The sequence below is a fragment of the Mus caroli genome, unplaced genomic scaffold, assembly GCF_978045245.1.
Source record: "Mus caroli unplaced genomic scaffold, Mus_caroli_1 scaffold_10, whole genome shotgun sequence".
Classification (NCBI taxonomy): domain Eukaryota; kingdom Metazoa; phylum Chordata; class Mammalia; order Rodentia; family Muridae; genus Mus; species Mus caroli.
In genome coordinates, this window is record NW_028227265.1 from 81132351 (window position 1) to 82285783 (window position 1153433).

The 1153433-nt window shown below is 41.9% G+C and overlaps 2 protein-coding genes, 1 long non-coding RNA gene, 2 other non-coding genes and 1 pseudogene across 15 annotated transcripts; 3 read left to right on the forward strand and 3 right to left on the reverse strand.

Moving 5' to 3' along the window:
* Positions 1–183482: 183482 nt before the first annotated feature.
* Positions 183483–183613, forward strand: LOC115031820 (small nucleolar RNA SNORA17). Its single transcript, XR_003837479.1, has one exon. It is a non-coding gene; the product is annotated as a small nucleolar RNA SNORA17 (small nucleolar RNA).
* Positions 183614–272206: 88593 nt separating this feature from the next.
* Positions 272207–300165, reverse strand: LOC115031755 (uncharacterized). 3 transcript variants are annotated; one of them, XR_015048650.1, is made up of 7 exons: positions 300081–300165; positions 299728–299871; positions 296496–296585; positions 285809–285957; positions 285390–285484; positions 279684–279743; positions 272207–275233 (listed from the first exon to the last, which is right to left on the reverse strand). It is a non-coding gene; the product is annotated as an uncharacterized LOC115031755 (long non-coding RNA). The 3 variants fall into 3 exon arrangements; XR_003837416.2 differs by lacking the exon at positions 300081–300165 and having other exon boundaries at positions 285814–285957; positions 299728–299927; XR_003837415.2 differs by lacking the exon at positions 300081–300165 and having other exon boundaries at positions 299728–299927.
* Positions 300166–306921: 6756 nt separating this feature from the next.
* Tenm3 (teneurin transmembrane protein 3) lies at positions 306922–930478 on the forward strand. Of its 8 annotated transcripts, none has more exons than XM_029480774.2 (31): positions 306922–307064; positions 474135–474447; positions 501198–501476; positions 740540–740777; positions 762076–762314; positions 789910–790032; positions 807952–808166; positions 813936–814146; positions 814643–814744; positions 814916–815110; positions 816194–816394; positions 821785–821970; positions 844739–844765; positions 846314–846331; positions 847235–847381; positions 857176–857392; positions 858419–858538; positions 859082–859343; positions 864507–864774; positions 866039–866182; positions 870250–870499; positions 871139–871159; positions 879023–879255; positions 880392–880546; positions 881304–882178; positions 899480–899655; positions 901829–902064; positions 915943–916239; positions 919793–921404; positions 924459–924589; positions 926956–930478. In XM_029480774.2, exons 2-31 carry the CDS (start codon positions 474216–474218, stop codon positions 927709–927711), a joined length of 8166 nt encoding a protein of 2721 aa, XP_029336634.1. In that variant the 5' UTR covers positions 306922–307064; positions 474135–474215; the 3' UTR covers positions 927712–930478. The 8 variants fall into 8 exon arrangements, with proteins under 8 accessions (XP_029336634.1, XP_029336637.1, XP_029336635.1 ...); XM_085843952.1 differs by lacking the exon at positions 306922–307064 and adding an exon at positions 403163–403235; XM_029480777.2 differs by lacking the exon at positions 871139–871159.
* On the forward strand, positions 516945–517386 carry LOC147002452 (small ribosomal subunit protein eS27 pseudogene; annotated as a pseudogene).
* Positions 930479–1003302: 72824 nt separating the features above from the next.
* Dctd (dCMP deaminase) lies at positions 1003303–1034258 on the reverse strand. Of its 2 annotated transcripts, none has more exons than XM_021170802.2 (6): positions 1034182–1034258; positions 1032606–1032737; positions 1032298–1032433; positions 1007540–1007656; positions 1006044–1006140; positions 1003303–1004578 (listed from the first exon to the last, which is right to left on the reverse strand). In XM_021170802.2, the coding sequence occupies exons 2-6, from the start codon at positions 1032729–1032731 to the stop codon at positions 1004500–1004502; spliced, it is 555 nt and encodes a 184-aa protein (XP_021026461.1). In that variant the 5' UTR covers positions 1032732–1032737; positions 1034182–1034258; the 3' UTR covers positions 1003303–1004499. The 2 variants fall into 2 exon arrangements, with proteins under 2 accessions (XP_021026461.1, XP_085700439.1); XM_085844313.1 differs by lacking the exon at positions 1034182–1034258 and adding an exon at positions 1033917–1034001.
* A 71649-nt stretch (positions 1034259–1105907) lies between these two features.
* On the reverse strand, positions 1105908–1106026 carry LOC115031774 (5S ribosomal RNA). Its single transcript, XR_003837440.1, has one exon. It is a non-coding gene; the product is annotated as a 5S ribosomal RNA (ribosomal RNA).
* Between the last annotated feature and the right edge of the window lie 47407 nt (positions 1106027–1153433).

Consider the following 1153433-nt stretch of genomic DNA (forward strand, 5'->3'; position numbering starts at 1 on the left):
AGCACACTGTATCTCCTCCCTCTGGAGCCTACATTGCTCCTTCTAGCACTGTCAAAGCTATACATCATGGAAGGATTCCTGATCAGTTCAAGATTGGCTTTTCTGCATCCTGCATCCAAGGTGCATGGTGTCTTCAACAATATGGCCTGAACATCTCGTTACAGCAGATAACCAAGAGCAGTGACAACAGTCTGTGTTGTTCTGAGTGCCTCTGGAGACCCTCTGACTAATAATTTGTAGAGGGGTAGCCCATGCCTGACAGTGAGATTTTCATTTAATAACCCATGTCTTCTGGGAGCAGCGTTGTTCACTAATGTGAAGCACTTCTGATCAAACCCTGTGTACAAAATAAATTTTAATTAGTTTGCAACCTAGTGGTGCAGCAAAGATGTCTTAAATATTAAACCACTCCCTGCTTCCCCAACCCACACTTAACCTTTCAACATTTGCCTATGTTATTTCATATCAAATAACCATTACTATCTCCTGTTTTAAAGTGTTTGCTCTGATTGCAAGATCATAGATTCCCATGAAGCTTCATTTCTCACCCTTCACTGTGGTTAAAGGTTCCCCTGGCTTCTATCCCATTCTTTTCACTCTGCTACATGTTTCTGTCCCCAATAGTTCGCCTCTCTACTTCTGTTTTACCAATGCTCTACGAAGCCCCCACCAATGGCCAACATTTAGTTTTCTATGTTCCACATGTACTTCACACTAAACTTACATAGCAAAAGAGTGGAATATGAAAGACCACATGTGATCATTGTCTTTGGAGCCTGATTCATATACTTATAAAGTTCCATCAACTTAACTGCAAATTTACAGATTAATTATATCCTGTTGTGTATAAAAGCCTATACCACATCTTATTATCCATTCTTCAGTTGGCAAACACCCAGGTCAAGTCTTTCCCTAGCTATTGTGAATAGAGTAGCACCCAGCATGGTACAGTCACATGCAAAATCCCTTAGGTACATGCCCCAGAAGTGGTATAGTTGGGTCCCAATAGATCTCTTTCTAGTTTGAGAGGAGGAACCTTCCAGTTTCCAGAGTGACCGCACTAGTGTGCCTTCTACCAAGAGGGCCCTCGGGTGTCTCTTTCCCCCCTGCCAGCATTTGTTGCTATGTTTGTTCCTGATCATGGCTAGTCTGACTAGAGTGAAATGGAATCTCAAAATATTTTTATCAGCATTTCTCTGGTGACTGATAATATAGAGCACTTGGGGGTTCTTAGTGTTTACTAACTACTTGCCTTTCTTTAGAGAGTTTTGTGTTCAGTCCAAAAGCCTGTTTTTAAGTTGTGCCATTCCCTCTGTGTTCGGTTTTGGGGGCTGTTTGTGTCTTTTATACACTAATCTATGAGATGTGAAGCTGGAGTAGGCTCTTTCCCATTCTACGCACACAACTGGCCATTTCCTTTGCTGTACAGAATCTCTGTACTTTTATAAGGTCTCATTTGTCAACTATTGGTCTTATTTCCTGAGCTGCAGATTTACAAAATAGTCACCCAGGTCTATAGTTTAAATGTATTCCATTATTTTTCTGCTAGTGGTAGTTAATTATGCCTAATGTTGAGGCTTGTGTTAAGTGAAATGTACAGATCTCAATTTCATTATCTGCATATTAAAATCCATATTATTTCTGAGATCTATTAAAGATGCATTTTTTTCCTAAATACAATTTTTAGTGTCTGTCAAAAATCAGGTAGCTGAACTTATATGAAGTTATACCTGCATTCTCTATTCTATCTCACTGATCAGTGTGTCTCTTTTGTGACAGTACCATGATGTTTTTGTTACCTTGGCTCTGTAGTATAATTTAAAATTAGATATGGTGATAACTTCTAGTATTTGTTTATTTCAGAATTGCTTTTGCTATCCTTTGGGTGCTCTTTGGTTTTTGGTTGTTTTTCTTTTGTGTAGTTTTTGTGTCAGTATAAATTTTTGTGGTTGTATTTTATATGTCTGTTGAGAACAATCCTGGTATGTTAGTTGGGTTTGTAATCAATCTGTAGATTGGTAGGGTAGCCATTTTCACAGTCCATGAGCACAGCACATCTTTGCAGCTACTGGTGGTTTCCTCAATTTACTTATTGTCTTAAATTTATCAGTAAATAGTTCTAATCCCTTGAAAAAATCCATTCATTATAAAAGGCAAGAAAATGTTTGATAGAGGAGTGTATATCCATGCAATAAATGGTATATGTAACAAACCTATAGCGAGTCCCATGCTAAATATAGAAAACCTCAATGTTCCCAGATAGATCAAGAACAAATCAGGGGTGTCCACTCTCTTCATTCATATTCAACTTGGTGTTTGAAGTCTTAGAGCAATACAACAAAAGAAGGAAACAGAAAGGTAACAAAGAGGAGTCAAAGTATTCCTATATGTAGACAATATGGTTTTGTAATACAAGACTATGAAGGTGATACTAAAAAACACTTACTACTAATACATACCTTCTTGAAGTGGAAAGACACAAAACAAATGCACGAAATCAAGTAGCCTTCTTATGCATCGATGATAAACACATTGGAAACAAATCACAGGAACAAGCTCATTCTTGGTAGCCACAAATGATAAAACAAAGTACAAGGAATTTTGTATTTTGGGAATAAAACCAAGGAATTAACAGAACACTTTTTAAGCATGGAGCAGAACTTGTCTCACCATGGTCAGTGTTGGGATACTCATGTAACACTAAAATAGATTTCTTGCACCCCCAAATCAAGGAGAAGCCTGCCAAGAAGACTAGGGTTTATTTGGAAACAAACAAGCAAACAAAAGACATATTTTAAGTAGAGATTTTATAGACAATTCCCCTAATTATACATTGTACTAAAATACAATTATAAGATTGTTTATAAGATGATACTCTCAAAAAAAAGTAAAGTGATGGCTCCATTTCCAAACCAAGCAATGAAGACCTTGCAACATCCAGAATGAGGAGCAAAGCAGAAAATACAAGAAAGAGAAAAAGGAAGGCAGGGTGAATAATTTGATGAAACTAACCATGTAACAAATTTGGAAAGGTATAGAACAAAAAGAAAGATGTGGTACAAATTAATAACTGGTGCAAGTGAAGTGAGGAGAGAGGGTGAGTGTATAATCAGATGCTAAGGAGATGCTTGAACTAAGACAGATCCCCTCAAGACCCTGGGTAAGAAAATAGGACAAAAGAAGACAAGCATGTCTGGCCAAGGTTAGAAATAAAAAAATAAGCAAAGGAGAGTAGAGACTGCTTAAAAATCATGCTGAAGAACACCACACACTGGCATGTGCACTGGCACTCTCCTGAAGGAACAGAAGAAGGGAATGAAAGACACACAAGTAAGATGACAACCCCTAAAGCTGTTGTCTACACCTGGGATATGTTCTTCTAACTAGACTGCCCTGTCTGGCCTCAATGGGAGAGGATGTGTCCAGTCCTGCAGAGACTTGATGTGCCAGGATGGAGGAATAACCAGGGTTTCCCCCAGCCACTCAGAGGAGAAGGAGAGGGGAATGGGGGAGGGACTGTATAAGGATGGGGCCAGAAAGTGGGAAAACAATTGAAATATAAGGTGAAAAACAAATAAGTTAATGGAGGGAAAAGAATATAACATCACTGATGCCTTGCCAGACCTGCACTTCAGGAAACTTGATTGCTGAGGTCATTAGAAAAGTACAGCCACTTATTTTGTGAGCCATTTCGTATATACTGTTCTAACGATGAACATCTTTGCCTACCATTACCTGGGACAAGGAAAATGTCCATTCCTCAAGAACTCTGTGTACAGCTCCACAGAAATCAGAGGTTGCTGAGTCGAAATGTTTAGAAACTCCGATTCAGAAAATCTAAATTAGGAATCAAATTGGTCTCATTTGTCCTCTTTTGAATATGTGTCTCTCAGCCAAAAGAACGGCTTCAAAAACATTGCTACTGTGAAAAAGCAAACCTGGGAAAACCAGCCTTTCTGTGAGCTCTTCCACAGAGCAGCGTGCTTGACACAGCTATCAGAGTGAAAGAGCCTTGGTGTTCAGGGATTAAAATGTATCTCCATAAATGTGTTCCTAAAAACTTAGGGTTCAGTCAAATTTTGTTCATTCATATCCGTCCCTTGATTTGCACCATCATCTTTTCTCAGATGGATTATTTTTGGTACAGTTTTGTTTTTCTGAGATTGATGATGCCTGATAGTGGTTTTGCTCCAAATTTCTCTAACACCCTCATTCATGGTGTGAACTATCAAAATATCCCTAGTTTGGTCGCCTCATGCATCTATATAATATTTACTGGCCTCACACAGCTAGCTTCTCCCACACCAAGGGTCCATATCTTCCCCTGCCCCAACCTTTCCACTTGAATCTTTAAGTAGCAAGTCAGATACAAACCTAGAGAAATCAGCCTACCCACATGCCCTGGTCATTCACTCTTCATCACACCTAGCACTGGGTTTAATTTTGTGTTTGCTTTTGAAAGAGTCTCACTCTGTAGTCCAGATTGACACCAAACTCACAGCAGTCCTCCTGTCTGGGTCTCCCAATTGCTAGGATTATGGAATAAACATCCCTACATAGCTTGTTTTTCTTCTAAAGTACTGTTGGGTTGGTGTCAAGCCAAACTGTAGCTGACCATGTCTTTATGGTCTTCAAAACTTCACTTAGCCTCTTGGATCCTCAGGTTCCTCATCTAAGGATGATCGCTAATAAAGCCCAACCTTCAATGGATTCATCTGATAACCAAAACTTAAATGAACAACTTATGTCAACGTCACACAGAAACCATGACCATGACCATCCCCACTAGATGTCTAAGCTGTCTTAGTTACTTTTCTCATGCTGCTCAGAAGCATCATGACTCAGTCAGCTTATAGGAGAAAGGGTATACTGGAGACTCAAAGTTTCTGAGGGTAAGTCATGGCGGGGACCATGAGAGCAAATAGGCAGGCATGATGGCTCTAGAGCAATTGCTAAGAACTTGCATCTTGAAACAACCACCATGAGGCAGAGAGAAGGGGAAAGGGAGAACTGGGGGGAGAGAGAATCGTTGATTCCATTCCCCAGTGTCACACCTCCACATCGTCCCTTAACAGTTCCATCAAGGGGACCAAGCATTCAAATATATGAGCTTAATGGGTCCACTCTCATTCAAACTACCACACTGCTTATCCGAATGGCACTTAAGCTATTGTATGTCCCAGATGGAATTCATTCTATTCTACATAACTGGGTCATTTTTTTAGGTGTCACATCTCAATTTCTGGTTATACTGAGAAGCTCTTCTCCCATGTACCACCAGTGTCTCAAGAGAATATCTAAGTACCTACTGCCAGCCAAAGAAAAGGTCAAAAGCCCAGCACAGTTTCTACCAAATGTCTACTATTTTTGCACAGTTGTAAAGTTGAAAAATCCATAAATCAAAACTCTGTGCTACTGAGCTCCTCTGCTTGGACATTGTCTGTCTTGGGTGCACAATATTACAGGAACAAGGGCTCAAAGTATGTCCTAATTCTGAGATGGCTACATCTACCTTCCAGACAGATGGGTAAAATAGTGGCTTACTTAAAGGACAATTTGGCCTTGTTTTGGCAGGAGGAGTAAACAATATAAAGAAGTTTTATTCCTCTTAAATTAGGAAGCAAATTTTTTCCAATAATTAGAGCTGTTTTAATTTCAGTGCATACTTTGACAACAAATTAAGTGCTGAAAATGTCATTATGCAGTTGGTCTTAATGGTTAGGGATAGTAAGCATGTTAAATTTCACAACAGTAATTTGGGACAAAACTGCCCTCCTCCCCCCATCAACACCAGCTTCAGATGAACTGTTTTTTTTTTTTTTTTATACTTGTCCCATTACCCACAAAGCTAAATATTTGCAGGGAGGACATTCACTCCCACAGTGAGAGCACGCCACTAAAATGTTTCCATGTCCTAATGGGGACCATAGGGTGTTGTTCCAAGAATCAATATCCCTTGCTCATGTGCTACACACCGAAAAGTGGATTTGGGAGCATTTTTATTGTTGGTTTAAGTTGTCCTTGAATGTTGGAATCAGCACATGAGATTCTGTAGGTTACATATTCCCTTACATACTTTTATATCGTTGTCTTTTTGATCATTCTATCCTATACCTTATTTAAAACCCATTAGCTACCACCTAAATTATAAAGGTAGTCCCATGTAAGCATATATTTTGAAACCTTAAACAAAAATAAAATATAAGTCATCTCAGTGTTGTCTTTAAGTTTTCCAGGGCTGGTCAGCCTTGTTTATTATTCAGGTAGAATGGTCTCAGAGGAAGTTCAAGTATTCCACCTATAGACATCAGCACTCCTTACAGTCATTCCAGATGTGTTTCATACAGCTTTCCTTTGTAGCATCCAAGGCTGGACAGATGACGTCCCCCACTGTCCTCTGATGCCATTCTCTACTCTTCTGCTTTTGTCTCCACATCTCAATAAACCAATGTCCAGTAATTGCTTTTCCTCTAGTACATGCCTTCAGAATTAACCAACCAAGATGCGACTTACTATACAACGCCTTGCAAGGTGGTTCTAGAATGGCCAATAAAGTATGGGTTGCAACCCCTTTGGGGGTCAAACAACCTTTTCCCAGGGGTCAACTAAGACCATCCTACCTATCAGATATTTACAGTATGATTCATAACAGTAGCAAAAGTAAATTTACTAAGTAGCAATGAAATTAATTTTGTAGTTGGGAGTCACCACAACACGAGAAACTGTATTAAAGGGTAGAAACATTAGGAAGGTTGAGAACTACTGCTCTAGAAGAAAATTCCCCCTACTTGTGAATTCCCTTTCACTTCTGCCATAATTCTTTATCCTTCATCTGTATGTAGGGGTAGGGTAGCCTTCAGTCTATATGTAAAATATGCAGGTTTGGCTCAGTCTTCATTAGTCATTAAAACTTTATAATACCTAGAAGAGTACTCAGTACTAGGGAGCACTAAGGAACATTTAAAATTGAAGAAATCAATGAATTTGTAGCACAATTCACTTATTTGCAACATATTTGGTTTCTACATGAGAGAGATTTAAGCAATTCCTCTATGACCTTAAATAGCATAGTTATGTGTATTGAAACAACAACTTATGGTGACCCTTAATAAGAAGTTAGTGTCATGAAACCCACTTAGAAGGTCCCCCTCCATGTAAATTAGTCAAATTATTGGGTTCAAACATCATAACTGACCTGTAGTAGACCTTATACATCTTGTATTTGAGTTTTCCGAGGCTACTCTGGTAGGTTGAGCTTTTCTGATTCTGTTTTTACTCCCTTACATATTGGTAGACCTACCAAGAGAGTCTTTGAAAGAATGGGGCCATGTCAGACATCCCTGCTTAAGGTTTTGAGAGTGCCAGAATCATCTCATGCATCTAATTACCTAATAAGAACCAAAGAGCAGGAAGGTTTTGATCTGGTTAGTGAATGGGTAATCAGAAAAATAAATTATTTTTTAATAGAGCAAATGTAACTTTGTGGAGCTGTTTAGGAAAATTTAGTCAATCTTACTACCGCCCTTCACTTCTGGCTGTTCTTTAAATTTATGTGATAGGAGGCACTTGCTCACATAGTGAAATAAAAACCCAGATAAAGGGAAGAGATAAAACACTTGCCAACCTAAATGTTTTAATAGTGAGTTTATATCCTTTTCTTTCCTTTTGACATGTTAAAGTTCTCAAACTAAATAATAGGAAACTAACTCTATTTGAAGTTTGAGTTTAAAGGGAGGGGTATTATTTTTCATGGTAGGTTTGTAAAAAAAAAAAAAAGAGTCCATTAAGGAAATAAATGAGCATTATTCATTTTAATAATCTCCACATCCGAGCCAGCCGTGGTGGACCACGCCTTTAATCCCAGCACTTGGGAGGCAGAGGTAGGTGGATTTCTGAGTTCGAGGCCAGCCTAGTCTACAGAGTGAGTTCCAGGACAGCCAGGGCTACACAGAGAAACCCTGTCTCAAAAAACCAAATCACCATCATCATCATCATCATCATCATCATCATCACCCTCTTCTTCTTCACATCAAAAAATTCAAAATTGAATATATTTGGTAAATATACCCTTTACCAAAAAATAAAATGACTGTTTTGTCTACCAAGCTTATCTAGTCGATCTCCATATTGCTTAAAATAATGTGTGTACATGCATGTGGGTATGAACATGCTTGAGTCCATTCATGTGCATGCATTTGTGCATGCATGGATGTGTGCAAGTGTGTGTATGTGAGTGTATTTATCAATCACATCATTTTCTGTGTGCATGTGTTTGTGCATGTGCGCATGAGTATGCATCAATCATATAGTTTTCCCACTGATGCCATAACCAGATTAGAATCTCCTTTCCCGGCTGACTGTGAACTGTATAAGAAATATGTATGGTGCTTACAGAAAGTCCTTTGAAGTGAAAATGTTCATGTTTTAAAATGCATTTCCCAATGTAAATCATCTGGTTTTTGGCAACTTTGCCAGCACTGAGGAATGTCTAGGTTTTTCATTTTCTTCTTTAAGAGGCAGAAAGGAGGCAGTGCCGATTATTAGACAATTCAGGAAAGAGTATTTCTCCAGGATCAATCCAAAGTTAGTTCTCCCTGGGTTCTTAGATTTGATTAGAGAGTCTGACATTCAGTTAAATATAAATCATGAGGCAATGAGTGTATTGTCTTTAAAGAAAGCATCCTGGAAATGGCTTTTACTAGAGGGAGGGAGATGTGATGAGCATTTTGTTTCTTGCAGGTAATATTCAGAGCATGAAATGAAGCATGAGCTGGGCTGTCTGCAGAGTGCCAAGCACATCCGTTGGAAGGCATGAGCGAAACTGGCAATTGAATGAGTTGTTTGGCTAGTGTTTTTCAACAGTGATTACTTTCTCTAGCCAGAGCTCAGATATGTGGGAAATACTGAATGCATGAATCGATTTTCCCAGGATAGACCTTAATTACCTACCTGCCTTGCCTTCTATCTCTATCTCCCTCTGTTTTTTTGGTTTTTTTTCCTCTCCCTGCTTGTTGTTATTTTGGTCTCTTTCTGTCTCCTCTGTAAAGTCATCAGAAAAGAGCTGTCATTGAAGTACATGAACCATTCACACTGAGACCCTCCTCCCCATATTAAAAAAAAATGGCCTTTTTGAAGTAACTTCAAAACTATTCTATCACTCAGAAATTTGCTTTTTGAGTAGGAGTTATAAAGGCATCAAGAGGAAAATAGTCACTTAGATCTCTGTTTTGATTGGATGAGCCCTTTTAAATAATTTATAGACAACTGTAATCACAATATTTCTTGCCTGATGAGCTTCTATACCGATTCAATGATGGGGAAAAAAACCAATACACTAAGTTGTTGCTAGTAACCCCTGAGGGAAATGTTTCTCTACCAAGACATCCTTACTAGAACTATTGGAGATCTGGAAACAAAACAAAACAAAAAAATGAAATTATGAAACCACTGAAGGAAACTATTGCTTGTAATCACTACCGTCTCTCTCACAGCTTGACTTGATGACAGCTTGATAGGTTTATTGCATCTGGCATAGGATTGCTTTGGCTTGCTAAATGGCAGCTATCTCATATGCCCTTGATTGTGCTCAAATTAATCAAAGGCTTTTGAAGTGATGGCTTTTGTGTACAGGGGGAAGAAGCATCATTTTGGAGAGCGTTGCATCTGACAAAAAGGATACAGAGATATGGTGAGATGTAAAAAGGAAAACCCCTGCTGAGTTGCTCAGTCTCAGGAAAGACCAGTGTCTGGGGCTTTTTTCTGTAGTTTTCTAATAACAGCAGCTACTAATTGTACTGCAAGTATATTGCCCCACTGGGCACATCTCAAAGCTCTTCTCCAGCAAGCATTTAAAAAAATATGATAGAGGACAGAGCAAAATAGCAATCCAAATTGCCTGAATTTAGTGCAAGAAAAGTATGTGTATGTTTGTGTGCATATATCTGTATGCATTTACATCATATGCATATCCACATCCATATCCACACATTGTGTGTGTGTGTGTGTGTGTGTGTGTGTGTGTGTGTGTGTGTGTGTGTGCCACAGTTTTTTCATTTCTATATGTCATGAGGGGGAAAGATGAAAAATGACCAACTCATACCATTGCAAGTTGCTGATCAGGCTCAGCCTCCATATCCCAAGCACCTACAACAATGGAAAGGAAATCAAAATTAATGAAAAATGATCCTCTCACTCACTGGGCTCTGTTCTGTTCAGTGACCTAGCTATGCTCTGATGGAAAGTGGATTACTTAGGGAGGGACATTAATTATCTCAGGCCACTAGATTACAAATGCATTGAGCCACTGGGTAGTAACTGACATTTGAGGACAGACTTAGTAAGTGGGCACTGAGAGTTCGTTTAATTGATAGTTATGTAAAGGTCTGGGCTTCCTGTCACATGTTTATTTAATTCTCAGCACTAGTGGTCTTATTGCAATAGGGTTCCTTTGTGTTGTGATCTGCCGGGTTCCTACCTTTCCTATAAATCTTTTGCTTTGACAAAAAACTCAGAAGAGTTTATAATAAATTTTCTCCCACAAAAGTATGGGAGAATTAGACAGGGTTTTCCTGCTATTTTGTTCATTTGGAAACTGAAATGCAAAGTTTTTAAAAAGTAAGGTGTGGAAGAGAGCAGAAAAAGCCATAAATGATAACTTACTTGGATATTTTGTAAATTTTACAATGAAAGTCAGTAAGTAAAATGCCATATTCATTGGCAGAAAAATATCTTCAATGACAAAATACATGGTTACCATAACAAGTACTCTCAAAATATAAAAATTCCAACTTTTAAAAATTTCTCATTTAAAAAAATACATATAGAAAACACATGTATTACACTACAGCTAAATTCTGATTGGGATTCTAGTTTTAATTGTTGTTTTAGGAAATGACGTGACCAGACTGAGGGGGTAAAATAAGTTGTTTTAGTGCCTCTTTCTGTTTTGTTCTTGCTTAATTTCTGCTACTAGCATCACCAAAATTCTTATGAGTGGTGGACCATTGTATGTGCCTGTTTATGATCCCAGGACTTAGTCAGAGATTGCTAATGTTCATATTTAAAAGAGTTCTGTGTACAGGGTCCCCAATGGAGGAGTTAGAGAAAGGACCCAAGTTGCTGAAGGGGTTTACAGCCCCATAGGAGGAACAATAATATGAACTAACCAGTACCCCCAGAGCTCCCAGGAACTTAACCACTAACCAAAGCGTACACATGGTGGGACTCATGGCTCTAGCTGCATATGTAACAGAGGATGACCTTGTAGGTCATCAGTTGTAGGAGAGGCCCTAGGTCCTGCAAAGGCTCTATGCCCCAGTGTAGGGGAATGCCAGGGCCAGGAAGCAGGAGTGAGTGGGTTGGTGAGCAGGGGTGGGGGTGGGAGGATAGGGTATTTTCAGAGGGGAAACCAGGAAAGGGGATAACATTTGAAATGTAAATAAAGAAAATATATAATAAAAAACTGTATAAAAATAAACAAGTTATATTTGATTAAAAAAAGAGTACTGTGTAAGAACAAAAATAATTGAAAGAGTATTCTCTCTATAAATATACAGAACAATGGTGTGAGGTAATTTTTAAAGAAATAGGAAACCATCCACTTACATTTGCTTTCTCCTCTGAAGCTTGGACCTCCCTAGCATTTCTCTAAGCTATGTGTATAAAAGAGCTAATTACCAAATTAACCTTGAAACGAATGCAGTTATCCATAATTATTTGGAAAAATGAAGGGAAGAAATTTAACCAGTAGTTATTTAATAAAGAAAAACAAGGTCTGAGTGATGACAGCACCATCAATGGTAGATGTTAATTTTCTGGTCATTGGTGGTGACATTTTAAGGGTGACACAATGAAAAGGGGCAAAGGAACCTCACAGACTCTCTGAGTTGCCAACTCTACTCCTACAGAGGCGGACAATGAAAATATCATTTTTCTCTGTCCTCTCATTTGTCTCTGGATAAATTTGCATCCCTCGTAAGGACCAAGGCCAGGACCAGTCTTCAGAGGCACTCTCCAAAGTCACAATAAGGATTTTCATTACTATACTCCCAGTGTGACTTAATGGGAGAATGTAATCAGTGTTTTGTTGATTATTACTCTAAAGCAGTGAATCTTAACCTTAGCTACTCATTACTATCACCTAGGGAGCTTTTAAAAAATCCAGATGCCAAGGCCAACCCCTCGAGAATTGAATTTAATTGCTTCGGGGTGAAATCCCAGCTAAGGTACCCTTTAAGAACTCCCCAGATGGTTTTAATGTGCACCCAGGGTTAAGAATCAGTGCTCTCAAAGAAGATAAAGAAATCCACCCATTCCACTGTTCATCTCCACTGGAAAGGGAAGATTTTAGCCACCCTCAGACACTCTTTTCTCCCAGGTTGTAACTGTGGTATTGTGGAGACAGCATAAAGTCTGGAAGCAGGCAGCCTCGCTCTGTTCAAATTCTGTTCCTTTCTGCTATACCTGGATGATATCAGTCAAAGGAGTCTGGTGGAACCAGAGAAGCAACACCTTCTTCATTGCTCTACAAAATTTGGGGCAGCGTTAAATAAGACGAACAGGTAATGTGTAGAAAGGCCCCATGGAGAAGGCAAAGCTGTTACTGTGTTAGTCTCCCAGACTTTATCTGCTAGCACTAATTGACAGGTGTAATCCGGACCCTGAGAAACAATGATACGTCTTTAAGATCATTCTTAGTAACTCATCAAACATCGTTCTTTGTCAGGTGTTCTCCCCCTCCCCTGGTTAATTCAGAGCATAGATATCTGCAAAAAAAGAAATAGACTATGTAGAGTTTGAGTTATACCACGGGTTGACTGCACTTAGAAAAACTCTCTTGAACCAAAGCAAACAAGGTTCCCTAATAGACCAGTGGAGTCTAAACATAGGTCTCACAGAAAATTCTCTTGTATTGGTCCACCAGTTGTCCTTGTGAAGCAGCAAGTTAGCACAGGATAGCCCATGCAGAGGTGCCTTATCAATGATGAGCAATCAGGTCAAGCAACAGTTTCTGAACCTCGTGTTCAAAATTCACTAGGCATCAGGTATCCAGTCATCCATCGGTTTCTGCATGAGGACACCTGGGTGGCCACTGCCCCACCAGGGTCTGTAGTTGGTAAAGCAGCTCTGAGGGTGGGAAGAGGAATGGCAAGTTCCCTCTAAGGAATGGGACCATATGAACCAGGCGGCAACAGCACCCTCAACAAAATAATTAGACAGAAGGACAATGCATAACAATTGTAAGAATGTTTGTATAGCAGAGTGAATGTGAGTTGCTCTCGCACAAACCCTCGATGGTCTATTGGTGTGATGGACATTTTCTGGGATGCAGTCATCCCAGCTCCCACTGAATGCCCTCCCATCCTGAAGAAAGAACTCTGTGTCTACCTAGTCGGAAGGTTTCCAGTGCAATAATGGTTTTCCTATTTGGAGACCCATTCCATGACACCCATTGCTTCTCATTTCTTCTAATACTAAAGGCACCTGTTTGGTGCTTCAAAGTGTATTGCTTATAAAAACCTGGACTTTATGTGAATCCTCAAAATACCCCAACCTAACAATATCAGATAGCAGGCTGGTTCTTTTTACCCAGTTTAAAGAGAGGAAAACAGTGGCCCAGCTCCTCTGTCCTTTGTGATATAACAGGCACAGAAAGACCTAACTTATGTTAAGGGATTAGCCTACATTTGGAGCAAATGGAAACTTACAGCTTGGAACAAAAGTCAAAAGGCTTATTTCCTACTTAAAGGGAGAAAACACCACTGACCACAAACTAGGATTATGCTCTCTTTTTCCATCCTAGGGACCAGTGGCCTCATTTCCAGCTCTGAATGGTCCCTCCAGCTACCCATGGAGGAGAAGCATCGTAGTCTCTCTTTAACTACTTCCATTTAACGCAGTGATGTTGATAGAGGGCTCTCAGTTAGAATTACAGTCTGCCCAAAGGAAAAAGATCCATAGGTCCCAAGTAGAAGTCAGATAGAAGGTTCATGGACTGTTCCATGTGCAGAACAATTTCTGTATTGATATTTTTTCCTTCTTTTGGATAAAAATCGGGGTTAAATATCAGTGAAAGTAGAGCAGCTAGTGAAGATCCTAAAAAGAGTAGAAACCAGATGATATATAGACCATCATCAGATAGATTCAAGTAAACAGGAGAGGAGCAGGTGGGAAAGAGCCAACACAAAGCCCATACACACTGCAGTGGGCGAGAGGCAAGCATAAAGAAGTTTTTTGTTTTTGTTTTTTGTTTTGTTTTGTTTTGTTTTTTTGTTTTTTTGTTTTTTTGTTTTTTTTTTACTGTTCAAGAGTTTTAGACCCTTAATCAACTTGCAGGAGTCCCCAGAGTCCAGTGGATTCTCTCTGGTGCCTTTCTCTGAGATCTCAGAGCTGCCAGACGTTAGATGAGCTTGGTAGATTCAGTCCAATCCTGCCACTTGGGTTTGAAAGACAGATCCAAGGCACCTGAACAAGTACAAAGGGAGCTTGGATAAACCTTTCCAAGGGTAGCACAGCATGTCTTACATAAGAATTAGACTAGACAAGTGGTTTTTTTTGGAGGTATCTATCTCTTCCTTTGGCTTTGATATAGTTTGGTATCACTGTGAGTTCATATGTGCAGCTTCCCTGTGTGTTTCGAAAGCACTGTTTCCTTGGTTTTACTGATTGTCTCTTCTTATGATCTTTCTACTCCCTTTTTCCTAGGTGAAGATCCTAGGTGAACTTCATGAGGAGGGATGCGATATGCTTACTCTATTTAGAATCTAGCTCTTTATTGTTTTATTATTTATTGTTATTCTCTACATGTCGAGCTGTTTGATGTTTCTGTGCTAATTTCCATTCTCTTCATAAAGATACTTCTTTTATGATTATGAAGTGTTATCCTCATTCCCAGGTTTAGCAACAAGTCATCAAGAGATACTAAACACTCAAAAAAGTAGATGGAGAGGAGAGAATAAGAGGCAGGGCTGAAATTTAATAAAATAGAAAAGAAAAATATAAATATTAATGCAACCGAGTTGGTTCTCTGAAACGATTAGCAAATCTTTAGCCAGATTAATTAATAGAAAGATAAAGAAAACACAAATAAGTTAAATCATAGATGAAAAGAAAACATTACAATAGAGAATAAGGAAATTCATAGAATCATAATACACACTTTTATAATGATCAATATTCTACTAAACTGTAAAATCTAGAAGAAATAGATTAATTTCTCCATAGGTATAACCAACAAAAATTAAATCAAGATGTATTAAACAATTTTTAAAAACCCAAAATAATCAATGGCTTAGAAGAAATAACTAAAATCTTCTAAAACAAAACCATGTCCAGATGATACATAGAAGATTCCTACCAGACCTTCAGAGAACTAATACCAATACTCCTCAAATTATTCCACAAAGATTAAAAGAAATGAAAACATCCATATTCTTTTAACAAAGCTAATATCAGCTTAAAAACAAAACCAGACAAATATTCAACAACAACAACAACAAAATAGTGGTTAAACTCTCTATGAACATAAATTTAAAAAAACTCTCAATAATACACTTGCAAAAATAATTTAAGAATGTACAAAAATAGATTATCCACTATGATCAAGTCAGCTTCTTCCCAGGGATGGTTCAATATATGTAAATCAATATTTATAATCTACCAAATAATCAGACTCAAGGAAAGAGACCACAGATCATCTCATTAGACACAGAAAAGGCCTTTGACAAAATCTAACATCCTTTTCTGATAAACATTTTATCTTTTAATACACAACTTTCTCAAATCTTTTAAGACTTATGCAATCTTTCCAGGTTGTTTTACATTCTGTAAAAATCTAAACATCTCAATTAGGACAAAGTTTGATCATACAAAAATCTTTCCTTGCCAGAAGCATCTCTATTCTCTTATTCTTTAAATATTTTCTCCTCTTATATTCCTGCCTTTTATTAGCATGAGATAAAGTAACATTACCAAAGAAGTGTATCATCTTATCAAAGGCGCACTAGACTCATTAAGCTTAGACATACACACACTGTAAATTCATGAGGTTTTGTAAAGAGGGAGACTTAGCAGAATACAGAAGACAACCAAAAAAAAAATGTTTCTTGTGTATTCCAGAGAATGACTTATCACAGTTGCTTGGGGCTTTGAATAAATGTAGGTAACAGATAATGACAAGCAGTAGACACCTAGAAAAATATCATCAAATCTAAGTTTGCCATCTTGTAGAATCAGCTGAGGGTAACCTTAAGAGGCTTCAATAATAATTTAGGTTTAAGGATACAATGCTCATACTCTTGAACTATGTTCTCATACTTTCTGTAAATCACAGAGTCAGGGGACCAGACTGACTCAGGACAGGAGATTGTGAAGGACATTTGGAGACAGTTATATTTGGATCTGTAGAGAGAGAGCCAAATCCCCAGCTACAGAGCAGCATCTCAGTGACATTCAAATAGCACAGGACAATACATTTATTTCCTAATAAAATTAAAGACAGCAAACAGGTACTTTTCTTAAAGGATCAGAAAAGACAAAGAAGACGGGAGGGGAGGGGAGGGGAGGGGAGGGGAGGGGAGGGGAGGGGAGGGGAGGGGAGGGGAGGGGAGGGGAGGGGAGGGGAGGGGAGGGGAGGGGAGGGGAGGGGAGGGGAGGGGAGGGGAGGGGAGGGGAGGGGAGGGGAGGAGAGGAGAGGAGAGGAGAGGAGAGGAGAGGAGAGGAGAGGAGAGGAGAGGAGAGGAGAGGAGAGGAGAGGAGAGGAGAGGAGAGGAGAGGAGAGGAGAGGAGAGGAGAGGAGAGGAGAGGAGAGGAGAGGAGAGGAGAGGAGAGGAGAGGAGAGGAGAGGAGAGGAGAGGAGATTTGGTATATGGGAGAACTGCTGTTGAATCTAGTGAGAATAGACTTGATTTAAAGTATCTCTCTTTTGCAAAGCTTACACAGATTTGTTTATATGAGTCCTATCATGTTAGGTTATGCACTGGAAATGGGGATTGACAAAGAGGCAATAAACATAACTGTCATTGTATGGCTTGGGTACCAGAACCCAAACCAGGGTCCCTGAAAGAACGTAAAGACAAACATATGAACACACATATAATCTGGAATAAGGTGGACTGGGCTCTCCAATGGAAAGGCAAAACATCCTGGAAACTCAGTGCGTTTATTATATATTGTTTAACAACAAATATCCATGGTTATTGCATAGACCCAAATAAGGAGGTAGGGTTATTACAGCCAGATTAACAAGGAATCAAAGTATAGTCTACAGCTGAATGGAGAATGCAGACTTAGCTCATCTGAGGAGCAGTCTCTGCTGGGGAGTAGTCTTCAAGTGCTAAGTATCTGAGGATAGAAAGATAGGATTGGCACAGTCTGCACCCACTGCCAAAGTTAACACTTAGGAAATGGACTATAGAAGACTCGCAGAAATAGATAAGAGAAAAGAATCACAGTGATGCTTGTCTCCCAGGTCTCATGCTCATCCTTTAACAAACCATGAAAGCTAGGCTATTTGGGTACTTAAGATGAAATTTTTCATTTGTCCAGGCAGGTAGCCCTGAACACTAGAGACTTTCTTTAGTATAGGTTGCCAAATGCTCCCAGTATTCTGCATACATTGGGTATAGGGACTTCCATGTTGCTCACTGTTTGCCCCCGTAGTGTACTCTTCCTGGCTATGATAACTTGAATATCTTTGCAACTGCTGCTCTTAGAAACATGGAAATTGAAAGAAAAAGTTTAAAGAGTAAACACTGAGCCTCGTGTGTCGGGGAAGTCAGGCAGCATTTAAAGATCATCTGGAGAATCCCAGCTTTCTGGTGGATTAAGCCTTTGGCATATCCCTTAAACCTTTGCTGACCTGTTGTTTATATTTAAATTTGTCATTTGTCACTTTGAGTTCATACTGTTGACTTGATTAGTTCTTTAAATTCTGTACAGTAATTTTAAGTATGCATCTTTTAATGAAATAGTTCTTGACATAGGCAAAATAGAAAACCCTTGATTTTGTGAACACAGAGGGAAAAAACATAATAATAATTATTATTAATTATTATTAATTATTATTAATTATTTTATTAGGCATAATTTTTAGAAGGAAATCATGATTTTTATGTTACCCATGGCTTTTTCCCCGTTATTTATTTATTCACTTTACATCCTGAACATAGCACTGCCCCTGAACTGTGTCCTCCCAGCTCCCCCTTCCACACAGATCCTCCCCCATTTCCCCTCCCCTCATCCTCCGAGAAGGGAGAAGACCCTCACCCCAGATACCAACACACCATGGCACACTAAGTCACTGGAGGACTAGGCACATCCTCTCTCACTAAAGTCAGACAAGGCATCCCACTTAGGGGAACAGGATCCATGGGCAGGTAACAGATTCAAGGACAGCCCCGACTCCAGTTGTCAGGGGACCTGCATGGACTCTAAGCTGCTCATCTGGTGCATATATGTTTGATACAGTTGGCTGCTTGGTGAAGACTCTAAGAGAACAGTTATTCTAGGCTCTTGTCTGTAAGCATAAGAATGAGTGTATCATTAACAAAATCAGAGAGTGATTTGCTGTCTCTTTCGAGACAAAGCCGGGGCCTAGCAAACACAGAAGTGGATGCTCACAATCAGCTATTGAATGGATCACAGGGCCCCCAATGGAGGAGCTAGAGAAAGTACCCAAGGAGCTGAAGGGAACTGCAACCCTGTGGGTGGAACAACATTATGAACTAACCAGTACCCCAGATCTCTTGACTCTAGCTGCATATGTATCAAAAGATGGCCTAGTAGGTCATCACTGGAAAGAGAGACCCATGGGACTTGCAAACTTTGTGTGCCCCAGTACAGGGGAATGCCAGGGCCAAAATGTGGGAGTGGGTGGGTAGGGGAGTGGGGGGGGAGTGTATTGGGGCCTTTTTGGATAGCATTGGAAATGTAAATGAGGAAAATACCTAATAAAAAAAATTAATTCAAAAAACAAAACAAACAAAAAAAAAAAAAAACAAAATCAGAGAGTGGTTCTTACCCATGGACTGGGTCTCAAATTGGGCTAGTCATTGGTAGGCAATTCCCTAAGTCTCGGCTCCATCTGTATCCTTGCACTTTGTCTAAGGACTATGAGAAATGGATGACTAAAAAGATTTACGCAAGAGCTTGTAAGAAGCTGGGAGAAATGATGTTCTAGGAATTCTCCTGATAGTGTCACTGCTGTGAGGTGGCCATAGGTTCTGATGGGAGCAAGGAGAGAAATGGGAAAGCCAAATGTCCTGTGTTCTGACAGACTGCTTGGGGTCCTTCTACAGGAAAGTAGAATGAATGAAAGGAGCCTGCAAGAAAAACTCCATAGCACACGTGTTCTTTAAAAGGACTATCCCTTCCCCTGTCCATACATCAGTGAACAGTCTGCCAAAGTGGTTTGGACCCATTTCACCTACTCACATGTCGTATAGATTTAGAGAAAACAATACCTTAAATCACACATGCACACCAACATGCAAATGCCTCGCTTTGGAGTTTTTTGAAACCACACAGAGAATTTGTATCTATCCCTGTGTTGTTCACTAAAATTGCATCATTAAAGAGTGCTTGTCTTTACTTTTACATCTAAATACATCATCATCATAACAAACAGCCATATTAAAACGTACTTGCGGAAGTTCTGAATCAGTCCTGTTTACATTACAATATTTTACAGCATTGAAAGACATAAAAATCATTGTACTGCTACTGGGGTTCGCAAAAAAAAAACACAAAAAAACAAAAAAAACCTGTTGTATTTTATGAGTATAGATACATGGATTAAAAATAACAAGACTTTTTTTGTGTGGTTTTTCAAGACAGGGTTTCTCTGTATAGCCCTGGTTGTCCTGGAACTCACTCTGTAGATCAGGCTGGCCTCGAACTCAGAAATCTGCCTGCCTCTGGCTCCCTAGTGCTGGGATTAAAGGCGTGCGCCACCACACCCGGCTACAATGAGACTTATGACTGGAGTTTCATATGTATTCAAGAGGGTCATCAACTCTTGCTTCTCGAGAACTCATTGATTAAAATTGCAGCTGTTGTGTCTCTGGCCCTGACTCAAAAAGCTGTAATTCCCCCCCCCCGCCTCCAATTTTTGTTTTGCATGTGCCTACCTTGCAACAGATTCCCTACAAGCCAAGACATGCTTGAATGTGTATATTTTGGATCTCATCCTGTCCCCCTACCTTTATTATTTCAGGATACTGTGGTTCTTCTGGGCTCCTCCTTCCAAAAACCAGCATATGCATTGCTTGCCACACAGGAGTGACCCTCAAGCAACACCTAGGGGTGGTGGGTGGTGATAACTGATGTGTATATTCTATACTGGTTCCCAGTTTCCTCACAGTTATATCTCCACTTGGCCACTATTGGTTCTATCATTTCCCATACAAACTATCTGCCTTTGATAAATTGTTGTGATGGCTTCCTGGGGCCATGAGAATGAAAATTCATCTCATGCTTGTTTTTAAAGACAGGAAGATAGAGGAAATCACAGTAACAATTCAGAAACAGGTGGCAAACCCTTTATCCAGTGTTAAGGATCCACTTGTAAGAGTCTAAAAGCTGGGCAGTGGTGGCACATCCCTTTAATCCCAGCACTTGGGATGCAGAGGCAGGTGGATTTCTGAGTTCAAGGCCAGCCTGGTCTACAGAGTGAGTTCCAGGACAGCCAGGACTACACAGAAAAACCTTACTAAGAAAAAAAAAATAGAGTCTAAAAGAGAGCATACCTCTTTAGCATGCTTAGATACAAAACATCCAGAAAAGCTGTAGGTGTGTAGTACATTCTCTTTAACATAGTGTGACCACTGGGGAGATTTCCTGGTAAATTAATCTCATGACCTAAGATTTTCTATAATGCTCCACCCCTGCAATAGTATTTATAGTGTCACTTTTTATAGTGTCAAAAACAATGACAATTTCTTAACTATGAGCCTAAGTCTTTAAAGGTTTTCTTTTCCTAACTCCTCCTATATGTGCTATTTCAATGGGGAACTATGTTGAAAAACCACTATCTAACTCACATGATGAAGCTTTCTAGTCATCCCTCAATGGCTTATTAAAACTTATGAAAACATTACATACCAATAACAGAGATAAACAGGAAATAACTTCCTTCCTTTTGCAGAATTTTAAAAATACACTTATTGTGACTTGAAGAAAATCCTTTCATCCTTACTTCTTGTTTCCCTCAAGAAAATACTTTGACAATCATATTCTCATTTTTCTTCCAGCTTATGCTTAAAGGCTGCAAACATTGTGTTTCTGAAGGGTCCTTAATGACATGATTGGTCATGTGCACCTGTCATTCCAAGACAAGTCCAAGGCCAATAGGCACAAGGCTTTTATTTCTCCAGTTTTATTTTCTACTGAGGAAGTTTAAAAATCCAAATGGTTTATTAGCTAATATCATTGCCATCAGTTCTTTGACCCTTAAAACATTAACCCATCATTTTAATTAACATGTGCCTAATGTGCCAGCAAAATTGACTTTGGAGAGTCATAAAAGCCTAGACATAGAGGTATATTGTCTGTACTGTAAAAAAAATAGTAAAATAAAATAAGATGTCCTAGTCTTTTTCAAAGACCAGTGATCTTAATTTCCATATCTTGAAACATACTGGGAAATGTCATAAAAATCTGCTCTCAAACACATCAATCATAGTGAGCACAGACAAAACACATCAGTGAGCAACAGACAAAGCTTTTTAGGAAATAGGTTATGCAAGAAGAGTTGAACCTTCCAAGCAAGATGGCTTGTTTTGAAATCAGCTAGTACTTAGTCAGCTAAACAATGGATATAAGTAAAAACTGTGAAGGAGATATTATAGGTAAATGAGTTACTACTTCTTGGGTCAATGGATCAATGAGGAAGTCTGTCTGGAGATAGGGGTTAGAGAGTGGAAGCTGGTATATGCTGAGGCATACATATTGTGGAAATTGAGCCAATGTGCGAGAAGAAAGGTGGACATTCCAGGGCAATCACAGTAGCATTCAAACACAAATCCTGGGCAAAAATAGATACAGCAGAAAATAAAATATTTTTTCAGACTAGTTGGGGCCAGGGTCTCCCTCCAAGTTTCAGATGAGCAAGTGAAAACTAAACATGACAAAGTGGAGACAAACAACAACAACAACAAAAAGTTCAAAACAACCCCTCCAGGAAAGAGCTGAGATTTGTAAGAGCTAGGACTGTATCCTCTTGAAAAAGGAAAGCTAACGCATATGCAGCAAATATCTCTAACCAATCAACAGGTCATTATGGAGATGTTCAGTAACTGTTTGTTCTTCTCTATAGACCAAAATGAGGCTTAACAAGGTAAGAGAATGCAGGTTGGTGTATGAAGAGGTTTCCCAAGAATAAGGGTGAGAACTGCCAGGGAGACAAGCCTCATGATTAAAGCCAGAATTTTCACAACTCCTCAATCTCAAGCCAACTAGCCACAAGGTCTGTCCATTCTGACTCCTGTCTGCCTTTCCTTCCATCCTGGTCCCCAGTAATCTCTACAGTCGCTTCTTTAGCTTAGACATCACTTTCCATTCAGCTAGGATATTTCAACAGCCTCTTAACTATACACTGCCTTCCTCTTTCCCATGTCACATGAAAGATTCAGAATTACCTAATAGAGGGAAGAATGATCATGTCACCCCTATACTTAAAACTTCTGATTAGTCTTATAGGTGAAACTCAAACTCATACACAAATCTTACAAGGTCCTGGCTTTCTTAACCTAGTCTCACACACACACACACACACACACACACACACCTTTTCTTTTTCTTTTTCTTGTTCTTTCTGTTTTTTTTTCCCAGCCATGTATGACAAGTTCACACCTCTGACTTCTGTTTTTATACCCTGTGATTATATCTTGTTTCATTGCTATACTTCAAAGCCTATTTACTCCTTCCAAAATTATTCTTAAATAGTAAACGTATACTACGTAGTCTAGCTTACACAGTATAGCAGGCATAGTTAGTCACATTCTCAATAACTCACACTGACCCGTGTTTGAATTTGATTAGATTTGCTTGATGATATATAGTTTTCCTTGAGGAGCAGTTGGCCTGTCAATGGCAAGATGTGTCCCACTCTCATCTTTGCCTAAGTGTTTCATAACACAGCACCTGGTTTATGGTTAACATTTACTAAATCTTGGGTTCAACATTCAACTGATTAATTGAAATGACTTGAATTTTGAAATGTTAAATACAGAATTATTTTAAAATTCTGGTTGGATGTTTTGAGGACAGAAAAATAAAGAACTACTGATGTGCATATGTGAATCCTGTTGGGGAAAAAAGTGGGGTTTAAGAAAAGATAAATTATCTAAGACAGATAAAAAATGAGAGGTTTGGGGGCTCTTGATTTTTGTTGTCGTTTTTTGTTTTTTTACAGCAACCAGACTCCTCTTTCCTTTCCCCTCTGCTTCATCCTCCATGGTTGCTGAAGCAAATCCTCGAATCAAGCCTTTTATTCCTCAGCACCGACATATGGCATTTTCAATAACATATTCCTGTGTCATGTTTGTTTGCTTTTAGGAAAGTGAGATGCCCAACTTACTTGACTAAATCTGTGAAGAAGGGTTGTACTGCTATTGCAAATGCATTGTTTTTCCTACCCTGTCAGTCACAACGCACTTTAAAATATGGGCCTAATCACCAGTATTCCAGGGGGCTTGCCACATGCGGGAGCTGGGATATGGAAGAGCTAGAAATCACAGCAAGTGTGAATGTGGGCTCCTGGGCGCCAACTGGCGCACATGCAGCCTCCAGCTGGCGTGCACCTGCACTTGGGATCCCACCTCACCAGGACAAGCTGAAGCTCCTGCCCTCCACCTTGGCACAAGACGGGGAGGGGGAGTCCAGGCCTCTTAGCCAACCTGTAAGAGATTCTGTCATACTTTCAAACACCAGTAGCTCTGTGAGATGTGCTTGAGAGAGCCAGGTGGTTGGATGTCCTTTAAATCAGAGAACAGAGGCCACAGTTTTCTAGTGTTCTTGGGCAGAGTTTTTTAGGCCAATGGTACAAATAGACTTTCTAAATGAATCTAAGTTCTAAACAAGAGTACATCTTATTGCTATTATGAATTTTATGTGCAAGTTTTCAACTCTAGGAGGTTCATATAAGCTAAAGAGTTAATATTAACCTAAGTAGACATCGACGTAGGAAGTTCTATAATGTTAGGAATCACACGCATGCACAATACACACACACACATGCACACGCACACACACACACACACACAGGTGATCTGTGGGGAAGCTTGTCAGAGCTGGGTTACCCTAAACGTCTAAAATGTGTCTGCCATTAGGTGACCTTAGTAAATTAATATATGTCGGACTTAAGAAACTGAAGTAGGTTTTCAAATGTAGTGCATTAGACAGACACCGATGCTGGTCTGCGAATTCATTCTCACCTGCATTCATTATAGCTAAATGTTTACAATCAGGCTCACCCTATGTTTTCAGCCCCAAACCTTGCATATGCCCAGTTGAGATCCTAATAATCTAGGTATTAATTTCTCATTTATAACAGAATATCTGAGTTTCGTTTTCATCTGTATATTTCCCTTTCCTGGACACATATTTACACTTACTGAATTAATTTCACACATTTAGACTTCAACAGTGATTAGTGTCATAATAATTACAGCAATTACATAAATAATGAGGCTCAAGTGATCATGGAGAGGCAACTTACTGTTAAGTGATGGGCAAAGTCAACCACTCTTGGTGACCAATATGATCAGTTCCAGGTTGCTTCATGTGACTTTAAAGGTGGTTTGCTATGGTGTAGGAGAGTATGTTGACAACTCAGCTAAAATGTTCTAATGCTCTAGATATTGAATGAAGAATGTGATGAGGTTTGCATGTTTATTAAACCTTGTTTCCTAGTTATCAGTAGTAGTAAGACCATCAAGGTACATAATTAAAAAGATTCCAAAGAAAGGGTGTGCATGTAATTGATATAAATACAACGAGTTATCTTATTCAGTAGTCAGTAATTACACTTGGTTAATTGTTTCATTAAGAATTCAAGAATGATTTTTTTTCTCTCAAAAGTGGTTCCATGTGATGTTAGATGCTTGGGGATCTATTCTAGTTGACCCCAAATTCCTGAACACCTTGACCTATATAACTGTATCTGTCTCCACTTTCTGCACAGTTTTAAACAGCCATGGGAAACGGGATGCTCGCATTGGTAGAGACAAACAGTAAAGTCCCATGAGAACCATCTGATAAACTGAATTCTTGTTCATCTTTCTTTCTTTTTCCAATATCATTCTGATTTGTCTTTATTTACAAACACAAACACAAGCATGCTCACAGGTGTGTATTGCCTCCATTTTTACAATTTCTGTGGGTAGCACAATAAGAAAAGAGTCACAATTTGGTGTCTTGGTGGATTATTATTGCATTAAATAAATAAAAGTTACAATTTATCATTCTTTGCACACATCCATGTGCACACAGACAGAAGGAGAGAGAGAGAGAGAGAGAGAGAGAGAGAGAGAGAGAGAGAGAGAGAGAGAGAGAAAGAGAGAAACAAGGCCTCTCCTGCTACTTCTTTCTCAAGGTTTTCTGTGATATGTCATAGTCATGTAAACTGTTTAAATAATATGTGATATAGAGCATTTTCCTGTTTCATCAATCTGGAGCTGGATTTTGTGATATATATATATAGAGAGAGTGAATCCAAATATATATGAATAACATCAGAGGATTTATTGAGAGGTTAAACTTGGCCCTTTTTCTACATCATGTTCGATTTATTAATTATTTGTCTATACCTGTCTTCGGTTTTTAATATTGTGACCCTTTGGTGGATTATTTCATTATTACCCCACCCTCGCTCTGTGTGTGTGTGTGTGTGTGTGTTTCTATGTATGTATAATGGAGGAGGGCATATATATGTGTGAAAGCGCATGCACTCATGTTCATGTGAGACATCAAAGGATACTTTGACTTCCATTTTCTGCCCTTGAAATGGGGTCTCTCACTGAACCTGGAATGATATTGGTTTTGCTTTGTTATTTTGTTTTGTTTTCCTTTATAAACACTTTTAAGAATCCCTGTTGTCTTGGCAACACCACTGGATTCTGGTTTAATAGTCATTTTAGTTCGATCAATTTCTATTCTAAATTTGAAGACTCTCTAAGTGAGACTAGTCTTGGCACAAGCCATTCTTTTAACATGTAGGAATAAGTGTCTAGCAATGAAATTCCATGCATTTCTGTCGATTAGCTTTGTCTCCATAATTATATGTAATCCTGAGTTTGTGTGCTAATCTTTCTGGAAAGTAGCCAAAAAATTGACATCTGCAAAAGGCAGGCCTTTTAAATGTTAGTAGCAGGTTACTTGAGTCCACTAATGTAAAAATAAAGCAAGGCTATATATCAACTCAAAGGGGATCTTTATAGATAATCTTGATTCTCAGGGCTTTCTGTATAGTTGTGGTGATATTCATGATACACCTTTCATACACTCTGATGTGATATGATAGGGTAGTGTAGGATAGGGTTTCTCAGCATATAGATTTCTGATTGGGAACTTCTGAATACATATAAAAATGAAGATTATATTCTGCTGATGAGTTAAAATTTGTTATTAAATAAAGTGTTAGTCAAATATAACACATTTTAAATTAGAAAAAAACATTTAAATACCAGCTACGATTATTTAGAGAATTGATCTTCCAAAATGAAGATAGTAGAATTTAAAATTTTGTTTTTATTATCCGAGAAAATAAAACTGCTTTTTTTGCAGGTGGTCATCTTACACTATGTCATGCTGACCATCTGTTTTAGTCTGTGTTCCCACTACATGTTGAGCTTCTAATTCTACACCTGTCTTTTTTAACTTATTCTCATGTTTTATCTTAAAACAAACCTTAGAAATGGCACAAAGTGCACAATTAGTCCATTCCCCATATATGGGTTTTAAAACAGTCTCTTAAATATAATATTTGTGACATATACTAAGTATTTCTGTGCAACTCCCTTTGAAGTAATCTACTTACTGTTTAATGATCAGAGCTAGCAAATGTTATGCAAATAGCAAGTGTTCTAAGACTGGCCTTTACATAGCTGATCAGGTAGCTTATTATATTAAGATGTCACCACAGCATGGTTACAGTTGTCCTTGGTTGATCAAAATCAAACACTGTGGTATGTCACAAATCTTGGTATTCACTATGTTCCAACATATATTTTAAACAAATAATGAACAATGATATTGATTTTTCTCGATCATAAATATATTATAGACCATATGACAAATAGGCATGGTACATATATATCTACAACAATCCTAATTTCTAAGCAGGTCATGTGGAAAGGGAAGTTCAGTGAGGCACTGAAGACAGAAGAGAGTGAAGGACAACACTCTATTTTTAACTATTCTTCATCCCCCGAGTGCTCTGTTACAAACAGATTTCATCTTCTCCAAGTTCCTTTGACTACAATCCTCTCTTCACTTTCAGGGACTATATTAGATGAACTCGTTACTGTATTCCCCATTGCATTAACTAAGCTTTTCCTTCAGTAACACAATTTATTTTTATCTTGAAATTAGTAGCAGCTTTGTGACTTTTGACAACTCCACCTCACCTTCAAACTCATCCTTACACTCACCTTTAGATACAGAACGCTTAAATTCAAACTATATTCCTTCTTGGCAATACCAATTAGATTTAGAGGTGATACTAAGGTAAAATGAAAGTAGAAAACACTATAGCTTTGCTTCATAATGTTATTCTCAATCCCCATGCCTCGGGACCAACTTAAGGTTGGAACATAGTTCCTAACAAGTGCCTTCTAATACGTCCAGTAACTCATTTTCCTTGAATGTGGTCCACGGTACTTCTTATATGACCAACTTCTGTATGATAGTGAATCTCTAATCTTGTGAGACTCCAATATTATTAAGGGCTTGAATCTTGTCTTTAACTTATTGGCCTCTCTTATCAAAATGAAGGGAGTGGTCTTTGTAAACTTACAGAACATCTAACTTGAATATCAAGTGGAAATTGACCATCAAAGAAAGCCCTGTGTCATACAGTTATTGTTGCTAGTTATTTCAATAAGATCTTTAGGTTGAGTGTGGGTTTTTTCCTCCCGATGCCTGAAACATGGTATAAAGGGGGCAACTGATCTAAATAATATGAGTTTCAAATACCAGTAGGAAGTAGCAGCAATCTCCCAAGATGCTCTTCGGGGTAAGTGGAATCTCCTCAGGAACCACTTCCCAGATCAATCCAGTCTGTCCATAAAAACACACTTAAATGTTCCTCCCCGAGCCTGCTGCTAACAGTGGTACTCCTCCATTATGTATGAGACTTCGCTTGTTGCACAAGGAAACTGCATAGTGTTCCATTAGTGATTTCCACTTCCATGCTAAGCTTTGCAATTTATTAGCGTGATTTAGCCTAATGTACTATTATTTTGCATATTTTATACCATTTGCTATTCATGTAGTGTGATATTTAAGTATTGGGGATCGATAAGTCTGGTGTTTATAAATTTGTATGATTAAAGAGGAATCTGGTTGCATTTCCTACATTGGCTTTGTTCTGGGGATCTTCCTCCATGAAATGCATCATCTATATATTTTTTTAACTTTGGGCTAGTTTTAGCAAAGCTAAATGATAATAAAGTATACTGTGCCTTGAAAATATAAAAAAATATGTGGGTCAGTGGAGTTTTCATGAATTTTGCTAGATACCTCAGAAATCTGTAGATTATGTATATTTCATATGTCATATACTGCACTGACCAGATACTATTTTGATACTTCAATACAAACTCTGCTAGATACATCTTTTTATATATATACATACATATATATGTATATGTATACACACATGTGTGTGTATGTGTATATATATATATATATATATATATATATATATACACTAACATGGTAATGATTTGGCAAAATGTTTATGATGTATATAGTATGTGCACATATTCAATATTTTAGCATAGAACATCCTGTCTAGCCTACTTGCTTTAAAATTTTCATCGCTTGCCACCAACTGCAAGAGAGAGCACAGAGATCAAGTTACAAACGCTTTACCTGGGTTCACACATCTGTGAATGCACATGCCTTCAGAATAATATTTATCTCAGCAAGAAGTACAGTTAGACTCATATTAAAGATAAACCTTTCTTCTATTTATTGCGAAGATGTGTTAATAATCATTGTAGATAGCATACTGTGCTCTCCGTTCTTGTTCAGACCATAGGAGAGCCAACCTGCTTCCCTAGAGGAAGGATGGTCTACGGATGGAGCCTTTTATTGTATCCTACTGGTAACTTGTGCTTTCTTTCAATTTCTTACAGGATTTTGGATTCTGGTTATTTCTGTTTATATAGGTTTTCACTACTTATGAAAAATTCTGGTGTGTTCTATCTCACATGAATTCTTTCTTTTTTCCAGTGTGCTATTCATCTGTAGGTATTTGAAGGTATTTTCTTACATGGTTTTTCTACTTGTTTTACAATATGGGGGATCTACACTAAGTCCTTGTGTATGCTGAGCAGGTGCTATACCATTGAGCCCCATCCCCAATCTTCCACTGGGTTTCAATTTCTCTTTCCTGAATTTTTACTATTTCCATGGCTATGTGGTTTTATATAAATAACATTACAATCTTAGAGCTGCATGTTTCCCAAAACCTGAGTTCTCCTAGAAATCACGGAGAATAAACAATATATGAAAATTATTGACATTTGAAAATGCTATCTAACTTTTTACAAATCCAGATTTGAGGAAGTAGACAACATTGCTTAAAATTTGAACTTCTCTGATGAAGTGATGGAGAAAATAATTTTGTGGAGAGTTAGACTACTCATAGGACACTCGGTGTCCTTGTAAGGTCATTTCCTTGGAAGATTATTATGAAATAAATCTCATCTTCCTGTTGACTCAACTTAAAGATTCAGCAATAACTTCCCTGGAATTATTTTGGTCCAGTTTTCTTTCGATGGACTGTGGAGAGAAATAAAACTATTTTTGCCTGACCCTGTTTTCACTGGTCTTGGAGTTTCTCTTTATTATAGAGTAACAATTCTCACTCTTTTAAATGTTCAATAGTTCATCCTGTGAAGAAATATTTTTGACCACCCATTTCATATGAAAGGCCAGGAATGTAAATGAGAAGAAACACACATAAGCTCTGTGTCGTATTCTGCTTTTGAGCCTGCAAATCTGTTAGAACCATTGCCACATATTATTTTGGTATGTATGAGAGTCTATATTTAAGAAACAGTATTTCTGTATAGACGTGCCTTTAAATACAGAACTAATAAAACAAAACACTGACTACAAAATTATATGTTTGAAGAAGAAATCACTATATATGCCAAATGACACGCAAAATCAAAATTAAGTTTTATCCACTGTCTCCTGTATAAGACGCTCTTGTCTGCTACATCCTTTATCCAAATAACAACATGTATCACAGTGTCCTTGCTGTCTTGTGGCAAGACATTGCTGGTTTGAGAACACCAGCATCTGGAAGCATAGTTGCTTCATCAGGAGGAAATTTGTGACTCCACAATTTCCATATGAATATATGTTAGATATGAATATCCTCCCCATATGGAAAGCATTATAGCAGGGAATACAAATGAATTAGTAATCTCACTCTTTCTCCCCCTAAACCTTTAGCCATCATTTTCGCTAGTTCAATTTAGAAAATGAAAGATAACATTTTATTTTTTTTTGTTCTGAGGGGTGATAGTTGAAACGGAGGAGGTTTCATTGCCCAGTTTATCATTTGATCTGTCTGTCTTTAGCCCTATCCTGTTCATGACCTGCACTGGACACATTCTCATTTCCAGAAGAAGCTAAATCCACGTTGTAACCAGATCACTATCTGTCTCCCTTCAAAGAGAAGTTAATCTTTGCTACTGACTAGAGTATTTATTATATAGACCATATATGTAGCTGAATATGTATTTATAGACATACTGAATGCATACTGTGTATCTTCATCTGAATGGCATGTATTTTCATAGATATAACTGATAGAGACACTTTACCCAATCATCATTTTCTATACATAGCATACAATAATTTTATTAGTTTATAATATTCCCAGGGCTATTAACTTTTCAAGCTTAAAAGTTAGAACCTATTATATTTCCTTTAAATATTTTTTCAAAAATAATCCTGAGAAAGATTCTCTATAGGGATATAACTTTTGTCAGAAACTTTTCTATGTATAATTACAAAGCCTTTTTTTAAAAAACTGAAAACAAAACCCACAATGTCAGTCCTTACACAATGGATGTCATTTTCAACTGGATTTTAAAACTGGAAAATTGTCTTAGTTATTTCTAAAACATTAATTGGCTGCACAGCATAAATGGGATGTATAAGTGCTTTTTCAATGTGTGATTTATCCCTCTTTTGCCAATAGGCACCTCAATACTTTACTGTTCTTAGAAATCATGGGGTTTAGAAGACTCTCCTCTGAGAACTTATATGAAGTAAGAAAGCATGCAGTTTGCAAATGTCTGCAGAGGCCCCAGTGGGACTCTAAATTCACTCAGTACACAGGGCCATATAGTTTGAACTAGAATGTAAGCCAGAAAGTGTGTAACTTGTTTAGATAGTCTTGCTTTACTAAAAGTGGGTAAAATCTCAATGTGGGGGGAGATGGGGTGAGACTATTGGTTGAAGGTGAATTCAGGAATGCAGTCTTTCCATGTTAGATTCCCTGGGGAGGTGTCTTAAGTCTTCATGAATGGCCTTCAGTAAGAGACAGGGAACAGTGGGTGTGGATTATGTAACTCAGTATAGATTCACCCCAAACGGCTTCTGGTTGCCTTTGTTAGTCATAAGCATCCATGAAAATCTAAGGGTTTCTATCGTGACCCATGTCAAATATAACAAACCAATATAAACTTCAAAACAAATACCAATGGCTTTAAAATTTGTCACCATGCTTGAAGGAAGTGAATAAGTAAGATTACAGAAATTGGAAACACCAAAATGCAAATGAATGACTCTGGTTAAGGAGAAAGTAAGATTGAGGGATGTGTGCGGGGAATTTCTAGAAAATTCAGAGATCTGGGGAATGAGGGTCATCTCTGAATTGCCATGGCTGATTTTCAAAGCCTGCTTGAGCCTGAAACATCTCAGATACTAGAGAATTATGAGAGTCTACAAGCTAATCCACAGCTGAAAAACCTGCAGATTCCTTTATGAGTCAATGGGACTGAGCATAGAGAACTTCCCACACATCCATTTGTTTTGTGAGACCCAGATGAATAAGAAGGAAATAACAGTTTGGCATAAAATTTACAGTTCAGTCATAAAGATTAACAGCAAGCATTCACAACTCAGCTATAGACAGGGGTTCATGCGGATAAGGAGACCAACACCCGAGTACTTATAAGAAAAACTCCTTTAGACTTGAGTCTACAATGAAAGGGGAAATGCTGCCCTCCTAACCAATGAGTGGACTGAGGATCTATGTTACTAAAATCATGGTATGAATCAGTTTCTTATTGTTAAAAAAAAAAAGGGACATTCTGAGAGAGATGGGTGTGCTTACCAACATCTTAGTTATACTGTTAATTTCATTTGGAAGTTGCATGAATGTATCTAATAAAAACGTGTACAAGTTTTTTACAGAATTATATTGTTGCCCTAACTAAAACATCTCCAATGCTAATGAGCAGTCGTTTTCCTACTGTTGTCACAGTAAGTTGTCTCGTGCAAAAAAAAAAAAAATCTCTAGAGAAAATGATTAATTAGATTTCAATTATGCTGCAGGAAAAAAAATGTTCTTTACATACTCACACTAAAAAGCATTATAGTGTTTCTTTAATGTGTTTAAAAATTCAAAAATGTTTTTAAAAGCCACTTTAAAAGTCAAAGCCAAAGCAAGCTAATGGAATATGGTGTCATCCTTCAAGTTGATGTATGCTGTTTCCCCACGTCTTTATGTATGACATTATGCAGACATTGTTGGTATTTTTCTGAATTATCTTTGAAAATTCTGAAATTCTCATTAGGCTCCCTCGACAGATACTCGAATAATCCGCATGTGGCTCTGCCATAACTTTAAAAGAAATGTTGACAAGGCAGAGTTTCTATCTTATAGGTGGAACTGAGTCTCAGTCTCTATCTCTGCCTCCGTCTCTGTCTCTGTTTCTCTCCTCCTCCTCCTCCTCCTCCTCCCCCCCCCCCCTCCTCTCCTCCTCTTCCTCCTCCTCTCTCTCTCTCTCTGTCTCTGTCTCTGTCTCTGTCTCTGTCTCTGTCTCTGTCTCTCTCTCCCCCTCCCCCTCCCCCTTCCCTCTCTCTCTCCCTTCACTTCCCTCCCACAGCTCTTCAGCTTGTTATATTTCTTCCTTACTGACATTTCCTACTTCCCTTCATTTCCTTTAGTTCTCCTTAGTCCTGAGTCTCACTTGCTTTTGCTTCTCAGTAACTCTATCCACATTCTATTAAAACTGCAAATATGTTTCAAACAGCTTTAACTATAGTTTGTTAGTCAATATGGTTTGATTAACAAGAGATAAGATTTTAATAACACAGAATAAATCATCTTATATGTTGTTAATAGAAATTTGATACATTTTCTATCAAATATGGTTTGAAATAAGTTTTGGTATTTACTTCTTTCAAATGACATTTAAAGTTTTTTTAAGTGACATTTGTTTGAAAAAGCTACATAGGAAGTTTGTATTTCTCATAACTTTCAGAGTGTAACAAAAATCCATATTTCTAAAGTGCAGGTTTTGGTTTTTTTACTGAAAGGCTTTTAGTTTTTTTTCACTCTAATTGTGAGCCACGATGTGGGTGTTGGGAATCAAACCCAGGTCCTCTAGACAAGCAGCAAGTGCTCTTAACTACTGGGCCATCTCTCCAATCCCCTTAACTCTAACTGTTAAAAATCCTCCATGACAGTAAACTAAAATTGGTACTTATGTGCCTATGTGTTATTTGCATAAATACATATACTCTCCTTGATTATTCTTGCATTTAAATAAAACGTATTTTTAATTGATACATAAAAGCATTACAAATGTAATAATTTATTTGATGTCATGTGATGCTTCAATGAATGTTTCTGTTATGCAATGCTTAAATGACGTTAAATATGCTGATCTTATATAGCCTTTGCTTATGGTTAAGACATTCAAACTATGTTCTTCTTGCCTTTTGAAAATGTAGACAACATTAATATTTTTCTATGCCCCTTGCCATGCAAAAAACACTTAGAACTCTCTACCTACTCATCGACTAATGTCCACTCCCTTTCCCTCCTAACCCCCACGCTCCCTGGCCTCTAGTAATAATCTTCCTAGTTAATAATGACTCATATGTAATTGGCTTTTGTATATTTCACTTAGGAACGAGGTCAGGCAGAGCTTGTCTTTCTGTGTCTAGCTCTTTTCACTTAATATAATCTCCAGTTCTATCTGTGTTGCTGACAGTGACAAGATCTCATTCTTTTTATGACTGAATAGTATATGTGTGTGTACCACAGTCTTTCTTCACACATCAGTTGATGGACATTAAGTTTGTCTCCAATTTGGGGCTATTATGAATACAAGGACTATAACAAATAAATGTAAATACAAATATGTCATCCACATAAGGATTTCATTCCCTTTGCATATGTTCTTAGGAATGGAAATTACTGGGCCCAATGATAGTTCTATGCCTAAATATTTTTGAACGGCATTGATACTGGTTTTCATAATGGCTATACAACTTTACCTCCTTATATCCACATGCTCACTAGGGCTTACTGTTAACTTTGTCATTTTATATACTATTTATTCTTGCTGGTGTTATCTCTGCTGGTGCAACATTATAGAATTATCTCACTATGGCCTTGAGTTGAAATTTCCTAATTTGTGATGTTGAGAATATTTTTCTTAAGCCAAGTGTACATCTTATTTGAGAATATTCTTCTTAGATCTATTGTTGTCTTGCAGATGGATAATATTTGGGGAGATAGAACCAAGGGATAGACCATGCTAGTGAAAGGCTACAGTCCTGAACTAGATATTCAATCCATATTGATCACTTTTATTATTTAAAGTTTGCTATAAACTCTGAGTTCTCTATACATTCTAAACATCAACCATTTATCAAATGTGGTCTTTGGAGATAATTTCTCATACCTGGTAGGTTGTCTCTTTATCCTATTGGTTGTTTGTTTTGGCAGAAATCTAGTTCCACTTGTTATTGTTGATATTTATTATTGCTTTTTTGTCAAACACACACACACACAAACACACATACACACTTCTATCCATTCCAGTATCTAACATCCACATTGGGTGAATTTTTCGTGGGCAAGTGATAGGGGCTAGTCCGCCTCTGGGCATTCGTCTGAGAAGGCTGCTCTCTCGTTAGTGTGTTCTTAGCTCCCTTTGTCAAAGATCAGTTTGCTCCACATGCATGTACTCACTTCTATCCTGTTCCTTTGTGTTTGGCTTATTTTTGTGACAATGATAGCTATGTGAACTTTTTGCATTCTATGCAAATCTTAGGATTGATTTTTCTGGCTCTAGGAAGGACCACATTGATATTACAGCAGATATTGCACTAAATCTGTAGAGATTTGGGGTAATATAAATGTTGTAACAGTCTTGATTCTTCAAATGTATAGATGTCTTTTTTCTTCGCTTTTCTTTTTCCTTTTCTTTCTTTTACTCTTTTACCATTTTGTGTATGGATGTTTCATCTTGATTGGTCTATTTCATAGTTTATTTACAAATTTTATTATAAAAATTTTTACCTCTTCAGTTTAAACTTTGTTAGATTATTCATTTATTTGAACTATCATGAATGAAATTGCTCTTGTGGTTCTGATCACTGGCGCTCGGATAGTGTGGCATAAGTAAATGTTGCACATCAGTGTTCTGTCTTACAATCTTGTTGAGTCTTAGGATTGATGGGATTTTGCTGGTCTCTTTGGGATTTCTATATAGAAGGTCATGTCATGTGCTAATAAGGATATTTGACATTTTTCCCTTTTAGAAGCTCTTTTCTTTTCTTGCCTAGTTTTTCTGTTTGGACATCTAGTTTTATGATTAATAAAAGTGATAAAGGTGAACATGTTTATCTTGCTCTGGAGCTTAGAGAATTTTTGGCTTTTCCCTGTTTGTTGTGGTGTTAAATGTTCATTTATTAAATTTATTATGTGGAGGTATGTTCCCTACAAGCCTAATATATTTGGCATTTTTATCAAAAAGTATGCTGAATTATATTAAAAGCCTTTTCTTTATTCTTCATTTCATTAACACATTGTATGATGTTTATTGATTTTTCCCCTGTGTTGAACCTTCCTTGAATATTTGAATTTGGATTTGAAAGATTTCCTTGATGAATTTTACTGAATTCTGTTAAATATTTCACACGCATGTATTTTCATGTGCTTGCAGTTGGATTCGGTTTTCCAATATTCTATTTTTTCTATTTTTTTTTTTGCAATTGTATGCGTTAAGGATATTAGCCTGTAACTTTGTTTTCTTGTCCCCATCTGATTTTAGTATCAAATTATAGAGTGAAGAGTGCTTTCTGCACAGGCATGACATCCAAACTTCACATTCCCAGAGCCCATATAAATGCTGAGTTGGCTGCAGGTACCTATAACCCATCACTCTTAGAGGCAGAAACAGAATGATCATGGCTGCTTGATGGGTGCAACCTAATTCCAGATTTGTGAGAAACTCTTTCTCAAAGGAAGAAGGCAGAAATTCATTCAGAAGGACACCAACCTTATCCTTTGGCCTCCATACATATACAAGGCTTTGAACAAGTGTGTTCATACATGCATGCACACATATATACATACATACATACATACATACATACATACATACATACATACACTGCACACAGACGATATGAAAGTTAGGACTGACTTGCCACTGGACGTCCCTTAGTAGAGACATTCTGTAGCTGGATAATTCTCCTTACCTCCTAATCATCTGATCATGCTCTCTACCTCTCCAATTCAATCTCAATAAGGGACCAGGTCAAGGTTTCTATCAAATTTTAGGTTACCAAATTAGTTGACACAAAGTCATCTTAAATGTTTTAAAATAAAGAAATTGAAATTTGTTTTATGCCATCATACATTTGAACGTGTATTATGAAAACATTACAGATATTATGGGTGAACTATTTTTTCATAGAAAGCTTCCTTCTTTATTTCCTTGGAATATTTTAAAAGATATAACCTGCTGGCTTTTCCTTAAAAATAGTTTTAAGTGCATGACCATCCATATTCAATGTTCTCCTTAATTCTATTCCACACATCCAGAATTATGTAGTTTCATATGATGTGTCTTTAGAAGGTACACAACAACAAGCTGAGATGGTTTGCTGCTAAAGAAGGCAGTAGACAGAATAAAGAGCCAGCTAATTTGCATTGCACATCTCTCCTGAGCTAGTGATCCACTGGCCACCAAGTTGATTTCAGAACCTCTCTTGTGTCTCCTCCTCAAGAAATGCCTCTTCAAGATGTGAGACCTAAGTGTCAGGAACCTACCCACTACAAAAGACCCTTAGTAGCTGGCTCTGTGCCCTGCATGAGATCCACTTGCTTTTTCAAATATATAGTCAGGGTAGGCAGAGAGGCTCAGTCACTTAAGGTGCTTACTGTGGAAACTCACCGACCTGATTTTGATCCCCAGAAACTATATTGCATGTTGACCATTTTACATGCAACACACTTATACTGGGAAGGCAGAGACAGGTCAATATTTGGCATTCACTAGCCCTCCAGACTTCCCTCATTAGTGAATTCTAGGACAAGGAGAGACTGTCTTAAAGAATAAGGTAGACAACTTCCAAGGAACAACATTAAAATTTTACCTCTGACCTCTATGTGTACACACACACACACACACAGACACACACACACACGGTTTTTTTTTTTGTTTTGTTTTGTTTTGTTTTGTTTTTTTACAAACTAACCTCCTTACTTTCTTTAGGAAAATCCATCAATTCTCCATAGCACCTAACTCATGTTAGCATTCATGCATCATACATTTCACCAAACTCCATGGTCCAGCCATAAGACATGGTTGTAGTGGTCTCTGTCCCAACCCTCGATTATTCAAACTAAACATACAGCATCAAGGAGCAGAATACACTAGGGAAACCCAAGTTGAGTTTTAGTGCTCCACAAATAAGACATTTAAAACAGCTACTTTTTCATGGTGATCTTTCTAAGGTTCTCTCTTCCACGCTGTAGGCTAGGTACATTATGTTTGGCCTGACATTATGACTAAGAGCTGAGCCAAACATAGAGGTAACACACAGGCATACGCATGACTCAGAGACAATAATAATATTCCGAAGAAATAACAGATCTAACTCAAGGAAAATAAATATTTGTCTAACTAAAGATATGCTTAGGGAAGCATAGCTACAATGCAAATTTAGAGCCCTTGTCATCTGTCTCTGAGTCCTAAACATTGCACAAAGGCCTACGATATACATAAAACACAATGTGTGCTAAGATTTTTTGAGTGTCACTGAATACTCTCTTCCGTGTATCAAGAACATGTGATTTTAAATGACCTCTAGTGGGCTGGAGAGATGGCTCAGCTGTGCAGAGCACTAGATGCTCTTGCAGAGGACTTGGATTCAGTATCTGTCACCCACACCATCACCCAACATTGCCTGCAGTTTCAGTTCCAGAGCATATGCCTTCTCCTGGCTTCCCTAGATACCGGGCACAAAACTATACCTGGAAATAAAACCAAAGAACTCATGAAAACTGAAACAAAATGACTTCTAGCACCACTTGTTGAGTGTCCTGTCAAATTCAGGGCTCTGGTTTTTAGTAACCTGGGTTACTCCTTTCTAATCAAACCAAGGAGAAGGTCGATCCCAAAGAGTTATACTTGCCTAGAGTTCACAATGAACCCTTTGAGTTTTTGTTCCTTACGAAAGTAACAAGGTGGTTGCTGAAGAAATGCAGGAAACAGAGGAATCCAGGTATAGATGAATTGGCAGGTCAACTGAGTCTATGCTGTGCCTTAGAGTCACAAGCCTTCAGATCCTGGACCATGTTCATTTTGTCGACAGGCATTTGTAATCTGGTGCCTCCCGAATGGTCAGCACTGGGTTCCAGTTCTAACACCACGCTCTCCGACTGTAAGCTCTTTGGTGATTTATCTTTCCAGGATTCACTCTTCCTGTTTTTCCAGTCAAAAACCAAAACCTGAACTTCTTTTTTGTTGCCTGGGGTGAAGTATCTAATGATGTGGTTACTGAAGCAGTAGTAATGCGCAGAATTTTGTATAGACATTTTTTTTAAGAGCCACCGAGAGTTTTGTTTTAGTTCCGGTAATTGAGATCATGATAGTTTCTACAAATGCAAAGCAGAACACCTAGCAAGGGCTGACACTCTATCAGCAGCACAAATGGCTCTCCCAGCTCAGAGCCAATAGGAGCACATGTGCATGCTGTTTCTATGACTACCCTGTAGACTGGCATTGTTTGTCCTTTGAAAACTTTCTACTGGTGTGTGTGCTGCTTCACTTTTTGATGAGACTTACCTGGGAAGAGGGAACCTCAGCTTAGGAATCTCTTCCACCAGACTGGCTCACAGGCATGTTTGTTGGCTCTTCTTTGATTAATCGTTACTATAGAAGAGCCCACCTTTGTGGGCTGCTGAGCAGGTGTGCCTGGCTTGTGAATGAAAGGAAGCCTAGCTAGCCAGGGGGAAACAGGCCAGCCTCTAAGCAGAATTCCTCGTGTGCCTGCTTGACCACCTGCCTCTGTATCTCTTGGAGATGACCCTGGAAGCCAAATAAACCCTTTCATGACACATTGCTTCGGGTCAGTGTTTTATAAGTAGTAGTGGGTTGTGTAAAGATTTTTCCATCAAATATAATACATACTTTAAGTCACACCTACCCCGATACCTTCCAGACTCCTCCCCTCTTTATCATCTTCCTGTCTGTAGATGTTCCCGCTGCTTTGTTTTCTAGTGCATGTACCTGTGAATGTGTATGCTTGTCCACACACATATGCAGGTATGCATGCCTTACATGCCATAGAGTCTTAAAATTCATGTTCGTTGTATTCCTCTATAACTCTCTTTTGTTTATTTTATGTATTTTTATTTTATTGTATTTATTTTTAAGGTGTTTTGTTTTGTTTTTGTATACCGATGGCTGTTTTACCTGATGGTATGTCTGTGTACCATGTGCACACCTGCGGGAGGTCTGTTCACTCAATGTCATTGCTTTTACTACCCAGAGAACTTTTTAAGTTCATAGAAGCATATATGTTAAGTCTATGTTGAATCTCTTGGAGCCAGTGAAACCTTTTTTAGGAAGTTTTTTTCCTGGAACTATCTCCAAGTATTTTCTTTCCATAGTTTCAAAAGTTCAGATATCAGTATTGAGGTTTTGGCCATCTAGTGTTGTTTTCTGTACAACGTGAGACATGGGTGTCTAGTTTCAGCTTTTCACAGGTGGATACCAGGGTGTCCTACAACCATCATTTTGCCAATGTATGTTTTGAGTATCTTTTTAAAGACTAGGTAGCCATAGTTGTGGGGATTTATTTCCAGTCCTCTATTCTGTCCAGCTGATGGAGATTTCTTTCTGTATAGTACCATGCTGTTTTGTTACTATAGATCTCTAGTATAACTGAAAGCGTGGTGTTGTGTTACTGCCTGGAATCTTTTGTGCTTGCATGTGAATTTTAGGATTGTGGTTTTCCATTTGAATTAGAATATTAGTGTGAATTGACTGAATCTATAGAAAACTTTTAGTTATAGAGCCACCAGTGAACGACCTTGAACAATCTATCCACATTCTGTGCAAATGAAGACTATTCCGTTGTGGGTTGCAATAGTTTATTCTTGAGTTAATGGACTGACATGATGGGTCAATGGATTTTAAAAAGGTTTGCAGCAACAGCCTGACCACCTGAGTTCAACCCCTGGATCTCATAGTGAAAGGAGAGAACTGGTTCCCCTAAATTGTCCTCCTATGTCCACACTATTATCTTTTAAAAGGGGTTAAATAATATATACATCTGACAAAAGTCAATCAAGAGAACTAGAGTATATATTTCACATTTCTTATGTACCAGACATAACATCTCATTTAATTAATCCCAAGTAATATGAAGTTACTGTCATTATCTCTCCCCTGTTTTGGAGCTAACAAAAGAATCGGGTTTAAAGGTCAAGAAATCAGGGACAGTGTCAATGGTTGCAGAACATTATGAGTGTGCTGAATGCCACAAAACTGTATACTTAAAATAGTTAAGAGTAGACAAGATTGCTCAGTAGGTAAGGGCACCTACCCCAACGTCTGACATCCTGAGTTTGATACCTGGGTCCCACCTATGGGTAGGAGAGCACTAATTCATCCATATTGTCCACTGACCTCCAGGTATGTTCCTCAGTACCTGCATATCTCCAGATTCATGCACAATAGATAAATAAATATACAGAAATTTATATATATCATATATTTGTTATCTGAGATGGCAAATATGTTACATTCATTTTGCCACGATATAATCAATGAATGAGATAAATTAATAAATAATTTCAGGAAAAGCAACCAGACAGTATGAGATATCTTAATGATTAAAGTCATAGGGCTATGGTAATTAATCCAGAATGGCGAAGAAAAAAAACATTTCTAAAACAAGTGGCGATTTGTCACCTACATAGTTTATGCAACTAGAAACTAAAGCTTACAAACTCAGTGTCAGGAAAAGTTATTGATGGGTTGATCATTATCTAGAGACTTCCTGGACATGTGACCTATGTAGAATCATCTAATAGGATGATGTGTTCACAGATTCAACACAGTAAGGAAGATAGCTAATACTCTAGTTTCTAGTTTCAAAGTTATTTTTGCTTTATATTAACTTTTGTGGAGCCTTAGAAGTTGCCAAACTAGAGTTATGTATGAAGCTCTTGAAATGACATTGGATTATATGCGTGTAAGCCATGTTCTATGAAAATAAAAATGATCCCATAACATTTGCAGTCTAATCGGAATTCATCTTATAATGGCAATCTCGAAACACATTTGCTAATTTTGTTAATTATATCACTCTCATTGACTTTCTCAGCTCACTTTTCACTTTTGGTGAAGAGACACTTGTGACATTTAGTGTTTAATGTCATTAGCTTTCTTTCTGAGATGGGAGGGAATATTGTTCGGGAGTTTTGAAACCTAATTCGAGTAAATGCAGGATCTAGGTGCATCTGTTGACGGTATGCATGCTAAACAATCATGGTTGCTAGGATATAGCAGTCATCTAAAGGAGAAGGGAGGTGCACTGGAAAGAAACGGTCCAAGAGGGTTAAGAGGCGGTGTTTGGCCAGATTGGTTTTGGCCAGCATGTTCTAATATCTCTTTCCAAAGTGTATTGGCAAAGTACACCAAGCAATTTCAGTAAAGCTGATTTAATTAAAATCCTGTAAGCATAGGTCTCTGCCTTTGTGCAAGGGAAGATTTTTGTCAAAAGAATTTTATTACAAACCTATCAGGATTTTTAAAATGTTTTATTCCCTTGTAGCTATCACACTGATTGCTGTATGGCTGGAAGTAGAGCAAGCCAGTCAGGTCTTAATAAGAGCTTTAAAAATCACAGGGTGTTCTTCGGTCCTCCCAGTGCAGGATGAATGTGACATCAGGGACACAAATATCATTACCTTGATAAATTACTGACGGCATAATGATTATGGAAATCATCATCGACAGATCATCAGTCACAGTTTATTTCAAATCAATGTCTACCATCTGTAGACAGGGATGAAAGTTTTATCCGAAGCCCTCTGGTAGAGTGTACAGCTCTTCGGATCTCAGTTCCTCAGATGAGCATCCCGGCTTTTTCATGCATCATCTGTTGATCATGAATGGAACCACTCAATGCATCCATGGCCTCGAGCCATCCAAATTAGAGAGAAGAAAACTGGGCGACTCCACAAGTCCTAAGCGAATTTGTGGGGGAAGGCAGCTTAATTTGAGGACCAATAAATGTGCAGACTACAGAATCCCTCCCTAGACACGGTTGCCTCTTTGCCTTTTCCACCTCGCAATAAAGGATGATGCCTGACTTTACTAAGCGATTAAATTGCCAATAAATTGGTGCAAAATCATGGCGTGATAGGCATTTATGTCCTCAAACCAATCTAAGTAACAGGAAACATGGCTTGCCTGCTTTTGTCTGACATTCGCTGCTGTCTCATTATTATTTTTTTCCAACACATTTAACCTCTAGAGTCATTTGAGGTCAGCCAGGCCCAAGCAATCAATCTCCGCAGTATATTTATGTACTGTTTGTCTAATTTCTAAGTTAGTCATAATATATTAGGGTCACAAGGTAACCTATGTCAATGCTAGCTAATGATGAATGCATATAAGAAAAAGTACACGCCTCCCCACCCAAGCCCGCCCTCTCGCGCGCTATCGTCTGGCCAGCAAGAACACACACACACACACACACACACACGAACAACCGGACCCCGAGCCCCAAAAAGGCGCTGCTTATAAACACCTCAGTGCGGCGTGTCCACACCTGATTGGCTGCTCTCTCAGCACGCCCCGGGATGGGCAGTGACTTGGTGCGAACACACTCTTGCACATGCGCACACTGCTTGTCTACCAATTAGGCCACGCAGGCACAGTGGAAACCACTTCCCACACCGCCCCCTCAGACTCATGTTATCTCTAGTACAGCATACTTCAACAGGTACAGAGATTATATTTAAATATAGACAAGCTGTTTTGTTAAGCTTCATTTTCAGCTTTTGCTACTTTTCATGAGACCTGAAGAAATCTGGTGCTTGTCCATATTTTCTGGGATAGACAAACTGATGCAGAATTACATAACAGGAAAGAAGCACATGAGCACTGAAATGTATGTTAATTTTGTGTTATGACATTAGTGAATTTTTAAAAATCATGTGTATATGTATAGGAATCGGGGTATGCACATATGTGTGGCTGCTTGTGGGGCACAGAGACATCGGACCCTCGGGAACTGTAGTTACACAAGATTGTGAGCTATTTAACATGAGTACAAGGAACCAAACGGAGAGCCCCTGAAAGAGCAGACTGCGCCCTTAAATTCAGTAAAAACTGTTTGTATAATTGCTTAGTGAAAGTGGATTAAAGTGAAATGTATTTTGTAGCTTTTCACAGTGTTATAAAATATGACAGATTTCTTTGTATTTATTGAAGAGTTAGACAATAATAATACTGCTCTTAATGTTTTAACATTTTTATTGATTCTTCAAAAATTTTTACACAATATGTTTTTACCACAAGTCCTTAATTATATAGTATTACTTTCAATTTCACATGTAATTACACTTGCCAGATGTTTTTCTGAATAATAAGATGTGATCAGTAGTCAAGTGGCATATACCACTCTCAATCTATCTACATGGCAATTTACACCCAAATCTTAATTGAAAACATGTAATATTGAAACATTAACAGTAAAGATTTAAAATATCAGTTATGAATCAAGTGTCCTATTTAGTCTCATGATGCATTTTTTGGTCTCCCTTTCATGTAAACCAAATATGTCAAGCCCCTCAATTTAACATGAAGAGAAAAAACTTCCTGCAATCGGAAAGTGGTAGAAATGTTTGAACTTATTATTATTATCCATGGTACATGAAAGTCCTGGAAATGAGACTATTTAAGCTGAGTTTTCCTTTTGGATGGTTGCTATAACTGGCATTTGTGGAGGATTTGTTGTGTTAACAAGTTTGCACCAGGGAACACGAGAAAAGGGTGAGGAGAAAATGGAAGGAAAGACGGAGAGGAAGCACGCTTCCACTTTTATTTCTTTCTGTGGGAAACTGAAATAACTTGTTGCTTCTCCACTTCTGTTGGAATAGATAGGCTGATACAGAAAAATATGGCAGGAAATAAATATATGAGCACTGAGTTCTTTTCTATTCTGTGTAATAATTTTGATGGATTAAAATAAAACAACAACAAAACAACTTGAAGCCTAGGCCAAGAAAAGTAGATCCAGAATTCCATCCATTCTCCAATGTTTGATACCTTGACAATGAATGCTGAAGTATTCCTAATAAATTTAAAGTGGCTCATCAATAGTTACTACGATCCCTAAGCTGGCCCTTCTTTGATGGTTTGCCAGAATGATGAAGTTCTGTGGTCATATTCTTGTCTGTAGTTTGCAGACAGTTTCTCTTCCTGGACTGGCAGGTACCTTATTTGTCTGTTACATTCATCTTGAGTCTAGTACCTCTGCTCTGGACATACTAGAGGAAGTATACTCAAGAATGGATGGCAAATTTGGTGTCGATGGGACCATCAGCATCTGGGTAGAGTAGGAGGTAACACCAAGTTAGCTATAGAAAACCCTGGGTTTCAGGAGTAATATTGGCCTTTATTGGCTGAGTATGTCAAGCTAAAACATTCATTTGATGGGTATTTAAAGACACCCTGTTTTCCTAGTGGAGAGACATAAACACGAACCAGGAATAAACTAAGTAAATAAGCTTATTTCAAACATCACTAATGCCTGTTAGAAAATTGGGTAACATAATAAAGAATTGAGGGAGAGAGTAAGAGTCATTGAATTAAGTTCGGAAATTTAGAAGAAGAAGGCATAACCAAAGAGAAATGTTTCAAAATGAACTTAGGGACCAGCCAGAAAAAAGGAAGAAAGCAAGAGAAAGGAAAGGCAGTGTGGCTGGAGGGTTAGGGGGAAAGAGGTCGAAGCAGTCACAGAAGGAATGCAGGCTTTCCTCCTGTGAGACAGGGCACCCATTAGCAATGCTGAAAGCAGAGAACCGTGACATGACGTTACTTCTACGGCAGAAGCATAGCTATCGGCTGAGGGAGAGGACTACGGTAAGAACTGTTGCAGAAGCACAGAGTGCCCTTAGGCAGCTGCAGGTAGGTAGAGTGGGGAAGCCAAGACTTTGCCGAAAGTCCAGAACCACCAAGGGATTTGGTAACATGGTACCCAGGGCTGGTACTGGCTTTCTCAAGTATTTGTACATTTGGAATTAGCATTTGCATGCGCTGATGGCCTTCATTTGGTTATGGAATGTACTGTGATGGTATTTATAGGTTCCATAGATTCAGCCCAGATACATTGCGTGGTTTATTTACTTTCTCCTCTTCTGCACTCTCGCTTTTGGGAGGTTATAGAGAAACCACGGAGAAACCATTTGGGGCTTGCATCTTAACCTAGTTATTTCGAAATGATACTGATGAGGCAAACTAAATGCCAGGCTATTGCTCTGGGTGTTACAGTAATGACTGCCCTACCCATGGCTGGTTCATAAAGTACCATAAAACACAGGATGCTGTGCTAAAAGAAAAATGTCAGGACCTGCAAGGAAGGAGGAATCGACTCCTGTTCACATGCAGCTTACAGTTTCATGCAGAGCCACGACACATTCCAGATCCAGTAATCAGACCAGACAGCATTCCCTGATCCAAACCAGCACCTAAGGACTCGAGCGGGAAGGGGGATTGAACAGGGAAAGAAGAAAGCAAGCCTTAAAGCCTTTCAAAGGACATGGAACAGACCGGAGTGGAGAATTCACATGGGCTTCTATGTTATAATGGAACAGTGGGAAATGAGGCAAGACAAGAAAATTGGAAGCAGATTGTAGAGGGCTTAATGCCTGGTGAGGAATGTGCACTTTGTTCTGTTGGTATTGGGCAGTTCTTGCAGAGTTTAGAGGGAAGGAAAGACATGGTGGAGAGGTATTTGGGGAGATTAATTCAACAGCTGTGTGCAGTCCAGGAGATGACTCAGAAAACAGCTGCGATAGGTGACTAGACTTGAGAGTCTATTTTGGTTGGTTCTGAGTTTCCAAAGTAGCATTGTGGTAGGACTAGGTCGAAGCTCCCTCTCCCTGCCCCACTCGCTCATTCTGCCAGGGCCGTGTATAAGCTATCTAATAAAGTAAATTGTTTCTATCAAGTTGATTGTGTAAAAATTAAAACAAATAATCCCCTTTGACAAAAACTATTTGCCCTTTTCTCCATTATTGTCTTGATTCGTAGTGACAGGCTAACTAGAAGAACTGACAAGGACAGAGCAAACTCGGAGGGAATGAGGAAAACAAGCGAGCGCTCTGGTGAAGGAAATGTTTATCACTGCAGTTCTCGTCATTATGAGTTAATGACAGGCTCTCAGCAAATACCCCATTGTGAACTCAGAGGTGCAATATGTTTCATTTGAAAAAGTGAAATAGTGATTCCTTTTCTAGTGTGCAGTTGTATTTCCTGCTATTTTAAGGTTACTGGCTGGTACCCATGTACTTTGACAAGCAATTATCCCAGCAGGCCTGCACAGTGTATTTTAACTATAATGCTTTTTAAAAGCTTGAATAGCAAAAAAAAAAAAAAAACAGTGCTCTGTCTTAATTGATCAGATGTGCATCTAGAGTTGTCTGAACACTGTTTGTGTACTATTTGAAGAAATTATAAATTGACCGACTTAACGTGAACTGGGGAAGGAGCACACACCTGGTGGAATGAGACCCATTGAACTGCTTCCTTATAAAATTTCTCCGGACTTCTCTCTTCTTCACTTCTGGGAAAGAACATATGTAGCCCCGGGTTCCAACTAAAACCACGAATAGAAAAAAGGCCATAGGGTCTCTCTGCAAGATCTTAATCTGGTTTACAGAAAGCAGTTGCTAATGATTATTATTATACTTGTGAAAGTAGTAAATCTCAGATCTTGCTGACACCATCATCCTCGGGACTCTGTGTGTGTGTGTGTGTGTGTGTGTGTGTGTGTGTGTGTGTGTGTGTATACCTGTGTGCGCGCGCTGTATACCTGTGTCCTGTGTACACATTCACGTAGGTGTATGTGTGATGGGTGCCTGTGGATGCCAGAGATCAACATTAGGTCTTCTCCTTGATTAGTATCTACCTTAACTTTTGAGCTCACTGGAGCTGGACTGCCCATTTGTTAGGCAGGGCTGGCCAGCCAATAAGTTCCAGGGGTCAGTCTTTCTCTGACTTTCCACAGTGGCATCACAGATAGATGTCAGTGAGCCTGGCTATTGTGTGGGTGCTAGAGATTGGAACTCTGCTACTTATGCCTATACCACGAGTATATTTCCAGTCCAGCCAACTTTCCCAGCCCCTACACTAGTGCATCTGGCAAGCTTGTTATGAAAATACTCAGTGCCATCTTCCAAGGTAAAGGTAACCTTAAAAGGTAACCCATCTTCCTACTCACGTTATCTTAGTGTCTGTTCACTATAATCATTGTCTAAAACCTGACATCTATGATTGATTCAAGCACAGGGCCATCGCTTTATTTACTTTGGTTTGATTTTTATTTCTCTTTCACTGTCCCAGTTGGCTTCTCCCAAGTAGAAAAAGTCAGACAGTAGTTACAGCTTTGGAAAGAAAAGATAAGCTGAAAACGGCGGGATGCATTTTTCTTAGACCCCCTTTGCCAAGTGTTACAGAACTGTATCCAATTTCTTTAGACTTTGATAATGAGAAACAGACACTTCCATAGCAATATAACCAAGAGATTTGCAGTAATAGGTCATTTCAGAAAGACACATGGCTCTAAATGACACTAAGATTATATGCTTTAGAGTTCTGAGTCTTTCTCCTTTTTTCATGTTTGAGTAGGTCCTACGGTTGATTATCGGGTTGAAGAAGGGCAGAGGCCCTGTCTGCTGATTATAAATGTGCATGTGTGTAAAATTTTCACACATAATATAATATTTCAAAGTTATTTTTATGGAGGCTCAGGGGTCCCAGAACTTAAACAAAACTGCTGAAGAAATACTCCAAGAAATACTTAGAAGGAATCATAGTTATTTTTTACATCCCAAGGAGTCATTTGCAGACTTTTAGGCTACAGCTCACATAATGTTTATTTATTCAGCTGGCTTTGGAGATTTGAACAATATTTGGAAACACATGAGTCTCTGCTTAGCTTAATAAAAGTATACTCAAAGGTATAGCTACAGCATTCTTGTATCCAAAGGCTTCCCACAAAAAAAAAAAAAAAACCAAAAACGGGGTGGGTATCCATAAAAATGTAATTTTGCAATTAAAAGGACACAAGTCCAGAAAGAAAATCACCTCACATTGTCTTCTGAAGAAGTATTTATCAAGCCCTATGTCTTCTGTGCTACAAAGCTCAAACATATATTATACTTTACAAGAAAACTACAAACTGTAACCTGCATTATTCTCTCTGATCATCTAGAACAAACAAGTCCTCATTCATCTCCTAAGAACACTATTTAACAGGAGACGTGTAATTTTGTTGGTATTAATAGTAGGCTGTGTGTCACCAAGTCAGCTAGCTCCTTTCTATGAAAGAAGGTGTGATAAATATTTCATGGCCATGGCTCCTGAAGAGTCTTCTCCTTTTAAATATGAGGCAATCTTTCAGTGTGGCTGCCAATCAGAAGTCTTTAACAGATGTAAAACTCATAGTCTTTACTGCCTTTGAAAATGTAAGAAACTTGAGATGCAACTGAAATATTCATTACATTGACAACAACGCAGGCAAGGCTGGGTGTGCTAAGGGGGTCAGTCGGTATTTATCCTGGCTTTTCCTTTGGTTTTTCCTTCTTTCATGTTCTTTTCCTTTTCATTAAAGCTCCTAATACTTCCAAAGTCCATGATTAGTCAAATGTCTTTTTTTTTTTTTTGGTATTTTTCAATTTTGGGAAATTTTTCACAATATTTAACATCCCCATAATCTTTTCTTTGATTAGCTTACTGCTGGCTTAAAGGAAGACTGGTTTGGGGTAGCATGATTCATATCCATTTAATTAATGGCTTTATTGTGATACTAGTGACAAATTTAGTTGTTTCTAAGAGGACTTCTTCAAGTTTGAACTGCTCTTTAAGATGGTTTGAAGTAGGTATTATTTCTTGGCCAGATGTTATAAAGCAAAGACATTTAAAATGCTTTATGATGACAAAGTAGATATTTAAATTCTGTAATAAAAAAATAAAATTAACAGGACGATGACTTTTGATTCCACAAACTTACCTATGCAAATGCACATACATGCACCAGCACAATATATTTCACGAGGCCAGGAAAAACTGTATTGGGTAGCTGAGGGGTGTGATATACAATACACTAACACCAAAATTTTCCATATAGACCTAGATTTTTATGAAATAAAATTAATTTTTTTAATTCATTAAATAAACTTAGCTGGCATGCTAAAAGTACTTTTCCTTCTTTTTTTTTTCATATATTTTCTAGTATTTTGCCCCTTTTTTCTCAATTCAATCTAATCTGCTAAACTTTGTGAGTTGAAATGCATCCTGGGGTTGTGGGGACATATAACAAGCTTGTCACAAACTAAACTAAACTATGAAAAGGTGAGGAAAACAGCAACATACTTTTAGGTCCTACTATGTGTCAGACACTGTTGGAGATAGCTTTGTATATGTATCTTCTTCGTTAAAGTGAAATTGCTTTAGAGTTGCTGTGTATGGAACTGTATTATATCATTTTTTACTAGGATTACTTAATTTGTTCTAATGATTGGAAGTGCATGATCAGCTTAATGTAATAGAAAGTAGCTTTCAGAGGATAAAATATACGACTCAGAAAATATAACAGTCATGCATTTTGATGGTAAGATAGCGTATTCCATAAGAAGCCAATAATACATCAGTTCTTATTGAAGCTATTCATAGATGTGAGGCTAGGTACCAACAAGAGAAGACATTCAGAACAAAAGCACAGAGGAGTTTCCAAACTATATCAAGAGCAAATGATAGTAAATTGTGTCTGTTTTATACAAAGCAACATGACTGTATTGGGGTCAGGAGTGATGTGACTTATACAGAATCTTGCCTAGATAATTTTTAAGAAAATGCTACTTTAATCATAAGCTGAAAAGAACAGAATTTGAAAGGAAGCAACCGTCTGTTAACTATATTAATTTCACCAATTCCAAGATGAATAGGATGCCATCAATAACCATGTTTCTCTCTTTTGATTGGTTTTCGTTGTGGCTGAACATTCATGCTTCTTCAAAGAGCCATAAGCAATGCATTTACAACAAAATCACAATGATGTTGTTACTTTCATGATGATTTATTAATACCGACTACTAAATAAAAATGTCACAGACACAGTAAATATCATGCCTAAAAAGCATACAGAAATGCTACATTGCTTTGAGGACAAATAGGAAATGTAATTTACATTCTGAGCACTAAATGAATGTCTGAAACTGGGCAAAAGAATGGATTAGAAGCACAAACAATAATGTTTCCCATGACGTCTGGGTAAGAAGTCAAAACTGAAACAAATTTGGGTTCTTTGATGTACAAATGAAGTTGACCCTTGGCAACATTGTCAAGGTGTTGTCTGCTATTTACATCTCATTCTGGGGTACATATCCCCTAAACCTTTCTCCAGGATACAAGATTTAAAATTATCTGCAACAGCCAACAATCCTTTTATTAATTGCCCAACTCATGAAATGTTTTGTGACCAACCTCCATACTTTAAAATAGGACTCAAATTTTTGGGCTGTGGGAATAGACATACCTCAATCTATTTCTACTCAGAAAGAAAAATAATAAACCCCTCAGCAGGAACAACACAATACCTAACATAGTTTAGCAAGTGTGCAATAGATCAAAATGATGATGAAATATAGAATCTAATGATAGTGGCATAAATACACTAATCCATTTAAGTTTGTCTGCAACCAAGAGAAATTGAAAGCAGGAAAGCTAGCCTTGTGTCCCTCCGTGGACTTCAGGAGTCCTGATGATTTGCATGGGAACCTGTGTTGCAGGAACACAGCCAAGCCCTCAAGCACTGGGTTGCAGACAGATGTCCAGGCAGAATAATGGTCCAGCACAGCTAATTCCGGCCATGCACTAATATTAGATCATGAGCAACACCTTCTACCACCTCAGCACTAGAGCTGTAAGCAAATACTCAGCATCATTACGTAGCTGTACACGATTCAACATCAGAAGGCAAAAATGAGGGTTTTTAAATTAGTTTTATTTTTTTAATTTAATTTACATTCTGTTCACAACCCCTTCCCTCCTCTCTTCCCAATCCTACCCTTACAAATCCCTTCCCCCATTGCCCCTTCCCCTTCTCCTCAGAGAAGGAAAGCCCACCTCGTGTACTATCCTACCCTGGGGCATCTAGTCCTAGCAGGTCTAGGCACATCCTCTCCCACTGAGACTCCACCAGGCAGTCCAAGTAGAGCAGAAGAGGAAGCAATGGCAGGGAACAGACAGGTCCAGGTCCCATTCTACTTGTTAAGTAAGCCATGAAAACCAAGCCACACAGCTGCTATAAATGTGTAGGAGGTCTAGTTCTAGCTCCTGCATGTGTCCTGGTTGGTGCCCAGGCTCTGTGAGCCTCCATGGTCTGGTCCCAGGTTAGTTGACTCTGTAGGTCTTCTTGTGGTATCCTTGACCATTCTGACTTGCCCATTTCTATCCTCCACTCTTCCACAAGACTCCTCATGAGGGCTATGCATCATGTTTGATTATGAGTCTCTGCATCTGCCTCCATCAGCTGCTGAATGGAGGAGCCTCTAGAAACTACAGTGGCCACCACCTGTAGCCAGGCAGGATTGCCAAAAGAGGGAGAGGAAAATCAATCCACCCACAAAACCTTCAATCCAAAATTTGTCCTGCCTACAAGATGTGCAGGGATAAAGATGGAGGAGAGACTGAAGAAACAGCCAATCAATGACTACACCAACATGAGACCCATTCCTTTTGGGAAGAGCCAACCCCTGATAGTGTTAATGATTCTCTGCTACGCTTGCAAATTGTAACCTAGCAAAAATGACTTTTCTAACCATCAAGCGGAACCTTCAAGTGGCACGGGCATCCACGGGGCAAGCTTGAGTTTGAGGGACGTAAGCATGGGTTCACTGATAATGACCTGGAGAATGAGAGGCTTTTCCCAGATGGAGAGTGCATCTTCACCACCATGTCCTCTGGTGATAATGGCTATAAAACTGAAACACTCAGGCTACTGAAGATGGAAAGAGAGGAGAGGGAGGATGAAAGACAGAGAGAGGATGAGAGAGGCTGGTTGCATCTGAGGGTCCAACAGAGACCCTTCAAAAACACACCTTACACTTAATTAGGCCACACATGGGAAACGGATGTGAGAAGGATCAGTGTAGTCAGGCATTGTTTCGACCCAGATATGGAGCAGAATCAGATGAGACAGTCCCCAAAGACAAAGTAGTGTATACTTTGTCGTAGATGTAAAATTGGTGGGGGGGGCATTAGTTTAAAAGGGGACTTATTGGGAGTGTAGAAGAGAAAAGAGAGAGAGAAAGCAACATAAAACTGAGGAAATATAACAACTTTTCTTACCTAGTTCAATTAAGAACAGGAAAAAGAGGCCTGGTAAAGTAAGGTTATGTGAGATCCAATTCGATATAGCAGGCCAACTGCCCTCACAAGTTTAAACTTGCATCTTAGCATCCAAGCGTCCAGAGTGTAAACTCAATGTGCAGCGGAGTTTTGACTAGTACTCACGGCATTATATTGCTCTTGCTTATTTAGGCTGCTGTGTTCTCAGAGGACAAACTCTCTTTCCAAGGTCCAGGAATTAACAACAGCAAATTAGCAGGCCGCACTTTCCCTTTACTGTTCTCCATTTTCTCTCCAGTGAGGTGATTCGATGTGTCACATTGGGGCTTGGGACCTCTACATGTCCAAACAAGCCAGATGTCTGTACAAAGGGAAGTGTGCTCTAATGTGAAATTGCTACATTTTCATCTCGTTAACAAGTGCCACTAAAGTCAATTAACGAGTGTCTTTGTCCGTGTGTGAGGCTTGCAGTTATAAAAAGCATTGAACATATTTCACTCGAGATGCAAACCAGGCCATGCCTGTTGATAACTAGAAATATGGTTTTGAATATTAGCTTGGGTTAAAGAATTTACATCTTAATATCTTCTATCTGTAGAGGTTGTTCTAGAATAAACCTTTAATGGAAAGACTCCACCTGAAGATTAGAGAATTTACTTCCAGAGAAGCCATGGGGAAATGTTAATTTGGCTTTCGGTTAGTGTTCTTCCTCATTTGTCCTCTTTCTCTTGTCACTTTGTTGGTGGTGATGGCCCTGAAGGGGACAGGGGACAGGAAGACATATATGGATTATATGGTGTAGATTTAGGATAGCTTTGGCACACTACTAAAAAATTCTCATCTAGTTGACCCTTGGATCTTCTTTGTGCTTGATCATAGACACGCTGACAGTGCCATCACCACAGGCTTACCCAGTGTTGTGAAAATGAGGGGCTGACTGCTTGCTAAAGCACTTTCCTCATTGATGAAATTGGCAGTGACCTTAATCAGTGACTCTCTCAGCTTTTTAGGACTGACAGAAATAGCCAGTTTTTCCACTCTATTTTCATCATAGACATTTTTCCTCTGATCTTCAGATATGCATTCCAAGGTAGTGTTTCAGGAATCTAGTCAGAACTCTTCTGTCTGTTCTACAATTCTTCTTCCAATGCAACCCAAGTGTATATGCAAGCAAACTGATTGTGCAAACCTCAAAATATAGAAAAAAATCTAGGGACATTGAAAATGGGCAATTTGAGGATATTTGGTTATGACTGTTTATGAAACTGCACAGAATACAAATTGTCCCAACAAGTCTCTTTAAATCTCTGGAGCAGTGGTTCGCACCCTTTCTGGTGCTCTGACCCTTCCTCATGTTGTGGTGACCCCCAACCACAAAGTTACTTGATTGCAACTTTATAACTATAATGCTGCTACTGTTATGAGTAGTAATATAAATATCTGATGTACAGGATATCTGACACAATCCACAGGTTGAGAATCAGTGTTGTAATCTTAGTTGTTATATATATGTGTGTGTGTGTGTGTGTGTGTGTGTATGTATATATGTATGTGTGTATATATATGTGTGTGTATATGTATATATGTATGTGTGTGTGTGTATATGTGCAAGGGAGATTAAATTGCTTAAAGCTAAAAAACAGGATTAGCAAGTGATTATTTTAAGTCACTTGATATTTAGTCTTGATGGCATGACTAAATATATTAACATATATGAGTATTCTCCACACATTAACCTGTAATCTCTATCTTTGGAAATTTTCTGAATTTTTGTTACCTGATCCATTTTATTTGGAACCAAGAAGTGTCTGCCTTTTGAGATAGATGGGAAGGTTAAACGAGTTAATTATCATGCATCTTCTAGAATAGAACTTCATGCTTCCTCATAAGCATCCACTTGTGATCATCTCTGTCAACTCCCAAATGAACTGTGGAGTCAGGGTTTGTCTTGGCTGCAGGTTTGCCCCTCATGTCCAGCATTAGACTGAGTCTTCTGAGTGCACAGGCACACCCAAGTCATACATGATTCCCTAACTTCTGGAGTAGACTGAGCTCTGAGATTCATCACACAGAGTTTAGAACTCAGCACTCAGACAGTTTATATTAACCTCAGTCCCTTTTCTTAGACATGACAGCTTAAAGTGGCATATTGTGGAGCCCTGGGGTATTTTATGTCCACAAATATTCTGGTTGCTTAAAGAAGAGAAACATTTAAATCACCTACAGGGACCTCTACTGTACTAAATTTAATCACTGACAGAGACTTGTAGTATGCTAAATTTAATTACCTAAAACAACAGAACTCTGGTGTGCTAAGTTTTATCACTGGAAAATACTCCTAGTGTGTTAAGTATCACTGTTTCCCAAAGAACATTTAAAAGAGCCATTCATAGGAATAATTACCCACCATAGCATTGCATATCACCAGCTAGGGTAACTTCAAAACTTTTAACAACTAGCTTGTTAAGGCACAGAAAAATACACAGCTTCTGGCAGATTTTTGTTACTAATTTATACATATAAAAACTGAGTATCATACAGGCTCTGTTGCTCCACAGATTTATAATTACCTTGGATCTAAATCTAAACAAGTCAAAAAAAAAAAAGAGAGAGAATCACTTTCCAACATCAACCCTGCTTGAATTTCAACACATTTCACTCTTCTCTTCTAAAACTCTTTGCTTGGTTTTCCTGATACCAGGCTTTCTTGAAGGTCATGTCCCCGATGACTTCCTTCCCTGCCCATAAGTGAGGCTGTCCCTGTTCCTCCTCCTTACATACTATTATTATGCTGTCTCTCCTGGTTTCATCAGATGCCATTGCCTTAAGAATCTTTCCCCTGCAGCTCAAAATATTGTCTCTGCCTCTTGGGTCAAATTTGTTCCTCTTCTACAGACTCTCCAGGGACCACTGCTCCTTGTCATTATAATCCATTGTGCCAGTCAGTCCTAGTGAGGACAGACACATGGCTCATACCTCTCTTACTCACTGCTGAACCTCAGTCACATCTCTACCAATGTGTCTGCAGTACAGTCTCTTGTATGAAAAGTTTCCCCTGAAGTAAAATTTTCTGGTGTCTTTGGAAACTCAGTTGTGTCATGTGTTGTTTTTCTGGAGACTGTCTCATGAGGATGTTTTGCTGAAGCAGACATGTGGGAGGATGTTTGTTGAGAACTGACATGTGGTGTTTTTCTGGAAGCTCCCTGGTGAAAGGGCATGTGAAAGGACACATGATGTTTGGAAAGGGTCCAACAGACAGTGGACCACGCTGTGGCATTGGTTCGCCTTGCCACTCTTTACTGTTCTTCGATGGGTTTTGCTGATGTTGCTCTTTGCTGATGATACCGTGGCCTTGGTTCACCTTGTCTTCTTCACTGATCATCATTTGCTATGATGTGATGTCATAGAGAGAAAAGCACCAAAGACTTCTCATATTCTAGCAACCCCTGGTCATGTCCTCAGACTCAGGCCAATTAGCAGAGCCTCTTGATTTCTTCTGGATTGAGCTGCCATTGCTGATTCCTGAATGGTGTTTGCAAGTGGATAAAGCTGCTAATTTACATGAACTGAACTGCTGATATGTTGACAACAAAGATTGGAATCATCCCCGCCACCCCCACCCTCCCAAAAAAGAATTTCTAAGCAAGTCCACTTCCCCTAATAACCTTTCTTTCCCCCTACCTCTTTTGGATGGTGGCCTAAAAGAGAGGTCGAAGTGTTTAAGAACCCTTATTAAAGTAAGTTTTGGAAAAAAATCTAAGCTAACATTCTTCTGCATTCTAATACCTCTAAAAAAAATCATCTATCAAACTGAAATGCATTGAGTTTCCTTGCCCTTTAATGTCCATATGTTCAAAAGCTACTACTTTATCCCCTGTGCCTGAATGGCTATCCCACACACACCTCTCCCATTGCAGCTGACATCTCACCTAAGCTTTAAAGTGTGATCCATTCTCCTTTTGGTAGTAACCTTTTCTGCCCTCTGATCTCATAACCTCTGTTTCCTTTAGGAAACCAGCAACTGGGATATTAGTTACAGATGCTTGTTTACCTAATTTTTTTAAGAAGATTTTTTGTTGTTGATGCGTGCATTTTGTTTTGTTTTGTTTTTTCTTATCTTGCTACAGCTCTGTACCACTTACACAAATACTGGCTATAGAAACTGGTAATACAAATGTGTGTGTGAAAAACAGCTGATTAAGCGCTATCAGGACAGCCCAGTTACTCCACAATTTTTATAATCTCTTTGTCAAGAAACATATTTTTTTGGCCTGAGTATTTAAATGAATGACTTATTTTTATGACTTATATAGATTAATATACTATAATAAAGATTAGACACTTAAAAGAATATTTCATGGTATAGTACAAATGCAGGTTTGAGCTGCATTGATAGCTTTGCTTTGGTGACACAAGGGACCTGCCACAAAACTTGAGGAAGAATATACCTTTGGGGTAAGTACCATATATATCTCTAAATCATACTGCAATCACAAATTTCAGGTTTTCTTCCCTCATTTTCTTTTAATACCTATTTCACAAACACACACATGTGCGCACACACACTAACACACACTCACATAGACAGAAAGACAGACAGACAGAGAGACAGACAGACAGACAGACAGACATATGATTTTATAAAAAAAAATCAAGGTCTTGGTTTATTCAAAGAGAAGGTATATTTAGCAGAGAAAAATATTAAGTATAGGGTTTTTTAGACATTAGCATAAAAATCTTTCAGTCTTATACAATGCTGTAGAAATTCCACATCTTTCTGAAAGGAATTTATACTTGAGGTAAAATGTTTTGAAATGCAACATGTATTCTGAAGAACATGCAAGTATCTGCACAGTTCCGTGGGTTTTCACAAAGTGAGCGTTTATGTGCCAGCAACAAGATGCATTAAATGGTATTAACTTCACCAGTGTCCCAGTGGGGTTCTGCTCTTGTTCCCCTACCACCACCACTGCTTCTCAGCTAGCCACCCTCTCTCCACTCCTATTAAGATTACCCACAACCCAGATTTCTAACATTAAAAGTTGCTTCAGTGTTCTTGGAGTGACTTAAAATTAAAAACAAAAAGGGGAAACATGAGCAGGAGGGCCATGTGACTCATCTATGTAATATCTCTTTGGCAGGTAATTTAACAGCTAGTTGGGCAGGAAATGCTGCCACACAGAAGCCCCGCAAACATCACCTGTTTAATTGAGGGTCACTGCTGATTAACCTCTGTATTCATACCCATTTATATTTTTGTTTAATAAAAAACCTGCCCAAGATCAGGAAAGGCTTATACGTGTTTGCTGAATACTCCATTGTATTTAGCATAATAAGCAAGAAGTAAGGTCATATTCTTTTTTATTTCAGGGAGGGTTTCTGTCTCTCTGGTCATTTACTACGGAACGCTTACTACCAGCGTCCTAATGCTTACTAAATTTTAGACCTATTCTAAGTAGCAGTTATATTCTGACATTTGGTTTTCTCACTGATTCAGCCAGTACTAGACTAGTTGAATATTTTAATAGAAAAATATTAGGATTTCTCTTTATTCAAAATTCTAAAAATAAATCATGAAATTTATCAGTATCACTAAATGTTACTGATACAGATACTGATGAAATAGTTAATACATTGAAAAATATAAGTTGATGTTAAAAGATAACTTAACAGTAGTACAACTTTTATTTATAAAATGGTAGTTTTTTACAAAAATATAGTTGGACTATATTCCATTCTGCTATTAATGAGCATGAGTAGAAATGCAAGATCTTTCTGTAATAAAGACAGGGTCAGTCCCACTTACTCACACACTGTAGGCAACCATGGTCTCATTTCGATGTTGGGATTCATTTGCCCTGTCCTTGAACTGCAGTTCTCCAGGAATGATACAATGACTGCTTTATTTACTTGGAAATTCGTCATTTGCTGAGACGTTTCATCTGGGCTGTTGAACATAACAGTAGTTGTGTATTTGTTATTTTACTGTTTGCTAGCATTGCATTTAGCAAATGTGCCACATTTAATTATCATTTCACGAGACAGAGGGTTGTTTCCAAGTTTGAGATACAATGAAAAAAACTGCTTCAAAGCATTTTTGAAGAAGTCCTTTTGTGGTAACATGTGCATGTAAGTATGTGTGAGCGTGTGTGTGCATGTGTGTGGGCATGTATGTAAGTGTGTGTATGCATGTGTGCATGTGTGTGAGCATGTATGTAAGTATGTGTGAGTGTGTGTGTATGCGTGCATTGTGTGAGCATGTATGTAAGTGTGTGTGAGCATGTGTGTATTCATGTGTGTGTGTGTGAGCATGTATGTAATTGTGTGTGAGAGTGTGTGTATGCAAGTGTGCATGTGTGTGAGCATGTATGTAATTGTGTGTGAGCATGTGTGTATGTATGCATGCATGTGTGTGAGCATGTATGTGTGTGTGTGTGTGTATGCATTCGTGCATGTGTGTGAGCATGTATGTGTGTGTGAGCATGTGGTATGCATGCATGCATGTGTGTGAGCATGTATGTAAGTGTGTGCATGCATGTGTGCATGTGTATGAGCATGTATGTAAGTGTGTGTGTTTCTGATCAGATAATTTCTGGGTCATAGAACAATTGTTTTTAACTCTTTCAGAAACTATGAAACTATTTAGGGATGTCTCATCATAACAGATTGCCTTCCCCATTTTATACTCCCACAAGAATGTCTCACAGTAACATTTCTTTGCAATCATCCTCTGTGTTTGATGTCATTAGTGTTCTGGGTTTGGACCTACCTTGTTGTCTCCACGTAGTTTTCATTTACACTACTCTATTACTGGTGGTGCAGCATTCACTTTCATTACTTATTAGGAATGCATGTCGTTTGTATCCCTTTTAATTCAGAATGTTTCTTAAGGTAGCTGCCCATGAAATAGAGTTGCCTTGTTTTCAAACATATTTGAGACATAAACTCTTTGCCAAATATTGTCCATTATGGATATTTATACGCCATCTAAGATTTGTTTAATTTTAAACTATACCTTCAATGAATATAACTTGAGGAGGTCTAATTCCATCCTGTTTCTTTTTATACTTTGTGCTTCTTATGTCCATTCTCGGAAGTATATGACAAAATAATTTAAACATCTTTATGTAGTACTGGCTCTCAACTTCAAATCTGTTGTTACCTTGAATTAATTTAATTGCATGTGTGGTGTGGGGAAGGGATTAATGTACATCTTCATATACGTATGTACTTTTTCTACTGTAATTTATTGATAAATTATTCCCTTCCAAATTGAATAGCTTTGACACTTGCTTGAAAGCCAAAAAAAATCATCTATGTGTACTTCTGAACTGGGTATTTTATTTCATGGATCAATCCTACTACGTGAATTAGCTCCACTGCGTAAAGTACCATGAGCCTTTAACTGTGATGACATAGATCTACAACTGTCTTCATTGTTACAATGCTCCTTAATGGCTTTAAACACTTTGTATTTCCATGTGCGCATATGTGCTTTAAAATAAGCAAACTAACTCTACAAAGAAGAGAAATAACTATGGCAGCCATGTTTAGTCTTGTAAGCCATGATCCATGAGCATGTGACAATCCCCTCCTATTAAATCTTTCTTCATACTCCGCCCTTTTCCACTGGCACTTTCATTCATCCTTCAAGTTTATTCTCAAATATTTAATCCTAGTATTGTATTATAAATCAAGAGTTTTATTTCTTCTTTCTTGTCTGATGACAGAATATAGATACATAATTGATTTATAAAGTACTGATCTGTGTCATACAAACATTCAAACCTCTTTATTATTTCCAGTGGGGTGTTGATGTGATTTTCCCTCTGGAGTTTATGTGTTTGTGTGTGTGTGTGTGTGTGTGTGTGTGTGTGTGTGTGTGTGTGTGTGTGTGTGTGTGTAAGTAAAATTTATTATTAAAAATTGAAAATATGTAAAAACATCACTCACCTAAATTAACCAAACTGGAAATCTATACACCTTAATGAACAGTTAGAGTTAGCTTGCTGCATTATGTAATTAGATGTTTTAGTATAACAGAGAATTTTGCATCGACATTTATGCCCCTTTTATGACTTCCTCTTCTTTTCTGTACAATCTTCAAACAACATTGAGCAAGAGTGATGAGAACAGACATAGTTCTCAGTTTCCTGATCTTTGTAGGAAAATGTTCAATGTTTTACCATTATGATATCCGTTTTAGACTCTGTGTAAACGCCTTTTCAAGCAAAGTAAATTTATTTGTATAATTTTTGTCAAAAGTTCTTTTTCTTCCTGCATATACTAAAGTGATCATAAGGTGTTTCTTCCTTTTCTGATAAATTAGTGAATTAAATGGTTATTTTCATGACTAACCTCACCCATTTATTCCCTACTTAGTAATGACTTATGGCTATCTTATGTCCTCCTCGGTTTGACTTTTATGATGTTTTAAAATAATTTATTTTATTTAATCATTCAAAAGAGAGATAATATTTAAGTGACCCCAAAAATTTCAGCCGAGAACTCCTAAACCTGATAAACAGCTTCGGTGCAGTAGCTGGATATAAAATTAATTCAAACAAATCAATGGCCTTTCTCTACACAAAGGATAAATGGACTGAGAAAGAAATTAGGGAAACAACACCCTTCACAATAGTCACAAGTAATATAAAATACCTTGGTGTGACTCTAACTAAGGAAGTGAATGATCTGTATGATAAGAACTTCAAGTCTCTGAAGAAAGAAATTGAAGATCTCAGAAGACGGAAAGATATCCCTTGCTCATGGATTGGCAGGATTAATACAGTCAAAATGGCTATCCTGCCGAAAGCAATCTACAGATTCAATGCAATCCCCATCAAAATTCCAACTCAATTCTTCACTGAGATAGAAAGGGAAATTTGCAAATTCATCTGGAATAATAAAAAAACCTAGGATAGCAAAAACTATTCTCAACAAGAAAGGAACCTCTGGTGGAATCACCATGCCTGGCATTAAGCTGTACTACAGAGCAATTGTGATAAAAACTGCATGGTACCAGTACAGTGACAGACAGGTAGATCAATGGAATAGAATTGAAGACCCAGAAATGAATCCACACACCTATGATCACTTGATCTTTGACAAGGGAGCTAAAACCATCCAGTACTTTTGGTTTTTAATAGGATGCTTCTGGTCCATTTAATGACTGGGAAAGAATTGAAGTATTTCATTTTATCTTTTCTTAAATAATATCTATAGAGTGGGAGTGGGTGGGTAGGGGAGTGGGGGGAGGGTATGGGGGACTTTTGGGATAGCATTGGAAATATAAATGAAGAAAATACATAATAAATAAATTAAAAAAAACTTGTATAGAGAATCACAAGAAAACTTATCAACCTTTGAGTTTCTTAGAGTTATCAATGTTATTATTTTATTATGTTAATTTTGACAGTTGTATTTTTCAGTGTCTCTATTCCATCTGAGTTGTCAAACATATCCCTTCTTTTGTTCTTGGCTGTAGTAGTGGATACATTTGAAATTTATGTTAGTTTTTCATAACCCTTTGTTACAATGGAATAGTCCATTAATCTTACCATTCAAACTGGTGTATAACAATAGACTTAAAAAATAAAGAAATATTGGTACTCAACTTTTCAATCAACAGCTGCTCTTTGCCTATTATATATATATATATATATCCCAGAGAAACTCCAGGCCCAGGAGATTATTCCCCCAATTATTGCCTATATTCACTACAGGTATTTCTGTCTGTGAGACCATACTACCTGTCAGAAAAGAGAAGGCAGATTTATTTTGGCACATACAGCTCTTTACAAAATTTTAATCCATCATAATAGAAGCATCCTTAAGTCACAGCAGTGGGAGCGCACAGTAGAGGTTCTTCATATCACAGATTCCTCCGAAGAGCCCCACAAGCATCAAAGTCACTAAAATCTGCTTTCAGAAGCCCATTGTCAGTACCTCCTATTACCAGGTAGGCCTCCCTTCCAATAGATTCAGTAGATTCTCCCAAGAGTACCACCAGCTTGGAAACAAACACTCAAAATATAAGCATGTGGAAGACATTTCATATTCAAATCCTAACACTACCCAATTCATATTCTTTTCTGGTCTCCTGCCTTGCAAATTCCAGACAATCCAGCAACCTGGTGTCTTTTATCAGCTGCCTCTGTTTGATGATGACGCAGCTCTCTTCTTTGGCTCTACTTCTTTTCATGCCATCTGGAAATTGCCACAAAACAGGAAGCGAGAACAAATATTGCATTCTCTTCATGGGCTTCCCTTCTATGGAGAGGCATAGCTCTGACTGCATGATATTCATTGCCTCAAAACAATATTTTTGGTCCAGTTTTAGTGTTCTTTACAGTGAAAGAGTATGTCCAATGCAAGTTACACTGTCAAGCCAAACAGAAGTTCTTTTGTCATCATTTTATTAGGACAAATAAATATAATGAGTCTCTGTCTTCATTTTGGCCAAGTTAAAAGATATTTACCTCATCATCTTCAACTCTAGACAAATAACAAATAAAGTAGAAGAATTTCCAAGTTTCTTAAGGTGGCCTCACTTTATCGCCTGTTGTAAATGACTTCTCATGTCACTTTCAAAACTGTTCTAACTTCTGTAATAATTTGCCCACCTATTCTAAGTATAACACTAAATATCATACAGATTTTTTTTAAGAGTTAACACCCTATAGTTCAACTTTATCTCCACTACAGAATAGCTTCAACTATTCGGTTTCTTCTTTCTGAGTAACGTAGTTATTTCTGTTTTAAGAATAACACTCTTCTCTACGTACAACTGACTATTCTCTTTGAACAAGTTTCAAATGTAGTCAAAATATAAGTTTCAAACAAATAAGCCACTCAGCAAAAACCATACATTTATTTGAAAATGTGTTATAAATAGGATGCATTTATCTCATTTACTCAGAAATGCATGCTTTTAAAAGGGATGTTCAATTCACTATTGGTGGTTGACTTAATTAATTCCATGTCCTTCCTGTCTAGAGCTGTGGCTTAGAATCATGTGATACTGAATACAGTTATGTAAATGCTATTGAGAGGAGTAAGGAAGACTTACTCTGCGATCCTCTCTTTTTTTCAGTTCTTAAAAGTCTTAGTCATTACAGATCAGGTATGATTGACGTGACCTTCTGAAAGATGCTTGAAGCTTGAATACACCCCAAGCACCTTAGGAAAAGGAATCTGCAAAGAAAAGCCCTTTGCATTTTCTTATTCTTACAAAAGAATGAGCGACTCCATTAAGAGTGAATGTGTCATCATTGACCAAAACTGTGAGTCCCCTTGTTACCTTCCCAGCCCTCCTGTCCATGCCTCGGCAGCTTAGAAGGAGTGATAGCAGGCTCTTGTTCATTATTTAGTTTTCTTTGAATGTACACATAGCTAATGCAAACTGACAACGTGAATGGTTACCCAGTTATTTTTCAATCATCAAGTTATGTATCACATTGAAGGATGTAATATGCGTTGAACTTTCAAATCTTATGCAAATACGCTGTATTTCCATATTGCTCATCTCCAGCAATTTATTACTTTTATGTTCTACATGGAAACCTATTCATAACCTGTTTAATGCCAAGCTTGTGCCTAAAGAAAAAATATGGAGAGCACTGTCCATTAAGTAAAAGATTTTCATTGATGGCAGTCTTCATAGAAGATTCAACCTGTTAGTCAGAGGCGTGTGTTGGGAGAATACCAGCTTAGGTACTGTGCTGTGTTCCCTCTGTAACATCCCAAAGAATGCCTTCGGCTCAAAAGTTCTATACCTACTGTCTACTAAATCAGATCAGGCAGTTTTTATGTAACGGTTTGCAAATGTTTTTTTTTTTTTTTGAATGTTAAATCTGTTTCTATTTTTCAATCAATTTAAAATGTGTAGAAAAAGTGTTCTGATTGTATATTATCCAATTTTCATCAGCTGCCGGAAGGAAATGCTGTGAAAATCTGTGATTTAAAACCCTTAAAACTTCTGCTTGAAATGCATGTTTTGTTAAGAACATTAGATATGCAAAGTGTTTTAAACAGAATTTTGATGTCTTTATTAATAGCATTTAAAAGTTTTAGGGTTTCAGATATTCATAGATTTTTGCTCTCCTTGACTTACAAGGTCAAATGCTTTAGATATATATTTCTCTTGGGGAAGATGATTGTAAAGGGAACTTGAAAAAGAAAGGGAAGTAATTATATTATCAATAATAGAGCAGTGTTCGCTAAGGGTTATTAGGAAACTGTATTTATCATAACATCATAGCATGTATACATACATAATCATAAATATCAATAAACCCCTTAAAGCCCACTATAGATAAATCACTTGCCTGTGAGCTATATGAAATAAAAAAATTAAAATTGAAAAAAAGAAAAAAACACCTTCCATTCCTGGGTTTGAGAACTAGTTAAATAAAAACTACCAAAGGTGATGCTTTCTCAAATGCTATTGGAGTTTAGAGGTGGAAAAAATCCCCTTCTGAACCTTATGACTGAGGTGGGATTCAAATGTGGAATGGGGCATCGTAACAGCTCATGGTTGAAATATTACAAATTTCAGTACACTTTCATCACATCTAAGCAGCCTACATTTGATATGAAGATTAGTAGTAGCAATCATAGAATAAGCCAGAACAGCAGATGACTTTCTGTTTTTTTAGCTATATTTGGTTTCATATTAATTAAAGAAAAACAGAAGGACAAACCTGTTAATTAATACGGTTCGGTTATTTATATTTAGTTGTTCCTGTTCTATCAGTATTTTTGTTCATCCCTAAATAAGTGATTTCCAAGGAGGAAAACAAGTCATGACTGAAGCACACAGGAGCAGAGTTTCTCTCCAGGGCAAGCCTCATTCGGGTACAGCATGGAAGCCTCATGAGTTCATCGGACTTCTGTAGCCCTTCAGTATAGTTCCATAACATTAGCTCAGGCCAGTGAGAGGAACTGCCATTCCAGACCACACATCTTTCTTTACGTTTACAGCAAGAGGAAAGGGCAAAATCTATGCTAGCCCTTCCTATCAGAAGCCTTGGAGGAAGTATCATTAAATATTCTTTGTTTATATACCCACAGCTTGATATTCTCTCTCTCTCTCTCTCTCTCTCTCTCTCTCTCTCTCTCTCTCTCTCTCTCTCTCTCTCCCCCTCACACACACACACACACACACACACACACACACACACACACACACACAGACATTATCCTACCTGGAGGTTGCAACTGCAGTTGTCAGATCGCTGTCTCCATACCCAAGCTAAAAATGGGGCTTGCATTTGTGTGGAAGATGCTTATAGAGGTTTTTGCTGTTCCTACTAAACATTTGTAATGTTTGTGATGCATACATGTTATATCATTGCTAATTCGAGATGAGCCTGCTTGGTATTTGCATGTGATGTATATATAAGGGTTATTGTTTATTGGGTTTATGGACTCTAAGTACCAGGCATGTTATTCAGCTGTTAAGTAGGATCCACCCATTCCAACTATGTGCCGACAATAGAATTAGGTAAGATCATGAATGACTATTAACTAGAGAGTGAATGCTAGATAATCTAGTCTCATGGCTAACTTGCACATTATAGGGTGTGTGTGAGATGGGGGTGGGTGGGTGGGGGACGCTTTGGGTGAATGATAGATGATACATATGGTTAGTAACTACTATGTTAATAGTGTGGTTAGGGTGATAGAAAAACAACAAAGAAAAGATGCTGATGTGGGAAGGGGAGAGAGGAGAAAAAAACAAAACGAAGCTGAGGACATGGAGGAAAGTCTTAGCAATACACGGACATCTACTGTAATCAAAGTTCCATCTCTCCATGTTGGTTCTATTCGCCGTAGGAGGGCACATGATTGTGTTCTACGTGCTGTTTTACCAACTGTATTAGTTTGGTAGGTGATTATTTTCACATTTGTAAATGCTAGGAGTGTATCTTACACGCTCTTCTGAGGGAGCTTTTATTACACGACGGCTTCCATGGTTGCTTAAAAAGGAGATGGCTCTGACAGCACCCCACCCTTTCCCCACCCCTCTCCCACCCCCACCCCCACCCCCTATTCCCCCACTTCCCACCCCGTCTGTCTTCTCTACATCCCTTTAGTTCATGGGCCTTTCTCGGTCTTCACTGTCATCCTGTCCGGCTGTATTTCCCACATCACCCTATCAACATGGAATGGTAGAACTGTAGTCTATTGTTTTTTCAGTTAGAGATGGGCTTCTCGGTGGGTGGGTCTCGGGCTGCTCCGTGATAACCCGAATGTCCTCCTATTCTATAGCGGTCTAATAGGGAAGAGCAGGACTATCAAGCTGGTGAGTCCAAGTGGAGAATATGCGGGTCAGGCAACAGGAAGCAACAGGAAGCAGCACTGTCAGGTGATCTAACTGCACCCTCTCAATATTCAGCACGCTGTTTGCACATGAATGGCTGTCTTGAAGAAAGAAAGAAAAAAACATAGGAGGAGAATGAAGGAAGAAGAGAAGGAAACAAAGAGAGGAAAGGGACATGCCCCGCCCCCTCCCCAGCATCTGTCAGGGAGATTTGTTGTTTTCAAGAATCCTCTCAGTCGATGTTGAGCAGTGCAAACTCTCGGTTCCTGCTTAGCAATAGCTGCAGGCTGGCAGAAACGAGGTGGGACCCAGAGAAGGTGAAACAGCTCTGAGGAGAAGTGGCTGCCAACCTAGAGGGAAAGGTGCCAAGTTAGTGCCTCTACCCACAACGTTCCCATGAGAGTTGGCTTCCGGTCTACCGCCCCATCAGAACCTGCGAGGGCATTGTTTCCAAAATTTGCAGTGCAGTGATAACAACTGACAGGGATAGGATTTTTCAGGGTTTTTTTCTTGAAATTTTCCCGTGTTTATCTCTCCCATTAAACATCAGAGATCGCTGTGTAAAAGGCCCAGCTGTGATGCTGCAATACTGAGCAGAGACCTCATACTCTTACCCCCTCCCTCTTACAAAATGAGTAGGGCCCACTTGTGGCACTGACTTTATTGCACATTCTAGAGTGATCTGTCAAATATCCACACCTGTGAGCTTCATGAACGTACTGACGTTTAGGGGGAAACATACAATTGTGGTGTTTTTTTTTTTTCATCTTATGTTTCATGTTCAGTTCGGGTTTTTAAAATAAAATCAGTGAACTTTTTTTAGTGCATTTAAGTTAATTTTTCAAAATTCAGCACTTGCGAGTCAACGGGGAAGGGATAAATAGGCTGGGATTTTCATTTTCCTTGCCCTTCCTGTTCTCTGAAATAATTTATTATAATTTTCCTGAGAGTTCATAATATTATTCATTCACTTCATAATTGAAACGTTGTTAAACTCTGCCTCATGTTGATTGCTGACCTATACCAGCCAAAGGCACCTTCCTCTGTCTCTCCTTTCCGAGTATGAAAGTTAGCAAGTCCGATGTCCAGTGATCACCTGAATGTGGAATTCTAATGGCACTAATTCACAAAACGGAGGTGAAGTTCTGGGATGCTTTCGAGTGTATGGCGAATTACAAATGAGAGACTAGGTTAAACCTTCACATATGCAAACACTGAGAAAGGTTGAAGTTTAAAAATAATAAAAAGGCATCAGAACATTAGAAGATTTTTTCATCAACAGTTAGTTTATGATGGAAAAATATTATTAAAAATTAAGCAGAGGCAACTTTCCTACTCAGAACACAGTATCATTGTGTTATAAGTTAAAGAATCCCAAGAAAATTGCCAGTCAGAATATTGCTTGTTATTTAGGACATACTAAATAAAATTATATTTAGTGAATTAAACCATAAAATAAACACAATTGAGTTTGGCAACACTTTGTCATGGCGAATGATGGCCTCATGAGACCCCAGCCTCCCGAAAGGATCTATCCAGTATTAATGTTTGTGAGAATTGGAAAAGAAATTATTTGGAGGACTAATCACTGCTAAATTGTACCTGCACCTGTAAATGACTCCTTGCTCCTGCCCAAGTAAGAAACTCTAATTAAACTAATAGGTTAAAAATAAAAGGAAAGCAGAGAAAGTAGGAATAGAGACAATGGAAGGCACCTGTGAGCTTGGTAGGACAATAGATGGCAGAGAGGATAAAGACGATCAAGCTACATTGTATCCATGAATGAAGATGACAGGATGAAGGTCACAGTGTATAATTACCGCATGCTAATAAATTTTAAGTATACTTATTAAACCTATATCCTAACTTTGAAAACTAATTAGGAAATAAACAAGAAAAGCAAGATATGCTCTCTATCTTGCATAAAATATGTCTGTAAACAAAAGAGCTCCAGGTTCCCTGGTTAGTGACAAGCCCTCATTTTTGACAAAGGCAGTAAAATCCATGAAGCATTTCAACAGAGCGCCTCAAAGGACCAACTTCAGTAGCCAGCCCCCAGTGGATCTAAGAGATGGGAGTGGGATCAGTTCTACTCCTGAGGCGTGTCAGGTTTCTTTATTTATTATATAGTCTGCATTCTGTTATTTTACTTGAGCTAATTTGAATATTCTAGGGACTCACTAACTAGTATATTATCAAATAAATTCGGATTAGCAGAATGAACATAAAAGTCCTTCCTCTACGTTCTCATTTATGAACATCTCCAGACTAATTCTCCTCCATGATCCCAGGGAGACATTTTCTCTCGCAGTCTGGGTAGACGAGTAACTCTATTTGGGGTATTACATGGAATATAGAAGTAAAACCAGGGAGAGATAGAATGGTTAGTGTATTGTTACTTCTTTTTCAAACCTAAAACCAACCAGAAACAGCTAAGTCTATGCAAATGATTTACAAGGAGAAAGTAAATGGCAAAAATGAAGGAATTTAAGGAGAACGGGTTTAAATAGAATACTCTAATATGAATGTGAGGGAACATATTTTGTCAGGTCTATAGGTGCTGTTTGGAACCAGGCCAGAAGGGGCAGTGTTTACTGACCATAAAGCATCATCTTGAAACATTGTTATATCTTCAAATCAATCCTAGTCCTCATTTTGTTACCCTGTTTGTTTCCACCCCATTACTTCTGTAGCAAAGTTTGTACATGTTGAAACTATGAAAAGCCAAAGGTGGGGGCATGGCATGAGTGTATTTCTTGAAGGTTTAAGAGCTATGGAGGAGACAAGGTCTAAGCCCTGCCAGGCCAGCTGTTAACCCTTGGGTTCCCTGGGTTTCTCACCCTGACATTGAAATGAAGTGATCATGGGAACTGTAACACTTCTGCTAAATGATTAATGTGCTCATTCTTCACTGAGTGCCTCGACCATATAATTAACCTAATTTTTAGTTTCAGGCTTTTGACATGCATCCTTCCCAATTAGAATGATTATCTTTTACATTATCCCTCACGTTCATGTAACTTCTGTGACTTTTCTGTTTCCCATACACTTCTGAATGAGAGGGAAAATAGGCACATAGCTCAAAGTCAGAAAATGCAGGCTGCAGACACCCTGATGTAATTTTCAACTTAATTCTGGAAGTTCAAGGTTTTAGATAAAAGAACATATGTTCTCAAGGACTTCCATAGCCCTCACTATTTGCCTGTAGAGTTTTTGCTACAGTACCCGGACTCAGCAGGTTCTGTCTGACATTGTGTATGTGTGTATGTGTGTGTGTGTACATATATACACATACATACAAACACACACACATATAACCTTTGTAGAGGGCATCTGTTCAATTCTAATAATAAATTTTAGGGGAGAGACAGAATTAAAATGAGAGACAAATGGATTAATTCTTCCTCTACACGGGAGCTGGGAATTCATTCATTACTCTTGTTCCCCCTCACTTTGTGTAGTCTAGGGTTTCTGCAGACGAGATACACAAAATGAGAAATGAAAGGATTGAGCCATTCTCCCATTCTTGTCATTTCTATTTAAGTATTCCAGAATAGAGTACAATCTGCCAGACAGGCCACTTCTTGAGTTGGAGGGTAGAAATATAAAGTATGTGCCCATTCCCATTCCATCAGAGTCCTTCTGGGGAAGCCAAACTAAGGCCAAAGACCTGGGTTATAACCCTAACTCTCTCCCTCACTGGTTATAGTCCCTTGGATATTTAGCATCAAAGACCTCATTTGTAGAGACAGCACATTAAAGCCAATTATTTCTAAGGTCTGCAATTCTAAAATTTTATATTTCCATATAATTATAGGCTTCTGTTACTAGAAAGGGTTTCAGTGATATTTCCACAGTCCACTCGCCTACTCCAGCATTGAGAACTAAAAATGGGAAGTATAGCTGTAGTCCTAAGTATAGTGGTAATTACTTAAAACCATCTGAACACATGCTCTCGATGGTAGCATTAAATGAAACAGACCAATAAGAAAATGTGTTATTTCAAAAATCTGTATGCCTGAGATTACTCAAATTAATGGCTTGGCTTTTGTCTTTGTTCAGAATCTGTAAACTCTTGAACTTCTTGAATGTTATTTGGTTTTTTTTGTTGTTGTTTTTTGTTTGTTTTTGAAATAACTCTCCTTGCTTAAATAAGTTCTCTATTTAAAGGAACATAACTAATCAAGTTTGTGTAATATTCTGTGATGGGTTAAAAGGAGTCTGTTTATTTTCCCAACTTGTAGGTTGACAAAAGCCTAAGACCTAGGAACAAATACAGAATGTGTTTGTGTGTGGGTAAAATAACACAACACACACACACATATTCATGTTCTTATATGTATGCATACTTATTTGAATTGAAGCTCATTGATTTGCCTAGATCATCTTGTTAGATGTATTCAGCAAAGCTAACAGGCACCATCATCATGTCAAATACTATGTTCACTGATAAAACTGATTTCATGCTGATATTTATTTACAGCTCAACTCTTTTGACCAAGAATTGAAGGCAATCTTTGTTTCCAAAAATGCCTACAGTAACCCTACAGTGCTATAAACTACATATAAAAATAGAATTTTAATACCAGAACCAAAAAGGCACACGGTGTAAATGTTCCAATCATAAGATGAGTCTTGAGTAGGGCAGCACATTTCACTGGAGTTCTCTGGCAGCCAGGGGAATCAAAGGGAAATGTGTCCAGTATCACCGTCCTCATTGGAAGCTAGGGGAAGGCATAGGGGTTCCACGGTGGTATTAACTCATCTTGATAAACCAGGCAAATAGTTGTGGTCTCCAGACAAAAACAGTTGAAACCAATCTCATCATTTACAGTTTTGCATGAATTTATCATTTTTCCATGGCCTCCATATAGGTTTATCTAGCAATTGGTCGCTCTGTGGATTTGCTTAAAAGCTGGCCACTTCTTTACCAGGACGCAGTTAAAATTCTCCTCTTAAATAGAGAAAGAAGTATATAAGGATCCTCCTTTCCTTAATTTTTAAACTTCCCCTCATAATTATAGATAACATAAGATTTATCTTTCATCTTTTTCAGGGGCGCTGTGCTTATTCATGATATTGTACATCAACGTTTTTCAGAACCTTTCCATCATTTCAAACAGACATGGTTCTCATTAACCAATAGGTTAATCTACTATCCTCACTGCCTTTACCTATAAAAGACTACACTCTCGTTTCAGTCTCTACAGTTTCTGAATTATATGTATCACATAAAAGTAAATCAAATACTCTATGTGTTCACTTGTTCATTCATATTAATTACACAGAAGGATGAGCCATTGTGACTTTCCATACACATATATAACACATTTTCTTCATATGTACCTACATGATTCTCTGCCTTCTCCATTCTGCTGACCCCTTTACACTTCTCAGATAATATGTATCCTTTGGCCTTGGCTTATTTCACCTGATATAATGTTATCAGGGCATTCTATAAATTTTATGAAGAATGTATGCATTTCTATACATCCCAGATGCTGAGGACAGTATCAGACCAACGAAGCATATTTCTCTAAGTCCCTATTGGTGCACTAAGTTTCCTGGAATTACTTATGAGAACTCATGTAAGTAAGTAGTTTACTTAGTTTACTTACACGAGCTTGGTGACTTCGGTAGCTGAGTTGCTGAGCCTCCTTATGCCCTTAAAAAAAAAAACTAGAACACAGGACACAGGGTCAGTCTTTCATGTCATAGTAAAATGAACAGAATTTTAAGACCAAAATAATGTTCCACTCCATACATACAACACACATGAATACACATGCACACACGTGCACACACGTGCACACAAACTTTTTCAGTCTTCAGGTATTTTCTTTCTCTCCTTCAGATTTTCAAAATACTAACAGAACTCCCAGTGAAATCTGTCCCATTCTTAGGTACAGTGAGCTCCAGGTTAAGTGAGAGACTGTCGTAAAACACAAAGTAGACAGTGATTGATGGTGATAGTCAACAATGACCTCTGGAACACACACACACACACACACACACACACACACACTCACATACATACAGATACATATGTGCACACACTTGCACACACAGAGATGCACACACAAACGCTAACTTTTGAATTATTCTCTGAATCCTTAGTTCTATGCCGTGGCAATATTTAATAAATATACATTAATTTGCATGCATATACATATGCATATACCTAAACATGGATGCACACAAAAATGGACTTTTTTCAGTGTTTGTGTCGCTTCTTTTATTTACTTACATTTCAAATGTCACCCCCTCTGCAAATCTCCATCCTCTTCCCCTCCCCCTGCTTCAGTGAGGGTGCTCCCCCACCCATTTCCACCTCCCCACCCTGGCATTCCCCTACGTTGGGTCCTCAAGCCTTCACAGGACCATGGGCCTCTCCTCCCATTGGTGCCCAACAAGGCTATCCTCTGCTACATACATGGCTGGAGCCATGGGTCCCTCCATGTGTACTCCTTGGTTGGTGGTTTAGTCCCTGGAAGCTTTGGGGAGGTCTGGTTGGTTGATATTGTTGTTCTTCCTATGGGGTTGCAAACCCCTTCAGCTCCTTCAGTCCTTCTCCTAACTCCTCCATTGGGGTCCACGTGCTCAGTCCGATGGTTAGCTGCAAGCATCCACATCTGTATTGCTCAGGCTCAAAGATGTATTTTTGAATTATTCTGTATTTTATTCATTTATTCTTTAATGTTGACATTTAATAATTTACAAATACTCTACATATTTGATGTAAAATAAGTAACCAAGAAACTCACTGTGGACATGAACAAAGCATTCAGCTATCCATTACCACATTTCTTTTTTTAGGAAAGTATCTTGTATTTTTCTTTTTACTTTGCATGTTTCCACTTCATATTCCAATTAAAACTTAAAGTAATCAAAACTATGATTTAAAAAATCTTGTATTGTTACCAGCTTCATTCTGATATTATACCTTACTAATAAACTTTAGTTTTAATGATCAGTTTTAATTCAGTTTAATTCAGTGATCTTTCTAAATTGGGTAATTAATATCTGACATTATTCCCAGTACCTGACACCTGCTTGAATGTCCTTTACCACCAGGAAAGTTTTCCATTGAGCCAACATAAATAAAATCTGGAAGCTACAGAAAATAACTGCCTGGAAGACATTTGGCTCATGAAAGCCCAGCAAACACTTGAAATACTCTTCGGTTTTTCTTTCATGAATTCTCACACAGCACACTCTTAAAAGTTTTCCATGCTGTTCACCTTGTTTACCCCAGTGAGCAATCAAATGGTCCCAGGCACAAAGAAGACCATTAAGAGAACCTGCAGTTCTGACACCAGACTGAGACCGAGATCCCGTTGTTGCCTGGGCTGTCCCACTGCCATGTATACACTTATGAAACTATGGTAGTGGGGGATGAGGCATAAGACAGTTGAAGAGTACTTGACTAGATTGTATATGGTTCTGGGTTCTAGCCCCAGCACTGCACTGAGAGAGAGAGAGAGAGAGAGAGAGAGAGAGAGAGAGAGAGAGCACATAAGGAAACTCCATAATGTTGTATTTTACATAGAGAAGTATTATTAAAAGAAAGAAAGAAATCTAACATGGATGGCAATCATCAGATACATCTGTGAGTTTTTAGAGACACAAAAGATACCTTAAAGCTAATAAAAGTTTAGGACCCTCAAGATGGGCTCAAGCATGCATCTGGCTTCCTTTGTCATTAACACAGGCATAGCAAGACATGTGCTAAGAGGGGTCTTATAGTCAAAATATGTTTTTGACTACTGACCATGTTCACTTCTCCTTCGTTAAGAATTCATGTCACCTTTTCATCTGCATGAATACAGAATTGGGCTCTACATGTGTCCTCTCTTCTTACCATTGCTCTCTTTGTTCTCTTCGTTGCTCTGTGTCCTGGACAGTCTTCACTGAACCGAATGCTCCCTAAGTCAGGCCGAAGTCACAACTGCGATGGCCAAGGGCATAGGAAGACCCTATGCCTCTTAGCAAATGTGTCTTACCAACATTCTCTATTATAGAACTCCACATGCTGTGTGTCTTACTCAAAGTCATTGTCCCTGGACTGCTTACTCTCTAATTTACCTATCAGACTCCAGGATGCATTACATAAATTTATATACTCTTGACCTTTTAATGATAAAGTCTCAAAATTAAAACAGACAAAATAGGCAATGTGATATAATGATATAAAAGACTTGGATTCAAGTCATTCTCTTTTAAAATATCAGCCATACTCTCATTGTTGAAAGACAGCAAGAACTTAATAAGTTTAGAGTATTCTCTCTCTCTCTCTCTCTCTCTCTCTCTCTCTCTCTCTCTCTCTCTCTCTCTCTCTTTCTGTGTGTGTGTGTCTGTGTGTCTGTGTGTCTATATCTATGTACACATGCACACACACACACACACACATCTAAGAGAGAAGAGAGCAAATGATGTAAGAATACAAGCTATTAAAAGTTCTACAACTTGCTAGGCATGGTGGCACATAACTTTAATTTCAGTACCTGAGAATCAGAAGCAAGTAGATCTCTGCAAGTTCCAGGCCAGTCTTGTCTATATAGAGAGTTCTACAACACTCACACTCTATACAGAGACTTTGATTCAAAAAAAAAATTATACAGCTTGAGTTTGGCAGTATCCAGTATTGCTCTCTGATAAAGTTTTATCTGCAAATTTCTAGGTAGTCTATGAAAAAGAGATAAATTTAAGTCAGATTCAAACCATTCTCTGTAGTATTCTTGGTTCTCCAGAATGATTGAGTATGAGTCTGAGGTTATTATTAGAACTCCTTGTAAGATTATAGAGGTCTAGTATCCCACACCCAACTGTCTGCAGACTGGAAAACCAGGAAACTAATGACACAGTCTGGTTTAAGTTGGAAGATTGTACTGATGCCATGGTCTAAAGTTCAGAAGCAACAATACCCAAGGGCAGGAAGAGATTGATGGCCAACCATGTGACATTACAACAGTCCCATGCTTCTGCATATATCTAGCTGTTACTCTTCCATGAATCCTGATGAGAGAAGGACATCCTTACCTGCTCCATGTGATAATCTCTGCCCAAAATACCATCAGAGACGTAATATGTCAGAACCTCCCTGAGCATGCCCACAGTCCACTCAGTGCACACATAAAATCATCATCGTGTGGTATGTACACAGTATCTAGGTATTTTAAGGCATTTCCCGGTATTCAGTCTCTGCCATGGAATCACAGCAGTCGCACTCATAGAAAAGATTTCTAAACAGCTTAATTGAACAGACAATAATTAGAAAATTTCCCCTAAGGTTAGCACTCCTGACTTCTCTGGTTTTCCAAAAACAAAATTGGCACAAAACAGTAACTATTGGCATCACATTTCCCACTGTACAATCTTCTGAAGGCATTTTAAAAAGAACATTGAAATTGTCAACATCTTTTACTGCTAATGAAATCTATGAATATAAATGTTACAATTATACCCCCAGAATAAAGGTAATTTGCTTTTATTTTTTATTCTCCATTATTTTAATTAATTGGGATTTTCTTTATAAGCCCAACAATCTGAATCCCACTAGCTCTTAATGAATGCTATAGGAAAATATAATTTTCTGTGAATGTTAGGTTGATTGGAAAATGTCATTCTTTGACCTACTCAGTCTTACTAATCAAGAGACTTCTTCAGAGGAACTCATGGGTAGATTAAAACCCATCAACTGCACCCAATATTTATTTAAATTACAGTTTTCGCCAGGTATCGCATTTAGTGTACCCACAAAGCCCCACCAACATGGTTGAGAGCGTATAGAGCCATGTCTGCAGTAATTGAATACTGAGCTGTTTCACCTTAAGCTGTTTTGCATTAATGCAAGACATCAGCCTGTGGCTTTAGGTGGTTTAATTATCAGAATTGTCATATTATAGTTATCAGCCCAAAGGGTGCATGCTGGGGTTGAATGTGAACATGTGGTACTGACTGATATAGGTTACTTGATGGCCAGATATGGGTCGCTTCAGAAACAGACTTAATAAGAAGGAACACAGTCTCAATTCTGAAATTGAGAATTGAAGCAATAAGATTTGTTCAAAACGACTTCTACACAAAACCACTAAGTGTCAAAAATTAAGAATACAGAGCTATTAAAATAGTGGTCCAATGTGCAGAATTTTTACTACTATTAAAAGGTTTTTAAATGTCACTATTCATTGAGGATTTTTTTTTTGTCATTTTGCCTATCAGATCATTAAAATCATGATGCTCATTCTAAATTGTCAGACTAAAATGTGCCCCCATGCTATTATTAGAATATTTATAAGCCAGAGAGAATACCGCCTCGTCTACTAGTCTCAGACAAAGGAGCCCATACTTACCTGGAAATATTCAGTCCCTCAAGGCTGGTTCGGGTTTCTATTAGCAGGTGTTTAACTACGACTGCAGGGAGGGGAGGGTGCTTAGCTAAAGAGCCTCCCATCCCAGTGACCATCATGCTGCCCTGGTTTCTATTGTTTTCCTGGATGCTATTGCTTTCCTGAAGCATCTTAAAAAAAAAAAAGATGGAACGAATTCTTCTGAGTCACTGAACTCCTATCCCAGTTTCCATTCTAACAGTATTGACTACAATCTAAGCAGTTTGCCTCACTCAACACAGCTCTTAAAGGGCTTTCCCTTTTGAAGGCACACTCTCTGTGGGTGGTCAATACCCTCATGAAATTGTCAGGCTTGAAAGTAAGATGGATTGTTACTGGAACATTAAGTAGGACAGACCAGCGGATGAAATTTAAATACAAAGTTGCAGCTGCTCATAGGCTCAGAAACTTAAATTAGTTCAGCCGCACTGCTAGATTCCTGTAAGAAACAAACAGGAAGCGAGCTGGCTACTCATGGCCTCAGAAGAGAATAGCGCCTTTAAAGAAATGGAAGTCTTGCCACCTTGGGTGAATAAATTTTGCCTGAAATAATCCCCTCTTCAGTAAACATTTTTTAAAAATCTAATTCATTTATAGCCCCTGTAGAACAAATGTAGGACCCGAAATTTGGGTTTTCCCTAATATTGCGCACCCTCCATCTTTACAGCTTCCAAGGCTTTGCTTCCATCCTCATCCCTGGCTGTGAGCATCCCCTTAACCGCCCTGCCACCTTTCCTATTTCCGCTTTACTTTCTATTACTCTTTATCCCCAGTTCTTTCCACACCGAATCTCTGGAGTTACTACTTGGCCTCTCTGAATTTCTTCATAAATTTTTCACATGGCTTACCTGTTCTTGCTCATCGATGTTATCACTGTCTATCATTATTAACGCAGCTCTTTCTTTTCAAACCACGAACTTGAATTTATTTGCAACTATTTATGTTCAATCACACGGTCAAGTTTGTGAAGTCCAGTTTAATTGTATTGGTTGATGGAAGATGACTTTCTTGCCTAATTTCCTCCTATCCTGTGACTGTAGCCCTATCTAAGTTCAGTGTGATAGCTTAAGAGGTGAACGTGCGATGCCTTTCTTATAAGAAGAACTTAACAGGCTGCCTTGTCTGGAGTCAGTGGGACGGGATGCATTTGAAACCCTGCAGAGACTTGATGTGCAGGGGGGTGGGGGATGGGGATACCCAAGAGGGCCCCCACCCTCTCAGAGGAGAAGAGGAAGGAGAGAAACTCTTTCATGGGGAAACTGGTGTCTGTGATTGGGAGATAAAATAAATACATAAACGAATGAATGAATGAATGAATGAATGAATGAATGAATGAATGACTAAGAGCTTGATGTGAATTCTGACTCCCTGATCTTCTGTGCACCCAAGGTGCAACCTTGGGAGCATGAAACAGCTCTTGGACTGATCAGCAGCCAGAGCACTTACATCCATTTCCATTTATTGTACATCACCTAATCTTTGCACTTGGTTATAGCAGCACCAAATGAGCTAAGACCCTTTACAGTGCCATTAATAGTTTGCTGTTCCCCCACAATAACTGGCCCATTATGACTTTTCTCCTATTGTGAATAGACTCTATAGTGGCTTTGAGATGCCATGAATGGATCAAACCCAGAGCCTTGAGAATGCAATGCAAGTGCTCTACCCCTGAACTATATCCCAGGTTCCCTTCCATAGCATTCATGCTCTGTGCCTGTGCCTGTGCCTGTGACTGTGCCTGTGCCTGTGCCTGTGCCTGTGCCTGTGCCTGTGCCTGTGCCTGTGCCTGTGCCTGTGCCTGTGCCTGTGCCTGTGTCTGTCACTCTCTCCCTCTCCCTGTCTCTCTCCCTCTCACTAGCCCTCTCCCTCACCCTTCTCATCCATACCTTCCTCCCTCCTCTCTTCCTTTCTCTTTAGCCACTAATTGCCAGAACATGTGCTTCGTGACATTACTAGTCTCTTTCCCTTCTACAGTGCTAATCTAATAAGGACCCTCATCACCTTATTTTTGATAGCTGACTGTTGTGCCTTGTGCGAGAGCCCCAAAATACCACCAAGGAGCCAACGTGATGCAATTGCTCTAGGGTCTCTTTCATTCAAGCTGGAGCTCACTCACTACCATTCCTGGTGCAGTGGGACAAGGTTTTATAGGAAATGGCGAGCAGGGGGGTGGGGAGCTCCAGCCTGGCTAGCATCTAATTGAATGACTATTGTAAGCCAACAGGTGGATGCTCTGAAGCAAAATCATGAACAGTCACAAATGATCTGAAAGTCCATCTGAAACGATCAGACTAATCTTGATTGGCTGTTGCTAGGAAGTAGCTAGGGAGTAACTCTGGGGTATGGGCCAAGGATGAGCCATGGGGTTCTTCCTGGCACTTGGGTACAGCTTGGGTTCAGCTGCAGGTCAAGTTCTCAGGCTTTTTTTCTTTTGAGATGAAGGCTGGTCCTGAGATGGAGTAGGTTTGGTCTCTCAGACGATCTACTTCCTATTTCAGGATGGTTTTATGTCTCTTTGTCACACCTTTCCTTTGTTAAGGATCTATATGAGCTTCCTTTTGTACATTACGATAAATGTACATTTCTGGGACAGCACTAAGGTGTATGTGAATGGAACCCATTTTACCACCCTTTCACTATTATTAAAAAAATAAAAATTTATAATTATATATAATATATACATTCATTATATATACATGGGTGTATATATGTGTATAAAGACACAGTTGCTGAGTCTGTTTTGTTAGTGGTATGTATGCATTTTCATGGCTTGTCCACCCTGCACTGGTCAACCAGTGAAGAGATTCATCCCTGTAAGAAACTAATTTTCACTCTCACAGAGTTATTAGTTGCCTATTACGCTCTGTCTGAGAGTGGGCCATTCAAACTTTTTTCACTTCTGCATTAACAGGTCCATTGATATCACCATGGTTTTGGTCTTGTTTACACAGCCATTTCCAGGAAAGACTATTTCACAGCTGACTTTCTGGTATTCTGGATTTTACATTTTTTCCTACCTCTCCTCCATAGTGGTTCCTGAGCCATAGGTGTGGGAGTTACGATGTACATATATCTGCTAGAGCTTGACTCCCCGACGAAACGCTTTCTACATGTGTCCTGTTGCGATTTTCCATACTTGTTTCCTATGTTAGTTTCCTGGGATGGCTTTTCTGATGATGAGGGGTGGTAGCTATATTTATCTATGGGTTGAAGCATAAGATTTAGAATATGTTAAGGAATGATCCTAGTCTTTTGAAGAATGATATTAATTTATATTAGTATACATATATTTAATATATATATACATATGTGTATATATATATATATATATATATATATATATATATATATATAAAAGGATACTAAATCACTTTGGCTGACAATGCTCCAGAAAAACAAACAAACAAACAAACACTAACAGAAACCCAGTACAGGAAACTTCCTTTCAAATGACTGGTTAGTTGGAAGTTCGAGTGTCTTCCAAAACAATATCGATGTCACTTGGTAGCTTATCAGTAGTTAAGAGTGGGTCTTATTGCTGAAGACACTTATGATGAAGGACTTGGACATGTTGATCTGGATCTGACCTAAAAGCCTCAGGTTTCAGAAAACACTATGCAGGCTGCCAACGGGGAGAAGTAAAGAACAGCCCTATCCAGTTGTAACACAACTGCCAGCATAGTGAGATATGCGTAGAAGTGCAATAAGAAGCATTCATATACCGGCAGTAGCCAACCGCTGTCTAATTGGACTTAAGGTCCACTCAACAGGAGAGAATGCATGTCTGGTACTGGGAGCCTAGTCAGCTTCCAGGTGCTAGTGAGGTCACAGACCTCTTCAGAGGATCTCCTACCACCACTCTGCTATGTTAGAGTCTTTCCTCACTAGATTTATACCTCTTATCGGCCCTCTTGGCCAGTTCAGCATCCTGAAATGTTCACACTCATCTTCACTCCCTTCCATCCTCCTTGCTTCTCTCTTGTCTCTTGCCAACCATCCTACGCATCTTTAACACTCAGCCCAATGCTTGCCCTCACACTGAGATGTGCCTTAACCAACACCAGCCCAGGGTGATTTTTTTTCTCCTGTTTTGCATATACTCCGAATGGCACATATAACCTGTGACGGTCTTCAAATGTTAAAGAGTGCTTCCAAATTGTTTTCTAATTTACTGGGGATATACAAATCTCCTCTCACACAAGATTTAACATTCCTGAAGAGGAGAAACTGTGAATTGTACCATTTCAAATGTGTGAATTCTACCATTGAATTTAAAAATAACTATTCCTGGTTTCTGGGATGTTTCCCCAATTCAGTTATTTCTGATCCCTGTGTGAGTATCAGAGGAACTAGATCTTTAATGGCATAATCAGATCCCATGTCAAATAAATGACATGAAGAGTGTCATTAATATAATTCAGTATTCCCAGAGATGTTCTGGAAGGTTTATATGTATTCTCATTTATTATAAATACATTGAAGCATGATTAAATGAAAGAGACTGAATAATTTGAATGATAAAATAAAATGGTCTATGGATGTAAGAATTAATGTCTACCTTCTATGCAATGCTAGGCAAATGTGTAGAACAAGTATGGTCCTGCTCTTTAAACCATTCTCTGGGCTCATTTCACATTATTCCACTCACAAAAAGTGCACACCTGTGAAATAGGTCTAAGTATAACATATATTATACATAATATATTAATACATAATAATCTTATATGATAGCATATGTTCACAATATTAAATCTAATGGATTCAAGACACCTAAGACACATTTGGTTTAAAAGAAAATGAAGATAGGCATTGTCTGCCTCCACCTTACCCTGCCCCCATTCCTCTCAGGACCTATTAAGATTCTGGGGATTCCAGATAGGTATCAAGAATTTTAAAGTTTTGCCTATGATTTATCTTCTGAATAATATAAAATCCATTGTGCTTTAATGCTGGTATTTATCCCAAATTATATGCTATTGTGACTATGAAAGAAAGGTTTGGTTAATATTTGAGTTTGTTTCTGTGTTTTATTTGTTCTGTATTTTATTAGTCCTGATTAGAATAAAGATAATATAGGTATAAACCAAAAGCTTTGGCAAAACAAAGCAGTCTCACACAGTTCCAGCCCTGGTGCTCTAAAACTTTTATAGTAACTTATAATGGACAGTTCTCCCCACAGCTTTAAAGAATACAACTTGTAATGTTCAAACACTGTAGCAAAATCTATGTTACATGTATTTACTAATTGTGGGAGCTGCACATGTGTGTATATTATGTGTGTGTGTGTGTGTGTGTGTGTGTTTACATTCACACATACGTACATGCCTGCCTGCCTGCCTGCCTGCCTGCTTGTCTGCCAGTCTGTTGTCTATCTGTCATGTGTAATGCATGCATAGAAGTCCAAGGACTGGCAGGAGTAACTCTTCCTCCTCCAGCATTTGATTGTTGAGGATTGAACTGGGATTGTCAGGCTTGGCAGCAAGTACCTTTAGCAACTGAAGCCATCTTGTCAGCCCAGCAAAACAGTTTGAGCATTCATACAAATGCTATCAAGTAGCCATCTTGCATAAAGATAATGAACTTTAAATGAGGAGAGAAAGGCTCAGGAGGGTTTATGTAGTCCACATCCCTGAGAACTTACGATGAAAAGGGAGTCATCTTCCAGGTCACAAGAAAGGATAACTTATTTATTGTGAGAAAAATGCCATTGATGCTGCATTGGTGTTCATTGGTGGAATAGGAGTCAGATGCAGTATTATCAGTTTACTAATGAGATTGTAATGCCACCTTTTAATCTAGAACCATGTATGCATTGGTCATCATGCTCTAAATGGGCGCTTCGTGTCCTAAATCTCTCAGAGCTGGGGCATTTGGGGTACTTCTCATTCCTTCAGGTTTGTGTGCATGGAGACCTACCTGCAATACTTGGACTCCACACGGAGGTGTTCCTATCTCTAGGCCTGCCATGGATGGCTTCACCAAAATAGTAATCCAGTATTTGCTGGCAGCTGATAAGTCCATCAAAAAGCAACCAATAAGAACTTATTTGAAGAGTGACATTATCTTGCTCCTGTCAGGGAACAGGAGCAGAATAGCCATCGGTTTACTGTATTTACAAAGAGGAGGGGTGTTTGGAAGTAGGAGGTATTTTTTTTTAAGGTCAGAACCCTTAATCCAAAGCTGCAGAAGATTTGATGCCTTGTAAAATGGTTAGTTTTATCTGGCATCTGACTGGAGATTTTTCTAGGTGAGCGATCTCCAAGTCGGTGGCAGTTAAGAAGGGAGGGGGGTGGGTAGGGAGTTAGGGCAGAGTTAAAACTTCACCAGCTTAGGATAGAATGAAGTCAGTCTCACAGGTGTCACAGAATGGGTCCCTGGATATCATTTGCACCCTGTTAAGAGTGTCACAGGTGGTAAGGCATGCATATTCATGCCCATATTCCTTAAAGGGGGACTAATGACCATAAACATGAAAGGAATGAGAAAATCCATTAATTAGGGTCATTTGTACAATTCCACTGTCAACTTTAATCACACTTGTTTCAACTGATGTCTCCTTTAGCAGATCAAACCATGGGAATTATTTATTTACTAATCAAGGATATTGCATAGGACTCTGTGCTGCTCCACCTCTGATCTAATTCCTCAAAGCACATTCACTTCCCTCTAAGAAGCAGGGCTCTAGGCTTAACACGTTAGCATGCCACACTAATAAGTACTTATTGGCCATGTTAGAGTCCATTCTGTCTTCGGAGACAGTGTGGTTTTGTTCCACAGGACTGCTTCAATTGTCTACACTTTCTTTTAGAAAGATCCTAAAGAAAATCTGTATTTTTGTTCAAAATATATGATTTGTATACGTTTAAGAATCTCTCAAGGCTTAGGTAATCCAAATAGTCATAGATCTAAATGATCTTACTTCCTGTTGACACTCATTTAGCAAATTTTATTTAGCACATAGCTACAGACAAATATGGAGTTTTCCTCATTGGCTCTACAAAGTCCCACTTCCCAACCCTCTATTGTAGTCCTCTCTCTTGCTTTCCCTTTTTCTTTTTGGTGCTTGGAACCACACATAACAGGTATACATTGTACCTCTGACTCCTGAACAAATGTGTGTGTGTGTGTGTGTGTGTGTGTGTGTGTGTGTGTATGCCTTCCCCATCCTTTCTGTGACCTCTTCAAGATTCCTCTTGTGTTTTATTAATCATGAACCCATTGGGAAAAAAGGCCTCACACATACACCTAAACTTATTTATTTATTTATTTATTTATTTATTTATTTATTTATTTATTTTTGCTTATTACAAAAAAATTATTCTAATTCAAAAACTCAGTTTCTGTTTTCTCACACTACATACACTAATTGTTTTCTCTGCTTCCATCCGATCTACTAGGTTAAGGTTAAAGAACTGTTCTTTTTAATAGCTACTTTTTCTATCATGTTCTGAACTAAGGTAACATGGGTATCCACGGACGAGAGCTAGCCTTGAGCTGGGTGGGAGGGAGAAGTGATGTGCTAAGACTTGAAGAAAGAAAGCAAGATTTTTATTCCCTCCAATCTAAAAGCTAAAGAATTAGTTCAACTTTTTTTTTCATTTTTATGAAAATGACCTTAGGCAAGTCACTTAATCCCTCTAGACCTCCATTTCATTGCCTATAAAATGAAAGTGTTGAATAAGCTCGTCATGATCCCTTTTAAAATTAAAATTCATCACTCTGATATGTCACACAAAGATGTTGAAGAACTGAAAAGTTTTACTGAAGTTGAGAACAACGTTCTCAAAAAAAAAAAAAAAAAAAAAAAACCCACTCTACTCTTTCCCATACTTAAAAGTTAGCTCCTGCTAGTCATCTTGGGATATTCCAGTTCAAACTTCCCCAAGATGCGTTTCAACGTCAGACGGGACAATATTAAAGTGCACTGGGTCTAAGACCCATGGCTAAGTGTACAAACTGGGCACTGATGCAAAGAGAAGACTAGTTCTTTAAGTCATAGCTGTTTATAAGGTGAAGGGAGAGAAGAAGACAAGGGCTTATGGCTTCCAGCTCCCTTTCGTCGATGGGGATGAGATTATTGCCACAGTGGAGAGGTTGGTTTTCCTACAATTTTGTCTGTGCACTGGATTTCCAGCTCTTTGTCAGCGCTACAGCTCCACTCCACCATCCTCCACACAGCTATATTTGAATGAATCCCAGAGGGCCCTGCCCAGATGGTAATAATTGGGTCACAGACATGTTGTAGAATGGATACCAAGTTTTGTCCTCCCCTACGAGAAAAACCACAAGTAAGTCTTCCCACTGGAAGAAACACATTGCCTGGAAATCTTTTCTTACTCTTCATAGCCCTTACGTTAGTCACCTGGGTATGGTTGTGACCACCACACGTAACAGAAACAGCGTAACAAAGCGAGGACTTGTTTGAACACACTTTCAGATAGTTTCAGTGCATCGTGGCAAGGGAGACCTCCGGAGCAGCTTGGTTTCTGGTGGTGGGAGTACTGCGGTCGAGGCTGTTCTCATCATAGTGGGCCAGGAATCAGAGCGCACTGCCAGGACTCGGAATCAGGTGTAACCTTTAAATACCTACCTACCCCTGTGATCGACTTCTGAGGCGCCACACAATGATAAACTTATGAAAAATGCATTTCTGGGTTAAAAATGTTCACACCTTCCTAAGCCAAATTTGAGTTTTTCTTAAAAAACTCACCTTCCACCTAATTAGGGTTATTATAAAAATAAAAAACAATGTGTTCATAATGTTTCTTTAAACCGGGTTTGAAAGGCTATATGATTATATTGACTTTAAGATACTGTGAAATTGTGAAATTAATTTCACTGGTCATATTTTTAGACATTGTTTACAATGCAGAAAAGAAAGTCTCAATTATTGACCTGGGTTTCATTTGATATTGGTGAAACATAGTTGGCATTCTGTTTCCTTGAATCCTATGGCAAAAGACCTTAAATCTTAATTGATTGATAAGAGCTTTTAAAGAAGTATTTTCCCCAATGTCAAAAAAACAAAAAACAAAAAACAAAAAACAAAACCTGTCTTTTTATGTCAGTTCAAATTCAAAAGCAAGTAACTTACATTTCGAGTTTAATGACTGACTTTCCTAGTAGAAGCCATTGCCTATGGAGTGAGGCATGGGGACGTTGTCTTCTAGTAGTTTACCTGAGTTGTATCATACAGAAGTTCATAAAAATCTAAAGAAAAACAAACAAAACTTAGTGCAGGCTTTAACACAATGATAGTCATGGATTCATATATTCTTTCACAAACTGTAGATAAATGCCCCGAGGAGGACCCTTGACAATGCTACATGCTCAGTAGTTCCAATATGGTTGCTGTTTGTTTGTTTCCCATTCAAGGTACATACATCTCCAGGTCCCAACAGACAAAGCCAGAGATTTAAAACTCCATTCTCCACTTGTCCCCAAACCTTCTTGCAATATACTCTTGACGGCTCTCAATCCCACGAGTCCTCTTTCTCCTTCGGTGCAATTCAATAAATTCAATTCCGTGAGCATTAATTGGGCATCTTGTCCGTGTAAAGCACTCGGAGTGAAGTAGAACAAAAGATAAGCTTCGGTCCTTGGCTGTGATTTCACCACAGGAGAGAAGTGCTCCATTTCTTTCCCCGAGAGAGAGAGAGAGAGAGAGAGAGAGAGAGAGAGAGAGATCCCTGGGGACAGAAGTAGCCCATCTGTATATTGCTAGATTCTTTATTCTCTCTCAAGTATCAAATCATTTCACCAAATGTGCATAAGTTTCTGCCTGTTTGTGTGTGTGCGTGCACACACACACACACATGCATGCATGTGCATACACAAAACTCATCTCTATCACTTTACCCAAAACAACTAAACTTTAATGATTTTTATTGTATTTCAAATCCTTTCCTTCCTTTAAGACAATAGCAATTTTTGTTTTTCTAGTCAGAGGTTCATTCCTTTTACCTTTCAAAATATCTCAAAATGGCTGACAATTGGTTTATGGTTATCAGTTTGTCTGACATGCATGATGTAATGACTCAAAAGTGCTACCTAGCCAGGATGCCCAGTCAGCCACTCTCCTCTGGACATGCAATTGAGTCTAGAGACTAAGGATACTGACTTGTAGCTCATCTTCCCAAGGATAACAAGAGATAGGGTGAATTTGACAACATCTTCCAGCTTTAAAAATCCCCCAGCTTTAAAAATCCCAGTACTTCTCTAAACAAATATATAGTTGTGTGAGGATACATAACTATAGGTAACAGCAGATAGATAGATAGATAGATAGATAGATAGATAGATAGATAGATAGATAATATGTATAATATAGTGTGTGTGTGTATGTGTGTGTGTGTGTTACATTTTATGTAACTGATAAAAAATATAAGACTCAGTCTGCAACACTGATCAAAATTATTGAGTAGCTGAATATAATTGGCTACAATGGGCTAAAATGTCATGAGCTTATTTGCGTTGTGGTCATATCTGCTTTGCTCTAATAAGGATCTTGAACAAAGCTTGAAAATTCCTTTGTCACCAAGAAAAATAAGAGTAAAACCATTTCCACTTTTCCCTGAGGGCCACCCAGAATTTGATCCAACATTGAAACTAAATTAAATTTTTGATGTCCCAAATTAAAGAAAGAGAAATCAGGGTTAGTGAAAATCTTATCTTTAGGTGGGTTTTGTATACTGTCCTGGAGGATTCTATTAAAGATCACCCATGGGATTTATTCATTCCACGGTAGGAGTCTAGGAGCAGATAATATTTTCCCCTGTGGTATGTGCTATATAATATTTGCAGATATTTACCCAAAACATCCACAGCTGAAGCCCCTCTACACACACCCCTCACATTAGCACACACATTCACACTCTTTCCAGCTGCCCGCTATATTTAAAATCATAGTATTTTGTCACAATATTTCTCCACTCTTGGATTTTGTTTGGTGTAAAGTTCTGAATTAAAATATAAATACCATCCCCAAATACCAATTATAGCAATCATCCAATTATTATTATTATAGAGTGAATTTGGGGGTTTCTATCAATGTTTCTATCATCCATAGCTCCTCTGAGCTGTATAGGAATCATTATAGCAAGTTTTTTGCTTTTCCCACTAGGAATTCTCACTTTGTTTAGGATATGTAGCAAAAACAAACAAACAAACAGACAAATAAAAAACCCACCTACCAAGACTCACTAGTTTTAATCAAACTTAAGCCATACAATGACTGATAAAACATATGGTCTGACATAAAAATCTGTAAAGAGGTAAGTGTGTGTGTGCGTGTGTGTGTGTGTACACATACAAATATTCTCTATATACCTATATGCATATAATCTATATTCTGCTCTTATTTTTAGCATCCCAGATGTTTTAATTTTTTATTGATGTTAGAATAAAACCAAATGGATCTTATAGCTATGTTTTTCAAGTCATTGCCCCTATACAAAAGAGAAGGGTTTAGCTATCAAAGCCAAAAGAGGAGCTTTTAGTCCAACAGTGGGAGAAACACTGATTACATGGTCCCCAAATGTACCCACAAAGTTTCCATCATTACCAACGGTTTTTGAGCCCAACTACTCTGTTACCCAGGCACACAGAAACCTACATTAAATACTTTCAGTATGTGCTATTAGAGAACAGAAAGCGCTTGCCACATGGTATTGTATAATGATGGGATGGAGACTCCCTGAAAGAAGAATTCCTCCTAGAATATTTAGTTTGACAACGGGTATTCAACCCTGCATCTTGTGTATGTGTATGTGTATAAATTCTTTGACATTTGGTAGAAAATCCTTAGATCCTTTGCAGTGAGGCTGACTCATCCTCTCAGTGCTTTCTCACGAGGACCAGCTGATGAGCATTCACTCACAGGCTCAACAAATATTCACTGAAGGCCAAGCATTAGGCTAATGGTAAAATCTAACTCTGCATACTGTGAGGAAGCATGTTGGGTTTGGAGGTATGGCAGATGGGTAAAGCATTTGCCTACCATTTCTGGAGCCCTTGGTTCCATCCCATCGTACCAAAAAAAAAAAAAAAAAAGCCAAAAGCAACCAATCATAATATTTTACAATATATTAATTTCAATACAGTAAGTACAATCAGTTAATTACAAGTCATTAATCTATAATAAATTCTTTTAAGAGAATCAAACCTCACAGAAAGTTTTGTATACATATATATTCATTATGTATTAGAAGCATGTAAATGATGACTAGAACACTTGCCATCCAGTGAGCAGCTGGCTAGCATGTGGAATTGCATCCAGCATACGCCAAGTGACACAGTAGCTTGCCTTAGCACATCAATGGCAGGAGCAGTTCTTCCATGTGGGCTGAAAAGTAATGTCCACGCATGTTTCTGGTCCCTTTTCCTGCTCGGTGATAGGAACAACAGGTAACACCTCCAAGTGCATGATGGGATGCTTACTCCATCCCCACCTGTCATTTTCTCCAACAGAATACACCATCCATCATCAACTAAAACCAATCATGATGGCATTGGGCCATTAGGCTCCCCGTGGCTCATTCTTCATTTCTATAAAGTACAAGGCTTTCAAGAATATTATTGTCACAATTGTTCCCTCCATGCCTAAACACAGTTGCTCTCACATCTCACAAACTTTGGTATCAAGAGATTAAGCTAATCATTATCACAGAGGCCATATCCCTGTTGTTGTGGAGACTCCTTGCTTTCTTTGACAGATGCTTATTCTCAGTGTGACCCTTTGATATTTTGTGACCAAGATTAAATCCTCAATTCTCTCGCCTCTTCTTGTTTGTCTCACACTGAAGTCCTGATAATCTCATCCAATTGTGTGGCCTTAAATTGCACATGTATATAGTAATTATTTAGTTCCAAACTCTCTGCTAAACTTGTTATACGTAAGGTGTTCAACAACATGTATATATGTATTCTTTGGACATTTAAGACTTATTACATCTCAAAATCAACTCTTAATATCCCACCCTCATTCTAACATCTTGATTGATAGTGTGCCAAGATTGCAACTCTCTGTCATTCTTGGTTTCATAGTCAAAAACCTGAGAGTAATTATTTGTTCTTTTCTGTTGTTTCTACTGCATTTCCAACCATCAAAACTTACAACCTTACCCTCCATAGACTCCTTTGCCTGGTCTAGGGAACCATGTGACAGACTTCCTGCTTCCTCCCTCTGCTCCCTGCATCTCAGCACTCACTTCCTTACAGACTTTGAGAACAAAGCAGATCATGTAACTCGGGCAAATTAAATATCCCAAGGTATATGATTGCTCTTCAAACCTAAGTGTTTCTATATTGCTTAAGAGGGTCAATGAAGTGAGGCTCCCAGGAATGGTCACTTCGTCACTGGCCTCTCTGTAACTGTTCACAACTTGGGTCCTGCTGCCCTCAAAGGAGCTCACAGTTCTGCTTCTCTTCACTCATGTTCCTGCCCAAATTCCACATTTCAGTCTAGCTGATAGAAAATGACTTGTTTCCATTTCGTCTCTCGCCCTTTGCCTTGCTTTAACTCTATAGCATATACTATGGCTATTATAATGTTACATAAAATCGCATATCAATAAAGGGGCTGGATATGAATCTGTGGGATGTGCCAATGGTACTTCAAAATGAAGTGCAGTAGTTAGAGTAGAAAAATGAAGTCAGATCACAATTCAAGTCTCAGTATCCGGAGTCACCACTTGTCCTTAGCCTGTTGTGTATGAGAAGGGATATAGTCTACCAGAGCTACTAAACATTATACCTTGTCAGTTGAATCTAGAAATACAGACTTTTAGGTGGCGCTTCTCTATGGTTGCATCTACTAACTACTGTCCAGCACTAAACACCATCTATGACATGTAGTTTGCATCAGTCTAAAGAACTCTGATATACAAATCCCAGGCAAAGTCCTGTACCCAGCATAAAGCTGAGGACTGGGAATTAAGCAAACGGAGATGATAAGGCATTAGACAACTCTAACAATACTCTTCAGGAAAAACATCAAAGCTAAAAGAAGCCAGCACCGTGTCATGTGACATTGTGTAGCCCACACAACTTCAGAGGGATCGTTCACATTTGGGGGACTTCTGAGCAGAGGAAGATTTGAACAGACTCTAAAGCAGGCAGAATGCATACACCAAGTTGGAAAGCATGTGTTTTGGGGGTTTAGATAAAATAGTGAATGTGTGGAATGTGCTGCACGTTTAAAGAAATACTCATATGCCAGGCAGAGTCCTTCATACTCGTCACCGTGGAGCTCGGGAGGTAGAGGTAAGATAGGAGAGTTTAGTCATTTTCAGGCACTTGGGAAGTTCAACGCAGAATAAGCTGCTGGAGACCCTGTCTCAGTGTATCAAAACCATCAAAAACAAGCCCTTAATTACAAATTAAAACTTGTATCATGCAAAATTTATATGAAACACAATTCTGTATAGAAAGATTTTTATGCATACTATTAAGTCTCTGCATATGTTTTTATTGTCTTGATTTTAACTAAAGTTTGGAGTAAGGCATCATGCCTTGAAGATTCTATTTTTAATAAAATCTGTTAGGTATTTATATTTCATACCTGAGAGTGCAGGTGACTTCATTTACATTATTTCTCCCTCCCATTGTATTTATTTATAGAGGTGTTTCTAAAACTTCAGTTGCTTTTCATTTTGTTGAGGACACATAAAAGGCTAAGAAAAATTCAGTATGGCTCCATTTTTATGTTGCTTCCAGTAATTATGCAATGACCTAACATGTCTAGCAATGACAATTTCCTTCCAGGCACCCTTCTGTTCCCTTGTCCTAAAGACTTGTGGTTTGCAGCTTTTACAGTGGTGTTAGTGAGCGTATCTCTGCCAAGCACCAGAGCTGTCCACCCACATAACCCCACTACACTATGCTCCTGCAATTATAAATTAAATAATAATTTAATTTTAAAATATTTAAATTTAATATTTACATTCCATATTGGGCGATACATTTTTGAAGACAGCAATTTTCTGATGAATGTTTTTAATTTTCAGCACTCCAATATAAGGAATAATAAAAATGACATTTTAGACTATTCTGAATTTAGGAGTGTAAATAGAGAAATTCAGGGCCTACTTTTCGAGAATAGATACTAACCAGGGTAAACAAAATTAAAGCCGTCATTATGCAAATATGTTTATCCATCCTGTACATGGTGTTTTAATATTCAATTTATGGGGTTAACAGAAAGTTTAATTTTTCAGTTTAAAGTAAAATATGTAACAGAGTGTAGCACAGTGTGGGTGATGGATTAGATTATCATTGTTATGTGTGTGACCCATAGAAGATGAGTTCACTCAATACTCTTCAGAGGCTTAGTGTATTGTGCAAAGGTATCTGTTATACTTATTGCATAGCTGAAAATACATTATCTTCTGTTTACCCTGTAAACCACCTTAACTCCATCATGGAATGAATTCAGAAAAGTAGGTGCACACTTCAGACCAATTCTATATGTTTATTTGTGTGTGCATGTGTCATGTGTGTGCAATCATACATGCATGTTTGCATGTATCTGTGCACAGGTACACACACGTATATGTGCAGCCAACACATAAGACCAGCATTTGGCAACTGGAGATCTGAACTCAGGTTCTCAAGCTTGTGTAGCAAGTCATTAAGTCATTAAGGCAGCCAGCTCCCTAGCCTTCTGCAACCTTTTTATTCTTTCACTTGTTCTTGAAACATTTATGTATAAATGGTTCCCACAATATGCCTCTTAAGAAGTCATTATAAACAGTTGCTTGGTATGGTTTTCCATATCTTACACATAAATGCCCTTTTGATAGCATACTTAGTTGTTACTAGTTATTTTCTGTTATGAACTCTGCAGCAATGAATCTCTTTTTACTTATGTCTTGGTGAAGAAAAAAATGAGTAGATTATGGCTCTAAGGTTAGTCTTTCAAGATACACAAGTAATTCACTCATAATATTTAAATGTTTCTTTATAATCATTTTAATACTTAACCTTCTCAAAATCGTCCATTATACAGATTTAATAATATATAGAGTGTGGAGACCTATTAGAACTTACGCCACCCTGCCTTGTTCTAATCTTTTGTATCCTCTCAAGCTACATTTCCAAAGAATTCCAAAAGAAAGGTCATTTGGAAAATCAGGCATCTTCAGTGAATGGATTAAGGTGCTTGTTGATAAGCCTTTGAAGGATGACACAGAAAGAGATGCAAAGAGAGGCATGCTGTGCATTTTTTTCCCCACACAGCCTGACCTCTTTGGAGTTACAATAAAGTGCAGCTTTTCTCTTTCCTTGTTTACCAGGTTCTGTGAGAGAGAATAAAAGGGAAGATATTCCTGTTGATGAAAATGATGACAGATAAAGTGTGTTTGAAGGCTATAAAAGCTCCTCACATCTGGAGCAGCTGGCAGCATGGGATTGGACGCTAAGGGGAACTCATAGATATCTAATTTGAGCACTGGTTAAAAGTGAACTTGGGAACAGCTGATTCAGTGCAGTTATCTCTGGCTCTGGGAAGTTTTTGTGATGTTCAGAGGCCGGTGCATAAAAATCCACACGACACATATTTGCTGAGTCTAATATCCTTATGAAAATGAACAAGGATGATTTACAGGAATATATTAGTCACAGCTGTTCTTATATAAACCAGGATACAACATGCTATAGCAGGTAATGAGCCATTAAAATGGGCAGGAAAGACTTTCTAATGTCTCAATAATTATGTATATTAAAATACACAGATAACATACAAATATCAATGGCATGGAAATCAATTGGATTAGATAAATTATAGACACTCAGCACATGCAGCCTGCCACCAATAAGGCCTCTCACTAAGACCCAAACCTTCACATATTCTTTGTACCTCACTGTCTTTTAGGATCTTACACTAATGATATTGTATCAAAGCTAAAGAAGCCTAGAACTATGAAGGAAATGATTGGGGACCATACAGCAAGATGATCACGCCGTTAGAAACTCAAACCCTGGTGATTTTAAGTACTTACAGTGATGTTTCAGCTACTACCCATTCGATTAGGTCTGTAGAATATGATTATTTTTCAAGGAGCAGCTTAAAATAGTGGTGGGAACTGAAGTCAAATGGAATCCTAACCACTCTACTGCACTTCCCCTGTGCCAAACATCCTTCTTTCTCCTAAAGTTATCTTTCTAAAGTCCAGCCTTACTTGTTTGCAAGTATTTGATTGCACCCATTCTTAAAGATGGTAATGTTCTCTCAATTGAGGCTGCTCTTGGTTGACAGTATTTAGTACAGTCATCCTCAGTTACCTGCCACCCTTTTGCATATCCTGGCCCACCTCACTCCTCCTACCAGTGAGCCCATCGCATGGAATGCCTACCTGTAACCCCATGGCTTCTCCTATGTGAAGTCTCCCTTGATTTCCCCGGTAAAAACTGATTCCTCATTCCAATATTTTCATACACTTTTTTCCAGTATTACTCTTATATTATTGGTTCGCACTTATGAAATACGAGTGTGCTAACTTGCTTTGTTTCTCATCCTGTAGCACAAAACTTGAAAAGCTTCGTGTTCATCTTCACAGCCTTGGTACTGCACATGGCTTTCATTTGTTGTTCTTCAATGCTTTTCAATGGATGAGTGGATGGATGGATGGATGGATGGATGGATGGATGGATGGACAAATGAATGCTACCAAGAGACAGGTTTTTGAGTCTGAAGAGAACTGTACATGTCAGGAAACAGAACCCAGAAAATAAGAGAGAGCATGATGAGAAGAAAGGAAAGGGGAGATTACTAACAAGTCTGTTTTCCAAGGGTGGGTTTCTGATCTCAGTGACTACATGTTGAACTGAGTCCTTGGAAAGAAAGAGTCTAATTTTCACATGAACCAGAAAGCTGTGGACAGGAGACAGTGAGCCAAAGGATGATCACTGAGGCCCTTCCTGTGTGTCAGATATGGATAGGGTCTTTGCATATCTCTCTTGTATCACGCCCAGCCTTTATGCCTGTCTACTTATAGGTGTTAAATCCAACCATGAGAGTTTTTGGACTTGATTGTATTCACAGAGCTAAACTTTGAACCCAGAACTATCTGTTTCCTCCAAAGTTCAAGCTCTTTCCATGAAATAAAAATCAGTACTGGTTGAAATCTATAATAAAATATCAGGAATGTAAGCCCTTTTAGGATGGTTCAAGCTCAGCATTAAAGGGACCCACACTGGCTGGGTTGGAAGGCAACCCAAACCATCATTCAACATACATTAACACGGGCACAGTGTGTTCTGCTGCATTTATCAAACTGGGCTGAAAAGGAAAGTCTCCTGTCACCTTTCTGAATATGCAACAGCCCATGGATGTGTTCAGCAATTTTTTCAAAATTCAGAATGACCATTCATTCATTCAGTTTACAGATATTTGTCAACCAATACTGATACTTAGCAGGGCGAGTTTTCCTACAAAGCAACAAAAAGTATTCAGACGTAGTACTTAAGGAAATATTTGGTTGGAGCTCGTTTACAAATAACTCACTCTGTTGTGATGTCAAATAGCTCATATGTTGTATGAGCAGTGCAAACAAAACACAAAATAAAATAACTGTTATGGAGCTAATAGTGCAGATGAGATATACAGTAAAGCCAGAGTGTATAATAAGCTTTTTATCAGAAGGAAAGGCAAGTAAGAGGAAGTGAGAGAGAAAGGGCAGGAAAAGCAGAGGAAGGAAGAGAAGAAGGGATGGGAGGAAGGACAGGGGAAAGGGGACTGAGATAAGTGCACAGTCCTGAGAAGAAAAGGAAGAAATGAAAGAAAGGGGATATGGGGGAAGAAGAAAGGACAAGGGAGAAAAAATTGAGAAACAAGAGGAAGAGGAAAAGGAAAGAATAAATGGAATTGTCTGAGTGGCACTAAAACCAGAAGGCACGGCACTCCAGTGTGCACCATAGTAAAGGACTACGGTTAAAACAATGACTAAGATACACAATTTTAAATTACAGGTTACGATATTATTAAACTCAATACCTAGTCAGCAAAAAGGAACCCCTGGGGCTGGAGAAAAACTCCAGAGCAACCGTTGTGACTTTCCAGATTGTGTCATTAACTTTATTCTTCAATTAAAATCCTTCTGCGGTTTCCCGTTGCTGTCAGAGTGAACGCTGAAATCCATCAGGACCTCATATGTCAATCACCTGATTTTGCATCTACTGCTGAGGATTCTGCCTTGGATGGGGCTCCTTTACTCCCTCCTCAGAGACTTACCTGCGTCTGCTCTCCTGAAGGTTCTTCACCTCTCTCCTTAAAGGGTGTCTCTCCTCTGTCAACTCTCACGCTGTGAATCCATTTCTCTAGAACATATGTCTCTGACACTCCAGGCTATGTTAGTTACCCTATCCATACATTCAGTCCAACCAAATTACAAGTGTCATTCTGTAGATATCGCTCTCCCATATTACACTGTAAGTTTCATGGAAGCAAAGATCTTGTAGCACCAACTAACAAGTATTTTCTTTACATCTAACACAGAAAGACAGTATATAAGTCAGTTTAGGACTGTGGATTGGGGATCACTTATGTAATCCAAAAATTAAAGATAAACATACAAGGAGGTGCTGCTGGAGAGATGGCTCCATGATTCAAAGCATGAAATTCTCTCTGAAGCTCCAAAGGATTCACCACTCCTCAATGGCCTCTGAAAATGCCTGTCCTATATACAGAGGGGGGGAGGGGGCAGAGACAGAGAGACAGAACAGAGAGGCATGGAAAGAGATACTGAGCGGGAAACACTAATAAATCTAAAATAAATCCTTTTTAAAAGACTACAAGGGAGTTGTTGAAATGTAAAACAATTATTATGGGTGTTATACAAATAGAAAGGGATGGTTGCATTTAAGAAGTGGCTTTGTTATTTATTGAAAGTGCACCTTTTTGCACATAATATATCCCAATTACAGTTTCTTTTCCCTCTACTTTCCCAGCTCCTCCCCATATCCTCTATCCTCTCCTAACCATTCCCTCCCCCTTTAAGTCTCTCACTAAAAAACAAATAGGTTTCTAAAGGATAATAATATGACATGATATAATATGATAAAACAAACATTGAACACAACAAACAGAAAGGAAAGAGAGTAAGAGAAGGCACACATACACACACATGCACACATTCAGCAATCCTATAAAAACACTAAACTGGAAGCCATAGTATATACAGAAAAGACCAGTAGGACAAAAAGAGAGAAGGAATAAATGATAGATGAATAGGTAGATAGATAGAAAAATAGATAGATAGATAGATAGATAGATACATAGATACATAGATACATAGATAGATACATAGATACATAGATACATAGATACATAGATAGATACATACATACATACATAGATACATAGATACATAGATAGATACATAGATAGATACATAGATACATAGATACATAGATACATAGATACATAGATACATAGATAGATACATAGATACATAGATAGATACATAGATAGATGATAGATAGATAGATGATAGATAGATAGATGATTGATAGATAGATAGATAGATAGATAGATAGATAGATAGATAGATAGATAGATGATAGATAGATAGATAATCAAAAATAGTAAGATAAATTTTAAAGGGAAAAGCCATGACATAACATTATGAGAAAATTAAGTTAACATTGAATTTGTTTTCTCTTGGCCATCTATGGCTGGGCATGAAGTCCAGACTTAAGAGTAAGTTGTAGATTGAGTTTAGTTTCCCCCTTGAAGGAAACTAAATTTGTGAGTGGCTATCAACTGGCAATAGCTTCTGGTTTAGGGATGGGAACATGTGTTCACGTCTCATTTTAGCTTTAGGACCTCGTCTTATGCAATTCCATGCAGGGCCTGCACATGATACCACAGTTTCTGGAAAGCCATATGTTTGTTGATCATGTTCATTTAGAGGTTCTTGTTTTCTTGATGTCCTCCATCACTTTTGGCTCTTACCTTGTTTCTTCCTCCTCCTCTTGTATCTGGTTCCCTGAACCATAGCATGACAGGAGAAATTTGATGAAGACATCCTGTTTGGATCTCAGTATTGCAAAGTCTCTCATTCTCTACAGAGCATCTGGCTAAGTCTCTGTATTTGTTTCCATGTCCTTCAGGATGAAGCTCCTCTGATGAGAGCTGAGAAAGGAATTGGTCTATGAGTCTAACAGAGTGTCATTAGAAGTCATAGAAGTCAGTTTATTGTTGTTGGGTTTTGTTTGTTTGTAAAATTAGTAGCATTTTATTGTACCCTCAGCCTTTGGGCTATTTAGTCTCTGGTTCTTGGATACCCAGGCAGTTTCAAGTATGGGTTCCATCTTACGGAGCGGGCTTAAGCCACACCTGTAGGTTACATCCACAAGCTCTGTACCGCCACTGCATGAGCATATCCTGTAGGCAGGACACCATTGTAGACTGGAGTGCTTGTGGCTAGGTTGGTTTTACATTTCTTTTTTGGCAGTAAGCAGAAGGGCTTCCTGTACCATGGACACAAGGACATAGAGGTGAAGGCTCTATGTAAGCAGCAGCTCAACTTCTCCATGTTCAATGAGTTGTGTAGGTGTTGGTTTCAGTGATGGGGTCTTCCCAGCAGCTTGTAGAGAGTAACCAATAGTCTTGGCAACAGCCTTGGTTGTTTGGGGATTCCCATGACCCATTTGGAAAATAATTCAATTAGATGTAACCCAACCTCATTACTAAAAGCTTCATTTCATAACAAGAGATGTGTAGTTGGGGATCTGTTGCCCCCATTATTTGGAGATTTCATCTATGTCACCTTCATATATGTATAGATATTCTACTGTAATTGGCTTCCATATGCCCCTCAAATGTCCCTTCATTTTAGCTGTCTCTCCCTGCATTCCTTCCCTCATTCCTCTCTTCTCCCTCCTCCACTTGATTTTCTAATTCCAGTCCTCCCGCCCTTCCCCTCCAATGCATCCATAACTATCTATTCTATTTCCTTTTCCTAGGGCAACCTAGCTGTTCCCCCACTAGTCTCTTACGCTACACCTGGCCTCTGTGGTTATTGGCTTACAGCTAATAATCACTTATAAGAAAATACATATTGTATTGTTCTTTTGGGGGTCTGGGGTACCTTAGTTCAGATAATATTTTTGAGTTCCATCCATTTACCTGTCAATCTCATGGTTTCATTTCGTGTGGTGACTGAGTAATGCTCCATTGTGTAAATGTAGCACATTTTCTTTATCTATTCTTCTGTTGAGGGACATCTACATTGTACCTAATTTCTGAGTATTATGAATAGAAGAGAATCAAGCATGGTTGAGCAAGTGTATTCATTCATTGCTCACATTCTTCCATTTTCTTCTCTAAAACCCTTCACAACCCGTGGACATACACAACAGCACGGGCTGAAGTATTTTTTCCAATAACAAATTTGTTACATTTAATTTTTCACTCATGAATTATAATTTTTGTGGCTTTCTGAATTACACTAATAAAATTTGCATATTCATCACAACAGTAAATAACACAATATAAGATAATAAATATTTAATAGCTTTTCCTCAACTTTCAGAGAACAGTTGGAACAATTCAAACTGTTAAGACACTGTTTGCTTAAAAACTGACTTTCTCAAAACAGAAGGTAAACATACTGTTGTAAAAATTTTTCCTAACTCATACAGGAGGAACAGAATGAATTAACTCCTTCAGGATCATAGTCCTTGGGAACTCTTTTTCAACTGAAAACACCATTTGTTAAACAGACTCCAGTTATTTAAGCCAACAACACAAAAGCAAAAGTAGAATATCCAATTATTGTTTTCTTCGTTATTTTTATTATTTATTATTGAACTAAATATATGGCATAGGCATACCTGGATATGCCTACAGTGCCTTAACTTACGCCAAGGCAGGAAGAATGATCGTTAGTTTGAGGCCAACCTGGACTGTACAACAGGAGCCCTTGCTAAACTCCAAGATAACAAGGGGCTAGAAAGATGGCTCTTTTGTATACAGTACTGACTGCTCTTCTAGAGGACCTAGGTTCTGTTCCCAGCACCCACGTGATGATTGACAGCCTCTGGGGCTCCTTTTCCAGTGTTTCAAGGCCCTTTCCTGTACCACGGGCATTGCATGTACATGGTGCATATGCATGCAGGCAAGATGCTCAGAGTCATAAAACAAAAATGTGGAATTAACTTGTATTTAAAATTGTAAGATAACAAGAAGAAACTAACAGTATTTGGGCTTCATGTAAACATGATTTTTAAATGTTTATAGATTTTTAATTAGCTAAGTAACCAATTCCAAATACTCCAAGTTCCTAGTGTAGTCATCAGGGAGAAAGTGGTGGACCTCCCGGTTCATTTCTCACTTCTTTATATCCAGCCTACTACTCCCATTCATGCATTCATGCTAAACCTTTGTCCTGAGAGTATGCAAGCTATCAACCCCAACCCACTGACCAAAGAAATACAGTGTGAGGAGTGACTTTTGCTTCTCCCAAAGCTTGTGGTGTCGTGAGAGAATAATAATAATAATAATAATAATAAGTAAAAAGGACAGTTTTAATGAGCCATCATCTGTTTCTTTGGGTTACATTAACCTTCCTGATGAGGCAAAGCACGTGAAACCATATCTGTCTTCTACTCCCAGATCAAAGCCAATTTCCAGTTTTAGTTACGCAGAGGATCCAACTGAAACGATCATGCAGCTGATCCACACTCAGAAGTGTCTGACTTGATAACACCCACACGAGAAAGTTGTCATCCTTTCTTTGTCTGAGCTTTCCAACTTAGGACAGGGTGTGTGTGTGTGTGTGTGTGTGTGTGTGTGTGTGTGTGTGTGTGTTGACAGATAAGCCTGAAACATCTTTCAAAGAACAATACAGGAAAGAGATGTATAAAGGGATAGTTCTCTCAAGAATGTTTCTTCATTTTGAGAATAGATGGATGGATGAATAAATGGATGATAGATACATAGATACATAGATAGATACATAGATAATCACGGTACTGGAAATAAGTTCTGAACTTAAAAAAAGAAGATGAATGTTCTCTTTTGGTTGGAATTACAACTTCTAAACACATCTGTAGTATATTTGAGGAAGGTTCCCCTCCATAGCTGTTCAAGGTTACTGTATGTTTTAGTTTTGTAAAGAGTTTAAATCCCTGACTGCTCTTTGTTGGGATCATTTCTAGGGCTCATGTAAACATAGAGTAACCTAAGGTAATGTCTCCCTCTGGGACAAAGTCCAGACTTCCTTACCACTCACTGTAAAGGAGTCATTGTTCCTCAGCCACGTGCAACCCCATGGTGGATTGCATCTATCTGCATCCATCCATACCATGATCATGATGAAAAGGGACAAATATGGTAACACGCAGGCTCCTGTGGGGGCTTTGAATGCTGAAGTTACCTGTCTTTGACATACAAATTTCTGTCTTTGCCCAGATCCATAAATAAAATGGATTGCATATAGAAGAATCTTAGACCTAAGTTTGGAGCAATGGCCCAGTGGTTAAGAACACTTATTCCTTTACCTCTTTTGCAGAGGACTACATCTCATTCCAGACACCCACATGGTGGCTCACAGCCATCTCTAACTTTAGTAACTTCAGTTCCAGATGGTACAACCCATCTTGTTGCCTTTATAGGCATCAGGTACACACACAGTCCATAATTATATATATGCGAAAAGATCACACACACACACACACACACCCATATTAAAATTAATTAAATCTTTTTTAAAACATTCAGACATGACAAACATTATTGATACAGGTAGTCTTTACATATACACTACTGACTGTGTTTATCAATCTACAATATTCAAAGTATTGTGTTTTCAAGATTGTGCTACTAATCTAGGCATCCCTTACATTTGGAAAATTCTAACTGTTAATTCATCAAAGCAAGTTAACAGCATGCGCATACCTGGAGTAGTCAATATTGCCTCAATGTTTTCTATGTTCATCTTTTAAATATCATCATTCTAGTAAGCTGGTGAACATTTAACCTCAGGGTATCTTCATCTCGGACACCTTCCCTTCCCTCTTCTGTCTTCATCAAGTTATAGGATGGCTTTAGCTTCCAGGTCCAGAGACTTCTATAAAGACACACAATCCAGAAGCCCACAGGAGGCAAAAGTGTCCTATGAATCATTTATGAACTCACTGTAACATCAACTGCAACTTGGACAGGTCAAGAGTTATAACAAAATATAACAATGAGTAATATAGTAAACAGATTGACAACATATAAATATTGCCATAATCATATAGACAGCAGGCTGCAGTCAGATAATTATGAGGATGAATAGCCTTATTAATGTCAAACACAATAGAATTTTCAGTAAGCTTATGACAGACTACCTTCTGTTCCTTTGCAGCCAACACTGAAGACTTGTAGAAATATGAACTTTCTCTCAGATTCATAAAAGCATATGAAGTGATAGTGACATAATTATAATTATATTAAGAAGCATGGTTGATTGCTTGTCAGCACACTTTACATTTAACAATCCTGGGTGTTTTTACATGATAATGGCATAATGACAGTAATGAACTTAGGAGTTATTCTTAGCAGAGTGTCACAGCAGAGTGCAATCGATTTCTGCAGAAGCCAGGAACGCAATCCTCAACCTTATAGGTTATTGTGAATGCGAAGCACAAATTCTCATTCATAACTACTTAATTAAAGAACATTATTGGTTTACCTGTAATTGCTTTAATTTATCACAGTGTTACAATTTATAAGTAATGTGTGTTATTCTTCACTAGTTTTTATTGTAATTACACATAATTTACAATTCACATTACTGGATTTCTAATTAGCCTCTAAATATTCTTGGTTATAAAAATGAAAATACTATTTTAGGGAGACTGGGATAATTAACAATGTATTAAATCTATTGGCTATCAAGCATTTGCCAAACAATACAGTCAACAAATTCAGGTTATTCAATCAATAGGTTATAAATTTTTCTAAAGATATGGACTACACTGTAGACCCTGAGATGCCAAAAATATTAGATCCATTTCTAAGTAATCTTGGTAGAACTACAGTTCATGGTTGTATTTAGCAAAAGGAAACATTTACAGCCTTTATACCTGCTTGGGTGACTAATGCCAAAGACAGTGGTGTAAACATAATTGGCATATTCCCCAACGAACTTTCCTATTCCTTGAATTCTCAAGTAGCTCAACTCAGTGGACTTAGTGGAAAGAATAAAAATGAAAAAATTAATACTGACATCTTTCTAAAATTAGGAAAGATAATGCAGCTCCTAAAAGCGTCTTGTTTTGGAATGTTGAAAGGTTCTAGAGAGCTGTTTGGGCATGACGCAGCAATAAGCCAAAGTCCCCTGATCCACTCCTTTTACTTAACCACAAAAGACATGTGACTGCCAGCAGATATTTTACAGAATATGCAGCCACCTGCACAGTGTATCTAAGCAAGCCTTTTAAAATTTAGTATCCCATTAAATCATCCAAAAATTTCTACCACAATATTCATGGTCAGGCTTTAACTCAGAACACTTGTGAAGATGTAAATATTGGTTTGAGTGTCTTGTTGTTGCTGTTGTTGTTCCTTAGGAACAAAATAACAAATAAGTTCTTATCACTGGATTTATTTTTAGATGAGGTTCTGTCTGGAGTTCAAAAGAACAGAAGAAAAAGTTAACAATACAAGGCTTTGTTGAAAAATCAATCTTCAGAATTAAAAAAAAAATGTGTGGTAGGTGAAACTCTAGAAATCCAAGGGGGTCCCATGAAGCTTCCGTACTCAGACAGAATAGAAGACACAGAGGAGAATCAGGACCAGCTTCAAAGAAAAGTGTCCCTTGCTCGGTAATTTTGCCTCAGGCCAGCCATCAAATCTCCCTGCTAAGACTTTTTTTTAAATCCTAACCCTTGAAGCTGTTACACTTCTATAACCTTCGATGAAAGTGGAACTCTCTACAACTCAGAATAGAAATAATTGATTATAACTTTGTAAATGGAATCAAATGATACAGTCCTAAACTCTTGAACTTCATGTACACTTCAAGGCAGATGGGTCCATATCCGCGAATTGTCTACTGAGTTCATCTCTGTTGAAGTTGGGTAGCGATGGAATAAAACCGCTGTATCTGCGTTCACTCTTAACTCTGGGCACGCATGGGGTGTTACTAGAATGTGTCTGCTCAATTAGCTTTCGTCTTATTACACTGAAAATGCTTACACCCTCAGCCAATATCATATTATAGACAGGGACATAATCCAAGCGGCGTCTACAGATTGGGACTATTTCCAGAAAATCAAGGGTTAACAGACTTATCCAGCTTCATCCATGAGTGGGTGTTGCTGTGAGCAAATAGACAAAGCTGTGCTCTGAGGATTTCTGCAAGAGACTTGGAAGTGTTTTTGTGATAACGGTGCCCATTGTAACTGGACTTGACCCACAGTTGACTCAAAGCAAGTCCAATTCACCACACTCAGTATAACGGTAGCCTAAGGAAGCTTTGTTGTCAGCCCAGGATATCATAAGAAATACCTCAGAACTGAACAGTGACTTAGTCTGACTCCTCAGTATATTTATTTCTTGTTCAGTTACAATGCCAGGTGCCTCCCTTTGTTCTCAACCAGACTGTCTTTATTGTTAGGCTCGTATCAGCTATTAGTTTAGATTATAATACACCCAGTTTAGGCCTAAGAAAACGGGCTTATAGCTGGGCGTGGTGGAGCAGGCCTTTAATCCCAGCACTTTGGAGGCAGATGCAGGTGGATTTCTGAGTTTGAGGCCAGCCTGGTCTACAAAGTGAGTATACAAAGTGAGCCCAGGATAGCCAGGGCTACAGAGAAACCCTGTCTCGAAAAACCAAAAAGAAAAAAAGAAAGAAAAAGAGAGAGAGAGAGAGAGAGAGAGAGAGAGAGAGAGAGAGGAAGGAAGGAAGGAAGGAAGGAAGGAAGGAAGGAAGGAAGGAAGGAAGGAAGGAAGGAAGGAAGGAAGGAAGGAAGAAAGGAAGAAAGAAAGAAAGAAAGAAAGAAAGAAAGAAAGAAAGAAAGAAAGAAAGAAAGAAAGAAAGAAAGAAAGAAAGAAAGAAAGAAAGAAAGAAAACGGGTTTATGAAGTGTTCTGTCAAAAGTACAATTTACCTAGCTTTCTCTGTTGTGCATGCAATTTCAAATCACACTTAAACATACATGCGAGTATTATGTTAGAAACTGCAGACGTCGAAGCAGGGTTTAATGGCCTCATAAAGGAGAGGAACACGCCATCCCTCACTTGATGGCTTCTCAATTAGGACACAGAACGCTATCCCATTCTTCCTTTTGGGTCTGACTCGAATCTGTACAGTGCACTCCATAAATGATTTTCCATGGCTTTTTAAAAGGCGGTACATATTAATATTTTAAACTGAAGTAATTGCTTCTTGCTCAGCAATGGGTTTCATTTATGAGTGTTTATCCACAGCAAATGGGAAGTATGGTTAATCTAAGTTAAAAATGGGTTCTTTAAATAGCTCTAATTACATTCTGTTTATATTTGTGTGTATTAGACACTTAAGATTTAATCGGTAGCAGTTCTAACAAACCATAATGTTTATTAGCTGGTTTTAAATTATTGTTATGGATGGCAGTTGAATGGGAAAATAAATGATTTGTCCGCTACAAAACACAGTAAATAAAAGATGGGCCAGAGTTTATGAAAAAGTAATTTTTAGTATAACTTTAAATTTTAAAATAATTTGTCAGGAAGAAGTTACATAAGATCATTACATTTCCAATCTTATTTTTTTATATTCCTCTTTACTATAAAGGTAAGACCACATGATCAAAATCATACCAGATTAGGGACATTTTCATTTTTTTAATGTTATAATCTTCATGTGAAGGCATCAGAAAATTAGTGACTATGATTTACATTTTAATTCCATCTTTGTAAAGCTAAAGAAAAATAAACATCAGGAATAATATTACGGGGTTGATTTAAAAAAAAATACTTGTTGAAAACATGTGTTTTACATTCGTGTAACTCCAGATTAAATCAATTCAATTTGCTTAAATTCTGTTTTGATTAACCAGAAAAGACCTTTTGGGTTCATATTTCTTTCTGGGGGGGCGGGGGGGAGCAGCCTTTAAATGGGCTTCCTTATTGTTGAGGAAAATTCTGGAATCACACATGAACCCCATGTCCACACCAGGATGTAAGAGACTCACAGTGACTTCATGGACAAGGCTTGCTTTTTTCTGGGAATTTCAAGTTATGCAAAATGAAGGACAAATCAAACGGCAATTCATTCATCCCAGAAGCCACCACCTCTGGAACCGCTAACATACAGGGCTATGTGTAAAACACAGGAGCCTTCCTTAAGACTGTCTTTTTACAAACAACGAAATCATGGTGGGAATACCAACGTCTCTGTATGATAGATAAATAAAGAGGGAACCTTGTTTTATTTCACACTTTTAGTTTTAGAGACTCACGTGACTGAGAAAGTCACTCTACCTTTTGAATTTCAATTTCCTCATCAGTAAAGATGAAGATAATTGCAGTGCCTGCTCAGTGAAGTGACACAGGAAAACATACACAGCGATGCTTGCCCATAGACACTGTGATGGTTTGTATATTCTTGAACCAGGGAGTGGCATCATTTGGAGGTGTGGCCTTGTTGGAATAGGTGTGACCTGGTTAGAATAGGTGTGTCACTGTGGGTGTGAGCATAAGATCCTCACCGTAGTTGCCTGGAAGTCAGTCTTCCACTAGCAGCCTTTGGATGAAGATGTAGAACTCTCAGCTCTGCCTACGCCATGCCTGCCTGGTCATTGCCATGCTCCCACCTTGATGATAATGGACTGAACCTCTGAACCTGTAAGCCAGCCCCAATTAAATATTTTTTTTATAAGACTTGCCTTGGTCATGGTGTCTGTTCACAGCAGCAAAACCCTAACTAAGACAGACACTGAGGATGGTTATATACTAATCCCATCTCCCCCTCCAGCTCTGAGCTTTCTCTCCATCACCCCATCCTAGCAGTTCATCCTTGTCAGGATATTTCGCTGGCTTCTGGCTCATGTGTTCTCTTTGCTCAGCATCCCTGAATCTTAGGCTTCCTAAATCAAGGGTACCCCATTCTCTGCCCAGCTATAAAGATGAACTGCTGGGTGTGTCTCCAGAAAAAAAAACCACCTTCTGCCCTCCACCTCCAAACCAGCCCAAAGCCTGCCTTTCTTTGCTGAGTAGAGTCCCGCATTCTCACATCCCTGTCACAGGACATTTCAGAACCTAGAGTCGCCACCTACTATTCCATGTCTTTGTGCAGCATCCAGCCAGACCCCACTCTTTATTTCAGGGCTTCCCTGAGTTGCACTGGGTCCTTTCAATATTTTGGGGAAGCCACTTAACTATGTCAGGCTTTGTGAAAATTTCCTGTCTTTTCATCTGAGATAAACGTTCCCTTTACAGCCTTTCCCCGGATCTAACTTCCTCTCCCTTGAAAATGCATTTGATTTGTGCTGTTTGTGGGTCCTTTATCCTGTGTAGTTCAGTATGACTATTCACAAGCACTCCTTTCGTGGAATGTTTCCTTGTTCATACCTCAACTTGTAACTGGGTCACATGGTACATGCTCAATACATATCTATAAGTAGATATTTAGTATAAGAATAAATAAATGTTAATCAGTGCTATGCTCTATCTTGCATAGCTAAGAATGAAGTGTGAGGGTGGTCTTTAATTGGTAAAGTCTAATTAATTAATTAATTAATCCATTATATTAATCACAATGGATTGATCACAACTGCCTGGCCTGTTTTTCAGTCCCCGTAGCTGCACTCAATAACCAAGCCTTGCTATAAATTATTTTCTGATTTTGTGTCCTGGCTCTTTTCTTTTTCTTTTGAAATAAAGTTTTACTCTGTAGCCCAGGTTGACATGGAACTCAGTCTGTAGTCCTGACTGGGCTCCATCTCTGAGTGATCCCCCTGTCTCATCCTTCTAAGTCCTAAGACTTCAAGCACAAGCCATCACTCGTGTCCTGATTTCATACTTTTGCAGACAGTGTTGGTGCCACAGGAATAGGTCTGTGTCATCACTAATTACAATCCTGGTGAATGGCAGCAAAGGGAAACACGCAGAGTGCTGGCTAAGTTGTGGTGCATGCTAGCCCAGGGATTGTCAAAATTGTGGAAACAAATATCTGTGGACCTAGTTTAGTATTTGAGTCAGAAAAGACCTCAACAAAGATGTGATCTGTGGATCAACACCCAAGAAAAGCACAAGAGTGGCCAAGAAAATGGGGGGCAGTGTCCATGCTGGACTCTGGGTCCAAAGACGAAGGGTGTCTAGCTTATATAATCCAATTCTACCAAACACACAGAAAGCCCTCAGCACAATATAAATAAAATATGGCTGTACATGCCCACTTTCTCAGCTCTCAGAAAGTGGGTGCAGAAAGATCAGAGGTTCGAGGTCATCTTTAGCTATATAGGAAGTTTGAGGATACAAAAGACTTTGTCTCTAACCACATCCTCACCACCACCAACCACCACCATCATCACCATAATTGTTAGGGGCTGGAGAGAAAGTAAAAGTACTATGACCATGAGAACCTAAATTCAAATCTCTAGCATCCACATGAAAGACAATAAATAAATAAATAAATAAATAAATAAATAAATAAATAAGATCATTCACGGCCATACTTGCCTCTAATCCCAGTACTAGGAAGCAAAGAGAGACAGACAGAGGTTGTGAGTCACTGGACAGCCAGAGTAGCACAAACAAACGATGCTTTAGGCTCAGTGAGACCTTGTCTTAAAAGGAAGATGAAGAGTAAAAATGACCACTCCTGATATCATCAACGTCTGACCTTCAAACACATGCAGCCTCGGTGACTTGGTGGGCCTCTCTCTCTCTCTCTCTCTCACTCACACACTCACACACACACATATTACTATTATTATTATTGTTAATTAATGTCATAAATTATTCTAATCATTTATTTGTGTAACTTTAAACAATAGAATGTATTTAATTATGTTAATATAATAATCATAACAATAATAAAATTTGCAATAAGCACTGTATTAAAACAATCGGTTTGCTGTTGGAAAGAGGTTAAGGGTGAGAAGGAGGCACCTCACAAGGTTATGCAAGCAATCCTTTGGAAACAGAGATCATCTAACCTTCTTCTTTCAAGGTAAGAAGAAAGTCTCAGTGAGAAAAGGGAAGAGCATCCCAGCGAAAGGCAGGACTGGGCAGAGATGCCTGGAGGAGAGAAAGACCCGGCCACCACCATAGCTCTGAGCAGAGTAGGTGGTTGAATAAACTCGGCCACTGGAACTCCTGACTTCACAGGACCTGATGGTTCAAGAGTTTGTTTTCTTCTAAGTCATTGGTGAACCATGAATTGTATGTGGACAGGGGATTAGCATGACCCACATCATGTATTACAGCATGCCATTGCCTTGCTATCTACAGAACTAATCATTCCTAAGGAGAATAACATCTGGGATGACAGTGGCTTACAATGGTGACAGTGGAGACAGAATCAAAGAACAGAAAGACACTATGGAAATCAGAGATAGAACTATACAATGGAGGAATAAAGGACTCAAGGGCAGAAGGTCATGGAGTCATTTCTCTTTCTCGCTTCCTGCCCCTGTCCCTGTCCCTGTCCCTGCCCCTGCCCCTGCCCCTGCCCCTGCCCCTGCCCCTGCCCCTGCCCCTGCCCCTGCCCCTGCCCCTGCACCTGCCCCTGCCCCTGCCCCTGCCCCTGCCCCTGCCTCGTCACCTTCCCACACTGACCTCTGTTGTAAGATATGTGATCACACTTCAGGGTCCCTAGACTGTGTTATTTACTATATATATTCTCTGTTTCTCATTGTGGTGTGGCCCAGCCCTTAGCATGCATCTTCAATCCCAAGTAACAAAGGCAAAGTTAATTTGTAGAAGGAAGCAGCCACATTTTTAAGTGATATCTGAGTAGCAGACAAAGTGATGAATCAGGGAAAGATTTGACAGAATAGGATATGCCCAACTCTCAGGAGAACAGAAAGGAAAGAGAGGAGACTTCAGAGAAATCAGTGCAGAGGAGAGAGGGTGGTTTTACTGGGACAGTTGTACAGAGACAAGTTGTCAAGAAAGAGAACAAGCTAGACACAGGTGATGACAGGATGAGCCAGAGAATGAAAGGAGCTAGAAGACTAGAACAGATTGCTAGAGTTAGCTTGAGTCCAAGCAGAACAATCCAGGAGAAAGTGAGAGAGAGAAGCCAGATTGAATCAGTCAGCATGGAGAGGAGTTTTGAGCCAGAACAGCAGAGCTGACCAGCCAGCCAGAGCTCAGAAAGAACTAGCAAGAGTGAGCTTCTATCACAGAGGCTGAAAACATTCTAGATCTAGATAAGATAGCATGGAGGCTAGAAGTTTCCAGAACTAAGCCTAGGTTAGCAGGCTGCAGAAGTAAGCCTCAGGGATGACAATTACTACAGGAGAATTTACAGACCTCCATGTAAGTTGAGGATCACCTCTCCAAAGTGCTGTGAGACTAAGATCATTTTGCATTTTAGAATATTCAGGCACACAGGATGACTCATGTTAGAGATGAGGCCCAAAGCCTAAAGAACGCACTTGTATTTCAGGGACCCGTTATACACGTTGCTCAAAGGTGTTTTTCTTTCTTTTTTTAAAAAGCTTGGATCTGTGGTGTGTATGTTGCTATACATGTTTACATGTGTGTGCACCTGTATGTACATGCATGTGGAAGCCCAAAGGTGATGCCAGGTGTCTACTTCAATCAATCTCCACTTCATTCATTGGGGGAAGGTTAAGCTGAACCTGTGAATTGCCAATGCTGGTACATCTCACCAGTGAACTCCCCTCACAATCCCCTTGCTCTGCTGACAGAGCCCTGGGATTCTAAGAGTCAGCCATTTCTACCTGGGTACCACATGTGTGCAGGGAATCCAAACCCAAGTCCTTGTGTTTCCATCTATTCACAAAGCCATGCCCTGCCCCAAAGGTGCACACCTGCCACCTGCAATTTCACTACAGCCATCTCAGGAGGTCAACTGCAAGGTTTCCCACTTGTTGTCACTTTGAAAGCTTTGGATTTGGACCCCTTTGGACTGGGGTTCTCAGTCTACTCAAAAGGTGAGCACTCCCGTGAATCCTTTCTATAAATATTGTTCTTACGAGCTAAGGCCAAGCTTAGATGGAGAGATTATGAATTTAGATAAGTGAGAACATGGCCTTAAGTCTTGGACCTGATTTCCCAGGAACCATAGTTACCTTCTCCCAACTTGGACATTTCAATGAACCTCTCCCACTGTCTCCATCCCTGGTCCCAGACCAAACTCTGCTTAAGATGTGATTCTCCAATGAGCCTCTGATTCCTTTTGCTAGTGCATCTGAGTTGGCACAGGCTCATCCTATATTGCTAGAACACTTGGGATAGCCACTGGGTCAAATATAACAGTCTCGCTCTCTGTTGGTCTCTAGTGTCCACAGTACTTTGTCGCAGTCGTGTGAATAGTTGGATGCTGATACAGAACAAGACGACCTTTATGTGTTGCTTGCTGCACACAAGACTGGATCTACATTCTAGATTTCAAGATAGTTATGGCTGGAAAGACTCTAAGCTACCAAGTCACCTGATGCCTTCATTGTACCGGTGGGAAATATAGAATGGAGATAATTAAAGTAACATGGGGGTGCATTGTTTGTGGTCATTAATATTATTTGTCAGCTTGCCAGCATTTATTATCACATAAGAAACAAACCACTTGGTGTGTCTGTGAGTGAGTTTCTAGAGTAATTGAAGTCGTAATACCCACTGTAACTGAAAGGGGGCGCCATTCCATGAATCCAGATTCAGAACTGAAACAAAAGATAAAGCAAGCCGGGCACAGGATTCACCTCTCGCTTCCCAACTGGGGGCACAGTAGAATTAACTGTCTCATGACCCTGTCATGATGAACCGTGCCTTTGAGCTGTGAGCCAAAATAAATTTTTGCTTCTTTAATTTGGTTTTGTCAAGTATCTCAACACAGCATGGAGAACGGCAACTAATGCATCCATACTACGCCTGAAAGCGTATATCATCTGGATCTGGTGCCAAGTGCAGTGATAATGGATGGATGTGATCCCACTTGGGAGGCCAGAGCAGGAGGGTTAAAGGTTTGAGGAGTGGGGGAAGGCAGAAAGGCCTGTGTTCAAATTCTACTCACATCACTTATTCATTGAGCAAACAGATCGCTACGGATCCTTCCATTTCTCCAGCTTAAAATGAGGACATTCTTCCTTTGCAAAATAGCCAAGATAATTAAAACTTATGTACATTAAACTCATGACAAAAAGCAGTGAATGGCAGCTATTGTTACATGCTTACACTCCGTTCTCTATGTACCAGTAAATTACGGGACTGTTTTGTAGCCAGCACCAACACAAGCCTATAACTCATGTCTCCCACACAAAATGCTCGTTTCTCAATGCAACATCTAGCCTAATAGAAATTTGCATGGGACCATGGGTTCCCACCAGGTCTATTTAAGAATAACAAACAAACATATCTCTTCCTGTGCCCATTTCAAGCCCTTTGAGACTTTTCTGTGCCCTGGAGAATCAGATATACAATTTGTAATTTTATTCAGCAGTGAAATGCCAACATGGGGGTGGGGGGACTGCTAAAACAATATTTCAACCCGGGAGAACCAGGTCTGGCACATAGAATAAAAGGCTCTTTACTAGGAAAAATAATCTATCAATTTTATGAAAGGGCTTTTGGAAAGGCTGAACGTAGTAGCACTGCAGTTTAAAACAGAAGTGGCACACTGTCCTAATTTTGGGAGGGGGAGTGCACATTGCATGCCTCCACTACAGAAAGGAATTTTGTTTGCTTCAACCTATATTTTTAGAATATGCCATGCAAATAATGTTATTTTATATGGGTTAATAAGTGCTGTCAGAAAATGAGGGTGTATGGCACATATAAAGATAATAATAATAATAATAATAATAATAGAAGATAACCTTGGACACATCTCCACAGTTAAAACACTGAAAAAATAATATTTCCCTGCACATAAAAGAATCCTCTTGGGTCTATCGTCCTGTGTATATTCCTTGCATTAAAATATAGCTGTGGTCTTAATCCTGGTAAAGAACAAGTCCAGAGAGGGCTCTGTAAAAGAGAGGGCTCCACGGAGCTTATTTTTGGTAAGAGCCACTTGAGGGCGCTCTAGAGTTCACTACAGCCTGTCCGTTCACTCAAAAGGTGGCTGGTTGCCTAGGGAATATTGCTGAAGGTTTGAAGTTGCAGAACAGATCAGTAATGTGTGAATAGAGAGCCCCAAGAAAGAGCAATGGCCAGGGGTTAGTCATTCAGCACCACAGTATAGTCAGGGTCCCTGCAGCCACGGAGGGACGTCAAAATAATAAAAGGCGAAACACATACTCCAACAGCAAAATTCACTGTGTACTTCACCCATGGTCTATTTATTAATTTCTGGATAGATAGATAAATAGATGATAAATACAGATATAGATAGATACATAGATACATATGTAATATATGTGTATATGTATATATAAATATGTGTGTGTGTGTGTGTGTGTGTGTGTGTGTATTGACCTTAGCCTTTTAGAACCCTAGACATGTCAACTGAGCTAAGGAGGAGAATGTCTGTTTTCGCTCTCTACACAGGTAGAAAGGAGAGAAGAAACATAGTATCCACAAGGCAGGCGGCAAACATGATTAGTTTCAAGCCCTCCAAAGCTAACAGCTAACAATCAACTCACCCAGAGTAGCCCTTTTGGGGTCGTAGTTTAATTGTATTAGTTAATATTGAAACTGGTGTCCTTCATGCCAGTGGCTTAAGTCATATTCTCAGTATCTACTCCTTACACCTTGGTCTCTATAGTACTTTCAAAATATAAAGACAAGTGTTTGCCTACGACACAAAGCTATGGGAATTCAACAGAGTAGCTGCCTTGTGCTGGTATTCTCTGTTCTACCTGAGCATTATTAGAGATGCTGTTCAGCGATTCTGCAGGGAATCCATCATTAGGATGATGATGATGACGACGACGACGATGATGATGATGATTTTAAAATACACCCAATTTAAAAATGATAGCCTGAATATACAAACTGTCTTTTTTTTTATAGAATGTGAAATTAATTTGTTCCTTTAGGAATATAAAACAAATAATCCCAGTTAATTTTTTCTTATGATCTCAACATTACTTTTTTTTGTACTAAATTAAATAGACATTACCTCAATGCAGTATGTTCAACATTGGAGAGACTTCTATAACCCATGTCACAGAGCATAACGCTTAACTTCTCTCAAATCATTGGCTCAATTGATTAATATGAGCTGAAAATCTTCCTACTGAACGGACATCTCTATCCAGTCTAGGACATATGGGGGAACTCAGATAGTAAATGGCCATGATGGATCATGAGTACAGAAGAAAACAGTACACACTATGAAATAAAAGAGAGCAAGCAGACACAAGTGGTCCAGACAGTAGGTCCAAATCTTGCCTTTGCTACCCTAGGGCATGGTGTAGCCACCTTTTAACTTGTATGAAGTGTATGAATGTACGCCTTGCCCCTGCTGTATGATAACCGGAAGTGCAGCCTGGTACTGTTGTAAAGCCAAGGTGTGTATCCTGCCTACTGTGTACATGTGAGCTGTATGTATGTTGTGTCAAGAAATAAATGAAACTTGACCAGTTTGAGAGAGAGGGGGAGGAGCGCTATAAGGAATTGGGAATACAAGACAGAACATGAGGCGAGGCTGTAAGGTGTTACAGGGAGGCTTCATCAAAAAGGTGACATGTTGGCAAAGACATGGCAACAGTGAAAACGAACGACATGGGTATCAGAAGAGAACATTCAAAGACCCTGGGGTTGCCTCTAAGAGCCCTCTACTGCAGGAAAAAAAAAATAAAAGGTGATTCAGCATATCTCTTTTTTGAAAAAATTCCCTAGACTGCCAGGTTGAAGATAAGGTAGAATTCACAACATGTATAGGGAAGGCAATGCCGTCACCCAATTTAGAGCTCACAAAGTCTAGAAATGGCCATGGCAGTGCTGGTGCAGGCATGGTGAGATTCTGGGTGGGTCACATCTGACTTTCCAGCTGGATTGGGTCAGGGATGTAAGAAAGGGAAAACCAAACACTCAAGCATGAAGGACAGACATAGGCAAGGAAGCTCTTCGCAGTGACAGTAAACCCCCTCGAGACTAAAGACATCCCCAAGCAACCAGTGTCGCCAGATGTAAGGAAAGCCACACAGAGATAATTAAGGCATGGTGTGCAGGGGTGAGTGAAACAATGAAAAATGATTTTAGTTAAAAGAATTTAGATGATCAAACAAGGATAGAAGGAAGAACACAAAGGGAAATAGTGGGTGAATCTAAGGACTGGCGTGTGATTAGTCTCCAGAATAAACGAAAGATGGAGTTACCATCACCCAAATTCTAACCAAGGACGAAAGGGAGCAGGTGGAGGAGGAAGAAAAGAAAGGAGGATAAAGAGAAGCAGAAGGAGGAAGAGGAGGAGGTGCAAGAGGAGGAAGAAGAGAAGGGAGAGTATGAAGGAGGAAGATGAAGAGGGGGAAGAGGAGGAAAGAGAGGAGGCACAGGAGGAAGCAAAAAAGGATAAGGAGAAGCAGAAGGAGGAAGAGGAGGACGAGGAAAGAGAGAAAGAGGAGAAGGAAGAGGATGAACAAGTAAAGGAAGAGAATGAGGAGGAGGAGGAAGAGGAAGAGAAAGAGGACGATAAGGAGGAACAGGGGGAAATGAAGAGGAAGAGGAGGAGGAGGAAGAGGAAGAGGAGAAAGAGGAGGGAGAGAAAGAGAAGGAAGAAGATGAAGAAGAGGAGGAAAAGGAGAGGAAGAGAATAAAAAGAAGGAGGAGGAAGAGGAAGAGAATAAAAAGGAGGAGGAAGAGGAGGAGAGGGGAAAGGAGGGGGAAGGATAAAGGGAGGGAGGAGGAAGAGGAGGAGGAGGGATCTTGTAAGAATGAAGATGCATGGGAATGGGAGGAAGGGTGAGTCAAAAGTTCAGACATGACAAATCTCTCTCCCTGCAGTTTCCAGACACTCCTGGCAGTGTCCAGGTTTGAAACCCATGCCCTTATTAACTTCTCTCATCTGAAGGTAGGGTTTCTCCCTGTCTGAACTGTTTATAACCTCACTGCACACCTACTGCACAGTCCTCTTCTCTCTACTCTACGGCTTTTGTTGGTCTCCTTTTTCATATCTATTAAGCTCTAATCATTTTTTCCCCTCTCTACTGCATTCTGGTTGTTTTCCTTAAATACAACTTGGAAATTATAGTTCTCTCTTACCTGTTTCCTAATCTGCTATTAAATTCACTTGCGTTTATTTCAATGACTGTAATTTTCACTGATAAGGCTTTATTTGGTGTTTTATAGATCCACCCAGTATTTCCTTAGATTGGTGTCTTTCTTCTATCCTTTGTTTAATCGTTTTAGTTCTTTTAACCTAAAAAAAAAAAAAAAAAACTTTTTTACACACACACACACATACCTGCCCCCCAATCTTAATGATCTCAGGCCAGAGTCTGGCTTTCCTTACATCTGGTCACTCTGGCTCCTCGGAGATCTCTTTATCCTTGCAGGGTTTTACTGTCATGGTGATGAGCTTTCAAGGCCTATGTCTGTCCTTCATGCCTGGATTGTGGGAAGGCTGCTGAGCATTGGCTTGCCTCTGTTTCTCTGAAGGCTCCTGTGGGTGTGTCGGTCTGAGATGGAATGTTGACTCTGTGTCCCATGAAATTAAATTGGAATTTCACTCCCAGTGCAGAATTTGGCAATCTGACCCCTCCACCTGCATAAGGAAGAGAGTCTTGCTGGGTTTGGGGGTTTTTGTTTTTGTTTTTTTGTTTTGTTTTGTTTTGTTGTTGTTGTTTTCCCCAATAGACTTCTCCAGGACTGGGCTGTAAGCTTGTTGCTTAGCAGAGGGCTGGCCTAGGGTGAGCAAGGGCCTAGATTCAAGCCACTGGACTACAAAGGGAAACCAAAAGACTTTTCTGCCAGAAAAAAAATAGACATTCTTACCCCTGCCCTCAGTGATGATAAAAATAAAAGAATCCAAGACTATCATGAAAATCTATCCCTTCAGCCCTGTCTCCCACTTTGTGAGTGAGTAGAGGACAAAACTTCATTCTCGAGTGAATGGCTAACAGTGCCTCTACGTCCTGGTGTCAGCTTTTGTATCCAGTTCTCCCCAGAGGACCTCTTGCGTTCCCATCTCCTAAAAAATATCCCGTTTTTACCCTTGAGCTCTGCTGCTATGGAGTTGTTTTTCTTGCTCATTTTTGTTTGGTTTTGTGTAAGCTTTTATTTAAAAAAAATCATTGATTCTGAGAGAGAAAATACTTAGTAGGAGTCATACAATAAGCAGTGATATTTACTAATTTGTGAAATGCAGAAGGCTTTTCAGGCCGTTTCCTGAAGACCAGAATGATATCAGAAGTCCTATGGAGGGACAAGTGTAGTGGCCGTGTACCAACTGATACTCAAGATGCTCAATATTCCAACCAGCACTATAGCTGTGTAGATATATATTACACTGCATGTAATGAATTCTCCCTTCTTGTCATTCTTTTCACATAATTCACATTGTCATTTATAGCAATTAGATAAGGAACTCAGAGGCAAAATACTACCACAAGGGATAAAAGAGTTGGAAAAATATTTGTCCATAAATTATTCAAAGATACAAGGAGGTATCTTAAAGATCTTTCAGATTGTTGTTTTTCTTAAAATAGGTGGAAAGAAAGAAAAAAAAATACTGTTAAATCTGAAAGGGAATTTTGCATCCTCATTCTGGTGCCAAGTGAAATGCATGTTGTAAAGGTATTTAGGATTACACATGCTTACATTTTAATTAGTGGCAGGCACTTCAAATTTTAATCATAATTAAAGAATCATTAAGTTCATACTCTTGAAAATAGGTTAATAATGTTGACACCGGAGCTTATAGTCTAGGAATTACTAAAATAATCTCAAAGCCACATAGATCCAATCTGTAAGAGTTATCACTGGGATACTTGAAGGAATAAAATAATTCCTGGACAAGCCAGGTTTGATGTGGAGGAATGCAGTCTGTAGAGTGCAGCGAAGCTTTGAGGTGTGAGCTTTTGTGGATGAGCACTGAAGAACAGGAGTACAGAGGAAGCCTGGCCAAGTTGTGAAAAGCCAGTGTATTTGAGCACAGAAGAGATAAAAGGCTGTGTCGAAATTGTCAGCAATGTATAGGAGGACATTATGTTTGTCTGATGTTAGGATTGCTGCTACTAATGGTTTCTAGCCATTCAAGATGGCCAGCCCAAGGCAGTGAGTCCACTCAGAGACTTCCAAACTTTTTTCAAAAATTACCTCTGATACTGAGGGTTGTCCTTCTAAGGTTAGTTAAAAAGGACTCAGCAGAGAGGATGCTGTATTTATATACATATGAAAAAGTCACAATAAACTGTGTATATTATTAAAAGTTATATATGCATAGATCAAAGTTCCCTATGTATATTTTTATTATTACATATATGTGAAACTTGAGTTCAGATCCCAGCACCCACATGAAAACTAAACTTGACAGCATGCACCTATAACCTAAGCACCAGTGTAGGGGGTATGAAGACAGATCCTGGAGGTATGTTAAAAGCCAACATAGCTAAAACTAGAGATTAACTGAGAGTCCTTATCTCAAAAAAATAAAGGAAATGGTCAATGAAGATTGTTGGCATTGACCCCTACCCTCTACCTGCACACACGCAGACACACACACACACACACACACACACACACACACACACACACACACAAGTGCAATTTAAAACTATGCTGCTTCATAAACTGTAGAAACAGTTGAACAACTATGTAAAGACTTTATCATTGATATGCAGCTGCGCTTTTGCTTCCTCGTGGACTGACAGCACAAACCCCATCTTCCTAGTTCTTCGGCTATGTAGTGTAGTAGGTTTTTCCAGGCCCCATAGCCTTCACTGGGAAAAAGATAACAAGAATCATCATAATTCAGAGCACAGCTCTTCTCTGTACCTAAACCCACTATAAAATGCTCCACAAACTTCACAGTGGTGTCATCTTTGGCACTCTTCAGCTCACTGAACAGCCAGTACTGTCCTACGTCCATAAATTCTCTTCATGGGCCAAGCTATGTTTGTGTCTAGATAGAAGGAGTGCATTAGTTGGGGGCATTCTCGACGTATCTATGATGGGCACCATGTGGGTGATTAGCTTACTTGTAATATAGGCAGAGAATGGTGATCATATGCCATCCACCAGCTAAAGAGAGCAGGTGAAAAATTTAGTCTGAATCCATAGACCTGGAAATGTGTGGTGATGATTCTTAATGGAAGGTCCAAGACCCGAAAAGCACTGTAGGCTGGCGTATATCTTAGGATCCACATGCCTGGTCATCTGGAGCTTTGATGTCTGAGGCCAGGAAAACACACATGCCAAGAATGTTCCAGAAGCAAAAGAATTTACCCTTCTTCCCATGCTCTGCCTAACTCTGGCCCTCCACAGACTAAACAGTAACTAATTCCTCCATGACTGTGACTCTTTGCCAGGTCCACTGCTCCAGGTGCTAACACATTCTACAAACACACACACACACATGCCTTTCTCCTGAATGTCCCTGAAGGAGTGAGGTTGACAGAGCCAACTTAGCCATCACTGAGAGGGTATAAATGTGTTCAGCAGTATGCAAATCTCTAGTCTTATGGATAAAGATACAGCAGATGTTTCAGTGTTTCTCTCAGAGGTGCTGCCAGGGTCTGACTCCCTCCTCTGGAACACAGGATCTCACATGATGCCACATCTCATGTACCTATCAGGTAAGCAGCCAGGTGACTGAATCCCACACACCCCACTCCTGGTCTCATAAGGGTTAGCACTTAGAACATGACCCTTGATAAGGAGAGTCACCATCCTTTCTGGTCCTGCTTCCATCTTTCCTCTTCCTTGTAAAAACAGGCTACAGAACCCTCTGTTTAAACTGCTTGTTGACGTGCCTTAGGGTTTCTATTGCTGTGTTGAAACACCAGGATAAAAAAGCAAGTTGAGGAAGAAAGGGTTTATTCAGCTTCCACATTGCTGTTCATCATCAAAAAGAAGTCAGGACAGGAACTCAAGCAGAGCTGGAACCAGGAGGCAGGAGCTGATGCAGAGGCCATGAAAGGGTGCTGCTTCTGGTCTTGTTCCCCACCTTTTGTTCAACATGCTTCTCTTGCTCAGCATGCTTTCTTCTAGAACTCAGGACTACCAGGCCAAGGATGGCATCACCCATCATGGACTGAGCCCTCTTGCAGTGATTCCTAGTTGAGAAAATGCCCTAGAGCCGGATCCCATAACTCTTGGTATACAACTTGGCATTTTTCCCCATTTATAGTAAAAATAATTCCATGCTACACCATTAATTCTTTGTAATAATTCTGACTAATGTAATGTCACCTGTTGAGAGAATGTTGCTTTTCTTTTCCTCAACTAATCAGTAATCACACACACACACACACACACACACACACACACACACACACATGATTCTTCTGAAATTTTCTCCAAAAGATTTTTATCACTTACACACTCACAAACTCTGTATATGTTATCTGTGAAAGAGTGTGCTCAGTCCAAATGGATGCTACATTTCTATTTACATTGGGCATTATGGCAGAAGTATACTACCCGTATTTCTATTAGTCAAACACATTCGGCTGGCATGATGGTAGTCCAAGGACTAGCAAGGCTCAAGTGGGCTGAAATGTAAGAATCATGAGATCAAAGCCATCCTGGGCTACATACAGAGACCCTGGCTCAAAGTCACATCTTTGAAGACTCAGCCTAAGTATTACAGGACCTTCCCTGAGTGTCCCCCTAAACTATGCAGGCAATGTGTCCTACAGGCTCTCATTAGATTAAACTTACATGATTTTGGATTACAGTTATTATTAATATATTTTTAACTCTGGCTCTGAGTTGAGAGCACAGCCAAAGTTTATGTCCAGTTTAGCTTTATATCATCCCAGGCCTAACTAGAGTGACTTTTACACAGTCAGAAGATGGTGACTTGTAACATGCACAAATCAAGGGGAGGAGGGGAAATGAATGGAATTCTATAGCAAATGAGTAATATTTTACAAAGAAAATGTTGCATCTGCTTGTTGTGTTCTGAGTAGTCACTAAAAAACTGAATATTTAAAAGTCTTATCAAATCAGAAGAAAATCCCATAAAAACCATTCTGTATTCTATATGTCAAACTTTGAGGAGAACAATATTTCACCCCGGTGTAATTTATTTTATTCTGTGTTCTCTACAGCATCAGAAACCCTGAATAAGAATCACCTTATGTCTTCAGACTTGTGAAAATTCATTAATGTGCTTCTGGGTCCCCATTTCCTATTCTACAAAACAGATGGGATACTAACAGCTTTACTCTACAGAGTGGTTCTTCATTTTTATTAGAGATGTAGACTAGGCACCTCCCGTGACTGAGGCAGGGAGGCTGTGGATGTGCCTTCTTGCAGGAATCCTGTGAGAGCCTATGTGTGAGCAGGAGATTAGAATAATAAGCTGATGTTTACACACTGATGAGTACTGCCCTCCACTTACGGCAGTCTACTGTGCTACTGATAAACTCAGTATTGAGTGTGTGTACTCTGTTGAAGTGCTTCATTCCATGAGAAGGACAGCTTCCTGTGTAATAGGCAAGATTTTCATCTACAATATCAATTTTGACTAGGTCGATAAATGTTTTAGGTTCAAGATAGAGATATGCATACAATTTGTTTATGGTATCCTCATTAATTTTTATTAACTTGTTCATACTTTTAAAGACTTTTTTTAAAAAAAAAAATCAAGAATGATGATGCTTTGAGGCCAAGTGTGGCATCTCACACCTGCAATGCCACCACGTAGGAGGATCACCAGTTTGAGGCCAGCCTACGCTACAATCTGATACCATGTGTCAAAAATAAATACATAAAATAAAACAAATAATTAAATAATAAAACCGAGAATGCTTAATGGTATTAACATTTCCTTCTCGGCATGTTGAACATCTCATTGTCTGTTTCAAAACTATTATTGATAAAGACAGCAAATTCCATCAGTAAATAGAATAGTAAATACTAAGATCTTAGAGTTATTTACACCCATTTGCTAGAGAAATCTTTGGCTCCTGCGGTTCTCAGGAGAAGGGAGAAATAAGCCCTCTTTGCTCTACTCTGTTGACCTGTGAGTCTGAATCAGTGCAGTATCGGTGCCCAAATCTGAACTGTAAAATGAATCTGTTGGGATTAAGGGTTTAGCTGTTGCATGGCTAAATGGGTCAAGCTCTCTTAACTGATGGATTAAACCCATGCCACCCAAAAGAGGGAAAGTTTAGAACTGAACAAACCTGCCAGCTTTCAGTATTTCTACTAGATCACATTTCACCCCCCCCCCCCCAACACACACACACAAGACTCTCAGCCTCACAAGTTTTAGAAGGGAAATAAAAAAATAAATTCACACTTCCAACTCCTTTTCTGAACCAGTCTTATTAAAGAAAAGTGAGCGCTCACTCTCCAAGCATCTAGCATAGGAAGGCACAGCTGTATTTGGGAGCTAAAGTTGGAAAAGTAGAGCTGTGAACAACCATCTACTTTTAACTATACGAGTATTTATTCCAACTTCTATGAATGCAATGAGATAGACTCTGCTCTTTGGAAGAATACAACATTCTTCACTTGACAAATATTATTCACAAGACTAGAGTGTTCCTATTAACACATATAGGACATATTATAGGATACATCAATAGAGAGAAAACCAATTCCTTGTAACCTTAAGAACAATGAAATGTTTAGCCATGCTGGCCCGGCAATTCAGGAAGTCCAAATTTATGTTTATTCGATTTTTAGTAGTTTCTTCATAGACCTAGAACACATATTACCTTTTTTTTATCATTTGAAGTAAAAAGCCCAAGAAGTCACCCAGCTCTTAGTGACAATATTCTCAATTCTCTATCAGTTTGCTTACGGTAAAAACCTAGAGTTATATGTGACGAGCACTGCCAACTTAAAAACAAACAAACAAAACATAACCCTGAATGGTCTTGGAAAATTTACTTTTGTAAAAATGTTCCCCTCAAGAAAACCAAATTTGCTGTGGGCTACGATATCCCACGGCTCTGTCTCCTCTCGCTAACATAAAGGGAACGTAGAGATAAAGGCAGATTTTCTGTTTAATTTCCACAGAGTGTATGTTCTCCAGCATGAACTTGTATCACTGCCTGATGCAATAATCAGTGTGCAGTGGGGGAGTGGTGGTGTAAGAGAGGAGGAGCCACCCTAAAAGGTTTATTATCCTGTCAATATGTACACAGAACTCTCATTAATGTTAATTAGATTTACCACCACCACCACCCTCAGTACAAGAGGAGGCTAGATCTCAAACAGCAAGTTCCAAAAAAAAAACCTATCCAGCAATGCAAAACAGAGGGGAAAAAATTAGAAATCATCCGTGCCTCCAGGCAACCTGAAGTTGTGTAAAGACATTTATGTGGCCATTAACCCAAGCAGAAATTGAACTTGTCAGCATCGCACACAGAATGGATATAAGGATAACTATTCAAGAACAATTCCTCAACTGAACTAAGTACAAACTGGGTTTCCTTCTAGGCAGTGGTTGTAGTCAGTCCATCATCTTTTTAACGGAATGGCAGAGAATGGCTTAGTTAAATAGACCCTTGATTCATGTTTGCCTTTGAGATAGAAGAGAAGAGATAAACAGAAAGACCGGATACCCTAGATCTATGGCCTTTGACTAAAACCAGGACATTTAGGTCAGCTTTCTCTTTCCTCTTCCTCACGTAGCCCATTTCCCATCCATCACAAATGTCCTGATGTATTTCCTTTCGATGAATGTAAAGAAAGCTTCTCTTCATCTCTGTCTATATCCAACTCAACCTATGTGTCGCCCTGGTCGCTTTGATCACCCTGATTTGGACCCTATCCCTCTACATGGAGACAGTGATGCTGTTTTACTATGACACTCAATGCCTCGATTCTCTACTACCCCCCCCCCCCCACCGAGGGAAAGTTGGACATTGCTGTCAAGATGCAGCCATCCTTACCCATGTTTTGTAACCTCATCCCCTCCAGTACTCCTCCCAGCCGGCCAAGCATCCCTGCTTCTGGGATGTCCCATTGAAATGCTGGTTGCATTCATCAGCCTTTTATTGCTATAGCAAAAACACCAAAGTAAGCAATGTTAAAGGGGAGATACGTTTCTTTGACTCACAGTTCTGGAGTCTTCAGGCCAAGATCTGATGAATCCACTGCTCCTAGATCCAAGAAGGGGCAGCATGTGTCACTGAGACGTTGCAATGAAGGAGGTTGTTCACCTTCACCTCATAGTAGTTGGGAAGCAGAGTGACTAAGAGGTAAGGACCAAGGATGAGTTGTGAGCCCTTTAGCATCACACCACCTATGAACTACTTTTCCCAAATAGGACCTACCAGTGGATTTCAACAACCTCCCTCCCCTGTCACCAAGTTATCAGTACATCTGTGGATTAGTCATTGATTAGTCTGATGACTGAGCCCACATCCAATCACATGGCAACCAAACCAATATTGCATGAGCCTTGAGGGGGACAGTATATATCCACTCCCACTAAGTGACCTCTGACTCCAGGTATTTCCACCGAGCAGCCACTCCTCAGATCTCACTTTCTTTGCACCTGTACATAGGTCTATCTCCCCAGAGATCCATCTCCTAACCATTGTCATTGGCATAACACCCCCAGCCCACTTCTTGTTTTCCCATTGTATTTCTCTGCCACATCTCACTCTGTGATGTATAACAGTATGGCAAATATACATGTATTAAGGCCTCTGTCTGCAGCTGTCTACCCTAGAGGAAAATAAGCTCCCTCAGGCAGGGTCTCTGCTGTTGGACTAACATAATACCCTGAACCATAGCCCAAACACCGTACATCTTTTCAACACATGAAACAAAATGTTGTTATGTTTATGGGCGATACACTGTATTTGTGCTAAGTCATCAATAGTCAATAGACCTAGATAATAAACCCATCTCTGTAAGATAATAAGAAATTTTGTAAAAAGATACAGCCATGTGTTAGCTTTTAGCACCACCTTCCCAGACTTCTTTATTCCCCTCTCACGTTGGAATAGCTTTAACATAACCTGGATGAAGCAGTTCGCTGCTAACTTGCATGAAATGCTGGGATTAAGCCTCGGCACTGAGAAACAGCATTCCTTATGCCCACAGCATCTTGGATTTTTAAATGCTGTCTTTAAAACACATACATTTTTTTCACCTCCATCTTAATTTAGTATAATTAAAACTTATATAGACTGTGATCCCTTTTTTTGGTTCTTATTTTTTGGTTTTATCCTTGGTTCTTTCTTAGAATCAAGCTAGCCATAAGAAAGCAACTGGTATCATCCGTATCATAATCAGAACTGCTAGGAAAAGCAGCTCCAGCGTGGGTATACTGAATTATGCAACCTACTGGTTTTGTATGTGTGACACACTGACAGAGGTTGACACTTAGTGGCTTAGTACCATGTAGTTGTCAGCTGGCATTAAGACTTGTGGTCCATTCTGCAGTCAAAATAAAGGACGGATGGCAAAGTCCATATCTGGAATCTACACTGAAGCCCTGTGGCAGCTTCAAGCGCTGGTTTCCATTTCCCAGGCAGTAACCGGCACCCACTCTGCCTTGCTGACCAGAGAGATGGGTTCTTTCATCCTTAAACCGAGGATCCATTAACAATTCACACCTAAGTGGACTCCCTTCATAGTGGCCATAGAAAACACATTTTTCTCATCAAACTTTTATGTATTTTTTCCCTAAGTTAATTACAGTCATATATAATGGAAAACTAAGCCAGGGGGAAGTTAGAGAGAAAGCACTTCTAACATAAGAGAGCTTGCTTACAGTGATCCCAGGAATTCTGTGAGATAGAACAGGTTTCATCTGTCATGGAAGAGTTCAAGATATGGGATATTCTGTTAGTACTGTTGTAGGGTCTTTGTAATCAATTCTAAAGGGGTATAGTCTATATTTTTTAAACATACTTATGTGGTATGAAAGTGCCATAATGAAACACATTGCTTGAGATGCCATCTTAGAAATTAATAAAAAGAAATGTACTACCCATCTGAAAGTCTACATTATTACCATGTTATATGGGATAATAGTTGACTATGGAATGAGGCTTTCTAAGAGCATCTATGGTTTATGTCTCCTTTGTCGTGATGCCCATCATAAGCAAAGCAAGCTTTTAAACTCATAAAAGTAGTGGCGGGGGGGGGTATGATCTGTGGTTTGTGTTCCTATTTTGTTGTCTTTCTTTTAGAAGTGAATCTCCCTGTTTCTGAATTAGGACGTTTTTCCTTCTCCTGAATGGTGAGATGGTGCCTTCTTTGAGTAGTGAATGAGAACCTTATCTGGAAATTGTTGTATAGCCAAGCTCCTTTTTAGATGCACTTGGAAGTTCAGTTCCGTCTTTTCCTTCTACGTGAGTGAATGGACGGAGGAAACCTTCTACCTGTCTGACACTGGTAATCGAATTACTGTACAACATGTTAAGCAATGAAAACTGCAGAGTAGCATCAATTAAATGATGTTCTCATGTTCTGAGAGAAGGCTCTTCACAGAAAGAGGAGGCCAAATGTTGCCAAGTGATAGGTACTGATACTAGGAAGTAAGAAAGACTATAATTCATGAGTACTTGAGCTAGGCTCTCCCATAATGATGAAAAGGAAAGAATAACTAGGATTTGGCTTAATTCATTTCCCTTTTGGGTTACTTCCAAATGATCCAAGAGATTAGGCAAGGGATATATAATATCCAGGTACCGGCTTAGAGATGGATCTGGCTAGCATTTCTGAAACAGGATGTCAAATTTGGGAGTCAACTAAGTGTGTCCCCAAAATTGAACTTTGGAGAGTTCCGCAGTAAAGTTCTTAACATAAATCTCAATTAAAGAAGACTTATCAGTACCTGGAATCCCAGCCACTGACAAGGGCCACAGCGACTGGCCCAGTGAGAACCGATCATGCTACTGAATGCATGGTCTTAATCAACCACGTTGGACTTATGCACTCAATGACCCAAAAATGCAAATCTCACTTTTCATTTTCATTAAAAGATACTAATGTATAATGGGTGACATTGCATGCTGATAACAATTCCAACTTCTGTATGTTTACCAACTGTTAGGCACTGTTCTATGCACTTTATGTATGCTTCTCAATGCAGACCTCAATAGACCCTCATGACATCAACCTTGTTATTATATGTGGCTCACAATCATAGTGCTAATTCCAGTGATTACCTCTTTGAATGTCAAGGGACTATACTTAAGGGATTATACTTGAAACACAGAAGGAAGATAGATTTATGTGTCTTTATTGATCATGTGCATGTATGACTGCACATACACTGATAAGCACATATGTTCATACCACCATTTCTCATTATCCCTTATTTCATCTTAGGTCGATGTAAATAATTTACATATATAAAATTCACTTATTTAAGTGTATATCAGAATGAGTTTCAACATACTTGTACATAATGCTATGGAACGTCTACAAATATTATTTGCAATCTTTCCCATTAACTTCATCCATATCATCTAAGAAAATGTCTTGTCACTATAAATTAGATCTATATTTTATTAAAAATAAAAAATACTTTTTCCAGTGCAGGAATTTTAACTCAGTTAGCACTGTACAGTGAGCTATATCAATAGCTCTAAGATAGTTATATGAGTATGCCAGTAATTGCACAAATTGGTATTACATTTCTTCTCATTTATAAGTACTATTCCATTGAATATGTACGTACATATTTAGTTATCATTCTATTCATCGATAGATAGTTGCTTCCAGTCTTAACGTCTATGAATAGAGTTGTTATGATCATGTCCATAAAGTTTCTGTAAAGGAGTGCTTCTTTCTCTTGGATAAATTTCTGAGATACAATTACTGAGCCAGAGAGAAAAAACATCGTAATCTTATAAAATAAGTAAAACTAAAGGTCACAGTGCTGCAGACCTGTGTTCTCAGGAGGTTGAGGCAGGAGGATCACAAGTTCAAGACCAGCCTGAGAAACTCAGTAAGACACTGTCTCAAAAGAAATGAAATGAAGAACTGCTGACATTAGCTCAATGGCAGAACGGTTGTCTGGCATGTGCAAAACCCTAGGTTTCATATGCAACAAGACATAGAAAAGAACAACCTACAAAAACAAGCAAAAAGTGTTTTTCAAAGTGATTAAGTGATCACAGTTAGAGTTCCACCAGCCATCGGTGAGAGCGGGAGAGATGAGAGCTATGGTGTTTCAGGTTTTCTCCAGGACTTGTTGTGGTCAACCTTTTGAATAGTTGCCTTCGTAGTGAGAGAGCTGTGAAACCTCACTGCATTCCTATGGTGACTATTGAAATAATGGATTTCTATGTGTAGTCATTATTTGTATCTCTTGCAAATATATACTAATATTTTCTGTCCATTTTTAATATTTATTTTTCATAAGTGAGATGTAAAGATTTATTCCATATCCTAGATGGTGCTAATTGGAAGCTTGGCTTCACAATCTTTAATATTTAAATTGATGAAGGTCAATTTTGAGGAGTCTAATTTATGGGAGTTTTTAATCTTTTATGGCTTTGCATGTTTTAAAGATTAAGACATTTTTAAATTTTTAAGCTTTGTAATTTAAATTTTTATGCTTATCTCCGTGTGATGGTTAATATTGATTATCAGCTTGATCAGGTCTAGGGATCTCTTAGGAAAAAGAACCTCTTAGCACACGTGAGAGGGATTTTGTAGACCAAGGTAATAGACATAAGAAGAGCCAACCTAACCATGAGTAGCAGTATCCTGTAACCTCAGATCCAGCAGCAGCCATCACTGTCTTCTTCCTGGCCACCTTACGCTCCCACAGCCAGGGCTATCCTGCCATAATCAACTGTCAGACTATGGGCAGAATAAGCCCTTTCTCCTGGCTTTTGCAAGGGTATTTTATGACAACAAGAAGAAAAGTAGATAATAAATCTTATAGCTAGTATCCATCTACATTTTGAGTTAAATTTTGTTTATAGTTTTAGTAAATAACAAGATACATTTCATTTTTTTCTTCATTTTATTGAGAATAGTCTTTCCCCATTAAATCACCTTTTTACTTTTAATGAAAATCAATCGACCATACACAGAGGATCCTTTTTCTTGGGAAGTTATTTTTAGTTTGGACATTAGAAGAAATACCAGGCATAGCTTTTTATTACTTTTCTTTTCTTTTCTTTTCTTTTCTTTTCTTTTTTTTTTCTTTTCTTTTCTTTTCTTTTCTCCTCCTTAACCTTTAAATGAAAATTTTATCTCACAATGTTGAAGTAGGTGAAACTTGCAAAGCCAGCTTTCTAATCCTAAGGCATTAATAATTATAATACTTGTGGCTAGAGAGTTGGCTCAGCAGTTCAGAGCACTGGCTGCTCTTCCAGAGGTCCTGAGTTCAATTCCCAGCAGTCACTTGGTGACTCATAACCATCTATAATGAGATCTGGTGCCCCCTTCTGGCCATTCAGGCAGAACATTGTATACATAATAGATTAATCTTTTAAAAAAAATAATCACAATACTTAAGGAGATTAACATGACATTTTCAGACAGGAATAGGATAGAAGAGCAGAATCGCCTGGCCATCCGTAGTGACTCCTCTCACTGCTACTTTGATCTTTCTTATCCCCGTGGGAGTTCCTAATGGAATTGAAGTGTCACTCATACCTGAAAGGGGGACCTTTTGTCTGACACCTGAACAGAGACACTGCAGCAAGAAAACAGGTGGAGGGCATCCTGGGCAAAGCATAGAAAGCACAGAGGCTTGTAGCTGTCCTGTTGGCCTGAGAGGCTCCTGTGGTCGAATCAATACAGGCAGGACAGAGCATGGCAGAAAGGAGCTTTTGATAAAAAGTGAGGTCTGGCCGCCATAGAGTGCGAGCTGTTGGAATCATTAAGAATGCGTGTTTGCAAACCCACTTGGCTGCAAACAGTGGAGAGACTTTAACTCGAGATTTAAAGGAACTAAAACTGGTGGACCAAGAGGAATGAACTTACAAATGGGGTGCCTTGATATCAGATGAATCCAGACTGTCTTCAGCAGAGAGAGGGCTACGTCATGAATTCTATAATACAATTTATATGATTAAAAAAAATGGTAAGGTGACTCTGGATCAGGCCATACCAAATCAGTGTAAAAGCTCCTACAACAGTGTGGATGGAAATGACTCTGATGGAAATTAGGAAGAAAGGAATTAGACTAAGTTCTCTCAGCACATAAAAAAACCCAGCCTCTCCTGATGTCCCAGCCCATTGAGGCAAGACCATCAACTGTGCTCCATATAAAAATCAGGAATTCTGATCTTACAGCTTGAGGTTCAGGGAATTCCAGGAGCATGGCCAATGCATTGTCTAGGGCAGGCCTACTTCCTGCTTCAGAGGCAGCTTCTCTCTGACTTTATAGGCCATAAAGGATATGGGAGGCCCCAAGGTCTTCTCAATAATAATGCTAACTCCTACTGGGCCGTGGTGATGCACGCCTTTAGTCCCGGCGCTCTGGAGACAGAGGCAGGTGATCTGTGAATTTGAAGCCAGCCTGGTCTACAGAGTGAGTTTCAGGACAGCCAGGGCTCCACAAAGAAACCCTGTCTCAAAAAAAGCAAATAAAATAATAATAAAAACAACGAGGTCCCTGTCACCAAATCACCGCCCACAGGCTGAATCATCTTGGGGTTTAGAATTTCACCATTTGAAATTGGGAGGAAATGGATACTGAGGTCACAGTGCTTGGTAACTGAAACATTAAAAAAAAGTTTGGTTTTATTTTTATTCCTATTTTCTTAATAACCTTTAAATACCTTCAATTCGTAATGACCAGCCATGACAAAGTTGTATGCCTATCTCTCATGGTATGGATGTCTATACCTTTAAAATGCATGCTCCGTGAAGAAAAAATGGCATGGCGTCTTTAAAATACTTATTTTTATGCTTATAGTGCTTTGCCTACTTAATAATAATATAGCAAATTAATTATATTATCATTTATCTGTCTGTGGAGCACATGTGTGCCTGGCTACTGTGGAGAAGCCTGAAACTAGAGGCATAGACAATTGTGTAAATTCTGGGAATTGAAGGTGGGTCCTCCACTAGAGGACACAGTTCTTTTAACCAATGAGCTGTCTCTCCTCCAACCATCTATTGTTTTGAGAGGGGGGTATTTTTTTTAAAGTTGTATTATCAGTCTATCATTTCGACCTCCCGGCAGCTCCCCAGTCCTTGAGATCTCCACTGAATGAATGAATGTAGATGAGTCACACAGGGCACCATGCAGCGGGCAGGCTGTTACAGAGCAGCAGAAGACACTCTCACGTATAAGAATGTGCAATGACCAAAGTGACCATGTCAGGTGAAAACCCTCTCATGGAATGACAGTATGACAGCCTGTAGTGCTCAAGGGGATCATTACAACGGGAAATAAATGGTCTCACAGGTGAGAATGGAGAACGGCCAAAGAGGTCATTGGACCACCCTACGTGTTTAAGTCGGCTCTAGGTCATTCCTGTAAGTTTTGGAAACAGACAACATTCCTGGAAGGTGCTTTTCTCTACAGGTGACTCGTGGCCCATTTGGATTAAGACTTTATGTTCTGCTGAGAGGAAGGCGCAATGCTGGTTGCTCGTTCTTTACCAGAAAGCCTTTCAGTTAAAAGTGGAAGTTTAGAAGGATCAGAGCTAGGAATCCGAGCCCATTCTTTGGACCTGAGGTTTCAACTCCTACTTTTACAAGATGCTAATTTGGAGGAAAGCTACGATGGTCAATGACGTTCATGCCTGCTAACTAGCTTCTACCATTTGTAATTGACAATATAGTAACTATGCATATATTCTCAGTACATTTCTATAATGCATAATGACTAGATCAATGTAACTAGTATAACTGCCACTTGTTTATGAGATAGGCTAGGCATGTTAAAAATTATTTCTAAATCCCAATTTTAAATTACACACTTCACAGAGGTTAAGTGTGCCTTGCTTCTAATTTTGAACGATCTAGAAGAGTCCCCAGCATGTAGTGGCAAGCAGTAAATGCCAGCTGTGTAAGAATATTTAAAGATCAGAAAAGTCATCTTGAATCTGAAAAGGGTACGGGCGCATGGAAATTGACTCACTGTGCCAAACCATTCTGAGATGGTTCTTTGGTTACTTGCACAAATGAAAAGAAAAGAATTAAGTTCCCATTCCTCAAATTCCCCAAACTAGAAAGGGACTAGAGAGATCCTGAGATCCAAAGCCAAAAGGGAAAAGCCGTACTTCATAAGGTACATGGACTACAGATGCTGTTAGGCATTGGCTTTGTGAGTCATCGTCCCACAGATGTGTCCTATTTATCTGGACTACATCTGATTCAGATCATCAGGCAACAAATATTTATTCAAACTCTCTATCTTTATTTAGAAGGCAGTCACATTTGGTCAGTAAGAGAGCTACTGCGTAGGGAATAGTATATTAAACAGTACAAAAACATGATCTTTCTTCCCCTATAATGTTAAGTGATAGGTTAACGTCGTAAATCACTCTGACCAGAATAATGGTGTTTGGAAAGTGATCATTTTTTTTTTGCTTGTTTACTTCATTTGGCATCCCTGTAATGAACTATCTCCTGTGTCATCTGACACGGCAGGACTGGATGCCAACACACATGCTGCACTATAAATGTTTCAGCCCGTTTGCTCTGGTGTAAATCCGTGTGGACTGTGTAAAGATGCTGCTCTGCATAGTTTACTTTGTCTCTCGGCCATAGGGCACTAAGCCCTGGACATTACTGTGCACAATGGGCTTTGAATTCCGTGCCCATGGACCACAGCCAGCATCACACACAGAAGTTAATGACCGATTGTTATCTTAGCCCATCGCTTGCGTTCCTTTTGATAAGACTCCTCCAGCACAAGGGATGGATCAGAAAGTACAGGGATTAATTAAGGTCAAATCCCAATGAAACATGTAATCCATTTCTCTCAAGGAGAGAAGTTGCAAGAATCACAGAGCGAATTTTATAAACGAAAACCCAATTTTTAAAATGTTTAATTAAACTCAAAAGCTAATTTCCCTCATTTAAAGAGACAGATGCAACATAATTTAAATGTGCCAGTGTATATAATCAGACAGGAAACATTCATCATTTCTATGAACTACGGTGATTTACATTGGTGATGAGCCACCCGGAACATCCTAACAATCCAAGCACATCTAAATCATCCAACTCTGCTGACATACGTTGATTAACATCTGACAGTTATAATTAGTCTATGGAAAACCGTTGCATTTGGGTCCAGTCGTGTACTGTTCTTCAAACAGCTAAATTTTGATGGAAAATGGTCAAAAAAGTCACTCTGGCTCAATGAACATATTATTCCTGTTTCAGTGACTTATAAAAGAAATATATCCTTCCCAATAGAATTATAAACAATGAAAGCATCTTGCTCATTTCTGAATTTCAAGGGATCCAGTCATGTTGCTTCTACTAATCCCCTGTTAATTTTTCCTATCATATCATAAAGTATTAGAAGGACTATAAATGAACCTCCCTCAGTTGTCTTATTGCTCTAGCTAAGACATCAGGTACTGCATGGAAAAGGTATAGTAAGAGTAGTCAGTCTTGCTCCTAATTTTAATGGAAGTGCTTTGAGTTTCTCTCCATTTAAGATGGCGTTGGCTACTGGCTTGCTGTAAACTGTCTTTATTATGTTAAGGTCTGTTCCTTGTATTCCTACTCTCTCCCGGACTTTGATCATGAAAGGGTGTCGGATCTTGTCAAAGGCCCTTTCTGCATCTAGTAAGATGATCGTTTGCTTCTTGTCTCTCAGTTTGTTTATAAACTGGATTATATTTATTAATTTCCATCCATATTTTGAACCATCTCTCTGCATCTCTGAGATGAAGCCCACTTGCTGATCATAAACACATAACTTTGGCTATCCTGGCCTCATGTTTCCCAACGTGGGCATTACAGAGATGATTATGCACCTCTGCTGGGAAACTGAAGTACAGATGAGACCAAAGAAGGCAAGTCCAGCAGCCTTCCTGATTTGTCTGAGTGGTTTCATGTTTAGAAATCTTTCAGAAAACAGACCCTGTAGCTAGCTGGTAATTTGTAAACTTAAACTGAAAGTAAACATAATTCTAAATTAAGATGGCTGTAGTCATATCAAAAAATATGCTAATGATCTGACCAAAGGACAGCTTTTCCTTCTACTTCTCATGTGATTTTTTAGAATAATTTTGTAAATTTCTAGTGATGTTTGAAACTGAACAAATCATCCAACAGTCACGAGCTGCAGCTCCTGCCCATAGGGAATGAAATGCTGGTAGTTGTCGTAAAGATACCTTGCTGACCTCACACCAGAAAGTCATGGTTCTCCTGTGTGCTCCGCACCACCCTGAAACTGAGTCCCACAGCATACTGAATATTCACTGTATCTATCTCCTGTATGTCTACTCCATTATACACACCAGAAACTGGTAACAAACTCCCTTAAATATCATAGTCCTAGAATCTAATAGAAACCATGATTTTTTATTAGATATTTTCTTCATTTACATTTCAAATGCTATTTCAAAAGTCCCCTATACTTTCCCACACATACACACCGCCCTGCTCCTCAACCCAACCACTCCTGCTTCCTGGCCCAGGCATACCCTTATACTGGGGCACAGAACCTTCACAGGACCAACGGCCTCTCCTCCCAATGATGGCCTACTAGGCCATCTTCTGCTACATATGCAGCTAGAGACACGAGCTCCAGGGGGTACTGGTTAGTTCATATTGTTGTTCCACCTATAGGGTTGCAGACCCCTTCAGCTTCAGTTTTGTGGCCATAACTAGAGCTGTTCTCCCCCAACGCGTTCACCACTGTGAACTAGCTCTTCATCTGGGCGCCAAACGTCCTTAGTTTGCTTATGCTAGAGTTTTTTAGGTTTTGGTTTGTTGGTTTTGTTTTGGTTTTTGGTTTTTGGTTTTTTTGTTTTTTTTCGTTGGTTGGTTGGTTTTTCAGGCAGGGTGAGGTTTTTTTTAGGTTTTTTTTTTTTTGTCTTTTTATTTGGGGTGTGTGTATGTGTGTGTGTGTGTGTGTGTGTGTGTGTGTGAGTGTGTGTGTGTGTTGTTTTGGTCACAGCACATGAAAAGCCATCCATCCATGAACATTTATCGACTGGCAGCACCTCCCTGTGCCTTTTCTCCTCTACCCAAACCCCGTTGTCTCCTGTTCATGTAAAACAGGCTGTATTAGTCACTTTGCTTACTCAGAACAAACACTTGAAAGAAACAAACATAAAGAGAGATTGATTTCCTCTGGTGGCTCTGGTGATACAGTCCATCGTGGCCGAGAGCACAGAACTTCTGAGATTCCATCCAGGCACACACAGCTGGAGTTTGGAACGGTGGGCCAAAACAAACCTTCCTGTCTGCAACTTGCCTTCGATGCATCTATTGTCACAGCACAGGAGAAGTCATTAATGCAGGAGTAAATCATTTGACATCATAGAGCATTGTTCTGTACCCTTTACCCTGTTCCTTTAGTCTCCTTACATCTCTGAGGCAGTCAGGAGACAGAGAGAGGTTGGGCCATAACCAGACACTTGAGATGACACTCCAAGTTTACCTCCCAGAAACACACCTCTTCCAGTGAGGCCCCACCTCCCACAAGGCAGTCCCATCATCCTGGGGCCAAGTGGTCCAATGTATGATGAACATGTGCGGACATTTCCTATTCAAACTCAGAAGGGAAAGGGGAAACGTACATGCCAACAGATGTGGAAAGAAAAAAAAATCAGATTACAATTTTACATTGTTAATATATTTTGACATAAAATCTACCAAATAAAATGTTTAAAAGACTCAGGAGTACAAATAGATGGGAATTGAGTGGGCAACGAATAAGACACATACTACTTAATTTAAATAAGCATTTAAATCCTCTCTATAAAGTAGACATTAAGACAGACGAATGCCTGCACGCTTAGTAGTTAGGGTAGCAATAACCAGGGGCCCCGCCATTTAAACTGGGATTTGGGATTTTCTATTGCTAAAGCAGATGAGAAATGTCAAAGGAAGTTCAAGGGCAAGCTATGCAAATGGGAAATTAATGGCTTTATTTTTCTGTGTTAGGCATCGTTTCCTGCGCATTTGAAGCAAAGTGTGTGTTTAAACCGCATTTAGATTTATCTTTGACATCTTTCTAAAGAAAAATACAAATTAAAATGCAATTTATGTATACTGTATTCTTGTACTTCATACTCTTTCCATTTATTTAGCACTCATGTTGTAGGGAGAGCTTTTCCCCCCAGAAAATGTCAAAAGGAACAAATTAGTCAGAATGGTACTGTTGGTTCTAAGTAGGCCATTTTGCTTTATACTAATGTAATGAATTCTCTAAATATTAGGACAATTTTTTACAATTTTTCAAGCTAATATTCATGACTAGTGATGAGAAAACTGAATGATAAGGAGAAATAGATTGAAAACAAATATCCCAGTACACTTCTGTAGCAGCCAGACATTTCTCCAGGGCAACTTTAGATCTAAGTCAAGTCACAAATGGATTGAGACTGGTGATCTCACGTCGTCCTTTGGAAAACGGTGTATATCACAAAAGCAGGATACATTTTGACATTGTTGGCAGCCACTGTTTGAAATAGGCTCAGAATCAACTGAGCAAAGAAACTCAATTTGCCTGAGGATATACTGGCCTTTAAATAAAGGAGGCAAATAGTCTTGGGTAAAACAATAGAGAAATCTCCCAACATCTATAACTTTATGTATGCTAAAACCCATAACAGACAATCTTGATTTCAAGTTATCAGGTTCTCATAAAATGATTATATCCACGTTTTAGGAACAGAAGTCTAATAAATGTGCATTTAAGCTTACTTGAACACACATTTTTGGAGGACTGATTTCATTGCATATTTTTCTTTTATTTCTCCCAGAAGATTGTTTTTCTGTTATCTCTCCAGCAGCCCTGGTCATGCAGAATACCACCTGCTGATCACACAGCCCTGTGACAGCCACTGCAGATTGCTAATGGTAACACGGCACTGGTAAACTGATGACTCTGGATGTCTGATCTAGCCCAAGGGTGCAAAGGACCTGCTCAAGAGAAGGCATGATAAAGCTACTTAAGAATAGTGAGACCCAAATTAGGAATAAGTAGATGTGTAAGCAATTATCCGTGGGCACATACTACCTTAAAATAATTGGAACCACTGTGCACGTCGCTTAAAACTCCCTGATGCCTGCTATCAGCTTGCATCTTTACTTGGATGCTGGCCCTGTGCAAAATGTAGGAGAAAGGGAAAGAACATGCTATAGGTAAGGTAGTTACTTTATATGAAGACATTTTAATATTCTGGGACTTAGAAGTGATCTTAGAGCAGGTCATTTGGACATTTGCCTGTAGAAAATGAACTATAATGATAATTATAGAACATGCTAATATATAAGTACATATACATATATAACATGTGTATAGATATATAGATTTGAAAGTGTATAAATGTATGGACCTATACACAAAGATGTATTTGGAGAGAGATTTGGGGACTATTGCTAGCATCTCATGCATGCTCTCTACACATTTTACCCCTCAGCCACCCACCCACCAATCGATTCCCTGTTTTAAATGTTTCCCCGCCCTCAGCCACCCACCCACCAATCGAGTCCCTGTGTTAAATGTTTCCCCGGGGTTTTGGTTGCTTTTCTATTGCTGTAATAAAAGACTATAACTAAGGCTACATGGAGAAGAAAGGTTTTATCTGGGATCCTGGTTCCAGAGGGATAAGGGTCCATCTCCACTGCAGCCTATAAGGATGGCAGCAGGCTAGCCCAGTCACTGGAGCTGAAAGAAGGCAGCTAACACTGCAAACCAGAAACAGGAAAGCAGAGAGAGTGAACTCCAGATGGCTTGAGTCTTCAAACTTTCAAGGCCTGCCTACAGGGATACAGGTCCTTCAACAACACCACAACTTCTATACCTCTGTAAACAGGACCAGAAAATGTATGGGAATCTGGGGGAGATCTCACTCAACCCACCACATTCCACTCCCCATCCCCATAGTCTCGTACCCGTATCATAATGGAAAATACATTTAGTTCAACTGCAACAGTCCTCAAAGTCTTTCACATCAAGACATCTGAAGAGAAAAAGTAAATTTTTCTCTACGGAGTTTTTTTTTTTTTTGATAAAAATCTTTTGTTGGGGATATTTAAAAATGTTAATTGTGAAACTTAAAATCCCCTTCAGTGCATAAAGAACTAGCTTGCTGGGCTTGCGGCTGGGCTGCTCACCTTCGCTGTTTATTTTATCCTGGGGACAGACTAACTTTGGCCTCCTGGAGATAAACTTCAATGTTTGTGCCACTATCTTCAGTTGCTGTAAGTGAAGATAATATATTAATATTCAGAGTTTTAAAAAGAGAGAAAGAAAAATCAGAAAGAAAGAAAGAAAGAAAGAAAGAAAGAAAGAAAGAAAGAAAGAAAGAAAGAAAGAAAGAAAGAAGGAAGGAAGGAAGGAAGGAAGGAAGGAAGGAAGGAAGGAAGGAAGGGAGGGAGAGAGAGAAAGAGAAAGAACAGAGGGAAGGAGGGAGGGAGGGAGGGAGGGAGGGAGGGAGGGAGGGAGGGAGGGAGGGAGGGAGGGAGGAAGGAAACCAGTACACAACTAGTCAGTAGACACGTTTGATGGTAATCATTGGACTAACTCTCTTAGCCTTGGAAAAGGCCATTAACCAGCATCAAACTTCATTAAGGTATCACTCCAATCACCTCATATATTTCTAATGAGCATTAGACACAGCACGGGACATACAATACTCACCGTGTGTTTTAAGTTATTCTAATTGCCTCTGCTACTCTAATTTTAATGCATCCAAATCGTCTTTATCGTATAAATGAAGTTTGAAAATGTCAGCCAGAATCCAAATTCCAGAATTTTATTAACAGCGAATCGCTGAGTAAAGAGTTGTTGGAATGGGCAAGGAGATGGAACACCTCTGCCTGTTCTCCCGGGCCTTTCCCTCTGGGGGGTTCCTCCATACCGTTAAGTACAATAGGTGTTCACCTATGGATGGGCCTTGCATGGGTACTGTTGTTTCTCTTCTCTGCAATAGGTATCGTGCCAGGAAAAGTTTGCTTCCCAGCTGAACAGATTAAGGGAAGGGATTTGTTTTAGATCAAACAGGTTGCCCTGGTGCCAAACACAATCTAGCTCTACTGTCGAGAAGCCCTATGGATTATCTTGTATGTGACAAAGCAAACCCACAGAAGTTGCATGGTGTGATGGCCCAACCTTTGTAAAACCCTAAATCAGTGCCTTGTCCCCCTGCCTCCAAAGTAAAGCTTACAGTTTTACAGCTAACTGTGTGTAAGATGCTTGAGCAGTACTTCAAATAAAAGGCACTTTGTTCTTGACAGGATTTTAGCATTCAAATGCCAGTACTCAAATACCAGACACCTTATCAGCATGTAGACTGAAGGAAATGGAATAAAATTAAATACATGATACTTTGAGAAAATTTAAGATGGATCTATAAGAATTCAAGTGGTTAGTGAGGGGGTTGTATGGTGTAGTACCCCTTTCTCGGGCAGATAGCATCTATAGCTCTGTTACTCCAACCCTAGATTGTTAATGTGTCTTAAGATTTCCCAGACAGCAATGTTTATGCTCTTGAATGGCGTGGTGTGTCTGTTCGCTGGCTTCTTTGAATACATTTTAGAATCGATTTCCTCTGAAGATACAGCATGTTACCACCGTAGCACAGGAAATAATTAGATTTGGCCACAGTGCTTATACAGGACTGACCCCAATTCTTCAGTGGCTACAAACAAATAAAGTTCAGAATAATGATATATTTCAGAAAAGTGATACGTTAAAATAAAATAATAGCTAGTTAAACACGGAGATGATTCTGGTTGCTGCTGTTTTGTGGTCTAAATTCTCCCCTTCCTCCTCTGCCATCCTGTCTCTTTCATTGGATCTGCTCTATAGTGCTTTAGAGCTGGTGCCTGCTTGCAGCAATATTTTGTTTTTATTACATTTCAAACCCTGAATTTACCCAACAGAACAAAGAAAACTGTTTTAGAACTTTGATCTTATCACCAAGTTTCCATTCTAGAGGGGATAGATGCACTGCGGGCCAAATTCAGCCGTCATTCTCTAAAAAAGCATAGTCATTTGAATTCTGGAGGAATTGGGATTTTTTTGTGTGTGGGAGAAGTAGCTAGGCCTCAGTTTCAAATAATAAGCTGTGAACCTGTATAGCCCAAAGTTAAGTCCTCCGATGAACTGTATATATTAAATCCAAGCCTCCATCTTCAAAGGCCTCTAGCAGTAGAGGGAACACCAAGATGAAAGGCCTGATGAAGGGAAATAATTAAAACTTAATGGATGCTTGTTGTATAAGTAGGTGCAAAGGAAAAAGAAACGATCATTTTAGGTATTCACAAGGAATTTCTAAAGAGTTTTGTGTCTCATAAGTAATTAATTTGGGGTGGTTAGCACTCATAAGTGACCCCTAAAAGACCGTGGGTCAAGGCTAAGTACCCAGCTCTCTCTTCTGTTATGGTTGATAACTATTTTATACTCCATGGAAGAAAAAGTCACTAAATCCAAGAAAACTAGAGAAGAGCTGACCTCCCCAGAAATGTTCTGTGAATTGATTCAGACTAGTGCCGTGATCTTTGGATTTTTCTCTGTTTCTGAGATCTCTCCTGAAATCCCTCAGGGAGGAATGGCCATGATATAGTCTTTTGGGTTGGGGATAGACTGCTTAAGACCTTAGACTGATTAATACCTTTGGCTGGAGAGTTTCAGAAATCACAAGCACATCTCACCTTGGGTGGTAGCCACAAGGGCTTTTCCTCCCGCTTCAGCAAATGGCTGCCCCATGGACAAAGTGATGGGTAGACATAGGATTTCAGAATGGTAGATTTAGCTTTCGGGGCTCCAATCTGCAGTAAGCAACCCAATCTAGTCACTGGGAGATAGTCTTGTCTGTGTGCATCAGGTGATTTGAGCTTGAACAAGTGTCTGCATGTACATTCTGGTTGAGGGAAAGCTCCCCCGTGTTCTTTCTGGTCGTCATTCATTGTCTGGACAGGACAGGACAGGAGCATCACACATTTCCAATCCGGCCATCCTCCATCAATTAGGTTCTTCCTCTTCCCCGCCCCCAAAACACTGAATTCCTTAAGGAAACTCAGAGAAAAGTGGTCGTTCTGACATCATGATCATGTGAATGGCGTTGTTTTCATTTCATCTGTAGGGCATTACTTGTTTTGTTTTACATGCTTGGCTGAATATTGCCAACATATGACAGGCACCAGCAGGAAGTCAGCTGTGAAACCGACATTTGTCACAGGTGAGAGCGTAAACATAGACAGGGGTGGGGGTGAGGGAGAACCAGTGTTAACACAACAAATATGAAAATTAAGACAAAAAGAGAGAGAGAATAGAGTAAGGCCTTGATTGGTTGAGTATGGTGTGTCTCTTATCTGGCCTGCCAGACTCTGGATGGAAAAAGCTCACTCTAACTATATAAATGTTCTTCCGACTTTGGCATGATCATCTGAGATCTCTGAACTCACGAAACCAAAACAGAGACTGTTAGAGCTAGCTGGCAGACTCTAAGCTGGTTAAAGATAAAACTCTCCAGGTTGAGGGAATAGCTCGGCTGGAAAAGTGCTGGCCCTCCAGCAGTGGAGATCAAAGTTCAAGTCCCAGGATGCCAGCCAAAATGCTAGACATGGGGGTGTTGACTTTTCAGCCAACCTGTGCAGATCTTGTCTGCTGGACCGGGGAATCTGAAGACCTAGAAGAACAGAGTGAACTACGGTCTGATGCTTAGACAAACTCACTTCAGTTTCAGTGTTCTTTCACACACACACACACACACACGTGACAAAGGAAGAATCCAAGGAAGGTTATGTGAATTCAGACAAACATGGTCAGAAAAAAAACCATGTAAATAAATATAGGTTAGCATATACTAAATATCAACACAGCAGCCCTTCCCCAGAACTTTCTCAGAACAGACCAATTTTAATACAATTACCTGGCAAGTACTCTAGATTATATCTGGGAAAACACAGAGGCAGACCAGAAGGCCATATCCTGATTCAGGATATAATGACCCGAGTGGACGCTATAGCTATTTTCTGACATCCAACAAGAATAAACATGTCTTGTAAATTGAAGGTACATGCTTAACACAGGAGGCATGAAATCACATCCAAAAGCAATCCAAGGAACAAAGTGTTCCTGAAGTAAAAGGCCCTCTGCCCTTTCTCTGGAGCCTCTCCCACAGTTCCCCAAAGCATCATTCACCATCCGTCATTCTTTTCACCGTATTCCAACAGGAGCCCAAAAAGATGACCATCTCAACAGTGAGGAGACAGAAGTTGGGGTTCCCTGGCTAGGAAGCCTAGCCTAATTGGTAAGCTCCAGGCCAATGGAAATACCTGTCACCAACGAAGCTTCCTAAGGATGACAACCAAAATGTCCTCTGGTTCCCATGCACTGTGTGCAGACTTATGTGCACCTGGCTATGCATGAGTAAGCACACATAGGCATAATCACACATAAAAATGAACGAAAATCAAATTCTCCGATTTAAGGATCTTAAATTCTATTCAATGTTCATAGTCACTAAGTGAGTTGTGAAATTTAATTGCAAGCCTATAAAAGTAAACTCAATTGCATAGCTAAGTGGGTCACACAGCAGAGACATAAATATATGGCTGTTTTTGTTCAGTCCTGTCAGGGTACCACACCATCATCTGACCTGGCACAAAATATCTAACAACAGCCAACACACACATGTTTAAATTTCTCTGATTATCTCCAAAAGTAAAATGCCGTTGTGTTCTTAATTCGTTAAGTTGGGATCACATAAGTGTCTCACAACCCACTTTCTCCCATGTGTCCTCTGAGCTTCAATACCCTTCCCTTTTAAATGGTAGTTATTTGTTGATGAGATCCAAAATCATAAATCAAGGCAGGACAGTCATTGGAGCTTTGTCTAACATTCTGTCATCTCATCGGCTGTTTCACATAGAGCGACGTGAAAATTGATTGGTGAGTTCAAGCAATATCTGCTAATCTATCCATTATCCAGGTCCTTATTCTGTCACCTCAAAATCCTGCCATCCTTAGTTTATTATCTCCCAGGTCCAACATTCAATTAGGGTTGACAAAACAGTGATTTTAGAAATCTCCCCATTCCCCATCGATTCCTTCAAATGGCTGCATGTCAATTCAGTGTAACCTGCAACCATGACACTCCCCCTCATAGACAACAAGAAAGGCTACAATGATTTCTGACACCAAACGAAGTCACAGACCACAAAGGCATCACAAAATCCACAAAAGGCTTGAGGCAAGATATTGAGCAGGGTGAGTTATGGAGACTCCCCTAAGAGTTATCAAAATGATGTCTATGTCATTAGTTTTGGCCTGGTGTGGGTGAAAGGCAAGAATCATCCCTCGTCCTGAGCATGTCCCAAGATATTTGGCACTCGCCCATATGGTACACCATTTCTCTTCACTTAATTTTACAAAGTTGTCCTCTAAGCTCTCTGCAGATTTCCTCTATTAGATTATATCGCAAGGCCACACAGCTAATGTCCAGCCAGTTTCTCACTTTATATGAAAGTTGAGCTGGCAGAAAGCTGGAAAATTCTTTTCAAGACCCGGCGTCTTCTGTCTTCCCCCAAATAAAGCCGATCCTGGAGAATTAAATGTGAGCTGAAATGAGCTTATCTCCCAGAAGGCCCAGGGGCAAACGTAAGGCTTCATCAAGAATTAGCAAAGGCTCAGAGAATGAAATAAATACTTGTTTCAAATATAATTTGGGGAATGTTGTGGACTAGCACCAACCTAATCTTGGGGAGAAGAAAAACAAGTTCATCTTTCAAATACACAAGACTCGTTCTACAATAGCTAGTAAATTGGCTCCTACCTACGCTGTCCCACTAGACACAGAAGTCCTTACTTGACTGATGGAGACTGCTCTTTGATCCCCCTCTGCCACCTTGAGAATGGCTGAGGAAGGCAACTAAGTTTTTCTTTGTTTCCTCCACAGATGATAGAGACATAATCATCCTTCTCACTCTCTGTTTTTCTTCTCTCTCTCCCTTTCCTACTCTTTCCCATTATATGTGTGTGTATGTGTGTATATATGTATATATTCATATATATACATGTATGTATATATATAGATATATATATACACATATATATGAAAGCCTTAAGTTTTTAATGCAGTTATTTTTTAAAATAGTCTTTTCTGAAAGGAGTCTCTCCCCACTCACCTTTTCCATGTATTTTTTTTCTCTAGATGCTACAAGTTGCTCAAGTGTTTTAAATACCTGTGAATGTGTACTTATGGCCATTTCATTTAAGAAAGAGGATGGTACTGTCTTTGGTTTAATGAAGGAAGAGTTTGAACATGAGCTTAGCCAGATCCCCAGTCTTTCTCTCCCTCTTCTCTTAAGTAATTTTGGATTATTAATTGGTGTGTGGAATACACTTGAATCAGTGCCTAGTGTGTAGGGAGTTACTCAATAAGTGACTCCATTATGGTGGCTCCAAGTGTCAGTTTTTGAAAGCACCCAGTTGCCAGCACTAACTTTAACTTGTAAAGTTGAAAGGTTTTTGTTTTTTTTTCCATGAAGCAAATACAGCCTTTGGATAAGACCTGCCTTTCCCATACTTGCTGTCTATGGACTAGAGGACATGTTTCTAACCATTTCTTTTTATTGCAACCTGGGACTGTGTGCTCAGTGCTGATGCTCTTTCTCTGGGAAGGGTCAGAGACCTAGTGGTGTAGCACAAACTCCAGCCCCTGAGACAAAATCATACTCTTCCATCATGGAGATACTGAGATAGTTAGGTTTCTTCAGTGGTCCAGGCTCAGCTCTGGAAAGTGGCCTCAATCATGTAAATAACATGGGCTATTGGGCTGCTTTAAACAGGCCCTTCACTGATGTGAGCCACCTTGACTCTATTGTGAAACCCAAACTCAACTCCTCATAGGCAGGCATGGGGTCTTACACCTGTCACTCCATTCACTAGGAAGGGTGAAGGAGCCTACACTACAGACTCCCAAATTCTGGTTCATTTGGGATAAGCATTGCTATAGGATGGCCTTGGTTCTTCTATTTCTCAGTGCATAATGAATCTTGAAACTATATTGTCACACTATGTGAAGCCCTCTCCTGGAATAAGTCTTTATCAGTCCCAGTGGATGAAGCCAATAACACAGAATCTGTACCATATTGAGCCTCTGAGTACACATGCGTCACACCCCTGAAACAATGGGTCCTTGTGGTCCTTTCAGTGATTTCTACTTAGCATTAAGTTGACAAGATCTAAAATCACCTAGCAGACAAACCTCTTGGCATGTCTGTGAGAAAGTCTCTGGAGCAGGTAATTTTAGATAGAAAGATGCTTTGTTTATTTTAACTCTTATAGTAAAATAAAATGCCCAATCAAAACCAAGTTAAAGGATAAAATGTTTAATTTGGATCAAAGGTCAGGACTATAGTTGATGGTGGCAGAGAAGTGCCAGGAGCAGGAGGGTAAGGTAGCTCATCACATGACATCCACAGTCAAACAGCAGAAAGCGTGAGTGTGTACTTCACCTTCTCCATTTTCTTCATTTACTCATTATTGGGTGTATGTGAGTGTGCGCACACATGCTCATTTATGTGATGGGGGAACATGCATACCACAGTGCTTTTGTAGACATAAGCCAAGTGTGCAGAGTAAGATCTCTCTTTCTGCATTTAAGTAGGTTCTAAAAATGAAACTCAAGCTACCAGGCTTTTGCAATAAGAACCTCTATCCACTGAACCATCTCACTGAACCCTCACTCTGCCCCCTTTATATAGTCTAGTAACTGAATCCACAGAACATAACTACCCATGATAGGTAAGTTCCCTAAACTCGTAAGATAATCCGACAGAGACCTAGGTGTCCTAGATGATTCTAGATCCAGTTAAGTTGACAAGTGAGCTTACCCACCACAGAAGAGTCATTGTAGGTAGAACCATTGTGTAGCCTGGCATCACGACTGAATAAAAAGGAGAAAGTGAGTTAAATACCAACTTCCATCTTTCTCTGCTTCCTCACTGCAAACTTGATGTGACCAGCTGCCCAAGATTGTCTGAACCCTGGCCTTCTACACCAGAATGGATTTTACCCTCCAATTGTGAGACAAAATGAACCCTTCCTTCTTTAAGTCCCCTTTGTCAGGTGCGTTTATCACAACAAGAAACATTGCTAAGACAGCTACATCTAACATACCTAGCTTGGCCTAAAGGCAAGGCATCTAAATTCCAAATAGACAAGCAATCTTATGTGTCTCTGGCTCTTTCCAGATGAACTCATCCACTATTGAGGCACAGAGGAGGCTTCAGGATAGTAAGCTTTCGATCCAAGTTAGAAAGATATGTGAAGGGAAAGAAGGAGAGAGCAAAAGAGATAGACAGACAGACAAACAGACAGAGCCCATTTATTTCCTTCCTTTAGTCTTCAGTCTAAGCATTTTTGTCTTGACTTATAAAACATAGTAGTAGACAGTATATAAAACCCTAATGGACCAAATACAGAAACTATAGGGAATACAGGAACTTGAATGAAACCAATAGTTGCTAATAATTACCAACTATTGTTACTACTATAAGGCATTTTTAACTCAAAGTGTATAAGTTTTATTTGGGCAACATTGTCCTAGATATCAGGTTGACGACACTATAGCAGCTGGAGATGACAATATCATGTTGACCACAAGGTAAACAGAAGTGTTCTTATCACAATCTAAAAAATGAGTGTGTTGCATATGTGCCTATAGGCACATATTATACATTCTAATATAAAACTGGCATTGGCTTTTTATGACGATATTAACTTCAAAACAAGGAATACAATTTTTCAAGATCCAGAAAATCTAATTAGTGTGTTGCTTGGCTTATTACAAAGATTGACTAAGATGGTGTTTATTATCACTTGGAAAATTGCCAATGATTACTTAGCATTATTGATATCATGTTCTATAATGGCTCAGGAAAACATTTTGAATTTCCTAGCTATTTTATCGTTAGGTAACTGGAAAGCCTTGGTTTAACTCCTTTTGCTATCATGTGTTATCAGTCAAAGTTAAGATACCTGAGTTTCTGGGTTCTGTTGGTCACTTTTATTGCTGTTGTACTCAAAACGCAAACAGAAGCAATATAGAGAAGAAAGTGTTTGTTTTTCTCAATACTTCAGGTGATCCTGTCCATCTGGGAAGGAAGGATGCTGTAGGCCAGTCAGTACATATCACAGCAGCCAGATGTAAAGGAAAAAGCAAACTAGAACTGGGCTGCCCGGAACTGAGCGGCCTTTTGTTCCTTCTTATTCCATCTAGGCCTCCAGCCCATGGAGGGGTGCTTCCCATAGTCAGGGTGGGTCTTGTCCCGCCAGTTACATCTCCCTGGAACAGCCCTTACAGACAAACCCAAAGGAGATCCTAACTCACCTGGATACTTCCTAATCCACTCAGGTTGACAATAGAAACAAAATAGATATCATGTGAGCCTTCATCTTTAAAACTAGACTGTTGATATTCAAGGAGAAGAACATTTGCTTGCATATGATTCACTAGAATTTCCCAACATGTTTGCCACCCTACTATCCACAGCTTCAGAAATCCCTAAGTATAATTGGCACCATGTGCACTAAATACCTCATTAAGATATTCGGATGCAAATGAAAGTGCATTTTGGGTACCCAAATACACAAATATAAATAAACTTACCCAAATTGAGCCTACTAGTGTTTCACAACAATGTAGATGCATAATAAATAAGTAAAAACCAAATCAAATAAGGTGCTATTATTTCCTTAATTGTAATAAAATGGAAGGTCTATTTCTCACTTTGAGGAAATCTTAGCCAGGTGGGTAAGCATTTTGCAATTTTGGATACCACCTGACAAGAAACAATTAAGCAACTCAGTGTCTAATTTGCTAATTTGTTACCTGATTTAAATTAAAGATAAATTAGGCTGTGTTCTTTATTTATTAGCAAGATTCCGGTAAACAAGGTTTAGAGGGATAAATAGAATTGAGTTTCTTTGTGACTGATTTTAATTATGCACAAACTATGAAAGACCGCTTCCCCAACTTGTCCAATTTAGACTGATTCCAGAAAGCAAATCTCTGCAATACAATTGGTAGCTCTCAAAAAAAAAAGGACCTTCACCTCAGACATGCGCTCTGGAGCTAAGTGACATTGTAGGCAGAACTTCTGAGTTGTATTGATAAGTAAAGCTAAATTACTAGCAGTCATTTTAATATTAATGAGTGTGATGAATATGTAAATAACCACTCAATGTGAAAATTCCCGTATTTATAAAATGATTACAGTTAATGAGCATTCACTGTCAATATTCATGGCAAGCTAACATGCCACATTACCTAGAGCTACGGGGTAGTTATAATTAAGCTGGTTAGACTATCAAAAATCATTGTCCCGGTTGCTGACTTTAGAATTTCCAGAGAGAAACTTTATCCCAACTATCAAGATAAAAGAAAAAAAAATACTCTTTTGTCTATCATCTTAAAGCCTTCCCTTCTGGGGGCTCAATCTGAAAGGTGATGCACCTCCTTAACATCAAGCAGTTGTTAGAACTCTCCTTGAGAACTTTCCCATCATCAGTGACTCATAACCACCCCCTTTATGTGAACCTATGATACATCTTTTAAAGTCTACATTTTAAAGTTATTTCAGGGGCCCATTTAATCAGGGTTCCAGAAGCCCTGTGGACTTGCCTTCATCTCCTCCCCACTTGGATTTCAGCTCAGCATCCTGCAACCTCGTCTCCCGGCAGTTCAGACCATGGACCGCAGCATTCCCTGGCCCAAAAGAATGTGTACTTGCTTCACACTACCTCTTTAGGGAAAATAAAAAAAGCAAATAAAAAAAAGTATTCATTGTGAACTCTAAAATAGATGTAGCCTTAGTAAATGCCAAGAAACTATAAAGGGGTTTGGACGTGTTTTTAAATGTTAACGCTCCATTGCTGGTTATTATTGATGACGTATAGGACATAGTAATAGAACTGCCAAACAGAAGCAGATCTACACAGGTAAGGGCAAGCTTCCTGCATACAAGGTCAAGACTGTTCTGTTTACACCTTTATGTCCCCGCTTCTTGCCTGGTGCTTGGCCTGGAGACTCAAAAAACAATAACTATACAAACAGCTATCCAGATCTGGTGGAATAGGCCTGCTAGCCTAGCTATTCAGGAGGCCGGGGCAAGAGGATGGCTAATGCAATGAGACCTGGGCTACAGATGATTTCAAGACCAACCTGGTGAGGCAGTGAAACCCTGTTTTCAAAATTAAAATTAAAACAGAACTTGGAGGTATACTTAGGTGGTACAGAAACTTCCTAGCACTCATAAGACCCGAGAAAAATAAATAATCCTTAAAAAGCAAAGATGGAGAGAGAGGAAAAGAAGGTAAGAAAGAACAAGGAATAAATACACAATGTCTTCATCTATAATGGCAGAACAGGTGCATCATGTGGGTCTCATGGATGTCACAGAAAAGAGTGCTCACATTTGGCAGGATCCCAGCTTCTTATTCTTTTTTATTTTTTTTCCTTAAAATTTTTTGTTTTATTTTTTATTGGATATTTTATTTGTTTACATTTCAAATGTTATCCCCTTTCCCAGTTTCCCCTCTGGAAACCTTCTATCCCATCCTCCCTCCTGTTGCTTCTATGAGGGTGTTCTTCCACCCACCTACAAACTCCTGCCTCCCTGCCCTCACATCCCCCTACGTTGGGGAATTGAGCCTTCACAGGACCAAGGGTCTCTCCTCCCATTGATGTCCAGCACAGCCACCCTCTGCTATATATGCAGCTGGAGCCATGGGTCCCTCCATGTGTACTTCTTGGTTGGTGGTTTAGTCCCTGGGAACTCTGGGGAGGGGGTCTAGTTGGTTGATATTGTTCTTCCTGTGGGGCTGCAAACTCCTTCAGCTCCTTCAGCCCTTTCTCTAACTCCTCTATTGGTGACCCTGTGCTCAGTCAAATGGTTGGCTGTGAGCATCCACCTCTGTATTTGTCAGGCTCTGGCAGAGCCTCTCAGGAGATAGCTATATCAGGCTCCTGTCAGCAAGCACTTCTTGGCATCCACAGTAATGTCTGGGTTTGGTGTCTGTATATGGGATGAATCTCCAGGTGGGTCAGTTTCTGGATGGCCTTTCCTTCGGTCTCTGCTCCACACTTTGTCTCTGTATTTCCCCCCTTGAATATTTTGTTACCCCTTCTAAGAAGTACCAAGCCACCCACACTTCTTCCTTCTTGAGCTTCATATGGTCTGTGAATTAAATCTTGGGTATTCCAAACTTATATCCACTTATCAGTGAGTGCACACCATGTGTGTTCTTTTGTGACTGGGTTACCCCACTCAGGATAATATTTTCTAATTTCATCCATTTGCCTAAGAATTTCATGAATCCATTGTTTTTAATAGCTGAATTAATGTACCACACTTTCTGTATCCATTCCTCTGTTGAAGGACATCTAGGCTCTTTCCAGCTTCTGGCTATTATATATAAGGCTGCAGAATGCCCAGAGGTAAGAAGTTGGTATCGTTGCTGAGGATATGTGAGTCTGGTCAGCTTAGATGAATTTGTTTGCAGAAGAATGCCACGTTGGAGTAAGTCTGCTACATTTTATATGGACTGTAGATCATGGAACACAATGAAGGATGTTTGTCCTCATAGAACTCCTACACTGAAAAACCACAAACCTTGGGAATCAAGGTAAAAGTGGGTATGGTTCCCTGAGAGGACCACTCTTCTGCTCTCTGGTAGCCTCAAGCATGTCTTGTCCAACTGGCATTTTCTCTGCATTTTCATATTGTCTTCTTCTGAATGTGCCCACTTTGGAATTCTTTAGAAAAGTCAGTCACATTCCATGAGGGCTTACCCTAATGACTTCATTTTCATATGACCATCTACAAAGATGTTATTTCTAAGTAAGGTCAAGTTCACAGGGATTATGGGTTGGAACTTCAACATCTCTTTGGAAGACACAGATCTACCCAGAATGGATATGCAGTCAAAGAGTCTGAATGGGTAGTGTCTTCATCTGTCTTCTCTTCCCAGAACAACACACCACAAGCTGAGACATTAAAGTGAAGGAGCTTATGTGAGCAGCTATTATTGCAGAATGATATTTTAATGCTGAGGATATTTTTAATGAAGTTTCATGTTTTTTGAGGCAGAGTATTGCTATATACTTATAAACCCAGGCTAGTCTGGAATTTGTAATCCTCCTGCCTCAAACTTTGAAGTACTAGAATTACAGACATGAGCCAATATCCCTACCAACACATGAACATAGTGTTGTTTTGGTGAACATAGTCAATTCATTAACCCAAATATGGAGGGATATACAAACATACATACATATATATGTATATATTCTTAGTTAGGGTTTTACTTCTGTGAACAGACGCCATGACCAAGGCAACTCTTATAAGAACATTTAATTGGGGCTGGCTTACAAGTTCAGAGGTTCAGTCCATTATCGTCAAGGCAAGAGCATGGCAGCATCCAGGCAGGCATGGTGCAGGAGTTGCTGAGAGTTCTACATCTTCATCTGAAGGCTGCCAGTGGAAGACTGACTTCCAGGCAACTAGGATGAAGGTCTTAAAGCCCATACCCACAGTGACACACCTGCTCCAACAAGGCCACACCTTCAAATAGTGCCACTCCCTGAGCCAAGCATATTCAAATCATTAAATATATATATATATATGATATAGTCAGTTTGATATTGTTTTACCAACCAAGTAGAAATACCAAGTAGGCAGTTATACAGAAATCAATCTAAATTCAGGAGACATTTCCAGGCTAAAGAACATAAACTGGAGAGTTATCAGTACACAGAGGGACAGTTCTTAAAGTCATGATACAGGATAAGTTAAAGAAACCCAAGTCCCTTAATATTCCAAAGTTTCATTCAAAGAAATGAGCCAGGTGTCGGTGGTGGCACAGGCCTTTAAAGCCAGTACTTGGGAGGCAAAGGCAGGCAGATCGCTTAGTTCAAGTCCAGCCTGGTCTACAGAGTGAGTTCAAGAAGAGCCAGGGCTACACAGAGAAACCCTGTCTCAAACCAACAATGATAAAATAATAATGAAATAGAATTTTAATAAGTGAACTGAGGCTAGGACTCTGCCACTCACCACACTGGGAGCTGAGGGTAGAGTAAACGCTATGACTTTTTTTTTTAAATATTTCCTCTCTAATTCCTACCACACTAATAAGCAAGTGTTACCTCGTGTTCTCAGATGAGCTAGCCCAAGCTCAGAGTGATTGAAGGCAGAGGAACAGAAGAGGTCCATGGAGACAGACAGACAGCATGACCCTGTGCTGAGAAGCAAAGCCAAACTAAACTTCTTTCCCTCTCATGGGTCCTGCAATCTTGTGCAATATACCTTCCCCTCGTCCTTCAAGGTCCACTGTTGTTAAATGCACTAAACGTTAAGTGCACAGTGTGATTGGACTGCATGCATTAAAGCTAAAACACGTGTTTAAACACTCTGTCTTTGCCTACCAGTTGGGTAAGTTTACAGATGTAAGCCCAAACTCACCTGATTCCATCCTAGAGGTTGGATTAGGCTCCTTAAGACTCTGTGTATTCAAAGTCAAAATCCCTGTCCTATCATAGGGAATGCGACTCTTTCCTTACCATTAGCATAGATTAATTAATCTAATTAAGGAAACTGATGGTTTGGAAAAATGGAGAGACAGTTCTGAAAGGCCGCATTAAAGATGTTTGACTAAATGAGAAATGAAGTTTGGAGAGAATGAGTTGTGAAATCTGGAGGCAATGAGCAAGAGAACTCTAGAAAAGTGCACACCCTGTCTCCTCTCTATCAGTGAAATAAAAAGCCTGATGTAGGTTTGTCGGGGAAACCAAGAAGACCAGATCACCTCACACCTGTCTTACCGGAGCTGACCATTTCTGCTCTGGGTTTACCACCAGCCTTGGGATGGCCATGGGTATCTGCCTGAAGTCCAGGTGGAGAACATAATCAGGGAGTCAGCCTAGCCTGGTGGCAGAGAGTTCAGCTGAGAACAATCAGAACAGGAGACATTAGGAAAGTCAAGGAGACTCGTGACTCCCTGTGAGAGGCAGTCCCTGCTGATTATGAAGAGCCTAAGTCATTCCAAGTAAAGTTGCAGTGAACCAAAGGGAATAAAAAAAATTTTCTGAAAGGCCTGCAAGCCACGATGACAGGATGTGGGGGCTTCCAGGTTAATCATGCAAATTACACATGGATGGGATGAATCATGGCAGTCACGTAAGGAGAGAATCAAACCACAGAGGGCAGAATTGTAGGACTGGAAAGGGGAGATGACTCCACTGTCTTATTCCAATTCATGACCCAGATCCATGCCATGGTGACAGGCTGAGCCTGGACCATCCAGGAAGAACTAGCCTTGCCAGGTTTCCTTAAAGGACGGAGGGAACTTTACTGTCTGACCTTCTTCTGGAGAAAGAAAAGAGTATAAATTTGATAAAGAATGTTCTAGTGGCTACCTTACAACTTAGAATGTGGAAAAGTAATAAAAAAAATTAATAAGTAGTGGGAGGCTTGGATCATGTCTTTCCACTTAAACCAAACTAAAAGACCTTGGGAGAGCATTGAGTACAGGGCTCCAGAAGTTAAGAGTTGGGACAGTTTGAAATCTGTGTATTTATTAAGTAAAAACCAAGTTATCTATAAAAGCAAAAGCAAACCATTTTTTTTAGCAAAACTTAACTATTCCAGATTTTTGTCGAAAAAGCAAAATACACACTAAATTAAGCCTGATTTTATACATTAAGAAACTCTTGGATGGCTACCATGCTGTAGACTAGGGAATTCGGCTTGAAATTTACAGCACTTATATAGAGATTTTCCCTCCATATTTCTTATGTTTGTATTGCAGTAATGAAGAAATATGGAAGCCGTCTGGAGGCCAAATAATATCTGTAAATTCCCATGGATAAAGCCTCTCTTTATATTTCAAAGTTATGAAGTTCGAGTCCTGTTATGGTTCCACTTTTATTAGTTTTCCCCCATCAATGCAATTACTGATTGATTAATACTTATTGGCTTTCTAAAGTAGAAAAAATATGGCTGAAATAAAACACTTTAGAGAAAGGGGGGGTGAACATCTACAAAGTGAAAATCTGAAGGAATCTGATGCCCTTATCCCAGCTCTCTGTGCACATGGGCACTGAGAAAGCGAGTTGACTCAAACAGGAGGCTCACAGTGGGCAGAATTGCTTGCAGGGTGGGAATAGAGGGAGACCAATGTTGTTTCCCAGGCTTTGGTCCAAATAGAATTGAGTAGCATCAGCTTAACCAAATGAACAGATGCATAGAATCCAACTCCTCTTCACCCTTCTGTCCTCAATCCATAAGAACAGAGACAGGAAAGTAAAATGACCTACCCATTATGACACAACTGAATAGCTGTATAGTGAACCCAGAGAGTGGGGACTCTATCCCCCCCCTTCTCTCTCTCTCTCTCTCTCTCTCTCTCTCTCTCTCTCTCTCTCTCTCTCTCCCTCTCATGTTTACTCTCACACTTGGTCACTTGGTTCCTTTCTCCCTCCCTTCTTCTCATGCATTTTTTTTGCCACAGATTCCAGATCTATCTTGCTCTACTATCACCAAGTCAAAAAGAGACAAATCCACTGCTCAAATGTCCGTAGCTGATACTGTAAATGGTAGAGAAGTCCTGGCCATCCAGGCCCCAAGAATTCAAGTTCAATCCCAAGGATCTACATAGTGGAAGGAGAGAACTGATGACCCCCAAGATGTCTTTTGACATTCACACACTCAGTGTGATACCTACACACACACACACACACATACACACACTCACACACACTCACACACACTCACACACATACACACACATACACACACAAGAAAGAGACAGAGACAGACAGACACATGCACAAACATTCATATCATACACATAAATATTTTTTACATGATAGAAGAGTAGACTATCCATTCCCCAAAGTCAGAGGCAAATACTTGTCTCCAAAAATAGCTTGGGTATTAATAAATTCATTGCTCAGTTAGATGGCAATCTCCTCTGGGACTCAGATGCCCCTGACTTCAGTGGTTTGTCCCCCTATCTTGCAGACATTCCTACAAGGTCTTAAATCACTTAAGAAACCTTGGTATTGCAGGAGAGCCCACACCAGGAACAGAAAAATAAATCACTCATATGAAATAAATGTCTTAGATAAACATGCTTCATTATTATATTTAATTTAGAACATAAGAATTTTGTATTTTAGGGATATCAGAATAACTGAATTATGGCAATTTTGTGTGTTCACTCAATATATGTCCCTTACTTTTGCTTAGAAAGCTTCTTCAATAGAAAAGTTGGACCAAATTAGATTATTTACATTATCCTGAGATCCTAAAAGTCCACAGCTCCTTTTCCATATATCTGGCTTTGTTGGTTTGTTTATTCTTGCCTTTTTGAGACAGGGACTTGGTACATAGCCCAGAATCTTTTGACCTAACTTCGTCTTCCAGGCTGGGATTCCTCAAACCTGCAAGACTCCTGAGAGCTGGGATTCCATGGCATGTGCCACCATGCAATGCAATAATGCACAATTTTTAAATGCAGAATATTCAATGTTTATTTAACACATATTAGAAGGAAAATGAAAATGTTTGCCACACAAAGAAACGAGAGGCTATTGGATCAGACGTTGTGATGTCTATCGCATGGGATAGCTTGTGCTTTGGAGTCCCCCCTGTTTGTGAAACCCTAGAACCTAGGTCTACTTTTTTCCATCCAAAGTTGTTTTTACTTTAATGAAGTAAATATACTCAAGAGAAAAACCACAAGACTCAGCATGAAACATAAATTAGAAGCTAAAAGTTAATGGGAAGTGAGAGAATGCTTTGTGAAGGAAGAACCCTATGACTCCTCTACAAGGAGCTTGACCTTGGTACCTGTCTTAGTCAGGGTTTCTATTCCTGCACAAACATCATGACCAAGAAGCAAGTTGGGGAGGAAAGGGTTTATTCGGCTTACACTTCCATGCTGCTGTTCATCACCAAAGGAAGTCAGGACTGGAACTCAAACAGGTCAGGGAGCAGGAGCTGATGCAGAGGCCATGGAGGGATGTTCTTTACTGGCATATCTCCCCTGGCTTGCTCAGCCTACTCTCTTATAGAACCCAAGACTACCAGCCCAGGGATGGTCCCACCCACAAGGGGCCTTTCCCCCTTGATCACTAATTGAGGAAATGCCTTACAGTTGGATCTCATGGAGGCATTTCCTCAACTGAAGCTCCTTTCTCTGTGATAACTCCAGCTGTGTCAAGTTGACACAAAAATAGCCAGTACAATTGACCCCTTGTCAACTTGACACACAAACACATCACTAGTAAGCCTTAACCCTTACATTCTTATTCATCCCCAAGATCTAAATAACTTTAAAAGTCCCACAGTCTTTAATATTCTTAAATTTTCAATCTCTTTAAAATATCCATCTCTTTTAAAATCCAAATTCTTTTTACAATTAAAAGTCTCTTAACTGTGGGCTCCACTAAAACAGTTTCTTCTTTCAAGAGGGAAAATATCAGGGCACAGTCACAATCAAAGCAAAAATCAATCTCCAACCGTCCAACGTCTGGGATCCAACTCACTATCTTCTGGGCTCCTCCAAGGGCTTGGGTCACTTCTCTAGCCATGCCCTTTGTAGCACACACGTCGTCCTCTGGGCTCCAGATGCCTGTACTCCATGGCTGCTGCTGCTCTTGGTGGTCATCTCATGGTACTGGCATCTCCAAAACACTGCGTGACCCCTTCAGTCCTGGGCCTTCAATTGCAACTGAGGCTGCACCTTCACCAATGGCCATCCATGGCCTCTCACAGTGCCGAGCCTCATCTGCTCTGCATGACCCCTTCATGCCTTCAAAACCAGTACCACCTGGGTGACTCTTACACATTACCAAGTCCCACTGCAGAAGGAGTACAACCTTGCCTATCTCTGGAACACAGCCTCTTTGTGCTTTCAGAAAACACTTCCCAGAAGATGTCACCTCAACGATGCTGGTCTCTTCTTAATCACCGCTAATTTTTAGCGCCAGCTAACCAGCATCAATAGTCCCAGTAATGCAAAGTTTTTGCTTTAGTAGTTCTGGTATCTTGTTAATCACAGCTGATTCTTCAGCCCCAGCTAACCAGAACTACAAAATCTTCACAATAAAAACAGCAATGGCCCTGAAGAGAGTCTTTAATTTTCCCCCTGAAATTTCACAAACCAGGCCTCCATCTTCTACACTGTTCTCAGCATTATCTTCCAAGCTCCTACACAACATCTGACAGAGCTCTTAACAACGAATGAATCTTCAAGCCCAAAGTTCCAAAGTCCTTCCACAGTCCTCCCCAAAACATGGTCAGGTTGTCACAGGAATACCCCACTCTGCTGGTACCAATTTGTCTTAGTCAGGGTTTCTATTCCTGCACAAACATCATGACCAAGAAGCAAGTTGGGGAGGAAAGGGTTTATTCGGCTTACACTTCCATGCTGCTGTTCATCACCAAAGGAAGTCAGGACTGGAACTCAAACAGGTCAGGGAGCAGGAGCTGATGCAGAGGCCATGGAGGGATGTTCTTTACTGGCATATCTCCCCTGGCTTGCTCAGCCTACTCTCTTATAGAACCCAAGACTACCAGCCCAGGGATGGTCCCACCCACAAGGGGCCTTTCCCCCTTGATCACTAATTGAGGAAATGCCTTACAGTTGGATCTCATGGAGGCATTTCCTCAACTGAAGCTCCTTTCTCTGTGATAACTCCAGCTGTGTCAAGTTGACACAAAAATAGCCAGTACAGTACCCATCTCCTCCTCACACAGTGCCCATCATCCTTAACGCCATCTCTCCTCTACTCTAAATGCTGAAACTTCATTCACAAATTCTTAGGTATGTTCAGGATGTATTCTACTAGTACAATAGCTTATATTCCTCAAAACACAATAGGACTAATGTATTCATTGTGTTAAACAGCATCCTTCTGATGATCTTGGGTTATTTGTTTCTATTTGATTTGGGCCACCCAAAAGAGTCAGGTTTAGAGGAGCAGATGAGGACCCATTCAATGAAAATTGTCACCCAAAAGGTGCAGGTAAAATACAGTAGTGGATTCTCACAGTCATCTATTGGATGAAACACAGAGTCCCCAATGGAGGAGCTAGAGAAAGTACCCAAGGAGCTGAAGGAGTCTGCAACCCTATAGGAGGAACAACAATATGAACTAGCCAGTACCCCCAGAGCTCGTGTCTCTAGCTGCATATGTAGGAAAAGATGGCCTAGTCAGCCATCATTGGGAAGAGAGGCCCCTTGGTCTTGCAAACTTTATATGCCCCAGTACAGGGGAACGCCAGGGCCAAGAAGTGGGAGTGGGTGGGTAGGGGAGCAGGGGAGGGGGAGGGTAGAGGAGACTTTCGAGATAGCATTTGAATTTTTTTTTTTTTTTTTTTTTTTTGGTTTTTGGAGACAGGGTTTCTCTGTGTAGCCCTGGCTGTCCTGGCACTCACTTTGTAGACCAGGCTGGCCTCGAACTCAGAAATCCGCCTGCCTCTGCCTCCCGAGTGCTGGGATTAAAGGCGTGCGCCACCACGCCCGGCTTAGCATTTGAAATGTAAATGAAGAAAATATCTAATAAAAAATTGGGAAAAAAAAAAGTGCAGATGCCCCTAGCACTTGAGAAGGAGGATACTGAGTTTTTAGCCACCCAGGTCTGCATAGAAAGATCCATAATAAACAGGTATAAATTCTGGACTTCAAGAACACATGGTACAGGTCTATATATTCAAATTTATGGACATCAAAGCATAAGTGATACAAGACAAGAGAACCTGTATCTGCACATGAATATTGTAGGGTTTTGTCTATTCTATGTAAAGAGATAAGCTTTTAACCAAGAGCACCTAGGTAAGAGAAAGTGTTAAATTGCTTCCATTTAATCCAGTAGTCATGGGAGGGGGACTTAGACAGGTTGAGGAAAGGAAAGAAGGCATTAAATGTGAGAGGAAAAAGAGACAATTGAAATGGGAGCTTATAGGCCATTAAAATAGACAAAGACTTTAGACTATAATAGTCTAAAGTGATGCAAAGAAAGGGAAAGACAGGGAAACATCCTAAGAAATTATAAGCCCATGTCTCGGCGTAAAGCGAGAATTCAGTCCTGTTAGGAGCGTGTTTTCCACCCTGAAGAAGAGCTGCGATGAGTTGGTCTTTGGAATGGAGTCCATATGTTTTCATTATGGACTGAACTAGAGAGGAGTTGCTCACTTTAAGATAACCCTATAGAGTGGAATCGAATTTCAGGCGCTATGAAAAAAGGAAGTGGTGGGTTGCCTGGAGGGGGCGGGGCACACCCACCCACGGAAGACCTTGAACCTGGGAGAAATCAATAAAGCTCTGTGGGTGTAGCTACTGCGAGGTAGCCAGACTGGGGTCCATAATAAATATCAGTGGGAGCAAACGAGAAAACGATGTGAAGAGGAGATGATGGCCATTGGAGAAATAATAGGAAAAGCAGTAAGGGATGATTTCAGAGTCCGGGATTTCAGAGGGGCGATTAAGCAGAATGAATCAACTGAGGCAAAAATGACAAAAAAAAAAAAAAAATCGTGTGGAAGAACTAATAGCTACTGTGATATTTCAAACTCAAAGAAGGAGGTCAGTAAGAATCTTTCCAAAAATAAACCGTGTCTTTAATGGGATGGGAGAAGAGGAAAAAAAAAATCAGAATTTTAGGATGTGTGCTTCAGGGAAGGGGATGTGCAGTATTATTAAACCACGAAGGTAACTTTAAAGCATTTTAAAGAATGCCTCCTTTTACAAAGAATGATTAGACAGGAGCAGCTTCCATTGAGTCAGGCGCTCTCCCCTAGAGTAGCTCAGGCACTTCAGGGCTGCATTAATCTTCTGGGTCCCTGGGGCACCATTAAGTACAGGCAGCGGTAATTTACTAAATTGCATACTCGAAGCCTGAAAGAGTTAATGCGGCTCAGAGAGTGCCTAACATTTACCCAGGGAGTAATTTACACACTGGAAGCATCTGGCTGAATATGGATTCAATTGTTTACTGTAGTGTGGGCCTCACAGAAAGGGGGTCACATGCTTTCTCTTATTGAAAAGTTCTGGGGAACAATTTCGTTCATTTAAGAAATATCCACCTACCACCACATTCTTCTCTGGTAATCTGTTTTCATTGTGCGGAAAAGAAAAGATGTAGCAAGAAATAAACTTACACTCCTTGATTTGCCCAGGCATAGGACTTGATTGTAATTTCATCTTTGTTATGGGATGGCTTGGGGTGTTGTCAGGGTGAGTGATACAGAGAAACTCGTAGATCTGGGACCAGACTTGATTTCCTCTCTGGAAGAGGACATTCTATAAATCTGTACAAATGTTTGTATTTTACGTCTCGGCATGCCAGAGGACCTTAAGGAACGCTGTCTAATAAAGACCGGGAGAATAGAAAGACATTCACACATGAATCAATGCCAAGTTACGCTGAGACTGATTGCATCAGCACGCATGTTCAAATGTCAACAGTTCCACTATGTAGGTAACAATGTGTTTTAAAACCCTCTGCCTATGATCAGGCAGCACCACTGTGGGAAGAGAGGGAAGGCTCAACCCAGAGAGATCCTGTGACCAAAGAGGAAGGAGACCAATAAACCAATAAATGGACAAGTGCGTGTAGAGTTCCAGACATTATGAGATGTGCCTTCGAGACAGCTTTTAACTGCCAAGATAATGATGCTGTTTCCCGGGATGACTGAAACCCAAGGCTGGGATATAATTGCTTGTAGATCTCCAGTGCTTGCTTATATTCACTCACAACCGGCATCTTCTGTGTCAGCAACAGAAACATGTGATTGTTCTTATTGGCACTGTGTCCATTTGCTTAGCAAGTCTAACACTGCTAAATCTTACAGTGCCTTTTGAAATCTGGGCTCCTTTGGGGCTCAAAGTTCTTCTTTCCTCTTTAAAACTTGTATTGGGTGTAGATCTGAGCAGAAAAAAAAATCTAACTCTAAGGGATTTGGGTTTTTAAATAATTTTCTGCTATCTACATAACCTATTTCTAGCTATGACTTCTCTGTGCACTGGGATTGATTTCTTGATCCAAATAAAATAATGCTTATTCTTTATACCTAATGGAAAAAAATCTTTGTGCTGAAACACAGAACACAGATGAATTTGGTCTTAATAGAATTCTTCATAAAGCATCCCAATTTTTTTCTATTCTCTAGCTGAGCTAATTTGAGAGAGAGAGAGAGAGAGAGAGAGAGAGAGAGAGAGAGAGAGAGAGAGAGAGAGAGAGAAGGAAGGAAAGGAAAGGAAAGGAAAGGAAAGGAAAGGAAAGGAAAGGAAAGGAAAGGAAAGGAAAGGAAAGGAAAGGAAAGGAAAGGAAAGGAAAGGAAAGGAAAGGAAAGGAAAGGAAAAAGAAAGGAAAGGAAAGAAAGGAAAGGAAAGAAAGGAAAGGAAAGAAAGGAAGGGAGGAAGGAAAGAAGTGTTTTTTAAGACACATGGTAAGATTTTCCCTTGTCCTCTAATCTTTGAAGAGAGAACTAATTTTTGACTCTGATTTTTCTAGTTTCTATGAGTTTAAAATTATGATTTTGGTTCTGATTCTGCCTTTCCAGAGAGGAAAATAACCCTTTCCTCTGCTCCATTTATTCTTTCCACAATGATTGCTCCCCCACGCACCCCCCCAACACCGTCCTGCCAAGTCCTATTTGTTCTATGGGTATGCTGAAGATACCTGGAGTCTCTTAAGTCCCTCTTGGTGTTCTGTGCTTTGCTCTGTCTCCAAACATTTACACGGCATCCTTTCCTTCCTGAGAGCCCTTGGGTCACCCTATCTCCCCTTGACTTACTCTCTGTTGCTAACATGTTACAGCTAGTTGTTACAAGCAGGAGTAAATATATGTAGCAAAATTATCAGAGCATAGGTCATATCTGCATGTTCTTTTCAGTTTGAAATCCAAAGCAATTTGAAGAAACCACATGCATATCGCAGTCCTGCAAAATAATAATAATAATAATAGGCCAGAAATGATATATATTTTCTGTTTTATAAATTAGAACAAAAATAGGAAGAATGAAAATTTAGCTTCTTTTTCCTCTCTAGAATTCCTGTGAGCTGCTCTCACATAGGTGGACTCATTCATTCATTATTATTTATTCATATTATGTGTGTATGTCTCACTTCTTTGCCATTGAAAAAAACAATATTATTTTTGTCAAGAAGCAAAACCCACATGTTGTTTGCCCGTTAACCAAAAGGCCAAAATGGTCAAGCTACAGTGTTCTGAAAAGCAAAGTCATCACTAGGAAAGTGTGGAGTAGCCATAGTAGGGATTACTCTGATAAGCCTGTACTAAGGTATACATTTTAAAAGAAACGCCAAAATCTCACAGGCTTTTGATGGCTTGTTCTTTGGTTAAAAGGAGTCGTGTGTGAACACATACGTGCCTTCAGAAGAGACACAAGAATTTGTCTATAAACATGAACATTGCCAGGTTAAAGGGAAAAAACAAAACTCAGTAGAAAGATGACAGAGGAGTCTTAGAAGCAGAAGAAGAGAAAAGCAGAATTACACTGCAAAAGAATGATCGTTATTTAGTTGCAGAAGTGGCCAAGACCGATTGCTGCCAGTGGGAAGAGTTGCGATACAATCATTAAGGAAAGAGGATGGAAAACATCACTGCATCCTCCAGCCCAGGTCTTCAGTTGCAATACAGCTCAATACCTCTGTACACAGTCTGTACTTGCTGTTTTAAGAGGAAAAAAAAGAAACACCCTGATAGAAATTTGCATAATTTTCCACGGTTATGTTCATAAAAGAAAAGTATTCAAGGTGTTTTAAACTTCGGAGCCCCCAGGATATCCCCCGCTCCCTGGAAACATTGTAAGCTTTTATGGCAGCAAGGCCGCTGAGGTTCCCGTGGAGACTAAGACAATGGTCTACGATGGGAATTGAGGACGCGTACTTTTTATCTGCAAAAAAAAGCTGAGACTGCTTTATTGCTATCACGTCATTAATCATCATTAGGAGAAAATAATCCTCATCTCCGACCTGGGTAGAGATTACTCTCTCGGTTTTATGAATGAAGGGAATGGATCAGAGTCTGAAAGCCTCTTCCCAAACCACACCCTCCCAAGCGTGATGAAGCTGTGCGTCCACTCTATGCTAACTCTCTCCACTTTAGTTCCGCTTTAGTCTCTCCGCTTTAGGCACAAGCAAAGTGGGAGAGTAACCCACACATTGGATGTAGGTGTGTCCTAGAAAAAGAAGAAATGCTCACAAACCGAATTTATCTCAGGCAATCGTGTTTTAAATAAACAATGAGCAATACAAAGAAATCAGAGGCATATGTATCTTTTTTTTTGTAACATAATTCTTTTATAATGTCTCATAAAAAACATCACTTGTCTATTTTACAACTTCTTGAGAATAATTTAATGGCTGTTTTTAAAGCAACCTCAGCCTTCACATTTTTATTATTTTTTTTCATTTTTGAAATCATAATATTATATTTTATTCCTTCCCTTTCCTTCTTCCAAATCCTCCCATGGTGTTTTTCCTGTTCTCTTTCAAATTAATGGCCTCTTTTTTATTCATTATTGTTACACATAAATGTGTGTATGTGTGTATACATACATATATATATATACACACACACAGAGAGATATTCCTAATTTTTGTACAAAGCATACACACAAGTAACATTGCCCAGCTTACATTTTAATGCGTTATCCTGAAGTTCTTTTTTTTTATTTTAACTTTTTTTATTAGATATTTTCTTTATTTACATTTCAAATGTTATCCCCTTTCCTGGTTTCCCCTCTGACAACCTCCTATACCTTCCCCCTCCCCCTGCTCAACAACCCACCCACTCCTGCTTTCTGGCCCTGGAATTCCACTATACTGGAGCATAGAATCTTCACAGGACCAAGGGCCTCTTCTCCCACTGATGACTGACTAGGCCATCCTCTGCTACATATGCAGTTAGAGCCATGAGTCCTACCAGGTGTTTTCTTTGGTTGGTGGTTTAGTCCCAGGGAGCTCTAGGGGTACTGGTTAGTTAATATTGTTCCTTCTATGGGGCTGCAAACCCCTTCAGCTCCTTGGGTCCTTTCTCTATCTCCTTCATTGGGGACCCTGTGCTCCATCCAATGGATAGCTGTGAGCATCCACTTCTGTATTTGCCAGGCACTGGCAGAGCCTCTCCTATCCTGCAGTTCTTTTTTAGGTAAACTACCCTTTTGTCTTTATTTAATGGCCTCTAATGACATACACCATTCTCTTTGCTCTTGTATCTATCACTCCATAACAGAACAAATAGTTCTGCTTCTGTCTACACTTGACATGAGCCACTAGCCAAAGTCAAACACACTGACTGGAAGGCACGGTATTTTATTACAACTCTAATTGGCTAAAGGACTGTAGATTTTTTCATAGATAGATAGATAGATAGATAGATAGATGATTGATAGAAAGATAGATGGATAGATGATAGATAAATGATAGATGATAGATAGATGATTGATAGATGGATAGATGATAGATAAATGATAGATGATAGATAGATAGATAGATAATAGATAGATGATAAATAGATCATAGATAGATGATAGACAGACAGATAGATTTTCATTATTATTTTAAACAATTTTCAAACAGTGGATTTTAAGCATATCCTTTTTTCTCTCCCAACTCTTCCCAGATCCTCCCCACCATTCTACCAACCCAACTTAATGTTCTTTGTCTCTCAAAAGCCAAACAGGAAAAAAAAGACTAAAGTAGGAAAGCTGGAATAAAATAAACAAATACAACCAATAAGAACAAAAATGAAATAAACCAAACCAAAACCAAAACAGCACACAAGAAACATGGAGTCCCTTTTGTCTTTGCTTGCTACTCCTGGGCCTAGAACCTGCCCAGGAGTGTAGTTAATATACTCAGTGACACTCAATTAGAGAAATCATATTCTCTTCTTCCCAACAGATATCTATTATGTCTACTTGCCATTCTCAAAGCTGCAGTTTGGGCTGGTTAAACTCAGCAGGTGTTGTCAGTCTCTGTGAGCTCATATACACATCCACTTTATTGTGTGTGGAAAACACCATCTCTTGGAGTTCTGCACCACATCTGAACTCACCACCTTTATGCCACTTCTTCGGCATAGATCTCTCTGTCTTGAATGGAGGGGTTTGATAAAGAGATGCCATTTAGAGCTGAGTACTCCAAAGTCTCTCACTGTCTGCACCTCAGCCAGTGGTGGAATCCTGTGTTATTTCCCATCTCCTGCCAGAGGCAGCTCTGCTGTATCATTCTCAAAGCTTTCAGAAGCTCGTTTGCTCTTAATCCTTGTCCTTCATCAAGGCCTCCACTCTACCTCTAGTGGAGAGAAGGTCCCCCTTGATGCAATCTCGATGACTTCTTTTCAATATTGCTCAGACCTTTGCTGCAACCCAGAGTGTTGGGGAATGTGTGTTCTCTATCTTGCTCCGAGTATGCCCTCACACCTTTGTTTTAATCTACTTGGATTTATTTTTAAAAATATTTATTTATTATATGTAAGTACACTGTAGCTGTCTTCAGACACCCGAGAAGAGGGCATCAGATCCCATTACAGATGGTTGTGAGTCACCATGTGGTTCCTGGGATTTGAACTCAGGACCTTCAGAAGAACGGTCAGTGCTCTTAACGGCTGAGTCATCTCTCCAGTCCTCTATTTTGATTTATGTGCATGTCTTCAAGCTCTGTTTAACTTTCTTCTTTCTTCCTTCCTTCGTTTCCCTGTGTATGGTTCCTTGTGAGTCACACCTAGAGCTACAAAATCTTGTAGAGTTTCCAAATCTTCATAGGATTCACAGGAAACAGGAGTTTTATAATATATGCTGTAACCACTATATGATTATGTATACATTATATGATTATTTATGTACATTATAATGAATAATGTAACCATTAAGTGGTGATATAGATACACATCTGTAGACTGAGAAAAAAATATTTATGAAATGGTTTGTAGGAAAACATTAACTAAAAGTAGCAAAAATATTTGTCAAAATTTAAAAGAAGTACGGGTTGGAAAATGGGCATGTGTTTGTTGGTTTCTGCAATGGTTATGATCTCTGAATACATTGTTACAAGTATCTATTCCTAGAAGACCTGACTAATATGGAAAATAACCCACCCGAAGCAAAAGTCACTGGAATTCTGGCCTGAACCTGGCTCTCTTCTACTGTTTCATCTTTGAATTCTATCAGACTCTGTTTTCTCCCATTTTGCCCTTGGTCTCCCTTGGTTACCCATTTTCTTATTATTATTATTCATATCTTACCAAAATCAAAGCCTTAGGAAGTAGTAAAGTCAGAATTTGAAGTGAGTTTGCCTCGTTCCAAATGTCCTGCTTATACCAACATCCCAAACCTCTGGAAATCAGGAAACAAGAACTAAGTTTCCTTGAGATTGTGGGAGAGAATTCAATAAGATGAAAACTTCAGGAGTCCCTTGGAGGTGGATAAATGACTGTTCGTCCTTCCTCCTGTACTCCACCAAGTGTAGCACTGGACAATCTTTTTCTCAGTTTGAGACAGATTCGAAGGAATTGTGCTGCCCAGTTAGGCAGGCAATCCTTTTTCACAGCCTTAACCAGTCTTCACCTGATCCTCTTTCCCCAGGTTCCAACTGAAACCTGAGCCACTAGAACCTTCTCGCTAAATAGGCATACAACGCTGCCCTTCAGTTTGCCATTTAAAATGAAGAACTCCTGCAGAATCACATTTTAGTCTAGCTATTTTTCTAAATTTCTGTCAGACAACACCACAAGGAAAATGTCATAGCTGAAGTACACATTTCTAATTCCCCTTGGCTTAATGGTGTGTGTGTGTGTGTGTGTGTGTGTGTGTGTGTGTGTGTGAGAGAGAGAGAGAGAGAGAGAGACAGACAGACAGACAGACAGACAGACAGACAGACAGACAGACAGAGACAGAGAAATAGAGACAGATAGAGAGAGGCAAACAGACAGACCTAGAGACAGAGAAAAAGAATCCTTCTACAAAGAGAAACAAAAATATGCACAAAGAACAAAAGGAAGAGATGCAGCTCACTGCCCAGCCACTGCTAAGTTGTCTTAGAAAGAGCATGATCTCCTTGGTGAAACATATCAAATGCTGAGCTAGAAGTAAGGCAAGGAGGCAAGCAGACACAGAAACAGGGTAGTTTAGTAATTAAATGGGGTAGGGGGTTAAACAATGAAATGAATATTTTTTTTAAGGACAGTCAAAAGAAATTACAACTCCCAGCCCAATTTGCAAAAGAAATGGGATCTGTCCCTTGCTTCTTGCCCTCATGGCCCTGATGCCTCTACAGTATCCCTGTCTCATTTCGTCTCCTGCTTCCTGCAAGGTGGCATCTTCTTCCTTGTTGAGCTTCCTGGTGTTTTCTATCTCCTCCCTTGGTTTCCTTTGGCCTGTATCATGTCTCCTGCTGTGCCATCATTATCAAGACCTAGTTCTCTCCACAAAGCAGAGTGGATCCTCTTAAATCATTCTGCATGGGGTCACAGTTGTAAGTGCAGGCCAACCTTACCTGTGGCTTCTGCTAGCTCTCTACCAAGTTGTGATTCTCTGCTCTGGTGTAGGGAAGGTGTGGCTTCAATTCAGCAATAGCTCCTTCAACTTCCTCTGCCCTTGCCAAATGCAATCTGAAAACAAAGACAAGAAAATGTGTTTGTGTGTGTGTGTGCGCGCGCGCGCCTGTGTCCACGAGTGTGTGTATAAACAGACCAGGGGAAATCTCAGGTGTCATTCCTCAGTCACATCATTTAAAAAAGAAAAAGTTAGCTTTTGTTTGTTTTGTTGTTTGAAACAGAATCTCTGACTAGCCAGGAGTTTTCCAAGTAGGCTGGGCTGGCTAGCCAGCAATTGCCAGGAATCTCCCTATCTCTGTCTCTGCAGCACAAGATTACAAGTTCAGGCTACCATGCCTGGATTTTTTTTAACAAGTCTTCCTTGGCTCAAGCTCAGGTCCTCTGGCTCAAGATACTGAGGTATCTTGCCCAGCGCCATCTTACTCTTTCATGAGACTCTTAATCTAATGGCATTCGTTTTTATTCTTATTACTCCTGAATACCATACATGTGTATATTGGCATAATGAACATGCATGAGGGCTAGTCATTGTGCGGACTTGACTGTGAAATGTCTGTGTGCTTCCCAAAGAAACCAGAGTAAAGCAGGCCAGGGCACCCTTGTGGACTGCCGCCCAGGGAAGAATGATGACCAGGGAAAGGCAGAAATCTACAGGCCACTCAAAAAAAAAAAAAAAAAAGCAAAGAACAGCACAGCTCAGAGTCTGTGTGAGGAAGGAGGGTGGACTCAGGTTGGAGAGCTGTGCTTGAAGGTGTGGTTGAGCTGGCTTCTCTTGCTGGCATAAAAGAAAGACAGATTGTAAACGCCAGAGGAATGGGGAGTTTGCTTTGAGATTGTCTCTCCTAGAAAGATCAGAAGGAATATCCTTGGACATTTACCAGCATGGCTGCCTAAACAAGACTTAAATAAGGACAGCGGTAATGCTTATGTTAACTGGACAGGGAGGGGTAGGGCAGTATCTTGCTCAGGGGTCCTCGGCCTTAAACAAAGAACTAACTACTGGCAACGAAGGAAGGCTAGAGCAAGAAAGAGAATCTTCCCAAGGGAAGGCTACACCTATTGGTCATCCAATAGCAAATGGCCAGTCCTGAAACCACACATACAAGTAACGTTATAGGAACTGTTGTGTTTAACTATTTAGAAGTGTGTGTGTGTGTGTGTGTGTGTGTGTGTGTAACAACTAAAGAAAAAGAGGTCATGAATTTTGAAAGACAGCAAGGAGACATGATAAAGGTTGGAGAAAAGAAAGAGAAGAGGAGAAATGATGTAATATCATAATCACAAAAAATTTATATATATATATATATATATATATATATATATATATATATATATATATATTACATATACATACAGAAGGGATGTGAGTAGCACCGAGGCCATATGGGGATATATACATATATATATATAACTTTTTTCTGATTATGATATGATATATCCTCTGGCAGAGCAGTCAAAAGAATAAGATACCTATTAGTAAATGTGGATTGGATAAGGCCTGGTTTCCCAGCTGCTCTAAAGTATCTTTAGACATTTTCTCTACTGTATCTGCAAAGTCATTGAAACTAACAGATCTCCAAGAAAGATGAGTCTTTCAGTTCATGTTCATCTTAATCAGGTTTGGTTTATTTTAATTATGCCCAAATTTTATGCTGCTATTGTTATAAGAAGATTAAAAAATACTGGATGGTTACATGTATGAAATGAAAGGTCTATGCTATAATCAGTTTACTTTAGCTACTCTGATCACTAACAATCATGATCACCCATCTCTTTGCATGAAATTATTGCTATTAATTTCCCACGGTATTCTAGGTAAAGAAGTATATCCCAAATGGAATGATTTTGTGATATTTGCATTTGAAAATTCAACAGATAATTGAATAATTGAGTAGATGGCTCTTAATTAGATACAATTAGGTACATGGGTAAATATTTTAACAAGAAATGTACAACTACTGGTTTAAGATAGGTGATATACTTATTAAACACAGGCTTAGGCTCCCAGAGCGGGCAAGGGGCTTGACTATATAGCTAAAAGTAATTTGTTATTAAATAATCAATATTTTCAGTCTAATAAAGCCAAACCTTTGCATGCTACACATATAAAAATCTCATTTAGTACAAAGCATATAGTCCCAATAGCTACCAAAAGGATTTGGGGGTCATATCTTTTCTTCTATAAAAATACATGTCCTATTAAAAGTATTTTTAAAGTATACATAATCTTAACTTACCCTAATCACATAATTAAGAAAAGAAATGTAAGTAGTCTTATGTACATAGCCACTAAAATACTAAAATAGGGAAGACTGTCATTGGCGAATGGCTATTCTAACGTCAGCAAACTGAAGAACAGCCACAGACAGACTGAGTGTGGATGTGTCCATGTTCCGTGTGCCAGTTCGAAAAGCTGTGCCTCATCCCGAATCTGGCTTCAGCACTTCCTTCCATTCTTTGGGTAGTGATCCAGTGTCATCGATCAGCTCAGAGACAAATGCTACATTCCAGCCCCCAGACTCAGAGAAACCAGAGGTTCATGACTTTGATCCTGGGTGAAATTTTTACTCTCCTAAATCCGAGGCACTGGAATACAGGAGGGACGTGAGCAGCGGCGAGGCCATGGGGAGACTGTGTATAAAATTGCACTTCCTCATCCTTTCCCTTTGGGTTAATGTTGTGTGGTAATAAGCAGCAGGCATGGAAGCTTTTATCAATAGATGGCTGCTGCTAACAGGGGCCCACCAGCAGCCTTCCCCTTCCTTACAATTACAGCCAAAGGAAACTGCAAATGACAAACTAATAATAATAAATAAACATTAACATCGAACCACGGCTTCCTCACCATAGAGAGCCAAGTGAACAATAAATAAAGAAATAAAAACAAAAGGCATGATGCCTGTGTCACTGAGTGGGGAGGCTGACAGAAAACCAGGCCCAGAAAATACCCATGAACCGACACAGGTAAATAGCAAAGTGGCAGAAAGCAGATGACTACATAAAGCAAAGAAACACACAGGAAGAGAATAAGAACAAAGATAGTCTGCATATCATTCGCAGCCAATGGTTTTCTCTGAGCTAGAATTATGTGTTTGGGGCAGACTTTCCTGTGTCTTCTTAAAAAACAAATTTTAAAAAATAAAATAAAATACAACCATGAGCATGAATTACTTTCATAAATGGAAAATAATTTTCAATCAAAGCTGTACACAAGTTAAACACCCTATTTAACACAAAATAGGCTAAAAAACGAAAGAAAAAACAGCTCCCTTAAAGCTTTTCTTTTTTCGTGAAAAGGCAGACATATAGACAGACTGGCAGACACAGAGAAAATACTTTCTACCCTTTCACTTCAGAAGGAACAACCACCACCTTAAAAAGATAAAAGCAGTTTCATTTCTCAGTTTCAGTATGGGTTCACGCTAAGAGGCCTTTCCAATTCAATAAGCATGGTGGACAAAGCCGTGGAAATAAGTTATGTAAAAGGCTTCTGCCTAGTTGTTGTTTTAATTAATCTGGGTCCCTGAATGACACGCAGACTTAATCAGGTGGCATGGAACCTGTCGCTGTTAAGTAATTGGTTTGAACCCAAGCACAGGTTGTGATCAGAAGTTGTCACCTACCAATGGCCACTCATTGGCCCATGTGAAATGGGCTGGTGGTTTCAGTCTAATTCCTTGTGGACCAACGTCAGTCTCATGAAAAGCATTTCCTAAAGTAGTACTAATTGGTTGACATTCACAGCATGAAGGACTGAATAAAGAGATTGAAATCTAAAATAGCCTTCAAACTTGGGCTACAGATAACAATGCCTAGTTATGGCCTTTGTGGAATTACCTCTGTCACCAGTCACTGTGGGATGACGGGAGTCCCCAGACCCTTCACCCAATCCCTGTTTTCCTAAATAATGGAGACTGAACCTAAGGAAAAAAGAAACTTGTGTAGATTTCTAAAAGTCTTTAAGCTCATGCCTCACACTCCTGCTTTTTACTTCGATGTCCCCGGGGAAATTTGAGCAAAGATATTTTACTAAAGGCAACAGGCTGAAACTGACTCTTCTAAACCTTTAAGAAATTCTCAAATGGAGATGTAGCTTCATTATTACCAAACAGTGCGTGTTCATCACTTTAATTATAGGAAAAATCGATAGGGCATAGAAAAGAACATGGCATATTTTGCCTGACATTTGTGCTTGTTCACTTTATTAAGCATGCCTTTCTGAGCAGAAATAACAGGGTAGAATTTACTAAGAGACGCAGGATCGGAGAGCAAAGATCTCTCTTGCATTCAGCTGATCTCATCCATGATGTCTTTGCCATCTCAAACCGTGTATTTTTAGTAAACGAACATGAAAACAAATTAAAAAGGCAATAATGGATGCCTTCTCCCATTAGTGCACCCAGGCAGATTACTAATTCACAAATATTGAAACTAGCACTGAGTGAGATGAATGAATTTCTCATAACTTAATAATGCAAATCTCACAAACAGCAGAGACCTCTAGTGCAGCCAGTAGGACTGAAGATAGCTTGTAACTGCTCTCTGATGGATGGGAGGCCAGTGGAGCTGTGTCTCTTACTGCCTCTCAAAGAGTCCTTTCTACTTTTATGATCTTCATTCTTCACTCTTCATCTCTCTCCCCTTAATATATGTTAATATAAATGGTCCTTTCTTTAAAAGTCAACCTACCTACAATTTTGGCAGCCAGAATGTGCAAGTTAATAATTTTATTTTTCAATAAAATATGTTTCAGTCAGTGACACACTGAGGGAGACATCGGCTCCTGAAATGTAGTAAACACTACTAGAGATGGTTTCTAAACATTAACACAGACACACACACACACACACACACACACACACACACACACACACCAATCCCTGTACTATCACTTTATTACACACCAAAAAGGAGGGAGCTGTAAACCTCTTTTCAAAGAAAAAATAATAATCAATTTAATGTCCTTATATCTCAAACTTGTTGTCCAATAAAATATACTACTCAAGCTATAGTTTAAGTGGCTCTATAACTCTAAACTTCTAACATGAAGCTTCATTAAAGTATATAAATTAATACCACTGTCAGAGATGGCATTAAGTATTCAACAAGAGTAGACTTAATGCAATTAATAGCAATTAAAATTATACTTTTATGATGTCAGCCACCAGCATTGTAAAGACATAATTGCCTGTAAGGACTTTTATACCATATTTATCCTCTAAAACTGTCCAATTTATATGAAAAATGCCAAAAACAGATCCCATATGGGTACCATTATCTTCGCGGATTTTTAGAAGTAATCTGTCTTATCCAGCATGTGCACATTAGGCTAATTTGCTTTAATTAGTTTTTTCTCATTTTGTTAATAGGCATGTTGATGTTAAGTTTTTATTTCGGAGGTACAGATGCTAACTCCACTCGTTATGTTCCTATTAAGAGGTCACTCTACTTTGTGATAAGCAGGACCTACCCGCTTAAATAGCATCGTTCTTTGAAATATTAAATGATACAGCTTACCGAACATAAAAACTATATTGCTATAATGGTTATCGTGAGCAACTAGGATTCTAGCTAATTAATTAGTAGTTAAATACAAGAGAACAGTTTCATTCTTTCTGCTATAGCAAGGCATTTCGGTGTGGACATTATAAATTAGGTAAACTAATGAACTGGTTTCAGAAACAGTCGTTTGTGACTCCTCAAAGAATTCACAAGAATCGCCACAAGTCGGTTCCACTGGTTTGCGTTTGATCCAGGAGGCATATAAAATAAGAAACTCCTTCACATGCCAAAGCCAATCATGAACCTTGCCACAAATCTTTAAAAATATTTTTTCTAAGCAAATATATTGAAATAATTTTATAATTATTATTAGACATCTCATTTGTAAAAATTTTTAGTGCTGAACTTCCATAAAGAAATGTATATATGTGTGTGTATATATATATGCATGTGTGTATATATATATATATATATATATATGCAAAGAAGAAAGCAAATAATTAAAAACTGGCCTATCATTTCTCTAGGGGCAAGCAGACATTCTTATGCAAGTAATTTAGAAGGTTGAGCTGAGTCTCCTGACGACACTTAGAAGCCTTGGAGGAAATATTAAGAGGAGATTTGCTTTTCTGAAGTTAGTGTAGATATATAGATATATAGATATATAGATGTATATATCTCAATGACATAAAGCATATCCCCGATGTTCTTATAATTATTTCCTAGTCTTGGTTTATTTTCAGTGTTTCGCTGCATTTGTGTTCTCGTTGTGAGACAGAATACATAAAAATGTGCAATGTTATAATTGTAAAGTAATGAAATCATAGAGTCACATGTAGGTGTCAAAACATTATATGTTTAAAGCGAATGTTCTTTACAATATGCAAAAATAAATCAGGTAAATCTGAATTGTTATCTGCTGGGAAATCTTGCAACGAGTTCAAATTGTAGGCTGGAATAAATGTGTAAGAAACAGAAAACTAGATCATTCAGAAATCTTTAAATTGGAAGGGGACAAAATAAAATTGTTACTAAAGCACATAATTATGTTACATAAATCGTGTTATACATACGTGATTTTATTCTCCTCTCACATCCGTCTGTCCACGGAGGACACACTGCTCCTGCACTAATTCAAATCAATGGTGTTTCCTTGAACACCAGCTATATTTGTGTTGGGTTTTGCTTTGTTTTCTGATAAACTTAATTTGTACTCTCCTAAAAGGGGCCTAAATTGTTTTCTTCAGGCAGCCAATATTTGCATTGATAGTATCTATAAATTGGACATTTTTGTGTAACTAACTGAAATAATTAAGAAATCAACAAAATTGAAAGAAACAAAAAAACCTCAATTGTGTAATTTGTTTTCTTCAATGATTATCCTCCAAGACCGAAGCAGTTTTCACTAGCAAGGATGTTTCACTCACCAAAAAAGGGAAAGTAAATAACAGAAAGGGAAATAAATTAGTATGTAATGGTCCTTCACAGCCTATTACGTAAGCCTTTCAGATACAATTTGAACGTAACAAGTTCCTCTCTATTCCTTTTGTCTCTGTTGTATTATAAAGCATAGTGATTACTATTCATTGGGATTGAATTACTCTTGTTTATATTTAGTTTCTTGTTTCTAAGAAAAAAAAACAGAATGAATTATACATCTGCCTCTGTCCAATTTGTACAGTGAACATACACTCTAAGTCAATTGTTCAGCAACAATGGGAAGCATTCAGGGAGGGAAAAAAAAAGACTGTGAGAAAATGTATATGGGGACACAGCTTGCTAGCAGAATGAAAGCACAAATATTTCGCATTACAAATAATTCTGCAATTGCAACCAGGTTGTATTTGGAAAAGGCATTTGTATGGAAGTTGGTTGTTTAGGTGTACAGTTTCCCACAGAAGTTACCTTAAACGATTGTCCGAAGCTTAATTAACCATGAATAGAAATAAAGTCTGAAGCACTCATCTGTGGGTTTTGTGTGGAAATAGGTGTATGTGTGCGTGGATTTGGGGGGGAGGGGGTTCAGACTCTTTTCTGAACAAATCTCTTGCTATAGATTTGTCTTTCTACTTAGTATTTTAAACACATTTGAACCCTTATAAAATGGATATCATCATCACCCTTCATAGATAACAAAATAGTAATGTGTTAAAAGATTCAGAATTAGGTCCCTGTCTCCATCTCAGATGTCACCCATATACAGACTAAGAAAGATTAAGAGGCAACAGCTGCTATCACCTTTTAATGGCCCCCTAGGTGCCTTTTGGCAGACAGAGGCCGTGTCTCTGTCCCCTCCCTATCTTAGGGTTTCTATCACTATAGGAAAATACCATGACCAAAATCAACTTGGGTTTATTTCAGCTTTCAACCCTCAGGTCACACTCCATCACCAAGAGAAGCAGAAGCTCAAGGCAGGAGCTTGGAGGTAGGAACTGAGCAGAGGCCATGGAGGAGTGCTGCTTACTGGCTTGCTCCCCATAGCTTATCAGCCCACTTTTAAAATTTTTTAATTAATTAATTAATATATTTATATATTTACTTATTTACATCCTGACTGAACTTTCCCACCATCTTTCCCTCCCAGTTCTTCCCTCACACAACCATCCCCCATCCACTCCTTCCTTTCTCTTCAGAAAAGGGGAGAGGCCTTTCATGGGTATCAAGTTGCAGTAAAACTAGGCCCATCTTCTCCTATGGTGGCTAGGAACAGCAGCCCAGCAGGGGAAAGGGTCCCAGAGGCAGGCAACAGAGTCAGAGACAGCCCCTGCTCCTGCTGTTATGAGCTCCACATGAAGACCAAGATGCACAACTATTACATATGTGCAAAGGGCCTAGGTACCTCCCATGTATGCTCCCTGGTTAGTGGTTCAGTCTCTGTAGACTCCTATCAGGCCAGATAGTTGACCCTGTAGGTTTTCTTGTGGTTTCCTTGGCCCCTCCGTCAGCCCGCTTTCTTATACACCTAGGGACCACCTGCTCAGAGTGGGCAGGACCTTACACATCAATCATTAATCAAGAAAGTGCCCAACAGGCTGGCTCACAACCCACTCTGGTGAGAGCATCTTCTCAACTTAGGTTCTCTCTTCACAAAAGACTCTAGCTTGTGACAAGTTGAGAACAACCTTCCTCCCTTCCTACGAGTTCCTGACTTTAAAATGGACCACCACTATCTTTCAGCAAACCAGGTTACACCCAGAGCAGCTGATCAGTGCTGGTTAAAGGTAACCTGTTGTGAAGGTAGAAGAAGATGATATTGACTTAGAATCCATGATATTCCTGACTCCATTAGCAAAGCCAGGGAAATGACAATAAAATCTAATCATTTTTTTGTCTTCAAGCTTACTGTCTCTCTTGGGAAGAAAGACAATTTTAGAAACAAATGAGCAGAAAAAGTGAACAAAACTATCCAAAATAAATAGATAGATAGATAGATAGATAGATAGATAGATAGATAGATAGATAGATAGATAGATAGATAAAAGGGAGGTATAACCAACCTTTTTTGTGGAGACAAAGGAAACAGTGGGAGAATAGATCAGCTTTCGATAGGGAAGTCAGAGAGAATTACCCGGAGCACCTAATCTTTCACTAGAGATAGAAAAACCGAGCAGACCTTCAGGGAGTGGCTTGCATACAGAAAGACTCTAACCTAGCAGTCTGAAGAAACAAAAAGAAAGAATAATCTAAAAGGAGGTGGGGAGAGCCAAGCAGAGGGAGCAGCCTTGGCAAGTTATACAGATGGCTTTTGTAGCTTTTTGATGGAGTATCCCCTAGAAACAATTGGTAAGAGGAGAGGATTATAGACTGATGGGTTTTCGAGAGTTTCAGCTTATCAAGGGGGCAAGCAATGTTCAGGAACTTATCCATGGTCAGAGGGTAGAGGGCAGCAGTGCTCACTTATGGCTGGCCAGGAAGGGAAAGGACATTGGGACCAGGGCCTAGACTGTAGCCTTCAAACACCTTTCTTCTGTCCATGAGCTCTACCTCCTGAATAGTACCAATGGTTGGGGATATTGAAAACATGAGTCTGAGGGGCATCAAAGTGATGATGTCAATGACTCTCATCAGATGTTTATGAGAACACAATCCTCACCATGCATCACACAGACTTCTAGTGGTCCAAAGAAACAATGAGAGGGATAGTAGTGAGTCTTTACAATCTGAATAATTTTCAATCTAGGTAAATTATAGTAAATCAATTTATTCAAGCAAGGTTATAAACCCTGTTCTTGAAGCAACAAAATATTTGTGTATGTGTGTGTGTCCTTCAAAGTAATTTAGCCCTTAAAAACTGTTTTTAAAAACAACTTCTCATGGAGTAGCTGCTACTATCCTCATTGTTTAAATAATAAACTGAGTAGAACTGAGCCCCTGGCATATATTTTATACCATAATGCATTGTACTAGAGTTTGTTCTAAACTTCCCAGAAGTATATCCTCAGGCTGTGGATTATCTCAATGAGACCATGTGTCAGTCACCAACTTCACCTTCATCATTGTGCTTTTTGGCAAGAAGGTATCAATAGTATTTCCTTTGTGTCTGCTGTTTTGATAGAGCTTTTTTTAAGGAATGGCACAGATCTTTAACATCATCACTTTGATGGCTCTTTTAAAAGTCATGCACAGAATGTCATGAACATCATCTGTAGAGTCCAGCATCAAGAACATGAAAAAGAACAGGCATTACCCTTGGCTCGGTCCCATATCCATAGACCTTAGACATGCAGCATGACTGAACAGCATCTAAATAGTCCCACTAGATAATTTTTGTTCAATTTACAACATAAAATTAACTACCTCCCACCCTAATGAGTATATTCCCAATTGTCACTTTTCCAGAAGACAATTTAGGCCAGAACCATCAATGAAAATCCTACCCAGGATGTTGGGATCCATTCTCACACATGACTTCAGTAAAATAGGTCAGAACTCACCAAACACTCAGTCATCATCAACCCCCTCCTGTTAGAAGCACCCATTTGTTAAGAACCCCATTTGCTTTGGATGCTGTTAAATAATCTTGGACCCTGTACAGGTATCTTGAAATAGCCCAGGATATGGCTTGGGATAACATGTTTTTAAAAGACTAGAAATACTTCTGTGAAATTGGGCAAAATAATTGGGCTCTGACCTTCAGTTTTACTCAGTGTAACATGGTCATAATAGCATGGCATTTGCTTTGAGGAGAATTTGAAACAGTACAGAAAAATCAGCAGGCTCCCCTGGCTTGTAGTTTAGTGCTGGTCGCTATTCCAGTTTGTTCCCAAGTCTTTCCATCTAATCCCAGATTGTAAGGAGCTATAACACTTACCAGCCATTTCTAGCATCAGCCATCTTGTCTCTCATCCTGCTATAGGATTTTGTTAGCCATTCCCTCTCCTCTAACTAAAAAAGAAATTTTGAAGTTAAAGTTTGGAAAAAAACAAGACTTACAAACCAGACAGGTGATCCAGGAAAGGCAGGTTGTCTTAGCAGAACCAATGTACTAATGGAAGGAGGAACCACAGCAGATGTGTAGAGATCTGAGATTGCTCAAATGTACTGTCTCACCTGATGTACTTGCAACTGACATCTCTTGGATGTAACAGGAGAATCTGCTTTACTATTGATTCTAGGTGAGTTGGTGAAGATAATGAGAAATATAACACACCTATAAAATGTACAAAGCAATGAGAATACAATTGTCTTAGGGAGTTCCATTGCTGTGAAAAGATACCATGACTAAGGCAACTCTTAAAAGGAACAACATTTAACTGGGACTAGATTACATGTTCATAAGGGCAGTCCATTATCATCATAGGAGGAAGACAGCATCCAGGCAGGCACGGCATTGAAGAAGGAACAGAGAGTTCTATATTTTCATCAAAAGAAAGCCAGGAGCAGACTGGTTCCTACGTGGTTAGGAGGAGGGTTTCATTGCCCACCCCTGTAGTGACACACTTCCTCCATTAAAGCCACACCTACTCCAACAAGGCCACACCTCCTAATAGTGCCACTTTCTGGGCCAAGTGTATTTAAACCAACACAACAGTGTTGCCATGGAACAGTAACATCATAGCATTTCTGTGATAATGTAACTTGGTATTATTGGCATCCAAGGGTGAGTATGTAGCATGAGCTCCCAAAAGTACAAAGGAAAACTTCCAGAATTCTTCAGCCTTAAAAATGGGTTACATCTCTTTTAAAATTACAATCCATCTGTGAGTATGTATCACAGTAAAATCTAGTTAATAGATTTGTTATTATTGAAATACTAACAGAGTAATGCTTTGTTCGAGCAAAATATCACATTCCATCTCAGAGTAAGTCCTCCAATTTTGGTACAAATTCATCTTGGAAAGAATGACAGTTCATTAACTCCTAGAAAATTTATGCTTATTAAGTATTTAATGAGTTTAACCTTTATGCTAAATATAAAATAATAAGAAACCTGGTACCTTCCAAACTTTTCATCTATGGTTAAAATCATCATCTATAGACTTCAGGTATTTAAATTTAGTGAAATTTAGTGAATGTTTTAGCTTCGTCTTATCTACCTCCCATCACCTGGTTTTATTGTCTTTCTTTCACTGCAGTCACTTACAGGAGATTATTTCCTTTCCAAAGACTATTTTTATACAAGCCGGACTGCTGTTCAGTGAAATATAATCCAACTCAACCCCTACCGCAGCCAGGAAAATCGCCAGTCGGTGTTGTGGGGAGCAATCATTGAAATGATGAAATGACAGGAGCCCTGAGAATAAGCAATGGAAAAATTCTGCAAGGGCTAAAGTTATACCATGGGGACCCCCTCGATCACCACAGCCCTGCTCTGGCTGAGAGTCAGTTCTCTCTGAGAATGGAGAGCCTGTCCTGGGAAAGGAAACCATTCTCCAGGGGCAAAATCACCTTCCAAGGGAGCACTGGCCTGTAAATGACTGCCTGATATTTACAAGGGAGTGACCACTTGCCCCTTTCATATTACCAAGCACCTTGTCTTGAAGCGATGCAAAGCAGTCTGCTATAAGAGATATTAGATTAAATATTAAATGGGTATATTAACATACTCTTGTATGTTAATACTCCTCTCACTAGTGCAAGGATATTTCTCTCTCTCTCTCTCTCTCTCTCTCTCTCTCTCTCTCTCTCTCTCTCTCTCTCTCTCTCTCTCTCTCTCTCTCTGTATGTGTGTGTGTGTATGTGTGTGTGTATGTGTGTGTCTGTTTGAGAGAGAGACAGAGACAGAGAAACAGAGACAGAGACAGAGAGAGTTTCTCTCTCCTGGAACTTGCTCTATAGAGCAGGCTGGCCTTGAACTGAAGAGTTCCACCTGCCTCTGCCTCAGGAGTGCTGGGATTAAAGTCGTGAGTCCCCACTGCCAGGGGCAAGGCTACTCTTAAAATATCTAATCCAAAACAAATAATAAGCCAGAGAGTGATTTAGGAATGAGAAATGACATGCTGTAAAAGTTTATGATGTATGGCACATCCTCTGTGAACATAAGAGTCTATAGCTGACTTGGGAAGAATGGGAATGCTATGGTTTGCTGAAATGGTGTGTGTGTGGGGGGGGGGTGGGTAATGAGAGTACAAGAGGAAAATCAGCAGTGATAAGACTCTTTAGAGTTACCTGTTAAGTCCAAAGCACACTGACTTGAGGAGATCAGGAAAGCTGCTGATTATCTAATACACCAACCCAAACGCATCATCTTGAACAGGAAATTTAAAAAGAAACTCAAAGTTGGGCATGTTTTGAAGAATTAAATCAAAGGGAGCCAAGGGCTGACTGAGGCAGAGGAAGGCTGGGGTTTTTTTTTTCCTTCTTCTTTTCTCTTTTTTAAAAAAATAATAATTCATTTAATATAGATCAAACCAGGAAATGATATTTATCCCAAAGACTCAGAACTAACAACAGACATCAACACCACCCACCAAAGCAGTTTATATTCCAACCTCTCTCTGAAATGTCTCACTTTCATCCTGTTACAGATCCTGCTGTGGTCACTCAGTTCAGCATTAGGTAGCTCCTATAAAAGATTTTTCCCTTGCTTAATGGATCTTGGTGTTTTAAAATATGAAAAAGAAAAATAATGTGCAAAGTTAGCTGGTGATTGAAGAAACCAAACAAGATAGTTAGCAAGTATGGGTGGTCGTGTGAGACTATCATTTGTCTTGGCAGAAACAGAACTGGCCCTGTTTCCTATTTTCTCCATATGCATAGTTGCTGGATGCGAATGGAGTTTCTTTGGGCTTTGGTTTCTCACTGTGGGTAGTTCATTTCCACTGTCAGCCTTGTGGGGTTATAATAAGCATATGATAAGATAATTATAATAATGGATAGGACGTTGGGGTGTGTCTCTGAGGGAGCTTCCAGAGAGGATCAACTGATCAGGGAAACCCTACTGTGAATGTAGACATCATCACGCTATCTGCTGGGGTGCCAGGCTGTGGAACGCCAACTGAATACCATTGTCCATTCCTTTCTGCTTCCCGATGTGTCTAGATCTGAGCAAGAAGCTCATAAGCTTACTGCTCCCTCTGTGATAGACGGCACACACGCTCACAACGGTGTGAGAAAACAAACCCTTCCTCCCAGAAGCTGATATCAGTCATATATCTTGTTAAAGAAACTATTAAACAAAACGAAAGGTTGCTGAGGTGCCGTCTACTAAACAGAAGCCGTTTCAGTGTGGTAAAACACTCCACATTCTTGTTCAGTACCTACCAAGTGTGATGGAGAACCAAACTGTCCTTATAAAGTCCATTGCTATGGAAGCTGGAGTGACTCCTCTTTTCCAGTATAATACTGCTTAGTAAATTATACCTCCAGTTCACTACAACTGCTGGTGCCTGTTTATCCCAAAAGGAAAGAAGCGATTGTCACCATGAGTGCTGATGAACCATGTAAAGGAATTAGTTGTGTGCCCCGAGAGTACACTGAGTTCCTTAAAAGAATGTGAACAAATACGGCTATGCAGACAGGAAATGCAGAGAAATAACAAACATCAAATAGCCTGCCTCGGGAGCATTGCAGCTGTGCCTGCTGTGTCACAGGTACCTCAGTAGGTGGCAGGGAGGAGAGAGGCTATGTTTAAGCTCAGTATTGTGACCTGTGAACATCTGAATGATTAGCAGCTTAACATTCCCTGTTTAAAAAAAAAAAGTGAGCCCAAGATGACCACCAACCTGGCACCATGGGACCTGAAGAAAGAACTAGCCCGAGATGACCACCAGTGGGGCACCTTGCAGGCCTGGGGAGTCAGACCGTGCGAAAGATGACCCCTGACTCAGTCACCACTAAGAGGAGCAAGTGGTGGACAAATGAGAAGAAACAGAAGGAGGTAGGTAGGGATAATGAGGAGAGGCAGAACTGAAGACTTGAGGGTAGTAGGGAACAGCTTGATGTGAGTAGCCAGTGATGTCACCTGGGACCATGGTAGTGTGTTCCTGGCCTGTGTTACCTCTGGGCGACACATCTGAGTACATGGCCCTTCAGTAGCAGCGATCTGTAACCACCAAAGGGCAAGCAGATGTCCCGTTCTGAGCTGCCCACTGGGAATATGATAGCTGAGGGCTATGGAGAATTGGCCCCACCCCTCACCTGGGCATTATGGGAAAGCTGGCCCTGGGGGATAGGAGAGCAGGAGAGCCCTGCTAGGGGCAGGACTCAAGGGAGCAGACCCCACACGTAGCAGGAGTTGCTAGTGAGCCTCCCTGAAGATACAAATGGGGGAGTCTCCCATGCAGTGGAGTGGAAAAGGGAAAGATAGCCTCCTCCCCTAACCTTACCTGCAACAACAGGTGGGAAACCTAGCCTTGGGGTCATGAGAGCAAAGTCCTGTCTCTGTCCCTCGCCAGCGGTAGCACTTGGAAGAGTAGGCACTGCACCTTGGCTGGGCCGAACAGTAGAGCCGACCCTGGTGGTACTGGTACAGACAAGCCAGTCCTGAGGGCATAGGCATGGAAGACCTTGCTCAGCAACTTGTCTGCCATATGGTAACATGGGTGATGGAGAGATCATCACCACCACCACCACCACCACCACCACCACCACCACCACCACCACCACCACCATGCCCCACGTCTTGCCATTAATGGTAGGCAGGAGAGCTGGCCGTCATAGGTCATCATAGTGGGAGAGCTAGCCTAGCTCCTCACCTGGGCACCACAGTAGAGCTGGTCCTGGATGGTGGTGGTGGTGGAGGGGGTGCCAGTGAGGTGACCCTGAGGGCATGAGTGTGGGCGAGCCAGCCTTGCCTATTGTCTGCTTATAGTGCTGTAGACAAGAAAGAAAGAACCTCCTCTCCTCTCTCACCCTCTGCCATCTATGGAAGCTGCCCCCGGGATCACAGAGGGGGAGAAATGACCCCGTCCCTCATCTGCTGCAACACTCAGGAGAACAGGCTCTGTATCTCAGCTCAGCTACCTCTCAGGCCCAGATCCAAGGCTTTGAGTTAGCCCATCCCAACATCTACCTCATTGATGAACTACTAGAGTGCGTGAAATGGGCTAGTCCTACAGATCCAAAACTATAGGATCTCCACGACACAGGATAAGCACAGGATATGTAAGAGGAGTCCCCTGTGAGGTTCCAGTACCTATTGCAAGGAACATTTGCAAGCAAAGAAGTGTGGGCAAAAGAGTATACTATAGGGCACACTGTGATGCAATACAACTTCCACAGTGAGATCTTTTTTTTTTTTTCCTCTGTTGGGGAGAGGTTGCAAGGGTGGGTATGAGGGGGTGGGAAAATGAGTGGAATGGAGTGCATAATGTGAAATTCACAAAGAAGGAATAAAAAGTTTTAAAAAAAAAAGGAAGAAGAAACATCAAAAGTGAAGACAGCTTTCCCTAAAACTTAAGTGTATTTAATTCAATCTGCAAAGTATAAAGTTTTTCTGAAATTTTTCTGAAGTGAAGAAAGAGACATTAGATAGATCTGATCACCTCAGTGACTGTACCTTTAGATCCCATCAGTGATTCACACAGAAATCTGGAGGAAATATATCAAGCTCTAAAAGCACAAACAAAGCTCTTTTGAAAAGGCTTTGCCTGGCATGGCGGAGCTCCCAAGTTCCCACTGAAGTCTCAGTTTGCCTGTGTGTTGGTTGTCAATCCATAATGGTAGTTATGTTTCTCTTTAGATTAGGAGGGATGTAAAAAAAAACTCCTGCCCCTTTTCAGATGACATCGTTACCAGAAACAGAACACTTACAGACAGAGGAGACCTTTCCCTGAGGCAGGAGCATGCTTGTTTCACTGCATTCCTCGTGGTTACACAGGAAGCCCGTCTAAGCCCCTGATGTTCAAGGGTTCAGATAGTGGAGACCCAGAGAGAAGATGCGTCTCCACCTACTACTCATTGACCTCGAACTGACTGCCACTCATGATCTTTGTGGCTTTTTTTTCTCCTTTCTCTCACTTTCTCATCGAATTACGGCTTACCTGTCTTAAGGATTCTTCATTAATCCTGTTCTGGGGTTAGAGGTACCAGGAGGTTCACCTTGGTTATGAACGCAATGTTCTTAGTTGGTCTCTTTGTTGTCAGTACCGATTTTCTCCCGTGGTGGGGTCTTGTCTTCTTCCCCTGTGACCACGTTCTCACCTGTTCTTCCAATTAATGCCAATTAGTGATTCCAGGTTTAACTGGGGTTTTGCTCTTGGGTCTTCATATCAGGAATGAGCTTATTATAAGTAACAAACTGACGCCTGGGCTTCAAAATACTGCTATAAATGCTCTTGTTTAAATCTGCCCATTAAACATTGAGTTGGGTATTTGGACTGTTTGTGTAGGCAAGGTCACCCATCCTTCCTGAGGTCTCTCCCATGCCGCTGAGGTTTTTTTTCACATACCTCATCTGCACTTGACTACTTGACATTCTCAAGCTGCCCTTGACTCTTCCCTTGGCCAGCCTGTGTCATGTGGTAGAGCATTAGACTGAGGCTGGCTGATGTTAACACTGACCCACCTGACCGTTTATAGAGTCACTCCAGCAACTGCCATTGTATACTTGTTGGAATGAGATACGCTGGTTACTTGTTTAATTGGTTAGCCACCAGTGACTTGACTAATGGTGGTTTCTGGAAATACAAATAGTACGTGCACAGCATGCAGGTAAGTTAAGTACCAACTCTACCTGGGAGCCAGCAGGTATCCTTGATGGCCGCATTTACTTTCTCGTAGTTCAGCATCTTCCTAATTACAATTATATTTCATCTGTGTCTTATCAGCGTCCTTGAAGAGAATAATATATAAATTAGTATAAGCTTACAAATATTCTTGTACAGCTTGAAATATTGTTGTCTTAACCTACAGCCAATAATTCCTTCCAGTGTCCTGAAGTTAGATAACATTATATTAAGGTTTAGAGAAAATAGACTTAATATAATCCATGCATCAGCTTAAAATGAATTAAATATAGATACACATTTTCATTTGATCAAATAGCTCATAAGTATGTGTCTTAAACTACATAAATTTTTAGACAGCATTATGGCTCTCCAATGAGTTGATTTTTTTTCCTAATCAGGTTTTTTTAAGTAGACCTATTATTATTAAATGAAAAATTAACATAATACTGACTAATTTCTTATTATTCGGTCATTATGTATCTCACTGTATATTAACTGATACAGATGTCAAGTGCTGTAATTTTTTGTACAGGGAAGAGCAGGTTTCCGGCCTGCCTTCTCTCTTCCTGCTGTGCTCTTCTCATGGTTCTGCTTTTCGTTTTATGGGTCTTTGAAATATCTGAAAATATTAGATATTTTCCACATCTAACTTTGCTAGTCTAATAAACATCTTAGGTATTTCACGTGTCTTTATTTACCTCATTCAAGAATGTTAAAGAATAATTATCTGATGTCTTAAGTGTTCATTGGATTTCTTATTCTTGTTATCGGAATATCATCGGAAAAGAATATTCGTTTTTGTGAGTGAAGAAATAGGAAAACTTCTGGTTCAATAATCATGTCATAGCTGGCTCAAGTAAAAAATGCTTAAGTCTTAATAGAAGAGTTCTTTATGAAAGGAAAATGAAACATTACTTTATTCCTTTAAACATAGTATTACCAAATTAAATTTTATTCTGAAAAAGAAAAAAATTTGCATTATTCTTAAGAATTCCTCTGAATACACATATATGTGCATATAATCATATATCTATATATAAGCACTAATATGAAAATTAAAAGTTGAAATGAGCCTTAGAAAACTTATCAAATATAAGTGACTAACACTTGGTACTTTCATATATAAGTACATGTATTCTAATAAATAGAGAACTAAGTAACCTCTGGCTGAAAAATAAACTATTCAGCTCATATTGTTTTGAAAAAAAATTTGTACTTTAAAATAAGTTAATTCAACTTGGCAACAAAGAAAACAGTATTGGTATACATTAATATCCTAAGCTCAGGTTTGATATTCAACAACACATTAAAATTTTTCTCTTAGTTTCTAACACTTCCAGTTGAGTAAAAATATCGTTTCATAGGTATAGTATTATATATACTTTATTAAAATCATACTTTTTCAGGGCAAAATACAAGAAGTTAAAATCAGAACAAAACCTTTCAGTTAGTCAGTAAGTCCCTGCGTGTCCTGGAAAGAAGGGAGTCTTTGAACCTGAAGGTATTGGAACCCAGTTAACATGCAGTCATTGAGTTCATGTGAATGCTCTCAGTTTTGAACATGCCTGCCGTGGCTTCTGCAAGACCAATGCCTTCAACAAGCCACTAACTTCTCAGTGGCATCCTCTCTAACCTCTTCGCAGAATGATTCTTCTGTATTCAGCTGACATGGTATTTCTTAATGTCACCTTCATGCTCCCAGGAAAAACCATTAGGCCAGTAGCTAGAACTGCTACCTAAACTACCTCTAAAATACATGCTTATAACCTAAATACCTCCTTAGAAGTCGAATTACACACTTGAACATATCCAGCTATATGTATGTCAGTGAAGACAAAACTGAGCGCAGGATCCTCCCTCTTCAAACTCTGACAGTCCTCTGCTTCCCTTCCTTGCTAACAGACACCGTACATTTGCTGATGAAGACCCTGAAGAGGAAGCCATTCTCTGTGCCTTGCGTCTCATATCCAGAGTCACTTGATCTTGCTTCCTATTGGCTCCCTACATTCAGTCACTTTCCCTGTATCTTGCCTTGGTCCTCCTCCAAATTCTTCCACATCCTGCCCTGTTTGTCACCCAGCTTTCCTTGACCAGACTCCTAAGCAGCTCATTATCTGTGCTGGAGAAAAAATCATAGTCCTGTAAGCACACTCCAGTGCTCTTTTTAAAAAAAAAAAATCAACATTTCAGCCCAGCATACAGTATTTGTACCATCTGTTCCCTATCCACCTCACCAGCTCCATTTTGAGCTACCTTGCCATGGGCTTCTGCCTGTTCACTATGACTGTATTGTGGTTTCCAGAACTGATCAGGTGTGCATATGGATGACAGAGGACATCCACTGTGCTCTTGTAAGGCTCAGAAGACTTTGTGAAGTGAGTTCTTCCCTTCCACCTTTCCATGGGTTCCAGGGATCTCAGTCAGGTCTCACCAGGCTTGCGCAGTAAACATCTCTCCCTGTTGGACCATCTCCTCAGCCCTCAGCATCATGGAACTTCACAGTTGTTTAGACCGCCATCCCTTCTGATGCACATCCCACCAGCTTGATGTTTCCTAATTCAGTTCTTCATATTTCCTTTTCAATGAATCGTGGACAATCCAAGAAACCAAGAGAGATATTAGCTGAATCCAAAGTCTTCCAGTTTCTGGAGCTTTCTGTCATATTGCTGCTGTATAAAAATGAAGGTCACAGGGGGCTTGGGGGATAGTATCTGTACTCTCTAAAATAGCATCTAAGGATCCTGTTCGTAATTCCAATTCTGACATTTTTTTCTTTTCTCCCCCCCCCCTCCCCCTTGAGCTTATAAACCCAAATTGAGTGCCTTCCTCCCAGCTGGCTCTTGTGGGACATCCTTTGTTGTGAATCCATGTTGCTTTGTTCAGAATATATTGCACTGGACTTAGGAAGCTTCAGCTCTGGGGCAGCATCAGCTCTGTGGTTTTGGATTTGTGGGATGCTTGTCCTCATCCAAGTATATGTTTCTTCCCTGGTGGCTGCACTTTCTTCCTTTGCTCCTGCTTTATCGCAAGCCTCTTTTTCTCCCCTCATATTAATATCAGCCCCCTCGAGGGTTCCTAGTACGCAAGCCAGAACAGAGAGGAGCGTCCATGATGGGAAAACCTGTGAGGGGCAGAGAAAATGTTGTACGCTCGGAATCTACAACCAGGAGGAACACAACGATCTGACCACTGTACCTCTTTTTTTTCCCTGCAAATATGTTTTTATTTTATGAAGAGTGTCACCATTTTCCATGGGTGCCATATTCTATACATAGAATTTTGAAGACTATGGCACTCTAAAATTGGTGGGGAAAAAAATCACCTTACATCCTAATGAACTGGTGTGTTTCCTGCTAGCCATCCACACTGTCGAATATAACACGGATAACAGATATACGGCCTTCATTAGTGGATCCATAGTGACATGACTAATTAAACATTAAACTACTTCCAAAAGACTCTAGATCAAATTTGACAATCCGTAGGTATCACAGATTTATAAGAAGGCACCACTAGTCAGTCAAAGCTGGCTTAAAAAAGAAGAAAGAAAGAAAGAAAGAAAGAAAGAAAGAAAGAAAGAAAGAAAGAAAGGAAGGAAGGAAGAAAGGAAGGAAGGAAGGAAGGAAGGAAGGAAGGAAGGAAGGAAGGAAGGAAGGAAGGAAGGAAGGAAGGAAGGAAGGAAGGAAGAAAAAGGTCCAAATCTATTTTCCACTTTAGAAATAGGCGTGAGCCCATCTCCTCGGAAGAGTGTATTATTAAAATGTGAATTTGGTGAACGGAGGAGAAAGGAAGACCCAGAGGCAGTGGCAGGGCCCCTTTTCCAGTTCTGTCTCAGCAGCACATTGGACTCGATTAGATTTATTAAATTAGCTAATTGTCATGTTGGAAGGCGCAGGCGAGCTGATCCTGAGATGAGAAACAAAACAAATAGGTTGCAGCAGAACCGATGAGGCACTGGGGAAGCGTTTAGCCTCACTAAACTCTAGGAAGCCCGTCCTAATGAGGTGCACCAGGGGCAGAAGAGTCTGCAGAAGGCTCCAAGCTCGGCAAGCATGCTGTGGGACCAAAGGCCTGGCGAGCAGGGATCAACGGCTCCAACTGACATGCATGGAGACTAAGGAAATGTTTAATTAATGGTAGACTTTATCAAACCAAGCATGCCAACCCTAGCTGTATTTGCTAGGAATGCAACGGCCAGAATTAGGAGAAATCTTCTGCGCAAATGGGCCGAATGTGATTTAGGGTGTTTCAATTAAGGAACACAAAACCCCTAACAGTACATTTGCGTACATATCTCCCTTGTAAAATGTACCTGATTTTCAATAGGAGAGTGGAAGGAGGAATTCTCCCACTCTACGTCTCCCTTCTACTTAGAATGATGGGTCATGGAAACCTTTATCCTGTTGGCAGATGCCAGCAACCAACTCTGGTTGTGTTGTGTGCCTGGGCCTCCTCTGGGACTGTCTCCAGCTGCCCTCCACCCTCCTCCAAAGGCTGTTCTGTTGTCAAGGATGACTGAGGGCTCAGCTAGGCATAATGGCAGCCAGGTGGTCTTATAGTTCCTCAAACCCCTTTTGTCTTGTTAGAATGTTAATATCAAGGTGGGGGGATAAAAGTCACACTTAAAAATAGCATCAGGAACATCTTTGTTTTTCTCCATTTGGACTTCCTACTGGATTTCATAAAATGGCAGCCATCACCAAGCGCACTCATTTCCTTTGCAGGTGTGCAAAACCTTGGAAATTTTAGTGGTTTGGCATTCTTTAATTCATATTTTTTTAACTTTTAAAGATGACCTGATACATCATGGTTTGTCTCTAGTATCTTAGGTAGACCCATGGAGAATTGCAGCAGGACATCTGTGAGCCTAATCCTGAATATCATTTGGCTTGTGTTGAGAAACACTTTAATAAGTCAGTCACTGCTGATGACTTTGGGAAACTGACGTCATTCTCAGCCAGGCAGCAGACTTGAGTGGCAGAGGTCCTTCTCTTATGATCAGTTTAATACGGCCCATGTTCAGCTTTTTTCTGTTGGAGAGATATTCATGCTACCATGCCAAGTTGGCATAGATGATTGGACTATTATGTAGACGCATGCTGGGCAACAGAAATATTATATATAGATGATTAGATATAGATGAGAGAGAGAGAGAGAGAGAGAGAGAGAGATCACATATGTCTCTAGTCTTTCTTCACAACCAGAATTTCTCAAGTTTTAATACTACAATGAGGTACTAGTGATTGCCTGGCTTTGTTCTCTATTTACAAAAATGACGATTAATTCTGAATGATCTCCTGGGGACACAGCACTGCTTCTGAATCTTGGTTGGTGTGGCATGCTTTGGCAGTCAGAACAAGTTTGTAAAGGTGGTTTAAGAAGCCACTGTATGCAGCTTATCTCCACTGATGCTCTCCACTGAGAACCTTGAGTCCAGGCCATATGCATTCTGCTAACTGGATTCCATGGGTATTTTAAGGAGAGAAAAATTAAGGATTGATTGATCTAGAGAATGTGGTAGGACCCACCACCAGCACTCCTGCCTTTGGGGTTCTCCTGAGGAGAGCCTGGTTTGCTGAATAGAGCATTCAGTGTATGAGTGAGGCCAAAGTGCCCACATTATTAACACCAGCAGCACAAACTAGTAATTTCTTCGCCAATATTATGCCAATCACGTGTACATTGAATGTTTTGTTTGGTTTTGTGGGGGATATTTTTTATGTCTTTTGTTCTGTCTTGCTTGTTTTATTTTTTTTAATCTCTTTAATGTGGTTGTATTCCTAAAATTGATATTCTCAATGCTAACCCAAAGGTTTTTTTTTTTTAAACTATTTCTTTTATTTTTTTGAAATTATAATATAATTACATGCTTTCTCTCTTCTCATTACTGCCTCCAAGTCTTCCCATATAGTCCCTTGTTCTACTTCAAATTCATGGCTTCCTTTTTCATTACTTGTTGTTACATATATACATATCACATCTATACATGTATATACAAATATATTCCTAAATACATAAATGTAACCTGCTCTGTCTGTATTGTTTTCTATATTTTCACAGCTAGTGTGATTTGGTACTGGATAACAATTCAGTGTACTTTTTTCCGGGGAAGACTTTTCCTTCTGCTTTCAGCATTCCTTTATTCCCTATAATCAGAAGCTACAACCATAAAAATAGCATCCCCTTGACTGCCTAAGCATGCGCTGAACATAGGTAACAGCAACACACATGCATATGTGGATGGGGGGAACCCAAACACCTGGACCCTACCCAAAAACTCTACACAACTAAACTTCTTTTCTTTTTGGCGGTGCCAGGGCTTTAACTCCAGGGCATGCTAGACAAGCATTTTATCACCAAGTTGTACCCCTCTATCACTCCTTTCTTTTTAAAGAATTACCTTCACATTTGATATTTTATTTATTTTAAAAATAAATAAATATTTTTATTTATTTATTTGTTTTCCCAACATTAATCCATTTTAGGTAATGATAATAAAGAGCAACCATTTTTGAAGTCAATGTACTAGTAAAATTCACAACACTAGTCATTTAAAGTCTCTAAAACAGCATTAATGATTTAGTCAATTTCAGGTTTTTCTGGAATTCAGTTACTCAGCACCATAAAAACACCCCCCTACACAGTGTCCTGTAATTGTTCCTTATAATTAACATGCATTCCAAGCACAGAGCAGGCCACACTCATGTGGGCCCTTGGCTGGTTTTAGATTTGGAAAGCAGAGTAAGTTCGCACTCCTCTATCTTTGCTCTTCCTTAAGGCCACAGTCCGTTCTGTTTTCCCTCTGCCCTGTCATTGTTCCCAGATCCCTGTACCCCTATGGTTGCTACCCTGCAGGCTCCGTCTCTGCTCCACCTGGTCCAAGAACAATAAGAAGCTCCCAACTGAAGAAGCGAGGGCCGAGACCTTATTTTGGATGTTCTGTTCCATCTAATAGAAATCAGCTTGTTGGTACACATATGAAAATGAACTTTTTCTTGGCCCAGAAGAATGGCATCTTATTTTACATGTATGCAGTATTAAGTTTTCTTAAGAAAGAGAATAGGATTTCCATGAATCATTTCTTCACAAGAAACCTTTGGTTCATTGGTTTGACTGTGATAACCTTACCAAGTACAGATATAACACATACACAATACACACACACAGACATGCACACATATTCATACATATATAAACACACATACACATACACACATATATACATACATATACATATATAAACATACACACATATACATAAATTCATACACACATATCCATACATAGATAAACATGCATATACATACACACAGGTATATATATGCACACATATATGCACTCACAGCCTTATTCTAGTAGTCTAAAACAGAATAAAGTATAATAGGATAGAATAAAACAAGGTCAGCATTTAAAGGAATTTTTCTCCCAGTTCTTACCTTGTATAATACCCATCTGAAAGGAGTTTTTAAATCCTATCATTTGTCATAATATTGATTTGCATAACAAATGTAAACGAACACCCAAACTGGGACTTCTTCTGAGGCCACCAGTGTTCTCAGAGATATTGACTAAAACAATTTCTCTCTGCTACTTCACAAATTTAATCACACTTTCGGATTTATTGGGGATTTCTTTAGAGGGAAAGAAAACAGAGCAGAGGTCTTAGAGCCACTGAGCAAGGTAAGGAGCTTATGCTATTATATCAAACGATAATGCAAACCATAGACATCTACGGTGAGGCTAGGAAACACATGTCTATTTCCCTGGAGCACAAAGTGTTGAAGCCGGGGAATATCTAAGTCCGAGTGCGCGCTTATTTGTATAACCAGATAAAGTACTGTTTATATCTAGCCGACCAAGAGATGCTTCTTGGGATTTTTCAATATTAATTAATTTATGTGCTATGCTATTGAATTGGTAAGTTTCTCTCCTTCAGTAGATTGCTGCAAAGAGAATTCTTTGCCTCCCATCCTTTATAGCCCTCTCCTCTGATTAGCCAACACCACTATCTCAGAAATTTGTAGCATTTTGTCTTGTTAATTGCTAGCTTAACTCATGAATGTGAGCTGCATGGAGGAGAGGGGAATTGGCTGAGTTGCAAACCTTTGGCCTGTCTGAACTGATTTGAACGGATGGGGATTAGTCCCTCCAAGGGGCCTCTGTCCAACAATGCACCCAAGAACTAAGCTGAAACTCTGGTTTTCTTTGATGAGCAACTTTAGTTCTGTGCTTCCCTCTGATCTGTACATAATGAAGGTAATAATATTTATCCAGTATAGATGAAATCTTCTACTGTGTTGATAGCAACTCTTCACATTGATGAAGTACTTGGTGCTTTCAGACTCTATATCCTCTGTGAAGAACATTGCCTCAACATCTTGAATATATGCATGAATGAAGACTTGAAGAAACCGTATGTCACCACGTATTTGGGGGTGCAATTATAGCTAATATTTTGTTGGTAGTTTCCTCATGCTAGATGTTGTGAAATATCTCATTTAGTGCTATAGCATCTCTATAAATATTATATTCTTTTTACATTGGGAAAAAGAATAAAAGCATTGAAAGATGAGGACAGTTTCCCAAATAACCCAATGACAGAGTGTAGGGGCCAAAACAGGATTAAACTTCTACCACCTCCAAGGACTGTGACAAGCTGAAGCTGTTTGTGAGTATGTAATGGACCTGTCTTACTCAGATTTAATTTTGATGTAGGATAGAGCTAACTATCCGGCTAATGATAATACTCCCTTCCCGAAACTGCTCTCATATAATCCTTGGATTATTGTTTTATAGTGACACCAGTCTGGTGCCCTGCTTGTGCTAATAACCCACCCACCCTTTGGAGATCTAGCTCCTACTCTCTAAATCCCTTCGAAATGAAATGAAGATGCCTTCTCTGAGTCAGATAACCATGTTTGTTGTTTTCTGGTGGCCTAGTTCTTTGCAAACTGTGCCATGGGCAAGCCTCCTGTCATCCAGTGCTCACTGAAGCCTCCACTGGGGGATATAGATGAGATGCTGTAGACATCTCTCCTCTCCTCTGTTCAGCATCTTTAGTTTTATAAATGCTATGTCCATCCCATGACTATAGCCACAGAGACCAAGTCTTATGATGTTTTCCAGGGAAACATCTTACTCCCATATACTGGTCCTATTAGGGAAAGATGAGATCAGAAGAAGCCTTGAAAAATATCAAATAGGCATTTTGCCTCTAGTCTGATCTCATTTCCCTTGGAAAAATTATAGTAGAAAAAAATATTTACTTGGGTTTCCTTGGTTGGTTGCATAAGACATAGATGCCTAAGGAGAGCCAGCAAATTAGCAGTGCTGATTGCTACACAGAGCTGAGTATCTCTGACCAGCTCTGTTCAAAATGTCCTTAGCCTCCTCTTTCCAGGAAATGTGTGTCTCGTGGAGCCTTGTTAACAACTCAAACACACTTGGCTTAAAACTCATCTAGATTGTTTTTTTTTTTTCTGCTATAAAAGCAAGAATGGAGCTTCTCTTGTTAACCACTCTGTCCCTGTTGTGTATGAAGATTGAGGATTCCTAGCTCTTATCATAGTGGAAGGAACAGTGGAAACTGCTAGAAGAACAAATGTTATCAACAGTCCTACTCAGTGCTAAATCCTGAGAATTACAATAAGAACAATAAGAACTGGGACGCAAGATATGTGTTATAGAGTGGTGGTAGCCATATCTTGGAGATAACCAACAGTCTAAGGACTCCAGCAAAGGGAACTCAGTGCTGGGTACTCTAAGCATCACCAAGTACCTGTGGTAGGGATGTGAATGGGCTCGAGAAGAGACTCTACCACTTCTGTACGGTATCCAACGACTTTCTAAGCACTTGCATTGACAACCAGAGATGACTACAGCAGACAGGCTACTACAGAGACTCACACTAAGTCAAAGTGTGGACAATAAGGGATGGTGGAATGCCCATCACCACCTGGGGCATCTATAACACCCTCTTACACCCAAGGCTCTGAGAATGTGAAGGTGTGGGCAGCAGGCAGCACGTTGTAAGAGCCAGAACACCAGACAGAGTTGTTACAGACTATTATCTTCTGGACATGACAGGGATGTGGCACCCATCAGCTCTTCAATGATGCAGTTGCTTTCATATGACCACACCCATCAATATCCCACCATGGACATGAGGAAGAGGACACGAATTGAATTCAAGAGGTAGACATAGGGAGAAAATGAGAAACTGTGGCCAGGGACAGAGGATATGATGGAAGTATACAGTATTCACATATAAAATTCTCAAAAAGAAGCTTTAAAACTCTGCTTCGAAACAATGTAGATAGCGAGTGTTTGATGAATGAATTAGCAAGTAAATAAATACAAGGAGAGAAAGTAAGGTTGAAATGCTAACAGTAACCTGCCTTTCTCGCTTCTTTTACATTCTGACTATAAAGGCATTTTTCTAATAAAGGAAAAGAAAGACCCTTTGCTGTATCAGTAAGCATCTAGTAGGACAGAATGCATTTAGGCTGATCAACAATAAGTTCATGTTTTAATATAAACATCCCTGCATGGGTTTACCAGCCATTCATTTCCTTACTTTTTTTTTCAAAGTCACGTTTGTTTACAAAGCATTCCAGGTGGGTGGGGGTGGGGGAGGATTTCACTCCTCTTTCAGTCAATTTTTGAATACCAAACACCATGAACTGGGGCTAAAAGTACAAGTTAAAATGTAACTGACTGAGGATGTGGACATTGGGTGTGAGGTGCCATCTCTTCAGACGGCCTCTTCTAACTGCACACAAAGGCCATGGCGATGTATAGATTCAGGCTGCGGCGAATCTTGCTGCCTGATGTTTTTCCCATTTGCAGCTTATTTGCAATAAAATTTTAATAATAAAAAAGAAACATACGTAAAGAATGTATTACAGTAATAACAACCGTTTACCCAAATAAGTTAAATTTTTTAAAGTAATGTTCCTTGCCCTCAGTAGATAGTGGCTGAGTTTAAAAACAAAAAAACCAAAGCCAGCCACAAAAGGAAGGAGTTCTCTCTTTGTTGTGTTTTGTCTAAAAGCGTGCCCTGGGCAGATGTACTTCTCAGCACACTGTCAGCAGCAGGCCTAATTGCCTTTCATGTAAATTAGGAGTGTGTACCTTTGTTTAAGCAATAATTTAGGTCAAGATGAGGGGGTCAGCTTATTTGTTCTACCCTATTTAGGGCTTTGAAGTGGCATTTAATGCTTCATATGAACGGCTTTCCTGGACTCCATTTATTAAGAAAATGTGCTCTTTAAAAAGTTTGTATTTTGTTTTGTTTGGGGTTTGGAGGGGAGTAGGGGAGGTGTTTTATTTTTGTTTTGACTACTGAATCGCCACTTACTTACCGCTAACAGCCCTCAACTCCCCACATCATAATGGCGTGCCTACAAAACCACTTCTCGGCTTTCTGAGACACGTGAGATTCAGGGACGCTGCTACAAGTTTTGACTTCTTTTCTACTTGCGGAAGCATGCTGAATCGGGGACTATGTCAAGAACGTAAATATGGACGTGGGGCCATTTGCTCCAAGCAGTTCCTGTAGGTTTTGCTTCCCCTTGAAGCGTTTGACTTTGAGTATTAAAAAAAAAAAGTTATTAGAACGACCCTGTTTGCCAGGCAAATTTTGGACATAGATTATATCCCAGGGAGGAACGTCTGACTGACCCTTCTGGTTTATGACACCAGTGAGCTTAAGTGTCTGTGACTGATCGCTGGCGCCCTGCGCACGGAAAATTGTATCTCAGCAGGTTCTAGCAGGAATCAGGAAAAGAGGTTTGTTCATTTGTCTGTGTGTGTGTTTAAGCAGTTCATGCCAAGGGGATATTTCGTGGACAATGCGCCACAAAGAAAGTGTATTTCTTCAAAAGAGCAAAGAACAATTTTTCTCATTTGTAGAATTCCCAGGTTCAAGGTCCCGGGTAATTGTCATCTATTGGTTTGCCCTACTCTCGTGTTGTTATTAATAGAAGAATTCAGAGGCATTCCAAGACCACAGAGGTAATGGAGTTACATGGGTCTAAAATACAGGCCCTCTGCATCTAGAGAACTAATTCTATTACTATTGTACTATCGAGGTATTTATTTCTACTGTAAGAAAGATTTTTACAGTAATGTACTTATGAGTATGTTTTACTTTTAAGTGTTCTATTAACAATGAAGAAAAATACTGAGTATAAAATATAGATTTGGGCCCAAACCCGACGAATTACATAAAAGGTCAGAAAGAAAATATTAAGAGAAGACTTCTAAGAGAAATCATTTTCTCTAAGAAGCTAAAATACTTCTTACCAAAAGAAGTGTAAAATCCATGCATTGTTTTGGTTCTGTATCTGTTTTGCTTCTAAGAAACTGAATTTTGGCGGCTGGGGAGAGGGGCTCAAAGGGGGCAAAGCCCTTGCGATGTAAGCACAAGGTCAGAACTGGGATTCCCAGCATCCACACAAAGGTCAGGCAGCACCTATCTCTAAACCTGGTTCTGGGGATTGTTGACATAGATCCTGGGACTTAACTCTTATTTCCTAAAAAAGTCTGCAATCATATTTTGCAAAGTCTCCAATACTGTGCTAAGTAAAAACTCATGATTCCAAGTTTGACCTCTTCTTTATTTTTGTGTGCACGTGGTGGTGTCTTTATCTTTTGTGCACGTGATGGCATCTGAACCTTCTGTTTCATTGCTGCTGCTTTAACAGGTGACTGAAAAGATGAGAACAGAACCAAATCAGCAAAGTGAACTGCTCTCTCTCTCTCTCTCTCTATATATATATATATATATATATATATACACACACACACATACACATATACATATATCAATCATCAGAGCAAACAAACTAGTTCCACAAAGCTGCAGCTGAGAAATATTTAAGTGATGCTATTTCAATCTGCAAAATTAATAACACTGTTTTGGTCTCATTTGCCACTTTAATTGTAGCGTTTATCTTTGGAGTAGCCAATAATAGACTTTGGTGTTTTAAAACTTTAGAATGTATAGGAAAACTTGTAGGGCTCACTACCAACAGAATCGACTGGTTCTGTAAGTTCTACACGTTAGATAATAAGCCCGTGACATTGTCTGTGGACAATAGCCACAAACTTTGCCTCCTGAATATCTCTTGGAGCATCGGTCTCTCTTCTTCATGGGGGCATCCTGTTTTGATTGTTCCTTCTGTGTCGAGAACAGCCATTCCCAGTGAGCTGTCTGCTGTTGTTAAGCTGTGCTCTGGGGTAAGGATTTCAAACTGCAAATGTGACCAAGGCTTGTCTAGCTTAAATCTTAGAAATGGTCTCCATTGATCTGAGGATAAAACTTTAAATCCTTAGCATACCCCAACACTACTAATCTACCCTAGACCCTCCATAACCCATCAAACTATTGTTGTCTTTCCAAATCAATGGCTTTGAGCTCCCCAATCTTGCAAAGTTCTGCAAAGTCACTATCTTCTCATGTTCCCCATGGGCCTGTATGCTTAAAAAACGTATCCCCGGAGGGTAGTGCTGTCTGGGGAGGTTGTAGAATGTTTGACACAGGTAACATAAGTACCAGACGTGGAACATTGGAAGTGGGTCTTCATAGAGCCAGAGCTTCTATGAAGTCCAGCTCTGTTGATCTTCTGGATGTATGGAAATTCCACCCCAAGCTCTAGCGACTGCAAACACTCCCTGCCAGGATGAAGTTATAAAGCAATAAAATAGTGTTTTCCTCTTCTGCTAATCTCTGCAACTCTGAGCCCAAAACATAAGTAACAGGCCCATGGCCTCCTGGTTTAGAAGCCAAGTATCTACACACCTCTTTCCACCCTGGCACCACTGGACCCCAGAGAGCCCCACCATCTTTCCAGCTTTCTATTGGAAATATCTCATCTCCCCGAGAAGCTTCCCAAGGTGTCTTGGTTCTTTTCTGCCTGATGGTCTTACGTCATTTATCTTTACCTCATGTAGTATGTGTGTGTATTAGTGGAAAAGTGTGATTAACATCTGTCTCTTCCACCTGAAGACAAATGTTGTATATGGCTTTGTTTACCTTTATCCCTCATAAAGTTGAAATGGTACCTGACCTGACAGACACACCATCAGTTTACAGAACAAAAGGAATGAATAAGTGAATACTAACAGCTTTCAAAGAATCTGCCATCCCTCTACCCAGCTTTCATCTTTGCAGCAGGATCACTTGAGCAAGTTTTGGGAAGACAGGGCACATTCTTTCTTCAAGTATTAGCTCAGAATGAGACGGCAAACATTAGCTTTGCCGATTAAGAAAATGCCTTAAATACTTTTACTACACAAATTTATCAAACCATTTTGTTTGACATCTATATCAAAATCATTTTGTGGTTTGAAATGGTTTTGACAGTCAACAGAGCACAGAGTCTTCTGTAGGCTTCGTGGATACATTGTGAGGATCTGCTTGGGTCTCCTGAAGTGCCTCTTTCTCTTATGTGTCATGTGCTTTTAATAAAGCAGTGGGTCTTCTGCTTGTCCATGATGAACAGAATAGGAAAAACAAAACTAGCAGTTATATATATATATATATATATATATATATATATTCATGCTCTTACTTGTCAAACTGCAGATATTGCATACAGTACCTTCCTGCAAACACCTCTACAAAACACAGCTAAGTGAGGCACAGCTTTCTTCTGTGAGCCGCGTCAGCATACTTGGTCAGCAGCTGTACATTCACAAGAGGCGATCGTCTGCATCAGAACAGTCCAATTCAATAGTGTCTATACGAAACTGAGCCCACACCTCAAAAGCATGGCAATGGCATGTTTGTTTGTTTTTTTAAACAATACCATTTGTCTGATTTCATTGGCATCTTTAAATTCTGTATGCATCCAGCGTTTGTTTATGCTGTTAAGCTAATCCATTTGCATAGAAACAATCTGAGGCTTATTGCTGAGCTCACCAGGGTTTATTTCATTGTAAAACTGAACCCTGGTGTGGACCACTGAAAGATGCTAAGAGTATGGGGAGAACTTAATCACCCTAAACGGGGAGGGAAGGACTATGAGAAAATGAGAAAAAAAATGTATACTTTCACTTTGCCTGACTTTGCACTCTTTCAGCAGACTTGATCCATCCTGCGTCATTTGTCTCAAGATAGCCTATGCTAATTGAGAAGCCAGTTGTCTCTAAAGACTATCTCAAGCATCCATTGACCAAGATTCATTTAAAATTCTCTCACACCAATCAAGATTCTGTTTCTGGTCTTTAAAAAGAATTTAAAAAAAAAAAAAAACGAGCTGAGTAGGACCCAACAAAGTATAGTTTCGAATTTTTGATTATTTTAAAATTAGCTAATGCTTATTTTTAATTTGACATTCATATTTTGATTGTGAGTTTAAATGCTATTTATAATTACTTAAGGTTTATTAGCTGGTTATTTGTTGAAACAAGGTCATACTATGTAACCCACCTTCTCTATAAATCCATGATCCTCCTGCCTCAGCATAGAAGAGTGTGTGTTATGAATTATAATGCAACTAGGCAGGCCCATGCCAAGGTTCCCCCCTGAGAAATCACACTACACAACAGATCTGGTATTCAGGAGGTTTATTTGGGAAAGGGAAGGAAGAGATGTTGTGTTTTATAAAAAGAGAAGGAGAGAAGGAATACATTTGCTGATGTGCAGTCGGGTGTGAGTGAAGGGGGCACCTCTGTGGGCCCATGCTGAGCCATCCCTTCCTTCTGAAGGACCAGCCACCCCACGACAATATAGTATAGAATAGAGTCTATTCAGGACATGGGGAGGGGAGTTGAGAGGGTAGTAGAGACAGAGAAAGGCAGGGAGGGGAGGGGAGGGGAGGGGAGGGGAGGGGAGGGGAGAGAAGTGAAGAGAAGAGAAGAGAAGAGGAGAGAAGAGGAGAAGAGAAGAGAAGAGAAGAGAAGAGAAGAGAAGAGAAGAGAAGAGAAGAGAAGAGAAGAGAAGAAGAGAAGAGAAGAAGAGAAGAAGAGAAAAGTAGAGGCCGGTCATGAGCACTTGGATAGGGGGGGGAGGGGAATGGGGAGAGAGGAGGAAGAGGTGAGAGGACAGAGAAACAAGAAGCAAGAAAGCAAGAGAACAAGAGAAGAGGAGGAGGCAAACAGCCCCTTTTATAGTGAGTCAGGCATACCTGGCTGTTGCCAGGTAACTGTGGGGTGGAGCTTAGACAAAATGCTAACAAGGGGGACCTAGAGAGGGGGTAATGGCAGACAGACAAGAAGCAAGTTATGAATGAAGACAGAGAAGGTGTGGGAGGCAGAGAAGGACAGAAAGAGAAAAAGAGAGGAAGAAAGGCCGGCCGAGAACACTTGGGAACAGAGAGAGAAAGGGGTTGGGGCAGTAATCTGTCATCTTTTACATACCTGGCTTGTACCTGTCTGGCAATGATGGCAGGTGATGACGTAAGCTGTTGCTAGGTTGCTGTTGGGAAGAGCCTAGCGCTACTGTCTGTAAGCCAAGAGAACGAAGGAAAATGACCATGGAAAGATGATCTTTCTTCCTAGCCATGCCAAGATAGTTGCCATTGAAACACGTGACCTGGATATTTTTAAGGATGCTCTCTCATCTCAGTCATGAAAACTTATAGACCGTGTTGCAGCAGTACTGTTGGATACCCAGCCAATTGCATGAATAGTACCAAGTTTTTCAAACACGCTACTGAAAACACACACGCACACGTGTACAAACACACACATACACACGCGGGCGCACACACACACCTATACAATCATGAGAGATGTTTAAGTATATAGGACCATATAGATATAAATCCTCACACACATACACACATACACTCCAGTTTTGACACATGGAGAGTGAGCCCTGAGAGAACCAAACATCTATGCTGATGTAGCAAAGAAGGGGTTCCAGGAAATAAGCTCCTCTTGATCTTAGAGTCACTTTTGCTTCCTCAGCTGGTATCTTGCAAATTACCTAAAATAATAAAAGTCATCTAGTAAGTATTAAGTAAAGCAATATGTGGAACAAATAATGAGAGGGAAAAAGAGAAAGAAAGAGAGAAAGAAGGAGAGGAGAAAGGCAGAGAAGAAAGAGAAGGAGAGAGGGAGAAGTAGGAAGGGAGGGAGGTCTAATGGATTGGTAATTCAGTTGGCAAAAATTTAGTGAAGTCCAGGCTCCACCGTCTTGGTTCTCTGATCTAGTCTTTAGATTTATGCGGCTCTCTGATGCTCTCCTGTTCCCCCAGCTTTGGCCACTCTAATCCTTTACCTTCTCAGTGTGTGCCTGATAAAGAACTTCATGGGGAAAAATCAGGCAGTTCCCCACGTCTGGATACATCTGTTCTGCTCACTCTCCCTGGATTTCTCCCTGATTGGCTGTGCCCTTTATTCGTAGCTGTTGACCACGTGACGTGGTTGCACCCCTCATCTTTCTCCACATCGCTCACTGTCTCAAGTTGCATCTTCTATCCATGTTTATTTTCAAAACAGCTTCCTACCACCTTGGAGAGAATGGTCTTTCTCTTCCGTTCCAAGCCAAACTCTCCACCAGCTACTGGTCCTTATTACCATTTTCTCCTCCCTTCCTCTGGCCTCAGCAGCCTGCCTGCTCCTGGTTTCTTGCCTCATGTTCCCAATTTGTGGTGTGCTCACATTGACTGAACAATAACAACGCAGAAGTCTCTCAACACCCACCCTAAAGAAAGCTTTTCCCTATACTCTGAAATTAGGCCCCTCCCCCTTTCTGGTCCTAATGTGACATTTTTTTATTTTTACGTTTTTTTAAACCTCTTCTCCCAACCACTCTCTGAAAAGCTGAGTCAGAAGTTAGGAAAGTTCTGGGGTGTCAGAGCTTAGAATTTCTCACCAACTTTCATCTTTTCCAACCTTCCTGCAGTACTGGAAGCTGTCAATCAATTCTTCTTTCTTGAATAATCTCTCCAGCACTTCCAAGTGACTCCTCATCCTTCTGAGACCTACTACATCCTGTCTGTCTTCCTGCTTTTACCTGCCCATCTTTTCCCCACCACTTATAAGGTTATGCCCATTATAGCTTGGGAGATGGTTCAGGGGGTAAAGCACTTGCCACATATGTGCTAGAATCTGAATTCAAATGCTCAGCATGCATTCGAGGCTAGGAAAAGCCTGGTGGAAGAATGTGCTTGTGTAGTCCAAGTATCCCTACTATGGGGTGGGAAGTTCACAGGCCAGGCTGCCTAGCATACAAAGCATGGGAATCACAGAGCCAGTATCTCAAACAAAACAGAAGGCAAGGACCCTGACCCATGGTTATCTTTGGTTTATTATACTGGCTCATGTGCACCCGAATTCACATGTAGCAACCCCTGCATAGATGTGCACAAGAAAGAGGATTTATAAAAAAAAAAAAAAAGAGTGAGACTCTTATAATTCAACAGTTTCAAAAAGCATATGAACCAGATGTAAATCTGACCTCTCAACTTGTGCTTTCTGAAAGAGCAGTCTCTCCTAAGTTCTCCTTTTGTGATAATTACATCAATTACATTGTCAGTGACATGCAGACCTAAAAGCTATTTTTCATTTTCTAAAATTTACTCCTTGGCAATGGCATACATGAATATATTGTATTTCAATCATATCTGCCCCACCTAGTTCCCTCCAGCTTCTCCCAGATACTCCCATCCTCTTACCAACTTTATGTCTTCTTATTATTATTATTGTTCTTGTTCTTTTCCCTCTCCCTCTCCCTGTTCTTTTTCTCCCTCTCCCTCTCCCTCTCCCTCTCCCTCTCCCTTCCCTTCTCCTTCTCCTCCTCCACCTCCTTCTCTTCCTCCTCCTCCTCCTTCTTTTTCCCCTTTCTCCCTTCCCCTCCTCCTCTTCTTTTTCTCTCAGCCACTGAGTCCAATTAATGTTGGCCATTTGTGCATATGTATAAAGCCATTCACTGAAATGTGGGAATAACCTACCACGTGTCACACCACTGCAGAAAACAATTCCTCCCTCAGCAGCCATCACCATTCAAAAGCTGCTCTGCAAGGAGTAGATGCTTAAACCCACCCTCCCACCCACCCATAATGGGATGTTGACTTGATCTTGTGTAGATCTTGGGCAGGCAACTGCAGCTATTGCAAGGGCATGCATGCAAGGGCCCTGTCCTGTCCAGAACCATTACTTTGTATCACCCTTCAATGGAGCAATACTCTGTATCATTCTCCAATGCTTCTTACAATCTTCCTACCCTTCTTCCATAACTTTGGCTTGAGAAAGAAGTTGAGAAGAAGGTGTGATATTCTTGTCCCCAGTTAGAGCTGAGCCCCCCAAAGTTCTCTGCACAATGAGTCTCTGTATTAAAAGCATCCTTTCCAGATGGACCATCTAGAGACTGCCATATCTGGGGATCCATCCCATAATCAGCCCCCAAACGCTGACACCATTGCATACACTAGCAAGATTTTGCTGAAAGGACCCTGATATAGCTGTCTCTTGTGAGACTATGCCTGGGCGTAGCAAACACAGAAGTGGATGCTCACAGTCAGCTATTGGATGGACCACAGGGCCCCCAGTGGAGGAGCTAGAGAAAGTACCCAAGGAGCTAAAGGGAACTGCAACCCTATAGGTGGAACAACAATATGAACTAACCAGTACCCCCTGGAGCTCGTGTCTCTAGCTGCATATGTAGCAGAACATGGCCTAGTAGGCCATCGGTGAAAAGATTGGCCCATTGGTCATGCAAACTTTATATGCCTCAGCATAGGGAAACACCAGGGTCAAGAAGTGGGAGTGGGTGGGTGGGGGAGGAGGGAGGGTATGGGGGACTTTTGGGATAGCACTGGAAATGTGAATGAAGAAAATACCTAATAAAAAAATTTAAAAAAAAACAACCTTTCCATAAAGAACCATCCATGATGAGGGGTTAAGAATAGCCTCTGACTTGTCTTCATGACTCTTGAGTCCTCCCCACTTTTCTGTTGTTTGTTGATGCTGTTTGATTGTTTGGTCTTTAGTGTCTAGTGACAGAAAGAAACTAAAGGAACACAGAGAATTTGGCTTGCTATTCGACACATGGAAATAACTCCAAGGAATTCAAGAAATTGTTTTAAGTGTGGTTATGGTTCCCAACGATTAAATGGCATGCAAAAATAAACAACTACTATGATTGATTTTTTTTCATTGACCTTACCAAAACAAACAAACTAACTATCTAACTAACAAACAAACACATTAAGTTCATGCTATAGTGAACGTACTTGTAGCTGCTAGGAACACCAAGGTAGCCTGAGGTGTCTTCAGCCCTTGGTCTAACCTGCATCCTGTTTAAATGGAAATAAGGATGTGAGGAGGAGGGGCTTTAAACAAGATGGGAAGGTGGCATAAATCTCTTAGCACTTTAATTTTTTTGTAAAGGTAAATAAATCATGCAGATTTCTTCCTTTTAAAATGTAGGAAAAATATGCCAAGGGACTTTGCATGAAATAAAGCTTTATGTAATTTCTTGTTGTTGTTGTTGTTGTTGTTTTTCTTTATGACCCTGGAGACTAAACCCAGGTCCTCAGGAACATTCTAGGCAAGTGCTCTGCCATTCAGCTAGATTTTCAGTACCCTTTTAACTTTTAATTTGGAAATAAGTTTTTACTGGGTTTGCCCATTGAGGCCCTGAACTCAATCTACAGCCCAGGCTAGCCTTGAACTTACCTTCCTGCCTCTACCTGCCAAATAGCTGGGGGTCACGGGCCCTTGCTAACTATCTTGTTCTCTTTTAAATAACTGCTAATCAGCTATCCCGGGTTTATTATCAGAAGCCAGTGATCAACCTTGCTATAATCCAGCATTTACTTTTAGAAAGCTAGAATCTTAAATTTCCACATGAAATATCAACAACTCAGTTGACATCTTTTGATGCCTTCTATTCCAGGTCTCCAGCTTCAGTAAGATCAAGATTTGGGATTTCAGTGCAAGCAAGGGAGCTGAAGACCTCTTTGGGAAGAGGGGAAGGTAGGTGGATCTGGGGAACAAAATATCTCCAGAGGGGATTGCCTGCAGTGTGCGATTTGTTTGTGATAACAAAACAAGTCCTTCAGCAGAGCTGCCATGGCTTTGTCACCCCTGAGTCTGGATCACAGCAGTCATTTACTTCAGCGATTCTGTAAAAGCCACCGTTGTTTGGATTTGCAGTGGTTTTGATCCAACAAAAGCCATCACGTTTCTACGGACATTTTTTTTTCCTTCTGGAAGATTAAATGAATGAGGGCACGCTAAAATACAGAATCTCTGAAGAAAACAAAACAAAACAAAAAACCTAAGTGAATCAGCTACAGACATAAAGTAGGCCAAGCACAATGGGCCGCCTGGGTGTATGTCTCCCACTCTTGGAAGTGAATTGTTTGAGGGCTTTCTTGTTCTCCGGAAGTCTTAATCCTTTCTGAGAGGCACTTACATGGCGACCCTAGAGAATTTAACTTGTACCTGGTTATGGTTTTCCTCACTTCTTATATTGCTCAGTGCGTTTTCTCAATGGTAACTGTGGTCTAGCAATTTAAAGCTTTGAACCTTGTGAACAGGTTCATTTAAAATCACATTCTGAAGGGTTTCCACAAAATGGGAAGTGTCTTCTACTAAGATGCTAGAAAGGAATTTACAACAGGAAGGCTGACAAGCCGGCTCTGCTCAGGATGTGTGCACAGCGGTATTTCCAGGAGATCTGGGTTCTCAGAGAAAATCATTTAAAAAGTTCCAGACTCATTGGGCTTAATGAGTGGAAGACTGAGGGTTGTTCTTTTGCTTTCTCCTAATTGACAGCCTCTTCTTTTAATATGATTCAAAATTAAATTCCCACGAAGCAAAGAGCTTTCTAAATTATGGAACCGATGTAAAATGCCAGTACGTAGGGATAATAAGATTTTACACGTGAAAAAAAATCAAAAGTAAGTTACTTGCACAAATTTCTATGTTACTCATTCAAGTATACTCCACCATTTTATGTAAAAATCACTTCAGAGGTTGAAAGGCCAGGACCACAGCTAAAACCTCTAGGACAATAGACAATCAATGTGTCCTTGTCACTGGTATTATTTTGTATTCAAGCTACTAGATTTAAATTAACTTCATATCCAAAGCAAGAGTCTTTTTCTTACTGTGTGAATTTGAGATAAATTCAGTTTGTAACGAGAATTCTTTTGCTTTTCCTCCTGTGAAGGAGGACAGGATAGATTTTATTATTATTATTATTTTAATAATAAAATTGTAGTTGGTTTGTTACAACCGTAGCAGTAGCCACTATTGTTTCTTTTTAATATCCCTTCCAGGCACTGATTCTTACCTTTCCCCTAAGGGTGTCTCAGCAATAGTGATAAGAGAGCCCTTTAATAAGTGCTCTTGTGAGCATACACATACATTCTTATAAGCTTGGTGGGTAATTAATCAAAACTACGTGCTGCAAGCCGTCTCCCAAGCGTGAGGTATCTCTTCCTTAGACCTCGGTTTAGGCAATGGTGAGGGGGTTTTGTTGTCGTTGTTGTTGTTGTTTTATTGTGTTTTTCTATTACCATAAAAGCAGTTAACAGAAGGTAGGTTTTGGTCATTTGCGATCACACATTTCCTCAATGGCTGTCCTTGTAAGATCCTTAACGAAGAGTCTCAGTATTGTATTTTACACGCCACATTTGGAACAACGGCAGCCCAGGAAGTGAACATTCAGTGTTTACCTGTAGACTGGAGAAGAAGTGGGTTGTCTAAGTTGCTTTGCTGGTTTATTTTTTTCTCTATTTGCCCTCCTTTCTTTGTGACAAATCTCACTCTGGCAAAGACCTGTGTGCAGAGCATTACAATAGATGTCAAGCCAATGACATTTGTAGAATAAGTTATCATTGTAAATGATAAATCATCTTTCTTGGAGGATTCCAGAAAGCAGGTGCATGGCTCCTCTTATTCCCGAAGCGAATGGGGTATTTCAGGATTTGGAATGCAATCACCTGTGTGTTTTCTGCTATAAACATATAGCTTAAAATTCCCTGCAAGCACAGCATCAGATGAAACTCCTGTAAGTCTCTAGCATTTCACCTTAGAAAACACTTTCCTTGAACACCACTCTCCTAAAACATGCCAACCTCCCCCTGTCTTTTAAGTACCCTCTCTTCGAACCCTTCTCTTGTCTATTCATGGAAACCACTCTTTCTGTACCGGGAGGTTCTTTAGGACAAGCATTTAGTCTGTAATAGCTAATATATAAACTTGAATGGTTTAGTGTTCCTCTGAGACACACTTGGAAGGAGAACATTTCATGTGTTGTAACATAGGTCAGTGGTTGCCTGTAAAATACACTCATAAGCATATACTCTGATAAGGAGACAAAAGGTAGAATCCACAGACCTCTGAACTTTCCCTAAATCAGGCAGAACAACAACATATCTTCCAGCCCAGGAAAAGCACATTAAAAAAAAAATTCAGGCAGCAAACACGAACTGAAAGAGAGAAACCATAGCATCCGTCTCATTAAGAATCCTTATTAGAGTCATCTATTCCGATTTAGACCAGCAAGAGAAATATTTTTAAGGACCATCTTTCAAACAAAACATCTCAATTTGAGGGCCTTGCACTCTGTGTTTTATCAGGTGACTCAGATAATTTCATTAAGCCTAACAAATATTCATAAGCAAACCAGGTAAGCTGACCCTTGCTCCTGATTGCAGCACCTTGGAGGAAGTGTTGAGAGCCAGGAGTGTGAGGTGAGCCGTGGTTACATAGTGAGTTTGAGGCCACCCTGAACTCTGTAGACACCGTGAAACACACAGATGAACAAGCAGAATGCACCAACCACTACCCAGGAACACTACCTAAACGTAAAGACTAGAAAATAGTGTTCAAAACAAGTGGCTCGAGCAACTGAATAATCACAGCATTTCACTGGTCAGTTCTGGCTTAGAGTCAGCAGAAAAAATGGAAAAAAAATTAAAATAAAGCCATTATGCAGCCGGGCAGTGGTGGCGTGCGCCTTTAATCCCAGTACTTGGGACGCAGAGGCAGGCGGATTTCTGAGTTCAAGACCAGCCTGGTCTACAGAGTGAGTTCCAGGACAGCCAGGGCTACACAGAGAAACCCTGTCTCTAAAAAACAAAAACAAAAAAAAAAAAGCCATTATGCAGACTTTTCTGAAATGGACACTGAGGATACCATAAACTATTGAAAAGCAGAAATTAGTCAAGGGAATCCAGTTCAGTCAGTAAGCACTACCTATTTCCAGGTCTTTATAAAATTAAACAGACTCCAAAACCTTTGTCCTTTGTTCATCCTGCTGTGTGGACCAACAGAAAGGGATGTGCAGAATGCCCACATAGCTCAAGCTGAGTATCCCCCCCCCCCTTTCCCACTCGCTCCCCTGGGATTCTGAGCTGATTGTATCACTAGTTAGTGGATAATCAGAGAGATGGGGAAAAGTGCATGAATTAACAATGTCAGAAAACATTGTAAGCCATTCTGATGATTATAAGTGGTTCAGTGTTTGTTGTTCTGTAGAACAAAAATCAGAATGGCTGACTGCAGCTCTTCCTCTTCATCTGGATGTTTTCGTGTTCTTGCAGACACAGCATGCGGAGCGAAGGAAAGTTTTCAAATTTGTGAGATACTGGAGTAATTTTTCAGCAGGCTGCTGAGTTGAGTGCTCCTAGGGATGAATAGGGTTGTTTGCTGAGCCTGGTGTGAGGAGTGGGGTCCAGTGTCTTCTAGTTGGGCCTAAGACATTGGAGAGAAAGACTGTAGTTTGCAGAAGTTTCTAATCTAAGGTCAGGGAATCTTGAGGGGCCTGAATCAAGGCGGTGTTCAGGTGACCGGAGGCTTTAACTGTTTATGTTTGTATCAACTGGAGATCTCCCAGTACAAACTCCCTGTCTGTCTTCTGACTAGCCACGGTGGCATTTAGCAAAAATGAAGGACCTAAGCAGATTCTTTTTTTACTAAAATCTGCTTATGACAGAATAAGGATGAAAGAAAGAAGTGTGTGTGTATATTATACTATATATAATATAATAAATATATGGATATATATAATATATATAATGTTATATTTATTATGTTATATTATATTTATTACACTATATGTGATAAGATAGATACATTACATATTCATGGCCAGGGAGATAGTTCAGTCATTAAAGTGTTTGCCTTGAAAGCATGAAAACCTGAGTCTGATCCCTAAAACCTGTGTAAAAACCAGAGTACAGTGGCTAGACCTTTAGTACTGGGGAACAGACAGGTTGGACCTTGGGACTCCAGTGTCAGCCAGCCTTAGCCTACTTGGCATGCTCTAGGTCCTTAAGATGCTGTCCTCAATATGCTGAGTAGCTTCTAAGGAATGATACTCAAGGTCATCTTCTGACTCCTCACACATGCACATCCCCCCAAAAATCATCCAAGCTAAGGCAGATAGATATTTTTAAATGGTCAATTAAATCTGACTATCAGTTTAGCGATGGGAAGTTATAACATGAATAAAATGAATTTAGGAGTAGATTGTCTCAAAGATAGAAAAACATATTTAATTCTGCAGGCCTATTGGCAAACTCACTTCAAAATATGTTTCAAATCACCACTGGGAAGTTTGTTCAGTTTTGTCTGAGATCAGATATGAATTAGTCTGGAGATACTTTGGCCCTTGATAATCAGGAGGTAATCTTTCTTGGCATTAGACAGGAACCATACTATAAAATGGCATGGCAGATAGCTTTCAGCATAAGTTCATGGTCTGATGCTCACTCCTCAATGCCCATGGAGGTGTGTTTACAGAAATGGAGAACAGGACCCTGTGCAATATCATAAAGTGGCTATATAGACTAAGACATGACCTGTACTCTAAGGGCTGAATTCTTTTCCCAGTGTCTTCTGCCACTAAACTCTCCAAACCAAGCCCATCCCATGTCTTCTGAGCTACAACAAGAGACATCACCACTGTGGAAGCATGGTACCTGCAGTACAAGATGGCTCTATTCTTCCCATTTGCTTTCAGAAAACAAAATGACCAATTTGATAGCACGTGGCCCACATCAAGGATGACCAACTAAGAAAAAAACAAAACAAAACAAAACAAAAAAAAAAACAAAAAACCCAACCTCTCAACATGCCATCACCAGAGAAAAGTCAGGACACAGGTTAAGCAAGGTAAGCAAATGCAGGAACTGGAGAAGCACTGATGCAGAGATTAGGTGGACAGAAACCCCCTTTGCTTTTAGTTTTTCAATCAACAAATTCCTATTCTATTACCTTCTAATTCCAACTGGTGTCAATCTTAATTTTTCTCTCTCAGTTTCTTTTTTTTTTTTTTTAAAGATTTATTTTATTATTTATTTATTATATGTAAGTACACTGTAGCTGTCTTCAGACGCTCCAGAAGAGGGCACCAGATCTCGTTGCGGATGGTTGTGAGCCACCATGTGGTTGCTGGGATTTGAACTCTGGACCTTCAGAAGAGCAGTCGGGTGCTCTTACCCACTGAGCCATCTCACCAGCCCCCCTCTCTCAGTTTCTTAATCTGTAAAATGGAAACAATATATCCCCGTAGTACTATTTTGCGAACACAAGATTTGGTTACTATTCTAAGGTACCTAGCTATCAGTTCACATTGAGGCTGCCAGGACATGCACACACAACAATTTGTGCCTACTAGTTCATTTGCGATAATTATTTTACAAGAACACCATGTTCTAGCAGGATTCTATTTTGAATGTCCATTCTCTAAAACTCTTTGAATATAATGTAGATTATCAGCCATGAATCTATGTTCAATCATATCTCACAAACTAAGAAGTGATGAAGCCCAGAACTTGGCCAGTAGAAGACTGGATAAGAGTACACAGGGTTAGTGACATACTGATGGAGTGGGCAGAAATCAAACAAACCAGATTCTATCTACCTCTGACCACAATGCAAGGAGACAATTGAGCGATGAGTAATAAAGACTCAAAAGTTTTCCCTCCAGGAAAGATAGCCAATTGCCAGTTGGCTCTCAAAGTCATCATTGTTGTTAGTTTCTAAATATAAAGTTCTAGTTCGGGGAAGATTACCAGAAGCAAATAACCCCAACAAATAGTGGGGCTAAAATGGATAGAGAGAAAGCTACGTCCGTGTCTAGCATCAGAGAACTCCAGCACGAAAGAGACTCGAAAGTTGCCCTTTACAGGGACCCTTCCCTAGCACAGACAAAATATTTTAATACCAGAGTACTACAATACTACACATCAAGGAAGAGATACATCAATATCTGCAAAAATGAATGAAATGAACTATTTCCCTGGAACATAGCATGAGGAGGGGGCACTCCTTCTGGTAGAAAAGAAATGGCATCTAATACCAATACTGACACTCTTGACCTTGTGTGGAGGTGGTGAGTCTGCATCCTTTGACCTTGACTGTATGGGGTTTCAATACTGGGCTCACACCCACCCCTGTCTATCTGCTGTGTATCTCTAGATCATGCCTGACTAGTGTCCATGGGATTGGAGAACTCTTACATAAAATCCTTTATTGTGAAGCTATTTGTACAAACCTAGTTCTCTCGAGCTGGATGATTTATTGGGCCGTGAAGCTGATCATATAGGAAAGAGCAAGTGAACCCCATGACCTGTGCATCCTAGTCTGCTCCTGGAAGTGGCTCCAATGAATAGCCTGAGGCAGTGTGCCGTTACCACGCAGACATCACCTAAATCAACTTCATCAACATCCTCTATCATTCACTGATTGTTGTTCATGTGGAAATTCATTTTTTAAAAAATTTTCATAGATTCCTTAAATCTTATCCAAACTCTTAAGCTTACAATTTTAGGTATCCCATAATTCAAATGGTGATAGATAGTCATATATCATGGAATATGATTACCCAGAAAGGGATGCTTAGTTATTAATAAAAATTTAATTAGCATTACATATATAAATAACTGTCAGAGGAAAAGATTGGCTTTATAGCTTCCAATACATTTCTATTTATTTCTTTCTCCTTTCCCCTTTTCCTGAAATGGCTATTTCCTTACGTTACAGAGGCTGTGATGTTTACTTTACCCTAACCCAGAATTATCACCAGAGATTGGCCCTTGCTGCTTTGTAACATCTAGATGAGGCTAATAACAATAAATGGTCCCACCATAGCAAGTTTTAGAAAAGTCAGGTGTCAAAAAAATCCAATCTGTGAACATAACAAAGCCCCATTGAATTAACAAAGCCAACTTCAACTGAATAGTGTGTTCAGAGTAAAAGATATGGTTTGGTTTTTGGGGGGGTTTGTGTGTGTGTGTGTGTGTGTGTGTGTGTGTGTGTGTGCTTCTATAAAGGCAACTTTTTCTTTTTACTCGTACATCATTCAAGTGCCAAAAACGTCCCTCTCCTACACTGTTTATTGGGTTAAAAAAAATATTCCCGAGAGCCAATCTCCCTTCTCCAGCAGAGCCGCAACCTACCTTTCTAAAGGGGAGCGGACTAGGCTTTTGAAAACATGGCCTGCATGTTGCAACACATTTATTTTAAAATACTGTCCCCATTATTCTGGAGCACTCAGAGGAGACCTTGTTGTAAATGGTGTGATCACCAGGAATACCAAGTTGTTTTCATGCAAGAAGTTCAAAATCTCCTCTGATATGGTCGATTAGGGCAGCTTTATATAACTCCTTAGGACCAACTAAGGGTCCATTTTGTTGTCATTTTTTTTATAGTTTGGGTTCTCATATCATCCTGACCTACATAGCATGGGGGAGTCAGCCAACAGCTGGCACTTCTCAGAGATGCTCAAGAAGAGAGTGGCAAATGGTGTGGTGGATTCTGTGTGCGTCTATTTATATGTCTGGCTACAGATCTACCTACCGTCCTTTCTCTCTGTTCAATTACTTACCATTGACACACTTCATGAACAAAAGTTCTTTGGCGGGAGCACGATCTTAGAGTAGATTTATACAAAGTGCAATAGGCCTTTATCCAAAGAACGGCGTGTGTAAAGAAAACCCTCGATCAGTACTCCCTCCTCTGTGTCAGAGTTTGACCTCGAGACCCGACTTAGTGCAGTTTATAGCCAGTTTGAAGAGTTCCTTTCCTCTCTCCTGGAAAGGGACAGTGGGAGGGTGGGCGGGGAAAGCACTCCAGCTATTCTTCTCTTCAGAGTGGCCAGCAACCTACTGTCACCTCCCGGGTCTTATACGCCCATTCAAACATCCCCAGTTAAGAGTCAGCTGGGAAGTCCATTCTGCAAAGCAGTCCGGAGAACGACTTTCCCTGACAGGAGCCATTTTCCTGCTCTTTGTAGATTTTTTTAAAGATCACAATTACATTAAATGCCACGCTTCAAAAATCAAGGTAGAGTGGTACTCTGGAAGAGATCTGATTACTACTTAAGAGGAAAGGGAAACTCTAAGGAAGATTTGAGTAGCAGTGATAGAACATCATACACTGGAGATGGCTTAAATAGTGTTTATCTTTAATATATGTGAGGTCTGCGACTATACAGACCTATCCTTGGAGGGTATCATGGTGTTGATCAGGGGCCAAGGGCTTGGCATTGGGCCCTTCAGACTTCAAATGTTAACTCATAGGTGGAGAGTGCAGGTTTTTACAATTACAGGAGATTGCGACCTGGTTTTAGAAAAAAAAGCAATGGCTTGCAGAAGTTGAGTCCTTAGAGGGATTGGCACTTCCTCACATCTGCATTTATTCAGTTTGTGTGGACTGGTTATAGGCTCTTTCAAGATGATATAAGCTGAATCAAACATGTGTGTAACTTACAGAGAGTTCTCAGTATGGGAAGAGAGAAAAACAAAACAAAACCTCATAAACAAAACAGATCAAATAAAGTCTTTGTGATTCAAAGGAGCTCTCCATAGTTTGCTGATGCAATAACCAGTGGAGGACAGCTTAATGAAAATTCTCCTCTTCAGACCATTGTCTGAGGGCCTTCAAATGGTCTCCAGAGCTCAATAGAGTCAGAAGAGAGTCTAGAGCAAGGTGCAGTGTCCACATTCTGTTAACTGCATAGGTCACACTGGTCTTGGTTCACAAATTCATTGATAGAAGGAAGACTCTCTCTGAAGGGTATAATAGCATGTAGAATATGTTCCTTTTCTTAAAACATATCATTTATTCACTTAGAAAATCTCCTGGGGTAATATCACTATGAAGGAGATGTGATATTGTCTGGGCATATAATTTAATTTAAAAAGGTTTATTAATACCTATATCACATAATTAGATGCTTCAAAACTTTGAGATTTTAAATACTTATTTTTATTTGATTTTTCAAGACAGAGTTTCTCTGTGTAGCCCACGCTCTCCTAGAACTCACTCTGTAGACTGGGCTTGCCTCAAACTCAGAGATCTGCTTGCCTCTGCTTCATAAGTACTGGGATTCAAGGCTTGGCTGGGATTTTAAATACTTTGAGCACTTATGATGATTGTTCTCTCATCAGAAAGTCACATTACACAAGAGGGACAGTACTGACACGTAGGATATAGTTAGTAATAACAGGATTCCTTTTTGCTAGACACACCTCTGAGAGAAGTCATATTAGTTTCCATGAAGGACAGGCTAAAGATTGCACTAAAGGCTCTACAATGTCTATACTTACTCTCCAGGGCAAAGCCTCACCCATCTAAAAATGTTATCGGCACCAAGGTTGAAACTCTCCCACCCTGATGCAACCAAGTGCTAAGCCCCACTCTTAAGGAAGAGTCTGCACCCAAAAGCCTGATGTGCACCTATCCCTTAGAAAGGAAGAGACACCTACCTCATCTGTGTCAACTGCAAAGCCAGCTACTCTTTGATGATGGCATCAGAAGCAAGAGTAGAGAGCCAAGGAGATAAGAGTCAGGGAAACATAAGATGCACACTCCTCTGGGCTACAGAAATCTGCCGACAGAAGCCAGCATCGAACATTACACTCTGGGGCTCCATTACTCGTGAGTCTGTTGTGCTATTGAAGGCTGACCACTCACTGATGTCTGCTGATTGACAGCAAGGATCTAGCTTTCTTCTCATTTACATACCCAGTACCCCTGGTTCTTACCCTGAAGTGGTTACCTTGCCACCGAGCTCAGTACTCTACTGGTCTACTAACTCAGCGTATGTACTCAGCCAATGGGCAGTGGGGGCTGAAAATCATGCTTTTGTAGACAGGGAAGCATTGGGGGCAGTGTTTTAACAAACTGCACATGGGGAAATAAACTTATCCCGCCCCCCCAAGTAAGTACTTTTATACCCAGGAATTAAACTCTATGTTTCCAGTCTTATGAAATATCCGAAAACTCTGCTGACCCCTTACATTTGTGCACTTCCTTGTACCTTGGATTTAAAACACTTGATTTTTATTGCATTTTTGACAATACTTTTTTATGACCGACTGATGTATACCATTTCCAGGATATTTCGGGCAGCTTTGCAAACTCCCCTGCAAAACCTCACATAATCTGCACAGAAATTGGCAGTTACAATAATAATAATAATAATAATAATAATAATAATAATAATCTCCTATCCTCAACTCCTTTGTTTCTCACATGAGACAAGAAAAGTTGGGATTCTTTTAGCACAATAGTTAGCATCTTGTGGATGTACAGGAAATTGATCAATGTACCTGTACCCAAACTGTCACAGTGAGAAAAATCAATTCTGATTGTTAAAACAGAATGCCCAAGCAAATATGGTTTCTTGCTGTCAAAGGAGAACATTGGATGACCCATAGATCATCCAGGGCACCTTCACACTGCCTTCCTGGGTTTGTCTGGACAAAGACACAGCCAAAGGGGTTTAGAAAAGCATATGGGTGTTCTCCAGATACTAGCACGGCAGCTCACCTTATGGAAAGGACTCCATGAGGAGTGTCTGGACACTGAGCCTTGCCTGATTCCCTAGTCCCTCTCCAAGTAGGGAGGTCACTTGGAGCAGTTCCATCAGAGACAGAGCTCTTCTGCTCTGTACGGACAGGAAATCCTGCTTTTGATTTCTCTTGTATTTTGCCACAGAGCTGAGCATACCCTAGAGGCATCTAATCTGTTGACTTGAATTGATCTCAGATGTTGGGCTCGGCCTGATATGAACCTTCACACTGCAGGACTCAGCCGGTCCTTGAAACTCATTTAACTTTCAATTCAAGGCCCCCTGACGGTTCCAACCAACTCTCTCTAAGGTCCACGGGTCTAGTCCAAGGATATTAGGTTTGACAGTAGATGCACTTGAAAGGATATGTTCTTCTTTCTGTCTGTAAGTTGAAGATATAAGAGGGAAAGAATGTCCATCTCCAGTTGAACAACTATCACTTAACCAAAGAATAAAGTTCAGGGCCCAGCATTTGCTCCTAATTTACCCTTTCATATATATCTTGACATTAATTTTCATCTTCCCTGTGCTCCCCAGGCCAAACTATATTGGTGAGTCCACACAGGCGAGTCATACTCTTTTTCCATAACAAGGATCTCTCTCTTCTTTCCCCCTAATGGCTGTACTTCTCCTATCACCGGGATGTCTGATTCATTCACTACAAACTCATGATGTACTAATATACATATGCTAGATGTTGGGTAATACACTAAGTGCTTACAAAGAAGTGGAAGAGTCCCAGGGTCATTTGTGGAGTTTAATTTAACAATGGTGTACATATGACAAGCATGCTGATTGGTTACCTACTGCAACATATTGTTAGTAGAGAAATCAATCAGATCTTTAGACAGAAAATAGCAGGAGACTGATGCTTGGAAGAGGAGGTCCTGGGAAAGGAGATAAAGAGGTTCCACCCAAGCTGAACATTAAAGATACGTGACAGTTGGAGAAAGAGCATTCCGGGATAAGGAACAGCCAGGGTAACTCAGAGGCAGGAAAACCCCGCCCACAAACCTGTTCCCAGGATACTTCCCTCATCACCAATCTGCCGTGTTGGTCCCAAATCAGAAATAACCTCGACTTCCTTCAACTCCTGGGTACCCCATCTGTTCCTCTTTTGTGATGCATCTCACTCTTTGTCTCAGAATAAAGTCATTTATCTCTCCTTGCTAGAGAGAACTAAGTAAGCTGAAGACACTTTTGAAGTCCCATAGAGTAGACAAGTGCACACGAGTGTGTGTGTGTGTGTGTGTGTGTGTGTGTGTGCGTGCATGTGTGCCTATGTCTGTGTGTGTATGCATTTGTGTGTCGGTCACATGTGTGCAGTTACATTAAGAAACCTGAAGAAGGTGTCAGACCCCTTAGAGCTGAAGTTACAAGTAGTTCTGAATGGCCCAAGGTGGATGCTGGAAACTGAAGACATGTCATATGCAGGGAAATGGAAGCCAATGGAAGTCATGTAATATGCAGGGAAATGGAAGCCAATGGAGATAACCTTAAGTGAGTTAAGTCCATCTCAAAAAGAAAAACACTACAGGACTTTTATCATTTGCCGGTTTTACATTCTATATAGACCCATAAATCGTATACGTACATATAATGTGAGAGTAGAAGTGAATCGTTTAGGGAAACAGAGTGGACTGGAAGTAGGGACAGGTATGTATTAGAGAGAAGGTAGCAGGAATAGAGAGATATGTGCAAATACATTATATATTGTATATTTAAATAAATATGTGCATGTTATATATGGTAATAGCAGAAAATGTTGAAAGGGAACAGACCAAATTATATAATAAGAAGCCTGCAGAATAAGAATTCAGACTTGGGAAGACTATTCAAGTCAACGGCCAATAGAAGAGTTAAAAAAAAATGAGAGCACAAAAATCAGTTTCACACAAGAAGACCGGTGCTCTTCAATTGCGTGGTTATGGTATTGGATTCTGCTTGAGTAAATTAGGAATGGTGCTCTCTTGTTTAGTTGTCATTAAAGAACTCAGTGGTTCATGTCAGCATCCCTACTAAGACCCCACTGAGTTCTGTGAAATTCTCCACAACCCTGTCTGAATGGAGAATTTATGAGCTCTGCGTGTTGAACCGTCCCGATGTGCAAAACCGTGCACAGCTCGATCCCAATTTGTATTTTAGCGTTGACTTTGACATGTTGTACAGTATGTCACGTTGCAATTTGGTGAGAAATGACTTCCTGTGTCCGACAAGAAATACATTTTAAGAAGCACGCCAACCACACCGTTATTCCTCTCGCCGTTTTCAATGGCAGGCAGTTTACCACATCTTCTTACTTCATGACTTCAGTTACCAGCTATAGAATTCATTTCTGTTTGGGGGGAATGGGGTGCGGGGGGTGGGGAGTGAGGGGTGGCGAGTCTAACTTAAATGATGTTCTTAGCTGTCCAAGAGCAAAGCGAAATATTTTTCATTTTACACGGAATAAGTCATTGTTAAAAAGTCTCCCCACAGCAGAGGTTCCATGAGTAACAGTAGAAATTTTTGCAAAAACTCTCTTTTATGTTTTAAGAAGAATGAAGTGCTAAGGATCTCACTAAAAGCCCATGACCTGCAAGGAGTAAAAACACTTTGTTCCAGCCCCAGAAAATGAGGAACTGAGAAACGGGAGGGAAGAAGAGAGAAATGACCCTATTAGGAAGTAAATAGGGATACGTGCGTCGTACACTCTTGGAACTCAGAAAATATCTTTACGTTATCTTTAGACTGCTTGCTGTTATCCACAGGCGTTGCTCAGTTTCACCGAACAACCCTTAGAGGGGCAGACAAACGTTCATAACTACGGCAGACCTGAGAGTGGCTGAATGTGTGAGGTTGGCGGCGGGGGAAGAGCTGAAGGTGGGGGGAGAACAGGAATTCTTACAGAAGTTTGGTAATATCTAAATCTGAGTTAGGGCGTCCCTAGTGGAATTCCTCCCCCCTTTTAACAACAAAGTACAGAGAGAAAGAATATGCTCAGCTAACTTCGTCTCCCTACTCCGTTTGATCTGAAAGAACAATCAGATACGGCTGATTTCTGAAGAGTGTTCAGAATAGAGGGATCTCGGATACCCCAGTGATAGCCATCATTGTCAACAGGAGGCATCCGGGTACTGACACTGGCACCTGACAACGCTCAGATGCTCAACACTTTATCTTTTCTTTCAAAATCGACTGCTGGGACTCCTCTTTATCCAACACGCTAGATGATAAGTGTTTAGAGGAAAAACGGATCCTGGAGGAGAATAAAGCAAGGACCTCAGACACTGCCGATGAGCGCATGAAGAAGCGATGTTTTAAGGTAAAATCGGAGAGAGGGCTGAGATGCAGACCCAAAGACAGAAATGCAATTGAGAATTGCAGAAAGAGAGAGAGAGAGAGAGAGACAGAGAGACAGAGAGAGAGAGAGACAGAGACAGAGACAGAGACAGAGACAGAGACAGAGAGACAGAGACAGAGAGACAGAGACAGAGAGACAGAGAGAGAAACAGAGAGAGAGAGACAGAGAGAGAAAAACAGAGAGAGACAGAGAGACAGAGAGAGAGAGAGAGAAGGAAAGAAAGAAAGAAAGAAAGAAAGAAAGAAAGAAAGAAAGAAAGAAAGAAAGAAAGAAAGAAAGAAAGAAAGAAAGAAGGAAAGAAGGAAAGAAGGAAAGAAAAGAAAAGTTATACATACCTAGACTCAACGCTTCTCTTTTGACCTCTCGTTGACCACGTGGCTCTTCTCTCACCTGCACACTGGTTACCCTCATTAAGCAACCAGACAGGCTGACACACCATCTTACATAATGAGAAGACCCTTTTTACCGCAAAGGACTCGGAGACCAGCTAGGAATCCCCTTGGAGAATTTCTGCCAAGAAATTCAGCACCCTTGTATCCCAGATAAAGACCTCAAGTTTTAAGGGATGGAGCAGGTTAATAGCCTTTTTTTTTTTAATCAGTTTTTAAGACATGGATGTCATGGGCTATGCTAGCTCTCTAAAAGAACCATCTTAATTGAATTACAGGATGGGATTGCCTGTATCATAATGTTGCTTCGGGTCTTGTTAATTCTGGTGTTGTTTAAATATTTTTATTAATTCTTTCAGACTTTCATACAGCCTATTGTTATCAAATCCTTTCAATACTACTTCTGAAAACTATTCTCTATCAGCCTTTTTTATCTGTAAGTTTCAGGAGATGTTCAGAGTATTTCAAGCAAGAATGCAAGTGCACTGGGATACACTTGTTTTTGTTTTCTCTGTCAAAACTCCATCTGGGGCTAAACATCAGTGGTTCTCAACCTTCCTAATGCTATGACCCTTTCATACAGTTTCTCACTTTGTCATGACACCCAACCATAAAAGCATTTTTGTTGCTGGAATGATCGATATCATCTCAGGACCCCCAAGACCAAGTTCTCCACACAAAGGAGATTTATTTGACCCTGAGGAACAGAAGGTAGGGTCAAGGGACAAAGACAGGAGACAGAGGATGAGGTAGAATAGCACAGAGCAGGGAGCTGGGCTAAGAAACCTGAAGGTCCCCTGCCCCAGTGACCCACTTCTTCCAGCTGGTCCTCAAGACCAGCCCCCATCTGGGGAAACCTGAGCCTACATAAGGTATTTTTCAATCAAACCACAACACAGTAAACTAGGTATCTTTTATTGAAATGTAAAACCAAGAGAAGGTCAAAAAGTAAGTTTATTTAAGGTACTGTTTACTGTATTTTACACATTTAATAACTTCTTAAACATATTTAGTAAAATTCAGTTATAGAGATGAAAAAAAGTCACATTTCCTGATGCCAAGTTCACTCTAAAGTGTACTCCTTTGCCTTCTCATCTATGGAAGAGAACGAGAGCAAAAACGACCAATCCCCTGCTTTGAATGCCTTTGCATCTCTCTGATGCAGCTCTTCAATTGCGTGTAAAAACTCTTGAGAAATAAATAATTTTTATCAAACTTGTTTTTAGTTAGCTTTTTACTCCCTGAGAACTTATTTGAAGTTCTTAATCTATGATTATTAAAATGTTTCCCTTCTACTTAGGAAGGGGGAAAAACATTTTAATCTTTGAAGAAATGAAATAATTGGCAAGGTGCTCCAGTGTATAATGAGAGGAGATGAAAGAAACTTGAAATCGTTTCTTTTTTCTTTTTATTTTTTTATTTATTTAATTTTTTTAACTATTTTTGAAAAAGCCAAACTTCTGAGAGAGCACTCACAGTCCTTCCTGCTTTTTTTCTAAGTGGGAGAAAAAGAAAAGGTTTCGTTCTGGTACTGAAAGCCCCAATGACTGTCTCGGACAAGATGAAGGTGAGGCGAGGAGTATGGGTGGAACCCACTGGGAGGGGTGTACATGGGCGGAGCCTGCTGGAGAGGTGCCCTGGCATTCCCCTACTCTGGGGCATCATGCCTTCACAGGACCAAGGGCCCCTCCTCCCACTGATGACCAACAATGCCATCCTCTGCTACATATGCGACTGGAGCCATGGGTCCCTCCATGTGTACTCTTTGGTTGGTGGTTTAGTCCCTGGGAGCTCTGGGGCGTCTGGTTGGTTGATATTGTTGTTCTTCCTATGGGGTTGCAAACCCCTTGGGCTCCTTCAGTCCATCCCCTAACTCCTCCACTGGGGACCCAGTGCTCAGTCTGATAAGCATCCACATCTGTATCAATAAGGTTCTGGCAAAGCCTCTCGGGACAGCTGTATCAGGCTCGTGTGAGCAAGCACTTCTTGGCATCAGCCTTAGTGACTGGGTTTGGTGTCTGTATATGGGATGGATACCCAGGTCGGGGAGTCTCTGGATGGTCTTTCCTTCCGTTTCTGCTCCACTCTTTGTCCCTGTATTTCCTTTAGACAGGAGCAATTCTGGGTTAAATTTTTTGAGAACGGTGGGTGGCCCGGTTTCTCAGCTATACGTAACTTTTAAAGGAAAAAAAAAAAAAACAAGAAAGAAAGAAAGAAAAGAAAAAGAAAAAGAAAAGAAAAGAAAAGATTATATATATATATATATATATATATATATATATATATATATGTATATATATATATATATATATATATATATATTCTGTCAGTGTTACAATAGATAACAACATTTATAAAATTCTGGAAACTACACATATCATAGGTGAACATTTCAGAGAACATAACTTCATTCCTCTTCATTGATGCTCTTAGTATATGCTTGGCAAGTCTCACTCAGATCAGACTTCAGGCTTACTGTTGAATGCCCTTCATAATCTATGAAATAGCGACATAAAGGTCGATCTAATGTTAGAATGTCTGGACACCTGTGAGGAGGACAAGCTCAGCCTATCCATGAGTCTCTTTCACAATTTAGTGTTTGTTTGCTCAAAATAATGATATGGCTAGCAGCATCCATGTCCAATTAGAATAAATATACAGATGTTACAGATGTTGATTTTTTTGTGAATTATATTGGTAAAAGATTATTTTCATTTTTCATGTGGTAGCCAAAATACCTAGGCTTAGTATTATTTTTTGTACATATGGTTATCCTGTGTTTATGGATTTTGTAGATTATGACAGGACAATAAAAATAAAAAAATTTAAAAAAAAACTTTCTTTCCACAACCACCAAAGAAAGCATTGGGGTTAAATGACAGGGCTCCCTGGCTATTTGTCTGTCACGGAGAACAGTAAATTGTAGCCTGTCTCAGAGTTTGTGTTTAGACGCATTCTGAGATTGATGGTTTTGCATAGACACTTGGACTCTGGGAGATCTGGAGATGAGAGGAACTAAGAATATCGTCAACTCTCAACCAAGAAGGGCTTCCTGAAGTCCAGTGTTATGAGCTCCACATAAAGAAAATCACACTGAAAAACAAACCATTTTAACATTGAAAAATTATAGGGCCTTCTTCATGACCTAAAAATATTTTCCAAGGTTTTTAGCTAAATCTATAGTTTCTCATCTCAGTGCTTTCTCTAGCTTTTGTAACAAGATTATAGAAAGATGTTGCTAGGGTTTTCTTTCTGTCTTCCTCCTCCTTCTTCTTCCTCCTTCTCCTTCTTCTTTGTTTTGCTTTCTAGTACTAGAAATAGAACCCAGGGCTTTGAGCATGATAGACAAGCACTCTCCTGTTGAGCTATATACCCAACCTCTTTTATATTTTTAATTTGAGACAGGCTTTCTCTGAGGTTCGTGGGCTGGCCTTGAACTCACTGTAGGCCAGTCAGCCCTTGAACTTACCATCTTCCTTGCCTCAGTCTCCTTGGTAACTGGGACTCCCGGCCTGTACTGCCATGGGAAGAGCTATTTGATTTCCACCGAATCTTTTCCAACAAGACCCTGCTTTTGTTTGTAAAGATGCAGATGTCCAAAGCAACGCAGATATGATAAATGAACAATCTCAAAGAAAAAGTTAGTTAAGTGGTATGCGTCACATGAGAAAACAATTTAGCTAAGAATATGCTTATTCATGTATTTTCAATAGCGTCGGTTTATTTTCAGTGCGGTGGGAGAATAAGATAGGTACTCTTCCAGCTGGTGAATTTGAAAACCTTAAAGGTGATGAACTGAATACTGAAGTATGCAGAAGCCACACAAAGGAATAAGTGCATAGCACTTTATGCTTGCATTTTTTAGCAGTTATGCTGACTACATCTGTAAATTAATTTCTCTATATGGACCTATCAAGAAACTCATGAGAATAAGAGGTTTAAAGTAACAGATTCACATACGGTAATTTCTTTTCCCTTTAGTCTCAATGTTGGTTCAAGTAAGCAGTCGGATAAAAATAAGTTTTAGCACCTAGTATTTTAAGCACTTTAGTCATAAGTTAAGATGAAGAATATTTTTCTAATGTTCAATCTATTTGCTTAAATGCTCCCATGACATCAAGAACGTACATTCAGTCAAAGACTGAACTGGATCATATGAAGAATATTAACAGATGAATCTATATAGCAATGTTATATTTCCTGGCAGATAATCTATAAGAAATATTGAACACACAATTATTGAATGACAACTGTGAACAAGATGTTGTGCTAGACAAGGTCATAGATCCAAGAGCTGTTAGACGTGGTCCCTGCAGTCCTCAGCAGGGTGCTCTTACTAATCATATGAGTGGCAGTGAGGACTGGACAAAGGGAAATGCTTCAGACAGACAGCATGGGCTCTCCCGTAAGACTCCAAATGAAAAGAATAGACTTCCAACCCGGGGGGTTCAGAAATGTTAGAGAAAAGCAAAAGCCAATGAAGAGAACCATTCTTGGAGGTGGAATCGGGGAGTAGATGATACAAATTAAGGCTTGTACCCAAATGTACAAGCTTGCATTTGGGTACAAATACCAAATACACTTGGGTCGAAATCCCACTTAACAACCTTCATTAGTTCTATGGGTCATTTTCTGTCTCTCCCCATCTCTGATCTCTGCATTTGCATATCTCTGTGGTTGAACACTGTTAAACTTAAATGAGATACATTAAGTAGTTGCTATAACCTGTTAGGATCTTTAGAGGCAGACAACAGTGTTCCAGTTTAACCTCACCTGGTCATAGACAACTCTGAGCCAGGCAAGCCATGTGGCCTCACTGGAAAATCATCAGGAGCTCACTCAAGATGCTTTAGCTAGGAAGATCCCTTGAAATCTGTGATCAGAAAGCTCTGTGCTCCTCTGTGCCTGATGGGGAACTAGAACAGACCTGTTTGGAAGAAGCAACAGTATACTCATTTTTGGCTGTAGGACATGGCCCACAACAACATCCTTTCTGCTCACTGAGGCTTTCTGAACATCGCAGTGACATAGTTGTCTCTGTAGCAAAGCCACAGTGTGTGGGGGGGCGGTGGGAGGGGGCGCTGTCCTGTGCTTGTTTTCTTTTGTTTGTTTTTATTTCTTTCCTTTTGCCAAGATACTTCTCTGCAAACACGGGTAGGGTAAGCAAGCTAGGCTGCTGCACCGCTCTTACCCCAATTTGTTCTAGATTTTTCTTCCCTGGGTTTGCCGCTTTGTCACACAGACCCCTGGAACAGCACAGGATGGGGACTTTCTATGACAGAGAGGAGGATGCAGCAGACACCCTGTCTTTTTTTCCCCTTCTAACTTCATTACAATAGTGTTTTTAGTGGCTTTTTCACTGTCCACAGAAATAGAGAGGATGGGCTCCAGCCTGTTTGAATGTGAGTAGAAGTCTGGCCCTTACGGTTTGGGTTCTTGTTAGTGAAACTGGAATAAACATTTGTATACAAATATTTCATTCAGTAGGAGTTTTCGGTTTTGAAATTGTGTGCCCAGAGTTACTGGTTAATGTGATAACTGTGTTTAGCATTTTTAGAATAAACTGTTTTCCCAGTGACTTATAGCATTTTAAATTCTCACCAGCCACGTACACATTTTCATTTCTGCACACATATACACGCATGCACGCACAAACAGGTACACACAAGCACACGCACACTCCCATGCATACACACATTTGTTTTTGAGGCAGGGTCTAATCCTGTAGCCTGAGCTTGCTTTGAACTCATTTTGTAGTTCAGACTGGCCTTCGACTTAGTCCTCTTGCCTCAGCCTTCAAAGTGCTGAGTTTACAAGCTTGGGGCACCGTGCCTGTACCCTGCTTTTCAATGACATTGTGTAATGTACATTATTTTATGTTGGTAAACTGCTTGTGCTGTATGAAGTCAGTTAGAAGCTGGGTCTAGGAGTGAGCTTACTCCCCTCTACTACAGAGCCAAGTGTGTTTCCCTCAAAGAGTCCTCTAAAGCTTCCTGTCTGGGGGGTGGGCTGTTCCCCTACCTAGAGAAGAGCTGGAAGATACAGGATGTCTAACAAATATTACTGTTGTTTACCCCTGAGGTATTAAAAATACCTGCAGTGGCAGAGAGAAGCTGGACCCTCAGGCAGACAGAAAGCTGTTGGGAATTCCAGCTGAGTGCTTCAACTTCCACAGTAGATTGCTGCTGGGTGCTGGATGCTGTGCTGTGCACCCCTGGCTTGATGGCGTGATCTCTATCAGTTACTGTTTTTTTTTCTTCCTTTGGAAGGCCCATCAGAGAGACACTCTGCCCTGCCCAGGAGTCCTTTGCGAATTCCAGTTAATGGCCCAACGGGACTTCACTAGTCAATTTTGCTGGATGTTTTGAGTGCCCAATTTAATCTTATTCTCTGTCTCTCTCTCTCTGTCTCTCTGTCTCTCTGTCTCTCTGTCTCTGTCTCTCTCTCTTTCTGTCTCTCCCTCCCTCCATCCCTCCCTCTTTCTCTCTCTCCCTCCTTGTCTCTCTCCTTCCCTTTCCTCCTCCCTCTTTCTCCTCTCTTCCCCTTCCTCTCCAACTCCCCCTCCTCCATCCCCTCCTCCCTCTCCCTTTTCTTGCCCCCCTCCCATTCTGTGTTGTGTCTCACTATTTATTCTCTTACTTTGACCTGCTATATACCTGATGAATACAGTCATCCAAAGCTAAAAGTTAGGCTTCTGCTCATCGCTCTCCACACCACACAGCACACACCTATCCTCATGGGCACAGAAATTTCTTATCATGATTTTTATATGCATTTCCCCAGTACCTGGTAACATTAAGCATTGGTTCTGCATGTTGACCATCTGCAGATCATCTTTACTGAAATACATATTCAAGCCAACCTAACTATGATTACATTTACAAAGCACTTTACTGCATAGAGAACAGTAAGTTACTTATAAATAGTAACCAGTGATAACAGCATCCGTAATTACAATAATCACACGGAGGCAGGGCTTCTGCTCTGTGTTCACCTCACTCTGCATTTGTGCCTTAGATTATGTTCATAATGAATTAGCTTAAGAACAGAAACTAGGAAAGTCCTGATTCCCTTTCTTGGGTCTTTTCTATTACTTGTTCATTTATGTCTGAATTTGCTAATGTTATAATAGGGTTCTTTCAACTATTTTACTCATCTACACATAAAAATAGGATACTCTTATAAGTTTGCCTATGGGGACCCATTTATGTGAGTACACGCCACATTGTTGAATGACAACTTCTTTTACTAAATGGGACCTTCAGTGGGTATCTGCTCTGGGTGCATCCTTATCTTTATCAGTCCAAGTGTCTTCTGTCTTTCTCCCTCTGTCCACCAGCCCCCACTTTATACTGTGAACCTTTGGATCTGAGTAGAAGAGAGTTAAGCCCACTGTGCTGAGAGACAGGCAGCATGCCTTTCGAGAGCTTGGAGATATTACCTTATCTGCCCTTGTTGAGTGATGCTGACATGTGACTGAAGCAGCGAGATATGACATCTTTGGCCAGGACACATCCTAGATGGATAGAGTGTTCATGAGAGGACCTGACGGTGCTGGCCTGTAGCAAACACCAGCAGCTTTTTCATGCCATCAATGAGTTCCTCCCCAGGCCTCACTTCGGCTTCAGCCTATCTCAGTGAAGCCTGCAAGGACATTATGAATGTTTTGTTTGAGACGGAGACCCAAACACAAAGCCAGCAGAGCACCATCCACTGATGAAGTGCCTGACCAAGGTTTCAAGAGATACAACCCAGAGCAATAATTAAAACTAGTCTTCTAGGATGTATCAAATCCCAGGGACTGCAAAGGAGAAAGAAAACCCCGGGTGGGCTCTTACCTGCAGAACCTGAGCTCTGCCTCCTGAGATAGAATCAGCTCAGTTGTAGTAGGAGTGATGATTTCTCTAAGGCTGTTCCAGTGTGGTGGGACTCCCTGCTCTGTGCGGGACTATCCACTGCTGGTCTCTGCAGATTATAATCTCCTTACTCTGAAACACTGTTTAATTATGTCTTAAAAGTTTGCGTTATCATTGATTGGCAGTTTGATTTCTCTATCTAGCTCATTTTAAAAGACCATCTTTCTTTTCTTTTCTTTTCTTTTCTTTTCTTTTCTTTTCTTTTCCTTGGTGGTTACATTATTGTGATGATAATATAGCTGTGATGATTTATGATGTGTTGGTAGATGGTGCTATCTTCTGAAGAAAGAAAGAAAGAAAGAAAGAAAGAAAGAAAGAAAGAAAGAAAGAAAGAAAGAAAGAAAGAGAGCGAGAAAGGGAGAAAGGGAGAAAGGGAGAGAGAGAGAGATTCAGAGAGAAACCAGAAGAAAAGAAAAAGAAAGGGAAGGGAAGGGAAGAGAAGGGGAGGGGGGAGGAGGGGAGGGAAGGAAAGGGAAGGAAATTAGCAATTTCTAGAACACTCTGTACATCATGAACCATGCTGGATGTAGTGTGCAAGAGACAATTCCTTGAGACAGACAGGCATTTTTCCATAACATGTATAGAAACTGAAGCTCAGAGAATTCCAGAAGCTAGCCGACAGAGTTGTAATTTGAATGTAACTATGCGTAACCCCAAAAGCCTAGATCTTTCCACCAAATCCCTTGGCAGTAGAGTAAAGTCCATTTCTAACAGAGTTGGAGAATGAGCAAAGCTTGAATAAGAAATGTCGCCCGGCAGCTCATGCTCTTGAGTATGGTCCCCAGTTAGTGACAGTGTTTGTAGAGGTTATAGAACCTTTATGGGGTAGAGCTTTTGCTGGAGGAAGGACATCAGCAGGAGCAGGCTTTGATAGTTCCTGGCTGAAAAGTTATGTCTTAGCTTCCTGCCTCAGCCAACTGCTGCCATGATTCCCCCACCATTGTGAACAGTCCCTGGGAAACTGCAAGCCCAAATAAATGCTTTCCTCATTACACTGACATCGCCTGTGGCATTCTGTCTTAACATCAGAGAAGGAACTAATACAACAGGCAAATAAGGGGTGTGACAGTGGCTATAAGGACTAAAGATGGGTGCCACTCTTAGGAATAATGACAACATACTCTTTTTTTTAATTATTTTATTTATTTACACTCCAAATGTTGCCCTCTTCCTTGTCCCCCTCCCCAAGTTCTTCACTGCATCCCTCTCCCATTTGCTTCTGAGAAGGTGCTTTCCTACCCACCCACCCACCCCCACCTCACTCTCCTTCCTTGAGGCATCAAGTTTCTACAGGATTAAGTGTATCCTTTCCCACTGAGGCCAGACAAGGCAGTCCTTTGCTATATAAGTTCTGGGGGCCTTGGACCAGCCCATGTATGCTCTCTGGTTGGTGGCGTAGTCTCTGGGAGCTCTGAGGGGTCTGGGTTGGTTCATATTGTTGCAACAACAAATTCTGTTATTTGAAGTTAAGCTGGTTGTCATGGTGTGTATCTACAATCCCAGACCCAAGACTGATGCAGGGTGATCATAAGTTTGAAGATAGCCTGGAATTATAGTGAGTCCTGGTTTCAAAAACCAAATTAAACTGTACACAAACATAATGAGTAAATACACTTTAAAAAAAAACTACTTCTATGCAAAATTTCATTATAAATTACATTTTTAAACCTGAGTGCTTTTACTAAACAATAAACAGGCTTTGGACCCCTGGATAATAATTAAGAAAATTTCCATCTTAGGAACTAATGTGTCCTACTGAAGCTGAAATATGGAAAGAGGGAGTAATGTAATTTTTTTTCTGCTTGATAGAAACAGCTTCCAACATTATATTCTCAAAAGAATATTTAATTGGCTTTTAAATAATAGTAAGAAACTTCCTTTCTTTTTATTGCAAGTTTTCCTAAAATATCTCAGTAATATGTGTTACTCAGATATGCACAAAGATGTCACAAATAATAACAATTTTTGGTGATAGATTTTAATGAGTCCTACAAAATATTTGAGAAATAGTCTATAAACATGAAGGATTTGGATAGTGAAAACTGAATAAAGATATCCATTATTTAGATTCAAACTTGATACTATGCATTATCTATGAGTGTGAACATTAAAAATAACCATTCCACATTGTACTAAAATACATGTTGTAAATTAATACAAATTAATAGGCACGAGACATTAAACAAACCTCCACATGGGAAGGAGATTTTAAAACATCAACAGACTATGATGAGAAAAATCATCACAAAATGAAATAAAGTATAGTATGTTGGGAAAGGCTTGAGAGCTCACAGGTCACTGAAAGAAGAAGCAGAGATTTGTGAGTGAGGTGCAAAGAAAAGCAGCCAATGTCAACAGGAGATACAGTCAAAAGCAGGAAGGGAGAAAACTGAATCCAGTGAATTTGTAGAGGGAACTTTGAAAAAAAAAGGTAGAGAATAATAAATGAGAGCAAAATTCTAATTTCTGCCACAGGAAGTCAAATGCTCCTGTTAGGTTTCTAACATGAAATGATCAATGTTCCATTCTAAAGTATTTTAATGTTCTATCACTGGTTCATATCCCAATACCAAGAAATAAACTCATCATTTTCAATATCCTCCTCCTCTGGCCTTAATCTTGTTCACTGAAATTGGAAGAGACTGACAGGAAGGACCCGATTAGAGCTGTATTTGTAGCAATTTCAAACAGCTACTGTCTGTTCTATATCACTAACACCTTCTTGTGTGGGCCGCTCAACTTCAACAGATGCCCTGTATTGGCCTGTCCTTTGCTAGACCTAATCTAGTGGGCAAGCCCTTTAAATTTGGACTCTTCCATATATATTAATCACAAGTCAAGTGTTAAATGTTTCTTCTTATTACTAAAATCAAGAGTGCCCATGAGGAGCACATATACATGGATGCATCCATGCATAGATGCACACACACATGCATACACACACACACACACACATGCATATATAAGAGATTAAAAGAATCAATTTTCCATCAGACAATTTTTTTCACCTCTCTTCTTCAAGGTCATGATGTGCAGTTAAACAGAAAGCACAAGGCTGTTTAATGACGTGGCATGATATGTGTGGTCATTGACATCCAGCTAGGATGTCAGGAAAAGCTTCCCAAGGTCACTTGAGCGTTGAATGTGAGTTATTGTTTGTTTGTTTGTTTCTTTGTTTGTGTATTTTGAGACAGAGTTTCTCTGTGTAGCCCCGGCTGTCCCAGAACTCGCTCTGTAGACTGGGCTGGCCTTGAAACCACAGAGACCCACCTGCCTCTGCCTCCTGAGTACTGGGAATAAACACATGCGATACCACTGCCCTGTTGAATATGAGGGAGGAAGAAAGCTAAGAAAGGTACCACAGGCTTGGAAGAGACACAGAAGCATGGCACAGCCATTATGCTATGGTCTTCCAAGTACTTCCATATGACTGACTTTTATAATGAAGCAGTAGTGACGAGCAGACTACAACGGTAGATAGATACAGTGTACCGTTCACTGTACTCACGATCAGTCTCCCTTGCTTGTCTACCTTGTTCAAGGATGGATCAATAATCTGTTTGTTTCTGCGTGGATACACAGTCTCCAGTAATACCTTGCACTAAGTAGAAAGTCTTTAGTTGAAGAATATGAGCACACACACACATATACATATATAATATATACATATCTGTACATGTATATATATACATATGTGCATGCATGTATATGTGTGTATATACATATATACATACAGAGTAAAAATACAAGAATGGAAAAGTGTGGCAGGAAAACACAAAATCAGAAAGGCGAAGATGAAGTTGAAGTGAGGTTCCTAAAGTGAAGCTGACTTTCAGTTGGCTGCCGAGGAGTGAAGCTTGTTCCTTTGATTCCAATGTCGGAATGATTGTCTGAAAGAGTACAGCTTGTAGATGAAGATGAAGCTAGCGCATGGCCTGCTCTCTTTCTATGATCCGAGGGCTCCATTCGGTTTCATCTGCTCACCAACTCCTGAGTCCACTTCCTGCTTTTTCTGAGGTGGGTTCACTGTCTTCCCCTCCTGATAGAACAGCTCACACTCTGCCTCCCCAACCTGAACTGCCAACCTCTCATTTGTATTCAACTGGCTCTCTAGCTTCTCCATTGATGATGAATCCAGAAAACCTGGGACCTACATCCCAAAGCTACCTCTATCTAGCTTCAAGAAACTTCAGTCCACAAAGAACTGGCCCAGTCCCCACAAGGAAAAAAAATCATCATAAAAACAAATTCAGGAAGGTCATTCTATTTAAACATCATCAATGTATCACTGTGGGTGGCTATCTTATTTTCAAATTATGTCCTCATTTTTCTCAGTCCCTTTGACACGACTTGGCAAAAACAACCCTCCACAGAGAGCTAAATGTTCTGGTTATCTCAGAACAGTGTCTCCAGATGTAAACAACTGTCACCAATCCTCCTCCCTGCTCAGCTACCTGCAGAATCCTATCTAATCACACAATTCCTTTTAGACTAAAATCCAAGTCTCTCTCTTTCCATTTGTATTATCTTAGACATATATAATGATAGTTCTTTATCATTGATGCTCATACCCTTCATGTTTCTTCCTAATCATTTATACTTCTGGCATCTACTACATTTGAGAGATTGAAAAAAAAAAGTTTTGTATGGCTATGGAAACCTAAAATCATATTCAAAGGATATCTAAAAGTTCACTAGCCAAGCAAAAAGAAAAAAAAACTGTCTTTGAGACCCGTTAATACACTACAGAGATGCTTATTTGGGTGAAATAACAGATGATACTGTCTTTGTCTGATTAAATATACACAGTGTGTTATTCCTCTTTGAATTGTTGTGGCCAAATTCTCAACAGAAGCCATTTAAAGGGGAAATCTGTTGAGGCTCATGATTTCCAAACTATGGGTCCATTGTGGTAGAAAGGGAATGTCCAGGCCTAGCTGCTCACAGTCTGGTAGGTCAGGAGACAGAGAGATAGGATGTGGCCATTCAGATGGTTTTCCTCTCATGGTCTGGTACTCCTACAGTCATGGTGGATCTTCATCCCTCAATCCTTCTTCCCTCTGAAAATACTTTCACCATCACAGGGAGCTTCTCCTAGATGATGATAAGTCCTGTCAAGGATAACAATGAAGATTCGCCATCACACACATAGCTTCAAGCTGTTTTAAGCAACCTGGCTCTTTTGTCTCCGTGCCCTCTTCTCATGAGGATATTTCTATTGCTCCACTGTCTTCAGTGTCCTTTGAAAGTATCAAGCACTTTATGGCATGCGAGGGGTACAGGTCAGTGTCCCAGCTCTTGTCTAGCATAGGCAGTGCCCTGAATTTAAATCCACAGCACCATCAAAAAAAAATCATAACTAAGCCCCATTCATATAGTCCTTTTCCACTACTGACCATCAGTGCAATGATTCTGTTCTTTCTCCTGAGACACAATAGAATAAGTTCCCTATAAATCAAGCGCTAGGCCTCAGAGGTGCTGGTAGTCTTGCTACTCTTTTCAATGGACAACAATTCATCAACCATGCATTTTCTTGTTCTCAGAAAGATCCTCAACCACTGAGCTACAACCTCAGTCCAGCCAAGTACAGGTTTGCCTTGTAGGGCTTGGATTCTAAGCTGTAGTCTAATTCATGCTAAGGAAGCACTGGGTCACTGAGATACACTCTGAGTCCAAGTCGATTATGTTGTTGCTGTCTATTGGTTTGGCTGGTTGGGGTTTTACGGAACTGTAAAGATATTATACATGCTAGACAAAGCACCCATCTGTGGGCTACACCCCAGGTTAGAGTGTTCTATCTATCCAAATAAATGATGCTTACTACAAAGGGGTGGAAGTGGGTACATTCAGTTTTTCTCAACCAGAAAACCCCACTAAATCTAATACTCAAATTCCTACTTAGTAGTAATAATGAGAATTGACTACTTGAAATAGTAGACAAGATGTGTACTCCTGCTATGGTCATAATTACATGGCTTGCAAAGTAACTCTCAAACAACCTTTTCTTCCTCATCTGTTTTCTCTTCTTAAATACTTTATGCTCCCCGAACTCTTTCTTCAGGCAAAACATTCTTTACCTCGTTCATCGTGTTCTTGGATGGCCTCCCCGAGTGCCTAGGAAGTTTGATGAGGCTCTTGCAAATGCTATCATTTCTCCATGTCCTGTTTGACATCAGCCCCCTGTGCTAGACAGGGTGGGCAGAGCTGTGCTCTAAAATTCTCACATCGCAATTCTTAACCACAACCTGACCTGGCTGGATGTGAAAATAGTACCAAGTTTGTAAAGATAATATTAAAGCTGACTGAGGTCCTTAAGGGTGTGGCCCCAAATCCCATATGACTGGTGACTGACAGGAAAGGCAGAAAACTTGAAACTACAATGAGGTGAAAGTAAAGGACCTCATCTAGCACAGGGGGCTGATGTCAAACAGGACATGGAGAAATTATAACATTTGCAAGAGCCTCACCCTGACTGGCACCTACCTTGGCTTTAGACTTCTTGCTATCAGAACTACAACATGAGAACATAGTTTTCTGTTGCTTGGTCCATTCAGTCTATAGTATTTCTCATGGTCAATACCATATGGCCAGATTGACTATGACAGTAGACACCAGCCTCAAGGAGTAGGAGGGGGGATCTGGAAGGCAGGAAGCAGAACTTCAACCATGAAGTTGAAGAGATGAAAAGAGGGGGCCTCAGGCTGTGGAAGTTGGAGCCTGCACTTGTTTTCCTGTGCCGCCACAGACTCTCTACATATCCCTTCTTGCCCATGTCTCCATCTGTGCCCTGGGGAAAGGGATTTCAGCAACTTCTTGGTCCAGGCAACTGGGCTCAGGCAGGAACTAGATGAAAGCTGAGATTCCCTGTAGACAAGCACAACTCTTCCGTCCATCTCTTCACTCACAGAGCTGAGCACCCCTCAGAGCCATCAGTTTGAGCCTCTTCACTCCTTGAACAAGACAGGAAGAGGTAACAGTAGGCGAATAAGCTTGTGGCTGACCTTTTCCACATTTTATTTTATTTTATTTTATGTTTTTGGTACTGACCAGTTCTAAAATGCTGTCATATGTATTTTTTAATTCAATAAAATACTAACAATTAGTTATTAAGTTTTCTGGCACGGTTCCCCACTGTCTGACAGCCTATATCTGACACACAATTCTGGTCTAAACTACTTTTCAAAAGTTAGACCTTTTTTTTCCTTCTCCAAACATAAAATTGGTCTAACTGGATCACCTCCTGGTTCTGTCCATAGTGGCTCAGCAGCAGCCATAGTAGGGTCTGCACTCATTTGTTTGTTTGTTTGTTTGTTTGTTTAAAAACTATAATTCTTTCCTTTTAAAAGGTTTATTAATTTTCATTTTATATACATTGGTATTTTGTCTGCATGTAGGTTTGTGAAAGTGCCAAATCACCTTGGACTTGGAGCTATAGACAGTTGTGAGTTACCATGTGGGTCCTGGGAGTTGAACCCAAGTCCTCTGGAAGAGCAACCAGTGACCCTAACCACTGAGCCACCTCTCCAGCCCCATTCTCTGTTCTTTATGGAGCAGGACATTAGCAGCAGGATTGAGGTCCCTGGCAGGGGTGGTAGGGAAGACCCCCAGCTCAGCCAGAGTAGCCATCGATTTAAGACCATTCTATAGACTTTGTACCACTCAGAGTTGCCTATCACCAGGAGTATATGGAAGAATGGATGGGACAGTCTAGTTTTAAATGCCAGGCAAAGAAAAGCACTGTATGAAGGAATCCAAAGAACCCTTTTGGGAATGTAACTCAAGGCACCCTCAAAAAAATCCTCTCTTTGGAGCAACAGTTTTTGTTTGAGAAAGAATTAAAAATAAAACTGAACTGAAAAGCAACAACAAAAGCTGTAGTGGTTCCAGGCGTAGGAAAGAGGGGTGGGAAATGGAGCCAGGTGGGGAATTCCAGTCGTTTGCTTTGCAGGTAAGATGGGGTCTAAGAAATTAATGAGAGAAAAGGGTGAAAGGCCATGTTGGAAGGGAATTAAGGCAGGGATCATGACTTCAAGGCAGGTATTCACCTACAAGCTCCATTATAGTCTAATCAAAGGCTATCACGGGGTGGGGGGGGGCGGGGAGAGAGAGACAGACGACAGATGAGGGGGGAGATCCTTTGTTTATAATTGGAGGAAGTGACTTTTCAGACAGCTTCATTAAGAACAGAGAAGAGAGTTCAGGGCAGGAGAGGAAAGCTGACCACGCTGGCTGTCTTTCAAATTAATGATTGCTTCAAACTTCCTGTCCGGATGATGACATAGCAGGCCACACATCCCTACAGCTGCGGGGTTACACTACACAATTGAAGATTGCCAAAACAGAGGGCCTTGGCTCTGCTAACTCCATCCAGTATGGCTCGGCTACAGCCTGTGCCTGCCATCACCCAAGAATGCATTGTGCATTGCCAAACAACCTGATTTTTAAGGAAACATCAGAATTACAGGTTTAATATAAAGTGTCCTTTTCATAACTGTAATATCTTATCTTTTATATTCAAGCATTCTATAAGCATATTAAGACCTGTCTAGGAGATACATTTGTTTTTCTATCACGAGTTCTTCTGCCTCTTTTAATAGATTCACCCTAGGGTCCCCCAATTCCCTTCACCCTAAGTCAGTGAGACCCTAGTTCTTCCTCTGTCCTGTTATTGTCTTGGCAAAACTACAAGAGCTTTCAAAGTCGCTCATGCACATTGCCTACCTGGGGAATTTCTGCTGGCTCAGCTCTATGCGTCAGGGTTTCTATACTCTTCCCAGGCTTCGCAGGATAAGCGACTCCACCCTAAATTTCCAAGGAGAAACTGCAGCCTGGAAGTCCTATGTATTCCTCTACAAATGAAATCTGTTCACCTCTTCCACCTTGTTTAGGTACTGGGTGTAGCCCTTTTCTTTTTTCCCTTGTAAGAAAATTCCTGCTGGTCTTCAGATCCTTCAAAGCATCACTTACAGGCTGGTAGGATGGCTCAGTTGGCAAGAGCACTTGCTACCAAGGCTCATGTCCTGAGTTTGGTCCTTAGCACTCAACTTTGGATGGAGAGACCTGACTCCTTAGGGCTACCCTGCCCCTCTGACCTCCACACATGAGCCATAGCAAACACATCCCTCACCCCAAATAATAAATCAGTGTTTTAACAAAATATTTGCACATCCTTTATTTGGGGGGAGGTAACTTTCGTACACAATTAAATATAATTGTTGCTCCTTATCCGTGGGAATGGGTTCCAGATAAAACAATCTTCAAATGGTTTGCACGTAAGCTACACAAATCCTCCCATAAATCTTAAATCATCTCTGTGTTACTTAAACACCCAGTACAATGTAAATGCTAGAGAAATAGTTGTGAGCCTACATTGTTCAGGAGATAGCAACAACAACGACGAAAAAATGTGCATGTTTTCAGGATAAAAGTATATTGTCCCCCTCATATTTTCCTTGCGAAATTGATTGAATCCACAGGTGCAGGACCTATTGTCACAGAGGGGTAATCGAACTTCAAGCAGTTCTCCAGGAATCTTCTAGCATGTCTCTTCTAAAACCATAGCTCATACAATTTTTTTTTTTTGGAGTTTTACAGCAGTTTCTCCCACTCAGCTCTGAAAGTTTAACTCAGTGATTAACAAATCCTTTCTGAAAAGGGCCAAACAAATATTTTTGACTTTATGGGCCTTATGATCTCTGTGATAACCACCCAGCTCTGCTCTTGCATTACGACAACAGCCAGCCACGGACAGGATGTAAGCACACTGGACTAACTATGTGCCTATAAAACTCTATTTACCAAAACCAGGGCCAGCTTGGTTCAAGTGGTGAGGTTTGACAACTCCTGATCTACATAGACAAGGAGGAGGGCTAGTCTTGCAATTAATGATAGAAAATTGATATTTATTAAAAAGCAAAACCAAACAAACAAACAAACAAACAAAAACCCTCTCAGAACTCAGTTCCAGCTTCTTCTGTATGCTTTCCTTGAACTCTGGGACAAGACGGGATCTTTTTCTTTTTGTGTATTTGTATGTGTGATCATGTCTAGGGTGTACGAACACATGGATGTGGGTGAATGTTGAGGCCAGAAGATAAAATGGGGTGTCATTTCTCAGGCCCTGTGCACCTTTCTTTTTGAGACATGGTCTCTAACAGTCCTGGAGATGAACTCACAGTCCAGCCAGTCAGTGATCCTCAAGGATCTGTCTGTCTCTTCCTCCCCAGAACTGTAGTGACAAACAAGCATGCAGTTCTCCACCCTGAGTCTTCACATGTACCCGAGGGGTTGAAATCAGGTCCTCAGGCTTGTGAGACAAACCTTTTGCCCATCGATTGCTCTCCTCAGCTCACAACAGGATTTTTCAGCTTCTGACTGTCTACAAGTGCATGTTGTCCAGGTGTGTCACATGATCATCGCCATCATTATATGACAATCAGTGCTGCTAGGGCAAGCTAAGGTTCAGGAGCATAATTTCTACAGCCTCTTGTTCTCTTGCTCTGAAATGCTAGCAGTCAATTGTCTATCATTTTTATACCACTACCTACTTGAGGGTTTGGGTCCCCTCCCCCTTAGGTACTTATAAGGTTCTTGAGAATATGAGCATATCCAATTTCTTTAGACCCCTAACATGCCTAACTTAGTGTTACTGCCACACTGTTTATTTATCTATGCATTTGGTGCCTACCTTTAGGTAAGTGTGGTCTATGGTGCATAGCAACTGGAAATGCCTCTCTTATCATCAGAGTCAGGTGAACTAATGATTGTCTGACCCTAGCCTAAGATGTGGGCTCTGGTACAAAGTACATGGGTGATTGTAAGAGCTCAGAAGAAAGCAAACAGATCCTGGGAGTCAAGAGAGGCCTGAAAAGCTTTGCTGCAGAAATCATGCTGCCCTGGATTCATTATCCACTCAGTGTTTATTTAGTACCTATTCCTATCAAGCATAAGTTTAAGCACTTGTATACTGTAGTGATCAAAACAAATACAAGTTCCTGTATTCCTTTGTGGTAGATACAGAATGAGTAAATATCCGACAGAGAAGAAGAAGACTATGAGTGACATTCCAGAAGGGGCAGGGAACAGCACAAACAGTCTAAGTAGATGGGGGCATGGTACCCATGCAAGAGTACTGTGGATCTGACAGAAAGATCCAGCTACTGAGAGTAGAGGTTTAGGTGGTGACTTTAAATAACCTATATGCCCCTGTCCTTCACCCCTTAGGCATAGTGTTCTTAAGAGTGAAAGTCATCGTGCTAGTTATTACACCAAGCCAAAACCCAGAGAGGCCCAACAAACTTGCATCATGTGTATCCTACCCATAAACTACCCAACAATGTTAACATGGCCACACTCACAGTCTTTGAAATGATCGTCCTGAGTGACTGAGGTAGCTGTCAATGTGAGGGGATAAATCTCTAGAGTATCGCATATTAACTATGAGTTGATAGTCATTGTATTTTTGGTGATTGTTTGTTGTAGAAATGAGAAGAAGGAAGGGAGAGTGGGAATGGGGTCAAGTGGGAAGATTTTGCCAGAAGGAAAATAAAATAGAAAGAGCATGGAGATTCAGACTCCAAGACCTCCTCTTGGCACCAGCAGTGAAGCCCCCCGGGGAGTCTTTCAAGTTCTGGTCTTGATGAATCTGAAGATTGCAGCGAGCACCACCACTTCCATTAGCAATTATTAGCGAGAGTCTAAAGGAGGCTGTGATACTGGAGGAAGACTGGTAGAGTTAAGTGTTCCCCACTGGACAATGAGTAACAATTTGTGCTCTCGTCAAAATTGCAGACAGATTTCATGGACTCTCAGGACATTAAATGGGAGATCTTGGTGGAGTTTCCTGACTCCAGACAAAGAATGAAGAGTGAGGAGGTGGAAGGTGGGTTTAATATTGAGGGTTCGATATTGGGCACCAGGATGCCACCTTCAACCGTGAACAGTTATATGAAGTGACAACCAGAACAGCAAATAAGGGAATGGGAGCTATGCTTTGTAGGATTGAGGCTTTGTGGACATTTAGCTGAAATGCTCAGCCAAGGCTATATTTGGAAGCTAGGGTTAATACATAATTCAAACTCTACCTTCACTCCTTGCAGTTTTAAATGAGATGTTGAAATTGCTCAGCAATGGAACAGGCGACTCTTCATAACTTCTTCCTCTGGCCAAAGTGCACTCTCTAGGTAGGGGAATTATGTTGAGAGAACTGAACCCAGTCTGAGCTTTCAGTCAACATGATTACATTTGACCAGCGAGGCTTCGCTGAAGATGTCACTTGCACTCTGTCCCCTCAGGCACAGTCAGACAGGAAAACAGGAGAAACAGGAGTGACCAAGTGGACCAGAGGTCACAATTCTTAGTACCTTCCTCAGAACACCTTGCTACACTTCATTGATGACTACTGTCCTACCTTATCCAGGGACAGTCGTTACAAGATGGTTGCTGGAGGAAGACATTCACACAGGTTAGCAATGCCAAGAGTCTAAAGAAAGAGTAAACTGGACAAGGAGCCGCTGATGTGCACATCCTGTGCTTGTTCTTTCAATATGCTCATTGCTTCTTGCTTCTATAGAATCCATCCAAAGCTAATGATGTAGTTGTGACATTCAGGTTGAGACATGGTCCTGCAAAGTCACTTCTCTCTACATCCAAGCATTTGAAACACAGCCATTCAATTGGATGCTACGCAACTATGTTTTCATCAGACATTTATGACAAATCACTAAACTACAGGTCTTAGAATTTATAGATAAGTACAGTTAAGTTGTTGTTTTTAAAACCGAAAATAAACAGATTGAATATGAAGTAAAGTCCTGAAAGTAGTAGCTGTCAAAGAAGTGTAAAATAGTGATAATATCTTTAGATTATCCAAATCTTTTTACAGCCATGCTATAACTTGGGTTATAAGAAAACATGTGTCAGAGCTGAGGATACAGGTCAGTGGTAGAATCCTTACCTAGCATGTGTAGGTCTTTGTGTTCAATCCCTAGGACCAAAGAGAAACAAACAGAATCTTAAATATAACATTTGGGGGCTGGAGTGGGACTCAGAAAGTCAGAGCAGTGGCTGTTCTTTCAAAGAACCTGAATTAAACTCCCTAGATAGGCACTCTTACCAGCCTGTAGTCCCAGCTCCAGGGGACCTGACACCCTCTTCTGGTCTCTCTGTGGTCCCACAAACTCATGGCATAGACCCATATCAACACACACATAAACTATGAATAAAAACAAAGTCTTTAAGAAAAATAGGTGATTCCAATATTCACAAATCTACATGGAAGCCACATCGGGTTATACTATACTATAATTCAATAAAGAAAATAAATATAGCCTAGACTACATAATGTGATAGCTAAAAATAGTAAAGTCAATATTTGACTTTCATATAAAGTTCCAGTGTAGCAAAGTTCACTGTCTATAGTTTAATTGACTGCACTGTGCTCTGGTATACATGACTGTTCTGCTTTTTATTCCTTTTGTCTCTGTCTCTCTCCATGTCTCTGTCTCTCTCTATGTCTGTGTGTGTGTGTGTGTGCATGCATGCACATGCACGCGCAGACACACATATACATGTGAGAATGTGCATGTGTGGAGATCAGAGGAAAATTTTCAGAAATCAGTTTTCTCCTTTTACCATGTAAGTCTCAGGGATTGAACTCAGGAACTCAGATTTGATGGCATGTGTCTATATCACATGTGTCCCATGGCTGTCCAATTTGTATGGTAAAGATCATAGCAGTTGTAATCTAGAGTTGTATGCATATCTGCAGAAACATTTTTAAATTGATTAGCACATGACAGGCTCCCAATAAATTTAATCTTACTAGTGTTTAAGGTAATAATAATTTTGAATAGGTATTATGTTTATAGAATTGAGCCTGTGTGTGTATGTGTGTGTGTGCAATAAAAATACTTTAAAGAAACTTTCTGCTCTTCCAAAGGATCTAAGTTCAATTCCAGGCATACCCATCAGGTGGCACACAGCTTCCTGTAACAGCAGCTCCATAGAATTCAATGTCCTCTTCAGGTATCTATGAGCACCTGCACACACAAGGCATGTATACGCACACACACATACACACACACAAGGCATGTACACACACATATACACACACACACACACCACAAACTTTTGGGATAAAGAGGATCTTGAAGAAGGAGGAGGAGGAGGAAGAAAAGGAGGAGGAGGAGGAGGAGGAGGAGGAGGAGAAGAAGAAGAAGAAAGAAGGAGAAGGAGAAGGAGAGGCCACCATCTTTAGCAAAGGCAATGCCAACAAGATGCACAGGCAGTGGTTTTTTGGTTTTGCCTCATTTTGTTTTTATAGGTAAACTGTTATCCAGGGAGACTGCTTTTCCCCTACATGCATCTATCTTACTGCCTTCCTGATGCTATTAAGTAGTTCAGGATGGTCTCAAATCCTTATCCAACCAGTTCAGAAATGCTACCACTGAAAGCAGAACAAATATCTGGTACCATTGCTAAACATTTTAGGTCACTCTAGACACTGAACCCAGTCCTCTATTTTGGATCTCTCTGGATAACCTCAAAGAAGCTGATTGAGAATAGCATCATCTTACTACCCAAGTTACTTTATTGGAAATAGAAAAAAGTAGGTAGGAAGCATATATTTATAGGACAGTAGCCTCATGTTTGGGGGCCTTAGTTCAGAATCAAATGTATTCACTGGGAAAAACAAAGAACAAAAACAAAAACAGAGACTCCCTTGCATAGCTTGCCCCTCCCTCTAGCTATTTAAACTAAGAAAACAGTGCATTTAAGTTGAACTTGCCTGGCTGATGTTCCTCTCTGATCTGAACTTAAGCAGCTGCTAATTCCTATGTCATAGGAGTCCCTGAATACTGGCAAACCATACAATTAAACATTGACAGGCACAAATACACACAGTTATGTGGGAATAGGATATGTTTTTTCATATCTATAGGAGCCCAGGTGTTTTCATGAATATGTAGCATCCAACCCACTTAGTTCTGAGTATCCCTGGTGGGTTTTAGTAAGGGACATTTAATGTGAATTTGGTGTGATGTGGGGGGGAGGGGGGGAAGGTTGCAGTCCTTGACAACATGATATGCCAGACTAGTTCTCTTTCTTGAGATGTCAAATATCTACTTTATTATCGTGAGAAAGTGACAGTCAATTTAAATCAAAATTTATGGAGCACATTAGGAGCTAGAAGGACTCTGGCTAATCACTATAATGTCCCCAACAAATGGTAAATGAAGGCACGAGGAAATTGAGTTAACACAAGTTAAAAGTTCACATACTTACGGAATTATATTAGAAGACCTACAACTTAATTAAATTATCCGAAACTGCTCATTTAGCTTCTATTGTACTAGTGAACATTTATGCAATTTTACTGTTAGATATATATTAAGTAATAGGTTTGGATTGGGTCAAATTGGGAGAACCCTAATGAGGCATAACAGAAGAAAGTTTAATCCATCATGAGACATCATTCTGAATCTTCATGCTGAATATTATTAAACAGAGATTTCCCTGGTTAGTTGGTGACTCTCTTGTATCTATCATTCTGACATTTTGAATAAATGAAAAATCAAACAGGAATTTTGTACATGGGAGAAATAATCCGGCGGAGAAGAAATATCTTATTGATTATCTCATCTGTGGTTTCTCTTTTCAATCTTGTATTCACTTTATCAACTGTGGATGATGGAGACATAGTAAGTACTGGGATATTTAAGATGAAAGACTTGTTAATAGCTCTCACACACAAGGTAATTTAGCGAGATGCCGACAACAGAAACCAGTGTGTCTGATCACAAAATTAATATTTGGTTTTCCACTTGGAATTAGTTTAAGGTTAGTGAGTTCTCACATCCAAGATTCTAATTACACTTTTGAAAATTTCTCTGGGCACACTCCTATACAAATGATCATAAATTCCATTCACTATGTGGAGTCTCCCTTTGCGTGGCCCCTCAACCTTACAAAAGAGCTGGTCCTCAATGCTACAAACCACACTTGTATTGGCTTTCCCAGGGAAGACTCACAGCAAGCCCAGGATGGAGTCCCAGTCTCTCAGGGAGAAGACCAGAGACTCTGGACAGCTTTTGCTCCTATTGAAGAAATGTGACCTTTAAGTTCACTCCTTAGAAAACAATTTAGATGGTAAAAGGATAATTTTTTAAGCCATAAATCCTTTGAGAAAATTCTGACTACTTTCCCCATTCTCTGCCAGAAGTATATTGAAAGAATAAAGTATTTGCCAAGATCTTTGGTAACATACGTATGCACACACTAAGAAATGAATAAGAAAAAAAAAAAAGATGGGGCCTCCTGCAGACTTGTCCTTATCTGGTTTCTGGGGGTAGAGAAATAAGCTGCCTCCTCTTTGCTGCATTTACAGAATTAATTCTCATACGAAATGAAAGGTCCCGTCCAATCCTATTTCACGGTAGCTTTGTGTGCTTGCCTGTACCAAAGCCAAGGGCAGTGCCTGATTGTTCTCTGTTGACATCACCTCACACCAGAAGGTGGCAATTGTTTTAATAATCGCACTAACAAATCTGTTGTTGCCTTCAGAATGGACTTTGCAAGATAATGTTCATTCGGCTCTTGCCAAGACTTTACCTCTTCAAAGCCAGTAGCATTTACGTCTAGATTTATGTCTCAAAATGGGGTTTCCATCCCACTAGCTCGCTAAAAGGTGGTAGCTCTTTTAAGATAAAATGAGCTACCATTTTTTATTTCCCCTTATTATGCCTCATTTGTTTGTTTGAGAAAAATCAAAGGTAAAAAAATCTAACCCAGGGAGAAAGTGACAAAGTTTTAATGCGTAAACTAACAATACAAATAATTTGGAGAAGGCCTTTAATTTCTTGTTGACAAAAAAAAAAAAAAAGAATAAAAAAAAGAATTTCTTTGGTTGACAGTATTGTCTGAGGATAGTATGTAACAAGATTTATGTCAATGAGCAACAAGAAATCTTTCACATATAAATCACAAGGCATTTGTGTGTCACTTACCTCACAAGGTGGCGGCTTTTCATAAATCCCTCACTTAAACTCTAGTGGAAGAGAAGAAGTCTTGTCATCGAAGCCCAGAATTTCATACAGTCTGGCCCCCTTCTGAACCACGAGACAAAACACTCAGAAATATCCAAAACGCCGACACATGCTCACCACCTGAGGATTTATCTCCGAAGACCAGTTTTCCAGACTCTGCTCTCTGAAGAGTGTTTGACATCCATAAAGAGAGAGGACGAGGACACAGGAGAAGGAGAGACTAAGAGTGTCTCAGTGGACCCGCAGGGACTCTTCCCATATGGCCAGTTTTTTTTTTCCCATAGCTTAACTTACCTACATGAAAGAAAGAACTGAGGCCAGCGGTGAGCACTTGTGGCTTTTTTTTTTTTTTTTAACTGAGAAGTCCAGGCATTTGTCATCTAGAAAAAAAAATCCCTGCCTCTCAGCAAGACAGAATTTTTAAAAATGTTTCTCAGTAGCTTTGTCTAATTAGGCTTCTTCAACTTCCTACGCATGCCTGTCCTACACAAAAGTCCAGAAAAGCCAGAATGTCCCCACACCTCATCACCAGCTCCCCTGTAAATCATTAGAAATTGCAAAGGATTTTTTTAACATTATGCCATTACCAGCCTTAATACAGAAAAAAAAACATTTTTATAATATATAGCATATTAAAGCAATAGGAAATAGCATGTCAGGTTTCTCATTAGTAAATTCCAATAATGGCTAACATAAAAAAGGGACTATCTATTAATATTTTCTTTCCATTCACATCTAAAAGAAAAATATTACAATGTCTTTTAGTATCCGTGCCATCCTTGTGCTGAGATTTATTACAGCAAAATGATTTGGCATTCCTAAAGTAGCATGAACAATATAAAAATTTAAAGATAGCTGAGTGCCCATTCTTTAATTTTACTAAAATAATGAAAAACATCTATTACTGGAGCTTACAAAACATGTAAATACTAACGCAAATGAAGCCTCTGTGTTGTACGTAGATAGTGCGTGTTTCTGCTTGGTATTAAAAGCCATTTCTCTTCCTTTGGTTTAGTTTGCTTTGTCCTCTAAAATAAGAGACATGGGAATCCATCCCTTTCTTGGCTCTCCCATCCCAGGAATGTTCCTCTCTAACTCTGAAGAATGACCTGAAAGTTAAACTGTGTAACCTAAATAATAGAAATTCTGACTTTGTTCCTAGAATGAACTAGGTGCTGCCACTTTGAACCAGGCTGGCCCTAGATGAAGATGTCAAGAGAGTCTGTTTAATTGACAGGAAATATGCAAATGGAACTGATAGATGATGAAGGTGGGACTTTGAGCAAGAATTAATAACTCAATTGCTAGCACTTTATGCCCCAATTTCTGGTCTGACCTGAATGCAGGCCGCCCAGGGAATCTCAACCTGAAGTTACATATTGTGTGCTATGTATCCTGAGGAGACACGGCTCATCATGGTACCCCAAGACCTGCACACAGAAGAAGAGCAGTGAAGACACCATGACCCACTTACAAACTGTAACCACCTTCACATAACTCAAAAAGAAGAACAGAAAGGCAATCTGTCGCCACCAATTTGTGAATCCCTTTATCACATGACAAAATGGAAAAGCCAGCTAGCTATATTCGTTTGTTTTCGTTCTGTTTCATCTTATGGACTCTTTATGGAGAGGGTTGTCTCTTAGGTTGTGCTCCAGTTTTGCCGTAAGCTAAGGTTGAATTTGCTTATAAGTCATGGAGATCGCACAGTGACGGAAAGGCAGGATGCAACAGCAAGCTGGAGGAGAGTGGGGCTACCCTTTGAGAACCTGCCAGTTTGTTTTGTTTCTGGTTCAAGTGCTCTGAGAGGTAAAATTTAGAGGTAAAAATCTCTACATCTCAGATGAGAGATCACAGAAGTATCAATGGCATCCTTTTAGCTCAAAGAATATGACACTGGCCAGAAAGCCACTAAATGGGCCAAATTTACGAAACACTCACAGAGGGTTCTCTGTTGTCTGATGGTACTTTTTGTTGTTTTTTGTTTTTTCAATTTGGTTTGGTTAATTCCTTCTGTAGCCCAGGCTGGCCTTGAACCCACTTTCTTCTTACTTCAGTCTTCAAAATACTGGGGTTACAGACATTTGCCACCATGGTCAGCTTTACTAAACATTTTAGAAAATGTGTAACTTCTCTGAACCCTAATTCTTTATCTTGAAGATTATCAGATATTGTATGTGAACACTTTGAGTTCTATCAAAATGTGTTTGGTTTAAGAAAGTAATATTATGTGGTGGGTGTGTGTTTTTTTTTCTTTAAGTAACTAAGATTTTTCAACTAGCCAGGAGCAGATATGGTCCCAGAATATCTCAGTTTAGTAAGAGTCCACGGCTACGCAGAGTACATGACTATAAGAATACAACTCTTTAATGTCTGAGTTCAAATAGAACAACTGAAAGATTTTTCTAATGGAGAGAGATGCTTATGTTATGTTGATTTTAAAAACAAATTAATTCATGCATGGCATTTGTATTCATCCTGGTTTAATATAAGTCAGTAGATAGATAAATTGTTTAAAAGTTAATATAAAACACTTTGGAGACACAAAATCCGTATTCTGACGAACTGATACTGAAGGGAAATTCCTCTTCATTGGATAACAATGATGCATGTGATGTAATATGAGACCACTTGGTGCTTGCTGTCAATGGATACATACAGAAGCATCGGAACTATTTTTCTTGTATTAAGCTTTTAGGCTATATTGTGCCAACTTGCACTAGTTGAAGACAGCATTAATATTAATGAAGAATGGAAGTCTGAGATTTAGTGACTCTCACTTCCTGACCCCCACCTTACTTCCTTTCATGCTAAATCCATTAGTATAGATGGATAGACATTAATAAACAAGAAGGACAAAATAGCTCTCCATTTGGGGACAGTTTGACTTGACCCTTACTATGCACTGCCCATCCAGGGTCACAAGAAGCTTGACCTTCTCGATGACATTTATTTATTGATTTACTTAGGCTCTGTACTTCAGACTAAGTTTTCCCTAGGTACTTTACACTTCTCAGGCTTAAAATATATCAAAAAGGTAAACTCTCTGACAGAGAGCACTTCAACAACAAAAGGAGGACAGAGTCTGTATTATCCCTGTAAGTCTTGGATGTCTGATGATGGAAAACATTTTTGTTTAGTGGCTTCTGCACAGTAGGTTCTCCATAAGGGTTCACTCGATGGAACTGAGCTGAATTGTATTTGTCAAATTCTGAACCATTTCACGTGATCTTATTATCCCTTACTCCTGTCCTGCAGTTATAGTCACATGCCTAAAGCTGTGTGTGTGTGTGAGAGAGAGAGAGAGAGAGAGAGAGAGAGAGAGAGAGAGAGAAAGAGAGAGAGAGAGCATCCTTCTAGAAATAATTTTGTACCCAGAATGGACATTTTGTGATTTACAAAAGTTTTGTTATGAGAATAGCTACAGCTCTACAGTTTTTTTCTGGAAGTAAGAACCTTAATTTAACATTATACTTTGTATATTAATAGGAATGCATAGTTCTTCTGGTCTTGTGGGTATTCCTTGTAACCAGAAGCCTCTTCAGATACCACTAAGAGGAACAATGACAGATGAAGAGGTACCTGGAGTATTCAGGACACCCTCTCTGCCTACGCCTTAAATAGACAATGCCTATGTCAATTTTCTTCATACTGTGATAGAGTAGCCTTCTCTGCTTAAAGAAAACAAACAAAAAATAGAATAGCAATGTCACTGTTTTAAAAAGTCAAAGCTACCAATCTTTCTTTTCTTTTCTTTTCCTTATTTAATTTTATGGTGCCAGAGGTTGAAAGCAGGCTAAATACACGCTGGCAAGAACTCTGCTGTTAATCTCCATCCCCCTCCCCAGGCCATTATGCATTTAAAGCAATAGCAACTTGTAAGTAAGATTGAATATGTATATGTTTCCTATAGGTTGTAGTACCTATCCTTCAAGTTCACAATAAATTATCCAAATTCATCTTTTGGCTGTGATATAGCTGCCGTGGACATTGTTAGAAGACAGAATCTAGAAACGTAGGTTCTGTCCCTTACCAGACGCCAAGTCAGTCGGTGCCCTGACCTCAAACATCCCCGCTCAAACACTAAGAAATAAACTTAGCTTGTGGACAAGCCGCAAGGTTTACGCCATTAGCACTATCAGCCAGAATGGACTAATATAACCATTTTACACAAAGAAGAGGGGAGAGCGGAGATAAGCCTTAATAGATTAGCCTGAATACGTGTCAACCCAAATCTCGATAGCCACCACCACAGGAACACAAAGAGAGCTTCGAATCAACTACAAATCAATTATGACACTAACTAACATTGACTTAGGCTCCCTGCTAGCCACAGTCATTTATAAGAGGCCATCCGTAGACCTGATGTACCAATGAACCAAACAAACTTAGATTCTCTCACTCATATGGCCAAAGATAATGTTTTTCTACTTTTTTTTAACCATTATTGCTACTAAAGAATACATTATTTGGTTATATCAGAATGCTAGAATCTATCTTCTCTCATTCCATCAAGAGAGACTACTTGCTCAATTTAGAATTGTATTCTTTAACTTTGTAAGATTCACATTTGAGGCCTCACCTTCACTAATTGCTATTCTATGTTTTTATTTATTAGTATCCTACTAAGAATTAAAAACCATTAGCCAACATCACCAAGTCCAAATCAGTAATCAGCACAAAATGTTAGCCCTGTGATTCTTTGGGGGAAATGCATAGTTTCTTAGCTTATAGTGAACTTAAGACTTCATATTCTATTTTAGTCATAAAAGGGACATTGGCTCAGTCCATTTGATTTCTAAGGCACAGCAAAAATAATTATTTTCATCGGTGTCTGAAGAATTATTTATTTGGTTATTAAACTTACACTTTTGACCTCAAATGAACCTTAGATGGTGGCTGATTTTTTTTTTTTAACAATTTGCTAAGGTTAATTCACCTTTGGTTAAATGGTGCTCAGAGTGATATTATTCTGAAGACAATGACGAACTTTTACAACCAGTCTCTGAGAAAATGTAAAGCTGTGCTTTTTATTCAATTGATAAGCAGAAGCAATCATGTCTGGCAACAGACCGCCCCATAGTGGGAACTGCTTTTCAACCTGGTTTTTGTCAGGCCAGCAGCTGCTCCATCAGTCAATTAGTGACCAGGGACAAAATGCATTTTAAAAAAAATCAATTAGCAGCCCCTCCGACTGGGTAAAGATCCCTGGGTATGCTTTTCACCAAGCGAACAAGAGCCAGGAGTAACTAAAGGTAAAGAGGTCATAAATTCTTAGAAATATAGTCTTAAAACATAAGAAAACCATGCAGAGGTTAGCAGGTTACACCATACTGCTGGCAGGAATCCAGTATCCCACCCTAGGGGAAATACTTGTGGTGTGTTTGTGTGTGTGTGTGTATGTGTGTGTGTGTGTTATCTTCAGATAATGGGATTCCCCATCATTTCTCAGTAGCCTACTCTACTAACAGCCTTTACTGTGAGGAATCCATTGTCAGCCAGGCTCTGCTCCATAAAGCGCATTCCCCTTCCACCTCAAGTTTGATATGTAAAATAGTTATTATCTTTCATGAAGTCATTCCTATCAACATCCTTTCTGTCTTCCTTGAAGAAAAGAAAACATTTATTATCTTGTATCTTAGGTTTTATCTTTTAGCCTCTCTGTCCTATTTCTGAAATAAGTTGTTATCTTGTCCAATTTTTACTTTATGTAATGCTTTGCATATATGTATGCTTTAACAATACTGTTTTAAATTTATTTTGTTTTATAATGCAAATCGAGTGTTTTCTATATGGATATGAAAGCTCTTCTTAAGCATGAGTCTATTGGTCAAGTTTTAGAAAGCAGAAAAGTAACTTTCTGCTCAACAGAACTAAGGGAGTATGCCCTGCAGCAAAAGCTAGCATGCCCACATGGAATCGGTGGGAAATTAGTGTGGCAATTTGGGAGAAAAACGGAAAAACCTATCAAACAAGTTCAAATAATAATTCTATTTAGAATATAGACATGTGTGTGTGTTGCTGCGGATCAAACCCAGGACTTCCACATTCTAGACAAGTACTCTAACGCTGAGTTATACTGCTTCCCTCAGCTTTTTGAGGCATGGTCTCCCTAGGTAGTTCAGTCTAACCTTGAACTCACTATGAAACCCATGCTGCTTCCAAACTCATGACGTTCCAGCTTCATGAATGCTGGGGATGCAGTTGTGTACCACCATGATTGGCCTCATACTTGGGATGTTAAACTAAAACAAGTTACTACCAGGTCTTAGTGAATTTGAGTTTACTTCAATAACAATGAAACAGGAAGAACAGCAAGGCCAATCCCAGGCCAAGAGACCTGAAGAAAGACACTAAGATTTCCCATATGAAAACTTTAGAGTCTGGTATGCCTGGCACCCAGTTCATTGAGCCTTGACAAGCAGAGAACAGGAAGATAAGCCTCATATGGGACACAGTTTCAAGGTATTGAGCTGGTTAGTGCATCTGGAGGCAGGAACTTTGGTTGTCTTCTAATGCAAGGGTAAAACCAAGAGGATACAGGATCTGAAACTCCTTTGTCTTCCTCCTTTGCCTTCCTATGTCTACCCTTTGCAGACTTGACAGAACGTCAACTACAAGGGAGTATGGGAAATGTGTTTCACAGACTTCTGCCCCTAACACCATGAAGGAAAACAAATGGGCTGAAAGCCAAGGGATAATAAGTAAAAAATCAGGACCCATTTAAGTCTGAAATAACTAACTGAGATGCTATCTTGTTCTTTAAAAGACAGGTCATAGCAAGTTTATAGTTGTGCATCCATCACTGGCCCCAGTGGTTGGTAGAGCTAAAAAGGCAATTGCGTTTTTTTAAGGTCGTACAAAAATATTAAGAATGACATTTATCCGGGCATTGTGTGTGCCCTTCTTTGTTTGCTTGGTGCTTTGAGGCAACTACCCCAACCCCCAAGGATAAAAAGGCACTCCTTAGTCAGGACAAAGTATTTGTTAATATGGTTAAAGTAGGAACTCTTTCTCACCCAGATACAAGCTTTTCAAGCACTCTGGGTTTGGCTGTTGAGAAGTAAAACCCCATGTACATCCAATGTGTCTGGGTGCAGCATGCCTATCCAAGAAGCTCTCCTTGTTGTCTGCTGACTACGAGAAGTTGGATCTCTGCCATTCATCTCAACTCCAGAGTGTTATCTGCCCTGTCTAGTTCCCACTCATCTTTCCATGCCACTTGTCAATAGAGTAGGAGAGCCAGGCTCCTGACAAGAAGTCACTCTCGTACATGAATAACTGATTACACCCCCTTAGCCATTCCAAAGATGCGTAAAGTATGATAATTACTAACAAGTCAATCCATTATTATTAAGCTTCAGAAAGAAGAGCATATTTGTGAGCAATTTAGACAAATAGCGTAGCTCCCTGTACTAGACTGAGACTTGGAGCTTATTAAAAGGTCTGTAAAAGAGACTATGGCAGAGACAGTAGGTTGTTTTCCAGTCTCTCTAAACTGTCTCGTATAAGTAAAAAGACCAAGAGAGCCATGTGTGAAATACCTAAACAATATTATCAATAATGCTACGAGGTCATCTGTCTCTATGCATAGCAAAACACAAGCAGGTAAGGAACCAGCTGTTAACACCCCAAAGAAAAGCATGCTAGGGACATTTGTGTAAAAGAAAGCATAAAGAAGAGTGACAATATATCAAAGAACGTGACAATACTCCCATGCCCCATCTCATGTAGCCAACATGTCAACTTTCATGCACTGAGGAGCACAGTGAGCCAGTGTGACTACAACAGTGACCATGGGGAGACTTTTGCACAACTTAGTGCCACGTGATTACCATGGTCTCACAAAGGCTAAAAAGGGGTGGGACAGTCTGCCACTAGGAATCCTCAAACACGGCCCATGATGTCATTCTTCCATAGAAATTTTCTTTTAAGTCTGAGTTAATCATTACAACCAGTTAGCATAAGGCCTTGGACTTAGGCCTGGGTTTCAGAGATCTCTGAGATGCTCTAAATTCTTTTAAAATCAAAAGGAAAAATTAGCTGGAAGGAAATGTTTGTACTGGATAACAATATGTCTGTGTTTATGACTGTGTAGTTGTAGCGTATGATTTTTATAGCTGTTAGTGGGGGAAGCCAGAGCCCACACAAGTCATAACACAGACTCCACACAGAGTAGGAGCAGCAGGCAGTGCCTTCAACACTGAACAAGAGAGGGTCAGCTGAGATAAAGTCAGGGGAAAGTCCAGACTAATGGAAAAAACGAGTGGAGAGACCCATGGTCCAAGAATGCCACCACCGTGCTTTTGAACATCCAGAGAAGCAGCAATAGAGCAGGGAGCTCTGGGAGACTGGAAACACTACCCTGAATCTAGCCTTGTTCTTAAAGTTCAAGAAAACTAATTTCACATGGATGTGAACACCAGAGAAGGATGGAGGTCAGATCCCATACAATGTTCAGATGAGAAAAGAAGAACGCACGTAGCCGGATGACGCCCCCACAGACAATGAGACACACTAGAGAGATGTGTCCTCAAAAAAGATCAAAACAGCAACCTGCCATTTCAAAACAAGCTAAGACATTACGGGAAAGAGACAATGCATGAAAGAATAACATGAATCAGGACAGGAGCTCAGCCATGAAGTGGCAGACTTCAGGAGAGAGTCGAAAATTAGAGTGAAAACCATTTTAGAAATGAAGAATGAACCAGAACACCAGGGCTCATAAACACAATAGATGATAGAAATAGAAAGTTAAAAAAAAAAAAGAAAAAAGAAAAACAGGAGAGAAATGTTTGATATCAGAAAGAAAACAATAGAAAATATTCCAGAGAATGGGATCAATAGTGAAAGAAAGAAAAGAATATTGAGATAAGAAGAAAGCTGAATAAATACTAAAAATAGTCAAGTCATTCAAGAAAACTAACCCGAAATAGTAACTTTAAAAAAAAATGTATTCAAAGTACATACCAGGTTCCTGGCAACCCAGCATCAAGATAACAACTGATAAAATTGATGGAATCTACACATTAAAACTGCTAGACATCCTGGTGTTGAATGAAAGCAAAGAATATATAGGAAAGAAATACCTATATATGAGAGAAAAGAAAATCTCATTGCTAATATGACTGTGCAAAAGTCATGCTTTATGACACAGGAGATATAGAATAATGTGTTCAAAATACACAAAGAAAGGAAATGGGAACAAGAGATTTACTAGATAGTGAAGTTGACTTTTGTGTGTAAAACTGTTGCCAGGCTGCACAACGCTGGGTGTATTGTTCCTATTAAGTCTTCTTGGATTGAGTGGGCAAAAGGCACTTCAGACAAACACGTTCCCTAGAGAGACATTAACTTAAGGGCCGATGGTGATCATTAAATATATATTTGCCCTGGAAAGGAAGGCAAGACCAGTGTGTTAAAAGGCAGAAGATACAATGGCTGTGTGCTGTGGCAACATATATAAAATTATGTTTAATATGACTATTAAAATTGAAAGATATATACACACACATATATATATTTATATGTTTGTAGATTTTCAGTAGCCTATTTGGGGTGATATTTATGTTGTTGCTTTGAGATTGTTGTCTGTGATAGGAGATAAAAATATTAGGAATACAAGACTACCTAATTTTATTATTTTCTACCTTCTTAAGAATCAGGATGGTAACTATGTAAAGAGAGGCAGTCATGGAAGACAAGAGCAGACACTGATGTTATAAAGTAGTTAAACAGCAACTTCCTTATCTTCTGCTTAAATTCAACATGTATTTTAGACCCGGGGAGCCAATGTTTTAACATATACCTTCGTGTGGACCATTGGCAAGGACTTAAGGCAAAGACAGCCTCATTATAATGAGCATCTCTTACTCTCACAGTCTGGAGATTTGGATGAATATGGTATATTGTGTGATAGGAGTTAGCTAAACAGTAGGGTGTCAAAGGGTATAAATTGAGACATGAGATGTTGTATGTTTTATAAAGTCTTGATAAACATCCTTGCAAATATGATGAATAAGGCAGAAGGAATATTAGTATATACAAAGATCACTTTAGCCTTGGCCAAAGCATGGAACTTTCGTCTGACCCAGGCCTGGATTCAGATGCCAGTTTGCAGGGCATTCTAAAGACAGAGGAACATACTGAAGTCCACACAGAGGACCAATCAGCAAAGTGCTGACTAGTGAAACTCTACAGACTAATAATTCAAGTTCTCCTACCTAATGAAAGGTACCACTTAAAAAAACATAGAAGAGAAGTCTGTAGATAAAGAGACTTCAAAGCGATCTGTTGTTTTAATGGGCAAGACTCAATTATAATTCCTAGAAATGCAGGATTGTATAATAAAACTCTAAAAATGTAAAACTTGGGGATGTTATTGCCAATAACGTTAGAATAACAGTCACTTCCTTGAAGACAGAGTGTGTGGTCAGATAGGATGCATGTCGCTGACTCTGTTCTATTTCTTCACCTGGGTGGTATTTGCCTTATAGATTTTTGAGCCATGCATTTGATTTATGTGTTTTATGTGTCTCACTTTTACCTTACAATGACAGATTTTGAAACTGAGAAGGCCCTAGAGTGGCTTTTTCTCTCACTCTCTTACCTCCTATCTTCTTAAAGCAACTTCTTTAACTTAATGTCAGCACTTCTAGCCTCTCTGTGTCTCCCAAGGCTCCGCACATTGATGTCTTTCTTTCTTCTCCGTTGTTATAGTAGAGAGGCAATGAATACCAACCAGACAAGGATACATCCTCAAATGTGCGACCTTGTAAGTTTCCCTGCTCACTCACTGATCCTAAGACAGTAACGTGTGATCAAGCCAGCAAGATGGTTCAGTGGATAGTAGAAGTTTGGTGCACAAGCCTGACTGGCTAAGTTCTATCCCTAGAGCACATGTAGGAATGAAAGGGAAGCACTAACTCCATAAAAGAGGTCCTCTGACCTCCAAATGCATGCTGGGGTTCATGGAACTCCTGTACCACATGGTATTAGCAAACAGAGCCTGAGACCCTTATATCTGAGCTATTATGCTTTGTTGTATCGGTTAGTATTACCCATTCTTTAGTTGAGGAAATAAGGACATAAATATTTATATTACATAATGAATGCATTAAGCACTTAATATCATGTAACAGTTTACAGTAGAATCTAGGTCTTTTGCTTCTCAGTCTCCATAACATAGGCTGGTCCTCTGTAGGCTATGAAAACTATCATAGAGGATTACACTATCATCATTGTCATCGCCGCCGCCACCACCACCACTACCACCACCATCATCATCATTGACAGCCATCATCACTGACAGCTGCAGCCGGAGCATCATAGCTAATCCTTAAGAGCTTATTATGAGATATGTCAAATACTGCTCTAAGTTCTTAAATACCATGGTCTCATCTGGTTCTGATTAAACCAATGTTGTTGTTGTTGTTAGGTTTTTTTTTCTTCTATTAATTTATTTATTCACTTTACAGCCAGATTGCAGTGCCCTACACCTCACAGCCCCTCCTTCATGGTTCCTACCCCTACCCCACCCCTTCACCTCTGAAAAGGGGAAGGTCTTCCCTAGGTACCAACCCACCCTGGCACCTCAAGTCTCTGCAGGCCTACACATGTCCTCTCCCGTTAAGGCCAGGTAAGGCAGTCCAATTAGGGGAACAGGGTCCATAAGCAGGTTACCTCTGCTCCCGTTGTTGGAGGACCCACATGAAGACCAAGCTGCACATCTAAACCCACATATTTAATTATTTTGGTTATATTCATTTCACATAAAAAATATGAATTTCAGAAACCAAATAATTTAGTTTATGAGACTAGTAAGTGCTAGATCAGGAAGTCAGAGCCAACCAATCAAAATCCAGAGGCTTTAAACTTGATCACGGGTAAACCAAAAAATATTCACTCAGTTGGAATATATGAATACAAGCCAAAGACTTTGTAAGCAAGAACAAGCTACAGCCCACAGACTGTATTTAGTCACACCGTGTATCTTTGTGTGGATCTCAAGTTAAGAATCGTGTCTCAATGCACATTATATAACTATAACAGAACATCAGAGACTGGATAATTTGTTATAAAAAAAATCACTCTATTGGTTCATAGTTTGAAGAAGTATAACACCAAGAAGCTGCATTGGGTGAAGGCTTTGTGTTAGAATACCACATGACAGGTGGTGAGAGGCTGTAAGGCAGAAGGACGGGGCAGAAAAGGAGGCCAAAGCCATCTTTTAATTAGTAGCCTACTACCTCAATGACAATACCAACCCATTTATCAGGGCCGAACACTTATGATAGAGACACCTCTTGAAGATCCCACTTCTCAAAGCTCTTGTGGTGAGGTTCACTTCTCTCATCTCCCAGCTTTGCAGAGTTACATTAAACCTGTAACAGTGTGCTGCTGACCCACAACATCCATGCCTTTCTCACAAGAAAATAAGTTTCTTTTTTCCCACCCCCAATTAATGCACCACTAGTCTAAAAATCCAAAATCCAGTCTCAATGGCAGTTAGATGTGAGTGAAACCTAGGACGTAATTCACCGTGCAGCAGATTCTCCTCCAGTGTGACCCACAGAATTCCAAGCACATGTTACCTACTTTCGAAATAAAATGTCCAGGCATGAATAAGACAGGCATGCCCATCATCACCCCCTGAAAATGAGAGGCAAGAATGAAAAGATGGGTAACTGGCCTCAAGTAAACCCAAACTTGATAGTGAACACAACCCTGAATTTAAATCCCCCCAAATATCAGAGTTTTGGCTGTATCCAGTGATTTACTCCGGGCTTGCTAGACTCTCTGTATCTCTTGGGTAAGAATTCCTCACATCATGAGGCTGAGGATAGAAGCCTCTGGGTTGCAGAGCAGACACAGTGTGCCTGTAAACATTCATCAACGTGCCTACGGCCCACTGGGAAGCAAATGAAAGGCATACAGGAGCTCAAATGAAAGGGTTCTGGAGGATCAGGAGGGGTAGAGCTGCAAGAGAAGACATGGGACTGCTAACTGGTGGGAAAAATGGAAAGATCCAGAATGTTCAGTGGGGTGAGGGGGGAGAGAGGGGGGGGGGAGGGAGGGAGGGAGGGAGAGAGGGAGAGAGAGAGAGAGAGAGAGAGAGAGAGAGAGAGAGAGAGAGAGAGAGAGAGAGAGAGAGGGAGAGAGGGAGAAAGGGAGGGAGGGAGGGAGGGAGGGAGGGAGGGAGAGAGAGAGAGAGAGAGAGAGAGAGAGAGAGAGAGAGAGAGAGAGAGAGAGAGAGAGAGAGAGAGAGTGCTTTGAGGCTCTCGGTGCCTTGGACTGGCAAAGCCAGTGGTGAGACAGCCATTTCCAGCCATTTCATTGCCCAGTATTGGGAGAGATTCTTTCATGTCCCTACATAAGATTGAAACTCTTTGAGGATAACTTGATTGATTAACTAGAGTTGTTCGATCAATCACAGATCAATTACCAGCAATAATTAGGAGACAAGGCTTGTTGTTTAAGTACTTGAGAGATGCCCTGTCTAATACCATGGCAAGAATTAAAATGTCTCCTTTAGGAACTTAATATAATTATATCAAGTCACACACAGCAGAGCTTTCCAGGAACCACCTCAGACTGGCTTAAAACTGTCTCAGAATTACAAGTGTGTGATAGATTGATTCTGGGCTTTTCCCTGGCTCTGTAGTACTATGGGTATGAGACTGAGAGGGAAGAGATTAAGAGCACAGCCTTGGCTATCAGATCATCTAGCCTGGGCCTCTGCCTCTCAGAAGCTGTTTGACCTTGGCCTGTTTCTCAGCCTTTAAGCTTCACTTTTCTTTATCTGCAAACCAGGATCAGGACTGTGTTTATCTCCCAGAGTTAGCGGGAGGATTAACTGAGATAAGGTTTATCTAGTACTTAGGAGAGCATCTGGCACTCAGTAAGTGCTCAATAAATGTTCCCTGGACCCTGAGCTGTGTTCCTGGCTATACCAGAAAAGCCATAAAAGTGATGATTTAAGAAAACATTATGAAAAGTGAATTAGCTTTATAAACACATATTCTTTCAGCTAAAATTAGGAATCTTCTCAAATAGATCTCTCTTTTAAGTGATCTTTTCAAAAATAAGTTTACAAGGAACAGGAACCACACAGACCTACACCCAAGTGGTGTTTACAAAACCACTGTGCACACATGCATTAATCTGCACAGTACCAATAAGGTGGTTTACCACCTAAAGCTTCCTTGGACTTTTCAATGCTCCTGAGTTCATTCTAGAGAAATAAAATGTAAACCCAACTAAGACATAATGTGAAAATGGCCAAAGGCACTAGATAAATATTTTAAATACTGAAATCTGGTGTTAATAAAGGCAGAAATCAGTCAGCCTTTCATTTCTGCCCCTAAGATCTTAACCCGAGAATAAGCACTTTATATTCCTATGACAGAACAAGTTTTGCATTCAATCAGTTGCCTCTCACAATAAAACTGCTTATCTCGCACTCTTAAGTTACAATGAAAGATGAGCCAGAAAGGAATACCAGTGCACAGGCAGTGCACGGTGAGCCTACACTTTCACTATTAGGTGACACCACAAAGAAAAGGCCTGCTGCCCAGGGCCTTCCATCACTCCTTGTATAAGCTCTAGCAGTCCCTTTTTCTGTTGATGAGTTGATGACAAGATGAAGGGAAAGAATCCCTTTATTCAACTTCAAAAAAAGAAAGAAAGAAAGAAAAAAGAGAAAACAAAAACTTCACAGTTTTGACATCAAAGCTTGACCATTATGGTTTTAGCATTATGATAATGGCCACGTGAAACCCGAATGACAGGTAATTCTTGAGACTTCAATAGTCCTTTTCAAGCTTTCTGTGACATCCCTTATAAACTTAGAATGTATCCTATCTCCTACAGGTTGACACAGGCAGGCAAATAGCTTGTCTTGTATCAGACAACCAATCCTTTCATTTGCAGCTATTGCACACAGCATCCTTGTAAAGGCTTGGTCCCTAAAACTTAATCACAGTCATCTTATTCAATGCAGATAAAAGGATGAGGAAAATATCAGGGCTGCCCTTCAGCACTACCTTGGATCGGCACCAAAGGGACACTTGGGAATAACAACCAGTGGGGACAGTTTCTAGGCTGCAACACGCCTGACGACCACACCCTCTTTGCCTATTGTCTATCCTTTGTTTTGTTGTGTTTTGAGTCTGTGTGTGTGTGTGTGTGTGTGTTTGAGAGAGAGAGAGAGCTCTTGTGCACATGCTGGTATAAAGATGTGTGTGTGTAAGTGTAGGTATATGTGTATTGTGTGCTTATGTAAGTATATGTGCAGTGTGTAAGTGTATGTATATCTGTATTATGTTTGTGTAAATATGTGTGTTTGTGTGTAAGTGTATGTGTATATGTTTTGTGTGTTTGTGTAAGTATATGTATATTGTGTGTTTGTGTGAGTATATGTGTATTGGTTGTGTTTGTGTGTAAGTGTATGTATATGTGTATTATGTGTGTATGCATGTGTGTGTGTGCGTGTCTATGTGTGTTCATACATACACGTGCACATGAGTAAAGATGTCTATGTATGTGTGTATTGTGCGTGTGTCTGTGTGTATATGTATATATGATTTTGTATGTGTGTGTAGGCCAGAACTAAATATCTGGTATCTTTCTTCATCACCTCCACCTTGCCTTTTGAGACCAGATTTCTCCCTGGCTCTACTGTAGCCACTCAAGGATCTTCATCCTATGTTCTGGGACTCAGAACCGAGGTCCTCAGCCTTGCACATCAAGTGCTTTATCCACTGAGCCTCACTCCCCAATGACCAATTCCAACCTACTAATGTGATTCTCCCTGAACACAGAGCTGTGAAAAAATATGCACAACCAATACTCGAATTTGTCATAAGCCAGAGCCAGCTCATCACTGGCTTGAACTCAAATTCTCTGAACCATATGTTCCAATGGAAAGCATGACCAGATTGGAAAAGCAGAATCCAAATGATACTAAGGAATTGCCCAGACTCATCACTGTTGGCTCTTGCATTCTACAGTGGGTTATTTTCCAGTGTTGCTGTAACCTGGAATGCTGAGAATAAGGATACAAGATTCAGGGCCTGTAGCTTCCTTGAATTCTCTAACCTTTCTTTTCATCAGATGAGGTTAACGTCTTCTGAAGTTGATATTTGTTCTCTGGGACAGTAGTACTCACCTTTAGAGTACAGGCAATTGCCAGGGCACATTATTAGTGATGCTGTTTGCCCATCTTCTCCCACCTTCCTGATTCAGTAGGTTTGAATGCTCTGAGATCAATCGCCCCAGGGAGCTCTGTTGTTGGAAATGGAATCTAAGCTCAGAGCAATGGTTGAACATCTGCAGTGTTTAAAAGGAATAGTACACACATAACCATGTGTGCTATCCTGACATCGCTTTCAAGTCTGGAAAGTCCCCAAGGTCATCCATTTCAAGAATTTTCCAGACTCCTAAATCTCACATAGAGACCTTATTATACTCACAAGTCTTGGATTATTACAGAAAAACAACTCAGGCCAAAGGAGTCAAGGGCACAAGAACATAGGGAAGATGTTGATGTTTTCTTCTCCAAGAAGTCAGGACAAGTTGTGATAATGTGAGGACTGTTCAGGGTGTTCTGTGTTGTCACTACAGAAAGCCACCCATGCTGGAGCCTTCATGAAACGTATGACTGATCTGTCGCCCAGAAACTTGACCTCGGATTCCAGGGCGCTTAATTCAAAGTGCCTTCCCTGATCCACAAGGTTGAACTTGCTTTTCTTTTCTGGCGCCTCTTCTAAGGTGTGAAGAGCCCCCATGCTAAGTCATGTTGTTAAAATCTGCTGTCCCAAGGCCTGTGAGCAAAGATTTCTTCTAGCACAAATGCCATCCTTCTTCTAAGACAATATTAACTCTTCCAGCACACACCAGCACTCAGTGAGAGCTCCGGAAAGCCTCGCTCAAACTTCTGTCTTTCAAACCACCTTCAAGGATCAAATTCAGATTCTTCACATCTTACTGAAGTAAACTTTATCATAGACTCACACGTATTTATTTTAAGAAGTAATATATAGAGTTCTATGTTATCTATGCTTTCAAGAATCCACCGGAGATCTTGGGACATATTTTCTTAGAACTATTGGGCGAGAGAATTAAGTAGGACGTATTAGTTACTTCTGTCATTGCCATGACAACGTTCCTGATAAAAGCATCTTAAGAGCAGATGAGTTCATTCTGGCTCACCAAGTGTGCAGTCCATCAAGATGGAGAATATATGGCAGTGTGGACATGCAGAAGATGTTCGTATTATGTCTTCTGTCAGGAAGCCAAGAGGTAAATGACACCTTTCAGCTCCTTTCTCCTTTGTATTCAGTCTGGGACCCCAGCCTGTAGATTGGTCCCACCCACATCCAGGATGTGTGTAGGCTTACATTTTTCAGATCCTACTTTAATATAGGTTCTCAAATGCTTCGACCACCTTTCTAGACCACTGTGTAAAGGTAGGGGAGAAAAGATGGTTAAATTGGACAAGGGGATGTGGACCTGTTTAGAAGTAGTACTTTAAGGCAATCCCAATCTCCATTGGTCAGGATACTAGCAGTCCTGTTCAGTAATGTCAGGATACCAACAGTCCAGTTCAAAAGTGTCACCAGAAATGAGTCAGCAGGGGCAGCATGATCCAGCAGAAACAGCCAGCCAGGCCTCTGCCAATTGGTACAAGTCAGTGAAAGTGGGCAAAACAGCTGGAATACCAGGAAAATTTCTTTGCCATGCCTCACTCAAGCGAAGATCAGCGAAGATGTGAGGCTGACACAGCATTGCACGACTAGCTATGTAAGCATGGTGTCACTGTCTGTTGGCTCCTACTTATATTCTCTCAAACATCACGTGACCCCTCACGGGTCTGCTTCGGCAAAACATCACATGAGTCTACCTACCATGACACCACCAGAAATTTGCACGTCAGATGGGCCTTCCCTCCACAGTTCAACCTCTCTGGGGACACCCAGAGTTGTGTCTCCTAGGTGATGTGGAATCCTGTCAGGTTGACAATGACAATGAACCACTGAATTAATGGTTAACGGACCTGTGGCCCGCTGAAGACTGTCTAGCAAATGGCAATGAACCTTTATCACACCAGAATATGCCTGAGAGAAAGGCAAACTTAGCCTGTGAAAAAGAGCAAACTCTTGCCTTCGAAAGAAGGGCAGCTACTTTTACAGATTGCCTCTCTCGCTTTATGTTAATCATGTTTCTGAGTGAGTTCAAGAAAATTTGATAGGAAGTTTGCTGATTTACTGAGTAGCTTAGACGTTTCTTTCTTATGATGCTTCACTTCAAGAGCAGGGTGCAGGCAGAGCCATTGTATGACTAAAGAGCTTACTTACAAATGGTTTTATAGCCCTTAGGGCATCAAAATTGTTACTTTACCCATTTTTTTAGATTTGCAAGTGCAATACAATAAAAATGATTAGCATTTTCAAGGGGCACCAATCAGGGTTCTTTAAAATCACTTTAATTATATTTTGACATCTTATGTACTTTACCACAATCAAAGAAGTACTCAGGTATGACAGTAATAAAAACAAGTGACAAAACTCTGTGCCCCCCCCCCCCCGTTAACCCCCTCAATGGCTAAACTCCCCACTGCCCTTGCCCAGTGTACAACAGAGTCTGTAGCATCACTGAGTGTACAGCTGTGTGAGGACCCTTCCTAAACACTCAGCCCTGAAGCCCTCGACACTCCACATCTTGTTTTTACTCAAAAGTGTAGAGCTATCTCTGTTTATATTGGAAGTTATAGGAAGTGTTTATCTGCTGTGAAAATACGCACAGTTGGAGATGATAAGGCTCCAATACGAGGACCTTGGATTTGTGGTTTTATTTCCTTTGCTTTACAGAAGCCCCTAGGCAAAGATAACACTCGGGAACACCGTTCCTTCTTTACAAAAGTAGAGGCAGAAATACATAATAGCTTTTTCCATAATAAATCTAAAAAAATTGAATTTTAATACCATTTGATTTGCTCCTCTGTAGCAATATGGGTTTTTAGAAAAGTATTTTCTTAGTTCTTTTTAAAGCTATCTGTATGTGTGTATGCATGTATGTGTGTATGCATGTATGTGTGAATGCATGTATGTGTGAGCAAATGCATATGAATGTCTGTAGAGGCCAGTAAATAAGGCTGGATGCCCTAGAGCTGGCATGACAGGGGTTGTGATACTCCCCACGTGTGTGCTGGAAACTGGATCAAGTATTAGACAAGAACAGAAGCCCAGGCCACAAGAAGCTCACTTAGTTGTCAAACCACCTCTCCAGCATCATCTACAAAATTATATTAAGCATCCAAACTAATATATGCATTTTTCTTGCTCCTAAGGTTAGGAAATAAAATGTCGTCTTCCAACCAAGAGTCTGTAGGCTAACATGGAAAGGAGTATATGGTATCCTGAGGTAAGTTATGCCAAACACAATTGGTATTTTTGAAGAGCTGTAAGAAAAAAGAAAATTGAGCAGTGTAGAGAAAGATTTTAACAAGTCTCAAAACACAAAATATAATAGCAGACATCTTTCCCTTGTTTCTTTCATTACAATAGGTCACAGGCTTCCACTTTTGTTAATTCTAGGACTGGATATAACTTAGTGACAGAGTGTTTGCCCTGCATACATGATAACCCAGATCCAATCCCTAGTACTACCAAGATGTTTAAAGAAGGAAGGAATGAAGGAAAGAATAAAGGAAGGAAGGAAGGAAGGAAGGAATAAAGGAAGGAAGGAAGGAAGGAAGGAAGGAAGGAAGGAAGGAAGGAAGGAAGGAAGGAAGGAAGGAAGGAAGGAAGGAAAGAAGGAAAGAAGGAAGGAGGGAGGGAGGGAGGGAGGAAGGAGGGAGGGAGGAAGGAGGGAGGGAGGGAAGGAAGGAAGGATTCCTTTTCTCCTATTCCCATACTTTTTGCGGTATTTTTTGTTTTTGTTTTTTGTTCTCTATTCTTTTGAAGAAAGGGTCCCACTAATCCTGTGTTCAAGTAATTCTGTCTTAATCCCTTGAGTGCAAAGGCTATACTGAAGTCCACTCTGTCCAGTTCTCTTGGTCTGTTTTATATTTAGAATGATAAAAACAGAAAGTGCACCAACAAGAACAATACAAGAATCACCATATTTAACACAATTTCTTAGAACTAAATTTGTGAATGCTTATAAATAGTTCTAAATTCATAATATGAAGGCTGCATTAACCTTTGAATCTGAATTTCACTTGAATAACCAACATATTAGAGCTAAAATTGATAATGTCCTTATTTTGAATACATGATTTGAATTGCCTCAAATTTAAGGCTAGCCTGGCAGCCATAATGAGTTCTAGGCCAGCTAAAGCTAAACAGTGAGACTTTATCTCAAAAAAATGTGGGGGCTAATATTTTGGTGTAATGAATATCTTATAAGGTTGGTCCATATCCTATGACTATACTATAACAAATGATCTAGATACTATTTATATATACTTAATTTTAACATATGTGTTATTATAATTTATAGTAGATTATACCATGATTTATATATGTATTATGATTATGCTATAATGTATATATATATTATATACTATTTTAAGTATATCATATACAATAAATAGTATAATAGATTATATAACATTATATTTATGATACATAGGTGATAATTTACAACTACTATATGGAGTGATTATTCTATAATTTCATGCATTTAGACTAGGTAAAGAATTGAACAATGCAGTTAGATACTGATTTATTTTTGCTATGATAGGAAGATACTATATTTACTCATATTCTATGAGAGCAAACACATTCCTCTTGATGTTACAAAATATAACCAGTAAGAGGATGAGTATATTTAGATGCAAAAGCAGGCAAGCCCCTTGTGTATACCTACAGGAATGCATGAAGAACAGGTACCTCTGTGACTCACAGCTCCCTTGGTTATGTGACTCAACCTGGGTCAACATATTGAGAAATGATTTTTCCCTCATTCCCCTAACCTCTGTCATTTAGATTTTGTTAAAGAAATGGATCTACAAGATGTGAGTTAAAATTAATGGTCTGCTATCCTACAAGAACATGCTTATAGGAAGCTTGGACATTGTGAAACTCTGTCTTTGGAGACAGACTGTATCAAACTCAAACTCCAGCACCAAACCCAGCCCGTGGGCTCCTCCTTCAACCTTGCTTGTGATTCATGACTTAAGAATGGATTTTACATCTAGTAATTGGTAGTGGGGTGAAAGAATATTTCTTGAACAAAAAAAAAGAAAAAAAGAAAAACCTTATTCTCTGTCAACTTCACTATCCACAAATACAACTTTGTTGGCATTCATCCATGTCCTCTCATCAGCGTCCAGGCCAGGACACCTTCAGCCTCTCTGGCAGAGTTGAGAAGCTGTGGCAGGCACCCCATGGCCCGCAAAGCCAAGAAAATATTTACCATCTGGCTCTTCAGAGAAAAAGTTTCCCTACCCAGTTAAAGAATACGGATACTTGAGTCGCTTGTTTTGGATCTTGATAGCCTAATCCAGAACTAAGGGTGGAGGGTTTTCACTAGTGACAGTGGGATTGATGATAATCATCAGAAAAATCTTCCCATATGTGATGTTAGTTTGATACCCGATGTACTTTCAAATGAAAGAGTGCAATTCCTCAAAGATGTGAGAAGATAGAATAGACAGCCAGCAATTTGGCATAATTTAGACGTAGGCTTGCTTGAAAGAGCAAGCTGAATCCAGGAAACAAATAGATGACTCAAACGATAGCAAGTCCAAACCCATTATAGTTCACAGAGCATAGGTAACTTTTAGACTAGGGTTTAGTGAAAATCTACACTTTGGAGCCTATTTATCCAACCAAGGCATGCGAGGGATGTTGTTAGCATATTGACGGCTTCCTATAATTTTCGTAGACATCCTCGGATCTTTAAAAGTCATGGTAGAGCATGTCAGGTGGCAGGAATGAAAATGGCTATAGATCATTTTCTCAAGGTCTCCCATGCAAACCATCTGGACTTGGAGTAAGACATTTAGAACCCAAGGACTCCAAATCAGTATTATCTCCTGTTTTGTAGTCAGCATTCTTTTGAAAGAAATGTAGTCTGACAGTAACTCGGCATTTAGAGATGTTTACTGTTCAAGCATTAAGGCTGGCTTTCTTGAATGCATTCTAGGAGTCTGCTCCTGGAAGTGATAAGCCATAACAGTCCTATTCACTGAGACCTTTTAATTGATGGACCAGAGGTATAATAAATCATAAGAATTCCTCGGTACCTTTTTATATACAATGGCCTTGGGTTTGACAGCCAAAGACAGAACGCCTGTCTAAAAGGCATCTCTTTTGTAAAATGATACATTCAAGAACAGGTTGATTATGTTTGCAGATACACAAGAAGATAACACACTGTGAACAAATACAGACGATCTAAATAGATATGTTTCTATGAATATGTGCTGAAGGAGTTTTTAATCTATGTCCTTAATTTGACAATCTACCTTTGCAATTCTGCTGGATCGCTTAAAGTGTGTTCCTCATTTTAAGGAAGACAGTTACAGAGAATCCCTTTTCTTATCTTGAAGGAAGCTTGGTAGCTTAAATAGGAATGGCCCCCACAAACTTATCTGTTTGAAAGTTCGGCCATATGGAATGGCACTATTAGAAGGTTTAACCTTTTTTTTTTTTTTTTTTTTTTTTTTTTTGGTTTTTCGAGACAGGGTTTCTCTGTATAGTCCTGGCTGTCCTGGAACTCACTTTGTAGACCAGGGTGGCCTCGAACTCAGAAATCTGCCTGCCTCTACCTCCCAAGTGCTAGGATTAAAGGCGTGTGCCACCATGCCTGGCAGGTTTAACCTTATTGGAGTAGGTGTGGCCTTGTTGGAAGAAGTGTGTCACAGTGGGGGTCAGTTTTGACACATATTCTCAAGCTATGTCCAGTGTGGCTCATAGTCTCCTGCTGCCTTTGGCTCAAAATGTAGAATTCTTGGCTCCAACACCATGTCAGCCAGCATGCTTATACGCTTCTTGCTATGATGATAATGAACTAAACCTCTGGAACTGTAAGTCTGTCCCAATTAAATAGTTTTCTTCCTAAGAGTTGTTGTGGTCATGTTGTCTCTTCACAGCAATAAAACCGTAACTAAAACAAAAAGCATTTTGGCATATCTCAGATCAGGTATGAGATCCACATTTCCTCTTTTTGTGACACACTTAGAAAAATGGAGGAATAGATAAAGATCCGTGAACAACCCATTGTAAACAGAGTGAATCTTTTATTCCAATCGTCTTCTTGGATTTAAATACTCTTGCATGGACCACGGGTAACATGTTTTCTCAATTCAAAAATTTCCAACTATAGAACTAGATAATGCTCAAACTTCATATCAAGTCATGTATTTGACTTTTCATCATGGTAACAAAGGCCTGAGAGAAACAGTTTAATGAAGAAAAAAATTATTTGAGCTCATGGTTTCAGCAATTTTAACCCGTGGTTAAGGCTCCATTGCTAAGGGCCTACCATGTGCTGAGATAGATAGTTGAGATAGAAGATTATGGCATCAGGGGTGGTAAAGGAAAGATGTTCATCTTATATACACAGAGAGAATAGGAAGGCATGGAAAATAATGTCTAACAACATGTTCCTAGTGATATACTTTTTCCAACTAGACTCCATCTCTGAAATTTTTTATTCCCTCCTGGTAAGGCTGTTAGCTTGCAAAGTCATCAAAGTTGACTTCATTGATGGCAGTAAAGCCCTCACAATCCAGTAACAACTTCAAAGCCCATTAGTAGGCAAGCAAGCCTTTCACACATAAGCCCTTGAGAAGTATCTCAAAAAGATACGACAATGGACTCATATCTATTTTTTTCTTCTATTTTTATACTTCTTATACTTACTAAAAATTTCTCCTTTCTTCCAGATACCATTTTTCTTAGTTAATATTACTGTGTAGTAATTTCCACCCAGATGAAAATGTTCATCTTGGAGGGAAGATCTTTAAGACATAGAATGTTTTCAGAGGTAAAAGAAACATTCCATCCTGCAGGAAGCTGGGTAAACAACTCAAAGGTTTCAGGAATTCCCTGAAACTGACCAGATACACTAGGCTCCTGACTCCCTAAGTTTCTATAAAGAATTAGGTCTGCTAAGAGATATATTCAAACAACCACCCAAGTTTCAACCACCCAAGCCACCTGGAAGAAGTAGAAACAGCTGAACGTCTAGAAGACTCTTATGCCAGCCATGAAGCCTAGAAGAGGTTCACAGTAACAGAACCACCTGGAAAGGACTCTCTTAAACATGTTGAACTTCATGAAGGCTGTGTAGTAAGCTATAGGTTTCTAGAACTGATGATCCATCATCTACTTTGGGGTGGCCATTTAGTGATGCAGATGTCTTTGAGTCATTTCTGCTCCTGTTAGTAAACCCCCATCCAGATTTCTATAAGTAACCTCAATAAATCTCTGATGATAGCTTTAATTTGCTCTGTTGTTGGTATGCTGCCTAGGGTAAATTGATATTGTTCAATATATATTATACATTTACAAATAGATAGTATATCTCTGTTACATATAAATTATATAATATAAATAGAAATCATCTGTGTTACATATGGATGATATAAATGGACATTATATTATATACAAATGATATAATATAAATAGGTATATGAATTATACATTCACCAATAGAAATTGTAAATATAAATTGTTCAAGAATAGTGTCACACAACAAACATGACCACAGAGGTGTTTATCACCATGCACTCTGGAGGGGTGTTCTTGTCCTCCCTTGGGACACTGTTTCTCAGAACTGCATTTGTGTCTGGTCCCTCTTCCCTACTCTTGTTACTTTATGGGAAACAACGAGTTTCCCTATACAATACTCATCAGATCAGATTCCTCAGATGAGTTTGAAAAAGAACAAGAAAACATCATCTCTGATAATGTTTTGAAATATTCTGACCTTTTGTATCATCAAAGCTGAGGCCAGTTTACAGGATTTTATTTGGGTCTTCACAAAGAAAAGGATTATCAATGGTTATTGACATCCCTCAGATCAATGTGTATAAAATTATAGTGTCCTTTTTCTCTGTGTCTGTGAGGATCTTGTTTTCTTTGTTTAATGCGGAGTTCCCACTGGGGCAAGGACAGTAACCGGAATATCCACTCTCCTGTGTTTATTAATTGCCAGGTGTCAAAGCTGTACACAGATTAGGGTATATGAGTTTTATGCAGTTATTTCATCCTTTACATTTTTTGGTTGTATGTTCATTGCCATATTAATCTCTCCTCTGAGTGATGTTCTTCACGATTAGCTGTTAAGACCTTGGAGTTTCAGCTTCATATTGATTCTTCCTTGGATAAATTCCATTCACTCTTACTTTTAAAAAGTCAATACTATTGCTAGTTAAGGAACAGCTAGGAAACCTAGCCTGATGCTAGCTGTCTGGAGGTCATGCTTGAAATGTTCTTAATTCTATAGTTAATGATTTTATTAAGCCAGTACTTATTTGTCCTCCTCTGTAAATTATAAAATATATAAAGCTATTATGTTTAAACATCTAACTGCTATTCTGAAAGTTAAAACACATTTGCAATGAGAAGAAACTGTCTTCTAAATGGATGAATGCCTTTCAAAAATAGCATCATTTAATGAAGGGCATTCTACTCTTCTCTGGTAGTGACAAACTGTTTCAGACACAATGTTTGAAAAAGCAGCCCAGCTTTTTAAAAATTAGCTTTTATAGATTATGTTTGCTGTCTTAATTTTAGAAAGGATTTCAGATCATCCTTGTGTTTGGGCTTTTCCCCCCTACCTTGGGTTGTTTTTCTTAAGGTCATTCAACAGTTGAAAGGAGTCTACAAAGAAAGGGAAAGAGACATAGCTCTGCTTCTAGTGAAGAAGGCAGGAGGAAGAGACTGGAAGTTGTGTTTGGGGACTAGAAATAGATTTCACCTGCTCATTTTATCCCTACTCTCTATTACCAGAGATAATTGAGAGTTGACCGAACTTAAATGAATAATGAATATATACTAGCATATTTTTTATATATGAGAAATGAAAATGTAAGATCATTTCCAAGTACTTAAATTGTTCTACAACAGTGTTTCCTTAAATATAAGTCCACCTCGCCAGTAACATCAAAACCAAACACCAAATAAGTATTATGCACAAATGCAATATGCATGTGGAGGGGCAGGAATGAGAAAGAAGACAGGATAGAGCAAAGATGAGAGAGGAGAAAGAGAGGGAGGGAGAAAGAGGGAAAGAGAAGGAAATTTGCATGCCTTAAAAACGAGGATTCACTCTTACTCACTTTAATGATTTTGATGGAACTCAATCTAAATGAACTGTTTTAATTTTTTTTGCCCAGAATATGCTAAGATAGACACATAACTTCACCTTTTCCTAATGATTCAAAACCATCCTTATACATCTTAATGAGTAGAGCTCTTGCAAATACTGAAAGATGGCCAGACATTTGCCCTTTATACTAACTAAAGTCACACTACCTGGCTGTTTTTCAGTAACTCCGTCCAGCTCTTAATATTTTCCAGTTTTCCTCTTTTAAGTATTTCTTCTCTTCATTGGACACTTCACATTTCAAAGCCATAAATGGATTTGTTAAAATTATGTATTGAGTGAATGCAGTTACTGAGAACAAACTTTAGAAGTCGCCAAGAGTGGCGTGCCTGGGGGCATTTTTCCCATTGGGAATTTTGGACATCCACTTATAGCACCCATAATAAACCAGAACCTCTTTCCCCCTCTTCTTGCCTTATTTTTCTTTGGCCACACCACAGATACCCATACCATTAAGCTCCATCTGTAAATGGATTGAACAAATGAGAACCTTTTCTTAGTAAGGAAAGTGTATGTGCTTCCTTAGTAGAGTTCAAAGCTCGATTAATAGTCACGGAACAAAGTCTCCATTAAACATACAACATTAGGGTTGGGGAAAGCCAATGGGATACAATTCTGTGTTCCAAGAATACAGTGAATATCAGAAATCACAAATGATACCAGCCCCTATATGCATCATGCTTTTCTCTTGTACATACATATCTATAACAGATTAATTTATGAATCATGCCTAGTATATGATTTAACAACATGATAGCTCTATAAAAGCCTCCTCAAGTGGAGACTTTTACATTTCACTTGAAGAAGACACTAGCCAGTTTTTCTCTAACGTATTCAGTTTTCAGTATCGTGACTGAGATATTGCTAAGCATCACAGGGTGATTTGAATACAGACCCTACACTGTTCCAAAATGGTTCTGATCATGGAGGTAGCAGGCAAGATATACAGAGCAGATGCACTGACTAAAGAAATGAGTTATATTTTGGGCAAGAAGAAGCAATACAGAATGAGAATTTAACCCTGTACTCAAAATGTGGTGTAATTTAACACATATGTATGAATTGCTTCTAAAATTTTCCACCTACTATTTTTAGGCCACAGTTATGAAATTGTAAAAAATGAAACTAATAATAAGTGGGACTATTACATACTTGATCTGCACTCAAAATACATATAGTGCACATACACACAAGTGAAATGTTTTCTATATTTGTATATACAATCTATTGTCTTATATGTAACATAGGTGAACAAATTCTGTAAGTTCTCCCTCAGATACCATGGGTGCTAACAGTCTCATCGATGTTTGTATTCTCGTCAGTGAAGAAACACACAGTCAGTGACTGCTTTCCTACATGCTTGGATAGAAAAGTTATGACTTGGGGTGCTTAGTCTTCAAAACGTCAGAAACTATTCATGGAAAGTTAAATGTATGGAGCAGCTATAATCCAGTTATAAACCACTCTTTGGGGGTCCTTTACGTACTGGGCTCCATATGCAACAATTGAAATGTTAGTGCTGTAGGATTGCTTCGACTCTGTACTCAGTGAGAAGCAGGGTTTACTGAAAAGAGGAACTCCGTGCTAAGAAATTGTTTAGGAGCCCTCAACGGCTCAACAGAGTTCAGTGGTTAAGCTGTATAGTGCCCCATGGAAAAAGGTTCAGGTTGGCAAAATGGCTTCATCTCCTTTCACCAATGCACGGTGGACAGGAGTTCTTGATAGCAGTGTCTCCTCTTGAGTCCTTTGGTTTCCTATGACTTCTCCAGCTCATGGTGCCATTGAGATGGAAACACTTCTGCTTGGTTTGTCACAGCTCACATTCCTAAAGAGAAAACTAAGAGTCAACCAAAAGAAAAGGAGAGGCCTGTGATCTCTGACCCACCCCCACTCCACCCCCCACCCCCCACCCCCCACCCCCCGTCTAAACCATTAACTTTTAGTTTTAAGTTGAAAGAAAATATAAGAAATAAAATGGTAGAGACTTTGGTATAACATCAGCACCATACACGCACAAACTCTCCCCAAACCACTACTACAAAACAATTATAGATTTGGTAGAGTTCAAGAGCACATGTAACAGAGACCATTGGAAGCCTGTGCTTAGGCCTCAGTCTTCATCTTTTATTTTTGAGGGTTATTTTGGAGGGGGGGTGAGGGGATGGTTTTGTTTTTTTGTTTATTTCGTTTTGTTTGACCAGAAAGTGTGCACAAAAGTATCCTAAGGTGACATTTATCCATTGCTGTAGTGTCATACCCCAGTAGTTACTCTGCGCCCAAATCTTCATGTTCACCTATCCATCCCTTCCTTTTCTATTCCAGTGGCAACCAGTGATCTTTTCTGTGGCCACACAGGCTTCTCTAGAGTGCGATATAGTTGGGACCATACAGTATGTAGTCTGGAGATTGCCTTCTTTTGGTTAGTAGCATATATTCACATTTTGTCTGGGTTCTTTTTTACCACTGAGTAGCATTCCATTGCCTATGATGTGCCATGTCCAGTTTTCTATTGGCCAACTGAAGGGTATCATGGTCACTTCTACATTTAGGCCATTATAAATAAATATCTCTGAGGAAGTGTGTGTGTGCATGTGTGTGTGTGAAGTTTTCAACACATCCAAGTAAATACCAGAAAGAATGATGGTTGGATGTGGTGATAGGGTATGCTTAGTTTCATAAGGATTTTACAAACTATTTTCCAATGGGCCTTCCCAACTGGATTAGGGAGAGGCTTTGATACTCCATATTCTCATCAGCATTGATACTGTCAGAGGTTTGTACTGCGGCCATTCTAATAGGTGTATAGTGATATTTAGTTATTCCTTTAATTGCAACTATCTGGTAACATGTGTTCTTGGACTATATATCATAATTTGGCATATGTATGACTGTTTAGTATGGACTTTTAGCATTTTTGTCTTTTGGGGGCATTCATTTTGATACTGCTCAGTTTTAGGTGTTCTTTACCCATATGTCTAGCCATTGATTTTTATAGATATCTTTTACATATATCTTCTCTGAGGTTGTAACTTACTTTCTTGTTCTCTTGAGATTGTATTTTGTAGGTCAGTTTTTCAAATAGTAATTAATCCCAGTATATTAATGTTTTGTTGGGAATATTTGTTGATGAAGGGATAGACTGTACCACCAGGGATGTACACACAGGCGTTAGCAAGGACAACATCATTTATATTTTCCCCTGTGCTATCTTCTAGAAATTTTATAGGTTAGCATTTACACATAATTCTTATATCCATTCTGAATTAATTATGTACATTCATCTGTTACACAGAATGTCTATTTACTGGGACAGTCTTTCTCAATGCCTCTGGTACTTCGTTGTAGATAAGCATGTAGTTACGTGGATTTAATTCTGGACTCCCTAGTCCCACTGACCCTGTTCTTTCACCAGCCCCCACATTGCACTGATTATTGATGCTTTACAGGAGATCCTGATGTTGGGTAATGCCAGATCTCGGACTCGGTTCTTCTCCTTGAATGCTGAGTTAGCCATTCTAGGTCTTTGCTCGCCATAAAAACATTATGTTCATTTTGTTGATATCCACCAAAAAAAAAAATAAATAAATGTTGCTGAGCTTTAAGCTGAGGTTGCATTGATTTGTAGATCAAGATGAGAAAGCCTGGTTCTTTCAAATCACTGAGTCTAGGTCAGTGAGATGGCGGTTAGAGGATAAAGGTGCTTCCTGTCAAAGCTGAGAACCTGAGTCCCTAGAACCCACATGGTGAAAAGAGTTGACTCATGAACATTGACTTCTGGATTTCATCCCTTAGCATGGGTGCACACACACACACACACACACACACACACACACACTAAATAAATAAATAAATAAATAAAAATAGATAGGCAAACAAATGTATGTACATAATAAAAGTCTTAATCCTAATATCTAGATATATAATACTTTATTTAATTCTTATTTGACATCATTAATTCAAGTAGTTTTCACATCATATTAAATATTAATATTAATTATTATTAGTATTAACTTAGCGAATGCCATTTCAAGAATTAATATAAATGATAATACTTTAGTTTCAAACTCTACTTGATAACTGCCAATAAACATTATAGAAGCAATTTTGTATATTAGCATTATTTCCTACATAGATTATTATAATTTATAATGGCATTACTTCGAGAAATGTTTTATAGCTACTTTCAGCTGTTTTTGTATAAATTACCTCATCATCTGTAGTCAAAGATAGTTTTGTTCCTTTATACCTTATCAGTATACGTTGTATTTGTTTTTCCTACCCAGTTACATAAGCTGGGATGCCCTGCCCTGAACCCTGTTAGTATGCAGCATTGAGAGGCAGTACGATGTTGGAGAGATTCAAGTTTCTCATCATTATATAATATGTGATATAGTGTTATACATGTGTGTATATATGTGTGTGTACATGTGCACATGTATGTGTATATGTATTATATATGTATATGTATATATATATATATATATGCTCTTTATTCTCTAACTTAGTGACAATTCTTTATCTTTTTCTGTTTTTCTCTTTTCTTTTCTTTTCCTTTCTTTTCTTTTTCTTTTAAAGACAAGTTCTCAATGTGTTGCCCCGGCTAGCCTGGAGCTCGCTATGTAGACTAAGCTGGCCTTGGATTCACAGAGATTTGCTTACCTCCACCTCCCAAGTCCAGGGATGAAGGGTATGTGCCACCACAGCTGGCCTTTCACTGACAAGTTCTAATCACAATCGGGGGTTGGACTTTGTCACATATCTTTTGTGCACCTATTGCTATAACAACGTGACCTTTCGGGGGTTGGACTTTGTCACATATCTTTTGTGCACCTATTGCTATAACAACGTGACCTTTGCTTATTAGCTTGTTGGTGTGCTGGGCTGTATTAATCCACCTTTGAACTAGTCTTGTGTAACTCAAAATGAGTCCCACCTGGTCATGGTGTGTGCTTCTCTGATGCATCATTGGATTTGACTTGCTAATGTTTTTGTCAAGAATGTGTGCGTCTGTGCTCAGATGTGTGAAAAATACCTGTCAGATTTGGAATGTAGGTTTTATTGAAAGGCATACATGAAATGCTAGGTACACAGAAAGTGCTGCATATAGGTCTTTAGCAATGTAAAGGAGGAGCGGGGAGAATCCCACACAGCTAGACCCAGTGGCTAGGTCTCAGTCTTTTAGGAAACCTGTGTCCCAGCCTGTGAACTTCACCAGAGCTTCTCATCCCTCCCTCCCGACCCCTCCTTCCCTCATCCCTTTACTCAGTGGGAGAGGATGGCTGCAAGAGCCGTGGAAGATATTTCCCCTTTCCCAAGTAGCCATGGCTCTGATAAAACACCAAGAAAGACATTTACCTTTCACAAAAGTTTCTCCTGAGGTCAGAACTTGCACAGAAGAACACAAGGGTCTGGCATAGTTCAGAACAGTTCCTTGTCCTCTCAGCATAAGGCATGGGGCAATGATTCTTTCGTGATTACCATGAGGACCTGGTACAGCTCCTGGAGGTGCCACCCACTAAACTGTGACTTTCCCCACGACTGAGTGCCCTGCGCTGCTCAGCGTTCATGTTTGGCTGTTCGGAGAGTCCCATAGTTCATCAGGCACAGCTCAGCTGTTGCTCCATTGCCTGCTTCCTCAGAATTCGGCGGGTCAGCGTCTCTGCATTCTGATGTTTCCTATTTGCTTGTCTGATTTTCAAAAATCGGAAGCTGGTTTCTCCCTGTGGCTTCCGGTTTCTCTCTGTGGCTTCACCTCCTTAATAGGTCTAAGAAAAATTGTTCTTTTTTTTTTTTTTTTTTTTTTTGCTGAGGTTTTTTTTTTTGTTGTTTTGTTTTGTTTTTACTTATTGTCATGACAAAATGAAGGCTCCTACTCAACTTACACCCCATATTACAGACTGTGAGGCAACACTAACTTGGAGATGCACAGTTTGTGAGTCCAGTAAGTTGTTATTCCCACACACACGCGTGCATGCACACACACACACACACAAGCACATGAACACACATGATTCACACACACACACACACACACATACATTTCTCTTCTTAACCAATGGATTCATCTAAAGGAGGTCCAGATACTCAAAGAAATGCTAAGGTCCTGAATCTAGGCGGCTGTAAAGTCTGTTCTCTCCCTATGACCCATGGAAGTTTAGCCTATTCAAGCCTTCAAAGGAATCTTTCCATTTTCATTCCGACACTAGCAAACAGTGGTAAAATTCTCAATCTGGTCAAAATTAAGTAATAAATATTTTTAAAAATCGTGTTCTTACCTCTCTTCCCAAGTTCTTGTGTGTTCATGCCTCCTCTATTCTTATTGCCTTCCTTAACTCCTGCAATCACAATCGATTCATTCAATAAGTATTTATTGTACAGTTTCTGTGTCCCAGCTTCAATCGCGGATGTTGGCAATTCACTGGTAGACATAACAAAGACCACCCTTATGGAGGTGACTAAAACAGGATAATAAGCCCACATAAATATATACATCTAGATACAGGTTGTATATCTATAATGGGTATATGTATATGTGTGTATATATGAACAGGTAAATTATCTGTGATGTTATAAATCAATAAGAGCATGGAAAAATATACAATGCAGTGGGATACGTGAGATCAGGAGGACCATTGGGTGGCAGACAGGTCATTTGTCATTTTAAATGAGGTGGTCAAGTAAAGCCTCATTGAGAAAAAGATATGTGAAGGCAGACTTGGAGAAAGTGATGAGAGGAAATGAGTCAGCCCAGAGGTCGGGGAGTGGCCAGTGCCTGGTACCAAACGTGCTCAACATGTGGGAGGAAGAACAAGGAAATTGATTGCCTGGAATGGAGTGAAAGAGAAAGAAGAGTCTAAAAGCTGAAGTCTAAGAGGTAATGAATGGGAGTCTCATTGTTTGGGGCCTAGAGAGTCATAGATTGTGGCCTTCCCTCTGTGTGACACTTTAGACATTGCAGGGAGTTAATTAAAGCCTCAAGGTGATCATATCTAAATGTATTTATTTTTGAGATGGGGTAACACTACATCATGTAGCCAAAAATGATCTGGACCTAACAAATAACAAAGTAACATCTAGCATGCAAATTTTGTCTTTGTATCCCATTCAGAATCCTGATCCACATTAAAAATGATGCCAGTTAAGTATCGATCTCTCCTCTGATTGGAATAATTAGCTCTAAAATGTATATTAAGGTGAAATCACATTTAAAGTCTACCAGAGTCTTAAAGATTTGCAATAAAATGAGTCTCTAATTGGCTATTTGAAGGCATTTTTGACTGTATGAGACATTACTCATTCCATATTTAGTTATTCAAAGAATAAAGTAGGTTAAATCAGCATTATTATCCAGAGTCAAAGTGGCCCCAAATCAATCCTACATGCTGGAGATGTAGATTAAAACCTTTAAAGTACACAAAAGCCACATTTCTCCACTACACTCAGGACAGGGAAGATTGCCTATTAGTGATGTAGTGACATAGCAGGGTCTCTCCAGAGTCCAAAAATCTGCTCCCCTGACATTCACATATACTCCCAATGGATTCACTTGCTACCAGTCAGCTATTGTCTGAGAATGTGAACTGAAGATTCTCTTGGTACCTGGTCTTCTATAAAACAGAGTTGCTGAGCCAGGACAACCCAAAAATCACAACCCTCCTCCTACTGTGGAGCCAGGTCAATAACACACTAATGCTAACCCTAACCATAATCCCTAATAATAACTGGAACAGTATGCTACCCAAACAGTACTCTACCCAACCCCTACCATAACCCTGCCCTAACCCTAATCATAAACCTAACCCTAGCTCTACCCTACCCCTACCATAACATTAAACCTAACCTCATACTAACCTTAACACCAACCCTACACTAGCCTTACCCTTAGTCTAATCCTAGCCCTAACCCTACTCTAACAACATCCTAGCCCTAACCATACCCTAACTCTAACCTTTACCCTAACCCTACACTAACCCAAACCCTAACAATACGCTAACCCTACCCTAGCCCTATCCTAACCTTAACCTAAACCTATGCTAATCTTAATACTACCACAACACTAACCCTTACCCTAACCCTAACCCTACACTAAACCTACCCTAGCATTAACCCTAACCCTATAATAAGCCTAACCCTACCCTAAGCCTAACCGAACCCTAAGCCTAACGCTACCCTAGTCTAACCCTCCCACCACACAGACAGTGAGCTGCATCACAGAGTAAATCAAGCATAACAAGATGCTGACAAAGACTTAAACACCACCATATCATTTTTCTTACGGCATATTGTTGTATTTCACATGCAACTTCCCTGTTTTAGTAGATTATCTATTTTTTTAATCGTTCCTTACTTCATTTATGAATTAAACTAATGAGAGGTATGCATGTATAAGAAAAACAGAACTTGGTACTTTCTGTGGTTTGATGGCAGCCTCTATGAGTCTTGGATGCTATCTATGGCAGAAGAGGGAAAGCTACAATGACATCCAGAACCGTGCGTTTGAGCCACTGGCGAGACTGATTGGGAAGGGAAGCGAGCGAGGTACTTTATTAATATGGAACACTCTGGTTTGGTATAGATTAGTCACACAGCATCAGGATGACTCATAGTGAGATTTGTTTGGGGGAAGCAAACTATCTTCAGCTCAAAAATGCCTTTGGCCATGATCATTATCTTCTTGCTCCATCCATGGCAACCTGTAGAATTCTCTACAGGTTCCCATGGACCTGTATATATACTATATATAGCATATTATATATATATATATATGTGTGTGTGTGTGTATATATATATATAAACCTGTGTGTGTATATATATACACACACACACACACACACACACACATATATATATATATATATATATATATATATATATATATATATATATGCACATGTGGTATTTAACACATGCTAATGAGATCATTCCCAGGAGAATTTATTGGTAGGATACCCTATATTTCAATTATGTATGAAGTTACGTTAAAAATTGGGGGCTTCCAATGTAAGGGATTAAATAAAAATGACTTTCAAAGTATTCATCCACACTCATTGCCTTGGTGTTTCTTAGGAATATATGTGCAAAGGGTTAATGCTATATGCATGGTAGACATGAATAGATAAATTTAAAAGCAGCTAAGAACATAGCAGCCTGCACACAACTTTCATAATTGTGCGTTCCTCCAGAGATAATGGATATCATTATCAGCCGCGCCTGTCCTAGGAAACTTGGCAAGGTTAGGACTGTTTGTTACAGCTTTGGTTATATTAACATACACATTAATATTTATAAATATTTGATGTCATGTTAATTTTTCATATAAGATGATTTATGTAATGTTGCGCTGCCCTGTTAGAGGGCATTTGCAATATGCCTCAAAAGGGATCTGAATTGATGCATGTTCTTTAAGGGACTTTGCCTGTATATCACTGTTCTTACAGCGCATTATTCTGAACAAAAGTGTTTCAAAATAAATTATGTGAATTGTGGATTTACTCCATTAACATTTTAAATAAAACATAAAGGAAAAGATCGTACTGAACTGACTCACTACACTTTTAAAAGGATCTCTGTTCTCCCAGAACAGAATCAAGTTTACTCAATTACTTTCTCAAAAAATGAACTTCCCATGCAAGCTCTGCCTTTGAAATTGTGCCTTAAATGATGTTATCTGTTCTATATAGTATGCCACATAGGCTACTCAGAGTAAGAGATTAACTTCAAATGGAACGGTTATAGTATTTTATGTGGGGGTTTTGGTAGGCTTTGATTTTTGCCAACTTTCTTCTGCTAAAATATGTTTTGCTGTGACCATATTTGGATACTAAGAAAACCAAACGTGAATTAAGAAAAATGTATATGACAAATTCAATGTAAGTTATTAAATTGGTATTAGTTTTTGGGTGGAAAATATTTATCTGTTTCTAGGATGTTAAGAGGCTTTAATGAGAAAATTCGTTTATATATGTATGTATGTACGTTAAGCTGACTATGGAACCAGTGGCACACAGTATGAATGACTATACATTTGTTTAGTATAACAGTTTTATAAGGTAATTCATTAGTTTACAGTAAACCAGTGGCATTATTGCTTTGCTTACTAAGTAAAGCATTGCTTACTTTCATTTGGTTCAAAAAGACTATTGAATATAATCCAAGGAAATAAAATCAGAAAGCCTGTTTTATATGGTGAATCATTTCTGTATCAAGTGAAGCTGTGCCTATGCATTTTCGATGGGGGGGGGGTGTTTCTACAGTGTTTCTAAGCATGCTCTGTGACTATGCTGTCAATATGGGACTTGTTAATATGGGTTTGAGCTTCGATGCTTCTGCCTCGCTTTCAACAATGTTAATAATTGCTTTTACTGCCCCCTTTTCTGTATAGAGATTCAACTTTGCTTTAAGCCAAATAACTCATCTCTCTGTGTCTCTCTGTGTCTCTCTGTGTCTCTGTCTCTGTCTGTCTCTGTCTCTGTATGTCTCTCTCTGTCTCTCTCTCTCTCTGTCTCTCTCTCTCTCTCTCTCTCTCTCACACACACACACACACACACACACACACACATACACAGAGAGAGAATGAAACATTACTCTATGCTTCAACGTAAGGCATTCACACCTGGGTGTACAACATCCAGCCTGATTTAGTAAACCTGAGCACTTTGGGAATCCTTATGTACAATGTGTACCTTGAATAGACTGTTTGTTTTTTTATTAATGATCCTTCTAGATCATTAGATGATAATGTTACTTTTCCTTCCATCCCTATCGCTTTGTTGAAACCTTGAGAAACTTAAGAAATCAACTCCAGAAATTAACTTTGATTTGACATTATAAAATTTGGCTTTCTCTTTCCATCCAGTTTCATAAAATTGACAATTAATTTCAGTAAAATGTAATAGACCTTTCCCTCATATTTTCATACTCAAATTAATTCTGTCATTCCAATTATTCACATTACAAAAAAAATTACAGTAGGTCACCAGAGAGAAAAATGCTTTAATTTGAGGCCACCCAAAAAGATCTTTGGCAACAAAGCAAATGGAAATATAGGGAATAAGGGTTATGTCCCCAGGTGACAGTGAGCAGGCTCCACCTAGTACATAAGTAGTGACTCATTTTGCATTCATGTCATACACAGCATATAAAAATGCTGCTGGTGTGCATAGTCAAAAAGCAAAGTGAGCAGTAGCTAAACTGTGTGTTTAAAAGATTTGAGTTAGGTACCAAGTATATTTACAGTATAATATGTATGCTACACTCAGGATACCTATTTATAGTACATAATATATAATACAAAGAACAAGAAAACATGGACATAAGTACGCCTTACTTACAAAGCTATATCCTGCCAGAGTTCAAACTGGATATATCCTTCAAAATTTGGAAAAGTGAAGAACCAGAAATGGAAAAGGTGTGTGATTAAAAAGTTTGGGAATATAGTAAACAAAATTGTTGGTCATATTATTAAAACCACTAGTTAGGAAAAAAATATAGTAGATCACCCATCAAGGAAAAAAACCCAGAAGTTAAAAGATGTCTGTACTAAGGATGGGTAATTAAAAGAGGAAAATCAAAGCGTGGTCCCATACAAAGGTTAGGATTGCACCTCATGTAATCAGTTTAGGAGATTTCTGAGTTGCCCAGAGTGTGAATATGTATCAGGTAAAGTTAACTTTACAAAGAAGATAAAGTTCACCCTCCGATCTGTAAAAACATCTCTTTTATACTACCAAAAACTGTAGCTTGATTTACTTAGATTACAGGTGAGCTGGAAAACAATAAAGAATAGAGTGTGTGTGTATGTGTGTGTGTGTGTGTGTGTGTGCTATCACATGTGTATGTAGGAATAGGTATTTTAAGATCCACCAATGCATCTGTGTATTTTCCAAACCTACAGCCCGATATTACTGCCATTGCAAACATTCTACTCTAATCATAAAATTTCAAAGAAATACAAACGTAAGCAGAGGCATATACTGACTCACCTTATAGTGTAGTAGTTTATTTAAATCTAAGAGAAACAAGGTTTTCTTTTCCCCTTAAATATGATGTAGGGAGTGCATGGTCTCAGATATTATAACTGTAAGAACAACATATAATTCAGAATTTTATATTTGAAGATACAGAAAGCATTAAAAATTAAAGAAAGTACAGCATTTGTAAATTAGTATTTCACTGAGTTAAAGTAATATGTCTAGGCATTTTCCCAGTTGAAAGTGAAGACAGTTCCACTCATGATATTCCTGACAAAATAAGAGAACAAGAAATATACTCCATAGCTGATAGACACTTGTAGAACTACGTGGATTGAACTTATACACATGCAAATCACAATTCATGTTAGAGCCAATGAATACCATTTGTTCATCATCACAGCCACCAAGATGCTGTGCCACACACTTACGTAACCTGGGAATTAGCTGACTTCATTTCAATTCCAAAGAGGCTACTTTTCTGGAATTCTCCTCTCTTTAGTCAGAGACTCAGTTTGTGGATCTTCAAAGGATGCCAGTGTTGACTGAGGAGACTCAGTCCTGTCTGAGCATTCTATGTCTAGGAAGAAAAGCAAGTTTGTAATTAGGCATCCTTCTCCTTTGTCTTTAGCCCTGAACAATTGTTACTAGGAAATCTTTAAGACAAAGTTGCAAGGTTGTAGCGATATATTACCTGGTCATTGTACTATGTCGATGACTAAAATACTTAATGGAGACTTTGGATTTTGCTAGGTGCTTTGAAAGGCAAGAACAACTACTGGTTAGAAAACCAGGTGATACTACTCATAAATGCAAACCTTTCAAGTTTAATAACACCATCTCTGTGGATGCTTTCAAAAGCTGAGACGAGAGTCTACAGAGGGGACTTTCTAGTCCTTTTTATGTGGCAATTTTAACCCCAAGATGAAATGAAATTGTTATTTGACTAAGTACCCCCCTTTGTTAGACAAGATAGTGATGTGCAATACCAAATAGCTATGACCAGGCCACCTGCAAAACCAAATGGAATTTAATTATTTCTATCACTCTCTATTCTATGAGCCATGTTGATGTAAATATAAAATATACATGTGGTAGGGGGTGAGGAAGTGAAGAGCGGACAAAGGGATTGCTTTCTACAACTTAACCCTGAACATATGGCATGCCCATACATGTAAAATTAATGTGACCAGTATAATCAATCATTTAACAGTTGATCAGTCACTGCACGTCACAGCAAACTACATTGGGCTGCACTAATATGCATCTGTTAAGATGAGAAACCTAAATGGATAAAGCGAGGCACAGCCATAATCATTTCTCTTCCTGTTTATGAATATAATATGAGTCTGCCTTTCTTTACACTAATTCTGCCTCTTACAAAATAATGGTGTCACCATTAAAATTAAAATGTGTTTAATGTTCATGTTTGAAATTAAGATTCTTATCATTAATATGTGGTTTCAACCAAAGAAACAAAAATAAATATCAGTTTTAATTTCTGCTCTGATTTTAGTTGTTTGTGTTAAATTCTGTCTTTATGAAGACTCTGTAGTAACAAGAGGAAATGTAAGGGAAGACTTTAAAAGTCACAAGAATGAATGCACACAGGCCGATACAGATGCACATTTTTCCTTCTACGATGGATGATCTATTGTTGTTCACAGAAAGTGATTAGACAAGTTCGTTATTGCTTTGCTACCACACAGAAACCATCGCTGTCCCCACTCGCTCCCCAAGGTGCCCTCTAACAGACAGTTTTTTAATGATCTGTGATTCCAAGTAGCAGTAAGCTTGCAATTCACCCTGCTTAACTTTCCTGATGCTTTGAAAAAGATGACCAGATTCTAGAACCTAAAAACCTTTGGAACAGTGACAACCCTCTTGGAAATTCTTTACCAGACGGACAAATATTTCTTTTCTCCCCATCTACAGCTAGTCTTCAAATTAGCGATTTGTTTTTACCTTCATAGACCAATGCTAAAGACCGAATCCTCATTCTTGGGTGGAACCTGAGAGCCAGGGTAACTTTAACTGAGAGAGACAATGATTTTAGAGCAACAGATAAAGGGATCTAAAAATGTGTTATATTTGGGCAATTTTATTCTAAATCTGGGTTGCACATAAAAACGGATAAGTGTGCTATGGCACAGTGGGAACTGACGTTTTGTCACGCTCAATTATTTGAAGTTATAGCTTCAAACACAGAGCACACAACAACAACAACAACCCCAAAAGGCAGGGGTTTTTTTGTGTGTGGGTCTGGGCTGCAAATATAGCTCAGTGGTGAAGCTCTTGCCCAGTGCACATGGGGCCAAGGTGTCAGTCTCAAGTACTGTGAAAGAAAAAGCATTTCTCCCTCATTAAACTCTAGTTTGCACTTCAGCTGATGAATCTATTTGTGCATAAATGAAGTAATCATTAGAACAAATTCTGTTTTACCAGGAGATAGTCATTAGTGTTTATGTGTTTGAGCTTTGAAAACAAAGATACTTGGCCTGGTTCAACTGACATTGGACAAATGCTTCACCCTTCAGTGTTCTCAATTTAAGATGGAGAAGATATTAATAACTGTGTGGGGAGATATTTGTGATGATTTGTTTGAGATAATGTATGGTATGCTCTATTGATCATCTGTTATCCACCTGCCAATCATCTCTATCTGTTTAACACAAATTCATGTTAGAAATGTGATTAGGAGGAGGAGGGGTGACATGGGATTCGGTAGGGTGTGGCAGGGTACTAGTGACAAATCAGAAAGATTTATCTGCGTACTTTCTTCGTTACTCATAATAAAACCCTTTACATTCACAGAATATGGAGAAGTAGGATCATAGCCATAAGTGCTAATGCTTCTTGTTGAAGTCACATGATACAGAAGGATGTAATGATAAAGGGAATTAATGATGGGATGTGTAATAATGATGCCTTGTGTTTAAAAAGAAAAACCAATGGCCCTCAGTAGGAACATAGCTGTGTTGCTGAGTGTCACCTGAGCATTAGATAGTGACACAAAAGTACCTGGTATCTAGGTGCCTTTCTCAATTTTTTGATGGTCTTATTCTGAAATATTTTTTGAAAAGCGTATTGTTGAGTTGATTTCCGTTCCATCTCCCATAAATTTCTTTAATTGCTTGCAATAACATTAGTATTTATTTAAAAGTTCATTTAAAACCACTATAATTTTAAATAATAGACAGGACATTGAACAACAAAATAAGCAAAACTTATTTTTCTTTTTTCTTTTTCTTTTTTTAACCTATCATGCTGGAGATTGACCCCAAAGCTTCGCATGTCCTAATACAAACTTCACCACAGAATTATGTGATATACGCTAGTCAGCATAACATATAGAAAGCGCTCTGGCAAAGGGAAACAAAAGAACGCTATCCCAGTTCCTCAGCTACTCATTCTACTACACTTTAGCAGGATTGAAAATCTGATTTTCAAGTAGCACAGAGTTTTCAGCTCAGATTTCTCTAGGACAGTTAGTTCTCAACCTTCCTAACCCTGAGACCCTATATTACAGTTCCTCCTGTCACAATTTCCCCCACCAATAAAATTATTTTCATTGCTACTCAACTTTAAATTTCCTAATGTAAATATATAATACACAGAGTATCTGCTACATGTGCCTCAAAGGGGTCGAGGCCCCACAGGTTGAGAACCACTGCTCTAGTAGGATTTCTCACCCTCTTTTTCTTGTGTGCTTTGGTTTCTTAAAGGGTAATCCCTCAACTGGAAGAATAAGTAAAGTAGATTTCTTTGCAATGAGCTATTTTTTTTTATCATCTGGAGAATGATGGAAGCTAAACTATCAATTAATTTACCATGGAATTTAGCCTAGGACGATAGATCTTAATCTTCTCTGTGTGTAAGAATTAAGAATGTTCTAGAAGACTTATAATATTGTTCATGTATGGGTTCCATCCTCGGAGAGTCTACTTCTGGATAATTGACGTAGATCCTAGGATGGTATATAAGCTTTCCTAAGTGGTGACTCTGATGAGATATTCTAAAGGCTACACTTTAAAATATTGCTCCCGAAAATACCTTCCAGGGAAGAACACACTACTGGATTGTTCAGTTCTCAAATGGTGAGACCTGAAAACATACATACACAAGCAGCATTATACAGATTGAGTAGATTGCATTTCTTTATTAGCGGAAAGGGGAGCACATGAATTTGAGAGAGGAGAAAGAGGAAAGGGTACATTTTGAGGGGCTGGAGGGAGGAAAGGAAAGAGGAATGATGTAAGTATATTATAATCTAATAAAAATTAAAATAGATCTAAATAAAAGTTGCTGTAGGGGTCAACCAGTTGATTCAATGAGTAAAAGAGGCAAGTCTTATATTTTGATTCAAATCCCTGGAACCCAACATAAACATGGGGGAGGGAAGAACAGACTCTAAAGCTGTCTTTTGATCTCTATATGTACATGTGCCCACATACATGCACACACATATACACACACATACAATCTAGAGAGACAGACATACACAAATACTATTAATAAATAATATAAGAGAACTTTAAAATAGTTTCACATTTCTAAAGCTTATTGGCTATCAATATAACCTTCAAATTTCTGTAAAATTATCATCTTGAAAATGATGGAAATAGCCTGATGTGGCGGCTTATGCCTACAAGCTCCTGTACTTGGAGGCTGAAACCAGAGCATTGTTGTAAGTCTTAGTTAGCCTGGACTACATTTGGGTAATCATGGGATAGAAAGGGAGACTTTAGTCAAAAACAAAACAAAAGAAAAAAACTTCAATAAATCCAGTGTGGTTATTAATGTTTGAAAATAAATATTACCTGGATCAAGCCTGATTTAATTCCAGTTTCCAAATGACAGGGTAAATTCTTGAAATGAGATCCAGCATCCTCTCACTGGTGTGAAGAGACTCAAAGCAGAAATGTGCACCTCCATTAGAACAGGATGCTAAGCCTGGGGTCCCACAGGCTCAGTCTTCCTTCTAGCCAGCTTATTCTTCATTTTCGCTTCTCTTTGCACTCAGTCTCTCGATAGATAGATAGATAGACAGACAGACAGATAGATAGAGGTAGATAAGGATAAATCTACATATCTCTATCTATCTATCTATCTATCTATCTATCTATCATCTATCTATCTATCTATCTATCTATCTATCTATCTATCTATCTATCTATCCTCTCTCTTTTATAGACTTTTAGTTTGTAATCTTCTCATGACCTATTTTCCCCCTCTTCTAGATATCTTATCCAAGGATAAAAGGGAAAAGGGTGAATCCTGCTCTTTCATAGGTGTGTGTGTGTGTGTGTGTGTGTGTGTGTGTGTGTGTGTGTGTGTGTGTGTGTAATGATCTGTGGAGGTTAGGGTTAGGAGAAAAGCATTAAATACATACAGAAGGGATTTGATGGCTGGGTTAGAATTTTCTTTCTTACATACTGCTCTGGGAAGTCCTGGCTGGCTTCTCACGTTTTCCCCTAAACCAAACAAAATCTGAGTTGTATCTGAATTGGAGAAATGAAGTAGCAAGTCACATGGCCAGAGCAGTTAGTTTTTCCTTTGGGAGCTTTCATCTACATCATTCTTGGTTACAGAAATTATCATGTGGCAGGCCAAATCAAGCTTATTTTAGCATATTAGAAGTGAGCCAAAGTTTTAGTGTCTTTACGGGACCAGCGAGATGGCTTGGCAGGTCATAAGCCTGATGACTCCTGGTCACATGTGATATAAGGTGGGAATGGAGTCATGGAAGCTCTGTCCTTTGCCCACCTCTAACATGCAAGTAAATATAATTTTTGAAAGTAGTTTTTAAAAAGCTTTTCCTCAGAGAGAAGGGATGCTTCCGATATCTCCCTCACAAAGGACCAACTCCATGACCTTCCCGGCCTTCTTAGTTGCAGAATCCTATGACTGAAATTGGGCTATTTGGGTGATCCAGGTCTGATTTCTAAGAGAAATCGATTATGTATCAAAGAAATGAAACTTTGGACTGAAAGTGAAGAAGGGGGAGGAGGAGGAGAAGGAGGAGTAAACCTTCGGATCACCGTTGTATTTGCATTGTCTAATAAAATCTTAAGGAGGTTGTTTGCCTTTTGCTCCCATTTCAGATGGATCTAATGGTCCATGATATACTGGAGACGATGCACAGGGCTGGAGTGTATCATGAATATGTATCTTAAAAGTGGCAGTGGCAGGAACACCTCCCCCCAGGCATCTCCAGATGAAACTGTAACTTCTAAGATCAGCCATCCACAACCATCCATAGGTAAAATGTAGAAGTCACCTCTCCTCGTAGACGTCCGTCTGCAGTTGATTTTTCACAGACAAGAAGTTCTCTGATCTGAGACAAAATCCTAAATGATCTGTTAATGATTTGGGATTTTAAACAGTTCGCTCTGAACACTGGTTCTTATAATCAAATTTGACATGAAAATAGGACTGTCATTAAATTCAAGGAAATACCATCGTTTAATGCTTAATCACATTAAATTTCAGATAATTAGTATGTCATGAAGCTGCGTTTTGGAAACATGAGTTTGAACCCTGCTTCTCAGCAGACCGTACAGCTACATAGACATTTAGCCTCAGAAGGGTTCAGTATTAAGTTGTAGCTTCAGGGAACTGGTGTGTGGAAAAATAACCTATTTATTAATTCCGTTTATGTGTTTTATTGAATACATATGCGTAATTAAAATGCCACTGCTGACAAATATTTTACTCTGATTAATTGCTACTAAAACCTCTCTTTCCTTCAAAAGAGAAATTTGTGCTCCCATACCTGTCTTGGGAATAGTCGGGACCATTCGTAGGCTCCGGTGTGATATGCTGATGCACGTTTATGTGGTTCTTGTTGCAAGCAGTTTCAACTGTTGGTCCTAAACATTTTGTGTGTGTGGATGTTGTCTGAGAGATGGGGGTGGGGGGAGGAATAGGCTGAATTTCTTGATGTATCAAGTTTCCACAGGCAATTCTGGGAAGGCTAAACCAAAGACTTAAATCTCAAGCTAAGTCACTAAAATTATGGTGAGTAATATTCTTAGGATATTAATGTACACATTCTAGGTCACCCACGCCCATGGTTTTAGTGCATCTTTGTAATTCCATGTACTTGACACTGCTGGCTTTATCTGACTGCTCTAACGCCTCATGATATCTTGAAAGGAATAACTGATGTCACTCAAGAGTTAGGATCCTCAACTAAGGGAGTTGAGTATAGCACCTTACATGACCCAAGATGAAAATTATGCACAGTGGTTGTTTATTTTGGGGGTGGGGGGCTTGGTTTCAAGACAGGGTTTCTCTGTGTAGCCCTGGCTGTCCTGGAACTCACTCTATAGACCAGGCTGGCCTTGAACTCAGAAATCCACCTGCCTCTGCCTCCCAAGTGCTGGGATTAAAGGCATGCCCCACCACTGCCTGAAAATGATGCAGTTTAAACTAGGAAATAAAAGCTGAAGAAAGTGTTAGTAATTTTTTTTTAATTAAAGAAGTATGCTTTTAAGGGCTTTTTTTTTAAAAAAAAGTTCTTCTAAGTATCAAATCAAAGTTGTTCATGTTTGACTCCCTTCTGCAGAAATCCAAGCTTCTCCGAACTTCCAGAGAGTTCTTCCAGCAAGGGAGCTCCCATCCCAGTATGAGACTGTGTTAAACTTCATCCACTTGTCCAGCTAATTCTTATGCTCTCTCAGTTTTACTAGATATGATGTTTTATTGGGGTCCACAGAAGCATGGCTAATGACATCAGCGAGCTTTGTAATTTCCCACTGACGGTTCTCTACACAGCTTACACTTTTGTAGCTCAAACTGCACCAAATTGCTCCAACAATTAATCTTCATGCACGGGAGTGGGGGGAACTTTGAAATGGACCCCTTCTTGGGATTTTGTGTTAAAAACAGAAAAGTTCCCATGAGCAAAAAGGATAAGTTAGCTTTTCCAGCCTCTGCCTCTCCCGGAGTCTCACTTTTCTCGGCCACCTCCCAAAAGGAATGAATTAATTTCTCTTCTTGTCCTTTAAATGAATAGTGTAGTTTGGGTGAAATTATCGGGCAATTGCATGCCTTTTATGCAGATAATGCTATTTGATGAAAGCGGTGTTTTGATCTGCTGAGGATAATACAGATCCAGGGTTGGATTCATTGGTGAGAGGAAAGCTGTCTTCTCTGATAACTTCATCTCAGCATGAGGTCAGACGGGGAAAACTGGGATGGGGGATTAAAAAATGACACAGCCGGAGCGGTATTCAGTTCCCTGCTGTGCCCCTGGCTGCACACTATAGCTTATGGTTCTGATCTGTTATGGTATTGTCTGCCTTTCTCTCTCGGAGCAGAAAAGATTGCTTAAAACTTTTCTTTTTTCAGCTAGAGGGATTAGTTCTGTGCAGCTTTTTTAATTAAAGAAACTGTATCTTTTTCAAGGCAATTTAAAGCAGCAAGGGAAGGGCCGTCAACATCCAGAACTTAGTACTATTATCTGTAACAAAGTGTCAGCGCCAAAATTTGATATTCAGAAACTGGAGGAGGAGGATACAGAATTATGTTGCAATTTTTCTTTTTAACCTTCCTGGTGGCTCAAATCCCCAAATGAAGAATAGTAAATACATTATTTTGCATATGTCCTGAATATGTTTCCATAAGCAGTAACTTCCAGTCACTTTGCTTTCTAGCTCAGCTGAGCTGGCTTAATTAAATCTTCTTGAGGCTAGCAGAGTGAACTTGGACATGGTCTAAGAGGAGACAGATTTTCCTATAGATCCCTTTTCTTTACCCAGAGATGACTATTAAAAAAAAACAAACCATAAAACCAAACAAACAAACAAAATCAAAAATCAAAAAACAAAAAACCATTTCTTTTCTGCTGAAAGTAATAGCAATAGAAAATACCTGCTTAATATGTGCAATTTGCATTTAAACAGTGTAACATATAATGGGGTGGTGCTTTATTACTGAGACCCTTTGCGTGTGTGATATGCGGCCATCATCTTTATTAATCTGAGAGGACCATGGGTTGAGTCTATCCAAAGTGATGATGAATCTGTCAGAACGGATGTATAGACTTGAGTTGGATTTATAGTTCAATTTAACCCAGGTTAATGTTGAAAAAATCCTCAAATGTTTCCAATGAGGCCCACACGGTTATCACTTTACAAAGCACACAGGCTCTGTACTGTGGTTGCCACATACACAGCGCCAGCTAAATTCCATGCCAGATCAATTAGAAACAGTCGTCCTGAGCAGACAGGAACAAACAGAGATTGTCTCCCCAATACCAGCTGAATCCTTGTCTTGAAGAAATGCAAAGCAGTCACCATAAGCTTTATACGTCTGACCATTCGAAGTCCAAAGGCAATAAAGGTGTTATAATAATGTCACTTTAAATAGAAAGTACCTAAGAGTATCTCCTTGCTACAATGCTAATGCCCTTTGCCCCAAATTTTCAGTAAAAACTGCATTTTCCTGCAAGGGAGGAAAATGAAATTTACCCTTTGCTTTTATATATATATATATATATATATATATATATATATATATATACATTTGACCATATAATATATATTGCTTATATATATTTATATATATTTTCTCATAATTATGTTTCTAAGGAAAGACAAACTAGTTCAGAGATGACTCCCTAGCAGTTCATAACTATGTCCCATTAAAGAGACATTGTCAGAGAATTAGAGAAATACATAATACATATATTTTTCAGGGTACATTTATTTTATGGCAAACCAATTTTTAAAAGAAAAGTCAGGATCATATAATGTAATAAAAAAACCATTTTAATCTTGTAGCTATCCGTTAGTTCAAACATTTACTAAGTATGTTCTACAGGCTAGCCCAGGAACTGGGACCTGTAGGTTAAAGGATGAAAAACTTCATTTCTCTATGACTGTAACACCTGCTGGAAAAAAATCCACACAAAACCAAACAAACAATAACAACAACAAACAGGATAACAGGATAGACCATCACTTGAGAGAGAGAGAGAGAGAGAGAGAGAGAGAGAGAGAGAGAGAGAGAGAGAACCCGTGGAAACCCTGCTAGGGAGAATGGTATTAACCAGTGCTTTAAGATCAAGGCATTCCAAGGCTAAGCTTACCCCAGCTAGAGACACTAAGAGGGGGAGAAAGAGTTGAACTTTTCTTAAAAACATTGACAAGTTAATTCATAAACCAGACCCTGACATAGATAGCTAAAGGATGGATTTTTCTTTACCAAGTTGTCCTTTTGTGTCATTAGTGCATGATAAATTTAACCTAGTGACTATTACCCATATGCTATATGCAGTCCCTACTATAACTCACTCATTTAATAACAAGTATGAGCTTAAAAGGTAGTCCCTGATAACTATTCATGATAGATCCCATCTTTCCATGTGAAATCACAGGGCAACTGTCCAGCACTTGTATGAAGGGCAATGTAAAATCGAGCGTGCTTCATGTTAAAAGATGGTTTGGGTAGACAAAACCCTTCCTAGACCTCGGGATCCTGTGTGATGCTTTAGAGAAACTGTATCAGCAGTTAGGGGCATGCCCCACACCTGCATTTCACACCAAAGGTCAAAGCCACCGGATGCTCTGTTGACTCCACTCAGCAACACAATTTAAAGGATGTGTTGTCCACTATCAGCAGCTTATTCCATGGCTCCAAACTGTGGCCACTGGGGGAAGCCTGAGTTGCTTTAATTAAGGTAATGGAAGCATACTTTCTACTAGCGACGGTCATTTCGTTTTATGACTTTGATCAAATTAGAATATGTTTTTGTTTCCCCCAGACCAATTGCCAAAGGAAATAAGTTACTTGTAAGTTATTTGTGTGTGTGTGTGTGTGTGTGTGTGTGTGTGTGTGTATGTAAAAACAGCCTGATAATCACTTGATGGCTACTTGAGAGACTCGTGTATCAAGTTTAAGTTCTAGCGCTGTGAGTTATTGCAGGCTGCATGCTTGACTAGTTGTAAAATGATTTACAGAGAAGATGTCACGTACCTAGACCTCAGACTCGTCTCAGGGACCACCAGCCTTTAGCTTGTTCTACAAGATCCAGGAGGCCCATCCATCTGCTTGCTCCTTATTCTAGTTGAGACATAACCCCTTGGGGATGTCTATGGATTGTTGACTTACCTGAGCTTTTCAAAAGACGAGTTGGTTGCTCTAGTGTCTGAACTATAGCTGTCAATGTCATGTCTGCCAGCTCTTCAGTGTCTGGAATCCCTGTAGTGGAAGAGGTGACAGAGCTGCAGAAACTCAGTCTGAGCCTGACAGTCAGGTCTTTGTGGCTAAAGCAGAAGGAGTAAGTTCAGAGAACACCTTCAAACTAGAGTTCCGTCTTCACTTCTCCCGAGAGAGAACCCTACCCCTGCATGGCTCAGCATTCCCCTTCTGTGTGCTTGAAAGACTCCCAAGTCAAAGAAAGTGTGCTTCGGTGGCATCTGTTCCCCAGCAGAGGGAGGTGGGAACAGCTGCCACCCAGCCCCTTAGCTACAGGCTGGATCTCAGGACAAGAGAAAGCACACAGCCTTCAAAACAGCCTCTGTGGAGAGCAAGTGCCACCTTACATGGCCAAAGACACATGGCTGAGGTTGGCATGAGGGGAGTTGGAATATCAGAGCAGAGGCCTCTCTGCTCTGACTTCATATAGCCCAGGTGTGCCCTTCCTAACCCCAAAGGGAATCTGAAGGTTCTAGTCACCTTTAAATGCTTGTTAAGGACAGGGCGACAGAGGAGGCTAGGGGAAGGAGCTACAATACAGCCTCTTCCTTGTCATTAGCCCACGAATAGACCAGATCAGCATTGCTAAGACTACATAGTCTCCAGCCACCCTGGGCAGTTTGCAGTGCAGGCCAAAACCAGGCAGCAAATACTTGCATTTCTTCTGCTAGTCCAGGCTTTATTACTGCCAAAGTGAGCAATTCACCATCTTTCCCCTCCCCTGACAGCAGCGCAGCCACAAGGCAAAAGTTGGAATGGTTATACATCAAGCAGGTTCGCTGCTTTCCAGGAAGGCTCTGGGAGCACAAAGCCTGGACAGTTGGGTTTTGCCCATCAACATTTCTTAAGGGGTTCAAATGATGGGACCTCTGAGAGAGGAGGCGGGGAGGAGAAGGGAGAGAGGAGCAGTAAGAAAGGAAGAGGAGGGAGGGGAGGGGAGGAGAGAAGAGGAGAGGAGAGGGAATCAAGCTGCATGCACACACCCTGGCTGCCTTGCCTTACTTACAGGCTGAGCCTTGCAGAAGCTGATAGATGCTGACCAGACACACCAGCATGCTTTGTCCACCAGCAAAACCTGGCACTAAGCAAAGAGAGTGAAAGCATAAGTGATGTGTTCTAGAGGTGTGTGTGTGTGTGTGTGTGTGTCCATTAACATGAAGTTTCAGCAATATTTAGTGGAAAACGTTAAACATCACTTAACTGGAATGTGGGCTGGAGACAGATTCCAAAATTTGCTACTATTTCTCCATTATATGACTTCTGCAATTCCTTTCTTCATTTATCAGCAGTGTTAGCCATAATGAGGAATTTAGGGAAGAGCTGAGGTAAACAGCGCCCCTCCCTATCTCTCCCTGCACACAACTACTCGGTTCTGGCATCTTTGGGGTTGGTATAGTGTGTCTTTATTGTGTCCTCTAGATATCAGCACAGGAAAGAGCAAGGAAGGGGTTTTGCTTCTTGGACAATTCTAAGTTACACTCACAAATTTTTGTGTGTGGAGTGGGGGGAGCTGAGCTATAAGGTGATTTATAAAATGTCCTCAGATTTTACTTATGATCAGGTCAAGGGGGGTTACTTGATTTTCTTGTAATGTCTGGCGTACTTCTTATGATAATGAAGAGAGGAAGGGGTTAGTCAGCTGACTCTGCCACCTTAGTCTTTCTGAAGTGTGAAATTCATGTGGCAGGAAAGAGGCTGTACCAACCTAGGGCAACTCTAGATTATCCCAGAAAGATGTGCCAGTGGGTCTTTGGGTCACTAATGCTGGTGGAACCGGGTCAGATTCACTTACTGCCAAGGTTTTGCAAAGCCCAGAGGTGCACTCAGAGGCTTAGCATCTTTGGGAACTGGAACCATGGGCATGGATGCACTAATTTGAGTTTTCTGACTCTTTGTCAATTCCATGCTAAACTTTGCGGGGCGGGCGGGGGGGGGGGGGTGGGATCAGAAAAGTCCAGGCTTTTCTATGTTTGCCTGACTGATAAATTTGTTCTTGTGAACGCAGTTAAAAATACAGATGTCTTCGATTCCAGCCAAGACAAGTTAGGTACTGATTGGTGGAGTCCTCTGTGCTGAAATTCGCAGTGGAGGTGGGACCCAAGGGCTTGGCTGAGACCGGTAGGTTGGCAGGCAGTAGTTCAGGGCAGGCCTGGGGACTCTCCACTGCTCCTGGCGGCTCCAGGCTGGTCTCAGGGAATGCCTAGGCGCTCCTCGAGGAGCTAGACTCTCATTGGTGCAGTGGTTCTCTCCAGGGCGTTGGACCCAATGCCTCCCGCGGACAGAAAGAAGCCTGGAGCTGGCGGGAGGCAGGAAGCCAGAGCGCGATTCTGTAAAGGTTCTAAGTTTGGAGTTCCAAAACTCGAAGGGCAGGAGCTTTTGGGCAGTGAAAAATGGCTCCCGGGGTGGGCTTTCCGCAGCTAGGGGTGAGGGTGGGGGCGGGGGCGGGGCCCGGGGCTGGAGCTTCCTGGAGTAGAGTTTTGGCAGAAACTTACAAAGTGGCAGTGTCCTTAGGGAGGTAAAGTTGTTTCGGCTCCCACTGCCAAGGGAGTGTGGCAGGGGCGGTGTTGTGCTGCTAATAATCTGAGGGAAGAAAGGAGAAACAGATCGGGGATGGGGCTGGTGGTGGTGGGCTTTAGGTTTGTTGAGTGTGCCCCTGACAGTGGCTACTGGTTGGAGGTCCAGCTACTTGAATCTGGGGGCGGACACTTGTTCTAAACAGGACAGAGCTGGGACCTGGGAGGAAGTCTAAGTGTTCAGTGCAGCCCTCCCCTGCCGGAGTCCGAAGGTCATTTGCGCTTTTCGTCCCCGACAAGAGGACACTTCCAGAAGGAAAGACGCAGGTCATTTTCAGAGGCCCCGTCAAGGGCGGGCCGCCTACCGGGGGTGGCAATCCTTAATTACACCCTTCTGTCTAGGAATCCATCTTCCCAGGCAGTGTCTTGCTCTCCCACCACCTCGGGTGACTCAGCTGACCCGAAATGCCTACCCTATGGAAGATCAAGAAAAGTAGTTTTCTAAGAAGGTTAGAGGTTTGATCACACCGAGAAGTGTTTCCACTTAAATCCAAGGCAATTACCCGCCCCTTCCCCCAGGTCTTCTTCCCCGGTCACCCAGAAAAGAAAAGGACAGACTCCCATGCACGTACCCCTTCACTTTGTTGGTGCGTGTGAATTTCAAATGGAGCTGTAAGTTCATTAGTGTTTGCAATCAGCGGCCGGCAGACCCCTCATCAGAGCCGAAAGCCGGCAAGAGCCATTCATCAGCTTGAAGTGTTATTCATGGATGACCCCTAAATCACGGCGAGAGTAGTAGATACACTGATTGGTCACAGCATGGGAGCCTCGGTGCTTTCCTCGTACCCGGCGTGGCTGGGAGGAGGGATGGGAGGGAGGGGCGGCGGTGTGGACGTGGTTCAGTCCGGCAAATCCCATTTGACAGCGAAAAAAGGCAGAAAACCGGGAATCTCATTTTTTGAATAAAGAAGAAGAAATAAAGTACCTGTCATCTTGACAAGTGGAGGAGCGGAGGAGTCAAGGATTATAAATGATCACAGCCAGGTCCAGCTCGCCCTGTGATTGGGCTCTCCCGCGATCCGCACCAGGGAAGCGCATGGTAGGCTCCGCTCCTCTCTCTTACACATACACGCACACGCGCACACACACACACACACACACACACACATACACACACACACAACCACACACACACACACGTGTACGCGCCTGGTCTCGGGCACACTCGCCCAGAACGTCCCCCGCCCTTGCCCACAATTACGGTCCTGGATGCTGCTCCCTGGCACAGCGCCCTGCTCGCCTGCTCACCTTTTCCTTCTCTCCTTCCTCCCTCGCCTCCTCCATCCTCCCACTCCCCGGACGGAGAAACCGGGATTCTGGCCGGTGGAGGAGGTTGGAGGGGCCGGGCGGGAAGCGCGAGGGGGAGCGCGCGGGGGAGAAAAAGAAAGTGAACTCATTGGCGCCCGCGCGCTTCCCTCCCCTCGCCGCGTCCCCGGGCCGCCCGGCCGTGGGCAGCGGAGGAAGTTGTAACACTTGCATCTCCCCCTCCCTCCCCTCCCCATCACGGGCCCCCTCCCCCGCGCCCGGCGCCTTTGAATTTGGCCAGGCGAGCGCAGGGGCGGACGCGGCGGCGGTGTCCGGGGAGAGATCGGGCGAGCGGGCGGCGCGGGCGAGCAGAGCGCGGTAAGTGCGGCGCCGTGCGCCCTCCTTCTTTCTGGGGTCCTAGCGCCCGGGCCTCGGGCGCCCGGGCGCGCGGGCGGAGAGCGAGCAAGCGAGCGAGCAGGGAAGCGCGGTTCCCTTTCCCAGGCACTGCTTTGAGGGGCGGCTGCGAGTTGGCCAGCCCTACAGGCGGCGGAGCATCCCAGCTCCCAGACTCTCCGAGCTCTGGAGTCCCGGTTCCGGCCTCGGGTCCCCGCCCCTCCCTCGCGTCTGCCACCCTTGGCTGTAGGCTCAGGTGGGAACTTTGGCGGTGCCTCCCACCTGGCAGCGGGGCAGGGTTTCAGTGACTCTGGACTCTCTGGGTTCCCCGAGGAAGATGGTTCCAGGGAGCCTGTGGAGGGCAAGGAGTGCAGATGACCTCGTTCTCTCTTTGGGGGTGCTACCTAGTTAAGGACACAACCTCTGGTTCTCTGGGAAGGTATCTGGAGGACTCCAGTGGGACTTCCGGGAGAGCTGGAAGCCTTGGGATGTCAGCATTTGCCCCGGCCTCTTCCCCAACTGCCAGACTGCTAAGTTGCCAGGAGTGAAAGAACTGGGGCTGAGGATGCTGAGAGGAGTGGTGATCTCGGCTGAAACTTGATCTGGAAACTCTGGATGGGACTGAAAGCAAACAAAACATACTCTAACCAGGGCATTTAAAAATAATACAGATGGATGAGCCTGCTGCTCGCTTCAGGTCACTATCTCGTTTTTACAGCTGATGAGAGGGGCTTCAGATGTTTCAGGTTGGGGCCAATGATGCCTGATCTTTGCTGAACCCCTTACTAAATGCAGTTCAGATTCCATTCCTGCTGCCTCTCCTGTAAGTCAGTAGTAGAGGTTAACTTGTTAATTATTTTTATGGAGAAACGACAGTAAGCAATTCCATCGGGTATTAATAGAGCGATTGCAATTGTTTTCTGAGGTCCTTATGATTCTAAGCTAGAGAAAAGTTCTCAGGACTTTGGAGTAGATGAAATGAAATGAACTAGCCTGGCACTTTTTCCAGGACTCCAGGCAGCTGGGCTACCAGAGACTGGAGCTCTCCCTTAACAGTACCTTGTACTTCTTATCTTCTGGCAGTGTATTTATCAAACATTTGTAGAGTCTGGCAGAGTCCACTGGTTGGTCTTTTTACTTGAAATTGCAATATGTAGAGCCATTACCTTGCTCTTCCGTTGTCAGATGAAAAGAAATGAGAAGAAAAGAAAGAGAAAAAAAGAAAAAAAGCAAACAAAACTGGCACATTTGGAAACCTTAAAAAAAGGACCACCTTAAAGAAGTATACAGCCTAACAATTGTTTTGATTTCTTCTGTCTTTAAAAGACCCCATACCTGCTTGAAAGAAATATTTGTAGCCTTTCTAGAATTAGGGGCAGACTTTAGAATTTGGAATAGCTGTATAATCACAATATTTTTAATAAATTGTAATGTTAAAACCTATTTTATACACAGCTCAGTATTCTTGTCTTGTATGCTCCAGTGTACACTTTTAGTACCCAAAACTTCTGGCTTGGATTTCTTAATATGTGATGTTCTTGAGGAGCCTGGAAAGTTTCGATTTTTGATTCTAAATTCAGAGCAAATATTTAATTCTTTATGTAAGAGTAAGAGGTTAGTTCGGTAATAAGACTTGCTAATCCCACTTTAAAATGTCATGGCATTCACAAATTATTCTTAAATTCTTCAAAGCTACGGGGTTTATAATGACATTAGTTATTCTGGTGTGTGTTTAGAACTATGAGCATCTCTCTTCCTGTTGCAGCCTCCTTAGTGCTCTTGCCTTTTAAAATGAGGAATTTTAATATTCTTCCCTTTAAAATGTACTACTCTCATTCTAGGAAATATATAACTTTAAAATAATATAAAAAATTATGTTGTGGAAAGTAATTCTTTTGAATAAGACAGTGTTGCATCTTATCTATACAGAACCGATTTGGGGAAAAATGTAGTTTGACAGGAACTATGCTAGCATTTATGTATTTGGAAAATAATGAGACTCCTATGTCAATAACATTAAAATTAGCAATTCAGCACCAAGAATATTAACTAATGAACAATGCCTCACTATTAAAAAAAAACAGATTATCGTATACGACGTATGGCTGGTTACTTTTCTAAATGGAATTGTTTTGTGCAGCTGTGTTTTTCTAGAAACAAATGAAAGGGCGTAGTGTGGAGGCTTTTCTTACTCTGGTCTTGGAGGAGTCTTTTGGGTTGAGGAAGGAACCTGCTTTATTAGGGTGAAGACAAAGGAAGATAAGGACGCTTACCTTTGAATAGAAACTAAGCCTCCAAGTAAAGCAGAAGTTTTTACATTTCTTTGAAAAGGAGACAGGGCTAGACAATAATGATCCGGTTAGCTAGGTAGCTAGTCTAGTCGAAGCTAATCTTCCTTAGCTTTGCTTCTGAGAACTAAGAGTGGTGCCTGTCTTTGTAAAGAGAGTCAAGTCAGTAAGAGACTGGGGAGGTGAAGTAGCTATCACTGAGAGTGGAGTTATCTGTCAGAAACACTAAATCAGTGATGGGCTGCATGCACCAAAATGATGGGTTTTTTTTTTTTCAACTGCTGTGGGAAAGTGCATTTGGGAATACAGAGGTTTCTCTTACCTGCAACGAGGAGTCTAGGAATAAATCCAGACTGTGACCGTACCCTGTAGGAAGGGTCCACCCAGCCAACTTACTTACGTTATAAAGCGTGGCTATTTTAATCTATGTATACTGCCGCTGTACTAAACTTTATTTCAATCCTTAGCATTTAGATTCCTGGGTGGCAGGAGAATGTCACGGAGGTACTATTTGTGCGTGAAGCAGGGTACTCAGAAGCAGTTTGAATTGCCTGCCCCTTTGTTGAAGCTTGGCTGGGGAGAACTATTAAGCAGGCTGTCTTATACACAGCTCTTCCACTCAGGGTTGCCTTTGAAAGTCAGATGTCCGTTTCAACTCTGCTTTTTCTTACATAGGTAGAGAATATTAGGAGTTGCGAGTTTACGTTGATTGTAATCTGCAATTGGTTATAGCTCCTCTGGGCTTTCTCAGTTGAAGTCTGTGTTCCTCTTTACTTTATAAAGTAGGAGGTGACAGTCCAGAGAAGAGCCTTGTCCTGAAGAGGTGGCACACTGATAACAACACCTTTGCAAAGTTTACAGCAACCAAGTTTGAGAAATGATTTCTTGTAAGCTTCTTTTAGAACACATTTAAAACCTAATTTTGGAGATACCAGCTGTTTTAAGAGTCCTGATGGAAATTTTGGGTCTCAAAAAAAAAAAAAAAAGGTAGAACAAATGACTTACACTGAAAACTGATTAATTGTTGTGTCTTATAAAACCTGATTTATTTTATACTTTTTTTTATGCCAAGCATTACCATTATGAAGCACTCCTTCTAATTGAGATTAATGTTTCAGAGCAAAGAAGCGGTTTGGAGGGCTGCATTCATTTTGAGTGCTGTTGTAATCAATTTTAGATACAGTATTCCACAATGGATCAGTTTGCATCCAAACCTGCCTTATTATGTAGAATTAACCTGCTGGTGATTGATAGCAAGACTTCTCTGTCCTGAAAAGTCATTTGTTTCCAAACAAGTGTGAGGGTTCCTGAAAGTTTCAACACCACACTTCTCAGAATGAAAATCTCTCGGTTGTGGGGACCTAATTTGAGTTTTTTTTCTTTTTTTTTTTTTTAAGAAACATATAATGCAGGAGGAAACAATCAATTCATTTTCAGCAGAAGTCTCCCTTTTTCTCCCAATATAGTATGCATCAGAGTGTCTGCTCTTCTATATCAAAGGAGTTTATGACCTTGGAGTCTTGGGTGGTAATCCTTACTCCTTTAGATTATTCCTTCTTTTTATTCCCTTGTTTTCTTTTTTGTTTACATCAGCATCCCAGTTGAGTATTTCTGAGCTTTCTTGGAATTAGAAATGCGCACATATTAGGATTTTATTGCAGGAACTGAGAAATACTCTCCAGTCTGATAGGGTGGGTTTTATCACTCCACCGTGATGTGTGCTTGGGTTTCTTATCTATGTCAGGCCTGCTTCCGCTGGGTAAAGTTCTTCAGAAATATAGATTAAAATTCCCGTAGACCGTGGTCTGTGTTGCAGAAGGATTGTGGTACACCCTTGAAGGCTCAATGAGACCGTTGGAAGTTTAGATGAAGCTAGAAAAGTTTTCTGCTGTACCCGTGATGTAAAAAGGTTTCAAAAGAAAGATACAGCTGTGTATGCTACACAAGACGATCTCATGGTGGCATTGTTCTTTGGGCCCCTGGAGGAGTTATGCCTCTTGCTTTATTTTAAGCTTCTGGGTAAGGATAGATTTATTGGCATTGGATTGGTTGTTTTTCCAACTTAAAGCACTCAGTTGAAAGTTGAAGCTGTTAAAAGAAAGCACTTGAAATATCATGTTGAAAGTGGTGTGTTAGACAACCATTCCAGTATAAAGTATGAAAGTGCAGAAGCATGTTCAAATGTGAATAGGTGTTTTAGAGATCTCAGCCAGAGTAGAAGCCATTCATTTGAAGACATTGTGATAACTTGTTTTATAGTTTGATTGAATAACTGAGGTGATTTGTATAGTCAGCTCAGGCACAGTGGATTTGTTAATGATGATCTACTCAGGCCTGTGTCTTTCTACTTAAGTCACTTGTAAATTACTGTCAGCATCAAGCAACATCCTGATAAGTCAGGTGAGCAGATAGCTGAAAGTAATAATAGGATGCTGTTGAAGATGATGATGGTGATGATGATGATAATGATAATGATGATGATATCCTCTTGATAGTTTCTTGAACTCTTAAAGATGGGAGTGGCGACAGATCTGTGATAGGTGGCAGTCTTAACTGACTTCCACGACTTTCAGATAATAGATAGTTATAAATCTAGAAATATGGGAAGCTATGTGTAACATACCAGCAAATTCTCTTTGTAAATTTGAAAGTTAACCACAGCTCATGGAGATAAAGGTTTTTTTCCTTTCCTTTTCTTTTTTTTTTTTTCCTTTTTAGCATTTTCCTGACATTTGTAGCAGTCTGTTAGCTCATACTGAAGTGTGGCAAAAGCAGACAATGATACCTTTTGCAAATTAAATGATTCAATAAGCCATAGTGCCCATAATCACACCTACATATAGAAACCATTGTGGAATACTATTGGTTGACATATTTGCAAACATTGCAGGCTATTAAGTATTTGGAGAGGGGAGAGGATGATGTCACTAGGGTATCATAATGTGATCATATTATTTAGTAATAACCAGCTATTTTATAAGTGGGTTTGCTGTGTCTCTCTGCCTTGAACCCAAAAGGAGATAAAGGGATGAAGGGAGGGAGGGAGGAGGAAGGAAGGAAGAAAAGGGGAAAGGGGGCAAAAGAGAGAATCTAAACACCTTTTATAAAGAGTTATGGGTCTAATGCTTTCCAAAGTCAGTGCTGGGGTCCGCAAGGAAAGCAACATAAAGAGCAGTAAATTGGGTAAGTAAAGATGAACGTTACTATAGATTTTTTTTTAACTTTAAAGTATTTGCATTTTAGAACCATGCATGAGAATTAGAACCCTGCTTTCTGAGACTGAATCAGGAATTCTGAATCCTGGGAAGAAGCCATTGTATCAGAGAGGAAAGGCAACCTCTCAACAGCCCCTGGTATAGGTGTGCTTTCTGTAAACGTGGGGCCAAGCATAAAGTCAAGTCTCCATACAGAGACTTAAGGAAAAACTCAACGCTGAAAAACTTGAATAATTTAATAAGATCATTAAGAGGTAACTGACAAAGGTCATTTATATTTGGCGATAAGCTTCTCTATCAACTCACTTCCATCATTCTGTCATTTCTTCAATTAATAGTTACGATTATGCTGATATAGTTCTTCCTTAGTTATTAAAACTTAAGAAGAAATCGCCTGCTAATGACTGTCTTCCTACAGTCAGACTCCGAAGCAGCTGTGGTACCACAACTCTGATTATAGAATTATACAAATTTATTGCCTCTACCCCACCCCACTCCACCCATCCTGCACAAAAGAGAGGAAAGCTGCCTTTAAAAAAAAAGTAGAATGAGCTATTTCGTCTTCAGCTAAGCTCAAATCATATTTTGCAATTCGAATTGTTAGCCCCGTATCAGCACGAGGAGGTGTCTTTTTGAACAACCACGAGATCCCAAAGAAGAGGTCTTCATTCAGGACTGACTCCAGCATCTCTGTTGTGCCCAGCATTTGACTCCTGCTCTGGGATGGTATCCTAAGAGAGTTAATGCATGTGGACTGCACACTGGAAGGTATGTTCAACAGAGAGTAACATGACACGATTGAGTATTTGACTTTTAACTTAGAATGAGAAATGCATAGAGTATTTTTGATATATTTGCATGAAGCCTGGGCATTATAATAATACTGGAAAATGTTTATTTTGGTCATTATAAGAGTGAAGCTATTGAAACGTACATCTATTGTTTGTTTTCTGTCTAGCAGATGGTCTTTTAGTGCGTAACATCTCTGCTCATATTTTTAATTAAGGAATTTGGAATTTATCTACATGTAGGTGGGAAAACTTGGCAAGAGACTATAAAAGCGCCGGCATCGGGCCTTCCTCTATTTAAAGTAATCACCCAAAAAATCTGCAGGAGACATAGCTAATAAATTTTGTTATTTTTAGAATTTCCAATCATTGCTAGCTAAAGCCATCTTGAAAAAGATTTTTAACTTTTTCCTCATAGGAATAAGAACAGAAACTTCCAATGGTGTTATGTTATTTTTATACAGACAAACAAAAATGAAATCAGTATTTCAGATGGAGATTTTTAGTATTTTGTGTGATTATTAGTATTATACAAATGTAGGTTAAAATGTGGCAGATAACAAAAATTTAATGCTGTAAAAATAGATAAGTGACTCCTAATACAAAGGACTAAAGATTCCTGTAAAAAAACCATGTTTTGTCTTCTATTAAAGACAACTAATACTTCTCAGAGGGATCTTTGGAGTCACACAATAGTATCAATATTAAGAGGAGAATAACTGGACACAGCTCAAATAACAGAAAACGTTACCCTCATCTTGCTAGCTAGCACTCTAAACAATCCCAAATCATCCTTAAAGTCTTGTGAAAACCCATGCTCTCCCAGGAAAAGAGAGTATGTGTGCTGTCCTACGAAACTCTCAATGGATTGGAGTTCAGAAAAGGGTGAGACCTACAGAGAGCTGCCCAGATGTTACTCTCAACGATCAGAACAGAGCAGATGTGTTCACCCTCACAGTGGTGTAAGCTGGTATTTCTGTTTTAACTTAGCCTTTGACATGTGTCCCTGCCCTGAGGGAGCAGACTGACAATTACAATGAATTTTAATTTAGATGAAAATCAAAATTGTTCCTCAAAGGTAAGGCACTCTTCTCAGGTATGAGTAGATTTTCTTATCATGTTTTCTGTGACTTAAAAAAAATCAAGGAAATCAAAGGTCTTCCCTAACCATTGCCTTTGTCCTAATATATATAACCTCTCAATGACAAGTCTCTGACACAAATATTTTTATATATTATACTCATGTAATTTGACTTGAAAATATTTTTTCATAATTACCAATTTTAAAACTTTTTTGTGGCAGGGACTTTGAATCAGTGTAAATCATAAAATGATTTAAAAATGTTTTCTATTTTGTGTTTTTAGCCTGGTTGAATTTCTGGTTATGTTTTAATTTGTAAGGAAGTAGATATATAGAATTTTTGGTATTCTAACTTAAAGACAGTAATGACTTTAAGTAAAAGTCATTTAAGTAAGGATGGTAAACTGTAATTTTAAAAATTAAATTTATTTTTAAAATTATAGATTTCAAAGTCATAATTTTATTTAAAATATAGTTTCAAATAAAGGAGACTTATGTTATACATTTGAAAATTAAAATATTATGTGATAAAATTGAACTAAACAGTAATAATTTAAACTACTTATGCATATGGTTTTTATTGGTTACATTTTTCCATTACTTAGGAAACATGATTTTCCTTTGTGTGAATAATAAGTCCATAATTTAAGAATTATTAGTAATCAAAATATACAGGAACTCACATCTGATTTAAGTCAGCCTAAAACCAAAAATTACCCAATATGTCTGGCAGTCTAAAAGAAAAAAAAACATGAATATACTTTAGTTAGTGTACATCACATTTTATGTTTAGACATTTGGAAAATATCATATCTATGCAGATACGCAACCTACACAGATGATCAAGAAGTTACTATGTATATGAAAGATGAATGATGTTTACATTATTAATTTGAAGTCACAGACCAGGAATGTATTTGTAAAGTGAAGTTTACATTTCAAAGAATATCAATTCTTGGTATTCAAAGTTAAGATAATTTCAATAATGTTATTATAAATCTTCATTCACATATGATACTATAAAGTTGGGTCAGCCCTCAGTTGTGAGACCATAATGGAAGTCTAAGGCCTTTTCCCTTAAGTTTTAAATACAATCTGCTGTTTCAAATAAAATAATTCAACTCCAGCCTGTAGATGTGTGGCCAATTGTACTTTCAAGAAAAGGACTGAGTCCTTTTTTTTTTTTTTTTCTTTTTTTTTTCCGATTTCATTGGGCTTATTTTCCTTATAACATCTGAAGGACGTTTCATTTAAAAATTGTATTTTACTTCCGATAGGTCTTTTCATATCACATTGGGTGAATTTTATATTGAACTATATGCCCAGGTTAATGTATACTCTTTAAATCATTAATTTATCACTTTTAATTTAAATACGTCAGGCTTGTAGATTGTTTAATTAGCATTTAAGTTGTGAAAGAGCTATATGATTTGCTTTGAAATTTTTAAATGTTAGAAAAAGGAAAGTATAAATATTTCCCTATCTTGAAAAAATGTTATTAATAATAAGCCTTTGGGGAAATCTTATTATTTTATCTTCTTTTAAAGTGCATGTTCTATGGTATTTTTACTATTTAAATTTAAGTGTAGAACATAGTAACTTGCTTTAGGAGTCGATGCAAATTAATAATGTGCATAATGACTTTTTTATTTTCCAAAGGAAGTGGCTTAGTCTTTGTATATGAGGCCCTGGTTCCTTTAAGACTAACAGTTGTTTGTATAAATGGCTAATTTCTTTTTTGGAAGACCGTTAGATAGTTTTTAAGTTCTCATTATGACTTTTAAAAGAATAGCCCATGAAGCAGAGGAAGCTCTATGGCTCAGCTGCTGCTTTTTGATGAAGGATTACACATCCCCCCACCCCCCCAATCTGTGATCCCAGCAGCTATTGCACAATAGATTCATCAAGAGCCCTAGACTGGCTGGCCATGGTTTTATTTCCTTTAAACAGTTAGTTGATTCCTTTTCTAGATCAAAACTGTAGGTGGAATTGTCAGACTAAATATACATTTGGGGCAGGAATAGATACAATGTTTTAAATCCAAGATCAAAAACACTAGGACAGCAAAGTTTTTAGAGGACGCTGTTTCATTTGTTGCAGATAACCAATGCCCTGGGGACTGTGGGGTCCTCAGTCCTTCAAGTGTTCTACCTGCAAGATGCAGTCTCTGGGGTCCCATAGCAACTCAGTGTGGGAAAGAAACTAATGACTTACAGAAATGAAACTATCAGATAAAGGAATGTTAATTGTTTTGTTTTTTTTTTTTTCTGATCATGTACTAAAGTAGGGAGTGTGTTATATGTTTTGGTCATGGCTTAAAAACATGAAAGCAGTTTGTGTTCAATGTAGGCATGAGAACTCGAAAGAAAATGTGTGTCACAGGGAGCTTCCATTTTGGCATAAGAAATATCTTATAAATTAAAGTGGTCAGTCGTGGTCATGTTTGTATCCATTTCATATGGTCAATGTCAAATAAAAGACAGAACCTAAAAATTAAAATAAAATCAAGTACTGTTTAATTGACATATCTCAATTGTAAAACACAACTGATCCAACCTAATAAAAGCAAGATTCATTGTGTGTAATTAATTTGCTTAAATAAGTACACTGCTACTTCAGAGGTTACTAGCTTGTAAAACTTTCAAAAGAGTAGCCAAGTGGCTTATAAAATAGTCCAGTGACAAATGACAGTTTCCTTGCTGTCCCAATGATTCTGCTGTTTTGACGCTTAGTCACTGAAGCGTGCTGTCAACTTCAAAGGATGACTCCACAGTAATCAGATTCCTGAGTGATCATCTGTGCAACTCTTAAAGACTGTTTTCTGTTCCTAAATGGTAGATTGCAAGTATTTGTAATATGAACCCCCCTACTCTTACAGTGATGTAATATCCTTAAAATATTAATAATGCTCATCATCAGGCTACTTAGATATATGGTCTTAACTTTTACTTTATAACATGTTTTGAGGAAAAACTTTAAATAATATTCTCAAATACCTTACATAAATAGTGTTTAAATTCCAAACTTCTGGTCAGTAAACCACAGCATTTGAGATATATATCATACATATATATGTACATATATGTGTGTGTGTGTATGCATTAAATTGTCAACGGTTTGAAAATCATTCACCAACATCCATGTTTCTAGTTCCTAGAATACATGAGTTGTAATTTAGTGTTTGGGAGTAATGCGGATTAAGGATTTGGAAGAACAGGCCTGCTTCCTGAGTCTCATCAGCCCTGTAGCAGAACCCTTACTGCAATCCCTCTCTTCATTATTCTAAGCCGTTATCAGATTCTAATCTCTTCTGTCGCCACAGCTGTTTGAGAATTTGTTTTTCAGTTGTAATTACAAAGACATGTGCTGTGTGTCCCTCACTTCTTATACAAGTTTGGGAAGGAAGGTAAAGGCAGGTGGAACTCGGCTGTTTATAGATCCTTGGATGAATCTAATATTGGAAAATTATAGTGTCAGTAGTTATGGAGAAGACATGCACAGTAGTATTGCCAAGCGGGAAAAAACAACAGAAAATTGAACAATTCCTTCAGAGCAGGTATAGTTTTGATAGAGTTAAATACGGTGGAGTAAGATGGCTCCTCTATTTCTGCTCCCAACCCTTCAAATGATGAGCCTAAGAGAAACATTCTGCTGTTCCTTCACCTTTAAAAAAAAATCATCCATATATGATATCATAGAGGGAAAGTCCTGAAACCTTTGTGATTAATTTGATGTGCCAAGTTGGAAAATGATTGACATCACCTGGGTGCTTAATAAATAATAGATAAGCAGCAATTTAGTCTTGTAGAAATTAAGACGCTTGTCACATGCTAGAGAAGAGTGACAAACGAAAAGCTCTGCTCATGTGTAAACTTTAAGAAATGTTTCCTCGGTTGGGGCTGGAGAGTGGCTAAGTGGTTAAGAGCACTGGCTGCTCTTCAAAGGACATGAGTTGGGTTCCCAGAATCCACATGACAACTCAAAAACATCTGTAACTTGAGTTTCTGGGGTTCCAACACCCTCATCCGATGCACAGACACACATGTAGGCGAAACACCCATACCCATGAAACGATAAAAAAGAAATGTTATATTTGTTCATTTTTAAGGCCACTCTATCTTACTTTTTTATATTATTATCTATTATTATTATTATTATTATTATATCAGCATTTTACTCTCTATGTGGTAGGACTTGCTATTCTTAGGAATAAGTGACCATGTTTGTCATTCGAGATTGTTGAGTTCCGTGCTTATGTTAGTTGTCAAAGATGCTACATACATACATACATACATACATACATACATACATACATACATACACAGTTCCGTTTCTTTTCTACATATCTGAGACTCTGGAGAGTGCTTGCTTTCTGGTGAAAATTCTCTGAGGTATAGAGATGACAAGGAGGGATGGGCTGCTTGGGCTTGTTCTGATTAAAGCCAACGTGTGTGTAGAACCTTGTCTCCCATGAGAACATACTTATTATGGAAAATGGCACTCACAGTATGAGGTCAAAATGTGGTTTTTGAATGACTGTTCCAAGGAAACCGTTGAACACTATTTTTTTTATCGTATGAGCAGCTTGTTATTTATCTGTGAAAACTTCAGAATTTTCCCTTTCATATCTGACATGTTAGAAATTGATAAGGAACGTAGGCCATGGACCTTACAGAAATTCCAAGGGTTAATGTCTACACACACACATCACTGTGCCTGTTTGCCTGTGTCTTTGTTTTTAATGTGTACCTCATTGCCTCGGTCCTGTTTCCTCTCCAAATCCTCCAAATCCAGCCCTTTATGTATGCAAGTGACTGTGTCCTAGAAAGGACTGTAAGAGATGAGACTGTCTCAGACCACAGAGGGCTTTTATGTGTAGTTGAAGCTTATGATGTAGAGATAACACATGGTATTCAAGGTCATGAAGAAAAGCCAGGAGGGGTAGCGAGAGAATTACCACCTTTGTTAGGTTGCACTCTAACAGTCCATGGCTTTTTGGAATCTCAAAAAATGGTAGCATGTTATCACTAATGCCTCCAGCCTACCCTTTCATGCAGCATGCAGCTGTTTCCAGTACCTCGAAGCCTAGGGTGACCCTACATCGGTCCAATGTGCCCTGGGGTTCTCCACCACTCACGGACATTGATACACACCAAAATGTTGGATTCAAAGCCAGTTACCCAGAAGGAGCAAACACTGAGAAGTTGTCACTTTCCCAGTTAAATTAAATGATACTATGTATTTTGCATATTTGCTTGCAAATGCTGTGAAGGTCAGGGTCCCATCCCTGGTTCTGAGGACAGCTTCAGCTACTATGCTGTCTGGTGCTGCACCATCCATGAGTAAATAATTGATGCAGGAATGAAATCTTCCCTCGCTCTCCATCAGTGTCAAGTGTACTCACTGGTGGATATTTTCTCACCAGACATCCCTGACCTCTAGACACAGGTCATCACCTGGACCGTTCAAGTTATCAAAGGCTTTGATAAAAATATATCACCCACAAAGAGGTATCAGCATTTATATAAGAACTAATGCTATATGCCTAGTCCTCCTGGGACTAGATGAACCAGGGTGGGGTGGTACCCAAGGCGGGGTCTCCTTCTCTCAGGAGAAGGGGAAAGGAATGAAAAGGGGAGGACTGGGAGGAAAGGGGGCTGTGATCAATATATAAAGTGAATAAAAAAATACTGAGAAAAAGGAGGAGCTATAACTAAGTTCTATAAACTATGAAAGAAGACGGGGGTGTGGCAAGAACAGATACGGGATTTCAGTGAATGAGAGATGTGCAAGGAGGGATCAAGAGAAGACGCCCTAAATTCACAAACAGCCATGATGTCAGCAAGTGACAGTGGTGACTGTGGAAATGGTGGCTATTCCAGGTTCTTACCTCTGCAAAGGTAAGCATCCTTCAGCATCCTTCACGGCACGCAGCTCCTCTTGGCTCGACTTTGCCTGTGTTGGAAGGGAACGTGGGAGATGGGACTACTTCTTCACTATTAGAAAAACAGTGCAGTGAGTTTGATAAATGAAGTTGACAGGAGCCTGAGAGTCAGAGACAAGGGGGGAGTCGGGAAGACTACCCACCAAAGGGCAGGCACTCCATCCAAAAGGAGACACCCCGTAGGAATGGCTGTTGTCTTGTGAGAATGAAGCCTCCTGTTGCCAGATTGTGAGATTTTTCAAGAAATGCCACAATATGAATTATGTGAATCTCTAGATTTTTTTTTTAAATGTTGGCTCATTGAAAAAAAAAAGAAAGAAAGAAAGAAAGAAGAAAAACACAACACACCAAACACACAGATTAAACAAAACACGTCTGCAGGCTAGGCTTGGCAGTTGGGCCACCAGTTTGCAACCTGTGACAGAGAAGCCGAGATGTGCATTATGTATTTAAGAGGCTGGGGATGAGCAGCAAGGCTAGAGCCGAGGATCCCCCGGGAGAAATCTGTGAGGAGCTTGGAGAGGGAGTTTGGGTCCAGATTGTGGATTATCTTAAATGTCATCCTCTTCTACCCATTTTGGAGGAGAAAATGTTTTCAGTTTGCAGTACACTTTTGCCTGCTTTGAAACAGAAACCCAGCCTGCCAGCAAGCCTTCTGTAAGCCTTCTCTGTGCCAAGAGAGGAAAGGGTTAAGCCCCAGGAACAGTTAGGCCTATTCCTTTGCTCTTTCAGCCAACCACCCCAGATCCTGCTTTCCTGTCTCCATGTTTGTTCGGAATACTACATTCCTCTGTGTGTGTGTGTGTGTGTGTGTGTGTGTGTGTGTGTGCGCGCGCACACACACGAGTGCATGTGTGCGCACCTGTGTATGTGTGTGCGAGGGCGTGTGCATAGATCAAAGGCAACCTAGATGTTGTTTCTTAATTTTTATTAACCACCAATTTTTATCTTGGGGGAGAAGGGGGGCTCTCTCCTGAGACTCCCCTTCAAGTAGATTAGGCTGACCGGACAATGAACACCAGGCATCTACCACTTTCTACCTCCCCTTTGCCAGGGCAAGCAAACTGTATGACACCAGGCTTTAAAAAAAATGGTTTCTGGATATTGTGCAGGTCCTCAATGCTTGTAAAATGAGCACTTTACCAACTAAACTCCTTCCCTACCCACCCTCACCACAAATACTAGGCTCTCCATACCCTTAATACCACCTATCACTTGAAGAGAACCCCGATTGACAATTGTCAGTAAATTAATGTTATCATTATCACCTGCATTCTTACTGTTATTTTGATAACATGAGACTGATAACTGAACTCCAGAACTGAATTATCAAAGGAAGAAAAATAAAATAAAAAAGAGGTCCTTACATTTCCCTGGACACATTTGTCATTTGTCGGTGGGGAGCAAGCTAAGGTCTGGAACTAGCAAAGTCCTGTGATGGAATTTCTAGCATTTGTTGGCTGGGTGACTTTGGGTGGAGCCCCTTCCTCTGATGGCTCTTTGGTGTTGCTTTGTAGGGGCCTTGCCTGGTTGTCTGCACGTGTAGACACCATGGTGATGGTAATGATAGGGTAGTTATCACCGTGGCCATTGTCAGGAGTATTTATGGCAAATACTATACTCACCAGGATGGTTTTATGTAGGCGTTTGTATCAGGTTTGGGAGCAAAATTCATGCCTTCAGCTATGCCTTAGGTTGCTTCCCCACCCCCTTTATTTTTTCTTAGACAGTATCACAAATACACGCAGTGAATTTTAGTTGTTTTCCCCTCCCTGTTCATCTTGCTCCCACTCAAGTCCTTTGCCCTAACGAGGCTTCCTCCCAGTCCCAAGTCTTTCTTTTATGTGTGACCCACTGACCCTAATCAGAGCTGGCTGGACTTTAATACAGTGATAGAAGCTTGTGGGGACGTTCATAAGGATAAGATGAAGGAAAACATGGAGAGGGCTTGCTGCAGTTTAGGGTGCAGAATGAAAGACACAAGGGGTGGAGCATGGATGCCCAGTGCTTCGGGGAGGGGACAGTGCTTCTCGTTCTCGCTTTCTGCTCTCTCGCTCTCTCACGTGCTCTTTTTCTAGCTCTCGCTCTCTGGCTCTGGCAACCATGTCTCAGCTAGATTCAGGCTTCTTCTGGTGACCTTGCGTGTCCTCCAGAGTGCAGTGCTGCTTTTAATTTATGAATGGCCACTAACAGCTTTGCTTGGCTTACCCAGTCCATGGTGAGAGGAGAGTTGAAATACAGACTTCTGGTTCGGCCTAGAGAGCAGGAACTGGACAGCCCATGCTGGCCCATCAGGCAGCCCACACAGTAGCAGGGAAGTAGGAAAGGTCCCTGGTGGTGATCCCGTGTCACTTAAGAAAGAGGGTCAAGCCTGAGATGCATTTTCGAGATGTGTGGGAAAATGATGGGAAGATTCTTGACATTTCGAGGGGTACGAAGTTATCTTTAACATTTATCTAGCCACACTTAGTGATCTCACGGAGGGAAGAGTCTCTTGTGATGGGGACCAAATTGGAAGTCTGTTCGGCTTATTTTTCTTAGATAGGAGGAGAGAAAATACATGGTTGCTTTTTCTTCTCTATGACTGCTGATGGCCTAATAGTACATTATTTATGTTATAATATTTAGAGATTCTGGGGAAAATTATGGGAACTTTGTTCTTGAATTTATAACATATTTTAAATGTGTTGGATGGGAAAACTCTGTTTCAACTTAATAATATATGTGAAATATATTAGTGTAACCAGTATAAATACTTCGAAAGCAAAAAGCAGCCAAAACAGTTTCTACTCAACTAAGAATAACAGCATTTGATTATATTTTGCTCTTCTTCCTTCTTTTAGTCTTATTTATTTATTCATTTTTTTACGTTTTGAGATAGCCTTGCTATGTAACCAAGAGCATCTAGGCTAGTATTTGCCTCCAGGGTCACAAGAGTTTGTTTCTTTTTAAAATGCATGATGCATGTGTGTGTACATGTGTATGTGTGTGTGTGTGTTATCCTTTCATATATTGCTTAGCTCAATATTCAATATATTTTTTAGCATTTTTGCTGAAATGGCATCTCTAACACAGTTGTCTGTGAAATGTTAGTTGGCTCCATCGTAAAGTAGTCTCTTGTGTTTTTGGCTGTAATGCCTTCAGTAAGCTTTTGTTTATTAAGCATAGGAACGCAAGCAGCAGCTTAGGTTTTTGCAAAATTACGGAAGCCCTAACCAAAAGGATAACTTACAGAAGAATAGGGACAGCGTGGAGCTAGAGTTACATTGGAAGATGTGTAAAAAGTGACACGGTCAGTGGAAACTCAAGACCAGGGATGTACAGGGTAGGGTTAGTTCTCACATTGTGTTAACCTCACCGTTTGCGAGGCAGTACTCTTGATTGCTCTCTAAGCATGCTTCTACTGCTAAGACAACGCACCAGAGACTGTATGTAGAGATGTATTCCTTACAGTTATGGAGACTGGGAAGATCAAGATGGTAAGTTCAGCATCTGGTGAGAGGACCAGCCTGTACTTCTAAGATGACATGGTGAAAGCCGTATCTGGCACAGATGGCAGAGGGGGAAGGCTCCAAAGGAATCTAGCTAGTTCCTTCCAGTGTAGATGATCTCTGTGGCCACCTAAGTGCCCTACCTCTTGGCTCTATTTTGGAGAGGATTAAGCTTTGTGACTTCGGGATTAAGCTTCATGAACTCTGGTACTCTGACAATATTCAAAGCACAGTAGTTAGTGTTCTCAGGTTGAAGGTGCAAAGCAGCTACTTCTGTGTGCACCGTCCCAATGTTTCCCATCCCATCACACCCCTCCCCACTGTGGTCACCAGTGCTAGAAGGCTAAGTGCCATTCTCCACGACAGCTTCATTCCTCACGACTCAGTCATCAAGCCATCTAAGTCACCCTTCCCTGAGGCTCCGGTACCCATTGCCCTTCCTGAGTTTCCGGTACCCATTGCCCTTCCAGAGTCTCTGATCCCCATCCCTCCTTTTTTTTTCTCACTGTCAGTATCCTCATCTGCTCTGAGCATCATCCCTCATCTTGATGACTGCAGCGTATCGTCCACCTGGGCTGCCTGCCACTGGCTTTCATCTCTCTAGTTCATTTTTGTAGATTGCTTCAGAGAGTCCTTGTCCTCACATCCTGACCTGATCATGTCCCTCTCCTCAGGAACTCACAGTGGCCCACCTTTACAGGATGAGTTCCAAACTGCTTAGCATGACAGTTGATGTCCAGGCCTCATGACCAAACTAAGGACCTTCTCAGGACCTTCTTGCTCTAGTCTCTGGTGCCCTTGGGCAGTGTGCTTCACAAGTGGATTTTCTTCCTGCTCTCAAACAAGACAACTCTCCCCACCCCTGTGCCATGTTAAACCTTTACAAAATTACTCTTAACTATCTTGATAGGGTTGTTTATATTTTTCTCTCTGCTGCCATGCTATTGTGGAATTTGCAAACTTGTGTGGTAATTATTTTACTCTGTATTAGCTTTCAGCTTATTAGAATTTAAGACTTTGAGTACAAGAAAAAAATAGAAATTATACAATTTCGGTGCTTTATTTGCAAATGGGACAAAACTGAGGCTTAAAAATGTACCTATTTGCAGTCTTTCTCTCCTTTTCTTTATGTCTTGTCTCTGTGTCTCAGTCTTCCTTTTTCTCTGTCTCTTACATTGGGTCTCACTGTGTAGCTCTGGCTGGCATAGAACTTGCGATGTTGACTAGGCTGACCTAGAACCTGCTGAGATCCACTTCCCTCTGCCTCAGTCTCTTCATTTTGAGCACAGGAATAAAGACATCCACCACCACACCCACCCAGTGTCTGCTTTACAGCTATGCTTGCATTTGACCTCAGAAACCATTCCCAAAGAGAGCTCCAAGCCCAATTCTGGCTGCTAGAGCTCAGCTTTTGAAAGCCATCTCGGCCACTTCCCCTTCTTCTTCCAGTTGGCCTAACACATGGGAGTTGCTAACAAACCACCCTTCAGGTTCCATTTTGCTGCGTCAGCCTTCCCAACTCTTGCTACATTACGCATTCCTATGGCTTCTCAGTTTGCCCTTGATAGGCAGTTCACTAATATTCCAAGCTCAAAGCTTCTCTGAGCTCCAGATCCATAATTCGTATAGATTATCATCCAAGCAGGGCTGCTTCAAAGCAGGCAGCGAGTGGATGCCAGGACTACTAAGAAGAGCGGGTTGAACGCTGTACCAGCAGACACTGACAGATGATCATCTTACATACGTTAAACCATTTGACGTGTTCTTGAGTATCTCAAGGGCTCCAGAATTTAATGTGTTTTCTCAGTTGATACACACGTTCAGAAAACATGTTCTCCTGCTGTGCCCAGACTCTGTGGATAGATGGCATCAGTGTCCATCATCTTAGCAGGACGGAAGCCTCAAGGATGTCCTTGGCCGCTCCCTTTGACTCATTCCCCTACTTCACCATAGTGTCTCAGTATTTTGCTTCTACAACCTCTCCAGACCATATATTTCTTCCTCCCCCTACTCCAGCCAATCTAATGTAGGCATGCTCAGTGATCAGACTGGACTCCCACCATGGCTTCCTAATTGATTTATCGGCAATCCACGTGCTTCCCTTTCTGGCTTCTCCCTATTTCCGTCTGGGCGATCCTTTACAAAGGCAATGGAGATTTTATTGTCTCTTGTTTGAAATAATACAAACTACAGGAAATCTTCTTGTAGATTTTCTTTCTCCCTGGTGGTGATGCCCACAAAGCTCAGGACCTCATTCGTTTTATTTCCCTCTGTTTAACCAATAATATAACCTAGTATCTCATGCATAAGTAGCTATTGATCAAATGAGCGACAAGAATGGAAGACTCCAGATTCTCAAACTGGACTTCTGAGAACTACTTCTAGTCTCTGTATTACCCTTCCCAGCTGGAAAATACTTTGCCTTTTTTGAATGTACACACTTGAGGCTTTCTATTATTTATTAATTTTGTTTTATTTGGGAAATGTTTTCCTGTCTACCCTTTTGTTTGTTCAGAATTCCATTGTGTCTACCCCGAGAGTTACACAGAGAGCTCCCAAAAAGGGCCAGTGCTAGAATTTTACTTAAAAATGAATGAATTCGGAATCTCTAAGAATGAACCCTGGTCACAATCTGGGGTGGGGTGGGGCTTTAAAACATCTCCCTAGTTTTTAAGGCAGTCATAGTTGAGAGAGCACTGGCTTAAATCTAATCATCGCTAGAGTCCCATCACAAACACTCTGTCCTCCAGGGAAACACTGGAATCCTTCATTTTCCCTTAGTGTTTAGTAGCATGTAGTCAAGTGATTATCTGATCAATACTTATTTCATTATTTTGGGATGGCTGTGCTCTTAGATCCATTAGGGCTCAGCTTGGGCATTGCATTAGGAACTTGCTGAGGATCAAAAAGTTCCTTTACAGTTACTTCCTTTGATTTGACCAATGGCCACTTGTCACGTTGCAGAGACTTAGAGAGATAAACAACAGTCTGTACTGATGAACAGCCTTGATTGGTGGCTGCCTGTGACAGCCAGCGTATGCTTCTTGGTTTCTTGTCTATTGTATTGTTACTGATCTATGAGCTATCTTGAGTGCTCTCCTGAATTCGTATTCTTTAGTCTGGAATTGGATAAACCTGTGTCTCGTTTATGCTACTCAGGAAACAACTTGCCCTAGGATCCCTACAGTCTTGAGCTATGCTTCTAAACTTCTCTGGCTCCCTCCAATTACACACTTTTAGGTGTGCAACAGACACGGGACATCTAAAATGAACACTTACTCCTCTGTTGGGCTTTCTCTGGGGACTGGGCAGGTATCGATATAAAAGCAATTTCTGCAGCATGTATATCTTCACTGGCTGTGTTTTCTACATGGTCCCATTGGTTAAGGCTACTGATTTGGGGTGGTCATTTTCTAAGGTTAGTCAAATGGCTCTTTTGAAACTATTTCTGTAGGTGTGTTTGATATTTTCCTTAGGGAACAAAAGGGGCAGATGGGGAACGATCTCAAGTTACTCTTTGGGGCTTAGATACTGAGGACAAAACTCAGGGATGAGCATAGGAGGAAGCCTTTGTGTGTGTGTGTGGGGGGGGACCCCTGTGCTTCTGTCGTGAGGAACTTGGCACCTCAGAGCCACAAGTGCACAGCCCAGAAGATCTTTATTAACCTTAAGTGATCTTGTCATCTAGAGTAGATTTTGGCACCATTTTGAGGTTGTCAGAAAACTCCTTTTGGCATTCCACCGGAATCACAAAATATTTAGCAAAAATGACCACAGCGTGGAACTAATAGTGTGAGTAGTCTTGGGATAAGCTTTGAAATTAGCTTCTTACCAAATTCCTGCCGCCCCTAAAAACACCCAGCTGTTATTCTCATGCCTAGTTATCTACTATAATCATTAATATCAAGTGTCTTTAAGACTTGGAACATCAGAAAGAAAAAGAGGAGAAAGCAGAGAGTGTTTAGAACCTTAGCCCAATTTGTTTGGTGGGTGATGATATGTTTTGAAACTAAAAAGACTTTTTGAAGTGAGCTACCTGCAAGATGGACCTGACCAAACACAGGTTTTTGTGTGAGCAGTGAGTGGGTGATGGTATCCCTAGGAGCTAAGTGTACTCCAAGTTCAGTGCTTATGTAAAACCCAGTAAGAGTACATCGCACGATGCAACGCTTGCTGGGGCTCAGGCTGACTGACTACAATGGCTGGCATTTTCCCTGTTCTCACACTTACAAAAATAAAATCCGAAAGCATGAGGGGCTGCAGAAAGACATCTGGGAGCACAAAACAAAGACATTTATCGAAAGGATGCCTTTTTCCCTCTTAAAAGCTGCAAAAACGTTTGTGGCATTCCATCTCATCTAATCAGTGACAAATCCGTGAGAGGATGGCAGAGGATTGAAGTAAATATTTCTCTTGTATTAAATGTGAGCCTAACTTCATCTTTCTGCCGCGTCGTGCTTCAGTGCCTCGGTTATGCAAAGTCATGGTGTAGATTCCTAATTAGAGAGGCGTCATCATGAAGGTAGATAGAGAAGCATAAAGAGGGACGATGATACACAAGGCCAAACGGACGTGGATCCACACTTGTGTCTTTCAGAGCATCTTACAGACGCTTGACTTATCATGTCTTTTGCAGAACACCGTTTGCTTAATGATAGCTCTTGCATTCAATTTTGATGTCATCTTAATGATATTCAGTATTAAAGACAAGCCTGAATTTTTGCTCATGCTATTAAACCTCTCAGTAAGAGCTGGGTGAGGTACATAGAATTAAGAACAAAAGGGCCTACTAGGCTCAGATGCCAGACATGGAATTAATCATGACATTTTATAGGGCATCTACAAAAGTCTCATAGATGTGTTGTGTGATTTACACAATGAAGACAGCTGTCATATCTGTAAACTCAGTGGGCCACGGGGAGATGTACAACAGGTGACTTCCAATGTCACACCAAGTATCAGCTTGAAAATTACTCAACTTTTGAAACTTTGCCTTGAATTGTCTTCAAGTGGCTAGATCTCTTACCATTGCTAGTGAGTCTGCCCGTTATATCTTTTTTCTCTGATACCAGCCGTTTTTCAGTTATAAGTCCTGAAAAAAATTATGTGTAATTATTATATTTGCACAGGTTTTAGGACATTGCTTTCTATGTATATTTATAGGTTTAAAAAATCATACAGTTAGTCCTATATAACAACAAATTAAAAGGACAAGTTATTTGTAGAAAGGCAGGATATACATATAATATGTGTGTTTGTATATATATATATATATATATATATACTTACATGTATGTGTGTGTATATATATACATATATATCAGCATATACATTATATCTTTTCACACTGACACATACTTTGGGCTAATGAATCATCTACAAAGGGCTGTATATCAGACTACTATTAATCAGTGGAGCTTGAAAATTAATGAGATTAACTCATAAATCAAATGGTATGGAAGTCCCTCACCTGGTTAGTTATAGTTAGATTGGTTATATCTGTTCCCTTTGATACAGGAACAGCACAAACGCTGGCACAGGACTTCAGAAGGGCCCAAGGATCTCCCCCCCCCATCACCTTCTGAGCATTTATTGTAACAGTACTTCCACTCTCTAATGGGAGAGACAACAGGATTTCTCCCCAAATTCAAGTAAAATAAAATAAAAAAAAATCTATGCCAAGAAAAAAAAGAGAGGGAGTCTCCTGAGATGGATTGAATTCTTCTGAAGAGAAAAATATATAATTTACTACCACCTAAGAAATTAATGAAGCTATATATGAGGGGCTTCTTAGAGGAGAATTTATCTTCTATTTCTTTTCGGTAAGTGCTGTACATTCGAAATCTTGCTTCAGCTTCACTTGAAACACAATTTCCCATAATAATGAAAAATGTATGATGCTTGGCCATTTTGTTTACCAAATACCTATTGTGTGAGCTCTCTATTGGCTGAGGGACTTTTGGCATAATTTACAGCAGAGTTTATTAAGAGCAAAAGACCCCTTTCTGCACCGGAGGTTAAGAACGCTTAATCTCTTCAAGCTGTCGTCTCTAACGTGTAGCTCTGTCAGCTACAGCTGCTACAGAACATCAGTAACAAAATTATAGACAGGTTTTGGAGCTTCTGTGGTAGGAATGAATACATCTGAGGGTTCGACTTGCTGACAGTGTTTATGTGATTTAATCTTACCATCTGGTGGAAAGTAAACATTTTTTTTTTTTTACAAAATTAAAGTTTATAAAGTGAATCACTTACAAGTTTTCAATTGTTGCGAATGAATGACGAATTTACATGTAGTTTCAGTGGAGACTAGATGGAGAGTCAGAGGCATACTAGGGTGGCCACTGCTGTTGCTGCTGCTTAACTGGCATTAGTTCCTTAAACAGAAAACAAGGCTGTGATTTTATCCCAGCTTCAGAGTCTGTTTTTCATGCTTTCTGCATTCCCCCTGAAGATAGCATGCATATTTTTATTATTTCTGGTTTGCCCCACAAAGAGACCAAGACTCGGAAATGTTACATGTCACTCATCCCAGGATAAACGATGTCACCAGTCAAGCTCACGTCTGCCCTGAAGAGAAAGGGTATCTTCTTTGCACTGCGTATGTTCTTGTGCCACAGTGGTGTCCACATACTACGCACGTAGCTGTGGTGTAAATGATTGTTGCACAATCCAGTGTTTCCATCTTGCTGGGAACACCTTTCCCTCTCTTCAGAAGTGGGCAAATTAGCAGATTTGTGAAACTGACAAATTGTTCTACAAACCCTGCCAAGTTCAAACTTTATAAATCTGACCTAGACGTTTTACTTGAAATACATGTACAGACTGTTGTGTTTATGGCTCTGCCCTGTGTTAAATTGAAAGTCTATGTTCTGTGTTGATGCAATAAAACGTAATTAGTTGAAAGTCAGGTTTGGGTTTAGTGGTAATTAGTTTACTGTATAATTATTACCTCTAATAGCAATCTGAAATCTAAAAGCATTTTGATCTTTTTCCAAGTTTTCTTTTTAAGAAAAAGAAAAAAAAACACAGTTAGACTTAAAACAGAAATGGCAGTACAGAAATTTCATTAGCTTCATTAGGCAAGTCAGTTGTGAACCATGTTAAGGGACAACGTAAGATTTTGTTGATGATATACTGTGTCTTGGTAGTGCACAAACATTTATAAAAGTGAGTTTCTAATGAGGCTCTGAAATTCAACATCATGATGCAGTACATTATTTTTCGTGTAAAAGCTTTAATTGAAAGATCAGAGTTAGCCCGTGCACTATAATCACTGAAACTATAGGAATTCATTTGAAAATTACATTCAAGTCACTGAGTAACCCTAACCCTAACCCTAACCCTAACCCAGAGGTTAGGGTCAGAGGCCACAGATGCAAGCTCCTTTGTCCCCGGCTTTCCTTTACCCCAAATGTCTTATGTTTTGCTTGCTTCTTGCAAAATCAAAAGTAGCTTTCCCTGATGACGCAGTTCTACATGGATATCCTGTACCAACCAACCTACAACAGCTTCTGGATGAGTACGTTTATGAATTAGGATGCAATATCTTTGTGAGCTACCAAGGCAATGACACTTGCCAGGTCTATCAGCGCCCAGGACACAACTGAAGAGCCAGAAGTTCAGCATTTAACTCCCTCTTCCAGTTCTTTCTGACTAGAAACTCATCTTTCCTCATGTGCATAAAGTTATGTCTCCTTTGTCCTTTGAAAGCGTGTGTTTTATTGTTACATTTAAACTTAAAGTCTATGATCTGGACAGATTGGTGGTGATCCACAATAACATTTCAGACCATGTGTGTTTTCTACACCAAAAATTCTATAACTCATCATTTGTCTGTTTGACTTTAGAACATTTTTATAGAAAAAAAAAAAAGACTGAGCAGTTCAATAAATGATGTGGAGTATAGAAAGTGTGGTCCCACTGAAAGCAGCTTCACTCGTATTACAAGGCTGTTAAACAGTTTAAAATACGATTTCATAGCTAAACATCTGATTTTGTAAGCTGATCTTAAGTTTGCAACCAACATATAGAGAATTTATAAATTTTGTACTCTTCATTAATATTCCCCCCCCTTTATTCTCCGTTATTAGTTAAAGGGCCTGTTTTTTGACTTCAAAAGAGGTTTTCAGTTATGAACATTTCCATTTGGCAAGGAAAAAGAAGTGATTTGACATAAAATATTCATGAACTGACATAATTAAAAATATTAACCAAGACATCTCAATTGGCTTTTATAGTATACCATTATAAATATTTATTTAGATCTTTGTAAATTGTCTTTTGTGTTCTGCATATCTATCTATCTATCTATCTATCTATCTATCTATCTATCTATCTATCTATCTATTATTTAGCAGAGAATAGCCTGTCAGGTTACATTTACTAACACATGTCAATCTGGTGTTCAAGTTCAGCATTTGGTCGAGAGGCTCACGCTGCAGACCTAGTGGGTGTGTGGGAAGAGACAGCGCGGGCGAGGCGAGAAGATGCTAGAGTGGCTGCTCCATCCACTGCCATGTTGGCAGTCTTCAAAGTGACATATGACATGCCTGTTAAAGTTAGCAATACAAAATAACATAATTAGCTGCCAAATGAGAGAGATTTAATAAAAGATGAGGTCGGCTTGTTGCTTTAGGCAATTTCTGAGACAGTTCCCATCCGTTCTCAGTTTGGTTCTCCAGCTCCCTGGCTATAAAAAGATTTTTTTTTTTGTTAATCAAATGCACCAAATATTGCTTAATAAATGAATATAATCTAGTATATTATCCCGCAGAATATCCGTATGCCCAACGTGTTCCAACTAGTTATCTACTAACAAGACAGATGTAGGAAGCTGAGAAACAACAGGCAAAGTTTCCGGGTTAGCACAGTGTGAGGCTTATGTCTGTAATGTCCACATCCCCATGATGGAGGAGGAAGGATTCAAAGACCGTCAGGACTTTACAGCAATAAACTTTGGGGGAAAATGAAAGCACACTGGAGTGATGGAAGAGCGGGCCAGATGTTCTTTGTCCAATTGAGCAGATCTGGGCGTGGTTCCTTGGCACTCAAATGGGCGTGGTTTCTCAGAGACAGGCAGGACCGGAGTCTTCCCAGGCCTGATGGTCCCGGTTAATCAGGGTTCTCCGAAGTTCAGCAAGAGTCCCTGTCTTTCAAAAAGAAAATAGGTTGGATCATGATAGAAATAAGACACTCGAAGTTAGTCTGTTGTTTACATGGGCACAGGTTTGTACAGGCACAGCAGGACACGCGTGTGGGCATGCATTCATATAACACCCAGATAACAAAGAAAGAAAAGTAGCTATCGGTAAAATTAAATATTCATATATAGAAACAACTTTACGCGGGTCTGGAGAGATGGCTCAGTGGTTAAGAGCTCTTGCGGAGGACCTGAGTTCAGTTCTCAGGATTCATGTCAGATGCCTTGAAACCACCTGTATCTCCAGCGCTGGGGGGAATCTGATGCCCTCTTCTGACCTCTGTGGTCATTGCATATGTACCTCCCCCCGCCCCGCCAGATAAATAATAAATCTTAAAAAGACATTAATCATAAATACACTCATTAGTGATTTATATGTTACAATAATGACAAAAACCACTCAGACGCAGAGTGATAAAGCAAATAAAATATATGAGCGGAATCCAGACTTAAAGCAATAACTACAACATTCTGGTGAATTTTTTTTTAACTAATTCATGCTAGAACCTAGAGACTCCTCACTGCAATATTATGAAGTAGAAATGCCCACTGTGGAGTAAATTTAATAATCCTTTCCTGCATGCAAACATTAATAAACATGAACAGTTGAGGAAACTTCGTGACCACGTGAGGATGAATAAGCAGAAGAATAAATAGGAAATAAAGGAAAAGGAAAAAAAAGCCGAAATTCTTGTCCTGAATTCTGAGAATAAATGTTTTTGTAAAAAGCTATTTTATATTCCCAGTGTGACTCTCTTAATAAATTTTCATGTTTCCATCGAATGAAAATGAAGAATGACATCGAGGTTTAAAATATTCATATATTCATTTAGTCAACAAATGTTTCTTATGTGGCACATACCTAAGGATTCGGCACCTAAGGAACCGCTCTTGAACACACATCTCTCAGAAGACAGGCCCACTCTTTCTCTCATGCATATGAGAGAGAGAGGTGTCTGTCTGAGGGAAACCAGAGTGATATCCACCAGGATTTGAAGTTGATGCCCAAAGTTTGCTAAACAGTATGGGAAGTTTCTGGGTGCTATGCATTTCCAAGTCATGGTTAAACCCAGAGAACTTTCAGAAGTCATGAAAGAAGGACCTACAAACAAACAAACAAAATGAGTAAAACTTTTAAATTAGGACGCAACACAGGCAGGAGAAGTCACTGTGGGGAGTGAGAGTCGTGTTTATGAATGTTGGGGGAAATGAAGACAAGCATTGGCCTGAGTGGCAGAAGGTTTCAAGCTAAGATAACTGGTAAGAGAATATTTTTTTTCGAGATTTATGTATTTTATCATATATGTGAGTACACCGTCGCTGTCTTCAGACACACCAGAAGAAGTCATCAGATCCCCTTACAGATGGTTGTGAGCCACCATGTGGTTGCTGGGATTTGAACTCAGGACCTCTGGAAGAGCAGTCAGTGCTCTTAGCGGCTGAGCCATCTCTCCAGCCCTGGAATGAACTGCTTATGAACACCTTTGTGTTCGAGGGGGAAGAGCTGGGTTTCTGCCTATTGACCCAAGGACGCAGTGAGTGAAAACCGGGGCAGAGTATGGAAAGTAACTTTTTAAAAGTCACTTATAAAACATGCTATTACTCTAATAGTTATAGGAAATAAAGTACTGTAAAAACTCCAGAACAATGTGTGGTGAAGGACCTAGAACAGTGTCTCCTCTACATGTCTCCTGTGCTAATGTTTTTGTAACTGCTGGCTTTAGGCTTGTTTCCTTCCTAGCACCGTATACACTAGATTCTTTTTTATCTTTTCTTTTTGAGAGTCTCATTTGATACATTTTTTCCTCTCTTTCCTTTCCTCCCTCCATACCCTCTGACACACCTCTCCTTGTTCTTTTCCAAATGTATTCTCTTCTTTTTCATTAACTGTAATTTGCATATATATATATATATAATTTGCATATATATATATATATATATATATACACTCCTAAATGTAGCCTACTCAGTGTGTGTAAAGTTACTCACGTGGACACGTGGATTCTTTGAAGGCTGGCCATTTGGTATTGGGTAACCAGTTGGTGTACTCTACACCAGAAAAGACTGTTTCTCTGTCTCTCAGCACTCCTTAGTTGCCTATAGTTCTTTGTGTAGGGATTAGGCCGCATGGGCTTTCCCCATCCTCTAGGCCTTGGCATGGCTGCTGGAGTGTTCCTTGTTCAGTTCATGCTTAGGCAGTTCATTGGTGAGACATTATAGGTGTGGCTTCCTGATATTACTACACTTAGATTTTCCTTTTTTAAACTGAAGGATGTTATAATATATAGCCTCATTCAAAAAACCAGAACGTATACAAACTGATCATGAAAATTTGTCTACCAGAAAGATTAATTCATATATGGTAAACCTTTCATCTTGATAATGAAATAGAAACTTTTGTGATTCTGCTAAATAAGTTGGACACCAAGAATAGTCTAGATGAAAGTAAGAATTGTGTTCTGAATTAACAGATTCATAAAAATAAAATACGCAGAATTTGTTTAGAAATTTATCTATAGTATTAACTGGAAACCCATTCCTTTTCTTCTCTCTCCTCTCCTCTCCTCTCCTCTCCTCTCCTCTCCTCTCCTCTCCTCTCCTCTCCTCTCCTCTCCTCTCCTCTCCTCTCCTCTCCTCTCCTCTCCTCTCCCCTCCCCTCCCCTCCCCTCCCCTCCCCTCCCCTCCCCTCCCCTCCCCTCCCCTCCCCTCCCCTCCCCTCCCCTCCCCTCCCCTCCCCTCCCCTCCCCTCCCCTCCCCTCCCCTCCCCTCCCCTCCCTCCCTCCCTCCCTCTCTCTCTCTCTCTCTCTCTCTCTCTCTCTCCTCTTTGTAGTCCTGGCTGGAAACCCATTCCTTTTCTTCTCTCTCCTCTCCTCTCCTCTCCTCTCCTCTCCTCTCCTCTCCTCTCCTCTCCTCTCCTCTCCTCTCCTCTCCTCTCCTCTCCTCTCCTCTCCCCTCCCCTCCCCTCCCCTCCCCTCCCCTCCCCTCCCCTCCCCTCCCCTCCCCTCCCCTCCCCTCCCCTCCCCTCCCCTCCCCTCCCCTCCCCTCCCCTCCCCTCCCCTCTCTCTCTCTCTCTCTCCTCTTTGTAGTCCTGGCTGCACTGGAAGTCACTCTATAGACCGAGAACTCACAGAGATCCGCCTGCCTCTGTCTCCCAAGTGCAGGTGCTGCTCCATCACTACCCAGACTCTCATTTTCTTCTTATTTGGGAGATAATTCTTAACAGACCGATATAGGTATATGTGCTCTGACTGGGGCACTCAAGCCCTGGGGACTACTTGCTTCCATTTCAAATCCAGCAGACTTCTTGTGATTCCAAGGAATTCATGTAAAGAAAGACTGCTTAGGTGACAATTCAGTCTAGCATGTCTGTCTGTCTGTCTGTCTCCATCCCTTCCTTCCTTCTCCTCTTTCCTCCTTCCCTCCTTCCCCCCCCCCCACGTTTAACATGGGGCGGATACTCCTTCTGTACATGTTACCCAGATAAAATGCAGTATCACACTCAGCCATGTGGAGACACACACAGCCCCACTGGGGAGAGAAAAGTAGTTGAATAGTTATTGGGAAATCAGGAAAATAATTGAAAGTGGAGAACTCTGGTCCATTAATCGGGAGGTTCCTTGTACAGCCAATGAGCTTTGGTATCCAATTTAATGAAAGATGCTTTTTTTTTCTTCACTTTTCCAGAGCAGAAAAATTAATTGGTAGCTATAATTTAAATTTGGTTTCCTTTTAATTGAAAGAATGTCTAAAGGGAAAGGGAAAAATCTTTCCACTCATTTTCATTTCTTAATTTCGTTTTTTTTTTTAAAGAAAAGTTTTATTATTCCAAGTATTGACGTTTTCATTATTTTAATTGGGATATTTAATTTATTATACATTATCTCTAAGTAGAGGGAGAAAGGAAAGCTTTAAAGGCAGAAGGGTTTAGTGAACTGGCAGTCTGTTCTCGGGTGAGGATTCAGTTCATACGGGAAGAACCGGCCTGGGGCAGCATTGGAGCAAATGCAGTTTCAGGCAGCTAATGTGATCATAATAGATTTGATATTTTTTCTGTGTTAGAAGTTAATTTTGTTGGGGGGGGGGTTCCTCCACAACCCACTATGGGTGTTTGTGTGTGTGTTTTAAAGGATTTCATTGGCAGGTGGTCAGCCTTGATGCTATATTGAAAGCCTGCTTACGTACTTGAAGCAAGCTTAGGTTTTATCTTAATTACCTCAGGTCTTAACTCAGCATAATTACAAAAAAAAAAGTCTATGTGCTATAAAAAATAGACATGTTTTTAAATTCTTTTAATACAGGGCTTTTTTTTTTTTCATTACTCCCCTGAATAATTCTAAATTCAACACAAAATCCCAGCATTCCTTCCCACAGGCCACCGGAACAAAGCAGCAGACCCACATAGACTTGTAGCCTATTTAAACATCTCAAAATGACTTAGAAGGAGAGCCCACTCCTTTGTCTTCTGCTGAGACCCTGACAACACGGGAGAGCATGCAGCTGTCTGAGTGTGAGCTTCTCCTCTGGTGTGAAGATAGATGAGGGTGGAAGGCTTTTGGCCACTGAGAAGGATTGCATCCTAGAGCAATCCGGATTTGCCTTCTTGAGGATATTGTGGGAGGGGCCAACATCCTTGGTTTCCTGAGATCTGAGATGGGAAAAGCCAGTTACTTCTCTCTCTCTCTCTCTCTCTCTCTCTCTCTCTCTCTCTCTCTCTCTCTCTCTCTCTCTCCTCCCTTCATCTCCCTCTCTTTAAAAGGACATAGACTCTTATTTCCCCTAGGCTGATTTTGAACTTAAACTTAGCTGAGCATGACCTTGAACCCCTGGCCCTCCTGCTTCTTGGAACATGGGCAAGTCTTCTCTCACTCCCCCACCCCCAACCCCTGCCTGAGATGGAGGTGGGACCCGTGGCATCCTGGCAAGCAATGTACCAACTGAGAGCCCCAGCTGTTTTACTCACATTCCAGAGAAGATCACTAATGTGCAGTTTGCCTTCTACCTTTGCACATCATATGCGCTGGGGGCACGGAGGGGCCTTGGTGGGTCTGAGGGGGGGGTCTTGAATACCCAGGTGAAATCACCTCCTGCCACTCCTAAGGAATTGCTACGCCACACCCTCAACCACTTTTTGCTACAGCAGAGATGACTCATTTGCTCAAAATTAATTTATTAATTAATAATTAATGGCATTAATCAATATTATATCTTGTGTTTTAGTTAGAATTAATGATGCTTTATTTGGTGAGTTACAACGTAAGAAATGGACGGGATAAATATGATTTCCTCTCCATGCACAAAAGACATGCTTAGTAGAGGGTGTGATTTCAGGTGGTATGTGACTAATAATTCTGAATGAATGAATGAACGAAGGAATATGTAATTGACACACTTGAGAGACAGTATAGTACTTAAAAATGTGGGCCTCATTGAAAATACATTTTTTTGACATTTTGTTTTTTAATTATACCATTACCATATACTGTTGTGTTGTGGGGATGCATAGTTTCTTTGCTTTCTGTGGTTCAAGGTCATTGCTTTCAAAATGGAGATGATGGGACTTTGTATCACAGGTTTGAAGTATGGCTAAAAGCTTATTTGCCCAAGACTGGAGGTGTAGTTCATTTGTGAAAGTGAAACTACTTTCAGAAGGGCTTGACTATCACATGGGAAGCCCTGGCACTAATTGCCAGGACCTTATAGAACCAGGTGTGATGGAGACCCATGCACTTAGAAGGTACAGGCAGTGTGGATCAGGAGTTCAAGGTCATCTTTAACTATTGCAAGAGTCTGGCTATAAGAGAAGTAGGAGCCTGAGAGGGGACTGAGGGAGGGATGGAGGGAGGGAGGGAGGGAGGGAGGGAGGGAGGGAGGGAAGGAAAAGAGAGAAGGAGTTGATAAGGGTTACCCTTAATTCTGAAAAGTGAAAATATCAGGAATTAACCACTTTGTAAGTTTTAATTATTGTTAATATTGCTAAAAATTATACTATTTAATGTCCTTTTTTTTCCCAGAGGATGGATTCTTCTCTCAAAACTACCTGAATTTGTTCTGGTTTTTGCAAGCTTTGCACTTTAACAGTTAATGAAAACAGTTCTGAGCTTAAACATTTAATCCATGGGCAAGACATACAGACTTTTGTTCAATGATTTATATATTTTTGGTTCTCTCTCTCTCTCTCTCTCTCTCTCTCTCTCTCTCCAGTAGAGATCCTTCAAAAACATTCCTGTGTTTTATGAATTCAGAGTGTGTGAATCTTCCTAATAATTATACCCACCCCATAGGCAGGAGCTCCACTTTGTAATTGCTTCATCCTACAAGGCAAAAAGATCATGTTTTAATACCTAATGGATATCAGCTACTAAATAAATACAGGGTTGAGTCACACATCTGTAACAGACACCGCTCCAACTGCTATGCCTTTAAGAATCCCAAGTGTCTCCAAGATTTGTGGCAACTGAGAACATCCAGATAACCAAGTTTTATTCTTCAAGATAGATGTCATCAATTTCTACTGCCTCACCCAAAAATTATGTGGGCCAGAAATAGGTCTTTCCTTATAAATTTTACAACCAGTTCCTTCCAGGCCAGGAAGAAATCATTGCCTTCAAAACACTGCTGGTCTCCGAGGCTTCTATAGTGATTCAAGCAGTGTGGCGGATAGCCACACCCATGGACCAGTCTAATAGGACTAAAGGACTGTGGGCCTTCAATACACATATTAATCCTGCCCCAAATCCACACCCTGGGTGTTCAGGAATTCTCTTGTTTTACATCTGATTTCTTAGAACACTTGCTTGTTTCTTTTCTATTGTAACAAGTTTATTCGCTGCAGAGTGGTTTAGTGAAACAGTTAAAAAAAAGGTTAGACTTACTAACTCCTTATTTCTTCAAAACTAAGAAAAGTAACTTTAAGGTCATTTTCACTGTCTTTGGGTTTCCAGCTTTTCTCACAGAGGTAGGATGATATATCTTGTCCTGAGAAAAATTAAGCCTTCTAAAATCTTTTTTCCCCCTTCGTCTCTCTTATGTTAGTTTCTTGGGTTAGAGAAATTCCAAATCTTCACCTACAACCTGCAAATTTCCACCTCCAAATATTTCATTCCAAAAGTCAATATTGGTATGAATGAAATGTATTTTAAAGGAGAGTAAAACAAGCTTTTTAGCCGAGTCCTTTATAGGATTTTAATTCTCAAGTCCACGCTAGCTGGAGAAGGCTAGTGTCCTCAAGGTGAGAATGTTTGTATTAAGTCACTAAAATAAACTTGAAAAAAATTGCTGAGCAAAACACACCTAATTCACACATTCAAGTTAGAATTCATTTGAAAACGCTTTCAAGGACCCCTTTCTCTTATCCCCTTGGGGGTCTTTCAAAAACCAGGTGTCTGGGATTGTCTCCAGCCTGGCCGAAAAGCACCCTAGGCTCTGGGATAATACTGGAGCACTGCCTTTTATTTCACAGTGCCTATTTACATAATGCCTGTTCATTTAAACTCACTCAGAATGTGTGGCCAAGATGAACCTGCACCTGAGTAGGTCTGCGGGGCATAGCCTTGTGTTTGCGTTGAATTCATTTCCAAATATCCTTCAAATGACTGGGGGGGGGGAGGGGGGAAGAAATATTTCCTCATTCAGCTACCACCTCCTTAAAAGGCAATCTAAGAATAGTGCTGTGCTGTATATCTAACAATAAACGATCGGACAGAAACAATTTAGATCAATATTTTATTAATCATTTCAGGCACACGAAGCGTACTCTGATAACTTTAGCCATCGCATAACCACGTGTCTTACAAACCTCAAAACCATCTCTGCTGTGAAACGGGCGTTTCTCTCTTACACAATGTATTTAGCCACTTCACCAGCGTTCCAGGTCGAAAGGCATCTCTCCTTGTGGATAGATAAATAAGTTTTTCCATGTGCCTTTTGACGCAGTGAGTTAGATGTAATATTCGAGATGAGGTGTTGCCTTAATTTTAGACTTTCTTGGGAATTTTGAGTATCTTTGTGTCTGAGCAAGACACCCCAAATCTGGGTCCTTTGTTTGGAGTCCACTTTTACTAAGCCTCCTGTGTCCTTTCCTTGTGAGGTTAGATAGCAAGCGTCAGAATACACTTACCTATAGCGCAGAGTGCCTGAAGTATTTGCTTAAGCATTTGTAGACTGACAACAGTCCTTAATAGTCACCACTGTATACATTGTAGAAATCTGAAGAAAATGGACCTTCTGTGTACAAGTAACCCCGCCAAGCATTTTCTTCTTAAAAGGCGTGAGCTATGAATCAGGAACATAGGGCTTTGAAAAGCTTGCCTCTCCCTTCTTGCCTTCCTTCCTTCCTTCCTTCCTTCCTTCCTTCCTTCCTTCCTTTCTTTTTCAGTTGTTTTTTTCTTTTATTGGGTATTTTCTTTATTTACATTTCAAATGTTTTCCCCTTTTCAGGTGTCCCCTCCAGAAACCCCCTCCCCCTGACTCTATGAGGGTGCTCCCCCCACCACCTTGACTCATGCCCTCCTGCCCTGGCATTCCCCTACATGGGGACATCGAACATTCTCAAGTCCAAGAACTTCTCCTCCCACTCATGACCAACAAGGCCATCCTCTGCTACATATTGGGCTGGAGCCATGGGTCCCTCCATGTGTACTCTTTGGTTGGTGGTCCAGTCCCTGGGAGCTCCAGGAGGTCTGGCTGGTTTACACTGTTGCTCCCTCCATGGGTCTGCAAACCCCCTCAGCTCCTTCAGTCCCTTCTCCAGGTCCATCAGGGACCCTACCCTCAGTCCAATGGCTTGCCTCTTTCTTAGTGGTTGTTTTCCCAGGTTTCTACCCAGTGACTTGGAGATGTTGCTATGTAGTTAGGGATTTACAGACGATGGTGATTGCATCCATGTGTCTGCACACTAGCCCCCATGATTTCCCATGGCTGGAGTTGCTGGAAGCTTATCAGCTGGCGTACTTCACTCATCTGTTACAACTCCGATTTTAACACCCTTCTCAGAGGTAAGCCATGGCTAGATCGCCATGGCCACTACCTTTGCAGCAGCTGATGCTACACAGGAACGGAGCACGGTCACTACTTCAGGTTGGACCAGTTTCATAATATCAATTTATCTGAACAAATAACCAGGTCCTTATAATTATGAGTACATATGAAAAATATAAACTATAAAATTATATATAATATATTAATGTATAAATTATTTTATGGTTCTTGATAATAGTCACTTTCCCTAGGTATTTTAGTGGGATCTCTACTTCCTAAATAATATTTACTTTTGCTTTGTTTTACTTTTATAAAACATTAGTATTCTTCCCTTTAACAAATCATTTCAGTTCAACCAACTGTCCTCCCTCCCTTCTCTCCCCTTCCCTCCCTCCCTCCCTCTCTCCCTCCCTCCCTCCCTCTCTCCCTCCCTCCCTCTCTCCCTCCCTCCTTCCCTCCCTCCCTCCTCCTTCCTTTTCTCTCCCCCCTCCTTTTCTCCCCTCCTCCCTTCCTTCTCCCGTCTCTCCCTCTCTTCCCTCCCCTCCTCTCTCCCTCCCTCCTTTCCTCTCACTGCCTTTCCTTGTTCCTTCTTTCCTGTCTTCCGGTCACCTAAATCTAAAAGATCTTTTGATTAATTTTAAAGTTTTAATGATATCCTAGTTTTGTCTGACACAGAAGACATGTGAGTCTGTTTGGGATGCTTGAACTCAAAACCCAGCAGCAAAATACAGCAAGAAAATATCCTGGTTTTAAGCGAATGCAACAACTTAAAAAAAAACAAAAAACAAACAAACAAAAAAAAAAAAACCCATGATGCATCACCCTGCAAATATGAAGTGCATAGGACCCTCTCATCTTATTTTTTATATTTTTACTCTTTGCTTGACTCTCAAAGCTAACAGTACAAAAGTTTAAGACACTCAAATCCTGCTATGACTTCTAAAGTCACACTCTGAAGAGGCATTTGACTGTGTCTGAATGTGAAAGAGAATGTTCCTCATATCTCCTGCTGAAAGATGGGGCCCTCTTCTGGGAGCCTTTAATTGTTGTCTCTTTGTGGTAGGCACCAGGCTCAACTTCTTAACAAAGCCAGCATTAGCGAGGAGATCAAAACTAAGCCTCTGATGTGCTTAGAATTTGACTACCTTTTCTTAAAGCTAAACCCGCTAAAGAAAAACATGGAGCAAAAGGTGGCACTAAGAATCAAATTCTAATACACAAAACAGAATCCAATAACGTGGTGCTGTCATAAGTGTTTATTTAACAACAAAAATAGTTTAGCAGATTTTACCAGAACCAGCTCGTCAGATTGGTTAAGACTGGTTACTTCGTTCATGTATGGATGACTCGCGTGAAGACTAGAGTGTTCCTAAGGGCTTCACAATACCACATGTGGTTAGCTGTGAAGTTCCATCAGTCAGTCACCCACCAACAACATTTCATGGAGAGGGGAAGGAAGTTGTACATGCTGCACAATCTAGCTGGTGGATACCGTGTTTTTAAATTTTTATTACTTATGTATCTGTGCTTACGTTCAAAAGAATTTCGTAGTTCGCAAATTCTGCAGGGGCTTTAAAGCAAAGCTGTGTGCACACATCTGTATTCTCGGGGTACAAACTGTTTAGTGACTGAAACTGGGGAATCCCAACATCAATGTATAGAACTCACTCTCTCATTGCGGGGTAAGACTGCTATTGGGAGCTACTGCCTTGTCTGATTGGATGGTCAAACCCTCATAAGTTAGCCACCAGTAAGGACAAGAAACATGAAGACTGGCTCCTGATACGAGCAGGACTTGCATATATGATGTCATTTATAGGGAACCCAGTAATCTCTTCTATTAGTTTGGTAAGTGGCTCTATGAGTAAAACTGCTTGCCGGTAGCCCTGATGACATGAGTTTAATTCCTGAGCTTGAGTGCACACACACACACACACACACACACACACACACACACACAAGCTTGGTGCACACAAATAAATAAAACATAAAAATAAACTGTACTGGTAGAGTTTCAGTTCATTCGGGTTGAATTAACAATTCTCCATTAAGATGGGAACATCTCTTGGTCACTTAGTTCTAAAGCTGAACTTTGAAATATCAACATTTGTACTTTGCAAGAAGGTTCAGAGGGTGAAGTCTGGGCACTCCGTGTGTCAGCAGAAACTTAGCGCCTAGAAATATTGTCCCCAAGAGGAGTTTTGGAGGCCTTGGTCAGGTGAGGAATGGATGTATATGTCTTCTTGGGAGACTCTACAATGGCAGCAGTATGGATTGGACAACTAAAGTCTGAATTTTGGGGGCATTTATGAGTTTGTTTGCTTATTTGCTGTTTTTGGAGACAGTGTCTCTGGCCTTGAATTCTTTAGTGAGCATGTGTTTGAATCCATGTGCACATACATGTGTGTGTAGATGCACACTTGTGTCTGAGCACAGATACTCCTGTGTATGGGGAGACCACAGATAAACATCATATGCTGTTCCTCAGACATAGTGACAGGATCTTTTATTGGCCTCTAACTCCTCAACTATACTAGGGTGGCTGTCTGGCACATTCCAGGGAACCTCTTGTCTCTGGTGTCCCAGAGTTAGCCTGGAAGTTTTGATTCTCCTCAGAAGGCTCTCAAGGGCTGGATTCAGGCTGGAGCCATCATTTGGCAAGAACATGACCCCTTAGTCGGGCTCCCCTCTATGCGTGCTCACAGGTGGGCACCATGAACCTTGGCTTGGCTCCTGTAAAATGCCTACCTGCCAGGATTGCTGAGAAATTGAAGTAAGATGGTGTGGGGGAAAAAGGGCCTTGTTACCCATTCTTAACTTTTACAATGATACAAATGCTGCCCACAAACAGCGGATGTACTTTGAAGAAAGTCACACCCCCCAATGTATTATGAGCTTCAGAAAACCTCGGGACAAACCCTTTCCCACCCTTGCATGCAGATTCCTGTAGTAATTAAATTATTTTAATTAGGATAAAATTATTGAACTCAAAAAGTAATCAAATAAGTGTGACGCAGAGTGGAGTAAGCTAGAGCTACCTGGTCATGAAGCACTCCATTTTAAGACTGGATTCCATGCACCTCAGTGGACAAACTAACTGTTTGGTTTCAATCATTTGAGTTTTCTGACTAGTTAACCTCATTTGACTTCCTGTTAGTTCTTTTTTGCTTTCCCTACAAAATTGAGTCATTGCAAAGACAGCATCGTATATTCTGAAATCATAATTCATCAGAAAATTTTACTTTTAGGAGTTTTCATTCATATACATTTTTATTAACATTAATATTTTTTAAAGCAATTGTGTGGTCAGATTTCTAGCTAAATTCTAAGGAGAAGGAATTTTCTTTATGATCTGTGACTTTATTTAATTTTTTTTTACTTTAAGATTGTCTTGTCAGAATTGAATACAGCTTTAATCCCAGCACTCAGGAGGCAGAGGCAAGACGATCTCTCAAAAATTCAAGGCCAGCCTGGTCTACAGAGGGAGTTCCAGGGCAGTCAGAGCTATGCAGAGAAACCCTGTCTCGAAACCAGAGAGAATGTATTTTAAAAAGCTAGTGACTACTAAAAGCATGGAATTTGAGTTAAGCATTTGGCTAATTTGTCGTTGTGTTACATAATAACATGGGTACTGAGCGTATGGAGAGGACATTGTCTGTCAGGCCTCACCTTTGTTCTGACTAGACGAAATATCCACCGACTTGATGAGAATATTGTGTGAAACTTGAACTGTTTAAATCACATTAACAACTTTTAAGAGGTATCAATTTGCAGATAACCAGGGATGAAATTAAGTTTCTGAAGTCTAGAAGTACATTTTAGAGGGAACTGGAATTCTCTGGAAAAATCTTCAGGGCCATAAACAGAGAATGTAGCCTGGAGACATCACCCTTTTGAACCTGTTACTGAAAGCATTTCATGCTCCAAAAGGATGGAGATAGAGGTCCTTGTCCACACTGCTCCCTTGAGGAAAGGACCTTGATTTGGGTCCATTAATATGCAGTTGTGGAACCAAGGACCACTTTGGTAGAGATAATTTCGCCTGGCATGATGAACTCAAGTGAAGTCTCCAAGAATGATAAGGAGTGCATGGGGGGAGGGATAATTCCCTTTCGTTCTCTGCTAGTTATTCCAGCCGAAGTTCAACATACTGAGAGAGCAGATAACATATGTCCTTTTTTTATCAGCATTTTCATTTTGTCCCAGGTCCTGAACTATATGCAGAATGGTCCCATGTAGAAACTTGTCAAGATTGTGGGAGGTATTTCAGAAAAAAACCTGCAAATCTTCCATGGAACCTATTAATACATTCATGCCATATAGATTTATTTTTTTATATATTTTATTTCTTTGCTTAGTTATTCTATTTGGTCTTTACTCTCTTAGTACAGAATAAATGTCAAGTTTTTAAATATCCTTAAAGGCCCGAGTTTGGTCAAATTATAAATATAGTCTATATTAAAACTTCAAGTGTTTTTTTGCTACATATATATATATATATATATATATATATATATATATATATAAAACCCAATAGTTATGTTTTCATCTTGATGTGGGAAGCGGCAGTTCTGTCTGCTTCATTATTCCAAAATAAATGTTTTATAGATTGCATAAAATGCTGACCAGCAGTCTGAACTTCTGAACTTGATGAAGTACAATATTAAAAGAAATGGTTTGAAATTACAGCAAGGGTGCTTTAGGTTAGACAAGTAGAATATTTTTGTGCAACAAAGATTAAAAAAAAAAAAAAGCAGACTGCACTGGAAGGTTACAAGTTCATTCCCAGGAGGCCCTAAGACAGAAATTTCTCGGAGAGAAGTTAATCAAATCCTTTTTATTGAGTATACAAATCACTTTTCTGGGCATCTGGAGACTTACGTGGGATGTTTCAGGTTTTTTTTTTAAAGAGTTTACCATTTGATGTAAAAACAAGACAAAATCAGATGGAACCCCTCCCAAAAAAGTCTCTAAAAATTGCTATTATGTTCCAAGTGTAAACACATTGAAAATCCACTTGAGAATGCTTTAGGCATATGTAGACAGAGATGCATAGGTCTGTATGTTCTTTTTATAAAGTGGGTCTCGCACTGTATTATTATTCAAAGACTAAATGAACTTCCGGAACTAACCAGGCCTATTCGAGATAACCCCAGCCAAGCCTGTTCTAGTATTTGCCGAATGTAACCCAGCCTGTGTGTTTTTTGGAAGAGCTGCAGGTTGAAGCTAGCTAGTTAACGCTCACAGAGAGAACACAAAATCGTCCGAACACGAAGATGAGAGTCTCATTTTCTTTCTTGAGCTAAAATTATTTTGTCACAGTCATGTGAAAAACATCTACTTTATTCAGAGTTTTGGATGGGAGACAGAAGCTGTCTGAAGGAGGAGTGTTCCATCAGCTTCAATACCATCTCATTTCCTTTCCTTCATCTAAGGAGTTGTCCACGCTATGTAACCTATTTTCTCAGTCCCATTAACTTTAGTACCGTCTCCGGCTTCTGGTCAGCAGCTGAACGAAGTTTGAATTTGATGGCCCTGTAGTCTAAACGGGCTTCTTTTGAAATGCTCGCCACTCTGTGAGCAGGAGCTATATTTCTATGCTCTTTGCAGCAATCTGCTATTTAGCCTAAGTTGAGAAGGTGGTCAAAGGTGGGGTGAGAGTTACCCTGGATCTTTGGAATTTCTGAATGTAAGTTCAGTGTTTGATCGAAGAACTCAGAAAGGAAAAGAAGTGAATAAGAGCATCCATTCTTACATAGACAACAAAGACCTTTTAGCCGTTGCTATCTTGTTAGTCTTCCTGAGGAGTCTCACTAGACAGCAGGCTCCGTCACTTATAATGCCATCATTACCCTTTCTAACAGCTCTGTAAGCCGTGTGCTCTCCAAAGCAGGGCTGAGCAGCCCAGAGCCCTATGTGCATTTGGTCCCACCACTCAGTGCAAGAGGCTGAGACAAAGTGATGCCAACTGACTTTAAGGCAATTTCCTTTTCTCCATGGAAATTTCTGCTTCTCATATTGAATTGATTCACGGAGTGAAACCTGACCTCTTGTTACAGTGCATACACTTCGCAATGTGCACAAGTAATTCAAAATGAAATACAAGTTGTACATAGAAAATACAAAACTCTGGCTAGAGCGTGTCCAGCGTATTGTGAAAATAAAAAAAAATGCTGTAAAATCTGCTCTTCTATTAAGAGAGCGGCATTTACCAATGCATTAGATTTTTCTGCTCATTGCAAGATAATTAAAGTAATGGATTCTTACTTGGAGTCTATTGTAAGCATATAGTTGGCCTTCATCTATATATGCTGAAATGGAAAAATTATGCAATTAATTAAAAGCAAAAAAAAAATTGCCTCTTTGTTAAACAGTGGTTTTGACCTCGAGTATTAAACTATTGGGTTCCTGTCTCTAATTTCTTGCATGTGTGTGCACAGGCATGTGAGTGTGTGTCCATGTGTGTCTGTGTGTGTGTGTGTGTGTTGTGCATGTCCATATGTGTCTGTACATATGTGTACCTGTGTGTGTTTGTGTGTATACAAAGTTGATTCACTGGAGATGAAACATTTATTTTACCTCTTGTCAGTATTTATTACTTGTCAGCATGCATTATTATGAGGTTTGAAAGTAAGAATTCAAACTATTTGGATGAAAAAAAGTACATAATCTATTTTAAAATGTGCATGCATCTTCTTTACTATTGGCATTGTTCCATTGTAACAGTAGCTTCTAATAGGTATAGCGGGAAAGTTGAGGGAAAGTGGGTTCATGTGTCTAGTAACAGAAGTATATTTAATTACTGAAGGTGATGTTGTCAGAACCTCTGCCTTCATCACTCTGAGTTAGTGGGAAGTGCCTCTGAGCTGGGCCTCTGAGCTGGGCCTCTGAGCTGGGCCTCTGAGCTGGGCCTCTGAGCTGGGCCTCTGAGCTGGGCCTGTGGGCATGGTGCCTGGGTCCCAACAGTTGGCTGAGCTCTCCATCAACACTGATCAGAGTGTTTGTCTTATGATTTTCTAAGTTCTGCTCATCAGCTTGGATACCTTGGCTTAGATAAACAGTTGCATAGCTCATGCAGACTGTATCTATTTATATAGAGTTAGTGTTACCTTGTTGGGCAGTTTATGTGAGACATCTCTCCTCTTTAGATGGGGAAGCATCCAGGCAGCTGGGGTGAGGGCGGAGGTGGGAGTATTGGCACAGATACTGCCTCTGCTTCAGATCTTTAATAAATATAACTAGTTGAGTTCGTGCCTTGCCTTATTATTTTTTTTAATAGTGAAGCAATTCTAGTGTAAAAGAGCAGTTGTTTGGCTACATTATTTAATTAAGCAGAGTTTTCTGTCTTGTTCTTTGAAAAGAAAAGCAACTAGTCAAAGCACACAAACAAAAAGAGATGAAAATAACGGCCTGGAAACCATGCAGAGTCCATAAGGCAGTCTCACTAATTCTGGATATCTAAAAGAAACAAAATCTCAAATATGAGAAAATACATGAGTAGGCAGGCCCCTTGAAGCACATTCAAAATTCACACCGGTTTTCAACACATTTATCACATAATTATAAATCAATTCAAGACTAGTGGCAGCACTGGTCGGGCTTGTATTCCTTCGTGGCAGACGCTTCTGCAGATGACCACTGCAGTGAAGCGGGTGATGTCTTTCAAAGGTAACCCTTTCACATATATGACCGCTGCCTCGCTTTTCAGCGGTCAGAAGTGTTTGCCAGCTCTGCTCCAATGAAGACTACGCAGCTAAGGCGAAAGGTCCCTTCTTAAAAAAAAAAAACGCCTCTGACACCCTCCCACATTTTATTTATTTACTTTTTGATGCATAGAGCTCAGAAATGGGCTCGCTCATTTTATGAAGGCACTGCTCGGAGTGCAGGAGCCATAAAAGGAAAGAATTCTTTGGTTGAACAGAAATTAATTAGGAAAAAAATGAGGAAGGAACCAGAAGCTCCTAAGACGGTGGCTTTAAAAAACATTCTAACAGCTGTAATATGAGAGAACAGACTAACACATTTTTTAATATAATTATATGAGAAAGACATTTTTATATTTCCCTCTTCTAGCATAAAAAGAGGTTTTTGTCAAGCTGTAACAATTTATTCCTTATGGAAACTGCTGTATTATTGTCTGATGGCCATTTTAGATCCATAAAACGAAATGGATTAAAGAAAATTAAACAGTATTTTTAAGTGTCTACAGCTTGTGGTATGTTAACAACAATGTATGTGAAACAGTACCAGAGATGAAGTACCAGAGATTAAGCTTGGATTTCCAAGACTCTCTCTCTCTCTCTCTGTGTGTGTGTGTGTGTGTGTGTGTGTGTGTGTGTGTGTGTGTGGTAAGACCATGTTTAAGTATTTCACTCTGAAAGTTTATTTTCAGACATGACTTTGAAACTCAATAATTTGGGGGGGAAATAAAAGAAATTTTCCAGCAAATGTAAGCCCACGTCATATGCAAGACTATAAATTATCCACAGCATCTGTTTTACTCTGCATGACATTGCAATAAGTACTTTATGACTTTGATCACCAAACGGAGTGCTTTTGGCAGTCAGGAAAGTTGTAATTGGATTTAGAATCTTTCACCGATTTTTGTGAACTTTGGTAAGTGGTCCTGCTTCCCTGTCTGGAGGTGAGAGGACCATAAGCCTCTTCTGAATTCTCAGAATTTCTAAGTATCCTTACTGGCATCCAAACCCTCCCCTGACATGACACCAAATACCCAGAATTGTTTCATATCTCTCAGTGTGTTTAATTCCGTAGTCACGTGTAGTGCACGTGTACCAGGGGTTTGTAAGCTATTAGAAGGGAGTTGCATTTGCATGTTGATAAGAGTAGCTTGAGGTTAATTGTGTGTGTTTGCATGTGTATAGGTATACATGTGTGTTTGCCTGTGTAGAGAGACCAGAGATGTCACCCTCAGTGTGTCTTCCTCAGGAACACCATTTACCTAGTAAGAGACAAAAATCCCTCATTGGCCTGGAGCTCACCATCAGAGCTAGGCAGACAGGCGTGGAATCCTCTTCTCTCTGCATCTTTGGTGCCAGGATTCCAAGCATGTACCACCATACTTGGCTTTTTTTTAACTTGGATTCTAGGGGTTGAACTCAGATAATCACCGAGCTATCTCCCCAGCTCAGAGCCAATATTTTGAATTGAGTTGATCACGAGTGAGCAATTTCATTCTGTAGAATATCATTCCATAACTTTGTAAAGGATAAATGGCATAAAATATTGCCCCCCCCCCAAAAAAAAAGTCAAGGCCAGTGACTTGACTACGCCAAGTGGTCAGAGTGTTATAAGTAAGTCACTGGGAACAGGAAAGCTTGATATGGCAAAAGAGGAGTCCTCTGATGACTGGCGTCTCCTCTAAGGCACCTCATCCTGCTGAGTGCTGTAGATAGGCAATGGCGATTTCCTAATTGACTCAAGTCTTCTCTGTCAGCTGTCTCAGTGTGTTGTCGGGCTCACTTGGAGCATTGGCTTAAATTGCATCTCATTCAACAATTTTAACTCTTGGAGCATTTTTACCAATGTGTTTGGATCATAGTCACCTCCCCATCTTTCCCTGACTCCCCCCATCCAAACCCTCTAACAAAGAGTCAGCAATCCGTAAAAAGTTGCCTCCTCTCGCTGAGCAGTGGTTATATTAGACGCTCACACGGGGAGCTTGTTTTTGAAGTAAAATCCCTAGAAAGAAGTGGATGAAAGAATCTAAACAACGATCTTACATTTAATCCAGTTCGGCCATGTTTTACATACAGCAAAATTTGTACTGAAATGGCCCGCACTCTTTGTTTTGTTTCCCACTGATAGAGTGTAACAGGTGACTTTGATGTGCACTTCTTGGTGGGCTTCACGCTTGTGCTGGGAGGCTCTGAAACTCTAGCTCAGGGAGATTTTTCTGGATTAAGTGGGTCCGCCATAGCTTGTATGTCACCAGCACATCAGTGATTTACATTGTCATTTCGTACAAGGAATGTTCAATGTGGAACAAAGGCTCCATCCTAGTGGGGCGATCGTAACTCTCAGTGCTACCGCTCAGAAAATAGTTCAGTCAGAAACACTCACTTAGATATGTGCACTGAAGATGGTCAAAAGTTGAAAGGAAAACCCTGTTGGGAAACAGAGGCAGACTGTGTCCAGCACATGACCTTGAGAGGAGAAGGATGGATCTGAGGGGCATGCAGTCGAGGTTCATCCCTGGGGCATTTCCAGGCTCATTCTGGGTAAGCATGGTTTCCATTCCCCACCACACATCTCAAAAGTTGGTGGTCTGGAACACTTCCAAAAGAGTGGAGACTGCAGTGTTTGAAGAAGCATAATTAGTCATGCCTACGAATGAGAAAGCCTGTGTGTGTGTGTGTGTGTGTGTGTGTGTGTGTGTGTGTGTGTGTGTTCCTGTTCAGCCGGCCCTCATGGCTGTATTCATATTCCTTATTCGTGGCTGGCCCACAGGAGAGGCCCCACCGGGAACTGAGTGGTTCTAGGGCCCTTTTGGTCCAGGATTATCTTACTAATTAGAGTCAACCGTGTGCATGTATGTCAGCAGGCAGAGTTCTGTAGATTTCACCCTTATGTTGTTTTAATACTTTGTGTTGGTTTTTTGGATTCTTAGCTTCTGAGGACCATTCTGTTTTCCTTTAGGAAAAACAATTAGCTAAAAATGACAAATGAAATCGGAAGATTAACACACACTTCCTGTTTTGTTTTCCATTGCTTTTCCCCCCTCATCTTAGTGTGTGTATGCACACACACACACACACACACACACACACACACACACATTGCTTTTGCTCATCTTTATGTGTGGGTGTGTATACACACACCCACACATAAACACATATATATTGATTAGTGTTTTTCTGAAAGTTTAAAGGAAATTAAAAACCATTACCTCACTCTAGGACTGAGTTTTTTTATTCCTGGATATTAAATTCTGACATGATAGAAAGGGCTCAACAAATGCTTCCAGGATTTGTTGACTCGGATGGAGAGAGTTTGTGCAAGGATTTCTGGTGTGGCTCTGAGCATATATGTAATTAAGACAACCAGAGACGCCAAGTGTTCACACGTCAGCAGATAGCATTTGAAAGTATGCAGCTTTCGTATATGCACCTCGTCCCTGAGATCTCACTCTGACGGCACCTGCACACACACAGACCCTTCATTCTGTGGAGCTATAATGGGCCATTCTTTAAGTACTTTGTTTCGTGCAATTCCTAATAGCACAAGGCTGCTACTGAGTATAAATGCAAGTAATGCATTTACAACTATACACTGATAAGATATGTGTCCCTGAAAGGGTAAAATTTATGTCAAGATTGTTTTCAAGTTTTCCCTTCTCCTGTACTATGTAGGTCTTACTGTGTTCTCACTGAATTAAATTAAGGGTGATTTCTAATTAAAAAAAAAACACATTTGCCCATAACACACACACACACACACACACACACACACAGGGGACATTAAAGTGTCTCATCTTCATATCATAATGGAGAGAGGATGCTTTTACTATTGTCTGTTGAATTTCGAGATTACATTTTATTTTCACGTGTCTGATGCTGTCACAAATCTAGATGAAATATAAAATGACTCACCTTTTTACTGAGTACTTCCTCTCTGCTAAATCTTATTCTACAGATCGCAGATTCCCGCCAACACGCTTCAGCCCTTTAAGGCCCTGTGACATGGCAGGCACAGAAGGATGTTAGGAGTTAATGTGTGGCTATCAGTCATTTTATGAGAAGGATTTTATCTTGTGATTAGAGTACTGTTGAACTTAGATGATGAGGAATAGTTCAGCTTGACTGATGTCTCATTTGTATAATAAGTGCTTCAAATTTGGGGCATTCATTTGCATAAAGATTGAGTCCAAATTTTCCCAGGTAGCATTCAAATCCTCCCTCGATATGAAACCATCCTTATTTCCTGTCTGCTACCAGCTCATTGTGTGAACTATTTTGAGGATCTTCTTGGCTCCCAGAAAATGTTTCCTTCCCACTTCTTTGCATTTTCTCTCTTTGATAATCCATTTTTATTTCTACGTATGTATGTGTGCTTATGTGAGTTTATATATATATGTATATATATATATGCATATGTATATGTCTATATATACATATATACACATGTATATATACAGACATATGGATATATATATATATATATATATATATATATATATATATATCTCGCATGGGTTCAGGTATACTCAGAAACCTGAGGGCATCAGATGCCCTGGAACTGGAGTTACAAATAGTTGTGAGCCACCTGATGTGGATGCTGGGACTTGAACCCTGGTCTTCTGGAAGAGCAGCCAGTGCTCTTGAGTCACCTCTCCATCCCTCCTTTGCCTTTTTTTTTTAAGCCCATTCATCTACTTAATTTCCTTTTTTTTTTTTCTTCTTGCAATTTCCAGTTAAGCGCACATCTGTGATTGTGAGATCATCTCGGATGAGTCCTCTGTTAGTTAAGATGTCACAATGGAACATCCACCCCAACAAAAGGGCTCTTTCCCTGTCCTGACAGTGCATGTGGTACATCTCACGGGCTAAACGCTTGCAGCTAGTTCGGTCAGGAACTATTGCTTGTCCTTTTTGGATGATTAAAATCTGGGTTTTACAAAGTGGAGCTTAGTCGGTTACCATTTTATCACATTTATCTACAAATGCATCATCGTTCTGTTGACACCAGCGAGGGTACCCTACCTCCTGCCTTGCATTTTATCCTGTGCACTCTCTCCCTGTTCCGGGAATTCCACTGTAAGCAGGAGTTGTTTTCGTGTTAGTGTTTCATTTCATCATTGCAGCTGGGTTTATTGTGTTGTCTTCAACTGAATCTCAGCTGCATTTTAGATAAGGAACTATGGCTAATCCACTCTTGCAGCCCTGATTAGTCGTGCCTTTTGATTGTTTTAATTGTAGGAACCAATATTTATTTATTACCTAATTATTGCATTAGATGAAGAGTCTGCAAACCCAGGTCACATTTGGACCCACCACCTGTTTTCCTGTGGCTTGCGTGCTACGGGATGATTTTCAGCCTCTTAAATGGATGATGGGAGAAATTACAAGGATAGCATTCAGTGGCAGAGAAAAATGAGACGAAATTCAAATTTACATCTGTAAATAGTTTTATTGGCTTGCCGCCATGCCCACTTGTTTACATCTTGTCTGAGGGTCTTGGTGTGCCTGCTTGTGTTAGCATTGACTAGTTAACACAGAGTGCAGGTAGCTAGGGCTATGAACTAGAATTGCTGCTCTGTGTCTTTACAAGGCCTTTTCTTTTCTTAATTCATGTCTTAAAAAAAAAAACCCAATCATGTCATAAAGTACTTGAAATTATTTTGTTAGGCTGCAAACCTTTTGAAGGCGTGTACCCTCCTTGGTCTTCCTGCTTTTTCTAGTTTATGGATAGGCACTTGATTACGTGTGCAATGTGGGAGTGTGTGTGTGTGTGAGAGAGAGTGCAGGTCCCCCACTCTGTAGACTTTAAGGCAGGGCTGTTTACTGCAGTATGCCATGTGTGTTCACTATTAACTGGCAAGCACACAAGTCAGTCAGCAGAGAGCCCAACAGTTTTGGCCTGCAACTTTTTCGTTATTATTGGGGTACTCGGTCTGGTTTTTCTCGTGTGTCATTCTTTCATGTTTTACAGAAAACACTAATTCTCACTTTGCAGTGTTGTTCCTGTTTATTCCCAAGGGTACCTGTGCATTAGTTTTTGATTAATGGAATGTTTGCTCCTCTCCCAAGATAAGTATGGGGGATGTGGCCTATCTAAATTGCATCTGGTGTGTGTATACGGGCTGAACAAATGCTTTGTGAGTTAAGCACAGTTAAGTCTACGGATTTGGGTAAAAAAAAAATAAGTAAATAAATAAAAAGGCCCTGGATCTCTCTTCTGTATCCCAGCCACAAAGCTTTCTTAAACTTCTCTCTGTGGCTGGCAAACTAAAGAGTACACGTGAATTCTTGTGCAATCTTGTTCTGTTTAGGCCCATGCACTGAACCGGTAATTGCTCACCTAATCCGCCTATCATTCTCCTGTTTCATTTGCTTATTGAATTGTAGCATGAGGGTTTCCAGTGCCGTCTTTCATCATGCCTTTAAGGTAAGCATTGTCTGTCCCCATGAGTGTCTTATTTGGCGTGAAGCATTCCATCATGGGCTTGGAATTTAAGGAAACTAAGAAGAGACTGTTTAGGGGGGAAAAATGTGTTTCATTGGTAAACAGGATTCTGAAAACCATAAATGAATGGGAAGACTATGTCAGGACAAAAATGTGTGTGGCGCTCATTAAAGTGTTTGTTAAATAATGTATTCAGACTGACTGTGTTTCCCAGCTTCTCCTTTGCCCATTATATGTTCTAGTAAATTAAAGCTCGGAAACCTTTTTCAGAGTTATAATGCTCAAACTGACATCTAATTCCCCCCAGACAATAGGTACACGTCTACGAGCCTCTCCAGTTTCTTTCCAGTCTTTACGTTTATTGATTCCTTTGTAGAACTGTTTCATTCAATCTGTTACAAAACAGCACTGGTTAAAAGTGTGAACTTTACCACATTTGACCGGAGGCGCTCACACACGCACACACACACACAGACACACACACACACACACACAAGCATCTGGCTCTACCCTGCTCTCATCCCAGGGGTGTGACTCTCCATCTGAGAAACGGTTTCATCTATAATTACTACATTAGATTTAAAGTGCTGGCTTGATTAAAAAGATCGACGTGTTTTGTTTTATTTTATTTTGTTTTTCCTTTTGTTCTTGTTTTTGTTTTTTTTTGTTGTTGTTGTTGTTGTAGCTGACCTATTTGGGTAAATGTGGATTTGGTTCTTCTATTGTGTTACAAATATTTCATTTTCACATCCAGTGTGGCGTTTTGTTTCAGGGTCACTGTTTGATTAGAAAGTCTACAATCTTTATATCATAGTTACCCAGGAACCGTGTGTGTGTGTGTGTGTGTGTGTGTGTGTGTGTGTGTGTGCCTAGCACCTCACTTTCCCAGATATTATAAATAGATACGTGTGTTTCAGAATGCCTTTTAGAGTTCAGTATTATTGAGACTGTTACTGAAACATTTATAACCTACTACAGCAAATGGCCTTCGCACACGGATGGCCTCCTTGAAGTTCTCCCGGAATTAGCATAATATACTCTTTTATTGGACGCCGTTCCTCAGGATTATGCCTTTTCTACACATCTGATGTTGTAAAACATACTCTGTAAATAATTGATAATAAACAAACAAATTCTACTTTTGCCCTGGTGTACTTCACCAGTTTCAAGACTTTGAAGTTCCTTAAATAATTGATGGCACTTATTAGTGCAGGCAAATCAAATGGTACCCTTGATCAGAGTTTTTTGTCCTGCTTCTTTCTGAGCAGAATTGTTAAGTGGTCCTTCTGATTGGTAGCTAAGCCAAATGCTTAGCTCGGCAGAGAACGACTGTGATGTTCATGCTAATGTACACCGGTGCGCGGGCTTGGACGAACCCTGAGTATTTACTCTGATGGAATCTGTGCGGTTCCCAGAATATATTCTGAGTGCTAGAACTTCGAATATCTTTGAAGGGAGAGGGAAAATAAAATGTCTTCCATAAAAAAAAAATTTTTTTTTATTTTTCCTATAACTTTTTCCTCAGTGCTTGTTAAGGCGAGGAGTGTGACTCAATATTAATTCCATGGCAAAGATACAGACACGCTGAAAAAAAAAACAAAAAAAACCAAAAACCAACCCAAACAAACGATGAACCAAAATATCAAAAGACAGATTATACGAGCCTTTTTTAACTCATAAAAGCATGGGCAGTATGCCAAGCAGCCAGACTCAGTACTGAGCAGAAGGGCAATAAGCTGACCTGGGTGTGGAAAACATAACTAGCTACCTGATGGTAGAGCATGACGCATCCAAAGTTAGGAAAGATTTATGGTGAACGTTAATTTTTTTTTCTCCTTGTGGTCTTCTATGTTATTTATGATTACATGAATCTTAAGCAAAGGTTTCATTGATTTCATAATGAATTCAGATAAAGATTTTTAGTTCCTGAGTGACCTTTAAAGGTTAGACTGATTATGAATGTTTTTTTTTTTCCTAAAAGTTTTGGCGTTGTTATTGTTGGCGTCGTGATGGAGTTTATCTTATTGTGAGAGCATTCAGACATGATATTCAGGGTCACTTCTGACTCTAATGATCACTTCAAGGCAGTGGAATAAAATAAATGCTCAACACAGTCTCAAACATATACCAATTCTATGCTTCGAAGTCCCTCTGTATAACCCTTCTACTTAAGTGTCAGAGGATAAAATTTGTTCTATCTTTTCTGTTTATGAAGGGGTCAGGATGAACCATCTCCGATGGGTCTGTCTTATGATATGTCTGCCTCTTAGGGTGTTTCTTTTGTCAAAAAGGACCCACGGAAAGTGCATGTCCTTCTCACTACCATACATGTCTGTGAAGCTTATTTCTGAATGGTAGTGACTGTCAACTGGTCGCCTGGCATTGGAGATGTAGGTCTGTGGGAAAGCATTTGCCTACCATGTAAGTAGCTCTGTATAGCCTAGTAGAGAAGAAGGAAAGAAAGATACAACTGGTCAACCTGTCCCACTGAAGTAAATATAGGACAGTATTTTAAACTATATATGCACACACAGAGGTATTGTATGTGTCTGAGTAAAGAGACAATGGTTCCTTGTGACTTTTTCAGACATACTTACTGTTATTGTACCCCTCTTTTCTCCTGTGTTATCTTTACTTCACCCCCCTTTAATAAAAACTCCCCAGCTCAGTTTTTTTTCTTATTTTCCCCTTTAAACAGCCTTTACAGTACTTGTTCCCACCCCTCATGGTCTCTTTTTCCTTTTCTGGTTTCTGCTCTTTCTCTAGGTTGGATAGTCACACCTAAATACTTGGAGTCAGGGACTTCAGGCAAGAGAGAACACATACCATTTGTCTCTCTGTGTCTGGCTTACCCACTCAATATGATGTTTTCTCGTTCCATCCACTTATCTGCCATGTTTCCCCCTAAGTTCTTGAAATAGTAGTGTACATACAGCATCACTAGCCTCTGAGTGTTAATTGCTAATCAGTACACTTCATTAAGTTGCCAATATGCTATGTAAAGAATTTTAAAAGAAATTCAAGTGCCAAAACCACAAGATTTGTATTTGTTATGAACATTAATTCACTTAACTTCAATCTCTAATTACTACTATTTATGAGGGAAATAATGGTTCGACGTTATCTTTCAAAAAGAAAAACCCACAAAAAAACAGAAAACAACAACAACAACAACAAATCCTCTGATCTTGAAAACCTACTCCAGGGCCCTGGCTAGGCTTCAAGTCCTTCAAGAACCTTGTTGCTTTGACATCAATAACCCTTCTGACAACCCATTTTCGGGGCCAGGATGAACTACCCTTTGCTGTTGTCATCCCTGAGTTCTTCCCCAGATCTCTCTCTTCTTGGAAGGTCCTTATCCATATCCCTGGACCATAGTGCTAAGCAAAGCATCCTTATGAGGATGGGGCTCCCTTTTGCTGCTGTAGATACAAGGTGTAGAGGTGCAGAAGAGCATGTGCTTGACTGGATCCTGGACTCAGATGGCTTGGGAAGAGCTTGGCAGGAAATGGGGCATCCTGAAAATAACCTTGGGATTACGTGTCTTGATAGCTGGTTATTCTCTGTGGCTGGTATTTGGTTTTAGGGTTTTCCTTGTATCTGTGGTCACTGGCATTATACTTTCTGGTTGGAGGCATCAACTGGGGCCTGACTCCTCAGGGGTAGTAACTTGGCTCAGGTTGATTGTAGAAAAAGAACAGCACACCTATGAGTGGCTCAGTTGAGACTGCTAGAACTTCATCTGAACAACTGTGTTAATTTTTTAGAAAAATTGCGATTATTTAGGAATACTTGTTTCCCTCTTTATCTCTTTCCTGTCCCCACTTCCCTCATCCTCCCCCTCTCAATATAATTTCTCACACATTTGAGAGGACCATAGCATGGCATCTTAAAAGCAGTAGTTCTGGGGACTGGAGAGATGGCTCAGCAGTTAAGAGTACTGATCGCTCTTCCAGAGGTCCTGAGTTCAATTCCCAGCAACCACATGGTGGCTCACAACCATCTGTGATGGGACCCAATGGGCTCTTCTGGTATGTCTGAAGACAGCATCAGCGTACCCTCATACAGGAAATAAATAAATAAATCTTTTAAAAAAATGTTTACTTTAAAGAGACAGGATCCTTAAAAAAAACCAAAACCAACCAACCAACCAACCAAACAAACAAACAAACAAAAAAACAGTAGTTCCTTGTTAGATTGACATCTCTGTTCTGTCCTTGTCAGAGTTTTTATTGCTGTGATAAAACACCAAGGACAAAAGCAACTGGGAAAGGAACAGGTTTATTCTAGCTTATAACTCTCAAGTCCTAATCCATCATTGAAGGAACTCAGGGCACGAAGGGATGCAGAGGCCACGAAAGGATGCTATTTATTGACTTGCTTGCCAAACCTGGCTTGCCAAACCAGGCTTTCTTCAACAATCAAGGGCCACCCACCCAGGGTGACAGCACCCACAATGGAGTGGGTCTTCCTACATCAATCATAAATCAGGATGCACCACAGGGCTTGCCCACAAGTGAGTCTGAAGGGGCCATTTTCTCAGTTGAAGTTCTTTGTTCCCCAATAACTCTAGCTGGTGTCCCGTTGCATAACACTCGGCAGCTCACGTATCAGAGTCCTTTTAGACTGAACACCTTTGCTCTTGGCAGTAGCTGTTCCTCTTCTCTGCTCATACAATGTCCCAGGTCGATCTTGGTCATCTTTCTAGGAGTGAAGGAGCTTCCTGCTCCTCTCCAGTTCCCAAATGTTTGTTTCCATGTCACCCTCTCTAGGTCCACTCATATTCTCTTCATTCTTAGAAAGCCATGGCACTTAGCACCCATATATTACAATGCAAAGCCCTTCTAGCTGTTTTCTGGCTCTGACGACTATGACTCCATCTGAGAATCTTCTTCCTGTTCTATTGGTAAGCTTTGCTGCCACTGGGCCTCTTTGCTAATCTTTTCAGTGGACAGTGAGGTGGACATTCGGTGGTTATTCTTGGTCAGCTTGATTTTGCTGGGTGAATTGCTCACACCTGGATTAATAACAATTAGTTAATAGTATGCCTTGATATTCTTCTGATTGAGTATAGTGTCTCTAAGCAGTTGGTTGCAAACTGTGCCATGATTTACCCTGGCCATGCAGGAATGGGAGACATCCTGCTATGTTCTGAGACCTGCCTTCCCATTTAACAAAACCAGTTCGGCTTTATTCCTCCCCAAGAGTTCATTTACCACAGAGGACATTATTCAGAGGATAAAGAAAAGTTTCCAAATCACTGCTTTAATTACTTAATAAATACTCAATAAATAATTATCCCACCATGCTATTGCATAGGGAAATAACAAGCTGCGACTCAATAATACAAAGGGAAAAAGCGGTGTGAAGGGCCGAGAATGGGTACCATCCTGTAAGAGCAAGTATCTTTTGCATGTAAATGGTTTACATAGTGATAATAACTTCAGTTTAATTATTTAGTCTAACAGATTTAAAGCAGCCACCCACTCATACATAATCCAGAGTGTCCTTTCAAGAGGGCTTCAGCTAGTCACCAAAGTGGTGCACTGTGAGTCCCAATCTCCCACTCTGCAGGAAGATGAAGAGTCAGTGGGGAGGTTTGAAGCAGGCTTCTAACCTCAGGCTGCTTCCCTGTTTCACACCACCTTTTCTGTGCTTCCCATCCACCCGAGCTTCCCTTGCATAAGTAAACTCCCTTCCCTGCACAGATGATTTAGATGATCAGCCCAAACAGTTTAGTGGGTATTGACTGCCTTGGTCGTGGAACCCCGAGGGGAAACAAATCTCTTTGGTACTTGCGCAGGAGAGAAGGGGAGATAATGTGTGAACTCAGCACAGGGAGATAAAGGCATACTGGTAGGGTGGTGCATCAGAGCAGAAAGGACCAGCTGTGGGCCTCTGGACTGACTTGAGGACCCATCCAACTCTTTCAGGTATTGGGTGCACCTGTGGATGCTTGCCAAGAAAGGGACCAGTGTCTCAGTGTAGGTGGATCTGGGGTGTGAAGCCCTTCAGACTTGATCAGTGGCGATGGGAACAGGTGAGAGCAATAGAAGCAAGAAGCTGGTGGCCTTGAAGCCGGTTTCCTTTGTTCTCTTGACAAAATGCTGGATGTAGGAATGTCATTCCTTTCTGAGTCAGGCTCCTTGGAGGCAGGCACAATGGGGATAGACAGAGCGAGGGGAGAAAAATAGTGGCAAATGTTTAACCAGAGAGAAATGTAAGCTGTGTTCTGAGATATGAAATGAAGGTACAGTGGAAACCAAGAAAGTGGGTTGATGGGGAAAAAAACCATTTCTCCAGACAGAAATCAAAACTAGAAGAAATCCACTAAAAGTTCTTGCGGGCACTGAGGAGATAGCTCAACCAATAAGAAGGTGTGCTGCACAAGCACAAAGATCTGAGGTGATATCCCTGTCACCCATGAAGGAGCTGGAGGCTCACTGGCATATCTCGCTAGCCCCAGCATTGGTTTGGGGACAGGGGTGGGCCACAGGAGGATCACTAGGGCTTGCTGGCTCCCACTTAGTTCCACATTCAGTCATAGACCTTTTCTCTAGAGGATCAAATACAGTGAGAGGGAGGACAGCGAACATTGTTCTTTGGTCTACACACACACACACACACACACACACACACAAAGGCTGTGTGTGTCAGAATGTGAGCTTGCACACACAAACACCCTGAATTTCTCAGCCTGTAAAGTAAGATGATACAGTGATGTAGCCCACGTTTTCTCACTTTATAAACCAGTCCAAAGTATGTGCTATTATGTTTTGGACTGAAAGGAAAGTGAGTAAAGTTTAGACAGTGTTGAGGTGTAGCTGAAGACGCTAACCACTGGAAACGGCATCATAACCAAGGACTTCCCAGGGTCATGGCTGGAAGTCGGTGATGGAGACTACATAGAGAAGTGTATCATACTCCGTCCTTCAATACCAACAGAAGGAGAGGCTAGTGGAGACCGAGAAAATTTAAACTGCCATAGACAATAAAGAATTGATCCAAGGCCAGGCAGTGGTGGTGCACACCTTTAATCCCAGCACTTGGAAGGCAGAGGCAGGCAGATTTCTGAGTTCAAGGCCAGCGTGGTCTACAGGGTGAGTTCCAGGACAGTCAGGGCTATACAGAGAAACCCTGTCTCGAAATAACAAAAACAAAAAAAGATTTGATCAAAAACTCAAATGAGAGAGAGTGAGTTTGTGTTCCTGTTTAGTTCACTGGAAAACATTATTTCTCCAAGGTTTTCATAAATACAAAACCTCAGATCCAATCTCAGGTCACTGGATGAAATTTTTTTTGTTTTGTTTTGTTTTGTTTTGTTTTTTTTGTTTTTTTTTTTGTTTTTCAAGACAGGGTTTCTCTGTGTAGCCCTGGCTGTCCTGGAACTCACTTTGTAGACCAGGCTGGCCTCGAACTCAGAAATCCTCCTGCCTCTGCCTCCCGAGTGCTGGGATTAAAGGCGTGCGCCACCACGCCCGGCTGAAAATTTTTAAAATTTATCCAAATATATTTCAATTAAAATATATGTATTTTATGACATGAATGGATATATATTTATATCTTTTTTTTTTTTTTTTTTTGGTTTTTCGAGACAGGGTTTCTCTGTATAGCCCTGGCTGTCTTGAGACTCACTTTGTAGACCAGGCTGGCCTCAAACTCAGAAATCTGCCTGCCTCTGCCTCCCGAGAGCTGGGACTAAAGGCGTGTGCCACCATGCCCAGCCATATATTTATATCTTGAATTTATGTAAGTATTTTAAATTGAATTTATCTATAAATTGGAAGCCTAGGTGGCTTTTATAGAACATAATTTTATATTTTAAAATATCCATTGCTCTTATTTTACCAGGTTGTAATTTATTTTTTAATTTGTCCTTAAAATTGTATTAAATAAACAATGGCTTCCAAAACAGAGCTGCTCAGAGTCTACAAATGATGTCTGAAGTACAGAGGACTAAGGGAAAATCCCACTGTTTCCTGCATAGTTATAGGAAGAGGATCAGTTCTAACAGGCCTTTTTAAAAACCTGCTAAAAATAACAGCAAAATAGAAATAGGAAGCATTAGACATTGCATTGTTGAACCCAATTCATTTCTAAAACTTATTCCAGTAACTTAGAATCAAAAACTGTGAACAAAGGACTTAAAGTAGAGGAAAATATATCCAATTCACACTTCAGGAAAGCGGAAATACTACAGACCAAGAGCGCATTCATACTGCGCTTTTTTTTTCTTTCTTTCTTCTCCCCAATGCTCTCAATTTAACCAGCTGGAATTATTTTTAAAGTACATTCAATTCAACCTTTTAAAAATGACAGATTTGCCTTTTAATGGAAAATATGTATTTCATCATAAAGACGGAGCAGAGTGTCCTTGGCTAAGTTACTCTCCACAGAAGGGTGCTCCCCTTTTTTGTACTCTGTGCTCGTGCTCTGAGGAGGAACACAGATTCGAGAAGATTGACTTCTGGTGTGGAAGATTAGGAGCGTACAGGCCGACTGATGGAGAATGATTAAAAATGCAGTGTTTTTCCCAGTATCTCAGATTCACATAGTGCTGCTGCGGATGGCTGTGGAGTGAGCAGGCCATACAAGCAGAACCAGGCGGAGGAGGGGAGTGAGTCTAGAAACTAGAATTCTCTTTAGAGGCGTAGAAGAGACAAACCACAGACCCAAGTGGACAAGTGCATTAGAAGACTTAAACTGTAGAGCTCACTTTGGCACCTTGTTCGTAAATTTGCATTTGTTTTCACATTTCCCCTCCTCTCTGGTGGGGAATAGAACGCATCCTCAGTATCTAAGGAAAATGAAGCTCTGCCAGTGTTGGTGCTGAGTCAACGCACACACCTTCAGTTAAGATTGACGTTTCTGAGACATAAGCTTGATGGACACTGTTTGACAGAAGAGGATCTAGAAAGAGAGGGTAAACATTCCAGGACTGTGTAGAGTCAGGGGGAGGAGCTAAAGCCAAGCAAAGATGCTTATTCCAAATAGGATGTGAAGGCAGGGGTCACAAGTAAGTTCCTTAGGGCTGAAAGGAGTCCAGGAGGGAGACAGACAGGGCACCTGGGAAGCCCCAGGATCAAGCAGCAGGGGGTTCATCTGAAGTCATCCCCAAGAGGCATTGGGAGCCAGAGGGGAGCAATGTTTGGAGAAAAGGTCTTCTAAGTTAGAAACAAACATGAGGCAACGTATGGAGGCACAGGGACACACACTCAGATTGCCTGTCCTTCTGGGCTTACCAGAGCTACAGAACAAGAACCTGTTTTAATGATGCTGAAGAAGATCTGAAGACATTGGTATCAAAAGTAGGCATGTCAAAGCGTTCTGGGGCCCATCCTATTGCAAAGAAGAGAGAGAGAGAGAGATACTAAAACCAGAAACCCTACTGGACTGGGTAATTGCTCAGGTGGAGTGGGCAGTTGGAAGACATGAATCAAGCGGGCTGATGAGAGTTTTGGGCCTCAGGGTCACAAGAAAGAAGGAATCCGCACATAGAAGGATGCGGGATGGGAGTTGTAATGAGTGGGATACGGACTGATACTTCGGAATTGGTAAAGCCGCTATTTTAAGGGACCGGAAGAGCAATGTGAAAGTGTTTACTGCAAGTAACAAATTCACACAGCACTTCTCTTTGGAAGGAGTTAATTAATTCAAAAAGAATTCAGCTTGATAATATAGTAACGCTAAGTGATCAGCTTCCTTGTCAAATTTATTGAACACTGTGTAGACATTCACCTGTGGCTTTTCAGCCCCGTATCTTCTCAGCTCAGCTTGTTCGTTATGACAAAAGTTGTTCTTCACAGTGACTCAATATAGAAAGCACACGATAGCTTTTCCAGTCAAAGCGTTGCCATCTTAGCCTTCATATTAATAGGAGAATATTACGGTGCAATTTCATGGTCCTAAAACTCTTACTCTATAATGCTTACACCATCCACTTATTACATTTTCATATTTCACATAAGGCATTTGAGGCAATAATAAGCTGGGTGTGTTAGCAAATGCATGTAATTTAAGCATATAGAAAGCTGTATCCCATCGCAGGGTCACACACACACACACACCCCACACACTCTGAGGCAGAAGGCTCATGAGTTTGAGGACAGCCTTGGCATCATGATGAGTTCTAGGCTACAAAACGCCATCTCAAAAAAGCAAATACAAATAAAAGCAACAATAATAAAGCACAGTTTAAAAGAATTGAAAGCAAAATGAAGCAAATCTCTGAGGGTCAATTAAAATTATACCTATAATCTTTCTGTGAGCAAATCGCCATTGCAGTTGGAGATTCTTTTTAACATAACTGTACATACGATTCTCACTTCAACTGAGTTTGTATTGGTTCCCATTTCCCAGAAGGCATTGCGACTTTTCATTTCCAGCCACTGTAGATCAGCTGATTCATAGTCCTGGTGGATTTGTGAGCTTGTTCATGTTCCTTAGCTGCCCCGAATTTAAAATAACCCATCTAAGGTAAAACTGGAGTTTGCAAATAGTTCTCTAATGCTTATTGGATAATTTAATTCCTACTTAAGCCTCTAAGTCTAAAAGCACACATTGGCCTTGGCTTAAAACAGAGCGAACAGGAAAGCAGAAGACAGAGAGTGTTTGCTGGTAGAGTGTTTGCCCAGTGTGCAGGAGACCCTGGTTGATTTCCCCAGGCCAGGACTAGGTAGACTTAGCATGAAAGCATACATCTGTAATCCCAGTATTCAGAGGGTAAAGCAGGAGGAGCAGGAGTTCCCGGTTACCCTTGACTACATAAGGCATTTGAGGCTAGCCTAGGCTACAGGAGACCCAGTCACAAAAAGCAACACAACAAACAAACCCAAACAAATGAAACCTCTCCCACCCTGTCTGCTTATACTTTCCTCCAAACCTCAGGGACCTTGCAACTGTTTCTTTTTGTGTCTCTCTCTGTCTCTGTCTCTGTCTCTGTCTCTGTCTCTGTCTCTGTCTCTGTCTGTCTCTCTCTCTCTCTCTCTCTCTCTCTCTCTCTCTCTCTCTCTCTCTAGTTAGCTTGGTCCTTGTAACTGAAATAGTTGACATAAGCAAAAGGCTTCGTTACTTTTAATTAATAAATAATCAAATGTGCTAACCTCAACTATGTGCGTTACTCCTTGGGAAAGTCTCCGCCTGGCTCCCAACATCCTCTACTTCTGGCCTTCCTCTCCCACGTGCATCTTACGTGCCCCTCTCTCAGCTCAGCACAGCTGGTCCCAGGTCTTAGCACCCTGTTCTTCATTCGCCATGAATATATTTCCTTAGGGTCTCTGGGTGCAACAGAGCATTTCTATGACTGATTTACACCCAGCCATTCTCCTCATGGGGACTCCCCTGGGTTCCCCCAAATCACCCTGCTACATCTGGCAACCAGGCTCGCTTTTCGAGTGTGAATTTTGTTCATTGCGCCCTTGGCGCGTCATTTTCAAGTCGAAAACTCCACGGACAGTCTTATTTATGTGTGTATTTATCTATTTGCAAATTCTTCTTCTCTCACGGTCATTCCCCTGTGTCAGCTTTTATTTTAGAAGCTTAGGAAATTTCTGTGGTGTGGACATGGGTGTTCAACTCAGGCCTGAATAGGGGACTGCCCTCGCTCACTTGAATGGAGTTCAAGTGCATTTGGCAGAAGATTGAAGAGTTAAATGAACTGACAATTATTACTGCGAAGTCACACTTCACATTTGAAATGTGGACTGCTTCTCTCTCTCTCTCTCCAACCATTGGGTACTTAATTTTTCTGTGAGGCTAGCCAAAAGTCTTAAAAAGAAACTCAATAATTTAGACAATTCATTGGGAAAGAAATATAACATGGGGAGAAAAAAATCGGCTAAACTAACACACAAAGTAATAAAATTTATGATTGCTTACATTTTTTTAAATGTCTGCCTGAATGCTCAAAAACTCCATTGCCTCAGAAAACAGAATATAATTTCACCTGAACACTGAGCGATGCGGTTCCTTACCTGCCCCCTTCAAAATGGTTTCCTGGGCTCTGGCGCCCAGAACTATGAGGAAGACTGAGGACCGAACCTACTCTACTAAAGGCTTTATTTTCCTTTTGAGTGACAGTTGCTCTGTTCACAGAGCCTCAGGAGAACTCGGGCTCTTACATGGTGGATGCTACCACCAGGATACTGCCCATTCTGAAGCACTGTAAAAACTCTCTCACCACCCAGCCCCGCAACAGAATTAACCAGGGCGGTTTCTTGCAGATTCCAGAATCTATCCCCTTATCCCTGCGTTGTCATCCAAGCCCTGAAATCCTGACCCCAGAGAAGGATTCCTTTATGAATGTTAAATGTCTCATCCCGTTTCTAACCCCTGCTAGTTACTGAGAATTCTGCCAGCGTGTCTTATGGAAGTGTCTCTCTTCCCTACATGTCCTAGCCATGGAGCCATTCATTCATTCATTCATTCATCCGACCAATAATGACTGAAACTAATCCTGTGAACTTGCTGAATATCAGTTGTTACTGCTCTCACAAGGGGTGGTTTCTGCTTGTTCTTCCTTCCCCAGGTCTATTCCAGATGCTAAATCCCTTTCCAGTAAACCAATTTCACATAATTTTCCTGAGGAATGAAAAACAAACAGGACCTGCTCGGTATTCCTTCCTTTGGAGAACTTCTTAATCGAAGGAGAACTTGGCATAGCTGCCCGAGGTTGCTAGACTGAAATTCTCCGTCTCCATGGCTCTTTTTAAATGTACACCACCCCTCTCTGCCGTTACTATCTGGGAAATCGCTGCATGTTTTCCTATGTTGTACGCTCAACATAAATGTGAGACGCTCGGAAATTTGTTTGCTAAATCATCTGGCAAATGGTCTTGTTGATGTCTGCTGAGCGGCTCGGAGCCCACAGTTGTTAAGTACTTATTACAGGAACCCAACAGGGCAAATTAAGAAAACTCCATGCTTGCTTCTCATTTTAGGACGATCACACCGTGCGTCAGAGGGGGCTCCATATTGGACCCTCTGACCTGAAAGGACTTCCTGTTCTTTACTCAGAGGTTGCTGTGTGGAATCAGAGTCTTTGACCTGATAACAATAAAAGTGATTATCTTTGAGGGGGAGAATGCTCTCATTGCATCTCCTAGTTCAGCCTGCTGGAAAACGCGACGTGCTTATTTAAGTAGCTCCGGGTTCATTTGCCATGTCATATTTTACAACTGAGCTGGGGGCTTTTTATACCTACAAATTAAGTTATTTACTTCTCTTTCTTTGGAAACTTGAGGGCTTTGTGGGAATATTATTCCCACATTTGCTCTCTCTGTTCACGGTGAGCGTTCCTCCCAACGAGTGTAAGAAGATACGTGAAGTGGTCCAGCTGTTCCTGAGTGATCACTGATGGTCCTTGCTTTTCACACACTGAAGCTGCTGTATAAGTGAGTTACATGTCTCTCAGGGTACATCAATATAACTACAAGGGTCCTTTGTTCTTTCTAATCAAAAGCAGCCCTGAGATAACTGAAAAAATGTCTCAGTTTGATAATCCTTGGGAGGAGATAATCCAAGAGCGTGCTATGTGTATCAACATTGGGCTGCCAAATAGATTGGTTTTCTTTTTAAAAACTTAAGCTGGAACCATGAATTGATTATTGACCTCCCTTTAGAATTTCATTTTTCATAATGCATTGTGCCCTGTCCAAAGCCTTGACTTTGGCACCTCCTTTTGGCATGATGGTTGTGCTTAAAATACCTCTCCAGCAGTTTAAGTGGTTGCTCTTAGGCTTTCTCGGATCTTCATATGGTCAAAGATGCTGATGCTGCTGTGATTTAAAAGAGAATATCCTTGAAAGAATCTGTCTCCCCAAAACTTTTGGTTTGATACACCTTCAAAACCCAAGGTTGGAGCACTTGAGATGACTCAGTAGTTGAAGGGGCTTGGTGCCAAGCCTGATGACGTAAGTTCAATCCCTGGGGTCCACATTGTTTAAGGAGAGAGTCAACTCCTGCATTATCCTCCGGCTTCAACATTTGAGTCACACAGTGCATGCACCCACATCTATCTCCCCACCACACTAAATAAATAAATACACACATGTACAAAACATTTTAAAAAGCTAGGAGTTACACAAACAAATTGGTCTTTCCTCTGTGTGTGTGTGTGTCTGTGTGTGTGTCTGTGTGTGTGTATACATGTGTGTATGCATATGTGTGTATGTCTGTGTGTGTGTGTATGTGTGTGTCTGTGTGTGTATGCGTGTATGTGTATGTCTGTGTGTGTGTGTGTGTGTGTGTGTATGTACACGATTGAGGCTCTAACCTAGGTCTTTCCACCAGCAACTGCTCTAACTCCTAAACATTATCCCTAACCCTATTTTTATTTCTCCTTTGTAGAAGGATCTCAGTACGTTGGTCTATCCAGCCTGGACCTTGGCACCCTCTTGCTTCTTCTTCCAGAGAAGCTGAGATCACAGGCTAGGGACACTATACCTGGCAGTCCAGGTAACTTTCATATAAGCGCACAAGCTGTTTACACACTGCATGTCCAATATGCATCTAATATGTCTTTGCCTAGCAACAGATTTTTGTCATTCATAAATGCTTTATGTTGTTCAGTAGTGGAGATTAGTAAGGGAGCTTTCCCCATTCTTATAAAGTTCAGGGCCTTCTCTGAATATCACTCAACATACTGTTTTCATTGCTCAAGGGCCATTTACTGCAAATCTGCTGATGTTTGTCTGGTCTCAGAAAACCAGCCAGTTCTCATTATGTCTGTAGGGCAGGTATCAGCCAGCTGCTGGTCAATATTTTAGGTTTTATGTGCCGAGTGACCAAATGAATGTGCTGGGATAAGAAGGAAAACTCATTTCCACATTGTTTTAAAAACTCAATTGATAGAGAACACTGGTTTTATTTTATTTTTTTATTTTTTGCAATGCAAGTCTATTAGTGAGAAAAATGGATGTGGGTGATTGGCATTTTTTTTGCTTAATTGGGGTTCGGAGTTAGTATTCCCTGTCGGGAAAGTCATTGTAACATGAAGTAGTCAAACCATTTTTTCACTAAAAGGCCACACTGAAGTTAGAGCAGGCTGAATTTGGCCCACAGGACTGTGATTTGCCCTTCTTTTAAGTGGCTCTTCTTAATTTATGGTCCTGGCAGCCTTCTGAGTGTGTGTCACTGAGGTGGCTTATTATACCTGCGAATGCCAGGGCGTCCCCCACGGCTTCTCAAGCTCTTTAGGTGGAGATCTTGTTCTTATGGTCACAGATACAGTGTTCCCCCTGTCTGTAGGGAATCCATTTATACCTTGGGCTCTTCAACCTCAGACTTCCCATGGCTCAGCTCTTTCCCTTTTCAAACCTGGGTGCCTCTCAGGCAACCCAAGAGCTTAAAGCATTAGATCATGCGTTCCACCCTCATCGCAACATCCAACTGCACCCAAGCCTGGCCGTCCCTCTTGCCTTCCACTCTAGCCTTTGTGATTTGAAACTTCCACTTGTCACATGACATCTGTGGTGACACGGCTCCCAGATCTTATCCTCTTATAGTGGACACGAGTAAGATTCTTAAATGAGTTCTAACTCAGCTCCATGGGTGGGTAACTTCTTCAGGCCTGCTGGTTGTCTGTTGGCTAGTGTGCCCATGCTTTGGGGGATGTATGGAACACGGTTAGTTGAGTATGGTCTTGCAGTGGGCAAGGGCAAGAATCTAGTGGTCTTTGAGGTATGAGGGAGCTGAAGAGGAATGTGCTCACAGGACTCCTAGGTATTGCGATGGGTGTCTCAAAAGCCTATGGGACTCAAGACCTGACCTCTTTCTGTCTGTGGATGGATGATAGGTAAGCGATGTCACTGGTGAGCAGGCCTGAGTGAGTTAACTTCATATTTCACTTTACACTTCTCAGTAGTGAGACTGTTCCAGACACACACAGACAGAGACAGTGACTGAGACACAGAGAGAGACAAACACACCCAGAGACACATGCAGATACACTCCTTTACACACATACACAGAGAGAGAAAGAGACAAACACACACATAGACACACAGACACACCCACAGACAGACACACAGACAAGCACACACATAGACACACAGACACACACACACAGACAGAAAGACAAATGCACACAGACAAACACAGAAAGACACACATAGACAGACAAACACACACATAGACATGCAAACACAAAGATACAAAGACACACACACAAACAGACAAACACACAAACACATGCACACTCACACACACACATAGATACACACAGATATGCACATACACAAAGACAAACATACACAGGCAGATACACACAGAGACAGATACATATACACACAGACACATGCAGAGAGAGAGAGACAAACACACACAGACAAACACACACACAGCTAGACACAGTCACACAGAAACACACAGACACACAGGAATACACACACACACACACACACACACACACACACACACACACTCACCAATGCTTTTCAGTAGCTGTTGTCCTCACAGAATTTCTGATCCCTCCTACCCCCTCCCCCAGTTCTCCCCTGTTCCTGCCCCTGCTTGCCCCAGCAAACCCTCCTGTGTTGTCACATGCTTTGGGATTGATGGCTACATTTACACTGTAGCCTTTGCCTCTCAGTCTCTGGAAAGTCTCCACGATGGTCTGAATTGCTAAAGCATTTCCATGGATTCTAAGTGCTTATCTTTAATTCATCATATCAAAATAAAAAAAAAAAAAGATTCCCCTCACAACGTGCTTCCCTCTCTCATTTAAAACGAGTTGTTTTAAACAGTTGCCCGCCTGTTTTCTCCTCTCACAGGCCCTGAGCGTGTATTCGTTATTCCTTATCACTCTTCCCCAGTGTCTGAATTCTTCAAATACTTTACCCACTCATTTTAGAGCCATCACATTATTAAAAATCACAATTATATTTATGTGATGTGATGCTTACTAGAGTTCATCTCATTTCTGGAATGGTGCGACTTGGAGCACAGTTTAAACATGTTTCAAAGTCTTCTGTGGGTTTCTTTGAGGTAGGTGGGTGTACATACAGGGCACACATGTGAGGGGTCAGCCACAATGTTTATGAGGCCACTCCCTCCTTCCCTGCCATATGGGTAGGGCCTGGGAATCAAACCGAAGTCATCCGGTGCTTAGTTGGCTGGCTGGCTCTGGGTGGAGTTGTTGACGTGATATTTCTCCCTTTCTTCCTTTCACATTCCTTCTTATGTGTCATCATCTTAATAATATCCTCAAGCCGCTTTGCTCCTGGAGCTCTGATATCAACTATGGCTCTCAGTACTTGCTAACCAGGCACGTATCTACACCTCATTCCCATGATCCTTCCCTGGACTGTGTGTTCTCTCTTTAAGGTCTTCTCACACCTGCCCCGCTCTATTCTTTTAGCCCATGTTCTTTCTATGTCAGATTTTATTTGTACCCCTCGCTCAGCCTGGCGACCTTCCTTCCAAGATTGTGATTCCCAGCAGAGAAGAGGACATTCCATGCAAAAAAAAAAAAAAAAAAAAAAAAAAAAAAAAAAAAAAAGAAAATGTCTTGTGTTTTTCACCCCATGAATATCTCATCTGGCTCTTTACATTTGCCCCTTTAACTGGAGGTGACCAAGGCAGGCCAGTCGCTCACTGTTTGTCCATATGCCACCCTCTTCCCTGTAGGTGACCTCTAGTAAGTGGCGTGCTACACAGAGTGACTCAGGGGCAACCTGTCAAGGAGGGTCCTGCTCTTGGTGCCATCCCTCAGTGTCTCTCCAGAGTCACGTTTATTTGCTTCTCTGGGATGAGACTGAGAGCTCTAAGTCTTTTTGGGAGCGAGGAGACACCACGAACATTAATAAAGCTCTTTTTTTCACCCATGGGTGAAAGCTGTGACTCCTGTTACCAAGAAGAACAAGCACATTATGTGGACTCTTTCATTTTGCCTTTTGTCTATTTTTTCGGTAGGAATCAAAGATAATGATTTTGAAGGCGGATGCTAATAAGTTAGATCCAGATGTGCTTCTATGATTAACTGTGTTGTAATTAAATATTAACCACTACAGCATGTCTTCTAGGCATTCAGTGACTCCCTTTTTGACTGGATGATACGGTTGCATTGTATTCAGAGGCATATGAAAAATCAGGCGGCAGTCTGAAGTTGAGAAGAAAGTTGGTGTGATTATGAAAATAAACTCACCATGTCAATTACTTGAGATCTGGCAGATTCTTAGGGAACCAACTACCATCTATAAAAACTACCGTTCAAATAGTTAAACTTACTGATTTGTAGAAAGACACAGAATCCTTGCATCCTGAAACAGGGCTATTTTTGAGGGAGGAGGGGATGTTGAAAACTGAATTCCACCAATAAGACAGAATAGCTTTCTGATTTACCAAAGAGAATTTTTTTATTATTATTATTTAGTCCATTTAGTTGTTTTGCCTTTTGTTGTGGGAGACGGCTTACTGACCACATGATACTAAACAGCTTCCTTAAGCCTTGCAGGGCTGCAGTTCGTAAGTAAGTGGAAGGCAGGCCAGTGATTGGCGGGCTTCTAGGGCAACGAGTACAGCGTGTAGCATGAAACCCAGTATATGTGAAATACACCACAGTGGCCATGGTGATAGTGTAATATGTGATTAGTCAGTTAGTGAAAAGATTCCGTCATCCAGAGCTCTTGTACCTCTCTTAGCCATTAGGAAGAAAGGGAGTTTGGAATTCACTCTCAGCACTCCTTCTGGACACAGAGGAGCAAAACTAGGCGAATGCACCGGGATTCCCTTATCTCTTTCATGGAATTTTGTGAAAGGTTTCACACTCTTTTTTTCCCTCCTTCTTCTTCTCTGAGCAAAGCCCGCAGCTAAGCTGGGGCTGCGCCTGGCTCCCGAGAACCTGAAGAGAGCCCCGTGCTCCTCAGGGCTTCGAGTCAGGCTCCCAGGCACTTGTCCTCTGCACTGTATCCAGAGACAGAAATCAGATACCCTCCTCATCAGCCAGGGAGTGGAGCAAGCAACTTGAAGAGGAGTGGGCAGCTGCAGGCTCTGAGCCACAGCTACAAGAGCCCTGGAGGCTCTGCAGGCGGCAGTGAGCCACCTCTGCCAGAGCCTCTCTTGTTCTCAGGACTCTGGCTAATAATAAAAGGTCAGCGATTGTAGGCTCTCTTTATCTCAACTACTTAAAAAAAAACTTATGTCAAGTGAGCACTTTACATGTTGTTCACCCACTTAGCCGGTGCCTGCTTTGAAGCTGAAATGGATTGCTTACATAAAATACCCAGAACTGCCCCCACCGGCTTCTCATGCTGCTTGCTTCCCTTAGAGCTGCGGTTTCCTAATCCTTTGATCCAGATACCACTGAATTCTTTTGAGAGTGTAACAGAAAGGACAGAGTTAAGATTTTAGTGTGACAGGTGGGAGAAAAATCAATTTTGACTTCTTCCCAAAGATAGAACTAGTGAGTGCAGAAGATCACCAGTCACAAATAGATGCTCGTCGCCCGTTGTCTTGGGGGACAAAAAAAAGTCAAAGGGGCACTGGACTATGGAGATAATACATCCCCCCTTTATTCAAAAGAGAGAGAGGGAGGGGAGGGGAGGGGAGGGGAGGGGAGGGGAGGAGAGGAGAGGAGAGGAGAGGAGAGGAGAGGAGAGGAGAGGAGAGGAGAGGAGAGGAGAGGAGAGGAGAGGAGAGGAGAGGAGAGGAGAGGAGAGGAGAGGAGAGGAGAGGAGAGGAGAGGAGAGGAGAGGAGGAGAGGAGAGGAAAAGGGGAAATTAAGCCTGATGTTGGGAGCACATGAGGAACAGCAACACCCTGTCTGTTCTATTATTCTTGGTGTTTTTTTCTTGATGTTACAGATTTTAAGCACCCTGGCATTCCACTGGAGGATTTACACATTGATTAGCAGTTAAAAGCATTTGTCCGCAAGTTTAGTGGGATGACTTGTTTCTTTAGGAAAACCAGATCTTCTCTGTAATTGGCAGTCCTATTATAAGTGGATATTGTGTTAAGCTTCTAAGAACTCCTAAGAACTTATTAAGTAATTGAATAAAGCAGAGTGCATTGAGTCTTGCAGCCGCACCATATTTCAGAATATCGCATAACCTATGAGTCACCTCAGATGCTATATGTAAGTGATAAAGCATGGGATAAAACTCGATATTGAAACATTATGTGAATTATCATACCACCTACGAATACATTGCATATCGACTTAGTCACCCTTTTTCATAATGATACTATAAAAGATTTAGTGACAACCATTTTTATCCTTAGGATAAAGCTATTATGCCCTCCCCCAAAAGGTGTAAAGAAATCAAGATAGACTTTCCATAATTCATAGCATGGTTGTTTCGGGTGTGCTTAATTATGATCAGGATTCGCTTCAATACAGCAGTGATTTATTGCTGCTTGAGAGCTGCCTGTGAATGTCTCATTAGGAAGAGGAACCAGAGGATGCAGTACAACCTCTCAGAAGGCGAATTTAATGTCATCCCTGTGATGCAGATACTGCTTCTTCAGCTCCATTTGCATCCCAAAAACTCCCAGCTACAAACGAACCCCACTAATATAATAGAATTTAAAAATTACTCACATAAGAAATGCAGCTTTTCTTAAATGAGAGAGAATATGTATGCAGCTTAAATCTGGATATTTAAGGCAGTATCTTACATTGCTTTTTGGAAATAAGGTATAATTCTGTTTTTTACCACCTGAGGTGTTTCTTAAACACGTGCTTACTTCGTGATCTTCAACAAAGTGGAATATATTTAACTGTAACATTAAAAAAAGGATTGTGTTGCTTGGCATCTCATGTATAATTCAAACTTTGAAAGATTCAATGGATATGATAGCCTAAGAATTGATCGAACAATCTATGTTTGATCAAAAACATATATTCAGCATTTTGTTCCTGGATATCCACAATTACCCTATATTTTGGGGAATTAAATTCCAGTTACATTTATTTTTAAAGGCACTCACTCCACATGGAGTATGAATCATTTTCTATAAATTTCTTCCTATGTAGAAATGTATTATCAGAAATCACATAAACGAAGTGCTTAATATTGGCTGTGATTGTATCATTAATGTTATAATGCTATGACAGAGGGACAGTCTTCTGTAATAAATGAAATGTATCCTGTAGTTACACTGGATGAGGGTTAGAGATGTTGTCCTTATTTAAGTGGATTGTCCTAATTTATCTGCAGTCTTGAGATCAAAACAAATCCATGAAGTTTCTGTTTCTCCCTCGAATTCCAGTTGGAGATAAGGGAGGTGTCAGCAAGTGTTTGTCACAGTATAAGAACATATCAGAAATGGTTAAAGAAATGGCCCTGCACTGGAGTGCCAGTGAAGTGCAGAGAGCCAGCCCTGTCACCTGCACAGCAGGCTTGAGAGCTTGTGAATGGTGTTGTCAAGAGTTTTAATCGTGGGCAAGGACTAGGAGTTAGTCTAGTTGACCCTCAAAACAAATGTCACTCAAGGAAAGGTGTTGTACAAATGACTGACTCAACTGTTATTAATAAAAGGAAGGAAGGAAGGAAGGAAGGAAGGAAGGAAGGAAGGAAGGAAGGAAGGAAGGAAGGAAGGAAGGAAACATGACGCCTCCAAAATGGGTCAGTTAGAGTTGAATTTAGCAAACTCTATTTTCAAGGACTAAATTACCACTTCATTTGACTTGTTTTTTATATATATATATATATATATATAAAATATGCAATAGGGGTCATATGGAGGTCCTGTTGAGGCCTCTATGTGGTGTTAGTTTGCATTGAAAAGGTACCCTTTTTCAACCTCCTGGATTTTTAAGGGCAGATTCACTTAGTTTCCTAGAGCCAATCAAACCATTCCATAGCAGAAGGAAACCTGTGGTCACAAGTTGGAATCCATGATCTTTGCACCGTGGGGTTGTGTGTGCTGACAGGGTCTTCTTTGACTACACAAGGTCTTTTTACTCATATTTTGCATCCATTAACAAAATAGCATTTGAATGCAAAGACCCCAGTATTGTGCTTCCTTTCCCTTCTAACTTAGGGTGGGAGCCTCTAGATACAGTCCTAAGACAACTGCTCTTTTGAGTCTAAGATACAGAAATAGTACCTCAGGCAATAAACCCTGAATTGAACGTGATCCCCTCATTGAATGTGGGAGGGAGAGCTGACGTCAAAAGGAAGAAAAAGAGGTAAAAGAAAGGAAGTTGCAACTCCCCTTCCTCCCCACTGTGTGGTCTTAGTCAAGTTCAAGGAGAATTCTATTCTCTGCAGAAAACCCTGTCTCATAGGGGTTTTCCCCTCATGTTTTGTTCTTTCTGATTTCTCTAAAGACCTATAAATTATCTGCAATTATTCATGTATGCACTAGTAGAAATGTTGTTTGTCCTTGTATTAACCAGTCAGAAACAGTTGCCCATACACAGCCTTCAGAATGTGTGATTTCCTGCCAGGTGAGACTGTATCCACAAAAGAGACAGAAATATTCCCTGCGGAGTACTCCTGCTGGTTCTCTTTGAGGTTCAGATTACTGGGTCTAAGATTCCAGAGGTTACAAGCCAGAGAGGTTCAGTTGCTTTCAAGACAGTGTGTCCCAGTTTAGCTTGCTGGGTCCCCTGTGATCCTGTGATCTTACCCACCTGTCCTTGACCTTCCACAGCATTTGGTCAACAGTGCTATCTGTGGTCCTGGTCCAGCAGCGTGCCATCCCTTGGTACCTTTGACCATTCCTAGTAAGCATCCATCATTCTGGCTTTGGTGATAGTCAGCCTTGGTCTTATGTTCCTGTTAATTTGGTTGTTTTACCTCCATCACCAATACTGCCCGAGTAAGAAAAATGTAGGCTCTAGGCTTTGTCTCATGTAGTCTTCACCTTCTTTAAGATGAGAATTATATAGATACTGCAGTTGTATTTTAGACATTCTCTACTAGAGGTTTTAAGAGAAAATGGTACACTCCCCATCCCACCTGCTTGAGATAGTCTTGTTGTATAGCCCAGGGTGACCGTGAACTCAACTTCCCTAGTGTAGGAAATACAGGCGTAGTCTATCATTCTAAGCTTAGACCACCCTTCTAATTTGCTGTTGAATTCCTAGCCCCAAGCACTGTGTGTCGTGTGTAGGTGGTGATCCATAAATGTTGAACTAACTGAGGGGTTGGTTCTCCACTCCAAAGCATTGAGCCCCTGTGTACAGACAGTGCTGGTGTACCTTAAGCCTGCCATCGTAGATCTTTTCCGGCCCAGTATCAGTTGTCCATTCCATCAAACAAGCCACCGACCACCATGGTACTAAAGCATTAGCAGAATGAAAACGAGCATGATTCAAACTGTTTCTCGTGTGAATTCGTTAATCACTGTAGAAGTACATTTTGAAAATTTCCCCATCATATCTGTTTGTAGCTCTTCTGTGTTAGCATCTGTGAAGTGCCACTAGAAAGGGAGCCATGACACATGTGAGGCTGGCCATATGGGATCAAAGTGGTTGCAGTTGTTATAGAATATAATCATGACATGTCTGAATATTCCAAAGGAAAAAAAGTATTACATTCATAATCACCTCACTAATATCTGTGATCACAGTAATTAACCTGCATGGAGGTTTTGCTGTGTGCTAGGCACCATGTGAGTATCCATACCTTAAATCTTCCTAAGACTCTGATGAAAAATGATATTTAGCATTCTAAAGTTACTTGATAATTAGTTCACACACACAAAGCCAGTTACACAGTAGAACAAAGACTGGGATGTGCTGGTTTGTATATGCTTGGCCCAAGGAGTGGCACTATTAGAAAGTGTGGTCTTGTTGGAATAGGTGTGTCACTGTGAGCATGGGCTCAAAACCCTCACCCTAGCTTCCTGGAAGTCAGTCTTCCACTAGCAGCCTTCAGATGAAAATGTAGAGCTCTCAGCTCCGCCTGTACCATGCCTGCCTGGATGTTGCCATGTTCCTGCCTTGATGATAATGGACTGAACCTCTGAACCTATAAGCCAGCACCAATTAAATGTTGTCCTTATAAGAGTGCCTTTGTCAGGTTGTCTGTTCACAGCAGTAAAACCCTAACTAAGACAGAAGTTGGTACCAGGAGTGGGGTATTGCTGTGATAGGCCTGACCATGTTTTTGTTTGGAAGACTTTGGATTTGGGGACTTTAGATTTGGAAAGCTTTGGAATGTTTTAAGTGGGGCTTAATGAGTTATCCTAGTAGGAATATGGAAGACTTTGTTGCTGTCAGTGATTTGAACTTTGCACACCCGAAACTGCAGACCTGGGGGTTTCAGTGGAGAAAAACTTCAGTATGTGGCCTACAGATTGTTTTTATGGTATTTTGGTAAAGAATGTGGCTACTTTTTTGCCCTTGTTTGAAGAGTCTGCCTGAGGCTAAGGTGAAGAGACCTAGATTAATTGCATTGACAAAGGAAGTCTCAGAAACGTCCATCAGAGAGTTTGTTCTCTTGTTAAGTCTTATGAAGCACATTTTAAACAAGCATAGCAAGCTGAAAAAGGAAAAATATAAAATATATAGTTCGAGTATTAAAGAGGTACCAGGAAGTGAAATGGAACTGAATCCTATATTCTAGGATATAACAGATTAAGGAATTTGGGGGGCAAGATCCTACCCAGCTAAGTTTAGGTCCAGGCATGGTGTTACACACCTTTAATTCCAGAAGAAAAAACCAAACAGATCTCTGAATTCAAGGCCAGCCTGGGACAATGCAGGTTCTAGGTGAAGAAAAGCTTAAATCAAGGCATGGTGTGGTACATGCCTTTAATCTCACATTATAGGAGACAGAGCCATGCAGATCTCTAAGTACAAGGTCAAAGTACAGAGCAAGATCCAGGGCAGCCGAACTTAGACATTGAAGGAGTTGGAAAAGAGGAAGCTAGTAATAATGTAATAGAACAAGGGGGCTATGTTCCACCCCAGAAAGCAGCAGAACACAGTAGCTTCCACCATGTGGTTCTGGCTTTAGAGTGAAAAATACATTTGATCTGCCAGAGCCATGGGCTATCTGCTGAGAAAAGCTGCTAACAGGGAGAGGAACCAGCCCAGGAGAAAGAAGCTTGTTGCAGTCACCAAAGATGAAAAAGGAGTTGGAGATCTGGAGACCACTTTGACATCAGACATGGAGATGCAGAGTTTGGACCTTGTCCAGCCGGTTTCCTGTCTTGCTTTGGGGTTTACAGTTAAGTGATTGGATCAATCTTAGAAGAGAACTTGAACTTTGGACTGTTAATGTTGTTGAGACTGCTATAGATTATGGGGACTTTGGAAGTTGGACTAAATATATTTTGCATTATGCTATGGCTAGATATGGCCCCCATAGACCCATGTGTTTGAACAAGCCTATGGGAGCCAGAGAGTGGAATGTGCTGGTTTGTATATGCTTGGTCCAGGGAGTGGCACTATTAGGAGGTGTGGCCTTATTGGAATAGGTGTGTCACTGTGAACATGGGCTTAAAACCCTCACTTTAGCTGCCTGGAAGTCAGTCTTCCACTAGCAGCCTTCAGATGGAGATGTAGAACTCTCAGCTCCTCCTGCACCATGCCTGCCTGGATGTTGCCATGTTCGTGCCTTGATGATAATGGACTGAACCTCTGAACCTGTAAGCCAGCCCCAGTTAAATGTTGTTCTTTATAAGACTTGTCTTGGTCATGGTGTCTATTCACAGCAGTAAACCCTGACTAAGACATTGGGACTACACATTGTGCCCTGAGCTTTGCTCCTTTAATCTGTATGCATAACTTGGTGCTGTTACTGAGAATTTCCCTTTTGACTTTTTAAATTAATAATAATATGTAGCACCATAAAGAGAAAGAGATCTTAAGTATGGAATGCATGTCAGTAGTGATAAGATAGTTTCCTTGGAGTTCAGCCACAGTGAAAGGACTTGACCAGGATAACTGTCATGGTGATGGTTAGGAGAACTTGAATGGCAGGTAACATGTCTTTCATGCTCTTTCTTTGAAGGCCAATGTTCTAAGGCAGTTCTCATCCTGTGAGTTTCAATGCCTTGGTGGGGGTGGGGGTAGGGGGTCAAACGACCATTTGACAGAGGCCACCTAACTCCACCAGAAAACACAGATTTATGTTATGATTCATACCAACAGCAAAATAGCAGTTATTAAAGTAGCAAGGAAAATAGTTTTATGGTTGGGATCACCACAACACATGAGGAACTGTATTAAGGCGTCTCAACATTAGGAAAATTTAGAATCACTGGCCTAAAGGCTTCAGTGCGCTCAGTTCTCAGAAGTCCTGTGTAGTAGATGGTTAAGTTACCTGACCTAAGTCCTACAGGTTTTAAGTGACAAGCAGGGTCCTTGATCCAAATTGATGTAACCCCCAAAGACTATGTTCCACCTGGAAGATACCATGAACACTGCACATCTCTGTGCTGTTACCTTGGGCAGGGGGAGGAGTGGATGTTGGCTATGCTTGGGAATAGCATATGCTTTAAGGATGTTTAGCTGTGCTTACCACTGAACATGCTGGAAAGACAGCTATGCTCCTTCACTCTTTATAATAATTTCATGATAGCTTCCAGGGTGTTAGTCACTGTGCGGCTTTATCCGATATTGCATTTAAACTACCTGATGACCCTGATAAATAGGTGTCATTAGCCACATTTTATTGAGGAGGAAATGAGACAGGATCAATTGCTTAAAGTCATATAGTTGGAAATCTGAAAGCCCACCATCTTTCCTGTATCGTAAATAATGTTCTACCAAATCAGGCCAATCTGTATGAAAGTGACATTTTGGAAGTTAGAAATGGCCATATATTGGAAATTTCACATTATACAATCCAACAGATGAATGATCATTCACTAACAATGTTTACATACTTCAAAAGGGAGTATCAATATATTGGCAAGCATTAAAGAATAATAAAAAATCATAAAAATTTGACAAGACTAGTGTCTTTGTAGAAGTGCATTTGTGTTAAAGAGTGGCTAGTCACAGGATATAATTCATTTTGTTTATACATATTTAGTATCTGATGTTAGTTTTAAAGGAACTAATGAACTGAAAATAAAGGAAAAAACATTTCTATTGGTCTGTCTATTATCCACAAATATGCTTTTTTTAAAAACATATTTACTAAAACCTGGATACTTAATTTTAATAGTAGTAGTTAAAATTTGACCTCAACAAAACATATGATCCGGCTTCTTTAAAATCCAATTTTAAAGTATTCAAATGATGCTTTATAATAATTGGTTCAGTTTACATTGCAAACTCATGCAAATTGACATTTATCACATTCCACTGTCAGTCAGTCTAATGCTGAAGCCTGCTCACTCTCCTAAGGATGAAAACAAACAAACAAACCTCCCTTGTGGAAAAAAAAATCTTTCTCATATTATTATTAAGGGAAGACTTTTATACTCTGAATCAAATATTTCATATGCTCTGTATGCAGTGGGCTTTGCAGTTGCCCGGAAAACATTTTGCATAGGGCAACTTTAAATTTGGCTGTATTAAGTACAAAAAGGAGCTCAAAGCTACATGGCTCATAGCCTCTGAGTTGTGAAGCCTTGTAGCATGCTAGTTCAGTTGATGAAGAAGTGTACACTTAGTCTCAGCATTCCTGAGGTTCATGTAATAAACTGCTCAGGGGCTTGGCAGCTGGGTGGTTTCCTGGTCCTTCTTGCCTGCCTGCAAACGCCTGGGATTGTATAGTGGAGCTGACCTTTAGGGCTGTCCGTATCCAAAGGAGGGGACACCTCTGACTCGCAGAATGTCGAACAGCACCAGAGGAGGCTCTCTGACTCCTTGCTAGCTAGTGATGATGCCCTGACAGGTAGATTTACTTACAAATCCAATTGTTGGTGAAAGTAGGAGTTTTCTGATTATATATCCCATGATGTGTTCTAATTACCTAAGGGCTGGCGGATGAGCGGTGTGCACTGATGGGTTTATGGGCCTGCCTGTCATGTTGCCTCCAGTAAATGGTCGTGAGAAGTCTGATATATAATGACCTATAACTGCATGCGGGTCGTTGTATAAAGAATGTTTTTCTGGAGAGATCGTTCTTCTATAATAAATGTATTCCTTAGAGTATGTTTTGAGCCTGCCCTCCCCCCAACCCCCAACACACACACAAAGTCTAAGAAAGCTCTCTTTGCAGAAAAAGATCACGGGTGGATTTTATCCAGGAGAATGGCAGTGCCCGTGGGAGGGCCTCTCCATCCCTATACCCTGTAGCAGGGACTCACTCTCCCCCTTCACTCATAAATAATGAAGGCATATGTATGTCAGATTATGTAGAATTCCAGATGAAAGGCATGCTTGTCCTGTGCGGGCTTAAGTACCTTCACTCAAAATCAGTTATACTGCTGCAGGAAGGAAAAAAAAAGTCAACGTTTTTAAGCGGTTCTTGATTTCATTTGCACTGATTTTTATCAAAATAGGGAAGGAAGCAAGGGTTGTTGGGCTTTTGTTAGCTGTGGTAAAGAGGCAGATTTTAATTTAGGTCTCTCTGCTAAAGATAACCACTTTGAGCCTAAAGAATGGGGATAACATTAGAATACTCAATTTGAAGGATTTACCATGGCGTTTATTTTGTTAAAGGGAGCAAGTTTACTGAACCTTAGAAAAGTGGCTTTTGGGCTGCGTCTGTTGTCCTGAAATAAAGAGATAATCCAGGAATTGCTCTGAAGTGGCAACAGCCCAAACTCTGGGGATGGGCCACATGGAAGAAGATTTTTAGAATAAAAATACCAGAGCTAAAATCATGACGAGCCTGGCAGCCTAACGTTTGAAACTATATTAGTTTCTGTCTTTTAATTGTCGAATTGGATAATTGACTAATTACACGTTGAGCTGCCTTTCAGTGTGCACCCTGTCCATTCGCAGAGGTCATGACTTCGCATACATATGCAAGTTTTTTGTGTCAAGTGTTGACTCACGAATTAATTAGAGAAAGGCACGAGGGAGTAGTTTTCAACATAACATTTTAAGTGATTTTTAAATTTTTTTAATCCTGGCATTTGATGTCATATAGACTCAATCTACGAGTAAGGCATTTTTTAGCTTTCCATCAGTCTTCGGCACATATTGTATGCAAATGTCATCTTCTCTTTGAAAATACCTTGCATTTTAAGCAAGATCCTATTTTGACAGTTCTTTATGCTTTGGGAGAAAGTTCTCGTGGAGAGGGTTTTTTTTAATTTTTTGAATTTTTGCCTTAGCATATTCATTTTAATTTGATCATTTGTCTTGTATCGTGTTTAATTTCTCAATCAAATCACCTGGAAATCCTTGTTTAACGTTCAACTCTTCCTTAGCGCACCCCCTCCCCATCACTAATTCCAAGCAGGAGGGTTTCCCTTTGCTAAACCACCAGAATGAAAGCTGTTCTTCAGGGTTACTCCAGGGAGGTTTTGACTGCATTTTTGCCAGTTGAATTATGATGTGAGATGGCATGGAGAGTGATCAAATTTCTAAACTGAGTCTCCCAATCTTTAGACTGTGGTGTAAACTAACCCCACAGGTTGTCACAACCAATCCGGGATGTTTCTAACAAAAGTTACCGAAGCATGGAGGGCTTTAAAACTCATTGAAATGTAGATGGTTATCTTCACATTATAGCATGTGCAAATTTCCCTTAACTCCTTCCTCATTACATTTCAAACAAGAAGCCACATTCACAGAGAGGGCATTGGTCAGGGATCTTTGTGTCCATATGTGAGTGTGCTCAAGATCGGATGGTCTGTTTAACCCAGGCTTGTTTGGAGAAGCAGGGGATGTTTACATACATCATGGACACCGAGTAGGGAGGAATCTTGTAGTATCCTACATAGTACTTGATTGCTGTATCCAGAGTAGGCTTTTCTGTTATAAAAAGAAAAATTAAAAAAAATAATCACACACTATGATGAGTTATCTTTCCTTTATAGTTTTTTACTAAGGTATTTTTTTACCTTAGGGTGGAGGGAAGGTGGTCCTTCCACAGTTTGACATCTGCTCTGGCGATAGGTATCTGTGATAACACATGATGTTCTTATCTGCCAAAGTTCACAGCTAAGGGGTCCACTGATGTGTTAGCCCCGGTGACACACGCCCAGCTCTGAGAGATTGTCTGGATCAGTCATTCTTCAAAAAAGGTCAAGTGCTGTTCATCCCCTCTCTGCACGATACCTGGCTGGTGTGTTCAACACAGCAAGGTTTCTACAGTCGGCAAACGGGTCTCTGCCCAGTCTCTCTATTCCTGCAGCCCTTCTCCAGGAATACAGGGAGAGGACAAAGAAAGAGAAGGAAAAGGGAGAGTTAGGGAGGTTGAAAAGTACAAAAAAGCAAAACAAAACAAAACAAAACACCCGAAAACCTTTTCAAGAAAATAGTATGAAAATTGAGATGGGAAAAGAAGAATATCAGTGATAATACCTCTGTCTGTCTGTCTGTTGTCTGTCTGTCTGTCTCTGTCTCCCCCTTTCTGTGTGTGTGTGTGTGTGTGTGTGTGAGAGAGAGAGAGAGAGAGAGAGAGAGAGAGAGAGAGAGAGACTTTTTTTGAGACAGTCCTATGTACAGCTTATGCCACCCTTGAACTCCCTATACAATTCAGGTTGGCCTTGAACTCTTAACCCACCTCTCTGTCTCTCCCTAGTCCTGTGACTGCAGTGCTTAGCCTAGTGTTATCATCTCCCTTCCTGCCAGCATGCCTGTCTGCTGTAGTCTCATCTGCGGCAGTGAGTCACATATTTTTGCTTCAAAATTGAGTCAAGCAAAGGAAAAATAGCTCAAGAAAGGAAACATGCATACAGTCAGTCCTAGATTCAAAATGTAACAAAAATATGTCCTAGATCTTTAAATTGCATGACTCCTTTATTGACATGTCTGTGGGTATGGGGGATACAACCATGAAATCAGTTAGTATTAATAAATGTGTTTTCATATTACGTGCTTGTACCACATTTGCAGTATCCCCCAGAGCACCTGATAAGACTCCATGTGCTTCTAAAACCAAACCAAAACAAAAATCCTTTAATGAAGAAGGCAAGTTCTATCGACCTAGCAATAAATGAGAACACCGAGGCTCAGAGACATTAAATGGCATGAATAAATTGTCATAGATGTGCTTTGCAGTAAGGCTGAGTAAAATATAGAGTTTTTGTGCATGAGCGAGTGGGGAGTGAGTGTATGTGTGTACTTGAGATGGGGGAGAGAGAGAGAGGGCAAGAGAGAGAGAGAGAGAGAATGCAGTCATAGAACACTGGCACAAATGGAGATAGATAGGGAAAAAGAAGGAATTGAATTGACAGGTAAATTATGAGCACTTATATATATACCACTTGGCAGCATGGGCTTGCCCTCAGTGTGTTAATGTAAGCAGCGGAATGTCCCACAGACAGTTTCAATCCAATTAAAGTGATCTGTTGTGACTGTATTTGACTGGAGGCAGTGGAAGAAAGATGGTTCAAACATCTTTCCAAGATTATCGTCTTTCAGAATCCAAAACTTGAGAGAGAGGGAAAAAAATGATTATGACGTGACTTATTTTACACACTCCCCAATACATAATTGAGCCATAAATCAAGCTGTTTCTGTAAAGATTTTAAGTATCATTGACTGGATTTCTTTAATATTGTAATGGAAACCTGAGACTCACAATTTGTATTTCTGGTAGGCATATGAGGGCCTTTAATTAGCACATCCGTTCTTTTTCTTGTTGAATATTCTGAATCAGAATACAAGCAACAAAATTAGGTAGCGTATGGAAAAGGAAGTCCTGGCTCTGCTAGCCTTTCCAGGGATGCTCTCCAGGCCCTATATTTCTGGCTGGGACTCACGCACGGGAGACAATTCTCTTCCTGGCACGGTTTTCATGGCAGTTGTCTCTGTACTGGAAGCCTCTCTGACTCTACCAAAGGTAATCTTCCCAGTGAAACAGTGTTCTGTTCTCACAGGAGAGAGCTTATAGCTCAGTGTTTCCTGCACTGTTCTTCAATTCCACGCATCCCTTTTACCTACAGTATATATTTTACTTATGGTGTATATTTAAATTGTCAATGAATGTATTTAAATGCGTAAAGTGGATGTTTGACCATGCTCCAATGAGTATACGAGCAACACAAATTGGACTTGATAAGGTTGTATGTTTGTTTGTTTGTTTGTTGTTTTTGTTTGGACGAGGAGGAGGCACCAGGGTGGGAGGGTGGACCTGGGAGGACTGAGGAGTGAGTGATCAGGGTACATTGTATGAAATTCCCAAATCATTAATAAATATATTATGTTCCTGTTGGATGTATAAACAAACCATTTCCTGGTCCCAAGTGAGTTCAAGGAGTGGGGGGTTGGTGGGGAAGAGACAGAGACAGACAGAGACAGAGATAGACAGGGAGAGGATAGTCAGGAGACATGTATACTACAGTTGATAATAACCCAGCCTGCCATGCTGTTTGATACATACAGTTGTACATTCATTTTTGTAACCCTGTGGGTAAGTTATTTTGCCCTTGTATCCTGACTTCCCCCATGTTTATAGATACCCGTCTCACAGTTTTGTTCTGTGGATAAAATGCAGTAAACTCAGTCATATAGCTTAATGCCTGATAGAACATCCTAGACTGTACGCAGCAGCAATTTAGGCTAGTTTCAGTCTCACTGTTGGTAACCTTTGCAGTCGTCCATAAGGATGCTATGGTAGCTACCATAGCTGCTAAAGGATGCTAGGGTAAGTCGTCACCGAGGTGTGGTTATCTACGCACAGCACAGACAATGTATTACGATAGTGATAGGGAGCCTTGTCTCTGTGTGTGAGAATGGTAGCTAGAGCTTTTGGAGATTGTGTTCTTCCAAATCCAGTGGTTAAATTAAGTAAACTTCTGTGAGAGAGAGCTTCTATAAGTCACCATTTATACTTGATCCTCTCAATGGTGAATTCTATGGGACCTGAAGAACTGGGACCGTGGCAAATGGAAAGGCTTAAGACCTTCTGGAGCTGGAATCACACAGGAGTGCAGCAGATAGTTGGATTTTAGTGCAGAATTAGCTGAGGCTTGAGGGAGGCGTTATGGGATCTCGTCAAGAACCAAACCTTCCTTTGATGACAGTTGTGAGACATTAAGGGGCCAACAAGAAGATAAGAGACATCCCCAAAGTCCTTGGGAAATTGCTTAAAGGTCCTAGGAAAGAGTTTGTAGGATGAAGGGAAAACTTTGTTACCTAGGACACTTGGAAATCACAAAAAGTGTTGGGCTCTGCTTGGAGGGTGGCCTAGAACACGGATCTCAGACTTGGATCCAGTTTGGCATTACTGACAACCTTGCAATCTGTTGACACAGCCCCAAGCAGCTCAGTTCAACGCTAAGCACCATGTGAAAGAAACCTGGAAGTATTACCTCGGATAGTAATCATCAGGACACATCCGAATCAAGGGCAGTTCTCCTCAGCATTATCTGATAGAGCTGGAACCCGAAAACCTTCTCTTTGTTTGACCACTTGACATTCCATTTCTGTCCTTGTTGGCAAGTAGGTTCCTCAGATGAGAGTGACCTGTATGTGTATTTTCAGAAACATCAAATAAAGGGAAGCTATGGATGATGATAGCCCACTCTGAGAGATCATCAGAGAGAGAGAGCGAGAGAGAGGGAGGGAGGGAGAGAAGGAGGGGGAGGGGGAGAGGGAGAAAGGGAGAAAGTTGGCTTCCTAGGAGACTCTGCTAAGGAGGAAATGAGCACATAAAGACAGCTCTTGAAAGAGACACAAGTCCAAGGGCAAGAGATCTATTTATTCTTGATTGCCTCAATCTAGACACCAAAACTGTACAAGAAAAGAAAGATGACTAATGGAATTTAATGAGTTTCTATTTCAACAATGGCTAAATCGGCTTAGTTCATCAAGAACAAAGATATTAATTGAGAAAAACTAAAATAACATGAAAATAAACTGGAGTCAAAATGACGGTGTGCCTGTGTATGCCTGTGTGTCTGAGTATGTGCCTGTATGTGTCTATGTGTCTGTGTGTGTGCCTGTATATGCATGTGTTGTGTATGTGTGTGTGTGTTTGCCTGTGTATATGTTTTTGCATGTGTGTGTCTGTATATACATGTGTGTCTAACTATGAGTGTGTGTGCGTATGTGTGTCTGTATCTGCGGAAGCATGTGTGTGTGTGCATGCGTGTATGTGTGTGTGTGTGTGTGTATGTGTGTGTGCCTGTGTTTGCCTGGGTATCTGTTTTTGCATGTGTGTGTGTGTCTGAGTATGCATGTATGTCTGAGTGTGTGTGTGTATCTGTGGAAGCATATGTGTGTTATATGAGGGTGTATATATGCACATTTTATCTACTGCAGCTGTGTATGTTTGAAATCATCAAGCTTCTCTTGGTTACCACAGAGAGATAGATTTTTTTTTTTTAGCCTTTACTACTGAGCAGAACCTTTGTGCTTACCAACTTCTGTATTAGTCAGGGTTCTCTAGAGTCACAGAACTTATGGGTAGTCTCTATATAGTAAAAGAATTTATTGATGACTTACAGTCGGCAGCCCAATTCCCAACAATGGTTCAGTCGCAGCTGTGAATGGAAGTCCAAGGATCTAGCAGTTACTCAGTCTCACACAGCAAGCAGGCGCAGGAGCAAGAGCTAGACTCCCTTCTTCCAATGTCCTTATATTGTCTCCAGCAGAAGGTGTAACCCAGATTAAAGGTGTGTTCCACCACACCTTTAATGCCAGATGAAAGGTGTAGCCCAGATTAAATCTCCTTAAACTCGGAGATTTAATCTTCTGGAATCCATAGCCACTATGGCTCAAGATCTCCATACCAAGATCCAGATAAGGATCTCCAAGCCTCCAGATAAGGGTCACTGGTGAGCCTTCCAATTCTGGATTGTAGTTCATTCCAAATATAGTCAAGTTGACAACCAGGAATAGCCACTACAATCCACCCCTTGTCAACTTGACACAAATAATATCTCATGTTCACATGAAACAATAACAAGGTTGTGAATACGCCTAACATGATATAACTATCCCTCGTACAATCGCAAACACATTTGTAAATTTACAATGGGGCATTCATATTACTTTATAATCCTCGTTTCTGCAACTGGTTACGTGGCCTTAATTGGTATTTATAACTACCTTCCTCTACTACCCATTCTGTATTTCCTTCACCTTCGGCCAGCACCTCAGCAGGTCTTGGCTCTTTTCCTGGAGGATTGACCCATACCTTCATTCCTGATGGTCTGCGTCCTTTGTCATCCTGCTTCCAAGTTGGATAACTCCACAATGGATACATGTGGTCTTGGGTAATAGAATATCTTCCGGATATTCTATAAGAGAACCCAGAATCTCCCTGTGTTTCCTTAATGGCTGTTGAAATGTGTCTTTTTCTTGTCCTTTCTGCTGTGACTACAATAGCTGCTAATCTTTAATATCCCATCAAGAAATTCTCTGTCTGAATTTGGTAAACTCAGTTATTGCTGAAGTCAGATCCATGGTAGGTGCTCTTCTTTCCATAAAACTGAGGTGCAGTGACAATGGTCTTGGCGTTAGCTGAACTCACGGATCCTATAAGAGGTAACAGTGCACTTCTCTTGGTCCTGTTTCCACACTTGTTTTTAGAATGGTTGTTCCCAAGTCTGGGTGCTCATATGCAGTCCTGGTATTCTGGTGGCTCAGTCATTGTCATGTGACTATGAATCCCAATATCACAGCTTTTAAGGCTCAACTTCTTCTTCCTCAGTTGGTTATTGGTCAGTGTTGTGACTCTGTGGCCATAAGGAGCCATCATGGGTAGGAAATTTTGATATATCCTGATCTTTGTATGGTAGTGATTGCTTTGGTTTCTGCTCACAGTACATGCTCTATGTGTGAGAAGCAATCGTTTCTATGAAACTAGTTCTGAATAAGTCTAAATCAGGACTCATGTTATACTTGTGTATATATGTGGCTTTTAAAAAATTATTATTATTTAGTCGTCCTTTCAAAATACTCATTTTTCATGGCTTCAGGGCAAAGACTAAAATAGTCATGTATTCAACCCATCCTTGCCCCAGTAGGAAATCCTTTTTTAGCCTTTTAAAAATCTGCCTTTTCTTCCTGCATTAGCCAGGAGGTTTGGCGCCTTTGAAATTGTCTTTAAGGGAAAGCATATTCTAGTAAGATGACTGTCCCTGTGCTCCTTCAGAATGGCTAGAGTAAGGGAAACAGATCCTATCAACTTTGAGAAGTTACTTCCCAGCACTGAATGGATATTTTCTTAAAAATACAGTGAAATTTTAATGATGCTATTGTGTAGTCTCATGTGTGGAATCTTGCTTAGAAACTCAAATGTGTCAAAATTGGGGATAAAATAATTGGGAGAAGCAGCTGGGAGATGGCGGTCAAAGGATTAAAAGTTAAAAACTATGTAAGATGAAAACCAGTGTACAGATCTGATTTAGTTCGGGTTTTACTGATAGGAACAGACACCATGGCCAAGGCAACTCTTATAAAGGACAACATTCAACTGGGGCTGCCTTACAGGTTCAGAGGTTCAGCCTGTTATCATCAAGGCGGGAGCATGGCAGCATCCAAGCAGGCATGGCGCAGGAGGAGCTGAGAGTTCTACATCTTCATCTGAAGGCTGCTAGTAGAATACTGGCTTCCAGGCAGCTAGGACAAAGCCCACGCCCACAGTGACACACCTACTCCAACAGGGCTATACCTTGTAATAGTACCACTCCCTGGGCACATACAAACCATAGCAAGATCCCATATCTAACATGAGGACTGCAGCTCAAAATACTGTTGTATTCCACTGAGGATTTTTTCTTTTTTTTCTTTTTCTGATTTGATTATAGCCACTTTTGCCACACCCCCAAAATACAGCGCCCATAGGAGATGACTGACACATTTATTAGCTTCTCTACTGTTTGCCATCTTCACGGTGCATATTGTAAACCTTAAATGTACATTTGATTAAATATATCTGCATGTGCATGCACATGGATCCGCTTATATGAGAGGATTTATCTCAGCTGTAAAATGTGTAACTCGCTGGTGTAACATGCTATATACATGGGACAACGGAATCTTGCTGAACGGATATTTGACATCACAGCCCACCCTATTGATTCCTCTCCTGGTGCCTCCTCAAGCTACATTGGAGGGCCTCGCAGTTCAAAAGGGAGCAGAGGAGATGAAGTCAGCCTTGTCACTGCTAATTGGTGTCTTACATGGATAAATTATCTCCTTATCAGGTGTCGCTTCACTCCGTGACAACATAGCGTCAAGAACATTCATTAAGAATGCTCAGAGAGTGTATTTTTATACTCACAGATATTTTTTGGGGGGGATGAACTATCAAGCTTTTGAAGGACAGGAGCTGATTTCAGAAATCCCTCTCTCCACTCCTAGCATTATTGTAGGGTTCCTATCTTTGCCTCTTTCTATAAAATGATGAATTTTTGTATGATGACTAAAAAACTCTGTACAAAATGTTCCTGTAGAGTTTTGAGCATAAAGGCACCAGTATCTTTTCCTTTGTAATTCATAACCCTGGATTTGTTTGTTTGTTTGTTTGTTTTTGGTAGAGTCCCACTGTGTACATCCATCAGAGGTCACCAGCAAACCACCCTTGGGTTGGACTGGTGGATGGACTCTGACCCTGATCTTATATTAACTTGGACTTCTGACTCTGTGGCTTAGATTATGTAAATGTGTTTGAATGATGTTGATGATGGATTAAACACTCAAGTATCTTTGTCTCATATTTTGTTTCCTTGTCAGAAATTACGCTGTACAGGAACGTCCCCGTGGAGTATCGTTTAAACTTCCTTGACTTTGCATTAATGTTGCTTTAATATCAGCTCCAACCCTACCTCCTTTCCCCACCCCCTTTCAGTAAACAAATATAGGGCCCGTGTTGAGGCGAGGATTTGGGGGGGAGCTTCTGGCAAAGCATTCCTCACATTTTAAAGGTTGTTTGTAATAACTTTGCTTATGCTGTAAAAATGTTAATAGCTTCTGAAGAATAAAAACCCCATAATAATTGCCCATCTATAAGCAGAGTCTTACGGCTTTAGCTGCAATCTATGGTCCCGAGTGGAGAAAGAGTAACATAATACCTTCTATTTATGCATGGTTTATGAACTGATTTTCACTAGGGGCTTTGTATTTATAAAAATGCATCTCACTTCATATGCATTTTAACCATTTAATATTTGATTTGCCAAGGGGGCACAATTTTGTTTTTTAAGATGCACCAATATGGTCTTAGACTATGGGTATCCGCACTATTCGGTGTATCCTAAAAGAGTTCTGAACGATGACTTTGTAAGATCAGACCCCAATTATAGGTCCTTGGGCATTTTAGTAATTCATAAAGCTCAATTTCCATTTCTCTTGCTAACATAAGTCATATACCAGTAACAAAGAAATCCCTTAATGAATTGGTTGAATATAGTGTGTGTAACATTGAAGAATGTTTCCAATTCTAAAATTTGGAAGGATGGTGTTTAAAAGCACTGTAGTTAGTTATCTCAACAGGTGGTAGCTGGTAATTGATAATTATATTTAAAGTATGTGCATTCATTGTGGTTGGTAGTAATATAGCATTTTTATCCCCAGATCTCAAAGCATGTGTGAATAAATATGCATTATTTCCCTATTTTAAATAGCCAGAGACTCACTGAACGTTAATTAGATATAAGCAGACAGAGATATAAGCAACATGTCCCTTGCTTGCTTGGAGCTACTAAAAAAGTCTTCCCAGAAACTGGGATAAAGAACACAATGTACCTGCTCTTAAAATAACTGCATGCAGGGAGCTTGGTTCCAGCTCCAAGTGAAGCCCTTGTATACAATGACCTTGCACACATCTTCCCTTCAAGGTCTTGTGCCTGAATCCCAAAGAATCCCAGGTCATAATCATTGTGAATACTGGTCTTCTACCTCCAGCTGTTCAGCAAGTGAACCAAGGATAGCCAGATGACAGCGTTCCTTCCACCTTCCATAGAACTTCCAAACCTTAATGATGCCTTTAATTGGGGAAATATTTACTGGCTACCCACCATATGGTGAGGTTTTTTTTTTTTTAGATGCTTGCAACAGAGCAAAGATGAGACAATCAGGCCTGTAATGGAGTTGGCACTTCTGGATGAAAAGATTATGTGTGTCTGTTCCACCTGCCTACAGCCTTGGCCTACCAATCTCCACCCATGCTCACAAGGACGGTGTCTCACCTCGTTTGGGAAACACTTTCCCATCCTGCATCTCTCTATCAGATATGGAAATGTTCCTGAGGTCTGCTCTCTATGGTTTGCACTAATCTTAGGTTTTATTGATGTCGAGAAAACAATAGGTATATGAAACATGACTTTTCATGCTATATAAAAACCAACCCCCTTCTACATCCTGTGCTGCCTTGACACAAAAAATGGCAAATTTCACTGGCAAACAATTGGGTGCAAGTCTCCTTACTAAAGACTCAGAGCAGTGGGGGTCCCTCCTGGGCCAGGGGCTCTCCAATGTCCCCAGTCACCTAGCCCAAGCCAGTTCTGTGCTGCAGGAATGGGAGAGCTCCTTGCTAGAGACCCTGTTACGGGCCTTTGGAGAGTGTCTGGTTTTCATGCAAGGCATCTTTCTTTTCAGCAGATTCCAGAGGCATCTGAGTTTGATTTTCCAGTCTCTGTCTTCTTCTTTGCTTTTCTCAGTATCTCAGTATCATTTCCATTCACCAAATGTTTGGCTCTCTAGACTGTTTCCCAAAATGCCAGGTTCGCTCTGATCAGGTACTTACAAAGGTACTGGCATGAGAATGGCAATGGAGCAGATAAGCTTGCCCCCCTATAGAGATAATCCTGGGGTAGAGAGGAGTGGGGAGTAGTTATCTCTATACCAATAACCCCTTCTAACGATAACGAGTATGCCTATTTTAAAATCTGGATCAGGACAACCTCAGTGTTGTTCTTAGCGATAGCTCATTAAATGTGGTATCATTGTGTCCATTTGCTCGGGTTGATAGCTCCTGGGCAGCTGCTTGCATTCTTGGCACAGGGACACAACCCTGGCAAGCAGTAGCAGGAGGTTCTGTCCAAAGGGTGATGTCCGGGCAGAAATGTCCCTGCTTTTCACTGCACGGGGACCTCTCAGCTGTTTCAAGAGTGAAACTACCATCCTAGAATAGCAGTGACGTAGAGCCAAGGGGTGCCAGCCACCCTTTGCTCTTTGTACTAGGGCTGGCCCAGTAACAGCTGGTGTTCTTACACATCGCTGGCCTCCCAGGCCTCCCGTGCACTGGCTCAGGCTCTGCAAAGTTCCAAAGAGTTGTTGAATGATACACAGCCTCAAAAGATCTGGGGGGCAGGAGGGGGAGAAAATAATAGCTGGAAACTACCCTGGATTAAATTGGCCAGCGTCCTGTCTGTTTTGCATAGTTTTGTGTGTGTATGTAATATGCATTTCAAATAGTTCGCTTGAACTCTCCTGCTAGCTGAAATTGCAATTAAACACCCCCAATTCAGAGTTTCTCGTGCCTTGAACCACAGGTATATTCAGCAGTTTTGTTTGCTCTTATTTGAGGTGTCTAAAGGAATTAATTGTTGGTAGCTTGCATATAAATGTTCATTCCAAGATAGGCTCTGCAGCGTTGCTGGCCTTTGGTCTGAAAGGGCTTAACATTTCATCATTATTCAGCACTATGGCTCTCCCCTCTGCCCTGGCTCCATTGCTGGACTTGTAAAGAGTGCAGACTAGGGTAGCCCTTCATTGCGGACTAAGCACAATTAAAGAAAAGAGGGAAAAAGCACCCTAGAACCTGTCACCACCGTGGTTAGACCAGATTTATAGGAGCCTCAGCAAATGGTCTATTGTATCCCTTTCACCTATGCCAAGAAGATGGTTGGTTGTCCATTAAAGACTTATAGACACCATTATCTCTGAAGTATAGGGGGGAAGGGATTTCAGGTGGAGGAGTACCTCCATGTGTCATCTTAGCATCTCCTTCGAATAAGCCAAGTCAGGAACACCCAGAAATTGCTACCCGTGACCCAAATCTCAAGGTACCTTCTCTGTTATCAGCTTAGGGATTAGAAGGATGTCAGGCAATGTGGGAGATTCCTTCATAGCTGCCGCTAGAGTTCTCAGCAGAAGGACATGTGACCAGCCTCGCTACATATTCTACTGGTGGCATACTGCTCGCTCACCAGTCAGATATTTCTCTGCATTACATGTTAATTTGACCCAGGATGCTGACTGCCATGTATGTTATAATTTCAGCGGGGAAAAAAAGTATATTCCAAATCCCTGAATAACTGCCTTAAAAACAGACTTCTGAAATACAAACTGTTCGTAAGTTGTGGCCCACCTGTGTTTTGGCAGTCCAGTATTCATTCTTTCAAAGTTTTATTCCTCTTTTTCTTGTTTCTTTGTTTGTTTGTTTGTTTGTTTGTTTGTTTGTTTGTTTGTTTGTTTTTCGAGACAGGGTTTCTCTGTATAGCCCTGGCTGTCCTGGAACTCACTTTGTAGACCAGGCTGGCCTCGAACTCAGAAATCTGCCTGCTTCTGCCTCCCAAGTGCTGGGATTAAAGGTGTGCTCCACCACTGCAGTTTTATTCTTCTTATGGAAAAATCCCCCTGTAAACTTAGCCAGAGTTTTGGTTCTTTCCCTAACAGATATTTCCTTTGTTCTCTGGCTGTATACTTGACAGTACCTAGGTCACTCATACAGGTTATTTCTAAGCATTAATATCTTCCCATTTTAGTGAAATGTTTTTGGGTAAATCTTTAACCAAGGGACAGTATTCTAGGTGACAAGAAGGCTTCACCCTCCCCCCTCCCCCCCTCCCCCCCACTATGCAATATGTCACTTAGGAAGGAGCAATTGTCTCTCCTTCAAGAAGGTACACAGGCCTGCAAGGTCTGCTAGAAATCCCCTGGACTCTCTGGGGTGCAGCCACAGGCTTTTGATTCAGCTATCTGAAATGATTTAGTCTTGATGAAGCTGCTTCCCCCACATTTCAGCCTCCCACACTCTCTAGGTCCTCTGACTGTGTTTGTAGCATGTTTCTTCATAGTATGTTTCTTCCAGTTTGAGTGTTAGGATGTGGTTCTTGGTTCGTTTATGAGCCTATGTAGTCACAGACGCTGACCATAGATCAGTGGTTCTCAACCTTCCTAATGCCCTGACCCTTTAATACACAACTTTCATGTTGTGATGACCCTAACCATAAAATTGTCTTGTTGCTACTTCATAACTGTGATTTTTTGCTACTGTGATGAATTGCAATGTAAATATCTGATATCCAGGCTATCTTATATTACCATGTCTGGGAAAGGGGTCGCAACCCACAGGCAGAGAACTACTGCCTTACCTTCAAGTTCACTGTGAAGCCTGCATTCTGGAGATGATCCTTTCTATTCTCCAAATCCTTGGACATTAATTTTAGCATCTCCAACCTCTGGCTTAAGAACCTTTCAAGCATCCAAGCTTATGATGCACAGAGAGCTGGTCCCCCAGAGGAGGAAACCCTTATTGTTGGAGAAACAAACCCCACACTGTAGGGCACACCTCTCCTTATCTACAGTACAGTCCCCACTGCTACAGTTGTTTGGATGGACTGTAAGCTGGCAAACATATCCATTCATTTATTTTATGATCAGGCCTATGTATGTTCCAACGGGAACTCTTGTGTGTAAAAGTTAGAACAGATAGAATGCAGCTTTTTTTTTCCCCAGAAGAATTAGGTGTGGCACATGGATAAATTGTTATCTAGTGTCATGGCTATACAGCTAGAGATGCATGGGGAAATGAGGAGGAGAAACCAATACCCTGGAAGATTGGATGGGCAACCCTGGCTGGAGGTCACGCTAGCCTGGGCAGCCTCTAAAAGATGCATAGGAGAAAGGTCAATGAAAGGTACTTGTGGTGATTTGAATACGATTGGCCCCATAGACTCATATATTTGAGTACTTGGTCCCCAGTTGTTGGAACTGTTTGGGAAAGTTTAGGAAGTGTGTCCTTGTTGGGAGGGGAGTGCACTGGGGTGGGGGCAGAGTCTGAATTTAAAGCTCACCCCATTCCCAATAACTCTATCTTCCTTGTGGTTCTATCTCAAGATGTATGTTCTCAACTACTGCCCCAGGGCCATACGTGCCTGCTGCCGTGCACTGCCGTGGTGGTCATGGACTGTAACCCTCTGAAACTGAGAGCTTCATCCACTTTCATTTATGAGATGCCTTAGTCATGGCATTTTACCAGAGCCAAGGAAAAGTAGCAAAGATAGTATTGTATACCAGGAGGTCAGGACCACTGTGAATAAATGGAGAATCAGTTAAGGAGTAGTATGGAAGACAAAGAATCCATTTCAGTAGCTGATGCACAGTATCTCTTTGTCAGTACCCACATTCTACCTCCTCCACTGCATGACCTCAGAGCATCTCAGTGACCTCATCTTAGAGATCCCAGGAGTACCCATCATACTGGTTGGTGCAGCTTACACCTGTGCCTATTATAGCCCTGAAAGTCCCTTGGGGCCCAGTAATGGTTCCAAATTGAAAACATATGGGCATTTATAAAGATAAATATTAATAGGTTAAAATACATCCAATGTCTGAGATTTTAAAGTCCTCAAAATACATGTGGCTAGGCATACAGTTTATATGATACAGACCTTAAGGAACTTATAGCAAAAATGTGCCTACCTAGGTGGTGGTTCTTCAAAGAGACGGTATTGTACATATTAACAATAACAGTGACATGTACAAATTCTTAAAGCATTGGTTCCTGAGAGCAAAAGAATTGGCCTTTGTGTGAATTAGAGTTTGGGGTATAAAAGAAAATCACCAGCAACTTCAGAGAAAAAGAGGTTGTTGTGGGGTATACATATTTGCACATACGCACACAGCACCTTTCATATGTACACAGTATTTTACAGAAGCAAACATGTAGAACCCAATGAGGTTCATACACGTAGTGTCAGGAGGAAGAATGAAGGTTTGTGTGTCTGGGGTTTCCTTCATTCCAACTGTGTAGTGTGCTCTCGTTACATCCTATCCTTGTGAAGTCACATCTTTGTGTGGAGATCAAGCACTAACTGAATTGTTGCAAACAGGGAGAAAGGGAAGAGCAAAGGAGGAAATAGTCAGACTGGACCTTGAGCTGGTCTTGAACTTCAAAGTAGACCAGAGTGGTTTCTGTCAGACAAGATGTTATAAGTGAAGAGGAATATGGTTGTGAAAAAAAGAGAAGCAGGCAAGGCTCTACCCAGAGGCTGAGCAGCAGAAGACAAGAGCTAACTGGTCGACCTTTAGGTAGGGTGCCATGCTCCACTTGTTATTACTGTTGGGCACATACTATGTAGAAATAATGCTATCAGCCCTGAGAATTCCCCATCCTTTTGGTGGTTTATTTGTGTCTGTTTGTTTTTAGGTGTACTTATTTTAATTTATGTAAATGAGTGATTCCACATGCATGTGTTATATGTGTGTCATGTCTCTACCTGGTGCCAATGAAGACCAGAAGACACTGGGTCCCTGGGAACTATAGTTACAGGTATCATCATCAGGTTGCTGGGAACCAAACCCAGGTCTTCTGCAAGAGTTACTCTTAACTACAAAGCTGTCTCTCAACTCCCAATGTAATTTTTAATTAAAAAAATTATTTGTTTATGCATGCGTGTGTTTGTCACAATGTCTATGGAGGTCAGAGGATAGCGTGTGGGAGTTGGTTCTCTCTTTCCAAGATGCTTCATGATGGCTCCTCAGGTTTTCAGGTGTGGTGGCAAGAGCCTTTACCCTTAGAGTCAGGCTCAGGTTCTTCCTTTCTAGACCTTTCTCTCAAGATCAAAGAAAAGTAATGAATAGCTTGAGGCAGGCAAGCGCCTGCAATCAAATTTGCATTTCCTTGGCTCCATTGTACAAATCATTACAGGGAGGGACTTTGAGTAGGTGGAGGGGATTACAATGGCAGATCCCTTCTAATTCCTGCTTAGCCAATTACTCCCCTTTCAAGGCATTATATAGTCTTTTCTTCAAGAACAAAAGTTTACCTGAGATTGTGGCTTTTGTTTGGCTACCAAACAATTGCGCAATTACCTAAAGCTTTACATTTTATAACAAGACATCATATTTCTGAAATTCAGGCTTTGGGAATAGGAGTTCAAGGAATGTTCCTTAATGGCCAACTTCCTGCAAATCTGCTTGCAGTTACTCTTATTACTCCCAAATTCTTGTGGCTGATAAGAAATGACAAACTATAGTACGTTTGGTTAAATAGACCATATGCCTATTTGTTATATGGCATTAATTCTCATAAACCGTCCCTTCAGCTCTGCTAAGTGCCTGATCTCTTCATCTGATATGTTCCTCCATAGCCAGTCATATGATATTTCTCTTTCATATGATTTTTATAATGAACCATACACCCATACACGTGTTTTTGTAAATCTTAAATAATTTAATGGGAAATGCATATGTAAAAATGTTTATGTGCTAAATAATTTCCACGGGAAGACAATTCAGCAAGGTCACTCTGGTCTGTAAAGTATGAATCTTGTTTTTAATGAAGTCAACAGAGTTCAAAGGAGCTTGAATTTATAACAGGTCATCATGGGCTCTGAAGCAGTAAGTTTTTCGTTTGTCTTACATAAAGTGCAGATCAGGCTGTTGAGCTCAGCCTCTATTTGGTGTGTAACATTAAACTCTGAGATCTTACAGCATTCTGGAACCCCGACTCATTCAGAAGTCAAGGGATCTTTTTGTTTGTTTAGTTGGTTGGTTTGGTTTTGTTTTCATTTATAACGAGTGATAATGGTGAACATTCCATTTAACACAAATAACAAAGTCTGAGGCTGCACCTGGGGGCAGGGTGGGGGACAACCACAGGGGCATTTCCTCCATAAAACTCATGAATATTAAGATGTAGACAGAACAAAATATGTAACTAAGTACAGGTTTCTTTAGCCCAATAAGTTTTCTTCATTCTGTTTTTGTAGGCTTCTCCTTTCTAGCTCCCCCCCCCCACCTCCGCTAGCTATAAGGAATTGTGAGCTTCTAACAGAATTCCAAAGAAATTCTGGAAAAATTTCAAGTCTGCACTATTATGGCATTTAGACCCAGAAATGACAAATGTGTCTGAAAACGCTGCTCTCCATGAAAGGAATATATAGGTTTCTTTTGTTTTTTTTTTTCTATACAATAATAAAGCTGGTTCAGTTAATGGGTCTACTTTGAAGTAAGGCTAGGGAGTGCTTAAACTGATTATAGGAGTAAGGAAACAGTCAACAGTATCTCCAGTTATTCATACCACCCACCCCTTCTTCCTCAGGTCTTAGCTACTCTATCCTCAGGATCAGAGTCCACAGCCAGATGGACCCCTGACTTCCACAGCCATTAAAGTAGCTTCCCCAACATTTCCCACGAAATGAATAACAGAGAAGGGATTTCAAAACCCAGAGCGAGTCCAGTGCATTCCTTCTGTCAGGGCTCCCTGCTTGCTCTTCTTGCTGACCAGATGTTTTTCCCCCAAATTGTCCCCAGCTTAGGTCCTTGTATATTTTAGGTATTGTCCCAGCCCACCACCAGCCATCTCTCCTTGCCCTTCCTCCCACTTCTCACTCTGAGAGACACCTTGTGGTCACCCCGTGTTTACCAGGACTCCCCCATGATCTTTGTGTCCCCTTAGGAACACAAATTTCTGTTCTCTGCTGAATCTCTTAAGACCTAGGATTGTGCCAGCACCCTGGAAGTCAGTATTAAAAGGGCAGATGAACACACATGTGTGTTTCCATTACTGTTGGGGTATAACAGTAAGGACCCGGCTGCTGTCATAAAAAGGATGAGCCAGGTTTTCACTGATAACTTTATTGGAATTTTAGACACTGGGGATGGCAGGATAGTGAAATAATTGTAAAACTTTACAATAGTACCAGCACAAGTACTCTTTCTCCCCCATTACACACCCACATGGGCCCTAGTGACTTCATAATGACACCAAGTCTTTCCTTTATTAGAAGCAGCTCAGAGAAGACACTCAGAGAAAAAGGATGGTGATAATTCTTGAGCAGGTATTCTGGATAAATGTCACCTACTGTCTGTATGTGCATAGAGGACGAAAGTGTGTGTTCTAGGGATATCCTAACACACGTGTAGTTCAAAATCTGGCCCAGAGCCCCATATATCACAATTACTGTTCCATTTAGTGTTCAATTTATTGACTTCTTTTCATTATTAGTAAATTATATTTCATTTCTAAAATTTGACAGAAGGCTTATTATTATAGTACCATATAATACATTATATGTTGCAAAAATACTGCTATCTTCATACAAATAAATTGTTTCCTCTCCTCTCTATCCTGCAAGAAAAAAAAAGTATTTATTATTTCTTTATCTTGTTGAAAATCAGACTGAAGATATTCCAGATCAAATAGAGGCAGAAACAGAGAAATAAAATAGAATTGCTGATCCTTAGAATAAAACAAAAAGGAGGGAGAATTATATCTAATGCCTGTTGCTTATAGTAGAATATTATAACCAAAGTATTAAAAGGCTTAAATGGAAAAATTATTATACCTATCTTTTTTTTTTAATTAGCTTGATGAATAGCTGGTTTGTTATTTTCAAAAAGTAAAAATTGGGTAATTAATTTTAGATACAATTCAGGTATCTAAAATTATATTTCTGAGGAAAATAGAGGAAGAAATCTCGCAAAAAAGGCATTAATTAAAATAACTGGGGAAGACAATACTATGGCAATAATTGTGGGGAGATGAAACTGAAGAAATATACAGCAGCATTCCATGCTTTCCTGGTGACCTTGGTGTAAAAATGTCTGGGAATTAATTCCTTGCTATCCATATTCATCAAGACCATAATCAGCCATGGCCACCAGAAACTTCTGAAGAAAGATGACCTCCTGTCCAGGATACTGTCATTACCTCTGAGTCTGCAACTAGAAAGAGGCCTGTGCACTCAGGCCTGACTGTCATGGCTACCAACCAAAATGCCAACTGGAACCGTAGATGTAGGAGGGAGACATCCTCGGTGGAGACACAGATGCAGGCTGTCCACATTCTTGAAATATTTTCTCCAGCTATAGTCATAACCTCTGTCTTATCGGGATTAATCCTTTTTCTGGTTGGCTTTGATCTCCATCCCCAGTCAGGCCTCTCAGACGCTGAATAAATTGTGGAACTGTGGTGTCAGGCTTAGAGATAAAAGGAGAGATACCGACCACGTGTCATCAGCATACTGAGTGTGTGCAGAAGGGCCTCAGCTTTGCTCTGGGTTCTCGGGTGTGAAGTTGGAGCAGGTGGGGTACTTGCTGTCAGATCTCAGCAATTCCCCCTGAAAGGCCTGGTCCAGCTGCCTGGCAGTACAGAGAAGGGTGGGGTCTGGAGGCTGTTGGTCCTTTATAGCAGAGAGGGCGTCTGCCTCATGGATCTCCCTCTCCACTTGCAGAGCCTCTTGGGGTAAGGGATGTTTCGGGAATGCATCTCCAGGGATTATTAGCTTACCTCTGTTATCTGATGACTGTACTGCAGTGACTTTGAAACCAGACCCATGTTATGACCTCACAAATCTGGCCCCTCACCCCTCTGAACCAGGTGCTGTTCTTGCTGTCTCTTTTACACTATTATTCTAATGGCTTCGTTCGGTATTTTCGCCTTTGAAGCCACCAACTGCCAACCTCAAGATCACCCTCCCCATATCTTTTAAGCCTTGGGCATCTGGTTTGAAGATTGTTTTTTCTTTCACAGGGTTCCCCCAGCCTGCCAGGGTTCTTGTTGATTTCCTATGCAGTGCTGAAAGCTCTTCCCCTGGAGAGTTGGCAGTGTTAGAGGGAAGAGCCTGTTTTATTCTGGTTGACTCTTGGCTTCCCAGCGCTTAGCTCACACCGGGTGTTTGGTAGAAGTGCACCGATCAATACCTTATCCTTTGATCTCGATTTTGTCTCTATCTCTGATAATGTTTTCTTCTAATTTATTAAGAAATGTGAGGCCATCATGTATGTACTACAGGTCTTCCTTCCTTGTCAAAAAAGAGGAAGATCTTTATCTGTTCTGTTCAGGGCTGCCCGTTCACATATTCCCTTCATGGGAGTCGCTTTGCTTCCTGCTTTTGCTTCCTCAAGTTGTTCTCTCCATCCCTGTATCTACCGTTGCTTCCTTTCCCTTTTCTTTTCCCAGTACGTTATATGACACTGAAGCCTTTTTGAGATACTCTTGAAAACACTTCAGCCTTGCCTCCCCTGTAACCACTATATCTCAGCTGAATTCCTTCCTTGACCACTATTCTAGAAAAAGTAGTTTATGTTCCCTTGCCGTGTATGCACTGAGCTCATTCTACTGCTAGATTACATCCTCTTCTACATCTCCACTGAGAAGACACTCTCAGTGGTCCCCAGTGACAATGACCACTGTAGATGTTCTCTCCATTGTCTAATTTTTCTTCCTCCTCTCCTCTTCCTCCCCCTTTTCCTCCTCCTCTTTTTCCTCTTCTTCTTCCTCCTTCTGCTCCTCTTTCTCCTTTTCCTCATCTTCCCCCTCCTCCTTCCTCTTCTTTGTTTTTTAAGAGAAGGGGTTTCTCTGTGTAGCCCTGGCTGTCCTTGAGCTCCTTTTGCAGACCAAGCTGGCCTTGAACTCACAGATATCAGCCTGTCTCTGTCTCCCCAGTCCCAAGGTTACAGAAGTGTGCTACTACCACCTGGCTTCCCAGTGACTTCTTAACACCTAAACTTGGGGGCCACCATCTAATACCGTGCTAATATATTTTTTCCACTACGGAACTTACATCTTGTAACCAGTTTGTGTTCCTAAATGTTGCTTTTCTCATATAACTGTTTTCTCTTAATCTGACTTTGATTCTCCTATTCCTTTCCTTTCCTCTCCTTTCTTTTTTTCCTTCTTTGCTTTGCTGGTTGGTTTTTGCAGCACTGAGGGTCAAACTCAGGCAGTCAGACAATTTAAGCAAGTGCCCTACCACTGTGCTTCATTCCCTGCCTCACTCGTTCAGAAGAGAGACAATGGTAGCTTGTATTTGGGTGGTGGTTATCAAATACAGAAAGAGAGGTTGAAAAGATGGAGAGGGAAGTAATTGATATGATCGGTAGGTTTTTGACTGGCATGAGGTGGTAGTGATATCCACATGAACTAGAGAGAGTCTGGAGAGATTGTGGGAAGGATATGCTGTGTTTTCTTTGGGATGGGTGTCAAGTAGGTTTGGAGTTTGGCAAAGCCTAAAAGAAGGATAAATAAATGGCTGATATCTGGGAAGGCAATAAGTAGGTGAGAGCTTGCAGAATAGATGAATAGAGGAGAGTATCAAGTCTAGAGGGAGAGGAGGGTTGTCCAGGACTAGGCACATCTGAAAAAAGAAGACAGAGAATAAGGAAGGAGAGAGAGAGAGAGAGATGGAGAGAAAAACCTGGTAGCATCAAGACATGAGTGCCATGGAGGTCAGAGGTTCAAAATAGTTACAGCAGATGAAACTGTTGTCAAGTCATCCAGCAAGTCCCCACTGCCAGTGCACAGCAGCCACAAGCCTCACAATGACATTCTGCTCAAGGACGAAGCACTTCTATGGTCGTGTCTTGTCCAATCCTGTTTTGCAGCAAAAGGTAACCATCTCGGTTCCTGTAAGAATACTTGGTGGTGTTGACATGGTGATGAAGTCACCTCCTGACCCTTCTCAGGAAAGATGCTGCAGTTGGGTGAGGGCTAACATCAGTGGGAGAACTGAAGAGGCAAACCTGTTGAGTGCAAAGCATTGTCTTTATTGTGTCAGCGGGAAGTTTTTAGACTGAGAAAAGACAATCAGAGGCTGTGAGGCTGTCAGTGTCTCCACCTCCTTTATGCATTTGAAGAATGGGGTCATTCTGCTCCTTCTGGTACAATGCGTAAACAAGATTGTCCAGAAAAATCAAAATGTAGTTAAAATTGGTTTTCCTTGCCTAACCTAATCAAAATATATTATCTTGACAGGTGGGATTGTTTGAACCAGCTGTACGTGTTGGAACAGTTTACAGATACTCATTAAAATGATTTTATTGGGACACGGGGAGCCTGCAAATGACTGTCCTTCCCATCCAAATACAACAATTTCCATGGTGGTCAGTGGTAATTTGTTCCCATCCTATGATTGTAAAATATGTAAGTTTAGTCCGTAGGCCTGCCTCCTCAGCCGTTGGACTGATGGAAATGTGAAGACAAGGGCTCTGGTTGCCTGGATTCTTAGATACAGAAGCCCCTCCCCCTAGTGGTCCAGGGATATTTCTCTGCCTATCATGGATCTGTGCGGTTCTCTCATGGTTGAGAGAAAATTGTGCTGCCCAATATATAACTATTTTGGAAATCTTTTACAGTTTCTCATTTTTTTCCAAGAGATTGCAGATATCAACCTTTGTTCCTCACAAGAATATATATTCATGCAAATCGAATCCTATTGAACTTTGTTAACTATGCCTGGTTATTTACATTCTAATTAGGCTGATGGGCATCTTGATTTGGTCATAATATTAACTTTCTAATATTTTCTTTTATTTCAATGTGTACACTCTGTAGTCAGTGAATGCTTTCATCCCCTGAAATGATGTGGGTTTTTTTCGCCCCCTGCTCAGGGAACAGAGCAATGGCTTCAGAGGCATTTTTTTTTAAAAGCCATCAACTCCTATGCTCTGCTGTTACTTCTTTAATGAACAGAGGTCAATTGCTGTGGGGATAGCGGCAGTCTGTGGTCTGCTGAACTGGGTCTCTTTTTGCCCGGGATGGGGTCACTGGATGACTTTACTTAATCTGTGCCCTTTATTCCTTGAGATCCGTTTCAAGGCTCCAGATGCAATTGTTTCCAAGAGCAGTGTCTTTAGAGGGTAGGCCTCAGCAACTTTGTTCTGTCTGCTGAGACGGAAGATCCTCCAGTCTCATTCAGAAAAGGCAAAGTGAAATGAATTCATCTGATCTCCACCGCTTTGTTGTTGTTGTTTGTTTGTGTCTCCTATGGCTTTTCAGGTGGCCCCAAGAGTACATCACACATTCCTATTGAGGCTGTAAATTCTGTTTTGATTTTCCATTCCTTTTCAGCCCGCCCCGCTTCCCTTTAAATTCTGTCACAGCTCCTAAATGAAGCAGAGGCACCCGCCCAATTTAGTTCTGTTTAGCAACTGCGGGTCGGTTTTGAACTGTGGCAATCCAGATGTTGCAGCAGCCTCTTTAGGTTAATGTGATGACTGAAATCTGTTGGAACCACTCCTCTGAAGGATGCGGCAATGTTACGCAGGCACAGGACTGAAAATCTACTCTAGAGCCAGCTACACGTGAGAGGAAGGTTTCAGATGTTACTGCTGTGGTGTGAACACAGCAGTTGGCTTTAAGATGCTGAACTGTTTGGTTCCGTGCGTGTGGATGGAGCCATCTGTGGAGGGGGGCTGTGTGCACAGCTGGATCTGTCAGAGTGCGCATGCGTGAGGCGACCATGTGCCTGGGAGCCAGAGCTCGGCATCTTCCTGCAGACAGGATCTGCCACTGAGATATGGATGCACAAATAGGCTAGGCTGACTGGCCAGTGAGGCACACATTCACATTTTGACCATCACATTTAGCCTTTTAACATGGATTCTAGGGATCGAACTCAGGACCCCGTGCTTGCTTAACCAGTACTCTACCCAGTGAGTGAGCTGCCATTGCATCCTCTGAGCTGGATCGATCGATCGATCGATCCATTCATCCATCCATCCATCCATCCATCCGTCTCTTTCTTTCTTTTTTGTTTCAAATCAGTACTCAGTATACTAGTAACTCACCTTAGTGATTTGTATAGATTTGTAGTAGTTGACAGAGCTAAGAATTTTACGATGACAACGTCTAATTGTATTCAGTACCAATGTAACATTTTATAGGAGGGTACTTCTCTGAGTCTCTGGTTCAGTGGCTCCTTCCTTTATCTGTACTTCCTGGCTCCAGAAGGCACTGCAAATACCGCAGGAGCTCTGCTGATAGGAAGTGGCTAGGCAGGTATGGAAGGGTCTAGAGCAGAAGATAGCACCTGAGGTTTCCAGTGCACCCTGAAATAAGGTTCCTGGAACGTGTCTTCTGACACCATACACGTATTCTAGTAACTAATGATGATCTATTCACTGTGAGCCCAGTCATCGCGGGAATTTGCCACCCAACAGCAATCCCAAGGCCAAGGAGGGAAAAAGGATTGGAAAAGAGAGGGTAGAAACCAAAGGGGGTAGGGGGAAAAAAACAACAGTTCTTATGGATCAAAGTCATGTAATAATGGTCAGGGTCCCTAAGATTAATCTGAGACAGGGGGCTGGAGAGTTGACGCAGTGGCTAAGAGGCAGTGTTGCTTTTTCAGAGAATCCACTGCAGATTCCCAGAACCCACATAGTGGCTCACAACAGTTTGTAACTCCAAGCCTAGAGGATCAGACGCCCTCTACTGGATATGGTAAGCAGACGATGATGCTGGAAAAAAACCAAAAACAACAACAAAACAAAACAAAAAACAATGCTCCCACACATTAAAAAAAGCTATCCCCTACATTAATTGAAAAGAGTAATATTAAGATATTAGAATAAAACAGGCCATAGAAGCATAGCTTGTCTCAAGTGTCTTGTCTCTGTGCAGGAGGTAGATACAGATTCATTGTCTAATACATAAACAGTTCCGGGAGCAATAGACAAGCTGAACATGTGGCATGAGAAAGTCAGAAGAGCGTAGAGAAGGGGGCTGAATCCAACAATTTTTGGCCCCTAAGATGGAGCAATGGTATCATATCATGCAAGAATTGTCTCGGTTGTGTATGACAATGTATATGGGTTTACGGATGAGACAGATTTAGTAGAACTCTGAGAAAGACTTATGCAAATATCCATTGTGTTTAACAGGAAATGAGGCAACTTGAATGTACATAGGGTCCAGAAGAGGACCATGTATCCCCCATTTGCCCTGTCTTCTCCGGTTTGGATGTTAAGCACAAAGCTTAATTTTCTAGGAAGGAAACTGCCAGTAAACAAGTAAACTAAAACAAGCTACACTCGGACAGTGATTAAGTGTTGAATTCAAAAGAAAACCGTGAGATTAAAGAAGTGACTAGAGAGGTTGATTCAGGTGGTACCGTGAGTGACGGCCTTAGGAAGTGGCGGTGATGGACTCCCCGAAGTGGAAGGGGTAAGAAGGAGACAGGCATGTCAGAAACTGTCAGAGAAGAACAGAGACAGGAAAATGTAGAGTTTCAAATTTTAGAGTCAACAAAGTTGAAGTGTAGGAACGTATTGCAGCAGCTTCAGTCTGGGGAGGTAAGGAGAAGCCAGCAAGATGAACTTGGAAAGGGGAGACAGAGATATGTTGCTGTGTGTTGGCTCAAAAGAGTTATCTTGGCAAGAAATCGATACATGGGGGGTGAACACAAAAACTGGGCTTTTCAAAAGTGCCATATGAAAATAGCAATCGGATTGAGAGATGGTTATCTTTCGGACAGTAGGTTTGGGAGAAGGGGGAGAATTGTGGTAGGTGTCTGAGGATTAGAGATCAGTTCTGTTGCAATAACTGCCAGGCCATAGCTCTAGAAAGAGTAGCCACAATTCTGGAGGCAAGCCGTGGTGAGGAGAGCAGACTCGGCTGGGGTGGAAGGACTTTGACCTCCATCCAAAGATGGAATAGCCAACTTCCTAGAGAGGTGGTTTCTAGTTATAAAAGCCACTAGGCAAGACTCTACAACCATTAGATTCAAAGAGTTTTGAAGGCAGCAGCTGTGCTTAGTGTATGTGTTATCCCTATGGTGTGGTACCCAGCAGTGGATGCTGGCCAGTATTTTCTAAAAATGATGGATGAATAAAATCATGCAAGTTTCACTTGGGCTTGGTCACTCTAGTGAATTGTAAGAACACACCTACCTCTGGGAAGTGAGAATCCTATGATCTCATAAGCAGAATTATGTTCAAACTTAAAAGGTAATTTATTTGGAAAAAGTAAAGGATTGTTTATTTTGTTTAATTTGTTCAAATTGTAGCCAAGACCCCCTAGCTTTCAGAACACAGAGTTTCCAGGGTAACTTTTCTTGTGCTTCCCAAATCAGAAAAGGCAATAATTAATAACACTGTCCCAGAGAAAAGGCAATAATAACACTGTCCCGGAGAAAAGACAATAATAACACTGTCACGGATTGGGGACAACATAGAAACTCTTGTTTAGATTTTAGGAGATTTTTAGATAATTTGAGTTTCAAGTAAAGACTGGGGTATTTTTTCCATTATTAATTTAAAATTTTTAGTGACCATACAAAGATTAGGTTTCGAGGTAACACTCCCAATATAAGAGTAGGTATAGCCGGGCGTGGTGGCACACGCCTTTAATCCCAGCACTCGGGAGGCAGAGGCAGGCGGATTTCTGAGTTCGAGGCCAGCTTGGTCTACAAAGTGAGTTCCAGGACAGCCAGAGCTACACAGAGAAACCCTGACTTGAAAAACCACAAAAAAAAAAAAAAAAAAGAGTAGGTATAAACATTTAAGGTAGGCTCTGCATATGGAAGTGAGCACACAGTATTTGTCTTTCTGAGGTTAAGTTAATTCACATAATATATTTTGCAGGTCCATCCCTTTTCCTTCAGATTACATTTATTCTTTATTGCTGAATATAGAATCTTGTCCTGTGTATGTACCCTTTACAGAAATGAAGGTTTTTAAAATTGACCTGAAATTCATAATTTATGATTGCTTTTGGGCTTTTAACCAAACATATGTGAAATGAATTCGATTTCTTTATTCATTATATTTGGTTAAAATTTACTCTCAAACCATTGGTTTCCTTTTAAAAATATAGTTTCAGTAGCCCTAGCTTTAATATTAAAGAGAAAATAACTCGTAGGCTGTTTTCATAATTCAGAGTATTGAAAATGTTAACTCGTGACCATCAATCAGGTACCTTTCTCCCATCCACCTTTTAATTGAAAGTGATTCTTCTAATAAGCAGTGCCAGTATTCTGACCTCCACCAAGATGTGATGACATGTGGTAATATTTTTATTTAATGTCCGGACCTGGTAAGTTTGAAACTCAAGTAGGTAGTTAGGTGCACCCAGTATCTGAAATGAGCTAGCGTATGTCAAGCTTTAACTTATAGAACTGGCCGGAATTCAACCAGAAAACTAAAACTTACAGTCAGGGCTCATGGCTGAGGCCTGTAATTCCAGCTACTCAGGAGACCGGAGCAGGACAGTGACAAAGTCAAGGCCTACATCGTCTAAGCAAGTTGCTGAGAACTTGTTCAAAATTTAAGGGAAAGAATTAATTGATTAACTAGTTAATTAACTAATTACTTAAACGTTGCTGAGGATATACAGCTCAACGGTAAAGTACATGCCCATAGCACGAGTGAGTCCCAGCTTCACTCTCTAGTACCCAGAAGCAAAATAAAGGGCATACATTTTCAGATAGCCTCAGCAGAGAATGGATCACAAAGGCAAGCAGGGCAACAAATATTTAACGATGTATTGTGTGCCAGGGAGAGTTGGAAGTAGCCCAAGGCTTAGCATAGGCTTAGAGAACAGAGCAGAACAGCAGAACTCTACTCTTGAAGCAACCAAAAGCCCTAAAGGTTTGCAAGGGAATATGTTAAAGCCGTGTACATGAGCCAAGCATTACAGTAGACGCCTATAATCACAGCACTTGGGAAGTGGAGACATGAACGTTTGCCATTGTCTGCAGCATTCCCCGCTGAAGCTGTGTAAGTAAAAGAACCGACCAAACAAATCCCTATACCGGCAGGACAAGCGTGGGGAGTCCATAGAATATACTTTCCTAAACATCATTAGCTTCACGTTCCTCCAATCGCATGATTTAAAGTAAGTGGAGTCACAGCGAGGAAATGATAGGACTCACAAGTGCTGCTTGCCACCGGCCAGGCAAACTTCAAATGCCCTGTGAGTGACTATTGGTCATTCAGAGATGCACTGTCAGGTTTGTGCTGTAAGATTTACTCTTTCCATGTAAGGACGGTTTCTTTTCTGCTGACTGAAAAGGGCACCCTCGAAAATCCTTATGTAGCACACAGAACGCCAGACACGTGGCAGTTCACAGAGGAGGCAGGCTTCCTGCTTCAGCTCCCCCCCACCCCCAACACACACACACACACACACACACACACACACCAGTTCTAGCTGGAAGTTTATTCAGCGGTGCAATATTTTCAGAGAGATGTAATAATCTGTTATGCAAACACGGAGTTTGCTCACATTCGATTTTCTTAAATATTGAAAGGTCTCTGCAGCGGCAGAGGAATTTTTACGGAGAGCACGGAGAGCGAGCAGCATCCTTCCTCCTTCGCACCAGCGGAGCCCCTCTGGGAGGTTTGGTGGTTGGTTGCTCACGTGACAGGATTAAGTAACTCCATTTTGAGCTCTGGGCTTCCAGGTTCTCCGTTTGAGGAACTGCATGTGGCTGTCTCATTCACAAAGTTGTACGGTGGAGCTAGCTGTCTTTATTGTTAGAATGGAGCCATGTGAGGAGAGGGGAAAGCAACTGTGCTTTCGGGTAGCAGGTGCGGCTGCTTTACCAGCACAGAGCCCGCTATTTCCAGCACGGAGCGTGAGATGTAAGAGACGCTATCATAGTGATCACTGGAGTTCTATTTTTTCCCCTAAGGCATAAGTTTTATCTTTATCCTTTTTTTTTCTACCCCCTGTGCTGAGGATCCAAGTTTTTAATCTTCTTTAATGGGAGAAGTCTGTTTTCGGTTTATGATATATTCTGACAATTTGCATCTTACTAAAGATATTCCCTGCAACTTTGAGCTAGTCTCTGCCCATTATAATTCCTGGTCACTGTGAATGAGATCTGTATCGAGTACAATGACTAATTTTATTCATTTCAGAACATTGATTTGAACAGCTACATTTGAATTAAAATGTGGCGGCTGCCGATAGTGTCACGCCCAGGCAACGTGTCGATTGTTTTTAATTATTTAAATATAGATACAACTTGGGTTTTTTTTTTCCCTCCTTGCTCCCAATAAGTCAAACAAATATAAAGTGGAAAGCATTCAAGACCTCTCAAATCTCTCAGTCAGATGTGTACTGTTGTGAAAGGAGAAATTGCTTTCAGGAGATTTGGAAGGGGGGCAGATTTAAATAACGATGTGATTTAGTGTGCAGTTAGCAAATCAACATACTTAAAATGCATGAATATTAAAATAAAGTCTGCAATAAACTACTGACTTTTCTATTTATTGAGCAGCTGACTTTTAAAGAAGAAATTTTTTTCATTAAAATTTCCTTCCGAGACCTTCAGAGTTTCTTCTGTTGTTACCCTTGCAGATTGTGGCTATGTGGAGGCTTATCCTGTTCATACAATTCACTTTCATATTTAAATTGGCATAATTGCTATATAAAGGCTGTGGGACACCTTTGGACTCTGTATTTTAGTGGAGAATTTTATACATAAAGCAGCACCTAGCTAATAAAGGAAGGAAAGTAGCATGTATTCAGTGTCTAGTAAATGCCATTGCCTGTTCTGTGTGCCTCCTGTGTCTGCATCACAGCTATCCTTTTAATCTGGGACAATAGCTGCCCTTGGTTTGGCAGACCAGGAAACCCTAATTCCTGCAGGTTAAATGTCTGCCTGAAGTCGGGGCAAGTCTGGACCCAGATTTCCTTGTTTCAGGAGCCTCTGCTACATTTCTTCACCAGTACTGCTCAGACACTTGGGAATTTAAAGAAACAGGTTTCTTCTTTCAATCAAGCCTTTGATCTCTCTATGTCATGCTTTATTTTAGAGTTTAATACAGTCCTGTGGCTATCCAGAAACACCTCCCCCTTGCTGATCCATCGTTCTGAGTGAGAATTGCACAGAGAGGTTGATGGGATTGTTTGAAATCTCCTTGGCTTCAGGCTAAATAAAACACTTTAATATGGAAGGCATAATTCTGATATCTTAGGCAAAGGCATGTTTTCTTAGATTAAAAAAACAAGACAAAACAAAAACGGAGGTTGATCCTCTCTCTAACTGGGTTCCTAAGTGGCCCCTCCGCTTGCCCCTTTCCAAATCTCTGACTTCTGGGACAAGAGAAGATATCATCTTGGTAAACCGAAGCAAACTTGTTTGTAAGATTAATTGCCATCATCCAATCTGGTTTGTTTAAACAAAGTGAATAGTTTCAAAGGGGACTGAAGATGTGACATTTGCCTCTCTATTGAGATACTAGATGTCACAAGTTCAGCAAATGGCTTTTACAAAGATAGTTTATAGTAAAAAGTAAACTTTTCTGAAAGAAAACACTTTTATTAAGATAATAGTTCATTTGGCCAACTTTCAAATGACACACAGTGCTTGCCTGGTACTGGATTCAAATCCCAGCATCAGAAGAAATGAATAAAGATCAGACTTGTATGAGAAACACGTAGGCGCTTTCTCTCTCTCTCTCTCTCTCAGCTTATTTATTTTCTCTCTCTCTCTTTCAGCTTATTTATTTATGTGAGTACACTGTAGCTGTCTTCAGACACACCAGAAGAGAGCGTCACATCTCATTACAGGTAGTTGTGAGCCACCATGTGGTTGCTGGGAATTGAACTCAGGACCTCTGGAAGGGCAGTCAGTGCTCTTCACCACTGAGCCATCTCTCCAGCTCCCACAGGGCTGTTTTTAGTCAGCCTACATTTCTTCCGTGGATGGGTGTGTCAAAGAGTATCACTCTGCTTTGAACACTGTATTCTTTTTAGTTTACACTCTTGATGTGAAGAGGGAAGCTTTAATCGGAGGGGAGATATCCTTTTCTTGATGCTAAAACGTGTCCTGTTTGGTAAAGCATGTATTCTCCTAAGAGAAAAACTCCAAATCAGATACTCTGTGCAGAAGTTTACATGCCCGTGTCAAAACAAAGGGTTGTGCTGAATTCACATCCTCAGGCTGGGTACAGCCCACAGCAATTTGGAGATGGCTTCCTGATGCTTGCGTCCGACCTCCCGAGCCACAGAGCCTCCATGCCTTCCACCCCCATTCTCCTTCTGTTTTTTAAGGCCCTCATTTTGGGTAGTTACTGAAGCTTTAAACCAGGGTCGGAAAAAGAAATTCTCATTTAAAATTTTCTAAAAGAGGATAAGATGAGAATATTTCCTAAGAGTATTAGTCGGTTTAAAAGGACAAATTGGAAAGTCATTTTTTACTGATGTGTAGCACTGTTCAAGTATGGACACCTAGAGGAGAGGTTCAGATATGTTTTATCCTTCCAGGACTTTCTAAACAGCAGAAAGCTGCGGTTAACTGAGCAGAATCTTTCTTATTTAGTAGATGTTAAAGAGAAAGTGCTAATCCTTTTGAAGTGCAAATTTTTTCACTTAAACATATTATTAGCTGGAGAAATGACATGTGAATAAAAAAAAAACCTCTATTGCTTTGCTCATGATCTATGATTTCCATTAACGTATGAACTTTAGTTATCATATGATTTTATGTTTATGGTTTTCAGTTTCAGATATCCAGAGGTGTCTCACTAGAACAATCAGTGAAGATAATATAATGAATGTCTCCGTTCCCGTTACTCCAATGAACTACTAGCTAGGCTACTACACTGACAGAATCCTGGCGACTTGGTGCTCTGGGTTTTGATGGTGTTTACACACAGTGTGTATATGTGTAAACATGGGCAGGCGTGTCATGTGTCGCTAAGGCAGTTCAACCTGTGTTCACATAACAAAGGACTGAAGCTGCAAGAACATTGGAAAGTAACAGATTTGAATACAATAGAAAAGAGTTCATTCGTACTATAAACTGCAGGGTTTGGATATTAATTTAAAGTTTAGACCTTAATTTTTGTGTCACCTCACAAAGATAACAGCCCCCTGAGACTATACTGGCTTCTCGCTTCCTTGTCTTAGATGAACCCATTTCCCTTGTATTGGGATGGAGCTCCTAAGACGGTGTGAGCGTACAGGGCTGCTGCAAGTAGCCCCCAAAGCACACAGGTCATAAATATTTTCAGACATTTAACTGAGTAAGTCACTAGCTTGTGTTTAGGAAGAGAGCTGGTGGCTGGTGGAAGAGTCATGGATGTAAGGTAAATGAGCCAGGGCTCACTCGAGGGCCTGGTCCAGCTTTGGTTCTTTCGGCTAGCAGGAGCGAAAAAGCAATCAAGACCGAATCACTTCTTGGGAGTAGGGAAGGCTTCTCTATAGAGAGTCTGGGGCTCGCAGCATTGTTAGCAAGTGCCAGACATCAGCAGGTCTGGATGAAAGCAAGGGATCAGTGTGGAGCCTGCTGACTCTGGATGCTAGAGATGGCAGTGCAGTGCTATGGGAAGAGTGATGGCTGACAGCCAGGGGACTTTCCCTTCCGGGTTACGGAGCCTACCAGAATCAGGCTTCTGTAACTATGGGACAAGATGAATCCAGACCCTTTGAGTCCTCTAGACAGCCATTTTGAAAAATCCACATTCTTTCTTGACACCAATTTTGCCCTAAAATACTGAAAAATTCAACTCTGAAAGCATGGACTAGCCTCAGCCCAGTACCACAGTAGGCCTTGGTTTTCACACCCCTTTGTGTATTTCTGCTTCATCCAGTTACAGCATACATCCCACCCAAAGACTGGCTTTTCTTTATTCTTCTAGTGCCCACTAGCTACCCAATCTGGAACTTTCACCTAAATATAGGAGGCAGGTGTAGGGAACATAGCAGAGAAACCGAAGCCCTTCCTTTTCAGGCTTCTGGAGGTTATTCTGATAATCTTAAATTATTTCAACTCCAAAGTTATAGGAATAAAATGCAAGAGATAATTGTCTTTTTTCCCCCTTGGCCACAGCTATAAAGAAGAATGGACCAAATTAGAATATATTATGGGCTCCATCCATTTCGACTTGTCTTGAGCGCGGGACTATTTCCACATCATGTGCGAGCAGCAGATGATATATTCCTGGGGAAAATTAATAACTTGAAAACTTTCTTCTGAAATAACAAAACTGCCAGATCTTCTGTCAGAGCCACCAGTTTCAACGCAAATGACAGCTAAGGACTTCTGAGTCTAAATACTGCTTTACCCATCACGGGTGGGACTTTAGTAGAAAGTGCATCTATACTCCATGTAAGGCAAACTCTAAATGGTGAGTCTGATACCCATGAAGAACCCACAGACCAGGCTGTAACAAACTCATTCTTCATGGTGTCTCCTTCTTCACCTGTGGCCTTCTAAACTCTTGCGCTCCTGTCTGAAGAGGGAGGGTGGCTTTGCAGTCATTGAGTTTTATTTCAGGTGTTAATCTAGAAATTTTAATGAATTTTGATATTTTTGCTTCTACACAGAAAAGATTGAGCTGTGTTGGAACCTTTCCATTTGCACAATAGCCTAAAATAATGCTAAATTAAATGGAAAGCGTTGTGGGCCAAATCCTGTTGGATTATTATTTTTAACTTCCTCTTCTCTTTCTTTCAAATGGTGCTTTAAAAATAACTATTAAAAAAAAACAGTTACCCGAGTGCATTTTCTTCTCACAGCTTCACAGAGAGCTCCTTCGGTGTGGAATTGGTGAAAAAAAAAAGTTTCTAAATACATTGAAGGTTTCCTTGTTGATTGTAGCTACCATAGGATATAATGGTTTTACATTTGGCAGCAGCTCTCCAACTTGAGCAAGCTTTCTACAGAGTCCCTTGAAGGACTTCCTAAGGGCAGCTCATTTACTATACCAGGATGGGGCCCAAGAATTTTCCTGTCTAGGATTTAGGGGTATAAATGAATCTGGGAAGTGCTTGAATTTGAGTTTGATTCCTGGAACCTACAGGAAAGGTGTGTGTGTGTGTGTGTGTGTGTGTGTGTGTGTGTGTGTGTACAGCATGGATTTGTAATCCCTAGAAGACTGAAGAGTTACACACAGACAGATCCCTGGGGACTGCTGGCTAGGCTGCTTTGTGAGTTCAAGGCCAGTGAGAGGCGGTGACATAAAGAAAACAAGGCAGGTGGTACTGGAGGAAAGGCCCTCAAGATTGTTCTTTGACCTCTCCCTGCGGGCATATGCAAGCCATGCGCACTGTCCACAAATATGCATCAGCATGTGCACAAACACACATATACGCACAGAGGGAGGGAGGCAGCCAGGGAGGGAAGAAGAGAGAGTACTTTAATAAGTGTCTCTAGGCAATTTTTGGAACAACTGCTTAGTTATGTTCACATGGACCACGCACATATATGTGAGTATGTGCTATGTACACGTATGTAGTCATCTTAGTGCCCCCATAGAGTTGTAGCTGGTTCTGTGACTTGCTCGCATCACACCTCTGGAAATACCCCAAAATGAGCATGCTCAAATCCATATATAAGACAGTATAGTATCTTCAACCTGCTTATAGTTTAAATTATTCTTAAATTATGTAATCTGTAACATATATATTATATATCAATTGTATATAATATATAATAATATATATTGCATATCAATATATAATATATGATAGATATTTAGTATAGATAGATTTATGTCTTATGTATTATATATTGGTATCTTATAATAGCTAGTGTAATGTCAGGGCTATACAAATGGTTTCTTTGCTGTATTGGTATAGGAGATGATGACAAAATAAACCTGTACATGTTCAGTATGGATGAAAATCGTTCTGTCCACATTTGCCCGCAATGACCGACGTGCGTGGATCTAGAGGGCTGCCTATATATTTTTCCTTGGTTTCGTTGTGGTGCAATCCAAGGCAACCTCTGAATCACAGCTGTCCCCCAGACTTTAGAGGACACTGTGGTTAATGACTCTGTAGAAAGGACCCTGCCAGTAATAGCCTTAAAGTGACTTGTCTTTTGGAAAACAGCAAGGTAATGGAAGTGAGTTCAGAGGACACAGCACTCGAGGTGACAGGATGTGAGAATCCAGAGGACGAGGCATACTGTGAATCCATACACTGCTCAAGGACACATCCCTGTGGCATTGATGTGAAACTCCAACTGAGTATCCGTGAAGGAAATGGACAGCAGCCGAACAGCAAAAGGAGCCACTGGGTTCCTTGGGATGTCTTCTTGTTTAATTGCAGCTCAGTGACACAGATATGACTGTCCACCTTTCCCGATCAGACATTTAGATCAGGAAAACCAAAACAAACACAAAAAACCCCACAGGACTGTCCAGTGTCGTAAAACTGTTTCATGCTAGAGTTGACCTTCAAGCCTGTGTAAGTGGCCCCCAGCTGCCATCTCGTCCAAGATGCTACACTACGAGGGAAGGAACAAGTGTTTGCTGTTTATATTATGATGTTCCTCCCCCTTACCAACAAATCTTACTGCCCATTTGTCACCCTTCCTATGTTGACAATATATTAATGTATTGTGAATAGAAGATAGTCTTGCCATTCAGGAGCATACGGTGTGAATGTATAAAGCAAGCATATGTCTGCTGAGACGATTCCGGTAAGGGTGCTTGCTGTTAGACCTGATGGCCTGGCTTTAAAGCCCTTGATCTCTGTTGCCGTGAAAGGAAAAAAAGAAACTATTGAGGATTTCCCTCTGACCGCTGTGCACACACTGTGGTTGGGATATATGAACTTTGCTCTCTGTCTCTCTTATACACACACACACACACAAAGAGAGAGACAGAGTGAGAAAGGGAGAGAGAGAATATCTGTTTTTAAAGAATCAAAGGGTACTTTGTGGACATCAGTATTATATAAAATATGTATGTAAATAATATAGAATGATATATATTATGTACTGTATATATTTTCTCTTTCAATGCACTGATGGGTATGGATACATTTTTATGCACATAAAACTCCTACTGTGTGTTTTCTTGAGTTCTGTGCTGGCAAATAGTGTGTTTTGTTTTGTTTTGTTTTGTTTTGCTAAATAAACCCCACCAAAACATTTACATGAAATAGTTTACATGATTTATAATGACCTCATTAGAGAATTAATAACTTATGTCCAACAATATTCTCACGGGGAAAAGCAGATTCCCTATCTTGGCTCTTAAACTGTGCAGGAGGAGCATCGTCACTGTGGATGCTCTGAGGAATTGTTTCATCTTTCATTTAGGCTCATGATGACCACACAATTGCAATCGCTTAGTGTCTGCAGGAGAGCCATTCTCTCCTACAAACAAAAACAAACAAACAAAATAAAAATGCAGTTAATAAACGAAAGTTGCTTAGGGCCGATTTCCAATTCAAAGTGAAACGGTAGAGGTAGTATTACTACATAAAAGTCTGAAGACATTTTCACTGCTGTGTTTCGGGTTTGTAGCTATGCAAGTGTTACTGAGTGGGAAAGGCCAATCTGAGTTTTAACAGCCATCTTAGCGAATGCTTTTGTAAGACCACGTGGTGGCTGATTCTTATCTACTGTCAGGATCTGGAGGAGCAGTCTGACAGAGGAAGCCCCCACCCCAACTCCCCTCAACCAGCATTTGTTACACAAGCAGTCTCCAAAGAACAGAGCTTTGAGTCGTTGGACATGGCTCAGCAAAGTCAGTGACTTTTAAAAGACTTTCATCTGTACTGAAAAGTCCATTTGGGCCTCTTCCCGCTCTTACGATTGTGGCTTTTACACTTGGTTCTAGAGAGTAACAATTTTCTTTTAAATGATAAAGTAATGACGTGGAGAGATATCTTTGTTGAAATATAATGATAACCTCCCCCATTTTGCCAGCACCCAACCTACAAAGCCAAAAGCAACCAGTAAAGACATACCCTATAGAAGAATACATCTAAGTAACAGAGAGGGTCATCCTAGGTGGGTGTGTCTAGAAAGCCTGCTGGAGGCTACAGTCAGCCCATCTGACTTGGCACTTCACGGAAAACTCATGGGACGACTTTCAGACCTCAGAAGTTGTCTTTAGAGATGCTTAAAGAAGTTAGTTCCCTTCCAGGTCTCTTCTTCCTCTGTGCTGAGGAGCAAGGGTGTGAAAATAAGACAGGCAGGGCCATAGAGCCAGTTGGTAACTTACTGTAGCGAACAACACACGGTCCACTGAAGAATGTCAGACAGAGTGGAGATGATGGAGCTGTGAGAGAGTCTGCATTCCATCTTCTTTTTATGATTTTGTTTGTTTTTGACAATTTACTCTCAACTCCAAAATGACTGCACAAAAAAGTGTTTCTGCATACTTTTTCAAAAACATGATTTTTCCGTGTGGTTTACTCTAAGTTCAGCCTTCACTAACAAGCAATTAAGGTAATTTTACATATTACAGAAAGACAAAATACTTGATCCAAAATATTGCTAACACTAAAATGTTGGTCATTAATAGGTTATAATGGTTATCTTGGTGCCAACAGATAACAAGGGTCTAGGAATGAGTTTTTTAAGATAGTCTCTTAGTAAATGTTATTGAGCACAGGATAAAGTTCTGGTCACTGAAATGGACATTTCATATAGTAAGTTTGTCATTCTAAAGTTGCTTTGGTTTTTAAATAAAGGCTTCCACAACTGCAGCACAGAAATAAGTGAGCGTTGTCCTTCAGAGAGTGTCACCAGAGAGGCTCGGACTGTTCCCCTGCAGTGATGGTCTTCTCTGTGTGTGGCAGACAGATAATGGATGTGTAGGAATTGGGTACAGTTAGTCTCATTACCCAATATTTGACCCTCAGTGTTCTCATTCGTACACATTCTTCATGGGCCTTTACTCTCAAACTCTAGGTGTTTAAACTAGCAAAGTCACTATTGAAGAGTAAGTGCTTTTAGCCAGGACAATTGGGAAACTACCAGAAAATAATAGGGGCTTCAAAGACTGCTTGCCAGGTGTCTTAGTTAGGGTTTTACTGCTGTGAACAGACACCATGACCAAGGCAAGTCTTATAAAAAACAACATTTAATTGGGGCTGGCTTACAGGTTCAGAGGTTCAGTCCATTATCATCAAGGTGAGAGCAGGGTAGTATCCAGGCAGGCATGGCGCAGGAGGAGCTGAGAGTTCTATGTCTTCATCCAAAGGCTGCTAGTGGAAGATTGACCTCCAGGCAACTAGGGTGAGGATCTTATACCCACACCCACAGTGACACACCCATTCCAACCAGGTCACACCTATTCCAACAAGACCACACCTTCAGATGGTGCCACTCCCTGATCCAAGGATATACAAACCATCACACTAGGGTTTGCAAGAGAAGCACTGTCCAAATCAGGGAAAGACTGACCAGTTTGCCAGTGTCTCTGTTTCACTTTGAAAGACGCCAGTTCGTTGGTTTCAGCATGGGATTATCTCTTGTGCTATTACATGTTACACAGTGCGCACCATCCACCACTTGTCATGTTATGACTCTTTTGTACACTTTCAGGACCTGCTGGGTTATTTTTAACTTGCGCTTCACCTGGCAAGCACAAAGGTACACTTGAACCCTCACCCCTAAGTTTGAGGCTTTCCCAAAGTATACTAACTGGTTAATCTTCACCCCAAGACTGCTGTTTTGTAATCAGGGCATCATTGGTAAGAGGGCAGGCGGGGCTCTGTTGCTTTCAGCTGACTGGTGTGATACCCAATGAAAAGTCTCATCCTTTACAGCCATTCCCCTACTCGTCCAGGTTTGGGGAATTGTTCGTCCCTTTGTGCTTCTGTGAATGCTTGCTAGTATCTGTATTGATCCACAGCCGTGTTTCTGTAAAGACCCGAGATGCTGGGGAGTCAGGCACTATTGTATCAGCATGTCACAGCCTAGGTGTGGATAGGCTTTCAGACCTCTGCAGAGGTGAAAAGGACAGAAAGGAATGCAAAGGGAGAAGTTGAAGCACAGGGATTTGTTTTTACAAAACAGGGGCACAAAAGTCCCCGAGACAGTGGACCAGGGGACAGAAGCCTAGGAGCATAGAAGCCAGTCTCCAAGGCTGTTGGATGCTTAAAGGGACAAAAGGGTGAATGTGTGTGGCAGAGAAGGGCTAGAGGAAATGTCACATGGGGTGACAGGGAATATGATTCTTACCCTGTGATCCCAACCCCCACCCCCATACTCAGTGGACATAGAGTTGACACACTCAGAGTTCTGGCTCCCGCTTGCTGCCTTACCTCTCCCCTCTCCCCCAGCTAAGGTTGGAAAATGGAAGGGACTGGGAACTGGAATCGGAGGGAACCGTTTCCAAAAGAAAACAAATGAACGAAACCAATTTAACTAGTTATTTTAGTTAAATGTAAATAAGCAAGAAGGAAGAGGGACGAAAGCAGATGGACTTCCATGACAGCCCAATCCTTACACCCAAGTCACCGATTTTAAAAAATGTTCAGGTAGGACATGGTTAGGTAAGTTCACCTGTGTATAACTTGGACCCTTAAAGGACAGAGATCCTATGATAAGTTTTGGGGGCTGTGTGTGTGTGTGTTTCAAGATAGACTCTACGTAGTCCTGGCTCTCCTGGTCAGCCTCTGCTCCAGAGCACTGGGACTAAAGGCATGAGCCACCACACCTGGCTGAGATTCTGTAACTAGAATATACTTAATTCTTCCTTGACACTTCAAACCTTCATTGCAGCATATTATAACTGTGAAACCTCACCGAAAATTGCGTTACACTGACCTTTAACCTGCGTGTGGATTCTAGCGCTGATTGACAGGTCCTCGAAAAATAAGAGCTACGCAGACACTGGCAATTAGGTAGTGCTTTGTGTCCTATCGCTGTCTACATTCCTGAATTCTTACAGGGTCCACGTTCCCTCAGCTCTGGCTGTTTTAGAACTATGGTCAGGTGGTGGAAATTCCTCCTCCTCCCACAGTTGTCTTGAGGATTTTTCTTGCTTGTTATACCTGATCAAGTTTTCTTAGGACCAAGCTCTGTCTCTATAAGCAGGTTCTTGCTTGTTATACCTGATTGTGTTTCCTTAGGACCTGGCTCCGGCTCTATAAGCAGGTAGTTATCAGCTTATAGCCGGGGTTGTCCTTCTTTCTGAAAGTTCAACGTCTAACCATCCCCCTTTCCAAGAGCAGCTGGGAAAACCTTCCCTTGAAATCTAGTCTTTAGGGCATCCATTGATTTAGAAAGACCCTGGTTCAGGGTCAAAAGAGCAGCCCAGGATGAAAGCAATCCTTGCAAATGAGGCCTTTCCACCCCTTTGTTATACCTAGGTGAGGCAGGGCGAATCTTCGTGGTGCGGTGCAGGTGCGTCCAGTGGTGCATTTCAATTCTGGTCACAGAAGAAGGAAACATGTCCTTGAAAACCCGCACTGTCTACTTTTCACCAGAGTTAAGAAGGAGGACACGGAGAGAGGAAAACAGTGGGGATTTGGAGATGTTTTGATTTCTCTGCTGTGTGTGATACCTTTGTCTTTGGATCTCAATCCTATAAGCACTAGCAATATTTTTACAGGGCGTCCCATCTTCAATAAATTGTATAACAGTAATTAATTCTCACAGCATCCATTTGACTAAAGCATTATTATCCCCGTATTATAGAGAAGAAAACCGATGTGCCAAACCCCACAAAGAAAGCCAATGTCAGAGTAAGGATTATCGCTCAGGAGGGTCTAAAAGTCTAATCTCGGCTCTGAGATGTGTTGCTTTTTTTTTTTTTCTTTAAAAAATTTTTTTTCTGTCAGAACAAATGCAGTAGGGATTTGCCAGGTAAGTTTTCTAAGGGCGTGAGCATGGAGGTGGCTCTGCCCCTCGCTGAGTCTTTGTGACCATTTTTCCAGCATAAGCTGATTGCTTGTGGTTCGTTTTCAAGGTTCTCTTAGAGATAGAGCAACGTGGGATGAATTTATTCACTGATAAACATAGGCTCTAGCTGGGGTCTGCTTTTTCCCCCCGTAAATCCAGTCAAGGTGCAAGGTATAAAGTTTGTTATTTATTCATATCCTGCCCCGGCTTTGAGTCAAGGTGTCACGGAGTCTATACAGGTCTTCAACTCCATGAACAAGAATGACCTTGAACTTCCGATTCCCCCTTCCTCCGCTCCCCAGCGTTCGGTGCTGCAGACGCCTAAGAGTTTGTGTGCATTAGAAGGTCATAGTCAGGTTTTTAATCCCTTTGTGTCCTCACAAAGACACACATTCTGCTAAATGAGCCGAATCGCCACCTTGTATGGACTTAACTTTTGCGAATAGTGAGCGAAGATACTTGGCTTGTAATCTTTTCCAAAATAGTAACTTACTTAAGTGAACATCACTAGTCTCACCCCTTGATACTGTAACTCGGCCACGAATGAAGAAGTCAAAGAAATCCCCCAGCGATCTCAAAGTATTACTGCCCCATACTGTATAAACCATAGCTGCACACTGCCAGGATTCGTTGCTCATGAGTAAACGTCACAGAATTGATAGGAAACAAATAAATGGAGAGCAGAGTGAATTTGCTAGGGGCCAGCACACGGTAGCCCAAAGCTGATTCTTTGAGAGTGGAGGTTTAAAAGTAGATTTTTTTTTTTTAGCAAATATTAACATATCCACAAAATCAACCCAGGCATGAAGCTGCACACCTGTGATCCCAGCACTCAGGAGCCCGAGTCAAGAGGATGCCATGTTTGAGATCAGCAACGTGGAAGTGAAGACCAGGCGAGGCGCTATAAAGTGACCTTGTCTCAAAAAAAAAAAAGAAGGAAAGAAAGAAAAAGAAAGAAAGACAAAAATATCTTGTCAGTCTTAAACCTTGACTCTACTGGAGAAGCAAGTCATTTCAGTACTTATAGAGTTCTTAATGCCAATATAATCTTATAATTAATAAAAGTGTTGCTGTTTGTAATAACAGGCGTCAGCTCTGTTTGTTAGGTAAATATTTATTGAACAGGATAGAGGGGAAATCTATGTTCTCAGAAAGACTCTAAGAAGGAGCAAGACTGGAAAGAAGAACACCGTGTGACTGAGTTGTACCTGTTCTTAGAGAGGCGGGAACAAGGTGACAGAGCCCTGCTGTGACTCCTCTCTGGCCTCAACAGACTTTAAACTGGTGAGTGATGGTTCTGTCTTGAATTTGTAAAAGATGAGGAGACTAAAGAGAAAAGACAGTGGATACAGGCAGGGAGACAAGGGTTCAGTCACCTCTAATGAAGACACACCTGCCGTCCAGACATGATGAGAAGGTAGCCAACACTTTAACGTGTGTACTAGGCCAGACACTGGGTGTGGGGCTTCTCCAGCAACCCCATGCCACAGGTGCCACCTTGCTCCCCATCATACAGCTAAGTCACGCAGAGCACGGCGTGGGACTTCACTGCCCAGGAATAAGATAGCCAGGTCAAAATCTAAGCTTACTAAGAGTTGACATTGTTAGACTTGTGATCATTTCCTAACCGCAAGCGTATCTCATCCCATGTCTAAATGTCACAAGTAAACGTGGAGGACAGAGAATTCACTTAGAGACTTCACTAAGAAGTCTGTTGGGGTTGAACTCTCTGCATGGCCTAATTCTTTCTCGTTCTTGTGAGTTATTCACCAACATGTGATGTGGGTACGAGTCTCAGTTTTGGGTTTTTTTTCCCCTTTGGTTTTATTTATTTATTTGTTTATTTTTATTCTACGTAAGTATTCTCTGAAACATCTTCCCACAAGTTGTTATGGATTGTACCACGTTTCAATAGTACATGTTGCTTAGAAGGGGAAGAAGCGTGTACATTCTGTTGGAAGGCAGGTGCAAAACAATTAAAGAGAAATCAGGACAAAAACAGTTGGAGAGCCTGGCTTACCCTATTCAGTCTGGAGGAGCCGGCCACATTCAACACAAGGCAATTTAAGGTTTCTGAATACCCTGCTGTCCTCTGACAAAGGGACTGTGTAAACGGAGAAATGTGAAGGAATGCCAATTCGGAAATTTGAGCTTTACAAAAATATTTTGGTTTAAGTTTAATTAAAGAGCTTTGTGTGGTAAAGATTAAAGCACGAACACAGGGATCTTTCTAGGAAGGATGTTTCTCCGGCTAATGCTTTAAATAAGAGTGGCATCTTCTTAGTGCATTCAGGAGTTCTTCCTCCCCGCCATGGGCGTGTCAGAACAAGAGTACCCATCAGGAAGAGTAAGAAGGCAACAGACTGGGAAGCAGCCTCACTAGAGGCCAGAGCAAGAGAGAAGGGTGACCTGAAGGTAGGGAAGAGCGGAGGAAGCGGGCACCAATAAGCAGTTAAAAGAAGGTCCCTATAGTCTAAGAAGTAGTTTCTGTGGAGAGCTGGCTCAGAAAAACGTTTGACATGATGGGTATGTAATTTACCTGAGCCCGGCTTTGGTGTGTTGCTGCTGCTGTGGGGTTGTTATTTAATTGTAGTCTCCTGGCTGTCTTTGTTGTGTGTCTTATGAATGTATCTGGGACCATGCACTGTAATCTGGGCCAGGGGAGGAGATATTCTAAGAACCCAGGAATCCTTGCTGCTGGTCAGCACCTATAGATGGAGACAGCGGTTGATGCAGCAACCAACCAGGTACCCCAGTGGGTCTATCACTCCCACGGTGGGTCAGAGGTCAAGTGCACAGAGGACCAGTTTAGATAAAGAAGACAGGTTGGGCCGGGTGCTGGTACTTGCCCCTGTCTTCCAGTCCTATGCTCCTTGAGTGAGATAAAACAAGCCTTCTGAACAAAGGTCCGCTGCTTTGTTTCTAAGCTTCCATACACAGCTAGTCTGCATTTAAAGATGCTATACATCAACGTGATGTACGATGTTTGCAAAATGATCGCATTTACCTTACATAGCAAGCAAGCTCCATAGAAGTTAAAGGCTTTCTCTCGTAGACTTTAAGCCAAGTGGACCCATGTTTCTCTGTTGGTTTCAGTGTTTTCCTTTCATGACTTGCTTAGCGTCATCATCATTCGGTATCATGGTAATGCATTTTCTCCAGACCCAGAGTGAGGACTGATGTCACCACTCCCTCAGGCCTCTCCAGCAAGAAAAGCCAAAGAGGAACAGATAGAGGGGGGTAGGGGTGGGGGGCAGGGATGCATGTGGCTGAGCCATGAGACTAAAGTAGAATAATGTCTGTTCTCATGAAACTTGTATTTTACTGTGGTCGTTAAATAGGAAAGAGGACAGTGGACAGTGTGGACACTGAACACTAGGAAAGGGGAGAGGGAGAGAGGGATGAATGGAGGGAGGGAGAGGAAGAAGAGGAGGAGGAGAAAGAGGAAGGGAGGAGGGAGTAAAGGAGGAGGAGGGGGAGGAGGAGGAAGAGGAAGAGGAAGAGAAGGAGGAGGAGTGGGAGGAGGAGGAAGAGGAAGAGAAGGGGGAGGAGGAGGAAGAGAAGGAGGAGGGGAGGAGGAGGAAGAGGAAGAGAAATAGGAGGAGGAGGAGGAAGAGGAAGAGAAGGAGAGGGGGAGGAGGAGGAGGAGGAAGAGGAAGAGAAGGAGAGGGGGAGGAGGAGGAGGAGGAAGAGGAAGAGAAGGGGGAGGAGGAGGAGGGGGAAGAGGAAGAGAAGGAGAGGGGGAGGAGGAGGAGAAGGGGGAGGAGGAGGAGGGGGAGGAGAAGGAAGAGAAGAAGGAGGAGGAGGAGTGGGAGGAGGAGGAAGAGGAAGAGAAGGGGAGGAGGAGGAAGAGGAGGAAGAGGAGGAGGAGGCAATATATTAAAGAACAAGATACTCCCTGAAGGCAGTGTGCACTTTTTTTTAAGCTGTAGAGTGTTTTGGATAGTACCTAAGTGTACTGATGAAGCAGGGCCTCTCAGAGACATGAATTTCACTGAGCCCCAAATAATAGGGCCTTGTGAAGGACACAGGGGGTTCTTTCCAGGGCAAACTAAAGACCCTAGATTGAGAGTCCTGCTACACTCCTGGATCATCAGACACAACCTTTGCCGGTTAACACAGGGCATCTCGGTTTCTGCCCTCCGCAGTCAAAACCAGATGCCTCTCGTTGACCTCTGACCAAGTAAAGAGGGTTAAGACTGAACTAAACTTAAATAGTTATCAAGGAACCATAGGTGACCTCCTGTCTTAAAGATCAGAGTGCTCAGGACGTTTGGCCCTCTGGCCCTCTCTGAGATGAACATATCTGCTAAGTGTGTTGAGAAACACAGACAGCTCTAGTCAGACCTTGGCTGAGAATGCTGCCCCCGCCAAAAGAGACCTGCAATGTATCACTCGTTTAGATGCCAAGAATCGGTAAATATTTCTCTAAATGAATTTTTAATAAAATCATCAAAGGTATTTTCCCACCCAAAGTGAATTAATCACTGCCATATTTCTAAACACGGCTGCCCAATTGTTTGAAATAAATGTACAGCATTTAACTTGGTTATTTGCCTGGAGGAAATTATGTTTCAATGAAAATTGTCGGTTAAAATTTTTCTCAGGCTATCTGATTTTCCATTGTTTATCTTATGCCTATTATCTTTCAAAGTGACATATTTAGTATGTTTAGTCTGTGTATATATAGACTTTTTTTGCTTGGCATATTTTTATATTCCTCCGATATGCATAAAGTCTCCAAGATGAAATGAATGGAGCTCGGTGTTATTGACAACTCTACCTTGTTAGACAGAACGAGCCATGTTAATTTTATTTTCGCTATTACAGAGAATCATGTGGAAGGAGCATTCCCCAAAAGTCTCCTTGGTCTTTTATACCTGTGTCTGAGCGCAGTGTCTTGCCGAGTAAATGATTATTGACCATGTATAGGGATTATTACTGGGTGGCTTTTCTGTGGGGCCAGGTCCTGTTACTTTGGGACAGTTTTAAAGGAAAGCATAAAGGATGTAGTGAGAGATTGAGAAATCCTGCAGCATGGTCAGAGGAAGGGGGAGTTTGGTAGAATTAGTTCATGTTGAATATTCACAGCAAGATAAGATAGCAAAGCTAACCAAATCCACAGATTTTCCTGTGGTGAAAATATCTCATTTCAGAGAAACCTTATGTTAGGCAAGTATGTTCTTGGAGGTAGAGTTGGGGGTATTTTATGTTGTTTTTTTTTTTTTTTTTTGCATTTTTTTATTGTTTTCTTTCCCATCTGTCGCAGGGAAATTGGGTATTTTCAAGCATTCTTTAATATGACAACTGTTAAAAAGCAAAATTATATACTACATTTTGGGATGTGTGCTGCTCGAAGGTAGACAGAATAATAAGCTTCCTGTTCATAAAAAAAGGAGTGTTGTTATTATTGTTTATTTTTATAGCTATTCTTTGCTTATAATAGTATAGACCTTTCTGGCGGAGTTGTTTGTCTCCCAGGGACAAATGAGTTACTTAAGCAGTATGACACTGCCTTACAAAGAGATGACAAAATAAAATAGTACATGCTCTGGAACATGTCCCTCTGCAGAAAGCAAAAGTGTTCTCGTTGCCAATAAAATGACGATTATTTTTTCTTTATTGTGCCATGTGGCCCATCTCCGTCAATAAATGCTACTCAGCAGGGAATTTTAACTTTCAGGCACCTGAGGAAAATCTCAAAAAAAGCCTTCAATTTAAACACTACTGCAATTTTGCATAGATAATGTTACAACGTAGGGAGTAGGCCAGCGATAGGCCTGAAGGACCCCTCTCTGCTCTGTCGTGACGATGCTGGTTTCCTTGGCTTTGATCTGGTTGTTCTTTATGCCGTGTGTGATTGTCTATGCAAACTGGAGAGCAATTGAAACTCTCTAGCTGGGTGACCTGTGCGCACAACCTCTCCCAGTTTCTCCTTGCTCGGGTAAAACTGAGAACAATAGCAAGAAGTCCTCTTGGAGCTGACGTGGGCTTGGCCTATTATGCATCCTCACGTCGTGTCCGTCTCTTTTGTTGTGAGAGTGACTGTATCAGAGGATGTGCTGCAGCCTGCCGTTCCCTGTCTAACTCTACCAGTGGTTTTTTTATTTGACCTTTCTCGGTACCATAAGAAGTCCTTAGTGTGCAAAAAATGAAGGCACTGGGCTCATCTCTGTCTCTTGTGACATTTCAGGGTTTGGCTAATTCAGTGTAACAAGCTGATGCAGGGCAGTTGGCTTTCATCAGTAGAGAAGGAAACTAGATGAGTTCTGTGTGCAGCTTGGTGCTAGAATGGGGTTGGAGATCACGGGAGATTTAAGGCAAACCCTTATGTCAGGGGCTGAGTGTCCCCTGGGTATGTATTTGGTAAGTGCCAGAGGGGAGGAGACTATGGTACACCCTGACAGCATACCAGTTCAGGCAGGGGCGAGTGTACAGATCTTATATGAGACGAGAGTGTGAGGAAAATCTTTCACCCATGCTGGAGCTGAAGTCTTACTCCCTATAATGATCTACAGTCTCCTCATCTGCCTCGGCTCTTTTGTCGAAGCCTCATGGTTCTTTCTTTCCTTCCTTTCTGTGTGGGCTTTTAAAACATTTCTGTTGAACATGGCAGATTTAATACACTTATATGGGTGTGGCTCTATGTGTATGTATATAGTCATTGCTTATAATATTTTCCCCCTTCCCTTCTCCCTCTTGCCCCGGTCCCTGCTCGCTCTGGCCCAAAGGTTTTTTATTTGTTTCTCATTATGGGTGGTTGTGAGCCACCATATAGTTGCTGGGATTTGAACTCATGACCTTCGGAAGAGCAGTCATTGCTCTTAACTGCTCAGCCATCTCACCAGCCCTGCTTATGATATTATCTAGAATAATTGTTAGTACCATCTTAGACATAAAATATGGATCAGTTCTTCACGTGCTGGAACTGGAATGGAAGGCATTCTGTGTATGGTATATTTTGACAACCCTGCCTATCTTCCTGTGGGCGCTGTTTTGTTGCACAAGATAAATGGAGAAGCCATTCAACCCATTCCCAAACCTAGCCATGCGGTAACTCCATCACCCTAGAGACTGAGGCAAGGGGATTCCCAAGCTCAAGATGAGCCTGGGTGACACAGGTAGAGACACTGCCTCAAAACGCAAAATGCAACATCAAAAAAGCCAGTGAGGTATAAAGGGAGCATAATTATTCAATGCATAAAACAAGGAGATGAAATACCATCTCTGTGGTCTCTCTCTGTCTCCTTTTCTTCTTACAAACTGCAGTTCTCAGAGGCGATTCTGTCTGTTGTGGAGAACTCACAGCAGAGATGTGGAGAACTCACAGAAGAGATCCCACCCACACACCCCATTTGCTTTGTAAATCTTTCCTGGGAAATCATCTTCAGCCAGAAGCCTGAGAGCTCCAGTTGCCTTCAGTGTCCCTGGGGACTACTTTCACGAGTGGTTCTGCCCAGCCCTAGGGGTTTCAGAACGGTTTTTATTTTAATTCTTCTACCAGGGTTGCACGAACAGTTCTGACACCACACACTGCGGAGACTTCAGGAGCCAGTGTGGGAATGCAGAGCCCTACCTCAGGCCTGACAACAGGCTTCTCCAGCTTAGGCCAATCAGAGGTCCAGACTGCTTCTCACATAGGGCTTGTCCTTGTCTGTAGACCTCACCACTGGGCTTTCAAGTTAGGTTTTCTGAGATAAGGATTGAACCCAGGGTCTTACATGAACTCTACCATGAAGGACACCTTAGGCCCAGTATTTTTTTTAATTTTGTGAAGAATTGTTTTAAAGCTGTGGGTTGTTTTACTGTGGCAATGAGGTACCGGCTCTCTCCTTGTGTTCACCGGCCCCCTCAGTCACCAGGGTTTCCGTGGATGAGAAGAGGCTGAGAGCCTTTTCTCTTCCCTACACAGAGTGGAATTCTTGTCCACAGAATTTAGGATGCTTTCTATTTTTAGGGGGGGGGTGTCCTCACCAAAGTGAAGCCAAGTCTTTAAATAAAAATAAAAACTGCCCCATTTTTCCCCTCACCCCCGTGTTGGATGTCATGAGCCTCATTTCAGCAAGCAGACCAGGCTTCAAGTCTTGTGGCACAAAATATGGAACCCTGAAGATGGAACAGTGGGTATCAGCCTGTGCCAAGCAAGCGTGAAGACCAGATGGCAAATCCACAGAACACACCCAGAATCATCCCTACAGGGAGATAGACAGGAGGAAGGTAGGGAAGTCCCCAGAAGCTAATGGGCCAGTTAGCCTGGAATATTCAATAGGAAAGCTAAGCTCTGAGGAGACTGTCTCAAGCAAGATGGAAGGTGAGGACTGGAACCCTAGTTGACCTCTGACCTCCTAATGTATGTACAACGGCATCCGGGTACTCTTACTAACACATACGAATGTGCGCGCGCACACACACACACTGTTACTACACCTACCGACTTCTCTCTCTCTCTCTCTCTCTCTCTCTCTCTCTCTCTCTCTCTCTCTCTCTCTCTCTCTCTCTCTCTCTCTCTCTCATACACACACACACACACACACACACGCACGCACGCACGCACGCGTGCCTTGGTACAGATTTTAACTAGAGTACAAACCACATGGTTTGCAGTTGCTGCTCAAATTCTTTGGAAATCATCTCTCAAAAAAGGGAGTCCTCAGTCCTTTGTAACCTTTGGGAAAGGATGGGAAAGTTCTCTTGATGGGAGAGAGAGCTCTGTGGCACCTGACACAGTCCTAGAAGGGTCAGAGTCTGCAAACCACTGGACAAGGTGCCTGTGTGTGTCTAAGACGTGAAGTGAGGACCATGCTAGGCAGAGCTGAGGAACACCGGCTGCTCTTCCGTCTTGGGTAATTTCTGCTATAAACTCTTCCTAGCCATCTTAAACAGAGCGAAAAAGCTTTCTCCGTGGGAGATTACTGTGTAGTCTCCTTCACAGCTTCAAGAAATAAAGCTCTCTTTCCTCCTCCTCAAATAGGAACCATCCTGAGTAAACTGGGACCGAGTGTAGTGATGTCTCCTTAATGGGTAAGCAAGATAGTCTTGATAGAGTTTCGCCCAATTTAGAAATATTTAATACGACATAAGCATGTATTTTACGGACATTAATCTATTTAATTATCACTTTTATAACCGATACATTCAGATAAAGTCCCATAGACTGGACATAAATGAAAACTTAAGACCTCCTTCCTTTTTGGAAATGTATTTTAGCCATTATACACTCCCTCTGCATTTGAGTGAATATGGCCCAGCACTGAATCAATCAACACAATGCTACTACTAGAGTGTACTTCTTTTTACTTTGAATATTTTCCTGCACATAGAGAATCATATATTTAATTTAAAGCTTTGGCATGCCAAGGACCTAACATGATACAATGACTTTTTGCTTTGTTGATTTTTAATAATTAGTTCTAACTCAGGGTTAATTAGTATGCAATAACCTTTATTGTTGCTATCATTTAAAATATCTGTGAAGGAAACGTTTTTTTTTTTTAAAACAATGTTTCTAAAAGGTAGTTTGTTGGTGCATTGCTGTTTGTGGTGGTAAGGAGTGAAGCCAGGGCTGTTTGCTTGTTAGGCCAGTGTTCTGTCAGGTGCTGTGCACATACCTACCCTTTGTTTTTTGAGACAGGGTCTCTTATTAAAGCCTAGGCTGACTTCAAACTTGTAATCCTCCTGTTGAGACCTTGCAGGGGTATCGGAAAGATTGCTGGGTTTGCAGGATTACAAAGGTACATTTTCACACCTGGTTTATAAAAAAATGTTTTGATTATTCAAACAATAGCTTTGGATGAGATGTCAAGACTGCCTTAGATTATGGTCAGTGGTCTTCCCATGGCTATATGGAGCCCTAAACCTCTGAGGAGACATGAGTATCTTCAGGGTCACTTCCAAGTTATTTCAGGAGCAGTACTGACAGACAGTTTGTGCATTCATATTGAGGGGTTTTTGTTTGGTACATTGGTTGGTTTGGTGTGTGTGTGTGTGTGTGTGTGTGTGTGTGTGTGTGTGTGTGTTAAATTCTCCATTAGGGTAGTTTCCTTTTGTCTTCATATGCTACTTATAAAAGCAAAGGTAAAAATTTCAGTAGTCCTCTCTCCAGAGGTCTGCCTTGTCTTCAATAGTTTCAGTTCTGATAATAATGCAAAGATAACTGAAAAGTACAAATTTGTCATCACTAAGGGAAAATAGGGCAGATGTGTTTGTGTGTACGCATGTGCATGCTTGTGAGTGTGTGAAATCTAAAATTGTAACTTAAAACTAGAGAAGAAACTAGATAAGATTAATAATCCCATAGCTCCTTCCCCATGCCAGCCTCACTACAGCTCATCAACTATTATCTTTTTATTAGATATTTTCTTCATTTACATTTCAAATGCTATCCCAAAAGCCCCCTATACACTCCCCCTGCCCTGTTCCCCAACCCACCCACTCCCGCTTCCTGGCCCTGGCATTCCCCTGTACTGGGGCATATGCAAGACCAAGGGCCTCTCCTCCCACTGATGGCTGACTAGGCCATCCTCTGCTACATATGCAACTAGAGACACAGCTCTGGGGGGTTACTGGTTAATTCATATTGTTGTTTCTCCTATAGGGTTGCAGACCCCTTTAGCTCCTTGGGTACTTTCTCTAGCTCCTTCATTGGGGGCCCTGTGTTCCCTCCAAGAGTGAGCATCCACTTCTGTATTTTCCAGGCACTGGCATAGCCTCACAAGAGACAGCTATATCAGGGTCCTATCGGCTAAATCTTTCTGGCATATGCAATAGTGTCTGGGTTTGGTGGTTGTTTATGCGATGGATCCCCGGGTGAGTCAGTCTTTGGATGGCCCTTCCTTCTGTCTCAGCTCTGAACTTTGTCTCTGTAACTCCTTCCATGGGTATTTTGTTCCCCATTCTAAAGAGGAGTGAAATATCCACACTTTGGTCTTCCTTCTTCTTGAGTTTCATGTGTTTTGCAAATTGTATCTTGAGTATTCTAAGTTTCTGGTCTAATATCTGCTAATCAGTGAGTGCATATCATGTGTGTAATGAAGAATAAAATAGAATTGTCATTGCCTTAGTCTGGTGGCCCAATATTGGGATTCACAAAAAGCTGAGCCTTTCCTACTTGGAATGACTTGGAAACTTTTGCACGTTAGAAAATTGACCTAGGCTGAAAGAGGTATAACGTTCTTTTCAAACAAACAAACAAATCTTTCCATTTTCAGACCCAGAATGTTGCCCAGTTGATAGTAAGCTGTCTGAGCCCCAGTCCAGTCTTAAGCCCTAGCACCTTATAAAGTATGCATGGTAGTGCAAAGCCCATGTTCACAGCGTGCAGAAGTAGAAGCAGGAGACTCTCAGGCTCATCCATGGCTACCTTGTGAGATGAGGTTAGCCTTGGGTCTCTAAGACCACCTCTCAGAACAAAGCAACCAACCAACAGGAAGCACAAAGATAAATAGGAAAGTTTGCTCTGAATCTTACAACAATTAAAGCAATAATTCTGTAAATGTAGCTAACACGCATCTATTGTATAACATCTTTCTTCATATTAAGATGAAGGAATTCGAGACCATGGTCATAAGGGTCATTGTCGTCTGTGCATCTTGCTTTACACAGCTCTTTGTCCTTGTGATTCTTCCAAGGACCCAGCTAGATATTCTTTCTGGTCTCAAGTGAGATGGTATCAAAATAAGAATGGATAAACAGACTTTTGGGGTCATTTTAGATAAAGGTAAAATGCCTTTATTAGGTAAGTGTTCAACACAACTTCCAGAATAAAGAAACATTTCTTAAAGACTCCTGTTTGTTTCGGAAGTGGAGTGCTAGATCTAACTCATCATTAGGATTACCGTATAACTCCAGGCTTTTAACTAATTAGCTTACTTATTGGCCAGGGTAGGGTCTCACTATGTCACCTGGCCAAGCCTAGAACTCACAACCCTGCCTCAGCCTCCCTAGTGGGTGCTAGGCTGACTGGTCTGCCCCATCTTGCCCAGTGTAGGAGATTTTGAAATCAGAAATTTCATCAGCCAATTTGAGTTCTCCAACACTTGCAAGGATGGAGAAAATTAAATGAATACTTTGATAGGCAGTGAAATGCAAAGCCACCTGAGATTGGCTTGGTAATATTTTCAAAGGGAAAGGGGAAAGAGTTAGCCAATGAAGCTGGATATCATAGAAACTTGTAAGTGGAGGTGATACACATATGATGTTATTGGGGTGTGTGTGTGTGTGTGTATCTGTGGTGTGTACTTTAGAATAATTTTTTCACAATATAAAAGAGCTTTAAAGAATAAATCAGTGTGGAGAGAATTAACCCAGACATGCATGTGGGTCATGCTTTTGATGGTTTGTGGAACCATGGACCTGATACATCCTTGGTGTATCATTTTACTGCATCATAGTTTTTCTGTCTTAAAAAAAAAAAAAACAAAACAAAACCAAAACTAGTGCTCATTATATGGTCCTTCACCTTTGGAAAACAGTTTTTTAAAAAAATTACTCTTTACAAAACTGGAACTTTCAAAAAAGAGAGAGTTTAATTAAGGTAAAGGTTAGAGTTTTATTTCAGGTTACAGAAGCCTGCCTCTCTCCCTGGGTTGGTGTCACTTTCAGGTAGAAGTGAATGAATGAAGGGATTGAGTGGCATGTGAGCCCCACCAGCTTGCTAGTCTTCCCTCCACTCTGGGATTTATAGGCTGTGGGATTCTGTTTGTAGATTTCCCAGATGACCCCAGAGAGAGCCATCTTAACAGGTGTTAATCTTCCATAAACAGCTTAATATAATTTTCATTTTAAAGATATGGCTTATATATAAAACGCGTTGGTGTCTGGGTAGTCGGGTATTTTCAATGCATTGCCAGGCCGAGATTGGTCAGTATTACAGTATCAGGCAATGCTGAAATGTATTAAGTGCATTCGGCTACAATGGAGGGGAACTACTGAGCCCATGGTTATTACTACAGAGGAAGTCTGAAACACCAATGCACCTTTATTATTTTCCAAACCCTGAGTTAAATAGACTAACAGCTCTTAGGAAGCCGTCGGGGGAAGGCATGTCAAACGCTAGGTGTATCATGCAGCCAGACTGATGTCGGGTTGGAAGAGTCAGCAGTTGGGGAAGGGAGAAGAGTGACCTTGTACTCTCCGCATTGTCTTTACACTGAGTAGAACAGATGAAATTGTGAATTATTCAGAGCACCGAATGCTTATAATTGTTAGCAGTGGTGGCAGCGGTAGGGGAGAGAGCCTGGACCGGTTTAGTTCAAATGTCTGATTCTATTAAACATCAAAGGACTCTTTTCTTAAAACCATCTTTGGGAATTGCGGTGCTATGGACCCCGTGAAGAATCCTTTCCTCAGTTAGATACCTTTTTGGGAATCTGGGTCAAAGAGGCACAAGTTAATATTTAGCATAGCTTTTTTTTTTTTTTAATGCAGAGTCAAGGAACAAAGACATTCTAGTAGGAAGGTGATATGCTGTTTCAGCAGGTAATTGTCTAGGGTTAGTTCTTCGTGTGACAGAATATTACCTCTGAATTCCGAGGGGGTGGGCGGTTTATGTAAATGATCTTTATCTCTCATTAATAGCAGGTTGGTTGAGACTGAACTGGAGAGAAAGCCTTGTCCACGTGGCTATTAGTTGCATTTAAAAATGAACTCTGGGAGTTAATAGCTAGGGAGCCTTTTTAGCAGCTATACAGGAAAACCAGCCTGCTTTGGCCATGTCTTTTTGCTTGTGTTTTTTGTGCATATACTTGGGATAAAATCCATGTCCTTGCTTGATTTTATTCTCTTTGCCAAACTTTTGTGTGCTTATCCAGAACTCATGGAAGTAGCTTTGATGTAAAAGTCAATTTTATATAGATTTATATTATTTTAACTTCAGCATGGATGCTACTTTACAACTTTGAGTAATTTTTCTAAAGTTCTTATTACTTTTTGTTTTTTTCTCCCTGAAGTGAAAAATATTTATATTTCTGTTTCTCAAAAAAAATCATAATATTGATGGCATTTTGAGATTTCCATGACATATCTAAAGAACTATGTGGTGCCTGTGTATAGAATTAAAATTTAACATCAGAATTACTTTTAAATGTCAAGACTTTGAAGAAAGACATTTTAATAATATTTACTGCATAATATAAAATGTCATTTTTCCCTATTTTAAGGCATTTCATAAAGATTGACTTATAATGTCAAAAATCATTTTACTTATCGAATAAATGGCTAAATACACCAGTGCTGTGCCTCAGAAACTCCCAAAACACCCTCATTTAGTTTGGTCCCAAGTCTCATTTCTCTGCCATTAATAATCAGATGAGCACACAGCCCCTTTGTTCTGGGCACTTTTCTATGTTTAGAATTAGCATGTACATTGTGCAAGTTCATCTTTCAAGCACAAATCCCTCTCTCTGTGGAGACTTTCATATTAGCAGGGTTAGAACAGGCTCCGGATGGTGGTGGTTTTGTGGCGTGTAAATGAGACGTTCCCTTCACGGAGACCATGATCAACATGGCATATGTGACAAAATCACTATCTCCGGCTCCACAATTATATATTATATCCACCGGTTATATTTAACTTTCTAAGAGTGGAGCGAGATGACCACCTGGTCTTCATTCAGGACACTTTCTAACCCCATGCCAGCAATCACACAGAAACACAGCAGAAGTTTTCACAAATGCATTGGATTGTGTATTTCAGTTTTATAATTAGCTGAAGTATGGAGGGGACAGCTTTTTCTGTGTCCTTGTGCTCTGATTTCAGGCTTTGCCCTTGACCTGAAGCCAGACAGGTGGCACTGTCAGTCAGCTGAACTACTTGTGGATTTCAGTATTAAAACTTATTTTTAAAGGAGGAAAGCACTCTTAAGCAGCATGTGATTGTGAGTTAGACTATTGTAGACACGGCAGATCTTCTAACGGTTAAGGTTGTGACTGGTCATGCTACGCCGAAGGTAGGAGAGGGTAGAAAACGGAGATCAAGATGCTGATGTGGGGGACTGGAGAGATGACTCAGTGGTTAAGAGCACTGACTGCTCTTCCAGAGGTCCTGAGTTCGATTACCAGCAACCACATGGTGGCTCACAACCATCTGTAATGAGGTCTGATACCTTCTTCTGGTGTCTCTGAAGGGAGCAATGGTGATGTACTCATATGCATAAAATAAATAAATAAATCTTTAAAAAAAGATGCTGGTGTGGAATTGTGACAAAGTATGTCACATGGAGAAGCCCAACCGACAGTGATATTTTAACAAATATAACAAATGCTAGACTAGGTGCATGACTATGTGTGTAACTTTCAATAACAACCTTTCAGAGATAAGAATTGATCGTCAAGACTTAAAATTGGTTATTGACAGTTGGCACCCATTTTGTAGCAGGTGTCACTCTGAGGGACACTTCTGGTATCTTTCCTGGCTTCTGCTCTCAGCATAGCCTCCTGGTATGGGTACCATTCTGTCTATGTTCAATACTACACTGGAATTGCTTGGATTGGCAGTGTGCTTTATTTAGCTTTATGTGTCTGGAGTTCTTGAGTCTCTTAGAAGCAGTTTTTGTTGTTTTTTCTATTTGATTTTTTTTTGTGTGGGTTTTGTTTTTGTTAAGTAGGCATTGTCAATGATGTAGGCAGGAAACCTTGAGTTAACCATACTCAGTCGCCATCCAGTATTGTATAAGACAGCTGCGTCCTAGCCACAGGGGCCAGTAGGATCAGTCTGCTCCAAGTCTCTATGCGACACCAGAGCATCTTCTCCAGTTTCTTCTCCCCTTCTGGGATAAGTTCAGTGTGAAAGAGTGAATCAGTGGGTGCCTTGGGCAGCTGTTCTAGCAGGGACTGGGATGCCCCTCTCCTCCTTCTGCCAGTACCATTATGTCTTCCTTCCCTAGCTTTTGTTTCAGTCGAGTGGGGAAAGTTCTCCCCAACACAGCAATTGTGCCTATGGATCCCACATCCTCCTCTCCTCTCCTCTCCTCTCCTCTCCTCTCCTCTCCTCTCCTCTCCTCTCCTCTCCTCTCCTCTCCTCTCCTCTCCTCTCCTCTCCTCTCCTCTCCTCTCCTCTCCTCTCCTCTCCTCTCCTCTCCTCCCCTCTCCTCCCCTCCCCTCCCCCTCCCCTCCCCCTCCCCTCCTCTCCTCTCCTCTCCTCTCCACTTGTCTCTTCTCTCCCCACCCCCCAACTCTTTCTTATAGATGCCATAGGTTTTGTAGATCATGATGTGGCACACAGACCTGCCTTCTGACAAACCCTTGAAGCTGTGCTTAGCCCGAGTCGTTGACAGTTCTCAGAGCATGAGACACTCAAGGCTTTTTGCTCAGCTTGGTTCACTCATGGTAAATCTCAGGCAAGTTTGCTAATTCATTTGGCTAAAGAATAGCTCTCATCCTGGTCACCCCCAAAGACTCCTCCTTCCTGCTTCCTGCTTTGAGCTCTCTACTGTTTTCCACTTTGCATCTAGCAGTTGCATTGTTGGAACACAAACGGATAGTGTTAGTCCCATCTAAAACTCTTCAGACACTTCGCTGATGTCTGATGGAGCTTTGAGCCAGTGCGATCTGGGCACTGCCTGGCTCTGTCCTCTCCTCAGCCCACCACAGACCCCCTTATTCTCCATTGGCCTCACAGGCTGTCTGCTAATATCTGTAGTAGTTTGCTAAGCTGTTGTTCCGACAATTCCCTTTCCATATGTTTTTCTCCTGAAATCCCCTTCTACTATTTATGTGTATACATATGTGTTGTCATGTAAGTTTCATGGATTTTGCATGCTCCAGGCCCAACATCTGGAAATGGACCTGCCATGTAGTAACCTCTCATTTTCCATCAACAACTTTCAAATGGGCAACTACGTGGGTTAACTCAGTGGTTAGCTCAAATTCTACATGGCAGGCCTTGGGTAGAATGATTGAACAGAGCAGACATAACTTTTTCATGGCTTGGGTGGAGAAGTTACCTTAAGGTTGGAGAAAGGACTGAAGGAGCTGAGGGGTTTGCAGCCCCATGGGGGAGCAACAGTGTCAAATGGCCAGATCCCTGGAGCTCCCGGAGACTAGACCACCAACCAAAAAGTACACATAAGACCCATGGCTCTGGCCACATTATGTGGCAGAGGATGGCCTTGTTGGACATCAGTGGGAGGAGTGGCCCTTGGGCCTGAGGATGTTTGATGCCCCAGTGTAGGGAAATGCCAGGGCAGGAAGGCAGGAGTTGGTGGGTGGGTAGGGGAGCACTCTCATAGAGTCAGGGGTCCAGGGGATAGGAGGTTTCTGAGGGGAGACCTGGAAAGGAGAAAACATTTGAAATGTAAATAAAGAAAATATCCAATAAAAAAGTTTTAAAAATAAATAAATTTTTACTTCACATCAAAAAAAAGTGGAATTATTTGTCTAGCCATATAGTAGATAAATTATAGATTGATATCAAATACAGTCCATTCTAAAGAACTGGATTTTTCTACACTAGTCAGGATCAGCTCATGGAGTACAGAGTGCTACATTCCCATATACAGAGTAATGTGTTCAGGGCTCACATTCAAAGAAATGAAAAAAATAGAAGGTCTGGGGTAGCAATGTGTTATATAAATCAATAGGCAGCTAGTTTTTAAGGATCCATTTTCAAACACAAGTAAATGTCTTGAGAAATGAAAAAAATCGCTCAATTTTCTTAGGCTAAAATTCAAAGCCATTTTGTTTATAAAGACCTGTTTCTTGTCTCTACCCTGTCATACCTCCTGTGAGGGAGTTATAAAAGAAACTTTTATTCACCGGATGTAATTGTCTCAGAGACTTACTGCTGAATAAGCTCGCTCTTTCTAGATCTTTCTGAACTCTGGCTGGCTGGTTCAACTTAACTGTTCTGGCTCAAACTCCTCTCCAAGCTGACTGATTCAATCTGTTTTTCCTCAGCTCCTCACTGAATTGCTCTGCTTGGCCCCCAAACTAACTCTAGAAATTTGTTCTAATCTTCTGGCTCCTTTTTTTTCCTCTGGCTTCAGCTGTCTCTGTTGACCTACACTGCACAAACTACACAGACTGATCTCTCATCTCACTCAACTGACCTTACTGGCTCAACTGGTGAACTGCCTGACTCTGTCTCCCTGCACTGCTTTCAGATAGCTTTTCTCCTAAGAATTGGGCATATCCTATCACTGAGTCATTCTTTCAAGTCTTCCTCTGATTCATCACTTTGTTTGCCCCTCAATTAGAAGTCACTTCAACCATGGCTGCTTCCTTCTACAAACTAATTTTACCTTAAAGGTGTGTACTTAGGTTGTGTCTTTATTTCAGTCAGATCATATAGACCTCGAAGGTCTTTGGATGTGATTCCTTGCCCAAGTAGCCATGTTGCTGGACTAAAATTCCTCTACAGGAGGTGCTATTGGCTCCATATAAGCACAAATGTTAGAGCTGTCTTGGGCAACACAGCCATATATAATGAACAGTCACATTTCAATTTAAACAGTTTTAGTTTAGGAAGGGTGGTGTCATATAAAGATTGCCCCTCCCCTTCTTCCAAGCTAATGAGATTTATCTAGAAACAACCCCATTTACAATTTAGCTTTTTTGAAATAATTGAGAATCATCTGTATAAGGCTCAGAGGTATACAAGGGGATGGCAAAATTGAAATCCTGACTCCAAATGGTTCAGCTTAAATTTTTTGCCTATATGAGAGGAGAAAAGCAAGCTGAGGAAAACCAAATTCTATTCTGAATTTTGCTCTTTTGTCAGGCTAGGTATGATACTAGACAATGGCATGAAGTCACAGTTTCCAGTTAGCCATGTGAGGTGAGACAAGCCAACTGTGAGGTGGATCTTGTGTTCAACAGTCATGTCAGTGGGCTGTAAGGAATGCATTTTCAGTTTATGGCCTTTACAGTGCGTGATGGGTTTATGAGGTCATAGGTCAATGCACATGTGTATATTTTAGCAAAATTTTATTGAGAGAAACGTTGATTGAAGCGTAAAGTTTTAGTTTAGGAAGGGTGGTGTCATATAAAGATTGTGCCTCCCCTTCTTCCAAGCTAATGAGATTTATCTAGAAACAACCCCATTTACAATTTAGCTTTTTTGAAATAATTGAAAATCATCTGTATAAGGCTCAGAGGTATACAAAGGGATGGCAAAATTCTGGCCTGGTAGGAGTTTAGTAAGACAGAATAATATCCAAATTCCCTACTATAATGAGCAAATTGTTTCAATGCCTGTTGGCACACATCACCCGTGAGCCTATCTCTCTGCATTATAGGTTATACTTCAGGACACTACATTATGTGTCACCAACCTACTCCTAGCTCTGCCCTCCCCCCACCCTACATCTTCAACTTTGGCATGCTGCTGAGCAGTAGAACTCCACCTGTACTTCACAAGACATCTGGCGCACATTGCCTCTAAAGGAACTTCTCTGATGGGTCTTGTCATTCCTCTTTGGATTCATAACTGTTAAATGGCCTCTTGATTTTTCCCCTTGCGTTGACTATGGACCTATGGACCTATGTTGCCCATATGTTAACCATAGGGGCAACAGCTCCATGAATCACTAGTTGAAGCGTAGAGTCTGGAATGTGTAAATGCATAGTAAGTGTTTGTTGACCGACTGATGGTACATGAAGGTATAAGGAAATGCCTTGGGTACTTCTTCCCAGAGGCAGTTCCAGACGCCTGATTTCAGTAGTGGAGACTTTATTTCTGAACCCTACAACTGCTATTCATTCCTTATTAGAGTTCACAAGACTGCTTCTCAAAGTAACAGTAATCCAACCAAAGGAAATTTGGTCCCTAGTTTTACACCTTTGAGAGTCTTGTAGAGAGGTGGTTATGGAAATTTTTAATTCCAATCCAGGACTTCTACCCCACCTTTGAACATTTTGTTTCCAGATAAAAGACACACACTGTGTGTGTGTTCATCCATCACAGTCTTGGAGAAGACACAGGGGATAGGGTGGGGTGTATGTCCTAAAGTCAAGTTGGCTTAGATTGTGGCTCTCGAAGTTTCATTGCTGCCTGGCTTGTGACATGACATATAACCTCTCAGCAACACTGTGATGATGATGATGAACACTGTGTGTCTCTGTCTACAATAAGCTTTAAGCAGCACTAGAGCTGGGCAGACATCTATCCTCTGTGCTATTAAAGTCCACCAATTGGCCACCACTCTCGGCCATGCTTTCTTGACTCCTAACCCATGGTGTCTCCCTCCTCTTCCTTTACTTCCTTCTCCGTCTCCTCATGACTTCTTTCACCTCCAACCTGGGATCACCAAGTATTTTCTACCTCAATTCTGCCCAGCTATAGAATGTAGGCATCTTTATTTACCAATCAGAAAATAACTTGAGGGCAAGGTCACATAATGCCACAGGTCTACTTGCAGACTCTTGTCTCTAGGACAATCAGGTTTTAGGGGCCCTTGCTTAGTATTATAATACATCGCAACAGACCAAATCTCAGCAGAGATTTAGTTTTACAGAACAATAGATTGGTAAGAAATCAGTATGTACAAAATTAAATGAATATATGATCATTCTGACAGTCTAGGGATAATTCACATATGCTAACTCTCTGCCAGACTCCATATATGTAACACATTTGTGAACATGTATGTCCACGACCACATTTGTCTCTGACTCTAGGTCATCGTACAGAGTGACCTCAGAAGCTGTCTCCAAAGGAAAGTTACAGACGAGGAGACAAACCATAAAAGAACCTCATCATGTCAGAATACCACACCAGTTAAAAGAACTACAGTAGAACAGGGTAGAGATAGATGCCAGAGGGCATAAGAAATGTGGGACATGGCTCAGAAGTAGCCGTATCTGGTGGTGTGAATAGCATTGTCCTCCCCAGAATCCTGTCTTTGAATGCTTACTCATCAGATAGTGGCACTATTTGGGAAGGATCAGAAGGTGTGGCCTTGTCGGAGTATATGTGGCCTTACTGGAGGAAATGTGTCACTGGGTGTAGGCTTTAAGGTTTCAAAAGCCCATATTAGGCCCAGTTCTCTCTTTCTCTGCTTTTGGATCAGGATATAGCTCTTAGCTACTTCTCCAGCACCACGCGTGCCTGCTGCCATGCTCCCTGCATGACAATAATGGAAGCAAACCTCTAATTAAATGCATTAAATGAATTGCATTGGTCATGATGTCTTTTCACAGCAATAGAACAGTGCCTCACACACCATAGATTTGAATTCTACTGTATGTATGTTAGCCCTGGTCCAGAATGATTATATGTCACGACATTATTTAATCTCAAGATACTGCTTGCTGAGAGGTTATATGTCATGTCACAAGCCAGGCAGCAATGAAACTGCGAGAGCCACAATCTAAGCCAACTTGACTTTAGGACATACACCCCACCCTATCCCCTGTGTCTTCTCCAAGACTGTGATGAATGAACACAGACACAGGGATGGAGGAGCAAATTGGAGGAGCCAGAGGTGGCCACTCAAGAGATGGCCTCTTCACTGAAAGCATTCCCTGCAAGTACTCTCTGGGCCCAGACTTAGCTGCCCCTACGGGCTCGGGGGAGTCGGCGAGACTCATAATTGTGTTCCATGAGTCTCAGTTATATTATTGTTCCCTAGAATCATTTTCTTAGTAATCTTATTAAAACTTGGACGTATGCAATAAGGGCCCATAAAAAAAAAAAGTTTGCCCCTCCAAACATTCTTTCTTCCTGCTTGTCTTTTTTTTTTTCCTTTTTCAACCCATGAAAAAGCTGTTTTGGCCATATGAGTGCCTTCTGTTGTTTATGGAACAAACCACAATGCTAAGGAACAATTTGGCACTGCTATATTTCTTTTAATGAGAAAAATATGAGGCCATAAAGATTTATTGTGAGGATGGAGGGGGCTAGAAGGTGGCCATGTGTCACGATACCTGCATCTCAGCCAAGAGACAAACAAACCCATTGATGTCCAAGACTCACCTTGGGCCAGGGGAAGCATCCCAGAGACTTTCTCCTGTATGCATATTTGGGAATGTTTTGTATGTAAAATTCACCTTGGAAAAAGTGAACACTGCATATCTTGGTAATAGAATTGTTTATCCCACTGAATTAGGTTTTGATCCCTCAGGATCCATCCAAGCACTCGAAATGTTTCTCTAAAATGCTATTTTTCCATTGGTGCAAACTGTTAACATTCTGGAACTTTTTACCTGTATTGTTAGAGATGGATTGTGTCCATATCTGCCTCCAATTCAAAAAGCCTTCTTCTCTGGCCCCCCAAACCTTTAAGGTCCTTTCTCTTCATGGCCCTGTGGGTTTACGCACATGCTTTGATCTTTTCTTTCCTCTCCACCTCTCTGAAAACAGGCTCTGAACACTCACTGTACACTGTGCACTGTGCTTGGGAAAACAGTGCTCCAAGGGTTTGGTTTTTTGTTTTGTCTTGTTTCTTTTTTATCCTTAAAGAAATTACCATAGGCCAGCCATAGTGGTAGCCAAATCCCAGCACTGGGAGGATGAGGCAGGAGGATTGCAAATTCGAGTGGAGCTTAGGCTACATGGCAAGGCCCCCGTCTCAAAACAAGCACACTGCACTCCGCATGAACTTGGCCATGCAGCTGAATAAACAAGAGTCACTTGAAAGATGTTAATAGAAAATGTGAAGGGTTCGTGGAGGATTTTGCTCAGTCTCCCGTATGACTGGTTATTACAGATGAGAGCAGAGGGATGAAGAGGAATTCACACAGTGTACAACTTAGGTCTGAGGTATGTGCAACCATTGAACCACCTGGGGTCTGAGCTTACCATTAGGAGCACGTGCGTGTGCATGCACATGCACATACGCATGCATGCACAGAGGTTACCTTTTTTGAGTGCTGGCATGTATCGAGCACCTCAGTGCTTCACAGCGGTGTCTTGTTGCAGTTTACACTGTAAGGTAACCATTTAATCCCCTATTTCTTAAGCCTAGCTGGAGGCTATCGCTGCAAGTGAATTCCATGGTCAGGATATGCACTTGGTCGACTGCTGGGTGATGCATTCCTATCCTAATGACATCTTTGGGGACACTCAGCATGGGAATTCAAAGCAAGCTCCATCTAAACCAGACTTGATAAACAGTGGCAGCCATACAGGGAGATGTCTGTCATCAGAGCCCAGGTGGCTGAGGAGCAGGGTGGAAGAGACATTATCTTGCAAGCAGTCAAACCTGGAGACCTGAGTATGGGACCCGCATGCAGTAACGAGCGTAGAATGATGCTTCTGTCTTCCTTTTTCCTATCCTAGGTTTTATTCCTTTCTTTAAAAAGGAATTTGTCCCAATGAGTAGGAACCAGGGAATAATACAACTTGTAGCCTGCACATGAATCCTTGGTTTTGCTTGCTTGTTTGTTTGTTTGTTTGTTTTCCTTTATGAGTTTTAGTTTCTTGAAACAGACTTTCTCTGTGTAGCAGCCCTGGAGGTCCTGAAGCTCTCTCTATGGACTTGGATGGCCTCAAACTCACAGAGATCCACCCGCCTCTCCCCCTACCCTCAGTGTGCTAGGATGAGAACCATCGGCCACCATGCCCAGCAGAGAATCCTTGTATCTTAACTTGTGATGTTGGTTCTTGTCAAAGGTATTCTGGCCCTGTGTTGGTTATGTCATCTTGCCAAGAGCTGCATCTGTCCAGGGGTTAAGAGCTGGTGACAGTTGACTGTTTTAGGGTGGCCACACAGAGAACTCTGCAGTGTGTGACTCTTCAATGTTGACCACTAGAGTCCTTGATTCTCCACTAAGCATTGTAGTGGTAGAGACCCAGCAATACTAACAGTGTGCAGTTTCAAAGAGCACAGCAACTCACAGGCAAGAAAAAACAGAGCATAGAGCAGAAAATGGTAAAAATGGTAAACAAACAAACAAACAAATAAACGAACTTGTGATCAAAGCTGGTTCTTGTGATCCAGCTATTAAAGGCAAATTTCTCTGGGAAGAGAGAATTTCAGTTGAGAAAATGCCCCCCTCAGACCTGTCTACAGGCCAATGTGATAAAGGCATTTTCTCTATTAATGAGTGGCTTCATTGTGTGTGGTGCCGGTGCTGGCCAGATAGACACATTAAAAAAAAAAAAAAAAAAAAAAAAAAAAGCAAACCTATTGAGCCACTGAGAGCAAGCCAGTAAGCAGCATTCCTCCGGGTTTTTGCTTAGGTTCCTGCCTTGAGTTCCGGCCCTGACTTCCCTTCAAGAAGGGCTATGACTGAACCTGCAAGCCAAATAAGCCCCTTTCTCCTCAGGTTACTTTTGGCTATGGTGTTTATCATAGCCATGGGAAACCCTCTGTGACAGATGCCTTAGACCCTCAACAAAACAGCCAAATAGCCAAAGTTTGCCTCGGCCACCCTAGCCTTTTCTGGATCTTTCCCACATCCTATGAGCCCCCTGTCCTCATGCCTCCTCCCCACACACACTTCAGGAGCACCCACAGGATCGCTTCCAAAGTTCCCCTCCCTTCGGCCCACCTCAATCAAAACTCCCTTTCCCTGAGCCCGCAATTAATTAGATCTGATTATCTAATTAAACTAATTCTCACTGAGGTATGAATGAGGCTCAGTGCTCCCTAGGGACATTTGCATTTTAAAAGAGGGGCTTGTTAACCCAAATGCCTTGACTGAGGCGATTACTGGGATTTATTGGGAGATGTTGAGGGGCCCTTCTCTGTGCTCCATGTTAGTATCCCCTCAAAGGCCTGGGATTCACCTCAAGATTCCCTCTTCCAGGGTCATAAATGTTGGAGTCAGAAGTGCAGCTGTCCCTGGGTGTGTCCCATTTCATTTGCCTTTTAACAGCTGGATTGTTGTTACTGTTGTGATTTTAGAGGGGTTTCTGCTAGGGCCATGAAACTTGAGTTGTGATTACGAAGTCAAGCTTTTACCATTTTCTGCTCTACGGTTCTGCTCATCTGCTCTTGCACATGAGTAGCTCTGTTCTTTGAAACTGCGCTCTATTAATATTGCTGGGTCTCTTGCTACAATGGTTAGTGGGGATCCAAGGACTCTAGCAGTCAACACTGAAGAGTCACACACTGGAGAGTTCTCTGTGTGGCCACCCTAAAACAGTCAACAGTCACTAGCTCTTAACCCCTGGACAGATGCAGCATTTTTCTTGGAGAGATGACGTATTTGTGGTCCAGCCTTGAGTTGACATGGGCCAGATGTTGGCCTCGGCAAGAGCATCTGGGGAGAGAGGCCGCTTTGAACGTTCTCAGGCGGAATTTGCCTGTGGCCCTCTCGGTGGAGAGCTATAAAGGCTGTTTTGTTCCCTAATGCCGGGAGGGAGATGTGAAGTAGGATGATGTAGCAAGATCCAAATGAAGGAAATGTTTCTGGGATCCTTCCCAGAAGCTGCAGTACTACTGACCACAGCCCCACATTAACTAAGATAGCCAAATGCTACCATTTCCCATCAGGCACCTGGTTGCCCTGGATAGACACCACCTAAAAATGTCTGTTCTTTTTAAAGACGTGACTTGGGCTTCCTGAGAATCAGAATGTAGCCAAGCACAGCTTATTGCCCACTATCGATTATTGATTCCATAAAGTCTCTGAACAGAATGCTTATTTTTATTATGCTTTGCATTTGCATCTCTTTTTTTTTGCATTTTTAAAAATAACTTCAATAGCTCTCTGTTCTTCAAATGTTCAGAGGTGGAACGAAGCCATTGGCTACCATTTGATATGATTGCAAGGTCCAGGGTAAGAGAATTATTCTGTGTGAATGCTAAATGGTTATACATTGTTCCTTCCTGTAATATCAAATTAATTAGATTTTTCTGGCACGATAAGAAAAAGCTGATGTACATTATTAGTGAAGAAGCTCCAGCGTCTCACGCACTTGGGAATATATCTGGAAACAAGTGGCCGCTACTCTTTTATACTTTACGATCGCAGCAAACTCTCGCAGCAAAACCAGCAATATACATACTTGACGGCTTCAAAAGGCAGAACTCATGTGCCAGAGAAAAACAAATAATATAACGGCAGGCAGTAAAAATGGCGATTAAACCTTTCATCCGATTATTTTTTATTTCCTATGCTACTTGAGTTTTTCTGTTTGGCTTCATGGAAGAAAATAAGGACGGCATCAGAACTAGGAAAGTATAACTGTTTACCGTGGATGTTTTAGCTGTCGGGGCCTGAAAATTAACTGACCAGCTGGAGACAAATGAAATTGAGTCAGGCTTAAATGCTGGAGATCTATGTAAGCACACAGTAATTTCAAAAATTGCCATGAAATCATTCGTGAGCTTAATATGTTTTATACCAAAATATTTGTTTCCCTATTAAATGCATAGAAACTCTGTTGGAATATTTGATCAAAGTCGATTTTTTTTTCTTGAAAAGAGGGCAGAATAAATCATTAAAGGATGAAGGCAATGGGTGATTTGGATTTTTCTGCGAGTTATACATCATAAAAGAAACTTTCAAACCAGAGATGTTTATAGTCAGGGCAATCCTTGATCTACTGAAAGATTGTCTGGAAGCTAATTGGCTGTAACTAGTGGAGTTTTTACCGGGGATAGAGAACATTATAGGCCTTTAGTCCAAGAAAGAAACCTCTGTTTTGGAACACTTCATTCGTCCTGTAATTCTTGGGTGCTTGTAAAGTGGACTCACTGTCTTGGATAGTGATGTCTTACTTTTTACCAAAATATTTTTTGAATGTTATAAGACCGAAACAGTGTATTTTTTTTCCTTGCAACACTGTGGCTCAAACCCAGAGCCTGTGCATTCTCTCTAAGCACTCTAGCTCTGAGAGACACCAGGCTCCATTACTTATTTAATTTGGAGGTACTAGGGATGGACACTGAGGCCTTGTGTATGCTAAGGATCTGTCTGTCATTAATCTATACCCCAGTATCTCATTTTAGAAAGAACGAATTGCTTGTGCTTTTTTTCCCTCTGAGGTATGTTTCCTTCATGATTTTGACAGAATAACTTCTTCAAAAAAAAAGAATGTATGTTTCTTTTCGAATAAGGGAAAGATGATGGTGGAGAAAGCGAGCCAATCCATTCCTACCAAAGATCGGCCCTTTGACTAGTTGTGTTTTTGCTAAACTGTGCGACATTTCCACTTTTGCTGACAAGAATAGGAAATTGGTAATTTTACATGGTTTGTTCTGATACCCAAATAAATGTGTTTGACAATTATTAGGTAATTTAGGAAACAGGATAAATTCTTTTTTTTTTCTGAGTTCTGCTCTCTGACGTAAAGGTGCTCCTTAAAATAGAAGGGTTATTTTATTCTGGATTCACTTTCTGGAAGACAGAATGAAAAATGGGGGGTGAGGGGCGATCTACCTGCTTCTTCATTATCGCTCAGACTAAAAGCTTCCATTTGTTTTCAAGGCCCTGGTCCATCAAGGTGCCCAGCATCCAGACACATTTCCCTGGGTTTCTTAGAACTGTGTATCAGACTTAGAGCCAAGAATAGCTCCGTGTGATAGCCATCCCCTCATAATAGCTCCTTGTGGGGTTGACATTCCCTATTTTTCTCATTCAGTCTCTTTTAGGTGGCAAGGCCAGAGAGAGCAGATTGCCTCATGGTAGATACAAAGGGAGAATAGAAACAGCCTTTGGGCATTGGCCGCAGAGAATGTCTGACTAGGCCATTTGTGAGTAGCCAGGGTTCAGCACAACTGTAGTGCTTCTGTCCCAGGGCAAAGGCTCCACCACAGCTCGAGTGACTCAGTTCCTTCTGCAGCACCTATTGTTTGTGTCTAGTCACACAAAGGGCTTCCTATGGCTTCCTCTCAGCTCCGTGGCCCACGCAGTTCCCAGGCTTCGTCTATGGATGTCATCTTGTGTAGGCCCTTGATGCTCTTGGTAATCTGTCTTTCAGCCTTTGACCAGGGGTCCATCCAGCTTACCTTGATTTCAGAGAGAACCAGCCAGCCCATGAGGTCATGTCATCCACTGCTCCCCCTTTTCAGTCAGACCTCATGACCATGTGTAACCACTGAACTGAAAGTTATTCAAGGACAAGCTACTTGCCCACCCTTCAAGGCCTGGTGTACAACACAGAGCCTGGTCCCTAAGAGGTCTTTGATACAGATTTAAGTAATGAACTGTCTCAAGCAAGAAAATAGATGCATATATTTAATATAACAAAAGTTAATATTTTATTATTCTGAGGGCTATCACACACACTACAGTGTTAAGCCATCTCCCCAAGTCTACTCACTTGTGAGACATATCGTAGCTCAAGATCGGATCCAGTCTGGAACAGAAGTCTTTCATTTGAGGGTCGGGGTCCTGGAGGAGACTCTCCAGCCACAGGTTAGATCAAAGTGGCACCTCTGCAGATGTGCAGAGCAGAGCATTGTTCTTGGTCTCTGCTTATATACTGTCCAGTGGGTGTCATGTGGTCCTAGGACTGTGTCTGGTTATCCTAAGTGAGTGACGTCATTGAGTTCTGGTTACCAGGTGCAGCCTTAGGTATAGTGGGGAGCCTGACTAAGCTATTTCTACATGTCTAAAAGGCATTTTTCATTATGATCATTACATGAATAAATATGTCAATGCAAAGGAAACTCTTCAGAAGAGCCTGCTGTGCTGACAGAAATCCCAGGCCTTCCAGGGAGCAAAGAGAACCAGAGAAGATTTTTCTCTTCAACTACAGATATTGGAACTGTGCTTATTCCAGAAGCTGCCCCTGATGTAGGCACAGTTTGAAAAAGTCTGGGGTTTTGTGTGAGTTTCTTTCTATTCAGGTAGGACCTGCATTGTCCTGTGTTTTCTTGTACACTGTAGCTAGAAGAACAGGAAGCAGAAAAGAAACATTTAGTGAAAAAAAAATGGATATTGATTTCCAAGGTTTAAGGTACATCTATATGTGTGTGTGTGTGTGTGTGTACATGTATGTGTATATATATGTATGTATATATGTATGTGTGTATATATATATATATGTATTATATATATATATATATATATATATATATAGAGAGAGAGAGAGGGGGGGGGGGGACAGGAAGAAGTACCTAAGATGTGTGTGTGTGTGTGTGCATTGCATGTATGTGTGTGTGTGTATGAGAGAGAGAGATTAAACGTGATTAAAGCATGTTAGGAAGACATACACAGGAGCAGAGGAGTGGTTGCAAAATAGGTCATCAGGGAAGTGTAGCTGAGCCACAGCTATGGCTGGGAACCATTAAAGACTCACACCTGAAGGAAGCAGGGGGCATAAAAAGCACCGATTTATCTAATAATCCGCACAGTTTTTTAGCTGTGCTCGTTTCTCCTCATTATTAACATCCACTGTGTTGAAATTTGGGGAAAGGTTTAAGCAAAGGCGTCTGTAGGTTTGAGATTCAAAGAGTCTTAATTGGCTACTTTCTGAAATGCTAGCGTAAGACTTGACAAAACTCTTCACAACTTGATTGAACCAATGCGGAACAAAGGAGGAAGGAGCCTCTGTCGCTATCATTGAAGAATATGGATTTGGAATTCATTTATTTTACCCAATGAGATAACGACGCCACAGCCTCATTTTCCGAGGGACACAGAAGATGGCACACCACGCACGGCTTCTCTTTGTTCATGCTATAGAGGGACACAGACGCTTTGCTGTGGATCAAGGTCACAGAAATTAGGGAAAGAATACTTTCTGTCTTTGAGAAATCTCTAAATTATAGATCTTAGGGTTAGCAGGCACCTTGGGATAATTTAGACCAAGCCGTTTCTTCCAGAAAGGCAAGGTGTTATTATCCCCTGTCGTAAAAATAAGACAAGTAAATTAAATTACCTGCTGGGGTCACGTGACTGAGGAGTGACTGACTGATGGCTGCTCATGCAAAGGATGGTAGGGTGGCCGGCCAGGTTGGGGGAAGCCAGAGCCACCATGCTATTAGGGTGTGTTTTCCATCACGCTCCAAGCAGAGTCATTATTTCCCATCTTGATGTGAGCACTGGGAAGAGTGTTCTAAGAGGTCGTTTATCCAGACAGCTTCTTTGCTTCCTAGTCCCCTCCCCCCATAAAGGAAGGAAGTGAGGACAGAGAAGGGAAAGGAAAGGAAGGAGAGGGAAGGAGAGGGAAAGGAAAGAGGAAGAGGAGGAAGGAAGAGGTGACGTTAAAGTGGCCATTTTGTTAACACTTCTAAATTGTTTTGATTTGTGTGACGGTTCTGTATGATCCCTTCCCACAGTATTACAATGGGATGGCTTTTTTATTATTATTTAAAAAAATTTTAACTTATTCCCTTTACATCCCACTCACTGCTCCCCTCCCAGTCTCCCCCTCTCACAAGCCTTCCCCCATCCCCTCCTCTTCTCTTCTGAATGAGTGCCACTCCCCTGTATCCCCTAACCCTGGCACATCAAGTCTCTGCGAGGCTAGGTGCTTCCTTTCCCATTGAGGCCAGACAAGGCAGCCCAGCTAGATGAATGTATCTCAGAGACAGGCAACAGCTTCTGTGATAGTTCCTGTAAAGTGGCCATTCTAAGATATTGAGAAAGAGGACAGAAATAACCAATTTGTCCTTTCCTGTCTGTTGAGGGATGAGATCTGAAGGCTTACATCTTAACAAATAAAGAGACACAGGGTTCGTTCTGCTGGGTCACGGGCCAAACAGTACAGATAAGCATTTTGAAAAGGGTCGCACAGGGCAGTGACCACTTCTGTCCATTTGTGGCAGGCATGGGTCAGCACTAGTGAGGGTATGGTCCGTTCCCGTCTTATATTTGCTATTGTTAACTGAATGTTTTTTATTGAGATAACAGGTCTGCACAGCTGAGAGAATGTCTTTTACTTTCAAAGCCATAGATATTTCTAGCTAGGGGTGTGTGTGTGTGTGTGTGTGTGTGTGTGTGGGTATATGTGTGTATATATATATGTGCAAGTATGTGTGTGTGTGTATGTGTGTGTGTGTGTGTATGTGTATATATGTATGTGTATATATGTATGTGTATATATGTGTGTATGTGTACATTTCAAAGGAAACTGAGGACTACTTGTAGATATTAAACTTTAGTAAGAAAGATATTACATGTGTGTTTACCTTTTTACCATTTCTCATATTTCTTTGAATTTTCTTAAAACCTCTCCATGCAGACAGGATGTTCTCAACAGGTAGAGACATTTTTTAGGGGTGCCAAACAGAGCTTCCACCAGGCTCCCAACCCCACAGTGAGTTCCTCCAAAATGGCTTCCTTCCTTTGCTTAAAAGTTACAATCAAACTTGGAATTTGTCTGAGCTTGCCTGCATAAAGTTGTTTGCGTTTTTAAATAATGTCTGCAAACATAACATATCTCCCCTCTATTATTAGCTTTCTCCTACCTCAGCTCTCAGCACAAGGTACAGTTTTGACAAGTAGCACGCTGAGATTTGAGAGTGAGGCTGAAGTTAATTGAGGTTAGCGAGAAAAATACTACTGTCAATTTCTAGGGTTTTTTTTTCTTTAATTATTTTCAACTCATGAATAATCAATTGAATGAAGAAGAAATATGTGCTTATGAGTGTCTTTAAAAGTCCCACTTCTGAGAGCCTTAGAGAACACTGTCCACAATAGAATACATGACGGACTTTTTATAAATGACAGCCTGGTTTTATTTACTTATTATTATTATTATTATTATTATTTTATTTCCCTTTTGAATTGATGGAATGAATCTGCTAGTGTGTTGGTTAATTTTTATTTATTTATTTATTTATTAAATTATTTAATTATTGTCATCCCAGCACCAACTTTGACACGCACCCGGAATAAGGGAATCTTGACTGAGGTACTGCCTCTATCAAAGCAGCCACTTCTCTGAAGTCTTTTCATTACTGCATGTTGATGTAGCAGGAACCAGCTGAGTGTAGGCTGTGCTCTGCCTGGGCAGGTGGTCCATAGCCATATAAGGAAGGTAGCTGAGCAATCCAAGGGAGAGGAAGCCAGTAAGCAGCATTCCTCCAGGTTCCTGCCTTGAGCTCCTGTCTTGACCTCTCTAGATGATGGGCTGTGGGCTGTAAGCCAAAGGGCAACCTGGTTGGGTGATTGCATGTGGAATAAGACAGACAGACAGATGGACAGGCAGAAAGAAAGAAAGAAAGAAAGAAAGAAAGAAAGAAAGAAAGAAAGAAAGAAAGAAAGGAAGGAAGAAAGGAAGGAAGAAAGAAAGAAAGAGAGAGAAAGAGAGAGCAAGTGATAACCTGGTTGGGTGATCGCGTGTGGAATAAGACAGACAGATGGACAGACAAACAGAAAGAAAGACAGAGAGAGCAAATGACAACCTGATTGAGTGATCGCATGTGGAATAAGACAGAGAGAGAGACAGAGACAGAGACAGAGAGTAAATGACAACTTGGTTGGGTGATAGTATGTGGAATTACAGAGAGATGGGGGAGAGGAGAGACAGACAGACAGACAGACAGACAGAGGTGGGGAACAGGGAATGTGTATTGATAAAGAAAAGAAAAAAGTAAGACCCAAAGGACTCTTGATGAACCACACATTTTATGTTAAGCAATAGTTTAAGTTGTTTTAGCAACTTACTAGCCAGTTACTAGACTATCAGAGGGAAAAATCATTTTGCCTGGTTTTGCTGCTATTATTGATTGTTTTCCCAGTACTGAGTACTGCATGTCAGTACTTACAGATACTAGACAAGTGTTCTTTTTGCTGAGTCTGCCAATTTTCTTTTTCCTTCTTTCCAATTCTGTGTTTGTTTTAAGACAGGGTTTCTCACTTATAGTTCTGGCTGTCCTAGAACTCACTACGTACACCAGGCTAGCAGAGTTCTTCCTGCCTCTGCCTCCAGTGAGCTGGGATTAACACTGTAAGCCACCCCTCCCCGCTTTGTATTTTGTTCTTGAGAGTGTTTTCTCTGTAGCCCAGGCTAGCCTGGAAGTCAGTCTAGGCTAGCTTGAAACATATGATCTTCTTACCTTTAACTCCCTGTGTGCTGGGATTACAGGTACACTCATGGGGTGCAAACAGTGGTTCATTCAGTAGAATGCTTGCCTTGTGAATGTGAATGTGTACCTGAACTCAGATTCCTAGAACTCATCTAGAAAGCTGAGTTCCAGTTACATGTCTATATTAGCATCTCTGGAGATGGGCTGACAACTGAAGCTCGTTGACCAACTTCACTTAGCTGAACCCATGAGCTCTAGATTCACTGAGAGACTTGGTCTCAGAAAATAAGTTGAGCTTAACTGGAGAAGGTGCCCTACATCTACCTTTGACTATCATACATGTGATATCCCCCTCTGTCACATACACAAATGCTTCTGGGGGCTGAGAGTATAGTTCGCAGTAACTGCTGCACACTCAGAAGGCTCTGGGTTCAACTCCCAGAGCTTATAAAAGAGGGAATGATGCTTCTGTGACCTGGCCCCAACAGCTGTAGCATCCCTGTGGGCTGTTATTTGTGGGTCATCTTTTGCTTGTGTATTTTTTATTCTGCAGATTTTTTTTTTGAAACATCTTTGGAAGTTGTGGAGGCAGTTCTACTTTGTCAAGGGTCCCTGTGTTCACAGCTCTAAAACTAAGATGCATCATGGAAGAGCGTTTGGTAATCTGTGATGTGTAGTTTTTCTCTTTAAGTGCGGACCATTCCTGCTTTAGCAAGCGACATGTCATTTTTCTAAGTAGAAAGGCATCATTAGTTATGATTGGCCAAAAGTGATGGTGAAAAGAAGATACACACGTGAAGTCAACACACTGGCGCTGAAGACAGTATTGAAGAATGCATGAGCAATCTGTATTTTATTTACTTCTAAAGTGGAGAGATAGCCAGAGCTTTCTTAAGGTTCGGGTTGAGAGCGACTCTTGTGACAGGCCATTTTTCCTGGCGAGCATGGGTCTGGAGGCATTCTGTCTCATTTCCATGTGAGGAGACAGACTTCAGTTATTAAGGACTGGGCTTCCAGGTATGACGACCTGAAATGCCCACGTCTGGAAGTCGTCCCTCTGACTGATGGAGGATCCCGAGCACACATCACTGTAAGCACCTCTTCACATAGTGTCATTTTTCCAGCTCAGTTGACTTTTGATATACCTCACTTTATCATCCACCCGGGTGGAAATGTCATCACTCTTGCATGCGTTTTGAGTTTTTCTTTGGTGTTTGTTTGTAAATGGTTATGTGAATTTCAGCCTTCTTTGTTGATGAGAAACCTATCTTAATTTTGCTTATGAAATCAGTTTCTTTTATACACCATGCTATGAAAACACCAGCAGAGATTGGTTCTGGCTTAAGCCTGCCTACCTTACCAAAATCAGTATATGTACATGCCGTTTCTGTTTAGTGTGAACACAAATCACTGAAATTATTTGCATTGGCTGCAGTGTCTGAGCATCAGCCTGTCCAACTGTGCTTTTATACCCTGGTTACTATGCCGGGACATGCAACTGTCTGATAGCTATTAGATGTCAGGATTTTACCAAAGCCCCACTGAACAATATTGTGACATCAGGCTAATAGTGCCACTGCTGGTGATCATCCCACCCTAAAAGCTTTCCCAGTCAAGTACAAGAACTGGTGTTACTTAGGTACCTGATTGTACCTAATTTGCACTCATGCACCATCTCTACTGGTCAAGTGTCCCAGACAGATGTGCTGAATTGCAATAATGCAGATCTGGTATGGAGCCTGTGCTGTCCAATGTAGGAGCTGTGTGACCTTGAATGAGCTACTTAGTGCCTGAGTCAAAGGTTTCTTATATGTAAAGAAGGGTTCATGAGATGGCCAGCACGTGTTTTCTCTAGAAATTACATGAAGGGATGCGTGTAAAACGAACATTATTGAGTTCTCAGTATGATTTAGTTGTAGACACAGGTTTTGGCATTTGGTTATTTCCTTGTTCTATAACTGGGGGTTGAGCATTGGGCCTTATGATGGTATGGAAATCTCTACCACTGAGTTACATCTCCAACCCTTTCCCTAGCCCTTGTTTTATTTTGATGCAGGGTTTCTCTAAGACACCTGAAATAGCCTGAATTCACTCTCTAGGCCAGGCAAGATCTAAACTTTCCATCTCCCTCTCTCTTCCATATAGTAGCTGGGACAAACAGCCTCTACCCCTAGACCCAGCTTGTGCTTATTTCTAGTCTGTATTCAGAATCATTTTATGCTATCATACACAGATGTAAAAATCATTACCTAAACTGGACACGGTGATTTTTTTGATAGCTAATTTTTGACCCAAAGCTTTCTTCTCTTGTTTTTTATATTGCATGTTTATCGTTAGAATATTTTCACTCTGCCATTATTTTTTTTTGACATACAAATTTTACGCCAGAATACAAGGCATAGAGACAAATAAACACGGCATGTTTTTGCCATAATAGGCTCCTTGCTCTAACTGTCTCAGTTCCATGTTCAAGAGGAGGTATTGAAGTGCAGTATAAAGACTGTGTAACAGACTGACAAGTGGATAAAATACACAAAAGACTTTGAACCCAATATCATGGTGGTGGGAAGTGATAACCTGCAGACACTCTTTTTTCCTTTCAAGAAAATTAATTTTTAATAAAATCATCTGTATGTTATTGCTAGGGTTTACTTGACACCAAATCACATGTGAATCAGACTTATTATGTGGAAGACATTAAGACTAGTATGCATCTGGGTTTGGTAGCATACTACGTTAATCCTAGGATTTGTGAGGCCAAGGCAGGTGGATCTCTGAGCTCGAGGCCAGCCTGGTCTACAGAGTGAGTTCCAGAACTAAATAGAGAAATCTTCATCTCAAAAACAAAACAAACAAAAAATGGCATTACAGTATATTCTCCTGAGATAACAAAAAAGTGAGGTAGAGAAGGGCCACGGTAATCAGACTTAAAAAGATGGTAGTATAGGGGAGAATTTTAATTAGACTCAGTCTTTTCTCTTCCCAGCCATTATGTCCCAAATAGTGTTCAGCCGGAAAGAACAGCAATGCTGCTTAAAACTGTATGGCATGGATACACACGAGAGACTCGTGGGGTTGGACAGCTGTATTGTGGTTCTGGAGTAGCGTTAGCCACCAAGGCTGGGCATCTTCATAAGTTGTCCCAAGAGTGAGAGAGCTGGTGAAGTGAGAGCCATCAATCATTAGTCAGCCCCGCCCCCATCTTCTCCCATTCACTGGACATGGGAGACCCAGGTTGGTGATGGGGTCCAGCCTGCAGAAAGTTCTGTGCTGGTCGTGAGTGAACATGCTACATGGAACCGGGGACATGTGACAACACCATTTAGCATCACACAGTCAAAGCAGTTCCAGAATGTCTTAATGTGTTTACTGACACATCGCCATTCTCCCTTGAATGTAGGAGAGATGATAATGAAGATAATGAAGCACTCTGCTTAAAAAAGCCATAGATTGTTAACAAATAACAAGCTTCGACGACCAGCGAGTGGAGGAATGAAGCCGCTTTTATTCTTTACTGAAACTGTAAAGGCATTGATTTACTATAGAAATAATTGCATTATAATTGCGTGTGACTTTTCAATGCTGTTTGGAATCTTTTATTCCTTTCAGTGTGCCACCAAAATGTTTAGTGCTTCAAAGGATGCCATAAACACCCTAGCGGAGCATTTGTTGAACTAGAAAATTAGGTGCGATTAGACTAATAAACCATTCTCGCGGGGAGCTCTTCGCGAGGACGAGGGTTTCTTCAGAATCTGTTCCTATGGCATTCTGTTTCCTGACATTTCAGCCCTAATTTGTCTTCCTTTTAACTAGATGCTTTCGGAGACACCCCGTTTCTGTTTGTTCTGCCCCCTTCGCTTCTGCCAAGTGCTTCCTTCTGCTTCTCCGTCTTGACCTTCCCTGGAAGGGTAACTCCCACAGGATGACTGCTGGTCATCTGCAGCCCTGAGTATGTGTCTGGGTCACCGTACCTGATTTCAGTGTGATGTGTGATCCTTACTTTGCCAATGCTCTTGGTGGCGGTGTCTACAGGAAAGATGTTCCTTTGTCGTTTATGATGGTAGAGAAGTCAGAGACCTGGTAATAATTGTCATTAGCTTTCCATATTTTGCAGTTCGTACTGAATGGGGTGATTCGTACTGTGTAGGAGAAGGCTAAGATGAAAAGAAGGGCTGGCAGCACCAGGCTCTATCTGAGAGCCCAGTAGGGTTGCACTAAACAATAGGGAATGCGAGCAAGTGATCTTTCCTATTAGGTCAGTATGTATAAATTACCCTGACCTAGACTTTATTTACTTAAAATATGTTTTCTGAACTGGATCAATGCAGCTGACTTACGAGAACGTACATGAGTACGTTTGTAACTTAGGGTACATTTTGTAAGCGTGTTGTAAAATAACCTGGACATTCACTACTCGAATCTTGAAGCATTTGGATCCATTGCTTAAGGAATGTTTGTCACACACTGTTCTAACAAAACAAAAAAATTCAATTATAATAATTGGACATTTTCTATTTATTTCGCATTACTATTAGTCCGGCAGTTTTTAGTACTCATAACATTATGAACTCCATCAAAGGCTAGCCCCATGGGCCCTGAGGACTTGGGCTAATAACATAATGGTAAGTGGCATCGAGTATAGAGTTCATCTGCCTAGTGTTTTGAGGTTTTCAAGTTGTATCCACTAGGATACAACTCTGTAGATAAAGGATGAGAGGAAAAGGCATTAGGTACATTAGTTGAAATTGGCATCATGATGCCAAACTGTAATAAGCCTTAAGGGAGCTCACTGTTGAATCTACTCAATTGAATGCTGCAATTTCCCATAACAATTTAAAAGGCCTGCAGGCATGCTCAAGTCATAGCTGGATCTTTCAGTTAACACTCTGTAACATGACCCCAAAGCCTCATTTACATCACAGCAATTAAAATATATTCCACATTACATGCTTGCTACCATGTACGAGAGAAATAATCCGACCAAGTGCTGTGTTTTCCAAAACACAGTCATGAAAAATCAGAGAATTCACAATTTCTTCTCTCCAAAGTGATATTTTCATAGCGTACATGATTACTGGGGGTTGTGGTGTTTATGAAGGGGCAGAGGGCAGAGCAGGAGAAGAATATGCAGTCAAGATGTCTGATAGTTAGTAGTCAAGACTATTTGGTAGCTCACATGAAATTAGGTTAGTGGTCTCCGTCTGCTCCATAGATGACAGGTGTCCAATATGCAAAATTATTACAGTAATCAGTGCTAATTGGCCCCCTACATATAACCAGAAAGTAGAGGGACCAAAAATTAAATGAGTATTAAAATAATTCACCTCCTACCTGCAGAAATGCTATCTCTAGACAGGGGTAGAAACCTCCACAGAGCCCATTTAGGAAGCTGAGGGAAATTTTCAATGGTGCCCAACCTTGGAAGGAGGTATCTATACAAATTAGAGTCCTTTACCAGTGCTACTGCAAATTTAATTAAAATCTCTCAGCATATAGATTATTAACTGACAGAACATCTATTTATTTGTCTGGTTGGTTGGTTGCTTTTGTTTTCTCAGGACAGGGTTTCTCTGTGTAATAGCCCTAGGTATCTCGGACTTCCTTTGTAGACCAGGCTGTCCTCGAACTCACAAAGATCCACCAGCCTCTACTTCCCAAGTGCTGCGATTAAGAGCATGTGCCACCACGCCTGGCTAGCATGCCCATTTTTAATGAGATGAGCAGTAAATTAAATTTATCTTACAGCAAAGCCACCGTGGCCAGAAAGGGATCCTATCTTCTAGACAATTGCTGGTGCACTTTGGCAATGCCTTTCCAACTGCAGAAACACAGACCAAATTGACTCACTTCTCACTGTTGTGGTGGCGTTATATTTATCGAGTAGCCACAACTTAGCAGATTACCTTGACAGTGTGGTTTGTTTGCTTGTTTGTTTGCTTTTTTTTTTTTTTAACAATCGTCTGAACACATCACCCTGGTATTAAGCAGTGGCAGAAGTCCAACTTTGACACTTGGCAGGCAGGCAGGCAGGCAGGCAGGCAGCCGGAGAACCAAGTGTGCTGACTTTCTCTGTGCGTCTACTGGAACGCTCTTGCCTGCACTGCCCTTTTGTGGTCAGGAAGAGCGGTGAAAGAACCCTGCTTCAGCAGACATCTGAGAAGGCACCGGCTTCATCTGCTGCCCAACTCCACTTTAACTCTCTGCCTTACTTTATAACTGCCATTAGTGGAAACATGGGAGTGAATTTAATGGCTTTCCTTGCTCCCAAGCCTTTGTGCTCATTATTGAAAGGGCTTCCTTTGTGCTGACAAAGTGCCCTCCTCGGCACCGGCTTGAGCAACAACGTGGCACAGCCTGAATTGCAACCCCCAGCCCCTCAGCAAGTGTCCATGACCCAAGTTGAGCCCCATCTACCGAACTTCTAAAAATGTCTGAATTATGTACTCATCTATCTTTCTGATGTAAAACATCCAAGAAATCCAGGGCCAAGTGATTGAATGCACGTTTCCTATTTTTACTTAACTAACTGGCAGCATTTAGACAGAGCCAAAGTGCTCAGTGTGCGATGCATACGCACTTTACGACGTATGACTAAACTTAAGATGTCAAAACATTGAATTAGGTGAAACTACACCTCGGGAAGCATATTTATAGTCCTTGATACGGTTACATTTCAGTTTGCTTAAAAACAAATAGTAAACACTGGTGGTGTAAAATATTACAGGAAACCTCCATGAGCAGCCAGCTTCCCAGGCTGACTGTAACAACATTGGTCCCAAGTCTCATGATGTTAGAAGCTAAATCTAACCCCAAGTAGCCTATGGCATCTTCACAGCGCACCAAGAGGGTCTGTTTCTTTTTCAGTGTGTGTATGTGTATATGGACGTTCATGTGTATGCAGGGACACATGTGTCTATCTATATAGTCTATATGTCCATGTGTGTGCATGGATATAAAGCCCAGAAGTCAACCTCAGATGTTATCATCAAGAACCTTTTGAGATAGGATCTCTCACTAAACCCTGAGTCTACCAGTTAGTCCAGACGCCCATTAGTTAGCAAACCCCATGGGTTCCACTGGCTTCATTCCCCTAGCACTGGGATGACAAGCTTGGGCCACTATACCCAGCATTTTTATGTGGATTCTGGGACTCGAACCCAAGTCCCCTTCCTTATAAGCAAGCAATTTGTCAGCAGTTCCCAGGAGGGGTTCCTTCAGATTTTTGTGACCACTTAGGCTCTCAGACTGAATCCAAAGTCCTTTTGAAACCCTGGAGTAACTCTACCATGGGCTTTTCCATTCCCTTAGAGATACTGACTTCAAGGAGAAAAGTGTTTTGGGGGAATCTGTTCATATATTTCTCTTTCCTCCACTGGACCACATTACATTGAGGGACTATGTTTCACTCAACACTGGACCCTGCTTCTCCCTCCCTGGGAGTCTGTGAAGAAGGTGCCATTTGTTTGGGCTGGGGCTTTTCAGACTGAGATCAAAACTGTCCTGTAGGCAGTAGACAGAATGCATGTTTATTACAGCAATTTTGCCTGTGGGTTACCGAGGCATGAATAACAGCAGTTATCCTTTATTCTCCAAGTACTTGTGGGTAGTTATCAGGTATCCACCTAGTTGTTACTAAAATAAACCTAACATAGCTCTTTGAATCCAGAGCCTCTTAATCAGCTTTATGGCTGCCCTTGAAAGCCCCTTCAGTGTTTGCCTACCGCCTTCTGCAACCAAGACATAAATATTTGGATAACGTTATATATGAAATCATTTTGAAATTATTCATATGGAGACTGTGCTCTCCACCTCGTTCTGTGGAGGAATTTCTGAATAAGCGCATAAAAATTCACAACTAAAATTCCATTCAAGAATTTTAGCAAAATACCAGTTTCCTTCTGCGTGTCTTAATTCCTTGCTGTCTGACTTCGGTAACTGAGCTTGGATCCATTTTTAATCCACCTAGTGCCCTCGGGTGACTAATGTGGATGTTCCTCTTACACATGGGACAAAGTTCTTGACCTAATGATAGTAGCTGGATTTTATCAAGCATGCATATGCCAACCACCACACTAAACACCTTGAATTTATTTTAATCTCATCTAATCTTCATGGTCTGTCTACAAGAAGGCTGTTAGTGTGTGCCTGCTAGGAAATTAAATATAGGAGACAGAGCCTTAGAGACTTTATGCAACCACTTAAGGCCACATGTCTCATCAGTGGTAAATAGTGAGAGCTAGACTTTACACATGAGTTTGTATTGTTGAAACTCCTGCACTGTCTTGTTCTTTACGCTTATATCAGTATAGATATTTTTAGTTGAAAAAAATGCAGGCTAGGAACATATTGTTTCCGAATCTGTTTCTAAATCGTATTTCTGTCTCTGAGGTCTGTTTCTTCTTTATAGACTGCAATGGCAGGCAGTCTTTCTCCAGAAATGTAAACAAGCTCCAAGTTTACAGCCTCCCAGATTAGTAACAGCAATGAAATGAAATAGGCTCGCAGCCAGTGGCCTTATCAGATGTCCCGGGACTGACCTTACCGGCACGAATTAGGTCACAGGTCCACTCCTGTGCAATCACTGACACTGAGTGTCAGGGCCACATGAACCGACTCCCTCATCTCCACTGAGGGAAACACAGGTTTGCAAGGAGGATTCCAGTGACCATGAGGAACCCCATGAGCGCAGCCTGTCCCCATGGATAACTGGACCACATGGAGTGGAAGACAACTAAAGAGAATTGGGCCCATGTCTCCATCTGAAACATATAATACGATACATACCATTGCCCCTTTATTTTTAGAGGAGCAGCTTGGAAATGTTTTCAGTATATTCAAGTGTCTTGTTGGCCTTGGATTCTTTTCCTTACTCCTCCGTTGAGTTTCATTTGGTTTTTATTTTTGCTTCCCCCGTACTGGGTTCTCAGCAGATTTAAATATGACGGTATTTTCAATAGGACATGATTGTTAACAGTGGGTCTCTTGATATCCTGAATCGATTTGTTAAAACTCTTTGCTGTTCCCTGCAGTCCCCCTTTCTTTCTGTCTGCTTTGTTTGTTTTTATTTATTGGTTTGTTGTTGTTGTTGTTGAATGTTACTGTTTGTCTTTTTGAGACAGCGTCACCTTAAGTAGGCTTTCCTGGGACTTTCTTAGTAGCTGAGTTTCACCTTGAACTTATATTTCCAATGTAAGCCTCTTGAGTATTGGCGTTGTTCGTGGGGTTTTCATTGTTTAATTCTCCTGCTTGTTCTAAGGTTTTGATGTGAAGGCAGTGACTGAGGATACAGGTGTGATGGCTAGGAATGAAATTCAATCTATAAAGTGGAACCAAGAAAATCTAAATTTGATCCCCAGAACCTATGGGAAAAAAAGCCAGGCGTGGTGATGTGTGCTTTTATAGTCCTGTCCCTGGAGAGGCACAAATAGGTGACGGCCTGCGTGTCCCTGGCCAGCTAGCCTAGCCATCATGGTAAGTCCCAGGCAACTGAGAGACCCTGTCTCAAAATAAAACAGTAAATGGCACCCAGCGAACAATGGTTGAAGCTGTTCACAGGCTTCCATACATATACACACATGCACACTCAAACATATGCACATGGGCCAACACATACACACTCACCCGTACACACATGCAGCAGCACATACATACTCATACACATTCACAAACACTTATACATACACATGCACACACTCACACTCATAGACATATAAATCCAGAGACACAAAAAGATTTGGAATAATGAGGAATGGGTTCAAATTCTGATCAGCTGCTGTCTGTATGATCTTGGGCAAGTCAATTAATCCCTTTTGGTCCTAGCTCTCTTCTATGAAGTGGGATTTATAATTCTTAGCAAGATTATTGTAAGGGTTAAGTGAGGGCATACATGTAGAGCACCTGCCATATTTTAAGCACTCAATAAATAACCAAGATAGAAATTAATAATTCACCAGGAGCTTTTCTGGCCACTCTTAAGGAAAGGACTCTGCGCAGCAATTAGGGAAATGACATCAACTCTTTATCTCAGAAGCCCTTTCCAACTGTCACCAGGCCCATCAGATGGGACTTTAAGTCATGGATAGCTCCAGCCATTTTTAAACCATCTAGAAGGCCAGCTTGTCTTTTTCTCTACAACCTAAGGTTTGGATTCGGGTTCCTGTGGTTTATTGACAGCATTGAAATAAAGAAAGAGTAAGATACTTGAGTGTGAGCCCCAGTGTGGCCACAATGGTGGCTGGACTTGAGACTTTGTCTTAGCGCTATTCATTTTATTTCCTGTTCCTTAAAACTGGTAATTCAAAATCTCTACATACAAAATACTTAGTGTGGGAGCTTTCCGTGAATGGGTGTCATTTTTCCATCTTGTGTTTGACTATAGCTGACACATCTACCCAGACCATTCATTCCTTTGAAGTTGGAAGGGCCTCCTCCAACCAAACAAACACAACTGCAACAGTATCAAGCTGTCTGGTTTCTTTGTTTCTTTGTTTCTTTGTTTGCTCTTTGTTTTACATGGTGAGCATAAGAGGCCATTTTGTTGCCACAATGTTACATATATGACACATAGATATGTTCCTTACTTATTCCTTCAGACCAGATCTGATTACTCCCAGAATTTTGGGTGTTGTTGTTGTTGTTGTTGTTGTTGTTTTTCAAGACAGGGTTTCTCTGTGTAGCCCTGGTTGTCCTGGAACTCACTCTGTACACCAGGCTGGCCTGGAACTCGGAGATCCGCCTGCCTCTGCCTCTCAAGGGCTGGGATTAAAGGCTTGCACCACCACCGGTTTACTCCTGGAAGTTTAAGGGCCAGGCTCACATTGAAGCACGGATGAAGACAATAGGAACCTCTATAGCAAGAACTGCAGCTTACTCGGGTGATAGGGCTATGCAGGTAGATACGATGAATGGGTTTGGTTGGTCCAGGCAAGCTGATAGTCAGGAATCTTACTTACACTTTACTCTAAAGGTCTCCAAGCTAGGAAGACTTCCTTTGCCTCACTTCCTTTGGATTCCTGAGTGGACTTCCCGTTTGTTCTAAGTGGAGAGATTACGAGCTCCCCGAAGCCACATTTTTGCAGGCATGCATAACTACCGACATGTTGATGATATCTATTAAATATTCCTTTTTATAGTTTTTATCAGAAAAAAATCTCTTAAATACACAATCATGCCCCCCTCCCCGCCAAAATCCTTTTTAAATTTGTTTTAAAATGATAGAAGAAAACACTCCTGTTTTGCATTACTGAATAAATAAACCACATTATCTGGGTTGGGTTTTTTTTTGGTTTTGTTTTTTTGTTGTTGTTTTTTTCTTTTTGGACCATTTCAGTTTCTGTTTCCATTTACTGATAAATATTTTTGAAAGATTTTTAAAAACAATTAGATGAGAATTAAGCTACTTTTCTTAGTGCCTAAGGCACTGTTCTATATAATTTCCAATTAAAACTTTTTTCCATATTCACTTCTATTATGAAGCTATTTTAGTATACTGTTCCTATTTATTTCATTATCCAAATATATGTATCTGCTGTCTTTGTGAAAAACAGGAAGGATAGTTTTGAGTTATTTTTTTAAATCAGCTTCCTATTTATTATTTTTAAAATAAAGGCATGAACACTGATAATATGTTAAGGAAATGCGCTATAAGGCTATACATGTTAAATACATATACACATGCTTGCACATACACAGATGCATAGAAAACCAAACAGCAAAATGTTAAGGGGCAGAATTATCTTCTTGGTTTATCTGGAGGCTTTTTGTTGGTTTTGTTTATTTGTTTGTTTTAGTTTCTACGAGGAACAAGATTTATATGCTCAATGCGTGATTTCAATCACGCAAACAGGAGGAGGGCGTTGAGCAGCGTTTGGGATGGCAACCTCTTCTCTAGGTCCCGGAGGATGCTCTGTGTTCAGTTGCTCTAGCACAGATCCTGGTACCCAACTCCTTCTCCTCTCTAGTGTGGAGCCTGTTACAGTCAGGCCAGCATCACTGCTGAGCCCCTGGCCAACCTGCTCACTTTTCTAAGTCCATGCTGCTGACTTAGACACATTTCAGCTTTACCTCTTCCGGTGCCTGGACGTCTTCAGGAAGCTCAGCCACCGTGATTTCCTGTTTCCTCGCCTGTCCCTTTACTCCAGCTTCTAAGAACTTTCTAAACTGAGTAACAGCTCTGCAAGGGTTATAGGATCCTGTGGGAGCTTAGTGGAGCTGCTTCAGGTACCCTTCAAAGCCTGCTGTTTCTCTTTGGGGCCCTTCCACACTCATGCCGGGCCAGGCTCTTCTCTTGGACCCATTGGCATTTGTGTGCCAAACCCTTGCAGCCTCTGTTTTCTGGGGGTTCTGTGTTATTCTGCCTTAGCCTTTCACTGTGACTTGCTCTCTTGTGCTCAAGCTAAATCTGATTTCTCCTGTGGGTCTTACTAAATGTCAGTTACTTATACATTCATCTGTTCATTCATTCAGTCACTCACTCCATTTGTTTATTTCAGAAGAGTCTAGTTTTGGTCTGTGATCTCAATTAGATCTCTTCGTCCATTCTCTTGCTCCGTAATAGAACTTTTGAGAGGCTGTATGTGAAAGTTTTCTTGGGTCACCCTTTCTTTGGCTTTCATTTCCAATGAAAGGGCAAAAGGCCTGAGTCTTGTCTGTGTCTCCATCCCCAGCGCTTCTTGCCATGCCTTGCAAGTGATAAGTGTTCTCTGTATGTATGAAAAGTATGTAAAGAAATCACTGATCGATATGTCTACCTGGGTCAGACCTAGATCCACCGTAATCCTCTGCATTACTCCAGCCTATTACTCTATCTAGTCTTGTTTGGTTTTTATTTGTTTGTTTCTTATCTTTTGTTTATTTTGTCATCTGGCCTGAGCCTGCCTAGTGAATGTTATGATGAAATCATTTCCATCAGATGTGGTTGTTGATATCTTCAGGCTAGGTTTTTCCTTTATCATCCCTTTATGTTTAACATTTGTGTTTGTTTTTAACAGTCCTGGGGATCTAACCAGGTCTAATTATCTGCTTCTATCATCTTCGTGTCTTAGAACATGTTCATTGGGCACAGCATCAAATTGCATCCTGCTTTTGAAATCCAATGTGGAACCTTCCTGGTTTGTAGTGTGGACTGTGTGGACCACTTTTTATTTAACATAGTTATTGAATTAGTTATGTTTATGTCTACCATATTGACTCGTTTAAAAGTTCCGCTGTGTCTTTGTTAATATCTTCCTCATCTTCTGTCTTCTTTATTACTTCATTGTTTTATTGAGTTTATCAACTCAGCGATCTTTTCCTGGCTTCTGAGTTACAACTCTTTGCCTTGTTAGTTTAGAGGTTCAGAATGTACAGTGTATGCCTTTTATATAAGAGTTTACCATTAGTTAATAGTAAGCCATTTTGTGTGCAGTATAAAAAGCTCACAACCTGCTTCTGAAACCCTTCTCTATGCTACTGATGCAGAAAATTTCAGCCACACATATTATGGACCCTGAAAGAGAGCGCTATTTTCTTGGTTCAAATAGTCACCAAGCTTCCAAAGATTTAAACCATATCATATATTTCTCCACATACTAAAGAGTGCCACTTGTTATTTTTTGATTAGTGCACATCTCTGCTTCTATGCCTGCTTCCCACTGCATGGCCTCCTTTAGATTTTTCTGTCAAAGAGTCTAATGGTGATTGGCTCTTGTGTATATGAAAAGTGCATCTATTTGAGTTTAGATTTGGAAATATTTCCATTGGGCATGGAATTCTAGATGACTTACTTCTTGTTCCCTTTCCGTGCTTTAACATGTGGGGCCCTCCTGTCTGCCTGCTCACGTTACCTTCATTGAGATGCTTTCACAAGAGCCACAGTCTTCTTTTCTCTGCTCTTAAAGGTATCTCTTTACGACTTATGGGACTGGTCAGCTTTCCCCGTGACTAACTGCACTGGTGTGGATTGCTTCCCATTTCTTCTGCTTGGGACTTGTTGACTTTCTGGGATCTGTACATTTGCTGTGCTTAGCAAATTTGAAATGTTTATGCTTATTCCTTTTTCTTCGAATATCGTCTGCCCTCCTGTTTGTCCTGTTCTTCGGGGATCTGTCATCCCACTGACCTCTGAACCCTGCCGCCACACTGACCTCTTCCTGTTGTTCTGCATCTCTGTAACGACTGGCTCATTGATCCACTTATCAGTCCATTAGCTTTTTTTTTTATGACATTGTCGCTTCCCTTTCCCACTTTGCTGCCCCTTCGTTTTGTGACATCTAATTCACCATTGCTCATCTTAGACATTGCAGCGCCCCTCTCTGGGTTTGATTACAGTCTTCGTTTTCTATCCTCTATGACGACTTCAATTTCAGACATATGGGACACAGTTATAATACTTGCTGGGTTAGTTAACTCTTCTGCTGCTGTGAAAAGGCACCATGACCTAGGTAGCGTAGAGAGGGAAGAGTTGATTTGGTGCTTCCGGCTCCAGAGGGATAAGAGTCCATCACTATTCTGACAGGGAACTGTGATAGCAGGTAGGCATGGTAACTGGAGTTGGTGGCTGAGAGCCAAGGACTCACAGCCCCACCCACAAACAGGAAACAGAGAGGGAGCACTGGAAACTGAACATGACTTTTCAAACTCGTAAGCCCCCCCAGTGACGTACTTCCTCCAGCAAGTCCACGCCCACCCCAATGACTTATTTCCTCCAGCAAGGCCACACTTTTTAAAACCCATTCGAACAGTTTTACTAACTGGACAGCAAGTGCTCAGATGCCCAGGTTCATGAGGAACATCTCATTCAAACTACTCGCCGGCCTTCATATTCATGTCTAATAATTCGAGCATCTCTGTCAGCTCTGCATCCAGTTGGTTGCCTTTCTTCATTATTTCTCTGCTCCTTCACATACACGCATAAGAAGCATTGAGGATTTTATCTTGTTCGATGATATATACTTTATTTATTTATTTATTTATTTATTTATTTATTTATTTTTACAATATTCTCTAGCCTTGTGAGAGTGCAGTTAAGCTATTTGAAAGCAGCTGTTCGTGGGTGGTCTTGTTTTTTTAAGATTGACGAGCTGAGACTAGAATTGTCTTTGTTTCATGCCTTCATTCCACACCAAACTGAAACCTCATTTCCCCAAGTCCGTGGCCCAGTGCAGACTGGGGCTCTTGCAGAGGGCTGCTGTAATCGCTGGCACACTTAGGTGAGCTCTGGATGCTTTGGTCTGGAAGTAGAGGTAGTCCTGCCCTGGCAATATACATATAGTCTGGACACATGTTAGTGATGAACTGGATACTATAGGCGTTTAGTAGGCAGAGGCTAGGAACACCCTAATAAGGGTCACACTAAAGAATAGTGCCTCCAAGAAGGAGTTTTCTTTCTTCTAAGATGTCAGTGGTCCCGGGGATGAGAGCAAGTCCATCATTCTTCAGATGAGGACTTGCCTTAGGTGTTATTGCTTTCAAGCGAGCTCTTCACGCAAATACGGTTAGTCTTACTCTGCTCCAGGCTAAGGATGAACCCTCTGCAGATAATAGGGATTCAGTCTTCCTGCACTTCTTTGTTCCTCCAGTGTGGCACCCTAAAATTTTTCCCCAACTTTCTATTAGACTGACCTGTGTTGCTAGGAAGTCTGCCACTCTCCCACAGCTTCCTCTCTGGGTACAGGATTGACCAGGGTTCTGTTGTTTTTAGGGGTAGGTGGTCACTGCTCTTTCTTGCTTGGTATCAGTGACTTAAAAACTTCTTTTCTCCGTCATTTTGCTCTTGGTGGTTTTGGACGCCCTTAATTCTGGAAATCTGGAGGCTCCGTCAGGATAGCAAATCAAGGCAACCTGAGAGATTCTATCACAAAGCAATCAAACAGAAAAACATGCAAACAAGGGAACAGCAGAAACTTTATCTAGTTTTTATTATTTTAGCATATTTGGTTTTGACTGTGTGTATTTGATCTGTATGTATGTGCTATGTGTATGTTATTCCTTTTGGAGCCAGATGATGGCACCAGACTCCGAGGAACTGGAGTTACAAGCGGTTATGAGTGTTCATATGGGTGCTAGATACAGAACCCAGGTTCCTCCGCAAAAACAGCAAGAACTCTTATCTGCTGAAGTGCGTCTCCAGCTCCAACCTTTGTCCTTTTAGACAGGAGAGTAAATTTAGTTCCTGAGACTTGTCTAGCAAGTAAGAAAGAGATAGCTTATATAACTGTTATCTAATATCTTTATTAACTGTCATATTTAAAGAAAACACCTTAAGTGGTGCTGACCCTCTCAGTCCTAGAAACTCACCACCTGAATCCTCTCAGCAGCAGTCACTTCTGTGACTTACAGTGACTCCCTGCTCTTGGGTCGCCTTTCATACTTCCTTGTGTTTTTGGTGAGCCAATCTGTTTCTTCTGTGGGAAACTGGAAAATTTGAAATGATCAATACACATAAATTTAACATTACCAAGAAAGTTACCATAATATGACTTTATTTTTATACGTAATTATTTCAATTCTTTGGTTTATGAGTTTGCCTCAGGAAACACCATTTTCTCCAAGAGGAACAATAAAAATTGATTTTTCTCTTGTGTTCAATTGCTATTAATCTAGTCAATAAAAAGAAATACTTCAAAATGTATGCAATACAGGAAGTTATGTATGCAGTTGATTAACATAACTGGTAATTCATAAATGCTAACTTATTAAGGAAATGTGAATTATAACAAAAAAGGTGAAAATTTCTCGCTGTTGTGTATCAGTGACTTAATTTAAATCTTTAAACTATTAGGGCGATAAATTAGTGTTTTGCCCAAAATCTACTTATTCTTAGCGTAAGTTTTTCAACTGTAATGAAAATAGGCAGGCATCCTATGCTCATGGGCCATCAAGGTAACATTTACTCCTCTGTAGTTCTTACACAAGGTAGATGTCAGAGTAAGCGTGAGTGACTTAGACCAGCAGGTCCTTTACCTTTGGGGTATTCATGTTCATTCTTTTAAATCTCAGCTCTTGGAATTTTAGAAGTATAGCTGATTTTTCGCATGTCAGTGATAGGTCAACATTATAATCATTGGCATCAATAGTTTTAAAAAATACAGAAACTCCAATTAAAATTTGGTTAGTTTGATCAGAATATAAAGTAAATAAATAAATTAGTGGAAAAAAATCAGGTTAGATTCTAAATGTAGAATTTGGGGGGTATTACTATTGTTGTTGTTGTTGTTGTTGTTGTTTTGAGACAAGGTTTCTCTGTATAACTTCCCTGGCTGTCCTGGACTTCACTTTGTAGAACAGGCTGGCCTGGAACTTACAGAGATTCACCTGCCTCTAGCTCCCGGATGCTAGGATTAAAGGCATGCACCACCACTAACTGGCTTATTATCATTTTTATTAAGAATATGATTTTATTAAGTTCAATTTTCTGCCTGGTTCAAAGTATGTTTATACACTATATCCAAGGGATGGAGAAATAGCAGCATGGTAAGAGCATTCATTTGCTGCTCTTGTAGAAGACTAGAGGTTGGTGCCCAACACCCACATGGGGCTACTCACTACAGCCTGGAACTCCTGCTCCAGAAAAGATTTGACGCCATCTCCTGGTGTCTGTGGTTACCTATCTGTGTGTGCACACATGCACATAGACACACACACACACATACACGCCATAAATAAATAGGTAATAAAAGAAGTCTTTAAGTATTGTGTCTGCAGTAGAAGTTGTGGTGACCCTCATCAGTGTCCATAAAGCTGGAGCTGCCTGCCTGTTCATTCGTTTGTTTAGTCAAACCTTTCAAAGTCCAGATACTCCTTCGCTGCTTGCTGATGCACTATAACCCCAACAAACCCAGTGTGAAATGGAGATTTCCTAAGCTGTAATACTCCAGGGATATTAAAGCCACTTAACATCCTAGCAGAGAATATGGTCCTTCCTGCACCTCTGTGACTTTAAGGACTGAGCCCCATGGTGGCTGCCCAGCATGACAAGAGGCCTTCTACCACAAGCCACTAGCCCATCAAAAAGCTCAAAGTTCAAATAGCATCTACTGAACGTACATTGCTTTGGTGTCATCATGGGTAGTCAGAAAACCAATGTAGATCCATTCTGTCAAGATGTCTGTACTGAGAAACAAGTAGCTTAGTAGTGTAGATATTTTAAGTGCAGCTGCAACTTCCAAAGGACTATCATTTGTAACTGCCTTGTTTTTCAAGGAGGTAATGGAAATTAGCTGTATCCATCTAATGTTGTTCTCACATCACTTCACTAAAAAAAAAAAAAACACTCTGGGTTCACTCGCTTAGCAATAGCTTCATTTCTGAAAGGCTACACCTCCCGCCCCAGTTCGTTAAAGTTCTTTGTGTGGAGTCTGCCCACAGTGACCTTATCCTTTGTGAGAGACCTGCGGTCACTATCAAAGGATGCCAACAGTCTAGAGCCTCTCAAACACTTGCATGTCTTAATCTTCCCCTTCTCAGCCTTGAGTGGAGGCGATAACCCAGGAAATGGTGTTTGAAATCATATTGAACTCATTGGCTTCCATCAGACACTTGTCAGTAGTCACAGGCATTACAGTGTCAATTAGATCCTCAAAGAGCCTGAACTATGCACAAAAGCAGAATGAGCGATACAAAGAACTTTGCATTGTTTTGAGTGTTCAAGATCAGATTGCCTGCGTCTTTGATAGCATGTGTGATTTATCTTGATTTATCTTGGCAACTTAGAATGGCCTTGCAAATAAAACTTAGTTATCTTGTGTTACAAATGACCTATGATGTTAGAGTACTGGCTGGACATGGTGGTGCACTGTCTGGTGACCCATATGCGTGGGTCAGCATACAAAAATCTGAGACACAGGATCACAAGTTCAAGGACAGCCTGGCCCAAAGAGCATAGCAGAATCCCTACTCCCCCCACCCCTGGGAAAAAAGTTAACTGGGAACAAAAAGTTCTAGACCTCTCTGCCCACTAATGGAAAAACAGACAAAGAACAGGCTCTGAAAGAGAGGTTGGGAAATAACTCTATAGTATGATACTTCCCTACCATTCCCAAGGCCCTGGGTTGGTTTCAAGCACCATAAAACAAAACTAAAGTTACCTTGAATGCTAATAGCTTAACATTTCATTGATGTACCAGTACCACAACGTTTCTTATTTTTGTGATAGTACACTCATGTTACCATATCAAAGAACTGTGAGTACCTAGTCTATAAGAGTATAAAACTGCATCATGAAAATTACAAAGAGCATCCTGTTTACAATTAAAAGTCAACAAAAGTTGAAACATCATGCTTTGGGTTGTGGATTTTGCTGAACGCCATCATTATGAATGCTAATCTTTAAACAGATATCAACTTAGGGTGAGAAGCAGAAGTTTGGCAACACCCTAGAATTCCAAACGTCTTTTCCTGGAAATGCTTGAATTATATTTTCTGGTCAATTAAAAGGCTTTTTGATGACCATTTAATTTTGAGAATCTATATAGCCTTTCCTCCAAAGAGCCAAACACTAGTTTAGAAAGGAACTTCATTTTGAACTTAAGATATATTTATTCAGTGTCTCAAATAATGAAATTATAGCAATGTAATTTAAAGATCATTAAGGCCAATTATAATGTCTTTTTCTTAAGATTCCAAAAATCAGGCCACTGGTCACTGTAACAAAGAATCAGCATTTTAATGGGCTTAGCAGACCAGTTGGTTTTAATAAACAGAGAAGGGCTGCTAAGAAAAAGAAAAAAGGAAAACAGCAAAAGCAAAAAGCAATGACCAGTCATTGGGAAATTATGTTTCCTGTAAGGTGAGAAGAAAAAGAGAAACGGATTGGCCAGCAATTTCTTTCAGGTTACTTTTCATTGGAAATATAGCTATGAGTGAGTCTGTGGTTAACACTGATGGAGACTGGCTCCTTCAATGAGCTTGGAGGAGCTTCACTCTCGCATGGTTAGAGGATAATTCCATGGTTTTTAGCTCTGAACCCTAGCAGGCATGGCTCATTTGGAGCCCAGTGTAGGAGCCTGGTCCACGTTATAACCTCCTGTAATTTCTATTTAGCATCCCCACTGGGAAGCATGTGACTGTTTCACTCGCTAAATGGAGGCTCCGTTTAAGCAGTAACATGTTTTGTTCCGTCCCAGGTCCTCTGGGAAGGCATTCAGTAAATGGTTCCCTAAAATAACGTTTGTTTCGTTACAATAATAAAAATAAGGAAACTCATTAATTTTCTTATAGTCTCTGTCACTTTGTCTTAAGTTCTTTTTTTCATATTAAGCTGAAAGGAAAGCTACAATAAAAATTTCAGGTGTTATTAAGAACCATTCGAAGACTCCGCAAGGAAGTCATGGAGTAGTGAATTAGAAGAGTCAATGAAAAATATTACGTTAAAAAAATACGGTCACGATAAAGGAAAAAAACGATGGCAAAAATCACGATTCTCTTTGACCAGTATGAAATATTCGTCATTACTTCGAATGGCCTGGCTCATTGCAGAACCTGCATGTAGAGACCCATTTGAGGAAAGCCCTGATTGGTCATCTGCGTAGCGGGACTTGTAATTTGTTTGAAGAAAGGGCTTGGAGGAGTATCCCAAAAGTTTCTAAGCAAACACGGTGGGGTTCTGTGATCACTCCATCCCAGAGCTTTGCCCCACGTTCAGTAACTTGGTGGAAGGCAGAACTGAAAGAGAGGTCTAGGACCTATTGTGGTAAGCTGGAAGAAGGAAGAGTGGCTGACAACTCGACGTGGGCAATTCTGGGGCCACGAGACTCCACGCGGGCAGTGTATTAAAGAGCTGTGTGATCTGTCTAATGGTAGTGGATGGCGACGAGGTGGAGAGACCATTTCTCACAGAGCATCTCCATGGAAGATAATGCAAGCCGTGGCCGGAAGGATCCAGAAGCAAAGAGAGGACCCGGGGCTAGCCAGGAGTCTGTTTCAACTTGGTTGTGGAATCGCTGGGATCAAAAGTACCCTGAGGAAAAGTAGGGTTGGGGTGGGGCGATCGCACTGAGGACTGAAGAGGAGGCTCCAAGGAAAAAGGTTAAAAAGGAAGGACAGAGTGAGACACAACGGAGGGGCATAGAATGCCAATTCGCCCTGGGCGCTCTCCATCTTCCAGGTTGCAGCAGAAACCCGAACCTGCTCCGTACTGTCCAGCAAACTGGGAAGCAGAGCTGCTAAGCAAAGAAACACAGCTTGCCCTGCTCCGTCTAATGGAATCTTGCTATCGGCAGTTACGGGGAAGAAAAGAAAGAAAGTGCCCCCATCAAATTAGCCACTTGAATTGCCTTAAGTGTCAGGGTAGCACTGGTGAAGAGCACATGCCAGGGAGGGAAATCAGGGCATTTAACGAGAGGGGTATGAGAGGGGCGCCAGCTCTTTCCACAGTTGAAGACATTTAGCTCCTTAACGCATGGAAATTAACCTCTGAAAGCAAAAGTCTTTGTAAAAAAAGGAAAAAAAAAAAAAAAGAAAGAAAGAAAAAGAATAAACTATTCAATTCATTTGATGAGGTCCCCGCTGTAAGAATCTCCCAGTTTCCCAATTTGTTCCTATGCTTTAAAGAGAAGAAAATAATAATAATAACTTTTTTTTTTTTGCCGGGGTGGGAGGGTTAAGGAAAAGAAAGGCGATTTATTTGCAAAAGAGGTACATGCTATGGGCAAAAACTTTTCCACAATGGAAAACTGAACAAACCGTTGACGCCAGGTTTTTTAGCGGGTTTCTATAGTGTTGTTTAAGCTCGAGATTAATTTCTATGTTGTATTCATGTGTGCGTTTCTTAGGGGTGGGGGGAGAGGAATCTTGTAACGTATTTAATGTAACACAGAGCAGGACTGTGTCTCACCTGTCGGTGTTACAGACTATGTTAATAGAAGAATCTTAGGGCTATTGATTTCATGTTGAAAGTGGGATTCCAGCTAGCAAAGCTTTTGTTGAGCCCATCCTCAGCTAAGAAGGCCAGCGAGGAGTCAGTCTGCGGATGCTTTCGCTGACGTCATGCCAACCTTTTTCTCTTCGCAGAAAGGCCCGTGAGAGCTGAACTCTGAGCGCTGAAGTTCTAAGAAGCCGGACCGATGTGCACAGAGAAGGAATGAAGGAAGTATGGATGTGAAGGAACGCAGGCCTTACTGCTCCTTGACCAAGAGCAGACGGGAAAAGGAACGGCGCTATACAAACTCGTCCGCGGACAATGAGGAGTGTAGGGTCCCCACGCAGAAGTCCTATAGTTCCAGTGAAACCTTGAAAGCTTTCGATCATGATTCTTCACGGCTGCTTTATGGAAACAGAGTAAAGGATTTGGTCCACAGAGAAGCCGACGAGTATACTAGACAAGGTAGGTGCCCACCCGCTCCGTTCTTAACTTAAGAGGTGCCCCGGGGTTTCAAGCCCTAGAGAAAGAGAACATTTCTTTGTCCTGGCTACTGGTTCTGATTTAGAGATACCAAACGGGTCACAGAGTATATCAAATGGGAGGTAGAAAGCCACCCATGAGACATGGGTTCACAGACCCGGGTACTGACACACGTGGATACACATGATACATGTGTGACAGTGATAGTTTCACACATGATCAAAGTTTCAAGTTTTTCTTAGTTGAATGAACACTCACAAACACTGCTTTTAGAGTTAAGACTGGTATAAGGGAAGCAGGTATTGAGGGGGGAGGGGGGAACCCTCATAAAAACCTCCTAAGAATAGGCTTAGGATTCTAGATTACGTCACTATACCAGCCCTCCACTGGTGTCTAGCATAAGCAAGAGTGAGCCACAGAAGGGTTCCCTTGTCTTCCTCCCATGCAACCTCAGACCTTAACACAATCTGGTTTCCCATAATTCAATGGCTTGGTCATTTGCATATATTTCGTGACCATTTCTACATTCCCTTTTCCTGTCTCCCTGTCTTACCAGTGAAAGTGACCCCTGTAACTTTAGTTTGCCATCCTAGAATGACTGGTTCTCAAAGTGTAGACAAGAGTTTGTCCTAGATAAAGGCATGCAGTTAGTTGTATGTTGTTTTGTTTAGTATTGAAATGTGGCCAAGATTTCTCGAGTAAAAGTCAAACCTTCTTCCATGTTCATTTCAAAGTCCATTGGATTAGTGTCCCTTGGCTAATTTAACTGGGGAAACTAGAAAAAAATGGAAGTTTAGTAATAAATGATATGAGTGTGTGTGCTTCCAGTCACCTCCCTGGCAAAGTCACTAAAGGAGTTGACATTAGGGTGGGGAAAACCCAAGACCCTTTAAAAAAAGATGAGAGTGCAGGACATCTGTCACTCACAATTCTAAAACTTTCCCATGATTCCTTTCTCCTCCACATTACCAGAGCAGCCATCCTACAAAAACTGAGAGGGTTTTCATTTGTCCAAGTCAGTTCGTAGTCTAAAATAAATTAATTTGATTTCCTCAAGGGTAATCCCCATCAAAAGCACGCTCTACTAAATGATGGTATGAAATCTCATGAAGAGGGAAAAGATAGCTTCAGGTTTTTAACTCGTTTTGAGGGAGATACAGAACACATATGGCTGTATACTCTTGGTAAGTCAGGGAACATTTATATGATTTGTATATATACCAGATAATAAAGAATGCTGAACCTAAGCTTTCCTCTCACAACCTCTGCACAGCTGGAAGACATTATCAACATACACTTTTCACCGTTTTTTAAAAGTAGACAATGAGTGTCATCTGAAACCTAAATGAAGTCTTACTTTATATATACATATACACATACACATACATATGCCATCATATACATATACCACCATACACATATATATACACATACACATATAATATGCATATACATATACATTAAAAATAGCTGTTTGGTGCCATGTTGTGGGGAGAGCAGCCTTACATTGTTGAGCACGATTAGGAGACAAGTCAATGGAACATGTGGCACGAAGCATCCGCGAGGCTCATCCCCACCCCAAGCTGGCATTTCGTTTTTTGGCAGAGCGGAGGATGCTTAAACAGGTTAAAAATAGCTCACTTGAATTTTCACCTCCTAGGCAGTGCTAATCCAGCGCAGGCTGTTGTTGACGGCATTGGCGACACCATCTGTGGAAGCCACTAAACCAGAGTTCTTAGGGTTCCAAGGAGAACCATTCTCGTCAGCCCCTTGCGAGCCGGGGAGCTAGCAAAGGTGAAAGGGAGCCAGGCGGAAGATGGAGGCCTCTCATCTGGATTTCAATGTAGGGATGGGGTGAGGGGCAGGTTATGAGCGGAAGAGACAGGAAGAGCCAAAGAGCAAGTGCTTAGACCTGGTAGGACTCACTGCTCAGGCCTGTGAATTCAAATTCATTAGAAGCATCAGTGGGCTATGCAGCTAATTCTTGCTCATGTGTACCTGTGCGTACCATGCCCTAGGGTAGCAAGTGTGCTGTGGGTAGTCACCTGATGGAGGCCCCACACAATCTCACCCAGATGGTCAGGTTTGGAGAGGCCCACGGCTAGCTCTTCCCCATGAGACTGTCCTGGAGGGGAACCTTTGAACTTCTAGCCTCTAGAGTTTCGCCCCAGAGCTCTGTGCGGGTCCAAAAAACGAAAAAAGAAAACAAGAATAAAAAAAAATGCCACTTGTTTTATGACAGTGGATTTTCCCCAGTTTTCCATTACAATGTGATGGTTTGGGTAGAGAGGAGTGAGCTCATGCAAGCCATGGATAGGAAATAAAGTTGATCTGATTTTCTCATGTGGATGAAGATTAGCACTAGGAAAACCTTGTGAACACACACTCTCTTATTCTCTCTGTCTTTCTCTCTCTCTCTCTCTCTCTCTCTCTCTCTCTCTCTCTCTCTCTCTCTCTGTGTGTGTGTGTGTGTGTGTGTGTGTGTGTGTATGAGTGTGTGTGTGTTGTGTTCCTGTGAAAGCCAAAGGTTGACATCCAGCAAAAGTGCATTTTTCATGGGTGTTGGCATCTGAACCCAGGACCTAATTAATGCTTTCACACCAAGTGAGCCCCGTCTGTGGTCCAGACTTCTTTCTTGTCTTCCTCGCTGTGGCAGGATTGGTAGGTGTAGCAGAGAAACAAGCCTGCTACCAAATGATGTTTTTCTTGAGCAAGCACAATGGAAAACCCTCCCAGGCTTTCTTTTGCTTTGAGCCTAACTAATGTCAGTCTTTCCTTACTGACTATTATACTGTGGGATTAATTATTTAATTGACAAAATGTGCTTCCTGCCACTGCTCCTGACAGCACACACACACACACAATAAAAATGAAAGATTAACAATATTAACAGTAGCCAGAGATCCTTGAAACAGCTCCAAAGTAGCATGCTAGTTTAGCTCCTCTGCAGAGTTTTAAAACAGGGTGTTCCTTAGATCCTGTGTCCCTATACCTTCAAGGACACTGGAAAATGCCACGTCACCTGCCAGAAGGACTAAGTAGAGACCCCCGTTGATGCAATTACATGGGGACCTCATAATGGAGAAACCTAGGGGTTTTATTTTTATCAACAGATTTTTCTTTCCTGGCCTGTCATCACATTTGATTTTAATCAGATTTTTTTATGGCTTCACTGACTGGCAGGTGACTCCCGTTAATTACATGTTATATTTAGATCCTGTAAAGCTGGGGTGAGTTCAGTGTCACAGTCATGGGCAAGTGGACTAGATCTTACACAGATCTCTCCCTCCCCCCCAACTCTGTCTTTCTGTCTGTTTGTCTCTCCATCTCTCTCCTTCTCTGACTCCATCCCTCTCTCCCTTCCCCCCTCCCTCCTTCACTACCTCTATCCCTCCCTCTATTCCTCAGTCTCCCCCTTTATCCCTTTCTCCCTCCTTCTCTGTTTCTCCCTCTCTCCCTTCCTCTTTCCCTCCCTCTCTCTGTTTCTCCCACTCTCCCTTCCTGTCTCCCTCCCTCTCTCTGTTTCTCTCTCTCTCTCTCTCTCTCTCTCTCTCTCTCTCTCTCTCTCTCTCTCTCTCTCTCTCTCATCTATTTCCATTTCTCTCCCTCCCTGCCTCTCCCTCTCTATTCCTTTAAATCCCCTGAGGGTTTTTTTCGGGGGGGGCTGTGCATCAGAAGAAACTTCTCTTTCTGCAGCCCTGCTGGCTGTAGGTGTGAGGGGTTTGGAGTAACCATGACACACATTCCGAATTCTTAAATACTATTTTCTTTTATTCCTCTTTGAAGAGAATTTATCTCATCAGGTCAGAGACACATTTCTCATAAAACAGCTGTCTCCCATCAGCCCACAGTCTTGAAGAAGGAATAAAATAGAGGGTTTATTTTTTTTCATCATGCTAAAGCTGTCTGTGCTATGTGCATATATGTCTTTGGTATTCCTGACCAGACAAGAACAGATACCAACTCCAACATGGAATATTGGTTCTAGGGTTGAAATTTGAAAGGCACTTTCTCTAAGACTAAGAAAACTTTTGTTCTCTGACCAATAATAATTCTATAAAGATCCCTGCCCCCAATTCCTCACCCAGAAACAGCCCAAAGCCTAAGTGGTGTGAACTTTACAATTTTAAAATACACAGACAAAGTTACTGTGTGCTTTTTAATTTTTACAATGGCCACAGAGAGGAAAGTTAGCAGCGGCAACACCACATCTGTGCTGCTGCATCACTGAAGTCAAAACTGGAACTCGATTTGTAAAGGAGGGAAACGGGAGAGGCAGATAGAAGCCAGGCTCTGAAGGGGTGCTAAGTGTGACTCAGCCCAGGTGTCCCAGCTGTGCGGCTCCACCCTCAGAAACTCGTCCCTTTGGGACTTGGCTTTCCCTTTAGTCTTATCACCATCCAGTTCTCAGTGCCTCTGCTCCTGCAAACGTGCAGCATTACCTCAGCCATGGTTAGTCCAGGTTCAGTTCATGCATGCTTTGGGAAGTTCTGCTGGTGAGAGGTGAGAAGGAAGAGGAGGAAAGAGGAAGGAATCCTGGGTAGGCTCTTGCCAGAGATAAGCCTTTCTCTGCAGTGCCAAGGCTAAGATTAGCATGGTTAGTCAAGCGCTAGGCCACCTAGCCTACGCCATCTTTTATGTAGAATTCTGCCCCTGGTCAATGAAGAAACAAAAGAACACTAGAAGAGTAACCGGGGCTCCCTGTAAATGTGTGCCCAGGATTCTGGCATAATAGTGGCTTGAATGATTCCCTCTTCTACCACCCTCCCAACCTGACTGTGCTGAGTGATGGCCACTGATCCACGGTGCCAATGGGATGAAGAAACTCTTAGGGTCCCAAAGGACCAGGCAAAGGCAGGGACTCTTTATCTTTGTCACATGAGAGTTCAGAATGGGGAAAGACCAGAAAGAACGCTGCTGTCATTTTGGGGTTCCAGACAGAGACTGGTCTGCCTCTGAAATCAGACCTACATAAATGAGTGTCTGCTCACAGGGACACCTGCTCTCTTGTCCCCTCAGGGAGAAGGGAAACCTAAGCAAGGTTCTTTCTCCACTCCTGGTAGAATGTAAATGCCAGTATAGAGATCTGCTTCAGAGACCAGAAAGTCCTGTTCATAGCACAGAGTAGGACTTCCCGTGGTTTCTCACAGGACCCCAGGAAAACAGCATGTTTAATGGTACCCGGTGCTCAGTGGTACCCAGCACACAGTCATCAGGATTAAGAGGCAAAGAAGCAGAACCGAAGGCTTCTGAGAAAAAAAGGACAGAGGAGATAAGAGAGAATGATATGAACTAAAGTGGAGAACTGTGGGGCCTGAGAAATGGCTCATCATGGAGAGCCTGTGCTATGCTGGCAGGGTCTCAGCTGATTCTCAGCGCCCACACTGGGCAGCTTACAACCGCAGGTTGCTCTACCTCCAGGGCATCCCAGGCCTCCAGCTTCCTTGGGCACCTGAACTCATAGGCAACATATCCACCCAGACTCACATTATACATATACATATACATTTAAGTATATGTAATAAGAAACACCTACAGAAACCTGTACCAGTAAAATTAGAACCAACGAAAGCAATGGTAGTCAAGTACTAGAGGGACAATAACCCACATAATCACTATTTAGAAACCCAGAACTAAGCTAGCCTGGGGAGATGGCTCACAGGAGAGCATATGCTTTGGCCCTGAATTTAATTCTCAGGACCAAAATTAAAATATAAACAGGTAAGATAAAATAAATAATTTGTCGAAGAAAAGAGTATACATCGTCTTAGTTCAAATCCAAACTAATGATTTGAAATGACAAAGAAAATTAATGCCCAAAACAGAAAACAAAATTCAGATAGGCACACACACACACCAGCACCACACACCATGCACACACCCCACACATTCACCACACACACATACACCAGACACACCACACATACCACACACACATACACAGACACACATACCACACATACACCACACACACACAAACCATGCACACACACCACACATACACCACACACACACCCCACATGTTACATAAGAAACACACAAGCCACACATATGAATGACACACAAGCATAGCCAGGAAAAAAAATGCTTCAGTCTTAAAGATATTTTATTATTTTCTAGGAAGACAAAAGCAATCTGATTTTCTTCGTCTTTACAAAAATAAGATTATATGAATTTCTAATGTGCAAAATAGAAATTACAAAAGACTGAAATAATGCTTTATGAGATAAATGACAACCCGGGGTCCTGTACAAGTGGTTGATAATGTAAAAAAGGAGGATGGATTTCCTCACCCATCACTAAGTTTGTAACCACAGCCATTCTAACAGAAGACTGGCCAATCAGAGAAGACCTTGCACATATATTCTTTGTCGTGGGACCTTATATAAAGAAGCGGGAATTCAGGGCACAGGTGAAGGTGTATGGCTATGCTTAGATTCGACAGAGAGGTAGATAACATTATAGAATATTGCCTATATGGATATAGAGATTAAAAATAATCCCCCAGCTCAATTTCTTGAAGCTCTGGCACTGTGAATCCACGGGACAGACAGTGAACAGACCACCAGGAGAAAAGGCACATTAGTGTGCGTCAACACGTCGGCCTGGGATTCACATAGAGGTGGAACACTGGAGATGAGCCAGAGAGTCCACAGCACATGCTAGGTCTCAGAACAGGGAGTTCAGGGCAGCCTTGTGCCTTCTGGAGAAGGGCTGTGTGCCTTGGTGACCTGCTTCATGGAAGAGGGCTAAGGGAGAGTGGCTGCTTTTTACCAGAGATTCAGGGCAACAGATGGTCTCTGGGGTCCCAAAGGTCTAGGCTTCACTATGCTTCTCAGCATAACACCTAAAGAAATAAGTACAGGGGGGAAAAAGACATTGAGTCAATGCACGCATTAGGAAGAATAGGGGGAAGGGGGTTCTAGTGAACCCCCAAATCCATCTTTGGAGAACTAACATGAGCTTTTTAGTTTTAAAGGGAGGAAGAATTGTGACAGGGAACCAGGAAGGATGCTTAAGTAACTAGTGCTGATCTAGCTGTGGTCTGGTTGATCGCTGACTTGGTTCTAGTTCTGCAAGGTGTTCCAAACAAGTTCTTTGCTTGAGTGGACATCCTGTTTCTCAGGAGACTAATTCTCCTCCCTGTTAAAGCCTTGTCATGGTAGATAATTGTTCTCATCCGATGAGGACATCTCTCCCTCTGGGCTCTGCCGTTTCTGGATTCCACTGCAGTTTCAGGGCAGTGATTGTTATGGGGATCTCTCTCCGGCAGCTTGTCCTTTATCCGGTCTTTGTGATGTCCATTAAAAGAATTCAGATGAGACCGAGTATAATGTAAAAGACAGAGATTGTAACGTGAAAGTACAAGACACTCTAAATTAAACATTCTGAGTGGCCAGTAGCCAAGGAAATCATTGAGGAAGAAGGTACTCTCTCTCCTGGGGTGAGCGTGGCCAAAACCCAAGGGGACCTTTCCGAGTGGGGCAGGGGTGGGGGACTGGGGACAGTCTCCTGTGATGAGTGGACAACAGCCAAGGGTAGCTCTCTGCTGACTTACATTTGAGGCAGACTTGATGCTATTTCTTAAGTTGTTAAACAGAGAGCTTTCTGGGAGGGCATCTTCCCGGCCAGTTGATTAACAGGCCCACTTGGATTAAGTCTTAAGGGAGAGGGCCACCGTACTTATTTATTCTTTGTCTGGGTCTCTTGCTAGATAGTAGTCTTCTCTTCTTCGTGACCCAAGGCTAGAGATACAATTCAGACCTTGTGCTTTTTAAATTCTTTTTATCAAAGTCCTTCAGTTTTTGTTCCTGGTTTGGCATAGGACTATACATCTTAATGCAAGAGTCCATTCTCCAAAACCTTCAATGTCACTAATGTCTGACTAGTTTAGGTGTCTTCTGGAGAACTAGACTTAGACGTTATAAAACAATGGTTGTAAAAAAAAAAATAGATGACTGTCTAAGAGGCCTGGGTTACTCTTGTCTTATCTCTGTGCCTTCAGCCTTGAGGGATGGAGATAGGCTAGGGCTTGTTAACTCCTAGGGAGACAATCCTTGAGCGATTAACGTGACTAGGTGGAGAGATAAGCTGGCGCCCAAAGCAAAGGAAACCCATGCAAAATGAAGACGAGATGGCAGGCTCCCATCCTGTTTTGAAGGTACATTGTTGGCCCAAGTCAAGAGTAAATGTTCTCTTGAAAACACAGTTGCTAGCTGTGTATTATAACTCTTTTGCTTCCACCATTTTCTCAAATGCCAAAGGGCCGTATCCAAGATAACACATCCTGAATCTCATCATACATATCAGCCAGATGTGGTAGCTCAGCGCCCACAATCCCAGCTCTAGGGAGGCTGAAGTGAGAGGAACATGATGCAGTTAAAGCTAACTTGGGCTGCGAGCCATTCATCTGTCAGGGAAGTGGTACGTAGTATTTAGGGTAGGTAAAGATTGAGAGGCTGTGTCAACACTGTGGGCCATCATATCCGAGAAGAGACAGCAAATCGAGGAACCAGGAAAGGACAAGAGGAAAATTCACATGGTGATTGCAGGTGGTGAAGGAGATGGGGACCAGATTCCAGGAAGATAAGGCTGGGTGCAACTAAAGGTGTTCAAGATTCTCTGTGAACTCCAATGGTTGTGGGAGAGCCAAGGAGTTCCACAATCCCATCTCATCTGAGAGGAAGGAGGGAGTGCCTTAAGAAACAGAGCTTTCTCAGAGCGAAATAATTGCTATCTCGCATTCATGTAATAATGAAAAACATGTATTTGAATATGAATGCCAGGAGAGGAAGGTGATCATTAAGGAGATGAGAAAGCACAATAGACCTACCTAATTAGCAGGGGGGAAAGGGGAAGGAACAGCAATCTGGCCAAATTAGCAAAAACAGCTCCCAGGAAAAGGAGGGAAACAGGGAAAGTCATGAATAGTCATAAAGCAAGATGGAAGGAGTCAAGTCTGCAGCACGCATTGTATGAAATATAAATGTTCAGAACTTTGACATAAGCTGTTCACCCGGTTCATAAACGTTATTGATATTCAGAAGGAACACGCTTAAAATGCTTTCTAAAAAGCATTTTAGAAAAATAGAGGCCAAGTAAATGCAGGCAACAAGCAAAATAAGGGTGGCTTTGTTAATATCTATAAAGATAGAAGTTATTATTAAAAATTTTTAATAGGAATGGGGGAGCTCTGAGATAGAGTAGTTACATAGAGCCTGTGTGGGGCACACAGTTTCAAACACAACCGAGCAACAAAAGACATCGTGTGTAGAAGAGGCGCACACTCTTCTACTGAATGAATTAGCTAGTTAAAGTTTAGTATTGGAAAAAAAGAAACACCGTTAAAACACACTTACAACGTGACGTTTCAGATTGGCTTCTTCAGAATCAGCCAGATCTAAAATAAAAAGTAAGAGATCCAGCTGGTTGACAGTGTATATGGGTAACCCCCTAGAACTCAGGATGCTGGACCAGGCAGATCATGAGTCCCTGTGCAGTCTGGAATTCAGAGCGCAGAGCAAGACCTCCCTCTTTAGCTACATTATGTATATGGACAGAGATTACAATGCTGAATAGATATGATTCAGTTACAGTATTATGGGATAATTTCAGAAGCCAGTTGGCTATTAGCATCACAAACTTGAAACAAAATAGTCATGTGACATTTTATAGCCAAAATGCGATCGCAAAGTATTGTCAAATTAAAAGTAAATGACAAAAAGACAAACAAAACCGCTTCTCACCCTGTGGATTATTATTTCCATTCATTGAGACAAGAAACAATAGAAAATAAAAATAAAGTTGTATTTCTAACATGTATAGAAGATGGTAAAAGCCACAATAATAGGGAAATATATTGACACAGAATAAAAATACATACATACATACATATATCTATATCTGTGGTTAAAAAAAATGAGGAAATTTACCATACATCTTAAGAAATGAGGACTTATTAAGAAAGATACCAAAGGAAATAAGGGTTAGGTGAGCAATATAAAACTAGAATTAAAAACAAACAAAAACATCAGTTTCTTTAAAAACAGTAGGGCAGGGCATGGTGCTTCAGGCTGCCTTCTTACTTAGAAACTGAGGAAGGAGGATTACATGTTCAAGACCCTGCCTCCACATTAAAAGTGAAGGAGGGAAGATGTGTAATTGCTTAGAATGTGTGAGTCTCTGGGTTCAATCTCTAGCCATCCAAAAACACATGAGTAAAGACTTTTGAATAAGAAAACCCCATGCTAAGGACTCAGAACAAAAATAAGGAGAAAGTACAGAGAGACTGCATCACTAGAAACTCCGGAGGAAATTATTGATTCTCAGAAATGATGATAAATCCAGATTATTTCAAAGTGTGAAGAAAGACTTATTTAAAAATTAGCCTTGAGCTGGGCAGTGGTGGGGCATGCCTTTAGTCCCAGCACTTGGGAGGCAGAGGCAGGTGGATTTCTGAGTTGGAGGCCAGCTTGGTCTACAGAGTGAGTTCTAGGAAAGCCACGGCTACACAGAGAAACCTTGTCTTGAAAACTAAACAAATAAACAAACAAAAAACAACACCAACACCATTACATTAAATCCAGTGTTTAAAAGCTGCCTGGAACAGTTCTCTTCAAGTGAGGCAGGTCAAAGGTCGATTATGCAATTGTCATAACCTTAATACTATCAGGAAAAGCTGTGCAGACACTGTTTCTCAGGTCCGTGTAAAAGTTTAAATCACTTCCTTCATATCACAGCCCACAAATATATAAAAAATAAGAGTCTGGTAGATCAAATTAATAAGAACCAAATGTTTATTAATCTAATAGACAATGCAAGGGTTTTTTCAGTGTTAGAAAATCTGTTAACATAATAAGGTTAATAAATCAAACTAAAAAAACCCTGATCTTTATCAATAGATGATGGAAAAGTTTTAGATTAAAATCTAGAAGCCATTCTTTTACAAACAATAAAGCTTACTAAGTCAAAAACAAGAAAGAACCCATTAAATATATTTATGCAAATACATTATATTTAAGATGATCTTTTAAACATTAAAACAGCAGTCTAGATAGTGAGATGCTACGCTATTTCATTTCAAATCGGTAGCTTATAAACAATTGACCTAATCCCAGATTGCTAGTCAAAATTATTTTAATTGTTTTGTTTGTTTGTTTGTTTTGTTTTGTTTTTTCTTTCTTTCTTTCGTTTTTTTTTTTTTTTTTTTTGGTATCTACAATAAGTGAAGAAAAACAGTGGATATATATTTCAGGTTTTTTAAATATGTGGTTCTATGCATACAAAACCACTAGCCTGCAGAGAACAAAGATAGAATTTGAAGAGCAGTTTGGCATGTAATGAATGCAAGACTAATATAGACAACATAGGTATTATTGATATAGAAGTTGGAAGCATAGACTTCCAGTCCTGGTGACACGTTTGAATCAGCTGGGCCATCCATTATCTGTGTGGCAGTTTTTTATCTTAGCCAGAGAGCTTGCTTGGAATAACTACTTAATTTTCTTCTGCTTCAATCTTCTTTCTTCTGTGCTTTGTTTGTCGTGCCTTTGTCTCACGTTTTATTTGTTCGCTTTTTGTTTTGAAAAACAACTTTCACCATAGAGCCCGGGCTAGTCTTGAACTCACTATAGGGGCCATATTGACCTTGAACTCACAGCACTATCTCAGCCTCTAATGTCCTTAGATTAATAAGTGTTTTCTTACATGTAGATGTTAACTGCAAGTGCAAACATGTGGACCACCAGAAACAATGTCTGGTGCATAGTATCTACTGTTATTAGTAAGCGATCATAAGAATTGATTATTGGCTACATTTGGAAGTAAAGTCTGTGCTGTCCTAATGGCTGCTACCACTATAGAACTCTTGGGAATAATCTTATGGGAATGACATGGAGCCTGATATGAAGGTCTTCATAAACGATGACTGTACAGGACTGGAGAGATGGCTCAATGGTTAAGAGCATTGACTGCTTTTCCAGAGGTCCTGAGTTCAATTCCCAGCAACCACATGGTGGCTCACAACCATCTGTAATGGAATCTGATGCCCTCCTCTGGTGTGTCTGAAGACAAAAACAGTGTACTCATCATATATATAAAGAAATAAAATCTTTTTAAAATTTTTTAAAAATATGACTGAACAGCAAAGTAAGATCTTGGTGCTAAGAGGAGAGTGATTTGGGGGATGACAACTGTCAGTCTGGAAAAACAAAGTGGTTCTCACAAAATGAATTCACGGACGTGAAAGCCATTGAGTGATATCCCAGTGAGTTTGGTCTATTTTAAATTCAAATAAGTGATTTAAAAAAAATCATTTAGAAGAATAAAAGTCTGAAATTAGCCCCAAAACATAGGTAGAAAGTGAGTAGTGAGGTGAAAAGGGCCCTGGTGAATACCATCTAATATAGTATGAAGTGGTGCATCACATCTATGTGTTATTGGATTCAATACAAGATGTAGATCAGTGTAGTAGAATTACATCATAGAAATAGACCCTAGTATACAGGGAAACTTAACACAAACAAAAAAATCCTAATTCTGTGGGATTTGATAAATGGTGCTGGCACAACTGGTTATCCATCTGGAAGAATATAAAAATTGGACCCATATCTCTCAACATAGTCAAAAATAAATTAAAACGGATTAAAAACAAATGTGGTGGTGGTGGGGAGCAGCAAGAATCTTAGACATGAATTTTCGAGTGAGGGTAACATGGATAGCTTGGGCCATGGGTAGCAGAAAGCTTCAAATACAGTGGCTGAGATGCCTAAAGGGATTATTTTCTCACAAGGAATCAGAAGGGCCAATGGTCCAAGGATCAAACCTGTCACCCAGGAGCCAGGGTCCCACCATTGTCCCTGCCAGTCTTAGCACGGTGGCTCTTACCCTGCTGTTCCCCTAAGTGGTTGCTGCTCCTCCATATCCCTGCTGAAAGGGCCGTGGATGCAGAGCGATGTGGCTTGTTCTGCACATTGGACGGTTCCTCTTCACTCCCTGGAGACTTCTAGCAGCTCCCTTACTCAGAACTCTGCTAGCTACGTAGCTCTTCTTAGCTTCAGGAAAAGAAGAAACAGGGGCCACTTTTATTCCACAGAGGTGGCTAGGAGAAAGGGATTGTGTGTCCATAGAGACTGCTCTGGGAACCATGTGTCTACCCCCTAATTAGAGGGAACATGTGCTTAGATGATGTTATTTATTTAAATCCATTTGCATATGAATTACAGTACCCTCAAATAAAGTCATTATATTAAAGAATATATATCTCTAACTTGTGAACATAGAGAAGATATATATAATAGGGTTAGAAAGATGGCTTAGCATGACCAACATTTGTTCTTGCACAGGACCTGGGCTCAATTCCCAACACTCGCATGATAACTCACAACCATCTGTATTTCCAGTTCCTGGGGATCCAGTGCCCTCTTCTGACCTCAGGAAACACCAGGCACACAAGTAGTAATCAGACATGCATGCAGACAAAGAACTCATGCTCATTAAAAATAAATATAAATCTTCAAAAAATATTTGTGTAAGTGAGTAACTTTTGCAAATTGAAAACAGATATCAATTTGGCAGGAAATTGGCATGAATACCCAGTTCAGAACAAGAAGTCAGATAGTCCAGAAATATGAAAAGAAAGGTAAGCCGCTTTTCTTCTGACTCTAGAAAAGATAGTAGCTGATTCTACATCTCTGTTCTCAGACTCCCAGCCTTCATGACTTCCATTGTCCTTCTTTGGATCATTTGTAGCTCATCAGTGAATATTCAGGGGACGTCTTAGTTAGGGTTTTACTGCTGTGAACAGACACAATGACCAAGTCAAATCTTATAAGGGACAATATTTAATTGGGGCTGGCTTATAGGTTCAGAGGTTCAGTCCATTATCATTAAGGCGGGAGCATGGCAGCATCCAGGCAGGCATGGTGGTGGAGAAGCTGAGAGTTCTACATCTTCATCTAAAGGCTGCTAGCAGAATACTGACTTCCAGGCAGCTAGAATGAGAAACTTATAACACACATCCACAGAGCCACACCTACTCCAACAAGGCCACACCTATTCCAACAGGGCCACACCCTCTAAAAGTGCCACTCCCTGGGCTGAGCACATATAAACCATCACAGAGGACTTCTTCCAAGCATGACCAGCAGACAACTCACAGAAGAGACTCCTGGAAAACATGTCTCCTTGGCTGGAATTAAGAGCTCAAGATTTCTAAGAGGCATCTTGAGTCTGGGGTGTGGCGGATGGGGTTCTTCACGAACACATGGCTTCCTGAGGTTTCTGTTGCACTCAAACATCCTATATGCCGTTATCACAGGGGGACATAGCCAGTCTTCTTTAGCTCTGGATACCATTCATTCCCAAAGTGAGGACTTCCTGTATGCTTACTAAGTGCAGACTTAGGAAGAAGCAGAAAGGAAACAATATTAACAAAGAAGTGACTCACACAGGGGCCTCTCCAAAACTTTATTCAAAGGCACATGCCAAAGACTGTGAAACACACACAATAAAGTGTTCCTTACAGAATCCCCAGTAGCAACATGGGGATTTCAAGAATCCCTGGGAGAAAGAGGAGACAAGAAAATATTGACACCAGCTGTATTAATCATGTGGGTCTTTGAGAGGAACAGTTCCAATTTTAAATCACCAAAGGCCCAAGGCAGAAAATAATCTCTGGGTTGGAAGCCCAGCATGTTTGTCTTTCAGTCTGAGGGTAGGAGACAAAAAAGCACCACCAAGTGCATACACACACACACACACACACACACACACGCATGCATGAACACACATGCACATATCTTTCTCACTTCCTCTCCTTCCTCATATCAACAAGGTTTTGGAGACAAGGCTTCACACAGTAGCCCAAGCTGTCTTGGAGTTTAGTGTAGCTCAAGCTGGCCTCAGACCCACAACAATCCTCTAACTTCAACCTCTCAAGTACTGGAATTCCAGACATTCACAGCCAAGCCTGGCTTGGTCTAGCTCTTTAGATTTAGCTTAAAGATGAAATATAAGCCACTCTCCGGTGTCAGAGGAAATTTTAACGCTTTAGATACATAATTTTATCCAAAACGTGTTTATCTCCATTCGCTTCTCCTGAACTTCTGTGATCTCAGGATTGGCTCATGCTCCGTTGGCGACCACTTTTTGTCTCTGCATAGACGTTCATGGCTGAGAGAGCGTTAACACTCACTGCATCTTTCCAATAGGTGAGGAAATCCAAGACCCAGGCGTGCTACAGAGCTCACACAGATAATAGCTGCTGTGTTCTGGGAATAAGCAGAGTGTTTTCAAACCATTTTTCTCGTCTGCTCTTTCTTCTTAATTTCCACTACAAAACAACTAGTCGTGTTCTGGATATATTAGAATAGGCAAATTTGCTTAAGTTACCAAAATACTGAATATACAAAAAATCTTGGTGAATTACTCTTGATCAAAATTAAATAGTTCTGCTTACAAAAATACCTTTAAGAAAATGAAGAATGTAAGCTACAGTCAATGAAAAAGACAATGTGTGTGTGTGTGTGTGTGTGTGTGTGTGTGTGTGTGTGCCAGGGACTTGTATACAGAATACATAAAGAGTACCTGCATTTTAAAGGAAACTTCTAAAAAAAATGTTACCTTAAATGTATACAGATGCTGGACAGGCATGAGAGGGAGGGGCTAAACATCATTAGCCTCAAAAGAGATAATGGTTATAGGTACCATAGGGTACTCTAACTCACCCACTAGAGCTATAAAAATGAAGCCAGTCTGGTTGTGAAAGGTATTCAGTGATTCTTACACTGGGAAAGTAGAAACAAGATGATCAAAACATTCAGGTTAGCCCAGGATACACAGTGAGAACTGGTGCCTCAACCAGTCAGTCAGTCAGTCAGTCAGTCAGTCAGTCAATCAGTCAATAAATAAATTAATGAATAAATAAATAAATAAGTCTGACAGGAAGTCCCCATGGGTTGTATCGGTTAAAGGAGCTTGCTGCCAAGCCTGATGAGTGAACAGAGTCCAGCCCCATCTTCCAAGTTGTGGAGGAGAGAGCCAGGCCCTCTGACATGTGAGGTGTGGCGTACTCGTGCCTCCCCCCATCGTGCACACATAAATAACCATGATGCACCGCGACTGCATAGAAGGGCAAATCATTAGCAGCGTCACATAAGGGTGAGTGTGGGACAACGTGGCTCTCAGACATTGCCGCCGACAGAAATGTGAAATGCAAATTGGCACGGCCACTCTGGAAACTGGCAATTTCTTGCAAGCAGTTAAAAATACCACTGCCACCTCCACCACCCCCTCCTGGATCCAGGAATCCATCTCCCAAGCATTTACTTGAAACAAATGAAAACATGTGTTCATAGCCACCATGTTCATAATGGGCCTGGAGGAAGATGAGAGAACCAGGTAAACGAATGCAACGAAGTGACCCAACAGTCCCAAAGAGTGATGCGTGACATGTGACAACATGGAAGGACTTCAGAAACATTCCACAGTCTAAAGGATCCAGAATCCATGCCACGTGGCCCGGTTAGCATGGCTCAGAGGCCAGACAGGAGTGAACTGTAAGAGGCAGGAGAGTGCATATCTAGTCTTGATAGGGCATAGAAGAGCTTTCCGCGCTCAGTGCAGAGGCAGGTGCCATAGCTGATTTGTGCTTGTGGCGGCTGTGTTTCTTGCAGCGCCTTCAGTGCCTGCTTTGGGATGAGTTTTATTGTATATGAAATTTTCTTAAACAGTAATCTCAAAACTGAGCCAAATGCAGACATGGCCAAACATGGGTGATTGAATGTGGCACATTGGGGGTTTATAGTTTTCCTCTCATCCAGGTTTAGCTAGGGTGAGACGTCATTTGGTACCACGTGCAGTCACATGGTCTCCACCGAGCTGTAACCACAATCGTCAATTAAAAAAAATGGCCTCAGATGCTGTTGCCCTGCAGAGCCCTGTTGTGTAAATGATGACAATATACACATTGCAATAATAACACACATGACATATCCCCGATTAGGCTTTGAGACTTTAAGAGGTGGTGGTACATCAACAGGAACTTGCCTTTCAAATATTTCTTCAGTTTCCAAATAGAAAAAAAAGTCTTTTAAGAACTTAGAAGTCGATTTTGAGTGGGTGGAGCCAGTGGACCATGGCAATATCACCAAAATGATAAATAGTGTTTAAATGCTTCTGTAGGTATATGAAACAGGTAGATGAAAAGAATTGAATTGATATTCCTTAAAATGTAGGACAGGGAGGTTACACATATAATTTTAGAATGTCACAGATAGCATTGGGCAGATATAAAAATAGTATTAATATCTCCTTTGGTTAAAATACTAATTATGTGTGGCTGCCAAGATGGCTCAGTGGGTTAAAGGCACTTGCTGCCAAGTCTGAAGCTGTAGGTTTGATCACTGGGATGGACATACATGGGACGGACATACATGGTGAGAGGAGAGAACTGGTGTTTGTAAACCGTCTTCTGACTTCCTCGCGCATGCTCCATACTCACACTGTGACCTGCATGCCCTTGTGTACACACTTGTGTGTGCCATTGCACATACCAATAAATATGGAGAAGCAAAAATATTAATCATAATATCTACGTGACTGCACTGTTTTTTACTCTGGCTTTGGGAATGAAGTGGAACTAAATGCTTCTCTTGTTCTTCTTACTTATATTTTATTTATTTGTATAATTTTGGAGTATAAAAATATATTAAGCCTTCAGACATGTTGGCAATTGTCGGAGGAAGATTCAAGAGCCAAGAGGAAAATGCTTTTAATTTTAAAGACTGAAATTTGGTTTAGTCTTGGATGCCATTATAATGAATAATGGGAACGGATTGTAGACTTCAAAAGAAATATGAGCATATAGTCTTACCATTTAGCACTTAATGCCTCTAGGAATTCCCTGTTAGACCCCAAACTTTTCATTTCCCAAGTGTTCTCCATCACCTCTGTCATCCTGCAACAATGAGAGGAATCCCAGGCCCTGTCTCCTGGTTTCTGTTTTACCAGGGCTGAGGAAATTTGGCTTTTTTGTGTGTATCTTGAAAATTAGGTTTTATAAAAAGAGACCAAAAAAAAAAAAAAAAACCCGAGGCGTTCATCAGATCCACCAGGCTAATTACTGCAACTCCGAAGTTTATTACTTTTAAATATTAACTGCATGAGATGATTCATTTGGAGATCAAATGATTAATCCTTCTCCGTTGCTATAAATGTCAGTGGCGGGATTAAAGGATTTAGATGGTCGTGTTTACTCAACCTTAAATTTCTCTACTAAAGACACGAGTTAAGTAGCCCCAGTTTGTCACTGTTTCTTGTTAGTGTTTCTCTCTCAGCGGCTGCTTTTAGCTCCCCTACCTAACTGATCTTTAACTTGCTTTGGCTAAGTAGGCAAGCTCTTCTTTCAGGCTTGATGGTCAAGCAGCTTTGTAGATTACCTACCAGAAGGTGTGAGTAGATAGATGTAGCTTAGAGCTCTCCTCGGGACACAGTGGGAGTAATCCTTCCTCCTGCTTTGGCCTTTATAGGTCTGATGTCTTGAGCCCACAGCTCACTGCTAAACTTGTCTCCGGTTCCTTGCCACATTGCCAATTTCGGATACACAGTGTGAAGCACTGTGGTGCCGCTTCAGTCACAATTATTAAACACCTGCCGCTTTGTGCCAAACCATATGCATATTGAGACCAGCACCTCCCGCAAGTCCGCCTATCAGATACCAGCAGATCTTTTGTAGGGGTATAATCGTCTCAGGGTCTTGGGTTGTTCTAGTGGCATTATTAATAAGTAAAAAGCAAACTCATCCTCAGAATACCTTTGGATAAAAGAAATATTTAAGCATCGCTATAATTGCAGATAGTTGCTAAAATCAGTTTTTCAAGGTTGAGCGAATAAATCCTTCATGAGGATTTAGAGTTGCTCCTTCTTTAAAGTCAGTGGGCTCAGGACCTAGGTTTTCTCGCTTGCTCCACCAGACCTGCCATTCAGTCTGTGTATGAGTCCCCTGCCTTGAATGCCTCATAAACCTAGTCTGGAAAACAAATATGTGATATCCAACACATCCCTGCTTTTTCTTCTTGAAGAAGTACTTGGGGTTTTTTTTCATTCTCATTTTCCTTTTCCTTTTCATTCTCCCCGAACTCACAAATGCACTATGGTGAGCACTTTGGATTTCCGTAGGCAGAGGGACCATTCATAGCTGCATTCAAGATGAGAGCGGAGGGAACACCCTAGGCAGTGGTTCTCTCGCTTCTGAATGCTATGACCCTTTAATATCGTTCTTCATATTGTGGCGACCCCCAACCATAAAATTATTCTATTGCTACTTGATAACAATAGTTCTGCTACTGTTATGAATCATGATGTAAATATCTGACATGCCGGATATCTGATCTATGACCTCTGTGAGAGGTTCTTTGATCACCAAAGGCGTTGTGACCCAAAGGTTGAGAAACGCTGCTACGGAGGCTTCCATTAGGCGCGATCAGAGTAAGAAGTGTGGGGCATAGAGGTTGTTATCAGTGTTCTCTGGAAACTGAAGGTTCTCCGTGTGGAAGAGAAAGATATACCGTTTTGTCTTCTTTCTCCATAGTGGCACAGAAACTAATACTCCTTCACTGATATGGCACAGTTAGATGGTTAATGTTCAATGGTGACTTGCCTACATTACCTAAAAATCACATGTGGCTTTGTTGAGGTAAGGCTGTGACATATCTGTGAGGACTTTTCCAGAGATTAAGTGAGAGGAAGATATGCCCTCTCCTGGCTGGTAGCCCCATCTCCTAGGCTGATTACCTAATGGAATAAAAGGACAAAAAGAGGGAAATTAATTGATTATTAACATCCCCTTCTGTCTGCTTCCTGGCCCCACCTGGCATATGCTGTTCTCTTCCCCCATGAGAGACGGATTGCTCTGAAACAAGGAGCTGAATTAAATAAATAAAATAAATGCCATTCTTCTTTAAGTTGCCTCTGTCAGGTTCTTGGTCATTGTGATAATAAAATATTGAAGAATGAGGGCCAGAGAGATGGCTTAGTGTGGTTAAGAGCATGTGTCAGCTTTGTGGGGGACCTGAACTCCTCATTGGGTGGCCCCCAACTCCCTCTGATTTCTGCTCCTAAGAATCCAACTCCCCTTTCTTGCCTCTTGGAACACTGCACTCACTTGTATACACACACAAACACACACACACACACACACACAGAGAGAGAGAATAAAAATAAAATGTTAAAGAAGGAAAGACAAGTTTGAAACACAAGAGCTATAGCTCAATATTAGGGCACTTGCTAAACATGCTTGAACTCCAGGGGTTCAAATCCCAGCACTGAAGTAAAGTAAAATTCCCTCGCAAACGTGAGGATAGGCATTCTGTTCGCCAAGTGGCAAAGGGGATGTGAGAACGTTGCAGTAGAAAGAAGGAAGAGTTATTTACATGTGTGAATGCTTCTATGACGGTGACATCATCTTACATCTTGTGGACACACCCCAAAAGGGAGCCCTAGGTAGTGGATGCATATGCGGATTCTACTAAAACGTAATAGAAAATTGTAATTTTGGACCAGTGAAAGAATGCAGTCCCATGCCAGAGAACAAATGACGTCATTCATTCATTCATTCATTCGTTCATTCAACACGACAAGAGAAACGATACAACGTGATGGTGGATCATTTGATTTTAGTGTCATACTGACTGAGCTGTCCATTTATTCGTATGTGACTTATGGTTGTTACTTTGGAAAAATTGATTTTTATTATCTTTTAAGACGATCCATGGATGAAGAAGGAAAACGTATACAGCCTCATTTCCTTAAAGCAGGAAGGAAGTCTTGGAACCCAACATGTTCGAGAGAAGGTAGTTTTGAATCAGAACTATTAGAAAGCAAAAGAGCAAAATTAGTTTTGAAAATGTTTTGAATTTTTCCTTTTAGTTATTGAGATAGTAATCATGGGGGGGAAAAAAACCCTTCAGACCTCTTCTGTTTTGTTTTCTTTGTGTGCAATCCCCTCTAAATGGACCATCATAGTTATTTACATTTCCTTCTATTTATTCATGCTTAAAATACTAGCACATTTATATCTGTTGGTTGGTGTCTCTCCCTGAGTTTCTCAAAGGGTGATCAATACCACACTAGTTATTGTGCAGTGGACACTTCCAACTTAAAAAATATATATATATGCATGGCTTTCCTCCAGATCTGAAGATATAAGTCCAAATTTCTGCTTTAAGTTATCCATGCAGTGTTCCATAGCAAAAATATGCATCTCACCCAGGCACTCACTGTCTGGTAAACATTTGTATGAGTTTTTAAATTTTTGGCATAGATGCTATAGTAAACGTTTCTTTCTATGCACATTTAGAATGAAGTATAGCATGTAGTTGTTAAGATAAATTATCTGACTGAAGAGTGTCTGTTATTTCAATGGAAAGGCATTTTCTAAGGAATCAAAGGTGGCATATTGGAAGAGAGAGGGATACAGATTGGCTTGTGACTGGAGTCTCATTGCACGCCCATGGAACCAACAGCTTTCAACAAAGAACAAGGATTCCACATTTCTCCTTGAAGTCAATATCAATGACCTATATTCCAAAGATTCACAGCAAAGTTAAGACCCTGCTCAGAGTGTGCCATCCTAAAGAAGGAACTGGGAGAGCTGACTGGTGGTGAGAACGTGAACTTGGGAGCCTTGTACACTGAAGACAGGCGTACAACCGTGCGTCCTCTGTAGAGAGCATCTGGCGGGTCTTCAGAAAGTCAAGGATCTAAAACTAGGCGGAAATCAGGAGGGATGAAGACATACACCCATGACAGCTTGTGTACAAATATTCCTAGTGTCATCTTCAGAGTACCCCCCAGGTGGAAGCACCCCAAATACCCACTGACTGACAAATGGATACGAGAAAGATGGCATCCTTCCATTGTAAATTTCACAGATAAGAAGGAATAAACTTCTGATACAGGCTAAAATGTTTTTGTCTTTTTTTTATTTTTTTTCAAAATTTGCATTTATTTATTGTGCATGCATGCTTGTTTGTGGTGTGTGTGTGTGTGTACACGTATTTGCATGGGCACACATGTGCTAAGGTGTAAATGTGGAAGTCAGAGAACAATTTGTGGGGGTCACTTCTCTCCTCTACTATTTGGGGTGCACTAATGGAACTCAGGTCAAGCTTGGGGTGAGTCCCTTTACTCTCTGAGCCATCTCAGAAACCCATGTTTGAACTGAAATATATGGTGCTCCATGAGAGGATCTGATCGCAAAAGGGCACACACTATAGAGTCATCTCTGAAATGCCTCAAGTCAGCACATGTACAGACGGAAGCCCATCGGTGGTTACCGAGGGATAGCAGAGAGAGGGCGTTAGCAGAAAAGGGGAGAGAACTGAAAATTATGGGATCTTTTATGGAGATAACAAAAATATTCAAAAATTGATTGTGGTCATAGTTGCAGAAATCTGTGATTCTCGTAAAAAAAAGGGGGGGGGTATTAAGCTGTGCACCTTAAGTGCATGCATTGCACGGGCTGGGAATTAGATCTCCCAGGAGCTGCTTACTACATGCAGCTCAGTTGGCGGACTGCTTCTCTAGCACACATGAAGCCTTGAGTTCAATCCCCATCACCATGTAAAAGCCAGTGGGGTGTCGCACAGCTCTGATTGCCAGCGTTTGGAAAGAGTATGGGAAGGAGGGATCAATGTTCAAGGTCAGGCTCAGGCTCAGTACCCTGTTTGAAAACACACACAGCAAAGCAAAGCAAAGCGAAGCAGAGAGAGAGAGAGAGACAATAAACATCACTGTACACCTGTTCTCTTACTAGGTATTTTTAATGTCATTCTTAGGAAAGTCTGTCCCTGATCTGACTAGGTTCTAGGTGCTTCAAGAGATAGGAAGGTAGGCTGTATAGCCAACCATTTTTTCTGATTCCCCTCATTTATTTAAGGCATAGGTGCCATGCTGTCATGTTTGATGTATTCATTTTTATACCATCCTGTCTCCTTTGTCACATATACCAATTCCTTTTTTTTAAAGTATAAATTTATTTTAAAGTGATACAGCCCGCCTCAGTTTATTTATTCAATTTTTCCTGTATAGATTTTTCAGTTTATGACTGTCATAAAACAGAATTGGCTAATCTAATCCACGCTAATGCTGCATTTTAATCACAGCGTATTCCGCCCTCAGGTGTACTTTGCTCTTGCTACAATTTATTGTCTTGGTCCGGTTTCAAGTCGTAATGGGTAGATCTGCTGTTGGCCCTGCTGATCAAGGTTACCAAATTTCAAAGTGTGCGGGATAGAACTAAATACTTGTTTGCCAATTTTAGACAAACAATTAATTTTAAAGAAGAGTGTAACAGGCAAAATGAGAAACTCAGTGAATGGCATTAGAACCGCTGCAAAGAGCCTGAAGCTAAGTCTTCCTCGTTACCTGCAGCTGCAACGGCTTCTGCACACACCTCACAAGCGCTTATCCTTCGTGGTCTTTTCTTAAGTGTCTTCTTCTGTTTCTACTCCTTTCTGTCACCCCCATACCCCCCAACTCCTCAGTCCTTCCCTAAGCCAAAGCCAGCTCAACATAACTTTTCATACTCTTTCATCCCTACCAGCTGTCTCTTCTCTCCGCCAGGAACCTTTCTTCCCTCTATCTCCTCTATATTTGTCAAAACTGCATGTGTTTCTTATTAAGGATAGCCTGCCTTACAGGGAAATTCTTTGATAGACTAATTACTCCAGCCTGATGATTAGTTCTTCCCAAGGGAAAGCTCATTCAAGCAGAGGGTCCTCGAACTCAGGCATGCCTAACCCCGAAGAGGGATCACCGGCAGGAGGGTTGAAAGCATGGAACAAGCCTGGGTGAAGCCGTGTGCAATGGCAGCAGACTGCACCAGTAAACACCAGCTTCCCCGGTAATGCGGCTTTGCAAAGGATCTGAAAGTGAATACCTGAATTCTATGGCCCTCTATAGTTGTTGTTTGCCGGTATATGTTCAGGGCTCTCTCACATTTGCATAAACCATCCATCCCCCTTTTTAGTGCCAGGTGTCTCTCTTGCACCTTACCTGTGCCTAGCATGTGTCACTAAGCATGTCTCTGGTCCAGAAATCACCACTTAGGTCACATCATGAACACCCTGGCAGATATAGATGTGGGAAAGAGATCCCAGCCGACCTCGTGGGTGGCTTTAAAGTAGATGCATCTGAAGTTGAGCTCAGTGTCCTTCTGGAAACAAAAATAAACCTTGTAGTTCAGTGGAAGATATCCAGCGGCGGTCTCTGTTGTTGTGTTTGCTTTATAGTTTAAATTTTAGGACTAGCCTGAGGAGATTTGAGTTCTTGTGAGTCACCGACTGCAGAGGGTCAAATAGTTCTGGGGTTTGGGTTGTATGTATTTCCATAAGGATGATGTGCGGGATATTTAGCTGCAAAGCAAGCTCTGTTTACCTACCTAGAGAGCAATTAAGGACTGTTAGCTTTCTGCTTTCCTTCCATGTAGATTTTATATTAAGATGGCAGTCGAGTAAAAAGTCACTAACTTGGAAAATGTTTCAAGTTATGGTTCGGGAAGTAGAGAATTCTGGATTTTTGTTCTGGAATTATGGACATTTCCCAGGCTAAGAGCAAGATTCAGAGGATAAACTCATATATTTTTGCCTACTCTGAACATTACTTTGTACGCTAATTTCCAAGATCTGTATGTTTGATGGCAATACTTAAGTACTTTAAAAGTGACCAGTAAATAACAATAAGAGGACTCTTCCTCAGCATATCCATTTACCCTCTGCAGGGTATCAATCTTGTTTTTACTGACTTTCATAGGTAAAGTCCATGTGAATTTTTTTTTTTACAGATACAGACAATACCGCATAACCCTCCAAGCTTTCCTACCTCCACGCCATCTACAGAGGCAGCTCCCCCTTTTTCTCCTCCTTTTCTTTTCTTTCTTTCCTTACATGCTGATTTTATTCCTACGCTTATTCACATCTCTCTGATAAGCACAGTTTGATTTCTAGCTAATTGTAGCAACCGATTTTCATTATTTATAAGTGTCATTGTCAGAATCTATTTGGAAGTCCGAGTGAGATAAAGATGATCCCAACTTCTGATATGACCACAGCAATCAAACAATTAACCACACAGATTTAAATGTGCTGGGCCTGGAGGGGCCTAATATCTTTACAAGCAAATATTTACTGTATTCTGTCTTATGTTTGATTTACGTTGTGGAAGATTCAACATGCCATTTTATCACAAATAATTTATAGTACCCTCTCCTTAAAAATATAATGTAGGCTTCTCATAACAGCAAATTAACTTTAAAATATTCATGTAGATCCATAAGATGGGAGTGGGAAAATTAAGACCATGAGTCATATAAATACTTAATATCCATAAAAGATTTGGTAAAGAAGTTGTGTTTAAATCAGTCTTTGCCTCCTACTCCCCTTTATATGTATTTGATTCTGGAGGTGCTTATCTTTGGGACCCTCTCACATAGGCAAGACATAAAAATGAAAGAGCCTTAGGCAGGGACTCTACAATAAAACATTTTCAAGTTCTTCTCATCCATAGTGTCATAAAACACTAAAATTCCAAAAGCAAATACAGGGTGGGAAGCATCGTTACTGTTCGTGGTCTTTCTGAAGTGTCACCTAATTTAAATCCTTGTGCTTTAAGTGATTGCAGTGTCATGAGTTTTATTATGCTCAATTTATTAGTAAAGGCTTGCAGAGTTCACAGCCATTTATTTTCAGGGAGCCTGATTGTCTCATTAATTTTTAAAAACATAACCCCTCCCATTTTCGTTTGAGAGTGCACTGTATGTGGAAAGACTTGGTTTGCTTGGGTCAATACGGATGCTTCCAGGTGTTTCTTAACTCCAGACAGCTACAAAGTCACCGATAGGAAAATAGGATGCTAATTTTCAAGGTTTTACCCTACTGAGTGTTGAGTTACACATACATACATACATACATACATACATACATACATATTCCCATTAGTACTCATACATGATGATATACACATGCATATACACATATAGACTCACACATATGCACATGTATTCATGCACACATGCATACATATAAAGATGAACACATACATACACATATGCATGTACACCAACTTGCACACACACACACACACTACACATACATACACACATGCAAACACACACATACCTGCACACACACACACACACACACTTATATTGCTTTCTGAGTTAAGGTGGGCAGATACAATTAAAATGACCAAAACTCCTGCTTCTAATTAAGCAGTAACTTCCTCCTGAGGTAAACATTTTATTTCCCACCAAAAGAAGTGGAACGTACATGGGGAAAAAAAAAAACTATAGTTTAGGACCCAAACAGGGACAGATGGCCATTTTTGTGGCTTCACCATCTGCTAAGCCAAATTCTGCCACCGGAAACCAGTTCTTCCCTCTGGGTTTCGTGTTCATGACCGAGCCAGGAATCCATCTCTGGAGGTGCTTGTGGGTTTAAGGTGACCATCGGGGTGTGTACGGAATTCTGCAGGCAGCCCTCGGAGCCTCCTCTCGCCCCATAATTGCGTCCACTTGACCGTATGCCAGGCAAAGCTGTTGCAGACATGGGTGAAGCCTGAACGAATGAGTGTTTCTGTCAGGGAGGTTTTTCTTTTTTGAAAGAAAAATGAAAAGAAACGAAACCACAGGAACCATATATACTCACTAGTTGTTATCTCTCTTTCCCCCTAATTAGGACAGAATTTTACCCTAAGGCAGTTAGGAGTGTGTGAATCCGCAACTCGAAGAGGAGTGGCATTCTGTGCGGAAATGGGGCTCCCTCACAGAGGTTACTCCATCAGTGCAGGGTCAGATGCGGATACGGAAAACGAAGCAGTGATGTCCCCTGAGCATGCCATGAGACTTTGGGGCAGGGGGGTCAAATCGGGCCGCAGTTCCTGCCTGTCAAGCCGGTCCAACTCCGCCCTCACCCTGACAGACACGGAGCACGAGAACAGGTCGGACAGTGAGAGCGGTAAGTCGCACTGTTTACTTTACTATGTTGCCATTGAGCGCTTCCGTCTTCCGCTTGACTGTGATTCCTGTTTTCCTTCCATGCTTTCTCTCTTTCTGTTCTTTTTATGCTAATGTAGTAGAGCCCAAGAAAATACTTGTGAATAGTATGGGGATTTTCCGCTGGGGGCGGGTGGGGGGCGGGGCGGGTGGGAGAGGTGGATCAATATTTGATGTCAAATTATTAAGTTCTGCAAACAGTGTTTGGTGCGTTAGATATAGTTTTGAAACACAGTGCGGGGAGGGGGGAGAAAAGACTAAGTCTGACTTATATTGGATCAAGTCACCGGTTACCTTCTGAGGAATAGGAAAACTGTTGATAAAGTGATCCCCGGAGCCAGGTTGCAATCAAAGATGTCTTTGTAGATTCCTCTTGAAAATAACTCAAAGAAGTTGCAGAATCTTAGAATGGGTGAATGAGCACACAGAATACTTTATTAACAGGGCTCAAGTGACTGAAGAACACATTTGATTGGGCTTTAACTTCCTAGCTGATGAGGGCAACTGAAATCTTGGTAAGGAGCGAGATGTGGCCTTTGATGTCCTTGGGAACTGGATTATCTGTGCAATTAAATCCACATACAAAAAAAAAATTGGATTTAAGGATGGCTAAATAGCAGCTTTGCATGGTCCAAAAGATGTCATTATAAATTGCTGGTACTTTTGTGCTGTTGCCAGTATGGGGTAATAATATTTTAAAAAGTATATATGCAATAATAAGTTGAAAAGAAAGCTTATGTTTTTAGTCAGCACTGCTTCTAAGAAGAATTGGAATATCAGCACTAACATACAGACAGTAAACCAAAAACCTTTTCCTTGTTTCTGATATTGGGAGTATACCTCTCCTTCAGTCTGTTATTAATGTGGTATCTGTCTGATGGATCAAACAGCAAAGAGAAAATTAAAACAGTAGAGTTGCATGGTGCTGGAAAAGAAAGATGATTGTCTATTCATAATATTTCACCTTTATTGTATATGAAGCAACCCTGTCAGCTTTGTTTTGTAACAGCAGAGCGGATCTGTGGCTAGTTTTCAGTGTCATATAAGCCAGGGTGTGTGACTTGCTGCTGCCTCCCGCTCTCTGGGCATTTCCTTCCTATTCATGGGGTGGGAAAGTTTCATTTAAATCACTGGAAACCATCGATTTGGTGTAGAATATTCTACTGCATTACATTCAACCAAAGTCACTATGTGTCACCAGCAGTGACCCAGTGTCTTCAGGTTAGAAGTGTAAGTCCTTAGTACAGTCAGGCTTTATTCCAAACCCCCAATAGGAAACCAGGATGAGCCTTTTCCACAGAGAGAACCTTACAACCATGCTGCCAATATTTCTCTCCCTCTCCCACCCCTGCCATTCACCTCTGTACAGTCTGTAATTCCATCAGTTTTCCTAGCGAATCCAGAAGTCATTCTTACAGTCTGTAGTCTGCACTCCACACTGTACTCCTTGGGAAATTACAGATATGTACTCAGATCCTGCAATTGGACATAATTACACAAGAAAATATCACATAAAATAAAAGAGAGTGTGTGTGGAGATACGACACTGGGTTCCTGTAATCTGCACAGTAAACACTCTCTATCTCTATCTGTTAGAGCCCTGCGTTGAGCCAACTTATCTTTTTTCACTCCAAATCTTTGGAGTGTAGCCTTTCAATATTATATTAGCAAATTGCGTGTTAGTTTTATTATTCTTTTTTTTTAAAGATTTTATTTATTATTTATTTTATATGTAAGTACACTGTAGCTGTCTTCAGACACATCAGGAGAGGGAGTCAGATCTCATTACGGATGGTTGTGAGCCACCATGTGGTTGCTGGGATTTGAACTCAGAACCTTCAGAAGAGCAGTCAGTGCTCTTAACTGCTGAGCCATCTCTCCAGCCCAGTTTTATTATTCTTAATTACGTATCATGACAAATTTTCAATCATGGGCCATTGCCCTCTCCACCTCACCCCCTACCCGACCCCTGCCCCTAGAAAACTTTGTAAACTCTAGTTCTCAGTTTGCAATTTCCAACCAGAGAAAAAATGTAAGTCTCTCACACACCGCCCATCTGCCTTTGCCTTGGTATTATTAACTAAAGGAGAATGGGTTTCCTTGGTAGGCTCAGACCATGTGCCTAGGAAGAAAGAAAGTTGTGCCCTACATTCCTCCCAGTGGCCCTTAAAGGACAACATCCAGAGCCTTGCCTTGACTTTCTGGACATTTGGGCAGCATTTGGTGAGAGTGAACAGGCCCACTAAAGGTAGAAGAGAAAGCATCAAAGGTGAGATTTTTTTTTTAAGTTGGACAGGGATGACTTCAACTTAGATTTACTCTTTCCTCAAGATTTGGTTGGGATTATTTGTTAAGCAACATTCAGATGGTCTGAGGATCCTTAATGAGGTCCCTCTGAGGAAGGAAACAAGAGGAAATGAATTGCTTTTACCCATATGAACATGGGCCATATCATGTGTTACATATGTGTGTCCATAGGAGTATTTCAGATTTGTTCGTTTATTCTGAAATTTCAGTTTTTATTCAGAAGGAGCAAAAATTCATTCATTAATTACATTTCCCTCTGAGAAGCACAGTAATAGGTATGTAATAGACCTTGGAATTGTGAATTGTGATTTTAAACAAGGATGGTACAGATTTTTTTTGTCCTGATGCAAAAAAGGACTCTGTTCCCCTCCCCCTCCCCTCATGGCTACTTCAAGGTAAGAATTAAAATTTGCAATGATATACAGGTTCTTTCAACTTTTTAAAAATTACTTTATTCCATGTGTATGGCTCTTTTGCATGTATGTATGCCTGTGAACCATGTGTGTGTCTGGCCCCTGTAGAGGACAGAAGAGGGCAGCGGATTCCCTGGAAGTGGAGTTACAGAAGGCTGTGAGTCACCCTGTGGGTGGTGGGAATCAAACCCAGGTCCTCTGGAAGAGCAGCCAGTGTTCTTAACTAAGGAGCCATCTCTCCAGCCCCGGACAGGTCTTCTTTCTACCTTTATAAATGATCCACTCAAAACTATACTATTTACTTTCATTTCATTATCTTTAGTCGAATATTTCTAATATACAACTTCAAAAACAATTCAATTTTGCTCTCTTCGGGTAGTTTAATTTACTCTAACTTTGACAGAGTATTGATCTTCCAGTTATCTCTCATTGATTCCTGAGTTATTCATTATCTAATTCTATTCATTTTTATACTGGCTTGAGATGTCAGACAAAATCCTAATTATGTGTGTGTGTGTGTGTGTGTGTGTGTGTGATAGTTTACAATATAAAGAGTAAAACAAGTAAGAGTTAAGTAAATAATGAACCAGAATGATACCAACGGAGGACCCAGACAGCTGTATTTTCATTGAGTTTGCCATGGGAGTTTGCACTGCCTGTTTTCATCATTGGAAATACTGTGAATGAGGCTCTCTTCCCAGAAAAAGATGCTGTTCAACGTTTGAACAACTATGCAAGCTAAATGCCCAGTGTTCTAGTATAACTTCAAAGAAAAGTTTAGTTACTAAAGGGGAGCCAGTTTCATTCATTTGTTGGCCAAGAGACCAACAGTTCACATTAGGAGGTGCTAGCACCACTGCGGTGCTAATGCTATTTTGATGACCGGAGCATCCTACAGGAGTAAAAGACGATTGAGGCCACGCCACACCCCTCACTGTTGGAAGATAGCAGAGATTCAAAGCAAGACATAGAGTGCATCTTTTTTTTTTTCCTAAGCCAACATCTTTTTGTTAGCCATGGAATTGGCAGTTCCAAAGAGTTTAGAGAGGAGAAAAATTCAGTATATGATGCTTCATTTGGGATTCCAAATCGGGATATGGGAGGGGTCCTCTCTTGACATTATTGGTCTCTGGGGTTGTAATCCTTGTCAGCTCCTTGCAGACTGACAAACACTGCATTATGGTGATTTCCGATCCCCTATTAACAACCACCTCAGCAAATAAGCCCTTGAAAGGTCACCAAATAAATACTATAGGACCCTGGATCAAAAGTAAGAGTACCCGTGGTTTTTTGGACCATTTTAGGCTTTTTTCCTTTTTCTGATGTGTGGCTGAAATCACCGCCCCCCCCCCACCCGGACCTAATTCACACTATCCAACTTGGCAAGTCATCTGCTCTTGGTCATCTAACTAAATGTCAGGAAGAAAGGACTTTGTAGTGTTTTTTAAAAACATCCATCTTCGTGGCTTTAAGATGCTCTCGTGTGCATCATTTGCCAGCAGTGGCAGCAGGCCCTGCATTTAATCTTAGTCAGCTAGCCGTATTGGGTGGGGGAAACTGGCTGAGTGAAGACCTTGGTGGCCAGCAGTCAGATCATCATGTCTGGCCCCCATTCCTGACCATTGTTCTCTGTGTCACTCAAGGTCCCAGCCTTTCTACCCTGCCTGTTACTTGGCCAGCTAAACTGCCAGTGATTTGTTAGAAGGTCCCTAATCTCATTCCTTCTTGGCCTGTCTACTTTTTAATGTTTTGGGGGGCTGTGGGAGGCTGATCTTTGACCTTCAGTGTCAGGCAACCCAGGGGGAGCTGGCCCTTCTTTCCACCCCACCATGATTCAGGGCCTAGTGAGTCTTCTTGGAAGGTTTGTGATTTGACCCTAGGCTTCCCAGTTCTGGGACCTGGGGCAAGTCACTTAACCTTTGTGTGCTCTGGTGTCTACCTGGATAAAATACAAGTACCATCGAGCAGTACACAGCTCATTGGGATAAGACAGCACTGGGCTTAAATGAATGTGGGTTGTGTCAGAGTATGACTTGGCTTTGAGTGAGTGTGTTCTGTTTGTTTGGTGGGTTGGTTGCTTTTTTTTTTTTCTTGGAAAATAATATCTTTGAGTAATGGTGAGAACTAAAATGAAATAAGTAATATCAAGTATCTACCTAGCTTTGGCCCACAATAAGTGTTCCTCCCTTTTGTCCCTGCTTCCAATCTGTCTCACCCTCATCCTGCCTCTGTATCCTGGAGTCATCTGTGTCGAGGTCTGGTAAGGGGAGGGAAAGGAAGACACATGGCCTCCTCTAATGATCTGCATAGTCTGTAATTTCTGTCACCGTTTATCGACTCTCTTATTTTCATTTGAAACCCCACATCCTTTTCAATTTACTGTAATTAAATGAATGTGCATTGAATTGTGCTGATAATTAGTCTGATGGCTATAGACTTCAAAGGCTTCAGCCTGCTCCTTCGCCTCCTGGCCGAAGGAAATTTCAAAAGTAGCGTTTCCCTCAAAGGCATGTTACTTAGACAGCCAGTCAATTAAAAGCCCGTTTAGCTGATGTTCACACAATAAAATACACCATTCCCATAAGGCTGTAGTTCTCACCTGGAGTCTTAGCATCCCACCTGTTGCTGGACCTCAGTAAAGCCACGCTAATTGTGTGTGATACTGAAGTCTTAAGGGCTAATTGGACTCACAATAAGGGTATATAACATTAAAGCAGGGTCTTTTTTATGTAGAAGATGCTTGCTTTGAACAGCTAGAATATATGATCCAAGGAACCAATTTGACTTTGTCTTTGAAATGGGTCTTTTAAAAGTCAACTCTCTATCCAATGGGAAGAGAAAGCCTAAAAGTTGACTTACCGTGCTTTAAGATGAAAACTAGGCATGTCTTTTAAATAAGGTAAGACACCATGACACTGTTTACATCTGTCCCTCAGTAGAGAGCTTGTGTTACTTTGTACCCTAAATGACCATTTCAGGCCAAATAGGTCCTCTGGAAGCATAGGCAGAGAAGTTCTCTTCCTTTCTGAACAGCTGAATATAGGAAAGTGAGACTACATAGAGGGACCTATAAGCTCTTCCATCGCCACACGTTTTAAAAGAGTTTGAGAGAAACAAGAGTGGCCTTGCAGTAGCCTGTGGTGTCCCCAGATGTTGTGAGCAGTACTGACACCCTTTGCACAGAGGGAACAGTATTTAGATTCTCTGAAGATGAGTCAGAGGCACATCTAGGGTCTGTTCACGAGACTGAATCCATCCCTCTCACTACCCACCAGCGTCCTTTAGAAAGGAAATTGGTTGTGAGAATTAAGGTAAAATTCCCTTGCTGGATGAAACAAATGCTGTTTTCAGGGTTACTTTAATTGTATGCGATTCTGCTACACACACTAAGTTATAGCCTGGATGCAAATTCCATTCGGGGCTCTCTTCTGCAGTGTCGTGGTCAATTCCGGCGCGTTCTGCCATTGCAGTTACTGTTTGGCGTTTTCTGTCAGTGCTCTAGTGTGCCCGAAGCAGCTAGTGGAGTGTGTTGGGGTGCTCACTAAATCAAGCTCAGAGTTAGGGTGCTGCTTTGACAAATAGCGTCATGGATTTCCGATACATGAAATAATTGAATTTCCTGGGCGGGGGGGTTATACATTTATAATTTTGGTTGCAACTTTCCAGGCTCTGATTAAAAGCTATCATGTTCATTAAAGGATAAATGTCCTCACTTCGTGGGTGGGTATAAGTCATTCTTGAACACAGAAATATTATTTTAAGTAAAATTTAAAAATATGCCAGCTGTGGTGGCACATAACTTTAATCCAAGTACTTGAGAGGTAGAGACAGGCAGATCTCTCTCTCTCTCTCTCTCTCTCTCTCTCTCTCTCTCTCTCTCTCTCTCTCTCTCTCTCTCTCACACACACACACACACACACACACACACACACACACACACACACAGGAATAATAAATACATATTATAATTGCTATCACTTAAATATTTGCATGCACTTATATATTCGCATCCTATAGATACTTTTCAGAAAATGACTGTTTCGTGACTCATATTGATCTTGCTGTTTCTATTAAACTCATCTTATGTTCAACACGGTTCCGTTGACATTGTTCAGAAGATGATCTCCTTGTCTTTACACTTGGAGCCTTCTTACAGTGGCAGAGTTAAAAATCAAAGTGGAGCAGACTAAGCACATATCAAAACTGATGATGTGTGCTATTTTGATTTTTGAGTGTGTTTTTGATATCCTTGAGAAATCCCAGTGGTAGCAGTGAAATTGTTTTAATTAATGAATTCAGCGGCAGTGAGTGCTGAATCAGGTTTATGGGTATAATTATCACTGAAATAGAAAAAATAAATGTGAGCGTCATAGAACCTCGGTTTATTTGCCATTTTGAGTGTAGTCAAGTGTTTGAAGAGCGGCTGACTATTTTTTCTTGTGTGCTATTTAAAGAATAATCTTCTCAAGGCGAGGCATAGTAATTCTGTTTATTAATATTGGAGACATGCAGTATTATATGTGAAAATCTTATATGTTATTTACTGAAGAGTTTGAATGACCGAGTTTTACTATACTGTGATTTCCTTAAATGCGTTGGTTGACTTGAGATGGTTTTTCTGTAATGAGCAGTCTGTACATAAAATAAATGTAATAAGCACTTGAATGCATATTGAAATAGATGCAAATGCATATACACTCGAGAAAGGAGCAATTAAGAGTGTCTGATGACTATTACCTTGACTTTAAATATTATTATTTTGAGTCACACGGCAACTGCAAATTGAATTAAGCCTAGATGTGACTTATTGATTCTATTTCTTATTTAGCGACTACATCTTCATCCAATGAATAATAAATGCTGACTGTTGTACCCAGTGTTGGGGAAGCAAAAGTGAGTGAGATGTAGTCCCTGACCTCCAGGAGCTCCCAGCCTAGTTAGACAAATAGGCATGTAGACATGTAATTGGATTTTAATACGGTGAGTGTTCAGACAACAGAATATGCAAAGCAGATGTCAGCACAGAATAGATGGTTGCCAGCAGGAGAGGAGAGGAGAGGACAGGACAGGAGAGACCATCTCATAAAGAATGAGAGAGCTGGTATCAGCACATAAACTTAGAAGTCCAAGGCAGACAAAGCAGCGTAGGAAAACGTGTATTGGCTAGTGTTATGTCAGCTTGACACCAGCTAGAGCCATTTTGGAAGAGGGAAGCCCAATTGAGAAAGTGCCCCCACCCAATTGGCCTCTGGGCAAGTCTGTGTTACATTTATTGCATTGATGATTAATATGGGAGGACCCAGCCACCATGGGTTGTGCCACTACTAGACTGGTGGTCCTGGGTGCCAAAAGAAAACAGGCTGAGCAAGCCATGAGAAGCAAGCCAGCATTCAGCACTCCTCCACCTTCTAGTCCCTGTCCTGTTTGAGCTCCTGCCCTGACTTTCCTCGGTGATAGATTATGATGCAGAAGTATAAGCTGAAATCAACCCATCCCTCCCTGGGTTTACTTTTGATCATGGTGTTTTATTGCAGCAATAGAAACCACAATTAAGGCAACATATGAAACCTCTAGGAACTGTTCCTCAAATTGCTGCCCAAGGTGGTTTGAATGCCTCTCGCGACCTCGAATGTTGAACATGTGATCCCCAGTTAGTGGCACTATTTGGGTAGGCTTATGAGGTATGTTCTTGCTGGAGGAGGTATGTCACTAGGGGGAAGGTTTGAGGGGTTCAATGTCATGTGTTGCCAGTTTGCTCTCTCTGCTTCCTGTTGGTGGTTCAAGATGTAAGCTCTCAATATCCAACTCTATCCATCATACCTCTGCTCTGTCATAACACACACGTATCCCTCTGGAACCATAAGAAAAACCCGTTCTACAAGTTGTCTTAGATGTAATATTTATGATGGCAATAGGAAAGTAACACACAGTTCCTGTCGCCTATGAGAGATGAGAGGGTACCTGTCATCCCAGCATATAGGAAGGAGTGCTTTTTGGAATATGTATTTTTTTCCTCCTGGTGATCATGTGACTGGGAGGAGTTTTGATTAGAAGGATGGTGTTCATATGGGTGCATTTTATATGGTGCTTTGAGGACAGCATAAGCTGTGAACTGTCTTTCCATGAGAAGCACAGGGTCTTGTTCACCACGGTGCCTCCCACCCTGTGCCTGAACCTGAAAAAGAAGGTGCTGTTCCATGAATAAGGAATAGACTTCGAGGCCTCTCTGTGTTCAGATGAGGTTGATTCCCCCTTGAAGGTTCATGTTCTGGATGAAGCTTCCCCAAGATTGCATTGTTGAGGGGTGTAGAATCCTTAAGAGATGGGCCTGTGTGCCTGGGCCACTGGAGCCTCATTATAAAGAAAAGGGTACCGGCTGCAGTGTTAGTTCTAGCTCTCCTCCAATTGGGTTGCTATAGGGTGAGGCTACCCCCCTACACCCCCATTTTCCTGCCCTACACCATGCTGATTTCCTTGGTGAACCTGTGCCATGCTGGGTCACAGTTGAGGGGGCCCTGGTCCCATGCTTCACGATTGGTGTTGCTCAGTGTTGGACTTTAGATCCATAAAACTGTGCTCTTAAACAACAGCAAAGCTTCTTGTTTATAGAGTACCCAGCTTCAGATATTTTGATACAAAGCAAAAGACTAATACAGAAGCCAAACGTGGAAATCAGTTAGCTGATTACATACTATTGAAGTTATCAAAGAAGCAAAACATAAAAGTTAGGATCAAGAACCAGGCAGGAGAGGAGACACAGTCAATCGAAACAGTCAAGATTTCATGATCCAGGAAAAGGGGACTCTTTCAAAAGGTACCCTTGATGTCAGCTATGTTACTACAAAGCTCTAAACCAGCATGTGTGAAGATGATGCGGGAGGATTGTGAGTTTGAGGCCATCCTAATTTATATAAAGAGAATCTCTCAGCAAACAAAATTGATGGTGTTCTCTAGTGTGTGGTTCTGAGGAGATGATGTTTCAATCCCATTTGGAAGTTATAGTATATTGTTTGTAATGAAGTCAGTCATTTCAGGGGCAGGTGGGATTTGAGGTCTTCATGGAATAGTGATGCATAACAACCTACTGAGCATCTATATATTCCTATGTAATATGCATGTTTATGTACACATAAGTAGATGTAAATCTATAATTCAGATAGAATTTAACATTTGACATTTACATAAAGTCAGAGAAAGAAACAACTTATAAAACAACTTGCATAAATATATTTTAATTTTAAGCAAATGTTCCTGAGATCAAGCCATATTAAACACACACACACACACACACACACACACACACTGAGAATTAAAAAGTCTAGTTAAAATGGTGCTCCCAAAAAAATAAAAATAGACCATTAAGAAAATAGATTGTTGTTTACCATTTGAACACTGTAGACTTGGGATGTGATGGCTTTGTTAAATAATGATTAAAACTAACCTGCGCAAAATCAAAGCGTTCAGGACAGAGGTGTCTAGTGTTTAGAACTGCTTACACACAGTGCTGAGGTTAAAAAAGCCATCTTAAGATTTTGACAGTGAGCAGATGGAGATTCCTAAGGGATTTGAAAGTGCTTCAAATATCAGTTGCTTTAGACAAAGCATTTCGTTATAGTGGACTGTGTCCTGGTTGCTCTATCTAGGCGACCACTATGGAGATTGCAGGGTACAGACTGTGTTTATAGGTCAGCTGAGCATCCAAAGGCGCCTGTTTGGAGTCTAACATTTCTGATAATCCCTAGAATTTTAAAAGGCATTAACCACTATTTATAATGTCTTAATATCCCAAGTTAACGATTGTATGTGACAGGCATGATAAAAGTGGAACCATAAATGGATTTGAGAATAAAACATTATGGCTTCTAAAACTCATCCCATTAATCTATTTTGCTTGCTTAGCTTGACCTGGACATTAGACAGGTCAGAGACACAAGATAATTTTAATTAGTCTTTGTAGTTGTATTTATACATTTTTTATATGTATGTGTATTTTTCTTTTTCTCTTTTTGAGATTAGCATACAAGTACAACACTTCTCCCTTTCCTTTCTTCCCTCCAGACCTTCCCATATGCCTCTACCCACTTGCTTTCAAATGTAAAGGCTGCTTTCATTAATTGTTATTGCAAGCATTTACACACACGCGCGCGCGCGCACGTACGTTTACACACACATACACACACATTCCTGCATATACCCTGCTCAATCGGCATCTTGCTGTCTGCATCCTTGTTTTCAGGGCTGACCACTTGGCACTGGCCAGTCAATTGCTGTGCTTTTCCTGTGCCAGGCACAGGGAGGCCACCTCTCCTCCTCCCAGGTTCCCTCTGTTGCCTGTAGTTCTTTCTGTAGGGTTGATATCCCATGCTGCTGCTGTCCCTGTCCACTGTAGCATGTTCTGTCAGCATTGTCATCCTGACTCAGGTCACATGTGGGCAGTCATGTTGGTGAGACTTTATGGCTGTAGCTTCTGATGTCACTAGGAGACACAATCCCATAGCAAAGTCCCCGACTCTTGCAGTCTTTCTGATCCCTCTTCTACAATGTTCCCTGAGCCTCGGGTACAGGCGTGTTCTATAGATTTTTCCACTGGGACTGGGCTCCACAGCTTGGCATATTGATTGCTTGTGGTTTTCTCTAATGGCTTCTGTCTGTTGTAGAGAGTAGTTCCCTAGAAGAAGGGTGAAGGCTACACTTATCTGTGGGTATAAGGACAAATGCTTATTACTGTTGTGAGAGATGATGATCCTCTTTCAGTAGTTATTTCTTAAATAAAAACCACGAACTGGACAGATAGCTCAGTAAAACGCATGCACTGCTCTTCCTAAAGACCTGAATTCAGTTCCAAGCACTTGTACCAAGTGGCTCATGACCACTGTAACTCCAGCTCAAAGGAATGATATCCTCATCTGGCCTTCATGAGCACCTGCATAGATAGACAGACAGACAGACACACACACACACACAACTAAAAGAAATAAAATATGTCTGTAAAAAGCAAACAGAAAATTAAATATTTTTTTGAACTACAGTCCTTCATGGTATCAGAGGCATGTCTCCAGTAAACTTTTTCTATTATATGATGGAAGGTATTTATTGATGACTCCCCCACAATTTGGCCTTCTACGTGTTCCCCACAGTAAATTATGTTCCTCACTGTAATTTATATTTTGGATGGCAGTGGGGAGATGTCCAAATGATTAAATGTTTCACTCAGGAGAAATAAGTTCTAAAGATCTGCTATAGAATATGGGCACTGCAGTTAGTAACATTATAGTCTATTCTTGAAAACTGACATTTGAAATATTGCATATGTGATTAGCTTGATTTACACATTCTATAATGCATATATTTAAAAATATCATGTGTTTTATGCACTTATGTAACATGTATTATATAGTCTACATTATATATTAATTGTTAATTTATGTATATAAACTAATTAATTAGAGAAAATATTTTGTAATTACTAGATTAGTCTTAAATCTTTGCCCTTAATCCTATTACTACCACAGAATAAATCCTTGGAGCCAAAAAATATTAAAATTTAAGGCTTTTAGCCGGGCGTGGTGGCGCACGCCTTTAATCCCAGCACTCGGGAGGCAGAGGCAGGCGGATTTCTGAGTTCGAGGCCAGCCTGGTCTACAAAGTGAGTTCCAGGACAGCCAGGACTATACAGAGAAACCCTGTCTCGAAAAAACAAAAAAAACAAAAAACAAAAAAAAAAATTTAAGGCTTTTAATTTACTCTGTCAAGATGACCTGGAAAACAGTTTCTCTCAGCTTTCACTCCTGTCAACAGTGTGGGAAATTGAATTTTCCCATAAGGCATTGACAAGTGTTCCCTGCTTTAGATTCTTGACCATTTGGTAGATGAAACAGTGGCGTCTTACTATCTGTTGGTTATTTTATAAGATGTGCTATCTTTTCATCTATGTGTATAGTTTTATATTCTTTTGTGGTCATGCCTCTGTTATTCTGTTGGAGTATATGAAGTAACTGAAGGGAAAGGTAGAATTCAAGCTCACCATGGCATAGAGTGTGCGTTTCCCTGCGGTACACATGTGAGCCTCCTGACTCAGGTTCAAATGCTAAAGGCCTTTCATCTGTAGTTCGCCATGGGGTTTCCTCCCAGAAATGTGGGTCTAACCATGATGAAGAATAGCGACTGCAGCTCCAAGCAGAAAGGAGCTTGGCATTGGAACAGATGTGTGGGATCCGGGTCTGCAGGATTCTGCCTTGTGTCAACAACTGCACAGTAATCACTAGAGGCTCGTGTTACCAAGAAAGTCTGTGTTTAATCCAACTCAGAAGAGGCGACTCATTTCCGCAGCATTTCTGTAGCTTTATTAAATAAATGAAAAGCTTAAAGCAGGCAAGAGGAGCCCTGTGAGGATCTCTGTCATTAATGCCTGGCTGGAGGAAAAGAGCCAAAGAGTACCTGTGTGCCGTGCGCACATGCTCACAAGTGGATAGAGACAGGTGTGTGTAGGGGGTTTTCTCACTAGATTAGAAGTGGTTTTTTTGTGTAAGACGACCTTATTAGTCTTATTAGACTGTCTTACAAATATTTTCCTCCATTCCTTATTATTCAGATATTTCTGATTAAAAAGAATTTGTAAGAAGATTTTAAATATACCCATTTTAATGATATTTACTTCTGGTTTCCTTTAGCTTAGAGAAATGATTGCATTTTTTTTCAAATCAACTGAACCTTTTAAAACATTTGATATGTTTCAATTTTTAATGTACTGTATGATATAGTCATTTATTTTCTATCTATTCCATCCACTTTTGTCAATATCGTTCAATGTAATTGGGGAGTACTTTATGATGTCTAAGTGAAACATTATTCAAGGTTTTACTGTTAACTTGGTAAAAACTTGAAATATGATTGCTAAGGTTTGTAAATAGTTTTTAGACACCAAATTCTGGCTTGGTAGTTTCCTACAGTCTTACAGTGCCAACCAACTAAAAATAAATATTTTGGGGTCATACAAGGTTGTTCACTAACAGTGTAATTTATTACCTTTAAAATATGTTGTAGTAAAAAAACAGACTTAAATAGATTTACAGACATTAAATACTATGTCAAAAGTGATTATTGAGGTCTATATTTTTGTTAATAAGCAAAGCTTTAATCATTTAAAAACAACATATTAAACATAGTTTTGAATATTCTTGTGAGATATTTTTAGGGAACAAAAATATATGTTTAATTTCAGCCTTCTGGGCTGTACAAAGAAGAAAGGATTACAAAGCATGGCAGTTAGATAAAATACCATTGCCAAAGTACACATGGAGATGAGAGAGCAAAGAAGATGCTGAAAAGGAAAAGGTTTCCAAATGTTTATGTCTGATCAGGATGTTAGAAGGTAGTCGTACTGTAGTATATGCTCATTAAAACAAAGCCACACTCCAACACATGCCTGGAAAGGACGGGGGATGTTGCTTTGCCTGTGTAAGGAAACTTCCACATCTGGAGTAGACTTTGGGGAAAGCAACAGAAATCATAGTTGATAGTTAAACTAGGTGTGGTAGTGAATGCCTTTAATCCCTGTACTGGAGAAACTGAGTCAGGCAGATGTTTGTGAATAGAAGGCCAGCATGACCTACAAGTGAGTTTTAGGCTAGCCAGGGCTACACAGTGAGACCCTGTCTCAAACAAACCAACAAAACCAACCAACACCAACATGTTGATGTTTAAAAGTTGATACTTAAATGGAATCTGCTTCCCAAGGACCATAGATGTCAGGCTGAAAGGCCCCATATTATCCCAGGTGGATGTGTATCCAGAGCAATCCATGTGCTTGCTCAGAGTTCCCATACGCTGGATGCTGACTGGAACTTGAAATCAAGAAGCCAAGAACGCACGTGGGTGAGGCTCTACATTGTGAGGGGACAGGAAGAAGGTGTGACTCTTAGCTTTGACCAAAAAATCATAGAAAAAAAAAAGATGCAATAGGGAAAACAGGAGAAACAGTAAAATATTACAAAAAACGTTGTCACCTGAGTTATGGCATGAGGTCACAGTAGGTATATTGACTGATATGTCACTTTTATGAGGCAACTCGGATAAGCTAGGAAGTGTTGGTACACACCATTGATCCCAGCAGTTGAGAGACAGAGGCATGGAGATCCCGTTCAGGGCCAGCCTGGTGTATAGAGCTAGTTCTAAGACAGCCAGGCCTACACACACACACACACACACACACACACACACACACACACACACACACACGTGTCTTGAAAATCAAAGGGTTATAAAAGAGACCAAAATTAAGTGTGAACATAAAGAAAGTATCACCGTTTAATTGGAGAAGTGGATAAACCATGAACAATAGCAGAGCTAGTCTAGACTCAAAAGAAAGACATGGCTCCATGTTTCTAGATTCATCCCTCAGAACTGAGACATCCCTCTGTGATGCTCAACATCCAATGAACACTCTCCACAGACAGTCCTTCCGTGACATCCGCAGAAGCCAACATCCTTCTGCGCACACCCATTAGCATACGAACCTAGAGATGGCAGAATGGAATCAGAGAGTACTGGGTTCCCATACATTTTACCTGCTTTCCCCCAATCTCCGCATCTCAAAACCACTGTAACCAGATTATTCTGTGTAAGATTACTGAGTAAATCATGTCCCCTTTCTACTTGAGACTCTCGGCTCAGGATTTAAGATTTAAGTCAGGCCTTTCCAGGGGTGATGAACTCCCTTCGAGAATGTGCCTCTCACAAAGGATCTCCTTCATCCTGCTCCCGAAAAGAAGAAGAAACACAAGAAAAAGCACCTGGTGCAGAGCCCCAGTTCCTACTTCATACATGTGAAATGCCCAGGATACTATAAAATCACCACTGTCTTTAGCCATGCTCAAAAGGCAGTACCAGTCTTGTGTGTTGGCTGCTCCACTGTCCTCTGTCAGCCTACAGGTGGAAAAACAAGGCTGACAAAAGGATGCTCCGGCCAGGCGTGGTGGCGCACGCCTTTAGTCCCAGCACTCGGGAGGCAGAGGCAGGCGGATTTCTGAGTTCGAGGCCAGCCTGGTCTACAAAGTGAGTGCCAGGACAGCCAGAGCTACACAGAGAAACCCTGTCTCGAAAAACCCAAAAAAAAAAAAAAAAAAAAAAGGATGCTCCTTCAGGAAGAAGTAGCACTGAAAGCCCCTGATTCAAGATGAGTGGGAACCTTCCCAATAAACACATTTTGGACAGTGTGTGTGTGTGTGTGTGTGTGTGTGTGTGTACAACATATATATATACATATATACATATATATATATACATATATATATATATATATACACACATATATATGTGTGTGTGTATGTATGTATATATGTGTGTGTGGTGTGTGTGTGTATACATATATATATGTGTGTATATATATGTGTATATATATATATATATATATATATATATATATATATATATACTTTAAGTCAGACAGTTGAGTTATGCAAACCACCTGAGGTGTCCTCACACTGGCCAGTGCCTCCTGATCTCATAAACACAGAAGACCGTGTCTGCACTGGCTCAAGTCAGCAGTGGCATTGGAAGGTCTACAGTTAATTTCGGCTGTCATCATTTGCCGGTTTGTGTTCGCTTCCCTTTTATTTTAAAACAGTAAGGGAGGCATTCAGAGAGCAGAGTGCGCTCTGTGGCGAGCTGTGCCCTAGAACGTGCTGACCAGACTAATCTCTGGCTGAGGGATGAATATGGAGAGGAGATCTGTGTGCAGGCAAGTGGGACAGCGTCTGCTTCTTCAGTTTCAAGTGATTTGTGTGGAATCTGTAGTTCTTTGATGAATTGACAGCTCTCAGGCAAGATATATTTTCCTGTAAAAAAAAATACAGGAAAGGATTTGGAGCTTCAGTTGATGCTTTTTATGAGATATGTTGTTTTTTAAATTGAATTATTTTAGAATTTTATACATGTATACTGTATTTGTATTATTTTAACCCTGTCCCCTCTCCCACTCCAAGCTCCTCTCGTGTTCTACTTCCAATGCCCTCTCAAATTCATGATTTTTCTATAATTAGTACCTTCATACAAACACACACACACACACGCATGTACATGTGTGTACACAGAGTTTATTTAATGTTCCTCACAGGTACTTGCACTTAGAGGTGACAACTACAGATTGGATAACCCTATCCTGACATTCACTCCCAGAAAAAAACTGCATCTTCCTCTCTCCACAGCCACTGGTTGCCTATAGCTATTCTACTACAGATTGGGCATTTGAAATTTCCCCATCTGTGTCGACATATTGGCCAGCACTGTCAAGTCATTATGCAGATCTCTTTCAGGCAACCCTATTGTTGAGCTCTCACAGGTTCAACATCTGTGCCACCTCTTGAAGACACTGTATGGCTCTTACATTCTCTCCACCCCTTCTTTTTTCTTCTTCTCAGGCATTGGGTTGTATATGTCGCAACTCATGCATGGGATTGTCATGTATTCTCTATATTTTGATCAGTTTTAACAGTCTTCACTTGCTGGGGTTGTGGGGAGCTATGTTGAGGGATCAGAGCTACAGTTACCTGAAAATTTTATGGTCTCATTTTTCTTAATGGCTAGATGGAATTCTTGTATGTTCTGTCTCACTATCCATTCATCAGCTGAACAACATGGAGACTGTATTTATTTCCTAGCTAGTATAGGTATGGTGGCAATGAACACGACCAAGCAAGTCTCCCTGTAGTTGAATCCTGGATTCCTTGGACGTGTGCCATGGGTCTTTGGATAGATCTGCTTTTAGTTGTTTTTAAGTTGCCTTGTGGGTACCTTGTCATAGTCACAGAAAAGTAACTCACATGTCTACACACACACACCCAGATTCTCTGTAGTGGAGCACCTGCTAATCCACACAGTAAGAGAGTGTAGATCTCCTCAGAGAAATGACATTTCCATGAGACCGAAAGAGGTTTGTGTGTGCCATGCATGTCACCATGAGTGTCTGTCTCATGCATGTCACCATGAGTGTCTCATGCATGTCACCATGAGTGCCTCATGCATGTCACCATGAGTGTCTGTGTGACTGAATTTACTTTACACTTCTTAGTTTAAACCATTGCCCTACTGTATTAAGAAAAGTGTTGTAGAAACACAATGACTGAAGTTAACTTGACTGGAAGTTTCTTATTCTAGCTTTATAATTAATGCACTGTTTTACCTACAGTCTGTGACTCCAATGTCCCTCAAATCTCTACCTTCTTGTAGAACCATTTCTACATGTGTTAATGTGGGGTAAGATGACCAATCTAATCTCACCAAGCTTTCTCTTGGGGATATACTTCAAGAGGAAGTCAATGTAGGTTGAGATGGGTCCAATCAAGTCAAGATGTGAAGATTACTAAAGAAAGATCTCATATGCTAACTAAGATGATAAGAAAGGTTGATTTCAGCATCAGTGAAGCATCCTTTGGGTTTCTTTTGTTTCTGTGCCTCCAAATACTTGCTGCTTTGTACAAAATGTCCCTATGTCCTTTGCACTAATGTGATGTCACTAATATCTACCAAGTTCTATCTTTCCAACTACATTTTTTCTAACTTTCCAAGTACATTCCTGAGTCATTGCAGAGTTCTGAAATGTGTATGTTTCAACACTAATGATGTCATTCAGGTAAATAGCAAAATGTTTATGCCATTTTATACATTTAGAAAACGTGCTTAGTAGTCTATGCAGAAATAAGCTCATAGCAGGCATTCCAGCTAAGAGATGGTTGCAAAGTCTCTGACTTTACCCAAATACTTCAGCTATTTTTTTTCCTTTTTTTTTTTTTTTTTTTTTGAGACAGTGTCTCATGGACTGTGGGCTGCCCTTGATCTCTCTATGTGGCCTGAGGGTGACCTTAAATTCCTGATCCTCCTATCTCCATCTCCTGAGTAGTCAATTACAGGCATCTGCTACCACACCCCGTTCATGCTGTGATGGGGATTGAACCCAGGACTTCTGGCACAAGGCAAGCAGTACTTAGCCTTATCCCCAGCTTAGTAAACCTTAAAAAAAAAAAAAAAAAAAAAAAAAAAAAAAAAACATAATCTAGCCCATTTAAGCACAAAAAAGGAGTCAATAACATCTTTTTTTTTTAATTCTGCTTCCACAAACTTTTCAAAGAAAGATTAACTGTGAAACATACTGTTTTATTTAACTGTGGACATACTTGATTTCCATACGTGACTCATTTCTACTCCAAATTTCCTCACATATTATTACAAGTGACTTTCCTGAGATACTACAGGCTCTCAAAACACAATCTGGCTCAGTTTATTATTTTACTGGAAGAATATTCATGCAATAATCAGTTTGTTTCTAGCAGAATGATGTCTGAAAATCAGTTCTGCTTTTTTGTTCCCGTGGGGCCTGCCGGATGATTGATGATCATAACCCGAGGCCTGGTGTAATTTAACTTATCTCCGGGGATTGCGAGACCTTAGTCATCTTCCTCGTATGGAAGCCTGACAACACACCACAGAAACAGATAGCATGGCTTCTCAGAACCAGCCTGTTTCTGGGTTTACTTAGAAAATTTCCTCTGCTTTTTACCCTAATGTATTGGTTTGAAGTAGAGAAATCTGATCCTTGGCCTCATATCATGATCTTTCTGGCCCAAGAGAGGTGAGTCTGTGATTCTTGTTTTCCCTCAACACTGCCACTGCCAGCCTGGTATTCATTCCTTCATCAATGGTTCCTACCTCTGAGCTTTTTTCATTCAACTCTCCCTTCAATTTGTCTATCTCAGAAGATCATCCCTCCTTGAGCCCTCCAGATGTCTCAGAGTGATGACACTTTCTGGTGGGTCTAGTGACCTGAGTTTTTGGTCACATGTTGTATTGTGATGTCCACCGATACATGCATGCACACACACACACATACACACACGGAGTAAACAAGCAACCAACTAAGTAAATAGATATAAAAAAATTTCTCCTCAAGCTCTTTTATACGCAGTCATGCGCAAGCGTCCACTCTGAATATTTGTGCCAAACTTCTCTCCCATCTCTTTAAAAACAGGATATTTAATAGCATATCTCCTAGCATTTTAAAAAGGGACTCATTAGCCTATATTAATTACCTATAATAGGGTGTTTCATTATATCATTTTCATATAACCATATCATATATTTTTATAGTATTTGTTCTCGTTACCCTATTTTGGTTCTATCTTACCAAATAGACCCCTTTCCGCTTTGGTGTATTTTTTGGTCAATAAACAGGTAATGTTAGTTGAGGTTACGTACAGAAGCCTGGAGAACGGGTAGTTCATAGGTGCACAGGCAACTTAACCAGTGGCTCCACCACCGAAGGAAACATCCCCCCCCCCTCCCAGCAAATCCTCACTCACCTAAAATCCTCAGAGAGGGGCAGAGCTTTGTGAGCGCCATGACCGAATGGTGAAAGGCCCGATTTTCTGAGGTCTTGGACAGTTAATCATAACAAAAGTACTTTTAAACCTATGGTATGTCTTAACAGCACGTTAAAAGAAGCAGACAGAGTCTGCATCCTTAAAACTTCTTTCCATGACCAAGTTCATGTTGATGGCCCTTTTATTCAAATTTGATCTAAGTGTTAACGTGGTCTTTCTAGAACCATTAAAATTTTCTTCTATAGCCCTGCAGTGATGGTGGACACCTCTAATTCCAGCCCCTGGAAGACAGAGGCAAGAAGATCTAGGTGAATTTGAGGCCAGCCTGGTCTACAGAGTGAGTTCCAGGACAGTCAAAGCTACAAAGAGAACCCTGCCTCAAAAAAAAAATGCTATTAATGGTCTCCCTTTTGTTCCCCATGTATTCTTTGTGATTTCAACGTCTACAGTTTTTTACAGTTTTCCACAAAATTATTACAGATGACTGGATAAGAACTTTCTTCATACAGTTTCCCATTTTCCCAGTTTCATGAATTTGCCTTTGAATGTTTACCTTCTTATCCATTTTACAGTTCTCTGACTGTCTTCCCCTGATACCATCATCCCACGCTTCTTTGAAACTGGGGTATCAAAGTGCGTGTTTCTTTTAACTTAGAATGTTTAAGCAATAAGTTACTATCTGAAAGGCAGACTCAAGTAGCTTCCAAATCATAGTTATCACACCCTGAAAGCCAATTCAGGTTTAAAGAGAGATGGGTTTAAAAGAAGGTCCACAAAACGGAGTGCTGGGAAGCCACTCCACAAACCACCCTTTTATTCATATCTGTTTTTTAGAAAAATCATACTTGAGACTCTATGACTTTAGTTTGTAGCTTAAGGTGTTGAACAGGTAAATTATGCAAGCTGTCACTAGCAAAAATAACCTGTTACCCTTTGCCAGTACACTTTCAGAGAAGTCACTGTTCCTGGGAAATAGATGGTAGCTATCTTTTTGTATCCTACAGTTTTTTTCCCCCGTAATGGGTATAAATCATTAGGAATAAATTGTGTTCTGTCATTGTAGCCAGTAATTGGTGACATTTTCTTGTCACTATGGGATTATAAATAACAGCGATATATGTCCTGTCAACAGATTTCATTATATTTTGAAAAACGTAAACCTGTAGTCTGTTTCTTTTAACTGTGTTTTGCATATTTTTCATACTAAGTATGACACTGACATCTTCAGATGTTTAAAATAATCTTGACAGGCATTTGGGTTATTAATAACTTCTAATTATTTTATTGTGCATTAAATGCATTTTGCTTATATTTCTTCCACCGCTCACCTTCCCAAAGCATTTTGTTTGCTGGCAGATGTTTGATAATTATCAATTAACAGATAGTCATTTTTAAAAGTTAAATCTGCAAGCGTAAGTATTTTAGTATACCACAACATACCTCATGATACAAAGTAATTATTTTTAAAAGTCCTTAAGATTTTTAATTACATAGTAAATATTGGCTACCCATCTCCTACTGAAGAAGACATTACCATGGGCCATATCCCATAGCCACTGGCATTAAATGAGTCCCTCTCTTCCCAGATCAAGTGTCCTGTTCCCATTACATCTCACTGGGAGCATGGGAAACATCTCTAGTTTCTAGTTAGTTCTTTGGTTTCTCAAAAGTCTCACTTTTTTTCTTTCATCTTCAAAACCATGACAGAAAAGCCCTTGCTGGCTGACACAATGCACCTGGCTGGTACGCTCACTCTGTCTTCCAAGAAAACTTCACCAGTCTTGCACTGGAAGTCTGTGAACCATGATTTACAGCACTGAGCATCTTGCCTATTCACTGGATCATCTGGGAAGCCTTGAGAATCCCGCCCCTAATGAGGAGATATCCTCTGAATGTCCCTTTGGTTCTCTTTTGGGCTATGCAACATGTTTGAAATTGATTTCACATTCTCATTTCATGGAGACATTGCTATCTAAAGTTCCGGTTTTATTTATATGTCACATTCAGGGCAATTGTGTGTGACTTTTTAAAGATAGCTAAGGCTATGGAATTAGAATTAACTCTTTTAAGGACTCCGGTCACGTGTGTACCTTGTACCTCTGTAGTCACATGACTTATCACTAGAGAGTTGTGCCTTCATTTTTTTCATTATTCCAAGCATAGTTCAGACATACCTTCTCCCCTCAGAAAGTTCGCCCTTCAAGGGTCTGGCTCCCTAGGAAGTCATGATCATTTCCTGTTTCATCTGTGCTAAGTTCCTGAATCTCTTATCACATTTGCTTTTGAGTTCTGCTCGCTCTTTGGTGGCTACAGGACACTCCGTCAATATCTTTTCTACTGTTTCTCATCTGAAATCCTATTATCATCTAACACTAAAAGAGGGGCTGTGAGCTAAACATATTCTCTCTCCTTCACAGTGGAAATTTTCTCTTCAGTTTTTTCCAAACATGAACTGCTATAACATTTGAAAACACAGTAAACCTGCCCAGTGGCTTCCATTACGTCTGCTTCGTCCTGGCAATCATGATGATTTACCAAAGGAAGCTCAATTTTCTATTTTTCCTTCCCACTTATTTGCAAATCACTTTCAAAACCTCCTCAAGTTTATCCTTTGCTTTGCTCTCCAGCTTGAAATCATCCCCTTGCCAAATGCTTGCAGCGAGTTCAAACCATTGATTTCTTTGAAACTCCTCTTTAGTCTTAGGTAAATGGGTATAGGAAGACATTGGTCGAAATTTCTGCATTCTTTTATTCTTTTCTTCCTTCTAGAAAGTTTTATTTCATCTTCACTTCTCTTGATCTTTCTCCAAATCTGTCCTGTTCCCCAGCAGAGACTAGACAGGGGTAGAATCAAACTACACAGAAAGACTTGAGTTCCCAAAGTTCTCTTTCTTGGTATTTAAACCCTAATTTCACATAACTCTGGTTTTGGTCCTTCCTTCCTCTCTTCCTCTCCCCCCCCCCATATCTCTCTGTCTCTGTCTCTCTCTGTGTCTCTCTTTGCCTCTGTCTCTCTGTCTCTCTCTCTGTCTCTCTCTCTCTTTCCCTTGATGAAGACATTAAAGTAGACTCTGTAGTATTACCCATTCAATAAGTAAACCTTGAGATTCTTTCCTCTTTCCTTTGATCAACTGCAGTTGTCCCCTGGCTACCCATAGTGATTAAAATGCTTTCAGGCTCTTAAAGTTGTCCTTGTAATCCAAAGGGTAACTGAACTGGCTCCTCTCTAAAGGTCCATTCTGTTTTCCATAGTTTCTAAGGCATTAAGCATTTATATGGTATTATTTGGAGAATATCTGTGTATCTGAAAACAAAAACAAAACAAACAAACAAAAAAACAAACAAGAACAAAATGTTGCTAAGTGTGTTCTGTGCAGTCTGCAGTGCATGTCTAAAGAAGATGCACAATTAAATGTTTCTAACAACTAGGGTTAGGGTTATAAGTCAGCACTGAGTACATGCTAACCACACAGAAAGCCTTGGCTTCGGAAAGCAGTAGCAAAATATAAATGAAGAAAGTCAAAATTTAATTACTGAATTAATGGATGGATGGATGGATGGATGGATGGATGGATGGATGGATGAAGTGACAACGGAATGAGGCACAGTATCAGAAACTGTTAGGAAGAAGTCTTAGCCCTATGCCATCAAACCGTCTAATTTTCCCAGTGAAGGAATAAACATGTGTATATTCTACACTCCTTATAAAGGCCTTCATGTTGCGGATCCGTTTCTAAATCACTTCTGTGACGGGGAAAATGAATGCATTGACTTCCATGACATACTGTTTTAATTAGAACCCAGACCATCCGGGCCTCCGTATGATGCTTGCTTCTTATTTGCATCCAGCAGATTGTCTTTCCTAGATGATTTATCCACACGCATAACGAGAGATTTTAAACATTAAATTTATTGTGCATCATCATTATATATTAAAATCGTTTTCATAATCTTGAGTACTTTAACATGCCACATGTTCTTATACACATAATTTACATCAAGAATTTCTTCAGCAAGGTCTGCACTGTCGTCGGGACCACTTCAGAAATCAATACAGTCGGGTACTATACGGAGAAAAATATTTCTGTAAGTACCCCCTGGTGTTCCCATTAATTTGTTTACTATCAAGGTCTTTATTAGGAATATAGTTGCTAATGTAGGCCTGTAATAAACACAGTATAATTGAATTTTCAATATTTTGTCACCTGGGAGTCATTTTCCTACAAGACCTCTGCTCTGTCTTCTCCCTGATTGTCAACAGTTATTCAGAATCGCCACATTAATGTCACCAAGCATCAAAAGGTATCTACCTGATTGCATTATGCTTAGAGATATTCATTTCAAGCTCTCGGTGTTTTCCCCATACATTGTTTACCCTAATTTAAAGTAGCATTGGATGTGCAGCAACTGTAATGGATCAGAATGGTGGGAAAATAAGATTGAAACCTCAGCAAAGATCTGTTTCGGAGGAGTCAGGGACCAAGTTCCGAGGTCATAGTGGGAACCTCTCCTTGTTGAAGGGGTGCTGTTTCAGAGTCACATTTCCTGTTGTTAGTGGGCTCTGATTAGTCGGGAATGATAATTACCATGTTACCTTATACTCACATGTATTGATGTAATTATACTTACATTGTGCTATATGACTCAGAAAATTTGCTGCAAAGTGTAAACAAAGACAGTAACAATAGACAGAGGTGGACTGATCAAACAGTGAATTACCTTTTTCCTTGGTCAAAGTCATATAAACAGAATTGAGTAGTTTACACACCCAGACTCAAGACATCAGCCCGGGACACTCCCGATGTATCCTCTTCTCCCTGTGTGACCAGTGCCTCCTCTCACTGTTAAAATGTTCTGGTTGGTTCCTAATAGTGAACAGTCGTCCCTCCTAAAGCACGCTTTTAGTTTAGTGCCTCCTCCACAACTGGTCAGTGAGCTCTACCGACAAATTCAAACAACTGTGTTTAGATTCAGAAAGCCAACACTTTACCTTTTGAAACATTCGCCAAATCAGTTACCTCAGGACATAAAAATCACCATCTTAATGCAATCTTTTTATTGCCTGTGTGGTTAAAACAAAACAAACACAAAGAGAAAGCAAAACAAACAAACAAAAACAAGCCTTGTAAGACAATTTCCCAAGCAGCAGTCTCCATAGTTGACAGCAACCGAACTGGGAAATGCTGGCAAAATACTGTAGTGTCCTGTGTGTGGCCCCCAGGTGACCACAGCAACTACGTTGTATTGTAGGGTCATGGGACATCGAATCTCTGTCTGTGAGACAAATTCAGTGAAAATGTGGTCTATGCTTCTTGAAGTCCTGTGTGGGGATGGGTAGGACAGAGAACTGGAAGCAGGCGTTACCCCAAAGACTTTGTGGCCAGCCTCAGAAGGACAGCAAGCTTTGGTTCTCATTGTATGGATAAGGCAAAGAGAGGGTTAACTCTGTCTTGCATGCAGACATCTGGGGAGATCACAATGATCTGGACATAATCTGCATGCTTGTGAGAACTATTACAGCCCACATGGACCTCTGAAAAGTTCTCGCGTTGGCATCTTAATTCCCACATTTGTATGTGGGCAGTTTGGATTTTATGAGGGCACTCGAGTGGGCCCCACATGGTGACATTGGTGGCTTTATAAGATGATGTGTTCCCTGTCTGAATCCATGACACCCTCTGGTGTGCTAAGATATAAATACAAAGCTCTCACCTGATAAAGGGCCAGGGCCAGCACTGCGTTCTTGGAATCTTATTCTTCAGAACTGTGAGCCAACGAAACTTCAGTTCCTCATAAGTTATCCAGCCTCGGGTATCTTAGAGCAAAAGAAGACATGAGGGAGCTTAAGGGTCCAATGGAAGAACGGATCTTATACAAGAAAACTCCAAGAATGGATAATCATAGCAACACAAGGGGAACAACTGACTGTAGAGAGAAAGAATAGCTAGGTGAGATAAGGGTGGGGGTAAGGGGAAATATCTAAAGACATGATGCGATTAAAGCGGAAACCTGAGAGATCAGAGTGGCAGACAATGTTGAGAGGAGGCTTTGTGGAAAAAGTACAATGAGAAAAAAATAAAGAAAGACTCTACAGGGAAACACCATGAGACCGGAGAACCTGCCCGTCTATAAAACAGAGAAGAAACTTACAAAATAGTGGTAAAAGGGAAGAGAGATGGCCTTTGTATTTTTAAAGAATTTGAATTTTTTAAAAAATAAAGTATTTCAAATTCTAGAAGCTATTTCCTTCCAAAATTGCCATGGGAAGCCATGAAAGGATTTGTTCGCCCCCACCCCACCCCTTTGTTATATTTGATTTGAGTTCTATTCTGGGATGAGACCCAGAACCTTTCATACCTAAAGTACATTGCTCTACCCCTGAGCTGCACTCAGCAGGCCCAGGTTAAGGTTTTGAACACAGAAAGATGCGATCCAACTTGCCCAGGATGACAGAGCCAATAATTTGAAGCGCTGGAATTGAACTCAGGCCAATCAGACTTCAGAGCTTAACTCCATATTCAAAAATAGATTCTTTCCCCCGAGACTCTAGAAGTAGCCAAGTATATGAGAGAAAGTGTATACCGTCCCTAGGTATGCACAAGGCATTTGGTGACTGCAATCAGGAAAATAGAATATTGCAACTTAGGATCCCAAAAGAGCTGAAGTGGGAGGTACTTATATCTAGAGCAGTAATTCTCAGCCTTTCCAATGCTGTGACCCTTTAATACAGCACCTCATGTTGCGGTGACCCCAAGCATAAAATTGTTTGCATTGGTACTAACTGTAATTTTGCTACTGTTACAGATCATAATATAAAGATCTGATATGCAGGATGTCTGATATGCCACCCCATGGCAGTCGTGACTCACAGGCTAAGAACCACTGGTCTAGTGGATAAAAAGGCAATTCAGGAAGAAAACAAACTTAATGGAGGCAAATCTGTTTGAAAGAAAACATGTGTCCTGCCCATAGCCGGTTGCCCGTGGTTTACAAAGGTAATTTAGAGAAAGAAGGAACAGAGATTTTGATGCAGGGCTGAGATATGTGTCCACAATTCACAAGTTTCACATCGCTGGGAAGGAAAGTGGTACCAAAATGGTCAAAGTTTCAAAAACTTGTGGTAACAGCCAGGTATGTGGGCACATTGGTTTAATCCCGAGGTTCAGGAGGCAGAGGCAGGCTGATCTCGATGAACTCAAGCCAAGCTTAATGTACATAGTGAGTTCTCAGATAGCACAGGACTATATATGAGACCTGTCTCAAAATTAGCAATAGAGTAAAATAATGAGAGCCCATGGTGCAGTGTGGGGAGGGAGAGCCTGTGTGATTGAGGTTCTGAGAGACATCTGTACGGCTGCAACACCGGGTGATAGAGACTAGCCCTGTGCCAGATTGAGTCTCCAGTTCTCCCATGCACCTGCACTCTGCCTGAAACAGCTTCTATTTCCCCCTCTGTTCCTCGTCTGTTAAAGGGGCGCTTCACAAGATTGTTGAGAAAGCCAAAGGATGCGTAGGTTTACCAGAATGCTTGGTAGACGTTCAGTACTGAAGGCAAAAGACTGATTAAAAATCATTAAGCAAAGAAACCGATGGCTTGTGTAGTTGTTCCTAATCAGTTCAACTCGACGGTACAGTGGTCCAATTCTGGTCCAGCTGCTTGTGAAAATATGACAGGAAGATTCCTTCTCTTCAGTACTTCAAGATGAGCCTAAGAAACTTAGTCAGAATGGCCATTTCACCACGACTACCACCACCACCACCACCACCACCACCACCATCATCACCACCACCACCATCATCACCACCACCACCATCATCACCACCACCACCATCATCACCACCACCATCACCACCACCATCATCACCACCACTACCACCACCACCATCATCATCACCACCATCATCACCACCACTACCACCACCACCATCATCACCACCATCATCACCACCACCATCACCACCACCACCACCATCATCACCACCACCATCACCACCACCACCATCATCACCACCACTACCACCACCACCATCATCACCACCACCACCATCACCACCACCATCACCACCACCACCACCACCACCACCACCACCACCACCACCACCATCACCATCACCACCACCAACAACAACAACTATACCCCATTGAGGCAAAGGGAAAGAAAAAGAGTCCCTTTATGAAAGAGTCACACAGAGTCAGAAGCATCATGAAGACAGGCACCATTGTCCAATGTGCCTCCCATTGAGTCTTCACTACCCACTAGAGTGTCTGGCATTCAGGAAGCATATAATAATATTCTCCCATTTAGACTGAAGCACTATATTATGTTAATGAATTTTTGAGCCTTGCTATGCCTAAATGGTGTACAGCATACCCAAAACCCTACCAAGACATTGATCACCTTTGATAAGACCACGCAGAGCACCTTTAACTGCAACAGAGATTATCAAAATACTATTTTAAAAGTCTCTCAACTGTGAGAGTGTATGCAGCTTGAAAACTAACCGGTTTCCAGAAGTTTACCTCAGGTCACACACATCCTGCTTTCCTGTTTCATCGGGAGGCAGATTCGTTTACCAGTGATGCGGACCAAAGTTAACCCAGTCTTTGGCAGGAGTCCTAGCAGGAGTCATTACAGTCTCCCCCACATGTCCTCTTCATCCACCTGGCTTCATCCTAAACCTTCCCACCTTTGGCCAGGAGTAGGAAGGGGGCTGCCAGGCCAGGGCTTCCATTGTCTTCAAGCCAGCAAAGAGAGGACGACCCCTGCCTGTACTTGGGCTTTGAGGCTAATGCAGTGTCCCAGAAGACACACCTCTGTGTGACTCTGATGAGGGACAGTTATCAGATGGCTGTGAGACTTGGCCAGCCAAACCTCTACGGGGTGGGCAGGAGTGTGACAGCCAAGAAATGGATTGGTCTGCAAGTGCCCCCGATGGAGGGAAATCTCCGGAATTAGAGACAGAAAAGCCTATTAGTCATCAATTCCCTTGCCAAAGTTAAAGTGATCCCTGGGGTGTGTTCCTGCTTGTCTGTCTACACCTGTTATGCATATCAGTAAAAAGAAGGGGCCATGTGACAGAAAAAGACCCAGATCTCCTAAAAGGCATAGGTACAGAGATGAGGAAGTAACCAGTATATTCTAAAGTCAACGGAAGGATTCTCGATAATAACACTAATTGGTCCCCCCCCCCGTTTGAACTAAAGATTTGAATAGGGATAGAAATTACCACAAAAGATACTGTGGCCATTATGGTTTTTTTTAATGTTTGATTTTCATGGTACTGGATATTGGATGCAAGAGTCTATCCGTACATGGGAGGTGAGCGGTCAGCCATTGGGCCATGTTCTCATACCTAGGTTCTTTTTCTAATGGAAAAGGAAGAAGTGAGCTTGCTCCCATTTTTCTCATCCTCCTTTTGGCAAGGAACAAAAGGTTTTGAGTGAACTATTTTTAACATCACAAGAATTAGAATATTTGTGTTGCCTCTCCTGTAATGGTAGTGCTGAGTCTCCTCTGACACTGCTCTGGGTAGATATTGAAGAGGGAATGATACGGTAGTTTGACGACGGCTTTGACTGAGGATCTGTAACCATTACGAGAGACAGATCTTTGTTGCTAAAAGTCAGATGCAGAGATCGAGTAGATAGAATAATGTCTCAGTTGCTTCCTCTTTGCCCAGATCATCTTGTCATTTTTAAGAATTAAAAATAATGTAATTCTTAAAGAAGCTATGCAATAGTAATTTCTTTTGATTTTAATTACCTTAAACTAGATGGATGATCCACTAAACAGGCTTTGATTGTCTGATAAGGGTTTTTGTTTTTTTTTGTTTGTTTGTTTTTTAATACTTCATTTTTAGAGGGAATGGAGAGTTATTTTCTAATTATACCCAGGCATTTAGTGTTCTCTGCACATTTAAAATAACAACTCTGCTGGGCAATGCCTTTTTGTTCTCGTTCTCTCTCTCTCTCTCTCTCTCTCTCTCTCTCTCTCTCTCTCTCTCTCTCTCTCTCTCTCTCTCTCTCTCTCTCTGTCTCCACTAAAGTTAAGGCTTTAGCAAAAAGTGTGGTTAGAACCATAGGCTAAATAAATAGCCTTTGTATCGGGACTTTTTCCCTTTCTTACTGAATACATATTCATGGTCATACTCTAAGTCCTGATGCTGTTTGCTGAGGGTCCAGCCTGACGATCTATACCATCCCTAACAGTATGTCCCTGATGCTGCCCAGATCCTTAAGCCAGATCAAAAAGTTCAGGTGTAGAATCCAGAAAGCTCCCAGTTCCTGCTGTCGTTGAACACTCTCTCCCCAAAGGTATTTACACAATTATGCTGTATGAGCCTTTTTATGTCACCCAGCACCAGCACGGGATGTCAGATAGATTGGTAGGGGAGTCCTCTGTCACTCCCCCCACCCTGAGACTCCCCCCTCTCCCCCGGGCTCCTTTTCTCATCCAGGTCATTCTCAGGAATTCAGGAGTTGTACTAAGTACTTGTTGTTTTGATGAAAGAAAATGTTATTTGACTCATTAAAGTGATAAAGTAGACCTTACTCAAAAATGTGTGCAATTGGTACCGAGTCGATTGTGACTTGGATTGTGATCCAAGAGAAGTTAGACGCTCATAGCCCAAGGAGCTTGCTTAGGGGAAAACATCACAAGTTAGGCTTAAGGGGCCTTGCAAAACCGACAGGATTCTTGCTTACAACAGGTCAATGTTGTGTGTATGAATGAAGAGTTTGATCACATCCCCCAATAGGGCTTTGTCTCTAAACTGATTTATCTGGGCTTTTGCTGACTTGTTCTCTTCAACCCCACCGACATGGAAAGAGACCATGCATGTAAGCTGTGGCAAGGCAAAGAGCCATCCCTCAGTGTGATGTGAAACACTTTTGCTTTAAGCATGGCCAGCCATTTCAGGCTGAACGGAGGCAGAACTGTAATTCTGAGCACCACAGATTGACCCCATTGGTATCTTTTTGCCAAACCCTCTGCCATATTTATTGGGCCTAAGAAGTCTGGACCTCCGGTTTCAGGCAAGTGTGGAGCAGAAGAGATTTTTGAAAGTGTTCGGAAAATGGCTCAGTAAGGATGTTCATCTCTAACACTTGCCCTGAAAAGTAGATTTTATCAAATGACGAAGTGAATACTCCTCACATGTGACATTTATTCAGAGCCAAAATTATAAAGGAAAGGAGTTAATGTGTTGATTCTCAGAACAACCAGCCAAGTTTTCTTTGAAAATGTCTTATGAGGTTCGGGGGGTGGGGTGGGGGGGGAATGTGTGTGTGTGTGTGGTTTTTTTTCTCTTTGAAAGTATAAACTGTTCTTCATTTAGTACAGTGAGTTGGAGAGAAACCTGCAGAGTGTACTCAGGTAGGTGTCCATCAGGGACTGTATTACGTGTGTTTACAAACATGAGCATAAACAGATGCACTTGTCGCATTTATCCCTCCCTAAAACAAAACAGAATAGCGGATGTTAAGCCAACCCTTCAACCGCCCAGAAACTAAAGAGGGTTTGCGGGCTGTTTCAGTTTCTTGCTATTGGCTTTTAAAAACACCACCAATATTGAAACATTGTTTCCTTTGCATTTGCGCCAGGAAAGTAATGAGTGAATGGCTACTCACTGCTCTCCAAGTACACAGGCCAGCCTCCTGCAACTTGAGCCCAAGCCACTACAGCCCTTCCTTGTCTCCCCGACTTCCTGGCCGGCCCCTCCTCTAATTACTCTTCCCTTTCTGGGATTCCTTTCACAGTTCTTCTTTCTTCCTCCCATTTATTCCCTCTTGCCCACATTCCATGCTCCTTTTCAACTCCCCTCTTTATTTGCTTATGAGTGCTTCGAGCTAGTATTAAATGTCGAATCTGAATACGCCCCATCCACAAAATGGTTTTACAGATTTTTTTTTCCTTTTGACAATGGTAATGTTCTGGCCTCCATGCTGGGGAATTTAAAAGACAGATCAACAACCCCAAAGAGAAGACTTTAATGATAAGTGCAGCAAACTGTTCTCTGGCTTCCCTCCCTCCCTCCCTCCCTCCCTCCCTCCCTCCCTCCCTCCCTCCCTCCCTCCTTCTCTCTCTCTCTCCCTCCCTCCCTCCCTCCCTCCTTCTCTCTCTCTCTCTCTCTCTCTCTCTCTCTCTTGCATAGATTAAGCAATGTCCCCATTGTTGTAATCACAAGGACATCATTAGGCATCCGGAAGGAAAGATGCTTCCGTGGTTAAAATTAAATTCAGAATTCACTCACATAGTACATGTTGACTTGAAACTGTCATTGTAATAAGCAAAGAATCTTAGAAAGTGAATCTGGCAAAAGGAAATACCATTTGTATCTTATCAAGATGTGACTCTTGTCAACAAAACTCCACCCCACTGCTGGTAAGAACTTTAAAAATGAGAAGAACATGGCCTGGGGTTTAATGGTAAAAAATTAATTTTGTGAGCTCTGCTTATTCAGGGAGAATTTTGTAAACTGATTGTAAATGCTGCCTTTGTTTTGAATGGTGCAGCCACATCCTTCCTTTCTTTCAAAGGATACGTTATTACTGTTCCTTATTTTAAAGGCATTAGTTGTCGCTGCCTTTAAGAAGCTAAGTCTTTGGTAGCCCAAGCTGTCTCCCAGTCGGCTGCATAGGGAATTCCGGTGATGCTGAACTACTGACCTTCCTGCCTCTCCCAGAGTTCTGAGTTACAGGCATGAGCCACCTTGTCCTGTTAGTGCTGGGAATGAGGTGAGGTTTTTCCTGCGTGCTGAGCAAGGGCTGAGCCACTTCCATAGCCCCAGGGAATTCTTACAAAGTCACCAAAGTGATACCAAATGGCACCTTAAAGTTTACGTCACCTTTCAATTTATATTTGGAATAAATAAGAGTTTACATTGAGAAGTCTACCAAGAATATTGTAAAGCAGTATTCCTCTATGATAAGCAGTAAAACCCCACTGTTGATTTTGAGTGTAAAAACAGAAGAGGTAAAGAATGGTAACAACTGTGAGGTATTACAGGAGAAAATCATATCTATTAGAAGCTACAGAAGTATCTTTGTGACTTTTGTTTAAGACTTTTAGTGGCCGTAGCCCAACGTGATTAGCAGTCCAAATAATTGTGAATAATAAGTGAATTGTCATAAAAATACAGCCACGCAAATGGGATTCTTAGGGAAAAAATCCAGATAGTAAGACATACCGTCTGGAATGTTAAACATATAATATTGGCAGAGGGCTTGTTTTGAAAAGCAAGCATGGTATATGAACTAAGGCTTCAAGTTCTAAGGAATAATAACTGCAGAATAAAACAGCAACCCAGCCTGGCGTGGGGTTATCTCTTTGCTGTAGCTGATATGAAAATACATGTGTTTGCACAAATGGAGAGAGGGGCTTCAGAAAGAGTGAACAGCCTTTGGGTCCTGGGGATCCTGATACTTTCAGCCATCCAAAGTATGCTTGATTGCCTTTTCTTTCTGTATAACTGTGTCTTCCCTTACATCCCATCTCTTCTTCGTCTGGTGGAGCTATAGCACCCTTTCTTAGTGTATCAGTCAGCAGAGAACAGCTGTGGTAAGGAATGCCCGAGAAAGATACACAGTTGGCTCAGTTTGGATGCCTGATAAGCGGTCTCCTTTGTTTCTGAGTCTTTGATGAAGAAGAACTGCACTGGAGAAAGAACACAGCCACGGTGGGGTGGAGCTACTTACATTAGGACAATTGAGAAGCAGAAAGACAGACAAGAAGTGTCCAGGGCATGGTATGCTGAAGACATTCAAAGGCTCCCATGGTTCCCAGCTTCCTTTAGCCAGGTCCTGCATCCTAAGAGTTCTTTGAGGACATCTGTGCCCCATGATGCAGACACTACTCTCTAGCGCCATGAGCCTACATGAGTCTTTCAGAGAAATGCTACCTAGCCAAAGTACACCAACACGTGGAATCCAGGATCCACTTCCTATCCAGCCTCCCCCACTAAGGAACCCTCTCCTCACCTCTACCAGGGAAAATCAGGCTTCTTCCGTCTGCCTCCGGTCCACTCTTTCTTGACGGATAACCTTGTCATGGTGGGAACGAGAATAATGAAAACACAATTAACATTTTATAGAGTGTGTAAACACTTTCTATGTTTCTGTGCAGTGGGCTAGGTTAAATCTTTGGAAGTTGTTTTCTTTTCAGCCCCCAAACAATCTGAAAAAATCATATTTGGGAGCTAACTGCAAACAGATGATGACTGGAGACTGCAAAGCTCCAAGACTTTGCAGGTCTCTTGGCCACTGTTAGCTGGCCTTGTCCTGACACCCGAAGATGTTGCACTGGCCTTCCAAGCATCCAGGAAATCTGCACCACCTTACTTCCATATCTACGCACTTAACAATTATAAATGTACTTCTCCTTCCTGGGGAATTTGGAAGATTAACTTCAGAAAAACATCAAAATGTCTCTTCAACGTCAGTGCATTATCCTGCCTCCCAATCTAAGGTTTAGATCATAAGTGAAATGGGATGGGAAACTCCCTGGGCACCCCAATTCCTCAGAACCATTTTTCTGTATCACCAACTCGAAGATCATTCCGAAAGCTTTAGCCATCTACAACCAGAAGCTGTTGGCCCTGCGACGACGATGAGAGACAGTGGATCAGCCGGTGTGGGGGTGGAAGCAGAGCTGAGGGTAGAGGTGCCTTTAAGACTGCCTTCCTACCGAAGCCCCTATTCCGTGATATTGAACCTGGCCCCTTTCATAACTGAGATTTCAAACATAAATTATTCTGTAACATCCCTATAGAAATGTCTGAAGTCATAAATGGAGAGGGATGGGAGATGACTTTCCCAATGAACCCCACATCATTAACATGTCAAATCTCTTTTCCCGTTTCAATGAAACTGGGATGGTTTCCAACTTTTTTTCTGATTCTAAGTATTGTGCCTGTGCTGGGGGGCGGGGGCTGAGAAGGGTGAGGGTGGGAGGTGGTAGGGTGTGTGTGTGTGTGTGTGTGTGTGTGTGTATGTGTGTCTGGATGAAAGCGCTAGTTTTGTGTTTCCACTGATCTGATCCTCTCTACTAGCTACCCCACACACACATACCTACCCTACAAACCCTGACAGAAACCACACATTCATACAACATATCAAAAGCCAGATCCCTGTTGTCGCCATTTCAGCAAAAATGAGTCAATTTAGGTTTGGTAGATGAAAAAAAAAAAAAAAAAAGAGGTTAAAGAACTATGCCCAGGCCATAGAAATTAGACTTCAAAACGGAGCTAAAGTAATTTCAAAACCATTTTACCTGTCAGGGAAAAAAATTACATATAATAACTTTAAGAATTAGTCATTTCGGCTCAGCAATTTTGGCACAAAGAAATCTGAAATGTAGCTATCTAACAGGGACTGTGACAAAGTAGAAATTAGCTTAACTATACATTATATGATAAACAAAGTCACCCGTATCAATTAAGTTGTTTCTGGGCAAACACAGAGCTGTGTTTTCAAAGCCGCATCTCAGTAGTTGAGTCTTCAAAGGTGGTTTCTATGAAGCGGAGGGTAGATCCTCAGAGGGTGCCCATCGCCTGCCTCCCTCCCTCGGTATGGTTTTATGTTTCATTGACTGTATTAGCATTGAACTCTTTAAGAATGACAGGCTGCAGGAAGGGGGTCCCAGGTGGGCCTTGGGATCTGCAGGGCCAGCTGTTCCTCCGCTCCGATAATTCTTCTTTCTGAGATTTACAGATCCGTTTTGCATTTGACAGACCACGGCGAGTCTTTGTACTGCCCAGTGCTGATGTTTTAAAGGATAGCAGCTTAATAATTTATTAACTGCAGCATTTCCTCTGGGCTTTATCTGTGTGATGCCGTCGAGTCACAGAACATTATAAATATGAAGAACTTAACAGGAGCACATCCTACAAGAGAGCAATGCCTCCCCCATTTTTTTTTTCCTTTTTGTTGTTGTTGATGCCAAAGACTCCTTTGAGAGCTCTTGTTGGTTTACCTGGCTGGAAAGCAGCAGAAAATGTCCCATTTGTAAAGGGGGATCACAATATCAGTTTTGAGATTGCTAACAATATGCCCACATAGTTAGCAGCGTAATGACAGGAAAACATGGTCAGGAGTATGTTTCAAGCCACACTTGAATTGTCTGTATGCTCCAGTGGCATATCCTGCTTATCCACTCCCATCTCTGAGCTTTCCCTCATGTGACATGTCAGTGCTCCCTTCTCCCCGACAGTACTCCCTCCTCCATGCTGGTGCTCCCTTCTCCCTACTGGTGCTCCCTCCCTTCTCCCAGCCTCATCTGTGTTTGTAGGATGATGTCCAGGCAGCGTTTTTCCATGAGGCTTTATTGATCCATTTTTAAATGGATGTGCTTCTGCCTTTTCTGACACATTTATAATATTGACACATCCTACTTTGTGTGATGATTACTGTTAACGTTGGCCAAAACTCATCTGGAATGCCATGGTGACCCCTGCGATAGTATCCTGGTGAGCCACATACAGTCCAGCATAGAATCCTGCTTATTCATTTAACAGATGGTCATTGGTCCAGGCCTGTGCCTAGGTCCCCTTTTCTAGTGTTTCTTTTCCCTAACCCCTCCCCATCCCCATCCCATCCCCTCCCCTCCCCCTCCCTCTCTCCCTCTCTCCCTCTCTCCCTCTCTCCCTCTCTCCCTCTCTCCCTCTCTCCCTCTCTCCCCCTCTCTCCCCCTCTCTCTTTCTCTCTCTCTTCACCCTCCTCTTCCTTCTCATCCTCCCCCTCCTCCCCATCACCTCTTTTCCCTCCCCTTTCCCTTCCAGGGCTCAAACCAAGGGACCCAAAGACAAGCACTCTGCTGCTGAGTTACTTGCCCAACCCCGCCTGCGTGTCTTGTACATATCCTAATCCATGCAACTATTAAATAACATTTTCAGCTCTTATGAAACTTATATTAGCACATAAATAGAATTTCTATTAGACACTTATGTTAGAACTCACATTAAAATAGAATCTTTGCACTTGTAAGCTGTTTTCCAATGTACTGAATACATTCATGTATGTGTGCATGTGTCTATGTATCTCCCTCTTGGAGATGGGGTCCTTGCTGTTTTGAAACTGATCCAGAGCTCAGTGATTGAAGTGCTCTTCCTCCCTCAGCCCTTTGAGTAGCCAGGACTAAAGGCATGCACCATTATGTCTCGCTTTATTTTCATATATGAGTCATCAGTCATCTTGCAAGGCCATGACTAAGGACTTGGTCCAATTCTCCTTTGGCAGGTTTGGAATAATAGAGCCAGAGAAGTTACTTCATTTTTTAAATTAATTATTTTATTTATTTACATCCAAAATATTTTCCCTCATACAGGTCCCCCCCCCCCCGCGCTCAAGTTCTTCACCCTATCCTCCCTCCTTTTCACCTCTGAGAAGACTCCCCACCCCCACCTCAGGCATCCCTCTTTTCTAGGGCATCAAGTCTCTACAGAATTAGGTGTGTCCTCTCCCTCTGAGTCTAGACAAGGCAGTCAGTCCTCTGTTACATATGGGCCTGGGGCCTTGGACCAGCCCCTGTATGCTCTTTGGTTGGTGGCTTAGTCTCTGGGAGCTCCCAGGAGTCTGAGTGAGTTGACACTGTTGGTCTTCCTGTGAGGCTGCCATTCCCTTCAGCTCCTTCAATCCTGCCCCTAACTCTTCCATAGGGGGTTCAGTGGTTGGCTGTGAGTATCTGCATCTATTCTGTTTTAGTTTTGTAGAGTTGCCCATTTGATGAATTCCAGGGGTCAAAACCCAAGACAGATATGCTAAGGATTCCAGCAGGACCAATTAGATTTTTTCCCCATCAAGTTAATACTGAATATTTATTGTTATAGCTCTGACCAGGAAATAAAGGAAGGTACTCACAGATACCTAGTTTGGGGAGGCCTGTGTCATAAGGCCTGGCTGTAGTACTATCTGAGATGGTGGAATAGCTGTGTGGCTCACCACCCTGAATAATTACAGTTAACATTTATTGCCAGTAATTGAGCAGATTCGATACATTTAATGACATGTAATGATTGTTCAGTCTGTAGCGTCTTTCATTCAAAGGTCTGCCCCAGTGTATTGTGTAAATTGTTTACGGTCTTTATAGATGATCAGGACACTAGACTGAGGTTAATAGTTGATTCTGTCTTCAATACAGTTGGCCCCTTAACAACGTATTTATTGGCGAGCTCCACGGGGATTTCCTCACTGTTTTTAAAAATATCCATTTTTCAAAGAGTTACTTAGTTTCATTTTAAGCAGATGATATTCTCTTTGCCTGTGTATCTGCAGGCCATATCTATGCCTGGTGGCAATGGAAACAAGGAGAGGCTGCTGTAGCCGTGAAGTCGGAGTTGGCCTGGTTGTGAGCCAACAGGTGAGCGCTGAGAAGAGGCCTGGGTTCTCTAGTGGAGCAGTCAGACCTCTTGACTGCTGAGCCATCTCCATCCAACATAGCAATGTGGTTTTTTTGTTTGGATTTGGGGGTGGGTTGTTTGTTTGTTTTTTGTTTTTCGAGACAGGGTTTCTCTGTATAGTCCTGGCTGTCCTGGAACTCACTCTGTAGACCAGGCTGGCCTCAGACTCAGAAATCCGCCTGCCTCTGCCTCCCAAGTGCTGGGATTAAAGGTGTGCCCCACCACGCCCGGCTTATAGCAATGTTTTTAATTTGGCTTCTTCCTCTAATAATCCGACTCCACATCGTGATTCATGAGACCCATTTGAGGGCGCATAGCATGATATTATTTTTTAAAATTCTAGGTATAAGCCGATCAAGTTGTCCCAGTGTTTTGTTCCTTAATTTGAGAAGCAATGCTCCAAGACAATATTCCAGCTAGACTTTCCTCCATGTTTTAGTTGACTTTATTTATCCTTCAATTACAAGTATCCTCAAGTCAACAATGCCAGACATTATAACAATGGCTGTTATAAAACAACAATCACGTTTTCAGGGTGAGGGCTGCAGGATTTACAGTCAAGGGTAATTCTTCCTCAAGTCTCCTTGCACCATTGTAGCCCACCTGTTGGACTGTCTAGAACCGAGGTAATTAATAAGAGGCATTCACACATCATAGACTGCAGAGAGAGGCAAGGCTAAAATCTGTTGCGTAGCTTTAACTGGGGAAAAGTAACTGTTGAGAGTCTCTCCCCTTCTTTTGCTTGGCTCTTGTGATCCTCTCTTTAAGATGGAGGAGTGCAGAGAGTTCATGCTCCCATGGAATGTCAGTGGTTTTTAATTACACGTAACTTGAAATACGCATTTGGCTATGGGACATATCCCACCACGGAACTATAAGAGGGTGATGGGAATTCAGAAGGCTGAGTTCTTAAGACAGAAGAAGCTGTAGAGCCAAGAGGTGACCCCCTAAGAACTGAAGAACAGGGGGCCAGTCACCAGACCTAAAGGAGTCCCTTCACTTGCAGGTGACATAGATGTGGGGAAAGTGTCAGGTTGGGGACAATAAGGAAGTAGTCACAGACTAAAGAGTACTTCTGTTAGACAAAGCATGGGAAACAATACTGTAGTGAAGAAGTGGGTTTTCAGATTGTGATGCTAAGAGCATGACACTCAGACACAATGACTGGCAAGGAAGGGGAATGGTAAATGAGAAGTCTTCTGTAGGGCACAATTAAAGGGATGGGGACTAAATAAGGATGGAAATGTTAGTTTCAAGCTATCAGTAAGACTTGAGAACATCTTTGTACATTGGAAGAAAATATTCAATGGATAAAGAAAGAGTAAAGAGCGATGCAATCAGTTTGTCTTAGGATGAAAGACACTATCAGTGTTCCTTTCTTTCAAGTGTCATTCCCATTGCTCAGTCTACGCCTCACATCCTTAGAAATAAGTCACAGAAAACGTCTTTTAATGTGACACGTCATGTCAATGAGATCTTCACATCTGGATCTCGCTCCTACTTATATTTTCTTTCAGTCATTGACAAGTCATTGAGAAAGAGGTATGCCTTTCCATATTGCTTGTCTCCGAAGAGACCTGTATAGCATCAATGAAAGGTTGATGGATTAACATGACCCCAAAAGGAAAAAAAAAGAAGCAGAATACTGTGAATGTCCCTGATGCCCCTGTATGTATTCATAAGCTCTGTAGACCTTCTTAGAAGCAAACTAGGAGATACAAGAACATAAGGAACACTGGAGAGGTAAAGAAAACAAGGTAGTTAGGAATGCAGGCAGGCAAGCGGTGCGCAACCAGACCGTAGAAATGAGCATTCCACAAGTCTAATTCATCCACCATGTGTGTGCTGCCAAAAGATAATATTTTTATCTTTGAATTCCGCAGTAAACACAATAATTTAATTAGACTGAGTAGGCATTGGCAAGCAGAGCTAATGGACTTTGCAGTTAGTGTCTTTTTAAGGATACAGAATCTCTTCTCCTTGATCGCTTGCTTTGATATTATTTCTAAATATCATCTAATATCCTGTTATGGATTTTTTTAGTAGACTTGTTAACAAAATGTCAGCAATCCATGAAGGCTGGCAGGAAGTCAATGACACCTTCACAGGAGCACCAGTATGCTCATAATAATAATGACGGCTTTAATGTGCATTAGCGCTTTCCTTCTGTACCTCAAAAGAAACCATCAGACATCACATCACAGGTACCAAGCGAAGTGTGGCCAGCTGGATGTCGTCAGGACACTGCACTCACTCATTTAGAGTTCTCAGGATGCAGGAACCATGCACTAGACAGAGAATAATTGTACTTTTACAGCTGTAACCCCAGACGAACGATTTCTAAGACACACATAGTGATTCCAAACAAAATGCAGTGTTAAAATAAGCATTTCCCTTGCACGATTTCTCAACCTGGGGTATATGGTTATTAAGAAGGCAACCAATGCATTCAGGGTCTCTGTAAGAACTGTTTGGCCTGAAACTTCTTGGAGAATAATACTGGGTTTTTTTTTCCCCCTGTTGCCTAGTTTAGGTTTATATTTATTTCCCTGAGGAAGAAACCTGAATTTTTTTTCAACATAGGAATTTTACTGGCAAGAGACAGTACCTCATTTATCTACCATTTGTCCCTTAACTAGGAATACAAAACTAACCTTCCATAGTTGAAACACAGAGAGGGAGGAAAGGAGGGAGGGGAGGGGAGGGGAGGGGAGGGGAGAAGACAGAGACAGAGAAATAGACACAGAAACAGAGACATGGAGCACCATGTACCTTGTGAACAACATGGCCACAGAACATCATGTTGAAGCCACTTATTTGTGAGGAAAATAAAATCACAAGCTGAAGTGTTCTGATAATAATCAATTAGTCAAAGACTCCACAGTGGAATTTATCTTCTAACACTGAAGTATGGTTCTATTGAGTCCAAGAGCACTACATCTTCAACGAATTCTGCGAGAAAACTTTGAGGCACAGAGTTGAACAATTTTGTTTTAGCCGTTTACATATTTTGTTTTGGCTGGAAATTGAATTACTTTATGTCGTCCTCCAAAATTGCTTGAAAATGTCACCTGCTAAATCAATTGCTTTTAGACCTCAGCTAATGAGAGGGTTCGCAAAGCCAAAGGATGCTCTAAATTCCCAGTTCTCATTTCAGGGATTTGCTAATATGGCACTGATCAATCTACAATTCCCAGATTAAGGAGAAGTGATAGGAATATTGGATGACAAAAAAAATTGCCATCCAGGCCAAAAAGATAAATCCTTTGGGTTGTCTTTTTGTAAGTTTGAGGTCATGATTCATTCATCTTGTTACTTTGCTATATCCCGTTAGTGCCTTCAATTGCAGGATTAAATATTGAATGGTGGCAGGCCATTCAATATGTAGGCTTGCGTAGTTCAGCATGAGAAGGCTTCTCCTGCTGAAAGTGAAGCTGTGTGCGCACTGAATACCAAAGATAATCGTGCTGATGATCCAGACTGCGAGATTAATCCCCCAACAATATTATCACACAATTCTTAACACATCGATTTTTGTCCCTGATATGTCTGAAACAAACGGATGTACTGAGCATTCTAAGAGTGACACTGAGCTTTCTAAGCAAACTTGACTCCTTTAGAAAATTAACCCATTAGGAGATTTGCCTGGAGACCTAGAACACATTTCCATAACACATCGAATTGTCCCCCTAATAATAATAATAAGAATAATAATAAAATGTAAAATAGCCCCAAAAAAGCTCTAGGGAGCATTAATTAGCAGAGGATTATAAAATTTGGAAACATGACTTTGGGTGAAATTTTGTCCTCGTGGCTAACTATGAAGAATGAAAACACCAACTTGATACGTCGCCTGCTAAACATAATTAGAACAGGGCTGCCCAAGCCTTCCTTCTAGCCTGAGCTATTACGTTGGAAATTCTTGGATTTTTTTGTTCTGTTCATGCATTTGGAGTTACTTCCATACTAAATGAATTAAAATTAATACATTCAAGTTTTTTTTTTAAATTGCATTATTTAGTCAAGAGACTCTAGAGACTTAAAAGGATTAATGGATATGCTTTTTTAAAAAAATAAAAATGTTTTATTTATAAAACATAAAAATTAAAGTTTGACAAGGATCAAGAAGTCACCCCCGCCATCTCCCCTCCTCTCGGCCTGTGTAGAATTATTTTATCTGCCATTAATCAGGATGCACTGAAAGGCTCCAGGTGATCGTTTCTCACTCCTTTCCGAGTTGCTAGAATCCGGCATTTCTTCAAGGTAAAATTGTTTTGGGGCGGGAGTGGTAACAGGAAGGGGAAGATTTTTTACCTAAAATGTCCCTGTTCTTAAGAGTCAAACCCATTAATTCTTCCCCAGATGGTTATTTTTAAATCATTATAATAATTCCATTTTCTACTACAAACATTTGTCATAGTTTGCCCCTCTCTCCCCCTCCCCCAGCCCAGTGTAAGCACATTTAGATTTTTCTTACTTTCTCATCAGTCACTCATTCCATTCTTTTCATCAACTGGGTTTCTCTGGCTCCCTTCCAGGGAGTGCACAGCTTCAAGGAATGTGGGATCCAAGTCAGGTTTCCATGTTGTGATGAAGCCACACATGTCTAGACACGGCATCAGAATGGCATTTGGAGACAAATGGCTCTGAGTTTTAATCCTGCACCTACGATTTATAGCTGTGAGCCTTTAATCTATGCGTTAACAACTGGCCACACCCGCATTCCCTCAGAGGAGATGGAGCCAACAATATCTATGATAAAGGATAATAACGGATCTTAAATAAACAATAATGAGTGGTATTAGACAAGCAAGCAAAAATAGCTATTACTGTCATTAAGGGGCATTTCTTTATCACATGTTACTTGTACTGTGTGTGTCTGTGTGTCTGTGTGTGTGTGTGTGTGTGTGTGTGTGTGTGTGTGTGACTGCCTGCATGTGATGGTCAGAGGACAACGTGAAGGGGTTATTCATCTCCTTCCACTATGTGGGTCCCCGGAATTGGACCCAGGCGATTAGGCTTAATGGCATGTGTCTCTACCTGCTGAGCCATCTAACCAGCCTTTAAGGTGCATCTCTTAATAAACTTGATTTGCATTATTTCAGACTGATTTGAAAACTTTATTGTCCTATTTTTATAGGTTAAAAAAAACCCTTTGGATGTATCAACAAGTTCTTTATAAAACAGGTTTTTATTTTGTTTTTTGTCTGTTATTATGAATGCTTACTGTTCTCCAGATGCCATGAGAAGCAGTCATGTGAACTCTGGTCTTCATTTTATGTCCACTCTCTTGAGGAGCTATCTGAGCCTGGAAAGAGTTAGAAAAGCCCTTGTCCAGGACCCCTCCCCCCAGGAACAGAGACTTGACCTGGTTTTCAAATATGGATATTACTCTCAAAGTTGGCTCTCAGCACCTATAATTCTCATGCCGCAGAGAGGCACATAAACAAGGTCTGTAGGCTCTATCCTGGGCGTCTGCTTCCATGGGTCTTGGATGTGGCCTGAAGATTCACCAGTTCGCAGACTGCCAGTGTGGGAGCCTCCGTTGAGAGCCGTGGTTCTTTCTCACTGTTCTGCTCCCTCTGTTCTGTAAGTTAATAATTAGACAGAGGAGTTCAGTGGAGCCTGGCTCTGACACCATCCAGGCGCTGCAAGGCCTAGGCAGCAGGACAGGACTTACCTTTCTGTTTCAAGAACATCTGGAAAGCAGGATTTGGAACCTAAAGAGATCGGTGCCCTGGACAGGCTATGAAAGTAGAACTCTGAGTAAGGACTGTCTGGTGACAATGACTCTGTGTCTAAAAGCCAAACAGGGGCCCACTGACAACTAAGTAGAATCTCAGTGTGGACCTACCTGGTGAGGAGGGCACTGGGGACTGAAGCCATAGATGTAAGACCTGAGCACACAATGCTTGCTTTACCAAGCTACATCCAGAGCTTGGGCTGTGCACAGCTGTGCATAGTGCTGTGCACGCTATGTCTGTCCCTCTGAAAAGGCCAAACTGGGAAACTGGAAGAGGCAATACTCACCAACTGTCCCTCCTAAGATGACTCCGGTTACTAGACAATCACAACTCTTGTCATTTTCCCCGAGCCTCCTTCTCTCCCTCAGTGGTACTATTACAGAAATTTAGCATCTGTCGATTGACAAACTCATATTTACTAACTCAGTTCGCCCAATTCAGTAGAAATATATTATTGTGTCATAATCAGCTCTTTGTAACTCTCGGTGGCCGGGCTCCTAGGAATAAGACATATGCAAATAGAGGTTAGGGGAAATCTGCCTTCATAGGAAAGGACTTGAAATGCATTTGTTGAATGAAGAGAAAGCTGGGGGAAGGGCGACAGATGACATTTTCAGATTTATTTAGCTCTAATAGCCAGTCGGCCCACCTGCCTGCAGTGGGAGCGGCACGGGGCAAGAGAAAGAGACGTCATCACCCTAGCTTTAGAAAGCATTTGATGGGGTCATGGAGTTGACAACCGTGGACCCCACATTACAAGAAGTCAGAAAAGTTGACCTGTCATTTGGGAGTTAGAGTAGGTAATCACCCACCCTGGTTCTGTTCAGTTCTCATCCTTTGCAGGCCACTGAGTGCAACCCAGAGACGATTGATTGCCTACCTGTGCTTACCCTGTGCACTGTCCTGAACTTGCCTGTGTGATGTCAAAACATAGTCCTCTGCAGGCTCACAAGCTACCCAGTGTGCGACAGGAAGAGCATTTTAGTTTTAAGATTCATTCATAATGTGCTTAATACATCATTGCATACGGTTCGCAACAGCCAAGTGGTATCTAAATGAGTTAAACGCCCAGTTGAGCCCTTAGTTAAAACCTTAGTTAGGGTAAATATTCTTAGGAAGATAACTTTGGATCTCGGAAAGAGTGCAGACACTGTTTCAGAGTTCTTCGATGGTAGCCTTTTCATTTTTCTAAACAGCCAATATCTCGTTTCCTCATAGGGAGACCTCCCACTGTTTCCTTACAGTGAGGACAACTGGGCAGGATCCATCAATATTGATCCACCATAAGTCGACCTATGCTGCAAAGGTCCCTAGTATGTGCAGTAACCGGTGTAGGCTGGTTTGCAAGTAAGATTCTTGCACATGAGAATCAGCTACTCGTGTCCTCTTTGCAACACTGATGAGTGCTATTTCAACCACCTGAGCAGAAGGAATTCTTCCAATTCCGCTTTCTTCTAGAGACTGAGGCAAAACAAGGTTTTCCCGGTAATCTTTGCATTATGCCACGGCCCATTTGAGCCGTGCGGTTCACTCCTTGTTCCTTCCGCGTCTGTCCTAGCCTTCCTAGAAGATGGAAAATGGACCCCGCACTGTTGTGCAATACAATCAGCTCGTGCCTGCCAGTTCTCAGTGTTATATACAACATATTATTGTTGTGAGAGTGAGGTTTATGGCAGGTAGGACTCCTGGCAGGCTGTCACCTCACCTGACTACCGTAAAAGAGACTCTAGATAGGCTGCGTTGGCTACCACTGTAAACAGTTCTGCATTTGTAGCATCATGGTTGTGACATTTGTGAATTAAGGAGCATTCCCCACTTGCAGTTTTAAAAACTGAGTTTGGTTTCCAAGACCACTTCACCTATTTGACTTTGGCATCTTGAGAAAATGGAGAGACAGCCATTAAGATATTCAAAATATTTTCTTTTATTTTCTGTCTCAATTTTTTTTTTGGTTACACACTAGAGACCTCGTGTGATGTTTAATGTTTCAGTTCACTCTCTGCATCTTCCGTTTGAGTATTTGTCATCCTGTTCCAATTTAATGAAAGCTTATTTGGCTATGGTTTTCATTGGAAAGCAGAACACACGTACGACTCTCAGCAATAATATATATTTTTCCTTGTTTTTGGATTTGAACAGCCTTCTAAAATTTTCTGTACTGAAATTCTGGCAGGGCTCTTCCTTCAACATTTGGCGGAGGGTTTGGAATGTTTTAAACATTTGAAGGGACTGGGATCAATTACTGTAACCTAAAATGGATAACCTTTAAGACACGGAGCTCGTGTTTTTCCTAATCATCTCAGTACATGACATTTTTCTGTTTGTATATCGATAAAACTCGGCGTGTTGGCTAAATAAGGCTCGTTTTCATTTATTTCCAAGTGGTGTTGACATTGTAAAACTAGCATATTACATATAACATTAGAGTTATTTTTAAGACACAACATCTTTGTGGATTAAAAAAAAATCTGTATAAAATTCAGAAGATAGATAAACTTGTAACAATTTACCAGTCTAACAAAGTAAAATAAATAGCAGAACCATGTATTTCCAATGAATTTTTAAAAGATGCACAATGAGAACGGCTTTAAAACCGTTTTTCTAATTAAGGAAGATCTGAGGGTTCTCATTGATTCTTATTGGTGTTATTTCATCACTGAACGTCTTCCTGCCTCCCAGGAAAAAACCCCTTGTTTTCAGAGACATGTTTACTTAGAAGGGTTATGTAGTAATATCCTGTTGTTTTTGTTTATTAAGTTAATATAGGACTCATATTACACTCTTGGGGTAGAAAAAAGGACAGACATAACAAGATTCGAGATCTGACTTGATAAATATAAATGTGGATCAAACCTCTGCTGACAGACACAGTGGATATGACCCATGACGGGCAGATGGCCGTAGTGATGGAGAGAAATATTACAACCTGAACATCCCTGTGCCTGCTCCAGTGGACGTAGAATACATTAGCAGAGCCTTCCTTCAGCTAGGAGGCTTTTTTTCTTGATGATGGATTAGAGATAAACTTATGCGCATGTTATCACAGAGTTCCTCAGAGACCTTCTTTTTTTTGTTTGTTTGTTTTTTTTTTTCATGAATGAAAAGGTCATTTGTAAAATTTCCACATTCCTTTCCTTGTTTTTCCCAGGGAACCCGGTTGCTTTGTCTAACCGCAGGTTCCTGTGTTTTTTTGGGATAACAGTAGCTTTCTGGTTCTTGTGTCCTAATGGTTCCATTGTGGAGTGAGTTTTCCTTGGTATCTAAGGCAGTTAGAGGAAACCTAAGCCCGTTTTGTCCTAAATGACTTTTGATATAAGGCCAAACTTTGCACCAGATGTGTGGCGTGCTATAATAATTACATGGCACAAGGCTTCCATCGTCCTCCACTGAGACCACTCAACATATGCTTTATCAAAATGGTTTTCAGGGTCTTCTTCCGGGGCTGCAGATGAGCACAGATATTAAGTGAGGCGTCCAGTCATGTTTTATTATCTCATAATGTGAATTTCCTGTAGCCTTTATCTGTTCGCAATTGCCACAGACCTGGGTTCCTTTAATGACTTGAGTCACATTTGTTTTTCTCATATTTTGGAGCAGAATACTCTCAAGTGCTCATTTAACACCTACACTCCGTGTTTTCTATTTTCTCTTTACCACTTTAGCCCCACCTGCAGAAGAAACCTGAATGAGGGAGGCAGGGGGCAGGGGAAGGTGCTAACAAGGCCCAGGTCCCTCTTCTTACCTTGAGATCTCTTTGTCTATTTACAAACCCCCTCCACTCTAAGCCTTCTGCACTATGCTAGACAGAATTTACAGATAACCGTTAACAAGGACAAAAGGTCAGAGGTCACAAGTGCTGGGGTTGACAGAAGCATGTGACAACACAGAACTGTTCCCGGTCCACCTGTGAGCAGTGGAAATTTCCAGGAGAGGCACTGTGAGGTCAGAGATGGGAGTGGGCTCATCCTAACTCTGAACTCAGAACGGCCTGACCATTCCTTTATGAAAACACACTGGTCCCTTACTACACTTTTCTTGATTATTTCATTCAAAACCAAAGGAGAAAGCCCTTTAATTTTTTCTGACTTAGTGGACATACTTGGGGGTTTGTGTGCCTCCTCGATAACATTTTTTTTTCCCCAGTGCTATGGAGAGAACTCAAGACCTTGGTTCAGATCCACTGCCGAGCTACATCCCAGTGCTTCTCTGGATGGCTGTTCCACAGGCCGCAGTCTTGTGTGCTAACGGACTGCTGTTACAGTAAAAACAAGGTCTCGGAGGCTTTCAAAGCCCTGTGTGTCTGTACTGACGTCCTCGCAGTAGTCAGTTTTCTGAGCCAACGTAGACATAACCAGCCATCAAAATAAACATGTGCTTATCCGTGGTCCAACATAAATCAAAGTGTATGAAATGAAAAATTTTTTCCAGTGAGCTTAAAAGAAAGCTTAAGGTACTCCATCTCGTCTTCTGGAGAGCAAGAGGCCTGGTTCTGTTTTCCCTGGAATTTTTATGTGGGTAAAACTTCCTGCTTGCTCTGTAGATGAGAGTTTTTTTTCCTTTCCCACAGTTATGCCCTGAACAAAGAGGTGAGAGAAATTATAGCATTGATTTTGGTGTATCTAAGGGATATTTCATGAGACAACTCAATTTTTTTGTGATGTTTGAATATAATTTCAAAGACAATTAAAACCCTAAAAAGAAGATATTTTTGTTAACCTCATGTTTTCTGTAGCAAATTTGTTGCTGTTTCTCTGACTTTGATTTAAAGCTAAGAAGAAACACATACCGGTGGTGGAAATATATTTTTGTTCCAGAGCTGATTTGCTGCTGATATGGTTGTTTTGGGTTTTTTTTTCCATCCCAAATCTCTTTGTTTTTAGAGTTTCAGATTCCTGCCTTAGTCACATATGTATTTAGTTGCAAAGATTTGACACCAGCATAGTTGGAGCATTTCTGAAGCCCTGCTATCCAATACCCCTATCGTTCAGACACGAGTTGGCGAAGATAGCAGTTTAGTCCAGCGAAGTGTGCTTGAACTCCTGGGTTGATCGCTCAAGAATGAGCCTTCTCCAGTAAGACATGTTTACGAAGGCACCATGGTTCTCCTTTCCTAGTTCAAACAAACAGAGCATAAGGAATTATTTTGAAACATAATGACAGTACATCTGTAACAATATAAAGGCCTGCAATAAATAAAAGATCGCGCATCTGTTTGGGAAGGCCTCTTGATGCTGTACCTTGTCACTTGCCGCAGGCTTGAATCACTACATCTTAGTTGTGGGTGCGGATGCAAGAATACTGGCTACTCACAGACTCTAAGCGGCTGGGGACACTGTTCGCTGAGAAAGAAGGAGGGTGCAATGAAGTTGGAACATTGGCTGAACTTATGGTTTGAGTATTATCTATTCTTCTGTAGAGTGAGTTAGCGTCTATCTGTTTCTCCGAGCATAGTGGGGAATCTAAGCCTGGTACTTTCTTGCCTTCTTGGGGCAAAAGTTTGGTTTGAGATGTGTTAGTTATGAAGAGTTCCTCCCTCCCTCTCCTATTCCCTCCTTCCATCCCTCTCTCTTTCCCTCCCTCCCTTCCCCATCCCTCCCTCTTCTTCCTCCCTCCTTCTCTTCTTCCCCTTCCCTCTTTCCCTCCCTCTCTCCCTCCCTCCCCATCCCCTCCCTCTCTCCCTCCCTCCCTACTCTCCCTCCTTCCCTCCTTCCCCTCCCTTCCTTTCCCCTCCCTCCTCCTTCCCTCCTTCCCTCCCTTCTCCCTCCCTACCCCTCCCTCCTTCCTTCTCCCTTTCCCTCCCTCCTTCCCTTTCCCCCTCCCTCCCTCCCTCCCTCCCTCCCTCCCTCCCTCCTTCTTCCCTCCTCCTTCCCTCTTTTCCTCCCTTTCTCCCTCCTTCCCCCTTCCCTCCACCCTCCCTACTCTCTCCCTCCTTCGCTCCTTCCCCTCCTTCCCTTTTCTCTCCCTCCACCTTCCCTCCTTACCCCTCTCCCTCCCTCCTTCCCTTTCCCCTCCCTCCCCCTCCCTCCCTCCCTCTCTCTCTCCCTCCCTCCCTTCTTCCTCCCTCCTCCTTCCCTCTTTCCCTCCCTCTCTTCCTTTTCCCCATAGTTGGCCCTCAGGCCTTGAACATGCTAAGTACATGCTGTACACCCAGCCCCAATCTTTATCTCCTTATTGTACAGTGAGAACCTGGGCTTATTATCATTGTGCTGCCGAGTTTGGTATTTTGTTTTTTTTTTTTTTTCAATCACCATCAATTCAGTCTGAATGTAAAAAGACTCCTAACATCTTGTCCCCCCGACCCCCCCCCGCCACCCTTTCTTCCAGTAGAAGAATAATCACACTCTTTCCTTTATCCAGCACAGTTAGGTGTCATGAGGACTATTAAATATGAAGTTCTTAACAGTTTTCCAGTGTGAAGTCTAAATGCGAACTGTCTGTGAATGGTTAACAGAGAGTACTCAATCTAAATCTTCCCCAAGGTCAGGAATATTATTTTGGAATATGAAAAACTACCCCTACAAAGGAAAGTAATTCATCACTTTTAAAAACAAATTTGGAGTTTTTAATAGCAGCCACGCTAACTCAGCCCCTCGCTGCCATCAATACAGCTTGGCAGAATCTGAAGCGAAAATCACGATGTAACTCTTTTTATGGATCAAGTACAAATGAAGTTGACAGTGTGTGCCTAATCAGAGCGCCGAGAGCTCGAAGCTGCAAAGACAGTATTTCCATTTTCTCATGTTGACGTGTCGCGTGTGCAGGCAGCACAGCTAGACTGATTAGAAATGTCAGGCCTTTGCTATCGTCAAGCACAAGGTTTCTCTATCCGATTTCTGAGTCAAGGAGACTCCAAACGATGGGGTGAAAATAGAACATGTTTATTAATTAACACATCCTGTTGCATTGTATTCACAACAGGACAGCGCTTAGGAATCCCCATTGGTGTAAGCTTAGATTAGACTCTATGGCTGCCCACTAAAGCAGCCTGGGAAATGGGACCACAGGCAGTGAGCCAAGACCATAGGACCGTAAGACACAGGCATAGGGTCGTAATCGCCAGTCAGCAGCCACCTCTACCGTGGGGACCCTTTCTTTCCCTATGGAAAGCCACTCTCTTCCTAAGTGGGATGGAGACTTTCCAAAGGCAGCTGGTAATGGCTGCCGGGAATCTTTCTGTCGCATAGAGCTGTTTCCACGAATACTGGACGGCATTTTTCATAACTAGTGAGAAATCATGCCAAGTACCTAGAGCCTCGAACTAAGAGAAATTACTCCATGTTCCCAACTAGAAGGCTTCCTGGAGGTCTTTCCTGGTAGGCTTCCAGATGGCCTCCCATAGGTTAAAAAAAAATCACCATCTCCATCCTGTACTTGTCTTTATTGTCCTGAAGGTCTCACATGTATATTATATTATATTATATTATATTATATTATATTATATTATATTATTTACATAACATATTTATTATATTCATGGTAAATATGATGTTATGAGAGAGGGAACCCAACTCACACACTGAACACCTTTCCCATGACGTCCTCCTTTGAGTATCCAAGACTGTGCATTTAACAATAATAAGCAGAGGTCTTAGTTCTATGGGAAAGTACTCAATAGCACATACAAGATGCTAACTCTGATCCCTAGCCCTGCACACACACACACACACACACGTGTGCACACACACAAATACACACAAGGTGTACTTGCACACAAAAATCCTTACATAGGAAGAAAACAGAGCACTTATGGAACTATGCTACATATTTAAGACAGTAACAAAGAGCTATTCAGAATGGCCCCCATCTTCAAAATCTTGCCATATACCAAAGAAACTGGGAGAAAACAGAAGTTGTATTTATCTGCCCATATTGCACATGCAAATGTTCCCTGGGAACTTGTCGTGTATCAAGACAGGAGGTAGTGAGGGGGTGGGAGGGTCACGGTGAAGAAAAGGCATGAGCCTGGACCCCAGGTGTTGTGATGTACTTCAGAGAGCAGTGCAGGGGATATGTGCTATAGGAGAATGAAGCCTTGAAGAGAGCAAAACACTATCAAATATGTCTGAGCTTGAGAGTCACAATGGGCATGTTCACCGGCGAGTAGCATAAAACCAGGGCCAGAGGAATAGGAAGAAGGAAACCTTGTCAAGGCAAAGAAGCACCCTAAAGCGGGGTCAGCCCAGGAGGCCTCCACTGTGCAAACATACATTGTCACCGGAGATGCTGTGGAAGGAATGGCATAAAAGCAGATGTTAACAGGCTTAATCAGCCATTGCTATGCAGGAGGAATTTGGGACTTGCATAAAACTTAGATGCTTTACCATGGTCAAAGCCTGTGTGAATGGCAGCTATGACTGTGACAGTCAGCATTAGACACTGGAGAGAGAAGGTAATATATTCCACGGGAGAACTAAAAAGCCTTGATTACTATTTGTAAATGAAAATGGAAAAAGAAGCGAAGGGTTTCTAAGAGAACAATAAGGACAATGATAGAGCAGCTGACAGAGATAGGGGACCCACGTGACAGCTAGCTACCTAAAGAAGATATGCTTGGCTTCGGGCCTGCAAAGTGCTTGTTCATGATTCATGTCTTTTGTCTGGGTTGTAAACTCTGGCAAAGGCATTATCCCCTCTCATAACATCCAGTTAACAAACTGCTCTCAAACTTTGTCACATATGTCTGCCTCTGTCACATCTAGCCGTCTATAAAATGTGTAGGGCAGAACATTCTAGAGGAGCTAAATCCAGTGAGAGAGAGAGATTGAGAGAGGACCTCTTTGGTAAAGTGAGCAACATACTGAAAGCAACGGGATTCCTCTTGGTATTTAACACATGAGCTTACTGATGCACACATACCACCTAGTTATTTCCACCTGAATTAACTCTGGGTGCTGGTTCTGCGATGCCTGTATCCACTGGCAAGTGTACTTGTTCTTTACGGTGCAAATGCAGGCCAGCGCCCCAAAGCACTCTCACAGTGCCCGTAGCTGAAGCTTTCCCCCTCATCGTGATCTTCCCTCCAGTCTTGTACCTATGACACTTTCCAGATTGGTAATAACGTGTTATTTTACTCTTAAACCTATTTGGTGTCTGAAAGGTTTCTCACTATTATTTTTTCCACCATAGGCTCCATATAACTTCCTCAAGAATCAATAGAAATAAGAGTGTCAAAGATGGCATTCTGATATTTAAATGTACATTTGTGGTCTGGGGAGGGGGTCCAGGGGATAAAGGGCGTGTTGGAAAAGAAAGAGGTCTACATCTGAAGTTCTAGCATCTACATCAGTCTGCGCAGGGCCCTGTGCACCTGTAATGTCAGGGCTGGCAGAAGCAGGAGGAGTCTGGGACATGACTAGCTTGTCACTCGAGCTGGTGTGACAAGCTCAAAGTTCAGTTAAGAGATCCTGTATTTAAAAGGATGGAGAACAAAACAAGAAGACACTCATATCAACCTTTGGCTCCCACCTGTGCCCACACTAGCAAAGTACCACACAAATATTTGGACGGACACACACACACACACACACACACACACACACACACCGACACATCTACAGGAAGTTTTTGTGGAAGTAGCCTTGTAAAACATGTTGAAATTTTTGCCTATGACCACTGGCAAAATGGGCTTGCAGAAAGTGTATAATTAATTACTAACATTGAATGCTTAGGCTGGTCAGGCAAACATTTGTCATCTTTAGATTTAAGTTAACACAAGGCAATGAAATAACCTTCCATACAAGATGGAGAACTAAATGTGATAGCTTTGTAACCCAGAAGACTATTTTCTTCCATTCTACTTATGTTGAAGAAAATTATTAGTGGTTATTTAGGGGGTAACTTCCTACCTGTAGATGTCAATTGGAGAGTTGACTGTGTGAGGTTTTTATATTTACATTACTACATTGTTATCTCAGACCAGGTCTCAGCCCCAAACTCTGGTGGAAAGGTTTCTAGGACAGAAACAAAACTAAAAAAACAACCAACACCAGCAAAAAAAAAAAAAACAAAAACAAAAACAAAAAAAAAAAACAATTTCTTCATATAAGAGCTAGATTCCAAAAGATGAGAAGGAGTAGACTTTTTTACAATCTTTATAGGAATGTATTTTGTTTTGTTTTCTTACCTTTTGGTTGGATCCTCTTTCGGGCTGGATTTTAATACAGCCCAGATATATCCACTTAAAGATGAATAGCGAATCTGAGGGTCAGCGGCTTCATTTCACTGCAGCTAAATTTATCAAAACATGTCAAAATAACATATTGCAGGGAAGCGTGACCCTTTGAAGCCCCTATAAAGGAAAAGCTAGTAGTAAGTAGTTCGAATCTTTTAAATAATGTCATTCTAACAAGAAAGGAAATGTCATGTTGTTTGTTACTTTTCGTAACATTGTAACCGAGTGACATTGGTGTTGGGACCCCGGACCTCAAGCATTTGTTGAGTGAATGAATGAATGGATTTTGTTAACAACTGACCTTCAGGAAGAAGGAAGACTTCCGAAGGGAACATATTAAGGCTATAAAATATGACTCTGAATTTTAAAAGTTGTAATAATGAAATTGACATTTGTTCAAAATATATCGCATCATTTCAGGAAGACATCCCAATAAATCATCAGCAAGCGACCTAGTTTTCTCGTACCTTGGCTGCTCTATGCCGTCTTTAGGTGTCCGTTCCTCGTTCTCCAGTCTTCCTTCTATCATTGACAAAAGATAAAGAGTGGAATGGCGATGCCAAAGCACTGGAAAGCCTTTCTACGTCCTTTCTATGGTTAATAAGCATGTAAACGTGTATACATTTACCTTGATATTCTCCTCTTGTGTGTTACAGCAACATCCTGCCTGTTGCTATAAACCAAAACGTCTCCTGAGTTCAAATACCTTACACTTCCTTTTCAGACCCTGCCTCATCTTTTATCCCAATTTTCTATCTTACTGTGAGAAACTTAACCATGAACAGGACCAGAGCCCAGCCCCCTGCGTGCAGAAAGCAGACAGGAGCCTGACCGGGTGGTTCTCTTCTTCTGGTTCCTATGACTAATAAATCATTGCAAAAGAGGAGATTAAAAAAAATTAACAGTTCTATGTAAACTTTCATTTCTTGGCACCAATTTATTCCCTCTTCCTCCCGGAGGGCTTTTCCTCCAAATTCCTTAATAGATACTTCTTCATGCTATAGTAAAACATAAATAAAAGGCAGACAGAAATATAGGCTGTATTTTGGGCAGCTGGGGGTATTTTTAGGCTCATCGACTGAAAACTTGCGTTTCCCTAGAGAAAAGCCTTAAGTCCAACAACAAGCATTTATCTCAAAGGGGTGAACTCGGAGGGTCACATTCTTGAAATGGAGAAGGGGGAATTCTCTACTGGTCCACGTGGTAAATAAAGGGATTAGAGGCTGGGGCAGCTGCTGGATGCGGTTGGTTAAATACCCACTCTGCCTCCCGGACAAAATGACGTGAGTCCCTAAGGTGGCTCAGAGTCAAGACACTTGCTGCCAAGGGTGGCAATGGATTCAATACCCGAGACCCATATAAAGGAAAAAAAAACCAAGTACTACAAATTTTTCTTTGAATATGCCACCCCTCCCCAAAACACAAACACAAAGTGTAATTTTGTTTTTGTTTAAGTTATATGTGTGTTGGTGGTTTTCCTGCAGGTATGTCTGCGCATCATGCATCAGAATCTAGAATGGGGCTGGCATGTGGATGTTGGTGACCAAGCTCTGTTCCTCTGGAAGAGCAGCCTGTGCATTTAATTGCTTGACCGTCACTCTGTCCCCAGAACATTTGAAATTAAGGGTAACTTGATTAAAGGGTTGGGTTTTTTTTAAATCATCTTTTCTAATACAGTACTAACCAAAGTAAGAACCCTAGAAATTCTTTCCATAATCCTATTAGAAATCAAAAAGTAACAGGAGACACATGAGTGGTATTCTCGTGGTGTGGGTCTGAAATGTCTCTGTTTCAGTTTACTTTCACTAGCACATGTTAATTTCACATGATGGGTTTCGTTATGGCATTATCACACGTGTATATATTTAGATCGCATCTACTTCCAGTGACCCTTCCCCTTCCCCCTCTTCTGCCCACTGTTCACTCTTTCTTCTCCTACCCACTTCCTCTTCTACTTCTGCCCCACCGCCATGTATGTTTTCATCCTAGTGACACAATGAGTTTTCTTAGGATTGCTTGCTGGAACAGATGTGGACGGTTCTTCACGGGTTCATAGGTCCCTTGCTTATGGTTGCACCACTGAAGGAAACATCTCCTCGTCCCTCAGCAGCAAGGACCTGCTTGAGGATCTTCAGGGAAGGGAGTGATGTCACGAACTTCTCATCTCAGCTCTGATTCTCTCCCTGTAGATCCTGGGTAGGGGTAGAATGTGCTGGGGTTAATATGCACAAAGTCTAATGCTTCCATCCATCCAGCGATGAAACATCCTTTCTGTTCAGCCCACACCCTCCCAACAGACTTATTCACGTGAGGCACTTACCGAGTGGTGGCCCGGGTTTTCCCTCAGTTCCTTGCCACCCAGGCTAGCAGGTTGGGCACCATATCAAGAAGTGAAACCTCAGGCATGGTTGTGCCAAGGTCACAGCAGCAGAGAGGCAGGTCCCAGATAACTAGGGGCAGTTAAGGGTTCAGATAAACAGGGCCAAGAGAGGTTTCCCATAACTAGCAATTGCTTCACCCTAACTGTGACACACTAAAGAATGAGGTGAAGGCATCAGATGAAAGAGAAAGGGACGAACAGGCAAATCGTTGTGGCTCCTAGCAACTGCCTTTGTCAGGGTTCCAAGAGGATTGTCTAGAGACCGTTTTTTGTTGTTGTTGTTCAAGGAAGGGCTGTGCAAAATTGGTCCATCAAGACATTTTCAGCCTCACCTCTTGACCACAGAGGTGACTCCCATCCAACCGAGTACCTGGCCTCCCTCCAAGTGTCATCTCTCAAAAGACATTTGGGTCCTAGAGGAAAAGACAAAAAAGGAAATTCACTGTAATGCAATTTCTGGAAGCAAATGCAGTTCCTGTGAGTCTGAGTGGCAAGGAGCATGTTCCCTTTCATCCCCGTCGCCAAAACAGAGGCTTCCTGGTCTCACGTTGACTGTAAGAACCCCAGGAGCTGTGGCTTGCTTCTGTTCCCTACTGGGAGCAGATCCAGAATTGGGGCTGGGTGTCCCACAATGCAGATAACAATGCCTTCCTGAGTGTGTCGCCCATTAGTCATGTCAGCTCATCCAAATAGGAAGATGAGGACCCTGTCCCAGTCCTTTACCTACAGGGGCCATTTGTCATATAGCCACTAAGGAAGGGAAAGGTTGTTTGATTTAGGTTTATTTAAAGCTATCCAGGTGACAACACCTTCATGGGAATATTATGATCCACAATAAAATGAGCATTTTCTTCAGTTAGTATACTATCCTGTTACTGTAGGGACACCAAGATCACCTCCCATTTTAAATCCCAACAGGATCGAAAAAGCCATCGATGCTAGAGAAATGTCAATAACGAAGCTAAAAAATGATATATTTGAGTGTACAAGGACTCATTAAGGCGAGAGGCTAATTTTCTTATTCTGGAAATGATGACGCAGGTGGAGAAGACCTTTCCCCCAGTGGCATGTGTGGTCCTGGTGGTATGCATACCTGAGTGCCATGGCAAGTATAGATGGAGGAGGGCAGTCAGTCTGACCTGCACAAGCTGGAGCCGGCTTTGTCTCTGCCTTCGGGGCATGCAGGATTGCTCTTTGCTGGTCTTTACTAAATGAGTGCCTCCGAGCTGGCATATTGCCACCTGGATTTTTTCTGGGGGAAAAAAAATAAAAGGTGTTCTCGTGTAAAGTAATTTTGTGACATTCCAGTTACCACAAACCCCACTGTAATTGATGCTTTTCCCTTGCTGCTTTGAAATCCTGTTAACATTGTTGCCATATGAGAGTGAAGAAGAGATGCAGGGGTAGGCCGGCCATGAGAACATGAGTAAGAAATCACCAAAAACAATGTCCCAGAGGACTGGGGTGATTGATCATTGGGTCAAAATGCCACCCAAGCACGGCAGCCTGAGTTTGAGTTTCCCAGACCCATACAAAAGCCAACATGTAACTCTAAGCATCTGTCATCCCAGCTCTCCTGCAGGGAGACGAGAGGGAGAGGCGGAGGATTCTCAGATGCTTAGAGGCTAGCTAGTCTGGTACATGTACTCCTTTGCTTCCGTAAAACTCATTTGACCTGTCCATGCGTGTGCATGCCTGTCCATGTGTGTGCATGCCTGTCCATGTGTGAGCATGCCTGTACATGCGTGTGCATATAACAAGATCATGCCATCTTTTTCCATTCGTGTCTTCTTATTTGTCATCACTCCGGTGTGCTCACAGTCTTCACGAAGGTGGGAGTTACAACACAGCGTTAACCTGCTACGTGTCCCCCATCAGCTGTAGTGGCTTGATCCATGGACTTATCTCTAAGCCCTGCTCCAGTGGTCAAGAGCCTTTATCTAAATCCTGTCCCTCATAGCTTTTCTCACTCTTGAGCTTAGGGATGGCTTGTCAGTCCCCAAGTAGGCACCATTACAGATGACACAGGAAATAGGTTGCGGATAATAACTACCGAGGTAACTATTTTACCACTGCAACACGAAAGGTTTTTATTATTATTATTATTATTATTATTATTATTAAAAGCATTAATGTTCTTGTCTAAGATGAAGATCCAGAGGTTTGTTGTGCTGAGGTGCCTTGGGATGTCTCAGAACAAAAGGGTACACCTCAGAGATGGTCTGGAAGAGGGTTTTATGGTAATGAGATTCCTGGGAGTTCTTGGATAGGCACTGGTTCTCCAAAGTTTACTTTGTAACTACAACTGTTGCAATGCAAAGTCTCCTGGGGCACTCCGCTGGAGGAGCTCACCTAAGGAGGAGGCTGGAAAGGGAAAGAGAAATGGACATTTAAAGACTGTTTCAGATCATTCTGATCTGATTGCTGTGGGGTCCTTGGCTAATGGACTAATGAAGGCGGGAAGGGGCCTGGAGTTCTCCTGTAGAGTTGACTGTGCTGGACATCCCCCTGGTTCTGTGAGTTATAGGTAGGAAAATGGGGATGCCTTCCTTTGTTAGTTCATCCTTCTGACACTAACCTACTCCCCTCCTCTCCCTGCCTCCCTGGTTCCAGCCACCACACAGTGAGAGATGAGACATAAGAAGAGGGAAAAATATTAAATCTATAATCCAAAGTGAGGCAAATATAATAATGGTTGAAAAACACCAAAATTATACCAGGAAGGGAAGCTTAAGTGTGGACCTGCTGGATTTAGAATAGGGAGATGGAGGACCTCAGAATTTCTCATCCTCTTGCAGAATGAGAAGAACTGAACACCCAGTGTACCCCCCTCCCAACGCGCCTGAGTATTTGATGTCAGATGAAGAGGTATATATCTGCAATCCTAGCTTTTCCCAAGAGGTGCGGCAGAAGGGCCAGCAAGTAGCCCAAGGTTGTCATTAGCCACATAGTGATATCCAAGGCTACAAGACTCTCTCTCACTTTCACTTTTCTTCCTTCTCCCTCTCTACCTCACACACACACATACAGAGAGAGAGAGAGAGAGAGAGAGAGAGAGAGAGAGAGGACAGAGAAAGAGCAGGGGAGTACCATTGATTGAACCAGCTTTCTTAACGTTAGTCGTGGTTATATATCCTGGAACTGAGACTTGCATTCTCACTTTTTTTTAATTTTATTTATTTTGTGAGACAGGGTCTCTCGGTGTAGCCCAGGCTATTTTCGAATTCTCTATGTAGACCAGGTTGGTCTTGAATTCACAGAGATTAACCTGTTGTTGTCTCCTGAGTGCTGGGATTAAAGGCATGAGCCACTATACCTGGCCCTTATTTTTTATTTATTTATCTATATATTTATTTATACTTATGTTTGTCTATGTCTGTATATACATGTAGGTGCAGGTGCCTGAAGAGGCCAGAAGAGGGCGTCAGATAAATTGCATGAGGAGTCACAGGCAGTTGGCGCTCCCCCATGTAGGTACCAGGAACTGAACTCAGGTCCTCTGCAAGAGCATATCTGCTCTTAACCACTGAGGCACCCCTAACCCCTCCTTCTCATTGTCCTAGTTGATTTGGAGACAAATCCCCTGCATATGAAATGAAGATAGTTACAAAATAAGTATGCTTAACATTATTCTCAGAGTAATTAAGAGAAGGGATATCTGTAATGAGAGGTTGTGTAAACAGTGGAGCTACAGAGAGATGGCTTACAAAGGACTAACATCAGTTTCCCAACACCCTCAGGCATCTCATAGTCACATGTCACTCCAGCTACATGGGATCCAACACTTTGACTTTGGCCTCCTTGGGCACCGACATTTTTGTGCTCATACACATACATACATGCACATAAATAAAAAATAAGATAGCTCTTACCAAAGGATGAAATTATAAAAACAAAATGGAAAAAGAAGCAAGGAGAGTAGATGAAAAGAATCACTAATTTTTTTTGACAAAGATATTCTTTAAAACAACAAATATTGATAGAAAATAATTTCTGGATTCAACATAGTTCGAGAAGTTAGCTACCTGAAAAGAGGGATTATCAACTTGATCCTCAAAAAAAGCTCAGAGAAACAAAGAGATTAAATAAAACTAACAATACATGGAAGGCATAGATGATAAAATAATAATCTATAAACTACAATATGCATATAAAAAAACCACACGAACTCTTGCTTCATAAATGGTGCACATAAGTGCACAGCCAGAATTGTTTTAAGGATATAGGGTCATATATTCTTGTTGTTGTTGTTGCATAATGAAAAGAATAAAAACTTGGGGCTCTTCCACTGAGCTACATCCCCAAATTGTCTGTTTTTAACTAACCTGAGGGGAAATGTCCTTGTCATAAAGCCCAAGATGTATTGTGAGGACGCTCAAAAGCTTTCTGGTCTGTGTGCTATATAAACCAAAGTATTCAGAAGTCACACACAGGCACATCCTTAGAGGCCCAGTTCATAGATGGAGAAGTTAAGGCACAGAGCAGATTGTCAGCCTCCCTCCTAGCTGCACATCTAATAGCATGACTGAAAGAACAGAGCAAGCTTCAGCTGACTTCACGAATGCCCCTTAGCTAGACTGCAGCCTCCTCCTTGTCTAAAGCACTGTGTGCATTTCCTGCCTCCAGTGCTGGTGCATGGTATTCAGTTGATCTGCACAGCATATGGAAAGATTTTAATGTTGCCTAAGCCCAAGCATTTCAGATGGAACAAGAGAGAGGAAAGAAAGGCCAGCTCTCCCCTGCCTCTTCAGTGACACTGTCTGACCGACTGTGGTGGTTTCCCAGCCTCTCTGCACATCCGAATGCCTGGGTGTGTTACCATTTTGGCACTATGATCTTTGATTCCAAAAGTGAACGTAACATTTCAAATGTCGGAAATGTGCTATAGATTTTTTGGCAGTGAGAAAGAAGTCAGTTTGACTTTCTTGTCTTTAAGAAATATATGATGTTATGACCAAAATTAGTACTCTGAAATTATTTTACTCTGAATTTGGAAAGAACTAATATACATCTATTATGGCATATATATATATATATGAACCTTTTGACTGGCAGCCAGGTCTGAATATTTCTTTTTACTAGAAATCAACTTTCATGTATTCATTTATTCACTTGGCATGATAAGGGAAACAGACAAGGGTGGAAATGCATATGAGAATTTAAACTAACGTAATGAAAGGTTTCTTAGCACTGAGGAATCATTTACCCGTGTTTTTATATATGGCTGACTGGTAGTAGATAATTGTATATGAACAATCTAAGGATACCAAACTGCAAATGGGTAAAGAAATAGAAAATGGAAAAAAAAAATAAAGAAAGCTCAGCCTAAAACAAAAGAAAAAACAAAAAATATTCAAGCCCTTTAATCCCTTCAGTTTCCGCACTCCAGAGGCTGAGGCAAGTTATCTTTGTCTCTGTGAGTTCAAAGCCAGCCTAATCTAAATGGCTGATTCAGGGATAACATAGTGAGACCCTGTATCCAAAAACAAAAAACAAACAAACAAACAAAAAGTCCACTAAGATTAAATAAATGATTTGTTCTTAAAATTAAAAATAATCTTGTCAGAGTAAAAACTTTAATATATTTAATATATTTTTTTTTTTTTTTTTTAGTTTTGGCCTGCTGTTCTTCTGTGGTGGTTTCATGTTTTCACCATATATGAGTTAGCTATACTAAGCCATTTGTAGTCATTTAAAAGGAGTTGTTTGGCACTCATGTCATCCTGAGACAAGTTATAATAAATCCAATCCCCTCACCTCCCCAACATACCATATGTTAAATTAATTAAAAATAAAACTTTTAAGCGCAACTTGTAGAAGTACCAAGAAATTGTCTCAGCTAAAAAGCACCTGGGGCCGGTGCCTTAGAATCCCCATGGTTAGGTGCTATAATATTTGTGAAAATTTAAATAATATAGGAAACAGGAAGTCTTACTTCACATCCCAAGAGCGGCGACTCCCCTCTCCTCGGTGTCTCCATTCAAATACCCATAATGCATTTTATTTTCAACAGCTGCCTAATATGTTATTCAAGTTAAAGTATGGCTGCGCTCTATCATCTAAAACCTTTGGAGACATCGAGGAATGAGATATTTCTGCCCAGCTGCAAAAATGGTGACCCTGTAGAAAAAAAATTCGAGCATAATAAAACTAGGAGGTAGTGAGGGTATTAATCTTTGCCTTTCCTTGTGTTTTCCCTCTCATATTACTTTCTTTAAAAAGAAAAAAGAAACACACACACACACCCTGAAGCGCTAATGGAAATATAACCTTTAAAAGTTCCTTGAGTCAAGTGATTTTTCATAATCAGGCTGTCTGATTATGAAACACGATTGTTTTTATTTCAGTCTACCATTTCTTTTGATTCATTCTATTTTTTTTCAAGGTTCTTATGAGGTTGGGCTTTTTTTTTTAACTTTCCTCCTGAGTTCAACTGAGGTTAAATAACTCATGATTTAAATAAGGTCACTAACTGTGTGTGTGTGAGCAAGTCAAGACTGCTTGTAAGGTTAGAACTGACCTCTCTCAGAATAACTCCAACAAAGGTGATACCGTGAAGAATTTGTTGTGGAGTCAAAAATGTGTTTCTACAGCTAGGCAGAGCATGGTCTTTGCCATTCACGTTCCTTTTAACAACATGAAAAGATTCTATTGATCAAAATACACCCAAGCCTGTCAAACCCAAGTTATTTATAAACGGAACCATCTTACAGCAAACGATCGGCTCCAACACTGTTGACATCAGTCTCATGTTTTGACCAACATTTGTCACTTAGCACATTCCTGATATAGGTGTGTAAACTATGAACCGGGAGGTAGTAAGTCCCTGTCTCCAGCATGGTGGACTACAGTGGGAACAATGATAGTCAGTAAATCTTCAATGGTTTCATTAATAATCTACAGTATATAACAGTATCAGGTTATTTGTTTCTCAGTAGTCAAATACAAAATTAAAAGATAGGTATGTAATGTGGGAGTGCGGTGAGCATTGTATTCTCTTCTCACAGAGGGCTGTTTTTCCTTTGCTTTGTTCTGGAGTTATGTTAACCTTAACATGTCAGGCAACAATTGACAAAGCAGTCTTCAGTTTCCAGCTTCTAGAAAAAAGTGGTGACACATGCCGTTAATCCTAGCACCCCAGAAGCAAAAGCAGGGAAGTCTTTTATGAGTTCAAGGCCACCTGGTCTCTATAGCTAGATCCAGATTAGCCAGGGCTACATAGTGATTCATTCTGTCTCTCTCTCTCTCTCTCTCTCTCTCTTTCTCTCTCCTTGAGAAATGGCATGCACACACACAGATATGGCATTTTTCAGTAAAAACTAAAAATCATTCCAAGAGAAGAAATTGTTACACTGTTTCCACAAAGATGGTCAAGATACAAAGAAAGATGTTAGAACAAAAAGAGATAAGTTTTTCTTTTTCTATAATGGCAGACACGTTTTCATATAATATTTGAGTGAACAGTTAAAAAAAATCACTCTCTAGGACAAAGCCAAAGGAAGGCAGGAAGTCAATCATTTTGATGTTGATGTTGTTTTTATATTTTTAACACAGCTCTTTGGAAACGAGGATGATTGGGGGTAATTTTTGTTTTATACGAGTATCTGATATCTGTATCTCTCTCTAAAACTAAGATTTAACGCTTCGAACATTGGATTTAATCCTGAAGATTTGTATGTACATGGTTTTTTAATATTCCTAATTTGGGTGGGAAAAATTATAATTTTGCTCTAAATTGTAATAAAAATGAAACATGATATTATTATTTGCAAACATTTATCTGTGCAGGTGCTCACATAAAAACGAAAGTATACTTGAAGATTTGCCTTGGGAATATGGTTTTTTGAAAATATTGGTGAGGAACAAGCAGGGAAACATATATTATGCAGCCCTAATATATTACACGTCGGCATGGCTGCACACAGGGAGATTGGAGACAACCCCGAGCAGCCAAACTAAACCTGCTTTGGATGGTGTTTCCCTTTCAGGTGAGGCAGTCAGTTCACCAGTGACAGAAGCAAGTCTCCAGGAAACACCACACATGTCACTGGATAGCTTGCAATGTCCTTTACTTATTTGGAAAATGACTTTCTGGGAGACACACACTGTCATTTCCAAACTTGAGTGAATATTGCGGCTCAGGACTGTATCCTAGAGTGTGACTCAATGTTGGGGCCCATGGAAGCAACTAGAAGAACTGGGAATGTTAGCATTATAAGAGAGCCTGGACATGGGTCTTCAGTGTGGCAGACCTGTCAGGTAGGCCCTGACAGTGCCATGCCTCTGACAGCCCTTAAGTCAACTTTCACATTCTGTCCTTAAAGGCATGCCTGGAAGAGGGTTTCAAATGGAGAATCACTGCAAATATGCTTTGGAATATTTGAAAACTTCTTCCAATTAGTGTTGTCTTAGCTAGAGTTCCATTGTTGTGAAGAGACACCATGACCAAGGTAACTTTTATAAAGGCTAACATTGAATTGAGGCTGGTTTACAGTTTCAGAGTGTCAGTCCATTATCGTGATGGGAAGTGTGGCAGCCTACAGGTAGACATGGTTCTAGAGGAGCCGAGAGCTCTGTATCTTGATCAGAAAACAGCCAAGGAAAGACTGTCTTATAGGCAGCTAAGAGGAGGGTCTCAGTGCTCACCCTCACAATGACAGACTTCTTGCACAAGGCCACACACCTCCTAATAGTGCCACTCCCTGGGCCAAGCACACACAAACCATCACAGATGCTGAGAGAACCCAGTCCCCCAAGCCTTTAGTTTCAAGGTTTATTTATTTTCAGTGTGCAGGTGTTTTGCCTGGGCACCCTGTTTGTTTAGGGGTGCCCCCAGTGGCTTAGGAGCAAGAAGAAAGTGTCAGGTACCTGGCACTAGAGTTACAGAGATTTGCTAGCTTCTCTGTGGGTGCTAGGAATCAACCTGAGTTCTCTGGAAGAGCAGCCAGCACTCTTAACTGCTAAGCCACCTCAGCCCTCAGCTCCAAAGATATTTAATCTTGTGTCCGTTTGACCTTGTCTCAGGGAGAGGGAGACAAAGGAAAAAACCCAATCATGTAAATGTGATGTTTTAGAGACAGATACTTATTCCACTGTCATGATTTATATGATTAACAAAAACTAAATTTAACCTCTTTGTCTATAAAATTAATTAATTGTGGGTTTCAGTTGAAAAGGTTCCAGCTCTGTCCCTTGGATTGCTTCCTGATTGGCCATAGGCATCCATTGAGAGATCATTCATTATGTACATTTCATCCATGCACATGCATGTATCTCATCCATGCACATGCATGTATCTCATCCATGCACATGCATGTATCTCATCCATGCACATGCATGTATCTCATTCATGCACATGCATGTATCATGCACATGCAATGTATCTCATCCATGCACATGCATGTATCTCATCCATGCACATGCATGTATCTCATCCATGCACATGCATGTATCTCATCCATGCACATGCATGTATCTCATCCATGCACATGCATGTATCTCATCCATGCACATGCATGTATCTCATCCATGCACATGCATGTATCTCATTGGTGAAGATTCTTTATCACCATAATATGGCCACTAATTTGAGAGGCTTGACAGACATCCGGGCACTTCCATAAAGTGAGTTTCGTCTAGATCAGTGGTTCTCAACCTGTGGGTAGCAACCTCTTTGAGCATTGCATATCAGATATCCTGCATATCAGATATTTATTTATGATTCATAATAATAGCAAAATTACAGCTATGAAGTAGCACAAAAATAATTTTATGGTTAGGGGACATCACAACATGAGGAACTGCATTAAAGAGTCGCAGCGTTAGGCTGAAACCATTGCTCTAGATGATTGTAGATCCTTCATCATATTAAAAAGTAGGACATTCCACTGTAAAGCTCAGATAAGTCAGTTGAAAGAGATTAAGTTTAAAGCAATTAAAGGAAAACTTCATTTCAGACATAGCTGCTATGATGACAGCTCTCTCTCTCTCTCTCTCTCTCTCTCTGTACATATATATATATATATATATATATATACATATGCAAGATTATAAAACATGAGCATTAATACAAGGGTTTATTGACAAGGGGATTCATATTAGAATCTAGGTATATTGAGATAATGACTGAGGTGCAGAGTTAGAGGCATTGTGGCTAATCAACTGATTAGTAGCGTGCAATTCTGTTTGTGGCTCTCTGTTCTTATGATGCTCTTTGAAAACACCACTCAGGGCCAGGCATGATGAACACACCATTCATCACTGTGAGGCAGATGTAGGCAGATCTCTGTGAGTCTACAGAGCCGAGTTCTAGGACAGGAAGTGCTCCATAGTGAGCCCCTGTCTGGAAAACAAAACAAAACAACAAGCCATACTCAGAGTGGAGGAGTGGGCGGTTTTCTTCTGACCTATACATTCCTCCTGTGCTTAATCTATGCATTTCTCTTAATGGGCACAAACTGATATTGGTTCAGGGGAGAAGGAAAGAGTTTCATGCCATGTAAGTAAATCCAGTTGTTCCAAGGATGAAGGGAACTTCATCATTGGGCCTTCATAGCAGAGTCTCTGAAATGTACCAGCATGAGCAGGGAAACTGCGTTTGAAGGCCAAATTAGACTCCTTAGCATCAAAAGTTCCCTATACCATCTTCAGCTTTCCAGATTCATCTTCCTGGCCATCAGCTCTCCATGTTCTCCTCCCAGACAACCACACTGATAGAGAAATAGAGAGCATGTTATCCCCAAAGCAATGGCTTACTGCAAGTGAATGACTGCCTAGCATTACCTAAGCTAGGGGACACAGCAGGGAGACGCTCAAGGCAAAGACCATTAGAATCTCCCCTTAGATCACAGTTTCTGCCCCCTGTATTTATTCCCTGCTGTCCATGTGACTTTGAAAGCCAGATTAATTGTACCAAGGTAGTTCCCCTTCGTGGTTGTATATACTCTGAATTTCCGAAAGAATCCAGAAGAGAAGACAGCTGTTAGTAAATGTTTAGCCTCTGGCCGTAACTCTCTTCCTCCTTTGCATATCGAGGTCAAGGAAGAAAGCACAACAGGACAGAGAATCAAAGAAGACACAGATCTCCCCCCCCCCCCCTTCTTTTCACAAGGATCAGATCTGTTTTGTGCTGATTGGGATTCTTTTGAAACTAAAGAACATAAAATGAAATGAGCTGTGGAGAAAGAAAGACAAAAGGGAAAAAAGGAAACAATCAAAGGTCTTTCTAATCAGCCAGGAATAGTCAGTTCTTGATTTACAATGTAACTCATCTCCACAGCTAGCTAGAGTCCTCCAAACCACGACCCCCGGGGGCCACAAGGGTACTACAGAATCCTCATCCCCCCACCCCACCCCCACCCCCACTCCCACCCTGATCCGACTGAAGCTAGCCTCACTGGCTTACCATTGGTTGACCTGCAAGGAGGATTGCCAGCTTTTCAACTCTACTCTTCCCTAAGGCAGTCTCCTGGGAAATGAATCCCACGGTGGCAGGAGAAGGTTTTAAGGTAACTTCTTAAAGGCTTCTAGTGAAAATCCCTCTCCTCTCCAAGCTTGGTCTTCCTCTCTGTCTGAGTAAAACTACTTGTAATGCAAATGTGTTCCTTTGTCACTGAGCATCTCTGATACCATGCAAATGTTTTATAACCCAGTAGAGGTACTGTTTATCAAAGGGTGCTATACATTTTTAACATTCTTTCCTTTAAAAAAAAAAAAAAGGATAAACTGCAGTGTTAGAAGCCACTAAAGCCAAATAGGTAATGGATGAGGATCCTCCAAAAAGTCCTTTGAGAATGGCATCAGGCAACACATTTGCATCCTTTGAAACTAGGAACTTTATATTGGTGGTGACAGCGGAGGCGGACTGCGTTGTTGTGACCTGTTGTCACTCTGACATGGCTGCTTCTGTTGTTGGCTCCCAGTAACCTCATATCCAAGTCCCTGATGCCTTAAAAATTAATTATGATGAGAATTTCTCTTCACTTCAAACTGTTCAAGAATGCCTCACGTGCAGGCTGCAAATTATGAAGGGTAAATTAGGGCATCGCTGAATAGGAAGGGTCCCAGGAAACCAATTTAAGAATCCTCTCCGGATTTAGTGGGGACCTGGAAATAGTCCGTTTGGGAGGAAGAACCTGAAATTACAATCGACTTGTCATTCAGTTTCACGGCAAAGTGGGATAAGCTGCTGGGAGGGCAGGTGCTAAATATACGTGGACCTAAAAAAAATTTTTTTATTTAAAAATTTTACTCCTATTGTACAATTCTCAAAGCCTTATTAAAAAAATAATACCTTACAGTTGCGAGCTATCTGTTAGCTGAAGACTTAAAGCAGTTCAGGAAAGGGTATTCTTTTACTGTTGCAGCTCCCTCTACAAGGATGAAGCCCACGATGCCCAGGAAGTTTACGAAGTTGTGAGGTGGGGGATGGGGGGATCACGGCCCTGAGAGTGGAGTCATTCTTCCTTGGTAACCCTGTCCCCAACTTCAAAGTGATAATTGCCTCAGTGGTTTGAGGTCTTTGGAAGAACTCTTTAGTGTAAGAACAACAGAAAGGTAGCTAGGCAGATGACTTTCCAAGTGTCATCCAGGAAACTCCCTTGAAAACCAGTGTTCCTCCCTCCAAGAAGACCGGGAGCACCGGGGGTTTTTGTTCCTCAGGCCTTTCTGAGCTCCTGGTGCAGGAGTGAACTTGCTGTGTTTTGAATTCTCTTTGCACTGACCCTTGGGCTTTGATTTCACACTCTCCTTAGTCACTTGCCACTTGATCTCATCTCATCTCATCTCATCTCTTCTCTTCTCTTCTCTTCTCTTCTCTTCTCTTCTCTTCTCTTCTCTTCTCTTCTCTTCTCTTCTCTTCTCTTCTCTTCTCTTCCTTTTCTCCCCTCCCCTCTTCCCTCTTCCTCCTCCTCCTTCCTCTCTCCTCCTCTCTCCCCCTCTCTCCCTCTCCCCCTCTCTCTCTTTCTCTCTCTCAGCTGTTGCCACAAAAATGGCTGCCCATTCTCTGTGTGTCCGCACATGTATATGCATGTGTGTGTTTGTGTGCATGAGTGTGTACGTGTATTTTTTTCAAAACCATCCTTTAACTCTTATTTAACTTTCAGAGTTCTGTTTGGGTTTCATAGAGCATTTCCTCACTGGGGATTTCAGAAGGGAGATGGGGCTAAGGGGAGAAAAGAAAATATTGGCCACCCTTACACATCTTTAAAGCATTTGCTTCCAGATCACCTAATATTTGTATAAGTTCAGGTTGAATCCCAAATATCTCTGGATATATGAAATCCATATTATTCAAGTTTTCCCAGCTGTGGATGATAGGAGGGCTTTATTCTTCGGGGCTGTTCTGTAATGTCCTGTATTGTGGATACAGTGTCCTGAGAAGTCATGTAACTCCCAGGCTCTTCAAACACTGACAAGAAACCCAGCAATGGAGAAATAAAAGCCAGAGACCAGAAAGTTATAAGGGGAAAAATGACAGTATAAAATACTCTTGCTTTCTAAAGTATACACAAAGCTTCGTATATTCATATCCCCAAACTCCAAATGGCCAAGTTATTTTTAAAATATGAAACACCTGCTTATTGTTAACTATCACAATAACATGTTTAATTTTGAGGGATTATTTTATGGCAGCTGATAATATTTTAGGATGTAGAATAATTTTAATGTCTTCTAAGAGGCATCGTCTAAGGCCCAGGGAGATATATTTGGATGTTTCTTCGCTTTCTGTTAAGCTCAGTGATATTGAACTCGAGGGTTTTTATCTTTGGCCATTACTTTAGCATATTACCCTTAATGAGAAAAGGAAAGTTCACAGTGCACTTGTTTGATCTTTCTGTGTTCTCAACTCAAGGGGCAACATTTAAGGCAAGATTACCAAAAAAAAAGGCAAGATTACCAGAGATTTAAAAATACATTATGTTCTTGGAAAATCAGTTTTCACTTGAAATCGTAGAATTGTAGATGAGAATAAAATAAAACAAATGAGAATAGATGTAATAAACAAGCTAAGAATAGCTCATTGATAATAGGCTGAGCTCATATATAGACACACACATATATAAACATATACTATATATGTGCATTTGTGTGTAAATATACATGGATCTGTATATACATATGTATGTACATATATGGCTGCTGTCAGTTGATCAGTGCATAGAATTCAAAATGTTAAGCCATATGAAGAGTTTTTAAAGAAGCATTAAGATTGATAATTCAACCTGGAGCTCTTGGGAAAGTAGAAATACTGAAAAGTATATAAAAGTGAAATATTTGCATCCATTTGCAGTATGAAAACCCCTTCATTAACTTACCCGTGTAATTTCTATTCTCATCTTCCATATGCTATATCTTCAGTCCCTAAGACTTGCCTCATGGGAAGTGAATTCTACAGGAAGGATTTTCTGTGACTTTTACTGTCTATGGCTTTCTTCTTCTGTCATTTGTCCTTTTTCATTTGGACTTCATTTCTAAAAAAAAAAAAAAAATGTATACGACCAAGGGAATGTAAAGTATGGATATTTAAATCGCATATTTGATGTGCTTTGCACATTTGATGAGGAACCTGCCTCATGCCCTTTGCTTTTAAAAGAAACAAGTTGTGGACTAATCATATAATCTGCCCCCCCAAAAAGATGACCCCAGACTGACCCCTTCCTAAGTTAACCTGCAATCACAGTGGATGTCTTTTCTGGGGGATGAGATTGGGCAAGTCTGTCTTCTTTTTTTCATGGCCACAAGCTTTTTGTTTATCTGTGGTAAATGATATTAAAAAAATAGAGAGGGAAATCAGCCTTGATGTAGAGGGAATGCTGCTTTATGGGATATCCTTTTGCTGTTTTTGTACCAAAATTATATTTACCCTCACGAAACATAGACAGATCAGACAGTGGGTAGTCTCTTTGTTGTCATAGCCTGGCATACATCAGAAAGATTCCTAATACGTCTCCTCAAATGTAGTATTGTATGTGGATACTCATTTTCAAATTGCACGATGTGCCTATCTTTATGTTTACTTCATTCTTGAGGCTCTGCTCTCTAAATAATCGCTTCAGGAAATAAAGAACATTTTATGTTATCTGAGGGATTGTACTAGACTCAATTATAGTATTAGTTTCTGGACTTATATGTTTGTATTTTAATTTCTCAAAAAAAATAATAAAAATCCAACACGCAGATCATTGTGGTTGCCCTAGACAACCACCGAAGCTGTATCCTTACATATCCCAAACGCCGATCTCGGCCAACTCATGTTAACCTGCTCTGTGAGGATCACAAATCTTTAGATAATCTTTTATATCTTAGTAATTTATTTTCTGTCAAACATAAAACAAATCTTGGTAAAACATTCCATTAGAAAGGGAGAAGGGCTGAAGACAGTTTCCACTGTGGTATGCATTGCATTTTCTGGAGTTCCTGATAAAACACAGATGTTTCTAGGGGCCCACAAGGATGGTTAGTCAAGATTAGATTGATCCCTGGTTAATCTCTGAGACCTTGTGCTTCTAGGCTTTCTATCAAAGTAGACCGCCTTTTTTTTTTTTTTTTCTGAATGATCTCAACTGAATTTGTAACTGATAAAGGTGAATTAAAAACATCCAACGTGGAAATAGAACATACTAGAATTTCCATGATGGTTCATTCTTTGTTTCTTTCCAAAAAGTGTTCCAAACATAATTCAGTTTGGGAGTAAAATGTCTCTCTTGACTTTAAACTGTGCCAATATTTACATGAAAACCGTCAGTTCAGTTCTGGGGGGACAGACATTTTCCAGTATCCTATGGTAACAAATATGTGCATTGAGAATGACTGGTTGGGTGGTTAGCTTCTTCCACACGCTAACACTGGACAATGGTGGAGAATGTTCTACGTACTTTTCAATATTTGATTTTTGAAGACAAGTACGAAAAGATATGCTACCCATTTTTAAAAAATTACAAAACGGGGTTGGGGACATGGCTCTGTGGCTCTTGTGAGTGTGAGACCTTGAGTTCCAATCCCCATAACCTACATAAAGCCAGAGAGAGTGGACCACACACATCTGTATCCCAGGTCCTTCTATGATAGGATGGGGAGGTAGAGGCAAGATGTTCCTTGTAAACTGGACCAGTTAGTTATGGTATACATGGCACAGACAGCCATGAACAGCCAAGCAACCCTGCCTCAAATAAGGGCAAGGCAAGGGCTGTCACCCAAGTGTCTCACCTGTCATATGCCCTGGTATTCATGTCACAGTCACATACATGAATAAGCAGCTGTACACACACATACAAACACACAAATTATAAATTGGAAGAGACAAGTTTAAGCTTAGTGAGACAGTCTCCAAGATAATGACTAAGGGTTATTTATCTGCACTCTCCAGACTTACACAATCCCTTTGCACACGCATTATGAAAAAACGAGAAAATGAATCATCAGACATCTCAACTATGGACCATCAGCTCTGTACTTTCAAAACAAATTAAAAGCCAAATTGAGATTAACTTCCATATGAATACATGTTGTGGCCAACTAGAGCATTTTGGATTGTATATTGTGGTATTCTGCTAGCTTTAAGATTTGGACCGTTTTCTGCAACCAATACTATGTGGAAGCAACTTTGTCCCATTATCCGTTCTGACAAATATTCTTAGTCTTTGCATGGATTAGAGCCTAGAGTTCATACTTCTACAAGCATGATTTAAAGTAGGTAATTACTGAGTATAAGCAAGAGCTCTCAATCCTTCAGAAAGAAAATGTAGTAATGCCCTCGTATTCATTATCTGCTGAAAAATATGGAATTTCCAAACATGTTTCCAAAATATTTGCTTTTCAGTTTTACATATTTATATTTCTAATTTTCTTTCGTGCTGAGGCATCTGCTCATAGTTTCCAGCTTATTTTCAAAGTCTCTTTGTGTTAATGTTTGGGTTTGATATTCACATTCATTATGTGCTGACTAGCCTTCCGGAGATCCACCTAATAAGACTTTTTGAATTTACACATTTAACTAAAACACTAGTATGGGATAGGTTTCTATCGTCTGGAAATATATCAGTCTTTGCATATCCATTCAGCACAGCCCCTGTTGTTACATGTGTTTGTTTTGCATCCTTGCACTTGGGTTTTTAAAGATATTAAAGGTTGGAACCACATTTGTGGTATGTGTAGTCTTTCCAAAAATTTACTTTACAAAATGCAGCTTTGTAACGAAAAGGAAGCCTTTCTTTGTTCTTAGAGGGGATAAGTATATTTTGAGAGGAATTTATCCTTAGGGAGGGAGAGAAAGCCGCATTCCCTTAAGATAGAAATTCTTGGCTTGTTTTTTTCCAACAGAATTATTACTCATTAAGGTTACAGTCAAGCTGTGATTTGGGCTTGTATGTATTTTCTGTTAATTCACTTAAAACTGTCTCCCTTCAGTATATATTCCCCGTAAACTCTAAGCGCACAGGATAATATATGTGTCTGTCTTTATCTATGGCTATAGGAAATGACATAGATAAATACCACTTTGTGCTAGAACATAAGCCTATCATGATACAGAGGTCAGCCTTGAGTCATACGGCACATAAAGCAGACTGGATTTTGAGTTGTGACATCTATACAGAATGTGATACTGCTGAATTTTCATATTAAGAGGTTTTGGCTGAAGGAATTCAGACACACACACAGTATGGCCCCAAATACTCTTGCCAAGAAAAGTTGAGTTGAAAATGTTGGGGAACTGATCCAAGAATAGGCCTCAAACACGCTGCCTTCATTACTCACAGCTGTGCTCATGAGAAGTGACTTCTCATCCCACCTACAAGCCCCTCCCCAGGGCTGTCAGGTGGTTGTTGTTTTTTTTTTTTCCCAACTTACTGACCTTTCTGTTCCCACAAAAGGAAAATATGATTGACAGATGGTTATGTAAACCATTTGGGGGCAATTAAACAATGTATGCTAATGTGTTTTCTGTAAACATAATCCTTTTTAAAAACACATTTTAAAGACTTACTATATTATTTATTATGTGTATGGTTGTGTGTGCACATGTGTGTATGCCTATGTGTGTGCGCGCACGTGCATGTGTGTGCATGTGTGTATACATGTGTGTGTTCCTGTGTGTGTGCATGTGTGTGCATATGTGTACATATGTGTGTGCCAGTGTGTGTGCATATGTGTGTGCCAATGTGTGTGCCCATGTGCCTGTGTGTGCATGTATGTGTGCATGTGTGTTCCTGTGTGTGCATGTGTGTTCCTGTGTGTATGCCTGTGTGTGCCTGTGTGTGTGCATGTGTGTTCCTGTGTGTGTGCATGTGTGTGCCTGTGTGTGTGCACATGTGCCATCTCTCCAGCCACCAAAAAGTCATTCCTTATAAGCTTAGCTTTGTTAAATATTCATTAAGCAAAGAAGAAGAAGAAGAAGAAGAAGAAGAAGAAGAAGAAGAAGAAGAAGAAGAAGAAGAAGAAGAAGAAGAAGAAGAAAACCAACTTGATTCAAAGAGCAGCTTTTGGAAAGTAGGAACTTAGGGGCACGAGTGTTACCTGGAAGATAAGGATTTATTTCACAGCAGTTCGCAAAAGAGAAAACCCAGCGATCCATTTCTGTAGACACGAAAGAAATGAGTGCGGGCCACTCCACACCGGAAGTCCTCCAGTCAGCTCTCAGGAAGTGCACGAGCACCAGGATATTCCGTGGGTGGAGTCGGCACCTTTTGACCAAGTTCCACGTCCTTTACCTCTGCTTCTCTGACCACTGTGGTCGGTTTCCCTTCATTTTTGTCTCTTTAACGAAAGCTTCCTGAGGATGTAAGATGTGATCTGCCTAACCAGTCTCCATCCAGCTAGAGAGAGCATGTGTGGAGGCCAGTTGGCAGAGCCGAACATCTTACGGGTACTGGTTGGGCCAGCTGCTCGCTTTCTTTGGGTCAGCCACTGGTTCCATCAAACAGCCAAGATGGTGCCAGAGAGGCAAGCAGAGAGAGTCCAGAAGGGGAGCGGACCTTGGGAAAGCTTTGTTTGACCTGTGTGATCTCTCTGTCTTTCCATAAAGGCATGCATTAGAACAATCCAATCTGTTTTTAAAATAACAATGCGCTTGAAAAGGACTTTTATTTTGCTCACTTTCCTAGCACAGTGTTGTGATTTCTTCAGAGATAAGTAAATAACAAAATCGAAAGTAAAATAACTTGCATTGTGGGTATATTTCCCACCTTTGCTAATTCTTGCTAATGGACTCATGTCAGTGTAAGTGCTGCTCTGGTCCAATAGGAATAGGAATCACTGGTGTGTGTGTGTGTACGTGTGACATATGAGAGCAAGGTCTGATGTTTTCCCCCTACCAGAAAAATGGACTTCCTTCAGTGCAGCAGATCCAGAGGCGATTTATCCAAAACTATTGGTTTTTGCTGGTAAAATTTATTTGAGTTTTTTGGGGTGTTGAAGATCCATCATGAAAACAATCTGTACCTACCAGAGAGAAGACATGTCATCTGCTGGTGACACACAATTAACTGTGCAAGAAGTGATAATGCCACGTCCTTCTCTAAGTCTTCCAGTTCTGGGAAATCATGAGACTGCTAAGCAGTTTTCCATGTTCTTGGGCAGTCAAGACTAACTTCGAAATTTACTTGTGCCTACCAAATTGGTCTGGTTTTCAAAGCAGTGCTTAGCTATACCCCATTTTACTGTGAAATTTATATGTATGCACATAATAATAAGAAACTGCTCCTATGTGTCATATAGAAGAGTACAATAAAATACAGAACTATTTTATGTATTTGTTATTATTTATATCATGGCTGTGTTTTAAATTTGAGCCCAGCTTGCATTTCTTGGTGGCGGCGGTGGTAATGGTGGTGGGTTTTATTATTCTCCATTTATCTTTTACTCTTTGTGATCCTGACGCAGACCAAGGCCTTGTTCATTCTACATAGGTCCTTGACCCCAGAGTTATACCTCACACCCTCATGTGCAGTAAAATGAATTATTTTCAAGATAATTCATACATTGCAATGGGTACAGTGGCTTAGGTTTTTTTTTTTAATACAGTGAATGTTTGCAATACTCAAATGGCATTCAACCATCAGGAGACCGGAAATATCGGGACTTTAGAGGGAGACGTTTTAACTGAGACATGAAGGTCCAGGGAGAGCTGGCTCAGGGAGAAAGAGGTTATAATAAAAGAGAAGGAAGAAGCTGTAGGCACCACAGTGTATGTTTGAAGTTACCACTCTGTATCACAGAGCATCTTATCAATATGCTCGAGAGTTTGATCAGTTACCATCTGAGGAGCAATGGTGATGTTCACTTAAACTGTTATTCAGTAAAACGATGCTACATTCACATTAAGTTTATTTGTAAGGATTTTTTTTCTGTATGCCATAGGAAGAATGTAGCAGAGGATAACAAAGATGAAGGTGGGCATTATACTGCAGGCAGTTGAAAAATGATGATTTCATTAACAAAGAGGATAGCCACAGGGTGAACGTGATGCAGAACGGGCTGATAGGTCGTGGGAGGTGGAGGAGAGAGTGCGGATTAAAGAGAAGACAGTCAAGAATGACTGGTACCCAAGTCTGTGTTTTGAGCATTTGAATGGATGGAAAGTTTCTTTTTATGGTACAGGGAATGCATGAAGACATAGAGGTTTGTAGAAGGTTATTATTTTTATTATTACCCTGAGCATGTTGCATTTAAAGTTTCTAGGGGGAGAGCCAGTTGAGGACACTAAGCAATTGGCTTATGAGCCTGGCTGCCACTTGAGCCCTTGGATAACAGAGTTTATAATTTAGATGTTGGAAGGTGGCAATGACCTAGAAATTCAGGGAGGGACAGAAAAAAGAAGGGAGTATGGACATTTAGACAGAGGGCATAATGTGGCTCACAGAATGCTGGGAAAAGCATAGAGCCGTTGCTGAGAAAAATCAGATTGGCCAGGGTAAGATACAATGCGGTTTCCTTAAATGATAGGCTGAGGAGTTGGCTGTACTTTTTAGTCAATAGTAGCCATTTGATGATTTGCACTGGGAAGACCATTTGCAGATAAGTCATTAGGAAGATTTAGGTAGAGTATGGATTGGGCTGGGGGTGCAGAGACGATGCAGGGGGGCTTCTAAGAGAGATGCCATGAGATTTAAAGGTTGGGGAGTTTCCAACGTGAAAAGTTTAGATGCGAGGGGTAGCTATGAAAACCAAAGAGCCAGCGGGGATCTGAGTAGAGATGTCAAGAACAGGGGAGTAGAGCCTGTTAAAAATGATGGTTACTTTAAGGGTAAAACGAGAAAATCCAAGAGCCTGGTTTGAGGAAATTTGTAACCCCTGAATGTATAAATTTATGGTTTATTTTCATAGAATTATCATGGAAAGATCATATATCAGAATATTTTATTTTAAAGCTTTTATTACCATTTTTTGTGTGTCTGATGTTAAGCATGTGCTATTCATTTGCGTGTGAGGAACATGTGTGCAACAGCATTTGTGTGGAGGTCAAAGAATAACCTCAAGTGTTAATAATCCACAATGGTCTGCCTTGTTTGGGACAGTAGACTGGCTTTAGAGGGTGTGGGGGGATCTGAACTCAGGCCTGCAAGCTTGCACAGCAGGCACCATTACCTTCTTAGCCATCTCTGCAAGCCATTATTCTTGTTTTGAGTTTTTCGAATTGCATCTCAGAAACTAGTCCAGGGAACATTTTTCTTTGCGGTACAGTATAAGAGCAACAACCACAAAAGACTTAGAAATCCATTCTAAAAAAAAAATTGAATGAGGAGCCTCAGGAATCCTTGCCAAGAGATGTTCAGTCATCTTTGCTGGGCTGGGCCACCGTGAGGAAGCCCAAGAATGCAGTGCAGCCATCCCAGCTGAACCTAGGATCTGGACTCTTGGCTTTTGCAATGATCAGCAGAACACTGGATGCAGAAAAGATGTGGAACATTTCCGTAGGGATAGCCAAGGCACAAGTGCTTCGTTGCTGGTATCTTTGAAGTCTGCAAAAAGCAAATCCTGGATGCATCCCAAGAAGAGTCTGATGCAAATTCAAACAAATCAAGAGGGCTAGATGCCTTTTCCACTCAAGTAGCTGTCTGTGCTGGGGGGTGTGGTGGTGGTGGGGAACCTGGGGAAGTATTGTCACGGTCTTTTTTTTCTGGTGGCCTTCGCCAGTCCCGTGGTTTTTATGGAAGTTATGGTTTTGTTCAAGAGAGTCAATTCTCCCTGCCAGACTGCTAGAGAAAGCTATTCCCCTCCGGTCATATTGCTTTAGACACTCTACAAGTACAGTGTTTTTATAGCATGGCTTCTATCTCCGAGTTTACACTCCAGGTAAAGCTTTCCACACTGGAGTGTCTGTGCAGAGTGAGTCAGTTGTTAGTGTTCTCTCTCTCTTCTTTGTAAGGGACTTAATCCCACCCCCACCCACCCAAAACTGTTTGAATTCCCAATGAAAAGAGAGCTAGGAGTCCCCAGCCTGTGGACCTAGTGTGAAGATGCCTTTTAAAATCCTGGCAATTGAAAGCTGCTTATAATATGGAGATTAGACATTCTGTCTCCAGCTTGGGAACCGGGCTGGCATCAGCTAAACAGGCAACTGTGGGCAGGGAGCTGCCTGCCTTCTTTGGGCCAGAGAAAGGCCCCAAAGAAGCAGCTGCCAGCGGGGAGGAGTGTGAGAATCTAGGAAACCGCCTTGAAAAAGGATAGGAAACGAGGCACGAGAAGGAAGTTAAGAATTTTTCAAATATTCCCTTTTTAGGTATATGCAGCGGCTGGCTGCCTCTGTGCAGGAAGGGTAATCTTTAATGCTTTCCTCACGAAGGAAGAAGGGTGGCGAACGTACGGCTAGTTCACACAGCCGAAGGGCCTGAAGTTGGTTGATTTCTTCAGCGTTGTAAGAAATTGATATGGATTAGTGTTCTACTTTCCATTGCTATTCATCCTGACCTTTTTGAAGTAAAGAGTTGAATATTACAAACATTCTAATTTTAGAATGAGAAAAGCAAGTTTCAGACACACACACACACACACACACACACACTAGGTATAATGATTTTAATTGAAATCTTATATTAATCAAAGGAGCTGGGCAACGTCATGTTTGAAGGGGTGGAAAGGATTCTGATTTTCTAGTGACAGCAGGTTTGCCTTTGGGCAAATGTCTCTGCCTCTCTCTGCCTCTTTACTTAAGGAGGCATCGTTTTAGCAATATTTAGAATCACTTATAAATGAGAAGCACACCTCCAGGTGTGTAGCCCTACAAATATAAAATGAATGGGACTCTGCCACATGTGTAGGGTCTCCCCCTATTCTTCTGTTTGAAGAAGGAGCTAAAGCATGTCTGTAAAGTTTCCACTAAGGTCTGACATGGGGTGATCCTATGTTATCTCTTCATGCAGGGAAAGGGTCCACTCAACCTTCAGTCACAGAGAGACTCCTATTAGTAGAGCCCCTTACTTGAACCCACCGAGAGGATGTGGAGTCATTACAGGAAGTCTTATAGCACAGGGGTCATGGGTAGCACCATGACAGTTCAGTTAACAGCACACCGCATGGAGGACAGAGGGCCCGTGGGATTGCTCGGAGCTGATGGTTTCCCATCACTCATGACAAAATAGCCCTCATCACAGCTGAACACAACCCATTACTCACGTGCTTGTGGCCATGGTTGTATGAGCAAGCCTTCTGTGCCGCCATTGTCTAAGACTGTAGGGTGGGCAATTGCATCAAAAATATGAAACTGGATAGTGATTATAAAAGTGATGTCAACGGCTGGTGTATTTATTATATTTCATGTCTAAGCACTATTTTAAAATCTACTAACTTTTATTTGTTTAAATATATTTAATTTAATGTTTAATTAATTTAATTTCATACATATAAACATATATACATACATATGTACATAAATACATGATATATGTATACACAAACATATATATGGTGATACACACACAAATATATATTTTGTCACCATCTGCCATTGTATCCCAGCAATGTCCTCAGGCAGTTTCTGGTAACTTCAGTCCGTAATTGCATCAGGAAGCCATACCAAATAGTTGGCCTATACTTGCTAAGTTTGCAGAAAATTCACACAGTGACACAACTACCCAATAGCTCAATTCTCAAAACATGTGCCTGTCATTAAGTGGTGAATGGCTGCTGTAAAGGAGGGGGAGAAATGAACACATATTGTATGGCTGTGGCTCTGTCCTTGTCACCAACAATGAAATGACGCATGGTAACGTAGGTCACATATACCTTGTCACCTCTCTTAGCTCCTAAAAATGGCCAATGTTATTCTTTTAAGAAATAACAGTTCTCACTTTTTTTCAGTTCTGGAAATTGGATCAAAGTTGGGTCTTTGTGTGAACTAGCTAAGAACTGTACCACTGAGGGGCTGGAGAAACGGCTCACAGGTGGGCAGAACTTGCTGTTCTTACAGAAGACTGTAGCGCGATTCCCAGCACCCACTTTCAGAGGCTCACACTTGCCTGTGACTCCAGGTACAGAGAACTGGATATCTTCTTCTGGCCTTCATGGGCACTCATATGCTTGTGAGTACATATGCACTCACATGTGTGTGTACATGCTGCACAAACGTGTGTGTACATGCACACACAAATAAAATAAATCATGAATTAAAATGAGCTATACCACTGAGTTCTATCCCCAGCCGTCTTGACTCTTGTGTGCATGAAGATATGGCTGCTATTTCCCCACCATGAAATGTTAAGCTAAGAAATGGACTTAAGACAAAACTAGGTATTTTGAATATCCTGTCTTCCTTAAGAAGTCTATGTTCAGAAATGGCTATGAGGGGCCTTTATTTTAGCCTTTAAAAACAAATGAAACCTTAACCTGAACTTTACAACAAATTTATACTATATGCAAATAAATAAATAAAGCAGTCACAGGCTTGAGACACCACTGGGGTAGGAAAGGAAGAGCCTTCCCAAATGAGTGACACTGTAACAAACAGATCTCTGAAGACACTGCTCAGAGGCTACACAGTTGCCTAGTGTGCCTAGGCCCCACACACAGAAACCCAGCAACAACCACAAAACAGCAACAGGACAAAGGACATTGAGTCAGGAGTGCTGGTAAATGCTTGTAAAGGGAAGTGGGGAGGGGTGGGGGTGGGGGAGTAGTGGGGGAGGAGGTGAGTCTGAAGGAGCTAGAACCCAAGGCCAGCCTTGAATACATATTTGGTCCAAGTGTGAGAGGGTGTCTGAGAGGGGGGGAGGAGAGAGGAGGGAGGAGGGGGGAGGGGGGGAGGAAGGAGAGACAGAGATGGAGAAGAGAGAGAGAGAGAGAGAGAGAGAGAGAGAGAGAGAGAGAGAGAGAGAGAGAGAGAGAATGAGAATGGCAGAAGTCAAGGAAGACTCCATTTGGTGGGGGGCAGATAAAACCCCCCAACACCTTAGAGCCAAGCAGAGGCTCCATGATCGGATCTCAGGTTTCCCTTTTTCTGGAGAATTAGTGACATTTTTTTTTCTAACCATTCATTTAGTCATGTCAAGGTGTTAGGTGCCGTATCTATATACAAAACATATTTGTTTTTTAGGTAAGTTCTCCCTACACATGCCAGGTTGTCCTTGGACTCAAAATATCGGAAGTCAGTGTGCTCAGAGCTCAGGGGTGGGCCACTGCGCTGGGCTTCAGTGTAGACGCTATTGATGCAGTCTTCCTTTCCGTTCCTTTCTTTTGTAGTGAGTCCATTCTGCCAACAGCATGGAATATTTATTGGGAACTCCACACCAATGGATAAAAAGATACCTGTTTTTCTGAATTTCAACCAGTGATTTTTTTTCCCAACATGGGTGTTAAGAATTCATAGTTTCTTTAAATTGCTAAAGATGATCACCAACAATAGAATTAGCTTTGTAGTGTATAAATGTCCCACTCGAATTTAGGACTTTTCTCACTGTCATAAATTACTATTAATCACACCCTAATCCAACTGTACTTTTCTGGTCGGAGAATTTCTAATTCAAAGCATCCTTCTGAAACCCTGCCAGAAAGTCTTTGACCCAGACTTATCCAACCTCCCCTGTGGAATACAGACCCCCTGATGGTGTGATTATTTAACATGGACGCCTGCCTGCCCCTGAGAGCCTTTCTGCTTATCCAGTCTGCTTACGTCATCTGAACCAAACCAGCCTTACTATAGTTAAAATGACATGGGGATCTATTGACCTAGTAGGTAATATTATGAAATTAATTCTAAAATACTCCAGCTTACTTCACCTTCGTCTTTGGAGTTCATTTGAATGATCACACTGCACAAACTTTTTTTTTTTCTGTTGAAAATCTCACAAAGGTCCTGGCCAGAAATAACAACAGTTCTGGGGGTTTCACAGTGGTTTGCATTTTGAAGTCAAATTACCATGAGCGATGGACTCTAAAGTGTCTGGATTGTCTGGTGTCAGAGTCTCCGTGGGGAGGTGTGCATCAGTGGTCATGATCCCTTGTTTGTCAAAGCCTCTAGCCATCGTCAGTTAGTTTAGCATCAATAGATGTCCTTATTTCTGCCATCCAATAATTCGGGTGGACCTGGTTCCATCTGTTCCAGTTTTCCTAAGAGAAAGATGACACCAGACGTCTATAGACACTCAGAAGCTCAAAGCCCTCCGAATAAGACAAACAACAGGACCCCTCCGTACCCAGAAGTTTCTTCGTCCACTTGTTAAATTTCCTGCTGAAATTGCTCCTAGCAAGACTCTAAGTGTACTTTAGTTTTTACAAATTGGTACAGACCCTCTTTAGGAATTTGTCTTTAAGAAAAAAATTGTCACAGTTGTTCCCTGACCCCCACCACCGCCCCCTGCCCAGAACATTTAAATAATGGAGACACATTATTTTTTCCCCCAAGTTTTAACTAGCTTGGCTCTTTGTGGAACTAAGGAAGTCTTTTCTGTTAAAAATACCTAAGGTGTTTTGGGCACATAGTAGTCATTTAATTAGTGTGAGTGGAATTAAAGTACAGATGCTCTGAAGAAGGAAAAAAGCTAGCTAGTATACTGGTCTCCTCTCTTCGTTTCTCCACATCCATTTTCTTTCAAACAACCATTAAATCGGACACTCACCCCATTACTGCTCTAAAAATTATCATCCTTTAGCTCACAGACTGCTTCTGCCTGCCAATTCCAAGAGCTTCCATCGTCCTAAATATTAATCTGCAACGTGGATTCTTGTTAAGTATCACCGAACTGTGCCCAGGCCCAGATCATGAAGGCTGTCCTGCTGGACGTGTCATGGTGTGCTGTTCATCCTTTTCAGTTTCCTAGTGGTCGCCCTCTGTCCCGCTAGCCCTGACCTCTTCTATGGGGTGGTCTTCCACAGGGTGCTCTTCGTCATCGTCTTCGGGAATCTCCAAGATTCGAGCTGAGCATGTGGCTTCCTCTGCTCACTCACGCACTGCCTCTAGATCTCAGGCATGATGATAACGCACCTGGACGGAGCTGTGACTCTCCGCTGCAGAACTCTGTCACCCCTTCCCACCTCTGCCTGGCACAGACAGTGGTGAGATGCTCGCCTTGGATTTTCTCTCACTTGACCTTTTGTCCTTCCACCAAACTTTATTCTTTTCTCGGGCCCCCATCTCTGGCTGAGGCTCTGAGACTTTGTGGTTCTTGGCTAGCTCCACCCTTTATATAGTCAAGAGACATTTAGAAGGGAGCCTGTAAAAGGATGAAAGAGATTTTTTTTTAAAAAGTGATGCGTGAGGTAAAATAATAATAACTTTTGAGTTTATCATGACAACGGATTTTAAGGGAAGATTAAAGAATAAATCATCTTCAAGAAGATGAAATGTCCTTATTGAGAAAATGGCGGCCAACTGTTCATCACTGACACTTGATGCTAGTGAAGGCATTGTCTATAAGTGGTGGCTTTAGAGGGATACTCTCAAAACAGTGAATAAGCACTGTTATATACTACTTGGACAGATATGGCTTAGTTATATTACTCGGATGGATATGGTATAGTACAAGTACCAAATGAGAAACAACAAAATTCATTAGGACACAGTGTCAATATTCATGGACTATATTTGGAAGAGATCTGCAGATCAGTCTAGATCATGTAATATGTTTATATCCAATGTGGTAATCTTGTGATTTTTATGACAAAAATATTTGTATTATGGTGTTTACAATAATGACTTGAACTACCAATAGCGATAAGTTCCATTAGGTCACAACTTCTGTTGTCAAAATGTATGTCACCTCATTGGTGTATGTGAGTGGGGTTGTAGTGGCAGGGCAGAGGGAGAGAGACACAATAACTATGTCATCACAGTCTCAGAAGTACAACTACATCATCGTAGTCTAATAAATGCAAATATCTGGACAGCTTCAATTAACAAGGTGTGTCTCTGGTCTGCACTATTTGTTTCTAGTGATCCATCCATCCACACAGCAATGCCTACTTACTGCCTACTTAGTTTGTACCTGTTATGGAGTCTGCAGAGGAATCATGCAGTTGCCATTTCCCTTACCCAACAGTCTCTGTCTCTGTGATATGCTTATGGTCAGAAAGGCGTTAGGGGCAAGAAGACAGGCAGCAGAATATGGTGTGAAGATGGATAGAAAAAGATATTCGCTGGACTTAATGGGGGCACACAGCCAGACCCTTCAGCTGGTCCTGGCCAATCAGGAAATTCCTTTATGTCACACTATGACCAAGCTGTGATTGGCCGGGTGAAAAGCAGCCTTGCCAAGCATTTAGCAAAGTGATGTATAAAAAGAAATCTATACATACTTTATGTTCACAATTCAAAAGAACTCATTAAAAACATATCTCATGTATCCGATTCATGAAAATCCCACAAGCCAACACGTTGTTGATTATCTACATGTGTTCTCCAAAGTAGATACAGAAATGATTGATACTACTGGTCGTGTGGAAATTTTTTTGACATTATAAAATTTAAAAGGCAAATGTCAAAATTTATATGATTTCCGTGTTGTGTTCAGTACACAGAGGAAGGAACCGACTGGCACCTGGGTCTGGTACCATAACAGACAAATCCTCTGATGACACTCCATCACCATTTCTCACAAATAAGTAGCTCTTAGTTTTCTGAGACAAAGAAAGATACATACAGTGCCTTATGTGAATTCACAGGCATACTGCCTAGGTTTTTTTTTTTTTTTTTTTTGACATGAACTGCAGTGGTCCTGAGTCCAGTGTTTTGTGGCATGGAAAGGGAGTAGTTGAGAATAAACAGTCCAGATTGAGGGCATCGCTGCTTGACTGGAGTCACTTAACGTTTATTTATCACATTGGTATTTATTAAACTTGAACTGTCAGAGAATACATACAAGGAGGTATTCCTATCTGCAAGACCTGAAATTTTAGGTGAGCCCCAGTAGGCTGCTCCGCTTGGATAGACAGACAGTGCCATCCCTGGGTGGGCCTGGGAATTAGTATTGCTGCCTGCACTAATGTGCTAGAGATGAACAGTGTGTTCCTTCCGGCTCTCCTCGTCCTCCCCGCTACACTTCCAGAGGCCGGTAGTTCACAGATGTTATAAGGTTCCATACGCCTTGGAACTGGAGACTCCTTTTTAATGTTGCCTTTGGGAGGTATTTGGCTTGATCCCTTGGCTCTTGCTATATATTCAGTACCTGGCATCCCTTCCCCTGAAAACTCTTGCTGGCCATCTTAGTTTTGAAACTCTGACCTCCGGCCCTGTCTAGCTTCCCACCAGGTTGGAATGATCTCCTTGCTCATCCTGGTCTCTCTCCTGCTTGGAAGTTTGCCAGTAAGGAAGCAGGCGGTCACCAAGCCTCTTGGATCCAGCGGCTTGCTTGCTTGCCCCCTGCAAGGAATCCAGACTTCATCACATCCACCTGGTCCCTGCTTCCTCCTCTTCCCGTGTCTGTCCAGATTGGTTAGGGCCCAGCAGGCTCCTGCCCAAGGTCACCCGAATGGGGGCAGAAATAAGGATGAGTTCTTTTGGTACACACCGGCTTGATTGCAAAGCAAAGAGCTTCAGTTCTTTATCACATACTTGACTGACTTTTCTTTCTTTTGGTGAAAAAAAAAAAAACAATGGCTTTGAAAACAAAGAAAAGAAACTTGCATTTTAGGAGTCATTTTCACATGTGGCTGTTTCATTTAGTTTTAAAATAAATATGAATATTTGGGGGTAAAGAATTACCTAGATTTTATTTCTTTAGATTCATTACAGACACCCATGAAAAATTATGAGCTGGCCTTTCTTGCAAGGCTGTTTTCAAGTCCTTATATCTATTGTGGATATGAACCTTGAACATGATTAGAAAATAGGACCAGAAATATGATTTTTAAATAGATTTTTCATCAACTAATACTAGAGACCATATGGTTGTTAGAAAATTATGTGTGCTACTGACCAGAAAAAAAATGTTTTGCAAAACTTTCAATAAAATCTAAATTTTATGCAGAGTGTGTGACGACGAGAGTGATTGTGTAATTGTTAGGTACCAGTTGATATCAGAACAATTACTAGACACCAACTGATATCAGTATACTAGAATCTTGGTAACAGTTTCTTTGACATTCTTTTTTTTTTTTTTAAGGAACAGTGCTTTTAAGTGAAATTACAATTGTTAGCAGAGACCTTCTAATTGGCAGACACATGCCATCCTTCACATGATAATTTCTAAATCAAGTATTTAGGAATGTTTTGTGATCATTTTATTCTGCTCCAAAATTTCCAGTTTGCAAACAATACTAATATTGGTACACCCTCCTGAAGTATTTTCAAAACAGGAGGAATCAAGGTATTTGGCCTTTTGTTCCTTCATCCTTGATCTACAACCTTTATAAACTGGGGCATCGTGGTTCCCAGTAGGTGATGTACCTTTCTTGATCAATTTGGCTTAGACAGTGAACAACACATTTGAAACCAGTTTAACTATTGAGCCAAGTCTCTGAAAGGACTGTGTGACTCAGGAGCCCTCTCATTGAGACATAGCCTAAGCCTGGCACCCTGTGAATAGGTGGGTACAGTCTTAGCCCCTTTAGTTTCCAGTGCCTCATCTATAAAATGGAACACTACTGCTGGTTACTTAAAGGGGCTTAGGGAATTTAAGTAGTAGGTGTTAGTTAGCTCAGGGCATAGCACTTGCGACCATGCTAGTGACTTGGTTTGATATCCAGGACGAAAACAGAATAAAGAAAAAAAAAAAGATACACACCAAAATGCTCAATATAATGCTGTCTTGGCATGAGATGTTCTATGTTAGTGTTAGCTTCACCATGGTCATATATGAATATTGCTGTGTTTGAGATTTATTTTGTGTTAGCATCTCTGACAGTCTGGTTTCAGTGCTTAATAATTATCAGGGAATGTAAATATCTTAGTTTCAGTTGCATTCTGAATCTTCTAGGCTGTAGGCCTATGTAGGGAGAGGCCAGAAGCCCTGTGAATAGGAAGCAGGGTCAGCACCAGTTTGAGGTAACAGCTCATTCATGGGCCCATTTTAAAAATAAAAACAAAAACAAAAAAACCCAATCTGCTTTGATTTGGTTTGGTTCATGCATTTTTAAAAATCTTCCTTGTGGTGTGCAGTCATTAGGGTTTTATGCCTAAAGAACTGAATTCAGTTATAAGTAAGATTCATTTAATATTGCAAGTATGATTCCATGTGGTTATGCATTCGCACCATAAAATAGCCACATAGTTCAACATATTTAATAGTTTCTGCATGTGCAACTGGAGGGAATTCTGCAGATCCTCTGTAAGAACTACTTCGGTTGTGAAGGCAGTATCCATAATGCTAATTAATCCTAGCATCATCAATATGGCCAGTGATGATAGAAGAAAACAGGAACTGAGTGTGTGCCTTATGTTCACACAGTGCCCTGTGGGACCCTTTGGTGGACTCCAAAAAAAAGATGGCAGTGAGTGACTACGTGGATGGGTGTGGTCGCAATCCCATGGTTTTCCTTGGGAGATGTATGTAGACCCCATCCTTCGTATGCCAGCAAAAAAAACAACTTAAAAACATCTTTTCCTATGTCTCTTCTGCCCCTATCCAGGCTCTGTGAAAGTCAGCCCTTGATAATTCTCAAGGGATGTTGTCTTTGTCTCATTTGGAATAATCACTTTTTGTATTCAGAAAAACCAGACACATATGTAGCGTACTTCCAATATAATGCTACATTAAAAACATTTGCCTAACCTGGATCTGATATTTATAAATGGGCATTGCTCAATTAGCATTTTAAATTGGAATTTTAATAAATGCTATCAATCAGTGACCAATTTGCATAGCATTTATCTGGGGAAATGAGCGTGCCAAATATCGGTCTTCTTAAGATTCATCTTGCCCCAAACTGTGATTTATTTAAGCTCTTCAAACCATTCATTCTTCCATTAAAGTGTCCGTCCATCTTCCTGTGTTCTCCGTTCTGATCCAGATCTGCAAATCTGTGGTCATCAGAACCAAGAGATACATTTCCCAAGGACAGACGAGTCCTTGGGTCTTAGAGAAATTAAATAGGCAGAACATTGCAGAGTTAGAATTTGCTAAGACTCTAAGAACAGCTTCTTCATGCTCTGTTTTCAGGTTATATAGTGTGTACTTGCAATGTCTTGGGGCTATCCACCCAGAGAAGAGTCAAGCATTGGAGAATCTGTGAAATGATCCTTTCAAAACAGTTGATTTAGGGAGGTATTTGCTTAAGAGCTTTGAATTTTTTTTGTGTGCCCTAAAAAATATCTATTGTTCTCTTTTTTGACCCAATTTTACTAAAGAGAATTTCAAAACCTTGAAATAACTTCAAATTTTAGATTGTCAAAGGAATGTCTAAATTTTAAATAATTGCTATTTTAAAGTAACTTCTATGATATCTTAATAATGCCAATTAAAGGTCCCAAATCGATCACTCTCCGCACAATCTGGAATAAGATGTGTTTGGTGAATCGTGGTTTTTAGAAGGGCCTTCTTCGTTATGAAAGGAAAGAACAGTAAGAGGCAAGTGATTTGCTTAAATATGGAGTAGCAACTGCTATTTCTAGGTATGCTGATGGATGTCTGAGAAGGTAATGGAGATTAAGAAGGGGATGTCTGCAGGGAAAGGGAGCCATTCCTAACCTTGGACCCTTACATGTAAGGAGTATCAAAGCCAAAAAAGGACAGATATGGTTATCGTGGAATCCTGGGACTATGGAAAGTGAGTGTTCTTTCCCAAAAGAAGGGGGGAGTGGAAGTACGTGGATTCTTGAAAAATATAGGGATGAAATGATAGTTTATTTCCTACAGTATCATCTTTTGGGGTGTGTGAGTCTAAAGTGAGTTAAAATGAAAAATGGTAACAATATATTGATTAAAATGAGTGAAAAATTTATACATATGTATGTATCTTTTATAACTGTAAAAAAAAAACCCGCTGGTAAATCTAAAAATCCTTGAACAGCAATTCTCAGAGTACTGGAAGTGGTGTCTGAAGGGGGAGGTAGAATGTTCTAGAAGAAAGAGAAATTAAAAGGCAGGACGTTGGAATGGAGGGATTGAAAAATATGATAAAAGTGGAACCCGAGGAGAGGAAGGGACAGTTTGGGGGATAAAAAAAATTTAAGCGCAGTAATATTGAAGTATGTTTTATTTAAAAGTAAAGCTGGTTAGAACACATTAGCTGTTGCAGATCAGGGTTGGCCAACCCTGCACTTCATTCAGAGATCAGACCACTTGGTCTTAAGCTTCCAGCTCCAGGGCCCCTGGTGACGGTCCCCAGCATCTGGGGAGGAGGGGGGCGCTGGTGGTGAGTACCGGGATGCACGGCCGCCCCTGCGCCGTCCGGGGGCCAAGAGTGGCGGAGCAACGTGACCGAGGCTCAGGGCGAGCGCGGGCTGCGCGGGTCCCCGCGGCGCTCCCAGGCGACACCCACCCACGCGCTGCGCACGCCGGGCCGGGCGAGCTAGACTCCGGGCCGCGTGTGGACTCCTTCCGCCTGCAGGTACGGGCTGGCGCGCCTCTGCCGGGACTTAGTTGGGCCGACCGGAGGAGAAGTGGCGGTCCCCTGGGTGGGGGGTGGGGGTGTGATGAAGCCTGTGCGGTGCAAGAAAGGTGGAGGAGCAGGGCTCGGGATTCAGGATGCGCGCGGGGAAAGGAGATTCTTTGTAAGCCCGGGAAAGTCGAGCGGGTGGAGACTATGGACGTTTGCAGGATGCACAGCAGCCTGCCGGGCTGTACGGGAGCATAGTGCTGCCTCGGGGTGTGCGCATGTGAGTGTGTGTGCGCGCGCGTGAGTGAGTGTGTGTGTGTGTGTGTGTGTGTGTGTGTGTGTGTGTGTGTGTACCAGCTGCCGCTCCCTCCAGGGTCTCCGGAGCACGCCACCTGATCAGTTGGTGAGCAGTTTCCAGGCTGCTCCGGCTCGGGTGTGCAGGTCTGTGCGTGCGTGTGTGCATGCGTGCGCGCTTGTGTGCAGACTGTGGCGAGTGCCAGGCGGCGGCGGCGGCGGCAGCGGCGGGCCGGCCGCGGCGGGGCCAGGCTCGAAGGGGTTAAGCGTCGCCGCCGCCCCCTCGGCGGCCGGGTGTAAACAGAGCAGCTTCAGCCTATCATGTCTGGCTGCCGCTCGCAGCCGGAGCCCCGAGCCCGGCGCTGTAACGCGATCCGCTCCAGACCCAGGCAAGTTGGCAGCGCCGGGCTCCGCTCCGCACGGCCACGGCGAGGGCGCGCGGCGGCAAGGTGGGTGAGCGCGGCCTGGGCGGTTCCTTGCGCGGTTCCACGCGCGGCTCCGAGCTCTCTCTCGGGCGCGCGGGGACCCCCGACTCCGCGGTCCCCTCGGCGCGGGACCCGCGGTCGGTCCTCCCCGGTGGCGGCGGGATGGGAGGAGGCTCCGCGTAGGTGGAAATCGGTGCAGAGGCAACATTAGCATCCGAAATTAGGTGGCTTTTTAACCCCTGATGGGCCAGATTTAAGGATTTAGGAGAGGTGAAGGCAGAACTTTCCCGAATACTCTTCGCCACCCGGAGTGGTGCAGGTAGCCACGGGGAGATGGAGTCTTTTGTTCCCGGTATTTTTAATTAAATGGATTTCTAAAATGAGTAATGTACGGTCCAAATCTTTAAGGTAAAACTGTCTTTTTCTTTCTTTCGCCTTCTTTTTTAGCCTCCATGTGTTCTTTTGACTTTTGCCATATATCTTATGGAATTTGTTTGGAGCAAGTCTTAGCGATCATGATTTTGAATAATTCATGTCAGAAATGTTTAAAAAATCTGCTTCGAACGTAAATGAATCAACCTTTTGGTTCCATTAACCGAAATCCATCATACTAATTGCTTAATGGGGGCGAAAGGTACAAAATAATCTTGCTAATTAAAAGAGCAGGTTTTCGCCTGTGAAACACTCCGTCCCTTTTTGTCGTGAGAAGATTTTTAAGGGGCACGGTCTCTAAAGAAATTCAACTTTTGCAGATGTGCTTCGATGTAGATTACTCCTGTAGAAAAAGAGTTGCGCATAGTTGGGGAAACTTAGTTCCAGTAACAACAACAAAAAAATCATTCGCCTATTTGTGTGTGTATTTTAATAAGACAAAGATCTGCAGCAGCGCCCAGAAGGAGAAATCACATTTCCGCCCTCTCATGTGCTAGCGTGTCTATCTCTGCAATATCTTATAAATGATACATACAGATGCATGTGCCTGTGTCACAGAGTCATTTTGTCTCTGAAAGCCTAATATAATCAAATTCAGTGTTTTAAGATGGTGTGGTTGCAGATTTGATCCCCTTCCACTAAAGTGGAAATACTTTCGGTAATTGAAAGCAGATTCACGTCTGGCGCGGTGCAAGCCAAGGTTTTCATTTTTAAAATAAACCTTTTGTTCTCTGCTTTTAAAAGAGCCATCCAGAGACCTCTGTGTGCTAATTATTAAAGTAGTTCTTCGGAAGGGATTGAAAATATCCAGAGAAGGCATTTTAGAAATACAGCTTAACTTCGTAACCTTCCCTCCGAGTAGGGTATTCAAGCTGGCCCACGTTTTCTATCAGGTTTTCAGGCATTCAAGTGCAACTGTAGTGTTTAAAACACACAACCCCCCAAGCATGGTCCATGTGTTTACAGTTTAAAAACTTGACAGATTTTTGTGTTCTTCCCTGCCCCCCCCTTTTTTTAATCCTGTGATTTTTCACTACCTAATGATGATTTTAGATCCATTGGGAAAGTCTCCTTAATTTAAAGAGATGTTGATTGCATGCTAGCTGATAGACTGAAATTTTAAAAAGAAAAAAAAAATGATTGCAAGTTGTTAGTGTGGTTCGGGTCTCATCTCTAGGGAATAGGTGTTAAAAGCTTTTTTTTTTTTTTTTTTAAATATGACTGTTAAGGACTGAAGTTAGGATACGTTCTAAACAAAGAGTCACTTGCTATCCTGGCTGGGAAGATAGAGGGAGATGGAGATGTATAAAGCATCTCACCTTCTGCAGGGCATGGACTCGAAAATGAATTATGGAATCATGAGGGAGAGAGTTCAAAGAGTCACACTTTAAACAAAGATAATTGCGTTCAGAAAAACACAGGTATATCCTGAATATTTAATTACTAGCTTTTTAACCCATTACACTGATTATTAATAAAACATGACCAGTATAATATGCGGTTTGATTTCTTAGAAGCCACTTGGTAGCTGTTATGTTGTAACCTTTTTTCTCATCATCTGGAAAGGAGTCTTTTGCACACATTTTAATAAATTTGAAGTGAATATCTCATCTAATTTCAAAGGTCCTTGGTTAAGTATTTCTCATGCAAAGTTCTCTTACAAAAAAATTATTTTTAAAAATATTTAGAAAAGTTGTACCCCCCACCCCCAATTGGGGAGTGGGGGTTAAGTTTTGGCAGTGTTACATCACATTTCTTAGATACCAGTGGCCTAGTGTATGGCATAATAGAATTTAGTTTTTCTCAAAGATTTAAGGAAAGAAAGGGGATTTTAACACGGACTCTATTGTTGATTTCTGAGCATTGATTTCAGTGTAAAGTCTTTGACCACTTAACCTAACTTTATTTATTTGTTTGTTTGTTTATTTTGGCTTTTTTCTTTATTTTTATGTCCTTACACATCTTTTTATTTGGTGTGTCATCCTTTCAATTTATCATAGGACATCTGTCTTTCATAATGTAGACAAGTGGCAGAGGGAGGCACTCTCTGTATACAGTGATCTTGATAATTAATGCCATAAAATAGATTAAAATGCTGTATTCCAGGTATTCATTTCCTTAAAAGGGGCCACCAGAACAGCGTTGCTAAGCACCCGTCACCACTGCAAGCAACAGAAAATGACCCAAATTAAAGAACCTGTTCTAAGCTGTATTCTTGCATTTTCTAAAGCGTGTTTCAAAAGGTTTAACAAGACTCATTCAATTAGTTCAGAGAAGAGATCTATTTTCAGCTCTGGTCAGCAATTAAGAGATTGAGTATTGGAGCACCAGCTCTTCATGTTTGTCATTTATTTTGTTTCCTGGGCTTTAACTAAACAATTGTTAATAAAGTTTATTTAAAAAAACTACTCTTCTATACAAAAGTAAATCTAAAAAGCAGTCTAGTCATTTGTTTTAAGCTTCTATTTAAATTTATTTTATATTAACCTTTCCTCAGTTTAAAAAAGTTTGTTTTACACTAATATGCCATTTCACAACTTCACTGGAAGTGTGCAGGTATACATATATGCCTACATACACATGTAGTTTAGATTAAGATTTAGCTGCAAGTGCTCTGGCTTAGCTTAGACATGAGTCCTTTTGCAGCTCTTAGTAGAGAAATGGGCTATGCTTACTGAACATCTGGATGCAGTAAAGATGGTACCTGAAAGAGGGGACCGTGATGCACAGAATTAAGAAAAGAAATAAACAGGTTTTGTTTGTTTTTTTAACCTCTCAGTGAACCTTGAGTTTGATCAGAACTTCCCAACAGCTATGGTTTAAAGACCCAAACCACAGCTATTAGAGTACCTCACGAGTAAGATTGCCTGGTGAACTGGTTCTTGGCACATCCAGGATAGTCACAAAAGCAGATCAGGGAGAAAAGAGAAAGGAACAGAAAACTGTAGGATGTCCAAAACTAGGAGAGAGGAACATGAGGATTCCCAATGGTTTAGATTAAGGGGATTATCTAGACTTTGACTGTATCAGGTTGATCTGGACAGGTCTGAAGCATATAAACACAGCTTTTAAGTGTTCAATCATAAGTGCTGTTTTGGCTGTGATCGTCCGTTGGAGCATTTACACATCCCGAAACATGCATGTTTCAATGCCAAAAATAACAATCTGATTCCTTCATCCAAAAGAGATGGTTTACATTAGAAACTCATTCAGTGTGCTCGTATCAGGTTATTTGGCATTTGGCATTGCAGAATTATCTTGCTGTAGATAATATAAGATAAATAAAATTTGTATGGCTTACTGGAATTTTGTTTAGAATACAAAGTTTTTATAATATTAATTTGTATCTGAGGCCTTTCTTGAAGTCTCCAGCAACTTGAAATACATAGTTTGATTTTTGACATGTCAAATTTTTTTCCTCTTTAATACAGATAGGATGTATAGAGATTATAGATGCACTTAGTAGGTTTGAAGTTACATGTTTTAAAACTTTTTTAAAAAGTTGTTTGAAACTAGATGTTTATACATTGTCTTTAGTTACAAACCTAGCTGTGGGTTATACGTCCTATCTTTGAGATCTGAAATAGCTATTTTAAATCTTTGCTATGTCAGTTTAATAACAACAACCCCCCCCTCCTTTGTATCCCAGAAATAGTTTGTGTTTGAGACTTAAGTAATAGCAAATTAATTTCAACAGGGAAAAACTAGTTAACATGAGCAGGGAAATTTTTTTATGGTCAGGTCCTATTAAAATGGTAGTTTGATCTGGGGAGTCCCATGCTGTAGTAATTTACAGAAAAAAGTTTCTTAAGCATTATCATTCCTTCCCTAAATATTAAGGAGGAGGGGACATGCCACCTAGAGGCCCATAAAAGGCAGTCTGAATGCTTCTTTTTAAATGTCTTTCTTTTAAATAAAACAGAGCCACCTTATATAACACACTTAACATGATGAACCTTTAATAACTATGTACCTGTTATTTCACTTCACCTCCTGCTTAGAAGTTGTACATTCGTGGAGTGGACACCTGGCTGAGCTCTTAGAAAGTTTATTTGTCTTTCAGTTCCTGTGATAGGAGGAGGCAGAACATCTCCTTAATTATCTTTGTTCAGGGAGCCGGTGAAAGGCCAGGGTGGTTAAACAGGGCCATTTGGACTGGCAAGGTTGAAGTCAGATGCAGGGAGAGTGGGTAAATGCATTCTCATCTTATTGAACCCAACATCAGGAAAGTGACCTTGATGGGGGTAGAGAAAGCCATTTGGCCATTTTTTATGATGGTCACTGCTGACGGATTTTCACAGATTGGTTCATCATAGTCCCCTCTCTTACATTTCCCACGCTGGTGTTTCCCTGTTGGCGAATATCAGGTTGGATGGTAAAATTAGGCTTGGTTCCATCCTGAATATTGGTAGGTTTTTTTTTCGCCCCTTGGCAACTTTACTTCAAATATACTGGTGCATGTATATGGAGCTATCCCTTCAATAAAAATTAAGGCGATCAGGCCGATTGGCCCGTTCTGTATTTGCTTTGAAAGGGTCTTTTCATGATGCGTAGCCTCGGTGCAGAGAAGCTGCTATTCTGCTACTTCTCAGATTGTTTTTCAAGCTATTAAGGGGACTTGCCAAGTTTAATTTCAGCAGTGGGAAAGATGTTTGTTTTAGCAAGTGCCTGGGTGTGTTTGCTTGGAGGTTATTTGGGTCTTAGGAACCCTCTTGCTACCATGGCGGTTGGAAGTCACCACTTCCCTTGAGACATAAAAACAAAATTGTAGGATCTAGAGTTTGTATTTCTCAGCTGGGTTGCTGATATTTTCCTGGTGATGCATTTTATATCAAGTCTAATAAAACACAATTCTTGCTTCCACATTTGAACACCTAGTGGCCAGTGGCAGAGGAGTGTTACAGAACCCGACACAAGACCTACCCTTGTTGGGAATTTCAGCTAACGCAATCCAGTGTAGCAAGTAAGAGTTTCTGTTTGCCCAGGCCGAGCTGTCAAGCATTATGACTGGAGGTTGGCTTATGTTTTACATTTTCCTAAATTCTCCTTTGATACAGTTAATCCAAACTAAACACAAATCTTATCACGGGAGAGAGAGAGAGAGAGAGAGAGAGAGAGAGAGAGAGAGAGAGAGAGAGAGAGCCAGCCCATTATCAAATATCTGTAATGTTATTTCATGCTTTATTGGAGATAGCTCCATATCATGCTGTGAATTACATAACACTCAAATTTTAGGATCTCAAAGTCACTACAAGTAGTTACTTCAGGAGAGTTAGGTCTCATAAAAAAAAAACCCTCTGGTTTATTGCATTAAGAACCTTTTATTGAAGGAAAAACATTGTGTTTGATTGAAGGAAAACCATAATTGAGTTATGAACTACTGTAACTCCTGCTGTCCCGTATCAGGGCCCACATTCAGCCAGTCGTCATCTCTTAGGCTGTTTCTCTGGTCCACCACATGGCTGCCTCGCCTTCCGTTTGTCTCACTTCCAACCCCCGCCATCTCCTTCTGAGTCTTTGCCAGACCCTTCCTGGTCCTGCCTCAGCCTCCGCTGCTCTGTTCATTCCATCCACGTGCCAGCAGCCTTTGTGCTGTGGGCAACCCACTCTTCCTATTTCACCAGTCTGCCAAGAGTCTGCTTGCATAGCATAACTTCTCTGAAGAAGCCTTTCCTGATTGCCTGGGGCAAAGTCTTCTTTTGCTCTTGCCTGGCACCCCATACATATTTTCGAATAGCACTTATATATTATTATAGTCATAGTCGTCATAGTCATAATCATCCGATTGCATTGCTCTCCCCAGCGGGGGACAAGTTCTTTCAGGTCACAGCCACGTCTTACTCATTTTCGCATGCCAGCGTCATCCTCGATGCTGAGACAACAGTTGTCAGTCAACGCTTGTTGAACGAGTATAATAAATATAGTTTGATTTATTGACAACTGCAAGTCACTTTTGTGAGAGCATCAGTTATCTTATTGGTCTGTGTTAAAAGTATTAGCAGTCTCTTTGGTTGCTGTTGATGGTTAGGTATGCCCTGTCTGAATGGCCCTCTGGTAGCAATGCCTACACTTGTTATTCTGACCCATTTTTGAGTCTTTACTGGGCTAAATGTTGTACACATCCCATATGGTTTTCTCACAACATCTCCAAGTGAGATTTCCCATATTGCTGATGGGAAAATTGTTTTTGTATAGGGTAAGAAAGTTCAGAGTTCTGCTGGTGGTGAATGGTCAGATGGTCATTTGAACATTCTCGCCTTCTGACTTTCACTTGCTCTCCTGAGTATCACGTTGTTGTTGTCTTTGTTGTTGAAGTTGAAACATTCCCCACCCATCTAGTTGGACATCAAAACCCATGGTCTCCTGCATTCGAATTGAGCACAGTCCCAAATTCTTTCATTAACTGTTTAAAATGGTTATATAAACCTATTTAAAGTTAACTACTCAAATACAGGAATGAGTTTTAGAAGAGGGTTCCACTCTTCCCCTCTGCAATCTCCCTTTCATTTCTTATTACCGCATCAAGTAACCAAGTTTCGGTTTTGGTGCTATTGTAATTTGTGCATAAAATAGGAACAGAGAAGTTCTGAGTTAGGACTTTTTCTCAGACCTAATCTTATTAACTTTATTAGTTTTAACTTCTTGGAAACCCTCTTGAACTAATACCCTGTTTCTTTGCATTTTGACTCAAGTGATATTTTTGAGTAATTGAATTTCGGGTAGATGCTGGGTAAGGACTTTTAAAAGAGAGTCCTAATAGTGCATTTGAATAAGAAAACAGCTGTCACACAGTTAACATCGATAAAGACACAGTTAGTGATCTTGAACGTACTAAATCTCAGCCACACTGTGCTACACCTCTAGCCCTGAAAGGCTTTTCTGATTTTTGAGATAAGGTTGCACGGTCTTCCAAAGAACTTGAACTGCTAGACTCCAGTAGATCTCAGGCCTCAGACTTCTGAATAGCCTCGAATGTGTGCTTTAAACTGGAACCTTCTGATGGAGGAAGGCAGTGAAAGATGGCCTGGTTAGGTTTTGTCCACTTGACACAAACTAGAATGACTTGGGCATTTTCTTGATTAAGTTTTAATGTAGAAGGGCCCAAGTCACTGTGAGCAGTGCCGCCCTGGGGCTGGTTGTCCTGCACTGTATAAGAAAGCAAGTTGACCAAGCCGAGAGGATCAAGCCAGCAAGCACCATTCCTCCAGCGGTCTGTGCCTTCTACTTTAGTTCTTGCCTCCAAATTCTTGCCTTGGGTTCTTGCTTTGGCTTCCCTTGATGATGCACTGTAATCCATGAAAGGAAATAAGCTGTTTCCCCTCCCCAGCTTGGCTTTGCTCAATGATAAGAGCAACAAAAATCAGACCAGAGCAGAAGATAACTTTATCTATGTGTTCATATGTGTGCACACGTGTTTGGGCACACGCATGTAGATACCGAAGACCAACCTTCGTTGTCTTCCCTCAGACCCCACCCAGCTCTATAACGGGGCCTTGTCTACTAAGGTTGGCTGTCTGATCTGTGACTCCAGCGAGCTTCTTGTTTCTGCTCCCATAGTACCAGGAGCCACCACTGTCCTCTGCTTTTTAATGTGGATGGGGAGATTTGAACTCGGGATTCCTGCCCAGTGGCAAGCACTTTACGGAATGCACTCTCTCCTCTGCTGGGGAAGATATATTCTTTAGAATGACAGTTTCGAGTAAAGTCAATATGCCAAAAGGGCTGGGGTAGAAAAAAAATGAATGTTTTTCTTTTCTTTTTCTTTACTTGTTGCTCAGAGAGACAAGGAGTGCTCTCCTCATAGAAAAAGAGACTGAATTTCTGTTCTCTGGCCCTGACAAACAAAACAGCCCACTCATTAAAAAACAAAACAAAAACAAACAAACCACTACCACCACCACCACCACCACCAAAAACCCAATATAACTCAGTTCTCCTAGGAAAATACATACAAACTGGAGACCTTAAGACCCAAGAGTCTTGAGAATCATCTAACTGAGACTGCAAATTTCTGCCGGGCGGTAGCGGCGCACGCCTTTAATCCCAGCACTTGGGAGGCAGAGGCAGGCGGATTTCTGAGTTCGAGGCTAGCCTGGTCTATAGAGTGAGTTCTAGAACAGCCTGGGCTACACAGAGAAACCTGTCTCAAAAGAAAAAATGAAAAAGAGAGACTGCAAATTTGTTAGCAGAGAGGCTAAACCTCACGGCAGTTGCAATAGTTTACTTCGACAAACTGGTGTGAATTCACTTTTCCTTATTTCTCTGTCCTTTCTCTTTGCTTCACTGGAGTTTGAACGCAGGAGCTCAGGGCCTGGCACATGCCAGGCAAGCACCCTACCGTTAAGATATAGTTGCGGTGTAGCCATGGGTAGCTACATACCTGGAATCTTCTTGCCTCAGTTCTCAGAGTGCCTGGACCTGCAGGTGTGGACCACTGTATGGGATTCATGATAATAAACCCTTTATATCTACATTTGACTTCCAGAGCAAACCACGCAATTAAATACTCTTCTAAATCCCATCTTGTTAGAGGCTAAACCCTGTGAGAACCTAAGAAGGTCGTGTTCTTTCTCTCATGAGAGTGGGGCTGGAGACATTAAGAAGTGTGTAGGCTCCAGGGCCCTAAATACGTATGTAGCTGGCTATTTATGAAATAAACCCTGTCGTTGCCCCTTGTGTTGTAGGTGAGGCTTAAAGAGATTGAAGAGTTTGCGGGAGGTTATTGAATCACTAAATTGCAGAATGAGATCAGAGCTCATGTTTGTATTTGACTGAAATTTGTATCAGACGTCACTGCTGCCACCGAAGTGTGAGTTGCCAACTAGGATTTGTTCTGACCTCAGTTCTAGCTTTGTATCCCTTGTCTGACGCGACCAGGAATGTGACGGCTGCATAGACCCTTCCGTCAATACTGTCACCACTGACGGTAGCCAAGATGCCCATATTCGCTCAAGGCAAATTGTTTCATTTATCAACGAGTACAAGGTGTTTCTGTCCAGTCCTCTCTTTGTCTTTAACTTTAATTTTGTTTATTCTTGGGAACCGTGATCATAAATGATCACCTATGGTAAGGCTAATGTCCATTCCCTGATTAATATCCAACAATGATTAGCATCATTGATTGGAAAATTAGTAAATTATGCCCCCATTGACATTTCTAGCTCCCATTTAATAGCTTGTTTACTTAATTGATAGCTAATGTGTTGACTTTTTAAAAGCTATTAACACATCAAAATAGTATTTATTGAACCTGGCAAAATGATAAATTATGTGTTTGTTTACTCTTTCATTCCCAAGGCTGATCTATCAGTGGTCTTGTCCTTTTTTTGTTTGTTTGTTTTTTTATGGTTGTTCGTTTGTTTTTGGTTTGGTTTGGTTTTTTAAATTTTGTTTTGTTTCTTTACAATTTGTTTTAATCCTCTGAGGTCCTTTACCTAGGATATCAAGTAGAGCAGCGTAATTTCTAGAAAGCATGACCTTGGAAATTCTAGAAAGCATGACCTTGGAAATTCTAGAAAGCATGACCTTGGAAATTCTAGAAAGCATGACCTTGGAAATTCTAGAAAGCATGACCTTGGAAATAAGTTGCCTGACTTCCTGGGCGTTCCCAACAAATGACTCTCTTAAACAAAGCAGCTTCTGAGAGAAGTTCTGCAGGGTTTCTTCACTCAAGTCAGAATCCTCAAAAGAAAAGAAGTGACGGACAAACACTGAATGTATACATGATTTGCATCTGTTTTTCTACCCACGTGTTTTGTTGGTCCTGGTGAGGAAATGAAGTCATCTTAGGCAGAAAAGCTTAAGAGACCAATATTCTCCTACTTAACTTTCAGGAAGATGGCTGCCAAGGTGGGCGGCCCCTGCTTCTAGTGTGCTCTGTGTTGTGTAGAAATGTCGCTGGTCCCATGCTCGTTTTAGTACTGTTTGCCAGCACAGGTTTGAAGCCACCCTTTTGAAATGGAGTTTATTTGTGAAATAGTCTTGTTCCATAGGCACATCGATGCTTACCATCCTCAGAGACTCAGTATATCAGCACTTGGCTCTCACCAGCCCCCTCTAAAACATCACATCAGTTCTCAAGAGAGAGTATTTACCATAGTTAATTATATTCAGGGGAAAAAAACCCAATGCTTAAAAGCCTTCTAGGCCTTTTCACAGAGGAATTTCGTTATCATATGGACAAATGGCTGCCTTATTTGAGGAAGGCTGAAAGCCCTCACTGGATGCTTTGAAGGCAATAATAATCATCTGGACACGAGTTGTAGCATACTTTTAAAAGTTTAATTTAATATATGTATGTATATGTTTGTATATATATATATATATATATATATATATATACATACATACATACACGGGGACTTAGGGATGGTTGACCAGTGGATATGTGCACGTGGGTGCAGGTGCCTGTAGAAGCCAGGGATGCCAGATACTCAGGCTGGTATTTTGAGAGGCTTGGCATGGGCTCTGGGAATGGAACTCAGGTCTGTTGCAAGAGCAGTCCACTCTGAGCTGACCCTCTAGCCCCAGCTTCTAATATTTTTGGAAGCAAAGCTACAGCATGTTACAAACCTTTACCCATCACACAAGTGAGGACTGACGAGGATGGGGTTTAGTGGACTAAAAAAAACAAAAAATTAAATTCAGAATTTCAGAAACCAAAACAGTGTAGTGGTTTTGAACGTAAGCCATGGAAGGACCACGCACTGTGGCCTTTGGAAATGACAAAGGTCTATTATGGATGTGTGATAATGTAGTTGAGTCCTTTAAACTGTGTTTGAACGTCATACCTACTGCGTTCCACACAAGAAGTAGAGCTCACTGATCACGTGAAGCTCCTGGTTGGGGACAGAACATTTAAGGTATGAGCTTATCCATCAGCTAAAAATCCTCCGTCCTCCACCCTGGCTCTCCCAGCGCTGGGACTGAGTCGTGGGCTGTCTTGCTTGACTTGCATCCACCACTTTCGTAAGGGAAGTCAGTCCCTAAGTTTAAAAAGTGCATTTACACAGCATCTATTGAGACTCAGCAAGTTTGAGTTCATTGAAGCTAACATAATCCCAGTGTATATAAGCAAGCAGTTATTAAGAATCTTACAAACCAGATTTTTTGGGAGGGGGAGCTCATATCTTTCCCAATCTCACCCTCGATTTTTTTTTAATTTATTTATTTATTATATGTAAGTACACTGTAGCTGTCTTCAGACACTTCAGAAGACAGAGTCAGATCTCGTTACAGATGGTTGTGAGCCACCATGTGGTTGCTGGGATTTGAACTCCGGACCTTTGGAAGAGCAGTCGGGTGCTCTTACCCACTGAGCCATCTCACCAGCCCCTCACCCTCGATTTTATCTTTAGTTCAGAAATAACCAGTGTCTGATACCACTTTGATCTCATCTATCCCTCCCCTCCAAAAAAAAAAAAAAAAAAAGCCTGCTTAAACAAGGGATAGGATATTGGCTAGGGCCAAGCTCGTGAGCAAACTTTCAAAGTGGGAATGAAGTAGATTTGATCAGCTGGTCAGTAACTGACATTGAGCAGGAAGTTCATGACAGGGACTTCTGCACATGATCTTAGCCAAAAGGCCGAGAAGCAATGATGAAAGGGACTTCTGGAGGAAGAGGTCAGAAAAGTGAGTTTAAGCCAGTGTTCGGAAGACCCGGCAGCTGAAATGTCAGTGCGCAGATGTTTATTAAGGAACCCACTGGAACTGTGGCATGTGACAGTTACATAGGATCAAGTGGATAAAAGGATACTAGTTGATGTATTCACAGTAATGATAGATTTTCATTACATTGGCCCTACTCACTCATAACTTCTGTAAAATAGCTTGCATTTTGTAGTTTGTCAATGTAGGCTTCCTTCTGAAGACTGAGATCCTCAGAGCCCGGGTCAGTCATTGGCATGGGACTGATGTTCAGTGAACAGGTGTTGAATTGAAGGAAGGAGCAGACCAAGACCCTAGAAGATGGAGTAAGACTTTAGAAAAGGGTGCGTGCTGACCCTATGACAGATCCAGGGTTGTTTGTAGGGCCGGGCTCCTACGTTTAAGTTCCATTGCATGCTAAACTGTCAGCCAGCTGCTTCCATTGGCCTGACTTGGGTTCCCTCCTGTTCCATTCTCGACCCCAACTCTGTAAGTCCACTTCTCCTATGAAATCATTGCAAAGTAGGCCCTGTGAGTTCTTATTTCTCCCCCTGAACTGTTCCCAGCTCGCATTCCCTCACAGGTAGGCTGGGTGAGATCATCTCATAGCTTTTGGAGAGGCTCCAGTTACAGGACCAGAAATGGTGCCTTCCCTTTGGAATTTTGTGGGTTTACTTTTGATCAGAGGGGAGGGTGGGGGAAGTATCAGAGGAATATATTTATGCTCTTGGACAGAAGCCCGCAAACATGCACTGAAATTGTTTTTGTCAGATTGGAAAGGAGCTCTGAAAACTGACATCCCTTTGTGTTTTCTCGTTTGCAACTGAAACAACAGAAACACTGGCGATTTCTCTGGCTTTCTGTGTAACGACCTTGTGAATCCCTGATTAGTTCATCATGGTGCAATTTAAAAGCAAAAGGGAGAGAAGTAACAAGTGTGACTCTGATTCCAAGTGACAACCTTGAAGGTACATCGGCCACGGCCGCATAAGGGACAGTCGTGTGAGAACATTGCAAGAACCGAGCACCAGCTCGCCATTGTCATCGCCTGCGTTTTACTTAGTGAGAACATTAGCTACTGCGTCTACTGGCAGCGCGTCGCTGCATTTTAGTAATACGGTTGATGGAGTACTTTAATCCAACTAGTATCGCTTGTGTCTGTATTTTATAATAATTTCTTTCCCTGAAAAAAAATGTTCTTCATTACTAAGGTCAATTAAATATCAAGGAGTAAAAGTTCTTCTGTGGGTGAAGAAATTGAACTCTGTGATAAACACGCGTCGTCGTCGTCACTGAATGCTTCACCTTCTTCTGGTTTACAGAGGGGTGCATCAGCTTTAAAAGGAAGGGGAAGAAAGATAGAAATACGGTATTTCTTAAAATAACATGCTTCCCTAAAATTTGAAATAGTCACTTGTGAGTCAGAGTTCTGCTATGGCTATATCTCCTCGAGCTCAAAAATTTACAAATACCTGGCAACCCAATCTCAAAAGGAATGAATACTCCTAACGGGTGGAACAGGTCTGTGCTAACTCGACACACGAAGGCCTAGTTCTAGAAGCCTTTGCTAGCTTCTTAAAAGTTGTAGTATTAAATAGTAAAAAACTGAGACTTTTATCAAGATAACTATATAAGAGAAATATGTTTGTTTTAATTTCTTTGGTTTTGAGACTTTTTTATGTTTATACAATGAAAAATTATTTCTACCCCCATTCTGGCCCCCACCTCCTTCCATACCCTGAACATGCTTCCTCCCAATTTCTTGTCTTGTTTTCTCTTTGTTTGTTTGTTTGCTTTGGATACCCCACAATACAGATGGCACAGTTAGAGCCATCGGTAAGTTCCTGGGTGTCAGGCCACCCGCCGGAGCCTGGGAAGTTTATCAGGGAACATGTCTGCAGTAAAGAACAGTTCTCCCTCCCTTAGGCACAGTCCACACTGCCAGTAGATTTTCAGTAACAGGGAGGTCTGGATGTCTCTTACTCCATCCGTGCCAGGCTTCTGGCTGGCCTGATCTCCTGCAGTGGATCACGAATGCCAAGGGTGTCCTTGAGACAGCATTTCAGAAGTCTCTTCTACCCTCCAGCTCTTCCATTATTTCTGCCTCTTCTTCAGGATCTTCTCTGGGCCTTGGTGCTGGTGGGTTAATATAAAAGGCCTGCTGAGGGCTGAGCACTGAGTCTCTTATTCTTAGCACTTGGACCAGTTTCGCCTCTCGCCATTTGCTGCTGACCCCGGCTACAGACAGTGTCTCTGACCAAGAGTAACCTTTCGCTGTCTATTGTTCCACTTTGACTTGTTCTTTCATTCCTCATACATGTGAAATCATGCGTGTTTTTCTTTCGTGTCTGGCTTATTTCACTTAAAGTGTCCTCTGGGAGAAACAGCCACCCTCACTTCAGAATAAGAGATCTCTCCTTTCATAATAAGAGCGCTGGAGAGCCGGAGATGTGAAATCAAGGCAGTTTATTTTATGACCTTGTGAAGTCGGGCATCAGATCAGAAGGTCAGACATGCTGATTGAGTTGGAGAACAATCTTTCTAAGCCTTAGCACATGGCCCTTCCTTCTTTTTTTGAACAGTCAGGAGGGGACATCTAGGTCTGATCTTTGCCCAATCGCCTGCACTTGTCTTTTCTTTAAGAACCTTGTATGGGTTATCTCTGACTTTTACATTGGCTGTATTTGAAAGTTTATCTGATGCACAGCCTTGTAGGCAAGGTTGGCTGTGACTGATCATTGTGGGTGTTCATTTGTAGCCGGACCTAAGCAGGACTGAGACAGCTTTGGAAATGGCCATAAGGTCTTATTTCTAACAATTCTTTCCTTTTTTAAACTCGTTGCTCTCACCTTCCTATTTTTTTTAACCTTTTAAACTGATTTAAAATTTGGGGGAGGGGGTTCTCTTTATCGTAGGACATACGGACCCATTCAGCATTTAGAATCAACTAGTTCTGTTGAGCTAAAATAAAAAGTCCAACCTGCATTTTTATCTTTAATGGTTTAAGCTTTTGGGTTCCTAGCCTTCATTTATGTGGAACCTCCCTTGGGGCTCTTTTACATCCCTTGTGGAAAGTAGGGCCCAAAGGAGCCTGGTGTGGGCCTCTTAGTTTGGGTTTTGTCTTTGGATAGATTATATCAGAGCAGCAGAAGTCTGCGTTGTGGTTGTTTTCACTTATAACCTTATTAACTTCAACAAATACTTGATGTATTTTATATCGTAAGATTCATATCCTTTGGCTTTTGTTGTTGTTGTTGTTGATTTCGAAGGTTTGTAAATAGAACCCTCCTCGTTTCTGAAATGATCCCTATCCCGTGCCCCAAATGTGTTTATTCTTTTGATGTTTATTGAATAAATTAACTCGGTTTGCATCCATGAAGGTCTTTGGCATAGAAGGCAGACACAGTGTCTGCGATAATACTGTTGAGGTTTGGGGCAGGTGAAGGGTGTATTGATCTCTGGCTCTCAGGTGACTTGAGTAAAATACCCACTCAACCTATTAATTTCCTAGTAAAGTTTTCTTAAGGAAAGAATAGGCACAATAGAATACACATCTGTAGTGGTTTTATATAAATTACTAAGATCTGACAATGTTTGAGGGAGTGATGGAATATGTAAGCTTTTCCCAAAAGTGTGTGTGTGTGTGTGTGTGTGTTCATGCACATGTGAAGGCCAGAGGACCACCTCAGGTGTTGTTCCTCAGGGGCCCTTCATCTTGTTTTTTGAGATATGTCCTTCAGTGGTCAGGGATTCACTAAGCATGACAGACTCACTAGGCAGGGAGCTCTAAGGATCTTCCTGGCACTGGTACAGCCTTCTCAGCTGCTGGGGTGTGAGGCTCACACCACTGCTACCAGCTCTTCTTATGTGGGTTCTAGGGATTGAACTCAGATCCTCGTGCCCTGCGGCCAGTACTTTACCCACTGAACCATGTCCCTCTGAATTTTTTTGTTGAAACCCGATTCTTCCATTGTGTGACCCTAGGAAGTAGAACCCTTCCAGTGGTGGTTACATCTTGGAGCCGGAGCCCTTCTCAATAGGATTAGGGGCCTCACAAAGGCGGAGCCCTCTCTCCTCCACCAGCTCTGTGAACACACAGCAGAAAAACAGCTGTCTGAGCCAGGAAAAAAAAAGTCTTCAACCTGGGAGCTGTTGAAACTTTGGTTTTGGACCCTTCAGACTCAAAAACTAGGAGAAATAATTTCTGATCATAATCCATTTAATTTATAGTGTTTGGTTCGTGCAGCTGAAATGTGGGACAAGTAAATGAATATTTTTTGCCAAAGTCTTAGAGAATCATAACACTCTAACCACTAGCTTTAAACTTAATATGCTACTAGACTATTGAGTTCAATTTGATGAGAATTGGTGAATCCCTCCTGTGTGCTTGATTGATATCAGTACTTCACTAAGATATTCAAGGTGCGAGAAATTCACTTAAATGTATACAGTGTGAGAAATAGATGAAGCAGTAGTTCACGTGTCTTCTAAGTAATAAATGTTAACCAATATATTTTATAAATGTTTGCAAGGTTTTAAAGTTTTAATTGACCTGATTTTAATCTGTTTCTTTGAAAGTCTGAAGGAAGGTTTGTGTGTCACTTTTTAAAGCTTGTGAACATGGAGAAAAAGCTGGTGGCAGCTTGTTTGCTGCAGTCAGCAAGGCGCTGGGTTCAATGCTCAGAACCACAGAATGAATGGATGTGTGAGTGAATGAATTAAATAGACAAAACTAAGTCAGTACATGATTTTGAACAATAGTGTTGGTCTCCTGGCTTGAGATACATCTCAGTATTCATCACCAGTGTGTATAAGGAAACACAATAGAGCAACATCTGAGGCCAAGAAAGATCTTCTATTAATTTCTTCTTCTTTTTTTTTCCTTTTAAAAGACATTTTAGGATGTCTAAATTTCCCAGTCAATGTGCGCTGAATTGCTTAAAGCAACTGGGTTATTTATTTTCATGGGTTCACAGGTTAGACATCCGAAATCAAAGTGACTGTAGCAGAGCCATGTGTCTGGCTACTGCATGTCCCAGGGGAAAATGTCCCTTTGCCTCTTTAAGTGTCAGATGGCTCCGGGATGCCTTATTGTGTGGCTAGATTTTGGGTTTTACTTGCCCTCAGGTGGCTGTCCCTCTGCAATCCCATGTATCTAAATACCTCAGTCATTGGGGCAGATGCCCACACGCATTCAGGGTGACTTTGATCTTGCTGCAAACAAGATCACATTCTGAGGTTCAGAGTGGACTTGAACCTTGGGAGGATGCTTCCAAGCCATTGCAGAGGGAAAGTGAAATAGCCCTGAAGTTGATAAAAATGGTTTTCTTTGCTATAAACTTTTCCTGTCTGTCTCCCTATTCCACACATTAGAAGCTTTTATGCCTTTGTACTCCTTTTTAAGACACTTAATCTGCCCGAGCTGACCTACGTCTCTCGGAAGCCCCTCACGCTCTAGGAATCTCGCTGAGAAAAGCAAGGGTTCAAATGTTTGCTCAGTGGTCAGGGGGAGGTTATAGTTTTGTTGTGTGCTTCTTTTATATTTCAGAACTTGAAAAATGAGGGGGAAGCAAAGCCTGCTTTGTGGCTGCTACACTTCGGGTGCAGTATTCCAGAATGCTAGTTCTGAGTCTCCTGCCTGCTGCCGCAATCCTTCGTCGGGATAAGCTTTACGAGTGAGGTCATAGGCCTGTTGTTCTCCCTACATGCTGACCTCAGAAGCTACTCTTTATGTAAAAAGGACATGAAAACGGAACCTTATCATAAAGCTATTTGTAATTTAGTTTGAAATGACCGTTGGCTTTTGATTTTGTTTTGTTTTGTTTTTTAGTAATACAAACTATTCATTTATACCAGAAACCACTTTTTAAAAGTGAACATTTTGATAAACATGAAATCTCTCTCTGTGAGAATGAAGAGTTATCTAGGTCAGGAATTTCAGTTTTATCATCATCTTTCAAGAGGATAAATGACACACTGAAGTCTAAAGTGTTATATTCCCAAGGAGTGATGTATGAGAGCTTTTTCTGTGAGCAGCTATTGGTTAATTAGATATGAGAAAGGCCTTAGCAGTATAGTCGACTACAGAGGCACTAGAGAAAAGCCCTGGGCACATAGTGTCCCTGTCTTGTAATCTGACTTCGGGCCATTCCACCCAATAGAAGATCCTGCGTGTGGATTATGCTCTTGAAACGTATGTCAAACCCTCCTCAATGAACACGGCCTGTGAAGATCCAGTCCTAATGGAGCCTTAGAATGACGTCTTTCTTAATGGGGCAGAAGATGAGAAAGCATTCTTAATCAGACGCTGCTTCCCAATATTCAGTCTAAGATACCTCAAAACCTGTGGAAGGGCTCCCGTAGATTTGAACATTTTTCATTACAAAATATCTTACAGGATCATTTTGGAAATAGGTAACAGAACTGGAGAGTTGGAAAAAGCCTCAAGTGGCTGGCAGTGCTAACCTATCTCTTAAGTCCTTGGAAAGTATGGGTGGTTTTGCCTTCCTGTGGGGCCTGGTCATGCGGGGTCCTTACGGTTGTTTGTGGTGCTGTACAGTCCTATGTATTGAACTATCTGTCCTTAAGAGAGTATAATGTGTTTGATCAAAACCAATTTAAAGCAAACAGACAAAGCCCACCTCCAAATTATGAAGTCCATATTTTAGAGATTTGTTTAGATATCAGAGATTTAGTTATATCATTTCTTAGGCCAATTCTTTGTCTGTTGACTAAAAACTGAATTTAAATTTTAAAAAAATCCCTTATAGTACGAAGGCATCCCAGGACAATCTACAGAATCCAGTTCAACCCAGTGAGACTTATTCCCAGAGATGATCCTGTTCCTCAAGTCCACCTCCAAATGCCAAGAACTAAGGTCTTTAGCTAAGCATTGGCTTCACTTGGTGATACACCAGACCATAAATGAGGATAATTAGTTCAGAATATAGAAATAAAAGAATAACTGTTATTGACTGCCAAAAGGAAGAAGGGCCCTAGGAGACTTAAAGGGACCTTCATTAATCTTTGACATAAGCAAAATGTATTTTAAGAGCTAGGATGCCTTTGAACCTCCACAGCATCAGGCTAGTTCCTATGAGAGGTTTGTTGTGTGCACCCATTACCTAGGAAGCTGACAAAACCCTTCTCCGTAGGATAGGTCTGTGTGGAGACTTGTTGACATATCCACAGATCAAAGAAAGATGTTCATGATCCCCGGGTACAGTACAAGACATTTGCTTGCTTTACTCTAGATGATTTGTTTGAATAGATCAGTCACAGGATTTAAGTCAACTAGATTTGGGTTAGTATTTTCAGTGTGTGGTGGTGGTGGTGGTGGTGGTGGTGCTGTGTGTGTGTGTGTGTGTGTGTGTGTGTTTTGAGATAGGTATTTTTTTGTGTGTCACCCTGGCTGTCCTGGAACTCACTCTGTAGACCAGGCTGGCCCCAGTACTCACAGATATCCACCTGCCTCTTTTCTCTTTTTTGGTGATTTAAGTGAATATTCATATTTTTTTCTAGTATAGAAATTTCACAGTAACAGACTCCACCATATCTGATAATATGAATAACATTGTGTTTGCCTTTCTTTTATTTGCATGCCTTTCTCTGCCCAGTTTCTTGTGGAAATTTTAAGGTGCGGTTAAGCGACTGACTGAAAGCTAGGCAGCCAGAAGGGAGAACATAAAGATGCTTTCACGCTTAGTTATCCCAGGTACCGTAAAGACTTCACTTTAGTAGGGGTAAAATGCTAGACCATTCAGAATATCTCGAACACTGTAAAGTGTCCTTCTGTGTTGTTAGGAGAATAAATATGCTCTACCATATATCCAGTGATCTTCCGGTATATATAATATTCACTTATATGTTAGCGTGTGTGTGTGTGTGTGTGTGTATCTATATTACTTTTAAGGTAAGTATTTTATGTACAAATATTTCTGACGAAATGATACAGTGTAAAGATAATTACAGGTGACTAGCTCACTTCAGGAGTATTTCTTGGGCACTAGCAGAGCATACATCTTCTTCATCCGTTCTCTTAAAAACTATCCCACAGTTGACTTTTATTTTAAAGCCTCATTAAATCATCATTATAACCAGAGATAATTAAGATGATTTATTTGAGTAGAATGTATTTCTCTAGACTCATCCTCTCTATCTCTATATCCAATTAAACTTTCTCTAAAAGTTAGAAGAGCAGTTCGTTTTAATTACTATAGATACCCATGGGGGAATTCCTTGAGTGGACTCTTGAATTTCAAGGGATTTTCATCTTGGGAGTAAATTATCTAGGAGAGGCTATAACCTAGTTCTCCAAGCCTTTCTCGCATCTTGAACTTTATGTAGCATCCCATACTGATGTACCTCATCACCTTTTTGCCTTGTAAGCTTATTCATTATACCATCTGCATATCTTTATTAATAAGTGTGGCAGGACCTCTCGAACATGCTTCAGACCCCGTATCAGCATCCTTTCCTTTTCTGTGCCAGAAGCTTTGCTTTATCGGGTATCAGTCTCTTGACTCGTTTTTCATGGACCCAAATAACGCCTACTAGTAGATTCTGAGAACAGCTTTGTCCCCATTCCCTGTTTTTTTTTGAAAAAAAAATTGATACTTATATTTTGTGTCTTCATATTATTTCTTTCCTAAACTTCCCTGTCATAGACTTTTTAAATCGGAGCCTGCTTTTCATCACAAAGAAAAACATATGCAAAAGATCATCTCTAGCACATGGCAGATGCTGATAATTTGACTAGAAATTATCGGTTTCAAATCTCCATTAATAACTAGTGCTGGGCTCCCTTGCGGATGAAGGCCTGACAATGACGTGTGTTGCGACTATTCCTGTTTGCATCCTGTTTTGACCTTGTTCTGTAAATCCCGGACCCCCACCCCCCGACATAGCACAGGAAGAAGACCATTGGGCTCGCAGACGGTGCATTTTTATGAACGTTCAGGCATTTTTTTTAAAGATTTATTTATTTATTATATATAAGTACACTGTAGCTGTCTTCAGACACTCCAGAAGAGGGCGCCAGATCTCGTTGCAGATGGTTGTGAGCCACCATGTGGTTGCTGGGATTTGAACTCTGGACCTTTGGAAGAGCAGTCGGGTGCTCTTACCCACTGAGCCATCTCACCAGCCCCGTTCAGGCATTTTTAATGAGCATTTTGTATACATTAACAGTTCATTCTTATTTGTAGGCCCCTGCGTTTGCTCTGTATCCATTAACTGAATCTTACTTGTTAATCACGTAGGTGAGCGAGTATAGTTCACCTGGAGCACTAGTCAGTGCTGTAAATAGGGTGATTCCTTTCTCTGTCACTTCTCATGTTTTTAGATACCCAGAGTTCCCCAAATCTTGCTCTCTAGATGCCAGAACTATATTTAGACATTAAGCAGACATTGGTGACGAGGTGACTCTTCTGTGGCTGCTCTTGCATTGGACCAGGTTCAGTTCCCAGCACCGAACACTGGTAATTGCAATTCCAGGAGATCAATACTGACCTCTGGCCTCACAAGTACCTGCGTGGTTCGCATACATCGGTGCAGGCAAAACACTCACATAGGACAAGATACATCTAAAACAAGCATAAAACCAGGACCACCAGATATACAACAATCCAGACTCCCCAAAGCCATATTTTCAATTTCTCAAGCAAACAGTATTGTCTCTGATGGGGAATCACTGTCTTAAACTTCCACTATCCTTTAATTCTGATATTTTTAAAAAGTTATACAATACCCATTAAATTGCTAACATCTCCTACTGCCGTTTGATTTCTGTTCATTTTCCTGTTAAACTTTTGCTGTGTTTGATATGTGTGCGAGTTTATGCCTTCCAGGTCTTCACCATGGATATCTAACTAGATATATAATTTTCATTCAAGTTAATGCTTTTTTATATGATAACTTCTATTTCATATAATATTAATACTGTGGCTCCTACTGTCTTTTTAATGGGATTTACTTTATTTGTTTGTGCCTTAAGGATTCCATGGAGCCTTTCCAGTGTATCTGCTGGGTAAAGCTTTCGGTCTTCATGTGCACAGTGTGTTCCGAGTCTTGTGGTGTCATCTTCCTTAGAGTCCCCCTGTCTACACCTCAGTTGCGTTGGCCTATTTATTAGTCATACTTCTTCAGAATTTCCTTATATAAACCCTGCCATGCTTCAGAGATCTCAGGCCACACAATGTGAGTTCATTTGCAGCCTGCCCTAACTCCAGTCAGTACAACAGACTTTCTTCTGTTGGTTTTAGAATGGGACGGACCCCTTCCTTTGCGAATGGGTTATCTCTTGACTCAATAGATATGAATCAGTTCTGCTCTCACTGGAAGAGGAGAAAGTTAATAGATGCCTAGGTACAAACTGTCATTTCTATGAAGCTTGATTATTTTTAAGCCTTCATCCATTTAAAGAATATATCAGTGATTTGCAAATTATGTAAATATAGAATTTTTAACAGTGGCATCTTGGTTTAACGATGCTATGGCAGAATACCACAGACTGTAAATTATACATCATTTAAGATGATTTGATTCATGATACTTAAGGCTGGAAATTCTGATATGGAGTTGCTGCGTTTGGTAGGAACATCTTACTGGTTCCTACCAGCAAGAACAAGAAGAAAATGGGGCAGGAGAGCGATAAAAGGGGAGCGAAAAGAAGAAAAAGGGGGACTGGACTCCTCCCACTTTATAACTTACCTTTTTGTATTATAATGACTGCAGTTCATTAGAACAGTGCCTCCATGAACTGCTTGCCTCTTAGAGGCTCATCCTGGTGGGTTCATCATGTTCTCACAAGGCAGTTAGTTAAATTTCATGTTGTTCTTAGGAGCCAACATTCAAACCACAGGAAATGGGGTGTCTGGTATCTATGTGTATAACTTCCTTAGCAACAGTCATTTTTTTTTTGCCGTCTTTAGTTTTATGCACACTTACATATGCGGCAGAATTCCACGTGGAGCGTGTAGTAAAGAAATCCCATCATTTATGAGAGTGGATATGTCTTCCTATGATGGATGGTAGAAGGAAATGCCACAGCACTGGAGGAAATTTTGTAAGCATTGTTGCAGTTCTTAAAGGATTGAAACTCTACTGGCCCACGTTATTAGAAACCCCACGGTCTCTCTAATATGTACATGTGCTCCTTTATTCTGTTCATAAATAGAACTTGTAGAAGTGGCAAGTGGTATCAAGCCGGCACTTGGGGATGCTTTTCTTCGTTGGCTAATTTATCAGATGTTTTACCTTTCTGTAGCCACAGATGGTTTTCCTATCTGTCTCTATTGAGCATTTACTCAGGTGTCTATCTCTATCTTTATTGGATAAATACTAATTCAGTATCTTTCAAGGAGCTGCAGTAATGGGGTTCCAAATTAGAATTTAAGCTCCGTCCTATCCAACATTGGATCTCTCTAGCACACTCAGATACATTCCAGTTCAAGGGCAATACGGTACGGTTTTGTGTGAATTACGTGAGCCCATTGTTCTTGAAGACAAGCACACTTAACAAACCTCATGCTTTGCCAAATTGGCATTCGCCATTTCCACACAAGCCCTGGGGGTAATACCCAACTCACTCCAAAGTGACCTGCATTCGGCTAAGTGGTGTCCCATCGGACAAATTGCCCAGTTTTGCGGCTTGTTAAAATGATGGTCCTTATCTAAAGCTGTCTACTCTCTACCAAGTTTTTCCTTTTCCTCTCTCTCCAGATTTCAAAAACAGATGTAGCCATTTTCCCCCTCACGTCTCCTGTCAGTCAAAACAGATGATGTGGCGGTGGCTCCACGCATGTGATTCCGGAGTTACTATTTGAGGTTGTGAGGAGGAGAGGGAAAAGAACCTGAAGAAATAAAGATGTAAAAGTCAGCTTGATGATGTCTTGGATGCTGGAGGAATCTGTATTGCCCACTTTCTTTTGTTTTTCTGGTACATGCTTGGCAAATGCTCTACCGTTGCCTATAGCCCCATGAGTTTTGTAGTTACCCAGGGTCCACGTTACTCAGCCCTGGTCGTGAGCTGGCTCTGGTGCCCAGGTAGACTTTGAATTTCCCATCCTCCAGCCCGAGCACAGTTGGGGAGCTGTGATAGCAGGTCTGTGCCACCATGCCTCTTGACATTGCTCATTTCTTTTAAGAACTAGAAAGTGTTGAGTCTTAAAATGACGCATGCTTTTAAGAACATGAAATTTTAGTAATTGTAGTTTTTTTTCCTCTACATTTACAAACTGCGTACACAGTCACACGTGCAATTTCTCCAGGCTTTATGGTGCCAATCTGAGACTCTGAGTTTATACATGGCTTCTTTAAACCTCTAAATCAGTTACAGAAGTGAATTGAGCAAGTCTTTCAAGGAGAATATATATGGTCTTGTAGATCAGCTATTGCAAGTGTTATAAGAATGCATTGCGAGCAGGAGGGGCTGAAGAATTCCCCTGATGTGCACATGGGTAGGTGCTGACATTGAGTTTGACACTCGAATCTTCTGGAAGGCTAACAGTGTCTACATTTTGCAATTTAATCTGTTTCATAGAGACGTGATTTCTAAAGCCATTTGTAAATGTCACATTCATGAGTGTTTACTTAGTATAAGATTTCAGAGAAAGTTTAGAGGAAAATTCATCAGTTTTAAATTTAGTTTCTGACTATGTGATAAATTTAATGTTGGGGTACTAAAACCTTAAATGTCTATATTTATGTGCATTTATAAATGTGCATGCACACATATATAGCCCACACCAAGTTTGATATAGATTATAGATATAGATAGATAGAGATAGAGATAGAAAAAGTGTGTCTTAGTTACTGTTCTAGTGCTGTGAAGAGACCATGACCAAGGACACTTATGAGAGACAGTGTTTAGTTGGGACTTGCTTGGTACAATGGCAGCAGGCAGGCAGGCAGGCAGGCAGGCATGGCTTTAGAGCCATAGGGGAGAGCTTATATCTGATCCACAAGTTACAGGCAGAAGGAGCGAGTCTAGGCTTAATACTTTTGCAACCTGATAGGTCGGTCACCTACAGTCACACAACTCCAACAAGGCCACACCCTTTCCTCCTTCCTAAGCCACCCACAGACTGGTAACCATATATCAAACACATAAGCCACAGGAGCCAACATTTCCATTCAAACCATAGTACACAATCAGAAATTGAGCTTTGGCCTAAAATGATTTTATCAGAAATAGCACGGATAGCATACTTTTCTTCCTCTTGTCTTTGCTCCATCAGCAACTCCATCTTGTTTTCTTGCTCATCAATCTCTCTCTGCTACCTTGGCGGCGGCGTCTGCTTTAGACGGTTTCATAAGGCAGAACTGTAAATCCATCGCCATGGAATTTCAAGTGTCTTCATAATTCTTAATTCTGACAAATATCATGGAGATTTTATGACCAGAAGATAATGTTAAAAACAAAACAAAACAGGTTTTCCTTGTCTTTTAGGACGCATCCAGACTCGTTTCTCCAGACTCTCTGTTCAGTTACTACAGGGTCTCCATCCGGATACTACAGGGTCTCCATCGGGATACTACAGGGTTTCCATCTGGAACACAGCCTGTATCTTAGGGCAAAATCAAGATGAAAAAGAAAAATTTATGAGATAATTTTAATCAGACTCTAATTTCAAGGTCGATTCGATAGTGACTGTTCTTCTAAAATTAATTTTAGCACAGGCTGTTTACGTCCTCTGGTTTGTTGGCACGTTTTCTTCTTTGTTAGTTCCTTTGTTTTGAGGCAGATCTTGTAGTGTAGGTTGCCCTGAAATTCTTGATGCTTTGTATCTGTTCAAGAGTGCTTCTTGGATCCCCGTTCTCTTCCTTTGATCTCGTGAAAGCCTGTAAGCACATTGCATTCAAGAACTGTAGAGATTTCCAGAGAGTTCCTAGAGGTGCCACGCTATGTGTGAGTGTTATATGCTCAGGCCCTTGCAGAGGCTCCTGTGTAGGTCCTTCCCTTCGAGGTATGATGTAATCAGTCTTCAGCTTTGATTGACACCCTGGAAAGAAAATGATGGCCATGGGTATGCTAACTAAGAATATACAAGCAAACAAAGATATCAAGTATAGTTTCTTTCTTTCAGTCAATAGTTCATACAGAACAGAAACTGGGGGGAAATATAGATTTACTGAGAACCTTCCCCGTTTGCCTCTGAAAGCCCCCTCCAGGGATCTCTGCCAGCCTCTAAGATGTCGTATCTGGATCATTTTGCTATCGCGTTCTAGAATGTTCTTCCAAGAAAAACAATGTGAATAAATTCCATAGGCTTCCGAAATTATGCTTTTGAAAATATAAATCTGAGTTATTTAATAAATTGGGTCCACGAGACACAGCATCACAGCTAAGATACAGATTTTCGCCACAGTTTATGCTGTGTTTTCAGTACCTGCCTTTCAAGATCATAAATAAAAATAGTTTCATATCCCCAAACCATTATTTATTATTCTGAAACCTGGATGTTGAAAATGAACTGCAATATAATGAACAAAATACCAAGAATACAAAGTGACTAGTTAGGCACAAAGCAAAACAAAATTGAATTAGGTTAGAAATTATATATATTTTTGGATTCATGCAAATGCAGTAACTACTTACACATTACAACTTTGGAACATATCTGATCATAATTATTATTATTATTGCATTGATTAAAATCAAAGGCAGGAGAGTTCACATTTGAGCTAAGCGCTCCAGATGTCAGTCCAGTTATCAACTAAGTCAGCTTGGTTCTGTGGAAATTAAATACTGTCACACTTTCATCTGCTTAGAATTTTGAATTCTAGAGAGTGCAGAGTTACTTTGACAGTTGCGGTACTAATCCTCCTTCAAAGCTCTGGAAGTGTTACAGATCTCCTGTTTATTTTTTTTATGAACATATGCTAAAAATAACAAGTCAGTGGAATTTAGTCCCAGGCCCCGATGTGTGGGCATAATTTGTTTAATTTCTCAGTAGTCCGTTGGCTATTTCTGTGTCCTTTAAACTATCTAATGGCAAGTGTGAGGATAACACTTTCTGCTCCTGTCATTCTTCTAACTTTTTAGCAATTAAAATTTGAGATTCATATTTGGAATTTTATTTTGGTTAATGATTAATATCCTGTAAAGAAGAAGCGTGACATATGGTGTAAAATTTTTGCTGTTCTATTTTTCAAGATCTTTTTATAGTTCCCCCATCACGTGTTTTCCTAATCAGACTTTTCCTCGTGCAGTTAGTTGATTCTTTGCCACCAGAGGGCAGTATAAAAATTGATTTAGTTAATAAACATAATGTCGCATTTTTTTTTCTTTTTTGTATACCATTGTTGTAGGTACCACTCTGACTAGCAGATATAGGTGCCTTCTTTTCAGCCATAAAGGAAATACAGATCTCTGACTGAAGATTATGGCCATGCAGTTATAGGTTGTAATTTAAATTGTCCCTTTTTTTTTTTTGTTCCTAGCATTAAAATTGTCACACTAGACAAAATGTTATCTAGTCATGTAGGCCTAGAAAGTCACAATTGTAAAAGCACATTGTCTTAATCAGGTGTGGGTTTTTTCTTTCTTGAGAAAGGAAGACCATTTGAGTCGATGGATCTTGGCTAAATTTTATTGCAGATATTCTTATTTGGCACATTATACTTGATAACATTTTTCTCAAAAAATGAATTCTGTGTTATTAGCTGCTTCCCAATTTTATTGAAAATCAGAGTTGGAAACTATAAGGTTCAGCGAGTAACAGAATTTAGAGGCTAACACACATACTTTTGGTTTACTTAATATAGTCAATGTTCGGTTAGTTTCCTGTGAGATATAAAAAGGTTCTCTCTTAGTTTGCCAACTTGAAAGTCTCTAATGTTCAAAAGAGGATACCATTCTTGATGGCTAAAAATGTTAAAATTCTCTAATGACACCATACATATTTATAATTAATTAGGTATCTGTTAAGGCGGCACAAAACACTTTTAGGGATTAGTTAGGCTCCGCTTCTATGTTATCTTAACTTACCTTTTATTTATTTTATGCATTTAAATTCATTGATATGAAAGTTATAAATATATTTATCATAGTCAGCCCTCCCTCCCCAAACACTACCCCCTCAACTCAGGCTTATGAATACTTAATTACTAGATTTGAAAGTGTTACTGTCTGGTTAAAAATGCAAGGCTTATGATATTGAATGTGCAATTTTGAAGAAATGAGGAACGCCATTTGTTTTTATTAAGCTGGGATTTGAATGTTTGAGGAACGCATTGAGGGAGGCATTGCTTCAGAAATGGAAGTAATAACCCTCATTTGTGGTGTTGAAAATATTATTTTTACGCTATGCCAATTCTTTATAAATAAACACAGGAGCCCAGGTTTGCAAGGGATCAATTTGCTTTATCTGTCTACTGATAAATTATTGGAGATTTTTGTTTGTTGGATGTGTTTGTTTGTTTGTTTGCTTTTTGGTGTTTTGTGTCTGATCTTTCACTCTGTGGGGAATCGCGTGTAACAAAAAAAATACACAGCAAAATTAGAAATAAGCCTCATTGATGTCTAGATGGAATACTGTTGTCTTATGGTGGAGGGGTTGATGAGCGGATATAAGAATTCCAATATATAAGAAATTTTTATGATGCTGTTTATTCTTTACAAATAAATGAAGGAGACCATGAGATACCCTTCTCCCGTAAAATTCAGTATGTGCATTCAGGAAGTACACAGGGCAAAAGTAAGCAATGGAGGCACTTTAAAATGGAATCCATGCCACAGTCCCTGCATATGGCCGATAATAGCGATATGTGTTTGGGTATATTTGTATCAGCAATTATTTTGTTTTGAGAATTGACTTATGACAGAATTCTGAGGCCATTGTGAAGATGGCTCTCGCTTATTTCAGCCATGCTCTTCTTTTTTTTTTTAGTGTAATTGGCACTAGAAGTAAAGCAGCTTTCAGTCATTACATTGTATGGATGGAAATTCGTGATTTTCCTGTGGCGTCAAATCAATACTGAAGTTTCACTCTCACAGCCTCTGAAAATGAAGGTGTCGGGTCAGGAGTGGGGATGCGGGAGCCATTGGCAGGGCTCACTGTTCCCAGAAATGTTTCCTAGCAATGCAGTAGGCCAGGGTTCCAGTGACAGTCTTGAGAATTATAATTGCCTTGTGCCAAAGTGGGAAAGGAGCACTTTTAAAATATAATTTTTGAGACTTAATTTTCTAGTCCTTTTTCAGTGCCTGATATACTAAGAAACTTGTTTTCAAAGGACATATCCACCTATATGTATTTGAATTATTAGTAAAAAAAAAATTAGTATTAGTGAAAATGAAAAGCAGATTTACCTTCTGAGTGTATTTGGGAGATTGTATATAAAGACAGCAGGAGTTGTGCTCTGAGCAGGTATGCTGTAGTATCTCTTTGCATTTTAGAATAAAACACATAGGTAGTTTGTGGAATTGTCTTCATCTGGTTTTACCTCTGGGTTTCTGTGATGGATTTCGGGGCAATCCTGACAGAGGTGTGGCTTAATAGTCAAATATCAGGTGATGTCACTTGAGGCCATTGTTTCAGGGAAGAGAGCCTTGGGCATCAGGGGAGTGGTTTTGAGGTTCATACTGATTCATTTCATTGGTTTTGAAAGGCTTGGAGAATTTCTGTTTGTTCCCACTAAATCTTAACATGTTTGGGGAGTTGTTTTATGCTCAAAAATATAATCATGTAATCCTTTTCTTGAGATTTGAATTAAGAAATTTTATTTTGCCCAAGCAAATAACTGACAGCTTATACTATAGCCCCCCCAAAATAATTCAAAGAAAGACTTGGATAATTTTAAGTTAAGATTTAAATACATCTTAAATAAACAGATAGAAAAACATGTTTTCTGAATTAAGCTTTGGGCATAGTTGTAAATGAGACAAAAGTGAAAACCTAAAATTACAATATTTCATTTATTGTACACTTTTAGTAATAAACAGCACTTTATTTTTTTTTCATTTTAATTTACCCTGATGATTCTGAAATTTTATGTGTTTAGATTCTTTTCATTATCTGCAATAATGAAATACAGTTTCATTGTGAAGGTATGTCATGACATCAGGTTCATCCTAATTTAAAATACACAACTATTAACAAAAGAAATGAATACATAATTATGATAACTTCTAACTGTAATTCAGTTATTATTAAAATGTGTGTCACACTGTCAGAGGCGATACGGCTTCTTCGTTTTCGTCTTTGCAGTATTAATATGATACAGGACAGAATCAGATCTCACCAGGACAATGCAAAACATTGTTCTAAATAAAGGTGCCGTATCTTAATTGATTGTATTTAAATGCTGTTCATATCAGTTAAACTTTTAGTTTAGTATTTTCCTTTCAATCTGAAAATTATACCACAAATTATACACTGAATTTTCGTAAGCAATGTACTGAATTTAGCAGAAAAAAGATAATTTTTAAAATAAATGTATTTTAAATAAAAACTAGTTTTTATTTGGATTTACTGAACTAGAAGAATTTATTGAAAATGTAATTTAAAGGATAATTATTATTTTATTATATATACATGTTTTAATTAGGATAATAATTTATAATATATCCTTTGACATTAATGCTAATTAAAAACTCTTTTATTAATCTTCTTCTACCCATAGGAGACACTTATTATCTATTCCGTACATATTAATACATATACATACATACATACATATATACATAGACTCTAGTTTCCTTCCAATAACATTACATCAACACAATATAATATAGACACTGGCAGAAAGCACAGTGCAATATAATCCAGCAAGTGTTACTGGTGAGTGGATCAAATGATTAAATTTTGTTTTTGCCCAGTAGAATCTTCAGTCTATTTTTAAGTCACAGTGAAAGAGAATGAAGGCTATTTTTTCCATAACCTTTTAAAATTTTACTATGATTTTTGTTGCTCACCTTAGAAAATGTCTCCGTGTACTATTAATCTTGTGTAATATTAATATTGTAATATTATCCTACCTAATGGTAGGATAGCGATGCCTCTGAGACATTTGCATTATTTGAGAAATACACTTTCTTGCTTTCTTGTCATTTCTTTCTAGAAACTATAAATAGATATTACCTCGGAATACATCTATTTCTATGCTCTCTCATCATAAGTCTCTTGTAACCTAGTATTTTGGATTTAAAAGGAGTCAAACTGGAATAGAAACAATTCAAAAAATCTGTTATTAGTGTAGGTCCTCAATGCATGAGTTAATGTGGGATCTCAGCTCCATCTTCAAAGCCAATCTTTCGGGCCTCCTTTTAGCGTCTTACGCGTCTTACAGTTAAAGATTTTCCTAGGACCTGTAAATATCCAAATTCTTGTAAGATGAAAAAACATGATTATTCTTTGTGTAGGTGTTTCCTCCTCTTCTCCCTCCTCCTCTTCTCCCTCCTCCTCTTCTCCCTCCTCCTCTTCTCCCTCCTCTTTTTCCTCTTCACCCTCCTCTTTCTCCTCACTCTTCCTCCTCTTCTACCTCCTCCTCCTCTTTTTCTGTTGTTGTTTTGTATTGTTTTCTTTGCGAATGAGGATATCACCACCAACCCACGTGGGACTCACCAGTGCCTACGTGTGTTGCCAAAAACTAAAATTGTTACTATAGTAATGCCATTTTGATGAAAAAAATGAGCATTGCAGTTGTCTGCATGGCTATACTGTAAACATGTCTTTGCAAGAATGGATGTAGTGGTGCATGTATTTAATCCCAGTACTGGGAAGGCCAAGAAAGAAAAAATGGAGAGTTTGAGACCAACCTAGACTACATAGCAAGTTTGAGGCTAGTGTGGACTATGAGTAAGACGCTGTCTTAAAATAAGAATGGATTTTCCACTGGCAATAAAAGGTAAAAAGTAAACAGGATGAGGGCACATCATGTATGTTTGTGTGCCTGTGCATGCCTGTGTGTGTGTGCATGTGTGTGTGTGCCTGTGCATACCTCTGTGTGTGTGTGTGTGTGTGTGTGTGTGTGTGTGTGAGCTGTGTGTGTATACATATGCATGCATGTGCATATGTGTGTGGTCATGTGTGTGTATGTGGTCATGTGTATGTGTGTGCCTGTGCCTGTGCATGTATGTGTGCCTGTGCATGTGTGTGTGTACCCGTGCATGCGTGCATCTCTGTGTGTGTGTGCCTGTGCTGCACATGAATGTGGTTTTCCAGAACTCTTATTTAATATTGCTCTTGAATGCCATATTACTGGGTAGCCAAAAATGTAACACTTTCGTGCTCTGTTTTACTTGCACAGTTAACATAATGAGCCTAAATGATCAAGCAATTGAGTTTTTCAGCTATTAGGGCCATTTTGACAACAATTCTGGAAGCAAATTGACCTTTCTTAGTTGCAGCTGAAACTATCAGTAGCAAATGGAGCCATGCACCATCGCATGTGATCCGATAGGGGATTCTATCTAAAAAGGCATAGGGCTAGAAAGGGAGTGTCACTCCATCCACCAGAATGCCACCCGAGTTCCTGAGTGGAGGACTGTTGCTTTCCTTATGCTCGGTTTGTTCCCAGTATATATCACAATGCCTAGCACACAGCAGAAACAGTGCAAGGCTCTGTTCTAAGCACGCTATACAGATCAATGTATTTAATACTAATGTAACCCTATAAATTAGGTACTGTGTTAATCATGTACTTGAAAAGAAACTTGGGTTTATAGAAGATGTTAATTAGCTGGCTGGAGGGCACATGGCTGCTTATGAATATGGAATTTGATCCCAGTCATGGTGCTTTAAAAGATTTCGTCTTCCATCATTGTCACCCAATTCCTCGTTAGGGAGTGAGGCCTCTCAAAATTCCAGTGACTTTGCGTGCCTAAATTCTTGTTCATAACTGACTGAACAGTGGTAATATTTTTACCTCACGCCGGCTAGTTATTTAAATAAGTAGGGAGAGGAGAGGAAAGTTTTTAGAGTTAGTTGATTTAAATTGCCCTCTGAACGTGTTAATTAATTCATGAGAGAGTCAGGAACTGCCAAGAGTGACAACATTCAAGCAGATCTATCATCTCTGGCTTTGGTAGCCATTTGGAAGCGCAGTCAAATTCTGAGTCTGTCCATATTAGACATTGGATAGTTGTGTGGCTCACTGTTAGTGATCTTGGAGCCTGCTTGAGTAGGAATGGGAAGTTATTAAAAGAATTACAAGGTAAAATTAATTAAAAATAATTATAATTGACAATAAAAATATTACCGTTTAATGTAATATAGTAAATGAAGTGTCATGAATCCTCACTTAGGCTATAATTAGATGTGTATCCATCACTTTAACTTAGAATAGCATATAACACTTTTGTTTAAATATTATTTTTGCTCTTTTTCTATGTTAACAATATGTTCAAAAACATTACACATGTTATAAACAAAGGTATGTTGTATTCCTTGCAGACAGCAAGAAATTTAGGATTCATATATGAATCTTCTGGAAATGGGTAGACAAATTGCTTTTTCCTTACAATTTGAATTTTTAGCTATTTTTAAGTTGAACAAAATACATTTTTTTCTTTTTTTTAATTTTTAATATTTTTATTACATATTTTCCTCAATTACATTTCCAATGCTATCCCAAAAGTCCCCCATAGCACCCCCCCACTTCCCTACCCACCCTTTCCCATTCTTTTGGCCCTGGAATTCCCCTATATTGGGGCATATAAAGTTTGCAAGTCCAATGGGCCTCTCTTTCCACTGATGGCCGACTAGGCCCTCTTTCGATACATATGCAGCTAGAGACAAGAGCTCCAGGGTTCTGGTTAGTACATCATGTTGTTCCAACAATAGGGTTGCAGATCCCTTTAGCTCCTTGGGTACTTTCTCTAGCTTCTCCATTGGGAGCCCTGTGATACATCCAATAGCTGACTGTGAACATCCACTCCTGTGTTTGCTAGGCCCCGGCATCGTCTCACAAGAGACAGCTATATTTGGGTCCTTTCAGCAAAATCTTGCTAGTGTATGCAATGCTGTCAACGTTTAGAAGCTGCTTATGGGATGGATCCCTGGACACGGCAGTCTCTAAATGGTCCATCCTTTCATCACAGCTATGAACTTTGTCTCTGTAACTCCTTCCCTGGGTGTTTTGTTCCCAATTCTAAGAAGGGGCACAGTGTCCACACTTTGGTCTTCATTCTTCTTGAGTTTCATGCGTTTAGCAAATTGTATCTTATATCTTGGGTATCCTAAGTTTTGGGTTAATATCCACTTATTAGTGAATACATATTGTGTGAGTTCTTTTGTGATTGTGTTACTTCACTCAAGATGAAGCCCTCCAGGTCCATCCATTTGGCTAGGAATTTCATAAATTCATTCTTTTTAATAGCTGAGTAGTACTCCATTGTGTAAATGTACCATAATTTCTGTATCCATTCCTCTGTTGAGGGACATCTGGGTTCTTTCCAGCTTCTGGCTATTATAAATAGGGCTGCTATGAACATAGTGGAGCATGTGTCCTTTTTACCGGTTGGGACATCTTCTGGATATATGCCCAGGAGAGGTATTGCTGGATCCTCCGGTAGTACTATGTCCAATTTCCTGAGGAACCGCCGGACTGATTTCCAGAGTGGTTGTACAAGCTTGCAATCCCACCAACAATGGAGGAGTGTTCCTCTTTCTCCACATCCTCGCCAGCATCTGCTATCACCTGAATTTTTGATCTTAGCCATTCTGACTGGTGTGAGGTGGAATCTCAGGGTTGTTTTGAGTTGCATTTCCCTGATGATTAAGGATGTTGAACATTTTTTCAGGTGCTTCTCTGCCATTTGGTATTCCTCAGGTGAGAATTCTTTGTTCAGTTCTGAGCCCCATTTTTTAATGGGGTTATTTGACTTTCTGGAGTCCACCTTCTTGAGTTCTTTATATATATTGGATATTAGTCCCTTATCTGATTTAGGATAGGTGAAGATCCTTTCCCAATCTGTTGGTGGTTTTTTTGTCTTATTGATGGTGTCTTTAGCCTTGCAGAAGCTTTGCAGTTTCATGAGGCCCCACTTGTCAATTCTCGATCTTACAGCACAAGCCATTACTGTTCTATTCAGGAATTTTTCCCCTGTGCCCATATCTTCAAGGCTTTTCCCCACTTTCTCCTCTATAAGTTTCAGTGTCTCTGGTTTTATGTGTAGTTCCTTGATCCACTTAGCCTTGACCTTAGTACAAGAAGATAGGAATGGATCGATTCGCATTCTTCTACATGTTAACAACCAGTTGTGCCAGCACCATTTGTTGAAAATGCTGTCTTTCTTCCACTGGATGTTTTTAGCTCCCTTGTCGAAGATCAAGTGACCGTAGGTGTGTGGGTTCATTTCTGGGTCTTCAATTCTATTCCATTGGTCTATTTGTCTGTCACTATACCAGTACCATGCAGTTTTTATCACAATTGCTCTGTAGTAAAGCTTTAGGTCCGGCATGGTGATTCCACCAGAGGTTCTTTTATCCTTGAGAAGAGTTTTTGCTATCCTAGGTTTTTTGTTATTCCAGATGAATTTGCAGATTGCACTTTCTAATTCGTTGAAGAATTGATTTGGAATTTTGATGGGGATTGCATTGAATCTGTAGATTGCTTTTGGCTAGATAGCCATTTTTACAATGTTGATCCTGCCAATCCATGAGCATGGGAGATCTTTCCATCTTCTGAGATCTTCTATAATTTCTTTCTTCAGAGACTTGAAGTTTTTATTATACAGATCTTTCACTTCCTTAGTTAGAGTCACGCCAAGATATTTAATATTATTTGTGACTATTGAGAAGGGTGTTGTTTCCCTAATTTCTTTCTCAGCCTGTTTATTCTTTGTGTAGAGAAAGGCCATTGATTTGTTTGAGTTAATTTTATATCCAGCTACTTCACCGAAGCTGTTTATCAGGCTTAGGAGTTCTCTGGTGGAATTTTTAGGGTCACTTATATATACTATCATATCATCTGCAAAAAGTGATATTTTGACTTCATCTTTTCCAATTTGTATCCCTTTGATCTCCTTTTGTTGTCGAATTGCTCTGGCTAGGACTTCAAGTACAATGTTGAATAGGTATGGAGAAAGTGGACAGCCTTGTCTAGTCCCTGATTTTAGAGGGATTGCTTCAAGCTTCTGACCATTTACTTTGATGTTGGCTACTGGTTTGCTGTAGATTGCTTTTATCATGTTTAGGTATGGGCCTTGAATTCCTGATCTTTCCAAGACTTTTATCATGAATGGGTGTTGGATCTTGTCAAATGCTTTTTCCGCATCTAACGAGATGACCATGTGGTTTTTGTCTTTGAGTTTGTTTATATACTGGATTACGTTGATGGATTTCCGTATATTGAACCATCCCTGCATCCCTGGGATGAAACCTACTTGGTCAGGATGGATGATTGTTTTGATGTGTTCTTGGATTCGGTTAGCAAGAACTTTATTGAGGATTTTTGCATCAATATTCATAAGGGATATTGGTCTGAAGTTTTCTATCTTTGTTGGGTCTTTTTGTGGTTTAGGTATCAGAGTAATTGTGGCTTCATAGAATGAGTTGGGTAGAGTACCTTCTGTTTCTATTTTGTGGAATAGTTTGTGAAGAACTGGGATTAGATCTTCTTTGAAGGTCTGATAGAACTCTGCACTAAACCCATCTGGTCCTGGGCTTTTTTTAGTTGGGAGACTATTAATGACTGCTTCTATTTCTTTGGGGGATATAGGGCTGTTTAGATCATTAAACTGATCTTGATTCAACTTTGGTACCTGGTATCTGTCTAGGAACTTCTCCATTTCATCCAGGTTCTCCAGTTTTGTTGAGTATAGCCTTTGGTAGAAGGATCTGATGGTGTTTTGGATGTCTTCAGGATCTGTAGTTATGTCTCCTTTTTCATTTCTGATTTTGTTAATTAGGATGCTTTCCCTGTGCCCTCTAGTGAGTCTGGCTAGGGGTTTATCTATCTTGTTGATTTTCTCAAAGAACCAGCTCCTTGATTGGTTGATTTTTTGAATAGTTCTTCTTGTTTCCACTTGGTTGATTTCGCCCCTGAGTTTGATTATTTCCTGCCGTCTACTCCTCTTGGGTGAATTTGCTTCCTTTTGTTCTAGTGCTTTTAGGTATGTTGTCAAGCTGCTAATGTGTGCTCTCTCTAGTTTCCTTTTGGAGGCACTCAGAGCTATGAGTTTTCCTCTTAGAAATGCTTTCATTGCGTCCCATAAGTTTGGGTATGTTGTGGCTTCATTTTCATTGAACTCTAAAAAGTCCTTAATTTCTTTCTTTATTCCTTCCTTGACCAAGTTATCATTGAGAAGAGTGTTGTTCAGTTTCCACGTGAAGGTTCGCTTTCTATTATTTATTTTGTTATTGAAGATCAGCCTTAGTCCATGGTGATCTGATAGGATGCATGGGACAATTTCAATATTTTTGTATCTGTTGAGGCCTGTTTTGTGACCAATTATGTGGTCAATTTTGGAGAAAGTACCATGAGGTGCTGAGAAGAAGGTATATCCTTTTGTTTTAGGATAGAATGTTCTGTAGATATCTGCCAGATCCATTTGATTCATAACTTCTGTTAGTTTCACTTTGTCCCTGTTTAGTTTCTGTTTCCACGATCTGTCCATTGGTGAAAGTGGTGTGTTGAAGTCTCCCACTATTATTGTATGAGGTGCAATGTGTGCTTTGAGATTTACTAAAGTTTCTTTAATGAATGTGGCTGCCTTTGTATTTGGAGCATAGATATTCAGGATTGATAGTTCCTCTTGGAGGATTTTACCTTTGATGAGTATGAAGTGTCCCTCCCTGTCTTTTTTAATGACTTTGGGTTGGAAGTCAATCTTATCAGATATTAGAATGGCTACTCCAGCTTGTTTCTTCATACCATTTGCTTGGAAAATTGTTTTCCAGCCTTTCATTCTGAGGTAGTGTCTATCTTTTTCTCTGAGATGAGTTTCCTGTAAGCAGCAAAATGTTGGGTCTTGTTTGTGTAGCCAGTTTGTTAGTCTATGTCTTTTTATTGGGGAGTTGAGTCCATTGATATTAAGAGATATTAAGGAAAAGTAATTGTTGTTTCCTGTTATTTTTGTTGTTAAAGTTGGCATTCTGTTCTTGTGGCTGTCTTCTTTTAGGTTTGTTGAGGGATTACCTTCTTGTTGTTTCTAGGGCGTGGTTCCTGTCCTTGTATTGGTTTTTTTCTGTTATTATCCTTTGAAGGGCTGGATTCGTGGAGAGATAATGTGTGAATTTGGTTTTGTCGTGGAATACTTTGGTTTCTCCATCTATGTTAATTGAGAGTTTGGCTGGGTATAGTAGCCTGGGCTGGAATTTGTGTTCTTTTAGTGTCTGTATAACATCCGTCCAGGATCTTCTGGCTTTCATTGTCTCTGGTGAAAAATCTGGTGTAATTCTGATAGGCTTGCCTTTATATGTTACTTGGCCTTTTTCTCTTACTGCTTTTAGTATTCTATCTTTATTTAGAGCATTTGTTGTTCTGATTATTATGTGTCGGGAGGTATTTCTTTTCTGGTCCAGTCTATTTGGAGTTCTGTAGGCTTCTTGTATGTTCATGGGCATCTCTTTCTTTAGATTTGGGAAGTTTTCTTCTATAATTTTGTTGAAGATGTTTGCTGGTCCTTTGAGTTGAAAATCTTCATTCTCATCCACTCCTATTATCCGTAGGTTTGGTCTTCTCATTGTGTCCTGTATTTCTTGGATGTTTTGAGTTAGGATCTTTTTGCGTTTTACAATTTCCTTGATTGTTGTGCCGATGTTCTCTATGGAATCTTCTGCACCTGAGATTCTCTCTTCCATCTCTTGTATTCTGTTGCTGATGCTAGTATCTATGGTTCCAGATTTCTTTTCTAGGGTTTCTATCTCCAGTGTTGCCTCATTTTGGGTTTTCTTTATTGTGTCTACTTCCCTTTTTAGGTCTAGTATGGTTTTGTTCATTTCCATCATCTGTTTGGATGTGTTTTCCTGTTTTTCATTAAGGACTTCTACCTGTTTGATTATGTTATCCTGTTTTTCTTTAAGGATTTGTAACTCTTTAGCAGTGTTCTCCTGTAATTCTTTAAGGGATTTTTGTGCTTCCTCTTTAATGTCTTCTACCTGTTTAGCAGTGTTCTCCTGTATTTCTTTAAGTGTGTTATTAAAGTCCTTCTTGAAGTCCTCTACCATCATCAGGAGATATGCTTTTAGATCCGTGTCTAGCTTTTCCGGTGTGTTGGGGTGCCCTGGACTGGGCGAAGTGGGAGTGCTGGGTTCTGATGATGGTGAGTGGTCTTGGTTTCTGTTAGTAAGATTATTACGTTTACCTTTCGCCATCTGGTAGTCTCTGGGGTTAGTTGTTGTCGTTGTCACTGTTTAAAGATTGGAGCAGAAGCTGTGTTCCACTCACCAGCAGTCTCAAAATCTTGTGGCGGGGGTCGTGGGTAGCTGGCGGGTGTCAGCCGACCCTACGCTCTAGCTACCCCGGTGCTGTTCCGGCCGGATGAGGCCTGTGGCCCTACTCAGGCCGGTTTCTGCTTCCCTAACTAATGCAGTCTCAGGTCCTGCGCGCAATTGGTTTGGAGCAGAAGCTGTGTTCCACTCACCAGAAGTCTTAAGATCCTGTGGCGGGTGTTGTGGGTAGCTGGCGAGTGTCAGCCGACCCTGCGCCCTAGCTATCCCGGTGCTTTTCTGACCAGAAGAGGCTTGTGGCCCTACGTAGGCCGGATTTCTGCCTCCCCAACCAGAGCAGTCTCAGGTCCCGCGTGATTGGACTGGAGCAGAAGCTGTGTTCCACTCACCAGCAGTCTCAAAATCCTGTGGTGGGGGTCGTGGGTAGCTGGCGGGTGTCAGCCGACCCTGCGCTCTAGCTACCCCGGTGCTGTTCCGGCCGGATGAGGCCTGTGGCCCTACTCAGGCCGGTTTCTGCTTCCCTAACTAATGCAGTCTCAGGTCCCGCGCGCAATTGGTTTGGAGCAGAAGCTGTGTTCCACTCACCAGAAGTCTTAAGATCCTGTGGCGGGTGTTGTGGGTAGCTGGCGAGTGTCAGCCGACCCTGCGCCCTAGCTATCCCGGTGCTTTTCTGACCAGAAGAGGCTTGTGGCCCTACGTAGGCCGGATTTCTGCCTCCCCAACCAGAGCAGTCTCAGGTCCCGCGTGATTGGACTGGAGCAGAAGCTGTGTTCCACTCACCAGCAGTCTCAAAATCCTGTGGTGGGGGTCGTGGGTAGCTGGCGGGTGTCAGCCGACCCTGCGCTCTAGCTACCCCGGTGCTGTTCCGGCCGGATGAGGCCTGTGGCCCTACTCAGGCCGGTTTCTGCTTCCCTAACTAATGCAGTCTCAGGTCCCGCGCGCAATTGGTTTGGAGCAGAAGCTGTGTTCCACTCACCAGAAGTCTTAAGATCCTGTGGCGGGTGTTGTGGGTAGCTGGCGAGTGTCAGCCGACCCTGCGCCCTAGCTACCCCGATGCTTTTCTGACCAGAAGAGCCATTTTTTTCTTTATCTACAAATATATCAGTAAACTTTTTGATAATTACTAGGAGTCATTTGATATTTATTAGTTATTGATATTTATTATTTGATATTTATTAGTCATTTGTTAGTTATTAATATTCTAAGCATTTGTTAGTATTCTCAACAGTATAAACTGATTGATTTAAGTCATAAGAGCAGTTGAAGCCCCTTTGCTTAATGGTAATTAGCTTTTTTTTTTCCAACTTTTTATTAGGTATTTTCTTCATTTACATTTCAAATGCTTTCCCGAAAGTCCCCTATACCCTCCCTGTTCCCCACCCACCCACTCCCACTTCTTGGCCCTGGTGTTCCCCTGTATTGGGGCATATAAAGTTTGCAAGACCAAGGGGCCTCTCTTCCCAGTGATGGCCGAGTAGGCCATCTTCTGCTACATATGCAGCTAGAGACATGAGCTCTGAGGGTACTGGTTAGTTCATATTATTGTTCCACCTATAGGGTTGCAGATCTCTTTAGCTCCTTGGTTACTTTCTCTAGCTCCTCCACTGGGGGCCCTGTGATCCATCCAATAGATGACTGTGAGCATCTACTTCTGTGTTTGCCAGGCACTGGCATAGCCTCACAAGACACAGCTATATCTGGGTCCTTTCAGCAAAATCTTGCTGGCATATGGAATAGTGTCTGCATTTGGTGGCTGATTATGGGATGGACCCCCGGGTGGGGCAGTCTCTGGATGGTCCATCCTTTTGTCTCAGCTCCAAACTTTGTCTCTGTAACTCCTTCCATGGGTGTTTTGTTCCCAATTCTAAGAAGGGGCGAAATGTCCACACTTTTTATTGAGAATTTCTGGTATTAGATAGACCGTGTGACCTTCTGGGACACGCTGCTGAGGTCCCTGTTTTCAAGGTGTTTGGAGGCCATTCATGGACACAGGCAGGAGGAGTCTGCGGAGGCATGGGAAGGGTGAGTGTAGGATTCACAGCACACACAAGGTGGCCTGCCCTGGTGACCTTCATAGAGTCCTCCTGTCCTACGTAGTGAGCTGGGACCTCAGCAAATGGAGAGAAGAAAGGGGTGTGTGAGAGAAGTCAGGGAGGCCAGGTAGAAAGGCAGCCTGCAGCGAGTGCGCGGAGCTGTGTGGAGACTTAAATCCCTACAGGACACAAATGGAGACGCATAAAGGCTTGCAGAGGCCAAATCCAGACCTTAGGCTTTCAAGGGCAAGCCAATGAGAAAGTCTTGTCAACCATGGAGGCTTTTTAAAGAACGTCTGCAATCGTAGTACCTGGGAAGGTACTACAGGAAGGTTACCCTGGGTTTAAGGATAGCCTGAGCTACATAGTGAATTCCACATTAGCACAGACCATAGTGTGACACCTCGTTTCAAAATCAAATTCACCAATATAAACAAACAAACAAAAAACAAAGCAAAAAAGTAGACTTCTTAATAGCCCCCTTTTTAAGAAGGGAAAAAAAAATCCAGTCTTTTTTTACGTTCTTTTCATAATTTATTTTATTTTCCGTATGACACTTCCTGCCCGAATTAGGAGCACTGAAGTTCTTCTCACTGTGTGGTTTGGTACCGATAAAATGATTGTCAGTAGGAAATATTGTCAGCAGAAGACATACTTAGCGCCTGTCACCTGCCAGATGTCATAGCCTGGCGACACAGGCTGCAGAGGAGTGTCCTGGTCTTTGCCTTTGTGATCACGTGTTTGCTGCCGAGCTGCAGTTCCCTACCGATGCCCAGCTTTGGGAGACAGGTTAAGCCTGGGAGACGATCAACCTTGAAAGTAGCTTATACATTTTGAAAACATCAAGTCAACCCATTGTAGCTCAGGGACTGTCTGTGAACTCACTGGTCTGTTTCCCAGAGCTGCCTCCATCCTAGGAACCTTTGCTTCACCACAATCAACCTCAATAGGATCAATGATCTTGATATAGTCTAGTGACATAGAATTATGTTTGGTTTTTTAAAATAGTTTATTCTCATACCATTAGTATTGAAAATGGGGTGATTAGGTTAAATCTGCCAAAGTCATACGTAGTACTAAAACCACATACCACATCCAGGTTGTAAAAGCCAATGTACGGCAGCACCACCACTTCTGTATGCTGCTCTTTTAATTCAGGAGAGGGCAGGGTTTCAGCCTGGACATCTCTTACTTCATCAGCCAAGTGCCTGAGCGGTCTAGCTGAGGACCAGGCCCCTCTTAAAGACTGCACTTGGGATGTTGGGTCCTTGGTGTGCACTGCTGTATTACCCAGGGAACTGATATGTCTATAAATCATTTTGGGGAATCTAGACCCTTATCTTGCAGATGATATTAGAAGGAACCCAGTTCAAGTTCTAACCACTATATTCTATGTTCAAGGGCCAGAACATGGGCTCTAGGATTTGGAAACGACACTCCCCCACCCACTACCCAACTCCCTATTCCGGCTATAGACTAGAATGGAGAAAAGAATCCGCCATAGAAAACCCTGTTTACAGTTGCTGCGAGCGTTTGCTACAATGTAGTCCCCTACTTCTCTCATCTACTGCCAGGGCTGAGACTGAAAACCTCAGATAAAACCTAAAGTACCTTTTAATTCTAAGAAGTGGTTACTATTGTAATTCTTTCATGTCTTACCTTCCCAGTCTTCTTAGCTTTCCTTTGAATTAACATAGATAATGGATTAACTACATTCAGCTATCAGGTACCAGGGGCTTTATTGCTAAAAATACTATTGGGTTTGAAGGGAAAAAAATAGTAACTTTATTTTCATAATTTGTAACAACATGCTTTTGATGAGTAAAATGAACAGATATTCTTCTCCTGTTTATACCCTCATATATTCATTCATTCTGGAAAAGTTTGACTGCCCTATGCAGTTTCGTTTGTACTCAGGTTATACCAACGCTGGATTGGACATTCCTGTTTTATAAAATATAAACAGTGCCTGGGATCACAGACACAGCCATGGCCCTGCCCAGCTTATTACAGGAATGATGAGGATTTGAGCAATAGATGCTCTTATCCACTGAGCCATCTCTCCAGCACCCGGGCTTGAGACTTTTCAAAAACAGAATCGAAGAGACTTTTCATACATTTTTTCCTCCCTTGGGTCTCATGGTAACATGTTGCAGGTAGCTTATGAACATCTACTTAATGTAGTGAGACCATTTCCTTCGGTACAAACAGCCGAGTCAGAGGCTGAGCAAAATACTTCAGGAATCGAGAATGTATTGAGTTGAAATGAGTTGTTTATGGAAGTCATAGGTTTTTAAAGTAGGCTTTGCAGAGAGCTGGGGGAGAGGTAGAGACTTGTACCATGAGTGGACTTTGATAACCTGGCAAATCCACAGACAGAAGTAATATTGACTAATTGCTTCCAGCAGATGACAAAGTGTTCTGAAATAACTGGGTAATTATGGCAGAGAGTGGGTGTTGGCAGGCACAGAGAAATAAGATTTACAACCATAAGGTTGAAACATAAGATTTACAACCATAAGGTTGAAACAGTTTGGTTGTAGAGGCCAGAGTGGAGACTAATGCCAACTGGACTAGTAGTGTCAACAAACAGAAAGGGATCTAGCAAATAAAAGAGAGGGTCAGGGGTGTAGGTCAGTTGATAGCATACTTGACCAGGGTGCATGAGGCTCTGGGTTCAGTTCACAGCACCTGGTCACTGGTATTTACTATAGACTGGGCGATTTGTGCATACGCATAATTGCAGCACCAGGGAGATAGACCATTAGAAGGGTCTGGTGTCAGAGAACTAGGCCAGTAGCTATGTCAAGAGGAGGGTTTGTATTTTGACTGAGCAACTTAACATAGAGGCTGTAGGAAGAGAGCTGTGTCACATGTAATGTCGTTTGCACGTGAAGGCAGAAAATGTGAATAATCTTCGTGTATTCCAGAAGAATGCTGGCACAGAAGCCAGTGTCATGAGCTAGGGAGGAAAGATGGAGCAAAGGAGGGAGTCGGGAAGGGGTGGGTCTGTAACTCTGGCGTGGGGGAGATCTGTCTCTGTCTGTCTCTCCTGTGTGTGTCCGTCTCTCTGTCTCTGTCTCTCTCTGTGTGTGTTTGTGTGTGTGTGTGTTACTGAATGTAGAATCCACAGACATGCTAGATGCATATTCTACCATGAAACTACACAGCCCGGGCATGTATAAAATATTTAGACTTAGAGAGAAACACTAAAGCCTTCCTGTGGTTCACTGTGAGTGAGAACACCGTACTGTTTGGATGATTGATGCCTTTCTCGTCTCCTGGAACCGAATAACACAATTTTACACAACCATTTCCTACTGCTCACGAATTATCCAAAATTCTTTTGAAGCAAAGATAACAGCGCATGTTCCCTGAGCCAAGCAAAGTTAGATCGCCCTCTTCCTCCGTCCCTCTCTTCCTTCTTTCCTGTTTTAGATGGCTTTTTACTCTTCATTATTATTTTAGAGTTTTGTAATTATAATTTTAAGAAGACAGTTTGACAGATGATTTTTTAGTCAATTCCTATTTTAAACGACCATCCCTTGCAGTGGGAATGGAGTCTGATGGACCGATTTCTGCCTTTCTCTTTCTTCCTTTCTTCCTTCCTTCCTCCCTCCATCCGTCCCTCCCTCTCTGCATCCCTCCCTCCCTCCCTTCCTTTCTTCCAGCACTGAGATATGTGAGACAATTCCCAGACAGAGATTTCAATGAGAAAAGTTTGTTACTTATTCAACAGTGTTTGGTGTTCGACTGCGTTAGCTGATTAGCAATCTATCAGTGAAAGAAAACATACTTCCCTGTCCTAAAGGGGCTTATACTCCAGCACGGGGATTAGATAAGACATTGCTATAGATACAAGAAGTAATCAGCCATGAGGATGGCAGGGCATCCAAGCAGCGGGATTGAGTAGACGATACCATGGAGAGACATGAGGAGAGGGGATGTCATCTTTGTACAGGGTCTGAGGATGTCATCTTTGATCTGCAAAATGAGACTGGGTCATTGCAGGCAAGGATCCAGTCACACGGTATTCAGAGTAGGAGGGGTCTTGTGTGTCCTAACCTTGGTCCTGGTGCAGATCAGGAAGTGACCACTGAGTGAGGCAGAGGGTGCCTTGGAGCAAGGTGGGGGAGATGGGAGGGTATAGAACTTGGAAGACACTGAAGACTTTGACAAGTTTTGTTTGAAATGGAGCCGTGTGGCCTAGTGGCTCTTTCTGAAAGGTTTCAGTGGCTTCTGAGTAGGACTTGAACGGCTGTCTTCTTGATAGAAGTTACAATCCGACAGGTTACTCTAGGTAGCATCTCACAGGCAGAACGTGATAAAGGGGAAGATGATAAAATCGTATTTGAGAGGAATGAAGCTTAGCAAGGGAGATCACGAAAGACAAGCAGAAGCGTCCTACAAGGTGGTGAACGATTTGAGTGTTATAAAGCGGCATGGGGTTGGGGGAGCCCTTTGTAGAGATAGCCACACGTGTAATTTGAACTTAGTAGGAAAGTAAGTTTGACATCCGATCATGGATGGCTCCAAACTTCGATCTGAGACTAGGAACTTTTCTGATAAGCAGGGAGCACCCCTGAGGTGGCACAGAACCACAAACATTGGTGACTCTGGGCTCTGTGGAAATGTGCCTGTCATGGGTGTGGCCTGTGCCACTCAGGAGCTGTGCAGACCTGAGGTGAGGTGTGCTTTGCTCTCCTCTGTGAAATGAAGTTAGACTAGGTGTCCTCCTATGCTCTGCTTACCTTCTAAAAAACCCTTGGCCTCCAATAACACAAACACCACTGGTATTTTACATGGCCATAGCCTCATGCTTGTCCATCACCATAACACATCCGTTTGTATAGAATTGTTTGCAGCCTTACCGGAAAAGGGTTTTATATAGGGCAGCTTTACTACCACCTTTTCCAGCCCCGTGTGTCGGCATTTGCTGGTTTCCTTTTTAAAGAATAAATCCACTGTGCTAGCTGGGTCTGCATTATGTCATTACATACACAGCATGCATAACATACATACACACATACACACAGACACATACATATTATATGACAAATGTATGGATTTATATATGTATCATATGTTTATATATAAATATATATTATGTACATATTCCCATTGTACAATATTGAGAGCACAATGACCTTCATGTAGATTAAAAAAATCTCCTTGTTTCTTTTAAACTGACATTTCTTTCTCCCTTTGTGGTCTATATTACAGACGTACATATTATATGACATGTGTATTTATACATGTATTTATAGATAAATATATAGTGTGTACATATTCCCATTGTACAATGTTGTGAGCACAATGATAATGGCCTTCATGTAGATAAAAATCTCCTCGTTTCTTTTAGACTCACATTTCTTTCTCCTTACTCTTTATATCACCTATGGAAGGAATATATTAGATTGGAATTGAGCCAAGTACTCATGTCAGAGCATGATATTGAGGGGCCTCTGGTTTCCCCGTTGCTTTTCACACACAGTCCCCCAGGACTACTCCCCATGGTCATCCGTGCTGTGTGGAAGCTAGTGCACCCCGGCCCTGCATGTGTTCCTAACAGAGCTGGTGACCAGCATTCAGAAGCCACCACCTGGCACAGGGCACATCCTCTCTCCGCACAATGTCCCAGCAGAAGTTCCCCGGCTGCTAGGCCAACGGTGCAGCTACAAACTGTTCACCCATGCTGCTGTTTTGTAGTCCTTTGCTGGCCTTGGAATAAACATAAATATTCAAACACTTCATTAATAAACAAGACTCCTTCAGAGACAGCACTTTGTTGTGTTGTGTTGTGAGAGCCATGATAACCTCCCGCAATCGCAAGGTTGGTGCTTAGGAGGTCATCAAGTCTTGCATCTTCAGTCATGGGAGGTAGTTTCTTTGATCTTAACTTTCGTGACTTTCTTTCTTGGCCTTGGAGAGTTTGAAGGTCATTCCCTGGTGCTCCTCTCTGCAGAGGAGCCTCCTGAACGGAGAGGTCATCAGACCATTTGTCAGATGGTAGTGGGTGTGTGAATATGCCAGGCTGCGGGGGAGGCAGTGGTGTCTTTTGAGTGAAGGTAACTTTAGATGCCGTGGAGAACTAAGTGGGGCAGCCTGTGATCTAATTAATTATTCTTTAAGGGAAGAGTCTCCATCGTTTATTTTTATCGTGCTAAAGAATTTCTTGGAAAAAAACTATTCTGAACAATTTTGTGAATGATAGCTTCAAAAATTATTCCTGGGTGCATTAATACATAATAAAGGGGATACCTGGCAAGTAGCTATTTGGGCATCGTGTGGAGCCTTGCTTGCTAGCTGTTAGCCTAGGCGCACAAGGACTCCAAACCGCAGGCATTAATTTGTGACCATGTTTTAGCCACTGTGGTTTCTGCCTGATGCCTACCTTGTGCCTGCCTTTGCTCCTGACTTTTCAGTGCACGTAAAATGCTACAAATCATTTTGAGAAAAGGCAAGAACCCTTCAGTCAGCCAGCAAGAAACTTTCTATCTATTTCTTTCAGCGGTGGCTTAGGAAGGCTGTTTTTGCTATCCACATACCGATAAAGATTCTTTTTTTAAAAAAGATTTATTTATTATTATATCTAAGTACACTGTAGCTGTCTTCAGATGCACCAGAAGAGGGCATCAGATCTCATTATGGATGGTTGTGAGCCACCATGTGGTTGCTGGGATTTGAACTCAGGACCTTCAGAAAAGCAGTCAGTGCTCTTAACCACTGAGCCATCTCTCCAGCACCCTCCACCCCCATAAAGATTCTTTTTTTTTAATTTATTTTTTTATTAGGTATTTTCCTCGTTTACATTTTCAATGCTATCCCAAAAGTCCCCCATACCCACCCCTCCAATCCCCTACCCACCCACTCCCCCTTTTTGGCCCTGGGGTTCCCCTGTACTGGAGCATATAAAGTTTGCAAGTCCAATGGGCCTCTCTTTGCAGTGATGGCCGACTAGGCCATCTTCTGCTACATATGCAGCTAGAGACAAGAGCTCCAGGGTACTGGTTAGTTCATATTGTTGTACCCCCTATAGGGTTGCAGATACCTTTAGCTCCTTGGGTAATTTCTCTAGCTTCTCCACTGGGGGCCATAAAGATTCTTAACAGTGGTTCTAAACCTTCCTGATGATGTGACCCTTTGATACAGTTCCTTGTGTTGTGGTGATCCCCAAACATACGATTATTTTTGTTGCTACTTCATGACTGTAATTTTGCTACCTTTATGACTTGTAATGTAAATATCTGAAATGTAGCCTCTGTGAAAGGGCCGTTTGACCCCCACAAGGGGTTAGGACCCACAGTCTGAGAACCACTGATTTATAATGAGGGTTCTCTGTGAATTCAGTGTGGTCACTATGGTTTTTAACTAGCCATGTTAAGTTTGCCCTCATATGGGCCTTTAGATGCTCAGATAGGATTGCAGCACAGGTATACCGTGTAAATTTTGGGTGGTGTTTATCTTGGTTTAGTTTGAGACCCATGGGATCTTGAGTAGATGGAAGAATGAATTTCACTGCATGTATGTTATTGAGAAATATTGTTAAACAGTGTGTGGTATCTGCTTAATTTCACTACTTTACGAATTTGCAGCAAAATCTGTATGCAGTACACATCAATTTGTACAGTCTTGTAACATCTAACCAAATTTATAGATTCATTAGCCAAAAAAAGTTAACATATATCCATGCCAAGACGGGCACTTTTCCTAGTGCTGAAAATTAACCCACGGCCAGCCGTGTGCATAGGAAACACATAAACTGGCTACCCCATCCCTAGCTCATATCAACTAACTTTGTGAGTCTTAGATATGTTGAAAATTTTTCATCTGTATTTCATCAGTGTATCATGTTATATTGAAATGCTAATCAGTAGGAAATGTTTTCCAGTTTGCTTAAAGGTTTCGTTAAACTTTGTGAAATATGTTGGTGAAAACTGGGTATTTTACCCCATTTTTTTTCTTTTAAGCATGGATTATATACAGTTGATCCTAAAGAAGGTTCCAATGTGTACCTTTCAGTAGCCTTAAATGTCACCACATGTCACCAGATGTGAATGTGAGAAAGGATCCCCTCTTCAAGGGGGTGTGGGGAGGTCGGGGGGAGGTTGCCTTATGGTTGTGTTACTCTGTCCCTGGGTGCTTCCATGGACACTTGGGGTAAAGCAAGAGGAAGGGCTTGGGATGCAGAACAGTAATGGGAAAGAGGGAGATAAATCCTCCCCTTTCCTTGCTTCAGGGATTCCCAGTGTTCCAGGTAAAGTGCACCTGCTGAGAGGCTGAGGAGAACTGGGTACTCTAGCATCCCATTAATTTGAGAGGAATGGCAGTGGGCTGCATCTACCCAGCAGGTGGTCTGAGCTGTAGGAAGAGGTGGACCAAAGGCAGGCAGGCAGGCAGGCAGGCAGGCAGGCAGGCCGGCCGGGGATAGCCCCCGGAAGAGGAAGCTCAGACAGTGTGTCCTCAAAACGAGGGACAGTGAAGTGGGTCCCGCATTTCTCTGGATAAGCTTGTATTACTTGTCTCTCTGAATTCCTGATGGCACGCCGCATTTCTGTAGTGTTTGAAGCCACACTAGAATTATGCCAACATATGCTAAATTTATGCGATGAGCTTTGGTAATATAAGCTGAAGTTTCCTGAAGTGATTTTTTTTAAAGATGTAGCAGACTGCCAGGCACCCTGATAAAGGACTTGGTTTTGACGACAGTCATGAGGTATATGTTGTACGATGTCAAAATCCTGTCTTCCGATTGACACAACAATCCATAATTTATAGATTGCCTTAAAAATTAAAAGACAAAGTCAATTATAACTAATTATGATGCTACCTGAGCCTGAGAAGTTACTACATCCTTTGGGATAAAGGAAGTCATATTCACGTCACTCAGGAATCTTTAGCTACAGTCTCCTGGTTCTATCTTAAGAATCTCTCAGTTTCGTTTCGTGAGAATCCTAAACCTCCGGAAGCCTGCAACCATGCTATTTTTAGAAATAGCCGTAGTAGCTCCTCTCCATCAGTGCACACTTGTTCCTATTCTGAACTCCGTATCTGTGCCAAATCTTCAGAGAGATTACTGGAAGTTTGGCGCTCTGACTGCTGAATCAGTCAGAAATGAATTTTGAAGTCTGCTGGTGAACGATACACTGAGTTACCGCACGCGGCACCAATGCTACCCGCTTTGGTACTGCTTGTCAACTCTCAAGAGGAATTGACAATATCCAAAGACCGCGTGCTTACTAATTTTTTATTTATTATTTGTGATGGGTATTTTTTTTTAAAATTAGATCAAAAGCCAAATTATCTGCAGATGATACTTCAAGGCTTGGTGTTTTATCTCCTCAAGAAAAAGATGGGCAGAGAGCCTCATGGTTTCTAACATTTGATGTCCTATGGAAGACATTTTTTTCCTTCTAAGGAAGCGTAGTTATTAGAAGGAAGACAATTCCTTCTCTATGTAAACATCGTAGACAACATCATGACTTTACAAATTGGAAGCCCCAGATCCACCAACTGCCGAACCTTTCCTTGTGTCTGCTTTGACTGTCTAGCAGTTGGTATGTGCCTCTGCGGTACTCATTTCCTATGCTGTGAACTGGCCACAGTGTGTGTGTGTGTGTGTGTGTGTGTGTGTGTGTGTGTGTGTATAGCATGGACTTCTTGTGTAAAATAGAAAGAACACTCCGAGTAACATTAAGAGAGTATGAAGTTAAGGCCAGGTATCAGCCAATGAGTTGTTTGAGCAATGTTATAAAGTGTTACCGTTCTGTGTCTTCCGGGTTTTGTCTCGTTGGGAGGCTTTGCCAGGATGACCTAGGACGCAGCCCAATGACAGCGACTCGCTGTAAGAATTCAGAACATGCCTCATGCTGAATAAAGCAGGATTGTAAAAATCCTCTCAGAACGACATCTGAAATAGCATTAAAACGCAATTTCCTTAGGTAAGGCTTTAAGGCGCTCCAGTGAAAAGTGATAGCCCTCCGAGCGAGATGGTGTCAGCATTATGGGATGGATGTTGTGTTGCTCATGACTGACACTAATCCATTAAGGGTGTGAGGGTCATTTATTTTCCTCATGAAGTCATTAAATACCATTATTGATTTCTGTTCAGTCAGTTAGATTGTACCTCTCTGCTTTATGATCATTATATACATTAACACTGTCTTGGTTTCATGCACTTTAAACCATAGATATTATCACATTTGGAGTTTAAAATAAAGAAAGAGTGTATATAATTCGACGTGAAATAAAGCCAATTATGAAAAATTCTATAGTTGGTTCATTAACACAGAATTATGTTGATGTAGAATTATAAAATTAATAAAACTGGAATGCGTGTCCATCCAAGGTTTTCCCACTGTGACTGTTAGCTTAACAACTACTTATACTTCTCTCTGTTGCTTGGTACATGGGTATAGTTCTCTCCCATTTCTTATATGATGCTCTCTTATAGAAACATAAATATTAGACTAGTCTTTGCTGTATTTTCCATTTTATGTTCAATGGCTTCTTGAAATTATGTAGAATTGATGTGTCTGCATTGGTGGTTAATATAACCGATGTCAAAAGTTAGAAAACCATAAAGGTGTGTGTGTGTGTGTTTTAACACTACAAGGAATTATTCATTAGTCTTTGTGCTTTGGCTGTGTTTTAAATTACTTTCCTTAGCCTATCCTTTCGGAATTTGGGTAGAAATGAGCAGTATCCAACAGTGCCACGGGGGAGACTAGCTGGGGAGAGCTTCCAATGGTAACTCCGGAAGCTGTGCGGTAGAACCAAGAGGAAGCCCGTTCGTTACGGCAGCCTCCTAAGAGCCGCGTGCTCAGCACTCTTCCATAGGCTCCTTGTGGTCCTCATTGACGGAAGCCTGAGCAAAGCCGTGATCTTAATGAATGATGACAAGCCCTTTGCCTGTCCGGCAGATGTTCCCACCCTCGTCCTTTAAGACGAAAACTTAATGGAAGACGCTCAGATGGACCAGCTCTCTGACGATATGCATGCCTTAAGTGCTTGCCCTTTTCCGATGTGAATATTCAGAGAGCCGTGAAGCTGCAAGGGGCAGCATTTAATACCGTCTTTCTCATAATGCCTGAATAATTTTCCCAGAGTCTGATCGTTGCAGCTGCAGTGAGCATGGTTATTTGTTTATTCTTCACCTTAGTCCTGGTGGAATGCTGACCTAGCTCATCTCCAGGGCTCCCGGGGAAAGTGATTTCATATTCATAGCTCTGGTGGGTTCTTTCAAACAAACAGAAAACTGAAGCAAGCGATAGCCATTTTCCTAACAGAGAAATGGTGAGGGAGCAGGGGGGGGGTGGAAAGCTGGTTCTGCAGTTGCCTTTTAAACTCGAGGCCCCAAATAATTTTATTAATGAAGAATTGATGTGAAAAAATGAAGACGGTCTTAACATATTTTTAATGGTTCTCTGTGAGGGGGAGTGCCGAAGCATGGGCTGTCGTGGTGAATTATAGAATGTTTTTGAGATTTCCCTCTGGTGACGTTGCTCATTATGTTAAACAGCCCGGCTTCTAAGCTACTGTAGTTTCCGTTTTATGTGTATTGGCCTTCATTTGCTGAAATGCTTCAAGTTCACAGTACTAAAGTCATTTTGAAAACGGGATGTAATTACAAAGGTATCTTATGCTTACCAACAGCTTTTTTGGATCAATTTAATTATCATTACTTGTGGATACTGTAAATTGAATATCCCTTCCCTAATTACATTAAACTCAGGGGTTAGCAGCTTAAACATCTAAATGAGAAAAGTTCAACCTTTGCTATAAATAGGAGAATTGTTCTCTTATTTAGCCTGACCTCAGAAGCTAAAAGCATTCTGCATGATATTGTCAGGTGAGCGTTATAAAGACAGTTCGTAATGAGATCTGTAATGAGGAGCTAAGGTATAATGGCCTTTGGAAAAAGTTAATTTATTCAGCATTTCCTTACTGCGTGGCAGAATGGAAGTTTGTGTGTCCAGACCCTTTTTTAAAGGGGCCACTCACAGGCTGCTCCGTTTACTCTGGCCTGCCAGTAGTTTGAAGTGGTTTAATATTACTGTTTCAGCTTAATGGAAACCACCATTAAAGCAGTGGGTTAGTTCTGCCCTTTTAAATAGGGCTAATTTATTTAGGGCCTTGGAGTGTTGTTTTCCTGTTTCCATCTCCCTCCCTCTCTTCTACATAAATGATACACAGGAATTTATTCAAACCATTTTACAGGGTACATTTTTTTCTCAGAGTACATTTTTCTAAAGGGGGAAAATAACTATAACTATAGAGTCTTCAAAACAGGAAGTGGTGTGTGCACCTGTGAGCACGTGTGTGCATGTGTCTGCATGCATATGTATGCGCATGTGTGCATGCATGTGTGTGTGTGCCTGTGTTGTGTAAGCATGTGTGTACTCCTGCTTGTGCATGTACGTGTGTGTGTGTGCGTGTGTGTACATGCGCTGGGCGTGTGCACACACACCTGTGAGCATGTATATGCATGTGTGTATGTGTGTATACATGTGTATGTGCACCTATGAGCGTGTATGCATGTGTGCACTCCTGCTTATTCATGTACGTGTATGTACATGTGCTGTGTGTGTGTACATGTGCTGTGTGTGTGTGTGTGCATGCACACCTGTGAGCGTGTATGTGCATGTGTGTGCATATGTGTGTACATGTGTATGTGCACCTATGAGTGTGTATGCATGTGTGCACTTTGGCCCGTGTGTGTGTGCGTGTGCGTGTGCGTGTGTGTGTGTGTTCGTTCCTGTTGGGGAGAATCAGCCATTCATTGTTGATGTTTGTTTGTGCCTTGGGTCTGTGGTCCTTGTCTGCATTGTAAGAAGATGGCGTTGGCTCCGGTGAGAGATTTGATCGATTTCTGCTCGCTGCCATCATTGTCAGTCTCAGAGCTGTTCATAGCTACTTGGTTTTATTTACTTTGTTTTCTTTCTCGACTGCAGGTTCATTAGAAGTCTGTTGGTGTACTCACAATTGAAAATTTTAAAATATAGCCATGACTACTTATTTTCACAGAATGTGGGCTTTGCCATTAATCATAAATGAAACAAACAAACAAATAAAAACAAGGAACCTTCAGGGTAGAACAAATCGAGGCTACATGTGCTTTAATTGCTGAGATCACCACGAGAGATTATATCCTGTAGCTAAGAGGCAGCTAAAATCATTAGTAAGTACTGGCCAATTTTGAGACTTGAATCAAATGCATCCTCTTATCTTTCCCAGATTTCTCTAATAGGTGTATTGTAGAATACACAATAATAATAGTAGACAGACTGTAGACTACAACATCAAGTAATTGAGAAATGTTTGGGGACTCTTCATTTTCCTAATCAGTTTCACACACTAATCAAAGCATGGTGGGAACTGTTTAAAAATCATAAACAACCCTTAACCCTAGAAACGTACTTTTACTACATAGCAAAATAAAAATTGCAGAGAATTTGAGCCTTGGAAAATGTGGCACCCCACACAGCGGTGTGGTGTGGTCAGAAGTAGGTCAGTATTCGTGCGAGGGGCGGGATTCTAAATCAATAAAAGCTGAGCTATGGGGTTGCATTTGTCATCCTAGAGGACTGCCCACAGGCAGCAGAACTCTAAAACAGGCAGCACTTTTAAGCTTCTGCCAGAGTTAGACTCCATTACCAGTTCATTAGTGGTCTGGTTTTATTCCTTTTTATCGAAATAGGCAATCCCAGATAGACATTTAAACGTAGATGTGCGTAGATTAGATAGTAACTCTGAAGAGCCAGGAAGAGAATCTTTAAGGATACCACTTACCTTTCCTGGAGTAACAAAAATGAAAACGTACCTTCTGGAGGGGAAAGAGGTAGCAGCCATGCAGGCAGCCATGTGTGTAACATCTTTTCTTTTCCATAGTTAGGTGGGGGGTCGTGTGTTGGAGGTGGCATCTGTGTCAGTGTCTACGTGTATGACACCTCCTAGTCTGAGGGTTGGCGTTCTCAGGCCAGAATTGAGTTGCCGACTCACACACTGTGTTTCTGTGACATCAAGTAGGGCTCCCAAATGTGTTTCTGTTGATGATCATTGATGCACGTTCAATTTAGCAGAAATTAAGACCTGTTTGGAAAGCTGCTCATTGCGTCTGCTCCCTCTTGAGAGTTGTATGTGCACTGTGGGATACTTATGCCTCTCCCCATGCCCGGCGCCGGGGATGAGTGATCTCACCTCATCACTCTAAACATCCCTCACTGAGATGGTACCAAACGGGCAACTTCTTGCTAGAAACACTGCTTCCATAAGCTTTTCCAGTGACTTCCTGTGCGCTCTTAAATTTCATTAAAAATATCTTATTAAAAGTTATTCTTATCATACCGGATCTCGGTGCAGTTCACAGGGTGACCTGTAAAACTGTGTCTCTACAAATGGGGCCAATTAGGCAAGTTTCCTCAAAGCTCTAAAGAGCTTCGTACTCACTGGCATTGAGCATTTACCTGAACTGGTAGGTGCTCATTCGTATAAATCTTCCTGCATCCTGAAAGTGGCCGTAGTTTTAAGTTTCTGTGGTCCCTGATCCTCAAGGTGCTGAAACAATAAGACTGAAGTAATCGGAGTTGTTAATGAAATTGTTCCTGTGGCCGGAAAGAGCAAATGGAGGACTGGGTTAGTTAAACTACTGTGATCAGAACAAATATCCTTAGAACTGGAGGTTGAAGAACTCGGCCATTATGTTCAGGGAAATAAGAGCTTAGGTTAAAGCCTCCATTGCAAAAGCTCCATGAGCATTTGGTCTCCATAAATAACCGAAGTGTTGGCCCCACAACCGCTTCTCAAGGGAGTTGCAAGGAATGGTTATTGATTTCAATATCACAGGACTAATAATGAGACCTCATGACATGGGACTTGGATCTGCTACAGGAAAGTGTTATTGAAAGGCTGCCCACTCTCATGGTGCTGTGGCCATGGCTTGACTGATACTTTAAAGACAAGAGAAAAGAAAAAAAGAAAAACAAAAAACAAACAGCAAAGCCGTATTAAAAAAAGTCACCAGAGCCAGGCAGCGATGGCGGTGGTGCACACCTTTAATCCAGAGGCAGCTGGATCTCTATGAGTTTGAGACCAGCCTGGTCTGCATAGTGAGTCCCAGGAGCCAGGGCTGAGAGAGAGGCAGAGTGCGTGCGCACGCACATGCTCGAGCACATGTGTGTGTACACACTTCCCTGTACCCTCATCTCATCTCTGATTCCCATTGGCGAGTCATAACAAGGATGTAGTGCAAACTAAACAGTGTGGGTGCCGTCAGCTTCATCTTCACGATGGCACCCTAAGTGTCTCCTACTAAGAAGTTCTTGTAATTGTTCTCCTCGCTGCACCAAGGTCCCTGGTGGTGGGCCCTGCCATTCAGTAGAGTTTATTGTCTGCTAATTGTGTAAGTGTAACTACTGTCCAGGTTCCCAGTCCTCCAAATTCTCTTCTCTGAATAGATTTCTCTAAAGCCTTGACAGGCCCTAATCGTGTGGGATGTCTAAACACGGGGGAGCAGATATGGCTGTTTGCATCTGCATGCTTGCAGAGAGGAGCTGTCTCTGTGGTGGATTTTTCAAATAGCAAAGATGTTGGAAGCCAAAGCAGAGGGGTGATCGTGCTTGAAAGAGGCCCTTCTATGACTCTGCTTTACATGGCCACCAAAATCGATGTCCTGGTCTCTCCTAAAGCTGCTGGAGGAATCGTGGGACTCAGGAATAAAACTAAGTTGTCAAGACAGAATAAAATAAGACTGAGTAAATTTAGGGGTTGACCAATGAATTACTCAGTAAATAAATACTGAAGTATCATGGTCCAAAGGCCATCTTCAAGAAGTTATATTACCAGCTATATTAAAAGACACAAGAGCCACGGGATCATGGCTTACTTTGAACTCACCTGTGCTAGAAGTCTGTCTTGGGTTTTATCGATATTTGACTTCCCATATTCCCCAGTCCCAACCACAATCATTGTGTGTTTTTAAACTAGACGCTAAAGTGTAAACTACTACAATCTTAAATAATTCTTATTTGTGCCTGTCTGCTGCTATCTCTTCCTTTTCTCTCTTCCTGGCGTCTAAAGTATTGCCTAGCTGGAAACAGTAGTGTAGAAGGAAAATGGATTAAAAGGCAAAGGAGCAATCGGGAATCACTTATTTTTCTATATGTAGTTAGGCACATCAACTGATCTAAGTCAATACCAGCTATACTCAATAGTGAGCGTCATTTGAAAAATCTCAAAAGGGGAGGGGGCAATAAATAAATAAATAAATAAATAAAGTGGTTTTCAATATTTTTGTTTAAATTGTTGATTTAGACCTAAGTGCTCTCTAGTAGTTATTAAAAGAATTGTGGGTCTATTAGGGAGAAGGAGGTAGGCGTGCACACATAGCACCTTCCTACCTGACGTGTGTGCCTTGTATGAGTGGGAATGTCAGGGAGGAGTGCCCTAAGAGATAACATGAGTATTTCTCAGTGAGCAGAACTGGAATGTTGTTTATTTATTTCATCTTGATTTCATGGACTTCAAATTGCTATAAAGATGAATGCGTACTTGTGTACATTCCACTCCCATTTTGCTGGTCGCCCTTTTCTCTTCTATAGATCAGGCACAGCTCTGCCCCAGACCCTTTGCAACGTGTAGTCCTGCTTAAGCTGCGTTCCTCTGCATATATCGCTCCGACAAGCCAGCCCAGCATCTCAAGAATGTATGCTATCGAAAGGTCGCAGGTTGGCAGTGGTGTTTCTGGAACCCTCCGGGCTAAGTTTCACACATGGCATGTCAACCTCGGGTGGCCTGCCTTGGGGGTGTGCCGTTCTCATGGCCAAAAAAAAAAAAAAAAAAAAAAAGCTAAAACTCGCTGGAGGATGCAGCCAAACACGTAAAGTACATTTAAAGCTTTTGGGTTGCTATGACACCCCCCCCCCCCCGCCGCACACACGTGATCCTCTATCCCATAGGTCCAATCCACATCCCTGGCCAAGGCCATTGTCAGTTGGGATGAGGTTGGGAGAGAAGAGCTAACCTTCCGTGCTTTGATGCTCACCCCATCCCCTCTCCTGCTGCCACTGTGCAAATGCCGACACCTCTCTGCTTCCTTAACTCCATCCTAGATGTGATGACATTGGCACCTCCTGTTCATCTTCTTTTTACTTCTGTTGCCTTGTGTACTGTCTGACATACTACCTCAACCCAGTCAGGCTGAAACAACACCAACCATCATATCCGCTTACCCACTTTTCGTCTGTCTGTCTGTCTGTCTGTCTGTCTGTGAGCTTCAGAAGAGCAGACATTTTGCTTTGTTTATTGCCTTTTGCTTTTTTTCTGAAACAGTGCGTGAAGCATTGAAAGTACTAAAAATATCTGAGGACCTTCTATACCTCTAAGTCATAATACCTCAACTTTTAAATCTCTACCACAGTCACAGACTGAACCCTTGTTGGATAATGGGTTGAAAGAACCCCCTCTGTGGTGTGGCTGCTTCCATCCCTCTTGTTCTTAAAATTTACACTCTGGCTATCATTTTAAATGGTCTAGAGAGAGAGGTGGGATGCATGTGTGTGTGTGTGTGTGTGTGTGTGTGTGTAGAGACAGGGAGGAAGGGAGGGAGGGAAGAGAGAGAGAGAGAGAGAGAGAGAGAGAGAGAGAGAGAGAAAGAGAGAGAGAGAGAATGAGAATCTACCAATGGACTTTTTGGAAAAAAAATCTGACTTCTTTAACGTTTGAGAATAAGGAATCTCATTTTAATATATTGTCTTTCATACCAACCATCAAATACAGATTTTATTGAGATTTATTTTAGAAGAGTGTCGCACAGTTCTAAGTCAGATCACCTGGCCCGAGAATCATCAGGAGACAGGCTTTGGCTGTTCTGCTACTCTCTGAGTAAGTTGCTTGTCTGCCCTTGGTTTTGCCATGCTTAGCAGTCCACCGATTCAGTATCACTTCTTGTGTAGGTGTGAATGCCAGGGCCTCAGTGGCGTCAGATGCGTTTTCTGTACTGGATATATATGGCGTTTCCAATTTGTATCCAAAGGAACTGTCTGTTATTTTCAGCATGCCTTCTGACCTTATGAGTGTACAACGCAGCCCTGCTCCTTGTAGCTGTAGGGCAGCCTGTCCTGTGAGTGCCGTTAGTTCCTATCAGTTGTCCATCATTGCCTGAGAATGCTCCATCGGGGACTTGTCCATGCATTGTGTTCTACTCTAGTTATCCTTGTGGTCTTCCCAGCCCATCAGTGCACACTCCCATGCATGTGTGCATACTCACACTTATCCATCTCGGCACAGTGATTTTGCTAGTGTGATCTTATTCCTGTTACTCATATGATCGACTGGAAACTTGTTAATTGTTCATAATACCATAATGGTTATTTGTTGACAAACACATCAGGATGCTCAGGGAGCCATAAACCTAAATCAATACCATCAATATCAACTAAAGCCTTCTGCAGTTCCTCCTGTGGAATTACCTTCAGAGCTGGCTTACGGGCTGCATTTGAAAGTCTTATGGACGAGCCAGCTCTCACTTCTAATTAGACAATGTTAGTGCAATAATGTCAGAATACACCACCACTCTCTTCCTTACAAATAATGTGTGGGTATTTAAATATCCATTCTGCAAATATGGAAATCTGTATCACACCCGAAGCTATGTGTTAAAGATCTGACAACTGCCAGATAGCATTGCAAAGGAATGGAAGCATCGTTCGAAGGGACGATGTCTATATAGATATATAAATTAATCTCTTTTAAGGAACTCACTCTACCTTTTTGCCAGACCTCTTATGGCTTTTTTACTCTAACATTCACACCCTGAACTAACTTTCCTTGTGACACTATCACTGACGATATAAATCATTGCCTCTGCCACGAAGTGCTCTCTGAAACACGCCTTCTATAGCAGGATGGAAGGAGACAGGCTTCGGGCTTCTTATTAAACCAAAGCATTTATTTTCTCTAAGGAAAAGCAGATGTGGTATATGAAATAAACTTTCAAGATAGCGAAATTTCATACTAGTTATAGATAGTGGGGACCTATAGTGATGGCCAATGCAGCGAGATACAGTAGCTCTGATCCAGAAAGGGAGAGCGATTAGGAAGACTGTAAAAGATTGCAGTTGCATGAGGCATCAGACAGCCTGAAGTTTAATCTTTACGTTAGGCTAAATATTCCTGTCTGAAAGTGGATGTACTAACATGTACAACGGAGTTCAGTACTACTAAATAGAAATTAGGCTGGTGAAGATTCAAAAGAGTCAACGGTTGGCCGCCGCCGCCGCCGCCGCCGCCGCCATGGCGACAGAGGTGGGGTGTGTGTGTGTGTGTGTGTGTGTGTGTGTGTGTGTGTGTGTGTGTGTTGGGATTGCATGCAGTGTTACAATAAAAACAAATAAAAAACTGAATGTCTTCAATATTTAATCTCTCCTCAGCTTATAACATAAGTGCATGTGCTCTGAGTGTGTTGATGAAGGATATTTTGTCACATGGACTCATAGAGACGGTACATAAAAGATTTAAGTAGAACAGCTACAGGATCTGAAGCAGTGTTGAGAGGTGAGCTCAGAGGTGGCTAGCACAGGCTTCCATGAAAGCATTCGAAGACGTCTCTGTGAGACCTCCCTGACTGTGTCAAGCAGTACGTAATTGCCCAGTGGTGTGGTTCATCCTATCTTAACAGTTCATCGCCGGCGGCATTATCTGGTGAGTGAGTACAAGTCTGGACACTGGGACCTCTCTATATCCATGCTCACGAGCCGCAAAGCCTCTTTTGAAGTCAGGTGGCATATTGCAGAAAGTAGAACTTTAAAGTAGGTCACAGTCCTAAGAGACGCCGGAATCAACATCCGAAATTGAAAAGCTATTCTCCATACGTGTTACTTTTTTTTTTTTTTTTAGGTTATCACTAAGGGAAAAAAGCACAGTAAAATTAGGTGAAATAAGAAAGGCCACGTAACTGAATATGTAAAGACTACGGGACGAATGTGAAACCTTTCCATTTGTCACTCTCTTCCATAAACATGCCTAAAACCTGACGTCACAGAATACCATCGTGTTTCCTGACCTAACAGTCAAGCAGGTTGGGTGTTTTCTGCATCTCTGACCGGTGCTTGCTTTCTGTTGCCAAAACCTTGCTTCCAGATACCTTTAAGAATCTATTAGCATGGACTTAAATATTTGAGAACAGTATCAACTCCTTGGTTTGATATCTCTCCCCTACCCCCCTCCCCCCTGCCCCCCCGCCCCCCCGCCAGAGGTCATGCTTTCATAGGCAATTGTGTTGGCTTTTTCTGTAAGATCAATGTGTAGTAAGCACTGGGTTCCCTTAGTTCGGTTTTGCCCAGGAATCTCTTTTTTTGTTGTTGTTTTTTTGTTTTTATTTTTGTTTATTTTCTTCATTTACATTTCAAATGCTATCCCAAAAGTCCCCTATACCCTCCCCCTGCCCTGCTCCCCTACCCACTCACTCCCTCTTCTTGGCCTTGGTGTTCCCCTGTACTGGGGCATATAAAGTTTGCAAGACCAAGGGGCCTCTCTTCCCAATGATGGCCAACTAGGCCATCTTCTGCTACATATGCAGCTAGAGACACGAGCTCTGGGGGTACTGATTAGTTCATATTGTTGTTCCACCTATAGGGTTGCAGACCCCTTCACTTCCTTGGGTACTTTCTCTAGCTCCTCCATTGGGAGCCCTGTGTTCCATCCTATAGATGACAGTGAGCATCCACTTCTGTGTTTGCCAGGCACTAGCATAGTCTCACAAGAGACAGTTATATCAGGGTCCTTTCAGCAAAATCTTGCTGGCATATGCAATAGTGTCTGCATTTGGTGGCTGGAATAGGGAATAAAATTACCCATGAAAGGAGTTGCAGAAACAAAGTTTGGAGCTAAGACGAAAGGATGGACCATCCAGAGACTGCCCAGGAATCTCTTAAAGCATGGCATTCAAAGAGAAATTTCCACAGAAGAGCGGGCCCAGCCCGTAACTAGTAAGTACTCTTTTTAATGGGAGAACTTTTGGAAGCAGCGGTTTTGACATTTCCAAGTTTCAGAAGGAGACTCTGCAAAAGATTCAGCCAGGGGTCTGGCAGGCGCCCGCTGTTCAGCTACAGTGCGTCCAGATCCTTCTCTTCAAATGCCTAATGTGTAATTATTGCCGTTGCTTGGGCAGATTCTGGCAAACAGAGAAAAGTGGTACCGTGAAGGATGGTGCTTTAATATAATTATCTATGTGTCATATCCTTGTACGTAACTGGCCACTTCCCAGACTTGAGTTGCCAGTGCGTCTGCATTTTAAACCCCAGCTTGGTCATAGAGAACTGTTCTTTCTTGGGTCCTGGAGCGGATCTGCTGGTTCCTTAGCTGTTTGGTTCGGACTCAGGTATTGGGTTTCCTGGCTTGGAAGCCTGGTTCTATTACTGTCTAGTGAGGTCATCTGGCATTGTTAATTAAATCCTGATAGCCTCAGTCTTTTTTCCTTATAAAAGGGGGATGGAAAACAACTTACCTAAGTACCCGTGAGGAACCTAACTCACAATAGGTCCTTATCATCATCATCATCATCATTATCCATGATTCTCATCATCTCAGTTTCATTTTTCCAACAGCCTCTGCAAGCTTCATTTCAACTATTTAGAGGAATTTTGTTTGTTTTCATTTGGAGATTTACAGAAGAGTTTATATCGTTCCCTAATTGACTTTCAGGAATCGACTCTGTTATAATTATTGTGATGCATAGCCCATTGGGTAGTTAGTTAAGGGCTAATATCTAGATTGAGTTTCTTTACCCAAATTGACTTGCTATCAACAACTACTGAAAAACCATGGCATTTCATAATAATTATCACTGTCATGATCTTAGCTTCGTGAATGTGGCCGTATGAAGCAAGAGTCAGTAATTATTGTTAGTTCCCTAATGACAACTTCAGATATACAAGTCATATATTTTCAGCCTTCATTGGAAATCTGTTTCATATACATTAATATATCATACAGTTGAATAATAAATGATAGGATCCTTTATTCAGCATATTGAAATTTAATATAGTCTGATCTATACTGATACACTTTCTACTAATCAGTGTGTAATTAGCTGTCAGATTTTGTGCTGTTGAATAAGAAATGAGGCAGTGGGGTCTTCTTGTCTTTGAATCACGGTGACAACCTGACGTAGACTTTCAATTAAGCTTTCTAGCTTCCTACCTGCGTTCTTCTCTTGGCTCCTTAGGTAGAAACATTTTCTATGCATGGACAGAAACAGTTGATAAACTCGACTCCAACAGAGAAATAAATTACATGCCAGACATAATAAGACATCAAGACCTGGTAAATTTTCTTCTGCTTGTACAAATGTGGCCGTATAAAGTTAAGAGTGAACAATTATTTACTGTTAATTCCCTAATGTTGGCTTCGGATGCACTTGTAAATGGTGGTATGACTAAATTGAACAGAATTATGAGTTATTTAACACACTCATTCTAATGTGCATGACTGGAAATGGCTATGATAATCTAGCAGGGCTCCTTTGTGAGGCAGTGGGCATGTAGTTACCCATCCCGTGGTCTTGTGTGCGTTCATTGTTCACTGATTTTAATGAAAGTTGTCCTGCCAACAGAAAGCTTTGGGCTCAGATGGCCACTGTATTCTCTCACATGTGTTTAACCCCATTTCAGCAACTCCGGATTTTTTGTTAATAATTTTTAGCATGAACTCTTGAGGGAGTCCCAAGGTCTGGTTTAAACTGTTTTTGCCCTAGTTAATAGGAATAATCTGCTAAGCATTACAGAATGCCTGCTTTGCTTCGTTGATACTAGCTCGTTATTGACTATATTTCATGCACACCCATTTGATCTGATGATAATATGAAAATCAATTATTTCTCTGTTTCCTAATGTATTTCAAGGGAAGTATTGCATAGGGTCTTACTACCCGATACATAAATCTTTTCAATAATTGTCAGGACGATTAAATACTCCATGTGAACAAACATTATGCCCCACCCAACCCACCCCCCCAAAAGAAAAAGATGGAACTAAATCAGTGCATGGATAGAAAATACTTAGGGAAATATAGGTATGTTGTTTACGTTTTAGAGCAGCATAAATCTGCACTCCAAACCAGAAGGCATAAACACTTGAAACAAAAACACAGATGTGCCATCTAAGATATTCACTGTGCTCTTAGCAAACACAGTAAAATCTAGTTTTAAAGTCTCTCCCCTGACCTTCTTTTAATTTCCCTGTTATTGGGATCACTAGAGTATAGTTTCTTAGTCGTAAAGGGTCAGTGTTTTGTGCTCTGTCCTGCTTTAACGATCACTAGTTTTAGAAGATTCTCCATCCAAGTTTAGGCTTTTTCTGCAGGATCCAGAGGTGGTCTGTCACACACCTTTACCAGCGTTCCTGAAACTCGGGACTCTCATTGCTCTTTATACACCACCCCCCTTTTGAGATCCTTGAGAGATGGGGTATTAGCAAGTATGCTCCGAACCACTTGCTGTAAAGCTATGATTTTCCCAGGTCTGTGGTCCTGAGCTATTTCAAGCCCATTGTGTGAACAGTATCCATTTGAGACCATAGGCCTTGGGGCCAAGGGAATCAGCACACATGCTCATGGTTACCCTGCTAGCCTGCCCACCAGGTTTGCCTCTGATCCAACAGTGTGTTATATCAGCACTCCAGTGACGAGCTAACTATAGGATCAGGCTGGAGAGACGGGTCAGCAGATCAAAGTGCTTATTGTTCTTAAGTGTGAGGACCTAAGGTTGAAGTCCCAGGTCCCATGTGGAAACCAGGTGCATAGTGTCACTGTGTGCGACCTCAGCATTGCTCCAGGGAGAGGGGAAGCAGGGAGAAGATACTTTCCAGAAGCCACCAGGCCAGCTAGCTGGCCTCGCACACACTAAAGCAAAGCAAAGCAAAGCAAAGCAAAGCAAAGCAAAGCAAAGCAAAGCAAAGCAAAGCAAAGCAAAGCAAAGCAAAGCAAAGCAATAAAACAACTAAAACAACCTTGACACCAACAGGCTAAAGTTGAGAAATGACATCCAAGGTTGTCTTCTGACCTTGATAAGCACACAGTGGACACACACACGCACATGCACACACATTGTACAAGCAAACCCGGAATAAAAGAAGATGAAAATCAAATCTTACAGATAGAAATTATTACTTAAAGTCATGTCCTTGCGTGGTTTACTCTGTGCCATTTATTTTTAGTTGTTTCTTTTTTATTTTTTGGAAAGATGATTTTTAAGTATGTGTATGTCGGGGAAGTCATGCACGTGAGTACAGATACTTGAGGTGGCCAGAGGTGTCAGCTCCCTGGACCTGGAGCTACAGGAGGCTGTAAGGTATTCGGTGTAGGTTCTAGGCACTAAACTTGGTTCCTTTAGAAGAACAATAAACACACTTAACCACCATACCCTGTATGGAAGTTTTAAACCCACCCTGTGTGTGCCACTGTGTAGAACCTGAAATTAGGCATAAGCAAGTGCTAATTAGCCAGCGTAGGACTCACTCTCCGTACACTCACGACAGAGGTACAGCAGCAAGGACTGGCTCACGACAGAGGTACAGCAGCAAGGACTGGCTCACAACAGAGGTACAGCAGCAAGGACTGGTCATTTCTCCTGGTGGAGAAGTTTGGAGATATTAAAGTTGGTTGGACTCTTCTCCTTCAACCAAGAAAACGAGTAGGGAATGCCTTGATCTCGAGCCTTCTGTTTGGCGGGCTTCTGGTGAGAGTTCCGGCACAGGGCTCAGTCTTTGATGTTGGTCTTCATTAGGCTGTGTTCTGCTACCTTTCATTCTATTTGTTGCTTTGTTAAAAAAGAAAAAAAAATGTTACTCTTTTATTTATATTGAGGCAGGGTCTTGTGTGGCCCACACTGGTCTTGAACTTGCTATGTAGCAGAGACTGGTTTTGAACTACTGAGCACCAGGTCTATACCTCCCAGGTACTGTGGTTATAGGTGTGCCAGCCACCATGCCAAGTTTATGCAGTGCTGGTGACTAAATGCAGGGTTTGGTACATGCTAGACAAGCATTCTTCTATTTGAGCTACATCCTTAACACCTTAATCGGTTTGTTGTTGTTGTTTGCTTGTTTGTTTGTTTTTTTAAAGAGAAGATGATAAGGTATTTTGCAGCTCAGGTTGACCCCAAACTCACTCAATATCCCAACTGGCTTCAAACTCATGGTAGAGTTTCTGCCTCAGCTTCTTGAATATGGGCTTATGGCCCTGAGCCATGATGCACAGTTGTAAAGCTTTTATCTTACTCCATTATCATGGCAGTTTTGAGAGTGTAGCCTTACTAAGTCAGGATAAAAAGCAGTTTGTATTCCTTTAAACTCAGTTTTTTAGAGACAAGGAAGAGACAGACACAGTGGTCCATGCACTTAATCCCAGCATTCAGGAGGTGGAAGCAGACAGATCTGAGTTTGAGGGTAACCAGTTTGGCTTTTTGTTGTTGTTAGTGGTGGTGGTGGTGGTCATGGTGGTGGTGGTGTAGTGGTATGGGTTTTTTTTTTTTAAGTTTTAGTCAGTGATAATGGGGAAAGCACGCCAGCACTCATGGTGTTGTGGTAGACCCTCTTATCATAGTAAAAGACCCAGAAACAAAAAGGAACAGACAGGAAACTGGAACAGGTACATCCTTCAGTGTCCCCTCATGACCCACTTCCACCTTCTGGAGGCTCCTTCTCGAGAGTGACATAAGCCAGGGATTGAGTGTTCAAATCGTGAGCCATGGGGGACGTTGAGATTCAAGTTATAACGCAGCCCACTCTCCTTTTTAATGGCAAAACAGTTCATCCCATTACACCAAGGCACATAACCAGTAATGCTTATCTCTGTGATAGTTACCATAAGGAAATATGTAGCCATATTTTCTCCAAGCTCTATCCTTCCCTCTTCCCAGACAAGAGGGTATCTTCTAGCTTTCTTCCATACCTATGCATCTGAATGTGGATATTGTTAGGGAGCTAGGAACCCATGGGATGTGCCTGTAATAGGACTTCTTCCAACACCCAAAGTGTGCCTTCCTCATTCTTTCTTCCATTTGCTTACTACAAACTCATAGCCTCACTCTTCAGAGAAGACGACGGTCACAGAACAGGCGGAATCCACATGCCGTCATCACCTGGAAGCCCACCCCTCTGGAGTCCAAAGACTGGACCCGTGAGGATGAAATGTTAAACTCAGTTTTTTTGCCTCGCTACTCTTTCACGGCCTAAGTGTCCCAGCTTATCCTTATTAATACACATGTAGATGATTAATTGTCACTACAAACAGAACCAGGAAATTTTGCATATTTGATAAACTCACTATGCCATCAGGCAGGTCCTAGGTTCCTAAAACGTGATGAATATCTTTGAAAGAGCCATTGTCTATGAAACAGACATGTGTATTGAAGGTGGTATCAATAAAGTTTTAGCCTGGTCCTTGAGCTGCCTCCTTTTCATCTGGACCAAGTAATTTAGCGCCTAACCCCTTTAGTTTTCTAATAGCTAACATGAAACTGGCTAGCTTTTTTCAAGATTGGAGTAATGTCGCTGAACTTCTGTTGTACAGAAATGTGGTCTGTGTTCCCTTTAAGGGAAGAAACACTGCCCAGTTCTGTGCTTCTGAACTAGTCCTGTTTGAGCATGCGAGATGATGTGTCAGTGAATAGGACTGCATTTCTGGTGTCTGATGGAAGAACATGATACCCTTTTAGAACACATTCTGGCATTTTGGGTCAATACCCAAACGTGTATGCATTGGACTTGGCCCGGTATTAACATTTAGGATTATTTATGAATAATTCAAGTGAAAAAAGCCATGAGATAAGATAGGATCACAGAAGCCTCATTATAACCCTAGGAAATGGTTCCCATAATTCATTGTAACAGAGGGACCTGGCAGCACTTGGTAGATTCGCTCACTGTACAGTTTTCTTGCAATTAAAAGTCAAGTAGCAAAAGCCATATTTGTATCCTGAAAGTTTATTCTAGAAAGTGTACTGAAATACAAGATATAGCTCCAGCTCCATGCTCTCATATATTTATAACATACTTGCATACTTTATGACTTTAGCAAAAAATTTAGAAGACAGCTTATGTAAAAAATTAAAATACTCTGATATATTAGTGATAAAAACAATAGAATCTAGAATCAATCTTTTGTTTTCCAAGTTTGATTTGTAGGGTAGGATAGGAGACAAGGCCAAGTATATAAGTGTGGTACACGGATAAACAAAGCCTTTGGAGTTTACGTTGTAAGTACTGAGGGACTCTGAAGTTTTACCTGATTGAGACTGGTTCTTAGAAAACTAAGGTGAAATAACTGAATTGAGAGCTAAATTAGAGTCTTATTTCTAGCATCCTAGTAGTTGAACAGATAGAGTTGTGCAACTGCATCTGTGGTTACTATGGTTACTGTGATGCTGTGACATCAGGGCCTTGCTCCACCCCCCTCCGGAGGGACAGCCACTCCCAGCATTGGAGGATTTAGTTGTTCTGAGATAATAAACTTTTCCAGTTAGTGCTATTTTTACACATCAGTCCCCCAAATTCAGAACTCGAGTGCAGCCATCTTCTTCACTGGGTCTGTGCATTGCACTCAGTGTTCCTGCTCCGTCTGATCATCTCAAGGTTAGGTTCCACACTGCATCTCGGAGCCCACTGATGTTACCCAGATGAGGCAGTGTTGGACCTGTTGACCCTGCATGGCTCAGGCCTTCCCATGGAACCACAATGAAGTCTGTGGTTCGCAGGTCCCCCCCCCTCCTCTGCTTTCTGACCAACCTCGGTACTTCTCTGTGGCCCACAGAGAGAAGGGGCTGGCATTCTTCTAGTTCCTGGCCCAGTAAATAACAAACCACCTTGTCAGTGGTCACAATCTTCTAATCTCTGACCTTACTATTTTGGATCAGTGCACTGCATTTTAAGAAAAGAGAAGAAAGAAAGAAAGAAAGAAAGAAAGAAAGAAAGAAAGAAAGAAAGAAAGAAAGAAAGAAAGAAAGAAAGAAAAAGAAAGGAAGGAAGGAAGAAAGAAAGAAAGAAAGAAAGAAAGAAAGAAAGAAAGAAAGAAAGAAAGAAAGAAAAGCAAAAGCAAGCAACTAAACAGAAAAGGGACAATGAAGGCCGAAATAAATAGCCCAGAGTTAGACCCCAAAGAAAAGTGTGCCTCTTCACAGAGGCAGAGAAAGGATGCTGGCGAGATCTTCAGAGCAGGGTGGTTTTCAGTTGAGGGGAGGGGGGTGCATGTTAGAAGCTAAATAAATATTGCTGGACATTTTTGAGGTGAGACTGAAGTTTAAAGAAAGTTGAGGGAAGTAGATGAGAATTCCCAGCAGTAGAAAAATAATAACAGTTAAAGCGGAACTGCAACCCTTTTTACATGCTCAGACTCAAAATGGACAACCGTGGAATAAAGTCAAGAGTCATCATTGCTGCCACACTAGATTAAGAGAGATGGAAAGGTACCTTGGTTAAGTTAATGTGTGTGAATATACAATTAAATACACATGTGTGCAAATGTATACCTTATTAATGATTGATGTTGCTTCCTACGTAGAAGTTAGTTCGAAGAGACTTGGTGAATATAAAATTTGTTGAATGCTTGGATGGAATTAATAGGAGAATAGATGTTCTGAAAAACATTTAAAAAAAAATACATTATTTCGGATGACTTAGAGTCAGTCACCTAGGAAGAAAAACTGAATAACTTAACACTGCAAGTTTGCCTCAAATTCCGTGGGTTTTTGACATTCTTACATGTGTTAAAGTAAAAGATGAATCCATTACTGCCTTAAAAGATACAAATAGATCTTGTAACATCACTTCATCACATTTAAAATACACAAGCCGAAAGTTACCCTTCCACCCGTTGCTTTAGGAAGCATTTTGGCAGTTTCTGCACTGGTAGATTGTACTACTGTTGAAAGCCGTGGCTACACAGTAGCAAACTACACAGTAGCGAACGCTGTATTGTTTACTGGAGGTGTACGAACAGTGTAGAAGTCTACTAGGGTAGTTTTATTTCATTATATATTTAAGTGCACTGATAGATGGCAGAGAGCCTGTGCTACAACTGGTTGGTTGTGTGGAAATGAAATAGTGAAGCAATGTGGTGTGCTGGGTTGTGCACCCGGGACTATTGATTCTGTTAAACTCCGTGCAAGTCAGTCCTTCTTTATGTAGGACTAGAAATAACTTCTTCCTACCATAAGGGCTTATGGTTATTATTCAGTGAGCTAACGAGTGTGGGAATACTTTAATAAGCAACAAAATGGTAAGTCTATGTTACTGTGCTTTTCATGGCTGGCTCTATTTAAAGCATCTACTGTCTGTCAAGTTTGCTTTTGGCCCCTCCTCTGCTTTAATCCCCACATCACCATGACAACCTTTTCTGTTAGTTCCCTACCTCACAGCCAAGTGGACGTCATACCAGGGCACCTTTTAAAAGTTATGAGCCTTTTGAAAAGTGGCTGTCCTTTTTCTCTTTTCATGTGTTAGTCACAAGGCTATTTTATAGGACTCGGGATTATTTAATAAAGATTACGAGGTGGGTGGTGACATGACTCAGTCGGGAAGGCGCTTGTACCTCCTTGGTACCTGTTTACACGCGGGGCATTTTGCTGGAAGTTGTCTCCTATTCTCACTACAAATTCCATGAGATTGAAAAAGACAGGAAGGCTTAGACTGCGCATGCGCGAGCCTCCACAATTTTTTTTCCCCTACTGCCCTGCGCATGCGCGAGCCTCCAGCCACGTGGGCTGGTGGAACAGAAGAGATGACCAATTGAACTGAAGTTAAAGCTTGTAGTTACAAACCCTGGATTTTGTTAAGATTTTCGTTGTACACGCGCTTAACTATTTCTGTGTATTGGATTTATGCTGAAATGATTTTGGGGTGCGTTTTAATGAATTTCTTAAAAGTATATGTCTGACATATATATATATATATGAGCAGGACAAAGAATAAGAAAACAAAACTCCATTTGGCCAACTAGAAATGGCCATTATTAATTTGTGTGGCCACCCTTCCTGTTGTTTTTAAGTTAGAAGTTTTTTATTTCCTCTCTTGCTTTATTTCGGTCTGTGAAGTGGGAGCAGGAGAAAGAAACCCCAGGAGAGCCTGAGACCTTGCCTTTGTTGAAGAAGGAGCTGAAAAGCCAGTCCACCTTTAACCTCAAATCTGTTTGCCTCGAACACTTCCATGCTTTGGACCATAGCGTAATACCTTCTCCTGTAAACTCTGTACAGGGGAAGTTAATGGGTGACTCAGAGCATTACCCAGATGACGAACACTAACCAGAAAAGAAAGCCAAAGCTGAACAGATCCTGAAGTTTTACATGTTTATTAATAGTCTTACCTAGGAAGTAAAAATACAGTTTAGAATTTCTAAGATTCTAATTCTTCCTAAGGTGTATTAAAGAAGCATAGAGCAGCAGAAGATAATTAGATATTTGTGGCCCATAAAGGCTGTTAGTATATCTGCCTTAGAGATTATTTTTAAATGACATTTATTAGAGAGCAAAATGTGCATATGCAGAATGAACTGGCTCTAAAGACAGTTTCCCCCCATACTACAGGATCCTATATAGAAAGTCCTGAGGACGCCATAAAAAGTCTCTGACACGAGTGAGCATTTAGCAAGGTCAGGGTGCAATGCACATAAGTAAATACCCATATGCAAAAATAAACTGGATTCTGGATTCTAGAGACAGTCAATGCGCTGTCTACTCTGTGGCGCTCCAGTCCGTTTCCACTGGAGGTTGGTGCCAGGGTCATTTACAGACAGGATTCCTTACAGTAGTGGGCTTAATGTGGCGCAGCCTCAAGTTTAAAGAGTTTCTGCGGCTTGGGTTTCAGAATACTTACGGCTACGTTTGAATAAGCCTTCCTGGGTTTAGCTGAGACTTGATTCTTTCGCATCTTTCAGAAAGTGACTACAGAAAGGGTTTGCGTTGGATTACTCCTGTGACATGCAGGAGCAGGCGTGACAGGCTGTTGCTGCTGCCTCTTATTACATAGCAGATGTCGGCATTTCAAAACAAACACAAATTTTCCCCTTAGATGTGAAGTTTCTCCTCCCCGCATCAGTTTTGGACAAGCTAGTGTAGGCTTGCGCCTTCCACAGAATGCGCTTCTTATTATTTTTATAACAAAATGGTTCAAAAGAAAAATAATTATAGTACCAGGAAATTCATAATCAGCTCTTCCCTTCTCTCATGGGCCGTACTTCTAATTATTTTTTTCTTATGGTAATTGATAACCAGGTGAATTCCCTTGTTGCTGCAGCCTTATAGAAAAAAAATCTTTTCTTGTTCTCAGCTTTCTTGGGAATAATAGAAAATCTCCAAGTTCAAATCTATGTCAGAGTGGCGTGTTTGTAACTTTTGTACACAAATAATAACTATATACAGAGCAGGTGAAAGGTGGCTTTCTGGCTTCTCTTGTTCCTGTTTGCTTCAGAAGGTACTGTCAGTTCACAAGCACGTGTATCTAAAACTTAGGAGACATACTTCACAGTTTGAGGTTCGGTGGGTCGTGAGCCGTTCTGAAAGGGAGTGTGAAGCTCGCCACTCAAAGTTTCACTGTTTCAAAGTGTTCTCTCGCAAGAAAGCACAAGCCAGTCGCCATTCCTCAAGACGGTGAGCTGACAGCAGGCGTATCTCTCTCCTTTAATGTCTGTATAAAGAGTCTGCAATGCAGATTTTCCCAGAGGGAGGTTTCACACGGACGTCGGTAGTTAACCTTGATATTAAAGCATTAGATGAGAGGGATTATGCGGTTATTAATTATCGCGCTTTGTTTGTGCTTTTCCTTACGTGCTTTTCCTTACCGCTCTCTTCGCATGTGGGGCTATAATTAAGAGATGACTGTCACCACAGGCTGGCTGCAGTCTCCAACTGAGAGATAAATGCTAGTGCCAGCTCCTACAAGTGGGGTACCAAAGTGGGGGTTCGGGAATGAATAGAAGAAGCATTGGAAATTAAAAACCTAATTGCCACTTTTTTTTACTAGTCCAAGATAAAGTTTCCATCTAATTTACTATTTATAATCAACTATTAATTATTTAAGTATACCTCCTTGGTTTTTAATTTTCCTATTCCCTTTAACACCTTAAAAAAAATCACGACCAAAACAAGTATATCCTGATATGATTCCACTCTAAGATTTTTTTCACATTTCAGCATGCAGGTTTTATTTTTAAGAACATAATAATATAATAATAAGTAATAATAATAATAATAATAAAATGCAACTGCAAGGTTACAGGCCACAATGACTTAATTTTTCTCTAATCTGTTAGGGTTAGTCTTTTCTCCCGTTGGCTCTGTTACCCACCACTTGCCTGTCATATGTGTAGAAGGCATATTCATTTTCCCCATTTAAAAACGTTTATGAGGTAATCGTTACATAGGCTTACTTGGGACAAAGGGAAAGGAACCTCCCAGAACTAAAGAAAAAAAAATCAAAGCTCAAATTATGAAATTTATTATTTTAAAAGATTTTTGCATATGTTCTTATATCAAGTGATGGTTTGTCAAAAATCTGGCAGTGAGAACCAAAATAGCATCTCTGTGGGAACCCAGGATGATGGCTTAGGATGCACCCGTACCGGTGAGCCTTTCTAAAGCAAATCTTCAGGCTTGACTTACGAGTTCGAGCTCTTAAAGATCAGTCATGATACATGTACAGGATACAGAAAATACCCGCCAAGATTTGAGGTACGTTGTCATATGTGTTCTTCAAAGCTACGTGCTGCTGACCATGTGTTCACAGCTCTACCTGGGCTTTCTCGTCTGCTCTCCCTCACGCTACCTTAGTATATGACACATTGGAAGTCATAACATTTACAAAGGAAATATGATTTAAGGGACTCTTGAGTTGTGTCTCTAACATAGTATGTTAATAATAATAAAATGCAACTGCAAGGTTACAGGCCACAATGACTTAATTTTTCTCTAATCTCTTAGGGTTAGTCTTTTCTCCCGTTGGCTCTGTTACCCACCACTTGCCTGTCATAAGTTTTAAGAGGGCTGTGGTAGTTTTCAGTAGACTAAACAGTGACTGGCTCCTGAAATCACCCAATGTCACTTGGATCCTTAGAGCACGCTGTGGGATTCACTTTCTTGTCTACAGTTTTACAGATTAGAATGTGGTGGCTCGGGAGGTGAAGTGATGGATCCGTGGTGGTGGGGTACCACCTGCAGGGCAGAGCCCGTGGTTTATCTGATGCCAACGGCCGGTGCTTTCCAGTACAGAATGGTTTCTCTTCTTGATCCTTTCAAACACCAGCCATGCTTCCATGCAATCTCGGCTCCATGTGACATGATTTAAGTGGTTGTGGCCTTCCCTTTCCTGCTTGAAGCCCAAGTCTCTTCTCTCCCTTTTGAATTCTAAGTTTTCTGAGTTTCTAATAATGCATGAACTCTTGCTTATGTATAAATGATATTTAGATAATTACCTTGGTTTTCTTGAGACATCCAATGTTATCTGCAGTATTGGATTTAAAAGCAGCTATTTCAATTAAAGAAACTAATAGTAGTTAAAGTCACAGCAGATAACACAGTAGGATAGAAAGTCTGGCCATGGGCCTTCATGTTTTCTAGACTCATTATCTACCTCATTTTTCTTGCTTTTTTTTAAACCAACCAACCATACTTTTCTATTGATTTGTTTTAGCTTAATGAAATTGGGATACATATTTTTAAACAGATGTCATAAGACGCTTCCTTGCTGCCAAGTCAGAAAAACGAACTGTGACACTGTTGCCACCAAGATACTAAGCCCGATCACAGAGGATCAGAAATGGTTCAGAAGCGTCACTGGATTTAAAATGAAGAACAGTCCATGCTTGTTACTAAAACAGAGAGTGGTATTTGCTTATAGGAACAAAGGGAGGTCCTACTTGGTTCATTTTAAAAACACATATACTTAATATAGCATTTAACCCAATTTAGCAGTTAAATAAATGGATAATTGTAATCTATGATGCCACACGTAAAGTAACATAGTGCTTGTGTGATTTTTATAGACCTTTTATCCTCTGTAGACACTAATTTTTTCCCACGTGTATATACAATTTGAAAAGAACTTTCGATGGTCCCTTTCATTCATATTATTTTTCTATACTTTGTGTTGAGAATTGCTCTTTAAAAGTTAGCAAGACTTAAAAACATTTACTTACCATCTAAAACCCGTTTTTGGTGACCTGAAGTGTCTTCCATTGTCTGTGCCTAGAATTGTTTCTGTGAAGAAGTCACAGAAATGATCGAAGATATCTTGGTAACAAATTCTCAAGTGGCAAGCTAGGCTTTTTCTCTTATGTATGCTATGTATTCGGACAATAATTTTCTATTGATTAGCAAAGGCCTCCATGCAGCAGCTGAGAGAAAAGAAGGACCCTATGCAGTCATACCAAAACGTTTCTTTTATGTCAAAGAAGTATTACGGTACATTGCATATTACCTTGAAAATGAGCCAGTTTGTAGCACTTCCATTTAGTCCTATGAATGTAGATCATCCCAAGGACCACACATTGATGACAGAGGGCCAGTGTTCATCTTACTCTCTACTTGGGGTACTTAAGACATTATGGTGAGCTACAGACTCCCGAGTCTTTACCATCAATGGCAGGTGTCATGATTTCTCTGCTTGCGACTAAAACTCACCCTGACCCTAGCTTGCCAATTTCTACTCCTCTTAATTGTGAAGAGGTTTCAGGCCCTGTTTCCAACCCTTGCTTAGAGGAAGAATAAAAGAAACACAAAACAAAACAGTGCAATGATGGAACCTGAGAGGAGTCAGGAGGGACGGAGGCACGCATAGACGGCTCTAAAGAGGAACCCTAAAATGAGCTGACGATGAATTACCATTGCATCTTGAAAAGACTGTTAATTTTTTTTCATGTTATTTTAGGAATAAATGACAATTGATTTCCAGATACATAAAAATGATCGAACCTAGATTTTTCTCATTAACTTTCATATCATATAGGAGTTGTGAGGTTGTAATAGAAAAACAGCTCTCAATGGGTTGCAACCCCTTTGGGGGTCAAACAACCCTTTCACAGGGGCAACCTGAGGCCATCAGAAAACACAGATATTTACAGTACAGTTCATAGCAACACCAAAATCACAGTTATGAAGTAACAGTGGATCAATTTTATGGTTGGGGGTCACCATGACATGAGGAACTGTATTAAAGGGCTGCAGCGTTAGGAAGGTTGAGAAACACTGAAGTAAAAGCAATAATTAAACAAAAATTAGAACCTCTTCTCTCTGCTTTCTCTATCAACTTCCAAGGTTTATCTAGAGTTAATAATTAGGAGCCATTTCCTTCTTCCTTCTATTAAACTCTGTGTGTGTGTGTGTGTGTGTGTGTGTGTGTGTGTGTGTGTATGCATGCATTTCCCCACTCCATCCTGTTTGATTCAACCCTGGGATATACTGAGGTACCACCAGGAAGGTCTCCACCTTTAGCAATGAGAAGTCCCCTTTTCCTTTCCATCCTTTCATTCGTTCTTTCTTTCATTATTTATATATTGCTTTATATGCTCATTTGATAAGTATTTGGTCATCATCTTTTTCTGGGCCACCCTTGTATATACATTGCCCTTGGTCTCTGACCTCACACTCGTGACATATAGTAAGTACAGTTGCTAAGAAAAGGAAGTCAAGGGTTACCATGCAGTACAATGGGGGCAGTAAGTAGCCACGGGGATGCTGCTTAGCAACCTAACTATAGGAAGCAGGGTTGGAAGTAGCATTGTTTGAAGCCTCTGGTCTAACCTGTATACTAGTAGAGTTTCATATGCCGGGCTGGTTTGAGTGTGTAGATAAGCAAAATATCCTATTTTAAACAGTAAAAGAAAATTACTTCTGAGATAACTGGAAATATTAGGGAATGGAACTGGTCAGTGAAAAAAATTTTCCATATTAAAATTATTCTATAGATTTGGCCAGCATTAAAACCTGCTCAAAATGTTCATTCAAGACATCATATTTCCCTCCCCCTTTCCTCTTTCTGTCTTTTGATCTACAACCTCCTCCCCCTTTCCACACACACACACACACACACACACACACACACACAACACAACACACACACCTTGGGAGAAAGTATCATTCAGGGAGACTTTTAAGATACCAGCCTGGAGTTTTTCCTTTGTCATTGAAACTACATCAAATTTCTGGTGCATCTCTCCATTTCAGTAGAGCACCTTCCCTGATATTTTGCTTTTCCATAGGCTATGAATTTTAGCAGAACTTTTCTTTTCCTGAGTTGTGGCATATCTCAGTAGTACTCTGTCTGATGAAAGGACAGAAATATTTTTGATAAAACATGTAAAAGAGAGAATGCGTTAAGCGTAGGTATAAAATGTGGTAGGCTATATTGGTTTTGAGCTGGGTCCTCAGCCTTAGCAGTATCCACATGTCTGTCTCTGAAAATGTGTTCATTTTGGGTGCTTGCTGGTGCCTTATAGAGGGGTGGGAGCGAGGGCACAATTGGACACCGGTCTACGGTGTAGAGATGAGGAAATAGACGTGTTTCAAATGTATAATAACCAAGAGTTGCTTCTCGATTCCCTTTGTAGGCTGTGGGAGGGCAAAGAGTCAGCAATGACTCTTATATATTTTACTTATGTGGTGGAGGTTTGTGGCATTTACTGAGACAAGGAGACAGGAGGAGCACCAAGTCTGTGGGAATCAAGATGGGGGTGCGGAGGGGGGAGGGGTACGGCAGTTACGCACCATTTGGACAGAACTGAGTTTAAGTGCAAAAGCGATGCTAAATGGGTGGCTGAGTCTGAGTCCGCTGTTCCAGGGAGAATATTTCAAAGCCGTGTAGACTAGAACACCCATACAGAGAATGTTAGGAGAAGCGAGCGGGATTGAAAACAAGCTCTGGGACACCCACCGGTGCAGCTGCAGAGACCAAGAGTGCAGAGAGAGCTTGTAGTACCGCAGGGACCAAAAAACGGGGAGGAGCGTGCCTCTTTGACATCGACTAAGAAAAGTTGGCTATTATTTAATGGCTAGCTTAAAGCAAATAAGAACTAAATACAAACTTTTATTTAGAGAGAGAGAGAGAGAGAGAGAGAGAGAAAGAAAAAATGTGGGGCTATGCCAGGAAATCTAGATGCTTCAATGTGTAAACCCTGAAGACCTGTATCCTTGTCTGGCACTCTGTTTTCACAAAGCCTTTTTTAAAAAAAATGGCCACATGAGTCATTGGCAGTGTTCAGAATGACTGTGAAGTGAAAACAGACGGTGCCAGGGCTCCCTCCGTGCGATGGTCTCCCAGAGGTTTCACGGGACTCAGTATGTGGGCGTGCTCACAGCTAGGATGTGCTACAGTGAGAGAGGCTCCAAGGCGGACTGAGCCAAGGAAGAGGCCCTTGGGTTGAAACACAGAACAAAGCAGACACATGCTTCCAAGAGGTCTCCCGTTGTCGTCGTCGGGGGACGTGAGCCACACTTAATTCCTCCCACAGTGAGTTAGAACAACACATGTGAGAAGCTGGCTGCCAGGGGAGCCCTCCAGAGACTCAGTGCCCAGGGTTTTGTGAGGGTCTGCTCATATGGACATACTCTGCCTCCTCGTGCATACCGGAATTCCAGACTCACAGAAGGCAAGCAGGTTCAGCAAAACTGCAGTTTGTAAAAAACTGTAACGTAGTAAACAGCCATGCTTATTAAAGCCCATGAGTGGGGGCCTTTCTGAAATCTCTGTTTACAGCTGCCAGCCAAGCTTTTTAAGCCCTCTCAACCCTGGTATGTTACACCCGCCCCCTCTTTTCTTTTTTTGGGAAAAAAAAAAGTCCAAAGCCTAGCAGAATTTACAAGCGTTGTTGGCACTAAGGCTACATTGAAAATTCTCTGGAATGGACATTTGATTAATAAACTCTTTCAACTCCTCCACATTTGGAGAGCGAGTAAGCTAATTTCGCCCCTGTCTGTAATGAGAGGCAGTGCAGTCTAAAGTCAACCGTCATGGCCCGCAGAATCTGATAGCTTGGCTTCTAGTCCCAGCGTACCTACACCACCACCTTTCTATAGCTCCACTTCTGATCACAAAAGCGTCCTTTGAAACATTGGACTCCACATGCACATCTTCTGGTGGAGTGGCTGCCGTATTGGTGTAGTGGCTGCCGTATAAAAGGCATTCAACAACGCTAGTGCCGTTGGCCTCGATGCTGGTAGGCGCAGACTCAAGAGTTGTAGCCTGTATTTCTTTGGTTAGACCCACCGTTACTTTTCTTGGATTAATCGGTTGTAATATCCACCCTACCGCATTCTCAGCTAAATGGCTTTCAGTTTTTCAATTAAAATTCCACTTGAACAGTATCAGAGGCATTTTAATAAAAAAAAAAAAAGAATTTACTGAGCTCGATTAGTTGATGAGCAGTAAATTGCTCATTTTTGATTACCACATTAACTCTTTCTGGCCATTAGGGTACCATTTAGTAAATTACCTCTTTTAGTACAGTACTCAGAATGTTCCCCAAGTGGCCAGAAAGAGTTAATAATACACCAAGAGGCTGAGCCATTTACCACCTTCTTACCGGCAGATCAGTCTCATTAGACTAAATGTTTTCCCCCTTTTAAATTGCCGTTTTCTTTAAAAATGAAATATTGAATGCGGTTATTTATTTTTGCAGGCTCTTTGAGCTTGGTGAAAGGTAGGCTGAGTCCAGCCACAGCTTCATGGAGGGATTTAAGGGATTGGTATTTACTAATAGCGTGGAAGTTGTTTCTGATGCTGAGGACGGATGCACTTTGTACAAGGGACTCTGGATTATTATTTGAGTACCAGCAGGCCTTGTTACCATGCCCCTCTAAGTGCTTGTGGATTAGACAGAATTATATCTTCTGCTAACTGTAGCAGGTCGGTTGTTGTTGGCGCAAAGAATTCTGTATTTTCCTAACACATTCACAGTGTCAGTCTTCCAGTAGATTGCTTTTATTGAGAACTCAAATCCAACTTTTCCCTTTGTACTGCCCCCTACTTTCTTAGGAATACAAGCTTGCCGTCCGTTTTTAAAATTAGGTCTCTAACATGCTGTAACCTGAGAATATTCACTACCACACTCTTGGGAAAAACCCTTGACTGATGCCTTAAGTAGTTACCTTCGGGTCACTTTGACCAGATACCGGGGAGAATAGCTTACAGGAAGACTGAGTTTGCGCACAGTTTCGGAGAGTTTGGCCCATAGTTTGAACTCGTGCACCTGAGCAGAGAGCATCATGGGACTAAGAATACGTGGTGGGATGGCTGTTCACCACATGGTAGACAGGGGGAGGAGAACACAGTGAGAGACGGAACCTGGGGCATGACACACCCCAGTGACCTACTTCCTCTAGATAGAGCCCACTTCTCAAGTTTCTCGTCCCCCAAGATAGCTTTTCCATCGCGTGACCAAACAATTGTTGACATGAGCTTACTGGGGACATTCCCTATTCAAACTGAAACATTCCAACAGTGCTAATTTTGCTACATGCAACGCCCCCGCCCCAACTCTCAGTACAGTCCGATAAAGACTTAACTAAATGTTTGACTGAGTCACCACTGCACTATGAAGAGCGTTAAGTGTTTTGAGTGATATAAAACCAGTGATGGACTACCGCCCTGCTTCACTTACTCAAAAGATGCTTGCCAAAGAGAGTTGTGAGCTGCGTATTCTAAAAATAAAGCAATGAATAAAAACCTATCAAAACCCTTGAAGTCTGGTTAGGGAGATGATTAATGAGAGTGCTATAGGGTAATACCATTACATTTATAAAAGGGAGATGATGGGGAGGGGGGTTGGTATACGCAGCCCAGTTAGAGCGCTCCGAAATGGAGATGCTAACCCAGTTCAGAAGGAGTCTGAGAAATTTGCCTCCGGGAGATGAAGTTGAACTGATTCTTCCAGAACAAAGTAAAAGTCACCGCAGGAAACTGGACATTTCTAAGAGAGAGCTTAGTATGAAGGCTTAAGGCCGAGGAAAGGCTCATTGTTGGTGTGTTATGAAAAGCAGAAAGCATAGGTGGGTAAGGGGAGATATGCATGGTTTAGATTTTTCTTTTTTAAAAGATTTATTATTACACATAAATACACTGTAGCTGTCTTTAGTGGTGCCAGAAGAGGACATCAGATCTCATTACGGGTGGCTGTGAGCCACCACGTGGTTACTGAGATTTGAACTCAGGACCTTCAGAAGAGCAGTCAGTGCTCTTACCTGCTGAGCCATCTCGCCAGCCTGTGTGGTTTATATTTTGCAGAGGTTTTTAAACCTTATTTAAAGAAAAGCAAGTTGTAATCATAGTGAAGACAGGAGGCACTTGGCTGCTGGAGTTTTTACTTTCTGTAGTCTTCCCCCAAACCTATGGGAGAATGGAAAACGATTGTTTTCCCCATTTTATAGATGCTAACGGCTACTTTTTTACCAGCCTTTTCTTTCTGCTTTGCGCATAACAGCAACAACTACAAACATAACATCATTAGCTCTGGACACCTCATCTTTTCTCTCAACCAAGAGATTGAACAATTTGCTCAAGCGCACTCGATAAACTCGTAAATCCAATTCAGACCTCATTTTCTTGCAAAAGAAGAGGACTGAAAATGAGTCCTATCTAAGCGGAAGGTGGGGAGAAGACTGTAAATGCCCAGAGAAACCAGGAACTCTGGACGAGGCCTGAGGGATGTAGACATCTTGAAGACAGACTAAGCATGCGTGCTGACTGCTCAGGACTGGTTTTCTAGTTTGTCGGCAAATTTCATGGTTACTATAGGTACCATAGTACCATCAGGTTTTGTATGACCACAGAGGGTAGGTGCCATCAGAGGAAACATTTATATAAAGATGCTGGGTCCAGCCTTAGACATGGACCAGATCACAAAGGAATCCATCTTCCTTGTGCACTTTGTAGCCATTGGTTAAGGAATCCATCTTCCTTGTGCACTTTGTAGCCATTCGTACTCATAATTATTCACTTGTCCAAGCTAGACAGAATTTGGTAGACTGTTTTTGTTTTTATTTTGTTTTTTTATAGCAAACTGTTTGATTTATTAATAGATTTGGGGTTGCTCTGATATGGTGTCTTCCTGCCTTCTCCTCAATTGGCTCTGTGCAGAAATTCTTCTCCTGTGTATATGTGTGTATGTGAGGGCAGGGTATAATCAGAAATCACCAGCTAATAACGAAGCTATAAATATACCTTAAATTTTTTCTAGTCCTGCCTTGAAAAGCCTATAGAGCTTCAAATAAAAATGTGTCAAAACTTTTCCAATGGAAAATAAATTCTTCTTGCTTTATTTACACACTGGTCCCCTATAGACTTATTTTGGGAGGGTTTTGATATCTGTCTTAAATTAACTTTTCTGTGTACAAAGGAACTGTTGGCATCTTCTTGCCACCCTAACATGGGTAACACACCTCTTAAACCCAGGATTCAAAAGAAAGGTCTTATTTCAAGTGTTAGCAAATTACTGTTATTTCTTTTTTGCTATTTTATTTTAAGAAATTTTTTTTCAGATGCATAGAGCAAATATATTTGGTGGTTAATATTTCATTATTTAAATGGCATTTTTATAGTAATCGTATTTGTTTCATAAGCACTTAAGCATCTACATTGTTATATGCTACAATAGAAGTTATAATTATCTCTCAGGACCAAGGGGAAAATTAAGTTGATAAAGATCTATAAGTGTATATGAAACACTTAAAATAGTAGCCATGCCCCTATTCATTTATATGTCACCATCAGTTTTTCCTCAATAATGTATCGCCCTCACGATGAAGACGTCTGAATGATGTTTACAAATTTCTAATAGCAGCTAATGCCTCAAGCCAATACGTTTCTTTTTCCTTTTTTTCTTGAGGATGCATGATGTGAAGATCAGGTTCCATTCTGTAATCCAGGCTAGCCTCAAACTCACCATCCTCCTGCCTCAGCCTCCAGTCCTGGGGTCATAGACATTGAGCCCCCATCTTGCCTTGGCGTGTTTTAACTTTGCCTTAGAATGGCACAGGGCAACAGTGTTGCTTTTCTGTGACTGTAACTGCTATTACTAGTAGTGTTCCTGTTTTCTGCACATAGCAAACCTTTCCGCTGGGCAGACAAGTCTGCAAGTTGTAATTATGCTGTGGCAACCAGAGTCAACTGCCACTGTCCCTGGAAAAAGCATTTTGTGCTTGTAGGGCATTCTTATAAAATTAACATCCAAATAGCTTCTCAAGTCTCTCCTCCATCAGTGTGGCCTTGTTCTCACAGTCAGGCTTCAAGACCATTGAATAGGAATGTCACAACTAATGCCTCTACCGGGCATCCAAGCAAAGTGACTGCCAATATGCATGCCATGCTTTTTAAGCCTCAATGAAATTCCAGTTAGAAATCTTGTAAGGTTTTTCAGTGGCTGGTGACAGCTCCTAAGAGGGTCAGAAGATCAAGCCCTGGCTGCCAAGAAAAGTACACACATGGGTTGTTTGTTTGTTTGTTTGTTTGTTTTTTCCCCTCCTTCCTATACCCACCAAGAAGAAGCAGTGACTTAGGGGGAAGGGAAGAAAACAGAGGTGATTTCTGCTCATATTGGGCCAAGCTTCTGTGTGTTCCTGCTTTGATGGCGTTGAGGAACTCTCGCTGTGTGTAAACAGTTCTGGTTACTTTAGGATTCTTTCCTTAGCAGGGAGCCCATCTCTATCAGCTCATGATGAAAATGTCCCTGTAATTGCTACTTCTTATCCCTATGTCTCCCATTATCAGAAAGCATAGGTTCAGCTCAGAGCATTGAGATGCCTTCATTGTCAAAGGCAGCTCCTTAAATGCTTTTCCACTGTACACCAAGACATCCGTTTCCCCCCTACTTGTTTGCTTACTGTGAATGCTGTAATCATTCACTAAAAGTCTGACAGTCACGTTTGCTTGGTGCTTAGAAGAATGTCCAGATGGGTGAAAGATAGAGTTACATATAACCTGATGTGTTATGACATGCCTGTAATCTCAGCAGTTGGGAGGTGGACAGAGGAGAATCAGGAGTTTGAGACCAACCTGAGCTATGTAGGGAGTTTCAAGCCAGCCTGAGCTACATAGCTTTTCAGGGAGGCGGGGGAAGAGGGGGAGAGAAGCAGGGAGGAAACATAGTATATGGTATGTTTCAGTGAGGAAGAAGTAAGGGTTTTGACATCACAGTGTAGTCTTAGAAAACTGATACATAGATACTATTTCTTTAGAAGAATTATCTTGTCTGGTTTCTAGGAATTTTCCTGACTCATCTCAAATCCTGGGAACTCTTAACATCTATCAAAGTGCACAAATCAGTACTGGTTTCTTTAGTCAGTTTTCAAAATACTCGCTCTTCTAGTCAGCGTGTCATAAAGTGTAATTTACAATCCCGCGTGTAAATCCTAACCTGTTAGATACCCCTGGTGGCTCGCTCTTCTCTGTAAGGTCTCTCTTACCTCGTCCAACCTTCTAGAGATGTGTTTTGAGCTCTTGTATGGCAGTTGTTTCCACCGCTTACTTTATCCTTCTGATTCGTGGTGGTCCATTCCTCCTACCGCAGATCCTCACTGTCCGTTAAGCATTTATTAACATTCTTGGTTCAGAACCTCGTCCACTCCTGTGTTGCAGTGCACTATCTGGGGATTTCTGCCTTGATTCCAAAGTTCTCTGTGATAGTGCACCTTCATAATCTATGGTGGACATTTTCCACCTGTGCTGCACTATATATAACTGAGGTTAGTTGATGTTAATTTTGTATTGGACATCTGTAGGCACATCAGTGTGAGGTCTCTGTTTTGTAGTGGAACAAGATGCAGATAGGGTCCTGGATTTCTTAACCACTTAGAACACAAATTAGATCCCAGTTCTTCTTTAGTGACACTGAGTGGAGCATAGCCTTCTATTGTATCCTCCCTACTTTCCATCTGTTCTTATGACAAGGACAAAAACCTACCAAGGTCAGGGTAACGTGACATTGCCAAAGGTGAAATGGCCACGGTTTATCTCTGACATAGGAAGGACATTCTTAAACTATGAAGAAGGCGGTTCTTTTTGAAGTGCCATGCTTTTAGATCATTCCATAGATAAAGCGCTGGCTTATTGGCTTTTCATTCCTCTTAGGAGGCAGCTTGGGTCTTGTTATCAGCACCACGTCTTCCCCATCACCTTTCCCTTATCGATGAAACTCTTTGCTGGGAGATTCATGCTCCCTACTCCTCGGACTTTCTTCCTCTATTGTTACCCTGGGAGTTGCGATGTCCAAAGTTCCGACCCCACAGACGTATGTTTTCAGGCTGTCTCGAGTGCAAACTGAAGTGCCTATTTGCTTAAGGGAGCCCTGAGTCCGCCCTCTTGCTGCTTCCTGACGATGCTGCGCAAGCGCACGTTTTGTCTTCTCTCCAGGATCTGTATTTTCTTAAGCAAGACTCTTTAAGCACTTCCTGTTTGCTTTTGTCGGTTCTTTCTGGAGTAAAAAAGCTAGTGGTCCTGACATTTAGATGCTTAAATATAGAAATTAATTGGCCTAGAACAAACTCTTGTGTAGTGTTTGTTTTACTTCACATCTCATGAGCTTGTGTCTGTCCCTTAGTCAGCGAATGAGAGCAGGAGATTAGGGGGAAGAAATAGACCTAGTCTGCTAAAGGTGGACTCAAGAAGACCTTGATGAAGCAATGTCACTAACAATCATCTATGGGATGCCCAGGGCACAGGGCAGTTTGTTAAGTGCTGAGAAATACAAAGCGTCCAAAATCCATGTCAGGGCCCATGCCTTAGAATGATCATATAAGGTCATGCATGACACATTGATGCAGTAGTCACCCAGACAAATGTGTATTCACTATTGAGACAGTTTACACAAGAATGTTAATGGAGATTTGAGCAATGAGGCAGGAAAAGAATTGAGGAAGGGGAGAAAAAGGGAAAGGACAGGTGAGAGACAGCAAAGTGCATATGTATGCACAAGGAGCAAGGGAAGATGATGTGTCAGAGGAACGTGGAAAGCATTGTATATGGAGCATTGTATCAGATAACAATGACGCATTACCCAAAGAGAAGCTATATTGAAGAACTGGAGAATGTGAGGCTGAAGAAAGATGCAGCTAGAGTAATATTTTACATTATTGCTTTGATGATACTACACAGCAAATGGGAGATTTGAAGAACGTTAAGTGTGGAGTTGAGGAGAAGTAGTTGGTGTGTTAGAAGACATTTGTACACAAATCCATTGGTATCTGTCTATTGAGACACTGAGTGTGAGAGTGTTGGGAAGGAAGGTGTCTGTGATGATGCCTACAGTTAGAAGTTACTCAGAAAGGGAGATAGCAAGCAAATTCCGGAATAAGTGTACAGAGAGCAAAAAGCTTAAGCATCGCAGGGAGATCATGCATTATGCATGCATATTTCTCTCTCTCTCTCTCTCTCTCTCTCTCTCTCTCTCTCTCTCTCTCTCTCTCTCAATCTTTTTCTCTCTCTCAATCTCTCTCTCTCTCTTTGTGTGTGTGTGTGTGTGTGTGTGTGTCTGTCTGTCTGTCGATGGTTTCTAAGACAAAGTCTGTTACATAGCCTTGGCTGTCCTGGAACTCATTATGTAGATCAAGCTGGCCATGACCTCACAGAGGTCAAAGTGGCCCCCCGCCTCTCAAGTTCTGGGACTAAAGATGGGCTCCACGCCTGACTCACGCATTATATTTTTAAAAATGTTGAATTTAAGGGACTTTGGTAATTCGTGAGTGGATACATCAGCCAAGGGGACTGCCAGGGCTATAGATAGAAACTTTAAAGTGGTTATTATGTAGATGATAATTGAAGCTGTAGTGACGACATTGCTTGAGAGAACTGCATAATGGAGGAGTGCTCTGGAAATTTGTATATCTCATTAGCTCAGTAAAAGGACAAGAGCCAGGGAGTCAAGGAGAGATTGCTGATATTAAAAACTTGTAGCAAACCAGGAAGAATCCGCAACATAGAAAACAATCAGGATATTAAGTGTGGGGAAAACTTGAAGTGCTTGCTTTGTTTCCACACAGGCTGTTTATGATCTGGAATACTTACGTAGTCTAGAGGGATGGGAACTGAGGCTAAACATATAATGGGTTGAGGAGTGAGTGGCAAGCCAAATGAAGATGCTGAGAAAGGTAACGTTTTCAGACGTCCTGTGAATGGGAAAGAGGAGTCACGTGGTAGTGGCAAAGAGAATCCATGTAGCCAGAACATAGGGACGATGCTGGATATTGATGACCAAGTTTGTAATCCATTTAAGTTAAGATCAGTTAAATGATTTTAAATTTTCACTCATTACATTTTCTTCCCGTATATTTGATCCATAACGAAATCCATTTATTAAAGAAATATTTGCTGGGCATCTTCTGTGTGATAGGCTTCAATCTAAGTTTTGATAATATGTCAGGATTATTTGTTGAAATATTCAAAAATAAATGTTGTGCGAGATAGTGGGTCTGAGCTAAAATCAAAAATTTTGTTTTGACCATGCAGATGGGGATGTGTCTGGGATATCTGTGTGGAACAATTGGGTGGCCAACTGAAGCTTTCTGAAGGATAAACAGCCATGAGAATAGAAGCCTTTGCATCTGCATTGCCGTAACCCTGGGCACTATGTGCTTGACCCACTTTTAAATACTCATGTGAATTCATTAGTTTCGTTGTATTGGTGAATTCTGCCACTAATCCCATCTTACGGGTGCCAAAAATGAAACGATTTTAAACAACTTACTTACAGTTAAACAGTTAATGAATGGCACCGAGAATTCTGTTGCAGGAAGTCTGACTTCCAAGATAAAAATGTCAGTCTCTGTTGTGTCTGTAACAGACACAAGAATCTTGTAACTAAGTAATATCTAATGTGGTCCAAGATTAAACAAAAGTTGCCATGTGTTGCTATGATGCAAGAGAATAGGTCTAGAAAACTATGACCCTTGGTAGAGAATGCTGGAGGACGCCATTGAGACCAAAAAGATGTGGTGCTATTGTCTGGTAGAATAAAAATTTTAGACTTTGTATAAAAGGACTATAGAAAATAATTTAGTTTTAAATCCTGTGCATATGCGTTGCTCGCAGTCTCACCACCAAGAGCTGTCAGTCATTTTGTGCACCAGGAGCTTCAAAACACAAAACCACGAAGCAGTACAGAGCAGTAAATGTTTACATTCTATAGAATTGTCCAGACATTGTCAGTCATGATGCTTGTCAAGGAAAGAAAGGCCAGATGAGCTGTGATTTTTTTTTTAATAGAGCCCATCCCAGTGTCCAGGAATGTTCCAGTGACCCAGCCCATGTCACCTTCCAAGCTGTGAAATAAATCTGCATTCTCTGGCCAGAGAGCACTTCCCTCCCTGGAAACGCACTGTGTGATATGGAGAACATCAAGAAACAGATTGCAGTTGTTAAAGTCCACTAGCTGGCATAGAATCTGGGGCTTAGTGATATTTGATAAGCCATCATTAATAAACATTGTATCCATATCACAGAGAGTACCTCTCATTTGTTAGAAACACACTTCGAGAGTTTGAGGTTGACAAGAGTTAAGAACTTTTTTGTTTTGTTTTGTTTTGTTTTGTTTTTTGAGACAGAGTTTCTCTGTGTAGCCCTGGCTGTCCTGGAACTCACTTTGTAGACCAGGCTGGCCTCGAACTTTATAACAAAGCTGTCTGCCCTTGTAAAACAAAATGAGTGCCTGCAGGTGCCACCCTGCTTGCAAGTATCTTCTTGTTCATCTTTTAATGTCGCATTCATTGCAACGTGACCTGTGGAATTTCTTAGGAGCCTAGAGTTTGTCAACAGAGGTTTTCCCTGTTTCTGCCCGATGCGGAGGGCACATCTTCTGTGGGACGCTTAATTCCTCAGGGTGAAAATCTCATTCATAGGTAATGCCAACCCTGTGGGCAAAGCTGTTTGAGGCCAACACTAGGGTTATAAATTCTCAAAGGATCAGTTTTTTCTTCCTACTTCTAGGGCAAGGTCAAGCAAGCAAATTTCTTAATATTACTCTCTTTGGGGTTTAGATTTTTTTCTAGTATTTTGAGAGTGCAGTCTCTTACCTTTTCTGGGATGGTTTCTTCTTATTTTTTCTTTCTAAGGGCTGCCCCAAGGCTTCACTTTACTCCAGGGATTCTGTGTACCCTTCAATAATGAAACATAAGGTCATGTTCTTGCTTCTTCGGGGTTGGCCTGATATTACTATTCTGCATTTGCTTCCTTACAAACTCAGGGGTGCAAATAAAGAGACTTCAAATTTTGTCTTCTGTACTTTTAATTTTAGTAAATTATATATATATATGTCATTGTAAATGAAGGTACTAAGTATGGACTGTTGATGAAGTTAACCTAATATCAGCAGCTCTGTAGAACAGGGCCTTGAGGTATGTGTAGCGTATCTGCTTTTAAGCAGCCAGGAGGAATTTCTTTCAGAGTTTGATCCCAAGCTTCCCAACTTTAGATAATACCAAACATCTCCAATGCAGCAAAGTCATCTTAGGAGAATAGAGCTCGTGTTTGATCTGTTGTATTCTTAACAGAAGGAATGAACAAAGTGGTATGGAGAAAATGAAAGAGAGAGGATGGATGGGTGGAATTATGGGTGGATGGATGGGTAGATGGAGGGATGGATGGATGATGGGTGGGTAGATGAGTGGGTAGGTAGATGATGGATGGGGGGATGGAGAGATGGATGAGAGGTAGATGGATGGGTGAGTAGATGAGTGGGTGGAAGGATGGATGGATGGGTGGGTGGGTGGATGAATGGGTGAATAGATAGATAGGTAGGTGGATGGATGGATGGATGATGAATGGGTGGGTAAGTGAGTGGTTAGATGGGTGATGGGTAGGATGGGTGGATAGATGAATGATTGGGTTGGTGGATGGATGGATGATGGATAGATAAGTCAGTAGCTGAGTGGGTGGGTAGATGATGGGTGGAAGGATGGATGGATGGGTGGGTGGATGGATGAGTGGCTGGATAGATGGATGGAGGAATGAATGGTGGGATGGATTTAAAATATCTCAATGTATAGCCCAACAGAAGGACTAATTAGCAACACCAAGTGTTAACTAATATAGCATTATTTATTTGAAAAAATCTCCAAAGAGGGGCGAAGAGAGGAAATCTTTTCTATTGGGGATTATAGAATTATTTTGCTGTATCCCATAGGGTCTGTGCTTTGGTTTGGGGGCTGTGTGTGTGTGTGTGTGTGTGTGTGTGTGTGTTTTGTTTTCCTGTAGTTAGTGTGTATTGATGCTTGGAGTAAATGGATAACACAGTCGGGAGTTGGGAAGTGCACAGTGCTCTCTATTGTTATTTTTCTACCTCCTAACTGTAGGCAGGATACTGAGGCCCAGAAATGCCTCTAGTTCCTCTCGTTAAGACCAAAAGACAGTATTGATTTCAGCTTTATTCCTCATTCACACACAAAACCCCTAAAAAGTTGTTATCTGCAAAACATATATAGTATTATGTATACATGTCTTCCTAATGGCACTTCATATATAGTAAGGTTAATCCTACTGTTAAATATGTGTACTTTTCACCAACCACTGTATTTTGGGCGCTTTAGATACAGACATAATATGGACAGTGGGGTAAAAGTGTTTCTCTTCTCCTATTTTATTCTTGGAAATATTGAATCAGGTTCTCGATTTAGTCTTTCTAGATTAGATGGGAAAAATAGGTGGTCTTTTATCTTTGTATTTAAGATCCAAAGTGTTATGTAATAGTTTTTTCCCCTAACAGGAAGGCTGCTTTAAACTAAACAAAAGGTAACGCCCTGCCAGCTTTACTCTGTATGTTCTCTGAAGTTTTCTCAAGGTCAATTGAAGACTATCAGATTTGGATTTACAGCTTAATGAATATGTTTATAAACCAATCACATAAGCTGCATTGGGAAAGTTGTGTGCATATTAGCCATAAATTGATCATGCCAGAACGAGAGTGATAACCTGTCATCCCTCGTACTGTTTGGGTTCACCTTTCCATCTCTACTGCCTTTCAAGTTTCCTGCCCACAGGTTTGCAAACTCATCCAGGACCGCATTGTGGGTGTTTGAACAGGCAATCTCTCTGACTTCACAACTCTCTGACCTCCTGTCCTTACCCAGCTTCCCTTTTGCCTTCATTAGCAGGGAAAAGCTACATCGCTCATCCTCTCTGTTCCTCCTCATTATACAAAATGCAAAGGTTAACGTAAAGGAGAAGCTGGCCTTTCAGGAGAGCTCCTTAGAGTGTGAGCTTGTGAAAGTCGGGGATTTGATGGCGCACACTTACCCCACCTTACCCACTAAGGACAGTGTCTTTCACTTTAATTGGTCCCTAGCTAGGTTCATTTGAGTGCCTCTCTAAACAGGGTTCTGTATCTGTTTTCTGAGCTAGTGTTCTCAGCCAGGACATGAGCGTCCCTAACAGATTTGGAAAACGCCCATGTACGGTCGGTCACTCTTAACTGAGTCTTCCTCAAAGATTTACTCTTGTGAGCAGTCTCTGAGGGACTAAGCAATAGCGGGGAGTTGTTGCTTTCCATAAGAGTCACAGTTTTTAGAAAGGATGACTGGTAAGATGCTCCCCAGTTTCACAATTGCAGTGATAGGACTCTGTCATATGGCTAAAATAAAATTGAGACAGAGTTAATGCAGCAACCAGCAGCAGCAACAACAACTACAAGGACGAAATATTTATTTGGTGACCCTGTGGGATTGGTGGGAATATTTCTTTTGCTTTGGAAGAATTCACTGATAGAGGACAAGGCTATAGCTCACTCACTAACAGCGTGCTCGTAGAACATGCACAGGGTTTCTTGCCCAGCACCACACAGGCATCGTTAACAAGTAATACACAGTTTTGGATAGAGGATTTGTCAGCATCCACGCCTTTATAATACATCTCATCTTGATGATCTTAGCTTCAGCTCTCCTGCCGTATCCGTGTTCCAAGCCTCTCACTGTGGTCTCTTTCCCGTATCTCCTTCTAGGCATGACTCCCCACCATTTTAGGGTAGCGTTTCCCAACCTGTGAGTCACACTCCTTTGGGGATTGAGTATCCAGTATCCTGCATATTAGATATTTAGCTCACGATTCATAACAGCAGCAAAATTACCGTTCTGAAGTAGCAGTGAGAGATAATTTTATGGTTCATGTGAGGAACTGTATTCAAGGGTCACAGCATTAGGAAGGTTGAGAAGCGCTGCTTCAGGGTGTTTGGCGATCAAGACTCAGTTCTTGCTGGTTCCCTGTTTAGATCCTCTCAAGACTCTACACAGCATGGCCTTTGCCTCTCTTTCCAGGCCTGAATTATGTTATTCTGTCTTCACTTTTACCCTCTGGCCTTGTTTGAATTTAAAAATGACCAAGGTCTCTCTCCTCAAAGATGTCTGAGAGTCCATTCACACTTCCTGCAAGGCTCTGACCATCTTGCTTGTATAGCAGGCTCTTCCTCTCTCCTTATAGCTCAGCTTCACATTAATTTTAAATATGAATGTTAAATATTAATACAGACATCAAATAAACAAAAGGATCTTTTTACTCTAAAAAGGGGGTGTCCCCCTGCTCTCCTCCCTCCATGCTATCTCCCTTTGCCCTCTTTGGCTCATACCAAAGCAATTTGTTTGGTTTTTATTACTTGTTCTTTCTTGGAACACTGAGGGCAGATAGACAAGAGTGGCTCCCTCTCTTGTTTGTCACTGAGCACCGAACACCCAGTACTCCACTGTTTTAACACAATTGTTTATTCTCTGAAAAATCCACACTGTTCAAGGAACAGCAGTCATGTACAAATGCGGAGAAGGATGAAAGACTACTGAGGAGTTACTCTATCCAGAGACTATCCTGAGGGTAAGTGGGTAACTTATGGGCAATAAACAGAACCTCCATGGTTGCCTGCTAACATAGATAACTATGAAAGATGTCCATGTCAGAGTCTGTGCATATATGCGCACACGTATCTGAATGTATAGCATTAAACATCTCTTACTCATTTAGTTAATTGTAGGTGGGGGTAGAATCTGCTCCTTGGGACAACCATGGAGTTGCTATTACTGCGTCAGGTTTCCAAATCTCGAACTTGCCTATTGTTACAGAATAAATCTCTCCCCATTTCTTCCCGCACCTCCCTGCCGAGTCCTCGTGGCCAGACAGGGTTGGTGTTGAGGTGTTGAGCAGTTCCTTCCATCTGCGGGTTTGCTTTCCGGGTGGAGGGATTGTGACAAAGCAGAACAGTAAAAGTCAGTGTGTTTGCAAAGCAAATACTTCCCTCAATCCAGAACGCACTGCACATAGGCAATTACGGCTCCTCCGGAGCATCTTAGTAGAAAGCAGAGCGCAGTTCTTAGCTCTTTTTCCTAATCTACACGGCCGTTACCTTTTCTCATTGTATCTTTTTGTTTGTTTGTTTATTTGTTTGATACTTTGGTAATTGTTTTTATACTGCCATGCATATCAGCTCATAGCTATTGAATATTGATAACTAAAATTCCTTCCAAATCAGAGAATGAGCTGGTACACCCTCCCTTCTGATAGCCTAAGCTTGGTGGTTTAGGTTTCGTTCTGTCCCTTCCGTGCCATCTTTACCCGATCCATTGGTTATTGAACACATACGTTCCCTCCATCACATCTGATCTCCATGGCAACCAGAGGTGGTTGCTAAGTGCTGGTTTCATTCAGGCTGTTTGGATGCCAAATGCTAAGTACCCTGCCACGATAGATACGCCTATGTAATGTGCACTGATGCACTTTCCAGTCCCATCCAGTCCAGGGAAAGAAAATTACAGCCTTTAGATTTCTTAGTTTGGCTGAATCCTGCTTTTCACATGGTGCAAGAAAACAAATCATATTTTAAAATTGGAAATTGATATTTTCTCGTTTAAATTTTTTCTTGGTAATATTTATAATCACAGATGTTTAGGAAGGCTGGAGTACTTTGAGCAGAAACCAGTTTCCTGTCTCTAATCCAATCATTCGCCATCTACGGAAGTATAAATAAGGATTATCTCCCTCTATCTGGCTGGGTCAGAAAAGAAGGGCAACCATGACTGGTTATTCAAAATTCCTCCAATCCAAATCTGGGTTTATAAAAGAAAATATGAAATGCCTGCAGATATACCATATTCATGGTAGACATACAAGCTTTTGGACCCTGAAGTGATCATATTTAGAATACAGGCTCTTCATTCCAACATGAATGGCTAAACCTTGGTGTAGAAAGAGGGCTGACCACGCCTTCACATTTCTGTTCAGGCCTTGATAGCAGGCAGCCTGTTGACCCTTGTATGTGGTACTTACACATCTGATTTAGATGCTCTGTCCCAGCAATAGCACACTTGTAGCAGATACACTTGGCAGCCCTCATGTAACCTGCAACAGACCTCAGTGTAGCTTTTCCTGCCAGTCCCAAGGGCATCCTGGACTCTAGACTACTTACTGCTCACTATGGAGGGTGGGTTTTGTTTTAGAAAGAAAGGAAAAGCTGCACTTCCTGGAAGTTTCCCAGGTGCCATTTCTCCATTCTGCATTGCCTGTCACCCCTTGCTACCCACACCCATCCCCCCACCACACTACCAAGTCTCTAATTCACGGTTGTCCTAGGGTGTTTTATAACAGATTTGCTTGACACAATACATGGCAGATATGAGCCTCCCCCTTTTACTACGGAAACCCTGTGATAATGCAAGCAATAGGAGAAGGGAGGAAAGATAGAATATTTAATTTGCTGGTTGGGATCAAAATTGATTACATCATTTCTCCTTTCCGTTTCCTCTGTCCAAACCATACTGTATATCCTGCCTCATTCTCTTTCAAATTCATAGTGTCTATTTTCACTAATTATTGGTGTGTATGTGTAGTCCTAAATATGTCTCAACCTGCTCAGACTGTATAATGTCACTCACATGTATGTTCTCTCAGGATTGACTATTTGGTGTTGGATAATCAGTGGGTGTGGTCTTCCCTGAATTTTCCCCAAGTCTTGACCAAATATAATTGTAGTTTATCCAGTGACATTGCAGGAAATAGTAATTGCCCCAGAACTCTGTGTTATTTCAGCATCAGCATCTTGCTTATTGACTAAGAACTATACTTCAAAGAATTGAACCCCGTCCGTAGGCAAATCCGTGCTTTGGAAATACATTGGAAGATAAAGCAGTTGCCCTTGAGATCCTAACCAATCAAAGGTGCGTGAAGTTCCCATTGGAAGATGAAGCCCATGATAGCATAAAAATCCCCGTGGACAGGAAGCCGTGTGTTTGAGTTTTCTAGCTCATCTTGTGGGATTCCAGGACTCCTCGGTGCTTAGCTGCTCGTGTTTGGGGTTAGGAGTGTGTGTTGGATGAGTGTGTGGGAGGATGGGAAGGTAAATGTTAGGCTCTTCAGTATCTGAGACACACAGAGGAGCTCTGCCATTGTCCCGGTCACGCTTCTGGGAACTCAGCGTTTGCACTGAGCAGGCCCACTTTTGAAGTATTTTCTGCACTCTCGAAATTCCTTCAGAAGTAGTTCCTTTTAAAAATATCATGCATTCTTCTTGAGAAGAATTAGTCTTTCAGATAATTCAAAGAAACATAGGATACTTGTAATCTGTCAAGTATGGCCACAAACATTTGGGTATTACGAAGAGATACAGGATACGGGTTCTGTAAGAAGCTTGACTGTCTAATTATAAACCTGCCTTTTAATTTGGTTTTGACTGCAGAGAAGCACATTTAGGCAGAGGAAATGGGAGAGCGTGGTTTCATTCAGGGTTTGCAATTTTCATGTGTACGGGGGGAAATAAAAATGGAAATCCTCCTTTGGCATGACAGTTAAGTATTGGAATCATACTTACATAGCAAATGAGTCTACGGTTTTTAGGAAAATTCTGTGTGGCTCCAACATTAACATGTGACTATTTTGCACAAAGTAACTCTGAAAGATGACCAATAAAATCATGTACAGTAGCCCAGTTGACCAATAGGATGATGTAGGGATTTAAGATTTTTAAAAAGTCAGTCCTAACTGTCAATGTGGGATTCAGAGTGGAAAGTGGGGCTTTCTAAAACAGGGTCTGTGGTCATACGTATGGATGAGTGCATGCAAATTATCTGTAAATTCAAATACAGCACTTAAAAATTCCAGCATCCTTTGATTCCACAAGCTATCAGTGACTCTGCCTTTGGATGGAAGCTCCGGGAACTGATCCATGAAATAATGGAATGTGTGGCTGTAGCATCTCTTCTGTTGCGCAAAGCTGAGCACTAGGGCTTGGGGTCCCTAGAGTTGCTCCTTTTCCCTCTTGTTCCCATACAGCTGTGACTTTAATCTCAGGTGCTACCAAAACTGCGCCTCTTCTCTCAGGTGGCAGCAGCCTCTGCGGATGTTAATTTCTGCATCTGGCAGACTCATTCTTGATTTTCGCTCTGTGAGAGCTGACTCTGACTTTAATTGTTAACCTCTGAAGCCTGCTTCAAGTGTCTCGGGTTCCTTGAATTTCCATCGCTCGAGAAGAGTTATCAGTATATCTCACACTGAGGATGCGTGTAAGCTCGTCTATTGGTATAAATCTATCCTTAATGTGAACTATTTGGAGATGAAATAAAAGCTATCTATCCTTTTGACCTCCCGGTTCATGTAGTGTCTTGATATGGAGCACTTCTGAGGAAGTGTTTGTTGATTGAAGATGTGTCCTGAGGTGCAGAAGACCAGGAAGGGAAGATGTCCCTGAGGCTGTGAATTAAAAAGGCCAAGCAGAGCTTCAGGGACTGAGTCAGTAGGGAGACAGTTTAAGTTTGTCTCTGTTAGAAGGAGAAAAGATGATAAAGCCGTCCCTGTTCCACAGCGCTCTCAGCCAACCTGACATGATTTTTTAGACTTATACCGAGCATTTGGCTCCCACTCATAACTCTCTTTACAACAATGTAAACCAGAGGCCCAGGATGATTATATAGACACATAAATGTATGCTCAGTTAAGCGACTTCTATTAAGAAATGACTTTTAAGCTGTCATGGTTAGAAATGGTCCTAAAGTATGGCATACGTGCTATAAAATATGTGAATGGTTGAACGCATAATAATAATGCAAAGGTAAAATTTAAGAACATAAATTCAACTTAATGACAGTGAGCCAAAATATTATTACGGGTTTACACAGCTTCGGTGAGCAAGGCTCTGTTTGTTATATTCAGCAGTAAAGTTTGGTAAGCGGGCAGCGGTGTTTTCAAGGTGGCACCTCTTGCTGTATTTAAAGTTAAATGATATGTGACGTTTGGGATTGACAAGAGTGTTTGTCATCTTGGGCGTTGGCCAGAATTTCTCCAGTGTTAGCCTTTTTGGCTCCTTCACCAGCATTTAAAGACTAACAGCAAACGAGATGAGATCCTGACTCAAAAGAAAAGGTTTAATCAGGGAAGGGAACAAGAGGGCGGAACAGAGGATGGGGCCAAGGGTGTGCCATTTTGTAAGCTCAACTTTTAAGTAGAAGAAAAACATAATAAAAGGGGGGGAGGTAACAATAACTCCTGATTTGCTTTCTGCTGGTGACAGGTAGATTTCCAGTAATGGCGGGGAGCAGTAATACATCATTTATAGAACATCTGCTTCTGTATCAGCTAATCCGGGGACACACAAGACTCAGTCCCCATTCCCAAGGATCTCTGTCTGCTTCTGTGATGTTTAACCATTGTACTCCGCCTTGGTCGGAGCTTCATCAAATTCAGTTCTGCCGTACTCCTTGGAAACTTGAAGACTGTTCTGAGAGCCACCAAGCTAATTAAAGGATTAGTAAATGAGACTCGTGTGAAAAAAAAAAAAAAAGCCCAAGAAGAACTGAATTATTTAGCAAGGAGGAAAGCAAGCCAAGGGGACATATATTAATCGTTTTGAAGATGTAATGGAGGTAGCCATCTGCTCTTAGTTGGCCAAGGTTGGGCAAGAAAATGGTGGGCGAAAGTCTGGTACGAGGCATTTAGGTAAGAACTGGACATTAAAGATCATGTGAATTAATTCAATATAGGTCCTATTAACAAATGGGCTCCTGACATTTCATATTATACTTAAAAATGATATGTAGTATCTTCATTCACCAAAGTTGGATTTTCACTGAATTTAGGGATCAAATGAAGAATGTTAAAAAAAATTCTCTGTAGTTTTTCTAAAGATCTTAGAGCTTTCCAGGACAGGAGCTGACACTGCAGGACAGCGTGTGATACTGAAACAGTAAAACCAGGCAGCTGTAGGGAGGGCAGTCTTGTGATAAGCATATTCGAATTGCCTTTATAATCTTGCCTTTTTCTCGGTCCTGGGAGTTGAACCCAGAGCCTCATGCGTGCAAGCCATGGGCTCTCCAGTTGGCTTCCAGCCTCTTTGCTGCTTTTATGATCTTAATAAATCATTAGAAAATTGAGACTCAGTTTACCCAAGAGCAAGAATTTTTAACCCTTCAAATAACTGAAGTTGACTTGTAAAATATCCCCATTCCTTTTCTCAGCTGCACACCGTTGGAAAAGTGTATGCTAAGAGTTAATCCCTTCTCTAATTTGAGTTAGAAAACATTCTTGCTGGTAGGCTGGACAAGACTTGCTCATACCACAACAGCTTGAGAGCCTCTGCGTGGGGATCGAAACCTCCGAAGAAAATGGACATTTAGAGTCCATCTGCCTTCTGGTTTCACTTATTTCAAAGCCTCTAATTTTAAAGCCCATTCACCTCAGGTGCCCAATTTTCTCAAACCAAAACGGGTCTTAACTCAGTCTTTCCTCCTTGCCAAATGAATAATTTCATGTCCCCTCCCTTACCAAATGACCACTGTAATTCCTTAATCCTCTTAGGAAGGTATCTCAATTTTCCCCCTCATAAAAACCTTATGTATCCTATTTCCTGTCCCCAATCTCAGATACTAATGTGTGTGTAAATTGTGTTACCTGATCAATAAGAGTAACCTGGAAAATGATGAATGAATGGCTCCGTAGGTGGGAAGTTGTTCATTTTCATGTAATTGCCATGCTCTTGGTTTGGGAAACTAAGCACACATAGGTTTTGTGTGTGTGTGTGTGTGTGTGTGTGTGTGTGTGTGTGTCTGTATCTTATCATGTGTCTGTGACTGTGTCTCTCTGTGTGTGTGTGACTGTATGTGTTTGCCTCTGTGTGTGTCAGTGTATGTTTGTGTGTGTATGTGTGTGTATGTGTCTCTCTCTCTTTATGTGCCTCGGGGTGTTTCAGTGTGTGTCTGTCTGTCTGTCTGTCTGTCTGTCTGTGCGTGCCTGTCTGTGTGTCCCTGTGTGTGCATTCATCTCTAATTTGCTTACTTATTTTTTACATGCTTTCAACCCTTCATGGCAATGTGAAAGATGTGTTTGTGCTGTTGCGCTTCTACAGAGAAACACACATTTGCTCCTTTTAAGTGTGTCAACTTTTGACAAGAGGAAATGAACTCTTCTGTTTTCCTCTGAACACTGAGTTGCTAAAGTCAAGTTTTACAGTATGCTTGAACCAGGACCAATCTGACTACATCATCCTTCTAGCTTGTATTTCTCAAGGAGTTGCTGAGTTCCACCTTCTTGTAGTGGGCCGGGGCCTCAAACCTTCCCACTTTGTCCTCCGGTTCACTGTCTCACTAATCAGAGAGATAAGAACCATGACATTTCATTTCACTGGGACCTTTGAGCATTCAGAGAATGTGTCCTTTATACTAGCCATTAAGTACATACATCTCTAGGAAAGATTTCCTACCATTCACAATTTCCGAGGGTGAATTTTAGCAATTCCTTATAGAAGGATAGTCTCCCAGGTGGCTAACCTGCCTCAGATGTAGCATTTCTTAACCTGATGGTATCAATGGTGCCCGCCATTAGCACAGTGATAGGATGAGAGATCAGAGAGACTCTGAAGGGGCAGGGTTGACTCTCAACCATGGTAACACTGTGACCCTTTCATACAGTTTCCTCACATTATGGTGACCCTCAACCATAAAACTATTTTTGTTGCTACTTCATAACTGTAATTTTGCTACTTCTATGAATTGGAATGTAAATACCTGTGATTTCTGATCTTCTTAGGCCAACCCTGTGAAAGGGTCACTTCTCACACACACACACACACACACACACACACACACACCCCAAAGGGGTCACAGCCCACTTGTTGAGAATTGCTGTTCTAATGAGAGAGATGAAAGTTCAGAAAGCAACACTGGAACCAAGACAAAGCTGCCTCAGACTCTTAAGTTAGCTGGGCATTGAAAAGTTTGCTGCCCAGTGACTCTGCCAAGCCATTAAAGCGAGGAGCACGTGCACTCTTCGTGATCTCTGTACATGGGTTAACATTTGAAATACTTTGAAATGCACAGTAGGAAAAAAAATCCACAAGGAGCCATAAAATAAAGGAACTTCATAAATCTCAGTAGTTTGTGATTTAAACAAAAGAAAATCAGCTCAGCTAACTCGAATTTTAACCATCTGAACGCAGTATGTTGATCAAACTTAATGCTTCTACACTCTTCCTGAGTTTCTTTTTAAAACTGGATGGGAGAACTCTAAGCCTTGCTGTTGTGAATAATGGATACATAAATGTACATATACAAGTGTGTGTGTGTGTGTGTGTGTGTGTGTGTGTGTGTGTGTGTGTGTGTGTGTGTTTAGCTTAGGGGACTTCCCTTACCTGTTATAGTGGGATCATCATAGTGGGGAATGAAACTACCATTTATTTCATGCCTGACATGAGCAAGCCAGTATGTCGCACCTCAAGCATACTTTGGCCTGTCCCTCTTTCTCTTCTCTCTCTCTCTGCCTCTGTGTTTCTGTTTCTCTCGTGTGTGCGTGTGCGAGTGTGTGTGTGTGGGTGTGTTTTGACACGAACATGGTATCTCATTTCCTCTTCTAGCCCTGAGGGTGTGGTGTCATTAACTGGGTTTTACAGATGAAGACTACATGGCCCGGAAAGGTTAAGTAACTTGCCCAGGGTCCCCAGATTATTAAGTGGCAATTCAAAAGCAATTCAGTCGGAAAACCATAGAGGAAAAAAATAATCAAAAGAATTATGAAACAAAGCGCACTCCGGCACTCCCTTATGTTACTCGTGCTTTGCGGGGACGGTGTTTAATTTCTCTTCTTTGCAGCCTTAATTTTGAGTTTCCACATCCCTCCTTTTCTTTTTAAACTCTTCCTCTCTTTTGGGTGATTTATATTCCTTTTTTGTTTTGTTTTGTTTTTGCACTGGGTCTAAACTTACACCAGTGAGCACCTTGGAAGGTTGAGGGAAAGGACGGGTGGGGGTGGAACTATGGCAGTCTCCCTAGTTTTTTATGCCCTAAGCAATGAAGGCAGAACTCTCCCAGGTCTTCAGATCAGTGAACATACTGACTTCCTTAGCTCATGGCAGTGGTCCTGTGAGAGATGCATGGTAAACAGAAAGTCAGAATTAACATGATAATCCACTTAATGGAATTAGCTTGTGACTAACCGGGCAACTTTGATTCCAGATCATTCTGTAGTGTTCTGTGAAGCTCTTTTTTATTATTATATAAACTACAAGTATAACTGCGTCTCAACGACTGACAATTTACCCATCAAAGTTAAAAGCACAGAAATGCAGGGTGGATGAGGTCCAATGGTTATGCGAACTTACTGCAATTGCAGTGGACCAATTCCATTCCGAGAACCAACACGGCCGCTGAGAACCATCTGTAAAGAGTCCCAGGGGACTTGATGCCCTATCCTGGGTACCACATACACATGCGGTGTAGACATACCTGCAGGCAAAATACCCATGCACAGAGTAAAATAATAATTTTAAAAACTCAAGAAATGCCATCTTACCGTTGCCCCTCTGGTAACTGCTGAACCAGTTCCATCTAATTTAAGGTAGTGCACTTCTGCAGTGAACACTGCGTTGGTAGACTTCTGGGAAAAGTCGTAGTTGTGGATGCTTTAAAATAATTAGTTGGGCACTGGGTCCTGGTGCATATCTTTAATTCCAGCACTCAGGAAGCAGAGGCAGGCAGATCTCTGAGTTTGAGGCTAGCCTGAAATTCTACAGAGCAAGTTCCAGGACAGCTAGAGACACACAGAGAAACCATGTCTCAATCCCACCCCCACTTGCCCCAAAATTAATTTGGGTATATTTAAAGAAAATATCGATCTCAATTTGGGGCTGTAATATATTTCAAACTGAAGAAGTAGGAGTATAGTTCTGTTGATGGTAGGTGAGCCCTGGAGTAACATGGTAACCAATAATGCATCGCTGTGTGCTGTGCGACCATGTGAGGAATCAGGTTCTTCACAAACGCTGCCTAGTTACCTAGGCAGGGCAGACAGAAGTCAGAAGTAATGCGTTATACTCCATGAGCAAATACCATGTCAGGAGAAACCAGTACTCCACAGAAAAAGCATGAAGATGCCAACCTAGATGTGCCCACAGACCTTGAATTGAGACCCTTGCGAAGTGCAGCGGTCCACTTAATACCTTGACCTACAAACTGCAAATTGTGAGTTTATAATTTTGTAAGTATTGAAATTTTCAGTTACCAATTCAGAATTTTACTGCATATTTATAACATATATGTTATATAATTTATGAAGTGTGTGTGTGTGTGTGTGTGTGTGTGAGAGAGAGAGAGCTAGAGAGAGAGAGAGAGAGAGAGAGATTTAGAAGCAGGAATTTGAACTTTCCAGTTTCCTATGCTTATTCAGAATGTAATAGAAACACTTCTTTATTTTTCCTCCCTGTTTAGCATCTCTCTGTCCAGATGCAGGGCCTTGAGTTTCTTGCTCTTAGCCTTAAGAGCCGCTGGGCTTCCCCTACTTCACTGCCCCTTTTGAAGGAATGTAAGAGTCTGACTGCGAGGAACAGCAGCCTCTCTCCCTCCTTGCCATCCAAGGAATCCCATTGTCAGATGCAGTGGGCATGAAAGTTGCATTTTACAGCACAAAGGCTCCAATAACATTTACTTCGGTTGGCTGAGAGTGAAATGCACGCAGGCACTGCTCAGTCTTGGTTGCTTAAGCACCAGCTGCCCTTGGCTTTTTGCCATTTTGTGCATTTCAAAGAGACAAGTCCTTTAAGGAGAGAGTGTTTCCCTTGTAGCTTGCTGTGGCGTAAACAGACCATTCAGGCATAGTTTATTGCATTACAAACCCAACTCAGCAAACTGGTCCAAAATTGAATACAACAAAGTAATTAGTGGCATCATTTGGTCCTTAGAATTCATAAACACAAACGGGCCTATTTATAAAGTAAAATTGTTCCATTTTAAAAGAATCACCAAGAACCCTTTTATATTTACAGAATCGTAACTTAAATTGTAAAAATTTTTTTACCTACTAAAGATAATTGCCCCCCCCTTACAAATATTTTTTTCAAGCATGCTTATGGTAGTTTTCTTTATTGGATTAGCTCAGAAAAATCAGAACATTGTACTTCAACCTAACCTTAAAGTAACAGTGACCTCTAAGATGAGTTTTGTGGGAAATGACTTTAAATTTCTGTTGCTTCTCCTTTTACCGCCAGCATGCTGGTTCACGGGTGTGTTTTGCTGTTCCTGGCTGGTTATGTGGTCCTGGGGATTTTACCCAGAGCTAGGCTATCATGCTGTCAACTGAGTTAGATCCCCAACCACCCTGTGCTATGGAGAAGAGAGAGAAAGGAAAATCAAGGCAAGTGGCTCTCACTTTAAGCATCCTGACCCAACTGGGCATACATGTTGCGTTCTTGTATCTCCTCTGAGTTCCTGGGACAAGGCAAAGAAAGACCTGGCTAGTGGGAAAGTGAAAGTCACTGGACCAGTACTCCAGATCCATTTATTCTAAGCATCACGCTTTCTTCACAATCCATGTAACATGTCCTCAGAGTGAGTTTCCCAACATGGCTGCCAGACATCCTCTGTCTTCATGTGCCTCGTCCTAGCCGCTGTGGTGTTTTGTTTGTTTGTTTAACCTGAATTTCTAGCATCATGTAAAATATTAGATGAAGAGATTCCTTATATCAGACCAGACTGGAAAAAACACAGGGAGATATGATCAAACCCACATGAAGATTAAGGCATTTATAACTGGAATTTTATTTATTGTTCATATGCCAGCTCAAACCACTTAATTTTTGTAAACTGAACACCCAAGCTAAAGTATAACGCATTTGACTTTCTACAATTGCTTCTTTTCCACAATTTGTTGAAGGAGCCAGCTTTCAGCTTTTAATATTTCCAAACATTTTTTTTAATGGAGTGAGTGACTAGTGTCTTATTTAAGGTAACAGATGAGCCATCGTTTACAAAGAAACCTAAAGGGGACCTCGTTAATCTGTGTTAATAGCCTTCCTCATTGATGATCTGGGCCCCTGCTCAGCCTAATCTTCACATTGTCTCTATCCAGCGATGCTCAAAGAAAAGCCACTGGAGCCCTCAATGACAGGAGCTCCCTCTGTCCCTGCACCCCACAGATTGTAATCAGCACCCTGGGGCATGCAGGTGCAGGCACACTTCTCTTCCAGTGGCTGCACCCACCTCCGCTCTCCCCACCCACTTCCAACCACTGCACTGCATCATGGGTTGAAAATCGGGATCCCTAACTGACCTGGTGGTCCCTTCCTAGGCTGAGATCCGGAGAGGCGTTTACCTGCGTTGCAAACGCTTTTGCCTCTAGACCTACACCATCCATACATATACACTTCCTTATGTGAGAGGCTGGTAACATTCCTGATCTGCCCATTGTTGCACGGCACTCCTCAGTCACTTCGGGCGTCATCTGATTGTCTCAGTTTCTTCTTCTGAGCATGAGAAGAGAGCACTGGAGAGAGGCTCAGAGCGCTTTGCCTGGTGCCTTGTCAGCCTTTCATCCGCTCGGCTCCGATCTGATTTTTCCCTTTCATGTATTACAGAAGGGCTTAAATGGCATCCGAGGTAATCTTGAGTTTCTGGGTTACTTTTCCGGGAGTTTGCCCTCGATGGAGTGCAGAGGAGAGGAGTCTGGGGCTGACCCAGGCCTGTCAGTACATGCCCGTAGCAAAACCACTTCAGAAAACAAGCGAAACGCCCCTAATGAATTGTGCTTCTGGTTCTTTGAGTCTGCACAGCATCTCCTTCAGGGTTTTACAGCTGGACTCGGGCTGTAATTGCTACTGGGGATGAGATGCGCTCCATGCGGTGTGGAAGCTAAGTACTTAGAGTGTTTTAGTGGCCAAAAATACATGGCATGGTAGGAGCATCAGGCTTCGTGAAATTCACACTTGTATATCTTCGTGTTCCTCACCCGTTTCTGACATGCTGCTCATCTGCCAGCAGGCACTCTAGATGAAGGTGATAAAAATGGCAAGGCTGAAAGATGTTGTTTCTTAAAAAGATACTGTACATCAATTGAGTAAGGGGAAGTGTCTTGGGGGCGCAAATGCAAAAACAGTCCCCTTGGCCTTTTCTCAGCAAAGATGGTTAGTTTTAATCTCATCCTTGTAATGAAAAACAAGTGACCACCATTTTAATCTTATTAGCATACAGCACAAAATGACCCACATTAAAGTATTTCTCCTGCTGTAAACAGCAATTCTGTGCCTTTCTTTTTTCTTTTCTTTCTTTTTTTTTTTTTAAGCACTGGCTCTCAAACCCCTTCCTCTGACTTGTCATTAGATAGATATAAATCAGCTTTTATGCCTCTTCCAGAGAAGCCGTAAAGGCTAATGTTTCCTTATTTGAGACATTATAATTCTAAAGAGGGTAAAATTGATGGTTTTACTGGAGGAAAAGTATCATATCCAAAATTCTAATGTGAAAGAGTAACGAAAATGCCCTCTCGGATCCGCCCTGATGGTTATTTAAGGCATAATCAATGAGGCTTGGAATTGAATGGAAGCTGCCTGGCATGGTAATTCTCAAGGTGCTAGCTGGGGCTGTTACCATCGCCAGCCCCTGCAAGATGTTTTTCTTTTCCTTTCCACGATTTCTTCTTTCTTTTCTTCTTTTCCTTTCTTTTCTCTTCTTTTCGCTTCTTTTCTTTTCTTCTTTGAAGTCATCCTTGTGACTGTCCAGCAAGATGGCTTCCCCATGGTCAGATTACATGAACACACATCCTCAGTTTAAGCAGCTTCCGGGGCGGTGCATATTTACACACAGTGTTTATTAATTCTGGAAACAATGAGGTACACTAGAGAGAATTATTTAAGTTAGTGAGAAATGATATAATGCAAAGGCTTCCCCCCAAACTCCCTAAAGAAATAATTGTCCTTGTTTCCATAGAAATAAGGAGTTCCTTGGGTTTTGGTCCTTACATGAAGCTAGGGTTTTTTTTTTTTTTGCATAATTACAATGAAATTGTAACCATTCATCAAAGAAAAAAAAACCCAAAAATCCTTTGTTCTGTTTAGAATTCAAAGCTTCCTCTCCTGAACCTGCTCAGCCACCTTCTTCAGGATCTAGCAAAGCCAGGAAACCGCGCCTGGGTACCCAGAATCGGAAGGAAAACATGTACAACTTGTTGTATAAGTACCTTATACAAACTTTTAAAATGTTGATTTGTTTTTTAATGCTCAAAGCTTGTGGTTTCATTCCCTAATTTTTTTCCCCACCTCATGGAGGTTCACTTTAAGTTTCATTTCAGTCAGAATTACTTTATAGCACACATCTTTACTGAAACCTTTCATCTGAAAAATGGAGAGTTAAGGATCGCTACATATTCTGTTGAGTTGTACACACACACACACACACACACACACACACGGGGCAGGGTGGCTCTCTGTCAGTGCTTACAGCCTTAAATTCAAAGTCCAAGTGAACTCAAGTGTCTACAGAAGTTCAGGGTGAGGCATATGCGTAGAATCACACATACACCTCCTTCATTATAAAACAAGAAGAAGCTAACAACTGAAAAAACTGTAATGGAAACTGGAATAACAATTCATACTACACATTCTTTCTCAAATTTCTTCATTTACATTAAATTGAGATTGTATTCTGCTCTTCAGGGCTTGAGTCATTTCTTATTCTAAAGCTTTGGTTACTCCTTGGAGTTGAATTCCACTTTCCCTGCTTATGCAGGCAAACACACACCCCAGTTTTGCCACCCGACTCAGCTGTGAGGTATAAGCAACTAAGAGGGTGAGAAATGGAGCTTATTAAATAAAGAATTATTTATTTAATTTATGTAGAAGGATACACTATAGTTGTCTTCAGACACATCAGAAGAGGGGATTGGATCTCATTACAGATGGTTGTGAGCTACCATGTGATTGCTGGGAATTGAACTCATGACCTCTGGAAGAGCAGTCAGTGCTCTTATTTTCTGAGACATCCAGGGAACCAAATCAGGGCCTTTGGCTCTCACCTATTGGATAATGCCATTGGTGGATGGCCATGCCTGCTCAGTCATTCTGCAAAGGGCCTTCATCTCAGGAACAGCAGGCATAAAACTGGTATTGTCACATCTGCATCATGATTCTCCTACCATACCATGGGCTGCCATGGAGGAATCTAGCAGTAGTCCTAATTGTGTCACAGGAACAGGCAGCAGGACACTTTAAATGAGCAGACCCTTCTTGACCCAGAAAGAAAGGGTGGAGAAAAATCCAGCCAGCAATAGCATTGCAACAGAAAAAGACGTGGGCATAGACCCACCTTGTGGGAAGACAGTCTCTCAGAGCTTTGCTTTGATTTAAAATTGGAGAGATGATGTTTGAGCATATTTTAAAAGTACTATATACGAAGCCACATCCATCTTTCTCAAGTGTAGGTAAAGATCTGGTCCTATATAGGAAACATGGAGATTTTAGAGATGGAAGGGTTTAGTAGACAAAAGAGTGTATATAGGAAAAATGTATAGGGCTAGTTTAAGAGATGGGAGAATTTAGCAGATGAGAGAGCATAAGATAATGTTGATGGACATTTTTTTTCACAGTGACTTCTCATGCAACTCTGTCAGTTTATTATTTTAAAGATTGCTTTTTAACTTAATTTTAATTTGCAACTCCAACCTTATTAACATGGTCAGTAAGTTTATTGATTCAAGTTAACAAAATTGCAGGCTAGTAGCTAACTAAAAGTAAACTCACTCATCTCTGGAGCTATGGAAGGTTTGAAAAATACCTTTCGAATAGTCAGCTACACAAAAATATAACTATAGCATGATGATTCAATGAACTTACAAAGCTAAAACTATTGGGATTGTGACTCTACTTTTATAGGCAAATTTTAAAAAAGAAAGAATGAAAGAAGGGAGGGAGGGAAGGAAGGAAGGAAGGAAGGAAGGAAGGAAGGAAGGAAGGAAGGAAGGAAGGAAGGAAGGAAGGAAGGAAAGGAAGGAAGGAAGGAAGGAAGATGTCAAACTATATATGGACTACCAAAGGTTTTGTTTTCCTTTATTTATACTTTTATTTTTCTATAGTTCTGTATGTCTCAATTTCTGTCTAATATGTTGATTATGAAATCATAAGTATTTTAGTGAAAAATTTTGTTGATATGTATCACATTTGCTTACATGGATAGACCATGTCTGTATAGTTAATTCTCTCAGTATAGCGTATGGCAATTACATAAATAATTAAAATATAAGTACGACATGGATAGAAGAAGGGGATTCGTTTTGTATAAAAATGTTTTCCAGTTATCGTAGAAGAATGATTATTTTCACCATACCTGGGATCAGAAGCAGTGGCTTTGCATGCGCTAGGCAAGCAGGTCTACTACAAACCCACACCCATAGCTCAAGGATGAATTTTTAAGTACACAGAAGTACTATTGAACATGTATGTAACAACAGTGCTTATGCACCGAGTACTTACAGATGCACACGACTTCAAAATAATCTGTGCTGTATTAAAGAGAGAATGAAAAGGCAGTTTGCCAAACTCGGGATAAAGATTGGTTTCATTTCACTAAACATGTTTTTGTGAAGACAACTTCATGCTATATAGAAGACATTAAGTCTATTTGCTTTTTAAGAGAACTCTTAATTCTGAGCCCCCCATTCCACCATGTGGCTAAAACCCTTCAGATAGGCATAGTCCATGTTTATTATCAAGATTCCCAATCCCACACGAGGTATAGCATTATAAAATTATCACAATATGTTAAGTACTACAGACCAAATTATGCCCTCTAAAATCTCAAATATGGAAGCCATCAACACCTATAGTATTTGGAATGGGAGCCATTGGGAGATGGTGGTGTTCAAATGAAGTCCTGAGAGTGGAGCCCCGGTGATGGCTGTAAGTGCCTTTATTAAAAGGCATCAAGCACTTATAATCTGCCATGTGAAAACCTAGTATGAAGGTCCCTTTTAGGCCATCTGCCTTGACACTCTAGAGTCTGCTTTAACCGTTTCACTACCTTACCACACATGGGAAGGTAAAACCTTGCCGTTTCCGGGGTCCCCTTTTCCTGTTACATGCTCCCTGGTGGGAGCAGCTTGGAGCAGGAATCCTTCTCAAGACACCAGCACCTTGATTCATTGCTATTCTTTTCCTATCCCGTACCCCTGGTCAAAGCCTGTAGGTCAGATACAGAGAAATTAGCTCAGGGGACTCTGCAAGCCTTCCCAGCCTCTTCAGTGGTCACCTGAGTATTAAGCATTTAAAACATAAAGATCTGCAGCCTTTCTGGTTGTGAGCATTTCAAAATACTACTCCATGCGTACAGTTATATCAGTCTTGGCTTAGGGAAGTGGAGGTGGAATTTTTTACTTCTGTCTTGATGTCATTCCACAATATTTTAAAAATAATCCTTCTTTTAAAGGAAAAAAATCACTTTCATGTATTTTGTGTCAATTGATGTCTCTAACAATACTACTGTAGTTACTATTATCTGGATCTTAACAAAGGCAGAAGTGAAGACATGCACAAATTATAATTATCTTTTGATCTGAGACAAGGAAGGAAAAAAAAAAGAAGGGAGGCAAACATGCAATGAGAACCTTCGGTGTGAAAGGCATCTGCTAAGCCAGGAAAGAACCTGTTTAAAGAAGACTTAATAAAGATCACTGTTTCTTTAAACCCTGGTTGGCTGAGAAGCACTGCCAGGGTTGTAGGTTTTTAAAATTGATTTCTCATTTGAGATGATTTGTGCCCCCCCCCCACTCCCAGAGGCGTCTCCACGCAGAGGCTACATGAGTTCATATTTTCACACTACCAAGTCCTCCCCTGCCCTGCGCCTGCTCTGCACCAATTGATTATGCTGAGACTTTAGACTCATAGTTTCCTGATTCTAATGGGCAGGACTTCAACCTCATCCCCTTGAGTGGCTCTGGAATTTTTCCTCAAACAGTCAGGGTTTTTCAAGTCTCAGCATCTCACTGGACCACGGCTAGGGATTAGCTGCTTGATGAGGTGGCCTGTACTTCCAGCCAGTTTAATTGTCAACAGTCTCAGTGCTTCACTGAATCCCTCCCAGTTGCTCCCAAACAATCCGGTCCAATCTCTCTTTGATAGCCTCTCAACACATACCTTTACATTTTAATTCTCCCGTCCGTGCCGAACACCCCCAGTTCCCTCCAGGCTGTATTGGTTCCGGCATCTCTGAGACCAGTTCCATTTGTGGCATGCAGTAAATACTTAGTTCATATTTGCTCTGTGAGCTAAAGAATTGCTAACGTATGTGAACATTACAGCCTGTTGGTTCCTGATCTGTATTCTATTAAAGAAGTCATGGGCCCGTACCCTCCATCTGGTGGGTGATCTGAGGAACGTCTACGATAGAACATCTGTTTTTTCTCTTCTTTTAGCTTCACAGAAATGTCAAATATTTCTATGCCAGGGTAATTTTTAAATATGCGTGTTTTATTCCCCCACCCTGGTTTTATGTTTGTTTCTGAAGCTCAGATTTCAGCGTCATATAAGGACCGTAATTGAGTATGTGGAGTCTTGCTTTTCTCCTGAATTGAACATGTTTCCCATTTGGTTTGAGTTTCTATTCAGCGGTGTGTGAGAAGTTCCAGCTTTCATTAGTATTCAAAGATAACTAGGCCATCACTAAAATGAGGCAGCCCGGCTTGGCTGATGTACTCGGTTATATGTCATCATGGTCTTTGTAGCATAGTGTAGAAGACACCCGCTCTTAGGGAGTAAGAGGGACTCGTGAAAGTTGTTCCTGGTGCAACGATCGTTTGTTTCCATTTGCCACTGGTTTTGATTATTAATCTTCACTGCCCCGATATTTTTTCCTAACCTCCGAGATAAGAAGCTCCCCCCAAAGGAAAGAAAGGCAGAGAAAATAAGCAATGAATTCATTGCCTGAAATGGCTGTGGTGTCTGAGAAGATGTGGGTGTTCCAAATGAAGTTGTTATATTAATTTTAGCTCCACGTATCTGTAACAATATTTGAAGTGGCCATTTCAAGTCCTCTTAGTGATCATCTGGTATTGGAACTCTGTTGCGTGTTCAGCATTCGAGCATGCTAAAGGCAGATATTTAAAGTCAAATGTCTCCAGAAATCGTTGTGATTTGCTTTACACCTTTGATATCCATACCCGTTATCAGCATGCAGTGTGCTTTCAAACTGACGCAAAGCACGGACCCTGTGGTTTCAGTGCCCTTTCCCACACCCAGATGACTCTCCATTAGATAAAAAGAACAAGAAAAAAAATCGAGTTTGGGCCCACATACAGAAGCAGGTTGGACATCTAGAATACTCTGCTTTAGGAAAAAAAAATTCTTGAGATGCTTGAAGAAGGGGGTGGGGAGGCTTGGGGTTTCCACGTCTGTTAAATAAGCATCAGCATGAAGGCCTGAATTCCATCTCCCTTTTCAGCTTCAGCCCTCCCTCCCCGGCTGTGGAAGTTAACTTGAAGGGCCCCTTAATGACTGCAGATTTCACAGGTGTGCTGTGGATCCCGCTACTTAGCTCCAGGACTCTGATCAAAGGGAACTCGTCTACTGTTATACACTATCGTTAGTGAAAGCATTCCTCATTGGATTGTTTAGCTTCTGCAGTGTTTGGTAAAAGGCCAGACAGACTTAATTATGCTTCTGAGCATAGCCTCTGCTACCAAGCACTTGCTGCTGAGACACCCCAGGCTTCTTTCCGTAGCCCTTAGGAGTTTGCTTTCGCCATTTATGTTGTTGAATTGGCGATGTTTTTGTGAGTAGCCTATTGGGTGCCCATAGGGGGAGGGGCGGGACAAATAGAGAGAAATAAATAGGTCCCCATCCACCCGTTTGAAACCTGCTTTGGTAATATGACCGGAAGAGCATTTGCCATGAGTTGTATATCCCAATCAAAGCTTAATTTACTTTGAGGTCTGCCTTATTGTTGCTGGATTCATGAGTGGTTTTGAAACCATGGAATGAAGCCCTTAACCTGGCAGGCCTTCAGCCCTGGGAACCAGCAAAGCTAACCCAGCATGTAGACTGGAAGAATGACTGAGAACAAACAATCCCATACTACTATCACATACTGACTGCTTCCAAGCAGATCCCAGTCTCAAGCTATCACGGCAGCGTGATGCTCATGGCCCGTTCTTCCAGACCATAATACAGCATGTTAAATGGGCAGAGCTGCACAGCTCTCTCATCAGCTTTCAAATTTGGCTAAACAGGGGCCTTTGTACACAGTCTGCCAAGAGTCACTTAGAATTTAAAAAGATTGCATCTGTGTGGTACCTGCCAGTGTGTCTGCAAAATTAACAAGCTCTGGGTATAAAGCTGTTTTCCCAAATAGTATATCGGGGAGGGGGGTGTAGGAATTAGGTAGGTGGGAGACAGGAGCCCAATCACACAAGGACCACAATCACACAGCATAGCTACCAGGCTAGCATTGAACTCACCATTGCCATCCTGCCTCAGCCTTGAAGTTGTTAGGATTATATAAACATGTACCATGATACCCAGCTTCAGAGAGGAGATGTAATTTATTTGAAATATCATCCCAGGAGTTTCAGGATGTACAGTGTGCCTGGGCTATATGCCATAGCATTTCAGTTCTCTCAAAATTTAATTTATCTGCTAAAAGTGATGGGCTCTTATTTATTTCCATGTGTAACGAAGGCCGTGTCCTTCTTTGGTGTGATGCAAGGTTTTCACCCTATAAATGTAGCAAAGAAATGAAACTTATGTTACTCCATTCCATAAGGATATGTGGGGAGGAGAGTTAAACACCAAAACAGGAACAGAATGCTTTTTTTAATACACACACACACACACACACACACACACACACACACACACACACAGCACAACAGTTGTCTATACGGTTAAATGCTCACCCTGTGATCCAGAATTTATATATTTTCTTTATCAGAAGATATACAAAACATTAAGCAACATTCATAGGCACCGTCTATCTATTCCTGAGTGGGAAACAAGTGTCTATCAACAGAAGAGGTATAAGGCATTCATGCAAGGGAATCTGGGACAGTAGAAGGGACAGACCAGTCACTGGACTGTGTGCATCTCAAAGCACGCCATGCAAAAGAGCTCATGTATAAAGTGATGCATGTCCCATGTTTCCCATGGCATGTAGACATAGATCCACAAAACACGGAATATACTGAAGAACCACATGAGAGTCGTCCCCGGTGTGGGAAGGGGAACAGAGCTGTCTGAGAACCTGCGAGAGGACACTTGTCTAGTAAGGGGGTGGTGGGGTGTTCAATGTCTCGTTTTGGATGGCTGTCAGACATTCACAGTGCAGAAACACCCCTCATAAAACATGTAAGATCTAGGCACTGTATTCCAGTTATTGCATCTAAAATACCGTGTGAACCTGTACCGTGAAATCCAGAGCTAAACACAAAGAAAAAAATTCAGTGGTTCAAATACCAGAGAACTGGGATGCTGAAGTCAGTTCCTACCTGGTCTTGAGTGGCAAAGGTTGTGTGTGTTTGAGATTCTCAGGAATAAAGAAACATTAAAAACAAAAGAAACATTAAAACGACACAGGAGGAAAATGCAGTAGTGAGTCACCATGGGGAGACTGAGTAAGGGGAGACATGCAGGGGACGGGATCTCCGTGCTGCTGCAGACACAGGCAACATGATTTCGTGCTTGTGGGGAAATTAACACAATGGCTGCTGGTAAGGAAGTCAGGGAGGCAGAGGGAGCCTAGAGACCCACATCTTCTTGGGCATCCTTTTCAGAAGAGCTGAGATTTGATGAATACATCGAATTTTACTGACGTACAAATATAGGCCTTAGATACTTTCTTGCTGCTGTGATGAAACATCTTGACAGCAGCAACTTAAGGGAGAAAGGATTTGTTTTGGTTCCCAGTTCCCCGTGACAGCCCATCACGGCAGGGAAGGCACAGCACTCACAATCAGGACACAGTGTAGATGTGAGCATCCTGATGTTCCATCCCCCCTCTTCATCTATACAGTACAGAGTCCCTGCCCAGGGAATGGTCCCGCCCATAATTGACATAGGTCTTTCTATAGCAACTAATGCGGTCAAAAGAATCCCTACCAGGCATGCAATTCTAGATTGACAGTTAATAGTAACCATCGGCGGTGCCTACAGTTACGCCCAATGTATTGTTAAACGTCACATTTTATTTTAATTTGGCTACTAGAAGTGCTAAAATTATATCCCTGGCCTGTGGGCATGTCTTTTGGACAGTGGGATGAGTTGTTTCCATGGTTTGGCATTGCATGACTGTCCTGGTTCTAGGACAGTGAAAGTAGAGATCAGGAGGTGCTGGCAGAAGAAAGGAGCTGTTTCTTAGGACAGAAATGACCAGTCAAGGTGACTGGTTATATTTGACCTGCTAAGGGTGATGGAGAAGGACAAATCAGAGACTATTCTAGTGTTTTTTCTCACGTGGTATTGATGGGTAGGAGATGTCTTATACTACATTACACAAGACTTGAGAGGGAAAGTGCCAGAATTCAGAAATACAGAAAGACAGAGAAAGCTACATATTGAATCCTAAGTATTTTTCTATCCTGTCATTTTCACCAAGCTGGGGTTCAGACCCACTGTAGGGGTGGCTCTGAATGAATGGGGCTGGCTGTAGACTAAATGAAGCTTTGGGCTGTTGATAGGTCGTGATGCGCATGTTCATTGCTAGTCACATGGTGGGATTACCAAGGGCCATAATTACACTCCAGTATGAGACCTCACTGACATGCTCCACCTGATAATCCCAAATGGCAAGAGTCGTTTGGGAAGGGCATAATGATTCTTCAGGGCAAGGTTACAAAATCAGCCCCAGTCAAGTGGTGGTCCCTATGAGAAGTACTCCACCCCACAGCCATTGCTTTCTGTCCTTCTTGGAAATGCAAAGAAACAAAAAGGGTTGATATCCCAAAATACTTACATTTAAAAATCTGTAGGGTTTTTTTTTAATCTTCTTTTCTTTTAAGTTTTCTCTTAAATGCCAGCTAATGAAAGTTTTACTTCCACGGGTTACATTTTCCTACTAATACATTTTGAGAATGCTTCAGACAGTTCAAATTCCTATTGAAAAGTAATTCTATAAAACACCATTACTGTTGCTATTTAAGGAATGTATATATTTTCTAGTGTGTGTTACAAACACCTAAGACTGGGAATTTTAAAACAATGCTACATAATTATAAATGGCTCTGAAACAAAAAGGCCTTTCTGGAACACAGCAATTAGGGATGATGAGAGGCCTTTAAAAAAGGCTTTGGATGGAGTGAGTGGCAGATTTGCATGCAGCAGTATATTTCATAAACAGCCCCAAACCAAAGACGTGGCTTAAAATGAGAACACCATTGCAAGCCAGTTACTTGTCTGTCATACTGGTCTTTTCAGCCACGCATAATAGCCATCAATCTGGAGGAACATATCTAAGTGCCAAAGACAGCAGTGTGGTATTTTAGTGCGTTGCATCTCTTGTTAGAGTGGCTTCATGGTGGCCTCTACGCAGGTCTAAATTAATTAGTGGTGCCTTCAAAAGTGACATATCTAAGATTGATTCTATGATAGAGCTGTCCTCAATGACATAGTTTGTGTTGGGAAACATGCTCATTTGCAGATGAGTGTACCTATTAGTAGTGGCTTGTGACTCTTCCTAAATTGTACCAAACTGACACGTCAGTCAGCTCTACCTAGGAGTAAGTAGGGGGGAGGGGAGGGGGAGAATAAGCCAAGAGACTCAGGTTAAGAAAGTCCTTTTAGTAGCTTTGAAGAACAGCAGAACTGATTCCCTTGATTTCATAGAGAAGCTTGTGTGCAGTTAGCAGTTACTAGATGCAGGAGTTTTGACTCATTTTTAGGAATTTGGTGGGAGAGGGGAACAAAAAGTACCCAATTAATGAATGATACCTGGGTCTGGAGAGATGACTTAGTCATTAAGAATACTTGCTGCTCTTAGGGAGATGGGATTCAGGACCCAGCCTTCACACTGAGTGACTTGCAATTGCCTGTGTTTCAGGATGTCTGATGCCCTCTTCTGACTTCTATGAGCTCCACACTCATGCATTGCCCGTATAGTCAAGCACACATATACACACACCATAATAAAATAGAAATAAATAGACAAATAAATGGGCAATGGCAGCAGCTGACAGACATGTATTGTGCAAGGATGAGGGAAGCCATGATGATGTCATAGACCATCTGTTTCAGGGCGCGGCTTCTGCGATTCCATAGGTATGAACTAGCAGGCAGATCACCTTGTTTATTGATCATTTGTTATCTGTAAAAATGTTAACACTCCTCAAAATGCTAGAGGCGATGGCTGTTAATACACGTTTTCTACCATAGGAAGATGACACTTCCTATTCAAAGCCAACTCTACCAGACTCCAAATACATCATCACTCATTTTATAGTTTTCAGCATCTTTGAAGTATGAGTGGGGTTTGTTTAAGGAATAGCCTGCAGGAATGTAGCCAATCACTTGTGTCTAGGTACTTTGATGGAAAATATTCAGAGGAGGCTAGAAAGATGGCTTAGCAATTAAGAGCACTTGCCGCTCTTGCAGAAGATCCAGACTCAGTTCCCAGCACCCACGTGGTGTCTGGAAACCATCCACCACTCCTGTTCTAGAAGATCCAGAGCCCTTGTCTGGTCTCCATGGGCACCAAGCACACACCTGGTACATAGACATGCAGGTAAAACACTCAGACCTGTTAAACACTTAAAAGGCGTTTTGACATCTCTGATATGTATTTATCAAACGTACTTTTCTTGTTTATCTTCGTACATATATGTAAATGATGTGCATGCAGTTTTTGTGTGTGTGAATGCAGGTGAGTGTGTGTGTGTGTGTGTGTGTGTGAGTGTGTGTGAATACAGGTGTGTGTTTGTGTGTATAGATCAGAAGACAATTTTGAGCATCCACCCTTGCCTTCTGCCTTATTTAAGAAGGGCCTCATCGTCTTGTGTATAGTAAGCCAGCTGGCTCCATGAGCTCCGGTGCATCCTTCCATCCACCCGCCATCTCTCCATAAGGATGCTGAGATTATATGTGTGTACACTACCATATCCAGCATTTACAGGTGTATACAATACTGTGTCCAGCTCTTACAGGTGTGTGCACTACTGTGTCTGGCTCTTACAGGTGTGTGCACTACTGTGTCTGGCTCTTACAGGTGTGTGCACTACTGTATCTGGCTCTTACAGGTGCGTGCACTACTGTATCCAGCTCTTACAGGTGTGTGCACTACTGTGTCCAGCTTTTACATGGCCTGTAGGATCCAATGTCCCAGAACTTGCATGGCAAATGCTTTACCCTCTGAGCCAACTCTCCAGCCATCTTTAAACTAAATTACTATAAACGGGTTTTCACAATTTCTCATCCATTCCTCAACGTAAACATTAAACAAGCTTTGAATAGAAAAGTCAAATTCCTCAATTACATTTCCAGGGGAACGTCACTAGCACACTGATGAAAGTCTGGGTGCTACCATCACAGCTGTTTAAAAGAAGCGGACTATAATAAGAGAGAAATGAAATGCTGAAAAATATAACGTACCTAGGTTTTAGTCTGTTTTTCTACATTGTAAGAATATCAACATTATCTCACTTCAGAGCAGTACATGAGAAAACTTATAATTTTTTTCCTCAAGGATTTGAAGATGGGTACTATACTAGGAAACACTAGGAAGCGGGGAGTCCTTAAGCTTTATATCAAATGAATTTTGTATAATTTAATATTAAAAAGAAGGCTTATTTATAGTTCACTTCAAGTTACCCTGCATTCTCCAATGCTTTATTTATTAGAAAAGACGTTGGAGATTCGCATCTCACACATTATTGAAATGATTGCATTTCCACAGAAATTCTTTCCACATTTGTTATTGTTTATTACTGCTTATTTTTTTTAGACAGAAAGTCAGCTTTATTCAAGAATGAAAATAAATAGATTAACCACAATGAAATGTGGAAAACCAAAATAAATCTTTCTCCAAGGGAATTTAACTCAAAATGTTTTTTTTTTTATTTCAAATGCAGAGAAGTATTTTGGTTAAGAAAAAGAAAAGACTTAGCTGCTAAGTATGACACGATACCTTGTAGTTTGAAATGCTTTCTTGCAGTTTATCCAGAGCCCCATAATTTCTCACTAAAATGAGTCTCGAAATTCAATTTAGTTATGGGAAGGTGGGGATTTGTGCCCTTTATAGGTCTGTCTTTCAATCTTTTGAACTGACTATTTATATTATTCATCCCCCTAATACAGAGCCTGCTACTCCTATCAGAATTGCAATTTACCATGGCTTTATTATTTATTATTTATTTATTCATTAATTTATTCCTCACTACAGTCCAGAAGGGATGCTCGTAGGAAAGGCTTACTTACAGACTGTCATCATTTGCTATGCATTGCTTCATGCATGTATTTATTACCATCTCTGCTAACTGTATCTTCGAAACTTTTTTTTTCTTTAGCTCCTTGCTTTGGAAATGAAGGAAGCATCTTTAAGCAAATGATTTCTCCAGAGCCCCTATCCAAAGAATTATTTAAAATGTTAAGACATTTCATTGAACCATTTAGAGCTGCTGTGCGTTCTACGTTTAAAGTGAAAACCCACAAAATATATATTATTTTGCTTTTCCGGTGTAATTTCAAATGATGGAAGCAGATAGCCTCTCAGCAAACCTCAAACTGATTACATTTCTGTTGCCTGTTACTGCCCCCTCCCTCAGACACACACCACTTCCTTTCATATCTGCCATCTACAGTATTGGCTAGTTAGAAGGTAAGAGCCTCCAGAATATGTATTCCAAAAGGAACTTTTACATGCATCTCAAGTTGGTTTGTGTAACTCACAGATTTTTTTTCTCCTCACAGCTGTAAAAGTCATGTGTGTATTCACATGTATATGTGTGTGTGTGTGCACACGCGCGCGCGCATGTGTATAGATAGATAGATAGATAGATAGATAGAAGATAGATGTAATTTTTTTTTGCAATGCATTCATAAATCTGAGTGGCTTTACCCTCGTTACATCTCTGTCCCTAACTTTCACTATACTTGAGACTAGCATGATCTTTACATATTTTACTTTGTTACCAGATTTGCTGTATAAAGGATGAGGGGGAAAAAAACCCTTGTTAGAGCAGAAGTAATTAATATATTTTTGTTTAAAACTGGCCAACAGAAAAGTATTCCTTCCCATGCATGCATATATACTGGAACATTGATAAAGATCAGTGGACTCTATAGGTGCCACCGTGGTAGTTGGCTACATGGTAACTCACAGTGAGGAAAACTGGCTAAGGAGAACAGAAATTCTGTCATTTCCTAAAACTACATGTGAATCTACAATACAATAAACTTTCCATCTAGAAAAGCAAACTTTGGCAAACGTTTTCTCTAAGGGCTAAACAGTAACGATTTCAGGTATTTAAGGGAGTCAGAGTAGCAAGAACTGAGGCTCTTGGTTGTGGCACAAAAGTAGTCAGCCCGTGAGGGGAAGGATGCTTCTCTGTTGCCTTGCAAGTGCAGCCTCAGAGACAGGTAGCAGCCACACTCATTTACAGCCCCCAATTCTATGCAAGTACCTTCGCAGAGACAGGTAGCAGCCACACTCGTTTACAGCCCCCAATTCTAAAAACACATGTTCTTAAACATTCTGTATGCTAGGAGCTCTTAGAGAAAGAGTAAAATCTCAGTGTATATTTACACTGCTTTTTATCTTCCAGCCTCCAATTTTCTTGCTTGAATATAAAGAGAAACATGTTCATTTTTTCCTAAACGTTCTAGAAAGTGCCGCTTTGATACCATACTGCAATATTTTAGGAAATCCAAATAAGTTAATTTTGAGTGACATAGAAGAAATCCTTCTTAATGGAGGCATTGTATAAGAAAGGAGAAATAAGTGGGATTTTGGAGTCTCACTCCTGAAAATGAGTAGGGACGAGTTAAAGAGAGTAAATGACTAAGTCCAAGTACCCTCTCTCCACGTTTCCTCATTCTGTCCTAGATTGAACCCATACTGGGAAAGCTTAGGCTTCAGTCCATTTTCCTCGTTGTCTGACTGAGGTAGAATCAGAATTGTGTTCAGCAAAATCGATCTTTAAATTGGAGGACACTCAGGCTTGTGTTCAGACGGTGTGTGGGATTCGGGTATCCATTCAGGAGAGTTTGGGATGTTAGCTTGTTTTCACTCCATCCTGCCATATGCCACGGACATCTCAAGGCATCGGGTTCGTTTCCTTATCAGCAAGGAATCTCCTTCTCCTCCCATGATGCCCTCTCCCGTTCTGCTTCTTCATCTGTGTCTAATGTGAACGGCACATCTGGACAACATCTTGAGTATGGACTCAAAGGAAAAGAATTGGCCACAGAAGAGCACATGGAGTAAGTCTTCAGTCAGTGCTGTGGAATGGTGCAGCTAAAGATGTGCTTGCCTATTGAAGACAAGAGACAATGCAAACTTCTCGGGGTGAAGATGGAGACGTGAGGGCCAGGGGCATCCAGTAACTAAATAGAAGTGTCATCGTCCTGTAGATTTCCAGAGTGATAGGGTAGTGACAAATAGGGATTTAAAAAAAAAAGATGAGAGTTTGTGATTTAAAATAGTTTTAAAAGGTGGCAGATAATTCTGAACATATCCTGGCCATTCCTTCCTTGATTCCTGTAGTTTTTGCTTCTCCTGCCCTTTATTTTGTGTGCTAAGCACCAATTTAATTCAGAACCCCCTTGGGATCATCAACAAGCCAGTGGACCTACTCACTTAAAAAATACTGAAAATTCATGTAACCCAGGAGAAAATGCATGAATTTACGGAATGTATTAACATTGATAGCTATGACTATCAAACACATAAATAGTAGAACTTATCCAGTTTCAGTAATATTTGTGACCCTTTACTCGGAATTCTATGACATTGCTCCCATTGATATTAGACCAGATAGTCATCTCTAAATTATTATCAGCTTATCCAGACTTATTTATTTTTCTTTCTAACTCTTTGTTCAAATATCATCTTCCCAATTCATCCTGTTTCCATGACCAACTTCCAATAGCTCTTTCTCCCAACACTTCTAAACCCCAGCAGCACCTCTGCCTTGTATGTTATCAGCATCGCATGTCCTGACACTGCCTTATTCAATATAATGTTATTTATTACGTCTACCCCCGCCCCTTTGCTCGCACGCTACAGTGTAAACCCAGCAAGGGCGCATTTTTTATGTATGTGTTTGTTTTTTAACTAATACATCCCTCTTGCTGTGGAATGTGCTCGTAAATATTTGTGAAGGAACCATTGGCCAATGAGATTTCTTGGCTCCCATGCTCTAAAGGAAGGATGGCCGTTCACACATTGCTGCTGTCACGTGACCTGTATACCCTGGACAAGCACTCACGTTCATTTCCCTCTGACTTCTCCGCTGGAAGTAAATCTTTTTGAGGAACCTTTACTCAAGAAAACATTCTTCCTCTTGGAGTCTAAGTGATCACCTGCACCCATTCCTCTCCACCTAGAAGCCCGCACTTAGAGCTAGCTGCCTTCTAAAGACCACACATATTTTATGGTCGCCAATGTAACAATGTAAATAACGTCCCTTTGCTTCTCTCTTTAAAGCCTAGATAAATTGTAGCCTGCACATCTAGCCCTACAGACTAATTCCAAATGCTAGATATCCTTTCCTGATTATCTCTCCCTTAATACTTTTCTGTAGTTGCTAAAAACGTAGATTTGTGTTGTAGCTGCTTTGAGCACCTAAGGCCTGTATCCACAGTTTGAAGACTGGACTCTGCAAGGTTAATCAGCCTGCCGCCTCTTATATCCCACAACACTGTAACATTATTTCATGAATAAAATTCATACAGTGGGTTGGCAGAAGCAAACCATTGTTGAGACAAGAGAGAATACAATTAGATAAAAGAAGGATCTGTTGATAATCGGCAGAATAGAGTGAATGGAGCCGGCAGATGCCGACGGCCTTTTCATACACAGCTCGTACCTTCTCAACAGACGGGGTTGTCATTTTATTTGGTGAATGAACAGGATGTGGGGAAGACAATCGGGTGTAGGCAGGTTATGCAATGACAATACAGAAGAGATGTGGCTGGAGAGCGCTGTGAATAAACTAAGCATCAGGCACTATTAAATATAAAGGAGCATAGAGAGTAAGTCAAACGTGCCACCAAACTTTGTGTCACAATATGGTGATTTCAGGGGAAATGTGACATAACTGAGAAAGAAGGGATATGTTGGACAGAGTGTATGGGGAAAGTGACGCATTCCGTTTGGGACAGGTTGATAATTTACATTTAGAAGACAAGAAATAGTTTTAAGACATCTTTACAGTTAGAACAATAACATTTTGCATTGGCTACGTTGGATTTTTTTTTAAGTTGTGTCGGTGGGTTGAGAGTTTCTGTTTTCCCTTCTAGTATGGATAGCTAGCTTCATTTTTAGAAGTCATCTTTTCCCCAGCACTTTGAAAGTCACACTAGCTTCTCTTAAAGCAAGGTTATTATGGCGCCTCTGGTATGAGAAAAGTGAAATTAATTGAAACATTCAAATCATTATAACTTTGGGTTAGTTCTCATTTCTGATTTAATGGATGGGTGCCCACTACTGGAGGGAGGGCTTCATGGGAAACTAATTTACCAGCGAGAAGGAAATCAGCTGCATCTTGGTTATTTTGAGGCCACTGCTTGATCTTCAGGTTCGTGGTGGGGGCTGCAGCCTCGGCCGTAAGTGGGGCATAGCTGTGCTTCAGGATGTGCCTTAGAAATTAAATCTTAATCAGGCTTTATTATTTTTTTTATATCTATAAAGTTCGAATCCACCCCTTAGCCCAGGGAGTTTAATTAAAGTAAGCGGAGACAAAAGTTCTCCTTTGATAGCTGTCGTTTCTCTCTTTGACACTATTAATAATGTGCTGTGGTGCTATTTTCGAAGCTTGGCTCTCATCTTTTGTTCTATTCTTCAATACTCTGAAATAGATGGGGGCTGAAGTGCTGGAAGAAACGTGTGTGTGAAGCCCACCAGCTCCTGGATGTTCCTTCCGTTATCTTTGACCTCAGCTGATCTTGGAAGAGAGAGCCCTTCCAAGCTCCCACAGTGTGAATCTCTTTTAACCAACCACATTTCCGGGTTCTTTACAAAGATTTTGTTTTCCTCCCTTAAGATGGAAACTAGATGACGCGGTGGCCATTTCACTGGGGGTGTAACTTCTCTATGTGACAACTCCATTAGGCTCTTCTGAGTTGTAAATCTTCCTATTTCAGACTTTGAAAATCAGAAAGTGTTTTCGTGATGCTAATCTTTGTGTGCAACAAGCGTGAATGAAGGCCTGACAGGCGTCCTAGCTCTTTGAGGAGCTTGTCTGATGTAGCTCAGGGCTGGGGGCAGTATTTACTGCAAAATCTGATGAATCAGCTTGGATTGCTAATCACGTGTGGTACATCCTGAATGTAAAGAATGCGTCTGAAGTCACTTCCCATTTTCTATGTGTAAGAATGCATTGTGTGGAACGGGTGCTACAAAACTCTTTGTTTGAAAGTTAATTAGTATTCTCTTTTATAATACCTTCTCTCTTGCTGGAATAATCATTTAATTGCATTTGTCTGTCACTTCATTTCGGTGAATATTTTAAAGTCAAATTGTATATTTAAGGTGCGCTTCCTCTAATTGCTTTGACATTCAGAAACACATGGCTAAACATGTTAATATAAATTATCCTTTTAATCAGTACTAATTCTCTGTTTTTTACAATGTGCAGAAGGTTAACACATTTAAATTACCTGTGTTAGCTTAACGGAAAAAAAGGAAAAACTACCATGAAAGAAACAGGTACCATTTTAAATCTAATAGGTGAAATTGTGTGACTATTTCCATCCCCTTACTAAAATAGACACAGGGCAGCATCTGGGGACTTAAAGAGTTGACAGTTGTCTGTAAACAAAGAAACCAATAAGCTTAATAATGTTGTCTTGAATATTTGCTGGTAAATAGTGGGAGTGACCAAAGATGGAGTCTTGTGGTGTTGTACTTCTTGATTCCATAAGCATAACCCCTAATAGCATGTGCTAACATTCCAATTACTCTGATTTTCTAAAATAATCTGCCAGCCCCACTATGACGGTAAGGACAAGAAGGCCAGCCAGGAGCCTCCTGCTTTTAATTTTTATTTTTATTTACGTATGTATGTATGTATGTATTCATTCATTTATTTATTTATGTGGTTTTTTTGAGGCAGGGTTTTTCTGTGTAGCCTTAGCTGTCCTGGCACTTTCTCTATAGATCAGGCTGGCCTTGAACTGATAGAGATCTGCTTGCCACTGCCTCCCAAGTGTTTAAAGTCGTGTACCATCACTGCCAGGAGGAGTCTTCTCTTATTGATCAGTAATTTTTTTTTAGAGTTTTTGTTTGTTTGTTTGTAATTATATTTTATTTCTTAAGAAAAAGATGTACTACCTTCAGAAAAATTTTAAGACAACATAGATGTTACCCACACAGTAAAAGTATTCTCTTTATAAAATTAGAGAAGAGTCCCCAAATCACTGTTTGGTCAGTGTTCCCCTCCTGAAGCACATCCTTTGGCTTCCCTGTCCCAAAAGGGAGTCTGTGTCCTCCCTGGTGGTTTGTGAAGGCCACGCTGAGCTCACGGCTACTTAGCGCTGTTCTTCAACTGAACATTCAGTTTCTGTGATCCCATCTACAACTCCTGTCTCCTTCATTTTCTCAGCCATGCTCAAAAACAGTTCTAGAGAGCTAGGGACCTGTGTTCTGTGTGGTCATTGCCAGATGCCTTCATCTCCCTAAAACAGAAATGAATTACAACACTTTGAGGTGGTGATGGGATTAATTGTGAAAATCTATGTTGGGCTCATTATACGTTCAGCTTGTGTGTCCTTTCCTCTATGGAACTTCCTCCCTCTGACTCAGTCTATACAGCTACTTCAAGCCTAGGACTTTACTTATTCCCTTATTGTTGTTGCTAGGCAATTGATTTGCTTATAATGAGGAAAAACCAAACATGAAGACAAAGTGAAGAAAAATATATATGTTCCTTCATTTATTAGTCAGGGTGATTGTCTTTTAAACACACAGTACTTTTGAGTATCAAGGGTTAAAGGAATTGTTATATGCTGGATATGGATGTGTTGGGATGCTTTAAAAAAAATCGATTCTAGCTAATGGAGAGACTGTTTTTAAAGTGAACTATTGCCATTCCTTCAGTGAACCACATACAGCCGGAAGGATTCGAGTAAACACTGAGGGAGAGATGGCTAAAGAAGGAATGAGAATGGCCCCGAGTTCCTTGGGGGATACAATCTGCAGAGCCTTTTCTTTGTGCATTGTTCTGTAATGTCTAGAACCAGATAAATAGCCTCTAATTTTAAATGTACAGTTATCCAAACAAGATGAATGCGCAGGGCAAGGCTGGATGGGAGTGTCAATCTTAATGTGAGTATTTTCATTCTCCTTTATACTAGACATATAGTTGGCAAAAGCCACATTTCTGCAAGATCCCCAAAAGACCGTGGCTAACTGGGGAGAGATGTAGTCAGGTTTCTCTTGCATCAGCTACAGAGAAAAGGGCCAAGAGAGACATCCCAGAATAAGACCCTTGCCATTCCCCTTTATAATCATTTTTGATCAGCTGTTTTATCTTCACAGATTTAAATTTGATAAATTGCAAACTGATACAGCACGACACATTTCAGACTAGAGTTAGCCACCAAAGCTTTAAAATGTGTATTTTATTAACGTGCTGTAGGATTGTGGGATTCTTTTTTTTTCCTTCTTTAGCTGAAAAAGAAGACCTCAGCCAGTCATATTGTGTTCCCTGGTATTAGTGTTACAGTTAGAAGGAACCAAAACCAGACAAGTAAGGCACATTAGGGGAAAAGCCCGACCTAAATAAATTGGTTTATGTTCAAAATAGAAGGAAAAAAGCCAATAGAATTGTCTCCCTTTTCCACATAACTACTAATTAATGATTGTATACTAATTACATGATTGCATAGTAATAATATGATTGTGATACAGAAATTCTGCATCCCAGATACTTGAAAATTAGGTGTTTGAGTTTCATAATTACTGGAATTATTGATAATACCAGCTTCTTCCTAAATTACATTTTAAAATCAAAACATATATTTTGACAGCACAAGCCCAATCATTATTCAGAATTAATATATATATTGGATTCAGACATAACATACTTTCCATACTTGGCAAATAGTGGGTATGTTTAATGATAAAGGCTTTGTGAGCATGTGATTGTATGAGTTTCCTACATAGCTAGATTAAAGCAGATATTCATGATTAGTTGCTCAAATATCATGTGCAAGTGGGAGCATGAGGGATTCAAGTAGAAATTTTTTATTGATACAATACCAGTTTCACTTTATTTTAAAACTCATGAACTCATGATTTTCGACAAAGGGTAGAGTTATTGTTAAACCCCAAGCCATCTTTCTGATGGGGGAAAAAAAAACTTGAAAAAGATTTGTGAAAACAGCCCGCAATAAAGCTCACACATGCTTCATAAAACCCTACTTGGTAGATATCACTTGCACCATTAAGAACTAAACGACAAAGGATGTAATTTCAGTTCTGGCATGCAATATTAATCGAAAGCCTTTAAAACATCTTGCTGATGGGAACTATGACAACCTGACATTGAAGAATTATGAGCCAAAGACATCTGTCTTAATCAGATTTTCGAAGCAAATGCCATAAAACACCGTGTGGCTTCATTCATCTTTACATTTGCAAATGTTTTGCATGGGAAGTGTAAATTTATGAATGCAAATAATTCCAACTGAAATATTTAAAAGTGTGAGTTTGGAGACCAAGCAAGTTTTAGCCAGGGTACCCTGAATATAGGATAGTCTTTCCAGTAATCACTCACACCGTTTCTGTCTTTAATGTGGCAGCTCACCTAAGTAAGGGACATTTTCTGAGGTATAAGCAGGCCTTTGTGCTTTATAAATTTAATACTGAAATAGTATATTAATAAAGAACTTGATAGATTTTTAATTTTTAAAACAAGGGGTTTTCTGGGTAGCCCTGGCTGTCCTGGAACTCTCTCTATAGATCAGGCTGGCCTCAAACTCACAGAGATCGTAAGTTTGCCGGTGCCTGGCAAACACAGAAGTGGATGCTCACAGTCAGCTATTGGATGGATCACAGGGCTCCCAATGTAGGAACTAGAGAAAGTACCCAAGGAGCTAAAGGGGTCTGCAACCCTATAGGTGGAACAACATTATGAACTAACCAGTACCCCCGGAGCTCGTGTCTCTAGCTGCATATGTAGCAGAAGATGGCTTAGTCGGCCATCATTGGGAAGAAAGGCCCATTGATCGTGCAAACTTTATATGCCCCAGTACAGGGGAACGCCAGGACCAGGAAGTGGGAGAGGGTGGGTAGGGTAGTGGGGGAGAGGGTATGGGGGACTTTTGGGATAGCATTTGAAATGTAAATGAAGAAAATACCTAATTTTAAAAAAAAAAAAAACAAGAGTTTTTCTGGCTGTCATGGAACTCTCTTTATAGATCAGCTGGCCTCAAACTCACAGAGATCCACCTGCCTCTGCCTCCTGGAATTAAAGCTGTGCACCACCACTACCTGGCTGAGAAATTAATTATTTTATGAGCATAATAGCATAAGCCTAAAACTCTGTTAGTTAAAAAAGGAATAAAATACTTTGATTACCTTATTTAACTAAGTAAAAAATGCCCCCCCAATTAAGACTTTAAATTAAAGTAACCCTTCACAATTGATAGGCATACATTGTTATAAGTGTTGTATTTTAATCTCCTGGGTAAGAGTTACCTCATTTTCACAGATTAGAAGCTAATGAATCAGAAATAGTAAATTGGTTAATCTGATTACTAAGTTAGGGTGATCCCAGATAGTTATGGACCAAATGTCTGCATAGTCCTAATTTAGTAAGTGGAAACTCTCACTGTTGCGATGATGTTTAGAGAGACATTAGACCATTGAGGAAGTAATGAAGGATGAAGGAGGTCATAAGGTACTGCCCCGAACTTAAAGGGTTAACACCATCATAGAAAGAGACACTAGGGTGCTGCTCACCTGATTCCCAAGCTCTGTCAAGGAGAAGGGCAGCCATTCAAGCCAGAGCGTTATCACCTCATGGTCCATGGTTACAGATGTGTGAGAGCTCACTTAGAAACTGATGTCTATTGTTCGTTGACTTCTAGGGAAGTTTTTGAGTTAATTGATACTAAATGACGTGTGGGCCGATGGAAGAAAACAGATCAGAAAAGCCGTAAAACACTGTGTCAGTCACTGTGGTCCCCTGTGTTGGCGAGCTGGTCCTTCGAGGCATTGAGCATCCCAACAAAAGTTATAAGCTTCCAGCTCCGCAAAGGTCACCTACTGCTTCTGTAAAATGTACAGTGGAATCTTATTCATTGCCCATCCACTGACATCCTCTAAAACATTTTACAGGTCCTTCAGTTGATACCGCCACATCATATCTGTGATCTGATTTTTGCCATTGGTCCTTCCTGGCTCTTAGATCTGTGTTCTTACCTTGCTTGCCTGCCTTTTGTAGATGTTAGCCAGTAGAATGTTAGAAAAGGTATGTGTTAGGGGTGGATAGTATTTCATACACATGCAGAAAATGTACCCCCAAGAGGTTAGCATCAAAGAGGGGTCCACGTGGGAACCTCCCCTATGACTACTTATCTTAAATCAAAGACCCATCATCCGACAGTGTCTGTGGAGGGGTCCACCACAGTGCGTATGCCAGGAACAGAAAAGATGTAATCGCTCTATGGAAGCGCATTTCGTTGATGTAATACTTAATGTTAGTCATCGCATAGCATTCCTGCCTAAAGCTGTAATATAATTGGGAGGAATCCTTAAACAGAACATTCAACTCAGTTTCGGGCCATTAACAGACATTATGGCCCCAGCTGCCGAGAACAAACAATATTAAAATTCTAGGGGGAAAAATATTCAGTGTCAAAGTTAGATATTTTAGAAAATAGTTTCAGTACAACTATTTGGGAGTTTGCTTTCTAATCACTAATCCATCCTCTGGTCGCAAAAACACCTAGGACATAAAAATTTGGTAAAGTCTCCAATCAAGAAGCCACAATGGGCCAACCGTCCATTTTAAATACATTCTCTCACCTCCTCCATGCCTGAGATTGAACCCAGGGTACATGCTAAGACTTCTACTTCTGAGCTGCATGTCCTGTCCAGATAAACTCTTTTAAGCCTGAAGCACATCCTGGCTTTTTCAGCAAATGTTTTTCTTTGTGATCTTCCTGTTCAAACTTGAGTTAAGCTGGTATTCGTTACACTTTGGCGAGGTGATGGCATCCAATGGCTAACGGGAAGACAAGGACATTTTGATTCGCTGTTTCAGAAGGTCTTGGTCTGCTGGCTCTGTTCCTCTGAGGCCTGTGGCAAGGCAGAAACTTCCATGGTGGAAGGATGTAGCTTACATTAAGGTCATTCAGGAATGACAGAGACAAGGAGAGGGGATAGAGATACCATGATAACACATGCCCTTCACAGACATTCCCCAGAGACACAGCTCCTCCATCTGTGCCTCACCTGTCCAGAGAATTGAACTCCCTAGTGGTTGTCCTCATGATCAAACTTCCTCAGAGCGGCACCACTAAACTGAGCCTTTCTGAGCGATACATCGCGTGCCTAAACCATAACAGAATGTTACTCTGATACAAAGTGATTTTTACTACAGTTAAAGATATTATGATATTAGATTACTGCCGGTGTTAATGGAGTTTGTTTTTAAAGTGAACATATCATTTTTAATATTTGTCACAGAAAATAATGTTTTTTACAACACACTATGGTGGATTTTCATAACATCCCCATTCAAAATAAAGTGATTTTTTATTGCATGTCTGAAATGTTTTATATTGATGACTGAAGGTAGTTCATATGGAACTTTTTGTTTTTTCAAGTTTCAACATAAGACGAACTACCATGTTTCAAGATTTTTTTTTTGCAATACTTATTAAAATAGGGAGATATTTTTAAAAACTGAAAATCTTTAGATTTCAGTCTAAAACTCTTTCTTGGTCCTCACTCTACCCCCAATTAAAAAAATAAAATAAAATAAACAAACAACAACAACAACAAAAAAAAAACCAGGGAGAAAATCTGAGACCTAAAAGTTAATTTATTTACACAGAATTACATTGAAAGGGAGCAAATATTCACCCATTTCTCCTGCAACCTTTCCTAGTATCTTGCTGCTGTAGCACACATTTTCTTTGATATAGAGTGTGTTTGCTAAAAGGCATCACAAATTCTGCACTGTTGGGAATATTTGATTTGCTTTCATTTCTCCTAAGTCATATAATGATACAGCTTTCGGTTGCCTTCCAGTCTGTCTTGACCCATATTGCAAATGTGGTTTCTTTATATCATACTGTATACTCCACTTAAAGTCAATAAAAGTTAATTGCACTAAAATCAAATGCTCATTAGGCAATAAGGAGAGAGAACCGTGTTCATTGATTATATGCCAACAATTCTTTATTGTCAAAATTGAGACAGCTCCCCCCCCTGTTTTTGCTTATTCTTAGGTAAAATATTATTCTGGTGAGTACACCAGTATCACAAATACAAACACGGAGGCTTTTAAAGGTTACTTTTTATCCTGTTATATATTCATTTACAGTAAAAAAAAAAAAAGTTTTATGTGTATTGCTATTAGAAATAATTAAGCACGACTGTTAATTCGATAGAGGATAATATGTCTGTGGCGTCACTGGTGATAATTACATGGCCAGATGAACTACGTTAACCAGCAAGACAAATACTTACACTTGCTTCTCAGGGCACTAACAGGCGAACTGTATTTGAGCTGCAGCCAGAGAAGCCAGAATAAGATCCATCAAAGAGAAGTGTTGTGATTTGAATAAGAATGGTGCCCCCACAGGCTCATAGATCTGAATGCTTAGTCACCAGGAGGGGCGCTGTTTTAAAAGATTATAAGGATTAAGAGGTGTGGTCTTATTGGAGGACCTGTGTCACTGAGGGGTGGGCCTTAAGGTTGCAACCTCATCAGGCCCGGTTTCTCTCTATCAGGATAGAGAGCTCTCAACTACGTCTGTAACAACAACAACATGTCAGCTTTGGGGGCTTTGTTAAATATATAATGTGTTCATGATTGTACATGGGATAGTTATATCCTATTGGATGTAACTGTGACCTGGTTAGTGTTTTTCTTTGAGAATTAAGCATGACATAAGGAGATATGATTGTTCGTCATGTTGATAAGAGGTACCCTTGTGATGTCTCTTCTTGGTTGACCACCTAGGGAATTAACGAGAACCCACGTGCGGAGCGCACTTGTGAGGGATTTCTCTTAATTAGATCCTTTGTAGTGGGAAATCCCACTTCTTATCTGTAACTTTGAGGTGGGAAGATCCACTGGTCCACTCTGTCTGGTGGTTGTCTATATAAATAGGGGCATGGGAGGGCCTGCTCTTTTGCTTGCATGTTCCCACCCTTGCTGGCAAGTCCACGCCTTCACTGGCATTAGAGCCCACTTCTTCAGGATTCCAGTGTATACTGACAACCAGCTGAGACATCCAGCCTTGTGGTCTCGCTGACCTTCAGTTCATATCAGCCATTGTTGGGTTAAGTGAACCACAGTCTGTGTGACATCCTCTGGGAAATCCCCTTTCTATATATAGAGAGATTTATTCCATGATTATTATTACTCTAGAGAACCCTGGTTATTACACTGTTGGGTTCAAAATTGGTTCTAGAGCAACAAAAGTATAAGGATGAATATTTTAAGCATCTGGAGTAAGCATTCCCATTTGCCAACACCCACAGTCACCAAAGCCTCTCCATCTTACCGAAGCCTCACCTGGGATATCGGAGAATACTGAAAGCCCAAGCCAGGTCCACTGTGTCTCTCTTCCTGCTGCTTGCTGATCCAGATGTAGAACTGTCAGCTACTGCTCCAGCAACATATCTGCCTGAATGCAGCCATGCTTCCCACCAGGGCGATAACAAACTAAACCTCTGAAACCGTATGGCAGCCCCCAATTAAATGTTTTCTTTTGCAGGAGTTGCTGTGACCATGGTGTCTCCTCACAGCAACAGAACACTAAGACAAAAAAAGTTGATGCCAGTCATGAAATATTATGAGACATTATAAATAAAATATAGCCTCCTCTGCTGTTCTCCAATAACAAATAAAAACAGAGATAGTCATGTGAAGTGTGAAGGAGTCTATATTCTAGAGGATATTGCAGATTTAAGTATGGTATTTATAACTTTAGAGAAGGCTGCGGAAATTCAAAACCAGGTCTGTCCTGTCCTCCTGGAATTCCTACTGGGTACACACTGCGTTTTCCTGGTCTTTCTGTCTTTGAACAATCTATCCCAAGAAGCATTCTTTATCATTTTGCTGCTGTATGCGTGATTTGCCTAGGTCTGTCTTCCAACCGATAGGTACTCTCTACAGTTGTTTATTGGACACTTGATAAACCATCCACTGAGGATTTAGTTCCGATGGCTGCATTTCTCCCAACCAAACTTGCTCATTGCCTTTTTCATAATGTCTACTTCCTGTATTCCAAATCTTAAGTCCTTGAACGATTCAGACAACCAGCGGAATTCTTCATAGTCTACCCTTTGAAAATAGACCACAGCAAGTGTCAAGTACCTAGGGTTTTTGGCACAATTGAGGCATTACCCTGGTCTCTACTGTGTACATTTAGAATGTTCCAGAGACTCTCTCACCTCAGGAAGGTGCAGGGGCAGCTCAGGTGTTCTCAGTCCTACCTCCGCCCCCACTTCTCTGCCTCATCCCTTCTTCTGGGTTCTGTGATACTAAGCTAAAGCAAAGGGCAGGGTCCACTGTAGGGGTGGGGTGATGAGCTGTTCTTTGCCTAGAACACAGCCAGGCAAACAGTATGAGCTCAAAAGATGTGCTAAAGACATGAATCCATAAAAGTACTCAGTACATCTCACGTCACCCTGGGTGTTGACACATCACCTTAAACAGGAAGTACAGTGAACGTCCCCTACAAAATGTAAAGAGCTGAGAATCATGCTTCCTTTAAAAACAAAATCCTCAAATGGATGAATAACTCTAAAGAAACTAAAGCAAATTCCCTTGACCCCAGAAATGTAGAAAAGCCGCTCATCTCTGCACACTCAGGGAACAAATTCCTTGTTGTGGTGAGTCTTTGGGCAGCGTATCGTGTGTCGTTAAGAGGTCTGCATAGTCAAATCTCTCCATATAAGCTGTTCAGTCAGTCGTATGGGTGATGGAGACAAAACCCATATTGTGTATTTACAGGAAAATCTTGGAGTTCTTAAAGTGCTTATGATTTTCATTTAAGTGTGTAACTGTCTGATGAGAACTTACGGTGTGAAAACCTTCACACAGTGCTGTATTTTAGTGAGGGTTTACAGAGACATTTCTTTCCTTTTTTTTTTTTAATAGCATGACCCCAGTCAATTCTGAGACTGAAGGCAAATTTAATTTTCCCAATCCACCTTTTTTTTATTAGATAGTTTCTTTATTTACATTTCAGATGTTATCCCCTTTCCTAGTTTCCCCTCCGAAAATCCCCTATCCTCTCCCCTCTCCCCCTGCTCCCCAACCCACCCCCTCCCGCTTCCTGGCCCAGGCATTTCCCTATACTGGGGCATAGAACCTTCACAGGACCACGGGCCTTTCCTTTCATTGATAACTGACTAGGCCATCCTCTGCTACATATGCAGCTACAGCCTTGAGTCCCACCATGTGTTTTCTTTGATTGGTGGTTTAGTCCCAGGGAGCTCTGGGAGTACTGGTTAGTTCATATTGTTGTTCCTCCTAGGGGGCTGCAAACCCCTTCAGTTCCTTGGGCACTTTCTTTATCTCCTTCATTGGGGGACCCTGTGCTCCGTCTAATGGATGACTGTGAACATCCACTTTTACAGAGACATTTCAACAGACCATTCACAATCACAATCAGACCCTTGGCCTCTCTGAGACTCTGAGATTAAATGCTAAGTAGAAGGACCAGGTTTGTGTGAAGCTGCTTCTCTGAGCGAGGTGGTATCTGTCTTTTGCAGATTTGCACTGTGCCATTTTGGACAATTATCTTATTAATGCCGTATTTTAGGGCAGGATGCAAGGAGAAAAAAAAAAAAAAGAAGGTAACTCCTGACTGTTGATTCTTGCTTTGATGTGGCCTCTGCCAAGGCTGTGGCATGACTTTAAACATGTATTCTCCGACTCACAGTCCTGCCCCATTTACCCGGAAGATTGTTGCTAACTGCCGTTTGGGGTTTTTTCCCCCCTTAGTGAAGAGGTAGGTCGTTCTCTGTAATTTATGTGATATTGTTGGGACAAAGGAAACATTTGTTTTATTTAAATTTTCTATTTCTACTGTCATGGAAGTCAGTTACTACCGCTAAACCTTGCTGAGCAGAAGTTCAGACCTCTGCACACTGGGCCTCGGAAGACAGAGCAGAGCCAAGTCATCGATCTGGATTTTGTATGCTAGGAAGTCCCAGGGGAAGCCTGCTCCCAGGAGCTAAACTGCAGAAAAGCAGAGGGCTCTTCTGTATGGTGACCTGTCTTAAGAGTGAGGTGAATCCCAAGTGAAAAGGTTTGTTTATCTTGGACAGTTGGGGAAGGTGATCAGACAGGAACAGGAATGGAGAATGAGTCTGTTTTTTTTCCACCCCGCCTCTTCCCCACAAGCAGCCGTCATGATCAGAGCAGCAGCATCGTGGCCACATGTAGAGAGCTGACCATAGGTACATGCTGTGACTCAGCTTGCTGGCTGAGTGGGTTGTACATAGCCCATACCCACTCAGACACTTTTGGAAATTAAGAAAAGTTTCTTGGGCTGGGAGTATAGCTCAGTTGGTTGGTGTATTTCCTGCGGGTATAGGAAGCCCTGGGTCCTGGGTTTGATTTGTCACATCGACATAAAGCAACATAAAAACTGGTGTGGTGCCATGGGTTTGTGAGTCCCAGGAAGTCAAAGCAAGAGTGGTAGTTCAAGGTCATCTGTTGTATAGTTTGAGGCTAGCCTGGGCTACCTGAGAACCCATCCTAAACAAACAAAGCAATAGGAGAGAATGTTTCTATTCTTTCATGCCCACACTCTGAATACCCTCCCTGTCTCTGCCTTCTCTCCTGACCTCTCTCTCCACTTCCTGCCGTGCCTCCCCTCTGTCTGCCTGCCTTCCACCATTTGCCTGCATACTTCCCTCCAACTGCACCATTGCTGTATTCTAAAGCCACACAGTATTCAAACTCTCTTCAAACAAGGGGATCTTCCCTGGGGACCCCTGCAAGCCAAGGCTGCCACAGACATCCTGGGAAAGAGGAGAAGAGGGTGGCGAAGGAGGGAGTGGGGACGAAACAGTGGTGACTGTTTCCCAGCTGTGCACACCTGCTCAGGGCCCGTGTCAGTCCCACCTTACCCCCTTCTCCTCTCTGAGAAACTCACACTCACCTTTCACTTTGTGGGAGTGGGCACAGTCACTCCCACAAAGGGATTCCACCTCCCTTCAGGTGTTATTTTTCTCTCCCCGGCTTTCACACCCAGAAGTCCATTTCTGCTCTGCCCCCAGAGCGCCACAGCCTCCTCCTGTAAACCACAGAGGAGTTGCGAGAGAATTGCACACAGCACTGTGGCATGCCACTAGCACTTCAATCACACACGCACACACACACACACACACACACACCACTGCACACTTCAGCTGGGTGTGAAGGTGTGCCCCAACAGCCCCAGTTTCTCTGGAGGCAGAGGGAAGGGGATTGTGCGAGCCCAATCTGGGGAGCATAGCAAGACTCAGTCCAAAAAGTTAATCTACATCAGCAAATAAAGCCCGGGTATTTCCAGGCACTTGATGTCCTTTTTCTTTTTTTTTTTTTTTTTTTTTTTTTTTAATATATTTTTATTACATAATTTCCTCAATTACATTTCCAATACTATCCCAAAAGTCCCCCATAGCGCCCCCCACTTCCCTACCCACCCATTCCCATTCTTTTGGCCCTGGCATTCCCCTATATTGGGGCATATAAAGTTTGCAAGTCCAATGGGCCTCTCTTTCCATTGATGGCCGACTAGGCCATCTTTCGATACATATGCAGCTAGAGACAAGAGCTCCAGGGTTCCGGTTAGTACATCATGTTGTTCCAACAATAGGGTTGCAGATCCCTTTAGCTCCTTGGGTACTTTCTCTAGCTTCTCCATTGGGAGCCCTGTGATACATCCAATAGCTGACTGTGAACATCCACTCCTGTGTTTGCTAGGCCCCGGCATCGTCTCACAAGAGACAGCTATATTTGGGTCCTTTCAGCAAGATCTTGCTAGTGTATGCAATGGTGTCAGCGTTTAGAAGCTGATTATGGGACGGATCCCTGGATACAGCAGTCTCTAAATGGTCCATCCTTTCATCACAGCTACGAACTTTGTCTCTGTAGCTCCTTCCTTGGGTGTTTTGTTCCCAATTCTAAGAAGGTGCACAGTGTCCACACTTTGGTCTTCATTCTTCTTGAGTTTCATGCGTTTAGCAAATTGTATCTTATATCTTGGGTATCCTAAGTTTTGGGCTAATATCCACTTATCAATGAATACATATTGTGTGAGTTCTTTTGTGATTGTGTTACTTCACTCAAGATGATGCCCTCCAGGTCCATCCATTTGGCTAGGAATTTCATAAATTCATTCTTTTTAATAGCTGAGTAGTACTCCATTGTGTAAATGTACCATAATTTCTGTATCCATTCCTCTGTTGAGGGACATCTGGGTTCTTTCCAGCTTCTGGCTATTATAAATAGGGCTGCTATGAACATAGTGGAGCATGTGTCCTTTTTACCGGTTGGGACATCTTCTGGATATATGCCCAGGAGAGGTATTGCTGGATCCTCCGGTAGTACTATGTCCAATTTTCTGAGGAACCGCCAGACTGATTTCCAGAGTGGTTGTACAAGCTTGCAATCCCACCAACAATGGAGGAGTGTTCCTCTTTCTCCACATCCTCGCCAGCATCTGCTGTCACCTGAATTTTTGATCTTAGCCATTCTGACTGGTGTGAGGTGGAATCTCAGGGTTGTTTTGATTTGCATTTCCCTGATGATTAAGGATGTTGAACATTTTTTCAGGTGCTTCTCTGCCATTCGGTATTCCTCAGGTGAGAATTCTTTGTTCAGTTCTGAGCCCCATTTTTTAATGGGGTTATTTGACTTTCTGGAGTCCACCTTCTTGAGTTCTTTATATATATTGGATATTAGTCCCTTATCTGATTTAGGATAGGTGAAGATCCTTTCCCAATCTGTTGGTGGTTTTTTTGTCTTATTGATGGTGTCTTTAGCCTTGCAGAAGCTTTGTAGTTTCATGAGGTCCCACTTGTCAATTCTCGATCTTACAGCACAAGCCATTACTGTTCTATTCAGGAATTTTTCCCCTGTGCCCATATCTTCAAGGCTTTTCCCCACTTTCTCCTCTATAAGTTTCAGTGTCTCTGGTTTTATGTGAAGTTCCTTGATCCACTTAGACTTGACCTTAGTACAAGGAGATAGGAATGGATCGATTCGCATTCTTCTACATGTTAACAACCAGTTGTGCCAGCACCATTTGTTGAAAATGCTGTCTTTCTTCCACTGGATGTTTTTAGCTCCCTTGTCGAAGATCAAGTGACCATAGGTGTGTGGGTTCATTTCTGGGTCTTCAATTCTATTCCATTGGTCTATTTGTCTGTCACTATACCAGTACCATGCAGTTTTTATCACAATTGCTCTGTAGTAGAGCTTTAGGTCCGGCATGGTGATTCCACCAGAGGTTCTTTTATCCTTGAGAAGAGTTTTTGCTATCCTAGGTTTTTTGTTATTCCAGATGAATTTGCAGATTGCACTTTCTAATTCGTTGAAGAATTGATTTGGAATTTTGATGGGGATTGCATTGAATCTGTAGATTGCTTTTGGCAAGATAGCCATTTTTACAATGTTGATCCTGCCAATCCATGAGCATGGGAGATCTTTCCATCTTCTGAGATCTTCTATAATTTCTTTCTTCAGAGACTTGAAGTTTTTATTATACAGATCTTTCACTTCCTTAGTTAGAGTCACGCCAAGATATTTTATATTATTTGTGACTATTGAGAAGGGTGTTGTTTCCCTAATTTCTTTCTCAGCCTGTTTATTCTTTGTGTAGAGAAAGGCCATTGATTTGTTTGAGTTAATTTTATATCCAGCTACTTCACCGAAGCTGTTTATCAGGCTTAGGAGTTCTCTGGTGGAATTTTTAGGGTCACTTATATATACTATCATATCATCTGCAAAGAGTGATATTTTGACTTCATCTTTTCCAATTTGTATCCCTTTGATCTCCTTTTGTTGTCGAATTGCTCTGGCTAGGACTTCAAGTACAATGTTGAATAGGTATGGAGAAAGTGGACAGCCTTGTCTAGTCCCTGATTTTAGAGGGATTGCTTCAAGCTTCTGACCATTTACTTTGATGTTGGCTACTGGTTTGCTGTAGATTGCTTTTATCATGTTTAGGTATGGGCCTTGAATTCCTGATCTTTCCAAGACTTTTATCATGAATGGGTGTTGGATCTTGTCAAATGCTTTTTCCGCATCTAAGGAGATGACCATGTGGTTTTTGTCTTTGAGTTTGTTTATATACTGGATTACGTTGATGGATTTCCGTATATTGAACCATCCCTGCATCCCTGGGATGAAACCTACTTGGTCAGGATGGATGATTGTTTTGATGTGTTCTTGGATTCGGTTAGCAAGAACTTTATTGAGGATTTTTGCATCAATATTCATAAGGGATATTGGTCTGAAGTTTTCTATCTTTGTTGGGTCTTTTTGTGGTTTAGGTATCAGAGTAATTGTGGCTTCATAGAATGAGTTGGGTAGAGTACCTTCTGTTTCTATTTTGTGGAATAGTTTGTGAAGAACTGGGATTAGATCTTCTTTGAAGGTCTGATAGAACTCTGCACTAAACCCATCTGGTCTTGATGTCCTTTTTCATTTCCTTGGTATGATTTAGAATGGGAGAAGTCATTTGGTGTAAGTTCAAGAATCAAGATCAAAGTCCTTCTTTGTAGAAAGGGCAAGAGTTTGAGTTCCCTGTGTTTCCCATGACAGTTGAGGAGTTTTGTTTTGTTGTGTTGTGTTGTGTTACTTTACCTGTTGAAGCAAAGCTTCCCATCACGTACACTCGGCTGACTGATGCTACCTGTTCTGACTATAGCATTCATGGCCAATAGGGTTCTTCTCTTACTTGGTTTTCTCTCAGCATGTTTCGTCTCCCCATAAAGTGTTTCTTCCTCAGGCTCCGTAACAGTTCTCACCTCTCTCACACTGTCTGTTACATCAGGCCCCGACTTTCAGGTCCTGAGACGGTGCTCAGAGCAGTTACCATTGAAGAACATATTCCACGAACAAAATAAACACCCAGTTTATTGTATTTTGTCACATAGATTTAACACAGAGGCAGATGGCCTTAAGTGACACTGTTAGGGAACATTCCCTGGTCACCAGGGTGGAGCAAAGTGACAGAGTTTCTCCTGTTTAACTTCCATGTTTAGTAAAATCTGAGTTTTGAAAAGCATCTGCCATCAATTTCATTCGACTTAGTAAATGAGACCAAGCAGTTGCTGGGTTCTCGTGGAAGCTGTCAGAGCAATCTGACCATGAGAAAGGAGGGACAGAAGAAAGGATCAAGACATGGCAGTGGTAGAGTGTTTTACATAATGCCTGAAGCCAGATAGTCTATCTTTTAAAGCACAGAATAGTTTTAAATAGGTTATTTTCCAAAAGACAGTTACACACACACACACACACACACACACACACACACTTATTTATTTGGAAGCAATTTTATTAATAAGCCTTAAAAATATAAGAAAACATGTATTTGATAAACCAGACCATTTAATGATAGAATATTTTATATATTGTTTCATCTTTGTAGCTCAGAACAGTATATAAAATATAAGCTTTCCATTTCCCAGATCTTTTTCCAGAGCAGATTTTAAATGTCAAAACAATTGATCCAGTTACAAACCATGTAACTAAAAACCAGTATTTAGAACGAGTGACTTCGTTCTCTGCCCCCGTGAGATGATCAAAATATATTGTATGAGAAAATTTTTAAATGAAAGCTATTGATTGTCTCAATTTTATTTGATAATTTTTATTGGCTCTCATTTAATTTAATAATAGATTTTTATTTTTTATTTATAAAAGTAGGATGTTTACACGCCTTTTTTGTTGCTGTGATTCGGGACATGGACGACAGCTCAGGCTTTGAAGGTTTGAGCCGGTGGGGCCATCTCAGAACCCAGCACATCAGTGCTACCCTCCATACATGTCATAAAGTCAGTAACATTTTTAAACAGTCTTTAAAGTACAATACCTTGGGACAGTATTATGCAGTCCTAAGAAACTCATATGTAGTGTGTGTCTTTAAGGACCTTGGCATTAGTTGGGAAACTAGACATCTTTACAAATCCCTTTTCAGTTTAAAACACTGTGGGTAAACTCTGCTTTATATAAGTTTGGTGCTTTCTAATGTAAGTCCTCACAATGTATATCCAATTAATATTCTTATTGATTTTTTCATACAATACATATGGATCCTATTTCCCCCTCCCACAACTCCTCCCACTGTATATTATTCACCTGTCTTGCATTCTCTCTTTCTCCAAAACAAAAACCAAACAAACAAATAAACAAAAATCCAAAAGAAAAACAAAACAAAACAAAACTCAAAATTCAAAGTACAGAAACAACCAAAGCAAAATCAAACAAACAAATCACATGGACTCTGTTTTGTGTTGGACAGCTACTCCTAGGCAAGGGGCCTGCCGGCGCGAGGTTTCTATACCAGTGACACTCGGAAGAAAACCTAGTTTTCTCTTTCCTATAAGCTACCAAGTGCAAATAGCTTCTTAGGGGTGGGACATCACGCCCACTTCCTCCTGTCAGCCCCAGTGACCTCCTCTCTATTGAACCTGTGCAAGCCATATGTGTGCTGCCTCTGTCCCTGTGAGTTCCTGTGTCCCTTAGTCCTATTGTGTCTGAAAGACACCGTGTCATCCGTCCACCCCCTCTGGATCTTGCAGTCTTCTGGTGGAGACAACCTAGTTAGAAATGAATGTCTCAAGGTCTCTCACTGCACATTGTCCAGTTAGGGGGCTTCTGTATTTGTTCCCATCTGCTGCAAGAAGAAGTGTGTCTGAGTGGGGTTGATCTGTGGGGTTAGCATGAACTCAAGGTTGCATTAAAGAAGTTACAGGGGTCCCAGGGCCTGAAGAACTAACCATGGTACAAAGGAGAGAGTAAGTGGAACAAGGAACAAAGATCAGATAGCGTTCTAAGGAGAGTCAGAGATGAGATAAGTGATTTCCACCTAGGAAAGTCAGGAGTATTACCTCTCTCAGAGGTTAAGCAAGTGGTATTTATATGTAGAAAAAGGAAGGACAATATTTTATTAAAACAACAACAGCAACAAAACACCTAACTCTGAGCATGGAGGCATGGAGGGATGCCTGGGGGAAAGTTTGCTAAATATATGATGCACTTCACCTGCTTTGGGGGTTTGGTTTGGTTTGGTTGGTTTAGGTTGGGTTTGGTTTAGGTTGGGTTTGGTTTAGGTTGGGTTGGTTGGTTGATTGGTTGGGGGGGTTTGGTCTTTCATTTTCATATTTTATTTTATTTTATTTTATTTTGCATGCACGTATGTCTGTGTACCACTTACATGCTTGGTGTTCACAGAGGCCAAGAGAGATTATTAAATCCTGTGGAACTGGAGTTAGGAATGGTTGTGAGCCATTGTAAAGATGCTGGGAATCAAATTTGGGCCATTCATGAAGAGCAGACAGGGCTCTGAACCGCTCAGCTATCTCTCCAGCCCCAGGGCAGCCTTCCTTCCTTCCTTCCTTCCTTCCTTCCTTCCTTCCTTCCTTCCTTCCTTCCTTCCTTCCTTCCTTTCTTTCCTTCTTAAAGAAGTATTTATACTTTTACGTATTTGTGGGTGGGGGGTGCGTGTGAGTTAGGGGACCCATGAAGCTAGAGGGCTCAGATCGCTTGGCAGCTGTAAGCCCATCAGGCAAGGATGCTGGTAGCCAAACATGGGTCCTCAGAAAGTCAAGTAGACACTCTTAACTGCTGGGCCATCTCTCCAGCTCTATGTTTTGGGCTTTCTGTGATCAAATACCACATTCATTCTGAGGTTGTTTTTATGCCTGAGACGCAACTAGGAAGCCATTCGGAGTTGTTCAGGATCACAGTGGGACCCTCAGTGGGCGCTGGGTCTCTGGGTTTATCCCAAATCCTTGCATCCAAAACCTTTTCGCAAATCTAAGCAAAGCTTGCCCTTAGCTCAAACCCAAAGGCTGAGTTGCAGGCTGCACTGTTCTTAGGAAGATCTGCCCACCTGAGTTAGACTCTCACACATTTTAATAATCCCCACGTCTAGACACTGCTCTCTGTTACTCTATGTCCGTTTTGAACCTTGGACCTAAATGTTTCCCCTGAACATTCAGTGGTTCTTTATGTCCAGACTCTAAACAGAAATCTCTCCGTTCTCAGAATGAGTCAGACTTAATGTTTGTCTCGGGCAAATATGTTGTTTTTTGAAAAATATTCCAGGTCATAAAACTGATCGTATTTATTCTTTGTGTTGGAAGCTGGAATATTGACAGCCAGGTTTTTATGCCACTTTAAAAATGTAGAGAGCTTTGTAGCCATAGATCAATCTTTATCTTTCCTGCTTTTTGTTCTTTTATTCCGTCATGTTTTCTAGCTGTGTTTAGCTTTATCTCATTCTGATAAGATTTATAGGCTTGCTCCATATCGCTGAGATTGGTGGAGATAAACATGCACTCCAGCTGTGTCCCAATGCCCCAATCTTGAGAACTGCTGTGAATTCTGAGTCTGTGGTTATTGCTTCTGTCCATGACATAGAATTTAAACTTGGCTATCCCACTCAGACTCTTCCACTGAAGTTTGTAGAGATCAGGGCCTTCAGCATCTAGACCTGCTTGCTGAGTAGATCTCTTGACCGTGTAGCCAGATACAATGTGGTTCCAACACAGTCGTTGTATTACTAAAGTGGCTGCAGAGGCCACAGCAAGTACTGGTGCTTTGCATGATGCCTGGTTAAAGTCTTTAGTAAATGTTTATAAGTGGAACTACGGGACCCTGGAAAATCAGCAGCACCTTTCTGAAACCTTAAATGGGAGTTTCCCAAAGTAGTTGTCTTAGTTTGGGTGAACAGACCTAGGGTGAACTGCTGTGAACAGACGCCATGACCAAGGCAACTCTAATAAGGACAATATTTAATTGGGGCTGGCTTACAGGTTCAGAGGTTCAGGCCATTATCAAGGTGGGAGCATGGCAGCATCCAGGCAGGCATGGTGCAGGAGGAGCTGAGAGTTCTACATCTTCATCTGAAGGCTGCTAGTGGAAGACTGACTTCCAGGAAGCTAGGATGATGGTGTTAAATCTCACACCCACAGTGACACACCTCCTCCATCAGGGCCGCACCTACTCCAACAGGGCCACACCTTCTAACCATTCCACTCCCTGGGCTGAGCATATAGGGATCATCTCATTGGTTATGTTTTGATTTGTTTTAAACAGAACCTGAACTAACATATTCATTCAAATGCATGTCGGGGATCCTAATTAGCATTTGATAGCAATCTTCACATCTGTACTTTTATTTTAAATTTATTTATTTATTTAATGCTCCATATTCCATTCCCCGACCCACCCCACCCCTTTTACCCTCCAACTGCTCCACATCCACACACACACATACCCCACCTGAACTCTAAACTCCCTGGGGCCTCCAGTCTCTTGAGGGTAAGGTGCATCATCTCTGAATGAACACGGACCTGGAAGTCCTCTACTGTATGTGTGTTGGGGACCTCATATCAGCTGGTGTATGCTGTCTGTTTGGTGGTCCAGTGTTTGAGAGATCTCGGGGGTCCAGATTAATTGAGACTGCTGGTCCTCCTCCAGAACCGCCCTTCTCAGCTTCTTTCAGCCTTCCCTAATTCAACAAAAGGGGTCAGCTGCTTCTCATTGGTTGGGGGCAAATATCTGCATCTGACTCTTTCACCTGCTTGTTGGGTCTGGGGTACAGTCATACTAGGTCTCTTTTGTTGAGCACTCCATAGCCTCAGTAATAGTGTCAGGCCTTGGGACCTCCCCTTGGGCTGGATCTTCACTAACCCCACATCCACGATAGAGGGCTAATATCCAAAATCTATAAAGAACTCAAGAAGTTAATCACCAAAAAACCAAACAACGCAATCCAAAAATGGGGTATAAAACTAAACCAAGAATTCACAACGGAAGAATCTCGAATGGCTGAGAAGCACCTAAAGAAATGTTCAAAGTCCTTAGTGATCAGAGAAATGCAAATCAAAACGACCCTGAGATTCCACCTGACACCAATCAGCATGGCTAAGATCAAAACCTCAGATGACAACACATGTTGGAGAGGATGTGGAGAAAGAGGAACATCTGTACATTTTATCTCACCATTTGTACAGTGAGTTCACTTGGCACTGACCCTGCTCATCCCTGTCACACAGAGCGTAGTTATATGTTTGTGGAACAAATGGCCAAATGTAGGAGTAGCAGACGATTTGAGTAGGTGTCATTGAATCCTTAGGGTTGTTCTGAGACCATGCATTACAGGGCTCTAGCGTGACTCCGCAGAAAGGTTTCGTTCCGGTATCCTGATTCTCAGACGCCAGTTTCCCTCCGACACTAAAGTAGCTTCTGCTATGAAGCTTGTGTGGAGGGCAATACAATTCTCGGATGGTACCAAGCTAAAAGACATGGAGTCGGCTGATCCCTCCCGCCACCTAGGCAAAGTCTTGTCACATTTGCCTTTGAAGTCCTTCTGCCTCTCTCTGCTTCCACCCCCGGCTGCTGCTTGCCATGCCACACTTGGAGCCAGCTTTCTAAAGGCGCCTCACAGCTTTCTGTGGAGAATCTCATGTGCGCGGGTACTGAGGAAGACAGCCCTAATTAATTACACGAGGCCTGCATAGTGACTCTTGCATGGGGTTTAAACTGTTAAAAGCTTTGTGTGGAGAGAGAGCTTCCACTCGGTACCGTTTTAGCCCTGCTAGTCCTTCGGAAGTTCATCACAGTTGAAGTGAGGCTTAGACCTTCATTTGTCCTTTTCACAAGGTTGAGTCAGGGAGGATTTTTTTTTTCGGGTTTCTAGTGTGGGGAGCTGCAGAGCTAGAGCTTGTACCAGGGATTCTGCTCGGTTTTCATATATTCAGGTATTAGCTATGATTTTCATTTCAAGAGTAAGAGGTTGTTGGTCATTAAGTTACATGATAGAGACTATTAGGCACTGGTAGAAAACCATAATAACCCTTGATGTTATATGATGTGGGAGGAACTATTTTTATTGCTTATCTGCTAAAGAGGTGTGATAAGATAATCACCGTATTATATACATCATGTCTTCATTTCATGCAACCAGAATTACAGTATGTACTGTAATTAATTATCAATTAATTTATTTATAATTTAATAATTATATCATTTATAATTATTATAATATTAATATTTTATTTATCAAATAATAAATATTTATAAGATAAATATTTATTTATATATAAATAAAAATAAAAATAAATATTTATTTAATAAATAATAATATAAATATAAATATTATTTATTAATTAATAAATTTATAATTTATTATTATAAATTAATAATCACTACTGGACTTCACAGTCTATGAAAGATAGTCATTCCGTTCCCTATTCTCCTTTAATATAGGTATTTATATTAATAGCGTGATTCAATAAGACACTTTAAAATTATGTTGCATTTTGAACTACATTTAATAAAAAAATAGGCATCTTCTGGGTGTTTGGCATTAAATGAAGCAATCACCTTTCTATTACAAAACTATATTTGTCAATTCAGGATTATGCATGTCCAAAGCTAAGTCATACAAAGAAGATCTTAGATGTTACAATGACTTGTGATAGTTAGCAGATGGTTTACTGGCGAACTTTCCCACAGTTACAATGCAGTATTGTGCTCATATTTTGAAATCGTTGAGCCCCTTATGATTCTGGTTTGGAACAAAATATTTGTGCCACAGATCTAATGGCAGGAGTCGCTCTGGTCACCTAGGACTTCATTCCAAACGCTGTGGTTCTACAGCACACTGTGAAATTGGAAAATCTGTTCTGTGTGTGTTCTAATGGATGTCACGGTCGTTAAGTCTATGAGTCTTCTGACGTTGTAATCAGATGTGATTCAGTCTGTTAAGTATCCACGCAACAACATCTGCTTCATGGAGTGACCTTCTGCTACACAATGTTTAGCGTCTATTAGTGGATCATAGCACGGAGCCGCCTTGTTTGAGATGCACTAAACTAGAGCAGTCTACTGCTGTTTAGCAACTAGCTTGTAATAATTTATTGCTGTTAAATAAAGCTTAAAAAAACTCCATTAAATAATTACAGGGATTATATGCATTTCGAAAACCTTTGTGTTTTACCAAAATCACCCATTTAATTTCAGGCTCGGTTTGTTTAAAAAAAAAAAAAAGCTGAAATCTAAAGGCACTTTAGGGGAGCTGTCAGTTGATGTTTTCTGTAGGTGTTAATAAAGCCAGATGAAAAAAAAAAACTGAAACAAATTAAAACCAAAAGCAATTTTGCCATCTGTTGTATATTAATTAGAACTTTGCGTATCAAGGGTAAACTTGGTCTTTGAGAATGTCACTGAGCAGTCCCTTAATAGAATAATATGCAAATGTGTTAGGTTGTGGGTTTCTGTGCAGTTTTTTAAATTCTAATTTATCCCAAGCAGCTCTGCAAGAAAAGTGGCAGTGCGGATGCACCTACGTACACACAGAAATGTATAATGAGTTTCCCTTTGTCTCTCTCCTTCCGCAGAGCAACCTTCAAACAACCCAGGGCAACCCACCCTGCAGCCTTTGCCGCCATCCCACAAGCAGCACCCGGCGCAGCATCACCCGTCCATCACTTCCCTCAATAGAAACTCCCTGACCAATAGAAGGAACCAGAGTCCGGCCCCGCCGGCTGCTTTGCCCGCCGAGCTGCAAACCACACCCGAGTCCGTCCAGCTGCAGGACAGCTGGGTCCTTGGCAGTAATGTACCACTGGAAAGCAGGTAACACCTCCCGCTCGAAGCCCTCACATCATTGGATCAGTAAGGCCACTCGGCTCACAGACAGGGTGTGTGCTGCCATGATTGACAACGGGGCACATTTTGACGCCTTCAAAGTTCAAAAATAAACTAGTCCAACGCTTTTCTCACTAACAGAAATGTATCGTAATTATACGCCCCCCCCCTTACCCCGGTGTTTTGCCGTTTTAAAGGTCAGTTCCAGATTGCTGGAAATTTCTTAGATGCTGAATCAGTGAGCTTTTTCATCTTTTCACACATTTCGTTCCTTATAAGAGGTGAGACTGTCGCCTCCGTGAAACAATTCTCAATTGCTGTTTTCTCCCACCCCCCTCACTGATTGGGCAGGTGGGAACGGAAGGAGTTATAAACAGCGGTTGTGGGTCCCATGAGCCTTGACTCGGTGATCGTGTGGACAGCTGACTGGTTCTACACTTCCTCTGCCTAGATGTTGCCCATGGTTCCTAAGCAAATAGTGCCCCTTCCCCAAGTATAACACTTAAGAATGACCTCGTGTTAAAACAAAAATTTCTTTACTTTCTTGCAATGGGGATGCGGGGAGCAGGCTCACTCTTTAAATTTAATTCCTGCAATGTTTTCAAAGATACTGAAAATAAAGGTCTGTGGGACCCTTAAAGAAATGCCCCTTTCCAATGACCTTCTGGGTAAGGATGCCATACACTCCTCCTCCTTAGTTCTATTGGGAAATGAAATTCTTCCCTTATAGGAAGCGGAATCCATGCCCCTAAAAATTCCGTTTTCTGATTGTAATCAGACAAGTGGTTGTCTGGAACCCAACACCCCACCCCACCCCACCCCCCAAAACAAACCATTTTGATGCATTTCTTGTCTTCTGGATCCATCTCTAACATATTGATAGTATATTCTGAAAAGGGTTCTGAAATTAGAACTTCTAGCATGGGCCAGGTCACTGTGGCTGTCTGCTTATCTGAAAATATAACTTGATGAAAATTATCCTAAGCGAATCTACTTGGTGATTAAATATCTCCTGGCTGATACAACTCGTGTTTTTTTGTTTTTTTGCTTTTTTTCTGTAGACAGCACTGGGACACTCATTAGCTCCTTGGTGTTGGGTGTTGTATGAACAAAGTGTTAGGCTTTCCCTTGTTGGTCTTTTCCAGGCAGCCTGGCAGTAAGCATCCTCTACCATGGCTGCCGTTTATTTCTGTGATTCACTAGCTTTTTATTAGGCTCAGAGGAGATGCATTATCACCATCTAAAAGCTCAGAAATGGTGAACTCTGGACCTAGAGAATGCCCTTTCCCCCTACATCCCCAATGTCAAACAGAGCCCATGGCTAACGCCAGCATTTAAATGAACTTCTAGGTTGAAAAAGCCATCACATGATGAATACACTGTTATTTCCTGCCATCGGTTGTGTGAGCTATAACAATACTGTCCCAAGGAGGAGCTAGCGGAAGGTTCTCACTGTTAGTTATAAAGGATAAAAATCATTCCGTCTTCTCTTTCACCGTCGACCTTAACAAAGTTACAAGGAACTCTTGGTTTTTAACTGCCAGCTAAGAGTAGTTGAGTTTTATTGTTTATATTGTATTTCTCTTCTGGGAGAAATTAAGAAAAGAAATAGAAAGAAAAGTAAGGCAACAGAAGGGTTCGTTCCCTTCACCTCAGACAAAGAATCCCATGCATAGATCTGCTTTCCTCCCAAGGTCTTTAGCATGGACCTAAATTTACCTGGCTTAATTAATTAATTAGTACCCACCGAGTAACTAATCGTCTTGATTTGATTCACTGTTGTCATCTTGTAAATTTTATTAGGAAAAAAAGTAATTTTCCAGTTGAGTCATCAAATTGAATATGGATAATTGCGTTGTAGCTGACAATAATTGTCTTGACGAAGATTTATGAAATATGCTGAGATAAGGCATCAGAAACGTGTTAAACGTTAGTGATGTTGTCTCACACAGAGGATTTACAAACTGCCAATGGGGGAGTCAGTAATCCTTGAAGCCACGTGTTGTGGTGACGAGTCTTAAAATAAGTTTGAGCCAGATAAGGTACGCGCTTGATTTTCCTCGTCATGTAAGAATTGTAAGTGAAAGGAATTTCGGAAGCCAAATAGCTGCTTAGAAGACAATCCATCCTCTCCGTGTATAAAATCATTCCCAAGGGAAGCAGTTACCAAGGTTTTTTTTGTTTGTTTGTTTGTTTGTTTGTTTTTGGTACCATTAATGAGTTATCAATGGGATGACAATTTCATGAATGGATATTGGGGGGAGGAGAAATGGCTAATATTATCTCACTAATAAGTGGAAAGAGTGATGCATTTAACAGTTGTGTGCCGTGTTAACAAGCCCTAACCTGGAGGGAGCTTTGTTGCTCTCATTAGCTGAGGTTCACCCCTTACGGTGGTGCTAATAAAAAGAAATGATATTTCAACTTGCGGGCACTTGCTGAATAACCCTAAGCTGCGAAGTGGAAATCTCACACTGCAGCGAGGCAGTGCTACTGTGGTTTCTTTAATAGTCTCACTTGGTTGGAACTCTCGAGGTGAAGAAACAGTCTTGTTTATCATTGATTTTCTTTGTTGTTGATGTTGTTTTTTAAGTTAAGCTTCCCTAGTGAGCGTACTTCCCAGGCTCAGTTTCAGTTTCATTAATGACTTCATCCAGACTTCCATCTGCCTTCAGCTTTCCGTAAGATCTAGGGTGACATTTCATCCCGGGCTCTGACGTGGCTTCTACACATACTTGTTTACCAATCATTTTTCTATCATCTAAACGTTATAAGCTATAAAATATAAAAGTCAGTTATGGATATAGATTTTTCTTCTCCTTACCTTTTTACCTTTTCTTCTCTGTAGATCTAGGTAATATTTGGTAGAATTTACCTGAAATAATCCATGAAAAAAAATCTCAGTAAATTGTACATTTACAGTTCATATGAATTAGCCCAGAAAGAATCAAGGGCTTCCTGCACTGTCCTACATAGTTCAATAGAGCTTTAATTTTGATTTATTAGAAAGCATTTTTTTTTCACTAGGCAATTTCTTGCTTCCACAAGAATATGTATTTTCTTTCTCTGATGAGTTTATTATTTGCTATTTCTGGAGACAATCAATACTCTATCACCCACTCGACTTTTCTACGTGGTAGCCAGCCTTGCTCCTTTTGCAACCTCCTGTGAGATTCAGATGTGCGAGGTTCACACTGAGATTTGAATTAGCATTAGAAGTTCAAATTTGCCTTAGTCTGTAGCAGTGGGTCCCTCCACTGTTACAGTCCTGAACAATGACCCTCACAGTGCCTTCCCCTTTAAGTTCACTTGCTTGTGCTTGGAAGCCTTAACTTTTAGGGTGTTGATAGCCAGTCTATAGTTCTCTCCGTTGTTATCTCTGCTGCTTCGGAGCATAATGATAGCTGCTACAAGAATACACAGCAGTCAAGGAAACGCTTAGATTTCATCTAGCCCAGCCACAGCCCTTTAAGGTCCAGTGCAGGAACTGATTGACAATTCTTGATCCTCGGTGATGATAAAGTCAATTGTCTTCAAGCCCCTAGTTTCTGTCTGTGAATTAAGGAGCTTAGTAGTTACCTGTTAGATATTAACAAAATAGTTCATTTGTAACCATTTAATAAATGATTTATTAAAGTCTCACTTTATTATGATGTCTATTTTGGCCTTGATAGCTCATTAGTTATCTTCCTGTAGTTTTTTTATCTAGCAGTTCAGTCCTGTTTAGCTAATTACTAATGCATGAAGTTGCATATTAAATTACCTCTTTATTAGTGCATTTGTAATTTGACTATTGAAAGCCCTGGGCTTCTTCCCTGTAAGATCAATGGCTGTGCATTTAAAAAAAAGAAAAAAGAATACTTAGGTAGAGGTACTGTTTACTCACTATATTAACTCTTTTTGCTCTTTTTTCTGTATTTTTTAAAAGTGGTCCTAAGGAAAAGCAAGACAATCACACAAACACCGGGCTTGAGTCAGCCTGGCCTGCAAAAACTACAGGCAGTCTCTCACACATCGTGATCTTACGATGCCATGGGAAGAGTTTCCACCTAAAAGTTGGACATCCCCCTCCCGGGTGAGGAGGAAGTGCTTGTCCTTAACTGGGCAGTGAGGAGCAGACCTCTCTGTAGTCACAGCTATTCCTGCAAGTGAAATATACCCAGGCAGGTAGCCCATTAACTTAAATTGACTGGCTGAGGCCTCTCCTTTGTTGAAGGCAGCTTGGGCACAGCCAGGGACTCCTGTGGGGAAAGAGAATGTCACACTCTAGAAAATAGGTGGGAGAGACAGGCCAAAGTTATTGAACACACATTTTAAAAATCAGACCTGGTCCTAAGCAAAGAAAATCTTAACCAGAAAGGGTTTCACCATCGTTTTCTTTAAAGTAAGCTTTTCTAAAATTATGACGTACTTAATAAAAGTCAGTTGCATCCCCGAGCAATACGGTGTAGTCTTTTACAGTAACTGAGAGTATTTCTTAAAGGATCTATCAAGAGGTGGGTAGGCAGACGTTTGTGGGAAAGAGAAAATGATGAATGAGAGAATACATTGCAGAAGGGTTTGCTGTGTGATATTTGAAGCGTCTTTCGAGCTGCCATTTAAACTCCTTTTTCTCTGTGAAAGGAGGTGACACAGAACTAATCTGGTGGCTTACCTCCATGTTGACCACACTTCACCCAAACAAGGACACTTCTCCAACATAAACCTCGGTTGTCCCCAACATGCAAAATTGCATCCCAACGGATGCCTTGGTCCTGGGATGAGGAGTGTGGGAGATCAAATGTGAAGGTAGCCTGTGATTGAGTACAGTTGAAACTAAGAATTTGAGCGTGTCTAGTTTCTGTTTGATTTGCAGAAATTACTTAAACGTTGATCATTTGTTTATTCATCCACACAGAACCTCCAAAGCAATGTGTAAATATTTGTTTGTCTTTTCCTCGCAATATCAGGTGAAGTTAGCGTATCAGTTTGGGGATGTAGTTCAGTGGTAGAGCATTCACTCAGTATATACAGAGCCCCGGGATCTGACCCAAGCACTACGAAAAGGAAAACATGGTAGATTAGATGACTCTTTATTACAGAAATTAAAATTGAATCATTACGGTGAAAATATTATATTGAAGGCACACGTAAATTCATAAAAACATAAAACAAAACCAAAATGTGGTTCTGAAGATACTCAAAGAATGATTCTCTGTGTCTCGAGCATAAGAGTCGGAGTCTCCCGGATATTTTTTTTTCACACTGAAATAAAGCATCCGTCCATTCTAAGAAAGTCTAAGCCAAAAACTCACAGGTGGTTACAAAGCCTAGCGAAAGCAAAGTCATGATTTGTCTAATGTGATATGATTACCTATTATAACACCATAGATTTAACTTGGTTGTAGAGCAGGCATCAAGCCAATAATGAAAACATGACAATCAACTGTATGCTAACAGTAGCTGTAAATGAAGGTCTTTTGGTGAGTCAGTATTGAAAGGTAGTGGGTGCGGGAGAAATATAAGCCACACACAGTGCAGCATCATGGGAAAAACGAAGGAATGCCTTTGATTCCCATAGACCTAGTGTTTAGTCCTAGCGCAATTTTTAAATTAATTAAATTTGTTCCTTTGACAGTTTCATATATCAATATTTCGAGAACTCCTCCACCACCCCCACACACATACACTCCTCATCCCTACAAGCCTCATTCTTATGTTCATGTCTTATTTTGTTTTGTTTTGTGAGCCACGAAGCTTAGCCAGAGCCATCCGGGAGACCAAGGGATGGGAACTCTCACCACTGAATGCATCATTGAAGAAGACGACTTTACCTTTCCCAGAATTCATCAGTAGCCAGTATCTCCGTGGGGAGGGGGCGGGAACAATGAGCTTTGCTCCTATCCATGGCTGACTCTTGACATGACTGACAGCTGCTGCGGAACCAGCTCGAGCATGCGCAGCTGCTAGGAGCTGATAAGCTGGCTCATGTGCTAGGATAGGATTCCACAGACCTTTAGCTGTTTTTTGGCTCTTAGGTTTGTGTTGTTGTTGTTGTTGTTGTTGTTGTTCTTGTTTTTCTGCCACCTCTTTTAGCAGTTTTCCTTGAGCCCGTGTTGGTGATAGAAGAAATGTCTTATTTAAGCCTGAACTTGCAATTATCCTTTAATCTCAGTAACTTGAATAGCCAGCAATGAGTTTGTGCATTCATCAGTGTTCATTACAGAGAAGAGCTTCTCTCTGATCAAGACCGAGGAAAGCATTTGTTTACAGGTATAAAGAAAAAACAGTTCAAAGAATTTGCTATCCTATCAGGTTAGCTAAACTGGGTTTGTTTGGTTTTGTTTCTGTTTTTTACTTTATTTACTGAAATGGGTGTGAATTCACTCTTGTCCGGTGGGTCTCAAATCCAATCAGTATTTGTTTGCCCACATGACAGTGATACCACTATTGCTGTAGTGCAAACACCTTTGCCTAGCTGGTTAGTGTTGTAGTTCAAACGGATCACTGACGGGTTAGACAATTGGTGTCCTTTCTCGACTACCAGCTTGCATAGCATCCTTGACTTTAGGAAAGTTTTCCAGCGAGAAGGAAGAAGCTTCCAACTCACTTCTAGCTTAATTTCTCGGTTTCTTACAGTCACGGTGTGTGACATCTTCAGCGGTGAGGTCTTACCATGTAGTTCTTGTGGGAAACCAAGAGGAATGGTGGCAGCCTACCTTGATGGAGTCTCTGAGGACAATTTTCAAAGGACTCATAGTATCTACTCAGAATAATGTTGTCTTCAGGATATAATGAGAATCAAGCTCCCATGAATTTTCTCGTTTTTTAGGTAATGACAAAATGACAGTAGTGAGCATGGACAGAGGATAAGGACACCTAATTGGTTAACAATTGAACAAAAGTACTATGTAACAACGCATCTCTTTTGCTTCCCCAGAAGCTGGGAAATGTATTTGTCTTACCTGAGGTAGTCATAGCTCATTTTATGTGTGAGGTAGGCCAAGCATAAAATTAAACCCTGATTCATTTAGCAGAATAAAATCTCTGGGTTCCTTTCTTGTTATTGCTCAAGAAATATGGGGATTTGTTTTAGACAGGAACCCCAAGTGTTTTAACTTTGTACTTAAGAAAATAATCTTCCAATAAGAATGAAAGGTATTCATATGCTCAAAACATCTAATTAAGTAAAACGGCAAATGTTAGGAGTGAAACAGTAAAAGCCTTCGTGCACCATCAAATGTCTCCATCATTTAGAAGTTAGAACACAGTTGTGAGATTTGTTTAAGATGTGAGAGGTTTTTGATGGGCTTTGCCTGACTAAGCTACTCTAAGACGCAGTGGTATTGTTATTTATATTACCTGGAGTGAACCAGGTTTTTGTTTTGTTTTGTTTTTGGTTGTTTGGGGTTTTTTGTTTGTTTGTTTGTTTGTTTGTTTTCATTATAGTGACACATTAAGATACAAAGAAAATATACATTCTTTTAATATTTTAAGTTTTAAAAATATACATTTTGCTGGGCAGTGGTGGCGCACACCTTTAATCCCAGCACTTGGGAACAGAGGCAGGCGGATTTCTGAGTTCGAGGCCAGCCTGGTCTACAAAGTGAGTTCCAGGACAGCCCAGGGCTATTCAGAAGAAACCCTGTCTCAAAAAAAACAAACAAACAAGCAAACAAACAAAAAAAATATAAAGTGTATATATATATGTATATATATATATATATATATATATGTTTATATACATATAAGCATTTACTATGGACTTAATTTATTTTTGAAATAATTTTCACACATTGTAATATTGTATATTCAGATAATACTTGATTCTAGATAATCAGTAATTTTTACAAAATATTCATATATAATAACTAATTTTCATACTATCTAGGCAAACCAATTCTTAGTAACTTCTAACATATTTGCAGTCACGTTCGAGCATGATCAAAGGAAAAGGTCACCAAAGCCCTTCCTTGGTCGTAGCTGGTGACTGGGACTTAGCTGTGCCCATGTTCTGAATATGACCTCGTCTTCAAACACGTCTTCCTTAGCCGCAGGCTCGTGAGGTTTCCTGTATTCAGCATTTCACCTTAACATTGTCTATGGAATTCTGTCCTCTTTGTATGAAGCTAGCATGTGTGTGTGTGCATTTAGGTATTTTGCATGGATGAGTAGTTTATCTCTGCTTACCGTTGGCGCATGATTATTCTATTCAGAACCTTTTTCCTATAGTTCATGTTTCTTTGATTTTACCATGGTGTTTTTCCCAGACTTCCATCCTCTGGTTTCTTTACCAGCCAGTAGTTACCCTGCCATGTGTATCTGCCTGTCCTTCCTGCTCTCCTGTGGTTTTCTCTTGCCTCAGTTTATCTTTCTCTTCTAAATTCAAGCCTGAGAAAGAGCCTGCTTTCTGCTAACACCATTCTGAGAACCCGTTCTTCTTAGCCAATAGAACAAAATTCTTGGACGTGGCTTTAACCAGCTAAGCCTCATCGATTCCATTTGATAACCTTCTGATTCTGACGCAACCCTCGTTGTGATTTTGTGTCATCGCAGCTCAGATGAGAACCACTTAGAATGCTAGTACTCAAAATCTTCCCGTCGCAGCCACATCCCGAGTAATGGATTCTTGCCACTTTCTGGTCGCAGTGTGTGGAGCGAGCTTGGGCTTTGAGGCAGATCTGGGTGAACATCCGGTGAACGACATCACCTTGGCTCATGTGGTTTATCTCTTTTTTTCCCCATCAACTAGGATTGATCATGCTTCACAAAGACTTTATCAAGTTTCACTGAAATGCCCCCGTGCAGTGTTCATGAGGGCAGTGTGTTGTACATAGCAAGTTCTTGGCCAGTCAAGACTGCAGAGTAAGCCCCTGTGTCCACAGCAAACAAAATTTGTGTGTGTCATGTGTCTGTGTGTATATCTGTGTGTGTTTAGTGACATGTTAGTGACAGTGCTTGCCAACATGGTATGGTCAGTAAATGTGAACCCTTGTCTCATTTGTAGATTTATCTCACTTTGAAGGTTTCTAACTCCAGGTAATCTGCCGTACACAAATGACTGGCCAGTATGTGGCTAAAAGCAATTTCCAAGATCACAACCCAACCCACCTCCAAAGATTTTGAAGAATCGTGTGCTTAATAAAGCATAGTTACTAAAAGGTGAGGGCATTGCAGCCCCTCCCCTTCCCCTCCCCTCCTATCTGCTAACTAAAGACCTGAAGAGGGAGTGAGGACAGGGGCCAGGTAGATGGCGATGCACAGTGGCCAGTATGCAAGGCGTACCTATGAGAACCTGGAAACAAATACATAAAAACTTTGAAACATTAAGTTTCAAATAAATAAGTATGAAAGGGGCCAGAGAGATGGATCAGTCCTTCGGGGGGAGAGGGAATACCCTCATTTTTGATTCTGTTCATATCTGAATTTAGTAGACTTTATAATTCCCTTAGTGGGGACTTTGTGACGTTTAAATCTGATCATGTGACATGCTGGCTAGTTATCATCTAGGTGTGAAATAAGCTTTGCCTCAACCTCTTCCACCCCTTGAACTGTTGGTTTTCTGTTGTGTTTTCTACTCCCTCTCCCCCTCCCCCTCCCCCTCCCCATCCCTCTCCCCCTCACTCTTCCCCTCTCCCTCTCCCTCCCCCTCCCTCTGTCCCTTCTCCCTCTCCCCACCCCCCATACAGACTGTCTTGGTTCATACTGAGGTGCTGTCAACATCTCTTGCAGTCGGAATGACCCTTACACTTCAAAGGCCTTACCTCTATAGCTAAATCCTCTTCCACTTCCTTCTCAACTGCATTGAAAGAACTTTTCTGAGCAATTTTAAGCATAGATGACTATCAAGAATTAAATGAGTCAATAATAAATAAACTCCTGTCCAAATAGCACATGCTATATTTAAAGAGGTTCTATTTTCCTTTCATTTGAACCCATCTGGCACATGCTAACGGCCCTCAGTAGACGTGATTGAGATGCTGAAATGCAAGGATATCTGTATCATAGATTCATTTGCTTGATGTCATGACCATGTTATGAAAATAACTAAACTGTGAAGCAAATGCTGATCATCTGTAGAGCCTCGGTAATAGTAGAACGACAATAACTTCTTACCATCGACAAACAAAGTTTGTGACATCCTCACACTTGATTACAGCACGCCTAACTACACTGAATTTCAACAATGGTGAGATGTGGTGTAGGGCAGTGTTAGATCTTTTGTTTTATTTAGGTTTTTTGTTTGTTTGTTTTGGGTTTGTTTCGGTTATTTGTTTTTGGTTTTTATTTTTTGTTTTTGGTTTGGGCCAGGGTTTCTTTATGGAGCTCAGGCTTGCTTACCACTGACTATTCTGCCCCAGTCTCCCAAGCCCTGTGATTTTCGATGTAGGTCTCCTTACCTGGTAAAGCCCCATATATTTTATACATCCATGATTATGTTTAAGTGTAATTTTAGGTAGCCCTACTTACATAGGAGTATGAGAACTGGTCGAGGTATTTTCCCCAGTTACCTTCACATGAACTGTAATTATCCCTCATTGTTTGCAGAGTTTGGCCAGCACACTATGCTGTGCTCACTATAACTATATATTCACAGTCGGCATAACTATATGTTTAATATATATAATTAACATAATTAATATGAAGGCAGTTGCTAATATTTTATCTAAAATATCCAGAGCTTTTAATTTCAAACCATTTTTGATACACTTGCTAATAAGTCATATTAATTCAGGTAGCAGTAACGAAACTATCTTGCTTATAAGCTTTTCATTTAAGACATTTTTCTTCCTGGGATCACCTCCTAGTGTGAAAGATGTGCAAAGATAATAACACATCAATTCAGAAGAGTAATAGATTTGAGATCCCAAAGTGCTCTCAGCATGAGGGGGGCTGTTCATCTGCTTCACTAACAAACCCGATCACAGCTAGAATCATTACATATTTGTTCTTTTCTTTTAATGTCAAAATAGAAAATTTACATCCTCATAGTGACTGATTCCTTGGGAGATGTTTAATTTTCTTGTTTGCAACATTTTTATTTAAAGTTTGTAACAAAATTGGCTTTCTGTAATATTAAGAGACAGCTTAGAATCTAAATATTTCTCTTTTACAGTTGTGTAGTATATTACTAACTATAAAAGTTTTATAATTAAATTCATTACAATATGACCTTTATATTAGCAGCAAAGTAATCCGTTTTGAGTGAGCCAGCTCTTAGAGTATTCACATGGTCCTACTCTTGCATAAATCTGCATCCCTTTCTTAGAACCATCCGTTTTTAAAATGAACATTGTAAATGGTCAGGATGCTAACAGAGATCTGGAGTTTCCATTGACTAACAACACGCTAAGCATCTTTGTTGTTTCTGAGCTGCTTCATCTTCTCAGTTAATCCTCAAACCTGGTCCTTCAGTTCTAAGGTCCCATCTGCTAATTTGTATCCATAGCTGCCCTTGCATCAAGTGCTGCTCCTGCTGCCGCACCACTGGTTGAGAAACTTGGTTTTGAGCTAGTCTTCTATGCACTTCCAACTCTTCCCTTAGCACTTAAGCGCTTTGCTGTGTCTCCTGCTTACACCCTGGAAAGCAGGCTTTAAGGGGAATTCTAAAGGATCAAAGGGAAGACTTGAACAGTAATAGTAAGAGCTCACTCTGGCTTTTTCATTTTTCAATTGCATTGGCATTCTCTTCCCTCTGAACTCCAGTGACAGAATTTTTTCGGTGCATTGGTTTGTAGATCAGAAGAGACCCCTGCTGTGACCTTTGCCAGGATGTTGTAGGGGCTACCTTGGTGGCCAGCCCTGGGAAGATGGCCTTGGGTACCAGGGCTTTGTCCTCACAGGTTTCAGAGAAAGAGAACGGCTAGTAAAAGGCAGGGCTACAGAAAAAATATATTTCTATTCCCTTCTTCTCAAAACGGAAATTAAAATGGAAATGAGGACACCATGTTTACTTGTATGGGTGCATACACCACAGATGTAAAATATTTGCAATTGAACTTACAGAAGAATCTCTGGAAGTAGTTAAAAAATATATGAATGTTAGCAGCACCAACAAATCGACAGAAAGTTTTTAGGGGAAAAACACAATTAAAAATTTTCCAAACAAGGGTTAATACAGAGAAATAATAAATCTTTTCGTTTGGTACATCATGAAAAATTTATACATCTCAGCTGAATTGTTACATAGACTTCCCCATGGTTCCGAAATCCAAGTGATCATATGAGAATAGAGAGCCAACTAAGGAAGTCTTTTATGAGTGAAGATGTGCCACTGATAGATGCTGCAGAGATGTGTGGAGATACAGATTCTAGAAATTCAGAATAGAAAACAGAATGCGTCGGGTGCCCCGTTAGGTTGAAAAGGGAGGTGCAGCCACATGGCAGATATTTAAATATAACAACAACATTAGAAATGAAGCCAATTATGGCAACCTTCTTAAGAGAAGACCCCAAAGGTTAAACAGAACAAAAATGTAAGGATATTGAAAGCTTAAAAGGAGGGAGGGAGGGAGGGAGGGAGGGAGGGAGGGAGGGAGGGAGGGAGGGGAGGGGAGGGGAGGGGAGGGGAGGGGAAGGAAGGAAGGAAGGAAGGAAGGAAGGAAGGAAGGAAGGAAGGAAGGAAGGAAGGAAGCAAACTAAAAATATACTGCCATAAACCAGTAAGATATTTAAGCTTGCCCAGGTCTGATGAATTGAGCCTTGAATTCCATTTGTCCTAAATTAACTAGACTACATCATGTTATATAGACTTGATAGGAATACCAAGGGTAAACTTTAGCAAAGAAAGCAATCCATGAATACCTTACTGTGCTGCTTCTTCCAGTGTGGTCCCTGGGTCTACATCAGTGCTTGAACTTCTGCCCATACCACTTAGGTTTTCAGGAGCCTACAAGAAAATTGCACAGGCTGTTTGGAAGGCACCACTTTAATCCAGTGCCTGCTGTTCAGCTTGGTGGCTTAACCCCTACTACAGAAGTACCCAAGCTCAGCCCATACCCCTGACTCTGTAGTTTATGTGGCCACCCTGTTTCCTTTGTGTCAAGGACAGGCAACTGTGGCATGCCTTTGCAATGGTGGACAGTTGTGAGCTGCCAGGCCGAATGAGCAGCTAGGTCATCAATCCTTTATTTATTTCAGGGATTTCAGAGATTGGGAACCAGCATCCTTAGGTGATAGATTTATTTCCAAATCCACTATTAAGTATTTAGCCATTATAAGTAATTGTACTGGGTATCTCTGGGTATGTGTACGGAATAAGTTGCTTAAAGCTAAGTAAGAAAAACAAATGGCTTTCGGTGAGAACGGATCGTTTCCTGGAGCTAGTGAGAAACTCAGTGAGCAATGTACTTGCCACACATGTCTGAAGACCTGAATCCAGTCCGTCACATCCCTGGGGAAAACTGGGTGTGGCGGTGCTTCTGTGTAATCTTCATGTTCGTGAGCCTGAGAAAGTGGGGTTCCTGAGGATTGCTGGCCGGCCAGCCTAGCGTGGTGCAGCTCTAGGTCACAGGGAGAGATAGCCATCTCAAAAAAAACCAAGGCGAATACCTCCTAAGATTGACCTCTGACTCCGCATGACTGCATATGCATTGCATGTTCCCACATGCGCACCAGCTAGCGCGTGCACACACATACACACTCACACAAGACAAGTGACATTCTATGTGAACATACATTCTTCAGTTTCTGTGTATTTAGTCTCTGTAAGAATTTAGCATTTCTTCATTATATAAGGCACAGGTTTGGTTTTGGTTTTTTTGGTTTTTTGTTTTTTCTTTTCAGCTTTCAATCAATTATGAACATGTTTAACTGTACTCCTGACAGCTAACTGTTGAATTTGTAGCATAACATTTGAAACATGATGGTGAAAATGTTAAAGCCTGAGAAACAGGTTTTATGTGATCAGAATGCTTAGGTCAAAGTTCACATGGTCTCTCGGGTATAATTCATTTGAGGTCCATGCTGATGACTGTTTTTGTCTGATACACCTGCTCCAGTAAACCTTAATAAAGACTTGAAGACCACAGTAATTAAATGAGTAACAGTAGGTAAAGTGAAAACAGCAAAGCAACAATGGGATGTTCTATATTTTAATCTATTTTAAAAGTATTATAAGATGAATGCCAGGCAGTCTAGCCATTGTTTTGACATCAAGTGACTTAAACTATTTTGAACCAGGTAGCTAATTTTAGCTTCCATACATTTCCAGGTAAATTTAATCCACGAGTATGGGATTCATTTGCTTTAGATCTGAAAATGTCATTTTGGGAAAGGCGTTTGATGTTCAGGAAATCTTGTGAGACCTTTAATAAGCCTCTTAAATCCAGAGAATTATGTTTCGCCGGAAGGAAAGGGACCATATACCTTGAGTTTTTCTTACCTCTTAAAGGAAAACTTGTGCTATTGGAAAGATTTCAAATTTGGCTAAATGCAGCCGGCCTCGTTGGCATGCTGCTGAAATTGGAGCATCCAGTGGGAAGAGATAGAAATCAATGTATATCCTGGGAGCTTTGTATAGATTCTCCTACAGTGATCAATAAGAGCAGGACACTGAGACATTTTAGTTAAATAGTTTGATGTAAATCACCCTCTTTGTCTAACAAGGACCCTAAGAAGAGGAAGAGATCATCAACGAAGCCTATACAGTAGCAACATTCTCCCTATAGTGTGCACAGTGGATGCACACTGTACAATAGTGTACAATGCAATGGAAATATTTTCCCAGGTGTCTTTGTGTCCTTAATAAAACTTTCAAATATGCCTTAGGGACAGAAACTGAACACCAACTGCCGACTCTTTATGCCAATTTTCCATTGTATAACACATGGAAAAAAACAGTTTTCAATGAAGATAATCATACATTTAGTTAAGCTCATTAAAATTTCGTTCTGTAATTGCACACTTTCTATTTGACCTTTTTTTTTTCCTGCCCAAATCTCTCATTGAGGAAATGACACAGATGACTTTGAATGATGCTACCACACATTGTCCAGAGGTGTTTTTCATTTGGGCACCTGAAATGTCTAACTTCTTAAGTCACTTACTTCCTATTGGAGGAATAGTCTGGTTATACTCATCCTATGAAGAAAAGTTAAGTATAAATTCATTTTTCTTAGGAACACATAATATGCCAAAACTTCCATAATTTTGTACTTTGGAACTAAGTACAATTTACTGATATTTTATGTGATACAGTTTAGGAAGGCACATTTAATTTACCCCCCAAAATATGTTACCACTAAAAAAAAACTAACCTCTTTGGTGGTAAGTTGTGGAGTATTACTTCAGAAGTCAGAAATTAAAAATGAAGTTTCTCTGGAACAGCTCAGACATAGGATAAAAAAGCAAAATAACGAGCATGTGTGTGGGCCTCGGGTAAGAGTAGGTAGAAATGATGACTGCACATGGGAAAGTGAGTTTGAAACCCCACCCCCGAATGCTAGTCAAAAACTAGGTATGGTAATGGCCACCCATAATCCCAGCCCTGGGAGGTGGAGAAAAGAGGATATGGTATGTCGCGGAGGCTAGTGGGCAGGTATGGACTGGCCATCCCTTCTAACAAGGTTCAGTGAATAAAACTATCTTACAAGGAGGTGCAGAGCAGAGGATCTCGGCATTGCTTCAGGGATATCATACACACACACACACACACACACACACACACACACACACACACACACACGCAGAGCAGGGCAAGAAGGGAAAATGAACTTACCCACACGAACGAAGAGAAAGAAAAACAAACATGCTTAGAAGGAAACGTTGTAGGGTCTCTGAACATTTGAATAACCAGGGTTGCAAAGAGGGCAAACAGGACTGAAGAATAATTGGAAATTATCAAGATCCTCAGAGAGACCCAAAGACTAAGCAGTGGCCAAGAAGACAGGCAATGGGGACAACAAAAAAGAGGAGGAAATCCAGTCTTTGACCCCCACTAACTTTATATTTGTGACGTGACCCATAGACGGATACACCATAGAATCCATTCAAAATACAAACTAGAACACAGGCTGGGAACGGAAATGCAAAGGCCAGTCCAAAGGCCACTCAACAAAGAAACAGATCTTTCCATTTCCAAAGACAAAAGAGCGAGCTTTGATTGTGCTCCATATCCAGTAGTCCTTGACGTGTGTGTAGTCACTGGCTGCACAGTGCTCCAAGTTAATGAGGCAGCATAGCTCTGTCGTTCCTGGCCCCTCATCGTCAATGCCCCTCCCCTCACGATTCCAAAGCCACAAAGCAACTGTGAGTGTTCAGTGACCTTCCGCACCAGCTGTCTTTGGGGCCTTGAAATTGATTTTCCTCATCTCGGCCTCTGATAATCTGTCCTCAAGTGTGCCTCTCTAGCTCGTCGCCAGAGTGAAAACAGTGCTACAAATAGCTGAGGCACTGTAGGCAGGCATCACGCAGGGCATCATTAGACATGAGAGGGAAATCGGCCGGCTCCGGTGTGTTCTATGTTAAAAAGTGGTTGCTGATGCTTTATTACTGAATACAATGGGGGCATTCACACAGGAGTCAATTCTTTTACTATTTATTTTCTTTTCTTTCCTCTTTCTTCCTTCCTCTCTTTCTTTCTCTCCTTCTTTCTTTCTTTCTTTTCTTCCTTCTTTCCTTCCTTCTTTTCTTTCTTTCTTTCTTTCTTTCTTTCTTTCTTTCTTTCTTTCTTTCTTTCTTTCCTTCTTTCTGTTTGCCATTCCCAAATATGGCCTGAGGAGTAAAGAAAAAAATTTAGTCTTTATTCTGCAAACCTCCTGGGGAAGCCAGATCAAAACATATGCTTTTTTATAGTAATTTCTTCTGAATTTTTAATCGTGAGCATATAGTCTGCCAAGGATCTGTAGGACGAGAGGCTGGTGACCTGCAGACATGAGCCTCGTGGACAATTAGGTGGCAAGATAGTTTTCCCCTGTGGAAAGTCATTATGTGTGCTTCACATTGCTGAATTTCAATATTCATGAAATATTTTGGGATTTCTAAACATAAAGGAAGCACTATATTGAATCTTGAAAAAGTTCTTTTTTTTTAGTGTCGGGGGGCAGGGCGGGGACTTAAAAGATCTGTATTGATAATGGCACATTCCTCTTCTATACAATGCAATGGTAAAGGTATTGTTGCCTTTCAAAAGATTATGTGCCATCCCGATCTCAGAACTAGCCCAGCTCTACCAGATACGAGACCACATATTTTGTGCTATAGCAAACCCACAGACATAGACCTTTCCTTCTGGGCCTAAGAAGCTGTACATGGATGCTTTACCACATCTGTTCTGAAGTTAGACGTGACCTGACGTAGTCAATCATATAAATAATAATCTTGATTCTTCGCTTACATAGTAGAAAGGTGTCAGAAACTCCTGAGCACCCATTATTTGAGAATATATGACAGTGGTGAGGTGCTGCTCTGTTGGTACTGTCTACATGTGGGCATTGATGATGTGTTGTGTTGCCTGTGTTCTACTCTGAATCGACTCTAATACAGGCAGTCCTTTAGATGGGGGGCGTGGGGGGGAATGTCCCACTTATGGGAGTAAAAGTAGTTCCCACCACCACCACCCCCAGTTAAAATAATGCTTTCTCTTGCAGTAGCAAAAGTGAAATGTATGCACTTAATAAACTAGAAACTCTTCTGAGGGCACGGATTTTCAATTCTACTAATATTGATCAATAATGCTGCTGAAGGTTGAACCCAGCACTTTGTGTCTTTTTTAGGCGCATAGTGTTCCACTGAAGTGCACCCCTGGAATCTACATTTGTGTTTGTAATAATATATCAAGGTTGCATATTTTTTAATCTAAAGAAAACAATCTCATGGCAATTTAAACCTAGGATTTGAAAGAGGTCCTTGCCAGAATTGCCAGTCACAGTGTATATTGATCGCTCAGGTTTGCACATTGAAACAGAGATGTTTAATCTGGAGTCAGAAATCTATTAAAGTCATATCATCATGCTTATAGATATATTCATGTTTCTAGTGTCTAGTGTTAAGGGCTAAGGACATGGTCTTGAGAGTCACGCAGACTCAGGTGCAAATCCCATCTGTCATTAAGAAATTACCCAGGCTATCAGTCATTGTTTCATTGTTGTGACAAAAGGCTTGAGGAGTGAACAGTTCATTCGAGCTTGTGATTTTAGTCTACCATAGCCTGCTCGGTTGCACATAGGTTTGTGGCAAAGCAGAAATATGATGCTAGGGAGGAAAGAGAGGAGTGAAACACCTACCTCATGGTTCCCTACAAAGGGGGAGGAGAGATGCAGGAAACGACATGAGAGGGGAAGACATGCGAGGAGGATGGAGGGAGAAAGAAAGAGAGAGATGAGACATGATAGATGAGAGAGATAGATGATGATAGAGGATAGATAGATAGATAGATAGATAGATAGATAGATAGATAGATGTTAGACAGAAAGATATATAGATAGAATGGGTGAATATGTGGAAGAAAGTACAGATTTTCTATGGCATTACCCCAGTGACATAATCCTTCAAGAAGCCTTCACCTCCCAGTCTCTATCATCTGCCAAAGATGCTATCATGTCCTGACTCTATTGTTGGGTTGGAACACTGATGAGTGTAGTAATTATATATGTCTGGATGGATCCCACACACTAAAGCCAGCCATACTGGTACTATTCCCAAGACTTCCAACTCTTTAAATATGTCTTTATCTTCTTTTTTTTTTCCTAAGCAGTAATATACCTAAAATCTTGAGTTTTCACTCTGTCCAACACTCACGTGCTACTTCCTATGTTTGAAATATTTTAAAGTCCTTTACAGTCAATTTAAACCTCATAACTCCTGTGACATAGATAAATACAGGGAGAGGTTAAGGAACTTTTCCAAAGACATGAACCTAGTGAACAGGAAAGATTTTAAACATTAGCAGTCTAACTTCCCAGGTCTGTGCTATGAAGTCCTTAACCTGTTTGATATATTTAGCCTTTTTAAAATACACAGTAAGTGTGTGAGTGTTAAAATGGAAAGTGCTTAACTATGACCCCATAAACGCGTCTAGCATAAAGGCTATGCCATATTATAGGAGCGAATGAAAGGACACGTTTAACCTCTTGAATATAAAAAATTATAGCCTGCTGGCTGCACTGGACACCTTAGAACAGGATGTAATGATAGTTCATGCTATGACTCAGATCTGAACAGTATTATCATGCTAATGAAAGCCATGAAACACACAGTGTTTTACAATTTGAACGCCTTTTGATTATTAACAGGAATCTAAGAGAACTAGAGGCTGAGAGGGGCGCATGGTAGGAAGCTGATATGGAATCAGACAGAGGGGAAGATGCAGGACTGAGGTGATCAAAATATATTTTATACATACATGAAATTCTCAAAGAATAATAAAATAAGAAAAATAAAAGACTAGGCATCCATGCTCCAGATACATATGTAGCAGAGGATGGCCATGTCTGACATCAATGGGAGGGGAGGCCCTCGGTCTTGTGGAGGTTTTATGCCCCAGTGTAGGGGGATGCTGGAGCAGTGGGGCAGGAGTGGGTGGGTGGATGGGGGAGCACCCTCATAGAAGCAGGGCAGAGGGGAGAGGGTGAATGGGTTTGGGGTTATGAAGGGGTAACTTTTAGAAGCACGTGAGGGTCACTGAGATGGATGGTCAGGTAACGATGCTTGCTGTCAAGCTTCACAACCTGCATTGCATCCTTGGGACCCACAAAGAGAAAGGCAAGAGCTGACTTCCTCAAGTTGTCTTTGATACTGAGAAGTGGGATATCATTTGAGATGGAGTGATAATAAAAATATTTTTTTAAAAATAGAATCTTAGTTAGATGTCCCAAAGGTTTTCTTACTTGGTATTCTTGTTCTGTGTTCTTTACGTTGCTGCTTAAACATTTTTAAGCTGCAGTTTTGAGGCAGTTTGACCCAGTGTCTATAGCTCAGCCTTCAGAGAACCTGTGTCATCTACAGCCTGCCTCACTGGCCTTGTCCTTGATTCTGGCTGGGGTTTCAAACATGTTCTGTGAGTCTCCCCCTCCAGCAGGCTCCACAAGCTTTACCTTACTGATTACCCTTGACATGTGCTGAAAATAGAACAGTTGACAAGGACCCGCCCAGCTGCCCTGCCTGGCTTACAAGTCCTCCACAAGGAAGGAGCAGGCTGGAAGGAGAACTCTTCCATGGGTATCTAGAAAGTCAGTGAGGAGTCAGAGCACCAGCAGGGCACGGGTACATGCATGCACACGAGCACACAATCTCCTATAATGTGCATACACACACAGCTATGAACAATGCCAGTTTTATCATATGTATTACAAGGGACTCCTCGGAAGGCCCTTCATCATTGTACAGGCTGCTTTTCACCTTTCGCTGCGTGGGTCCCACGGATGTTCCGGCATGCTTTTGTTCAGGAGACAGGGTGACTCAGGTAACTCCCACATCTCTCTTGAGGTCTACTTGAAACCATATGGATTATTTGGGTGCATAAACCCTGCTATATACACCATCAAATGTATGCACCATTATTCTTAGGTCACTTCTATGATACAGTTCTTAAATGGAAACATTCCCTTACCTTTAACTTTTAGAAGCACGTGAGGGTCACTGAGATGGATGGTCAGGTAACGATGCTTGCTGTCAAGCTTCACAACCTGCATTGCATCCTTGGGACCCACAAAGAGAAAGGCAAGAGCTGACTTCCTCAAGTTGTCTTTGATACATGAGTGCCTGCACCTACATACACACATACACACACACACACACACACACACATACAAGGTAGATAGATAGGTAGATGATAGGTAGATTGCAAAGAGAGAGAAAAACATGTATGTACTTAGGTAGGTAAGTAAGATAGATAGATGATAGATAGATAGATAGATAGATAGATAGATAGATAGATAGATGTTTAAAACAAATATCATATGAAGCAGAGCTTGGCATGTAGTTCAGCTGGCAGAGCACCTGCCTAATGGGTTTGATGTCCTGTACCTCATAAAACAGAGGATGGAGGGTGCCAGCACACACTGCAAGCAAACAGTCAAGAGATAGAGCTGGAAGGTCAGAAATCCAATATCATGTTCAGTTATGTAGTGAGTTCAAAACCAGCCTGGGTTATATAGGACCTTATCTCAAAACAAAACATATGAGACAAATGGCAGGGAGGAAGGGAAGGGTGAGAAGGAGGGAGAGAGGGAAGAAAGGAAAGAGAGAAAGAGACCAACAGAAAGAGAGAGAGAGAGAAGCCAAAGGGAGCTAGTCCCTATGTGTCTATGTTAACATATTCCTGTCTTACCATGACTGTGTCTTATGGTGATATTCTCCCTTTCCACAGGCATTTCCTATTCAAAACAGGGACAGGGACGACGCCACTGTTCAGTACGGCAACCCCGGGATACACAATGGCATCTGGCTCTGTTTATTCTCCGCCTACCCGGCCACTTCCTAGAAACACCCTATCAAGAAGTGCTTTTAAATTCAAGAAGTCTTCAAAGTACTGCAGCTGGAGGTGCACCGCACTGTGTGCTGTAGGGGTCTCGGTGCTCCTGGCCATTCTCCTCTCCTATTTTATAGGTAAGAACAAGCTTTTAAGCCATTTTGCTTGTAAACCGATGCATTACACTCTTCTGTTAGTCTTGTTTGGTCTTGAATATATTTTTCAGTATTATTTTGTGAAGGTGGTGTTGAACCATATAAGAAATCATGAACTTCGTATGTAATTCCACTAGATACAATAAGTAGGAAAACTTGCTTGGTAGATGTCTTAGTCAGGGTTTCTATTCCTGGACAAAACAGCATGACCAATAAGCAAGTTGGGGAGGAAAGGGTTTATTCAGCTTACACTTCCACATTGCTGTTCATCACCAAAGGAAGTCAGGACTGGAACTCAAGCAGGTCAGGAAGCAGAAGCTGATGCAGAGGCCATGAAGGGATGTTACTTACTGGCATGCTTCCCCTGGCTTGCTCAGCTTGCTTTCTTAGAAAACCCAGGACCACCAGCCCAGGGATGGTCCCACCCTCAATGGGCCCTCCCAGCTTGATCACTAATTGAGAAAATGCCTTACAACTGGATATCATGGAGGCATTTCCTCAAGGGAGGCTCCTTTCTCTGTGATAACTCCAGCTTGTGTCAAGCTGACACATGAAACCAGTCAGAACAATTGACCCCTTGTCAACTTGACACACAAACACATCACTAGTAAGCCTCAACCCTTACTTTCTTATTCATTCCCAAGATCTAAATAACTTTAAAAGTCCCACAGTCTTTGCAAATTCTTAAAATTTCAATCTTTTAAAAATATCCAATATCTTTTAAAATTCAAAGTCTTTTTACAATTAAAAGTCTGTGGGCTCCACTAAAGTACTTCCTTCAAGGGGGAAAAACATCAGGGCACAGTCACAATCAAAAGCAAAATCATACTCCAACTGTCCAATGTCTGGGATCCACTCACAATCTTCTGAATTCCTCCAAGGGCTTGGGTTACTTCTCCAGCTCTGCACTTTGTAGCACACACCTCGTCCTCTAGGCTCCAGATGCCTGTACTCCACTGCTGCTGCTGTTCTTGGTGGTCATTCATGGTACAAGCATCTCCAAACACTGCTGTCTTCCGCTGTAACTAGACCTCAGCAACAGCCTCTCATAGGCTCTCTTCATGGTGCCAAGTCTCAACTTCTTTGCATGACCCCTTCAGTCCTGGGCCATCAATTGCAACTGAGGCTGCACCTTCACCAATGGCCTTCCATGGCCTCTCACAGTGCCGAGTCTCAGCTGCTCTTCATTACCCCTTCATGCCTTCAAAACCAGTACCATCTGGGTGACTCTTACACATTACCAAGTCCAGCCACAGCACAAGGTACAACCTTGGCTGTCTCTGGAACACAGCCTCTTTGTGCTCTCAGAAAACACTTCCCAGAAGATGTCACCTCAATGATGCTGGTCTCTTCTTAATCACAGTCAATTTCTTAGCTCCAGCTAACCAGCATCAATAGTCCTAGTAATGCAAAGTTTTCTCTTTAGTAGTTCTGATTTCTTGTTAATCACAGCTGATTCTTCAGCCCCAGCTAACCAGAATCACAGAATCTTCACAATCAAAATAGCAGTGGCCCTGAAAAGAGTCTTTAATGTTCCCTCTGGTATTCCACAAGCCAGACCTCCATCTTCTTCACTGTTCTCAACATTATCTCCCAAGCTCCTACACAACATTCCACAGAGCTCTTAACACCAAATGGATCTTCTAGCCCAAAGTTCCAAAGTCCTTCCACAGTCCTCCCCCCAAAAATGGTCAGGTTGTCACAGTAATATCCCACTTCTGGTACCAACTTCTGTATTAGTCAGTCTTCCACTAGCATCCTTTGGATGAAATAGTAGAACTCTCAGGTCTGCCTGCACCATGCCTGTCTGAATACTGCCATGCTCCCGCCTTGATGATAATGGACTGAACCTCTGAATCTGTAAGCCAGCCCCAATTAAATGTTGCTTTTTATAAGACTTGCCTTGGTCATGGTGTCTGTTCACAGCAGTAAAACCCTAACTAAGACAGTAGACAATTCATTTCTATAAGGTGATTCGTGGACATAAATGTGACCGTTTGTTATTGATGCTATCACTCATGAATCACTGATGTCTATGACATTTCCTAAACACAAAATCCTTCATGGGCTTGCAGGATTCAACACTGTGTAGAGATCTCCCCGAGTCCGTGCTCATTAGTTAGGAGCTTTCTGCTATGGGTGGTATTATGTGTCTTTCAGTGAACTCAGCTGTCTACATGTAAGGACCATTGTCTTCTATTCAGGAACACTCCAGAGACCTGAGCCTCATATGTAATGCGTGATTATGTAGCCATTCATATATGGGTGGGTCTCACCTCTTCTAATGCTCATGTCTTCCACTGAGTCCTAACCAGGATGCTAAGAGCTCCTCCTATATTTCTCGATGTTTCACTTTTTCATAATGGTTTTGAGCATCTAGACTGCTGTCAATGGCTTTCTTAAATGTCAGAAAGACTCCATGGTATTTTGATCTGCTTCTAGGGAATAAGGAAAAGCCCTCCACATTAAAATGCTAATGGTACCCACTAAGATAAATCACAGGCTGTGTGGCTTATGCACCAAGAGCAACAGCCAGCGATGCATCTCCAAGTTTACAAAGCAATTTGTGATGCCCCATGAAATTCTATCACGAAAGACAAGCATCCCCAGAGCTCTGTATAGAATGCTATATGCTCTTGCAGCGGGCCCCCGCCAGTCCCGGCAATCCACCTCGGATATAAATTATGTACTTGGGAATGTGAGGTAACCATTTTGAGTCTCTGTGGTTAATGGAAATGCAGAACTGTAGAGCATGAAAGAACTTGGGAGATAATTGAGTCCGGGTTGACGGCCGTGTGGCATGTTATGGACCTGTTATTCCGAATTTTTAGACCATGGATGACATCACTAATGATTCAAAGCTCGGTTTCAGCCTGAACATGGAGATATCCTCATTATCCTCATCAGAGTGCTCAGACAACCCTTCCAGCAGTCACCACCCATCACTCAAGATGAAATCCACCCGTCCATCATTCTTTTTTATCCAAGTTTACCTCCTTCTCCTAGCAGAGCAGATAACACACCACCACTATGTAGCACCCCAGCGAGACCACGCTGCAGTGCTGATGCTCTCAGGTGGACTGGCTGCTTCAGTACTCAGAGTTCATTTCTAGTCATCAGTTAAAAAAAATACCCTGGCCATTAAGAGAATCCTCTATAGTTAGCTGTATAAATTATTCGTAGCAGTCAGAAGTGTGCCACAGAAGAATTTTAAATGAATTTGAACTGTGCGAGTCTTAGGTGGAAGGTGATCAATTACCCATACGTGTTTGTAGGGGATTGCCATGTGGATACTGTTGGGGGGCTGGACTTCAACGCTGGGATGACGATTAGGTATCCGTTGTGATTGGCGGGCATCTAGCCTTGCAGTGGTTTCAAGGTCAGCTTGACTTGATTTCATTTTATCTTGGCCGTGGGACTGCAGGGAAAGCTAGCATTCGGTGTGACATTACATGGGTGCCTGCGTTCTTTTGAAAAGACCCATCAGTAAATATAATTATAGAACTTCCAAATAAAAACTAAAAAAAAGAAAAAAGAAAAAAATGCCCTTTTTTGCATTGGCAGATTTATTATTTGGTACCCCATTCTACTTTTTGTCTTCTGGTACCATTATGCACACATGTCCCTTTTCTTTTTCTTCACATGAGAACATGAAATTTACATAGCTAAAACACACATTTGTTCCTTTCAGCTCAATACACCTGTTTTTACAGCACATGTGTTTGGATTGCATTAAAGTCATGGGAAATAAGGCAATAAATTCTAATGCTATCTAGCAAAAAAATTACTTCAATGGTGACAAAGTCTGCTTCGATTTCTCATCGACTTTCCTGGGTCCAAATGACTATCACGCTAACAGGACTGTTTATAGGTCAGTTAAAGCATTTTGTTCCTTTCAGTAGTTTGTGTGATAAATCTTGTTTTGATTAAATATGTTGCCCTCACCCTTGAAAAGAGAATAGACACTTCTCTCGGGGAAGGTTGTCCTTGGTTAGTTAGTGTTGGCTGTAAAGCTGGGATGGATGGAGTGGAGGCGTGGGGGATGTGAGCTGTCCCCCCCACAGGCCAGCTCAGTCCCATAGCACACGGGCATCACTCGTGAGACAGTTGAATCCTCGAATCCGCTTCAGCCCATTCCTATACATGATGCCATCCTTAGACCTTGGTTTTCCATCTCTCAGGTTGATTATTTGTAGGAAGCAAAAGCTTAAGAAATGAGGTGTTTTTGGTTTTATTTTTGTTTTTTCATAAAGCTGAAGAAACTATTCCAAACTATTTAAGAATGTTTTTTGGACTCTCCAGTATAACAATGAGAAGTTTGGAGAATGAGTCTGTCTGTACCCTGCCTCTTTCCTGAGGTGAAGTCCCAGGAGGGCCGAGGTGGATAACTTCTGAAGACGAGGGAAGCGGGGAGGGGGAAGACACAGACTTTGCTGTTTGTTTTTACTTGTTGCTATGAAACATTCAAAGAACGCAGAAAGACCTGTGTACAAGGTGAAAATTAATTGCGATCATAGGACACCACTCTCAGCAGCCAGACAGGTAAAGGTGTTTGCTGCTATGCCCCAAAAGTCTGTTTGATCTGTAGAATACAGGGTGGAAGGAGAGACCTAGGTTGTTCAAGTTGTCCCTTGCAGCTATTTTTCCGTGTGTATGTGTGTGTGTGTGTGTGTGTGTGTGTGTGTGTGTGTGTGTGTAGCATGAGCTTCCTGCTCTGCATTTATTCTGACCAATCTTTCCTAGTTCAGTCACCATACTGTCAATACAATTTTATTTCATTTGTAGTTAACCAGTCGCCCACACCCACTGTCTGTTCCATGCATGTGACGATGGATTTCTGTGTCAGTGTCTGCACATTTGATCCAGCTTCTTCCCCAGCGGAAATTCTTTGACAAAAAGTTGCTATAGGAAGAGAGGTGCTCTTTGAACTTTGTAAACCATATTAATGTCACTGTCCTTTTACAGAAAGCATCTATGTCCTATGGTCTTTGCGTTTTATCATTATATTAACCATTGCCAGTCTCTTAGATTAAACATTTTTTTGTTCTGATGTATTACTATTTAATATCTTTGCAGTATTATTGGTCATTTAAATTTCTTATTTCAGAAGCAGCCCTGGTTTTCTCCATTTTCCTGTTGGATGTTTTCCTCTGCAGTTTTTTTTTTGCATGTGTATATATATTTTTTTTAATTTTGTGAGGGTGTGGCACCCACATACCACAGCATGTGGATGGAGGTCAGTTATGACTGTGTTTCAGGGATCAAACTGAGATTGTCAGGGTTGGTAGCAAGCACCTTCACCCACTGAGTCACCTCATTGGCCTGCTAGTCTGTGTGTGTGTGTGTGTGTGTGTGTGTAATTGTATATGTGGTTGTGTGTGTGTCCTTGTGTGTGTGTGTGCACGCGCGCGTGCCGTTTGGAGGGTGGTTAGGGATAGTCTTGCTCTATAGTCCTAACTGGAGTAATCCTGGCTGTAGAGTAGGCTGGCCTCAAATTCACAGCAATCCCTATGTTTCTCCCTCCTGAGTATTGAGATTATAGGAGTCACCCACCACTCCGGGCTTTTCTGTTTTGTTTTGTTCTGTTTTGTTTTGATTTTTAACCTGAATTTATTAAAGATATGAATATTTTGTCTTCTGTGTCAAATAGTTTATATTATTAATTTGATCAAACTCATTTTTGCCACACATCATATAGAATTGTTAAGCAGATGTATCAATGTTCCTTACAGCTAATAGCTTCCACACCATACCTGTAAAATCGAAGTGGCATTTTAAACATACTCTTAAATTTATTCAGAAACTTCATTAATTTTTGTTGGTGCTACGCATAGATCCAGGGCCTCACACATGCTCTACCTGTCAGCACTCTAGTGCTGAACTATAGCCCAGTTCCTCTGTAACCATTTTAAATCAGTATTTTCCTGTATCCTCTGATAGATATTAAGGGTGCAAATTGGCTCTCCATTCTAGAAACTCAGAATCAAGGTCTCAGGCTGTGTGTAAAAATCATTCTTTAACAGTACATGCTTTCCTAATACTTACTGGAGAAAATAACCAAAAAGGAAAAATAGCCCAAACAGGAAAATACCTAGTTTTAGCTAAAATACTGAACCAATAGCTTTATGTAGACAGTTCTTTTTTTATTAGCCAGTGGAGAAGGTATGTATGTGTATATACATGCTCACATGTTACATGTGTGTGCTCACACTCACATAATTACATGTGTGTGCACATATTCACATGTTGCATGTGTTTATGTTGCTCACATGTTACATGTGTGTGTGTGTACATATGGAGTCCGGGTGTGATCATCTTTAGTTTTTGAGACTGAGTCTCTCCCTGAACCTGGAACTGGCTCATCGTATGAACTAGCTGGCCAGAAAACTCCAGGAATCTGCATGTCTATATCTCCCCAGTGCTGGGATTACAGCCATGAGTCACCACACGCGGCTATTCACATGCGTGTTGGTGACATGAACTCAATTCCTCATGCTTGCATAGCAAGCACTTTATTGACTGCGTCATCTCCCCAAACCCCTGATCTAGCATGTTTCCTTCAACTGAGCTTGAGAGACGACAAAGGGAGTGGGGGGGTTGTCTGATGCTAATGACCCGTCTCTGAAGAGAGGTATGTGAAGAGGAGCTAACACATATCTCCAGGAGTACCTAGAAACTACACACCAGACATTGTTTGAGGTTATACAAGGATGTCCACGTTTAGATTTCACAACCCAATAGACTATCTCCAACTAACTAAAGTAAATCCATTACTTTTAAAGAACCCTGCCTAAAGTCACACAGCTAAGACATGAAGGTGATGAGTTAAAAAATGATCAAGTACCCGGTTTTATTTTAACTGTATTTGATGAGGTTTCGAAAGAACCGGAAACAGGGAAGAGATTTAAAAAACTTAAACGTTGGGGTGAAAAATCATCTAATCTGTGTTTACAAGGCTGCTTTCAGGGCATTCCAGAGGAGGTAACTTGAGGGGTGGGAGGGCCAGACTTGTGCTTTTTTCACACTTGAATGAGCCCAGGTTCCCCTGGGGAATCTCCTTGAAATGTGTGTTCTGAGTCAACAGATCCACAGTGAAAACCAAGATTGTGAATTTCAAACAGGCCCCAAGATGCTGCCACTGGAGCCCATAGAACATATTTGGGCACCAAGGATCTCCACAGGGCTGTCAAATGCTCCATTTGATGATAGAAATGCCCTGTTGGCACCCTGTCCAATTCATTAACTGCCAGTCACATCTGGATGTGGAGCGCTTCAAGGGTGGCTCATTAATTTAATGAAGTGAAGTTGTCCTTTTCCTCTTAATTAATTTAAACTTGATCAGCCACAGGTGGCCAGTGGCTGCCATTTGGAGACTTCAGGCCTAGGACACTGGTAGGAAACAAGGCTTTGGTGAGGAGATCATGAGGCGGGCTGAAGAGGAGTCCCTCAGCTGATGTACAACACAGTCTGTGTGTTGTCGTTGCGCTATCCCAATTAAGGGATTGGAAACATCTCAGGCGTCACCTGATGGTATTCTTTCTACTCCTGAGCTCCCAATTAAAATCCTCTCTGACCTTTAAGGCGATAGTCCCTTACGGGATGGAAATCCCTGATTACTAAGCACAATGTTAAGTCTGAGGATGATACTGACTATGGAACTATTAAAAAAAATGCCTGACCTAGTTTGATATCCCCTAATTTATTCATCTTCCTTTTTTTTTAATCCTCCATCCACTCCAAAACTGGAATTTTAAAGACGAGCAGTAACCAGCGGAATGGGGGCAGATTATAGTCTGTTACTTGCAATCACCGCTGTTTGCATTCACAGTTGTACAGTGGAGTCTTGGTTCTCACACTGTCTTTACAGAGGCCTGTTTTCCTTTGATGAAGGGTAGCCTAAAGATCCAGGCACTTCATTTTGATATATGAACATGCGTAGCATCATGGAATACAAATCAAGGTCAAGGTGGGACTTAACACCTCCTACAGCTACACCAGGTGGTTCACACCGGCTGAGTAAGAAGCGTTATCAACATTTAGCTTTGGGTTCCACGTACCACTAGGTAGAGTCTGAAGACTCTTTGAATTTCCCCCTCATTAGGAGCCGTGAAGGTATTTGTTTCCACGCTGTGTTAGTTTCTTTATTCATTGCTGGGACAGAGCGTCTGATAAAAGCAACCTGACAGTAAAGGTTCATTTTGGCTCACGGTTCCGAGGTGCGGCTTGTCCTGCCAGAGAAATCATGGCGGCAGATGCTGCAAATAACTGTTCACAGTGCATTCCCAGACAGGAAGCAGAGAGGCGGGAATGTCCACGCTGAGCTGGCTGTTTCATATCATGTACTTTGGGACCATGGAACCTGATATTAGATTGAAGGTGTTCTTCCAACCTCACTTAATCTAATCTAGAACGATTCTGTGTATGCTCAGGGCTTTGTCCCCAAGGTGATAGTAGATACCATTAAGATGACAGTATTAATCAACTCATGGATGCTCTTTCAACTTAAGAAACCTTGAGAAAACAGAAATCCTGGTAACATGTACAGTGCTAGCCCAGTTTCTCAGCTTCTTGTCCTTTTGAATAGGTTTTTCCCTAACCAATAATTCAGTTCACAGCATATATTTGTCCTCCCATCTATAATATGAAATTCAGTGATGGTAACAGTCACCAAACTTTGTAACTGTCATTCCAGCCAATTTCCGAACACTTCTATCACTCCCTAAGAAGGAATTCTGTGTGCTTTAACACTTGCCTTGCCTTTCTTTCTAACAACTTGGTAAGGGTTTGTTTGTTTGTTTGTTTCCTGTAGCTGAAAAATAGCTGGGTTTTTTTGATGTTTATGAATTTGCTTCCTGAAGACTACGGATAATTCAGCACTATTTTTCTTTTGATTGCCTTCCCGACACGTGCTGTTAACCAAAGAACCACACACATTTCCAATTCTCCTTTTCATTTTAAAAATATATATGTTGTTATTTATTTCCCTGGAACAGCTGCTCCCGAGTGAAGTGAGTCCGAAAATAGATGTTGTCATGTGTCTGCTAAAAGGGCTGTTTAACAACAGGAGCATTCCCTGAATCTAGTAAAAAAAAGCAACCCGCAGAGCCAGGGTTCAGTGCAGTTAGGATTCCTTAGCTGTTCTCTGTGCTACTTTAGAGCATATTTGCATTTTTTGAACATCTTCACCTCTCTGTGTACCTTGAAATTGATTACAGTGCTAGCTATATATATGCATCTTGGGGTCAGAAGGGACTACATGCTGACCCTTTATGCATCATGGAAAAATCAACCAGTTAAATCTATGTGGTAAGATAAAGAGTGTGGTGACATTCTTTTTCCTTTGTAGACATGTCCTTGTAATAAAAGCAATGGTTTAGTGGGTTGTAGAACACAGCCATGCTCTGAATTCCAACCCAGTTTTCACCACAGTATCTTCCCTTCACGCTTTGACGCATTACATTTTACCTGAGCTGGAGAAGGGAGTGTTCTATGCTACTGTGATTTCATTGCATCATAGGAAAGCTGCGTTGCCTGAATTTTAGAGGAGGGCTATTTTGAAAATGAAGTTTTGGAATCAATATTTTATTTTTATAGTCATGAAATTAAGACACATTTAAGCCTGATTCAGTGGTGGATGGAGTCACAGAGTAAAACAGCTTCCCTGAGGGGAAGGACAAAAATCATCCTTTCATTAAACGACCTTCAAGAGTATTCTACGTTTTTGAACCCCAAAAGAAGAGCGAGCTAGCAAAAACTAAGCTCTACAAAACTGGGGAAAGGGGTTTGTTTGTTTGTTTGTTTTTCCTTAATAACAACAGTGCTATGCATTTCTGCATTACTTCAACACTCTCTAAACTTTGCTCATATCATTTGGGGTTTTGTCCTGGCTTTCAGTAGGAAATCTTCTTCGTGAATTTTTCACAAAACATTTTCCATGTCTTTGTGTTAGAACATGGAAAAGAACTGGAGATCACTTAAAACCCAGCACAGTCTGCTCCCAGCTTGGTAATACCAAACCAGCGATTTCTGCTTGAGCTCACTGAGAAAAGCCTACAATACTTGCTGCTGATTTGTGACAGTGTAGAGTTTTTGCTGCTTTTTATTAGCATATTTGGATTTGAGTTCATCGTGTTTTGTATTATTTCCACAGAAAGAAAGCACTTCCCAGATCAGAAAGATACAAGCTCTTATGCCCCTCCTTTCCGCTGAGAATAGTTTATGTTGCTCTTAGCTTGGTATGAAGCCAGCTAAAATAAATAATATCAAAAATCCTGTATTTAAGCAAATTTTTTTATTTGAACATAGGGATCTCTTGACTTGGAAAATAATCTAGAACGGTAACAATTAGAAATAATTTTAAATTCAATTCATCTTCAGATTGTGCCTAGTGATAAACAGCTTTTCTGTGATATCGAGTAATGGTCTCTGTCTTAGGTTATTGGGTGTGTGTGTGTGTGTGTGTGTGTGTGTGTGTGTCTGTCTGTCTGTCTGTGTCTGTGTGTTTCTGTGTGTGTTTCTGTGTGTGCATCTCGTGTGCACGTTTTGTGGGCTGCAACCATATCTGCAAACCATGGCAGCTAAGATGTACAATAAAGCAGTTGCCCAAGCCGGTATCACAATACATAATATTCCATTGGTGTTGCCCCATCACTGGCTTTTGCATGAGTGATATTGAGAGCAGAGTGTTCAGGGAGTAATGCCCACAAAGCAGACAGAGTACTGCCATCATTCAGAAGGGTAAATGACTGGCTGTGTAGGCTGCTCGGACTTCTCAATAACTTTACTATGAAGACTTCCCATTCCATGGACTCTGAAGTCAGTGGCTCCATCTGATAATTGAGCAGATGAAATAACGCCCAAACATTCTTCTGCTACATGTTTATAGTTCCCATATCATCTGTAAATGTCTACAGGCTGCTCATCCTGTCCTTCTCTGTCGACGATAAGGCTTCTAAAACTTCTACTTCCAGTGCCCTTAGTGGTGTAGCCGTCTGCATAGGAGGCACACAATCATCTACACAGCTAGTGACCGTTCATGCATTCAGCGGGTTTGTTGATTGTGTTGCTGCTGTGGAAGACACACTGTCACAGATTCAGCAGTGGTAAGATTTAGACAATCTTATGTTGTCAACTACCCCATGTCCTCTTACAGGTTGTAATATTTTGGAGGAAGGAGACACCTAACAGTTCATTACAGTCACCATCACTATTGAAATATAAGAGGAGAAGACAGCCCAGGCGGGGTGTGTGTGTGTGTGTGTGAGAGAGAGAGAGAGAGAGAGAGAGAGAGAGAGAGAGAGAGAGAGAGAGACTCAATGTGGGGGGGTGTTGACTCAATGGTAAAACTCTGGCATGTGCTGCACCTTCACCTCATCCTTCACCAGACAAGAGATGAGAAAATGAGACATAGAGATGGGGGTGGGGAGCAGAGAAAAAAAGGAAGATGTGAGGAAAGGAGAGAGGGAGAAGAGGAGAGGGAAGGCAAGGAGCAGAACATATAGAAGTCATAGCTTATTGAATCTGAACATTAGAGAAAGATTTCTGCTAAGGCCTGCATTTTGACTTAGGGACAGAGCTGACAATTTATAACATAACTTAAATGTAACTCAGAAAGTCAGTTGTCAGAGACCAAAAAAAAAATCTGCACGCAACTCAGAGGAAAGTTAGGAGATGCGTTTTTATTCTTTGTTGATTTAACGAGAACTTTTGTCACACTTAACATCTATAAGAGGAAAGAGATGTCACTTTGGGTAGCTGAGCTAAAATTGCCACAACAATTTATAGTCTTTTTTGTTTCTTTCTATAACATACATACTTTAAATTTTTTATTTATAAAGCAAATAAGGCATGTTCAGAGAATAGTTTTTAAAACTTAAAGAAAAGCCGTTCTGTGTCTTTTTAAAACACTGGTTGAGTACTCTGTTGTGAAGAAATTCTGTGTGTGTGCATGTGTGTGTGTTGTGTGGTGTGTGATGTTCATGTATGATGTGATGTGTGTATGTTGTGTGATATGCATGTATGGTATAGTATGTAGATATGTGTGTATATTCATGTGTTGTGTGGTGTGCATGTATATGATGTGATGTGTATGTTGTGTGACATGCATGCATGATGTAGTATGTAGGTATGTATCTATTCGTGTGTTGTGTGATGTACATGTGTGGCATGATGTGTGTTTGTGTTTCTGTGGTGTGTGTGATGTGAAGGTGGTATGTGATTTCGAGTTATTATATATCAGAAGCTCTGCATAGTAAAGGTGGTGTTTTCTATTGCTCACAGAAGAGTCAGCCTATGGAACTGCTGCTACTGGGGCACTACTAAACCTGGAAGGAGCATCCCTTTGAGTTCCTCCCATTGGACATCGTGCTCTGTTGTTCTCAAGCAGGACCTCAGGACACAGCTCACTCTGACATTAAGCTTTTACTTGTCTATCTCTCAAATGCTGGGATTGGAGCACTCGCTACACGCCCAGCCCCCACTGTACATCATCGGATAAATCAAAGAGCAATTATATTTTCTAGCTAGATCTCCTTCTACATAATACTAAGAAACTATTTACTGCTTTAAATGTAGTGCACTCTGGCCCTTCCCTTCCCTGTTACAGCCCACACTGGTCATGTATCCAGGTTTGTAAGGAAGAAACCAGTATTGCTACCCTGTGGCTATCTTTGCCTGCACCCTGCCTGACTTAGACTGACTGGCAGTCAGGGGAGGTCCTCACCTAAAGCTTCAGCCTTGGGTTCATCTGTTCCTCTCTGTCATTTTTGCTCTAACACACTGTCTTCCCCCAGACCGTTTTCAGCCTTACTGATTCCCAGGAGAGAAAGCCTTCCATCCCATCCTCCATTTCCCAGCATGTAGAAAGCATGCCCGCGGTACATATCCAAGGCGATTCGTACATGCAGTTTCTGAAGTACGAAGCTCTGGATTGTGCGAGAAGTTTCTTATTTTAGTTTGCTTTTCATATTCTCCTCTTAGTACCGATGCTTCAGTCAATTTAATTCCATGAAGTATAACTAGATATTGTTGATATCTCCTTAGACAATAATTCCATTAGACATAAGCAGTGTTGAATATCTCTTTTAGACGTGGAGTTCAAAAATATGAGTAAGACATAGTCCTATTAGTACACACATCAGACATTAGTAAGACATCATTAGTACAATGATGTTGCAGTCTTATGGAAGAAAATGTGTCAAATGTGCATTTCACGTTGCACATTTTCCAAATCTCTACATTGTCACTTTCTGGCTGCGTTATTCCATGCAAGGTACATCCATAAATCTGAGGGAATATGGACAAACTTGGTAAATGGGAGGAAGATTTATATGATCTGAATAAAAACTAGACTGTAGTAAAGAGTAAATTTGGTAATAATGATGTAATATTGCTTTGGGGAAATATTGAACAAAATAATCAATATGCTGTACAAAACTGCAAGTGTTTGCTTGACTTAAGCTGCTAGCATTGCTCTCCCTCCTCCATGGCCTTACCTAGGCTACCTGGGAAACCACCGTGTAGCCCAGAGTGCATTCAGACCCACAGCGGTATTCCTCCTTTAACAACCTGACTGCTGGGATTACAGTGTGAGCCTCCGGCCCCGGCCACACTGGTGTTACTCATAACAACCCAGTGAGCCAAATATTAATGTCCACTCTTTTTCCAAAGCAGAAGTGTTAGATACAGAAATTGAGTTCCCTGCTCGTTCTTAGAGCCAGTGGGTAGCTCATAGAGGATCCGCATCTGGATCATCTCGCTTTGAGTCTACACTGTAAGCTTGCTCCTGCTCAGAGCTAAGAATTTGAAGGCTGTCCATGGACAGGATAATGAACACTAGATGACAAAGTGGGTTGCTTTCAGTTTGAGTTCTTGTTCTGTGCTATCTTGTGAGGAAGGTCCCAGTGGATATTGGAGTTTCTCTGATGGCTGCCTGACACTTCTTTCGTGGAAGTTAATTTTGTGGGCATGAATTTCTGCTTGGGTTTATGGATGTTATCTCCCATTCATTCCCTTCATCCATACTGTTGCTTTCTGTTTGCATTAAGAATTGTTGTAGATAGCATCACGCAATCAAATTTCCTCTTATAAGTCAGTGCAATCAAACCATTGCAGGTCATTTCAAAGAAAAGAAGAAATATATAAATGTGAAATAGCCAATGTTAAGATAGTACTGTAAAAAAGCTTCTAATCATATCATAGAGCAGGTAGGTACTCTTTTATTTTTACGTCTACTACAGGAAATAGATAAGTTGCAGGCCTTTGCTTTCATTCTGGATCAGTGATCCTCAACCTGTGGGTCGCAACCCCTCTGCGATCTGATTACAGTGGTCACTAAGCTGATCTGCCTATCAGATATTTATGTTACAATTTATAACGGTAGCCAAATTACAGTTGTGAAGTAGCAAAGGAAATAAATTTATCCTTGGCGGTCATCACCACCGTCTGAAGGCTCAGTTATGTGGAGCTGAAGCTTAAGAACCACCGCTCCTGATCCCCTGTAGTTAATCTCGCTGTTAACCACATCCAGTTCTAGTTTCGATGGGCTCAACGCGCAGAGGGGCTGAGCCTCTGTGCGCTGCCTTGCGTTTGTAAATAGAGCCCAGCCGTATTATTTCAGCCATCTCAAATAATCATAACTTAACGTCTTTATTTTCTATTTCCAGAGGAGAGGTATTTTTAGATGCTTTTAGCTTCTTCAGAGAAGTTCTCTCTCGCCTCAGAAGGGAGTCACACGTAGAGAAGAGATGCATGCTTAAAGTGGGAAAGTGGGCCATTTATTTTTAGACAAGAGTGAGGCCACCAAATACAGACGCAAGCTGCCACTGGAAACAAATCTCCCCGGGCCAGACACTGCAGCTCCCCCTGTGTTTTGTTTTGAACCCATCCACAGACGCTCTACCAGTGACCATTGATAATAGTTAGAAGTATAGTAATAATTAGGTGGAAGTGTTTCCCCGGGTGAATGGTTCCAAAGGAGCCTGGAGTCACTGGCTTCCCAAGACATTCTGTCACTCCTTAGTAAGGGCTGAGGTGACAGTTAAGGGAGGAGAGGTGAATGTCTGTCACAGCTGCCCCTGCCTGCAAGGTGCTACTGTCTCAGTAGACTCCTCTCAGACAGTGGAACCTGATGGGAAAAGCTCAAAGCTTTTGTGGCATGGATTAGGAATTGTGTGAGCTGCCTGTGCCTAGAGCGACCCCAGAATGGTCACTGACATTGTTTCCAGTTTCCATTTGGGAAGTACCTGTGATGCACTTATGGGCCAAAAGGCACACATACGCTCGCTCTCACAGATCATTCTGCAGAAGGGGATCAGCTTGTACTGGAATGCCACTGTTACAAAGGGGCTGCTTTGGTAGATTTTGTCATCATTTAATATACCAACATTCCTTTAAGAATGTTCATATTTTACTGACTTGAGCTTTTAATAATGGTTAAGCATCTTAACATTTCAATGATTTATTGGGGGGGGTGTTCCTATGTTCTATGACTTTTTTTCTTCTTTTTCTTTTTTTCATTGAATATTTTATTTACTTTTCAAATGTTATCCCCTTTCCCAGTTTCTCCCTCCCCAGGAACCTTCTATCGCACCCCCTACCCCTGCTTCTATTTATTTTTGTGTTTATGTATGTGTATTGGGGACCTAGCTCCACCACTGAGCTACACTATTACCTTCTACCACCTTCCTAAAAACTCAGATGAAGCCAAGGGAAGTGCACATGCTTAGTTAAGTCATTAGCATACATAAACATCTGATGTGTAGCTCTGAACGCTGCTGAGGAAGAGGGCAATCCCAATGAAGAAGGAGCCAGTAGTACTACAGGATTCTGAGTAAGGAGTAGCAGTCATGGGGCTCCAGGGCTAGCTGCTAATAGCTGTCACTGACGAATCCTCTGCCACCTTCACTGATGGAGGCAAAGGCAGCGTTTTGGCAGACAGGGAATAGTACACGAATCAGATTCATGATTTCAGTCTGTACCTTGAGTGCTCTTGAAAGAGCCATATTGTTTAACACTGACAATTGTTTGTTCCTCCAAGATCCTCTGGTCTGGTAGTGGCATGGCCCCTTTGGGCGGGTTGATTGCATTAGTAAGGCAGTCTTTCTGTTAAGCCGGAGAAGGAAGGTTTCTTTCAGTTAGCCCCCACCCCCACCCCAAACTAGGAAAACCTAGAAACAGTCGAAAAATAAGTCTGCCTTAGAAATCCTAACTTCATTCTCTCTGTGACCAAAACAGTAGCTTGCTTTTCCTCAGCCTCTCCCTGGGCTGTGAGTGGGCAGTGGGGAAGACCATTTCCTAGATGCTGTCTATAGGAGTTTTATACTACGTCTACGGAGTGAGGAAAGAAAAAGAAATTACTTTCAGTAGTAGAATATTAAAAGAGCATCATACATAAAATAATATAAATCAAAGATAGCAGAAACAAACATACATACGACTTACATTTATTTATGTCCCATCAAGACATGCTGATGGCTACTCATTTATGATCCATGACCTCCCCCCCAAAAAGGAAAGATACAATAGAAATATAAAATATTGGTAGCTGTTCCTTTACCTTTTCTTTCTTCCTCCCCTTCCCTACATCTGCTCATTCATAAAGCCTGTGGTTTAATAATGTTATCTTAAATTCTCAGGGGAACTTGCCACATCAAACATTGGTTCTTTTGCATAGAGAACCATCATGTAGCTGATAAAGAGAATAATCTCTTTTGTCACAATGACAACTGGAAAACATATGGATGTGGACATGTGTGAGAACTACTGATTTCAAAAGAACTGAATTGGGGCCAGCAAGGTATAGGCTGCTGAACTAATATTAGCTTTTTTAGTTAATAACAAATAGAAATAGATTCAAATGCCAAAATATTGCCTAACCCATTCTGTCAACATGCATATAAACACAGCAGGAAATCCAAACAAAAGCTAATTTATGGGGAATGATGTCCTCCTAATGATGGCGTAGACCATGGGGGTCCACATTATAAACTACAGTCTTTACATGAGAGGGCTCACTTTACATAGAAACCTTGGTTGCTTTCTCGAAGTATGTATCAAGTGTAATCATTGCCCTATATTTAAGAGTATTTTTCTTATAGTTTTTTCCTCTGTAAGACCTAGTCATTCCATCACATATAGTTAGATATTCATGAAATTAAAAGATAAAGTGAAAACAGGATATGCCAGGTGAAAGTCTTAGCATCCTTTGAACTATGCAGGGTCGTTTTCGAAGTAAAAGTAGAGGAACAAAAGTGCATTCTAGTATGTTGATGTGTTATCGATACCCAGATGTGGGAATTTCTTTTATTCCCTCAAAGATCGATTGCTAAATATACTGGCACGTCATAGAAGGTAAATCTAAAAGTGATCTTTGAGACCATCTCAGCCAGACTTTGTAGATTTTTCATCTAAATAAGATGTTAACCTCAGAGATAGGCCAGGAAGCATCTGGGATGCCTCAGATAGATAGTACCCGACAGGAGGCTAGGACTTGGGTGCCTTTGAATAAGAACAAAAGGCCCCCGGGAGATATCTTGGGCAATCTGTATTGCAACAGTCCCTTTAAGTGTAAAAGATCAGCTCTGGGTTGTATTTTTCTGCAGCTTCTGTTAAGGGGTCTGTAATGAGTCTTCCTCCCACAGATGATTTGGGGGGGAAGACATCCCATGATGGATGAGAGATGAAGGGACAAGAAAGGGAAACTAGTCCTTTGCTCGCTTGGGTGAGCATTCGAGATTTGGGAGACTAAAGAAGATTGAATCACAGATATTCAGCATGACATTTTTGAAATCAGTTTTTCTTGCCAGACCTCAGTTCTCGTGTTATCTCACGCCTCTTGTCTTTGTGAGATGGCTCCCTTGCTCCTGCAATATTAAAGAGCGTTTAGGCTAGAATGGCAGGCCTAGTAAGAGCCTTGCTCTGCGTTGCCAGGACCTCAGAGTGTACTCCTCAGGCGTCAGGTTGCTGATGGCAAGGGGCGCCCGCCTCTGGGTTTCCTTCACAACATCCCCTGTCATTTGCTCCAAGGTTCTGGCACACTGCTGGACTCTGTCACCAGCTGTCACCAGCCACACTTGGCAGGATCCAGGGACTCAGACAGCCAGGAGAAATAATAGTAGCTGTGGTAACAACTTCAGTGGCATGGTCCCCAGAGACAAGATCAAATTTGGTACCTTTCCTCTCAACGGGAATCTAAAAATGGCACTGAATTTGCTACTTGGTGGTATGTAATTTTATTTAATTACACATTTTTGGTTTCAAGTGTTCCACATGCTTGTTGCTAAGTGTCAAATGAACTTACACTGGTAAAAACACTGGCATTTCCCCCTTTCATAAGGAGGAGGTAGCTAGCGATAAAGCCGTGGGTTTCTTCATTTCCATCCACCTTGAAAAAAAATTGAGAGAATGCATGCTATAATTTCTCTTACTGGAAGACTTCAGATCTAAAAGAAAATCCCTTCATAAAATTTTAGTGATGCATCTTTACTAACACACTGTCTCAAAATTATTTCAATTCACGAGGGTTTTTTTTTTTTTTGCCCCTTTAACTTGTACAACAAAAACCTACCAGGGGGTGGGCTGTGGGGGACCTAAGAGGTTATGGAACTACGTGAGAAATATTTTCATTTTTGCCATCATAAAAATTGGTTACAGTCCAAGCAAGGAGACTATCGCCAGCCTAAAAAGAGACATTTTGGGGCTGGCAAGGTGGCTCAGCAGGTAAAGATGCTTGCTGTCCCAGCCTGGAAACTTCAGTTGAATTCCTGGAACTCGTGTGAAGGTGGAAGGAGAGAACCAACTTTACATAGTTGTCCTCCAACCCCACACATGTACATGGTGGGTGTATGTACATAAACACACAATAACAACAACAACAGTATTAAATCATGTTTGTAAAGATACGGTTTGGAGTCGGCTACTTGGCTATAGCATAGGTCTTGGTAGTCATCCTTGGCTTAAACACCATGTAAGTCACTCAGAGAATTGGTATTATTTTAACCTTTTATCTCTCCCTTGATCATTAATTTCTGTTTTGTGAGGGGAAAATGGCAGATGTTGCAACTTCATTTAAAACTGTATTGCAGGGGAATCATCTGTCTAAGACAGTGGTTCCCAACTTTCCAAATGCTTCAGCCCTTTGATACAGATGCTTAAGTTATGGTAATCCCAACCATAAAACTCTTTTCATTGCTATTTCGTAACTGTGATTTTGCTACGGTTATGAATTGTAATGTAAATATCTGTGTTTTCTGATGGCCTTAGGTGACCCCTATGAAAGAGTTATTTGACCCCTGCCCCAAAAGGGGTCGAGACCCATAGGTTGAGATCCACTGATCTGGAACCTCTGTGGTCTCCTGCCTGGAGAAAGAGGATACAGTCGGTGCTCCCTCTGACTGTTACCATGTCAACATGGGGCGTCCTCAGTCACTAGCCTATGTTTCTAAAGTGGAATAGTGTCGTGAGAACTCAGGGTCACACACAGAACACAGAGCTCACTGATTCTGCCAGGCAGGCTGGTAGGCCAGCACACGCTTGGGGACCCTATGTCTCCACACCCACAGGACTGGGAATGCAGATGCAGGCCCCCACCCCCAGATCGTTCTATGCCAGGATCCAGACACAGATTCTCACGTGTGAGTGGCAAGCATTGTAACAGCTGAGCCTTCTCCCAGCCCAGGGTTTGCATTTTGATGGCAAATAATGATATCTAATGTTTATTAAGGATTGCCACAATTCTGTGGCCTTCATGGCCATCATTTTTATTTGATTTTACAATAGGTGTATAAAAACAGTCATAATTTCTGTCCCATGGGCAAGAAAACTGAGAAGTTCAGAAATGAGATAATAACTGGGAACCCAGTTAATTGACAACAGAGCTGTGATTCAACCTTGACTTGCATGGACCTACTGCCACACCTAAACTGATAGGGTGAAGGAGAAGGACAACCCAGGAAGCCAAATAGTGACAAGGTTTTCTAGAGATGCCAGATGTAAAACAAACTTAGAAGTAAGGCAGTTTAGATAGATTCTTTTTATTATTATTAGCAACGCCAACCCCAAAGTCATCTGTCCATATGGGGTTACAAGCTAAAAGTATAGACACAATGAAGATGAAAGAGAGATCCAGGCCAGGTCTGGTGCATGCTCACCCTTTGGGGTACATGAGAGGAACAGCCGAATAAGTCAGGAGGGAACAACAAAAGAATTCACATGATATGTACTCACTGATAAGTGGATATTACCCCAGAAACTTAGAATACCCAAGATACAAGTTACAAAACACATGAAACTCAAGAAGAATGAAGATCAAAGTGCGGTCACTTTGCCTCTTCTTAGAATTGGCAACAAAACACCCATGGAAAGAGTTACAGAGACAAAGTTTGGAGCTGAGACGAAAGGATGGACCATCTAGAGACTGCCACACCCGGGGATCCATCCCATAATCACCCTCCAAACACAGACACCATTGCATATGCCAGCAAGATTTTGCTGAAAGGACCCTGATATAGCTGTCTCTTGTGAGGCCATGCCGGGGCCTGGCAAATACAGAAGTGGATGCTCATAGTCAGCTATTGGATGGAACACAGGGCCCCAATGGAGCTAGAGAAAGTACCCAAGGAGCTGAAGGGGTCTGCAACCCTATAGGAGGAACAACAATATGAACTAACCAGTACCCCCGGAGCTTGTGTCTCTAGCTGCATATGTAGCAGAAGATGGCCTAGTCGGCCATCATTGGGAAGAGAGGCCCCTTGGTCTTGCAAACTTTATATGCCTCAGTACAGGGGAACGCCAGGGCCAAGAAGTGGGAGGGGTGGGTAGGGAAGTGGGGGGAGGTATGGGAGAATTTTGGGATAGCATTGGAAATGTAAATGAAGAAAATACCTAATTTTAAAAAAAGTCAAAAAAAAAAAAAGGTCAGGAGGGAGCAAATGACCGCAGTTCCAAACAGCAGATCTTTATCTCAAGTCTGTGCCTGTTGTAAAGTCTGGTGTCAGTGTAGCAGGGTGCCCCTACCTCATGCCTTTTCAGGTTGTAGTCAGACTGTAGGCCGCAGTTGACATCTCATTTAAAAACATAACTTGAACTAGACGAGTGTGCCTCCATCTCACTCACGGAGGTTGCGAGGGTCCTATCTCACCACACGGGCTCTTCTCCACGGGACTGCCTGATATGGCATGTGACAGCTGCTTTTCCCTATGGCGAGCGGTTGCAAGGGAGAGATCTGAACCACGAGAATAGAAGCTAAAGTCTTTGAGAACCTCAGATGAGAAAAAGACGTTCTGCGCTGCCTGCCTTATGCTTCCGGTTATAAGCAAGTTACTAAATCAAGCCTGCACTCAAAGGGAGGGACGTACATACGGGCTTGCCTGAGTACCAAGAGACAGGGATTATTTTGAACCACCTTAGAAGTATCCCACTACAGTTGACTCACAGGCTGGCTTACTTTTGCTTAAATATGTGTGCAGCACAATGATTGCACACACTCCAGGGCACATGCTAACAACACTACTTGGTCTGCTTCTCTGATTCCCTCCATGGATAAGCAGCAAATTACAGAGGTGACTCTTGAAGCTTAGTCCGGGAAGTAATATGCCTTGACTATGGCCACATGTTATGATTGAAAACAGTTACGGGTCTTTAGGGAACCAGAGAAGAGAGATCTACTGTACAATAGCCTATCAGAACACTCACACAGGAATTGTTCAGGGTACCTGAGAAGCAACAGTCAAAGTGCTAGGAAAAAAAAAATCCAGGTGAATCACCAGACCAGGCTAAGACAGTGAGGCTGGGTCGCTGATGTTTACAGACACCACTGATGTGTGAAGAGGGTGAGTCTCAAGAGATGCTACTTCTGATGAGGCAATCCAAGAGATCTCACAACCACTGAAAGGGGTTTTATTATAGACACCCCCTGGGGCTAAGGAGATGGCTTACAATGCAGGCATGAGGTCCAGAGTTCAGATCCCAAGAGCCCACCTAAAAGCTGGACAGGTATGGATATCACTGTGAGCCCATGCACTTGGAGGCAGAGAGCAAAGCCTCAGGGCAACCTGGCTGGCTCAAGAGACTAACTGATCAGCGCACTCTGGGTTCGACTGAGAAACCCTGCCTCAGTGCCAAAGATGGAGAGGGATTGAAGCAGACCCAGATGCCAATTTTGCATGCAGACATGTGCCTCAACACGTGTGAACAAGCATACACACAGGAGCTCACACAGATAGAAGCAATAATAAATAAACAGATGCTATAGACTTCCCAGTGTCGCCAATTAATTGGACAGTTTGGACATGCTAATTTGTGTTTGCATTGTTATGGAATCTGTCTCCCACACTGCTTCAAAACGCAAGGCTGAAGCTTCATGCCCACTAAAGAGCACCCCCCATTCCTAGCTCCACCGTAAGTTCCTACTAGCTAGCACTCTACTGTGTTTTGCTATGAATTTGAAATTTTCAGATGGTGCGTGAGTGGAACCATATTCATCTTTTTGCAGTTAGTCTATTTCACTGGCCATAGGTCTTCTCATTTCATCTATAACTGTATATACAGTAGGACTCTCTGCATCTGTTTCTTTTTTATTAATTATTTTATTTATTTGCATTTCAAATGTTGTCCCCCTTCCAAGTTTCCCCTCCGCAAACCCTTATCCCATCCCCACTCCCCTTTTCCTCTAAGAGAGTGTTCCTCCGCCCACTCACCCACTGCTGCCTCACTGCTCTAGCATCCTCCTACACTGGGGCATAGAGCCTCCACAGAACTAAGGGACTCCCCTCCCATTGATGCCATCCTCTGCTACATATGCAACTGGAGCCATGGGTCCCTCCATGTATACTCTTTGGTTGGTGGTTTAGTCCCTGGGAGCTCTGGGGGTTGTCGTTAGTTGATATTCTTCTTCCTATAGGGCTACAATCCCCTTCAGCTCCTTCAGCCCTTCCCCTAGCTCTTCCAGTGAGATCGCCAGGTTCAGTCTGATGGTTGGCTGTGAGTATCTGCATCTGTATTGGTCAGGTGCTCGTAGAACCTTTGGGGGAACAGCCATATCAAGCTCCTATCAGCAAGTGCTTCTTGGCATCAGCAATATTGTCCTCTTAAGTCTGAATAATATTCAGGATGTGTGTACCTATTGGGAACAACACAACTGAACCTCTGGTCAGTGTTGGGAACTTCTTCCCTCATCCCTCTCTCCTGCAACCCTGGGGCTTTAGCAAGGTAGCTCCAGGGGGGTTCCCAGGTTAGAGGCTGCCCCTTTCTCCACCCCCTGCCTCCTGGGTCAGGCATGTTCACATAGCACCCAGTGGTAAAGCATCCGGCAGTCTCCCCACGTCTGCCTGCCCAGAGTACAGGAACTCTGGTCAGACGTGACATATTTCTCCTTCCCTTTCTCCCCCAGGGGCCCCCACTTTATTTTGTTCCCAACATGTACCCACACTTCCTTTATTCATGTGTCCATCCCTGTAGAGGACATGATATCACCTCCATCCTTATGACTAGTGTTGCCTTAGGCAGGGCTGTGCAGTGAGCTGAGATTTCCACATCAACATCCACAACCTCTGAGTTGTAACAAGAGCTGGATCAGACAGTTTTCCAGAAGAGGTTAACTTTTACAATCTTACCAGACATCCACACAGGCAGTAGGTTCCCCCCGCCCCCACTCTTTGCCAAGACAAACCATAGCTTCAAACTACAGAGCAGTCTGGGAGACTGAGGGCTGACTGGCACTAACACGGTACGGTACATGAAGTTGCTTGATCACCTTCCTGACACCTGGGATTTGCACTATACAGAGCCTATCCCGCTGTCCTCCCCATGCCGGAGTCACTTCCATCCTGTTCTGTGGGCAAACTGTGTGCACCTTTATTCTAGTTGTCTCCTAGGCTCTGACAGAATGTAGCTGTGGTCTAGAAGGTTGTGGCGCTCGCAGGGGAGGTTTAGAAAAAGCGAGCTCACGGTGACCGTGAAGAATGTGGCAAATGCTTTCCCATGGTCTCAAATCTGTTTTCCAGTGCAGGATTGAAGAGTTGAGCCCACTCATCTTTATTTGCAGATGTATTTAATTAGGCTAAATTTCCCTCTGTTTGTCTGCCAACATACCCATGTAGTTCTATTACACCACTGTTTAGTAATTCGTGGGACAGTTTTGACTAAATTTGTTGCCTGCCCCTCTCTTCTCTCACATTAACCCCTATATATGGATGCATGTGTAACCTGAGGTATATATAAACATCAGAGCTCAATCCAAACAGTGACAGTTTTAAAGTAGGCAATATCCTAAGGCCAAACAACCCATTGCCTTCTATTTTCAGGGAGATGGTAAGCCAGATGTGACATTGGCTGTGGTGCTCATATTCAGCATCTTAAGTGGATTGTTGTAATGATTGTGTGTGTGCATGCATACGTGCGTGCGTGCATGCATGTGTACAATGTATGCATGGTGCTTGTGTGTGTGTGTGTGTGTGTGTGTGTGTGTGTGTGTGTGTAATAAAGCTGTTACCCATCTGGCAAACAAAATAGCTCTCCTAACACAAACATCCTTTTACTTTTTAACATTTAATATCTGTGTACAATCCCATAGATTATCTCTAACCTTCAAAGTCTACCAAAGCCAATAATATGTTCAAATCTATCATTCGAGAAAATGTAATGTTGAAACATGACAATAATGATAAGTTATTTCTCATGGAAAGTTGGCCCCTATGGAATACAGTTAATGAGTTTTATCCCAATAAACCCACTGGAGACTTAAAAATGTCAGACAATGAAACACACTCAGTCTGTGTTTTCTACCCAACTTCCTGCCCCAGCTCAGCAACAAGAGTACCAGAGAATCTGTTCCTGAGTTGTAGTCCATGAGTAACAACAATCTGTAGCCCAGTGACCTTGCCAAATGTTGTGAAAAAAGTAACTCACTCGATATTGCTGGACCAAGAAAAGACCCAAAGCCAAGCTGTTGTCTACTGGAAGTGTGTAGGTTCTGTTCCCTTGTAATGTGGAAAACTCAGAAAGCGAACCATTCGAAGCCAGAGACGGGTTCTATTGATTGTTGCTGTGGTAGAGTACACCTGTCAACCCTTTGCCGTCTGCAGAACCAGCTCCCATTATTTTCTCCAGAAATTGCTGAAGTATGTAAAACCTAGAAGAGTGCGTGAAGCGATAAATGTTTAGAAAGCTCCTGACATTTTGCTGCTCACACACTATGTAATTTAATGCAAAATGACATATGAAGATATACCCCCTTGTAAGATGACGACTTCGAAATTCAAGAATTCTAAAGCCTATAACTTAATCCATGAAAATCAGAGTTTAAAGAGAGTCTCTGGAAGACCATAGTTTAAACAAGGAGTATGCATTTATGCATTTATAACAGATATGCAGCATAGGCATCACTCTATGTTTATTATATTTCTTACTAACATTGTGCATTTGTGGGAGATGTTATTAACAGGACAATTTCCTGAAATTATTAATATTTTTAAAATATCCCATCTATCACATATAATAATAATAATAGACTTTCACTCAGCTGCTTTTCATATATTATACTGATGGAGTCATTTATTAATAATATGCATATACTGCATATTTATTCATTTAAATTTTATTTTACATTTACTTTTTCAAAAACTACTATCTTACCTACAAAAGTATTTTCTTAGATTCTGAATTTTCAGAAGCTGGACGTATCGCTCATTTTAATTCATTGATTTCACAGATAATTATTGAAGTGTACAAGGTATCATTAGTCCTGAACTTAACCCAAACCCATGTCAGACAGCACATGTAGCCTTGTAACTCCAGTTCCCAAAGATCCAGTGTCCTCTGTAGACTAGGGACACTTCCAGGTGCGTGCATACACACAATACACATACATACACATCATTTTTTATTAAAAACCCATTAAACTTACAGATATCATCAGCACAGTCTGCATAGTCTTCCCCCAGACGTCCATCTCCACCATCTTGAAAGATGCGATGGATTGCCAGGGAGTTGGCAGCTTTGTTTAGTTGATTGGGATGCTTATTGAAAGGCGCCACAGCCTGGTTAGGCAACACCAATGCGTCCATAGTCTGAAATCTAGAGCACATAAATAAAATACTTATAGAGGAAAATAACGTCCTGCTGAATGCCAACTATAATTCTTATACTCTGTCTATAATTTTTACATCCATTAAATAAGCTAGACACGCCTCATCTTTAAGTAAACGTCATATGGATCATTAATTTTTATCAAAGATTAAATACTAAAGTAAGGATTGGACCAAAGTCTAAAGACATCCACGGACGGTGCTCTTTGCCCTGGTGTTTTGGTTTGTTTGTTTGTTTGTTTGTTTACAACACTACTTGGATATGTAGTAACAGTTCTCTATCAGAGTCAGTTATCACACTACCCTTAAGATGCTTTCTGGGAACACCAGTCTTTTTCCAGATCACTTGTCAATTCTAGTGTACATAGTGATCAAAATATCAGAATGAAACTCTCTTTCATAATACACTAACATGGCGGTCATTGGGTTTCACTCTGCATATGCAGCCTTCCTGAGGGAATCATGTCTGAATGACCTCCATGTAGTGGGGTCAGTGCCTCGCCATTATTAGTGGTTAAAATGATAGGGATATACTCCTATAAATATTTTACACAAATTAATAAAAATAATATATTAAAATTTATATTGAATTTGTATGCTCACAATCATATCATATAGTTCTCAGGTTATCTTTTCTAAATATTTTAAACAAGGAATTGAGAAACAAAAAAATTAATGAATGTAAATGTGTTATATATTTATAAAATTATCATCATTCTCACTTCAAAAACTCACATAAATTATTTGATAGCTGCATGTTGTTGGAGTGAATCACATGCTATAAATTCAAATTTACTTCTTCTCAATTTTAAGCATAGCACACATCTGTAATTCCCAGCACATAGAAGGCAGAAGCAGGTAGATCTCTGTGAGATCTAGGACTGTGTAATCTATGGAGAGAATTCCAAGAGAGGACTGTGGAGAGAGAGAGACAGAGAGACAGAGACAGCCACAGAGACAGAGAGTGAGGGAGAGGGAGATTATTGCGTTTTGTTTTACATATCTAAGTCTACCCTGATTATCCCATATGCCCTCCAGTTCCTCTGGGAACAAGTTTTTGCTTTTTAGCACAATACAATGGGGAAAATGATGCTTTTAGAGAACATGGCGCAATTTTAACAGTGTGATAAATCTTTGACTAAGGTGTCTTCAGGAAGAGTTGGTGAATGCTGCTGCGGATGATTCTACAGCTTTCTTAAAATGTGGACCACAGACAAGCAGAATAAATAGTGTCTTCTGTTTAAGTCCTTCCTGGTACCAATTAACTGTGTAACACTCCATCATTATTGAAGTGCTGTCCTGGTGCCGGGCACTGCTGTGTGGACTGCATGTGTTTGAGGGGCTCTGTTTATAGTTTGTACTGCACAATTATTCCTGCTATTTCACAAGATGGAAATGTGAACTTTACATATGAGTCTTGTTATGAACATGTGAAGCACTTGCCTTTGGAGTTCGGAACAGCAGACCTTTAAACAATTTGTATGCTTTACCCCCAGCAATGCATCTATTTGGCCTCAACTGGCACTTACAGCAGACGGAAAATGACACATTCGAGAATGGAAAAGTGAATTCTGACACCGTGCCAACAAACACTGTATCGTTACCTTCTGGCGACAATGGTAAGCGAAAGAGTCGTGGAGCCTGTGGTTGGTTGGTTTGTTGTTTGTTTGTTTTTCCCTTTAACGTCACCCTTCATAAATTTGTCTTTAACCACGCTTGCATTCAGCTTCTGTGAGAAAGAATAAAGGTTTGGAGGTGGCAGATATCATCTGCTCATGAATATTTTTATTAATTTACTCGAAAACTTGAAGAGTCAACACGTTTATCGCAGGAGTAATACAATTGTCTGCCTTCGGCGGCTGGTGGTTTGTCTCTTTGGCTGTTCCCTCTTTACGAGCGTGTTCCGAGTTTTGTTTTCGGGAGAAGACTGGAAGACAGTTCAGAATGTCATCTTTCGTGGTACCTTGGGTATATTACATTTTCTTAATTGGGCTTGCACATGGAGCGGGGATAGCATACTAATCTTATTAGAAAAACTTTTAAATATAAACCACATTAAAGGATTTTAACTTAATTGACCTTTTTGCCCAGTTGCCCTCCCTCCAAACCTTTTAGAGTTTGCACTTGGAGGTAATAGAGACTTTTCAATCAATTGTCTCTGAATAAAAACAGAATTTATATGGCTAGAGAGCACTGTATTTCACATTTCCAATATAAACCCCCTCAAAATGGGCATGTGCATACATCCACCCGTGCGGGGTGTAGTTTCGGGTTATTTATGGGTTCGCAGGTACATACGTCAGAGAGAGCGGTCTCCTCTGCGACTTTGAAGAACATGCTGCTGAGTTATTCCTCAGAGCAACCTCCGAGACATCTTTGTCTTCTATTATGTGATGAATGTTTGCTTTAAGGGGTTTCCTTTGCTCTTCTTCCTCTGTCTCTCCCAGGGGTGCGTGAGCTATGCTTCCCCACCCATGATTTGCATCTCGCACACCTCAGTTCTCTGCAAGGAGAGAACAAAGCCAGCATCTCTTTTAGATGCTCGCCTTGACCGGTGGGCTGAAGATTTGAACTTGTTCTCTGTTGTTATCCTTTCATCATTCCCCCTAACAATGCTACTCTCCGACAGTGGTTCCCAACCTGTCGGGTCTGTGACCCCCCTTTGCGGATGGAGGAACCCTTTCACAGAGGCTGCCCAAGCTTATCTACATACCAGTATTTACGATTCATGGCAGTAGCATAATGAAGTAGCCACAGAAATGACTTTGTGGTTGCGGTCACCACAGCATGGGGAATCTGTATTAAAGGGTCACAGCATTAGCAAGGCTGAGAACCAGTGCTCTGTCTTGAGCATATCCACCTTAATGAAATGAAGGGATTTTAGGCCTTAGATTTTCCATGATACTAGTAAATACACCCCCATATAGAACCTTTCATACAATGAACTATCATCTGGTAGCTGCCATGTCACCACAGGTCATCACTGGAGAGTGGGGTCACGGCAGAGAAGAAATATCTCTTCATCAAAACTGCACGTAACACATTTCAAAGAAGTAATGCTTTAATTAGCACGACTGCTATGTATTTTTATACATTGGCACCATGTGTAAACAGATCAGGAAACTACACAGGAATTAAGATCTGTGTGTTTATGTTGTCTGACCCTGAAGCTACCTTTTTCAGAGGATGATGAGCATAAAGTTAGTCAGGTAGAACTTATTAGTTATACCAGGGATTATTTTGACAAATGACAAATCATAATAGTAAAGAATTCCATGTTTCTCGTGGACATTTTGTTTATTGATAGCATCCAAGCCTGTTGTCATTAAAATGAAAAACTTGTAGCTAATTAGCATTACTGAACTCAGAATTCAGGATACTGGGAAAGCTGCGGGTGCAAAGATGTTCATGCCGGGCTCAGTCCTGGCTGCTCACATTCTTTTCCAGGAAATAACTGGCTCACATCAGCATCTCTCAGTGCACATAAGCATGTGTTTAAATCCGAGCTCCTCCACCTATTTACCTTGATACATTGGGCAAGGCAAATCATCATTCAGATTTGCAAGGAAATTTAGAAGAATCCTAGAATAGACTGAGATCCTCTCAGCTCCAGAACATTCGAAGCACGCCATAGGAATACAGCTTTTTATGTAGTGTAGCTCCCTGAGAGATCTCTGGATACAGTTCCTAAGCTGTTGCCTGTAATAGCAGAGAGGAATACATGTCCACCAAACCTGCACACCCATGAGCATGGGCATCATCTATAAATGAAATTTCTAAATTCATATTTGTCTCTCCGTCGAGAAATACACTCCAGTACTTTCTATTCTCCCCCAATAAATGCTAATAAGGAAATAATGTCGTTGTTTGTGGAAAGCTAACGTTTCAAAAACTACCCCTCTTACCCGACAGATGTTAAGATGTGCCTCTGACGTAACTGTGTGTAAGTTTATTCAAAGTAACTTTTCAATCCTTGAGTAAAGAAATCTTTCCCGAAGTGGGTGGTCACAGACCTCCCTATCCTGATTTACTTGTGAAGTCCAGAGAACTGACCTTCCAGCCTGGCGGCAGAACCATGGGATTTATGGAAATCTCAGGTTGGGGGTAGGAGAGGCAGTGCCTTAGCACAAACTTTGTTGAAAATGTGACCTACACAATTCACTTGTCTACTTTACTATTGCCCAGATAAAGCCCCAAATCCCCATATTGTAAAGATGTAATTCTGTTTTTCAAGTAGAGACTCTTGTTGGTCTTTAGTTCTTTGGTGGGCTGGGAAAAGACTGTTTGCATGAATGGAGGAGCCTATAATCTACTTCTTGTAATAAAAAAAGAAGGAAGGAAGGAAGGAAGGTAGGTAGATAGGAAGGAGAAAAAGAAAAGTAAAGGAAAAAGACCTGTATGGCAAATTTGCATTGTCCATGACCCGTCACCCACCACCTTAGATTTGTGACATCCAGACAAGCCGATCTCATCATCTCTTTGACCACAACTTCAGAGAACGCCTTAACATCTGGCACAAGCTTCACCAGGAGAACTTACTATGCTAAGCACAATGAGGACATTACGCCCCAGTCTTCAGATGCGATACTCTTCAATTCTGTGGTCCCCTCGCTTGTATCTCCTAAGTCCCGGTCAGGAGACAGTCGCTGTGCTAAGGGCTCCATCACCTTCCTGCTTGGCCTCAGTCCTAACCAAAGCCCCTCAGAGGTGGTGACATCTGAAAGGAGAGTCCGTGTGGCACTGTTGTCTGTTGCCCACAATTCCTAACGCTTTTCCTTGGCTGAAAACAGTAGGGATGATTTAGCAGAAGTGTGGGTTCTCTCGCAAAACTTATAGGAATGGACAAAGAGGATAAGCAGGCAAGATGAGAGTTTGGATCTCAAATGGCTTCCTTCTAGAAACTAAAATTACTCCCCAGACCAACAGACTCATTTAGCTTAATGTACTGGAAGGAATTACGCAGGACTAGACTCAGATGTGAGCTCCTTCACGTGCTTACTTTATAACCTGTTTGTTAACCTTCCGAGCCTTGATTCTTCACATGTAAAGAGGGACTAATAACACTTAGTTCTTGGCTTGCCAACCTCAGCAGCCTGGATCCCCACACTATATCTTCCTGGCGGTGTTTCTAGCCTCTGTATTTCCCATGAGTGATGTCAAATCTCCCAATTCTGCCCCAAACCCCCACCTTGCAATGTATTAAACAGAAAAATGGAAACCTCCGGAGGGCATGCATGCTCTTGGTTTCCTATAAGCAAAATCTCCATTCATGCGTACATTCGTTGCATTTTTCATCATTGAAACCAAACACTGAATAGAGGCAACTTGAAGAAGGGGGAGTATTGTCTCACAAAGTGACAGGAGAGTCCATCATGGTGGCCAGGGTTTGGTGTGAAGAGCCAGAGGCAGCTGATCACATCATAGCCATAGGAAGCAGGCAGAAATGAACACCTGGCTCACTTTCTCCTTTTTTATTCAACCCGGGACCTCAGCCCGTGGTCTGGCATCCCCCATATTTAATAGAATTTGTCCCACTTCAGCAAACCCACTCTAGAAACTCAATTGCAGATCCTCCCAGAGATCTGCCCCTCCCCCCCCCCGAGGTGATTCTAGACCCTGGTAGTGTGATAGTCAATAGAAACCACCAGATTGCCTGTTTGTGAGTCTCTCCTCCCACCATTCTCCCAACATTCAAGGACATTTGCTCTTTACCGTTCTTGATTCTACTTCCGTATCACTAAAATTTCTCCACTATGGGGCTGGAGAGGTGGCACAGGGAGGGTTTCAGAGTCTGTATTGTCCTTTCAGAAGTCCCAAGTTCCATTCCTAGCACCCATATCGGGCTGCTGCTCACAACCAGTTGTAACTCTAGCTCCAGGGGATGAGATGCCTCTGGCCTCTGAGAGCAACTGAACTTATGCACGCATATGCACACACAGACTCACACACATATGTGTAATTTGAAAGTAAAGACAAAAGTAATATTTTTTAAAATTCTCCCCAGTGTGGTGATACGATCCAGCCAGCATAAAAACATCCTGCTGTCTCTTAAACTTCATGAAAAATAACCCTTTGGCTTCTTCCTTCTCCTTCATCTCCAGCCTACCATTCTCTTCTTCCCTTAAAGGCAGTTCCCAGGGCATTCTAAATCCACACCTTACCTTGCATATGTGTGTATGACAGGCTCCTTTCTGCACTGTTCCTTTGGCATGGCTGTCCTTTGTCACCACCATACCCATCACAACTCATGATTTGCGGGTCATCCGGCTGCCGCCAATTGCCCCAGGGAATATCCGTCCCTTTTTTTCATCTTTGAGCTCTCTCCTTATTTCTACAAATCTTACTTGAACTGTTCACCACCACGGCCTGTATAGCACCACAAAGACCAGGTCTTCGCTCCATTCTCAGTAGCCACATCTGTTTATTTATCTCGAGCAACTCCCCTTCACCCGGTCACTAAACAGGAGGCTTTCTCAGGACCCTGGTCTGTCGTAATGTAATTACACTTGATCTTGTCTATTCTTGTCTTTAGCTAACTTCTGTGTAACTTTGACTCCATCAGTAAGTGCAACCTACACTGCGTGCCTTAGCTCCAGACATTAACTATATAAAACCGATCGGTATTTCTCCGAAGTGTTTTTCCACCCGAGTGTCTTCTCAGCCCCACAAATTCCAAGTGTCAAAAACTGAGCGCATCATCTACTTCTTTGGCTTTCTAGTGCTGCCTAGGAAACCACCCCCAAAGTTCACCAGTTTAGAGAAGGCATTTTTCATCCCTTGCGATTCTGTCAGTTGCCTGGGCTGTTCGCTTATTTTTTTGGCTAGGACTTCTCGTGCAAGTGCCTCCAGATGTCTGAGGCTGCCTGAAGGCTCCATCAAGCTGGAAGTCCAAGGCGGCTCCCTCAACTGGCTCGCCACTGATGTTAGATATTTACATATGCTCAGCTATGCTATGGACATCGAAGGAACATCTGAGCATAGCCCTCCCGTATGGTTTAGGTTTCTCAGAATGCAGTAGTTCTAAGGAAGAGGATCCCACGAGGACTCATTCCCACTGACTGACCCACACAGAAGCTCAGGGCTTCTGTGGAGCCAGCATCAGATATTCTCTTACACATCAGGGAGTCAAGGGCTCTGACTAAGTGGCAAGAGCTAGCCCGGGATGTCTGAGACCTTGGTTCAATTCTCACCACCACAAAAGAGTTTCCACCGATGTCATCCTGACTTCACAATAAGGGGAGTTAAGCGTCCCTTTGTTTTTTAAGGGAACTCTGGACTTTGTTTTAAACTTAATTTTTTTTCTTTACGATGAGAAAGAATTACACTTGCCCCCCCCTTTGTTAAGAAAGTTAGTTTTTTTTTTAATTTGATCTCTTTTTCTTAACAGTGCTGTTTTTAATATATCTTAAATAAACTTACATTGTTTTCTCCCCTTCCCTTTTCTCCCTCCGATCCTTCCTATGTCCCTCCCCTTAACCCCTCTCATGTCCCTCCCCATTAACCCCTCCCCTCCAACCCTTCCCATGTCCCTTCCCTCCAGTCCCTCTCATGTTTCCCCCTGCTCCCTCTCAAATTGATGGCCTCTTTTTCTTTGATTATTATTGTTACTTATATGTATATGTACATTGTATATATGTATGACCCAGTAAGTCCATTTGTTATTTATGTTTATGATTTCAGGACTGGCCACTTTATATGAGATAAGCTGTTAGAGGTCTCTTCCCTGGAAGAAGCCAATTCTTCCCCCTTCTCCACGATTAGGAGTTGCCCTGAGTCCTTTGCCTAGGGGTACGACCCCTCGACATTCTGCCCTTTCATGTTAGTCTGGCTGTTGATATGGCCATTGTTCCTTTGGTGTTTATGGAGCTATTTTCAGAAGACACGGACTCCTGGAGGTCCCCTGGCACTTACACCCCCTCTTCTGAGGTGTCTCCTGAGAGTTAGGTACAGAAGTTGTATTCCAGATGGACCTGTGAGCTGGGCTCCACCGCAGTGCAATTGCATTGGGTACAATTGCAGTTTCCCTGTATAATACATATACTATATACCTATATATGTAAGTATTAGATGAAGTTACTACACTTGGACTGACAGTGCTCCCCAAAACAGACATAGACTATGTAACAAACCCCTGTATCAAGAATGAGCAACCTCCATTTGAGTTTTTTGATCAATATGATCCAAGTGATCCCTAAAAAAGTAGTGGCTGTTGCTATCACCCTTGGTTGTCTTTAAGGGTTTGAAGGTAATTCCCTATTATTGCAGTCACTGAATGCTTAGGACAAAGGTCTCTGGTTACTTGTGCTTTAGCTAACCTAAAAGCCTCCATCTGTTGGATCCAGTTTCCATTCTGCCAGAATGAACTATACAAGCTGCCAAAGGAGGGAAGCAGTGGTCCTGTCCATCTGTGATGCCTATGAACCACAGCACTGACCAACAGGGCCAGATGTCCTAAAAATGCAATGGTAGCTCTCATACCACGGCAGCAACCAACAGTTGTCTTAACTGGACCTACAGCCCATTCAAATGAGGGAAACCATGCCTGCTAAAAGAAAGCTAGCCAGCTAGAAGCTACTCCTGCCAAGTCGCTAGGTCTGCATAATTACTCACCGGCTCTCTAAGTCCTATACCATCCCTCACCAAGGGAGCTTCTCTTTCCAGCCAATGGAGACGTTTCAGAAAGCTTACCGTCTTGATTATGAACACAGGGAATCTTAGTCAGGGTTTCTATTCCTGCACAAAACATCATGACCAAGAAGCAAGTTGGGGAGGAAAGGGTTTATTCGGCTTACACTTCCACACTGCTGTTCATCACCAAAGGAAGTCAGGACTGGAGCTCAAGCAGGTCAGAAAGCAGGAGCTGATGCAGAGGCCATGGAGGGATGTTGCTTACTGGCTTGCTCGGCCTGCTCTCTTACAGAACCCAGAACTATAGCAGCCCCCTGTGTATGGTGTCTCTACTCTTGCTCATCAATCCTTCAGACACAGAAAGGGGGTCCCAGCAAGTCGTGTGACGCCCCCCTTCAGTCACCTAGGTTCCATCCACATGACTTAAAAGTCTCTGTGCAATCTGCTATTCACCATACTCTTCCCGCAGACGTGATGCAGCAGAGAGACAAAGCCTATGCTTTCTGCAGCCCAGCCCACCCAGCTTCTCATGTAATGTCTGATGAGAAATATCTGTATGACGTGGGGCAATTTCTCTAGTTTCATTATGTCGACATTTTCTGGTCAACTAGAAGTAACTCATGAGATTTTTCTGATAGCTTCACGTAGTACTGTAAGTGATGTGTAATGTACATGCACTACATTGCTGAAAAAGACAAGCATGTTTACTATTACTATGCCTTCTTTGCTAAAGCCTAAGGCAGAGGTTATTATTCTCCTGCTAGTCTCACAAGCTATTCGCATAGTCACTAGCCTAGCGTAGCTCTTTATCCTAGTGACTGGCCAAACTACTCTACAAGTTGTATATGTTGAATGAATAAATGAAAATAGTATGTAAAAGTATTTAAAGAGCCAGGGCAGTATTTTATCCAAAGGATATGCAATGCAGATATCAGTGAGTAGAGTAATTAAGCTGTGTTCTGTCACTTGCTGGCCTTTAAGCAAATTGCCTTGTTTGACTCCTCGTTTCTTTATGGAGTGCTAGTTTGCTTTAAATCTGACAATGGTGTAGGAAATTAATGTGTGACCCATGTCACTAACCATTGATTTACATAATTTTCTGTAATCCAATTATGAATTTGTAGTTTACAGCAAAATTTAAAGCATAGATGATGAAATTAGTATCAATCTTATCTTCTTAAACTGTAAAATAGAAATTTTTTACTTATTTATATTTTTGTTACTTAGAGGATTGGATTTATGAAAAGAATTTTATTCTTATTTTTCCTTTTAATGCCTAGTGCTTGTTTATTTTAGATTTTATTTTTTGAGCATATATTATATAGTATGTAGTAACCAAGGCACTGAGGTAAATAGTTTAGGGGAGAGAGGAGACACCTAAGGCTGTCCCAGACACTTGTTCCCAAAGCCCCTGGATTGTTAGGCAAGACAGAAACCAAGCAAAGAATCATGCTGAATTAGAAAGTCATGATATGGAAAAGAGGTGACTCCACTTTTTATAGGAATCTGTGTCAGAGTCAATGAGATGAACACCGAAATTTTGTACAAGCAAATCTAAGATAATCCAGGACTAAGTAAAAAGCCATAAGCACTGGTCAGTGTGTGAATTACCCTCCATCATATCTGACATAGACACGGTTGGGGTGGGAAGACCAATGTAGCGTCTGCTTATAGGGTTTGTCGTTGGACTTCCTGCTCTGTCCATTGTCTCCTTTGAGTCCATCCTGTCTACCCACTTTGAGGGTGGGTCTTCCCTATAGGAATCTTCTCTGGAAACATCCTCAACAGATGTATCAGGAGTGTCCCTCACAGGAGAATCTAATCCTCCGCAGGTTGGCAGTGATACATCACCACAGTAATAAGCATGGCATGTGGCTCCTCCAATAAAATACGAGCAAGCAGACACAAGCTTCTCCTCTTGCTTGAGTCGGAATCAGAAGCTGGTGTGTGTAAATATGCACGTGTGTGGTTCTCCTGTTTAAACTACAGATGCACTTCAAATATATGTGAGTGTCCGTTGTGTGTAGCGGGTTCCTTGTGTATGAGAAAGCTGCAAGAGCTGGAGTTTACAGCCGGCTCCTGGCTGCCTATGCATTGGCCAGATGAGACTAACAGATGAGGCTATAGTAGCATTGAGCTTTATTCAATAGCGTTTATAGTATAAGTGTTGTTGTGATGTATAATATTCCTGAATTATAAGCTGTATTGATTTTCCTCATTATAGTAGTGCAAAGCAGCTCTGTTTTATTCTTTATAGATGGTAATGTGGTACTATGTATCCACGTGTTAAGTCATGGCATGGGGTCCTGTATAAATAGGCATGCTGTCTCAGAGACCTTCAAAGTCTAGACGTGAATGGACCTCACATTACAACATGGAATTGAAGTGTGGGCTGTTGACTGCAGACACACGCCCACCTTCCATCCTGTCGTTTAATAGTTAGTGCCGCCTATGTGAGACCTAGAATGGGTATTATTTGTCCTCCGGAGTTGAACTTAGATTTTGACATTTGAATTTTTCTTTTCCACCTTTTTTTTTACTTTAATAACTATATAGTCAGAGTTTTCCCACATCCTTTATAGAAGGCAGATTTGTAATATATGTAAGAAATGTTTACTTTTTCGGAACTTTGAATGATTTTTCAATATCATAAAATAATTTTCAATGGCATACCAAATTCCATAATTACCAACATGGTTTTAAATACTTTGTTTTATCCTGCTTTAGAAAACTTCTCTATGGGATGTTCTTCAGATATCAGAGTACTTTTTAATGACTTTCTTTAAATATAGCACTCTGGTGATGTTTGCATAGACCTATATGGCAAGAAATAATGCCTCTGTGTATGTGATCTATTTCAGTTTGCCCACACTGACAACTGTATTTTTAAGACATTAAGACTGCTGATAAAAGAACTCAGAGTTAGTAGATAAAAAGACAATCAGTAACTCCCTCATTCAGGCACAACTGAACATAGTGAGATGGTGCCCTGTTGTGTTTGAACACTTGGGACACCTCAATCTCATTGTGGAGACTCTCACTGGTTTGATTTGTAATTAATGAAGTTTGGGTCTATGTAACTCCAAGATACTCTGTTCTCTGGCCCTACGTGTCTTCCATTTTCCCTTCTTTTCTTCTTAGAAACAAACTTGTATTTCCTGCGCACACAACCCTGTATTTCCTGTGCACACAACCTTGTATTTCTTGTCCATACCACCTTGTATTTCCCATGCATACAATCTTGTATTGCCTGTGCACACAACCTTGTCTTTCCTATGATGATTGCAAAGTTCATGCACTAGGGTTGATTTATGATCTTAGAGAGGGGAACAAGAGAGCCCTAAGACTGGCCTTCCTTCCATTTCCTCTGCAGCTAGAGCTCTCTGGAATTCAGGATGAGATAGAAGAGCTCTGTGTCCAAGCTTTTCTCTAAGAAACCCACGAGCTTCAGAGGAGGACTCTATGCAAGTATTTACAAGTTTATCAAATAGTGCCCATCATTTGCTGACTTACTAGGATGTTTACAATTTTAAAAAGAACATTTGAAAAACACTGCCAGAAGTCATAACATATTTGATTTGGACAAATTAAAGAGGTACCATTTTAAAAGCATCAGGATGGGTTTACAAAGGCCCTTTATGAACCTGAAGCTCACCCTGATATTCAAAGGAGCAGCTTAGGCAAAAACAGCGATCTAAGTGGCCACTCTTATGCAAGAATATCAGTAATGTTCTTCCAGCTCCACACTACTGATTTTTACCAAGAGGATTGGGCTGCCTTTTCTTGTTAGAAAAGCCAAATCTTAAGATATATATATATATATATATATATATATATATATATATATATCAAAATAACCTGAAGCCAATAGAAGGGAATAGGTACTTAGATACAAGACTCCTGTTTCATGGAAGAATCCAGAAAGATAAAAGATCTTCCAATTGCATTGTACTTATAACCCCCTTTAAAAAAAAAACTATACACATTTCACTTACATTTAATTTCCAAAGATCATGTGATGAGTTCTGTTTTAAATCTTTTTCTCAATATGAGTTTGTAGTTAAAGTTGTTACTTGAACACATTCAGCTACATATGACCTAGCTATTTTATAAATATGCTAACTGTTTGGGTGATTAACATAAAAGGGAATTGTTTTTGGAAGTAACAGAGTTAAATGACAGGACTGTTTGAGTAGCTTCCATATTCATATGCAAACAGTGAAGAATAAAGCAAAATTCTGAATTGATTCTATTACTCAATTTCTTTCTTATAGAAATACAAACACCCGATCTTTCTCCAAAATCAAGGGATGAGAATGGGCTGTAGGGAAACTTAAAGCACGAAGCTGTTTGATTCTTTTGGAATTGTTTTGCTGCTGCTGCTGCTGCTGCTGCTGCTGCTGCTGCTGCTGCTGCTGCTGCTGTTGCTGTTGTTGTTGTTGTTGTTGTTGCTGTTGTTGTTGGACAGCCGCAATCACGTTAAGATATGCTTACCGGCACTTCCATCACATTTGACTTAGTCTCACTAAAAGCAAACCTGCAGCACCCTTCTTGGTAAAAGATTGGTTACACAGTTTTTAGAATCAGTTCTTTTCTAATACTGCATACCACCCCAGCAAAGGCTTTACCGGAGCTCAGCAAAGCAGTCTTAATTGCATCTTGGTTCTTTTACCGGACCGCATCTGCGTCATCTGGTCTACTTGCTGTGCAGTGAGAAAGTGAACTATTGTTCACTTGAATTCACCTTTGCTATTGTAATAGTTTTGAATGCTTTCATCTCATTATATGCTTTAAACATATCCATCTCATTAGCTCATTTAATTCATAAGGAATATCTACTCTGTAATTTAACTGACAGAGCCAGTATTCATTAAAATCAATTTAACTTTGTCAGGAAAAAAAACTGATGTGTTTTCCAGTTCAAATAGTTAAATCTGGATTTTCTCATAGCCTCTTCATCCTGAGTTCCTCCTCTGTATGGAGATAGACCTTTACCACAAGCTTGACAATTGGACAAATGAAAACATTGCTTGTGGTTTCTATTTATTGCCTTTTCTGTGTGTCCGTCTGAAGCCAAAAAGCATTCTTGGACAGTGACTGAGAATTAGTGCCCTCCCTTGTTGGGATATCTAATGTCCAAAGTGCCAGTAGCCTTTAGCACTCCATTTGGAATCTCACTTCCCCCTCGACGGAGGAACCTACAAGAGAGAGAGCCAGCAAGACTTCCCTTGGGTTACTTGTGTCTTGAGCAAAGGTGAAACAAAATACTTGAAGTTTTCCTTGGTTCAACATCGGGAAGCTTTGTACGGTAGTATAACAGTGTGCAAGGTGTTAAGGATGGAAGACATCCTGCTGTAGGAAATTAGACACAGGAAGGTTGTTGAAGTTCTAGAAGTCAGTTCTCTAACAGCGACCCCTTCCCTTGCTGATTGGTCTGGATAGCGTTCCCATGGCAGTGCAATAAACACAGAAGTAAGTCTCTGACTGTCAAGGTGTGAGAATTCCTCCCCTTCACAAGCAGTTGTGCAAAGGATACAAGTGGACTGACTCCTCTATTCACCGCTACTCATAGTCAGTCCTCTGACTTTGTGGAGCGAGAAGCTGATCTCAGCAGAGTTCACTCCTCAGGACTGCAACCCCCATTCCTATGACAATCACAAAGCCAAGGTTGTCTATCTATCATCTGTCCAGTCATCCATACATTAGGGTTCCCGTGTAGTGTTATCTCTTGGTTTGTCTCATTTGCCAGGCTGACTTGCAGGACTCAGGAAAACACCTTTACTAGCCCTGTTGCAAGACACAATGGAGGGATTTGTAGGCCCAGGGAAGGGAGCAGACACAGTCACCTCTTAGAGTCTCTGAATGCTCAGCTGTCCTGAAGCTCTCTGAACCCCTTCATTTTGGGTTATTATGGAGGTCTCATAACATGGACATGACCAATTAAACCATGCCCATGGGTGATTAACTCAACCCTGGTGGTTATAAGTTGAGACCGGAAAATCACCTCTAACCCTGAGTTAGCTTAGCGCAATCCTAGGCTTCACTCAACCCCAAGTGAACTCAGTAGCATACAAAACCACTGTCACTTCAGAGATTCTAGGGTTCTTAAGACTTATGCCCCAGGAAATTAGGGCAAATACCAAAAGGCATTTCATAGTTGTCCAGGGTCATAACTGTCATTGCTGGAAGATGCCAGGTCTAAAAGACTTCAACGAGAGCACCTGGCTTCAAAGATTCTATATCATTTTGACATGACTGGCCGTTCTCATTTTGGATACCGAAATTTCATCACATCTGCTACTGCTCCATGAAACACATTTGCTCAACCTTGGGAGGTTTTTTTGTTTGGTTTTATTTCATTTCTGGTTCTGTTTTTAAAGAAGAGAACCCTCTCCCTGAAACAAGGTATCCGTTACAAGAACTGTAGGCCTAATTGAGTTAGTTGGTACATTAACTTGGGTGACAGCGGCCTCTCATTATTTCAGTGAAAAGGATTTAGCCCCTTAAAGTCAACAAATAGAGAAAGCAAAAAGGCAGAGATAACTACATATTAAGCTACTTAGAGACAGTGACGCCTTAAGCCCTAGATGCCAGAACGCAAAAATTGCAGTTCTCAAATCCAATGTACTTGGGCAAAGATGGAGTAATAGGGGAAACAATGTGTGGACTGATGCCAGTTTCTACTTGCCAGCTCCATAAAATTGCTAGCATTTCCTTCCATCCGCATCAGATGGGGACTAGCACCACAAAGTAGAGCAGCCCGCATAAGCTTCAAACTCAACAGAAGAGTTCATTGTACGTAGCCATCAAGTATGATAGCAGGGTTAGGGATGTATTACCTGGACATATGAGCCCTAGTGTGAGCCATGGCCATGGTTAGTAGGGTGTGTACATAGCAGAGTTTAGCGGGGCAAAGGCAGCTGCTGTCTTTAGGGTCATGGAGTTGCTTCATCTCAGACTGATGCTGTGTGCCAGCTACCCCAGCCGCTCTGGAAGCTGAGGCCAGAGGATACCCAGAACCTGCCTGCCTAAGCTGCGCAGATTTGCCCTGGGCAACTTACATAAAAAGTCTCAAAAGTAACAGCAAAATGAGACCTGGGTTATACACCTCAGTGGTGGAGCACTGAAGGGCCCACTGGGTGCAGGGTTCATTCCCCAGCATATATACATGCATGCACATATACATACTTTATATGGAAGTCAGTCACAATGTAAATGTATTAACGACTTATGACAGATCGCAGCCAAGAATGATACATGGCTTCTTCTCAAAAACCAGTCCTTTACTTGTAAACCATACAATTCAAACCAAAAATAGATCACACCTTGAATCCCAGCACTCGGGACACAGAGGCAGGCAGGTCTCTGTGAGTTCCAGAGCAGCACGAGATACACAATGAGGTTTTTGTCACCAAAAAGAAATTGATAGGGTGTAGCCTTCTACCCTCTACTTGTCAGCTCTGTGCGTTCTCTGCTGTGCTTGAATGAGTTAGAGCAGCTTACGTGAAATAGATGGATAGATGTAAATGATAATTGAAAACAGTGTTTTCGGTTTGGTAGAAATCATGATTTCTAGGGATGATATGAAGGACACGGTTTGGAAACCCAAGGCACGATACTGTCATTTTTGATGCTGCAATTACCTTGGCATGCTATATCCCCGAGCCTTAGCTTCTTGTCTCAAAATATCAACCTCACGGGTTAGTTGGAAGTTCAATACAGTCAAAGCCACTTGTCCTAGGTGTTCAGAGAGAGACTAACTCCACTGTCCCCCAATGCCTAAACTCTATACCAGTGCTAATTCACTATGCAAACAAAGGGTACCAGGCAGAAGAGCCTTACTGGAGAGATGCTATCAGGTGTCTAAAAGTGTCATTGATTGAAGCAGCATATCTGTCATAAGAAGAAGCAAAGCGCTTTCAGAGCAGAGACAATCTTACCCTTATTTCCTGTAACTGTGTGTTCTAATTTTGCTTTGTTGGCTGTGTAGTGTTATAAGATGACGTCACATGAATGGGGTGCAGCTTAAGATCGAAGTGTTCACGTATGAGAAGCCGAAGCTGGTATTTCCTTGTAGTATTTTATTATACCAGACTGGTTTGAGAAAAACAGACCTTCGGGCTTAAGGGTTATTAGTTGTGATGATTAGGGACACCGAGAAGTGACTGTATGGAATTATGAATAACGGTGTTTTATTAAGCATTCTTGTATCACCCTCTGCATCAGATCTGGGCTGTTATGGCCGTTTCCCCATCTACCCTCCCCCGACCCCCATCTCCAGGCTTCCTGTATTCTGCACTCTAGCACTCCTCCGACAGTGACTTCACTTCACCTTTAACCCACTCGAAACTTTAGCTGGTCTCGGTTTAGCTATGACTGTCCTTGGCAGCTGATGGCGTATGTATCACTGTAGAATCCAGTAGTCCAGTTAAAAACCAACCCTGACATTTACTAGCGATATCCTCTCCCTCCAACCTCAGATTTACCCCTCTAAGTGAATCTGTTGCGAATCGCTCCACACGCCCTCCGCTGTCGGCTGGTGTCTACCATTTTTATTTCTGACTATGGGGAATTCTTCCTAGTGACTTTGGATTCTGTTTCTCTGATACAGAGAAATGGGGAGAATGGAAGGGGAAGGTGGTGATGAGGGGAGGGAGAAACATATGAACAACTCCGCCTTGCAGTACCGTTTATATAATTACACCATTGTCTAATTCTTCAAGCCTTCAAGATTTTAAAACTGTCCTAGAAATGGTGGTAAATATATGCATCCTCAAAAAAGTCTAATAATGCTTGTTGATGGAACGAAACGGGAAAGTATTTACAAATCAGAATCTCCAGCTGTACAGATGTAAATACTGTAGATGTAAATACTGACTTCCCCATCCAGCCTTACTTCCCGTTCCTCTCCCAGGGACAGAGAATGCATTCCTTCCTACAAGGGCCGCGGAGCTGAGCATTAGTCTAGACCTCATGGCAATTCAGTGGTCATGTGGCCATCCCATCTTCCAGAAGGCTCCTCAGCCTCTGACATGGCCATGATTCAAACCCAGGTTGTTACATTCCAGGGCTTCTCTTCCACGTGCATCTGAACACATGGTCTCCTCTCCGTATCATTTTTTTTTAATTGGGATATTTATGCTACTTCAGATAGCTTGTTGTCTTGGTCATGGTTCTCTAAACCAATAGAATGGGTGTATATTAAAAGGTCATATGGTCCAAGTCACACAATCACTGCCTTCACCCTGGAGGGGCTGAGAATCCGGCAGCTGCTCAGCGCATGAATGTGGGTACCTCAGCTGTTCCAATCTCTCACTGAAAACCTGGAATTAGAAGCCCAAAGAAGCTGGGCTCTGATATTAGGGAAGGAGTGTAACACCAGCAGTGGCAGTGGCGATGGCAGCAGCGGCAGCAGAGCAGATGAACTTGCTGGTAAGAGAGCAAGCAAACAGGGCAAAGAATAGCTTTTTTTCTTCTTTTTTTTAAACCAGGGTGCCACAGGAAGATGCCACGCACATTTAGAGTGGGTCTCCCACTTTGGATACCTAGTCAGGAAACATGCCTTTTAGCTGACTGCAGAGCTGCTCAAGTTGGCAACCAAGATCAGCCTTTGCCCTTAATCTACCTGTCCTTCAATGTCCAGTAGGATGGCCTTCCCCTGACCCAGTCATATGAAGCTTTAGTTGGTCACCTAGTTCGTCACTTTGCAGGGGCTGTCTCCCTGGCCAGGTGATCAGATCAGCTTGGTAAGCTGTGTAAACCGTGTAGTAAATGATTCCTAAGCTACCGCTCTTTGGTTCGTATTCTTTATTATGATGTCAGTGCCCTGTCCCTAGCAGACGCTTAATAAAATGAAAGCGATATTAAATTAACAGCACTTCACAGATAGAAGCCTCTCTCCTCTCTTTAGGATAAGATATAATTCTCGGATTTGAGATTAAATCTTAAAATTTTTTGAATTAACAAGTTCTCTGGGGGGCTGTTTCCAGTTTAATGAAAAAAAAAAGAGGAAGAGAAAGATTGGTTAAGTCAACTTAGTTATCAAGTTAAAAGGGCTGGGTTTGATGGAGGATAATTTGCCTTCTGTCTCTTCAGCATCCTGGACCTTCTCTTTCGATTTCCCTTGCAATAAATTGCAACAACCCCTCCTGTTGTCGGGAGAGTAGCTAAGAAAGGACTCGGGGCGAAGGGGAACACCACACCCCAAAAAACACACTTAGGTTGTTGCCTAGAACCAGGTGCTGAGAGAAGCCCGGGATTTGGGAGTAGCAGGGCTTGCTTTCCCTGATGACTGAGGTCTTTGGGGAGGGGTGGGTCAAGCCCTGCCCTCCTGTTCTGCTTCCTGAAGCTCTACTCTGGTACTTAATTTGGTGTCAAGTGGTTTTTCTTCCCACCCCACTCCCTCCCCGTGTATGACTGGAAGAGGACTGCATGAGTCGGTAGCATTGATTGATTGACTGATTAAAGATTGGCTTGGAAATCTCTAGGATCCATTCTGCCTTAATTCACACTCATCAGTATCACAGTATGGTTAGAGGAACCAATATGCATCAGACTGAGTCCCCTCCCCGGAAATAACAAGACATACAATATATCAAGCATTTATGTTTCAAATACTCAAGAATCGCTGTCATTGTGGAAGCAGCTTCAGTGATCAGGGTACTTTGGGGGAAGTCAGAGGATTTTGACCTCCATGCCTTAAAAAATGTTAGGTGGGAATTCTTATAACAACGCTTCACAAAAAAAAATAAAATAAAAATAAAAGTTCTTAAACGGAAGACAAGCGAGGGAGTACCTGCCTCTGGTAAGCAGAAGGAGAATTCCTGAACAATGAGGGAAAATGAGTCTCTGAAAAGAAGCCCTGTTATTTTAATGTGCTTTTCCTTCATCGCCGGGTCTCTCACATTCAGGAAAATTAGGTGGATTTACACATGAAAATAACACCATAGATTCTGGAGAACTTGATATCGGCCGGAGAGCAATTCAAGAGGTTCCCCCCGGGATCTTCTGGAGATCGCAGCTCTTTATTGATCAGCCACAGTTTCTTAAGTTCAACATCTCTCTTCAGAAGGATGCATTGATTGGAGTGTACGGCCGGAAGGGCTTACCGCCTTCCCATACTCAGGTGAGCGGCTGCTGCCATCAATAAAAGGCAGGCTCCTGCTTGGCATTTCCAAATGTTCCTCTATCTCTGAAACTCAGCTGTTGGGGTGAAGCCATGGCACCTAAATGGATATTTTGCAATAGAAGTTTGTCTGAATCACCATAAGGGCTTAGCTTGTGTTGCTAATGATTGGTTGAAATGGCTAAAAATGTCAGAGGAACTTAATGAGGGTAGAGTGGGAGCTAGGTATCTAGAAAGAACAACCTCCAAGATTCTGTGGCAATTTCAGATGTTTTTATACCTTTCATAGCCAAGATCACTTTAAATCTATTAATTTGGTTAAAGCGGTTCTTGACACTTATGTCAGATTTATTTATAGTGAGGGAAATATAGAAATACAAGTGTAATAAGCATGATAGCCACAGTTCCTCTTTGAAAAACAAGGAAGAGTGACGTGAATAGACATTATGCTTACAGACAACCAAACATGCTGGCATCAGTGTGTTCCTCAGACTAACGGATCCATAGCATTAAAAGGTCGTTCTTTGTGTGAAAACACTCGCACTGTACAAACCACAGCTGAAATGTCCACAGGAGAGCCAGGACCTAGCCGCACAGACCTCTGCAATCACAGTTACTCTGAAGGCTGAGGCAGGCGAATCAAAAGTTCAAGGCTAGCTAGCCTGGGCGGCTAAATGAGATAAATTTCAAAGTTGAAAAGTAGTCTAGGAAGATGACTCAATGGTAGAGTACTTGCCTAGAATCCCAACTATCACCAAAAACAAACAAACAAACAAACAAAAACCAGCAAAGTCTATGATACAGAGTCACACATATCCAGTTTATCGCCAGTTTGAACATTGTGGTTTTGTTATTAAAAATAGGTTTATAAGGAGAGGAGATATAGCAAAGGAGACACTGAGATTCCATCTCTATTGTCAGGAGAGAAAAAAAGGCCCCATAATGTCTAAGCAAAAGTATTTGAATTGTCTCCTATAAAATTGGAAGAGGAATTAAAAACGGTGCTAGTTAATTAATACTTCGATGAGCTTGACATTTTTTATAATAAGTATTTCCTTACGGGATGCCATATTGGCTTTTTTTTTTCCACTTATGAAAGGAAGCCCAAGATTTTCATGCAAACTACAAATTGTTTTTGCTATTTCATTTCTACAATCCTAGGTTATGAATTATGAAAAACATGGCCAAATACTAGTGAAGAAATCACATCTTGAAAGAACTTCTGAAGTTCTCAGGGTGCTTTCTAAAGCATCTGTGAATTTTTATGTCTGTGTCATTTCTCACTAATATGTTACAATATATCCTCATCCCTGTGATGGCAAACTGAACACCTTCGGTCCTTCTGTGTGAAACACCTGTCATGATGTACAAGTATCCAATCTTAAGCTTTAAATTTTACCCCAGTGTGATGCTGACCTTAAACCTTGTGGGAGGGAAAAAGAAAGACAAAAAATGGAAAGCCATTCCCACGCTCATGGTCTGGGAGAATTCGTATTGTGAAAATGATAATTTTACCATTAGAGTTAGAGTTAGAGATTCGATGCAATCCCCATCAAAATGCCCATCCCATTCTCCATCGAAATAGAGCAGCTACCAATGAAAGTGAATTTGTGGAGCTCAAGTTACCCCAGATACACTGTACCCTCGTGAATAGTCCAGCGAGACGCAGAAACTCCTCTCCACTGAAGCCACATTTGAAGGAGGAATCCTCTTACATTAAGTACATTTATAAATGTACAACTTAAAATCATCTACAGATAATTTCAGAAGAAACGTGGGTGCTCTATCCAGACTTGGGCGTACATGTACTAGGTAGGCAGAAGCTACAGAGCTGGCCAATAGAGTTCAAGTCCAGCCTCTTCTCTGTAGCAAGTTCCAGGCCAGCCGGGTCTGTTGTAAAACCTGTGTATTGCGTTGTGCGCTTAAAAAGCTTGTTTAAGGATATATAGCTGACTTTTGCAATAGATGCATAACACACAAAATTAGGAAAATTAAAGGCACAGTTGGTGTTTTTTTTTACAACTGCACCATGATTTAGTATAGTCCCCATGACATCTGTCCTTCTTTTCCACCACAGTGTGTGTGTGTGTGTGTGTGTGTGTGTGTGTGTATGTGTGTATATAGGGTATGCTTTTTCTTAAGCCTTTGTTATTAGAGTTCCTTCCTCTGATTTATTCAAGATCAGCAGAGCAAACAGCTGGTTCTGAGTTCAGTGTTGAAACATGAAATAAGCTATAAAGCAGCCCAAATTGAACATTTCTCTGTTCCTGGGGAGCATTAAATAAATCAACCTGAAATAATTAAAATCGGCCAGCCCCTCAGAATAGTCACTTGAGTTTTGAAAGTCAAAGTCTTCGTGACCCTTTATAGAACTGCCCATTTGATCGTTGCCAAGGAACCAATTGACTGCCTTCTCCCAGATGGCCGATTTATTCTCCTGGACGGTTGGAAGCCTAAGGAAGCAATTCTTTGCTCTAGAGCTCCTGTGCTATGGCAAGTTAGTGCTTTTGCCTGAAGGCTGTTACAGAAAGGAGGCCGAAACCCAAGTTATAAACACCTACCACTTTTTGATTTTTATGCCTTATCTAGTACGTGACCTCGTACAAGTAACTTAATTCACCCAAGACTCTGAGTCTGTGGGTAAAATGAGAGAGTTGAATAGGAAGACTTCTAAAACATTGTACTTCTCTGTGTTCTGGTGATACACAGCAGGACTGTGCCACCATCAGACCCTCGGAGGAAGGCTGAGCAGGCTGGCCTACACTTACCATCCTAATGCTTGAGAGGCCGGGAAGCAAAAGCTTTGGTAGTTAAAGGCCATTGGGGGTACATAGCAAGACTGGCTCAAGAACAACAGTTAATCGAAGGACGTAGTCAAGGGATCTCTGACTCAGCAACCATCAATTTAATAACAGATGGAATTAAACAGATGATTAGATTGCCTTGTCTTTTCAGAACTAAACTACCAAGATACCAGGAAAAATCTATTTTTGTTTCTACATAGCTGACCATGGTAAACCACTAAAAAAGGAACATAACATTTGTGTGTCACACACACACACGCACACACACAAACACCACATATTAGGTAATAGCCTAAGAATAGGGTAATATTACAAAGAAATTTCCCTTAAAGCAATGGTTCTCAGCTTGTGGGTCATGACTCCTTGGAGGTTTGCATATCCGATATCCTGTATGTCAGATATTTACATTATGATCCATAACAGTAGCAAAATTAATAGTTATGAAGTAGTAGCAACAAAAATAATTTTTTGGTTGGGGTCACCACAACCTGAGGAACTGTATGAAAGGGTCACAGTGTTAGGAAGGTTGAGGACCACTTCCTTAAAGGGAGTGGAACTAGTTCTAATTTAGTGAAATTCTCATAATATATAGATGCTGTCATGATGGCTACCTAAGAGTTTGAGATTGAATAGTTAGTCCAAGGGATTTTATACTGATTATAGTGTAAGTCCTAAAGACTCCATATACAAAATCACTCCATATACAGTTCCACTTTATAAGTGGAACAAAGGCCAGACTAACCCTTATATGATCATGTTATGCCCGAAGGACAAGCCATATAATGTGGTTATTTTGGGTGGAGATGATTATCGTTTGGAGAAGGTAATTTTCTTCAGGCATTTTGAATAGCTCTCCTGAAGTCATCTCTGAAATGTCATGACAAAAGCCTAGAGTTGGGGTTTAAAACCATCAGATTCTTCTTAGCACCACCATGGTCCCCTCCATGCTAGTGCCCCATCGATGTCCATGTGTGGTACAAATGTCCATCACTCTGCTGACAGTGACAATTGACTGTAGAGTGGAGAGACTAGTTAAAACTCCAAATTTCTGCCCTTTTACTTTCTCAGTTACTGTATATATAATGTTGGAAAATCATCTGTATTGGACCACAGAACAAACATTTTTCCTTCTTGTTTTGCCCTGATAATATATTTAAATGCAATGAGTAAAAAGAGAGAACTTATTTGAGGTGGAGACACCCTTCAGAATTAGGCTTGCTTCTCCTCTGCTCAAGAGGAGATGGAATTCCTGTGAAGTTTTCATAAATAGCCAGAGATGTCATTCATTATTTCAGTCCTTGTAAGGAAATTGAAAAAATTTTGAGGGCTAATGAAGTTAGCATATGTCTTGCATATGTTTTGCATATTACAACCCAAAGAAGAGAATGCTTTTATTTAAATCAAGGTTTTAGTAAGTTACAAACTGAATCACATATCAGGTTCTCTTATTGCGACCATAGATGTCTATGGTCTGCACAGTGGCAATCTATTTAAATATAATTCTCATAAATTCAAATGACTAATTTGATTTTTATTTGATTTGATTAAGAAAGGCATATAATTATGTTTTCCTCATACAGCTCTTCCATTTAAAGAATTGATCATATCATAAAGTACTAATGATGCACAAATATTATATATACATATACATATATATTACTACAATTATGATGTTTGTGCATGGTCTACATTAACATATGCTTGTGAGATTTTACATTAAATATGTCTCAGACTTAAAATGAAACTGGATAAAAGGGTCTCTGTACTTTATTAAGATGCTAATAACTAGTAAGTTTATTGAAGCCAGTATTGGAACATCTCTTCAGTGTCCTCCAAATTCACTGGCATTTGTTTACAAAACTTTTCCCTTTGTTGTCAATCCTAGTCCATAATTTAAATCCTCCGGCTCAACTTTCTTTTTTTTTAATTGAATATTTTCTTTATTTACATTTCAAATGTAACCCCCTTTCCCGCCCCCCCCCAAGTCCCCTATCCCATCCTCCCTCCCCTGCTTCTATGTGGGTGTTCCTCCACCCACCCACCCACTCCCACCTCCCCACCCTCAGTTCCCCTACACTGGGACATGTCTCAAGCCTTCATACAACCAAGGACCTCTCCTCCCATTGATGCCTGACAAGGCCATCCTCGGCTGTATATGCATTTGGAGCTATGTGTACTCCAGCTCAACTTTCTTAAAGACCAATGTTTATAATTAATTGTAGTTAAAACGCAAAGCAGCTTCAAGGATGACTGCCGCCATCACCCTAACTCTGCCTGTGGTTGTTACTCCATCCCACCAAACCCCTCTGTTGATCAGTTCACTGACTTTAATCAGGGACGTTAAGGTCTTCATTAGGAAGGTTCAACCTAACTATATTTATTTAAAACCCCATGAAAGCGTGAATGGTTACATTAAGGTCCCGGGAGAGAAGTGTAGTCCTGTGGTGGAAAAGACCCCAGCTGCACCACTTCCCAGGTAGGAAGTCGCGCTGAAGCTCCTAAAGAGGCCCCAAGAGTACCTGTGAGTGCCTTGCCCAAAGAGCTGCTTCCGGGACAAGAACAATCCTGAGGCCTGGAGACAGCAGTAATTGCCATACAGAAGCAACACGTGGGAGGAGTTCTTAAACCATCCATGGTCTGAATAAAATCCCATAAATTCCAGCCATATCCCCACACTGCCTTAATTTACCAAACTCATCATCGGTCAGGAGAATGGAATAAATTTGAAAGACTTAACTCCCTGAAAAGGTTGGAAATTATCATTTCAGTTTGAACACAAGGAGACCCAACAGGTAGTCTTTATCCTTATTTAAAAATCCATGCAGAGAAGGCTTCTGTCACTTGGACCTGTCCATCAGGAACTGCTTTCCAATACTGTGTTTATCTGCAAAAGAGGATAGCTTGGCATAGCAATGCATGCATTGTTTCTGGATGCTAACACTGTTTCCCATGTCCTCGTCCCCAGTACGACTTTGTGGAACTACTGGATGGTAGCAGGTTAATTGCGAGAGAGCAGCGGAACCTGGTGGAGTCTGAAAGAGCCGGGCGGCAGGCGAGATCTGTCAGCCTGCACGAAGCAGGCTTCATCCAGTACTTGGATTCTGGAATCTGGCATCTGGCCTTTTATAACGACGGGAAAAACCCAGAGCAGGTTTCCTTTAACACGATTGTTATAGGTAGGGGCCTTCTCCGAAGCATCCTTTTCCACTTACAGCCTAGTCTCTGTGCCAAACAGAAACTAAGTCATCGTTACCAAACGTAAGGCATGTCGAGGGTGGTAAAGCGCGTGTAAAATGAACACACTGTGAATTGCTTGTTGGTGACTATACAGCAAGCTCTAAAGCTCTGTAAGAAATAGATTACTGTGGGGAGGGAAAGCACCTCAAGAGAAGATTTTTTAAAATTCGCATCAGAACATCAGTATGTAGTCAGAAGCGTCACTGCTCTACATCAGTATGTAGTCAGAAGCGTCACTGCTTTACGTCAGTATGTAGTCAGAAGCGTCACTGCTTTACGTCAGTATGCAGATTATCTTATATACACGGATCCTTTTCGGGGGTTATGGAGTTAGCTGTGCATAATGACTTCAACGCCTAGCCAAAATGAACAGAGTGACCACTTCTGAGCGAGGCAGGCATCTCACAAATGCTCCCCTCTGTCTCTCTTCCTCAGAGTCTGTGGTGGAATGCCCCCGAAATTGCCATGGAAATGGAGAGTGTGTTTCTGGAACTTGCCATTGTTTCCCCGGGTTTCTAGGTCCGGATTGTTCAAGAGGTATGCCAGTTAGATTCCCTTCCTAAGCGAGTGAGCCCTAGGAACCCATCAGACTGAGAATGCATAGCAAGGCGGCAAAGAAAAAGGGTGGGAAAGGCGCAGAGCTGCTTGGGTCGGGAGGCTCAATGGAGAACGTGGCTGCTGATCCCTCTGTCCTGTGTCATTTCACAGCAGCCTGTCCGGTGCTCTGTAGTGGCAACGGGCAGTACTCCAAGGGCCGCTGCCTGTGCTTCAGCGGCTGGAAGGGCACCGAGTGTGACGTGCCGACGACCCAGTGCATTGACCCGCAGTGCGGGGGTCGTGGGATTTGCATCATGGGCTCTTGCGCTTGTAACTCGGGATACAAAGGAGAAAACTGTGAGGAAGGTAAACATGTCAATATTTACCAAACCCTTCTTGTTATCTCCATAAAGAAACAGATTAAATCTATAATCTTCCGTTGGGCAAAGGCATCTCTTACTCTCACACACATGCTTCTTTATGAAAAAGCAATTTTTATTTCCATATTTATGAACACATTGTTCCATTAACGTTTTAACTAATAAAAAGAACAAATACCAAAGAGCCCCTTTGCACTGTTTCTGTGGCATGAGTAATCCTTTAAAAAAAAAAAAAAAAAACTCTGAGAAAGTAAGCAAGCATTTGTGTCTTACATCCCAACAAAGGACTGGCTTGTCGTTGTTTCTTTTTAGCTTTTTGCATTGAAGCTGACTTCCTTGACATCTCTGGAAATAGGGACAGTTGAATGGAACTGAATGAATGAGAACAACATGGTAGATTTGTTCCACCACTGTATGGGAGATGAGAGTCGAAACACTGGGCTGCAAAGGGCAGTTAAACTGGTCTGGTTTGTTTTGCTTTTCTTTCAGAAAGCCAAAAAAAAGAGTACTATTTCCGTTCTCCAATCAAATTGATTTTATTGATCTGGACTCACAAAGTAATGCAATTAAGTCTCTGGAATTAAATTTTCAGGCCATTGACCGTACAAGTGTAAAGTTTTATTGAGTCAAATTGCTAAATTAAATCTCATCTTCTAAAGCACATTAAAGTGAATTAAGAAGGATAGAGTGTGCAACTCATTTATTTCTCAACAATCTGAAGAGCCCACGCAAGCTGTCAGTGCCCAGTGGTCACCGGGCAGGTCAGCGAGCCCAGGGTCTGTTCTAGAAAAGGCACAACACAGAGCAATTGTCTGAGACCTGGAGAGCATGTTTGTCTAATCCATGAGAATGACAAATCCTTGCGAGGGTCTCAGTTGTCTAAATGGCGCTGGGTTTGCTTCTTAAAGCTTGGTTACAGTACAACTCCCTGCCCTTTGAGAGACAAGTTCTTGAGAGTGGTGGATAGCTGTTTGATTATCTAAATAATTCAATTAAAAGTTAACTCTATCCTGCATGAATGAGTATGTCTTTCATCTTTAATAAAACTGTTCTCATCTCTTGATACTAGCGGACTGTCTAGACCCTGGATGTTCTAATCACGGGGTGTGTATCCATGGGGAATGTCACTGCAATCCAGGCTGGGGTGGCAGCAACTGTGAAATACTGAAGACTATGTGTGCAGACCAGTGCTCAGGCCACGGGACTTACCTTCAAGAAAGCGGCTCCTGCACTTGCGACCCAAATTGGACTGGCCCCGACTGCTCAAATGGTGAGGTCAACCAATACCATCCGATCAAGTATTTACCATAATTTACTTAAGATTTGGGATATATGACTTTTCTGCCTGCACTTGTTTAACTTAATTGCATCACCAAATGAGTATTTAAAGACATAAATGTTTAAAGGAATGAAGTAGTTACTGCTTATAAAAAGGAAATAAGCTTAGGTCATTTATTATTAAAAATTCAGTCTTCTCTATTATTGGCAAGGATTATCTTTTATGTGCACAAGACAGCCCTATCTCCCTCAGTCTCACTGTATGGAAATACTGATTTACATGAGCATCTATGTAGGTCTATCTGTTGCTTAGGGTGGGTCATGGCATTGTCGAGACAGGCCCTCATGTAGCCTGGGCTGGCCTCAGACTTATTACGGAAAAGAGACTGGCCCTTGTGTGCACAGACATACTCCACCATGCCCAGAAATTCAGGCACTTTAGGGCATGAGCAAATACTCTGCAAGCTGACCTGACAACAGTAGGCTGTACATGATCCCACTAAAGAGTGAGTATAATGCTCTCATTCTATTATGCTTAAATGATGATGAAGTGGGGAATGTCAGTAATCTTATTCACTAATATATGGGCACATGCACATACCCTGGTATTACAGAAATGGGCAGTGTACAAAATGGTATGTATGGTACTTGCTGATTTTTTCCAAATCATTTGTTTGTTGTTTGTTTGTTTTTGTAATGCTGGCTGCAACTCAGGAACTAATTCCACAATATTCCCAGTCATTAGTCACACTGTGTGAGAGGATGCCATTCACCCTAGAATATGACACTTTTAATTGGGAGCTAAGATGAGCACACATGAAATAATTAGATGCCAATCTAACATCATACCAAGTGTTACGTGGAATAATTTGCTAAACTCGGAGGAGCGCTCCCATCTTGACAAATACTGCAGAATTTCACAGGGACTTCTATGAACACTTCTGCCTCCATTTAAACTGGGCAATCTTTCAGAGGGGCAAGTAAAGGGACCGTTTGTGACTGAGGAAGCTGTTAGAGTGTGTCTAAGAACTTGGGCTATGAAGTCAGATGCATGTGGTCATGGTCAAGTGTATTGTGAAGGTCTTTAGTCTTCAGAAAATGACTGGTGTGTCTCAGCTCAGGAGAGGACTTTGCAGAAGTGTGGACCTGAAGAGAGGGCAAGCAGTTTAGAATCAACAGAAATGAAAAGGATATATACGAGCAACATTTTAAATAGACAATAGGCAAGACTCAATGAGAAAATAAGATACAGTCGTTTGGCAGGAAGAGTTGAAATTCCAAAGCAGGAGAAAACAGAGCCCATACTAGCATACAGAAGACAGCAGGAGGGAAGGAAAGAAAGTTGCAGTAGAGGCTGGTAGGGAATCTTGGGGAAAGAGAAAATGAAGAATTCCTAAAGAAAAACAAATATTTGAAAAGAAAAGTAGAGGAGAAGGAATGAACAAAACGAAGGATGAGAAAGGAGAGAGGAGAATAGACTTTCCCAGCTGTGCTGCGCAGAGGAAGTGTTCTACAAACGCCTAGACTCAGAGTCTTTCTGCTCTTCCTCCCAAACCCTGGCGCTCCCATGTCACAGATGAACTGACAGACATGCGAGTCCAACTGTTCAGGTTCAATCAGTTTTTGGATTTTTTTTTTCCTTCCAACTCTGGGTATCTAATTTGGGACCTTAAGCATACTGGGGCAACTGTGCCTAACTCTGGATTCTGCTTGTAGATTGGTCATTCAGTAGTTATCTGTGGGTAAAGTAGGGATAATGGTAACACTCTTTGATGCTTTGGTAGTTAAGTTCCGATGCTGCAGCTGAGCAATGCACATAGAATAGAGCCTCAGGCACCATGGTACTGTCCATGCTGTGGTAGTGCAGGGGACATTAGCAAACAGTAGTAGGCCTGGAAACAAGCTAAAGAAACTTTTCTGTATCCTGATGTGTCTTACAAAGTTTCTTTTCAATCCAAGAGTGGATATTTTCTCATTCTCCTCTCCCTCAGCCCCTCCTCCCTCAATCCCCCTCCCTCAGTCCCCCCTCCCTCAGTCCCCCTCCCTCAGTCCCCCTCCCTCATGCTCCCCTCCCTCAGTCCCCCTCCCTCAATCCCCCTCCCTCCTGCTCCCCTCCCTCAGTCCCCCCTCCCTCAGTCCCCCCTCCCTCAGTTCCCCCTCCCTCTCCCCTCCCTCAGTCCCCCCTCCCTCATGCTCCCCTCCCTCAGTCCCCCTCCCTCCTATGCACTCTCCCTTCCCTTCCACACTCCTTTTCTCTCCTCCTCCTTCCTCTCTGTCTTCTCTCCTCACTGCCCCTTCCTCCTCTATTGTCCCTTTATCATTAACACATAGCTCTGAAAGAAGATAGCAATTATTGTGTATTTATGCCTGCCTTATAGATATGGAAGCCCAAAACTTTGGTTAGAAATCTCATGACCACCAAAACAAATAACGTGTTTAGGTAAATAAGGAAATCATGAGACGGAGTTTGGATTATAGTGGGGCCTAACCATCTCACTAAAGAGTATTAGGAAGCCCTTGCCAACCAATATTTATCAAGCATGAGTGCCTGACACTAAGTCTATATTTCCTTTGTTTATCCAGTTCTCTTAAAATACATATTTTAGTCAGACAGTGGTGGCACACGCCTTTAATCCCAGCACTTGGGAGGCAGAGGCAGGTAGATCACTTGATTTGGAGGCCAGCCTGGTCTACAGAATGAGCTCCAACACAGCCAGGGCTACACAGAGAATCCCTGTCTTGAAGAAAAGGAAAAAAAAAAAAAGAGGGGGAGAGGAGAAAGAAATATTTTAAGTATAAGAACCAAAATAAGCATTCAGTTATTTTAGATTATTTTTTTAATTACTTAAATTTCTAGCTCATGTATTTTTAAAAAAATGCATTCCACCAAAAAAAAAAAAAAAAAAAAAAAACCAATCTCGTTGAGTTGTGTAGGAATGATTACTTGAGTAGTGACGGAGGTTCTTGGTCCAGGTCTGTCCTCCCTCAGCACAGGTCTAAAACTGCTTACTGTACAATAGCCCTAAGTGGGGTGTGGTCAGTTTGCATCCCACTCTTATCCAAGCAGCAGAAGAGCGGATGGAATGCCCACTGTTTCGTTTCCTAAAATGACTATAACTGGCACCCATCCTCATAAAATCATCTTGTCATGAATAGCAAAACAGACAAATAAATGCTAATTCAAAGATTAAATTGGCTATCCATATCCTGTATTATATGTTTAGATTTTATATCATCCATGCTGGTACAATTACTTTATAGTTGAGAAGCTAAAGAAAAATCCTATTTCCATTTAAAATAAAATAAAACCTAAGTAAAAATAGAAACTGGGCGGAGATCTTTGTTCTGTTCATCTTTGTATCCTCCGTTCAAAGCGGGAGAGTAACACATTAAACTAGCTCCATGTATAGAATGAAGAAGGAATGAAGCGTTCTTTTGGAGACTAGGAAGATGGCAAGTGTAATTATCAACTGTGGAAAGGCAGAAGACTTGGGATGAACAGCAGTGCTCTCCTAGGGCCCGTGCTCACCCCGGGAATGCAGCTTGCCTCGTGCCTGCCCCGTGCTGACCGCTGCGCAGCTCTTAGTTACAGCTTATCCAAACATTATTGTTTACTTACATATGTGGCCGAACGTTTACTAGTGATATAAATCTAAGGTTTTTAACTAAATGAAACCTAAAGGAAAACACTGCCAGTTCCCTCTTTTGACGCTGTGAAAATGACCTTCAGGTATCTAGATTCCATAAGAGAGTGCAATTTATAACCAGAACATTGGGCGAAGCTATTATAAAAGAAGGGGGAAAAATGAATTATTTTCGTGATGAAGTGAATAGGTTTGAAAGCAAGAGTCTCCCTCTATCTTCATCAGCAGTGTGTCCATTAATTAGCCCTTCAATTCCACTTCAATTAAATTAACTCTAATTAATAAGTTCATTACAAAGATTGACGCACCTTGCTCAAAGCCGGTGTGTTAAACGCTGATAAACAACTTCACCCTAATGAAGAATTGATTCCATTGAATAAAAGGGGGACCTCCAAACCTCATCTCCTGATGCTAGGTTGATGTTGTGTTGCTCTGAAGTTAATCAAACCATCTTGGTCTCTTAATCAAAAATTTAATTCAAAGGAGATAGAGAAACATGGAATTGGGGGGGGGGCAGAGATACAACTCTCTCCCAGTTAATGTCCTGAGTGTTCTTTATAGGAAATGTGACAGTTCTTATAATGTATTACTATAGTCTCAAAAGTAGCTAAGGCTGAGGGTGAGAATGGGGACCAAAGCATCAGTGTTGGAATAGGTGTTTGTGATGATATAAATACTAGTTTTCATTGTAAAGAAATATGGCCGCCATCCCTTTTCTATGTGTCAGAAATGACTTTGGAGTGAAAATTAAAACTAGGACCGTCATTTTTCAGTCTTAGGATAAAAACCATAGTTAACTTTATAAGAGAAAGAGCAAAAACCCAAATATCCTTCAGAGTCCCTCTCCTTCCCTTTCTTCCTCTCTCTCCACTAGACCTAGTTAAGTAAAGCTCTTAAGAAAGCTTTATTTTTAAAAATGACTTCAGACATCCGAGTCCTTTTTAAGGCTTAATCTAATGTTATACAATTTGAAGGCATTTGGTCATTATACACCTTTCAAAAATCCCAACAGATGAAAATCTTTGTTTTTCAAATGACAGAGTCAATGTGTGTGTAGAGTTATTAAACTGCTTTTCTAGTCTGTGAGCTAGGCAATTTGTAGCTGTCGAGAGTCCAAATTTACTAAATAGGAAAAACAACATTTCCTCTTCTTTAACCAGCATGCCTGCGTGCATGAGCAAGCTGATGTGATTTCTCTAAGAAAGTCTCCTTCAAGTTTCGGGATATTTAAAACAATTTAAGCCATGGCTTTAGCAATCGGCCCTTTGCATTTCCCAGTAACGGGATAAGGCAATTCCTGTTAAATACTTGACACACTGTGCTAACTCAAATATCTCATCCTTTTAGTGTGCATGGTTTTTCTCTTGGGTACCAAGGGGTAGCCTTATATATTTATATAGGCCTATTCTATCTACATTGTATTTTGTAGATACTTATATACAAAAATGTATACAAAAATATTTTGTAGGCATTTATATACATAATAGCTTTATATATAAAGTGATTTTCCCAAACAATTATCATGTGTGCTCTCTGCACCCACACAGCCACAAGTTAAAGGAGATGAAAGAATGTCAAATCCTGCCATTCACCGATGCCGAAATTGACTTAGTGCACAGCACAGTGTGACCTTGCTTTTCACTTTGACAAGTGCAAGATGTAACCCCTAATAATTCTCCTTCTCGCCCCCCCCAACCCGTTCTTTTCTCTTGCCTGGACTCCTCTTTTTGCAATACAGAAATATGTTCGGTGGACTGCGGCTCACACGGCGTCTGCATGGGGGGCTCCTGTCGCTGTGAAGAAGGCTGGACCGGCCCGGCGTGTAATCAGAGAGCTTGCCACCCTCGCTGTGCTGAGCACGGGACGTGCAAGGACGGCAAGTGCGAGTGCAGCCAAGGATGGAACGGCGAGCACTGCACAATTGGTAGGCCATCAGACTTCTAGCTAGCTACCTGCTGCACTTCCCGTTCTGTGCGGGACCAGACCCAGAGCAAACTCGCTGTGATAGATAAGCAGTCTGTCACCAGACTTCACCCCCTACCCTGTCCTCCATCTACTGCAAAAGAGGTCAAATTCTTGGAAGTTTTTCAACTTGGAAGAAGTTCCCCTCTTCAAATTTTCTTTAATTTTCTTACACGGAAAAGAGTGGTTTTGTTGTTAAGTGCTGTCTGTATTTCACAATGTTAATTCACTTCTTGTTAGAGAAACATGCCGGAGTATGAGATGTAATTATTTGTATTTGTTGCTTAGTATGATGGTCATAAAAAGGGACTCGCATAAAGAAATTGCAGTTTGTTTCTAAACTGTGCATTTTGGTCAGCTGTAGTGTCCATAGACACATCACCCACAGACTGCTCACCCGGCCACTGTGGCATTGCCTCTCATTAAGTCTTGGCTGCTGGGATTCTATGTTGATATTGCACCTCCTAATAGCAATCATACTTCCTAGTTTACATATTTTTTTAAATTTTCCCAAATACCCGGACTTGCTGATCTCCATAGATTCCAGCAGCTCTTCTGAGGCTTTTGGTACAGGGAGTTTCTACCAAAGAGGTTTTATTTCCTTTTTTTAATGGCTTTATATTCCAATATCATTAGAAGTAAACTATAGTAAGCCCAAGAGTAGCTGGTTTTTTTTATATGCCTGACACTTCTTCAAATATGATGATATTCACAAATGCCTGTAGGTTGGATAAAATATTAACCATATTTTTCAGACCAAAAGTGGTTTTTGTAAAAGGAAAAAAAGAAAAAAAAAAAAACAAAAGTAGTGAAAAGGGCTACCTGTACCTAACCAGCGTTTAACGAGGAGTCAAGAGAATCTAGAACAAGTTACCACCCTTTCAGCACATGCAGTATTCCCTTACCCTTCAAATTGCAGAATTCAAATGCTCAACTCATAAAGTACATTAAAAGGTAAAGCGAGTCATAAGTTTCTACCTCACCTCCTTAAAAATTACCGTCAATGATTGTACATGACAGGCTGACAAGAATTTCAGAAGGTAAGACACCATATGTTCTCCAATATTTTGCACTCGGCAGGTAAAATTTTGATGAAGCGATTTGGGACCATGTTGGTAACTTACTGTATCCTTCCAGTGTGTGTGTATGATGCACTTCTTATTTTGCTTACAGGAGTTGGGCAGCAAGAAATTTCATCATGGGACAATTTGAAATCACACATGTTATAAGACTGTCACATGCACATAACCCACCCCCCGTCCACATACACACCACACACACACACACACACACACACGATTAAAAGTTCATCTTCTTTTAAGTTAGCACAATTCTGTCTTTACCAACTTTATGTAAGATTCTCTGCAGTGTTGTTGGCATCCCTTGACATCTCTTACAAGGGCCCCACCACAACCCCACGTTAGGTGATCTTCTGGGAAGACTCTTAGGGCTCTTAGAGTTGATTGGATTCACGGCTGTAGTTTATAGTGATCAGAAAGAAGGAAGGACACGTCTGAGTCTGGAGTCCCATGGAGGGTCAGCCTTGCTCCTTGTTGAGACACATCACTGTGAAGAGTCTTTTCCCAGCAGAGAGCCTTTGAAACTCAGGGTACACGGGTTTAGGTTTGAGGAGCCGTCTTCTGTTCGCCATGATCACTGTCATCTCAGACTCTCAGAAGAGCAAGCATTTAGGGCTCCTTCTGGACTCTGAACCTGTAGCAATATAGGGAGCGCCCACACTTTTAGATGCCACACAAGACCCAGCCCCACCAGCCTTCTGCACCATCACCTCTACAAGACCCTCAGGGGTGACTCGCTGACACTGAGGAGCGGTTCTGTCTTCCGCAATCATCCCCAAACATCCGTGTTCATAACTCTTGCTCAGTGTTCATCCCTGCTTTGTCATGGCTCTCCCTTCTGCTGGCTTCTAGGGCAGGGCCCACAGGAGACTCATGAAGCTACACTAAGGCAGGAAACAGTTGACAAGCAGGTTGTCTGTCTCTTTCTCTGAAAGCACAAAGGACAGTACAGCGCCCCTGTGTCCAAACAGCTCTTTACCAGAATCTCAGAGTCCTCCCACAGCAGAGACAAGACGACACAATGATGCTTCTCATCTCGCTCGACTTCATAAATTAATTCTAGCTAGGACGAAAAGAATTATATCTGTCACTATTTAATCCTAGGGAAAACAGCAGATACATGTGTGTAGCTTTAAGAAATCAGAAATGTACCAGAAAGCTACAATAGGCACATATAACTTGTCACTCAGTAGCTACCCAACAACCTGGTCTGTTGCCATGTCCTCGCTGGCATATAGTTAACAGTTTCCTGTGGATATATTCTTCCAAAAACTTTCCTAGTTGTTTGGAAACAAACAAGATTCTTGTTAGAACTGGGACTTTTGATTGCAATTGAATTGTTTCTTGCACTGTTGGTTACCAACTCTGTTTTCTGTTATTTCCATTAATTGTGTTTCTTTATACTCCAGTACAGGAAATAAAGGACCTACCTGGATGTGTAGGGCTGAGGACATAGCTCTGTGGTAAAATGTTTTTCCAGGAGACAGAAGCCCCTGGGCTCAATTCTCAGCAGCACCAAAAAGAGGAGTATAGCGATCCCTTTAGCCCTTCTTTGATCCTTCATGCTGCTAGAATGATTCCAGTTTTGCCCTTCTTCTGTCTGCTTCTGCGCGTACCACAGTGAAGCCCAAGGGCCACTTGTGAGCTGCTGGCAAGGTAGCCAGGAAGTGGGGAAGCGCGTTCCCATTTGGGATGGTTACTTCCTGTTCCTCTCAGTTCCAATATGTATCTGGCTGAAAGAAACTGTCATCTTGCGAGAGACTCCTCATAAGTCAGTGGGATTTTATTTTCCTTTCTCCATATTCCATGGACTACAAACAGGGAGGTTAACTGAAAGAGAGGTGGAATAGCAAACACGGGTTCTCGATAGATAGCAGAAGAATATTCATTGGTCACCTGACTGTCTTCATAAACTCGGTTCCTGCTTTCATAACATCATGGGCATGCTGGTAGTGAAAGAGTTGGGAAGGCAGAATACTCACCGGACACTGCTCTCACTTAGAGAGTCCCATGCTGATATTTTTATTAGTGTGGTCGTATCTTCCTCTCTTTACAAATGAGGAGTTCCGCAAAGTTGGCGTGTTCATCCACAGAGCCTGTGCCAAGTCTTCCCTGCTTGGGTTACTCTTTTACTCTCGATATGTGCAGATGAAAGATAAAACAACAGGAGACTGATTTTTTTTTCAGGAATATTGTGATTAAAAGGGATATCTTTCTCTCCCCGCCCCAACCCCCCAGGAAGGCACTTAGGGATATTGGGCCCTTTTATGAATAAAGAAACAGAAAGCGCCACATCTGTACAGGCAGCAGTACTTGTCATTGACATGGCTTGACGCTAACAGCCCATAACACTAGTGTAGCCCCGAGAGCGTGATAACAGTCGTGTTAGGCTGTGGCTTATCTGCGGGTGGGAGGATTCCCCTACACGCACCCATGTTTGCTTCTCCTGAGATAGGAAGTATGTAAGGATAGCATAGAGGACCCCAGAAGCAAGTCAGAAAAAAATAAAGAAAGAAAAAAAACATGTGGACTGGAATTAAATATCTTATAAACAATAATTGCCATAATTTGACTATCACGTGTCTATCACAATATTTAAGAGGATTAAACGATTGTGCTCTGTGAGGGTTGATGTGAATCAGGTTTAAAACTAGTATCTGATAGGTACGAATCTGGAAACTGCGAGATACTGGTGAGTTTTGAGCAGACTGAGTGAGTTCCTATCCCTGTGTTTAACTGGAATAGACTTTGAATCCATAGATATGTGAAGGCAACTCAGTTGGTTTGGTTCAACCTCTTGTTTCAGGTAAAAGAAGGGAGATCTGTCTGCCATCGGCCTGTGACTCTACTTTAGAGGCCACAGAAACAAAGCAAATCCTGTCTCCACATCTTCTGCATGTTGCTTATTAGCGGAGTGCAAAGCTAACTGAATGTCCTGGGCAGGGAGAAGTCCTAACTGCCTTGTTTTGAGCATTCATCAATCTATAACTCCCACAAGGCCTTTTCTCTTTAGCATCTATTGAACAGACTTTTTCCTTCATTATCCATTTATGTCTGTCTGAGTGCATTGGAGACCAGAGATGAGATTGAGTCATGAACAGGCCATAGGGTGTTGAATAACATTTGACTGTTCTCTCCCATGAATAGGTGTCACAAAGGACAAAAACGCTCAGCTCTGCCAGCTCTGTAGATGGCTGAGTGTCTTCTCAAACCCATTGGTACTTTTCATTTCTGCAGAGAACCAAAAGGGAGGTAATGGGCTTATATTAGTAACAGGGAAGATCACGGGCTGGAAAACATACTTAAATCTCAGGAAAAGCCCTCTTTTAAATAGTTGAATCTCCATTCCAGTAAGCCTTAACAATCTGTCAGAATTTGGTAGGTATGTGAGATTGGCCATTCCGTTTTCTCTTTCGTGTTAATTTTAGAAGTTGGGTGGTTTTTAATTTCCTTCCGTTCCATCCGTTATCCCAAAGGATTAAGTCTCTTGGATCTGAAGGATTCTCCAGGTCATTTGCAGTTTTGGGATGTCTTAGCTGTTGATGGTTTCTGTTGACTATGCGGAGGTAGTAGACCTAAGCACAGGGTTCCCTCGTCACCTCAGTTTCCTTTTGCCACAGGAAGGAATCGTCTTCACTTCTGAAGAAGTCCCGAGATCCACTTTGTCATATCCCGAGATATCACCTGCCCACCCTCGTTACCTTTTCCATATGAATTCACTTATTTTGCCCATTAAGTACCATGGAATGGTGTCTCTATTAAACGTACTAAATACTGTTCCACTTAAAAGGCAGTGTAACATTTTTTAATACACAGACTCTGAATGTGTCTTTAAGTCCTTTCGGTGGTTCAGCATGACTAGTGTCTTAACTGTTCTTTGCCTCAGTTGGAGTCTTTTTCTGATGTAAAGTGATTATGATAATTAATAATTATGTGTGATTTTAGAGTACAGTGTTCTGATGTCTGAGAACTTGTGGACTTATGTCCTTGCTGAACGATTAAATGACATTGAGCAATTAATCCATTGTCACTCTATATTCGTATCCTTTTATGAAGAATGTGAACGTTACATACATCAGAGAATTATTTCAGTTAGAGAAAAACGCTATCCTATGAATTATAGCACTTAATCTAGTGCTTATAAAGGAAAGTTAATAGCTTTGCGTCTTAGTTTTCTTGATAAGTAGGAATGAGACAAACTGCAGCTCAGACCGTGGCTTAGGTCTTTGACATTTGAAAAGCAAAACACAAAATATTATGAAACTAGTAAAGTCTGGTGGTACGGTCCATAACCCCAGCACTCAGGAGGCTGATGCAGGAGGATCACAAGTTCAAGTCCATCCCAAGAACCTAGGGAGTCACTATCTTAAAAATCTACAATAAAAAACAAGTTGCCAAGGGCATTTACTTAAAGAGTTAACAGAATTCTTGCCATATTATAAGGCAGAGCCTATGTCAGGGTGGATATTGGTTAATAAGAAGCCGTGTGTGTCGGGGTTGGGTTTAAAGAGTTGTTTTTGAAATCATGATATAAAGGGAAGGGAAGATATATCATGATATTTTTCTTCTAGTAATGTCTCAAATACAGAGCTGTCTATTGAACAGCATTGATTTTTTGTTGTTGATGTTCTTTTGAGGCGATTCAAATGGAAATTTGACCTGGGGGAAATCCTAATTTTTTTAAGCTACAAACAGCCAGCTATTTGTTTTTATTCTAATTCCTTAGAACACCAGGAAACACAATCATGAATGATCACAAAGTCGTGCTTTGTTTGCCCAGACAAAACGTAGGTATACTGTACTCCACAAACTCCTATTAAACAGTGTGGTTGCCCTGACCTTTGGGATATGGAAGAGGAGAAACAGAAAAGGAACTGTAGCATCTAGGGAGTATGGGAGAGAGAAGGATCCAAGCCTTTGCCAGCGTAGCCACATGTTTCATTTTTACCTCAAACAATACTGTAAGAGCAGTGGTTTTATTTAGGTGGAAAAACCATGTGACAGTTGGGAAATTAAGAGTGTATGAATGCTTTATTTACATTACAAATTTAGTTGTTTGGGAACTTTCAGCAATTTTTTTGTAGTACCTCCCCCACCCCCCAAAAAAGTTAGAATTAATAAAATAAGACCACATGGAATTTTTAAAGTATCTTTTTGTTCAAATGCTACTTGTAATCAACACACACACACACACACTAGTGGGGAATAGATACTACTACACATCTGTATACCAACACGCTGGGACCATTCAGTTTCCTATCAGTCAATAAAGAAGAGTAGGTAAGAGAACAATCATGCCATGCTACCTGAGTCCTGGGCCAAGCCAGCTTTACTGGGCAATCGCAGAAGCCTAAGCATCAGGGTCTCTCATCCCTACCAGCCTGTTCTAAGGCCTCACTAAGGGACCGGGATTTCATGTAGCCATGTGTTGCTATGACGTTTACAAATCACTTAGGACCTCTGTCTCTTCATATTCCAGCGTCCTCTCCAGCACGCTTTCCCTTGTGCACAGCTGTGTGTTATACTTCACATCGAATGAAGACCAAGTTAGCTTTCTCCACTCTACAGAAATATTACAAAATCATTGTTGTTTTAAGGAGACAAAGTGAGTGTTGTCCGGCAGTCTTGGAGAAAATGGCTGTTTAGAGACTCGGCTGTCATTTAGTAAACATCACATAGCTTTTCTGACATTTGTGCTATTCCTCAACTTAAATTTTCTTCTACCTTTGCGGCGATTTTCCTTATTCCAAATAATTCTTTACTCTGGCACAGCACTTCATCGATCTTGACGTTATTTTTCCTGAAGAGAGGCTCCTCCCACGTTGTAAGCATTTCAACCATCACCACCCCAAATAAACTAAATCTACCCTGCCCCCAACCGCCACCCCCCGTCCCCCCATGCTGTATCATGTGCTATCTATGGCATGATAGGAAGGTACAAAGGTCTCCTTCCTATCTCCCTATCAAAGGTGTCTCTGTTTCCTCATTTCTAAAGTGGAAATAAAGATACCTAGCTCCCTCCTGGAGCTGCTGAGAGTGGTGGGCAGAGGAAAATTGTAGTGGGCATAGCCCTGGCACAGAGCAAACCCCACATAGAGGCGTCTTACCATTACTGCTGCTACTGGAGCATTTGGGCTGATGGTTAATGGACTGACACCAACCACTACTTTCTTCCTGAACCATCTCTCAGGTTCTACTCATTCCCTCTGAGAATCAGGGATGTGTGCCGGGTACCAGGATTAACTCCTTGTCTTCCCAGGATGCTTGGGGTAAAGCCAATAGCTTCACGGTGATCTGTGATCCCTTGTGCAGAGCGGGTCATCATGGAGCCGTGAGGTATGGGGTTGATCTGAAGGACAGTTTCCTAAGCCTGCTGGGCAGTAGAAAGTCAGGTAGGCTGAAAAGCTTTCCGTGGAGCATATAGCATTGTGGCTTGTTAAGGAATGTGCTACTCACTGCTAAGCTGATATAAAGTTGGATGTGACTCCGGCAGACTGGCCCCTCTAGGGAATGGAGGAAAGCCCCCTTCTAAGCTGACTGAGCATCATCCATGTTCTGGAAGCCAGTCTGGATTTCTGATGTCTGATTTCTTCTGTTGAGGTTAACCTGAGGATCCATCTGGGGTCTCTCCGACATTATTTTTCTCATTTGAGCCCTAAGTTATTCATTTAATGGTTTTATATACACTACTTCATCTTCCATAATACCTTCGGAATTGGTAATTTTCTTAAATTAGGTCATTAGTCTCTTTGCCACAAGTGCAAACCTGCTTTCTCTGACCTCTCTAAGAGATGGGCACCCTCTCTCATTAAGATGTCAGTGCTGTCTTTACTCTAAAAGGTGTGTCAGAGATGTTCATGTTTCGCCACTCAGCCTGTGTCAGGTCTGCGAGGAAGCAATATTGGGTGTCTCTGCAGTGGGAGCTGTCTATTTTGGTGTGGCTTATTTCACCTTCAAGTGGTTCTTCTCCCTCCCATATGACCATATGAATCACTCTTTGTTTTGTTTTGATTTTTTTTTAACGTATACTGATCTCATCATAGAAAGCCTTGGAGCTGTGGGTTCAACTCAGTGCTGGCCCGGGGTGCAAACAGTGGTAGAGCCGTGCTTCCTGTCCGTGTCTTTTACCTGCTGAGTGAGAGAGCACTCAGCCAATGGAAACTGATTCAGAGGTCCTGGTGGAACCTGATTCAGTGAGACTCCGTGTTTCTGACATGGTTTAGCCTCAAATGCTACCTGTCAAAGGGTTTGAGTCACTTGGCTTCTGCTTTTATAACCCATACCCATAAAGCAACAGAGTTGTAGTAAATTTGCACTCTTCTTTGGATGGTTTAGAAATACATTTCATTGTCTATAGTATTCTGTTCTGTTCTGCCCTTCTGTATCATTATAGACTCCCCTTTATATGATGTATGTATCATGATTTAATGAACACATAAAGTATCAAATAATTAAATTATGTTCTCATACCATTCAAATCCTCAAAAAAAAAAAAAAAAAAAGCTTAGATTTGAATCTTCAGTTGCCTTAGCACCTGGCTTTCTATAGCATTTGTAAAATCACCATCCAGTGGGCTGTTGTGACAGGTGTTCTCCAGTCACCCGGAAGGGTTATTTCTTAGGGTACCCATTTCCTTATCCCTAAGGATGGGGTGAAATCTGAGCATAGTCAGCATTTGCTGTTGGAGCGTCCTTCTCCTCGGCCCAGTCTCACTGTTTTCCGTCCTTGGTGCTGAGATTTATTAGGGGGCGACAGCATCATCGGCCTGAGAATGTCAGTCAAAAGATAACAGTGTGGCCGAGAGGTACATCTTCGTGACAGGTGTGTCCCTTAGGGAGCTGTTAATGCCTTCCATGCTTTAGAAAGGGAACAATGTGTGGGACATCTGAAAGTCAATTGTGAATGTCAGTGATTGTCCTGTGGGTGAATGTACCTGGTATTAACATACAGTTTTCCCAAGCAGGTGACTTACACATTGCCTGTAAGGATGGGATAAGACATTCGAGATCTTTCAAAGAGATCTTTCTCACCTACTTTCATAGCCCTGGTATGATAAACAAATTCTATCTTGCGATAAGAGGTTATGCTCAGATTCCTCTCAAGTCTACGTCCTGTGTGAAAAGTTGGGGACCAAATCGGTGCCTATGTTAAGCTTTTTCTCACCCAACTTACTGGAAGGCATCCTGGCCTTCACACGCATCAGCTTTCAGGGAAAAAAAAAAGTAGAGGGTTAAAGCCCCTGAGAGGTGAGGTTCCCCCCACCACCCTCCTTGGGGAGCAGAACAGAAGAAAATGCCAGTGGTTTTTCTGTTGTTTTATATTCACTTGGGTTTTGTAAACTATGCCTCAGTTCTCAGATCTGAACAACCTTTCAGACTTCTCATCCTAGTTTCTATGTAAATCCCACCGGAAACTGCATGGTTTCCTAGCGAGTTTTAGTTGGGGCTCAGCTAACTTTCTGTGTAGGGGTACTCTGTGTTGGGGAAAACAACTTCTAAATCATAATTACTAAAGATTTGAGGGGGTTGGGACGGTGCTGCTAGAGTTTGGACCCAAGACTTGACACATGCCAAGTAGGTTATGTACCCCCAAGCTGTATTCTCAGCCCTCAAGGAATTGTCTTAATTCGTTAATTTAAATTAATAATTTCTCCACTGTGTCTGTGATTTTTTATTGACTTAAGATTTCCATTGACTTTAAGAGTTCCATTAACTTAAATTAACATGTTCTATGCTGTGTCTAAGAGTTCCGTTGTTCCTTGAGTCTCATTCTCATTGGAAGTCAGTTCATTTGGGTAAGCGTTTTCTGAAAGATGTTAACAGATGCAGGGGAGGAAGGAGGTTTCAACTCACTTCCTGAAGACTTAGTAACTCAAGGCTATAATATAAATAGGATGTCCAGAGACAGATAAACAGGACAGTTTTGTTACAGAAACAAACTAACAGATTAATGGGAAAGTAAGATGTAAATATGTTGCTGCTGTACAAGTTTGAGTGGTGACTTAACACGTAAGATGAAAAGCCAAGGGATCAGATGGTTCAAGTATAAAAAGCTGCAGAAAGATAGACTTAAGATTTTCTGGGGAAGGTGACAAGAGACCTAGAAACTCCCAAGAGTTGCAAACCTTAGAGATGGAAGGAGCCAAATACACAAAAGAAAGGCAAATAACACTTCCTAGAAGGGCAAGTGCCAGACTCTCTGCTTAATAAGATGTTTGTGGCATCCAGGACCAGGACTTACTGCTTCTCCAAAAGGGAGTTACCTTAGGAAGATCAAACAACTGCAGAGACATCCCCCTCAGCCACCCATAAGGGGGTGGCAGGTAGAAGGAGGTCCTAGAAACCTTATTCACCATCAGGTCAAAGCACTGAACACACCAAGCAGCATGCTTTGGGGTAACATTTCTCGATCCCTAACACTGAATAAAGGCTTACTGAGGTACATGTCAGTTTTCAAATCATACTGTTTCATGTAAACTTGCCATTGGTTCTGTGCTAACACGCTGGAATATCTTTTTCAACGTGGAATGCCTTGTTGATTTGCGTCATTTAAGAACCATCTTTAAGATTTTAGTTACCACCAAAACCTCTCATCTCGGTGGTTTTAAAACTCAATTGTCTGGATATACAGTTGAACGAAGAAGAAAAGTAAAAAATATTCTCTTCAGTATTGGCCAAGTTCCTCAGAAGCCTTTTAGTTGGGAAGTAAAGAGCCACGGCGTTAGGAATTGAAGCCACATGCACAATATTGTTTTCAACTATTTCGGGGCATGCGCAAAGAAGGGAAAGTTTGTGAAGTTGCTACATCTTTCCCAAAACTCTACCCAGGTAACTTAAAGAGCCAGGCAGCTAAGGAGGAACTCATATGTAGTTTAGGTGACTTTTCTTATATGCTAAGAGTGATAGCATCCTAAGGAGGTGAATAAAAAGTTAGAGGCTTGGGGAAAATTGGTCATAGAGTAAAGTACTCGTTTTACAAGCATGAGGACCCGAGCAGAGATCCTCAGCACCATGTAAGAAGCTTAGCATGGATACCGCATCTATGATCCCAGCACTGGGAGGCAGACAGGAGGATCTCAAGTGTTTGCTGGCCAAACAGTCTTGACAGTCAGTGAACACAAGGTTTAGTGAGAGACCTTATCTCAAAGATAGATGGATGGATGGGTGGGTGGATGGATGGATGGATGGATGGATAGAGTAGAGAGGGAAAGAGTAGATAGATAGATAGATAGATAGATAGATAGATAGATAGATAGATAGATAGATAGATAGATAGATGATAGATAGGGAGAGAGAGAGATAATAGATTGCATGCATGCTCACTATGTACACAACACAGTAGATTTTGATTTGCTTTGTTGTAAGGGTGAGAGAATAAAGCCCGCGGTTTCCAACACTGTCTTACTCCTCCACTCAGCGTCGACTCAGTCTTGCCCTGGCAGACTTTCCTTTCATGCATAAGACAAGTGGCAAGCAGCCTCTTAGTTACCTTTTCACCTGCCATTTGGTTGCTGGTTGCTTTCACCTTCATCTATAGAAAGTTTTGTTTGTTTTTCAATGCAGGTTTCTCTGTGCATCCCTGGCTGTCCTGGAACTCATTCTGTAGACCAGGCTGGCCTCGAACTCACTGAGATCTGTCTGCCTCTCCCTTCCAAGTGCTGGGATTAAAGGCTTGGGCCTATATAAGTTTCTGTAAGTGTATTAGTTCTTTGAGAGTTTCTTATGCATATTAACCACACTCCCCTAATCACTCAAATTTGGGTCCATTCTTTTAAACCCATCAAGACCAGTTTGTGTTGTCCTAGTATTCTTAGGTCTGTTTCCACTGGAGTGTGGCCAACTTACTAGGAGCCTCACCCTTGAAGAGAACTGTCTCTCTTTCCCAGCAGTTGCAAACAGCTCCCATTCCCATGCTGGGATTCAGTCTGGCTTGGGCATGCTGGGGTCTTGTATTTGTAGCTACCCTGCTGTGTCCAGAAGACAGTTTCTTTGCAGTCATCCACCATATCTGACTCTTACACTCTCTCTACTCCCTCTTCCACTATGATCCCTGTGCCTTGCAGGGAGGAGGCATAGTAGATATGTCCCGTTTAGGCTAAGCATTCTGTGGTCTCTTATTCTCTGCACCTTAGCCACTTGTGGGTCTCTTCTTGCACTATCTACTGCCAATAGAACCAGGCATGGGACAGGTGTTTCTTAGACAGTCATAGGGACCTACCTAATTTCAAAAGACAAATGTCCCTGGGCTCATCCGAAAAGCAGTGCCGCCCCACCCCACCCCCAACCCTGGCCTGTTGACAGTATTCACAGATAATGGTGTGACTGAAGCCAATTTCTTTCCTACAGTTCTTCATAAGAGGGTCGATGACCCTCTCCTGTTTGAGTGCCCCTTTAATGAAAGTGGAAAACAACCATCTGAAATACGGCTGACGTTTCTGGGATTCAACAGGCGTGTGTGCCTTGGGTAAATTAAGGAGCAAAGGAAGCCCTTAAATATGAATACATTGTCATATGCTTCTCCATTAGACTCTGTTGGTTGAATGAAATTAGTAAATAATTATGTTGGTGGGGAACCTACTACCTCCAAATGTGATATAATGCCTTCCTTTAACAGCAGAGCTTAATTTTTTTCCTATACGCCAAATTAGTTTTTTAGGGCAATCTACATTGCAAATTGGCCAATTTGCATTAAAACTATGCAGACTGGTTCTGATTTGTCAACACCTCTTTTTTTTCTTTCCTATTCTTTTTTTTTTAAAGTCTTTAACATTAAGTATGGGTGGGTAAAACCATCTGCCTGTGAAGCTTGCCCGCAGCTCCATCCCTTAGCACACAAGACAGGTTACAGCTGTTTAATTGTTATGGTGCCGAGTGATTCCCTTCCTATCCGAAATTAATATTTATATATGTGTGCATAGAAAGCATGCAGTTAAACATGTGATCTAATTGTGGATTAATGGCAGCAGATATCCATTCATTAGTCCGCCCGCATGAACAATGAGGGAGAAAGCAGTGCATTTCACAATCTCTTGATTGTGACGTTTCCCAGCTCTTGACTCGTAAGAAGAGTCCCCAGCAGTGGTCATCATGAAGACAAGTCATCCAGGCCCCATACACTGGCCCATGGGAAGGAACATGGTACCAGTATAGCTGGCTTAAAATGTGAAAGGAGAAAAATCTATGTGGTGATTTCATATACTCATCCTAGTGCGTCAATCTGGTGTCCTTCAGGCTGTGGCCAGTATAAGCCCAAGCCACACAGAGGAAGTCCAGATACGCAAGTTCACATGCATGGGACACCCACACTTCTGAAAAGCTTGTCTAGGCTGAGAATGGTCTTCTTTTATTCCAAAATGGCAATGCACGAATTTAAATTTATCGCACTCTACTATTATAGTTAACAATGTATATTCCATCTGCTTGGTACATTTCGGAGTGAAAATAGAATGCAAAATTCCCAGCAAGCTCACAATACACGGATAGAGGCGTGCATGTAAAAGAGGCCAGTTAAAGGCCCTGGTTCCCATTTAGTTACTGCAACGCTAGCATGGACTTCTTAGTAGGTGGTTTGGATACTTATGTGGACACTCAAGCTCATTTAGAAAATGTTAATTTATCTTCCTGAAATGAAGCCAATAGTGGACGTAGTGGGATGCTTTCATTTAAAAAGCTGAATCACAAATCATTTAATATCATGTCACTAAGTCATTGGGATGATTTGAATGACACAGTAGAAAACTTTTTTCTACACACACACACACAAAATGGGGTTGTGCTCCCCTCAGAGAATGAGCTCATTCATATAAATGCTGTTCCTACCAACAGAATGTATATTGATCTGAAGAATGAGGGACCCATCCTGGCATTCATAAGCCAGAGGACATTGTAAGCAGTGTGCAAAACAAATTATTAGCAGCCCCGAGGTCCTTTGCTTAAAGTCAAACTTTCCCTTCTTTTTGGTTTCTTAAAATAATAATAATAATTACCATTATTATTGTTGCTGTATATTTAATATCATATGATAGTAATAATATATAATATTAATCTTAATCATTATTATAAGTTACCTCATAAGTTTGGGTTTTTCACATATAAACTGTGAATAAGATGGATCCCTGCTATCTGCTAAGTGTATTCCATGGGCTGAGAACAATATAGAGTGGTCTTCATAGATTGGCTGTATTATAAGGTAAAGCTATTAGACCTTCAGGAAACCGCAGTTCAGAGAACTTAATCTGTAGACCTTCGCTATGGGTATATGGCTGATATACAAGAGAACCCCATTCCAACCCCACAAGAGCTATTCCTGAGCTCATACGCTGAAGAACTAGCTGAGGCTGCCTGGTACATCATTCTTTAGTTGTTCATGTATGTTTTTATACAGTAGAAATTCTTTTTTTCCATAATAAACTAATAACCATTTGTCATAAAAATCTGAATCGCCATAGAAACATATGAAGTAACAGTCATTGCTCAGTAATAAAATGCCATGTGTTTATATTTTATATTTTATTTCAAGGAAGTTTGAAAGATTTTTAGGAAGGTTTGAAATATATCTGTTAATAGTGCTTAGAGTTTTTCAAATAAAAATAACAATTACAAAAACAAAAAAATGTTAAAGAACATTAATTATACTGGGAAGAATTTGAAGAGGTTGGAAATTATTGAAAAAAATATGTTTTCCTTTGCAAAATTTAAGTTTATATCTAGTTTCTATATCACCTGAAATGATTAGGCTAAATACTTTATACAGGCTTTGGCCACTAAACAATGCACTTGTAGAAAATGGGTAGATTATACTTATCATTAGTGTATGCCCATAGGGGAGAAGGTATAGAAAGTTATCTGTATGCCTTTGTGCACTTTCTCACCTCAGAATCTGGGATAAGGCATTCTATTTAAGTCATCTTTGAAAAATTACCTATTTTCATCTACATATTTAAATGAGTTTTAGTTTATCTGGGTGGAGTGAAAAAGACAATTTGATCTTTTTCATTAAAGTTTTCCTACCTAAAACGAAAACTGTTGTAAGAAAGACCCAAAGCTCTATTCACCTAATTGTCAGCATACAAACTTTCCCTTCTTTTGAAATTTTAAATATTAATTATTAATTTGGTGAGGCAGAATTTGATGTCACCTAAGATGCTCTCAAACTCCTTAAGTCACATATTTTGACTCTGAACTTCTGATAGGAGGTGACTTCTATGTCCACCTGAGTACCGGGATTGCAAGCATGCACCATTACATAAAACAGCCATTCTGATTTATGTAATTCTGGGAGTTGAACCCTGGACCTCATGCATCTTAGACAAGCACAGTAGCAGCTGAGCTACGTTCCCAGCTCAAATTTGTCACAAGTATTGAATTTTTCAAATACATAAAGATTAGTTAAGTGATGATTGTAGGTAACCCCTGATCCATTCTGAACAATTCAGTACCTCCATCTGACTGATATTCTGTTTGTTTGTTTGTTTGTTTGTTTGTTTGTTTGTTTGTTTGTTTTTCAAGATAGGGTTCTTCTGTATAGCTGTAGTTGTCCTGGAACTTACTATGAAAACCAGGCTGGCCTTGAACTCATAGCCTCTGCTTCCCAAGTGCTGAGGTAAAGGGACACAGCTCCAGCCCCAGTTCTGATTGGTGTTTTAGCAGTGTATGACACACTGCAGTTATTTCAAATACATAATTCTTGGCATAAAATTTTGTAGCACGCATACGTGTGTTCTGTGGCTTGAACTCAAGGCCTTACACACAGTAAGCATGGGCCCTCCCACTGAGATGCGTCCTCAGCCTATACTTTTGAGAGCGTCCTGAGAATTGAATCCAGGGCCTTGTACATAGTTAGCATATGCTCTACACAGAGCTACACCCTCATTCCATTAAAGTAACGTTAGCAGTGCTCTCTGGCTAGTTTTATTTCCCCATATCAGAATACTAAACTACACCTGTCCTTTACCCCACCCCCACCCGTGCCCCCTTGAATCACAAAATCCCAAGCTGGGTTTTCCCTTATGTCATCCAGTAAAACTCAGGGACTGAGAACTAAAGGAGACATGTGTTGGTAACATGTTTCTGTATATGATCCAATAGGAGGAATCGTGCCACATTCGAAGACTATTACAAAGCTCGACACAGTGTGTGCCAGACAATAGCTTCTTTTGTGACAAGTTTTGCATATGTTGACATCCATGTGTCTGGGCAGGCATTCTGAGTACCCCCATTGTAAATATATAGTTTTCAGTTGGGCATATAATTTTAAACTGAAGGAAATATCGAATACTGTCCTGTAAGGAGGCCCTGTAACTAACTCATAGCGGCCCTTTAATGACAATGCTAACCTTACAATACTGTGGTTAGTCCCAAAACATCTTTTCTCTGTGATCTGAATTATTATAGTCTGGTTTAAATCAGGAAGTGACCGTTTCACTCTGTGGGGACGTCTTGTTTTAAGTAGCATTCCAAACCAAAGCATAGTGATTTACCTGCGTGGATAATATGAGGAGCAATGTATTCATCCAGAAATTTCATACCCAAATTTTCAAACTGAAACAAAAACAGAGAGGGGGTAAAGAGTGAATACCTGCCAGGCGTGGTGGCCTTCAATCCCAGCACTTCGGAGGCAGAGACAGGTGAATTTTTCTGAGTTCAAGGCCAGCCTGGTCTACAAAGTGAGTTCCAGGACAGCCAGGGCTATACAGAGAAGCCCTGTCTCAAACAAACAAACAAACAAACAAACAAAAACAGTGAAAACCCAAAATGTCAAAGATATTTGAAGCAGGTCTTCAGAAGGGGGCCAGATTTAGGGAGTAAATGGTCTCTAAGACAGCACACTATGCACATATGCACACAAGCTATTTTTCTTTATATGACACCATCTCACACTTACTAGATGCTGAAATTCAAATTCATTGGCTTTCCTAGATGGTGTGGAATATTTTAAATGCTTTTCCCTAATCTTAGAATAAAAATTCTCGGGTTTTTTTTTTTGTAAAGTATATTTTAATGGACCTATGTAAACTCTTAAGAATATAGAATTATTTTATGGTGTTTAAAATGATGTCAATATCATAATCCTTTATGGTGTAGTAATCAGTAATAAAACAGCACAGTGAGTACCAATTAAGGAACATCAACTCAATGGGTATGCAGCCTGCACGCTGATTTAAACGGTTGCTGATTGGAATAAATGGATTTAATATGTACTTATTTGCAGACGGTAGCTTCTCTGTCACCCTACTAGGGCTTGGCGAATGAATAATCTAAGAATGATGCTTACTTACAACTTTAATGAGATACTAATGTGAATCATTTTTTTTTAAATCTGCGTTTTAGAACTTGTGAAGCACACAATGCTACATACAAACTCTACCCTCCCTACCAAGGACTTCGCACTCCTAGCTGCAGCGAGGAGTGCCTCCGTGCTTTAGTGTGCACCCTCTGAGTGAACTAACCTCTTCTGAAGATAGACCCCTAAGCTCCGACTGTTGTCTTTAAAGAGAGAAATATTTCCAGTGTCCTCAATCCTCTATTGTTTGCCTATGTCTAACTTAAATCTGAGAGTCAATTCAGCAGTCCCGTGGAAATACTGTACAATTTAATGTGTTCCGACCAAGCACTCTGTCGACGGCAGAAACAGTGGGAATCGTTCCTAACCAAACACACCAGCAGCTATGCACACACAGACACTTTCCCTTTTCCCTCCTGAGCTACTTAATATACATGGAGCCAACATGGTTGCCTCCGTCTCTTCTCTGTGTTTATGAGAATCGGCGTATTGGTGATCTGGAATCAATATCGTGCCAAGTAGCCTTTGAGAGATCCATGTTCCTCCCCAAAGAACACAGACATGTATATTCTTTGACTTCATTTTTTTTTTAAGTGAACAGCCTTCCTTGGTTATACGGCTGAGCAGGTCCTCCTGGTGCGGCGTTTATAGGTCAGCTGAACTGCTTCTGTTCTTGTCTTCAGCCCTTTGGGTTGTGTGTGTATTTTTACCTGCCTGCCTACTGGTTTTCAAGACTGCACGTTACAGCAGTTCGTAGCTGAAAGCTGTAAGGTACTCTTACGTGCACTGGGGTATCGGTGGGTTAGTGGTTCAAGTTAGCTTGCGTTCAGTCTTCCCTTCACCTGCAATGATGAAGTAATGCTTTCCCCTTGGTCAGACGTTCCCTGGACCAATCCCGAAACAGATGATGCGCATGCTCAGCCTCACACAGGTACACAGCCCTGTGTCCTCTGAGCTGTACACGTGACTGGCTTACTCAAAATGGGACTCTCGGTGCTCATAGATCGCCCGACTGGGGTTTTGCCTTTCCCAGTTGCCTGCAGGTTCAGGCTAGACAAGTCAGTCCCCTGCTCTGTGCCTCTATCTCTTTGCCACTAAAATGGGAAAGGTAAGGATTCTTCTACCTCTTAACTCGTAGGAGAGGGAAAATGCATCAGCTAATGTATTGTAAATGCTTAGCGTAGTTTTCACATATAATTAACAGTAAATGGCAGTTACTGTAACACCCTCGTGTGTTAGGGTGAGGGGGGAGAAACATATAGGTGACAGAGAAGGGGGAGATTCATGGACTGAGTAGTACAAACTTCCTCTCCTTTCCCAACAGATCGCTTCTTCATAGAACACATAGAAGCCTTCACAAGACATGTCTTCCCTTACTTTCCATAACACATGTTAAAACTATATGGAGCCAGGCAACAAGAATACATTGATTATCCCGATGCTAATGAGGACCATTTATGCATAAAGTCACATACATCTGTAAAACTCATCAAAGCTGTAGATTTTGATGACAGTCCTTAGAGGAACTTGCAAAGTGATGTGGTACCTTCCTAACCATCGTGTTAGAAAGCAGATGCAACCTTGTGAACGGGTACTCCAAAAGGGCCTCAGAGCCCAAGCTCAGTACCGAGCCAGACGGTAGCAGATCATCTTATCCACCTCTGTGTGTCTTCCCCCCAAACAGTGAGAAGGCTTAAAAAGAGAACGGATTCTCTTTTACAGGACACAGAGGACACGTGTACAAAGATTGCAGGACCAGCCCTTTGCTTTGCTGATATTGAAAGCATATTGGCTGGTTATCCAATGGCAATACTTCCACAGTCTCCCAGTCATTGCCCGCCAGTGTCAGCAATTAGACCAGGGACCCCTAGTGCCTAGTCTTTCACTTGCTGTGTCCCAGGGGCCACTGTGCAAATGGACGTATTTTGAAAGAGACAGTGAAAACCAGGAACTAGTCAGAGCCATGAAAGGCATCTGCATCCCGACATTCATTGCAAGGAGACCCTTTTTGAGGGTGAGTTCATCTTCACTGTCAACATGGCTAGACTGAGTCACCAGGAAACTGAGGCATATGTCTGTGTCCAATTGTGGGGGCCTGGCCATAGAGGACTAAGGGAGGAATAACTGTCCTGAATGGCACCAACATGGACTGGGGACTTAAACGGATACAAAAAAAAAAAAAAAAAAAACAAGGGGGAGGGGGAAGGTGAGAATCAATATTCCCTTTTCTCTGCTTCCTGGCCACCCACGTTGTGAACTGCCCCACCCATCCCCATCGTACCGCTAAAAGATAGAGCTAAAATGAATCGTCCAATCCTTTAAGTTGCTTCTGACTGGCATTTTTTGTCACAGCGATGTATAGCTAACTCATACACTCCCTTGGTGTTACTCAAAGGAGCCTTGTGAAAGACATCTAAAAGAAGGTGGTGCTATCCCCATGGCTTTAGCAATGATTCGCATTCTTAGGTCAATAATGGGTGTGCGGTCCTTCTGATCATGTGTGTGTGTGTGTGTGTGTGTGTGTGTGTGTACTGGGGAAAGATATGGCTTCATGACAATGGTTCTTAGCCATGTCTGGAGCCAGACAGCCCATGGGGCTGGCTCTCTGTCTCTCTCTGTCTCTCTCTCTCTCTGTCTCTCTCTCATCTGTATTTGCTGTCTCAGTTACGCTTACATCCTAAGCTGGTGCTGAAGATTAAATAAACAAGTAATATAAAGTACTTAGCCTGATACCATAAACTAAAGCCTTTTTATTACCTTCAAGAAGCAAGGTTGGGAAGAGAGCTGTGTTCTAACGTCCTTCTGAAACTGGTCTAAACTGAAAGAAAGGCCCACCTGGGTCAGAGGTAGGAACCAGTAGCTGTTGATATACCAGCAGAGTGCTCGTAATCTCCAAGGCACTCAGAGGCAGAGCTCAGAGAAGAGTCTAGAATCGTCTCAACCACTTGTATTTGTAGTGTGTGTGGTTTTCAGAATCCGTCTGTCACTGGTTCTTTCGGATATGAAACCCAAAATAAAGTTTGAGACATCACCCCCCTACAAGAAATATGGAACTACTCTTCCTGTGTTCTACGTGGATCCCCTTAAGAGATAAACACTCTAAACGTCAAGGACAGTACTTCATGAATAAAACATAATAATAGCTTTTCTTAAATGGCTAGCCCACACACCTATAAGAAAGTTCCATTGCGGGGTCGGGGTAGACCTTAAAACTTGGTACAACTACTTGGTATTCTTTTATGTTTAAGCGTACACTTTCAAAGTAATTTCTCTGCAACCTAATGTTCATATCAGCAACTGTTAGGTATATTAATTTTTAACTATATTGTATTGTTTTTACGATTATTATTCCTAATGGCTTCTTGCAACATGCCTGCATTTTTCTGATTATTTCCTGTCCTGGCTTCTATAATGATATTTTTATTGTTGCAATTATTTCCCTAACTATTTTAACCTCGTGTATCCATATTTCCTTTCATTATTCAGGATCAGGCTTTTGAGGTCATCATCACAAACTTTACCCTTGAAAGTAAAATATAGGTGATTGTTTTTAGTCTTAGTTTTAAGCTATCAGTGATTCTTTATGATATTTAATATGTTCCCCGTGATATGAAAATGATAAATCTTGATATCTTATTCTCGGTACACATACTATCATAGCAGCTTCGTAGTGTTTTCGTGGACACTGTGTTAAAATACTTCTGATAATTTAAAGTGTTGTGCTAATTATGATTTACCGTGTATTTTCCAATGCATTTTCTAATTTCAGCTCCTCCCTTTGGTATCTACCTGAGCCAATGGCAGACCTGCCTTTACTGTGCATCACCCCATTGCTTTGCATAATTGATGCTGTTTGCTAAATTAACCAGGACTGACTGGTCAGAAAACGCTCAGTCCCCTTAAACCTACTAATAGAGATTAGAATGTAGGTTCTGTCCTTTATCTTGTTTGCATTAACTGTAGCAGATCTGATATTAAAAACACACACACACACATGATATACTGGCCAGCTGTAATCAGTGTAACTAATTTTTATGAACTAAGAATTCCCTTGGAAACACTACCCTGCCTGAATCGGAAATTCTAGATTATTAATATCGTTATGATTACGTGCAGATCGTCAAATGAGCTATTATAGAACTCTTGCAGATTATATAATACTTAGAAGGAATTATTAAAAATTTGTATCAGTGTCTGATGCAGTAATACATTTCTCCTTTAATGCTTAAGAGATGAATTATGCTTACTAAGTTATGAATGCAGAGTAGACCTAATGTCATTTCTTCTTTCACCTTAATTTCCCTTGTAATGTATTGTCAATTAGCCATAAACGTTCTTATTTTTAAAGGCAATTCAGAAGCCTCTAATGGAATCCTGTGGCAAGGCGAAGGATCCTTTTATATACACAGTACAGATGTGTCAAAACCACTTATGGGTTTGTTTACCCACATGACACAGCCAGCAGCCCAGAGTGTCTCATGCGAAAGCTACCATGTAAATCATTCCGTTAAGAGTACCACTGCCACTTGCATATGTCAGTAATGAAAAATAATCAACATAAGCACCTTTGAAAAGCAATTTCAGATCATTAAAGATGTATGAATTTTGACAAAGCAAGAAGATTTGAGGCTTATTAAGAATATATTAGGTCTCTGCCATGAGTGACGGGAGAGAGGCTGTCTCAGAAAGATAAATGGTACACAGGCAGCAGAGATACAGTGTTGGTCCAGCTGGTCCTGTAAACCTGGTGAAAAAAAAAACCAGCCTATTTCAAGATGGTCCTTGAGACGAAACAATGTCTTGGACCACTCCTGTTCCCTAATGGACTACATATGTGAAACAGCTTGTCCGTCTGGCTTGGAGCCAAAGGCTACTGTAGACTCCTACAGGGCTTCATACACCCTTTTCCAAGTAGAATGAAAATACATTTGTCTGATGGTTTTTTCATTTCATTCTTTTCCTTGATGCCTATTTACTTATTAACTGTTAAACTTTGGTTACTGTAGATCTCATAGCAGTAAACTTCCAAAATTCTTTAGCCATAAAGAACCCCATTCCACCAAGTTCTGTGTAGCTATAGTCTTAACAGGACCGAGAACAGCATGTATTCCAAAGGACCCCTGCAGGGAGGTGTTAGCTTCCCCCAGACTGATCTTTAAAAGTGCTGCGTGGTTCCTGGCGTCATGACCACATTGACTAAAATTGAGAGTAGTGCATTTTTAGAAGATTCGAAGTACATCTCTGTCATGTGATGTGAGTCGATGTCAGCTGCAGCTCCTCGATTTGCATGTGAATTCTGAAATTTTCCTTGTCCCATGTGACACTTCTGAAATGTCTGTCTGTTCTTTTTTTCCTTTTCAATTTCCCAAGCTCACTATTTGGATAAGATAGTTAAAGGTACTGTATATCTACTCTTTGTTGACATATCTGCATAAATAACTATATAGCTGTGTATCAGATCGCGCTAGGTGTAACAGTAGACATTTTCATGCCTATTTTTGTAAATTATAACTTGGGCTTACATTGTGTGAGTTGCCTCGGATTTAAATTATCGGGACTTAAATTGTCTGTGTCTCATTTTTATAATTTTCGGTTCTCACAGATTTCATTCCAACTTAAAAACAATAGTTGTCACTAAAACCGAAACTGAAGATTGCAGTACATTTGCTGTTTTTTGGGTTCACTCTATTTTGCTTCAAAAATCATCATTGCTTGCAACTCAGCTAATGAGCCTTAAATTATAAATTAAAGAATCATAAATACTCTTATCACAGAATAAGAGCTGCCACCCTGGAGAACGTTCTGGCTAACATATGTTGAAAGAGAGAAAATCTCATTTCGCCTCGGACGGAAGCTTCTTTGGCTCGTTCTAAATGTGTCAGAATATATATGTAGAGATGATACCATCATTTCTCTTTTGTTACTCTTACAAAACTACAAAATCTCGTGCATGCCATTGCATCAGAACTGATAACGTTGCTCGGCAAAAAACAGCAGAGGCTCACGTCTTCAGTTACCCTAGAAATAGGTGGAGCAATGCTGAACGCAAAGAAAATCCCTCCCTCCCCCCCCCAGATGACCTATTTTCCTCTCCTTGTTTGTGTTTTCCATTAGAATATGAAAATATTCATGGCAATATCCAGGCTTTCCTATCCTGATTCCATGTGCAAGCAGTATACTCCTGCTGCACATTGGCAGTGGGGCGATTAAATACTTCTACTTCAGGAAAAACCACAAAGAGAACACACCGATAAGGAACACTTACCTTCCTATGTATGAGCAAATCCATAGATACAGACGGTAACTGTCTAAAGACAAAATAAGCCACAGAATTAATCTCATCCTGGCCTGATGGTATCCTTAAGTATCACTGTGTCAGAAGGCAACCTGCTTCCTGTTGGCTGTAATTGAAGAGCTTAAGAAACAGAACTGTCTCTTTGAGAAATTTCCTCCCCAGGCTCCACACTAGAGACCCAAACCTGAATAATCATTGGAATGCAGACTAAACATCTTACAACACATTGCTCCGTTAAAGCTTAGGTCCCCAGCAAGTGGGGTGCTCTCGGGATAAGGAGCTGTGTATCTACACCCCCGCCCCGTTTCTGGAGCAAGTGTTTTATTATATGTCTTCTACACCAAATGATTCACAGTTAGCCAAAGAGACTTGATTGCTAGCCAGGTCAGGGAAGGAATTTAGAGCATTTAATCCTTATTTCTGTCAGCACCATGTCACACTCATACCAGGGATCACAGAATCCACCTGAGCGTCATCCTTCATAAGTAGATCATGTTGGCTGCATGCCAGATGTCATCAGTAGGCAAGTGACAAAATTTGGTTTTTGGGGGGGGATAAAAAAAAATTATGTTAGGCTGAGACAATTATCAATTTTGGATATATTTAAATTAATGATTTCCCAAATTTTCCCTTCTTGCCCATAAAAGCAGACAAGATAGGATATAAAGGTAACAGCATAAAAGCCTTAGGGAGATTGTCACCAAATATCACCCCTCGCTATCTGTCTTGAAGCACGCCACTACCGTGTTTTTGTTTAGTCTATCGATGTTTTATTGTGGTCCTTATGGTATTTCATTTTGTCCGTCCTAAGTAATCAAATCTGCACAGCTATTACATTTAGTTGGAAATCCTGTTGGTCCCGTCCCATCCGTATGCAGCCTGAATCCTAATGTTTGTTAGAATAGACGCTAAAGCTGCTTCCCTTCTCCTGGGCTTTGCTTAGTCTGTGAAAAGGAATGTACTCTTGGCATAAAGTATAGTCATTACTCCTGACCTATACTTTGTGCAATTATTTAATACACTGTAATTTCACATGAATATTCGGCAACTCTGAGGCCAGATAAAATTAATGCTCTCTTTTTAAACACCAGTCATAAATTCATAGCCACACTCGTGTTCTTGAATTTAGGGGAATTTTTTTTAAAGCAACCAGGTGCTTTAAAAAGATGCTTTCTAGCAATGTTTGCAACAGATCAAAAATTGGAACAAGGGGGTCTGAAATTATTTTCCTGAGGTGCTTCTCCAAACCACCGACTAGACCTTGTTTCTTTGTAAAAGGGGGAAAAAATGTCAAGTTAATTTTGTCTGGCCTGAAGCTACTTAGTGGGTCGTTGCATATATTTCTGTCCTACACAGGTAAGTGGTGTCTCAAGGGTCAGGCCAATCAAAGATGCCACTTTGGGTAAGAATTAGATTCCTTGGATAATGTTGCTGTTTCTATCCATGTGCAATTACAGTCTTTGTGCTGTTTATAAAGGCCTGTTCCCACTCAGTGTCCTGTATCTGTTTCCTTCAGACGCAAAGTCTTTCAATCCTCAAATCAGCGGTTTTTCCCTTCCTTGTCTTGACAGAGGGTTGCCCCGGCTTGTGTAACAGCAATGGGAGATGCACACTGGACCAAAACGGCTGGCACTGCGTTTGCCAGCCAGGGTGGAGAGGAGCTGGCTGTGATGTAGCCATGGAGACCCTCTGTACAGACAGCAAAGACAACGAAGGAGGTAAGGAAGGCTGAACCTGGAAACAAAGTCCATGCCAGAGCCTGGGTTCCTAAGCTACAGTGACTGCTTCAGGATCTGTTGGAAAGAAAAAAAAACCAGATCCCTGTAGATTAGATTGGCTGAAAATGTGTGACTGCTGATGGCTTGATTGCACTCCCTGATTTGCCTGGTGATTGTCATTCAGAAGAGGCAAGGTGAGGGAGCTACTGTATATAGAGTCCATTGTTCCCCAGTCCTTCAACAATGGTATTCAGTGAGTTGGGAGTTGGGAGAGCCACAGAAGTATTTTAATAACTAAACAAGCCAGATGATACCAGACATTTTTTTTTCAAACTCTTCTGTTGAAAACTGTCGGTGGGGGAGGGGGGCTAGGGGGATGGAGAAGAAGAAAAGAGGACAGCCAGAGAGAACAGTCCCCTCGAAGCTGAATTCCACTGTCTTTTTATCCTTAACTTTACACCCCTGTAAAAGGATTGTGATATTCCGCCCAATTTAAGCCTTCGGCTAGGAATAATTATTCTCCCCTTTGAGCACATCCCCCATGCTATTGTATTTTAATTTCAGAGAATCGAGAGTGGGAGTTGGTGATGGAATGGTTGCCCCTGACAGCTGTTTAATTTTGACAAACCATTAGTAGCGACTCTGGTGGCGGGTGGAGTTGCTGTCTGAGTCTGAGATCACCTCCTCGAGGCCTTGACTTGTTCCAGCCTCCTCGGCCCTCCAAACCTGCTCTTCTGGAAGCTAGTCCTCCTGGCCAGTAGCGTTGGCTTAGAGAGCACAGATTTTATAGAAGCAGGCAGATCTTCCCTCCACTATGAAGTAATTAGATGGCATTCGGCCACATCTGTAACTCAGCTCTCGATTGCGTCACCTACAAAATAGAAATAAAAGGCTTCGAGGGTTTTAAGTGAAAAGATGTGTTTGGATTTTCAGCATGCTGCAGCCTTTGTCCTTCCGGTTTCCCCTCTTGGGTTTCCGGGGTGCCTCTCTTGACTAGGCCTAGAAGGTAGCCAGAGACCGGTAGAGTGGGGCCTCCTCTCCAGTGACTGAGCCAGCACCCCCCTTAGCAGCAGGCATACCCTCCACCACAGGCAACTTGTTAACTTTCTTGCAAACTGTTTGACAGATCTTCCCCAGTAACTTTCCTTGGCTATCAAGACAAGCCAGTAACCTGCTGCAAAAGCCTTCTTTCCTGCCCCTCCCTCCCCTAATGGATTCCAGCAGCCGCTAACCCTCAGAGCTTTCCTAGCTAATAATACCTTGTTGCCCAAACTCCTCTTGATCACGTGCTCACAGGAATGGCAGCATTAATCCTCTCAGAGACATAGCCCAGATGGCGACCTAGCTCCTTGCTTTCCCCAAAAGAGCTCCAATCCCATTGTCTCTGGCGCCAGGGGAGGAGAGGACTCTTTCTCCTTGACTGTGCATTCCAGGTTTTTGTAGTCCTCTAAAAGGAGATTACTTTGAGAGGGTCCTGCTTGCTCTCAGAGGGATGCAAACTGCAGACCAAGTCTGTAGAGACCAGGCAGAGTAATTTAGGGGCTAATCAACTCTTTGGTATTGTTATCAGCCAAGGAGATTTATCCTTTTCCTCAAAAATTTATCAACTGTGAATTGGCCCCATTCCCCTTTGTTTATTCTTATTAGCATGAAACTCTACTATCTCTCAGCTTCTCTCTCTGAGGGGAAATCTGAGCTGATAGAACCACTCCTGTGAATTCTCTATTATCTCACAGAATTTGCATGGCCCTCCCTAACCTAATTTTGTTGTTCTTCAAAGACAGAATCTCAGCGCTGCCTTCATCATACCCTGAGGTGGTAACCTGGGTGCCCGGTAGCCCACGCTAGAGGGTTCTTTGATATAGGTGCATGGTAGTGCCTTGGAGACAGTATCTGTCATACTAAAGACAAGCAAGATGCATTACCTATCTATTCAGGATAGTGGGATCGTGTGACAAAAGGAACAACGGGGCAGAAGACTTAAATTAGGGTGGTACAGAAACTGTAGGACATCTGGACTGTGGGGTGTTGCAGAGCCATTATCTACGTTAGGTTTGATGTCAGAATATTGAATTAGCCAGTACACCTCTAAGTAACTTGATTTGGCATATTAAGTAATTGAAGAGGAGTGGGTGAAGAGGTTGATTTGTTCCTAGCCAGAAATTAAACATCCTGTGTGTGTGTGTGTGTGTGTGTGTGTGTGTGTGTGTGTGTGTGCGCACGCTTTTCTTGTTTGAACACAGTCTTTGAAAAAGACAGGGAAGGTAGGTTTACCATTCCCAAAAGTGACAAAGATAGTATGGCCAAATTGATAGGCTAATACAATGTATAATGAATATACACGAATAGATAGATAGATAGATAGATAGATAGATAGATAGATAATTCATAGATGATAGAGAGATGATTGATAGATGATAGATAGATAGATGATCGATGATGGATGGATGGATGGATGGATGGATGGATGGATGGATGGATGAGTAAATAGGTAGGTAGATCGGTAGGTAAGAGACAAACGTGTGTTTAGACTAAAACAAGCAGGTACAGGGAAATAGCTAGATGTCTTCTTCCCTAGTGTTTTCCTCTACTCCACACTAGTTTTCCTTTTCCCATTCGGACCAACCCCATCACCACTGTCTGATTATAAAGAAGGAACGACTCACTTGCCTTCCTGGCTCACTAAGAAGCTACCGATCCTTGCCTTCCTGGGTCCTTCCTGTTGTCTTTCGGACATAGTGGCTCTCCGATTTCCAAACACTGGACAGGAGCGTCTGAGGGAGCAGGAAGAAGGAACCACTAGTAGGATGGATTGAGCCGAATCCTTATTCACTGTTCACACCTATGCACTCACAGGAAGTAAACCTGCGGCCATGTCCTTTTAAGGTTCAAACAGCTGCCGTGTACGATGGATGGCTGTGGCCTTTTGAAGCTAAGGGGAGTCTTTTCCTCATGGTAAGGTCTCTGACAAAGATCTCTGCTCTGGGGAATTGACAGTCATCCCCTTTTCCAAAGCAACTCCATATTTCGGAGAGAGGCCACTGACGTTTAAAAATATAAGCTAAGTAAATAAAATGGTGAGTAATAGCAATGGTAAGAGATGGGAGAGGTTAAAGGCAAACAGAATCATAAAAGGTTAAGTACCCCCTCCCAGAGACTCCGAACATTATCAGATTGACACTCGGCATCTCTAGTTATCATGGTAGAGTATTGGCTTGGGAAAAGTGCTTACTGGTTTGGAAGACAGTTGGTTCCTACATGAGGTTAGCGATTCGGTTACCATGAACCTTTTGGCTGTCTGCATGGTTGTCCTAATTCATCTGGCTGCTCATACACTGTTAGTTATTTGGGGGAGTGGGTTGTGGTTCTTACTTTGCTCCTGCATAGTAAATTGTGGTGAAAACACACAGTGTTTGGTGAGGGGAGGCTGTGGGGGAGGGGTATGTGAAAGAGAAAGAGAAAGACATTTTTGCATATCTATTGACTCTGCAATGGGTGGTATCTTTTGTCATATGGATATTTTCTCAACTAATATGAAGTAATGTTTTATGCAATTTATCTTTTCATTAATAAACTCTAGCTGTGGTTTCTGAACAAGATTCTTGTAAGATTATACATAGACATACAATATGTGCCAGAGTTTCTTCTGGGTTGGGGAGCTGGGGGGTTTTTTGTTTTGTTTTGTTTTTTGTTTGTTTGTATTTTTATAATTCTATGTCTTTCTAAATATCTATAGTTGATGAGTAATACTTTTTTTTAATTTATTTATTATACATAAGTACACTGTAGCTGTCTTCAGCCGCGCCAGAAGAGGCGTCAGATCTCATTATAGATGGTTGTGAGCCACCGTGTGGTTGCTGGGATTTGAACTCAGGGCCTGGGGAAGAGCAGTCAGTGCTCTTACCTGCTGAGCCATCTCGCCAGCCCGAGTAACACTTTAGAAAATTATTTATTTTTATTTTATGTCCATTGATGTTTCCCTGTAAGGGTTTACATGAGAGTGTCTGATCCCCTGGAACTGGAGGTGCAGACAGTTGTGAGCTGCCATATGGATGCTGGGTTTTGAACCCAGCTTCTCTGGTAGAGCAGCCAGTGCTCTTAACAAAGTCAACCCACAGGGCATTTCTACTTGTTTAGATAAAGTTCCTGCCTGCAAGGTAAAGGACTTGGATTTGTTCTTTAGAGCACATGGGATTTTTGGTTGGTTGGTTGTTTTAAGTTTTTTGTTTTGTTTTGTGTTTTTAAAGCCAGGTATGACTGCATATAATCCCCACTGCTAGGGAGGCAGAAACAGGCAGTCCCTGGAGCCCATTGGCCAAACAACTTTATCTACTCAATGACAATGAGTGCACAGAGAGAGAGAGAGAGAGAGAGAGAGAGAGAGAGAGAGAGAGAGAAGTATAGAAATTTCTAACAAAGAGAAGGTGATGTAGGTAAATTGGTTGGTGCCATCCATGAAATTAGAAATGTAGGGGAAGGAACAAGGCTGGAGAGGAAGGAAAGACATGGCTGAGACATGTTAGGTACCTGAGATATGCTTGGCTTCTCATGCCTGGATAATATGCAGCTAGAAAGATCTAGAAGGCAGATTTTTTTATAGGTCAAAAATTGATCCCACAGGAGCCGAGAGCATAGAATCTATATGAATGTGAACTCTTCCCATAGAACAAGAATGTGGCGGAAGTCAGATTCCATGCAGTAGTGTAGAAAGGAGCCTCAAACACATGTGACCAAATGATCACTGGGAAGAGGGATGAGCAGTGCGCGACACACTGATAAAATCTCACAACCACAGCCCTGCCTCAGCACTGGAACCTTGCAGGACGTGCGGAGCAAAGGCGGTAGACAGTAATTACCCTGAACGAAAAGAGAAGGCTTATATCTCACCCACACACACACACACACACAACCCCCGGTCAGTAGATGAAAGTTTTAGAAACAAATTAAAATGCCCGTTCTTCAAAGAAAAAAAAAAAAAATGAGCCGGGCGTGGTGGCGCACTCCTTTAATCCCAGCACTGGGGAGGCAGAGGCAGGCGGATTTCTGAGTTCAAGGCCAGCCTGGTCTTCAAAGTGAAGTGAGTTCCAGGACAGCCAGAGCTATACAGAGAAACCCTGTCTCGAAAAACCAAAAAAAAGAGAGAGAGAGAGAGAGAGAGAGAGAGAGAGAGAGAGAGAGAGAGAGATAGTCTGGGGAAACAGAGCAAGCTAGGAAAAGAGCCCAAGTTTAATAATTTGACTGAAGGTATACTGATTAAATATGACAGAAAAATGTACCAAGGATGCTGTAAAATAATTGAAAATGTTATAAAAAAAAATAGGGCAGGGTGGAAACCTGGAGGTGAGAGCAGAGGTGGTCCATTGTGGCCACAGGCTGATGATCTTTGTAAATAACCTCCGACTGAAACTCTGCAGTTGCCTCCATCCACTTAGGTATTGTCAGCACCTTTGCAGGGACTGCTTCTTAGGTACATGGCTCACAAAACCTAAAATACCCCCTGTTTGGCAATCTATAAAAATAAACTTAACTAACCGCTATTAAAGACCAGCAGATGCCTCAGGGAAGACAAGAAAGTCTTTAAAATATGGCAGAATATCACTAAAGCAATAACATGAGGAGGCGAATGGAGGAAAGCATAAATGACACATCTACTTTACATCAGAGTGCCACTGATAATGCAACCTGACGTGAAGAAAGGCTCTTCACTAATAATGAAGGTTGCTGTTCAGTGAGCTTTGACATTTCCTGATCTCTCAGTTTTTTTATGATTAATGTTGTTAAAAAATGGCGTCTATCCCAGCCAAATGTGAGCCACCGTAACATTCTTGAGACTACCATGGAATCCCAGTGATTTTTGAGAAGCTATTCCACAGAGACAATTTTGCAACGCTGTACATTTGGGCAAGTGCGTGATCAACTTAGTGGTACCAGATAGGCCTCTCTGCTGTGAGCGCAGACAGAGAATGAAAAATGTCTCCTCAAGTTATAGGAAGCCAGATTCATAACCATCCGTCACTTGCTTGGGCAAGTTACTGATAAACTCTGCTCAAAAAAATAACAAACAGTGTGTCCCTGCATCTCGCCCGTTGAAAATGAGATTCTCCCTCTGATGGATGTTAGCAGAGAGGCTTGTAAAAATGCATTTCCGACTGATTAGTTCAGAAGGTGTCAATCCCGTGCAGTTTTATGACCTGCAGACTACACGCCAGATGTACATTTGCTTTTTATAAACTAACAAAGATGGATGGCCAAATCTGAGCGCTCCCCTTCAGCAGCTGGACCACATACTGCCTAAGGGAGGGCATTGCAGGAGTAGTGGGATGGGAGCAGTTAACTCTTAATTTACCAGATTAATGGAGATTAAATGTAATATTTGATGGTGCTTTCCCTTGTGGAGGAGGGTTCATGTGGGGAGGTGCTATAGAAATATAAAAGAGCAATGTTTAATGATTCTCTCAAGCATCTTTGTTACACTCTAAAGCTACTCACCTAAGTGAGATAGAGCCCACAGAAACTCTACATACAGTCATAGACCACCACTTAATGGTTAAAGTTGGTTTTCAGGGGTTGTTTTATTTTGATTTTGAAGCCAAAAATGGCATAGAAGCAATAGGTTAATCATCTACTGCTTGAGAGAACTAGGTCTTGAAATCTATGCTTCTATTCCAAGAGAGGTAGAGGGAAAAAAAACTTATCATATTATTATTATAATATATCCTCATGAAGAATAAGGCCTCAGCACAGCCTCATCTTTCTCCCATTAGAAATATCAAAAAATATTTATACATTTTTGTCATCTTTATGGCTTTTTTCAGTAGGAAAGAAATATTTTTGATGAATTTACATGAAATTTCAGAGCTCAGTTTCATTTGATTATCTTAACACGTGGTTTTAGAGTTTGTTAAGGAAATAAGTGCTCTGCTCCAAATAGCCACTAACCCGTGACCTTCAGAATATGCACTATCTACAGAAATGTGGCACCTATAAAGAAAAATACGTAATATCTCTCATCAGAAATTCAGAACCATTCACTCGTATGTGTATAAAAATTATCACGGTCCTTTAAAATGCTTATGTAAGAAGAGACCAGCATCATAAACATATGTCAGGTACGCCCCTATTGAACTCACTTCCCCCCGATTTTAAAGGAAGTAACAGAGAGAATTTTAGCTGCTGTCTGTGGATGAGCTCAGCTTCTTCCAGTTTCAAGGGATTACAAAAACATCCAACCCAAATTGACTTTCAAGTAAAAAGGAATGCCTTAGCTTCTAGAAGGCCAAGGGCAGTTTACTAAAAGACCCCAAGGAGGCTGGCCAGCCACTGTGTTTATGGCCTGCTGGGTTTTGCTAAAGCCTTTGACTCTGCTTATTCTAGAACAAACCAGTTGCCAGATAGGTCCTGTGGTGGCAGAAATATGGCTGCAGCCATCCTTACTCCAAAACCTTATGTTTCATCCCAGCGGACGTCAGGGCCAGAGAGGCAGAGGCTCTCTGTTCACATAGTTCCTGAAGTCACCCTGACACTTTTAGTCCCTGAAATTTCGGGACCACGATGAAGGGAGTGTGAGTGCGTATGCGCATGATCTGAGAGCTGGAGAAGCTAAATATCAAGGAAGATTCAAGGAAGGGCAGGAGTGACTAAAGTAAACAGAAGATCTCTGTTCTCCTTCAGGCAGACACAGTGACTAAGGGTCCTACCCCGTGCATCTCACGACTCTTACCTCTCCTGGGTTACTGGTCACCTCCTCCAGGACTGAACATTTCATCTATTTCTTTTGTTAAGAGAAAATGTAGTATGTTTTTTATTTATTGTGAAGAATATGCATGTACTACAGCAGGCATGGGAAGGTCAGAGCACAGCTTTCGGGAGTCAGTTCTCTCATTCCACCATGTGGGTGCTGGAGATCAGACTCAGGTCAGACACACACCGTGGTGGCAGGCATGTTTACCCACTGAGCCATCCTGTCAGCTTATCAGCACTGTTACCTCCTGTCTCGGTTTGCCATCAGATAAGGAAAGGGCAAACTGAGTATAGTATAAAGCAAATAAACTTTAGGATACCTTTTAAATACCATAGGGTTTTTTTTTTAACTTGTATAAATAAAATATAGGCATCATCTAAATATTTTTTCATCTGGATTTTCCATAAGATCCCCTGCTCCTTGCTGGTAAAGTAGCTACAAACTGTCTTGTCAGTTACTCAAGAATGTTTGATGTCTTCACACTAGTTTTCATTAATCTTTTTTTTTTTTTTTTTTTTTTTGGTTTTTTTCGAGACAGGGTTTCTCTGTGTAGCCTTGGCTGTCCTGGAACTCACTTTGTAGACCAGGCTGGCCTCGAACTCAGAAATCCGCCTGCCTCTGCCTCCCGAGTGCTGGGATTAAAGGCATGTGCCACCACGCCTGGCTTCATTAATCTATTTTAAGAGATACAGTTACCAAGAGGTCCAGTTTTATGTATTTAACTGGTGATCAGACTATGGGCTTGGGGGGTGGGGGACATGGCAGTGACTGACAGCCACTCGCATATCACATGGGTGGTGATAAGCCTCATGCAGAATATATTCAGGCCCGAGATGCATTCCAAGACCTGCATCACCGGACCATTTGATCACTGCTCCAGACCTCTGAAGCGTTCGCTTATCCTGGTTACCTAATGTTAAAGAGAGGGGATCCTGAGACATGAGAAACCTCTGTTGTCATAACAAGGCATGTGATTTAAAATAGCCCTTTTATTGCACCAGACAGAACATACTCTGAAGAGATGGCAAATGATGTCATAGAACAAATGATAAACCCGCAGCATAATCATTTATTACCACTATTAAATGCTATGTACTTGATGGCATTTTCCTTGCAGCCCAGTTTTCTGTGACTGGCAGCGCACTGGGCAAGCAGGTCGCACTAGCAGGCAGCAGCGCTAGGTCTTTTGAGACCACTGACTTGCGTGTAGCTCCTTGTTAACAGAAATGTGTCATGTGGCACGTGACTGTGAACCACCAAGTGTTCCTTTGTAATATTCTTAGCGAAGACATTGGTGACTGTACCCGTGCTCCTTTATGTCACGAATATCGTAGGTCCAGCTTCCATGGTAGACATTATTATAACCTCCATGATCATGACTAATTTACATTTGCTATTTTGTTGTTGTTGTTGTTGTTGTTGTTGTTGTTTTAATAATACTACATTTTAGGGGTAGTAAAGAAAGAAATCAATTTGAGAAATGCCTTACTCCCTGCTAGAATGTCATTTACCCTTCTTAGGAGAACTGTTTCTATGGGAGATGGCTGGCTAAACTCACCCGCTTTATGTTAGCGTGTTCGTGATGGCTTCTTCACATCTCTCCCTTTGCAGTCCTTTTCCCAATTTTAGAGCTTCAACGTACACGGATCCCTGTCTGTTTTCTCTGTGTGCCTAGTATGGGAACTCCTGGGGCATTTCTCTAAAACATAGACAGCTTCAATAATTGTGTTTACAACTCGTCTTGATTCCTTCCTGCTAGTAAGGTGTACTCATCAGTAATGCACATTCCTCACTGGGAATAAACGTTAAACAGGATTACTTTCAACCGTTCTCAGTCTCGCCCTTTACTTTCTGTAAAAGCAGATTCGAGTGCAATGTCTGTATTTCATCGGGCTTCCAAAAGGATGCCTCGCAGAGATAGCCATCAGATACACAGTGGCAAATTAACTGACATGAAACAAACCCGCCAGTAGACACAAGTCACCCCACGCTGTGCGTGGCACACGGAGCAGATCCGGCTAGCCGGCTAACCGGTGTGCTGTTTCCTCTGCAGACGGACTCATCGACTGCATGGATCCTGATTGCTGCCTCCAGAGCTCCTGCCAAAACCAGCCCTACTGTCGTGGCTTGCCTGATCCTCAGGATATCATTAGCCAAAGCCTTCAGACACCATCTCAGCAAGCTGCCAAGTCCTTCTATGACCGAATCAGTTTCCTGATTGGATCGGATAGCACCCACGTGCTCCCTGGAGAAAGTCCGTTCAATAAGAGGTTAATGCTTGCTTTCCTCATAAGGGTCTTGAGAACAGTTCTGCAGGCTTTGTGTGAAATGCTGATGGGTGTGTTTGAGAAAACTGCTTATATGTGGGGTTTTTTTCCCCTTTTTTGCAAAATTCTTCATCAAACTTCCCATTTTGAGCATTTTTGACACTGTTCACATACTTTGTCAATTTCAATACCTGAGACTTAACAGGACACCCCGTTAAGGAGTCAATAAATCTTCATTTAACCAGCTGATTTTTTTTTGAGCCCAGTTGGAAACATTTCAGAAAGCATGATGAAAAGACCCCAAAAGGCAAAGAGAAGTGCACTTCTTCTTTTTTTTTTTGTTAAAGCTGGGCTCACTAAATAATTATGAATTAATGTAATGGAGCTGCTAACGGCATGGCAGTAAGGTTGCATAAGCTGTTTGACTGGTGTTTTACAGAGCGGTAATGACCTGAAAATCAACCAGAAACTGAAAGCAGGTGTCTCGCGTCTCGCTGAGCAGAGGCAGATGATTTACGCAGAACTCCTGGGTCTGCAGTCATTGACGGCAATCATGCACCGAGCCCCAGCAGCAGCTTAGAAGCTGCTGCACACGTGTTTCTCATTGCCCACTTAAATCTTGTACTTTGTGGTCCCAGCAGATTTACAGATTGCCCCGGAATTCATTGGAAAGGATACTTTTCTTCTAGAAGTCATATATATGCCATATGGGGGGGGGGCGGGAAGAGAATCACTTATAATTTTTAAAATTACTAGTCTTGATAATGCTCCAAAATAAATAGATTGCAGCAAATTAAAACTCGGGGTGAACACCAGGCATTTAGAAAAATAAATTACACTGAATTTAAAGGAAGACGGTCTCGGGGCTATTTCAGATCTGCTTTTTTTTCTTTTTTTTCTTTTCTTTTTTTTTTGATAGCTCTTGATTGTTTATGATATTTTTACCTTTGGCTTGACTTCTCTATAAATCATGATAATGTTGGCCAGGGAAGACAGAGATTCATTCAGTCTCTTGTACTTTTCCCACAGCCTTGCGTCCGTCATCAGAGGCCAAGTACTAACAGCTGATGGAACCCCACTTATTGGCGTCAACGTGTCGTTTTTACACTACTCAGAATATGGGTATACCATTACCCGCCAGGATGGAATGTGAGTCTGCTGCATCCTGCTGTCTCCATGGGACGGATTCTCAGCATGAGGCTGGGCGTCCACCCATCACCCGTCTTGTTGTATTGTCTTTTTTAATAGAAAGGCAACAACTCTCAGACTCTAAAAACCCAGGACAGTGCAGGAAGCAGAGACTGAGAGTCATGTATTCATTTGCCATAAAAGTTCATCCCGTTTTCTGAGGCGTGATAGAATACTGTGGTCCTGTCAGAGAATGTTTTTTGTCTTTGAAGAATTGTGTTGAATATTTATTGGAGATGTTTCTTACTGTCTGCAACTGAGTTTAGATGGTTCCAAAGAATAGATAGGAAGTTAGGGAAAGGCAAATAGACGGCTCGGTGACTAGAGAAAGGACGGTTAAATGCTTGCTATGTAATTCCACTTGAGCAGAGATGGAAACTATTTCATATCAAAATTAGGAGGAAAGATTATTTGTGAATCATTTTAACTTGAGGAAAGCATTGGTCATTGTAAGGTGGCGGCTCACTAACTTAGTCATACTAAGTGCATCTTGTCCGTTCTTAGGTTTGACTTGGTGGCAAATGGTGGCGCTTCTCTGACTTTGGTATTCGAGCGTTCCCCGTTCCTCACACAGTACCACACTGTGTGGATTCCCTGGAATGTCTTTTATGTGATGGATACCCTTGTCATGAAGAAAGAGGAGAACGACATTCCCAGCTGTGACCTCAGTGGCTTTGTGAGGCCAAGTCCCATCATTGTGTCATCACCGTTATCCACCTTCTTCAGGTCTTCCCCTGAGGACAGCCCCATCATCCCCGAGACACAGGTAAGCTGTTACAGCGGGCGGGCAGCATCATCACATGGGAGCATCTCCAGTCGTGGCTTGCAAAGAATAATCTTCAACACTTCCAGGATTCTGGTGCCATCCTACTTCTGTAACATGTGATGTGTGTCCTAGAGTGAAAAAACATATCTTGGAAAAGGTGACTTGACAAGAAACATTAACTTTCTAAAGGTGTTATCTAAAAAACTTAGTTATCACATTTTAAAGTCTAATAATTTATCTCTTAATGCTCTAGTCTCCATGGGAATAAACTGTCTAACTTTTAAAGAACCAGTCATGTTAAATATTCAATTTATCTACTGAAACACCTAGAGGTGGTTTCCTTCCCCTGTGTCTGAAATAACTTTCAGATCTTAAAGGCAGGGCATTAGGTACAACAGTAATGAATGTTCTTCTGAAATGCAGAGTAAGACGATGTGGTTCAAAACCAGGCCAATGGTGCAGGCCTGTAACTCCAGATATTCAGGAGGCTGAGCTTGGAGCGTTTCAGGTTCAAGGCTTTCCCAGGCTACGGAATGAATTCAAAGCCACCTTTGGACAACCTAGTGAGACCTTGTTTCAAAATAAAAAGTAGATGGGGCCAGAGAGATGCCTCAGCTGCTAAAGAGCATTAGCTGTTCTCCCTGTGACCCAGAATTCAGTTTCCAGCAGCCATGTCAGTAGTAAAGGGGGCTGGGAACATTGCTCGTTGATAAAGAACTTGCCTAGCATGTGTGATTCTTAGGTTCAATCCTCAGTACCACATCAATAAAAATAATAACAATAATAATAATAATAGGTTTAATCTCAGTACTATAATAATAATAATACTAACAGCAACAATAATAAATAATAGCATAATCTTTAAAGTGCAAACACACACACCAGCATTGTCACATTCATTCATCAAGCATGTTTGAAGTGCTTGTTCTATAGCAGTCATAAGTGGGGACCAGTGGTAAAGCAGTCAGAGTACTTGGTCTCTGCGAGCTTAACAACCAAAGAGGGAAGAAACTGAACCCTTAATACGCTTCAACTTAGGATAAGGCTTGTTAGACATCCGAAGCAGGGTAAAGTGGGTGGAAGTGGGAATCCTATATTGTGTTAGCTGGAAGAGATCTCTCTGCCAAGGCGGCACTGGTCAGTGGATACGTTGCAGGTGAGTCCAGGGTGTGGTTGACATTAAGGGTAGGAATCTTGGGGGTCTGGCTCACAGATGCACTTGTAACATGGATGAGGTGAGGAAGTGCAGACAGAGATGGCAAGAGGCTAGACAGAGACGTAGAGGTTATAAAAAGGCTCTCCTGGCAGACACTCTGTGGAAATGACATTATGGAGATTTTAACATCCAAGTCAACTCTGAGGGGATGCTTGGGAACTTCACTGTGATTCGATTTGATACTTCCTTCTCCGGGTCCACCTGGTAACTCATAACTTCTTAGTTCTATAATAGCCTTACTCAGAAGCAATATCTGTCCAGAGGTTGACAGATTTCTAGCGAGATCTACCCACAGCAATGTGTTTCAAATAAGCAACAAGTCCATGAATGGATGTAGTCTTTTTGCAAGTCATTCACACAGTAGGTGTGATGTACGGAGTACCCAAGGAGGATTTAAAGACGACCAGGACACAAACCCTGTCACTATAGTGCAGTAAATATCTGAATGAACAGTGGCAAGTTCAAGACAGAGGGCAGTCCCTGAGTAAGCCAGAAGCAGCACTGCTGAGGGGACTATCTCCACAGAGTGATGAGACTGGAGAGAGAAGAGGGTAGCAGTCATGTGGAGAAATGAGTGACAGCAGCATAGTAGCCAACGACATGGATAGAAATTGGTGGGATGGATCATTGAGCAAAGCTGACAGCCTGCATTTGATCCCCAACACCCACCTGGCAGAAGAAAAGAACCAACTCCCTGAGATCGTCCCCCAACCTGCATTCACAACCCACCCACCCCACCCAGACAGGAGATAAATGGGTAAATGTAAAACAGGTCACCATCATCATCACCATCATCATCATCAAAAACAGGACAAGAATTTAAATAAGAGAGGAAAGAGACAGAAGAAAAGTCCCAGTCTGAAGGAACTTTGAACTCCTTAGGCAGTATGGAAGCAAGGATCTGGCTAATCCAAGGCACAAGATAGCTGACAGGAGACAGAAGTCGTGAGCAGACTCCTGTTGGCTTTATTTGCATGTCTGTGTGGCCAGAGCTCAGGTAGCAGGTGCGCTTAGCTATGAAAAAGGGCAGAAATAGCATCAAGGAAACAGTAGACAGATACAGAGGGTCAAACTGTGCGTGTAGCTTCTGAGTGCTTAAAGCATCCAGATTGGAGCTCACAAATGATGTAGCTGGTGCAAGTGGGCTTAAGGATATATCTTCCCCGTTTTGGCAGGATTTATATTTCCTAAGTAATAAAATATGACACGGTAAAGTTCAATTACATAGGAGAAATGCACACTCTAATGAACTAAATTACAGATATTTGTTCCATGGAAGTAGGTTAATGATGACAGAGACAATAATCGGTTATTAAAATTAAGAATAACATGATATTTTGAAATAGAGTAGTAAGTCCTAGCAGGTCACAGGAAGTGGTTATTAATCAATTCCCTTGCAAGTAGGAAGACTATCAAATGTATGGGAAATTATTTTGAAAGGAAATTAAGAGGAAATATGTTGTATTTTTCTGGGCCACTCATGATGCAGAAGTCTGTTTTTCAAACGAATGCATTAACATTTCATCCTATCACAACTTTAGGTTGTCTGCTCTCCATCCTGTCCCCTTATAAAAGGTCCATCAGCATTAGATCCCCTGATTTTCTTAGGAGTAGGGGGGCTTCAAAGAGTTTCTGAGTAGATGGAGTGGAAACTAGAAAAGCTTAGTGTGTTCATAAACGGTCTTCCTCAAGATGCCTCAAGGACTGAATCCAATTGGCAGATTTAATGCAGACCTTGGCTGTGTTAACCTGACACTTTAGAGTTGTGCCTTTATGGTCTGTTACCTCACCTCTCTTCCTCTTTGTGCCAGCTGCTGCCTTACAGACCCAAGTGGGAGTTACTTTAGTCCGTTCCTTTGTGCCAACTTGCAGCTGTGTGTTTGTTTATACAGTCAAATAGCCATGACCACAAGCCTAGAATTTGACTTCAGAAATTCAAATGGGGAGATGGATGGCAAATCCGGGTCCACCATTCCTCGATGTGTTGCACGAGAGGTGTAGGGGACACGGAGCCTCTATTCCAATATTTTTATCTCAGGAAAGGCAGTCATTCATGACTAAGTGATTAGTGTATATATTGATATATACTAGCATTTAGGAATGCCATCTCTCACGTGAAGGGACCCATGGCTCCAGTCGCATAATGTGTAGCAGAGGATGGCCTTGTCAGTCATCAATGAGAGGAGAGATTCTTGGTCCTGTGAAGGCTTGATGTCCCAGTGTAGGGGAATACCAGGACAGGGAAGCAAGAGTGGGTGGGTTGGTGAGCAGTGGGAGAGAAATGGGATAGGGGGTTTTCGGATGGAAAACCAGGAAAGTAGATAACATCTGAAATGTAAATAAAGAAAATATCTAATATTAAAACACAAAAGGAATGCCATCTCGTTCGTAGTAGAATTTGTTGGTCTCAGCCAAGGTTCTTTGTTTGAATTCCATATGTGGCGTCTTAGTGAGGGTTCACTGCTGTGAGCAGACACCATGACCAACACAACTCTTAGTGAGGGTTTACTGCTGTGAGCAGACACCATGACCAACACAACTCTTAGTGAGGGTTTACTGCTGTGAGCAGACACCGTGACCAACACAACTCTTAGTGAGGGTTTACTGCTGTGAGCAGACACCATGACCAACACAACTCTTACAAGGACAACATTTCATTGGGGCTGGCTTACAGGTTTAGAGGTTCAGTCCATTATCATCAAGGTAGGAACATGGCAGCATCCAGGCAGGCATGATGCAGGAAGAACTGAGAGTTCTACATCTTCATCTGAAGGCTGTTAGTGGAAGACTGACTTCCAGGCAGCTAGGATGAGGGTCTTAAAGCCCATACCCACAATGACACGCCTACTCCACCAAGGCCACGCCTACTCCTTCTAATAGTGCCACTCCTGGGCTGAGCACATACAAACCAGCACAGTATTCGTCTGCTGAAGAAAGAAGCATTTTTAGTGGTGAGATAGGCACAAGTTCTTAACAAAGGCAGCCTTACACATTACAGTACACATGATAAACCTACAGAGATCTACTGTTAGTTATGAAACTAATAAGAACATTAGGAGAAAGAATTACTTGGAAAATGCTTTAAATTTTTTTTATATACTCCCCAATGTATTTCAAAATGGTTAGATTACAATTTGGATATATGGTATCTTTCACCCCCATAAATTTGTTACCTTCCATTGAGCTGTTCACATGGGCAGCTAAGCATAGGGTTAAAATGCATGTGATGTATCATTAAGGCAGCCTTACATGGATAAAAGTCGCTTTTTGCAGTCAGAAATCAGAAATATGTTTTATCTTACATGTGCATTGTAGTTACTCTCTGGGAGAATAATGCACATGGCTCTAAGACATTAGCTCACTTACCATATTATTAAAACTCAGTGGTTTTAATGCAGTTCATTGTGGTTCAATATGTAATTATAAGGATACGCTGTTGTTACATTACCTCCCAACATGTGTCTGAAATCAGCTACAGTTTAACCCAGATGCATCTGTGCTCCTCGCTGTCATTCCTATCTTTCCAACAGTGACCCAGGTAAGCTAATGAGGCCATAGACTTACTTAGGCTTAGCCTCTAAGGGACCAGCTAATGACACATCTCTGCTCTGAGGTGACCACTGTACAAATGTCAGCTCTCTTCTCCAAGTGACCGGAATAGAAGATGCATTAGTCAAAATCTACTGTAACTAAAGATCTCCAAGTCAGGGTACAACAGTTGAAGGATGTGATTAACTCTGCATAAATCACAAGAAGCTTTCTGGAAGAGAGCATTAGGCTGGTAGTGGCATTGTTTTGGAATGATTTGGAAACAGCTCAGATGTTACTTGTGAATAGCAAGCCTGCTGTGTCTTATTTTAGGTGCTCTGCTGGGTCCTGCTCACTGTATCTTCTTGAGTTAGGCATCCACGATCCCAGTTAAGAGCTTGTGCTTTTCTCAAACGTAGGTCCTGCATGAAGAAACCACAATTCCAGGAACAGATTTGAAACTTTCCTACCTGAGTTCCAGAGCGGCAGGGTACAAATCAGTTCTTAAGATCACCATGACCCAGGCCGTCATACCGTTTAACCTCATGAAGGTCCATCTGATGGTGGCTGTGGTTGGGAGACTCTTCCAGAAGTGGTTTCCTGCCTCGCCAAACTTGGCCTACACGTTCATCTGGGATAAGACGGACGCATATAATCAGAAAGTCTACGGCCTGTCAGAGGCAGTTGGTAAGTTTCATGAATATCCCATCCCCTCTGCACTGAAGAAAAAAACATGGAGTCAAGTCAGAATTATAAAGAAATTATCAGGAATCTATAGCAAGTTAAGTGAGATAAGCAAATTTGGTAGCTGCAATTTCATCTAGGGAAGTCACAGCCCGGTTGTGTTTGATCCACCATGGAGGAAGGAATGTATTGCATAGGAGGAGAGGACGCTATTGCATTAGCGTTTCCATGGAGCCAGCTTTCAAATCTCAGGATCCTGTGTCCTTTCTCCTGGTTACTGTTTTCACCTTCCTTCCTTCCTTCCTTCCTTCCTTCCTTCCTTCCTTCCTTTCTTTCTTTCTTTCTTTCTTTCTTTCTTTCTTTCTTTCTTTCTTTTCCTGCAGTAGCCTTTTCTATGTATTCTCCTCCTCCCTTTATGACCTGACCTCTGTAGCTTTTATCATCATTTTGATGTTTGCTGTATGTGACCATGAGAGGGTTTCGATCGAAATGTTTAGCAGAAGCCTTAACAAAATTGGGATCCAAGAATTATTTCAGCTCCTCTGCTCAGAGGGCCATTGGGAGGACAATAGGGAAACACCAAGTCACTTGTTTCGCTGAATGACTGGGCATCAGAGCAGGACATGTCAAGTGTAGCTTCAAGCTCTGGCCAGGACATCAACAACTAAAAGAAACCTTTAGTTGGATATTATAGCTTCGACTTTACTTGAAAGTAGCTTTTTGGGGGTTCTTCAAAAAAAGTATGTAATTTAGATTTTAATTGGTAACTCACCAGTCAGTTGCCAATCCTTGGTTCACGGTGAACTCTTATAAAGTTTTTTTAATTGTGACTTGGTAATAATTCACAATTAATGTGTAAATACCTACCATAAATATTTTCCATAGTGAAAGTTCTTAAGAACTAAACAGTTTGGATTATTTACAGAACTAATTATTTTTTGTTGGTTTTGTTTAACTCAAATGTGCTACTAACTTGTTATAGCTAGTTAACTAGTTTCCCAATCTGAACTTAATATTGTCTAAGAATCCCTTGTAAGACTAATGGTGATGGTGGGCTTGATGTCTATAAAATCAGTATAAGATAGCATTTGGAGTTGTTTGGTTTTACCTCCCATATGCTCAAATCTCCATACATAAAAACGAACTGCTTAATAAATGAGGAGACCTATTAACTCAGAGCATGAATGTGAGTTTCCCTCCAAGTCATAAAACAACTTCCTATTCCTGTCCGGCTGAGAGGATGAGCTGTGGTTTGCCTCACTTCCAGTGTCCGTCGGATACGAGTATGAGTCGTGCTTGGACCTGACTCTGTGGGAAAAGAGGACTGCCGTTTTGCAAGGCTACGAGTTGGATGCCTCGAACATGGGCGGCTGGACGTTGGACAAGCACCATGTACTGGACGTTCAGAACGGTAGGTTCTTGCTCACAATTACAGTTGCCCATCCTCACTCTGATGATGCTACCACAGCTTTTTATCCTCTGAACACCATAGGATTGGAATTAGTAGAGCAAAATAATGATAAAGAGATTATTGGAAGACCATAAAAGCCTTGGAATTATGTGATTCTCCTACTGAATTTTACAGTGTCCCTGTGGTGGTTGTTACAGTACTTTCCCCAGTGGAGAGTAAATCCCCTGACTTTGGTAAAATTGCTCTGTCTGTATGAATGAATCCCTACAAATTCATCTGTGAGTGCCCAATTCTACACAGCAGTGTGTGCCAAAAAAAAGGGGGGGGGGAGGGAGTGGCTTTAGAGAGAGCTACCAAAACTGGCAGCAGTGTGATTTATCGTAAGCCAAGATAAAAATCCACGGGACTTTACCAAGAGATTTCCAGTAGATTCTTGACAATTAATCTGTCCAAGTGTCTCGTTGTGTCTCCCCGCAACAAGTTCTGTATTGAAAAAGAAAAAGGAAAGGAAAAAAAATCTCTTACTCAAAAATACTGTAGCTTGATTCTGTGAATATGAGGAGAAATATAAATGAATAATTTGAGAGAAAAAGTAAAAGACCTGACATCACAAACCAAACTGCAGAGTATGAGCCTTCCCCTCACGCACAAACTGGCTCCGGTGGGAAGGAATTCCGTTGCCCCTACCGTGTTTCCAACATTCTATTCTCATGCTTACCCATGCTTCCACATCAGAGCACCCAAAGATGCTCAGTTATAAATCAGGGTCATAAGGCTACGAGCTCTAACCGGTCTTAAGTCTTCTCACACTGACAGTCTCTGCTATCAGGAATAGCTAGAGGAAATGTCCCGTGTTTACTCAGTAGCATCCCTTTTGACTTTTGGGAAGATTTAGAATGTTGAATTGAGACGGTCACACCATTAAATGCTCATGATAGATGGTCACATTTGGAGTGATGTTTCTTCGATGTTTGTTCTGTCTTTGAAAATAAGAGTATTGGGAAGCTATATCTTGGCTTTCCAAGTATACTGGGTCACCATTTCCAAGTCAGTATTTGAAAATGCCCTTGCCTTGCCGAGAGGAGATAGCAAAGGATAAAAGTAGATCACCCAAGAAGAAAAATAAAGCAGAAATAACTACTCCTCACGCCTTTACCAGTTTAAGTGTTTAGCTCTCTTCCTTTCCCGTGTATCCTGGTCATTCCAGAAGGCTGGGAACAGAACCCATTTCGAGCACCACACAGCACATACATTATAAATGCAGGGGTGTAACTTGTGTGCGAGAGTGGTTGGCTAGCGTGCACAAAGCCCTGCGTTGTATCCACATCAGCACGTAAACAAGGCTTGGTGGCACACCCCTGCAATTCTAGTTCTTGGGAAGAGGCGAAGGCAGGAGGAGCAGAGGATCAGGACCGTCCTTGGCTACTTAGACAGCTTGGCGTTATCGAGAAAACTTGAAAAAAAGAAGAAAACGGGACTCCCAACCAGGGAGAACATGCCATATGTTAACTCCCAACTTCCCTTGAGCCATCAGTGTTGCTTGAAATGGTAGTGAGCTCAGTCTGTCCTGTGAGTAACACTAAGCTGAATCGTGGTCATTCAAAATGCATAGGCATGTGCCAACCATGCTTGGAGCTGCTCCTGTTTAAATTATTTAAAATTGTATTTCATATATTTTCTACGTCTTCCCATATCCCTGCATGAGTCCTTCACAAACCTTGGGGAACACTGTCCTAGGTTTGTTTTAGTGATCGTGAAAATACAGTGTAAAATGCCTAACCAGTTGGCAACAAGATTCCTTCAAGGGACTGTAAAGCCATAGGGAGAACATAGGCATCCAACCCCAGCAGGACTCCAGAGACTCAACACTATTCGCTTACTCGATAATAGCGTTCAGAAAGATTAGCAAATATATAATATTGTATGCGGTTAAACAATATAAATATATAAAAACATGCATATTCTAAACAAGAATAATATATAGGAGGTGTTTTATTAAAGTACCAGGTCAGATTTATAAAGTGAACTGCCAAATTTTCTGTCTTTCAAAAACCTGTTTTGTTCTAAAATCTGTTACTTTAAAATGTGAGGTCACCTAAGTCCCGTGGTGAACTGATGGCAATTTCCAATTGTATCCAAGAACAGTCTGACAAGTGGTAACTGTCCAAAGTGACACGTGTCTAATTGAATAAACAAAGTGATTGGTAACTGTGTCAAGCCGGATGAGTTATAGATAGAGACAAAGGAGACACAGACCGAGGGGCCACAGGTGTTTGTGCAAGCCTCCTGGAACAGGGAAACAAACCGGACAATGCTAACCCTTTTGCTGTGCTGAACTGGAGGAGAAAGGAAGGACCAGTCATCCGAAGCAGTTGCATAAATCAGATGCAGGAGAACACTAGTCTGACTCAGGGCTCTCTTCCCATAAAAAATGCAGAACCAACTCTCCCAGGAAATTATACTTCCATAATTGTCAAATAATGTAATCACAGAAAGAAGAAATCTTAGGTATCATCCGTGTCGTCTTTGAATATTCAAGGCAAAAAGCATCTCATCTCTTGTTATGATCCAGGCTTATTTAAATTATTTTCCCTTAAATTTGAATAAACCTGTTTTATCATCCCTGATTTCTTTATGTAAATTGGCCATGATTATTACATCACCTAAATAGCAAGGCATTAAAAAAAAAATAGTAATCACAAAGTGCGCCTAAAATGTACTGAGCTATAAGGGGAACGCAATTATTCTGATCACTTCTTCACTTTCAGATTATCCCAAAGTGGAGGAAAAATCATGGTCTCGAGTTTTCTGTTTGTACCTTCCGCAAGATTATTCTTTTAACGGTCTGTCTGCTACGAAGCATGGTCATTAGCTCTGAGAACTACCTTGAAGCGTAGAAAGCCCAATAAATACAATACACACTGCTCTAAAGTCAGAGCAGCAAGTGGTTTATACAGATAATAATACAGTGAGGAGTATCATAAAATATTCATGTGACAGGAGCAGCTGACAAGCCAGTGGATAACAGACTCAAGCCATTGATCTGCACGTGGTAACAACAGAGTGAACCAAAAATTAAATCCCAATTCAAATCTAGCTTCTTACTAGGAAAATATTGAATATTCCTTGGGAATTTTTTGGTCTCACATTTTCAGCAAAGCCCACTAATGAGCAGACTGGTGTTTTTATCTTTGTAAAATTATTGACACTTTCAGACCTTAAAGCAGAGTTCAGTTTGAATAACGAATTTGCTTTCTGCATCAGTTTCATTGTGCATGTGTGTGTGTGTGTGTGTGTGTGTGTGTGTGTGTGTGTGTGTAATTTACATCACATAAATGTGAACCATACCATTGGCAGTATGGTGGAGTTAAAAATAGGCCTCCATAGGCCAGGGTTCTGGCTCAGTGATACATTGTAGTCTTGCTCTCAGGGTGCCTATAAATAAATACTTTCTAACTGTGTTTCCATAAAGTACTTTTTATCTTTAAAAAAACTCATTGTAAATTCATAAGAAACTCATAATCCCAGGGTACATTTTATTAATCAGGTTAATTTGTAATATTTTCCACATTGATTAACAATTAGACAAACTTTCTGTTCCCTAAAGAATATTATGTAGAGCATGGCTCTCAAACTCGGTTGCACATTAAGATCACCTGGAGAGTTTTTAAAAATCTAAACGCTAAGGCTGCACCCAGACCAATTAAATCAGAATCTCTTGAGGTAAGGACCAGCCCTCAGTATTTGTTACAGCATTCCAGACTGTTCCTCGTGTAGCCAAGATTGAGAATCACTGGTATTAAGGGTTGGGGTTTTGAATTCCTCTTCTTAGCCGTTTGTTCCTCTCCAGTCTTTCCCTTCATAACAAATAGTCCTTTTGAAATGTACCATAATGTGGTTTGTCATGTGATATCTTATATTAGGTTGTAGATAGAGGTATTTTCATAAGAACTGTAAAGTTTCTAGTTCTAGGTCAGAAAGGCCCCCGCACTGTGCTAAGATTTCTAGGGGACCTGTTTGCTTTTTGTCGCCCACTTTCATCAAAGGAAACATGAACTGTCTTTCAGGTATACTATACAAAGGAAATGGAGAAAATCAGTTCATCTCTCAGCAGCCTCCGGTGGTCAGCAGCATCATGGGTAATGGTCGGAGGCGTAGCATCTCATGCCCAAGTTGCAATGGTCAAGCTGACGGGAACAAGCTCCTGGCACCAGTGGCGCTTGCCTGTGGGATCGACGGCAGTCTATACGTAGGGGATTTCAATTATGTCCGGCGGATATTCCCATCTGGGAATGTGACAAGCGTTTTAGAACTAAGGTATGTCTCTCCTCTATTGGGGTCCTTCTTCAGAGACAATCATCATACCCTTAAAAATGAAGTCAGATGTGATACACTGATTTATTTATTTAAGCGTACACCCTACCGTTTTTAAAACTCCCTCTAGAAAGAACTTAGTCCTTAAGTGGAGATAGAAGGTCAGCAATATACAGAAAGCAGTCTGCTACGGAAAACAGCTTACTCATCCTCCCAGTGGTCTTTCTATGAACTGGAAGGTAAAGCCACATGTATTTTTAATCATTTCAGTTTTCCATAGGATAAATACGCAGCACAGGATACAGGAATCCATCTTTATTTCACAGTGGCTGAACCGAGGTGTGATAATAGAAAATGAACAGGAATGCTGGACATTCCGTTGGGTCAGCCCGTTCATTAGCCGGGATGCAGATAGTAAAAACAGCATGCCTTTGTCATGATTTAAGTGTGATTGTCAGAATCCACCAGCAGCCCTGACAGCAGTTTGATAAGATTTTGCCTACAAAGTTCATTACCAGTGTTTTCTCAGCTTGCAATTTTCCATACAAGTAATTAAAGCCCACTATTGATCTCATTATATTTCAGAAGCCTTTTCTAACTCTGCTTTCTTTGTCTACCTTTCTTTTATCTGCTTCCACCAAGAAATAAAGATTTTAGACATAGGTAAGCACCCTGCTTAAAGGTTCTTGCATATTTTCCAATGTCCTTTTTTATGTTTCAATGTGACTCTCTGAAATTGTTTTTTAATAACACCATCTTAAGAGGAAACTCAGAATCACAGAACATCTAAGGAATTAAAACTGCCTAATTGGACAATTACATAACTTACTGCAAAATATATTGTGTGATAGAATTTTAGAAATTATTTTCAAGTTGGTTCATTTTTTTTTAGAAAAGTCTTGTCACAGAGAATTCCAATGTTCAGTTACTGACTTAATGTAACCTAAGCCTTCTGAAACAGAACGAAATTTGAAACACAGCAAAGTTTGAAGAAGTAGGATAATTTGACCAGTACCCAGGACAGATCATGTCTTATTGGGCACAAAGCTGTTTCGGTTTGGGAAACAATTTGAGAAAAATAATCTGAAAATATTGTACTATGCTAAAATTTTTGTTTGTTTGTTTGTTGTTTTGAGACAGGGTTTCTCTATATTCCTGGCTGTCCTTGAACTAACTCTGTAGCTCAGGCTGGCCTCACTCAGAAAGATGCCTGCCTCTGCCTCCCTAGTGCTGGGATTAAAGGCATGCACCACTACCACCTGGCAAATTTTATAAACTTAAATATCTGTCTGATCAATATGAACATACTGCTGAGCTTGGAAAGGTTTCCTCCTCTATATCACTCCCTATGTTCTTCTTGGCCTGTAATTTCTAATTTTCCCAAATTAGAAGAGTTACTAGGTTCAAGAAGCAATGGAGGGTTTTTTTGGGGGGGTTGTTGTTGTTGATGTTTTGGTTTTTTTGGTATGTGTGTGTGTCATTATTATGAGGAAAAAGGCTCTCTTCAAAGCTAAAGATGAATACAGAGTACCGTCAGCCCAAAAGTTTTCATATCTCATTGATGTGTATGCTTGCCTGAAGAGGTTACATACAGTGAAACCTTGTCAGAATACTTTTCTAGCAGCCACTCTTTAAAGACAGGAGGGAAAAATACAGAAGCAGCTTTAAAGTGCTTTAAACAAAAGCTAGTCAAAGCCAGGGTTAGACATGCCAGATCTAGTTTGACCATTAAAATATCTAATATATTAAAAAGGCAGTGATATTTTACATCAGATATCTTAGATGAGTAGGTCAATATAACTCACTGAAACCATTGTAGAGACTGACAACTAGCGAAAAGTGGTGTCCTGCCGACAGATATAACTGTTGCAGATCAGAATACCCAGGCATGGTCCCAGGACCCTTCCCTAAGATTCTGTATTGATCTTACACTTTCAACTAAATGGCCCAGTCCACATGCTAAAGATTAACACCGAATCTCCCCTGAACGCCGAGCATACTTTGAGAAGCCAAGGCAGAATATCAACACTTTTCTGCTTGTTTTCTCAGTAGCTATGGAAAGAAGAGGAAAGACAGACAGCGAGCGGCATGTGAATACGCTGCAGGCGATACAGAAAAGACTAGGAAAGCCTGCCTTTTAACAAGCTGGCCCATTAGATGCCAGGCACCGAGCCAGATGCTTTTTGTATGTTATTAGAGAGCCGCACAGTAATCCCTCAGGTTACACATGAGGTAATGGAGGCTGGAAGGCATTACATCCCATCCCAGGATACACAACTAAGAAACGTGAAGCAGAGATTTGAACCCCTCTCGTGTGCATGTTCTTTCCCCTGTACCATTTTTAATATGTTCCCCATGGCTAGGATTCTATAGGGAGACTTCCTACAAATGCACAAAAGCCTAGACTTATTCCACAGTCATTTGCAAGTTACCTACATCTGTCATCTCTGAAAAGAGACTCTCTGTTTGGACTTGTGTTGTTATACATACGGTCATAGAATATGAAGTCAATCATGGCACTAGGCTATGACACTTCCTGTATTCCCCTTCGCCTAGTCCTCTGTCACTTCCTCTGTGTGTCATCCTGACCACATTTGAGCTACTACGTTTCCTTTCTATGCCACCCAGGCAGGACCTTTGGGTTGTGAATTGCCACTCATGAACATTAAAACTAACAGTATTAAATAATTGGTCCCCACATGCCAGATGCTTTGAGGAATGGTAATAATCTAAGACAAAGCTCTCAGACAAGCTCACATATAATAACAAACTAGACATATGTGTAACCAATTGACATTATCAGTATTATTTTTTTAACGTGGCATGACGTATACAACTATCCTGTGAACATGGTTCTTGGCAGAAAACAAAACTAGGTAATCCCGGCATAGTAAGGAAGTTTCCAGAAAGTGTTGATATTTGAGCTAGATCTAAAAATAAAATCTGTTTGATCAGAAGCAAGAAGAAAGACATTCACAGGACGGGAAAATGGTAGAGAGTAAATAAAGATACTGGGGTCTGAGACAAAGTAAGCAAGATATTCCAAGAGTTGCCAGACCTGCCCAAATAAAGCAGGAATTTGTGTGGGTAGCAGGGTGAAGCTAGTTAGGGTTGGCTGGCTGAGGGCCTCTTTGAGCTCGCTGAAAATAAATGGCTCAGAGTGGGGAGATAGTTTAGGGTCATGAACAAGTGGCATGTTCAGAATGACCTTTTAGGAATATTCATGTGTGTGGTAAGATCACTCAGGAAGTTGATGCCCCAGACCATGAGTGTCAGCATACCTAAGAGAAGGCTTAGCGGTGAAGTCAGCCTTAGGAAGCCTAACAGTGGAGAGGTTGTACCTTCTGTGTAGTTAGAAAGATGAGAGAGAGCCTCACCCAGGGGCACTTGCCTCCAACCCCAGCACTTGGGAGGCTGAGGCACCAGATCAGATCACTGTAAATTTACAGCCACCAATGCCTACAAAGAGAGCAGAAGAAAGGAAAAGCCAAAGTGTAGGAAAATGTACAAAATAGATAACAACATCATAGATGAGATTAATGTGTGTTTAATAACTATCTGAAATGACCTGAGAAAGATCATATTTAAATTCATTAGAGCTTCCTTATTTTTATAATATTATTTCCAAGCCCAGGGACACAGGCCTGTAATCCCAGGAGGTGGAGTCCGGAGCAGCACAAGTTTAAGGTCAGCCTGGGTCAGTCACTGAGGCCCCCTCAGAGGTAAAAATGGATAAAAGGCTTGGGGGTGGCTCAGCAGAAGAGCGCTTGCCCTGTATGGGTGAAGCCCTCCTATCGATCCTCAGTGCAAGAAGAAAGACTTTTTAAAGGAAAGAATGGCGGAAGGAAATGAATGCCTGTCAGAAATGTCTTCCTGTTGGCTAGCCTGGCTTTCATTAAGCCTCTCTTTCCTGTGTGGCAGAGCAGTCATGAGTGACTCAGGAGCAAGTGGTAGGAAGAAAGGAAATCACACAATGTGCCTAATTCTATATAGAGGAATGGCACTGTCAATTGTAGACAACTCAGTGCATATAGAATATCTGCTTCCGGTCCTCTTCCTATACCTCCACACCATAAACTGTCCTTAATTATACTAATGGAAACCATAATAAAAATACTGGCCAAGACTATTAAGACAGTCTTATTGCTTAAAGATTCAAATAGGATGCTATCATGCCAAGTTCTTAAGTACTTCTAAAATAGTCTATAAAATAACATTCCTTAGTTATATTTAGTTATATTCAGTTATCATTTGATGTTTTACTTAAGTGGTAATACTAGAATGATTATAAAATGGGACTCTATTTGATATTCTAAACATCACACACACACATACACCTGCCCCATGTTTACTACTTTAGTAAGAGAGTAAATTTTGTCTTATCCCTGTTCAGATTCCTTAAATTCCAAGTTAAAATTTGTAAGCGATCCCAGTTTACAGTCACCCAGTCTTCTGGTTAACATGAAATAGGCAGTGTTGCTTTTCTACATAGACAGACATTGTTATGCTTCTTCTATTGCTTTGTGTGCTCAGAGCTGTGGCACAGTTTCCAAGTGAAAAGGAAAAAGTGTTAAATAGTGTGTGTTCTCTGAGCCATTCTCCGCAAGTGTCTCCCTCATCTAAGACGGCTGAATTACGAGAAAATAAATGAGTGTAACCAGCCTGCACTCGCCTCTGGATCTGTGTCTAATTGACAAGGCTATAGGGAAGATGCCTTGATAACTGGCTTCTGGGTCATCCTGGATAAGTTCAGAATTGAGGGGCGGGGTATACAGAAGATGTCGGCTTGAGTTCACTTTCTTGCTTTTTGCTATCAGTCACAACTGTCATTTTAAGCCCTTTTGAAACAGCAAAATCTTAGACAATCTCAGAGAAATGCTCTGTGCTTCTACTGTTGAACATGTTTCCCCCCAAACATGGTCTTTGTAAATCCCTGTGCCTTGTGACCAACTGTAGACAGCTTCCAGTCAGCGTGACCATGGATTACATACTAGACACACATGTCACCTGACTCTCACAGCCCCTCTGTACCAAAACGCCAGCCCCCCCCCCCCATGACCTCTGGGCCACTAGAGAACAGCTTCTAGTGCCCCCTGTCAGGGAACTCTTCAGACTTAAAGTCAAATGATCTCGAGTCAAACTCCTCTTGTGTATGTGATTCAGAAATCCTCTGTCATCTGTCTGTCAACTAAAAATTTCCAAACTCACTTTTATCCTGTTTTGGGGAGAGGGCTTTTATTTCATTTTGGTTTTATAGTTTTATACATGAATGCTATATTTATATAATTTCTATATCTCCCGCCTACCAGTCCTGTGCTCCCTCAAATTTGTGACTTCATTATTATTATTATTATGTATATATGTATGCATGTGTGTGTTTTTGTGTGTGCTGAGTCCATACAGTGGCTCATGTGTACATGTGTTTAGAGCTGACCACTCGGGATTAGATAACCTATCAGAGAGCTCATCCACAAAGAGAACTGATATATTCGTACTCTCCCTTCCTCTCCCCCCTTCCCCCTACCCCCTTCCCCACTTCCTCCCTCCGTTGGTTGCCTGTAACTCTTCATCTAGGTGTTGGACCTTGTAAATTTCCCCCATCCATGCTGTCATGTCAATGCTGGTATCATTTTTGTTCTATTTTAGAAGCTCTGTAGAGATGTTTCCCACCTATGTGACGCTAGGGTCTGAGGAATCGCTGTCTTTTGCCAGCTGATGCTGCGCCTCCACTCTCGGACTATGAGCTCGCCCACGCTGCTCTAGACAATAGAATCATGTGCACAGTGAGCCTTACACTCATCAGATAAAGCTGTGCTGTTTGATTAGAAAGTGTCTGTGTCTGCAGGACCCCGATGCAAACTGTAATCCCAGCACAGCAGGAGCAGAGGGAGGTAGACAATGAGTTTGTAGCCAGGTTGGCTACTTTGTGAGTTCAAGGCCAACCTAGGTTATAGGAGACCATGTCTCAAGAAAAAATAGAAAATGAAGCACCTGTGTGTTGAGGAAGGTAGGAGATGCATTCATTATACTGCAGATCTAACCCCAACTCCCCAGCCCCACGGACATGTGACATTGCCACCCAAGTAAATGATAGTGGTGTCAATCAAAGTCCAGCTCTTGCCTTGAACGTGCATTGGTTTTGCACCAAGAAATTTCATGGCCTATGGCTAGAAAGTAGGCTGCCAACACTCAGATAGCCAAAATCTAATGTATCAAAACAAAGGACATAATCAAAAAGTATACATAATTATAACCTTGCTAGAATTGCCCTTGAAACAACTAACAGACATCTTAAGATGAGCCAGGACATCACTCTAATGCTTTAGTGTATTCCAAATTGCTGATGCACCAGCAGAAGTAAGCAAACTTGAATCTATTCACATTCTGAGATGTTTTCCCCCTAACATTTTCAGGAAGCAAATCAGACCTTATAGCATTATGAAAGACATATTGAAATGTCACAGGAGACAGGACAAGAGCAAATATTAAGAATATCTTGCCGAGTGTGTCCTCTATGCTCCCCTACCAGTGGGAGCAACACTAGTAGAAATTATAACCTGCTATTGTAAGAAAAACCTCTTGGACTAAAGTGCACACATTCACCACTCATAAAAACCAAGGGACTGGGGGCGGTGCCATAAGTAATACTGCTCAGGATGACGGCAGGGGAGCCTAGGATGAAACCGCCAGCACCCACGTGAAAACTGGCCGCATTTGTACATGCGTGGACCTCTGGAAACTCGGAACAGAGGCAGGTGGGTCTCAGGACCTCCCTAGGCAGCTCTTTTAGCTGACTTTCTAAGCTTAAATAAATAAAGCCGCAGAGGCAGACATTAGAAGGCGGCACCCCACGTCAATACACACACACATACCATACACACATGTGCACGAAAAACTAACTAAAAAGAACTTTAACAAATGAGAATTGTCTCATAACAGTTTAACATAGTAATAAAAAAAAACCTACTGTGCCACTTTTATAATTCAAATGCTCACGCTAGGCTTATACTCCATGTTTATAATAATTTTTGAGGTTATAATATAATTACATCATTCCCCTCCTCTCTTTCTACCCTCCAAATTCATATGAATTCCTCCCTTGCGTTCTTAGAAATCAATGGTTTCTGTTTCTTTAATTGGTGGTGGTGGTAGTGGTGGTAGGTGTGTGTGTGTGTGTGTGTGTGTGTGTGTGTGTGTGTGTAATCAATTGGTGTGGTCTTCCCTGGGAAGATCATTATTTCTCCTGATCTCAGCCTTCTTTAGCTCCCTGTAGTGCTCTGTGTAGGCCTGAGGCCTCACGAGCTTCTCCCATGCTATGTTAGCATGTGTGTTGATACCATCCCTGTTCCGGCCATGCTCAGGCAGCCATGTTGATGAGACTTCATGTATGCCATCTCTGACATTTCCAAGAGACACAATCTCACAGATGTTCAGATACAAAACCAGGGTAAATAAGAGTGTGACTCTTTGTGTTTCTGACTGTGAAGAGATGGAAGGAAGACAGAAGGGGGGGGGGGCAAGATGGAGAGAGAAAATAAATACCAAGTTCATTATCAAAAGATACATATTATTTAGTATTTACCATCCTCCCTGAAAAACCAAGTAATTCAAACTGCTTTAGTCTTTTCCAGAACAACCATATTTGTACCCGATCTGAAAGTCACATTCCTAAGAAAGCAGTGTTCAGAGACTGTGTTCTGCCTTGGAATGCCACTTACCCCATAGTTCTGGACAGACATTGTCTCAGCACCATTTGCTTTTCTGGGTTGTGACAGAGCAGTCACGATGCTACCTTTGCAAGGTAGCATTTTTTGTGGTTTTATAGCAAAAGTGAAGTGACGATTCCTAACAGCAGTCACGAAGCAGGTCATCTATTCGGTCAGTGAGGAAGGTGCCAGAGAGGTCCCTGGAGTAAACTTCATCTGTCCACTGGGGCTTGGGGGGAATGGAGAGAATTTGCTTCCTTGTTTTAGGCTCCAGCATAACTCCAGAGTTATTGTTTTTAAGAATGGCTGTGACTAGGAACTGGACAGTTGACTCCACATTTAAGAATCCTTGTTCTCTCAGAGGACCCAGCTTTAATTGCTCATCTTCGGGGCAGCTCCCAACAGTCTGCCACTCAAGTTCCAGGGATCTGATGCCCTCTTCTGGCCTCCTGTGGCACCAGGCATGCATGTGGTACACACACACATACTCACAGGCAAAACGTCCATACATGTAAAACATACAACATAATAATAATTACATTGAAATCATGGCTGACAGTAAGTTGTTGAGTCCACAACATCAAGTCAGAAAGAAAAATATCACAGACTCAAACATACCTCACATCAGAGACTTGCTACCTCAGATCGCATCACAGCCTCTTATGTCATTATCACTGGCCCTGGTCTTGGTCTAGCCTGTGGCATTGGGCTCCAGTTCATAAGCACTGGAACCCGGGCTGTGTTTTATCTCCCTTTTCATCTCCCTCTGCGTACAAGGAGTGGCTCTCACCTAATATTTGCATATGAATTTTTTTTACAGTAGCAACCCAGCTCACAGATACTACCTGGCTACGGACCCAGTCACCGGAGATTTGTACGTCTCTGATACTAACACCCGCAGAATCTATCGGCCGAAATCACTCACAGGAGCCAAAGACCTGACTAAAAACGCTGAAGTGGTAGCAGGGACCGGGGAACAGTGCCTTCCCTTTGACGAGGCCAGGTGTGGGGATGGAGGCAAGGCTGTGGAAGCAACGCTCATGAGTCCCAAAGGTACTTGAATGTATCAGCTTTCCTCCTTTCCTTTCTATATTTTATTACATTTATATGTTTATATTAAATCATTGTATCCTTATATATAAAATGCACCTCGTACCTGATTGTTTAATGCTGAGCCTAACATTTTATCACCATGTTCTAGAAAGCTGCATCACATCTACTGTTTTAAAAGCCATCTGGTATGTAACTGCTAGAAGCTAACTAACTTGATTTTTTTTTTTTTTTTTTTTACGGTAAATGTAAGAGTTTGGACTTCTTAAAGACAGAACTGGTCGTACAATTTTTTTTTTTGGCCCAACTTTTCAAAGACCGAAGCCACACTCTATCATTCATGTCACGTCCTATTAAACTCCAGATTCCTTCATTGTCCTGGAATTTCCTTGTTGTGAATAAGTCCCAGGCCTCTGTACAAACCATCGCTAAGCAACCCTGGTAGCCCTTACCCACTTTGGAGCTGTTCAACTTTTGTCTCTATGCCATGGGAAAAACTGCTTGCTATGAGGAATTTGGGGAGGTAATGGGCTAAAAGTCCTGTGCAATAAAAGCTTTAAAGGAGTCAAGATTGACTCTCGTTCAAGTATCACGCCCATCCGTTACAATGCCGTTCGGTTCGGAAACTTTTTGATTTTCATTATAACCAGGGAGGATTGTGTGAGCCCGGGCTGGAAAAAAAATATTTGCTATACTGAATTATTCATAATGGCAGATTTCACTGTAAGAAGGCCAGCTAAACACTAACCTCGGCTCGGTTCCGTCTTTGTTGGGAAGAGTGTCACGACTCTAATAGAATCTAAGCCTGTCTCTCTAATGCACGGCCTACCTTGGGACTGTAGACGTTATTTCGTATCTGAAGCATACAGGTTCCATACCTAGGAAGTTCTTAAACTTGATCGAGACCCTTGGAGGTTTGGATTCTTTGTTTTGTTTCTTTATATAAATGTAGTTGAATTGTAAATGCCTGTGTGGGAGGTTTTTTCCCCCTATCTTTTCTTAAGATTTTACAATCAGCAATCTTACCTAACATTCATTTTATTACCAGGGATAAGCTTTGAATTTGTCAGTAGGCCTAAGGGTTTAACCAAAATTAATAATGAAAAAAAAATAGTAACACTTACTTCTCGTCGATAAAGGAATGGCGATCGATAAGAACGGACTGATCTACTTTGTTGATGGGACCATGATCAGAAAGGTTGATCAAAATGGAATCATATCAACTCTCCTGGGCTCCAACGACCTCACGTCAGCCCGACCTTTAACTTGTGATACTAGCATGCATATCAGCCAGGTACTATGCTAAGCTGAGCTTTCTGTCTTGCTTCTGAGGGACTTCATTTGCTCTGTCAATGATCTGTCTCAGGTAGCCAGTGGTACCGCCATGTTAAGTTCCGTCTCTCGGGGATAGGAGTGGCTAGGATACAACTGTTCTGTTTAAACGTATAGTCTTCTGTGAGTCTGCATTTTGATGAATTCGGTGAAAGACGGAACAATTAGCTCTAAGAAATGCTAAGCCTGTGTAATAAAATCCCACTAACGTAGCAGCATGCAGATACTCCAAAAAGAACAAAACAGCTTAAATCCCTAATCTTTTGATTGCACGGGCTCCTTGAGTACAAGAGAAAACACACTATGATTAGTCCCAAGGGGCTTATATTTAGAATTAGGAACTTAACTATTGGCCTGATTGAGAACACAATGGAACACTAATGTATTCATAACCTAGGAAGCCCTGGCATTTGGCTGCTATTACTAAAAGGAGCATATGTGTTCATATCTCAGCAATAACTGACTCACTGCGTAGAAGTGCATTTGCTGTCTCAAAACCAGCAAATCTTTCCAGGCTCCCACTGCATCTTTAAATAAGATGTTATGTCCTATATTCATCTCCACTCCAAGTTTTTAGGTTTGTTTGACCATGGATATTGAAATGAAAACACTTTTCAGTTTATCAAATTAAGGCTAACTTCTCTGAATGGTCTAATTTGCTCTTCTAGCAAATTAACTGCAGCTCAGTAGCTGACTAACCAAGTTATTTCTTTCTTAAGGTGCGTCTGGAATGGCCCACTGACCTCGCGATCAACCCCATGGATAACTCCATCTACGTCCTGGATAATAACGTAGTTTTACAGATCACTGAAAACCGTCAGGTCCGCATCGCTGCCGGGCGGCCCATGCACTGTCAGGTCCCTGGAGTGGAATACCCGGTGGGGAAGCACGCGGTTCAGACCACCCTGGAGTCAGCCACGGCCATTGCTGTGTCCTACAGCGGGGTCCTTTACATCACGGAAACTGATGAGAAGAAGATCAACCGAATAAGGCAGGTCACCACAGACGGGGAGATCTCCTTAGTGGCTGGGATACCTTCGGAATGTGACTGCAAGAACGACGCCAACTGTGACTGCTACCAAAGCGGAGACGGCTACGCCAAAGATGCCAAACTCAATGCGCCGTCCTCCCTGGCCGCCTCGCCAGATGGCACACTGTACATTGCAGATCTGGGAAATATCAGGATCCGGGCCGTTTCAAAGAATAAACCTTTACTGAACTCCATGAACTTTTACGAAGTTGCCTCTCCAACTGATCAAGAGCTCTACATCTTTGACATCAACGGTACTCACCAGTATACCGTGAGCCTGGTCACGGGTGACTACCTGTATAATTTTAGTTACAGCAACGACAATGACGTCACTGCTGTAACCGACAGCAATGGCAACACCCTCCGAATCCGAAGGGATCCGAATCGGATGCCAGTGCGGGTGGTGTCTCCCGATAACCAGGTGATATGGTTGACCATAGGCACCAACGGGTGTCTGAAAAGCATGACCGCTCAGGGCCTGGAACTGGTTTTGTTTACTTACCATGGCAACAGTGGGCTTTTAGCCACCAAAAGTGACGAAACTGGATGGACAACATTTTTTGAGTAAGTATACGAAATTTTCACCCCGATTATAAAAATATTGATATCACAATAGAGTCCGTAATAATACTACATGCTTAGGAACTATATTATTGAGGTCCTAAAGTGTCTGTAATTTTTAGATCCCTCTTTGGAAAAAAAAAAAAAGCCAAAATTATGAAAATTAGATGCAGAGCCCTGGAAGAGACCCATACATGTGAAAAGCCTCAGAGATTAAATTTCATTTAGCTCCATGGTAAATTTACCTCTCCTCGGGAACTGACATTTTGCTCCAAGTACACTTAGCAGATTAGCGACAGACCTTTCAAAGGACAATCTGCAGCTTTAGTTTTAGGCCTAACCCCTCTGGGTTCAGATTTGCCAGGCTGATAAAAAGCTGACTGCGGCCGAACCTTCCACTTAAGGGGAAAAAACACTTTGAAAATCATTTACAATGAACTCAGCTGGTTACCTCGGCACTGCAAATGTTATTCTTATCAAATAGAGGGCTTAGCTTCCCATAATCAGTTATTGGAGAAGGCAGGCCACACTTTGAAGGACTTTGCAACCAAATGCACATCGGGACCGTTGGCCACCATTTTGAAATTGTAGAAGGGGCAGATGTAGCCGGAGCATTTGTGTGGAGAAGTGGCCCAGGCAATTTGCATCCTGGTCACATTTTCATGAGGTCAGGGAGAGCGAAGATGAAAATGAGCTGTTGTATATTTTATGGTGTGTGTGTGGGTGTGTGTGAAGTCATTCCCGACTGCTGGTTCACTTGACTAACACTGCACATGCGCAGTAAGGTGCACCGACAAGACGCGCTGACAAATTCAAACTGGTGCTTGCGGTGAAAATTTTGAGTCCCTTAGTGTGATTTTTTTCACAGTGACATGCTGAAGCAGAAGTCTCTTCTCCAAGAACACACGTCTAAAATCACAACAGAAGTCACTAGAAAAGGCATCCCGAACACAAATATTTTTCATACAGCCGCTCTGGAGCGGATCCGCTGCAGAAGGCTTTGTTCCCCCTGTAGTTGGAGTGGCTTTTCTTTCTGACAGGTCCCCTTTTAATAAAGCGCATGTTCTCCAGCAGCATGATTTTGTCAGAGGAACAAACCTTTTCAATTGAAGAATTACATTAAAATTCTGTCCTTAGCATTCCTCTTTCCTCATTTCAGAATCGCAATAGGAAAGGAATAAATTGGAAGTTAATGGAAGCCACTTCCTTTGCAGGGCTTTCAAAGTGATAGCGGGCTCTGTTGCCAGAGTCGGAGAAGGCACGGAGAGAGAGCGCAGCCCGTTAGATGGGTCTGGGCAGGAGAGCTGTCCTCATTAGAAGCTCCTCTGCGATGGTGGCGCCTCGGGTGGGGTTTCATTGTAGTTGAAAGCTGGGAGAGAAAATAGAGGCTAAGTTCCCAGTACTGCCTAAGACTCAAGCTCTGCTCTGTGGGCCATTTTTGAACATGTCCTTGTTGGGTCCAGAAAGTGACACTGCTCGGTGCTCCGTGTGGTGACTGGAAACTGGGAGCTGCCAGGGTGGTTTCCTGAGGACCCATCGAAAACTCCAGCCTTGACCTTGGCTGTCTGCTAGCTGTTCTTGTCTCTTGTCTCTTGACCAGTGTTACCATCCTCCAATCCCGCAGGTGTCTCAAGTGTTCTCACATTTACATGATCAGCCTGGAGCGTTTCCATGGCAAAGTTAACTCTATCCCAGCCACCGAGATAGAGCAGCAGTCTTTTGCTGTTGCTTTGTATTTAGCTGCTTGTCTATGGCATAGTCTAGGATGGTCTCTTCTTGTTAGCAGCCATCCTTACTTAGCATTTAGTCTATCAAAGTTAGCTACTGCGTTGGAAACAAAGAGATAAGAAAGAACAATGGTGTGTGTCCTTCGTGTGTTCCTCAGGGGACTCTGGGAGCCAGCCAGCCTGCAATTACTACCCTAGAGTCCAGTCCCTCATCTTTCTAGCATTCTTGTTACATACCCAAGGACAGGCCTTCTTACTCACCTTCCTCAGAGTCTCAGTCTTGGCCATGTTAACCCTTCATCTTCCTCTTGACAGCTTGTTCTAACAAGCTGCATATGGGCAACTTGAACTTGTAGGTTTCAGACCCTCTGCCTTATTACCTATAGAGAGCTAGCTCCTCGGGACTCCCTCTGCTTTTGCAGTTACAAGCGAACTGATGTCTCGGAAATATTCATATTTTTTTAGTACCATGTATCCAACTCAGATGTTAGAAAGACACTTGGTAAGTTCATAAAGAAGGGGTTTGATGGGTTTGACAATGGCTGGGGTTTTACCAAAACCACAAGAAGATTGTAACGGGGGGGGGGGGGAGGAGGGGATCATTGCCAACTGAGAAACCTGTTTTCTGTGACTTTCACCACACCAGTCCCTTAAGCTGGTCGGTGGTCTATAATCATCGTTCGGCATAAATACCTTACACAAAAGAAATGGCAGCTTTCAATCCAAATCCCCATTTCTTTACGGCCAGATTATCAGCTAGCCTAGTATCTAAAAAAAGGCTTGAAGTTAAAGCTTTTATCGAATAGAAACAGATGGAAGACCTGGAATCAATCAATCTGCCTACTGTAGAAAGAGAGTTGCCATAGCTCCTGCCAGAGACATTCCAAAGGAGAGCAAGTTCAGATTCCATGCCGGGCATGTTTTCATCTGATTATTTTTTTGTTGATGGTACAAACTTGAGTGTGCCACTAGCAAGGTTGCAGTCCTGGTGTGAGTACAAAGAAAATGGGGGAAATTTTTTATTTTAACGCAAGCTGCTGTCTCTGGGGCTCCCGCAGCGCATGGAGTGTTACATTCATACAGAGCATCCTTCGTAGCTTTTCATTGAAGAAAGATCGGAGGCACAAGCCAGTGATGTAGTTGGGTGGATATTCACGATGGAGCAGAGTCTCGTGAGATCTGGAACTGACTCTCCCCAAAGTGCCTTTGGAAAACTAGTGTATACATGAGCTCTTGCTCTCTGGGGTGGTGCAAACCCCTGCACCGATCATTAATACTGGAAATGTCAATATTTCACATTTTTCTCGTCCATCTTTTGATGTTTACCCAATCGCAGGTGTTTGCTCACTGTCGTCTTCTTCATAAAATAAGACCTTCCTCATTTGATCTCGTTGCTTGGATAATTGAATGAGAAAAAGTAAAGATTTCCTACCAGAAGTGTTTTATCCTGAAATACTGCTTTTAGGGAGCGAGGGCCACAGAACTGTATATATAGCCGGTTGTTGTGGTATAGTTTCATAATATCCAAAATCAGGAGGCAGAAGTAGGAGGAATGGGAATTTGAGGCCAGTCAGGGGTACACCAAAAAGTTTAAGGGCAGCTTAAACTAGGTAGCAAGGCCCTGTCCCATCAAATCAGGGGCTAGAGATAAACTCATTGAAAGATTGCTTGCCAAACAGTGATAGGCTCTGGACTCCTTTCCTGCGAGGCAGAGAACAAAAGAAAATTCATAAGGAAGTTCTGCTCTAGCCGAGCATGATGTCTAAAGGATGGAGGTGGCCCTGTCCTTGTGAAGAAACAGGGGGCCAAAAGGTGGTGAATCCTCTTTGAGCAAAGGCCTAAGGGCTTCAGCATTAGACAGGACACACTGCCCGAAAGAGAGCTCACTTGCTTCCCGAATGTTTCCAGTACATAAGGCAAGGGGGGCTTCCTCGGTAAGTGGCTCAAAGTACTACCTCCTGCCATTAACCAGTTAGCCCAAGCTCTGGACCAGCAAACTACTGCTTAACAAGTACAGGCCAGAGACAAAGCAGGAGAAGAAGCAAAGGCTACTGGCCCGTGCTGAGAAGAAAGCTGCTGACAAAGGGGATGTCCCAACTAAGAGACTGCCCAACCTTCAAACAGGACTCAATACAGTGACCACCTTGGTAGAGAAGGCTCAGCTGGTGGTGATTGCCCATGATGTAGACCCCATTGAGCTGGTGGTCTTCCTGCCTGCCCTGTGATGAAAGATATGGGGCTCCCTACTGCATCATCAAGGGAAAGCCCAGGCTGGGGCACCTGGTCCACAGGAAGGCATGTACCATTGTTGCCCTCACGTGGGGTAACTCGGAAGTCGAGGGTGCTCTGGCTAAGCTGATGGGAGCCATAGGACCAATTACAAGGACAGGTACAATGAGATCAGTCGCCCCTGGGGAGGGGAAGCTCTCAGTCCTTAATCTGTGCTTTGCATTAACAATCCTGACAAGACAATGGATGAAGAACTTACCACTAAACTGGGTTAAATATGCACTGCCAAGGTTTCTATACATAAATAAAGTTACAAAATTATTCTAAAAAAAAAAAAAAAACCTTAAAGGAAAGCAAACCGTTCTCCATTCAAATATAAGTTCAGTATACACAGTGTACCTGGTATAAGAGAGGACTGGGATTTGGGGGTGTGATTCCCAATTCCCAGCTTGCAGTTCTTATCAGCACCCAATAAGTTAGGCAAGTTACTCTAATTTGGGGTAGGTAGGTGCTCACTTAAACACCAGAGCCTTCGGGTCAAAAACAATAGACCTGCGACATTTTCTCTCCAGGGCACCTGTGACTGTGTCGTCCCTATTAGGACTCCTTTAAAAAGTATCTGGTACTTTAAGACAGGCTGCTAGAATCCAGTGTCTGGTGGCTTTCGCTCAGCTTTGGGATCTCATATGTCTCAGGAGATGAATAATTATATACAGGTGGTTGCCTCTGACCTCCTCCTCTCCTAATTTGATGGTCAGAAGAAAAAGGCAGACTTTGTGACTGTGCATACACTGATAATAATGATAACCCTAGTTATGTATCTTAGTCAGTGTCTTAGTGTCTCTCTCTCTCTCTCTCTCTCTCTCTCTCTCTCTCTCTCTCTCTCTCTCTCTCTCTCTCCTCTCTCTCTCTCTCTTTCTCTCTTTCTCTCTCTCTCTCTCATTATTTCTTTATGTAATCCAGCTGCCCAAGCAGGAACTTGCTCCCCAGACCAGGTTGGCCTCAAACTCAGAAATCTGCCTGTCTCTGCCTCTGGTGTGCTGGGGGATTAAAGGGACGCACCACCACACCTGACAACCACCACGTCTTAATCTTTAAAAACAATTGCCCTGTACTCTCATTTCTTAGTTAAAGTAATTCCAGAGAGACCACAAAGATCTCACCTGCTAAAAATGTATTATTTAAAAAGCTCATGCCCAAAGTAAAGCCATCGTTCTTACACTTGAATGCACACAGAAGCAAATCCAGCGTATGGAATTGGGCGATGGAATAAATTATTTACTAGTAAATGGCATTTCCCAGCTCTCTGCTTGCTTGCCCACATGAAATACAAAGGGTTTGGGCATATCTAGAGGCGCTTCTTCAGGGGGAACTAGACAGCGTAGGGAAAAGCTATGGATTCTAGCTGATGTGCCCACGCTCACCAGCGGGTTAGTGACAACTTTCCCGTCCTGGGACTTTGATTATTTGGAGCTGTGTATTTGTGGAGCCGAGTGTGATCTTTTGTGAGCTATATTCAGATTTACAGAGCAAATAAATGAGTTTCAGCTTTTCCCCGTTTATGTAGGTATAGATGGGTCTCCAGCTCCTCATTTGGGTTCTTTATTGACCCTCATTCACGCTCTGCAATTTCAGAATGAGCTTCCGAGCCATTTCTTTATAATGAACCTAACTCTGTGCCCATGGCACAGACCCACAACGCGCCCTCCCCCACCTATTCTGATACCCTAGGAGAATAGAGGGGGAAAGGGACCTCAGAGAAGAGCTGGGTATAGATGCAAAGCTGGCTATGGTACCCTTAGGGCACTTTCAAATCCAAAAACAGTATTCAGAAGGCCCAGATCGAGGAGGAAAACTCAAAGGTAATTATTCCGAATTAGGAAAGATGCGTCCTTTGCTTGCTGACACCGAATCGGCTAGAATCCGGACAGTGGTGTGTTCCTACACAGCAGTCCCTCTGGCCACCACTGATGCAGGAGTTGATGAAAGGAAACTTCCACCGGACAGAACCCAGGATAACCCCTCCTTTGAAAAGCACCTGACATGCCACAAGTCATTGTTATTTATGTCCAGAAATTACGTTAAAAACTACGTCCCCGTTTAACAAATATGCATTTACACTGGCCCTCAGGCTCCCTTCCGTATTCCCCATATCTTTCTTCCGTTGTGGAGACAACATTTAGGAACTCAGGGCTGACTTAGAAGCAGTCTCATCCGCAGATCGCTGAAAATTGTGGGGAAATCCTGACACTGCTTTTCATTGTTATCTGTTTTGTTTGATTCTCTGATAGGTTTGCCTTACTTCTTTTTTATTATTAATTATTTTATTTATTTACATTCCAGCCATTGCCCCCCTCCTGGCATCCCATTCCCCCTCCTCCTTGCCTCTGATAGGGCCCCCCCCCCCCGCAAAGAATCCCCTTCCCTGGGGCCTCAAGTATTAGGCATATCTTCTCCCACTGAGGCCAGACCAGGCAGTCCTCTGCTGTCTATGTGTCAGGGGCCTTGGACCAGCTCATATAGGCTACCTGGTTGGTGGCTCAGTCTCTGGGCAGGGGTTCATGTTAGTTGAGACTGCTGGTCTTCCTATGGGATCACCCTCCTCCTTGGCTCATTCAATCCTCCCTCTAATTCCTCCACAGGGGTCCCCAACTTCAGTCCAACAGTTGGGTATAAGTATCTGAATCTGTCTTCTTTTAACCAAAATGAGCATCCCAGGAATCAGTGAGAACTATGTGGGTAGCTGATGAAAGCAGCCACAGGCCACTTCAAGCATTCACCTATAAACACGATATAGGCAATATTTTCATCAATATTCGATTTATTCCAACTCCTTTCAGCAGTCTAGATTTTACAAAAAAAAAAAAAAAATGAGCAAAACCAGTAACCAGTTTTTTTCAGAATCTGGTGCATCAGCCCCAGCGTGTCCACTGCAGCAGAGCTATGTTATCCCCTCCAGTACGATCCACTTAGCAAATGAATGCTCTCAAGGTGCTAAATTGCTCCATAATGGCTCAAAATGAGTAATTCAACCTCCTCTATATCTGGACTCCTTCTCTCTACTTTGGATAGGTGCTCTGATAGCTTTACCGTACGGCACCTCATCAGCTTCCCTTGCAAAGCAACCATCAGATAATTTGCCCAAAGACCAAGACACCGACTCACTACTCTAAAGGATGTCTGAGAAGAGGAGATTCTCATGCAGGCAGACCAGGATGGCTTCCCCTTCCCAGTGTTGCAGAGCCAAAGGTTGACAGTTGGGAATTTCCTGAAATGGTGCATCCTTCTCCAACTCGGTCCTGAGATGCTATCATGAAAGCCTGTGTAGAAGCCTCATTCCTCCCTGCTCACCCTTCAGTTTCCCCCAGCGAAGTGTTGCAGGTAGAGAAAGCCTCTTATGTCTGGGCCCACGGGTCATTTCCAGATGTCTAGAGCATATAGATGTTGACCCAGTAAGGCATTACACTTGTCTTCTGGACTCTGACCTAAGATCAAGAAAGGACCACCCTAAGCAAGAGATCAGAGGTCTGGGGCGTCACCCACATGCATCCTCCATCACAGCATCCCTGCATCCGTCCTTACTACTGCATCTTGTAAACCCACCTGCTCATGCATCTCAAGCAGATTTCTTAGACTTAAATTCCAACCTGAGAATCTGAACTGGGGACACACAAGAGAGAGATGATGAGGAGAGAGGCCTGGGATGGGGGAGGAGAGAGAGAGAGAGAGAGATGCTGATGTAAGCAAGCACTACTTTGAGCCATCAGGATGACTCCATGAGTAAACATGTTTTCTGCTCAAGCCTGATGCCCTGAGTTTGATACTTGGAGACCTTGTAAAGGGAGAAGGAGAAGGCAATTCAACAATGTTCTTCTCTGGCCTCCACACATGCGCTCATGCACACGCATCATGTATGCACATAAAAATAATCTGACTTTTATTTCTTGTTTTTCAAAAATAAGAAATATCACTTTCCAGTTCAACCAAAGAAGAGTTTGCGTTTTCTTCCCTATTTAAATACAGAAGAAAGGAAGTCTGATATAAATTAAGGTTTTTTTTCCATAATTAGGCTTTTCGATTAAAATGTATATAAAAATCAAAGGCTAAAAAGTGGGTTTTTAAAATTAGAAATAGATAATCGGTTAAGTTAAACATGTAACAAATGTTAGTTCAGCATCAGATGAAAGAAAGACTTCATTCTGTGTCAAACTCAAAAAGAAAAGAGCAAGCTAGGTCCCTATGAAGACAAACATACCCCTGACCAGAAGCTGAGAGAAAGTACTTCCCTCCCAGAAGAGGTTATGGTGATAAAATCAAAATTCAAAGAATGTTGTAATATGGAGAAGCAACATGACCCCCTAATGCTTGTCTACATGAATATAAATGTACCAGTGTATTCCTATAGAACCAAAAGGCCTTTCAGATGATGGACTGAAAACCTTAAAGATAGGTCCCAGCGGGTCTAGACTGGTTATTTCTCATTTCAAACAAGTTTCTTATCACTTAGATATCTGTTATGTGCCTGTTCAGATCCTATTGATTTTATTAATAAAGAGTTCTTTTTAAACATAATTTTAAAGCTTTTCTCACAAAGATATCCATAATTAGTCCCACACGGTTGTGTCCCAGCTGACCTTACCCTTGTGGGAACACTTTTAAAAGGAGTTACGCCAACCCAAGGAAAAGGAAAGGCTCTTAAATGCTGCATTACAGCAGCAAACTGTTAAATATGTCAGACCTCTAAGGCTTGGGTATGGTGTCCACGAGGTGAGAATTTCGCCCATGCCCTTTGGTCAAGGAAAGTTTCCTGCGTATCCACTACATTCATCAGACACATATTCATTTGGTATGATATTCTGCCGGTGCGGACTGGAGTGCTGGAGAATAAGGTGAACTCCATGTCCACTGAACTCTGAGCAGAGAAGTAAATATGTATAAAGGTGTTAAGTGCTAAGAGTCAGCAGGCAGTGCAAGCAACCAAGATGCTCACCCATCTTGTCCTCATCAGACTGGGGACAAGAGTGAGACAAGCTACACAACTCAGTTAGGCTTTGTCTGGAGATACTGACAGTCATCAGCAGGGAGTGGCAGAGTGGCGGTCAGGAGCAAAGCCTTGACTGGGCAGGCAGAGCATGGCATTTTAGAATGACCAGAGCATGGAGTGTGTGGGGGGACACTGGAAGATGACACCAGAAAGACATGTCAAGAGAGCATGGTTCTGTCCAAGTAGGGCTTAACAGGCTAGGGAGTTGGGCTGCCCAGGGAATCCTCCATGCTGGGTAGGCAAGGTGCAGTTGGGGGAATCTAACAGGGAAGCCACATGGTCAGTTTGGTGACTATGTAAGCATGGACTCAAGGGAAGATGAGAGTAGGCAGTACAGGAGGAAAAGAAAGTTAAGAAACGGAGAACTGAATCCAGACTAGATGCTAATCTCTAATCGAAACGGATTCATCCTGAGGAGATAGGGAGATGGGACAATCTCAGAGAGCCCCTGTTTTCCCAGCATGGATAGTAAAGTAGGTAGGAAAACACCTGAAATACACAGGGAGTTCCCATTTGGAAGTTATGACCCTAAGTCCCCATGGCACAGTGTTACATAGGATCAAAAGTCAGTCTGGGGACTTGTGTGTTTTGGCCACCATTATCCTGCTAATCGGAAGATTGAGACAGGAAAGCCATGAGTTCAAGAACTTAGCTAGGACGTGGTCCTAAAATAATAATAGAAGAAAGAAAGAGGACTATACTGGCTAAATCTTAGGAGACAAGCATTTCTTGAGATGTGGTTGTGATGAGGGAGCTATTGAGAAAACTGAAATAAGAGTGAATGAGAGCACAGTGAAGAGTTCTGTGGAAGATCCGGAGGCAAGAAAGGCTGTGAATAACGACCTGGCAGTATAAATTTTCTGTGGAAATAAAGGAGTACTGTGCAAATATTCAAGGATCCACCTTCTTGAGCCCTAATTCTTTCGAGTGTTCAAATCACCTCTCCTTGTACAGGCTATAGCTTCCTGTATTTGTCTTTTGTGTGTGCACACGCAGGGCCAGACAGAGGTCAGAGGACAACTTTCAGAGTCATTTCTTAGGAGGTGCCATCCACCCTGTTTTTTGAGACCAGGCCTCTCATTGGCCTAGAGATCACCCAAGTTGACTAGGCTGGCCAGCAAGTCCCAGGGTTCTGCCTGTCTCCACTTCCCCAGCCCCAGGATTACAAACAGCACATGAAATTGTAAGCATGCCACCGCCTAGTGTTGTTGTACTGGGGATGGACCTCAAGTCCTCGTGCTTGCCTGGCAAGCACTCTACAAACTGAATTATCTCTCCAGCCCCATTCCCCTCCACTCTTATACTGCTCCCTTGTCTGACGACCACCATTCCTCCTCCCTTCAGAAACTAAGCAGTGTTCATTTTCCATCCCATAGCTCATGAACAGGCAGCATGTTAGTCTCAGACTTCCCTTATTTTTCCAAGTCTACCCAATGACTAAGCAATGGTCTACTAATTAGGTGGACTGGACAATAGTTCACTGCCTTTGTTTATCTTTGCATTCACTGGGATGCCCAAGCCATAACAGGCCCTTGGTTCACTGAGCCTATTTTATATTTTCTACTTGCCGCCACATTCCTCTTCCTCCTCCTCACCCTCCCCTTCCTATTCCTCCTTTCCTTCCTCCTCCTCTTCCTCCTCCCCTCCCCTTCCTCATCCTCGTCTTCCTCCTTCTCCTCCTCCTCCTTCTACTACTACTCCTCTTCCTCCTGCTGCTGCTCCTCCTCCTTCTTTTCTTCCTCCTCCTTTTTCTTTTCTGTGGAATGGCTTTGGTCAGATGAGAAAGGCTCTAGACTAAAAACCTAGACTCCACAACCAATTTTGTCTCTCCCAACTGTGATGTTTGGCAAGCTGCAGAACCGCCCTTACTTATGAAATGAAAGGTTTCTTAGTAAGGAAATTTTTCCTGTTACAGTAACAGATCTGTGATTCTGTCATTCTTCCAGTTTTTCTTGGCCTCTGACAACACTTATCCCATAATAAGCATTTACTAAAAGTTACCAAATTTCCTTTGCTGAAACAATGATACATACATCTCTTTTGAACCTAGAATCCTGTGTAGTAGTATGCTGGTGGTAATAACAACTGCTTACAGTGATAAATGAAATTTCTTTGTAAGGAAAATACCTACCTTGAAAATTTTTCTCCCAATCCTAATATCTTTCCCTTTTCCTTACTGCATATCCATTTTCTGAGAGAGAGAGAGAGAGAGAGAGAGAGAGAGAGAGAGAGAGAGAGAGAGAATACAAACTGAAGAACAAAAGAAGATGAGCTTGCACTCTGTCCATTTTTAGAACATCCAGGATAATGAATGCATGTGTAGTTCTATAGAGCAAAAAATTCTTGATGGACTGTCTAGCAGGTCTGCATTTCAAAACCTACATGTCCGTGTTCCTCAGCCAGTGCACAACTTTAAAAGGTGCAAGGGAACTGCACAGAATCCTTTGAACCCTAAGGGAGCCATTTCTGGACCTCCTGATTAGATGCCTGTGTCTGAAGGCCTGTGTATTATATATCTATCCCTCGGTCAGTTCCCCTATGCAGGTTATGACTATGCAAAGGCTTTGATCAGGTCACCTTTCTTGAGTGTGATCCTTGGACAAATAAATTTCTGAGGCCACCTCTCACTGTGCTCCGTGTTCAAAGGGCTAGGCCCGAGGTGTGAGAGGAAGGTCTGCCCTTGTCCACGTCCTCTGAACTCATGCTATCTGGCGAGTTCAGGGGTAGAGAGACTGGCAAGGTACCTGCAGACTGCTGCCCTCTCTGGCTTCATGGAACAAACACAGGTCAGACTCTGTCCCTTAAGAGAGACCTCACAAGGAAATTCAACCAAGCAAAGAAATTTAAATCGGTGTAGGCCACCCTCTCCTGTTGGCTTCCATCCCTTTCTCAAGATCCTCTCAGCACTTGAAAGAAAATGCAGGTTAAAAAGAAACAGCTTCTTCTTTTCCTTTCTTGATTGCTCTTTCCCTGTCACTTTGGTACTGTACATATGAGATGGCCTTGTCATCTGGAAGTCACCTGCTCCCTCTGCTCATCATGATGTTAGATGCTTCTTCAAATGTCATCCCAATTTTTTTGAGGATTTCCTATTCACAACGTTGCTACTGAATTCAAGAAATAATAGGGTTTTTTTCCCCCTGAGCTAACTGTTAAGAAATACCTACATGTAAAATCTGGGACTTAGGGTTACAAATCACACTGTCAGTAGCATCAGAATGCCAAGTCAGCCCACCATCCAAGTATAAATGATTTTGCTATCATGTTTAGTACCGATGGTGGTAATCTGTCACTTACCATAGTGGTGGATAGGTGGTTTTAAATTAGAACTCTAGAGAAAGCCCTGTCACAGCAGGTGACAACAATGACTAGACTCTCTTGGTTTTGTTTTTATTGGCTCATATAAAAGCAAATGTAAACTATTAAATGTATAAGGTGGTTAGCGATACACAAAGTACATGTGTCATTCTTTGGACAGTGAAACACAGGGCACACGAGTCTTTCATGGGAAAGCATACTGTTATTCAAGTCTAAGAGTGAATTCACATACCTACTGAGAAATAGAGTCAGATAATAGAACTGAAGACCCCAGGAAGATGAGAAGGACTGTACTTGAATAGTCGACTAAAGAATCCATCTTATACAGAAGTACCGAAGTCACATTCTAAAGTTTTGGAGAACTGCAAATCATTTCCACTTGAATAAATTTACAGTATCAGTAGCCTATTGACATAGAGCTGTTAAGAGTGTAGCTTAGTCAGAGTTTCTTTCGAGTGACAATCAACTGAAGGTGCTTAAGCACAGGGGTACTATAATCATAGTGTTTCAGAGATTTATCAGTAAGTGTGGAGAGAGGCAGGTAGACCAGTTGTCTAGGAGAGTTGTGGAATGGAGAAATAGGTATATGAAAAATATTATGGAGGAAAAATGAAGAGTTGGGCACTTCATGTCTGTGAGTAAGAAGGAGAGAAAAAAATCTCATCTCAGGATCACAGAGGCTATGACTCTGAGGCATTTACTAATAATCTCGGTGCCTAGAAAACATAAAAGGCATTTTGAAAATACTCTACAGAAGCTAAAGTAGCCAGTCTAGGCAAAAAAGAAAAAGAAAGAAAGAAAGAAAATGCAATCAAAATTAAAGTCAAAAAAATACAGAGCCATAAAAAGGGTACTCCATCCGTGCAAGAGCGGGAGGTTAGTAAGAGCCTGAGGGAGACTGTCTCTGTCCAAACAGAGTCTTTTGTGAAGAGAGGTCAGCTGGGAGCAAGAGAGAATGTGCTGTGTGATAGATCTGGAGCTAGGAGGCTGTGGCCAGATGAGTGGGATCATGAGCGCGAAGTTGATGTTCTATTCAAATTCCCTAGAGCCTAGTGCATTGTAAATTCAAAAGGCCAGTAAGAGAAAAAGCTACATCTCTAACATACAAGTTGGAGAGGCGTAGTGCACTGAGGCCAAGCCACAAACATTAGGCTGAACTGCAGAGCTGCCCATAAGCAGAGGCCACGTCCAGCAGTGTATAGCTTTCATGGAAAGGTCTCCGATCACACAGAGCATCCAGTTGACCATCGCTGTTCCATTGTTCTTGAAAAACAAAAACAAAACAACTTTTCACTATCATTTCTAGAAATGCCTGAAAATTGTTTTGTTTTTTTTGTGTGTGTGTGAGAACTGATCTTTTGTTTATTTATTTGTGTTTGTTTCAAACTCCTTATCCAGAATCCTCTGGTCACTTTTAAATCTCCCACCCACTCACCTCCCTTTTGCTATTGGTGTGCATGGTCTTCGTCAGGAGTGAGGATCAAGGAGTGACTTCTGCATTTGTGTTTAGTCCTGAGGGTGGTGATCTGTCACTTGCCACAGTGGCGGGTAGGTGGTTTTTAAATTAGTACTCTAGAGCGCTCCACAGTGGGCAGCGACAATGAGCAGACTCTCTTGGTTTTGATCTTATTGGCACACATAAAAGCAAATGTTAAAAGGTACAAAGTGCATAAGGTGGGCACTGAAACACGGGACACATGTGTCATTCAGTGATGATCAATGAAGACTCTCCCACACACTACCACCCTTTGTCCACAGAAATGACAAAACCTTTATTCGTCTGTTTACAAGACAGGGGAGGGCTAACGCAGTCCAGGATGTGTCTGTGAAAGCATTCAGAAAGATGTCTTAAATCCCTTTCTTTCTGAAACATTATGGGCAACCGATGGTAGCTCTGTGCCTAAAAACCCATGTTGGTACCTGTGGTTTGTGTAATCGGTAGGTCGGGAGCTCTCTCTGCCTGGCCTTGTGTCCCTTCATACGATCCCTTGGTGCTCAGTCAGCATTATTGAAATTTTTGCTTTCCTAAAAGCCTTCCTCAGTTCTCCATCCCCATCACAAAGCCCGGGCAAGACCTGACTCTCCTAACTGATTTCTGCTGTCCCTAAAGGCTCAACACCTAACTTATCTTTCTTCCCAGTCCTAACACCTTCCTTGCTCTATATCCAAGACCCCTCATTAACTCCCAACGCCTTTACCCCCCCCCCAGCCAGCCTTGATCTATCCAGGCCTGATAGCAGAGGTCACCCCAGGGAAGTCACTCCTAGCTCCTCCAGCTAGAGGCATCTCTGCCTATATTCTGGTCCCTAGTACTAGAAGCTCATTCATGGTTAGAAGGCAAATTTCCACATGTGGCTACTTTGTATTCTCTCTGGATTCTCCCTACCCTTGCTCCTCAACTTTCACATTAGAGTCTTCAGAAACTGACAAGTAACAGGATAAGGAGACACCCAGAGGGCTCTTCCTCATTCCTGGCCTTCACACACTTTGGTCCTGTTAATGCCTTAACTTAATTTAGCCACTTGTTGGCAGGCACACATTGAGGACTTCCGGGGCCAAACTGTTAACCTGAGCCATTGAGGAGCCAGCTTCATCCTTATGTCCTTCTGACCATACAATCTGCAAAGGTTCCATGTATGTTTATTTCCCAAAGAGCCAGAGGCTGGATCCCCATGTGCTCAGCCTCCTGTGGTAGAAAAATGCCTGCCCAGCAGGAGACAGAGTGAGTGGTTAGCCAGTGAAAGCATCAAGTCAAAAGGTTGGCAAAATGCTTTCTCCAGGAGAAAGGTGAAGTTTCTGCTTGAGATTGAATGGGGCTGGAAAATATAAACCAGAGAAAGGGCAGGTCAGAGTCTGCGGCAAGAATGAATCAGCAGGCTGCTGGCGAGTGGGATCGTGTGTGTTTAAAGCGCAGATCACAACTTTGAATCAGGCCCTGTGATTTACAGAAAGGATAATGGGTCTGAGGTCAGGTGCCTAGCAGTTCCAGAGAGAACTCAGCCAGGAGAGCCCGAACAAGCAATTGAACCACCTCATCTTTAGTTTTTCCCGTTCTTGAGATGGGGGAGAGCTATACGGTACCGAATGATCTGTACGTAAGAGCATTCAAAAAGATGTTGATTTCTAAAGGATTTGGGAACTGTGGGCAGTACAGTGTGGCACAGGAGTTACACTGAATGTAAGCCTCAACTCGAGTCCGATTTTGTTCATAATTCTGTAACTCCATCTTGCCATGCGAATGAGCCCATCCATGCTTGTTTCAAGATCAATAATGTTTTCAGAAAAGCAGTGACAGCAGTAAACTATTTTGGATTTCTTTCATTTATGCCTTAATCTGCTCGGAGCATTGGACTTGCTGGGAGGGGAAGATGTCTGCTTTGTTCCTTCAAGCGCTGCCTCCAAGAGTCCAAGCAATGATAACACTTAATGGTGTGTTGGTTTCTCTTGTCTCCCTCTCTCCCTGCTTCCTCCTGAGTGGTCAGTCCTGGTGCTGGCTGAGCAGCGTGGCAGGCTGTCAGACGCCAGCAGTCAAACCCCTGATCTCACTGACACCAAGCCCTCTGTGTTAATGGGTCAGCACAGCAGCAGACCCTGAGCAGACCTCTCGGCCTTCATCATCTCTGTTGCCCGGAATCTTCAAACTGCAAACACCTTTTGCATGCTTATTCCGCAAGCATTCCATACTGCTCTTTATTTATACCTACTATTATGACTGTATGTTTGCCCGCCCTTCCTCCAAAAACCTCCATCCTCCTCCCTCACTGCTTCTGGGCTTAGGAACAAGGAAGCTTCTAGAATTCTCATTGAGAATTTTGAATTTGCTCTTCTCTGCTCAAATCATGTGATTGTCTTTTTTAATTTTTCTCTGGTGAAGGCACAAATGGAAAACTTTAGTTCCTATAGTACATTTTTAATTTTCATGGCATGGTATTTAAAATGGACCCTAATATTTAGATAAGTTTCCTGATAAGCATGTAATAAAGTATCAAAGAACTGATAAATGTCAGGAAATACTTTATCTCATTACACTAAATATACTAAGTCATCTGAGATAGCACACACTCTTAAAATAACAGAATAGACAGACGGGGTTGGGAACTGGAGAGATGGCTCAGTGGTTAGAAATGCTTAACTTCTCTCTCTCCAGGACCCAACTTCAATTCCTAGCACCCACATCAGGAGGCTCCCAACCAGCTCCAGGAGAATTCTATGCTGTCTTCTGTATTCTGTGGGGACCCTCATGCATGTTCAAATACCCCAACATGTACACGTAATTAAAAATAAATCTCTTTTTTAAAAAAATAGTATTTTTGAGGAAGGTTATCATCATCGCTACCACTGAAGTTGGACTTTGCCATCAATATGTCAATCACTGAGAAATCTTAAAAGTCTTTAGTGCTAAGGGATGCATTAGCCTAGCTTTCACGAGGTTCTGGGTGCCAGCCCCCAACACTATCCAGAAAAAAAGTCTTTAAAAGGATTTTTCCTCCTAATTAATTTGTCGAAAATGTCTCAAGATGCTAAAATAATACTTGAAACATGTTTGAAGGGCACACACATGTGCTCATGTTGCACAGTCGTGGAGGGGCTCAGCTGACAGAACCGGAAGCAGGGGGCACTGAACTGCAGCTAGTTGGCAGAAAATATGGACGGATACTACGGAATTTAATATCAGCAAACATGTTCCCTTTGAAACAGCAAATTAGATGTGCAGGTGGGTTTTGGTCACACTTCAAAGAATAAAATGCTGAGATGGAGAACCGTTCTGTTTACTCTTGCTCGTGCCTGGCAAGGATTTTTTCCTATGTTAAACAGGCTTTTGATTACTTCAAAGCGTGTTTGAAGTCCTCACTCTGCATAGTCCATGCACAAAGACAAATACTTCTCCAAAGCGTTGCTGCTAATCCTGGGGTGCCTTAAAAGGATAGGTAAAAAAAGCACCCACCGCTTTCCTTGTTAACATCATGTGACACCTCTCTCATTCAGCTACGACAGTGAAGGTCGCCTGACGAATGTTACCTTCCCCACTGGGGTGGTTACAAACCTGCACGGGGACATGGACAAGGCTATCACGGTAGACATCGAGTCATCCAGCAGAGAGGAAGACGTCAGCATCACTTCGAACTTGTCCTCCATCGATTCCTTCTACACCATGGTCCAAGGTAAAGGCAAAGCATACTTTGAAATGAATGAAAGAATATCAATAGCTCTCGAGTAGACGGTGGGTCCTGTGTTCTGAGATAACCCAGAGGAGGGGAGGGGGACGCAGGAATACTCAGAGGAACTGCTGAAATAAGCAAGACCCTGCAGGCAGTATGATACACACTCATACTCTCACACACACTAGCACATGCACTCACACACACACACTCATACACACACACACACAGTCACACGTACATACACACATCCTCACACTCGCACCTACGCTCACATACACTCAGACACATGTGCACACACAGTCACACACTCACACTCATATACATTCACTCTCACACGTGCAAATAATAGTGACCTTGAAAATGCCCTTTCAATTCTAATTTAATACAGCAACTTAATTTCAGCTCTTGATATGTGTGAGCCCACCCTTTTGGTGTCATTAGCAGTTTGAGAACCTGCCCTCCCCTCTGACACCTCACTGCAGTGACTTGTGGTGTGGGGTGCTGTAATCCACTGTGATGTGGTATTTGAAGCCACATATGATGGTAATTTTACCCCCACATCCCAAGACACTATTTATATAATATCTAGACCCTTTCACAGCTTGGAATAATTGCTAGACCTGCATTAAGCCTCTCTTACTTTGCTTGGGTTTGCTTTGGATTACTTGTGCCTGTTTGATTGTTTGTTTGTTTGTTTGTTTGTTTGTTTGTTTGTTTGTTTGTTTCTTTTTGAAAACGTACCTATCAGGCAACCTCTGCAAGCATCCAATGGTCCTATATCATTCCAAAGCCTTCCACAGAGACAGAGGCACTAGTCTATTAATATGAAAGGTTTTTCTTATACGAAACACTGGGTGGATCTCTTTTCTTAAGAGTTAGTTTTGGAGCCAGGCGTGGTGGCGCACGCCTTTAATCCCAGCACTCAGGAGGCAGAGGCAGGTGGATTTCTGAGTTCGAGGCCAGCCTGGTCTACAAAGTGAGTTCCAGGACAGCCAGGGCTATACAGAGAAACCCTGCATTGAAAAAACCAAAAAAAAAAAAAAAAAAAAAAAGAGTTAGTTTTGGGAAGAATATCACTTTGTATCTTGTATATGCAAGCTATGCATACTGATCCTTCCAAAGTTTCTTTACAAAAGACAGCAGAGTGCACATAGATGATGGCACTCCTGAGATCTTGAAGGTGGACACCCAGTACTGAAAGGCTATGTGCTTGGTCCACTGCACATCCCAAGGAGGTGAACCTTCCTCATCTGCTGATGTCACTGGTACTTTTAAATGCTCTTTAGTTCTCCTTTGATATTCAGCCAAAACCAATACTAGAAATCCAGGTTGTCCTGTTCCTCTCTGGAAGGGCATCTGTATCCGTTAGTTTTCTCACCACTGTGATAGAATACAGTGGGGTAAGTAACAGAAGAGACGTCTTAGCTTCCAGGCCCAGAGGGTTCGGTCCACTTTGCTTACCCATGCTATTAGGCAGGGTATCATGTCGGTGGAAACCTACGGTAGAAGAACTTCTTCACCTCATGGTGTATGGAAAGGAAGGAGATGGGGGGGGGGGACAGAAAAGGAGGGAGGGAGAGAAGGTAGGTATGTAGGTTGGTATCAGGTACCTATCCCCCAGTTATGCACTTCCTTCAGCCAGAGACTCCAGAACCAACCCCACAAACAAAAAACTAGGCTCCTAAATCATTTGAGGGGATGCTTGTTATCCAGACCACACATCGTCTAGTACCCCTTTTGTTTGTGCTTGGGGTCCTTCTCTTCCTACTAGGTCACCTCACCCAGCCTTGATATGACGGCTTATAATTTACTATGCCATGCTCAAGTGATATCCCTAGGAGACCTGCTCTTTTTTTTTTTAAGGAAAACTGAGGAAAAGCAGCTCTAGGGGAGAAGGGGGTTGGGGGGACTGGGAGAGGTGGAGGTGGGGGAGCTGTGGTCAGAACGTAATGTATGTAAAGAATAAAAATTGAAAATAAATTATATATTATATGAAAATGAAAAAAAGACATCTAAAAAAAAGATGCATGCCTCCATTGTTTTAGAAATCTTTATCAGTTCTGAATGTACAACCATCAGATATTTAATATAGACAAAATGGGTCACCCTTTTCTGCTTTTCATTTTCTTTCTTTCTTTTCTTTCTTTTTTTTTTTTTTTTTTTTTTTTTTTAGACCAGTTAAGAAACAGTTACCAGATTGGGTATGATGGCTCCCTTAGAATCTTCTATGCCAGTGGTCTGGACTCTCACTACCAGACAGAGCCCCACGTTCTGGCTGGCACAGCGAATCCCACAGTAGCCAAAAGAAACATGACTCTTCCCGGTGAGAACGGGCAGAATCTGGTGGAGTGGAGATTCCGAAAAGAACAAGCCCAAGGCAAAGTCAACGTATTCGGCCGGAAGCTCAGGGTAAGTGATGCTTGGGAAAGAAGAGACGATGTCCAGCGCTGAGGTGGGTATGTCCGGTGCTGCTCTGTGTAGACGCCCTGCCTGCACAACACCTGACACCCTCTACTCTCTGCCCTGACTGTATGTCACAATTCGTACCAGCCATCGAAACCTTCAGATGCTTAAATGAAATTCTTCCCTGGGGAATTTAGAAATTGGGTGTAGCACAGATGTGCAACCTCTGGATATCAACTGAGCCTGGTTTTGCTGATGTCACCCTAAGAATCTTAGGAGCGTGATCTTCCTTCTCCCTGTCTGTGAGCAGCAATGGGGATAAGTTAATGTTGGCTTAAATATTGACAGTTTTCAATGTCACAAATATGAATGGTTAAGGAGATGGGCCAGCCATTGAGAGGTGTCTTTCTTTTTTTATATATATATATTTTTTATTACGTATTTTCCTCAATTACATTTCCAATGCTATCCCAAAAGTCCCCCATACCCTACCCCCTACTTCCGTACCCACCCATTCCCATTTTTTTGGCCCTGGTGTTCCCCTGTACGGGGGCATACAAAGTTTGCGTGTCCAATGGGCCTCTCTTTCCAGTGATGGCCGACTAGGCCATCTTTTGATACATATGCAGCTAGAGTCAAGAGCTCTGGGGTACTGGTTAGTTAATAATGTTGTTCCACCTATAGGGTTACAGATTCCTTTAGCTCCTTGGGTATTTTCTCTAGCTCCTCCATTGGGGGCCCTGTGATCCATCCAATAGCTGACTGTGAGCATCCACTTCTGTGTTTGCTAGGCCCCTTTGCAGTCCCCATTATGTTTGAACTGTGTGGTGTGGATGTATAGTGAGACGTCCGACCTCAGAACCTCTCTGCTATCTCGTTGACAGAAGGCCCACCTTTTGTTGGCTTTTTTATGAGAGATGTGGTGTTTCTCATTATGCTGGTGTAATGGGGCCTTGGAAAAATGGTCTCTGCATTTACTCATAGGGTTCAGGTTTTTTTGGTTTGGTTTGGTTTGGTTTGGTTTGGTTTGGTTTGGTTTGGTTTGGTTTGGTTTGGTTTTTTATCACTCTTCCATTACAGGCCAAATGCATCTGAAAGGAAAGCTGTGATTTATGGTAGCTATTTGATAAAGACAATGTAGATTAAACCCAGAAGCACGGGTTGCAAGAAATCACCTTCAGCCACAGTAAACTGAGCCTGATTTATTCTTTATATTAGTCAACAGAGTTTTAGTTTATCAGGTAAATGGAGAGAATTCTTGCCAACATTACTTCCCTTGCCATTAAATATATAAATAAATAACTTCGAATCCAGCAGCAAGAACAAACATGAAGCCTGCTGATAATTCTCCTCCTCCACCCACCCCCAACCCCTGCTCCACTCCAAATGGCTAAATTATTATCCAAGAGGCCAACGTTATTTACCTCGGCAATTCTTCAGGGTTAGAAACAGCAACTAAATATTGCTTCTGGCTCTATCCAAGAAATAGAAACAAATGGATCAAACACAGGCGAAACCCAACGTATAGGATATACTCTGATTGCGTCCATCACAAGGCTGATATCTAGGATGATAACACATGGTCTCTGATGCCAGGACTTAAGCCACCTCATCCCTAAGCCAGGTTCAAGTCAACCCCAGATTGGGTTTGGCAGTCTGGCCCAAAATGAAGCTGAAGAGGAGGTTAGAACAGTGGAGGGCTAAGGGGAAACACAATGGTCACTAGAAAGAAAGATAAAGATCGAGTCAAGATGAAGCTACCAGGCATGGTGGTACATGCCTTTAATCCCAGCACTTGGGAGTCAGAGGCAGGCAGATCTCTGAGTTCGAGGCCAGCCTGGTCTACAAAGTGAGTTCCAGGACAGCCAGGACTGCACAGAGAAACCCTGTCTCAAAAAAAAAGGATGAAGCTATAGACAGGGAAACACTTCACATCTCTTTTGACTATTTTCCTGGGACCATGGTCTGTAACCTTCCTCTGCACTGAACCTGGGAAGCAGTGGCTGTCACTTGCTCAACTGTAGCTGCCACTTCCTGTCTCCACCTGGGCCCTCCTTCCTTAACCACTGAAAATAAGCTCAAGGGCTTTGCCCTTCTTACTCAGTGATTCCTGAGTTACACATGCTCACATGAGTCACAGAAACAGACACACACTCGAGTCAGTGGTATGCACACAGATATACACAGGAGTCACAGGCACCTACAGAAATAAACAAATCACAGGTATTCAAGCACACAGAAGTTATAGGCACACACACAAATACACACACATGCAGGAGTCACAGACACACATAAAGGTGTCACACTGTTACACAAACACACACATATACAAATGTCACAGTCACATAAGTCACCCAAACACATGAGTCACACACATACACACACACAGGAGTCACAGACACACACGCATGCCTGCATAGGAATCATAGTCTCACACAAATACAAGTCACAGGCACACATAGAGATACACACACACAAACACACAGGAGTCACAAGCACACCAAACCTCACACAGTGCCCTTCATCAAAAGCCATAAAAAAACATCCTTCAATATGACCTTTCCCAGTCCTGAACAACCAAAGATAATATAACACTTACCTAAATGAAACACAGTTTCCAGCCTCAGGCTACACTATTTTTTACGTCATTGTTCACCGTGTTAAATGGGGCATTGTAAGGCAGTTTCATGCAAGTATATATTGTGCTTTGAGCATATCCCCTTCTGACCTTGCCCCTTCCCACTTCCTACTTCTTCCCGTCCTGTTAACTCTCTTTGTATCTGTAGACAGTTTTACTTCTATGTTGGTGAGACCACTACACACATGAATCTACATCAATGTAGGGACCATAGGCGAAAGAAAACATAAGACATCTTTCTTTCTGAAACTGAGTAAATTGACTTACTGTGATTATCTCCAATTGCATCCTTTGTGCTGCAGACAGCTTAACTTTCTTCTTCTTTATAGATAAAAGATAAGATCTCATTGTGTTCCATGCTGGCTTTCATCCATCCCTTTACAGTTGTACATGCATCAGCCATAACCTACCTGTTGTGAATAGCACTGCAGTGAACGGGCCAATGAAAGGAGCACACTGCTCTGTAGACATTGAGTACACAGAGCCCAGAAACACATGAGGAAAGAAGTTCAGCACTAGCCATCTTTGTTTTCTGTTGCTGTAATTAAAAGACTGTGGCCACAGCAACTTATAAAAGAAAGTGTTTAACTTGGGACTCATGGTTCCAGGGGGTTAGAGTCCGTGCCCGCTGTCCATCAGGGAGTTTGGTGGACAGCAGGCCTGGTCCTGGGGCAGTCGCTGAGAGCTTGACACTGATCCACAAACATGAAGGAGAAAAACGGGACTAATTGGAAATGTAGTGGGTTTCTAAAACCTAAAGCTCGCCTGCCCCCAGTGGCACACCTCCTCCAACAAGGCCACACCTCCTAATCCTTCCCAAACAGTTCCACTAACTGTGGACCAACCAGTCAAATATCTGGGCCTATGGAGGCCATTCCCATTCAAATCCCCTCCCTACCCATCACAGAAATACAACATTGAAATAACGTCTCACCTAGTGAGAATGTCATTGGCTAAGAAAACAACAAATACTCATCATGTAGACAAAAGGGGAATCAGTGCAAGCTGATGGCCAGACCATAGCGCAGCGACCGTGGAAGCCAGGATGGATGTTCCTCAAAAAGGCAAAAGGAGATGTAACCTATGACCCACTCCTGGGAATCTACCAACAGTGACAGTTTGTGTTTATAATAATATAAATATAGGTCGTTTGTGTTCTGCCCTCTTTGCTTACACACATTACTTTTATATTAGGAAATAGGTTGTATAATATTATGTAGATAATAATAGCATTATCATCTAGATAGGTTTTATATTGCTATGTTACAGATGAGATCGTCTCTTTCCACTTAGTCATTACGGGTGTCAGTGAGCCACTATGAAAGTACATTGAAATAAAAAGCCTGGTGACATATACCTAACCCTAACCCAGAGACCCTCAGCCATGAGTGTTTCTTCCCACACAGCACGTGACTAGGAGAGATCTGTCCAGTTTTCTGTGAAGGAAAATGTCTGTGGGCAGAGGGAAGTTCTTTGTTCACAAGCTCCATAGTGCATTCCATGCTAGCCGAGGCCACAGTGTACATGCATGTGGGTGTGGGTGTGTGCGTGCGTGCATGAGAGGGGAGCTAGGAAGGAGAGACCAATCCGAAGTCTCTGGTCCTGCACCCCACTCGAAATGGAGACACCACCTCTGAAGACAGAGTGTGATGGTGTGTACATGCTCAGCCCAGGGGTGGCACTATTAGGAGGTGTGGCCCGGTTGGAATAGGTATGTCACTGTGGATGTGGGCTATAAGACCCTCATCCTAGCTGCCTGGAAACCAATATTCTGCTAGTAGCCTTTAGATGAAGATGTAGAACTCTCAGCTCCTCCTGCACCAAGCCTGCCAGGATGCTGCCATGTTCCCGCCTTGATGATAATGGACTGAACCTCTGAACCTGTAAGCCAGCCCCAATTAAACGTTGTTCTTGTAAGAGTTGCCTTGGTCATGGTGTCTGTTCACAACAGTAAAGCTCTACTAAGGTGTGGAGGAAGGGAGTCAAACACACAGGCGTTAGCACTGATGTGTGAGCCTCAGAACCACTACGCCTCAGCCAGACAGTTCAGCAAATACTCTCTCTCAATCCCACTGAAAGGAGCTCTCCGGCTGATGCATGTGATTGCTCTCCCAGAGACAATGCCAAGATGACAAGGGAAGGGGATATGATTGGATGAGCCAGCTCTGGTTGCTAACTTTAGTCCTCCTCAGTAGATTCCAAGAGTGAAAGCCCAAGGACCAAGGACTGATGGCAAAGACTGTTTGGGGACTGAGCCTGGGGCCCACCAAGCGGGGGAGAAGTGAGTGTGGGAAGTCTGTAGCCATATAACCCGAGTAAATCTGAAGGGCCATGTGTGTCCCTCCGCTTCTGAAACAGAATGTCCCCTGCTGTCCTCAGTCTTGCCTAGCAGAAGGTTCTTTTCCTTCTCAAGTTTTTTGACTTAAATTTAGCTACGTGCCTGACACATGGTGGACGCTCAAATATTTATTCAGTAAATGAAAGGACGGAGAAAGCCAGCCTGGCATTGTGGATTGTCTGTGTTTCCTTGCATCGAGACCATCCGAGGGAAGAGGCGGCGTGAGTGGTATCTGGCCTTGCCGATGTTCGCTTGCTATAAACAAACCTAACACTGCGTTTAATAGATATAATAGATGGGTAACCAATAGATGAGCAGCTATTTATTATACAGAGACCGTGTGCATGAGATAGATTAAAAAGTTAAAGGGAAGGCAGGCAGGAGGAAAGGGAAAATTCTATTAGAAAGTAGTCAATGCATTTTCTATGAGACAGTGCGCTAGGGACAGGAAGGATGAATTCAGTAGGAAAGAGACACATGGAACCTGGCAGCGATGCAGGAAGGCGTGGCGGAATAAAGATTGCTCCTTGGCTTGGTGGCTAGTAGCTACACTGAAAAATAAAAACAGATGAGAGCTGGTGAGCTGGCTCAGGCAGTGAAATAGTTGCCTTGCAAGCACAGGGACCTGATGCGCCACTTTCAAAAGCCAGGTCGGGTGGTACACTTGTGATCCCCATGTTTCCATCCTGTGGAGACAGAGACAGGCACATCCCTCAGCCTAGCCTCTGTCAAGCTCAGGCAAATGACAGATCCTGGTCACACACACACACAAAAGGCGAGCAGCCCCTGGGGAACAATAGCCAGGACTCTCCTTTGGCTCCACCCACGCGCACACATGCTCACACACACATACACACTCACAAACAGGTGCACACGTGGTACTTGCTTGTGTTTGTCAGATAATAGTTGGGAAAGAGAAGGGGACCTAGGCCTGGGAAGCGCTCAGGAGGGAAAGCTCGCAGGCAACAGCGAGGACCCGAGTTCAGATTGCCAGAATGCACATAAAGCAGGGTGGATTAGCACACATCTGTAAGGTCAGCACTTCTATAGCAGGATGTGAAGCTGAGAGAGGAGAACCCCCAAGGGCACACGGGCTAGCTAGCCTTGAGTACAAAGACCTTCTCTCAAACAGGGTGGAAGGTAGAGGCTAACCCTGAGGCTATCCTCTGACTTCACACACATGCTTGAACACATGTTCACACATGCATGTACACACACATCATACACAAATGATTAAAAAAAAAAATAGTTGGCCTTAAGTGGCACAGACCAGTAATCCCAGCCTTTATGTAGCTAAAGCTGGAGAATCATGAGTTCAAGTCTAGCTTGGGCTACATAGTAAGACAGTCTGAAAACCAAAGTTGAAAAATAGTCCTAAGTTTTATCTATCCTGTACTTTGGGAGTAGCCATGACTCCAACAGCAAAATTCATTTCTTACACCTGCCCAGACCTCATGTTGAAGGAGTAAGTTTAGTGAATCATTTCAAAAAGAAGACACTCCAAATTTGAAAGCCCGAAGTATGTTTGAAGGGACACATGAATACTACAGGAAGAGCATATTTAAATCTCACTCAGCCTATCACATTCCTGGGATATTTTGTGTTCTGTCCTGGAATGAGATCACACATTTAGTTAGCTCTCATGATGAGTGGATACAGAGACACAGAGCCATCTGTGGTGACTGATGCTCTAACAGGGCCACTGAGGGGCCTTCATATTGTCACGGAAGGTGCTAGGTAACAAGCCAGCCCTTTCCTCCTCCTCCTCCTCCTCCTCCTCTTCTTTCTCCTCCTCTTCTTCCTCCTCCTCTTCTTTCTTTTCCTCCTCCTCCTCTTCCTCCTGATCATCCTCCTCCTCCTCCTCCGTAACACTTCAGAAGAGTATGCACAGCCCAGTAAGCCAGCACCTCTCTTTAGGCAAATTGTTTGGGGTCATTCTGAGTTGAATTCTCAAGAAGGAAAACGGTACCCGTTCCCCTCTCACTGTCAGAGGACTCTGTGATTAGTTACCGTCGTGCCAGACACAGCTCTGAAAATGGAGATGGTTTCCATGCTTGCTTTAAGGGAAAGAAAGTCCACCACAACCACAGTCAGTGGCCCCTTAACCGTGCCCCGCTACCGGGATCCCCTTAACCGTGCCCCGCTACCGGGATCCCCTTAACTGTGCTCACTACCGGGATCCCCTTAACCGTGCCCCGCTACCGGGATCCCCTTAACTGTGCCCACTACTGGGACCCCCTTAACCGTGCCCGCTACCGGGATCCCCTTAACTGTGCTCACTACTGGGACCCCCTTAACCGTGCCCCGCTACCGGGATCCCCTTAACTGTGCCCCGCTACCGGGATCCCCTTAACTGTGCCCACTACTGGGACCCCCTTAACCATGCCCCGCTACCAGGATCCCCTTAACTGTGCTCACTACTGGGACCCCCTTAACCGTGCCCGCTACTGGGATCCCCTTCCAGGCTGATGGAGGTACAACAGAGAATAAAGGTTTTCACCTTGAGATCAGGTATTCATTTCTTCCTGCATTTTGTCTTTGTATGTGTGCAGGTGCACATACGTGGACATCCGTGTGGAGGCCGGGAGGTGACTCTAGGTGTCATTCCCTAGGAGGTATCACCTTGTTTTGTTGGCACAGATCCTGTCACAATGGCCAGCAGCTACTTGTATATTAGACTGGCTGGCCATCAAGCCCCAGTGGCCTCCTGTCTCTGTCTCTCCCATGTTGGACTTGTAAGCACATACCACAGTGCTCATCACTTTTTTTTAATATGCTAGGAATCCAAGCTCGGGTGTCCATCCTTACGTAGCATGCACCATACTGACCGAGGCATTCCACAATCCCTTAAACTGAGACTTTTATAACTTAAAATAGTTAGAAAATCTCCACTGAAATGATGTGCTTCATAATTACAAGACAAGAAAAAGATGTAAAAGATGCCTCGTTTAGGGACACGGGCCTAGGTCTCAGAGCGGACATGACCCTTGGCCACTGCAGTATATTTACAGTATCCAAAGAAGGGATGCTCGTAAGGGACAGAGTGAACAGGATCTCTGCTAATGTCTTTTGAAATTTTATATTTTGAGTAACAGTGACTAGTCTCTGGTAACACTAAGCATGTTTAATACCTTGCCTGGCCAAGTGGCACACGCCTGCAGCCCTAGCAACTTGGAAAGCTGAAACAGAACTGCTTGAACCTAGGAGTATGATACTGCTATCACACACACACACACACACAGAGAGAGAGAGAGAGAGAGAGAGAGAGAGAGAGAGAGAGAGAGAGAGAGAGAGATGCATGAAAAATAATTCCCAGCAGAAACTCATTATCTCAGTTTGAGGACACAAGAAAGGAATTAAGCACAGTATTTGGATAAAAAGAAAAGTGAAACCATCCATGCCACACTGGGTCTCACAGTGCTTCCAGATGCTCCCAGATGGTGGCACATTTGGTACAGAGAGCCCCATGGACTTGATACCAATGACTTGCTTGATTTTAATCTGGGAGCCGGAGAGTGGATGTCATAGAACCATCCTCACAGCCCAAAGGAACAAATCCGAAACCAAGCAAGTAGCAGGTCACAGGTGAACAAAGACAGGTTCCAGACCTGTCTTCTGCTACTTGGCTTCCAGCCACCACCGGCCCGTCGTTCCTGACAGGTAGCCCAGGACGCTGACTTTCCAGCCAGAGGAATGCCACAGAGAGGAAGCTGGGTTAGTGAGAGCAGTAAAGAGTTGAAGTACAAATTAAAATGGATGCAAGCTAAAATACCAACAGATGGGGCCGTAACGTGGGCAGTATTGTGGAAACCACACAGTCTTTCACAGATATCTATGGAAGGAACAACCTAAGCATTAAAAGAAAGAAAGGAAGGAAGGGAGGGAGGGAGGGAGGGAGGGAGGGAGGGAGGGAGGGAGAGAGGGAGAGAGGGAGAGAGGGAGAGAGGGGGAGAGAGAGAGAGAGAGAGAGAGAGAGAGAGAGAGAGAGAGAGAGAGAGAGAAAGAAAGAAAGAAAGAAAGAAAGAAAGAAAGAAAGAAAGAAAGAAAGAAAGAAAAGAAAAGAAAAGAAAAGAAAAGAAAAGAAAAGAAAAGAAAAGAAAAGAAAAGAAAAGAAAAGAAAAGAAAAGAAAAGAAAGAGAGCAAACTGAATGTGAGGGTTGGGGTAGGGCATCCTTCGAAAATACAATCTGAGAAACCCAAAAGTCCTAATAAAATCGTTTAAGTGAACAAAAACCTCTCCTCTTCTCCTCCCCTCTCCCTTCTAATACAGTTTTTATTAACTGAAAATTTCATACATGTGTAGAATACTTTCTGGTCATATTTCTCCCCGGATTCCTCTCCAATTTCCCCTCCTGAATCCACCCTCCTCTCTCTCCTCACTTTATCTTTTTATTTATTTTTTTATTGGTTATTTTATTTATTTACATTACCAATGTTATCCCCTTTCCTGGTTTCCCTTCTGCAAGCCCCCTACCCCATCTCCCCTTCCCCTGTTTCTATGAGAGTACTCCCCCACCCAACCACCCACTCCCGCCTTACTACCCTGGCATTCCCCTACACTGGGCCATGGCATGGAGCCTTCACAGGACCAAGGTACTCCCTTCTTTGATGCCAGACAAGGCCATCCTCTGTTACATATGCAGCTGGAGCCATGGGTTGCTCCATGTCTACTCTTTGGTTGGTGGTTTAGTCCTACTATGTATATTCTGCACTGCCCCCCACACACACAGACACATACACACACACATACACACACACACACACACACACACATGGGGCCATACACTGGAATGTGGTTGAGCTACCAAAGTTTCTAACATCAAAAACAATGCATGTATAAGCTGGAGCACTTGATTCTGCCAGTTACTGAGTTGATCTGATATCAAATCTTTCCACAGACTGAAAAAAAGATGTTCATAATATTCATTATCACTTCTTTCCAAAGCATCCTTCAAACTATCACAGAACTCACCTAGGCAGAGGGCAACTGAAGCAGAAGCAGGCATTTCTTCATCAGAAGAGGGAAGGGCGGGAAGCCTCCAGCTGGCTAGTTCACAGTCTAGCAAAACCACTACACGACCACGCCTCTGGGATCCAGCCCAACTTCTGTATCTACAGATGGACAAAACAGATGCAGGGGGGTTCCAAAGCCCAGGGCCAGGCTGCTCCTGGGCCTTGTCCATCTAGAAGGTCAGGTTCTGAAGCTGTTGGGACTTCATGGGTCACACACACATACACAAACACACACACACACACCTTATAGACCCTGATAAACACAAATTTCTGTCATGTTATAAAGTAGTGGTTTTCTTCCACCTCATAAACCCTGTCTGAAAGAACAGAAAACTCAGGGTCACTTCATCTCATTCTGGGCTCTGCCCTCTCTCATTATTTGCAAATCACATCTTTGAAGTATTTCTCCTCCCTCCCTCTCCCCCAAAAAAAAAACTCATTTAAGACTTACACCACACCTCTCCATGGACTTCACGCCTCTCCTCTTGAATAGCTAATCAGAAAAATCTAGGTTTAAGGCATGACTTTTGCCTGGAATACAGTTAATATCAGTGGTAGAAGGTAAAATCTGATTTAATCACGGATTTTTACACGAATGTACATGTATATATCATATGCATACATACCTATGCATACACGTATTGTGGTTTAAAGTGATGTGTTTGGATCTCAGGGTAACAAGGGGTGGCAGTTCTTCAGTCAGCATAACTGGGATTGGGATCTTCTGTGTGAAGCACACTCCTGGGTGTTTCCATAGACAAGTAACTGAAGACCAAAGCTATGCACTTGTGCCCATCCTCGATTGACTGGGCAAACCTGAACTGTGAGCCAAAATCAGTCCTCCCTTCCTTAACCTCCTTTCAAGTATTTTGGTCACAGTAACAAAAAAGCTAAGATAGTATGTAAATGCAGGTAGTACAGATGTGAACAGTGTGTGTGTGTGTGTGTGTGTGTGTGTGTGTGTGTGTGTGTTGTGTTAATATAGAAATGTTGTATATCTTATTTTGTTTTCTGTTGCTGTAACAGAATGTCTGACACTGGGTAGTTTATAAAGGAAAAAAGATTTATTTTAGCCAGCGACGGTAGAAATCCAATAACGTAGAGCCAGCATCTGCTTGAGTTCTGTTAAGAGCCTCAAGACAGTAAGTAGAAGAACAAATGGTGGTGATTAGGAAGGGACCAAGAACGTGCCTATGAGATGGGGAGAGAACAAATCAATTCCCATGCCAACTATTTCAGTCTCTTGAAACATGAGTGCCTTTTAAAGCCTCCGTCTCCTTACACCGTTACGTCTCCTTACACCACACCGTTACGTTGGCAACTAAATTTCATCCTGTTTTAGCAAAACAAACCACATCCATATATATAGTTATAGGTTAGTTGTTATAGTTATTATGTTACATGTATAGTTACTTGTATACAAAACCAATCACCTCGAGCTGTTCATTTGTTAATTTGAAATGTTCTAGTTAAATTATGGCTATGCCCTTGGCTGTCTTGGAATTCCTTATATAGATTAGTCTGCCTCAACAGCTTCTGCCTTTGGAGTGCTGAAACAGGGGTTTGTGAGCACACCTGGACTTTTAAACAAGTTGTTGTTGTTATTATTATTATTACTATTATTATTATTTTCAAAAGGGTTTCTCTGTGAACCCCTGGCTGCTCTGGAACTAGCTCTGTAAGCTATGATGGGTTCAAATTCAGGGAGATCAGTTTGCCTCTGCCTCTGCCTCTGCCTCTGCCTCTGCCTCTGCCTCTCTGCCTCTGCCCCTCTGCCCCTCTGCCCCTATGCCCCTATGCCCCTATGCCCCTATGCCCCTATGCCCCTATGCCTCTCTGCCTCTGCCTCTCTGCCTCTCTGCTTCTGCCTCTCTGCCTCTCTGTCTCTGCCTCTGCCTCTGCCTCTCTGCCTCTCTGCCTCTCTGCCTCTCTGCCTCTCTGCCTCTCTGCCTCTCTGCCTCTCTGCCTCTGCCTCTGCCTCTCTGCCTCTGCCCCTCTCCCCCTCTGCCTCTCTGCCTCTGCCTCTCTGCCTCTCTGCCTCTCTGCCCCTCTGCCCCTCTGCCCCTCTGCCTCTCTGCCTCTGCCTCTCTGCCTCTCTGCCTCTGCCTCTCTGCCTCTGCCTCTCTGCCTCTCTGCCCCTCTGCCCCTCTGCCCCTCTGCCCCTCTGCCTCTCTGCCTCTCTGCCTCTGCCTCTCTGCCTCTCTGCCTCTGCCTCTCTGCCTCTCTGCCTCTGCCTCTCTGCCTCTCTGCCTCTGCCCCTCTGCCCCTCTGCCCCTCTGCCCCTCTGCCCCTCTGCCTCTCTGCCTCTGCCTCTCTGCCTCTCTGCCTCTCTGCCTCTCTGCCTCTCTGCCTCTCTGCCTCTGCCCCTCTGCCCCTCTGCCCCTCTGCCCCTCTGCCCCTCTGCCCCTCTGCCCCTCTGCCCCTCTGCCCCTCTGCCTCTGCCTCTGCCTCTCTGCCTCTCTGCCTCTCTGCCTCTCTGCCTCTCTGCCTCTGCCTCTCTGCCTCTCTGCCTCTCTGCCTCTCTGCCTCTCTGCCTCTGCCTCTCTGCCTCTCTGCCTCTCTGCCTCTCTGCCTCTCTGCCTCTGCCTCTCTGCCTCAAGTGCTATGATTAAAGGTGTGTGCTAGGGCTGGAGAGATGGCTCATCAGTTAAAGAACACCCACTATCCTTGGAGAGGACCCACATGGCAACTCATAAACTATCTGTAATTCCTGTTCCAAGGACTCAGACATCTTCACACAGACAGGACATGCATGCAGGCAAAACATCCATGTACATAAAATACAGATAGATAAATTAATTAATTATAAAAGTGAAAAAAATTAAAATAAAATAAAATGTGGCTATGCACTGTCAAGCTTGCTCCGTTTGATTTGTAACAATCTCAGCATCTACTGAGAGTTGTAGTTCACACAGACTGCCATACCAACAAAGATTCCATAGGAAGCTAAACAACACACAGCCTCCTCCCCTCAGAATCCAGCCTGCAAACACGTCAACTCCTTGCAAAGTCGAGTTTAATCAGCACCTTGCTCCCACTGTAGCAGTGAGTCCTGGCTTATGCCTTGCATCACAGACAGTAACAGCCAGATTATGTCAGAGATCCTGGACACAGCATACGGCCAACAAAGGGGCCGACTGCAGCAATACAGTGCCAGGTTTATAAATGAGTTCAATGTCCAGACCATGGGTTTGTGGTAGGAAAGAACTCTAAAGTCTGGGCCAGTTACCCAGATGTTATCAAAAGAAAACAACACTCTAAAAAATTGTGACTTTTCAGTACTGGGCCCAAAGCAATGATGGTGTTTGTAACCTCCTGCTAGTAGAACTCATTAATAATTTACAGTAATGTGGGCTCCAACTTCTACTTAACTGCACTTCAAAGGGTTAGAGTCATGTTTACCACTGTTTTATTTAATGTAGCCATGATTAATTCACTAAGTAATTATTTTTTTCTTTGTCCTTTTGGGGGAGGGATGTTGAGTGATTTACATAGGGTGTTGTGTTTATCAGCAGAAAATCTTTAAAGCAAGCACATTTTGAGAACTCTCTTTCCCTCCTGTTTTCTCTCTCTCTCTCTCTCTCTCTCTCTCTCTCTCTCTCTCTCTCTCTCTCTCTCTCTCTCTCTCTGTCTCATCTGTTGCTTTTAGTTTACAAAATGTAATTGAAGCAGTTTTGAACAAATGCCAGGCTGTCTTTCTGCTTAATCAAACCTTTGTGAAAGAACAGTTAATCTGTTACCTCGTACTTGCATCTAAGAATTTGCTAAATTAATTTACTGACAAAGAGAATCAATCACCAGAAAGCGTTTAAATAATCCTGGGAACTCCGACGGGTGAACGGTGCCTGGCCCTGGAATGATGAGATGTACACTTTCTCGCTCTGTTTGACAACAGGTCAATGGGCGCAACCTACTCTCAGTGGACTTTGATCGGACCACCAAGACGGAAAAGATCTATGATGACCATCGGAAATTTCTCCTGAGGATCGCTTACGACACGTCGGGGCACCCGACTCTCTGGCTGCCGAGTAGCAAGCTAATGGCAGTGAATGTCACCTACTCATCCACCGGTCAAATTGCCAGCATCCAGAGAGGGACCACGAGTGAAAAGGTGGACTATGACAGCCAGGGGAGGATCGTATCTCGGGTCTTTGCCGATGGGAAAACATGGAGTTACACGTACTTGGAAAAGGTATGCCCATGTTCTGGCACCCAAATGGGGTGATTAGCATTTCCCAACCATCACCCTGAGCACTAAGAGAAGAAGAAACAGGAATACGTGACTGAGTCCCATTTGTTATTCTCAGTATCACCGTGGCAGTCACGGGGGCCCGAGGTGATGAATTTCTGTATTAGCCGAGTTAGTTTCGCCTTAGTTAAGTCCTACTGTCTGAGTCCCTTTTAAGTGATTTACGCTGTAAACAAACAAGCACCCACACCATCCACCTGCCAAGCCCGTACACTGACAACATTCACAAATTAGACCCAGAGCTTGCAAGTCATTTGTAAATAATTTCTGCTCCGGCTCTTTCTTTAAGAGAGAGCTTGCATTAGCACAGTTAAAGCTGTCAGTTGTGCATTGTCCCTGGCAGCTTCCACATAACTATAAAAAGCATGTAGGGCCTATTTATGCATTATTAACCAGAAGAGGCTATTTTCCTAGAAAGCCATACTTTCAGATACTGTGTGGCGTCTTTCTTCCCTTTGCATGTAAGAGATAAGCATCGTAACTTGGGCACCTTCCCATCCTTTAGATCTGTGCCCAGTGCCACAGATGGAGGTTTAGAGCTGCGCATGTGCGAAGTGTTAAGCTGTAGGCTGTGCAACCTGAGGTTGGGGTCAGGGTCAAGAGGAATGGAAAGGGGAGGGTCAGGGAACTGGGACCGTTCCCTAAAACTCACTCCTTAAGGAAGAGGATCTACCAAGGGACATTTTCACAGATGCCTCATCTGCCTCTGGAACAAGTGTTGGCCACAGAAAATGATTTGGTTTTGAGTTCTGACGTGCCTCTTCAAATCTTACGGCTCTGTGCTCCCAATTACATGGCACCAGAGTTACGAGCTTAGCTCTTGGCATTGACTGCCCCTAGCCCTGTGGATAGTAAACAATATACCCAGAAACGTGTGTCCTCCCAAACACACATGAGCTGTGCAAATCACTGCTGTATTCACCCCAACAACATTCCACCAGATCTACAAACTCTTTAGTCTAAACCTAACCCTTACACATGAGCCTATCTACTTCCCAGACCCCTCAACCAGATTCAGAGCTCAAAGTGGACTGCTACAACCTTAAGGCAGCCTACCAACTCTAAATGCCTCCAACAAGGAACCTCCGGGACAGACTCTTGTCTCCTCTCCTTAGAAGAGACTCAGCCTGGGCCGTGGACGCTACCTGTTACAGACTCCTCCCACCCCCACCATTACACTCTAGCCACACAGCATCTGTTTAGAGACCACAGGGTAAATTCCCTGTCCACATCCTTGCCTAGGAACGTAACTTGCCACCTGATATCTATCTTATGCTCTATCTAACCAGCCCCAAGGGGGACTTCTCCAAGCAGTAGGGGAAGAGACTGGAACGTTTACCCCATTTCAGCTAAGTGCATTACCGGGAATAGTAATAGAAAAACGCACCCAGCCCCCACAAAACAACAGCTGTCATAAAGGAAAGCAAAAAGGCCACCGTTGGCGATAGGCGCTTTCACAAAGTGCCAAAGGCAGTTGTCACAGCCATCTTCTTGTGCTCATGAAGATCAGAAAACCCAGTGGGGCCTCCTTTATTAGCTCCTAAATTCCCCCATATCCTCCTCGACTCTATTTGCTTCCTTCCTAGGACAGACACACTCAACACAGACTGACTCACGGCCAGACAAGTAATATTTTACTAATTACCATCAAGTACAAACTTTAAATGCATGCGAAACGAATTCCCCATGAAAGATGGTTGTTTGAGCCTTCCTTGGGAAAACTACAAGCCCTGTGTTAGTCAGCTTTCTGTTACTGTGACCGAACGTCTGAGATGAAAACCTATACATTGGAGAGATTCTAGCTCTTGGCTTCAGAGGATTTGGTCCACCATCACTTGGCTTCCTCTGTTAATAGGGTCTATGGTGAGATAATGAGGAGTCTGTCAGACAACGCTGCTCATCTCACGATGCCCAGGAAGTAACAGGGATGCATGGAAGAAGTGGGGGTTCCAATGTCTCCTTCCAAGGCATGGTCCCCATGATGTAACGTCCTTCCATGATGCCCTGCCATTTAAAAGTTTCAGAACGCCGGGCGTGGTGGCGCATGCCTTTAATCCCAGCACTCGGGAGGCAGAGGCAGGCGGATTTCTGAGTTCGAGGCCACCCTGGTCTACAAAGTGAGTGCCAGGACAGCCAGGGCTACACAGAGAAACCCTGTCTCGAAAAACCAAAAAAAAAAATAATAATAATAATAATAATAAAAATAAAATAAAAGTTTCAGAACCTCCCAGTAGTACCCAGGCTGGGAGCCAAGTCATCAACAAGTCTTTGAGGATCAATTTAGATCCAAACCATAACAGCCTAGATGTAAAATGTGTCCTTGCTCATGGCCAGAGAAGAGAGTCGTCAGGAACCTGAGTCAGCAGAACCATTTCTCATCCAGCAGGGCATGAAAAGCCTGAGTGAGTCTGGACAGCTGATGGTTACTCATCTCCATGCAGGAATCGAGAGTACGTCCCAGGCTCTCCCTCCTCGACGGCCTCCTCCCTCTCTGCCCATCATCCCGCTTTTTTCTAATGGGGTCAAAAGAAACTTTGTCACAGGAAGATCCACCAGAGGCCTGCCTACCAGCTTACGTGGTTATCCTCGCTCAGCTAAGGTCACAGTAGACCTCCTCTCCTGCTGGCTCAATAGATGCTCAATAAGTCTCTTTCTGTAGTTTATCTGGGTGAGGGGAAAAGAGATCATCTCTATTTGTATGTTTAATTTTTTTTCATAACTCAATACCAACACTTACAGAGAACCTAGAAAATATCATGGTGGCACCTGAAGTGCAATTCGGATTTGGGGACATGCAAAAGGAATTATTGAAACAGAGACTTGTCCATATAGATACCATGTTTAGATACCATGTCTCAATCCATGTTCCTATGAAGGGCATTTACAGCTCTGATGAGCTGTGTGGCTAATTTAGCCCTGTTTGTCGGCATTGAGGCTTCATGTACACATTATTATCCATTTTAGGCTAATTTTATGTTTCTTCTTCATAAATAACATTCTGGCTTTGTTCCTCCCCCAAATACACAGGAAACTAAAACCTGATTTGAAGTGGCTCTTCAGTCAAATGAGGGGGAAAGCCACCTTACTGAATAATGGCTAATTATACGTAGGATTGCGTTTCCCCTCTGCTGTTTTCCCCTTGAAATACTGTCTTCAGACCAGCTTGGTTCATGCCTGTGTTATGGCTTCTCCAAGTCCATTGACAATCTGCCATTTGGCCGGGAAGGCCTGGAAACAAAGAGCAGCCCAGTCATGACAAATAGCACATTATGAATCTTAAGCCACTAATTGCAGAACCCTCCCCAATTAAGCATCCAAGCAAATTAGGCAGGGGATCATTAACACCATGTAAGGTCAAGGATAACTCAATTAAAACGAATACCATTTTCTCAGGCGGAATGTTTTCTGCATGTTCGTGGCCACCAAATCTGCTTTCTGTGCGCTCCCACGGGCCCCGGTTCCCAAACCCTGATAACAGCCTGTGTTCTCTTCCCAGTCCATGGTTCTTCTGCTACATAGCCAGCGGCAGTACATCTTCGAATACGACATGTGGGACCGCCTGTCCGCCATCACCATGCCCAGCGTGGCTCGCCACACCATGCAGACCATCCGGTCCATTGGCTACTACCGCAACATCTACAACCCCCCAGAAAGCAATGCCTCTATCATCACCGACTACAACGAGGAAGGGCTGCTTCTGCAAACAGCTTTCCTGGGAACGAGTCGGAGGGTCTTATTCAAGTATAGAAGGCAGACCAGACTATCAGAAATTTTATACGACAGCACAAGAGTCAGTTTTACCTACGACGAAACAGCGGGAGTCCTGAAAACAGTAAACCTTCAGAGCGATGGTTTTATTTGCACCATTAGATACAGGCAAATTGGTCCCCTGATTGACAGACAGATTTTCCGCTTCAGTGAGGATGGAATGGTAAATGCGAGATTTGACTATAGCTACGACAACAGCTTTCGAGTGACCAGCATGCAGGGTGTCATCAATGAAACGCCACTGCCCATTGATCTATACCAGTTTGATGACATCTCTGGCAAAGTCGAGCAGTTTGGAAAATTCGGAGTGATATACTACGACATCAACCAAATCATTTCCACGGCCGTGATGACTTATACAAAGCACTTTGATGCTCATGGACGCATCAAGGAGATCCAATATGAGATATTCAGGTCACTCATGTACTGGATTACAATTCAATATGATAATATGGGCCGGGTAACCAAGAGAGAGATTAAAATCGGGCCTTTCGCCAACACTACCAAATACGCGTACGAGTACGACGTCGATGGACAGCTCCAGACAGTTTACCTAAACGAAAAGATCATGTGGCGGTACAACTACGACCTAAATGGAAACCTTCACTTGCTTAACCCCAGCAGCAGCGCCCGCCTGACCCCTCTGCGCTATGACCTGCGCGACAGAATCACCCGCCTGGGCGATGTTCAGTACCGGCTGGATGAAGATGGTTTCCTGCGTCAGAGAGGCACTGAAATTTTTGAATACAGCTCCAAGGGGCTTCTGACTCGAGTCTACAGTAAAGGCAGTGGCTGGACAGTGATCTATCGGTACGACGGCCTGGGAAGACGTGTTTCTAGCAAAACCAGCCTGGGACAGCACCTTCAGTTTTTCTACGCCGACCTGACATACCCCACGAGAATTACTCACGTCTACAACCATTCCAGTTCAGAAATCACCTCCCTGTACTATGACCTCCAAGGACATCTCTTCGCCATGGAGATCAGCAGTGGGGATGAGTTCTACATCGCCTCGGACAACACGGGAACACCGCTGGCTGTTTTCAGCAGCAACGGGCTCATGCTGAAGCAGATCCAGTACACTGCCTACGGTGAGATCTACTTTGACTCCAACGTCGACTTTCAGCTGGTAATTGGGTTCCACGGGGGCTTGTATGACCCGCTCAGCAAACTAATCCACTTTGGAGAAAGAGATTATGACATTTTGGCGGGAAGATGGACCACACCGGACATTGAAATCTGGAAAAGGATCGGAAAGGACCCCGCTCCTTTTAACCTGTATATGTTTCGGAATAACAACCCCGCAAGCAAAATCCATGATGTAAAAGATTACATCACAGGTAAGGCGTCTCTCTCTCTCTCTTTTTTTTTCCTTTCTTTCTTTCCAAGTGCTAAATTACTATTACCGTTAGATTAATACACAAAGTAAGTAGAATTGACCTTTTGGATGTATTCATTTCTCTAAGGATCCATAGAGAAACCACAAAGGGAAAATGAAATACAGTTACCTCTTACTCTGCCTGACTGTGCTCAAGGCCATGGTTTCTGAAATGACATGGAATTCAATCATCTAAGGAGCAGGGAAGAGAGCCAGAGAGCAGCAAACATGCTAAATTCAGGTTCCCAAAACTGAAATAGCGGTCCAATTCTTTCCTAGTCTTGGATGCTGCACGGGCTCACTCTCTGCTATTACAACAAAACTTCCAAGATATCAATCCCCTTGCAAGGGGAGTGGTTCGTTAGGAGTCCTATTGCACCCCCTCCCCAGGCTCCCGGGCTTCCTTCCACCCTGCACGACAGCATGTTGTGGGATACATACTTGGAGGAGCAAGCCAAGCACATTATCGGCCAGGAAGGAGGCGGGGGATGGGGCAGAAAAGGAGATCAGAATCCCATAGTCCCCTTCAAGGGCATACCGCAGTGACATAAAGACCTCCCACATCCTTCACCTCTCCAAGGTTCCTACCACCTTCCAACAGTAGTCGGCTAAGAACAAAGCTTTGACAAATGGGCACGTGGAGGCATTCAGCCTCTGATCTCTGGCCTTAATAATGAGGAGTGTAGAGAATTCTGCACTCAATAGCAGCTACCTCACAACTGTATACTGCTGGGTTCCCCATAGTGGACAGTAGACAGACAGACAGACAGACAGACAGACAGACAGACAGACAGACAGACAGGCAGATATATATATAGAGAGAGAGAGAGAAAATAATCCATGTGGAACACAGCAAAGTATGACTGGCACCTTGTCTCATCCCTAAGAGATTCCTCACACCCTCCTCAAAGCCATCACCACAGGACGGGAGTGGAGCCATCTCTCCTGACAGAGGAATGGGTTTCTCCTCTCGGTTCTGTGTTCTTACATGATGGCACTTCTAACGACCACACTAACGTGACCACTAATAAGGAGTGACACCCAGGCTATAGAGTGAGGGTCTTTCTCATCACGAGGTTTGATCCACGGGATTCTTTTGACACTGAAGTTGTGAAGAATCCATCTGCGTGTCTGCCACTGCAGAAGCACGTGACAAAACACGGACAGGACCGTTCAAGCTCTGCTATGGTCCCCATACTGAGCTGCTATCATCCACCCTCTTCTCCAAGAAGTTTAGATTCTCGTGCTTCCGTCCTTCCATGAAGTCAGCTTTCTGTTTCCTGTAGGGTTTTTGGTGGTGGTGGTGGTGGTGGTGGTGGTGGTTTGGTTTGGGAGTGGTTTTTGTTTTGTTTTGGTGCTTTGAGGCTTTTTCCCCTCTATTTTGGCTTGTGTTGGATACCCCAGCAGCCTGCTTCTTTCCCAGTTTGGGGTTCAAGGAACACCAAGATATTCTTCAGTCCCTCAGGATGGGTGTCAGAAATGTACCCCTGAACCTGTCACATCTGCTTTTCAACTTTTCAAATGGCAAGGAGCTTTTCCTGTCTCCCTTCCACATGGTCCCTCCCTCCAGCGTCACCAACACCTGATTTAGGTACACCATGTGAAATTCTCTGTTGGCACATAGTCACATTCCAATCCCATTATCTTGGCAGTGCTTTTCAATATTAAACTCTGCCCTCTGTACATCAACATTTGGGAGGCAGGGTGCCCCCCAAACTAAGTCCCCTGCCCGTAATCATATATGCACTCTCACAGGAAGGTAGCACTTCCCATCCACTGAAAACCCAGTGGAGGTTTCTCCCCACCCCATGCCTGTGTGTGCACACACACACACTACCACCCCATTTAACAGAGAGAACCCCACTGATTTTGTAGCCATGTGACATCTGGACAAAGGACCTGCCAGCCTGGCAATAAGGTGAGAGTTTGTGCCCTAGAGAGGGAAATGAGAAGCAAGCAGCTCTCCATCATTCCGACAAGCAGTTTACCACCGGATATTTGAGGGTGCTGACAGGGGCTGACTGCAGGAGTGGAAAGCCCTCAGCTCCTGCATCCATCTTCTCCTAGCAACACGGACTGCGGGGAGTGCTACTGCAGCACTTTCTGGAAAACATCAAAGGAGAGATGGAACAGCATAAAATATATTAGGTGAAATGCAATTTCAAATTTTCCAGCAATGTGCTTAATATATAAAATAATCTACGCCCAACCGTACTCATAAAGCGGCAAGCCTGCTGAGTGACTCTGTAAATCACAACCTCCAGAAGAGAATAAAAGCCTTATTCTTTGCTTAATGGCTTTCGGAGTCACATGGCAATATTTGAAAATACCGTTTTTAAAGGTTTTCATGGTCTCTCCCCCCAAAAATCTGAGTCTCCCCCTGAGCACAGCGAGCCTTTGAAGTCAAGGCTGATGGCCATCAGAACACGGTGCCCTTGGCCAGGGTTACCAGCTTTTAGCATCATCGTTGATTAAGAATCCGCTGCTCATTTCCATACTCTCAGTCTGGGGGTGTCACTCCTAGGAAACGGGCTTTGGAAGCCTGGGTATCACTTTGAGATTACTCTTGAGGGACAATCCTACAACGTCGCTTGTAGCCTTTGCTAACTACAAACTTCATTTGTTTTCCACGACTCTGTCTTGAACTCTCAAGCTGCTGTCTGTTGCTATTGCTTTTTTTTTTTCTCACTCTTACTAGCCCAGGATGCAATTTTGTGCTTCTGACAGTTTATCTACTCTGTCTAAGTGAGTATCTATTACCCTCCATTTTCTGCAGCATTTGCTGTAGTCCTGCTGTTGAGGTTAGTGTCTGCATGTCTAAAAATAGACAGTGGATTTAAAATAGTACAAGGTAGGCAAACACGTGCCTCTTTGCAAGTGATTATTTGTGAAATTGGGTGGCATTTTTTGTTGGTTTTGTTATTGTTGTTGTTGTTTTCTTTTTTAGGTAAGGATGTCAATTCGTGAAAGCACCCAGTAAAGCCTTAACACCTCCTATTCTGTGTTCTCCTCCTAGATGTTAACAGCTGGCTGGTGACATTTGGCTTTCATCTGCACAATGCTATTCCTGGATTCCCTGTTCCCAAATTTGATTTAACTGAACCTTCCTATGAACTTGTGAAGAGTCAACAGTGGGAAGACGTGCCGGTAAGAAACAAACAGGGAAAGGAAGAGAAAGTGGTGATTGGCTAGCGTGCTTGGTTCTTGTTTACCCACAATTCATCAAATTACCCCTGTGAAAAAAAACTTACCTGTTTCTTTTTTCTTTTTCTTTTTCTTTTTCTTTCACACTTTTGAGGAAGGAAAGCTGACAACAGTTCCACTGCCTTTCTGTTCAGCATGCTAGAGGACCTGATAAACAGGCCAAATCTGTTTCTCGTAATGCTAATAAAAACATTCAAATACACAATCAAAGGCAATAAAATGCAGAAGCCTGTGTTTTCTGTGTAGGGCTTCTACAGCGAACCCCAGGAAAAAGCATTTGTGGCACCTGGGAGCTGAAGGCGAGATGCAATAAACAAGAGAATGGGGATTCGGATTTCAAATTAGCAGCCCACGAACAGAGCCATGCGGCCTTTGCAGAGAAATAAAACACCCTCTAGTAAGGCTCTGTCTACGAGCAGGTGTTCATACAATTCTGGAAATTACAGATCAGGAGGCCTGACCCTGTTGTGAGAAAGAAATAAACGGGGAAATAGAATGGGGAATTTCGAAGTCAAAAGTGCTGTGTCAGGAAGTGGGGCTCTTTAATTCCCATCATTCAGTGCTCAGAAAAGAACACACAACAAAACACCAGGACTTCTAGCTCAGAGCAAGAATAATTAGAGATCCAGAAATTGGGTTACCTCTGAACGATAAGGAAAGTGCAGGGTTCCTAGAAAAGTTAATCCCCACCTTGAGCAATGTCCTACCACTTTGGTGACTACAAAAAAAATAGTAATCGTGATTAAAACACACAAATACACACATGGTGTACACTGTGCTCGAAGATACATTTTCCTGATAAAGTTTCATTCTTCGTACTAAAAACCTGTCTCGCTGGCTGGCATCTTTATTTAATAAGCAAAATGAATCGAGCTGCTGGGGCCTTTAAAGATGTGCGTACGTGAATGCAGACTCCCTTGGACTTCAAGTCCAGAGAAGAGCATAGGAACCGCTGGAACTAGAGGTAGAGGCAGCTGCGAGCTGCTGGATGTTGGTGCTGCTAACCTAACTCTGGTCCTCTGCGAGAACAAAGCGCTCTCACTCTCGAGCCTTCTCTCCAGTCCCCACTTTAGCATTTCTAATTGCAAATTATACCTGACCCTGACAACGTGCCCCAAAGTCTCACCATGGCCTCCTGATGCATTTGAGTGTGCATGTCCCAGCCATATGGGTTCACAACGTGTCTAGAAGCACTTTAGTCTGCTAGTTCAAATGGACCTGCCAACTTTTTTCCTAGGCAGCCTTTCAGTTGTGGTTCAAGTTCTCTAACCAGAAAAGTGTACCATAAATGAAACAGATGTTTCCATTTGGCTAGACAAACATCTGCTGGTATACAAAATGGCTGCCTTAGAATATCTCCAATTTTAAGCAGTTTGCCAGTGGAGACGGTCCCCTGTCTCTGCATCTGCATAAAATACTTGTTTTCCAGTAAGTTCTCCTGCCCAGCTGGACCCTAGTCCTCTCATCCCTGAAAATTTCAGCTCTGCAATTACACTGGAGACTCTCGGCTAAACACTGGGTTCCATGGGACAGGAGGCACGGAGGGCTTACAGCACAAGCATTTCAAAGTAGTTACGAGGGCCTGGTGACCCTGGCCTCAGGCAACCCGGGAGAAAGCTACTGCTGCAAGCCTGGTAGTCTCGCTTACTACATAGAGTAGTTTGAGAACAAAGCCTCTAGGTATTGCAAGATGACAGGTAGTCATATGAATAGTTCGCCTGGCTTGGAAACTAAAAAGGCCTCAGAGATGTGTGAGAGATCCTTTTAACTTTTTATTGCATTTTTATTTTGCATGTCCACATACACCCCATACAACAGCACACGTGTAGAGAACAGAGGATAATTGGATCAGACTTGGCAGTAGGCATCTTTACCCAGTGAGCCATTTGCCAGCTAGTAAACTCTCTTTTTGAGCATTTTAAAAACTAGTATAGCTTCCGTGAGGGAAGGAAATGCCATTCCATCCTGGCTTGTGTAGTCGTTCTAATCTCTATAAAGTCAAGGAGTTTCCCCGTCAGTAAAGGCTTCTGCACCCTCTCTAAGACCCGTTTTGTTTCCTGGCTGGTTGAGGTTTGGTTCTCTGGGGTAGGAGCTCACATAGCTCAGGATAACCCTGAACTCACTATGTAGCCAAGGATGGCCTTGTTCTCCCAATCCTTTCCATCTCCCCAATGCAGTGCTTAGAGAATGGCCCCTGTTTTATGTGTGGTCAGGACCGGGAAGGTACACCAGCAAGCATGGCTCTCAGCAACCAGGATCTGTACGCTGATGTTCTTTCAATCTCCCTCCTCTTGTGTTTTGCCTTTCAGCCCATCTTTGGAGTTCAGCAGCAAGTGGCAAGGCAAGCCAAGGCCTTCTTGTCCCTGGGGAAGATGGCTGAGGTGCAGGTGAGCCGACGCAAAGCTAGCGCCGAGCAGTCGTGGCTGTGGTTCGCCACAGTCAAGTCGCTCATCGGCAAGGGCGTCATGCTGGCCGTGAGCCAAGGCCGCGTGCAGACCAACGTGCTCAACATTGCCAATGAGGACTGCATCAAGGTGGCGGCGGTGCTCAACAACGCCTTCTACCTGGAGAACCTGCACTTCACCATCGAGGGCAAGGACACGCACTACTTCATCAAGACCACCACGCCCGAGAGCGACTTGGGCACGCTGCGGCTGACGAGCGGCCGCAAGGCGCTGGAGAACGGGATCAACGTGACCGTGTCTCAGTCCACCACGGTGGTGAACGGCAGGACTCGCAGGTTCGCCGACGTGGAGATGCAGTTTGGTGCCCTGGCACTGCATGTGCGCTATGGCATGACGCTGGACGAGGAGAAGGCGCGCATCCTGGAGCAGGCGCGCCAGCGCGCACTCGCCCGGGCGTGGGCACGCGAGCAGCAGCGCGTGCGCGACGGCGAGGAGGGTGCGCGCCTCTGGACGGAGGGCGAGAAACGGCAGCTGCTGAGTGCCGGCAAGGTGCAGGGCTACGATGGGTACTACGTACTGTCGGTGGAGCAGTACCCCGAGCTGGCTGACAGTGCCAACAACATCCAGTTCCTGCGACAAAGCGAGATCGGCAAGAGGTAACCCCCGGGCCACCCCTGCGCAGATTCTCCTGTAGCACAATCCGAACCGGACTCTCCAAAGAGCCTTCCAAAATGACACTGCTCTGCAGACAGACACATCGCAGATACACACGCAACACAAACCAGAAACAAAGACAACTTTTTTTTTTCTGAATGACCTTAAAGGTGATCGGCTTTAAAGAATATGTTTACATACGCATATCGCTGCACTCAATTGGACTGGAAGTATGAGAAGGGAAAAAAAAAGCATTAAAAAAGGCAACGTTTTGCCATGACCCCTCTGTACCTTCGAGGCACTGTATTTAACAAAGGTTTTAAAAAGAAAAAAAAAATGCGTACAATGTTTCCAGATATTACTGAATTGTCGACCTTTGCTTACAGGAAGTAATCTCTACTTAGGATGTGATATATATAGATCTGTTCATTTTAAAATGTGGGGCAAAGTTACTGTTTATAGAACCCAACTGCTTTCCCGTGCTGCTTTGTAAAAGGACACTGGCACAAGGGACGTCTGCTTCGGCGGGGATTTAATAATGGATTTTACTAACATGGCTTGCCCTGGGAGGGAAAAACTGACGAATAGAATCCTTGTCACTGATAAGCAAAGGAAACCCTGATTTTTTTGTAAATTATGTGAGACAAGTTGTTTATGGATTTTTATATGAATTACAATTTACTGTACATCAAATATTAGTCTCAGAGGAGTTAATTTATGTAAAGTGTTTAAAAAGTTTATACTTAAAAATAAAATGATAAAAACATGTGAACTGTGTGATTTTTTTAAAAAGGATTGCACCTTTTGTTATCTGTTATAACTGTACAGTATAACTTATTATATTGTAGAGGTATAACAACTTATGCCTATCATGTCCAGAAGTGTTAATATTTTTGTATTAGGTTGAAAAAATAAAACAATGCGCTACTTTCTATCACTTAGATGGATAGGACTTGTGCAATCCTCAGCGGGTGGCTAATCAGAGAACTTCTTTTCTTCCTTCTCTTTCTTACCAAGCCACTGGCCTCAACCATTACCAACCAAGAGGCCTAGTCGACATCCAAGGCTGGCGGGAAGTGATGGAGGGTGTGGGGGAGGGGAGACAAAGAGAAAAGAACCCAAGAGGAGAAGAGGCTCTCTGACCCTCTCTAGGCCCTAAAAGTCAAGCCGACTTCCAGAACTTTTCATACTATATTGTTGTCCCTCGATGCTCCACTTTGTGATGGAGGAAAGAGACCACAATCTGATGCTCGGGAACTTCTGTGGGGAGGGAAGGACTTGATGTCATGGTAACCATGAACGTGTATCTTAATGTCTAGGAGAGACAGCAATAACCGAGCAGTAGTGAGCCAGGCGGGGGGACCAACCAGTCAAGGTCACTCTCTGTGAGGCTTAGAGTTGGACCCTTACATCAGCGTTAGCGGGTGGGATCAAAACCGGAAGTTAAGCTCCTGTAAGCCTACATGGCCCAACCATCATAGAGAATGGTTTGAGTGGCAGCCTGTGCTGGCCAGGGGTAGCCTGGGGTACTGGGTGGAGTAGGAAGGAAACTGACATCAGTGCCCGCCCCCCCCACTGAAAGCTTGGGGTTCCACCACAGACACCGCCGTGCACTTCTGTGCCAACCCGGCCACTCTGAAGAATCTTTCGTGAACACTGAATTCAGCCACAAAAGTATTTTTAGAAAATATTTCTCAGTTCATTGAGCTATAGTACACACTGTTTTCCTCTCTGTATAATGGTGACAAATATAGCAAGTGAACATGTCGTAAATATAAAGGTTCAAGTGATGTATTGAAAATAATTTTCTAACTGCTTTGTATGTATCACATACTCTAAATTGCACAGTAGGCGTGTTTATTAAACAGATTGGCTGGGGAAAGTTTTGAAATAGCTACTGAATTTACAGTCTCAGTGCTATTCCTGTTGCTGTGTATGTGGTAGGGTATACCGAAGTAATTAATCTTCTAATGAATGCTGATATTTTATTAGAATGAAAGCACAGATTAGCATTAATATTTTTTATCCTGGAAATCCTTTGGCAAGTACTGGGCAGCCCAAATTTAGAAAACTATGAGATTTCAAACCACGTAAACATGGTTCTGTTGGACATTTTATTTTTTAACTGTTAACTTAGGTGTTCGCAGTTCTGTCGAATGGGACTTCTGCAGGACTGTATTTAGCATGCTGTAAGTACTTTGGGGTGAAATAGGCTCCAAGTCTAAATTCTCAGAAATGTCTGTGATGTATTGACCATGAATAGCGTGTACCACATGACAGAAGTGAAATTACACTCTTAACCCCTTCTCGACGTGGACTGGTCTTTACAGGGGCACCAATAAATGACAGCTCTGGAGAGTCTCCTGGTGCTTATTTTAGAAGTCAAATCAACCCAATTAGTATCTTGTTAGTAGATATAATGAGCCTATTTCTTTCTAAAAAGGCTTGTGGTCTGGACGTGCTTTTACAAGAAATAGTGACCTTGGGGAATATGTAAACAAGAGATCTTTTTCTAAGAGTTCGGGGGGGAGGTTGTGGGACCTGTATAATGACAAAAAATTAGCTTACAACAATGACAACAACAAAAAAAACAAAAGAAATTGATATTCAAAGTATTTTAGGCAAAGCCAGTCAAAATGCTTTCATGATATTTTGAGATGTAAATTTTTGTCTGATTTGTATTGTTCTTTTCGTTTGCCTTCTTAACTTTATATGTGACCTGAATTTTCCATAACTTGATGACTATAGATTGCATCTAGGCATTCCAATAAAAGCCAACCCAATGTGTGTGCGTTTATATATTTTTTTCAAGTCTTGACTAGCCAGAATTGCTTTTGTGTTTCACGTGGATACAGAAGGAGGTGGATCTGGGGCTGTAATTCACCTGCACCCAAACCCACGAGAGCTCTCATTACTACTGAGTTTGGATCCTTGTTTTGTTTTTGCATTTAGTTTCAAAATGACAGCTCGGAGGAGCACACTTCACAGAGGTCTCTACCCTGGCCTACTTTAGAAAAAAATGTTAACTCCCCCTCCACAGAGCCAAACACTAACTGTAAAGGAAGAATTGAAAAGAAAAAAAAAATCACCCATTACTCCTGGAAATCGGGTCTCATTCCTGTGATGCTGGCATTGAGTGTGCTTAATTAAAACACTTGATTAGAATAATCAGTTTGGGCCCGATAGGTTCTCAGCCTCCTGGAGATGTCTAAATCTACATATAGACCGACTGATTAGGGTTTGCTTTGTTCAGCAATTCCAGGCTGACAGACCAGGGCTTTGATTTTGGTATGAAAAGGCAGACTTCCCCATGCTTGCTTTTACAGCGACAACCTCAACTTGATAGGGCGGTGTGGATGCTACGGGAGTCAGGTCATCCCGCTTGGCAAAGGGGCTGGTTTCTTCTCAGATCAGAGTTCAGTGTACTCCCAGGCACTCAGTAAAGAAGAGCTTAGCCCAACCCTTCCCCTTTACAGCGCTTTCCTTGTCCCCGAGCAAGCTCGGAGAACAATAGTGGACGTGAATTTTAGATAATGAACTGGGTACCAAACATGCCACTCACTCCCACGGTGAAATGTGCATCAGTATTTACATTCACTGCAAGGTGCCTACTAGTGATGTGACCCACCCCCCCCCACAAGCACTTAAAGGAAACCTAGAGAGATTAGCCTGCCTTCGAAGCCCTAACCATGCCCACTCCTCTCCCTGTTTACGACCTTTTCTTTTGTCTCTGCTGATCCCAGAAGCAGCCATTTCTGTTACCAGGTAGACAGCCAATAAGGTGCTCTTTGGAATACAGGGAGTCCAGAAGAGGAAGCCTGAAGGCGCTGATTCATGACATGCTAGGTCTGTAACAGCCCCTGAGCAGTGCTCTTACAGGACACAGCCCACCCATGAAATGTGCCACCCAACCCAGGTGACATGGATGATATCCAGGCTCCTGCAGAGCGAGGCAGGACCTCCCCCTCGAGAGCCTTGAAGGGTAGCCTGGCAGGCTCATACCCCTTCCACGGGTAACACCATCACACTGTCCTGAAGACAAGTGAGCTCTGCCTACAGCTCCAGTCCGCAGCGTGCAGTAAATTCTAGGTGACGAAGAAAGAACGTAGAGAAATTTGAGCAAGTTATCCAAGTATGGATGGGGTTCAAGCCAAAATGAGCAAAGACTCTCTATCAGGGAGTTAGTTAGCTTTCCTGCCGCGATAGCATTACCTGATAGCTTCACCCCAGACGGTCCTGGTGATACTACCTGCTGTGTTTGCGTAAGTCACAAGACATGAACTTTACGGCCCTGTCTATCTGCCAATATTTCTAGCTTCTTGGCTCCCTCGTCTATGGAAAGAAGTCTTCCATGCAATGTTAATGAGTGCCCATCATTTCCAAAGGAGGGATTAGAGATTTTTCCATAAGCCTCTCCTTTGACTTTGTCATCCTACCAAGGTCGTGGAGAAAGATGACACATTGTTTATATATTCCTACTCACCTTAACCACAGGGTGAACCCAAGTTCCAAAACGGTAGTGGCAAGGCTGCTAGAGTGTTCTGCCCTCTGATCCAAGCCCCCAGAATGAAAATCCTCTTACCACTTTTCTCGTCCGTTACCACCTCGACAAGCAATGTTCTCTTGATGTCAGTTAATTACTAATAACTTTTAGGTAGATCGAGCAAACCTTTTCATTAATGAACCAACTTAAAATTCTGACATAGAGCACTACAGGAGTCCTAGAGCCTTGTGTATAGAGAATTTACCACAGGCTGGTGCTGAGCTTAAAGTAACATCATTATTCAGTTTAGAGATAATGGGTTCCACAAAGCAAATTTAATAAATCCTTCCGGGATCTAAGCAGAGGAAAATTAAAATTAGAAGTATAAATTGTTAGTTCTAGGGCAAGAGAGTGGTTCAGTTGCAGTCTTCCTGCCTATAGGATGACTTGTAAGTGGCCCCGGGCATCCACCTGCATTAGGAAGGGAGATCACATTCTTTTTACATGTGCAGACATTTCCTGAATCCCACCAGCAATGGCTATGTCCATATGACATCATCGCTCTCGCTGCATAGAATGGACGGGATTTACAACCGGTCCTCTGAGTGGAAAGGTGAGGGGAGTGTAAATACCCAGGGAGGGAAAGTGACCTGAGCTGAAAAGAGACCTGCTCATCGGAACTCTGAGCCTCTTCCACCTCAGGTTCTTGTCACGAGGTGACTAGCAACAGTTTTAGTGAAGATCCACTTCATCCCAACCTTCCCTCCAAGATAAGTGGATGGGAAGCCTATTGTGCCACGTTCAGAAATTAACTCCTTAAAAATCGTTCCCAGGTCCTCCTGCCTCTACATCCTCCCCTTTTCTCTCCCTTAATTCTCTCTTTCTGAAATGACCCCAGCAAGAGCTGCCTGGGTTGTAACCATTTAAAAAAAAAAAAAAAAAAAAAAAAAAAAAAAAAAACATTGTGTCTGCTTTTCTTCACCTTAGGGGGAAAGCCATGCTGGTCCATTGATAAGCCAGGTGATTTTCACTGTTGAGGATATCACAGGGAAGTAGAGTCTTTCATCTCCAACTTATTGACAAAAGGTTATGAGCAAGCAGGTTTCAAAGTCTCACTTCAGCTGTGACATTATCTCCAAGGTCAGGCTTGAGATTTAAGCATCATTCTCCATTGCTGAAAAGCAATTCTACAAAGCACATAGAGGAAGACGTGAGTGGTCCGAGCAGCCCGGCTCACAAAAGATAGGGAAGGGAGTGACAATCTTTCTACAAGTCTCTCCTCCTCAGTTTTCAGGACTCTGGCTTTTTGGAGGAGTAAGATCCTGTCTCAACATCTGGTGACACCCTTGAGGAGTGAGCCTCAGCAGAGACCTGTGTCTGGGTCATGGTGGCTGCGAGGCGCTTTCATGAAGGGCTCTTCCGCCCCCTAGCGATGGGCGTCTTAGCTGTCGCTAATGCTAAAGTGGCAGTAAGGTCCCGAACCAGAAACAAAACAAAACACAAAAACAAAGGGAGACTTAAGATCTCCCTCTACCCGGCTCTGGGTGGGCCAATTCAAACGATTCTCTCTGGTCCCATTCTGTTCTGCCCGTAGACTTCCACACATAAAGCGATTCCTTCTGCTTCATGCACCGCCTCACTGAGGCTTGGTCCTTGCAATCCTTACTCCCATAAGATTTTTCCCCACCGCATGCCCCTGCAGAAGTTCTGTCAATCCTTGTTCCTCTCGCCTGGCAGATCATAAGAGGGCGCTTCCTCCCAGGAGTTGTCCGCGGGCTGAGTCCCGCAGCCCACTCAGAACACTGATTGCTGAAATACATTGTTTACTTTTTGTTTTCCATGTTAACAGCCCTGTCGCCGCGAAGACTTTCCCAGAAGGACAGATTATTTAAATTCAGAGTGGCATTTTTATTTCTGCCCAAGCTAGGCTCTCACAGAAAGTGCGAGAATGACAGGCAGCCTGAAAAAAAAAAAAAATCCTTCCTGCCCCCCACCCCTCCCTTCCACAGCTTGGCCTCATTTGCCAGGGTGAGAAAAAAAAAATGGACTTTCAACCTTTCATTCCTGGGTTGTCACACAGAGAAGCCAGTGCATGCTGATTTTAAGTGACAGCATGTACCTACCTTAAGAAACCGTCCCTGGCTAGGTAGAATCTAGTGACATTTCTGGAGGCTCCTTGGGGACCCAAATATGTAGACCCATTTCCCCACTTTCTCTCTGAGATTAAAAAGGGGGGGGGGGACTAGAGATCACATAGGAAGTCAAAATATCATGGCAGACAGGATGAGATCGGAACCCTACACCTCATGAGAAGATAAAAGCGGACCGTTAGATGTCTGGACTGAATGAGCATCTTGCCCTTCCATGACAGTACCGCCAGGCCAGGCAGGCAGGCTGTCCGTGGAATGGGGAGGAGAGGGAACAACACTCTTCTACATGAACCAAGTATGTCCAAGGTCCTATCTTCACAGTTCTCTGGGAAGGCTCCCTCGGGTGCTCCTGGGAGCTGGAGTCCCAGGGAGAGGACACCCCCAGCGGCACACATACACACACCCAGAGCACGGGGAGCCAGGTTCTGCGGCTGGATTTGAAGGCCTATCAGTCCTGGTCTCCAGTCCTTGCTTTTCCCTGGTGCTAAAACAAGAGCTGGCTTCCCTCACCTGGCCTCTGCCAAGGTACAAGGGGGTCCCCCACATGACACCTCTTCCTTCTGTGACAGCTGCAGCTCTCTTTGGTGACGGCTTGGGAACCAGTCCTAAAACCCAAAGTTGCCGCCTCCTAAGTACAAACTGGCAGCATTCCAGATTCTGAGGTTTCCTGGAGGTCCCCACTCTCCCTCCCAGATCCCTACCCACCCACCATCACACCTAGAGGCGGTGTTCTATGCTAGTAGTAAGGGCAGGGGAGGCGGGCTCCGGCTTGGGGCTCTTTGAAGGCAACAGGTCCCCAATTACTTCCCGCTCATTAAACTGTGGACGTAGCCTTGCCTGGCTCTTGTAAATCAAAGAAAACACGACTAGCCTTGCCATACTCGGGCTCTGTCTGCAGCCTCCGCCAATTAGCACTCTAGTTAATCAAACTTTAGAAGGTCCCTGGAGAGGCAGTGGAACTGGGAGCAGGCCGGAGCAGAAAAGACCCATTCAGTCTGCGCTTTGCCTGGCTGAAGGCAGTCACTTGTTTGCAGTCAGTTTTCTCCATCTTTAAAGTGGGCTGCTCTGTACATCCCTTAAGCTGTGTGTGCGCATGTGTGCGTGTGTGGGTGCATGTGTGCGTGCGTGTGTGTGCACACGCGCAGAGTGAAAAAGAAGGTGGGCAGAAAAGTTAGAACTAAGACTTCGGGATAGTTCTAGCTTGATGCCTTTCAGCATCTCTGGGAGAGTTCTAGCTGCGCCAATAGCTGAGGTCCCTGCGCTCTTAGGGATGTTCCCTAGAAATGGGACTTCCTTCCCGGTTTCCTCCGCTCTAGCACAGCATCTTTATCCTTCTAAGATGGTGTGAACAGTCGGTGATTTTTTGAATCACATGAGAATCAGATGGAATAATGTTCTGCATTATTCGGGCCAGCTCCCCAGGCTTTTGCTCCATTCAAGAGAAGGAAACTGAGTGGCTGAGGGAAACAGGCAGAGTACATTAACAGCATCCTTTGGTCTGTACGGGATAGGGCACAATTTTGTTCCGTTCTCCTGGCAGCCTCAAAGGCCAAGAAAACACTGAGCCAGAAGGTCGTTTGGGTGCAGGAAGGGTCCCTATTCTGTCTAGCCCTGTTCCGTGCTCTGGAATGTCTGGAATCCTTGCACCACTACTAATGGCCACCCCAGATGATGGCCTAGCTCCAAGACCACTCAATCCAGAGCCTGGATAGAGAGAGATTGTGCCGCTTTTTACCTATAAGGATCACACTGTGTCTCAGCAGCTTGTCTCGGGGGGACAAGATAAACACGGGGCCCACATGAGACCAGGGAGTAAGAGAACCTCCTGGTTCTCTCCTGTCTCCTTAGCGGGGGAGGGGGGGTAGTGGGGGTCTGGGCAAGGGCTAGTCCCAGGAGAGCCAGTGTAAGGGGCTGTTACAGGAACCTGTGGAGGAATTAATCCGAGAGAAGCCCTCTCCCCCCAACCCCAGCAGAGTTGCCATGTATAAACAGCTTCCCTCCCGGATCTGGATCCCCTCGTACTTGACATGAGTGACACACCCCTCCATTCTCATTAGCATCTGGAGTCACACTGAGAAACTGATGGTTCAGGGCAGACCTCTTTAAAGCAGGGCCCGTGGTGACCCTGAAGACCACCATCTCCTCATACCATCAGTAGGATCCGACTGCAGCCCCAGGTGGCATTTATACTCTCCTGAAATGTTCTCGACCTTCCTGACACGTCGGTTCTCGACCTTCCTAACGCTGCGACCCTTTAACACAGTCCTTCATGTTGTCGTGACTCCCCAACTATAAAATTCTTTTCATTACTACTTCATAACTGAAATTTCACTACTGCTCTGAATTGTAATGTGTTTTCCGATGGTCTTAGGTGACCCCTATGGAAGGACCTCTCCCTCTTGAAGGGGGACTAGATCCACAGGTTGAAAACTGATGCTGTAATAGGCTATCTGGGTGCCGAACTGAGCTCTGGTTTGTGGAAAGACTAACAGATTCTTAATACCTCTCTCTCTCTCTCTCTCTCTCTCTCTCTCTCTCTCTCTCTCTCTCTCTCTCTCTCCTCTCCCCACCACACACACACATTCTTTCTTCCTACTAGTGTGGGGCAGATACCTCCCTCCCCCACTGCCTCGACTCCTCCATTCTCTCCCTGTTTCAAGTGGATCAAGACTTCCACCTTGCCGGGCATGGTGGCACACGCCTTTAATCCCAGCACTCTGGAGACATAGGCAGGCGGATTTCTGAGTTCGAGGCCAGCCTGGTCTACAAAGTGAGTTCCAGGATAGCCAGGGCTATACAGAGAAACCCTGTCTTGAAACTCCCTGCCCCCCCCCAAAAAAAAGACTTCTGCCTTGAGCCCTCCCTTCCATTATTCTCCCCAAAGCTGCTTAAGACACCAGGCTGAGATGACACCCACTGCTGCTGTGATTGGAGAAGCCTACCGTCTTAGTCAGGGTTTCTATTCCTGCACAAACATCATGACCAAGAAGCAAGTTGGGGAGGAAAGGGTTTATTCAGCTTACATTTCCATGTTGCTGTTCATCACCAAAGGAAGTCAGGACTGGAACTCAAGCAGGTCAGAAAGCAGGAGCTGATGCAGAGGCCATGGAGGGATGTTCTTTACTGGCTTGCCTCCCCTGGCTTGCTCAGCCTGCTCTCTTATAGAACCCAAGACTACCAGCCCAGAGATGGTCCCACCCACAAGGGCCCTTTCCCCCTTGATCACTAATTGAGAAAATGCCTTACAGTTAGATCTCATGGAGGCATCTCTTCAACTGAAGCTCCTTTCTCTGTGATAACTCCAACTGTGTCAAGTTGACACAAAACTAGCCAGTACACCTACCCTGGGTGTAGCCTTCCTTTTAGTCAGAGATGTTCCCTTGATGGCCTGGTGCCATCACCCCATTCCGATGACCTCTGCACTTCAATAACAAAGAACAGAGCTAGAGAAGGGCCCTCAGAGGTCCAAGGTATGAGAGCATTTGAGCATTTTGGATGGGGAGAAGAGCAAAGCTATAGAGAATAGGGCATAGGTAGATGTGTTCCTGAGCCAGACTCCACTTCTTGGATGTGTAACTTAGCATTCTGGGACTTCTCTTTTGCAGAGTGGAGATTCCAGATCCATGAAACTGCTATGAGATCACATTAGTTGGTTTATGTCAAGTCTTCGAACAGCACCCTGGAAAGTTACATGGCTTCCCCGATGGCTACTGGGAGCCACTAGTTAAGGTCTCATGTTGATCCATGCTGTGTAGAGCCAAATTTCTATAGGGCATCCCTACCAGCCTTGGCTGGAGGTCAGAACAACACATGTGTATTTGGTAGGCACACACACACACACACACACACACACATTGAGCTCCAGACAAAATGGGATGAGGTGATGGCTGATGGCAGATTCTGGGTCCTGTCCTCAGTAGTTCTGGTCAAAGATGATCCTGCCTGAGCTTCGGGCCAGAAGAGAATATGTCCCAAGTCTTCCAGTGAGGCTTTGCCTGCAAGCTAGTAATTCACCCATGGTCCACAGCTACTGTAGAAAGAACAAGAAACGAGATGATAATGCTCATGACCTCCTAGCACCCGAAGTCTAAGCAGGAAGCCCCATCTTCCAGATGTCTACCCCAACCCTCTCTGGTATCCCCAGTGAGCCGAATGTATCCTATAACCCAAAGTGGAATGTTTCCACTTTGAAGGGACCCCATCACCTCGCATGCTTGCACGTGCTGTTCCCAATGTCCAGGGTACCACACTGGGACCACATTGTCCCCTCTTTCTCTCTATGATGCCATGGCCAGTCTGGGCCCACTCGTGACCACATCATAAGCAAGCACAGCTTCTTGGGTACCTGGATCCTTGATCAAGGTGGCCCAGAAGTGTACCCTATAACCTTATAGGGATGTCCCATTCACTGCCCATATTCCAAACACCTTACAAAATACAAAGTGGCTTCTTGGTTCTGCAAAATGTCTGAATATTGGCCTCTGGAAACTTGGCCCTTGTTTCCAAAATAAGCTCTCATTTTAAAAGCTGCAGTCATTTAGAGATTATCTAAATTATTGAAGAGCTAATTAACAGCTCAAAGTGGAGGCAGCAGGTAATCGGCTCCTGTGATGCCCGTGGCTCTGCGCTCAGTGTAACAGAGTCCTTTCTACCCCACCCTGCCCCCAGCAGCTCCCATTATGGCCTCTCCTCACCCCATCCTTCTCCTCATGCTGGCCTCACAACAGAATGGAAACAAACTACGTTCACAGAAATCAAATAGCTGGAGACCCCTTTTGTTCTACTAAGCCCAATAACTTAAAGCATGGTGTTCTTTTAAGATGGCATACACAATGACAACCTGTGACTCCTAAGGGATGACTCCATCAACAGCTCGCACTTGAGACCTTTCTTGTCTCTGGTACCCAGAACTTCAGCTCCTTCCACACCCTTCCTCTCCATCAGCCACTCTCTTGGCTACAGGTATCCTCAAGACCTGGCCTTGGTCTCCATGTGAAGCCTCTGGTGACGTGTGAGGACATGGTCACTTCTTACCAGCCTCCACACACTTCATCCAGCTAGCCAAGACAGAAGTCAGCAGTCTCCAGTGCAGGCTTGTGACCTGCCCTGGGGCAAGTCTAAGTTCATCTCTCATCTGCTGTGGGCTGTGACCTTGGTGCAGGATGAACTGTGCCTGGTGCCCCTGAGCGATATGGATATAAACCATCCCAGTGTACTGGCCGGTTCTGTGTGTCAACTTGACACAAGCTGGAGTTACCAAAGAGAAAGGAGCCTCCCTTGAGGAAATGCCTCCATGAGATCCAGCTATAAGGCATTTTCTCAATGAGTGATCAAGGAGGGAGGGCTCAGCCCATTGTGGGTGGTGCCATCCCTGAGCTGGTAGTCCTTGGTTCTATAAGAAAGCAAGCTGAGCAAGCCAGGGGAAGCAAGCCAGTAAGCAGCACCCCTCCATGGCCTCTGCATCAGCTCCTGCCTCCAGGTTCCTGCCCTGTGTGAGTTCCTGTCCTGATTTCCTTTGGTGATGAACGGCACTGTGGAAGTGTAAGCTGAATAAACCCTTTCCTCCCCACCCAACTTTCTTCTTGGTCATGATGTTTTGTGTGGGAATAGAAATCCTGACTAAGACACCCAGGTACTGTACTGTGTACTGTCTGGTACTTCGAACACCTTACCTCCACACATCCTCAGCGTCCCTACACCATCAGTAAGTCATTCTCTCCATTACAGAATCCAAGGCACAGAGAGTGATGCACACTACTCACACATCTGGGTTGATCAGAAGCCATGCGATCCAGACTATGCTGTCTCCTATATTTAACAAGAGAATAAAATAAGGCTGGAGACGAAATACCTAAAAATCCTCTACACCTTGTCTGGTAACAATAACATCCTTAAGAAACCTAACCAAGCCGGGCGTGGTGGCGCACGCCTTTAATCCCAGCACTCGGGAGGCAGAGGCAGGCAGATTTCTGAGTTCGAGGCCAGCCTGGTCTACAAAGTGAGTTCCAGGACAGCCAGGGCTATACAGAGAAACCCTGTCTCAAAAAAAAAAAAAAAAAAAACCAAAAAAAAAAAAGAAAGAAAGAGAGAGAGAGAGAGAGAGAGAGAGAGAGAGAGAGAGAGAAAGAAAGAAAGAAAGAAAGAAAGAAAGAAAGAAAGAAAGAAAGAAAGAAAGAAAGAAAGAAACCTAACCAGTTTGCAGACTCAGCTCTGTTGGCCCTGTGCTCTCCTAGAAGTCACTGAATCCACACTGTGTGCTGTGAGCCACGTGAAAGGCTCTAGAGACGCTGCATCTCTAGTGAACAGTGCTAACCCTGAGAGGTTGGTTCTACTCATCTCCTGTTTTGCAGAGGAGACAACTGAAGTGAAAGGCACTTGTGAGAAACTAGGTCAGAACCCCGAGCCAGAAATGCGTGACTTCAAAGCCCGAGGCTCTCCTTCCTGGGGCCTCCTACCTCCATAGCACCAGACCCACCCTTTGGCATCCCTTAAGTTAGGATCCCCAGGCTCCGGAGCACTGGGCGGGTGGCCAGCGAGTGTTACAGTTGTGGATAAGCAGTGAATGGTTGAGTGAATGAGCTAATCAATCCCCCTCTGTCCAAAAGCACTCCAAAAACCTCCTCCCTCAGAAACCATGTCCCATCTGGTCCAGGATCCAGGCCCCTCTGCATCCAGAGTACCCACTTCCTGATGCCTCAGACCTCATGACTGGCCGGTCTAATCCAATAAAACACCACCCTATTCTCACCAACCTCCAAAGGTATCCTTTTGGGTACCATCCTTGCTGGTGCTTGCAACATCGCGGGGCCTCCGTCCTAAAGAAAAGCTTGTCCACCCACTCTTGGCTAGTGAGGCTACCGGAGGCAAGTGTATGCCCTGCACAGGCCAATGGGATTGCCGGGAAGAGACCCACCCTGGGAACCAGGCCCTTCGTGCTGGGAATCCCCCCCCCCTACTGCAGACGTGCTCCCCAGGATGCTGTCTGCGGTCCTCTGGTGTACGGCACAAGTTGTACCTTCTCTGTTTACCCTTCTGGGCTCTGTTTTAGGGAGATGCTAGGCTCCACTCTCAGAGCTTATCCTCATGACCAGGTGAGGCACCAAGGCCACAGAGTCCCTTTCTAGCTTGCATCTCTCCTAGGCAGAGGTCTCTCATCGCCCTACCTCTGGCCACACTAACCACCACCCCTTCTTCTTTTTTACCAGGTCTAAAGCCCCCTGGCTTTCGAAACCCTTAAACGTCCTGTCCCTATTCCTAAGAATTCATCACAGCTCTGCCACCTAACTGGCTTCGGGTTTTCCAACAGCTCCTGAGTCCCCTGGTTCTCTGCACACCCACCGCCACCTCCCCAGCCTCCCTCCTCTCTTTCCCCAGGAGGGAAATTGAAGACAGTTTAAAATAGACCGAATCAGAGTACAGAGGCTGATGCCAAGAGCGGCTCAGCGGGTTGCAGCATCCCTCCTGCTGGAAGGCCTCCCCCTCCCACCCCCCACCCCCCACCCCCAGGCAGGCACCACAGAAGCTCCCCTTGCCTCTCCGCGTATGTTCAAATCCTGCCAGATTCTCTTCCAGCTGGTGGAAAGGATGTTCAGACGCCAGGCTGCTGGCAGTGCGCAGGAAGCCAGCAGGGAGGGGTGCCAGGCGATCCTGAGCCTCCCTAACTGGAACAGCCAGCCAGCCCCCACCTCCACCAGCCTTCCTGGGAGAACTGGGGCCGAATAACCAAGGCCAAGGGAGAGGCTGGAGACATTGGCCTTAGGAATTTCAAATTGACAATGAACAAGCCGCTTGTATCAGTGTGTCCCAGAGAAGATTCAGAACACATTTACACTAAAATAAAGTTTGTATTTGTTGTTTGTTTTACATTCAGATTCACCAGGGCATCCCCTGCCACGTAGCTGTACTTATTTGTGTGAGAAATCTGGCAGCTCTGGGCTTTGGAACCCATCTGTGACTAGAAGGGTCACACTTAACCCCACCCCTCACCCCCCACCCCCCATGACTCAAAGAGAAAGAGGACAGGTTGGAAGGTTATGGTGTGTCCTCCTGATACCGGAAACCAGTATCACAGACTGGGAGTGGAGATGGGGGAAGGGGCTTTTAACAGTGGAAATTTACCATGTGCACTCAAGGACCAGTATCTCTAAAGATGCTCGCTGCTTAAGTGAGGCAGGGGCCCTCCTGGGCAAACTCCAAAGTTAATACAATTCAAGCCAAATCTTTTTGAAGTAACCTGAGCATTCATCTCTTTAACCTTTTAAACAAATGCACCATGACCTTGAGCTAAGCACACCCCAAAATGTGTCTACTGCCTTTCCTTTTAAAATGATGACCTGAAACTGAACATGCTCAGGAATGAACCACGTAGGGAGCAGGCTAGGGAGTGGGCCAGGCCCTAGATCAGTGGTTCTCAGCCCATGGGTCAAGACCTCTTTGGGGGGCCCCAAACAAGGCTTTCACAAGGATTACTTAAGAACCTTGGCATCCCTTGCATTGTTACAATGTCTCAGGGAGGATTCTTCCTTGCCTCCTTTCTTGTAGTGACTAGTCGGACACCTTAGGCTTTTAAAACATATTTACCTAACGATTCAGAACAGTAGCCAAAATTCAGTTAAGAAGCAGCAACAAAACTAACTTTATGGTTCGGGGTCACCGCAACATGAGGAACTGTATTAAAGGGTCCCAGCATTGAGAACCATGCCCTAGATCATTATTCAGAGCCTCTTTGAGTAAAATCCCCACACTGCCTTTGTTTGGGGAGAGCATTGCTTTGAAAATAACTCCTATGTGCCCCTTGTCTGAGGTGGGCGGGAAAGCTTTCTGCCCTCTTTTGTTTGCTGTCTAAGTTTGGTTTGGCTTTGCTCGCCCCAGGATGCCAATCCCTTGTATTCTGTAACAATAGCTCTGGGGAGGGTCCTCTTCTGTCTCCATGACTTTCTCTCTTGTGACCAAGAAAGAACTGGCCACCCTAGGCTTTCAAAACCTGCTCCAGTCTGCCACAGTCACCACTCAGCCTTTCCCCGAGAAGTTTCTGGAGATGTCTTCTCTGTCAACAGCCACCATATACCCATGAGGACGGAGCCTACTCCGTCTGACCTCATCTTACCATCTCTCTGGTTTCTGGTAAACACGAATGTGGGGGACTTTGGGTGACCTTCTTAAAACCAGCAAAACAGACTAGTTCTGGCATCACTCCTCATGCACACACACACACACACACACACACACACACACACACACACCTCCTTACTAGAAACTTCTAGACCTGGGTGATCACAAACAACTGTACCAATAATGAAGTCATGGGAGCTCCCTCAGTAAGGCTTGCTACGAAAGCATGAGAACCCGAATTCAATCCCCAAAGCCACATAAAACAAGCTAGGGCTCCCAGGATTGGAAGGGCAGAGACAGGCAGAGTCCTGGGGCTCAGTAGCCAGCCAGCCTAGGCTGCTTGGTAAGATTAACAATAGAACTGTAGGTGGATAGTGTCTTAGAAGAAATACCCAACACTGATTCCCACAGACATTTACAACACACACACACACACACACATTCAAATACCTACTTGATATGTCCACGAATCCCAAAAGCATGCTCCAGAGTAGCATGCCATCTACCCCCTGTATATCAGTAATGAGACAGGAGCTACCCATATCCTCTTTCTTCGGAGACCTTATTAGAAAGGATGCCCACCCTGATGGTCTCCAAACACCAGTGAGACCTCATAATGCTACCAAAAGAAAGCTCTGAAAATGGTGTGCGTGCATACCCACTCATGTGTGCTAGCAGCTATGTCTGTGAGATTCAGTTCCACCTGAGAAAGGGGAATCGCCTCAAACTCAATGGAAAGCTATCCAGTTCTAATGTCCTCATGCCCACCCTCAGCCCAGATTTCATGCCAGCCAGGGTCTGGGGCTCAGCTGATGGGGTGCAAAGGCTGAGGAAAGCCCAAGGGTTCCAGAAACGGATGGTAACTGTAACTGATTGGTGTCTGAAAAGCCCCCCTAGCTTTCCCTTAGAAATCACATGGCCAGTGACTGCTCCCAAGGTGAGCTTTTTGCACCCTCTAAACCTTTAAAGTCCTGTGTCTCTTCCTGATAGTAACCTCTGTCACTGCAGTAGCTGTGTCTGGAATTCAAAGCTTTAGGAGACTGCAAAACTCCCATATGCTACCAAGCAGGATGGAGTCCTACATGTATTCTATGGAGCTCCTCTGACTAAAGAAGCCATCAGTTATCTAATAGCCAATAATTAAGTAATGGAGTTGCTTGTCTGGGTAGTCATAATAAAGAGTAACAGAGTAGAAAGTAGTGTGTAAGTTAGTGCATTAAAGTCACACACACTCACGCTCTCCCATTGGCTGGCTGGGTCTGCAGCAGATCCCATGATGCTTTGTGTTTATGGCTGCTCCCTTCTAATAGGATCAAAGGCTCAAAGCATCCTTCCTCCCTGTCCCCAGCCTGCCATAGTCACCCTTCCATGCATGTAGCATTCTTCAGAGAAGTGGGAATTCAAAGGCTGCGTCTTCCATTATGTGACTGCAGGCTGCAAATGGCCGGGCTCACATGGAGAGATTCAAAAGGGGCCTGACTTTGATGCATTTGAGATGTCCTCATCCTTCCAGGCGCCAATGAGCCGTCCAGTGCCTTGCAGACACTCTCGCCGCTAGAGCCTACTGTGCACCAATTTGGGCATCTTTTGTAAAAAGTGACCATGATAGGCCCTCACATAATTAATGGAATATTCTAATATAAAAAAGCAGTACCTTGTTTCTGAGCGATCAGTTCACACGCATCCACCAGGGCTCCATCTTCAGCCGGCACACTGTTCAGACACACACCGCCTTCCTCTGATGGGGAAGTGACAAGAGTCAGTATCCCCAGAGGGAGGGCCAAGCGCAACAGCCTATTCACAGGGGAGAAGCAACTTTGGTGAATTGCAGGAAAGAATGGAAGAGATCTTTGATTCTCTATAGTTCCCCGTCTATCACCAGGCCAGAAAGAACAGTATGCACAAGGAGCCTGACTCTTCTTAAGAACAAGAACACAAAAAGGAGCTCAAAAACCAGCTTTGTCCTGAGCCGTATACGGAGCAGGAAGGATTGCAGGCAGGGGGATCTCTCAGTTTCCCACAAGGCCTTCCTGGGTGGTGATGACAGACTGATGAGCAAACGGACATGGATGCTTGAAATTCACAAGTCTGAGACCAAGAGAATTTATCGTTGTAATCAAATAAAGCTTCCAATCAACTTCCTCCGACGCATCCGTAATGATAGGCAGAATCATTGCAATACTGTTGGCACTTAGGTCTAATGGTAATCAATTCCCCTAAGTGGCTGCAATTAGCATGTTCTTGCACAGATGCGCCACACATGCATGAGGGTCTATGGAAGGGAATGGGTCCCACAGTTTCCTCCATGCCTGGTTCCACCCAGGGAGACAGACCTTTCCACTTCCTGGGTGGAAGAGTTCCCGTCATTAAAACTAGAGCTGTGTTGGCGAGATGACTTAGTGGGTCAAAGTGCTTGGCATGCAAGTGTGAGGAACTGAGTGTGAGTCCCCCAGACGCCACATAAAAGTCCGATACATAGTGTTAGCACCTGTGATCTCAGAGCTCTTGCTGATAGGAGATGATAGGAGGTAGAGACAGCCCTGTGACAGGCAGGCTGACTGGGCATAGGCAACACAAAAAAACAATGAAGAGAGTCTGTCTCAAATGAAGTGGAAGGCAAGGCCTTCTAACCTTCACACATGTGATAACACACATACACACACACACAAGCACATACCTACACACACACACATAAATACACATAGACACACATACACACAAACATGCATGTGTGCCATCTTAGCGCTAAGAACTCTCTCTGCTAGGCTTCTCCTTGGAGGTGTCCTAGAATACTAAGTCAGACAATGTACTTCAATTTATCACTGTGTGTGCATGAACCGAAGCCTCCACTGTCCTCGCTAAGTACACTTTATCAAATTGCTTCCCTAGCATCTTTCCTAGGTGAGAACGGCTAGAGTGACCACCCATTGCAAGAGTAAGCATGAGAGTCATCCCAGGCTGTATACCATGGAAAATGGGATGGAGAAATTATCTCATGTGTGGCCTTAGAAGAAAAAGTATTATCAGCCAGGCAGTGGATTAAATGCCTTTAATTCCAGCACTTGGGAGGCAGAGGCAGGCAGATTTCTGAGTTCATGGCCAGCCTGGTCTACAGAGTGAGTTCCAGCCAGGGCTACACAGAGAAACCCAGTCTTGAAAAACCAAAAAAAAAAAAAAAAAAGTATTATCTTTTTAAATCTCTTATATCCAGAAGAGAAAAGTCCAAACCCCAGAGCAAAAATTCAAAGTAAATTTGCTCTTAGATCCTCCTCTCCACCATTCGGATGTCCTCTAACGTCTGGCATCTCCTTTCTTCTGCCTCTCGGGAGTCCACCATGTTAGTTTTGCCCTCTACCTAAAACCTGCTCTGGCTTCCCGTGGCCGTGCCTCCCCCATACAGCCCACGGCCCCCACTCACTTTCTTCCCTTCCTCGGAGTGTCTTCGTCCTAAAGCAGACCCCGAGCCAGGAGTCCCACCTTTCTGTAGTGATAATCAAGGCAGGAAAAAAGTTAAAGAAAAAAAATGTGTCTCAAGCAGCAGATGAGAGGAAGTACTTGCAAAAGATGTGACTGACAAAGGATCACTCTACAAAATACACGGAGGAGCTGAAGAGATGGAGCACTGGCTGCTCTTCCCGAGGTCCCGAGTTCAATTCCCAGCAACCACATGGTGGCTCACAACCATATGTAATGTGATCTGATGCCCTCTTCTGGTGTGTCTGAAGAGAGTGACAGTGTACTCACATAAAATAAATAACTAAATCTTTTTTTTTAAATGGAAGATTTTTTTAAAAAATATATACTTTAAGATTTTATTTTTTTTTATGTATGTGAGTTCACTGTTGCTCTCTTCAGACACACCAGAAGAGTGAACCAGATCCCATTACAGATGGTTGTAAGGCACCATGTGGCTGCTAGAAATTGAACTCAGGACCTCTGGAAAAGCAATCTGTGCTCTTAACCACGTAGCCATCTCTCCAGTCCGACATGGATGATTTTTAAACCAACCATCAGAGTATGGTCCAGGCCATGTGTGACGCTGGTACACTTTTCAACCTCAGTTCTCAGGGGGCAGAAGGGGCAGATTTCTCTGAGCCTGATCTACACAGTGTGTGAGGCCCTGTGGAAAACCAAACCAAAATCCCAAAACCCACAATTCAACTAAAACTGGACCCAAGACTTGACAGACACGTTGCCAGAAAAGAGATACAAAATGACAAACAGGCCTAAGAAAAGGTATCCATACCATGTTGCAGAGGACTGCACGCCAGAACAGCAGTGAGCTACCCCACTGGCCCAGAATGCCTGAGTCCCAGTAGTGACTGCATCAAATTCGGACCACCGAGTAGGAGAGCAGACAGGCCCTTCTTACAGGCACTCTGGAAGTCAGTCTGCAGTTTATTATCAAATTAAACACATCCTTCCAGATGCTGCAGAGGTTGCCATCCTTGGTACTTTCCAAGAGGAATTGAGAACTTATTGTCTACCACCCCAAATCCCGCACATGGATGTCCACAGCAGTTTTATTCATTAATGGGCCAAACTCAGAAGCAACCTTGATGTTATTCTTTTTCTAAGTCAGGATCTCACTATGTAGCCCTGGCTGTCCTTGAACCGACGGAGAACGTTAATTAGTGTCTTTGGAGAATGATGCCAGGCCAGTGTGGATTTATCAGTGGTAACAAATGCACTGCTAGCCGGGCAGTGGTTGGCACACACCTTGGGAGGCAGCGGCTGGCATATCTCTGTGTTCGGAATTAGCTCTGTTCTATAGAGCTACATCCAACTCGTCTTCCTCCTCCTTTTACATACCTCCAAGCACAAACACTGCCCACTGGCCTGCAAACAGGTGGACCTGGGAGCAATCACTTCATTAAGAAGTGTCAACCCCTACCCGCCCCGCCCCGACTCCAGCACCCACCCCCATCCCTTGCAGTACCAGGCAGGAGAATGGTCATTTCAGCAGGGAGAATTTAACACAGGGAATTAATTGGTCACAGACCAATGGAAGGTTGAAAGACAAAGATGGGACACTGCGAGGAACTGACAGTAGAAAAGATACTAAAGACAGGGTGGCAGGGATTGTCCTTGGTACCAGGGAGTGGTGGAAGGGCTGGCTTTACTCTACAAAGCTAGAAGCTTAGAAAAAGGATTTCTCAGACTAAGCCCACAGGCCTCCAAGCTCCGGGAGCAGCCAATTGCTGCTGGCTAGCTTTGAGAGTTTGTTCCTGGAACAAACCGCACAAAATACCATGGTTGGTGCTGTGACAATGAGAACAGTAAGCAAACAGGAAGTCCCTTCTTCCATTCCCCCTCCTTCTCCTGGCTTCTGGTGCTCCCTGTTGGCTAACTAAATCAACTGGAAGGGGAGATAGGCAATTTTCAGAGTCCTGGGCCAGGCGCACAGAGGCGAGAAAGGTTTGGGGCTGAGAGAGGCAAATGATGAGGAAGACGCACTCGGCTGACGATGGCTCCCCGTCCCAACATTTGGCATCCTCTACTAAATAACCAAGTGTTTCATTCTGGTGTAAGCTTGAAAAATTCATATCATGCAAAGGCATTTAATAGGGAACACGCATCCCAGATCAAATCTATATACCACGTCATTCCAATGTTTGCTTTAGGTGTTCTCTGTAAGCATCCTGCTCACACCACAGTGGAGACCGCTACTATGGGACGTTGGACCGGACAGGAAGTCACCTATGTGGGGATCAGGCTCCATTATCAAGCCTCAGTCACTGCCAGCGGGCTCTGCAAATGCATTGGCTCCCCCGGGATCCTATCACCACAACCACCATTTTCTCTTTGTGTGTGTGTGTGTGTGTGTGTGTGTGTGTGTGTGTGTGTGTGTGTGTGTGTGTATTGCTTTTTTCTGGAGCACCGAGCCTTTATCCCCAGGCCCCAGAGGCTGAAACTGGAGAGCCAGCACTCCCCCTAGTGGTGCTCTGAAAATTCCTAACGTTTATTCTGCACTTAACTCTGGGTTAAGTCCTCTGTTTGGATGCCCCCAAAGACAAGAAACTCTCAGTCTCATATGGTCCCCTCACCCAGTGAAGGACAGTGCCAATAACTGAAAGCATCTCTTCTAATTGGCTCCAAATATGCCATGACTCTCAGCCTCTCATCCTTATCGGACCCAGAGGAACGGAAAAAGGAAAAACGGAAATGGAAAGAAATACACTTAATCCCTCATCTACAAAGGTCTGCGTTATCCTCTGCCCGGGACTACCTGTCCCAGGCACCGTCCCCATCAGCCACTCTCCTCTTTACACCTCCCTAGTTCAAAGAACCATTGATTTCTGTTAAACTGTCCTACTAACCTAAAGGTAGTGGGACATGATCAGAATAGAACGACCCCCACGTTCCTCTTGTCTTCCAGCACAATAATCCCCCAGTACGCAGGTTCATCTCTGGTCACTCCACGCCAAGCCCCTCCCAATTGCAGAAGCCTCTCCTGTTCTTGAAGGCTACTAGTACTGTTCTGTGACCCACACACTACTTACTAGTCTCAATTTCCTCTTGTTTAAGAGAGCCCATCTCGAGCCCCCCAAAGTCTCTCACAGCGTTCCAGCAACCAAACCCCCATAGAATTCTGCTGGAGCTCTTAACTGTGGCCCCAGTCCCCAAGATCACTGTCCACAGGAAGCAAGAGCGTATTTAGAACGGTGAGGGGCTTTTTTTCCCAAAACCCTCTGCTATTTGGGGACTCCTCCTCCAGGTAACTATGGCTCCCACCTTTTCGGGATGCAGGTTTTGGGTGGGGGGAGAGGGTGGAGAAAGCAGATGTGGATATTCACTGCACTCCATCACCAGCTATCCAGAGCAGTGGTCTGGACAGGCACACTGTCCTTCTTGCTAAACTTCCAATGTCCTCAATGTGCTCTTCAACCCCTTTGGACCATCTCCGTTCATTTGCCTTCTGTCAGGGCTCAAGCAAGCTCAACTACACACTGGAAATGCCCTTGGAGTAGTCGTGCACCTTCCCGAATCAGGAACTATCCCTGAACACCAGGGCTGCTCAGACCCCTGTGAATTCCCATCCTCCTTCTCTCCCCCTCTGTATCAGGCAGGGAACCAGCCCCCCAACCTCCAATCAGGACCCTACTTAGTCCTATGCATCCTGCACAGGGCCTAGATCATGGTTCAGAAGACTTACCAAAGGACCCAGTAATCCAAGTGAATATAGTCTTAGTTCAATTTAATTCAACAGAAATTCTTCCTTGTTATCAAAATACACCCTAAGACATCCACTGACTGCCTGAAACCTTAAGTACAACCAAACCTTATAAACTCAGTAGGTTTCTCTTTATATTATATACCTTTGATAAGGTTTAATTTCTAAACTAGACCCAATAAGAGAAAAACCACAATAGAACGAGTAAAATACTGTGATAAAAATGACAGAAAGCTTATAAATTATCTGTTTCTAGAATTTTCTATGTCATATTTTCATACTGTGGTTAGTCAAAATCAAAGGCAGAGAAAGCAAACTACTGTGTGTAGAGAGAGGATTTTACTAGAAGTTTTAAAACTCCGGGGCAGACTCTTTCATGGTTTTCATGGGATCTGTTTTTTTGGCAACATGTCGAACAATAAGTTAGCAACCCTCCAGCCAAGGCCACCATCACACAGCAAGGGAGGGGTCTGGGATCTGTGCCGGAGGCCTGCACAGTGTGTCTCCCTCAGCACTTCACTGGGGTGCTGAGAAGGCTTTTCTTAAGTTGGGGTTTTTGTTTTGTTTTTGTTTTTGTTTTGTTTTTAATATAAAGTGTGTGTGTGTGTGTGTGTGTGTGTGTGTGTGTGTGTGTGTGTGTGTGTTTAAGAAAACCAAGAAAGTGTTCTATATAGTTGACTTGTTCTTCTCATTAAAAATAAGAACAGGGCGTTCTTCATTCTCCAGGGCACCCACTTAGGGAATCCACCATAAAGTGATTAGTGGGACAATTACAACCATGACCGAACGCAACAACAGCCGTGCTTCCGCTTAAGTGCAGCCTGGGTTTTCCCCTTGCTTTGCTGTTTATTGATTCCGTGTGCTCTCCCTTCTACCTTAATGATTCATAGTTTAAACTTGTCTACATGATTTATATACAGGCTTGAAGACACCTATTATTCAGCTCCGCTCTCGAGCAAACACCCAAGGGACTGCGTCCCTCGCCTCTTCCCCCATCTTTCTCATGTCGTGGGGGTGGGGGGGGGTAGAAAGCTGGTGGCATCTTCTGAACATAGAAGGACATTGGTCAGGAGAGAAAGGAAGAAATCATCTCCAGAGACCAGGAGCTGAGCCAGGAGATTAAGTCGCCGAGGGTCAAAGCTCAACCTAAACAACAAAGCCTCACAGCCTCACTTCACTTACGGCAGGACTGGCTCCTCTTAGCAGAACAGTTCATCTGGCTGGGTTTCCATCTTGATTCCTGAACGCAGGGAGAGCTGCAGCTTACTGGCCCAGACTGTCCGGAGGAGGACGATATTAATATCAATGACTGCGGATCACTTTGTCTGTGCAGCTATTATCAGCGCTGTGTGGGTGCTTATTATTATTAATAATAATAATTTGGAGCAGACTTTACTGCTTTTGTGTAACAATGAGTACCTGGATTCTAATTATCTGTCTTATTTTAATATTTATGGAATTAATCAAACTTTTTAATGGAAAACCCCACAATGAAATTACTGAGAGCATGCTTCAATGAAGACAGATGCGACACGCTGTGGGAACCGACAGCTCGGCTTTATTAGCATTACTCCGATCCAGCTCTGTGACGCAGGCTGGCCCCTGAGCCAAGCTGGCCAGCAGCTTGCATAGCCCAGAGCCCTCAGCCAAGAGATTCCCCTCTCAGGGAGGACCCCACCTGTGGCCTGGAAGAGGAGTTCCCACAACCCACTGCTTCCTATACCCCCCAAAGACAAAGTCACTTGCTCAATAAAGCCAACCTGTTCACACAGATAGCCATCAATCTGTGTGGCAAAGTGGCTGACCTGGCTAATCTGATCCCCCAGGGAGGGAAGGACTGCAAAGCTGGGCTCTAGTACAGCCCGGAGATCAGTGAAGATGTTCCCTCCAACAGGAAGAATTCTAAGGCTCAGCATCTTCTCCCAGACATCACTTTGGTGCCTTTACTAGTGCCAGCAAGAAAAGAAACACCATCTATAGTATGTCTAAACCCAGAGGACAGGAAATCTGGCCTGAAGTCAGCGGGCTGATGTTCATTTATAACACTTGCTAAAATGTTGCAGTTTCCAGAGTATAGGGAAGGAAACAATGTTGCTACTTAAACCCCACCAGTTCCCGGGGTCTATGCTGTCACGTGGTCAGGACTATGCAGCGTGTTTCTGTCTGTTCCGGATCCTCCCAGCTCGGTTTCACAAAAGCAGTATAGCTTAGTAGCCCAGCAATTGCCTAGTGTGTAGAAGGCTCTGGATTTAAACCTTAGGCGAGTAGAGAAAAGAGGAGAAAGGGGTAAGGAGAGAGGGAGGAAGGGGAGGGAAGGGAGAAAAGGGGCTGATTTTTTAGTTTTACAAAACCATAATTGTTTTGTCACTTTCTAAATGACGAGACCAAGCTAGTGATATTAATCTGCTTGCTAGGTTCTCAAAAAAATCAGAAAATACTGGACTTTGATCACAGGCTGTTTAACGCGGGGATCTCTGTCTGAGCCCCTGTGCTCTCTGACCCTCCCTTTTTCTATGAACCCAACTTGCTGCAATTCCTCCATGCAAAAGATGGGGGAGGGACTGGGAACCTCTGGCTCCAGGGCATTCCTAGAATCCCAGATACTTTAATCTGCATCTGCACACCTCAGGCTAAGTGCCTCTGGAGTCTGCAGCCAAAGCTAGCCCAGTTTAAGCAGCCAGGGAAAATTCCCAGGGCTCAGTGTGGCCATTGAGAGGGATCCAGGCTTCGTAGCTTTATTTCAGAAAGATAGAGGAGATCATTCTGATGAAGTGTCCCAAAGACAGGATTGCAACAACTGTTCTCTTTGGCATCATCTGGAAAGCTTTGAAAAGTACCCAAACTGAGAGCGCCACCATCCAGAGGTTGTTTCATCGACTCTAAAGCACTGGTGACACACGTGTGTTTAAGAGTCTCTATTTTAAGCAAACCTTCTGTGCAGAGATACAGTTTGGAAAGAAAGACATTTATGTGAAATTTACCCGATGAAGTGAATATTCTTCCTATTGCTAACACCCTCTTGCCCCATAGATGAACTCTGAAGTCACCTTCCCAGGGAGCTTACCCATTGGCTACTCTGGGCAATCTTTTGTTAAGCTGGATCCGCCCTCTCCTTTTGTTATGTGCTGCAAATCTACGTTTAATCTCTTCTTAGTAAACTCCTACCCTACTTCCTCCTAGTTTGTCCTGAAAATCTTTTCTGTAGTAAAGTCAGAAATCCCAGCTTTACCCTGGGTAGAAGTCTCCAAAACTTCTACCGGTAACACTGTCTCTGGCCCCGTCTGACTGCTGCTTCTTCTTCAGCACCATAGAAGGCAATTCAGTATGTGAAACAGGCACACAGTGGGCCTCAAATTGTTTGCCTGGCTAGTTAAATAAAAAATAAATAAAATAGGGCCAGAGAGCTGGCTCAGCAGGTAAAGGCGCCTGCCACCAAGCCTGACAACCTCAGTTCCATTCCCAGAACCCACCCCATAGAAAGTGAGAACCAACTCTTTCAGAGTCCTGCTTTAGCATGAATATCCCCAACCCCTCCACATAAACACATATATGTAACATTTTACATAAATAGCATACACAATTCTGAAGCATAAGAATGAAGCTTAGATTTGCTTGAAGTACAAAGAGAAAGATCTTTAATTTAGTGCATCTTGCAAGGTGTCTTAGTTAGGGTTTGACTGCTATGAACAGACACCATGACCAAGGCAACTCTTATAAGGACAACATTTAATTGGGGCTGCCTTACAGGTTCAGAAGTTCAGTCCAGTATCATCAAGGCAGGAACATGGCAGCATCCAGGCAGGCATGGTACAGAAGGAGCTGAGAGTTCTACATCTTCATCTGAAGGCTGCTAGCAGAATACTGGCTTCCTGGAAGCTAGGATGAGGGTCTTAAAGCCCATGTCCACAGTGACACACCTACTCCAGCAAGGCCACACCTCCTAATAGTGCCACTCTCTGAGCCAAGTATATACAAACCATAACACAAGGGATTCCTGATTCTAAGTTCTTCATATGACTGGTATCAGTTAGCTACTTAATAAGCTTGTGAAATTGTTATTGTCACCTTATGATGAAGGGTCAGAGAAGAGTTAAGGTAAGGGATTGAACAGTGTGCCATGTGACTGAAGAAACCCCATGCATTTCCCAGGAGGACCTGCCTTGTCCCTGCCAGTTCAAATGCCAGCAAAGCTGTATCCTCAGAGGACAGGGTGAAGGAAACAGAACCAGCACCTCACCGGGGAAGGCTGGCAACGCTGGCCAGCACCCACCGATGCATCTTCAAACTCCTCTCTTCTCTCCACTTTCCCTCTATCTCTCTCACCGTCACTCCTGGAATTAGAGCCAGAGAACTAATTTATCAAGGTCCTTGGAGACTTCTAGAAGATCACCTAAAGAGGACAAGCCCAAATTAGAGGTGTTTGTCTTGTTTCAGATGCCTTCCCCGTTCAGCTTTCTTAGAGAGCACTTTTTTTCCGGAGAGGAAATTGAAGAAAACTAACCTGTGTTGACATTCCAGACAGGGAGGGGCCTCAGCCCTACAGATGAACAAGGCGCTCTGGGTCTTTAGTTTTGGAGAAAGAAAGTATTATGTATGTGCGTGGCATGTATGTGTGTATTTGTACACGTGTGTAACGGTCCTGAGGAACGAACTCTTGTTCACCACTGCACGCTAGGCTACCTATCCTGGGTGCTTTGGGGATTCTCTGGTTTCTGTCTCCTGTCTTGCTGTGATCACACTGAAATTACACATGTGTGACACTACCATATCCAGCTCCTTTTATTTATTTATTTATTTATTTTAGTGAAGGTCTCACTATGTGGCCATGGCTGTCCTCAGGTTCACAGACAATTTGCTTTGGCCTCTCAAATGCTGGGACTAAAGGCATGCACTATCATGCCTCGCTTTCTATCCAGCTTTTAGTTACAGGTTCTGGATATTTGAACTCTGGCCTTCATAACGGCATGGCAAGCTCTTTATCCATTGAACCATTGGGAAAGAACAGCAAGCCAAACCCCTGGTAGGATATGAAGTCTGATTCTGGTTGGATCTTTTGCTAGAATTGTAGGAACTTAGAAGAATCTGATTTTGCCAAATCTGGAAGCTTGAGTCATCTCTGCCTAAATATTACTAACAAGGACATGTTTATTTTCCTCTGTGACGCTGATTGAATGTGCTGTGAAATTGAGTGTTCTGTGGTTTACCTTCCCCATGCCTCTAAATTATGCTGATAACTCTCTTCTCCTTTTCCTCTGCTAGAATCTAGTTTTAATTAATTTTCAGGTACAAGTCAATGGCCCTGTTTGTTTTCCCCCTTCAAAGCGTGTTCATCACCAGAACCACATTAGTCATAAGTGACACTTGCAAACTAAAATCAATGTCCACACCCGCAAAGACATCAGAGATACCAAAGGCCAATTAGGTCACCCAGACCAAACATCGAGCAGTTGGCTCAGCAGTCGCAGGAAAGCCTGTGACTCTGTGCTCTCAGCCCTCACCTCTGGTCTCTGGGAAGACTGTCAGGAGAGACAACAATTGTATTAGTTAGGGCTCTCTAGAGAAACAGGACAAAGAACATATTACATAATTAAAAAAAAAAAGGACAATTAGATTAGCTCACATGGTTGCAGGAGTTGACAAAGGCCATCTACACGTTGGAGGCAGAGAAGGCAGTAGACTCTCAATCCAGGAAGCTGAGAGTCCGTGAATAGAACTTAACAAAGATGCAGGCTAGACAGACAGCCACCTTTGGAGCTTCACTGGTGTGCATCAACCTTAAAAGCCATAGAAGCGGGAGTCGATGTCCTCAGGCAATGGCAGCCGCAACAGATGTACTCAAGAGGAATAGAAATCGCTGTGGTATATGCCAATCAACTCTAGATCCATCCTCACACACACCCACAGAAGTGGGCTTTACCGTTCTCCTCAGGATCTCTCAATACAGCAGTGTGCGTAATTAAGATCAGCCTCTATGACCAGGCCCTTAGACTTCTACCAAGGGAAGAGGAGAAGAGGAAGAAGAGGGAGAAAGGAAAAGGACTGGTGAAATAGAAGTGTGTTCAAGGGGATGCAGAGGGAGGGAAGAACAGGAAATATTCGAAGTTGGTAGCCTTGTAATGTCCACTTGATGTTGAGTCACCAATGCCCCTAACCCATCACAGGGAAGAAAGAATCAAAAGGGGCAGGAAAGGGTTGGGAAGGCAGTTCAGTGAACATGAACACTTACTGCACAAACATACAATGGACAGTGCTAGTACAGACACCCAGTGTCCTTCCTCTGGCCTCCATGCCTACACACATGTACATGCACACACATACATATGACTCAGATATGCACCACACATTCATACATCTCACACACCACACACATCATACACCACACACATCATACACCACACACATCATACACCACACACACACAAAACACACACACACACACAACACCACACCACACACACCCACACACACACACTCACTGGAATCATGAAAATAAAGACCAGTGTGATTAAAAAACAAGCAAATGCCACTCGTTCAGAGTTGGCTCTACTAAGAGATTGACCTGTTCTGGGAAAAACTCCAAGCTAGGCATCAGAGGGCAGTGTCCGAGTTAGAATAGGACAGAGGGAAAGCTTCTGGTCTGCCCAAGCTGGAGGCGCTGGCGTGGGGACATGGCAAGCCGGCTAGTAAAAGTGGGGGCATCCGGTGTGGAGAGTTAGAGAGCACATCTGGTTTTCTTGAATTCATACTCAGCTGTAAGCAGGAAGCAAATGAGAGCAGCTGTCAATAACTGACAAGTCCTCGATGCCTGGGACCGGATGTCTGCTATCCAAGGAGCCGGTGTACTCCCCTGACTCATGGCAGGCTGGCTTCTGGACTTGGATCTGATAACAACGGACTGCTCTCCTGGGCAGGTCCTTGTAGGTGTTGGTCAGTCCGTCAGTCGGTTGGTCGATCCCCATCTCCACAAAGGGTCTGGCTACTGTCTGTACACTCAGTCTCTTCAGAGGTACCACTTAGCTCCTCCCACCCCTTCAGAGGTACCACTTAGCTCCTCCCACCCCTTCAGAGGTACCACTTAGCTCCTCCCACCCCTTCAAAGGTACCATTTAGCTCCTCCCACCCCTTCTGATCATGGCTTAATTTATTCTCACCAGCCATCATTTTTCTCCTGGATTTCAAATTCTCAGATCTGAATCCATCCCAGTCCAAAATTACCATCACCTCCTGTCTGGATTGCACATACTTCTCGTAAACACTTATTCGGAGGCTCTAAGTCAACGTGAGCTTTCTGCCTCAACCACGGGCAGAACAGCAATGGCTTCACCTCACAGATTCCATGGGGAAGAGGAGGTCGTCTTCCCCACTTCAACCTGGTGAACAAACAGCCTTGAGGTACGCCTTGGAGGGAATGAAAGAATGATCCCTGTTCCCTGCCAGGTGCCTTCATTCAGAGGTCTGGCTGTGGAGCAGAGCCACAACTCAGGGTCCCTTACGAGCCCTTCATCAGAGACTTCAGAGACACTGCCCAACGGGATCCATTTTTCTGCCCTTCCCTCTTTCGTCCTTCCCTCTGGCCCTGCATCCTGGAGCGACAAGGGATGCTGTTCACTTGGCTTCCTGCACCACACCCTGAGCCCTCAGCCCCTGCCCATTCTCCTCTATTGGGAAAATGGAACAGAGCTCTGCGTGGGCTGGCCCTGCTCTTCTCTTCTTGGCCTCTTGTGCACAAGTCTCAAAGCAAGGAGATAGACAGACAAGCAAACAGAAAAGGAACTTGCAGTTCGGCCATTGATGCAATTGACCCCTGGACACTTATAATGCTAAGACCTACCTTTATTTCTTTGTAAACCTTGTCCTGGCTTCTGACAGCCTCCAGGGAGGGGTTTCACTTCCAAGGACTGCAGTAACATAGAACCACAAACTGTGTGTTAGGTGTCTCCCACGGTTGTAGTGCTGAAGTGTGAATTCAAGGTGTGCTCGCAGAAACCCCGGCAGCTTCTGATTCGCACTTTACCATTGTTAGCTAATGTGAGCAGAAGTCCACATGACCTTCTTCTCCTCGTACCTTTCACCCAATTCTCCTGAGACATATCCAAGTCTCCCCTTCTGTAAGGACTTGGTCACGTTGAATTAAGGCTCAAGATCATCTGTGCTTGATTAGATCAGCAATGACCCCATTTAGGGACAAGGTCACATTCTAAGGTAAAAGGAATTAAGACCTCTGCCTGTCCTTCCAGGGGAACTTTTAAATCCTCACAGTGGGGTCTACAAGACTATCCCCTAAGCCTGTCAATCCTATCTGTACCTCAACTTAGGTCTCCCCTACTCACAATACACACTCTGGACACATAAATTCACTTCCTCAGCCTCTGGTATCAGCACCTCTTCTTGTATAGACACCGAGCCAGGTGACAAGCCTTGTCTAGGAACTGAAGAAAGAGCTCCCACAGGAAAGATAAAAGCCATGCATTCCAAATGGTTCTCTGGAGGTTTCTTCAGAGGACGCCACCTCTGTTCTCTGTCTTTAGAATCAGCATGGCTCCCATCAGCGAGGATAAAGTCATCATGCCAGTCTGTCCTGCACACGTTGGGAGGTTTGTCACCTGTGCCCATCTACCTCACTCCACAGTTCACTCTTTCCTCTCTGTAGGTTTGGTAGCTCTCTGAAAGAGGTTTCCTGGAGCCATCAAATGGAGGGAGAGTGCTGGTGTTCCAGTATACATCATTTGCATTAAAATACTTCAGTAAGGATGCAGGGGGTGGTGGGAGAGAATTCTAATCTCCTCTGTAGGACAGGCTGTCTAGCGTTTGCAGGACTGCATCAAGGGTTACTTCAAGGGGCAGAGGTCCCACATTCCAGCTAATCTGGATCATAGCTTCATTCATAGATATTGGGTGTAGGAATTCATCTTCCCATGTGAACAGAATGGTGTGAGAAAAATGGAGTTGCCTAAAACCTAGTCATTTCACTTTCTTGAATAGATTATAAGAATGGGAGTTCCTACATTATCGTCCTTGGGAGAGACTGGACGTCTACATAGTACTGGGAATATGTCTCCCCAGATGTTTCTTCCAAGATATACAACAAAGTCAGTTGCTTGGTTCTTTCTGAACAGTCCTGGATCCTGCAGGCAGAATACCTCAGGGTATAGATCTCTGTGGATCTTTCTGGAAGGTCAGCGTGCAAGAACCTAGTCAAGCCCTTAGGCACAAACAGTGCATTTGTATTTGGCCTGCTAGCTACTGTCGGCTTGTCAGCAATCAGTTTAGAGACTCGCTTTCAGCTCAACACACCATCTGGAAGGGGAGTTGGAGGAAGAGGAAAGAATTCCCCCTCTAAACTGTCAAAGGCTGGAGGTGTTTCCCAAAGAGAGTGGACAATCAGCTCTGGTCTGTTCTTAACAGCGTGAAGTGGATAGGCAAGCAAGAGGAAAACACTCAGGGCTCACACCTTCCTGTCTCCGAAGAACTGGAGACAGTCATTCAAATGAACTCTTGTTTTTGCCAAAGCTCTAAGCTTTTGCTTGGACTCTCCTGGCTGGTCTAAAGGTTGGCCAAGGCAAGAACTGCATTCTATTCAGCACTCTGCCTTAACTCGGAGCTGGTCCCCTGCACTGCTATCAGGGGCCTTGGAGATCCAGGAGCTGGATGTGACAGTTCCGTTCCATCCTTACTCCCAGCCACACCCCAGAGGCATTGTGTGCCCAGAGCCAAGGACTCCCCATGCTCTGACACCCCCGAGCCAAAAGGGAAGACTCTCTCTCTCTCTCTCTCTCTCTCTCTCTCTCTCTCTCTCTCTCTCTCTCTCTCTCTCTCTCTCTCTCTCTCTCTCTCTCTCTGTGTGTGTGTGTGTGTGTGTGTGTGTGTGTGTGTGTGTGTGTTTGTGTGTGTATGTGTGTGTCCATTGGGTAGCTCAGGCATAAAAAGGTCAGAGGGGAATTCAGTGCCACCTGCCTTCCCTCCCTGTCTTCCTTTCTGCTGATGGGTTCGTTATCCCTGTTGCTGCTAATGGTTGCTGATGCTGCCCCCCTCCCCCCACTAACACCATAGATGAGAGGTAGGGACTCAGCTTCCTCAGCCTTCTAACAAGGACTGATGACTGGTGACTCTCCAGGAATCTTCCAGACCTTCCTGCCAGACTGGGACTGCTGAGATAACCAGCTTCATCGATGGCGTAGCTTCGGGTTCCTAGCCCTCCTTAGCCTGCAGACCACCATTGCTAGGCTACCCAGAACTTACTGGATAGGCCAGTCTTGTAAAGCCTCTTTTATAATATACATATTCATTCTATCAATTCTGTTCCTCTAGCAAACCCTACCTAATACGGCCTGCTTCTGCTTATTCAAAACTCTCTACAGTAAAAATCTTGTGGACAGAGGCCAGGAAGATAGCCTAGTGGGTGAAGTACTTGCCAAGCAAAACTGATGGCCCAAGTTTGATTCCCCAGAGCCAAGTAAAGTTAGGAGAGAACTCCATAGTTTCCCTTTGACCTCTGCACGTACACGTGACTCACACACGTATACACTGGTAAATTAAAATTTTAAAGTTCTTGTAGGAAATAACAAAATAACTTATTTAGTGGTTCTTGGGTTTGTTTTATAATGTATTATTATGTCCTAAGTCTGAATATGTGTTATATAAGCACATATAGATATATACATATATATGCATCATGTTATACAGTAAATACACTGCATACAAAGCAATCTATATTATAAATAAATATCGTAAGATAAAAACAGTCAAATACATACAAGCAATCTGTCTGATTCTTACTCCTCTAGGGCCCAGAGCCAGCTTAGGATGTAAAATCACTGCTGTCATTTATGCAAATGAATGCAAATGAGAAAACGTGAAGATGATTCTTAGCCTTGGAGGTATGTGGAGAAGAAAGTCGATCCTTTACATTCTTAGGGCCCCTCCCTCTAGTTCTTCACCGCCAAGCATGCTTGCCCACCAAACTTCAGGTGTCAGAATCCAACATCTAAGATCAGGCAGTAACTAAACGTGTAAGGGTGGAGCATGGAGAAGGGAGCGAGCTAACTGAAGTAGGTGGATCTGTCTAAAGCACCTGGACTTTCTTCTGAAAATAGAACCATTATTTAACCACAAGCCAAAATATAACCTTCCTCCCTTAAGTTCCTTCTATCATGTATTTTGTTACAGGAATGTAAAACATAACTAACACACCAAAAAAAAGAATAAAGATTGTTAGCAAGCGCCTAGAATCTGGGAAGAGGCAAAGAGGGGGCTTCAGATTTCAGAGGGAATTGGGACCTGCTGATGTTTTTATCTGGAATTTCAGATTGAAGAAGAAGAAATAGAAGGGGAAGGGGGGGGAAGGAGGAGGAGGAAGAGGAGGAGGAGGAGGAGGAACAGAAGAAGGAAACTGCATTTTTGTTGTTTCTAGCCAAATGGTAATAATATCCTGGGATTCTTCCTAAGAATATTCCAGAATCGGGGCAAGGGGTGTGGGTCTCCTTTTTCAGTTATGAGGATACAGTTGAGAAAATGAAGCCATTAGCCTTTTCCAACCAGGTCTGAATTTCAGACAAATTATTCTTTCTGCCTCAACGAATGATCAACAGGACTTTGAGCCTATCACCTTGGCCTTCCCAGGGTCAAGTGATTGAGAACTCACGTTGGTACCTGGGTTACGGTGGTGCACGCCTTTAATCCCAGCACTCAGCAGGTAGAAGCAGGCAGGTAGATCTCTGTGAGTTCATGGCTAGCCTGGTCTCCAAAGTGAGTTCCAGGACTGCCAGGACTGTTATTCAGGAAAATTCTGTCTTGAAAAAAAACAAAAACAAAAACAAAAAACCAAATACACTTCTTGGCCAACCCATCTGTTTGCAATATCCATTGAGCAATGTTCCCCATTTCTGATAGCCTTTAGCCAAAGAGCAGAAACCCAGAGGGTCCTGCCAACCATTGAGGGTGTGCTAATTGCCTGCTCTAATTTCCCTTGAAAGGCTTGCACTTTGACCTCCCTTCTTTCCTGACAGCAGACTTCTCACACAGAGCTGTCCTCTGTAGGGAAAGCCACTTTCATCAGGCTCTTTGCTACAGTATCATGATGATCAGGGTGCATTTAAAAGTAATTAAAATGTTGTGCTGAACATTAGGACTTCTGCTGGGCCACTGAAGAGAAGCCCTTTAATTGGATCCTTGGAAAGCTTCAAGTCACTTCAGAGGCAGGCTGCACTGACAGGGAACAGGGAGCCAAGGGCAGGAGACAGCCACCTTTCTCTCATCTTTGCTTACTTTCCTTAACGGGGAGCAGGGGGGAGCTGGGCTGATCAAAGCCTCCAGTGCATTACAGATGTGTAGCCCTATTGGCTTATATTCCATCCCAAGATCGTATGTGAAACTTTCACCACCTTTATCTCAAGTGGGGTCTGTATTTGAAAATAAGAACTTTTCTTAGGTACCTAAGTGAAAATCAGGTCATCAAGATGAGCCTTAATTTATAAAATAGGTGTCTCAGTTACTGTTCTATTGCTGTGAAGTGGAACTATGACCATGGCGATACTTACAGAAAAAAAACTTTTGTTTGGGGACTTGCTTACAGTTTCAGAGGGTTAGCCCATGATGATCATGGCAGGAAGCAGACAGGTGACAGGCATGTCACTGGAGCAGTAACTGAGAGCTTTACAACATGATTCACAGGCATCAGGCAGAGAGAGAGAGAGAGAGCGCCTAAGTTTGACATGGGCTTTTGAAACTTCAAAGCCCACCCTCAGTGACACACTTCCGCCAACAAGACCACACCTCCTGATCCTCCTCAAACAGTTCCATTAACTGGAGACCGAGCATTCAGACATATGGGCCTATGGGGACCATTCTTATTCAGACACCACAGCTTGGTATCCTTACCAAAAACAACAACAAAGTAGAGCAGAGACAGTGTTGATCCTGAGAGGCCTCCATTAAAAACATTAATTAAATAACTAATTTTTTTAAAAAGTGGGCTGGAGAGATGGCTCGGTGGATAACGGCACTGACTGCTCTTCCGAAGGTCCTGAGTTCAAACCCCAGCAATCGCATGGTGGCTTACAACTATCTGTAATGAGATCTGATACCCTCTTCTGGTGTGTCTGAAAACAGCTACAGTGTACTAACATATAATAAATAAACAAATAAATAAATAAATAAATCTTTTTTAAAAACAAGCTTGCTGTTTTCCTCTGCGTGTGACCATTCACCTTAGGAGTCTACAGAGTGGAAAGCACTTCCCAGGTTCCTTGGGTCAGTTGGGTCAGCCGTCCCAAGGTGTATATACACTTAAGTAGCTCACCTCTCAAGGATCCCAGAGTGAAGAGCAAATCTGGGGTGGAGTCATCTCACTAGGGCCTCCAAATGTTAATCCTGAGGTTTGCTGGAGGAAAAAAAAAAATCCTACCATTTTGGGACAAATTCTAAGCAAGGTTTATTAAATATTAAATACTGACTAAGAGCTGGACTTTGATCAGGACAATTCCCTGAAATTTTCTAGCTGACAGGCAGAGGTTTATAGAAACTAACCTATAGGCCACTGTATTTTCCCATGAGGCGTTTTTATTTTCCAAGAACTACAACTAACTTCCCAGCATCCTAAGAAGTTATCTAGCCCTTGGGCATTTCAATAGGAGGAAAAGGTGAGCGGTATGATGAGATGTAGGGAGACAGGAGACAGTCATCTACAAGCCAAGGAGAGAGACCTGAGCAGGCTCTGCCTCACAACCTTCAGAAAGCATGAGCATAGATAATATCTCATTTTCCCCCCTTTTATTTGAAATAAAGTAGGATAGATCAGCATAGAGAAAGGGGCCAGACTGCATTTTGGCTACAGGCTAATGCAAATGCACAGAACTGGCCAGGACCAACCAACATGGCTGACTGATATGACCATAAACTACCTTTTGTTTCATTATTATGGAACTTTCCTATCACTGCCCTTGTAAAATGGCCTGCTTCCATGATATGTCCAAATATTTAATATGAAAACAGAAATGGGGAATAAGCCCTATCCTGGAAAGAAAAATCTAAACCCATTTCTGGAATCTCCTACCTTTTTCCTGCATAAGTAATCACTGCCCCCCATTAACATTTTCTCAATAAACAAGCTATCTCATTGATGTAGTGAATATTCTCTCCAGAGGTCTAGACCCACCCTTTCTCTTGTATGTGCATCACTATCTGTCTCTTAAACACAGTCTTTGCCTCTTAACACCTACATTTAAACTGTATTAAAAAGCTTCATCTTAATAAACTCCAGCTCAGCCTCATACTGCCTTGTCCCAAAATTGGTTTCTGTTTTGCAAGCCAAGGCATGGCGCCACATCTCCTACAGTGGTACTGAGACAGAACTGAGAGAATTCCTATTGTATTGAGGCAGGATAAAAAGGCAGGAAGAGCTTAGGGAACAAAAGTAAGAAAAGACTCCCTAGGCTTTGTCTTCCCTGGGCTGAGAGTCAAGAAACACAACCAACTCAGACAAACTTTCACGCAGAGACAGTGTGTTTTCCTAAAGGTGTCTCAAATGGGGGTGTTAAAACAACACATAACTATACTTGTCTCATACCAAAATGATCATAACCGGGAGTAATCCTTCCTCATCCCTAAATCTAAACAACACAATTACAATTTCATTGACAAAAAAAAAAAAAATCCCTAAGAAAAATGAATAAACCAGCTCATGTGTTTTTACTTCATTTTAAAGCTTTGCCTAATCTTTAAATCATGCAGACTGTATTCTTTGGGGAGTATAATTATAAAATCATAGGATCTTCTCATATATAACTATTGCAAGGCCACCTTGCAATGCATACAACTTGTGAAAAGTACCCATGTTTTGGGATTATGTACTGTTCTTTCCTTGCGTGTTGTCTTGTCTAAATACTTAATGAACTCCCTACTGTTGCTTCACTACGGCTGATCTCATCACTAGAATTCTGTTCTGTGGTGTAGTCAAGGATCTGACTCCAAGTGTAGGCCCTTGAGGAGGACTCCTTAGTCAATAGTCAGTGGCAAAAGCTTTGAACTATATCTCCTACTGTGTCACAGACAATGTGAACACTCTATTGGCTTACAGATAATTCTGCTTGGCTCCTCCCAACGTTGTCCTAGCAACAGCTTGTGTCATCACTTGCCACCATTACTACCTGGGTTGCTCACTATCCTGCCCCCTCACCTTCTTCCTCTCCTTCTCTCCCTCTCCCCTCCTCCTCCTTCTTTTTCTTCTTCCTATTTTTCTTCTCTCTCTGCCCTGGTGGCTTTGTCTGTTCTACCCCCTCTCCAAGTCCCCGCTCTTTCCCCCCCCCCACACACACACACAATACACTTCCCTTAAATCAGGTTTGTCCCGTGGCGTGATTTCTCAGGGAGACAACTTGGCCTGGGCCCACCAAATACCTCCTTATCCTGCCGCATTATATTTCCTAATGCCATTTACCTTGCAATGTTAGGGTTACCGTAGCTAAGCTCATCACTAAAATCCCAGGCAAAGACCACACTACACTGTCGTGAGGTCATTGTGACATTAATAGAGACAAGCACGCTGTGTGCTTGCTTCCACGATGTCAGGATTTATTGAATACCAGTGTAAGGGAGGGTGAAATGCAGAAACCACTGACATGGCCACTCCATGATTTGGAGGGGAGGTTCCTATAGATAACACAGAGAACATACAGAGGTATCCAGAAGAGTCCAGAGTGAAGAGAAGAAGAAGTGGACTGTACATAGCCACGGCTATCTCTCAGGAGGGATGGTTGGGGAGAGAAGAGAGTAGTAAGAAGAGCAAGAGAAAGACAATAGGGAGGCAGAGGAACAGAGGAAACCTAGCTCTTGTAGAGTAAGTTGTAACCTGGAGCAGCCTGGGAGCTGGCCTAGCACTGGAGGAGTGGGGGCGGCTAGGAGGCTGGTGTAGACTTTGAAATCCATCACAGGTATTTGCAAATAGGAACTAAAAGAGTCTGGGAGCCAGCATGGGCTTTGATATGTAACCACAGGTGTAGCCAAGGAAAATGGCCCTTTCTAGAAGGCAGAAAACAGGCTTCTGAGAAATGCTGACAGTGGGCTTTTATCGCACCACCAGCAATCCTTCTATAGTTCAGCCTCAGCGAGCCAAAGCTGTCATTTTTGAACATATGCACTGCCTTTTGGAGTTTGAGACCTAACAAACAGTAAATTCACAACTGATAGACTTGCAGTGGCAACAATTTTCCAGATATGTTCTCTTTCTTTACACTCCTGGCTAAGACAAACACGGGTTCTTATGCTATTATCTTAATTACTAATACTAACTCTCAAATCGTCCATTACATACCACATAGTAAATGTAACTGTATCTATTCATACATGTATCTCTGTATTGAAGTATCTATTCTCTAGGTATGTATGTACATATGTATATATGTTTCTGTTTATGTATATATGTATCTATGTTTCTACCTATCATCTATGTATAGAAGTTTATGTATATACTGAAGAAGTAACAAAATTCTAGGCCTTTAGGTCGAGGCTTGGGAATGTGACCTTTGTGACTCATTGCTCCAAGGTATGCTAATCATACCTTGATAGCAACATTCCTTCCTCCACCCACCTGCTTCCTGGGTTCAAAGAGTGTTCATTCAAAGAAAGTCACCCTGACCAAAACTGCCATGCAAATGTGCTTTTGTTAGGGGCTCTTAGAAACTGTGTTGAGAGTTAACCGGAACAATTACCAGGTAGTCCTTGTAACACTTGTGACTTTGCACTTCCTTGTGACTCTTAACTGGTACCTTTGGTATTTTCCAACAACACCCTCCCCACTTCCTTGAGTTGTGGTTTCTTCCTTTAACTACCCCCTTACTCAGCTACTCGGGGCGCCACAGTCCTCTACCCCTGCGTGGTGTATGACCGTGGGCCCAGAGCGCTTTTGAATAAAAATCCTCTTGCAAGTTGCAGCAAGACCGTTTCTTGTGCGTGATTTTGGGGTGTCGCCTCTCCTGAGTCAGAACGTGGGGGAGTCCTCACGTTGTGGGTCTTTCAATACATATGTATATGTATATATACACACACATATAACCTACACACAAGACACACACATACATACACACAGACAAAGTAGTCACCCTTAACAAAGAGTTAAGCGGTAAGGGGGCTTCAAAGAGGTTTAAAGAAGCCAGAGAAGCAAATGCTTAGAGACTGACAGCAATGCCAGAGTCTCTGTATTGTAAGATAACAGATCAAAGCCAACAAACAACAAGTCATAGACTTGAGAGTGAAACTAGAGTTGAGTTTGGCTACAGATACAAAAGGACAGAACTGGGTCCAGACAAAGGTCAGACAAGAGGACAGATGGACAGGCAGGTCCAGATGGATTTACAGGAAGACAGGCAGATGGCAATTCTCCTGAAATCTCATGCTGAAAGAAGAGGAGGCCTTATAACGCCTGGGCTGCCCGAGGAGAAACTTTTCCCCTAGAAAGACATTTAGAACTCATTGGACCACTTTCCCTAGAAACAAGGATGGGCAGACCACACCCTGACCAGGGCTACTAGATACATCTATCTCTGGCCTTCTAGTTGCAATCTACAAATAGTGTTAGGGTTTAACAGCAGAGTATGCCACAAAGCCACAGACTTCACAGGAGAGACTTATTGAGGTGGGGGTGGGCTGGACATAGAGGCTGCTCTTGAGCAAGGATGGAGGAGAAAGAGCCCAGACCATGAAGGCACTGGCTTTATAAGGGGTATAGCATATGTGTATAGGGGGAGCATGTGACTCCTGGCTTTATAAGGGGTATAGCATATGCGCATAGGGAAGTCATGTGACTCCTGGTGAGCGGAACTATTATGCATTTGGCTGTTGGTGACTACAGAGGATGTGCAAGCAACTAGGGTGTGGTGGACAGTTTGGGGGAGGGTAAGTGCATTATCTCATTAGGGGTGGTAATTGTTCCTCCCACATCCTTAGTGTGTTCTCAGATGAATCAGTTCTCCTGGGGGATGGTCTCCTAGCCAGACCATGACAAACCCAGCAGGATTAACTCTTAAGGAAGAAGACAATAGCCAGGTGTGCCTGACTCACTATAAAAGGGGCAGCTTGCCCCCTCCTTGCTCTCTTGCTCTCTCCTCTTGTTCCTGCTCCTTACCCCTCCTCTCCTCCCATTCCCTTTCCCCACTTTCTCTCCACATGCTCACGGCCAGCCTTTCCTCCTCTCTCTGTCTCTGTGTCTGCCTTTCTCTCAACTCCTCTCCCCATGCCCTGAATAAACTCTATTATATGCCATATGGCTGGGTCCCTCAGTAGGAAGGGATGCCTTGAAAGAACCTAGTGGGGAAACCCCCACTCAATTCCCGATTCAGCGTGCACCCAAGCATCAGGAACAGAACAGAATGCCTTGATGTAAAAACACGAGGTAGCTTAATGGCGGAGCTCCGAGTTGAAATGTATCTCGCGAAGGAGACAGTGGTTTCGACCACGAGGCTTGGAAGCTAGGGGTTTTTATAGAAAAGGGGCTGGGACTGGGGGAGGAATTGGCCCGTTTCACATGATTGGTTCATTTAAACATCAGCAGGGGAGGAATTGGCGCAGCTTCACATGATTGGTCCATTTAAACATCAGCAGACTGTACATGCAGATAACATTTAACTTAGGTCAGAAGGGCGGGAGATAGGGAGGCACCAGTCCAGTCCAGACATGTCATTCTCTTTATCTTCATGGCCAAGCAGCTTCAGGATTGTCTTAAAGACGGGCCTGCCCGGGCGTGTCCTAGCCTGTTCTGCTATGTTCTCAGCCCCAGGTTTCAAAGCTCACAAATAACTCTTTGGGCTATTTGACATAAATTACATGAATCACAGGTCTCAAGTTTTATTTTCTTTCAGCCTCAGCAGAGACACCCCTTCCTCCACACTTTACCACACGTCCACCAAACGAATTCTTTCTCTCCTTATCTTTTTATAAAACACAACAAGAGGTGTTCCACTCTTTTGGCCAAGGGGCCTGCCAAGTGGTGACGTTGCCAAGGAAACTGGAGGCAGAGCCCAAAAGTCTATTATGATAGAGGAGTGCATCCTGAAAGACCTCTAAAGGCTACTGTGACAACTCTTCTGCCAGCCCAATATTTAAGAATGTAACCAGAGCCGGGCGTGGTAGCGCACACCTTTAATCCCAGCACTCGGGAGGCAGAGGCAGGCGGATTTCTGAGTTCGAGGCCAGCCTGGTCTACAAAGTGAGTTCCAGGACAGTCAGGACTATACAGAGAAACCCTGTCTCAAAAAACAAACAAACAAACAAACAAACAAAAGAGAATGTAACCAGAAAGCATCCTGTACTCTCCTCCAAGTCTCTACCAATGTTGTTGGAAAATGCCTTGATTTATGAATTTCCTTTGTCCAGAGACTATGAAAGCCCATATACCTGCTGTCACGTTTGACTGTGTCTTTCAGGGCAACTGAAATACGGTCCCTGAGCCACTTATACTTGGCTCAGGCTAAACCATCTCCTATTCCTTTGGAGGTGGGAGCTACATTTTGTGTCCACAAGAGAGAAGGGGAAGAAGTCGAAGGCATCTGAGCTTTCTGCCCATCTGGTCCCCAAGTCACAGCCTTTATGAAAAGCAACACAAGTGTTTTTGAGTCTCAATAATGCTTGTGTTGAAACCAAAGTCACCGGTTCAGATTTCCCAAGGAGTCCTGCTGTCTACAAGGGAGATCTAATCGCTCCTATTTTATTTCTATTCCAGCATCAAATAAACATTTTTATCCCACAAATTTATGGGAAAGCGGTTCTCCCCCTGATATGCGCATGCTAATGCACTTCCTGCCCTGCCAGTGTTTGCAAAAAGCATTCTCAGCCTTTGACAGGTAGGAAATTTGCATTTCCATTAGTGAGGCCTTTGTCAATTGTGAGTGGTAAAAGCCCCAGAAGAATAGGGAAGGGGAAAATGTATTGTGCTTTAAAAAAGGAGACTTATTGCACGGTTCAAGGCGAGGCACAGAAGAAGACAAAGCCCTGCCCTGCTGAGTAGACTGCTGCAAACCCCACCATCCAAGAACTTAGGAAGGCCGGTGCCTGTCACAGGACAAGCAGAGGGGAGGAGAGTCTAAATGTGACTTTACTGGTTCACCATTCCCTTTGTCGAACATTAAAATCACACACTTGACAGAGGATGACAGGGGAGTGTGGTACTGCTAGTCCAGAACAAGTGTTTCTCGTCCCTGCCCCATTAGCTACAGCTATAATCCTCACATTTCAAATTCCTCCTGTTTGGCCACAGTAACTCCGCCAGGGCTGGGGGTTTGATTTGTGTATGCAATTTGTTTTCCTCTTTATGTTGATACAGTCAAGATGCTCAAGAGAAACAAAAGCTCACAAATCCACTGCAGCAAAAAGAATGATGCAGACCGTGCTGCTCTGTTTGTTACCATACTTGTCCTCCAAACTCTGTCCAGAACTCCTCGAAACACTTCCAGTTAAGAAACTCAGAGGCAGCACTCAGTACTGGGGGTAAGGACGCAAGAGAGAAGATGCTACTGAGACCTGGGACGGAATGAAAACAGGATTTCCACGAGGAACAAGCATATGCCAAGAGGGGACCAGAAGCATTGGGGGACCCCCTCCAAGAGATCCCAAGCCTCTCCAGAGTCACCACAGAGTTCCTTAAAGTACCAGTTGCAGAGAAGAAAGATGGCCACAGGCCTTAAGCAATAAAACAGAGGGCACACACTTTTTAGCAGTGGGGCAAAAACCACAGTCTCACCTTTCTAGGCAGAGTTTGTTCCATAGATAGCTGTTTCTCCTGTGATGATCCATGATTCGACAACGAATGATACCCTGGACTTAAATAGTATGCAAAAGCAAAGAGTGTTTATTCTGCAGAAGTCCAGCATGCTCTACCATCTTCCAAGATGGAGGTGCCCCAGTGAGCTCACAGACCTGATTTAAAGCACATTAGGGGAATTCTAGGGAGGGGTAGGTGATCTACCTAATCTGTTGGCTCTATCTCTAGGGACATTCCAGAAACATTGCTGGGGTGTGAGGGACTAGAAACTGTTGCTGGGGCAGTCTGGAAACTGTTGTTGACCCTTTGCCCTTGACTCGGGACAGGGGGAGGAGCAGCTTCAGATGGCAGTTTCTGATGGGCTGCCTGAGGCCTGGGTGTAGTTGTTGTTGTTGTTGCTGCTGCTGCTGTTGTTGTTGCTGCTGCTGTTGTTGTTGCTGTTGTTGTTGTTGTTGTTGTTTTCCAGTAACTGACTTGCCTGGAGTTGCCTGAACTTGCCCATTCTGGGAAACAGAGATTTAAGCCTGAACTCCTGAACTGCCAATTTGAAGCCTGTCATGGAGTCAGCCTAGCCCGTCTCACTTCTTGCCACACCCCTCGCCTATTTTTAACAGATACTATTTGAGTAACTCCTCTATGCCAGACACTGAGGGTACAAAGGCACAGATTGGGCCAGATCCTCTTGATAGCGGATGCTAGGCAGAAAGGACTGGAATTAAATGGCTCTCTGTGGCCATCTGCTCCCCATTTGGAACACTTGATTATCAATATGTCAACTCTCTGTGAGACAAATGGCATGATCAGTGGTCAGCAACACCCTGGTACATAAGGAATGATTGTTCTTAAGGAGGCAGATTTCAAGCAGCATAATGGGAACTCTCCACACTGCTTGTACCTCATTTCTATCACTGATCTTCCACAGCTAGATTAAAAAAATAAACCGGTGCTGCCTGCCTGTAAGGGATGGAGATCCAAAGTCTGCTTGTAAGCAGCTTCAAGGTCAAGGGTAAACCAGTAGCAGTGGCTTTAAATGGACCCTAACCCTATAAAGGATAAAGGCTGGGAAGACAGACTCCCAGTTAAGATGTGCAAGCTTGAGGACTGGAGTTCAGATCCTTGGAAACCTACAAAAATGCCAGGGTGTGGGGCACGGCCTATAATTCCAGCCTGAGAAGGCAGGGACAGGGGATCCCCAGAACAAGCTGGCTAGTGAGACTAGTAACATCAGTAAGCTCTGGCTTAGACCGATAGATCCCGATAGGTCCCGATAGATCCCGATAGATCCCGATAGATCCTGATAGATCCCGATAGATCCTGATAGATCCTGATACCTCCAGGAATATGATAGATAAGCAATTGAAGATGATTCCTGGCACCAACCTAAGGTCTCTACACACACATGCACACAGGTGTGTATATAAACACACAAGCACAACCATACAGAGACACACATGCACACCACACACATACATACTCACACATGGAGAGCAGATACTTAAAGGGCTACTGATGATAGTAGATGCTACTAGTGAATCTTTCTTAGCCCACAGCCAGCAAAATTAAAAGGTACATTTGTTATTTGTGGATTTCAGAGCCCAGTGGGAACCATCCATGATTTCCAGTCTTTTATCCTAGAGTAAGCAGTTGACTCATGGACATAGGGACACAGGGACATAGGGACACATGGACATCTGGACATAGGGGTACAGGGATAGTGGCAGAAACAGAGATAGTTTATGAAGACAGTGAACTAGAGTCGCTAATACAATAGGTTAAAGTGCTTGGTGCATAAGAGAAAGACCAGAGTTCAATTCCCAGAACTCATGTAGAAAAGATGTCCATGGTGTTTACAATTGCAGACCTGGGTGGGCAGAGTTAATTACTGTGGCACTCAGTAGCAAGCCATGACATCTGCTGTCATGGGAAGACTTGCATTTAGTAGGGGTATAGACCATAAATGAGGAAGCCAGCCAATGCACCTTCTGATGTCAGATGGTCCTGGATGTTATCAAGATGACAAGAGAATCAGGGGAAAGAGTATGTAGAGAGCAGATTGGAAGGTATGAGAAGGTCGTCTGAGAGAAAAGGGGAGCAAAAACATGAATGACAATGAGGAATTTTCCAGACAGTGTAAAATTATCCACAAATTCCCAGGGCCCCATCAAGCTATGCCTCGAAAGCATCAAGAGAACTAAAGGCTAACAGAGGAATAATCTAAGCCCCAGCTCACTAGCTAGAGCCAGATCCAGTATCTTCCTCAGTACCTTAGTCTGGTTCCATTCTCAGTAACACAAGGAGAAGATTTTAACCCAGAAAATACATAAAATATATCTAACTTGCATTTTGTAAAGCTCTCCCAGATATTGAGAAAGGAAAGCAAAAACAAAGAGATTGTTGATGATATTGCTAAAACCAGAATTCTGGGGTCTTTAACGTTCCCCCACATGCATAGAAAAACAAAACATAAAACAATAAAACAAAACCCCTCAACATTCATCTTTCTTGCTAAGTTTGGCAATATCTGAGGGAAAAAATGGAATGACAAGTGGAACTTAAAATACAATCCTGGGGGGGGGGGGGCTGGAGAGATGGCTCAGTGGTTAAGAACACTGACTGTTCTTCTAGAAGTCCTGAGTTCAATTTCCAGCAACCACTTGGTGGCTCACAACCATTTGGAATGGGATCTGAGGCCCTTTTCTGGTGTTTCTGAAAACAGGGACAGTATACTCACATATATAATATTAAAAAATCTTAAATATATATATCAAAAAAATATATCATTCTCTGTTGACAGACAAGGTAAAGAGCCAAAGACTCCTTAATAAAGACCCCCACCATCAAATAGTCCTTCACCTAAACAGGTTAAAAAGGAAGAGGAATCAAGACTATAAGCTTCCCCTGGCTGGGCTGACCATATTTCTCCAAGAGCTGTAGATTATCTGCTGAAAACTCCAACACAGGCATGAGAAGTTCTCTTTTGAGTTAGTTGTTTGTTGGCCAGCATTGTTCAGAAACTCTCAAAACATTACTGGCTAGTGCTACTTCCCTTTGTTGTCTCCCAAAGGTGGAAAGTATTTCTTAAATCACTATGCACCTCAGACACAGGGTTCAGAGGACCCAAGCTGGGTCTGACCTGCAAGCCTCTTCCTGAAGACTAGCTTTCAATGGTGCCAGAAGGCTTCTGACAAGTCTCCAAAGGACAGAAGCAGCCAACAGTCCTACCCAGCTATGATGCCTATGAACCACAGCCACGAGCAGCATGGAACCATAACCCTAAGGGTGCAGTAGTGGCATGAATTTCTTGGCAGTAACCAACAGTTCTCTAATTGGACTTAAGGCCCACTCAACAAGAGGGAAATCACAGCCATGCCTTGTATTGGAAACTTATCCAACTACTAGGACCTAGTGAAGCCATAGATCTTGGAGGAAAATCTAAGGTCACCACATTTACTATGCCAGCATAAACCTCTAACTATGTTCTAAATGTTTATCCTTATCCCCACAGATGGTTCTCAGCCCTCATCAAGGAAACTCATCTTTGCAGCAGATGGAGAACATTACAAAAAAGTCATACCTGATCAAAATGCAGCGCTGCAGAACATAGTCAAGGCTGGTCCCTCTACAATACAATCCCTATACCTAAAGCTCAGAGATCACTTTGGAAGGGGGAGCTGGGAGATTGTAAGATCCAGAGAACCGGAAGTTGTCGGTGTGAATTGGTGTCTCCTAGAAATGTCAGAAAAGCTACAGCCATGAAGTCTTACCGACATGGTTGCCTGAACATAGAGGACACCAACAGACATGCTGAAGCAGAAGGGGGGAAGGTCATGAGGTCTCACACAACAGCTACAGGAAACAGAAGAGTGATGAGCCCAGGAGAAATAGCCTTCCCCAAGGAAGAGCACGCCAATTGCTGATCCAATACCAATGATCTGCCCTGAAAATGAATACATACAAGTTAACATTATATAGACTGAGCAGGTTGTATTTATGTATTTAGGAATACATGCACATATACATATATACATACATACATACATACATACATACATACATACATATACACATACACACAACCACACCACCACCACCACCACCAACAACAACAACAACAATTCCACCACCACCACTACCATCACAGCCAACAATAGCCCCAACCCCAACAACTAAAGAAAAAGAGACCATGAATTTGAGAGGGAACAAGTTAGGGTACATGAGAGAGGTTGCAGAGACACAAAGAGAAGGAGATGAAATGATGTAATTATATTATAATTTCAAGCAAAACACAAAACAAACAAACAAAAAAGTACAAGCTCCCTAAAGTCAGGTTCCCAGAGGAGGAAGACCAAACCTGAACCAACCATGCCCATTTCATTCTTCCAAGGCAAGCATCCCTTGTCCCGAAGATAAGGAAGGAAGGCAACACGAGATGCTAGGCAGAAAGAAGGAATGGAAAAGGATTGCTCTCACTGTCCACACTAGTTGTGAAGGATAAATATCAGCATTGAAGTGTCTTCTGGCACAAATGTCATGACCAATGATCGGCACATCCTTTCTAATGTAGACAGAGGGTGCCTCCCCAGCTGGGGGCCCATTTGGGATGTATAAATATAATTTGGGTTGTGGATACCCAGCAGCACAAATGTCATGGTGGGTGGCCAGTCACTCCTTTTATATATGGCTTAGACAGTAGTTGATACCACCCTCTTAGATAAACAACAAATTCCTCACTTACCCAATAATACCAGAGTCTCATTCTGTGTAAAGGAGAAATTGCAGCTAAAGATGACCCTTCTAAAGTTGGAAGAGGAGAAGAAATACCTGAGAAGAAGATGAAGAAATGAGGAGAAGCCACTGTCACCTTAGTGACAGATGAATCTACACACTCCAATACTCAGCTGCTTGATGTACCCGCCCAAAGTCTTCTAGGACTGAGCCTGCACACTTCCTTGACCTCTGCCCCAGGAAACAAAACAGCCCCTTTCTATTCTTCCCATCCTCCCAGCTGAGGTCACAATCCCTGACTAGCCTGTCCTACTTTTGCTTTTTGTTTCCCTTGCAGTCACTTCTGAGTAAAATTTTAAATGATTGTATCTGTGAGACCAAGAGCCTGCAAAAGGGGCCCTGAGTCTCACTCCAAGTGACAATGGGGTGGGAGAGGACAGGGGCGATGACACGTGGGCTCTCTGCATAGTAAGACACACCAAACATGGAGAAGTATCCTGCTTCATGTGAGATCCTGGTCATGACTCAAAATATTGATTGTCAAGCACTACACTGGCCAGCTCCAGCTCTGGCCTGGGGCTAGCCCACGGCCTAACCTCTCGGTAGGAAGTGTTATTAATTAAACCTTTGACAGTCTTCAGGGAGGTGGCCTGCACAGTCATAAGTTCAATCAGGTATCTGAGCTGGCTTCCATGCCTGCACCCTCTACGGATGTACAGGGGCCCCTCTTATGGCTGCTGTGTGCTTGAGAGTAAGACTGCGTTCCACTGTTCCTACATTTCCCTTTTCCTAGTCAGACAACACCCAACTCCTTTGTGGCCTGTGCCCATTCCTGCTTTTGATTTGCTGCTGTTTTACCTCCTTGCTCTTAAAATTCAGAAAGCAAAGCTCCCCATGATGCCCTGTCACTGAGCCTGACCTCGCTGTGTGTGTCCAGCCCAAGGGCTGCTCCCTGGTGCTACTATGTCCTGCCCAGTTCATCCTGAGCACAGTGACTCTCTGTCAATACTGCTGCCCCACTGGCTATGGAATTCAGCTTCAGAGACTCTCAAGTCCCCAGGGCTTTGTCTGCTGCACTGTCTCCCACCTAGATCTGCATTAAATAGCTTGTAGTCAATCCTTAAAAATCATGTTACCATATTATTACTAAAAGGTGCCTTGGAATTCATCAGACATTTGTCAAACTTCACAAGGTTGCCTGAGCCCTGCCAACATGGAAATGTGTACTTACCCATGTCCTCCAGTGACTCAGGGAGACCAGATTGCCAGCTTCTTGGGGGCCAAGGAAGTAATCAGATACCCAGAGCTCTTTACTCCTGCACTGCTCCACTCCTAACCAGTATTTCCCAAACTAGTTATTGTGGGAGGTATTTTGATAGCTTCACTAAGTCATGAAGATCAGGGACAGTCAGCCCAGAAGTAGGTTCCTGAGGTGGAGGTGTGGCGTGGAGGTACAGCACTTGCCTAGCATGGGTGAGGCCCTGGGTGTGATCTCTAACATGAAGACAGTAGAGGAGGGGGGAGGGAGGAGGAGGGAGGAGGGAGGAGGGAGGAGGGAGGAGAAAGAGGAAAGGGAGAAGAAGAGAGGGAGAAGGAGGAGGAGGGAGGAGGAAGAGGAGGAGAAGGAGGAAGAGGGAGGAGGGAGGAGAAAGAGGAAAGGGAGAAGAAGAGGGAGAGGGAGAAGGAGGAGAAGAGAGGAGGAAGAGGAGGAGGAAGAGGAGGAAAAGTAAGAGAAAGAGGAGGAGGACATTTAAGACACCAACCAGGAAACAAACAATGAACCAAAATGGGCAATTAGATGAAAGCCAACTCCAAAGTCACGTGACATTTCACCAAGCCTGGCAGGCTGTTGCCTCTTGTTATACATCCATGATGGTTTCCTCCATAAATTCTAGACCCCTTAAGCATCACCTCCTGGTCCTATGTTAGCTGTGGCACTAGAATGTTCTTGCTTCTAACACATCGGTTTCCTCTCCTATAACACTCCTCCCCACTAAACCTTCCTGAACGTTACAACTCTGGAAGCCAATTACAACTCTCCAGGTTCTCTCTTAGCCTCGTACTTACCATGCACGGTCTTTTGTTCCAGTGCTACCCAGCAGAACTTTCTGTGGTACAGGGGTCTTCTCTAACCTGCTCTGTCTGGTCAGGTGACCCCAGTCACATCTGAAATGTGTCTGGCAATGATGGAGATCAGTTCTAATGGTTTGATTCAATTGGGAATCTGTGTGTCTAAATGTTAAAGGTCCTTGTCCTCAGTTGGTTTTCAGTCAGTCAATAAAGATGCCAGCTGGACATGGTGGCGCACTCCTTTAATCCCAGCACTCAGGAGGCAGAGGCAGGCAGATTTCTGAGTTCGAGGCCAGCCTGATCTACAGAGTGAGTTCCAGGACAGCCAGGACTATACAGAGAAACCCTGTCTCGAAAAACCAAAAAGAAAAAAAAAATGCCAGTGGCCAATGGGTGGGCAAAGAGTAATGGGGTGGGACCACTGGTCACTTCCCCAATTGTGTCTAGGGTAGCAGGCAGAGGAACTGAAGTGCCCAGTTATTGAGCTAGAATGCATTTTAAAAATAAGCTAGTGTGTGTGTGTGTGTGTGTGTGTGTGTGTGTGTGTGTGTGTTTGAGGACACAAAGATTCCCGGGGCGGGTGGCTGGAAGCCTGACCCACCAGGAGCATAAAGTGGCATAGCTATAAACTCACCACTACACGACAAGACTGAAGAACTGAGCTTTTTATTCTGTTCACTTTTATTTGAGTTCACCTGGCTACATGTACTTAGTAAGTAGCTCACTCATGTTTTCTCTGTCACCCGCCTGGATGCTGGTACTCAGCATAACTTTGAGCCACCTGAAAGAGATGGCTGAGGCTTGGATAGGGGTTGGTTTGACTTGAATGGCATCCCACTGCTGTGATGTGAAAGAAATCTATAGCTTTTAGGTTGAGCTACTGAGATTCTGGAGTTCACTTGGCTGCTACCACCTTAATGAGTCAGGTCAACATGCTGTTGTCTAAACAGGTTGGCCATGAAATTGAGTAAGATCTAATGCTTGGCTATGAAGAGCTCCCACTTGGGTCAATCCCTAGTGAATAGGATACATTCAACCTCGTATGTGGCATAAATAATGAATTTTCTCAGCGTTTTTGACTATTGTTTTCAGTTAAATTAAAAGCTCACGAGGGGCCAGAACCCATGTCTATCATTTTATGTACATTACATACAGTGCTGGGATTCAGTTAAGTGCACCTCACCAGGCTAAGGCTATCTTTTCATTATTAATCTATGTACTAAATATTTGTTTATGTACCATTTGCTTGTTTGTGTATATGTGCACATGATGTCAGAGAGCGACCTACGGCTCTTTCCACCCAGAGTCCCCAAGGGATTGTACTTGGGTCATCAAGATTGTTAAGAAGCTTGCAAGCAAAGAAGTGTGGACAGAGGGGGACACATGATGTGTGGGACACACGATGACACACTACAGCTTCCACAAGGAGATTTTTTTTCCCCCTCTGGTGTGTGTGTGTGGGGTGGGGGAGGTTGCAAGGGTGAAGGACAGGTATGAGGGAGAGATGAATGGCACCGGGGTGCATGATGTGAAATTCTCAAAGAACTGATAAAATGTATTTTTTAAAAAGGATTGCCAATATACATCCTTAGTCACTGAGCTGTCTCTCCACCCCATGATGCATTTTAATTAGTCATTATGAATGAACTTATTGCCCTTGTAGAGTGTGCGTATATTCAAGGTATTTGAAAGGCCTTTTGGCCTCTCTCTCTGTCTCTGTCTCTCTGTCTCTCTGTCTCTGTCTCTGTCTCTCTCTCTCTCCATGCAAATGAAAATAATTTGTCCACAGATCCTGGTCCCATCTCCCTATTGAGAACATTTGTGCTTTTCAGGATGCCACTTCACCCCAGCCTCTGACGGGGATCAGCTCAGCCATTCCTAATCAAGTTATGGATGTCTTTGAGCCGACACAAATCTCCGTCAGCTCTGTTGGGACTGACAAGGTCGTTTTTCCTGATGTTTCAGTTTCTTGTGGGGCATCTTTGGCTTGATGGCTTTATTCAAGGTTTCCCAAACAGGATGGATGGCTATTTCAGTTTTGGTATTGGCCCTGGGTCACCCGCTCCTTAATCTTCGTATTCCTGCCTTAGGTGGAAGTTAAGTTTCTGCATCCATGGAATCCAGCGTCTTCACTCTCCTGATGAAACAAGTACTTGTGTATTAATGCAGGGCTGAAACACATCTCCATTTTCATTTAGAACCTGTCTCCTTATATTTTCTTTAAGCTACGAGAGACTGGGTTGCACGGAAGATCCGTCAGGCTCTGTTGTTTCTTCTTACCGTTGTTTTATTTTGGTTTTATTCTCTGTGATTCTCTCTCTCTAGGGGGGGAGCTTTATTAAGTATAACTTAATAAAACCCTGCTCAATGCTTCTAGGATATTCCCGGAGTTAGACAACCATAAATTTTAGAAAAATGTCATCACTCCAAAGATAAACTACACACCCATTAGAGTTATTGTTAGTCTTAATTTCCCTCCTTATAACCCTAGGGAAGCCACCTGTCCCGCTATGCTTTCTACTGCTGATGAACACCATGAACAAATGCAACTTGGAGAGGAAAGGGGAAGCCAGCAACTCAAGGTTGCTGGGAACACAGAGGCAGAACTGAAGCTGAGGCCACGGAGGAATGCTGCTCACCGGCTTATATTCAGCTGTAATGGAGACCGACCCACCCAGGGACAATGCTTTCCACCTGGCCCTGGGTGGGCATCTGGCTGTGGGAAGCCATTGACCCCACATGGCAGGTGGTGGACAAGGGGTAGACCCAAGTACCAGGTTCTCAGCCTCCAGCATCCCACGCTGGATACTGCAGAGGAGCTGAGAACAGACAGAATAGGGGCCCCCGGGCAGCACTTGGCCCAGGGGATGAAGAAAGGAAAGGGCAGGAGAGGGGGTGCTGAATGGTTTCCACTTGGGCAAGAGTCCTTGGTCAGGTCTGTGGCTGGAGCACAGGGTGGCCTTCTGGCGGGAAGTTAGATGGGGCTCATTAGGAGAAAGCCTATCCCATCATTCAAGCATGGTGGGCCTTCATGATCAGAGACAGTTTATGGTTTTAGAGCTTTATTGTAGAAAGGCAGAGAGAAAGGAAAGAAGGTAGAAAGAAACAGGCTGGCCATGGCCACGTGGAGAGAGGGGGAAAGGGAGAGAGAAAAGGAGGGCTAGAGAGTAAGAAAAGAGGGCTTAAAGATCGAGGAAGGGACAAGCAGCCCTTCTTATAGTGGGCTGGGCTATCTTGCTGTTGCCAGGTAACTGTGGGGAGGAGCTATAGTAAGGTAGCTGTGGGGGTGGAGTCTAGCCAGAATGCCAGAAGCTTGGGACATTGTCTGCATTACTGGCCGCCACAGAATTATGGACAGGAACCTGAATCTGGGAAAGTGGCTCGCCTTTCTGTCCCTTGTAGATTTCTCTATTGGGTCACTGGAGCAAGCCCCATTCAACCAAAATAGGCTGCCTATCACAGTCCCACACATAAGCATTTTATTCTCCTTCACTGTATAATAGCATTTTGTGGATATATCCCACTTTCCTAACCCACTCATTGATATCTATCTGGGCATTCACTAGGGCTGTTATATATAATGTTGCAGTGCGTACTCGTGTGCAACTTTTTGTAGAGACCTGCGAGTGGATTTGCTAGGTTATTTCTCGTGATTTGGGGACTTGTGCTTCTCTGAAATCTTATGGGGTCATTTTTATCCATTGCTCACGAGATTCTTCTAGATAATAAAGATATTTAAAAAGGATCAAGAAGTGTTTAGGAAGCCATTGCTTAGCTGTGGCAGCAAATTAAGTCCCGATATTTCGATGATTCGACGCGTTCAAAGTTTATTTCTCCCCTGCCTGCCAATGGGAATGTGACTGGTTCGCACGCGGTTTCTCCCAGGTGGTGATTTTGAGACAGACCATCTGCTTCTGCAAACACCCAGACATAGGTCTTCTTCCCTTGAGGGAGAAGCAATCTCATTCCTCCCATTCCAATGCAAGTGGGACTGGAGCCCCCAGACTGCGTCGGGATGAGCAGCCACTCCTAGAAGCAACTCTGTAGCATGACAAAGAAAATTGAAAACGTCCCTGCTCAGTCGGCTGACTGCCACGTGTAGGTTCAGTAAAGGCTGTATGCTGGAAACTCGTGCGTGGCACGGGACTAAGGAGAATCTATGCCAGGAGCCCAGTGTGGATGGGAAGGGGGATTCTGATCTTTTCATCTGTCTTCTGATTACAAAGGAATTGTCCCTGTGTCCAAGTGAATGCTGACATACACATAGGAACTGTTAAGCGGGGTGTATCTATGACCTCGGGATCACTCTCTTGTCCAAAATACCCCATCTGTATATTCCCTGACACTATAACTACTGCCCCTGTGGAGAGGCCAGTCATGGAGCTTTGCATTTGGGAAGTTCTCTAATTGGTCTTCTCTAGTAACAATATAGGTCCCTTCCTCTTCTCAGTGGGACTGTGAATCAAAGGACTCCCCTGCCTCTAACCACAGGATGGACATTTGTCCCACAGTAGATCAGATTGACCCTTCTCCCTGGAATTTGAACCCAAAGTAAGGTGACACAAAAATAGACACACTCAGAGGTCAGGGTCCTGAAGAGACATTGTCCAGTCCTTTCTGCCTCTGACATCTTAAAATGCTGCCGTCCCCATTTTCTGGAGCCCAGGGCCTTAGCTTTGACTCTGTGAGTTGCCCCAGATCCTTACACAAAAGCTCTGCCTAATTAAGTCGGTGTTGGCCTCCTGTACTGCTACAAAGAATCCTAACTAATACTCCACCTAAGGCAGGAACCGGAGAATCCTTCTAACGCCTCTTTTGATCTTCTACCTTCAAGTCCTATAGACTACAATCTGGGCAGCTTTCAGATCTGTCTCCTGTCTCAGATAAGTCCATTGCTATAGCTCAGGTTCTCACCATTATCTGCCTGGACTTCAAGAGATCTTCTTCACACTATTTCTCTGTTCCCATAGAAACTTTTCTGAAGCACAAATACAAGTTTTAGGCATTATAATGGCAACATCAGTGCAGTGGAATTATGTGTTCATATATTTGATGGTGGACTGTATCTGCTCCAACCACTTTCAAAGGCAGCTTGAACACCCGCATCAAGAACCATTACAAACACAATACCGTCTTTGACTCAACACCATTTGCTTGCAAGAATTTTCCTTCCACAAAAGAAACAGGCTCACGGAGATTTATATCTGAAAATGTTCTCTGAAATATTCATCTATTCATTCACTCAGTAAGTACTGAATGCCTGCTCTATGCTGGTACTGTGATTGCTACTCAAAATAACAAAATGATTGGGGGCACAAAATAAATGTGTAGTTAGGGAGAAGAGATTAAATCAGTAGTTATGGTGGCATGGTATGAGTCTATGTTGCTGTTAAATGCCACATTTTAGAGGAATATTTAGTGGTACTAGGGGAATATTTAGTGGTACTAGAAAATTTACATTAAGGGGTGAAGGGTGTCAGAAGGATATAATATATAAACCCAGTTAAAAGGAAGAAATACATACACATACACACCAAAATATTAACAATGGCCAACTCCAGCAATGAGATTAATGTTAAAAGAAAGAAAGGAAGAAAGAAAGAAAGAAAGAAAGAAAGAAAGAAAGAAAGAAAGAAAGAAAGAAAGAAAGAAATCTTTGTCTCTTATAATTATGTCATGCTCACCTAAATAGTCAGAATGAGTTCCTCCCAAATTTCAGTGTCCTTAGTCATGTCAGCAATATTTATTTTACCACAGAAGGTGAAATATATACATATATTCAAATATATATACATAGTTGAATATATATATTCAAAGGTTCCTGGGATTGGAACTTGGGGACATTTTGGCAGTGAAATTCACAAGAGTCAGAGAAGGCCACAGTGACAGAGTGACACTCAGGTGTCATGTATTGCTTTTGATACCCTTAGTACTCATGAAGTTGTCCAGGCAAAATAATTCACTACAGATAGTATAAGTGTCTCATCCCTGAAAATCCCTGCTATGCCCACTCTATCCTGTGGTGAATTATTGTAGCCCAAAGTGTGACTCTATATCTTACTCTTATCCAGTGATAAGTTTTGGGTTATGTATGGATTTTCCCTATAGCATGTGAGTTTCTTCAGGAGAGAGGCAATGAGTTATCCCTCACCTCCACCCTGTACTCTGCCAGACATAGCAAGTACCCAATGAGTAGCTGATAAACACTCGATTATAGCAAGAGACCTGGTCTTAGAACCAAGTATGAATTCAAACTTTGTGTCTCCCATTCAGCAGTTATAGAGTAATTGGCAAGCTTTCAATTCCCTCCACAGCCTCTTCTCTCATCTCTGAACGGGATGACAGTGATGTCGCTTGCCTGCTAGGATTAATTTGGGAATCTAATAAGGATAAGAATATGTAAAATGTCTAGTGCTTGGCTTATGGTGGGAATTTCATTAAATCACATAAAGCAGTGTTGTATAATATTGGGGGTGAAGAACAGTTCACAGAAGAGATGTTACTGAAAATTTGTCCCTAGTCACTTAAAACCCTGTGGAAGTCTAGAGCAGAGTACATACTCAACGCAAGTGCGACTGTCCCGGTTTAGGCCTTTGACTCATATTGGCAGAGTTCTTTCTCTTACTTGTCCTGTGCCCCTCTGGAGCTGTCTTAATCGGGGTTTCTATTCCTGCACAAAACATCATGACAAGTTGGGGAAGAAAGGATTTATTCAGCTTACACTTCCCACACTGCTGTTGATCACCAAAGGAAGTCAGGGCTGGAACTCAAGCAGGTCAGGAAGCAGGAGCTGATGCAGAGGCCATGGAGGGATGTTCTTTACTGGCTTGCTTCCACTGGCTTGTCAGCTTGCTTTCTTATAGAACACAAGACTAACAGCCCAGGGATGGCACCACCCACAATGGGCCCTCCCGCTTGAGAGAATGCCTTACAGTTGGATCTCATGGAGACATTTCCTCAAGGGAGGTTCCTTTCTCTGTGATAACTCCAACTTGTGTCAGGTTGACTCACAAAACCACCCAGTACAGAGGCCCAGAGCATACTTGTTTCATACAACACATTGTAGGGGATGTTCACTGTACTTCAAGGACTCACCAGGTACCAGGGGCCACAGATCTCCAGACAGGCTCATTTCAAGAGAAAAACAGAAGAAAAGTAAAGATCCCAACTCAAGGCTGAGAGGGGTGTAGACCCTAGGTAACAGGAAGAAGACATTTGCTTCAGATAACTCCTTAGCCACTACGAGTGCATTTCAGGACTTGAAGGACATACATAGTACTTTCCTGAGATGTCCCCTATTCTCCATGCAGGCTCAGTGGGCAGCAGTATCTCTTGATGTCTGTGAAATCTTCTGACACATCTAATTCTGCTTGCATTCTGTGACATCAGTGCAGCTCTGGCCAGGAACACACATGCACACGTGGTGTGCAGAGAGGCAGGACATCACAGGAACAGCAGTGATCTCTGGGGAAGTTTCCATTCGGTACCCACTTATTCCTGTTCAACCCTCCTGTTTGGTGTCTGCAGACTGGGGGGATGCCATTCTCTCTGTTGTCACTGAGGAAAATGTGAGAGGCCCAGGAAAACTCTCAGTGTCTTATTTATTGCTCTGTGACTGTGATAAAATATTCTGATGGATGTGACTGAAGGAGAAAGGGTTTATTTCAGCTCATGGTTTTGGAGGGATATCGTCCTTCATTGTAGGGAAGAAATGGTAACAGGCAGGGAAGGTGGTGGTTACTCTGTATCCACACTCAGGAAGCAGAGTGTGAACAGCAGTGCGGCTCAGCTACAAAGTCTCAAAGCCCATACCTCGCATCCTTCCTCCAGAGAGGCTCTTCATCTTAAAGGTTGCACAACCTCCTCTCCCATCAGTGTCAACTCCTGCCAGTCCCTCAACAGTGAGAGAGCTTTTTCTGGTTGCTACAGCATACATACTGTTGGCGTGTACAGTCGTGTCTGGTGCTGTTCTCAATCCTCCCTGGTCTAGTGAGAGGCCACTATTAGGGCTGCCCTTTGCTGTGGAGGTGAGGGAGGCAGCTCCAGTAGAGCCAGCAATCAGGTGGCCATAGCAACGAATATGGGGACCAGATACTATAATTTCCCCAGTTTTGAATAGGTGCCTGATCCTGGAACTGACTTTTGCTTTCCTCATTGACCTCTGACCTGCTAAACACATCTCCTGCCCTCCACTGCTCCCCCGCCCCACCCCACCCCATCAGCACATTTTCTTGGAGATGCAGCTTGAGTTTTCTTTCTTCCCTGTTTGTCCTGGATACCGGTAAGAGTTCAGGAATGATGAGAAAGGACAGTGTGGCCATGGTGTCTGTAACAACTGGTCTGGCCTACTCTGAAATTTAAATTTGGTTTTAAGTCATAAAAACCTTCCACTAAATAAGGAAAGGGACCCCATCCGGGGTGCCCCAATCCCTGCCCGTTCTGCCCTGCTTCTCCCCCTCATTATGCTTGTATAATACAGTATGGTTTCTATTGAGTGTTTCCTTCCTGTTTTTACACTTATTCTTGCTTCGCTGACTTTATTATCGGCAGAATTTTGCCGCATGTTTTTTTTCCACACAGCCATAAATACTATTCAATTCAACAAACGCATACAAATGGTTTCCATTAGAATTTTAATCTACTCTCCAAATGAAAGAAAAGCTTAATATAAATCTCTTTAAATTACCAGAACATAAATTCAGACAGGGACAGCTCCACCTAGACTCCGCACACGGGGTCACATCCTGCTGTCCTCGCTCATAAATTAATTGAGGTCTCTCACCGATGTAAACGAACAGTGCATTCCGGAAAGATCATATCTGTCAAGATTGCAGATTGCTTTCCCTCCGACTTTGTAAAAGTCACAGCTTACAATACCTTCATTATGCTGAGCAGAATGGCTGTCTCCCCAACTGGAAAGAAATAGGTGTTTTGTTCTGTTGGGCCGAGATTTACAGAATACAATTTCCCTCCATGCAGGAGATATGACAAACCTACTGGAAAAAAAAAATGTCATTTCACAACTTCTTTCATTTCATCACTTTTTTTTTTAAACCGAGTGATGTAGATTCTCCCCCCCAACCCCCTCACCCCTGTGTGAATGGGCTGCGGTGACATTTAATGGCTAAGTGAGGTAGTCACCAGCGAGTGAAGGCGTCCTTCCGAGGGGCTAAGCTGTAAAGGGTTCACGTCCCTTTTTGTTCCACTCCCTGTCAGGAAAGGTCCCTGTCCCTGCTGCAGAGTCTTTGGATCAACTTGAACATGGGAACTCACAATCCTGACAGTCCTCTGAGAACAGCTGACGTAGCCTCAGTTTCCCAAGTGCTTTCTGACTCCCATCACCCCGGCCTGCCTACTCTGCCCTTGGCCAGTTGTGACACATTCTCTCAGGAGGACAACTGAAGGGCAGAGTTAGGGCTTGGAGTTTTTTCTTTCCTTTTTTTTTTTTTTTTTTCCAGCTTCTCAGGTCATAACCTAATGCTGTGTCGCAGAGCTCCTGCATATTAAATCGCCTTTTAGCAACTGGGAAGGGGGTGTCGTGATGTGCGGAGGAAGGGCCCCTTATGTAAATGCATGACGGCTGACATGACCCCACTGAGAAGAAAGGGCAAGATTAACTGAGAGACCAGGGGTCAGCAAACCCCAGGAAACGTCACTCTGTGCAGCCACTTCCCTCTCCTTGAGGCAAGAGCCACCTTTCGGGGCTCTTCGCCTACAGCTGTCCCATCCCAGATCTGTCACCACTTGGTCTCTGGGCTTTGGTTAGTGAGAATCCTAAGGAGGTGTGAGAAGGGAAAGCAGAAATTCTGCTTTGGGGTCTAGAAGCATCTATGAGCTTTACACAGCAGAGAAGCAGGCAGCAAGGGCAAAAGAGGGGTTCCCTCCCACCTCATGTGCAAGGCTGGTCCCAGGTGACAACGATCCTACAGAAGGGCTTCCCACCTGGGTGGCTGCCTAGCTGTACTGGGCAAGCAGGGCAGTATGAAGTCCTGGAGGGGTGGTGTTCCCATAGGCTGGTGAGCTTTCTGCACATCTTTCTACAAGTGATGATCTCTATCCACAGAAAGTGGTATAATAGCCTCTTTACTCCCGGAGTGGTGCCGGCTGTTCCAGTGATTCTTTCTTGATTCTTAGCCCATTTGCTTCCCATTAGCAGTAATCCCAAAGGCTGAAAACTCCAATCACTAAATGATATTAGAAAGACTGCTCTGCCACAGATTCTTGGGGATATGGGGTCCATATGCATAGCCATGAACATTCATGTTTACCCACGAGGGCCAGGGGAGCAGGAGGCATCCTCACAGCAGGTCTGCATTGCAGGGTCCAAGGGAGTGGTAGAAACTAGTTCCTGAGAGTCTGGGGGAGGGAGACAGAGAGAGAGAGAGAGAGAGAGAGAGAGAGAGAGAGAGAGAGAGAGAGAGAGAGAGAGAGAGAGCAGAAGACTTCAGGGTTAGAGTGCAGGAATCCTGGTACATGTCTGTTGGATATATGGTTGGGGGAAGGACATGCCATAAACTGAACTGAACCCCCTACCCCTACCCCCACCACCAATTCAGGTGAAGCCCCAATGTGATGGTATTTGGAGATAAATCTTACAGAAGGTTGTTGGGGTTAAATGAAGTCGTAAGGGAATTGTCATCATAATGAGATTACAGACAATTATGTCTGAATTTGAAATGCCCCTCATAGGCTCATGCTTTGAATACTTATGGCTCAGCCCGTGGTGCTGTTCTGGGAGGCTGGGTGTGATGGCTGGTTTTGTGTGTCAGCTTGACCCAAGCTGGAGTTATCACAGAGAAAGGAGCCTCCCTTGAGGAAATGCCTCCATGAGATCCAGCTATGAGGCATATTCTCTATTAGTGATCAAGCCGGAAGGACCCATTGTGGGTGGTGCCATCCCTGGGCTGGTGGTCCTGGGTTCTATAAGAAAGCAAGCTGAGCAAGCCAGGGGAAGCAAGCCAGTAAGGAACATCCCTCCATGGCCTCTGCATCAGCTCCTGCTTCCTGCCCTGCTTGAGTTCCAGCCCTGACTTCCTTGGTGATGAACAGCAATGTGGAAGTGTAAGCTGAATAAACCCTTTCCTCCCCAACTTGCTTCTTGGTCATGATGTTTGTGCAGGAATAGAAACCCTGACTAAGACACTAAGGAATCTTCAGGAAATTGTGTCTGATTGGTGAAAGTAGATTGCTAGGGCTGGGCCTTTGACGTGTGTCTTAGTCAGGTATCTGCAGAGGAATAGGCCAAAGAGAATGAATTGACATTACCGTGAGGTTTTATCTGGTCAGCTAACCAATAGGTGGGGAACTCCAACAAGAGCTATTGGCATGCTACAGAGAGTAGGAATGTGTAGCTTCTCTGTTCAGGAGGCTGGATGCTTCAACAGTCCCATGCTGGCACTGAAGGTCTGGAGGACGCCTACAAAAGCAGTGGGCCTCAGTCCATATGGAAGGGCTAAAGGAGCTGGGTACCAATTGATGTGTTAAAATAGCGGTTTGCATCTGAACACAGCACACTGGGCCAAAACAGTTCCACAAGTAAGATGTAAGAGGTTTATTGGGGGGTGGGGGTGGGGGAGGTGGCAGCAGAAAAGAGAAGAGGGAAAAAGAAGAGAGAGAGAAGGAGAGGCATTCCCCATATTTATATGGGAAAACACGTAAAGAAAAAGATGCAGGTAAAGTTGGGAGGTGAGCTGGGAGGTGAGCCAAGTGGATTCTGGGAATATGGTGCCTATTGTCTTGACAACAGGTCTGCAGGTCGCACTGCTGCCTATGTGATGTCATAGGTTTGGGAGGTCCTGATGCCAACACCAATGTTGGAGGCGAACATAGCAACAGGGATGGCAGCAGAGTAGATAGGCTTACCAGCAAGAAGTGAAGACAAACAGGCAGAGCAGCACTGCTCTCTCCTCAGCCTCCACTGGTAAGCTTCTATCCACCAGTCTCCCTCATTCCAGCCCTTTAGTTAGTCCTTCCACATAACTCGCTCACAGACCACCCAGATGTGTGTCTTTTAGTCAATCCCGGATCCCTTTAAGCGAACAATGACGATCTGCTGACACAGTCCGGCCCCTGCTTCCTGTTACGCTCCCTGCTCCCGGACCCACTGCTTCCTCTACCTCTGCCACTGACAGCTGTGCTGCTCTGCTGTGGTCTTTCCCACCGATGACTCAAAACCCCCTGAAACTGTGAGCCCAAATAAACCTTTCCTCTCTTATTATTTTGTTTGTCCGATACTATATATAGTCACAGCCATGCAAAAGTGACTTATGCATTACCCTTATAGACCAGAGAGTTTGTCACATCTCTCTTCCTGTCATGCAAGCACAGCAGCAAGAAACTGGCCACCTATGAGTTGGCCAGAGGGTCCTCCACAGGACCTGGCTATGCTAGCCCCTGACCTGAGACTTTCCACCCTTCAGAACTGTGAACAGATGCCAGTGGGCAACGCCTGCTCTAGTGGTGTTCTGTTAGGATAGCTCAAGCTGACTAAGATAGGTAGACAAGAGCAAGTCCCAAGGTTAGCATGGGTGAGGGAATCCAGAACTGAGACTGCTGGTTCTCAGCCACTCTACAGGGCAAGGCAGCTGTTTGGTTTTCAGCTGTGGCAAGACGCCTAACATGTAATTCACTGAGCCTTCAGCTGAGTGGAGTTTAACTCCGATATACATTGGTGTGGAACTGGCCCATCTCTTTCATTCTGTAAATCACAAACTCAGCCCATTATGTAACTCTCACTCAGCCTGATGTTCTCAGGGTTCATCTCCAGGCAGGAACCCCTGGGTGACTTCTGACTCTTCATTATCGTGAACGATACTGTCATGCGCATGGACGTGAAGTGGCCGGTTTATAAATGCCAGGCATCATAACATTCTGCAAATCTATTATCTCTGTCCGCATTTAGTATCTTGTCTTAGTTAGGGTTTTACTGCTGTGAAAGACACCATGACCAAGGCAAGTCTTATGAAGGTCAATATTTAATTGGGGCTGGCTTACAGGTTCAGAGGTTCAGTTCATTATCATCAAAGCAGGAGCATGGCAGCATCCAGGCAGGCATGGTGCAGGAGGAGCTGAGAGTTCTACATCTTCATCTGAAAGGCTGCTGGTGGAAGACTCACTTCCAAGCAGCTAGGATGAGGGTCTTAAAGCTCACGCCTACAGTGACACACCTACTGCAACAGAGCCACACCTTCTAATAGTACCAGTTTCTGAGCCAAGCATATACAAACCATAGCACAACTCCTAAATTCTCTCTCACCAACTCCCATCCTTCAGCACTAACCCTGGCTGAATTTTCTGCCTGTCCACATGTCCAAGACAAGATTCTAAGCTGTAAGGTTCTCCGATAACAACTGTGGAACGCCGGCCAACCTCAACGCAGAGAACTCTGGAAGTCCATATAACAAGACTTGAATTTCTAGAGCCTGCAATCCTCCCCCTGCTAGCTGGCCAGTGCTCCTCTGAAAGTGGAACCCTGCCAACCCACAGCCCAGGGACACTTGACAACTCACTTGGCCAGTGAGCAACGTCACAGCTGTGTCCAAGAGAGGAGAGGCAGGAAGAGCGAGGGAACAGGCAGGAAGCCCACTCCGGGACAATGAGGCTCTTAAGAGTCCTGACTGAGCAGCAGGCTAAATTGAAACATCATCCCAGTGCCGCGGAGTGATTGCATTGAAGCGCATTGGCAAAACATCAGACAGCAGGTAACAGGGCTGCCTGCACAGGGAGGCTCCAGCTGACTTCCTAATTGGGCCAAAGCTCCTCCAGTGTTCTGGAGTCCACTGGCATCAGCACCAGTGGCTAAAGCACTAATCCTTGAATCAATTAAACCGTGTTGCCATCCTTCCCTGAAGCCACGGGACTTACTCTTGTGATCAGTCGTCGCTTTGAGACCCACATTCGAGGCCGTAACCCCAGGTAGCTCAGAGCCTGCCTGTCCTCTTACTAAAAAACCTGGCAGCTTCTGCTCACAGTCCATTTTGCCCCTCTTCCCTTAGACCTTGACGGTTGATGCCTAACCAGGGAGTCTGATGACAGGAAATGCTCATTCCACATTAATCCTTTCTGCATGCATGCACCATTCACCAAGAGTATCAGAGGCTCTTGGTGAATTCTCTACCTCCTGCTCTTCCCTCCGCTGTTTGAAATAGAAGTAGTTACTTAATCAAATAAGGGATGTTCCGATGGGCAGTGCAGGGGCTGGATTGCCTTCGACGTTGATTGGTTGGATAGGGTGTTTTTTGAGAAAGGGTCTCACTATGTCGTTCAGAATGGCCTGGAACTCAGGATCTGGAATGCTGGGATCACAGGTGACAATTTTTTAACGCCACATTGCATCTCCCCAGTCTTGCTTATCCTGGATGTGAAGATAGAGTGGGAAGAAGATGGAAGAGCTCGTGGTTATTAGTGCTGCTATCTGTAGGAGCAAAGGAAAACTCAAGAGCACCGCCCAAGCCTCCCTCCTGGAAGGTGTCGCTTGGTTCGGAACCCCCTGAACTGTCCCTCCTCCATTTCTGTCTCTTTTAATAACACACGGGGAATCAAGGTCACAAAACACGCAGGCACCACACTCACAGTATGGAGTTTCTTCTAAGTAACACTTTTCTGATTCATTTTATTAAGAAATTAAATCGCTGATCCATTTGAACTCTCATTAATAGATATTAAATGTTGCTTGTTATAAAAATGCTAATAAATCATTGCTTTTTTTGTTGTTAGCTCTTTTTTTTTTCTCTTTAAACTAACCACCAAATGGCTAACAAATTAAATTTAAATCATTAAGTCTGATACTCCTAGAGAGGGATCACAGGGGGTGGTACATTAGAGAACCTGTTTTTATTTTGTTTGGTTTTAAACACAAAGAGCCCGTGCTGACTCCTGGCTAGCGCCTCCCTGGCTCCTTTCCAGCAGGCAGTAAGCATCTGCGGAGCAGCTGACAGGGCAGGGGCTGCAGTCTGGAGGAAGGCACTGCAGCCTCTGACCTCAGACTCCTGGGTCCTCACTCTCACCAGCTGAGCAAATGCCGCTCAAGTGTTAATCGCCCTGTTTCTTCCACCCTCTTCCAGGATTGCCATTGGCAATTAAAAGCTCCACCACGAGGGGCTCAGAAAGAACAACTGTTGTCTCTTTTCAAGGGAAAGGAGACATGCGGTCCAGCTTGAACTTGAACTCAGAGCCCAGCATTGCAGCCGTTTGCCTGGGCTGCTGAATATTTCATGCTCTCCGAGATACAGTTTATAACTCGACATACGGCACTGCTTCTCACACACACGGGAACCCAGGAGCACTGACAAGAAGGGCCTATGTGGGTGAAAGGGCTAACGCCCTGACTTCCTCCTATGAGGCCCCACCTCTACCTCCTAACAGCCTCGTGGGTGAAGAACTCTATCCTAACTACAGATATGCCCAAATAGAAAGGGGATGATGTCAACAATGAATGCCTTTTGGGCTGGAAACACTGCCAAGGGCCCTGCAGTGCACAGGTCTACAGACTCTTCTGGGCAACTACATTACAGAACTAATTTCCAGTATCATGTGTTGGCCTTCTTTGCCATGCTGTCATTGAACCGGATGCAACCAATCAGAGGTGAAGGGAAATGGTGCTGAATGCATCTGAGAGACCAGATCTTAGGTTCAGACTCCATCTTAGAGGACCTGACTTAAACTTCAACTCAAGTTAAACAAGTCAACATCTCTTCAACAGGCCAGCACCTAGCACCAGTTTTCAGGTTATTCCCAAACAAACCTGTGCCTCGAGGTTACTCTAACAAGCCTGACCCTTGCACTTCACTTCCTAACAAGCACCAATCAGGAGGAAAGCTGACGTTTATGGCTTGGCTCTCAGCACCAGCCAATGATTTTAAAGAACAACAAAATTCGATGAATAGATCTCCCCACCTACCCAATCAGATGTGTGCCAGGCTACAAACTCCCTTGCTTATTTACTTACCTCTATAAATGCTTGCTTGAAACTGGGCTCCTGTCAGCAGGGAGCCCAAGCTCAAGCTTAAATAAAAAGACCCCAGTGTGATTGCATCGTAATTGGCTCCTTGGTAGACTTTTGGGGCGCTCCTGAACAGACACTACAAATCAACACACAAAATCAAAAGCTATGGTATGGATTTTTTTTTTTTTTTGGTTATTTTGGTTATTTACATTTCAAATGTTATCCTTCCCATTCCATCCCTCTTCCCCCCTGCTTCTATGAGGGTGCTCCCCCACCCATCTATCCACTCCTGCCTCACCACCCTAGCATTCCCCTACACTGGGCATAGAGCCTCCACATGACCAAGGGCCTCTCTTCCCATTGTTGCCAGATAAGACCATCCTCTGCTACATATGCAGCTGGAGTCATGGGTACTTTTTGGTTGGTGGTTTAGTCCTTGGGAGCTCTAGGGGGTCTGGTTAGTTGATATTGTTGTTCTTCCTGTGGGGTTGCAAACCCTTTCAGCTCCTTCAGTCCTTCCTCTAACTCCTCCATTGGGGTCCCTGTGCTCAGTCCAATGGTTGGCTACAAGCACCTGCATCTGTATTGGTCAGGCTCTGGCAGAGCCTCTTAGGGGACATCTATATCAGGCTCCTGTCAGCAAGTGCTTCTTGGCATCTGCAATACTGTCTGGGTTTGGTGGCTGCATATGAGATAGAGCCCCAGGTGGGGCAGTCTCTGGATGGCCTTTCCTTTAGTCTCTGCTCTATTCTTTGTATTTCCTTTAGACAGGAGCAATTCTGGGTTAATATTTTTGAGATGGGTGGGTGGGCCCATCCTTCAACTGGGTGCCATGTCTAACCTCTATATGTCTCTACTGATTCTCTCTCCCCTTTGATGGGTATTTCATCTAATGTCATCCCCATTGGGTCCAGGGAGCCTCTTGCTTTCCTGGCATCTGGGACTTTCTGGTGGCTACCCCTAGTTCCCCACGTCGTATGGAATCTTTTTTTTTAAGATTTTATTTATTTATTTATTTATTTAATTATATGACGAGTACACTGTAGCTGTCTTCAGAGACACCAGAAGAAGGCATCAGATCCCATTACAGATGGTTTCAATGTAAGGCAGTATGGTTGCTGGGAATTGAACTCAGGACCTCTGAAAGAGCAGTCAATGCTCTTAACCGCTGAGCCATCTCTCCAGCCCCCGTGGTATGGATTCTTAATTGCTGCCATTAGGGAAGGAAAGAATATCCCTAAGGTGTTAAATTTCGGTTGTGGTGTCATTAGCTTTAGATCACTTTCTGGGATGAAATGGGAAACATCCATAAAGCCCTTCTGCTGGATGCCAAGTACAAAAGCTGTTTTCAAGAAAAGCATTGTGGGGTTGAGTTACAAGCTAAACTAGCCACTCTGCTCTGATGAGTTCAACCGATATTTGCAAAAGTGATTTGTTTTAAAACATCAAACAATGGGATGTGTTAATACTTGAGTAAACCATGTCATTTGAACCAGTATATTCCAAACCATCAACACATTTTATAATGCCATTCATATGAAAAACAACAGTTAAAAAATACAGGACTGGTGAAATAGCTCAGTAGATAGAGCTACTTATATTCAAGCCTGATGACCTGAGTTCAATCTCCAGGATCCACATTGCAGAAGAGAACTAACTCTGACAAGTTGTGCTCTGACTGTCACACATGTACCATAGCAATGTGTGAGTGTGTGTGTGTGTGTGTGTGTGCACATGTAGTAGATTTCAATGTAAGGCAGTATGAAATGTTAGAAATCCAACTGGTGTCTATTAAGCCAGACAGTCAGGTGACTTTTCCTGATAAGATGTAAACAAATATCTGTTCACCTCAGATAAGGTACCAATGGAAGATCATAGAAAAGAATTTATCTAAATCTACTTTGGTGACCCCATGTATTACTTACAGGCTTATAGGAGAGGAGTAAGCCACAAGAGTATGGGTGACTCAAAGGCAGAGGCACCATTGTAAAGCCTACCCCAATTCATCAGGGTGTGTCCCTGGAGCTCCCGGTACCACTTATAGGCAACTCCAAAGGCTGGAGAGACTCTCTCCCTAGCAGTTGTTATTGCTTATGTAGCACTAGGGCAAGGGAGTGTGGTGATGTGAGTCTTGTAATTTCCTGAACTTCCTCCCCCTTGTAAGGTGTGTGAGCTTTTCTCCTCCCTCCAAGAAGGACTATTTCAATCCAGAGGAAACTGCCATACAAAGCAGACACTTTTTTTTTTTTAAGCTACAGAAATATAAGGCAATGCGACTCTTTTCCCCAAACATCTTTGGTTCTTCTGAAGGATTCAAAAGTCCTTTTTCATAAAGACATACTATTTGTGTTAGCAGGAAAAAGGGCTGCCATTGTTATCTGAAATGAATTAAAACACTTAAAATTTAAATTTTTAATGTACCGCACACCAATATCTCTAATCTATGTAAACAAAAGTCCCCTGGTATTTTCAATAATTTTTAAGACTGTAAAGGGACCAGGAGACTAAAAGTTTGAAAACTGCTGATTCCAAGGGATTTGAACAGAAAGGAATGGGAGATGCAGTTCTCTGAAGAATCAACACCCCCGTGGGAATGTCCTATATTAAAGAGGCTAAAGAGACACCATAATAAAGGCAGCACCAAGCTCTAAATGAGACTGTACTTTGGAAACACTACAAAGAAAATCATTTGATCAAATTTATAAAGTCAATAAATATATTCAGATGATATGTAAAAATACCCTTGTTCTTAGGAAATATACACCAAATTTCTGGGGACCAAAGGCTGTGGTGTAAGTTAAAAAAAAATGCTGTGTCTCTGTATGTATAAAATTCTTATGATAATCTAAAAATTTGAGGTATTCCACAAAGGAGCTTGAAAGTTAATGTAAAATACACAAAATCCTTACGGAATGGGTATCACTTTTCATCTCAACAAATATTTTAAGGAGATGTGAAGAGAATCTGAGTTGACATTATACAATTAGCCACGACACAACATCCTGTGAAAGGACATAAAGTGGCTACTACCATGCCCTACAGCTCCTGTTCACCTTCTCCACCGCCTCCATGGTAGGACCCAGCAGCCTCTTAGCTTGCCTTGCATCTACAAGTGGTCATGGAAGCTAGCTGTGACCAACGAGAAGGAAGGGAATATTTGCTCAAGGGTTCTGCGGAGCTTTTGCTCTCCTGATCAAAGGAATAGCCAAGAGATAGGGATCCTAACTATGGCCTCCTCTCTCTCAGTCTCTCTCTCTCCTTCTCTCCTTCTCTCTCTCCCTCTCTCTCTCCTCTATCTCTGTTCTCTCTCCTCTCTGTTTCTCTGTCTCTGTATCTCTCTCTCCCTCCCTCCCTCTCTCTCTCCTTCTCCATCTCTGTTCTCTCTCTCTCTCCATCCCTCCCTGCCTCTCTCTCTCCTTCTCCATCTCTGTTCTCTCTCCTCTCTGTTTCTCTGTCTCTGTATCTCTCTCTCTCCCTCACTCCCTCTCTCTCTCCTTCTCCATCTCTGTTCTCTCTCCTCTCTGTCTCTGTCTCTCTCTCTCTCTCTCTCTCTCTGTCTCTGTCTCTGTCTCTCTGTCTCTCTCTCTCTCTCTCACACACACACACACACTTATATAATTTCAATAAATTTAATGTAATTGGGATACCTAAAGTCTGGAAACCAAGCCTGACATCAAGTAAATGCCAGTGAAGACAAAATAAAGGAGAAAAGTCTGAATCTTTGCTAATATCTTTGGGCAGCCAATCCACTTTTCGGTAAACACATAAAGCCAAACTGCATCATATCATGTGAAGTCTGAGTATCCCGCTGGGCAAGCCACCGAGTCGGGTGTCTGCTGTGTAATGAGCACCGATGGCCTGCTCATTCAGGAAAAGGCAGAAGAAATACAGCAAGAATCAGGCCACACAGTACTGTGCGGAGGAAGTGACTCCAAAACAAAATGCCTACTTAAAACCTGGACCAAATGGCACCCTTAAATTCTGAGGCCATGCCAAGATGCAATCACTTTCATTAACAAAAGTTAAAATAAAGAACCGCTCGACAGTGCGGATTCTGCGGTGATTTAAGACTAAACGGTTACAGCAGCTTCCAATCAGATGGGTTTCAGCACAGACATCATTCTGGGTGCTTTGCCAAGAGCATCCATTATTGCCAAATTCCTAATTCAAAACCATATATATAAGAACACTTTAACTCAAACACAGAAGTTAAAAAATAAGACATTTAAATAGTGATCTTCCTTCTCTCTCAAAGATCAATGTGCCTATTAACCCCAGATGCTAACAGGGAGAGTTTTCTTTCCTCTTATATTCTAAATGACAATTGTTCTTTCCCCCCCAGATGATCTCACACACACACACACACACACACACACACACACACACACACCACATTAAAAAAAAAATTCAGGAGGTTGGCTCCTAAGCAGCTGCTTTGCTGAACAGAAGTGCGATTGGGTCCGTAACTTTTAAGTAGAAATATTAAAAACATCCATTAAACTGCGCAGTATGTGTTAAGGAGAGGCAGTTGGGTATGGTGAGGCTTCTCGTGGCCTTGTCATTAGGTTAGAGCAGGAAAAGGCACAGGAAATGAAATGTCTCAAGTACATTCCCAGGCAGTGGAAGAGATGACATCAACCAGAGTGGAGTGCTTTGCCAGGAAGACAGCTGGTGGCACTTGCTGTGGCAGAGTTTCAGAGGAAAAGATCAGCTAGCAGGGAGGCTGGAGGAATGGGTGGAGCAGGCAGGACCCCAGGTCAGTCTGGAAAGCTGTGTAGAAATGTGGGGATGCTCAAAGGCCCAGCACTGAGACTAAGGGATGCTGGTTTAAGGGCCAGGTGTGGTTCAGGGAGATGGCTAGTGAAGACATACTTGCTGTGTGAGCATGGGGACCCAGGTCTGCAACCTACTCTAAAAATCTAAGTATGCTGGAACATGCCTGTAACCCCTGGCAGGGTAGGGGCGGAGACATCTAGGAGGCTCACTGGCCACCCAATCTAGCTGAGATGGCTGAGCTCCTCACACAAAGAACAAGGTGCAGAATGGAAGACATCTAACATTGTCTTCGGCACACACACACACACACACACACACACACACGCTTGCACACATGCACAGGCAACCCTGACAGTATACATATGCCCACACAGCACACACAGATACAAAGAGCCAGGTGTGCTGGTTCATTCCCTATAATCCTAGCAATTGGGAATCTGTGGCAGCAGGGTTTAGAGTTGGAAGCCAGCCTGAGCTACAGAGCAAGTTCCACATGAAATCCTGTCTCAAAACATAAGGGAAAACTGCTGACTTAAAGATAGACTGTAGCGGTTGGGCAGTGGTGACTCACGCCTTTAATCCCAGTATTTGGGACGCAGAGGCTGGCGGATTTCTGAGTTCAAGGCCAGCCTGGTCTACAGAGTGAGTTCCAGGACAGCCAGGGCTATACAGAGAAACCCTGTCTCAAAAAAACAAAAACAAAAAGATAAACTTTAGCAGAGATGATGGAGGTGGGGGGAATGAAGGACAGGCAAAGGGAGGATGCACACAGGTGCTCAGGGTTTAGGGAGATAGAAGGGAACACAAGAGAACAGCAGCCAAAAAAGCAACAACCCCAAGTGTCTATTTTGGTGGGTGACTCCAGAAACAGAATGTGTCACGTTTGCAACAGGATGCTCTTCAGCCTGGAGAAGAGGGAACAGGCCAACACAGGCTACACTACAGACGATGCTAAGTAAAACTGCCCACCGACATTATTATGGGTGGTGTCTGGAGTAGTCAAGGCATACAGAAATTACCGTGGTCCTTACCTGGGAGGACTTCGAGGGAGTGGCTAAGGGATGTGAAGTACCAGCTTGGTTTCATCCATTTCACTCTGGAAGTGGACGAAGCACTGGGTGCACAGGAGAAGAGAGGTTGGTCGGTACCACCGAGTGGAAAGACGGGAGGATGACAAGCTTGGGGCTCCTCACATTCCAGAGAGGATTTGTTGTAGTTGTTTTGCAAGTAGAAGGAACAACAGCAAGCAAGATGTGGACCTGGGTTAAGAAGGAACACAGCGCTTGAGAGTGGAGACCTGGCAGCTGATGAGCAACAAAGTAAGTCTCTAGGGCCAGAGCTCCTTGGGTTTCACAAAGTAATTCCCTCCCTATTGGGGTCTGAATAGCAGTGGCCCCCATAGACTCATGTGTTTGAATACTTGGCCCATATCAAGTGGCACTATTAGGAAGTGTGGCCTTGATGGAGGAAGTGTGTCACTAGGTGGGCGGGCCTAGGGGTCTCCCATGTTCAAGCTATGGCCAGTGTGAAAGTCTCCTTCTGCTGCCTTTATATCAAGATGGAGAACTCAGCTTCTTCTCCAGCACCATGTCTGCCTGCACACTGCCATGCTTCCCACCATAATGGACTGAACCTCTAAACTGTAAGCCAGCCCCAATGAAATGTTGTCCTTTATAAGAGTTGCCATGGTCATGGTGTCTGTTCACAGCAATGAAACCCTAAGACACTCCCTGAGTCATGAGCAGATAATGTCTTTCTCCTTGACCAACAAAGGACCTCCTTCCCAATTTTCAATGGAAATATTTAACTCAACTGAATCAAAGACAAGAACTTTTAATTCTTTGACCTCCATAAGGACCAGGCTTCTACATTAAAGTAACTCTGGCTCTAAGGGATAGCAATATCAACAGCGGGCAATATCAAGTGTAGGTCACGTGTGCACGCCCCTGCCCCGCCAGGGGTTACAGGCATGTTCCAGCATACCTAGATTTTTAGAGTAGGTTGCAGACCTGGGTTCCCATGCTCACATGCCAAGTATGTCTTCACTAGCCATCTCCCTGAACCACACCTGGCCCTTAAACCAGCATCCCTTCGGGCTCAGGTGCCCGAAGCCCATCATTCAGTTTGAGAGAGAGGCTGAAGAGGGCTTCCTTGGTCTCAGTCTGGTGTCTGGCCATCAGTATCTGTTTAAAGCCGAAGTCTATAGTGTCAGAGATTCCAATGCATGGTAAACACTGAGATTCAGCTACCTGAAAGAGTGTTGGCTAGAACCCTAGAGCTCTTGCGTAGGCCAATGTGCTATCTTTTCCTGTAAATGGCATCATGCCCCAAGTCCTGGGCCTGGAGATGTTTTTGCCCACACCTCTGCAGCTAGTCAGCCAAACAGCCAATCACCGCAGCCACCAGACTCCGTGAGTCTGCACAGAACTCCTCACTTGAGTTCTTTTCTTCCACTCAGCTGTCCAGCTAATTACTTAGAAAACTACCATTTTTAGTGTGGCCTTACTGTTTTTAAAAACGTCGACTCCAAATGATAAAACTTGTACTAAAAAGCAAGTACTAAACTAGCACTAAAAGCAAGAAAATCTTTCCCCGAATCCCCTGGATTCTGTTATAGGATTTATCATCCCCCACACCCCCAATCCACTCCCCTTAGATGGGGTTTCTCTGTGCAGTCTTGGCTCTATTAGAACTCACTCTGCAGGCCAGAGATGTGCCTGTCTCTACTTCCCTCTCACTTTGGGGGATTAAAGGCACGCATGTGCCACCAGACAGCTTTTAAGTCTCCCAGTGTAGCTTAGGGTGCACCTGAATTTGTCATTTGCCTGTTTCCACCTCCCATGTGTTGGGATTATGTATCTGCCTCTGCATTTGACTTCATCCGAAATATTTTTAATCCTCTGGTAGATACAGACATTGGGAGACAGTTATCTCTGGCACATAAGAACTTCAAATCACTGGCCTCTGGAGGTATTATTATGAATGAGATTTTTTTTCTATGTTTCTGCTTGTCTTATATTGCTTTGTGTGCAATTAGGAAACGTGGGTAATAAGTTAGATCATTTTCGTTGCTAGGACATGTGCGAGAGCGGGGAGGGGATGTCTAAAATGCCGGGCAAACAGCTCCTACCACTCTGCTCTCTACCTTTTGCCTTTTAATGGAGTTCTGCCAGCAGTTCAGGGAGAGAAGGTTTCCTCGCTGCCCTTGATTAGCCATGACAGGCGGCCACAATGGCTCTCAGATACAGACCACCTTCACCACAATTATCCAGAAATGCCTGTGAGGCAGAGAGAGGCTCAGAACACCCTCCTTCTGGGAGGCTTCTCCTGAAGGCGACGGTTCAAAGCAACCCTCTATTAGCTGGAGCCTTGGCATCCGCAGACTCCTCTGGACAGGACATTTCTGCTCCTCTTGGAGCCAAGGTAGAAAGGACAACATAATTACCTACAATCCAGTCACCGGGAATCCGGGCTCAGCGAGGGTTCAGAGATGGAGGCTCAAGGCCCCACATCCACGGTATCAGCACCTCACAAACACCCATGGCCTGTCACTATCCTCTCTTCAAATGAGGGAAAAAATGTGGTCTTTCACTACTATTCAACCTAACAAGCTGAGATAAAAATGTAACAAAGTATCAAAATTAAGTAAATGTACTAAAATGACTTACTAGCCCCCTAGACCTATCTGCAAACATGACACAAAAATTACCCTGGGCTAAGGAGGCTCGCAAACTAACTTCTAACGTGTTATAACAGACAGTTACAATCTTTGTCTCTTTTCTGATTTCTTTCTTCTATTTCTTTCTGTCCTATTTTGGAGCAAGAGGTTTGGAGGAGAGAAATAAATTGAGGAGAAAAAAAAAGAAAAAAAAGAATGTCTGAGACCTACCTCTCAGACTAACCAGAGAGACCAATCAATCCTACGGGCAAACTAGAAACAGGCATGGAGTCTGGGGGTGGTGGGGGGGCGGCAGGGCCTTTTCCCACCATTGAAATCTGGCCTCAAAGGAGGAACAAGGGACAGGAAAATGGCTCCGTTGGTAAAAACACTTCTTTTGGGGCTTCAGGATCAAGCCTGAGTTCAATCCCTGAAATTCACCCAAAAGCCAGATGTAACAGCACACGTCTGTGGGCAGCCTGCTTCAGAACAAGGGGGACAGAGAGAACCCACAGCTAGGAACTTCTTCTCTGACCTCTACATGTGCCCCCTCACCCCAAACGCCAGTTTTAAGAGACCACAATGTGACACCCCCCACCCACCCCCAGTCCTGGAGAGAACAGGGTATTGACACTTCAGGTATTCTCTGAGCACAAACCTGTGTAATGTGCTTTGCAGACAACACAGAAACTACACAAGCAGAGCTGGGCATATAGAATAAATATAAAAGCTAAACACGTTTCAGTGCTGGATGATTTTAATAAAATTTTAATAATACTGGCAGAGATCCAAATTGTAAAAAAATGCTCCAGAATACGGAGTGTTAAAAAAAAAAATCTTAGAAATGAAATAAAAACACATGAAAAAAGACACTATTTTATCAAAGACACTGAGTGTGTCTGCTAGAAGTTAAATGAAATTAAAAACAGAGTACGCGGTGGGGCACCCCCACCCACAATGGGGCAGCAGGCATATGCTGCCTGTGAGGCTGAAGGCACAAATGAGGATCTGGCACGGACCACCTCCAGGTAGACAGTTTCCCACAGCCCTCTTATAGGACAGGAATTAATGTGCTCTCTGGTTGTAGGGTGCCCTTGGAAATGAACCATGCTGGCACGTGGAGCAGGAGTGACATGTGTCCACACAGCAGGAGACACGGGATGGGGGAACGTCCCTCATCACCCATCCATATAGCTCCAGCTGTCACCGCAAAGCGCCTGGTCTAGGGGGAGTGATAGGCTGTCTCCTCTAGGAACTACTTATGCCTCAGATAAATTTAACAGTGCTATGTAACCAACAAACCAAGGCTAAGAGGCTGGAACCGCAGGGGTCCCCTACCCTCCAGAGGGATGGTATGCTACTGCTCTGTGTAAGGCAGGAAAGTGTGACCTGAGGGGGACACTGTACTGATCATCTGCCAGGACACTGGGCCCTCCTCAACCTCATGTGACCAGGTGAGAGGTCCCCTCAACTCTACAGCAGGTGTGTTCATGTAGCTTGGTTCGGTCCTATTTGTTTTCCCAAGGGCGTGACAGGGTATGCTTCATTTGGGCCAGATGTGCACCACGGTGTGCCTGTTCATCCCTGCTAAGAACGAGAAGCAGTTATTTGTGTGTCCTTCTACCCCGTGTAGCAGCAAGGAGCGGCTGTCGAAATATGGTGGATGACAGAGCTGACACTCTCTGGCAGATGGACTCGGCGGAAGGGGAGAGACCTTCACTCCAGCTCCGGTAGGCAGTCCCTTAGTCTCCAAACCAAACTACATCAACAGCTGAAGCAGATGGAGCTCCACGTGACGGGTGAGAAGATTCTAAGTTTTATATTCTTTAGATGTTTAGTGTTGTGCTATTAAAAAGTTCCGTGGGACTTCAAGATGAAAGGCTCGGGGAGCCCCTTGTGTGTGTGTGTGTGTGCGTGGTGGGGTGTCATCTTCTTCTGGGGCTTTAACAAGACGAAACTCACTGAGGCTTCTGACTCGGTCTGCTATTGATCGAATCAAAGTCAATGACAATCTTGTTGTACTTCGGTGTGAATTTTCTAAAAGTGAAGAACAAAATATGTAAAGGAACTGAATTATCCAAATGAGTAGTGAGAGCAATTTGTTTATTTCAGTTTAAACTGTATTTCCAGTGCAGAAGGAAAAAAAATGCCCCGAGATTCTCTTGATATTTTATCTCTATAGGAGCCAATTATAGTGCGCCATACTGAGCGGAACACGGAGCAGAAGAGACTGCGACAGGAACGAGGCATGGGGTGGCTTGGCTTGCGCGTGCTTCAACTATTGGAGTTCATGAATTATCCGAGAGTCAAAGGATTTCTAACAAGTTAACAGCACAACATGATATCCGATTACAGTTTCCCCATTGTATTTATCTTATTTTCTAGGAAATTTCTGCAGCCAATTTGTGCAGCTCTAAAGCAAACACAGTAGATTTTCTTCTGTGTCAGATACACAGAAAGACAACCCCTTTGGAGTGAGGGCAGATTTTTCTAAAATCAAGTTCTACAAATGCAAATAATGAGTCCTCTAAATGTCTGTCTTCAACATGCTACAATAATTGAAGACATGTGGGGACTTTTTAAAACAAGGAAATCACAGAACATGTCTGCAGCATCCTCTGTGGTCCCCGCTTCCGTTCCTGCCTGCGGGCTTTGCCTTGACTTCCTGTTCTGGCTTCCATGGTGTGAGACTGTACCCCGAAAGTCAAAGAAAGCCTTCCTGCTCAAGTTGGTTTCAGTCAGTGTTTTATCAAAGCAAACTAGGGCACACAGGACATGCAGCATGCAAAAAGCCTGTTTCTAGCTCCGCATGGTGGGTTCTGTCATTTGGGAGACCGAGGCAGGAGGCTACATAGCAAGCTTGGGAAAAGCCTGTTCATTCAGAGACCCTGCCTCAGAAAACAAAAAACTAAAACATCCCCTGTCTCTAAGAGCACAAGGAACAGGGTTGCCCATTGTACGCATCGTATCACCGCTGGCCGGAAAGAGTGACAATCTGCAAGGCTTTCCATTCTAAAAACGATTTCTGGCCACTTATAAAAGATGGCAAAGCTTCCCAGTAAAACACAATCTCCACTCTGCAAAGACAATCGCCGAGATCGGAAGGGCCTCTGCTCTTAATTCAAAATGATGCTCAGGAAAGAATTCCTGGTGTCTCACCCTGGTGGGCCACTTTCATCCTAAACTATCCCTGCTAGAGCCCTTACATATTCAAAAATTCATAAAGGCTCAGCGGTACCAGCCCAAAAGTTGTAAATTTTTAAATTTCTTGCTTCTTGCATAATTAGTCTAAGCCTTGGAAAGTCACTAATATTAAAATATAATCATTAAACAGGCTGTCTCCAGATACTTCTGGAGTTAACTCCGTACCCTAAAATAATCTTCAGAGGCTCGTGCCGTCACACTTCCAAAGACATTGCCACTTGTGGAAGGCAAACCCCATGGGAGACACTAAACTTCAGGCTAGGCCACATGCGTGTCCACACCAGTTCCCCCGACCTACCTGAATGTAACCCCAGCCAACTTAAACAGGAGCCTGGCAGCCGTCGTCTCCTCGCTGTCGTGGTATTTATCCGACATGAAGATAACCTCCTTTATACCTGAACAGGTAACCGTGGGAGATGAGCACAGACAGAAACCGTGGAAGACAGGCAGAGAGACGAAGCCCCGTGCCTGTGATTAATTACCCTTTTCCAGTGAGCTTACAGTCGATGTCCAGTCACTAAAATGCTCATCTGCCGTTTCCCAGGACAGCAGAGGGGGCTGTATTTAAGCCACCTTCCAGTCTTTATGGATTTTTTTTCTTTTTCATTTTTTTTTATTACAAATGCAAACGGAGAACATGTCAAACAGTCAAGCCTTGGTCCAATTAACAAGTTTTCTTTACTTCAGGTAAGGAAGTATTTTCACTCACAAAGCAACTACTTAACTCAAGAGGCTAACGTGGGGAGCAGAGGGTGCTGGCTAATCCAGAGATCTGCAGCGCCAGGCCTACGCAAGAAAGGCTCCGCCATCACCTTAGCCCAGTTCCAAGAAGGGTAGATCTGCTTTGTGGTCTCGTGAGGCAGCAGGAACCTGAGAGCGAGGAGTCCCCAGGGCTCCTTGTCCTGAGGGCTGCTCTGTGTGGGCTCTGTACTCCCTTCAGAGGGGATGAGCCGGCTGACCACAGAGCCCACACACTGCTCACTGCACACACCCACTGCTGACCTCTTCATCTATAACCAGCAAAGGCGGCACCCCAAAAGGACAGGTTAACGGCAGCAGCTGCACGGACACCCAGAGAGTCCTTAACAGCCGCTGTGCTCCGCTAGAAGCCGACTTCTGATCCGACACACCAGGGGCTCATGATAAACAGTCCCTTTAACCCATACATCTGGCTCAACATGCTAAGTCTTTAAATCTCAAACCGAGAGCTTTATGGAGATAAAGCATAGCTCATTCTTAGATGTGACAGTTCAAAAACAGGTGCAGCAGACAGACTGCAGCATGGCAGGTTATGGGAGATGCAACATATAAGGAAAAACTCAGAATCATGTCTGAGCCTCGTGATATTTATATGCAAAGATATGCTTAGATCCTCACGTATCCACCATGTATTAGATACAAATTAAAATTTGATATACAGACTCCCAGCTGACCTTGTTTCTGACAGAAGTTCATTCCCCTCCCTCCCCCCTAATCTATGCACAATATGTCAGAGGACGGTAAATTGACAGTAATTATATTCAATGCCTGTGTTGTTTTTTGGCAGCTTGCAGTTTAAGAAGTTGCAAACTAAATTAAAAACATGCTAAGAATCACAGAGGATGCAATTAAGTCTCAGAATACCTGGCACCACGCAGACGTAAAACACGAGAAATACCTTGCAAAGTTGATAGCGCAATTAATTTCGATCTAAACAATAACAATGGGAAGATCAAACCCCCCTGCATGCAAGGAGCTGCTGACGAGCAGGCTCCGATGCCGACGTGACAAATCCAGGGGAGGGCTGCTTCCTACCTGCCTGGATGATGAGTTTAGCACATTCGTTACACGGGAACAAGGCGACGTACATGCTGCAGCCCTTCACATCAGCCGAGTTCTTGTTCATGATGGCATTCAGCTCGGCATGGCACACTGGGCAAGAGAAGAAGGACATGGACTGTATGTAGCTCATGAAAAGTCTACTAAGTATTTCTGTCACCACCTTGGAAATAGCATAGAACAGACTCCATAAAAATAAATCGATCAGAAACAGCAGCTAACTCCCGAGTAAGGGCCACCACGTGGTCTGTCTAGGTGGTGACTGCCGGGGAAGGGGAGCTGTCTCAGCAGCTGGCCTGGGTTTGTTAGCACCTAGAGCAGCCAGGAAGGGCTGAGGTCAAGTACCTTCACCCACCCTAGGCGGGGCAATACCTCACTGCTCCACAAGACCCTGGGGTATTAAATTGCCCACATAAAATGGCTCATTTGTGTCTTGATCTGCACACACAGGGATATTCAGCATGGCTATTACGAGGGCACCGGGCCTAAGAACAAGTGAAGCTGAGAGATGCTGTCCCGAGGGATCTGCTTCTCCTCGTCATGCTCCGCCCACAAGAAAAACAGTTCGAGGATAACCAGCTACTTCTCTATTTTGAAACCCTGCCTCGAAAAAAAAACAAAAAACTAAACAAAACAAAACAAAAACCCAAAGGGCCAAGAAGTGGGAGTGGGTGGGTAGGGTAGTGGGGCGGGAGGGCATGGGGGACTTTTGGGGTAGCATTGGAAATGTAAATGAAGAAAATACCTAATTTAAAAAAAGGAAAAAACCCAAAACCAAAACAAAAAACAAAAAAACCACACACATCCACTTATCCACCCCCCATCCCCGGCAGCGATCCCAGAGGATCATGCAGGCATCCTAGCTTGAGTTCAAGGTCAAAGGAAGAGCCCTCCTTTCTCTCCCACACCTACCAAAGCTGACCCAGTTCCCAGTTCCTTTAGCTAGCTAGCGGCTATCTGCTAGCCACAGGAGTGAAATAAAGAAAACGCCAGGACAGAACTAGTTCTGAACCCCTCAGCCTGTCCCGCAGGCCTTCCACAAGGCCATCACGTATCACTCCTGAAGGCTTACGTGTGTTATCTGTAACTCTCTTGCACACTCCTTAGAACACATACCCGGACATTTATCCCAGAGGAGCGTCCACTGTTCCGCAGAGTGATGCTCAGAGAGATTTGTGATTTTTAAGAGAATCTAAGTGGGTTTAGCCTAATGTGCTTGTATTTGAATGTTAATTTGCTACCTCCCACCCCCTCAGCACCCCAAAAACCTGCTTGTACCTGCTTGTAGCTTCAGGGAACCTGCCCCCAGTTGGTTCTGATTAGTAAATAAAAATGCCAACAGCCAATAGCTGGGAAGGACAGAGATGGGTTTTTGGAATCTGGGGGGGGGGGGGGGGAGGAACAGGAGGAGGAGGAAGAGAAAAGGGAGCTCTGCCATGCAGGGAGAGACTCCACCTCTGAGAAGAGTGGAGGACAGGGAGGCCTGGCCACCACATGAAGAAGCAGAGCGAGTGAGGCCCACAAGAGCTGCCCAACTCAGTCCAGGGCAGCCAAGGTAAAGAGTTTAGTAATTAATAACTCAGGATTATTGGCAGGAGCTGGATAAACCTCTTGGAGGTTAGGAAATGGCCCAACTACTGTGCTGTTTAAGGCATATCGAAATACACAGGCTGTGTGCGTGTCTTTCATTCGAGAACACCAACCATCGAGGCAAGACTGCTACCGGAACTTCTATGTATTTAATTCTATAGATGGCACCCGCGTGTCCGGCAAGAACTCACTTTTAAAAATTAACTGGAGAATGGAATACGAATACCTTCCCTTTAAGATTAAGGGGGGGGGGGGGGAGGGGTGGTTTCTCAGGCAAGCTGAGTTGGGCCACGTGGTTCCTCCCCAAGCTGCGCAGGTTGGGAACTAGAATAGAAGTTCGAGCTAGTTTGACACACATGATTCTGGGGTTCATGGCTTAAGGCTAGGACACACGCAGGCCGGCCCAGGGAGTGTGTCTTTCATTTGGGAACACAAACCGTTGAGACGGGTAGTAAACCCACCAGAGGGATTTATTAAATATTAAATTCAACAAGAATCCAAGGATGAGGCAAGTGTATAAACAAATTGGAAAGCTCTGAGATCCTCAACACACACCAGGCACACAAACGCTTAACACAAGCAACTGGAGAGAGAATCGAGTCTCTGGCCATGGTCCAAACCATATGTAATGCCTAGAAAACAAATATGGGTCCCCCCCCTCAAGAATGTCCTCTACCTACCCTCCATGTCCCACCACCAGCTTCCACATTCAACACTGATCGGCTAAGGTAACAGCCATGCATATTCTAACCACACTTGCTCATATAGTCAGGCACATTTACTGAGAATCTCTTCAGGGTCAGAAGGATGAAGTACCAGCTTCCTGGTGTCACATGGGACAGGGACAACCTGTCCCCCAAATCTCAGTGCCAGATAGAGCCACGGGAAGGCAAGGAACAAGGAAAGGGTTGGAATGGCCACGTGGCCTTCAAGAGGTGTCCACAGCCCCTTCTCCCCTGGTGACAAGATGACAGGATGCTAGCATTAACACTGCTCAGTGTTAAAAACAATTAGATGTAATTGTTTCCTTTATGTCCCCCTTGGGGGCAGAGCCGAACCCTCTAAGTTCTTTGTAGCTTCCCCCAGAGGCTAATGGCGTGCCAGGGACATAATGGTGTTGAGTATTTATTGAATAAATAAAGGAGAAAGTGCAGATCCCAATTGATGGTGACAGTTGGAAAGTGCAAAAGTTCTCTTCCTTTCAGATATCAAAAAAAAAAAAAATCTCTTCACTCAGATATCAGAAATGGGCTCTCCCAATTAAGACGCGTTCTGTGATGGGGCCAGAGTTAACATTTGGAACTGTGAAGACTCCAATCTGTTACTACACAGCATTACGGGATCCTCCTCTGTAGAAACCGTCATAGCGACTACGACTACCTTTGACTAGCTTGGGACAAAAGTTATCATTCAAAGATGAGGCTCATTAGTGGAAACCACCCTAAACAATATCATCATCTTGGGTAACATCTGACGTGGCAGGCAACGAGGGGTTTACAGAACTAAGACACAGGAGTTCTAAACAGACGTCCTCGATCTTATCAAGTCACAGGACAAGCAATGCAATCCTGTGGATGGAGAGAATGAAGTCTGCAGGGTGACAGGAGTGGCTGTCAGACAGGACAGTTCACCACCCAGAAGCCTACACACTCAGTGACATGACAACAGATGAGACCATGTGATCTGAAGAGGGGACAAAGACCTGACTCCAGGTGCTCCTGCTCAGTCCTGCGCCCCCATAACTTGAGAAACCACAACACACTAATCCCCCAGAGCCCCTCCCTAACAAGGCCTATCTGAATACTAGGAGCCTCCTGGACAGACACTTGCAGGTTCAGGCACCCCCCAATCTGAGGGGATCCCTCACCCTGGGACTCCCCATCTCAGTCTCACCTTGAAGCTCCTACACTTCCAGGGTCTCTAATCTGCCCTTTTGTCTTTCCAGCCTCATGTCTGACTCTGGGGGGGGGCGGGGGGGGGAGCTCTCTACAGCCTCTGTATCACTGACACTCCTTCAAGCTTCTTACATCTGTAGAGAACCACTCACTTGGGCCTCGGGCCTGAAGCTAAGCTCACAGGGACTGCACTATTAAGAGGTGTGGCTTTGTTGTTGGAGTAGATGTGGCTTTGTGGGAGGAAATAGGTCCCCAGGGGTGAGCTTTGAGGTTTCAGAAGCTCAAGCCAGGCCCAATATGTCTCAGTCTCTTCCTGCTGCCTCATGACCTGGGTGTAGAATTCTCAGCTACCTCGGCAGCACCATGCCTGCCTGTGTGAATGGATTAAACCTCTGACCAGTAAGCCAGCCCCAATTAGGTATTTCCTTTTAAAAGAACTGCCAGGGTCATGGTGTCTTGTCACAGCAATAAAACCCTAACTAAGGCACTGTCCTTAAAGAGGAACAACAGACCAGCCAGATGACCATGCATCTAACCTGCTTGCGGCTTACTGCTTAGCTGTCTGCACACATCACGAGCAGGTAACCCCCAAAGCTGCTTCAAGCCATAAAGCTTGCTCAGAACCACATGCCGGGCCTTGCCTATCTTGTCCTGGCCTTGGAGATCTCTCCTCGAGCCTCTGAAGTCTCCCTAGAGCAGAAAGGATGGAAAAGGAACCTTCAACGGGGGTCAGCACCAGTGCTCAAGGTGCAGCTTGCCATTAGAGGTCTATGAGCTTCCGATGAGGCGAGTGTTCTGTTTGCAGAATTAATACCAGCTCTGGGAAAGTGTATTTTGAACTTAATAAAATAAACACAGGTTGGGAGACAGTTCAGTTGATCAAGGGAAGGTGTGAGCTCAACTGGACCCACAGAAAAGCTGGACACAGTGGTATATGCTTGTCATCTCGGGGTCACTGGCACAGGAGGCAGGAGAATCTCTAGAAGCCCCCTGGCCCGCTGGCCTGGCCTACACAGCTGAGGTAGAAGGTGCCTTTATAGCCATAAATATCTGTATCCTCTGACCTCCACACGAGCCATAACCCACATCCGTGAGCATACACACAGAGAAAGACAGACAGACAGACAGACTGATGCAAAAAGTAAATGCTAAAGTAGCAAGGACACCACCTTCCGCTCTTTCCTACCATTCTGACCACCCAAGCACAAGGCTGCCACCCTCACTCTCTCTCGGTGCCCGAGTGGTGGCTTCCCTTAACTCCAGTCCCTTCTCCCTTAAACACGTACCCAACCCTCATGCACGCAGCAGAGGTCAGACACGCCACGAGTTAAGTTTTTTCTCAAGAAGAAATCATTTCAATAACTGCTACTCTAATTTTAAAAATAGCTGTCTCATTGTAATGCAGATATAACCTCTGGTTTTCTTCTCTCCAATTTTTTGGGGGGTTAGGGCATATTAATTATACAGAATAATAGGTTTCACTCTGCCCTTTTCATACATGCACAGAACATTCCTCAGTCATACCCAATCCTTCTATTACCCTCCCTGGCCCTTCCCCTCTCCTCCCCTCTAACTGATCTGAGACCCAGTCTCCCCCTCCCCCCACCCCATCCCTGTGTGTGTGTGTGTGTGTGTGTGTGTGTGTGTGTGTGTGTGTGTTCAGCTGTCTCTGTCTCTGTGTGTCTGTGGTATTTTGGGTTTTCAAACACTGTCTTGCTCTCCAGCGCTAGCTGGACTGGCACTCAGCACACAGCCCGAGCTGGTCTTCAACTCCATCCTTTCTTCAGCCTGGGTCCTGGGATTACAAGCATGCACCACCAAACCCAGCAAGCCACAACATCAGTTAACTAAATTATAACCGGGATTTGCTTGCTTGATCGGAGGTGCGGGGACACCTAAAATCTGAAGCAAAAGCCACAGCATGCCTTTGTCTTAAAACCAGCCATGACTGGTTCTGTCTGACAGCTTCTCCTGAGATTTTTAGATGCACACAAGAACAGGACGAAGAGCTTAAGATGCACAATGCTGAAGAACTATTCATAGGGCGGTTCATAGTGTCAAAAAAAAAAAAAGGATGAATTTTTCCACTATTAACTACACATCCATGTCTATGGCTAAGCAAAAAAAAAAAAAAAAAAAAAAAAAAAGACATCCCCAAATAGTGCAGATGTCCGATAAGCACCCAGAACGACACAAACCCTTTAATTATCCCCAACATCATATAAAAAGAATAACTGCTTAAAATACCAGATTAATGTATATGAAGTGCCGCGATCAGCATAGTGCCTGTTTCAGGTGATTATAAAGCGATTCTTACACTTTGGTCTTGTCTTCCTTTCTTTTTATTACTAACTGTCAGAATTCAGAACCGCATTAACCTTGGCCCACTGTAAAGATTGTATAATTAGAAAACTGTATTTTTCAAATTCTCGCTCACTGGGGCTTGATTAATCCTCGCTGTCTCGTGTAGGCGGTTCTCAGGAAGTTTGACAAATTAACAGGATGTTCGCCATCCTTGTTAGATTTAAGAGATTCCACATTTTATAGATCTGACTTCCATCTCATCCGATGTAAGACTCACATCTATTTTAGACATCGGTAATATTACAGTTACTCAACCAGAAAGAAAAGAAAATAGAGAGAAAAAAAAAAGCACATTCAAATGATGCTAAACAAATTCTAAGGGTTGCACATACAACCCGGTAGTTGGTGTCACCCCCACCCTCACCCCCACCCCCACCCCAGTTGATCTTAGTCTCCTGCTGAGCCATGAAGAGAAACACTAGAGTCCCATAAAATCCAGACTCAGGGGAAAACCAGCCTGTTTCTAATCCAGGAAAGACTTCTCCTTTCTTAGATCTGACCTTGCAATTAATAACCAACGTGAAATGGGGTACCTCAATTTAAGGCTGATTTATACTTACTACGAACAAACTGTTCTTCCACCTGTTCTGATAATAACACTTTTTGCGATTATTCTTCAAATCAGAACCTAAGTGAGCTTACTCCTGGCGTACCAGGGTATCAGAGTCACTAAATCTGGGAATATCTCCGGGAGCACGGTCACCCTCTCTCTCCTCTCATTAGCATCCAGATGCCTGACAGAAACTTCCACCAAGAGGACAGGCACGCACACCTCTGAGATCCATTTAAGGAACTGCTTCGGTGTCGAGAATGAAAATGGAGTTTCAACTACTTATTCCTTAATTATTGAAAGATACCCTGACAAGGCTTCATATGTCACTGCCAGCCTTTCAAGTCCCTCTCTCCAAGTCAATAATTAACAACAGCCTCGCCTCTGAATCCAACACTACAAGACACCTCCTGACCCCAAAGGTCTACTTTTTATGGCTTACCCCCAAATCAGAAGCCAACATTTCTAGAACGTGCTCCCAAACACTGGCACTACCGGAGCACTCTGAGATCAGTAGGGACCCCAGGTATGTCAACCACAACCGGGCCACCTCCTCAAAGAAGAAATGAATACCTGTGTCCACACAGAAGCCTGGGATTGGCTGCTGTTCACGGCCTGGTAACCTGTGCTCTCTGCAGAGTGAGACCTCACCCAAGTCCCCTAGAATGTTTGCTCCAGACACCCCCTCTCCAGACCTTGATTTTTAACCTTGCTACTGTTTCTCAGTCAACAGAGGAGATGTCCCATGCACTTGCGAGCTTTCTGATCTCTACGCTGTCTTGGTCAGAGACCACACCAGATTCTAGGCCAGGGAGCCAGAGAAGCCGTCTTCATAGTCACATCTATTCTGCAAACTGGTTTTGATACAGTCACACCCTCATCCTCCCTGGCACTGCGGACTTTATTACACCAGGAAACTGTTCTTATGAACCGTAGTAATGTTAACATGAACCCTGCAATGAACTGCCTGGTATCAGATCCCGGAAGTTTCGGACCCAGCACCAGATAAGTCCTTCCTGCTGATCTGAGTTCATTTTTACCTCGCCGGGATCTTCTCCTTGCCAGCTGTGACGCTTGCAGGGACCCTCCGCACACCTGTATCTGGTCTTCTCCTATCGCAGGGTTTTATGACTGTAAAGAAGCAGGCTGATTCATTGGCAGGGTTTCCCAAGGGTCTGAAGAACAGATGAGCAATAGAGAGGAAGAGATAAATGGGGAGCTAAGGGTTACATCCGTTCTACGAGACAATCCCAGCCCCCGGGCTCTCTGGGAGGCACACCGCATACTCATACTCCTCTGTCCTGTGCAGCCTCGGTTCCGGCCCTTGCCCTTTCTGCCTCCTTAGTCCCTTCAGTCACGGACTGTGAGCTGCAATCCCTGAGTACTGGGCTGTACCAGACTCGAAACTTCTGGTTAACTTCCTGTAAGCCTCCTCAGTGCTGGGATTAAAGGTGTGACCTACCACGCCCAGCTCAGAAAGGAAACTTTATAACTCTCACCCACACCCCACACCCCGGTTACACTCTGGCTGCAACAGCTGTCTAATCCAATCAGGTCTGAACTGGAAACTAGGGCTTCAGGAATAAGTGAGTCCTGTCCCCAATTGCTTGGAACCCACCAGAGTGGAGCAAACACTTTGTAGTGTTTTCTTTCAGGAAAAGGACTACATGTGTGTGGTATTGAGAACATGCAGAACACCGGGTTACATGCACGGATCTTTGAGGCATGTTGTTTCCGCAGATGTATCTAGATTGTAAATGCCTTTTGAACAGAGACTATACGGACCCTAGGGTTTGACTACAAGAAGGTAAAGTCTGCATCGAGTGCCTAGCCTCTCAGAATGATAATAGAATGCTTTTTTGGTGCAGTTACGTGAAGGGTACTTAAGGAACTGGGCACCTAAGGAATGTGGAGGAAAAGACTTTCAATGAAAAAGAATTAAGCTAATGAAGTCTTTGTTTCCACCAGTTAGGACTTTCAAGATAAAGGATGGTTTCAGCTGTAGGAGGCCCCCAAGATAATGACTCTTAGGAGATGGGTATCAGGGGCTTCCTGAGGGCAGCACTTTTGTCCCGCCAACTAAGGGACTATGTGTTCACATCAACGCCCAGCCTCACACTTAACCTTTCTCCTCAGGTGATCAAGGAATACAATCTCATTGCCTTCTGCCACACAGTTCTGCTTGGGACACAGTGTCGAAGTTTGTATGTAAAAATGAAAACATGAAACTAAGACAATTCATAAAAATCATCACAGGCCTGAAAAACGTCTATAATTTTCTATTTCCACCCTGCATCCGTAGACGAGGTCTCTGCTAGAAATGACAACGGAAAGGAGTCCAGGTTTGTAACAGAAGGCACAAGCTACTCACTCAAAAGCAGCCAAGAGATGGCTGGAGAGATGGCTCAGCAGTTAAGAGCACTGACTGCTCTTCCAGAGGTCCTGAGTTCAAATCCCACATAGTGGCTCACAACCATCTGTAATGTATTCTAATGCCCTCTTCTGGTGTGTCTGAAAACAGCAACAGTATACTCACATACATGAAATAAATAAATCTTTAAAAATAAATAAATTAATTTAAAAAAAAAAAAAAACAGACAGGGCTCCCAGCACAAACTTCTCTAACATCCATGAACTACTGGCCCAAGCCCGTAGTGGCTGCTGCCCCTGAAGCCACTCCTGGAAAACCATACCCCAGTTCTCAGAGCTGCTGTTGGCTTCCCCTTTGCTCCTGACGGTGCCCACTTCCCTTGTCTATCACCCACCATCTTGTTGGTTCAGGACTTTAATGGACCTTCAGTGAGGTCTGAGCTTCAGCCTCCTGGCCAGGGAGGGGGACGGAGAGAGAAATTGATGCTTCCTAGGCTGACGGGGGCGACCTGGGGTGGGGGTGGGGGCAGGGGTAAGCGGGTGGCCCTGTGTGGTACACTTCAGACGGACCACAGGAATCCATGTTCCTTTTTCCCCTCTCTGTTCCTGCTCCATCCTCTGCCCCCTTCCTTCTTCTGCCTCTCAACAGAGCTGCCGGTAACAACTCAGGGCACCCAGGGGAGCCACTTAGCCCCAATGGTAGTGCTTAGGGCTAAAGACATTTCTGACTGTGGTGTTTCCATTATTGATAATAAAGCCCCCAGAACTCTAATTACATTGCTTCCCTATGTGCTAAGGGCACATAATCAGGTCAGAAGGAGGAGGCTTGTAGAAATGACTGCATTTCATCCATGGCTAAGCCAGACCAACTCCCTTCCTACTGTTCACACAAAACACATGGACGCACAATGCCTAGAAGGTACTGAAAAGGTACCAGGAGGGACAAAGTGCCGCCACCGTCACCCTCTGACAAGCTGTCACGTGAATACACAGGACAAAGGCTTCCAAACGTCCCTCTTGGGGTCCCAGCTTTTAAAGGCTAAGCTGAGAGTTGCACTGAGCACTGGACCAAGAGTCAAGATCTAAACTCTGGGGCTTCATTAACTCCAGTTCCACCAGGCCTGCTCCAGGCAGCTCGCAGAGCCTACCTCAGCGTGGGGGAAGCGTGGGATGAGCTGACCCAACTCGGGAGTCTGCAGTGCACGCAGTTCCTGAGGGCACTGCCCTACATTCCTCCGACAGTTCCTCAGCAGGTCCTCCCAGGCCTCAGCACCCTCCGCCCGCCCCTCGAGCTGGCTCCTGCTCCAGCTCTGCAGCTGCTGTGGCCACTGTCACCTGGCCCCTCTCTGCCTTAGGCGCTCGCTCCCTGTTTCCTCTTGCTAACCAGTCCTCTTGCTAACCAGTTTACTTGGGAAGCCATCCCTACCGTCTCTGTCCCAAAACACTTCACCTTTTTCCTTTTCTCGGTTTCTCTCGATCTACTGATCAACAAACACCTGATAATAAAATCTCCTACACTTCACAAACTACACAGCCCTGCCTCAGCCCCACACTGTCCTATAAGGCTGTGCTCACGTCAGAACCCTGTCTATATAACACCCCTCCTTCCTCACCTTCCATCTTTCCTTCCACTTGCTCCACTCTGAAGCCCACCCCTGTTTCAAAGTGCTGTTGGCGACACCGACACCTTGATAAGCCCACAGACACTTAACCTACAGGGTTCCTGGCAAACCTGGCAGTGTGGAAGATACCTGTTTTCTTTCTTAAACACAGCTCTGTGGCCCTTGCTGAAGTCACACTCTTGCACAACCTGTGCCTCATGTACCCTACCTCCGGGTGCTAGAGTTCTCCTGGTCAGAACCGCCTCCTATCTCTGTACAGGCACTTACTTCTTACCACACCCATGCAGACGTGCAAAAGCCCAACCCAGTAGTGGGGGCATCACCAACTTGCACCCATCCCCAGCATGCAGTTTCGCTGTGAGCCCCAGCCTTTCCTTCTCTCCCCCAGACCTTGATCCTCTTCTGTCAGCTCCACTCCAGCATGCTACAGCTTGGACAGGTTTGGGAGGAGCGAGTCTCCCTCTCCAGCTCTGTACCGACCCATCTGCTTGACTGACACTGTCTCTCACCTGCTCCTCTTGCTCCAGCACCCAGCACCTCCGAGCTCCCTCCTCCTGTAACTGCCTCACGGTTCCATCTATCTGGGGGTCTATCTGGGCTGCTCTAACAAACTGCTAAATCCTAAACAACAGATACATATGACAGATCTGTTCGCTGGGAAATCCAGACATAGTATCTGGACAGGGTTCCTGGAATACACGCGTAAATGAACACACAGGGAAACATCCTCTGCCGGAAGGAAGCCACTGACTGATAAGATACATTATATTTCTAAAAGGGAATCAGCATGACACAAGAGGGGACAACCTCATCCTTAGCTGACAAACTCGAGCTGGCTGAAGAACAGATGACTCGTTTGTATTTATTTTAATTCCTAGAAAGTGGTAACTCATCCGCAGAGGGAGACTCGGCAGAGAGTTCTGCTTCCCACTGCTCACCTAAACTCAAAATTAATGGCGTTCCAACAATGCATTTTAATTGCGGAATTTAAAAATTCATACTCAGTTATCATACTCAATATTTTAAATTTACTATGGCATCTATCATCGGAAAGAGGCACAGAGATAAAATGTGCACCTCTGTTAAGTAGCTGGCACCAGCCCTTAAGAAGGCAGGGTGGCAATGGGTTAGCCTCTGCTCTCACCAACAGTCAGCATTCACTGCTGGCATGTGCCAGTACCCAGCAGGCATCTGTTCCAACGAGGCATCGCTGATGGATTCACAAAAGGTCTTCAAGGACTAACTTCTCTTCTCCACAGAATTCTAAGCAGGTTTCAGAGAGACAAATATGTCCTCTGGCTTTTATACAAATGTCTCCTTTACCTCTGCTGTTTCCCAATCCTTTTCTTACTCTGTGCCTTTTAATCTTCACAATTAGGGGTAGCCCTACTCCTTAGCTCCTCCCTCCTACTCAAGAATGCCATCTCTAACCAGTTTATACTTACCTCAGAACTATGGAGGTGAAGATGGGGCTCAGTGACAGAGAACTTACCTACAATGCACAGGGCCATGGGTTCGATCCCCGGCCCTGTATTGCAATACAGAATAAAAACTACAACAAAAAATGGAGGGAAGGAAGCCTGCTTCCATCTACTAATCCACCCTTACATCATTTGATGTCTCCCATTTATGTCTCCCACTAATCCACCCTTACGTCATTTGTCACTAACAAGCAGCCTTTCATAGCTTGTAGCCTTGACTGAGAATGCCTTCAGAACTCAGTCAACAGAGCAACGCTAATCACACGTAATGAGTTAAGTTACATTGTCAGCAGTTTTTTCCTTGAAGTTACTGAACTGGTAGGGTCTCCAGCAATGATCTATTTCATAAAGAGACTGGGAGATTGGGAAGGTGAGGTAAAACAATAGTAATAATAAAAAAATAAAAGAATAAAAGAATCCAGCAGATAAAAGCACCTGCCACGCTGGCAGCCTGCGTTCCACCCCAGCCAGAGTCCACAAAGAAGACACGAAGAAGTTGCAAACGCCCAGATGCAGCCACAGTCGCCTGCAAATCCACAACTTATGGCAACTGCTTTACAGGAGGCGGAGAGAGAATCATAGAGCAGCTCTCCAGCCAGCTAGCCTGGACCATGCACTGCTGCAAAACAGGAGAGAGCCTGCAACGACAAACTGCAAGAAGGGAACCACGCCCCCCAAAAAGTGTTCTCTGATCTCTGTAAGCACACTGTACCACAAAAGCATACAGTACACACAGAGGCAGCACACCCAAGGTTAAGCAGACAGACAGGCAGACAGAGACTAGGACTAAGACGTACATGCCAAGTGCTGTGTCTAAGCACCCCATGACTACTGAGAATAAACAACACCGATGAGGAACCCAGGGCCCCTGATGACTAGCCCAGGACCTTAGCAGGAGAACTTGTGCTCGAGGCAGTTTTCAGCACAGCAGGGTTTACTGAGCTGATACTACAGACCTGCATAACTCCACACATCCAGTGAGAGAAAAGGACAATAAAAAGACAAAACCCTCCTGAGAATCAGTGCTGACTGGTTTTATGTCAACTTGATACAAGATCAGGCTGCAGGCAAGCCTGTAGGGCATTTACTTAATTAGTGACTGATGGGGAGGGTCCAGCCCATTGTGGGTGAGGCCATCCCTGGGCTGGTGGTCCTGGGTTCTATAAGAGAGCAGGCTGAGCAAGCTGTAACTGCAACACTCAGGCTGAGAAGGGAGAGTTGCCAGAAGTTCTAGGCTAACACGGGCTACCTAGCAAGACCCTCCCTCCAGGGGAGCTATGATTATTATCTTCAGAAATATCTATTTATGACGGAACTGGAAAAAAAATTACACCGAGCAAGGTAATACAGAACCAAGAGACAAACGCCACATGCCCTTTCTACACATTACACACGTCTCTTTCTACAAGGAATACCCGTAGAAGCTGGGACGCGAGAGTGGTTACTGAGGGAAGAGTGTCAAAGAGGGGACAGAACACAGGTGGTATAAAGGAGAAAAAGGGAAAGAATGGGGGAGGGGAGGGCAGAGGAGACAGTGGGGGAAGGGATAACACCAAATGTTTGAAAAACCCATATGGGGGGCTGGAGAGGTGGCTCAGCGGTTAAGAGCACTGACTGCTCTTCCAGAGGTCCTGAGTTCAATTCCCAGAAACCACATGTTGGTTTACAACCATCTATAATGGGTTCTGATGCCCTCTTCTGGTGTATCTGAGGATAGCTGCAGTGTACTCATATATATATATATACATATATAATAGGTAAGTCTTTAAAAAAGAAAAACCCATATGGAAACCTATTTTATAAGACTCACACACAGAGACACCTATGGTGGGGAGGGGCAGTGGAGGAGATCGGAATTGAATAGTTACCCTACTCAGGAGAGGGGAGGGGGGAGGGGGGAATACGTCCTCCAGCACCATAGATGATTAAACACAAAACCCAGGGCCAGGCTTAGAACTCTCCTTTCATTCCACCAGAGTGTCCTACACACCGGAAATAACAGAGGCTACTGCTACCACTCTTGGTTAACCACCAGAACTCAGTGGTAATGACAACTGCTGAAACCACCACACTCGGTCACAGGGCATGGAGAAACCAAGTAGGTACTGCCGGCTGGTTAGCTTTTATAACTCTGGGAGGTGCTTTCAAGGCCACTGGAGACAGGGGCTGGGGGTGTGGAGGGTTGGGAGGGAGGGGTTGTCAGGTCAACACCCAGCTATGAACCTCAAGGGCTATGAGACATGGCCACTGGTTTGCATAACAGCAGCATGAATGTTAGGTGGATAACCAACTCTCCTGAAAATACTAACTCTTCTGTGTTTAAACCTCTGCTTGGGAGGTAGAGTACAAAGCTCTGCCTTAACACTCTCCTGGCCACTCCTATTTCCTGCTTCTCCGAGGTGAGCGGGCTTCACGATCACTGTCCTATGTGGGTGTTTATATGGCAGGGTTTAATCACCACCAACGAGCGTTTCAGCTTTTCCTACATCTGTCCTCTAGACTGGGACTGTTTTGTTTCTGTCCATCTTTTCTAGATATTCACAGTGAAATGACCACTGACGCTTTAAATCAAATGAACAGGCTTGATTTGACGGGAATGATATGCATCAATAAAAAGAATCTGTTCCTTTCTGAAGACATCTCACAAACAATTAATGATGCTGGGTAATATAGGCAACTAGGAAAAGACTCCAACATACCCGAGTTCCCACACCACAGTGACCTGCCTGTTGATCATGAAAAGAATCTACCTGATTTCCTCCCTTCACAAGGGCTCAAAGCACTGCACGACAGTCTCCAATTAGACTTGTTGTCACGTTGCAACTCTGGGACAGCCAGGCGGGGAGGAAATGGCAGGAAGCTACACACAAAATTAAATTCTGCACCAAGAGAAACAGCGAATCATCAAATCCGTGGATCTGCTTAACAAAACCAGAGGGCATTCAGCTTCCCCCCCCAAGAACAAATTTGATCTTAATTACTAAGACACTTTTACAAGTGATGAGGAAGTCAAGGCTTAAGAAGGATCAGCCTCCTAACTTCTTGATAAATTAGTTTCTCAAGACTAACCTTTTGGATGCCAAAGAAATCTATCACAAGCTCGGCAGTCGGGGAAATGTCAGTGTTCAAGGGGTAAGGCAAGCGGCTACGTCGTCACTAAAATGACACCGCTGCATGCTTAACAATATGCTAAGCAAGAAAAAAAAAGATTAAATTTAAATACAGAATTTAAAGAGGCTTTGCTACACACTGGCAAAAGTGGTGGAGACTGCCATGTGGCTCTGTCACCTTAATTAATTCCTGGTTTTTCAACATTTCCTTCCCAGCGCCACCTTTTGCCCCATGTGTGAGAGCACACCTCCGCACATGTCTATGTGGGTGTGCATGCCTGTGCATTAAGCACCCTTGCCTGCTATGGCCACCCTAGCCTCAGCATCACCTTTTTAGAGTGTTCCTGTGGAACAAGGAACTAATCTGGTATGAGTCCACAACTCCATTTCTACCTGATGCAGTCAGAGGAAAGGTGCCACCCTCTCCTAGGGACATCAGGACTGGGGTCCCTAATAGGACAACACATCCTATGGTCGGAATAGTGATCCTATTTCCTGACTGGGATGGGATGGAAGAAAGTCGAGCTAAGAGGTGTGCTCACACACCAAGTCCTTTACCAATGATAAACAGTGAGGCTGCAAACGCGGGGCTTCATGGGAGTCAAAAAATACTGCATAAAACTCCCCAAAGCTTACTTAATCAGGCAAAGAACTTGACTCCACTACAGCCATGAAGTCACTGTATGTATCATCCAAACTGTTCTTTAAAAAACAAACAAACAAAAAACCCAAAAAGACAAGGAATGAGCAATATCTGATTTACCAAAAGTATTTTAACCTCCATTTTATAAAATTGGTATTTTGATGAAACACACTTGAAAACATCAGCTAAATAACTTCATCATGAGTTTAGCAACCCGCCTCTTCCTCAAAAAAAAAAAAAAAAAATCTTCCCAGGTCTTTTTATACAGCAAATTAGATAAATTTGTTGCTTCCCGGTTTTTAAATTGTTGCTCGCCTGGAACGTGCTCACTTGAACAATTCGGCCCTCTCCCTGCCACAGATGGGTGAAGACATCGCACTAGCTTTTGGATTTTGGGGGGTTGGGGTGGGGAATGAGTTGAAGAACAGTTTCTTTAGCAGGGGGATTTTCATTTTCCGTATTAAAATTTCATTATAATCAAACAGTTTCATAAAGTTTTGATCCTAAGGCTGGAAGAACAAAAACACCCTTTAAAAAAATGTCTCTCTCTTGAGAGAGAGACAACTCAGGGAAGACTGCCATTCTATCCCGATACAAGCATTCTGAGGTTCCTTTCTCCCCACAAACTGTCAATCAAGGCTAATGACTGCAAGTTTACGGAACGAATAAAGAAAAATTCAGTTGCACTACTAATTAATAAATCATGTAAACTCAAGAGTTTCAGGCTCCCTGGCTTCGTCACTTTGGGTTGCTATGATAAAATACCATTTTTAATTGTTCTGATGATGGGAAGTCTAAGATCAGTAACAGGCTGACTTCCCAGGAGGGCCCTAGTCCAGGTTTGTAAACTATCTTCTTAAATGGTGGAAAGCAAGCTGTCTTAGTTAGGATTGCGACAAAACATTTTTTTTGGGGGGGGGGGGGGGATGGGTGTCAAAAAGCAAGCTGGACAAAAAAGGATTTATTCAGCTTATACTTCCACATTGCTGTTCATCACCAAAAAAGTCAGGACAGGAACTCAAACCTGGGCAGGAACCTGGAGGTAGGAGCTGATGCAGAGGTCACAGAAGGATGCTCTTATTCTCTTGCTTCCCCTGGCTTGCTCAGTCTGCTTTCTTATACAACCCAGGACCACCAGTCCAGGGATGGAACCACCCACTGTGAGCTGGGCCCTCCCTCATAGATTACAAACTGAGAAAATGCCCTACAGCTGGATCTCAAGGAGGCATTTCCTCAACTGAGGCTTCTTCCTCTCCTGAGTCTCTGATGATTCTAGCTTGTGTCAACCAGCCAGCACAGAAGGCCCCCTTGTGGTCCCTTCATAAGGGTCCAATTGTCCTTGGTGACAGTTTTGAGAGCTCAATCTTCAAGGTCTAACCACTTCTCAAGAGCCCTGCTCCAAATACCATCACTTTGGAATTAGGCTGTCAACTCATGAATTCTAGAAGAGACAAGCCATCTACTCTTTAAAGAAATGTTAACCTAAGTCATATGCAAGTGGCTTTCAGTTCTACACTAGGCCAGATACCTGGTACTTGATCTCCAAGAAGCAACTGTACTTATTGCCACTGCTTTTAGGTGTCTACCAGAGAGAATTGGGCGATTAAAAACCCTATTGATGAAGATCTGCACTTCAGTTACAGAGAAATCAAACTGGAGCTGACCTAAAATCTTCCTCCCTGCTGACTAGCTTCCACAGTACCAGAAGGTTCTATGAAGGACCTGCCAAGGACCACCCTCGGCTTGGGGGGTGGGGGGTTAAGAAAAGTTTGAGAAGTCAATTATGTGTTCAAGCTATCAGTCTATGTTCTGCTCAAGATAGCTCTCCAGACAATCCTCTGCTCAACTGGACAATAAATTTAGCTGGGTAGGATCCTGCCTTGGGATAACCACTCCCCAAATCTCTCTATCTCCTTCCTTAATATCGTCTTGACAAGTTGACTCACAGTGTGGTTCTTTGTTCAAGTGGTGACTGGCCTAGTGTAAAACTGAAAGCCACTTGAGTGTGACTTAGGTTAACATTTCTTTTATGTCTATAAAGCCCCTCATATAATTTATATTGCATCCTTATATGTTGCACAGTAGAAAATGAATATGTGTATACACACACACATACATATATATATATATATATATATTTTAAACTCATGTTTTCAGAGTTATTTCCCACAGCCTTAAGGTCACAGTGTTTACCACTTCTGCTAAGGACATAGAAACACCCTAGCCTTGTATAGTCTCTGATTATCAAGGAGTCATTAACCTTGGAGGGAGAACATTTCCCAAAGGAGGAACATGAAGTAAATATATATATATATATTTATATTTATATATATATATATAATATATATATATTATACAAACAAGCCTTACAACCCAGCAACCATCAACACGCATGGAGGCCCACGCCCTGTTGCCTGTTCCAGGGGCAGGAACCATGTCACTCTGTCCCTGAGGGAAAAAAGTCCTTAGCAGTATTACCCAACAGCAAACCCTCATGTTATAGAACCAACCTACCAGGTCAAATGGCCACTGGTGAGATAGTGGCATGAAGTTATGTGGGTACCAATATGTGGATCAGATTTGAGGCCAGCTCCACTGGAGGGAATTCATGTCTGATACTGTCAGTGTAAGAAGCCTAAGGTGAGAGAGGTGATGGCCCTAGAGGGAACCCACTACTATTACCATATTATTATCATCTTCTAATTATTCATGTATTCGTGTTTATACATATAGATTAGCACTATTCTTAACCTCGGCTGCAGAAACTTCTCTCTGCGGTAGGCAAATCACAGAACTCACAGCCAAATCAAAGAACTGGCAGTAGGTGACAGAGGTGCTCAGCTCTAAATGGGGCATCTACATCAATACTTGTCCCCTCCAATATTCAGCAAATGTCTCAGAAGAGGGGACAGAATTCCTGTAAGAAGCAGGAGGTGTGCTGTGAAATGTCTTCTGAACATGGCATGACTGCTGTGCTCATGAACTCACTCCAGCTGTGATTCCCTACACAGGACCAAGCCAACGTCAGCATTCCAACGGGCAGCACTAGCTGTACTCAGTGGGTTACCAAAAGGGTATAAGACAGAGGAAATGAAGAAGGGAGGCAGACATTTTGGGGTATCTGGGGGGTGGGGGGAGGGGGCAAGAGCTGAGGTGCATACGATTAAGATTCATTGTTTACATGTATGAAACTGTCCAAGACCAAATAAAAGATACTCCATTAAACATATGATCGATAGATAGCTAGACACACAGATAGACAGACAGATGGATTTTAAAAAAACAACAAAAAGAGAGACCCTGCACAGGAGTCAGATGGCACCCTACAGGTATGACAAAGAGAAGTTACTGTGAAAGGGGTGGAGGTAGATGCTGTAGATACAAAGTGTGTTTGGGATACTAAGGAGGTACTGCCAAGGACCTAGGATGGTCCAAAAACTCTTCCTAAGCACATAGGGATGCCATCTGATAAGTAAGATATTAAGGTAAGACAGGCAGTGGTGTCGCACACCTTTAATCCCAGAACTTGGGAGGCAGAGGCCAGAGGATCTCTGTGAATTCTAGGCCAGTGTGGTCTATAAATAAGTTCCAGAGAGCCAGGGCTACACAGAGAAACCCTGTCTTGAAAAATGAAAACGAACAAACGAACCAACAAAAGTTATTAACGTAAACACTGATGACATACAGTATTTTGTTGTCGTCAACGGTTTGAGGTTTTCCCATTTCTGTGAGGGTCTCTGTATTAGATATTTTCCCCATCACCTTGACAAAATACCTGGCTGAGTATCTACAGTAAGAAGGTTCCATCACTCCGGAAGAGGCCTTGTGTGTGTGTGTGTCTGTGTGTGTCTATGTGTGTGTGTGTGTATGTGTGTGCTAGGGCTCAGTCTGCTTTCTCCTCTTTCCCTCATTCCTTCAGGCCAGACCTCAGCCATGAATGTGTCACCCACATACCAAGCCAGGCTTTCCCCTTCCGTCAGTCCTGTCTAGACCTGCCCTCGGAGACACACCTAAAGGTGTGCCTCCCCACTGTACCAGGCCTTCCTTACTCCAACAAGGTAAGGACAGAAATCCATCCTTACTGACTTGCTTGTTAAGACCACTGGACAAGAGCCCATGGAACTCTTTAAGGGATCCATGCGTCTCTCCTTCCTGTGGAGAAGCTCGGTGACTAAGAACGTGGGTGAGGGAAGAAGAGGTATACCAGCTGGCCATCCCTTTACTCTTTTTTTTTTTTTTTAGATTTATTTATTTTATGTATATGAGTACACACTTTAGTTGTACAGATGTTTGTGAGCCTTCATGTGATTGTTGGGAATTGAACTTAGGACCTCTGCTTGCTCTGGCCAACCCCACTTGCTCTGGCCAAAGATTTATTAGTATAAGTTCACTGTAGCTGTCTTCAAACGCACCAGAAGAGGGTGTCAGATCTCATTATGGGTGGTTGTGAGCCACCATGTGGTTGCTGGAATTTGAACTCAGTACCTTTGGAAGAGCAGTCGGTGCTCTTACCCACTGAACCATCTCACCAGCCCCCCTTTACTCTTTTTAATTAAAATTTGTAATCTTAAGACAGAAGTTTTAAAACCACCTTAGCATGAGCAAGCTCTCGTCTTAGATCCCAGGCAACCTGAATGCTCACCTCTCAGAGGCTTGCGAAGCCCAGGAAAGGCAGGAATGAATGTACAATGTGCACACAGCCATCATTATTTAGACTTAAAGCCCATCGTTAGGTGTATTATGACGGCAGTAATACTAAATGCCTTTTAAAAACCATTTAATACCTTCTACAATTTTTATGGTACATCAAATTACAAGCTTCTCCTCGTGGAAGAAAATTGTCTACATTCTAACATAGCTACACATAAAATGAATAATTGATAAGCGAGGGCAAAGAGCTCTGAAAACCTAGAGGTATCGTATGGATGATAAGGAATAATGGAGACAGACATCCAGTGCTCAGAAACTCAGCAGCTCTTCAATAAAAAACAATCAGCGAGGTTGGCCAAATGCCTGTGTGGGCTTAATTCCTCCTGGGAAGCCACTCTGCAAGGCACTCTTGCCACGCTGGGCAAAAGGTGACAGCCTAGGAACGAAGCCAGTCACTCTGGAGGTCACAGAGCTCCAGGTAATGGGGAGGGAGGGAGGGAGTGTATGTGTGTGTGTGTGTGTGTGTCTGTATGTGTGCCTGTATATGTCTGTGTGTGTACATGTGTGAGTGTGTCTGTATGTGTGTGTATGTGTGTATGTATGTATGTGTGTGTGCCTGTATGTCAGTGTGTGTGTACATGTGTGAATATGTATGTATGTATGTGTGTCTGTATGTGTGTATATGTATGTATGAGTACATGTGTGTGTGGTATGTGTGTATGTATGTATGTGTATGTGTGTGTGAGTGTTGTAAGTGTATGTGTGTGTATGTGTATATGTATGTGTGTGTGAGTGTATGTGTAGTGTGTGTATGTGTGTATATATGTGCATCTCTGTGTGTATGTATGTGAGTGTATGTTTATGTGTATGAGTGTGTAGTGTGTGTGTAATTCAGTCTTTGGTTTCTCAGGTACTATTACAAACACACCTGGAGCTCTCAATGCCTGAAGATGGCACAAGTCCCACTTTGAGAAGTGCCCAGTGACCACTGGGGACCCTCAATGCTGCCCTCTTCTCTATTCACTGGTATCTTTAGCAACCAGCCTGAGTGCCACAGACTGTCGTCGGTAAGAACCCCTCCTTCCCGGAGCTCGGAGGAAGGACTCATACGTCACTGTCCGGACTCAGTGAAATATTGACTGGAGTAAGCCATACACTTCGATGCAGATCTTTAACATATCGACCCTTCCGCTTTCACCGCTTTTTAGATGGGACATCGAACGGTGCTGTGAAAAATTATTTTTGCATAGGCCTCAAAACAACTAATCATGTCCCCTCTTTCTTCCCATCAAAGGCTTACAGACTCAAAGGCAGGATGACAAGGTTTCCAAGATATGCTAGCACATCCTTCACATAACTCACGCAGCGAGCTGCAGCCAGGCCCCAGAAGACAGTTTTAAACTCTCCCAATTTTGTCTGTGTTCTTGCCGCTCGTACCAGGGGTGACATTAAACTGACTATCTATTAAAGCCCCTTAGTTATTACAGAACCATTTTTTATACCCTGAAAACCCAAGTGCTCTGTGGCTGTCTCTACGCCTACTCCTCAATTCCGTCTCTTCTTTGGGAACCTTCTCCATTCAAGCATCCAAGATGTCCTTAGGCGGTTAATAAAGAAACTTACAGGGAGGGCTTAAGAAGATGAAGGAAGATCTAAGAACATCAGTAACATTAGACTGAACACAGACGTGGAGGGGCTCATGAGAAGTGTCCAGAGGTGGAGGAGTTAGCTCTGGTTTACCCTCTCAGCCCCATGCTCCCAGAAATAGGACTCAGACTCAAAATAGATTTAGAAATACTTTAGCCATATAGCTAGGCTCTTCTCTGACTACCTCATAACATAAATAATCCATGGATTCTACTCTACATCCTGCCACGTGACCTGTGCTTAAGAACCATGCGCCTGCACCACCTCTTCTTGAGGAAATCTCTCACACCTGGCACCAATCCAGAATCCAGAATGCCTCCCCCGGATGTCTCACCTCCCATTTCCGGCCTAAGCCATAGGACATCAGATTGAATACTGACAGGTGATGCATCCTTACTGACACACAATCTATGCTCTCTACACTAGGCAGGTGAATCATCCAATACACTAGACGAGATATTCTCTCTACACAGAGGGTAAGCCTAGCAGGGCAGAGTCAACAAACAAGACGAGTCTTACATCAATACCTGCACCTTGGTTTCCAGAAGGCACAATTCTTCCCTTTTTAGATGACCTTAATCTACTTTGCTTCCAACAGAGACAATCTGTTCATTCTAAGACATAAATACCAGGTGTAACATTACGAAGGAAGGCAGAAACCAACACGTGCAACCCGATTTGACTCTTTTCTGGAATTGCCTATGTAGGGAGGAAATCAAAAGCAAAACAAAGCAAATTTGTCTCTTCCACATCATCTCTGGAGGGGGTCCTATTAGGGCTGAGTAGACTGCAGGAAACACCTGCCACAGTTCTAATCTAGAATGTCCCCACAGGCTTGTATTTTGGGATCCACGGCTTGTGAAGCGATTTTCAACAGTGTACAGCTTTTTTAAGAAATGAGGATTTTTGCTGGGCATGGCTTACACTTTTGTTCTTTTGAGACAGGGTTTCTCTGTATAGCCCTGGCTGTCCTGGAACTCACTTCGTAGACCAGGCTGGCCTCGAACTCAGAAATCTGCCTGCCTCTGCCTCCCAAGTGCTGGGATTAAAGGCATGCACCACCACCACCCAGCTGGCTCACACTTTTAATCATAGCACATGAGCAGTGGAGGCAGAGGCAGGAGGATGTCTGAATTCGAGGCCACCCTGGCTTACAGAGTTAGTTCCAGTACAGCTAGAACTGCACAGAGAAATGCTGTTCTGAAAAACAAAAGGACTGGAGAGCTGGGTCAGCAGTTAAGAGCCTTGTCTGCTCTTCCAGAGGTCCTGAGTTCAATTCCCAGCAACCATATGGTGGCTCAAAACCATCTGGAATGGGATCTGGGGCCTTCTTCTGGTGTGCCTGAAGACAGTCAAAGCCACAGTGTACTCATATACATAAAATAAAATCTTTTTTAAAAACCAGAACTCATGAGTCAAAAAAAAAAAAAAAAAGAAAAACAAAACAAACAAAAAAGTAATGGTGATGAGAATAGAAAGACAGACAGAAAGGAAAAGAAATAACTAGCAAATGGGACACTGGGGTGGGCCTGTTTATACCTCCCCACAATTCTGCAGAGGCCTGCCTCTGGTCCACAGTCTGTGACAGAGAGTAACAACTTCACACTTCTGAGGCCAAGGACAGAGTCACCCCCAACGTCATACCATCCCCACCATGAGGGCCTAAAGTCCCTCTGAAAATGAGAGCCCAATAAATCCTTCTTCCCATAAGCCACTTCTGCCAGTTTGGTCACAGCGAATGTAACTGGTCCAGCACCTCTCCTAATCTCAAGGCCAACGGTGAACGAGCCAAGGCAAAGGGATTCACTTCTAAACTTCCACCTTTAGTTCTGAACAGTCCACCGTGGGACTGAAGACTTAAGCATTAGGAAGAGTAACTGTACCACCCAATGTCCAGTTCAGTCTGGTATCTGCTTCCTAGAGATGTACTTGAGCCATGTCCTCATGAGGCCAAGAGGTTGAACGTCTCCTGTGTCTCAGCAGAGCAAGGGCAAGCCCTGCTTGGTTAGCATGAGCGACACTTGGCAAACTGACTCCACCTTCCCAAAATACAGAAGCAACCTCCAGAGCCCCCTCACGCGGGTCCCTGTTCTCTCAGCAAGGGCTGTGGCCTTCAATGGACGCTCTGGTGTCTACAGGCTATCAGGCCACTGTGAAATTCACCACAGTCAGAATGGGAACGAGGTCCTGGGCAATCAGGGCAAGCCTGTATAACAATTACCATGCCTCCATCAGTGGTTCTCCTTGAAGAGATGGAGATTGGGAGGGTGGGGGTGGGGAGCTAGAGAGATGCCTCAGTGGTTAAATGGCACTTACTGCTCCTGAGGTAGACCCAGATTTAGTTCCCAGCACCCACAGCAGGACCAACTTCAGTTATAAGTGACCTGACACTCTCCTCTAGCATCTAGAGTCACTTGGGCCTACTTAGTGCTTATAAGATAAACTCATGAGCAGGGCGTGGTGGCGTACGCCTTTAATCCCAGCACTTGGGAGGCAGAGGCAGGCGGATTTCTGAGTTCGAGGCCAGCCTGGTCTACAAAGTGAGTTCCAGGACAGCCAGGGCTATACAGAGAAACCCTGTCTTGGAAAACCAAAAAAAAAAGATAAACTCATGCAGGCACACACATGTACATAAACAAAAATATATAAATCTTAGATAAAACTATCAAAGAACTAATTAAAACATGATTTATAGGGTTGTAGAGGAAGATAGGGTAGTCCACTACAATCTTTTCTCTTTTCCATCCATTGACTACAAGGAAAAGACAACAGGCTACCACAGGAAGCAGGATGGGATCTGAAGGCATCTTACCATACGGATATTTAGTATCCAGCTTATTTTCTGCTGTTCTCCTCCAAGGCAACAGGTCATCACTGCACCCATTTGGCATGCCATTGTACCCGATCCCAACAATCTTATTTTCTGTATTGACAATGCAGGCCCCCACCTGGAAACAGAGAAACATTGGAACTATGAATAGCTTGGAAGTCACTGGGAACACAGGAGATGAATCGGAAGCATCCGGAGTTCTGAGTTGCCAAACTATCCATTTTCCTCACCTGCTCTTTGTGTACATCTCAGCAGTATCTGAACATCCTCCCACAAAACCACAAGTTTACCTGGGAACTTGGGTCCTTGCTTCTTTGTGCGGACAAGAAGGCCACTGCCATGAAATACTCAGGCCATTCCAGGTAGTCATCCCGTTTTTTGCAGGAAATGTCACTCATGTTGGGTGTAGAAGTCATACGTCACTAAGCATTGAAAAGAACAGTTGTCAATCTGCTCTCTAGGAAATGCATCAGTCAGCCCTAAAGTCTGGGCAACTTCAGCTGGACTTATTAGGCAGAAACCATGAAACATGAGCCCTAGACTTAAAAGAGAGCATCCTGGTCTAAAGAGAAAATTAAGAAATGTAATATTTGAAAAGTCTGGATTTGGCACTAATAAGTTTCCAGATAATTCATACACTGCCTGCTTTCCTATAGAATTTAAGTTCCTGGGCTAGAGAGATGGCTCAGTGGTTAAGAGTACTGACTGCTCTTCCAGAGGTCCTGAGTTCAATTCCCAGCAACCACTTGGTGGCTCACAACCATGTGTAATAGGATTCAATGGCCTCTTCTGCTGTGTCTGAAAACAGAGCTACAGTGTACTTATATACATAAAATAAATAAATCTTTTTTTTAAAGCATTTAAGTTCCTATACACTGCCTCCAAAGTGTCCCATCCCTTACTTGCTCCCTTCTAAACATGGAAGGGAGGAATAAAAATGTGTAACATCTATGGATTCCAGACACTTTAAATATCTCATTCTCTCTCTATATATATATATCTATCTATGTATATAGATATATATATATAGATATAGATATAAACACACATATATTCAAGTCTCATGTGTAGCTAAAGTAGGCATGAGCATCACATCTTACAAATTCAGAAAACTCAGGAAATTTGCCTCCCAAGCCCAGTGTACTGTAATATAAACAAACAAATAACATTTGCAAACAGGCCAGCTTGGTAAGTAATCAGGTAATTTTTTTTTTCCTTTTCCTTCCTCCTTCATTCCTCTAGATGAATCAACTCTGGGGAATGAATCAAGTAGGAGGAAGAGAAAATGCTCATACTAAAACCAGTTCTGTAACAATGAGCTTCAAGGCCAGGCCTTGGATGATGGTCTCTGCAACAGGGCTGAGGCTGCCGTACAGGGCAACATCTCTTGTGAACTGGTAGAGAAAGCACAATTAGCCAAGGACTCCTCACCCCAGCAACCCTGCTCAACAGGGAGTCATGCTGGTTTGGCTGGCTTCCCGCCTTGCTTTAAGCTTTAGAGAGGAATGGGAAGGCAGGGAGAGAGGACACATTTCTCCACCGCCGAGGGTGGGGGCTGCCCCGTGCTTGCTTTGTAAAGCTCCCCGGGGCTCTGTACCCACCCACGAGCAACCTCAGAACCAGGAAACTGAGGCAGGGATGTCACCAGTCCAGGGAGAAACTGCTCCACCTCCGACAAGTGCTCCCCCAACTCTGTGCTCCCGGTTCTTAAGTCTCCCTCCTCCCCTCCACGTGGGCGCCAGAAGAGACTCGGCGCTCACGTGGGCTGCATCCTCCCTCCCTCCCTCCGCCGCAGCGAGCCGGGTGCAGCCCACGTGCAGGCTGAGCACCCACGAACAGGGTCCTCCGCCGAGGGGATGCGCCCACCGTCCGCTCCTTCGAGGTGCAGACCACGCTCGCACCGTCCACCCCACACAGCCGCCGTGCGCGCGGGTAGGAAGTCGGGAGGGAGGCGGGTCCGGCGCGCGGCGGAAGGGGCGGCGGGGCGGAGCGGGGCGTGCAGCTCCACGCGGTCACAAGCCGCGGGCCACCGTGACCACGGATCCTTGTAGAGAGAGAGGATCTGCAGACTGCCCGGCGCGAGGGGAGCCAGAGCCTGTCCCGCAGGGGAACCTCAGTGTCGCGGTGACCTTTATGGTTCCCAGTGCGAGTTGTCCTGGGCTCCCCCGCCCCGCCCCCCATTGGTGCAGGCCTGGGCTCAGGGAGGGACAGCGTTTAGCCACACCCACCCAAGAGCCTAAGAGTTTGGGCGTTTTAGTTGCCCCTCCCAGTCCTCTGAATCCATCACCAACTTCTTTAAGGAGTTAAAGAGTTAAGTTAAATGCATAAAGGTGATTTAAAAGACCCAAAGATTCCAGTTGCTATGGACCTGAAAGGAACAGGGAATGAAGGGACCAGGTTCTGGCCTCTATAATAAGCCGGCAGACTGTTCTAGCTATCTCTAGAATCACCTAGCCTGCAATTGCTTCTTGGCTTCATACTAGAAGGGTTTGGGTGGAGCCTCTGTGCCCGGAGGCCCCCTCCTTCGAAACATTCTCTGCAATGGTTTTTTGTTTGACCTGGTTTAGAGTTAAGTCTCCAAACCTGTGAAAGACCCTGAGATGCATGCCAGTGCCTTCCCCAGCCACTCAAGGTGGACAGTTGCTCACTTGACAGTCCCCTGGTAAAGTTTGTAGTGGTCATATGCCCCAAGGAACTACATCTGATTTTCTTCAACATCGTTTTCTGGACTCAGATGTTTGACCCCTAAATCTGGAGGAAATTCCAGCGCAAAATGACACGTTTTGTCTGATCCCGTTTGTCTTATCCACACTTGTGGCTACGCCCCCGTACTCCATCCCATTGCCCCATAAATAAAAGCTCCTGTAATGATCATGACTTCAAATCTGCACATCCCCGGTCTCAGCGGCTAATCCAAACAAAAGCTTGTTAACTGTATTAATTTAGGCCCGCCGAGGAAGAAGGATGAAAATAAACAGTTGGTTCTGCCTAATTTCTCACTAGCAAAGACACCCCATTCTTCATGTCCGTGGTCCAGCCTGTGGATTCCGTAATTAAATTATGTGCTGCTCTTAGTGGATGCCAGGAACGCAAAGGATGAAAATATTTCATTGTTAACTATAGATTTTTTATTTTGCCTTGATAAGACTCAGGCTTCAAAGAGCCACATAGATCAAAGTGATGATTTTTAATGTCAAGTTAGTCACTTTAGTTGACTATCTTGTCGCCACTAAAATTCATTATGTCCTGAGCAAGTAGTTTCTCTCCCCCACCCTCTGCTTGGTCTTTGTCACCCTCATCTATAGTCCTTGGGTCTTGTTGGATTCATTTCTCTGCTCACTAACCTACAGCTAATATATCACCGGTTGCTGCTGGTCCTTCAGCCACAACATCATTAAGCTTCTTTTGCCGTGGAAAGAGTGTCGAACATAATTTAGTTACTTCTCATCGTTCTCCATTCTGGTCAGATCACACACTCCCCTCTGCAGTAAATCCAGGACCCTGCCTGCTGCACACAGTTGCCCTCCCTGTCCCCGAATTTCACTGAAAATTCCTCTAGGTAAGGATGGTATTGTTCACAAGACAGGAAACTCTCCCGATTCATGGTTTCACAGCCAGAGGTTTCAGATTCTGCACCAACAGTAAAATGAGACAGCCAAGTGAGAAAAATATGCAGGCCTTCCCATGTCCTGCTCATTCCCACCTTGTAAGTCCAAGTGTGAGTGTACGTGTTAAATCTCTCGCTAATACCTTTCCTTTTGGCTCACAATGGAGGCTCATGCTTTACCTACAACACAGACAGGGGCTTGCTGAACTTGCAGACATATCTAGATTTTACCACCCTAGGTAAGGGGTGAAGGGTGGTAAAATCTAGGTGAGGGGTGGGGCTGTCTCAAGGAGTAGACAGCATTAACATGTTTGCAAAGGTTCTACTCAGGCTCGGGCCTACTCCCCTGCTTACAGAACTTAGGCTTATCTATGTGTGTTACATTATTAGAATGTATTTCAGTAGCTCAGAGAGGGGGGCAGATTAAAGAGGCCAGTCGATGTAAAATTCCTATATAATATATATAATGTATATATGTATATACACATATATGTATATAAATATATCATATACATTGTATATGTACATTGTGTGTGTGCATGTGTATACACACATATATAATACACAATATAAATATATATTATACCCATACACACACACACATATAAAAGGGAACTTCCTAAAATGACTCAGTCTGCAGTTCAGCTAATTCAACAATGGCTAACTGTGAACAGAAAGGCTAAGAGTCTAGGAGTTGCTCAATCCCACACGGCTGGGTGTCTCAACTGGTCTTCTCCCAAAGAAGTAGGCTTTGAAGGAATGGACTTGCTAGCAAGGTGAGGGCAAGCAGGTAAGGAGGAACACCTTCCTTCCATGTCCTTGTATAGGCTTCTAGCAGAAGGTGTGGCTCCCATTAAAAGTGTGTCTTCATACCTCAAGAAGGTGTGTTTAGCCAGGCACACCTTTAATCCCAGCACTTGGGAGGCAGAGGCAGGCAGATTTCTGAGTTCGAGGCCAGCCTGGTCTACAAAGTGAGTTCCAGGACAGCCAGGGCTACACAGAGGAACCCTGTCTCCAAAAACCAAACCAAACAAACAAACAAAAAGTCATAATAAACAAAACAGTTCTTCTTCCTACACAGTACATGAAGAATAAATGAACTTTACTGCTGGCCCATTTAACGTATAAATGCTGTTTCTAAGTAGCCTGTTAAAATATCCTTGATTGTACTAGAGTCTGTCTGTCTGTCCATCTACTTACCTACCTATCTAAACTCTCTATCCAAGCATCTAGCTCTTATATATTTATTCAGAGGATTAGGGTTAGGGTCTTGGGTATCCAGGCTATAGCTGAGATGACTTTGAACTCTGATCTCCCTGCCTCTACCCTTCCCAGTGCTGGGAGTACAAGTGTGCAATCATGTAAGCACTGAATTACATTCCCAGTGCCACAGCAGCATTCATTCACTTTTTAAAATTAATTAATTAATTTATACATATGTGAGTACATTGTTGCTGTCTTCAGACACACCAGAAGAGGGCACTGCATTCCATTACAAATGGTTGTGAGCCACCATGTGGTTGCTGGGAATTGAACTCAGGACCTCTGGAAGAGCAGTCAGTGCTCTTAACCACTGAGTCATCTCTCCAGCCCATGTTCATTCTTATAACTCAACAGTTGTGGCTAGAAATACCAGCGTTACTATTTTTAAGGGATTGGTTATTTTATGTCTCCATGCTGCAAATCCAAACTAGAGTAGCTCATTTAAACGAGGGAAGACTGTATTATCTCCTGCATGACAAAAAGGTTGATGGTAATGTAGAAAAGAAATTCAGTATGTGATCTCGTGTGTGTGTGTGTGTGTGTGTGTGTGTGTGTTTTCAAGCATGAGATCTGTTGTATGTATGTGTTCAATGAGAGTTATACAAAACACAAACTGACACAACAGAATATTTCTGTCAGAAATAAAAATCAGGACTCTTAAATAGATTGTTATGAATTCAAAAGTTGTTAGTAACCTTTATTATTTCATAATTATAGTGACAGCCAGTAGAGAAGGTTAGCTTGGTTTATGTCAAGTGCAGATTCTTTGCTCTTTGTCCATATATATATATATATATATATATATGTATATATATATATATATATATATATATATATATATATATATATATATATATACATATGTGCTGGTTTGTATATGCTTGGCCAAGGGGGCGGCACTATTAGAAGCTGTGGCCCGGTTGGAGTAGGTGTGCCACTGTGGGCATGGGCTTCAAGACCCTCATCCTAGCTGCCTGGAAGTCAGTATTCTGCTAGCAGCCTTCAGATGAAGATGTAGATCTCTCAGCTCTGCCTGTACCATGCCTGCCTGGATGCTGCCATGCTCCCGCCTTGATGATAATGGACTGAGCCTCTGAACCTGTAAGCCAGCCCCAATGAAATGTTGTCCTTAGAAGAGCTACCTTTGTTGTGCATAGCCCTGGAGCTAATTATATTGTATGTTAATTCCATTCTCCTGTAAGTGGTCTCAAACTAGGAATGAGTCAGCACTCAGGTAATTTCCTGTAAACCTGCTTCTCACCTTAATTTGTAAAATAAAGGAAAGCTGATGATTGGGCAGATAAAAAGGAAGGTGGAAGGTGCGGGGAGAGTAGAGGGAGAAAATGAAAGAGGGAGAGGACACAGAAGAGGAGGAAGATGAAAAGCTGAGCAGAAGCACCTGGCCTGGAGAAACCCCAAGTACTAAGGGGTCTCATAAGATGGAAAAGATGGTAGTGTAGCGGTAGATCTGCCCAATCTAGGTGCACAGCATGTATTCATATTAACTGAGTTGTGTTGTCATTGCTGAGGCATATTTGGGTTGGAGATTTACTGCAACATGCCTTGGTCATGGTGTCTGTTCACAGCAGTAAAACCCTAAGACAGAAGTTGATACTGAAAGAAAATAAAACTTGAGACCTGTGATTCATGTAATTTATGTCAAATAGCTCAAAGAGTTGTTTGTGAGCTTTGAAACCTGGGGCTGAGAACATAGCAGAGCAGGCCAGGACACGCCTGGGTAGGCCTGTCATTAAGACATTCCGGAGGCTGCTTGGCCATAAAGATAAAGAGAATGACATGTCCGGACTGGCCCCATGCCTCCCTACCTCCCGCCCTTCTGACCTAACTTAAATGTTAAACAGGCTGCTGATGTTTAAATGAACCAATCATGTGAAACTGTGCCAATTCCTCCCCCAGCCCCAGCCCCTTTTCTAGAAAAACCCCTAGCTTCCAAGCCTTGTGGTTGAATCCACTGTCTCCTGCATGAGATAAGTTTCGACCCGGAGCTCTGCCATTAAACTACCTCGTGTTTTACATCAAGGCGTTCCGTTCTGTTCGTGATTCTTGGGTGTATGCTGAATAGGGAGTTGAGTGGGGGTTTCCTCACTAGGATCTTTCAATACCAGGGTCTGGGGTATTGCTGTGACAGGCCTGACCATGCTTTTATTTGGAAGAATGTGGATTTGGGGACTTTGGATTTGGAAAGCAGTGGAATGGGGCTTAATGGGCTATCCTAGTAGGAATATGGAAGATTTAACCGCTGAGTGTAATTTGAACTATGTAGACCTGGTCCAAGAGGTTTCAGAGGAGAATTCCAATATGTGACCTAGAAACTGTTTTTGTGATATTTTGGTGAAGAATGTGGTTACATTTTGCCCTTGTCTGAAAAGTCTACCTCAGGCTAAGGTGAAGAGATTCAGAGAAATTGCACTGACAAAGGAAGTCTCAGAAACGCCTATCATAGAGATTGTTCTCTGGTTAAGTCTCATGAAGAGCATTTTAAACAAGTGTAGCAAGCTGAGAAAGGAAAAATATAAAATATATGGTTCGAATATTAAAGGGGCATCAGGAAGTGTAAAGGGGACCAAATCCCATCTTCTAGGAAATAGCAGATTTAAGGGGCAAGATCCTACCCAGCAAAATTTAGATCCAGGCATGGTGGCACACACCTTTAATCCCAGGAGACAAAGACAAGCAGAACAAGTCCAGCCTAGAACACAGCAAGTCTTAGGTGAAGAAAAACTTAAATCCAGGCTTGGTGGACCACACCTTTAATCCCAGTGTTTAGGAGACAGACATGCAGATCTCTGAGTTCAAAGTCAGTCTGCAGAGCAAGTTCCAGGACAACCAAGCTTAGGCAGTGAAGGAGTTGGAAAGCAGAAAGTGTTGGAGTTGGTCAAAAGACCCCACTCACAAAGACCACAGAGACCACCATCGCTGCAAACCGCAAGAGGATTTTTTTTTTATTGACCCAACATGTTGGGGACTCTCCTTTCAGCATGCAGGCCAGAGAAAAGACCCAGAACAAACAAAGAGCACACTTTTTATACCTGTAAGGGACAGATTTAGGCAACAGGGTAGCTGGCTTATTCTAATTGGTGTAGCAAGTAACCTTTTCAGGCATTGGTTGGTTTGCACAGTGACTACCTTTGGCCTAGTGACTCACTTTGCCTGTCCCCATGGTGGGTTATTATTATTTGGTCAGCAAAGCAGCAGTACATTTTGAACTTATGGGTCAACTATTAACGTCACAGCTATCAATAAGGTCAGGGCAGTTTGTGGTTTTTGTCAGAATTCAGTGTGGGGTGGGGTAGGGGAATTTCTCTGGGAACTGCTATCTTGTTATGGTTATTTTTCTGAGAACAGCTCATTTTGTTTTGGCAGCTACAGACTTGGTCATTTTGACCACTATGTTTCTGAAAGTCCCTTCAGAGAGGAAGGGGCTAGGTGTTCTTGAATTTATTTTGGACTCTACAAAAGCTGGTAATAAAGTAATAGAACAAGGGGGCCAGCAAGCAGCCCCAGCAAGCAGCAGAACTCAGCAGCTTTGGCTATGTGGCTGTGGCTTTAGAGTCCAGAATAGAAGGGATTACTGGGACAATTGATGCTGGAGATAAGAAATTAGTGGTGATTAAGAAGAGACCAGCATCACTGATGTGAAATCTGGGAAGCGTTTTCTGAGGGCACAAAGAAGCTGTTTTACAGAGATAGCCAAAGTTGTACCTTGGGCTGCAGCTGTACTTGGTAATGTGTAGGAGTCATCCAGATGGTACTGGTTTTGAAGGCATGACGGGGTCATGAAGAGCAGCTGAGGCTTGTCACTGTGAGAGTCTATGGAAGGCCATTGGTGAAGATGCAGTCTCAGTTGTAGTTGACAACCCAGGACTGGAGGGGTTATGCAAAGGAGTTGGGGCTTGGCATCATGAAGAGAGCCTATGAGAGGCTTCTGCTGCAACTAGGTAAAGCCTAGTTGCAGCAGAAGATCCCAGTGTATTAGAGATGACAGTACTATGGGATGATCACCCAGAACAGCAGCATTAGTGTTGTGGATCAACCTAAGCGTAGAGTGCTACAGAGGGCAGAGCTGGTGAAGTGACGCCAGCCCTTTAGAGGAGTCCAGAAGATCATGTGTGGATCCCAGATAAAAACAGAAAAAAAAAAAAACATTGAAGTTGCCTTTGAGACCCCAAGATGTTAGAGATGCCAGAACCATGGGCTATCTGCTGAGGAAAGCTGCTAACAGGGAGTGGAAACAGTCCAGGAAAAAGAAGTTTGTTGCAGTCAACAAAGATGAAAAAGGAGTTGGAGATCTGAAGACCGCTTTGACATCAGATATGGAGATGGAGAATTTGGAGTTTGCCTAGCTCGTTTCCTGTCTTGATTTGGAAATTATAATTGAGTGATTGGATGAATCTCAAAAGAGACTTTGAACTTTGGACTTTTAACATTGTTGAGACTGCTATAGACTATGGGGACTTTTGAAGTTGGACTAAATGTATTTTGCATTTATGCTATGTTTAGGTATGGCCCCCAGAGACTCATATGTTTAGACAAGCCTATGGGGTCCAAGTAGTGGAATGTGATGTTTGTATATGCTTGGCCCAGGGAGTGGCACTACTAGAAGGTGTGGCCCTGTTGGGGTAGGTGTGTCATTGTGGGTATGGGCTATAAGACCCTCATCCTAACTGCCTGGAAGCCAGTCTGCTGCTAACAGCCTTCAGATGAAGACATAGAACTGCTATGCTCCTGCCTTGATGATAATGGATTGAACCTCTGAACCTGTAAACCAGCCCCAATTAAATGTCCTTATAAGAGTTCCCTTGGTCATGGTGTCTATTCACAGTAGTAAAACCCCAACTAAGACAATAATATATACGTATATACATATAGACATATGCATATGCACATATACACACATATGGGACATGATATACCCTAGTGAAAAGTCTCTAGTAAGTTAAGGAAAGGCACAATGTGGCAACAGGCGACCCTAGCCATTAGCTTCTAAATACAATTTAAAGGGGCTTCTATTTACAAGGTTTTAGGCATCTGCCTTCTTGTGTGTGTGTGTGTGTGTGTGTGTGTATCTGTAAAGGTATCATCATTAAATATTGGCTGACTAGATAAACCAGTAGAAAAGAATTGCTTTATGCCAAATCATTTGTAGTTCCTAACACATGACAGAAAACTTTGCAAGCCTTCATCACTCCCCTCTCTCTGCCTCCTTTTTCTGAGTTTAAACAGTTTGGCATCTGGAGGGGCATTCATTCAGCAGACGAGACCTTGGGCTAGTGGGTCAAGCAACAAAGGGGAAACAGAATTGTCTTCAAGACAAAAAAAAAAAAAAAAATCCAACTCCAAAGTTTTGCTCTTGGCCGAAAACTGGCTGTTTGTCCCCAGCCCTGAAGGAGGCAGTGACCATTGTCTGCCTTCTTGTGTTTCGCTGATTCTGCAGCCTGTGGCTTGCTTCTCCTCCGCAGACTTGAACTTGTAGCCTCTTTCATCCACAACCGGTTGAAGCTGATGGAAATTACATGTCTTATCACTTCTTAAAAGAAAAAAAAAATACATGAAATGTAAATCTGAAAGAAATGGGCAATTTTCTCGTAGCACTTTCTACTTCTGTGTCAGTTACCCAAGTGCCACTCATTCCACTTTTTAAAATTCAGGTTTGTCAAGCAGCAAGTAAGCTCTCAGTGCTGCACAAGAAAGGATGAAGCTTTGGGGGGAGCAGTCTCTCATGCTGGGGTCTGTGGAAGTGCCTACCTGAAGAGAATTGATCAGATGGCTGGTTTTATAGAAATAGTAGCGATATCATTAAACACAACCTCTGTTCTGGGGTCACCATGAAAGCGCCCGAGGGGTCATAGCCAAGGTGTTAGAGTCCAGGATGTAAAATTCCTTATGGACAGGGCACTCACCACAGGCCGAGGTGAGTGGTGTGTGTTTTAGCTGGAATAACAAGGTGGGGAGGGTGCCTAAAAACTGTTGTAAATGAAAGCCCTGTTAAATTGTATTTAGAAGTTAATGGCTGGGGTCGTCTCTCGCCACACTGTGCCTTTCCTTAAGTCACTGGAGAGACCTCACTGGGGGTAAATGTCTCAAATAAAAAAGCAGGAGTCAAATCAATATTTTTAGTGTCATAAACGTCCCATAGAGGTGTGTGTTGAGAGGGACATTTGTGATCCTGCCCTGACAACAATTGGTAACGTGTGTGTGTGTGTTGGTGTGTGTGGGTGAATACATGAACAAAATAATAAAGGGAGCCTGTCCTATTTGAATAACTGCTTATCCTATTTATGGTTAAGAGGCACTATGCTTTGACACAGGAGCCAGCAAAGGCCAGGTCCTGTGTGTGGTCACCTCTGACTGCTACAGTGTCTGATAGACAACCCTAAGAAGATGGATAGGTGAAAAGCTGTCAGCCGCGAAGCTTTTTAAGGACCTATCATCCCAGAACTCTGTCTTCAAATGAGCCCTGGATTGGAGAGTTAAATATCAACCTAAGGCAGTGGCTAGGCACTTGTGGGATCATCCCCACGAAAAGGAGTGAAATTTAATAGTTTGGTGGTTACAGTAACCACTATCCTGCGAGAAAAATCAATATCTACACAGTGTTAGATTCACACCAACGGCTCCTGGAGCTGAGCCATTTCAGTGAAGAATAAACCCAGATTCATTAGAGGAGAAAGTCAGAATGTGGTAGGAGGTCAAACATAAATACACCCTGGGCTCCATTGTCTGGAAACCGACCGTGTTCCCCATTCAGAAGCGGAGCATGTTTTAAAGGCCTAGAATTTACAGAGCTGGAAGTGACCTTGGCAATCATCGAGTCCAGCCCCTTCTTTTACAGATGAGGAAATACTGGCCCTGGAAGACTGCTGGGCTTGCTCCAGCCCACATAACTGATCTGCTGAGATTTTTTTTCCCTCCCACCACACTCTCGTAGAATCTATGAATTAACAAACCGCAGCCCTTCACTGAAAAAAACGCCCATGTCCGGCACCACGTGACAGGAACAGGAAGTCAAATCAGCCTTTGCCCTCTGTCTTTGCCTAAGAGAAAAAAAAAACTATGAGTGTAAAGTATTAATGATTAAGTAGCAGTGTAAGACAACGATGAGAGGGGGCTGGAGAAATGGCTCAGCGGTTAAGAGCACTGACAGCTCTTCCGAAGGTCCTGAGTTCAATTCCCAGCAACCACGTGATGGCTTACAACCATCCTTAATAACATCTGACACCCTCTCCTAGTGTGTCTGAAGACAGCTACAGTGTGCTTACATATAAAAATAAATAATAAATAAATCTTAAAAAAAAAAAAAGACAACGATGAGAGCCCTGTCCTCAAAGGGACCAGGATTACTTGGAGACTGGGGTGTCTGCTGCCTTAACAACAAAGCCCCTTCAGACTAGCCAAGCAGTAGGCTGTGAGTGCAGGGCTCTTCCTGTTCCACTCATTCTTGCTTTTCCTTAGCAACATAGCCAACTAACAGGCCGACTTCACTGGAGGGGAGGGGGCATATATAAAATAAACCAGACACAAAGAATAAGACATATAGGACCACACACATTGTAACTGTGGTGGTGCACACCTATAATTTGGCTGAGACAGGGAAATCATGAGTTCAAAGCCACCCTGGGCTATTTAGTTCATTTAAAGGCAGCCTAGGTTACACAGAAAGGCTCTTGTCTCAGGAAAAAGAGATACATAAAAATAATTGAGAGAGAAAGTTGTCCTACTGAATTCCTGTGCAACTCAGGGAAAAAAATAAAAAAAAAGATTTTTGTATTTGTTTCTGGAACAAAACCCAGATGAGAAACTGCATGTACATCTCCCAGCAGTCGCTAAAGAGGAAACTTCCATAATCATCCAACACCCGTCACAGCTCCTAAGAGCCACGGAATCCCGGTACGCATGCAGCACGCACGTGTACGCATGCAGCACGCACGTGTACTGTCTCAGTACAGCCTTGTTGAACTGCAAAACTAACATTACTTTTAGATAAATAGTTACTACCTTGTCACCCACATAAAAATACCCCGTGAGCTAAAGAAATGAGAGCATGCAGTAGTCCACCCTCCAGGACTGGAGAAGAATGTGTCTGTTTTTGCTGAGAGACTGATAGCTAAAAATTAAGTCTGGCTGCTGAAAGCCAAGGATGTCTTTACAATAAGAGGATACCTGTTATCTTAGCTCCCACTCGCACGCTGTTTTCCTATCTGTGGCTCCCGGAGGAACTCAGTGGAGTGTTTTTCTCAAAAGCCTTAGTTAGTCGCCTATCTGCCTAGTCACCCCCTGGCTAGTCTCGTGTCACAGCACAAACGGGCACACGTTGGTAACAGGTGAGATAGCGAGTTCACACCTGAGAGTGCGATTTCATTTTTTTTTCGAAACCTATTGTGTTCACAATAGCTGTCATTCTAGAAGCTTCTACAAGCCTGGCCGCAGCACAGAGGGAAGAATTTCATTTTATAAAATGGTGGGAAATTCCATTAGTGATTTTTGGTGGCACATTTTAAGTGGGTTATTATTAGACAGAGCTGACATTTCACATGCAGAAATATTCTTTTCTTGAGAGTCAAGTGTCATTCAAAAAAGGGAAAAATTATTTAGTTTTTTTTTTAAGTCAAAGAAACCCCTTGAAAACCCCATGCTTCTAAATGCCTCCATCTGTGGAGGAGTAATGGCTAGAACTGATTTCTCTTTGATTCAAACACGGACGCCATGATGGAATCACTTTGGGGCATGGAAGAAGCGCTGGTCAGCAAAGCAGATTCTTCATGTGGGTCCACAGCTAGACCCTAGCACTGATGGGCCAACGCTCAGCTGAAGGTCAGTATTAGTCATTCCCAGTGCATAGCACAAAGAACAGCACCACCCCATCCCCCGCCCCCAGCCTCATCCTAGCAGAGACTCATCCTCCTGCTGAATGTCTCGATATTGCAGCAGTGCCCAGGATGCTTCAAGAGTCTTTTCACTGTGTTAGCCTTTGCAAGTACACGTTAGGCTCAGCAGAAGCTAAACAGTTTAAGAGCACAGTAAGAAATAGGCCAGAAAACATCAAAGCTTTATAGCTTTTTGAGAAAACTTGATGGTCTTGCTGGTACAACTCCCTGTGATACGGTTCAGTTGTGATAACAATGGAGAGCGTATCAGCGCGAACTGCTGATGAAACCATCAGAGAACGTAGCCAAGGGTCTTTTAAACACATTTAAGAACTGTTCTTTTGAACTGTGCCTCTTAGCCTTTGGAAAAAAAAAAAAAAAAACAAACCTCTTCGAGATTTTAAACAGGGCTTTGGCTGAACTGCCGAGCGAGAACCTGAAATTATCTCGTGCGCTGGAATCAATATCAAGCAATATTTTCTCTTTGAGAGAAATTCAATCTGACAGAAAAGAATCGGAGCAATAAGAAAACTGGGGCCCTGGTGAAAAAGCTTGCCTTCCAAAGACGCTGTAAAGCAGTACAAATTACGTGATGTCACCAGAAGCAGAAAACCACGGTGACAGAATAAAATGTACCTGAACATCAGAATACTTCATTATCACTACCACGGGGCCCCTAAGCCTCACAAAACGCATCCATCAGCCTTGATGGCCATTTGTGAGCCACTGCTGGTAGCTAGATGGCGCAGCGCAGCGAGGAAATGCGTCCCCGCCAGGCCTCCACACCCCCACCCCCATCACAAGGACAGCAGGGTTCAAAAGGAGGCCTGGGCACACAGCCCGAGCTCTGCTAGTCTCAAAGTGCTCTCTAGCGGCCAGATGAACACAGAATGATTCTAGGTACAGCAGTCACTTCAGGGGAGGCTTCAGAATTCTGGCTGTTCTCTCCTCCGTCCGTCCCTTTCATCGCCCGGATCCGTGGGATTCTCTGATGAGTAAACTCCGGGGGTATCCATGGATGCCGTTGCCATCCATCAGTTACCAGACTCAGCTGCTCTGTACTGCATCTCAGGGACTTGTCAAAGAAATGGAAAAGGATCCAGGTTTGAAGGGCTCCCCGTACATCGCTGGGAGGCTCATTAGCGCAAGGCGATCTTTGGTAGAGCCTCAAGTCCATCCATTTAGCTTTGTCATCTCTCTATGCTGTGCTCCGAAGCTGCTTTTTAGGAAACGTGAGAAAGGTCACGACCTGCAGCACCAGTGTTGTTCCAGGTAGAGTCCCACCCTCTATTTCTAGCGTTTATTTTAGTCCTCCCAGAAACCCTGTTGTAGGAATCATTTCCAGCACCTACAGCTCCCATCTAAAGGCAAGAGTTGATAAACTGCAGGTGGAGGGTCAGGGAGGAGGCATCCCAGGAGGTAACAGGTGGAGAGCAGAATAAACGTCAGGGATGTGTCAGCCCTGCCAGTGTCACGGAAAAACTGAGAGAGGGAGAGAGAGAGAGAGAGGGAAAGAGAGAGAGACACAGAGAGAGAGAGAGAGACAGAGAGAGAGACAGAGAGAGAGAGAGAGAGAGAGAGAGAGAGAGAGAGAGAGAGAGAGAGAGAGAGAGAGAGAGAGAGAGAGAGAGATCGTGGGTACCCGTGCAAGTGCATGCAGAGGCCATAGCAGGATATAAAACGTTTTTTCTCTATTGCTCTCTACCTTATTGCTTGGATGTAGCACCTTTAAATGAAGCTGGGCATTTTTGCTAGGATGACTAGCTAGTGAGTTCTCAGGACTCACCTGTCTCCTCTGGCCCCAGGCATGCCCAGCTTTTTACACTGCTGATGGGGCTCATGTTGGATGAGCAAGTGCTCTTAGCCACTGAGCCATGTTCTCTATCTATCTATCTATCTAATTTTTTGATACAAAGTTTCCTAGTGTAACCACCCCTGGCTGTCCTGAGCTCACTTTGTAGCCTAGGCTGGCCAGGAATAGAGATCCTCCTGCCTCTGCCTTCAGAGTGCTATAGGATGAAAGGTGTATGCCACCACCCGCGCAGCTAGTCATTTTTTAAAGTGGCTTTGCTGGCCATAAGCCATACTTTGTTAAAAATCCTATGGCAAACAAAACAAATCTGAGCCCCAAAGCCCCTAAGTGGTGATTCCGGCAACTGCTTTGGTCCGGGTATTTGTTCCCTCCAAAATGTATGCTGAAATGTAATCCTCAAACATGGCTCTATGGCACAGCTTGGTAATCTCTGTGGAGGAAGTGGAGGCAGGGTCTCTAGTAATTTAACAAAACCTTGCCCCAAAATAAAAAGCAGAGAGAGGGCTGAGGATACAGTCCAGCAACAAAGTACCGACCTAAGATGCGTGGAACCCAAGTTCAGAGCCCAGCACTAAACCAGAAAGGAAACAAAGTACGGACCTAGGATGCATGGAACCCAAGTTCAGAGCCCAGCACTAAACCAGAAAGGAAACAAAGTACCGACCTAGGATGCGTGGAACCCAAGTTCAGAGCCCAGCACTAAACCAGAAAGGAAACAAGGAAACACAGTTTAGTCCTCAGAGTTCTCTTGATGATATTGGGGGGTGTGGCCTTAGGGCTGTAATTAAATCTCCGCTGGATGAAGCCATGAATAAGGGGTATGAATAACTTTATGAAATGGGAAGAGATACACTTTGTCAGCTTCCTGTCTCATCACAAGCTAAGTCCCTGTCCTCATTTCTTGCTCTTCTGGGCGTAAACACAAAGAACAAACTCGAAGAACAGAACTTGTTTCCTATCCCCCATTTCTCAATTTCTCCCTTGACATAAAGTTCTTGCTCCCTTGTGGTTTGGTTTTGTTTTCAACCGAGAGTAATAACACATAGTTTACTTTCCTGTTTTCTCCCTTATTTGTCAGCTGTATTTCTCACCTGCTCCCAAAGTCTGTATCACTGACTCAGCGCCTCCTCAGCCTTCAAAGGCCAGGTAGGGTCAGGCGAGTAGTCCAGGGCACAGGCAACAATTCACACAACAGTGTGACCTGTCAAAAGAGCTGTGAAGCAAGGAAGAGTTCTATCTAGGACACTGAGGCCAAGGAGAGCATGAGTTCTACCAGGTACAAAGGAAGATGTCCAGGAAGATGCAAAAAGAATCCAGAAGGAAGAAAAGCAGCCAAATGGAAGAGGGGGCAGGACTCAGACCATCTCCCTGAGGTCTGAGCATTCTAATCAAAGTAGGAATGATTACCACAGAAGGAATGAGCAGAAGCAAGAGAGGACCGCAAACCGGTGTCCACTTCTGAAAGAGTGCTCGGCCATGGTAGGAAGACAGAAGAGAAGAAAGCCTGTATCTAGAAGTCTGATACAGGCATCCCGCAAGACAGGATGTGACGCGCAGCCTTGGATCAGGTGGAGAGAGAGACCAAGACATGGATAGAATGACTCCCATGTTGCTGGCTTAAGCAACAGGTATAATGGAGACTTGACATTTTCTCTTTCTTCTTCTGGTTTTGTTATTGTTGATTATTTGTTTGTTTTGTGGTATTTTTTTTAAACACAAGATCTCACTCTGTAGTCCAAGCTGGCCTGGCACACAACAACCCTCCTGCTTAAGACGCTCAAGTCTTAAGAGTTAAAGGTTCGAGTTGCCACGACAGACAACATTCTATCTTACTTTATTAAGTTTTGAGATAAGGTCTCAGGAATTGGTCTCTACTTCACTATGTAATGGATGGCCTTGAACTTCTAAATCCTCCTGCCTCTTTTTCAAAATATTGGGATGAGAAGTATAGGCCACCACCCCTGGTTTATAAGGTGCTGATGCTCAAACTCAGGACTTCACAAATACTAGGCAAGTACTCTACCAAACGAACTACACCCCCAGCCCGGCAAGATTCCATTTTCCAAAAACAAACAAGCAAACAAACAAAATACCTGGTCTGTAGGTGAAAGTCTATTTGAAAAAAAAAAAAAAAGCCAAAGCTCTGACTAGGGAGTAGAATCTTTCAAATATAGATCCCAAGTATAGATCCCAAGTCAGCCTTCTCCCCTGTCCTCACATCCCATAGCCATCAACACCAATGCCCAAGGTAGGAGTAAAATCTCTGGGCACTGGGCAGAACTCTTGGCACCACCCAGTGTGTAAGCTGATGGATGAGTAGGATGCTCAGGGAAAGAAAGGTTGGCAAGTGGTGGTCCCACCAAAGCTTTGATTGTAGACTTGCTGCTGCCTCGGGGAATTTCATTCTTGACATACATATGTCAATAGGTTCAAGAAGAGTTTACAGACTGTAGGACAGATTGCCAAGAGCATCTCCGAAAGAAACTAGCAAAGATAAGACTCAAAGAAGAGAGTGAGCCAGGAGGGGGGAAAAGAGGTTACAGGGTGCATTGCTATAAAAAGGGTTTCTTCTAAGTCTATATCTTGGTCCTTTAACTCATAGAAACATTGCTTCAAGAAATTCTATTCCTTTCCCCACAGAGCCTTACTTTTCTCACCTTTCAAGAGAAGGATTTGAAGAGATTCTTAACTTGGGGTCATAGACCCTTCCGTCTAGATAAGACCGTGGCTGCAAGAGAGCAGGAGTCCTCATCCCGGGAAAATCATCTTCAAAACTGTTTTATGTATTTGTGTAGAGCCATGAGTTTTTTGCAAGCCAAGTTGTTTTCTAATGAACTTCTTTAAGATTTTTGATCTGGGATGAAGAGATAACTCGAACGTTAAGAGCACTTGCCATTCTTGCAGAAGAGCTGGATTTGATTCTCAGCATCCATATGGTAGCTCGCAACCATTCAGAACTCAGGTTCCAGGGGATCTTATGCCCTCTTCTGAACTCCTTAGGCTTTAGGCACACACACTGTGCACAGACATACTTACAAAAGCAAAACCTCAAAAATATAAAAGTAAAATAGATAAATCTAAATTTAAAATACTATTGATTCATATTTGACTATTTATTTAAGAGCTTCCAAAGTAATTTGGGCAGTGATGATACACACTTTAATCCTAGCACTGCGGAGGCAGAGGCAGGCAGATTTCTGAGTTCCAGGCCAGCCTGGTCTACAGAGTGAGTTCCTGGACAGTCAGTGCTACACAGAGAAACCCTGTCTTGGAGAAAAAAAATAGAAAGAAAGGGAAGGAAGGAAAGAAGGAAAAAAGGGAGGGAGGGAGGGAGGGAGGGAAGGAGGGAGGGAGGAAGGAAGGAAAAGAAATAGAGAAAAAAAGAAAAGAAGGAAGTTAATTCAGTGTCTCTGGGGGACTGAGACGATGGCTGAATTGGAGTCTGAGTTCAAATCCTGCACCCATGTAAACATGCCAGGTGGAACAGTGCCAGCCTTCAACCCCAGTGCTGGGGAAGCAGGAAGTTGGGGCTTGCTGGTCAGCCGGCCCAGCCAAATTAGTGAGACCAAGTTCAGTGAAAGATCTTGTCTCAAAAATTAAGGTGACAGGGCTGGGATGGTGCAGCCATGGAGAGCACTGGCTGCTCTTGCCAAGTACCCAGGTTCTATTCTCATCACCTGTCAGCTCACAACTGCCCACAGCTCTGGTTCCGAGGATCCAAAACCTTCTGGCATCCTCAGGCATCAGGCATTTCCATGGTACACATACACACATGCAGGCAAGAACACTCCGACACATAAAGTAAAATAAATGATCTTTTGAAAAGGAAAATCAAGGTGGAAAGAAGCTGAGGAACACACCTAATGTTGACTCATGTCTCATGTACGTGCACATACATTCCTGCACAAACGTGTGCATAAAACGTACATGCAGAAACATTTTTTCAATATGAGCCTGTTAAAAATGACAGACTGTGGTTATGTGAGTTGAAATTTCACCATTGTTAATTTGCTAAGATTCATGTTTTAGCAATGTTGGTGGAAACAAAAGCAATTTACAAAAATCATATGGATTTCTGTAAAACTGTGTTAAATACCAAAACAGTACATAAAACTGCTATATAAAACAGATAAGAGATATCAAATGCTAGATAGATAGATGATAGATAGATAGATAGATAGATAGATAGATAGATAGATAGATAGATAGATAGATAAATTTTATACAGAAAGCCAAAACCATTACTAGAGTGCGCTAAAAGGGTTTGGAGTAAAGGAAGGCGTTTATACCATATTCATGGGCTGGAAGGCTCTGTAATGTAAAGAGACAGCTCTTCCTCGGTTGGCCTCTAGAACCAATGCAACCCCAACCAGAAACTCAACAGGACTTTGATCTGACAGACTGCACTTCTTCCTTTTCTTCCTCTTCCCTCCCTTCCTTTGGCAGAAGGACGAGGAGGTTGTTTTCTGACTGTCCGAGAAGAGTTACAAATGTGTAGAGGGGAAACTGGACTGGAGAGACCCCCTTTAGCCTACTGGATATGGCTGTCATCACTGTTCTCAATATAAACTGTCACAGAGACAAGCTCAACTGAAGTCCAGGGTGAGGCACATACCGAGATTGGTCTCCATCCCCAAGTCTTTCCAGGTGACAAACCTTGAGAATACAACATCCACACTGACATCTCTGCTTCTATTTTCAAACACCAAAAAGGATCTGGCGAGAGAGCGCAGTCAGTAAATTGTTTGCTATGTAAGTACGAGAACTGACATTATATCCGCAGGATTCATGAGCAAACCCAGGCATGGTGGCAGAAGCTTGGACTCCCAGCACAGGGGAGGTAAACACAGAGGAACAGTGAGAGGCCTTCTCTCAAGAGCAAGGTGGATAGCTCTTAAAGAAAGATGCCCAAGGTTAGGCTCTGGCTTCCAGGTCCACCTGCGCACACACACAAACATAAACGCACATGCCTCCGAGCACAAAAATCAAAATAAAAAATGATAGCAATCAAGTACATCACATTGAGCAAAAAGGGAAAATAGCCATAGAAGCTCACATAATTGAAAGCATATTAAAGACAGAGGGTATCTCCGTCATCCCAAAACGCAATCCCAGGGGCACCTAGTAAATTATTAAAGTGCAGGTTTGACTTTACAGTCAGAAGTCTAACAGACGCCACCTGCCAATCAAATGTTCAATGTTATGACTGATCTGGGCAAACACTGAAATCCTGGGCCATGTCAGAGGATGAAAGCCCACGTTGGTTCTGTAATTTCTACCAAGAATCAATAGCATGAATGTAAAAACGATCCAACAGGGACAGATCTGCATTTGCCAGGTATTTGAAAGAGCAACCGGGCTGTAGTCGTCATATGGAGTCAAGAACACAGCATTCAGGGAATAACTGAGAAGCTGCTCCTGACTGGCAAAGCTAAGAGACACATGCGGAAGGTAATGAATGTATGGTCCTCAGCCGAGTCCTCAGAATGGCTGGTAAGGCTTGAATATGGTCCAAGGCTAGATGTCAATCAAAAGTCAGAGCTGAGATCCTGATTTGGATGGCTGTAGGTTCTGCAAGAGTGTTCCTGGTAGAAACACATTGAAGTGTCCAAGAGGGATGGCACAATCTACTCTCAAATGGCATGGAAGACAATAGCTTTTGTTCCGTCCTTGAAACGTTTCATTGAGTTTGAAATTGTTTAAACATTAAAAAATTAAATTAAATTAAGATGTCTGTGGACATGTAAACACTCAAGAACCAAGGCAGAGCTGAAGGAGAACCAGTTGGGAGGAGCTGAGCTACTGAGAATCAGGAGGTATGGAAGGATGCTTATAATGACCGTGTGGTACTTAATGGCACAAGGGAGAAGAAATGGACTAATGGGGCAGAAGAGAGCACACATAAACAGGCTTGCTTTAAATGGAGACTTCATAAATTACTCATTAGTGCTGCCAAACAGTGGGGCAGAAAGGAGCAAAGAAGGCTGGGTTAATTGGGGGAGCGTATGGAAAAAGTTAAGCCCCGACCAAGCACATAGATGAAAACTTAAAGCCAGGTGCATTGCGGAGCCAGTGTGAAAGTGAGCAACACGACTTCTAGCCAGGGTCGTACAGCAGAGCTTTCCAAGATGGTGCAAATGCTCTCAGATAATTCTACACTACCTAACTCATTTAGACATCATTGCATATAGCTCTCGAATTTCCTTTCAACCTAAATGATCCTGCCTGGGCAGTGACTATTTATAGACACTGTATATGCATGATAGACAGCACAGATTTTTTTTTTAAGTAATTGGAGAAAATGTCTTCATTACTTTGTCTTGGGAGAACACTTTTGAAAACAAAAGTTTTAAGTGTTTAAGGGGGAAAATGATACTTTATTAAAATGAAGAACTTTTGTTCTTGGGCCAACAAAATGACCCAGTGAGGAAGGACACTTGTTGCCCAAGCTTGGCTACCTGTGTACAATGCTCAGAAGCCAAGTAAAGGTAGAAGGACAGTACTGGTGCCTAAGTTGTTCCCTAACCTTCGTACATGCGGCATGGACCTAAACCCACTCACACACATAGGCAATACTAATAAATACTTTAAAAGAGAGTTTCTGTTCCTTAATAAAAGCGAGGAACGGCAGAGAAAGGGCATGCCATATAATTAATGAAGCACTTAAATTCAGTATCTACAAAGGAATCCTCCAAACAGAGAGAAAAAGATAGTCAAACAAACCACACAGGGTATTTTAGCAGAGACCTTTCAAGAGGTGATGTGAAATGGTACATAGAATATATATTATACTTAGTATTACTAATCATCGAGGAAATGACAGAAATGCAATCACATAATGCTGTCCCCATGATTGACTGACTAAAATCTGAACACAGGCAAGAGGAAGAGCCGGCTTCAAAGAGAAGAAGCTGGCTGCTCTCCTGTGTCAGTGGTGAGAGTGAACCCAGTCACAGCTATTGTGGACAACTTTTTGACCTTACCTGGTAAGTTGAATGTATGCTTCTCCGATGACAGCAATTTCATTTCTAGGCAAATATCCACATAAACATATGCAAATGCATGCCAAGAAACATGTTTAAAAATAGCCATTCTCACTATTATTCATAGTGGTGAAAAACAGAATGATCCACAAGTGTCTACCAACAATAAATTGGTAAACAAGGTGTGGAAAGATGACGTAGCAGTCAAGAGTGCATCCCGCCCTTACAGAAGACCTGCATTCAGTTCCCAACACCCATGGGGGGGGGTGCAATTCTAGTCCCAGGGGATTTGACACTGGGTTTTTTTTGTTGTTGTTGTTTTGTTTTTTTTGTTTTTTTTTGTTTTTTTGCTTTTTGCTTTTTTGTTTGTTTGTTTGTTTGTTTTTTGGTCCTTATATACAACACATCCATGGTGGTTTTTTTTTTTAAGATTTATTGATTTGTTTGTTTGTTTGCTTGTTTATGTGAGTACATTGTAGCTGTACAGATGGTTGTGAGCCTTCATGTGGTTGTTGGAAATTGAATTTTTTTTTTTAAAAACCTCTGCTCGCTCCAGCTGGCCTCACTCACTCCAGTCAACTCTGCTCGCTCAGTCCCTGCTTGCTCGGCCCAAAGATGTATTTATTATTAAACATAAGTACACTGTATCTGACATCAGACACACCAGACGAGGATGTCAGATTTCATTACAGGTAGTTGTGAGCCACCATGTGGTTTCTGGGATTTGAACTCAGGACCTTCGGAAGAACAGTCAGTGCTCTGACCTGCTGAGCCATCTTGCCAGCCCACATCCATGGGTTTAAACCCATATGCATTCATGTATGTGTGTGCACACATATAATTAAAAATAAAATCTTTTTTTAAAGTTCAACAAAAGATTGCTACATTAATACAGCACACTATTCTATAGCAACAAAAATGAATGAATTACTGATCCATGCAGAGTGGGCAAAGATTACATGCATGGTGTTGAGCAAAGGAAACTGAGGCAGAGAGGAGGTCTTCAAGTGCACACCGTCCCTCCATTCGGCACTCTGTGTTTCACTGCCTCCTCACAGCCCTCTGTGTTTCCCAGGCTCTGCCAACAGTAAACACCTGAGTGAGCCTGCAATTGAGGAGGAGGAGGGAGGGACCACACCTTCTCACCGGATCAGCTGTAACTAGTTCTCAGTTTTTCCTCCATCAGAGACACAGCATCACTGTGTCTCATTAGAGGTCCGAGAGTCACCTCTGCAGTATCCCTCCCCTTGGCTGTTTAACTGTTAACAACTCCAACTTCTTTCCTGGGTTTCATCATCCTGGAGGTGACAATTGTGTCTTCATGATGCCTTCCTTGGTCTCTTTTTGTCTCCACACTTCTTCCATACCCAAATAGAGAATCCTTATATTATAATATCTCTGAGGGTGTGGATATATCTGTTGGTAGAGTGCTTGCCTAGTTCACAAACCCCTGACATCAACCCTCAGCACAGAAACGACAACAACAAAACCCCAAATGTTGGCTAAAACAACTAGTATGACATCTACACATTGACTAGAAAGCTCAAAATAATAGCGTGGTTCCATTTATATAAAATTCAAAAGCAGACAAAGCTAGCAGGATCTTTAGGGAGACAGGTGGGGGCTCTGCATTGGGAAGGTATGGGGTGAGTTGTCTCCTGGAAAACTATCTGAGTTCTCTTTGCTGACTTCCATACTGATTGACGCCACAGTCAGGACACATGATTGGTTCATCAGGCCACTTGCTCACGCCCCACAGTTTTCAGTGTGCATGTTTGTATCTTTTCTTTTTCTCTTTATTTTTTTTCACTTTAATAATAACTTTTTAAAATTATACGTATGTTAGTTTTCAAAAGAAGCAGGATTCCTGATCTGGAAAAATATCCTTTTTGTACACACGTTGCCTCCTGGCTACTGGCTGGCATCAGGAGTACCATGTCATTTATGTGCAGGGGAAAGAGTCCCACCCTCAGAAATCCCATGGTGACCTGGATGTGACTCATGAACTGGAAGCTTTCACGGGCTCCCCAAGAATTCCTCACACACTCTGGGGCTTAAGAATCACTAGCATTGGCTGTGTTGTATGTGTCTATTGGACAGTCAGCACAGGCATGCTATGGGTTATAGGAATGAACATTTATCAGAGGTGGTGGGACACATACAAGGCTATATTATATCCATATGCAAGGAGAATATAATGCCTGCCATATCCCTATGAAACCAAACAGTAGACCTGTCCATCTCTGCATGCCCACGGGTGCGGGATGTCTTGTGACAACATTTTAACAGTTCCTAATGGAGCTGAAACAGTATGGGATTTCATGATTAGCTTTCACCCCTTATTGAAGTAAACACTGGAAATCTGGAAAAGATTTGAATGCTTGATTTGACTCACATGACAGTTCTTGACAATGGAACCTTGGGGACCCTGCTGGTAGCTCTAAGAACTACGAGCGTATGCCAAGACATGATTTCTATATGATTTCCAGGGAGTCCTTTGCCTTAGATTCGTAAACTTCCTAGGAATCCATAGACTCTTGGCCCAGGATTTGTCTGGTGGAATCTCTATGTTTGGTAGAAATCTTACTCCAGAAGCAGGGAGTATCTTGGAGGTTTACTGGCTGACCTGCTTTGGATGCCTCACAGTGAGGGGACAGTAACAAGGGGCTCCCATTCTAGTTCTAATCCTAATAACAACAGGAACCTGATTCCTTTATAGTAGTCTTTTCCCAATATAGACTTCGGGCTTCTATGTAATATTATGGAGATTCATATTAACATAACCATTGTTATCATGGAGCAAGAAATGACTGAAGATAATGAAAAGGAATTTGAATTACACCCTGAAATTGAGACTTGCATCCTCAACTGTGATAATAGCTGAAAATGTATCAGGATTGTCCCTGACAACAATACATGTGGTGTTGAGTCCTTTGTTATTTGAGGCATCAAATAGAGAATTATGTCTGGGGACAACAATGAGCTTAGTCACCACATGAAAACCAGAAAACACATGGTAAGTCCTACTTCTAGTACTAAGGCTTGAAGCCAAATATATATATATATATATATATATATATATATATATATATATAATATTTGAGTCTGTACTTTTATTCATGATAAATTGTTGTCAGTGACAAGGTCACCAGGCGCACCGGGGCTTCCTCTTCCTGGCAGTAAACGCTGGAGGTGTGGCTTGAAACTCATAAGGCTGATTGCTGTGGAATCTTTCTACAGTGCAGGTTACATGGACGTTTCCAGGAAGCGGTTCTCCCTTCTTCTGGTAATCATCTTACCAAGAAAAAAGAGAGATGAAAGAAAAAGGAAGGAAGGAAAGAAGGAAGGGAGGGAGGGAGGGAGGGAGGAAGGAAGGAAGGAAGGAAGGAAGGAAGGAAGGAAGGAAGGAAGGAAGGAAGGAAAATTAGGAATAATAAGTTGCCATAGTTTCATTCTGTTGCTATGGTAAACATCATGACCAACAGCAACTTGGGATTATTATTGAAGATTTCACTTTCAGGTCACAGTTCATCCCTAAGAGAAGTCGGGAGCAAAAATAGTGGAGGATGCTTACTGGCTCACCCCCTGGCTAATTCTCAGCTAGCTTTCCTCTTCCTCTCCTCTTCCTCCTCTTCTCCTCCTCCTCTTCCTCCTTCTCCTTCTTGGAAGTAACTGAAGAAGTAACAAAATTCTAGGCCTTTAGGTCGAGGCTTGGGAATGTGACCTTTGTGACTCATTGCTCCAAGGTATGCTAATCATACCTTGATAGCGACATTCCTTCCTCCACCTACCTGCTTCCTGGGTTCAAAAAGTGTTCATTCAAAGAAAGTCACCCTGACCAACGCCGGAAACTGCCATGCAAATGTGCTATTGTTAGGGGCTCTTAGAAACTGAGAGTTAACCAGAACAATTACCAGGTAGTCTCTGTGACTCTTGTGACTTTGCACTTCCTTGTGACTCTTAACTGGTATCTTTGGTATTTTTCCAACAACACCCTCCCCACTTCCTTGTGTTGTGGTTTCTTCCTTTAAATACCCCCTTATACAGCTACTCGGGGCGCCATGGTCCTCTACCCCTGCGTGGTGTATGACCATGGGCCCGAGAACGCTCTCGAATAAAAATCCTCTTGCAATTTGCAGCAAGACCGTTTCTTGTGGGTGATTTTGGGGTGTCGCCTCTCCTGAGTCAGAACGTGGGGGAGTCCTCACGTTGTGGGTCTTTCAGTAACCATCTGTTTGGGTTTTTTAAATTTATTTTTTACACTCCATATTCCATTCCCCACACCTCTCCATCCACCTTCCGACTGCTCCACATCCCACACCTCCTCCCCACCCCACTCCTGTCTTCACATGGATACCCCCACTCTACCTGACCTTTAAACTCCCTGCAGCCTCCAGTCTCTTGAGGATTAGGTGCATCATCTCTGAATGAACACAGATCCGGAATTCCTCTACTATATGTGTGTTGGGGGCCTCATATCAGCTGGTGTATGCTGTCTGTTTGGTGGTCCAGTGTTTGTGAGATCTCAGGGGTCCAGGTTTATTGAGACTGCTGGTCCTCCTACAGAATTGCCCTCCTCCTCAGCATCTTTCAGCCTTCCCTAATTCAACAGCAAAGGTCAGCTGCTTCTGTCCATTGGTTGGGTGCAAATATCTGCATCTGACCCTTTCAGCTGCTTGTTGGGTCTTTCTGAGGGCAGCTGCCCTTAGCTAGCTTTCTTATATAGCCTAGATTCACCTGCCTAGGAATGGCGCCACCCATAGTAGGATGTGCTCTCCTCCATCATTATCAATCAAGAAAATCTTTCACAGACACAGCTACAGGCCATTCTGAGGAGACAATTTCTTCAGCTGAGTCTTTCAAAGTGAGTCTAGTTTGTGTAAAGTTGACGCTAAAAATTAACCAGAATGCAAATTGATTTTAAACGTTTTGCTGGGCTGGAGAGATGGCTCAGCCATTAAGAGTGCTGACCGCTCTTCCAAAGATCCCCGAGTTTGGATCCCAGCGACCACATGGTGGCTTACAACCATCCATGGTGAGATCTGATGCCCTCTTCTGGGGTGTCTGAAGATAGCTACAGCTAGGGGGGGGGTGGCTGGAGCGAGCTGGGGCGGGGGGGGGGGGGGGGAGAGCGGTGCTGAGGAGAGCAGACCGGAGAGACAGAGACTTGGCTCCGTGGTTAAGAGCACTGACTGCTCTTCCAGAGGTCCTGAGTTCAATTCCTAGCAACCACATGATGGCTCACAAACATCTGTAATGGGATCTGGTGCCCTCTTCTGGTGTGTCTGAAGACAGCTACAGTGTACTTACATATAATAAATAAATAAATCTTAAAAATTGTTTTTTGCTTTACCTGTACCTGTCAAAAAGGTAAAATGCATTTTGTTTACTAACCAACCAGACCTCTTCCTTTCCTGGTAAACTATACTTTTAGATAACCATTCTTCCTAGAAACTCTCAAACCAATGTGATGTAGCAGACACACGTCAGAGACACTTTAAGTGACATGGGAACATCATCATTTACACTGACTCTACTGAGTGTCAGTAGACTCATTTACACTGACTCTACTGAGTGTACAAGTGACTCTACTTGTACAATAGCAATTCATCTCACATCTCGGCGGGGATGTTGCTCTCCACATTTTTCAGGTGAGAAAATAGAGGTTACAGGATTCAAAATACTTACTCATCCTAGATCACGTGAGTAGGTAGTGGAGCCAGAAGCCAGCCTGCCTTTCTAGAGTGACATCTTAACTTCAGACTTCTGCTGCCATCAGAATGGGATGGATACAGGCTGGGCACGAGAGTGCACACCTTTAACACAAGCACTTGGGAGGCAGAAGTAGACAGATCTCTCTGAGTTCCAGGCCAGCCAGTGCTACATAGTGACATTCTGTCTCAAAAGGAGGCTGAGCATGGAGGGTGAGGACGGAAATAGAGTACATCCATGCAATGGGTGTTGAGAAACCAGGAAGAGCCTGCCTTTTACAAATACTTGATAGGAGAACTATCTGTATCGTGTGAAAGGAGAAAACTTATACGTTGTAAAGCACGGTGTACCAGACGTTGCAATAAGGTGCTGTATATGGTTTCATTTAATCCTCATATTAGCTGACAGCATCATTTATTCTGTGATTTCTCTTTTTTCAAACGTAGAGCATGGATTAGAGATTTAAGAACCATGACTAAGATCAACAGTCAAGTTCTGAACTTGACTTCAGAGTCCATGTGTTAACCGTCCTGCTCGGTTGTGCCAGTTACCTTCCTCATTGCTGATACAGAAGCTATTTAAGGAAGGAAGGGTTTACTTGGCTCACAGAAGGAAGGTAGAGTTCCAGGCGTGGAGGGACATGAAGGAAGCAGATGAATCATGGTGCCCAGCTTACTTTCCCCTTCTTATTCAGTCTTGAACCCCAGCCTATGGGACGGTGTAGCACACTCAACACTTGCCTGCTCTGTTAAAGATATTTGGAGCTGGGCAGTGGTGGTACACACCTTTAATCCCAGCACTAGGGAGGCAGAGGCAGGTGGATTTCTGAGTTCAAGACCAGCCTGGTCTACAGAGTGAGTTCCAAGACAGCCAGGAACTTGAGAAATCCTGTCTTGAAAAACCACCACCAACAAGATATTTGGAAAGATCCTTCTGGACAGATACACCCAGAGTTGTGCTTCCATGTTGATACCAAGTCCTACTAAATTGGTTCTGGAAATTAACCATCACGGGACACAAAATTATACAGGTAGTATGATGTCAGTTTAATGGCAAAATATGGTACCTGTGTGTATATGTGTAGAGAGCAGTAGACAGGAAGGAAACACAAAATAGTTAAAAGCCCTCACCAAGGATCAGATTATAGATTATTCTGTATTGCCTTCTGTGTGCTTCTCCTCCACCTCACCCTCTCCATCCTCCTCTCCCTCCTCCCCTTCCCCCTCCCTCCTTCCCTCCCTCCTTCATCTTCCTCCTCCTCTTCTTCTTCTTCCTCCTCCCCCTCCTCCTCTTCCTCTTCTTCCTCCTCCTCCCCTCCCCCTTCCTCCTCTTCTTCTTCCTCCTCCTCCTCCTCCTCAACTTTATTGTGTGCTTTATTGGGAGCTTCATTTCTGAGCCTTCTCTGGTCTTTTTTTCCCTCCATGTTTCTTCTCCAGGTTAAAACCTGTGACCCACCAGTTTAATGCAGAAGCCCCAGATCCTTTCATCACATTTACCTGGAGATAAACAGACACTGTCAGCTCCATGTCTGTACCCAGAACTGTGCCAGCTTCACAAAACTGAATGGTTTGGCCTCACTTTAAAATTCACAGTTTCACAGGCAGGATAAAGATTATTATCTAAGTAAATGATGGAAAATGGAGAGTACTGGCTATCCTCTTTGGCTTTGGCCACACAGTCTCAACTTGCCAACCCATAAAGATAATTGTCTTTCAGTCTTTGTTTACTACTGGGCAAAAACCTAAACCCACTCTGCACAGTCCCTTCCCTAGAGAAGGTTTATTCCAGCAAATGATGTGGATCCACTGTTTCTGCCACCGTCCATGAGCTGACTCCATTCCAGGAATCTCTGCCAATTTCTCTGCTCTCCCAGATTCCATCACAGAGTGAAGAAGCTCCTGGATCCTGGACACAGTTGCTTCATCACTCACACCGCTGGGCTGACTGCCTCTGTACAAACTGGCATGAAGGAGACAAGAGACACTACGGAAAACCTAAAGAATTCCAGAGTCAAAGGCTATGGACTGCCAATCGCAGCAAGGGTCATCTATCTGGCAGATGCTCCACTTAAGATTAGAAGTGTGAGCCTGCTCTTGCATGATCGTCAGCTCTTCCCAAGACTCAAGAAAAACTGGCTTTGCTACCGTCTTTACTGTGCAGGAAGAAAACTGAGATAGACTCCACATGGAAGGCGGAGAGACAGAAATAAAGAGAGGAACTCTGGGAGAAATGCAGCAGACCGAATGAGATGATGAGAGCCCCCTCCCCAGAGAAAGAAAGGAAACAGTTAGCTGCCACATCCCTATACTATGCTCCATAGGCCAGCTCCATAGGCCAGTTCCTCACCCTGTCTAACCTTTGCCTTTGAGCTGCTTAAGTGTGTAAGAGTTTAGACATTATACATGTTACAAACCTGCCTAGAGAATTGGACGGATCGATTCTGTCTGTCAAGTCTAAGGTTTCCAAAAAGAGAGACTTGCCTCTTGTCTTTCTTTATTTCTAGAAATTTTCTTTATTGTATTCTATGATTTTAAATAAAGATCTAGTACATGGCAGCAAATGGTTGGAGTCCTAGCATTTTGGATATGGAGGCAAGAGGATTACAAATTTGAGGCTAGATTGGGCTACAGAGCAAATTCAAGGACATCCTGGGCTACACAGGGAAATCCTATCCTGAAAAATACTAGTATAGACTGAAGAAAACTGTGACCTCCTTTCCAGCTGTTGAAATGCCCTGCTTTGGGCTGCTCTATAGTCATAGAAGAGGGCCTCTGTCCAGTGTAAACACAGCTACCCCAATTCTTCTGTCCTGAGAGCTCACAAGAAAGCCATCTGCACTCTGCTAGTCAGAAAGGAACAAAAGGTCTGGGAAGGGCAATTATGAAGATGGCAGAAAAGATATTGTGTCATTTTTTGTTTTGTCTTGTTTGTGTGTTTTCTTAAAGGATTAGAAAGGCAACAAATGGGATGTTTTTCTAGATAAGAAGAAAGAATTAGAACCAAGAAGTAAGATAAAATGTCTGTCCCAGAAGTTCAAAGAGAGTGATGGGAAAGGGGATGTAGACACAGGTAATGAGAAAAACAAAGCATGAAAGAATGCAAAACAGACTTTCAGGAGCTGTTGTAGCTACCCTACGGAGGAACCCAGAACCCAAGTTCAAGGTGCCAACAGAGCCGTTTTCTCCTGAGGTCCCCGTCTTTGGCCTACAGACTGTGAGTGGCCTTACTATGTCTACACATGGCCGTAAGTATACCAACATCCCTAGTGCAGCATTTACTTTTATGAAGACACCAGTGTGGTTAGATTTGAGACCTATCTTTGTAAGCACATTTAACCCCAACTATTCTTTAGAGAGCCGATCTCTAACCAAGGTCACGCTGGGAGTTAGATCTGCGTATGACAAAATCTCTACCTCAAATGCTACTGAGACCTATCCTCAGTGAGCCTACAGGAATGCAGCAGAGACATAGGGCAGAAAGACACGCTCCAGAGGCCACCTCGGGGTGAAGCAGAGACGCGGAGGACAAAGACATGCTCCAGAGGCTACCACAGGGTGAAGATCAGCACACTTAGTGGTGCTTTCCCCATGCCCCATCCTGTATGTGCCATATTTCCTAGCCAACTCTGTATTAGCCAGAGGAACCTAACTGATGGAATGTAATGTATGTATATGTGTGCGTGTATGCGCATATGTATGTATATGTGTCTGTATCTCTATATATGTATGTATGTATGTATGCATGTATATATATATAGTAGAACGAACATATATATTATATAGAATGAATATATTGTGACAGGATTTTCCCTATATACCACACTAAAATATTAGTGCAGCAGGAGGCCTGTGATTGGACAGGGAAAAGGGAGGCAGAGCTAAGAGTTGCGGAGACAGAGAGCTTCTAGGAAAAAGAAAAGAGCCAAGATAGAGACGGACAGAAAGGAAGAAAAGCCAGATTCCAGTGTGGTTTCTATAGCCACAGGCAGTTATGAAACCATCAAGGATAGAATAATTGGGATAATTTGTCTAATCTAGGTGGGCAGCTTTTATTGTTATCAATTGGCTCTGAAATTATTGTATTGGTATCTTGTGAATTGAGAATTTATTGGTACATAAATCTGTTTGGTTAATCATAAGCTTCTAGAGTTTTGTTTCTACTGGGTTGCTGTGTGTGGAGGTGGCTGACTTCGGGGTGGACGGTGGTTAAGTGGAGTTGGCAAGGGAACTCAGGAGCTCCGGCCCCGCTGGAAAGTTACCCAGGCAGGAGCACGGGAGGCCAGGTGCGGGGCTGGAGAGAGACATTGAGATACAGTAAGAGAGACAGCGAGGGTGAGAGACAGAGATGAGCTTTTGAAACCTCAAAGCCCAGGCTAGTGACACACCTCCTCCAACAAGGCCACGCCCCAGTTCTTCCTCCCACCCCCACCCCCGGACAGCTCCTCAGCCGGGGCCTAAGCATGGAAATGTATGAGCCAATGGCGCCAATCTCATTTAAACCACCACAGCTTTCCCTCCTCATATGACCCCGTCAAGAAAAGTCCCTCATGAGCCGGGCTTGGTGGCACATGCCTTTAATCCCAGCACTCGGGAGGCAGAGGCAGGCAGATTTCTGAGTTCGAGGCCAGCCTGGTCTCCAAAGTGAGTGCCAGGACAGCCAGGGCTACACAGAGAAACCCTGTCTCAAAAAACAAAAAACAAACAAACAAAAAAAGAAGTCCCTCACAAGTCTGCCCCGCTGCTTGGGTTTCTAGTTGATTCTAGATGTCACCAATAAGATTGGCCGTCACATCCTCCCCTTAACCTGTGTTTCAATGACAGCTTCCTAAGAAGGTCTAGAACTTGAACCCTCACCTTAGCTGTGGCTCCATGCTCACAGACTGTCTACTGTGACAAAGGAAGTCTGACGGGCACCAGCTTAGCTGTGAGGTTGACTCCTTGTTATCAACTTGGAATCACCTAGGAGACTGAATTAAAGGGGGGAGGGGGAAGTCAGCTGAGTGCCAGGCTCTCACGGCCATGTCCTTCCTGCTATGAGGGACTACGCCCTCCAACCAGAAGCCCAAATAAACTCCTCCTCTCTTGAGTAGCTTTTTGTTACAGATTCAGTCAGGTGAGCAAATTGTGCATCACTGATCATGTGTCAAGCAGGGAACGGGAAGCACACAGAACCACCTAGGAGTTATCATTGCCCCGAATCTTCAATATTCTCATGTAGACCTATCATGCAAATGTGACCAAATACACTAAATGATGATTCTAGGTTAAAGGTAGATACCAGTTAGTTTTCTATTGCAGTGATAACAACAACAACAACAACAACAAACCATCACCAAGACAACTTGTTTGGGGGGGGGGGTGGTTAGAGTCCCCAGTGGTAGGAACAGCGTAGCAACAGGCAGGCATGGTGGTGGAAGCAGGAAGCTGAGAGCTAGCACCCTCAAGAACAAGCAGAAAGCCAAGAAAAAACTAGAAATGGTATGAGGCTTTTAACGTAAGAGCTTGCCCGCAGTGACACTTCCTCCAGCAAGGCTATGTCACTTAAGTTCTCAAACATTGCCACCAGCTGTGGACTTGGTAGTCAAATCCCCAATACTATGAGGAATTGGGGGGTGGGGTACACTTCTTTTTCAAAGTACTACAACCATTTCAAATTTTTGAGTGTTTTGATGTTTTTTAACAAGCTGGGGAACCCCTCCCGTTGTTTGTGGATGGTAGTCTGTGCAAACCAGCATCTGTTCCCATGTGTGAAGCCTATCACTTTGTAGCACATTAACTAACTGTCAATAAATTGGTTTACTTTCACTCAGTTCAGACCATGGTTAATATATTTCTATATTCTATAGTAAAATTATCTACAGTAAAATTAAGATTTCTTAGTGAAGGAGAGATCCAGAAAACTCATGTACGCTGTCTTAGTGAGGGTTTCTATTCCTGCACAAACATCAAGACCAAGAAGCAAGTTGGGGAGGAAAGGGTTTATTCGGCTTACACTTCCACATTGCTGTTCATCACCAAAGGAAGTCAGGACTGGAACTCAAGCAGGTCAGGAAGCAGGAGCTGATGCAGAGGCTATGAAGGGATGTTCCGTACTAGCTTGCTCAGCCTGCTCTCTTATAGAACCCAAGACTACAAGTCCAGGGATGGTCCCACCCACAAGGGGCCTTTCCCCCTTGATCACTAATTGAGAAAATGTCTTACAGTTGGATTTCATGGAGGCATTTCCTCAACTGAAGCTCCTTTCTCTGTGATAACTCCAGCTGTGTCAAGTTGACACAAACTAGCCAGTGATACTCCATCTTGCTTCTGAGGTGATCTGGACTCTAAATACATCATTAAACACACACGCACACGCACATGCACACCACACCAAAGACAGAAGTTTGCAAGTTTCAGCTGACTTTTCTTTTAGCGCTTTCAGTCCCTGAGACTTAGATTCTACACAATTTTGAGGCTATTATAAAAATGCTGTGAACTTAATACAGAGAGCAAAGCTTTTAAATGTATTTTCTCACTAAATTATTTAGGCTTAATGTTTATGTGACAGTGTTGAGGCCCCAACTCGGTTTGCATCACATTCAAAGCACTGCCTCTCTCTCTCTCTCTGGCCACCTCAGGGTAATTCCCGACATTATGACAAATATAAAAACTGAATGGCTGAACTTGTGAGCGCCAAGTAGTTATATTATAGCGTTATAAATTATCTCTCAAAAGAACCCATTCAGTCACATATTAGAGTTCATTTCTGTAACATAAAATTTGATGTCTACACAGGGAAATCTCAGGAATGGTTACTTTATATAGTCCTGAGCTTTTCTTCAGGTACAAGAGGAAAGAATGCCTCTGGCATTCCCATAGAATACAGAAGGAACGATATACCTTATGTGGCCCAAATTGCTAAGACTAGCTACAAAGTGTGGCTATGTGTATTTATTTAAACATGTACTTTATATTTCAAAGCTGTTTATGTAGAATAAAGCAAAGTTTTAATTGGCAAGGTGACAATGGGATAGACACAGACCCTCCATTCCTTCTATTAAAGGTAGATTGAATTCTTTTTTTCAAACTATTATTGTGCCAGCTCCCATGATACACTGTCCTGGATTTCTTCTGGCTTCTCTGGCTCCTCAGTTTTACTCTCCTTTCAAAATTCCTTTTCTTCTGTTTTTCACATGCCTTCCCCTGGAACCTGTACCCGGCTCCAGCCTCACTCTATGCTCTCTTAGGGGATCCTTCCCTTGACATCAGCTACGGATGATGATTTCCAAACATGTGCCTTGAGCCAGAATTCATCCTGAGAGCTTCAAACCCAGCTTCATATTTGTCTATCAGACACCTCTACTCAAAAGACTCAACAGGCACTCAGAGCATGTGTCCACTACGCATAGACCTTCAGGATTCTTCTTCCCGTATTCCCCAGACCATCAAGTAATGGCTTCACCTCAACACCAACCCGTGGGTTTGCTTTCTAACCTTGTTTTTAAAGAAAAGGACTCTCACTGAATCTGGAACTTGTCATTTCAGTTAGACTAGCCAGCAACCCTCCAGCAGCAGTTTCTACTTGCACTGAGGTTACAGATGCGAGTGGTCAACCTCCAGCTTCCTAATACACACACACACATACACACACACACGTACATGCACACACACTCACTCACACTCACATACATACACATATACACACACTCACACATACACACACATGCACACTATACACACAGACACACACACTCACACCCACACACACACACATGCACACTCACACTTACACACTTATACACATACACATAAACACACAGACACACAGACACATTCAGAAACACACAAACACACATACTATACATACACAGACACACATATACATATAGGCACATACACCATACACAGACAGACAGATGATAGACAGACGGACGGACCCCTTTGGGATTCTCTGAGACAACTTTATTGTTGTTGCTGTTGTTCTCTCTCTCTCTCTCTCTCTCTCTCTCTCTCCCCCTCCAAAGTTGATTTCTCAAAAAGTGCTTTGATTCTATACACTAAGTAGCTCTTAAATCTTTCTCCTCTCTCCATCATTGCTTTTAATGATTTTGCTGATAGCCCAATCATTTCAGTAATTTTCCAAAAATATCTCCCTCTTTGAATCTACTCTTTACATTGTTGTTAGAATGACGTTCTTCATAGGCAAATGATACCCTCTCCTTTCCCTGCTTGCATCTCTCCATCACTCCCAGTTATTCTTAAGGGAAATCCAAATCCCTCCGAATGCACTCCACAGCCATATTCCCCCTCACACCCACAGAGCCACTTTAGCTAAGGGCACCGAATGTCTGGGTCTTGCTCCACTGCCTTTGCATAGACTGCTTTCCTTCCCCAGGAAGCCTCTCTACCATCAGCCTGCTTACCTGATGCCTGCTACCCTTGAAGCCAACTCAGCGCCATCTCATCAGGAAAGCCAGCCCTTACTAAGTCTGTTTAGGTGTCTGTCCGTGTGCTGACATGATGCTAAACTCATAAGTCAATTACACTCTACAATATGATAATAACAGTTTGTCTTCTGCTCTGACCCTTTCACTGGGTTAGGAAATCCTCAAATGTCAAAAGCTCTCCTTTACTTCTATGTCCCCATGACCTGGCATAGAATACGTGCTCATCAAATATTTATGAAATGGAATTCTGTATTAAATTGAAGAAAACTTTTAGCATATAATATCAAATTTAACAATGGCATGGATAGCCACCATCAGACATTCGTTTTCCATGGTATAGGATAATCAAGGATCTATTGTTTTAGAAAGGAAACAGGAAAATTTTAAATGGTCTCCAGAGGTAGTAACCAGAGATCAGAAGTAAAAGAGTTAAAAGACCGTTGGTCCAAGAACACAAAATGTTACTTACACAGTGAGTCTCTGAGTCCCCAGTACTTCAGAGGGTGAGGCAAAAAAGATTACAATTTGAGGGTAGATGGGATACACAAGTATTTCCTGACTTGGAAATAAAATTGAGCTGGAGAGGTGGCTCCGTCAATAAAGTACTTGCCTCCCAGAAACCACATTAAAAATAGTCACTGGATAGTGGTGACACACACCTTTAATCTCAGCACTAGGGAGGCAGAGGCAGGCAGGTTATCTGAGTTCAAGACCAGCCTGGTCTACAGAGTGAGTTCCAGGAAAGCAGGGTTACATAGAGAAACCCTGTCTCTAAAAATCATAAGTATGTACATACATACATATGCACACACACACAAATAAAAGTCAGGTGTGGTGGTTCATGCTATAAGCCAGCACTGGGAAGGTATAAAGAGTCACAACTCTGTGGTTTGCCAACCAGCTATTCTATGTGACACAGTGAGTTCCAAGCCAAAAAGAGACCCTATGTAGTAACAGTTATAAAGTTTTGGCTTCTTTAGAAAACAGAAATAATATGGACATATGTTTTGTTTTAATACCAGGTGTGGCATATGGGGCTGCTTCAGACTGTCCACAGCAGCTGGCTAGGACTTACCTCATGCTATATATAAGCAGGGGCATGATTTTACCAAGAGCAGATAGTTTCTGCAATTGTGTGAAGTCTGGAATTCTGGGGATTTTTTTGGAGGGTCTGTAAATGCTAGGGCCTCAAGAGGCCAGATTAGGTTGTTGGTTGGTTGCTGTTGGCTGCTGTTAGTTATGGTTTGTTAAGTAGTCATGTGCAAAAATGAAGAAAGAAGAAGAGGAAATTAGATATCCTAACAGTGAAGATCAAATTTGCCCCAAGGAACTCAATACCCCCGATCAGCAGGAAGTAGTCTAATGATAATGTCTTCCCCTTTCCCTTCTATTCTTCATTCTCTCCTATCTAGTGATAGAAAGAGTGGAAGAAAAGGATTGGAGAGGAATGGAAGAAAGAACTCACAAAGTAACCAAAGATAGGCCATAATCTTATAATAAAAGAAAAAGAAGAATATACCCTAGGTGACACTGGCCTCCACACATTTGTGCACACATGGCTCTACACACACACACACACACACACACGAACACAAACACATCTAATAATTTTAAGTTAATATCTTTATATTATTGTCTTAGTTAGGTTTTCATTGCTATGAAGAGACACCATGACCAAGGCAACTCATAAAAGAAAACATCTAATTGGTGTGGCTTACAATTCAGAGGTTCAGCTCATTATCATCATGGTGGGAAGCATGGCAGTGTGCAGGCAGACACGGTGCTGGAGAAGGAGCTGAGAGTTCAACATCTTGATCCAAAGGAAACCAAAAGAATACTGTATTCTAGCCAGGAGGAGGTTGTCTTCAGCAGGCAGCCAGGAGGAGTCTCTCTTTTGGGTGGAACTTGAGCCCAAGAGACCCTCAAAGCCCACCTACATAGTGACACCCTTCCCCTGACACAGCCACACCTATTCCAACAAGGCCACACCTCCTAATAGTGCCACTTCCCGTGGGCCAAACATATGCAAACCACCACAATTACATATATAAAATATACTAAGAATATATTGTATGTGTACACACACACACACACACACACACAAACATGACAAGTATGTGAGACAATGTATAGTAAATATTTGGATTTGGCCATTCCATAACATACACATATATCAAAATATTGTGTTATGTAATGTAACTATACACACATTTACCTGTTGATTAAAAAAGTAAAAATAATTGTTTCAATTCAAACAAAAATATGGTCTACATAAACTTGCTACACTGGCTTAAGTTTTCTAATGGCTTTTTTTGTTGTATAGTACAACTGTCAGTAGTAGATACTGCTTTAAGATCTCAACGTATTTTCTTGTCTGAAAAACTTAACCACTTTTCAACAGGACTGACATCACTCTGGCTCTCCAAGTTGCGTTCATCTGAAATGTAGCTACCTGGAGACTTAAAGGGAACAAACTCTTTTATCATTTATGGAGCAACTACTGCAGGTTCGATAATCTTTATGGGAGTCATCGGAATCAATGATTTGTGACAACATCAGCTGGTGTTTTACCGACTATCCACATCTTCCTCCAGGCAGAACTGTACATTCTCCTATCTCACAGCCACAGAAGGAAGGATCTGTGGCCCTGCTAGGATTATGTTCCCAAGGCTCCCAAGTCCGTTGTCTTACAATATTTGACAGAAATCCCTCCTCTGGTTTTCAATCATCCTTGGTTATAAAGTTATCAAATTATGAAAACATGAGGATTAGAATCTTTTCAAAAACCATTTCCCTGTCTGGGTTTGTTGTTGTTGTTGTTGTTTTTTCCAACAGCCAAATGAAATTACTTCTAGAAAAGAAGACTTGCTGAAATCCTCTACTCCTTTGTATGGTCAGTCGGTCAGTCGGCTTTTCATAGAAAAGAGGCTTGCACCTTCCGTGTGGAGGACAGGACTGCTTAGCATAGCTGTGAAGAATAGCATTGAAGGACAGGACACAATGCTCGGTCTCTTTTCCTTTTGTTCCATAATTATGGGGAAAGTTAGGCAAGAGTCTCCATTACTCAAGGATTAGACGGCAGTTACATTCCAGCATCGTGCTGGTTCAGTACCGTGGACTGTGGGACAGCGGTCTGCCGCTCCAAGTGGCCGGATTTTATTCTACTTTTTTAATCCTTTCAAATAATGTCACTCCCCGGTGACTAAACATTCAAATAAATGAGCCTATGAAGACTATTCTTATTCAAACCACCACGAAAAAAAAATGTTTTTAAAAGATAATCTAACAGCAACATAAAGGCTAGCTTGGAAGGCGTCGATATTAAAGTTAGGAATATCAGTTGGGAGGCCGGGGCAAGACTCTGAATGGCCCTCCATTCGTGATGGGGGGAGACGGAGACCCAGGGCTGTAAGAGAACTCTTTACGGAGGAGCACTTCCTGTAGCTCAGGTTTGGATTTCTTGATGAGGACATTTATACCCAGTTCTGATATGTTGCTAAAAACAGCTTTTTTTCTGTGGTGGTGGTGGGGGAATAATTGCCCTTGGTAATTAAGTGAGACTACAAAAACACCCCAACAGGGTACCAAAGAAGGAATGAAAGACCAAAAAAAAAAAAAGGCTGAGTGACATCATTGGCTGATTCTATTCCTTATGCACACACAGAGGACCTGGTTTACTGAGATGGTAAGGAATTTTCTAGAAAGAATTCTGTCATTGTATGAAATACTTGAGGCAGACAATCTGTGAGGAAAGGCTCATGGCTGTAGAGGTTTGGTTTACAGTCATATGGCCCTATTGTCTTTGGGTCAATAGCAAGGTCACATGACATGGCATTGTGTGGTCATGGTAGCCAAGAAGTGAAAGAGAAGAAGAGGCTGGAGGCCCACTGTTTCCATCAAGAGTACCTGTCCGATGATCTGGTCTCCTTTCACTAGGCCCTGCCTCCTGGGGTTCCACAGCCTCTGAAGAGCACCACAGGCCTGCCACCAGGCCTTCAGGGGACATTCACTATCCACAGTGTATCAGAAGCTGGACAGTGGTGTCCTTCTAGAGGCTGGAGCTGACAGGGTATGATCATAGGAAGCAGCGCTCCACAGTGTCGGGGGAAATGCCAGCACGTAACTAACGGTGGCCGTGTGGCAGAACCTAATAGTGAAGGCAACCATCTACCTCAGAAAAGCTAATCTAGACATTTTCTAGGCAGCAGGACTCACAATCAGGGTGACCACACTCAGAATCCAGCAGCATGCACACACTTCTGCAATTTGTGAACCAACTGAACAACTGGGAAGGGTATATAAAAAACAACACATGTATATGAACAGGTGCAGACTTGGGTAAAAGTCTAATAAACTAGAAAGGAGATTAAGATGGTGTAGTGGTTTGAGTATCCCTACCCCAGGGAGTGGCACAATTTGGAGGTGTGGAGTGGGTGTAACCTGGTTGGAGTGGGTGTGTCACTGTGGGTATGGGCTTAAGACCCTCATCCTAGCTGCCTGAAAGCCAGTCTTCTCCTAGCAACCTTCAGATGGAGATGTAGAACTCTCAGCTCCTCCTGCACCATGCCTGCCTGGATGCTGCCATGCTCCTGCTTTGATGATAATGGACTGAGCCTCTGAACCTGTAAGCCAGCTCCAGTTGAATGTTGTTGTCCTTATAAGAGTTGTCTTGATTGCCTTTTGTTACTTCCGTTCTCTGTGGATGTAACCAAATACAGAACTGGCCTACTTGGGAAGCTAGAAGTGCCCGAATGGACATCCTCATCTGTTCAGCTCCTGGTGAGGTTACGTTTACACAGCTGGGACCGAAATGCCAGACTCAAGCAAGTTAAAAGGGGAAGAGACATATTCTGCTTACAGTTTAGGAGGGCTCAGTCCAAGGATGCTTAGCCCACATGTTTGAGCAGAACGGGATGTCAGAGAGACCATGAGACGAGAGAGCTTCTATACCGCATTGTAGATACAGAGGTGTGGGAAAGGAGGTTAGAGGTGGGGAGGGGTGGGGAGAGGAGGGGAAGGGGTAGGGAAGGAGAGAGGGGAGGGATGGAGAAAAAGCACTAGTGCATCAGGAAAAACTCTCAATGCTGCAAGGCTTCGTCACCTCACACAGGCCCCTCTGGTTAGAGGCTCCACTGCCTCTGCACTGACATACTAAGGTTCACATAGCACTTGAACTTCCAAATTGTAGCAGCCCTGGAGAAAACCCACCCAGCTCCTGACAGATGACAGTACACTACTACAACCCTAATCAGTTATATTCCTGATAGCATCTATCAATCCACAGGTAACATCTTTTCTAAAACAGCCCAGCACAGACTTTGTAAACAACTCCTTTTTGGTACACCAGGAGAAGGATCACAGGCAGGGTGTATCATTTGCGAGGCACACAAGTACATATCAGGGCCTTGCTCCAGAGCTGTGTGGGCTCTGCTCTCTATCCAGTGTCATCAGAAGGATTATGAACTGTGTGAACATCACAGGCTTTCTGTCCTGCTCATTGGGTGAATCAGACCAGATTCCAGGAGTCAGGAAGCTGTGTTAGGAGGACCACAGGTTCCAGGTCAACTTGGGCTACAGAGTGGGTCTGTGTCTGGAAGAAAGAGGAGCAGGAGGAATAGGTACAGAAGGAGGAGGAGCAGAAGGAGGAACAAGAGGAGGAGGAAGAGGAGGAGCAGGAGGAAGACGAAGAGGAGAAGAAAGAGGAAGAGCAGGAGGGGAGGAACAGGAAGAGGAGGAGGCACAGGAGGAAGAAGAAGAGGAGCAGGAAGTAACCCCCTCATAGCAGCACAATAGTCTTTTGGCACAGTTGGGGACTGTATAACCAATCCGTTCTCAGCTTCTTCTTTCTGGAACTCTCTTCCTTCAGATATCTATATTCCTGGCTAGCTCCTCTCTTTCTGGCCCTGAACACATCTCTCTTCTCCTGACTGAAGTGGCGGATTTTTCTGAGGCTTGAGGCTTGAGCTGGCCCTGTGTGCATGGACAGTTGCCAGCAGTTGTCGATGATGGAGCCAGACGGCAGTTAGTTATACCTGAGAGGCACACCTCCATACCTTCTAGTAAACCATTTAATGTAAGGACAGGACCACCACCTCCATCACTTTTCTTATTAATCAGCGTTCAGAGCTCTGGTTTCATCAGGTAGTGTAAATCTCTTACTAAGTAAATATTTATCTGATGGAGTACTTTTTCCATTCTCACTTTTTAAAAGAATAACCCCCAAATTGTATCAGCTTTGGTCTCCCTAGAACCTTGCTATCCTGCCTAGCCCAGCTGTTTCTTTTTAATACTATGACCTATTATGCACTCCCCAAACTGGCCACTCCCAATCTCACTTAAACTGCTTTATATCTCACATTCTAGACATTTATTTTTGCCTATTTATTATTGTCTAACTCCCTTCACTAAAATGTAATGGGAATCTTTATATTATTCATAAGCACCACGTGTCTTATATAATGCCTTGCACATAGTAGGTACTCAGGAGGTATTCCTGAACAAGGAGGAAGAGTGAACGTGGGTGCTGTGATTTGGATCTTCAATGTGCTCTAAAGCCTGATGTGTTAAAGGCTTGGTCTCCAAGACAGCAGCGTACGAAGGTAGGGACTTTGGAAAGCAACTGTATTGTGAGAGTTCTGGTCCCATAAAAGGATTCATCTTTTGATAAATTAGTAGTTTAAAGGGCTATATAGGAAGTGATAGAAACTTTCAGTAGTGGGGTCTAGTTAGAGCAAGCAGGTCATTGTTGGGGATGTGTCCCTAGTCTCCCTCTACCTTTCTGTCCCCCTCTCCTATCCACACCCCGGCCCCTGCTCCCTCCCTCCCCACCCTCTACACACACACACACACACACACACACACACACACACACACACCATATACAACAGTGAAGTAAACAGCTTTGTCCCATCCCACGCTATTCTGCCTAACCATAGCCTCAGAAACACTAAGACCAAATGATCAAAGTCAAGTCTTTCATTTCCTTAAATTATTTGCTCCAGTTATACGGCTTGTTTGTCTTGGGTATTTTGTCATAGCAATGGATTGCTTGATAATACCAAAGAGAAATGGGAGAAGGGACAACGGAAGAACGAGAAGGATGGAGATGGGTGGAGGAAAGGGGCTGGGCACGCACCACCGCATCACACCACTACAGAAATGAGAGGCAGCAGAAGGTGCCTCTTTGATACATTCTTTTGAGCTGGTTATCTGGAGATGCTTCTGACACAGGCTGTAGCTCAGAAAGAAAAAAAAGTATTCTTTTGTGGGAAAAATTTACATCTATAAAGGAAATTTCCATTTGTAGGGCGATCTCTCCCTCTGTAAGCAGCAAGAAAATGATAACAAGGTCTCCAGGGACTCGATGAGAACTTGACTGAACTACATGTAGCAAACCTTACCTTTGTTTCACGTACCTTCCTGCCTATTTCTTAGCCATTTTTTAAAAAATCCTGGGACCTTCCCACACACCAGTCATCCTTTGTTTTTTGACAAGGATGCTGCTATTTAAGCCTGAAGCTTAAACCCTTTCTTTGCAATCTACACTTGAGATTTACTCATTTCTTTGTATTTTTCTCTCGTGTGTACATGCTGTCTACATGTTAATAAACTTCTATTTGTTTTTCCTTTGTTAATCTTTTTTTTTTTGTCTCAGGGAATTCCAGTTAAATCCCAGAAAAGTATGAAAATTATACTTCCTCTTTCTTCCCAAAGAGGAAACCAAAGACACAATGCTTACCCCTGACTGAGAACCGGACTCAAGGGATATCTCTGAAGGGAGTCCTGGATTCTTGTGTCCCCCAAACAAAACAATGACAGAGATGATAGATAGCAAGCAAAGGGAGAGAAATTACTATGAAAGATCACGGTCCCAGGAGAGGGAGTGGGCTCGAGCAGGGACTGTGGCCCTGTTGTACAGGTTGGGCTTTTATGCTGCCTTAACAAAAGCATATTGGCATAGTACAGGCTATGCCATACATGTTGTATCCTTTCCATGTGTCATATGTCTCATTGGCATATTAACACTCCATCCAGTGTGTGAGGTCCATGGCTGATGCCAAGAACTGAGGATTCTGGGAGACCTAGAGGTTGAAGAGATCTCAGAAACCATGGGCCAATCAATATACTTTATTCACAGGCTTGCAGGCTGCTTGGCATGCAGCCTCCAGCAGGTAGCCAGGCATGCAGGGGGGCACAGGCATACACACACACACACACACATGGGTCACATGGAGTTCAACAAATGGGCAGGTTGGTTAAGGTCCAGGCTCCTGACCTCAAGAGCATATTTATAGAAAATTCCACAACAGATTGGATCCATGTTAACTTTGGGGTTCCTTGGACAGCCAGTGTCGGCCATTTTGTGCTGACCCGTTATCCCCAGATGTCCAACATCATCAACCATCTTTTAGCTGATTCATATCGGATATCCATACCTGCATCATTATGGTCTTCTGTTCCCAACACAGAGATGGAGTATTTTAGATTTCTAATGAGCCCTATGGTATTCTCAGATCCTCTGGAACACCTCTGGCTGAGCCAGTAGCACGGGCTAGCTGTAGCTGGCCTCAGAAGATGTGGAAATGGGAAAGGTCTAGCCTTCCTCCTTTTTTTTCTCTCAAGTGCTAATTTTATAAGAATTGTTATAAAGACTTCGACATATTAGCTATGGGACAGCTGAAATGGAGCCAAGACAGAACAAGGTTGGCTAGCTAGCCCGAGCCAGCAAGAGAGTAGACAAGTCTAGGGCCATGGTGTCAACAGTGGATGCCAGCAGTTTATGGGGCATAGGTAACTATCATCAACGATGGACCAGCGGAGGCTCAGAAGGCAGCATGAAGAGGAGAACTTAGAAGGGCCGGATGCCTCTTCTCTGGCCACCCTGAAGGGACTCTCATTAAGCTTATGACTGCAAGATTCCTTCCTCTCATGTCAAATTTTTCTTTCTCTGATTTCACTCACCTACAACTCTCTAACAAGCCCGATCACTGCAAACATGGCTCCAGCAGGTCTCGCCCTCCCCTGCTTCCCTCTCCCTTGTTAAATCAGTTAGATTTTCTTATTTCGGCACTCCCATGGTCCTAAAGCTAGTCACAAAAGTCTATTCCCTTCTTTGGCCACTTCCTTATACCTAACTCATACCTGATGCTGACCACCAAGATCCACCAATCAAGATTCATTATTTGGCTATACTGACTAACCTGTCCAACCAGGACCAACCAACTCATCCTGGCACAGACTTCCCCTTTTTCTCCTAAAATTCCTAACAGAGACGCCTGCTACTGTCTTTGCCCAATCCAGAGGAGTCCCCCCCCAAACGCCCCCTCATCCCTCTGGGATAAGGAAATCTCATTTGTGTGCTGAGTACTTGGTGTCTGGGTATGCTCTATGCTGCCCCTGAGGACCCTTCAACTGCAATCTGAAAAGATTACACAGAAAACTCAGAAATGAGTGATTCTCATTTTAAGTCTCATGCCCTTCTGAGCCCTGTGTTAAAATCTCACCTGACCTTTCCTGGAGTGCTTGGATTCAAGGAACCTAATAGCTGTAATATATACTTCCTCTCCTCCAGAGGCACTGTATATCCACTTACACTGTTTCCAGAGTTCTAGGCCATGGACCTGATTCTCCAGGTTCCAACAAACTAGACTGGGCCATCGCTACCTCAAGAAGAGAGATCAACAAGTCTTGGTGGAGTGGGAAAACAAAATTGACTCAGTATGACCATACTGATTAAAAACAGGGGCATGCTGTTCAAAGCCCCCCTCCCCCACCCTCGTCGTCAGACAGTCCCAGGTCTAAATAGGGAAAGAGAAAACCATTCAGGGTTAAGAAAGATGCATAATCAAACAGTCTTGGTGGCTTGGTTGATCATTAGCTCAAGCAGGGGGCCAGCAGAGTCCAGGAAATTATTTTTGCTTGAGGGGGCAATTCAGTTCCCATCCTGAGATGATTGCTTGCGCTTAGGTGGGCAGAGGCTTGATGCAGCCACTGGAAGAATCGTTATTGATGGAGGTATATACAGAATAAGCGTGACATTTCAATATGCTGCATTTTGAAGGGTCTGAGAGCATCCACAAAAAGAACTTGTGCCATCAATATTTTGGCCTGTTTTATAAAACAAACAAGTAGTCTCTCTCCCTCAGTTTTTTTTTTTTGTTTTTTTTGTTTTTTTACTTTTATGTGTGCTTAGCTTTTTCTGTGACACCTTCCAAAATAAGGGACACCTGGTGATTTTTATTGTGCATGTGTAATATATTTACAGATTTATGCTTACAGTGCTACTTATAATATTTTGCCAAGCAATTTTATGCCATGGAAGCTTCCATGATATTAAAAATCAGATAAGACAAGTGGCTGGAAAGATGGCTCAATGGTTAAGAAGAGCTCTTGCTCTGAAATCATGAGGACCAAAGTCTGGATCCTAGCGATCGCATAACAAACAGACATAATGCCTCTAGCCCTAGCTCCAAGCTGGGCAGACACAGGAGGACTGCTGGGACTTTCTGGCTTGCAGCCTAGACAGATGCTGCCTCAAAGGAATAGGCAGAGTCATAGAGGAGGACATCTAATGCCCTCTTCTGGTACCTGCATGCACACACCCTCATGCATATCAGTGTACAGCAATGTGCACACACGTACATACATACATACATACATAATACATACTAAATGCACACATACAATAATAAATAAATAAATAAATAAGTAAAATCTTCAAAGAGGTTAAATGAAATGAATTAGATTTTTAAAAAAGATTTATTTATGTATTATATGTCAGTACACTATAGCTGCCTTCAGACACACACCAGACCAGAAAGAGGTGTCAGATCTCATTACTGATGGTTGTGAGCCACCATGTGGTTGCTGGGATTTGAACTCAGGACCTTCGGAAGAGCAGTCAGTGCTCTTAACCGCTGAGCCATCTTTCCAGCCTATGAATTAGATTTTTAAACCTTTTATAAATGAAAGTAATCAAGACACTAAGCACTCCTAGTTCATTTTTATTCGTATTCACATTTATACTGTAGTTACAGGATCACATTGTATGCACAGAGACATAAACGCACTCACAGCTCAGGTGCACAGAGACTTGGCCTTAGAGGAGCAAAATTATTCTCTTTGGCAAGGGAACACACTCTATGAAACTTGAAATGAGACTGGAAATGCAAAAATATTTGTTTTCTGGAAAGCCTAAAAACCCACATTTCCTTGTTTCTTTCGGGACAAGGTGAGAAGCCCTTGCAGTCAGGCAAGGACTAATTGTTCAATAGAGAACAGCAGATCAGCTCATTGTATTGGGATTCTGTCCATATGTAATTTTCATTCCCTGAACCAAGTACTTTCATCTGTTCCCGTGTCTTCCAAAATTTCAATACCCTTGTTGATAAAGAGACACATCTACAGATTGTCATTTCATTTTTGAGAGCCATTCAGACAGAAAGAATCACACTACAAGCCTGGGACCAAGAACAGATTGAATTCATTAAAAAAAAAAAAAGTACAAGCCAAACTGTTCATCTCTGGTACATGAAAAATTATCACTGTTGTTGTTAAAACCATATGCTCTAGGTAAGAGGACAGGCTTTGTGTTCACTGTGACATTTGTGCTGAGGAATGTTAATGTACTTAATGTTAGTATGTGCTTAGCCGTAATTTGCAAATTTGAAAAGCAACCCAGAGTTCAGAAACAAGTAAGGAAAATAAAAATCTTAGCCTCGGGTCTTTCTCCAATTGCATCTGGATGTTAGAGCATCAGTAAAGACCTACTATGATATGCAGGTTTTACTTTTTAAGTTTATATTTACTTACTTACTTATTAATGTGTGTCTGTCTGTGCATACCGTGTGTGTGTGTATGTGTGTGTGTGTGTGTCTCCTAGGAAGTCAGAAGAGTGGATAACTGCTTAGCCATCTTTCCAACCTCCAAATTTAACATTCTTTAGAAGATGTTTGTTGGGGGCTAGAGAGATGGCTGAGCAGTTAATAGCACTGGCTGCTCTACTGGAGGACCTGGGGGGGTTCAATCCCCAGCACCCACATAGCAGCTCACAACCATCTATAACTTCAAGATCTGACGCCCTCACACAAACATACATGCAGGCAAAAAACGCCGATGCACATAAAAAAGGAAAGAAAGAAATGATAGATTTTATTTTTATAAAAAAGAAAATATTTGTTTTAATTTTTGTCTAGGTGAGTATCTTATGTATGTGCCATAAGTGTGTAGAGTCCGGAGGAGGTCAGAAAAGGGACTGCATCCCTTGTTTGATAATCCTGAATCAATCCAAGCTTTCAACAATGAAAGTGAAGTCGTCCTTGATAAGCAAAAAGGTTGCAATTTGTTGCTGGCCCCCTCATCAGACTGGAAAGCTGAAGTCAAGTGATCCCAGACACCATTGTTTCATGAAAACATTTGACATCATCCAGCTCCCTGGATGACCGAGTCAGTCAACTGCAAGCCTACCCCTGGAAGAGGTAAGAAGATCCATTCATAAACTGGAACAATAGCGTCGATCAGTTTTAATCATAATAGTAAACATGGAAGAGCAATTCAAATGTCCATCAATCAGCGGGTGAAAAAATACGCAGTACATGCATGCAATGAGATATTACTTATCGATAAGAAGAGATGGTATATTAATACATGCTATACCATGAATGACCTTGATATATACTAGACGGCAATATGGCACAGTGCTTGTTTAATATGTGCTGAGATCCCCGGCTCAGTCTGCAGCACTACAGAAACTTCAACATTCACATGAAGTCTCAAGACCAGAGAGGTCTATAGACCCAGAAAGTATTTGTATTCATGGTTATCTAGGACTAGAGAGGCCAAAGGATGGGAAGGTGATAGATAAAGGCAGGCTTTCTTTGTGAGTACATTAGTCGGCTTTCCATTGCTCTATTGGTTGCTTTTCTGTTGCTATACTAAAAGACTATGACCAAAGCAACTTAAGGAAAACAGAGTTTATGGTAGCTTACAGTTCCAGAGGGCTATTGTATTGGCAGCAGGAACAGGATCACATTTTATCTGCGTACAGGAAGCACACGGAAAGAACAGGGAGTGGGGCGGAGCTATAAACTCGCAAAGCCTGTCCCTAGTGACGTACTTCCTCCAGCAAACCTACACTTCCCAAGGATTCCATAACCTCCTGCGAACAGCAACTGTGGGCAGAGTATTCACATACATGAGCCAAGAAAGGACATTTCTCGTTCAAACCACTCTAACAAATATCCGAGAGGCGAATTTCTGAAGGGAAACGCTCACAGTTTTAGAGATTTAGACACATACACACACACACACACACACACACACAGAGAGAGAGAGAGAGAGAGAGAGAGAGAGAGAGAGAGAGAGAGAGAGAGAGAGCCCTCAATGGGTTGGCCCTATGCTTTAGGCCTGTTGGTAGCTTATGTGGCAAGCGTACATTGAAAAGCAAGGCTGTTCACATATTGACAAGGAAGCCAAAGAGGCAAAGAACCCAGAATCCCACAAGGCTCCTAAGGTCATATCCCTAGTCATCAAAAGACCTCCTACCAAGCTCTACCTCCTAAAGGGTCTACTACCTCCCAATATTGTCATGCTGACAACAAAGCCTTGGCCACATGAGCCTTTGGAGGATGTTTAAGATTCAAGCTATAGCAGAGGCCAGTAAAGATTTCCCTAAAATTTTCAAGTCAGAAAGATGGCTCACTGGGTAACCTGACAACCTATGAACCAACGTACAGAAAGAGAGAGCCAGCTCTTGAAAGTTGTCCTCTGATCATGAATTGTGAGTTTTGGCATACATGCATAGTGTATACACACACACACACACACACACACACACACACACAAACTTTTTAAAAAATTGACCATCTTCATGGTTGTAATCCTGAATAAACAAAAGTTTCTCCACGTCGTGTAACTTAAATGAGTTCATTTTATTCATGAACTGTTATAAAAATGTATTGTAGATATCATGACATTTTTACTTCTAAACACTTTGCAATGTATTTCTTAAAAACTGTTGCCCAGGGTTCCAGAAGTGTATAATTTTATCTGTGTGTCTGTCTCTCTCAGTCTCTCTCTCTTCATCAATCTCTCTTTGTCTCTCTCTCTCAATCTGTACATCTATCTGTGTGTGTGTGTGTGTGTGTGTGTGTGTGTGTGTGTGATAGTCAGAAATGGCCACTGCATCCCTCACCACCCACCTCCCTGGCAAGAGACTTGGTGTGCAAGTATCTCAGCTTTTGCCAAGGATGCAATCAAAGATGAGAAGGCTACAATGTCCTCTTTACAGAGAGAGCATATCCGACCCTGGAATTGTCTTTCTGCTATTCTTGTCAGCCAAGAGAGTAATGCTGCTGGCTAGGAAGTTGTGAATCGAAGGTTCGAGCCATCCTAATGCATTCTAATGGCATGTGAGCAAGTATGGCTGCAGAGACGGAACACGTGCCCTGCACTGAGACGTGGATAAAAAGCAAACTGATACCTTATCTGAGTCACAGCACTTAGAGCTCCGGAGCAAAGCTGCTCTTTTCTGTTGGTTGGCTTCTCCATCCTGTGATTCAAGATGATAAACCCTTCCTCTGACTACAGCTTTCAGTGCCCACCAATTACTAGGAGAGTTCACCTATGAAACCATGGAGATTTGAAGCAGCAATTTGGCAAGAGAAAACCCATCTGGTGGGCACTTAGCCAGGCTCGACATACCAGTCTTCTCAGACATCACATAACCAAGGAACAGTTCACCTTACTATCACCTGTGAGTCGTTCTCCCTCAGACCAACAGCTAGCAAGGGTCTTCTCACTAAGACAAAAAGGCTGAAGTTATTTTTTAATCTATCCTAAGTAAATACAGACTGAATATACACAACTTAGGAAAAACAAATTGCAATGTTTTCCTTGGTAAAAACAAATTGCAATGTTTGCTCAACAACAATAATGAGAAGTATTATTGTTTAACCTCATGAGTAAAGTGTCTTAGTTAGGGTTTCTATTGTGAAGAGGCACCATGACCATAACAACTCTTATAAAGGAAAACATCTCATTGGGCTAGCTTACAGTTTCAGAAGTTTAGCTCATTTGTATCATGGCGTGCAGACAGACATGGTGCTGGAGAAGGAGCTGAGAGCTCTACATTTTGATATGCAGGCAGCAGGAGACTGTGTGCCTCAGTAGACCTAGCTTGAGCATATGCGACTTCAAAGCCTGCTTCCACAGTGACACACTTCCTCCAACAAGGTCATCCTCAAACAGTGCCACTCCCTATGGGCCAAACATTCACACACATGAGTCTCTGGGGGGCCATTCTTATTCAAACAAGAACAAGAAGTAATATTCAAGTGTTTGTGACTAGAGGCAAGGTTTATTCAACACCTTCAAGGAGGAAATGCCCTTCTCAGACCCCTTTGATTGCAATATATCTTTTCTGCACATTCCCAGAATCACCCACACATCATTCAATTGTGGGTGATGTAATGAATGTTTATCATCACTATGACACAATCTCGAAGCACCTGAGAGAGGCCTCTGGACATAATTATAGAGCAGTGATTCTCAACCTTCCTAATGTTGGGCCCCTTTAATACAGTTCCTCATGTTGCAGTGACACCCCCCTCACCATAAAATCATTCTCATTGCTACTTCATAACTGTAATTTTGCTACTTTTATGAATTGTAATGTAAATATCTGATATGCAGAATATCTGATATATGACCCATAGGAGAGGGTTGTTTGACCCCCAGAGGAGTCATGACCCACAGTTGTGAACTGCTGTTATAGGTAATAGAGTTAATTATGTCAGTTGATGTGGGAAGAGCTGTGTTAATTGCGGGCAAGAAATCCTGGACAGTGTGAACAGAGAGGAGGATCAGGACAGTAGCTTGTGTGGCTCCCTCTCTGTCTCCTGACTTTGTGGGATGGGGCCAGCCACTTCAAGCTCCAGCTGCCTTGATTTCTCCACCATGATGAACTAAACTTTGAACTATGAGCAAAGAAACCTTTCTCTCTTGGGTTGTTATTATTATTTTTATCACAGCAACAGGAAAAGAAGCTAAGACAGAAAGCAGAACCAGGAGGTGGAGCCGTGGCTGTGATGAACCTGTGTTCATCACAGAGGTTGAGAGCCATTGCTCTGTAGGTATTTCCAGAGGCCACTGAAACTGTTCTGTGGCAGAAGAAGACAAGTGTATGGGAAGAAACACAGACAATGGGAGGCTGAGGTTAGGAGACTTCAGAGGTGAACAAGGACTCTACGAGGAACCAGGCTTCGGACAGTTCTGGTGGTAGTTTGGTGAAGAGTATGGCTTCATTCTGCCTTTGTCCTGAGAACCTTAGTGAAGATGGATTTAGAGGTAATGGACTCATTTGTTTGACACAGAAAAATTTCAAGCTAGGGGAGCATTCAGGTTGGTATTGAGAAAGCAGATATAATTGCTGAAGAAATAAAAGTCACCAAACTGAACGGTCCTTGCTATACTGGGATGGTAGGGAAGGTGCCGTGGGGCAAACCTCTACCACAGGAGGTTCCTCTTCGGAAGAAAAGGGTTCCCTCATCCACAAGAGCAACTTCCTTAGGAAGTATTTGCCCCCAGGGTCGCTCTTCTTAAGGTGTTTTTATCACAGCAACAGGAAACAAAATCAAGACAGGTGATGTCATGTAAACATGAGGACCTGACTTTACATCCCCAGCATCCATATCGAAATCACGTGCCATGGCACGCATTTGTAACCACAGAATAGAAGAGGCATGGGCCGGAAACAGATGCATTCCGGGATAACCTCGAAAATTGAGTTCCAGGCTCAGTGAGTGTCCCTGTCTCAAACACAGGAAGGAGAGTGGTTGGTCAAGGAAGATGCTTTGATGCCAACCTCTGGCATCCATAAACATATGTATGTCACACATCACACACACACACACACACACACACACACACACGCACGCACACGTTGAGAACACAATGATTGTGGGAAACCACCCCAGACTGTTTCCCTGGTGCTAGGACATCTTCCCTTTCTGATGGCTCAGCATGTACAAACTTTGTCTCATGTACAAAATTATTTTCTTAATATATAAAATTACCTCCAGGACCCCTGTATAAATTATTTACAAAATCTCAATTAACTTTGTGTTTAGGCTTGCTTCCCATTCCCAATTATTATGGTGTTTATGTGAGATTCAAAAGAAGAAGAAGGGAGGAAGGAAGGAAGGAAGGAAGGAAGGAAGGAAGGAAGGAAGGAAGGAAGGAAGGAAGGAAGGAAGAGAAGGAGGGAAAATACAAACTCTAAATTTCTTTCAGGTACTTTAGATGGAGAAAACTCACACTGTAATGTGCCCAATCTCCAGGCTACGGTTACTGGTTAATCTTAGTTACTTATTATTTACTTATTAATTAGTACACCCATTTGCAGATTTTGTCTGTGGGTTCAAGGCTTACTGAAGTAATACCAAAGGTTGCAGAATACTTGGCGAGTTTCTATCACCAAGAAGATCGAATGGTACCTTTTCTATCGTAAACAAATAAAAATGGACGAAACTGCAGCATCCTCGCTAGTATTTGGCTAGTATCCAGAAGCACTTTTTGAAACCATCAGGTATTCCCATGGAGGAGTCCTTTTTTTTAAGGTACCAGTAGAAGGGAGGGTGCTTTTGAATATGTATTCTCATGCCTCAAAAGTCTCCAGGATTGCTGAAATTACATTACCACCTTGAAATCCTTGTTATTTGTTTATGGACCAAAAAAGGGCTTATCTAGTTGGAATCAAACGTAAAGCCATATGCAACTGCATTTTCTGGTATTAATATTCTGTGAAATAAGGTGACATTAGAGAGGGATTAGCTCTCTCCGATGCACGGTTTTACATAAATGAATGCCTGATCCTGTAGTTCCTCACAGCAGAGCTTCCTAGTTACAAATCACCAACGCAGCGCGGGATCCCTTGCCTCTCTTCCTGTGTGCCCTGAACAAACAGTAACCTTGAATCATGATTTCATTACTGTAGACAGTAGAATTCCATCAGCCATCCAGAGCACCAACAATGTCAAAGTTATGAAGGAAATCTAAACCCAAATTCTCAGTTTACCCATTTCGGGCAATAATCTACAAATCCAGTTCCCAAATACCCAAAAAGTCATAAATATTCAGGGCCTTGGAGTCTTTCCGAATGCTCAAATGAAGAGGTACGTCTTGATTTCTAGACTAACTTTTGAACTGCACCTCATAAATAATGAGGTGTGTCACTGAAGGCCAAATAGTCATCTTTCCTTTAGTCTAAACAAAATGTCCTGGGAATGGAGCTCAGAAGGAAGATTCTTGGAGACGTGTGGAGAAGCTCAAGAATATATATCCGTGCCTCTCTATAAATACACTTCTATCTACCAGTAACTATTGCATAAGCTGTGCATTATATCACACTTGAGGCTTTTTAAGAGGTGATTTTTCACACACATATAAGTTGAAAACAAGACATTTTCTGTATCCAATAAGTTACTAGCCTCTGAGACCTATAAAGGAAATTTGGAATTGACAATTTTCTTCAGGAAAGCTATGAATGAAGAAGCCTGACAAGGAATAATTGAATAATATTCTCTTCTGTGGAACCGTTCAATAAATCCAGTTTTTTTCCCCCTCTAACTAAGACATATAGGTGCAATAAAGATAAGTAACCCTGTAGCTCTTCCCAGACATATTTTACATATACCTTGGCTAATCACCAGGTGCAATCCAATTTCCACGATAAATGAATGGATAAAGTTGAGCACCATAATGGTTGTTTAGTTTTTACTTTAGAAGCTAAAAAGAAAATTTGCGTAGCAGATTATTTGTTGGAATGTTTGTTTGTTTGTTTGTTCGTTTGTTTGTTTGTAGATGGGATCCTCTTACACAGTCCAGACTGACTTCAGCCATGCCGCCCCACTGTCTTAGCCTGCTAAGTGTTGAGATTACAGCTGTGTGCCACTGTATCTGGCAAGAGATAATTTTGTAAGGTTTATCAAAGTTAAAAATTGTCCTTTGAAAGCCTGGATCTGGCCTGTGGTGGAAAGCAGGTCCCTAAAAATGCACAAATTACAGTGCGTTACAGCAATCAACAACGCCAAAAATCCACAATTAAATGAATGATTAACTCTGAAAAGGTAAAACTATAAAAATAAATAAACACAGCTCTTACAGACCCAAATAAGACATGCTAAAGCTGTCAATTTTTTAATATTGATTTATTTTATTTTATGTATATGCATGTTTTCTTTTCATATGTGTATGTACTACATATACACCTGATGCTCACGGAGGACAGAAGAGGTCCTTGAACTGGAGTTATAGAGGATTGTCAGCCACCATGTGGATGCTGGGAATTATTGAGCCACCTCTTCAGCCTCCTGAAGAATGTTCTAACTGAAGTTGATCACAAGTTCTTCCATCGTAAACACTAGGTGCCCAGCATGACCGCCTTAGCCCGAGAGTCTTTGTATAACAATGTACCAGACCTGTTCTAGAACTGGACACTTAACGAGGCTTACAAATTTTGGCTAAGAATGAGCACCTATACAGATGAGCGGCACCAAGTGGACTGAGCAGATTATATTTTTCTATACATATGCACATACATTGAGATATGTGTAACATAGTGATTGAAGAAGAGGCCATGAACTAGAGAGGGAACTGGGGATGCACGGGAGGAAGTGGAGGGGCCCAGGGGAGAACGGAAATGGTGGAAATACAGTTCTCATGTATGAAATTCTCAAAAGAAATGTTATCGTTTTTAAAAGGAATGCTATCTCCTCACTTTGAGATGAGAGCTTAGGACACTTCCTTTTGCGTGTGTATGGTTATAACGATCGGATCTAAGTCCTTATTCATGCTGGACAAGAACTCTAACACTGAGATACATCCCTAGCAGTGTTTTGTTGTTGTTGTTGTTGTTGTTATTGTTTGTTTGTTTTCTTGAGACAGGGCCTCACTAAATTTCCCAGACTGGTCTTGAACTCACCTTGTTGGCAGGGCAAACACTCAGCTTGTGACCCTCCCTACCTACGCCATCCCTGCACCACCAGCTCCCTTATGCTATTACCCAGGATGTGTGTGACTGTGAAAAGTGTTCCCTAACGTTCATCAACTTCTAGTTCTTCCATGCTGAAAACTGTGAACTAAGTTATTTGCTTCAACTTGCTCTCTCCCTCACTCCCCTCCCAATTCTTCACTCCTGAATCTGTCCTCCTGCCAACACCTCCCTGAAACAAGTGACATCAGTATCTTTCCTATGTGTACTATAGGAACAGGTAACTCTACTCAAAAGTGCGGAAGTCAGCACACAGGCCCATGGGTTCTCTCGATCATTTGGGTAACAGATACATGGAGATATTTGTCTTTAAACCAGACAGACACAGCAGTGTTTTTAACTAGTCATATTTCCTTCAGCATGCACATGGAGGTCAGAGGACACCCTGCAGGGTTCAGCTCTCTCCATCCACCATGTAGGTCCTGGGGAATCGAACTCAGGTGATCAGATTTGGGAGAAAGTACCTTTAGCTGCTGAGCCATCTGGCTGGCCCGTGTCTGTTGTATACACTGGGTCGCATTTTAGTATGACGAAATTAAAGCTCCCCTTAACAGGGCTAGCTTTCTTTGCTTATCTAGCCACACTACTGCTTCCCTACGGCAGCACACACACAGATCTGCTGGTTTTCTTAATCACTGCAGAGAGCGGCAGCCTCTGCATGCCAAGCCACTCATCATATAAAGTTAAGTGATATTTGCAACAGAGCACAAATACATGCCAACCATTTGCACATAGGGACCCATGGCAGAACCGGAGACCGGAATGTCACATGGACGGCTTCGCAGGATCAGCCCTCTCCTCTACACGCCTGGCCATGATTTTAACTAATTAGAAAGTGCACTTCGACCTTAGAGTGTTTTTCCTTCTTGCAAATCAACAGCTCTCGTCAGCAGGCCTCCCCAGTGGCCCTCAAACACTCTGGCCAACCTTCAAGCACTATTATAACAGGAATTATAATAAGCAACTAGTTTGAACTTGGAGCTCCAGGACTAATATTCAAATTACTTCTTTATAACAACTTGGAAAATCATATTTATGTCACAGTAGCTTTTGAAGGGACAGTAACCTGTGACTCTATGCAAATGAAATGCACGCACACAGAAATCTTATTTTCCACCCTTAATTTAATTTTAACTGCAGGAAAACTGGTATCTACCCAGAGGCTATTGTAAAAGCATTCTTCATTCACCTGATCTTTAGGAGTTCCCTGAAGTTGGGAGATTCTCTTCCTGTTGACGCTTTTTAGACACCATAATGGTTAGGTAGGAAATACCACAAGAAAAACATTCAGTCTTCTGGTCAGGCAGACAGAGCTACAGAAAGCCGGTGTTGCCGTAACAGAAAATCTATCATTAACTGAGGAGTTTCCATTGACTAGAGGCAAAGGAAAAAAAAAATCTAACAAAAACCAGTGAGGGATCATTGCAGACTTCTTAAGGGTGATTGGAGCCAGAATTGGGAGTTATGGATGTGTGACAACTGCACAGCCTTAAAGGAGCTGTTAAGTCACAGAACCGTAAAGGTCAAAGGTAGTCTAGAAAAGATTTAACTCAAATATCCTTAGGGGGCCCCGGCTCTTAGAGGCTCAAGGTCATCCAGTAAGCCTTGGATAAAGGCCTGGTTAGAACCGAGTCTCTAATATCTCCTTAGTCTCCCTGTTCTGGAAACAGGACACTGGATGAAATGGGATGGTCTTAGTCCGTCATGTGTATGCAAATCCCAACTGTCTGCTGTTTAGTGGTACTCGGGTTAGTGACATTTACTCTCCATCTGTCTGTGGTTTAATATTGAAAGCTACGCACATTTTCTCACTGAAACAGTATCTGACGGTGTCCACTGGGTATATCTCGCCTGCTGACTGTGTAGATGCCTGCTGTTGGGAGTTAAGACCCAGCAGTCAAGGCCGTTAGAGAGTATCATCAATTTTATAATATCTGTCAATAGAAACGTCTACCTTGCAGACATGTTTTCAGGGGTAAAGACCAAGCTCAGACGCTTGCTTTGCGTGCACGAGTCTCAGGGCTCACTGCCTAGCATCCAAGGGGAAAATGTCACGTAATTCCCAACAAGACAGCAGCACACCCCTACAACTCCACCACTAATGAGCCTGAGACAGGAGGATCGCCAGGAGCCTGGTAGCCAGCCCAAGCTACATTATGAGTGACAGGTCAGCCTGGGCTACAAAGAGAGATCCTATCTCAAAAACTGAATGGACAAAAGGAGGGAAAGGTGTGCACACTTGTGTGCATGTGCGCGCACATGCACGTGCACACACATACACATGGACGCACACAGGAGCGGAGAGAACAATATAGCAATATAACAGCACCGTTAAAATGAAACATAACATTGACATACAATCTAATGACTGCGCTTTTGTCATATTTCTGAACCTAAGCCACAAAGAATTGATACCTGGGATTTCTGCAGATATTGATAAACAGCTGAGCACAGCAACTTTATTCAAAAGGTGAAAATAATGTGTTCATCAAAAGATGAACTGATGTGAAAGGTGAAAACAATGTGAGATGAACTGGTACACACACACACACTAAACTGGAGTGTTACCCCCTTTTTTAAAAGCAGCAGAAGAAAAGATGATAAAGTACGAAGTCTCTAGGAATGTATCTCCCTCCTAGACAACAACAGCACGGCCACAGTGGCTAACATAACCACTTTGGAACTCAAGAGTCTGTTGTAGGCCTGCAGTTTTCAGGGTAAAGCTTGAGCGGTTGGCTAACTGTAACTAGTCTTGGCCAGCATCTCTTACATCTTAGCATCCACCTGTCTTCCACCTCCAGGCCGGAGGCTGGCAGCTACCCAATGCATAGAAACCAAGGGACTCAAGAGACCCAGCTCTCCAAATCTGCAGAATCTCTGCTGTGACTGCTAGCTGCTCATTGTGATGGTGAGGGTGCAAATGGAAAGATTGTGGCCATTGTTGTTCTGCACCGCTGTGCTGCAAGCCCCTCCCCTCTGGGCCCTAGTGACTTCCAGGGAATGGAAGAAGCCTCCACCTTTGCCCTTGGCTTCCATCCCTTCTCACTTTTCTTCATCTGAGTCCTGGTATTAACAACATTAGTACATTCAAAAGCAACTGACTTATGGGGAAAATACAAAGTGACCACGCATGCCCAGGTAAAGGCACACATTAGGTCAATCTTTGTCACAGAGAGGGACCATAATAAAAATAATAACAACAAATGCAAATCCTGCTGGCCATAGTGGCACAAGCATTTAGACACCCAGAGCAGAGGCAGGTGGGTAGCTGTTTGAGGCCACCCTGTTCTACATAGCAAGTTCCAGACATAGCTACATAGTAAGAGCCTGTCTTGTTAAAAAACAAAAACAAAAACAAAATACAAATCATTTTTTAAAAAGCGAAATCTGGAAGGTGAGACTATGATTTTTAAAATCACATGGAGTGGGGAGATGACTCAGCAGTTGAAAGTACTGACTGCTCTACCAGAGGGCCTGGGATCAATTCCCAGGACCCACATGGCAGTTCACAACTGTCTGTACCTCCAGTTCTAGGCGATCTGATGCCCTCTTCTGATGTTCACGGGCTCCTACACATATCTGTGCTTACATATGTTCACAGGACACACACATGCACATAGAGTTAGATACATTTTTTTCACGATCACCTTATTGATAGGTTCAAAAACACAGCTTTCAGTTAAAAATAGAATCACAAAGCAAATTTAAAAAAAAAAAAAAGTATGTTCCATTCTCTGGCCTGGTGGGAGGGTGTTAACTGCCTCTTTAAAAACCTGATTAGGTAAGACCCAATGATTGAAGACACACATGCTTTCATCGAAGGATTTTGAAAGTCAATCTCAAAGTGCCTGGGATGGGAAAACTCCTCTATGCTGACTAGTCTCCACAGAGCCCGGAGGTGTTCTGTCAGCTGCTAAGGGAGAAAAGATATCAGTGGTCTTACTCAGCGATGGAACCCGAGTGCTGCAATACTAACCAGGCAGGCAAGATGTACCTTCTGGTGTAACCATGGCATGACCATTATGGGATAGCTATTCTCCACAAGAGGAAATCCCGTGCTCAACACTACTATAGCCCTGGCCATCAGGTCCCTGGCTGAGGAAGTCCAAGGCCCTAGAAGAGATAGAACCTTCCATTTTTTTTTATTAGGTATTTTCCTCAATTACATTTCCAATGCTATCCAAAAAGTCCCCAATACACTCCCCCCCCAGTCCCCCACCCACCCACCCCCACCCCTTGGCCCTGGCATTCCCCTGTACTGGGGCATATAAAGTTGGCAAGTCCAATGGGCCTCTCTTTCCAGTGATGGCCGACTAGGCCATCTTTTGATACAAATGCAGCTAGAGTCAAGAGCTCTGGGGTACTGGTTAGTTCATATTGTTGTTCCACCTATAGGGTTGCAGATCCCTTTAGCTCCTTGGGTACTTTCTCTAGCTCCTCCATTGGGGGCCGTGTGATCCATCCAATAGCTAACTGTGAGCATCTACTTCTGTGTTTGCTAGGCCCCGGCATTGTCTCACAAGAGACAGCTATATCTGGGTCCTTTCAGCAAAATCTTGCTAGTGTATGCAATGGTGTCAGCGTTTGGAAGCTGATTATGGGATGGATCCCTGGATTTGGCAGTCTTTAGATGGTCCATCCTTTCTTCACAGCTCCAAACTTTATCTCTGTAACTCTTTCCATGGGTGTTTTGTTCCCAATTCCAAGAAGGGGCACAGTGTCCACACTTTGGTCTTCGTTCTTCTTGAGTTTCATGCGTTTAACAAATTGTATCTTATATCTTGGGTATCCTAAGTTTTCGGGCTAATATCCACTTATCAGTGAGTACATATTGTGTGAGTTCCTTTGTGAATATGTTACCTCACTCAGGATGATGCCCTCCAGATCAATCCATTTGCCTAGGAATTTCATAAATTCATTCCTTTTAATAGCTGAGTAGTACTCCATTGTGTAAATGTACCACATTTTCTGTATCCATTCCTCTGTTGAGGGGCATCTGGGTTCTTTCCAGCTTCTGGCTATTATAAATAAGGCTGCTATGAACATAGTGGAGCATGTGTCCTTCTTACCGGTTGGAACATCTTCTGGATATATGCCCAGGAGAGGTATTGCTGGATCCTCTGGTAGTATTATGTCCAATTTTCTGAGGAACCGCCAAACTGATTTCCAGAGTGGTTGTACCAGCTTGCAATCCCACCAACAATGAAGGAGTGTTCCTCTTTCTCCACATCCTCGCCAGCATCTGCTGTCACCTGAATTTTTGATCTTAGCCATTCTGACTGGTGTGAGGTGGAATCTCAGGGTTGTTTTGAGTTGCATTTCCCTGATGATTAAGGATGTTGAACATTTTTTCAGGTGCTTCTCTGCCATTCGGTATTCCTCAGGGGAGAATTCTTTGTTCAGTTCTGAGCCCCATTTTTTAACGGGGTTATTTGATTTTCTGGAGTCCACCTTCTTGAGTTCTTTATATATATTGGATATTAGTCCCCTATCTGATTTAGGATAGGTAAAGATCCTTTCCCAATCTGTTGGTGGTCTTTTTGTCTTACTGACGGTGTCTTTTGCTTTGCAGAAGCTTTGCAACTTTATGAGGTCCCATTTATCGATTCTCGATCTTACAGCACAAGCCTTTGCTGTTCTATTCAGGAAGAACCTGCTATTTTTATTTTGCTAAGGGATCATACTGTCAAATCTCCTTTCAACTATTCATGGTTATGACCATGGACCTTCACTGCTCTCAGCCTTGGTCAGAGAAGGTTTTTTTGGTGGTAGGCAGCAGTCACTACACAGATGCATAACTGGTCAGAGAACAGAGGATAAGAGATTGTAATGACGCATGCTTATCCCTAAACAGAACAGCTATATTAATGCTACTGCTACCAGGGCTCAGGGAACCTTTTGGAAGAGGAGATAGAAAGAATTCAAGAGCCATGGGGTAGGAATTGCCATGAAATACTGTCAGGCAGGGAAGGTTTTCACATAATAGAACACTTCCTATGATAGACAATTCGGAGGAGAAGGAAAGAACCTCAGTGTAACAGTAGGTGAGTATGGAAACGCCCAATGGGCATCAATAGTGAGAAACTCAAAAATGCAACTCAACAATCAGGAGTAATCTCTCCTTTGACAGGTCTATTCAGGATAACACGAAAAACTCTAATTAGAATAGTTATTCAAGAGACTGGAGAAATGGCTCAGCGGTTAAGAGCACTGACTGTTCTTCCAAAGGTTCTGAGTTCAATTCCACATGGTGGCTCGTAGCCATCTACGTAATGGAATATGACGCCCTCTTCTGGTGTATCTGAAGACAGCTACAGTGTACTTACTATATACATTAAATAAATAAATAAATAAATAAACAAATAGATGGATAAATAAATAAATCTTCTAAAAAATAGTTATTCAAGAAAAAAATATAAATGAGACTGGAGAGTTTAATCCCCAGAACCTATGTTACCAAAAAATAAAATACAAACTAAAAAGAGCCAATGCAGCGATTGGAGATGGTGGGGACCAGCAGATACTTGAGGCTTACTGGTCAACCAACCCAGTCTACCTGGTGAATTCCAGGCTAGGGAGGACTCTGTTTTTAAAAGCAAAGAATGGGAGCACCAACCCACCTTCAAAACTTTCAAAATTGTTCCTGTCTAAAAGAAATGCCAGCCTGGCGGTGGTGGCACACGCCTTTAATCCCAGCACTTGCTAGGCAGAGGCAGGCAGATTTCTGAGTTCAAGGCCAGCCTGGTCTACAGAGTGAGTTCCAGGACAGCCAGGGCTACACAGAGAAACCCTGTCTCGAAAAAACAAAAAACAAAAAAAAACAGTGTCATCGACCAAAATGAAACACTCAGGAATTAACCAAGGAGATGAAGGACTTGTAAAATGAAAACTATAAAAACATTGCTAAAGACATTAAAACAGACAAAAATAAAGGCATATTGATCGGAGGCCTGAATATTACTAATATGTCAAATGTGTGAAAATAATCTGAAAAGTCAATGCAAGCCCTATCAAAATTTCACTTCTTTTTTCAGAAATAGAAAAGTCCACCCTTTTCACATGGAGGACCAAAGGATGACAAGTCACTGAAACAATGTCAGAAACGAAAAACAAAGCTGGGGCACATGCCTTTGTCTAACTTTAAAGCTTAATCCAAAGATAAAGTGGCCCAAAGTGTGGTTCTGATGGATAGAGATCGACGGATGCCACCAGGAGAGTGGAATGGTTTCATAGCATTCACGAAGCCCCAAGTTCAATGCCCAGCGTTGCATAAATCTGACATGGTGACGCACAACTGTGATTCCAGATCTCATGCATGGAGTCATGAGGATCAGGAGTTCAAGCTTTGGCTACAAAGGAAGTCCAAAAAAGCAACAACCAAAGTGTGGTTCTGACAGACAGACAGAATGACTGACCAATGGAATGGAATAGACAGCCCAGAAGTGTGTGCTTACAGGTATTTTCAGGTGACTCCTGTGCAAGGGTGTAGGGAAAGGCAGTTGCCAAGGAAGGTACCGGGAAAAGAGGATGTGCGCGTTCGGAAGAGTGAGGTTGAATGCTTGCCAGAGAGCATGCACAAAATTTAACCTGAAATGAATCACGGACCTAACTTACTAATATAACACTCTAGTGAGGGAACACACACACACACACACACAAAGCAAAACATAACAAAACAGAAGCTGGAGTGATCGGTCAGCCATTAAAAGCACTGGATGCTATTCCAAAGGACTCTAGTTCAGTCCCCAACACCTACCTGGTAGTTTATAGCCATGCATATCTCTAGCTCTAAGGGATCTGATGTCCTCTTCCAGCCTCTCTGGGCACCAGGCACATGTGTGGTGCATAGATAGATAGATAGATAGATAGATAGATAGATAGATGTTTATAAAAATATGTCAAAGTCTTCAGGGCATTGATTTGAGCAATGATGTCTTATATATAACACTAAAACATAGACCACCAAAAGAAAGAACGGACCAATTGAACATAAAATTTTGTGCATCAAAAAACAGCAGCAACTGAGTTAAAAAAAAAAAAAGGCAACCCAACCAACAAACAAGATGCACAAAAAAGGTACTAAAGATTATTAACCATTAGGAAAGTAATGAGCACTGTAATGAGCGCTGCACACCCATTAAGTAAAAAGATGAGTCGCGCCTAGAGTCACAGAGCTAGAACCCCAGTTGAGGCAACAGAATCACAAATGCAAGGTCTGTCTGAACTACATAGTGAGTTCAAGGCCAGCCTGGGCAACTTAGTTAAGACCCTATGTCAATAGGCATGTCAAAAGAAAGGGTGTTTGAGGCCTGGAAAGTTTGAGTTTTACAAGGCAGAAATGGGTGGTAGCAATGGCATATAAATATAACATTATGTATAGTATATATACATATATATATATACATATATATACATATATATAAAATATCTCTTAAAATGGTTAAGACGGTATGTCTATTTTAACACAATAAAATAACAGAAAGGGCTAGAAAAAAATCCCAACACATGCTACAACATGAACATTGAAGATATCATGGCAACTGAATTAAGCCAGACGCAAGAGAAAAAAGACAATGTCATTCTCCGAAGGCACCTGGGAATAGTGAACTTCATGAGATGTAACTAGAACAGTGGCTCCCAGGGATGGAAGGATGGGCTGGGTGGGGTGGGGTGGGGTGGGGGAGTTAGGAGCTAATACTTCTGGTAGGGATGATAAATGTTCTGGAAATGAATAAGATGGTACTACAACCAAGTGTGTATACTTTCTCTGTTTGCTACCTAGGCTGGCCTTAAACTCAATTCTTATTAGCCTCTTACCCCAAAGCCTGACTTCTAAGTAAACATACTTAATCATCAAACAATATACTTAAATATCATTAGAGTGGCGGTTTTTATGCTATGTATATTTACCATTGTGGGCAAAATGAGAGAGAGAGAGAGAGAGAGAGAGAGAGCTATAGAATCTAAAGTTGGTATGTAGAAGGCATGAAAGAATTGTCAGGCTCTAAAGAAGCACTTCCTTCTAAAGAGACAGATCTATCTCTAAATTACGTCGCTCCTTCCTAAAAGCAAGGAAGGAATTGATGTTGAAATGTAAAACACACCTAACAGCGTGGTAGGACATTGCAAGGAAGTCAGTCATCTTGATCTCTGTACCCGAACAAATTCTCTTCTCCTGTTTGCTGCCGCTCTTTGATGTATGTCCCCAGCCAGCAAGATGCCCTCCATGGCTGTGTAAACTTCTCCTCTTGCCCTCGACCCCAGGGGTGACCTGGCATGCTAGCAACTCCTAACTGAGGTAAATGATACAGCCTGGTAATAATGGCGACTCTCAGATCTTTCCCTTTTATCTACCTCTGTCCCCTGTGAAGTGTCTCTCCCCCACCCCCTCCTACCACGTACCAAACCCCAGATAAAGAGAAAAGGAGTTATCAGAAGCATTGTGAGTGCCCTGTAAGAAATCCAATTATTTATGGTCACGGAAACCTTTTTTTTTTCTTTTTCTTCTTTCTTTCTTTCTTTCTTTCTTTCTTTCTTTCTTTCTTTCTTTCTTTCTTTCTTTCTTTCTTTCTTTTTTTTGTCAAGCTTGTTGGTGAATGACCTAAATGTACAGTTTTCTTCTTGAGATTAACAGCCTTCTTCCTTTATCCTGCATTTACAGTCTTAACAATCCCTTTTTTCCTCCCTCAAGGAAAAGATACGAGTTTATGAAAATAATTTTGGGCCTCTCTACAAGGCAGGGAAGGCTCAGAATCTTTACTTCTTATTTAATTGCACCTCGGACTTTAGCTGCTGCAATTTTTCAGTGATGGCTAAGCAAGACCGTAAGATTTCTGTCTTGTTTGTGTTCTGTCGAGGGCAGGGAAGTGGTGAACGAATAAATAAATAAATAAATAAATAAATAAATAAATAAATAAATAAATAAATAAAATAGTAATAAAAAAAACCTAATTCTGTTGTTGCAGCCACTGTTCCTATCTGTGTCGCCTGTAGGAATCATGGGATAGAACTCCTGAGTTCCGATGTGTTAGGTCTTAAACCTCACACTAATGGAAGAATTCATTTTCTTTTCTGAAAGAATGACACACTAGCCTGCGCTGGTGCCCATGAGGCCCAAGCAGCTAGAATGCTCTACAAGGCGACCTAATCCAACAGGCTCCATGAACTGGCAAGATGGAGAGTCTTCCGGTCCTTTTTCCGGACCATGCCCCTTTCAAGCACGGGGAGGGAAGGAATCGCTGTTTATTTTCTTGAAGGGTTTTTTGTCCTGCTCGTCTGGGAGACAAACCCACCAGGGAATCCGGAGTAGCTAGAGAACAGAAGGTTCTATTTATTGTGCCTTCTCTGGACTTCCACATTCAGAAAGAGAAGGTGATGCCAGGGCGCCATGTTGGCCTCCTAATATTGGACCAACAGTGAGTGGGTTGACCAATTCACTGAACAGCCACCCCAGGGTGAGTGAGGATTTTCTTTTTCCCTTTGTCCAACAATGCTCAGCCTAGATAAATAAATTATAAATAATAATTAAGTAATAAAAGTTGCTCTCGATACCAGAAGGAAGGCTCTTAAGTCATTTCCCCCAAGAGTCTCCCACATTCCCCTGAAATTTCAGTGCTTCCAGCATCCTGGATATCTCTGTATTAGGACTGCACTTGATGATAAGATGTCTGCATCTTTCCAAGAATCACTTTTACCCCACTGTGGACCATGTCGTCCCTGCTGAAAGTGTGTAGAGTAGATGTGACTAGCGTATCCTGTGATATGGCATCTCCCTCTGGCCGCCCTGGCACAATGGGAAGGCACACAGACTCTGAGCTGGAAGATGCCAGGTCTACATACAAGTTCTGCTGTTCCCTAGCAAGACCAGCCGGCTAAACCTAGAAACTGTCCATACTTCGTCGAGAGTCCGCTAGAGGATGCGAGCTGTTCTCCTCTTCAGGGCTGGGATGGTATGTGTTACAGCACTTGCCATAATGTGTGCTTAGCAAGCCCTTAATTGGTATTTGTCTCTCTCTTTAGCTTCCATCTGAAATATAATATTCTGAGGCTAGGAATGTAGTTGGTAGTGTGCCCACTAGTGCGCATGAAGCCTGGGGTTTCATTCCCTACATCACATAGAACATGTGATGTAAGTATGATGATATATACCTATGATCCAGCTCTGGAGAGCTGGAGGCAGGAGGATTCGATGGTCAAGGTCATCTCCAACTACATAGCAAGTCCAAAGCCAGTCTTGTATCTGTGACTCTGCCTCTAGAAGGAGGGGGAAGAAGAAGAAGAAAAAGGAGGGGGGAGGGAGGGATAAAACACAACAATCTGTCTTAGGAGATTTGCTTCGCATTCTTAACACCATTTATTCCCTTTCCTAGAAACACACTGGATTTAAATCTAATTTACAAATGAATGTAGTGGTGTGAAATGTTACATAGCATGAGCTAGCAAACACAATCATGCATCAGGGTGAAATCAAAAAGATCCACGCATGCTCAAACTTTACAGCCCTCTGCAATGCCTTTGCACTTGAGAGAATCCGGGGACATTAGTCACCCTCCCCTCTGCACTTGCCTTCTCTGATCAACTTTTATTATCCTTTATTTACAGCTCCACGGTTAGGATGTCAATGAGATAGAAATTGGTTTTTATTGGAAGGAAGGCTGCATCAGGCTCAAAAGAAATTTAAACCAACTTAGCCTCTTTGGTGAAATTTCAAAGGCGACCAGCTTTCTGTGGTTCACCCATCTATTCCACCTCAAAGTCGGGGTTAGTTTTTGTTTTTTTTTTTAATTTATCCCATTGTGGGTGATGATATAAAGCATGGGGATTTGGGGGAATGTCTAGGCTGGGAAGAGGAGGACTTGAAGGCGACTTTACCTAGGTATGTAAAAAAGTATAAAATAACTTGCCGGGCGGTGGTGGTGCACACCTTTAATCCCAGCACTTGGGAGGCAGAGGCAGGTGGATCTCTGAGTTAGAGGCCGGCCTGATCTACAAAGTGAGTTCCAGGACAGCCAGGGCTATACAGAGAAACCCTGTCTCAAAAAACAAAAAACAAAAACAAAAACAAACAAACAAACAAAAAAACAAAAGAAACAAAATACTTTGGGAGTGGGTGGGTAGGGGAGTGGGAGGAGAGGGTACAGGGGACTTTTGGGATAGAATTTGAAATGTAAGTGAAGAAAGTACCTAATTAAAAAAAAGTATAAAATAACTTCGAAGCATTGTGTTTCAAAATACTCATCTCCCAGGAAGCACAGAATGTACTTTCACGCATGCTTAAAATTAAGAAGATCAGGGGCTGGAGAGATGGCTCAGTGGTTAAGAGCACCGACTGCTCTTCCAGAGGTCCCAAGTTGAAATCCCAGCAACCACATGGTGGCTCACAATCACTCGTACCTCTTCTGGTGTGTCCGAAGAAAGCAACGGTGTACTCATATAAAATAAATAAATAAGAATTAAGAAGATCAGGGGGGCTGGAGAGATGGCTCGGTGGTTAAGAGCACTGACTGCTCTTCCAAAGGTCCTGAGTTCAAATCCCAGCAACCACATGGTGGCTCACAACCATCTGTAATGGGATCTGACACCCTCTTCTGGAGTGTCTGAAGACAGCTACAGTGTATTTACATATAATAATAAATAAATACATCTTAAAAAAAGAATTAAGAAGATCAGAATCATTTTAAATAAGTAAATAGACAAGATATGATGACATTAAATATCAAAAGCTAAGTTGAGCTTCTGGCATAAGGACCCATGCTTTCTCCACAAGCGTAGGTGGTAAATGACAGATGTTCTTAAGTAAGGTTGTCACCAGCCTTCAGACTTGTGTGTTTTCAGCGACCCCTGGGAACAGTGAGCGGTGACTCAGAGCCCCTCATGGAGAACATGCCGCCCTGGGAGAAAGGGTACAAGACTGTGTTTCCTTGTGCATACTAAGGCCATGGTGTATATTGATCTGTGGTTTTGTTCTTGCCCTAGACAGAGATAAACAGTCTTCAGCATATGCAATGTATGAACACAATAGTTGACACTAGCGGATGACAAACCCTGAACTCTCCGTGGTTTGACACCGTACGGTTCATGTCCAGTTCACGCACATCCATTATGGACCCAGTGACTATGCAACTTTTATGTCATTAAACAAGGTCGCCATAACCACTGATGACTGATGTAACCTGCCGCCCTCCTCGGCAACTTCAGTTTAGAATTGATACTCACCTTCTCTGCCTGAGGCGGGGGGGGGGGGGGGGGAAGGGGGGAGTAGGGGAGGGCTGCTGAGTGTGCAAGGGAGTCTGGGCTTCCAGCAGTGTCCAGAGGTGAGTTCTTCCTCACAGCCCAGAGAGGGGCTAACTACAACTTTTTAGTAAGGGCTTTCAGCCTTCCTAACGCTGTTACCCTTCAATACACTTCTTCATGTTGTGGTAAACCCCCCATCATAAAGTTATTTTTGTTGCTGCTTCATAACTGTAATTTTCTGTTATGAATCATAATGTAAGCATCTGATAGGCAGGATACCGGACATGTGACCCACGAGGGGGTCGAGAACCACAGGTTGAGAACATCTCTGGTCTCGAGCCTATTTTTCTCTCAAGTGTATAGATATAAAAGGATTTGTGTCCTATCTGCTTTTGAGGAGAGAACTCTGCACTGCTGGCTACAGCAGTAGGAGCTATGGGTTTAGCAAAGCCTCGGCCTTGGCAGATGGCTCTAAGCTAGCTTCCATTTAAGGGATAAATTTTAAGCTTAAGAGGCCAATCCATATTGCTTGATGTAATAAATACTCATCGCTGACCACTTAAGCATCTTATCTACAAATGACTACTACTTCTTCTTCTTTTTTCTTTTTTTTTTTTTTTTTCAGAGTACTTCTGGAATCAAATAGGATTTTGTCTCCCAGAACTGTTGTTGCTTCTGTTAAAGGCTAATATCCAAACCCAAGTTTATCTGGAACGTCCAGACACCTGGGACCACAGATAGTGACAAATGAGACTGTCCCCATAAGCACAGATGGTTGGTAAGCTTGTGGTACCACGGACTCATTTTCAGGGACGCGATCAGGTATGATGGAGCCAAGTTATTTTCTTTTATGAACTTTTAATGTTTTTGGCATACTTGGAAAGCGCAATAAAAATGAAAAAGCATTCATCAATATTAGCAGATCTCAGTAATCCTACTGTTGTGTAGGAGTATCATCAATTATGTACAGCTCCCACCAGGCGGTGAGTTCAGGGACTTGTCTTACATTCTCTCCAGCTCGTCATTAGTCCCCCAGCATGCCCAACCCCCACCCTTGCCGGCTCACAGAAGTCTGCTGGCAAGCCAAGGTGCTAGACCTTGAAGGACTAGGTGGGCTTCTTCCAGTTCCCAGTGAGCAGAGCACAGCTTTTTAAGAAGTAATTTGGTCTAAAATAATCCACTTGTTCTTCGGCACAGGAAGTACACATTGGTTCGGACTGTGACTAACGCATTCAGCCTTTCCCACTTTGGTATGACATAATTGCTTGACATTTTGGCCGCAGTCACACACGCACACACACACACACACACACACACACACGGCCAATGCAGTTGCAGAATGAGGCAGCAAGCTAAGAGACAATATTGCACATTGGGTGAGCTTCTCCTCGCCAGCTGAGCTCAGGCTTGAACTGTACCTGGTTAACTCACACCCGATGTGAATTAACAGCAAATGGACAGACAGCAAATGGAACCTGCTTGCAGGGATGTCTCTCTCCTGAAAGTGACAGTCGGAGCCTCGGGCTGAGCAACACGCTGGGTGGGGGGTGTGTGTGTGTGTGTGTGTGTGTGTGTGTGTGTGTGTGTGTGTGTGTGTGAAGGGGTGAACACAAGGAAGTGCAGACTGGAGCAGGGAGGATGGAGGGAAAGAATAGCGCAGGGTCCTCTTGTCAGGTGTTCAGAGGACGAGTGACCCTAGCATGCACATAACTGGTGGCTTCCCAAGCAGGCAAGGAACACCTCCTGGGAGGATAGAGGGCGTTCTCTCAAGCATTCTGCCTGCAGATTTTGACTCCTCCCTTCTGAGCATCTCGGGTTCCTGGTGATAGAAGTGTGTGTGTGTGTGTGTGTGTGTGTGTGTGTGTGTGTGTGAGAGAGAGAGAGAGAGAGAGAGAGAGAGAGAGAGAGAGAGAGAGAGAAGACTAACCCCAGTGAGGTTCCAGAGGTTCCAGTATTGATAGAGTAGCAGAAGCCATGACTCATTTGCAGTGAACATCTGCAAGCCAAGAAGTGAGGCGGACCGTGGGTGTGCTGTGGGGCACACTGTGACACACTACAGCTTCCACAAGAAGGTGTTGTTTTTTTTTTTTCTCTATTGTTGCACGGGTGGAGGGTGGGTATGAGGGGAGGGAGGGAAATGAGATTGGGGTACATGATGTGAAATTCACAAAGAAACAATAAAAAGCTAAAAAAACAAAAACAAACAAAGAACCCCTAGAGATCCCAGACAGGAACTGGGCAGAGATAACACACCCTCAAGGACCTACCCCATCCGTGACCTACCTCCTTTAGCTAAACCAAACCTTCCAAAGTTCCACAGCCTTCCCCAACAGCACCAACTGCCGAGAACAAGCCACAGACGCACGAGTTTGTGGGACACTTCAGATTCTTTTACTTAAACATCGTTTCATTGTCTGGGCTGTATCCCCGGTGGCTGGACCAGCATGAGTACAGCGCAGAGGACAGGAGCCCAGGTCAGCCTGACTTGAGCTGTGACTGAGATCAGTGGGCCTGGAAAGGACTCAGTGCTGATCTCCCAGGCTCATATCCAAACTTCAGTAGTTGCTAAAGTCTGGTAAGTACCAAGCCTTGTCTTACAAGATGACAGCATATTATGACAGCTTCCAGACACTGGTAGAAGCTTTATAGGAATACATATACATACACATATACATACACATACATATATACATACACATACACATATACATATACATTCATTTAAATTTCCCAGGGCATGTAGAGCACTGGTTTATACATTTGGAGTGATAACTCTGTGGTTAATTTAAGGACCTTGGTTTCTGCAAATGGAAATCTTACAATTTGCCCCCATTAGTCGATGTTTTTTTGTTGTTTTGTTAAAAGTAATCAACCCAAATGGATCCTGTGTACGAGAAGTTGTGAGAGATACGGAGCCAGCTAGCCACACAGCAGATGGACCCACGCTAGTCAGACCAGGTTACACTTACAAAATGACGCCATTGATGGAGTCTGCCGTGAGGACAGAGAGCTGCTCCGAGTGGCTTGGCCCCGCTAGCGTCTCTGCTGCATTCTCTGGTCTATTTTTCCCCTGTGGTTCCTCAGACAAAACAGACTGTGGTATGCTGACCTCGGACCTCAGAGACTCAGCAGTTTCAAATGTTTCCATGAGGTGGTGACATTCAAAATTGTGAGACCTTGAATAATTTAAAAATTCTAGCTTCCCATTTTCTCATGTAAAAACTCGGGCACAGTAGTGCGCACATCCCAGTGCTTGGGAAGCCGAGGTAGGAACAGTTGCCGGTCAGCACGAGCTGTGTGTAACATCCAACATGAATTCCTGTACGCTACAGTGAACACACATGAATAACTGACTCTTCAGTAGTTTGGGTAAGAACGGGTAGTAATAGTCAATTATATAATTACGGCCCTCAGCAAATGCTTTGCATAATTTCTTAAAATTCTATGTGACATCCTAACCACAGTACCCCCCTCTCCCTCCAATCCTCCTCCCAACCCCCCCACAATGCTTTGCATATTTAATTCCCACTCAACCACTGCCTTAGTTAGGGTTTTACTGCTGTGAACAGACACCATGACCAAGGCAACTCTTTTTTTTTTTTTTTTTTAATTTTTTTATTTTAAAGCCTACAGCACCCGGTATTCCCAGGCGGTCTCCCATCCAAGTACTAACCAGGCCCGACCCTGCTTAGCTTCCGAGATCAGACGAGATCGGGCGCGTTCAGAGTGGTATGGCCGTAGACAACTCTTTTTTTTTTAAAGATTTATTTATTTATTATATGTATGTACACTGTAGCTGTCTTCAGACACTCCAGAGGAGTGCATTAGATTTTTGTTACAGATGTTGTGAGCCACCATGTGGTTGCTGAGATTTGAACTCAGGACCTTTGGAAGAGCAGTCAGTGCTCTTAACCGCTGAACCATCTCACCAGCCCCAAGGCAACTCTTATAAGGACAACATTTAATTAGATCTGGCTTACAAGCTCAGAGGTTCAGTCCATTATCATCCAGGTGGGAGCATAGCAGCGTCCAGGCAGGCATGGTGCAGGAGGAGTTGAGAGTTCTACATCTTTGATTGAATACCACTAGGAGAAGGCTGGCTTCCAGGCAGCTAGGATGAGGGTCTTAAAGCCCACACCCACAGTGACACACTTCTCCCAACCAGGCCACACCTACTCCAGCAAGGCCACACCTCCAAATAGTGTCACTCCCTCGGCCAAGTAAATTTAAGCCACCACAACACCCCATGAGGAAAGGTTGAGGTTCACAATGGTACCCTCTCAAGGTTCCTGCATTGGCCTTTTCTTCTCCAAGGAAAGAATTCAGCCGAGAGACAAAGTCAGTTGCAGTAGAATTTTATTTAACAAAGCAAAGCAAAGTGGAGAGAGATGAGAGTGGGTCACCTTGAACCCACCATTCAAACCCACATGGTTCCAAGTAGTAAGGAGCCTGGACTCAGTCCTTTAAATGTTTCTCAGGAAATTGAAAACTTCCCCTTCGATATTCAGACTTCACACAACTAAATGAGGTGATAAGATCTTCTACATAAAAATGCTCAGCTGAGGCCAGGGAGATGGTCTTGTGGTGAAGATCCTCGCAGAGAACCTGAGTTTGGTTCCTAGCACCCACATCAGGGGACGCACAACCGTGTGTAACTACGGGATCTGATGCCCTGTTTGCCTCCAGAGATGCCTTCTCTTGTGGCCTCCCTTCCCCCAGCCTGGAACCTGCTTGCTCAAGGGTGGAGCTACCTGCTCATTCGTCCTGCCACGCCTACTGCTGGACCCTGCCTTTGCTGCCTGGAGGCACACACGTGTTCGTCCTGCTACTGGACCCTGAGTTACTTGTTGGGAAATCGGGTTCCCTCCCCTTTCCTTTATAACTGAGTGTCTGGAAATAGTAAAATTGAGCTTTGATCAGAATGTTGTCTTAGCTCCATTCTTTCTTCTGCCCCGTCTAGATTCCTCTCTTTTCAGCTCGAACTGCCATTCTCAGTTGAACCGTTCGCATTGTGGACTGCGGGCAGGCCGCAACATTCTCTAATACACATACTCTCATATAGACATGCACACATATACATATAATTATAATATCATCATTGTCGTCGTCATCATCATCATCATGTATTTTTAAAGGAAATTATCAATTACACTCACTGTTATTCTATCAGGCATATTTAGACTTGATTGTGAAAAGTCTAACTGATGCAGAACATTTTCTCAGAAGTGTTTTTTGTATTTTCAGGAAGACACTTATATGGTTCTTTGCTTTATTAATGGACCTCAGTAAAAACTGCTTAACTGGACAGCAGCGTTATATAAAATAAAACTCTGCTTTAGTTCTGGTTCTCGTCTTTCAGCAAAAATCTATTGAGCACTTGTTAGGGTGCATCCATCGTGGTAGCTAATGCCTTCAACTGGTTCATCTTAGGCATTCGAATAAATGTATGCAGAATGGGCAGAAGATGAGAGAAGGGAGGACAGCATCTCTGTTGGCAGGGAGTCAGAGAACAGCCTGAAAATCAGTTCAAGTAGAGTCAGCAAACAAAAGCTTATCACAGACATCTTCCTTGTTAAAATCAGAGTGCATTAACACTCATGTAAACAGCACTTAGACCCCTGTAACATATTTTTAAACCATTTAAAGATAAATATTTGTAAGCCACACATGGGTTGAAACACTAGTGAGGACTTTATCAGCCATCTGCTAGTTGCCTAATGAGGCTAGTAACTACCCTTGTTTATAGTTAGGCACTAGGGGTCATGGGGGTCTATTCATAACGAGAGCTTCAATGCATTACCGGAGAAGCTAAAGGGGTCTTTCTTTACCAGGGCTAATTACAGATATAATGAAACATTTTTAAAAATCACTTGGAGTCCAGAGAAGAACCTGAGTTGGCTGGAGCACAGACCGTGGTACCCACTCTGTTTTCATCCAGTGAATCCTAATTCTGGAAGCCATCCATATTTAACTACTAACAACACCAGGCTACAGACGGGTCCCTTGCTTCAGATCACTTAATCACAAGATGCTTCGAGAGCCATCTGGGTCCAAGGATGTTTGCTCTGAAGGTCTATGTGTGGAGTATACAAACTCTTAGCAAGGCCCACAGGAGGTTGGGAGCATGCTTTATTGTGTTGTGTTAAATAAGAGGCTACTTGAAAGTTCTGCCCTCTGGGTATCTAAATTGATCCTGCTGGCTTAGTTAATTCAAAAGAGAAAGATGGCATAGGATAAACACTTTGGGTTAGAATAATAGAAATAAAGAAACTGAAGGGCCAAGTCAAATTTCACATTTCAACCAACAACCTAAAGGTATAATTCAAATTACATTGGCTTTGGTCTTTAGATAATGGCGGTATCCCCACGCTCCATTGAGAGGAAAATGGTGGCCTGTTGCGTTAATTGATGACAATCTCCTCATTGCTGCATCATGACTAGGGAGACTTGGTCACAGTTAAGTTCTTACATAGTTTCCTACTAACAATACCACTAAGGCCTCGGGCATCAACAATGAGAAAAGGTTTTCTACTTAGTTATAACTGCCTGCGTCTGGTGCTATGGGTCACAGGTAGAGAGCCCTTGCTTCCCGTGCATAAGGACCCAGGTCTGAATTCAATGCCGAGAGAGAAACAGAGAGAGGCGGGGGGGGGGGGGGGGGGGGGAGGGGAAAAGGGAGAGGGGAGGAGGGGGAGGGGAAAGGGGAGAGAGGGAGAGTGAGAAGGGGAGGAATCTACAGCTATTAATAGGAATAAGAATACAGCTACCAGAAGAAGAAATATCCATATTTGTGAAGTGCTTCTCATTTATTCTAAAGCTTTAAGTGCCAAAGCTAGTGTCTCCTTCACGAATGTATACAAACCTTGGAGAAAATGGCCAATGAAGCTCTGAAAATGGAGGCAGAAGACAGGAAACAGAGTTGACATGGCTCAGTCGTTGATCTAAATGGATTCTCTGAAAATACGCCGTAGACACAGAAGACAGTGTGTGTGATAAAGCTGGCGTTTTTATTAAATGAAGAAAAAAGTATTTTTTTTAAAAAAATGTTGATTATATTCCTTTCCAGGGAGAAGAGATATCTTCGAATAGTAGAGTTTAATAAAACCTAGAGAACTTCGTCATTTTTTAAAAAACCTGAAAAATGAAACTTCTAAAAATTCTAGACAAATATTTATACACTCTGAATATCCTTTAACTAAAATACTTGGTAATAGAAGAAGTTTAGATTTTGAATATTTTTTTTTTGGATTTTGGAAGACTGGTATATGAAAAAGTATAAGGCCCAAATTAATTTATGTTTCACATTCACCTTTCGAACATCTCCTGAGGATAATTCTTTTTTTTTTTTTAGATTTATTTATTTATTATTATTATATCTAAGTACACTGTAGCTGTCTTCAGATGAACCAGAAGAGGGCATCAGATCTCATTACGGGTGGTTGTGAGCCACCATGTGGTTGCTGGGATTTGAACTCAGGACCTTCAGAAGAGCAGTCGGTGCTCTTAACCACTGAGCCATCTCTCCAGCCCTTGAGGATAATTCCATACAGCATTTTTAACCATTGAATATAGGAAGGAAGGGTTTGTGGATCGTGTCCAATTTTGAATTTTTGGATTAAAGGTGCTCAGTCTTTATAACTTCTAGAGGTGGCAGAAACCACGGGACAGTCTGTAGTTCAGACCACAAGTCCTTTCTAGAATCCTACCAGGCTGTAGGCAGATTCAGCAAATAGCTACAAGCCAGCTTGCCTAGCTACAAGACATACACTTAAAAATAAAAGAAAACCCATGATTTTCCCAGAAATGCCTGATATTGATTAGGTTTCAAGGCTGCGTGTACCTACAAGCTATGTTAATCGCTTAGATGGCTGTTAACACCCAGTCAATGCTCTCTACTGCTCTCTGGCTTATGTGATCCCCATTCATGTATGGAATATTATTACATATGCTTTTTAATTTTTCTTCTTGTGTTACATTTTACCTTCATCCCACAGAAGTGGGTTGGTGGCCCAGAATAGTCTCTTGGGGCATAAAAACAATAATGAAAACATACCATCTGTATTGCAGTTCAGAATAGCGCTCTCCACGTAGATAATCAAAGGGGACTGGGCATGCAGAATATGAATTCTTGCATGCCGGGACAAGTGACTGTGTGCTGGTGATGACTTCTCTCAGCCCCAAGAAGGAAAGTGCAGATTGGATGTAGGAGAGGACATTCTACAAATTAGATTCCCTCCAGCAAGTGTCCCTGTCACATTTCTGTTCCAGTGTAACATCTGGATGGAAATTTTGTCACATAAGGGCACAAAGCCATCCAAGGGTTTGCATCATTTCTGCACAAGCGAGGTGACCTTTCTCATACCCACAGGAAGTTTTCGAGGGTAAAAACCAAGTATTATTTTCCAGGTAGGAACCTAATCGATTATCTCGTGAAAGTAAGAAAGAGAGAGCAAAGCCGGGCATGGTGGCGCACGCCTTTAATCCCAGCACTCGGGAGGCAGAGGCAGGTGGATCTCTGAGTTCAAGGCCAGCCTGGTTTACAAAGTGAGTTCCAGGACAGCCAGGGCTACACAGAGAAACCCTGTCTCGAAAACAAAAACAAAAACAAAAACAAAAAATCAAAAAAAACACTTGCTGTTCCAAGGGACCCAAGTCTGATCTCCAGTACTCTTAGGAGAGGCTCAAGAAGGCCTGGAACCCCAGTTCTGGGGATCAGGCACCCTCTTCCGGCCTCCAAGGGCACCAGACACTCACTCAGGATGCATGCATACATGCAGGACAAACACTCATACCGATTTTTGGGGGGTTAGATCTCTTAAACTGAACCTATGTAAAGATAGAAGAAGAGAGCTGAGTTCACATCGCTCTCTGGTTACACCTAAGTACTGAGACCCAGGAGTCCACATTTGAACATCATACATACCACAACCACAGCCACAGCCACAGCCACAGCCACAGCCACAACCACAGCCACAACCACAGCCACAACCACAGCCACAACCACAGCCACAACCACAGCCACAACCACAACCACAGCCACAGCCACAACCACAACCACAACCACAGCCACAGCCACAACCACAGCCACCAGCCACAGCCACAGCCACAACCACAGCCACAACCACAGCCACAACCACAGCCACAACCACAGCCACAACCACAGCCACAACCACAACCACAGCCACAGCCACAACCACAACCACAACCACAGCCACAGCCACAACCACAGCCACCAGCCACAGCCACAGCCACAACTACAGCCACAACCACAGCCACAGCCACAACCACAACCACAGCCACAACCACAGCCACAACCACAACCACAGCCACAGCCACCAGCCACAGCCACAGCCACAACCACAGCCACAGCCACAACCACAGCCACAGCCACAGCCACAACCACAGCCACAACCACAGCCACCAGCCACAGCCACAACCACAGCCACAGCCACAACCACAGCCACAGCCACAGCCACAGCCACAACCACAGCCACAGCCACAGCCACAGCCACAACCACAGCCACAGCCACAACCACAGCCACAACCACAGCCACCAGCCACAACCACAGCCACAGCCACAGCCACAGCCACAACCACAGCCACAGCCACAGCCACAGCCACAACCACAGCCACAGCCACAACCACAGCCACAACCACAACCACAGCCACAGCCACAGCCACAGCCACAACCACAGCCACAGCCACAACCACAGCCACAACCACAGCCACAGCCACAACCACAGCCACAACCACAACCACAGCCACAGCCACAGCCACCAGCCACAGCCACAACCACAGCCACAACCACAACCCAACAACAGTAAATACAATTTTAAAAGAAGCATAAAGTCAGCCCCGAAGTTCATGGCTGACATTATATGCTGGAATCAAAAAGGGAAAATTTTGGCAAAACATCTGTACTAGAAGCCCCTGGGCGAACATTACACTGGATCCGTGGCGAAGTGAGAGTAAGGAATCCCAAGTCCTCCTGCTGGCAGCTCTCTCTCTTCCCCGTGGGGCAGGAAAGCTGGAGGCACAAAGCACAGATCTCTCCTCACACATGTGCAATGCACCCCAGGAAAAAGACCCTGTGGTTTTTAAAATTTTATTTATCTCTGAAAAGCCATGTTAGGTAAAGCAGACATTTTCTTGTTTCGTTACAGATTGTCTGGGAAGCTGAATGCTCTTTATGGCCACAGGCACCCAGGCTGATAGAATACCAGACGTGAATCAACCAGAGGAGAGCTCTGCTATGATTCCAAGGGGGCGTGCCTGGGACAGGCTGGGGCTGGGGCTGGGGCTTAGTTGTAGAAGGCCTGATTGGCTGGCTAGCTGGTGAGGCCTTGGATTTGACCCCTAACCTTGCTAAGAGATTAAAAAAGGAAAGATGTATCTTAAAGCTAATGTATCCAATGTCTTTGTCATGGGACAGGCAGGTAGACCAAGACACCTTTGGTTCTCAGTGAGAGTTGAATGAAAATGAAATGTGTCACTATGTCACACAACTGAGCTGACACAAACTACACACTATTCTCTGTGCGAATTTAGGGACAGTGCATAGAACCTGCTTTTCTAAGCTGAGGAATTCTGGGAACTTAGGAAAAAAAAAAAGATGGGCACACAAAATTTCAATCTTTAGACAACTTTGACGAAGTCGCTGCCATCCATAAAGACCCTTCTGTGATTGGCAGGGACTTATTGCCAATAGTTTAATGGGAATGCATTTGCTAGATCTCAAGTCCAAGCTCTCTGGGTTGCAGCTTTGACTTGACATGAGTGTTGGCTTAGCATCCGACAGAGAGGCGAGCACAGACTTTAGCCAAAGTACTCATGATGCTTTCAAGGACTATATCCCACAGCATGCTGAACAGCCTGACAAGCCTTAAAATTCTTCCTGACGTCCTGGGAGCATGAGACATAATAACGGCACGCTAGCATGTGAGGGCTCAGTAATAGGGTAAGCCAGTAAAAGTGCACACTACAGGTCACTCCCTAACAGACTCCCCTTCCTGATTGGGTATCTTCTGGATCAGTAACGACCTACCATGTGCCAGGTCTGCGGTTAACATATTCTGATAAGTACCTGAGAGCTAGAGCAGCAGCTAAAATTGGGTATGACGTGATTGCGTTTGTAACTGTCCACTGTCATGGGCCATGTTTCATTCATATCCATTTGTTCATTTTATAGGAGCTACAGTGGTAAATCAGATGAGATGGCCCATCTTTGAACTCCATGAAGTCACTAATCCCAGCTATCTCACTCAAAAGAGGATTGGGTTAGGAGCATCCACGTGGCTCTTTTTTTTTTTTTTAAGCTACTTGTTTAATTTCTTTTTTCTTGCATGTGTGTTCATGCATGCCTGCGTGCGTGCGTATGTGTGTATGTATATGTATGTGGCTCACATGTGTACATGTGTGTAAACCACCACCCAAATGTGGAGGCCAGAGGACAGCTTCCCAAAGTTGTTTCTTTCCTTTCACCATGTTGAGTCCCAGGGAATGATCTCAAGTCACAAATGAGACACTGACAGCGCCTTTACTTGCGAGGCATCTCGATGGCCCCTGCGGCTTTTCCTACATGAGAAGTATTATTCTAGGAGTCAAGACATTCTTGTTCACAAAGCCGATGGTGAGACTCTGTCAGCCAACTGATGTGATCAATGTACGTATTATGCATCCTAGAGCCAAGGCAATGACACCTGGGGCTGGAGGGGCCAGGATCAGAATGTTTCTGGAATTGACAGGATCCAAGGACTCAATGTAAGATGTTATCAAGGACTATATGTATGTATGCATGTGTGTGTGTGTGTGTGAGAGAGAGAGAAAGAGAGACAGACAGAGAGAGACAGAGAGAGAGTATATGTGTACACAAGTGTAGAAGTGCCTTATGGAGACCAGAAGAGGGTGTCAGATCCCCTGGAGGTGGAGTTACCAGCAATCACAAGCCACCCAATGTGGGAGCTAGAAATCAAACCCCAGCCCTTCGGAAGAGTGGCCAGTGTTCTTCATCCTTGAGCTGTCTCCAGTTTTCTGGTCTCTGATGTTTTACGATTCTCTTATCCTCAGTGCTGTTAAATATGACATTGTCAAATGTTAGATTTGACCTAAGAAGACAGTACAAGGAGTTTCCTGTTGGCACTGGGACACTTACCAGGGTGTCCTTGTCTCCTTTATAAATGAAGCATCTTCTCAAGACAGAGTCAGCTGCTCTCGCTGAGGGACCTACGCTGGCTTCTCTGTCTCTCTCAACATTTCATTCTTTTCTCAGAGGCCTTGAAACCTCTATCTTGATTTCACTTCATTCAATCCACTGCATTTTTCTAAATTGCAGAGTTATATAAGCAGTGTGCTAGACCTGCTTCCTGGGACTCCTACTAGGGAGCTAAGACAGTCTCCTTCCATTCTGACATTCCAACACTGGCATGATTATCAATCAAACGTACTCACCGGTTCCAGCTGGAGTATGTTAGCCCCAGCCTGACCTGCTTGGTGCCAGCCCTTCCTCCTTGAGTCGGGTTGCATTGACATTTGACCCCACTTATGGGTTTTGTAACCAGTAGACATGTTGACAGATTCCCAAGAGGGACACTTTCCTGTAAGGTCCTGTCTTACTCCAAACTCCTCAGAAGATAGGAAGCTACTATATTCTCACAAGGTCATGAGGGCCACCACCTCTATAGCTCCAGAGCCTTCAATACCGTAGTTAAAACTATTCACCTGAACCCACACCCAAGACACAAGGCCCTGATCTTTTCTTATCAAAGTCCTGAGTTCATCATCCAACCACATCAACTCTTCTTGTTCTTTCTCCTTCATATCATAAAAAGAAGCACTTATAAAGACTGTATCAGTCAGAGTTCTCTAGAGTCACAGAACTCATGGGTAGTCTCTATATAGTAAAGGAATTTGTTGATGATGACTTACAGTCTGCAGTTCAACTCCCAACAGTGGTCAGCAGCAGCTGTGAATGGAAGTCCAAGGATCTAGCAGTTGCTCAGTCCCAAAGAGCAAGCAGGCAAAGGAGAGAGAGTCTTCCTTCTTACAATGCCTTATGTAGGTCTTCAGCTGAATGTGTAGCCCAGATTAAAGGTGTGTGCCACCACACCTTTAATCCCAGATGACCTTGAACTCAGAGATCTCCCTGTCTTAATCTTCTGGAATTCATAGCCACTATGGCTCAAGATCTCCATACCAAGATCCAGCTCAGAAACTTCTATCTCCCAGCCTCCAGGTTAGGGTCACTGGTGAGCCTTCCAATTCTGGATTGTAGTTTATTCCAGATATAGTCAAGTTGACAACCAGGAATAGCCACTACAAAGATCATTGCTCTTAATGCTGAGATATCAATATGACTACTTTCATGAGACTTCAAAATGCACTGGCAAACAGAGATGACATAAATATTAAGGCATAAATATCGGGGTGAGGTATAGCTCAATGATAAGAACACAACCTCCATCCTCTCTGATGACTAGCTTGTGCCAACTTGATACAAAAACCAGGAATTATACCAACTCAGATTAGAAGGAGAACGGACACTTAAGAAGAAGAGAAGGAGGAGGAGGAGGAGGAGGAGAAGAAGAAGAGGAAGAGGAAGAGGAAGAGGAAGAAGAAGAAGAAGAAGAAGAAGAAGAAGAAGAAGAAGAAGAAGAAGAAGAAGAAGAAGAAGAAGAAGAAGAAGAAGAAGAAGAAGAAGAAAGGTGGGACATCCAGTGGGCAGAAAAGATTCTGGGATAAAGCCAGATGAAGAGTCATAGAGGAAGGTCAGACGCAGGGTACCTGAGCAGAGATAACCAGCCACATGTCAGAATGTAGGTTAATATAGATGGGTTATTTTAAATTATAGGTAGTCAGGGGGAAAGCCTGGCTATATGGCCTAGGTATTTGTAAATCTATTTTGAGTCTCAGTCATTATTCTGGGAACTTAGGGTCAGAAGGCAAATAGACCTTTACATTGGTGTTTGAAAAGAACTCAATTACATGCAAAGGAGAAAGTCTCAGGACTGTGAAAGCAAATGGCGTTCGATGGATACAAGTTGGGTTCCAGTAGGCCTGGGTCATGAGGGATACGGCAAACATTATTATTAAATGAAATTAAACATCAATACCACCAAGCCTTACCAAAAATACACTACCATACAAAATGAAGACAGGTGTCTTTGTAAAATAGGTGGATGGACACATACAAAGGACTTTAAATGCAAAGCTTCTAGATACCAAGTTAGCAGTCTGTCTTTCTACCTTCCAGGACTCTGGCTGTTGGCTCCAGATTCTATAAAAAGCACTAAGTGTCCAGGTGAGGACCAAAGTGATTCTTCATACTATAGTGTCAAGGGCTGCAAAACAATAGAGGGTAGAGTTCAAGCAAATGGTTCGGATATCTGCACATGTGATAGGTCTGAGGTTGCGCCGTGGCAGTTCACCCTAAATTAGGAATGTTGGTGAGCTGGTCTTTTCTTCTATCTCCTCGGTCATCTCCAGGCAGTGATAACTCAGCGGTACCTCCTTACAAGTGAATGCTCCGGCCTCAGGCAAGAAACCATAGCTAATGTCAGGTAGGACAGAAGTGAACTATTCCGTTCAGGCCCTACCTAAACTGCACAGTATAAGCCACACTCTCTGGGGCGGTGTGATAGACAACAGACACCTGAGCCAGCTCATGTTCCTTCTCTTACTCTCCTATTGCCTGGAGCTGGGGTTACACGCATGCGCAGTCATGCCATGGGTTTTACATGGGTACTGGGGATCTGAACACAGGTTCTTATTTGCATAGCAAGCGCTCTTACCCGGTGTAGCATCTGCTTAGCCCTCAGAATGGTTTTTCTAAAGCATAAGTCTGTTCAAAACCCTCAAATGTCTTCCTTTGCCCTTACAACAAAATAGTCATTTTAAAAAATATTTTACTCACTTATTTTGTGGGTATGGATCTTTTATCTACACATATGTCTGTGCACCACATACATGACTAGTGCTCATAAGAGCCGAGAGGGGTGGGTTGGATACCTTGCGACTAAAGTTACAGAACGTTGAGTGCTCCCATATGGGTACTGGGAATTGAGCCCGGGTCCTCCGGAAGAGTAGCCAGGGCTCTTAACCACTAAACCACCACCCCAGCCCTAAACCCAGCCTTCTATACTGGGCAGACAAGAACCTTTCATGATCAACACCTTACTTTTTTTTTTTTTTCAGTTTCTAAAACATTTCCCCTCTGCCAAACTACAGTCACGTGACCTCCTAGAGTTCACCAAGCAGGCACAGGATTCTCGGGTATCTGTTTCTGAAGATGATCCTTCCACCCCAGCATGGCTGCCATTGCCCTCACGTGTGGCAGACTCCTAACTATGACAGCTCAGCTCACGTTATGTACCACCTTTGCCAATTTTTCCTTTGTCCGCATTTCCCCCTTTCCATCTTACTTTCTCTTTCACACACTTTCTCTAGAAGGAAGTTACCATATACGTGGTTCCCATAGAAACCTCTGAACGCTTCTATCGTATCTGCCCACTTATTTTCCTTCCTCAGCTTTACGAATATGGGCTTTCATTGGAGTGCAGTGTCTTCTTTTATGTCTGGATCCCCAAAGCATAGCATAGTGGCTCAAGGAGGGACAGCTGAGACTATCTGATTGCACGAATGAATATAAGTTGTCCTACCAGCAGCTTGAAGGCTTGTGTTTGTTTGTTTGTTTGTTTTATTTTGTTTTCCAGTCTCCATGTGTGGTTTTGAAAACATTATTCCCAATGTCCATTAGAAATCACTTTTGTAGGGGCTGGAGAGATGGCTCGGTGGTTAAGAGCACTGACTGCTCTTCCAGAGATCCTGAGTTCAATTCCCAGCAACCACATGGTTTCTCACATCCATTCATAAAGGGATCTGAGCCGGGCGTGGTGGCGCACGCCTTTAATCCCAGCACTCGGGAGGCAGAGGCAGGTGGATTTCTGAGTTCGAGGCCAGCCTGGTCTACAAAGTGAGTTCCAGGACAGCCAGGGCTATACAGAGAAACCCTGTCTCGAAAAACCATAAAGGGATCTGGTGCCCTCTTCTGGTGTGTCTGAAGACAGCTACAGTGTTCTCATATATATATATATAATAAAAAGAAATCACTTTTGCTCCAGCCTATTGCAAGGCTTATGCAGAACTGAGCCTAAGTGTTTACGAGAATGAGTTAATTCTCCCAAGTTAAATACCATTTTCTATCTCGATGGTCCTGTAATAAATCAAGATCTCAAGACCAAGGATTTAACTGAGTTGACAGCAAAAGCAACGAAGACACTTACTGAGGCTCAAGAGAGAGGCTTGCATCCTATTGTCTTGGAGATTCCAAACAATGAGAAGGTTTTACTCTCCTTCCTCTGTAGCATTTTGTGATCAGTATGAGAAACTCAGGGTGCCTAGCGACTGGGGTGCTGAGGAGGGTGTCAACACCAAGGGAAGCCCTGGGAGAATCGAATGCCGCTGCTATGATTTCTCTCAGGCCAGTAGGAAGCCATACTCCAAGGACATCCCGCCTGAATGAGACAGCAGACTCCCAGCTCTGTTTAAATAAGCCAATATTCTTTTTTGGTGTTGATTTGAAAGCAGACCCTGGTGCCATGCAACTTACTTTGTAATAATCAGCCTGGTTGTTGTATACAATACTTGAAGAACAGTTTGTGTCCGTGTGTTAGCTTTCCAACTAGATGGTGGGACCCATAGATTCCTATCTTTTCCGAAAAAAAAAAAAATGGGCATCTATAGAAGACACTCAATATGTCATTAAGATATTGACCAAGTAGAAATTAAATAGTGGCCGGGCGTGGTGGCGCACGCCTTTAATCCCAGCACTCGGGAGGCAGAGGCAGGCGGATTTCTGAGTTCGAGGCCAGCCTGGTCTACAAAGTGAGTGCCAGGACAGCCAGAGCTACACAGAGAAACCCTGTCTCAAAAAACTAAAAAAAAAAAAAAAAAAAAGAAATTAAATAGTGACCTGAGAACAAAGGCCATTTGTTCCAAGGTTGCTATAGGCAGGAGTCACCCATGTTGGCTCGCATATTAGCAGAGACTCCAAGCCAGAAATCAAAAGTGGAAGTGTTATACTGGAAAAGGAGAAAGCCTCGGATATGCCTTGCTTGGGGGCTCTTAGAATGGGAAGCTGCAAACAGCTTAAGGAAAATGGGGTCTCATGAGTTTGCCTATGGATGCATACTTGACTAGTTGGTGCTAGATTGGAAGCAGAGATTAAAATTAAGGACACTATAATTATTAATCAAATCCTGGCCATTTGGGCCACTAGTTGGTGAGGCTGGTGTTTGGCTTCCTGGATTGCAGCAGGTATACCAGTTGACTCTCCGCCAATTTATGTAATGGCCAACTGGCTTTCTGAGCTAAGGCTACAGTTACGGTTAAGGTTCTATTTTGCATACGATTTGACCTTTGACTCTTACAGTCTCTTGATTAAATATCCTTTCCCCCAGCTTATATCAAGGAACAGACTTTTCTGAAGTTGGGGAGTTGTCATTTTTGCTAAAACTTTTTTTTCCATGTGTCTAGCATTTTTATTGCTTGAGGGATGATTCAAATCCAATCTGGATTTGGAAAAATCATATCCAATCTGTGATGACATTTAAGACAGGTTTCAAAACGAGGCAAACACCCATACAATCATCAATTTGGAGGCTGCACCTGGTGATAGAAGAAAGCCCTGAGCAGAAAGGCATGTCTCAACTTGTGAGGTGCACCCGGCACAGTTACTTCACAGAAATGAGAAACCTTAGTGACGATAAGGAAATTGATCGTTGGGAAAGCAGTGATACATCTCACTCACGCGCTAAATAACGTTAGATATGAAATAATGACTTAGGCAATAGCGTTTCTAGATATTATTCTATGCCTTTTAATCTTAGTTTTAATAATTGTTATTAATAGTTGATCATAGAAGTAGAGCCATATGGTCAATGCTGGAGTCTGTCAGTGCTAAGGCAGACTTGAAGAGTCTTGAAAAGTACAGAGCAAACTTAACAAAGAGTAAGATTCTGGGATAATCTATAACCTTTATCAGGCTTACAAGCACACACCTGTAATCTAAGTTGAGAGTCTGAGCCCAGCCTAGGCCAATGGTGAGATTCTGCTTTGGTTTGACTGAGATGTTCTCTGCAGTGTTGGGCATTTGAATGGAAGGTCCCCAGATGATGGCAATATTTAAGGCGTCTTGGGAGAGGTGGGCTTATTGGAGGAAGTACGACACTGGAGGCAGGTTTAGGATTCACACCGTTTCAAGATCATTCTTTCTGCCTCTTGCTTGCTGTTCAAGATGTGAGCCCCAGCTGCCGCTCCAGCGACCCTGCCTGCTGTCACACTTCCTGCCAAAACAGACTCTAACCTCTAGAACCTTTAACCCAAATAAACTCTTTCCTCTATGAGTTGCTTTGGCCATGGTGTTTTATTACACAATCGAAAAGGAATTAACATAAACCCCATTCAATGAATTAAATAGAAGAAAAATAGAAAACTTATTAACAAGGACAGCTCCTGATCATCAGACTGACAACTCGGGATATGTTCATAAACTTTAATTACTGCTATTAAAAGGGAGCAGCACACATGGTTAGACGATCCTAAAATGTAAAGTGACAGATGTCCACGAATATTAAAATCCTGTAATTATCAGTGCAGTTCATTAATTATCTGTCATTTGCATCTTAAAAATAGGACCGATACTTATTCCCAAACCTTCAGCCATTTAATGAAGAAGGCCTGTGTGAGGGAAATAAGCTGTAACAAGCTGAGGCCTCTTTCAGGTGATATTTTACTCCAATAATCACGCAATCAGAAGTATTGTGTTGATTTTAACGCACCGTCCTCGTTTGAAGACTGCAAACCAAAATTTAATCTGAGGTAAAGTGCACTTAGCTCCCCTTCCCCGTGCGTCTGTCTGACTGGGCTCAAACTGCCATGTTTCTATCTTTATCTTACATTATCGTCTTTTCTTCTCACTGGTTCCCCATTTCTTCTTCCCTAGAAGCTTTCGTGTTCTCTATTTCCTAAACCTTTGAACTTTTTACAAATTCATTGGCAAGCCAGGTGCAATCATGTGGGCAATAGGCATCTCCTGGTAGTCGCTTCCTTACCCACTCGTAAGCTCAGGGGTGTAGAGTAGGGGAATAAGGTAATTTTGTCATCAGCACTGCCTCTGCTGGTGGTGAACTTGATACGCTCTGCACAAGGAATTAGAAAAATGAGGCTTGTTGGGCCTGGCGGCGCACGCCTTTAATCCCAGCCCTCGGGAGGCAGAGGCAGATTTCTGAGTTCCAGGACAGCCTGGTCTACAGAATGAGTTCCAGGACAGCCAGGGCTACACAGAGAAACCCTGTCTCAGGGGGAAAAAAAGAAAGAAAAAGAAAAAGGAAAAGGAAAAGAAAAAGAAAAGTGAGGTTAGGGCTGGAGAGATGGCTCAACAGTTAAGAGTCATCTTAACTGACTGCTCTTCTCACTGACTGCTTACCCTAAGGTCCTGAGTTCAAATCCCAGCAACTACATGATGGCTCATAACCATCCATAATGAGATCTAATGCCCTCTTCTGGTGTGCCTGAAGACAGCTACAGTGTGCTTATATATAATAAATAAATCTTTGGGCTGAAGCGAGCAGGAGTCCAATTTCCAACAACCACATGATGGCTCACAACCATCTGTACAGGTACAGTGGCACTCATATACATAAATAAATAAATCTTTTTTTTTAAATGAGGTTAATTTCAGTTACTCTAGCATAAATTTAAATAAAGATTTTCATTTGGTGTATTGATATCTATTGGTGATGGCCTCACTCTAGTCAAATCAAGTCTTAAAAGTTCGATTTCTGAAACACTGACCATTTTAAGTATCAAAGAGAATGGGGGAACCCAAATGTAAGTGAATGGTAAATTATTTTCCTTAAAATTCCATTGCTGTGGCCACCAAGACTATTGAGCAGATAAAGATGCTTTCTGCCAAGCCTGGTGGTCAGAGTTCAATCCCTGGGGCCCATTGAAGAGAGTGAATCGTCTGAGCACTGTAGTATATGGACGGGGACACACACACACACTCATGAATGCACGCACACATGCATACATAGTCATAATGAATAAGTAAATGTAAAAGAAAATTTGAAGTAACACTCCATTATTTGAGAAATATATTTACATTATTTTCGAATCTACTTTTCGGTTTTTGCATACTTATTAAATTTCTCGTGAGGTGTGGTGATACACACCTTTAATCCAAGCCCTTAGGAAACAGAGGCCAGAGGATCTCTGTGAGTTCAAGGCCAGCCTGATCTATTTAGTGAGTTCCAGGCTAGCCAGAACTACACAGAGATCCTGGGTTCGTTTGCTTGTTTTTATTAATAAGTTGTTTCCTTGAAATTAAAAGGCCTACTATCACCTTTTTCTTAATTTTTTAAAATATTTGTCCCAGGCTGGAGAGATGGCTCAGCAGTTAAGCGCACTGACTGTTCTTCCAGAGGTCCTAAGTTCAATTCCCGGTAACCACAAGGTGGCTCACAACCATCTGTAATGGAATCCGATACCCTCTTCTGGTGTGTCTGAAGAGAGCAACTGTGTACTTACATACATAAAATAAATAAATCTTAAAAAAAAAAAATTGTCTCCTGATTTCTCCAGATCTTATGAAGCATCATTAAGACTTCCTGTATTATTTCAATAATACAGGAAGATTTCACTGAGCATTATACTATAAGCGTAGAGTATTACACTAGACATTTCATTTATACTTTCAGTTAGCATCTAGACAAACGGCTCAGTTCAGAAACTGGTACTACAAACTCCTGTCCCTGAAGATTCCCTCCACATCACCTCAACTTTGCTTCCGACTCTTTTGGTAAAGGAGGTAATGAAAGTATCCCGACTGTAGATGAAAATCCACTCAGCCTGACTTTGAGACTTCTGAAACTCAAAGCTACTGGAAGAAAACATAGTGGGAGAAAGCTTCTGACATCTGGTCTGAGAAAACCTTCAGGAAATAAAAGCGAGGGGGGAGGGGGAGGGGGAGGGAGGGGAACGAGAATTGCTTCAAACTAAAAGCCAAGACAAATAATTACCCAAAGCAAGAGACAACCCAGCGACTGGGAAAGGTACTCCCCAAGTATTTAATAGGGCATTAATGTACAAAGTCTATCAATCTCCAAACAACCCAACAGCACAGAAACAAGCCAGTTTCAAGATAGGCACAGGTCCTAACAAACACTCCTCAAAAGAAGGGTATAGATGGCCAAGAAGCTCAGGAGAAGATGCTGAAATCACCAAGCATCAAGAAAATGCGGCTTTAACCGTGATGAGACGCCACACCTGCCAGGGTGAAAAAGAAAGACCTGCCAGCAACGACAGAGGAAACACGCTCCTGCCCTGTAGGTAGGAATGTTGTTGAGTATGGCAATTATGGTGAATGGTCCTCAAAAAAGTAGAACTTGAATTATACTACACACACACACACACACACACACACACACACACACGTCTGGATCCGTATCCATAGCAACTGAAGTCAGTGGCGGGAGCATGAGCTGCCTTCCCTTCAGCGGTGTAAACCTTAGTCACAATAGCCTAGATATGGAGTCAAATTCCCTGCCGAATGGGTAAAGGACACGCGGTGTACTCACGTGGTGAAATGCTATTTGTGATGGTTAATTTTCATTGTCAGCACGACTGGATTCAGAGTCACCTAGGAGACCCGCTTTGGGGTGTGTCTTTGAGAAAGTTTGACTGTGAAGGGAATATACGCCCTACTACGTTACGTGTGGGCAGGACTATCCCGTGGACCTGGCTCTCCAACTGAACGAAAGGGAGCTGAGAAAAGGCATTTGTCTTTCTCTGCTTCCTCACTGCACTCTCTGTGACCGGCTGCCTCCAGCGCCCCCTACTGCTCCTTCCTGCTTACTGAGACCGTCAGCTAAAATTTACCTTCCTTCCTTTTAAGTTGCCTGTGTCGGGAATCTTGTCACAGCCCTGGGAAAAGCACTAAGACATTACTAAAAAGGAATCAAATTCTATTATCTGGGACGACGCGGAAGAATCTAAGAGACATTATTGTGCTAAGTGAAATAATCCAGGCATGGAAAGATTAAGGCTGCCAAACCTAATTCCTATGTGGAATTTAAATAGAAATTGGGGGGGGGGGGCGGAGCTGGAAAGATGGCTCAGCAGTTTAGGAGCACTGGCTACTGTTCTTTTTTTTTTTTTTTTTTTTTTGGTTTTTCGAGACAGGGTTTCTCTGTATAGCCCTGGCTGTCCTGGAACTCACTTTGTAGACGAGGCTGGCCTCGAACTCAGAAATCTGCCTGCCTCTGCCTCCCAAGTGCTGGGATTAAAGTCGTGCTCCACCATTGCCCAGCTGGCTGCTGTTCTTGAGGTCCTGAGTTCAATTCCCAGCAAGCATGTGGTGATTCACAACCTTCTATACTGGAATTTGATGCCCTCTTCTGCCATGCAGTCATACGAACAAGTAGAGCACTCATATACATGAATAAACAAATCTTTTAAAAATGGAAAGTGTGAAGAAAAAAATCAGAAATTGGGTAGAAGTAGGGAGAATAGTGTTGATCAGTGGGTGTTCAAAAGTACCAGATTTCAACCAGACAAAAGGATTGAGTTCTGAGAACCATTGTGGATATAAAATTAATATAACAAGCAATAATGCATTGTCTGTTTCAAAATAATAGGATAGAATAAAATTTAAATGTATCATCACAGAAATGTTAAGTAATAGCCAGGCGGTGGTGGTGTACGCCTTTAATCCCAGCACTTGGGAGGCAGAGGCAGGCAAATTTCTGAGTTCGAGGCCAGCCTGGTCTACAGAGTGAGTTCCAGGACAGCCAGGAATACCATGACTACACAGAGAAACCCTGTCTCGCAAAAACAAACAAACAAACAAAAAGTTAAATAATTTTGTTAATAAAATGTTAAATAGATTTGTTATGTAATAATGTTAATAAAATGGTAAATAGATTTGTCAATTTAGGTATAAATCACTTGAACCATTCCACATTGTGTATGTATACACACACATATGTATTCATGTCAGTGTACTCCATAAATGTAATATAATTATGACTTTTCTATTAAAATAACTCAATAAAGGCTGGAAAGATGGCTTGGTAGTTCAGAGCACATACTGCTCTTTCAGAGACCTGAGTTTGGCATCCGGGTCAGGTGGCTCACAACCACCTGTAACTCCATATCCCAAGGACGTGATGCTCTTGTCTGACCTCCCTGGGCACATGCACAAACCCTCACAGACACAGACACACAGACAAACACACACAATTTAAAACAAGTCTTTAAAAATTGACTAATTTAACAATAATTAATTTAATAATTTAACAATAAAAGGTATAACAATAAAATCTGTTGGTATTTTCCTCGCGACCCTGACGTGTTACATATATGCCTAAAAATCATGTGTCATCTCTAATAATGTAGCACAAAGCTTTCTTTCTTCCATTATATCATATTTGTTATGTCACTGTCTTAATTAGGGTTTCATTGCTGTGAAGAGACACCATGACCAAGGCAACTCTTATAAAGGAAAGCATTGAACTGGGGCTGGCTGAGGTTTGGTCCATTGTTGCCATGGCAACACACAGGCAGCCGTGGAGCTGGAGAGACAGCTGAGAGTTCTGTATATGGGTCAGTAAGCAGCAGAAAGACAGCATGAGCCACTAGCTCTGACTTGGGCCTCTGAAACCTCAAAGCCTACATCAACACATTTCCTCCGACAAGGCCACACCTTCTAATAGTGCCACTCCCTGTGAGTTTATTCCAGCCATTCTCACTCAAAACACTACAGTTAATAAAATCTTAAATGTGTATCCTGTATCAGAATTCTAGTTGAGTGTGGTGGTGCACACCTTTAACCTCAGCAGTTGGAAGGTAGAGACAGGTGGATCCCTGAGTTCGAGGCTAGCGTGGTCTACAGAGTGAGTTCCAGGACAGCCAGGGCTACACAGAGAAACTCTGTCCTGAAAAACAAATAAACAAGATTGTAGAGGGATAGAACTAATAGACTCAAGAGAGGGGGTGGGGAACTTACTAGTCTATCATCCAGCTAGTTTGACACTGGCTGTTTACCAACAGAAGGTCCAGCAATTCAGTAGTTGTTCAGTCCATGAGGCTGGTGTCTCAGCTCGTCTTCAGTATATGCTGAAGTGGGCTCTAATGCCAATGAAGGAAAACTTGCCAGTGAGGGTGAGAATCCGCATACAAAACCCCAAAGCCTTCCTTCCTTCTTCTACGTCAATGTCAGGCAGGTGTGGCCCAGAGCGGTGGATCATCTCACCTCAAAAGCTCTGGATGGAAGTGGGTTTTCCCACTTCAAATTATTTAATCAAGAAAAGCTCACAGGTGTACTGAGATGCTTGGGTTTTAGTTCATTCCAGATGTGGTCCAGATGTTGACAACCAAAAATAGCCATCACGTATAGTAAACTTTTTTTTTTTTTTTTGGTCAGTTACAAGAAATGACAGTTTTTTTGTTTTTTGTTTTTTGTTGTTGTTTTTGTTTTTTGTTTTGGTTTGGGGTTTTTGTTTTTGTTTTTGTTTTTTCGAGACAGGGTTTCTCTGTATAGCTCTGGCTGTCCTGGAACTCACTTTATAGACCAGGCTGGCCTTGAACTCAGAAATCTGCATGCCTCTGCCTCCCGAGTGCTGGGATTAAAGGCATGAGCCACCACACTGGCAGAAATGACAGTTTTTTTAAAAATCTAAAAAAAAAAATCTTCTCTTAAGGTGGGCCTGGTGATCACACCTGTTAAGCCAAGTTCTGGGGAGGCTGGGGCACAAAGATCTTAAGTTTAAGGACACCCACACCACATAATGAGATGCTGTCTACAGAAAGAAGAAAGGAGCAGAGAGATGGATCAGTAGAGAAAGTACTGGCTTTGCAAACATGAAGACCGTAATCCAAACCCGAGCACCCATATAAAAACCAGCAACAATGGTGCCCCGCTGGAATCCCAGCTCTGAGGAGCCAGAGATGGAAAGGAAAAAAGTCCTTTCTTGTAAAGAATTCTTTCCTTTCTCACACTTTCTGTCCGTGGCTGCAGTTAGTATTTTGTGGCTGTGCTCTTGCCTGCATGCTGTTCCAAGACTATATTTTCATGAGTATTGTTCCTTGTTTATCACTGACTTTCTTTTTTTTTCCTTAAAGATTTATTTATTTATCTTATGTATCCTAATACACCATTGATCTCTTCAGACACACCAGAAAAGGGCATCGGATCCCATTACAGATGGTTGTGAGCCACCATGTGGTTGCTGGGGATTGAACTCAGGACCTCTGGAAGAGCAGCCAGTGCTCTTAACTGCTGAGCCATCTCTCCAGCCCACCCCCTGATTTTCTTATCCCTGATAATAATTTTTGCCTTTGACTCTTAGGTTTTCCGTAGTCGCGTGGCCCACAAGTTTTGTTTGTTCATAGTTTCTCTTTTGGTTGTTGTTTCCATGTTTATTTTTAAGATTTTTGTTTGTTTGTTTGTTTGATTGATTGATTGATTGATTACTACATGCTATAAGAACACAGCAAGAACTCTTTTAAACATACAATTCTTAACTGAAAACATATTCACTTATATTTTAGATATTTTATTTTAATTTTTAAATTTTTCTGTGTGGGGCTGGAGAGATGGCTCAATAATTAAGAGCACTGGCTGCCCTTCCAGAGGACCTGGGTTCAATTCTCTACAGTCACACAGTCACAGGGCTACACACAAACATCTGTAACTCCAGTCTGCAGGGAGCTGAGGACTTCCTCTTCCGGCCTCTGAGGGCACCACCCGCGCGCATGCGCACACACCCAAGAACCACAAACATGCAAATAAAATATATTTTAAAACAGCATTACATATGTGTGTATGCATGTGTGTGGATGCATGTGTGTATGTGTGTATGTGTATGTGTATGCATGTGTGTATGTGTATGTGTGTGCACGTGTGAATGTGTATGTGTGTGTGCGTTTGTGTGTGTGTGCGTTTGTGTGTGTGTGCATGCATGTGTGTGTATGTGTATATGTGTATGCATGTGTGTATGTGTGTGCACGTGTTAATGTGTACGCGTGTGTGCATGCATGTGTGTGTGCATGTGTGTATGTGTATATGTGTATGCATGTGTGCATGTGTGTGCATGTATGTGCCTGTGTGTGCACATGTGTGTGTGTGTGTGTACATGTGTGTGTGTGTGTGTGTGTATGTGTGACACATGTGAGAATGCAAACACAACTATGAAGGTCAGAGAATGACATCCAGGAGGTCCACTCTTGCCTTCCATTTTATTTTTTGAGGCAAGCAAATCTCTTGTTTTTACTGCTATACCAGCCTAGCCTGCTTGCAAAGTTACAGGTCCTTTCCATCTCCTGCATGCAGCTTTTTACTCAGGTCCTGGGGGTCCAAGTTCAGGCAGTTGTGGCATGTGCTTTCACCCCGAGGTCCTTTGCTTGTGCTTGTTTGAACGACTAAGAGACAGGGTTCACTTTGAGTATAGTGTGTTTGTTAGACACCTGTGGGTTCACTTTGAGTATAGTGTGTTTGTTAGACACCTGTGGGTTCACTTTGAGTATAGTGTGTTTGTTAGACACCTGTGGGTTCACTTTGAGTATAATTCTCCTTCCCGTTGTCCTGGTAAATCATCGCGGCAGTGTGTGTGTGTGTGTGTGTGTGTGTGTGTGTGTGTGTGTGTGTCTGTGTGTGCGCGCACGCGCGCGCGGCATCCCTCCCTTCTATTTTCCACTTACTTTAAAGTTGTAGGTTTACTTTCATTCATTTAAGAGTTACCCTTAAATGGTCAAGATGTGTCTGCCACCTACAACAGAAAGTCAATAAACATCCTGACCCCACTCCCAGATATGGGCAGGATGTAAGAATATATTTTAAAGCCATCATAATGTATGTCCTCCTTTCCAATGATTTGGCTGTAACATTGTCTTTGTATTTTCAGAGACGTATTATTACCATCATCACCACCACCACCACTACCATCATCATCACCACCATTATGGAAGGTGCTCTTCACATTTAACTCAAACACTCTGCATTTCTTTACTTTTTGTTGTTGTTGTTTGTAACTTGGTCTTTCCAAGTGAGTATAGTTTTCTTCTCCAGGGAGAAGTGATTTTCTTGGTGATGGTGTCTTTGGGTGTTAAAAGCTAAAGTGTAGAAATGTGATTGGTAATTGGTATACCGATGGTGTACCGATGGTACACACACTTAGTCCCAGCACTGGGAGGCAGAGGCAGGTGGATCTCTGTGAGTTCCAGGCCAGCCTGGTCTACAGAGAATTCCGGGACAATTGGACTATGCAGAGAGACTCTGCCCAAAAGGAAAAAAACAAGGAAAGAAGGAGGGAGAAAGGAAGAAAGGAAAATGACCACAGTGAGTGATGGTTTGTATATGCTTGGCCCAGGGCGTGGCACTATTAGAAGGTGTGGCCCTGTTGGAGTAGGTGTGTCACTGTAGGCGTGAGCTTTAAGACCCTCATCCTAGCTGCTTGGAAGTATTCCGTTAGCAGCCTTCAGATGAAGATGTAGAACTCTCAGCTCCTCCTGCACCATGCCTGCCTGGATGCTGCCATGTTCCCACCTTGATGATAATGGACTAAACCTCTGAACCTGTAAGCCGGCCCCAATTAAATGTTGTCCTTTATAAGCGTTGCCTTGGTCATGGTGTCTGTTCACAGCAGTAAAACCCTAACCAAGACACCCACCGTAGTTTCTAGAGAAGACAAGTTGGCGTTGGCATGTCTATATCAAATTCACAATTGTTCGTGCCCTTTGTCTGAGCAACCCCACCAAAAACTAGAGATTTCTGGGGAGGTAATGCGATCCACGGCATGATTAGTCCTGACAGCTATTTATTTTGCCCTTGAAACAAACAGAACTCCGGTTTCCTCTGCTACTTATTTACATTTTAATTTTATGTGTATAAGTGTTTTCCTTACATGTTTATATTGCACGTGAGTGCCTGGTACCCAGGGAAGCTGGGAAAGGGTGTCGGATCCCCTAGAACTGGAGTTACAGAGAGTTGTGAGCCTCCATGTGGTTGCTGGGAATTGAACCTATGTCCTCTGGAAGAGCAGTCAGTGCTCTTAACCATTGAGCCATCTCTCCAGCCCTGAAAATAGAATTCTGAATCCGTGAAGTCCCTCTTGGTGTCTGTGGTTGTGCTTGTGGCCTCTTTGGAGTTTTATAACCACCATTGCCTGGCAATGTTCTGCACTCGCATCCCATTTTAAGCGCATTGAAGAAAAAAATCATGTTATTTAATGTGCATGATAAATTACTCTGTGGAGTAGCAAATACTTTTTGATTAGAAACAAAACAGCCTTCGATTTATCTGCTTTTCAGCTGCAGAAAATGGCCATGGTGAAAGTAGCCCACAGTTCCAAAGCTTTTAAGCTATTTGTTCAAATTCAGAATAAATTCTTCCTAAAAACAGTTTTATTAGTAATGATTACATTTGCAAACACCCCTAAGAAGGCTGATTCAATCCACAGTGAGTTGAAGTGATTTGAATATTTATGATAAAAGTAGTAAGAAGCGACATTTATTATTTCTAGAAAATTGAAAATGGAAGAGAAGAGTCGACCCTTTTTCCTCTATGTCCGCGCCTCATATAAAAAAAAAAAAAAAAAAGAGGGTGGGAGACGCGCAAAGAGCTAGGCACAAAGACAGAGAAGGAGATTTGGGGAGAGTGCTATCTGGAGCCTTCTGAGGACTTTAGAAGTTCGCAAAAAAAAAAAATTTTTTTTAATTTATCTGAGGGAATGCTGGACAACATAACACTCGTGCTTTAAAGTCGTGGTTAGTGTCATCGATGGCTCAAAAAAGGAATCTCCGAAAGAAGAAGCCGAACTGGGGAGGTGCCCAAGGATGGAGAGAGAAAGCTCAGAAGAGCTTACGGGTTCCAAGAACGTAACTGTGTGGAATTAAACAGACTGAATTTCAAACAGTAAAACAAAGAAAGGTCGAAGGGATCCATACCTGTCCCCCAGACTGATTGTCACATCCCCCGGCCTTCCTAGAAATTCAGTAAGGGTTCATTACCCAGAGTAGAACCCAGCTGAACTCTAGGTAGGATGCTCCAGCGTGTTTGGGGGGCAGATGTTAGTTACCCATTTTGACCACCAGGTGGCAGCAGCAACTCATGGCCCCTTGGTTGTCCCAACAAAAACCTGGGCATGCAGAAGTAGTAGCTACATGTGGCTCAGAACAAAAAGATTCATAGGGCTTTTCTCTAATCAGGTGAAGTACGGCTGAAGCAATCTCGTTAACAGAATTGTGTTTCCAATGGAGTCTCTGCATACTGCCCCCCAAACACATTTCTACAATCAAGCTAAGCGCGCCTGGAATGGGGTCGATGAGAGAGGGCTCCGTAACAAAGGTAGCTTTGACCTCAATTTGATCCCCCAGGCCTCCATGGTGGACAGCCCCAACTTCTGAAAGCTGTCCTCTGACCTCCACAAATGCTGTGTGTGTACACAGGTACACACGCACATCCGTGAACACACAAATAAATATGTACAGATTTTTTATTAAAAAAACAAAAACAAAAACACATGCGCCGGGCAGTGGTGGCACACGTCTTTAATCCCAGCACTCGGGAGGCAGAGGCAGGTGGATTTCTGAGTTCGAGGCCAGCCTGGTCTACAGAGTGAGGTCCAGGACAGCCAGGGCTACACAGAGAAACCCTGTCTCGAAAAGCCAAAAACAAACAAACAAACATGCAATGGGTAATCTGTCAACAGTTTTGATGGTCGATGTTCAGAAAGAACTATGGCTACACCATGACACCTTTTTAATTGTAGCCTTGAATTGACCTATTTCCCCCAATACAACTATTAGATGCTTTATTTTTTCAGGCTTAGTCATATATGGATATCCCTCTGGGTATTAAAATCTTTTTTTTAAAAAAAAATCAAGTAAAAATGATTAAAAACTATATTTACCTGCTCCCAAAGGAGTCCTTTCTCAAAAACCTTTCTCCTAGTCCATGCTGAAAGATGGCACCAAAATAGCTTGAAAGTTGAAAGTAAGTAATCAGAAAATAAAACAAATTCTTCTTCTTCTTCTTCTTCTTTTTTTTGGTTTTTCGAGACAGGGTTTCTCTGTGTATCCTGGAACTCACTCTGTAGACTAGGCTGGCCTCGAACTCAGAAATCTGCCTGCCTCTGCCTCCTAAGTGCTGGGATTAAAGGCGTGCATCACCACTGCTCGACAAAACAAAAACAAATAGGTTTTTTGGTTTTGGGGTTTGTTTTTTTTGGTTTTTTTGGTTTTTTTTTTTTTTTTTTTTTTTTTTTTTTTGGTTTTTTTGAGACAGGGTTTCTCTGTGTAGCCCTGGCTGTCCTGGAACTCACTTTGTAGACCAGGCTCGCCTCGAACTCAGAAATCTACCTGCCTCTGCCTCCTAAGTGCTGGGATTAAAGGCGTATGTTCTTAAGACTTGTTGATGGAGACTGACAGAAGCCATGAGAAAGACAAGAAACCTGGGAAATAGACTGTGGTTTTCTGTGTTGTAGTCCAGGGGATCAAACACATGGCCTCACACAGGGCTAGGCTCCAACACCTGAGCCCTGCATGTGTGGCTTTTTTTTGTTGTTGTTTAAAAGACAGAATACTGGCATTCAGGCACAGGCCATTGGCCGTACAAAACATGCATTTGATTGCAGTGGATCAAGTCTTACGTTTCTGCTGGTTTCCAGAGTGACCCTTGACATGAACCACTAGAAAACGCTGGAGAGGGCATGGCAGCCTCAAAGTTCTAAGCCAAGGTGTATGAGGGTTGAAGACACCCAAATGACTGAGCCAACTCCACCGTCATTGTGTAACAGGGACTAAGAATGCATGGAGGTAAGATCGCTGTCTCTGGGCAAGACATGATGACAAATGCTTTTAATGCCTGCACTCAGGGGGCAGAAGCAGGCAGATCTCTGTGAGCTCAAAACCAGCTTGGTCTCTATGGTGAGTTCCAGGCTAGCCAGGGCTACCAAGTGAGACCCAGCCTCAAAACAAAACTGTGGGAAAATACCTGTCTTAGTTTGGGTTTTATTGCTGTAAAGAGACACTATGACCCCAGCAACTTTTATAAGGAAACATTTCATTGGGGCTGGCTTACAGTTCAGAGGTTCAGTCATGGTTATCTTCATGGCGGGGCTGGGGCGGGGTGGGGGGGCATGTCGGCACGCAGGCAGACATGGTGCTGGCTGGCGAGGAGGTAGCTGGGAGTTCTGCATCTGGATGGGCAGGCAGCAGGAAAAGACAGTGAACTTCTAAAACTTCAAAGCTCACCCCCAGTGACACACCCACTCCAACAAGGCCACACCTACTCCAGCAAGGCCACGCCTACTCCAGCAAAGCCATTCACCCTAATCAATCATCCTTTCCGATCACGCCATTCCTTATGAGCCATTTTCATTGGAATGCACCACAATAGCATTTGTGCAGAAACTCAGAATTGCCTTCATTTTATTTCCCATGTGGATACAATTTGGAAGGGCATCTTGTCACAAAAGACAAGGACCTTTGCAGAATAAATGATTACTATTGGCAGTGTCAACCACGCCACTGGTTTTTGAAATTGTCCTTCATGGAAACAACATAAAGAGTTGGGTTTTTGTGTGTGTGTGTGTGTGTGTGTGTGTGTGTGTGTCCATGCGTGAGTGTGGATATATGTGTCCATGTGTATGTTTTACTTGAATGAGTGTTTTGCCTGCGTGCATGCATGGTGCTCTGGGAGACTGCTAGAGAGCATCAGATCCCCTACAGTTGGTTGTGAGCCACCATGTGCGTCCTGGGAACTGAACCCAACCAAGTCCTCTGCAAGAGCAGCAAACGCTCCTAAGTGCTGCGCCATCTGTCCATTGTTTGACTCTTTTGTTTTGTTCTAAATACCCTGCAAAACTGAAAAGGAAGGGCGTGTAACAGATCATAGGAAGCCTTGAAGCTTTCGTACTGGAAACAATTCCAGTCTGCGATTGTTAAGTTAGCCAAGGAGTGACACAGAAGTTCAGAGAAGAAAATAATACAACTTGTGCTTTCGGGAAACTGTCCTTAATGGTGGAGATTGAAAACCAAAGAGAAAGTAGGTCATAACTGTAGAATATAGGGCACGCCGTGCTGAGTTCTGGATCCACACGGTATCTGAAAATGGGGAAAGGTAGAAATTGAGAACTAAAAAACAAAATTTAAAAATGAGGTATAGTATTTGGGGGTAAGAGGAGATGGGGGAGGGGCATGAATGATTATTAAATTTCATAACTCTGGTCACTAAGAAAATAACAACCGTTAAAAGAGTAGAGGGGGGAAACACATATGAGAAACGTGACGGATTGGACGCTGAGTTGGCTGTTGTGTGCCAACCCTAGGGTTGGACTCAGGCCTTCACGCATGCGCGTTAATGGGAGCTGTGTTGAAGTGATTATAAAAAAAAAAAAGTCTAACAAGTTGATGCAAAGTCTACATGCAGATTTCAAAAAGAGTGAAACCAGAGCTACAGGTTTGGGATTCTTTGGCACAGAAGTGGCAATGGGAAATAGTCCATACAGAAAGAAAATAAGAAGGGAGGGCAGAGAAAGAGCCTAGGGGGCCCGAGGCCCCGCCCACCCCGACTCCACCTAATCTCGTCTGACTTCTGTGTTCAACCCCGCAGCTCGTAGTTAGTATTTAGACAGAAGAGCCTATAAAAACATTTGGATTCTGGCTCAGAAAGTGGCAAAAGGATCAGGGAGACAGTCTGAGAAAAGAACAGAGACAGGAAAAAAAAAAAAAAAAAAAAAAAACATCAAAAGTGTCCAAGGACGAATTTCACGCTTGCAAGGTGTGAGTTCGGCCAAGTCGCCATAACGAAAGACCAAAACACGAGTTAATAAACAGAAGTGTTCTGTCTCAGCATTCTAGAGATAGAAATCATCATCAACGTTGTATTCTTTCTCCTTTTCTTTCTTTCTCTTAATTAAATAATGGTTTTTTTTAATCTGTGTATGTGTGCTAGTATGTGCCTACCACTGCATATATGTGGGGGGACAGAGGTCAGGACCAACTTTTGGAAGTCAGTTCTTTCCTTCCACCATGTGCGTCTTCGGGGATCGAACTCAAGTCCTTAGGCTTGGCAGCAAGTACATTTACTTAATGGGGCAGCTTGCAGATCTAGCATGGTTTCCCCTCAAGGCCTCTCTCCTTAGCCCATAGCTGACGTCTTCTCTACTGGGGTTTTCCTTATAGTAACATCCGTACTTAGCTCCTCCTCCTAGGAGACCAGTCATATTCGATAGGACTTTTGCGGTGTTTTTCAGCCATCCTAATGCTGTGACCTTTTAGTACAGTTCCTCATGTTTGGTGACCCCCCAAACATATTTTGTTGCTACTTCATAACTCTAATTTTGTTATTGTTATGAATCATATATAAATATCTGATATGAAGGATAACTGATATTCAAGCCCCAAGGGGGTCGAGACCCACCCCTTCAAAGATCCCAAGTGGTCAGTCGCATTGTGATGTACCCATGGTTTGGAATTCAACGTGTGAACTCAGCAGGGGACACATTCAATCCACGACAAGTTATAATATCTGAGAAATCCTCTCTGTTACAAGCATATGGGGTAGAATAGCAACAGCTAGCCTTTCTCGAGGAGACTGTATGTTGGGCCAAGTCAGGAGTTCTTTGCATACGTAAGTTCACTTAAGAGTTCCTATGGCGGGGCTGGTGAGATGGCTCAGTGGGTAAGAGCACCCCACTGCTTTTCCCAAGGTCCGGAGTTCAAATCCCAGCAACCACATGGTGGCTCGGCATTCAGAGGCAGGCTCTGTTATCCATGTGAGCAGGCTCTCTTGGCTTCCCCACACAGGAAGTAAGATGTTCTCCATCAGCTGCCGACTTCCTGCTGACCTAAAGGCAACCAGGCCAACGGACAACAGGCTGAAACTCGTTGTGAGTCTGAAATGAACTTTTCTTCATTTAAGGTGACTAGCCTCAAGTGTTTTGTCTCCATGACTGGAAGCTGACCACTACAGCACTCAGCTTCATGGGATAGGCACTGTTTAGCATATCTTCACGCAGAGGAGGGCACAGAGACCCAGAGACACTGAGTAACCACGCCGCTGATGTCACCGTCACCCAGACAGTAAGTGTCAGAATCTGTGTGCTCACTTCAGTTCCCGAATGTGCCCCAAAGACAATGACTATTCACGCTCACAGGTTTTAGATAATATTGCAGCCTGGGGAGAAGGTAAAAAAAAATAAATAAATAACTATTAGATGCTCCTGATGCCCTGGTTGAAAAATGATTTATGATTTCAAATATATGCATTTGATTCTAACCTTTGGGGCTGAAGTCCTCCAAAGATGCTACAAACCAAAGAAAGCATTCAGCGCCACATTTTGTTTGTTTGTTTTTGTTTTTGTTTGTTTGTTTTTCGAGACAGGGTTTCTCTGTGTAGCCCTGGCTGTCCTGGAACTCACTTTGTAGACCAAGCTGACCTCAAACTCAGAAATCTGCCTGTCTCTGCCTCCCGAGTGCTGGGATTAAAGGCGTGCGCCACCACGCCCGGCTGTCAGCGCCACATTTTTAATGCTTAAAGGTTTCCTTTGACTTTGTGAACTCTTTTGAGTCTGGATCGGGTTAAGCACAGACCTGGGCAGAAAGCAGGATATCCTCAGACAGGTACACAACAGAGAGAGGCGTTCGCACAGGAGCCTCGATGCGCATGCGCAGAAGTAAAGTGACAAGGAAAACCCATGCTACTGGGCAGTCGTCAGTTACACCAGAAGAGGGCGTCAGATCTCATTACGGGTGGTTGTGAGCCACCATGTGGTTGCTGAGATTTGAACTCGGGACCTTCGGAAGAGCAGTCAGTGCTCTTAACCACTGAGCCATCTTCTCTCCAGCCCAATAAGTAAAATTTAAAAGATGAAATAAACGCTTGGGTATCAAGAGCTCCAGAGAGAAGCCTGGAGCCTTTTACTCCCCCGGAAGAGTACTTGCTACTTTTATCAAAGACAGAGAAATTCTTAAGAGACTAACACAGACGTTGGGAAATGGTTCTAGAAAGGTTTGAGACACCCCTTCACATCTCAGCTCCTTTTTCCTAGAGAATGAAAGGCACATAGACCTCACTGAGCTTGACTGAAGGGCAGAGGTGAATGCCCAGGGTGCACCGCGGTGGCCTTCCTCCTTTCTGCAGTTCATCACCCATGGAGAGCGCTGATTGGCTCAATCCCGTTCAGTCTCTGTCTGTCTCTGTCTCTTTGTCTCTGTCTCTCTCTCTGTGTTTTTCTCTTTCTCTCTCTGTCTCTGTCTCTCTCTCTCTCTCTACACACACACACACACACACACACACACACACACACACACACACATCGTATATATATGATTAACTAAATTCACATCTCTCCCCGCTGAATTTCTTCTCTGCTTTCTCCAGCTGGAGGCGTCCACCCTTCCTTCAAGACGCCAAGGTTCCTATCCCCAAAATTTAGGAATTAGGAAAACAGTTTAGTATTGGGAGGAGTTAAAAAAGAAAAAAGAAGTCCGTTATAATTTTCAACATTTACTGCAAGAAATAGTGAAAGGTTCAATGTCATGAGGTTTCTGAATTAGAACATTAATCAGCTGGGCATAGTGACGCTTGCCTTTAAACCCCACACTCGGGAGGCAGAGGCAGGTGGATCTTTATGAGTTCGAGGTCAGCTTGATCTACAAATCGAGTTCCAGGAAGGCCAAGCCAATTACACAAAGAAATCCTATCTGGAAAAACAAAACGAACAATTAATTAGTTTAGGGCCAGCTATTTTAAAATGTATTGCCAGTGAGATGGTTCAGTAGATAAAGGTGCTTGCCAGGAAAGCTTAGCGACCCCGAATTAATCCCCAGAACCCAGGTAAAAACGGAAGGAGAAAACGGACTCCGCGTAGTTGCGGGCTGTCTCTCACCGCCACACATACGCGTGGTGGGATGCTCACCCCCGCACACATCGTGCACACCCAATGACAGTAATAAGACTTAAAAACGTTATTTTTTTTCTCCTCAAACAATTGCGGGTTTTGGTTGCAGTAAAGATAAAGAGACGGGTGGCAAAGAAAGACAAGGCCATCAGCGGATGGGAGATAAGGGCAGAGGAAGACGGACCAATTCTAAATGATGCCTTGTGTCAGACACGCGAGAAATGGAAACCCGGACAGGAAGATGGCTGTAGGGTTGCCCAGCTAATCCAATACAACCAGGAATCCAGCAAAGATCTCCGCGACCCTAGACTCTGGGATTCTCCCTAAGCCCCAGACCACGTAGACCATGACACTATGTCACATAATTGAAGCTAAGGGATGATGGGTAGGCACGGTGGAAAATTTGGCAGCAGTAAAAAGTTTCTGAATGCACATCAGCAACAAAGTTAATTGTGTAACAATGCTAAGATGTTTTCTAGCAGTGTTTGCTCTTGTTACTCAGTACAGCTTCTCGGCAGCCTTGATTCTGACGTCACACGGGGAAGCACATTGCGCATGCGTCGCTCCCTAGCATCACCACTGCTGCCTTAAACAGTTCAGACCAGAGTGTTGGATGTTCCTGGTTGCGGTATTTTATTGGGCTTAGAAAGTTTTCTGCTCTTAGGAGGAACATAAATGATTTTAATTACAGAACACAAACCCTCTCCTGCCTACGCCACCGCTTAGCAGGTAAAAGATTATCGCAGGGATTTCTGTGATTGTATTACGTTAAAAAGGCTTTATTTTAAAACGGTCTTGGAGTTGCTGATTTGAGTTTCATTTTTAAAATTATTAAATAAAGTTTCTCTTGAGACTAGGACAGAATTTCCGACAATTTCTGAATGGTTCTAAACACACTCTTGGGATTTTTGTGCTATGGATTTATGCAAAGTGGCACACTTGGCTTTGCCAGCTCTAACATCAAACTATCAACTATGAAAAATGTTGACGATGCTCTGTGCCCTGCAGAATCAAATACTCAGCTAAAACGTCGTTCTTGATTTAAAGCTAAATGAACGTCTCGTTAACATACAAATTCCCTTTAATCATGAACAAATGGTAAGATGATATGTATGCCAACAAATTGTTTAAAAATAAATTTCTGTATGAGTTATCATTATTTGATGTGTATGTCTATAGACCAAGGGTTGTATAAAAATTCCTCAGCTATAAGGTGGTAATCAATAGTTCCTAAGAAAAGTTATCAGACAGGTGTACACAAAAATAAAAACAACCAGAAAAAGAATGAAAAAGGAGAATACACAGCCACGTTTCTACATGCTCCAAATGTATGTGTGCGCAGGTATTACCTCCGTGTCATTAAAAGAAAAAGAGAGGGGCTGGTGAGATGGCTCAGTGGGTGGGAGCGCCCGACTGCTCTTCCGAAGGTCCGGGGTTCTAATCCCAGCAACCACATGGTGGCTCACGACCATCCGTGACGAGATCTGGCGCCCTCTTCTGGAGTGTCTGGAGACAGCTACAGTGTACTTACATATAATAAATAAATAAATCTTAAAAAAAAAAGAAAAAAAGAAAAAGAAAAAGAAAAAGAGAAAAGGAAGCAATATGGCAGGTTTTGGATGCTCAGGTTCTTCAGCTGCCCTCTGTGCTAGGCTCGAGAGTCTGGTGTCAGCCTTCCCTGTAGCCAAGGGATGTCGGTTCTACACAGCTCTCAGCAGTGTACCTGCATGTGGGTGGCCGCAGATCTGCACACTTCCAGGGACTCAGGCCAGGTGTGAAGCCAGAGTGGCAAAGGTCTTCACCACTCAGGAACAATAGGGTAAAAGACTGGACTGAACAGGGAAGAAACCATCTCTTCCCTCAGTGGTGAGAGTCACTAGCTTGCAGCTAGGACTTCTCAAAAGAGGCTGAGAATACTGTCTTCCGAGATGGAAAATGTAATTGTGACTATGGTATCTGTACTGGCTAGTTTTGTGTCAACTTGACACAGCTGAAATTATCACAGAGAAAGGAGCTTCAGTTGAGGAAATGCCTCCATGAGATCCAACTGTAAGGCATTTTCTCAATTAGTGATCAAGGGGGAAAGGTCCCTTGTGGGTGGGACCATCTCTGGGCTGGTAGTCTTGGGTTCTATAAGAGAGCAGGCTGAGCAAGCCAGGGGAGGCAAGCCAGTAATCCCTCCATGGCCTCTGCATCAGCTCCTGCTTCCTGACCTACTTGAGTTCCAGTCCTGACTTCCTTTGGTGATGAACAGCAGTATGGAAGTGTAAGCCGAATAAACCCTTTCCTCCCCAACTTGCTTCTTGGTCATGATGTTTGTGCAGGAATAGAAACCCTGACTAAAACAGTATCTCTCATCAAGTCTTTGTTGTTGTTGTTTTCCTCTGAGCAACCAAAGCAAAACAGCAATAAAATTTTGTGGTAATCTTACTCCAAGAACAGTCAGGTTGCTAAGAAACTGAAAGTGATTGGATGACTATCACTGCACAAGCATGCTCATGGGCATCCAAGAGCACATGTGTGCATGCATTTGGAGGACAGAGGACAATCCCAGGTGTCATCCCTGAGAGCTGACTGAATCCTCTCCTAGATAACTATAGTTTTTAACTGCATTGCCTTATATAAACTGGTGTGCAAAATGGCTTTGTTGTGGGTAATCTTTCTACAACCAAGTGCAAATTAGTACCAGTGCCATGACATATCTGTCTGCCTTTGTTCAGTTAACTGAAAACCCACCAAGATGAACCGCTTATAGTGGCTCTAGTGCACCTATTTAAGTCACAGACATCCCAGTCTGAGGTTTCTCTGGGCACTGAGCCCAAAGCAATTCTGTGGTGCTCAGTCTCTTTCATTGTCTTATCGAATGCTTTATAAATTCCTACTCTGTTTTCTGTGATATTTTGGTAGATCAAAATATAAGAATGGACCAGCATGGTGGCATGTGTCTGTGGTCTTTGTATACAGGAGGCTGAGGCAGAAGGAACAGGCAGGACTTCAAGGTCATCTTTAGTTATATAGTGAATTTCAGGCCATTCTTTTGGGCCTCAAACAAAACTGTGTGTGTGTGTGTGTGTGTGTGTGTGTGTGCGTGCACACCCGAATGTGTGTACATGTGTGCTCATGTTGCATCATATTTTTATCTAATTTATAATCTAATGTATAAGGTTATACAGCTTACAACCACAAATAGCTGAAGAATTGACTTTTTATTAGTTACAATATAAGAGCCAAAATAGGCAGGAGAATTTTCTGGCCTCTATGGAGGGTCAGAGACCATCTGTTTCCTCTGTATTTAGCGGTCTGAACAGTTGGACTTTATTTCCTCTGCATAATGCTTAACTTTTAAGACCAAAAAGTTTTATCTAAGGATGGTGCACAGATGTGCTGAATGACAAATTTAAACAGGCATTTATATGCGCCTTGGCTTTATATCTGAAATAGCTGGTGGAATTTGGCCTAGAACTATATTTTTAGATCAATTAACCCACGATTGTTCCCAGATCAATTAATATGTTGTATATTCCTGCACAAAGAGTCATTTAAGAATAGTAGATTTTAAAGAGATATGGTCAGCTCATACAAACTGTAAAAGCCAACAACATTATTTAGAATTAGTACGATTAGAATTTCTCTTTCTAGACTTGGGATGTACTTCAGTGTCAGAGCATTAAGCTAACATGGCCCTGAGAAGGAAAAACATTGTCCATGTGTATATTCTGAAATGCTAGTAATAGCCGGGCGTGATGGCACACACCTTTAATCCCAGCACTCAGGAGGCAGAGGCAGGTGGATTTCTGAGTTCGAGGCCAGCCTGGTCTACAAAGTGAGTTTCAGAACAGCTAGGGCTATACAGAGAAACCCTGTCTTGAAAAGCCAAAAAACCTTTAATCCCAGCACTCGGGAGGCAGAGGCAGGTGGATTTCTGAGTTCGAGGCCAGCCTGGTCTACAGAGTGAGTTCCAGGATCAGCCAGGGCTACACAGAGAAACCCTGTCTCGAAAAACCAAAAAAAAAAAAAAAAAAAAAGAAAAGCCAAAAAACAAACAAAAAAGAAATAAAGAAATGCTAGTAATCATTGTTTTACCAAAAAAAAAAAAAGATATTTGATGGAGTCTGTATACAGTACAATACAGATTATTGTCATATACTAAATAAATGATGTTTCAAAATAGCATGTGTGACCTCTATTTCATGGCGTTCATAGATTCCTACCTGCGGTGGTTTGAGAATGACCCGCAAAGGCTCACATATTTGAATGTTTGGTTCCTAGCTAGTGAACTATAGAGGAAGGATTAGGAGGTGTGGCCTTGTTGGAGGAGGCGTGTCCCTGGGGATGGGCTTTGATGTTTCAAAAGCCCACACCAGGTCCAGCCCAGACCTCTCTGCCTACTGCTCATGGATGAGATCTAAGCTGTCGGCTACTGGTCGAGTGCCATGTAGGTCACAGGCTCATCCTTTGGAACTGTAAGCAAGGTCCCAATTAAATGCTTTCTGTTGTAAGATGCCTTGGTCATGGTGTTTCTTTACAGCCATAGAACAGTTACTAAAGAGACTACCGGTGCTGTACAGACTGAGTTAAACTGAATAGCTATCAAAGAGGAACCCGGGGCCTTAAAGAAATCTCAAGCAATAAATGACAACATCATCGCAGGTAGAAAGCTTACCCGTCTCCTGAAAGGACTATCTTCACACATTTAAAGATATCTTCTGAGACGTCATATCGTGTCATTCTTAGGCTGCTGGGACGTTTAGTCTTCTGCAGAGGTTGCCTTGATCCCCACCCCCTCCACGTTATTTTCCCTTAGTGAAGCCTTTGTTTGGAATGCTCGTGCGTGTGTGGTTTATGGTGTGGAATGTGCACGTACAGGCTTCACACCATCTCCCAGAACGCTAAAAGCTCTCACACCCGTCTGTCCCAGTAAGAAATTTAGTGCATTGGTAAGAAGTGTAATGCATTGCCATCCACTAAACTCCAGTCTGGGGGACACATAGTTATTATACCACTGAGATTGCCCCAGTCTCGTTGGCTCCTTGGTGTCGTCTGTTCTGTCCTAACTTGTAGACTGTCCCTGTTCCTCAGTCCTGGCTTAGCTGAAGCTTTCCCATGATTAGACTGGAGTTAGGGGCTGGGAAAAAGTTTGCAGTGGGACCAGGAGACTGTAGCTTAGTGTTTGTGAAGCTCTTTTATTAAGATTTATTTATGTTGTGTATATGAGTACACTGTCGCTGTCTTCAGACACACTAGAAGAGGTCATTAAATCCCATTACAGATGGTTGTGAGCTGCCATGGGGTTGCTGGGATTTGAACTCAGGACCTCTGGAAGAGCAGTCAGTGCTTTTAACCACTGAGCCATCTCTCTAACCCCTTGCCAAGCTTCTTTACTGTGAAGTTACTCCTTTTAAACAACAGTGACACTACCTCCAGGCCATACTCAAGGGGCAAAGGGTTAGGATTCTTCCTCTGTTACTCATTCATTCATTAATCTATTCACTTATTCAGGCAATCAACCTCAATATTTTATTTTATTTTATTTTATTTTTTTGGTTTTTTGAGACAGGGTTTTTCTGTATAGCCCTGGCTGTCCTGGAACTCACTTTGTAGACCAGGCTGGCCTCAAACTCAGAAATCCGCTTGCCTCTGCCTCCCAAGTGCTGGGATTAAAGGCGTGTGCCACCACACCCGGCATTTTTTTTTGTCAATATTTTATATTTCAACTCATGTATAATTTTATTTTGTGTTATAATCCAATGTGTTTGGGGTTTCATATCGTAGCCTGAGATAGCCTTGAGCTCCCTATATAGTCTAGGATGACCTTATAACCCTGCTTCCTCTGTCTCCACCTGCCAAGGGCTCGGACTCTAGCCCTCACTCCTGACTCGGATTATAATCCAATTCTGTATCCCTTATCTCATTGCCTAAACTCTTCCAAGAGTCGGGAGGTGGCTTTAGTGGATAAAGTGCTTGATGTGGGAGCATGACATGAACTGGGGAGCCCTAGGACCCATGTAAAAGCCAGGTACAGTGGTGTACGTCTGCAAACCCAATACTGGGAATAGAAGCAGTCAGGTCTCTAGAGCTCGCTGGCCAGTGTGGCAAAAGTGGAGAGCTCCAGGTTCAACGAGAGATCTTGTCTCAATCAATCAATCATCAATCAATCAATCAACAAGTGATAGATGAAGGCACCCAGTATCATCTCTGTCCTACACACATGTACACCCAAGTACATACATGTGGACACCACACACACACACACACACACACACACACACACACTGGTGAATTTCATTGCAACATTTTCATGTCTGGATACAGCCTGCTTCTATCATCTTTAACTCAGTTGCCTGGAAGCCCTGCCGTGTGCCTTCCTTGCCTGCCTGGCTCTCTGCAGCTAAGAACACAGTCGTGGGGGCCGCTCCCTCTGCTTCAGTCCTGGCTTCATTACTCACTAGCTGCATGCTCTTGGCTGCACACGTTTAATTACTGAAGCTTCAGCTTCTTTGCTTTTCAAAACTGTTGTACTCAGGAGACTGAGGCAGGTGGATAGCCACAGATACAGGACTGCATCATACATAGAGTGGGTTCCAGGATAGCCTGGGCCAGACAAGGAAATATTGTTCTTGTTTCAAAAAACAAAAACAAAAAGCCTAGCACTGGCCATAGTATAGTGCTAAGTAACTGAATTTTTTAAAAGGTCTAAATCAGATTTATTTGGCAAAAATTGTCAATAGCCAACAGGAACCTGATGACTAAGTTTTAAAAGTATTTGCTTAAAAATATTCAAAAAATAATTATACTGCATAAAGAAAAATCATCCTGGGGCTGGAGAGATGGCTCAGTGGTTAAGAGCACTGACTGCTCTTCCAGAGGTACTGAGTTCAATTCCTAGCAACCACATAGTGGCTCACAATAATCTGTAATGGAATCCAATGCCTTCTTCTGATGTGTCTGAAGACGGCACTTACATATATAAAATAAGTAAATAAATCCTTTAAAAAGAAAAGAAAGAACAATTTATTAAAAAACCATTTATTCATTTAATATTTATTCTCTGAACATCCGTGTTCCTCTGTGGCAAACCCTTTAGCCACAGCTTGCTTCCTCTTCCCCCACCCTTTAGGTATAGCATGGTAAGAACCCATTCTACTCTTCCTTACCATTATTATTGGTTTTAGCTGCACATATTTTTGTTATATTGGAAACATTTTTATTGTTGTTGTTGTTATGTTAGAAACATTATTATTATTATTATTATTATTATTATTAATTTTACTTCAAGTCCGATCTTCCTTTGGGTGTGAAGGTTTTATTTTACTATGTAGCATTCCATCATTTTAATATTTTCAGGGAGAAAGCCGTGGGGCAGTATTGGTATGTGGCTTTGGCATTTTAGAAATATTTTAAATCTTTGAAGTGACAGTGTTCCTTTAAAAATGGAAAAAATATCTGAAATATTTAGACTTGACAAAGATACAAATGCTATGTTCTGAACCCATCTTTTATGTTTATCTCATCGGGACACTATGCAAGTGCTGTGTGCAGGCAGCCTTTGCTGTTTCCTTAGAAATGTATGGCTAGTGGTACACAGTTAAACTGGGGAACACTGCTCACTGGCTTGCTCCTGATGGCTCACTCGGCCTCCTTTCCTAAACTACCCAGCACCACTTGCTCAGAGATGGCTCCGCCCACAGTGGGCCCTGGTCCTCCCACATCAAGCAGGCGCACAGCTCTCCCGACTAATGCGCGATCTTATGGAGGCATTTTCTCGTTTAAGGGTCCCTCCTCCAAGATGACTTTATCCTGTGTTAAGCTGACCAATCAAGCAACCAGCTCATGGATCTACCTTATTCAAGAAAAGCTAAAGGTCACAACTGAATATACATGTTCTGGCTATCTTTCCCTGAATGGCCTAATGCAAAGCCTATGACTAGGCTTTTTAACCAATGATTCCTAGAGCCTCATTACAGGGCAAATTTGGGGAAACTGATATAACCTAAGACCTAATTCTATATGCAGAAACTAAGGCCCAAGGAGAAGATGATACACCCGTTATGAAATACATCAGGCACCTACCTACACTGCGCACAATGAGAGCACAACAGAAACGATCAGAAAAACGGAGATGGTGCACCGTGCGCGTTCCTGGGGGCATTATGAATTGGCACAGCCATTCTGGCAGATAGTTGGGTAATACAAGTCATAATATTAAATATGCTTACTATTTGATTCAGCAACTTGGTATGGAAAGGTATTTTTCCCCACCCAGGTATGTTTTAAAACAAACAAACAAAACCACCACCACCAACAAAATCCACTCCTCACTGCCTGGCGTAGGCCAGAGAGCTGTCCCCCACCTCTCTCCTGGGCAAAGCTGGGAGAACTGGCCCTAGTGGCTCCGTCCTAGAAAAGCTGTAGGGCTGGCAAACTCAGCTATCACATCCGGGGCTTTGACTTGACTCACTCTATCATCGACTCCATTTGAACTGCTGGAGCGAAGGAAGAGCCAGTCCTGCAGAACCAAGGCTGCAGGGTCTCCTTGACACAGAGCAACAATAGGATATCCAGAGGACTCCTGATAAGGATTCACTGTTGATAGTGTAGCAGAAGCCAGAGGCCTTGAACCAGACAAATGACTCCTTGCAATGAATGTTGTAGAACTATTTGGGCAAAAAGGTACACTGTGACACACGGCAGCTTCCATGGTGAGATAGATGTATTTATTTAGTTTAGTTTTGTTTTTGTTTTTGTTTTTTGTTTTTGGTTTTGGTTTTTCGAGACAGGGTTTCTCTGCATAGCCCTGGCTGTCCTGGCACTCACTTTGTAGACCAGGCTGGCCTCGAACTCAGAAATCCGCCTGCCTCTGCCTCCCGAGTGCTGGGATTAAAGGCGTGCGCCACCACGCCCGGCTTTTGTTTTGTTTTTTTTTTTTTTTTTTTTTTTTTTGTTGTTGTTGTTTTCGAGACAGGGTTTCTCTGTGTAGCCTTGGCTGTCCTGGAACTCACTTTTTGTTTTTTTTCAAGAGGGTTCTCTGTGTACCCTTGGTTGTCCTGGAACCTGCTCTGTAGACTAAGCTGACCTCTGCCTCCCAAGTGCTGGGATTAAAGGGGTGTGCCACTACCACCTGGCTAATTTTTAATTTTCTTTGCCGGGGAGGTTGCAAGGCAGGAGGGTAGATAGAGAGAGACTGGGGGATGAGTGGGATTGGGGTCATGTGAAATTCACAAAGAAACCCTGCTATCTCCCCCCCCCCCAAAAAAAAAAAAAAAAAAAAAACTCGCCGGGCATAGTGTCGCAAGCCTTTAATCCCAGCACTTGGGAGGCAGAGGCAGGCAGATTTCTGAGTTCGAGGCCGGCCTGGTCTACAAAGTGAGTTCCAGGACAGCCAGGGCTACACAGAGAAACCCTGTCTCGAAAAACCAAAACCAAACCAAACCAAACCAAACCAAACAAACAAACAAAAAACAAACCAAATACCACTAACGCTTTTAAACATTTATTTGTTGTTTGTGTGGGTGAGCCTACAGGATCTGAGAGCTGTGCCTTCGGAGGTCAGAGACCAGCTCAAGGGTGTTGATTTTCTCCTTCTGCCATGAAACCTAACTCACCAAGCATGGCATCAAGTGCCTGTACCCGCCGCGCCATCTGGCTAGCCCACACACACACACACACACACACACACACACACAAAGGACTTTTTCTATTGTCACATTGAGCTTTTGCATCAGAAGCACCCGGGATTGCAGTGGACAAAGTAGACTTCAAGGCCCCATTTCAAACCAATTGGATCGGACTTTCCCTGGTAAGGGGCTCAGTAGCCTGCAATAGCGGACGTCCACCGTGATACTCTTGTGTTCATTCGGGATTAGAAAACACTGTTATAACAAGAGAGCTGAGCCTTAAAAGATCAGCAGACGGCAACACAGAGGGGGCACCCTGAGGTTTATGTCGGAGTTCAGTCCTCTTGTAAGGGGGGTGAGATCAACGGAGTAAAGATTGATTCTTTGGAGAAGGGCTTTGGGTAGAATGTCAGAGCCCAGCAAGATAGATAGATCATCCACGTGATGGGGCAGAGTGCCTGGTGTGGGAGTTGGAGCTTGAGGGGTGAAGGGGACCAGTATAAGGAAGGTTTTGATCAGGGAGTTGCTCAGTCATGAGGCATAGAAACCTGAGTAAGAGGGACATCTAGCGAGTAAAGGGAAACTGACAGTTCCAGGGGGTGGGTCTACTCAGCGGCGCTGATGAAATACTTACGTATTGGGGTGAGGAGGGTCAGATTTCCTACTGTTGGAGAAGGGCACTCCAAACATGGAAAGGACACCAAACTGATCTTATCCTGAAGACTGGATTTGAAGCAAAAGATTAGAAATGGGTCTTCGTGCCTCGCGGTGGTGGCGCACGACTTTAATCCCAGTACTTGGGAGGCAGAGGCAGGTGGATTTCTGAGTTCAAGGCCAGCCTGGTCTACAGAGTGAGTTCCAGGACAGCCAGGGCTACACAGAGAAACCCTGTCTCGAAAAACAAACAAACAAACAAACAAACAAAAAAACCAAAACCAAAAACAAAAAGAAAGAAAGAAAAAGAAATAGGTCTTCCCACCTGAAAAGATTTAAGTAAGAAAAAAAATAATCTCTCACAGGTGTTCCCAGCCATTTGCCATTTGGGCTTTAGTTAATTCTAGATATAGTTATGTTGACAACCAAGAATAGCCAAATAGCCATCATAGTGTGATATGTGTGTGTGTGTGTATGATATGTAATATATAATCAATTCTGTTCATTTAGAACACTCTGGCATACATGTTTTTCATTCATTAATTTATTTATTCATTTTACATCCTGAGCTCCGGCTCCCTCCCTCCTCTCTTCCTAGTCCCACTCTCACAAACCCCTCCCCTCATCACCCCATGGGTACAGACCAGCCCTGGCACATCAAAGTCTCATCAGAACTAAGTGTATCCTCTTCCACTGAGGCTACACAAGGCAGCCTGGCGTGGGGAATGGGATGCAAAGACAGGCAACAGAATCAGCGACAGGCATCGGTTTTTATTTTTTATATTCAAATGGAAAGAGACTGAAAACCTGATAACCCCAAACTATGTGATACTCTTGCCAGGGTCCTGTTTTTAGGAAGCTACAAAAAGCTTCAAAGGACATTGTGTGTGTGTGTGGTGTGTACGTTTCTGTCTGTTTGTCTGTTGCATGCATGCATGTGTCCTGTGGATTTTTGCAAGGAGGGGGAGGGTGTCAGGCATTCTCCTCTGTCGGCCTCTGAGGCCTCTGCTTCCCTCAGTGTTGCTCAGGGCTGGTGTTAAAGGCAGGCATGAGACCACACCTGACTTCTTTACCTGCTTGCTGGGAATTGAACAGCTGATCTCTATGCTTGGGAAGAAGTTGCCACCACTACAGGATGCCTACGGGACAGTATTAAGGCCATTTGTAAATTAAGGTTACTTAGAAAGTCGCTGAATCTATTTGTTTGTTTGTTTATGGCAACGTCAAGACTTAGGAGGCTGAGGCAGAGGGATTGCTATGAGTTCAAGGCCAAACTAGGTGACACAGTAAGTTCTAGGATAGCCTGGGCTTACAGAGTGAGACCCTATGGCTCCGGTACAGGGGTAACAGTTTGAAAAGATAGAGCTTTGTTTTGTAGAATTACCATAGCAAATCTTATGTGTCTACACATGCTCACCAACTATCAAGAGAGCTGTAAGATTATTTCTAGAATAATCTTTAACAAAGAGAGGCATTTGCCTCTACACTAAGTGTGCTAAGGGTAAGCACATTTCTACTCATGAGCGCAGGATCCCCAGTGCAGGAATAGGTGTTGAGCAATCTTCACACTTTAATATAATTCTGTAGCTTTGTGTGTGTGTGTTTGGGGGGGGGGGGGGAGGGGGGATGGCGGTGGCTGTAGGGCAGGAGTCTGCAATCAGGAATTGTGTAAGAACATTGTCTGGTTCCCTAACAGGCTCATGTTTAGCTAGTATCTTTATAGAGCCCAGGCCCATCTTTTTTGTTTTGTTTTTTTGTTTTTGTTTTTTTGAGACAGGGTTTCTCTGTATAGTCCTGGCTGTCCTGGAACTCACTTTGTAGACCAGGCTGGCCTCGAACTCAGAAATCCACCTGCCTCTGCTGGGATTAAAGGCATGCGCCACCACGCCTGGCCAGGCCCATCTTTTTAAAAAGATTCATCTATTTACTTTATGGATATGAGTCCTCTCTCTGCATGTACATCTACACACCAGAAAAGGGCATCAGATTCCACTAGAGATGGTTGTGAGCCACCATGTGCATACTGGGAATTGAACTCAGGACCTCTGGAATAGCAGCCAGCCCTCTTAACCACTGAGCCACCTCTCCAGCCCAGTGTTGTCCCATCTTGCATAGGGATGGTGTCACCCACGGTGGCCCGGGCCCTATGGCATCAAATCCCAGTCAAGAAAATCCCCACAAGTATGTCCACAGGACAAGCTGATCTAGGTAAGTTTTAGTGGAAGCTTTCTTCTCAGATGGCACTAGGCTCAATTTGACAATTAATGATAACTAGGAGAACCACCATTCTATACTAATTGGCAAAAATATCTTCCTCATGAGCTGATGAGATGGCTCAGCAGGTAGGAGCACTGACTGCTCTTCCTAAAGATCATGAGTTCAAATCCCAGCAACCACATGGTGGCTCATAACCACCCGTAATGAGATCTGACGCCCTCTTCTGGTGTGCCTGAAGTCAGCTACGGTGTACTTATATATAATAATAAATAAATCTTTGGGCCGGAGGGAGTAGGGACTGAGCGAGCAGGGTTGACCAGAGCAAGCAGAGGTCCTAAAAATTCAATTCCCCGGGGCTGTGGTGGTGCTCGCCTTTTATCCCAGCACTCGGGAGACAAGGCAGGTGGATTTCTGAGTTCGAGGCCAGCCTGGTCTACAAAGTGAGTTCCAGGACAGTCAGGGCTATACAGAGAAACTCTGTCTCAAAAAAATAAAACCAAAAAAAAAAAAAAAAAATTCCCAACAACCACATGAACACTCACACAGTGTACTCACATACATAAAATAAATAAACAAATCTTTAAAAATTTTTCCTCATTAATTAATTTATTCAGTCACTACACCCCAATCCCTGGCCCTACCCTTCCACATTTTCCTCCTTTTTAAATTTGACTATCTCTCAAAATAAATTTGGGAAGTTATATTATTATATGTTTCTTTTATTCTTGCTTTTTGCGTTATGTTTTGTTTTGTTTTGTTTTTTGAATTTCTGTGTGTATGTGTGTGTGGTGACAAGTTTTTTGGGTTTTTTGTTGTTGTTGTTGTTTGTAGCCCAGGCTGGCCTTGAACTTGTAGATGAGGATAACCTTGAATTTCTGACAACTGCCTTTATCCTTTATCTCTCACTTGCTGGGGGTCACAGGTGTGCTGTGTGTGTTTGTGTGTGGGGTGACTTTGGGTGTGACATTGTTTTTTTTTTTTCGAGACAGGGTTTCTCTGTATAGCCCTGGCTGTCCTGGCACTCACTTTGTAGACCAGGCTGGCCTCGAACTCAGAAATCCGCCTGCCTCTGCCTCCTGAGTGCTGGGATTAAAGGCGTGCGCCACCAGGCCCGGCTGTGACATTGTTTTTTGAGACAACATCTCCTTGTCTTTCCCACCCCCTCCCATGGCTCCCCTGCTGGGTTTACAGCCTCAAGCTCTGCTTGTTAGAAGCCAGGTTCACACCATTGAGCCAGCAGCAGGGAGACAAACACCTAGGGAGAGGATGCAGTTGGTTCCTCTATTTGCCAGCGTCCAGCATTGCGTTTGTCAAGAGACACTCAAAGGGTTTTGTGTTTAGCTGTAGTTCAGTTGTGTACCACTTCAAGCAGATTTAAACAGAGTAAAACATTTATTATTCATTTCTTTAGTTCCGTCTTGGGAGTTTTACACATTTATTGTCTCACAGGCGCCAAGATAAAAAAAATTTAATGAGAAATTAATTCAGAGAGACGGGGCAGAAAGGGCAAAATAGTTTGAAAAGACCGAGATGAGGACAAACGTGTGTGTGTGTGTGTGTGTGTGTGTGTGTGTGTGTGTGTGTGTGACAGAGCACACACATACAAGAAGGCCAGTAGACAAATTCTGATGTGGATCCCTGCCTTCCATCTTGTCCCTGGTTGGGTGTGGTGGCACATTCCTTTAGTCCTAGCACTCAGGAGGCAGAGGCAGGAGGAACTCTGAGTTCAAGGCCAGCCTGGTCTACATAGGGAGTTCCAGGACTCCACAGAGAGACCTTTTCTCAAAATGGTGACAGAAAACACCAGCAAGAGCCTCTTTGTTGTTCACTGCTGCACAGGTCAGGCTGGCTGACCTATGACCTTCATGGCAATCCCTTGTCTCTGCCTCCCACCTGCTTTGCTAGGAACACTGTGAGTATAACAGTGTGCTACAGTGCCTGGCTTTACACAGGCTCTGGGGATTCAAACTCAGGTCCTTATGAATGCATGACATGTGTCTTACCCATCTCCCTAGCTTCCAGAATCCCGTTTTTTTAAAGGAGCTGCTTTTCCACATAGTATAAAGTTGGCATGGGGGCTGGGGGTGGGGGGTGGGGCACAGATCAAACGTGGTAAGATGGAAATTGAATGTGGTATTATGTCTACCCCCAGAGAATGCCAATGGATGCACAGACAGCCTTACAGGAGATCAGGATGTCTGAGTATCTTTTCTTTGTACGATTAGCTGCTTTGGCTTCCGATGGGGGTGAGGGCTCAAACCTTGGGTCTTCTGTATGTTAGGCACGTACTTTCCAATGGACCATCTTCTTCACTGGGAGACAGGGGTTCTCCGGCGCTCTCTATCTTCTTGGTGATCAGAGTCTGCTCAGTGGGGTCTCCTATTCAGGTAAAGCCCAGTCGGTAGTCTTGCTGATGCTCATTACTGAGTCAAAATGACTGTTTTGGCCTAAGGTGTTGGTACAATGATTAACTAACTGGAAGACAAGTAGTTATGGTAACGAGAGATTCCAGTTTGGCCCGGCACTGGGAGTTTTTAAAGATCAGCATACTAAGCTTTAGAAAGACCTTTTAGATGATAAAGCTTAGGAAGTGTGGATTAGGTTACCTATTTATAATAACTAAATACATTATTTAACTCGTTTGGTTGCACAAGAGCCAACCCACCCCCCCAACCCCAAGTTTGCTGGGGATGGGGGTGGGGGGAGAG

Bases quoted from the DNA above. Each gene is read 5' to 3' on its own strand.
- Tenm3 (XM_029480774.2), top strand. From the start codon at position 474,216: ATGGATGTGAAGGAACGCAGGCCTTACTGCTCCTTGACCAAGAGCAGA. The intron at 740,778-762,075 runs GTAACACCTCCC...CCCTTTCCACAG, and splicing joins AATGTACCACTGGAAAGCAG to GCATTTCCTATTCAAAACAG. The intron at 870,500-871,138 runs GTATGTCTCTCC...GCTTCCACCAAG, and splicing joins ACAAGCGTTTTAGAACTAAG to AAATAAAGATTTTAGACATA.
- Dctd (XM_021170802.2), bottom strand. From the start codon at position 1,032,731: ATGACTTCTACACCCAACATGAGTGACATTTCCTGCAAAAAACGGGAT. The intron at 1,032,434-1,032,605 runs GTAAACTTGTGG...CTCTGTTTCCAG, and splicing joins GCAAGGACCCAAGTTCCCAG to GTGGGGGCCTGCATTGTCAA. The intron at 1,007,657-1,032,297 runs GTAAGATGCCTT...TCTCTTGCCCAG, and splicing joins GGATACTAAATATCCGTATG to TGTGCCATGCCGAGCTGAAT.